This window comes from Felis catus, chromosome C2, assembly GCF_018350175.1.
Source record: "Felis catus isolate Fca126 chromosome C2, F.catus_Fca126_mat1.0, whole genome shotgun sequence".
Lineage (NCBI taxonomy): Eukaryota > Metazoa > Chordata > Mammalia > Carnivora > Felidae > Felis > Felis catus.
Window position 1 is genome coordinate 59,355,009 of NC_058376.1, and position 1,153,433 is coordinate 60,508,441.

The 1,153,433-nt window shown below is 40.1% G+C and overlaps 15 protein-coding genes, 7 long non-coding RNA genes and 4 pseudogenes across 74 annotated transcripts in view; 11 read left to right on the forward strand and 15 right to left on the reverse strand.

The window, feature by feature from the left end:
- GTPBP8 (GTP binding protein 8 (putative)) overlaps nt 1-143,964 on the forward strand; it is a 149,373-nt gene extending 5,409 nt beyond the window's left edge. For 2 of the 8 annotated variants that reach the window (XM_003991656.6, XM_006936045.5), the window contains 3 exons: nt 837-936; nt 3,100-3,218; nt 8,034-8,209. In XM_003991656.6, coding sequence (XP_003991705.3) covers nt 837-936; nt 3,100-3,218; nt 8,034-8,115 — 301 coding nt within the window. In that variant the 3' untranslated portion in view covers nt 8,116-8,209. Of the gene's footprint in view, nt 1-836; nt 937-3,099; nt 3,219-8,033; nt 8,210-10,209; nt 10,657-31,408; nt 34,310-104,416; nt 104,505-110,115; nt 110,180-117,235; nt 117,350-141,352 lie in introns of those variants that run through there. The other 6 variants (XR_006585062.1, XR_006585063.1, XR_006585061.1 and 3 more) reach the window with 6 other exon arrangements.
- Nucleotides 13,048-27,107, reverse strand: NEPRO (nucleolus and neural progenitor protein). Of its 6 annotated transcripts, none has more exons than XM_045036963.1 (10): nt 26,663-26,879; nt 26,135-26,219; nt 24,644-24,783; nt 21,038-21,117; nt 20,523-20,654; nt 19,792-19,869; nt 18,752-19,113; nt 18,546-18,607; nt 16,231-16,484; nt 13,048-13,676 (listed from the first exon to the last, which is right to left on the reverse strand). In XM_045036963.1, the coding sequence occupies exons 3-10, from the start codon at nt 24,677-24,679 to the stop codon at nt 13,214-13,216; spliced, it is 1,467 nt and encodes a 488-aa protein (XP_044892898.1). In that variant the 5' UTR covers nt 24,680-24,783; nt 26,135-26,219; nt 26,663-26,879; the 3' UTR covers nt 13,048-13,213. The 6 variants fall into 6 exon arrangements, with proteins under 6 accessions (XP_044892898.1, XP_044892896.1, XP_003991682.2 ...); XM_045036961.1 differs by having other exon boundaries at nt 24,644-24,798; XM_003991633.4 differs by lacking the exons at nt 26,135-26,219; nt 26,663-26,879 and adding an exon at nt 26,906-27,107 and having other exon boundaries at nt 24,644-24,798.
- LOC109503444 lies at nt 117,447-146,098 on the reverse strand. The gene is made up of 3 exons (XR_002162416.3): nt 145,974-146,098; nt 132,386-134,639; nt 117,447-117,582 (listed from the first exon to the last, which is right to left on the reverse strand). It is a non-coding gene; the product is annotated as an uncharacterized LOC109503444 (long non-coding RNA).
- Nucleotides 146,099-148,502: 2,404 nt separating this feature from the next.
- LOC123379953 lies at nt 148,503-154,943 on the forward strand. The gene is made up of 2 exons (XR_006585065.1): nt 148,503-150,628; nt 152,942-154,943. It is a non-coding gene; the product is annotated as an uncharacterized LOC123379953 (long non-coding RNA).
- Nucleotides 154,944-195,990: 41,047 nt separating this feature from the next.
- On the forward strand, nt 195,991-222,029 carry LOC111562228. Its single transcript, XR_006585067.1, has 3 exons — nt 195,991-197,679; nt 199,278-199,369; nt 221,982-222,029. It is a non-coding gene; the product is annotated as an uncharacterized LOC111562228 (long non-coding RNA).
- A 10,004-nt stretch (nt 222,030-232,033) lies between these two features.
- BOC (BOC cell adhesion associated, oncogene regulated) lies at nt 232,034-267,787 on the forward strand (the record flags this gene model as incomplete). Its single annotated transcript, XM_023260140.2, has 18 exons — nt 232,034-232,178; nt 232,858-233,136; nt 248,980-249,126; nt 250,934-251,077; nt 252,977-253,270; nt 253,654-253,926; nt 255,041-255,348; nt 258,661-258,820; nt 259,256-259,366; nt 259,882-260,088; nt 260,425-260,606; nt 261,089-261,194; nt 261,521-261,643; nt 263,942-264,163; nt 264,853-265,088; nt 265,300-265,376; nt 265,838-266,031; nt 267,043-267,787. Coding segments are annotated over 18 exons (3,396 nt in total), but the record flags the coding sequence as incomplete, so codon positions are not given.
- A 3,384-nt stretch (nt 267,788-271,171) lies between these two features.
- CFAP44 (cilia and flagella associated protein 44) lies at nt 271,172-420,943 on the reverse strand. 5 transcript variants are annotated; one of them, XM_019839725.3, is made up of 36 exons: nt 420,643-420,932; nt 413,653-413,728; nt 413,449-413,553; nt 408,669-408,824; nt 407,976-408,135; nt 403,941-404,103; nt 399,553-399,655; nt 394,598-394,814; nt 392,288-392,402; nt 388,416-388,580; nt 386,325-386,480; nt 385,366-385,413; nt 384,485-384,584; nt 383,770-383,864; nt 380,499-380,708; nt 379,740-379,850; nt 375,070-375,228; nt 358,687-358,929; nt 352,745-352,890; nt 351,467-351,737; nt 350,617-350,672; nt 350,301-350,463; nt 348,230-348,360; nt 337,089-337,285; nt 335,296-335,470; nt 311,841-312,018; nt 298,935-299,435; nt 296,199-296,402; nt 295,765-295,960; nt 285,850-285,960; nt 284,125-284,255; nt 282,730-282,846; nt 280,689-280,890; nt 276,271-276,431; nt 274,931-275,065; nt 271,172-271,768 (listed from the first exon to the last, which is right to left on the reverse strand). In XM_019839725.3, the coding sequence occupies exons 3-36, from the start codon at nt 413,546-413,548 to the stop codon at nt 271,577-271,579; spliced, it is 5,568 nt and encodes a 1,855-aa protein (XP_019695284.2). In that variant the 5' UTR covers nt 413,549-413,553; nt 413,653-413,728; nt 420,643-420,932; the 3' UTR covers nt 271,172-271,576. The 5 variants fall into 5 exon arrangements, 4 of the variants coding, with proteins under 4 accessions (XP_019695284.2, XP_003991684.2, XP_023115907.2 ...); XM_003991635.5 differs by lacking the exon at nt 413,653-413,728 and having other exon boundaries at nt 420,643-420,930; XM_023260139.2 differs by lacking the exons at nt 413,653-413,728; nt 420,643-420,932 and adding an exon at nt 409,314-409,383 and having other exon boundaries at nt 413,449-413,552.
- A 5,409-nt stretch (nt 420,944-426,352) lies between these two features.
- SPICE1 (spindle and centriole associated protein 1) lies at nt 426,353-494,963 on the reverse strand. Of its 12 annotated transcripts, XM_019839731.3 has the most exons (19): nt 494,863-494,963; nt 485,816-485,992; nt 477,068-477,166; nt 473,786-473,833; nt 469,441-469,584; nt 465,247-465,349; nt 464,092-464,198; nt 461,125-461,240; nt 450,741-450,931; nt 450,444-450,581; nt 449,363-449,628; nt 446,808-446,939; nt 443,112-443,259; nt 441,997-442,221; nt 434,497-434,987; nt 431,481-431,664; nt 428,596-428,698; nt 427,534-427,621; nt 426,353-426,569 (listed from the first exon to the last, which is right to left on the reverse strand). In XM_019839731.3, the coding sequence occupies exons 3-19, from the start codon at nt 477,164-477,166 to the stop codon at nt 426,516-426,518; spliced, it is 2,637 nt and encodes an 878-aa protein (XP_019695290.2). In that variant the 5' UTR covers nt 485,816-485,992; nt 494,863-494,963; the 3' UTR covers nt 426,353-426,515. The 12 variants fall into 12 exon arrangements, 10 of the variants coding, with proteins under 10 accessions (XP_019695290.2, XP_011284249.2, XP_006936108.2 ...); XM_011285947.4 differs by lacking the exons at nt 485,816-485,992; nt 494,863-494,963 and adding an exon at nt 484,575-484,697 and having other exon boundaries at nt 465,247-465,328; XM_006936046.4 differs by lacking the exons at nt 485,816-485,992; nt 494,863-494,963 and adding an exon at nt 484,575-484,697 and having other exon boundaries at nt 450,789-450,931.
- Nucleotides 494,964-496,880: 1,917 nt separating this feature from the next.
- Nucleotides 496,881-607,832, forward strand: SIDT1 (SID1 transmembrane family member 1). 5 transcript variants are annotated; one of them, XM_019839732.2, is made up of 26 exons: nt 496,882-497,866; nt 539,331-539,452; nt 540,473-540,643; nt 549,306-549,351; nt 552,967-553,068; nt 553,686-553,769; nt 555,250-555,337; nt 556,537-556,608; nt 557,026-557,119; nt 568,547-568,590; nt 582,785-582,856; nt 584,132-584,277; nt 585,120-585,193; nt 586,439-586,505; nt 588,071-588,144; nt 589,313-589,436; nt 589,646-589,763; nt 592,701-592,837; nt 593,518-593,626; nt 596,451-596,465; nt 597,752-597,828; nt 600,565-600,611; nt 603,174-603,279; nt 603,354-603,464; nt 604,393-604,506; nt 605,907-607,832. In XM_019839732.2, exons 1-26 carry the CDS (start codon nt 497,657-497,659, stop codon nt 605,967-605,969), a joined length of 2,487 nt encoding a protein of 828 aa, XP_019695291.1. In that variant the 5' UTR covers nt 496,882-497,656; the 3' UTR covers nt 605,970-607,832. The 5 variants fall into 5 exon arrangements, with proteins under 5 accessions (XP_023115910.1, XP_019695292.1, XP_019695291.1 ...); XM_023260142.2 differs by lacking the exon at nt 582,785-582,856 and having other exon boundaries at nt 496,881-497,866; XM_011285942.3 differs by lacking the exon at nt 596,451-596,465 and having other exon boundaries at nt 496,883-497,866.
- A 14,518-nt stretch (nt 607,833-622,350) lies between these two features.
- On the reverse strand, nt 622,351-679,188 carry USF3 (upstream transcription factor family member 3). Of its 2 annotated transcripts, XM_023260144.2 has the most exons (7): nt 679,073-679,188; nt 647,637-647,761; nt 644,646-644,710; nt 643,492-643,520; nt 641,531-641,613; nt 636,654-636,750; nt 622,351-633,987 (listed from the first exon to the last, which is right to left on the reverse strand). In XM_023260144.2, exons 3-7 carry the CDS (start codon nt 644,690-644,692, stop codon nt 627,515-627,517), a joined length of 6,729 nt encoding a protein of 2,242 aa, XP_023115912.2. In that variant the 5' UTR covers nt 644,693-644,710; nt 647,637-647,761; nt 679,073-679,188; the 3' UTR covers nt 622,351-627,514. The 2 variants fall into 2 exon arrangements, with proteins under 2 accessions (XP_023115912.2, XP_023115913.2); XM_023260145.2 differs by lacking the exon at nt 644,646-644,710.
- Nucleotides 679,189-689,042: 9,854 nt separating this feature from the next.
- On the reverse strand, nt 689,043-715,703 carry NAA50 (N-alpha-acetyltransferase 50, NatE catalytic subunit). 2 transcript variants are annotated; one of them, XM_006936052.5, is made up of 5 exons: nt 715,415-715,703; nt 694,010-694,143; nt 693,466-693,585; nt 692,969-693,035; nt 689,043-692,009 (listed from the first exon to the last, which is right to left on the reverse strand). In XM_006936052.5, exons 1-5 carry the CDS (start codon nt 715,420-715,422, stop codon nt 691,832-691,834), a joined length of 507 nt encoding a protein of 168 aa, XP_006936114.1. In that variant the 5' UTR covers nt 715,423-715,703; the 3' UTR covers nt 689,043-691,831. The 2 variants fall into 2 exon arrangements, with proteins under 2 accessions (XP_006936114.1, XP_003991689.1); XM_003991640.6 differs by having other exon boundaries at nt 694,010-694,146; nt 715,415-715,702.
- Nucleotides 700,306-700,406, reverse strand: LOC111556432 (annotated as a pseudogene).
- An 82-nt stretch (nt 715,704-715,785) lies between the features above and the next one.
- Nucleotides 715,786-782,043, forward strand: ATP6V1A (ATPase H+ transporting V1 subunit A). Of its 3 annotated transcripts, XM_006936055.5 has the most exons (17): nt 715,985-716,568; nt 733,836-733,887; nt 734,816-734,911; nt 745,275-745,369; nt 748,811-748,939; nt 751,998-752,212; nt 752,494-752,631; nt 755,068-755,219; nt 759,148-759,310; nt 759,847-759,955; nt 765,750-765,872; nt 766,228-766,342; nt 766,898-766,961; nt 768,782-768,985; nt 773,956-774,050; nt 776,127-776,298; nt 779,688-782,043. In XM_006936055.5, the coding sequence occupies exons 4-17, from the start codon at nt 745,285-745,287 to the stop codon at nt 779,778-779,780; spliced, it is 1,857 nt and encodes a 618-aa protein (XP_006936117.1). In that variant the 5' UTR covers nt 715,985-716,568; nt 733,836-733,887; nt 734,816-734,911; nt 745,275-745,284; the 3' UTR covers nt 779,781-782,043. The 3 variants fall into 3 exon arrangements, with proteins under 3 accessions (XP_023115914.1, XP_006936117.1, XP_006936116.1); XM_023260146.2 differs by lacking the exons at nt 733,836-733,887; nt 734,816-734,911 and adding an exon at nt 715,786-715,898 and having other exon boundaries at nt 716,374-716,568; XM_006936054.5 differs by lacking the exon at nt 734,816-734,911.
- On the reverse strand, nt 741,192-759,191 carry LOC109503450. Its single transcript, XR_002162424.2, has 2 exons — nt 759,085-759,191; nt 741,192-741,284 (listed from the first exon to the last, which is right to left on the reverse strand). It is a non-coding gene; the product is annotated as an uncharacterized LOC109503450 (long non-coding RNA).
- Nucleotides 782,044-783,026: 983 nt separating the features above from the next.
- On the reverse strand, nt 783,027-795,866 carry LOC111562221. Its single transcript, XR_002745267.2, has 2 exons — nt 795,759-795,866; nt 783,027-783,370 (listed from the first exon to the last, which is right to left on the reverse strand). It is a non-coding gene; the product is annotated as an uncharacterized LOC111562221 (long non-coding RNA).
- Nucleotides 795,867-813,306: 17,440 nt separating this feature from the next.
- Nucleotides 813,307-916,629, forward strand: GRAMD1C (GRAM domain containing 1C). 2 transcript variants are annotated; one of them, XM_003991642.6, is made up of 18 exons: nt 813,307-813,456; nt 819,172-819,321; nt 833,584-833,668; nt 841,956-842,059; nt 842,650-842,745; nt 855,623-855,703; nt 880,634-880,752; nt 884,557-884,689; nt 887,726-887,888; nt 894,854-894,991; nt 900,765-900,883; nt 902,462-902,604; nt 903,397-903,500; nt 905,047-905,223; nt 906,315-906,372; nt 908,338-908,448; nt 908,674-908,779; nt 914,905-916,629. In XM_003991642.6, the coding sequence occupies exons 1-18, from the start codon at nt 813,430-813,432 to the stop codon at nt 914,983-914,985; spliced, it is 1,995 nt and encodes a 664-aa protein (XP_003991691.2). In that variant the 5' UTR covers nt 813,307-813,429; the 3' UTR covers nt 914,986-916,629. The 2 variants fall into 2 exon arrangements, with proteins under 2 accessions (XP_003991691.2, XP_019695297.2); XM_019839738.3 differs by lacking the exons at nt 813,307-813,456; nt 819,172-819,321; nt 833,584-833,668; ... (1 more) ...; nt 842,650-842,745; nt 855,623-855,703 and adding an exon at nt 876,936-877,274.
- LOC111556483 lies at nt 891,773-891,923 on the reverse strand (annotated as a pseudogene).
- LOC123379955 (translation initiation factor IF-2-like) lies at nt 914,185-918,129 on the reverse strand. Of its 5 annotated transcripts, none has more exons than XR_006585073.1 (4): nt 916,954-917,106; nt 916,352-916,428; nt 915,601-915,708; nt 915,037-915,274 (listed from the first exon to the last, which is right to left on the reverse strand). XR_006585073.1 is itself a non-coding variant. In XM_045036974.1 (2 exons), exons 1-2 carry the CDS (start codon nt 917,965-917,967, stop codon nt 915,687-915,689), a joined length of 360 nt encoding a protein of 119 aa, XP_044892909.1. In that variant the 5' UTR covers nt 917,968-918,129; the 3' UTR covers nt 915,037-915,686. The 5 variants fall into 5 exon arrangements, 2 of the variants coding, with proteins under 2 accessions (XP_044892909.1, XP_044892908.1); XR_006585072.1 differs by having other exon boundaries at nt 915,037-915,423; XR_006585071.1 differs by having other exon boundaries at nt 914,185-916,428; nt 916,954-917,116.
- Nucleotides 918,130-918,247: 118 nt separating this feature from the next.
- On the forward strand, nt 918,248-954,125 carry ZDHHC23 (zinc finger DHHC-type palmitoyltransferase 23). 5 transcript variants are annotated; one of them, XR_006585070.1, is made up of 6 exons: nt 918,248-918,399; nt 920,389-921,099; nt 922,838-923,005; nt 925,106-925,281; nt 950,099-950,269; nt 953,045-954,125. XR_006585070.1 is itself a non-coding variant. In XM_045036969.1 (5 exons), exons 1-5 carry the CDS (start codon nt 918,248-918,250, stop codon nt 950,176-950,178), a joined length of 1,287 nt encoding a protein of 428 aa, XP_044892904.1. In that variant the 3' UTR covers nt 950,179-951,145. The 5 variants fall into 5 exon arrangements, 4 of the variants coding, with proteins under 4 accessions (XP_044892904.1, XP_023115915.1, XP_023115917.1 ...); XM_045036969.1 differs by lacking the exon at nt 953,045-954,125 and having other exon boundaries at nt 950,099-951,145; XM_023260147.2 differs by lacking the exons at nt 950,099-950,269; nt 953,045-954,125 and having other exon boundaries at nt 925,106-929,622.
- Nucleotides 930,463-1,020,248, reverse strand: CCDC191 (coiled-coil domain containing 191). Of its 4 annotated transcripts, none has more exons than XM_003991658.4 (17): nt 1,020,015-1,020,248; nt 1,017,627-1,017,665; nt 1,010,563-1,010,704; nt 1,006,870-1,007,010; nt 1,002,723-1,002,901; nt 1,000,830-1,001,053; nt 997,676-997,826; nt 985,292-985,482; nt 973,496-973,745; nt 966,468-966,925; nt 965,578-965,690; nt 963,383-963,465; nt 962,544-962,645; nt 951,868-952,011; nt 946,534-946,686; nt 945,874-946,019; nt 930,463-931,651 (listed from the first exon to the last, which is right to left on the reverse strand). In XM_003991658.4, the coding sequence occupies exons 1-17, from the start codon at nt 1,020,102-1,020,104 to the stop codon at nt 931,507-931,509; spliced, it is 2,751 nt and encodes a 916-aa protein (XP_003991707.2). In that variant the 5' UTR covers nt 1,020,105-1,020,248; the 3' UTR covers nt 930,463-931,506. The 4 variants fall into 4 exon arrangements, with proteins under 4 accessions (XP_003991707.2, XP_019695294.2, XP_019695295.2 ...); XM_019839735.2 differs by having other exon boundaries at nt 973,496-973,763; XM_019839736.2 differs by lacking the exon at nt 1,006,870-1,007,010 and having other exon boundaries at nt 973,496-973,763.
- On the forward strand, nt 958,865-963,814 carry LOC123379954 (annotated as a pseudogene).
- Nucleotides 1,020,249-1,020,313: 65 nt separating the features above from the next.
- QTRT2 (queuine tRNA-ribosyltransferase accessory subunit 2) lies at nt 1,020,314-1,045,934 on the forward strand. 5 transcript variants are annotated; one of them, XM_019839739.3, is made up of 10 exons: nt 1,020,380-1,020,504; nt 1,023,672-1,023,932; nt 1,025,254-1,025,474; nt 1,027,198-1,027,253; nt 1,029,452-1,029,528; nt 1,031,388-1,031,600; nt 1,037,024-1,037,223; nt 1,039,346-1,039,497; nt 1,042,060-1,042,177; nt 1,043,769-1,045,934. In XM_019839739.3, the coding sequence occupies exons 3-10, from the start codon at nt 1,025,275-1,025,277 to the stop codon at nt 1,043,998-1,044,000; spliced, it is 1,248 nt and encodes a 415-aa protein (XP_019695298.1). In that variant the 5' UTR covers nt 1,020,380-1,020,504; nt 1,023,672-1,023,932; nt 1,025,254-1,025,274; the 3' UTR covers nt 1,044,001-1,045,934. The 5 variants fall into 5 exon arrangements, with proteins under 5 accessions (XP_006936119.1, XP_006936118.1, XP_019695298.1 ...); XM_006936056.5 differs by lacking the exon at nt 1,023,672-1,023,932 and having other exon boundaries at nt 1,020,354-1,020,504; XM_023260150.2 differs by lacking the exons at nt 1,020,380-1,020,504; nt 1,023,672-1,023,932 and adding an exon at nt 1,024,663-1,024,701.
- Nucleotides 1,031,596-1,034,582, reverse strand: LOC109503451 (annotated as a pseudogene).
- LOC123379957 lies at nt 1,043,908-1,054,852 on the reverse strand. Its single transcript, XR_006585076.1, has 4 exons — nt 1,054,716-1,054,852; nt 1,049,941-1,050,485; nt 1,047,763-1,047,940; nt 1,043,908-1,044,045 (listed from the first exon to the last, which is right to left on the reverse strand). It is a non-coding gene; the product is annotated as an uncharacterized LOC123379957 (long non-coding RNA).
- On the forward strand, nt 1,050,333-1,112,275 carry LOC123379956. 2 transcript variants are annotated; one of them, XR_006585075.1, is made up of 7 exons: nt 1,050,339-1,050,471; nt 1,054,620-1,054,943; nt 1,056,512-1,056,694; nt 1,087,509-1,087,586; nt 1,090,758-1,090,811; nt 1,099,409-1,099,459; nt 1,111,564-1,112,275. It is a non-coding gene; the product is annotated as an uncharacterized LOC123379956 (long non-coding RNA). The 2 variants fall into 2 exon arrangements; XR_006585074.1 differs by lacking the exon at nt 1,054,620-1,054,943 and having other exon boundaries at nt 1,050,333-1,050,471.
- Nucleotides 1,085,495-1,119,861, reverse strand: DRD3 (dopamine receptor D3). Its single transcript, XM_019839742.3, has 7 exons — nt 1,119,592-1,119,861; nt 1,107,795-1,107,907; nt 1,098,651-1,098,793; nt 1,092,899-1,093,095; nt 1,091,716-1,091,793; nt 1,088,071-1,088,416; nt 1,085,495-1,086,925 (listed from the first exon to the last, which is right to left on the reverse strand). Exons 1-7 carry the CDS (start codon nt 1,119,859-1,119,861, stop codon nt 1,086,729-1,086,731), a joined length of 1,344 nt encoding a protein of 447 aa, XP_019695301.2. The 3' UTR covers nt 1,085,495-1,086,728.
- Between the last annotated feature and the right edge of the window lie 33,572 nt (nt 1,119,862-1,153,433).

Genomic DNA, 1,153,433 nt, shown 5'->3' on the forward strand with positions numbered 1-1,153,433 from the left:
CATGTAGGGCCAAGGTGTATACTGCTTGCTTAATTTTTTCTTGTAGATTAACTTAATTTTAAATTTCAGTGTTTTCCTAAATTGAGACTATAACTAGTTTTTCAGCAGAGTTCACTAATGTTTTTATATCAAACTCTTAGCTAATTTTGAAAATAAAGATTATTGGTTATTGTGGTATTTACCACATTTAGATAAATTCAGTGCATTTTAAAAATACTTCTGACACCACATCCTCAGTAAATGTAACTTTCTTTGGTCTCCATAGGTAGTCAAATGGCAGTTTTATGTTTCAGGCATTGCACAACATATAGAGAAGTTAATGTTAAACTTTTGAATTATAAAAAAGTATAAGTATCTTGCTTGTAGCTTTACCTATGTAAACTAAGATGAAATATTTACACACAAAAAAATACAAAACATAATGTGTCTGGTTTCCATTATTTGTTAGTCTTAAAATAATGTTTGAAAATTTAGACATTTTTGTGACAACATCGTTAATTGGCTTCATGTCTCTCCCACTAGAGTTCAAGCTTTTAAGGGAAAGGACTCATTCATCTTTGTATCTAGTCTTAGGCAGAGGATCTTAGGTTCAATACATGGTATTAAAATAAATTAATATTTAGTACATTTAGTTAATGAAAGTAACAGCATTGAGAGTTATTGGATTATAGAATGGACTTCCTAGTGAACTGAGAATTCCTTTTGCCTAAAGAAATTTTTAAATTTTGGAATGCAAAATTATTCAAAGGAAAATGTCTTAGGATAGTAAAGCTCAGGGGAGAAATGAATGAGTGTATTTTATATTGTCATTAATTTTTATTTCTGCATTCTTACAGTTTGATGAGAACATTTTTGTTAGTGGATAGTGTTGTTGGAATTCAAAAAACCGACAGTATTGCCATAGAAATGTGTGAAGAATTTGCATTACCTTATGTGGTAAGTGTTTCTTTCAAATCATGGTTGCGGTTAGAAATACCAGTTTGTGTGCATGTGCAAATGCGTGTGTGTGTGTTTGGTGAAAGAGCAGGTCTTGTCTCCGCAAGAGTCCCTTTTGACTAATCTTTTTGATTATCAGCCATTAAGACAAGTTCTGTGGTACTTTTATTCTCTTTTCTCTCCCTCAGCTTTAAGGTTTCGAAATTATAGTCAAAGTAAAGTATTTTCAAGTTGTGCTCTTCCCTTTCATTTTTCTGTGGCAATATAAATGTTTGTCTAAAACATGTTAGTAGTTGGTTAACAGCAGTTTGGCAAATAGTACTTATCAAAAATGTAAATGAAATTGCAACTGAAAATTTGCTAAAGTGATTTGCAATTTAAGAACCATTGCAAGAAAATAGGCTCCAGCACACACAAGTAGGATTTTTACATTCTTAAAGAAAACAAAATTTCTTTCAGGAATATCTTACCAAGGCTTTTTCTGTTGTTTGTCCTAGAATAGAATACAGGTTAGTAGGTTGGTATCCACATTATATTGCTTTGTGAGTTTTGCAGATAAGATAGCACTCTAAAGTTTCTTTCTAAGGAAGAGTGAAGAGTCCATTGAGTATAATTTGGTTTCAAAAAAAGTTAGGAAACCACTAAAATGTAACAGTGGAGTTGAATGCAAATCAAACCATGTTACTAATCAGCAGCATTTTTGTATTCTTGAGGTTATGGAATTGGGGTTTGCAAAAGCTCTGTGAAGCATTAGTGATAACTAGTTAGTTATGAGAAGTCAAAGGTCTGATATAGTCCACATAGTAGAAAATACCCAAATAGTGCCAAACTGGTTTTATTAAGTGATACAGTATTCCTAATTTGGTATCATAGGTACCGGTTAGTGAAATTTTATATTTTTCTCAGTTCAACTTTAAGGAAATAACTATTTTCTTCTTTGGAAAAGAGCTTGTGATAGAGGAATTATGTTTCCTTTTAAATATCAGCATATTTAAAGATAATAATAACAAAATATATAAATAAATATCAGCTTTTTTGCTTTTATGTGGAAAGATTGCCATTTGGAGGGATTCACAAGTAGTTAGAAACCACACACTTTCTGCTTCTCACTTCTTTTACCCTTAACATTTTTTATAACTGAAAAGCATAAATGATGAGTCAGGAAATATAATTTTATAGAAACTCCCCAGGAAAATATGATAGATCAAAGTCGTTTTAATTCATTTTATGATCATTCCTACAACTGTATCAGATACAAGATACAAAGAGCCTGATTTCTTTTTTTTTTTTTAATGTTTATTTATGTTTGAGAGAGAGAGACAATGTGAGTGGGGGAGTGGCAGAGAGAGAGGGAGACACAGAATCTGAAGCAGGCTCCAGGCTCCAGGCTGTCAGCACAGAGCCCAAAGCGGGGCTCGAACTCACAAACTGTGAGACGATGACCTGAGCGAAATTGGACACTTAACCAACTGAGCCACCCAGGCACCCCAAATAGCCTGATTTCTAGGGGTTTTTCTTAACATTATTACATGTAAGACAGAACCATTTTGTAGGTCAAAAATGATGATGTTGGCATTTTTATATAGATCAGCCTGATAATGCTCACTGTGTATCTTAGTTAACATGAGATGTATAGTGATCATATGCAACATTTGTCATACATCAATTGCAAATATGACTCAAGGGTCCTTTTCACTGGTCTTGAATCCATGATATTATGGCCCTGTGTAGTTAAAGCACTATTAAATAGAAATACATAGTATATGCTTTATCCATTGTATACATGTTTTTGTTTTGTTTTTTTTTAATGTTCATTTACTTATTTTGAGAGAGAATCCCAAGCAGACTCCGTGCTGTCAACACAGAGCCTGATGCAGGACTCGATCTGACAAACCGTGAGATCATGACCGGAGCTGAAATCAAGAGTTGGACAGTTAACTGACTGAGCCACCCAGGCACCCCAGTATATTGCATATATTCTTATTTAATATTCATGGTAACTCCTTTAGGGGGTGTTGCTTTTATTTTATAGATGAAGAAACAAGAGAGATTAAGAAACTGATAAGGATCTACTAGTTACTAAAAATTTGTAGTGAAAAATGTGCAAAACTGTGTATTAAAAGATACTTTATTTCTAATGCTTAAATATTTGTTTTCTTACAGATGGTATTAACAAAAATTGACAAATCTTCCAAGGGACATCTTTTAAAACAAGTGCTTCAGATCCAGAAATTTGTTGACAAAGAGACACAAGGATGTTTTCCTCAGTTGTTTCCTGTAAGGTAAGAGTTGAATTGTTTTTATTACTTTTATGTACTCACAACCTTTAATATTAAACAGTGTTTCTTAGATTGAGGTATTACTTAACATAAGAGGAGTTTGGAAAGCTATGCATTTAGCCATGATTTATTGGCTCACCCCATCAGCACTTTTGTTTTTTCCTTCCCTCTAGTTTGTCTTCTTCTACAGGCTCTTGCTAGATTTTCCCTAGGTATCTTCATTTTCTTTCTGCCTCAGCCTAGCTCAACCCTAGACTACAGAAGTGAAAACTTTTTACTTCTTAAAATCAGCTAAATAGCAACCACAATATACTACCATGCTTTTCTCGGTTTCAGAGAAAAGCAAATTATCTTTATGGTACAAAGCTCATTCGGGCTGTGAGGGATAAACATTTTTCTTTAAAAGGACCATATGTAAAGAAGAAGTGCTTCATATAAGTTAGAATTAAGCACTGGTAGCAGACAAAATGATGATTTCTTTAGCTGGCAATTTTGAGCTAGTTGATGCCGTTTAGTGATGAAACATGAGTCTATACTTTGAGCATATACCTGGGATGTAGTAGGTAACTTGTACTAGAGCACAGATAAAGTGCCATTCTCGTATGATTTTCTCTCTCTTAACTTCTTTGTGGAAGGCACTATGGTATTTGCTATGAGAAATAATAAAACCAACTAATACTTGGTTGTATATAAAACTTTCCTGTAATCATTCATTCAAAGTCCTGCCAATCCAGATCACATTTAAATTGTTTGTAGTTGTGAACATGCCTGTCAAAATCCTTCATTCATTCATTCCTACAAAATGGTCTTCTCTCTTGACTTTCATTCAAGGGTTTAACCTGTTTATTTGTCTATATCCTATCTATATAATAGAGACTCCTAGGGGCAGGAATGAAATCCTACTTCTTACAGCCCTGAGCATTGTCATAGCAGGACAGCTGTTTATTCTGTTTAATAAGAAGGAAGTGAGACCTCAGCTAAAAAAGCAGCAAAAACATAAGATGGGCAGATTATGGCTTAATAGCAGCATTTATTGGGAAAAAAGTTTTAGTTGACTGTAAGCTGAATTTGAATTGACAGTATAATGGGGCTAGGGAAAAACTGACAATGTTTTCTTGACCTATATTAATAGAATTATAGTGTCCCAAACAAGGGAATGATCAAGCAGTAGTCCCACACTGCTGTGAGCTATATGCCATCAGATGAGTCAGGTTAGGTTGTGACTTGACATTAAGAGAAACTAGATCTGAAAACAGATGGTCTTGGGGAAGGTTACATCACTACATCACTCATAAGACTTAACTGATCCTCACAATAAACATCTCTATTTCTAGTTAAGGTTGCAAGTCAAAGAAGTGAAGTGAATTGCAGAGAGGTATCTGTTTAAATAGAGCATGGACTTTGGGGTCAGAGAGCCTTTATTTTGCATGATTCTTCTTGTTTCTTGACCATAGATTTTAAAGTAACTTATTTCATTTTCTGAGCCTGTTTTCTCACTAGTGAAAATATGATTATTAGAAGGATTAAATACAATGTATTGTGACAGATATACACACAGCCACATAATAAATGTTAGTTTCTTTTCTTGCCAAAAGTCAGTCAGTAAGTGGCAGGGTTAGGCCAACAACCCAGGTTATCAGATTCCCAGTACTTTTTAGAAACATTCTCTTCTTGAGACGTGTCAGCATTCTCTGCTGCATGACCTTGGAATCACTGCTGCCACACTACTCACCATAAGTGACCAAGGCTCTGCAGAAGCCATACAACACTCAAAGGCTAAGACTTGAGATGCGGGATCTGGTGACTTTCAAGAACTTCACTATTCACTATACCATAGTGACCACATACAGGAATTTGTCAGACTGTATTCTGTACCTCTCAAAACCCAATTCGGAAAGTAGAGTTGTATACATTTGTTGGTTTTATGTGCATGACCAAGTCCTAGTCCATCCCTCCAGAAAGAAGTTTGGCCTGTCCACAAAATAATTATTATGAGAAAGTGCAGTTTTGTTTCCTTCTTTTCTTATATCATCCTTATAAAAGAAAGGTGGGAGTATAGTCCAGCAGGCTTTGGCCTTTAAGGCTGTAGGCAAAAGCTAAATGCTAAACTTCATGACAGAACTCTGCCCCAGTTGAGTAGAAATGTATAAATGGTGAAAGACCCCTAAAGATTATTGCTGGGATCAGTCTGTTTTTATAACTGGCATGGAAGAAATATGTAAGTAGGTAGAGTGCAATTGCTCTCTATGTAGTGGGATTCCAAGCAAAGAGAACGTACTCCAAGAACAGAATTACAGTAGTTGACAGAAATGTTGCAGATGAGTTCAAGATGCCATAATTAGCGTGTGGACTACCCAGCTTGTGTCTCTCCTTTAAACCATATAGCTTCATTTATGACCCAGGAATCATTATGGGCTGTTTTCAAGCAGGCAGTTTTGGTTAAAAAGTCTAAAATGCTGTACTTTATCAAGAACGGAATTAGCAGTGCAGTAGAAAATATTCTCCCTGTTTTATGTATAGGTGTATACCACTCCTGTACCCATAAAAGTCATAGTGTATCCATAAAGTCCATGTATCCTGAGAAACCGTGTGCTCACTTCCATGCTGACAAATGGATGGATGCATATGGATGGATATAGTAAGACAGGTAGATAATAACAGACATAGTAATGGTGATGATGATTCTTAAAAATAATGAAAAAATGGTCTAAGTTATCAAGGTTATTGAATCTTTGTCACAAAAAGGACAAACTAAAGAGATCGAAACTTTTAATCTGGGAAATAAAAACCAAAATAGAAGATGTTCCAGTGGCATTTTTCACAGAAATAGAAGAAACAGTCTTAACATTTGTATGGAATCCCAAATAGCCAAATCAGTCTTACAAAAGAAGAACAAAGCTGAAGGTATCATAGTCCCTGATTTCAAACGATGTAATAAATCTATAGTAATCAAAACAGTATGATACTGGCATTAAAAAAGGCACATAGATCAATGGAACAGAATAGGGAGCCCAGAAATAAACCCACACACATATGGCCACTATGACAAAGGAGCCAAGAATATACAGTAATAACTGGGCATTGTCTTCAATAAATGGTGTTGGCAAAACAGGACAGACATATGCAAAATAATGAATGCAGTAATGAATACAATTCAGCCATAAAAAAGAATGAAATCTTACATCATACACAAAAATTAATTCAACATGGATTAAGGACTTGAATGTAAGGTGTGAAACGATAAAACTCCTACAAGAAAACATAGGCCCTTAACATCAGACTTGGCAATGATATTTTGGATGTGACACCAAAGGCAAAGGCAACAAAAGCAAAAATACACACACAAGTGGGACTACACTGAACTATAAAAAGCTTTTGCACAGCGAAGGAAACCATCTTCAAAATGAAAAGGCAACCTACTGAATGAAAGAAAGTGTTTGCAAATCATATATCTGATAAGGGGTTAACATCTAAAATACAAAACTCCTACAACTCAATAGCAGAGACAAAAAAAATCTGATAAAAATGGGCAGAGGATCTTAATAGACATTTTTTCCAAAAAAGACACACACATGGCCAAAAGAAAAAGGTGAAAACATGAAAAGATGTTTAGCATCAGTAATCATCAGGGAAATGCAAATCAAAACCACAATGAGATACCACCTCATACCTGTTAGAATGGCTATTATCAAAAAGCCCCCCTGCCCCCAAATAAGGCAAGAAATAACAGCCTTTGGTGAGAATGTGGAGAAAAGGGAACCCTTTGCACTGTTGATGAAATTGGTACAGCCACTATGGAAAACAGTATGAGGTTCCTCAAAAAATTAAAAATAGAACTGCCATATAATCCAACAATACCACTTACAGGTATTTACTTGAAGGATACAAAAACACTAATTTGAAAAGATACCTGCACCCCCATGTTCACTGCAACATTATTTACAATAGTTAAAAAATGGAAAAAACCTAACTGTCCACCTATAGATGAATGGACAAAGAATGGGAAAACACACACACACACACACACACACACACACACACACACACACACACACACTGGACACAATTCAACCATAAAAAGAATGAAATCTTGCCATGTGTGACAACATGGGTGGATATTTGGGGCATTATGCTATATGAAATACATCAGGCAGAGAAAGACAAGTTACCATAAGATCTCACTAATATGTAGAATTTGAGAAATAACAAAACAAGATCATAGATACAGAGATTAGTGGTTGTCAGAGGTAAAGGATGGAGGATGGGAGATATGGGTGAAGGGGATCAAAAGGTTCAAATTTCCAGTTATAAAATAAGTTATCAAGATGTAATGTGCAGCATGGTGACCATAGTTATTAATACTGAATTGCATATTTGAAAGTTGATAAGACAGCAGATCTTAAAAGTCCTCATCGCAAGAAAAATTATAATGATGTGACAGGTGGTGACAGATGTTAACTAGACTTACTGTGATTACTTCACGATATATACAAGTATTTAATCATTATGTTATACACCTGAAGCCAATGTTACGTGTCAGTTATACCTCGATTTAAAAAAAAAAAAAAGCACTTTGTGAAGTAAAAGGCAAAGTAGTAATACATTGAAATTTTTAGAATCCTGAAGGAAATCGATCTGATACTATGGATCATCAGAATACAACAGGCTGGTGGGAGAGAGGAAATGCAGGACAAATTAAGACATTCTGTTTCATACATGGAACTCAAGAGTTTTTAAACAGTTCTTAAGTTGGATGAAGTCAAATCTGTTACTATATCTGAAGTAAAGAAGAAAATGATTTTTCTTTTTTTTTCACAGTTCTGTGACCTATTCTGGAATCCATCTGTTGAGATGCTTTATAGCAAATATAACAGGAAATCTTAAGACTGATGGCCTATAGTTTAGCTGAAGATTCAAAATTCTCTATGCCAACTGGAGTTTTGAACATCAATAATTTCAACATTTTTTTATATTAAATATAATTTATTGTCAAATTGGTTTCCATACAACACCCAGTGCTCATGCCAACAGGTGCCCTTCTCAATGCCCATCACCCACTTTCCCCCCTCCCCCACCCCCCATCAACCCTCAGTTTTGTTCTCAGTATTCAAGAGTCTCTTATGGTTTGCCTCCTTCCCTCTCTGTAACTTTTTCCCTTCTCCTCCCCCATGGTCTTCTGTTAAGTTTCTCAGGATCCACATATGAGTGAAAACATGGTATCTGTCTTTCTCTGCCTGACTTATTTCACTTAGCATAATACTCTCCAATTCCATCCACGTTGCTACAAATGGCCAGATTTCATTCTTTCTCATTGCCAAGTAGTATTCCATTGTATATATAAACCACATCTTCTTTATCCATTCGTTCGTTGATGGACATTTAGGCTCTTTCCATAATTTGGCTGTTTAAAGTGCTGCTATAAACATTGGGGTACAAGTGCCCCTGTGCATCAGCACTCCTGTATCCCTCGGGTAAATTCCTAGCAGTGCTATTGCTGGGTCATAGGGTAGATCTATTTTTAATTTTTCAACATTTTTTTTAATGTTTTGCTTTTGAGAGAGAGACAGAGAGACAGAGTGTGAGCAGGGAAAGGGCAGAGAGAGAGGGAGACACAGAATTTGAAGCAGGCTCCAGGCTCTGAGTTGTCAGCACAGAGCCTGACGTGGGGCTCAAACTCTTGAACCGCATGATCATGACCTGAGCTGAAGTTGGACGCTTAAACAACTGAGCCACCCAGGTGCCCTTCAACATTATTTTAAATGTTGTGCGTCTGTAATTTGCAGAAGGATCATTTCAGCTGTAAAACTTGCATCTCCCCAAAGCAAGTATGAATTTGTGCCTGGGGGAAAATGTTTATAAATAATTTAATTGTGCTGTTCATTAGAACAAATAGTGTTCTATTTTAACAGTTCCTATTTTAACAGGGCTCCTGTTTTAACAGACTGAGAAGAGTACATAGAAGTCCATAATATGGAAACCTATTTACTACTGTAAATGGTTTGCCATTTACAGAATGGTTTGCCGTGTTTTTATTGGGCTTTTGTCTTTTAAAGACAATGTCTATTACCTACATTTAAATAATAAAATGGACTAGGTTAAAAGGGGCTACTTTTCTATTAAGCACTATTGGTAGATGGAAGACCATTGCTCCTCTCTATGCTTATAAGTTATCTTTTTTCTTAGACATTGTATATATTCTTCATAAAATCTCAGTCCATGCTCAAACACCAGTCATTTCAGGCTGGGATCATTCACCTTCAGGTGAACATGGTATTCAGAATCAGAAGACCAGAATTCAAGTTTCAGTTCTAATATTTATTACATTGGGCTTTGGGCGTGTTACTTGATTTCTCTGCACTTTATTTATAATTCACAAAGCTATAAAGATTACATTGGTATTGTATGTGTAAAGGATATCTTTATGTTTTGTGTATTTGTAAAGTAAACCAACCCAAGAATACAGCAAAATTCAGATTTATCACAGAAAACCTGTTGTCATTGAGGAGATAACATTTTCTCTAGTAAAAGGCAAAAAACAAAACCAGTTTTAAGTGAGAAAACTGATATTTACAAAAGGCAAGAGAAAAAAGTTAATGAGAGTTTAGAATTGGTACAGTAAGATTCAGAATGGAAAGATAAAGCGTGAACAGAAAAGGTTTTTATGAAGATGCTATGGACCTATTCATGTAAATGGCTTAGCTTCTCAAAGTGAGGCTGAGTATTAAAAGATTACAGCAGTAGCACTAGATAAAAACTTAAGGCTGTAAACAACTTTGTGACTTTTTTAGGAAATTCAGTATTTTCAGTTTTACAGTTGATAGCACTGGTTTATTCTAAAAGCGGTGTTTTAAGCTAAAAACAAGAACAAAAATAATTTTATGCAAGCATTCACAAAGCAAAACATATGGTGACAATAGAACGATCTTAGAAGTCAACATTTTGCTTGCCAGTGTCACTGTACTGCTTGTCTTAGCCTTTGTTCTCCTAAAAGCAGAGCCCAAGACAAAAGTTTGCATGCAGTCATTTATTTGGGAAGTGATCCCAGGGAACGGGAGCAATAGAGAGAGCAAACAGAAGAAAGGAAAATCAATCAAGGATGCAGGAGTTGGACATCACATAAGTACTAGTGCTTGATCTTGATGGACCTTCTTTGGAGCCTTATGAAATGTGCCTCTGAGTTGTCTTTGAAGTGGGAGAAGGTGGCTCCATGCCTCTTCCAACTTGTGGGTGCCCAGTGCCAAGAAGTTCCTTCAGCTTGTCAGAAGGAGCAGAGAGGAGGCGAAGTGTGGTTATCTACTCCTACTGTAAACTGTTGCCACAGCAGTGGCTGAAGGAAGAAGGCCAAGAGGATTTGGCATGGGAGATCTCAGCACAGTGCTATCAGGAACGACCTATTGTAATGCTACCAGAACAGTAAAATTGATATTCACTCTGATGATACTAACAGTAGTTTCTAACCTAGTTTACTACAAAGTTGTAGTTTGTATATTTTAGATTTAATTATATTATTATATATATTAGATTTCATTTTCATTAGAATTTTAAATTGTTTGGAAACATTAACATCTAGAATACTGCATTTCTTACAAATATGTATAAATTATCACATTGTAGACACATGTGAGGCTTTTTTACTATTTCCCCCAGAATTCTAAGGAGCAAGAGAGGGGGAAAGGGAGGAGATGAAGAATCTTACTCCAAAGAAACATTAATGAAGTACAAAAAAGTGTTAGGCCTATAGTCCAATCCAGGCTTTATAGTGTTATCTCCTTAACTCACTGAACACTGGTTTTTCCAATAAGGGATAATCTCCAAAGTCTCTTTCAACTGTAAAAGTTTATGATTCTTGAACAATAATGCCACTTCAGATGAAGCAATCCAAGCCCAGGGAAACTAACTCATTGGAGTCATAAACGAATAAAAGCAGAAGCAAGACTGGACCTTAAATCTTAGAATCATAGAAGCTGATGGCTATTTTTAGACTTGTCCTGAATGAGTATTATCCATGTTTTAAGGTACTAAGTAGCTACTACCTACTCTGTAGGAATCCAGGAAAAATATATACAATGAAAAGGGACTAGAAATTTATTAAGAACTTTGAATTAAATCAGGATATTTAGCAAGGCTCCAGGAAAGAAGCTAAAGCAGTGTTTAACTGCTTTGCAGCCTGTGTGCATCAAAATCACCTGAGCTCCTTGCTAAAAATGCAGGCTTCTGTCCCCAGCCCCTGGCTGTGTTTATCAGTCTTTCAGAAGGGAATCCCCATTTTTAAACCACCCACTAAGTGATTCTCAAAACAGCCTCAAGTAGGAGAACCACTAGTGTAGACAAGTGGGAAAATGTGCAAAAAAACAATAGGCCAAATAAGGAGTGGAAAGGAAATAAAATGAAGATGGCCAAGGAAAAGAAGGATGCGGTATATACTAGGGCACTGTTTTATTTTTCTCTACATCCATATATAACATAAAACTTAAGGCTACAACCTACTTAACAAATAGAATAGTACTGACCTAATTTTAGTAAACTAGAACACTTGAAAAATACATCAAACCTTGTATTATTGAAAACACATAAGATTTATCCTCTCTGAGTAATGGTACAAACAGTATACAACTATCAGATGACAGCATCAGCACCAAATTATAAATTTATGTGTGGCCTCACCACTGGGTCTATTTTGTGTAAACTAAGCTTTCTTTTTCTTCTCTTCTTTTTTTTTAACTTATTTATTTTGAGAGAGAGAGAGAGAGAGAGAGAACAGGGGAGGGCAGAGAGAGAGGGAGACAGAATCCCAAGCAGGCTTTGCACCATCAGCATGGAGACCCACAAAGAGCTCAAACCCACAAACTGTGAGATCATGACCTGAGCCAAAATCAAGAATGCGGTGCTTAACCGACTGAGCCACCCAGGCACCCAATAAGCTTTATTTTTCATTTGACTTCCTCATCTACTTCTATTTTGTTATCTTGTACTTCATGTATAACCATACGCCACCGTACGTCCTTTTTGGAGAAAAGTCTATTTGGAATTAATCACTGGCACCCAAATAATAAACCAAAAAAAAAAAAAAAAAAAAAAAAATCCCAGAAACTTTTGGAGATCTTCAAAAGCATTTTAATATGCCTTTCTGTGAGGTATGGTGAAAAGATGAAGTGAAATAATGGTTGTGACCAGTCCCTAATACACTTAGTGGCAAAATTTTTTAGTCCTTTTTGATGATTAATTCTAACATATAATCAAGAATTATATGCACAACCATTAGAAGCTACAAACCTTGGTGTTCAGAGGGGGACTTACCTACAATGGAGCCATAAGACCAAAGTGACCTTTTAAGTACTCCTTGATACTTTGCTTTCCATCCCAGCCCATCCCCATATATCTAAGGCACAGAGTAGGTTTTTATCAACCTAATTACTCAGTTCTTAATTCCCTGGTAAATCATAAAATTATTCAGTTTTTAAGGGACCCACCAGCCTTTTTTTTTTCTTTTTTAATGTTTATTTTTGAGAGACAGAGCACGAGTGGGGTAGGGGCATAAAGAAAGGTAGACACAGAATCCAAAGCAGGCTCCAGGCTCTGAGCTGTCAGCACAGAGCATGACGTGAGCTTCAAACTCATGAACCTGTAAGATTATGACCTGAGCTGATGCTGGGATACTTAACTTAACCGACTAAGCCACCCAGGTGCCCCAGGGACCCACCAGCTTTAATTAAGGAATTACATCTGCTTCTCAAGGACAGGATATGGTAAATTTTTTCATCTTAACCCCTGGTACAAAGTCAAAATTTGGCTATTTAGTAGTCAAGTACTTGTCAATTAAATGACACAGAGCTACTATAAATATTTATTGAACTGACATTACTGCTGTACAGCGTTACACTAAATAAGCTCCTGAGTCCAAGTAGTATTTCCAAATCTTTCCAGAACTCAGCAAGTTCCACGTAAAACAGAACACTGGACCAGTTTGTTAAGCACTTAAATGTCTCATATATGAGCATTTAAACACCCATTAAGGCAAAAATATCATCAATGTCATCTGTCTCCTTAATGGTTCCTGATGTATTATGTTTGTTCATTTGCATCACTGTCCATGAATTAGTTTCATTTTCATTGTTTCCTGTAAGGTTTTCATGAATTTGTTTCTCTTTAGTTTGTATGACAGGATTTGAAACTCTGCTCCTCAAGAGTTGCTTATTGTTGGAGTAGAGATCAGTTCTATGAACTGAACAGTGTGAGCGTTTCCATTTTCTGCTATCTGTAGCATTCTGCATCCCTTGAGGGGACTGTTGAATTTCCTTTGAAAGAGTCAACTGCAACTTTCTCTGCAGTCTCTTCTGTCCCAGTAAAAATCTACTCTGAGATCTTCTTTGTCTCAAATGATGCTTTGAAGTCTTGATTCCTGAGCCACGAAGAAGGCAGTTGCAAATAGATGCTTTTATGCACTTTAGTTTCTTTGGTAAACTTTAAAGGATAAGAGAAAGGAAAATTCTGGGATTAAGACACAGAAAACATTTTCAAAAACTTTTGTCTTCCTTTTACCAACACCTAACAGAAAAGTACACAATTTATCTTTAAGTCTTGTGCCCGTGTACAACCCCACAACCATCGGAAAAAATAAAGAAATAGAAGCTTGAACCCAAATCTGTGTTTTCAGAGCAAAGGTTTCCTCTGACTCAGGTTGTAGACGAATATGTGCCCATTATGTTCCCAAAGTAAAGTAGCTCCTACAACTGCCTAGCAAGGTAGCTGAATGGTGAGATACCTCCATACTTTAGTGTCAGAGCTTTTCCCTGATAACTACTGTTCATAATGTAATAGGGGTGGAGCTGAGGAAAGGATATATCACAATTAGGAATATTTGGATTTTTCATATCTGGATAAACAACTTCATGTTGTAGAAGGAAATAAGGGAAAAGGAGTAAATGTGAAGAGAGAGTTTAAGAATGAAAAGATAGAGCTTCTGGCATAGACCAATTGGGCTACCCTAATTGTGATTCATGTACCATCTTCAAGCTTGGGAATTCAGAACTCAAATAGCTGATCATTTTAGGTGTTTTGCTTCTGAATAAGGTATACTGCCACAAGGTGTATCAGTACCTTGCTAACTCCCTCACCACTTGTGATAGATTTCAAAAGATTAGCATGGGTCTGTAATTTCTACCCCATCACCCTTCCCTTTTCTTTTCTTTTTTTTTTTTAATTTTATTTATTTATTTATTTTGAGAGAGAGAAAGCGTGAGTAGGGGAGGGGCAGGAAGAGGAGAGAGCAAGAATCCCAAGCAGGCTCCGCACTGGCAGCATGAAGCCCAACACGGGGTTTGAACCCACAAACTGTGAGATCATGACCTGACCTGAGCCGAAGTCAGACACTTAACTAACTGAGCCACCTAGGTGCCCCCTCTTTTGCTTTTTAAATAAATACATAACTTTGAGAAAGCCCATTATAATGTAGTGAATCATGATCAGTTTCCAAACCCTTTTACTTGTCTTACTATAAGTGGTAATTTTTAAGTGTACCTCCTAATTAAAATGGGAATAGAAAAAATGAAAAAAGAATCAGAGGATCTGAATGGAGTTCTAGATCTCCCAACTGTAACAACCTAATCAAAATCCCCTATTTCCTCATCTACAAAATGAGAGTAATACTGCCTATCTCAGAGAGTTATCGTGTACATTAAATAAATTATAAATTGGACTATAAATATATTATTGAAACAGCAAAACATGGCAGTTTGAAAGAGCGCTATCTTTGTGGGGTATGGAATAATGGTTGAACCAAATAAACACTAGTTTGTTACCATTCTCATTAACTTTTATTTATTATCATCTCTGTCTCAGGCTGAGTTTTCCACTCTAGAATAGATCCTTTTTAGATGGCTACAGGTCTTTAAGGGACGCTAATGTAGATACCTTTCCAACAATTTCATCCCTTAGGAATACTTAACAACTTCTCTCATAGCTCTTAATCAAAACTTGTTTTTGTTGATCTTTGCAGCCAGTGGTCTGAAATTGTTACCATGGGCATCTATTATTTTTCAATAAAAATATAAAACCCTAGGGGTGCCTGGGTGGCTCAGTCAGTTGAGCATCTGACTTCGGCTCAGGTCATGATCTCGCTGTTCGTGAGTTCAAGCTCCACGTTGGACTCTGTGCTGACAGCATGGAGCCTGGAGCCTGCTTCGGATTCCGTGTCTCCCTCTCTCTCTGCCCCTCCCCTGCTTGCACTCTGTTTTTCTCTAAATAAACTATATATATATATATATATATATATATATACACACACACACACACACACACACACACACATATACACACACACACATAATATATATAAAATATATAAAATATGTATATATATATATATATACATAATATATAAAATATATATATATAAAATATATATAAAATCCTAAAGTATCTAACTTCATTGTAGTGCTTCAAGTAATACTGGTCACAATAAAAGATAATCATCCTTAAGTGGTTCTGTGACCCTAAGGACCACAAGAAGAGGAAATCAATACCCGGAGAATCTGGCACCCATGAACGAACATGACCTGACCCTAACCCCAGAGTCTGGTGTGTGCCCTTGTAAGAGGCAGACTGCTTCTGCTCTCACATCCTCATCCTGCTATGCTGAAGCTGCGGGCAGACTGGCTGTCTCTCCTATGAGAGCAAGGGCTAGAGCTAGTGCTCCATGAGAATTAAGTCTGTCTTACACAGGAGTATCCCCAGGCTTAACATACCACAGACACTCCTAAGGCTCTCTGAATTAACAGATGGAATGGGGAAGAGTATAAGTGAATAAATCCAATTAACCAAGTTAACTTTCTTCCTCTCAATAATAAAGCTGTGCCCAACAAAAGCAAACAAAACTGCATTTGGAATAGATCCCTCTTTTAGCCCCCCTAGAGCTACTGGACGTACCATTTTTTTTAAAAAGCTGACTTGAATATATATAGGTTTGCCTAAATGACAACAGCAAAAGTTAAGGATATAATTTTTATTATATACCTACCTATGGCCTTGAGCTTCCACATGTTTAAGCCGGTTACTTTTAAGAAGTTTGTTACCCAGGAAGGAGGCCTGAGCCTTGAGTTTTTTGCTCCTGCACCACAAAATTGCTATTTGGATTTCTTCAGAAAGTTGAGTGAAAGTCTTAGCCCCTCGAAATCTTTGCACAAAACTTTTGGCACAGGGAGTTCCTGATGCTCTCTGAGAAGAATGTTTGGTTGCCTTTAGTTTGGACTGAGAACATTTAACGCTGGTCTCCTGAAATATGGAAAGGTGAAAAAAATATATTGGATTTGTTACTGACTTACAAATATATAACAACAAAGAAAAGTTAACTCACCATGAGAATTAGAAAATGTCTTAAGAAGGAAACCTTTTTTTAAGCTCACTGTGCTTTTCTCTGTCTCAAAAAACTTAATTTTTTATCAACTGCTCCTAACACAAGATGTTTTTCCCCTCTGTGCAACAATAGATCTCATCTCTAACTGAATTCAGGTGGGAAACATAGATGGGAAGTATACTATAAATATTCTGACAGATAACCTACTTAACCTATACATAAAAATGAATAAATATTGGTCAAAGTCTATCTAGGAAAAAAAATCACTGAAGAGACCTTTTCGTAGATACTACTGGATTACCACAGATTTGTTTTTCACTTATTTCTATACCCTAAGTTACCCTCAACACTGGGTCACAAACGTCACTGGAAATGCATGGAGATACGGATGGCTGCTGAAAATATGTTAAAAATGCTTAAACCGAGCATCATTTCTGATTCAATCATCTTTTGATGTGGCACCTTTGTCTCTTCAACCCCATCTTTCTATATCAAGTGGAGTTTGAATTGTACCAACTTTTATTGTTTATGAAAATATGCCACTTACTAGATTTGCTTTCATCCTTCATTCAAAACTTGCCTTCTTCCAAATTTCTCACTCAAGAAAAACATTAAAAAAGTAATAGAAAATGTAAAAGTAGAGACATAGCAATACTTTGTGTTGGTGATCAATAAAAGAAATTTGACCTTGAAAACAAGCTGAGCATGTTAGTGCTAATTGCTAGAAATGTGGTAGTGATGAGTCATGACTAAGCTGACCAACCAGCCAGCTTCAAAACCAGCTCACCTAGGAACAGCAGGATGGACTGCAGAGAGCTACAGTTCCTGAGACAGCTGACAAAACTATTTGGGGGACTGATGTAATGGTAAAGAACAAAGACTGTGAAACCAAACTGCCTGTGTTCAAATCCCAGCTCTGCCCCGTATTTGCTGTGTGGCCTGAGCAATTTCTTATCCCTTCTATACTTCAATTTTCTCAGCTGAAATATGGAAACAGTAATAATATCACCAGCCTCACAGGGTTTTTGCAAGGTTGATAGGAGTTAATACATGTAAAGCATTTCGAACACTGCCTGGCATAGAGTAAGTGCAGTATATGTGTTAGCTGTTATTACGATGATGATGAAGACACTGATGAAGATGATGATGATGATTCCTCCCTCTGGAACTCATAAATTGGACAGAATATAGATCCAAGCTAGAATCCTTATAAACATTCAAGAAAGTACTCTGACTTACTAGAAATGATTAAGAATTCTTAAATAGAACGAAGAAATAATCCATGCGAGAAACCAGGAGAAAACAATTTGAGAAGAACAGATGGTAATAGAAGTCAAGTAGTTACCACATGAAAGAGGGTGACACTGATGTCCTTATCTGTTGCTAGGTCCAGAACAGAATTTACAGATACTAAGAGGAATCATGTTAAAACTTGAACCCTGACAGGGAAAGAAAGAGAAGCCTCATGACAAAAGACAAGGATGACAGTAACAATGAAAAAAGTAGCTAATGACATCTAACAACAGTTAAGTGCTTTGAATACTTTACATGAATTAAAACTGCATAATCCCATAAGGTGCATACTGTTATTAGAAAACAGAGGTTTGGACAGGTCAAGAAACTTATATAAGGTCATACAGCTAGTACCAACTGAAGCCAGAACTCAAACCATTTCTGTCTGACTACAAAGTGCATACTCTTAATATAATCCACACCTGCAGTGGATCCTAAGGGCAATTTAAAATTCTAGTGAAATGCTTAGTAAAATGTTTCTGGAGGCATTCTATAAACTGAATTTCCTGGATACGCTCAGTCCTTTGGGAGTGCCTGTATTCATTCAGAAACAGGCTGAGAACTAAGATGGCACTAAGCCGAGAGCTGGTGACAAAAACAGAGGATTCAATCTCTGCCCTTGGTAAGTGGTATCTACTTTATAAAGTAGCAGAATCATAAGCCATAGTAATAGAAGCCAGACAAACCTGAATAGCCTTGTGCTTCAGCTGTTTGCAGAAAGCTCTCAAATCAAATTCTGATGACTTCTCTGTAGAGGTGGAGAGACCACAGATACAAAAACTTAAGCAAACAATTTTCAAATCAATGAATTCTCAAGTATATAATATTTCTTGCCAAATTACTACAAAAGAAATAAAGGGAATTAGATGAGTATGTGCTAAGAAAAAATTACCTTTGAAGATTTTCTTACTCTTTACTGGCTGTCCAAGATCCACATTATTCTGAATATTGATCTTCATTTGCTTAGTTTTTTTGGAAATTCTGTGTACAGTTTCTTTGCTAGACCTTGGTGATTGATTTTTTGTTAAAAACAGTTTATTTAACAATTTAGTTACTCCTTTAGCTGCAAAAGCTGTGGGCATTTTTTTCTTAAAGACCTCAAAATAGGGCTGTCCTAAAAATTCGGCAATATCAGAAGGAAAGGTAAAATCTTTGAAGTAAGGCAGTGGTTGAATCCTAGAGACTTCATGAAGCAATCCAAACAATGGCTCATATAAAGAAGTCAGCCTTTTTAAAACACCTTTATAGAGAACCCTAGAGAAAGAGGAGGTCATGAATTAGCCAGTAATTATAATTTGCAGATTATTTAATAACCACAACAGATTCAAAACTGAAAATAAATGTCGATCAATCTGCCACTACAGATAAAAAACGCTCTGGGACATATTTGCATAGAGCCAGATTTGTCCAGCCCAAACAGAAAAATCCAAGTACAAAATTTACTTTAAGTACTACATGGAACAATGTCTCAAAGGATATGCAACAAAATGTAAAGTGTGGTGAGATTTTAGGTAAATTTCAGGTTCTTCGCTCTCTCTTTTTTTTTTTTTTTTGGAATGTCTTAAAATAAACATGTATTATTACTATAATCAGCAAAAATTAAAGCTATTTTCGTTATAGAAAAGAATGGAAGGTTTGACATTTTAAAATAATATGTTAGTTATTAGTAGTTCTAATGTTGTTACCCCTAAGAATAAGCAGAATAAACAAGATGAAATAGTACTTGAGATACCCAGGTTAAGACATCAAGGACATAACCATCAACACTCTAGTTCCTAATCCATCCCAAATAAACTCTGACCAAGTGAAGAGATGGAACCCCTGCACCATCAGCATCCCACAGGAAAACAAATATGAAAACCACTAATGAGAAACCTAGGTGGAGTTAGATGAAAAACAAATGAAGGATTTCAGAGGTAGGTGCATACATACCATAACCTGCTCACCAGCCCAACCATCACAAGGTTTAAAATAATGAATTCTTGTAAACCTAGATGTTTCACAGTCAAGCTGGAGAATCAAGTTAAAGTTGGAAAACAAAACCAAAGTAACTGGGTTTTGTAAGTTACATTTATGAAAGAAACAGATTGGAAATAGAATTTTCTTGAAGAAATTAAAGCTTTAAAACATGTTCTGGGGGCGCCTACGTGGCTCAGTCAGTGAAGCCTCCGACTTTGGCTCAGATCAGGATCTCAGGATTTGCAGGTTCAAAGTCCTGTTGTCGGGCTCTGTGCTGTCAGCTCAGAGCCTGGAGTCTACTTCAGATTCTATGTCTCCCTCCCTCTCTCTGCCCCTCCCCCACTCACACTCTGTCTCTCTCTCAAAAAATAAATGAACATTAAAAACAAATTAAAAAACAAACAAACATGTTCTGTTTCAGGCATGGAAACTTAAAGTAACATGCACTCTGCAAGAACACTCATTATTTTACTTCTAAGATTAAGAATTTCTATCAGTGCCCTTATGATAAGACATGTTAGAAAGAGACTGGCAGTCTCTGGCAATGGCTGTATCAAGCAATTCCTAGAAAAAGGAGGCCAAGAAGCAAAATGTTAAGAATAGGTTATAACTTCCACAAACCTCCTAGCTTTCAAACAAATACTATTAAATATATCCAAACAATTCCAATTCAGGGGAAGGCATTTCAGTTGATTCAAGGATACAGAAATGTCTTGCAGCAACAGTCCAAGAGGCGAAGTAACAACTTGCAGGCTCCCAAAATCTTCATGAGCACCAATTCAACCACTGGTTGGCTAGGGATGACATATGCTTCGGTAGTTACACGATGATTTTCACTTCACAAAAAATGGAAAAGTATGTTCTTTTTATTCTTAAAGTTCATTAATTATAAAGCTCTTACATAGCAGTTTTCAAGTGCAGGTGAGCTTGAAGCTCAATTTGAAATAGTTCTGCTCAACAGTGACTTACTAAGTTGATGGACACTGATATTTCAATGTAATCTATTGTGACCCAGATGTCAGTATCCTGCCATCCCTCCACAAGCCAACAGAGGAGACATTCTCACAAATACCAGGTGCCCGTTACTAAAACAAAATCTGCACAACTGAAGCACAATTGATTATATCCCAACACCAAGCAAAGTCCAAAGAGAGACCGCACGAAAGACAGAGTTCCCAGCCCACCACAAAGCCCATCACAAAGCAGCTGGACCACTTACTTGGAAGAAAACAACTCAGACAGATGTTGAATTGAACCCTCCAAATCCATGTTTTTCAAACGTTTTAAACATTGTTCAACCTGGAAGGGGAAGAGTAGCTCAAATTCATAGAATACGGACATGGCCACTGATGGGACGAGGAAAGCAAAGATACGCAAAAGTTCAAATTATGGAAGGGGCGCCTGGGTGGCTCAGTCAGTTAAGTGGCGGACTTTAGCTCAGGTCATGACCTCACAGCTTGTGAGTTTGAGCCCTGCGTCGGGCTCTGTGCTGACAGCTTGGAGCCTGGAGCCTGCTTCAGATTCTGTGTCTCCCTCTCTCTCTACCCCTCCCCCACTTGTACTCTGTCTCTGTCTCTCAAAAATGAATGTAAAAAAATTTTTTTAAAAATTCAAAGTATGGAAATACACTGAACACTACAGAATATTTTCATTTTAGGTAAAATAATCTGTAGCCCAAAGCAACTGCTCCTGCTCAAAAATTGGAAATTAACCCACCTGAACACATTTCTCAAACCCAGTTATAACTAAGAATTTACTATATGCCAGGATGTGATTGATGCTATAAAGGGCACTGAAGTAAGTATGAGATTATTCTCAAGATTATCATTTTTCTGAAGCAACATGATTTCTCACAGTGAGACAATTAAAACAAGATAGTAGATTAATTAACTACTTGATTTCAACAGCTTGTAAATGGCCTCAGAGATGAGCAAAGTGATTTACTCACTTTACAAGTATATACGGGATACTTTATGCAAGGCATGCTGGGAAATAAAATAGTATATGACACTCCCCCATCTCTAGTTGCTAAAAACCTAGTAGTAAAAATAAGAAGACATACAAAATATTTAAATGCTGAAATAAAAGATGTGCCTTATTTAAAATTGCAGTCCCCTCAGCACTCTACCCTTTCCTGCTTTATTTTTCTCCATGACGCTTTCGATGGACGGACTGACTGATGGCCTTTCTCCTCTCAACTACAGTGTAAACTCCATGAGGGCAGTATATTTCATCTATCTTATCCACCACTGTAACTCAGTACTTAGCACAGTGTTAAGAAGGCACTCAGTAGCATTTTTACTTAATAACAAAACAACAAAAAGCTATCCATTTTACAAAATGTGGTAAGAATTCTATGATCTCCAGGAAATACCACACAAAAGACATGCATGGGATGGCATCCAGACTTTGAAGAGTGTAAAAATCTGGATGGGCACTGACACTGGCAAAGATAATATCTTGCTAACGCTATATATATGCTAAAAACTTAAGTATTGATTCTGTTGTAACAGCATAGCTTTCAGAATAGTGAAGGCAACGATCCTCAAATTCTCTGGGGTTAGCTCCTATCTTTTCAGTTTTTAATTCCGGATCCTATACTTTGAGAGAAGTACTGACAAACCAAGATGGGAAAGCACTTGGGAAATACAGTGAGCGAGCTATGGTTCAAAAATAAAAACAGGAAAATCATTTTGAGAATTTAAGCAAGGCAGAACAAGGAGGAACATAACAGTCTTCATATACTCTCTTGTCACACATAAAGAGGAACTGACTATTTTTTGTGCTTCATTTATGGGAATATTAGAGATAGGGTAATTCTACTACTCTTCTTTCTTCGAAGGGAGAAAAAATAACGTAGATGACAGTACTGAGTAAATAAGGAAATGTTAAGCAGGTCTAAGGCAGCAGTAGTAATGGAGATGGTAGTTGCAGGAGCATGAGACACGTTCCCTACTCTAAGGGACGGCAGGAAAAATAAACCATACACAAATAACTGCCACATGCAGACTGTACTCAATACCATAAGAGAACCACAAAGGGGAAGCCCAAATAGCCCACAGTCATAAAAAGAAGAGGTCAACCACACTAATAATCAAAACATGCAACTTAAAATGAGATTACCACAATATGCCCTCATGTTACTCTTTGGGAAGAAGTTTATCACTGCTGGACAGCTTGAAATGGGACTTACAGGATGGCAAGGCTTTTACCAGGCAGAGATGGAGGGTCTGGGCATGCTAAATATACAGAGCCAGATAAGCAAATGTTCAGGTGAGAGAACAAATGTGGTGAGCACGAGACTTGTGAAGAGTTCAGGTTGTCTGGAATATAAAATATATGAAGGTGAGAGAGAAGCCTGAGCTACAGAAAACTGAAAAGGCCAGATCATGGAGGATCTTACAAGCTAAGCTAAGAGGTTTCATCTTTACTCAGGAGCCAGTAGAGAACCATTAATAAAAATCAAAGCTGTGCTTCATGATGATTAACTCGGCTTTGGCATATAGAATATGTCAGAGTATAGGAAAGACTGGAGTTGAGGAAAGATCAATTAGGATAGCAAGACAATTAAAAGTTGACATGGTCTAAAAAAAAGAAGATGCAGCCAGAACTAGAATAAGGGTGTAGAAGCATAGAAAATTTTTGACTAACCAACTGACTTATGGGAGAGCTACATAAGAGGAAGAAGCAGAGAAAATGGAACACCAGATTTTTCTGACTGGATAATTATTCACAGCTTGGAAAGCCAGAAGGAAAAGCAGGTTCAATCTGACACTTTCAAGTTGAAATATACTCAAGTTTGGTTTTGGAGTAAAAGACTCATGAGATAAAAAGCTGCCCCAGAGAAGAAAACTTAGGAAAAGACCATGCTCCCAGATCTTTCTTTGAAGAAGAAATCTCCCATCTTTTTTTTGCCTTAAGTAATGGGAGCAGAAAATTAACCAGAAAGCACGAATCTGTAAGGTTAGAGAACACGTCTGTGTTCTTCACCCTGTATACTGAGCACCAAGCGCAGTACCTGGCACATAGGAAGTTACAAAAAAGGGCGCCTGGGTGGCTCAGTCAGTTAAGTGTCAGACTCTTGATTTCAGCTCATGTCATGATGTCAGGGTGGTGAGATGGAGCCCCGTGTCAGGCTCTGTGCTGAGCATGGAGCCTGTTTAAGATCTCTCTCTCTCCCACTCTCTCTCTGGCCCTCCTCACCCTCTCTAAAAAAAAGGGGGGGGGGGGCTACACAAAATACCTGCAGAATTAATAAAGTGAATGAATGAATGAGATTATAAAGAACCCAGCTTAGGAGATTCAGCCCTGTAGTGTAGAGGGCCCAATCTAAAAATTATAGGAAACCACTTTCCATAACTTGTTATATAGCCATTTACTCTAATATATTACTGATTAGATTATATGTCCCACAATATATAAACCATGACTTTGTTCTTTTTATGATATTTAGGATTTTGATTATGCTCAGGAAGTTGTTCTTTAATCCGGCACTTTGTCTTGCTTAAATCACTGTTATCTGTGAACCAGGCAAAAGCATTCTCAATATAGATTATATATAATGACGAAAACTTTTCATAAAAATTACCCACTAGAAACAAGACTGGGGAAGAATTAAACATAGTTCCTTTCTAAAGAAGTTGCGTTTTGAAATGCTTTCAGGGTGGGGGGTGAGGATGAAAGCCCACATGCAGCTTTGGACTGAAGATCTATTAAGTCACAAGTAATACTAAGTTTCCATACATAACAAAATATTAAGTGGCAGTATGATCTCATTTTCACCAAGTAAACACGTTGAGTCATAAACACAGGGCTTCCTCCTTACCTGTTTGAGGGCTAAATGGGGCTTGTGGTGGCCCATCCTGTAGTGATTGCTGTAAAGGACTGCACATAGCACATCTGTTTCTGCATCCAGGGTTTGGCTCTTCAGTGACAGTGTAACAAGACCACATTCTCTAATTACAGCTGCAACACAAAGGTCTAAACCAGAGACATTTAATAAAACTTAATTTGGGGGTGCCTGGGTGACTCAGTCAGTTAACCATCAACCTCCGCTCAGGACATGATCTTACAGTTGGTGAATTCGAGCCCCGTATCAGGCTCTGTGCTGGCAGCTCAGAGCCTGGAGCCTGTTTAGGATTCTGTGTCTCCCTCTCTCTCTGCCCCTCCCCCGCTCATGCTCTGTCTCTCAAGAAGTAAATAAAAGTTAAAAAAATTTTAAAAAAACTTAATATGTATTTCTACATTAAGTATATTATATAAAAACACTGTGAAGGAACATCTTTCCTTATTAAGGGGATTAAGAACAAATTAATATAACCAGCTTTAGCTGTAAGAACATAATTAAGGATTCTAAGTATGTGAGAAGATGGAAATGGTGACAGATACAAAGTCCAAAATCATTAAGAGAACAACTTCTAAACAAGAAAGTATATTTTTGTAACACATTTTTTTATGATTTTTAATAATCTTTCATATGAAGACTTTGCCATCATGTGGTGGACTCTTACACCTACTTACCTTGATGGTGGGTACCTGTTATACACTTCTCTAAATCCCCAGTTATGTACATAAGCAAGGCAGAATGAATAAACTCATACTCCTAAAAGCAGTGGTACTTTAAGGTAAGAATATATTCAGAAAAGAGAAACCACTATGGCAACTGGAAGTTCCATTATTTGATGCATGCCCGACTGGACACAGGATGCTCAGCAGAACAAAATAACAGCTTCCTAGTCCGAAAAGCTGTGAAGTAGATGGTGGAGTTCATGTGTTTCTCTGTGGCTCTAAGGGTAGCACTATCATCCTAGATGGAAATAACACAAAGGCAGATTCCTACACAACAGGGAGAACCTAATTTTGTTTTGTCCGAACTATATGAAGCCAGAATGGACTACCATGAGGATGGAGAATGAGTTACTGAATTTCCATGCCTGATAGGAATCCTGTTAAGGAATTTTTGAATAGGGGTGCCTGGATGGCTCAGTGCGTTAAGTGTCAGACTTCAGCTCAGGTCATGGTCTCTGATCTCACCGTTAGTGGGTTCCAGCCCGCATCCGCCTCTGTGCTGACAGCTCAGAGCCTGCAGCCTGCTTCAGATTCTGTCTCTCCCTCTCTGCCCCTACCCCACGCATGCTCGCGTGCTCTCTCTCTCTCTCTCTCTCAAAAATAAATAAACATTGAAAAAATTAAGGAACTTTTGAATAGAAGAAGAGGGAAGATTGATCTATAAACTGCCTGGGGATGGATGGGGAAGAGGATGTCATGATTAGATAGGTTGTATTTAATATTAACTATCATTTGAGTGTTTATTTACCGCATTAGGCACTGTTCCAAATGCTTTATAACAGTAACGCTTCTTCAAAACAGCCCTTTGAGGCAGGTGCTATTCTTTATCCACACTTAAAAATGAGCGGAGGCACAGAAAGATTAAATAACGACACTTCCCAACCTGCCCAGCTCCAGCAAAGCGAAGTGCCTGGATTTTCAAACCCAATCTGGCTCCTAACTATTGGGCCCTACTGCCTAAAAACAGCAGTACTATTGGTAAAACACCTTCGTTTAAGAGCACTCTCCCCTAATTATATCATCAGATGCTCCCAAAGCCGGTGGAAGGTAGGGAGGACTAACCCCGTTTTACAGATAAGGAACTAGAGGCCCAGAAGGACTGCAGTCTAAATCCAGCGTGCCCCAGCGCCCTTTTAGAATATCAGGCAACAGACTTCAGGGTGAACGGGGCCGCTAGTGGCCTGTGGGGAGCCCAGGGTTTCCAGACAATACTTCTCCCTAACGCTAGCCACGTCCACCTCTCTCCGCCCACTGGCCGCAGGGCTGGGCCTCGGACCTTCATCGCTCCAGCCAGGCCGTGAGGTAGGTACAGTGAATTAAATGGGGGACGCCAAAGTCAGAAGCACCACAGGCTTCTCCGGGTAACTCGGTAGCCCACGCACCCCAAGTCAGATCCTGCCCCGCGCCCCTTCCCAGTGTCCCGCGGGTTCAGGAAGTCCCGCCCCCTGCGCACGTGCGCTGGGCCCGGTCAGACACCGCCTCCGGAAACGTCTGTGGCTCGCCGGGCCCCCTCACTCACCCAGCGCCGCATCGGGGTCCTGTACCGTCACTGTGCTGTGGCTCCCCGCCTTCGGGATCTTTACGCGGTTCCACGGCTCCGGGCCCGGCGGCACCGTAGCCATCTTGGGACGCGGGGGAGGTACTGGGAAAGGCGGAGCTGGGCGAGGCCTAACGGAGCCACGGAGGGAGGGGAGGTGAGAGGAGATCTGGGGGAGGAAGAGGGCAAGGGGTGGTGCTGGGGCGGGGCCCAGAGGTGGGGGCGGGGCCTTCACGAATCGTGCACCAAATACAGTGGACTGGGAGAGTCCCTAATCACCAAAACCTGTCGGTGTTTCGGAATCTCTCACTTGGAAGAGTTTGGGGGTGGGTGGAAGCCCCATCCCAGTATTACTAAATAAGAATCTCCGAATGAGGAGAGGAATCTGCATTGTGTTTGGGCTTCCCACGGGATTCTGCGGCACAACCAAGTTTGGAATTACTTCAAGGCGTTTTACAGTTGTAGTAACTGAGGCCACCCATAGACCCCTATCTGCAAATCAGACATTGGGGGGAGGAGGAAATGAAATAAAAGAAATGCAAAGTGTGACATTTGAAACACAGAAGACGGCATTTACCTTGTCTGGAAGGCCCTTCTGTCTTCACCAACAGGAAAACTGCCATCACGTCAAAGAAACTTAGAGCCCCTCTGACTCTATCAACCCCGTCCTCTATCATTGTTTAAGACAAGATGGTATCGCAAGCTCTGCTGATCCTCTCCTTATTAATAACTTTCTAATAGATTATTTATCTTCAGCCACAATGACGTCACCTTACTTGAATAAGCCCTTCACTGTAGTGTATTACAGAGGCAATTCGTAGATTTTGGAGACAGACCACCAAGGTTCTGATTCTAGCTCTAGTTCTCAGGAGAGTTACGTAACTTCTCCAAACCTTAGTGTCCTTATGGGTAAAATGAAAATAATAGTCTTTACCTCAGTGTTGTAAGGTGCTTTAGAAGTGTCTGGCATACAGGTACTTACTCCTATCACAATTAATATTGTTATTATTTCTACTGTTTAATGCAAGTAACCTTGCCCTATTGAAACACTTGCCATGCTCTTCCTGTGTGCCTTGGCAAATACTAATTCCTCCACTTGGGTCATCCCCTGAAACACAGTCTCCCTTCCTCAGCTCTGGTGTCATCACCTCTGGGTAGTTCTTCCTGAACATCCCATCCCCACTCCATAACTTGACATAGACTACCATAGTGCCTTGAATTGGCCTCTGTATTAGCTTTCTTTTGCTACTGTATTAAATTACTACAAACTTTGTTGCTTAAAAGACATTATATTTCTGAAGGTCAGAAGGGCAAAATGGATCCCACTGGACTAAAGTTGGCAGGGCTGGATCCTTCTGGAGGTTCTAAGTGAAGAATTCATTTACTTTTTTCAGTTTCTAAAGGCCACTTGCATTCCTCAGCTCATGTCTCCATCCTCCATTTTCCAAGTCAGTAACATAGCATCTTCCAATCTCCCACCACCCTCTCCTACTCTCTCTCATCTTCCTGCCTTCTTAGAAAGACCCTGGTGATTACTTTGGGCCTGCCAAAATAGCCCCATATAATCTTCCCATTTCAGAATCTCTAACTTAATCACATCTATAAAATTTGTTTTGCAGTGTAAGGTAACATAGTCACAGATTCTGAGGATTAACATGTGGACATCTTTGGGGAGCTATTACAGCTATCACAGACTCTCATGAATTTACTTCCCAGTGTCTATTAGTGTATTCGTATGTCTTCAGTGGTCTGTGAGCTTACTGAAGGCAGCACTACCAGTAAAGTTCACTGATCTTTCTTTATGTCTTAATTCTCAGCTCAGTGCATGGCATATAGTAGGATCTCAATAAATTTTAATATTTTTATTGAAGTATAATTGCTATCCAAAGAACCACATATATGTAATGTATACAATTTCACAGTTTTTCAATATTTGCCCGTTGAATAAGAGACTAGAAAATGCTTGAATAGAGCTTTGAAAAGATGATTAGGAATTTCTCAAGCAGATAAGGGAAGAAGGACATCCCTAACAGAAAGGTGTTAAACAACATGGGTTGGAAGAATCAGTGGTCTTGGGTCAGTATTGCTGGCGTTGGTGTGTGCTGAGGGATGAAGCTTGGAGTGGCAGTGTCAGATTCTGGGCAGAACTTGGATTTTACACTGAAGGCTGGTGGTTCCCCACCCTGGATGATCATAATTACCTGAGTAGCTTTTAAAAAATAGAAATTATCTGGTCCCACTTTGGAAATTCTTATTAGGTCTGAGTAGGACTCTAATTTTTGTTTCTTAAAAGTTCCTTGTGATGGTAGTTAGGATTGGGGAGCCCTTGCTGTAGGTGATAAGGAGTCTCTGAGTCTTAGGCAGGACAATTTTGGTTACTTTGCATCAAAGAGCACCCTAAAAGATTTAAAGGAGACGAGGCTGGTCATGAGGAGGTAAAGGAATCTATTGCAAACACTGAGGCAAGACATGATGGTGGCCTGAATTCAAACTTTAACACTGAATATGGATAGTAGAACTTATTTAAATATCTGGTATTTAGATATTTAGATGTCTAGCATGACTTCCAGATTGTTGTTTTGAGTTTGCAAATAGCATTAAAAGGTAGAATAGAGTTAGGTGGGTGGCAAGGATAATGAGATAACTTTTGATACACTGAGTTTGAGGTCACCCACGGCCACAAGAATATGACCAATTCACCAATGGAATAAATGAGACTATAGCTCAAAGGGTGACTGCAAAGGGAGGAAGTAGAATTGGTGAATCTAGGATAATATTTTTAGAAGCTTAGAGAAAGGGGGACAGTTTAATTTATAACAGATATGCAGGATCCATCAGAGTATTGTTTTGTTTCTTATTTTAAGGTAGTGTGTCAGTCAGGGTTCCACCATTCACATAGAATCAATAGGATGTATATATATCACACATATATATGTGTTACATATATATTTTTAAGGGATTTATTGAAAGAAATTGGCCTGCACAATTGTGGGGTTGGATAATCAAGTTTGAAGTCCATAAGGCCAGCCAATAAGAACAGGCTGGGGAGTGCTTGGGTGACTCAGTCAGTTAAGCGCCCGACTTTGGCTCAGAAGGTCTCACAGTTCATAAGTTTGAGTCCTGTGTCAGGCTCTGTAGGCTCTGGTGATAGCTCAGAGCCTGGAACCTGCTTCAGATTCTGTGTCTCCCTCTCTTTCTGCTCCTTCCCCACTCATGCTCTCTCTGTCTCTCAAAAATTAATAAACGTTAAAAAAAATAAAAAAGAACAGTCTGGAAACTCAAGCAGAGCTGAAGCTGCAGCCTATAGAGGGGTTTTTTTCCTCCTTCCTATTTTCAGGGAAACCTACTAAATTTTCAAGGCCTCTTAAACTGATTGGATTGGGTTTACCCAGATTACCCAGGATAATCCTTTACATAAAGTCAGCTGATTTGTAGCTGACAATCTCATCTACAGAATACCTTGATAGAAAGACCTAGACTAGTGTTTGACTGAGTAACTGGATACTAGAGCCTAGCCCAACTGATACACAAAACTGACCATCATGGACAGGAAATGACTTGCTCACATACATGCTAAAGGAAAGAGGCCAAAAGAGTTAGAGAAGCTGGCCATACTATGGATAAAGAGGGGAGAGAATGAACAGAACAAGACCCATTATTCATTCAATAAAATTTTTGAGCATCACTTCTTTGCCAGGCACCATACTAAGTCCCAGAGGAGACAAACAAGGATGGGATCAAGTATTCAGGTAGAGAATTTGCCTTGAAGATCAAAAAAGCCTTTATTTTCTGAGCCTGGAAGAAAAATAAAAATAGCTTTAGATATGAAGATGTTTAGGATGGGGTACTAGGAAGATGAGGGACCCCAGAACAAGAGCATCCATGTTGTCTGTAGATTTCCGATCATTACCAAGAATAGAGTGCAGCAGGGAAATGGAGTTGCAGGTAAGCAGTGGATATTTGAAACCAGAACTTCCTTGAACTGGAGGGTGTGGAAGAGGCCTCGGTTCTGTATATTAGACAGGAAGTAAGGTTTTAGCGTCGTGCTTAGAAAATTTACAGTCTGTAAGGAAAGACTAATTTGAACGCCAAAATGGAGAGACATGACTTCTTACTCAGTTTATAGACTCAGGCAAATTCAACAACAGATTCCCTTGGTAGACAAGGAAGCCAGTAAAAAAAGATGCTCATTGCTGTTACAGTCACAAAATTTTGGAAAACATTTAAATATCCATGTGTCAGTTACCTATTACTGGTTAACAATCAACAACTTAGTGGCTTAAGTTGTTGGACTGGATCTAGAAGACCCAAGATGGTCTCACTCACAATTTTCGCACTCTCCCTAGGATAGCTCAAATAGCTGAAGGTGAATTGGGATGGCTGGGTCTCTCTGCTTTCATGTATTAGCTGGGCTCACACATATTGTCTGGGACCTTGGTTCTCTTCCATATGGCTTTTCTCTCCATGTGACATTTCATCCTCTAGGACCTATCTCTCCAAATAGACTCTCTGCAGTAAGATAACCTGGACTTCTTTATATGGCGGCTGGATCCACCATGAGCAAAAGCAAATGCCACAAGGCTTTGTTTTTTCTGGGCCAGAAGTCCCTGAATGCCACTTTTATCACATTCTATTGGCCAAAACAAGTCGGAAGGGCAGCCAGATTCAAGGAATGGGAAAACACACTCCAGCTCTTACTGGAAGAAGCAATAAAGATACATTGCAAAGAGGCATGGACACAGGGAGAAGTGATTCATCCTATGGGGGCCATTTTTAACAATGTACTACAGTCTAATAAACATTTCTTTTGAAAATTGTGGTAAAGTTCTCCTCCAAGATGGCAATGTAGGAAGACCCTGAACTCCCCTTCTCTCCAGAATTACCAAATTACACCTATCTACAGAGCAATTCCTCCTGAAGAAGAACAGCTTTTGCACAACAAAAGATGGAGATAATAGCAAAACCGAACAGCAAGAGAGACAGACATCGGTAACAAAGGGAACCCCCACCCCAAATACCCACAGTGGAGAGGGAAAGTACTGAGGTACTAGGAACAGATTCCTCTGGCCTTGGGCACAGATAAATAAATAAATAAAATCTTGGTTTAAAAGAGCAACTAGCATATAAAAGTGAGCCCTAGAGTTCCACCAAATGGTGGAGGAAGCTGCAGGAATTGAGTCAGAGACTGGAGAATGACAAGGTTTATGTCCCTCCACCTTGAAAGCACAGACTGGAGCAGGGGCTAGTCACTATGCCAACTTTCAGCTTCAGCGAACCCCAGGTCCTTTAATGCACACCAGCCCCAGTCATGCTGGGCACGGAAAGAACTTGTGGTTTAAAAGAGCAACTAGCATAAAAAAGGCCCAAGCTCAGAACTCTACCTAATGGTGGTGGCAGTGGGAGGGGAGCTATTGGAACACTCTCTGGATGGGAGGGACTGGTGGGCACAGTCTGCACTCCTCTCCATCTTAATAATGTAAATGGGAGCAGAGCCTGGGAGCCCTTGCAGGTCTGCCACCTCAGTGAGCACAGGTCCCTACCCTATACCAGTTCTAGGCACCCTAAGTCACAGAGAAGTCGAGGTTTAATAGAACAGTTAACATATAAAAGAACAAGCCCTAGAATTCCACCAAAAGTCAAGGGAGTTGCTGAACTCTCTCCAGGTAGGAGGAGCTAGTGGATGGGGTCTACACTCCACCTCCACCATGAAAGCACAGACCAGTGCGTAGTCTGGGTGCCGTAACCAGCTTACCCCAAGCCTCTAGCCCACAGCAGCCCCAGCAATCCCACCAAAGCAGCCACAGAGTGATGCACACCAGGACATGCCTGATTAGCATTCACTACAGCTCCAGTTTTCACACCAAGGTGATACAGCCACAAAGCACCCTGGAACACTCCAGGCCCACACCACTTCAGCCTCAGACACTTTGCTAGGGCACATCGGGCACACAGCACTTTGGAACCTCCTGGCTGTCATGTTTCCAATCCAGTGGCCCTGCCAGGGAGTCCCCTGCGCAGAGCACCCCAGCAACACCGGGTCCATGTTTGCTTTGGTTTCAGCCACTCCAACAGGGCACCTTCTGCTTGGAGCACCCCAAAACACCTCCACCCACACCAGCCTCAGCTCCAGTCACCTAGCCAGGGCACTTCCTGTGCTAAGCACCCTGAGACGTCCCAGCTTGCATGGAGTTCAGCTTCAGCTGCTCTGGCAGGTTGACCTCAGTGTGGAGAGCTTGGGACAACCCAGCTTGCAGCTACTTCAACTTCAGCTGTCCTGCTAGGACACATTTTTCATGGAGAGCCCCAGAGATCACACTGGCCTATGCCCACTCTAGCTTTAGCTGTCCTGCCAGAGCACCCCTCTCCCTGCATGGGATGCCCCCAAGACACCCTGACCTGTACTCTGCCTAGGCTCCAGTTGTCTCTGCAAGGAGCACTGTGTGGAGAGTGCTGGAACACTCAGGCTAATACCCACTTTAACTTCAACTATCCTGCCAAGGTGCCCTCTGTGCTTAGAGCCCCAGGTCCCCCTAGCTTGCACCCACTTTAGTTTCAGCTCTCCTGCCAGGGCACCCTCTGCACAGAGAGCCTAGGGACCTCCTGGTCCACATACCACCTCAGCTCCAGTTGCCCTGCCAGGGCACCCTGGCTTGCACCCATTTCAGGTTTAGCTATCCTGCCAAGGTGTCTTCTGCATGCTAGGGGCCTCAGGACACCCCAGTTTACACCCACTTTAGCCTTAGCTGCCTTGTCCAGGCACCTGCTTGGTGGAGACCTCAGAGACCACACCAGTCTGCACTCACTTCGGCTTTAGCTGCCCTGACAGGGCACCCTCTTCATGGAGAGCCACGAGGCTCCCAGTCCACACCAGCCACAGCTCCAGCCAGTCAGCAGGCGTCACAAAGAGCCCATAATCTACATAGGAGATGACTGAACACAAGTCCATTCCTTCAAACTTAGAAGTTGCTCTTCCACCTAATTCATAGAAACAAACACAGAAATTCAAGCAAAATGGGGAGATAGAGGAATATGTACCAAAGGAAAGAATAAGACAAAACCTCAGAAAAAGAACTAAATGAAACAGATAAGCAAAATGCCTGATAAAGAATTTAAAATAATAATCATGAAGGTGCTCACCAGGCTGGAGAGAAGAGTGGAAGAACTAAGTGAGACCATCTATAAAGAAATAGAAAATATAAAAAAGAAGTAATCAGAGTTAAAGAATATAATCACTGAAATAAAAAAAAATACCCTAGAGGGAATGAATAGTAGATTAGTGGATGCAGAACTTATCAGCAATCTAGAAGAGAGGGTAATGGAACTCACCCAAACTGAACAACAAAAATAAAAAATATTTTTTTAACGTTTATTTATTATTGAGAGGCAGAGAGACACAGAGCATGAGCAGGGGAGGGGTAGAGAGAGGGGGAGACACAGAATCTGAAGTAGGCTCCAGGCTCTGAGCTGGCAGCACAGAGCCCAACGCAGGGCTCGAACTCACAAATTGCGAGATCATGAACTGGGCCAAAGTCGGTCGCTTAACCAACTGAGCCACCCAGGCGCCCCAAAAAATAATTTTTTAAATTAAGGGATCTCTTGGACAATATCAAGTGAATAAACATTCACATTATAGGGGGTCCAAGAAGAAGAGAGAGAGAATGGGACAGAAAACTTATTTGAAGAAATAAGAACTGAAAACATCTTTAGCCTAGGGAAGCAAATAGACATTGGTTCAACAAGCACAGAGTTCCAAACAAGATGAATCCAAGGAGGCCCATGCCATGACACATAATAACTAAGATATCAAATGTTGAAGAGAGAATTTTTATTTTTTTATTTTTTTAATCTTTATTTTATTTTAGAGAGAGTGTGTGCACAAGAGAGGGGGAGAGGGGCAGAGAGAGAGAGAGAGAGAGAGGAAGAATCTTAAGCAGACCCCATGCTCAGCACAGAGCCCAGTGTGGGGCTGGCTCATTAACGGAGCCCAGTGTGGGGCTAGCTCATGCACAGAGCCCAGTATGGGGCTAGATCCTATGACCCTGGATTCATGACCTGAGCTGAAATTGAGAGCCAGATGCTCAACCACTCAGCCAGCCAGGCTCCCCAAGAGAAAAATTTTAAAGCAGCAAAAGAGAAGCAAAAAATTTCCCATAAGAGAAACTCTATAAGCTGATTTTTTAAAAACTTTTTAATGTTTTTATTTATTTTTGAGACAGAGAGAGACAGAGCATGAGCAGGGGAGGGGCAGAGAGAGAGGGAGACACAGAAACTGAAGCAGGCTCCAGGCTCTGAGCTGTCAGCACAGAGCCTGACACGGGGCTCGAACTCACGAGCTGTGAGATCATGACCTGAGCTGAAATCGGATGCCCAACCGACTGAGCCACCCAGGTGCCCCTATAAGCTGATTTTTTAGCAGAAACTTTACAGGCCAGAAGGGAGTGGCATGATATATTCAAAGTGCTGAAAGGGAAAAACCTATAGCCAAGAATACTCTACCAGTCAAGATTATCATCATATTTGAAGGAGAGATAGGGTTACCTAGACAAACAAAAGTTAAAGGAGTTCATCACCACTAAATAAGCCTTATAAGAAATGTTAAAGAGATTTCTTTAAGTGAAAAAGAAATGGCCATAATTAGATGAAAGAAAATTATGAATAAAATGATATAAAATATGACAGCATATGCATAAAAACATGGAAGAGGGAGTAAAAAAAGAATTTTTAAAAATGTGTTTGAACTTAAATGATCATCAACTCAATATAGACTGCTGTATATTAGGATACTATATATGAACATCATGGTAACTTCAAACTAAAAACCTATCATTGATACACAAAAAATAAAGTGAAAGAAAGCCACACATAACACTATAGAAACTCATTAATCACAAATGAGAGCAAGAGAAGAAGAAAGGAACAGAAAAATTACAAAAACAATTAGAAAATGAACAACAAAATGGCAAAAAGTATATTTCTATCAATAATTACTTCATTTTTTTGAATATTTATTTTTCAGAGAGAAAGAGAGAGAGTGCGAGTGGGGGAAGGGCAGAGAGAGAGGGAGACACAGAATCCTAAGCAGGCTCCAGGCTCTGAGCTGTCAGCACAGAACCTGACATAGGGCTCGAACCCATGAACCATGAAATCATGACCTGTGCCAAAGTTAGACGCTTAACAGACGGAGCCACCCAGGTGCCACTCAATAATTACTTTAAATTGAAATAGCCTAGATGTTCCAATAGAAAGACACAGGGTGATGGAATGGATAGAAAAAGAAGACCATCCAAATGCTGCCTACAAGAGACTCACCTCAGACCTAAAGACACACACAGGCTACAAGTGAAGGGATGAAAAAATATTTACCATCTGATGGAAGCAAACAAAAAAAAAAAAACCCAAAAAACAAAAACAAACAAAGCTGGAGTAGCAAATTTTTATCAGACAAAACAAACTTTAAAATAAGGACTGTAACAAGAAATAAAGAAGGGCATTACATACTGATAAAGGGATCGATCTACCAAGAGGACATAACAGTTGTAAATATCAACAAACCCAACACTGAAGCACCTAAATACATGAAGCACGTATTAACAGACATAAAGAGATAAACTGATGATAATACAATAATAGTAGGAGACTTTAACACTCCACAAATATCAATGGATAGTTCATCCAGGCAGAAAATTAACAAGAAAACAGTATTTTTGATTAATGCATTAGACCAGATGTATATAACAGATATACAAAACATTCCACCCAAAACAACAGAAGACACGTTGTTTTCAAGTGCATATGGAACATTCTCCAGAACAGATCACATGTTAAACCACAAAACAAACCTCAATAAATTTAAGATTGAAATCATACCATGCATATTTTCCAACTACGATGGCAGGAAACTAGAAATCAATCACAAGAAGAAAAAAACTAGAAAGAACAGAAACATGTCGAGACTAAACAACCTATGAGTCAACAAAGTAATCAAAGAAGAAATTTAAAAATATCTGGAGATAAATGATAATTAAAATACAACAATCCAAAATCTTTGGGACACAGTGAAAGCAGTTGTAAGAGGGAAATATATAGCATTACAAGGCTACATCAAAAAATAAAAAGTTCAAATAAGCAACTTATTTTTGCTTATTTATTTCATTTTAGAGAGAGAGAGAAAAAAAACACAAGCAAAGGAGAGGGGCAGAGAAAGAGAATCTCAAGCAGGCTCCATGCTCAGTGCAGAGCTCAATGCAAGGCTCAATCCTATGACTCTGGGATCATGACCTGAGCCGAAATCAAGAGTCCAACTCTTGATTGGACTCTTGAAATCAAGAGACCAACTGAGTCACCCAGACAGTCCACAAATAAACAATTTAAACTTACACCTAAAGGAAGTGGAAAAAGAAAAACAAAGTCCAGGATGATTGGGAAGGAAATAATAAAGATCAGAACAGAAATAAATGACATAGAGACTAAAAACAAACAAAACAACAACAACAACAACAAAAAACCAATAAGACCAAGAGATGGTTCTTTGAAAAGATCAACAATATTTACAAACTTCTGCTCAGACTCATCAAGATAAAAAGAGAAAAGGAAAAAAATAATAAAATCAGAAATGAAAGACAAGTAACAACTGACATCACAGAAATACAAAGTATTATAAAAGAATAGTACAAAAACAAACATACCAGTAAATTGGTCAACCTAGAACAAATGGATGAATTCCTAGAAACACAATCTTCTAAAACTGCACCAGGAAGAAACAGAAAATCTAAACAGACCAACTACTAGTAACAAAACTGAATAGGTTAAAAAAAAATAAAACACAAAAACAAACAAAAAAAAAAAACCTATCAAAAACAGAAGTCCAGAACCATATGTATTCACAGGTGATTGATAACAAACATTTACAGAAGAGTTACTACCTATTCTACCTATTCTCAAATTATTCCAAAAAAAAAAAAGTAGAAGAGAAAGGAAAACTTTCAAATACTTTCTGCAAGGTCCACATTACCCTGATTCTAAAACCAGGTAAAGACACCACACACACACACACACACACACACACACACACACACACACACAAAGAAACCTACAGGCCAGCGTTCCTGATGAACATAGATACAAAGATCCTCAACAAAATATTAACAAACTGCATTCAATAATACATTTAAAAGATCATTCACCATGATCGAGTGGGATTTAATCCAGGGATGCATAGTGGTTCAACATTCACAAATCAATCAACATGTTACACATCAACAGAACAAAGGATAAAAGTCATACAATCATTTCAATAGATGCAGAAAAAACTTTTGACAAAATTCAATACTCGTTCATGATTTTAAAAAACTCTCAGCAAAGTGGGTTTAGAGGAACATATCTCAACATAATAAAGGCTGTATATAAAAAATGAATGGTTAACATCTGACTCAATGGTGTAAAACTGAGAAGTTTTCCTCTAAGATCAGGAACAATATAAGGATGTCCACTCCTACCACTTTTGTTCAACATAGTTCTGGAAGTCCTAGCCACAGCAATTAGATAAGGAAATGAAGCATCCATATTGGTAAAGAAAAAGTTAAACTGCCACTATTTGCAGATGACTTGATACTATACAAAGAAAACCTAAGGACTCCACCACAAAACTACTGTAAGTAATAAATGAATTCAATAAATTTGCAGGGTACAAAAATTAATACCCAGAAATTGGTAGTATTTTTAAGCACTAGTAACAAAGGACCAGAAAGAGAAATTAAGAAAGAAATCCCATTCACAACCACACCAACAGGAATAAAATGCCTAGGAATAAACTTAACCAAGGAAGTAAAAGAACTGTACTCTGAAGACTATAAATCATTGATGGAAGTGCTTGAAGACAACACAAACAAATGGAAAGATATTCCATGCTCATGGATTGGAAGAACTAATATGGTTAAAATGCCCATACCACCCAAAGCATTTCAAAGATTCAAAATACTAACAGCATTTTTCACAGAACTAGGACAAATAATACTAATATTTGTATGGAATCACAAAAGGCCCCAAAGAGCCTAAACAATCTTGAGAAAGGAAAACAAAGATGTAGGTATCACAATTCCAGATTTCAAGATGTATTGCAAAGTTGTGGTAATCAAAACAGTATGGTACTGACACAAAAATAGACATATAGATCAATAGAACAGAATAGGGAGCCCAGAAAGACCCATGGTTATATGGCCAATTAATCTATGACAGAGAAGGCAAAAATACACAGTGGGGAAAAGGCAGTCTCTTCAGTAAATGGTGCTGGGAAATTTGGACATCTACACATCAAAGAATGAAATCTGGACCACTTTCTGGCACCATATACAAAAATAAAGTAGATTAAAGATCTAAATTTGAGACCTGAAACCATAAAAATGCTAGTAGAGAACACAGGCCATAATTTCTCTGACAGCAGCCATAGCAACATTTTTCTAGATATGTCTCCTAAGGTAAGAGAAACAAAAGCAAAAATAAACTATTGGTACTGCATCAAAATAAAATGCTTTTGCACAGCAAAAGGAACGATCAACAAAACAAAAAGGCAACCTACTGAATGGGAGAAGATATTTGCAAATGATGTATCTGATAAGGGGTTAATATTCCAAAAAATATAAAGAACTTACACAACTCAACACCAAACAAACAAAAAACAACAACAAAAAAAAAAACCCACAAAAAACAGTTGAATTAAAAAATTGGTGGAGGACCTGAATAGACGTTTATAAAAGGAGACATACAGATGGCCAACAGACACATGAAACGATGCTCAACATCACTTATCATCAGGGAAATGCAAATGAAAAACCACAATGAGATATTACCATACACTTGTCAGAATGACTTAAATTTAAAAAGACAAAACATAACATTACCAAAACATTGGTGAGGATGTGAAGAAAGGATGTACACTGTTGATGGGAATGTAAAATGGTGTAGCCACTATGGGAAACAGTATAGAGGTTCCTCAAAAAATTAAAAATAGAAATATCATATGATCCAAAAATTCCACTATTGGGTATTTACCCAAAGAAAATAAACACATAATTCAAAAGATATGCACCCCTATGTTTATTGCAAGATTATTTACAATACCCAATTTATGGAAGCAACCCAAGTGTCTTTTGATAGGTGAAAGGATAGGATAATGAAGATGTGGTAAAAAATACACATACATAGGGTCACGTGGGTGGCTCATTCAATGTGTCTGACTCTTAATTTTGGCTCAGGCCATGATCTCACAGTTCATGAGTTCCAGCTCTATGTTGGGCTTTGCACTGATGGCATGGAAACTGCTTGGGATTCTCTCTGTCTCTCTGCCCCACCCCCACATCCCCCTCTCAAAATAAACAAACAAACAAATAAATAAGTAAACTTTTAAAAATACACATACACAATGGAATATTACACAGCCTTTAAAAAGGATGAGACTGTGACATTTGCAACAATATGGATGGATCTAGTGGGAATTATGCTAAGTGAAATAAGGCAGACTGAGAAAGACAAATACTGTATGATTTCATTCACGTGTGGAATCTAAAAAAACAAATGAATAAATGAACAAAAAGCTGAATCAGACCAATCAATACAGAAAAAAAAACTGATGGTCTCTTCAGCAAGTGGTGCTGGGAAAACTGGACCACAACATGCAGAAAAATAAATCTGGACCACTTTCTTACACCATACACAAAAGTAAACTCAAAATGGATGAAAGACTTAAATGTAAGACTGGAAGCCATCAAAATCCTCAAGGAGAAAGCAGGAAAAAACCTCTTTGACCTTGGCCACAGCAACTTCTTACTCAACACGTCTCCTGAGGCAAGGGAAACAAAAGCAAAAATGAACTATTGGGACCTCATCAAAATAAAAATCTTCTGCACAGCAAAGGAAACAATCAGCAAAACTAAAAGGCAACCAATGGAATGGGAGAAGATATTTGCAAATGACATATTTGCAAATGCAAGATATTTGCAAATGACATAGTATCCAAAATCTATAAAGAACTTATCAAACTCAACACCCAAAACACAAAGAACCCAGTGAAGAAATGGGGAAAAGGCATGAATAGACACTTCTCCAAAGAAGACATCCAGATGGTCAGCCGACACATGAAAAAATGCTCAACATCACTTATCAGGGAACTACAAATCAAAACCACAATGAGATATCACCTACACCCGTCAGAATGGCTAACATTAACAATTCAGGCAACAACAGATGTTGGCAAGGATGCAGAGAAAGAGGATCTCTTTTGCATTGCTGGTGGGAATGCAAGCTGGTGCAGCCACTCTGGAAAACAATATGGAGGTTCCTCAAAAAATTAAAAATAGAATTATTCTATGACCCAGCAATTGCACTACTAGGTATTTATCCAAGGGATACAGGTATGCTGTTTCTAAGGGGCACAGGCACCCCAATGTTTATAGCAGCACTATCAACAATAGCCAAAGTATGGAAAGAGCCCAAATGTCCATCGATGGATGAATGGAAAAAATGGATAAAGTATAACTCGGCAATCAAAAAGAATGAAATCTTGCCATTTGCAACTATGTGGATGGAACTAGAGGGTATTATGCTAAGCAAAATTAGTCAGTCAGACAAAGACAAATATCATATGACTTCACTCACATGAGGACTTTAAGACACAGAACAGATGAACACAAGGGAAGGGAAGCAAAAATAATATGAAAACAGGGAGGGGGACAAAACAGAAGAGACTCTTAAATATGGAGAACCAACAGAGGGTTACTGGAGGGGTTGTGGGAGGAGGGATGGGCTAAATGGGTAAAGGGCATTAAGGAATCTACTCCTGAAATCATTGTTGCACTATATGCCAACTAATTTGGATGTAAATAATAAAAACAAAAGAATAATGATTAGTGAGTGGGGTGCCTGGGTGGCTCAGTGGGTTAAGTGTCCTGACTCTTGGTTTTGGCTCAAGGCATGATCTTACTGTTCGTGAGATCAAGCCCTACATTGGGCTCTGTGCTGACAGTGCAGAGCCTGCTTGGGATTCTCTCTTTCTGCCCCTCCCCCAGTCTTGCTCTCTCAACATAAATAAATAAACTTAAAAAAAATAATGATTATCATCCAGAACCAGCTCTACAAAGGTACTTTACTTCAACATACATGATATCCCTGCCATTGTTTCTATAGAGGCCAACTATGGATCCCAGAATTGTTACAGAAAAGCTCTTTCCATGATAGAGATTAAAATAGCAGGAGCACATCTTTACTCAACTTGTGTCACCCCTCACCCCCTCCAAGTTCCAGCAGCCAGAGTTGGAGCTTGTACCCTGTGGTATCCCCAGAACCAGTTTATCCACCATATGGAAAGTAGGAGCCAGCACTCTCAGCAGTGAGCCCCTGATGTGGTGGGAGACAGGAGGTGGAGGGGAAAGCTGGGTCCTAGACCTGGGGCAGGGGCTACCATGTGGCATCATCATATGAGACCCAGGATTCTGAGGGAGAGACAGATTGGGATAATGAGGAAAATGCTAGGGACTCAGAGAATGGAGAAGAGATGCTTTTCCATTCACTTTTCCTTCATTGAAGTAGTGATCTTGAATACCTTATGGGTATTCCTATGGGTCATTTCCTAAATCTTGTCATCCATAATCGTTCCATTTCTGAAGTCATAAATTCAGACATTTTCCTTTCTCACATCAGCTTCGTATCTTTTCAACTTTCTTACTCAGGTCACTCCTTATGAATCTGATCTTAGACCTAATTGAAGTGCCAGTCCTTAACTCTTTCTCTTTCCCCCCAGGTACCCTTTCACCTGCACTCTGATTTGTACACAGCTTAGATTCTTCCAGCCCATCACTCATCGATGTTCTCAATTCCCTCACCTCATTATACTTCTATGATACCCGCCTGGCAAATGCCTAACCCTACATTAAGTCTACTCTCTGAAGTTTCTGTGATTGCAGAATAATAACAAGTCCTCAGACAAGAATTCTGTCAACTTCATACAAACCTACTTGTCCTTCCTACCCATCCTGTCTTCCATCCCTCCAGTTACAATGGATAAAGCAATCCTCCCCTCACTTAAGGCAAGTCCCCCATCTGTGTTTCATGTCCCAAATATTTCTGCCTTCTCAGACACTTTAGGCAATAGATGAACCCCCTACTCTTGAATATCAACAATATACCCTTCTCTATTGGCTCTTTCCCATCAGCATTTAAACATAAATGAGCCTCTTCCATCTTGGAAAGAACAAACTCCTCCCTCCGTTTCAGGGTGTTAATACTGGTTATCCTCTCTCTCCTTCCCTTTCACAATGAAAGGAGAGAGAAATTAATTCTATGGTCAAACTCCTTGAAAGTCTAACTCCTTTTTTTACCACCTACTCAACCTTCAACCCGTGGCAATTTGGTTTCTGACTTCCTACTAAAATTACTTTATCAGTCAGTGTGCCAGCAGGAAGGGGTTACTTACAGAGATGTAGGCAGCAAACATGTGATGGTGATGCACTTGGGGAGTAGGGACAGTGGTAAGCCATTATCATTCCTGGGGCTGAAGAAACGGGGAAAGGAACTGTAATAGTGAGAACTAGAACCAGGGAGAACAGGACACCTGGTGGGAACTGAAGTTAACGTGGGGTGTACCTACTTTATGAGACCATACACCAAAACAGGGAGGGAATGGGGGGAAATATCTTGTCCTCTTCTGCTTTCTGACCTGCCATTGGACAAGCCCAACTGGAAGCCAGAGGGCAAAGGAGTTCAAGTGATAAAGTCTACAGGCTCAGCCTCTGAAGCACAGAGAAGGGGAGAGAAGGATGGGTAAACAGAATAGCCCACACATTCACACAGCCTCTTTTTCAAAATATCCAGTGTCTTGCTTAGACACTGTAAACTACTGCCTACTTGAAATAATCTCTTCCTGTGGCATCCCTGACATCATATTCTGCCATTTTCCCTTCTTGCTTGGGATGCTGCCACTCAAGTATCCTTTGCTAGTCCCTCTCCCTCTGTCCATTCCTCATATATGGTGTTCTCTACATGGTCCCATTGCTACATTCACAAGTTGAAAACACAAATCCCCATCTGCAGCTCAGATTTCTTTCTTGACTTTTAGACTTCAAGCAGGTCACTAGAGCATGTATTTGTATTTTCTCCCTGATGTTGCCAAAGCACTTCATATTCAATACGTCCCAAACTGAACACACCTTCCCTGAAAACCTGCACCTCTTCTTTGTGTTTCACTGAATAACATTTCTCTCCATTGGGTCATTGGGTCAATCAGCCATGCCATTCTCTTTGCTGCTGATAGAATGACTTTTATAAAATTAAAAATATGATCATGTTACTCCTTTGCTATCAATGGCATATTAAGTCCATGATAAAGCCTGAATGTGTTAACATGACATACAAAGTGTGTGTCAAAGATTGCTAGCTGTTCGACAAGATCAATGTTCTCTTCTTATTCCTGGATGCACAGTTGGGCTACCCTTCCAAGGATCTCTTGAGTTCCGGGTGACCACGTCACAGAGTTCTACCCATTGGATGCCATCCCAGACCAGTGCTTTTAAGAAGTAACTATGCCTCTTCCACACTCTCTCTTTCCTGTTCACTAGTTACAGCAAAGCCCTAGAGGATGGCAGAGTCACAAAGTGGAATCATAGCCTGGTGAAAAGTCATTTTACACCAGGAACACCTGCTTAGACTTTTTAGGTGCTAGGGATATATTTCTATTAAAAATTGAAGTGAAAAAAAAAGTTGAGTAAATAGCCCAAGGTCACATGATTGAGTATTTTTTTTTTTATTTCTTTTTTAACGTTTATTTATTTTTGGGACAGAGAGAGACAGAGCATGAACGGGGGAGGGGCAGAGAGAGGGGGAGACACAGAATCGGAAACAGGCTCCAGTCTCCGAGCCATCAGCCCAGAGCCCGACGCGGGGCTCGAACTCACGGACCGCGAGATCGTGACCTGGCTGAAGTCGGACGCTTAACCGACTGCGCCACCCAGGCGCCCCATGATTGAGTATTTCAATCAAGCCCACGTTGGAATCCAGACTGCCTTATACCAGAAGACAGGTTATTGAATTCTGGTATGTACTGCTTTTCTTATTGTACATTAAGAGTTCTTACTCTATGGCTTATTTGGCTGTCTCCATCCAGCAAAAACTTTTTCAGAAAAAGGATCATGTGTGCTTGTTAATTTTTGCCTTCCAGTAGTTAGCAGAATATCTGACATGTAAGTGCACACCAAATATCAAATGAGTAGCATGGGTGACTTAAGGAAAAGATAGGTACAGAGAGAAGGAATAAAATGGTGATTCCTCCTCTCTTGTTTTACTGCTTTTAGTCAGGAGAGAGAGGAGTATTTTGAGAAGGAAAGCAGAAATCTCATATGTAGGGGATGGAAGTCTATCAAGAACTGACAGTATATGACTTCTTATTAATTCTGACATTTCAAAAGTCACCTGAATGGGTGAAAGTTTATTGCTATGGAACTCATTGCCAGTAATTTATTTTCCTAAGGAAAATTATTCCTTTAGAAGAAATTTCCAAATTTCTGCCATGTAGAATAATTTTATTCCAAATCCTATTCATTCCTTAATTCCTAGTCCAGATGAACCTTGTTTCACCTACCCCACAGGCTGGCATTCATCTCTTCTGACTCTGGTCTTCCATCTCACTTCATCTCTACCTCTCTTATGGTACTGACCACAGTTGGCCTTGTTCTTGAGACACTTGTGCTCAGTTCTGTAAGCACCTCCAGGTAGAGGGTGTCTATCCTCCAACCTCCTGGCATGTAGATGCTCAGTAAATGCCTGCTGAACCAACACTGAATTAATTCATACATAAATAAGCCTTCCCATAAGAACCAAGTGCTAGCCTGGCATGAAGCATTTTCTTTCTTTCTTTCTTTCTTTCTTTCTTTCTTTCTTTCTTTCTTTCTTTCTTTCTTTCTTTCTTTCTTTCTTTCTTTCTTTACTGTTTAATTTTATTTAAGTCCAAGGTAGTTAACATATAGTGTAATAATAGTTTCAGGAGTAGAATTTAGTGCTAATATTAGTGATTCATCACTAGACATATGACACCCAGGCTTATCCCAACAAGTGCCCTCCTTAAAGCCCATCACCAATTTAGCCCATCTCCCACCCATCTTCCCTCCAGCAACCCTCAGTTTGTTTTCTATAGTTAAGAGTCTCTTATGGTTTGCCTCCCTCTCTGTTTTTATCTTAGTTTTCCTTCCCTTCCCCTATATTCATCAGTTTTGTTTCTTAAATTCCACATATGAGTGAAATCATATGACATTTGTCTTTCTCTGGCTGACATTTCACATAGCATAATACACTGTAGTTCCAACCACGTTGTTGCAAATGGCAAGATTTCATTCTTTTTGATTGCCAAGTAATATTCCATTGTATTTATATACTGCATCTTCTTTATCCATTCATCAGTCGATGGACATTTGGGCTCTTTCCATAATTTGGCTATTGTTGATAATGCTGCTATAAACATTGGGGTTCATGTGCCACTTCAAATAAGCATTTTTTGTATCCTTTGGATAAATACCTAGTAGTGCAATTGCTGGGTTGTAGGGTACCTCTACTTTTAATTTTTTGAGGAACCTCCATACTGTTTTCCAGAGTGGCTGCACCAGTTTGCATTCCCCCAGCAGTGCAAAAGGGTTCCCCTTTCTCCACATCCTCACTAACATCTGTTGTTTCCTGAGTTATTAATGTTAGTCATTCCAGCAGGTGTGAGGTAGTATCTCATTGTGGCTTTCCCTGATGATGGGTGATGTTAGCATTTTTCTTTTCTTTTCTTTTTTATTGTGTTGATGTTTTTATTTATTTTTAAGACAGAGAGAAAGCATGAGCTGTGGAGGGGTAGAGAGAGAGGGAGATAGGAACCTAAGCAGGCTCTGCACTGACAGCAGAGTCCAATGCAAGGCTTGAACTCACAAGCAATGAGATCATGACCTGAGCTGAAGTCAGACGCCCAGCTTTCTGAGCCACCCAGGCACCCCTGTTAGCATCTTTTCATGTGTCTGTTAGCCATCTGGATGTCTTCTTTGGAAAATTGTCTGTTCATATCTTTTGTCCATTTCTTCACTGGATTATTTGGTTTTGGACGGTGTTGAGTCTTTTTTTTTTTTAAGTTTATTTGAGAGAGAGAGAGGGAGGGAGGGAGACTGCATGTGTCCGAGTGTATGTGTGGGGAGGGGGGGAGCAGAGAGAGGGAGAGCAAGAATCCCAAGCAAGCACCACACTCAGCACAGAGCCCAACATGGGGCTCAATCTCACAACCAACCATGAGATCATGACTTGAGCTGACATCAAGGGTCCGATGCTAACTGACTGAGCCACCCAGGCATTCCATGAAGCATTTCTTAATTCAAAAAACAAAAAACAAAAAAAAATAATAGCTCTGGAAGTCACTAGAACATATTTGAAATGTCAGCCATACACTCACTATTATGCATAATGTGTTAATATCCCATACACTAGTCTCCAAAAATTTTCCTGATTCAAAATGTATTCTGTCATAGATTTCAACTTAAATTGCATGCTTCTACCTGTCTGTAGTTTTTGAGAATTTTGGCATTTTTAGGGCTTAAAAAGAAAGTATGTTTTCCTTCAAAATGTAATTTGCATGCAAAAGTCTTTAAAGAGATAGTCTGACACTTGCATTGAGGGATTCTCGGTATAAGACTAACATGATTCACTTGAATTCTCAAGGTGAATTTTCATTTGGATTTTGATCTGAATATACAGGTATAAACCCCAGTTTAAGATTTGTAGTGTGTAAGAATTACAATTTTTCTCAATCAAATGCTGGTTTTCACTTTCTAAAAATGTTTAAAGGTAACTCCTTACAAGAGTAAGGAGTTATTATAACTTATATTATATATACATATATATAACATATTATAATAAATTATATTATACATATATATAACTTGTAACTTGTTATAACTATCTCAAGATACATGAAATAATGGTTGAAGAAAAAAAAGAATTTAGAGAGAAAAATGAGAAACAAGTTCCTAGCAAACAGGAAAAGGGGATGGTATTAAAGCTCCCATTATTGAGAAATCAGATTCTTATAGAGAAGCCTTTCAAACTCCATTTATTTAATGTATCTTTCTATTGTGACATGTAGATTCACATTCTAGTGTTACTTAATAGCTTTAGGTATAATCCGTCCCTTTGGACCTTGGCATGGACAACCTTAATAGCGTTTGCTCAGGCATTGAGGCTTTATGGCTAGTTCAATACCCATGTTTTCCATCAGAGGGCAGCAAAAGGCTGTACCCAGATTGCTGTCTCTAAATTGTTCATTCTGGCTTTGGTCAAAAGCCAAGCAGGGGAATTTAATCTACATTCCATTCCTCCAAGGGAATCCTAGCTCTGCAACCTCAGACAGAATGGAGACAAATCATCTTATCCCTCCCTGGCAGAGAGATTCAGATAATCAAGGAAACATCTCACAGGCAAAGTAGATGCACATGATTTCAAGGCTTAGCCCCTTGCTTTGGCCAGGGGTAGCATAACCTAGGTTTATTTCCAAGGACCAGAGTCATCTGATCCTGGGAATGGCTAAAAAACAAGTTGATAATCAGATAATTGGATATTTTGGGGTTTTTTTCTACATTAAAGACTAAATGCCCAAGATCTGCCTGGGAATCATTATTTCTACTTTTTGACAGCCTTGGGGCAAAATTTCCAAGGCAAATTTATAAGGTGTGTAGGGATTTGATTGCTTGTTTTGTTTTCTTCTCTCTTGCCAGTTACCTCCTGAGAGCTGGGCATGGATTAGTAGGATCCCTCCGTTGTGGTGGCTAGCAAGTCTGTGCCTGATTTGGCAAGTTTCTGAGAAGGTAGCAGGGCCTCTAGTGGAACATAACACCCTCCTACTATGCCAGGAGACAGAGCCAAGCCACATTTCAGTGTCTGCTACTCAACCAAGCTCTGAGCAGAGGCCATCTTTCCTGCCCAAGAAGTTGTTACTGGAATCTTCCAAGTGTTTGCTTTTGCAACTAAACTAGTCAAGAAAATGTTTTTTAAAAACTAAGGTTCACTCAGAAAGGAGATAGGCTTTATACACCCAGCATTTTCAAGAGACCTGCCCCCAATCTGTTCACCCAGATATACTCACAAACACACATACACACATATACACCTTCAAGAAACAAGAAGTTCTCAGGATAGTCATTCCCTAAAAGCTTTCTTTTTCACATCAGTATATATCACTGTTTATTCTCATAAAATCTACTGTGACAGATGTCACTTAGCAGGAATTTTGTCCCAGAAGTATATAAGAAAACATGAACAGAGCCATAAACAGATGTACTCAAATAGTGACAAGGAACCAAAGTGTGATAAAGCCAGTACATGGAGTCTTGTCTAATTTAGGTCAATTGTAGGATATAAATTAAGGATATTAAAATTAGTATTAAAACTCTTCCCCCATAAGCAGATAGGTATCACAAGAACATACTTTCTTAAGTATGCTCAATTAATATTTGTCAAATGAAGAAAATACTTAAGAAATGTACCACATCAGAGACCAATATCTCTGAGTAAGCCCTCTCCAGACAGCCTTTTCTCCACCTCGAGCATTAAAGCAGACTATGATTTCTTCACTTGAACACTAGGTAGAAGTAGTTGTCTTGGGTCAAGGGCCCATGTGGTGTCTCTCATTAATATTCAGAGAGGCAAGCTGCTCACCCCAGAGAAGCATGTGGGCACACATGTGGACTGAGTAAATAGGAGATTCCCATCTCATTCTCTCTCTGGGGTAGGATTGCCAGATTTAGCAAATAAAAACACAGAGTGCTCAGCTAAATTTGAATTTCAGATAAATGAATTTATCATGAGACATATTTATACTATAATAATACTCATTATTTATCTGAAATTCAAAATTAACTGGGCATCCTATATTTTACCTGGCACTCCTACTCTGGAGCATATACTTTTGGAGCAGAAGGGTGAGGGAATTGTCTGACTTTTAAAATTTGTGATCTTTCTTCCTTTCTGGGCACATAGGTTGCATCGTTTTAACTTCAATGTATGAATGCTATCATCGTATGGTGCTAACAGTAGATTCCATTTAATCCCCTTAAGTGTGTCATCGAAAATTGCAGTGCTTAAAAATTTCCTCTGGCCTCAGAGTTTGGAGAACCACTTGCACACAGCCTTAATCAGTCTTCTTTGATCTGAATGAAGGGTCTACCCCATAACCCTCTTGATCTCCCATACTTTGGGAAATACTTTCTGGGTAGATACCTTATTTTAGAAGGTTGAAACTAGGCCTAGGAAGTTCTGTTTCCTAAGGAATTTCCAGCTAATTGCCAACTTCCTAATAATGGAGTGGATCTAACACCCAATTCTGGGGGTGGGGCAGGGATTCATAATGCAAGAATGTGGGGGAAAGTACTGAATTAAGTGAGGATAATATGAACTCAGCTTTTCTGATATAAATCAGGCTTAGAAAAAGTGACCCTCAGACTTCTGTTCGCAAACATCCAGTATTAGTCCTGGTTCAGAGCCCATCATTCTTGAAAACCCATACCTAACTGTAATTCTAAACAAGTAAGTAGTTCACTCACAGTCTCAAAGGGACCAGGTCCACCTTTACCCTGAGCTCAGCCCTTGTACTTAATGGGTCAGCTTAACAGGAAGGTTCAGAAGATAACCCTGGACACCTTAGGTGGGGGTGGGGAGATAGTGGCAGGAAGTGGCATGGGGCAAAGGAATCTAGCTAGTAGTGAGGGAGGGGACACAAATGAACACTTTTCCGTAAGAAAATCTTTGTTCAAATGATCTCAAAGCTTTTAGAATTTTATCCAGAAAATGCTCTTTTATCAGTTGTAAACATTACCACCTTTAATTGAACTCTACTATAAATTGAGTAAAATGAAACTAACCAAATGAATAAAAATAAAACTCTTGCTTTTCTAGAAACCTCCATTATATTATATTATATGGCATTTAAGAACTTTCACAAATTAACACTATTCTATCTTCCCAACCTCATCTCTTGCCACTTCTTTCTGTGACTGCCATACTCTACCCCAGGGTTTCTGAGACAGCACTGTTGACATTTTGAATGGGATAATTCTTGGTTATAAAGGGCTGTCTTGTGCATTATAGAACATTTAGCATCAATCCTGGCTTTTACCTACTAGATGCCAGTAGCACTCCACCCTAAGGTCATGATGATCAAAAAATATCCAAAGACATTGCCAAATGTTTCCTGGGGCATAAAATCACTACCGTTGAGAACCACCAGGGATCACCACCTCGCCTCCATTGAGAACTCACAGCTCTAGCCCATGAGACAACATGCCCTTTTATGAACATGTTTTCACACATTGTCCCCCACCATATATACACTCACACATACCTTTCTTCCTATTCCTTTCGCCTGAAACACCCTACTTTTCCCTTTTTCATTGACAAACTTATTCTTGAAGGCCTAAATCAAAATGTAAATATGTATATTGTTTTCCTTTACAATCCATGCCAACTTAATTTCCTTTCCCTCCTCTGGCTGCCAGAGACACTGCACACATCTTTGCCAGTACTTATAGTATTTACCATATGAAGATGTTATTCCCTCCTCCCTAAGAGACTGTGAGTTCCTCAAGAGCAAGGTCTGCGTATCTACACTACCCAGCATGGTCTTATATGTGTGTGTTTGTGTGTGTACACACATGCGTGCACTAACAAAAATATAAAGGACTCAAACAAATGTTTTTGTTGAAGCATCAGCCAAAGTCCTAAGTTATGCCGTTTACTCTCTACTTCCTAAAGGAATATGTAGATTTTCATACTCACCAAGTAGATTAAATTAGACTAGATAGCTTTAGCAAATCTGGATTATTCACTATTTTCCAAACATGCATGGTACTTTCCCATCTTTACACAGTTGTTGAGATTGTTTTCCCTCACCTGGAAAGTTCTATTCTCATTTCTCTCTGTCAAAATTGGCTTGGAGTGCTTTAGGAACAGCTGTCTCTGGGAGGAGAAAGGACCTCTTCCTCTGAGAGAGAAGGAAAGAAACGGGGAGGAGTGAAGCACTTAGATCACTGAGGTAAAGAGGAGAGTGGAGGGACCTCACCTCCAGACATTCTCCTCTGCTAGGGCAAGATGGTAGAGCGTGTGCCAAGGCCTGCCCAGTGTGCAGACCTGCGGTTCCACAAGGATAATCCTCAGACAGATGTTTCAGGGAAATGACAAGAGATGATTTAAAGGATGGCAAAGCAGTAGTGAGGTTTCAGGGTTCCTTTCAGATGGATACATCTTTTCCTGGAAAACTCCTACCTCTACCTCAAGACCCAGCTCAAAATGGCCCCTTCTCTGACTCAGCCAGGTGGAAACTGAACTCATGGAGTCATTCCCTCCCCAACCCCACCCACAATCCTTATGAAGGTATTTGCCTCGTTGTAGCTCAGGTTTTATGTTTAGTCATTTGTCTCTCCAGTTAGTTCTGGAGCTGCTTAAAGGTCATAATTCATCTCTATATTCCCAGCACCTGGCACCATGGCCAGCACATATTAAGTGCTCAAAAAATGAGGAGGGAAGAAAAGAAGGAAAGAAGGAGGGAAGGAAGGAAGGAAGGAAGGAAGGAAGGAAGGAAGGAAGGAAGGAAGGAGGAAAGGACAGAAGGAAGGAAGGAACATATGAATGAATGAATGAAATTCCCTCCCTGATGGAAGCTGACCTGTGCTCGGTGTACTAAGCAGAGCAGAGAAAGACCTGGGGAGAGGCTAGTTGTCTCTGGCTACACAAGAACAGTGGAAAAGGGCACATGTGGATGCACATGAAGTAAAGCAAACAAGAATAATAGCCATGAAATAAATGTGAAACTCAAATGGTTTTCTCAAAAGCCATATGCAGTCCTGAAGAGCAGGGGAAAGAGTGGGAGGATGGCAAACTGAGTGGAAAAAGTAACAGGCCCAGGAGATAATTTACAATCGGGAATGGTATAACTTCCTAAATAATATAGTGTGTGGTCCCGAAAGCAGGGCAGCGCGGACGCACTTACTGTAAAAAACCACTCGTGACTCTTTTTTTTTTTTTTTTTTTTTGGTCAAAAATAAAGTCTGTTTTGAATCTATCTTTCTAGCAGCACATCACCTTGCTTTAAAAAGCAGTCGCTCCCTGAAACCATCTTTCAGCTGGGATTCCATTCAAGGTGAATACGTGGTGCACTGGCGCCGCTGCTTCCTGAACCCTTACCGCGTGCTCAGCTTGGTTGTCTTGATCCATCACAATGTTCCTGCTAGGCGGGGCGCTCCGTCTGTTTCTCTCGCAAGGAGCAGTTAGGTGGTAACCCAAGATCAGGCGCTAGCGCACAGGACCAACATGGAAGACCAAGTCCTTCTGACCACAAAGCTCCTATTCTTTCCACTGTGTTAAGCACATGCTCCATCAGATGTAATCAGTAAAGGGTAGTGATGGGGCCATGAGGAGAATCAAAGCTTCACGGGCACAGTGTTCAGCGAGGTGTACAGGGCCCCGCCCTCGGACGGCCCCGTGCTTCCCTTCATGGTCTGCTGTTGCTGCCGTAAAATTCTTAATACTTTTTTTTTTTTTTTTTTAACAAGGGGCCCTGCATTTTCACTTTTGTTCTGGACCCTGCAAATGATGTAGGCAGCCCTGAACAGAATCATAGAATGTTTGGGCTGGAAGGGATTTGAGAGGTCATGAGTTCCACCTCCATGCATTTTAAAGATGAGGAAACTGAGGCACAGAGAGGAGAAATGGCCTGCCTTCAGTCGCACAGCTGATTGCTGGAGAGCAGCAGCAGAACCCACGTCCCCCTATTCTTTCGCCCTCACCACACTGTCCCCTGGAGAACCTTTAACATTAGAGAAGGAAGGCTTCCCCCTTCCCTATGGGAGCTTATCTCCAGCCAAAATGTCATTTGTGGCTGAGCTGGGTCAACTCATTTCACTCCTGGGCAAATGGCCCTGGGCATTTCATGAAACCAAATGCACATAAACCTAAATGTGATTTTGACAAAACCACAATGTCTACACTGTGGTAAAAGAAACCTTTAGCAGAGTCTCTCTCCTAACGCCCCTCTGCCCTGCCCCAGCCTCCCTGACATGCTTTTCTTAGCAGAGGGAGGCTAGCTCAGCCAGGTCAGGCTGGGGTCATTGCCAGGGCAGCCAGGGGGAAGCCAGGCTCAAGGCCAAGGCTGGCGCTTCCACCAAAGCTGACCCAGAGAAGAGAAAGCATTTTGGCATTGCCAGTCTTCCTCTGGGGTCCGAGGCATAGATACCTGCTTCTCCTAAGTTGGTAACACGTTAACCCCAGTCAGCAGAGCCTGTCAGAGCTGCGCTCGGGTTAAGACAGAAGGTTTGTATTCACCTCTTCCATGCCCACACATTTGGAATTTAAAGTAATGAAGACGTAGCTCTCTGATTTCCAGAAAACATATATTTTCCTCAGACACATGAGAGAGCTGGTGCTGAGAAGCATTTGACTGTATTGAAGGTCACATGTGTGCCCCCCAGCCCCGGGGGAGAAGAGGTACGGTGCACACAGATCACCAAGGAAACCTGGTTATGTCCTAAAAGAGCTTTTCTCAGTTTCCTGGTATTGTGGAAAGGTTTTGCCAGTAGGCAGTCTGAACGGTTTCCATTTTCAGTCAGAATAAACAGCATGTCCTAATACTGCTATGATGTGGTCACAACTTGGTGAGATGGTACCCACCAGATGACCCCTGTCCTTGGGTTATGGACGACACACACGAATCACCATGTAATGTAGAAGCACCACAAAGGCAGGGGGTTCTTCCTTCTTGTTCACGATGAGTTCAAGCACCTGAACAGGGCCTGGGGCATAGTAAGTGCTCATTAAATACTTGCTGTGTGAATGAATGCTACTTGTGGCTTTGAAGGATTAGTAAAATATTGGCATAGGGTGCTTGGGTGACTCAGTTGATTAAGGATCTGACTCTTGGTTTTGGCTCAGGTCATGATCTCACAGCTTCATGTGTTCAAGCCCCACATTGGGCTCTGTGCTAGCAGCGCAGAGCCTGCTTGGGATTCCCTCTCTCCCTCTCTTGCTGCCCCTCCCCCACTCACTCATGCTGTCTCTGTCTCTCACAATAAACTTAGAAATATTTTTAAATTTTTTAATGTTTATTTTTGAGAGAGAGGGAGATAGAGCATGAGCAGGGGAGGGGCAGAGAGAGAGGGAGACACAGAATCTGAAGCAGGCTCCAGGCTCTGAGCTGTCAGCACAGCCTGACATGGAGCTCGAAGTCACAAACGGCAAGATCATGATTTGAGCTGAAGTTGGATGCTTAACCTACTGAGCCACCCAGGTGCCCCTAAACTTAAAAAGTTTTTTTAAAAATTGGCATAAATTAATGACTAGTGTAGTGTCATAGACTTTTATTCTAACATGATGACAACAAAGGGGTATTTCATGAACTCTGAGGAGGTCAGATGGGCCCATGATGTCTTGTGTGCATTTGATCCAAATGATGACAAGTAAAGGTAGGGAAAATATTACAGATTACCATTTTTTTTTCTCCATTATTCTCCTAGGGCTCTATGTATTTCTGCTAATTTTAGTAACTCTAACACACACACACATACACATATATATGTAAGGTATATTTATAAATTTATTAATAAGAGATGCATCCTTTTTATTTGCTTATCTGTTTATATAGATGTGTGTGTGTGTGTGTGTGTGTGTGTGTGTACACAGAGGGGGAGAATAAGTCTGTCTTTTTTCCAATATTATGACTCATGACTCCTTAAGACTCCATGTCTACTTCCACAAAACAAGAACACTTTTTTTGGAACCATCAGACCACTGTCCCAATCTGAAAATCAACATTAACACAACACCAACTCCCAATCCACTGACCGCATTCAAACTTCTCCAACTGTCTGAATGTCTCTTTTTTTCACATTCCTCTCCAAGAACACCCATTGGCTTATTGTTCTCCTTCATTCTGGAATGGATTCTGTGTCCTCGATAGTCTTAAAGAGGCAGACTTCTCATTCACTAGGATGACCCTCAACTTCGATCAGTCAGATGTTTCCTTACACTCAAGCCATGCATTCTTGGCAGAAAAATTGGAGAAGAGATGCTATGCTCTTCTCAATGCATATATTAGGAGGCTACACTGTAGCCTGTCCCCACTGGTGATGTTAACCTTGATCATCTGGCCAAATTTATGTCTGTCAAGTTCTCCACTGCAAAATCACCACTATTCGTTGTATTCGATTAGTATTTTGTGGAGAGATAGTCCAATATTACACCAATATGCTGTCCATCAAACTTGCACTTATAATAGTTGGCACTGTACTGTGAGGAAGAGCTACTTCTTTTCCTTCATTTGCTTATTTATATATTTATTTATATCAGCATGAACTTATGGATTCTTATTTTATTCATTGAATTTCAATCCAGTGTTTTTATCTTTTTTAAAATTTTTATTTTTTTTTAATTTACATCCAAGTTAGTTAACATACAGTGCAGCAATGATTTCAGGAATAGATTCCTTAGTACCGCTTACCCATTTAGCACACCCCCCTCCCAAAAACCCTCCAGTAACCCTCTGTTTGTTCTCCATATTTAAGAGTTTCTTCTGTTTTGTCCCCCTCCCTGTTTTCATATTATTTTTGCTTCCCTTTCCTTGTGTTCATCTGTTCTGTGCCTTAAAGTCCTCATATGAGTGAAGTCATATGATATTTGTCTTTGTCTGACTAATTTTGCTTAGCATAATACCCTGTAGTTCCATCCATAGTTGCAAATGGCAAGATTTCATTCTTTTTGATTGCCAAGTTATACTCCATCGTGTGTGTATATATATATACACTTCCATACTTTGGCTATTGTTTATAATGCTGCTATAAACACTGGGGTGCATGTGCCCCTTCGAAACAGCTTACCTGTATCCCTTGGATAAATACCTAGTAGTGCAATTGCTGGGTTGCAGGATAATTCTATTTTTAATTTTTCAAGGAAGCTCCATACTGTTTTCCAGTGTGGCTGCACCAGTTTGCATTTCCACCAGCAGTACCAAAGAGATCCTCTTTCTTCGCATCTGCGCCAATATCTGTTGTTGCCTGAGTTCTTAATGTTAGCCATTCTGACAGGTGTGAGGTGGTATCTCATTGTGGTTTTGATTTGTATTTCCCTGCTCAGTGATGTTGAGCATTTTTTCAAGTGTCATCTGGCCATCTGGATGTCTTCTTTGGAGAAGTGTCTATTCATGTCTTTTGCCCATTTCTTCACTGGATTCTTTATTTTTTGGGTGTTGAGTTTGATAAGTTCTTTATAGATTTTGGATACTAACCCTTTATCTGATATGTCATTTGCAAATATCTTCTCCCATTCCGTCAGTTGCCTTTTAGTTTTGCTGATTGTTTCCTTCTCTGTGCAGAAGCTTTTTATTTTGATGAGGTCCCAATAGTTCATTTTTGCTTTTGTTTCCCTTGCCTCCGGAGACGTGTTGAGTAAGAAGTTGCTGTGGCCAAGGTCAAAGACGTTTTTGCCTGCTCTCTTCTCAAGGATTTTAATGGTTTCCAGTCTTATATTTAGGTCTTTCATCCATTTTGAGTTTATTTTTATGTATGGTGTAAGAAAGTGGTCCAGGTTTATTTTCCTGCATGTTGCTGTCCAGGTTTCCCAGCACCACTTGCTAAAAAGACTGTCTTTATTTCATTGGATATTCTTTCCTGCTTTGTCAAAGATTAGTTGGCCATATGTTTATGGGTCCATTTCTGGGTTCTATTCTGTTCCATTGATCTGAGTGTCGGTTTTGTGCCAGTACCATACTGTCTAGATGATTACAGCTTTGTAATACAGCTTGAAGTCCAGGATTGTGATGCCTCCTGCTTTGGTTTTCTTTTTCAAGATTGCTTTGGCTATTTAGGGTCTTTTCTGGTCCCATACAAATTTTAAGATTGTTTGTTCTAGCTCTGTGAAGAATGCTGGTGTTATTTTTATAGGTATTGCATTGAATATGTAAATTGCTTTGGGTAGTATTGACATTTTAACAATATTCTTCCCATCCAGGAGCATGGGATATCTTTCCATTTTTTGGTGTCTTCTTCAATTTCTTTCATAAGCTTTCTATAGTTTTCAATGTATAGATTTTTCACCTCTTTGGTTAGATTTATTCCCAGGTATTTCACGGTTTTTGATGCAATTATAAATGGGATCAAGCCCTTGATTTCTCTTTCTCTTGTTTCATTGTTGGTATATAGGAATACAACCGATTTCTGTGCATTGATTTTATATCCTGCTACTTTGCTGAATTCATGGATCAGTTCTAGAACCCAGTTCTTTTGGGTTTTCCATATAGAGTATCATGTCATCTGCGAAGAGTGAAAGTTTGACCTCCTCCTGGCCAATTTGGATGCCTTTTATTTCTTTGTGTTGTCTGATTGCTGAGGCTAAGACTTCCAATACTATGTTGAATAACAGTGGCGAGAGTGGACATCCCTGTCTTGTTCCTGACTTTAGGGGAAAGCTCTCACTTTTTCCCCATTGAGGATGATATTAGCTTTGGGTCTTACATATATGGCTTTTATGATCTCGAGGTATGATCCTACTATCCCTACTTTCTTGAGGGTTTTTATCAAGAAAGGATGCTGTATTTTGTCAAATGCTTTCTCTGCATCTATTGAGAGGATCATGTGGTTCTTGTCCTTTCTTTTAGCGATGTGATGAATCACATTGATTGTTTTGCGGATATTGAACCAGCCCTTCATCCCAGGTATAAATCCCACTTGGTTGTGGTGAATAATTTTTTTAATGTATTGTTGGGTCCGGTTGGCTAATATCTTGTTGAGGATTTTTGCATCCATGTTCATCAGAGAAATTGGTCTATAGTTCTCCTTTTTAGTGGGGTCTCTGGTTTTGGAATCAAGGTAATTCTGGCTTCATAGAAAGAGTTTGGAAGTTTTCCTTCCATTTCTATTTTTTGGAACAATTTCAAGTGTTCCTTAAATGTTTGGAAGAATTCCCCTGGAAAGCCATCTGGCCCTGGATTCTTGTTTTTTGGGAGATTTTTGATTACTAATTCGATTTCTTTACTGGTTATGGGTCTGTTCAAATGTTCTATTTCTTCCTGTTTCAGTTTTGGTAGTTTGTGTGTTTCTAGGAATTTGTCCATATCTTCCAGATTGCCCATTTTATTGACATATAATTGCTCATAATATTGTCTTATTATTTTTTTTATTTCTGCTGTGTTGGTTGTGATCTCTCCTCTTTCATTCTTGATTTTATTTATTTGGGTCCTTTCCTTTTTCTTTTTGATCGAACTGGCTAGTGGTTTATCAATTTTCTTAATTCTTTCAAAGAACCAGCTTCTGGTTTCATTGATCTGTTCTACTGTTTTTTTGTTTTGTTTTGTTTTGTTTTGTTTTTGCTTTTGGTGTTTTTTGTTGTTGTTTGGTTTGGTTTGGTTTGGTTTTGATAGTATTGATTTCTGCTCTAATCTTTATCATTTCCTGCCTTCTGCTGGTTTGCAGTTTTATTTGCTGTTCTGTTTCCAGCTCTTTAAAGTGTAAGGTTAGGTTGTGTATCTGAGACCTTTCTTCCTTCTTTTGGAAGAACTGGATTGCTATATACTTTCCCCTTATGACCTCCTTTGCTGTGTCCCAGAGGTTTTGGGCTGTGGTGTTATCATTTTCATTGGCTTCCATGTAATTTTTAATTTCCTCTTTAATTTCTTGTTTAGCCCATTCATTCTTTAGTAGGATGTCCTTTAGTCTCCAAGTATTTGTTACCTTTCCAAATTTTTTCTTGCGGTTGATTTCGAGTTTCATAGCATGTGGTCTGAAAATATGCATGGTATGATCTCGATCTTTTAGTACTTGTTGAGGGCTGATTTGTGTCCCAGTATGTGATCTATTCTGGAGAACATTCCATGTGCACTAGAGAAGAATGTATATTTTGCTGCTTTAGGATGAAAGGTTCTGAATATATCTGTTAATTCCATCTGGTCCAGTGTGTCATTCAAAGCCATTGTTTTCTTGTTGATTTTCTTATTAGATGATCTGTCCTTTGCTGTAAGTGGGATGTCGAAGTCCCCTACTATTATTGTATTATTATCAATGAGTTTCTCTATGTTTGTGATTAATTGGTTTACATATTTGGGTGCTCTCACATTTGGAGCATAAATGTTTACAATTGCTAGGTCTTCTTTGTGGATAGTCCCCTTAATTATGATATAATGCCCTTCTTCATGTGTTGTTACAGTCTTTATTTTAAAGTCTAGATTGTTTGATGTAAGTATGGCTACTCCAGCTTTCTTTTGTCGACAATTAACATGATAGATGGTTCTCCATCCCCTTGCTCTCAATCTGAAGGTGTCTTTAGGTCTAAAGTGGGTCTCTTGTAAACATCATATAAATGGATCTTATTTTATTATCCATTCTGTTACCCTATGTCTTTTGATTGGAGCATTTAGTCCATTGATGTGTAAAGTGAGTACTGAAAGATATGAATTTATTGCCATTATGTTTCTTCTAGAGTTGGGGGGTCTGGTGGTGTTCTCTGGTCCTTTCTAGTCTTTGTTGCTATGTATGTATGTATGTATGTATGTGTGTGTGTATGTATGTATTTATCTATTGTCTTTTCTCCCCTCAGAGAATCCCTCTTAAAATTTCACACAGGGCTGGTTTAGTGGGCAGGAATTCCTGTAATTTTTGTTTGTCTGGGAAACTTTTAATTTCTCCTTCTATATTGAAAGACAGCCTTCCTGGATAAAGAATTCTTGGCTGCATATTTTTCTGATTCAGCACATTGAATATATCCTGCCACTCCTTTCTGGTCTGCCAAGTTTCTGTGGATAGGTCTGCTGCAAACCTGATCTGTCTTCCCTTGTAGGTTAAGGACTTTTTTTTTCTTTGCTGCTTTCATCATTCTTTCCTTGCCTGAGTATTTTGTAAATTTGACTATGATATGCCTTGTTGATGATCAGTTTTTATTGAATCTAATAGGGGCCCTGGATTTTGATATCTGTGTCTTTCCCCAGGTTAGAAAAGTTTTCCGCTATGATTTGCTTACATAACACTTCTACCCCTTTTTCTCTCTCTTCATCTTCTGGGACTCCTATGATTCTGATGTTGTTCCTTTTTAATGAGTCACTGATTTCTCTAATTCTTAAATTGTGCTCTTTTGCCTTAGTCTCCCTCTTTTTATCTGCTTCATTATTCTCCATAAATTTGTCCTCTATATTGCTGATTTGCTGTTCTGCCTCATCCATCCTTGAAGCCATGGCATCCATTCAAGATTGCAGCTCAGTTATAGCATTTTTTATTTCATCCTAACTAGCTTTTACTTCTTTTATCTCCACAGAAAAGGATTCTAATCTATTTTCAACTCCAGCTAGTATTCTTATTATTGTGATTCTAAATTTCAGTTTAGACATCTTGCTTGTATCTGTGTTGGTTAAGTCCCTGGCTGTTGTTTTTTCCTGCTGTGTCTTTTGGGGTGAATTCCTTCATTTCGTCATTTTGAAGGAAGAAAAGGAATTAATGAGGTAAAAAACATTAAAATTAAAAAAAATTGAAATTAAAAAATTAAAAACAACACACACACACACACACACACACACACACAATCAAATAAATGATGCTAGATCCTAGGTGTGTTTTGGTCTGGGTGTTGAAAGGTCTTGATTGATTAGGGATAAAGGGTGAAAAAGAAAAGAAGAAAAAAGGAAAACATTTGAAAATTTGAAAAAATGAGTACAATGAAATAGAATAAAATGAATGATGGAAGTAAAATAGAATTTGAAGTTTACACAAAAGTAAAAAATATGGTAGAAAAAATTAAAGAAAAATATTTTTAATAAAAATCGAAAATAAAAATAATTTTTTCCCTTTCTGTATTCAAGAAAAAGAAAAGAAACGAAAAAGAAAAAACAAAGAAAATTGAATAGATGGACCAGCAAACAGACTGCAGTACAATTGAAATTACATCATTTTCCCCCTAGAAGTCAAACTATGAAGCACTTTATAGTCTGTAAACTTAGCAGGCAGAGAGCCTTGTGGTGTTCCTGAAGAGCGAGATTGGCCCAATTGGGCAGGGCTTAGTGTAACAGCTCCGTTCTCCACTAGATGGCATTGCTTTGCTTACTGGGGTGTATTGTGGTGCTTGTAGGTGTGTATGCACATGCGTGGGAGGGGTGAAAATGGTGTTACCCAGCTACTCAGTCTCTAGTATTGGAACTCTGTTCTCCCCAATGAGCAATTGCACACCCATCCTTTGTCTCTGGCTTCTGTCCACTCCCACTTGTACACTGTCTGTGACCAAGCCTCAGGCAGCACCTCCCTCCTGAGTTTTATCTCAGATGAGGCTGTTTCTCCAGACCCCTTACTTCTGAGGGACTGTGGCTTTGACCGATTCTGCCCCTCTGAGGGAGGGTCTCACTGAGCAATGGCTGGGTGCCAGCTGCACCTACGAACGTTCACGGGACTGTGCTGCTGCTGATGCCCAGAGACTGTGGCTGGGTGCCAGCCCACCCTAGGAAAAGTTCACGTGATCGTGTAGCAGCAGCATTTCAGGGATTATGGAAAATCACAATACATGTCTGGCACCAGGCTTCACCCTTAACGACCTTGTTCCAGCACCAGCAAATGTGGTTGTTCTCCAGTGTTCACTGGGGCCTTTGGGGAGGTCTCACAGCCCCTACAAAATGTCCTCTCAGCAGGGGAACCGCTTCTCCCCATGTGGCCCTAAGATCCCTGGACTTCACTCTCCTCCTGGGGATTCACCCTTCTCACCAGAGCACCACCAGGTAGCGAGCTGTGGAGTTTCAGACTCTGTGCCCCCCCTGTTAATAAAATCTTAATGGAATTTAAACCTTCTCCTTTCTCCTTTCTTCCTTTTTTGTTCAGTCCCTGCAACTGTTTCCACTTTAACACTTTCTCTCCAGCTGCTTTGGGGTGGGGAGTGCTTTTCCTGTACTCTCCCCCCCATCTCTGTCTTCTCTCCATAAGCAAAAACAACTCCCTGCCCTCCACAGCTTCCCTCTCCCCCAGTTCACCTCTCCATACCATGTACCTGCTGAGTTCTTGGTTCAGGTTGTGCAGATTGTTGTGTTAATCTTCAGATCAGTTTTCTAGGTGTGCAGGATGGTTTAGTGTTGATCTGGCTGTATTTCATGGACATAAGACACAAAAAAAACTTCCATGCTGTTCCGTCATCTTGGCTTCCCAATGTTTTTATTTATCTTGATGCTTTTGTTGTCCTAGATTTGGCCAGTGGGAGCTCTTCAAGCTGACTTATATGTCTTATTGATATGTCCCCATCATTCTTAGAGCATTTCTTTACTTTCTGTTACAACAGGATGATTCAGGTTCTTCTTGTTCTTTCCTTGCCCTAGCCTTACAATCAGTAATTCCTCCAAGGATCCCTGGCTCCTTTTAGTGGAAAAAGTATATAAAACCCAAGACCTGGGGACATGGTATATTCAAATTATTTTTCTATCTATCTATCCATCCATCTATCTATCTATCATCTATCTATCTATCTATCTATCTATCTATCTATCTATCTATCTATTTACAAATTCATGAATTCATACCAATACTTCAAACTTCAATCCAATACCTCAGGATCTTTCTAGCCTCCTCTATTTCTATGTTTTAAAATCTTGTCTCAGATGGTGAGGAATATGGATTGACTATCCTCAATATATTTACCTATTTGCTCAGGCAATTAACTTATTTTAACTTATTTGCTAAAGGTAACCAATCCCCAGCCTTCCAGCTTCCTTCTCCATTTGTCACCTCTACATCTTACTTTGTTCCTCAACCATCAGGCTGCTTCCCACCACATCATCATAATACCACTATTCCCTTACTGCCCTTCTTCTTTGGATGAAAATGAGAAGGGAACGGAATGGATTGATATTTTGAAAGGCTTCCCAAACTATTCTAAGTTTGCATGCAGGTATGCACATCATTGGGATAGGAAGATGATATTTACATCTAAACCTGAGTCCCAAATTATCAACCCCCCCCCCCCTTCATATGGCATTCTCCTGGAAGCATCCTTTTTTGTTTGTTTGTTTTAGCTAGAATTCACTGTCTCACGGAATGGGTAGGAGTTGGAAAGCCCCTGGAAAGGGTGGGGAGTCTTGAGACTTTAGAAGCAAGATAAGATGATAGGACAGCAGAAGTAGGGGATGCCAAGAGAAATCATAATTTTGCTACAGGCTGGCCCTGAATATGCCTTCTCAAAATTATCTCATGTACCCCTTTTGGAATGTGCATATGTGTTACTGCTCCCTAATCTAATTTGCAATTGACCTCCTAATGCTTTGATTCCTAAAGCCTGTGAAGAACATGATTGCTTTTAATTTGTTGAAGGCTTTACTCTATTTCTGGTACTTTTCTTGTACTTTTCCACTTTGGAGAATGGATTGCACTCCTGGGCATGAGTATAGTTAGCGCATGCACAATTTAGTCTTGAGCACATCTCTGCCAACACACCTCACCCTTGACCTATGATATCTGCTCTTGGCTGATCCAGCCTTGGACCCCTCCTCAACAACCTCATCACCTTCTTTATTTAGTCTTTTCCATGTAGCCTGGTAGAAATCATAAACCCAATACTAAACTCCACAAAGCAGAACTGCCAGAGAAAAACAGTATTGACATGCCTGAGCCAAAATTACTGCACTTCCTCCAGCTCCACACTAATGAAGAAATTTGTTGAATATTTATTCTGGAAGAGAAATTGAAATCAAATTAATAGGAAAGGAGGAGGAAGGATTGAATTCTGTTATTGCCTTTCCTGGCTTCCTACATTGTTGGAGAAAGCCATAAAACCTTATTTGTGCTGTTCATTTTCATATTTTCATGCTTACATTATGGCTGAAAGAAAAGTCAAGGCTGGCTCCAGATGAAACATCACTGCCTGAAAAAAGGAACACTTTGTCCCAGAGCCACAACTGGCACAGTCCTACAAAGTAAGCTTTCACAACAAAGTTAGGGCAAAAGTTAAACAAGGAAAGAACTAAGGAGAAAGAACCTAACAGAGGCAGTTCTTTAATTTATTAAAGCTTTTGTGTAGTCAGTATCTGATTTGCCAATAATAGGTTAGTCTCTAAAATTTTCCTCTGACCTGATGGTCCATTCCAGAGATCACCATGATTTCAAGAAGGAATCCTTGAGTAACTCACAGACTTCCATGGACCCCAAGAAAACTCCAGTGTGAGATAAAGTCAACTTGGCTTAACATGTAGCTCTAGGAGCACCTTCTTTTTCCAAGATACAAACAGGGAAGCTTAAAGGTGATTTTGTTTTCACGAATGTGTATGTGTGCATTAAATATCAAAGTACCAGAAGAGGAAAGAAAAAGAAATAAAAGCAAACCAGACTAATTTGTGACCTGAAAAGATAACCATGATAAATAAAATGAATTGGGGTCTGGGGCCAAAACTAGCTTGGAAAATTATTACAGGTACTTTCCATAAGAAAGATTATGAAGGTACCTTAGTCTGTTTCGGCTGCTATAACAGAACACCATAGACTGGGTGGTTTATACACAACAGGAATTCATTTCTTATAATTCTGGAGGCCAAGAAGTCCAAGATCAGGGCACCAGTTGATTTGGTCTCTGGTGAGGGTCTTCTTCCTGGTTCATAGACAGCCATCTTCTCACTGTGTCCTCATATGGTGGAAAGGGATGAGAGAGCTCTCTGAGGTCTCTTTTAAAGGGTACTAATCCCTATTCATGAGGGCTCCACCCTTATAACCTAACCACATCCCAAAATCTCCACCTCCTAATACCATCACACTGAGGATTAGGTTTCAACATATGAATTTTGGGAGGATATAAACCTTTAGTCTACAGCAGAAGGTAAGGATGATTGTACTTATCAAGACATGAAGAGGCTCTGTCAACCAATGGCTTCACTTGTGTTCCTACTATGTGCACCGGATTGTGTTGACACCATAGACTAATGAAAAAAGTAGAAGGTCTGGTTTCTCTTTACAGTCTACACCAGGCCAAGTGGTGTACTGGAATTGGCTCATATAAGCTCATGAGAACAGTGTTAAATATTCAGGAAATTCTCAAGCAGTTTGTTAAACCATTGTTAGCTTGAAATCAGCCACTTACACCATGAAAATGGACAAATACTATAAACTCGGACTTTGTTTTCGGAGAGTCAGCTTACCAGCACATACTGCCAGTATCATACAGGGACACTCCCCAAAGTTGGAGATTGTAGAGTTAGCAGGAATATGAAGACTGACATGAGAGAGGACAATATGCCTTCTATGAAGCCAGCGTCCAGAGGAGGTCAGAGCCATCTGGTTCCTTGGGGAGATTCCTGTTGAAAGCAGGACTTTAGTATGGTATATAAAAGAAATATCCTTTTTTTTTTTCCTAGCCAATCTAGGAAACCACCACCCCCTCCTCATCCCTGACAAGGGCCATCTCATCAGACTACTCAGTTTCTAAGGAGAGGTGGGGAGGGAAACAAACTAGTAAAAGAAGGAGAAATTAGAAAAGCTGCTGAAGCATACAATTCATTGGGTTTTAGAGATGAGAGGGGGCTTGAGGATGACCTAACCCAACCCCTCACTTAAAGTTGTGGAAATAGAGCCAAAGTGATGGAATAACTCATAAGTCATACAACTAGTTGATGCCATAGGCAGGGCCAGCAACCAGGTCTCATCCATTATCCCTACTCTGTGCCAACCACTGTGATGTTTCCTAATTCTTGCTCTTCCTACTGCTGCCTCCAGTATGACTTCCTCACAGGAAGGGGAGTAAGACTGGAATTAAAGGAACAGAACCTTGCTAATCCTTCCCTCCCAGCCAGCTCATGGAATATGTATTATTTCAAGAAGAATTGGGTTTATTAACACCAACCGTGAAGGCCCTACCAAATTAGAAAAGGGGTGTGTTTGAAGAGATGATAATGAAGATGCTGTGCATATACCATCTAGTGTAAGTGGAAAAAAGCATCTTTTGTCCCAAATTGAGTTCCTAGTCATAATTCCTTAAATCACAACCCTTGCTCCATAGGAAACTACCAAAAGTGAACTGATGATTTCAGTTCTTTCCAGATGGAAAAAGGTTGATGTCATCCCAAGCCTTGCATCTGCGAGAGTCATTTATTCTGCTCGGCATAATGGGGCAGTTGAGGCCAAGGTGTTACAGTTGGAATGAGTCCCTGAGACCAAACAGGCCCCTCTAGAGCTACTTCCTACCTGAGAGTGTTGTAGCTCTCAGACTTGGGGAGAGAAACTTGTGCTGTAGCTACACCAGCTGAACCTTCTCAGGGAATAGAAGACTTGGTTCTGCACTTGCCGTCCAGCCCCTGTCATCAGTATTAAACTAACATTATATTTTTTAAAAGAAAGGCTCTTATTAAGCCAGTCTAAATAGTTTCTGTGAGAGAACAGTTCCATGCTGGTCCCCAGAGGGGTGGATGGAATGTATGGCTTGATTGATCCTCTGCCTCTCTGATTGCAGTGATCATTCCAAAAGAAGTAACAGGAGAATAAAGTCCACCATTGGCAACATAGACTTGCCTTGGCAAGAGGAATACAGAGGTTTTCTTTAAAGAGTTACTTAGGGGCTAGTCTGGGGAAAGGATTATTCAGATCAGTCTTCAAAATGCTTATTTTGTGCCTAATAATCACTTGTATTACTGAGATGACTTAAAAGACAAATCCATCAGGGGTGTCTGGGTGGCTCAGTCAGTTAAGCGTCTGACATCGGCTCAGGTCATGATCTCACAGTTCGTGGGTTCGAGCTCTACGTTGGGCTCTGTGTGACAGCTTAGAGCCTGGAGCCTGTTTCAGATTCTGTGTCTCCCTCCCTCTCTCTCTCCCTCCCCTGCTCATGCTCTGTCTCAAAAATAAACATTAAAAAAAATTTAAAAGACAAACCCATCATCCATAGATATGTCCACCAAATGGACAATAACCCCCCCCCCCAATAGTTGGCGATAAAGTAGAACTGTAGGACACAGAATAAAGGAAAACTGAAAACATTTGCTAGGTAGTTGTCCTCTGACTACTCACTTACCCTCCCCTGAGGATAACAGCTCCATCCAGATCAGATGCACTATTACATGATATGTGAGCTTCATAACAATTGTTCTGGGTTGCAGTGTGACCAGCCACCCCAGTCTGCCCAGGACTGGGAGGGTTCCTGAGATACAGAATTTTAGTTTTAAAATCAGGATAGTCTCAGGGGAACCAGGAAGAGCTTGTAACCATCAAACTCCAGTTCTACCATCTCCCAAAACTCTCTACAAAACTGATGCTATAAGTAATTGAGAAATTTGCTGAAGATCATAAACCGTATGATGGCAGAACCTGAATTTGTATCCCAGTCTGATGTCAAAGACAGGACTTCCCTTTCAATGATCTGTAAGGAGATTTATATTTATTGACAGAGAAAGGGTGAAAATATTAAAATGATGGATGTTACCCCGTAGCCCTTCACATTGGAGGCCTATTTAACAAGACAACAGGCTTAAAAACCAGGCTTTGGATGTAAAAGATTTCTTAAATTTCTTTGGAAAGGAAGCATAGGGAACTCAGATCATAGAGGATCCCCATATTTTATGAAAGATATAATTTCTGATTACAAGGACTAGGTCATGAGTGAGGAGACCATATATACCAGTTTTCTGGGACAGTCTTGGTTTATTCCTGTTATTCTTATGAATAATTAAGAGTGCTCCCTTTCACTCAAAAAAGTCCTGATTCGAAAGATAAATTATATGATTCTCCCAGCCAAGAGGCATACCACCCCATAATAGAAGGATAATGGGAATAAAACAAAGCCCACTTTTTCTGTCTGTGGAGTTGTAAGAAGAGACAATAGATAAATAAGAAGGAAACAAAGGCAGATAAGGGAAGGTTCCAGGCAGCCGAATGCTAGAGTCAATTTATACTGGCTAGTAAGGTCACTTTTTAAATATTCAAAAATTTTCTGAGCAGGTTGCTAAATCATTGGTACCTTGAAATCATTGGTACCTTGAAATATTCCCATGATGGGAATATTTATACCACAGAAATCAGCAAACACTACAAACCAGGGTTTTTCCCCTTCAAAGATCCAGATGACCAACACACTATTAGATCCATAGAATTCATTCTCTCTCTGTCTCCTCCCACCCCCATTCATACACGAATGTACACAGACCATGAGCTGAAATGGCAGGGTGTTTTAGAAGCACCCAATTAAATAAATCAAGTGAATTCTGAGAAGAATCCTTATTCTGACTCATCACTTGGGGCTCGGGAAGATTACTTCCTTTGCTGCCATTGATCAACATGGGGTGTGTTCCTTTAATGCAAACCCAGGGCTATAGTGCAGTGGAGCAGAGAAAGACATATAAATTTAGCTTGTCCAAGCCACCTTCAGTTACCCAAGGCATGCAGAACTCAAATTAGTCTGAGTATCTATCTGTAGAACTTGCCAAAGATGGCCTGCCAACCCGGCATGGGGTTATACTCAGCAGAGGAGACCACTTGGACCAAGGCCAAATGTAAGTCTTAGCTCAATTCCAGAGGGGTCTTCATATGAGGCAAGACTGCCAGTGATGATTACTATTCCCAGCTGAACCAAAAGGGACCTAAGTAAGTATTACACCAGCTGCTGACATTAGCCATGAGTGCCAGCAAGGTCAGTAGTGATGAGGTGAACAAAGGACACCACTGTGGGGCCCAGAAGAGCAGAGGGCACATAATAGTAAGCACTTAATGAATATCTTCTCTCCCCAATTTATGTCTAATTTCCTTTCCTGACTATTGGTCCTGGTGACTTTGGATACCACATGAGATGTGGTGCATGCATGGGCCTTAAGTAGACTGATTAACCATTGCTGTGCAAGGCCTAATCCCTATTAAATGCCCCTTACTCTATGTCACTCATGGCTTTGCTTCTCTGCAAATCCTTACTGATAACAGAAATTAGTACTGTAAGTGATTTTATAGAAACAGAGCCTTAAGGTTGGGTTCTCTGAATTAGTTTTGGGTTTTCTGGAATTGTTCCTTTGATCTGATTAGATTTATAGGTATTAATTACCTTACTGCCAGTGATAAATGGAATACTGGTAGTCTATGTCATGCCGATACAAAACTTACATTATCACCTATTACCTGCAAACATATATAATCAACTGTCAACAGAAGTCAAGGCTTTTTGTGACAAAGCAGATATTGTCATAAAATATTTTTGTAAAGATAAGGAGTATAAAGGAGCTAGTTAGATGCTTCTTAGTATGATGGAGAACTTGAGAGAAAGAAAATGTTGAGTTCAGGTCTTCAAATTCCCAACTCATATTTTAATGAAGACAAATGGGCAAATACTGGCCTTAACCCCCTAAATTCAGCTGAGCCTTCTTTGCAGAAAGTAGCATTCCTTCCTCTCCTGTCTGTGGGGGTTAGTCTCCCCTCACCTGAAAAACCTGAAATGGCGAATCCTGAGGTAGTGGCCTTGCAGGAGACTGATGATCTTTTTCTAGACCTTCCCTCATGCATTCTCATTGCTTCTAGACCTACAGCCAGACTCAACTCCCAGCAGGCCCAAAGGGTAATGTACAGAACGGATGATCCATGAGAAGGTGCAACATACACACACAAAAAATTGCACAGTCTTGTCCATTTTCACTGACAGAACCATGGGGGAAATGTATGGGAATCCTACATAGATCCTAAAGGTGATAGGTCAGGTTGGAAGGAATATAATGTTGGACATAGCCAAATTCATTGATATTGGGTGCACTAACCAGAGATTCTGGATTCAAAGTACTAGCTCTAGAGCCAAAAGCAGCTAGGAGTGGCTCCAACATGGGTTGGTTGATTGAATTCTGGATGCAAAGGAGGCCTATCCTAAAGAAAATGCCAGAACTGGGGCGCCTGGGTGGTTCAGTCGGTTGAGCGTCCGACTTCGGCTCAGGTCATCTCACAGCTCGTGAATTCGAACCCCGTGTTGGGCTCTGTGCTGACAGCTCGCAGCCTGGAGCCTGCTTCAGATTCTGTGTCTCCCTCTCTCTCTGCCCCTAACCCACTCACATTCTGTCTCTGTCTCTCTCAGAAGTAAATAAACATTTAAAAATTTTTTTAAAAAAGAAAGAAAATGCCAGAACTTCCTTGATACCCTGTAAAGCAGTTCTTACAGTGTAGTCCACTGAGCCCTGGGGGTCTCCAACACCCTTTCACAGAGTCTGTAAGACCAAAACTATTTTCATGATACTAAGATATTATTTCCATTTCTCACTATGTTGATAGTTCCAATGATGGTGCAAAACCAAATATGGGTAAAGCTGCTAGTGTGTCAGCAAGAATCCAGCAGGATCACCAAACTATACCAGTCATCATTATAATCTTCACTGCCACACACTCATAATATAAAGGAACATATTAATTGCACTAAAGGATATCCTTGGATGAAGCAGTAATAATATTAATTGTACTAGGTTTTATTCTTTGAATGCACATCTTTTTAACATTCTGTGTAATGAAATGAGAAGTAGTTATGAAACACTTCTGCTGCATGCTGAAATATGATAGTTGTCTCAAGAAACAGCGTATCTTACTTTGTCTCTGCCTCCTCTCCTCCACATCTGTCAGTTTTCTCAGTCTCTCTTTTGCTTCTGCCTTGTCTTTTCCCTTAAGTTTTTGTCTGTTAGCCCAGTCAGTGGCAAGTTTGTCCCAGATGAAAGAGGAGTCTTTTATATTTGGAATTGAGAAGATACAGGCAAGGTACCTAGAGCACCAGTGTTAAATCTTTATCAGCCTCAACTTCACTTCCCATCCCAAAGTAAAGCTACATCATAAGAACCTTCCAACTTTTGCAGGACTTGAAGGCCTTGCCATAGTCTTCCTAAAGGGCTGGCACTTCATCTTACTCATGAAGGAGTTGGTTCATTGAAGGAGCTCAGGAAACGTGTCCTGAATGAATGGATAAATGTTTATTCTCAACCCTGTTGCATGTGAGTGTTGAGGTTATCAGTTCCCAGAGCACCTGAACGCTACAACATAGTAGTTAGAGAACCACAACTCTGTTCCTCATATGAGAACATATAGTACATATGTTTCTAGAGCAAGATAGAAAGGTATATGCCTTGGTATACAACTAGGATATATAATGACAATAAACTGAAATATCAGACCCCACCTACTGGGACCTTCATTACAAGTCTTTTCTAATGTGAGTTTTCTGTATAGCTGAGGATGCATCCCTTTAAGGATCAAATATTTTCATTGAACTATTTTGAAATTATGAATATAGATATATTCATTTTTATGTACACTTTATATATTTTTCATTTACTATATATACTTGTATATAGCAAATAAAAATGTTATATATGTGAGATCTGCCTTCTTAACCAGAGCCTATTGCACATAATTTTCTGCCTGAACATCAAATTATGAATATAAAATATGGTTTAATGTAGTAATCCAGTTCCTATAGCAACTGGATGTCTACAAATTAATCAAGAGTGAGGCTCTGTTGGAAAGAATAACTCTATAGCCAGGCATTGGAATGAGCTAAATGTCCCCCTAATTCTTTAAGTTCAAGTCAACAATTCAAGAATATGTTTATTCTGTGGCTCCTTCATGATGGGCACTGTGCCAGAGGCTGGGTACAGAAGAAGAATAAGACCTAGAGAGAGTTCTCAGGCCATAGTTCCTTAAGACACAGAGAGGGTGAGAAGGAGCCCCGGGAGCCTTCCCATCCACAGTCAGTTTGTTGTCTACCTCATCCAAATTGAATTGTGACCAAGTATCTCTTCCAAGGTTCTTGTTCACTGCTCTCTTTGTCTTGGAGGAAAAGTTTCTGTGGCAGCAGCAGCAGCTCTTTCTATGTATTGAGTACTTATGCTAATCAGTGATCTGGCAGCAGTTTTCTGATTCTTTGGTCTGATTATTTATTATTTGTGGAGTGTGGTAAGTGCAGATGGCATTTTGCAAAGCACAGAATTCTGAGAATGAAACCTCAGCCTTAAGGCGTTGACTGTCTGATTTAGGCTTAAACAAAACACTGAATAAACAGGGAGACAACTGGTTGAGTTGATGTGGCTGGGAAGGAGGAAAAAACTGAGATGGAAAAAAAGAAGTAAGTTTTATGGAGGGATGTGAAAAGCGATAAAGGAGCATAAAAAAAAGGTGAACTATTTCAAGGGGCACGCAAGAAAGGTTACCAAACCAATGGGGTTAAAAAGGAAACAGAAGGAGCACTGAGGAGAGAGTCTCAGGAGAGGAAGATGTTCAATGAGACAACCTGCTTGCATCTTTTGGTTGAAGAGATGAGAAGCAGGGATGTCCAAGTTAAGGAAACCTGAATGACCATGGACGAATTGACAAGGTTATGGATGAGAATTTACCTTCTGGAGAGAAAGGGGAAAAGATGCCAGTCTGAAGTGGGAGAAGACTTGGGGGAAGTCTGATTGAAAAGAGAGAGGAAAAGACATGGAGAGTTCAAATGATGATTTTTGAACATGGGTCATGGGAGCTGGCCACTTCTGTCCACTGGGCCACATGCACCTGATTATAACCTTTTAGCTAAGTTCATAAATTTCTTCTTATTGATTTATCCAGAGATGATCATAGTCTCAGTACCTTAATCAAACTAATAAAATTCACAAAAGCTCTTATATAAACAGGAATTTAGATGTGTTTGATCTTGAGTAGATGATACAGGTTGAAAGCAACTGGGTAGAAAACATAAACCATGCAAGCAATAAGCATAAGAAGGGTGGAATGTTCTATTAATATCAGATAAAATGGACTTCAAGACAGAGTATTTCCAGAGATAAAAAGGGACATTTCATAATGATAAAGGGGTCCATTCATCAGGAAGGCATAAAATAATAAATGAGCATGTACCTTATAACAGAGCTTCAAAATATACAAAGCAAAGATGTACAGAATTAAAGGGAGAAATAGACAGTCCATAGTCATGGTGATGGATTTTAACACACTTTCTCAACAATGGATAGAACTAGACAAGAATTAGTGAAGACATAAGTGACTTGAACACTATTGACCACCTTGACCTAATTAATATTTTAAAACATTTCATGCATCTACAGAACATACATTCTTTCCTAAAATGGCTGATAACTCTGACCCCAAAACTTGAGAGGTTACCTGAATGCATTATCCCCACAATGTAGAACGTTTCAATGTCAACCAAATCTCAGGTCCCTGCATCCAAATAGATTACAGTTTACCTTACGTTCGTTGTAGTGTTTCAGGTTTTCAAGTAGTGGTTCTAGGTTCCTCAGTAACACTTGAGGAATACTCTACTCAGTTAAACCTGCAAATTGTCTTTGGGGCCGAATTATTTTTCAGAGACTATATTGTCCTTGTTGACTTCTTCAGTATAAACAGAAAATTCATTATCCAGTCACTCTCTCCAATATTAACATAAAATATTCTGTACCTGCGTCCTAGAAGACCTGGGTTCTTGTCTTCCCACAGCCTGCCAACCACCCACACAAAATTCCTAGCTATGTGACTTTGGACATATAACCTCTTTAAGCCTGACTCAGTTTCCTTGTCTGTAAAACTCTTAGGACTGTAGCAAAGTTCAACTGAAAGGTTAAATGAAACCTTTTTATGAACTGTGAAGCACTGTACAAATATCATGGAGCAGTTATTTTAGTACTAATACCAGTTGGGTTACCTGTACTCCTGAGAAAGCGAAACTGGGGTAGGTATCCTGCCTCTTCCTCCAAATACAAGTGAATCAAGCCTAGGGTGAGTAGAAATTGTACAATGGGAGAATAAAATAAAGGTTGAACGGTTTGTTCTGAAGCAAAACCTGTGAGAATTTTTGATTTCCTATCTCAGGAGAGATTATAAGTGTTATGGGTACCATTTAAAGTTTGCAGAAGGAGGAGATAAGGGGAAATCTTGGGCATAAAAATAAGAAAATGGTATTGGAGATTTTGCTGGGGGACATGTTGGATGACATTCATCTCACAGCAAGATGGGTGGATTTCAGCCTAGGAATGATGAATTCTAGACCTTGTTCTACTGTGGAGTTTTCTGAGTGATCATTTCTCTAAACCTGTTTCTCTGTCTGAAAGCAGAGTTTCACCTACAACTGTCCTGAGACTTGATTAATGTTTTAAATGCTTTGAGCAATTTGGAAGGACAAGGTATTTAAGAATACAATGAATTATTTAGAAAAGTGAAAGAACATGATCAGAGAGCACTCGGAACATCTCCCTCTATGTAGTCTTTTCATGAGATTCCTCCTTCCTTGTCTTATAAGGAAAGAAAATCTAGTCGGGAGATGACTAACATCACAAACTAATCTCTTCCCCATTAATGTTCTCTGGACACGCACTCTTCTCCTATAGGAGTATGTTGGAATTTTGTCATTCAGATTTCCTCATCAGTACAAATGCATTCTTTCCTAGAAATATAATAGTGAAAAATGAAGACTGTGGTTTTGCAAGGAGCTGGCTGCGGCCCGGCAGTCAGATGTTCTCTATCCCTTGCTTTACCTTGGGTTTATGCAAATCACAGTGCTGTTCCACTTCCTTTCCACATATGTACCATTGGAATAAAAATGCCCCTCTCTGTGAGGTCAAGTGAAAACTAATTAGCTGTGTTTTCTTGAAGTTTCTCTCCACTGACATTTCAGTACTCTCTGCAGTCATTAATTGGAACAACACTTTTAGACATTACTTCTATCCCATGGCCACAAAATTCTTTTTTTTTTTTAATGTTTATTTATGTTTGAGAGGAGGGAGAGGGGCAGAGAGAAGGGGACAGAGGGTCCAAAGCAGGCTCTGTGCTGACAGCAGAGAGCCCGATGCAGGGCTCAAACTCACAAACCACGAGATCATGACCGGAGCAGAAGTCAGGCACTGAACCAACTGAGCCACCCAGGGTCCCTGGCCACAAAATTCTTACTGAAAATGAATATGAATGAATCTGGGAAGTTAACTAATCACCAAAGTTTTGAGATTCTGGTAACATTTCCTAGCTTTCCATTTACAAAAGGCACAAGGGACTTTTGCCAAATCTATTAGCCACTTTCAATTGTGTATTTAAGAACACCAAAAAGAAATTTTTATTTCTTTCTCCCGTTTCGTTCTTCTTTTTGTTGTCTTTGTTGTTGTTGATGATACTTCTCTCTGAATCTCTCTGGGTTTCACTCTTTCTCACTCTTTCCTTTTCCTTGTCTTATTTCGCTCAAGTTTGGGTAACTTGTGAACACGAAAGTTCAGTTGAGAGTTATCACAAAGTTAGCCACCTCACAGCCTTGCTGGGAAATAAAACTCTTTAAAATACAACTGTCATCAAACTCATTAACATCCTCCTCCCCTTACCTCTTTCGCATTGGGTCACTAACAAGTTACAATGTTTTTCTTTTTCCTCTCCAGTCCCTGTTGTTTTGGGGTTTTGTTCTCTTCTTCCTCATTTCTGCGTTGCTTGCTCCATCTTAGAAGCATGGGTCACCCCTGCTGCCACCACTGCCATCACTCCCCGGCAGACAGAAAGGCTAAAATGTCAAAAGATGCCTCAGTTGCCTCTGACAAAAGTGCAGATCCGCTCTGAAAGGGAATAAATATGATAGGGGGCACAATAATAACAGTGTGTGCTTGTTAACTACAAAAATCCAGCAGGACTGGGGGCAGGGAGGGAGGGAACCATGGAGAATAGAAGCTGCCTGGGCAGGAGCCCCTGGGGGACCGAGTGGAGGGGGGTCCTCCAGCAGCAACCATCAATTCTCTGGGCTGGTTTTGTTTTGTTTTGTGAGGTCTGAACTGAGGCTCAGCTGATGGGGCAGGGGGGTGGGTAGGGGGTGAATAAGGGATTTTACCCAAACCAGTGACTCTGAATGGAGGTCTTGGGCTCCGTGGAGGGGCCTCAACAGTGGGAGCTTGAAAAGAGGGTCTTTGGGCTGTTGGGGAGGGGGGAGTGGGGGGTTTGGGTGGGGGCTGGGGAAACATTTTGAGGTGGGAGGGATGGGGGAAGGAGGAGAATGGCACAATAATGGGAAAAAGGAGGCCAGCTTCTGAGCTCTCATTTCTGACAATGAGTCCCATGTGGTTCTCTTTATCTCAGCCATTCAGGAGTCAATAGAGAGAGCTTTTTTATTTTCAACTCTCAGTATACAACCACCCCACCCCCATCACACACACACACACACACACACACACACACACACACACACACACACACACCTAAAAGTGTGGGATGCTGGGCAAGACTTTAGAAACATCTGAAAATGTTTTTTCCTTGGGTCAGTTTTGCTGAACTTTACATCCACCTGCCAGAACAGTACACATGGGCTGTTCAGTTCACAGCCAGTGCCCTCCACTACTCTGCCTGTCTTCTCCCACCACCCCACACTCAGCCTCTGCTCCCTCCATCCTCTGTTGTGCACGTCTCTCCTCCTCAGGCGGATGCCTCTGTCTTAGACTCCTTATAAAGACGTGAGTCACATGATCACAAGTAAAGCAAACATCCACGGTGGAGTGATGGTAATTTTCAACCCAAAAATGTAAAAATAAAATATTGGAGCAAACCTAAGCTTGAACAGCAGACTGTTTTAGAAAGCAGCAAACAACAAAAAGTTGTTTTTGATGGTAGACTCCTCTGAAATGTTAAGTCCCCAATTAGACAAGTCCTTTTCAATTTAGTCCTAAGTCTGTGATTGAGGCAGCTGCTGCCTCTGAACTTACTCAGCTTGATAGAAAATAATTCATCTATTTTTCAAACAATATTGTTATGTATTCTCATGGGGTACCCAAGTCTGAATAGGTATATCATTCTTTTTTTTTAAATGTTTTATTTACTTTTAAGACACAGAGAGACAGAGCATGAGCGGGGGATGGGGCAGAGAGAGAGGGAGACGCAGAATCTGAGCACAGAGCCTGACACAGGGCTCGAACTCATGGACCGTGAGATCATGACTTGAGCCGCAGTTGGATGCTTAACCAACTGAGCCACCCAGGTGCCCCAGTAGGTATATCATTCTTAATCAGGAGTAGAAGCTTTTAAAAATATGAATTCCTGGCCTCACCTCATGAGTGTGTGTGTGTGTGTGTGTGTGTGTGTGTGTGTGTGTGTCAGGTCAGAGGGGTATTAGTCAAATAACAGGCACTGGTCTGGTGCCAGGCAAATGGTCTGCTGCTCGAGCTGGATCCATCCATCCAGGGAAAGACTCTCAGCTACCAAGCAGTGTGGCTGAATGAAAGGAATAGGAAGGAAGAAACTACCATTTTCATTACCAAACAATAAAGATAAGAGAAGGAGAGAGTAATTGAAAGGGACAATCAAGCAATTGCATAGTGCCACACACTTTTCCTACAACAATTATTACCCCATTGGAGGGATTCAGTGGTCTCAAGCCACTTGCCCCAGGCCACACAGCGGCTAAGTGGCAGGGCCAGAATTCCCCCCCTAGGCTTGCAGGATCTGAAGAGCATTCTGTGAAGTGGAGGGAGGGGAGTGGGGGAATGGGGAGCATTGGGAAGCAGTGTCCACCACAGCCCATAGGAATGTTCCTAAGGGCTGTGCATGCACTTGGCAGCTTTGAGCTGTGGAATGGCTTCTGGCAGCTGCCTTCTCATCAAAGACTCCATGATGACTGTACTGAACAATATTGCATTGTGTGTTTGAAAGTTGAAAACAGAATACATCTTGAAATTGCTCATCACAACGGGGGAAAATGTAACTATATGAGGTAATGGGTGTCAACTATCTTATTGTAGTCATGATTTTGCAACATATACATATATCAAATCATTGTGTTGTACACTTAAGCATAAATAATGTTCTGTGTCAACTATATCTCAATAAAACTGGGGGGTGATTAATTTAAAAACTTTGTAAAAAAGGACTCCAGACTTCTCACCACTCCCAAATCTCATTTTTTCCTCTTCACACAGCTTGCTCTGCTGAGCAGAGCACCCCACACTAGGCACAGAATGGAGATGAGCATTGCTTTGAGATCTTTCTCTGAGCAGGGAGAATATAGCTTTCAGGTCTCCTTCACATGATAAGAAAATCACAGTTACCCTTTCCTTGGCTCCATTTCCAACCTCTTGAAGGTACAGCTGCATGGGTTGGCTGTAACTATTGGTGAGGATGTGAAGAACGTAGGATAGGGGACGACTCCCATTCTGCCACCCTAGCTACTTCTCAACCGGCTCTGCTCCAACCAACTCTTCTTCCTGGTATTAAAGGCCTATCTCTACTGCACAACGTGGATGTGCTCATGGGGGTCAATTATGCTCATCCCCGCTGTCCACCTATGCTGAAGCTCCTGAGGGCAGGAACACTGGTGATTCTTCTGTATCCTCAATGTGCCCAAGCCCAGGGCTGAGTGTACGTTGCTCAGTAACTTACTGTCTTTGGTTTGATTCCCAACAAGTGCTTTTGAAATAGCCTTTTTTTAAATAGTTGCTCTTGTCCAGGACTCTTCATCATCTACCTCTTGTTGATATGCTATAGATTCTGGATCATGTCAGCTTGGGTTATTAACCCCATGGAGACTCAAAGACCAGCCACTTTGATGTTGTCTACAACAACATCTTGTGTTCTGGTGCTTCGTTGTCCCCAGTCTGTTGTGTTGTTCCCACATCCCTGAGTCATGCCCACTGTTTACTGTCTTTGGGTGCATATTTGTGCTTATTTGGCAAATCAATGTTCATTTCAACTGTTGTTTAACACTGCTTTTTAGGGGCACCTGGGTGGCTCAGTCGGTTAAGCGTCCAACTTCAGCTCAGGTCATGATCCCAGTTTGTGAGTTTGAGCCCCACGTCAGGCTCTGTGCTGTCGGTTCAGAGCCTGGAGCTTGCTTTGGATTTTGTGTCTCCCTCTCTCTCTGCCCCTCCTCTGCTCACTCTCTGTCTCTGTCTCTGAAAAAATGAATAAATGTTAAAAAAAATAAAACAAAACAAAACAAAAAACAATGCGTTCTATTCACCTTTTGCGTATTTCCTAATACAATGGCCCTTCCAAACATTCTCCCATTCTTCCACTTTACCTCCATACCTGGAACTTGAAAACAGTCTCACATTATTGAGGTGATAGGACCCCCAGGAACCTGCACTGCTTTCCTTTCAAATATACTAAGGCACGGTTGTTTGGGAAAGTTTTTGGGTTGTGGTTGGTTTTGTGTTGTTTTGTCTTGTTGCCATTTATAGGGTTCACCCTTTTACCAGGAGGCCTATCTCCTTCAGGACTTTACCACCTCAAATTCCTGTCCCTCTGCAATTTTTAAGATACAATTTCCCCCCCTCCCATTGTTTCCTTTTTTCTTAATCAATAAGCAGAGAAACCTGTGTCACCATGATAATAAATGAAAAAGCAACAAAAGCACTTGTCTTAATTTCCCCCTCAGTTTCCATTCTATTTTCCCTTTTATCTAAAGGGAAGTCCGTAAATTCTAACTTTGTTATGACTTACTCACCCTTAATCTTCTGTCATCTGGTTTCCACCCTACACTTCGTTCACTGGGAAAGGTACCAGCAGCCTCGAACGACCTTCCCTTGATCTGGTCATGCTGGGCTCCTCTGCAACATTCGATGCTGTGGCCCCTGCCTCTGGCCTGACACCCTGTCTTTTTCCCTCTCTTCTTTCACCCTCTGTGTGCCTTTGCTTCTCCTCCCACTTCCATTTCTCCATCCAGGCCACACATGTGGGCATTTCCCAAGATTCAGTCTCTGCATTTTTTTCCTTGGGGATGCCTTTCACTACCAAGGCTTCAGTTATCACCATGTCTCAGCAGGGTCACACTGACATACTTCCAGTTATCTATTGGATTTTCCCACTCATCTGTCCTACTACTTAAAACTTAAAATATCTCAAATTGAATGCCCTCTACCCCACACTGTTTATTTTCTATTCTACTAACTTCAAGCCTCAAGGTCACTGCCCGTCCATTAACTATAATCAGTCATTAAAGTCTACGATTCCTTCAGATCAACCCTTCTACCTCACATATTCAATTTCCTTTGTCACAATCCTAATTCTGTCCCTTATGCTTTACACTTGGGCTATTGAAATCAATTTATTAATATGCTTTGGTTAGAATGTACTCTTCTACTCAAAACATCCAATGGTTTACTACTACTATTATTGTTATTATTATCAACAGAATCAAGTCCAACCTTCTTAGGCTAACATTCAAAACCTTTCTTTTTTTTTTTAATTTTTAAAAAATTTACATCCAAATTAGCATATAGTGCAACAATGATTTCAGGAGTAGATTCCTTAGTTCCCCTTACCTATTCAGTCCATCCCCCCTCCCACACTCCCTCCAGTAACCCTCTGTTTGTTCTCCATATTTATGAGTCTCTTATGCTTTGTCCCCCTCCCTGTTTTTATGTTATTTTTGTTTCCCTTCCCTTATGTTCATCTGTTTTGTCTCTTAAAGTCCTCATATGAGTGAAGTCATGTGATATTTGTCTTTCTCTGACTAATTTCACTTAGCATAATACACTCCAGTTCCATCCACATAGTTGCAAATGGCAAGATTTCATTCTTTTTGATTGCTGAGTAGTAGTCCATTGTATATATATATACCACATCTTCTTTATCCATTCATCCATACATGGACATTTGGGCTCCTTCCATACTTTGGCTATTGTTTATAATGCTGCTATAAACATTGGGGTGCATGTGTCCCTTCGAAACAGCACACCTGTATCCCGTGGATAAATGCCTAGTAGTGCAATTGCTGGGTCATAGGGTAGTTCTATTTTTAGTTTTTTAAGGAACCTCCATACTGTTTTCCAGAGTGGCTGCACCAGCTTGCATTCCCATCAAGACCTTTCTTAATTTGATCACAACTTTGTTGTTCCCACATTCCTCTCTCTACCATATTTCCTTTAAATAGATCAATCACTCCAGCAGACTGCTCTGCCCATAAGCTTCCACACACTTTATATTCTCTTGTCTCCACAAAGTTGTCTGTCTTTCCCGATGCATTCTTCACTCTGTTCCCATCTCTCCTGGCCTAACCTCCCTTCAAATTCTAATTCATATCTTACCTTTCAGAAGACCTTCCCTGACCATCTCAATCTCAGTAAATCTCTTCTTCCCATATACTCCCTTTAACTCCCATATATGCCTGGAAGTTTATGGAATAATGTAAATTTATGTAAATTTATTTACATTATGGAATAATGTAAAATTACAGTTTATGTTTTAAATTATTGCTTCATTTTCATTATGTTATATTCCTAATGAGACTGTCCACTCCTTTTGGATCTGGACCCCTAACTGCACCTAGCCCAGATTTAGTACACATTAGCTGTTCTCTCCTGAATTACTGTAGATTTATAAATACAAGTTGACCTTGTATATTGAGTCTCAAGCCTGTGTGTTTATGAGAGCAGATACTTTGGGCAGGATATGCAGGCGTGGATATTCTCTTGTACTTCTTTCCAATAAAAATCGTATTTATTGGCTACCCATGGAACTGTATATATGTACAGTTACCTTGACTTTTCTTTTTGCCTCTTCTTTAGCATGTAGGAAAGAAGCAAGGTAGACAGCTAATCATACTCTCTTCCAAGTATCATACAATGACTCATCTTTTCCTTCATGATGAAGTAACTCCACTGTTTAAAACAAAAACAAACAAAACCGAGACTTTGTAATAGAATCTTATTCAAGTGCGTAGAAAAAAAATGAAATTTACACTGGAAAAACAGCGTTAGCATATCTAGCTCATGAGTTCATTGACTATTTCCAAGCACCCCATACACTCTTTTACCAAAAAGGAAAGATATGAGAATCACAAACACATCTTTTTTTTTTCTCTCTCTCTCTTATCTGAGGAATCAAAATCTTTATTAATGAGACTTTGGCTTCTTTAATTCAGGCTAGAGTCACTCTATCTTTACAAAGCCCTCTCTAGTTCTTGCCAAGATGATGGAGTCAAGTCTTGCTATTCAGTGCATGAGTGAACCAGCAATAAAGCCTCACCTGGAGGCTCATTAGCAATGCAGAATCCCAGGACACTCCTCAGAATGGGCATTTTCATGTGATTGCCAGGTGATTCACATTCACATTCACATTTGAAAAGCACTGAAGGAAAGCAGACTTGATAAACAGCATTGGAAATACATCTCAGATGGCATAAATATGAAGCTTGAAGAATCTGCAGGAATCTTAAAGCAATATGTGGGTCGTGATGGGTTGGCCATATAAAATAGCTGCATTTTGCAAACTAGAGTCCTGCTCTGGGCAGCGCCTACCCAGTAATGCCCGAGACTGTAGGAGCCCTGAAAGAGATGCCTGCAGCCTTACTCTTGGGCTCAGGAAATCCCTCCAATGTCTGCTTTCCTCACTTATCTCCATCACATTGCCCTCTTCTGGATTTTTCCTCTGCCCTTCTATAGATGTCTGGATTCAACAGGCTGGAAGTGTCTTCCTGCCACCGCCCTTGGGTGACTCCTTGACACCCTGCACTAGGCCAGGCTTCAGGAGAGGAAGGGCCTGGAACAATGTACAACCCATGCAGGAAGTGCCCCAGAGAATGTTTTTCTCTAGTGTGTTGTTGTCTCCTACCTTAACTCTGTCATCTTTTCAAACCCATCAGAGAAGTGTGACCTTAGGCATTGTATTTATTTCCAATGGGGACCTGTTTTTCTCCTCGTAGGCTTTTCCTAATCATATCTATCTTTGTTGTGAATGGTAAGAAAAGCCTGGTACTCCTACAAAAGAGCAAAGCAGATCAGCAACAGGCAGAACAGTTTTGATGTGATGCTGGGGTCTCCTTAACCCTGAGTAACACCAATGGCATTAAATAAATGCCTTTTTATGCATCTTTCATTTTAAGCCCATGATACCAAGCTCCTGCATGTGGTAGGTGCTATTCTATGGAGTACAGCTCTATTGGTGAACAAAACAAAGTCTTTTATCTTGCTGTGATAAATATTTGGGGTGGGTAAGTTAGGGAAGAGAGAGAACAAAAATGAGTAAAACAAAACCCCTGGCCTCAAGTCTCCAGAGTAAACAGAATGATCTAGGCACAGATAGGAGGGGGGAAAGGGGGATATTGTAAGAAAGTAGAGGAGACGAAGGCACGAGGTGGAGAAAGAAGTCAGAAAGACCCGGGAGTGGCAGGAGATGCCAAGAACAATCCCCCGCCCAACTCAGTGACCGCATGAATGGTGCAGTGGGCTCCAGACCCAGAGTCGGTGGCCAGAGGGAGTGCATTTCTTGTTTGGGAGGAGGATAGCTGCAGAAGAAAAATACACTAAAAAGCCAGAGGCAAAAGAGGCACTTGGTAACAAGAAGCCTTCTGAAGAAGTTAGGAATCAAACCGTAGCAAAGATATATATTGGAATTTCAAACCTCCGTGATTTTCAGAGGCTATAAGGACATTTCAGAGCCTCCTCCTCAGAGAGTTCTCACAGTCCTGGGTGATATTCACACAAACACATCAGTGTGTGAATATAGGAGAGCATGTGTATATGATGTGTTGGGATCATGGGGGGCGCGGCGCTAGAGCATAGGGAAAGAATGAAGGGAAGGCCATTAAAAGCTTTGCTGAGAAAGGTATTTCTTGTGCACAAAAAAGAATCAGGCCCCTCGCTCCCTACTGGGCCCATTTCTCCTGCCTTTACTCGAGCTGTCAGGCATGAATCCCTGTAGCATTCCGTAACTAATTGACAGTAATGGGGGCCATTGGGAGTCTAAGAATACATGGCATTGCCCGGCATGCACTGGAAAGAAGGGGGGCTCCCTCGGGGGCAGCTGTGGGGAAAATAAAGGCTGTCTTGTAAACTTGTTTTTTTAGTTGAAGGTAGGAGGTAGAAAGTAGAGAGGAGCAGATTTAGACAGACTTCTACTTTAGCCTAAAAATTAAAAAGTTGTAAATGTCATATCTTATCCTGAGTTAATATCCCAGGATCCTAAGTTTGCCACAGAGAAGAAACAGATGGAATTTCAATTAACCCCAGGGCCCCCTGTGAAATCTATATTGTACCCTCTGGATTTACAACATATTGTAATATATGACTGCAGGCTTTGGAGATTCCATCGCAAATCAACCCTCTTTATTCCAGGGGTTCAGAAAACAGCTACAAAGGCCCACTTCAGAATCAAAAGTGGCCAACTTTTTACAACTCCATCCTCAGAGTTGAAATCAAATTTCTAATCTTACAACAGATTTCATTTATTGAGCAGTCTCCTGTTTTTAGAGGGACGTTTATTTTTTTTTCCATGAACAATGATGTTTACATGCGGAAATTGCTTAGCCCAAATAGAAAATTGGAAAGATACACCATTATCACACCTTGTAGAATGACTTACAGACCCACAGTAAATTATCTCCCAAGGACTTTTATAATCTAAAAATTCATACCATAAAGAACATAGTCTTCAATAGTAAGGATATTCAAGATAAAAACGAAATCAGTTACCTCTGCTATAAACATCGGAAGAAGTTGTATACGTTGAAATAACCTTTAAGAATTCCACGTTGTTTTCCAAACCAGAATTGTTTATCAGGTATCTATGAACTGATGATTTTGACCTTGAGTTCTTTTCCTTTATTACTGGCCTTGCCTTCCTGCACTTGTTCATTTCAAAAATAATATTTTTACATGCAAAGAAACTTTTAAGACTAATGTTGGCCTTTTACATTAGGGATAAATTTTCTGCACATTTTTCTTAGCAGACTACTTTTCCTTGAAATTGCACTTCACCTCAAATCGTCCATGACCTTCTACAGAGATGAGTTATGTCCATGCAGTAGTATGGATTCTTTCCTACCCAGCTTGCTGCTCTGTTGTCCCGCATCTTTTGATGGAAGATTTGCCTCCGGAATATTCCTGTGGAATATCTCTAGGGATTAGATAAGCAAAATTCTTGTTCTTTGAGAAAAAGTAATTTGGGGGCACCAAAATGTGTCTTTTTAAAAGAAGATTGGGGGTTGACATGTGATGTGAAGGGTCTCCCTCATCAAAGTGACCATGAGGAGGTGAGGACTAGGACAACTATTAGACTCATAGATGTTGACAGCTGGAAGAAATGGAAGAGACATCATCCAGAGAGCTAAGATATTGTGTACTCCCACTTTTCAGTTTCATGGAAGAAAGGAAGAATTCAATGAGGCAGTTTTAGAGATGTTCCTTTCCAGATAGCCAGGATGGCTGAATTCTCCAGCCAGCTGGTCTTTTCCTCCACCAAATGCACAGCTTTGCAGGAACACGTCAGGGGCCTATCTTCCAGCACGTAGCTAGATCAGCAGGGGTCATTATATGGTGAGGACATCCATCCAGATGGAGCAGAGTTTAGGTGTGGCACCAGGACTCGTGGGGGCCACCAGAGAAACCCAAGGAACTGGACAACTCACTCTCCCAGCAGGCTTGGAGCATTGGCTCCAAGGTCAAAAGAAGATTCTTTTGATGTAACAGACCTCTCTATTTCTAGCAGTATTGGCTTATCCTCTTAAACCAGTTTTTAATCAGAAAAAAATATATATATTTTTTAAATAGTCTGAACATTTGCCTGTCTTGGACGTCTTAACATCAGGCATTCAAAGGTCATTTTAATGTAATGATTAAGGTTTATTTCCTCATCCGAACAATAACATGAATCTGTTATTAAACCCAGACCAACATTCATTTAAACTGTCTCACTTCCGTCCTAGATATCATTTATTTTGGAAAGAGCAAATATGTGGTTACTTAAAAATAATATACCAACCAAATGTTAAGAGTGACTGGGTTTTTGTTTGCTTTTTTTTTTTTTTTTACCCTTTGTGTTTATTTATCACATATGAATAATAAAATTTAATACCATAGTACTTACTATGTGCCAGGCACTGTTCTAAATGCTTTATATGCATCTGTTTTTTAATTATTACAATACTCTGAGGTACTATTATCTTTCTTTTCCAAAGGGAGAATATTAATGACATAAACAGTGTTCCAAGGACATGGTTGTTTTCAGCCTTCAGAGGTGATGTCCACACATCAGGTTTTCTGATGGCCTGTTCATTTGCAGAGTGGCAAGTGACTTGTCTTTTACAACACAGTCAATATGGCTCTTCCTCTTCCTTTTCCCTCCCCTCAGCTTCTCCAGGTCTGCCCTAAACTTGACACTACTTACAACTTCTTATTTGAGACTCCCTGAGTTATGTTTGGCAACTTAACTTTTGGTAAAGTTTTCATTTTTATCCTATGAATTTCCTATTCCAACACCACCAGAAGTTAAATCAAGATAAAAGGAGAAGAAAAAGGATAATATAGGAAGTGTTCTGAAATCACCTGGGTTTAAGGCTTCGTAATCATATAAAGTAGAGAAAGTATACTGAATAAGTCAACTGAAAAAATAGATGGTCGGTGAAATTTTTTACTTTTTCCTTGTGTTTCCTCTGTTCTCCCAAGTTGGTTTTACTATTTTATTATATCTTTTCCCAAATACCCAAACCACAATTGTTTTTAATCACTTTGCTGGGCCAACAAAAATGTGTACATTAGAACAAACAAGATTCCTTTTAGATCTTACATAGCAGTTTTTCCCAAAAGTTTTCACTGACAAAGCTTTCCCACAGGTATCTATTCCTGTCTTTGAATCCTCTTGGCACTTACATATACAGATAGTGCCTCACCGCCAAGCCTTTGTTTATTATCTTGGCTTGGAACCCATCTCTAGTCATTTAATTTACATATATCTTAGCTTCAGAACCAGGTTCCCAGGAAAAGAACTATTCTTTTTCTTTGCAGATTCTGCTGTCTTATTTTGTAGGTCAGACAGATTTGTTGAGCTGAATTCAAGAGAGTGCTATATATAAATGACATATTTCCCTGAAGTCTGATTGCTGAGGATAAGAGTACTGAGTTGATTGGGAAACTAGGCCAAGTAGACAAAATCTTACAGCAAGAATAGGAGAAAAGTTGGTGTGGCATGGGCTAGAGTCTGGCATGTCGGAAGATAATCCTAGTTTAGGACAGGAGTCCAGGAAGACTGTCCAGGATTTTGGAAGATGCAGTGATTTTAGAAGATTGGATTTTTGGAAGATGGAGCGGTTTTAGAAGTAAGATTGGATTTTCTCTAAACAAAAGAAAGGACATCCACTGTACCATTTGTGGGCAAGAGTTCAGGAGGAGCATCTGCCCTGCAAATGGCAAGCAAACCAGAGGTGACACCAGAGGTGAAGATGTTCAGAGAAAAGCATCGATGTGGCTGCGTGATTTGGCAGGAGTCTTCAACTGGGCCATTATGACAAAACTGATTCCAGGATCTCACTTTTGTGATTTCAACAACTGTTCATCCGTTCTCTGCAGATTGCCCTTCTTTTCATGAGTGGGAATTTTGACCTTTCATTCGCTTTGTCTTTGGAAGGTCAGAGGGGAGCATTGTTTAAAGGCAATCAGATTCTGCTTGGGAGAGCACCATGTGGAGGAGGCTGAGCTTGGGACACGGCGCCATGGCAGTGATGCGCCTCAGTCTGACTCTTTCAACCTGTTATCTTTTTCTATATATTATTAGCAAGCTGTTTTTATGTCTTCAGAAGTCATTTCTGCCTTTCATTAAGAATGATAGTATAAATTAGCATTTATGTAGGACCTTCCCAACAAGCTGCTAAAAGTCAATACTGAAAAAAGGGTTTGTGCTCTCTCTCTATTTTTAAATAATAGATTTTATTTTTAAAGCAGTTTTAAGTTTCCAGAAAAATTGAACAGAAAGTACAGAGAGTTCTCATATAGCCTCTCTTCCTTTCCATTCCCTTACCTCCTTCCTCCATAGTTTCCCTATTACTAACATCCTGCATTGGTATTGGTATATTTCTTACAACCTATAAGCCAATGTTGATACATTATTATTAACTAAACTCCATAGTTTACATTAGAGGTCTCTCTTTGTGTTGTACATTCTATGGGTTTTGACAAATGTCTAATGAAACATATCCACAACTACAGTGTCAAAACAGAGTAGTTTCACTGCCCTAAAACCTCCTGTGCTCCACCTATCCATCCCTTCTTTTCTCCCCTCTCCCCCCTGCCATTCACTGATATTTTTAGTGTCTCCGTGTTTTTGCCTTCTCCAAAATTTCATATATGTACTTGGAACCATCCACACTGCCTGATATTGACTTCTTTCACTTAGTAATAGGCATTCAAGGTGCCTCTGTATCTTTTTGTAGCTTGATAGCTCATTTCTTCTTATCACTGAATAATATTCTACCGTATGAAATACCAGTTTGGTTATCCATTCACCTTCTGAAGGACATCTTGGTTGCTTCCAAGTTTTAGCAGTTGTCAATAAAGCTGCTGTCAACATCCGTGTGTAGCTTCTTCTCATTTGGAAGCTGAGGGACAGAGGCAAGCCTCCCAGAATTCTGTATCTCCACACTTTCCCTATCTGCCTCGTCGACTGACTGGTCCCTCGTGACTTCCTGATTCCTCACAACTGCTCCTGGTCCTCCTCCAAGCCTACCATGGCAGAGTTAAGGGCATAGTTACATCCAAATTGCCTAATGTCTGATCCCAGACCAGGGAGAAATGAGCCCTAAGTTGTTACCATTGTGGAGAAGAGACAATCTCGACTGAGCTGGAGGAGCCCGTTACCACCAGGGCTTCTGGCCCATGACACTTAGACTTGTGTCCTAGAAGTCACTAGGAGATGCCATTTCTGGTCACATGTCACAGACAGAAAGCTTTCGCCTTCTGAAGCCAATCCCCAGCTGGCTGGATACTCTCCTCATACCCCACCCTAATGCTTTTCCAACTGTTCCCTGCTTTAGCCTCAGGGAAAGTTCTCTGTTCCCTTAAAAAGAGAGGTTCTGATTAATTAGAACTCTCCACTTTAGATTTCTTCCATTGGGTTCTTCTTTGTGTTAAGTTCCTGTCCTCTTGACTCCCACATACATTAAAGCGCATTGGGATTTTCTGTGGAAGTGGCACAAAGTCACAGAGGTGGTCTGTCTCTGCAGACTGCCCTCTCCTCTTTTCATGCTCAATGGTGAAAGGCTGAAAATAGCAGAAGCACCTTGCCTCCCTTATTGCATTTCAAGAAGGGAATTTGCAGGTCCGCCAGCAGCCGAGTGGTCATGTGAAGTTTCAAGACACCTAATCCCACCTCAAGGCACAGTGGTTGGGCTCTCCTGAGATGTTGAGAAGGGGCTTCCCGGCCACTGAAAACCTCCTCTCAGGTCAGCACCTCACTTTGAGCTGCCTGAATATTTCTCAGAAACATTCGCATCGCATGGCTCACCTTTTGAACATTCGCCGAAGAGGATCCACTTTACAGTTTTCTCTTGGTGACTCTTTGGGGGAGTTCACACTCCACACTCCTCTTCAGAGATCTGTTTGTGGAAGAGCTTCTAGTTGGAGAACCCAATCATCATGCTGGTTGTCAGCAAAGTGGGCTTCTTCTGACCGGGCCCATGCAACCTCTCCCCACTTTGTTTAACTGTATGTGAAATGTGGCCAGCTGCACTTCACAGGAGAGCACCCACAACACTGCACATTAACCCGTTAGAGGAGAGGGGACGACACCGTGCCTTTTGACAAGAAGGGGAGGACAGTACGATGTGGGTTTTTGAGACAGCAGTTATGGCAGGAAAGGGAGCAGGAACTGGGGATCCAATGTTGGCAGTCCTGAGGTGGAAGGAGGAAGAGAAAGGGTGAAGAAGCAGTGAGGTGGATTGAGTGGGAGGGTTTAATTATGACGTATTTTGTGCACCGGGATCTCTGAGGACAGAAATAAAGCAGTCTGCTCCCAAGACTGGCTTGGCAATGAAAAACAATTCTCTATTTGTCGTTCAAATAGCAACACTGGGTTTGAGGTGAGAGAAAGCCATTGATTATCCTACTACCAGAGAACTCTTTGAGTCAGCGCTGCCCTGTTTCATAAGGGGCCTGAGCAAGGAAGTAGGCTCTAATATTTGTGCCGTACCCGCCATGTTTTCTGAACCCCCTTCAAGGGGATTTACATACATTACCTCAGTTTAGGCTGTTATCTCTATGTTAAAGCAGAGTCCATGAAAGCAAGAAGGGCTAAGTGACTTGCATAAGGACACATGATTCATAATTTTCAGTCTTCATCCAACTGTTTCCGAAGCCTGTTCTCATGCTGCATAGGAGGTTTAAAGTCCAGCTCTCCTAGTCCCCTACTCCAGACCTTCCTCCCACCAAGAAATGGTCCTCCCCCAGGCAGAAGGAGCTTGAAAATGTTCAATTAGAGATGTATTTCTTTTTTTTTTATTATTATTTATTTTTGGGACAGAGAGAGACAGAGCATGAACGGGGGAGGAGCAGAGAGAGAGGGAGATACAGAATCGGAAACAGGCTCCAGGCTCCGAGCCATCAGCCCAGAGCCCGACGCGGGGCTCGAACTCACGGACCGCGAGATCGTGACCTGGCTGATGTCGGACGCTTAACCGACTGCACCACCCAGGCGCCCCTAGAGATGTATTTCTTTATCTACCACTTTATTCTTTGGCAACTGAGAGGAATGAGCCATTAAAAGGGTTGTCATTAATGCATTCCTTACTGAAAACATATTTAGGAGAAAATTCCCAACAAGGAAATTTTCACTATGTGCATGAGGAGCATGGGGCAGTCAGAAAAGGGACAAGGTGAGAGATTAACACAAAGGAAGATAGAAGACACCCTTGCTTGCTCCTCATTTTTTGTGGGCAGGGTGTGACCTGGGAGAAGCCCTTCCCCTCTTCTCCCTGTCCAGGAAGCAGGGAGGGTAACTGGCTCCTTATCCCCCAAAGGATCAGGGAGTGAGAGGAGGCCAGAGAGAATGTGGCAATAGCAGAGATGGGGGGTGGGGGGATGCGGTAGGGTGGAGACAAAGGGGGAAGTAACTTTTTTAAATAAAAAATGATAAGTGATGAATAGAATGGCTAATCCTGAGGAGCCCTGAGAAGGCCAGACTGCCAAGCAAGGGCCTCTCTTTTTTGCACTTTCCTTTTTCTTTTCTTTTTAATTTTCTTTTCTTTAATTTCGCTGCAGCACGTATAATCAATTACAGCCTGAATTGGGATAAAGGGAGGGGAAGCACTTTAATTCATAAATCAATTTTATACGGTCATCAGTCAGGTTGTGAATGCAAATACCTCTGTCGGTTTAGGTTATTCAGAATTAATTGACTCCCACCGGGCTGGGCTGCAGATGGAGAGGGCCTTTCTCACAGAGTCTCCTTGGACCCAGCATGGGGGCCGACTGCTTCCTCCCTTCCCCCTCAGGCCCTCGACCGCCCCCTCCTCTCCTTTACCCTCTGGGCCCCAAACACGGAGATGATGGGGGTGGGCGTCCAGCAAAGAAGCTGGGTGGATAAGAGCGCAGAGTGTTTGAAGAAGGAAGGGGATACACAGAAAGATGAAAGCCCCCAAACAAACCCTCTTCAGCCCAGGCCCTGCAGAGACACCTTTATGTGATTAGAAATGCTTAGCTTTCAAGGGTCTGCTTTTAAGTTCTCTTGAGCTTCTTAAATAAGAAAGAAAAAAGAAAACAAACAGAAAAGCCAGCCAGAGTCCCTGGGCTGCAGCTGAAGGGATATCATTCAGAAACCACCGAGTGGTTTGTGTGGCCGCCGGATCTGAGCAGCAGAGAGCAGCCCAGGACACAAGGGGGGGAGTGTCTGCAAGGCCCAGCAGGAGTGAGCATGAGGTCCCTGCCCAAGGCACCTTAGGCCAATGGGCTCCCTTGATGGCCCTGCACCATGCTCAGGGTAGGGATGGGATGAATCATGGTGGAGGAAGGATTGACAGAAGCTTCTTAACTGGGCAACACCTTGTTTCCTAAGTTGGGGTCTTCGATCACGGGAGTTCATTCTAGTTTGGAAAAGACACACACCCATACATTCAGCATATCCTGTCTTCTACTTTTCCACTTTTTACCCTCAGCTGAATATACCGCTAGTTGTGTTGCTCCAAATCAGATTTAGTGGATTTCAATGCCAGCCCCTACGTTAGATTCACCCAGGGACTTTTTTATTTTGCTTTTTGTTAATGCCACTGTCCGGTTCCACTTCTAAAACTTCCACTTTCTTTGGCTCTAGGAGAGCTCCAGGAATTGGTGTTTTTTAGCAGAGCTGCAAGTGAGTCCAATGTGAAGTTAGCATTGGAACCACCAAAGTGTCTAGAACTCCCCAGTCCTGGCTTCCGGCCACACCCTGACAGTGTTTCTCAAAGTCTGGTGCATTAGAATTGCATAGAATTGATAAGAATTGATAAGAATTGATAAGAAAAAAGAACAAAGTAGTATTTGAAATTATACATGTATAAGAAATTGCATAGAATTGCATAGAATTGATAAGAATTGATAAGAAAAAAGAACAAAGTAGTATTTGAAATTATACATGTTGCAGATTCTCTGCTCTCCTCTAGACACATTGTACAATAGAATCACTGAAAATATATATATATATATATATATATATATATAACTTACACAAACTCTCAGTAAGTGTAGGAACCCCAACTGAGGCAAAGCACCAAGATGTTTGAACTGTCTTGATTTAAAATCAAATCCTAGCCTGCCTGTTATGCATCATATTTTGCCTTGACTTAATAGTTGCCTATTTGTGGATTTTGCCAGAGAGATTTCCTGAGACACCAAAACCCAAATCTAGAAGCAAAAGGAAGGGAATTATTTGAGGACATGATCTTAAAGGTTGCATGTTCCAAAACACGGATTGTTAATTCAGGTTGAACCTCTAAAAAAATCAGTGGCAAAATTCTTAAGCCATTTTAAACAGAACTCAAATAATAAGCCCCTGGTCTTTAACACAGTAGTTTGTATGCAAATGAGCCATATTCATTTATCTTAAAAGGCTAAGAGGAATTCTTGGAAATCCTCCTTTAGTCATTCATTTGTATTACCATGTGTTATTGAAGGCAATAAAACTGCCTTTCTTTAAAAATTTCAGCCTTCTTTCCCAAGTCAGACTTCCTCTCCCAAAAGTCTGAAGGTCTTAATGGAGATTAAATGTGTGCTTTCTCCTGCTGTACTTAGCCAGCAGTAAAGAGAAATTTGGGGAGGGGAGATTCAGAATGAAAGAGCACCTTGTTTGCAAAGCCCCATGTTTCTAAGGTAGAAGACATCCATTAGGAAAAAAATATCCTAAGACCATTAAAGCAGTATGGCAGAGTGATTAAATACACAAGCTTCAGTCAATACTGCTCAGCTCTGAAACTCGGCTTCACCACTTACATTAGGCAAGATGTGTAACCTCTCTGTGCTTCAGTTACTTCTTTAAAATGGGAATATCAACAGTAGCTACCTCAGAGGGTTGTTGTGAGGGCTAAAGGACATAAAAGCATCTAAAAAGCTAAGCAGAAAGCAAGCTCAGTAATTGGTAGCACTTACTGTGACTGAGGGAAACTGGCTGAGTGGCTTCTGAAGAGTGTCAGTGGGCCTGGTGGAATGATGGGGTCTCCCCAGTGGCATCAGCATCTCCTGGGAACTTGTTAGAAAGGCAAAATCGCAGGACCCACTGAAGAACTACTGAACAGAGACTCAGAGTGCAGGACTCAGCACCCCGTGTCTTAATAAGCCTTCCAGGTGATTCTGAACCATGCTTAAATTGGAGAACCACAGGGTGGGTAGGCAGGCTGGAGGCTTACTTAGCAAACAGAAGTTTTTTTAGGGTCAAGCTTTTTAGGGTCTTACTTTTGTGGTAAAGGAAGAAATAGGACTTCCTTGTCTATAGAGGAAACTGAGACAAAGATATCTCACACTATTGTGAGTTTGGGAGGAAAGGCAATTTAGAGGGACTGCAGTCAGAGAGTCTAACCAAAGGATGAGAATCTCTCAGGAGCCCTGAGGCCTGGAGCAGGGACAGCATCTCAGACCTCACAAGCACAGACTGCCTTCTCTCCCTCACACCCCCACCCCTCCCCAGGCTCCAGGGCCCAGGACCTCCAGCCCCATCTCACTCTGGGATGCCAGCAGATCGCACCACCCCACTGGGGCGCCAGGTGAGAGCGGCAGAGATGTCTAAGGCTCTAGGCTTGTGCAAAGAGGGAGGCGCTGCCAGGAAAAGGTTCACAGAAGAGCACTCAGCTGCTTTGAGATGCCAGAAGGGTGTCTTCTTCCTAGTGCTCTCCTTCTCCCAAAATAAGGTTCCCAGAGAGCCAGAAATAGGCAATGGGGATGGTGGTTTGGAGCGGTGAGAACAGAGGGATTTGGAAGTCATCTATATAAAGGCACTTTTTTAAGTATTAAAAATACAAGCAGAGAGAAAGCAAAGTCGGGGGGCTTCGGAGAGAAACAACATATTCAGATCTACAAGAGGGCCACAGAAGGAAAAGGACACACAAGGAGGAGCTCAAGAGAGTGGCTGAAATGCTCCCTTAAAGATTTCTACTCCTTTCCACAAACAAGAATTGAGCAAATACCAGGTGCCAGCTACTCTGTTAGAGAGAAATGCAGAAGAGGAAATCCCTGCCCTCAAGGAGACTTGAAAGAAATACAGGAGAAATGGAAGAATTTTGCACATTCCTCCTAAAGTGACATCTGAAGAAACAAAAAGAACAAAACAACTCCCAAAGTTTCTTTAAATACTTGACTCAAATTTGAGATGTGGGGTTCAGCAAACAGTGGTAATGCAAATTATCCACTCCCAACCCCCTCCTTTACATGCACACGCACATGTGCATGTGCATACCCACCGACACACACACACACACACACACACACACACACACACACACACACCCACACTCTTCAGCAGCAATCATGTCCTTGGCCAGCTGGCTAACAAAGGACAGACCTAGCTGCTGCTGGCCCTGCCACTGTATTCTGATCTTGATCAGAAAAGAATTAGAAGTTAATTAAAGAAACAAATCTGAGAGTGTCTGGTACAGAAGCCAACTCCAACCTACCCTCCTTTCAATGAGGTAGGGGTATAGGAATCTGACAAACACAGATTTCATTTCCTGTGAAATGCACTAGGGTTTAGAAAGTAAGAGGGAAGCAGGATTTGGACAAGTACATTTGGGTTTTATCACACAGGACACATAAAACCTTTTTGTGGTGTTTATCAAGAGCCAGGGCCCCCTGGGTTCACCCATCCTTGACACGCACATGCATTCTCAGTCTGAGCTTGGCCCTCCATGCCCCCACTTGGGACTGCCTCTTCCCTGGGGGAGAGAAGTCAAAGCAACCTTGTTGTGATGTTTGATGGCTGGGACTTAGGTCACATGGCTCCCAAGATATCTGTCCCAGTGGTGACTTTCTCAGGTCATTGTCCAACTTTCAAACTTTCTCTAAATGTGAGTGTGTCAGTTATTAGGTGAAGGCAAGGGAACTCTAAAAGGGGCCCTTTTGTTACTCTTCCTACATCAGCTCCTTCGTCCCCCCAGGTGCTCCGAATCTGCTCACTTTGCCCCCTGAAGGAAGAAATGAGCTCCGAGTCCCTCTCAGGCTTCCTCTGATACTTATTTCCCAGCTGAGCTCCAAACAGCCTAATGAATTTTTCAGAAAGACCACAGCTGGCTTGTCAGGGCCCAGGTAACAATATTAAAAATAATCAAGAGAGGAATAATCCCAGAAGCCCTCGGGTGTTGTTTTCACAAAGATTTTTTTCTGGGCATCCTTACATGCTCAGGGTTATTCTTGTTTCCTTTCTCTTATCCTTCTTGGCCATTTTCCTCTGCCTCTTCTTTTCTCTCTGTACTGCTCCCCAAAGCATAAACTATGTGTCTATGATCCTGAACAAAGTTAATTCCAAACTTTTTTTTTTTTTTTTAAAGAACATTCTTTAGACAAAACACAACCCTGGCTGCAGCTGGAGACTGCTGGGATTTCTGTGCCTTGTTTTAATGCATGGCCCCTTTCATGAAACCCGGGAGAGTTCATGGAGGTGGGGGTGGAGGAAGAAGAGGAGGAGGGGGAAGGGAGGCGTGAACCTTTACACCCAAAGTGGGACTTCAGAAGAATTTACGGCCGTCTTTTCTGGAGACCGTTAAGATTTTATTACCCCAGTACCAGCAGTTACAATGCTCCATGGAGCTCAGAGCTAAGCTCAGGCCAAGGATCCTCCAGCCTGCTGAAGCTGGAGAGAGGCCAAGTCTCCTGCAAAGTTCACTTCAGAAAAAGAGAGGGAGCCAGCTCCAGTGGGAGGTGGGTCGGAGGAAAGATAGAAGCCCAGAAAGTAAGTCAGGCGTTATAAAGTCACAACCCAGGCTCTGCAGTCAAACAGAGCTGGCTGTGAGTGACTTTCCATTATTTACTAGCTTATGATATTAAACAAGCGGTTTAACTACTCTAAGGCTGGGGGTTCCCCTCCGTAAACTGGGGATAATAGCAGCACCTACCTTATTGGATTGCTGTGAGGATTAAATAAGGTAACGCCTGTAAAGAGTTTAGTACAGTGTCCAGTTCACGGTAAGTGCTGTTATTTTATATTACTATAATTACAAATAACAGCATTGCAGGAAGGGAGAGGCCACCGAGTCGAGTTCTTATGTTCTTAAATGTCAGCGTGTATGGAGAAGAGACCTACTTTCTTTCTTAGCTCTGAACAGTCCCCTCCATGGTAACTCACCGGCCCAAGCCTGCTGGGTATGTGGAGTGTGAGGGGAAAGGCTAGGAAAAAGGAAACGTGAAAGAAAAAAGATGATACAGTCAAAAGAGGTTTCTGGGGGCAAAAACCGACAAAAGACATGCAAAAGAAAACTAAGTGAAAGAAAAGAAAATGGAAATTGCTAAAGATGGAAACAGGTTCTGCTGCTGGACATAGACTGAATGGGAAATGTGGATGTGAGGGGTACGAGTCTGGAAACGCGTGGGGTTGGTTTGGCGGCCAGACCTCCTTTTGGGAGGTGATGACTCCCAAAAGCCATGAGCCTGTGGGTATTTGAAGGACCTAAGCAGCAGAGTAGAGCTTTCTGCAGAACATAGAACTCCTCTGCATCCTAGCTGTCAACCACAGTTCCTGACTGTGATTGACAAGTCGCTGGCGGATGACCCACCCCTACCTGCCATGCTCTCACGCCTGTGCACTCTATTGTAACCCTGAAGACTTTTGCTCCCTAAGGTAAAGTTTTACACTTTGTGCTGTGGAGCCTCTGTGACAAAAGGTGGGCTTACGTTATCCCATGCCCAGAGCTAGGTAAGGGGTCAACAAGTGTTTGTTGAGTGAAGGGGTAATGTTGTATAGTTAAGGCAGACCTACATACAAGCAAGCCTGTAAGATGCCAAAGTCTACAAGGTTTCTTTCTAGCGGCAATGGCATGTTCTGGAATTGGAATAGTGGTGAGAGTTGTACAACCTTGTGTACATACTGAAACCTGCTGAATTGTACACATTAAAATGGTGAATTTTGTCATATCTCCATCAAATAAATAGAAAACATAAGCTCTCGCCTTGGAGAAGCAAACCGTTATGACGAGCACTTCCCTTCCAATGTACTAATGGCAGGTCCTCTTCCCATCTCTTTGCTCCTTCTCAGAACATAAGGACAAAACAATTACCTTAAAAAGCCTTTATCAAGTCTTTCTTGGATTTTCACATTCTCTTGAAGTCTAAGTCAGACCAACAATGGTCAGATCTCAGAAATGAGGCAGCCAAGTAGGAAGGGCTCAGATTCCTCTTGAACATGTCTCTAGGAGCTGTGAAAACTTTTCATGCTTGAATGTCCTGAGGAAGAGAATCACTTCCCTAGTGAACCTCCTCACATGATCCCAGCCACCAGATTATCAAGCATCAGAGAAATTCTAGGAAACTGATGGCAGTATTACCTGATTTTGAGTTCTGCTGGTCTTGAAGGGCTCTTATGGCACACCTTCTTTTCCCTGACAGTCAAGGGCATTCAAATGAGCAGAAAGAGTTTTTCAGATGGGACAAAGGAGAAAGACAAAATCTAGCAGTAGATTCTCCTTCTTTTCCAACTTCCGTGTCCACTGAGAACCTACTTCCCCACACATTCCCCACACATTCCTAGACGCACATAGAAAACTTCTTAGTGTTCGACAGTATTGTTTTCTGTGGACACTTCCGTCTCGTGAGATTGCGTGGTTAAGGATTTCATGTGGCTCTTAGTTTAGTAGCTTGTTTAGTATTGGTGAAGGAAACTGCTAAATCTTAAGCTACCATTTAATACCTCAGTAACAGACTGCTTAAACAAATAGCATTTCAGGTGTGGGGGCTGGTGTCTACTCTGTTCCTAAAAAAAAACAAGAGAGAATGAGTCGATCCATTTCTGCATTCTGCCCTAAGGTTTGGGTCAAATGCCCGGTCTCCAAGAAAAACTGGGAAAGCAGGTTATATTGTTTCATGTTCCTTCTCCAGCATCCTATCCTGAGCAGAATAAAAATGTGAAAAAGTAAAATGTTACTTATTCAACCCTAATCTTGAACTAAACAAGCATTAAAAGCTTCATTCATTCAGAGGCTTTCCTTGAATTGAGAGGCAGAAACCTCATTGCCCTTTGCAGTTTCTGAAAAGCTCCCCCAACCCAGTCCTTCTGTAATAACTTGTCATACTCACTGAGAATCTCCGTTACCAAACCTACCAAACAAAATTTAATCTTGACCCTTGGTTCCCAGCTTTGTCACTACTAAGGTGCCCATTCCTATATTCTTGCAATGATGTCATCATCAGCCAACCAGAGCCCGAAATCTTCTTGTGCTATCAGTGCTAACAACTGAATTGCTTGGTGCATAATCAGTTGGAGAGTTTGTTGGAAGTTAAATGTATGGTTCCTTTTAAGCTTTTAAAGTCATTGGAGAAAAGCTTTTTGAGTCACATTTTTACCTTTGAGGATCCCCATCTCCACAATTTGGGAGCTGGAGACCAGATGATGCATGAGACCCTTCCCAGCGTCAAAATTCTCCAAGTCTAGAAAATTGAGGGTGAATGAGTAAGTCCTGAATTACTTGGATTTGCCCCTCCTTTCAGCCCCCCCTGAATATTCTCCCTGAAAAGCAGAGCTGCCGCTGGCTGGACTGCCCACTTAGGACCAGCTATTCCTGGCCTCAGAGTTGGGGGAAACAATGCAAAACCGAAGAAATGGTCATTATTTGGATTTAAATCCTGGTTGTTAACTTGCACCCAATGTCTTTGGTCTAGAAATTTAAGGGAAACAGTTTTTCCTGACTTTTCCAACAAGACTTTGTAAATATAGGAGATGGGGAGAAAGATTGTTATCTACTGTGCGCAAGATATTAAATCAAAAAACACATGAACCGGGACACCTGGGTGGCTCAGTCGGTTAAGCGTCGGATTTTGACACAGGTCATGATCTTGGCTCAGGTCGTGATCTGACAGTTGTGAGTTTGAACCCTGCGTCGGGCTCTGTGCTGACAGCTCAGAGTCTGGAGCCTGCTTCAGATTCTGTGTCTCCCTCTCTGCCCTCTCCTGCTCACACACTCTCCTTCAAAAATAAATAAGCATTAAACACACACACACACACACACACACACACACACACACACACACACATGAACTCAGAGGGACTCTAGAGTCTCCTTACACAGTAACCCTGCAGGCTGTAACCCTGAAGGCTTTGCTCCCTAAGGTAAAGATGGACACTGTGCAGTGGAGCCTCTGCGACAAAGGGTAGGAAGAGCTAAAATTGAAGAGATAGGGAAAGGAAGGGGAAGAAAGAAGACACCCAGAAACCTGGAGATTCTATAGCTTCTTTCTCCAGTCCCTGTCCTCTTGTGAGGGGGCAGACACCCAGCTCCCAGCCACCCTCCCCTCCTATCTCTTAATGTTTACCACCGCGAGTGGCAAACCTTTATTGTTCAACCTCCATTAGCGCAAAATCTGGAGCAGTGCCCTTTGCTGTGAGAAAATGGCCCTTCTCACTGTGGCCAGCAGGGTCGCAGAGACCGTCTCCAGTCTCAGCAAGCTTGCCGCGTGGCTCCCCTTGTCCAGTTTTACTAAAATGTTTACTTTGCCACTGTCTAATTTTTTTCAACGTTTTTTATTTATTTTTGGGACAGAGAGAGACAGAGCATGAACGGGGGAGGGGCAGAGAGAGAGGGAGACACAGAATCGGAAACAGGCTCCAGGCTCTGAGCCATCAGCCCAGAGCCTGACGCGGGGCTCGAACTCACGGACCGCGAGATCGTGACCTGGCTGAAGTCGGACGCTTAACCGACTGCGCCACCCAGGCGCCCCAGCCACTGTCTAATTTTTAAAGACCAAGATACATTTTTTTTTTTTTACCTCAAATCTAGGAGCGTTTCCTCATTTGTGGGGCGGGGGGAGATACTTCTTCAGCATATTCATAAGTGATCTAATGGATTCACTCAGAGAATTTATTCTCCTCTTCGGAATCTCAGGGGAAGACATTTCTGGCAGCCACAGTTTGTATCGTTTTCATTGAGCCTCCCTAGGCCTCTCTCTTACTTCCCAGGGCATCTTAAGCATTGTACTTCCTTTCCTTAATGCTCCTTCTAGAAAATGCTTCATGTTTCAGGTTGAGCATGTTCCTAATACACGAGTGTGTGAGACTTTCTGGGAAGTTAACCCGTTTCCCGGCAGCCCCCAGCAGAGGCTTTGTATATTATTTGCTTATTGCTTTGATTCTGTACTGTTCTTCCAGAGAAATTGGGAAACCATCCAAAGAATTTCTGGAAATTAAGCATTGCTGAAACACTGGTTTTTATTCTTTATCATCATTGCCCTTATCATTTATATCTCTTTATAAACAAATAATCAAATAGACTTCCAGTATTACAGCAGCGAGACGGCTTGCTGTTTTCCACATTTATTGACAGTGTCCTGGAGCAAACCCAAGCTTACCGTCCTTGGACTTTAAGGAAGTAAATGACACTCAGGACATTGAACCTTTCCCTTCAACTCCTATCCTGGGCAGCATCTTTAAACACAAAGATGAAGGGCGAGTGGAAATGACTCGTGAGCCCTGTGCTCGTGTGACAGGCTGTGCCCTGTGCCTGTGCCTGTGCCTATCAGGGATTCTCACCACAACCCCCTGAAGCTGATGTTAGTACACACGTTCACACTTTGTTATCCACAGCTGCTCTGAGTTAACCACTTTATCATCTTTAGTCTGTGCAAAGCTCCCCCGTTCATTTGTTGATTCCCTCTATCCCCAGAGCTGCTCGTATGTCACTGCCACAGCCCGTAGGCAACATGTTCAATACGTTTTTGAAGATATTTTAGCAGGGGTGCCTGGGTCCAACTCTTAGTTTAGGCTCAGGTCATGATCTCACGGTTCATGGGTTCAAGCCTCATATCTTGTTCTGCGTTGACAGTGGGGAGCCTGCTTAGGATTCTGTCTCTCTGTCTCTCTCTCTCTCTCTCTTTCTGTTCTTCCCTCACTTGCTCTCTCCCTGCCTCTGTCTCCTCTCTCAAAATAAATAAAACTTAAAAAAAGATATTTTCGCAAAAGAGATTAACCTGTGCACGTGTTTTTATTTACATAAATGGATTCTAAAACAACATGTTTTTCCACATTTTAATCTCTGACATCAGGATGCACCTTGCAATCAATGGTCTCTCACAGCTTAATTGGCAGAGATTGTACTCTCTTAGTCAAAGCATAAAATATTGGTGCAAAGTACAATAAATGGTAGTTAGATTTGAGAGAGACGTGGTATATATCGCATCCTATTTCCTCCCTCCCCTCCCCCTCCCAGGGTGTCAGTTTAAGAGCATGCATTTTGTCATGTACTCCTGTCAACCGACACTTCTAGTTGCAGCCTGGCACTCCAGTGTGGGCCTCTGTCATACTTTATCAATGCTCCCCCAAAGACTGCCAGGTTGGCCCCGACTCCCTGACACCACAGACAGCACTGGAATAAACTTCCTGTGTATGTCCCCTATGGAATATTGTAAGTGTTTCACATGGGACAATACCTCTAGGAGTAAAATTGCTGGCTCCTAAGTTTCTAAATGTTAATTTGACTCAGTAGTTCTAGATTGCTCTCCAAAATGGCTGCATTGTCCACATTCCCCCAGCAGCGTATGAAGGTATTCCGTGCCCACGTCTCTGCCAACACTTGGCATTATCCAGCTTCCTCATTTTACATATGAGAAAAGAGAAGTTTGTATGTGTGGATTCTCTTCCCTTTTATCAACAGGGCATAGATGTAGTTAGTGGCACCAATGCCTGGACCATGCCAAGACACCATAGGTGAACCATGTGAATTCTTAATCTGTATTTCTTCCATCATTTAAGAATGTTCCTTAGCCTCTCTTGGCATCTGTGTTCTTGTTCCTTAATGTGAGTAGTATTTGATGATGTCCAGGGCTCTTTCCAAAGCTATAATTCTCCAACTGTGAATACTTATCATTAGCAATTGCCCCTGATGGCATCTAAATGCCAAGATGCTGGAAATGGGCTATTCTTTGTACCTTTTCATCTCAGTGACCAGAGAACCTAATGAATAACCAAGGAACCACACTCAATGTTGTCTTCTTTCATACGAACCACCTCTCCCAGTCTCCTCCCACCCTCACATGAGACAATGCCCAGAAATAAGAGATACGGTACTCAGTATACTTTTGCAAAGCCCAAGAGTGTGATAGGTTAAGTTCTGTTCCAGCCTGAAAACTGTTACCTTCCCTGTTCTGATGAGGGATATATCTTCATCTTCATCAAGGTGAAGTCAATTCACAGAAATGACATCACTCCAACAGGGAGAAGCCAAAGGTCTCTCCTCAGCCATTTCTTGAATAAGGCTGGAGAAGTGCGAGATGAAGTTGGGAGTTGCTCTGAGAGCTTTTATGGCTAAATGCTCACTCCCCACTTATTTTTCTCTCCACTGGATGAGCTTCTGCAGACGTGCTGGCTTACAGCCACTGTCTGAAAGGGTCATTAGTCCATGTCCGTCTATAGCAGCCTCACAGGGATTCACTTCTGACAGCTCCCTAAGGAAGACCAGCCCTTCTTGGGCCTCACAGATGACAGTTTGGCAGTAGGTTTCCACCAGCAGTCTCCACATTGACACCTATCCGCTTCTTCCCATGTCACATCCATGTCAGGTTTCCCAATCTCAGAGACCTTGGAGAAACTATATTTTTGGCTGAGTTCCAGCTCCCGCTTATCAAGAGATGAAGGACACCACTTACTGCAGAGGGAAGTTCCGGGGACCAAGTATCTCAGGTCCTACGCTCAGGTCCTCAGAGCTGGTATCTCTTCTGTGCGTCCTCTTTTGCCCAAACAGCTCCACTTTGAACACCCAGTATACCCATGTATCCCTGTGCTTTAAAGGGCAAGGTAGGAATTGTTTACTGAGGGCTGCTCAACTAGGCGTTCATGCATGTGCCGTCTCATGTAATTTGAACATCTTGTTCTCCTAAACAAAGGACACTCAACTGGCTGTTTTGCCCTTGCCTTTTGCATGAGCTGTCCCATGGGCCCCTTTGCAAGCAGCAGGATTCAATCTTCTCCCCTGGATAGCCAAGTTGGGAGATTTATTTTGCTATGCTATGGCCCAAGTTTGCTTATTGGGAAGAGCTGCTTAGCCATTTGCCTCAGCTCTGCTGGGACCTGGATGGGAAATCTAGTATCAGCCCACATGGAATATTGCTTTGGCTTAGCTGCAGGATTATGGTTCAGAGTTCCAACACTCTTGTCTTCACTTACTCCACAGGGTCATTGCTGGGACACAAGGGGCCCTGCGCCACTCAGGCTGGTAGGGGAATACTCTGGTCTGGGGCTTACTGCTTCTCCTTTAAACGGTAAGTAATAACATGGTTAGCAGAAAAAGCAGTGCTATTGTTGTTGATCACACCAACTGACATAAATGAATATTATAACCAGCCTCACAGCAGTCCATCCCAGGTTTTTTTTTTTTCTTAACCAGAAGAGTTTTAAGAAAAAAACAATTTATGATGTTTAGAGCTCTTTTTTTTAGATGCAAAAAAATTGCATATGAGAGATTGTGGACTTAATTCATGAAAAAAAAAGAAACATACTAGGCCTTTGGCACCAGAAGGCTATAGATTCAAATCCCATCAGGCTGATTTGGGGGAGTTGCCTAACTGCTCTAAGGTTCAGTCTCCTCATCTGTAAAAATGAAGATTACCATGACTACCTTGCAGCTTTATCTGGAAGATTAAATGAGACATGGCATGTGTAGCACCTGGCTGGCACAGGAGAAGTAGAAAGGCAAGAAAAGGATATGTGGAGACATGCGGGGATGAACTGGAAACATGAAATATTGGGAGAAACAAGAAACTTAGATTTGGGGAGGGCGTAGAGCTAGAGTGGAAAGCCTTACCCTGGGAGCGGGAAGTAGTGAGAGAAAGAAGAGTGTGAAAGATGGACTCTTGATGGTAGGCTGTGATTTTTCAAGGTCCCAGAGAAGGCTGGAGCCTCTAAAGCAGTTGTCTTGAGCTATAGCAAGAAGCTTGCTCTCTGGAGCTAAAGGATGGTGCAAGGTTCAGCCAGAAAAGTTGCGAACCAGCCTGGGGATACTGTTTATTGGGTATCAGGATGTCTCAAGCATCAAGTGAGTTTTCCCACTAAGAACACCAGACTATCACTCACCTGCATACGTGTCCACCCCATGATTTAATTTCACTTGAAGCCAAGTAACTAAATTCCCCCCAAGAGAACTGAGAAATTACAACAGCCGTTACGTGGTGCCTGCTTACCCAGAGTGCCAGGCTCCGGGCTGGGGCATCTTACCTCCGTCACTTCCTTAAATGCTCACAATGCTGTGAGGGCAGTATTATTTTCCATATACTAAAATGGGGACACTGAGGCCCAGAGGGGATAAATGATTGCCCAAGTTCACAGAGCTAGTAAGTGGTGGAACTGGAATTCACTTCCAAGTCTGACTGAATGCAAGAGCCACTACAATATCTTACTTCCTGCTGGTAACGAAAATTGTCAGTCATAGCTTTTGTATGAGAAATCCCTAACCCCTTGGATATATTTTTTAAGTTTATTTATTTATTTTGAGAGAGACAGTGTGAGTACCAGCAGGGGAGGGGCAGAGAGAGTGAGAGAGAGAGACTACCAAGCAGGCTCTATGCCATCAGCACAGAGCCCTATACAGGGCTCAAACTCATAAACCATGAGATCATGACCTGAGCAGAAACCAAGAGTCAGAAGCTTAACTGACTGAGCCACCAGGAGCCCCACCCCTCAGATATTTTTATGGGAGGCGACAGCAATGGAGCTTTTGTGGGAAGGACCTTGGGTCCCCTTTGCTGCAGTCCCTCCTTTAGCCATGTCCCAGACTCATGCCAACACCCCCTAGGTAGGGCAGGCCCAGAGCCAGGAACCCGCAACCCTGTGAAATGTGAAATCTGTGAAAATGTTTTAATGTATTTTAAAACCACAAGAAAAAATGAACATAATGCATACTAACGGGGTTATAAAGGGTAACTTGTAATAATTTCATATGGAAGAAGGGGCACATGTAGGCAAAAGTACCTGGGGCCCATGAAAATCACATGTGGCCCTGCCGGCTTTCTTAAATAATCTGGAAAGCTTAGGGTGTATAATTGCGATCCTTGCATAGCATCGCCTCCTGTCTCATTCATTTGGATAGTTATATCATTCTAGAAATCCTTAAGTAGGAAACATATGCTTCTCTTGGCAGGCTGTTCTCTTTGGCTGACATAAATGTTGATACAAATATGTCCTAATACTCTGATATACAAATGTGAACAGATACTTAAACTCCAGATACACAAGCTATATCCAAGAACTGTGTACCCCTACTTGTCCCTGGGTGTAAATTCACAACCACCAGGGCAGCCCTAGGAACTTCACAGTACACATATTCACCAACACACACACACACACACACACACACACACACACACATGCGCGTGCGCACACACACACACACACACACACACACACACTTCAACAATAAGACAAATAGACAAAGAGCCAAGAAGATCTAATTACCATCCCATGAACAGCTAAAAAGAGGAAAATCCCAGATTTGGAGCCAATCTGCGGTAGGTAAATAAAGGGGCAAGAAGGGGTGGGAAAAAGGATAAAGCTGTGCAAATTGAGTCAATGCATTGGTTTTTTTTTTTTTTTTCAAGGTCCAAGACCAGAGTGCTCATTAATGATGGCTCTCAGGGCTTCCTCAATTAAGCATCCCCTGCTCTTTGAGGGGTTCCAGATCTACACAACCCAGCAATAACATCAGATTTGAGAACGAAGTCGGGGGTTGAGAGGAGGGGAGCAGGTCAAAGCTTTGTGAGTGGCTCCATGGTTAAATGCAAGTTCAGCTGAAAAGCCTTAGAAGAAGCTATCTCATTAATTGGACCCTTTCACCTCTGTCCTTTCCATTCTGCCCAGTTATCCCTCCACAGAATGTACCCAGGCAGAACAGTTGAAAGAAAAGGGATTATCTGCCCTATTCTCCAAAGCCAAGTTATTTTTGGTTAATTGGGGGTAAAAATGTGAGGCAACCCCTGGGCAAAGATACCTTCAAGTCCTGCCTGTTTGGAATCAAATCCCAAACCCATACTAATAAGAAGATGTGTACTCGTAAGGGGACCTGGGGCCTCAGTGTGTTTTCCTGTAATATTTATTTAACTACAGTGTTGGGAGATTCAGGTCCACTGATTCTTTCCATGAAGATACAATGCCACCTATTGAAATAATAATAATAGAAGTAATTGATAACAATGATCTCATTTAATCCTCAGGGCTCCATGAATTAGGTATTGTTAATACAAAGAAGGAATTTTACAGACAAGGAGACTGGACCTTGGAGATGTTACATAATATACCCAAGTTCTTATGAGTAGTACATTGCTCAGATGCAGTGTTAAGTCAGATCTGTTACTGTGGTGTAATTTACATTATGGTTTCTTCCTCATTGTTATTCATCACTTAGGGTTTTTGTTTTTGTTTTTGTTTTGCTTCCAAATTTTAACTACTGGAAATAATTTGACAATGTACATTTTGTGCATAAAGCTTTTCTCTTTTTTAAAAAAAATTTAATGTTTTATTTATTTTAGAGAAAGAGAGACAGAAAGACAGAGTGTGAGCAGGTGAAGGGCAGAGAGAGGGAAACGTAGAATCCAAAGCAGGCTCCAAGCTCTGAGCAGGCTCCAAGCTCTGAGCTGTCAGCACAGAGCCCAGCGCGGGGTCGAACTCACTGACGGTGAGATCATGACCCAAGCCAAAGTGAGACGCTCAACCGACTGAGCTACCCAGACACCCATCTCTTATTTTTGATTATGTTCCTAAAATAAATTCACAAGTAAGGTGTCTGCATCAAATGGTTTAAATATTTTTTGTTCTCACTCTGTATTACCAAATTACATTTTTAAAAGTTTTGCTAATTTACGCAGAGACGTCACCATACAAATGCCCTACTTTTCTCAGATTCTTTCCAACAGAGTGAATTTGCTGATGAGATTTGGCTGCACTCTGGCTACTATTCCATGTTCAGTGTTAAAGATTTTCTGGAATTTCATTTCACTGGCTAGAAGCATGGCAGACTGTGAGCATGCTGGGTTATAAGGAGCCTCATGAAGGTCCATTACCTCTTACCCCTTTCCCACCTATTGGCCAATATCTGTAATTCTACCTCTAAGGATGCATCCTTTTGGCTTAAGTCTTAGAGTTTTTCTGAACGACCTTGAAAGGTGTTACTTTTAAATGGCTATCATCCATTTTTATTCTGTTGTGAAGATGAGGAACCACATTATTTTGAGGAGGAGAAGGAGAGGGAGGCAGGAGACAGTGATTGGAGTTGGGGATGGGAAGGGTGGGGAGGGACTACAAGCCAAGAAGAAAGAAGATGCATGTCCTTTCCCTCCCCATCTGTTTTTCTTCTTCAGTGCTGGTGCCTGGGGATGTAATTTTCATTGATTCATTGATTCATTGATTCATTCATTCATTCATACTATAAAATGATTTTTTTGAGTGCTTACTATGATGTAGACAGCATTATTGGCGCTGGAGAGGGGTACATCACTGAACAAAACAGTCACAGGAGACAGTCAAACAAATAAATGTGTAACATGATATCAGAAAGTAATAAGTGCTATGAAGTGTTGTCTCTAATGAGGAGATTTGTCAGGAGCCAGAGTCTTTTCTTGGGCTGGGAATAGTTGATGTATAGGCCCAAGGGTTTGGGGCATGTGTGTGAGACTGAGGGAGATGGCAGGAAAATAAAAATCACAGGTAAATCACTAGCAAACAAGGCAGCTTTCTGACTCTTACTAGGAAGTACTCTGAACCCCTTTCTTTCTCCTAATAAAGATTCATGATCTTAGTAACCAGTTCCTTCACCTGGCTGTAGGCTGGGGAAAGATGTGTCTAGATGTGGGGTTACTGTTCCACAGCGAGAGCCGCAGAGTCCTCTCAGAAGTGGTGGGAAGAGTAGATGGCCCCGGAAGTTAAGGCTCACCTGACCTGCTGCTGCTAGGCTTGGGCCAGGCCCTAACTGCTCCACACTGGGCCTCAGTTAAGCACAATTAGGGGGTTTGATGCTAGGAAGAAGGTCTCTGTGGTCCCTTCCAATCCCAGCCCTCTTTTTCCACCTTACCTTGCATTTCTGCCAGTGAGCCCTCCAAGTACACAGCAGGATTAATCCATCAGCTCAGCCAGGCTGGGAGAGGAAGTATCAATGATATTGCACTCCAGTGAGCACTGAAGAGGCTCCATTCATGGGCCAACAAAACCTGGGAGAAGCCTCCGACTTAATCAGCCAAGGAGGCTCCAGCAGTAGGAACAAAAGAAATCAAAGCTTTACTTGGCAATCGAGACATAGCTTCTGCAATCTTCCTGATACCTGAGCCCCCTGGCTCCAGCAAGGCACGCAGGCCTACACACACACACACACACACACACACACACACACACCCCAAATAGACTGAGGGGTTACAGGGTTCCAGAAGGAAGGGGAGAACAAAGAAGCAAAACACCTGAGGAATTAGGTGATAGCTGCTATGATTGAACAAGATCCTCATTTTAATACTACATTTTAGACCATGCTCTAGGAATGCTAAGAGTTTAAATTAAAAAAAAAATTAAGATCCTGTTTACACATAATAATCAAGGAACACTTGGATGAGGTTTAAATGAAACTCTTGCATGGACTTCCGTGTGAAACCTTTTAGGGTCCTGGAGTTAAGCTTCTACCATATTATAGCAGTTGTGATGCTTTGTACCATACCTTTCCATAGAGTATCTAGCTGGGCTTTTTTTTTTTTTTTAATATTCTGTCATCCTTCTAGTAAAGTAGGTTGAGATTATGCACAGCCCCATTTTATAAGTGGGAAAACTGAGGTTGTGTTTCTTATGGCTGCTATTATGTCTATGGTATGCTGCTGTAATCACCTGGGCCACCTTCATCAACAGGCATGATCATTGTCCCTGAGCTGACGGCGGTACAAATGAGCAGACTGTCCTTGCCCTTCGGAAGGTAAGTGCCAGTGCCAGAATGAGGACGGGCAGTCAGGATACCACACACGCAGCAACCAGTAACTCCCCTGGAAGTAGAGGTGTGATGCTACTCCCCTCCACACTAGTCTCAATGCCACACTCAGCATTGTCGGACGCTGAAAGTATCTGGGAGATCATCTGATTAGGATGACTCACAGAATTAATTAATTACTTGTTTTTGTTTTGTTTTGTATGCACATGCTTGTTTGTTTTTGGACCTTCTGCTGCCCTGTACTATCATAAATTGCATCTTTCTGAAGGCAAGTCTGAGGAAGTTTGCATACATGAGTATGTATTAGTAGTGAATGGGCATTGTCTTTGAAAGCTTGCTGACACTGTCAGCAGTGTTTTGTGGGTCTTCAACAAAGACGTTTACTAAATAGCTTTAGGGCAAATATTTTTGGCTGAAAAGTCTAACATTAAAATGAACGGAAGAAGTTTGCAAGCAAAGAATACAATTTATTATGTTCAGTTATTCTCCATAAGGAAAGGGTAAGAGACGTGGGGTTAAAAATCACTCTTGAGTGGCCATGACCAGTGGATGATGGGCATGGTTTCTTCTTTAAAATATGATAGCTGTGGCCACAACAGGGTAGGAAAAACTATGGAAAAGGTGTATCTTTCTCTTGGGTTCAGCTACTTTTCTGCTCTGTGCGTCTCTCCCTGCTAGTGATTTGTTCTTACCTATGAATTAGGGGGCCCTTGTCATTACATCAGGATGTTCTTGTATAGCTCTACCCTTTGATATTTCCCCTAAGCAGTGTCCCTGACTTGGGACCAAACCCATTTCCCTGCCTTCATCATTATTTTCCAGCTCAAGGTCCTGATTTTCTAGTCCAGATGTGACTTCCTGATAATTGGATAATATCAGGTATTGTCTCCAGAACAGAGAACTTTGGGGGTCAAAGAGCCTTCACACAGCAGTCCTCTCAAACTCCTCATGAAGGGTCTGATCATGAATTGAGTCTGGCATCTTAAGACCTCCATTCTCCACATCACAGAGGGGGCCAGAGCTCTTGGTTGTGAGCAAAGCAGAGGAAGCTGCTGCAGTTGTAAAGTATTCTGAAGGTTTTTTTGTGGAGAAAGACCTTCTGGCAGCCCTGTTGTTTCCTAATAGTTCCCCTTCCACTCTCAGTGGTGTGTGTGCAATTATCCAGAAACCTCCAGGCCCCTTCTTCAACACACGTCTGGCCTTCCTGCTCAATGCTTTTCCCAAGTGAAAACGCAGCCTCTGCAGACCGGCCAATCCCTCAAGCTGATCCCCCCCCCCCCCCCCCGTTTCCAAAGTTACTTCCTGCCTTGGTGGCATCTTTCATGAGAAGGGGCTGGAGGTGTTTTGCACCACTGGCATACAGTGGGCACAGTATATAGGGGGGCAGAGTTGAAGAGATTGCCAAGAAAGGGATGGCATCCTTCTGCTGAAAAATTCCTCTAGAGCTTGGCCTGCATCTGGGATGGCATTCTTCAGAGGGTGGTCTAAGGCTCACAGTGGGCTATGAGGACCTGCCTTGTGAATCCTTGAAAGGATTAAAATGTCTGTGTGGAGGAGGGATCTTCTTACAATAGAAGATGGAGTAAATGAGCCGTAGTGCCTTTGGCCAATTAAAAAACTTTGAGAGCACTGGAGAAAAGTATAGTCTTGCCAGGAAGTAAGATAAGAGTGTTGGCGGTTCACTTTGGCCTGCTCAGGACACTCAGAATGGAGGGAGGGAGTGGAGTTTCAGAAATTCCTCTCTGGTGAAAAAGCTTTGGTGCTCTCTCATCATTCAGGGTCCCAGATAACTTCTGTCCGGGAGAGTACCTGAGTGGCTGTACCAGTGTTTGCCTTTGCAAACCCCCCTTTTCTTTACTCTTATAGCGGATAGCTTCCTCCATCCACCCTACTGCCAGACAGACATATTCAGAAGCATTCTTCAAACAGTGTGCTTCCACTGGTTGGGTTCTCTGCACTGTCCCTCCTGCTTCCCTGAGATTTCTCCTAGTTCATCTTCACTGGACATTATGTATTCATTCCCAAGCCTTTGACTCACACATTTAAAATGATTTCCTGGCATACTTCCACAGGTGGCTAATCACATCCACTGTGTATGGATTTTGGTAATTTAACTCTTATAGTGAACTGTATTTCCAAAGTCTTAGAATACATCTCATTGGGGCCTCTAGGCCCTACTGTGTCTCCTAAGCCTGTGATTGGTTGGTAGGAGCAAACTGTCCCCAAATCATAGCTTATAGGTGGCAGGGATAGACAATGAATTGGCGTATCCTGTTTATTATCCCTCCTCTGAATTCAGGAGCAGCCTTCAGCTCTTCAGTGAAGCCAGCTCTAGACATCCTTCCCACACTGCACATAGAGAGCTGGAATGATATTTGGCTGAGTCCCCTAACAGCAACTTCGTGAACAGCAGAGGAAGCAAGCAAGAGATAAAAGCAGCAGCTGCCAATGAATGCTCATACAAACTGAAAAGTTAGCAACCCATGCCCCAGAATAGGGCAGAGGCAGCACGTCTCCTCTCTCTGAGTCAAGCTATTAGTTGTAGCTTTCAGAACAGTCCCAGGTCCTGAAGAATCACTTGCTCAGCAAACACCTGCTGGTAGCCTCCAACGTGCCAGGCAGGCAGTATGGGCATAGGATGAGTAAAGGATGCGTGAGACACAGTGCATGCACTCAGGAACTCACAGTCTAATAATGATGGCAGAACACTGGCTTACTGGCAAGTGGCTCCTGGAATAAGTTATGGGATAATGACTGGCAAGAAGGAGAAGGAACCTTTGGAATTACCTGGAGACGCATTCAACCTTGCAGTTCTTCCAGCCAGCACAAGGATGTTTTTCAGTGCCAGCAGCACTGCTCCCCTTCTTCTTCCTTCTCCTCGCCCTCCCACTCTTTCCTCTTGGCTTGTGGAGTCTGGCTGTTGGCCCGTCTGAGGGCTGTGGCCACTGCTTTACAGGCTGAGTCATTCCCACCCACCACCCCACACACAGCAGGGCCCCCTCCATGAAAGGAACAGGGATCTTTAGATCAAGTTGAAGTTTGGACTGATTTATTTCTTCATTTTAAAGAGGCTAAGGAATGAAACCTTTTATTTGAATATGAATGAGCTTCGACACTCTTTTTTAAAGCACAAGGATATTGCTAATTTTTAAAAATACATCTACCCCCGTCCTACAGGACTTTGGTTAGAGACCTTGGACTAGTGAGTGAGAAAAAGCAAGTAAACTAGCCTGGTTTAAAATGCTAGCCAGGAGAGTTGCATTCGTTTTAGCTAAAGAAAATTCCAAAACCAAGTGAAGTGCTCCATTAGCAGTCATCCCTACCTACTCTATTGTTTATAAAATGATAATCCAACATATTATGCATTTGACAAATATTTGGTATTAGCCATCTTACTGAGCCCTGGAAATAGTGCACAAGACACAGTCTCAACCCTCATGGTTCCTTGAGGATGTTTCTTCAAAGTAAAAAATATAGCTTCCTAGAGGTTCTGCCAGAATTAAAATGCTCTTTCTCTCCTCTCTCTCTCATTCTCTCTGTGTGTGTGTGTGTGTGTGTGTGTGTGTGTGTGTGTGTGTTCCCCCCTCCTGTTTTTCTAACCTTCACCCCCCCTTTCTTTTTTTAAGTTTTATTTATTTATTTATTTTTGAGAGAGAGACAGAGAGAGTGAGTGCGGGAGGGGCAGAGAGAGAGGGAGAGAGAGAATCCCAAGCAGGCTCCAGCTGTCAGGATGGAACCCAATGCGGGGCTCAAACTCACACACCATGAGATCATGACCTGAGACAAAACTAAGAGTTGGACTCTGAACCGACTGAGCCACCCAGGCGCCCCTCACCCCCACTTTCTTTCTCTCCTCACACTGGTGTTAGTCATGGCAGAGTGTGTTAGCAGCTACGACACTGACAGCCAGGCACTGCTTTGTATGATCCATAATTTGCTACATGGCTGTATCAGTCAGGATAAACTAGGTTCTGCTGTAGTAACAAACAACTCTTAAATCTTAGTGGCTTAGTGGCTTAAAACAAGAAAGATTTATTTTCCACTCAAGAAATACACTCATCATAAATTGGCAGGGTCCTTTGCTTTTTTGTATTTACTTAGAGGCACAACTGATGGAGCAGCTACCATCTTGAATGTTGCTGGTTATTATACCAAAAGGGAAAGAAGGCTCTGGAAAATCTCAAAAACAGGCTCCATGCTCTAGCCTGGAAGTGTCATATGTCACTTCCACACAAAATTTAAAGGCTGCACCTAGTTACAAAGCTCCATCCAATTCCAAAGGAGCCAGGAGATTCAACCCTGAGGAAAATGGAATATTTGTCAAATAGCACTAGTGACCACCGGAATAGTGAGTAGTGGATTTGATCGATGCTTATCCAAGCCCTAAGATGCTAGGCCACTGGGCAATTTCAGCCTCACTATAGCAAATTCTGTTTCCTCAGCCTCAAAGAAAAATAGGAAAATCGCAACTACTGCTAAGTTTCCAGAATAGTCTGATCCCAGGGTTACACTTCATGCCATTCTCCAGCCATATAGATAGACATCCCAAAAACATGGAGATAAAGGTGGCGGTGGGGCTACAGTCATGAGACCATTAGATAAAGATGTTTCAAAACCAGGCAAATTGGGATTTGAGTCCTGGGTTCGCCATTTACTATCCATGTCAACTCAGGCAAGTTTCTTAACTTTTCTAATTCACAGTTTCCTCACCTGTAAAAAAGACTCAGAATTTTATTGTTGGGATACACTAAGATAAATCATGTAAATCCTTTAGTATTCAATAAGTGGTCACCATTATTTTTGGTGTTAGGATTGGAATAATAAGTAAATCATCACTGCAATGTCTGAGAGAAATCATGTAGCAAATCTGAAGGATACTTTAAAGTTACCTTTCCTTGAGATGCTCTACTACCTGTCAAGAAAAAGAATGTAGGAGAGAGATATGCGTGAGTAGCAACAATGATGCACACAAGAGAAGCCAGTGGTATGATACATGCTATGTATGAAATTCCTCTACATGCACTCCTAAATACCTTTTAGGATTAGGATGCCTTCTCTAATCCCAGACCTTGATTGAATGCCTACTATGCCCAGACACCTCACATGTAATATTCCATTTAATCGTTGTGATTAGCCCATCAGCTCATATTTGCATGCCCATTTAATGCATGGGAGACTTTACAGCAGAGTGGGTAAGAGCATAGGCTCTGGTATCAGACTGCCTGGATTAAAATTTTAACTCTCGTGCAGCTACTGGGTGGCTCAGTTGGTTAAGCGTCTGGGTCTTCATTTCAGCTCAAGTCATGGTCTCGCAGTTCGTGGGTTCGAACCCCATATCAGGCTCTGTGCTGACAGCATGGAGCCTGCTTCGGATTCTCTCTCTCCTCTCTCTGTCCCCTTCCCCCTCCCCCCAAATAAATAAATAAAATTAAAATGTTTGAACTCTAGCAATAATCAGCTATCTGACCTCAGGCAACTTACTTTACCACTTGTTCATCTGTAAAATGGGAATGATAGTTACATGTCACACGGTTGGTGGGTTAATTAGATGAGATGATATATGTAAAATGCTTAGCCCACTGTTTGGTATGTAATAAGGGTTCAATGGATGTTATTTAGAATCAAGACTCCAAAAACTTAAGTCCCTCGCCCGAGATCACACAGTTAGTAATTAGTAAAATTTAAACTCTGGTCTTTTCAAATCCAAAGCACATGTGCCTGTGTGTTACCACATCGTTCCATTATTTACACTCATGCAATTACCCTTAGGACTGCATTACTCTTCTGAAATTTGGGTTAGGCCGTTCTCAGGCATAGCTGGAGAACAGCCAGAAATCATGCAGAGGGCAGACTGTGACGGTGGCAGTAAGTAAGTGGACTTATTCCATTTTCAATACTGATCCAAATAGGACCCTAATGTTGTTTGACTCTATGGAGGGGAGGTACTGCTTCACAGGTCTTGATGCCCTACTATTAGGGACCCGTAGGTCATCAGGCTGTGTGTGAGGTGACTGCCCTATGTTTTCTTGCCTGATCTTTAGACAGACTTTTGAAGGAAGGGCTTCTTTTCACCAACTGTTTAGGAGGAGACTAAGATCCAAAGGGTTAATGAAGTAATGTACCCAGGGTCATGCAGGTGGAAAGTGGCAAAGCCTCTGAGAAATAAATTTGGTTGAAAACAACCTTTACATACTGAACATCTAATAATCTTATTTCTAAAATGTAGTACAGCCCCAGGTCATCGAAATAGTAAATGTTCATTGTAGAAAGTTTGGAAAGTAATGCAAAGTATAAAAAAGCAGGAAAAATCATCCATAATTCTGCCACCCAGAGTCAATCATATTAAGTCCTTTAGTATATTTCCTTCAGGTCTTTTTTCTTTCTTTTTCATTATGGAGTTAATATCATACTAAACAGTATCTAGCGCTACATTTTAGAAGACCAAGAATGAATTCAGTGGGCATTTCTGATATAACAAAAGTCTTTGGTTATAAGAATTCAGGAGTTGATAATAATAGCTGCCATCTATTTACTATTTCTATATGCTTGGCACGGTGCAAAATACTTTAAAAAATTTTTTAATGTTTATTTACTTAGAGAGAGAGAGAGAGAGAGAGAGAGAATGAGTGGGGGAAGGGCAGAGAGAGAAGGAGACACAGAATCTGAAGTAGGCTTCAGCCTCCGAGCTGTCAGCACAGACCCTGACACAGGGCTTGAACCCATGAACCATGAGATCATGACCTGAGCCACAGTCGGATGTTTAACTGACTGAGCCACCCAGGCACCCCCCAAATGCTGTTAATTAAACTGTCTCTTTCTTTATCTAAACGTATAAAGTAGGCATTACCTAATCAAATAATAAGAATATTTATGCAACCAGTATTGTAATGCACTCCATTTTTTTAAGAGAAAGAAATAAAAGACAACAAATATGCTGATAGATCTGATTTATTTTAAAAACCCAAACAAAACACTGCCAGGCTGTAGCCTGTGGTCACCATGAATTCTCTTCTGTTTTCCACCCCTTTCCATGTGCTTGGACAGTGAGGACTGGTGTCCATGATGATGACCACAGTGATGATTCACAAGCATCACAGATGAAGGGAGTTAACTACACTTCCATCCTTTGGCTTGTGTCTGCATAGGCCAGCATGTGAGTAGCCCGGATTATGGGACCACTCAGCAGACTACAGAGACAAGAAATGAGCCACATCTCCCCACTGTGACCTGGACCGTGTTCTGATTTCCTCCTTTGGTCATTTTCGCCAGCTCTGCAGTAGCCCTCTTGTCCCTGGGATCTGGACTTCAGGACTGCCCTCTCTGCAGCCCAAAGACCAGCCACAGACTGAGTGCAAAATGGTAGCTGGTTTGCTATGCGGACGGTCCATGTCCTGTGGGATAAGAAGAAAAGGGAAGGAGAGAAAAGTCTCTTTGAGATTAATGCAAGTCCTCTCAGTCAAGTGAAATCTAAAAATAGCCTCCATGTGGTAAGAATACACGACCCCTAACGGTCCAAAAGGGAGATGCTAGGGGAGGCTCTGGCTGCAGAGATGCTAAAGGTCAGAACTGGACTTTGGGGCTTGATTATTTTATATGTTTAAATACTAGGTCTGTGTTTTGATAACTGAACTTGCTAATAGCCAGCCACTTGAATTGCTGCTTCTAGCTCTTTGTTTGTTTTAAATAAGAAGATTCAGCCAGTAATAATGGGAGGAGCTGCAAATGACTTCCCCAGTGGGGAGTGTCTGCTTGTTTTTCCTTCTGCCTGGGCATGCTGATGTGCAGGCCACACTCACAGACTCATGCATCTGAGGATATCGCCCAAGGGAGCCCTCGAACTGTGTATTTATGTAGGAGGTGTGTACATGAGGGCCCTCAAGTACCAAAATGCACAGATAACTGTGGGTAAGAAGAGGACTCCTGTTGCAAGAATTTAAATATACTATTTCTCATACATTCAATTCTTTCTTCTTTCATTTGGCAAACCTTAATTGAGCACCTAGCGTAAAAAGTACTGTGCTCTTTGCTGTGAGACCCTGAGATTTCTTTTAAAACAGGCCATTACTCCTCCCCTTCGAAAGCTTCCTGTCTGATGGGAGTCCCTCTGATCGTCCATTAAAGCATACACAAGTCACCCACACTGAAAGATACTGTAGGAAATATGCTTTAGGAGTGATACTGAAGATAGGTAGTGTAGGAATTCAGAAAAGTCAATGTTCACTTCTGGCCCAGAAGACACTGAGGAAGATAGGCGTAAGGGAAGACATGGGCTAGGAATGGAACAGCGAGTATCCAGAGGGCAAAAAGAGGCATGACAAACCAGGAGACTGGTTTACCCTGGAGAATAATCACATAGGAAGGCGTATTGAAATGAAGCTGAAAGCTAGGGGTCAGATTGTACAGAAACTTTAATGTCAGATTCAGTTGACTTAGGCACATACAGATGGGGCAGGGGCAGGGAGGTACCTCCTAGGGTCTCAGAAATGTAGGAGATGAGGGTAACATTAGAGCAGAGAACAACACTTTCAGAACATCTGCTAGGCCAACAAGCCATAGCTATTCCCTAGAGAAAAACATTAATGCAGAATTTGTCAAAGTTGTAGAAAGAAGATAACTTCTGAATAAAAGATAGTCCTTTAAATTGTGCCAAATAAGAAAAATTAATTAAATTATGCTCATTTTTTTCATCATGGCCCAGTGAAAAGTTAATCACCACCATTGATGTGCCCAAGTCCCTTAGTCCAAGTCCAAACTCACTAAGGAAGCTCCTATCATATGAATCTATAGGAGAAGAAGGCACCTGAGGCTACCTTGCTGCACTAGCTGCCCCCTTGGCCTTGCACATTGGTCTCTTTAGAGCTTACTGGCATGAATAAGTGTTCTCCGGTGGGACACTGGCCAAATCACATTTCTAAACCTTCAAAGCCTAAGGCTACACTCTCGATTTTGGTGAATCCACCAAGGAGAATGAACCTGTCTAGAATCTGATCAGGGCAGCTCACCAGCTTTCTCTCTGGGCCTCCTTAGAGAGCTCATCATTCAAAATACCCACAGTTGTAGTTATAAAAATGTTTGTAGTTTATAGACTCAACTCTATTGCGTATGTGAATCACTAAAAAGTAAATAGAATAAATTTGCACTGAAAGACCCTAAATGTTTACACTTGTTGATGATTCAAAAAATTATTTCACCAAAAGACACATCTAGAATATATTAGAACTCTCAAAACATCACAGAAAACAAACAACCTAATGCAAAACAAAATAAGGGGTGGGTAAAATAATTGAACAGGCACTTCATCCAAGAAGGTATCTGGCTGACAAGTGAGCACATAAAAAGTTGTTCAACAACATTAGTTATTGAGGAATGACAATTAAAACCAGACAGATAACCATTGTACACAGTTGTTTTTTTTTTTTTTTTTAACATAGGCTTCATGTCCAGCATGGAGCCCAATGCAAGGCTTGAAGTCACGACCCTGAGATTAAGACCTGAGCTGAGATCAAGAGTTGGACCCTTAATGGCATGAGCCACCCAGGCACCCACTCCCCTGTCGTGCACTTAGAATGGCTAAAAGAAAAAGTACTGACAGTGTCAAGTGCTGACAAGGATGCGGAGGAACTGGAACTCTCATGCATCACAGGTGTGAATGCAAAATGGCCAAGCTACTGTGGACAAGGGTTTGCCAGTTTCTTTTAAACATGTACAAGCCGGGGCGCCTGGGTGGCGCAGTCGGTTAAGCGTCCGACTTCAGCCAGGTCACGATCTCGCGGTCCGTGAGTTCGAGCCCCGCGTCGGGCTCTGGGCTGATGGCTCTGAGCCTGGAGCCTGTTTCCGATTCTGTGTCTCCCTCTCTCTCTGCCCCTCCCCTGTTCACACTCTGTCTCTCTCTGTCCCAAAAATAAATAATAAATGTTGAAAAAAACAAAATTTAAAAAAAAAAAAAAACACATGTACAAGCCATGTGACCCAGAAATCCTAACCCTGGATATTTATCATAGAGAAATGAAAACATATATTCACATAAAAACCTGTACATGCATGTGACTCTAGTTATAATTACCAAAAACTTGAAACACCAGAAACATCCTTCACCAGGTAAATGGGTGCACAGAAGCTACTTCAGAATCTGACAATACTTTGGGGGAACTTTCCAATCAATTAGTATCATAAGGTGGGATCAAAGAAGGAAAATTGCCATATGTTTTCTTCTACTTATTAAGATTCCAGATAGTGTAAGGATTTGATGCTACTACAAACATGAAGAAAATGTGTCGATTGTTCATTGATGCTTGTGTTAGCTATACAGGGTGTGTATGAGTATGTTAGATCTAAGTGTGTAAGCTCTGAGTATGAAGTCTAGGTTTTGATGGAGCAGGGGGTCAAGTATGTGCGCGAGAGAATAAGAGACGGTCTGCATGTAGAATAAATGAAAGTCGGGGCGCCTGGGTGGCTCAGTCGGTTAAGCATCCGACTTCGGCTCAGGTCATGATCTCGCGGTCCGTGAGTTCAAGCCCCGCATCAGGCTCTGTGCTGACAGCTCAGAGCCTGGAGCCTGTTTCAAATTCTGTGTCTCCCTCTCTCTCTGACCCTCCCCCATTCATGCTGTCTCTCCCTGTCTCAAAAATAAATAAATGTTAAAAAAAAATTAAAAAAAAAAAAGAATAAACGAAAGTCTCTGTCAGTGTTGGCTTCAACTCCAGAACCAAGAGAGGCAACTGCCTGCGTGTATGTGTACATGTTTGATTAAACTTTTAAAAAATTAATACTCAAAATCACTGAGTTTTTAAAAAAATGATCTTTTTTGTGTGAGAGGTAGAGAACCCTATATTTTCATTAGCTCAAGGGAGTAGACAAACTTGGGGCGCCTGGGTAGCTCAGTCGGTTCAGCGTCCAACTTCAGCTCACGTCATGATCTCGTGGTTCGTGAGTTCAAGCCCCGCATCAGGCTCCGTGCTGACAGCTCAGAGCCTGGAGCCAGTTTCAGATTCTGTGTCTCCCTCTCTCTCTACCCCTCTGTGCTCTGTCTCTGTCTCTCTCTCTCTCAAAAATGAAAACAAATATTAAAAAAAAAAACAAAAAAGTAGACAAACTTAAAAACTTGGTAGGGTGCATGGCACAGCCAGAGGAAACCGTCCATCTCCTCTATTGGTTCAGCCTTGTCATTCACTGTCCTGCCTGCTGAGGGGACATGACTCAGTGTGATTCACCCTCCCCTTGCATCAGCTGCTGCATCTGTAAACTAGTGACCAATCCTGAAGTTCTTTTGCTATAAATCTATCTCTGTGTTCCAAAATGTGTTTTATCAGCAGTGGCAAAGCCATTCACTGAAGTAAATGACACATAAGTTTACCAGCAGGTGGCAATAGAGGTAATTGTGTATCCCAAAAGATTAAATTTGCATTATTTTATAAACCAGAGCTGGGAACCATCAGAACTTGATTGAGCCCCAGCTTCAGCTCCCACTGCATTACACTAGCATTTTATGAGATGGAATTGTTCAAGCCTTAGATGCTTTAGGGAGACACATAACCTTTTCCTGACTGAGCTGCTGTTGTGTTCAGATTTCCAAGGGAGGGTCCTCTAAGAGTCTGATGGTTTTAGTTGAAAAAAAATGGATAGGGGCGCCTGGGTGGCGCAGTCGGTTAAGCGTCCGACTTCAGCCAGGTCACGATCTCGCGGTCCGTGAGTTCGAGCCCCGCGTCAGGCTCTGGACTGATGGCTCGGAGCCTGGAGCCTGTTTCCGATTCTGTGTCTCCTTCTCTCTCTGCCCCTCCCCCGTTCATGCTCTCTCTCTGTCCCAAAAATAAAAATAAAAAAAAAATTTAAAAAAAAATGGATATAGTGGCAAAATCATTTATAGTCCCATAAATTAGATTTATTTGTGGTGATGGGAGGCACAAAACAGTGAAGTAAATGCTACGTTCAAATATAACCTCCTGGCAGTATTAAATGAGTCTTACCCTAACTGTCAAACAACAAAGATAAAGCAATTAGACTGCTTTTGAATGTCAAAGGGACACTCCTTTGTTAATTCCATCCACAGGGGAGAAAACCCATAGATATCAATGGGAAAATAAACTTTTTGTTTACACACAATAATTTCAAAGGCCAGTGGAACAGGGAAATTTGCTCCCAAACTCATGTCCTCAGTGGGTCGCAAAGTATTGCAAGAAAGTCTCACTTGACTTTGTCCTCAAAGTCTTTGTCCTCACCCTAAAACTTATAGATTGCCCATTCACCTCCCTGCTTCACCACTTTCCCTGATTCTCTGGCTCTCTCCCCCTCTGATGGCTCCCAGACTCCTGACTCTCAGTCTCTTCCCCATGGGCTCCCTGTTCTCCCTTCTGTTTCCCACAATCTCTCCTAAATGAAAGGGAATTTGGAATACATTAATTTAGAACAATTCAAATTACTATTGCTCTTTCATGGTCTTCAATTTAAAGGTTCATTCAAGGGGTGCCTAGGTGACTCAATCGGTTAAGCTTCCCACTCTTGGTTTCCACTCCAGTCATGATCTCGAGGTTTGTGAGATCAAGCCTTGCTTTAGGCTCTGTGCTGACAGCATGGAGCCTGCTTGGGATTATCTGTCCTCTCTCTCTGTCCCTCCTCTGCTCATGCTCTCTCTCTCTCAAATAAGTAAACTTAAAAAAAAAAAAAAAAAAAAAAAAAAAAAAAAAAAAAACCTTATTCAATTCCATGATATTGCTAAAAATCAGAAATAAATTGCTTTTTTAATTATTTAACTTACTTTTTAAGATAAATACATTCATGTGAATCAAAATTCCAAAGATGCAAAAGAGTAAAAATGTTCTTCTTACCCTTTCTCCTACACAGCTCTCCCTGGAAACAACTGATGCTACTATTTTCTGATAAATACTTCCAGAGATATTATATGCATATATATGTAAACATATATATTTATATGTGTGTGTATGCAGAGGTATACGAATGTACGTATATATGTGTGTGTGTGTATATGTATACTTTCTTTATTTTTCCTTATTCTTACACAAATCATAGCATACTTTATACAAAAGCACCCTGCTTTCTTTTTTTAGTTAGCTATATATCTTGATGATCATTCTATATAAATCCGGAAAGAACTTTCTCTTTCTTTTTCACAGACTTAGAGTATTATGTTGTATGGAGGGTCCATAATTTATTTATCCAAACCATTATAGTGAGGATGTTTCCAGTTGCATGCTATTTACAAAAAATTCTGCCACAAATTATCTTGTTCGTATGTTATTTTGTACATATGGGTGTATGTCTGAAGGATAAATTTCAAGAATTTCTGGATTAAAAGGCATGTGCATTTGTAAGTTTTTTTTGAATGTTTATTTGTTTATTTTTGAGAGAGAGAGAGAGTGTGAGCGGAGGAGGGGCAAAGACAGAGAGGGAGACACAGAATCTGAAGCAGGCTCCAGGCTCTGAGTTGTCAGCACAGAGCCTGATGCGGTGCTTGAACCCATGAACCATGAGATCATGATCTGAGCCGAAGTTGGACGCTTAACCGACTGAGCCACCCAGGTGCCTTTGTAAGTTTTTTTTTTTTTAATGTTTATTTATTAATATTTGAGAAAGAAAGAGCACAGGCAGGGAAGAGGCAGAGAGAGGGGGAATCACAGAATCCGAAGCAGAGTCCAGGCTCCGAGCTGTCAGCACAGAGCCTGATGCAGCCTGTGAGATCATGACCTGAGCTGAAGTCGGATGCTGAATGGACTGAGCCACTTAGGAACCCCATTTGTAAGTTTAATAAATATTATAAAACTGTCTTTAGAAGTCATACCCCAGAGGTATGAGAGTGCCTGTCTCTCTGCACCCTCACCAGGCAGCCCTTTTCATTGCTCTGTTTTTCAGAATTCTTCTGACAATTCTTGTTTTCTGCTCCTTATGAGCTTTAGAGTCATTTTTTTGTCCCCCCAAAAAAATCTTTAGGAATTTTTATTGGAATTGCATTAAATAAATAGATTAATTTAGGGAGAATAGATATCTATCTTTATGATGTTGGATCTCTTTACAGATGCTTTTCAGTTGATAAAGGGTTCATTTCTTTCCTTAAGAGCAATTGGATATTTTCTTCATACAGAGTTCACACATCTCTTCTTAAGTTTATACCTTAACATCTGTATAATCATTGCTGCTTTTGTCAGCAGATCTTTCCTTCTATCTCTTCTAAGTGGTTGCTCTTATATATACATACATATGAATGCTTGGATTTCTGTGCCCAGTTTGTATCTCACCACCTTACTGAATTCTCATATTATTTGTGATAGAGTCACTTAGGTTTGGGGATACACAATAATATCATGACTCGATAATGATAATTTTATCTCCTTCTTTCCATTTTGCATGCCTGTTGTGGACTGAATATTTTTGTCCTCTAAAAATTCATATGTTGAATCCAAATCCCTAACCCCCAATGTGGCTGTATTGGGACATGGGGCCTCTAACAAAGTAATTCAGGTTAACTGAAGTCAGAAGTGTTGGGAGCCCTGATTCAACAGGATTAATATCCTTGTAAGAAGAAATACCAGATGATCTCACAGTTTGTGAGTTTGAGCCTCACATCAGGCTCTTCTCTGAGAGCATGGATCCTTCTCTCTCTCTCCTTCTCTATCTGCCCTTCCCACGCTCATTCTCTCTCTCTCTCTCTCTCTCTCTCTCTCTCTCTCTCTCTCTCTCTCTCTCTCAAAAATTAATAAATAAACTTTAAAAAAAACATAAGAAAAAAATACCAGAGAACTCTTGTGTTCTCTCTCTCACTGTCTCTTTTTCTCTTTCTCTCTTCACCATGTGAGAACACAATGAGAATGAAGACGGGGCGAGAATGAAATCTTGCCATTTGCAATGATGTGGATGGAGCCAGAGACTATTATACTAAGTGAAATAAGTCATTCAGAGAAAGATGAAGATCTGGGTTGTTAATGGCTAACAGTCTAAGTTTGAACTACTGTTACCCAGTGTGTGAAAAATTCCTTGAGGACAGGCTCCTTGTTAATATATGGGCCTGACACATATTAGTGCTTAATAAATACTTCAGTCAAATGAAGATCATAGGAAGTAAGAGTCTCAACTCCAAACCATTTGTGAAGTGGAACATACCCAATTCTGAGGAGCAACTTTAAAAGAGATATCAACAAAGTCAAATGTCCAGAGAAGAGAAGGGAATCAAGCATAGTAGGGTCTTGAAACCATATCATATGGGGAGCATTAGGGAATGTAAATGTCCAGTCTAGAGTAAGAGGTGCGTGTGTGTGCATGTGTGTGGAAGGGGTGGGGGGGGGGTGAATAGAGAGGGAGGGAAGGGGGTAGTAAGAGCCACAAATGCCTTTCAGTAATTTGAAGAGTTGGCATGGGGAAGAGGAGCTGTATTCCACATCCCTTAAAAGGTGAAACTGGAAATTTATGCTTTATATAAAAAGAGCTTTCCAACAAGTATAATTGGGCAATGGGACAGTGCCTTAGAAAAAACTAAACTTCCTGTCAGACGAAGTATTTAATCTAAAGCTGGCTGCTGCCAACTGTAGACATTGTAGAAGGCTATCCTGTGCTGGGTATAAGATTAGAGAGTGAAGGTCCCTTTCAAAGATTCCAGGAACCTCTGAAAGATAATCATTAAGAAGTTTGCATTAATAAGACATTCAGGAGATACTTTGTTTTGGGATGACCTGTGTTTCCCAGTAGTCTCTGTGCCAACTCTTAGTCTTCCCCACAAGAGTGATTCTTTGGCCCATTGCAAGAAAAAGGGACAGAGGAGGTCCAGGAGAAAGGAAGCCACATGTTAAGTCAGAGAATCCATGATCAAGGTAGTTTATTCAAAGTCTAGTTTGGGGAAGGGGAGGGCAGCTGATACAGATAGACAAAGCCATTAGCCCCTCAATATCTACCTTACCAAATTACACCAGTTTAGTCCAGAATACCTCTGGGAAAGATAAAGCTAATTTATTAGCCACATCTGGTTTTTTTTTTTTTTAATTTTTTTTTCCAACGTTTTTTTATTTATTTTTGGGACAGAGAGAGACAGAGCATGAACGGGGGAGGGGCAGAGAGAGAGGGAGACACAGAATTGGAAACAGGCTCCAGGCTCTGAGCCATCAGCCCAGAGCCCGACGCGGGGCTCGAACTCACGGACCGCGAGATCGTGACCTGGCTGAAGTCGGGCGCTTAACCGACTGCGCCACCCAGGCGCCCCAGCCACATCTGGTTTTAAGAGATCAGTACCTGTTGAGAAGGAGGAAAGGCTAACTTTATCATATAGGTTCCTTATGATGATCAGGGCCATTAGAGACCAGAAATGGAAGGCCCAAAGAAAGCAGTATGAGGGCGGAGGGTAGCCAGGGTGTTGGGGAACTGTGGGTGTGAAGGAGGGGTAGGGAAGAGTTTTGCCTACTTTGCAGTTTAGCCTGGGGCCTTGGTGTATCTCTGAGAATTTTCTCTAGGCTGATGACATTGTTTGCCAACACCCAAGTTGGGATGTCAGGACTTGTTTATAAACGGCAAACACCTTACTGTAGATCAGTCCAGTCTTCCTTATCTAGGCCAGTCTTGTCTCCTTGAATTCAAGTCTGGGTATCCTTATTCCTCCCTCTGGGAGAAAGAAGGAAGAAGGGAAAGAAGGATGCTATCTGTGCTAAATATCTTGCCCCAAAGAAGAGCATATCAGCTGTCCATTTGCATTGTTAGTCCTCTCCTTCCCTGCCCTACAATTTATCTCTTCCATGTCTAACACCATTACTCCACAGTTTTACCCTGTCAGGGTAGTTCTGGAACCCATCCACGAGGAATCCTAGCTCAGTGGCTCTCAAACACCCAGAAACCTAATAAAAAAAAGTACTGGACAAGGGCACCTGGGCGGCTCAGTCAGTTGAGTGTCCAACTTTGGCTCAGGTCATGATCTCGCAGTTCATGTGTTTGAGCCCCACCTCGGGCTCTGTGCTGACAGCTCAGAGCCTGGAGCCTGCTTCAGATTCTGTGTCACCCTAGCTCTCACTTACCCCTCCTCTACTCACACTCTGTCTCTCTGTCTCTCTCTTTCTCTCAAAAATAAACATTAAAAAAAATTTTTTTTAAGTACTGGACAGTAGAGAAACCTAACAAAAGTTATGTATGGAAACCTAAGGAGGAAGACAGGATAGGTACTACAAGCTATTGGAGGGGAAATTATGGTGAACTTCATAGTTAAGGAAGCCTTCACAGAGGAATAGGAAATGAACTTGAGTCTTAAAGAATGAACAGATCTCAGTTACACAAAGAGAAGGTGAGAGAATTTCAAGATGAAGAGACTACCCAGGGAGAAGAGAATGTGAGAGCATGTTAGGAACCAAAGTGAGGAAGAGTCAGACTGGATGAATCTGAACGTAAGGAAACTGAACATTCAGTGCAACAGTTCCCACAAACCTCTGGCTTTCATGCACCATCTCAGCTCCACTCATGATTGTTTGGGAGTCTCTAGACAGGAGTGAGCATTCCATGTTTGAGGCTGGTAGATTAGGGGATGCTTGTAAAAGATTAATCTGCAAAGAATCTGGAAAAACCTCTATGAAATTGTTAAACCCAATGGAGAAAAGTTGTCTAGATAAAAGTATAGTTAAATAAACTTAGAGTTGTTCAATTACTGGACCAAAACTATATTCATTTCTTACCCCCAAATCTGCTACTGCTAATGTTTTCTCCCATTGCTATGGCTGGTCACTTACCCAGTAGAAGTGGCAGTGAATTCTTTTTTTTAAAGTTACCTCATACCAGGGTGCCTGGATGGCTCAGTCAATTAAACATAGAACTCTTGGTTTTGGCTCCGGTCATGATCTCATGGTTCATGATATGAGCCCTGCATTGAGAATCACCTGGGATTCATTCTCTCTCTCTCTCTCTCTCTCTCTCTCTCTCTCTCTCTGTGTGTGTGTGTGTGTGTGTGTATGTGTGTGTCTCAGTATCCACTCCCTCCCCCAGTCACTCTTAAAATAAATAACTAAACTTAATTTTTTTTTGTCACATACGAAGATCAAAGTACCCCTGGAGTTTCCCATGGTATGAGTTGTCACAGTTAGAGGCACTTGTTGACCTTAAAGGCAATCCATTTTCTACAGAACCTAAATGTAGGCCATGAAAAACCATGGTCCTATACATTTCACATAGATGTGAGACACTTATGTTTTCTAGTTACGGAGTAGTGACACCTATTATTCAAAATGACATTTGGGTGTGGTAGACCATTTAAATAGATTCATTTTTCCATTGAGACCAATTCATGTGATAAGAGTAAGAAGTTCAAATGCCAGTGCCCCATATAATGTTCTTGCCATTGAAAAATATGTATTATACTTTCCTACTAACACTCACTGATCAACACAATCATAGTGATTGACCCACATCTAGCATTCTTTGTAAAATACATGCAAATGAGAAGACAACAGTAGAAGGAGAGGAGAGTACTCGTTGTAGGATGGTAGGAGTGCTGGGAGACTGTCTTTTATAATTCATCAGAACAAAATAGAGATGGCTCATTGTTTTTGGTTTTGTTTTAAGGCAATGGATCCATAGAGAAATAAATAAAAATTGAAAAGAATATATAATCTAAAACAAATAAACAAACAAACAAACAAGAATACATAATCTAAAGAATGACCTGGAAATGTGGAACCTCATGGATCAAAAAAGTACCAAACCAGCAGCAGATTCCAGGGCATGAAACTGTAATGTGCTGAAGCATCTTTTCTCTGGCATTACTTTGAAAGTTTAATAGTTGCTTTCCTGATGGGTCTTGAGGACTAAGGACCCAGCAGTAGTCTGACCTAGAAGTCAAAGTAGGGAAATTTAAATGTCTTGAAATCCCTTCTCTGCCCAGTGTCTTGGGATTTCTGGTTGAGTTAATGGGATAGAAGTTTTCACAAGTCACAGGAGCATGTGGACTGCTGATGCACAAGGAAAAGTCTTCATTCCCTTAAAAGAGGGATGTTCCCAGGGGCAAGATGAAGCTGCCACAGAGCTGTAACCTGCCAGTCTGATGAGATTATCTGTGACAGAACCCATCTGACAATTTGGTCAAGAGTTTCTTCCCAAAGGGGACAACATCCTTGCCTTTTTTGGGGGGGGTGGTGGTGGCAGAGGGTCTGTTTTTTTCCCCTGAAGTTCTTGAAGCAGTAGTAATAATGATTTCCTAAAAGACAGTTGACATTTTTGTTAGCATGATCTTTGAACTGACTTTCTCTCTAATCCTTCTGACACAGAGACTTGTTTCTGAGTTAATGAAGAAGGTCAATATTTGAATGAGATAGAAGAGCTTAAGAGTAAACAGCCTTGAGATAATTAGGGGATGAGAGACTTGTCTTTGTCAGTGAGATGTTGCTTATGGTGCACAGGACCCACTATAACATATAGGATGGTTCCGGAGAATAGTGAGGCAACCACTTGTTTTAAATTGAGAGGAATGAGTGAATACAATAAAACAAGAGGGAAGGACACAGTTGAAGGAGGGAATTTCTACCACATCAGTCATACTCACACCCTCTTGTGGCTCTGCCTGAGTTTAAGGGTCTATGAACCTTTCTAAACTTATTATATGCTTGTGGACTTGCTGGATACTCAGGAGAGAGCAGTCAATTCATGAACCATAAGTCCAAATACTCAACATTTTCACACACACACCAACCTCAACGGACAATGAAGTCTCAAGGCTGCATTTTAAAATTAAAAATAGTCCAATTAAAATGACTTTTGAAAGCCCTTAAATTGCCTGTTTCACCATCTTTCACTCTTACACCATCTTTCAACAAACAACATAGTGTGTTGGGTATTTTCCTTCAGTTGGTTAACAGATAAAGTACTAGACTTTTATTTAAAGGATCACTTCATATAAACTCCTGTTTCTTTACATGCAATTCAGCTTATATCATAATATCTGTCTGGGACCAAGACCAAAAGGGACCAAGGGAAGAATAGACTCACATCTCTCACCTCAGCTCATCTAATACTGCTCACTTAGTTGAAAGATGGACAGATTATCCTCACTAGTTACATGGCTCTCTTTTCTCTTTCTTTCTTTCTTTCTTTCTTTCTTTCTTTCTTTCTTTCTTTCTTTCTTTCTTTCTTTCTTTCTTTCTTTCTTTCCCTTTTCCCCTTTTCCTGACACATATCATTGAATTCATGTCAATTAAATATACTGGGGCTCAGGGTACCTGGGTGGCTCAGCCAGTTAAGCCTCTGACTTTGGCTCAGATCATGATCTCATGGTTCATGAATTCAAGTCCTGCATCAGGCTCTCTGCTGTCAGCACAGAGCCCACTTCAGATCCTCTGTCCCCCTCCCTCACTCGTGCTCTCTCTTACTCTTTCTTTCAAAATAAACTTAAAAAATATATACTAGGGCTTGACTCCTGGACATATTCTCACGTAAGAACCTAAGTGAGAGCTAGAAATGAAAGGTAGAGTCCGAGGCTTAAGGCTTTAGCTTCAGGACAAATTGCCTTCTGGAAAGTGCCTTGTTGTTGACTGCTGTCTCTCACAATGTGTGCCCCAGAGTCTGGGCCTTGATTATCATACTTTTTCGCATTGATGATACATCCTCCTATCTTTAAGTGTGCTTCACACAATTCTTGGATGACACTTTTGGTCCAGAAGACCTTGGTTAAGAAGAAACACAGATTTATGGGAGAGAGACCTGGAAAATTTCAAACAGACACATACATCTTTATTGGAACCCTCCAGATCTGTGGGAAAGAAAACGGAGCCCACAAGGATCAGCTCTGAATTTGCTCCAGCTCCAAACTTACAGTCACACCCTTCTCTCTGGGCTCCCCATGTGGGCCAGCATTTTAATCTTTCCATCTCTCTCCCTCCTTCATCGTCGCCTGTTTATTCACCTTTTCCATTCCCTTGTCTCATTTTCTCATTCTTTCTGATTGCCCCACTCTCTCACACTCATATCCCCTGGTGTATCATCTTTCTGTTGGAGCCTGTACTGATGGCCTCTTTCCAAGAGCAGCAGGTTTGAATCAGCTCCAGTTTAAATTGAAGGAAGGGGGTGGGGGTGGAGCGAGGCCAGGAGAGGATATCAGCTCGCTCCTGTCCAATGTACTGAGTGCACAGTCCTCCCCCAAGCCTCCAGGCTGGCGCTCAGGCTCCCAATCTCCCTCCCAACCTACCCTCCCTTCTCTCTGCCCAGACATCTCTCCACACACAGGTATGTGTAAGAAAAGGCCTAATAATCCCTTGCAGGCAAGATTAGAGACCCCCACCCTCAATCTAGCAGCTGGTTTCCATTAGATGTTCCAAGCCCTATAAATATTCTCTTTTTTTCACTTATCTCTAATAATTTTTCCTTTCCCTTTCTCATATTCCCCGCTTCTGGGCTCCCTCCTGGGAGGAGGCCTAAATTAAGTAGGGAAGGCATGCCAAGCTTTGCATTAACCATCTTGTCATGCCCCAGGCCTCTGGCAGAGCAGAACCCAGAAATGATGGCTTCTTGTTTGTCTAGTTTGCTGCTCCACACACCGAAGGTAGGAATCCTCCCAGAAGAGCAGAAGGGTTGGGCTTAGCCTGAACTAGAAGATGCTGCCAGGGTCACCCCATCTCTGTGCTCTCAATTGCGCTCCTGGCTGAGCCCCTTGAGCCCTCTGTCAAGGTTACCTTGTGCTTATCACTGGCTGCTATATGGTGTCTTGGGTACAGCCCTGGAGAGCAGCATTCTGGGGTTAAGATGCCAGCCTCTTTGTGCACAGGCGATGTGACTTCAGGCAAGTTACATAACCTTTCTCATTTGTAAAGTCGTGCTGATAACACCTACCTCAAAGGACTGCTAGGAGGGTGAAATGAAGTAAGTAACTAATGGGAAAACATTTAGCTCAAGTCTGCACTCAGCAGGTACTGGTTCTCTCCTCTTGCCCCTTCCAGTATGGTCCCCGGTGGAAAATCCTGCCCTCCTCCTCTACTGCCTCCTACACCTTCCAAGTAATTAACTGAGCAATTAGAGAAGAATTAACCCTTAAATATCTGAGGTCTGAGTTGGGGAATGTAAAATGTTTGCTTCTCAGTGAATGTTTTCTCCTTAAGATAAAGAAGCAGAGAAAGAATGAATGTAAAATCCCTCAATTAGAACAATGTTTACAATTGTTAGTACTTTTGATAAACCAGGCAGCACGAAGCTATGCCATTGTTGAGTCAGTGACCCAAGAGCAGAAGTTCCTGCAAGTACCTCATCCGAGTCATGGCAGTTAAGAATGCAGCCTCCGGGGTCAGACGGTCTTTTAGGTCTGGATTCGAGTTCTACCTCCTCCTCGCTGTGGAGCGTCGACCAGTGTTTTACTTCTCTGTGCTGGTTCCCCTTCTGTAAATGATGATAGTAAGAGTACTGACGTCACAGTGTTGTTGCAGAGATCGAACGACCTCACGTAGTCCGTCACCCTTCACCAGTGGCTGGCAGAGTAAGTGTGCAGTAGATGTCCGCTCTCCTTCCCACCCACGAAATCTTTCTTACAGCCTTGCTCCTCCTTCGTGGCCATTTCCAAACTGACCCATGTGCAGGGCAATAATCCAGCCGGGCTTTGCTTCTCCCACTTCTGCATGCTTCTCAGGAGTCCAGCCACTTTGGTGGTTCTGGAGCAATCCCAATCCTCACAGTGAAACACACTCCAGAAACTCCTTAACTGACCTTTCCATGGTGGGAGGGACTTCGAGGAGACAGGCACAGTGGGCAGGAGGGGTGCCTTTCTTGAGCCTCAACCATCCACACCCACCAACTCCATAGCCTTCCTGAGACCAAAGCCTTTGCCTGGGAGTATGGCCCATGACAAGTGACAAAAATGACCAGCCCAGAGCCCGGTCTTCAGACTGCTTCAGAGGGTTCTGGTGCTGGGTCTGCCCACTCTGCCTGTCTCTTAGGCTGAAGGTGAGTGAAGAAGACTGCCTTCCCAGCTCAGAACCAAGTAGAGCACAGAATCCCAAGGTCTTAAGTCCACAGAATTGAATCCCCTGTTCTCTGAACATAAATCAATCTAGACTATTGGGAACTTTATAATATGATTTTATTTATTTATTTATTTTTATTAAAAAAATATACATATATTTGCTATTTCTTTGACCTATTTATACACTCTATACACTGTGGAATTAGTTAGACCCAGTTCTGTCACTGCCTCACTTTGTGACCTTCAGCAATTACTTAACCTCTCTGAGCCTCTGTTTGTTACTCTTTAAAATGGGGTAACAGCGTTACAACTTTACAGATATATCTCATCTTTTTCTCGATGGACTTTAGCCATAGCTACTCACCTTATGACTATTCTGTAATTTTGCTCCAATTTAATCCTACTTCCTCTGATTCTATCTTTAGTGCAGTCAGAAAACAGTTGGTCACCATCATTCCTACATAAAACTACCTCCCAGAGACCTGAAAACAGTTAATAAATCATTCTTCAGCCTTTGAACCTCAGGCTAAACCATGCCAATTTCTTTAATCTTCCTCCAGAGAGCCTATCTGAAAATCTTGAATAATTTCACTTTTGCCTTGTGACCTCCCTCTAAATTATTAGCATCTCAGGTTTTAGTGCCCAAACATCAGTGTATTATTTTAATAAGGACCTGACAAAATAGTTGACCGTAGTGCACATAACGTTGAGTTCGCCTACTTCATGCTCAGCCTGGGTGTCCACTAATAACCCTCCATAAATACACATATAAATGTTAGGCTATTCAAATGTGAAATAGAGAAAACAGATCCGTGTCTATTCCTTTAAGAAGCAACCCCACAACTTATTTGTTAAACTTGTCTCATTTGCTGAGGGAGGAGAGAAAGAACTACCAAAAGGGACTCTGAAGAAAATCATTAAAGTAAGGAGAAAGCTCTTAAGAAAAGAGACGTTTTCTGCCCTCTGTACCTTCCTTGCTTGATTCCGTTCTCCCATGGTGACAGTGCAGCTAATATAAGTCTGTGCTCCACCAGGCCCCTGCTGAGCAGGGCTGGGGTAGGACAGGAAATCACCACTCAGAAAATAAATGACCTGTCCCAGAGTCTTTTGTTAATGAGTCCAGGGCATAATAAATCAAGGTGACCCAGTCTCAAGAAACACTAGCCTGTTTAAAACAAAACAAAACAAAACAAAAAACCGCGAAACCCCCAAGCACCAGAGGTGAAGAGGAGGAGAAGGGAGAGAGGGGACCATGGGGAGTCCTTATAAATCACACCCAGACGAAACTAGTGCAGATGTTTTCCAGTTTCGGACCCACTCAAGAGGCAGAAAACAGACACATGTGGACGTGAATGGAAGGGGCTGTTTGTGAGACAAGGCAGTGGCCCGATGGACACAGCCCCTCCTGTCACATGGTGTCCATGGGACTTTGAGTGGCACGGTTTCTTCCAGCTATTTCATCCCAGGTCTCCCTCTCCTCAGCGTGGCCAGAGTGTCCTCTTGTGTCAAATGTGGGTCCCAGCTTCCCATAGTGGCAGGCTCCTGTAAAAAGAGAGGGTGGTCAGGTCAACCATGGGAGGGTCTTAGCTTCCCAAGTAAACTGCAGGCTCTCTGAGGGTGAACTTGGACACAGACATAGAAAGAATGTCAGATTGGAAATAGATATTCCAGTATGTGGTAGAGAAACAGGAGTCTATAAATCTGGGGTAAGCTGTAATATAAGATTTACATGCAGAGGGCCCTCACAGAGAGCCACAGTAGTCTGGTGAGACATGGCAACTATTTTACAAATGTGGAAACTGAAGCAAAAAGAGACTAAGGAATTTGCAGTTTGTGCAAATTTGCAGTTTTCGAGAATGTTATTTCATCTGGGCACACCTTATATGTAGGTTGAACAGGTGTCCTTCCTATATTACAGATGAGGAGAGTGGGAATGAGAGCACGAGAAAACCTTCTCCAGGTCACACAGCTAACATGTGGGATAACTCAGGTCCACACTCAAGTTCTGGAATCTGTTATCCTTTCTGTTCAGCCTCAGCTGTTTGCCGGGGGTCCCAGATAAGAAGTGTGCTGACAAAGAAAGGGTGCTGAAAGAGGGCGGATAAACCTTGGTCAAGGTCCACAACTGTTTGGTGTTTAGTGGTGGCTGGAAGGGAGATGAGGGGACGAGAGGAAATTGGTCCCAAATGTTTCTCACTCTCTCTGTCATATGAAACCTGCCATGTAGTCACCTCCATCATTCCCTAGGAGCATGGCCTCCTCTGATCACTCACTCCTACTTGCTGTCATTTCAAAAGAAATTACATCACGCCAACTGCTTTTGTTTTTAAATTCTTGCTCATGCTGAATTCAATCTCAACCACCATCATCATGACTGCTAGTTTGTATACACTTTATGTTTCAAAATCCTTTCTTTGTTACCCTCTCTGAACCTCTTAATCAGAATTGTCATTTACCCTTGGAGAAACTGAGGGCAGAGTGGCTTGCCCATGATCACCTCTTAGAACAGAAATCTTTCCCCCTTGCCTGACTGCCTCCAAAGTAAACACAAGTGGCCAGATACTCTTTGCCATCTTAGTTTTTTCTGTATTGCCCCAGTTCTGCAGTGAGAGATACCACCTTTCTCCAGAACTCTCTATAGACTTCCTATACTAGCTCTGCTTCCTTTTGAAATAAAATAATGAGCATTGTGCTCTAGTTCAAATTGGAGTCCAAGTAGAGGCACCTGGGTGGCTCAGTCAGTTAAGCGTCCGACTTCAGCTCAGGTCACCATCTCACGGTCCGTGAGTTCCAGCGCCACGTTGGGCTCTGTGCTGATGGCTCAGAGCCTGGACCCTGTTTCCGATTCTGTGTCTCCCTCTCTCTCTGCCCCTCCCCCATTCATGCTCTGTCTCTCTCTGTCTCAAAAATAAATAAACGTTTAAAAAAAATTGGAGTCCAAGCATTTACCCAACCACACAATGTCATCAACCACAACAGGAAGATGCCACAGCGGGCTGCCTAAAATAAACCAAAATAAACTCAGAGCTTTTAATTGGTGCAGGACCTAGATCTGCAAAACAGCAGGCACACCCATGAAAATTAGGGCTGTTCCAAGTATTTTAGGTTGAACAGCAGCCTTCCACCAACGCAGAACACTGCTTTAGGTTTCCTTTCTTTTTCTTTTTTCTTTTTTTTTTTGTTTGGTTTTTGGTTTTGTTTTCTTGTTTTGTTTCATTTTGTTTTGTTTTTTGGTCCTGCTCTATGAGTCCAAATTTTTTCATACTCAGATGTTGACTCTTAGCTGGGAACCCAGAAGAAACACCCCGGGATGTGGGCATGTCAGTTTTCTATTATAAAAGAAACTAGTAAGGGGAGCCTGGTGGGCTCAGTTGGTAGAGCATGCAACTCTAGATCTCAGGTTTGTGAGTTCAAGCCCCACATTGTGTGTGGAGCCTACTGAAGAAGAAGAAGAAGAAGAAGAAGAAGAAGAAGAAGAAGAAGAAGGAAGAGGAGGAGGAGGAGGAGGAGGAGGAGGAGGAGGAGGAGGAGGAGGAAGAAGAAGAAGAAGAAGGAGAAGAAGGAGGAGGAGGAAGAAGGAGAAGAAGAAGAAGGAGGAGGAGGAGGGGGAGGGGGAGGAGGAGGAGGAGGAGGAGGAGGAGGAAGAAGAAGAAGAAGAAGAAGAAGAAGAAGAAGAAGAAGAAGAAGAAGAAGAAACTCTTATTCAACAAATATTCTTGAATTCCTACTATATACTGGAGACTATGTCAGTTGGTGAAAGTGATTGAGACTTACATTTTATGCCATCCTTGCACTAAACAGCTGGGGGAACTTGAGCAAAACGTTCCCCCTTTATGGCTGTCAATTCTTGCCTCTTTAAAGTGAGAGGATGGATAATTAACTTCCAGGTCCGTCCGTCCTTCCTTCCTTCCTTCCTTCCTTCCTTCCTTCCTTCCTTTTTCTTCTTTCTTTCTTTCTTTCTTTCTTTCTTTCTTTCTTTCTTTCTTTCTTTCTTTCTATGTTTATTTACTTTTGAGAGAGAAAGAGACACAGAGTGTGAGCCAGGGAGGGGCAGAGAGAGACACACACACAGAATTCGAAGCAGGCTCCAGGCTCTGAGCTGTCAGCACAGAGCCCCAAGCAGGGCTCAAACCCATTAGCTGTGAGATCATGACCTGAGCTGAAGTCAGATGCTTAACTGACAGCCACCCAGGTGCCCCTAGATCCTTTCTAACCCTGCTGCTCTACAGCTCATGGGAATCTGTACTGATGGACTAGTCATGGGTGCAGCACCTAAGAATAGTATCCCTTTCACTTTACTGATGCAAAGAACTGGAAAAGGCAGAGGCAGGGGTGGAGACTGTGTTTTGCAAGGAAACAAGACTTTTTGGTGGATGGGCAGTGTGGGTGGAGGAGTGGCTACTGATTTTAAAGAATCATTATACATGTCACAAAAAAATAGTCAAATACAAATATATGTATCACTTTATGCTCTTTTCTGATAGTTTACATAGCTATAATCAGTTCATCCATAATATTTTTCGTTCTTTGTTTTAACTAATGCTCTTTGATGTATACATTCTGTATATCACAAAGTGTATAGTCTTCTAATTCTTTTAGTGGGTAAGAGCACTCCATCTTATTATGCTAAATTTATTTTTTTATCCACTCAATTACTTTCAAATAGTGGAATATTGGAGTATGTCCACTCTTTTTCCTTTTATTAATAGCTCTGGTATAATATTTTCCCTAATGAATTCCTTTGGACATTCATAAAATAAGTAATTTCTAGATCAGTGATTTTTTAATAATTTTTTAAAATTTATTTGTTTATTTTGAGAGCGAGAGAGAGAGAGAGGGAGAGAGAAAGAGAGTGCATGAATGGGGTAGGGGCAGAGAGAGAGAGAGAGAGAGAGAGAGAGAGAGAATTCCAAGCAGGCTTCATGCTGATAGTGCAAAGCCCGACAAGGGGATTGAGCTGACGAACTGTGAGATCATGACCTGAGCCAAAATCAAGGGTCAGATGCTTAATTGACTGAGCCCCTCTAAATCAGTAATCTGAAAGTGATTCTAAATCAGATTCTAAAAGACCCAATAAGTTCATAATGGCACCAGCAGTTGATGGGCATTTCTGTTTTCCTTAACCCATCTACCTTGCATATAATAATTTTTGTTCCTTTTGATGACTTAAAAACTGTATAATGTTTCTAGTAACTTCAGTGAAGTTGTTTATATTTTCATTTCTTCCATTTTTTATTGAGACTGATCTGTTTATGTGCTGTGTATTCCATATTTCCTCCTTTGTGGATAGTTTATTCATGTCTTTTGACCTCAATTCTAATGATTTTTGAAAAACATATTAAGGCTTTTGTGGACCAAATTCTTAACACACCACTGATATAGTGGATTCCCAAATGTGAATACATTCGTCATCAGGAAGGAAGGTGGAGATTTTTGTCTTTTTTGTTCACTCAAGTATTTTAAGCACCTAAAATGATGCCAGGCAAATAGTAGGTGCTCAATACTGTTGAGTGAACTGAATGAGTGAATAAATCATCACTTAATATGTATGAGGTGCCTCCTTGTGTTGGGACAAATATGAGCATTCAGTTTTGACATGAAGGAGACAAAAGTAAGGTCAAAACAGCTAGGTGTAGAAGGGAGGGGTGTTTCTCACTTCAGAATTTTAAACAGCCACATAAAGTGGCAAGGTAAGAAGCTACTGAGGAGTCTCCTCAGGTAAGGACTTGACATTGCCAAAACACGTCACGGGTATTTGTGTGTTCTTGTCTGTTGTTACTGTGTGCAGTAATATTGTCAGACTGTAATATTATCACAGTGTGAACTTAATTCAAGCAACATTTTCTCAACTTTCACTGTAATGTGCAGGCACTGAACTAGTGCACAGAACACCATCTCTGTGTATCTATGTGTTAGAATACTATACCTCAAGAAAACTCAACAAACTGCAATGCACACATGCCTCAAAGGCTTCATGCTAAGTGAAAGGGAGGTGCAAAAAAATACATGTTGTATGATTCCATTTATATGAAATGTCTAGCAAAGACAAATCTAACCACACAGACAGTGGTTGCCTGGGGTTGGGGAATGGGCGACTACAAATGGGCACAAGGGATCTCTTTGGGGTGATGGAATTGTTCTAATACTAGATTGTGGTGATAATCACACAACTCTGTAAAATTACTGAAAACCCATTGAATTGTATACTGATTATGAGTTGATTTTACAGTTTTTAAATTATACCTCAATTGAGTGTTTTAAAAAAGAGTGGCTACCATGACCCTTGCACTGTCAAAACAAAGCAAAACCTAGTTCCCGGAACAGGCAAACATTGAGAACACTGTCAGTAGAGGTGAGCCCAGGGGGCTGTGCGAGCAGTCAGGTGCCTAACCCCATCCTGACACTCAATGGAAGTTGCACTGAGATGATGTCTGGCTGGGAGAAATTTTTCTAGCAAGAGTAAATGGGAGGATGTGGGGTAGGTCAGGTGCGCACCAAGTCAATGACAGCACGATTCATGTCATAAGAGATAGTACGAAGGCCAGTGTCCACCTTGGTTTCAGGGAGGTTAAACACTGCAAAATGCTTTGTATATTGATTATAACTACCATCCGTCATGAGTCAAGAGCTTTGCATTCAGTAACAACAATCTTGCAAGGCAAGATTGCAGACGAAGAAACTGGGCAAAGAGGGCTGATGTGACTTGCTAGGGATCACTTCCCCAGTATGAACAGCAGAGCCGGAATCCAAACACAGGCCCGAATCTGAAAGCCATGCTTTTTCCATTCCATTCTCTCCCTTTACCTCTACATAGACATGTGACTATGGTGGGGAATTAATGAGAAAAATGTCGGTTCTGCGCATCTATTCTAAAGAATTCATAAAACTCATCTGCAAAGAATTTTGCAAATGCAGTTTGATGGGGTCTCAGAGCCGCAGCCTTTGCAATTTATCACTGTCCCTAGTGTGCTGTATACAGCAGGCAGGCATTTGAAATGTGCTGTTCTCTATTTAGCTTCGGATGTGCAAGCAAAATTCAATAATCTTGGTTCAAGATAAATTAAAGGCCAATGACTCTGAAGAGCTAGAAAATTCTTAAATACCACAGAAATCCAGTCTGTAATAATGCATAGTTCCCATTAAATGCCTTTCTTAAATGCCTGTTAATAATAATTTTACATGATCATACAAAATACTTAAGATTATATGACCAAATCAGAAACATGATTTCTTTTAAAAATGTGTTTAGTCTCTCTTTCAGAGTTTTTGATAACTGTTCCTTGCCCTCACCTTTGGCTTAAGTGTGTCTACTCCTTACGGGAAATTGTGAGTCGGATTGGGTGAGGCAAAGACACACATTCTTCTCTAGAAAGAACGCACTTGCATTCCTATGAGGAAAATAAATTAGGCCCAGTTTCTCTGTCCATTAATTATGAGGAACAAACAACCTTTCCCTGCTTGGAGAGAAGTACAGGAGACCAGCACAAATTTCCTCCTCAGACTCAGGGGAAAGATCATTTGACTATCCAGCAGAACGCCTGTGGTCTGAGAGGACTCAGAGGATTGGAACAGGCGAGGCTCTGCCGCCAGATGTTTGTAAGAAATCCACTGATACAGACAATCCCATGATACAATCCACAGAGGACTGCTGGGTTGTAGGGAGAGGCTAGAAATGCAGCAGAGCAAGAGGGAGAAGGAATTTGCATCCAATTCTGCCCCTGGGGAATATCCCAACCCTGAAGACCGCCTTTGGAATCTAGGGACTGTACCGCGCCTCGGGTAATTATGTTATTTTAGTTAGAGTCTTAGAATATGCCAAGAACATCACCCCGGAAGGAGCAGGGTGGTAGGAGGAAGGTAATGCGTGGTCTCTGGTGGTCTCTCATCTAATTGAACCAGGTGGGATTTGCAAGAGAATGGACGTTCACCACGGCCACTCTACAGACAGGACAAATACAGGAATGAGAGAGAACTTTCAGAGTTGGAAATGTGTTTGCGTCTTTGGCTTTTACACACTTGTGCCCGATACTGCTACTCCTTTCCCTTGCTTCCTTACTAAGAGAACCTTAATTTTATTATGGGATGCAGCGGTGCTCTCAGGTTAAAACACTCAGCTTCCCAGATGCCACTGCAGCTAGGGGAGGCCTGGTGATCCACTTCTGGCCAATGAGATGGGAGAGGAACCAGTTGGGTCGGGCTCGGGGCAATTGCACCGCTCTGGCCTCTTGTCTTTTGCTCTTCCCCTTCCCTTCCAGACACTAGTGCACACATCCGGCCACCAACCTTCTCCATGAGAAGCATCACTGAACGCCAGGCGTGCAAGCAGAGGTACCCAAGCTGCCCAGATCCTTGGTGATTCCCAGCAAACACTGCAGCAACCCTGGCCTGCTACCTGTGTGCTTTGTATTATGTGAGTCATATCTTGTTTAAGCTCCTGTGTGTTGGGTCTTTGTTACTTGCAGCCAAACATAACCCCTAACTGATGGCAATATGAATTCAGTTCAATTCAGCAGTGATTACTTATTACGTGCTAGGTGTGGGAGTACAAAGATGAGAAACCCCCTTCCTTCAAAAAGTTCACAAACTAGTGCATGAGTGATGATACATAGGCAAACCATTAGAGCGTAGTCAATGTTTTCGAAAATGGAGGTTTGTTTACAGTATTATGGGAACAACGTCATCGATACTAACAAGCAAAATGTACTGGGATAAATTGTGTGGAATTCTAAATTATTCTCATACTGTATATACATGTGCAGTTATAGGTAAATCTGATACCCACTGAATATCCACCATTCATATTATTGATAGAATCTGCCAAATCATGAAGTCACAGCTATTTTACCCTCCCTTAAGTACCACTTTACACTTGTTTATTTTCTCTGGTGGGGTCAGAGGACCTCCATGTTTCCTAAGTAAATTTCTCAAACCTTTGTCAATTCCTTATACACAGGAGAAACCCCAAGAAGTCCATGGAAAAATAAACTCCGTCTCAAAGAGCAGTAGTAACAAAGGGCAGTTTGGTCTGAAGCACATTGTGAGGTGAATGGCCAAAGTACAGTAGCTAAATTTTACCTCCCCCCCGCCCCCGCTTCAGCAAATGCTGTCTCTGTCTCCTTGCTTTGTGATTCTCTCTCCCTCTGCAGCCTCCTCGTTCGCTCGTCCTGCCCTACTCCCCATCATACCTCGCGAGTCTCCTGGATGGCATCTATTCTCCCACTGCCTCACATGCCATCTCTCTCTCCTTTATCCAATCATCCATTAAGAGTAATGAATTTTTAAAAGGTTATTTGCTGCAATTATCGAGAGGATTTTATCGAGGATTTTAATTCTTGAAGGTGATGATTGAATTAATTGATATCTTACAAAAAACAAAATAACTTGCTTTAAATTTTTTGTTGAAGAGAGAATACATGAACCCGGTAAAAAAAAAAATTGGAAGGATTGAAAGAACATACATGAAGTATCTCCCTCACATCTGCCACCTAGCTCCTTTGCTCAGAGCAACCAACATTACCAGCTTTTTCTGTATCCTTGCAGAGCTATTTTATACACAAGTAAATACCCACACCTGTTTCCCCGCTTCACTCCACAAAATGATGGTCATACTTTTTTGTACCTCTATTTTTTTTCACTTAATATGTCTTAAAAATCTTTCATATCAGCACATGAAAAAGCATTCTCATTCTTTTTAAAGCTGAAAAATGTTCCTCTGCAAAAATGTATCATATTTAACCCTCTGTTAATGGACAATTTGTGTCTGACCTTTATTATTTTAAATAGTGGTGTGATAAATAGCATTGTATATGAATCATTCACAGAAGAAGAGTGTATTTTAAGATAAATTCATAGATGGGAGCCAAATGGTGGAACCACTTGTGATTATGATGAGTATTGCCGAATTCCTCTTCATAAAAGATACTGTTTCCCACTCCCACCTACAGTGTATGGCCATGCCTATTTTTCTAAACCCTCACCAACTCAGTTTATCAAACTTTTTGGACTTTGTCAATTTGATCAGTGAAAAATGGCCTGTCAGTATATTTTTAATTAGTTCCTCTTATGAATAAGATTTTTCATCTTTTACACATTTCAGAGCTATTTGTCGATTCCTTTCTGTTAAATATCTATTGATATACTTTTTTATTTTTATTTTTTATGTACGCTTCACACCCAGCATGGAGCCCATATGGGGCTTTGAACTCATGACCCTGAGATCAAACCTGAGCTGAGATCAAGAGTCAGACGCTTAACCAACTGAACTACCCAGGTGCCCCAGTCCTTTATTGTTTCTTCTGTTAGGTTGGTAGTTTTTTTAATTGATATTTTCCAAGTTATTTATTTGTTAGAGAAATTAAACATTCATCTGTGATAAAAGATGCACATTTTCCCCCAGTATTGTCATGTGTCTTTTGATTCTGCTTATCAAGTATTTTTACCTTGGGAGGTTGTTTAGTTTATATGTAGTCAAACATGTTCATCTTTTCATTTCTGGGTTTTAGATTTTGTTTCGTATTTAGAAAGGCCTTCTGATAAGAGGGGAGGTGTTTTTTTTTATTACCTTCTTAATCATACATTATATTGAATGTCAGTAAGTTGTTTCTTATGTCACTGGTACAAGTTAGTGATCAGGAATCAAAGCATTGGTGGGAGGAAGTGAGTGAGAACTCGAATTCATATTTTCTCTACTTCTGGTTGTATTGCTAGGCATGAGGGCTTGGACTGACTCTGACATCCACCCCACCTACTTAATCTGCTGTGGGCGAGTGAACGTGCCCACAGCTCTGCAGGCTAAGTATATGTGAAAGGAGGGTGTTAAAATGTTTTCATGACATGTGTGCATAAACATGTGAATTTCTTCATCTCAGCATATCACAGTGTCATATCTTGCCGGACATCTATATGCTGGGTGTCTGCATATGTTAATGTTATTCTTTGTCCTCAGAGAAGAAGATTCTGGCATGGGAAGTACAGCAAACCTCATTACAGCTTTAAAAAATGTATCATTGAAAGTGCAGAAGGAACAGAGTCAGTCAGTATGTGCACTTCTTGATTGAGCGGCGCTTGAGAGAGAGCCAAACTCAGGCATGTGTGTAATGAGGCCTTTATTAACAAGTTGGGCCATCCTGCCTCTTCCATCCCCCATCTTCCCCAGGCACAGCCTCCCAGCCTTAAGGGTCCCAGCTCCTTCCTTCAGATGAGGCCACAGTCCCAGACAGGCACCTGAAGTAGGAAAAGCCACCCTCCTACAGGATTGGAAAACCTCCACCAGCCAGGCAGGGCAGTTCTCTAGATGGCAGCATCCAAATTTTTAGAAGCAACAGCCCCTTTCTCAGTGTCTTTACAGCACCAGAAGAGCAGAGAGGCTGGCCACATATGAACCTAAACTTCACGTATGAGCCAAAGTATCTTGACTTACTTGCAGGGAGCACCACTCAGGCTTTTAAGATTTATCTTTGATCTTGTTTTAAGTGCATTCTGAAACAATGCCCTTGCTGCACAAGGTTCTAAACTGAGAGTAGTGGCCAGAAGCTCTGCTGCCATTGGGTCATACACAGTAGGCCCCTCTAAGGATATTAGCCTCGGCCATCAGGTGCTCCCGGGACTTGGGCTGGAGGAACATGAATGATGGAGCTACCTGGGTCCAAAAGAGCAGAGTGATGGGAAGCCACAGAAATCAGAACTAGGAGATTTGGGTGCCAGGAGGCCACATCAATTCAAGTCAGTGTCACAGACTGTATCTGTGTCATACACATAGAATCTCGGGGCAGAGTTAGAAGTGAGGGCTGAGGGGTAGAGTAGGTTTATTATACTCTTAGTGACAATTCTGTGTAAGAGCCAAGATGGGTACAGGCCTAGAGGTGCTCATCTGCTGCTCTGAACTGTCACCAGTTGGATATGTGATAAAGTCCTTTAGTACTTGGGGTGGGACATCTGGCTGGCTCAGTTGGTGGAGCATGCAACCCTTGACGTTGGTTGTGAATTCTACATCCACGCTGGATGGAGAAATTACTTACAAATAAAATATGTAGGGACACCTGGATGGCTCAGTCAGTTAAGCGTCTGACTATTGGTTTCGGCTCAGGTCACAATCTCATGATTTGTGAGACCAAGCCCTACCTTTGGGCTCAGTACTGACAGCATGGAGCCTGCTTGGGATTCTCTCTCTCCCTCTCTCTCTGCCCCTCCCCTTCCCTCGCTCTCTGTCTCTCTCTCAAAATAAATAAAAAATAAATAAAATAAAATATGTACCCCCCCCCCAAAATCCAAACATTTGGGGCATAAGTTACCACACAGATGAGACATGGCTAGCCTTACTGGTTTTAAGAGAGTCCCACCTCTCTTAAATTTGGGTAGGGACAAGAGAGGATTCATTTGAGTCAGGGACTCAGGATTGATGAGGACAATGCTGAGCCCAAATGGAGAAGCAAGCAGCTATATCCAAAGGAATTCCAAAGACAGTTCCTCCCATTGTTCCATGAATTGGGATTTAAGTGGTTTGAGGATATTTTTTTATCTGAAATTATGGCAGTGACTTGAGACTTAAGTGCAGAAGAGATCAAGCGTCTGAAAAGAAGTGGCTCTAAGTTGTAGACTCAAGGGTAAAGGTAATCAATATGAAAGGAAAAGAGTGGCCATTCGTTCATTCAACCATTGTTCCCTGCACCCTGGGTGCCCGATACTATTTAGGTGACAGGGATATATAGTAGTGAAAATAACAAAGTCCCTGCTCTCATGGTACCTGTCCCATATTCTAGTGATGGTGACAGATGATAAACAAGATCTATATGTATTTTTTAAATACATATTTCTATATTTCTATGTCCCCTCCCTCCATCCCTATCTGTCTCTGTTGCTGGCTCTGTTAGTACTTACCCCTACTGCCAATAGATGAGTAATGGAGGGAGGATGCTATTCTGGGTAGGGTGGCCACAGAATGCGTCAGTGGTTCTGATGTGACATTTGAGCAGAACTAGAATGAAGTGAGGGAGGGGGCCATGTAAACACAGAGGGAAAGGTGTCCAAGGTAAAGGGCATAGTGAGCCCAGGGACAGGCAGGAATATGTGGGGGGGCTGGAAACAAGGGAGTGAGTGTGGCATCATCAAGGAGTAGATCACAGGCTGGAAGAAGTGTCGTGGTGCAGGCTACATAGGGCCTTGAAGAGCATGATAAAGATTTAGGAATTTATTTTGAGTGCAGTGAGATGCCACTGAAAGAGCATATATTCCTCAAGTTCCGGACGGCCTGAATGGCACTCTGCCATCATGATTGCCCAGTGCTGTACTTACCTGTGAAAGATTGTGTCTCCCAAACCCCAATTTTGGGGAAAATGGTTGTGCCCTTTAGCCACCAATTGTGTACTTCTGGGCCTCAGTGGGGCCTAAAGAGGGGGAAAGACATAAAGGCTGCAAATCTCAGGCTGCTTGGGCAAAGCCTTCCTATCTGGATGGTGGTAGCTACAGGTGCGGCCTTGTGGATGGGGGTTGCCTTGACCTCCTACTTGAGTTGCATCTTGCACAAGGAAGTGGCCGGCACTCCAGTGTTCAGAACACAGTTTCTGCTTCCTCATCCCTGAATTTTTCCTCCTAACTTCTCCATAGACCAGCCCTCTGCTTAACAGAGCCTTGGACACCTGCTATGTCCATTTTCTTCTGCCCGAAGCAAGGTACAGTAGGCCTTCCCAGGCTTCTTCCTTACGTAGGAAGTGAGGCATCTCCTTAATTCCCCACACACTTAAGGAATAAGCTTTGTCTGCAGAGTTTATAGGCTCATTTTGGAAAACTCTGCACCCCACATATGATTCAAATATATTAGCAGATATACACAACAAAGGAGCCCAGATTCCAGAAGCTGATTTCTTTCACAGGTGCCCTTCCTTGTAGCCTTAGGAAATGTAGGCAGTCTTGCCATTTGTATGTTTGCATGTGTGTGTGTGTCTGTGTGTCTTACAAAATAAAGATTTATTTCTTGCTCATGCTACATGTCCATTGCGGATGGTTGTAGGTCCATGCTGTGTTCATTCCAGGACTGAGGCTGGAAGGCATAATCCCTGTGTGCAACATACTTTTCCTCCTCATCAGAATTACTTCCCACTGATGGTTTTTGCAAAACAGGATGGAACCCTGTGCTTTCTTTTGCAGAATAAACCCATACTGCCTGCCTCAAATCACCATCTTGCTCCCATCCCCCTGTTTTGTTTTTATCAGAAAGTTCTTGAACACACACACGTCATTAAAATATTGTCAAAGGTTATTTAATGACCTAAGAGAGATACATACACAAAACAGTATGTTCAGTGTAGTCGTGTGTGTGTTCTAAGTAGAGCTAAACATGCATAAATATCTCCACCAAAGTGGTTGGTGGCATTGTGACTGATTTTTATTTCTATCTTTTTCATGTCCATTTTCAAATTAAAATAAATATTTTTTAAAAAATTTGTACGTGCCAACTACCTGGAAATAATGTCAGAAAGTCACAGTCTCAACTTTTTTTCATCTAACAGCTCTCCAGAAGGCAGGGCCTTCTGAGGCCTGCCAGCAAATGCTTTTTAAATAGAGCACATGTGTGTAGCAAACATTCATGGACTGATCCTCTGACCCACTGACCAACCTCCTTTTGTTAGGCACCTGCACGTGGATTAGAATCATGCATACACAAGAGCACAGAACCAGGAAAGATTCTAGAAATGATCTTGCCTGATTGCCCTCTCAGTGCATGACTCTCTCTGTTGCGTCCCTGACTGGGATTCATCCAGTCTCCGCTTGGTCACGTCTGGGATGGGGGCCACGGGGCAGGAATGGTGGACAATGGCCTTCATTAAAGGAGGTCCACCCTATAGACAGGAAGGACCTAACCCCCAAAACTCCTCCCTTCAGATTCTAGCCCCCAGATCTATGGTACTCCACAGCTTTAAGTGCTCATGGGAAATAAAAGGGGATGTGAGATAAAGAATAGAAGTTCATGTCACTTTTTCTGTTGTTTTAAGAATCTCTTTTTGTTCATCTTAGTTTCTCTTCCATGCTGTCTGGCACCACTCAAAGATTTGCCTGCTTCTCTGTTTCTCCCTTTTCATGTCTGTGGTTTCTTTCTCTCTTAGGTGAAACATCATCAGCCTATTTCTCCCCACTTCATCCTGGCCACTTTTCTTCAGGCATCCCTGTGCTTTTATTTCCTACCCTGTATGTAACTGGCTTTCTTTGACACACCCTATTCTATTTTCATCACCCTTTTTCCTTTCTTCATTAAAATTTCTTATTCTCTCTGGCTACCTGAGTGGCTCAGTTGGTTAAGCATCAGAGTCTTCATTTCAGCTCAGGTCATGATCCCGCAGTTCTTGAGATCAAGACCCACTTGGGATTCTCTCCCTCCCTCCCTCCCTCCCTCCCTCCCGCTCTCTCTCTCTCTCTGCCCCTCCCCTGCTCTCTCTCTCTCTGTCTCTCTCAAAATAAAGAAATAAGCATTTTTTAAAACCAACTTCTTATTCTCTTTCTGTTTCATAGTCATAGTAAAATAGACATTATAGTAATGCCCCTCCAAATGGGACTCAAAAGCAGTTCCTAACTATAAAACAAGTTTATGGAAAAACAAATTGTTTTGTTTTGTTTTGTTTCAGATTTGCACAGTGATGATTATTTTAGTGCTTCTTTTTTTTTTTGCATTTTTATTGTAAAGCACGTACAACATTAAATTTAGCATTTTAAAGTGCATAATTCCGTGACATTAAGTATATTCACAATATTGTGCAATTGTCACCATTCTCTAGTTCCAGAACTAGAACTTTTGCATCACCCCAGATGGAAACCCTATGCCCATTAAGAAGTCACACCAGTTCTCCCCTCTCCCAGCCTCTGGCAATAACTGAATTGCGTCCTGTCACTATGGGTTTGCCATTTCCGGATATTTCATGTAAATAAAGTATAATCTGTGGCCTTTTGTGTCTAGCTTCTTTAAGTCTGCATGTTTTCAAGCATGTTTTGTTAAAGTTGTAGCATGCATCAGCACTTTTGATGCATTCATTCGGCATGCATGCATTTCTTTACGCGACTGTTTAATATCCCGCTATATGAATATACCACATTTTGTTTATCCGTTCATCAGTTGATGGATATTTGGGTTGTTTCCTTCTTTTAGCAATTGTGAATAGTGCTGCTGTGAACATTTGTGTACTACAGGTTTTTGAACTTGAACATTTGAATACAAATGTTCCTTTTTTTCTTTCTTTTTTTTTTTTTTTTTGGAAGTATTAATTATTTTCTCCAAACACTGGCTTGTTTATTTGTTTCTTGCTGTGGGCAGGGATGGGTGTGCCACTCTTTTTCTGATGCCCTAAGCAAAGCTCAGCCTATCCACTGGCTGTTCCCTGTTCTTGTGCCTCTTGATAATCTGTTTCCCTGTCTCCCATCCTCTCTCTTCCCTGCACGAATTTGCATTTGTATCTGGGTGATACCCCACTCAAACAATTTGGCATTCCTATTGGCAAGTGGATTCCCTCCCTCTTATAGAGGCGATTTTTGTTTAAATAAGTACAATGAATATGTCTAATTCAGAAAGGCCTTCAGCCTCAGTTCTCAGCTTCCCCTAACAAGGCCCCTTTCCAACTCAATTCCAGGAAAGCAGGCTCCAAGAACTCAAGCCAGGAGAGGCCCTTTCCTCAGGCCTCAGCTCATAAAGCCAAGGTGTGTCTGGGCCCCTCGACTCTGTCAGACTTGGAACTTGAGCCTTCACTTGCTGGCTGCTGTCAGAGTTCAGTTCTCCCTGCCAAGGCCTCGGAAAGCTGGGGGCTGCAGAGAAGAGCCAGGCATCGGATTACTGCCTACAGAAATGCGGGGGCTGCCCCATGTGACCCTCCCCATGTACAGTGTCAGTGTGAGCAACCACAGGCATCATCAGTGTTTGGGATCTCATCACAAAAAGCAGTGTGATTATCTTGCCACCTCTCAGAGATACAGATGCCACTGTCCCTTTCCCCTCTGCCTCCCCACTTTTTCCCTGGGGTTTCCTCTCTCCCCTCTTCCACATTCCCCTGCTTTCCCAGGTCTGTTTTTCTGCCGACTTCCCCCAAAGGCTCTCTAGTTCTCTCCTGCCCCTTTGATTTCCTCCCCTCCTTTCATCCTCCAAACTTTTTCTATCCACTCCCTGTCTCTTTGCCTTTCTCGGTGTGTCTTTCGGATCTGTTTCCTTTGACACTGGTCCCAGGCCCACTGCCAAGTTTCAGACCCATTAGTGAGGTGCCTTGCTGACTGAAACGCAAATCAAGACTGATCCGGGTACAATTAGCAGCTGCTCACACCTCATCTGGAAAGCATTAGCCAGCACTGAGGGTGGAAGGAGGGAACTATTGATGCCAAACAGAATAGATCTCCTATTTGGGAGCAGGAAAGCATCCTGACCCAGTAGAAGTATAACTGGAAATAAGCTACAGAGAGACAAAGAGGCCCTCATGAGAAACAAAGATGAGTGGCTTGTTAACTGACCTTGGGGATCCTTCAGCATCTATGCAAGAGATACAGACTGCTCCACCTCGACTCAGGTATACATCTGTCACCTGGGTAAAAGGGGTACCTATTCCATTTAATCCAGATGTTTACACCAGGAGTTATCTGAAGATACCATCTTCACACTGGTATCTTGGTCCTGCTGGAGATCTAATGCGCTGTAAGAATCACCTGGCATTGAGTTAAAAATGCAGATTCTGATGCACTAGGACTGAGGAGGGCCCTGAGACTCTCCCTTTACAACAAACGGGTGGGTAAACCACACTTTAACGAAGGGTCTAGGACAGTTCAGCTCTTGTAGCTTTGGTCAAAAGCCTTTGCTAGAAGCCCCTCCCAGTATTGTGCCGCTCCTTCTTAGGAATCACAATTATAATTAATGATAAGTGATGTAATTAGCCGTTGGATGCCCATCTTCCCAATTCAAATGCTAGCTGCGCAGGGGAAGGGACCAGGCTGGTCTGGCTCACCTCTGCATCCCCTGTACTAGCCCAGTGTGTTGCATGTAGTAGGTGTTCAGTAAACATTTCACAAGTGAACGAACCAGCTCAGTCCTCAAGGTCCACCAAGGGCTCTCTTCTTTCAAAGGGCCTTCCTAGATCAGCATTCCTTATCTGTATCTGCCCGGTGGCATTTGGCAATTTCCCATGTGTTTTAGCCCCTCAGCTGCTTGAAGCTGAAACTTTGCCTTCTCAGTTTCTGAACTTTTTTAATGCCCTTCCTCCTCCATCCCCGCACTCCCACCCCATCTTAGTACTGGCTTTCTCTAGTAGGCATTTAATGTTAGTTGATTGAGAGACCCTAGGATGATGCCAAGTTCTATTTAGACCTCAATTATAATGCCCAAGGGGTGGCTGAATTTTGGCTGGGCCCGATGCCAAGGTTTTACATGCCCCAGTGGAAAAACCTTTAATACTACCTAACACATTCATGGGGTGGGAAGGCTGAGACATTATGTGTACACAAAATCAAGAGATGTAATATTGTAAGGCTCCCAAAGCAGTTATAAATCAAGCCACTCCAGAGGGTTGACTGCACAGCTGTGGCCATTACCTCACTCCTCTTTTCTCCACTGAAAACGATGGCTCACATTGCAAGGCTTTACTTACAGGGGTGGGGGCTGTTCTTTTCTAGGATTAGGCAGACCATTTATCTGGGAAATGTAGAAAACTGGCTCACAGCATTCTGCCATAGATAGGAGAATCTGATTTTGTTCAGAATTCATCGAATGTCCTAACTATTTTTCAAACATTCAGGGCTTCATGACACCCAGTATGTCTTTGTCAAGTACTTTCCCCTCATAATCTTAAGATGTGTGTATTTTAAGGGACATTTAATGCATGTGTTTTTTATTTATTTACACTCCGATCATCAAAATATTGTTATGAAAGACCTGTTTGATGTCTAAGAAGCTTTATGAGCATTATTTGGAAGTTTAAAAAGCTTGCTTCCAGGGTAAAAAACAGGAAGTTGTGTTTTTCCGAAAACACATTGCCTTTAACACAAAAAGGCTTGAAGTCTTTTCCAGAATCCTAATTTTGCAGGGCTTGAGGGGTTTAGAGCCAGTAGAGCCCTAGCTCACATCCCTGTCTCTTCAGTGAATCAAAGCATAGCTGGAAGTCCCAGGCTTGGCAGAGACAGGCTGCCACACTTGACTGGAGTTTGTGACCCTTCCAATACCCAACGGTGACAAAGCTTAATCTGTCTGGAGACTTCCAAGCATTTTTTTACAATCAGTACCCTAGATGCATGTTCAATGTGTATTCCTGCAAAACTCCTGGCTGTGGCTTGATTATCTTCTTAAGCAGATAAGGCATAAATCTCAGGGTGTTAGAGACAACTTTTGAAGTTTGGAAGTACTTGGCAAGGAAATCCACCAGAATGCAGCTCAAAGATGTGATTCTGTGGGGTGGATTTTCAATGATCTGACTGATCTCTGGGTGGGACATGAGGCAGGAAATGTAGGATGCTCCATGTGGTCTGTTAAGGCCCTGTCCAAAATCGGCCCTAAAAACTGAGAGCTACCACTTTGGTTTCTGAGTTCTGGTTCGCTTATAGGTGAAATGGATGGGGTGGGTTAGTTTCAAAGCGATGCTGAAGTACAAACACACACACACACACACACACACACACACACACACACAGTGTTTGTATGTAATGTAGAAACATAATGAGTGAGGAATAGAAAATAGAAGAGATTCTGGTGGAAGAAAAATTGCAGTGTGTGTAACACCAAGAAGAAACTCAATGAATAGTTACTGAATGAGGAGTGACTGCATATTGCTGAGAACACATAAGGGGAAATCTGTGTTCACGGCTGCCAACTCAAATAATCTTCTCATCTGTTCCAGTGCAGGGTCATGGAAGTTTGGGACGACAGGAGAACAGGAAACCACTGCTAGGCAGGTAGCAGTCGCCTATGCAAGTGGCAAAGGCAGAGGGAGGCCCATGTTCCCCAGGCCACGTGGCCTACCTCCTCATTATCCTCCCTTCTCTGAAGCCTTGGAGCTCAGCCTAAAAGAAGCAGAGCCCTGCCTGGAGAATAAGTCTCCCAGGAATGATACTCAGTATCTGAGTTAACCCCTCAGCAGATATCACGGAAGGGCCTGCCATCTGTCAGGCGTGGCATAGCCATCTCAGAGCCACAATCGTGGCTAAGATGCAATCCCCCCACTCAGAGTGCACAGTCTAGCAAAGGCGAGCTGCCAGCTTCTTCCTGCCTGCCCAAAATTCAAGTGAGTGTGAATGGAAACAGCAGGTCAGAGGGAGAGATGAGCAAGAGATGGAATTGACAGCACTATAGCCTGAACAGATGTAAGGGGCAAAGGAAAAGGCCGCGTTAAGGACATCACTAGAGTTTCAGGTCTCAGTCTCTCAGAGGGTAGTGGTGATTCTAGCAAAAACGGAGACTGTAGAGGGGAAAAGCAGTTGAGAGTGAAGAGACCAGGGTCAGTTTGAAACCTACTGGCTAAGTCTAGTGAGACATCTCTCTAAAATGACACTAGGGAGGCCTTTCTTTCTTCATTTTGGAAGAAAAAAAATGGCTGCCTAGAAGGTTCATACACCAGCACCAAAAAGGAGAGGAGATGAACATGAAAGCCCTTGTCGAAGGGACTCCATTCTTGACTGTTCTGCCACCTAAAGACCAGTAGAAACAGTTGGTTCTCTTGGCCTGGGCATGCCTAGATCAGAATTAACACACCAGTCTGTCTCAGGATGAAAGTGTTCTAAGTGTTCTCAGGATGAAAGAAGAGTAATCTCACACCCCATTAAATGGATCAGATGTGTGTGCTTTCAGTGGGTAGTGGTGAATCTACATGTGGAAAATTATATTCAGAAATGCCTAACTCCAGCACTTAAATTCCATGGCACACATGGAAGGAATTGAGGAGATAGCCAAATTCACAAATATTCCACCCACACTGTGCAATATGGCGTCCTGATGCATTTTGGAAACTGAATTGCAACATGACATGGTGGGAAAACCTCTTCACAGTTAAATATGGATGCCCTGAACAAGGACTACATTCTTTACAAGATTTTTACATCACTAAGGACTTGACCGATTCCATCATTTTCTGAAGAGTAATCATGGACTATCACCTCTGGCTATCTAGAATGCTTTGGCAAATTCATCGTTTTGAAGAGCTTAATGTTCCAGAGAGCAAAGTGCCAAAACTTTAAGTGCCGAAACTTTATTTCAGTGATCTTGAGTGAAATCTTTCCCTTTTCTTCTTCCATGGGAACTTAATTTCACTTAAAGAAGGCCATTCACAAACTAGGCTATAATAAGAGATGTGCTAGACTACACATTTCTTGAGAAGTGCATGCAAAAACTGGTGACATCCAAAGGTCTGTAGTCTATTTAATGATATTGTTACTGATGTTAATTTCCTCACTTTGATAATGGGTTCTACTTATGTGAGATGATACTGTTGGGGAAGCTTGGAGAAGGATACCTGGGAACTATTTTGGCAGCTTTTTGTGAGTCTAAAATCATTCAAAATAAGTTTTGGGTTTTTTTTTTAAGTACCCTGTGATGAGGGAGTCTGTTTCAGTTATCAAGTGGATGGATAGAAGAAGGAAAAAAGGAAGGCAGAAGGGAAAGAAGAAGGAAGGAAAGAAAGACAGAGGGATTCAGGACCTTTAGAGACAGCTGTATGGGAGAGAGTGGGGAGTATCAGAAATGTGGAAGCTTTAAAGGCAGGCAGGCTCTGAGGTCATACCTCCTTCCTAACTTTGTGACAGATTTCTTAAACTGGGAACCTCCATGTTTACCTTTGTAATATTAGGGATAAAAATACATGCTGCAGAAGATTGCTGTGAAGATTAAATTAAAAAGTATTTCCAATACACCCAATAGATTATTCATCACCCAGTGGGTTCTCAATAAATTACCCTATTCTAAATACTCCTTAATAACGAGTGGTTGGGGCACCTGGGTGGGTCAGTCGGTTAAGCATCTGACTTGATTTCGGCTCAGGTCATGATCTCATGGTTGTGAGATCAAGCCCTGCATTGGGCTCCTCGCACAGTGTGGAACCTGCTTGGGATTCTCTCTCACCCTCTTTGCCTCTCCCCCACTTGTATGTGTGTTTGCACTCTTTCTCAAAAATAAATAAATGATATTAACAAAAATGTGTGATTCTAATTCTTCTGTCTTGTTTCTGTAGCTCTGGTTACTAATCATCAGAATTTAGCTCTCACACTTCACCGCTCTCCGCATGCTTCCCTCTTTAGTTTGCTGCTCCTTATATGTTGTGACCTCGATATAGTTCTATATACAGTATTAAACAGGCTCAACATGAGAATCTCATCTGTGAATAACATATTTTTGTTTCAGCCCAAAGACATTAATTTTAGCTGTTCAGAAACCTTTTTCTTTTGACTTTCTGGTTTGGGGCTGAGTTCCAGATGAATGAGGTCATGATATTAATAATAATAGCCATCACTTATTAATCATTAGAATGGTAACTATGCTAAGCATTTTACATACATTATCTCGTTTAATTCTCACCACTACTCTATGAGGTAACTATTTTGGTCACTACACTGGACATTGGGAATTTCACCCCTCGCCCAAGGTGCCAGAACTAATTATCTGCAGAGCTGACACAAGACCTGGTCACAAGACCTGGCTGACTCCAGAGCCCAAGCTCCTATCACAGAGGATACTGTAGCAGCTTTCTATTCCTTCATTGCCATTGAGAGTACATTTTTTAAAAAGATTATTTTTAAGCAATCTGTACACCCAGTACACTTGAACTCATAACCCCGGGCTTGAACTCATAACCCCGAGTCGCATACTCTTCCGACTGAGCAAGCCAGGCACTCCTGCCATCAAAAGTACTTTTAAATGGTCCAGTCCTTAGAGTGTAATCTGGGTCCCTTTGATGAAGAAAGTAAAGGGGAGGTAAGAAGAAGGGAATAAGTTAGCAACCAAGAATCTAGTTCTTTAAAAACCTCAAGAAGACAACAGTACTGGAAACAGCACTATTTTATACTGTAGACTCTTAATAAGTGTGTGTTGAGTGTTTCACTAAGAAACAGCGTTTCTCCAAACTACCTATAGAAGGAAAACTTTCTCAGAGAAGGTTTCTTCTTTCTATATCCTGCAACCCCTCATCTTTTATGCTGAATCTACCCCCTCACACACAGCAGAGGCAGCCAGAAAACCTCTCTCACAGAACATGAAGCTGTAGGATTTGAATTACATAATTTCTTTCTATAGGTAATCTCTTAGGAATTGTCTACTTTGCATTTTGAAAAATTCTTCTGTTTGATGACCAGACATCTGAAGAAATGCTAATGATCTCTCCAGACATCTGTAGGTGTTCATTGCTCATGAGCTTAAGCCCACAATGGGAGTCATGCTGGTAGACACAAAAGAAGGAATAGAAGGCAGAGAATTTGGGCTAAGAGGCATGGCATGGAGAAAATGTGCCTCTTCTATTCTATAAGGGAGCAGAGGCCAGAATCCAGCAATGTCACAGACCTAACCAGCTGTAACGTCAGAGGAGCCTTTAAACAGAAAAGGTTGTTGGGCCTTGGCATGTATTTTGCAATGGGTTGTGGTGTGAGGGATGTTTGGAACAGCTGTAAACAGGAACCGCTGTGTCCTTATTAGGAATAATCACTTCTCCAGGCAGAGAAGTGGCTGTTGACGCTGTCCTCGTGACCTCCTTCCTCTCTCCAGGCCCCAGCATAGCCTCGCCATCACTCCTGTAAGAACCCATTGAGGCTGTCCTCTATGGTTGCTCTTGGAGATTGCTGCATGGCAGGGCCTGAGAAAAGAAAAAGCCAGAGATTCCATCTGGCTGGGTCCACCTTGATCCCAGCTGCTCACAAGAGCTGTTTATTCCGACCAACACTGAGCCTAGTGTAGCCCTCCTCCCTACAGGGTGGCCTTAAGAGCTGTCCAGCAGGCCTGGCAAATTTTGTCAAAGCCAGAACACTGGGCAGGACTTCAGGGGGTGGGTCTGGGTGCTCAGCAGCCTGAATTTGGAGAGGCAAGAGCTCAACAGAAGGTAGCGGCTATGAAAAGAGCAGATTGGTGCCTCAGCTTCCTTGCTGGAAAGGGCACATGAACCGTCAGGCCTCAATGCCAGAGGTCATTGCCCCAGGGCACTTTGATCCAGTATCACCTACACAGAGGTAGTTAAAAGTGCAGGCTGTGACAACAGATAATATGGGTCAAAATTCTGGCTCTGCCTCTTCTTAGATGCGTGTTACTGGGGATTAAAGTAAGACTTGGCAAGTAGCTGAATGGGACACAAAGAGCCTTTTAGAAGTCTAGGCATAGGCCAAACTGCCTTGGAGGAGGTGATGGTCGTTTATAAAAATTTGAGATTGGGGTGCCTGGGTGTTTCAGTCGGTTAAGCGTCCGACTTTGGCTCGGGTCACTATCTCGTGGTCGGCAGGTTTGAGCTCCACATCGGGCTCTGTGCTGCACAGAGCCCAGAGCCTGCTTTGGATTCTGTGTCTCCCTCTCTCTCTGCCCCTCCCCTGCTCATGCTCTCTCTCTCTCTCTCTCTCTCTCTCTCTCTCTTCAAAAATAAAGATTAAAATTTTTTTTTTGAAAATTGAGATTAAGGAGGCAGCAAATTTAAAGATGAATATCAAGTCAGTTTTTCACATTTTGAGTTCCAAGAGCCAATGAAATAATCAAATGAAAATGCCAAATAGGCAGGATGAAAAAATGAAATGCAGTTTAGGAGAGAGGTTAGAACTAGATTTTTTAATCATTGATCCATGCATGACCCTACCTTATTATATTTTGCCTTTAACGACATGATGAACACTAGGGGCCTTTAACCCAACTAACCGTCACCAATAACCCACAGCTGCTGAGGCGCGAATCCACGTCCCATTCTTCCATCTCACAGGAAACCGTGATCCTGAATCCTTGTCTATAATTCCCTTGCATTGTTTTCTGTATTATTACATATACATTCTTGTCTACAAAATAAGTTGGTTTTGCTTGTTTTTGTACTTTATAAAGAGGTAATACTATAATGTCTGTTGGAACTTGCTTTTGTCTCTCAACCTCATGTCACTAAGATTTATATATGTATAGCTGAATATCACTGGGTTTCATTACTATATAACATTCTGTTGTGTGAAAATTCAGTTTATGTATCTATTGTCATTGGGCATGTGAGTGGTTTCCAGTGTTTTTGCTCTTCTGAACAGTGAACTATGAACATTTCCTTTTCCGTGTGTCTCCTGGTGCATATATGTAAGAGTTACTCTTGGGCCTAAACTAGGAGTAGAATTGCTGGGTCATACAGCATACAAATGTTCAACTCTTCAAGATAATGCCTAAGCGTTTTTCAAAGTTGTTGTATTAATGAGATGAAGATTTGAGAGGTATCATCAGGGCAACTGTTAGTCATAGAAGCAAATGAGTTTGTCCAGGGAGATAGTGTAAAGCAAGAAAAAAAAAGGAGGATTGATGCCCTATTCTTAGAAGCATATACGTTCAAGTATGTACAGGAGGAAGAGGAGCCAGACAAGGAAACGGAAGTGGGTGGTCAGAGGGGAGGGAGCAGATCACAACTGGGAAAGAAGAGAGTCAAGCACTCCAAAAGAGAAGAGTTCCTTAAAGACTGGGTAGCCAGCATCAAAGGATGCTGCAGAGATGAGAAGCCTAAAGGTAAAGAAAAGGTCAGTGATCTTTAAGAAAGCTATTTGTGGCTTCATTGACTGCTGAGGGTGGATGCCAGATTTTAAGAGATTTATGGGTGAGTGTGGGTGGGTGGTAGAGAGAAATACTGTGCTCTGAATTATTATACACAAGCTGAGAATTAGGAAAGTGGGACAAGCTTATGTGAGATGGCAAACACTTAGGGCTGAAGGAAATCGGAAGTGTAAGAAGAGTGGAAGAAGCTTGGACTTGGCACCAGTGGTAATGGGATGAGGAATTGGGGGAAGAGGAAAGAGAAGTGAACATATGGGGCTCCTGTGTTTCAGCCTAAGTGCTAGGCCCTCTACATGCATTGACTTCAGAGAAATAAATAAAGGGGCACCTGAGTGGCTCAGTCGATTAAGCATCCAACATCAGCTGAAGTCATAATTGCATGGTTTGTGTGTTCGAGCCCTGCGTCGGGCTCTGTGCTGATAGCTCAGAGCCTGGAGCCTGCTTCAGATTCTGTGTCTCCCTCGCTCTCTGCCTTTCCCCTCCTCATGCTCTGTCTCTGTCTCTGTCTCTCTCAAAAATAAATAAACATAAAAAAAATTAAAAAAGGTGCCTGGGTGCCTTAGTCAGTTAAGCTTCTGACTTAGGCTCAGGTCATAATTTCATGGTTTGTGAGTTCAAGCCCCACATCGGGCTCTGTGCTGACAGCTCAGAGCCTGGAGCTTGCTTTGGATTCTGTGTCTCCCTCTCTCTCTGCCCCTGCCCTGCTTTTTGTATGTCTCTCTCTTTCTCTCAAAAATAAACATAATTTCTTTTTCTAATAAAAAAAAAGAAATAAAAAGATAGCTAAGAAGTAGCAAGGACTCAGTGGAGATTAGAAAGCTTCCAAATGTAATGGAACTACACAGTCTGGATTTTCTCCAGTATGCTGAAATGCCAGGAGCAAGAATCTGAAGACAGTGCAGTTGAGCAAGGGTTGCAGATATACAGGGTGGAAGCCAAAAGGCAATAGGGTGGATGAAGCCAAAGAGAATCACTTCTTGGCTAATGTGAGGACCTTGTGGGGAGAAAAACCAATAGGTCACGGGGGAAGATTAAACTGAAAAAACGGGGGTGGTGGGGAGATCAAGGGACTGAAGTTCACAAAGGGAGACAGAGCCAGTTCGGCATTCGCATGATGGGGTGAGATTGGAAGGTGAGAGCTTTGGGCACAGGGACTTTCCTGGTTTGTGATCTTAGAGATTGGGGAGCTGAGTGCTAAGAAGTTTGTAGTGTAGCCACTGGGATGGGGGCTGACAGAGAAGAGAATGTAGATGAAGGCCACTGGGACTGAGAAACCAGAAGGTTGGGCTCTACATAGCACTGATTAGCTTATGTTATTTTATAATCTTCATAACCACCAATGGAGTAGATGTTACTAGAGACATAACACTGATGACCAACCTGAGGCTCCTCTAACTGGGAAGAAATGCTGGGATTTTTTTATTTTTATTTTTTAAAATTCTTTTCTAATGTTTATTTATTTTCAATAGAGAGACAGAGAACAAGCAGGGGGGGGGGCAGTGCAGAGAGAGACAGAGACACAGAATCCAAAGCAGGCTTCAGGCTCTGAGCTGTCAGCACAGAGCCCAACACAAGGCTCAAACTCACATGCTGTGGATCATGATCTGAGCTGAAGTTAGATGCCTAACCCACTGAGCCACCCAGGCGCCCCATGAAATGCTGGGATTTGAAGTGAGTCTTCTGTGCCTGCAACTCCCACTCACCATTCAAAGCTCAGTTCAGATGTCATCTGTTAAGACTGAGCCATGGGCCCTTCTGAGATTTCATGAATCTTTCTACTACCTTGTATTCCAATTGCTCATTTACCTGTCTCTCATTAGTATATGGGAAGATGACTATGTCTTTCCTATTTCCTATGCCTGGCACCATTTGTGGTCCAGAATGGGCTCAGTAAAAGTTTATGAAACTAATGTGTTTGAAAACAATAGACTGGGCCCAGAGCCATACCAAGCCAGGAGTCTCCATTTCCAACATTTGGACTTAAAGCCCCCATAAGCTTGGTTTGAGAAAAAAATGACTATAATATAAGATCAGTGTGGCAGAGGCTAACAGAAGGGCAGCCAAGAGAAGCAATGGGGAGGGGGTCTGGGAAGGGGTGGGCTTATCTGGATAGGAAAGCATTGAAAAGACAGTAGGAGATAAGTAGAGCAATACCAAGTATATATCTGTTGAATTACTTAAGTAGTTAATTAACCAAAGGTCCCAGTTTTCTTTCTTTTTTTTTAATTTGAGAGAGAGAGAGCATAGGAGACAAGGGCAGAGGGAGAGAAAGAGAAGGTGCGGGAGAGAATGAGAGAGAGAAAATATCTTAAGCAGGTTCCATGCTCTGCACAGAGCCTGATGCGAGGCTCAATCCCATGACCCTGGGATCATGACCCGAGCCGAAACCAAGAATTGAGCACTCAACCAACTGAGCCACACGGGTGTCCCAAAAGCCCCAGTGCCACCAGATGCAACTCTAGTTTATCCAACCTCCATCACTCCCCTCATGACCCAACTCCAAAAGAAAGTAGAAAGGGTATTCCCCCTTCTTGAAACCCCCTCCTCTATTCAACCACCCACCACAGCCTTGTTTCATTCCATATTCTTCACACCAGCCTTTCCTCTCACCACCCCCCCCCCCCAGCTCCTCCTTTCACATGCCTCCCTGTCTTCACGCGTGCGGGCGCACACACACACACACACACACACACACACACACAGCCGCCTGTGTCATTCCAACCCCATCTCTTCCTGGCTGAAGCTCCCTGGTTTCCCAGACTGAGAGAAGAGAAAGCCTGTTTTCAGTTAAGCTTTGGTCACACACAGATGCCTTTTCCATTACTCTTGTTTTTCCTCTTGAAGTGTAACATTTCTAATTAACTCCCCACAGGGGAGGCCCTGCATTAATCACCCCCACATGAGGGGGACAGGGGCCTTCGAGGCCAGCCCTGTGTTGCCTGCAGCTGACCCTTGAGCAGGCTACAACAGGAGCTTCCTTTGCTTTGGGGTAGGAATGGTGACCCCACGGACACAGTTTGAGGGCATGTCACTGGTTTGCCCACCTCTGGGGCCAAGGTCTGTGAAATGGACACTCTTCCAAGCCCCTTCACTGGTCTTCTGACAGCCTGAAGACACCAATTAACCTTCTCTGTGTAAGGACGTGGAGTTTATCTTGCTTTACCTTAGAACCTAGGGAAGAGTTAGAAAACAAGGACCATAACAGCCTTGTGAAAATCAGAAGGATCACCTCATGGATCTGTACTTTTGTACATACCTCTAAAGCACAACTTTCCCCACACATTATAAGAGTATAACTGAAAATGGTAGAGTCCCCCTGTCCCCTACAGAGAATTTCTATCACTGCAAATGTGATGCAAGAAAATATACAAAGTTGCTTTGAAATCTGAATGCTGAGCAGTTGACTTAGCTCCATCGTTAGAGCCCATGGGTTAGCCACACACATAAGAAATTCAAATTTGGGCCTCAGGAAAGTGACAGACACATTTCATAGGTTCCATAGGTTCCAAAGGTTCCAATACCAGAACTGTAAAAACTGCAAGTGTTTAACTTGTGAACATCCAGCGTTGGTTGTGATAAGTCCTTGGTACGATTTTGATGAACTACAGTAGGCCTGGAGTTGTGCTAGGAGCTTAGCAGTCACTGTGAAGTCTGTCGGGGGGCGGGGGGGAAGTCACCATGATTTTGTGTTGTACTGGGACTAACTGCCATGGGGAAACCCCATCTGTGTAGCAGGCCTGGGTCCTGCCTCTATGTCTATTTGGAGCCGTACTTCAGGAATCCTTGCTACTAGGTTTCATGGGCTGGAGATTGACCTGGTTGATTCTGGGGCTGGGAAAAGGAGTTGAAGCAGTACCCTGTCAGCAGCAGGAAGACAAAAGCCATAGGGACTGGGTTGTGGCAAGCAGCAGGGGGATAGGAGGAATTAGTTTGACTGGAGGGACTGGAGACTCTTGTCAGATTTGAGGCCCAGAGAACTCTGACAAGTGAAGGACACATGCTGTTTATAATCGCTCGTTAAGTAGACTTGATTACACCTTGAAAGCTCTGGGGCCCCTCTCCCAGGCACCTGCATCCAATTATCTATGGGCCCATCTACCTAGAAGAGGAACCGCATCTGGCTCCGATTCCCAGCCTGACTTCACTCTCTCCAGACACTCATCCTCTTTCTGACATGAATTTAAAGGAATGCAGGTGGCAGAGGGGGCCCTGACTATTGATCTACGCCTTCTAGAAACCTATCACTGTTTTGTATTTTACATCTGCCTTAAGTTTGATCACCAGCAACTTACTTCTCTGTACAGTCCATCCTGGTAACAATGTCCACACAAACTGCTAATTTTCCCCCAACTTTACTGAGATATAATTGACATATAACGTTGCGTAAGTTTAAAGTATACAATGTAGTAGTTTGATATATGTATATATTGTGAAATAATTACCATGGTGAGGTTAGTTAAGGCGTTCATCACCTCACATAGTTACATTTGCGTGTGTTTGTGTGTACTGTGAGAACTTGTAAGACTTACTCTCTTAGCAATTTTCAAGTATATGTTACAACATTGTTTTTTGTTTTTGTTTTTGTTTTGTTTTTGTTAGAACATCATTAACTGTAGTCACCATGCTGTACATTAGATTCCCAGGACTAAATCATCCTATAAATGGAAGTGTGGACCCTTTGACCATATTCTCACATTCTCCCTCCATGACCCTCACCCTCACGCCCAACCATCAATCTACTCTCTGTTTCTGTGAGTTCAGTTTCTTTAGATTTCCATGTAAGTGAAATTATACACTATTTGTCTTTCTCTGACATTTCATTAAGCATAATGCCTTCAAGGTTCAACATCCATGTTGTCTTACGTGGCAGGATTTCCTTCTTTTTATGGCTGGATAATATTCCAGCGTGCATGTGTGTGTATCACCTTTTCTCCATTCATCTGTCGACAGACACTTAGGTTGTTTCGTGTCTTGGCTGTTGTGCATAAAACGGGTGCAGATATCTCTTCCAGATAATGATTTCACTTCCTTCAGATATATACTCAGAAATAGGATTGCTGGATCATTTGGTAGCTTTATTTTTAATTTTTTAAGGAACTTCCATACTGGTTTCCAGAGTAGCTGCACCAATTTATATTCCCACCAAGAAGGTTCCTTTTTCTCCACATCCTCACCAACACGTTATCTCTTGTGTTTTTGACTTTAGCCATTCTGACAGGTGTGAGGTGATTTCTCATTGTGGTTTTGATTTGTATTTCCTTGATGATCAGTGATGTTGAGTATCTTTTCATGGACCTATTGGTCATTTGTATGTCTTCTTTGGAAAAATGTTCAGGTTCTTTGCCCATTTTAACAATCAGATTATTTGTGTGGTTTTTGATTTTTGGTTTTTCAGTTATTGAATTGTATGACTTATGTATTTTGTACGTTAACCCATTATCAGATATGTGATTCGTAAATATTGTCTTCCTTTTGTTGACAGTTTTCTTTCCTGTGCAGAAGCTCTTTTGACTGATGTGGTCCACTTATTTTTGTTTTTGGTACTTGTGCTTTTAGTGTCATATCCAAAAACTCATTGCCAAGATCAATGTCAAGGAACTTTTTCCCTGTGTTCTAGGAGTTTTTTGGTTTCAGGTCTTACATTTAAGTCTTTAATCCATTTCAAGTTAATTTTTGTGAGTGGTGTAAAATAAGGGTCCAGTTTCATTCTTTTTTATGTGGGTTATTTTAAGGGTATAAAGGTGATTTAAAATCCTTAGGAAATGGAAAAGTGGATGGACAATATTCAGTGAGTAATCATTGTGTTCAGATCACAGGAAGGGGCAACTTAGAGACAGAACAGAAAAATATAATCTTAGATGTTGGGGTGCAGACCTTCCAAATGAAAAGACAGAATTCACCCATATGGAAAGGATAACTAGATACTTCAACATGGGGACTAGTTGGGGAGGGGATCTGATCTTTTGACATGCTAGTTAGAGAAAGCTTCTCTGAAATGATACATGTAAGCAAAGATGTAAAGAATAAAAAAGAGCCAGCCTTAGAGAGACCAGGTAGAAATTCTTTCCAGAAGAGAAATCAGAATGTGAAAAGTTCCCGAGGCTGGAAAGAGTTTGTTCAAGGAAGTGGAAGACCCTGTGACTAAAGCTTGTTTTCCAAAACAATGAGATAATATTACATAAAAGATTTTGTTTACCGTATTTTCACTTAATATAAAAATGCATTTCCTGTGTTTTTTCTCAAAAACATAGTTTTAATGGCTTATAATATTCCATTCTATAACTATAATATGCATGACTATACCCTTCAAAAAATAATGTCTCCATATTTTTGCTTTTATAAATAATGGTAGACTAGGCAGCTTTATACATAGATACATAAATATACATACATACATAAATATTTGCCTGAACTTTTTACTTGTCTTTAGGAGAAATTGCCAGGAGTGGAAAAAGTATTTGGTGGATGAACATTTCCAAACGAAATTTCTCTCTAGAAAGTTGGCCTATACTACTCTTTCATCATATGGAGTCCGTTCCAGAGGCAGTAATTATTTGAGTAGGATTTCAAAATGTAAACTATTATAATTTTTTGTTTATTTATTTATTTTTTGTGTGTGTGTGAGAGAGAGAGAGAGAGAGAGAGAGAGAAATCAATCCCAAGCAGGCCCTGCACTGTTAGTGCAGAGTCTGATGCAGGGGTCGAACCCATGCACTGTGAGATCATGACCTGAGCCACAACCAAGAGTTGGATGCCCAACAGGCTGAGGCACCCAGGTGCCCCAAAATGTTAATTATTAAATAGGAATCCTCTATTTTTAACTTTAAATTATTGAGAAATGTTAGGATAGAAGTGGCTTCAAAATATGTAAATTCAGTATAGAAGTGTTAATACATGGGGTTGGGAAAATTGTTTATTAGGAAATAAAATGATCTCCTTACCTCATCCCATATAGTGAAATACATTCCAGGTGGATTAAAGAGGCACACATAAAAAAGATAAACCATAAAAAGACTCTAAGAAAATACAGTATATATTTATATAATAGAAGAGGAAAAGCAAAAAAGCCAAGAAAGAAAACAGAAAGGAAAAAATTAGTGGATCGAACTGCATACAGATTCAAAACTCTTCTATTTTAAAAGTTCCATCGACATTAAGTTCATCCTCTGAGCATAAAATAGGTGCACTAGGAGGTTTCTTAACAGAAACAGTTCACATACAGTAAGTGCTTGCCAGGCACTGGCTAAGTACTTAATTTGCCTTTTATCATTTAGTGCTGCAAGGTGGATATTCTTACTGTCCGCACTGGCTCAGAGGCACTGGAGTCACTAGCAGTCAGTTGAGCTGAATGAGGTGGTGTCAGTCAAATACCAGTCAGCTTAGCTAGGACATTTACAGACCCCCAGACTCCACTCCGCTGCCCCTCACTCTATCTTTGCAAAGCTTCTTTGTACATAAGCCTGGCCGGCTTGGCAGTCACCTGCCCAGCAGTAGCAGTGGAATAGCACATTGTGATCTCACTTGCCCCGAGGCCAAAGGCTGCTGTTTTTTGGTCACTGGTCCCCTCTGACTTTCTCCTCTATGGTCTAAGCCAATCCAGGAGAAGTCACCATAGAAAAAGAAAATATTATTAGAGTTTGTATCGCAGACCTAGGGATTGTCTCCACTGAGCTGAGACAGAAAACTAATATGTTTATCAAGAAAGATTACACTTGTCTGCAAAGAGTCTCTTTCAGACTGTAGGATAAACAGAGGGAGTCGCTGGCTGCCCTCTGGGCTAGTCCCTGCACAGGGCGTCTGCACGGAGCTGGTAGTGTGTGCTCTGTCCACCTCCGGAGAAAACAGGCTGCTGACTTCATCCAGCTTCCAGTCCTGCTCCAGAGAGGGTCAGACTCTCAGCCACAGGCATGTTCTTCCACATTGTTTTATTATAAGATGATATTCAAGGATGATTAAGGGGATAGAATGAAATGACTTCTCAGAAAAGATTTAAAAGGCTAAATATGTATAGTATAGTTAAACAATGACTAACACTGGCCCCTCTGCTCCCTGGGAACTCTGTTGGGCCAAGGCATTGTTTAGGCTGGTCTATGGGCCAGTGATCAGATGGCTCACCCCCAGGTGGCCTCCATCCATCAGCCGGCTCATCCTCATTTACTTGTGGAAAGAGCATGACCCCAGACCTGGGTTCAAATCTTGATGCCACTTACTAGCTGTGTGGTCTTTAGCAAAATCTGTGCCTAAAACTTGATTCTAAATCTTAGTGTCATTATCTATAAAATGGGGATATTTTCTACCTCTTGGAGATGTTTCAAGGATTAGTGATAATAAGATGTATAAGTCTTATTATTTTCAGAATTAAGCTTATCTCCCCAATCCTATTTTTCCTGACTTCTCTTTATGTCCCTCTTTCTGTTTCTTAATAATAAAAGAAAATTACCAAAGTAGTAAATGCACATGGTTGAAAAAACAAATGGTGCTAAAGAGAGATCATAAAAAGCACCAATCACTCCTTCCACCCTTCCCAAACCTAACCTTGCTCTACAGAAGTAACTATTGAATGTTTTCTTCTGGTGGTTACTCCCATATCAATGATAATATGCTTATATCACCTTTATCTTCTTTTTTTAAATAAAATGTGCACATGGTAAAAAAAAAAATCCCAAAGTGAAAAAATAACCATCTGTGGCTTTCATGAAAACATATTTTTCAGATGTCTGATTTATTGACCAAGGGTCCTAGGTGCCATGCTCTGAAATCCATAAGCATGGAAGAGGCCACAACTTAAGCGTAGGAGGGATACGAAGACAGGCCTGCTCTTGGGAGGAGAGGGAATTCTCCAAAAGGCAGCTCTCATCCAAGAACTGTCCATCAGCTTTGCTGAAACTTCCTTATCTAAGACTTTTCCTGCTCAACCTTCCTTCCTTCACAGACCTGCATCATATCTGCCAGCCTCCTGTGTCTCCCCCCACATAGCTCACAGATGTCCCCTAATAAATCTCTTGCACATCTAACCCTATCTTTCCTCAGAAGACCTAAATTAACATAGTGACAAAGTATATCAGCAGCCAGTAAGGATGTTGCTTAATGCCTATAATTAAAATTTAAAAAAAAAAAAAAAGTCAAGAATGGAGGAAAAGGAGGCTGGGGCATTCGCTCTAATAAAAAGTCATGATCTCTTGCTCAGTTCCTGAACTGAGCAAGTTTTAAGATCTAGAACCCACTGAGTCATAAGATGTGATATTGAAAGTATGTACTGTGAATATTTCCTTTATCCCTCTCCAAAGGGATCTGTGGCCATTTACTCTGGTGATTGTATACTGTGGAAAGGAGGATACCCAGATATTTTGAGGACTAATGGATACAGCATCTGAGTAGACATTGATACCTGGAGACCCAAAGCGTTATCATGCCTCCTACCCCCATTAGAATGGTGGACTATGGAAAACAAGTAATAAAGGAGTCTTGGCTAAAGTCTGGCTCAGGGTATACCCAGTGGGTCTCTGGATACACCATGGAGTCATTTCCTCATGTCCAAATGTACAGTTGTAAATGATATGCTTGCATTTGGAGTCACCCCCTCATGGAGTCCTTAGCCTGTTGAGTTAGAGTTATTATAGTAGAGAAAGCCAAATGCAAACCTCTGAAACTTCCCCCAGCCACCTCCAATGCCAAGCCAAGATAGTAAATCAATACCAATATTGCATCTCAAGGAGAGTGGCAGAGATTACTGCCAGTTTTAAAGATCAAAGGACACAGAAGTGGTAGCCCTCATCGTATCTCCATTTAATTCACCATTCTGACCCCTGCAGAAACTGGTGGATCCTGAAGAATGACTATGGACTACTGAAAGGGCAACCAAGTTGTAGCCCCAACTGCAACTGTTTTGCTAGGCCTGGTATCTTTCCTAGAATAGATTAACATGGGCACAACATAAGTACATGGCATGTGGCTATTGACCTGGCAAATGCATTCTTTCCAATCCCAACGAGAAAAGAGAATCAGGAACTATTTGCATTCATGTGAAATAAACAGCAATATTCATTTACAGTTTGCCTTAGGGCTATGTTAACTCTCCTGCTTCTATCATAGCATAGTCAAAGAGGTCTATACTACTAGACCATCTCAAAGAATATCATCCCTTCCATGGATGACCATGCTAATTGAGCAGAAAGAACAATGTAGTTAGTTCACAGGAAGTCTTGGTAAATTGTGCTCTAGAAAATGGAAGATCAATCTTATAAAGATTCAGGGACCTACTATTTCTGGAAAGTTTTTAGGATTCCAGTGATGAAGTATGTGTTGGGAAAAGCCTTCCAGAGTAAAAGACTAATTGCTGCACCTGCATCCCCTAGCATAAAGGGCCCTCCTCATTGGAAAATCTTGCCAACTGCCTAATGGGCCTCTCTGGGGTCCGAATAAAACTCAGAGCAGAAAAAGGGCTTTGCAGCAGGTCCATGCTGTAGGGCAAGCAGCCTCTTTGCCATATGATCCAGAAGACTTTACAGTGTTGGTGGTGGGAAAACTTCCTGTTATGGCAAATAAGAAGTTAGATCACTTATGTCATCCACCACTTCTATTTTTACTTCTCCTGCTTATTTCCATTATAAAAAAAATTTGTTTAATGTTTATTTAATTTCTGAGAGAGAGCTAGAGAGACAGAGCGCAAACGGGGGTGGGAGGGGACAAAAAGAGAGAGAGAGAGAGACGGAGACACAGAATCCGAAACAGGCTCCAGGCTTTGAGCTGTCCGCACAGAGCCTGACACGGGACTCGAACTCATAAACCAGAAGATCATGACCTGAGCTGAAGTCGGGAGCTCAACAGACTGAACCACCCAGATGCCCCTGTTTCCATTATAAATAACACCTGTAAGTATAGTTCTGTCACCTGCAGACTGCCTTTCTGACTTCTTGCTTTGAAAATAAGGATATTAGCATGCTTACCTTTTTCCATTTCCCATCTCTCAGCTTTTGTCATCTGTCCTTTTACTTTTACATTGTCAAAATTGGTAACATTTATATTCTGTCTTCAGCCAAAATTGTCTTCCTTTATATGTAGACTGACCCTAAAAGTTTAAAATGAGTAAACTATATTAACTATATTATGGCTATGTAATAATTATTTACTGCAGTACTAAGTGCCTCGCAGTAATTACAATCCTTACTTTTTTAGTTGTTTGATTTTTTTTCTGGACTTTCTAATTGCTGGCATGGGGGTTCCCCTCTTTTTTTTATTTGCCTTTGTTAGAGTTGCATTTAACAAAACCTCTTCATTATAGCATTACTTCTTTGATACCACTTACTTTGTTTTTCTGGAAGATATTTCATCTCGATACGCCCTCCTGCTCTGATTTAGGCAGGCTGCTTACATAGCTGTTGTACGGCACTCCACTGATCTGGTTTGGATCCATTGTTTTCGGGGCACCTTATATTCCTTTCTCTCTCATCAAATAACATCTTATGGAAAAGATGGGAGTTACAGGAGTTAAACTTTTTGGTTTCTTATATCGGAAAATGTCTTTTCAACCTTCATGCTTAGTTGATAGTTTGGCAGGGTATACAACAAGTTAAAAACCATTTTTCTATTCATAATCTGAAGGCATTGCTGTATTCTATATATTCAGTGATTTCTTTTAAGAGATCTGATGCCGATTCTAGTCTGATTCTCATTTTTTTTTGCATAGTTGACATACAATGTTATATTAGTTTCATGTATACAACATAGTGATTCAACAATTTTATATGTTATGCTCACCAAAAGTGTAACCACCATCTATCACCATACAACACTAATACAACACCATTGGCTATATTCACTATGCTGTACCTTTTATTCCCATGGCTTACTCATTCCATAACTGGAAGCCTGTATCTCTCACTCCCCTTCATCCATTTTGCCCATCCCCTCACACCTTTCCTCTTGGGAAGCCACCATTTTGTTCTTTGTAGTTATAGATCTGATTCTGCTTTTTGTTTGTTTGTTTTGTTTTTTAGATTCCACATGTAAGTGAAATCAAATGGTATTTGCCCTTTTCTGTCTTATTTCACTTAACATAATAATGTTCTCTAGGTCCATCCATATTGCTGAAAATGCCAAAATCTCATTCTTTTGTATGGCTAATATTCCATTGTGTAAATATACCACATCTTTATTCATCTATTGATGGACACTTGGGTTGCTTCCATATATTGGCTATTATAAATAACGCTACAATAAACATGGAGGTATAAATATCTTTTCAAATTATTGTTTTGGTTTTCTTTGGGTAAATACCCTGTAGTAGAATTACTGGATCGTATGATAGTTCTATTTTTAATTTTTTAGGAATGCCCATACTGTTTTCCACAGTGGCTGCACCAACAATGCAAGAGGGTTACTTTCTCTCCACATCCTCACCAACACTTTTTTTTTTCAACATTTTTTTTTTTTTAAATTTTTGGGACAGAGAGAGACAGAGCATGAATGGGGGAGGGGCAGAGAGAGAGGGAGACACAGAATCGGAAACAGGCTCGAGGCTCTGAGCCATCAGCCCAGAACCCGACGCGGGGCTCGAACTCACGGACCGCGAAATCGTGACCTGGCTGAAGTCGGATGCTTAACCGACTGCGCCACCCAGGCGCCCCCTCACCAACACTTTTAATTTTTGTCTTTTTGATTCTAGCCATTCTGACAAATGTAAGGTGATATCTAATTTGCAGTTTTGATGATGAGTGATGTTGAGCATCTTTTCCCATGTCTGTTGGCCATTTGTATGTCTTCTTTGTCAGGTCCTCTGGCCATTTTAATCATAGTATTTGTTGTTTTGGTGTTGAGTTGCATAAGTTCTTTATATATGTTGGATATTAACCCATTATCTGATATATCATTTGCAAATATCTTCTTCCATCCAGCAGGTGCCCTTTCTGTTTTATTGATAGTTTCCTTCACCATGCAAAAGCCTTTTATTTTAGTGTAGTCCCAATAGTTTATGTTTGCTTTTGTTTCTCTTGCCTTAGCAGACATATCTAGAAAAAAAGGTCAATGTCAAAGAAATTACCTCCAATGTTTGTTTCTAGGAGTTTTATGGTTTCAGATATCACATTTGGGTCTTTAATCCATTTTCGGTTTATTTTTGTGGATGATGTGGCCAATTTCATTCTTTGGCATGTAGCTTCCCTTTTTCCCAGCACCATTTGTTGAACAGACTATTTTATCCCCATTGTATATCCTTGCCTCTTTGCCATATATTACTTGACCATATAAGTGTGGGTTTATTTTGGGGGTCTCTATTCTATTGATCTTTATGTCTATTTTTGTGCCAGTACCACACTGTTTTGATTACTACAGCTTCGTAATATATTTTGAAATCTGAGATTGTGATACTTACAGCTTTGTTCTTCTTCCTCAAGATTGCTTTGGCTATTCAGAGTCTTTTGTGGTTCCATGCAAATTTTAGTATTGTTTTTTCTAATTCTGTGTAAAATGCTGTTGGTATTTTGATAGGAATTGCATTAAATCTGTACATTGTTTTGGGTAATATGGACATTTTAACAATATTAATTCTTCCAGTCCATAAGCATTGAATACCTTTTTATTTGTGTTGTCTTTGGTTTCTTTCATCAGTGTTTTTTTTTTCTTTCATCAGTGGTTTATAGTTTTCAGAATACAGGTCTCTGGCATCCTTGGTTAAGTTTATTCCTTGGTATTTTATTATTGTTGGTGCAATTGTTAATAATATTGTTTTCTTAATTTCTCTTTATGCTACTTCAATTTTAATGTATAAAAAGGCAACCTATTTCTGGATATTAAGTTTGTATCCTGCAACTTAACTGAATTTGTTTATTATTACTAATAGTTTTTTGATGGAGTCTTTAGGGTTTTCTATGTATAATATCATGTCATCTGCAAATAGAGACAGTTAAACTTATTCCTTTTATTTCTTTTTCCTCCCTGATAGCTGTGGTTGGACTTCCAGTACTATGTTGAATAAAAATGATGAGTGGATATCCCTGTCTTTTTCCTGACCTTAGAGGAAAAGCTCTCAGTTTTTCAACATTGAGGATGACATTAGCTATTGGTTTTTCATATATGGTTTTTATTATGTTGGGGGTATATTCCCTCTAAACCTACTTTGTTGAGATTTTTTATCATGAATAGATGTTGAATTTTGTCAAATACGTTTTCTTCATCTTTTGAGATTATCATATGATTTTTATCCTTTGTTTTATTGACGTGGTATATCACATTGTTTGATTTGCAAATATTGAACCATCCTTGCATACCTAGAATAAATTTCACTGGATCACAAATAATCCTTTAAACATATTGTTGAATGTGGTTTGCTAATTTTTTGTTGAGGATTTTTGCATCTGTTTTTATCAGGGATGTTGGCCTGTAGTATTATTGCCCTGTAGTTCCTTGGTATTTTTGTATGGTTTTCGTATCAGGATAGTGCTGGTCTCATAGAAGGTATTTGGAAGTTTTCCTCTCTCTTCTATAATTTGAGGATAATATGTATTAACTCTTTTTTAAATGTTTGATAGTATTCACCCATGAAACCATCCAGTCCTGGACTTTCATTTTTTGATAATTTTTTTTATTATTATTACTGATTCAATTTTGTTACTAGTAATTGGTCTGTTCATAGTTCCTATTTCTTCCTGATTCAGTTTTGGAAGATTGTATGTTTCTAGGAATGTAGACATTTTTCTAGCTTGTCCAGTTTGTTGGTATTTTTCATAGTATTCTCTTATAAGCCTTTGTATTTCTGATGTGTCAGTTGCTACTTTTCTTTCATTTCTGACATTATTTATTTGGGTCCTTACTCTTTTTTTTCTTGATGAATTGGACAAAGATTTATCAGTTTTGTTTATCTTTTCAAAGAACCAGCTCTTGGTTTCATTGATATCTTTTTCTTTTTTTTGTCTCCATGTCATTTATTTCTGTTCTGATCTATATTATTGTTTTTTTCCTTCTACTCACCTTGGCCTTTGTTTGTCCTTATTTTCCTAGTTCTTTAAGTGTAAGGTTAAATTGTTTATTCAAGCTTTCTCTTGTTTCTTGAGGTAAGCCTGTATCACTGTATATTTCTTTCTCTTCACTTACTGCATCCAAAAGATTTTGGACCATTGTGTTTTTCTTTCTTTCTTTCTTTCTTTCTTTCTTTCTTTCTTTCTTTCTTTCTTCTTTCTTTCTTTCTCTCTCTCTCTCTTTTATTAAAAATTCTTTAGTAATATATATTCCTTTTTCAGAGAGACAGAGAGAGGGAGACACAGAATCCAAAACAGCTCCAGTCTCTGAGCTGTCAGCGCAGAGCCTGATGTGGGGCTCAAACATAGGAACCGTGAGATCATGGCCTGAGCTGAAGTCAGATGCTTAACCAACTGAGCCACCCAGGCACCCTGTATTGTGTTTTCATTTTCATTTGTCTCCATGGTTTTTTTTTAATTTCTTCTTTGTGGGGGGCCTGAGTGGCTAAGTCGGTTAAGCATCTGACTTTGGCTCAGGTAGTGATCTCGCAGGTTTGTGAGTTTGAGCCCTGCGTGGGACTCTGTAATGACAGCTCAGAGCCTGGACCCTGCTTCGGATTCTGTGTCTCCCACTCTCTGCCCCTCCCCCACTCATGCTCTGTCTCTCTCTTTCAAAAATGAATAAACTTAAAAAAATTTTTTTTAAAAAACTTTCTTCTTTGATTTCTTTATTTACCTATTGGTTGTTCAGTAACATGTTATTTAGCCTCCACATGTTTATGTTTTTTTCCAATTTTTTTCTTGTGATGGGTTTTTAGTTTCATACTGTTGTGGTCAAGAACTACACGTGATATGATTTTAGTCTTCTTAAATTTATTAAGACTTATTTTGTGGACTAACATGTGATCTATCCTGGAGAATGTTCCATGTACACTTGAAAAGAAATGTTTTCTGTTGTTTTTGGATGGAATGTTTTGTATATATCTGTCAAGTACATCTGGTCTAATGTGTCATTCAAATCACTGTTTCCTTATTGATTTTCTACCTGGATGATCTTTATCCACTGTTGTAAGTGAGGTGTTGAAGTATTATTGTATTATTGTCAATTTCCCCCTTTCTGCCTGTTAATATTTCCTTTATGCATTTTGGTGTTTCAATGTTGGGTACCTAGATATTTATAATTGTTACATCCTGTTGTTGGATTAGTCCCTTTATCATTATGTAATGCCTTTTTTTTGGTTTCTTGTTGCAGTCTTTGTTTTAGAGTCTATTTTTTCTGATATAAGTATTGCCTTCCCACCTTTTTTTTTTTTTTTCACTTCCATTTACATGAACTATCTTTTTCCATCCCTTCACTTTCAGTCTGTATGTGTCTTTAGGTCTGAAGTGAGACCCTGGTAGGCGGCATAAAAATCAGTCTTGTTTTTTAATCCATTCCTTCACGCTATGTCTTCTGATTGGCACATTAAGACCATTTACATTTAAATTAATTATTGATAGGTGTGTACTTATTGCCACTTTGTTTTCTGGTTGTTTTTGTAGTTCTTCTCTGTTCCTTGCTTCTTCTTCTTGCTGTCTTTTAACTGATAAGTTTCTGTGGTGTTATGTTTGTCTTTCTTTCTCTTTATTTTTGTGAAACTATTATAGGTTTTGGGTTTGTGGTTACCATGAACTTTATATATAACATCTTAAGTATATAGCAGTCTATATTAAGTTGATGGTCACTTAAATTCAAACACATTCCAAAAGAACTTTAATTTTTACTCTCCATTTCCACATTTTAGGTATATGTTGCCATATTTTACATTATTTTTTTCATAATTTTTTTACATGTAATTATGGCCTTTTTTTTTCACTTAAAGAAGTTACTTTAAGGGGCTCCTGGGTGGCTCAGTTGGTTAAGCATCTGACTTCAGCCCAGGTCATGATCTCGCAGTTTGTGAGTTCGAGCCCCACATCGGGCTCTGTGCTGACAGCTCAGAGCCTGGAGCCTGCCTCAGATTCTGTGTCTTCCTCTCTCTCTGCCGCTCCCTCACTCACATTCTGTCTCTGTCTGTCTCTCAAAAATAAATAAACATTAAAAAAATTTTTAATAAAAAAATAAAGAAAAAGAAGTTACTTTCATATTTCTTATAAGGTCAGCTTAGTAGTGGTAAATTCCTTTAATTTTGTTTTGTCTGGGAAATTCTTTATCTCTCTTTCTATTCTGAATGGTAATCTTGCCAGGTAGAGGATTCTTGTTTGTAAGTTTTTACCTTTCAGCATTTTGAATATATCATGCCACTCCCTTTGGCCTACAGTTTCTGCTGAAAAGTCAGCTGATAGCCTTATGTGGTTTCCCTTATATGTAGCCTTTCCTTGTCTCTTGCTGCTTTTAAAATGTTCTCTTTATCTTTAAACTTCGACATTTTAATTATTATGTGTTACTGTGTAGACCTCATTGGGTTTACCTTGTTTGGAACTCTGTGCTTCCTGAACCTGAATATCTCTGTCCTTCCTAGGTTAGGGAGGTTCTCAGCTTTTATTTCTTCAAGTAGGTTTTCTGCCCCATGTATGATCCTAGTTTTTGGTAAGTGTTCAATTTCCATTTCTTGGAAGCTTCTGGATGTCTAGGTGAGCACCTTTTTCGTTCACTGTGCTTGGTCCTTAATGGGACTTTTAAATACGAGGACTTGTGTCCTACTGCTCTTTGAAATTTTTTCCTTTATTTCTTTTATAATTTTTTCCATTTTTATGGTTTTGATTTTGGTATTTCTATTAATCGTTTATAAGAAAATTTTTTCTCATTTTTAGATATTTTTGTTTTTTAAATTCTACTTTCTATAAAATTTCCTCTATATTTTACTTTCCAACCCAGAAGAGAAATTTATTATCATTGTTGATTTTTCAGTCATCCATAGTTTTAAGTGATGTTAAATAGCACACTATTCTTGTCTTACCTCAAGCTATTATAAATTATTATATCCTCAGAGTAATTTGAAAACTATGGCATTCAGAATGCAAGACTCATACATTCTTTTTATAATTCTGTTTTCATTCTCTGAATTTTTTTCTACTTTTAGTCTTTTCCTTTTAGCTTATCTCTATGTTTCTTCTTCATATTTTAAGATCTTGGGTTTTTCGTTTACATTTAAATATAAGGCAACAGGTAAGCAGGTTGTGAGCTCTTTATATGCAGGTAGAGCAGATCAAAAGAGGGTGTTCACTCTAGTAGTGAGGGGACAGTAAATAGGACCTCATGCTTTGAGATCCCTAAATGGCAGAGGTGCCAATTTCCATAATAGTTCCCTTAACTTTTCCCAAATAGTTTATTCTGTTTCTTTAGAGTAAATTTATCCTTTCTTCTATTTGTTGGCACCTGACTGCCTGGCATGTTTGCACACGGTGGGGATATGTTGAAAGTTGACTGTTGTATCTATAGACTCTTGCTTTTTCTTCCTTTACTTTGGCCCTGGCCTCTTGAGCTCTTGAGCTTCTCCAGGGTTCTGCAGGAACCTGGAGATAATTTAATTTATTATTGGAAGAAATACATAAATGTGCATGACCAATCAACCATCTTGAACCAAAGTTTTCTGTCTTAATATCATTACTCTCTAAACTTCAATTATGATTTTACTACTGTCTATAGTACACGTCAGTTAGAAATTAATATCAATAGAAATTAATATTGCACATTGCAAATGTGCAATACATACATATTGGAAGAAAATACATAAATGTGCATGGCCAATCAACCATCTTGAACCAAAGTTTTCTGTCTTAATATCATTACTCTCTAAACTTCAATTATGATTTTACTACTGTCTATAGTACACGTCAGTTAGAAATTAATATCTCTTATATTTGCCTATTCTTTTAATTCCCATTTCTGCTATCCAGTTCTGACTCACTGTATCCCACCGAGGCTGTTACAATAGCTACTTAACTAGTCACTCTAACTTGATTTTCCATAAAACATAAATCATGTCACTTTCCTGCTCAAAAACTTTTAATGCTCTCTATTGACTGCAAAAGGAAACCTAAAATTTGCTAAGCATTGAAAGTTCCTAACAATCTGTTCCCTGAGTAAACCTGTCTCTATGTCATTTATCAGATTGCTTTGTCCTCCTAGAATGTTCCTACTTCCCATCTCTGTAGCTGGAAGTCTTTGTTTTTTTCTTTCCCCTTTATTCACACCATAGCTCACTTCCCTAGGTTACCTACCCAAGATGCTACTGCTTTCTGGAAGACTTCATTAATTTTTTTTACTTCCTCCCCATGGCTCTTTCTCATTCCCCCAAACTCTGGGCTCTCCCAGAACACTGGCTAAGGCTCTTTCTGAGCATCTGTTACCAAAGACATGTATGTGCTTCCTGAGGTCAAAGACCTGCCTTACTGACCCCATTTTTCTGTGACCAAACAGAGTGGTTGGCATATAATAATAATTCAGAAATTATTACTTGGGTGGACTTGAAGGAGAAATAGAAGCTAAATGCAGAGGTATGCTTGTATGTTTATACATGTTTGTGCATGCGACACACCCACACAATCAGGGATATTGGATTAGACACAGCACTAAAGGGATCTTTTCCACATCACTCATCTTTCTCCTTGCAAGCCAGAAGTAGGTCATACAGTCTTCTGTCCCAATGCCTTACTGTATTCTTTGAACAACCCAGCGTATAAACCAGTGTTTGTGGCCACTCATCGTTTTTAAGCCAGGCCCTTCCAGATGAAGAGCAGGAGAATCTGGGCTCTGGGGAAAAGTCTCTCGAGTGGGGTGCCAGGAGGGGAAGGAGACTTTCTTGTCTCACCACTTTTCTCCCTTGGCTTTACTAGGTATGATTCTGTTGTGGGGCCTGGGGGCTGGAGCCAGGAGAGGGGTTAGTTAGCAAATACTGTCCTCCGTGTTCCTGAGGGATTCCTGGCAGAGCCCATCAGAGCTGCCTTTTCTCACCGCTGCACGCTTTATTGCGTCTGTCATGGCTCGCAGACATCATGTTCCTCGCTGGATTAATCCCGCCTGCCTTCATATTCAGGATGTGGGACAGAGAGGCAGGGGGTGGGGAGGGGAGGGAAATAAAGTGAGAGGAGAAAAAGAAACTTTGTAAGTACCAAGTGACAGACCTAGGAAGAAAAGCAAAATTAATTTACAAAAACAGAGGGAAATACAGTTTTGACAAATTAAAGGCAAAGGTCTGAAAAGAGAACAAAGGAATGAAAAAAGGGGGGGGGGTAAACTCTAAGCCCCAGAATGTGAGCAACATTCAGTATTGGAGCAGAGAGACTCAAGCTGCAAGGCTAGTGCTGTCATAAGCGGTTTATTATTTTTAGAAGGTTATAAAGCAGATCGATCATTCACAGATTCATTCTTTCCCTTAGTGCACATTTAGTGAGGGTCTATTATGTGTGGGCCCCATGCTAGCACATACTTGGAAGTTCTCATGTACTCAGTTCTGCCATAAGCTTACTCTGTAATGTAGAGAAGGAAGTTTAATACATCAGAGCCTCAGTTTTCCCTGTGTAAAGCTTATACCTAAATCAAACCTGTTAGAAAAGCACCTCAGCATCCCCTTTGTAATAGTCATTCTAGAAGGAAAAGGACGGCTGGCTTGGCACACAATGAACTCCAGTTATTACAGTGCCTGTGCATCTTAATGTCACAAAGAGCCTTCCCATCTGGACCCACTGACACTTCGATCTCTTCCGGTGCTGTGGTTCTGAGACACAAAGACATGAGATCTCTGTCACTCTGAGTGAGCGTCTTGAAGACAGACTGAACCTAGTTCATTTCTATTTCCTCTTTGCCCATTGAACCTGATACTTAGTAGGTACTCACTTAATTTTGTTGATTGTTTCAAAGGATTCAGGGAAAGCATCAGAGAATCCATAAATATGAGCTGGGCCTTGAAACCTTAATGTACAGGCTGCATTTAGCATACAGAAGGTACTCAATAAAGGAAACTCAGTAAGTTCATGCAGACGAAAAGAAGAGTAAGGCAGGGGGGACTGAGAAGTAAAATGCATGTTGAATTCAAGGAACATGCTGAGTATGGCTCGATCAGTGTCTCCAAACCTTTTGTGTTTATAATAATTGCTGGAGGAGCTAGTTTTGACATGCAGAGTCCTGAGGTCTCTACACCCAGAATTTCTGTTTCAGTAGCCCCGAGGTCCAGCAAGGATAGCTGCACCTTAAACAGATACCGTCAGTTTATTTTCTTAGGAGTCTGCAAGGTGCACTTTGAGAAGTATAGGCTCAGAGATTTGGGAGGGGTGGGGAGAAGGTGGGAGTGGCATGACTGTGTGGAAAGATGAGACCAGGGTTGGTTGAGAAGAGTTTGGACTCTATCCAGAAGGGGAGCCCTCCAGGGTTTCTAAGCAGGGGAGTGACAGGGCCAGGTCTGTGATGGAAATCAACTGTTCTTACTGACGCTCAGGGCATTTTCTTTTTGCTTCTGCTCCATTAGATATCATTGCTTCAAGGGCCCTGAACAAATAATGTTCCATTAAAGCCTCCAGGTTTTGTAGGACCCAGAGTTCCAGTTACCAGTGGAATGTGAAGTTCACAGGCCCCGTTCAGGCTTGCAAGGAGAGGATTAATTAGGTAAAAAGGCAGTTGCACACATAAGTGGGTGCCCACACCCCAGTCTGGCCTGGTGTTTTGGTGCACTCATTCAGCCATACAATACTCTTTTCAGTTCTAAGCGCCACCTCTTGAAACAAGTTAAAAAGCGAGTTCCAAGCGAGATGCCCAAGTGCTCTGTTTTACACAGACTAATGATCAACAGCCTTCTGTTTTTATGGCCCTGGCAGCCAGACTGGCTCACTGCTAAAGAAGCTACAGAAACGAATTGTTACGTCTCACATCTTGCTACATAGCTAAGTGCTGAAAAATATGTTTTAGGTTAAAAAAATGGATTGTTTTACTGAAATTATTTGTTTCTAAAAATTTGTGCCCTGTGGGTATTTTTTTTGTTTACATTTAAGAAATGCCATATGTGTCATTGTGTTGGGACAGTGAAATTAAAATTAACATTTGTAAAGTGTTTTACCCTTTGAAAAGTACTTTCTCATGTAATATCTCCATTGATTCTCAAAATAATCATGTGAGATAGGTAAGTGTCACTATCCCATTTTGCAGATCAGAAGACAAGCTGTAAATGTTAGTGATTTGTAAAAAGCCATACAGCTCGAAAACACGTGGTTCCAAGGGGCCAACCTGAGGTCTTCTGACCCCAACATCCGTGATTTTAAGGTGGCTGAGGGAACCCTGGCAATCGGTGGGAATGCAGATACATCAGTTATCCCCTTCACACCTCAACACTGGGCCACAGCTCAGCTTCATAGCAGATGCCTCAACATTTTGTTCATTCCAGGTGTCCTCGACAGTGAGAGAGGTGGATAAGATCATGTGCACCATGTCTATGTTGGTGGTTGACTAGATTGGAAACAAGATTAACTAGGAGAATGAAACTATAACGTTAACTCTAATAGTTAACAAAAGATTAACATTAACAAAAGGTATTCCAGGTCACTTGAGAGGTAGACTAGCTTCCAGACCTGTGAAATGTGATTATCTGAATGGATATCTTAATGTGTCTAAAAAATAATATGGCAGACAGAAGGGGGAATTGGTCATCCCAGAAACAAATGTTTCAGGACCCACTTGAGCTCTTGTTAGCTGAGGAGATATTATGGCCTAATGATTTGACCCATGTAGGCCTAGTGGCGTGGACGTATTCACTATAGTAATAGACTCCAGTCAACGTTGGACCTTAACCCTGTTGTGTTATTTCCATGTTCATTGTCCCCCATTTGCGTTCCCTCAAAAACGAATAACACTTAAAAAAAATTTTTTTTAATGCTTATTTATTTTTGAGAGAGAGAGAGAGAGTGCACGAGTGGGGAAGGGTCAGAGAGAGAGAGAGAGAGGGGAAGACACAGAATCTGAAGCAGGCTCCAGGCTCTGAGTTGTCAGCACAGAGCCCGACACGACACTTGAACTCCCAAACTACGAGTTCATGACCTGAGCCTAAGTCAGACGCTTAACCTACTGAGCCACTCAGGCACCCCAAACATTTTTTGAAAAAAAGAAAAACAAGAAACAAAAATAAAAATATTTCTGTCTCCCAGCTCCACTGAGCCATTCTGAATTCTCCTTCATTCCCAAAGCGCATGTTGTCCTCTCTCAGAGGATTTCAAACATGCCTTCCCCCCCTTTTCCTCTCTTGTCCCCCTCTCCCATTTTACCTGCATGATCTCCACTTGTTTTTTTTTCAATTTTATATTTTAAGTAACTTTACAGAAAAGTTGCAAAGATAGTACAATGAATTCTCATATACCCTTCCCCTAGTTTCTCCTATTGTTATCATCATTAATAACCCTGGCCAGGGGCGCCTGGGTGGCGCAGTCGGTTAAGCGTCCGACTTCAGCCAGGTCACGATCTCGCGGTCCGTGAGTTCGAGCCCCGCATCGGGCTCTGGGCTGATGGCTCAGAGCCTGGAGCCTGTTTCCGATTCTGTGTCTCCCTCTCTCTCTGCCCCTCCCCCGTTCATGCTCTGTCTCTCTCTGTCCCAAAAATAAATAAACGTTGAAAAAAAAAATTAAAAATAAATAAATAAATAAATAACCCTGGCCAATAATCAAAACTAAGAAACTAATGTCATTACAGTTCTATTAACTAAACTATGAACTTATTTAGATTTCACCAGTTTTTCCACTGCTGCCTTTTTTCTGTTGTAGAATTCAATCCAGTACTTCATGTTGCATTCAGTTGTCATATCTCATTGGCTTATTGGTCTTAATAGTTCCTTAGTCTTGGGGCGCCTGGGTGGCGCAGTCGGTTAAGCGTCCGACTTCAGCCAGGTCACGATCTCGCGGTCCGTGAGTTCAAGCCCCACGTCAGGCTCTGGGCTGATGGCTCAGAGCCTGGAGCCTGTTTCCGATTCTGTGTCTCCCTCTCTCTCTGCCCCTCCCCCATTCATGCTCTGTCTCTCTCTGTCCCAAAAATAAATAAACGTTGAAAAAAAATTTAAAAAAAATATAGTTCTTTAGTATTTTCTTGACCTTGACGCATTTGATCTGTCTCTCTCTGTCCCAAAAATAAATAAACGTTGAAAAAAAAAATTAAAAAAAAAAATAGTTCCTTAGTCTTTTCTTGACCTTGACACATTTGAAGACTATTAATTATTTTGTGGAATGCCCCTTAATTTCAATTTGTCTGATGTTTTCCAATTTAGGGCAAGAATACCACAGAAGCGAGATGTCTTTCTCAATGTATCATACTGGGGGTACATAACATCAATATATCTTATTATTAGTGATGTCAACATGAGTCATTTGGTTGAGGAGGTGTCTACTCTGTTTCTTCACAGTAAAGGCAGTTAAAAAAACCTTTGTGATTCATAAATATCTTGAGGTGATATTTTGAGACTATGCAAATATCTTTTGCCCACTAAAGTTAAGCATCCTAAAATACTGTTGATGTGGTGTTCTATAAATATTTTCTATTTTCCTAACTCCTCATTTATTATTTGGAATTATTCTGTAATAAAGAGATTCCCCTTGTACTCTATTCTGTTCATTCACTCATTCAATTATATATATTAGTTTGGATTCAGGGATACTTGTTTTGTTCTATGGGTTATAATCCAATACAAGTGCTAGTTATTTTGTTACTGAAACTGTATCCAGCTTTAGCTGCAGGTTGGCTCCTTTGCCCTTGCCACATCCTCTCACCCTTTTTCTAGTACTTCCTTTCTTTTTGGCAACATGAGATGTTACTGGATCATCTTGTATTTTTCCTGTCCTAGCCCTAGAATCAAACACTTTTTTTCCAAGAATCTCTAATTCCTTTTATTGGAGAATGGTATATAGAAACCAAGATTTGAGTGCTGGGTGTTTTCGGTTACTGGGATGTCATTGCTGTTAGGCCCTCTAAGCAGATAAAGCTAGGAAATGTATATATGAATACTAGGAGCATACTAGGTGCATGCACACATCTACGATTATTTCTGTACATGTCTCCCTATATATACACTTCATAAATCACAAGTTCATAACGATACCTCTGACTCTTACTTAACATCACAGCATTCATTCTAATCTTCCCCTTTTCCTTATTTGTAATGTCTTTCTCTGACAGTGAAACGCTTGGCTTTCATTTCTACAATGAAATTTTACATTTATCCACTGTATTTATTTGTTCAACCCTAGCATATGCACACAATAGTTTCAGAATTCCTAATCCATATCAGTGTGAGAAATAAATTTCTAACTAGAATACCATTTTTGTGTACAGTGGTTTTTGTGGGTTGTAGCTTTTTTTGTTTTTTGGAGGGTTGTTTTTGTTTTTTGTTTTTATCTTTTTTGCTTTTAGCCTTATGATATCTAATCAAACACTGTTTCCAAAGAAACTTGGGTTAGTCCTTTTCTTCCCCCCTCTACATTATCACTGGGTTATTAATTTGTATTATATAGTTATGTTCAGTTGTTACAGTTTGTGTTATATTTTGGATCCCCCTCATCCTGGTTAATTTGTAAAAAAAAAATTGAATATAGTAACATTCTCTTTGTGGAGTATAGTTTTATAACTTTTGACAATTGTGTGTTATGCATTTTTAAGTTATTTTTCTTTGTCCATAAAACATTTCTTTCTCACCTTGGATATTTCAACAATTTCTATTTTTCAAAATGCTGCATGACAACTTTATGAATTAGTCATTCTTGAGGAAGATAAGTATCAGTATCTCCATGTTTGATATCAAAAGACCCCAAATTGAGGGGCGAGTTAACTGCCTGTACACAGCCACTGCTTCAAATTTGGTCAAATCATTATTTTCTATCACCTGAGCCACCTGTGCCTGCACAATCAGATTGGCTGTGCTGTCGATCTATATTAACTCCTAAGACATCAAACAGCTGAAGGAGGGGGAGACTAAGTGGGACCAGGGCTGGGAGAGAAAGAAATACTATACTTTGGCAGCTATGTTTCTTCCTCTTTTTCTCTCTCCTTTCTTTCCTTTCTTTGGCAAACAACTGCCTACTGCCTACCTTATTCCAGAAGTTGTGCAAGGCATTAGGACTACAGTGGTGATCAGGGGTTTCAAGGGGATCACATCAGTAGGGGAAAATTGAAAATACACTACAGTGTGAATGGCATCCCCTGCGGTCGGAAACATGACCGCTTAAAATACTTTATTGCAAAACAATGCAGTAGGTGCTATAATAAGGGTAAACACCACGTGATATGTGAGCCCTTGGATAATAAGCCCGTATCATGTTGGGAATGTATGGTGGGCAAGGAAGGTCAGAGAAGCTAACAAGTGAGCTCATTTTTTGCAGGACAAGTAGGAGCTTGGTGCGGCAGGCAGTAAAGATTAAACAAGGTTAACCTTGCTCCAGCAAGGTTACCATGTACACAAAGGTCCAGAGACATGAATGATCCTGGGACTTTCTGAAGAAGTTCTGTAAAGTAATGGAGGGGACAGGGTCAGGGTTGGGGAATGATGGGAGACCACATTCGGGAGATACTTGTTTGGGACTGGTGTGAAAAGTTTCACGTTCTTTGCTTAAGAGTTTGATTTCATCCAAAAGTGATGAGGTCATTGAACAATTTCAGGTGGAGGGAGAGATATGGCCTCATCAAACTTGACATTTCTAAAGATGTCTCCATCAGGAATGTGGAAAATGGACCAGATGGGAGGTAGGGCGATTAATAAAGAGGGTTTTGCAATATTCCACACACAAAAACATGATGAAGGTCTAGACTAGAGCAATTGCAGAGTATGAATGCATTAGTGAATTTTGGAGAGACTTTGGATATGACACTATAGGAGTTAGTGACCACTGAATAAAAAGAGTGAAGAAAAAAGGCATCAAGGATGTTTTCCAAGTTTCTTTCTCAGACAGCTAGGTAGATCGTGGTGTTACTCACTGAGGCAGTTTGATTTAAGACTTTTTAAATTTTACATCAGATGTAAAGAAAGAAGTAAGTAGACTGTGTTTTTCTGATAAATAAATGGGGCTTTGCTAATTTACTCATTTTCACTGAGGAGGGATCAGATATAAGAGAGTCTCGCTGCTCCAAGACATCATTGCTAGATTTTACTGGAGAATAAAAGAGAGGACCTAGTCCCAGAGAGACTAGAACTTTTCACTTTCAGGTAGGTTTGGGTTTGGTGTATTCAGGCAACTTCATGGGTGTATAGCCAGTGCAGCTGCACAGAGCCTTGCACTCAGAAAGGTCTCACACTTGGTTTTAAATCTCTGCTGCTATCTTGATATTTTTCTCTTTGAATTTGTATTTTGTAAGGGAAGTTCAACTGAATGGTGGAGCATGCACTGGAGTTTTGGAGTCTCAGCTTGCATGTGGTCCTGTCTCCCACTGCCTCTTTGGGATAGGGGCTCAGCTATCCACTCCCTTGACCCCTGGTACCCTGACCTTCCCCAGCCTTTCCCACCATATACTTGCTCCTTGGCTTCAGTCACCCTCTGCCCATGATGATGGGGGCATAAGTGTGGAGAGGGTTGAACTAGGGCATGTACCCCATTGCATCTCAGGGAAGGGTGAGGCAGTGGCTCTCCCCCCACCATGGCTGGCAGTTTCACAGTGCTTTTGGTAGGCATCTGGGCAGGGGCCTCTAGCCCGTCTCCTAGAGTATCTTAGTATGGACATTACAATCCCTTGGGGTTTAGCCATCTGCTGTGGGTATAAAAAAGGGATATTGACTTTCCCACTCCTGACTGGGACTCTGCATTTTTATTTTGTACTGGACTCTGCAAAATATGTAGCCTACCCTGGGTATGTTGGCTGATGGCAGAGAAGGGTGGATGGAATTGTTCCAACTCCTCATGGGTCCTCCAGGAAAACTGGCTCCTTTCTTGTCCTGTCAGAGGAGGAATAAGACATTCTACAGTGGGGTTTCAGAGAGTGCAAAGCAGAGACTTGATCAGGGATGAATCCTGTTACTATAAGCTTTTTGGGAGACACTCAAGCCCTTTCTTTATGGGGCCAGCTGGGCATGATCCTGACTCTTACTGATTGTGGCCAGACATTCAGGGGCTAGGCTGCACAGACACAATAACCTACAAATCATTTCCAAAACGTACAACTATGTCATATGGAACACAAATGAATGTGCAAGTAAAACAGGCAAAATCTGAATAAGGTTGATAACTGTATCAAACTCGATTAAGATATTAAGACATCTTTGATTAAGATACTATGCTATAATTAGGCTAGGTATTGTGTTGTATTTAGGGAGAAACTAGGTATATGGGAACTGTCAGTATTATTTCCTATAACTCATGTGAATCTATAATTATCTCAAAATAAAAAGTAAAAAAGAAATAGAGCTGAAAGTCATATGCTGTCATTTCAAATATACCATTAGCATCTACATGCAGAATACTGTATGATAGCCATCCAACTTTGTATCTAAGACATATCAGTCATCACTTGCTTTAGGCACAGATCTGGTTTTGGTTTTAAAACTATGATTCTACCCCAGGTTCAGTATTGGTTATGGTATCCTTTCAGCATTCCAGCCCACTTGGATCCAATTAAGCTCCAACTACTATGACAGATACTTGATTTCATTAACTCTTCATTCATCCATTTGATATATTTTATATGTTGGTCACCAAGTATGTGCTAGGTATCATGCTAAGCACTGGGGGTGGAAAGATGAATCGGGAATTGCCTTTTCAGTTGGAGATATTCTGGCTGAGGGAAGTCAGATGGACCCACGGTCCCAACTACAATGTTCATGATGGATGCTGTCATAAAGGAGAGAAGAGGGTTCCATGGGCAGACAACTGGAGTTGGGGAGGGAAGGTTCAGGCAAGTGTTCCTAGAGGAGGTGATGCTAGGAGGAAGTCTTAAAGAGTAAATAGGGGGGCGCCTGGGTGGCGCAGTCGGTTAAGCGTCCGACTTCAGCCAGGTCACGATCTTGCGGTCCGGGAGTTCGAGGCCCGCGTCGGGCTCTGAGCTGATGGCTCAGAGCCTGGAGCCTGTTTCCGATTCTGTGTCTCCCTCTCTCTCTGCCCCTCCCCTGTTCATGCTCTGTCTCTCTGTGTCCCAAAAATAAATAAACGTCGAAAAAAAAATTAAAAAAAAAAAAAAGAGTAAATAGGAAGTAGATGACTGCAAAAGGAAGCATTTGAGTCAGAGGGACAGAAATGGGGCAGGTTGGGAAGCATGAGAAAGTATGATCTTTTGAGGAAGAGAAAAGAGATGCTGGAACACAAGACACAGGTAGGTAGGCCATTGGGGGGCCAGGCTGGAGAGGTGGGCTAGACCAGAGCAGGGAGCTCATGTCCCTTATATTAAAGGAACTGGGAGCCACTAAAGAACTTTAAGGTAGTGAGTGATGTGATGTGATATGATGTGATCTGATCTTCATCTGTCCTGGATAAATAAAAACAAGGTTCATGGGTTTTTTGTTTGATTTGGTGTTTTGTTCTTATTTTTTCTTTTAAAGGAATGAGGAAATCAGTGGAGTGGACTGTGTGATTAAATTTTTTTTAGTCCTTCCTTATCCTAGGCGAGGTCCATAGGTAAGGCACTTGTCAAATTGGGTCCACCAAGCCTCAAATGATTCCATTTCCTCATCAATGAATCAACAGAAGGCAACGATGATGAAATTGGTTCCTGAATCTGAGTGGAACAGGTAGTAGGGAGTAGGGAGCCTCAGTATCTCTGTCTTTCAACTCCTCTTCCTACACTGTGGCCTCCACCGTAAGGGCTGCTCCCCAAAACCTAAAGAAGTGGCATGGGGTGAAGCAGGCTGGGGCATAGCTGGTTTTCTCTCGCTATGGCCAAAAGTCTTAGTGAATCCCTGGTACCTCATGAAGGAGAAAGAAAATATAGTGGGGGCAAAACAAGGCAGAACACTACCTATCTCTAAGCTTGCAACAGCAGCTTTGGCATTTGATTCTGCCCTGCTCAGTCCCCGGAACATTGATTCCCCTCCGTGGAAGCATCCCATCGCTAAACACCCTTACAGGATGTGTGAGAAACTCCTTCCCTCTTAAATGGCTGACTGAACAAATTTAACGGAGGCTGTTACCCACTGAGTTTGGTATCAAAGCTCTGAGGTCCAGTTCTCTTTGAGTTTTTGCTTTCATCTGGAGTCTCTAGCCCCCTGCCCTCGGCTGCCATCAGCCTGCACAATATCAAACAGCTGGAGTCTGGGTAGCTCCAGGATCCAAGTTTCTCAGCCTAACACGTTATGTGTGGGGGAGTGGGGGGGGGAGGGTAGGAGAACAGACAGAGTTGTAGAAGGTAGAGGTATCATGTGGGACTAAATGGGTCCTGTGCTTGCTTCAGAGAATCTGATAGCTTAGAAAAATGGAATCTCTTAGAGCTCAGTGTCAACAGATTCTATTTTTCTGAGACTTAAGGAGTGTGCAAAATCAAGCATGCAGCACGGGTCACAAAAATGGCCTTGGATTATCCTGTTTTCCATTTCTCTGTCCTAGTTTCACCTCTGACTCAAACTTTTACTAATATAACTGCCGTTTATGGAGTGCCCACTAAAGGTTACGTATGTATATATATAACATATGTTATATATATGTGTGTGTGTGTGTGTGTGTGTGTGTATATATATATATATATATATATATATATATATGCAATATTGGACATTGCATGACCAATCAGAACAAATGCTAGCCATAAGCAACCAGTATAGTTGTGTCAGATAACCCACTAACAATCATATACCGGGAGAGATACTTCATATGTATTTCTAATCTTCACAGATGAAAGAACTGGGATTCAGAGTGTCTAAGCTCACAAGCTTGTTTAAAGACCAGATCCAAACCTACATTTGTCTTGATTGCAGAATTTCAGTTTTTTAAATGTCATCCTCCCTCTAGGGTACCCTCATCCATAGGCAGCCTCAAGGGAATCTGAAGACTGATTCCTTAAAGTCAGGAGAACACTGGTGAGTAGGAATGCCTGAGTTTGGCAGCACTGGACTAGAGAAGTCAGTCCCAGCCAGCTCAACTTGTATGGGGAGTAGATGGCACTGTACCAGGCTCACCTGTAATTCTGCCTGAACCATGCAATTTAGAGTTTAATTACATGCTGTCTTGCATTGTTTACTAATTGTTGCAGAGGTCAATCTTATACTTGCATTCATCATTCAGTCATCAAATATTTTGGAGCAACTGTGCACACTTCTTCTTTGGCAGCCCTTGTGATATTCAGCATGGAGAGGAAGGTAAATGGCCCACTAACGAGCAAATGAGGGCTAATTTTCCTAGTAATAAACTAATGAGTTTTTGTATTTATTTTCAAAATGTTTGGGGACATTCCCTTAATAAATAAAGACTTTATACATTCAATAGCTAGAATTTGAAAGTAGGAAGTTGGATCCAATATTTCACTTCTGACACCTCTGATCAAGATAAAAAGTGTTAATCCAAACATTAGCTTTGAGAATAGGAATGTATACAAAAGCCAGTTTACGAATTACTATTAATACTATGAATTTTAGTATCTAGCCTTTAATCTTAACTCCTACCTCAGAGCTGCATGCTCTTATGGTATACACTCCTTGGACTTTTCTATCAATTACAGTTTGTGAATTACCTTAGCTCTTTGAATGAACTTGGATGCCCTTAAAAAAATCATTCAGAAGCCCAGAAGAGATTCTTTAATAGCTTAACAAAATTCAAGCATCTTCTAAATATGCTTTTCTTACCCCACTAAGTAGCCTATACCTCATGAAACAGTTATAGGAAATGTCATACTGGAAAAACTTCAGGGTTAGGAATTAGTACCACCAATTAGTTATTGGGGATCTTAGGCAAGTTACTTAATTGTTCATATCTGTAAAATGGGCTGTTGTGGAGATTCAAGGTCATATGTACACACGAATCAAGCACAGAGGCTGTGAGAGGTAGTAAATGTTACCTTATTTCTCAAGGGGTTGTTGGAAAGATTAAATAAGATCATAAATATAACTGAGCTCACACCCTAAGCAATTATTGTTCAGCTTTTCCCACTTGAGTGCTGTCTCCAGTGTAGTGAATATTTGGCAGCTGTTTTCTTTATCTGGTTAGTGCAGTCACCCAAACTGGATAATTCAATCAGGTCTCCACTTGGGGCCTTGTGTCTGATGATCTCATTGTTGTTGAGATCTGAGAGATGAAAATGTACATTGGAGCCACTAGAGGACAATTTTGCAATACCAACCAAAAGTGTTTAAAATGTTATTTCTGTTGATCCAAAGTGCCTCCTCATAGGAATTCACCCTTAGGAAATAATCAGAATTATAAATAAAGATTTATGACAAGATGTTTAGTTAACTGTGATGCATTATAATAATAAAAATGGAAACAATCTAAATATATGACAATAGGATAGTGGTTGAATAAATAACAATGTCTCTCTTTGGTGGGATAGTACACAGCTGTTAAAGCTGAACTTTGGAGAAGATTTAATCATATAGACCATTAAAGTTTATTTATCTATGTATTTAATTTATTTTAAAGTTTATTTTTTATTTATATTGAGAGAGAGAGAGAACATAAGTACAAGCAAGGGAAGGGCAGAGAGGGAGAGAGAGAGAGAGAGAGAGAGAGAGAGAGAGAGAGAGGGAGGGAGAGAGAATCACAAGCAGGCTCTGCACTGTCAGTGCAGAGTCTGATGCGGGGCTCAAACTCATGAACCAGAGATCATGACCTCAACCAAAGTCAAGAGTCAGTTGCTTACCTGACTGAGCCATCCTGGAACCCCTAGAATTTAAATTTAAAAAGTAGGATAACAACTTTTATATACAATAAACACAATTTTGTAAAATACGAAAGTACCAGATAAATCAACAGCAAAACTGGCTCCTGCTTAAATTACCAAATGCATTTAAAAAAAGTATAAAATGTTGAATACAGGTATCTTTTATGTTGCCTTTTAAATATCTTCCAATTCTGATCAATTAGAATCATATACTCAGTATAGAAAAGTATGTATTTGTATTGATGAGGGAAAAAAGAAAAAGAAAAACAAGAGAGAAAAATGACCAGAAAAAATACCTCACTCTGTTAACGGGGTTATCCCTAGGTAGTGGGTTTAAGATGATTTTCCCCCTTCTTTGTGCTTTTCTGTATTTTCCAAATTTTCTTCAATGAACATAGGTTTATACTCAGGAAGACAGATTTATATTAAAAGAGGGGAAATTATCACATTTGTCTACAAATTAGTCCCTATTTGTCTACATCTTAGTAATTTTTTCAGTACAATCCTCTCCAGATATGCTTCACAACCTAGGAGTTCTCTGTTTGTACGTTAACGGGTAGAGAGTCTGTAGCACACTGCAGAGGAACACCCCTCTCTTGATGTCGCTCGATGGGATTCCTTCTAGTCCGCTCTGAACAGTCTTAGCCATATAGTGACTTATATAGAGACAGTACTATACAGATACAGATACTGTATATAGATATAGTCCCTGCCTGCTTCTCCCCAACATAATAAGTGTGATGATCACTTTCATGCTAAATGAAAGTGATGGAGGCCAGAAAGCCCGCAAGAAAGCAAGATGCCAAAGGGAAATCACCATGAACGGACTGGAGAGTAGCAGAAAGCACCTTACGCGGCCCAGACTCTGTTTTGAGATGGCTGGGAGCTAGTGTTGGTGGGGAGGGTTAGCATAGGGAAACTAACAGAGAGGGGAGGAGAGAATTAGACAAGGAACTTGCTCCAGGCAAAGGGGGAGAGGTCAGAGATTCAATGTTCTTATAGGAATAATAATAATAAACATAATTATGTTAATACAAAGAACCATGAAAACAATGAACACTTCTTAGGTGCCAACAATGTGCGTGGTGCCACTACAGAATTAAACCCTCTCAGTTAAACTGTGATCTACATTCTGTCTAAACTCTGGGAAAGACAAGCAGCCATGTGAACAGCCTGGGATGGAAGGAAGTACAAGGGTCTTTATGCTGGTTCAATACTGTTGGTAGGGACTGTGATCTTCTCTGTTTTCTGCTGTGCTCTGACTTGTTGACTCAGAGCTCAGTGCGAGACCCAGAGAGGAGAATGGAGACTGCTAGGAGAAAGTCTGAGGAAGAAGACAATGTAAAGGGATAAGGGACATCTTTGGGATGTTGAGCAATGAAGAGTATGTATAGAAATATAGAAGAATCGATCTGAGAACTTCATGCATGGTGTTTGCATTGGAATCCCACAATGCCAGTGGAAATGGTACTACTTGGAGTCATCTTTGAAAAACAGATAGCTGGATACCCTGCCTGGGGCTAGGAGAGAGGGAGCATTCCAGTGCAGTGGAGGCTGCTGACCTATTCCCCTTGGGGAATTAAGAGTTGTGTATCCAGGGCGGACTCCAGGCCTTGTAGTCCTGAATTGTGCTACGGGAGGAGGACAATAAGAGTGGAAGCTAATGAGGTCATTGAGTGGGGAGAAAAACAGGTCTTGGAGAAAGCTTGGGGGAGAATGCTGGAGATTACAGGAGAAGAAAAATGAGGGAGGGGATTGGAGAAGAAAGAAGAGGAAAGAACACAGGTGCCCCCTTCAAAGAGGGAGCTCATTGTATTTTTCACCTTCTTGTTTGAAGGTGGATCATCCCGTTTTTCATTTTGCCACCAGGACAGGCCCAAGAATCCAGGCACACATTGTTGAAAGTACCAGATAAGTCAACAAAAGCCTGGCTGCCCGAATTACCAAATACATGGGGGGGGGGGGGGGGAAGCAGTACAGCATAGTGAATAAAATGTTTATGTTGCCCTTTCAAACACCTTTTGATTCGATTCTATTAAAGTCATAAACTCAGTGTAAAGTAGGTATTTTTACTGAGGCCCAGAGAGGCTTAAGGATATGGGACTTTATCAAAGTCACACGTGACTTCCTGACTCCCAGGGCAGCTCTCCTGCCAGAGGGGCAGCAGCACCCTCAGACTCCCACTCCTGGCCTGCGCGACCACCTCCGAGGCAGCTCCCTTCCCACGTTGGCACAGACCTGAGGTTCACTTTGAACAGATGCCTCAGCCTTTCTGGATCTTGGTTTCTTCAGCTGCAGCATAACGTATGGCCGCGAATGGCCCTACACCATCTCGGTTTGCATCCCTCAGCTGCTTGCCAGCAAGTCAGCCTATGTTTGACCTGCCCATTCCCTAGAACGGTGTCTTTAAAATGTGGCCCCAGAGCAGCAGCAGCAGTAGTATCACCTGGGAACTCACTAGAAATGCCAGTTCTCAGGCCCACCCCAGACCCTACGGAATCAGAAACCTGGGGGCGGGGCCCAGCAGTCTGTTTTAAGAAGCCTCCGGGAGGCTCTGATGCAGCTCAAGTTTGAGAACCGCTACTCTGAATTGTTTTCTGCCCAGCACTAAAGCGAGGGTTTGACACACTCCTGCACACACACACACACACACACACACACACAGAGGTAACCAACTTTTCTCTACCGCCACTATGCCTCCCTCCCCCACCCCGCCCCCCCACTCCCGCCTCCCCGGAATCCTTTCCCTGCTTCATCATCCTGGGATGATGAATGGAGGTCAGGGCAGGGCGCTGTCAACGCAGGACGCTGCAATCCCTCGCTACCAACCCCACCCGGTGGGTCGTGGGTCGGCGTATGTGGCGTTGGGGCTTCCCCCAAAACTGGTTTCTTTATCATTTCTTGACAACCACTGCCCCACTTGGGGGGTGGGGGCGGGGCGTTTAATAACAAAGTTTGCTTTTAATGATTTATCCAATAGTTTGCAGAATGCTTGCTTTTACTGACTTATCCAATAGTTTGCAGAATGAAGACTATTGAGAGAGGGGTGTCAGAAAAAGTCTTGGAGAGAAATGCCTGGGGGAGAGAAGAGAAAGATAGCATATGAGAGCAAGGGTCTGAGGTGAAGCTAAAGAGAAAATGAGGGTTCGGGGGTGGGGGGTGGAAGGAAGGCACAGGACATTGCTCTTGGAATGGGAAAGAGAGACGTCGGGGAAGAGCTCCGGGCTGGAGCTCAACAGAAAGAAAATGGGCGTTAGGAGAAAAACTGAGTTTGGGGGACTTTTTTTTTTCCAGCTTCCTTTCCTTTCCAAGAGTTTTTCTCTGCTCCATTTTGCTCCTCCCCCTCCTCCCCGCCTCCTCTGCTCCCCCTCCTTCCCCGCCTCGCGCGGCAATGGGAGGCTCCTAGGCAGGAGAAGCAAAAGAAGGAATTGTTTGCGAGTTCAGTCATCCAAAAAAGCTTCTTCCATATGGAGGGACCGGGTGCGCCGGGCGCGGCGTCCCCTGCCTTGTCCTCCTGCTGCTGCCGCCGCCGCCGCCGCGACCCCCGCTTCCTGCCGCAGGGACCCTGAGCCCCGGCCCGCCGGTGTCAGCCTCCGGGCGCGCGCACGCACACTCACCCTTGCACACACACACACACACACACACACACACACACACTCACTCACGCCCGCCACAGACACACGCGCCCGCACGCGCCCTCCCTCCCCGGCCGGCAACTTCTCGGGCCGGGGCTCCTTTGTTGCTCCCGCGGCGGCCGCTCTCCGGTTTTGCGAGTCCTCTGGTGTCACCGTGCGGGTTGTGTGTCCTTTCGGCGCGGTGCTGTGCGGCTCCCTCCGCGCCGGCCACGCCGGCCCCAGACGCCGCTCGCCCTCCCCAGAAGCTGCCGCACCAGAGGTGAGTCACGTCGCGGAAGTTTGTTTTCTTTTCGCAAAAAGTTGTGTTCCTGGGTTGGTGGGGGCGGGGGTGCGGGAGGCGGCCGCAGGCCCGGCGAACCCCAGGGAGCGCCGTCGGCGGGAGCGGGTGCCCCGCGGGGGCTGCGGCCGAGGCGGGCGCGCGGGGCGCGGGGACGCAGGAGTTGGGGCGAGACGGGCCGCGGGACTGCCGCAACCCGGCCCGGGCAGCCGCATCTGGCTCCCTGCGGGGCGGTGTGGCCGTCGTTCCCGGAAGCCTGTCGGGTGGAAGCGGGGCCCGGACCGCCTCCGAAACTTGCCCCGAGGAGGCTTGACACCCGGCCTCCTGCTCCGGGAGCCGGGCGGCCACGGCGAGAAGCAGAAGCCGGTGGCCTGTCCGGCAGAGCGGGTCATCCTCTGGGCGTTGGCCAGGAACACCGAAACGAGGCGCCGAACGGACCCGAGCGAAACAGCCCCAGGAGAGCATCGCCGGCGGAGGGGCGCGAGGGGCGAGGCTGCGGCGGGGTGTCCCGGGCTGGGCGTGGGGAGCGTGAGCGTTCCTTCTCGCGCGCGGCGTCCGCCTGGGGTCGTGCTCCTAGGTTTTGTCGGTGTAACTGTGAGAGGTGGGGAAATGAACCTCTGGAACAGGTGGGAAGGGGCCGTAGGGAGGGCCGAGCGACTCAGGCACGAGTTTCTGCAGGGGTTTTGAAGGCCTGGCTTAGCTTCAGGGGGCCAAGTGTTAGCTCTTCCAGGGGATGGGCCAGTTTGGAGGGGCAGGGGGCAGACAGACTTGGGGGATTTGTTTGGTTTTGTTTGGGGGATGGGGGTGGCAGTGGCAGGGTTACTGGGAAGGTTGTTGAGTCCTTCCAGAGATGTGGCAGTGGAGCTAAGAATACCCAAACCACACACCAGCAATCCTAAGCAGGCACTTCATGGGCGTGGTGGGGTATTCTGTCGCTCCCCCACCCCCTCTGAGCAAGTTCAAATGGGTTCCAAGAACTTTTTGACTCAGTTACCTCTTTGACTGGACTGAGTGACTTCCAGGCCCTTGGGCCACCCCCCTTACCCTGTGCCCAGCTCACATTTGTCACCTAGTTCTTTGTTGTCCAGAACTTTGCAGACGCTGGACATCGAATAAATGGGATTCTCAAAATTCTTGACTACGCAAATGTTTTTGATTGATTCCACAACTGGGCCCTAAACCGCTCAGCTCTGTGATGGTTTTTTTCGTCCCTCTGGTTACAGCCAATAAATCAATCTCCATTTCCTCAAGGTCACCGTGGACAATATTATAACACAGTCTTGTTGGACTGAGGTGGGGGCTGGGGCACCTATACATCTGGGCGCCCTGTTTTCTGAACTTTACTTAAAGTGAATCTGAGGCAAGAGCTTCGCTGTTTTGAGGTGTGTACCAGGTTTCCCAAGAACGTTTCTGAGGTCTTATAATTGGCACTTTTTAATGGTCTCATAATTGAAACCCAGGAGGTTCCCGTGGTAATCTTGAAGCACCTTGGGGTCAGTGGGACAGAAGCAGGGTGGAAACAGCAGTGGAGTTATGATTTTCCTGCCAGATGAGTTTTACAGTGAGTTTATGCAAGAGGTAGAAATGAAAGGGAGTTGCCTCACTGTGCCACTTTGCTGACACTGCCCCCCCCCCCTTTATTACTCAGTTTGGCCCTTTCAGGAGACTGGAGGCTGTCTATTCCTATGAAATCTGAGGGTTGAGAACTCAGACAGTGTCCCTTTCATCCTCTTTCAAGAGATCTGAGAATGCAAGAGACATTTCCTCAGGAGAAATTGCCCAAGACACAGGCATTGGCTTTACTCTGGAGAGGTTGCTAGAGGCGGTGGTGATTGCTCCTTGGCCATAGGGGTGGGTGGGAGACAGAGGACCCTGCTTAGCTGTTGATTGGTTTGCCAGCTTGTGATAAGATGGTGATTTATGTTCCTTTCCATCCTCCAAATGGATTTGGAGATTTTCCTTTCTTTGAAGTGCTCTTTCAAGTGTTTGGGCTCCTACCTCTCTTCGGCAACTTATCTGTGGTTTCCATTCCCTAAGAAGGAGTAGGGGACTTTACTCATTAAATAATTCAGTGGGCTTCCTCAGGGACCCCCAGGGTTTAAGCAAGAAGACAAGAAGCGAGCCTGGTGGTCACAGTATTCCACGAGACCCTATGGGGTCTGGGTTCAGATTTCAGCAAAGTCCCTGATAGGGTTAATGAATAAGGGGTTTTCTGTCTGTCTTTCAAACAAGTAGGAAGAAGCTGAAGAAGAGCCAAATGCACCAGTTAATTGATGTCCAGTACTTTCTGGCCTCTGAGTAAGGAAGTATTAACTTGACATCGAAGGATATTATACATTTGAAGTCTGCTTTCTGGGGAAATCAGAGAAAGGGGAAGGGAATGGAAATTGGGAAGGCAGAGGAAAGAAAGTGATTTGTTACATTTAAAAAATCTAATAACTTTATCATTTAGAACTTCTTGTCATCTCCATACTTCAATTCAGCAAACATTTCTAATATACCAGACCCTGGGCTGGGAGCGGTCTTGTCCCAGGAGAATAAACTTTCTTAGTCAAAGGGTATTTCTCCAAACTAAATCCTCCCCCTGCCCCCAATTTTTATTTATTGCACAGCATCTACTAATAATTAAAAAATGTTTTTTTGAGTGACCCGCATTCCTATACAATAGCACAACTCAATTTTCATCCATGTGCATACGTACTTTTCACACAGTTGTGATAAAAGTAGAGACCTTTTTGTAGTCAACGGTGAAGCATCTAGAGATTTTTGTCCAAAGACTCACAGAGAACAGATATGTCCAGCCCACTTCTCCATTGGTGGGAACAACCTAAATCCTAAGAGTGCTCCCACATGGAGTCTTTACGTGTAGTATTTTCATCATTTATGAGGCTGAATCAAATATCTGGGACTGAGGGAGGTGGAATGGAAGAGGGTGTTTTTAATCTACAAATCGGTGTTTACAGAAAGCCTCTCTAAATAGGGCTTTTGCCTCCTTGGAGCCCTCAGGGTTGGTAATGGGTAGAGAAGGGGAGGAGGAGGGCAGGAAGTAGGGGTTAGAGGATCCATCTCAAGTGGCACTGCCCTGGGGATTAGGAAACTTGGGTGGGAGCCCTGGCTCTTCCTGTGGACTCTGTTCACACTGACTCAAACCACTGAACCAACTAATCGATCCCTGCATCCCCACTACCACTGTGTTAGCCTCCCTCTCCAAGCTTGCCCATCTATCGCCTCTTTTCCATGCCTGCTACCACCATCCTTCTTCCTGCCCTTGACAATTGGTGCTAGACTCCCCGCTGGCTACCTATCACACCATCCATCCTCCATCAGTCCCATAAACAAGTCACCACCCAGCTTAAAAACAGCCTAAGTCTACAATCCAGATTTCTTAGCCCTCTCACACGTGGCACTGTCCCACCTCATGATACTAATACCTTACTAGGAACGTTATGCTCCAGCCCAAACCTATCTAGTAGCTGACCCTTGATTTTTGCTGGACTCATTCCTTGCTTGCTGCCTTAACACCCCAAACCCCTCTCCTATAAGCCCACCTTACTTTGTATGAGACCTCCTAATAATGTATTCTTGAGAGGTGTTTATGAGTATTGATAACAATGGATTGCCGGATGCAAAGGTCATGGTTTTATAAGATCAGACTTTTTTCAGTGTGATCATTATCCTTTAATCCATTGTTCATTTCATTTCTACAAGGGGCCAGGTAACTGGAGACTTAAGGAAGACTAGGGTCTTAGAAAAACTGTTTTTTTCTGTTTTCTTATTTATAAAAGGGATTAATAAGGAAACACTATGCTTTATAGCACCGCCCCTTATGAAAAGCCAGTACTCCAGAGCTGTTTATTTTGTTGTTCAAAAGATAAGACACTTCTCTTTTTCCCCAGTCCCAGCACGAACTTCCTGGAACCCATGACCCATGACGTCTTGTCAACACTCACACCATCTGAGGGTAGCAGCCATGAAGTAGAAGAAGCAGGTGAGGTTTTCTGCCCACAGTCTAATACCTCTGGCCTATCGGGTCAGTCATACTTTTTCATGTTTTGTGTTGCCACTTGAGGATAGAGTACTTCTCCATCCTTTAGTATTAGGAAGGGTCTGGCTCTGAGTGGAATCTGGACCAAACAGATCAGTGCTAGTTCATTTCAGATGCTTTTTCAGTCAGAGCCTATGGGGACCTCTTTCCCCTGGAGTGGCTGTGTGAATCTCCCTTTCCTTGAGGCAACTCTGTTTGACATGTTGGCCACAAACCATTTACTATGGAATTTGGAGTCTGAGGCTCCTGTGGAAAAGTCCTGCTTAGGTCTGGGTGAGGAGAGCCCTGTGTTTATGTCTCTGTCAGTGGTATTACAGCGAATGCCTTGTGATCTGCTGTACTGGGCAGTGTTTATCTCACAAAACCCAGAGGGATTCTGTGTCATCCCGACTTTTGAAATAAGGTTAGGAAATAATAATTCTCCTTTCCTAATGGTGAATTTGGCCTTATCTTCAAAGAAGCTCTTTGATGTTTGGGATAGGATTATTGGGCAGCAGAGGAAATCATAAGAGAAAGATCAGAGCCAATAATACACAGTCAACCTCATTTGGTTGCCAGAGAAAATGTTGAGGAAAGTCTCAACTAGTCCTCCTGGTAAGTAACAGGAAAGCACATAATATGGCCAGGGTAAGTGGGGCTGAATAAAAAAAATAACTCAAAAGGAGCTGAACAGCAGAAAGTATGGCAGAGGAATGTTTGTTCTCCTCTAAAATGAGTTTGGATGGCATTGGACAAGACGGGGGTGATGATGTGTGTGTAGGCTGGAGCCTTCATCCTCTCAGCAAGCTTTTATTGGGTACTTGCTGTGTACCTGAGATCCATACTGGAGCCCACGCTGTCCAGAATTCCATCACTGAAGGGAAAGCAACGCTGCAGTGCAACCTGTAGGGTTACAGTACTTGGACAGGGTCAGTTAAGAAAGGCTTCTTGAGGGAGGAAAGTCAGCGTCTCAGGTGATGTCTTAAAGGCGGAGATGGGACTGGTCTGCCATCTGTGACCTCTGCTTATAGGTGCTGTTCGTTATTTTCTCCCTGAAGACTCACTTGTCCTCAGCAGATGATAGGCCGAAGTAGTCTTGAGACAGGCGATGGCAAGTTCAGGGTAGTTTTGTTAGTTTCAGGAAAGTTAAAAACAGGCAGTTCTTCATTGAATACAAATCTCAGAAATTCGAGCCTTAGACAAGTTTGTAAAACCAGTTACGGAATAGCTTTCGGGGGGAAAAGGAGAAACGTATGATTTGTTTTTTTCTTTCTCATCTATGTCAGATTTCCGCTGAGAATTTTAGAAACACATGCCTGAACTCAGCTTTTTACCTTTGAATTTCATTTGCCCTTTATTCTACTGTCTGCACTAGGTTTGCTAACTCTGAAATCACTCCCAGAGTAGCCAGTGAGGAAGTGTTTGTTTTAGGGACAAATAAAACCTCCTTGGTTGCCGAGAGGTAACGATCATAAGCATGGGAGCTACAGGTAAGAAGAAGAGGGCCTGTCGAGGTGGCTGACCTTGAAGGTCCCCCCCAGGCAGGGCTGGACTGGACTCTTGAACAGAACCCTCCCCCACCTTCCCTGGTCCTGCCAGGATTTTTCCAGAATAGTCCCAGCCAAGTGCCTTTACTAGTCTGAGTTTACCTAACATTACAATCACAGCAGGTTTATTAGGTATGGGTCACAGTTAATTGGAGAGGAAAATTGGGGGGTTCTGGGTTTATTACTTTTCTATGAAAGTAGAGGCTGCTCTTAATTATTTCCCAGATCATCCCTGCTACTTGACTCTCTCTGCTCGCTAATGCCTGTCAGCCCACAGCAGTGCTATGGTAGCTCTGCCTTTTTTATGTACCTGTGTCCACGTGAGGGGGATTTCATAATGCAGTCAGTCAGCACAGTGAGACCACATAAAGCAATGGAAATTCACGGTTGTTTACCTCTGTCATTGCGAGTGGATGTCTTGCAGTGAACAAGTTACATAAAAATGCACTGTGTCATATAGCCAAGAGTTAGATTCTAATGACCCTTCCAGTGTGCAGGCCCTCCAAGCAATCACCTGCAACCTTCCTTGAGACCACTGGCGGTCTGCCATCATGAAGGCTGCATTAGCTTCAGGCGAAAGCCTCACGATCAGGTGCTTTGCATTCTGTAGCCTTGTGTTACAGAGATGGAGGTTGGGTGGTTGGGCCCAGCTTTCGCCTGTCTGGACTATGGCAGTTTGCCAGCAAGTTTCACTGGGTGGTCTTTGACAATGGGAGAGGGGAGGAGTGGGGGAGCTCAGCTCTCCTGCCCAAAGGGGAACAAGAAGGTTGGCAACCAATGCCCCTTCACCGAAACACCACCAAAGTCTTGAGCAGTGGTGAATAAAATGGAACAGGTTGCTGAGGGCGGTGTTGTGAAGGAGTTCATTTTTGTCCCCCCCCCACCACCGATTTTATAGACGGAGCCTTGCGTTTATGCGGTGAGACCCCCTCAAGAGGGTGAGCACACACAGTGGCAGGTACCCTTTGTCACAGGAGGGGAGAATTACTATTCTCACCTCGTCACTCAGGGAATCAGCTGTGGACCTAGAGGGCAGGCTGAGATCCTTGAAGGCCAGTGCCAAGGAGGCAGCCCCACCTGCCTCTCCCGTCCTTCCGGAGACATGGAGAATGATAGCTGCCTTTAGTGGGCCCTGCGTACCAGGCCCTGTGCTAAGTCCACAGGCATTCTCCCTGCACCCCCCACCCCCACTGTCCTGTGGAGACAGGCAGTGTGATCTTGTTCTGCAGACAAGGGGCCAAAGCTTGAAGCACTGGAGTGACTTGTTCTGCCCCCACAGCCATTAAGTGGCAGAGCCAAGGTTTCGTTGCAAGACTGCTGACTCTAAAACTCAGGCTCTGCAGGAAAAGAAAATGCCCAGTCTCTCCCCCTAAGCAGAGCCCCCTAAGCTTGGGGCTATTTCCTTTTCAACTAACAAAGTAGAAGGGGCAGGTGGGGGCCTTTACGAGACTTGCCTTAAGAGACACGAACTGAAACCTGGGACCACAGCTGGAAGGTTTTGACCGGGGCGGCAGCACAGGGGAAGCCACGCTTTGTCACGCAGCTCCCGTCAGGCTTTGCAGACAGTTCTGAAAGCCGCCTGCACTTGGGTCTCATCTCGGAACATGTTTCCTGCCTCTCCGGCATCCCCTCCCCTCACCCCCCCTCGCAGGACATCATCTGAACGGGCTGTCTGAGCCTCCGTGTCCATTGTAGATGCCGGCTGAACCCACTTGCTCCCTGGGTTTCTGCAAGTCTGATCAAGCAGGTCCTCTGTGCCCTCAGTGGGGAGAGGGGGAGAAGGTGCTTGGCCCCTGCAGATACTTTTACTGGTCAGGAGAAGTGGCAGCTTGTACAGAAAAATAGCCTGGGGAAGGAGGTAGCAGCTCTGACAGACAGGTAACTGACAGGAGATGGTACCTTCCAGGCAAATACTCCCAGGACAGCCAGCGGAAAGAATTCTACAGGCAGTTACCTGCAGGAGAGCACAACAGACCTCTCCCTACTGGCTGAGGGGAGTGGTGGAGATTTGGCTGTGGACTCATAGCTGCTCTTAGTTGCTTGTTTTTCTTTAACAAATGTGGATAGCCTGAAGCCAGGTGGGGCAGGGGAGGGGGGAGGAGGAAGACACAGGACACTTGGGTTTAAGAAACAATTATGCAAGACACCAGGGGGGCTCAGTCAGTTGATCATCTGACCCCTGATATCTGTTCAGGTCATGATCTCACAGTTCTTGAGATCGAGCACCACGTTGGGCTCCGTGCTGAGAGCACAGAGTCTGCTTGGGATTCTCTCTCTCCCTCTCAGTCTGCCCCTCCCCTGTTCACTGCTCACTCTCTCAAAATAAATAAATAAACTTTTTTTTTTTTTTAAAGAAAGAAACAATTATGTGACCAACTTGTCGGGTAACTGAGAGGAGTCCCAGAAACTGAATGAAACTTTTTACTCCTCTGTCCCCACAGAGCTGCCTTTTAGAGCACTATTGCGATGCAGAGAGAGAGCACAAGAGAACGCTTGGGATTGAGAATGTTTCTGCTCACATCAAAATCCCAAGTCCCTTGGCATCTGTGCTCTCCCAAGATGAGTTAGGAGACAAGGCATGCTGGGAACTGGCCAGAGGTCAGAGTGTGGGCCTATGGGCTGCATCTGCTTCTGGGGTTGGGTGGGTTTCTGTTTTCTGAGGGCAGGAGCCTGGACTAGAGGTGATTCATCCTATTACCAGAAAGCCTTCCCCATCTCCGGACAAGCTGTCTTTCCCCCTCTTGCAACAAGAGGTAATGAGGGGGTCTCAGGGCCTGGCGGGAGTTGGGAGAGGAAAAGATCTCATGGCCAGGGGATCCTGATTACCATTCTTCCTTAGAGAGGAACAACAGAGGAGTCTGGGGAGTGTCTGGGGCATCCCCTCTAAGAGGACAGAGGAGAATCTTATTAGAAGGTTGTTCAGGAGGGAGCGGCATTTCAGGACCACTTCCAGGTTGGAGATGTGTGGCATCCTGGTTAAGTGTGGGCCTTGGAACCAGACGGGCCTGGGTTTGAATCCTGGCCTCGCCAATCTCTAGGTGTATGACCCTGGACTAGTTATCTAGACCCTGAGAATCCAATCTCTTAAGGTTGTAGAAAGGAAGCAAGATATGGCATATAATGCATATTAACTGCATTGTGAGCATTCAGTAGAAGGCGGCTCTTAGGAGGAAGGGAAAGAATAGGAGAGAGGAGCAGTGGAAGTGGGGGTTATCGAGGAATCGGGCAGCTAGAAGGGTGAGTAGGTAGAGGGCTGCACTGAGGGAAGGCCCACTGCTGAAGGCTCTGCAGAGATACAGGAATGAGAAGATGGGGACAGAGGAGCCCACAATAGGGAAAGGCCCTTAGGTACCAGTCCTCAGACCTGGTCAGTAGGAAGGGAATCCTCACCCAGTTGCCTCCTCTGCTTCTCTCCAATTCAGCACCTTCCATGCTACCAGTGAGGCCAAAAACCTTGGAGTCCTCTTTGTCTCTGGCCTTTCTCTCACACTGCACTTTAAATTGGCAAATAATACTGGCTTTGCCTTGAAAATGTATCCAGAATCTTGCAACTTCTTACCACCCTGGTCTGGTCTTGTATCACTTCTTACCTGGGCTGTTACAGTAGCTTCCTCAGGGTTTTCCCTGCTTCCACTCCCATGCCCCGACCTCAATACACTTTAGTCTGTCTACAAGCTCAACTTCCCGTAGAGCAGAGCAGCCCAGAGCAACCGGAGGAGGTCACTTCCCTGCTCAGAACTCTCCAGGGAGTCCTGTTTAATTCAGAGAAAAACTAAAGCCTCAGTGCCCTCAGCCCCACCCCCTGCAGCCCTGCCCTCACCTTCCCCCAGGCCACTCCGTGGCCACCCCACCCCCACCCGGGGCCTCCTTGCTGTCCCCCCCCCCCCCCCCCACTAGCTGAGCAACTTGCTTTGCCTTCTGCAATGAACCTGAACCTAGCTGCCCTTTATTAACTCATGGTTCTGTCTCCTTGCAACCTAATTTATTTTCCCTCGAAGTTACCACTTCCCCGACAGGTGTTCATTTGTTCATTTGCTTACTGCCTACTTCCCCTCCAGAATGAAAGATCCATGAAGCCAGGGACTTTTTTTCCCCACTGTCTTCCAAGTGCCTGGAATGGAACTGGGTATGTAATTGGTGTTCTCCCCCCAATTCCCCACCTCCGACCACCACCACTAGTCTGCAGGGCTTTTTAGAAAGGAGTGCAATACGAGTTTTAAACAAAAGTAAATAATTACATATGGATTTATATAAGAAAAATACATCCTGGGTATATGTATAGGGGAGTGTGTGGGAGAGCAATGCAGAAAATTCTAATACTGTTTCAGTGTCTGTTTCAGAAATACCAGGGAGCTGTGTGCTAGGCCACGGCAGAAGTAGCCCAGTTCTTCTTTCTTCCTCAAGGCGATGGACTGCAGTATGGTCCATGGATGTGACAGGTGCCAGCTGTAAGGGGAGCATAAGAATGGCTGTCTCCTCTGCCCTTCCTCATCACTCACTTCACAAGAATTTGTTGAGTGTGTACTTTATGCCTAGCACTGTGCTAAGCCCGGCTAGGAGACGCGGAGAAGCCCAGCTCATTCCCTCATCCCACCAAGAGCTCTACAGTCTAGTTGTTCACCTGGGATTTCCTAAGTGTGCCCGGACAATCCATTTTACCGCTCCCTTCCGGTAGCACAGGGACCAGAGTGGAATTGGAGCTCTGTTGAATAGGGTTTGGAACCACAAGCCAGGGACATGAGGAGCATGTGATGAATTTGAGAATAGTTCTGTTCCCTACACGCAGGAGGCCTGGTGGGTGTCGGGCCCCATGCTAGGCACTCAGGCCACAGAGATGGTCTCCGCTGCTGGAGAGCTGACAGCCGTGTACAAGGGACAGCATGATTTGGGTGTCTGCCCAGAGGGAGATGGTTCTGACTTCAAATTGCATCTCAGTCATTTCTGACTTGCTTCTAGATTTAGAAGCTTGAGGAAGAATAAAAATAGGGATAAAGATCCCAGAAGGTCTTGTGCTGACAACAGATGTGCCTGAGAAATTACACTATCAGGATCCCCAGACCCAACATCTGCAGCATCTCAGGTTACTGAAGGCTTGAGCTTCCTCCTCTAGTTTTTAATTTTTTTTAAACATTTTTTAATGTTGATTTATTTTTGAGAGAGAGAGAGAATGAGAGAACAAGTCCGGGAGGGGCAGAGAGAGGGAGACACAGAATCTGGAGCGGGCTCCAGGCTCTGAGCTGTCAGCACAGAACCCGACATGGGGCTCGAACCCACAGAGTGTGAGATCATGACCTGAGCCGAAGTCAGACGCTTAACTGACTGAGCCACCCAGGTGCCCCTTAATTTCTTAACTCTGAAAAAGTAATGGCAATTTTAGGTTTACAGAAAACATTAAGTGAAGAATATAGAGTTGCCACATACGTCTCACCCCCAGAACAGTGCCCATATTATTGACATCAGATGTTGGTACAATTCATTTGTTACAATTGTACAGTTGATAAGTCAACCTAGATCCATTATCAATAACTAAAACTCATGGTTTACGTCGACTGTATTATACATTGTATGGGTTTTGGCAAATGCATAGTGACCAACTATTCACCATTACAGTGTCATACGGAATACAAGTCTCACTGCCTAAAAATCTCCTGTGCTCCACTCATGAGGCCCTCCCTCCTTCCATTCACCAATCCCTGGTGACCATTGCTCCTTTTTACTGATTGTCTTTTCCAGATTGTCATATAGTTGGAATCACACAATGTATAGGGTTTGCAGGTCGGCTTCTTTTACTTGGCAAACCCTTCCAGTTTTAAGCATGACCTTCTGTCCCCTCCCCCTCCCCCATGTACATCCATGCGTCTGGAGTAAGAGGGGTTGGCAGGGAGGGTTCCAAAGCCTTGTGCTGATACCCAGCTGACCAGAGCCGATGGGTCCTATCCCTTCGTCATCTCCCAGTGAACATGCCTGGCCCTGGTGCTACCGGAGTTTAGCCCAGGCTAGTAAACTGTCAGGAGCTGCCTGTGTTTGGGTTCCACATCTGGAAGTATCAGCTGTGCAGACCTTCCTGTCCCATTCCTAAGTAGAGGCAGGAGGAGCACATGGGGCTGTTTGTCTTCCTCCTCGGTAGTTTGTTTTACTTGCTTTGGAGCCGGGTAGGAGGGTGGGGAAGTGAGCTTCCCCCAGGCAGGCAACACTCCTTCACACCCACATCCGCTGGCCGGCCACACGTCCCCCAGCCTCTGCTGCTGTCAGCCCTGCGCAGGTCCCAGCGGTGTCTGCGCTGAGCCCTGAGAGCAAGCACTGGGGCCTGTTTTGTGGTCATTTGGGAGGAAGATGGGTAGGGAGCAGAGAGACTGAGGACATTTTCCCTGCCCAGAGAGGTTTCCTTCCTGAGTCAGCCTGGCAAGCCAGGATTCCTTGGGAGCTGGAGGCAGGAACCTCAGTATTCCGTGCACTCACCAGTCACTCCAAACAGGAAGGCGCTCTGGGGGAATGAGTGGTAATGATGGATATTGTAATGGAAGCAGAAGGAGGGAGCCCCTTAAATCCCACTCAAACCAGGGCCCCAGCTAGGGGAAGGAAAGCGCATGTGAATGGGGTCCTGTGGGTTATCTGGTTGAACTTGGCTGAGAAGTTTCAGGGACTGAGGAAAGGCGGTTACTAGGTACAGAGAGTTACAACCCTGGGGAACAGGAAGTGAAATTTAGACCCCAGGTTTCGTTGCTTCCTGTCTGGAATAAACACCGAGCTGAGGTCAGCTAGAACTCTCTCGTGCTGAAGGACTCCAGCCAGGTTCACAGTGAAGGAGTTCACAGTGAAGGAACAAGAAGACTCTGGCTCCCCTGGAAGGTCAGCTTTTGGACTATGGAAATTCCATGCTGATGGTCCATGCCCATAGCCCATCCTCCTCCGGTTTTTCCTTTTTCACCCAGTCCGCCACCTTCCATTCTGTATCCTGATCAGTGACTCACTAAAGAGCCCCAGGTTGCCATACATTGGCTCTGCCGAGTTGTCCCGGTGCAAGTCGAGACTAATAGTGCTGGTCCCACGTTTGCCACTAAGATTGTGAGCACAATTGCAATGGAGTGTAGGATACTCTCTACAGGCAAACTGCCCTTGACTTTGTTGTTAACTATGGATTCAGGGTAGAGCGTCCTGGCCTTTTGTCTTCCTGGGTCTCATTCCAGAGCCTAGGAGGCTGGGACAGTGATTACTGACCATCAACACAGGGGGACCCTTGGCCCTTGCCTCAGTTTCCCCAAAGAGGCAGACGACAGAGAGCTGCTGAATCATGTTAGTGTGGGCCCCATATTCCTTACCAAACCCAGCCTTTACCCCTGCTTCCCTCCTAGAATCCCAGAGCAGCTTCTGTAGGTACATGCTAAGTAGAGTGTGTCTAGTAGCTGGGGCACTTTTCCTGAACCAAGAGATAAATATCTGATCTGCTAAAGCATTTGGGTTTTGGGGTTTTTTCCTACTGATTTGTGGGTGGAGGAAATCTCAGGAAGGTTGATTTTATAGCCTTTATATTTACTAAAATACAAATTTATCAATGCAATGCACTTAAAATTTATTTATTTATTTATTTATTTATTTATTTATTTAGAGAGTGAGAGCAGGGGAGGGGCAGAGAGAAAGGGAGAGAGAGAGAGAATCCCAAGCAGGCTCCATGCTGTCAGTGCAGAGCCCAATGTGGGGCTCGATCTCACAAACCATGAGCTCATGACCTGAGCTGAAATCAAGAGTCGAACCCTTAACCGACTGAGCCACCCAGGCACCCCTATGATGCATTTAAAAAAAAATCACCTTGCGGCGCCTGGGTGGCTCAGTTGGGTAAGTGTCGACTTCGTCTCAGGTCATGATCTCACAGCTCGTGAATTTGAGCCCCGCATCGGGCTCTGTGCTGGCAGCTTAGAGCCTGGAGCCTGCTTCAAATTCTGTGTCTCCCTCTCTCTCTGCTCCTCCCCCACTCACGCTCTGTCTCTCTCTCTCTCCTTCAAAAATAAATAAAAACATTGATAAAAAAAATTTTTTTTTAAATTACCTTTAGGATAAGGAATGGCATTCTATACAGTGGGGATCATGCCAGGACCTCCCAAGATGTGATTGCCTGTTAGTAGGGGATGCTCAAGGAGGCACGGCATGGGCTTTGCTCAATTTGGGGAGCTTCAGCAAGTGTTCATGGAAGAAAGTCTCTGATGCAGTCTGGGTCTTCTCTAGTACTTTCCAGAGCAATATGCAGAAACCCAATTTTACCCACTGCCACTCTCCTCCCCTCTTTAGAAAAAGCCAGCCTCAATGGTAGTGGAACAGGGAGGCTCCTTATTAACTGTGCTTTCAGAGTCAGAAAGTATAGAGGAATAGCATGCCAAATTGAGCTGGAATCCTAAGCAGGCAGAACTAATTTTCCCCGCATGGGAAATGAACAAAAAGTCCAGTGCTAACATCCTTGGTCTGCATGGGGGAAAGGCAGTGAGACCTTGTTTCTTTGCATCTCAGACAAGACGGGGTATGTTTCGCTGCCCCAGGATGGAGGGTCTGAGCTGTCTCCCTAGTGTGAAGCATGCCATCCTTTGGACCTCATGATGCCCACAGACTGCTTCTCTTCAGTTGCTTAAGGTTTCCTTTCATACAGCCAGCAGTAAGCCTTGCTTGAGAGCAGTCTTATTTATGCTTCTTCAGGCACTTTCCAGGTAGGCCCAAAACACGTTCAAAACCATGAAATAGTGGCCTAAGTTTCAGCTGATCAGTCAACACATTATTGAGCACTGAGCCTGCTGCCCACAAGACACTTCTAACCTAGATTATGAATATTTCTGAAATCCAGACAAGAGGTCATTTCACATTGAATTGCATTATCCTCATTCTCTCATTAGAAAAGTGCTTGGTCTGAGTACATGCTGGATACTCCTCATTCTCCTCCTCCTCCTCCTCCTCCCTCTCCTCCCCCTCCTCCTCCCCTCCTCCCCCTCCTCCTCCCCTCCTCCTCTTCCTCCTCTTCCCTCCCCGCCCTCTCCTCCTCCTCCTCCTCATTATCATCATCATCGTTATTACTTTGGCTTGAGATAAATGGCCAATTTGGAATTCTTACCCAAGAGCCAATATTCTTAGAGCATTTGGCTATTTAGAAGAGTTTGTCAATTATGATATGCTTGGGAATTTTATAGTAGAGAAAGAAATGGAGGCCCAGAGAAAAGTGATAGATTCAGAAGTTCAAGCCAGTTTTCTTGATGGTCTTTTTTTCCTGGACCTTGAGGCATCTGCACTTGGTTAGTTCTGCAGTCAGAGAAAAGCCAGCCAGAGAAGTTGGGGATGTGTTGCTGGTGAGGGCACATTCTGGACCGAAAACCCCAGAAAGGAAACAGAGGGCATGGCGATGGGGGGATAGTCAGTGAGCTCTGGGTCTCTGCACCAGAGAGCTAGGGAGATAGACTCTGCAGGTCTCCCATGGCTGTGGCCAGCGGTCCCCTTTCAGGGATGGGGCTGCCTCTTTGGCCCAATACTGGGGAGACTTTCAAGGTCAAAAAGAACAACCCTCCCCCACCAGAACCTGAGCACTCCCTGAAACCTGCTTTTGAAAATGCTGTTTGGTTAAACCAAGAGGACATTGGGAGGTTAGTGGCTAGGTGGGGGGTGGGGGGGCGGTTCCTGGAAGTTAGTGTGGTTGGGAAGGTTTGAGAAGTTCTAGTTATCCTTTGGAAAAAAAAAAAACAAAACAAGTTTCATTATTATTTGTTTATTTAAAACTCAAGCACACAAAAGCGGAAAGAATCGTATCACGGACCCCATCTACCCGTCATCTAGATCGTCACCGTTTTCAGGACAAAGAGGTGCTTTAGTTTGCTTTCATGACTATCCTATGTGCCAGATGGGACAAGGATGGGTGCCACAAGATTGCTCTTTCAAGAAGATGTGTGTGATCCAGTGTCCCCACCCGCCTCACAGTGGTGGGGAAAGGAAGGAACACCAGCCTGGGGCAATCAAGTATGATTCCCAGTTGTTCCGTGGGCTCTGAGATGCTTCTGTGTGACTTCCTACCAGATGCTGAGCTCTTCGAGCCCGAACTTTATCTCTGGATTCTGAGGGCCTAGGATCGAATGGGTGTTCAGTAAACATTGACTGACTTGTAAGGCAAGTCATTCCGGGAGACAGGGAGGGAGGGGGGCTTCCATCTGGGCAGGTGCAAGTCATGTGAGTGCTTAGTTCACCGTTTGGGGAGCACTTCACCCAAAGTGGGCGGATGGTAGGATTCAGAATTGGATGAGGCATGATTATCTGAACCTGGGGAATCCTGAGCGTGTGGAGGGTTAGACATCATCATTCTAGAGGGAAGGGGCTCCTGCTTTTGCCTAGGAAGAGGGAAAGAAGAATGCAGCAACAAGAAACAACACGAGAGAGCTGGACTGAGGCTTCTCTCTGCCTGGCCCCCGGAATCTGGAGCCCGAGGGCTGTGGGTGTGGCTCTGGGAATGGAGCGGGCTCTGGGAATGGAGGCTCCAGCCCCAGACCCGTTTCTCTGGGTGGCCACAAACAGCCCACAAGCCGCCTGCACCACCAGGCCTGCGTGTCAGTCCAAGTGCTGTGTTATTTACTGTGGAGTTGGCGAGGAACGAGGCTCCTTCGAGTGTGGGGAATGGAGTCCACTTCCAGCCTTCACAGTGCTGGGCAGCTCCGTGGCTCTTTGCCCCTCTGGGCAGGGCTGGGGACATCAGTGGATAGGAAATGGGGTGTTGGAGGAACATGAGGGCAGATGCTGCAAACACGTCCCTCTCAGATCCAACCCTGGGTGTAGCCAGCGGGGGGCCTCCGAAGGCCTACAGCAGACCCCAGGGAAACTCTCCAGGCCCTGACTTTCATCAGTGACCTGCCCCGCCCCACTCCCCGCCTGCTCTTTTTCAGTTTAAGCTCCCAGCCCTGTCCTCCCCTCCCATGCACGCATGATGTGTGTGTTAGTGTTTTAATTTTTATTCTTGGCAGAAGTTAAGACACAAGATGGATTTGGAAGGAGATGAAACCAGTCTGGGTATATGTTGGGCAGCAGCAGCTTCATTCCTGGAGTGGGTGGGCCGTGGAGGGGGAGGGGTTGGGGTGGGGAGCTGTCTCCTCCTCTGGTAGGGACCATACTGAAAATCCTGTCCTCTTTGGGGAAGGCCGGCAGCTAGAGGCTGTTAACCCTTTGGGACATCAACAAGACAGTTCCAGTGGAGCCAGAACCCTCTGGTCCAGTATGGTGTTAAGTGGGTGTGGGAGCCCTGGATGGTCAATGCCTGTCCCACTTCCTGGTGGTCTGTGAGCCCCGGGAGACTGCTCTGCTTTGTGAAGGGAGTCCTCGCTGCTATTTCAGGTTCCGATGTGCAAGCACTAGAATGCGCTTGTGCTTGAAAAATTCCTGTCTTCTGGTAACGTCCCAGGCCCCAGAAGTAGTGGTGATGGCCCCAGACTGGCAGGGGTTACTGTGGCCCAGGAACCTGTTTGAATCTCATTTTCTACCGCGGAGGCTCTCTCGGCCCCCAAAGTAGGTGCTCTTTCCAGTGGTGGCCTCTCCTTGGGTTTTTATTTCTGGGTGAAGAATCTGAAAGTCCAGAAAATATCTGAGGGAATCTAAGAGAAACTTTGAGAAAATGTTTTATTCCTTAAAAATATATTAAGATACTCAATTTTTGGAATCGAAAAAAAAAATTAGCTTTAAAAATTACAAGAATTTCTTTAAAATAATTTAGTAAGGAACATTTTTATACAAAATGCTCAATTCCAACGACGGCATCTAATGTAACCAAGGCATTTCTGATAGACATTCTTTATCAAAATGGTCCCCCAAACCACGGCAGAAACACCCAGTGGTTCCCCAGCTTGGCTGCACCTTATAGTTTCCAGGAAGGAGGTTGGAAATACTGATGCCTTGCCCCCGCCTCCACGGTGGGTTTATATTTATTTGTGTGAGGTGCTTCCAAGGCCTTGGTGTGTTTCAGTGTCCCCAGATGATTCTTCTGTGCAGCCAGAGTTGGCAACCTTCGATCTAATGCTTGTGTAAGAACAGGAGGAAGATGAGAGAGGCCAGATTAAGAAGTGGAAGAGTTTTATTATCTCTTGCTGCGTGCTGGTGCATAGAACTTGGATCCAGACCCAAAACACTGCTGCCAACTTTTGGATGAGATTCAGGCACTCAGACCTCAGGGCTGACTCTGAGTGGGGTTGGGGGCGACGCGTCTTCAGGAGGAGGCAGATGCAGCAGCGTGCAGTGTGGGACCTGCCAAACCACTCCCTCTGAAAACATAGTAGCTAGAGCATGACTCCGACTCAGAATGGCTTTGGCTTTTTCCAGCCTTTCTGAGTTCCTTCTTTGGAAAACGGCTCATTGTCTGTCTGCTTGAAGTGACCGGGAACATCAAGACCCAACAGTCAGAGGAAGGAGAGAAGCCCTGGCTTTGAAGCCTTCGCTTGAGCAAGATGCTTAATCTCTCTAAGCCTCAATCACTGCATCTGTAGAATAGGGATGGAAGTATGGCCTACTTGATAGGGTTTTTAGAGGTTAGACAAGATAATGCATGTGTACACGGTCCCACATGGAGTAACTCAACAGATGGTCGAGTACTTTTCTTTGATTTACACTGACTGATGATTTCTTCTAATTGTAAATATCTGCCTTAATCTCATGTTACAACACACCTGGTAGGTTCCATTTACTACGTCTCAATGAATTTTGCTTACATTCACAAATCAGTTAAATTAGGAAATCAGTAATTTAGGAGGAAAAGAGAGTCTTGAAATGTTCATGTGCCCAACACGATAATTTCAGCAAACTAACTTCTTGGTGGATACCTTACAAACCAAAGGAGTTGATTGTTAGAGATAGACACAGGAATCTCTTTGGATACGACAACGGGACAAAGAGCAGTCTTTTTATGGCCCAAGGGGTTGTTGGGTATTGAAGTCCTCGGCCTGTGGGAACATTAAATAGCAGTGATCACATCCTACTTGGATATAGCTTTTTTTTTTCAAATTTATCTTTTGAATTACAGAAGTGATAACTACATAGCTAACCACTTTGAATATTTCTGAAACATTTAATGTAAAAAGTACAAATCCCCTAATCTTCAAACATAAATGATGTTAACATTTAAGTGTCTCATGACCTCCAAATAACTATACCCCACATATCATAATGCAATTTTTTAAATTACAAAAATGGAATCATGCTGTTTTACAAGTTGCTTTTGGGATATCTTCCAGGAACCTCTTAGGCCAGCATTTCCCAAAGTATATTTGGTGAAATTCTCCTCACTAATGGTACTCTGAGAAAAAAGAGTAGTGTGGTCAAATAAGTCCGGGCCTGTGGTCATGTAAGTCCAGGCCTGTGGTTAAGTGAGTTCAGACTTCAGTGCATACTCTATCCCCCTCTTGGTGATTCATGATACATAACAGCATATTAAAGGCTCTGAAAAGGCCTGTAGTAAAAAAAGAAAGCTAATTAGTTTTTCGTAACATAGCATTTCCCTAAATTTTTTCTTCTTTTTTTTTTTTTTAAGTTTTTTTAATGTTTATTTTTTTTTTTGAGAGAGAGACAGAGAGACAGAGTGTGAGCCGGGGAGGGGCAGAGAGAGAGGGAGACACAGAATCCGAAGCAGGCTCCAGGCTCTGAGCTGTCAGCACAGAGCCTGACGCGGGGCTCAAACTCATGAACCATGAGATCATGACCTGAGCCGAAGTTGGATGCTTAACCGACTAAACCACCCAGGTGCCCCCCTAGATTATTTTTTCTATCACATTTTAACATCCAGTAGTTTTAAAAGTGCCCTTTTAGGCATTCCTCTCTCACGTCTCCTTCACCTATTTCCCTCTTCCCTCTGTGGCATAATCTTTTGGGGTAGGCAGGAGGAAAGGAGCTCATCTATTCATTTAATCAGCAAATACTGATTGCACTCCTACTATGTGCCAAGCATTGAGATGCATGCTGGGGACACAATAATGAGCAAGATAGCAGGCTCTCTGCCCTCAAAGACGTTCAGTTTCCCGCCTGCGCGGTGATGGGATTAGTCATACCAGGATGGCTTGCACCTGGGAATGGCAGGGGATCCTCTTTGCAGCTGTTGGAGCCCGGGAACAGCAGGCTAGAATTATCCCCACCCCCGCTGCTCCTGACCCTTCACCAGGCTGCTCCAATTCCCCACTCTCTGCCCCTGCTATAAATAGTGATGCCTGACCCAGCTGGCAAGACTCCATGTGTTTGCTTACTCTGCATGTGCCAGCCCTGCACTGAGGCCACTGTGCTTTACAAGTTGGGGAGAACTGACGGGAGATGGGGTAGGGGGCTTCCAGCAGAAGCAGGAACTGACAGACGGACCGAGGCGTGCTTCAGGTTTCCAGATGGGTATTTATTTTACATTTTAGGTGATTTAAAAGAGCTTTGTAATTGAGAAAAAGTGGGGGTGGGCTGCGGACTAACTGTGTATATTTGGGGGTCAAGGAAATGGTGAAGAAAGTGGGTTTGTATGAGGTCAGATGGGAAAGAAAGTAAACTGTCATGGTTGTGAAGCACACTTCCCAGTTGGAACTGGAGTTGTTTGCTGTGTGGGCACACGTGTGCACACACGTGTGTATGCACCTCTGTTTTAGAGGTTGTGAATGCATATGCCCAGAGAGCAAGTGGGGTGTCTGGCCCCTGAGATATTACCTATTCGTAAGACTCCTTTGTTGAGATACGAGGGATAAATCTGCAGTGAGGATCAGACGAATGAAAAGTTTTCTTAAGGGGAATTCCTAAAGGGAAAGTAACCCTAAAGGGAATTATTCAAATTTAATAAGTGGTTGTCACTTATTGAGCAACTACTTTGTACCAGTCATTATTCTAGATTATTTACTAATGTGTTTTTTTCTTCATCATCCCCGTGTGTGATAGGTTTTATTGTCCTACATCAAAGTCGTTCCTTCTAAGTTCAGGGTAAGAGTTTCTGGCTCGCAGAAAAGTCTAGGAGAGACCTTGTCCTTGTCACTGTGCAGTCAGATGCCAACTATAGACCGGTAGCTCCTGATGTCCCATCGTGGCCCTGACTTCAGCTAAGGTTGGCTATTTTACTCCGAGGCTTAGCTGTTCATTGGAACACTTCGGATTTCCTGTCAGCACGCATGAGCCTGTTAGAGCGTAGTGTATGTGTTGGCATGCTGGGGTTGGGGCTGCTCTCGCCCAGCATTTGGTTGAATCAGTCTAGGAACCAGGAACCAGATAGACCAAGAAGCAGCAGCCTGATGGTCATTCATTCTGGGTCCCAGAACCTGAGTCTGGATTTGAGTCACGTGGAGGGTGTGGATACGCACCTGGTGGCGTTGGTTGCCTAATCATCAGGAGGAGAGGGTATGGAGAAGGACTGTAGCTGACAGCTAAATTGGAGTTGGTGGTGATTATGTCACCTGGCAGAGTAAATCAAAGTCTTTTCAGCCCCAAAGCTTCCTAAATGTCCAGCTTCTCCTACTGAGGAAAAGCTCCCTCCTTGACTAGATGACTAGAGTTCTTTCCTATCTCTGCCATGTCCTTTGTGTCTCAGGTGGTTATTGGTGCACTCAACAGGTATTTGCTGAATACCTGGCACTATTTTACGCATTGACAGTGCCCTTGTGAATATCCTCACCATTCCTGATCCCTGAAGCCTTTGTTCTAGTAGCCAGGCAGACCAAAAATAGTGTGATGGTACTTGCACAGGGGAAATGCAGGACTCTAGGGGGATAAGAGCTGGGTTCCAAACCACTGCCTGACACACAGCGGGTGCTGGGGACCTGCCTCTTGAACGGAAGAGCATTTCCTCAGGTGCATACTTCTCTTCACATTTTCTGCCCCACCTCCTCCTTGGCAAGCCCACCCCCACCCACCTCATGCTTGGATGCCATCACAGGAAAGATCTGTGTCATGCCTGCCTTCTCCACTTAATAAGAACCCCAGACCAGATCCTGGTGGGAGATGGGAACAGGGATATCAGACACTCAAGCATCATCTTCCCCAACTCAAGCAAGTTCTGCTTTGCAGTGAGAGCACCTTTGGGGGTTCGTCAGAGCCAGACTCCAAGGATCCAACAGTTGGACTTGGAAAAGCCCTTGGAGGTAGGTCTTTATAGCTTATCAAACATTCACTGAGCACCTACTATGTGTCCAGAAGAGAGACTTGTAAGCAGGTTACGATACACTGTGGGAGGTGACGGTGACAAAGCTGAGGCTTAAGAGATCCTTGTTGACCTCTGTTAGCTCTAAGCCTCAATCCTACCTTAGCTGATGTACTGTGATCTTCTAGGACTACGCTAGGAATAAACATGGATGATAGAAAGGGGCTTTATTGGAGGACTGACCTTCTGTACTGAGCAGGGCCTGAGAATGTGTGCGTGCGTGCACGTGTGCACGCTCAGCTGTGTGACCCATTTCTTTTGTCAATCCCCTAATGCCTTTGTTAGTGGGTCTGGTTCCTTGCCTGTGTTGAGTAAAATCTATGTTTTATCTTTGATCTTTTCCTGAGGTCGTGATGCATGTTAATTTTGGTGTAATAGAAAGATGTTGGGCGCCTGGGTGGCGCAGTCGGTTAAGCGTCCGACTTCAGCCAGGTCACGATCTCGCGGTCCGGGAGTTCGAGCCCCGCGTCGGGCTCTGGGCTGATGGCTCGGAGCCTGGAGCCTGTTTCCGATTCTGTGTCTCCCTCTCTCTCTGCCCCTCGCCCGTTCATACTCTGTCTCTCTCTGTCTCAAAAATAAATAAACGTTGAAAAAAAAAAAGAAAAGAAAGATGTTGTCAAAGCTGAACGTTGACTGGGTTCCAAGTTCTTTAAGGGTAGGAGGCTGCCTCCACTTTCTGGCAGTGTGTGGCACCTAGTGGGTACTCCGTGGGGGTTTGCTGAACTGACCTGAATTCTGCCCCAGGGACTGTACTTCTCATCAGGTGTGACTTGGGGTTGCCAGCCGCACTGCCTGCTCTTAGCGCGATCGCGATGGTTCTGTGGAATGCCCTCGTTTGTCTTTCTGTGCTTCTGAGGCAAATCCTGCTACTGCTCCTGATGATTTGGGGAAGATGCTGTCTCTGTGGTTCTGTGTATGTGCAGACTGAGCAGTGCTTGCTCTCTGGTGTGCTTCCAGGCATTATACTTCCTGTTCTGAGGGCTCCATTGCTTTCAGTGGATGCTTTCAGATGGAGTGGAGTCCTGGCCTTAGGTAGTAAGGCTTGTGTTAACACACTGATCGCTTAAACGGGATCATTTTTCCTTTTTCCTAAGAGAGAACATTAAGCAGTTAAGATCTACTTTCAGCGCTCAGGTCCTGGAACAGGTTTGTATATATACCCTGTTTGTGCTTTCTATCTGGACTCTAATTAATGCATTTTACATTGACTCTTTTGTCTGCCGTGAGCACCAGAAAGTTTGAGAGTGGATGCTCCTGTTTCCTCTCCAGTCACTATGTTACCATTTTACTTCATTGTTTACCTGTGTGGATATAGCCCTGGCCCTGGGCTGTAATTAGAAACAGGTAGGTGGAAAAGAGCAGGTGGCTTTGTTGTGGCTTTGTTCGCTTGCTGATGAGGTTGGAGGTGAGCTCCTTTCTGGGGCTGGGAGGGGGGTTAGAAGGAGGGATCAGGGGAATGTTTTCCTCTCTATAAACACTTCTTTGTAACTTCTTGTCCCAAATGACCTATTGTCTGATGAGGATCTTTTCCCCTTTCTCTGTGAACATGTAGAGACACTACAGAGAAATTATGATCATTATCATCATTATCATCATCAAGAGAGTGCAGAGAGAGGGCATAAACAGGGTGAGGGAGAGGTGGTGGGGAGCAGTTATTAGCTTCAGTGATGTAAATGTGGGCTAGTGTTGGATGGAGGATAAGAGGCTGGAAACCAAGTCTTGCCAGAAACTTGAGAACACTATAGCACTGTCCACGGATTTCTTGTCCCACGGGGCTATTGTGAAGCTCTGTAAAACACTATATAGGATATAGGTATTACTGCTTTTATTTTCCAACAGAGACTATCTCTTGAACTTGTGATGTGTGTGTGTAGTGCAGCAAAATCAGGCCATTGCTTAATTTTGGACAGCCTATAAGGAACAAGCAGAGATGGTACCACATGTGTCTGGAGTTGTTAAAATGCAACATCTTTAAGTCTTAAAGGACATTCCTCGAAAAGCCCCCTCGGTGGCAGTGCTACTGTATGAAATTAGACCTCCAGTGAATGGCTTTCAGCAGAAAAGTTCCAGGACACCCTCAAATTATTGTGTGATTGCTATATGCCAGGCTGCCTTCACACTCAATCTCATTAACTCTTTTTAGCAGCTCAGAAAAGCAGGTGTTAACATTTTCATGTTCACAGAGAGTAAACTGAGACTCGGTGATTAAGCACTTTACCCAAAGCTGCCCTCTACCAAGGGAGAGAAGTGGCACAGCTCATATCTAAACCCCAGCCTCATGGTTTCTTAGTACCTGATCTTGCTGAGTCCCAACATCGTCACTTAGCAGAAGAGCAATTCTATAATAAAAATTTGAGATGACTCCTAAAACCGTAATGTGCTAAAGCATTGAGAAGGGCTTTGATAACCTCTCCCTCCATCTGTAAAGTGGGGACAGTAACGCTCCCTGGGTTGTGAAGATTAAAACTGATCATGTACATGAAGCCCCCAGCACCCGGCTTGGAGCTCCACACATTTAGCTGCCTTTCCCACATCTCTGCTCTTGTTCCTCCTCCCTTCCCCATGCTTTCTCTTCAGGCCCGAATCCATCCTTCTCTTTCTGACTCAACAGTGTTCTGATTTCTTCTTCTCCCATGTCTCCATGCCTATCTCCTTCCACCTTGGCCTCAAGGTTAGGGTCATATTGATAATGGCCAGATATTACCTACTCACAATATCCTCCTAGCTTAGATTCCTTGCAGTTCAGTGGCTGCAGGAAGCCAGATGTCTCAAGCTTGGTAGGGTGTTTGTTTTGGGAAGAGAGATAAGGAAAACCAAGAAGGTTCTTGAATGAGACCCCAAGCCATAGGAGTGTCTGCAGAGGCACTGACTTCTGTCAACTTGGCCCTCCCCTCCAGGGATGCCTACACTGTTCTAAGGGCCATTTGGTTTTGGAAAATAAGGGCCATGGTTATAGTCCTTTTCCTGTAGAAAAACCCCTTGGTCCCACCACTGATAACCCTTCTCTATGCATTTTTCCTATAGGTCCAAGGTCAGATAACAGTCCTTCTCAATCTCAAATTTCTAATCTGAACAAACCCTTCAGTTTAGCAAACATTGGCTGAGCCCCCGTGATGTGCCAAAGGTTTTCTGGATGCTAGGGTTACTAAGATAAAGTTAACACATCCTTGCCTTCAGGAAGTTTGTAGTCGGGTCAGAGGGTAGATATCAGAGGCACATTACGCACACATGATCAAATCCATAAATTATTATGGAAATGTTATGTGCAAAACACTGTGGAAGTCATTCGAGGCATCGTACGGTGACATTTGCAATAAGTTTTGAAGGACAATTAAGAATTCCCCCGATGCAATGAAGGGGGAAGGGGGAGGTGGTTTTGCTAGAAGAGAGAGTGTGAAAATGCAGCTTGCCCAGATTTGGGGGCTTGTGGGAGGAAGACCTGGAAAAGGTTGACTGTAGCCCACTTACAAAGAACCCGGAAGGTTGTGCGAAGGAGTTTGGACTTCATTTAATCATACTTAGATAGGAAATTGTGGAAAGTGGGTCTATTAGTTGCTTTGTTTGGAACCAACCTGAAAAGAGAAAAAAATCACTCCTACTTCCTTCACATTTTCAAATCAGCTGCTTGTGTTTCCTATTCCTTTCTAGGCCTCCCCCAACTGCTTACATGTTTTATGCCAAAATGATATGTTTTTCCCTTAACATTCTTTACACATTTTTCATGTTGCTGCTTGACCTTTATAGTTACCATTTTAATGGCTGCATAACAATCCATCAATTATTTTGCTATACTTTATTTAAAGCACTAGAGGGAAAAGAACCAAAAGGGTTTTAGAGTTAGAACCTGTTCAAATCCTGACTGACTTACCATCTGTATAATCTTGGACAAACTATGTAACCGCTCTGAGTTTTAATTTCTTCATTTATAAAATGTGTTGATCATATATACCGGCCTTACAGGGCCATTGGGAGGATTATATCAAATTAGATGAATTATGAAGTGTGGCCTGGAGGAGACAGGCCACAATTCATAATTGTGTATTCAGTGGGTGGTAGCTACCCATTTATCATCTTTACTGATTGGCTGAGCTTGATGTTCTAGAAGGAAGGTAGGTGACGATGGGGAGGCAGATTAGATGGGGGGAGGAGAGCGTCAGGGAGCCAGCTGGAGGGCTCTAGGCCTGTGGTGTCCAGGAGTAGCCTTTACTACGTGTGACTGTTGAGCACCTGAAATGTGGGTTGTCCAAATTGGGAGGTGTAGTAAATATAAAATACACACTAGGTTTAGGAGACTTCGTATGAAACAATATAAAACACCTTATTAATTTTTATATTACCTATTAAAATTACACTCTTTGGGGTATATTGTGTTGAAAGATATTAAAAGTTATTTTCACCTGATGTAAAATGTGTCTACTAGAAAATTGTAAATGACATATGCGGCTTGTGTTGTGTTTCTCTGGCTGCCTTTGGTATTTTATTTTTATTTTCTGTTTTTAAGAGAGGGCACGCACGTGTGTGGGGGGAGGCACAGAGGGAGAGAGGGAGAGTCTTAAGCAGGCTCCACACTGTGGCTCCCATGACCATGAGGTCATGACCTGAGCTGAAATCAAGAGTCGGACACTTAACCAACTGAGCCACCCAGGTGCCCCTCTCTGGCTGCTTTGAATCCATATGACTGACCATAGATAGGAAAGATGGGAGGAGAAGGTGAAGTGGAGTATATGTGTGTATGCTCAAACTAGTGGGTGTCCTCTGAACAGTGAAATGAAAAGCAAGTATTTGTTCTAGACCGGAGAAGCTGTCTCCACTTTCCCCGAGTGGCCGTCTGACCTTTTTTTTTTTTTTTTTTTTTTTCAACGTTTATTTATTTTTGGGACAGAGAGAGACAGAGCATGAACGGGGGAGGGGCAGAGAGAGAGGGAGACACAGAATCGGAAACAGGCTCCAGGCTCCGAGCCATCAGCCCAGAGCCCGACGCGGGGCCCGAACTCACGGACCGCGAGACGGCAACCTGGCTGAAGTCGGACGCCTAACCGACTGCGCCACCCAGGCGCCCCTGACCTTTACCACATCATGCACGTCAGTGGTAAGATTATTGACCAGAGTGTCCATTGCAGGGAAGCCTGGGGAGAGCGTGACTGCTCTGCTGAGCTCCCAGAGTGCTTCAGGAGTGGCTTTCAGTGACGCTCCAGGCATCCCCACTCGCTCTTCTGTGGAGCACCTCTCTGTAACACATGCAGTATGTTGGGGTCAAACAACTGGGAATGAAACCATGCAGAAAAAAGGAAGTGGGAGGGGCAGGCTTCCTCTGTAGAGAGGATAAGTGCTCTGAGTCCTGTACAACCCTGTTCTTTTGCGTGTCTTCACCTTCTCTGGTGTAGAGTCCCCAGGGAAGAAGGATTATCGCCTTTATGGGTCCCTCATGGATATAAATGGGTTTGATGCTGAGGCTGGCATTTCAGATAACCACATGCTGTTTAGGTTTTCTAGCCGGGAGTTGAAATTGTACCTTGGCTCTTAAAGTACCCACTGTACCATTTCTTGGAGGGTTGGTAGGTAATACAGCCTTAAAATCAAGCTAAAAGAAGCAAAGAAAAATTGTAAGGACTTTTATGTACTTTCCTACTGTTGGTCTCCCCTGGGTTGAGCTCAGGAAACCACAGATTTTGGATGCATCTCAGTGGGGTTAAGAGCAAGGCAAGGGGAAGATACCAGGTTTGGAGGGCAAAAACTAGACCACAACAGGCACCGGTATCTGCCTTGCTTGAGAAGTTTCATGTGACTTAGCCTGCCTGACTGTGGCATTTGGTTGATGTGGATAACAAAAAGGCCTCCTGGTAGATACTGTGGCACTATCACGATGGCATTGCTGTGCCTTTGCTAGGAGCATTATGCTTCTGCTAAAGCACTGTTCCCCATCTGAACCCTGATTGTGGTCATCAGTTGGATAAATAAAGAGTTTCAAGTTCTCTGTCAGCAGTGGCGAAACTATAGGAGCAAATATGTGTTTTTTTCATTCAGCAACCATTTACTGGTCTCTTTCTACATGCTAGACACCACGGGGCTAATGTTTCAGCCATAGGGGTGTATACGAAGGTTTCGATAGCTTTTCTTTGCTTTTATTTTCTATCTTGATTTTAAATTTGTGACTTTTACAGTCACAGGACAAATGGCTTCCACGACTTATGAAACCGATGCTTTACTCTTTTCTTGTGTCCTGGTTACCGGTTTTACCTTTTCTAAGAAACTGGGAGAAATGCGTCCTTTTCCCCTCCCACGTTATCAGCCCTCCTTCCCTTGGAGGCGTTGAGGAAGGATCACTTCTGCTCTCCAGGACTCCCAAGTCTCACTTCCGGCAGATATACTTATGACAAGGCTTAATCTGCTAGAGAGCCCGCTCCCCCAGTGCAAAGGGCCCTGCATGCCCTAGTTTGGCTCTGGCCGACTACAGCTGCCACCTTTTCCTCAGTGCCAGCCAGCCAGAGGAGGAGGTGGGCCCCCAGCACGGCAGGCTGGTGGATCCTCTGCCCCTATAGGGATTTATTTATTTTTGAAGTGGTTTCATCCCATTGCGTCGCCTGTGACTTTTCAAGGCAACTGTGGGGAGCCGGGAATTGGCCGAAGGCCTCACACCTCAGGGAGGTAGATGCCACTGGCTTTAATGACCTTAAATTGACTGGCATTGGAGACTGGGGTGATGTTGGGAGACCTAGGCGTAGGTAGCAGAATAAATGAGAAGGTTTCTTTGCTCCAAGGCCCCGATGGGCCGTGTCTACCCACGACCCACCACACGCTCTCTTACACTCTGGCCAGCGCACGCGTCCCCTTGCAGGTGCCGCACCTCTCTCCCCACTCGACCGCCCTGGGAGCCCCACTTCTCCCCTCTCCCCACCAACTCCACGTCCCACCCCAGCACTGTCCTTCCCAACCCCAAAGCCCAGCCTTTCTGCCAGCTGAGACCTCTCCAGGTTAGAGCTCTCTGGGGGCCCGTTCCTTTTGAAAGGAAGAAAGAAAGTAAAAGGGAGGAAAACCAGAAAGAAAGAGGAAAGCAGAAGAATGAAACTGGACCGAAGGGGCAGTGGTGCCTTGAGCTATCTCACTGCATTACAATGAATATGGACTCTATTAAGCTCCGTTCTGCCTGTTAGTGTTTCCCAGGGCAACACAGCCCCCATATGGCAAGCATGCAGCAGATTAGGGTAGGCCCCTGGGCCTCATTGAAGGCCGGGGGCTTGACTGGCAGTTGAACCCCCTCCCACCTCCCCCTACTCCTCACACTTGACACTGCCTGTGTTTATCTAAAGCAAGGAGGGGGGGTGCTTTTGGAAGGTTTTTGTCCCTCAGTGGAGAGAGAGCAGGCTGGAGGCAGGGTGGGTAGAGGGAGGTTGACGGAGGAAGGTGGGGTGGAGGTGGGGTGGAAGGGGGATAGGCTGGGAGGGAAGACCTCATAAATATTCACGAGGAGTGGTGAATGGAGAGGGAGAAATAAAGCAGATGGAATCCCTGTTAAAGAAGGGCACAATCACCCTGTTTTGAGCCCTCCAAAAACAAAAAAAAAGAAAAGGGAATGGCTTTCTAGGAGTGTAGGAGTTGCGCTTATCCAATTAGCAGGGTTGTCAAATTGAATTTATATGGAATAGGGTGGGGGAATTGAGAAGGGAGTGGAGAAGAAAGGAAGTGGTTTTCCTTTTCTCTTAAGGTTTGTGGGTTCCTCCTCCCCCCTTATGGCTAGATTTTTAAATTTTTCTTAAAGAGAAATTGAAGGAAGGGGTATGTGTGACAAAGAAAGGTGACTTCCCCGGTAACGTTTTCCTCAAGTGGTGCAGGTGGGAGAAAATTAGATTTTGTCCAGTGGGCAAATCAAGAGACCACATCGTCCTTTTCCTCAGAGGGCAGAGGTGGCTTCTCTCTGTGGGGGGGATTCCTCTGCAGAACCAAATGGTATGTCTAGACTCCTCCTTTCCAGTTCCATGGGTGGTAAAGCGGTTCGCCTACCTGGGTGGAAATAGACTCTGAACATGTTGGTTAGCAGCTTGTTGTAAATTTTGGGTTCAGTGAATGAGGAGCCCAGGTTGTGCAAATGCCACTTTGGTTATATATTCCCTCTTCAAAAACCATCTGCCTGTGGTGTTAATTTAAAATTCGTTTCCCTAGGCTTCCGCAACATGACCTGATCTCAATTTCCTACCTTGCCTCTTTCCATTCTTCTGGAAGTCTCAAAATAGAGTGCAAGCTCCACAGGGGAAATAGAAGAAATTCCATTGGAATAGGAAAGAAATTCAGCTTTCCTGATGTTTAATATTAAGCGTTGACACTGGTACCTTTAGCCTGTACATCACAGTAATGTGCACAACAGTAGCAAGAGATCTCTATGGTGTGACAGTGGGGACCACACTTGCTTATTCACTCCCCAGTTTTCCTGTTCTCTTAAGTGGACTTACAGGTTATAGAATTTAGTTTTAACTAAAATAATGCTCAGGAAAGGACAAGGTGGCTTAAAGAGCTTGCTTCAAAGAAACTATGGTGGAAGAATATGCAGATAATCCAAGCACACGCTCACAGGAAGTAAAAAGCAGAGCTGACCCTCTTCAAGCTGCATAAGGAAGTAAAAACAATGATAATGGAACCCTATCTGATGAGAAGTTAGCAAAATATTTAACATTCGGTGCCACTGTTTGAAAGAGGTTACATCCATATCGGTAGGGACACAGCTAATCCTAAATAGGCTTTTCTGTCTTAAGCTACTAGCTTTAATTATATTATAAAATAATCATGATCAATAAGTCATTGAAACACCGGTTCACTTTTACCTACTGTTTTTAAATTTTAGTTCGGCAGCCCATGCATTTAATTTATGAATAAACATGAATGTAGTGGGGATATTTGCCCAGAATATTTTACTCATAAGAAAGCAAGATCAGAAAAGTGTGGTGACCACTGTTCAGATAAGCCTTCTGTAACAGCCAAATTGCTCCATGTACTGTCCTCCAGACAGATCTTTCCCACCAGCCTTGCCCTCAGCTCTTTACATATGCATATCCCAAGGGGCCTTCCCAACCCCTTATCCAGAAAACCTTTCCTGAAGACCCAATATTGAAAATGCTCCCTTCCCTCTGCTCTCACTTGCCACTGTAATCAGTTAAGTAAGGTTTTAGAGTAAAGAATGCTAAAGTTGTTACATGAGAGGAATCCCCAAAATTTCATTGGTTTTTTGCAACAATGGTTTATTTTTTCTCCTGTCCTAGATTGCATTGACTTCTTTCGTCTTGTAGCTATGCTTTCTGGAACCTGTGATGGTCACCAGGACTAGAGAAATGGAGAAATGGAAGCAGAGCTCTGGTTCTGTAGCTCTTAACAGCCTTAGTCTAGAAGCGACTCTTGACATGTTCACTTACACTTGATTGGCCAGCAGTAGTCACATGGCTCTAAGCCAGCTGAAGAGACAGCTGGGTAATGAGGAGCTTATGGATATGTGCTGAACACTGGCTGACTTAATCCCCCAAGCCGTAAGTTACTCAGGACAGAATCCATCTTTTAGTACAGGGACTTGCATGCTGTCTTCAATGGTAGATCACAGTATTATTTCTTCATACCTGATAATAGTGAAATCATAATATACATAATTTTTTTTAATAGACAAAATTTGGACAAGAAAGAAGCTAGAATTATATTTAGAGACTGGCTAGAACATGAACATGGCTCAAATTTAAGAATATCAAATCTTTGCTGTTCCCTCCTGTTTGACATCAGAGTGGTCTGGGTAGTTATTCTAGATCTCAGTCTAGAACTGTACTGCCCCATGTGGTAACCACCAGCCCTATCTGGTAACATTAAAAATGTGGTTCCTCAGTCACATTACCCACACTTCAAGTATTTGATAGCCACAAGTGGCTAGTGACTAGTGCTTAGAGTACAAATACAGAATATTTTCACCATTGCAGAAAATCTGCGAACAACAGTAAGAGAATGTTCTAGATTAGGATGTAAATGGTAAAAGAATGAAAATAACCACAGAGAAAGTTATAGATAATGATCCAGATGCATCATTTTTCTGCATAAGAAAGTAGATTCAAAAATACTCTGAATTTAGTTCTAAAAGTAGTTCCAAAAAGTTGGTAAATATGACCTCAGAAACCATTTGTTGGGAGGCAGTACTGGAATAGTAGAGAAAGCCCGGGACTAGCAGTCCGAAGGCCTGACTTAGAGTCCTAAATCTCTCTTAAGTAGCTGGGAGACCTTCTGCAAATCACTTAGCCTCTCTGCCCCTTGCTTTTCTCATTTATAACACTCCATACCCATAGGTGTTATTCTAAGCTATTACTTTATTTTCTCTGAGGTCCCTGCTAATTAAAAATTTTTCTTTTTAATTAGGTCTGTGGGTAAAAGTACAACTTTTTAAGCAAAAATGACCTTTCTTAAACCGTTCTCCTAAGTCTATTTAAACTCACATCTTCAGCCCTCTGGGAATTAGAATCACTTGTTTCCCTGAGATTTCCCCGATGTCACTCCTCTGAGCAGGAGCGCACCCTCTTTTTGAGGCAGGGGGGTGGCTGCCAGCACTCACCCCTGCCCCACTCTTTGCTCTCCCCCGTTGGCACTTGGGAGCATCTCTTATGAGCAAAACTTCTGCCTGCCTTCAGAGACCTTTGGGAAAAGTGAATCTTACTCTACAGAATTGGGAATTTGCAATAATAATAATAATAATAATTTCGGGTCAGAAATATTTTTTCCGGGGCACCTGGGTGGCTCAGTCAGTTAAGCATCTGACTTCAGCTCAGGTCTGATCTCCACGGTTTGTGAGTTCGAGCCCCACGTCAGGCTCTGTGCTGACAGCTCAGAGCCTGGAGCCTGCTTCAGATTCTGTCTCCCTCTTCTCTGCCCCTCCTCAGCTTGCACTCTGTCTCTCTCTCCCTCAAAATAAACATTAAAAAATTTTAAAAAATGTTTATTTTTTCATGTAGCTAGCTCCCCTGAACGAAACTTTGTCATGTCTTGTTCTTGTCACTGAAAGAATGTTTTGTTTTTGTTTTTTAGAAATAGGTCCCTCTATGGTATCTGTTAGATCACATGCTCTTCTCTTTACCTCATCTTGGTTATTGGCCATAGGATATCCAACGGGTGGGTTTTGTGTTTAAGACCAGGAAGGCTTCCCTTCCTTTCCGAGAGAGAGCTGCAGTACCCTGGGGGATCAGGGATGAGCTGTGGCCTCCCGTTCCTCTGTCTCACTTATGCTCCAGCCAGTCCTCTTGGGAGAAGGTGGAGCTGGCTGCCTCCTGCTTTTGATCGATTCTCAGTTGTTTGTAATTTTCTCACAAAACAAATACTCTGAGGCTATAATTTCTCATTGGTCTCAACCCCAGAAGTGTATTCTGTTGTTGTTGTTTTTGGAAAGTTTAAAAACGTCTGCTTGGTGGAGATTGTTTCAGTGGGAACATGTATGTCAGCAGTTAAATTTCTCAGATACCTTTTCTTTTTCTTGTCCAAATAACGCTTAAAACTAGCAAGTACCTAAGCCGCAGTCAGGAATTCTTGTCAATAATTTATTTTCCCTTTCCTCGGCTTCTGATTTCTCCCCCCTTTTCTGAGAAAATGCATAGAAAATGAGAAGGATCTAGATGCAGTTTGCATTGCCAAGAAAAATAACAGGCCTTACTGTTGCCTTCAACCAACTTTGAAATTGTACCTTGTTCATTTCACAGTGGGACAGAGTTACACTGCAATTAGGTATTCCAAATAAGCCTTAGTTGCCTTTTATCTTTATCATCACCACAAAATTCTCAGAAACTTAGGTCTCTGGAATTATCTTTCTAGACCAAGCTCACTAGGTAACTTGGTCCAGGAAGCAGCTCAATTTTCCTAGCTGCTAAATATATGCATCACAGCTGTAGTGATCCCCTGCTTCCCTATTTTTGTCAGAGTTCTGCTTTTTGTGAATGAGGCTCCATGTGACCTGCTTTGGGGTCATTAAGTGGTATCTGCTTACAACTCCGTAGTGGGGATTAATGAGCTAACTAACTCCTTTCTCCCTCTTTAGATACCTGCTTCCTCTCACTCTCTCCTGCTCCCCAAATCCATTCTTTGCTCCTGGTTGCTTATAAAAGCAGGATGGTGGCCGGCAGCAAAAGTGGGGTCTGTTTCCATTTTGAATCCTATAAATTACCAAGAGTACAGAAGTAACAGTAATTGTTTGGCTGGTCCTCATTAAGCAGGAGGGGGTCTGGGCTGAATTTCCTCAGTAAAACCTTTGTCGACTTTACAACCCAAACACCTCTGGAGCCCCCCCCTCTCCCTGTGCTCAGATAAGAAACAGCCCCCCTGTCCTCTTTGTCTGCTTGTCTTCTCTTTGCCCTTTATTGCTTTGTATTCATATTCTTCGTCCTTGCCTCCTCCTTCCTTTCTTTCCCCTCCTTCCTTTCTTGGGGCAGAGATGGAACAGGTGTGAACAATCTTCTTAAGGAGTTGAGGAAGCTGGAACACGTCAAGATCAAGTTCCCTACAGTCCTCTAATTGGTAATTCATGCAGTGTTCTAGATAAATGTTACTTCATTGGGGAAAAGTAGAGAATTAAAACAAGTAGCTGGAAAATTCAGAGGACACCAAAAGCTTGCGTTTTGGTACTAGTTTATGAATCTATTAATGTAAATTTCCTCTAGAAATCACTGTTAAAATCCCTCCCCATTCTACAGCACACCTTCTCCAACTCTGTCTGCTAAGCACCCACCAGGTGCAGAGCACGGATAGAAAAAATGTGAAAAGGCTCCTCTTGTGGGTTAAAAGTACAGAGCTTTGAAAAGAGCCCAGCCTGGGTTTCATTCCCAGTCTCTGGTTCTGGGACCTTGGGCAAGTTACTGAGCTTCTGGAGCTTGGCTGCCTCACCTGTAAAATGGAGGATAACAATCCCCACCTTGTAGCGTTTGTGTGAAGATTGAAAGAAGACTTGCGCAAAGAGCTTAGCAAGACTCCCTCCCACATTGCTGCCGCCCCAGCCACACTCCCCCTTTGCCGCATTTTCCCTAATTGCACTTTGCTGATAACATAACTTATTGGGTTGTCTGAGAAGGAGTAAAAGTTCTCTCTACACCATGAGGAGATTATTGTAACTTGACAGGAAAAACCGTGAAAAGCTTCCTCAAAAATTTTCTTTCAAACCTCCAGAAAAGGCCCCCTTGTCCTTTCCAGGGCAGTGGAGGAGTCTTGGGGGTCCTTTGTTGTCCAAGACATGAAGCAAAGGGAGGGATTAAGAATCCAGGGAAAAGGACTCTGCCTTGGAAAACATTCTGAACGTGAGTGTGGGGCTAGGGCCCAGATCTGGTTTGGAGGGGTGCTTGTTGGACAGAGCAAATGTGACCCTCTTAACTTAGCCAGGTAAAAAAAAAAAAACAAAGGAGCCTAGAGAAGGGAAAGGTTGAGGCAAATCCCAAGCACTTCCTGGCACAGAGCAAGAGTCTTGAAGGCCAGCTTTCCATCTGCCTGTTGGGAGTGATGGGGTTGGAGGGCTGAAGACGGGCTCTTACAGCAGACTATATAGGTGCCCAGAATTCCAGAGACTGGTAAGCGCAATATTTCTCTCTGTTGGGCAGCTTAGCTACTTCCCTTCACTTTTCAGTGGTGACTATAGGCCTTTGATGGGGTCTCTGGTTAGGTAAACGGGTCCAAGGGAGTGGACAGTTTGAATATAGGTCACCCTCCTGGAAATCTACCATTTGTATTGGCGCATGTGCATGGTTCAGCAAGATGCATCCACTGCCTAGATCACTGACATGTTACCTTTGATGTTATCTGAAGTTCGTTCTAATGCCTCCCTACCTAATAAGGATGTTGGCCTTGTTGGCCTAATGTTCTGTAAGTACGACAGTTCTGTAAGTACCACGACAGTAGACGCAAATCTTGATTTAAGCCGTGACAGAGGTACGTGTTTCAATATACACTTGCCTGCATATGACTTTGGTGAATCTTTTAAGGTCCGTAGCTTAAGGAAGGAGGCATGAGGAATTACTGCTGTGGAAGATGCAGAGTCAAAGCTCCAGGCAGGCAGTAAGAGGGCAGCTGAGAGCGGAGATGCGCCATCCAGTAGCTGGAGGTACAGGGTAGTGTAGAGCCTCGAAGTAACGTTGTTCCAGGGGTGGGGATGCATCACGGACAGTGGTCAAGAGTACAAATTTTGTAGAGATGGAAAACACTAGGATTCTAGCACCCAGGGGCAAGAGATGGCGAGGGGCCTTGGTGATGTGTGACTTCTGTCTGTGTTTGTGTTTGGGGGGTAGAGGTTACACACAAGCTGAGGAGGGTAGGCTGATCCCAGGAATCGAGAGAGTTGATAGGAAAATAGGTGAGGAGCCAGGGGTGAATCAAAACAGGAGATCTTCCTGGAATCTCTGAGACTTCAGGATTCATTAGTAACATCCCCTACAGGAGGGGTTTGGCATGCATGACAGTATTGTCTACAGGTCTCGTACCAGCGGCATGGCATGCCGTGTGGCCGTGGACATCTGGCTTTCTGCAAGCAAATGGTAAAGATCACGTCATCCTTTCCAGCATGTGTGTGAGGCACTCACTGCCTGGAGCCCTGAACGTGGCTGCCGAGCCCAGCCCCTCTAGTCCTGGGCTCCCCTGCCCTTGTTGCTGCTGGTATGCTGGGCAAGGCTTTAGCTGTTGTACCATGATAAAATCCCCTTCTAGCTCAAGGGGTCTGCTTAAAAGAAGCTTCTTTTAGATGAGAAGTGACATGACCGTGTTGTGTTCCTTGGTCTTCCAGCAGCCGGTCAGGTCAACATTCTGAATGTTGCCAGCACGTGTGATGGAGGCAGGGGGCAAGGGCACAAAGTCAGGCGCTGTGGCTATCACAGTGGCATCCCGAGCATCGTCACTCACCGCAGCCATTTCTCTCTTTCTCACGACAGAGTGGTGCAGGGGATTGTAGCAGCCATCTGAGTGACTCCGGTGGCTTATGGGACGTTGGCTTGGACCCTTTGTGACACCGTGCTGCATGGGATGATGACGACCCGGAGAGAAAAAAGGCCTGCGGTCACCCTCGCCTGCCTCCTCTTAGCCACAGCAGGCTGCTTCGCTGACTTGAGTGAGTGCTTTCCTTCCCTTTCTCAGCCTGCCCGTCTAAAAGAACATTTGCCCCTCGTGTCAAGTAGAAATACTACACATTCAGTAGTAACCTTTTGAAAAGGCCTGCCTTTTCCTGGATTTCGAAGAACACTTCATTCCCACTGGCCTCCAGGGGCACACTCAGGAATACAAGATGACAAATCATCTTGGCAAGACCGTATCAGTTATATTTTAGTATCATCATCATTTCGAATATATCAGAGGAGAATGAATACTAACAACTGCCTTTTACTGAGGACTTACATGAGGTTATGGCAGGCAGTTCACGTGCATTAGTTGTGAGCTTCACGACAACCCTGTGAAGTATTACTAGCCCCGTTTTGTAGGCAAGAAATGGAGACACAAAAAGGCAAAAGTGACCTGGCTCAGAAGCAGTGGTGCTGGGATGGGGACCCGGGTCCGTCCAACCCCAGAGCCTAAGCTCTTGCCTCTACATCATGCTGCCACTCCAGTCTGCCTTTGAGAACGAGCACAGGTTGGAGAACGGACCAAGGACAGTAGAGTTCTTCAGAGAAAGACCAACCCCTCTGGGTTGCTCAGTTCTGAAAGGCTGCCTGGGGGCTGTGCTTCTAAAAAGGTCATGTTATTGGTATCATGAAGGTTGTCCGTTCACTTCTACGTCCCCGTTCTTCCTCCAGACCAGGTCCCCCAGGTCACTGTCCAGCCCTCTTCCACCGTCCAGAAGCTGGGAGGAACTGTGATCTTGGGCTGCGTGGTGGAGCCCCCGTGGATGAATGCCACCTGGCGCCTGAACGGGAAGGAGCTGAATGGCTCGGATGATGCTCTGGGCATCCTCATCACCCGCGGGACGCTGGTCGTCACTGCCCTCAACAACCACACGGTGGGACGGTACCAGTGTGTGGCCCGCATGCCTGCAGGAGCCGTGGCCAGCGTGCCAGCCACTGTGACACTAGCCAGTGAGTGCTGTTCCTTTGTTCTTCTGCCACGGTGCCCTCTTTCTAACTCTCTCCCGTTCTCGCTCTCTCCCCCAGGCCCTTCACACCCCATGTCATTTGTCTTCATATAAAAGGAGGCCTTACAATTTGACATTTCAAACCAGAGAGTGGTAGCTGCCGAGCAGTCCCTGATGGTGGGGGACCACTGTGCCCTGGGGACGCTATTTTCTCTGAGTAGGGACACTGTCTGCAGAGGGTGTCTAGAAAGAGGGGAACTCAGCATGGTTGAACTGTTTGTGTGGGCCCCAGAAATGGGCCACACTATGTGGCCGTGCCTTTCTACGTGGTTACCTGGGGGCGCTTGTGCCAGCTGCCCCTGTCCCTTCATCCCCCACACTCCATCCTCATGGCGGTTACTGTCAGAGCACTTACACGGCCATGTGTGGGTCTGAGCAGAGCTGCCTGTCCCACACCGGGCCTCCTGTTTCACGGGCAGACATGGTCCACATGCCTGGGATACAAATAGTAGAGCACAACAGAAAGGAAACTGTGTGACAAAGAGTAAAATGAACAGAAAAGAGGATGAGATTGGGGATGGTTTGGTCCAAGGGGGATACGGGGAGAACGCTTTATACTCCTCTTAATATGTAATTACCACTTGGGAATATTATGGTACCCAGGTGCAAAGCACACATTACCTGGTTTTCTACCCATTGTATACATATGAGAGACCAGACTTATCTGACGAAATAAACTTCAGAAGGCTGCAGGGCAGCCCCAACATCCGTTCTTAATGTGGAGTCTGTAGCCAGGATATATTAAGAATGACCTCTTCTTTCCTGGAGCCTGAAGTATGGGGGATAGGGAGCCTTGTTGAGACTTTAGTGGTATTTGTATTAGAATGTTGAGATGTCCAGAGCTTGTTTGCTCATGACCTAGCATTGTCCCCTTACCCCTGACAGCCTTGCTTTGGACTTCCATGTCACCATCATTGTCACCCTCCTGAGTATGTTAGGGGTCATGCCAAAGCAGTAAACTTGGGAAATGCTTCGCTCCTTAAAGTTTGGTTGGGGTCCCTGGGGGTATGTGAGGCATGAGGCCTGGGAGGAAAGTGGGAGGAGATGGTGAAGCAGAAAAGCAGGGGATAAAAGACCCCGCCCTGGTTCCCAGGTCCCTGGAGGGACTTCACTCCAAGAGAGAACAGAACAGAGACACCCCGCAGGCAATATTCATGTTCTTTTGGAAAGCGTCAGGCAGCCCCACCCTTTTCTCCGAGAAAGGAGAGGGCAGGGAGGGTTCCTCATCTGTCTCCCCAGGGGACTGGGAGGAGCCTGACTGCATCTTAGAGCCTCCCCACACAGTGAGAGCCATTTGCTGTGGTGGCAGAAGGAGCACCCGTTGAATGTGAGCTCTAGGTCTCTGGGAACCAGGGTAGCATACTCTGCATGCTCCGGGAGAGAGGCAGACCCTCACTGTGCTTGTGGGGTGCAAGGAAGGTGCTGGCTGATGTAGGTGAGGAGGGTAGTGGACAGGGAGGGGTTATCTCATCCTATAAGAAGGGCTGAGGTCAGAGCTACACTTCTTCTATCCTATCCTCTTTCATGTTTTTAAATTGTAATGGAAACTGCATTACAGAAAGTACAGAATTCATAGGAGATACCATTTCCCCTCACCCCACCGTCATCACACAACCATTCCCATTCCCATTATGGAGTGTGCACTTCCAGCCTTTATCCATACCAATACTTGCTTTTTTACTGAAGTATATAATTGACATACAATATTAGTTTCACGTGTATAGCATAGTGATTTAACGTTTGTGTACATTGTGAAATGATCACCGCAATGAGTCTCGTTACCATCTGTCACCATACAATGTCACTGTTACTGATTGTATTCCCTGTGCTATGCATTATTATCCCAATGGCCTATTTTATAACCTGGAAGCTTGTACCTCTTGATCTCCTTCACCCATTTTTCCATCCCCACCCGTGCCGACCCCAAACCTCCCCCACTCTGGCAACCAGCACTCTCTTCTCTGTATCCATGAGTCTGGGTTTTGCTTTGTTTATTTTTTAGATGCTACCTGTGAGTGAAATCATGGGGTATTTGTCTCTGACTTACTCAATTAGCATAATGGCATGCCCGTACCTTCACACTATTTTAATGATACTAGTGAATATACAGTTTCTATCCTTATTCTCTCCCCCTTGACCTTGTGTGATTAGCATTTTTCTGTTGGCCGTATGACCATATTTACTTGTTCTTTTGTATTGAGTATAAAATGCACCCAGTAAAGTACACACAGTGCACTAATTGAATAGCCTGATGCATTTTTCATATGTATACAACTGTGTGGCCATCACTCTAGAAGGTTTGCCCATGCCCTTCACTAGTTAACCTGCCCCCCTACCTTAAACCCCCATCAGAGCAGGTTCATAGTTACTGATGGCCCTAGAACATCCCCCTGAGGGACTCTGTCATATGTACTGAGCACTTTTTCTATTCGTGTGCAATTAGGTTGCTTCCATTAGTTTCTTATTACAAGTAAGATGTGCCTTTTAGCAGTGTTCGCGCCTTTAAAGGATAATCCTGCTCATCTACAAGGATTGCTCATCTGCAAATGGTCAGCACGTGTCTGTGGAGACTCGGGAAACTCCATAACCATTCATTCGGCCTAATTAGGAGCCAGCCTGAACCTTTTATATGGAGGAAGGGATAGTTGGAGAGTTGAAGATTTATGGTGGAGCCCTCCTCCTGCTTCAAGGTGTATCTGTGTGAGGAGAGACCATTTTTAGCCTTTATTTCTAAAAAATTCCTGGCCACTTCTTTCTCTGGTGCTCGAAGGGATCTGCGGTTGGCAGTGAGGACAAAGGGGAGGGTTTGGTTGCAACCCAGAAGGCACAGTGAGAGAAGAGGAGGCTTGTGCAGAAGCCCAGAGAGTCTTGCTTGAAAGCCAAGAGCTGTTGGCTCGTCATTGAGACATGAATCAGAAGTGACATGTTTGGGGCTGACCAGAGGGCCCAAGAAGAGCTGGAGACGGAGAGAGCGGGCTTCGAGGGGCCGCATCCCAGAGAACAGGGAGTCAGTGGGGTGGAACTGCAGCCTCCCGGGCTTGGAGGAGGCAGCGGGAAGGCGGGAGCAGCGACAGAACGGGGTGCTGTCTTTGGGTTCGTGCCATGGGGGATTTGGCCCAGACCCGGCAGTTAGATTAAGTTTCCGAAAGCACATTCCTGAGCAGAATGGGGGCTGTGTTTTGCTGGTTGGCTGATGGAGGGCGGCCGAGCGGCGAAGGGATTACCGAGGCCTGGTCTGCATTTAGAGGGAAGGCCAGGCGGTGGCGTGCCCCTGCACACGCACACACACCCGCCCACACTGGCCACTTAAGGCTTCCTTTTCCTCTGGCCTCTTTTGCATGCATTCAGATGTCCATCCTGAGACAAAGCACTTGCTGTTCGGCCTACCTAGCAAGATGCCGCCTCCCCTGTCTTAGTGAACTCCTAGATCACTCAGACCTCTCCGTAGTGGGGGCTGGGAGCTGGCTTGAGGATTCAGGGGTGGGGAGGAGGCCCCCAGGCAGACCTTTTCCTGGTACACATCTCTTTTACTTAGATGCTGGAGGCTGGGGGTACTCTTGGACTTCACCCCTGGCTGTTGACCTGAGGCTTCTGGTCTTCAGGTAAAATGGAACCCACACGGGTAAATACCGTCTTCATTCCATGTGGCAGTGTCCATCCCACTCCTCTGCACAGAACTTGTTTTCCTGTTGAACCTAGACTTTGCGGTAGACTTCGCTCTTGCTGCTGATGCCTCACCTCAGACCACCTTGTCTAATTCTTGAATTTTGAAATACTTTTCACTTTGATCTCCTTTCTTCCTTTCTCCTTTTTTATAAGCTTTACGCCAGGAGGTCAGCCACACTACGTGGCTCAAGTGTTCCCACTCTGCACCTGAACCAACAGCAGACCTTGCCAGGGAACACCGTATTCCTTTTTTCTGTACTCTGATTCCTTAGAATTGTTCTCAACACAGCCTGGCAAGGAGTCACAATTCATCAGAGCTGGCATACAGTGTGAAAGCTCTTTTCTATCCCTTACCTCTAATAATTCAACTAAACTCCTACATAATTCTTCATTTTTAACTTTCTCCCATTTTTTTATCCTTTAATTCTGCCAATTATCCTATCACCCCTAGGTCCCCTTCATTGTGGGAAATACAACAGGTGGTCACTGGGTAGTAATCCTATAGCTGGAAACTTGAGTCCTCAAGCTAATGTGGAGTCTTAAGCTGATGCTGGTTTAATTGAGACCGGATCTGTAACCCCTCTATAAGGCCTTTAAGCACTAAGACCCAGGCATGTACCTGAATTATCCTCTCTCTGCCCTCAGATCTTAGAAGGTGAGTCTGCTGACAGGAAAGGAAGGAGCTCCCCTTAGGCAGCTGTTTCTATGACTGGCTCTGAGGAATGCTCAGAAGGTGACAGGGCCCTTTGTCACCATAATTTAACCCGTGAATAAAATGAAGAGACAAACTAATATGGCGGGTGGGGGAGAAGAAAGTTAAAAAAAACCCTGGGTTTAAGTTTTAACTCTGCCCCTAAAAGTCGGTGTGACTTTGGGCAAGTCACTAAATCACTTAGATTACCACAACTATGAAGTGAGCACAGTGATAGTTACAGCATCCATCTCCTGAGTTTTCTTGTTTTTTGTTTTTTGGGGTTTGTTTTTTTTTTTTAAGGATTGGATGATATGCTAGTAATATGTTGAAACATTTTATAAATTCTGGGCTTTCCTCATTCACCCCTTGGGTTGGTGAACTTTTGTGGAGTGCCCTCCTGCAGGAGGCTCTGGGGCCTGTGGCCAGCCATGTGCTGCCCAGCTCCATTCTGGGAACAGTCTTCAGAAGACCAAGTCCAGGGAGTGGCAAAGCCTTCACTCCTACCAGACCCAAGACAAAGGGCTAGCTTGCTGGGAAGAGAGAACTAACTACCCCACCTCCTGCGAATTTCTCAGCTCTTTGTATACACACGCTCTCCAACCCAGATTCCTACCTCCTAGCTGCCTTGGAGAATAGCCATGGTGTCCCTGCACTGCGTGCTGTCCCCGTAGCCCACAGAGCTACTCCATTTCTGCTTCTTCTGGCTCACCACTGCTTGTTCTTCTAACCAGGTACTCGCTGGTTTGTGCTGGCAGGCTGGGCTGACCCTGGCCCTCGGGACAGTGATTCCACAAACAGAAAGCTGTGTTTCCTTTTGTTCAGCTTCCCCCACCTCTGATTCCCATCAGACACTTCCTTAAGGTCTTCTAGGCTCGGACCCTGAACTGGAATAGGCCATAAAGGACCACTGTGGACATGTCTTTATTACAGTATTTCTAGGGGCGCCCGGGTGGCTCTTTTTGGTTGTGTCCGATTCTTGATTTCGACTCAGGTTGTGATCTCATGGTTCGCAAGTTTGAGCCCCTCATTGGGCTCTGTGCTGACAGCATAGAGTCTGCTTGGGATTCTCACTCTCCTTCTCCCTCTCTCTCTGCCCCTCCCCCCCTCAAATATTAAAAAAAAAAAAAAACAATAAATAGAATACCTCTAGCTTCCTTTATCCCTGGTTTGGTCAGGCTCTCCAGAGAAGCTGAACCAGTTACACATACAGGCATACTTTGGAGATAATGCGAGTTTCGTTCCAGACTACTCACAAGAAAGTGAGTCAAATGAACTTTTTGGTCTCCTGGTGCTTATAAAAGTTGTATTTATACTATATTGTAGTCCGTTAAGTGTGCAATAGCATTATGACTTAAAGTACATACCTTAATTTAAAAATACTTCATTGTTAAAAATACTAGCCATCAACTGAGCTTTCAGTGAGTTGTAATCACTGACCACAGATCACCATAACAAACATAATAATGATGACAGGATTTGAAATATTGTGAGAATTCATAAAATGTGACACAGAAAATGAGCAAATGCTATTGGAAAATGGCACGGGTAGACTTGCTCTGTGTAGGCTTGCCAAAAAACTTCAAGTTGTAAGAAACAAACAAAAATCCCAGTATCCACAACGTGCAATAAAATGAGGCATGCCTGCCTAGATATATGGAGAAGGAAATAAAAGGAAAAATAGATTTATTTTTCAGAATTGCTTCACATGATTGTGGAGGCTGTTAAGTCCAAAATTCACAGGGCAAGCCGGCAGTCTGGAGGCGAGGAAGTCCCACTGGGGATCAGCACTCATTCTCCAGCACTGAGTTTAGTGTGTGGGTGTTTTGGAGATTGGTGTCCTGAGAATTGGGGAGTGTTCAGGATTCCAGCAGAGTACCGTAAGCCCTAACCCTTGCCTTTGAGGAGCTCTTAACCTAATGGAGAAGATTGACTGCAGTAACATGGTAGCCACAAAGCAAGTCAAACCCATGAGTTCCCTGACAGAGATTATAAGCAGATTTTACTGGGAGCTCAGGCTAACCGTGATTCATCTCAATTTCAGGGAATGGAGGAAGACTTGGGAGTTGAGCCTTAAAGAATGTGTGTGGGACAACCTTTCTCATTTTTTGAGTTCTCTCCTACCTTTCTCAGACCTACAACTGAATTTAACTCTTAGCATCGTGTACTTGGATTTAAGCCCAGTGTATTTTCTGGGATGGTGCAGACACTTCCATAGCGATTTTAATTTCCAGAGTGAGGTAATTCCGTGGGGAGTTCAATCAAATCCTGAAAGTAGCTACTAAGTGATTGTCTCTCTCTTGCTACCCCATCTGATTCCCCCGTAACTCCCCCCATTTCTCACCGTTTCTCTTTTCCCGTTGGGAATGTATGTTTTGTGGTTAAGAAAGGAAACTTCAGAGCATTTTCTCCAATGCCATTCCTCTCCGCCAGTCTGCTTCAGCCAGCTGGTGAGTCCTTGACAAAACAAGAAGGAACCATTCGCTCCAAGTTGGAAAAACATTTGTTGTTAGCTTAGGCATCTTGGGGAATCCTGTGCAAGCCCTTTGCTTTGCAGTGAAGGGGCGGTGGCAGGAAGAAGAGCTGGGGAGGGAAAGGAAACACAGGTGGCCTCCTGAGCTGGTCCAGGAGGGGGAGGGAGTCTGCCGCTGAAAGCTGGGCGGGCGGTACTGGCAGGCTGAGTGGGAGAGACTGAGGCAGCTCGATGGTGGGGAATACACCGTTGGAAAGGGAGAATGAGCCTAAGGGTGAAATTCAGCTGCTTTATACTGTAAGGTTTGTTTTGCTTTGCCAGTTGGACAAGAAAATTATTGACAGCTTCAACCCAAAAGGAGCTAAGCAGCTTGAATGTCTAAATAGGAGATAACGAAGGAATACCTTACAGTATTAAACCGAAGTCCTATTAACCTTTTCTGTTTTGTACTGGATATAGGAGGTATCCGATATTCTAAATAATCACAAGAATTTTCTGATATTCTAAAGAAATCTCTAAATGACATTGGCAACACTAATCCCATCAGGCCTGGTATAAGTACTGAGACAAACGTGTGATGTGAACTCAGCCCAGTGCATCATGGCAGTAACTGTCTACCCCAAATAGCCGGGGTTCTAATTCTCTATTTAGCAATGGTCAGAATTTACCAAAAGAAGATATCAAGTCCACGGTGCGTCTTCTACCGAGGGCACGCTTAGAACTCCTACCCTTTCCCCTCCTCAGCTTGTTCTTTGCACATACAGCCACATGCTTAAGTAAAATCTTAGGTCCACCTTCTAATCTAAGAGAGAAGGGGAGGACCTCCAGTTTGTTGAGCAGGTACTACCTATAAATTCAATGAGCCAGAACAGACTTTGAGAAGCCTTTTCTACAGGAAGGCCAGGGAAGCATTGATTAGCTCACTTGAAATCCCTGGAGCCCTCTAAGGAACATGATGCAAGATGATTTAAAAAAAATTAAAAAATCAAGACAGCAGATGAATCCCTTGGCTCCCCCTTTTTTGAGTGTGGAAAAATTTAGGAATTTCTACTTTGGCCCTTTTTTTTTTAGACTTTCAACCCTTCCTGGAATCTGGTAATAACCCTGAGAACAGTACAACCCCTGCAGGTGGGTCACTGTTCCCATCTAAGATAAAGGACTATCACTGAATAGTGAGGGAAAAAAAATGTAGGCAAAGGGGAAAAAAAGCTAGCTGAGGCAAAACCAGCGTTTTGGGGGGTGAGGGAGAATCATGTTTAATGTTGAATGACTGTGTTCCTTTACTTAACCACCTGTGAAGACTCCAGGAGTTACAGAATAGGACTCGGGCTGTGGCATGGCCCATAAGCCTGTCTCTCAGCCTCCCCTCTGGACCAGACTCTGCCATTTCCTCATCTCATCTTGCACTTTCCCCTTATTTTGGGAATGGTGCCCCATCTACCTGCAACACCGTCCTCTCTACTCCCTTTCCCAGAGCATTGCCGTCTCCCTTGGGTTAACAAATTCCTTCTCAGTTTTTCAGATGCGAATATCTTCTCTAGGGATCTTTTCTTGACACCCTCAACTTCCCAAGTATGGAGTGGGGTCTCCTCTTCCCAGCTTCCTTACCATCCTGTCTTTACTCCTGTAGCCCTCTCATTTGCCTGGAGGGCAGAGACTTTGTCATTTATCTCTGTGACCACAGGGCCTGGCACAGAGTAGGCCTCTAGGGAATGTCTAGAAAGAGGAAGACTCCTAGATAATATATGTTTGAAGTCCAGAAGGCCAAGAAGGGCATGCAAAAGGTGAACAAAGATTTCTTCACCAAATCCTGACATATTAAAAGGCTTAAAAAATGAAGCAAGAACTCTGGGTATAAACAGGTTGAAGACACAAGTAGATTCAGGGAGGGCTCAGAAAAATTGATGGATGTCAGAAGTCTAAAGGTCTGTTTACAAGGAATTGAGATGTTTGGAGGAACCTCTGGAAACTTTGAAGGGAGATACCAGTGAATGTGGTTCCACGTCCTGTGAGACACTTCATGGGACACTCTCCGAGGTAGTGGGTGGTTGGCATCAAGTAGCCACCACTGCTTGTAGGAATATGTAATTTCCAGGTGTGTGGGCAGAAAAAGTAGCACCACTGTGGGCCCCAGTGGCCTTAGGGCAGCACCCCTGCCTCTCCGACCCAGAGTTCTGTATGTGAGGACCATGCTGAAGTGCTCATCTCCATTCTTCCCCAGTGCCTTGGCCTCCCGTTTTCTCTCCCCTCCCTCTTCCTGTGCAGGCTGCCAGCCTGCCAGACGCTCTGTCAGGATCCAGTTCTGGCTCTCATGATCCAGACCACCAGGATTCACATTAATTTTCCCATTGCTAAGTTTATAGTTTATATTTCGTTGATCAGAGAAATATGTATGATGTGGGTTACTGGCAACTAAATCTTTTTTTTTCCCTTCTCTTTCTCTTAAGTGTGTTTTCTCAAACCATTTCATTCCTTCATTTGGTCCAAAAGAAACTCCCAAGTTCTGCTAACCAGCCCTACCTCAGTGCAGAACTGAAGTCAGATAAATGAGATGGTCTACAGACATCTCCGTGCATCTGGCTGCCAGACTCGGTGGAGACGTGGCTCCCATCCTTGCCTTGTCTTCAAGGATTAATCACGTCTCGCATTTTCTTATTTCTTTTCTAAAGAAGATTTTTAATGACTCGAGCCAAGAAATTCCTGAAACATTAGGCCAGTTTATAGCACATCGTTTTAATGACATTGCCAACTAGGTCCTTTTTATTTTCCCTTCTCTCTGTCCCACTCCTCCCTTTATATCCTCTCTCCTCTCCTGCCCACCTCCAGTCTTGATTTTGATCCTCTGCCCTCATTCTCGTGGCTCTTTCATCTCTTCTCTGCCCTCAGCTTTCTCCCACTGCTCAAATCTGAGTGCAAACCCCACCTCAACTCAAGGGGAAAGAAAGAAACACAAGATTGAACAACTAGTGTGTTTGGCATCTGCCAAGGCCTTTTTAGACACCCGTGGAGACTGTTTTTATTTAAATAAGAGAGAGCATATGCCTTGCTTTCATCAGAGTGTGTTTGAGAAATTTCATGTCATGTTTCCATGGCTCTCAGGAGAGAGGTTTGCAGCCAAAATTATTTGTGCAATTGGACAGGCAGAAAAAAATCCTAATGAAAGGAAATCTATTCATCCACTCTCGCGGCCTACGGAGGGAGGACGAGTACTCCCTCTGTCAATTCCCTTTGCCCTTTTAAGTTGCTCGGGAGCTCAAGGCCACCTGACCTAGGTTGGGATGCTCGTGGAGGTGGTAGGGACTAAGCCTGCCGACCCGACTCTTGCAAGCTATCGTACCCTGCTTTGCGTGTTGTTTTGACCTGTCTCATCTATCAAAGTACAGGTCTCTGAGGTTAGGAACTGCATTTTTGTCTTCATGATATCTTCTGCAGTGCCGGGCTTACTAGACAATTCTGTAGCTCCTGGCTGAATGAATAAATCAGTGATGCCTGGAGGGCATGGTATGTGTCAAATGCCTACTATCGAGTAGGCTGATTTTGCCCAGCCTTGTGGGCTATAGTTGGGTTTGGCTTCAGCCGTCTGTGTGACAGGGCTACGTGCTGGCAAAAGGCTTAGTCACTACCCAGAACGCGTGGCTCCTGAGACACTCGCCCATTCCGCAGTAAACCCCATCCTTTCTGGGCGCCAGGCTTTCTGGCCTAATGGAAGCCCAGTTCTGCTCCAGGCTTCCTCTGTTTCTGTAGTTGGTTGCCATGGTTTCCCACCTGCAGAGCGCTTGATTTCAGAGGGCTCATCTTGGGGCCATGCCAAGGCATGGGTCCTCAGGTGAGTTGGAGGGTGAGAGTAGTGTTGTGATTCTCTGCCCATTGGTGAAGCAGTATGGGGCATGGGAGCGCCCCTGCACTGCCAGAGCCCACATAGGAAGGCGACGCCTAGGACCCTGCACCTTCTCAAACTCTACCCCCAAGTCCATCCTGCAGAGAGGTGAGCCACGGGTTCTGCCGGAGAAAGCTCTTCGTTTTACTTCCTTTGAAACTTTGCTGTCTTTCAAAAACCAATCGAGACGCAGAGAAGGGCCACTGGGTCAGCATGAGGGGTGCGATATTAGGGCAAAATCTTTCTATGCTTCGTAACATCAGCCATAGGCACAACAAGCCACCGCAGGGCCAGTTGAGGCCTGGAGGCCACAAGAATTAGGCAGTAGAATCATCAGCCCGGAAACTTGCCACTGGCCAAGAGGCTACTAAGCTGTCCTGGCAGCATTGCCAAGTGAGCCCAATATGACACCCCCACAATCTGGTGGGTCCCGTCCAAACCTGAGCAGTCAAGTACATGCTTGTCCCTATGCAGGGGGAAAGGACAGGACTGACTGTACATAAGAATGCCTGGATGGGTAGAAGATGACTTTTTTAAATAAATATTCCGCAGAGTTCACGGAGATGGGGATATCGGTGACCCCCTGTGACTTCCATACAAAGGCGCTGTCTTGCCTGACTTCTTAACTGTGACTTGCAGCCTAAGAGAGATCTCAGGGAGAGGAGGCCCAGATGAGGAAATGCCTTGAAGATCCTTACGGATTACACCAGAGGGATTCTGCTTTGATGCAATGCACCCTCTAACTGGATGTGTAAACTATAAAAATTGGGAGGATGAGCCTACAATTAAGATTTGACAGTTTTGTGTCATGGGAATTCATGAACATAACCCAAATATTGTAATTTAATTCATAGTTCTGCTGAGCCAAAAGAAGGATCCAAGCTAGAAGGTGATAAGAAGTTCAAATGGACTTAACATAAAACCTGTCTATTTGTAGACAGATAGGTTTCTAAAAGTTCTTGTTTTCCTCCCCATTTTCCCTTGGCTCAGAAGGTAAGTGCCTGATGTACCCTGTAAATGTGAAGAGGAAACACTGAGCCTATCACATGACTTATGTCTGAACAAAGCCCTGTAATCTGTGTACCTAAGAGCCCTATGGAAGTAATGTATCAGAAGATACATCTTCCATTAAGAAACTGAGGGCTTAGAAAAGAGGGAACTAGGCAGGGTTCTGTATGGAGCCTAAACTATTTTGGGCTTTCTTAGAAAGCACAAAATCCTTTGAGAAGGAAATTCTATAAATCCAGAGATGGCCCTAAAGACCAGGGCTTCTGTTGAGAGCTGAGGAACAAGAGTTGGGTTTATTGGCATTTGATTAGTGCAGACAAGTTAATAAAATAGCCGAAAGAATACACAAAGAGGATGCACAAGAGGGGTCTGGGGGAAGGTAAGAGGATTAAAGCTGCAAAAACATTCCTCTAATGGATTTCTCAAACACACCAGTCAACAGGCAAGGGCAGGTGTCCTGTCAAACCATTTCCCCATGAAACCCGATCCATCATTCTGCAGTGAGGCCTGTTAACCCCATTTGAAACTCAAGGGCCTGCCCCCCCCCCCCCCCCCACCTCCCCAGTCCCAGTGAGGTGCCCTGAGCAGCCCCGGGGACTGGCCAGGAAACCGGCTTTGCAGACAAAGGAGCCTGGGAACAGACTGGTTTCCTTCACTTGCAGCCAACCAGATCTCTGCATCTGCCTCATCTGGTGGCTGCTTAGGCCATTACTGATCATGATGTCTCCACACCACCCCCACCCCTACCCCCAGTCTCCTTCCTGCCTAAAAACACTAGAGAAGGGTGCTCTGATTTTCACATCCATCATCACTTTGTTACTCTGCCTTTGATCCCTTAGTGAAACTCAACTTTACTCCAGCAGCCAAATTGGATGTGTTTGTCTAGTGAAGCAGCAGCTAAGGCTTAAGCTTGGGAGGAACAAGGAGGGGACAGGGCCAAGGACCTAACTACTCCTTATTTCTTTTGAAGCCAGGAAGACTGGTCTGCCAGTAGGCCCTTGTGGGGAGCTGGATGCCCAGCTGGGGTGTCCTCAGTCCTGCCCACATGAGCTGTTGTGCACATGTTGGCATCGGAACAGAGGGGCTGTCTGGCCACATGGCTGACCGGTGCCCAGCTTTGCGCCTTCCCCACCGCACAGCCTTCTGTCTCCGACTTAGCAATTGTCACAGGGTGCAGAAGGAGCCAAGAGGGACTGAAGGAGGGGGTGGGGGGGCGTATGTTTTCTAGTATTGGGTCAGTGAGGTGGGTGCACGGAGGAGGACGTGAGCTGTGCCTGGATAAACTCTCAGTTACAATGGTAAGAGCCTGGGCCATTAACGTGGAGATGGCGTTCTGGTGCCAAACTCCTTTCTTGTAAAATGATCTGTTTAAGTATATTCTTGCTTGAGGCAAATTTCCTTGGAATGAAATAAAGAAGAGGAGGAGGAGGAGGAGGAAGAGGAGGAGGAAAAAAACTCAATCTCTTGGTGGAGTAGTTTTAGATTTACTTTTTGATGACAGAATTTTCCAGATGCCCCTGAGCTGACAGTCGCTCACAGCTCTCTTTGTGGAGATCCTCCTGACTTGGCAGGTACAGCACGCACTGTGCCGAGGAGGATTAAGGCTTTTGCATTGTTTAAGTGCATTGCTTTTGAAAAGCAGTTAGTAATATTTAGCCAGAACACACTGCGCCCAGGCCATCCACCCCTTCCCGTAGTCCGTATCTCCTTCCTCTCCGAGAAAAAAACACATCCGCTGTTTTGGCTGACAAGCTCAGCCAGGACTGGGCTACATAATTTTGGGGGTCTAATGCAAAATGAAAATGTGGGGTCTTTTGTGCAAACATTAAGAATTTGAAGACGGTGATGGCAGAGCATTGAGCCAAGTGCTGGCCCCTTCCAGGCTCAGAGCCACATTCAGCTATACAGATGGCAGTCCCATGAAGCGGGCCTGGGGCTCAACCTTTCAAATTGTTCATTCAGTTAACGAGGATTTGTAGGGAATTTGCTGTATCCTGCATACTGTGCAGTGGGGCTTAGGGCTGGGGCGTGGAGTGCAAAATTAATAGGCTGCCCCTTAGGAATTTCCAATTTAGCTGGAGTCAGATATCACATATACAAAATTAAATAATGATGAGAAAATTCTTTAACAGCCCCAAAGGCTCTACACCCACCCAAAGGAAGGAATCCTTGAGTGAGAGCTCCCCTTGACCCATGCACCTCACTTGAGGCGTTTACTTACCCCAGAAAGTAAAAGGGGGCAGTAGAAATCAATCAGGCAGTCTGCCTTTGCTTTTGTCACCCGCTTGTGAACAGAATGTATTTCCTACTCCACATTCATGAGACTTATGTCACATCTTTTCTGTGACTCTGGAAGTGACCTCTTAAGAAACATTCTATTTTAAAAATAGCCATACTTTGATAAAAGTTTGGCCCATAAGTAGAGAGAAGATTTATAGAAAATTTGTTGTGCTAGGACTTTGTCCTTGAGCTTGTAGTATAGGTGAAACACAACTAGGAAAGTTGAGTTCATAGGCAACATAAATGGGTATCTGGTACCTGATTTGAGGGTCCCAGTTTCTAAGATAGTCCCTCATTTGGTCATTCAGCATTTACTGAGCATCTAATGAGATCAGGCCCTGCGTAGGTTTAGACTTGGCCCCTGCCCCTGAAAAGTCCTAGTGTTATAATCAGAGGGACAGTGATCCTTTCATAGAAATGAAAGGGCTTTCCTGTCCTGGCACAGCTTGCCTAAGAGCTTCTGGCAAGTTCCATCAGGTGGGAAACCTTCTGACCTCACTACGTGCCTTGATCACTGTGCTCTCCTGTAGTGACAGTAGTTTGTTTTGGGTAACTAACCGCCTTTTCTGTGAGAAACCTGACTCCCACCTGCTCCCGTCACCTTCTTGCCTTCTCTGGGTCTCCAGGGAAAACAACACAGGCAAGTGGAGTCTTGCAGTGGAGTTGCGGTAAAAGCTCTGCGGGTGTCCGCTCTCAGGAGCTCACAGAATTTGGTGTAGACAGCAGAGAGGGTGCCTCCAGGGCTAAGTAGCTCCACGAAGGAGTGTTTGGGTAAATAGTCTCATCTTTCTTATCTTATGTCTTCTCTTCAATTCAGCTGCAGTCCTGATCAAATAAATTTGGCACGTGGCTTATGGCACAAGTATCCCGTTTTGTTCAGCAACTTCGGTGATTTGGCTCATACAAAGAGAGTTTTGTTGTGTGAACTGTTAGATTGTTTGGGAGACATCCTGCTCTTGTTCCAGATGGATCTCCATCCTCTCCCAGTTTAGATTCCAGTCTTCCCGCCAAGCCAAGTCAGAAGAGACAGCCACCATGCTGCAGACACTGCAGCCTGGCATCAGGACCCTCAGCTGTCCCACATTCCACTGCCGTCAGCTACACTGGGGAGATCCCTCTTTGCCCTAGAAAGCCCTTAGAGCGTCCACAGATCCCCCACCCCTAGTCCCGAGGAAGGATCAGCCGTGACCTGGAGTATAGCTCGTGGGTACCATCAGCCTTCCTGTTATAACCATGGTTGGTAACTAAGCAGAATCTTGGGCCTGTCGCTTTTATTGTGGATGACAAAGAAAAGCCAGGGAACATGACTGAACTGGAAAAAAAGAAATCACAATTCTCTTTCATCGTTCCCTTCAGTCTCCGTTCGCTGAGCTGTGCCAGGGCACTTGTGCCTTGATCATAACCCATCTCCAGCCAAGTTCAGTAGGGCCAGTGGGCTTGGCCAACTTGCCCCCATGTCTCATTGTAACAGAAGAGGCTGGTGAGAGATCAGAATAGGTGAGATATCGCAGGCACCTCCTGATGGAATCCTGTACGTATGTCCCCACCCTCCAGCTTATATATACCAAGTTAAACTCCCATGTAGTAATAAAGGCCACACATTCCATCCTCAAACTCTTACAACAGAAAGCTGGAGGAAGGACTTAAACCACCCCCAGAAAGCCCCCAGCAGGTGAGGCTTCTGCAGCTGTTTCTTGTGACTGAAGACACCAAGGCATCAACCCACCCGGAAATGTCACTTTGTTTCTGTCCTCCATCAGTGCCCAATTGGCACCTTTTCTTCTCTCCACAGATCTCCAGGATTTCAAGTTGGATGTGCAGCATGTGATTGAAGTAGATGAGGGGAACACAGCAGTCATTGCCTGCCACCTTCCTGAGAGCCACCCGAAAGCTCAGGCACGATACAGTGTCAAGCAAGAGTGGCTGGAGGCATCTCGGGGTGAGTGAGCAAGCAGGAGCCCAGAGGCCAAGGCCAGGAGGGAAGCTGACCACCTCCAACTACCACCTCCCAAACCCCCATCCACATGCCAGCAGTCCCCTCCTCACACCGGTCAGTTGTCTTCTATCTTGCTATTTAGCCCTGTAGGATGCTAGACTTCCAAAATGCAGGTCCTCTGCCCTGTTGCGAGGAATCTCTTCATCCTTTGAGGCTCTGGAAGACGTTGCTGAGCTTCCACCATTTGAACAAGACTGTCGGCATAGTGTTCCTTGCCTCCAGGCACACACCGAGAGGTCGCCGGATGAACCCAGCCATTGGTGGAGCTCACCCCCCACCCAGCAGGGGAATCTCTTTAGTGGGACTTGGGTTTTTCCCTCTCCCCATCTTCTCGGTGATGCGGCTGTCTCAGCTGACCTAGCTCCTGCTCAGGCCACGACATACCGGTCCAGGGGGGGCCAAACTTGGGGTCACAGAGTGCCCGTGAGGAGTGGGGATATCTCCTGAGATGAAGTCAGCTACTTTCCATAGCTGACCCTTCACTCAATGCCAGCTAGACCCTACATGACTCAACCCACAGCTCAAAATGTATACCTTTTAAAATATCCTATAGAATTCAAACCTTTTCATCAACTTTTTCTGGTTATGAAGGGAAGATATGTTCCTATATTCTTATAAGGAATGTATATATGTTCACTGCAGAAAATGTAGAAAACCATTTTTTGGAAGGGTAAAACCCCTGATCCTGCCGCTCAGAAATCACTGGAGAGTGCAAGGAATAGAGCAAGACTCTCCTTTGTCCCCAGCGGACACTTGGCAATAGCCCTCTGGAGGAAGCCTGCCCGTTCCATAGGAGGGGTCGAGGCGTTTTCTCTGTCAGGCATTTGCCTAAGCTGCTCTTACCTGGGGCGGCCCAGTGACAGGCAGGCACCAGGCTTAGTGAACCTGGATTTCAGAGACCCCGGGACCACCAGGGCAGGCCACGCCACCAGAAAGCTTAGAGCTGAGGGCCAGTGCTTTGCCTGCCAGGAAGCCGACTGAACACCATCCCCAGCCAGTGGGGTGTCCAGAAGCCGTGAATCTGTCTCCTGCTGAAAGACAGGAAGCCCACCCCCGCGGCCCCTCTGGACCAGAAGCGGACAAAGTGTAGCAGACCCGCGACGCAGAGGGAAGGGTTTCAGTGACATGCGTGGAGCAGGTGGTGGTTGGGAGTGCGAATATTCCTCCCTGGTTGCAGAAATTCAGGAGTGAGGTGGCTTAGAGCTGTGACCATGACAGAGACCCACGGGAAGTCCTATGCATTTCCCTCCTTCCTGGTGGCTTGCAGGAATGATCATCTCCTCACCTGCGTGTGCAGCACGGGCCCTTCAGTCCTTACAGTAGGCTCTGAGGCGGCACATGTCATACCGTTCTACAAATGAGGAAACGGTATCTGAGAGGTCAGTCAGCTTGCCAAGAATCACAGAGTCCACGGCAGATCCAGCGCGTAAGCCCAGGTCTGGCAGACCCCAGACCTTGCTTCGTTTCCACCCTACTCCAGCTCCTTTGAAAGTATAAAGCGTTCTTCCCTAGACCTATGTGCTAACTCAGGGGAGTCCGCCAGCTAGCCAGCTGGTCAGCTAGTTGGTCAGGTTTACTCCTCAGCATTTCTGGCCCACTTGATTTGCAGTTTTGGTGGGAGAACAGCATTTTCAGTGCGGGCCTGTGGGGATTCAGGTATACAGCTCACGGCTCCTGCCCTGCCTGCCCCCCGGGAGGTGCCAGCTGCAGCTTTCTGGACCCAAACTCATCCCGTGTCCCCTTTTCTCAGATAACTACCTGATCATGCCATCAGGAAACCTCCAGATTGTGAACGCGAGCCGGGAGGACGAGGGAACGTACAAGTGTGCTGCCTACAACCCGGTGACCCAAGAAGTGAAAACCTCAGGCTCCAGTGACAGGCTCCGCGTGCGCCGTAAGGGGCAACGGGGTGTCTCGCTGATGGAAGAGGCTGGTCGAGCTGAGGAGGGGGGGGACTCGGGGTGGGCACAGCCTGTGCTCCAGGTCTGTGGTCTGTGCAGTGGGGGTGGGACCTGGGGGGCTGGGACCAGCAGAGCATCCGGGACTCAGAGCGGGGGTCCTCTCCCCACCAGCCGTCCACTCGCGGCCTCCCGTAGACCCTTGCCTCATTCTTGGGGGTGGCTGTGCTTGCTGGTCCCTTTCCCCTGCCCATTGAGAGCTTCCCTTCATTGTGGGACTTTCATAGCAGGGATCTGTTGGGGCGTGTCTGCTGGGGCAGGACGGCCTGGTGCTCAGCAGCTGACGGCACGTGCACGGGAGAGATGATGGTGTGCCCGTGCCCATGTGAGGCCACAGGGCCTGCCTGGCACAAGGCCAGGCTGTGCCTACACTGCTGCTCACTGAAGTGTGTCCAGCACCTCACTCTGGGGATGGTCCGTGGAGGCCCACACACTCCCCCAGTCGTATGAGAACAACACTCGCCTTTGCCAAGCATCTCCTGTGTGCCAGGCATTTTTCCAGCCTTCCCGCTTATTCACTGGAGGGACATCTCATGCGGAGTGTGGTCTTAGAGTCAGCACCAGAGGCAGATGTACTGTGAAGCTAAGGAAGCCAAGCTTCAGCACTCCCTCCCTCATGGAGTTTTGTATCTGTAATTTTGCATTCTGTTTCTTTTCATTTTTTTTTTATGTTTTTTTACTTATTTTTGAGAGAGACACAGAGACAGAGTGTGAGCAGGGGAGGGGCAGAGAGGGAGACACAGAATCTGAAGCAGTTCCAGGCTCCGAGCTGTCCGCACAGAGCCCGAAGCAGGTCTCAAACTCCCAAACTGTGAGATCATGACCTGAGCCGAGGTCAGACACTTAACTGACTGAGCCACCCAGGCGCCTACATTCTATTTCTTAAAGAAGGCCTCCCAAGCTCTCAGGTCTTATAAAAGCTGGCTCTCCCCCTGGTTAGCTCATAAAGTAAAATCACACATAGTCCACGTGGAAGAGAGTGGCACATTGGAGAGCAACCAGCCTTCTGATGAGTGCTGTGCGGTTTCTTCCCTAGCATTGAAAAGAGGTCACACCTTCCTTAGCTGAGCAGCCGACAAAGTAGTTGATTTGCTTTGGGGACCTGTAATACTGTGCAAGAAATGCATCTTTTTATTTTTTTTATTTAAAAAAAATTTTTTTTCAACGTTTTTTATTTATTTGTGGGACAGAGAGAGACAGAGCATGAACGGGGGAGGGGCAGAGAGAGAGGGAGACACAGAATCGGAAACAGGCTCCAGGCTCCGAGCCATCAGCCCAGAGCCTGACGCAGGGCTCGAACTCACGGACCGCGAGATCGTGACCTGGCTGAAGTCAGACACTTAACTGACTGCGCCACCCAGGCGCCCCAGAAATGCATCTTTTTAAACAGTGGGTCCTGCTCAGCTCAGTGAGGTGCTCGCACTGTCAGGGACACTGGGAACCGAGACCTCTGAGTGGTGTGTGGGGGTTACCTCGGATCCTTGTCTCCTAGCTCATCCTCGGACTTGGAGTGCACTTTGCTTCTCTGTCTCATCTTTTTCTTTGCCAACATGCGTAGTTCTCCATGCATATGTTGGGTCAGTGCTGCTGCTCCGATATATTACCTCATCTCTTACAATAGCTCTCTGCATAGGCAGGTCCTTGTCTTTGACAAGGAAACCAAGCCCAGGGGAATTCAGTCACTTTATGTAGGTCTCAAGCCCCTGAAGGGCTGTTTGATGCCAAATCCCCAGAGGACTGTTTCCTGGGCCCTGGCTGCCAAAGGCGGGGTGGAGGGGTGCCCCTGCACTGAGTCTTGGTCGCACGCTTTGCTCTTCACTTCCCGGCCCCTCCAGGCTCCGCCGCCGAGGCTGCTCGTATCATCTACCCTCCAGAGGCCCAGACGATCATTGTCACCAAAGGCCAGAGTCTGATCCTGGAGTGCGTGGCCAGTGGGATTCCACCCCCGCGGGTCACCTGGGCCAAGGATGGGTCCAGTGTCGCTGGCTACAATAAGACACGCTTCCTGCTGAGCAACCTCCTCATTGACGCCACCAGTGAGGAGGACTCGGGGACTTACCGCTGCATGGCCGACAATGGGGTCGGGGAGCCTGGGGCAGCAGTCATACTCTACAACGTCCAGGTATTTGGTGAGTGTCTGTTGCAGACTTTCTTCTCCTCAGCCTTCTCTTTGGTCAGTGTGGCCTTTCTAGATGCTCATAACCCTAAGCCCTGGGTAGGGTCATGTGCCTTGTGAGAGGTCCCATGCCCGGTGAGTAATGGAGGAGGAGAGAGATGGAGGTGCTTAGATCCCAGGGTCTAGGTGTATGTGCCTGACCGCCCTCTCCGGTCCCTTTCCGGGCATGACTCTGACAGAAGAGACACAGGACCTTTCCTTCCCTCTATCAACAGTCACAGGGAAGGAGGGAGCCATTCCTGACTGCAGTCCCTCCCCACCCCCCCACCCAGGCCTGTCTGGCCCTAAATGGGAGGACTCAGGCCCTTTGTCACCCCTGCTCCGGTTTCCTGGCAGAGCCCCCTGAGGTCACCATGGAGCTGTCCCAGCTGGTCATCCCATGGGGCCAGAGCGCCAAGCTCACCTGTGAAGTGCGTGGGAACCCCCCGCCATCTGTGCTGTGGCTGAGGAATGCCGTGCCCCTGGCCTCCAGCCAGCGCCTCCGACTGTCCCGCAGGGCCCTGCGGGTGGTCAGCGTAGGGCCTGAGGACGAAGGCGTCTACCAGTGCATGGCTGAGAATGAAGTTGGGAGTGCCCATGCTGTGGTCCAGCTGAGGACCGCCAGGCCAGGTAGGTGTCGCCCAAAAGGCTGGAGGAGATTTCAGCTGAACGTTCACAGAACCCTTTCCTCAAGTGAAATCCAACTTAGAACCCCAGTATTATAAATGAGATAAAAGTGGCTTTTAGTTATGAGTGCAAGTTCACATTAACTTGTTAAAAAGTCAGAGGTGTACATTTTTACTAGTAGAAGTGATCTTACTATTGTATTTTTAAAAATGCTTTAGATCTGTGAGTTGCTAGGTTTCCATGGAATCCAGTTTAACAACCAGTGCTCTAGAGTAAAGAAAAGCAAATCTGCCCCTTTCAGCTTGATCCATTTCAGCTGACACCTACCCTGACTGAGTAGTTACTTACATACTCAGTCTTGGACTAGACGGAGCGGCGGGGCGTGGGGGTAGGGTGCAGAAAGACAACAAAGACCCAGTTTGCTCATCAAGGAGACAAAACTCACCAAGGAAACAATTTGAGGAAAATGTGACAACAAATAATGCTGAATCCTCACCATCAGATGCTAACCGTCTGTGGTTCAGAGGTCAGCTAGAGGAGAAACTAGCGTGGGCACATTCTGCAGATGCTTCCAAAAGGAAGGGTTGCCTGCCCTGGGCTCTCAAGTTCTCAGAGGTGACTTCACAGGTGATTTACAGGTGACTTCACATCTCACATTCCAGGTGGCTGCAGTGGAGTAGGAAAAGGCCCAGAGTGTGTGTGGTGCTAAGACCCCACAGTGAAGGGACATGTCCTTCCCCCAATGTAGGCATGAGAAGGAGGGTGCAGGGTTCCTCAGGAGTAAGGAGAACACCTTCACGCAAGGTGAGGCTAGTCCGTGGGCTCAGGGAAACAAGCAGACGGCAGAGATGCTTGCCTGCTGCCCTGAGCCGTGGCGGGATGCCTGGGCACAAGGCCCAAGCCTGCCCTTCTCTCCCGGCAGGGCAGCAGTACAGTCCTGTCTCCTCCCACAGGGCCCGGCCATGTGTGGACTGGGCCCCTGGTCATCTCAGGCTCCCGCCCCAGGGGTTTCCTCTCTGACTTCTCTCTGCTTCCTCCCTCGAGGCAGCAACTCAGCCCATGACCAAGGGAACCAACATCCTCTTCCTCCGCTTCTCTTTCCTTCCTGGTCCTCCAGGCACGACCCTGAGGCCATGGCGGGATGCTAAGCTGGACACTGCCACACCTCCCATGCCGCCCTCAAGACCTGGAAGCCCTGAGCAGATGCTGAGGGGACACCCAGGGCTCCCCAAACCCCTGACGTCCATGCAGCCAGCTTCCCCACAGTGCGCTAGAGAGAAGGGGCAGGTGGCTCCTGCTGAGGCACCCATCATCCTCAGCTCACCGCGGACTTCCAAGACTGACTCGTACGAGCTGGTGTGGCGGCCTCGGCACGAGGGTGGCAGCCGGGCTCCTATCCTCTACTATGTGGTGAAACACCGCAAGGTATGGTGCCTGATCTCCCCTCCGTGAGGCTGGATGTGGGTTTCTGCCTGCTGGCCACCTCCCCTTGAGTTCCTGCAATCCCTACCGCTGACCTTGACCTTCCTCCACTGAACTTTCCTACCACCTCCCAGGAAACTGGTTGTGATTGAGGCATTTGGGAACCTAAGAGGCCCAGGAAAAAGTCATGTGTGCCCGTTCGGGTTCTCTGTGCACTGGCTTCCCAGGAGCTAACACCACCAGCTTCTCCTCTCTGGGGAGAGTTAACAGTCTCCCTGGTAACCATCACCTGCCCTCCCTTCTTCCCTCTGTCATTTGTTGTTGATGTTGTTTTTTGTTTTGTTTTTTAACCAAAGTAAGCTCCTGTGGGTACATCCCTGCAAGAACTCTGCACGGCAAGCCAGCTCTAAGGCCAGGGAAACAAATATTTGTGAACAAGTGTTTTCTCTGAGGGCTATAAAATACCCCCTCGGTTTTGGGGACTCAACCATGGCTCAGGTTTGACAAGCAGGCGTTTGAGCTGAAAGCACATTGTGTTGTTCAGCTACTTCTCTTTGACAGAAGGAAGCCTGTCTGGGTAGATGTTTCAGGAGCTGTCAGCAGAGGGAACCTCAGGCCCCGGCAGGGTGTGGGGACAGCCAGCTAGGCCATCCTCTTGGACACAATGCCCTGTGAGGCAGGACAGGGCCCCCAGCCTGCCCCCTTCATTCGAGGCTGAGTGCTCACCTGATGTTACCCCCCCTGGGGAGAAGGACATGAGATTTCCTTTAAGAAAATGTCCTTGAAGAGCATTTCTGTTCATCCCAGGTGTGTGCCTTTTTTTTTTCCCCCTGAGGCCATTAGATGGTAGAAAATTATCGTTCTTAAATGGATTTTTAACAGTGTCCTTTGATGATGTATTATAAATGCTGTATTTTATTATACCTTCATTGTTATTTTTGCTTATTAAAGTGCTATGTGCACTTAGTAGAAAGTATTGAAAACATGTGATTGTGGAACTGAAAGTATTTATCAACTCTTCTCCCCCCGCCAAAACCAACCAACCAACCCACCCAGCCCTGTGTGGTGCGAAGTGTTGGCCACACAGTAGCCATTCCCCTGCCCTGGACCCTGCCGGCAACCTCATTCTGTTCTTTCCCTTCATGACCTTGGGTGAGGACAAGTTCACAGACATACGGGGCCGTCAGAAAGACACCTGAGGCGAAACTGCCTACGAGGTGGGGGTAGGGGGGTAGTTTCTCACTAACCCTTGGCCCCCTGGCCTCTTCGTAGACAGTCAGCAAAGGGGGTGAATACTTGTTTAACAAAAAGCTCATTGTTCAGACCAGGTTATGGGGCAGCCCTGGTCCTAATCCTTGTTTCCCCATGTAACCGGACACCTCCATCTCAGAGTTGTAGACAGAGATCAGGGCAGGCCAAGTGCTCCCGGTCCCCGCTAGACAAGAGCCAGCAATGAGAACAAGAGTCATATTTTTCAGGCCAATAGGTGGCCATGAACCTGCCTCACCAAGGGGCAGGCTGGCAAAGGCGGTGCATGGTGATCCGGAAATGCCAGGCTGAGGCCACCGTCACCCTGTGTGTGTGTGTGTGTGTGTGTGTGTGTGTGTGTGACAGTGACTAATGACCATTCTAGTTCTTATTTTTGTTTCTGAGCCCAGTGGAAGTGTGAGGCCCGTGTTGGGAGGGCCAAGGGAGAAAGGGGCACAGGGAGAGGGAGAGGACCGTGCCCCAACCGGCTCTGGCTTCTGTCAGGCTCCGGCCTGAGGGGCACTGGGGCTGCTAGGTGGATGCCACCAAAGAGAAATGATGTCTCGCAAGCAGTTCCTTTCCTGAGGGACTGACGGGTCTTAAAGATCATCTCACAAGAAAGGACTCTGAAGTGAAAAATCAGTGTTTGGGCTGTGTGTACAACCCCTTCTCTTGCAGGAGATTGGGAATCATTCCTCTCATTTTCACTTTTTCTTGTTCGGGAAGCCGGTTCCATTTCCTGCTGCATCTGCAGACCCTGGGCTACTGTGTTTGGGTTTCCAATACTACTGAGCATTCTCAGTTTGTGAAAACTTCTCCCCTTGGAACAAATCCTGGAAGTCTGACATAAATGAGCCCAGACCATCCCTGTCCCTTGAATAGTAGGTTTTGTTCTACTCTGGAATATTCTGCTTGGGGATTAGGGCTTTTTCTACCAGCTGTTTGATTCTTCAGCAAACCACGGCTTTGGCTTCCAGCAGACTGGGAGATGTGCACAGTTGGCAGTTAAGCCTTTTGTCCTGAGAGGTGGGGTAGGTGAGAGGAAGCGAGCCTGGACTCCTGTATTTTTTTTTTCTTTAAAGAGCTAGAAATGTGGGGCCATTAAAGATCCATACTAGATATAATTCATCCACAGTTTTTAAGTACTAAGAAAGGAGTGAAGGCAGAAGCAGAAGGAGGAGGATTGAAATGGCAGAGACCTACTGAATGGAGGGTGTGGCGAAAGTCCAGAGAAGGGGGCCAGGCATTTGCTGGGAACCTACTGTGTACCAAGTTCACTGCTTGACACTCTATGTAAATTATCTAGTTTAATCTTCAGAATAAGCTGAGAGCTTTTATTTGCCTCGTTTTAGAAATGAAAAGATTAGGGATCAGAGAGGTTAGGGAACTTGCTCAGGGTTACACAGCTGGTAAGAGACATAACCGGGACTTAAACCCAAGATTTCCTGGCTCCCAGACTCTTTTTCTTTCTAGGAAGAGTTACATGTGATTATGAATGTGCTCTCTGGAGTCAAGTCACAGTTTCTGTACTCACTAGTGTTGTGGCCTTAGGCAAATTGCTCTCCAAGCCTTAGCTTTCGTGAAGCGGGAACAAAACTAACACCTGTCTCTTGGGCTGTTGTCATGAAAGCACTTTATAGGGTACATAGTAAACACTCATCAGACAAAACTCTTTCTATTGGTACTGCGGCTTTTATCATCATTATCGTCATCCCATAGTATGAAGAGACTGTGTTTATTTGGTTTAAATAGAGCAAGGAGAAAGAAAGTTAAATGTGGAGGTTTTCCGAAATACAGAGAGGAGGTCTTTGGAGAAACTCAGCAATGTCAGGCCTTTTGACCCTCCCCACCAAGTGTTCTTTGACGGGCCGGTTAGCTGAGGGACCAGGGAGCTGACCTCGCTGTCCCAGAGCTGGCAGGACCAGCTTACGCCCTGCACAAACCCAGCCCATTCTCCTTCCCTGCCTCCTGCCCTGTTGGACTCCATTCTGCTTCTTATGTGAACCATAGCCACCGGTAGCTCCAGGCTGAGATGCCAGTGCTGAAACCAGCTACCTTCTCCAGCAGGTCACAAACTCCTCTGACAACTGGACTGTCTCCAGCATTGCAGCCAACCAGCACCGCCTGACCCTCACCAGACTTGACCCTGGGAGCTTGTATGAAGTGGAGATGGCAGCTTACAACTGTGCAGGGGAAGGCCAGACAGCCATGGTCACCTTCCGAACTGGTGAGGGTCAGATGTTGCCCCCAGCTTGGGGGTTTGTGGGCCTGAGCAAATCCTGCCAGGCTCAGGTGAGAAGCCCTGCTCACCTTGCCCCACTAGTCACCTTGAACTTTATCTTCCTTTCAACTGTTGCTTCACCTTGGTTTGTGAGCCCAGGCTGAGGGTCCCAGCTCTCATGAGGAGAGCCGCCAGCTGGCCTCTCTGCCCTGCTCCCCACCCCACCCCCCCACCCCGCCAACACACACGCTAGGGTCAGGCACAATACCATGATGGTTAGGCAGAGCTAGGAATCAGTCCACACAGCCGGTGTCCTATATTATTTGTATCACCCTGCCAGATCCCCACCCCCCTGCAAAGTCTCAGGCAGAAAGAACTGTCTGGAAAGGGACACCTAATCCACCCTCTCCCACTCGCTGGTCTCCACCTACTTCCATCCAGGACGGCGGCCCAAACCTGAAATCATGGCCAGCAAGGAGCAGCAGATACAGAGAGACGACCCTGGAGCCAGCCCCCAAAGCAGCAGCCAGCCAGACCACGGCCGCCTCTCTCGTAAGCCCCCCCCCCCCCCCCGAGTTGGCGTCTCAGGGGGGCGGGGTGAGCAGCAGTCAGAACTGGAAGCAGGTTCACTCCCTCCCAAGGTTCTTTGTTGCAGGCGGAATGGGGTCTTGTTCTGCGGGTCTGGGAGGCCTTGTGACGTTTTCCTGGAATCTCCCCAGCCAACCCCAAGAGAAAACGTAGATTGGAGTTTTTCAAGTAAAACGTAGTCTGACATGGGGAGGGAGCACTGGCCCTGTGGGTCCAGAGAATACAGAATGGAGAGCAGCTGACTTTCGGTCCTCCGCACTCTGACACTGCAGAAGCATGGCTTCTAGGGGTTCTAGCTGAAGGACTTCTGGGAGAGGGTGACCCAGGTAGCCCTGGAAGATCTGATGTAGCCGCCAGAGGGCAAGGGCTGGGAGGAGAAATAGGTCCCAGTCACGAGCAGGCTGAGTCCTGTCACAGTACATCACCTTATCGTGTCCCTCCTCCTGCTTCCCTCCTCCCTCGTGTCTGGTTTCCTCTAGCCCCAGAAGCCCCTGACAGGCCCACTATCTCCATGGCCTCTGAGACATCTGTGTATGTGACCTGGATTCCCCGTGGGAATGGTGGCTTCCCAATCCAGTCCTTCCGTGTAGAGTACAAGAAGCTAAAGAAAGTGGGGGACTGGATTCTGGCCACCAGCGCCATCCCTCCTTCCCGGCTCTCGGTGGAGATCACTGGTCTAGAGAAAGGTAGGGGTCCGGCCACTGTCCTACCTGGTCTCCTAGTCGTCCCCCACCACTCGGAGGAGGGTCAGAGCTTTGGAGGCTCTACTCTGTGCTGGTCCTCCACCTGCTATCTTGCTCACATTGGATGCTCTTGGTGGTGTCCCCTCCATCCTACAAGTCCTTCCTTCTCTGTCTCTCCATAGCGGTCCATAGCTATCCCCTCTGGGGCTCCTTTCCAAAAAAGATGGGAGTTCTTGTGTCCTTTGGGAGCAACCCAAAAGACCCTACCCTGGGTGTGCTGGGGTGGGTGGGTCAGAAGTGTTTCCCAGCTCCTGGGTTCAAGTGAGCGGCTCTCACCAGGCACCTCCTACAAGTTCCGTGTCAGGGCTCTGAACATGCTGGGGGAGAGCGAGCCCAGTGCCCCTTCCAGGCCGTATGTGGTATCCAGCTATAGTGGCCGCGTGTATGAGAGGCCTGTGGCAGGCCCTTACATCACCTTCACGGATGCTGTCAATGAGACCACCATCATGCTCAAGTGGATGGTAAGTGACCTTGCACAGACTGCAAAGGGGAGATGGGGCTGAGCTTCATGATGACAAGAGCTGGCTGTTGCAGTGGGGGCAGGAAGCAATCACTTTTCTATACTGCCCTTCTTCTAAGACCCCTTCCTGTATTTTTTCACAAAGGCTTCCTGTAAGTGGTCACCTTCCAACCCCCGTGTACCTGGGAATTGAGCCAGACTGACTTATCCTTATAGTACCCAGGCAGGTCAGAGAGGGCTCAGGTCTTTGGAGAAATGTCTGTTCCTTATCTCCAGAAGCTGGGGGACCTTTAGGCTAAATAACAAGTGACCTTCATAGCATTCCCCAGAAAGCCTTGGGGAGTATCATCAGAAGTATTTGCCAGACTCCTGCAGTGAATTTTTAAATCCAGGCTGGGGTAAAATTTCTGTCCACCAGTGGGTCTGCTCACATGAGGATTTCTCTGCTCCATTGTCAACTTGTTTCTTCTCCCTTCCCTATAGTATATTCCAGCAAGTAACAACAACACCCCAATCCATGGATTTTATATCTATTATCGACCCACAGACAGTGACAATGATAGTGACTACAAGAAGGATATGGTAGAAGGTGAGCACTTTGGGGACGCGGTTTTCTCTGTTGGCAAGGGTGTCTAGGTGTTGATGAAAGTTTAAAACGTGGGCATCTGGGTCCATATCATTGACTCCTGCCATGCGTGGGGTCATCAAGTTCATAAATCCACACGCTTCCTTCCCTTGGTGATGGGACCACAGGAACTTGGGTGGCACCTAAAAAATTCCAATAGTTCTCCTCCACCTCATTCATGGCACCAGCCCAGACACACACCCCTGTCCAAGCCTGACCGCGATTGCTTCCAAGCGGACTAGGTGGTACACATCACCACATGTGACCGACTCTCTTGCTGCCTTTTCCAGGGGATAGATACTGGCATTCCATCAGCCACCTGCAGCCAGAGACCTCCTACGACATTAAGATGCAGTGCTTCAACGAAGGAGGAGAGAGTGAGTTCAGCAACGTGATGATCTGTGAAACCAAAGGTGATTCTCTTTAGGCTCTCTACTCTCCCTGCTATTTTTAGCCCACCAGGACAAAGTCACTGCTCCATGTGACATGCTGGTCATGTCTTCCCCATGAAGACTCCTTATTGTCCAAATACCCCTAAACTTTGTCATTTTTAACCCTCCTCTTTATTTGCCTGTGCCTCAAGTATGAATTAGGTTGCCATGGTGATGGCTTCAGGGAACTTGGGAATTAACTCATACATGAACTTATGGAATAGCACCCATTCTTAAGGTTAGAACTTTCTATAAACACTATATTCCTATAAAATTTGGTACTTACATTGATTGGTTTACTTATTTTAATTAGGAGTTAGGAAAGAAACTGAGCATCAGGAATTGATGTATCTTGATGTATCTTGACCAAGGTCCTTTAGCCAGTTAGGGGTATTGAGTACACTCTGGGTCAAGTTTATCTAACTATAAGCCCAGATTCTTTCCTGCACTAAAACATGTTAAACATCTTCACTGAAAAACTTAATATTTCCACATTGGTCAAGTGTTTAGATACCACCATCTCCATTTTGCAAATACTGCCAAGTGTATAACCCGAGTATATTGCAAAGAACATCATCAAGAGAAGATTACAAAGGAATAGGAACGGAGAGAAGAAAAGAACCCGTTTTCCTTATGTGGACAAGATTCTCTTTCTAGCTTTGTGCCCTTTCAGTCAGTTACTCAACAAATACTCAGTGCCTCCTGTGTGCACTCCTAACCTCTTTTGTTGTGCACAGTGAAGGGAGGGGGTAGACACAGGACTTCTGGCTGTGCATGTATCAGGGGACTCACACAGAGTACCCAGGGCAAAGAGAGGCTTCACAAAGGCTTCGCACTGGTCTGGAGGGACTGACTCTTCAGGTGACTGAGAAGGGAGTAACCCGGGGGCAGGGCAAGCCTGCGCACAGCTCCAGGTGGTTGGAGGGTGTGGGAAGGAGGACGAGAGAGAGAGAGAGAGTGCTCAGGGAATGGCCAGGGATGGCAGTGGGCACTGTGGTCATTGAGAATTCCGTGGCTGTGAGGTTGAGAAAGCTCACAGGTATTTCTGCAGGCGTGGGCAGATGGGAGAGAGCTGAGAAGTAAGGTAGAAAGAAGGGACGAGATTGAGTCTCTTAAGTTTATGTATCTATTTTGAGAAAGAGAGAAGAGACAGAGGATCCCAAGAGTTTGGTGTAGGGCTCTAACTCATGAACCGTGAGATCATGAGCTGAGCTGAAATCAAGAGTCGGGTGTTTAACTGAGCTACCCAGCCGCCCCGAGTTTTAGTCTCTTTTGAGGCTGTGTGTAGGACCAGGGGTTGCTAGCATGTCAGGGCTGGGAGAGAATGAAGAGAGTTCAAAGCAAACCATGAGGTGTCCGGCCTAATGTACACATGGGTGATATTGCCATTTATTGAACTGGGGAAGCCAGGAGAGAAGCAGAGTCCACGACAAAGGAACAAGGTGGAACCATTCGGTGACTTCCGGCAGCAGATTCTTCCGAGATGCTGAGAGAGAAGCAGGTCTCCCAGCAGGGGAGGGCCCTGGAGTATTTGGCAGTCACTGGGACACAGGCTGAAGTCATAGGAACAGAACAGAATACAGGATAGAGCCTGGAAGGGATTAGAAACCCTCGCAGATCTGAGAAGACAGAAAAATGTAAGCAGCAGCCTTCGGAGAGGTAGCGGGAAGTCACCGCCTGTGCTGTGGGAGAACCCAGGGGGAAGACGGCTCTGAAAGGGAGTTCTCAAGGTCAGGCACACCCTGACAATAGCACAACACCGAGGAGGAATCACCATCTTGTCACTGAGTGGGTGTTTCCCAGCTACCGGCTGTGCTAGAGTCCCTCCATCTCCTTGCTCTAGGCCCAGGCTCAGACTTGGCACTTTGCATCCCTTAATCTGCCCAGGAATAGCAAAACCATGGGTAGGATCTTCCATTCCCAGTTCTTTTGCTGGTTTCATGCATCCTGTTTTGAGATTTTCTTCCAAAAGTTCACCAGCTGTTCTTTGAGAAAAGCCCTATACCTTTTCTGCCCAGAAGACCCATTCTGAGACCAGTGTTTGGGTTGTATTTTGAAGTAGAAGGTTCAGATGCCTTCTGCAGTAACAAATTTCCCATCAGAGGCCAGTTTCATGCTGAGCTTGGATACCACACTCATCTAATACAGAATTTTGAGGCCCTGCCTTGTGAGTTTTACCCCATTTCCCACACCCATGGAATCAGGTCTGTTGATGTTTCCTGTTTGTTGTGAGAGAAATGTTAAGGAATCGATGCTGAAGTGTCTTGTTCACAATTATAGCCCGGAAGTCTTCTGGCCATCCTGGTCGGCTCCCACCCCCGACTCTGGCCCCACCTCAGCTGCCACCCCCTGAAACCATAGAACGGCCAGTGGGCACCGGGGCCATGGTGGCACGCTCCAGCGACCTGCCCTACCTGATTGTTGGGGTCGTCCTGGGCTCTGTCGTCCTCATCATCGTCGCCTTCATCCCCTTCTGTTTGTGGAGGGCCTGGTCTAAGCAAAGTGAGTGACCCCCTCAGCACCAAGGGGAAGGAGCCTGGGGAGGGGAGGAGGGGAGGAGGGGGACTCCCAAGAGACCAAGGAGGCAGGTTGGAGATGCCCTGCTTCACATGCACTAGAGCATAAGCTCCTGGGTCCCCCACAGAGCTCGGAGAGATAAGAATACATCAAGCCTGGGCCCTTTCCTCCCAGCTCATGGACCCTGGTGGATGGAAAGTATGAAGTGGAAAGTGGTCTGTCCCCTCTTTTCTGGAACTCAGTACTTGTCTGGCTTCAACTCCTTTTAAATTCTGAAGCTGCTGTTCTGACCACTTGCTCATGTTGAAAATGCATCCCACACTTTCCCTGCCCCCTCTCTCGGTCTGTAGATGCCTTGAGCTTTCCCTCTTGTCCTGTTGCTAATTTCTGCTTCAAATGACAACACATCGGGCCAGCTTGTCTCATTCAAACATTGCTTCTTCTGTTGGCTCACCGCTTCCTTCCCCAAACCTGTGCCCCTCTATCTCCTCACCTTTCTCCCCAATGAAGAAAAGAATCTAGATGTTAGAAGAAATGGGTGACTGGAAGAATACGTTCTGAGAGAAAATATTTTCATCCCTATGTGGTCAGAAATTTTCTGAGATTTCTATGGTATTGGAGGCTGCCTTGAGCTTCCTTGGCCTAAGCATACATCTGTCCTTCTGTCCTTCCAGAACATACAACAGACCTGGGTTTTCCTCGAAGTGCCCTTCTGTCCTCCTCCTGCCAATACACTATGGTACCCCTGGGAGGACTCCCAGGCCACCGAGCCAGTGGGCAGCCCTACCTCAGTGGCACCAGTGGACGGGCCTGTGCCAATGGGATCCATGTGAACAGGGGCTGCCCTGCCACTGCCATGGGCTACCCAGGCCTGAAACCTCAGCAACACTGCCCAGGGGCGCTTCGGCAGGTAACGTAGTCCTGGGAATGCAAACAGGTGCGGGCCCACACGGGGGTGTTGGTGGGGGGCTGCCTCCTGGGGCTCCCTCCCTCCTAGTCTTTAATCCTGGGCTGCTGTGTCTGGCTTTCTTTAGTCAGGAGCAGCTCATTCTGTTGAACACAGAACAGGAAAGTTACTCAGACTGTGATGTGACCTTTTTGTTACTCTTTCTTTTGAGCAGCGGGATGACCCCAGCAGCCTGCTGAAGCAGACCGTTCTTGGCACTGGATATGACCCCCCCAGTCACCAGATTCCTAGGTAACTGGGCCCTCCCATCCCTGCCTTCCCCTCAAACCCAACCTCAGTCACTGAGAGGAGACGGGGGACCCACATCTGACAACCTGCTCAGCTGGACTCTTCTCAAGGTGTTGTGTTTGCAGTTATAATGCCCTTTCTGCTCTGAGGCATAGGTTGGCCTCCAGAAATCTGTCCTTCACTTGGCAGGCCAGATCTGCACACATGGAGTTGGCTCTGTCCCCAGGCCTCTGGACACCTGACTGCATGTCCTCTCATGCACTCAGGACTTGCATGGAATAAAATGGAAATAGACTAGAATTACCCAGAGAAGTTGTGATACGACAACATCTTCATGTTCAAAGGGCACTAGTCCCTGCCCCATCTGAGCCCTGACCAGCCTCAGACAGGGCAGCAGCCAGGCACTGGGAATACAGGCCCACTCCGCCCCCACCTCACCTCTCCATCTGGTCTCGTGCCTGCAGGGGTCCCAAGTCTAGCCCAGAGGATGGCTCTTTCTTGTATACACTGCCTGATGACTCCACTCACCAGCTGCTCCAGCCCCACCAAGACTGTCACCACCTCCAGGAGCAGCCCGCCCCCACAGGCCAGTCAGGCATGAGGAGCGTACCCCAGGGTCCTGGGCTGGAAGCAACGTGGGACCCTCTTTTTCACCAAGGTTGGCGCCAGGGGCAGGGCTGGAAATTGACGAGGCTGGGAATGACCGGAGGGAGGCAGGCGTCCACAACCCAGAAGTGTCCTAGAGAGGTGGCCTGAAGTAGAGTCATCCACAGTTTTTCTGTGGGGGAGACACGGCCCCACAGATCCATGCAGATGAACCAGCTGGGTCCACGTCCATCTTGGCAAGCTGTGTCCTCAAAGGCCGAGAAGAGAACACGCTCCCATTTCAGAGAAAGAAGCCCTTTCGGTCTTGGCGTTTCACGACCATTCACAAATTCCAGCTGCCTCTCCTCACACCAAGAGGCGTTCCCTAATCACCCCAAATACCTTGCCCTGTTGGGTCTTGTCTCTTAATTAAGGAATGAGATTATATCAGTCATTAGGAAGCCGAGTTCTCACATCATCATAACTCTGCTTCCACAGAACTTTTTCTCCACGAGCCTCCATGCATGACCCCTGTCCTTCCATCTTCCCTCGTGCCAGGCTCTTGGGAATCAGCGCATGCTGGTTGCAGTGAGGCTGGTTCCGTTGGCTAACGCTTCTTAGCTTCCATGGTAGGAATGGTCCGTTCGCATGCAGATCCTAGACACCGTCTCTGGGAGATAAAATTCTAAGACCGGCATCATCAAAACTGGACACCATCTGGGGTGGGATTATGCCCAGAAATCCTACCATACAGGTAGACTAGCCACTTGAATCTGGAAAGAACAGGGCTCTCTCCCACATTTCATGGCTCAGCTGACTTCATCCACCCCAGGTTACAGGCTAAGTAGTCGAGAGTCTCTGTGGTCCCACCACTGAAATGTGTAGGTGGGACATGGGCAACAAGTGGCCCACCCCATGTCTCTGAGACCTTAGAAGGAGCATAAATGTCATTGTCACAGTTGTTTCTGTCTTTCTCTCAGGGCTAGTATAACCAACTCCCATCACAGAGACGGACCCAGTACCACTGAGCACTGATTCCTGGTCAGTCTGGATTTTAATGTTTCCCACTTTTCTCTCCCCTCAGGGCCCCCGTGCTGCTTGGGCCTTGTCCCAGTTGAAGAGGTGGACAGTCCTAACTCCTGCCAAGTGGGTGGAGGAGACTGGTATTCCCAGCACCCCAAAGGAGCCTACACAGGGCAGGAGCTCGGGATACGGCTCTCCCCCAGCCCACCATTGCATGTATCTTTTGAAACACCACCTCCTACAATTTAGGCAGAAACCAATATCCCAGAAAGACTATATATTGTTTTTAAAAAGAGACAGAAAATTGGTATTTATTTTTCTATAATAGTCATATTTATATATTTATGCACTTGTAAATAAATGTATATGTGTTTTTATAATTCTGGAGAGATGTAGGGAATCCTACCCATTGAGGTATGAGAAGGGAATCAAAGAAGCCCCAATACAGGATTCAACCAGGAAAGAGTAACATAGATTGAGAAGGCAGCCCTTCCCTAGAGCCTCTGTCACTGCCCAGGAGGCTGCAGAAGGCCCCCAGAGAAGCTTGCGGAAGGAAGAATCTTAGCACACTGTTCGTGACAACGATGAAGGAAAAGCAAGGGCCCCGCTATCACAGGCTAGAGACACTCGTGAAGACGGCTGGAGCTGGTACTACAGGAGATGTTTTCAGAAGATGCCCACGAGAATGGACTAAGATGTGTATAGTCCTACAAGCATTAACAGACCTTCCAGAATCAATCTGTGGCAGCATATCTCTGTAAAAACAAACACTGTAACTTCTAAATAAATGTTTAGTCTTCCCTGTACCGCTCAGCTTAGTCACATATGAGTCAGCATCCTCTTTAAACATTAGGATACGCTTTTTGAATAGTTGAAGAAAACCTCCACTCGTGACATTTTTAGCTCTGTCAAGACAGAGCCGAGATCTGGAAGAGGTAGGAGACGTTTCATTTTCTGTCTTTTAAAATACTGTGTCAGTAAGTGTTTCGTCCAAGAGGGAAATTGTGTGAAGGAGGCAAGGAGAAGCAGATTCGCAGTCTCTTACTGACTGGACTCGAGGGGAGGCTTTGGTCTTATCGGAGGAATGAAACTTCTCTTTTCTCTATAGGTAACGCGTGGAAGACTACTTTCTCCAAAATACCATTTAGTTAAGTGCTAGGCTGCACATGCACGCGTGGTGCCTGATAAGATCCGCTTTCCTTCTTTCCTACAATAGACCAACATTGCCAGAGGAGTTGATTTTTAAACAACCAGGGAGTCAAGATTTACTTCTGTACAACCCTGGGACCAACCTTGATACGTGCAACTGGCACTAGATGGAGGCTGAAGCTTTGCAGTGAAAGCGCTAGCACTCCCATTGTTCTCGTGAGGGAAAAGTATTTTCTAGATTGAAGGTAAGTTACAGATGAAATGCTGCTTGAGACAATCTGGTTAAGAGTCCCAGAGCCAGACTCCCCACGCTCTAGTAGATGCCAGAGGGAGAGACAAGATTCTAGGACAAGCGCACCCTCTGCTGGCCAGAGGAAATAGTGCGCCTGCTCTTAGCTTCCATGCTTTTTCCATCCAATAGCTAAATTGGATAAAGAGCTCTCATCGAGATGCAACATGATCTTCAGAAAAGCTGTATTTAAAAAATATTTTAAGAAAGTGAAGGCCTATAAGGAACATGGAAATGATAGAAGAACTAGCATGTAAGTTCAGCCACAACCTTGCACTGAGGACGTAGAAGTCACTTCCCAGAGTGGGACAGAGCCCATGCTCTCCATCTTTACTCAGTCCAGGGCCTCTCAGATCTGGACTGTAACTCACCTCCTAGCTTAGTGGCTTAATTTTTTTCTCTCCTTGATCCCAAATAGCTGTCAAAGTGAATTTTGGTGAACTTTGTGGAAGTGATACATAAAATTGCTTTCTACGCAGCCCTGGAACCATAACAATACTGAATGACTTTAGCTCCCCAAAAAAGTCCTAGGAAAGAAAAAACACTTCCAAGGCACATTAAATGAGATAAATATGTGTATTTACCTCAGCCAGCTGCAGGAAAAGAGGAAAGGCTGTGAGGCCTCTAAATTGTAGCCTAGAAAATGAAGTAGCTTATAAAATACACTGAAATTCAATATCTATTTCTTCAGGTTATTATAGTGCCTTTTAGAAGTCTGATTCAGCCCGCAAAGGCTGTATAATTTACTAAAGGAGGAGTAAGATCTAGAGGGCAGGCGCTGGTAGGGGTGCAGAGCCCTGCCCAGGGCCGACAGGCCTCTCCAGGCATGGCCGTCCTCTGTGACAAGACAGCCAGACTGAGCAGCAGTGGGTAACTGTGATGGAGGGGCTGCGCTCCATAGCTGCTTTTTTCTCCCAGTTTTGGTTTGTGATGGTACAATGGACGAGGGTTCAAAATTGCCAAGTTACATTAGCAGCTGACCCACAGGTGACTCAGTGTGGACAGATTTTGGCCTCACTCTCAGAAATAAGGCAGCCTTTTCTGAGACAGAGGCAGAGAACCGTTTGATCAGGGAAGCAGGAGTGAATGGAAAGTTATTCGCCCACAGCTGAAGCTGAACTTCCCAAAGACTCTGATGCTATATGTAACTATAGATTCAAGACTGAGTCTGGAGTCAAGTAGAAATGAAACTAAAGCTAGCTATAGGTCTTGTCCAATTCAAAATAAAAACTGAGTGTTAACTATACTGCCTACCGGATAAAAGCCTGAATATCGTGGACTTAGTGATGGTTTAGTCCAGTTTGATTTGGGAAAAACGGTAACGATCCTGGTTGGTTTTACAGAGTCGAAAGAGTCATGGAATCTTTGCCATGGCTCTCCCACAGACTCTAAAGTCATTCTTGCTGCAGTTAGAGTCACAGAACTTCAGGATGGGAAAGAGACTTCGAGCTTATCCAAATCCTTCATTTGTTGGATAATAAAATGAGACCCAGGAAATTACGTAACTTCCCCTGGCCCTCACTACCACCTAGGGCATGGCGTCTCCTCGGAGACCAAGCACTTGATCCAGGCAGTTGCTCATTGTGGTAGCTGGGTGAGGAGCGGAAGCCCGCAGCCAGACAGCCAAGCGAGTGAGGCTGGAAGGAGCCCTGCCTCCCCAGCCAAGCTTCAGATGGCTGCGGCCCCAACTCACAGCTTGACCGTAACCTCTTGAGGGACTCCATGCCCAAAACAGCCCACTCAGCAGCTCCCAGATTCCTGACCCTCAGAAACTGGGTGAGATAAGCAGTTTTAAGCAATGTCTGGGGGAGAAATTTTCATGCAGCAGTAAACAGGTAAAACCCTCACGAGTAGCACTTTTTAAACGCTTGAAAGGCGCACACAGTTTAGGGCATACAGCAGAGAAAATGATGGAAGGTGCTCTCCAGTAGATAAGCTACTACACCACAGACAACAAGCACAGACTATTCGCGTCTCTTAAATAGGAACATGAAAGAATCTTTGAAAGGAAAGGAGTCCTAATTTGGGAGACAGATCAGGCTAGTCGCAGGTTAGGAAGCTTTGATGTTGCTGATGCATCTGCATGGATGCAATACTGCCTTCCTCCCTGTTCCTTCTCTGTGACCAACTTCTATTCTGGGACAGTTCAATGGGATAGCTCATTAACATGGACCCACAGAACACTGGATCTAAAGTGCTATGTTCTCCCTCTTACTAATGGGAATCCAAATATCACATCATTATTAGATGGGTACAGTCATGAATTCCCATGACCACTTACCCCCAAATGGAAAAGGACACTCTCAAATTAGTTCAGAACTAATTATGCACAATCAAAAGTGATTGTTAGAGATGGTCTCTCAGCGTTATGTAATCATTCCTTCTGGATCTACATCAGAAATAGGAAAAATGGCATAGGACATGAAAAGCTACTGGGCATACCTAGAATACTGTTAGAGCTGCAAACATCTACAGAGAAAAGCCGCCTTGTTGACCATTTTGCAAAACCCACTCTTCTCCATTCAGAGCTGAGGAGTTTGCTGACGCGAGGGGTGATTCAGGAAGCTGGGCAGTCTCCTGCTTCCTGCCAATCCAAAGGGATCTGTTCTGTCTGTCTGCATTTCCTGCATCCTGAGCTCCCAAATAACTGCTCTGTGAAGTTAACAATGTCAGAATCCTAATTTGCATTTCTTATGCTAAAATACTGTTGGCAGAATAGTTTGTGCTTTTCTTTTTTCATCCTCTCAGAGAATACTTAACATCAGAGTTTATTTTCCAAGGATTGAAAAACACAGATTTTCTCACAAATTGCTAGTTTTTCCTTGCTGATGGCTAAAAATTCAGATAACCAAACAAATTTCCCAAAACAGGATATATCGCAGATGCTGAGATACAGCCTTCTCTGAGACTCCATATTCAATCCAGTAGTTTCCAAACAGATCTAAAATGGTTCAGTTCCATGGGAAATAAGATGTTGGCTGCGGTCATCTGTGCTAAGCTAACCAAATTGGAGAAAAATTATTAATACTATATAACTGGCTCTGGTCTTAGACTTTTAGATAAGACTTTAAAATAATAGGATTGCTGCAGGCAGCAAGGAACTTCTCTGGTAAGTTGTATGTCAGAAATCTGGGATGTATTGGAGAAAAAAGCAAACTCAAAGGCCCATGGGCTTCATCTCCTTCTCTTGTGGAGGCTGAATGGGTGGGAGGATAAGACCACCTTTCTTACGCAAAAGAGCGATCTCTTCCTTTAAGGCCAAGATCTTTTCTGCCTGGACTTGGATCAGTTCAGTGACCTTCTTTCTCGCCACAATGTCTGCTTTCCGAGGGCCCTGGAAGGCATTGCCCTGTTGAAAGAAAACACCTCCCTGCTTTAAGCATCATTTGGAGTGTGAAAAATTCCCCATCCTAATGTTAGTAGTGCAGACCCTACCGTCCATTTAAACACCATTGCTCCTTAATTTAAGGGGCCTTCAAGTCCTCCACTGAAATTCCACCATTAGAAATGTGTTTCTTTGGCCTAATGAGTAACTGTTAAAATGCAAGTCCCATTAAGCTAGCTATCCATCATTCCTACTGAGGAGGGCTCAGCACTGCAACCATGAAAGACAAGGCACTTCCTTTTTTTATACAGCCTATATTTTGGTTTCCAAAAAGGAAATCTCTATTTCCTCATCTGACTCCTCCCCTTGTCCAGCCAACTCCTGCTCATGCTTCAGATATCACTTTTAGGGAGGCCTTTATCCTGTGGACTAGATAAAGACTTCTTGTTCTATGTTCTTTCAGAACATCCCTTCTATATCATTGTGACTAGGACATTGAACCTTCTGAAACTTCTATTTGAGACTCCTTTTTTAGGATTCAAAAAGTAGCGGTTTCATATGGTTCAACCTAAATGCCTGTTTGATGCCTGTCTTGCAAGATCCTGTGCCTGTAAGAGAGAAGGCCGGCGGGCCTCAATCTCACTACCCACCACCCGTCCCAGAGTTTGTTATAGAAGTATGGGCTCAATAGACTTTGAAGGCACATTAAAGGGAGGAAGATAGCAATTCTCTAGTGTCCACTCTGTGCCCAGTGCTTTCCATGTGCTATCTCATGTACCCCTCACAACTCTGAACAAGCTGTTATTCCAGTTCACAGATATGGACACTAGACCAAGAGATTCATTAAACTGGGCCTTGTCACTATATTCCTAAGGATTTGAAGCAGGGTGAGAACTGGGTTACTGGAAGCCAAAAGCCCATGCTTTGTCCATTACCTCTACGGACTCACTTCATAGCTAAGTGGGGGTTACTGTTACCCAATACCTTCTGCCTCGTCTCCCCTGCCCACCTTTACTGTATGGGCTATAAAAGCTAAATATGCCTTCCCCAGTTTCTCTTCCATCTAGGGGTGGCCACATGGATATAAGCAGAAAACGCTTTCTTAGTGAAAGGGACCCGAAAGGCTGACATTTGCATTCAGACACGAAGCTTTGAGCTGAGGCAGCCATCATGTGACTTTGAAGGAAACTTCAAAGAATCACAAAGAATCAGAGGTATTGGCCCTGGTGTTACAGATCCACTAAGCCTAAAATCCTCAGATGTCTTCTCCAAACTTCTTGTTAAGTGAGGAAAAGAGCCCCTATTTTCAGCTACTCTCCATGAGGGCTTTGGGCCACTTGTAGCTAACCTTATGCACCAGCTCATGCTGTCATCACTCCTGGTGTTACCCCACCTAGTCACTTTGAAGTCACCTTAACATTCCCTCATTTTCCTCACTGTATCCACTCAAAGTATGGCTATTCTTACTTTGAAATGTCCTCTGACACTTTCTTGTTCTTGCCATCTATATATCCCAATTCATGCCTAGATTGTTGGAAGAATGATAGCAATGAAGTCAACTTTGGAGGTGGACAGTCCTTGGTTTAAAAACTAAGCACCATGCAAAAACAAAAAAGCAAACCGAGAAATTAAGCACCATGCATTAGCTCTGAGCTAGTTACTTAACTACTCTGAGCTTAGGAAAGTAATATTTTGAGAGTAGTAGTATGAGACAGCTTATGTAAAGAGAATGTACATTTACATGTACAATGTATTACTTTATTGCTGTATGTATGCCTATGTGTAAAAATATGTATATAAAGATATGTATATGCTATGTAAAGAGACATATACTATTAATTTCCTTTCCCATTCAACCAATCTTCTACTCAAACTCTTCAAACTCCAACATGTCTAGACTTATCAAAGCACATAAAGTCAACAAAATGTTTATGACTGCTTATTCTGTGAAGGTCTTGTTTAGGCATTAACCTTCTGGAACACTATCTTGTTCTTCACTCAAGGGCATGGCTAAACGGCCCTTGATACTCAGATTACAGTCATCCTCTCATACTGAATCTCCAATTATTAGCCTCCCAAGTCCTCTTACTCATTCTTTCTTCTAGATTTGTGCTTGGACCAGTGATTCTTAAACTCTAGCCTGCATCAGAATCATCTAGAAGACTTGTTAATGTAGTTGGCTGGGCGCCTCCCCCAATGCTGCTGATTCAGTAGATCTGCAGATGGGGCCCAAGAATCTGCAATTGTAGCAAATTCCCCAGGTGATGTTTACACTGTTCTTGAGGGCAACACACTTAGAGAACCCTTGGCTTAAACCATTTCCAGTATGCTTAAAGAAAACAAAACAAAGAAAACCAAGAGAAACAATGGGCATTTTTGCAGATGCTATTATAAGAATATGACATATATATTAAAATATGTCCTATGGGTCACCTGGGTGGCTCAGTCAGTTAAGTGTCTGACTCTTGGTTTCAGCTCAGGTTATGATCTCGTGATTGGTGAGTTCCAGCCCCACATCAAGCTCCATGCTGACAGTGCAGAGCCTGCTTGGGATTCTCTTTCTCTCTCTGCCCCTTCCCACCTCAAAATGAATAAAAAACTTTAAAAAATAAAAAGCATTTAAAAAATCCAAATATGTCATGTATGTGTTAGGTTGCTAGAGGGTACCTCACCTAGGTGAACCTTGAATCAGGTGAACCTGTATTAAATAAGAGTTATCTACCATATACTATGTATTATGTCAGGCTGAATAAGAATTATGTAAGAACAAGGTGAAAGCCATACAAAGTAACAAGTGTTTTAATAAAGTAATGTGAGATCCTACAGTTAAAGATACCCACTTTAAATCAAATGAAATAAATATTGGAAATGGGTATTTAACACCAAATTTAGGGATTATATTGGTGTCATTTGTACCTAAATCTCATCTCACCAGGGCCAAGGCAAGCCCCATAGGTTAATACATATGTAAATTCATGGCACCCAAATGGCATACAATAAAGCCAGTCCCTCAGACTCACGTATATAGTAGGTACCAGCAACTTCATGTCCTCCGGGACCCAGGTGGGCTGGACGTGGTCTTGAGATCAAAATTTGTTTAAATGCCAGTACTTGATAGTCTTGTGAATAGTTGCCTTTATAGAGTTTCCCCAACTCTGATAAAGGGTCTGAAAAGAAGTAACATACCTGCTGGTTCTGTAGTGTATTCAATCGAGAATCAAGTTTCTTCTTTTCGGTACATAAATCATTCATCTGATGAAGCTTTTTGGTGTGTTCCTTTGTCTTCATCATCAGCTCCCATCGTACTTGAGCAATCTTTTCCTGCCAGGGCAGGAAAATGCAAAATGGATTAAGTGAGTAAGAGATGAATTAGAAAAATGCACGTCCAGATTTGATCAAAACCATTCAACAAACATGCATATGGAAAAATTTAATCAGAAATCAATATTAAGATGCAACCTGGGCCAACTGCCTTGTCTCTGGTTTGATTAGAGAAAAGCAGAATGTAGGTATGCTCAAGGATCAAAATAGGTAAAAATAAGATAGATACCGATTTATTGTTGAAGAATGAAATGAGTGTGCATACTGAATGCTGCTATTCATTATTTAAAAGGAAGAACATTAATTGAAACAGCAAGCTCTCATATATTGTTCTTTTCCCAGTCTCGGCCCATGATCCTCAAGGTAGCCAGCTTGAATGGCCCTAGGTCTCTTAATGGCTTTCTTTGTTCTCTTACTGCTTCAAAAAATTATTTTAGGCTGCCCCTATTATCTCCAGCATTCCCCTGAAAGGAACCAGTCCCATTGACATGAATGCTCCAGTAACTTGCTTCTTCAAAGCATTGTGGTGAATCTTGGATAGCAAAGATGAGACAAGATAGCACTAGGAACCTCTTCTCCTACCCTGTCTACGGATGAGGTAAAACTGGAAACTGGAGAAGTCACAGTGATCTGGGGACTTGCAAAGTTTTTATAAAAGCTCCTGTGTTTGAATCTGGCTATAACTGGGGCACTGCCTCATCTCATAGCTCAGGCAACAATGTAGGCATTAACATCTTCTAAGATCCTACCAGCTAAATAGCCCATACCTGGTTATAGAATTTATTACTTAGAGATGTTTTCTAATTTCCAGATACTAAAAGCATGCAAAAGCAATAGGGAATAATATAATTGGGACCCTCAGAGCAGAGCAGTTCCATCTCTAACACTGCTAGAACATTTATTTATACATTAATGTAGACCTCAAAGTGGCATCTCTGTAATCATCCATGCCATTTTGTCATCGTATGTCCATGTACTTAAGACCCCAAAACCCAGTGCTGGTGTTTTCACTAGCACAAGATAGGCAAGTCCCTTAAACTAAATGAATGGTAAGGATTCAAGACAGGCTTAATATCATGGGGGAGCCAAGTGGGGCTCACAGAATCATCTCTGGCTGCACAGATGTTTCATGGGAACCACTGACAGCATTTCTTGCCTCAACCCAAGTTCAACCAAGTTGGGTCACCTGTCCTCCCATCCGTTACCTCCCACATCTTCATTTCCTTTGCATTTGATAGCTCCTTTCGAAGTTTTTTGATCTTTAGCTCTTCAAGCGTTGTATTCACAGAAAGTGTCTGAAGGGCTTCTAGGTCTATCACACGGCCAAACTTGCTGATCATTAGCTGACGGACCGTTTCTTCCATTTCTGAAAGAAGACATCACTGTCTTAGGTTGTTCAGTAGTTCCATGGTTATTAAATGAACAATACCAGTAACAACAATATTCTATAGAACAGATTTTGCAAGAGGATGGTAAAGGATCTTATGTTACCAGTTGATTTTTCCTGTGACTCTACCTGCTCCTTTGCTCACCTACAATGCCCATTCCTGTGTTTGCACCTACTTGAAAATCCTGTGTAAAGCAGACTCCGCTTTCCCCGCTGGCTTACATGCTATGAGGTGTCCCTCCGCAGACTGTTAATGGGCCCCAACTAGACTAGGGATGCTTCAGATTTTTTTTTTTAATTACTGATCTCTATAGCATCTAGTGTTAGGAACAGAGCAGGCACTTAGAGGAAAAGTTCCATCCTACTCCAAGTAAAAATTAAAGTCACTGCAGTGGTTCATGAGGCCTTACAAGGTCTGTCCTGCCCCTGTGATCTCTCCCCACCTCCTGCTCTCCTCCTATACTTCTCTCCTCATTAACTGCAGACACACTGGCCTCCTGTTTGCTTCTCAAACATTCCAGGCTCACTCCTTCTCAGTTCCCACTGACTGAAATGCTCTTCCCAAATAACCACATGGCTCCCTCTCCCCAGCCCATTTTCTGAAAGCAAGTTGTGAGATGGGTAAAAGGCTCATTTCCAATACACTCAGTCCTGAAGTGGTAACCAAGAGCAGGTCTTCATCCTCTAACCAGGGAAAACCACACCTTACCAGGTAAGCCATGTTTCCAGGGAGCAGTTCCTGGCCCCTACTCACCTGAGCACTCTCCTTTCAATTCCTTCTTAATTTCTCTTCTTAGCAATGATTTCCATCTAACATGCAATATATTTTACTTTTGTCTATTGCCTTTTCCAACATGAGAACACTGGAACATCTGGAGAAAATTCCATTTGTGGGGTCTGAGCTCCCCCAGAAAATAAAATCTTGTAACAAGACTTTCTCAATCACCAGACTGTCCCCTAAGTCTGAAGGCTCAAAAGTATAATGAGATAATACAATTCTGCTACAGTGCAGGAGTTTGTATTCTGGTATCATTGTTATGACTGAATATAATGGTGTAACCACGGCTGCCATTGTGCCCTATCCAGGGAGGGGTTATTCACTTCTGTGTGAGTAGGGTTCCCAGTGACTTGTGTAATGTGGTCATGATAATCAGTGATACAAAAATTAAGGTTAGAACATTTGCACATGTGTGCCAGCCTGTGGCTGCCTGCTTGGCCTCTCAGTAAGAACTTTGACTCCCTTCAGCTAATGCCCTTTCTCAGGACAGCCTCATGTACTAGGACACGGACTCTGGTCCTTGCCATTCTCTCTGTGGAACCAGCCTATGCCTTTCTCCTACTCAGATCAGCTAGTGTTCACTAGAGACATAAAGCCTTCTGGAATATTTACCACATGCATTCCCCATGGCTTAGAGCTGTGTCATCCTTGGAATGGAGTGAATGAACTTACCTCTTCCCATCACCATGTTCTAGACTCCCCTCTTCTTGTCCATGGGTCTGGGGAGGAAAGAAGGCAACAACAAGCCAACTGTGGTGTTTCTCATCACTGCTAAGCCTTTGCTTGCTGGCTTACAGAAAAGGAACCCATTCCTAGTTCTACTTTCAGATTCAGATCAGTCTTTAACCAGACTCACAACTTGCTTTTCAGAAAATGGGCCAGGGGATGGGTGAGAGAAGAACTGAAAGTTGCTGAAAAACCTTATATCACACAGATTATTCCCTTTTATTTCCATTCACATTCTGAAAATTTGAATACCTCATTTCATCTTCACACATTTTCCCAAACTGAGAATTACCCAAAGGGAAACAAGCTTCTTTCCTTGTTTTTATACTAGCTTATTCCTCGGTTTGATGAATAGCACTTTCAAATATAAACAATATTCATGAGCTACAGAAGCCAGAGGAATGTGAAGTACATGAGAAGGCCAACACCTAAGAAAACTCTGTGTCTCAAATAAGTGTTATTTAAACCTGGAGTCTTAATGTGTATTTTTTTTAAATTTTATAATCCAGCCACCCATGAAGGCAGAACCATCAACATTCATTGGAAACTGGCCTCTACAAATCCAAGCAACTTGGATTGGTTGACCAGTTGACCACCATAGTCTTCCCATTTTTTCTTTTTCAAATTAAAAAATATAAATATAGTTCAAATGTGGTAAAATACACAACAGAAAAACATATCATTTTAATCATTTTCAACTGTACACTTCTGTGGCATTAAAGTAGTATTGGCAATATTGTTATTTTTAAAGTTGGAAAATTCACAACTTACACTCATGTTCCATATATCAAATACTACAAAAAGTATTTTTTTTTTAATTTTTTTTTTCAACGTTTATTTATTTTTGGGACAGAGAGAGACAGAGCATGAACGGGGGAGGGGCAGAGAGAGAGGGAGACACAGAATCGGAAACAGGCTCCAGGCTCTGAGCCATCAGCCCAGAGCCCGACGCGGGGCTCGAACTCGCGGACCGCGAGATCGTGACCTGGCTGAAGTCGGACGCTTAACCGACTGCGCCACCCAGGCGCCCCTACAAAAAGTATTTTTTAAAGGATAGTACTCTTTATACTGTACATCTTATAGTAACTACCTTAACTCCAGATAGATTAAAAATGCAAATATGAAGAACACTAGTAATAGAGGAAACCGTAGACAAAATATCTTTATGATCACAAAACAGGAAAGGATTTCTTAAGACCTACACATAGACACAATGCAAAAAAAAAAAAAACAAAAAAAAAAAAAACAAAAAAAAAAACAAAAAACAAAAAACAAAAAAAACTTTTTTTTTTTCAACGTTTATTTACTTTTTTGGGGACAGAGAGAGACAGAGCATGAACGGGGGAGGGGCAGAGAGAGAGGGAGACACAGAATCAGAAACAGGCTCCAGGCTCTGAGCCATCAGCCCAGAGCCTGACGCGGGGCTCGAACTCACAGACCGCGAGATCATGACCTGGCTGAAGTCGGACGCTTAACCGACTGCGCCACCCAGGCGCCCCAAAAAACAAAAAAAAAACTTTGATAACATTAACTATATTAAGATTTTAAATGTCTATATCCCAAAAAAGATACACTAAACAAAGTAAAAAATCAACTCGCAAACTAGAAGAAATTTGAAATGCACTTAATGGACAAAGACAGAATACAGAAAGAACTCCCCAAAATCAATAAGAAAACAAGAAATAGAAGTAAAAAATAGGCGAAGTATATAACAGACAATTTACAGAAAAGGAAACACAAATAAATGGCAATAAATGTATGCAAAGATGTTCAACCTCACCAGAATCCAGGAAACATGAATAAAAACCACAGTGAAACACAATTTAACATCCACAAGGCTGGCAAAAAATATTAACACTTGACAGCATCAAATGTTCCTGAGAATATAGAATCTAGACAATTCTCACACAGTGCTGGGGAAGAGGAGGGAGGCAGGAGTGAGATAAAATGGTACAACCACCCTAGAGGGCAACTTGGCAATATATAGGAGAGCTGAAAATGCATAATCCCCCTACAAACCAGAGACCCCGTTCCTGGGGATTCACCTTCTCACATGGGCAGGGAGAGGTGTACAAAAAGGTTTACTCTAACTCCGTAATCACAAAAAAAATAGATATACCCTAAATATCCATCGACAGAAGATTGAAGAAATAAATTCTTTCCAAGTTCTATAATGGAATATGGTAGCAGCAGTTGAAGTGAATAAATTATCTATAGCAATATGGATACCTCTCAAAAAATTGGTTTAATAAAGTGAACTGAAAAATGATATGAACAATATAGTACAGTTATAAACATGCACAAGATTCCATATATTATGTGTGGATACATAGATATGCATGCGTACTTACCTGCCAGTTGACCCTGGGGAAGGGGATAGCAGATAGTATTGGAAAGAGAAGGGGATTCAGTTGTCCCTTCCATGTTTTAATTTCTTAAGCTTGGTTGTTAACACACAGTTACCATGTTACTCTATATTTCATCATGCAAAAAACCTTTTAAACTTAAGAGAAATAGTTTCTATGATAAAAGACTCATTCTTTTAAAACAAGAGAGGGATGCTTCAGTGATAGGAGGAGAGATGGCAGCTAGGAAGACGAGAAGGTGTTTCCTTGCTCTCAGTGGTTCTGATTCTGTGATTATTACTGTTTTCAGAGTTGGAGATGGTCACTTAATAGTTCCTTCTCTTATCAATAGATAGTGCTAGATAAACCATGGGCTTAGTTACTCACTGCTTATAGTTTTTGCCATCTCCCTCTTTTCTCGGATAAGCTGTTTACGCCTCTCCCGGCATTCTTTGTTGAGTTTTTGCTGCTTGGAATTTTCCTCATGAAGCTGTCTGATTCGCTCTTGCAGCCGTCCCAAGGAATGGTTAGAAAAGACCAAGGTTCCAGAAAGATCATTAGGTATTTCTCCAAACACTATATGCTCTATCTATCAAACAAACAAAAACAAAGACCAAATGAAATGTAAGACCACAGAAAGCACTTCCTTCTCTGTCCCTTGTTTTAGGTCATCGCCTTTGGACTTCTATCATTCCCACTACTGAGTAAAGGAAAGCAGGAAGTTGCCTTCAGATAGTAAGCCACATTATGTCCCTTTAGAGACAGCAAATCTTCCCACAGACTATGCCTAATGTCTACTGCATAACCAAGGAACAAGCATTTCAGGGTGGGGATATTAGACAAATTGCTTTATATGGCTAATCCAGTTTGGGTCAGGTTACACAAAATATATGTGAGGCTGATCTAAGGCTTCCCTTCTAAAATACAGCTTTCCCTCTTTACCTGACAAAAGACCTGATAGGCCTTTTCTCTGATATGTATCTTTGCATTTAAATGTAAGCAATAGCACTGCTAGGAATTTATCCAAGGGATACAGGAGTACTGATGCATAGGGCCACTTGTACCCCAATGTTCATAGCAGCACTCTCAACAATAGCCAAATTATGGAAAGAGCCTAAATGTCCATCAACTGATGAATGGATAAAGAAATTGTGGTTTATATACACAATGGAATATTACGTGGCAATGAGAAAAAATGAAATATGGCCTTTTGTAGCAACGTGGATGGAACTGGAGAGTGTTATGCTAAGTGAAATAAGCCATACAGAGAAAGACAGATACCATATGGTTTCACTCTTATGTGGATCCTGAGAAACTTAACAGGAACCCATGGGGGAGGGGAAGGAAAAAAAAAAAAAAAGAGGTTAGAGTGGGAGAGAGCCAAAGCATAAGAGACTGTTAAAAACTGAGAACAGGGGCGCCTGGGTGGCGCAGTCGGTTAAGCGTCCGACTTCAGCCAGGTCACGATCTCGCGGTCCGTGAGTTCGAGCCCCATGTCGGGCTCTGGGCTGATGGCTCAGAGCCTGGAGCCTGTTTCCGATTCTGTGTCTCCCTCTCTCTCTGCCCCTCCCCCATTCATGCTCTGTCTCTCTCTGTCCCAAAAATAAATAAACGTTGAAAAAAAAAAAAAATTTAAAAAAAAAAAAAAAAAAAAAAAAAAAAAAAACTGAGAACAAACTGAGGGTTGATGGGGGGTGGGAGGGAGGAGAGGGTGGGGGATGGGTATTGAGGAGGGCACCTTTTGGGATGAGCACTGGGTGTTGTATGGAAACCAATCTGTCAATAAATTTCATATAAAAAAAATAAAAATAAAAAAAATAAATGTAAGTTGTAATTCAAATAGAGTGTGGAAATGGGCAAAGAGGGAAAAAAGAAAAAGGACGTTTTTCTTTTGTCTTGCCCTTCCTCATTAACAAGCAGCTGTTAAGATAATTCTTGCACCATTAGTTCTTGTCTACTTAAAGATGGTGTGAAAAGTGACCTGTACACAAGATCCAAGATTTCAACTTCTAAGACGTTTCTTTCTTAAGTCATAGGCTGGCTATTCGGAGCACCTGGCTGGCTCTCTTGACCTGGGGGTCGTGAGTTCAAGCCTCACATTGGGTTTGAGGTTACTAGAAAAATAAATAAACTAAAAAGATAAATTAAAAAAAATTGATTCATAGGCTGCTCATTTCATCAGACTGAAACAATTAATTGGACTTTTGAAGTCATAATGGGCCATAGGGAAATACCTGTGTTTGGCTATTACTCTTTCATAACAATCTGAGAATGGATAAGAAAAGTTAGGGTGTCATTATTCAGGCAGAATTCTCAGCAAAGGACTGCACTTCTTCCCACTAGTGATCTGTGAATCTCTCCTGGAAAAGCCTGGGTGTGGTGGCTTTTCTGCTCAGATGGGGTGGGGCATCCACTCCAGACCCATCACCTGGTGGAGCTTGAGGGGAACCACAACGAGCAGTTCATTCAGACGCTGCTGCTTCTCTCGTTGGTAAGCTTCCAGGGCCTCCTCCGCTGCATTCAGATTAGTTGCCACAATTTTTACCTGTGGAAAGCCCCATGTGTGAAATGTGGGCAAGAACCAGCAAACACATACCTCAGGTGATAAAGGAGGACATCTTGGGAGATGAGCAGGACCTGGGCTGTGATTAAATGAATGATCCCAGTTTGCAGCCCAGAAATGTATGTTATTTTCTTTCTGCTAAGTCATGATCCACACCACTTTTTCAATCATTCCTATATCCCCAAGGTTGTAAAGATGTTGTGAATAAAAGTTCAGAAGGCCTATCCTCATCTCCCTTTATTTGCTGCATGAAAAGCAGCACTTGGCATGGAATGTCTTTGTCAAAATGGTGGGAATCTCTTTTGGCCATAATGACCTCAATATATGAAAGGAAAAAAGCCCATTTAAGGCAACAAAACTACTAACTAAAGCATTCATAAAGCATGTTCTTCATTTAAAAAACTTGAAAATCCTCCAAATCATTTCCTATTTGCAAGAGGAGAAACAATCTATTAAAAATATTTGTGAATATGATTTAAGCGATGTGTCTCTAGAAAAGAGTATCTAAGAGGGAAAATGAGCAAATAAGGCGGCCATCCCTCAACATAATTATACCAGTTTAGCTGCATGGTCTCCAACATGGGATGCACGCACCCCAGAGGGTCAACAAAGTGATGTAATGGGGTACAGAAAGACCAGTTTCCATTCCCATTTATTTTTATCTTATTCTTTTTCATTTCTGTGTTTGTGAATGTTATCTAATGTACAAAATATATTAGTACAGTAATTCATGAATATAATTTATAAATAAATGTACATTTATTGTGGGGATACATGCTCCACAATTTTCTTTACATATAGAAGTATGTAGTAAAAAAAAGTTTAGGAATGCCTGGGGGGCTCCATTGGTTAAGCATCTGACTTGCTTTTAGCTCAGGTCATGATCTCATGGTTTGTGGGCTTAAGCCCCTAGACACCATGGAGCCTGCCTGAGATTCTCTCCCTCCCTCTGTCTCTCTGCCCCTCCCCTACTCATAGGCACACATGTGCACATGCACTCTCTCTCTCTCTCAAAATAAATAAACATTAAAAAAAGTTTAGAGGTCAGTGATTTAGATAAAGGAATCCAGTCTTCAAAAGGGCAACAGCTGCCACCACAAATACACTTGAAGAGGAAACACTTAAAATGTAATAATTAAAATGTTTCTTCTCTGGAGAGAAGTCCTAACTTAGGTCATTGCTATGACATGGCAGTATTGCAGCTGGAAGGACAAAAACAGCATGTTGGGAAAGGATAAACAAGTAGGCACACAACCATACTTTTTTGGATAGTGTGTCATACTCCTTTTTGAGGTTATCGATAATTTTCTTTTCTTCAACTAAGGACTCCTCGATGTCCAGCCTTTTCTCTCGAAGTTGAAGGGCCAGTTCAAAAAGACCCACATCACAATCTGAAAAGACAGTCAAAATTAAAAAGAAGCCCCATTGCTATAGAATGTGGTAAGTTTAGAAGTGTAGACTTTGGAGCTTCAGAATTAATAATGACCAGGATGCCTGGGTGGCTCTGTCGATTAAGCATCTGACTCTTGTTTTTGGCTCAGGTCATGATCTCATGGTCCATGAGATTGGGCCCCACTTTGGGCTCCATGGTGTTAGTGTGGAGCCTGCTTGGAATTCTCTCTCTCTCTCTCTCTCTCTCTCTCTTTCTGTGCCCCCCCCCCAAATAAATAAATAAACTTAAAAATAAAGAATTAATAATGACTACACTTAGGGCTCCATTGTTCCAGGTGGAAATTATTAATAGTATAAGTAATCATGATAGCAATTATGATACAGTATTGACATTCTGAGCAGTACTATGAGCCAGGCTTTCTGTTAAGCCCTTTATGCACATTATCTCACTCAAAACTCATAGGCCCCTGCAAGGTAGAAACTGTTGTTCCTACTTTATAGGTGAGGACCCTAAGTCTCAGAGAGGTCATGTAACTGATATGTGACACAGTGGGATTCACATTATCTCTCTATTAATTTCCACTATATCACATCACAGCCACATTTATACACCAAGCAATAGATAAAGAATGCAAAAATAAGAGTATTACAATAGAATTTAGAAACCTTAGTTCTGACCCTAGTTCCACCACTAATAGACGAGCTGTGAGACTTTTTTCAGACCATTTAATCCTGCTGTAAAATAAGCTGTATTTAATCTCTTGAGCTCTATTTCACTCATGCATGTGATTTTAGGAAGTCTCTTGTTTACAACATTAAAACAAGATTTAAACTTTATTTGAAATGAAACTTTAAAATTTATATAAAATGGCTAGGAAGATAAATTTCAGACCAAAAAGAAACTGTTTTTCCTGCACTGGACTATTCATCTATTGAGACTGTAAGAATATTGGTCTAGCTGCTTCAGACTGCTTTTACCAGGGAAAACAGTGAACATAAACTGCTAAGCGTCTCCACGAAATTGGTACAAAGTACCCTTATACAAAGCAGATTTTAAATATGAAAATGTGAATGGGCACCTGTTGGGATGAGCACTGGGTGTTGTATGAAAACCAATTTGACAATAAATTTCATATTAAAAAGAAACAAAAATAAACAAAAATAGGCTTAAAAATAAAGGTGATCATGATATATTGATAAGTTAAAAATAAACTAAATTAAAAATAAAAGTAAAAAAAGAAAATTTGAATGGGTTTGTCAAAATGGGAAAGCTTCATTAAAAATATACACACACAGTACAATCGATCATTTCTCTATAAAATGAAAATTTCTGCATAATTTGACTGTGAATAAACTATAAATTATCTGCAAATTATTTGTCATTCATTAATGGCTGCCTAAGGGAAAAGAAAATAAATCATCCAGAGAGCCAAAAAAAATAAATAAATAATCATTGACTATACTTCATACAACTTAAACCAGTCTTGCCTTAAATTTTATTATGAGACAACTGAGAAACCAAAAAAGGGCCTCCTTGGTATGGTCAGTCCATCTCCACATTTCACAGAGAACACATGGCTTTTTCCAACTTACTTGTTGGGCAAATAGAATCATCAAAAACCTCATCATCAGATCCAGACTCATCTTCATCACTCTCTAGGCTGGATTCTTCTTCACTTGATTCATCACTATCTTCTTCTTCATCTAAATTGAGAGGAAGGCATTGTTAATCAGCAGAGAAGTTCCTGTGTTAAGCTAAATCCCAGATTTTAAAAAAAAGTATTTTTTCCAATGAGTTGGTCATTAGGAAAATAACAGAGAAATCAGGCACTTAGTCAATATGTTTGGAAGAGTTTAAAATGGTTAAAGACAATCCTATCCAAAGCAATCTACAGATTCAGTGCAATGCCTATCAAAACACCAATAGCATTTTTCACGGAATTAGAATGAATAATCCCAAAATTTGTATGGAATCACAAAAGACCTTGAATAGCCAAAACAAGTCTTAAAAGCACAAAACCAGAGGTATCACAATCCCAGGTTTCAAGATATGCTACTAAGTTATAATAATCAAAACAGCATGGCACTGGCAGAAAAATAGACACCTAGATCAAGAGAACAAAATACAGAGCCCAGAAATAACCCACATTTATATGATCAATCTGTGACAAAGGAGAGAAGAATAGACAATGGGGAAAACAGTCTGTTCAACAAATGGTGCTGGGAAAACTGGACAGATACATGCAAAAGAATGAAACTAGACCACTTTCTTTGGGGGGGGGCGGGGAGGCACTTTCTTATACCATACACAGAAATGAACTTAAAATGGATTAGAGACCTAAATGTGAGACCTAAAACTATAAAACTACTAGAAGAAAATATAGGAGGTAATTTCTTTGACACTGGCAAATAAAACCCATCTTTCTAGATATTCCTCCTAAAGCAAGGGAAACAAAAGCAAAAATAAACTATTGGAACTACACCAAAATAAAAATCTTTTGCACAGTGAGGAAAACCATCAACAAAACAAAAAGATAACATGGTGAATGGGAAAAGATATTGCAAATGATATAAACAATGAGTTAACATCCAAAATATATAAGGAACTTCTATGACACCAAAAAAACCCCCAAATAATTTGATTAAGAAACGGGCAGAGAACCTGAATAGATATTTTTCCAAAGAAGACATACAGATGGCCAACAGACACACATGAAAAGATGCTCAACATCACTCATATTTCAGGGAAATGAAAATCAAAACCACAATGAGGTATCACCTTACACTTGTCAGAATGGCTAGAATCAAAAAGACAAGAAATACCAAGTGTTGGTGAGGATGCAGGGGAAAAGGAACCCTCTTGCACTGTTGGTGGGAATGTAAATTGGTGCAGCCACTGTGGAAAACAGTATGGAGACTCCTCAAAAAATTAAAAATAGAGCTACCATATGATCCAGTAATTCCACTATTGGGTATTTACTCAAAGGAAATGAAAACACTAGTTCAAAAAGATATATGCACCCTTACATTTATTGCAGCATTATTTACAATAGCCAAGATATGGAAGCAACCCAAGTGTCCATCAATACACACATATATACACAATGCAATATTACTGAGCCATAAAAGAGAGGTGAGCTCTTGCTACTTGCAACAACATGGATGGATCTAGAAGGCATAATGCTAAGTGAAGTAAGTCAGAGAAAGAGAAATACCATGTGATTTCACTTACAAATGGAATTTAAAAAACAAAAACAAATGAACTAAGAAACAAAAAAAGCAGGAGCAGAGCCATAAATAGAGAAAACAAACTGATGGTTGCCAGAGGGATGGGTGAATGGGAGTAGAAAATATAGGCTTTCCAGTTATGGATGAATAAGTCATGAGACGAAAGGAACAGCATTGGGAATATTGTCAGTGGTACTGTACTAGTGTTGTCTGGTGACAGATGGTAGCTACACTTGTGGTGAGCAGAGTATAACATAGAGTCACTATGTTGTACACTTGAAACTAATGTAATATTGTTTGTCAAGTATACTTCAATCAAAAATTATTTTTCTTTAAAAAAATTTTTTTAATGTTTATTTATTTTTGAGACAGAGAGAGACAGAGCATGAACAGGGGAGGGGCAGAGAGAGAGGGAGACACAGAATCCGAAACAGGCTCCAGGCTCTGAGTGGTCAGCACAGAGCCTGACGCAGGGCTCGAACTCACGGACCGTGAGATCATGACCTGAGCCGAAGTTGGATGCTTAACCAACTGAGCCCCTCCCAGGCGCCCCAAAAAATTATTTTTAAATAAATAAAATTCTACAAAATAAAATAACCAATTAAAAACAAACAAAAAATAAATAAATGGTTGAGGATGCAGAGACCATAAGCTCAAATGCCTGCAGAATGTTGTGCAATTAATTTCAATGCATTGAGTCGAAGAGGGTTGAGACCAAGCTGCCAAACTGCTTATGCTGTGACGCATCTAACACACCCTTGGTTTTATAGGTCCACAATTACTAAATCATAGTGCCTTGAAAAGAATATTTGCATAACTTCCCTGAAGTAATGCTATTTATAATCTTTATTTAACCTACTTTGTGTGAATATTTGTCTTGCTGCAAAAATATTAAGGTGTTTGATTTTAGAGATCCTGCACTAACCCATGTTGGGGGTGTTAGTTGACAAAGTCTCTCTTCTTTGACCAAACTGAGTCAGGTTCCTCTGAGTCCTCTCTCTGACAAGTAGTGGACCATAGGTTTGGCTATTGACCCATTTGTCCAGTTTTAGCAAGAATCCTGCAGCATCAATTTAGTAAAATTCCCACACTCTTGTTTTTGATCAGATTCCTCCTTATTCCTTATCTTCACTATCTTTTTACTCTGGCCAGGCTTCAGTAAGAATCCTGTTAGGTCAGTCTTGCAAAGAATTACCCTACCTCTTAGTAATTTTCCACCCACTGACTCCCAACCTGTTCCTTGGCTATAACTCTCCACTTGTCCTTGTTATATTCAAAGCTGTGCTGATCTCTCTCCCCTATTATAAAATCCCACTGGGGGCACCTGGGTGGCTAAGTGGGTTGAGCGTTCGACTCTGGCTCAGGTCATGAGCTCATGGTTTGTAGGTTCAAGCCCACGTTGGTCTCACTGCTATCAGCACAGAGCCCACTTCTAATCCTCTGTCCCTTCTCTGTCTCCCCCCACTTATGCTCTCTCTCAAAAATAAATTTTAAAAATAAAATAAAATCCCCTTGTAGTAGTGACCCTGAATAAAGTCTGCTTTATTGTTCTTTAACAAGTGCCATGAATCATTTTTTCTTTAACAGTGCCATATACAAAGCTTTTATAAAATATAAAAAAATGTAAATACTAAAGCTCATCTGCCCCCAAGAGTTTTAGATACGCGATTGTAGATTCCCACTCTATGCTGTTTTCTTTTTAAACACTTTGAGGCGATTTATGAGCCATAGATTACCAATTGGCAATTTCTATTTTATGGAACATCAAATTAGAAATAAGACATGCACCTCATACTCTCTAGAAGATTTCTTAAATTTATTATCTCCTTAAAATTATTTTAGGTGGTCTGTACCATTTTATGAAATAAATCAGCAGAGTTTAAAATTAGACTAAAATTCTTTTCATAGATTTCAACTTTGAGGAAGATGAATTAGGTCTATTTTTTTCCTATTCCTCCTGCAAAATACAGCTAAAATCTGGACATTATATGTAAAATAAACAGAAGATTCTGAAAAATGGAAAGAAGGCAGACTAAATATGAACCTCAGGACCTGAGAAACAACACTGTGGTGATTTTTTTGGGTCTTCTTTTCCTCTTATATTTCAGACTTAGAAATGAATAAATTAGTGGCCTGGAAACACCAGTAGATACAGCTATAAAAAGGCCCAAAAAGAGCCTGCTCTCTCTAGCCAAACAGCCAAGAAAGAGGAAGCCTAACAAGACAAATTTTTTAGATAATACTCTAAATAAACACCACAGGAAAAAAAATTGTGGTCCCACTCCCACCCCCATAAGTGAAGGTGAAGTGGGGAAACTAGACATTCACCCTTGCAAAGCTGCAGTCAGGTACCCCACATTCCCACCACCCAGGATGGTATCAGAGAAGACCAAGCAGGGAACCGGGATATTTGTTCCTGCTGGCTGGTAACCAGCCCTGCTTTCAACCCCCACCAAGATGTCTGTGGAGACCACACGGGCACCCTGTATTTCTACTTTTACCTGGCAACAATAAGACTCACTTCCTCCTCCCACACAGGTCACATTAGAAGAAACCTAATGGAGGAGGAGGAGGAGGAGAGGATGGGGAGGAGGAAGAAGAGGAAGGAGAAGGTGAGGAAGAATAAAAAGAGGAAGGAGAAGGAGGGGAAGAATAAGAAGAAGAAGGAGAAGCAGAAGAAGCAGAAGCAGCAGCAGCAGCAGCAGAAGAAGTAGAAGAAGAAGAAGAAGAAGAAGAAGAAGAAGAAGAAGAAGAACAACAACAACAACAACAACAACAACAACAACCCTAGTGGAGAGTCAGGACTTTCACCATTGCCCACAGGTACCAAGGCCATCCTCACTATGTTGTCAGTAGAGACTACATGGAGAATCAGAACTCCAGAACAAAGAGATCCTCCTTCCCTTGAGTCACAGTGAAGGCTGAGTACCTCCACCTGGCAATAAGGAATATACACATACCCTTTCTCTGTCAGAGCAGTGTTAGAGAAAGCCAAATAAAACAGAGGAATTAAGTAAGATACAAAGTCTCCTAACATAATATGAAAGTTTCCAGGTTTCAACTGAAAGTTACTAATCATACCAAGAACCAGGAAGATCTCCATCTGAATGGGAAAAGACAATGCATAAATGTCAACATTAAGACTACAGAAATGTTAGAATTAATTGACAAAATATTTAAAATAGCCATAATGAAAATTCTTCAATGACCAATAATGAACACACTTTAAGCAAATAAAAAAATACAAAGCCTGTTCAAAGAAATAAAAAGTATCAGGAAATAAATGATACAAAAAATAATTAAATGGAAATTTTAGAACTGAAAATACAATAACTAGAACAGAAACTTAGTGAATGGGCTCAACAGCAGAATGGAGGGAGACACAGGAAAGCATCTGTAAACCTGAAGAGAGAACAATGGAAATTAGCCAGTTTGAAAAACAGAAAGAAGACTAAAAAAACAACAACAACAAAAAAAAAAAACAAATCCCAAGCCTCAGAGTCTCAGGGACCTATGGGACTATAATGAAATGTCAAACAGTCATGCCATGAGTCCCAAAAGGACTCATGTAAAGGAGTAAAGAAAGAGGGGGTTCTCAAAAGCACTTGAAGAAACAATGACTAGAAACTTCTCAAATTTGGCAAAACATAAGCCTACAGATAAAAGGAGTGAAGCCCCATCAGTATGAACCCAAAGAATCTACTCCAAGGCACCTCATGGCCAATCTTCTGGAAACTAAAGATAAAAAATCTTGAAGGCAGTGAGGGAAAAGTGATTCTTCACCTATAAGTGATGAACAATTTGAATATCAGGGTATTTCTCATCAGAAACCATGGAGGCCAGAAGGAAGTAGCACAATATTTTTCAAATGCAGAAAGAAAAAAAAAAGTAAACCTAAAATCCTATACCCAGGGAAAATGTCTTTCTGAAATAGAGGAAATCAAGACACTTTCAGATTAAGGGGGGGAAAAATTGCCACTAGTATACCTACCCCAAAAGAGCAGATAAAGGAAATTCTCTAAACAGAAGGAAAATTCTTTTTTTTTAAGGAACTTGGAACATCAAGGAAGAATAAATATGATAAGCAAAACTATAGGTAAATATAATAGGCTTCCCTCCTCCGTTTGGGGGATTTAAAGGCAGATGAGGATTCTATACATGACTTAAACTGGTAAAATGATGACACTGGTGGTCTGGGATAAATTATGTATATATAATGCAATTTATAAATCAATCACTAAAGATGTTGCACAATGAGATACACTCAAAACACTAGAGAAAATTAAAATGGAATTCTAAAAAATGTTCAAGTAGCCCATAGGAGGACAGGAAAATGTAGAAGATAGAAAACAGAGATAATAAAAAAAAAAAATTAAACGACAGACTTAAGCCCTAACACATCAAATGTAAATGGTTTAAGTATACCAATTAAAAGACAAAGAGTGGGTGAAAAACGTTAACTATATGCTATCTGCTAGAAATTCACTTCTAATAATATAGTCAAATTGAAAGTAAAAGAAAAGATATATCACGCAAATATTAACCAAAGCCAAGCAAGAGTGGCTATATTAACATGAGATAAAGTAGACTTCAGAGCAAAAAAAAAATTACTCTAGAGAGAGAAAGACCTTATATAATGATAAAAGTGTCCATCTACCAAGAAGACATAGCAATCCTAAATGTGTATACATAAAAATAACAGCGAAGCAAAAACTGACAGAAATGAAAAGAGAAATAGATAAATCCATGATTATATTTGGAGACTTCAACACCGCCTCTCTCAGCGTTTGATTAGAACTATACAGAAAATCAGACTACAGACTACAGAAGTTGGTTAACAGCATCATTAACCAATAGGATCTAATTGACAGTAATAGAAGACTTAACCCAAAACAGCAGAATATACATTCTTTTCAAGTACCCACACCAAGACAGACCATATGTTAGACCATTATACAAATTTCAACAACTATAAAAGAAGTATAAATAAACACATTATGCATATAATGTGTTCTCTGACCACAATAGAATCAAACTAGGAATCACAAACAGAAAGAAAACAGGAAAATCTCAAAACACTTGGACCCAAACAACATACTTCTATATAATCCATGGGACCTAGAAGAAAGATCAATGCAAATTTTAAAACTACATTAACATGAATGAAAATGAAAAAAAAAAAACTTACCAAAATTTGTGGAATACAGCTAAAGCAGTGTTGAGGGAAATTATAGCACTAAATTAGAAAAGAGAAAAAGTCTTAAATCAATAATTCACCTTAAAACCTAAAAACAGAAGTGCAGAATAAATCCCAAGCAAGCAGAGGGAAAGTAATAGTAAAGATAAGAGCAGAAATCAATAAAATTAAAAGCAGAAAAATAGAAAAAAAATCACTTCAGCAAAGAGCTGGTTTGTTCTCAAAAAGATCAATAAAATTGAGAAACCTCTAGCAAGTCTAAAATAGTAGGGAAATAAGAAAAAAAGCTACCAATATCAAGAATGCAACAGGTGATATTACTACAGACATTACTAATGACCTTGCAGACATTAAAAAAGATAACAGAAATACAACGAACATCCCTACACACATAAATTTGGCAACTTGGATGAGACAGACCACTTTCATACATACAAAAATACAAATTACCACATTTGAAAAATTCTATAACTATTAAAAACATTGACTCTGTAATTTTAAAACTACCCTAAAGAAATCTATAGGTCCAAATAGTTTCTCTGGAGAACACTGCCAAACATTTACATGATTAACACCATACACATTATCTTCTAGAAAATCAAAGAGAAGACCTCCTGATTCATATTTTGAAGCTAATATTATCCTGATACTAAAACCAGACAAAGACAGTACAAAAAGGAGAAACAAAGCAAGCTACAGACCAATGATCCACATGAATATATAGACATAAAATTTCTTTTTGTTTTTTGGGGGTTTAGGTATTTTTGCTGTGTGTGTGTGTGTGTATGTGTGTGTGTGTGTGTGTGTGTGTGTGTGTGTGTGTGTGTGTTTTAAGTAAGTTCCACACCCAACGTGGGGCTTACATCACAACTCCAAGAGCAAGAGTTGCATGCTCAACTGCCTGAGCTAGCCAGGCGCCCCTAGACACAACATTTTTAAATAAAATATTAGCAAATAGAATTCAACAACATATAAAAAGAATTATGTAACATAGGGAGAGGATATTTCAAGGGTGTAAGTCTGATTCAATAATCAGTAATCAGCCCATATAACCCACCATATTCACAGGCTAAAGAAAAAAAATCACATAATCATCAACCAATACAGAAAAACATCTGAAAAAAATCAATACTCATTCATAATGAAAACTAGGAACAGAGGGGAACTTCCTCAACTTGATAGAGTATCTATGAAATACCTACAGGTAGCATACTTAATGGTGAAAGATTGAATGTTGTCCGCCTCAGATTAGGAATAAGGCAAGGATGTCAGCTCTTGGCACTCTATTTCAATATAATACTGGATGTTCTAATAAGTGCAATGAGGCAATAAAAGAAAATGGGCATAAAGATCAGAAAGAAAGAAATAAAACTGAACATATTTGCAGATGAAATTATTGTCTACATAGAAAATCCCAAGGAATCTATCAAAAACTCCTAGACTAAGTGATGTCACAAGTTAGGTGATCAATATCTACAAAGCAACTGTATTTCATATGCCAGTGTGAACATGTGACATCAAGATTAAAAATAAAACAGCATTGGGGCGCCTGGGTGGCTCAGTCGGTTAAGCATCCGACCAGCTCATGTCATGATCTCGCGGTCCGTGAGTTCGAGCCCCACGACGGGCTCTGTGCTGACTGCTCAGAGCCTGGAGCCTGTTTCAGATTCTGTGTCTCCCTCTCTCTCTGACCCTCCCCCGTTCATGCTCTGTCTCTCTCTGTCTCAAAAATAAATAAATGTTAAAAATAAATAAATAAATAAATAAATAAATAAATAAATAAATAAAAAACAGCATTATAAAATTGTACTAATGTATATTATTAGTATGCCACTTATTTCCTTTTCTAGGATTTTGTATGAGATTTTAATAAAATATTTCTACTGCTAAAAAAATTAAATAGCACTTAAAATCACTTTTAAAAAAGGAAATACTTGGTATAAATCTAACAGAACATGAACATGAGTTTTATGTTGAAAATGATGCAATGCTGATGAGAGAAATCAAAGCTCTAAATACACACTGTGCTCATTCACTGGATGATTCAATGTAGTAAGGATGCAGGTTCTCTCCAAACTGATATAAAGGTTTAATACAATTGCTGTCAAAATTCCACCAAGATTTTTTGTAGATATAAAGAAATATTCTAACATACGGGAAGTTACAGGAAATAGAATAGCTAAAATAATACTGAAGAAGATGAATAAAATGGAAGGAATTAGTCTACCTGACTTCAGAACTCAACGGCCTTTGTAATTAAGACTGTAGTATTGGTGAAGAGGAGACAAATTGATCAACAGAGCCAAACACGCAGAAAGAGATCCACACAAATACACCCAAGTGATTTCTGACAAAGATCAAAATCAATTCAATGGGAGAAAGCTTTTCCAACAAATGGTGCTAGAGCAATTGGACATTCACAGTAGGCAAAAAAAGACCTTGGCCTAAGTCTCACGCCTTATATAAAAATTAAGCCCAAATGGATCACAGACTTTAATGTAAAACTATAAAAATTTTAGAAATAGATAGGAGAGAATCCTTGGGACCCAGGGCTAGGCCATGAATTCCTAGACTTTGACACCAAAACAAGATCCAAAAAAAAAGAAAAAATGATAAATTGGACCTCAACAAAAAATAAAACTTTTGTTCTGTCAAAGACCCTGTTGATGGAATGAAAAGAACAAGCTGCAGACTGGAAAAAAATATCTGCAAAGCATCTGACACAGGACTAGTATCCAGACCATAACAAAGAACTCCTAAACTTCAAGAATACAAAAGCAAAAATCCTATTCAAACATGGGCAAAAGACATAAAGAGATATTTTATCAAAGATGACAATCAATTGGGAAATGAGAAGATGTGCTTATTAAATGAAACTACCCTAAAGCTGCCTTGGACCAGATACACACACACACAAGTTAACTCCAGATGGTTAGAGACCTACAGGTTTATAATCTCTTCTTCAACCTCAGAACACCTCTATGTTGTAGTGAATAAAAGGTGAGAAATACGTCCTCAGCTACTTCTCCGTTTCATGCTAACGAGAAAAAAGATAAGATCATATGTTAGAAAGAAATTCAAACCGGCATCTCCTTCAACCTCCTTTTTCTTCACCCGCTTAATCCTCTTCTTCAGGACTTTCATGAGGAAATTAGTAAATTTATTGTTTTCTCCAAGAGCTGCTTGGAAACCAGCATAGAGTGCTTTTTCTTGGTCCTGGAGCTTGGTGATTTCATTCTTTTTCTCTTCCATCTCTTTAAGAGTTTCATTTATTTTCCACTAAATGAACAAAAACAGGAACAAGTGATAGAGTATTTCTGATAAACCAGGCTCAGAGAACAAAGTATATTACAATGTAAGGTTACAATTCACAAACATTTGGAGGGAGAAAAGACAAGAGAGGAGGATTAGAACAATGGAGGGAATTAAGCTGAGAAGATGAAGAAGGAAAAGAAGAATCAAGTCCCCTCCGTAACTAGAGGATACAGCCAGCCAGCACTCTCCTGTCTGTTCATACTTGCATATCCTGTTCTTCTTTGTCTAATGAATTAACACGCTCTTGAAGTATGTTCTCCTGTTTTTCAAAATTCTTGAGGAGAAGCATTTCTTGAAATAATGTGACATGGTGAAGGTCAGATAATTTCATCTGAATATCTAGTTTCAGTTTCTGATGCCTCAGAAGACGAAGCTCTGCATCAAAGGTGACAATCAGTTCTTTGATCTGAGGTGGAAAAAGATTTGAGGGTATATGAAAAGTTAAGACCAGGTAACTGTATTTGTAAAACTACCTAAAAATACCAGTTTGTTTAGGTAAAAGCATTTTCTCATTATACCCTTATTATGGAGAAATAATTATATGGGCTCATGTGGCATGTATGTGTAAGTCTTACAAATCAACTTAAGTGGTAGGGATTCTGTAACTATAGTCCTTCCACCTGTTTCTTTACCATTGATTAAGCCATTGTGAATGCCCTTCTTGCTGTACTGTATGGTTTAAATCGGAGACTATGAGCTCCTTGTGCATAGTGTTTATATCTGCCTCCACTCTACCTGACGGTATCTCTACAGTGCCTCTCATACAGGAAGCACTAAATATTTCCCTCAACTTCTTATTCTGAAAATTTTCAAACATTTTAAAGGTGATTTAATTTTATAGAGTTGGGCTGAGAACAAAGTACTCCCCAAGCCCTGGTCTAAACCTTATCCCACGGCCATCCCAATGACTTTAAATGCTTGGTTTTGCTGATCTTGGCACAGTTTCCTCCTCACCCCATCCCGAAGGAGGGAAGACATCAAGAGAGAGTCCCAAGGTCTGGTTCTCCTGAGGAAACTAGTACCATAGGTAGAAGACAAACCATTCCATGTTTTTCATCAGTCTGTGAATCATGGGGATCCTCAACAGTCAAAAACGTGTAATGAGTGAGGGCCCAGCATATGGCTGAAAAACATTAAGAGATCTGTAGTTTGGGAACAGTGAAACTACTGCTAGAGAATTTGAGAGCTTAAAAAAAAAAAAAGAGGAGTACCTGGGTGGCTCAGTCAGTTGGGTGTCTGACTTCGGCTCATGTCATGATCTCCCAGTTCATGAGTTTGCGCCCCGCGTCAGGCTCTGTGCTGACAGCTCAGAGCCTGGACCCTGCTTCAGATTCTGTGTCTCCCTCTCTCTGTGCCCCTTCCCCACTTGTGCTCTCTCTCAGAAAGAATAAATGAATAAACTTTAAAAAAAAAAGAAGAAACCTTTTAATTATCTATGGTTGTAGACTAAGTGGGCTCCTCTTTAATGTTTGTTCAACAAATTTGAATTATCTTGATATTTATTTCAAGGCAGGACTGTATTTATTTTAGTGTAACACCATTCTGGAACTGTACCACTTAAACACATAGGTGTTTAAGTTTGTGAGGTTCACACTTGTTTTGCTGTCACTTATCTGATAGTCTATAAGCTTAATTAGGATAGAGAATATGTCTGGCTAGAGTACTGCTACATCCCTACTACCTAACTACCACTATTCCTGCGCAAAGAATGTCCAATGCATATGTTAATGCCATTAATACATTAGCTACAATGAAATCAATCAAACTCTTTATTGAATATCTACCATAGGTCTGGCATTTCCTAGACACTGTAGGCAAATCAAAAGATGATTATATGTGGCCTTTCTCTCAAGAGCTGTGAAATCTAATTTGCAAGACAAAAATAACACATTTGAGTTGAGCACTGAGTGATGTACAGAATTATTGAATCATTATATTGTACCCCTGAAACTAATATAATATTGTGTGTTCATTATACTTCAATAAAACAAAGAATACACATAAAACAGCAAGAAAAATAAGTGCAAAACCTGAGGTGCTACTTATAGGTTCACTTGGAGCTTAGAAAAAAGATGAGTATGTAATGTGGACAGAAGGTTCTGGAGAAGATTTGGAACTGTGATGAGTTTTGAATGATGACTCACATTTGAAAGGAAAGCAATGCAAGTAGAAAGAGATAACAAAGGAAAAAGCAAATATAAAACTGAGAATGGGGTGGGGAACAGAAGCAGGGAGAGGGAGGAAGAGTAAGGCTGGATGAAGTACAGATATTGGGTGAAGAATACGTTTGGGAAACTTTCAGGGGTGCCTTCACAGGGTGGAGCTGGACAGACATTTAGGAACAAAATTCTACGCTGCTGGCAGCAGAGAGCTGTCTATCTGGGAAAGGTCCTTTTCCTCCCAGATTTAGAGCACCTCCTATACAACTGGCCGCAACCTGATCTGGTTTCCTAGAAAAAAAGATAGGTGCCATTCCAGCTCCAGAACAATTTTGAAGCCAGTCATCACCATGAACACTCCCACTAATGAGGCAAATCACACATTAGAGAAAGAGAAGGTTGTAAAAACCAGAGGGAGTCCCATTTTCTCTGGAAAGTTTTTAAATTGTGTTCCATCCATCATCTGAAAGCTGCCCCATCACTTGCCCTTTACCAAGACTTGAGTTAGATGCTGATTAACATGGATTTGCTTTTAATTCTTAGCTTTGCAGAAAGCAAAAGGTTTAAAAGCTCCAATGTTCTTGGGCAGAGGGCAATGGTTTCCAGAAGGCCAGAGATGGGGAGGAAGCCAAGCCTTCAGTGGGCTGGTCAGTGAGAAAGATTATTATAGAGAGTGTGTATACACACACACACACACACACACACGCACACAAATAATAGATCTAGTTCTTCCCTTCTCCCCTCTTTCAGCTTTAAAAAGGCACAGTTTCACCCCTTACCCTGTTGGTCAAATACTCTTGCATGTACACATGCTTAATCTCATCTCTCTTCATAATCTCCAGCTCTAGATCAATTGGATCTGCTTTTTCAAATTCCATTAACTTTGGAGTATCTACAATTAGTGCTAATGCCTTTGATGATCTAGACAATGAATCTCTTGTTGTCAAATCACCATCCTTTCCAGAAGAGAGTTTGAGAAATCCTCCACCTGCGCCTGTAGACCGTCTCTGTTCCATTTCAGAGGGCTTTTCATCCTGAATCGTCATATGCTCTTGCTTAAAATTTAGGAGAATTTCCTCATCATAGTGAAATCTCTTTTCTGGAACTTCTTCTGGGTGTATCTGAGGGATTTCAGGAATAGGGATGTGCTTGGATATGTGAAGAGTTGACTGAATGCTCTTCAGTTCTTGCACCAGGCACTGTATTTCCTCAATAACAGCCACTTTAAGATCTCGAAGAGAGAGGATGCATTTGTTCATGTGCATTTTCTTTGAATGGGCCTAATAAAAAGAACAGAAGGAAATAAAATGACAACCCAGTTTGAAATATGATTTCTGTCCCTTGACAGGTATCCCTAGCAAAAAGCCAAAATAAAAATTGTTATCTAATTATATACAGGATTATTCCTATTCTCTACTAAGTTACTCTTTTGTCTAACTTTTAGGCTGTTTCCAATTTAGCTTCTCCAAAAGAGGAAGACAGTATGGATGTGACCTCTGGTATCCCTTGGCTGGCCTGTAGGGCTAAGTTCTGCTGTTCTCTTCCCACCACCCAGGGGAAGTTCTTCCTGAAGGCTTGTACTCAGCCAAAACCTAGACAGTAAAAGCTCATTCTCTGGTCAGGAACACACACACATAACTGCCCTTCCCAGACGGAAACTCAAATTCCATTGGCTGAGACACATTTACGGTTGCCTACTTACAGCTAAACTACAGTTTAGCCTATATTTCTTCTGTATTTTGGCCACATTATTACTGTTATTTCTTGTGCAGGCACAAGAATTGCAATATCATAGCACACCAAGAGATTCCAGGATACTTCCTTTGTTCCTGATCCACTTATCTAAGCCAAGTTGTGGCCCCTACCTCAAGCCACAGGAGCCATTGCTCCCTCATTACAAGCTGTTTCCCCACTCTTTGTTTTCAAAATGTTCTTACAAGAGCCTATAGGCACATGCCACCCTAATCCTGTATACAATTAGGTAACAAGATGGTCCAAAGGCTATTAAGAGTTACTTTGCATAAATATACAGGTTTAAAAAAATCAAAATATACTTCTCCAAATTGACAGTAATTCTGTATTATTCAGGAACTTTAACAGCCAACTCACATCAATGGATACATGACCCAGATAGAGTATCAATAAGGAAACAGTAGCTTTGAATGATACATTAGACCAGATGAACCTAACAGATATATAAAAAATATTCCATCTCAAAATGGAATACACATTCTTTTCAAGTACAAATGGAATATTCTCCAGGATATATCACATGTTATGCCACAAAAAAAAATCTCAATAAATTTAAAAAGATGGAAATCATATCATGCATCTTTTTTGACCAAAGTGGTATGAAACTGGAAATAAATTACAAGAAAATATTAGAAAGAACATAAATATATGGAGGTTAAATAACATGTACTCAATAATGAATGGATCAACTGAGAAATCAAAGAAACAGTAAAAAAAAAAATACATGGGGACTCATGAAAATGAAAAAAAGCAGTCCAAAATCTTCAGAATGCAGCAAAAGCATTTCTAAGAAGGAAGTTTATAGTGGTAGAGGCTTACTCAAGAAACAAGACAAGGCTCAAATAAACAACCTAATCTTACACCTAAAGGAGTTAGAAAAAGAACAAAGCCAAAAGCTAGTGAAAGGAATGAAATAATAAAGATTAGAGTAAAAGTAAATGAAATAGAGACAAACAAAACAAAGCAAACAACAATAAAAGATTATTAAACCAGGACCTGGTTTTTGAAAAGATAAACAAAAGTGATAAACATTTAGCTAGACTAATCAAGAAAAAAGAGAAGACTCAATAAATAAAATCAGAAATGAAGGAGGAGAAATAACAACTGACCTACAGAAATATAAGAGTTATAAGAGAATATTATGGAAAATTATACGCCAAGAAATTAGACAACCTAGAAGAAATTAATACATTCCTAGAAGCATATAACTTTCTAAAACTGAAAAATAGAAAATATGAAGACTAATTATTAGCAAAGAAATTGAATGAGTCATCAAAAAACAAAAGTCCAGGCCCAGATGGATTCGTAGGTTAATTCTACCGAATATTGAAAGAAGAGTTAATACCTATTCTTTTCCAAATCTTCCAAAATATATGAGGAAGGAAAGCTTCTAGGTACAGCTTATAAAGCCAGCATTACCCTGACATTAAAACCAGACAAAAATCACAATAATAACAACAAAAACTACTACTACTGCCACAGGCCAATATCTCTGATGAACATAGACACAGAAATCAATAAGATATTAGCAAACCAAATTCAACAATACATTGAAAAAATTATTCACCATAATTAAGTAGAATTTATTCTTGGGGTGCAAGGGTGGTTCAATATTTGGAAATCAATGTCTTTTATCACATTAATCAGAGAAAGAATTCACACTATATGATCATGCCAATAGATGCAGAAAAAGCATTTGACAAAATTCAACAACCATTCCTGATAAAAAATCTCCCAACAAAATAGGTTTATAGATAACATACCTCAACATAATAAAGGCCTTATATAAAAAACCCACAGCTAACATCATAACTCGATGGTGAAAAACTGAAAGCTCTTCTTCTGAGATCAGCAAGAAGACAAGGATGTCCACTTTCACCACTTTTATTCAACATAATACTAGAAGTCCTAGCCACAGCAATCAGACAAGAAAAAGAAAGAAAAGTGCATCCATATTGGTAAGGAAGAAGTAAAATTGTCACTATTTGTAGATGACATGATACTGTACATAGAAAAAGCCCTAAGGACACCATCAAAGAATTACTAGAACTGGTCAATTAATTTTGTAAAGTTGCAAAATAAAAAAATTAATATACAAAAATTTGTTGCATTTCCATATCCTAATAAAGTAGCAGAAAGAGAAATTAAGAAAACAATCTCATTTACAATTGCACCAACAAAAATAAAAAACCTAGCAAAACTTAACCAAAGAAGTGAATACTTGTACTCTGAAAACTATAAAACATTGGTGACACAAATTGAAGAAGATACAAATAAATGGAAAGATAGTCCATGATCATGGATTGGAAGAATTAGTATTGTTAAAAATATCCACACTACCCAAAGCAATCCACAAATCTAATACAATCCCTATCAAAATATGAAAAGCATTTTTCACAGAACTACAACAAATAATTCTAAAATTAGTATGGAATCACAAAAGACCCCAAATAGCTAAAGCAATCTTAAGAAAAAATAACAACACTAGAGGTATCACACTCCCAGATTTCATGATATACTACAAAGCTGTAGTAATCAAAACAGTATGGTACTAGCACAAAAACGGACATGTAGATCAATGGGCAGAATTGAAAACCCAGAAATAAACCCACACTTATAGAGTCAATCTATGATAAATGATGCAGGAATATACAATGGGGAAAAAGGTAGTCTCTTCAACAAATGATGCTGGAAAATTGGACAGCTACATGCAAAAGAATGAAACTAGACCACTTTCTTATACCATAGATAAAAATGAACTCAAAATGGATTAGAGACCTAAATGTGAGACCTTAAACCATAAAATTTCTAAAAGAAAACATAGGCAGGAGTGTCTGGGTGGCTCAGTTGGTTAAGTGTCCAACTCTTAGTTTTGGCTCAGATCATGATCTAACAGTTCATGAGTTTGAGCCCCACATGGGGCTCAGTGCTGACAGCATGGAGCCTGCTTGGGATTCTCTCTCCCCCTCTCTCTGCCCATCCCCTGTTTATTCTCTCTCTCTCTCTCTCTCTCTCTCTCTCTCTCTCTCTCTCTCTCTCTCAAAAATAAATAAATAAACTTAAAAAACTTAAAAAAAATAAAGAAAATATAGGCAATAATTTCTTTGACATCAGCCATAGAAACATATTTCTAGATTTATCTCCTAAGGTAAGGGAAACAAGAGCAAAAATAAACTGTTGGAACTACACCAAAATAAAAAGCTTTTGCACAGCAAAGGAAACCAGCAACAAAACTGAAAGGCAATCCAGTGAATGGGAGAAGATATTTGTAAATGATATATGCAATAAGGAGTTAACATCCAAACTATGTAAGGAACTTATACAACATGAAAAAAAAATCCAATTAAAAAAAGGGCAGAGAACCTGAATAGACATTCTTCTAAAGGAAACATACATATGGCCAACAGACACATGAAAAGATTCTCAACATCACTAATGATCAGGGAAATACAAATCAAAACTACAATGAAATATCATCTTATGCCTATCAGAATGGCTAGTAACAGAAAGACAAGAAATAACAAGTGTTGGCAAGAATGTGGAGAAATAGGAACCCTTGTATACTGTTGGTAGAAACATAAATTGGTGCAACCACTATGGAAAACAGTATAGAGGCTCCTCAAAAAATTAACAATAGAATTAGCATATGACCCAATAATACCACTTATGAATATTTATCTGAAGAAAATGAAAACACTAATTTGAAAAGACCTATGCACCCCTATGTTTATTGCAGCATCATTTACAATCTTGATATGGAAGCAACCCAAATGTCCATCAACAGATGAATGGATAAATAGGTGGTATATACATACAATGAAATATTATTCATCCATAAAAAGCATAAGATCTTGCCATTTGGGACAACATGGATGGCCATAGAGCATATCATGCTAAGTGAAATAAGTCAGAGAAAGACAAATACCATATGATTTCACTCGTATGTGGAATATAAGAAACAAAACAAACAGAGAAACAAACAAACAAAAAAACCCATACTCTTAAATACAGAGAACAAATTGGTGGTTGCCAGAGGTGGGGTGGGGAGATGGGTGAAATTGATAAAAGGATTAAGAGGTACAAACCTCTATTTAGAAAATAAATAAGTCACATAAATGAAAAGTACAATATAGGGAATATAGTCAGTACGATTGTAGTAATGTTGTTTAGTAACAAATGGTGACTACACCTATTGTGGTGAGCACTGAGTAATGTACAAATTTGATGAATCATTATATTGTTTACCTGAAACTCATATAACACTGAATGTTATACTTCAAAAACAAAAGGCACTTCTCCAGGCAGTCTTAGAAAACTTACCTGTATAATTACCACCTATGAACCAAGAACATTATAACAAAATAGAGATTTTTTTTTACATTCTTAAGAACAAACCTTTCAAGCATTAAAGTAAAACTCAAAATCCAGCACTTCTGTGAATGGTGGACCACTGTGAAGCACCTGGAGGACTAAGAATTAAGCTTAAAAGAACAAATCTAAGCCAACCTGATGACTGTAAGGCTCGCCTCTTTGAAGAACCCTTTTTACATATCAACATTTTCTTTTTAGTTTTACAAATACCACACATACCTAAATACTGGCCACAGGGAAGTGGTATATATAATATGTTATTTCCAAAAAAGCTTGAAACGTTAGTAATTTTTAACTTAGCCATGATAGTAATGACCATTTGTTGACTTTGACCATCACATTAATGTTGTGAGGCAGACTAGATATGTCTTATTGTTGTTAATTGGTATTAATACTCTTTTAACAGACAATATAACTGAGACTTAGGGAGATTTAAATGACTAGCAAAGTTTATGTGCCTATTAAGTGGCAGAGATGGAAACAGAACTCTGATCTTCTGACTTGTAGAATAGCGTGCTCTACATTAATTTACGCTGTTTTAATAAAATGGATTTCAGTGTAATGCAGTTCAGTTCAAGACATGATACATGTCCATCATCTCTAGCTAGACCATGAAATTTCAGGTTGGATGACTGGCAATTGTGCTAAAAAAAAAATTTCTCTATGATGAGGGATCAGACATGATAGATGAAACAAGAATTATCTTAAAGGAACAGCTAGAAAAACAATCTAGACACAAGAGAGAAAGATGGCAGTATAGAAGGTCGCTGGGCTCACTGCATCCTGCTGATCACTTAGATTCCACCCACATTGGCCTAAATAACTCCAAAAATTGCCGGAGGAGTAGCAGAACAGACTCTCTGGAGCCAAGCGTAGACAAGAGACCCAAGGAAGAGGGTAGGAAGGGCGGAGAAGCAGTGCGTGCTATACAGACTGGCAGGAGGGAGCTGGGGTGGTGGAGGGGCAGCCCACAGGGCAAGGCAAGCCCCTGAAATCTGGCTTGCAAAAGCAGAGGGGCTGGACTGTCTGAGTTCTGACAGCCAGTGGGACTTAACACCTGGAATGTTAAAAGTCAACAGCTCTGCTCTCAGAGAGAATACCAGGAGAGAGAGTTGTTGAGTCCCAGAAGGAAAGAGCTCAGTGGGGGAACAAAGGCGCTGGCAAGTGCCATTTCCCTCTCCCATACCCCAGCTGAAATTCCAAAGGGAACCAGTTCCCGACACCGAACTTGCTTGCACTGCACAAACACCCAACACTGTGCTTCTGAGGATCAATCCCTCCAATGGGCCTGCCTGCTTCCTTGTGCTGCAGAGCCCCTCCCGCAGGGACCACTGATGGCAAAGCTAGCTAAGACTGCCCCTCCCACCCCTGTGCACCTTGTGGATCCACCCCATCTAATACACCCTGTCTAGATCCCATCGAAGCAACACCACAAGCCTGGCAGTGTGCAAGCAGCCCAGACAGGGGCCACACCACTTCACAGTGAGTCCTGCCCCTGGGAGAGGGGAAGAGAAGGTACACACCAGTCTGACTGTGGCCCAAAGCACCAACACAAGTTTCTCCGGACAGCACAGGGGAGGTGTCCTGCGATTTAGAGCTACCACAGGGACTAGCCAAAATGATGAAATGGAAGAATTCTCCTCAAAAGAAAGTCCAGGAAGTAGCGACAGCTAACGAATTAATCAAAACTGATTTAAACAATATAACAGAACAAGAATTTAGAATAATAGTCATAAAATTAATCGCTGCACTTAAAGCATAGAGGACAGCAGAGAATCTATTACTACAGAGATCTAGGGAATAAAAAATAGTCATGAGGTGCAATAATAAATGCTATAATGCTATAAATGCTAAAAAATGCTGTATATGAGGTGCAAAATAAAATGGAGGTGGCCATAGCACAGAATGAAGAGGGAGAGGAGAGAATAGGTGAATTAGAAGATAAAATTATGGAAGAAGAGGAAGCTGAGAAAAAGAGAGATAAAAAAAATCCAGGAGTATGAAGGGAGACTTAGAGAAAGTGATCCAATCAAACGGAACGATATCCGTATCATACGAATTCCAGAAGAAGAGAGAGAGAAAGGGGCTGAAGGTGTACTTGAACAAATCATAGCTGAAAACTTTCCTGATCTTGGGAAGGAAACAGGCATTGAAATCCAAGAGGCACAGAGAACTTTCTTCAGACGTAACTTGAATCGGTCTTCTGCACTATATATCATAGTGAAACTGGCAAAATACAAGGATAAAGAGAGAATTCTGAAGGCAGCTAGGGATAAACAGGCCCTAACATACAAGGGTAGACACATAAGGTTAGTAGCAGACCTATCTACTGAAATTTGGCAGGCCAGAAAACAGTAGCAGGAAATCTTCAATGTGATGAACAGAAAAAAATATGCAACCGGGAATCCTTTATCCAGCAAGTCTTTAATTCAGAATAGAAGGAGAGATAAAGGTCTTCCCAAACAAACAAAAACTGAAGGAATTCATCACCACTAAACCAGCCCTATAAGAGATCCTAAGGGGGATTCTGTGAGTGAAATGTTGCAAGGATCACAAAGTACCAGAGACATCACTACAAGCATGAAATCTTCAAACATCACAATGACTCTAACCCCATATCTTTCTGTAATAACACTGAATGTAAATGGACTAAATGCTCCAACCAAAAGACATAGGGTATCAGAATGGATTAAAAAAAAAAAGACCCATCTATTTACTGTCTACAAGAGACTCATTTTAGACCTGAGGACACCTTCAGATTGAGAGTGAGGGGATGGAGAACTATCTATCATGCTACTGGAAGTCAAAAGAAAGGTGGAGTAGCCATACTTATATCAGACAAACTAGACTTTAAATTAAAGGCTGTAACAAGAGATGAAGAAGGGCATTAGATAATAATTACAGGGTCTATCCATCAGGAACACCTAACAATTATAAATGTCTATGTGCTGAATATGGAACTCCCAAATATATAAAACAATTACTCACAAACATAAACAACCTTATTGATAAGAATGTGGTAATTGCAGGGGACTTTAATAACCCACTTACAACAATGGAGAGATCATCTAGACACAGAATCAATAAAGAAACAAGGGCCCTGAATGATACACTGGATCAGATGGACTTGACAGATATGTTGAGAACTCTGCATCCCAAAGCAACAGAATATACTTTCTTCTCGAGTGCATGTGGAACATTCTCCAAGATAGATCACATACTGGGTCACAAAACACCCCTTCATAAGCATACAAGAATTGAGATCATACCATGCATACTTTCAAACCACAACACTATGAAATTTGAAATCAACCACAGAAAAAAGTCTGGAAAACCTCCAAAAGCATGGGGGTTAAAAAACACCCTACTAAAGAATGAATGGGTCAACCAGACAATTAGAGAAGAAATTTAAAAATATATGGAAACAAATGAAAATGAGAATACAACAATCCAAACGCTTTGGGATGCAGCAAAGGCAGTCCTGAGAGGAAAATACATTGCAATCCAGGCCTATGTCAAGAAACAAGAAAAATCCCAAATACAGAATCTAACAGCACACCTAAAGGAAAGAGAAGCAGAACAGCAAAGAAAGCCTAAACCCAGCAGAAGAAGAGCAATAATAAAGATCAGAGCAGAAATAAAGAATACAGAATCTAAAACAACTGTAGAGCAGATCAATGAAACCAAAAGTTGGTTTTTGAAAAAATAAACAAAATTGATAAACCTCTAGCCAGGCTTCTCAAAAAGAAAAGAGAGAGGACCCAAATAGATAAAATCATGAATGAAAATGGAATGATTACAACCAATCCCTCAGAGATACAAGCAATTATCAGGGAATACTATGAAAAATTATATGCCAACAAACTGGACACCCGGGAAGAAATGGACAAATTCCTAAGCACCCACACACTTCCAAAACTCAAACAGGAAGAAATAGAAAATATGAACACACCCATAACCAGCGAAGAAATTGAATCAGTTATCAAAAATCTCCGAACAAATAAGAGTCCAGGACCAGATGGCTTCCCTAGGGAATTCTAGCAGACATTTAAAGCAGAGATAATACCTATCCTTCTCAAGATGTTCCAAAAAAATAGAAAGGGAAGGAAAACTTTCAGACTCACTCTATGAAGCCAGTATTACTTTGATTTCCAAACCAGACAGAGACCCAGCAAAAAAAGAGAACTGCAGGCCAATATCCCTGATGAATATGGATGCAAAAATTATCAACAAGATACTATCAAATAAAATTCAACAGCATATAAAAAGAATTATTCACCATGATCAAGTGGGATTCAATCCTGGGATGCAGGGCTGGTTCAACATTCGCAAATCAATGTGATACATCACATTAATAAAAGAAAAGATAAGGACCATATGATCCTGTCAATCAATGCAGAAAATGCATTTCACAAAATTCAGCATCCTTTCTTAATAAAAACCCTCGAGAAAGTCATGATAGAAGGAACATACTTAAAGATCATAAAAGCCATTTATGAAAATCCCACAGCTAACATCATCCTCAATAGGGAACAACTGAGAGCTTTTTCCCTGAGATCAGGAACACGACAGGGATGTCCACTCTCACAGCTGTTGTTTAACATAGTGTTGAAAGTTCTACCATCAGCAATCAGACAACAAAAGGAAATCAAAGGTATCAAAACTGGCAAAGATGAAGTCGAGCTTTCACTTTTTGCAGATGACATGATATTATACATGCAAAACCTGATAGACTCCACCAAAAGTCTGCTAGAACTGTTGTATGAATTCAGAAAAGTCACAGGATACAAAAATAATGTACAGAAATCAGTTGCATTCTTATACACTAGTAATGAAGCAATAGAAAAACAAATAAAGAAACTGATCCCATTCACAATTGCACCAAGAAGCATAAAATATCTAGGAATAAACCTAACCAAAGATGTAAAAGATCTGTATACTGAAAACTATTGAAAGCTTATGAAGGAAATTGAAGATACAAAGAAATGGAAAAACATTCCGTGCTCATGGATTAGAAGAATATTGTTAAAATGTCAATACTACCCAAAGCAATCTACACATTCAATGCAATCCCAATCAAAATTGCACCAGCATTCTTCTCAAAGCTAGAACAAGCAATCCTAAAATTTGTGTGGAACCACAAAAGACCCTGAATAGCCAAAGTAATATTGAAGAAGAAGACCAATGTGGGAAGCATCACAATCCCAGACTTTAGTCTCTACTACAAAGCTCTAATCATCAAGACAGCATGGTATTGGCACAAAAACAGACACATAGACCAAAGGAATAGAATAGACTCCAGAATTGAACCCACAAAAGTATGGCCAACTAATCTTTGACAAAGCAGGAAAGAATATTCAATGGAAAAAAGACAGTCTCTTTAACAAAGGGTGCTGGGAGAAATGGACAGCAACATCCAAACAATGAAACTAGACCACTTTCTTACACCATTCACAAAAATAAACTCAAAATGGATGAAGGACATGAATGTGAGACAGGAAACTATCAAAACCCTAAAAGAAAAAGTAGGAAAAACCTCTCTGACCTCAACCGCAGAAATTCTTACTTGACACATATCCAAAGGCAAGGGAATTAAAAGCAAAAATGAACTATTGGGACCTCATGAAGATAAAAAGCTTCTGCACTGCAAAGGAAACAGTCAACAAAACTAAAAGGCAACTGACAGGATGGGAAAAGATATTTGCAAATGACATATAGGACAAAGGGCTAGTATCCAAAATCTATAAAGAGCTCACCAAACTCCACGCCCAAAAAACAAATAACCCAGTGAAGAAATGGGCAGAAAACATGAATAGGCACTTCTCTAAAGAAGACATCCGGATGGCCAACAGGCACATGAAAAGATGGTCAACATCGCTCCTCATCAGGGAAATACAAATCAAAACCACACTCAGGTATCATCTCACGCCAGTCAGAGTGGCCAAAATGAACAAATCAGGAGACTATAGATGCTGGAGAGGATGTGGAGAAATGGGAACCCTCTTGCACTGTTGGTGGGAATGCAAACTGGTGCAGCCACTCAGGAAAACAGTGTGGAGGTTCCTCAAAAAATTAAAAATAGATCTACCCTATGACCCAGCAATAGCACTGTTAGGAATTTACCCAAGGGATACCGGAGTGCTGATGCATAGGGGCACTTGTACCCCAACGTTTATAGCAGCACTCTGGACAATAGCCAAATTATGGGAAGAGCCTAAATGTCCATCAACTGATGTATGGATAAAGAAGTTGTGATTTATATATACGATGGAATACTATGTGGCAATGAGAAAGAATGAAATATGGCCTCTTGTAGCAACGTGGATGGAACTGCAGAGTGTTATGCTAAGTGAAATAAGTCATAGAGAAAGACAGATACCATATGTTTTCACTCCTATGTGGATCCTGAGAAACTTAACAGAAGACCATGGGGGAGGGGAAGGGGAAAAAAGTTACAGAGAGGGAAGGAAGCAAACCATGAGAGACTCTTAAAAACTGAGAATAAACTGACGGTTGATGGGGGGTGGGAGGGAGGGGAAAGTGGGTGATGGGTATTGAGGAGGGCACCTGTTGGGATGAGCACTGGGTGTTACATGGAAATCAATTTGATAATAAATTTCATATTAAAAAAAAGAGAAACAATCTAAATGGTCACTAAGAAAATGTTCAAAATGTCTATTTAAACAGAAAGGTATAGTTATGAGCTATGAACATTTATTTATGGATATGATTTGCCATACCAGGATCCTCCTACTTCTGGCACATATAGAATTTTTGGTGAAACTGAAAGACTTTTTTTTTTCCTGAAGACACTTTACTGCCACTTGTCAGAAAATTATAAAATATTCTAATATGTTAGATCCGTGGTATGATTGGCACTTTGTCCAATGGGATGCCTTGTAGTGTCCAAACTGCATGTCCATAGTAGGTGGCCATGGACCACATTCTCCTCAAAATGGTAGCTCAGATACTTTCTGAGTCTCTAAACGTGAAAAGTCACTTTTCAGTTCAAATTAAGGAATTACTATGACACAGAGAGGAGACTTTAGTAAAAAAGGGGGGATGAGAAATCAGGATAATTGGAAGCAGTTTGGCAGAATGTAGATAAAAATTTTAAAAAGGAATATGTTAATATGTTATTATTGAGACACTTAAAAAATTTAAGTCCTGGGAAAAAAAAGTCAAACAATGGCCTTTTCCCCTAAGTCTTTGGAAGTCTACAGCAGCCAAGGACATGTTTGAATTTCAGAAATTCAAAGTCTCTAAAGTATAGAGCTTTAACCCATGAAACATATTGAGTCAAGTAATTAACTTGAAGGCTGGTTCTGCCATTTTAACTAAATAATCACAGATAAATCCCTTGTCCTCTCTGGGCCTCAGTTTCGTCATTTGTAAAAAGGGGGCATTATTCTAAATAATCATGAAGATCTTCCTTCAGTTCTAAGTTTCTATGACTATATATTCCTACAGACCATCTAGTGAAACAAGTGGTTTCAGCACAGAATACCACTAAAAACTCAAGGGTGCCTCTCATTGTCATGTAAGCAATGAGTAATAAGTACCATGGAGTCTAGATGTCCCAGCTCCTCTTCTTTCTTGGCAGCATTTACTCTCATGTGCTCAGGTATTTTGTAGTCTGGGGATGTCTTCAGATTGAAGTCTCCCATATACAACTGGGCCTCTTTGATGGCTTGAACATCTTTGGGATCTTCATAGTCATCCTGAGGTTTACTCTTGTACCTATCAGAAAAAAAGGCAACCCAGCCACAAACTTAACAATAAAATTCAGTTTGTCCACTATATGTATATAATCAAATTCAGGCATCAAGCAAAAGTATAATTCTGAGTGTGTGGCACTACTTTCCTCCATAGCGCCCAAGCATTTTTTTAAAGTTAATGACTACAGACCTTCCACAGCTTACAATGGGGTTATGTAGCAATAAACTCATAGTTGAAAATACCATAAATTGAAAATGTATTCAATATACCTAACCTACCTAACATTATAGTCTAGCCTAGCCCACCTTAAACATTAGCCTACAGTTGGGAAAAATTATCAAATACAAAGTCCATTTTACAATAAAGTGTTGACTATCTCATGTAATTTATTGACTACTGTACTGAAAGTGAAAAACAGAATGGTTGTAAATGTACTGATTGCTTATCCTCATGACTGTGTGGTTGACTTAGAGTGGTGGCTCACTGCTTCTGACCAGTATCATACTGCATACATCACTAGCCTGGGAAAATATCAAAATTCAAAGTATAGTTTCTACTGAATGCATATCACTTTCACACCATTGTAAAGCCAAAAAAATCATGAGTCAAACAATCAAAACTTGGGGATGATCTGTATTCTTAAGGCACCCCAAAGTAACAATGAAATAAATAAAAACCAATTACCAATTGGTGTTGAAATAATCTGAATTATTCTTAGGCTTTGGTTCAATTCTAAGTGATCTATATCAACATGGTTATTTATTCCCTCAATAGACATTAAACCATAGAGATGGAGTGGGTGTATTTTAATCACTAAAAGTTAATGTACCTTTTAAAAAATAACCTAAGTGATTGTCATTACATTTTCAAAACGAGAATCTAATTAAAAATGATATAATGATGGGGCGCCTGGGTGGCGCAGTCGGTTAAGCGTCCGACTTCAGCCAGGTCACGATCTCGCGGTCCATGAGTTCGAGCCCCGCGTCAGGCTCTGGGCTGATGGCTCGGAGCCTGGAGACTGTTTCCGATTCTGTGTCTCCCTCTCTCTCTGCCCCTCCCCCGTTCATGCTCTGTCTCTCTCTGTCCCAAAAATAAATAAAAACGCGGAAAAAAAATTAAAAAAAAATGATATAATGAGCATATATACTTGCCTCTCTCTCCCCCCCCCCACCAGTTCCATGAAAATGATGGGTAGAGGTATTAAAGGGAATAAATCAGTAAGGCTGAGAATAAGATAGAAAGCCATGAATAAACCAATGATAGTAATTTTAAAGACCAGAGAAAACTGTGGCCCAGAATATCCCTAAGGTAAGGTTATAAAAAGGATTTGATATGACCTTATTAGTAGACCATAGCCTCCTAGGAGGCCCCAAGCACAGAGCGGGCAGGTATGGAGCAGGTAATAGAATATTAGACATTATTTAGCAAAATTAATTAAAGGATTGAAAAGGAATTCCTGAACCAATTTAATCTTCTTCTCACTTTTCTCATGTCCACACATAAAAAGGAGTAGCAGCTTTTACACCTCAATTAAAACTGGAAGAATGAGGGGTGACTGGGTGGCTCAGATGGTTAAGTGACTGAAACTTGGTTTTGGCTCAGGTCATGATCTCACGGTTTGTGAGATCAAGCCCTGCAAGGGCTCCAAGCTGACAGTGTGATAACTGCTTGGAATTCTCTCTCTCACTCTCTCTTTTCTTCCCTGCTTCCCAAGATAAATTAAAAAAAAAAAAACGCATTTGTTTTTAAACTGAAGAACAAATCTCTATAGAAACTGACCTCCCTGCTTGGAAACTGCTAGTGCACCTAGGATAGGGGTTGGCACACCATTGTAGGGATCTTTATTGGAAGACCCCAACCGACATAATTCTTTAAAGTGAAGTCTGCCAGTCAACATGAACATGTACACAGAGCTTGCAATCAGCCCTTAGGAAAACAAACATATACAATAACAGAGAAAACACATGTTATCTAAAGTATTAATTGACAATTGTTCCTTTGTGTAAAATAGCACTAAAAGGAAGGATTAAAAATTTTAAAAGGAAAGAAAGAGAGGTAGAAGGAAAGAAAAAGCAAGGAAATGAGGGAAGAAGGAAAGGAAAGGAAAGGAAAGGAAAGGAAAGGAAAGGAAAGGAAAGGAAAGGAAAGGAAAGGAAAGGAAAGGAAAGGAAAGGAAAGGAAAAAAGAAAAGAACAACCAGATACTTCTACTTTGGCTGTGTGTGAGGGAAACATGGCCTCTTTATTATTCTCATGCTATAAATAACTAGAAAACTGAACAAAAATTATGGAACTATGACATTGAAGGATAGGCAGCACAAGACTACATGCAAAAAGTGAAACAAAATAGCCAATCCTTACTGTCTCTATTTCTGCATGGAGGAAATTAGCAAACTATGGAATAGTGTTGAGATCCCAAATATTAGTCCAGTAATCTCACTGATTAAGGATACAAAGTTCAGAGTTCAGAGAGGCCAGAGTGGTTAGAATTTTGTGGAAAAAATATTAGAGCTACAAACAAAATAATGCCTTCAGAAATTCACATAGAGTTCTCTTGAGTTTTTGGCCAAGTATTAACCTATACATGTGTAATGTAAAACATCATAAAGATAAGTAAAGAACATCTAGGAAAAGTACAATTACTGGGAAATTATAAGACAAATAATTCTCATAATTTACACATTGCTGGAAATCACTCATGAATTCATCAGCTGGAGAGACCTTGTAAGGTAGGGAACATTCAGTAGAGATCCTTTAAAAAGTCATGCCTTCAAAGTGGGAAAAATAACACATCTAGACAGTGTCATCAATCACTCTGTCCTCATTGCCATTTATATACAACTACACCAAGGAACACAAAAATATACATTCTTTCTCAAGCACACATGGAATTTTCATGAAGACAGACTTTATGCAGGCCCATACAACTCCCAATAAATTTATAAGAATTTAAATCATGCAAACTATTTTCTGTGACCACAAAAAAATTATATTGGAAATAAAAAATATTTCTTTAAACCTCTGAATATTTGGAAATTAAACAGCATACTTAAAAACAAACCACAGCCAACAAGAAATCACAAGAGATATTAGAAAATATTTGGGGAGGAATAGAGATCCTGGGAAGATGGCGGCGTAGGAGGACGCTGGGCTCATGGTGCATCCTGCTGATCACTTAGATTCCACCTACACCTACCTAAATAACCCAGAAAACCACCAGAAGACTAGCAGAATGGAGACTCCAGAGCCAAGCACAGATGAGAGGCCCACGGAAGAGGGTAGGAAGGGTGGAGAGGCGGTGCGCACTGCACGGACTGGTGGGAGGGAGCCGGGGCAGAGGGGCGGCCTGCCGGCCAAGCAGAGCCCCCGAGTCTGGCTTGCAAAAGCAGAGGGGCCAGATGGAGTGTGTTCGGACAGCAAGCGGGACTTAACATCTGGAAGGTTATAAGTTAACAGCTCTGCTCAGAGTGTGGGAGGGCTGGAGGACAATGGGAGGGAGAGTTGTTGAGCCCCGGACAACAGAGCACAGCTTTGCAGGGAACAAAGGCACTCACCAGAGCCATCTCCCTCGCCCATCCCCCAGCCAAAATCCCAAAGGGAACCAGTTCCTGTCAGGGAACTTGCTTGCACCACGCAAACACTCAACGCCGTGCTTCTGCGGATCCATCCCTCCGGCAGGTCTGACTCCCTTCTGGTGCCGTAGGGCCCCTCCCGAAGTGGATCTCCAAAGGAAAAGCGCACTGAGACTGCCCCTCCCGCCCCTGTGCACATTGCCGATCCACCCCAGCTAATATGCCAGATCCCAGCACCACAAGTCTGGCAGTGTGCAAGTAGCCCAGATGGTCCACACCACCCAACAGTGAATCCTGCCCCCAGGAGAGGGGAAGAGAAGGCACACACCAGTGTGACTGTGGCCCCAGTGGTGGGCTGGGGGCAGACATCAGGTCTGACTGCGGTCCCGCCCACCAACGCAAGTTATTCAAGACAGCACAGGGGAAGTGTCCTGCAGTTCCACACCACTCCAGGGACTATCCAAAATGACGAAATGGAAGAATTCCCCTCAAAAAAACCTCCAGGAAATAACAGCTAACGAACTGATCAAAAACGATTTAAACAATATAACAGAAAGTGAATTTAGAATAATAGTCATAAAATTAATCGCTGACCTTGAAAACAGTATAAAGGACAGCAGAGAATCTCTTGCTACAGAGATCAAGGGACTAAGGAACAGCCAGGAAGAGCTAAAAAATGCTATCAATGAGCTGCAAAATAAAATGGAGACAACCACAGCTTGGATTGAAGAGGCAGAGGAGAGAATAGGTGAACTAGAAGATAAAATTATGGAAAAAGAAGCTGAGAAAAAGAGAGATAAAAAATCCAGGAGTATGAGGGGAAAATTAGAGAACTAAGTGATGCACTAAAGAGAAATAATCTATACATACTTGGTATTCCAGAGGAGGAAGAGAGAGGGAAAGGTGCTAAAGGTGTACTTGAAGAAATAATAGCTGAGAACTTCCCTGATCTGGGGAAGGAAAAAGGCATTGAAATCCAAGAGGCACAGAGAACTCCCTTCAGATGTAACTTGAATCAATCTTCTGCATGACATGTCACAGTGAAACTGGCAAAATACAAGGATAAAGGGAAAATTCTGAAAGCAGCTAGATTTAAACGTGCTCTAACATATAAAGGGAGACCTATAAGACTCGTGACCGATCTCTCTACTGAAACTTGGCAGGTCAGAAAGGAATGGCAGGAGATCTTCAATGTGATGAAATGAAAAAATATGCAACCGAGAATCCTTTATCCAGCAAGTCTGTCATTTAAATAGAAGGAGTGATAAAGGTCTTCCCAAACAAAAACTGAAGGAATTCATCACCACTAAACCAGCCATACAAGAGATCCTAAGGGGGATCCTGTGAGACAAAGTACCAGAGATATCGCTAAGCATGAAACCTTCAGACATCACAATGACTGATTTCTGCATTCTTTCTGTAATAACACTGAATGTAAATGGACTAAAAGCACTAACCAAAAGACATAGGGTATCAGAATGGATAAAAAAACAAGACCCATCTATTTGCTGTCTACAAGAGACTCATTTTAGACCTGAGGACACCTTCAAATTGAGAGTGAGGGGATGGAGAACTATTTATCATGCCACTGGAAGTCAAAAGAAAGCTGGAGTAGCCATACTTATATCAGACAAACTGGACTTTAAATTAAAGGCTGTAACAAGAGATGAAGAAGGGCGTTATATAATAATCACAGGGTCTATCCATCAGGAAGAGCTAACGATTATAAATGTCTATGCGCCAAATATGGGAGCCCCCAAATATATAAAACAATTACTCACAAACATAAGCAACCTTATTGATAAGAATGTGGTAATTGCAGGGGACTTTAACACTCCACTTACAGAAATGGATAGATCATCTAGACACACGGTCAATAAAGAAACAAGGGCCCTGAATGATACATTGGATCAGATGGACTTGACAGATATATTGAGAACTCTGCATCCCAAAGCAACAGAATATACTTTCTTCTCGAGTGCATGTGGAACATTCTCCAAGATAGATCACATACTGGGTCACAAAACAGCCCTTCATAAGTATACAAGAATTGAGATCATACCATGCACAGTTTCAGACCACAATGCTATGAAACTTGAAATCAACCATAGGAAAAAGTCTGGAAAACCTTCAAAAGCATGGAGGTTAAAGAACACCCTACTAAAGAATGAATGGGTCAACCAGACAATTAGAGAAGAAATTTAAAAATATATGGAAACAAACGAAAATGAAAATACAACAATCCAAACGCTTTGGGATGCAGCAAAGGCAGTCCTGAGAGGAAAAGACATTGCAATCCAGGCCTATGTCAAGAAACAAGAAAAATCCCAAATACAAAATCTAACAGCACACCTAAAGGAAATAGAAGCAGAACAGCAAAGACAGCCTAAACCCAGCAGAAGAAGAGCAATAATAAAGATCAGAGCAGAAATAAACAATATAGAATCTAAAAAAAACTGTAGAGCAGATCAACGAAACCAAGGGTTGGTTTTTTGAAAAAATAAACAAAATTGATAAACCTCTAGCCAGGCTCCTCAAAAAGAAAAGGGAGAGGACCCAAATAGATAAAATCATGAATGAAAATGGAATGATTACAACCAATCCCTCAGAGATACAAGCAATTATCAGGGAATACTATGAAAAATTATATGCCAACAAACTGGACAACCTGGAAGAAATGGACAAATTCCTAAGCACCCACACGCTTCCAAAACTCAATCAGGAGGAAATAGAAAGCCTGAACAGACCCATAACCAGTGAAGAAATTGAATCAGTCATCAAAAATCTCCGAACAAATAAAAGTCCAGGACCAGATGGCTTCCCAGGGGAGTTCTACCAGACGTTTAAAGCAGAGATAATACCTATCCTTCTCAAGCTATTCCAAAAAATAGAAACGGAGGAAAACTTCCAGACTCATTCTATGAAGCCAGCATTACTTTGATTCCTAAACCAGACAGAGACCCAGCAAAAAAAGAGAACTGCAGGCCAATATCCCTGATGAATATGGATGCATAAATTCTCAATAAGATACGAGCAAATCGAATTCAACAGCATATAAAAATAATTATTCACCATGATCAAGTGGGATTCATTCCTGGGATACAGGACTGGTTCAACATTCACAAATCAATCAACGTGATACATCACATTAACAAAAGAAAAGATAAGAACCATATGATCCTGTCAATCGATGCAGAAAAGGCATTTGACAAAATTCAGCAACTTTCTTAATAAAAACCCTCGAGAAAGTCGGGATAGAAGGAACATAATTACACATCATAAAAGCCATTTATGAAAATCCCACTTAACATCATCCTCAATGGGGAAAAACTGAGAGCTTTTTCCCTGAGATCAGGAACACGACAGGGATGTATACTCTCACCACTGTTGTTTAACATAGCGTTGGAAGTGCTAGCGTCAGCAATCAGACAACAAAAGGAAATCAAAGGCATCAAAATTGGCAAAGATGAAGTCAAGCTTTCACTTTTTGCAGATGACATGATATTATACATGGAAAATCCGATAGACTCCACCAGAAGTCTGCTAGAACTGATACATGAATTTAGCAAAGTTGCAGGATACAAAATCAATGTACAGAAATCAGTTGCATTCTTATACACTAATAATGAAGCAATAGAAAGACAAATAAAGAAACTGATCCCATTCACAATTGCACCAAGAAGCACAAAATACCTAGGAATAATTCTAACCAAATATGTAAAAGATCTGTATGCTGAAAACTATAGAAAGCTTATGAAGGAAGTTGAAGAACATATAAATAAATGGAAAAACATTCCGTGCTCATGGATTGGAAGAATAAATATTGTCAAAATGTCAATACTACCCAAAGCTATCTACACATTCAATGCAATCCCAATCAAAATTGCACCAGCATTCTTCTCGAAACTAGAACAAGCAATCCTAAAATTCATATGGAACCACAAAAGGCCCTGAATAGCCAAAGTAATTTTGAAGAAGAAGACCAAAGCAGGAGGCATCACAATCCCAGACTTTAGCCTCTACTACAAAGCTGTAATCATCAACACAGCATGGTATTGGCACAAAAACAGACACATAGACCAATGGAATAGAATAGAAACCCCAGAACTAGACCCACAAACGTATGGCCAACTCATCTTTAACAAAGCAGGAAAGAACATCCAATGGAAAAAAGACAGACTCTTTAACAAATGGTGCTGGGAGAACTGGACAGCAACATGCAGAAGATTGAAACTAGACCACTTTCTCACACCATTCACAAAAATAAACTCAAAATGGATAAAGGACCTGAATGTGAGATAGGAAACCATCAAAACCCTAGAGAAGAAAGCAGGAAAAGACCTCTCTGACCTCAGCCGTAGCAATTTCTTACTTGACACATCCCCAAAAGCAAGGGAATTAAAAGCAAAAATGAATTACTGGGACCTTATGAAGGTAAAAAGCTTCTGTACAGCAAAGGAAACAACCAACAAAACTAAAAGGCAACCAACGGAATGGGAAAAGATATTTGCAAATGACATATCGGACAAAGGGCTAGTATCCAAAATCTATAAAGAGCTCACCAAACTCCACACCCGAAAAACAAATAACCCAGTGAAGAAATGGGCAGAAGACATGAATAGACCCTTCTCTAAAGAAGACATCCGGATGGCCAACAGGCACATGAAAAGATGCTTAACGTCGCTCCTCGTCAGGGAAATACAAATCAAAACCACACTCAGGTATCACCTCACGCCAGTCAGAGTGGCCAAAATGAACAAATCAGGAGACTATAGATGCTGGAGAGGATGTGGAGAAATGGGAACCCTCTTGCACTGTTGGTGGGAATGCAAATTGGTGCATCCACTCTGGAAAACAGTGTGGAGGTTCCTCAGAAAATTAAAAATAGACCTACCCTATGACCCAGCAATAGCACTGCTAGGAATTTACCCAAGGGATACCGGAGTACTGATGCATAGGGGCACTTGTACCCCAATGTTTATAGCAGCACTCTGGACAATAGCCAAATTATGGGAAGAGCCTAAATGTCCATCAACTGACGAATGGATAAAGAAATTGTGGTTTATATACACAATGGAGTACTACATGGCAATGAGAAAGAATGAAATATGGTCCTTTGTAGCAACATGGATGGAACTGGAGAGTGTGATGCTAAGTGAAATAAGCCATACAGAGAAAGACAGATACCATATGTTTTCACTCTTAGGTGGATCCTGAGAAACTTACCAGAAGATCATGGGGGAGGGGAAGGAAAAAAAAAAAAGGAGGATAGAGTGGAAGAGAGCCAAAGCATAAGAGACTCTTAAAAACTGAGAACAAACTGAGGGTTGACGGGGGGTGGGAGGGAGGGGAGGGTAGGTGATGGGTATTGAGGAGGGCACCTTTGGGATGAGCACTGGGTGTTGTATGGAAACCAATTTGACAATAGGCTTCATATATATATAAAAAAAAGAAAATATTTTGGAATGAATAATGGTAAAGATACATTAGAACTTGCGAAATGTAGCTCAGTGTTTCATTTATACTTTAAATTTATACTTCCATTTATACTGTAAATGCTCATAATTATAAAAGAATTAAAGTATAAGATCAAAGCTTATAGCCTAAACTTTAAGAAGAATTAACTAAGCCCAAATTAATTAGAATAAAGGAAATGACATGGAAAGCTGACAAGCAATAGTTCTAAAATTCTATGACCAAAAGTTAGCTCCTTGAAAGGATTAATAAAATTGATAAATCTTTGGCTGGAATGACCAAGAAAAAGACAATACAAATTCATGAAATCAAGAATAAAACAGGGGACAACAGATACTAAAGAAACTAAAATAATAAGGCAACAGTATGAATTATTTTATGCCAAAAAATTTGATAACCTAGATGAAATTCACAAATTCCTTGAAAGACACAAATTACCTAAAGTGATCCAAGAGGTGAATAGCACTATAACAATGAAAAATTGGAATTTGCATTTATGAACTTCTCTTAAAGAATATTCCATGTCTAGATGCCTTCACTGATAAATTCTATCAAATATTTAAGAAATCAATCATATTAAGCCTACACAAAGTCTTCCAGAAAATAGAAGGAAAACTTCTCATCTCATTGTATGAAACCAGTATTATCCTGATAACAAACCAGAAAAGATATTACGTAACAATGAAACTAGAGACCAATATTCTTCATTTAAAAAGACACAAAAGCCCTTTAAAAATGCCAGCAAATCAAATGCATTTTGGAAAATATCAAAAGCCTATTTTCCTGTTTATTAAGGTATGATCAACACATAACATTGTATTAGTTTAGGGTGTACAATGTCATGATTTCATACATGTATCTATTACAAAATGTTTGCCACAGTAAGTTTAGTTAACAGTGATCCATACAGTTACAATTTTTTTTCTTGTGAAGAAAACTTTTTTTAAAATGTTTTTATTTATTTTTGAGACAGAGAGAGAGTGTGTGTGTGAGCAGAGGAGGGGCAGAGAGAGAGGGAGACACAGAATCTGAAACATCTCCACGCTCCGAGCTGACAGAACAGAGTCCGACTCGGGGCTCAAACTCACAAACCGTGAGATCACGACTTGAGCTGAAGTCAGATGCTTAACCAACTGAGCCACCCAGGCATCCCTTGTGATGAGAACTTTTAAGACCTACCTTCTTAGCAACTTTCAAATATACAATACACTATTGGTAACTATAGTCATCATATTGTAGACTACATCTCCAGAACTTATTTACCTTATAACTGGAAGTTTGTACCATTTGACTACCTTCATCCATTTCTCCATCCCCAACTCCCCACCTCTAGCAATCACCAATCTGTCCTGTTTCAATGAGTTCAGATTTGTTAGATTGAACATATAAGGAAGATCATACAGTTTTTATTTTCCTCTGACTTATTTCACTTAGTATATGCCCTCAAAGTCCATTTGTATCATTGGAAATGGAAGCATTTCTCTTTTTAAGGCTAAATAATACTCCATCGTATATATGTATCATAACTTCTTTATCCACTCAACCATTAATGGAGACTTAGGTTGTTTCCATTTCTCAACTATTGTTATTAATGCTTCAATAAACATGGTAGTGCAGATATCTCTTCAAAGTCCAATTTTCATTTTCTTTGGCTATATACCCAGAAGTGAGATTGCTGGACCATGTGGTAGTTTTATTTTTAATTGTTTTAGGAAATTCCATACTGTTTTCCATAGTGGCTGCACAAATTTATGTTTTCATCAACAGTGTACAAGGTTTCCTTTTCTCCACATTTTTGCCAATGCTTATCTCTTATCTTTTTGATAATAGGTATTCAACAGGTGTGAGGTCATATCTTGTTGTGATTTTGATTTGCATTTCCCTGATGATTAGTGATGTTCAGCACCTTTCCATGTATATGATGGCCTTTTGTAGGTCTCTTTTGAAAACTGTCCACATAAGTCCTCTGCCCACATTTAAATCTGTTTGGGTTTTGGGTGGGTTTTTGTTGTTGTTTTGTTTTGTTTGTTTGTTTTGTTGCTATTAAGTTGTAAGAGTTCTCTATATATTTTGGATATTAACCCCTTATCACATGTATGATTGTGAATACATTCCCTAAGTTGCCCTTTCATTTTTTTGATGGTTGCCTTCACTGTAGAGAAGCTTTTTAGTTTGATGTAGTTGCACTTATTTATTTTCATTTTTGTTGCCTTTGCTTTTGGTGTCAAACCTAAAAAATCATTGACAAGACCAATGTTGAGGGTCTTACCATCTAGACTTTCTTCTAGGAGTTTTATGGTTTCAGGTCTTACATTCAAGTTGTTAATTCATTTTTCATTGATTTTCACGTTATGGTGAGAGACACTGGTCCAGTGTTATTCTTTTGTATGTGGCAGTTCAGTTTTCCCAACACCATTTACTGGAAAGACTGTCCTTTCCCCATTAAATATTCTTGGTTCCTTGTCATAAACTGACCACATACAAATGGGTTTATTTCTGGTCTCTATTCTATTTAATTGAATGTCTGTTTTTATGCTGATGTCATACTGTTTTGATTGCTATAGCTCTGTAATATAGTTTGAAGTCAAGGAGTATATTTCTAGTTTTGTTTTTATTTCTCAAGATGGCTTTGGCTATTCAGGGTCTTTTGTGGTTCCGTGCAATATTTTAGGATTTCTTTTACTATTTCTCTGAAAATGCCTTTGGAATTTTGATAGTGATTGCTGAAGCTATAAATTCCTTTGGATAGTATGGACATTTTAACAATATTAAGATGCTTCATGCATGAAATATCTTTCCATTTATTTATGTCTTCAATTTCTTTCAAAGTGTACTGATATTTCATTTCCTTTGTTAAATTTATTCCTATGTATTTATTCTTTTTGATGCTATTGTGATGGAATTGTTTTCCTAATTTCTCTGAGAGTTCATTGTTAATGTATAGAAACACTGATTTTTATATATTTATTGTATCTTGCCACTTTACTGAATTCATTTATTAGTTCTAATGGTATTTTTGTGGAGTCTTTAGGAGATAGATAGATAGATAGATAGATAGATAGATAGATATAGACATAGATATATAGATATAAATATAGATATATAATGTCATCTGCAAATAGAAAGATGTACTTTTTCCTTCCTAATTTTGATTTTTTTCCCCTAACTGTTCTAACTAGGACTTATACTACTGTGTTAAAAACAAGTAGCAAGAGTGAACATCTTTGTTCCTGATTTCAGAGGGAAAGCTTTCAGATTTTTGCCATTGAGTATGATGTTAGCTGACAGCTTGTCATATTGTGGCCTTTATTATGCTGAGGTATATTTCTGCTATATCAAATTTGGTGAGAATTTTTATCATGAGTAGATGTTGAATTTTGTTAAATGCTTTTTCTCCATCTATTGAGATGATTACATGATTTTTGATGGCTTGCACAAGCACAAAGTTCTGAGAGACAACTGAGCTCAGGCCAGGTTGATATAGTCCAAGACGGCAATAGAGGAAGACCTTGAACCCATATCTTCCACAGACACACCAAATCTACACTTACATATAAAGCAATTCCTTCTGAAGAAGAACTGAGGACGCACGTAACAGCTTCTACACAATAAAAGATATACCACACAGAGAAGAGCAAGAGACATGAAGACACAGTAACAAAGGGAACTTTGCTTTGTTGAAGGTTAGTTGGCCATATAGTTGTGGTTTCATATCTGGGTTTTCTATTCTGTTCTATTTTTTGTGTGTGTGTGTGCCAGTACCATACTGTCTTGATCACTACAGCTTTGTAATATAACTTGAAGTCTGGAATTGTGATGCCTTCAGCTTTGCTTTTTTTTTTTTTTCCAAGATTGCTTTGGCTATTTGGGGTCTTTTGTGTTTCTATACAAATTTTAGAATCGTTCTAGCTCTGTGAAAAATGCTGGTGGTATTTTGGTAGAGATTGCATTAGAGGTGTAGATTGCTTTGGGTAGTGTGATAGTTTAACAATATATATTCTTCCAATCCATAAGTATGGAATGTTTTTCCATATCTTTGTGTCATCTTCAATTCCTTTTATCAATGTTTTTAGTTTTCAGAGTACAGATATTTTGCCTCTTTGGTTAGGTTTATTCCTAGGTATCTTATAGTTTTTAGTGCAATTGTGAATGGGACTAATTCCTTGATTTCTCTTTCTGCTGCTTCATTATTGGTATATAGAAACGAAACAGATTTCTGTACATTGATTTTTGATCCTGCAACTTTGCTAAATTCATATATTAGTTCTAGAAATTTTTAGGTAGAGTCTTTAGGGTTTTCTATACAGATTATCATGTCATCTGCAAATAGTGAAAGTATGACTTCTTCCTAGCCAATTTGGATGTCTTTTATTTCTTTGTGTTGTCTGACTGCTGTGGCTAGAAATTTGACAAAACAAACAAAACAAACATAGGTGGGAAAAAGAGGAAAACCAAGAAACAGACTCTTAACTATAGAGAACAAACTGATGGTTACCAGAGGGGAGGTGGGTGGAGGGATGTGTTAATTAGGTGATTGGGATTAAGGAGGGCATTAATGGTGATTAATGGGTTAATTAAGGAGGGCACTTGTTGTGATAAGTGCCAGGTGTTGTATGTAAATGTTGAATCACCATATTGTACACCTGAAACCAATATTACACTGTGTTAACCAGCTGGAATTTAAAGAAAAACTTGGAAGAAAATAAAAACTACTACAGGCTAATATCCCTGATGAACACAGATACAAAAATCCTCAAGTAAATATTAGCAAACTGAATTCAACAATACATTAAAAGGATATTCACCAAGATCAAGTAGGATTTATTTTGAGGATGCAAGGATGGTTCTATATTTACAAACTAATCAATGTCATTCACCACATTAACAAAATAAAGTATTAAAATCATATGATCATCTCAATAGGTACAGAAAAAGCATCTGACAAAATTCACTATCCACTCATGATAAGAACTCTAAACAAAGTGACTGTAGAGGGAACATACCTTTACATAATAAAGGTATATATGAAAAACACATGGCTAACATCATACTCAATGGTAAAAAACTGAGAGCTTTTCCTCCAGGATGAGGAACAAGAGAGAGAGATATCCCCTCTCAGCCCTTTTATTCAGCATAGTACTGGAAGTCCTAACCACAGCACTCATATAAGAAAAAAGAAAATGTATCCAAATTGGTAAGGAAGAAGCAAAACTGTCATTATTTGCAGATGATACATACTGTACATAGAAAACCCTCAAAGCTCCATCAAAAAACTATTAGAAGTAATAAGTGAATTTAATAAAGCCACAGGATACAAAATTAATATGGAGGAATTTGTTGCATTTTTATACATTAATAACAAATTATCAGAAAGAGAAATTATGAAAACACTCCATGAGGATGTAAATGAAAAGAATTATCATGCACTCTTGGTAAGAATGCAAATTGGTGCAACCACTGTGGAAAATAGTATGGATGTTCCTCAAAAAAAGTAGAAATACCTTATAATTAAATAATTCCACTACTGGGTATTTACCCAAAGAAAACAAGACACTAATTTAAAAAGATATAGGTGCCCCTAAATTTATTGCAGTATTATTTACAAAAAAAATTATGGCAGCAACCTAAGTGTCCATCCATAGATGATGGATTAATTAAGTGGTACCATATATATAAACACACACACACACACACACACACACACACACAACACACACACACACACCACATACAAGAGAATATTACTCAGCTATAAAAAAGAATGCGATCTTGCCATTTCCAACAACACAGATGGACCTAGAGGGTATTATGCTAAATGAAATAAGTCAGACAGAGAAAGACAGATATATGATTTCACTTCTATGTGGAATCTAAAAACCAAATGTACAAAAAACAACAAAAAAGCAAAAACAGGTCCATAAGTACAGAAAACAAACTATGGTTACCAGAGCAGACAGGGGTAGGGAACTGGGCAAATAGGTGAATGGGAGTGGTAGGTACAGGCTTGCAGTTATGGAATGTATAAGCTACAGGGATGAAAGTTACAACATGGGCAATACAGTCAATGGTGTTGTAATAGTGTATAGTGACAGATAGTAGCTACACCTATGAGCACTGCATAATGTATAGAGTTGTTGAATCGCTATGTTGTACACCGGAGTGTGTCAACCACGCTTCAGGTAAAAAATAAGGATTAAACAGAATTAGCATATCAGACCCAGCAAATCCACTCCTAGTATCTATCCAAGAGAATTGAAAACACATGTCTACACAAAAATTACACAAATGTTAACAGTAGCAATATTCATAATTGTGAAACGGTAGAAATAACCTAAATGTGTTTCCACTGATGAACTGATAAATATGACATGGATTGTTTATTATCATAAAAAGGAATGAAGTATTGAGGTACCTGCATGGTTCAGTCAGTTAAGTGTCTGACTCTTGATTGTTGGCTCAGGTCATGATCCGCAGTTTGAGAGTTCAAACCCTGCCTCAGGCTCTGTGCTGACAGCGTGGAGCCTGCTTGGGATTTTGTCTCCCTCTCTTTCTGCCCCTCTTCCCCGCTCTCTCTCTCAAAATAATAAACATTAAAAATATTATTAAAAAAGAGGAGTGAGGCATACATGTTACAACATGGATGAAATAAAAAGATGTACTAAGTGAAAAAAGCCAGTCACAAAGACCACAGAACCCATTATATATATATAATTTCCAGAATAGACAAATCTATAGAGACAAAAAGTAGTTGCTTAGGGCTAAGAATGGGAGTTTGTGAAAATGGAGAGTGAATGCTAATGAGTAGGGTTTTGTGGGGTGGGGGGCAGATAACGATATTAGAAAATAGTGATAATGGTTATGAAAATCTGAATATACAAAAAAACCACATTGAATTGGACAGGAAATGAGAAAATTGTATGATATGTAAATTACATCTCCATAAAGTTGCTATAAAAAATTAGGAAATACAGATAAGAAAAAAGAAAAAAAAACCTGTAAGGTCCATAATTCTATCACTCCCAAATTATACTGTTGCCCTATGTGCTTTTTCATTAATAATATAGTGTAAACATCTTTCCATGTCAATTAACCCACCTCAACATAAAACAAAAGAGAGAGAGAGAGAGATTGAGTCTAGACCAGAGTGAACATCTCCTACATGAGAACACATTCCATAAAGACTGGGAGAGATGGCTGTTTTATTTAATGTGCAGAAACCAACACATGGAGTCAAGGACAATGAAGAAACAGAAAAATATGTTCCAAAACAAAAGAACAAGATAAAACTCTAGAAAAAGACCTTAATGAAATAGAGAAAAGTGATTTACCTGATAAAGAGTTTAATATAATGTTTATAAAGACACTCACCGAGGTCGGGAAAACAACGTATAAACAAAGTGAATATTACAGCAAAGTGATAGAAAATATAAGAAAGCACCAAATAGAAAACATGGAGGTGAAGAATACAATAATTGAACTGAAATGTTTACAAATGGTGTTCAACACCAAACTAGATCAAGCAAGAAGAAAAGATTGATAAAGTCAAAAACAGACCAGTGGAATTCATCTAATCAGAGGAGCAAAAGAAAAAAGAATTAAAAAGAGTAAAGATAAGGGACTTATGAGACATCATCAAACAAATTAATATGCACATTATAGGGGTCCCAAAAAGAGAAAGGTGAGCAGAAGTCTTATTCAAAGAAAGAATGGCTGAGGGGTGCCTGGGTGGCTCAGGCAGTTGAGCATCCAGCTTCAGCTCAGGTCATGATCTCACAGTTCATGGTTTGGAGCCCTGCATCAGGCTCTACACTGGCAGTGAGGTGCCTACTTGTGATTCTCTCTCTCTCTCCCTCTCTCTGCCCCTCCCTGACTTGTGCTCTTTCTCAAAATAAATCAATACACTTTAAAAATTAAAAAGAAAGAAAGAATGGCTGAAAAATTCTTTAACCTGGGGAAAGAAATAGACTTCCAGATCCAGGATGCCCAGAAAGTTTAAAACAAATAAATCCAAAAAGACGCATGCCAAAACACAGTATAATAAATTGTCAAAAATTAAAGACAAGGAGAAAATCTTTTTAAAAACAGCAAGAGAAATACAAATTTTTACATATAAAGGAAGCTCTATAAGACTATAAGCAGATTTTTTAGCAGAAACTTTGTAGGCCAGAAGGGAGTGGCAGGATAAATTCAAGATGCTAAAAGAAAAAGACTGTCAACCAAAAATAACCTAACAAGCAAAGTTATCCTTCAGCATTGGGGAAATAGAGTTTTTCAGACAAAGAAATGTTGAAGAAGTTCATCACCACTAGCCCAACCTTTTAAGAAATGCTAAAGGCATTTCTTCTACCTGAAGTAGAAGGACACTAACTAGTAATAGGAAAACATATATAAGTATAAATTTCATTGATAAAGGCAGTTATATAGTTAAATTCAGAACTTTAATGTTTTAATGGTGGTAGGTAAATCATTTATCAATTTAGTATAAAGGTTAAAAGACAAAAAATATTTAAAAATAACAATAACTACAATGATTTGTTAATGGATATATAGGGTAAAGATGTGAACTGTGGTATTAAAAACAAAGTGTTGGGGGTGTTAAACATACAGTTTTAACATGTGTTCAAAGTTGTTATCAGGTTAAAATACACCAATATGTTTTATGTTAAGTCTCACAGTAACCACAAAGCAAAAACCTATAATCGATACAAACAACATAAAGAGAAGGTATCCAAGCATACAACAACAGTGAGGTCATCCAGGCAAAAAAATCAATAAGGAAATATGGGACTTAAATGACATGTTAGACCAGATGGACTTAACACATACTTACAGACATTCTATTCAATAGTAGCAGAATACACACTCTTAAATGCACATGCAACATTCCCTAGGATAAATCATATTAGGCCACAAAACAAGTCTTAATTTAAGAAACCTAAAATCATATCAAATATCTTATCTAACCACAACGGTATAAATTAGAAATCAATTACAAGAAGGAAACTTTAGAATTCATAAATATCTGGAGATTAAACAATGCACTCCGAACAACCAAAGAAAACATCAAAAGAGAAATCAAAAATGCCTTGTAATAAGTGAAAATAGAAATACAACATACCTAAACTTACAGGATTCAAGAAGAGCAGTTCTAACAAGGAAGTTTATAGTGATAAATGCATACATCAAGAAACAAGAGAAATCTTAAATAACCAATTTAACCTTATACCTCAAGAAACTAGAAAAACAAAGCACAAAGTGAATGGAAAGAAGGAAATAACAAAACTCAGAGCAGAAATAAATGACATGAGATTTAAGAGATAGAAGGAGAGATCAATGAAACTAAGAGTGGGGTATTTTTTAAGATATAAAAAAATTGACTTTTAGCTGGACTCATCAAAGAAAGAACTTAAATAAAATCAGAAATCAAGAAGGAGATATTACAACTGATACCACAGAAACACAAAGGATCCTAAGAGACTACTATGAATAATTATACACCACCAAACTGGACCACCTAAAGAAATGAATAAGTTCCTAAAAATATACAACCTATCAAGACCAAATCATGAAGAAACAGAAAACCTGAGCAGATCAATTACTAGTAAGAAGATTGAATCAGTAATCAAAAACCTCCCCACAAGCAAAAGCCCAGGACCATATGGCTTCAATGATGAGTTCTGTCAAATATTTAAAGAATTAATAAAAATTCTGCTCAAACTCTTCCAAAAATAAGAAAAGAGGAGGGAAGAGTTACAATTTTTTTTTATGAGGCCAGCATTACCCTGATACCAAAACCAGACAAGAATACTACAAAAAAAAAAAAAAAAAATTCCAACAATATTTTTAAAAGGAGAATACACCATGATCAAGTGAAATTTATCCTAGGAATGCTGATTTAACATTTGATATCAGTAACAGTGATTCACAATATTAAAGAATAAAAATTTTAAAGCATATGATCATCTCAGTATGCATATAAGAATTATTTGATAAAATTCAATACTTATCCTTGATAAAAATAATAAATTAATTTTTTTCGATAAACTAAGAACAAAAGGGAATTTCATCAATCTGACACTGTGCTTCTAAAGAGCTGATATCACATTTCATAAAGAAAGACTTAATGTTTCTCCTTAGATTAGAAAAAAGACAAGCATGTTTTTACCCCACCATTTTTATTGTATGCATTGCACAATATCTTTGTACATATGCATTTTAGTGCATATCCTAGACAGCACAATGAGTCAAAAAATAAAAGACAGAGATTGGAAAGGAAGAATCTGTTTTACTCACATACAACATGACCATGTTCATAAGAAAGAAAAAAGTTACTAGACCTAGTAAATGAGTTTAGCAAGATCACTGGATTAGGATAAATATAATAAAATCAGTGGAAAGAATTTCCACCTCTAGGAAGATGGAATATACTTACATATTCTTATTTTTCCAGGCAAGTGCAGATAAAACCCCTAAACATTATACTTAAAAGATAAGAAGTTTCTGAAAAGTGAAAAGAAGATAGACTACAAAGAACCTTAGGACCCAAGAAGTATATGATGGTAAGATCTCTAGACTTTCTTTTTGCCTTATATATCTCAACTTGGAGCTAAAGAAAATAGCAACTAGAAACACCATGGGGTTTAGACAATAAAAGCCCAACAAAATCTTGCTCTTCCTAGCTACAGGATCAATAAAAGAAAAGAATAGTAAGACCGAAAACTTTTAGATAATAAATGCTCTGAACTCTAGCCACACAGCACACATACACACAAATGTGGCCTACCTCCGCCCTGCCAGCAAATGTCAAGTGGGGACTCTACACTTTTACCACCACCAGGTTTTAACAAGGCAACACAACCCCTACAGGGATGGTGTTAAAGGTGAGCCCTGGGAACAGGACTTCATCTCATTATGAATATAGAATATATCCTGCTAAAGTCAGAGAAAGCCAGCTAAAACCCAATGTATAAATAAGATTCAGAGTCTCATAACATAATACCCCAAATGTCCATATTATAATAAAAAATCATTTGTCATACAAAGAATCAGGATTATCTTAACTTGAATAAGAAAAGACAATTACTAGTTGCCAACCCCAACATGATAGAGATGTTAGAATAATCTGGCAAGGATTTTAAAGCAGCCATCATAAAGTGCTTCAACAAGTGACTAGGAAGATGCTTGAAACAGATGAAAAAATAGAGTCTCAGAAAGAAATGAAAGACACAAGGAAAAACTAAATAGAAATTTTAGAACTGAAAAGTACAGTAACCAAATAAAACTTAATGAATGGGCTCAACACCAGAATGAAGGATACAGAGGAAAGTATCAATGAATTTGAAGATACAACAACAGAAATTACTCAATCTGAACCCCCCCCCCCCAAAGACACTACAAACAAATAAACAACAAAAATTAAAAAGAGAAAAGCACACAAAGCCTCAGGGATCTAACATTTGTGATATTGAAATCCAAGAAAGGAAAGAAAAAGAGGACAGGGCTTCAAAAATCTGTGAAATAATAGATGAAAACTTTCCAAATTTGGTCAGAGATACAAGCATACAGATTCAAGATGTTTTAATGAATCCCAAAAAGGATAAATTAAAAGATGTACCAAGACACATAATGGTCAAACTTCTGAAAACTAAGGACAAAAAAAAAAAAAAAAAAAACCTTGAAAGCAAAAAGAGAAAAATAATACCTTATATGAAGGGGGGAAACAATTTGAATGACAGAAGATTGATCATAAGAAACCATGGAGGCCAGGCCGACAGAAAGAAGCACAACACTTTTTGCATGTTGAAAAGAACTGTCAACACAGAATTTTATGTCTAGTAAGAATATCCTTCCAGAATGAAGACGAAATCAAGCTATTCACAGATGAAGAAAAACTAAGAAATTGTCACTGGCATACCAACCCTAAAAGAATGACTAAAGGAAGTTTTCTAACCATAAATGAAATGATAGAAGAGGGAACTCTGGAACATGAAGAAGGAAGAGATTAAAATGTTAATGGTGAAAATATTGGCAAAAACATTTTACATCTACTATTGTCTATGTTATGTTTAATGTTTAAAAAACCATGACATTGTCTGATGTAGTGCTAAAATGTGTGAGAAAATATTTATACAATTATATTATAAACAAAGGAAACAAGTAGCAATGGGAGGTGTAACGAGACATAAATGCAGGTAAGGTTTCTACATTTCATTCAAGCTGGTAAAATGTCAACTTGTGGACTGTGTTGTGTGTGCATAATGTAATACCTAGAGTAAATGCTAAAAAGCTGTACAAGTGATATTCTCAAAAACACTATAATCACTTTGAAACTCTAAAATATTCAAGTAAACCACAGGAAAGCATGAAAAAGAAAACAGAAAACCAAAAAACAGAGAACAGAAAACAAAATATAAAATAGCAGATATAAGCCTGAAATATCAATACTAACATGTGTAAATATATAAGTAAATACATGTGTAAATCATATAAGTGTAAGTGGCTAAATACACCAATTGAAGAACTGAGATTAGCTGAGTAGGTTAAAAAAACATAACTCTACTATATAATGCCAATAAAACACCAACTTCAAACCTAATAATATAAGTAGGCTGAAGAGCATGAAAACCGTTCGAATACTGAATTCTTTCCCCCTAAGATCGGATACAAGTTATAGATGCCAGCTTTCCCTGTTTCAGCATTATACCGGAAATTCTAATGAGTCCAACAAGAAAATAAAGGGAAATAAGGCAAACAAATTAGATTAGAAATAAAATTGTTCTTATTAAGAGATGACAAGATTGTCTACACAGAAAATCCTAAGGAACCTACCAAAAAACTCTCAGAGTATGACACTTCAGCAAGGTCACAGGATACCAGATAAACACACAAAAATCCATTGTATACTAGCAATGAACATGCTTTGAATAACAAAGCACAATATCATTTACAATTGCCAAAAGAGTAAACTGTTTATGTCTAATTCTAACAAAATATGTGTAGGACTGCAAACAAAACACTGATGTAAGAAATTCAAAGAAGATCTAAATAAATGGAGAATCATACCAGGTCCATGGATTAGAAGACTCAACATAATAAATGCATCAGTTCCACCCCCCAAACTGATAACACAGGTTAACAATTTCTATCATAATTCCAGCAAGACTTTATTTGTAAATACAGACAAGATTATTCTAAAATTTATATAAAAGGCAAAGTAACTAGAATAGTTAAAACAATTGAGAGGACCAATTTTAGGACCTATTACATAGCTACAGTAATCAAGACAGTGTGTTATTGGCAAAGGGATCAATGACACATAATAGTCAAATTATGAACCCAGAAGTAGACCTACACAAAATGCCCAGCTGATTTTTGACAAAGGTGCAAAATTGCAAAACAAATTCAATGGAGGAGAAAGAGAGACTTTTCAACAAATGGTGCTAGGGAAATTGCACATCCACAGGCAAAACAAACAAAAACCTAAAGCTCATATCTTATACAAAAATGAACACCAAATGGATCATAGACTTAAATGTAAAATGTAAAATTATAAAACTTTTAGACAAATAGGAGAAAATCGTTGGGAACTAGGCCTAGGCAGAGTTCTTAGACTTGACACCAAAAACAAGATTCATAGAAGGAAAAATTAATAAATTGGCTTTAAAAAGATAAAAACTTTTGCTCTGCAAAAGACCATGTTAAAGGAATGAAAAGACAAGCTACACCCTGGGAGAAAATATTTGAAAACCACGTAACCAACCAAGGACTGATATCTAGAATATATGAAGAACTCTCAAAACTTAACAGTAAAATAGTAAACAATCTTACTTGAATATGGGCAAAAGACATGAAGAGATATTTCATCAAAAATATATGTAGGTGGCAAAAAAAAATGTAAAAAATGTGCTTGTTAAATAAAAGTACTTCATGCCAGAGTTTTTTTAAAGTCAACTTAAGATGACTAGACATCTAAAAATGAAAGCTAAAAACTATATGTTAGAAGAACATAAGGAAAAATAACTTGTTGGGATTGAAAAGAATTCCTCAATCCTTAAAAAAAATCCCTGAGTGTATTCACAAAATGGAATTCCTGGACCCCAAGCCCTAGGAATCATAGAAGTTCCACCAAGGTATCACCACTCTGAAAAATCCAGCTGATCTGTCTTCAATATCTCCATCTCTGTTTCTATTCAAAAATATTTTGGAACTCATATTAAAATGAAAGAGTTTAGGGGAAAAAAAAGAAAACTTACAGTTCCTCCCATTCCTTTCTTCGCTGCTGAATCTTAAATTGGGCCCTTTCAGCTTTTAATATAAGTTTCCTCGTTTTCTCAATTTGATTTTCCACCATAATTTCACTTAGGGTTTTAGGCCGAAATTTCTTCCCTTTGTCTATAATTGATTCTTCTGGTACATTAATACTCTCACCTGTACAGAGAGTCAACATTTTTCTTTTATTTGTTTTCAATTTTTTTGAAACATCAAAATGAAATTCTCAAATATGTTTTAAACCTGCCACATTAAAACAAACAGAATACACTGAATCTGTAAATCACATTATTTGTTAAACAACTACCATGAATTCAATCCCATAATATGTATTTTAGAATATCAAAATAAAGAGATATGTCACGATATTTGCTGTAATGTACATTACTGAAAAGTTGGAAAGATAAGACATATATCAAATAATTTGAAAACAAGGTAAATAACGAGGGGGCACTGATAGACATACTGGGAAGTTGGGTAGGAACGCTTGTGATATGGTGGGAGAAGGAGGAATCAGCGAGTCCTATTTGACATATGTAATTTGAGGTGACCTATAGTGATTACAGTGGTCTGTGGCCAATTAAAAAAGTAGTCAGGAACACACAATCAAACCTATGATTTAAAAATTTTTAAATTAAATATCTACTGAGGCAATTTCTTAATTCATGTTCAAGCTATGGAGAAATATACTCTAGAGATACTTTGGGGGGAAAGTTAAATAATAATATGGGATAGTCATATAGTTTTAACTCACCATTTCACTTTTCATATTTCAAATATACGGTAATATGGAAAAGGAAGAGTTTAATGTGGCTTGGGTGGTCATGGAAAGACTTTATAACAAAAGTATAATTCAATCTGGAATCTCTAAAAACTGGTAGAATTCAGAGAAGAGAGGAGTGAATTGGTCATTCCAGTCAGAGCCTGGGTCTAAAAGTATCTGGCATATTTAGGGAGCATTAAGCAAGACAATAGGCTAAAAACACCAGTAGAACAGTATGAAAATGCACTAGGAAACAGAATTTGTAGGAAACAGAATAGGAATATACTGTGGAAGGATTAAATACCAGGATAATGATTTCAGAATTTATCCCAGAGGCAGAAAGGAGCCAGTAACGTTTTCTCAATAAAGAGGATAAACAGCATTAATGTCAGTACCGTATCATGGGCACTAGTTGCAGTGCCTTTTATTTATTTTTGACTGGGCTCTACAAGTCATTCCCAGAATTCTTGTCTTCCTCTTACTTATCTGCAGTCACCCTGAGGGCAGTTACAACAGGCAGGCCACAGAGATTAAGCGCATTTCACACCTGAATTTTCAGCTCGTCATTCTGTTTAAAGCATAAGCACTTAGAAGCTGGTTTGAAATGCTCTACCCCCACTCTCTGGGATGGAGCCCAAGAATCTGTAAAGAAACACTGCCTAGAAACCAGCAACTGGGGAAATCTTAGATTTAAGAAGAGTTAAAAGCGGGAAGTAAGAAATTAGCAGCATTAGGTATTCTTTACCCACTTCAGTCACATAACCAGGGTGGGTTTTCCTTAGCAGCCTGCATCAAAGACCTGGTGTGAAGCATTTGCTGGAGGAACATGGCCTCTCATTCTCAGCCAAACCACTCACATCTAGCTCTCTTGATTATTATCCAAGGGAATAAGGAAAGGGAAATAACAGAGTGAGCTCAAGTCACCAGAAAGGGTTTGAAAGTTCTGCCCATAAAAAGATTATTCAGTTTTGAAATCTTAATAAAGATTCAAAGACTTTCTGTCATTTAAGCTACCTGTATCTTTCTGGCTATCCTTTCTTCCAGCTCCCTCTTTTTCAAATCTCTCCAATTTGCTTGTTCTTCTTTCTGATTGACTTGGTCGTTTGGACTTGGAGTACTTAGAGGGCTTCACAAGCCTATAGGAGGATATCTTGTGATCACTTTGTATGGCGTGAACCACAATTGTATCACTTTCCAATGAATCACGAAATCTGAAAAAAAAAATAGAACAAGTATTTGCGATCATAGCCATTTTAATCATTTAATTATACCATTTTAATCATTCTGCATGATTAAGTAATAAAATAGGACCACAATAACTATGCTTATAAATGATACTATATTGTGTGGATCCAAAGTTGGAAAAATGCATTAACCAACAAGAATGTGATAGAAGTTGCATAGGACTTTGTTAAAGAGCAAGTAGAATTTTCTAATTAAAATATTAAACAACTCATTATTAATCAGTATATAATACCATTGTTTGGCTAATATGTAGAAAAACAAAAATTTTTTGTAATTTAATGGTAATTAATGGTAATGGTAATTTAATGGTAAATGTAATTTACTGGTAATTTAATGGTAAATGGATCTTAAACTGTAAGAAAATATACTCTACTGCCTGTTATCTCATGAGATATCTATTATCATATGTATACATATATATCTCACATATGTTACCCTATTTGCTTCTATAAAAAATATTAAACTCAAATTCATACTACTCTCCAGTTCACTTTTCTTTTATAGCCCAAAGATATTTGTTCTTTATCAATTAATCCTTAATTCTTGCTATGTTTTTGTCACTGGTTCATAATTATTTTCCAATCTTTTAATTTCAGAATTTAACTTATGTATATAGTAATTATTCCTAGTTTATCTTTCTTACTATTTTTCTAATTCAATCCTTTAACTCTATTTCTTCTTTTAAAATGGCTTACTATTTCTGATTTTCCCTTTTCCCTCATAGCATAGTACCTTTCTCATCACTATAAAACTTTATTTTCTTGCCCACTGGAGTTTTACTCTTTAAATTTTAGTCTTTTCATGAGACACAGATAACATGAAGGAAAAATATGCATGGTTTTGATCCCATAAAAATATAAAACTTATGCACAGTTAGAAAAATGTGAACAAAGTTTAAGGCAAATGGCATCGGAGGATAAAGCATTTGCAATATGTATAAAAGAAAAATACAGAAGTAGTGAATCAAATTAAGAAGAAAATCAGAACTCAAAGGAAAATCAACAAGGAATCTTCCTCCGAAGATTAAATATAAATGAACTATAAACATACGAAAAGAAAGGTTCAGAAGACTAATCCTTTGAAGAACATCAGTGTATGAAACGAAGTGCTTAACTTCACCAATAATCAGAAAAAATGCAAATGATTTAACCGAGAGTTATCACATTTGCTCTATTAGATTGGTGAAGATGAAAACACTGGTACTACCCAGTGTTACTCAGTGGTACCACTTTATTCTCTCCCCTAATCCCATCAGATATCTAGATAATGTGTTTCCTTCCATTTGTTTGTTGAAGATGCAAAGCTCAGGAAGGAGGATGCAGCCTGGAAGGGAAGGGAAAGCCAGGAATTAAGGAAACAAGGATTTGAGGGCCAGAAGACTGGGGAGGAAGAGCTTCCACCTGACAAGGAGGAGGATGGACAAATTGGGTCCTAGAGCTGTGGGTACATATTCCCTGCTTCCAACAGCCTCTGGGGAAACAAAAGTTCCCAAGGATAATGGTTGCAGGTGCGTTCGATTCTGGGAACAGGAGTTTCTGGCCTCACCAAAAACTGCCTGCTCCAGCAGAGCACAGAAGCCATAGAATCAAACAAATGAAAGAAGCAAGCAGCCTGGGACAATGAGCTGCACTGGTTTGAGTCAAGATTCATACTTGCAATATATATACACTTACAAATATAGTACGCATATTTATTAAAGCCAAACATAGGATACTATGTCGAAGGTTCTTCCTGAGAGAACTTATAAGGTACTTTCATCTCTTGATAAGTAGTCATCTAGATATCATTCCAAGATTCAAATATTCATAGATTTAATATCAGGTAACAAGCCATGAATCACAGAGCAGAGTTTCAGAGAAGAAACTGCTGCACAGGAAGAGAGCTCTGGAGATCTGCAGACGTCGCTCTTCTAGCCTTCAGGTAATTACTGATCACCACGTGCATGTAAGGAGTCTACCTGAGGCTGGGGAAAGAATCACCAGAAGAGAACACAGAAAAATCCCCAGACCTCACACAGGTTGAAATAGCTTGTTTTCCCACAAGCCCAATAATACATGGGAATAGGATAGAGCACTCAGGATTTTGTCTTAGTAGTGAGGAAAAATCAGCTCTAAAGGCTGCTTGACCCCCACTAACACAGATTAAAAGCAAGCCTCAAAAACTCAGACTACTTCTAAGTAACTTAACTGAATCCCAAAACAAAGTTCAAGAATATTTAAAAGTATAAAAAATATCGAGCACCCACATTGTGAAATTCATAATGTCTGGCATCCAATCTAAATTTTTCAGGAAGGCAAAGAAGCAGAAAAATATAACACAAAATAAACAAAAATTTTCAATTAATAGAAACAGACCCAGAAGCCTGCCTATCTATCAATCTATCTATCTACCTACCTACCTATCTATCTAGCAGACAAGCACATTAAATCAGTTGTTATATTTTATATGCTCAGGACAGTAGAGGGGAAAGCATGAGCATATGTTTTTTTAATGTTTTTTTTTTTTTTGAGAAAGAGAGACAGAGCATGAGTGGGGGAGGGGCAGAGAGAGAGAGAGAGGGAGACACAGAATCCAAAGCAGGCTCCAGGCTCTGAGCTGTCAGCACAGAGTCCAGTGTGGGGCTTGAACTCACGAACCGTGAGATCATGACCTGAGCCAAAGCGGGATGCTTAACCAGCTGAGCCACCCAGGCACCCCAACATGAGTGTATTAAGGTAAACAAAATCCTTACCTGTGATACTAGGAAATCAGTAAGTAATGATTAATAAATTCATAGAAATACATTATTGAGATGTATTGTTGTAACCACTAGAAGAGATATTAAAAGTGTATTCTTTTCATGATCTATCACATTTATGGATTGAAAGACTCAATATTTATTTTTAAAATCTATTATGTTGAAGTTGATCTATAGATTCAGTGTAATTCAGTCAACATCTTAGCAGGGTTTTTTGATGAAAATTGACAAGTTGATTCTATTTAAGGACCTACACAGTATTGAAGGTGAAGAACAAAGCCATAGGATTTACAATATCAAATGTCAAGAATAATTAAAAGTTCTGAGATATATTATATATATGTATTGACCTGATTTATGACAAAACAATCAATGCAATCTAGTGAGGAAAGGATGGCCTTTTCAACAAATGATACCAGGCCAATTGAATATCCATATAGAAACAAATGACACATGATGTCCATCTTAAACCTCCCCCCAAAAAATCAATATAGATAATGGCAAAACAATGGTGCTTTTAGAATAAAACATAGGAGAATTAGTTCATGAATTGGGAATTGGCAAATATTCCTTAGTTACAACATAAAAGCATCAACCATAAAGGAAAATATTGATAAAATGAACTTTATCAAAGTAAAAACTTCTGCTCAAAAAAAAGCCACCATTAAAAGAAATGAAAAGGAATACCACAGATTAGAGCAAGATATTTTACATGCATGCACACAATGTGTCATATATATACAGTGTCACAAATACCTGTGTCATTTATCTACAAGACAAAAGACTCCTATCTAGGAGATGTGAATAACTCTTACAATCCAGTTTCAAAAATGAACAAAAAAACTTCAAAAAATACCTAATAAAAGAAAATACACAAATAACCAAGAAGTATAAGAAAAGGAGCTAAAAATAATCACTCACCAGGGAAATGCCAATTTAAATCACACTGAGATACTATGATAGAATGGCTGAAATTTAAAGAGATGAGAATATCAGGTGATGGCAAGCATGAGTGTTATGGTTGAATTGCGTCTACCCAGAAAGATACTTTGAAATCCCCCAGTCAATCAGAATGTGACCTTACTGGAAATAGGGTCTGGACAGAGGTAATCAAGTTCAAATGAGATCATTAGAGTGGTCCTAATCCAACATGTCGCTGTGCTTATAAAAAGTGGGGACTTGGACATGCACAGAGGGAAGATTATGTGGGGAAAACAAAGAGAGATAACACCACATAAAGGCAGAAGATTTGGAATAATGCATCTATAGGAAGGAACACCAAAGTTTGCTGGCCAATCACTAGAAGCTCAAAGAGGCATGGAACAGATTCTCCTACCCAGGTCTCAGAAGAAACTAATAAATAGTATTTTTCATGGAACTAGAACAAATAACCCTAAAATTTGTATGGAACCACAAAAGACCTCCAATAGCCAAAGCAATCTTGAGAAAAAACAACAAAGCTGGAGGTATGCCAATCCCAGATTCCATGATATGCTACAAAGCTATAGTATGGTACTGACACAAAAATAGACTCATAGATCAGTGGAACAGAATAGAAAGCCCAGAAATAAACCCATGCTCATATGGTCAATTAATCTTTAACAAAGGAGACAAGAATACACAATGGGAAAAACAGTCTGCTCAGCAAACAGTGCTGAGAAAACTGGACACTACATGTAAAAGAATGAAACTGGACCACTTTCTTACACCATACACAAAAATAAACTCAAAATGGATTAAAGATCTAAACAGAGATCTGAAACCATAAAACTCCTAAAAGAACACATAAGCAGTAATTTCTTGGACATCACCCTCAGCAACATATTTATGGATATTTATCCTGAGGCAAGGGAAACAAAAGCAAAAATAAACTGTTGAGACTACAACAAAATAAAAAGCTTTGTACAACAAAGGAAACAATCAACAAAACATAAAGGCAACCCAGTGAATGAAAGAAGACATTTGCACATGATCTATCCGATAAGGGGTTAACATTCAAAATACACAAGGAATTTATACAACTCAGCACCAAAAAACCCGAACAGTCCAATTTAAAAATGGACAAAGGATAGGGCACCTGGCTGGCTTAATTGGTAGAGCATGTGACTCTTAAACTCAGGGTGATGAGAGTTCAAATGTCAAGTTGGGCATAGAGCTTACTTTTTTTAAAAAAATGGGCAGAGGACCTGATATTTTTTCAAAGACAAAGCGATAGCCAACAGACATGAAAAGATGCTCAACATCACTAATCACCAGAGAAATACAAACCAAAACCACAATGAAATATTCCTTCACACCTGTCAGAATGACTAGTATCAAAAAGAAATAACAAGTGTTGGTGAGGATGTGGAAAAAAGGGAACCTTCACATACTATTGGTGGGAATGTAATTTGGTGGAACCATTGTGGAAAACAGTATTGAGGTTTCTCAAAAAAATAAAAATAGAACTACTATATGACCCAATAATTCCACTACTGGCTATTTACCCAAAGAAAACAAAAACACTAATTTGAAAAGATATATGCTATGCTACAGCAGTAGTATTTGTAATAGCCAAGATATGGAAGCAACTCAAGTGTCCATTTATAGATGAATAAAGAAGTTGTGGTATGTGTATATTACACACACACACACACACACACACACACACACACACACAATGGAATATTACTCAGTCATAAAATAGAATGAGATTTTGCCACTTCCAACAACCTGGATGGACCTTGAGGATATTATGCAAAGTGAAATAAGTCAGACAAGAAAGACAAATGCCATAGATTTCACTTACATATGGAATTTTTTAAACAAATGAACAAACAAAAACAGACTCAAATACAGAGAACAAACTGGAGGGGAGATGGGTGGGTGGATGGGTGAAATAGACAAAGGGGATTAAGAAGAGATTAATAGGGGTGCCCGGGCTGGCTCAGTTGGTAGGGCATGAAACTTTTGATCTTGGGATTGTGAGTTTGAGCCCCTTGCTGGGTGTAAAGATTACTTAAAAAAAAAAAAAGAGGCAATTAGAAACTTCCAATTACAAATAACTAAGTCATGGAGATGAAAAGTATAGCATAGGGAATATAGTCAATAACATTGTAATTGTGTATGGTGACTACACTTATTGTGGTGAGTACTGAATGATACATAGAATTGTTGAATCGATATGCTGTTCATCTGAAACTAATATAATATCAAATGCCAATTACACTTCAACATAAATAGATAAATAAAACATATCTCCCCTCTAAGAAAATGCACCCCAACTTAACCAACACTTTGATTTTGGACTTCCAGCCTTCATAACTTTTGACTGTTATTTTAAGCCAACCAGTCTGTTGTACTTTGTTATGGAAACTCTAAGAAGCTAACACAATGGGGATCAATGGGAATTCTCATACACTGATAATCATGGTATAAAAATTGGTTGAACCATTTTTGGAAAACTATTTGGCAGTATCTAATAAAGCCAAACATGCATATAATCTTGACCCAGCAGTTCCACTCCTGATTATATAACAAATAAGTGTTTATGTCCACCAAAAAGCATGCACAAGAATGGTCATAGCCATTCATCATAGCCAGGAAGTAGAAATAACTCAAATATGCATCAACAGTAGAATGGATAAATAAATCATGGTATAAGCATTAAGACTATTACAAAACAATGAAAAAGAATAAGCTACTGCTACCTGCAACAACATAGACAATCTTAGGCATGATGCTAAGTAAAAGAAGCCAAATACAAGATTTAGTACTGCAACATTCAATTTGTATGAAGTTCACAGACCAAACTAATGTGATAAACATTCATCTCTGGAGAGTAGATATTTACTGGGAGGGGGTCAAAGGTAACTTTTTGGAGTGCTATAAATGTTCTTGATTGGAGTAGTAGATATATATATATGGATATAGATAGATAAATATGGATATATACGTACATATATATATACACACATACATATATATGTATATATATGCATATATATAATTTATTAAGCTGCTCAGTTAGAATTTATACATTTTGCTGAATGTAAATTACATCTCAAAAAGGCAAAGAAAAAGCAATTTCCTCTGAACAGTCTTATTGGTACATGAGAGAGATTAGACAGGAAGTTGTTGGCTTTCATTATAAGTCTTTAGATTTTTGATTTTAAGATGTATATGCTCATGTGTTAACTAGATATAAAATAATTTGCCAAAACCAGAAAATAAATATGTATTTCATAATTTGGTTTGTAAAAAATCTAATTTTTTATTTATTAAAAAAATTTTATTGTATTATTTTTTTTTAATTTTCATGCCAGTAGAGTTAACATACAGTGTTCTATTAGTTTCAGGTGTACAATATAGTGATTCAACACTTCCATACATCACCCAATGCTCATCATAAGTATACTCCTTAATCCCCATCACCTGTTTCACCCATCCCCTCACCTACCTCCCCTCTGGCAACCACCAGTTTGTTCAGTTTGTTCTCCATAGTTGCGTCTGTTTCTTGGGTTGTCTGGTGGTTGTTTTTTTTTCCTTTGCTCATTTGTTTTGTTTCTTAAATTCCATGAGTGAAATCATATGATATTTGTCTTTCTCTGACAGACTTATTCAGCTTAGCATTATACTTTCTAACTCCAATCTATGTCATTTTAAATGGCAAGATTTCACTCTTTCTTATGGCTGAATACTATTCCATCTTCTTTATCTATTTATCAGTTGACGGATACTTGGACTATTTCCATAATTTGACTATTGTGAATAATGCTGTTATAAACACAGGGGTGCATTTATCCCTGTGAATTAGCATTTTTGTATCTTTTGAGTAAATATTCAGTAGTACAATTACTGGATCATGGAATAGTTCTATTTTTAACTTTTTGAGGAACCTCTATACTGTTTTCCACAGTGGCTGCACCAGTTTGCATTGTCACTAGTGCACAAGGGTTCCTTTTCCTTCACATCCTCACCAACATTTGTTGTTTCTTGTGTTTTTTAGTTTAGCCATTCTGACAAGTATGAGGGGATATCTCATTGTGGGTTTTTTCCCTTCTTACGACGAAAATTTTTAATACACATTTTTTTTCCAGAAATTTGACTAAAAGAAAATGCATAGCCATGGAAAAATTAAGGCAGTTAATCAACAAAGTTGATTATAAATACACATATGTGTACATATATGTAAACTTTAGACCCTTTATAAGAAAAAATTTCACAAGTTCAAAAAAATTGCAAAAACAAATCTCTCCTTGATTACAAATGAAACTTTAACACATTTTTTTGAGAAATTTTTATCATACATTCTATAATTATAATCCAATAAAATTAGAAATAAATAATAAATGTTTACCTTAAAACCTTAATTGCTTGGAAATGAAGGAATATATCTTAAGTAATTCTTAGCTCAAGGAATAAAAGCTTAATTACCAACTATCCAGAAATAAGTTAAAAATTGCAAAACCTAGGGAACACTGCAAAAATCCTCAAGGGAATATACGTAGCCTTAAATGTCCCTGTAGTTAAAAGTATAAAGAAAGGAACTTAATATCCATCTCAAGGCATTTTTTCAATGTTTATTTATTATTTCTGGAGGGGGGGGGGAGGAGAAGAAAGTGCTGGAGCATGAGTGGGGAAGGGGCAGAGAAAGAGGGAGACAGAATCTGAAGCAGGGTCCAGGCTCCAAGTCAAACTCACAAGATCATGACCTGAGCTGAAGTAGGTCGCTTAACTGACTGAGCCACACAGGTGCCCCGTCAAGGCATTTTTAAAAACAGACATAAAATCAAAAGAAAATAGGTGAAGGGAATGCTTAAAGCTAAAATTGGAATTAATGAAATGGAAAAAAAAAAGAATTAAAAATAGGATAAATAAGTCCAAAACCTGATTTTTAAAAAGTACAATAAAATAAGTAAGTCCTTTAGAAGCTTGATTAATACCTTCCTGATGGAATACTCAATATGTGTTTTTTTTTTTTTTTAAGATTTAAGTAATATGGGGCACCTGGGTGCCTCAGTTGGTTGGGCATCCAACTTTGGCTCAGGTCATGATCTTGTGGTCGCTTCTAGCCCCACATGGAGCTCTCTGCTGTCAGTGCAGTGCCCACTTTTAGATCCTGTCTCCCTCTCTCTCTACCCCTGCCCTGCTTGCGCATGCATGCACACATGCTCTTTCTCTCTCTCTCAAAAATAAATAAACAAAAAAGAGAAAGAGGACACCTTCCTTACCTCACCTTGACCTAGTGGGGTCACTATAAATATGTATCAAAAAATTCTTAAAAAAAAATAAAAATAGGGGCGCCTGGGTGGCGCAGTCGGTTAAGCGTCCGACTTCAGCCAGGTCACGATCTCGCGGTCCGTGAGTTTGAGCCCCACGTCAGGCTCTGGGCTGATGGCTCAGAGCCTGGAGCCTGTTTCCGATTCTGTGTCTTCCTCTCTCTCTGCCCCTCCCCCGTTCATGCTCTGTGTCTCTCTGTCCCAAAAATAAATAAAAACGCTGAAAAAATAAAAAATAAAAAATAAAAATAAAGATTAAATAATACAAATTTGGAAGAAAAATTTCAAGACTATGTATAACTTAGGCTTTGGAGAGAAATTTTTAGCCAAGATGGGAAACCCAAAATATATTAAAGGAAAGAGAGACATATTTAGCTATATATACATTAACATATATCGCTTAGAAAAATATAGCATCAACAAAGTTTATAGGAAAATTATAGATAATAAAAAATATTTGAAACACACATGATAAATAACAAGTTAATGTCTATTACACAAAGAAGTTCTAAATTGGTAACAAGAAAATATCCCAATAGAAAAATTATCAGAATATTAAAATGCAATTCACAAAGGAGCACATCTAATTGACTGGTAAACACTAAAAACGTGCTAAACATCCCTAGTAGTAAGGAAAATGCAAATTAAAAAAAAAACAATTAGCTATATTATTTTACATCCATCAGATTTAAACTTTAATAGTGTTAGCCTCAAATGTTGGTAAGAATGACAGGATAAAGTTATACACATTGCTGATGGAAATGTAAAAAGTTGCAACCTTTTTGGAAAGAAATATGGCAACAGATTTTAAATTAAAAAATGCACATACCCCTTTGGTCTAGCAATTCTACTTTTCAAAGTCTACTCTGTAGAACTAAAAGAAAGCATTAGTATGTAACAATATATATATGTAGGTATATTAAAGCAAATTACTTAATATTAAAAAACAGAAGTCAATGTTCTTTGATATGGGTATGTTGAATATATTTTTAAAGAGAAAGCCTCTTATTATGGCAAGTTTTAACATACATAAAGGTAGAGGGCATAATATAGTGAATTCCTACAAATTCATCAAATCATATTAAAAAATTATCAACTTTTTTCCCCCAATTTTATTTTATGTATCTATCCCTTTGTTTTTTTCTTTGGAATATCAAAACATATTTCACCCATAAATACTTCAAATAAGAATTATTTTTAGAAAAGTAACTACCACAATATCATTATACCTAGGAAAATTAATAGTAAATATTTAATATCCAATATCCACTTGGTGTTCAAATATTCTTTGATTCAAAAATGCTTTTTTACAATTGATTTATTTGAATAAGAATCCAAATAAGATCCGCACTTGGTGGATACTTTGTTGGTATATTTCTCAAGTTTCTTTTATTCCATCCCTCTTGTTTCTTCAGGCAATGTATTTGTTGAAGAAACTTGGTTTTTCTGTAGCATTTTCTTTTTGTTGCTGTTGTTTCAAGTTTTTATTTAAATTCTATTTAGTTAACATACAGTGTTAGTTAGTTAGTTAGTTAGTTAGTTAGTTAGTTAGTTAGTTAGTTTCAAGTCACTGTGATTTTGATTTGAATTTCCCTAATGATGAGTGATGTTGAGCATCTTTTCATGTGTCGTTGGCTATCTGGATGTCTTCTTTGGAGAAATATCTGTTCATGTCTTCTGCCCATTTCTAAATCATTTTTTGGGTGTTGAGTTCAAAAATCTAATAATTAAACAAATTTCCCAGAAAGCTCAAGAAGATATCAGTAGCAGTGACAGAATATTCCTGGAGACTTCAAGAGTTAGAAGGTACTCAGGGTATTTCTTACCTGACCACTTCAATTAAGCCACTATGAACAACTTCATTCAAATACATGTTCTCAAACATCTTAACTTGCAGGAAATATGGATCCTACCTGTTCTGTAGCTTCGTGAGGCCAAGTTGATGTTTCTCTTTTTCCCATGCTAATTCTTTTTCCACTTGTTGAATCTTATGAGCTGTTTTTCTGCCAATCTCAGCACGAATTTTGGAATCTAGATCAAAATCCTGCAAATAAGTAGATTTATTCATCGAAATGGGTACTTTCATCAATGTGCATTATCAATCCTATTTCATACACAGATACAGAATCAGTTTTGCACTCAATTTCATGTTGCATTATAATTTGCTCCCAGACATCAATTCTCTCTGTTCTAGAAAAAGAAAAGAACATACTTTTCATCTTACTTCCACAAAATGTGGAGAAAAGTTCTCAGAAATCATTGACAATACTGTAAATAAAGTTGTATCTTAAAAGATTTTTCCCACAGTAAAAGCAGTGAATGATAACAGAATATTTGGAGAGTATACAGAGTTTTTAAAAAAAACTTCCAGGGGCCCCTGGGTGGCGCAGTCGGTTAAGCGTCCGACTTCAGCCAGGTCACGATCTCGCGGTCCGTGAGTTCGAGCCCCGCGTCGGGCTCTGGGCTGATGGCTCAGAGCCTGGAGCCTGTTTCCGATTCTGTGTCTCCCTCTCTCTCTGCCCTTCCCCCATTCATGCTCTGTCTCTCTCTGTCGCAAAAATAAATAAACGTTGAAAAAAAAATAAAAAAAAAAACAAAACAAAAAAAACAAAAAACTTCCACCACCCCAAAGCCACTACTGGTATATAACCAGCAGGGCACAGGGTAGAAGTTCATGGCACCCCTTCCCATGTGACCCCACCCAGGAAAGACAGCTAAGTCTTTGGTGTCTTCTTGAGGTCACCAAATTCTAGCTGAATGTCTGTCACCGGGGGAGCCATTCCTCCCATAAAGATACTTATGGGAGGGGGAAGGTCATGTTTTTTACCTGTACCCCGGGAAAAATATCAGGGCCCTCATTCAGACTAAACTGTAAGTAGTAGTTATTCTTTCCAAGGGTGTATCTGTTTTAAGTAATGATGTATGTAAAAATGCTTAGCCATAGAACTCACCTCAGGTGTTCTTTATTTTGAATTATGTTACCCATATTCTGTAAATGTCAACTTTTTTTTTCATTTTATTTATTTTTGTAAGACTGAGCGAGAGAGGCAGAGCATGAGCAGGGGAGGGGCAGAGAGAGGAGACACAGAATCTGAAGCAGGCTCCAGGCTCACACTGTCAGCACAGAGCCCAATGCAGGGCTCAAACCCATGAACCGTTAGATCATGACTTATGCCAAAGTTGAACACTTAACCAACGGAACCACCCAGGTGCCCCTGTCCAGCTTTTTCTTAGTAAAATAGCATAAACATCTTTTAACCATTATGATTTGGTCTTTTAACCAATACAATGAGTTAGCCATTATGATTTCACCAGAGCATTTTTCACATGGAATGGACTAGGTGCTTCAAGAATTATAGGTCATAGTCAGGATGATAAATTCTGGCTGTTTATTTGATTAGTTCTTGACAGCAGTTCCACTTAGGAAGAAGTACACAGTGGAAAAAAATCACTAACACGTAGATGGAAGCTTTGTGATAAGTCAGAAAAGAAAAACATTAATACAAAATTAGCTTAAATAATTTGTTAATCGTCCCCATAGCTACAACTATACTAAGTCATTTTTCGGAAACTTTGTGGGACAACCAGGTACTATCTTTTTGATAGATTTGTTGAATTATAGAAATGGAATCACAGAGAATCAAAATATATGCGTACTTATACAAAGATTAGATATATTGGCTAGGTACACGAAGGGTTGAAAACCAGATTCAAACCTGTATTTATATATCTTGTCACCACAAGAAAAAAGAAAAGTGAAGTACCTAAATCCAGAAGTAAACTGTGCTATATAAAGAGGTTCTTCTATATTCAAACCAAGTTGTATGTCAAATTCTAAGGTATTTTAGCTGCTGCCAACACACTGGCCAGATAAAGGGAAGTTTAAAGATTTTTTAAGTGTTCCTCTTTGTCAGAAAAATCATAGTCTTGATCCAAAGAAATAGTGTATGTTAAAAATTAAAGTCAAATTTAATTAAGGCTTACTGTTCGCTTAAACTGCATATGTTTTGGTAATTCTTTATTCATTTCCAGAAGTTGCTGAAATTCATTCCTCAAAGCTTTGAGTTTTTCTCTCTTCCCAGCTTTTATTTCTTCCACTTCTTTCATTAACTTATCATGTTCTCTTTTTCTTCTAGCATTCTCAATACTAAAAACAGAAATTTAAAAGGATAGTAAGATCCAGAAACAGCATAAGAGGAATCAGGAATCAATAATTTGGAAATTCCATTGGCTTGGTCAACTTCTATAAAATGTTGTTTTGCAACAGCTCAAGGCTAGTATTTATCAAAAATTCTCATACCTATAGGCTTTGGGATCTTCAATATCTTCTGGAATTGGCTCTGCTTCAATTCCAAACTGTAGAAAGGGGAGAAATGGTTAACACTTTTAAATTGCATATTTCTCTTAAAATATCTAATAGGAAGTAAACTGAGCTTTTTCCCCCCCTCTGCCAATTTCTAATAATTATAGGCTTGCAACGTATTTTCACAAGAAATAATCCAGGGAAAACTAGGGGGAAATTTGTAGTTGACTAAATTTATTTGTTTCTGCTTGATTTAAAGAGGTACATAGAAAAAGTCTTAAAACCTAATATGCATGCAAAATGTTAATATCACCATAATTCCCCTTCAAAATGTGAATTACTAATATCATGTGTTATTAACAAAGGATACATGCAAAATTTCCTAGGTCATTTATTTTAAAATGCTATTTTTTTTAGCATATCCCCTTTTATATATGCTTAATTCTCCCCCCAATACCTTATGTGTATACAGGAAGGTTTTAAAATATATTTTTTAGGGGCAATAGGGTGGCTCAGTTGGTTAAGTATCTGACTTTTAATTTGGGGTTTTTTTTAAATTTTTTTTTAACGTTTATTCATTTTTGAGACAGAGAGAGACAGAGTATGAACGGGGGAGGGTCAGAGAGAGGGAGACACAGAATCTGAAACAGGCTCCAGGCTCTGAGCTGTCAGCACAGAGCCCAACACGGGGCTCAAATCCATGAACCACAAGATCATGACCTGGGCCAAAATCAGACGCTCAACCGACTGAGCCACTGAGGTCCCCAAGACTTTTCAGTTTTTAAAGAATGAGTAATTTAACATTACTATTTTAAAATATGTTTTATCGTTGTTATTAGTTGCATACCCTTGGAGATGGCACTTTGGCTTTAATGGCTTTCATTAGTTCAAATTCAGAAAAAATGGTGAAAACAAAGATATTACTATCTGCTCCAGTGGTCACCAAGAAACGGTCATCAAAACTAGTAGATATGCCTTTGACACATCCATAATTATTGTCATGCAGATTGAAATGCCAGTAGTCCACCATATTTGTCAATGAAGGATTATTCTGACTTAGGATATAGACTCGAATTGCTCCATTTTGCATTCCACAGAACATGAGATCTTGGTTAATGCTATGAAACATAAATTGTTCATATTAATTAGATATATAATTTTATACCTTTTTTTAACATTTATTTATTTTTGAGAAAAAGCATGAGCAGGGGAGGGGCAGAAAGAGAAGGAGACACAGAATCTGAAGCAGGCTTCAGGTGCTGTGCTGTCAGCACAGAACCCAACGCAGGGCTCAAACTCATGGACCCGAAAACATGACCTGAGCAGAAGTTGGTCGCTCAACCAACTGAGCCACCCAGGCACCCCAGATATATAATTTTAAATTAATGACACATGACTGAATTTTAATAACAAAGATGTTATGGCTTCATTGTGCACCCCCACTGTACATATTTTTAAGCCCTAACAAACTACTGCAAAAGAACAGAGAGGAAAAAGCCAATTTGAAATTTAGAGCTATTATATTTGATCTTCAAAAGAATGACTAGCATATATGCTTAATTCTCAATTATTAAAGGACTAAGGATTCAAGTTGTGATTTCTGTAGGATCACTGTAACACTGAACCTTCCTTATCTGACCATGCAGGAGAATCCTAAGTAACAGAAAGTAAGTCCATACAAACCTATTGTGTGATAAACAGAAATTCTGACAGAATATTTGACAGAGGGACTTGAAATAGTGTTTCATGACTAGCTTTGATTCTATTTATTCATTCAGTTTATTTAACTATAAAATGTTTGGGGCACTTGGGTGGCTTAGTCGGGTAAGCGTCCAACTTCAACTCAGGTCATGATCTCATGGTACATGAGTTCAAGCTCCACATCAGGCTCTGTGCTGACAGCTCAGAGCTTGGAACCTGCTTCAGATTCTTTGTCTCCCTCTCTTTCTCCTCCCTCTCTCTCTTTCTCTCTCTCTCAAAAATAAATAAGCACTAAATTTTTTTTAAAAAGAAAATATTTGAGTGCCCCTCTATTTGGACACATCTTTAAAAATGAACAATATTCATAATGGACAACAACAGAGACACAAATGAGTTTTTTTAAGCTTTCTGAAATTTTGTTCACCTGAAAGTGATAGTATGGATGGGATTATCCTCTGTATCTTCAAGAAAACGAAAATCAAAAGGTTCATCCTTCTTTTCTGTGCCATTGATACTTTTCTCATATGGGGGGAACTCACAGTGATATAGAAAACCAGAATCATAGCCACCCTGGAAAAGAGATAAATAACATTGAAGGTAGTACTTGAATATAAGATACATATGACCACACAAGGATTTTTTTTATTCTTCAAATTTTAAAACCAAAAATAGATGTCTTAACACATCTATTTTTATATGACTTCTATTATTATATATAGGTTTTATAAAGTAACTCATTGTCCATTTATATGGAACTATATGATTATGCAATAATAAAACACCTTACAATAATTTGCTTCCATTTAAAAGTCAATACAAGGAAGATATCACTTCTGACTACCTACTGAGTTCCATTTTATTTCAAGTATTATTCTGCACATGCAGTATTTAATACAGTTTTGTAGGTCATGCTGCTCAGAGCTAGTTTTGAGTCTAGGGCATTGCTCTTCTCCCTGAAGCAATTACCAGCTCTGAAAGTGCCATCTGAGAGGCTTTGAAATTCAGCAATCTGTTGTCTCATGGGCTTAGGGAGAGGGAAAGAATTCCCAAGGTCATCCAAGGAGAAGGAGCCACTGTAAACACACCTTCCCCGGGGCTTTCCATTGCAACCCTAGAACACTACACCCTACGAGTATGAGTCATCTCAGTCACTGACTATATGAACATGATCTAGGATTTCTAGCTGCTTTCCAGAACAAAAATAAACTCCCAGGAGACAATGGCAATATACAGATTCTCAAGCTAATGCTACAGTTTTTCATATACAAGGTCAATTTTTCAATTAAAAAGAACACCCTATGCATACTTGCTAAGACAAGACTTGATTGAAAATCAAAAGAACAAATAGATCAAAGAAAAAATCATGAGAGGTGTTTATAAAATGGATTTCAAGTAACCAAGATTAATATATTTAAGGAATTTGAAGGCACTATGAAAAAGGTAAGAAGTCACCTGGAATCTGTAAAGAAAGTGAATAATGGAAAAAATAAAATTGTAGGACTGAAAAATAAAATGACAAAAATTCAATAGATTAGTTTGAAAGCAACTAGACACAGCTAGAATTATGAATCTGGAAGAGAGATCAGATAAATCAGTCAGACCAAAGCAGGAGAAAGAAAAGAAGGATGACAAATACCAAAAGCAAGGGCAGCGTGTGTGTAAAATATCTATGGGTCATAGTGATAAGGGTTAATGTACATAGAACTGGAATCCCAGAAGAAACAAGGACAAAGATGGGCCAGAAGCAATATTGTGGTACATAATGGCTGAAAATTTTCAAAAACTGAGTGAAACTACATTGGGATTCAAGAAACACTGAACACAAGCAAGAGAAATATGAAGAAATTATACCTTTTAACACAAAATCTTAAAAGCAACCAAGGAAAAAGACACATCAGGTTTCGAAGAAACAACAATAAAAAGATGCAGCTGGCAGAATGGAGGACAAAAGATTAAAAGACATCAAAGTTTGCAAAGAAAATATCCAGCAAAAATATGATTTTTTAAAAAGACAAAATGAAGATACCTCAAGACCCCCCAAAAAGCTCCCAAAACTGAGAGAATGTATTACCAGCAGACCTACACTAAATACACATACATTTTTAGGCAGAATCTTCTGCAACTACAAAGATATAGAAAGGAATTAAGAGTAAGAAAAAGGACAAACCAAAATGATATCAACAACAACAAAAATAGTAAAATACCTTTTAGGAATACAAATATATATATATATATATATATATATATATATATATATATGTTAAGAAAATATATGGCAATGGAGAGGGGGAGGATACATGGCATTAAAGTACTCTATGATCTTTTCTCTGCAATTAGAAGAGTAAATTTATGTCAAACTATATGAAGTTAAAGGTACATAATATAATCTTTAGGATCACCTCTAAAAGAGGGAGTGGAAAGAAAGGAAAAATTTCAAGTTAGGTGGTAGAGCATGTTTATGTCCTGATAAGAACTGAGTAAACAGAGGGAAGTGGATAATACAGGAGACTAGGTGATTTATTGTAGAACAAGATACTGGAGGATGTGAGAGGGGTGGGATCAAAGGGGCTTTGGGGAAAGTGTCCTTGGACAATTGCAGGAGACTATTCATCAACTCTAAGAGTGGACAAAAGCAGACAAGACTCGTATGGATCCCCATAGAATGTTAGATTTAGATTTGAGACAAGACAAGGAAAATTTTTTTTTCTCATATTTGTTAAATAACACTTTTTGCATGTTTCCAGGACACTAGAACTCTACTACACTGTATTACAGTTCTTTCTATGCCTTTCTCCCTCGTGATATGAAGAAATTTCCTGAAGTCAGGAACCATGTTTTATTTATCCCTTACCCTAGAACCCCACACAATTATAGCCATCAACAACTGTTTCATAAAACAAAGACAAAGTATAAAGGCACTAATAAGTGGAGTCCTAGGTGCCTCCATCACTACTTTCTATTCTTCTTGCTGCTTGTCTCCTTAGAAGTTTCTAACAAAGATGCATTTCTAGGAAAAGTTGAACAGGGGAGACGTTAATGCTCGTTACTTCTTGTAGCAACAATCCTTGGCTAGTCAGCATCCTGGGACACTGGGATCTGGGACAAACTATGAATTAGTGATAGTCTTTCACATATGGGATGTTGTGGGTTCAATCCCAGAATACTTTAATGAAATTAATATTGCAATAAAGTGAGTCAAATGATTTTTTTTGTTTCCTGGTACATATAAAAATTATGTTTACACTATAGCATAGACTATTAAGTGTGTAATAGCATTATGTCTAACAGTGTACATACCTTAAATTTAAAAATACTTTATTGCCCAAAATTTCCAACCATAATCTGAGCTTTTGGAAAGTCTTAATCTTTTTGCTGGGGGGGTCCTGCCTTGATGTTGATGGCTGCTGACTGATCAAGGTGGTGGCTGCTAAAGGATTCCATCTCATTTTCTTTGCTCATCCATAAAAAGCAACTGCTCATTTGTTAAAGTTGTATCATGAGATGGTAGACATTCAGTCACATCTTTAGGCTCTACTCAGTTCTAGTTCTCTTGCTGCTTCCACCACATCTTCAGTTACTTCCTCCACTCAAGTCTTGAACCCTCAAAGTCACCCATAAGGGTTGGAATCAACTTCTTCCAAGAACTCCTGCTAATGTCGATATTTTGACCTATTCCCGTGAATCTAGAATGGTAAATCCTTTCCAGAAGGTTTTCAATTGGCTTTGCCCAGATCCATTAGAGGAATCACTCTCTACGGCAGTTATAGCCTTACAAAATGTATTTCTTAAATAATAAGACTTGAAAGTCTACTTTACTCTTTGATCCACAGGCTACAAAATGGATGTTGTGCTAGGAGGCATAAAAACAACATTAATCTCATCATAGGTCTCCAGGAATCATGGGTAACCAGCTATGTTGTCAATGAACAATAATATTTTAAAAGGAATCTTCTTTTTTTCTGAACAGGTCTCCCAGCTTTGTTGTTCCATTTATAGTGCACAGGCAGTAGGGATTTAGCACAATTCTTAAGGGCCCTAGGATATTCGGAATGGTAAATGAGCACTGGATTCAAATTTAAGTCACCAGCTGCATTAGCCCCTAACAAAAGGGTCAACCTATTCTTTGACGCCAGGAATTGACATATCCTTTATGAAAGTCCTAGATGACATTATCCAGTAGAAGGTTGTTTCATCTACATTGAAAATCTATTGTGGTGCACCTAGGTGGCTGACTGAGCATCTGACTTTGGCTCCGGTCATCTCATGGTTCATGAATTTGAGCCCTATGTCTGGCTCTGTGTGGACAGCTCAGAGCCTGGAGCCTAGTTCAGATTCTGTGTCTCCCTCTCTATCTGCCCCTCCCCCATTCGCACTCTGTCTCTCTCTCAAAAATAAATAAACATTAAAAAAATTTAAGAAAATATGTTGTTTAGTGTAGCCACCTTCATGACTGATCTTTTTTTTTAAATGTTTATTGATTTATGACAGAGAGAGAGAGAGAGAGAGAGAGAGAGAGCGAGAGCGAGCGAGCATGAGCGGGGGAGGGGCAGAGAGAGAGGGAGACCACAGATTCTGAGGCAGGCTCCAGGCTCTGAGCTGTCAGCACAGAGCCCGATGCAGGGCTCGAACTCACAGACCGCGAGATCATGACCAGAGCCAAAGTCAGACGCTCAACCGACAACCACCCAGGCACCCCGTGACTAATCCTAGCTAGATCCTCTGGATAACTTGCTGCAGCTTCTCCATCAGCACCTGCTGCTGTACCTCACACTTCTCTATTATGGAGATGGCTTCTTTCCTTCTTTGCTTAAACTTCATGGACCAATCCCTGCTAACTTCACACTTTTCTTCTGAAGCTTCCTCACCTCTCCCAGAATTGGAGAGAGTTAGGGCATTGCTCTGCATTGGGCTTTGGCTGAAGAGAATGTTGTGTCTGGTTTTATCTTCCATCCAGGCCACTGAAATTTTCTCCATATCAGCAATAAGGCTATTTTGCTTTCTCGGTATTTGTGTGTTTACTGGAATAGCACTTTTAATTTCTTTCAAGCACTTCTCCTTTGGAGGGCATCTGGCTGGTTAGGAGATAGAGCATGTGACTATTGATCTCAGGGTAATGAGTTCAAACCCCATGTTGGGCATGGAGCCTACTAAAAAAAACCTTTTCCTTTGCATTAACATCTTGGCCTACTATTTGGCACAAGAGACCTAGCTTTTGGCCTGCCTTGGCTTTTGACATGCGTTCCTCACTAAGCTTAATCATTTCTTGTTTCTGATTTAAAGTGAGAAACGTGTGACTCTTCCTTTCAAGTGAACAATTAGAAGCTATTGTAGGGTTATTAACTGGCCTAATTTAAATATTCTTGTATCTCAGGGAAGGCCCAAGGAGAGGGAGAGAGATGGGGGAATGACTAGTTAGTGGAGCAGTGAAAACACACACAATATTTATCGTTAGGTTTGCTGTCTTATATGGGTGTGGTTCATGGCTCCCCAAAACAATTACAATAGTAACAAAGATCAATGATCACAGATCACCATAACGATAATAATGAGAAAGTTTGGAATATCACAAGAATTACCAAAATGTGACACATAGACATGAAGTGAGCCAATGTTGTAGAAATAATGATGCTGATTAGCTTGCTCAACACAGGATGGCCACAAACCTTCAATTTGTGACAATCACAGTATGTGTGAAGTATAATAAAATCATGTCAATAAATAGTTTTTTTTGTTAATGGAGCTGAAGTTTGTGACAAATTTATAACGAAGGAAATCTTGTTTTGCAATCAATTGTTTCATGATAGTAGAAAATATATAATTAGAGAAAGTAATTATCACAACTTTGTGACAGTCCTCTGTCTTTGACTCTCTGATATCTATTTTTCTCTTCTTCCATATTAGCCAAGTTCCAATTTTGTTCAGGGTGACAATGTGACAATCTAAAAATAGTCATCTTCCCAGACTTCCACGTGGCCACACAGCATAGCTGCAGGTAACAAAATGCAAACAAAACTCTGCAGGATAGTGTGCCCATTATTTTCAAAATGTCAATTAGTTTCAAATTAAAGAAACAATAGAAACAGCCAGAAGACTCTTTAGCCCTTTGCCCTTCCTTCTACCTTTAATTCTTCTTCTCTTTGACCCCCTGAAATATGAATGATCATTATAGATGTTAGCAGATATTATAAACAGACATAAAAGATATTAAGATGACACAAAAACTGTAAGTCACATTCATTCATCAAAATTCACAACTTATTCAATAGTATTTAAAAAATGGTCTCACCATAAGAGAAAGTAAGAATGGGCTGGAAATTCATGATCAGAAACTATTTAATCAAAATTATGTATTACATTATTACTCACCAAAGAAACCCAGAACTTCCCTGGCTCAGAGTAAAATCCACAGAGTATGCGACAGGGGGTTGATGGAATAAAGATTTCGGGTAATGGCTCCTCTTCCTCTCTTTCCTCCTCCTCCTCCTCCTCCACCTGGAATTCCTTTTCTCCATCTTCTTTCATCTCTGCTGCTAGCTGCTTCCTCCTTTCTTCCTTCTCCTTCTCCTTCAACTCCTTTTGTTTCTTTCTCTTTTCTATTTCTATTAATCTCTTTCGCAAGAGACATTAAGAAGATAAAAAACTGTAAATCATTCATTCATTTACAGTAATGGGATGACAAAGAAAGTGGAAGGAAGAACTCACAGCTCTGATGTAACAAATAGTGTCATTTAAAAATAAATCAATTTGGGGGTATATCTTTAAACTTTTCAAATCATTTCTGTATTACCTGCTTCGATCCTAGTTTTATAGAAATTATTTTCTTTTTTTTTTTCCTAATAGAGAAGCTAAATACATTTTCTTTCAGAGTCCATCACCATCAACCCATGAACTAGGTAGACCAAAATAACCATGGAGGAAAGGTGTTTCTATTTTAGTAGATACTAAAATAGTAATAGAAAACTGTGAGTTAGGCCTTCCACATCTATCAAATGATGATTTCAAAAGTCACCTAACACTAGCATCCCTACCTCCCATCTTTTATTCTTTTTATTCCTCAGAATTACTTCCTAATTTATACGATCTCATCACATCAATCTCCTCCTCAAAATCTCACAATGGGAGGAGTGACTGAAAAGCTTCTGCAAAACAAAAGAGGTGGAGACACAGTAATGAAGGGAACCTCCAATCCCAAATGCCATGCACTGCAGTGGGAAGGGATACTACTGAGACATCCTGAGCAGAATCATCTGCCCTGGAACACAGGGGGGAAAAGCCAAGGTTTAAAAGAACAACTAGTATGTGAAAGAACCAGCCCTAAAACCGTCCCAAACTAAAGGGAGCTGCTGGAACTCTCTCTGGGTTAGAAGGGCTGACAAGCACCCCAGTTTATGCTCCCACTCCACCATGACAGTGTCAATGGGATGAGAGGGTCTGGGCACCCTAACCAGCCTACCACGTCAGTGAACCTCAGACACCTGGCCCCAGCAATCCCACCAAGGAGGCTCTAGGGTGGTATATACCAGGACACCCCTCGATAGCACGCAGTACAGCTTCAGCTGTTGCACCAAGGTGACACAGGTGCAAAGCATCCCTGAACACTCCAGGTCCATACCCACTTTGGCTTCAGCTTGCTAGGCACCATCAACACAGAGTACCCTAGGACCTCCTGGCTGAAGTCTGTTTGGCCCAGCTGTCCCACCAGGGTGCCCCCTGTACAGAGCATCCCAGGACACATTGGACTCCACCAGCCTTGGCTTCCATTGCCCCACAAGGGCACCCCCTTTGCTGCACACTGAGGGACCCTCCAGTTTATACCTACTTCACCTTCAGTTGTCCTGCCAGGGCATCCTCAGGATGGAACGCTCCTAAATACCCTGGCTTGCACACATTTCCACTTCAGCCGTCCTGCCAAGGTGCCTTCTGTATGGAAGGTCCAGCCCCCCACTCACCCCCCCCCCTTAGCTTGCATCCACTTCAGTTTTAGCTGACCTGCCAGGGCATCCCTGAAAAGAATGCCCTTGGACACACTGGCTTGTGCTGGCCTGGGCTTATCACCCCATCAGGACCCCCTGCAACGGGCACTGCAGGACGCTCCAGCTTGTACCAACTTCAGCTTCAGCTGTCCTGCCAGGGCACCTCTGCACATAAGGGCCCAGGATCCTTCAAACTTGCACCCACTTCAGCTTTAGTTGTCCTGTCAGGGTGTCTACTATATGGAGACCCCTAGGACCTCCCACTTGCACTCACTTCAGCTATGGTCATCTCACCAGGTCAGTCACAGCATGGAATGCCCTGCAACCCCCAGCCTACATCAACCACAGATCCTGCCAGCCAGCAGAAGTCGCCAAGCATACACAGGGGACGACCAGACACAAGACCATTTCTTCAAATTCAGAAGTAGCTGTTCTGCTAATTCATCAACATAAACATGGAAGTCAATAACAATGGGGAAACAGGAGTATGTTCCAAAAGAAAGAAAAAGACAAAACCTCAGAATAAGTACTAAGTAAAAAGGAAATAAGCAATATGCCTAATAAAGAGTTTAAAGCAATGATCATAAAGATGCTTACCAGGCTGGAGAAAAGAGTGAAAGAACTCAGTGAAGCCTTCAACAAAGAGATGGAAAATATAAAAAAGAACCACAGATGACAAACACAATAACCTAAGTACAAACAAACAAATAAACAACCACAAAGAACACTAGAGGGAATCAAAAGATTAGAAGGTGTAGAAGAATGGATCAGTGATCTGGAAGAGAGGGTAATGGAAAGCACCCAACCTGAACAACAAGGGGGGAAAAAAAAAGCAGGATAAGTTAAGAGATCTTTTAGACAACATCAAGCAAACAAATATTTGCATTATGGGGGTCCCAGAAGGAAAAAGATAGAATGGGGCAGAAAACTCAGTTGAAGGCATACTAGTAAAAACTTCACTCATCTGGAAAAAGATATAGACATCTAGGTTTAGGAAGCACGGAGCATTCAAAATAAGATGAACCCAAGAATGTCCACACCATGACATAATAATTAAAATGTCAAAAGTTAAAGATAGAAAAAGAATTTTAAAAATAGCAAGAGAGAAGTATAAAAGGAAAGCACATAAGGCTATTGGTTGGATTTTCAGCAGAAACTTTGCAGGCTAGAAGGGAGTAGCACTACATATTCAAAGTCTTGAAAGGAAAAAACTACAACCAAGAAAACTCTAGCTGGCAAAGTTATCATTCAGAATAAAAGGAAAGAGAGTTTCCCAGACAAAAATTAAAGGAGTTTATCATCACTAAATTGGCCTTACAAAAATGCAAAAGCACTTCTTTAAGTATAAAAGAAAAGCCCATAATTAGAAGAAAATTATGAATAAAAATATGTAAAATATGGTAACCTAAACATAAAATGTGGAGAGAGGGGTATAAAAAATAAGTTTTTTAGAATGTGTTTGAACTTAAATGACCATCAACTTAATATAAACTGCTATATACTTAGGAAGCAATATACAAACCTCATGGTAACTACAAACCTATCCTAAAACAAAACCTATAATAGATACACACACAAAAAAAGGGGGGGGGGAATAATGACACTACAGAAAGTCAATCACAAAAAAAGAGTAAGAAAAGAACTAAGAACTCCAAAAAAAAAAAAAAAAAAAGAAAACGATTAACAAAATGACAATAAGCACATACATATCGATAATTACTTAAATGTAAATGGTCTAAATCCTCCAATAAAAAGGTATAGGGTGACAAATCAGAAAAAAAAAAGACTCATCTATATGCTGCCTACAAAAGATTCACTTCAGACCTAAAGACACAGACTGAGATTGAAAGAATTGAAAAAGATATTCCACTACAAATGGAAGCAGCAAAAAAGCTGGAGCAGGAAAACTCATAACAAATAAAACAGACTTTAAACTCTAAAATAAAAACTATAATAACAGACAAAGAAGAGCATTATATAATGATAAAGGGATCAATCCAACAAGTAAATATCTATGTACCCAACATTGGAGTACCTAAATAAACAAAGGAAATATTAATAGATATAAAGGGAGGAACTGACAGTAACACAATAGTAAGGGACTTTAACACTTAATTTACATCAATGAATAGGTCATTCAGGCAGAAAAATCAATGAGGAAATAGTGTCTTTGAATGACATATAAGACCAGATAGATTTAATATATACAGAACATTCCATCCAAAAACAACAGAGCACACATTCTCTTTAAGTGCATGTGGAACATTCTCATTCTCATTAGGCCACAAAACAAGTCTCAATCAATTTAAGAAGACTGAAATCATATCATTCATCTTTTACAGTCACAACACTATGAAACTAGAACTCACAATCACAAGAAAAAACCACAAACATGTGGAGGCTAAACATACAACCAGTGAGTCAATGAAGAAATCAAAGAATAAATGAAAAAAAAAATACATGGAGACAAATGAAAATGAAAACACAAACTGTCTAAAATCTTTGGGATGCATTGAAAGCAGTTCTAAGAGGGAAATTTATAGCAGCACAGGCCTATCTCAAGAAACAAGAAAAAGTTCAAATAAACTAACTTTACACATGAAAGAACCAGAAAAAGGACAAAGTCCTAGGTAAATAGAAGGAAAGAAGTAATAAAGCTCAGAGCAGAACGAAATGGCACATAGACTTAAAAAAAAAAAAATAGACAAATGAAAGAGAAGACCAATGAAATCAAGATCTTGTTCTTTCAAGAGACAAACAAAATTGATAAACCTTTAGTCAGACTCATCAGTAATAAAAGAGAAAAGACCCAAATAAATAAAATAAAAAACAAAAGGAAAATGTAACAACCAGCACCATAAAAATACAAGAATTATGAAAGAATACTGTGAAAAATTGTATACCAAAAAATTGGACAACCTAGAAGAAATGGGTAAATTCCTAGAAACATACAATCTTCCAAAACTGAATAAGGAAGAAAGGGAAAATCTGAAGAGACCAATTACTAGTAATAAAATTGAATCAGTAATCAAAAATCTACCAAAAAGCAAAGCCTGTGACCAGATGGATTCATACGTAAACTCTACCAAACATTTAGAGAAGAGTCAATACCTCTCCCCCTCAAACTATTTACAGAAAAATAAAACAGGGAAAGATTCCAAGTATATTCTGAGAGGCCAGGATTACCCTGATACCAAAACCAGATAAAGATCATTTTAAAAAGAAGAAGAAAACTACAGGGAAATATCCCTGATAAACATAGATGCAAAAATCCTCAACAAGATATTAGCAAACCACATTCAACAATATATTAAAGGGATCATTCACCACAATCAAGTAGGATTCATCCTCAAGATGCAAGAATGGGGTCGGAGGACGCTGGGTTCACCCCCACCCTGCTGATTGCTTAGATTCCACCCACATCAGCCTTGACTCTCCACAGCCAAGCGTAGACTAGAGGCCCACAGAAGAGGGTAGGAAGCGCAGAGAGGCAGTGCATGCTACATGGACTTGCAGGAGGGAACCGGGGTGGTGGAGGGGGCAGCCAGCCCACCCGGCAAGGCAGAGACCCCGACTCTGGCTTGCAAAAGCAGAGGGGCCAGACGGAGTGTGTTCTGACAGCCAGCAGGACTTAACATCTGGAAGGTTATAAGTTAACAGCACTGCTCGGAAAATGGGAGGGCTGGAGGACAATGGGAGGGAGAGTTGTTGAGCCCCTGAGGACAGAGCTCAGCTTGTCAGGGAACAAAGGCACTGGGAAGTGCCATCTCCCTCACCCATCCCCCAGCCAAAATCCCAAAGGGAACCAGTTCCTGTCATAAACTTGCTTGCACCACACAAACACCCAACGCTGTGGACCCATCCCTCCGATGGGTCTGCCTCCCTCCCGGTGCCGCAGAGCCCCTCGCGAAGCAGACCACCAAAGGCAAAGCGAGCTGAGCCTGCCCCTCCTGCCCCTGTGCACCTTGCGGATCCAGCCCGGCTAATACGCCAGATCCCACTGAAGCAGCACCACAAGCCTGGCAGTGTGCAAGTAGCCCAGACAGGGGCCAGACCACTCCATAGTGAGTCCTGCCCCTCAGAGAGGGGAAGATAAGGTACACACCAGTCTGACTGTGGGCCCAGTGGTGGGCTGGGAGCAGACATCAGGTCTGACTGCGGACCTACCCACCAACTCAAGTTACTCCAGACACCACAGGGGAAGAGCCCTGCAGTTCTGCACCACTCCATGGACTATCCAAAATGACGAAATGGAAGAATTCTCAAAATAAACTCCAGGAAGTAGCAACAGCTAACGAACTGATCAAAAACGAATTAAGCAATATGGCAGAAAATGAATTTAAAATAATAGTCATAAAATTAATCACTGGGCTTGAAAGAAGCATACAGGACAGCAGAGAATCTATTACTACAGAGATCAAGGGACTAAGAAACAGTCAGGAGGACCTAAAAAATGCTAGAAATGACCTGCAAAATAAAATGGAGGTGACCAAAGCTCAGATTGAAGAGGCAGAGGAGAGAATAGGTGAATTAGAAGATAAAATTATGGAAAAAGAAGAAGCTGAGAAAAAGATTAAAAAATCTAGGAGTGTGAGGGGAGACTTAGAGAACTAAGTGACACAAACGAAATAATATACGTATAATTGGGATTCCAGAGGAGGAAGAGAGAGGGAAAGGTGCTGAAGGTGTACTTGAAGAAATCATAGCTGAGAACTTCCCTGATCTGGGGAAAGAAAAAGGCATTGAAATCCAAGAGGCACAGAGAACTCCCTTCAGACGTAACTTGAATCGATTTTCTGCATGACATATCATAGTGAAACCAGCAAAATACAAGGATAAAGAGAAATTTCTGAAAGCAGCTTGGGATAAACACGCTCTAACATATAAAGGGAGACCGATAAGACTAGTGACAGACCTATCTACTGAAAGTTGGCAGGCCAGAAAGGAATGGCAGGAAATCTTCAATGTGATGAACAGAAAAAATATGCAGCCAAGACTCCTTTACCCAGCAAGTCTGTCATTCAGAAAAGAAGGAGAGATAAAGGTCTTCCCAAACAAACAAAAACTGAAGGAATTCATCACCACTAAACCAGCCTTACAAGATCCTAAGGGGGATCCTGTGAGACGAAGTACCAGAGACATCACTACAAGCATGAAAACTTCAGACATCACAATGACTCTAAACCCATATCTTTCTGTAATAACACTGAATGTAAATGGACTAAAAGCGCTAACCAAAAGACATAGGGTATCAGAATGGATAAAAAAACAAGACCCATCTATTTGCTGCCTACAAGAGACTCATTTTAGACCTGAGGACACCTTCAGAATAAAAGTGAGGGGATGGAGAACTATCTATCATGCTACTGAAGTCAAAAGAAAGCTGGAGTAGCCATACTTATATCAGACAAACTAGACTTTAAATTAAAGGCTGTAACAAGAGATGAAGAAGGGCATTATATAATAATTACAGAGTCTATCCATCAGGAAGAGCTAACAATTATAAATGTCTATGTGCCAAATGTGGGAGCCCCCAAATATATAAAACAATTATTCAAAAACATAAGCAACCTTATTGATAAGAATGTGGTAATTGCAGGGGACTTTAATACTCCACTTACAACAATGGATAGATCATCTAGACACAGAATCAATAAAGAAACAAGGGCCCTGAATGATACACTGGATCAGATGGACTTGACAGATATATTGAGAACTCTGCATCCCAAAGCAACAGAATATACTTTCTTCTCGAATGCACATGCAACATTCTCCAAGATAGATCACATACTGGGTCACAAAACAGCCCTTCATAAGTATACAAGAATTGAGATCATACCACGCACAGTTTCAGACCACAACGCTATGAAACTTGAAATCAACCACAAGAAAAAGTCTGGAACCTCCAAAATCATGGAGGTTAAAGAACACCCTACTAAAGAATGAATGGGTCAACCAGGCAATTAGAGAAGAAATTTAAAAAATATGGAAACAAATGAAAATTGAAATACAATAATCCAAACACTTTGGGATGCAGCAAAGGCAGTCCTGAGAGGAAAAGACATTGCAATCCAGGCCTATGTCAAGAAACAAGAAAAATCCCAAATACAAAATCTAACAGCACACCTAAAGGAAATAGAAGCAGAACAGCAAAGATACCCCAAACCCAGCAGAAGAAGAGCAATAATAAATATCAGAGCAGAAACAAACAATATAGAATCTAAAAAAACTGTAGAGCAGATCAACGAAACCAAGAGTTGGTTTTTTGAAAAAATAAACAAAATTGATAAACCTCTAGCCAGGCTTCTCAAAAAGAAAAGAGAGAGGACCCAAATAGATAAAATCATGAATGAAAATGGAATGATTACAACCAATCCCTCAGAGATACAAGCAATTATCAGGGAATACTATGAAAAATTATATGCCAACAAACCTGACAACCTGGAAGAAATGGACAAATTCCTAAGCACCCACACCCTCCCAAAACTCAATCAGGAGGAAATAGAAAGCTTGAACAGACCCATAACCAGCGAAGAAATTGAATCAGTCATCAAAAATCTCCCAACAAATAAGAGTCCAGGACCAGATGGCTTCCCAGGGGAATTCTACCAGACATCTAAAGCAGAGACAATGCCTATCCTTCTCAAGCTATTCCAAAAAATAGAAAGGGAAGGAAAACTTCCAGACTCATTCTATGAAGCCAGCATTACTTTGATTCCTAAACCAACCAGACAGAGACCCAGTAAAAAAAGAGATCTACAGGCCAATAACCCTGATGAATATGGATGTAAAAATTCTCAATAAGATACTATCAAATCGAATTCAACAGCATATAAAAAGAATTATTCACCATGATCAAGTGGGATTCATTCCTGGGATGCAGGGCTGGTTCAACATTCACAAATCAATCAACGTGATACATCACATTAATAAAAGAAAAGATAAGAACCATATGATCCTGTCAATTGATGCAGAAAAGGCATTTGACAAAATTCAGCATCCTTTCATAATAAAAACCCTAGAGAAAGTCACGATAGAAGGAACATACTTACACATCATAAAAGCCATTTATGAAAAGTCCACAGCTAATATCATCCTCAATGGGGAAAAACTGAGAGCTTTTTCCCTGAGATCAGGAACACAACAGGGATGTCCACTCTCACCGCTGTTGTTTAACATAGTGTTGGAAGTGCTAGCGTCAGCAATCAGACAACAAAAGGAAATCAAAGGCATCAAAATTGGCAAAAATGAAGTCAAGCTTTCTCTTTTTGCAGATGACACGATATTATACATGGAAAACTCAATAAATTCCACCAAAAGTCTGCTAGAACTGATACATGAATTCAGCAAAGTCGCAGGATACAAAATTAATGTACAAAAATCAGTTGCATTCTTATACACTAATAATGAAGCAACAGAAAGACAAATAAAGAAACTGATCCCATTCACAATTGCACCAAGAAGCATAAAATACCTAGGAATAAACCTAACCAAAGATGTAAAAGATCTGTATGCTGAAAACTATAGAAAGCTTATGAAGGAAATTGAAGAACATATAAAGAAATGGAAAAACATACCGTGCTCATGGATTGGAAGAATAAATATTGTGAAAATGTCAATACTACCCAAAGCTATCTACACATTCAATGCAATCCCAATCAAAATTGTACCAGCATTCTTCTCAAAGCTAGAACAAGCAATCCTAAAATTTGTATGGAACCACACAAGGCCCCGAATAGCCAAAGTAATTTTGAAAAAGAAGACCAAAGCAGGAGGCATCACAATCCCAGACTTTAGCCTCTACTACAAAGCTGTAATCATCAACACAGCATGGTATTGGCACAAAAACAGACACATAGACCAATGGAATAGAATAGAAACCCCAGAACTAGACCCACAAATGTATGGCCAACTCATCTTTGACAAAGCAGGAAAGAGTATTCAATGGAAAAAAAGAGTCTCTTTAACAAATGGTGCTGGGAGAACTGGACAGCAACATGCAGAAGGTTGAAACTAGATCACTTTCTCACAGCATTCACAAAAATAAACTCAAAATGGATAAAGGACCTGAATATGAGATAGGAAACCATCAACACTCTAGAAGAGAAAAAGACCTCTCTGATCTCAGCCACAGCAATTTCTTACTTGACACATCCCCAAAGGCAAGAGAATTAAAAAGCAAAAATGAACTATTGGGACCTCATGAAGATAAAAAGCTTCTTCACTGCAAAGGAAACAATCAACAAAACTAAAAGGCAACCAACGGAATGGGAAAAGATATTTGCAAATGACATTTTGGACAAAGGGCTAGTATCCAAAATCTATAAAGAGCTCACCAAACTCCATACTCAAAAAACAAATAATCCAGTGAAGAAATGGGCAGAAGACATGAATAGACCCTTCTCTAAAGAAGACATCCAGATGGCCAACAGGCACATGAAAAGATGCTCAACGTCGCTCCTCATCAGGAAAATACAAATCAAACCACACTCAGATATTACCTCATGCCAGTCAGAGTGGCTAAAATGAACAGATCAGGAGACTATAGATGCTGGTGAGGATGTGGAGAAACGGGAACCCTCTTGCACTGTTGGTGGGAATGCAAACTGGTGCAGCCACTCTGGAGAACAGTGTGGAGGTTCCTCAGAAAATTAAAAATAGACCTACCCTATGACCCAGCAGTAGCACTGCTAGGAATTTACCCAAGGAATTCAGGAGTAATGATGCATAGGGGAACTTGTACCCCAATGTTTATAGCCGCACTCTTGACAACAGCCAAATCATGGAAAGAGCCTAAATGTCCATCAACTGACGAATGGATAAAGAAATTGTGGTTTATATACACAATGGAATACTATGTGGCAATGAGAAAGAATGAAATCTGGCCTTTTGTAGCAACATAGATGGAACTGGAGAGTGTTATGCTAAGTGAAATAAGTCATACAGAGAAAGACAGATACCATATGTTTTCACTCTTATGTGGATCCTGAGAAACTTAACAGAAGATCATGGGGGAGGGGAAGGAAAAAAAATGGTTAGAGAGGGAGGGAGCCAAAACATAAGAGACTCTCAAAAGCTGAGAACAAACCTGCTGCTCCAAGGTTTATGGGGGGTGGGAGGGATGGGTGATGGGTGATGGGTATTGAGGAGGGCACCTGTTGGGATGAGCACTGGGTGTTGTATGGAAACCAATTTGACAATAAATATCTTATAAAAAATAAACAAATTAAAAAATAAAATAAAAAAAGCAATTAAAAAAGATGCAAGAATGGTTCAATATTCAAAAATCAATCAATATGATACACATTAACAAAAGATAAAAATCATATCTCAATAGATGCAGAAAAAGCATTTGACAAAATTCAACATCTGTTCATGATAAGAACTCTTAACAAAGTGGGTTTAGAGAGAACATACCTCAACATAATAAAGGTCATATATGAAAAATGCATGTTAACATCATACTTGATGGTAAAACAGAGTTTTACCTCTAAGATCAGAAACAAGATGAGGATGTTAACTCTTGCCACTTTTATTCAACGTAGTACTGAAAGTCCTGGTCACCGCAGACAAGAAATTAAGGGAGTCCATACTGGTAAGGAAGACGTTGAACTGTCAGTTTTTGCAGATAGTATGATATGATACATAGAAAACCCTCAAGACTTCATCAAAAAACTATTAGAAATAATAAATAAATTCAGTCAAGTTGCAGGATACAAAATTAATACCCAGAAATTGGTTGTGTACTTAAGAACAAAATAGCAGAAAGAGAAATTAAGAAAACAATTTTATTTATAATTGCACCAAAAAGAATAAAATTACCTAGGAACAAGGCTTCACCAAGGAGATAAAAGACCTCTATTCTGACTATAAAACATTGATTAAAAAAGAATCTAAAGACAATACAAACAAATGGAAAGATATTCCATGCTCATAGATTGAAAGAATTAACATTGCTAAAATTTCCAATACACCCAAAGCAATCTACAGATTCAACACAATCCCTATCAAAATGCCAATGGTAATTTGCACAGAACTAGAATAAATAATATTAAAATTTGTATAGAACCACAGAAGACATCAAATAGCAAAAAGCAATTTTGAGAAAGAAGAACAAAGTTGAAAGTATCACAATCCCAGATTTCATGATATATTACAACTGTGATAATCAAAACAGAATAGAATAGTACTGGAACAAAAATAGACTTGTAGATCAATAGAACAAAACGGAGAGCACAGAAGTAAGCCCATGCTTATATGGTCAACTAATCTATGACAAAAGAGGCAAGAATATACAGCGGGGGAAAAAGTCTTTTCAACAAGTTGTGCTGGGAAAACTGGACAGCTATACTCAAAAAAACGAAACTAGACCATTTTCTTATAGCATACACAAAAATGAATTATAAATTCATTAAAAATTAAAAATTATGAAACCTAAAACCATAAACTTCTAGAAGAAAACATAGGCAGTAATATCTCTGACACCAACTGTAGCAACATTTTTCTAGATATGTCTCTTCAGTCAAGGGAGGTAAAAGAAAAAATAAACTATTGGGACTACATCAAAATAAAAAGCTTTTGCACAGCAAAAGAAACCATCAATAAAACCAAAAGGCAACCTAGTGAATGGAAGACAATATCTGAAAATTATACATCTGATAAGGGGTTAACAGCCAAAATATATAATTCATACAACCCAACACCAAGAAAATCCCTAATTAATCCAATTAAAAATTGGGCAGAGGACCCAAATAGACATTTTTCCAAGGATGACATCCAGATGGCGAACAGACACCCAAACGATGTTCAACATCAGTGAGATGCAAATCAAAACCACAATGAGGGGCACCTGGGTGGCTCAGTTGGTTAAGTGCCTGACTTTGGCTCAGGTCATGATCTCACAATTCATGGGTTTGAGCCCTGCATCAGGCTCTGTGCTGAGAGCTCAGAACCTGGAACCTGCTTTGGATTTTGTCTCCTCTCTCTGCCCCTCCCCTGATCATGTGCTCTCTGTCTCTCTGTCTCTCTCTCTGTCTCAAAAATAAATAGACATTTATTCTTTTTTATAAACCACAATGAGATGTCACCTTACAGCTGTCAGAATGGCTAGAATCAAAAAGACAGAAAATAGTAAGTGTTGGCAAGATATGAAGAGAAAGGAACCTTCATGCACTGTTGGTGGGAATGTAAACTGGTGTGACCACTGCAGAAAATGGGACAGAGCTTCCTTAAAAAATTCAAAATTGAAATATCATATGATATAGTTGTCCCTCCTGGGTATTTACCCAAAGAAAACAAAAACACTAATTCAAAAAAACATAAGCCCCTCCCCTATGTTTATTGCAGCATTATTTACAACAGCCATGATATGGAATCAATCCAAATGTCCATTAATAGAGGAAAGAACAAAGAGGACGGGGTGTAGACATATAATGGAATATCACTCAGCTGTTTAAAAGGAAGAGATCTTACCATTTGGACAGCATGGATGGACCTAGAGAGTATTACACTCAGTGAAACAAATCAGACAATTACCGTATGATTTATATGTGGAATCTAAAAAACAGAACTAACAAAAAGCAGAAGCGAACCTATAAATACAGAGAACAAACTAATGGTTGCCAGATGAGAAGGGGCAGGACAATGGGCAAAATGGGTAAAGGGGAGTGGGAAGTACAAGCTTGAAGTTATGTAATGAATAAATCACGGGGACAAAATGTACAGCACAGGGAATATAGTCAGTGGTATCATAACAACTATGGTGACAGATGGTAGCCACACTTGTGCTGACCAGAGCATAATGTATAGATTTGCTAAATCACTATGTTGCATACCTGAAACTGATGTCACATATGTCAACTAGTCAAATAATTTCAAACTTCTTCAGAGAATAGGGAGGAAAAAAAACTCACAATGGATCTCAATGGTCTAGAATTGCACTGAAACATCTTGGCTGGTATTTAAGAAGCCCATGTGCAGCTCACAGATTCCTGCCACATCCCTCCCACATACTGCATCCCTCTGTTGCAATTCCATTCTTCATTTTCTGAAAGCACTACAAATTCTTACAACTCTGCCTTCCCTCGGGATGTTATTCCAGCTTACTGCCTTCCTCTCCATTTTCATCCTCTCAAAATCCTTCGTACTTTTTTATTACAACTTTTTAAAAAAATTTACATGCAAATTACTTACCATATAGTGCAACAATGATTTCAGTAGTAGATTCCTTAGTGCCCCTTACCCATTTAGCCCATCCCCCCTCCCACAACCCCTCCAGTAATCCTCAGTTTGTTCTCCATATTTATGTCTCTTCTGTTTTGTCCCCTTCCCTGTTTTTATATTATTTTTGTTTCCCTTCCCTTATGTTCATCTGTTTTGTCTCCCTAAGTCCTCATATGAGTGAAGTCATATGATTTTTGCATCTTTCTCTGACTGGCTAATTTCACTTAGCATAATACCCTCCAGTTCTGTCCACGTCATTGCAAATGGCAAGATTTCATTCTTTTTAATTGCCAAGTAATACTCCATTGTGTGTGTGTGTGTGTATATATATATATATATATATATATATATATATATATATATATATATATATATACCACATCTTCTTTATCCATTCATCCATTGATGGACATTTGGGCTCTTTCCATACTTTGGCTATTGTTGATAGTGCTGCTATAAACATGGGGGTGCATGTGTCCCTTTGAAACAGCACACCTGTACCCCGTGGATAAATGCCTAGTAGTGCAATTGCTGGGTCATAGGGTAGTTCTATTTTTAGTTTTTTGAGGAACCTCCATACTGTTTTCCAGAGTGGCTGCACCAGCTTGCATTGTCATCAACAATGCTAAAGAGGTCCTCTTTCTCCACATCCTCGCCAACATTTGTTGTTGCCTGAGTTGTTAATGTTAGCCATTCTGACAGGTATAAGGTGGTATCTCATGGTGGTTTTGATTTGTATTTCCCTGGTGATGAGTGATGTTGAGCATTTTTTCATGTGTTGGTTGGCCTTCTGGATGTCTTTTTTGGAGAAGTGTCTATTCAGGTCTTTTGCCCATTTCTTCACTGGATTCTTTGTTTTTTGGGTGTTGAGTTTGATAAGTTCTTTATAGATTTTGGATACTAACCCTTTATTGGACATGTCATTTACAAATATCTGCTCCCATTCCATCAGTTGCCTTTTAGTTTTGCTGATTGTTTCCTTCACTGTGCAGAAGCTTTTTATTTTGATGAGGTTCCAGTAGTTCGTTTTTGCTTTTGTTTCCCTTGCCTCTGGAGACATGTTGAGTAAGAAGTTGCTGTAGGCAAGATCAAAGAGGTTTTTGCCTGCTCTCTCCTCGAGGATTTTGATGGCTTCCTGTCTTACATTGAAGTCATCCATTTTGGGTTTATTTTTGTGTATGGTGTAAGAAAGTGGTCCAGGTTCATTCTTCTGCATGTCGCTGTCCAGTTTTCCCAGCACCACTTGCTGAAGAGACTGTCTTTATTCCATTGGATATTCTTTCCTGCCTTGTCAAAGATTAGTTGGTCATACATTTGTGGGTCCATTTCTGTGTTCTCTATTCTGTTCCATTGATCTGAGTGTCTGTTCTTGTGCCAGTACCATACTGTCTTGATGATTACAGCTTTGTAATATAGCTTGAAGTCTGGGATTGTGATGCCCCTGCTTTGGTTTTCTTTTTCAAGATCGCTTTGGCTATTTGGCATCTTTTCTGGTTTCATACAAATTTTAGAATTATTTGTTCTAGCTCTGTGAAGAATGCTGGTGTTACTTTGACAGGGATTGCATTGAATATGTAGATTTCTTTGGGTAGTATCAACATTTTAACAATATTTGTTCTTCCTATCCAGCAGCATGGAATCTTTGTCCATTTTGAGTGTGTGTGTATCTTCTTCAATTTCTTTCATAAGCTTTCTATAGTTTTCAGTGTATAGATGTTTCACCTCTTTGGCTAGATTTATTCCTAGGTATTTTATGGTTTTTTGTGCAACTGTAAATGGGATCGATTCCTTGATTTTTCTTTCTGTCGCTTCGTTGTTGGTGTATAGGAATGCAATCGATTTCTGTGCATTGATTTTATATCCTGCAACTTTGCTGAATTCATGAATCAGTTCTAGCAGTTTTTTGGTATAATCTTTAGGGTTTTCCATATAGAGTATCATGTCATCATGTCATCTACAAAGACTGAAAGTTTGACCTCCTCCTGGCCGATTTGGATGCCTTTTATTTCTTTGTGTTGTTTGATTGCAGAGGCTAAGACTTCCAATACTATGTTGAATAACAGTGATGAGAGTGGACATCCCTGTCTTGTTCCTGACCTTAGGGGGAAAGCTTTCAGTTTTTCCCCATTGAGGATGATATCAGCATTGGGTCGTTCATATATGGCTTTTATGATCGTGAGGTATGCTCCTTCTATCCCTACTTTCTTGAGGGTTTTTATCAAGACAGGATGCTGTATTGCAAAATCCTTCCTATTTTCTAAGTGACTAAATGTCACCTGCATCTAGTCATCTCTGATCTTCTCTTATCTCTCCATTAAAAGCATATTTGTTGCACTGCACACCACTAAAATTATTTTCTTTGTACTTTGATTTTGACATCTGTTCAAATACAGTCACCTTCTAATACAGTCAGCTGTTTCCTACCAGCTTACAAGCTCTCTAAAGCCAGGGTATAGGTATTATTCTTCTTGGTACTTCACCAGCACTTTTATAGGACATTTTGTATTCTAAGACAAAACATATTAGAAGGTAATGCTTCAAGGATCTTACATACCAGGATCTTAGATTTGACACTTGAGAAATGAAAACATTTTATGTGCATGTCTTTGATTTCATAGGAAACTGCATCATGATCTTCTTCCTCCTTTATAGTTGGAAATGGAGTTTCAAGAACATAGCCATTCTCACAGAAAATCAGTAAAGTACTTTCAGGCTAAAAAAGAAAGATTAAATATATCATTTACATTTAGGCAAGTTTTTAGAAGCATAGCTCAAAAAGATTATAAACGAGGAAAAATATCATTGCTATATATACTATACACTTTTGAAAATTAATACTTAATTCCTCACTTCAGTAATAAATCATCTTATTAATCACTATGTACAGTTATTAATATCGATTATATTACTATTAATAAGCTAACTGTTAAAATTAGATTTATGTTTGTTTCCCTTATAGATGCCATAACATATTTTCTGAGCCAAAAATGTAGTTGCAAAATATGTTTGCCCAAAGGGCAGAATTTTGAAATTAGGAGTGCCAAGGGAAACATGCAGTGTGTGGATGGCACATACAGTCTCAGCCTCCTTTGATGGATCATCCTCCATCTGCCCAAGTTCATTAATTGTGGACATTCCCAAGGTTTTTGTCTTCTACCCTCTTCTCCTCTCACTCCATAAACATTCCCTGGGAAATCTTATAGGCAACCCAAAGCTTCATTACCATTCATGCACAATTAAATTCTGAGTGAATCTATCTCTCTAGGCCAAACCTCTCCCTTGAGCTCAAAAATCACATATTTAACCATATACGGGAAATCCCCATCTTTTTTTTAATGCCTATTTATTGTTGAGAGAGAGGGAGGGAGAGTGCAAGTGGGGGAAGAACGGGGGGGGGGGAGACAGAGGCCCATCTTGATACTCCATAGACACATTATTCAAAATTTTTATTCACTCTGTCATTCTATAATTATTATGTATAGACTATGTATCTAGCATTTTGTAGTGCACTAGGGGTAAAATTATAAGAAAAATAAATACAGTGTCTGGCACGATGGAGTTTACCTCCAACAAGAGGGCCTGTCATTTAACAAATCCTATAAATAAATGTAAATTGTAACTGCAACAAGTGTTGCAGGAGTGCCACCAGAATAAAGGAGGCTGTGTAAGGCTTCCCGAGAAGGTGGTATCTAAGCTTCAAGGTGAAGGAGGAGTAGAAGACAATTACACAGTAAGTTGTGGGTAGGTTTGAAGGGTGTGCTATACAAAGGATATACCATCTGCAAATATCCAGTGGCACATCTGGGCTTTTAAGGAATTTATGGGCTTGGGAATGAGAAGAGAGATCAGGACACAGCCTTAGGGAAACAATACTTAGGAATTGGGTGAGGGAGACTGAAAAGGAATGACAAGATGTAGACGAGGGAACTAGGAGAGCATAAGGTCACAAAAGCCAAAGGGAAGTGGTATTTAAAAGAGAAAGTAAGGGTCAACAGGTTCAAATGAGGCTAAGAGGTCAAGAAAGATAAGAATGGAAAATGTTAAATGGATGGATATCACTGGTGTCTTCACAGGAGCTGATTTGGTAGAATGATGAGAGTAGATACTAGCAAAAGTCAATAGGAATAATTATTCCTCTTAGAAAAGTCAGAAGGAGAAAGATGGCACAGCAGCTAGAGGAGAACAGGAGGTCAAGCAACTTTTTTTTCCCATGGGAGATACTTGAATATATTTAAATGCTGATGGAAATGATCCAGTAAACAGGTGAGGCTAAATTTATATGACAGAAAAGAGAAAATAAGTAATATGAAATCTTGAAAAAAGTGGGAGAGAGTACAATCCAAAGGACAGGACTCAGAATTGGCTCCATGTGGGAAGGAAGAGGCCACCTCTATTATAAAAAAGGGAAGAGGGCAGGCAGATGCAGAGGTAGACAGGAATTGATGTCGGATAGTAGGAAGGACCAATTGCCTCCTAAGGACAAATTGCCAACAGTTTGCATGAGACCTAGAAGCCAAACACAAGGCAGTGTCCTAGAGCTTTGGGGATTCTCTCAGAGATGAAGAGACAAAAGCTGAAGTTCAAAGCTACTCAAACAAATTAGGACTTGAGAGGACAGGATTCCAGCGAAATGGGAAATGCAGGAAAGTGAGCCTGACGTTCTGCTGGGCCTTTGCCATAAAGCATTTACACCTCTAAACTGCATGGGAACAGGGTTTGTTCATTTCTTCCAAATGGTCCATTAGTTTTCACTTCACTTTCATTTATTTGAATGCTATTTACTTTTATCTACAGTTATTATGTTTACATCTAGGATATCGAAGAGAAGGCAGGGATGTTTAGGATGCATAATCAAAGAAGCTTAGTGAACCACTGAAGGGCAGGGTGGTTAGAGGTAAGGAAGAGACTGGAATGATTCTCAAGATTTTCTGGTTTCAGCAACAGAGAACAGTGGCCCCAGAATAATGTAGGCAAAAGAACATGTCTTAGAGAAACTGAGGAGTTTCATTTAGACACTTCAAAATTACCCCCCAAAATTCAAAAGATCACCAAATTCTGTCAATTCTACCTCATACATAGCTCTCGTCCACATAGTATTTCATGCCCTGGTCACATGTCTGGAACACAGCTGCCCAGTTGTCCCATCTGCCTCTCATCTGCCCAAAGTGATCATGGTAGTGACCACGGCAGGCCAAATGATTCTCTGTGCACGTTTCCTTATTGGAAACACAAATTATAAATAATGGGCAGAAGTTTAATGCATTCAGGAAGGCAGGAGGTCTGACCATTGAGAGCTAGTGGAAGCTAACATCTAGGGCAATTTAGACAACTAAAGTATGCAGGGTATCAGCTACGTATGGTCATTTACCTTTTTCCACATCTCTATTGAAATATAACGATAGATGGTTTGATACATGTATATATTATGAAATGGGGGTAATTTTCTTTGACATTAGTAATTCCCAAATAATATTAGAAATACAACCACTAATTGGCAGCATTGCCTGAAATAACTTTTGAATTATGTTGGGGGGGTTTCGTCTCATGCCTATTAAAAAAAATTTTTAGCTTCTTACTTCAAAATAATTTTTGATTCACAAGAAGTTGCAAAGATAGTACAGAGAGGAACCATGTATCCTTCACCCAGTTTTCCCCATTGGTGACTTCTTAGGCAACAATATGGAAACCAGGAAATTGACATTAATATAGAATGTGTGTAGAGTTCTAGGTCATTTTATAGATGTAGATTTGTGTAACCATTCACCACAATCAAGATGCAAAACTATCCCATCACCATAAAGATCTTCAAGAGGCCCCTCTATAGTCACACCCACCATCTTCCCACCCACCATTCCTAACTTTTTTGGATTTTTTACTTTGAATCTAAGGAAAATGATTAAAGGGTGTACATAATACCACATGTTGCATTCATGCTTTAACACAGAGCTCCCTTGGCAGGTTTTGTTTCCTTCACCTAAACCATCTGCACTTACCTTCTCTCCAAATGCCCACATCCTACCAATTCCTCAAAATTAAGGTAAAATAGTACAAAATAAGTTATGTTAACTTATCCCCTTCTTGACATTTCCCTGCTCTATATTCAGAGCACATATTGTCTATACCACTGACATTTAGTCACCAATTCCCTTGTAAAACTTTGTATTGTTCTGTGATAGTTATTTAACTTCTTAAATAGGTGCATTTTTTTCCCTTTCAGAAGAGATTGTTTTATACTGCGTATTGAATACATCAGTGCCTAGCAAAGATGAAAACAACGAGTATGTTAACTTAAAAAAAAGTTTTTTCTATATACCACTATATTGTTATAGCCCTTGTCTTTAGAAGAGTTTAAAGTAGGCTACACATGTTACTTCAATAATCCTGAGAACACCTCCATGCAGTTCATCACTATTTTTTTAAATTTTTTTTAATGTTTATTTATTTTTGATAGAGAGACAGAGTGTGAGCAGGGGAGGGCAGCGAGAGAGGGAAACACAGAATCCAAAGTAGGCTCCAGGCTCTCAGCTGTCAGCACAGAGCCTAATGTGGGGCTCAAACCCATGAACCATGAAATCATGACCTGAGCTGAAGTCAGAAGCTCAACCGACTGAGCCACCCAGGAACCCCAGTTCATCACTATTATTATCCTAGAACACAGTATAGCACCTGGTTTAGACAATCGATATTTAGACAACTGAATTATCCTATGCTTGAACTTAGGGAAATTAGAGGCATTAAATAAGATCAATAGTTAATACCTAATCACCAGCTGATGTTAGGAAAGAGTCAATGGAAGATTAGAAGACAAAATGGAGGTAGAAGGGGGTAGAAGACAAGTAAAGAGATAAAGATGAGGGCAAGTACATTCAGACCTTTGAAGTGAACTTCTGAATGTCAAAAGGACTGACAGATCCAAGCCAACACATTACAACATATGTATCTCAATAGAGTCACCATTGTTACTAAAGCAAAGCCTGATAGACCTCAATGTTCTCAGAGTGGATCATGACCAATTAATTAGAGCATGGAAGAGAGAGGAGATAGTGAGTAGGACATTGGGCTCCTCAGTGATATGCTACTAGCCAAGCTAAGAAGCATTCCTGACCCCTCACTGCAGGACCCAGGAGTGGGACTAATCATTCTACTTGCTATTCTCTATCTTCCAGATCACTTCATTATGCAGTAATTGAGATTTAAGCATGAAGACAAATAATAATTACTCACATGGGAAACTGAAGACCATACTAACTGGCAAACAGGTCCAGGAGTAGTAATATAACCGATTGGCTTATAATCCTTTTCTACCTCGAAGAAGAAGACGGTTTGATCTCTACTCTAAGAAAAAGAGAAATACCCATCAGATATGTATTCTTTTTGAAATATATCCCACAGAGTATAGAGTAGCATTTAATAGTTACAGTATACCCACTGTATATTTATACCTATGATAATCATAGATCCCAGATTATGCTGGGAAAATTCACATTTCAAGTATTTGCTTCATGTCCCCCATGAAAATGTCTGACAAACCAAGTGTTCCAATATCTTTCTGAAAAAAACAATCACCATACCTGTACATAGATTAACTCACCAAAAGTTCCACAAAGCATATGCTCCCCTATCAACGCATGAAAAATTTACATATTCTCTTCGCTTATGGCAATTTTATATACGAACATACCTATATGATAGAATATTGATTATGTATAAAACACTGATCATAATTCCCCGTTGAAATTTTCCATTCATTTAAAATAAGCATTAGAACTCAATCTGCAAGAAAATTTTGAAATGTCATGCACTGACTACACTGAAAGAATATGAACACAAAGAAAGCAAAACTGCATTTTTCTCAAAAGTGCACGTCAGCAAAAAGAAAAAAAAAGTGTACCTCAGCAAATACATTAGATCAAGTAGGAAGACTGATAAGACAAGTTGAACCATGAAAGCTCAATAGGAAACAAAAGGAAATCTACCACTTACCCCTGTAGCTAGAATTTCTCCATCACGTTCATAAGCTAAGGCAGTGACACGAGCAGTATGGGGCTTGAAAACCTGTTTCAAATTAATATCTGCATCTGAAATTTTCTTCCGTCCTGCAAAAACCGTGAGCCCTTTTGGATCATAAAGTTCAAGAATTCGAACAACTCCATCTTCGAATCCTACGATAATCTGTGCTCCAGTGTAGCTTACCTTGGATAAAAATTAAATGCAACAAATGTGAAATTAGTTGATTCAGAAAGTTGTGCTACATAACAGATAACTTTGTATTTTATTCAGCTAAGTAATTTAATATTGACTGTTCACTGCTAATTCCTTATATCACTTTCTGGTAACCTCTATTTTAGAACAGCTCCTTATCATTGCTGATCGTGAGACAGGTAAATAATGGCAATTCAAGCACTGGAGCAAATGTTGGCGGCGCATCCTTCTACCACATGCCAGGCACCTATCACCAGCCACCCAAGGGAGCGCATGAACAGTTTGTCCCTGGTTTCACAGAATTTAGGATCTAGCGGGAGGACAGATGTTAATCACACAGATGAATGTTAAATTCTGAACAGAAATAAACACTAAAGGAAAGAAATGATCTCGGAGAGCATATAACAAAGAAATCTGACCTAGACTGAGGACTTCTTTAAAGAAGAGATGGTAGAGCGGAGATCAGAAAGATGCCCAGAAATTAACTAAGTCTAGGGAGGTGGGAGAAACACTCCTGGGAGAAGACATAGCTTGTGCAAAGGTCATGTGGCAGGAAAGAACGTAACTCAGGAAAAAGTTAGTTTGACTACAGCAGACTGAGTGAGGGAACAGGGCTTCCACAACAGGCCAGAGAGGGGGATAAGCAAGCACCAGGTCAAAAAGTAGCTTATAAGGATAGTCTTCATCCCAAGAGCAGTGGGAAGCCATTAAAAGGTTTTTAGTTGGGGGCTTGGGTATGTGTGGGTAAGGGAGGTGATGTGACCAGACTTGATATTTCAGAAAAGTCATCCTAGATGCATTGTGCAAAACAGAACCGAGATGGCCTAGATAGGATGCAGGAAGACCTTTGGAGACCTTTGAAGAGATGGCTACCTTACTCCAGGAGAGTGATTATGATCACTGGGTTTGAGGTGGCATTGCAGAGAGGAGGGATATGGGCATAGTTTAGAGAGTTATAATGGTCCTATTTGGTGACAACTGAATATGGGGGAGGAGGACAGAGGGATTACTGAGACATTTACTGAGTTAGGTAACACTAGGAGGAAGCCAAGCACATGTGTGTGTGTGGTTTGTTGCTGCCATTATTGTTTTGGAGGGGGGTTGGGGGGAGGCCAACAGAGTATCATGAATCTAGTCTTGGACACGTTGGGATTGAGGTCCCCTGGGAAACTCAAAATGAGGATGGCACATGGTCTGCAGCTCCAAGAAGTATGGGCTGGAGATAGAAATCTAGCAACATCTGAATATACTAAATCTGCTATCTTGGAAGGCATTCAGGAGAAAGGCAAGAGCCCTGCTGTTCTTTAGAGTAGAGCGATCATCCCTGAGGCCAGGCAGTTATGAGAATCTTGGTAATAAGAAAACTGTACTCCATCCAATTCCTTGAATGTTGTTCAATCAATAAACATATACTGTGTGTCTAAATGTACTATAGAGGTACTGGAGGTTCAAAGAAGAATAAAGTGTGGTTGTCACCATGAAGAACAGTCTGGTGGGAAAGATACAATAAAGCAGTTTATCTTAGTACATTGTGATACGATAAGTATCATAAAATTGGTATATAAGCAGTGCTTTAAAAAAAACCAGAGGAAGTAGTACCTAGTTCTACTAGAAGATAGGGTCACAAAGGGCTATGCAGAGGAGATGATGTTTGACCTAAGCTGAGTCATAAAGAGTTTTCTAGAGAAGCGAGAGGGCATAGAGAAAAGGCACTTCAATTCCAGCATGATATCCAATGATCATTACTTGGATATGAGACTAAAAAAGGGAAACATTCTATGGACATCGAATGACCATCTGATAAATTATTTAATTATATAGCTGTATTTTAAATACTTCAGGTAAGAGTGTAAATGAAATGGAATAGAGTGAGCCAGGTTTGGTAAGACAAATACTCTGTGGTTTCTACTTGTTCTAAACCTCATCATTGTTCTGCTTCTATTCCCTGGCCTGAGTTGTCTTTCTGGTCTTGATTCTATCACTAAATTCTCCTCCATTCTAGCCATGTCCACATTTATTTTGGTCCCGAAACATTTTCTCTTTGACTTCAACCCAAAACAGTAAAGATAAAACATTCCCCAAATACTCCCATGATATTTTGAAAAATAGCTGCAAATTCTTTGACATGCCTCCCATGGAGAAATCCCCTCCTTGAATCTGGGTGGGGCTTGTGACAGCTTCACTCAAGTGAGTATGGTATAAATGACATTATGTGACTTCCGAGACTGGTCATAGAAGGCCAGCAGCTTCGGCCTTTTGTTGAAACACTAGATCTCGGAGTCATTAGCTGTCATGTAAGAAGTATGTGGCTGTCCTGAGGCCACCCTGCTGTGGTAAAGCCCAAGCCACAAGGAGAAGCCATTAAGCAGGCACTCCTGTTGAGCGCCCAGCTTAGCCTAGCCTTCAGCCCAGATGCCAGGCTTGTGATAAAGAAGACTTTACGTGATTTCCCAATCCAGAGAAAATGTGAGCAAAATAAAATGTTTGCTGTTTTATGCCGCTACATTTTACGGTAGTTTACTACATTGTAATGGATAAAGAACAACTCTCTACCTCTGCCTAATTTTCTTCATAGCTCTTATCATTATCACGTATGTTACTTATTTTTCTGTATTGTCCATTTCTGCCTCCTCCCTCCCACTAAAGTGTAAGGTGTATGAGGGCAAGTATTTTTGTCTTTCTGTTCCTTGTTACATTCCCAGAAGCTAGAACAAGCCCCAGCACACTGCAGGCACACCAGGAATATAACTAGAATGAATGAAATCAGAGTCTGATAGAGGATAGATACCCAAAGTTCTGTTGGGCAATAATTTTGTAACATGGAATAATTACTAACCTGCAGGTGGCATAAAAATAGATTTTTATTAAAACAGGACCATAACCACAAAAGCAAGGTCATGATGATCTGAACTAGATTCGCATTATGAGTGAATAAAGTTAAAATTTTTATTTTCCTCTAAAACCCAGGGTATAAAATAGATTTCCAAGAAATAGCACTGATAGGCCATATTTACCAATAGATCTTAGTAGAAGATAATCATAATAAACTCACCAGTCGGGGTACCCAGGTGAGGGCAGTACCTCCTTGTTTGAATCTCATCTGAGCCAAAGGAGTTTTGCCAGCAAAATCATAGATTCGAACAGAGCCTATAGAAAACCAGTTTTAAAAGAAATAAATTATATATATATATATATATATATATATATATATATATATATATACACACACACACACACACACACACACACACACACACACACACACACACATATATCTTTTGAAATAACCTTGGCTTCCTTTACATGTTGAGCATTATAAGAAATTTCACAAATAGTTCAATCAACCAATAATCTAATAGGCTTTCTTCAGTCAAAATTTTACATGTATATCCTCAACCAGGTAATTTGCAAGCATGGATAATAAAGAAAACAACTACTGATCAAGTTCACCTTGCACAGCCCACATAGATTCACCATACATCAGGAAGAAAGAAAGAAGGTGAAAAATAAATAGGAAAAGCACGAATGTGGATAATGCCAAAATGAATAGCATCTTCTTGAGCAACTTACTGTGCCCTTAATCTCTCACAATAACCAAGGCTGCTGCACTTCAGTTTCTCTCCCCTACGTAAAAACTCACCTCTCTTGCAGCAAGAGGCTTCCTTTTGGAAAAACTGTCAAGTGCTTTTCATCAAACACATAGAAAATTTTATGTGGAAAACAAAACAAAAAAGGCCAGCTATATTTTCATTTAGAGTTCTACTTACAGTCCAAGGCAGTAGTGGCCATGAGATAAGTGAGAGGAGAGACTGCCAAGGCTTCGATAGCTCCAGAATGGAAGGAGAAGAGGCAGTCTGGATCTTGGGTCTAATAATAAAAGAGACCCTATCAGATCTCAAAGAAGTTAACATCAAATTAAGGTCAAGTTTAAAAAATATATACATAGTTGGGGCGTCTGGGTGGCTCAGTCGATTAAGCGTCCGACTTCGGCTCAGGTCATGATCTTGTGGTTCGTGGGTCCGAGCCCTGTGTCCATCACTGTGCTGACAGCTCGGAGCCTGGAGCCTGCTTCAGATTCTGTGTCTCCCTCTCTCTGTACCCCTCCCCTACTCACACTCTGTCTCTCCCTAAAATAAACATTAAAAAAATAATAGATTTATATATATAACCCTATAACACACATGTGATTTTAACTGAATAGAAATTTTTAAAAGCATAAGTTAGAAAGAGTGCTGGACTCTTGGAATTAGGAAAAGCAAGTATTGGAATTGTACTTGCAGGCTTTCCATTTCTTCACCAGTAAAATGAGGTAATAGCAAAAGCCTACCTGCTCATCAGGGTAACTGTGAGGGTTACAGAAGATCATATAAATGAAAATGCCATAAGTTTATGACAACTGTAAAGCACTTGATAACGTTAGGCATTGCCAATTGCCACTTTTCTGGTGGATTTTGCTAGGAGATACCTCCTTTTCTTTTTTATAAAATCAGAGAGAGAGATAATAAATTCTCAGGACCAGGACATGTTGGACAAGTTTTTGATGGGAACAATGATCAAATATGGAGAAAGATAAAGTATCTTTTAAAGAAGAATAACAGATTGTTATTATAAGAATTAGGAAAAAAGATAAGAAAAATAGGCAACTTACAATATTTGAAAAACTAAGGTCAAGCTTCCATATGGCTCCATTGGCATCCTAAAAATTAAATACATAACAATAGTTTGTTTTATCATTTTGAACTTTTATCAAATAAAAAGAAATTTTCTTCCTGTGATCTAGTTAAAATAAAGGACAAACAGTAATACCAAAAGTTTACATATATTTTAAAGTGTGATTGAGGGCACCTGGGTGACTCAGTCAGCTGAGCATCCGACTTCACCTCAGGTCATAGTCTCAAGGTTGGGGAGTACAGGCCCCACATTGGGCTTGCTGCTGTGAGTGCTTTTGATCCTCTGTCCCCCTCTCTCTCTGCCCCTCCCCACCCTCTATCTCTCAAAAATAAACATTTATAAAAAATAAAGTGTGACTGAAATTTAACAAAAGCAACTTCTATATATCTTAGAACACACAATAAATGAAGCATTTTTGTATTACAAATAGTTTAATATAATAAGAATGCTAAGTGGTTTTCTGTGTAGAAGTCCCAATTGACTTGAGATGGAAAAGGCAACGATTTCTTTAATATCATTTTGTGTTAAAGCACAGTTTGCTGTAAATAGGGTTGTGAGAGCTCCTAGGTATAGTGTGAGTGTTTGAATGGTTTTGTTGTGCTCCAGGAGTGGATGGAAGCGAATTAATAGAAAGACCCTAGCTACTACTGTGGTGCTTGAGTAGAATAGGGCGGAGATGGGTGTAGGTTTCTCTATAGCAGATGGAAGTCATGGGTGCAGGCCAAACTGGGCAGATTTACCAGTGGCTATAATGAATCCTACATCTCCAATGCGGTTGTAGACAATTGCTTGTAGGGCAGCAAATACCAAAATTAAGGATATATCCATAGTAGTTTTAATAGTAAAATGGACTTAGTAACACAGTGGCAATAAATTGTTACTTTAATTTTATGTGCAGGTAACTTTAAAGAGCCAAGAGGGAAGAATGCAACTTACTTGAGCCAACCAAATGTTATTTCCCATGTCGCTCATCTTTATCATAGAGAAGAGTTTGACATGCTTGCCTACTTGAAGCTCATTAATGGGCTCGATCTCTAACAATCCAGTCTCATCTATAGTGTCAGCAGTATCTATGGTCTCAAAATCCCAGATCTTATAAAATAAGAAAATATTTCAATCAATCAGCAGTTTCTGAATTTACATTTTCTGTAAGAAAAGGCTCTGACTTTTTTTTTCAAAAGTGATTTCTTCTTGTTGCATGCAAATTAGTGAGTAGGGGTAATGACAACACCAGCCAAAACTCAACCCCTGGGATATTGGTTCCAACTGGAGGATAATAAATTATGATCGTTTCCTTTGCATGGATGGAGCTTAGTGAGAAAACTCAGCCTGAATAAAAATTCTAATTAGCCCAGAGTAAACTTGATGTCAAGGGGTCTATCAGGTGTTTCTGCATGTAAAGTGGCCATTTGGAGTAAATGGTTTGGTTATTTGGCAAGACACTATAATGAGCCCTGTTTTGATTTTACCAGTGGGCCTCTGGAAAGGGGAAATAGACTTCATGATCCATACTCAATCCTCATTACAAGCAGAGAAAAGGTGTGTAGATGAGGTTGTCATGAGAAAGTGTTTTTCATCATTGATTTAGACTGTACTATTCAGGTAAGGATTGCTGTTCTGGGACAGACAACAGAACACTATGGAAAGCATGAGGGAGCAGTTTCACCTCACACAGCAGAGAGATTGAGAAGGACTTCCTGCACAAAGTCCCAGAGCCCACCCTGGATGGATCTGTTGACACACCCCACCCCGTTAACCCATACTCAATAACTCAGCCTTAGGGAAAGTAACTTCAGGGAGGACTGGTGCTGTCCCATAGACTAGCTCCACAGGGGAGAGACCCAGATCCACAGGTCAGATGGACTCCTGGGAGTTGGGCTAGGTTTTTCCCAAAGGGTTAGAGGTAGAGATTTACTATAAAAGACTAAAGAGATTAGGGTGACATTTAAAAAGGAAGCCAGTTTAGAAATTAGTGGTGTTCATTAAAGGACCATCTGTGAAGTATTTAATTTCTTTAATCTTGAGATTTCCCTTCAGTTGGTATTTTGACATTTTGGGGTGACCTATATCTTGGACGGTAAATACGCTATATGACAAAAGAAAGGACATAAAAATTTCCAGAGCAATTTAGTAAAATCTAACAAAATTAAATTTAATATGGTAAACGCAAAAATTTATACTTGGGTTCAAAAAGCCAATGGTAAGAAGACAGACTGGGAGAGATATAGCTAGACGTTGTAATCTCAATATACGTCAACAGGGTGACGAGATTATTTTCTAAAATACAGTCTTACTTCTGAAAATAATACTTCCTAAGGAAAGTCCAGAGAATACTACCACTTTCTTGGAAAGGCACCAGTAGGAATATGTGCCAAAAGGACCACAGGGCAAATCATAAGCCTCCAGGTTTGCCAGCAGCAGCAGGGTCCATATACATGGGTGGGTGGGAGAAGTGGTCTGATAACTACTAGGGGGACTTAGATGCTGGAGCAATGTTCCAGCTTAGCCCACACCATGGGCAAGATAGTGTCCACAGGGGAGGACAAGTGAGTTCACCAGTGTAACGAGAAAAGAGAGTGGAGTATCCACAGGCAAACCCTATCAGCTCACTTTTGAGTGTATTTCTAGTTAGTAACCTCAGTCAAAAATAAGAATGTTTGGTACTTTCATCCCTAAAACATGACCCATTCACACTGTGTGTTTTGAAAGGACACCTGTGTCCACTGTTTATAGTCTGCTAAAATAGGTTTTCATTTTCCCAAACTACTATTTCAACCAGAGAATCAAAATAACAAAAGGTCCCCTCAGAAAATTTCACTGCTAAGATGCTATAAATTAATTTTGACTAGAATTTAAATATTTACCACAAGGAAAGTATGATTTTAAATGCGCTGGCCGTAGGAGTAAATGACCACTGATGTCCTTTATAAAGTGACCTTTATGAGAAGTAAAAATCTGATAACACCAGTAGGGCCATCTGTAAGTCTTTGATGTGGGCGCTCCTGACCAAGCGTCAAGAAAACTTACCCTAATACATCCATCTGCCCCAATAGTGATGACTTCACCCTCGTCCAGCACTATCTGGTTAATGGGACCCTGATGACAAGACTTTCTTGCAGCTCGACAGAGCTCAACTTTGATGAGGCCGCCTTCCCACACCAGCATGTTGCCCCACTCTGACCCTGAGAGCACCTGGCAGGGATGCAGAAAGGGAGGAATGTGCATTAAAACAGACAAACGTGGATATTTATGCCTCACATTCAGGTGAGATTTATTTTTAAAGATTTTGTACTTACATAATCAAGAGAAGCAAAGTAAGTATAGAAAAATAAGAAAATGTAGAAATGAAAATTCACTACTTCAAAAACAAGCACTAATCACATTGTGATGGGTTTCCTCCTAGCATTATGCACAGTGTTACATCACCGTGATTACACTCTAAGTTGCTGGTAATTTTTCAAATATATCTGAAATAGCCTTCTTTGCCTAGCTCTTGAGGGCCTAATCCAGGAGTGGAATTACGGAGTCAAAAATTAGAGACATTTTTAACCTCTCGATAGACGAGTTTCTACTTTTTAAGAGTGATAATATCAAATGTTACAAGTTTTTTAAACTGTCAACTCAGAAAAATTACTGAACTCAGAAGATTATAGCATAAGAATATCCAATTTCAAACAAGAACAATCATCTGGAACCAGTTCCTATTAATCCATTTAATCCAGCACATCCAAGTATGTACCGCCAAACACTAGTTCTTAGGAATTTTAACTGGTATTACATAATAAGTCATACTAATTAAGTATCGATTCTGTGCCAAGTGATACTTGAGCACTTTACATACATTAATCTTAAAACCTCATATGAACTAGGTATATTTATTGAGGGTACCATGTACAGTTATGCAGGTTGGCCACTTTATTTTCCCAGAAAACATAGTTTTCCTCATTCACACAAGGGAATCATATGGATCAATAGGAGTCCTAACTATTATTATTCCCATTTTACAAAGAAAAAAACTGAACAGAACAGTTAAGTGGCTTGCACAAAATACCAATAGGAATCAAGATTTTCACCCAGGAAGCTTGGCTCAAAAGCTCCTCTTCTGACTAACATTAACTCAGAAGACATACACAAAATCAGACAACTTTCTTTTCTTTAGGATAAACAAAATCAGACAACTTTCTTTTCTTTAGGATCCCCTGGAAACTTTAATATAGATCACTGAAAGAAATTTCTAGATACAAAGGAATTTGACCAGGAAAGTCTTATTTTTACAGAGATTCTGTGCAGACTAATGTTCCATGAAACACCTTTGGGGAAACTCGGATCTAATTCTTGCCTGCCTGCTCCAGCATTCTGCACCCCATTTCCTTCATGCCAAGTAATTTACTCCATCTTTTCTACATCCCCAGTCTACTAATCTTATCCATTCTACCTGGTTTACCTATTATTAAACCTCAGCTAACTTTGGATAATCTTTATCTCGACTTGCTTTCTTCTGTCCAGTGACAAAACCACCCAAAGCCACGGATACCTGGAAGACTTTCCCTTCTGAAATGTCACTCATGTCTAGCTTTCTTTTTCCATTTGTCCTGAAAAATGAAATGAAAGTAATATCTTCCTTCTTAGCTCATCTCCTTGACTCCAGATTTTCCTTCCTCCAACTCATTTGGCATTTTGTGGCCAGATTAATACATAACTTCATTTTCAACTCTACTCTTCCAATGTATAGTAGTTCTGCCTGGCTGTTAATCTCCTCATACACTAGGACCCAACCATTCTTCTCAACCTAGTTTCCCACTCTTTCCCAACATAAATGCTCCCTCCTAAGTAGAATTCCAAATATTAGCTATTTGTTCCTAACTCTAAACATTTCCTTTTGTGTGTCTCTCATTTAAAATGGCTTCTTTTTTCTGCACAGCGAAGGAAACCATCAGCAAAACTAAAAGGCAACTGACAGAATGGGAGAAGATATTTGCAAATGACATATCAGATAAAGGGTTAGTATCCAAAATCTATCAAGAACTTATCAAACTCAACACCCAAAAAACAAAGAATCCAGTGAAGAAATGGGCAAAAGACATGAATAGACACTTCTCCAAAAAAGACATCCAGAAGGCCAACCGACACATGAAAAAATGCTCAACATTACTCATCATCAGGGAAATACAAATCAAAACCACAATGAGATACCACCTCACACCTGTCAGAATAGCTAACATTAACAACTCTGGCAACAACACTATGTTGGCCAGGATGCGGAGAAAGAGGACCTCTTTAGCATTGTTGGTGGCAATGCAAGCTGGTGCAGCCACTCTGGAAGACAGTATGGAGGTGCCTCAAAAAAACTAAAAATCGAACAACCCTACGACCCAGCAATTGCACTACTAGGCATTTATCCACAGGGTACAGGTGTGCTGTTTCGAAGGGACACATGCACCCCCATGTTTATAGCAGCACTATCAACAATAGCCAAAGTATGGAAAGAGCCCAAATGTCCATCGATGGATGACTGGATAAAGCAGATGTGATACACACACACACACACACACACACACACACACACACACACACACTGGAGTATTACTCGGCAATTAAAAAGAATGAAATCTTGCCATTTGCAATGATGTGGATGGAACTGGAGGGTATTATGCTAAGTGAAATTAGTCAGAGAAAGACAAAAATCAGATGACTTCACTCATATGAGGACTTTAAGAGACAAAACAGATGAACAATAAGGGAAGGGAAACAAAAATAATATAAAAACAGGGAGGGGGACAAAACAGAAGAGACTCATAAATATGGAGAACAAACTGAGGGTTACTGGAGGGGCTGTGGGAGGGGGGATGGGCTAAATGGGTAAGGGGCACTAAGGAATCTACTCCTGAAATCATTGTTGCACTATATGCTAACTAATTTGGATATAAATTTAAAAAAATAAAAAATAAAACAAGTTAAAAATAAATAAAATGGCTTCTTTTCTCCCTACATACACATGAATCCTACTGAACCTTTTAAAGATCTATCTTGTGGCATGTTTTAACCATCTTTATCCTAGCTTAATTCTTGTAGGATTCAGAATTTGAAGCTAAAATGACTTATGATCATTTTATACGTTTGGATATGTATTTAACCAGCATCCAAGAACTGTTATTTCCTCCCACATAACATGATTTCAGATTGAGAATATCTACTAGGTAGATACTAGGTAGAGAATATCTACTAGGTAACCCATTTTGTTCCTCAAAATTATATTTGTATGCTGGCATTTACTTATAACGGAGACATTCACAAATAATACTATATAACTCATCCTAATAGGAAGCCAAATGCATCATTAATGCAGAACTGACCCTATAGGCAAGATGCCCATAAATTTTATAAGGGGAAGAGAGAAGATAAACTAACAATGTTACAGAATAAACAGGCACAGTGGGTCTGTAGGAGCCACTATAGGGTGGTTCAATCTTCCTAAATAATAATCTGACAATAAAAACAAAAGCTGCAAGACTATATACAACTTTGAGCCAGGAAGTCCTCTTGGACCATCATGACAAAAGAAGAGGGAAAGATAAACATTATAAACACTGCAACTCCATGATGTAATAAAAAACAATATGTCACTATGTTAATATATTAAATATGTTATGCGTTTGTATAATATTTAGTAGACACAAAACAAAAATAATATTTATATGTGGATTAGGACAATTCTGTGGAAGTATATTAATTAAAATTGATAATCTGAAGAAGCAAAATGAAATGTTCATTATATTCACAATTATAGTATTCATTAGTACTAACATTGGCAGTGCTTTTCACAATGTATAATGTGCTTTCATCTATTTTCATCACTTGGAAACATAATTTTATTCTTGTAGAATAGTGGCTACACTCACCTTCCCATCTGGGAGCTCCATGTAACCTTCTATATCAGTAGTGGCTGTTTTGCCAAATCGACCCAATGAACCCTGAAGCTTGAGACCAGTGAATGTTAGAGCCATTTCCCAGAACCTGTAAACAAACCAGAAGGTGACTGAATGTACCTTAAAGAGGCTTTATTTATTTTATTATCACCCAAACATTTACATGTTTCATCGTCACATATTATCTCATTTATTCATTCATCTAATATGTATTAAGTATCAACTACCTGTCAGGAAAGCTCTAGGCAATATGAATTCAGCATTGAGCAAAACAGACAAAATAAACTCCCTGCCTTTGTGGATATTATATCTGAGACTCATGCTGTCCTATGCAGTCAACTGTAGCCAAGTTTGACTATTTTAACTTAGACTTAATAAATTAATGCTAAATAAAATTTAAAGCTCAGTATTTCTGTCAGACCAGCCAATTTCAAGTATTCAATAGCTACATGTAGCTAGTGTCTACTAGGTTGGATAGCACAGAACATTCCATCCTGGCAGAAAGTTCTATTGGATACTACCATTTTAGAACATGTAAAAGTTTTCCAAAAAATTCTAATTTACTTGCTGTGTAACTTAAGAGTGAGTTTCTAAATAACACTGTGCCCTCATTCCTTCATGTATACAGTGAGCATATTAGTAGTACCAACCTCATAAAATTATTGAAAAATGCTTAGAACAGTGCCTAGCACATAAAAGCAGTAATAATCAACATTTATTCATTAATATTTCTTATTAATAGTCTAAGCAATGAACAGTCAGATGATGAAAACCATGTAGGAAAAAGAATCTGGTCTACCAACTAGATATAAAATAGATAATGGATGATATCAACAAGCCAATATGAAGCTAAAAGATTAAATAGCATCCTTCTCCAAGGCTATGGTAGGTCCTCTGTTCACACATTTCCATATACTTTGTTTCTTTCATAGCACTTCACACATGAAATTATTCCATTTCTATCCCTCTACAAAGACACAGTACATAGAAAATATGCACTTTACTAAATGATGGGCAAATGTAAAAGAATTGGACATTTTTAGCCTATAGCTAGCAGAAGACTACTTGAGAATTCCCCCAAGTTTCTATTTAAAATCTGTTCAATTAGGGGCGCCTGGGTGGCTCAGTCGGTTAAGCGGCAGACTTCGGCTCAGGTCATGATCTTGCGGTCTGTGAGTTCAAGCCCCGTGTCGGGCTCTGGGCTGACAGCTCAGAGCCTGGAGCCTGTTTCAGATTCTGTGTCTCCCTCTCTCTGACCCTCCCCCGTTCATGCTCTGTCTCTCTCTGTCTCAAAAATAAACGTTAAAAAAATTTTTTTTTAAAAATAATATCTGTTCAATTATTCTATATTTCTAATGAATGAATAAGAATAGGGCCAGGTTTAAATTGAACTAAGAGAAACTTAGGTAAAAATGTCTTTCTCAAAAAGGACGCTGGAAATCTAGTTATGAGCAGTCCGAGGGTGGTGGTAGAAGGTTGTTAGATAAATGTTTAAGACAAGGTAGAATGAAGACAGAACAGGACAAAGTCGTTCCATCCTAGAAAATAGAGCGGAGTATGATAAAGTGAAAACGACATGAATTTAGACACAGAGACCGAGATCAACAGTAAACTCTGTTGCAATTTAGTATTGAGGGCCCTGGGTTAGGAATGATTCGGTTATAATTCTTATTTTACAGATGAAGACCGAGTTCAGAGTCAAAATGACTTATCCATCATACAGTATTGCTACAACAAGCTTAATGGTGGGTCTGAAAAGTCAACATGCCATGTTAGTAAGACATTATACAAACCCTTTGAGGTGGTAAAGCCTATAAGGCAGTAGGCTACATTTAAAAGCCCTTCTTTAAAAAAATAAAATAAAATAAAAGCCCTTCTTTTTATCTATACTGTCTTTTTTTTTTTTAAGTGTATTTATTTATGTTGAGAGAGACAGAGACAGCGTAAGTGGGGGGTGGGCAGAGAGGGAGGGAGAGAGGGAGAATCCCAAGCAGCCTCCACACTATTAGCCCAGAGTCTGATGCAGGGCTCAAACCCACGAAATGGTGAGATCACGACCTGAGCAGAAACCAAGAGTTGGCCGCTTAACCAACTGAGCCACCCAGGCGCCCCTCAGGTAAGAAAATCCCCATATCCAATTAGAAAAGCAGCACTACAGTTAAAGATAACACATTTAAAAATTATCCTAATGTTAACATCAGCAAAGATGTCTCCAGCTGGTCACCTCTTAGAAAATATCATTAATGATAATCTACCAACACCTGTATCAGTCACACAACCTACTTGATGTGGCCTGATCCCGATGTAGTCAGCTGCTCATCATCTTCAGGATTGAAAGTAACCTTAAAAACTTCCTGGGAAAAAGCTTTTGTCCTCAGTATGGGCTGTTCTTCTTTCCAGTTCCAGATGGTCAGCGTGTGATCAGGGCTGCTGCCAACAGAGGCTAGCAAGGTACCATCGTAGTTAAAATCCACGTAAGCATAAGCCAGCTCAGTCCCATCTGAAAGGGTGAATGGGAGGCCAATGAACAGAGGCAATACTTACCTCATTTTCTAAAGTGTATTCTTTTGAAAAGGAAAAGGAGAGAAAGAGAGAGCAAGCAAGCATCCTTGGTGATAAGCATTGACGAAAGAATGCCAAGAATCCCCAAAGAAACAATCCAAAATCATTCATCACCCTTGGCTTTAGAATGAATTATATTACGTGAGTGGGGAGAGTGAAGAAATCTTAATCACATTTTGCAAGAGAAAAACACTTTTGATTGTTTTTGAGAACACATTCCAGTTTATGAAATGGGGGCAGGGGGACACAAAATCATGTGAGATAGCAGAAAGAAATCAATCTATAATTAGAAACTCGCCACTGGAAAATTCACCAAATAAAAATTGAGGACTTCAGGTTTCTGGTTATGCATGTAAGGAGCTTGGAAGTCACCATTCCATCCTAACAACAAATAAAAAGCTGAACACACTAAAAAAATCAACAACTCTTCTTGGATTCATAAGTGAGGGAAGGACACAGGGCAAACGGCTGCTCCCGAGACTGGAGAGATACAACAGGGGAACACGAGCATTTGCAACTTACTATAGCAGGGACTCACAGCAGAAATAGCCAAAATATCCGAGTCAGGTAGTAAAACCTGAACTATCACTGATGAATTGCTGGAGGCTCAGCATGGACAAATCTGAGAGTTAAAAACTCCAGGGAGGCCCAGTCATAAGATGGCCCTCAAAATATTGTGAGCTTTATCTCCAGGAGCTTGACCAGGTCCCCACAGTAAACACCTAGAAAAAACCCTCAGGCTTTCAGCAGGGAGAGGGGAATAGGAACCATTTTTAAATACACCAGAACAGGTGCACCTGGGCAGCTCAGTCAGTTAAGCATCTGACTTTGACTCAGATCATGATCTCACAGTTCATGAGTTGGAACTCTGTGTTGAACTCTGTGCTGACAGCTCAGAGCGTGGACCCTGCTTTGGAATCTGTGTCTTCCTCTCTCACGGCTCCTTCCCCCTCCCTCCCTCTCTCTCAAATAAATAAACATTAAAAAAAAAATTGAAATACACCAGAACACTCTGCTTCTCTTAATGAGGCCTGTCCTCAGGAGAAACTAATTAACAAAATCCTAACCAACCTAACTAACCTGGGGAAGGAAATACTCAACTCTAGCCCCTTCTAGCCATCCCATCCCACCTGAGGGGGGAAAACTGCTAAGAAACATTTATGAAGTTCGGTCGAGAGAGGCTCCCTAAAAATTTGAGACCTAATCACAGAACCATAGAACACTTCCCCTCCCTCCACACCTTACCACCATGTTACAAGAAGCCTATTTCCAGCAATTATTTTTATCCACTACACCATGTCTGGCTACCAAGAAAAATCTACAAAGCATACAAAAAGGCAAAAAACACAGTTTGAAGAGACAGAGCAAGCATTAGAACCAGACATGGCACAGATACGGAAATATCAGATTGGGAATTTAAACCAACTATGATTAGGGTGTCTGGGTGGCTCAGTCAGTTGCATCCGACTTTACCTAAGGTTATGATCTCATGGTTCGTGAGTTTTAGCCCCACATCAGGTTCTGTACTGTCAGCACAAAAACTGTTTTGGATCCTCTGTCTCCCTCTCTGCCTCTCGCTTTTTCTGTCTATCTCTCTCTCAAAAATAAATACATATTAAATAAATAAATAAAACAACTATGATTAATATGCCAAGGGAATAAAGCAGACAATATCTAGGAACAAATGGACAATGTCAGCAGAAAAATGGAAATCCTAAGAAAGAACAACAAGGAAAGGCTAGAGATATAAAACATTGTAACAGAAATGAAAAATGTCTTTGATGGGCTCATTAGTAAATTGGACACAGCTGAGGAAATCTCTGAGCTACAGAATATATCAATAGAATCTTTAAAACTGAAGAGCAAAACAGAAGCGATATCTAAGAACTATGGAACAACTACAAAAGATGCAATGTATGTGTAATGGGAATACCAAAAGGAGAAGAAAAGAGAAAGGAAGAGAAGAAGTATGTGAAACAATAATGACTGAGACTTTCCCCCAAATTACTATCAGACACCAAACCACAGGTCCAAGAAGCTCAGAGAATACTAACTGGAATAAATGCCCAGAAAACTACAGAAAATGAAGATAAAGGAAGAACTCCTGAAAAAAGCAAGAGGGGGAAAAACACCTTACCTAGAGAAGCATGAAAAACTATATCCAACTTCTCCTCAGAAACCACACAAGCAAGAAGAATGGACTGAGATATTTAAAGTGTTGAAGGGAAAAAACCCACCAACCTGGACTTCTGTACCCCATGAAATTATCCTTCAAAAGTGACAGATAAAGACTTTCTCTGACACACACTGAGGGAATTTGTTGCCAGGAGACCTGCTTTGCAGGAAAAGTTAAAAGAAGTTCTCTGCACAGAAGGAAAATAATACGGGTCAGAAACACACATCTACATAAAGAGATGAAGAGCACTGAAGAAGGAGTAAGTGATGTAAAATAAAAAACTTTTATTTTTACTATTCTATTGATGTAACAAATAACAGTTTGTCTAAGAAAAGAAAACGATAGAACAGTATCTTTCATGAACATAGATGTGAAATACCTCAACAAAATATTAGCAAATCGAATCTAATAATGTGCAGAAACAACTGCATTATTAGTTTGGGGATATCAACAAACTGATTTTAAAGTTCATACAGACAGGCAAAAGACCCAGACTAGTCAACATAATACTGAGTGAAAGGGGCAAAGTTGAACTGATAATACCTGACTTCAAAATATACCATACAACTACAGTAATCAAGATAGTGTGACATTGGGGAACGACTAAATAGACAAATGGAACAGAATAGAAAGCCCAAAAATAGACCCAGAGAAATACAGTCAACTGATCTTTGACAAAGGCCTGAAGACAATATAGCAGAGCAAAGACAGTCTCTTCAACAAATGTGCTGGGCCACCTGGACATCCATAGGCAAAAAATAAACAAGCAAACAAATAAATTACTGAAAACATAGGCCTTACATCTTTCACAAAAATTAACTCAAAATGGATCACAGACCTAACTATAAAATGCAAAAAATGTAAAATTCCTAGAAGTTAATGTAAGAGACAACCTAGGTGACCTTGGGTATCATGATGCCATTTTAGATTCCACATGAAAGACATCCATAAAAGAAATCACTAATAACTAAACTTCATTAAAATGAAAACCTACTCTGAGAAGGGCAATGTCAAGAAAATGATACAAGTCACAGACTGGGAGAAAAATTTGCAAAAGCATATGTGATAAAGGACTGTTATGCAAAGTATGCATATCCAAAATATGCAAAGAACTCTTAAAACTCAACAATAAGACATGAACAACTCAATTACAGAAGGGGCCAGAGGCCTTAACATGTAGCCTCACCAAAAATATGCAGATAACACAGAAACATATGGAAAGATGCTCCACATTCTATGTTATCGGGGAAACACAAACTTAAAAAAGGAGGTACCACTACACACCTATTTAGAATGGCCAACATCCAAATCGCTGAGGACACCAAATGCTGATGAGGATGTGGGGCAACTGGAACTCTCATACGTTGCTGGTGGGAAAGCAAAATGGTACAGCCACTCTGGAAGACAGCTTGGCAGTTTCTTACAAGACTAAACGTACTCTTACCATAGAATCTAGTAATTATGCTCTTGGTATTTACCCAAAGTAGTTGAAAATTTATGTTCACACAGCAGCAACCTACACTCAGATGTTTATTGCAGCTTTGTTCACAACCTGCCAAAATTTGGAAACAACTAAGATGCCCCTCAATACACAAATGTACACTGGGGTACATCCAGGCAATGGAATATTTTTCAGCACCAAAAAGAAATGGGCTACCACGCCATGAAAAGCCAGGGAGGAATATTAAATGCATATTACTAACTGAAAGAAGTCAATCTGCGAAGCCTACGTACTGTATGATTCCAACTCTACGACATTCTGGAAAAGGCAAAACTAGGGAGACAATAAAAAGATCAGTGGTGGCCAAGGTGGGGACAGTTATGAATAGGCAGGACACAGAGGAATTTTATGACAGTGAAAATACACTGTATGATATACTGATGCATATACATCATTATACATTTATCTAAACCCATAGAATACACTAGGAGTAAACCCCAAGGGACACTGTAGACTTTGTGTGATTATGATGTGCTAATGTAGACTGATCTTCAGTAAATGATGTACCTGGTGAGTGATGTTGATAATGGGGAAAGCTATGCATGTGTGGGGGAGGAGGGATATGGGAGATCTCTGAACCTTCCCCTTAACTTTACTATAAATCTGAAACTGCTCCAAAAAGCAGTCTTTTTAAAAAACTAACTACTAAAATTAATTATATGGAAAACAAAATTACACGAAAATGGTGGTGATTAATTTTATGTGAGGTTATTTCAATCTGGGTGGGCCTCAATCAGTTGAAAGTCCTTAAAAGTCAAAACTGAAGTTTCCCTGAGGAAGAAGAAATTCTACCTGAACATGTAGCATCAACCCCTGCCCAAGAACGTCCAGCCTGCCAGCCTGCCCTACAAACTTCAGACCTGCCAGCTCCCATAAGTACATGAGGCAAGTCCTTTAAACAAATCTCTCTTCTGTCTCCTCCTAGTTCAGTTTCTCTGGAAGACCCTGAATATCATTAACCTTGAACATGGAATATTTCAAAAGTTGTAGTGGGCTCACCTTGAAGGATTCTGTAGGGCCTCAAAGAAGGATATTCATAAATGATAATCTTTGGGAAAACTCCTTTTTCAGCGACAGTGAAGTAAGTTTTATCAGGATGAACCTATAAAAAGTAAAATCTCACTTAAATAATAAAAGGAAGATTTTCTTATAAATAGCCCTATTAATGCAGTATCTGTGATTTTATCATTTATTAGGATCCACTCCAACAGAAAACTAAAAAAAAAAAAAAAAAAAAAAAAAAATGGGCATCTGATACATACTTGGTAACGGATGTGATTTAAACTAAAGCCTTTACGAATATTCATTTTAAGTTTTGCTTTTGTTAATAAAGTCATCTCTACATCTGCAATTATTTTAACTGCCATCAGGAGAGCTAGAACAGTGGTTCTCAATCATTAGAGTGTGTCGGAACCACAGCGAGGGCTCGTGAAGGCACAGAGGGTAAGCCCTAGCACCGGAGTTCCCGACTCAGTACTTGAGGGCCAGGGGGGCCCCAAAATTTGCATTTACGTCTCTAACAAGTTCCAGGTGATGCTGATGCTGCCGGCTTGGGAATCACTCTTTGAGAACAACCAAGTTAGATGAATTGTTTACCCTGCATAAATAAATCAACCTAAATTTCTGTACAGAAAAACTCATGTTTCCAGAGTAGGTTCCATCTCGGTTTAAAAAATTTCACCTTGGACAAATTTACCACAAATGGATATAAACTTACTAAAAGTGAGAAAGATACTATATTTCCAAGCCAGATGCAGAGGAAAAAAATAGTAAATATTTGTGGATAAACTATTTGCTTAGCATTTCGAATGACAGCCATATGAATTGTGAAGTGTATGTTTATTCTTGTTATTTTTGTTCATTGGTAAGCCAATGTGCAGGAAGAGTAAATGATAGCCTAAAAATAAAAATAGGCTGTTTTGAAAACAAACTATTTAAGACACATATTGTGCTTTATAAAATTCTATTTTCAGGGGTGCCAGGTGGCTCAGTCGATTAAGCATGCAACTCTTGGTTTAGGCTCAAGTCATTATCTCATGGTTTGTGAGTCTGAGCCCTGCATCAGGCTCTGTGCTGACAGTGTGGAGCCTGTTTGGGATTCTCTCTCTCTCTCTCTCTCTCTCTCTCTCTCTCTCCCTCTCTCTCTCCCTCTCTCTGCCCCTCCCCTGCTTGTGTAGTCTCTCTCAAAATAAATAAATAAACAAATAAATAGATTTTAAAAGAATCTTATTTTCACTCACCATTTTGCAACTCCTGATTTTATACCTAGGGGCCAGGAGCTTCCCTTAGAGGATTGCACTCTAAATTCTGGTACCCAAGATAACATTCTTCTCTCCACACATGGGGCCAAAAGACCTATATAAGCTGTCTTCTTACTGACAACTGGTCTTTTATTCTTCCAGTCAAGTAAACACCCATCCCTTCAGCTTGAAACAAGGCTTGGGTTTATAGGATGGACACTCAGTGAGAGAATAACCAACATTTATTGGGTGCTTATTATATGCCAGACACTGTTTAAGCTTTATATAAATTAATCCCCTTAAATTTTACATCAACCTTGTGAGTTCAAATACCATTATCATTCCCATCTTACCAATGGGAAATAGGCACAGAGAGGCTAAGTAACTTGAAGTCATACAGCTGGCAAATGTGAGAGGTAGGATTCAGGCCAGATGTTGGAGCCAAAAAGAAAGTGGAACTAAAAAAACAGTGGCTACTGGGGCACTTGGGTGGCTCAGTTGGTTAAAATGCCGACTCTTGATTTCAGCTCAGGTCATGATCTCACAGTTCATGAATTCAAGCCTTACATCAGACTCTGCACTGACAGCACAGAGCCTGCTTGGGATTCTGTCTCCCTTTCTGCGCCTGCCCCACTCGCTCTTTTTAAAAACAAATCTTTAAAAAAAATAAAAACAGTAGCTACCAAGAACTTAGGGGGAAATGTGTTAAGGTATATGTTTTTCTAGATGCCTATTTATGGGAGAATATTGTATAGGATATGTGGTCGTAGAAATCTGAATGAGAATTCAGGCAAATCTTTTGCTCTTCTGCATCTTGCCTATAGTAAGTGAAAAAGTTTCAGCTCTTTCAGATCAGAAGCTCTGTGGGGTTGAGTTTGGTGTTTTATTTTTAGTGGGGAACTAATAAGGAACTAATTATTAGGAACTAATGAGTCATTTACTTTATACTCAACATACAGATTCACGCTATCTTCTGACAGTTGATATGCCCCCAGAACACATTTCTCACAGATTTCCCATTGCCTTGCGAGAGTGCTTCTCATCCACAATAGATAACTGTTTCAGAAAGAATGAACCGACAAGGCCAGTTGAGGGAAATCCCCACCACTATCCAGGCTTCAACACACTCCGAGAAAAGTCCCTGTGGACATACAACTGCCCAGAGTCCAGGCGGGGATGAGGATTAGGATTAACATTCTTGACCACAATACACCTCTAACTACTGACCTCAGGCCAACTTATTGTATAACAAAATAGAAACTTCAAAACTACTATTGGCCGTAAAGTGATAGAAAAACAAGTGATAGTTCCCCGTTTCTCCGTACTCTGCAGATGATGTGGACCTCAGGGCTCAGGACACCTCAGAGTGGCCCCTGACTGACTTCCCTCCATGGAACCTGTGACCCTAATGCTAGGCCTGTGTTTGCACACAGCTGGTGCCACAGGATGATGTACTTTTATGCCTCTAGTTTTTTGGTTTTTCTGCTTTTTGATATGAGTCCTGTCTCTTTGGGTGGATTTTGAACTCTGAATTCATAGAGGTCACGAACACTTCTTCACTTAAATCCCTGCATGTTCTGAGTTAGTGTTGGACTCACAATGTAGTATAATAAATTCTTGCTGAGGACAGGGGGACTTTACTATTTACACCTGCTATATATACATAGATGATCAAGGAAGACAGAAACATGAGACTCTCCTTCACCCTTCCATCGCACCATTTCCTGTTTCCATAGCCAGTCTAAGTTCTATTTGTGGATCTCTGATTTTCCTTACCTTCTCCATTCCCGTTCATCTTCCTGCTTCGCTTCTCAGAGCAAGAATCTTCCAAACCTCTCCACTCATCTCCACTTCTAATCTAAATATCCTACCAGGTAAGCTACCCTACCATCTAGTCTACTCAAGAGCATTTCCTACTACTCCCTGCTAGCTTGGCCCAGTCTCTCTGTTGGAGCTGCATCAGCCTTTCTGCCAGAAGCCCTCCACCTCCACAGGGTACGGTGATGTCACCCCTGCACCTTCTAGTTCTGAATGGGCTGTTCACACCTGACAGGCAGGGCAAGAGCAGGGCAGACTTCTATTTGGCTCATGATCCTTCTAAAAACCCTTTGAATGTCTGCTACGGAAGCGTAGCTTGTATGAGCCCCAAATCCTGCATATTTCTCCTCCTCTCCGTGTCTCACACAGCCTAATCTGAACAGGTGCCCTCTCATGACTCTAAAGACACCAAGATGTGCTTCTCAGGCTGTTATTGGTGAGATAAGATCTAGGGACTTTTAAGGATCACCTACTTTTAAGGATCAGAGTAAAAAGCAAAAGGTCATCAAGATAAAAGTGCAATCATGGGGCCAATTGCTATTGAGAGGTCAGATAAGATACAGTTAGAAAGGTATTCTTCAGATTTGGCTATTCAGGGCCATTGGTCACTTTAGTAAGGGCAATTTCAGTGCGGTGGTAGGGAAAAAGACAGCAGAAGCTTGGCTTTGAAGGGAAGATCAAAAGTCCATGTAAAGAGAATACATGGTTAGAGAGGAGACTTTTAAGGTGAGAACAAGTTGATTTAGTGTGCTTTAATGCTGAGGATGAAAACCCTAAGGAAGTAGAGGCTGAAGGTACAAGAAAAAAGGTGACTGATGGAGACAGTCACCTGAAGAGGAAGGAAGAGACAGCCTCAAATCACATACAAGTCCTTCTGTCAACTGCTCAAAATTATTGAATGTACAATCTATACTTGATCTCTTAATGTGCAACTATATACTTATATCTTATCTGGCACTTATCTCTATTTATTATTTGAATTATCATCTGTGCCATTCATTTGAGTATTTTTGCAGAATAGCAACATAGCATTAATATGAAAAAACTTCATGACTGTGGGAAGCCACTTACCCTCTTTTAACCCCAGTGTCCTTATCTGCAACATAAGTATTGGTAAAATGATAGTATTATTAACGTGATAGTATGATACTGCACACAGACAATGTCAGTGAATGGAGTGGTTGCAATTGTTGACTTGAAAATGCCTTAGAATTGCATCTCCTGCAATTGTGGCATCCTGCCCATGGTATTGGCATCTAACAGCCTGGCTGGTCCACAGAAGAAACAAACAAAAGGATGGAATTTTTTCCAAAGTCGCTAACAGCGTACCCCAATAACACCAATTCCTCTACCACTGCTACTTCGCAGGTAGATCTGTTCCTTGGTCTTCAAATTCAAAAGGATCAGCTGGTTCCCAGCGATGTACATCACAGTACTGCTGTCCAGAAGTTTTAGGTTGGCCCGCTTTCTACAGTCATAACCAAAGGAATGACTGAGGGAATATTGTTAAGGAAAAGAAGTGACACAAAGTAACCATTCTAGAGACAGGAAAAGCAATGTAATAAATATGTTTTTAAACTCTGTGCCCTTCAATAAAGACTCAGTGTTGAAGTAGTTGCATTTTACTTTGAAACCCAGAGTTTTTTATTTATCACTAATGCAACCTTGCTTTCAAATTACATGAAAATCCTCATACTCTGATTTAGTCAATATTTTAATTTTCCCAGGGAAATCCTGAAAGCAGATTAATTTTATAAAAGTAAAAGTATAAAAAAGGCCTCTTGATGTTGAAAGACCAGCTGTTTAAAATTCTGACATGTTTTGAAATCCTGAAACACCAGTAATATTACATATTGTAATAAATCTACATAAATATAATTGAAATTTAATTCATATGAATTATGAAAATGGACTAAATAGTATATGGTATATAAGTATATATAATAAATATGCTAACATTTCCTTTCTGAGTGCATTAATATGTATAGGTGTATAGATGAGTGTGTGTGTGTGTGTGTGTGTGCATATTAACGCTATACAGTAAATCTGCACTAATTCAAAATAAAGGTTAAAATAATCAAAGTTTTTATAAGACATCTTTTAAATGTACATTGTTCAAATTAATTCAAGTTCAAGTTCAAATTAATATAACCTAAGATATAAATGTAATAAGTAAGTTAAATGAGGTTAATCTATCAAAACATTATAGTTTGCAAAAGAAACATATTACATAGTATATCTTAAGTGGATGGTTTCTTATTTTCTAAGAGTTCACTGTTGAACACAAAAGTTAAAGGATCATTGGAGAAATCTTTATTTCTTGCCCTTGTTTAAAAAAAATAAATTCTCATTTTAGAGGATTATTTTTTATTTGTAAGTGAATATTTTTAGAGAAAAAACTATGTAGAATTATTAACAAGAATATATAGAATGTAAAAAAGGAGAAAATTTTAATTAATGCAATTTGAATTGTGAGGTTTATACAAACTATTAACCAACTATACATAACTATACCTACCTCATTGCCTAAGAGTTAAATTGAAAAAGAGACAGAATATTTCAGGGCTTTTTTATCTGTTCAAGAAAAAAGAATTTTATCAACTCACTAAAGACACGAACACCTAAAATTAATTTTTATATATAATTTCTGGGTGACTCAGTCAATTAAGCATCCAGCTCTCAGTTTCAGCTCAGGTCATGATCTCACAGTTTGTGGGTTTGAGCCCCATGTCAGGCTCCACACTGGCAGGGAGGAGAACCTGCTTGAGATTCTGTCTCTCTCTCTCTGCTCCTCTCCTGTTCATGCTGTCTCTTTCTCTAAAAAAATAAATAAGCAAACAAACAAACTTAAAACTTAAAAAAAAAAGAAATGCAAATGAACATGTGATCCAAAGATCTTGATGAAGCTATTCAGACCTCATGGGTACTGAGGCCTCCTTACAAATAAAGAATGGGATCCACATGCTCCTTATTTTCCTGGTATGGGCAGGAAGTTTCACCTACCTTCCTTTTCCCTTTCCCCAAACTGCTGCTCTCACCTTTCTTTCCTCCTCTTCCTTCCTCTTTTCCCAGTGCCAGTGTAACACTTGGAGGGCTAATAGTGTGTCGATAACTGAGAGTAGAAATGGGCTACCATCTCTTCACTGTCTTGGGTGACAGTTGGGAATCAGGCATGTGATCACTTATCTGGTATTAACATCTCTAATTTCAGGGTAGAGTAGGACTCCCTTTGACCTGCTGCTGTTCTGATCAAAGGCCCTTTCAAATGCAGAATGGGTGAGACTGTAACTTCCCAAACTCTCCCCCTCCAAATTACAACCTGCTTCTTCTCATAGCTCATCTCTACTTCCTAGAATGCCTAGTGCAGTGTCTTGAGCCTATGAGGCATTCAATAAACATTTCTTGGATGCATTAATTAATGAATTAATTAATGTATAACTAGAGTCTGATCCTTCCCTTTTAACCCCAAACGACAGCGGATCCCCTAACCAGAGCTTTTAAGATGTCAAACTGTGTTCTGCTATACCTTCAACTCCTTTCTGCTTTATCCCATCCTGTCTTCTGGTTTGCATTTTCTTAACTTCCTATCTGAGACCCAGGGCCTTCACTGTCTGTTCATGAGCATCTAGGACCCTCACTTTAAAATCGTGTTTAAATACATCTTGTTTAAATTATGCTATGGTTTAGGTAATATGTAATACATGACACATTTCTTGACTTATAAGACACTGAACTTTGAAACTGAAGTTGACTCAATTGAATTAATAAAGTATAAAGGATTGTGTAGGGGGTACATGACAGCTAACTTCTCCTTGGAGCTTCTCACAAGAAATAGAGATCATATTTGTTCCAACCCTGGAGAGTAGAACTGTCTAATGCAAGATGTTCCAGAGAGGCAGCTTTTGATTCAAGGCCTGCAAGAGCTAATAATGTGAGCTATCCAGAATTTGTGACTTCCTTGGCTTTGAAAGTGTTCATGAAACGTCTATAGCAGATACAGCCACTCATCCAGCATCAGTAGAGGTAATTCATATATCGAGTCAAAAGTCAAGGTCACTCTGACTCTATTATCTGGAATCGCAGCATATCTCTCTAATACAGAGACCCCTGTATCCTGGAGCAACAAGTCTCCAGTGTTGGGGGCTGGGAGAAGGCAACACAATCAAAAGTACTTGGTAAACTTTTTCAGACTACATGTGCCCAAGTCCCTCTACACACAGAAACGATGCAGTTGGTCCAGAAAAGGTATCAGAACATGTGTATTTCAGGAAAATCTTCCAGGTGACTGCTAAACCACCTCATTTGAAACAAATAGGCTAGAAAGAAGGCAACAGCATAACTTCTATCAGCAACTTGTCCAAAGGTGACATATACAAAAGAAGTCCTCAAAAGAGAAAATTCCAGGTTATTAGTGAATTAGTATAAGGTGAATTAGTTCTAGTTACACCTGGGATTGAAACAGAAGCTATAATAACATGTTCTATTTTTATATGAAAAGCAAAACTGAGTCAGTGAGTACACCACCCTCCTCTTTAAGCACACTTTTATAAGAGGCCAGTCAGTGTTTCAGGCCATGTGGTCATCTGAAGGCAGGCATACCAAACTGCTAGCCAAGAGCATTAATGGAAATATTTTCCTAACCACCTTACAAACCTAACATCATACAGTGACAGCAAACCCTAAATCCCCTTGTTAATCATCCCCACCTTTACAATTCTTCATGAACTCTTATTCTCCAGACCAATTAAAGTGTGTTATTTTGTGCCCTATTTCCTCAGGGTTGTCTTCTCTGATACTCATCTGATAAATAATGTGTAAGTACTAATGTCTGACAATTGGATCAGTGTTTTAAGAAATCAATGATTTTAACTTGGTAGGCATTGAGAAAGGGATGCCAGCCTGGTAGAGGATGTAAACCAGGATAAGAGGCCTTTTGATCTCCTTTACATCATGTCTCATAAGAGAACAGCCAGAAAAGTATCATTTCTCTTTATGGTTACTTAGCATCAACAAAAGGTTAGTTTAAATTAAGGTCCCGTATTTCTATCTCAGCTTCTCTAAGGGACAAGCTTCTTAGAATTACGTAAGACAGGGATCGGCAAACTTTTTCTATAAAGGGCCAGATAGTAAATATTCTAGGCTTTGTGGGCCAGGTGACTTCTGTTATAACTACTTAATTCTGCCCTTGTAGTGTGATGGCAGCCACAGATAAAATGAAAATGAGTGAGAATTGCTGTGTTCCAATAAAACTTTATTTAGGAAAATAGACCGGAGGCCAGATTTGGTCCATGGGCTACAGTTTGCCGATCCCTGACCTAAGAAGTTGAAATCCAAAAATTATACATATATAACTGGAGTGGATACACAAGTGTGAGAAGATCCAGTGGTATGTTCGAATCCGGAGTCACAAAAGGCATCGAAATCAGCTCTGCATAATCATAGAAGAAGTTTTCTGATATTTTCTTCTTAACTTCCTCCTCTGCCCTTTCTGAGTCTGGAGCTGGGGTTTCCACATACCGAGACTCTAAAAAAATAAAATATTTTAACTAAAAAGAGCATCTGGTGAGTCCTAAAATTGTATTTCACAAAGACAGGAGGAATATACCTACCCCGCAATACTCTAGCAGTACTACAAGTGGCTGAACATGGGATGCTACCCACCAGTGAGCATGGGAAGAGGAACCAACATGGCTCTGTGCTTGGGAGGAAGAGAAATCAACAAAGGGTGAATGCTAAACTCTGGTCATGGTTTTGCAGTCTCAAACAGCAACTCCCAATCAGTTCCAAGGGAGAGTTATAATTCACTAATCTGGGGTAGAGCACTCCTGAGATCATCCTACCCCCAGAAAACCAAGTATGAGAGTCCTATATGTGATCCTCAGAAATGTAATCTACAGCTCCAGAGATGCTACCCTATTAGAATATGTTCCAAGCTCTTACTTTTATCACTGAAAAATATCCTGAAAATTTTTATTTCTATGGATTTATAACTGTTCATTTTGGGAAATTTGTCTTTAAAACAGTGACAATTACTGATAGGAAACTAATAACACTTACCTCCAATGCTCTCCACATAGTCATCTTGAAATGAACTTGAACTTCCTTCCAATTGTTCCATAGAATAATCATCATCGCCTAAACGTGATTCTCTGCCTTCGGTAAATGTTTCTTCTGTGGCATCTTCTAAAAATTTGTAATCCTCTTTCATAGCAGCTATTAAAAGTAATTTGTTTTAATAATTTCTAAATCTTGAATTCAACATTTCCTTATTTCCAAAGTAGCTCATATATTCTGATCACAACAGAAGTAAATTAAAAATAAACTGTGATAAGATCTGGAAAACCTACAAATATTTGGAAATCAAACATTTAAAAATAATGTGTGGATCAAGGAGAAACCAACAAAGAAATTTAAAAATATTTTAAATTAAATATTTTAAAGTGATAATTAAAATATAACATATCCAAATTTGTGGGATGCAGCTAAGGCTATGGTTAGAGGGAAATTTATAGTTTTTGTACATATAAGAAAAGAAGAAAAGTCAAAACTCAGACCTCAAGAATCTAGAAAAAGCAAAAAAGAAAATAGAAGTCATAGAAATAATAAAAATAAAAGCAAGAATCAACCAAATAAAAGGCAAGCAAACAATAGAGAAAATTAGCAAAACCAAAATCATTCTATTACCAAATGGAGAAACTCTACCTCTTGTTGAGTATGGGAAGAGTCAACTTCAATCTCTCTACTTAGTGGACAACCCGGAAACTGGTTCACTCTGCATGAGAATTCCAAAGGGTAAGAAGTTGCTCATATTTTAGCAAGCCTGAGAACAGGGTCAGGTCTCCAGGCAAAAAAAAAAAAAAAAAAAGCGTGCATGGGGAGCTATCACGAATGTAGCCAAACCAGAAGAGATACCTCTTCTCACAGGACCAAGAAAGAGGGTTTCAGGATACCAGCAAATTACTTCAGGTTATCATTTGGGATACTAAGAACCACAATATATGAACTAATTTATGAGCTGAGTGCAAGGTCAGGCCACACTTGATAGGCCATCCCCTGTAAGGATCTGACATAGAAGGGAAGATCCTGAGGCAGTGCTAGACAAAGGGTCATTATTATTAAATCCATCCATCTAGGAAAATGCTGCAAAGGACTGGACACCAAAAGGTAGACAATCCTGGGTCAGAAATTAGGGAGTGGAGAAAAGTGGAAATGGAAAATCAAGAAAGAAGCAGACTAACAGTTTTGAAGACAGTGATATAACCATGTTTTTTGGAAAGATAATTATAGTGGTGGTATGGAGAGAGACTTGAACAGAAAGGCTTGAGTCCAAGCAAGAGGAGATAAACACCTCAAATAAAACATGATATGGAGAAATTATGGATTTACCAGATGTGTCTCAGATACATTGAAATAGTGTAATGTCAATTTTGTGAATGAATTGATTTCCCCAGGACCTGGTCTCCTCTAGTTGAATAATCAAAATTATATTTCTGAAACTATATTTAGGATTAGAGCTACAAAAGTCAAGACTCCCCTATGACACCTAACACCATGATGCCCTGTCAGAAAGAGCAAGCCATTTTTTAAAAATTCTTTTACACAATTCCTCACATTTTATTCTATTTTTTTTTAGTATAGTTGACATACAGTGTTACATTAGTTTCAGGTGTACAACAAAGTGATTCAACAATTTTATATATTATGCTCATCACAAATATAGCTACCATCTGTGACCATACAATGCCATTACAATATCATTGACTGTATTCCTTATGCTATGCCTTTTGTGACTTATTCCTGTGACTTATTCATTCCAAAACTGAAAGCCTGTATCTCCCACTCCCCTTCACCCATTTTGCCCATTCCCCACCCACTTCCCTTCTGGCAACCATCAGTTTGTTCTCAATATTTATAGGTCTGATTCTGCTTTTTATTTATTCATTTACTTTCTGGTTTCATAATGGACCTTACTGGGAAAAGTTAGTGTTAAAAACATTCAAATTCATAAGATTTAAATAAGACATTAAATTATACCTTGTAGCTATAGTAATCATATGATCACCTGATTCTTCTTTTTGTTTATTCATTTGTTTTCTTTTTAGATTTCACATATAAATGAAACCATATGATCTTTGTTTTTCTCTAACTTATTTCATTTGGCATTATACCCCCTAGGTCCATCCATGTTGTTGTAAATGGCAAGATCTCATCTTTTTATGACTAATATTCCAGTGTGTGTGTGTGTGTGTGTGTGTGTGTGTGTGTGTGTGTATCACATCTTCTCTATCTATTCCTCTATCAATGGACACTTGGGTTGCTTCCATATCTTGGCTATTGTAAATGATTCTGCAATAAACATAGGCATGCATAGATCTTTTCAAATTAGTATTTTTGGTTTCTTTGGGTAAATACCCAGTAGTAGAATTATTGGATCATAAGTATTTCAATTCTTAATTTTTGAGAATCTCCGTGGAGAGAATCTCCATAGTGTTTTCCACAGTAGCTATACCAATTTATGTTTCTACCAACAGTGCACAAGTCTTCCTTTTTCTCCACATCCTTGGCAACACTTGTTTCTTATCTTTTTGCATCTAGCCATTCTGACAGGTGTGAGGAGCTATCTCGTTGTGGTTTTGATTTGCATTTCCTTCGTGATGAGTGATATTGAGCATCTTTTCATGTATCTGTTGGCTATCCGTATACCTTCTTTGGAAAAATATTCAGGTCTTCAGGTTGTTTTGGGGTTTTTTTTTGTGTTAAGTTGTAAAGTTCTTTATATATTTCAGAAATTAACCCTTTATTGGATATATCATTTGCAAATATCTTCTCCCATTCAGTGGGTTGCCTTTTGATTTTCTTGATGGTGTCCTTTGCTCTGCAAAAGTTTTTTATTTTGATACAGTCCCAATAGTTTATTTTTGCTTTTGTCTCCCTTGCCTTAGGAGACATACCTAGAAAAACGTTGCCATGGCTGATGTCAAAGAAATTACTGTCTCTATTTTCTTTTGGGAGTTTTATTGTTTGAGGTCTCACATTTAGGTCTTTAGTCCATTTTGAGTTCATTTTTTTGTATGGTGTAAGAAAGTGAAAGTGGTATAGTTTCCTTCTTTTGCATGTAGCTGGCCAGTTTTCCTGGCACCATTTGTTGAAAAGACTGTTTTCCCCATTGTCTATCCTTGCTGCCCTTATCACAGATTAATTGACCATAAAAGCATGGGTTTATATCTGGTCTCTATTCTGTTCCATTAATCTATGTGTTTAGTTTGGTGGCAGTAACATACTGTTTTGATTACTGTAGTATATCTTGAAATCTGGAATTGTGATACCTCCAGCTTTCTTCTTTTCAAGATTGATTTGACTATTCAAGGTCTTTTGTGGTTCCTTACAAATTTTAGTATTTTTTGTTCTAGTTCTGTGAAAAATGCTGTTGGTATTTTGATAGCAATTGCATTGAATCTATAAAGTGTTTTGGATAATGTAGACATTTAAACAATATTAATTCTTTCAATCCAAGAGTCTGGCATATCTTTCCTTTTGTTGGGGTTTTCTTCAATTTCTTTCATCAATGTTTTATACTTATCAAAGTACAGGTCTTTTACCTTCTTGGTTAAGTTTATTCCTAGGTATTTTATTCTTTTTGGTGTAATTGTAAATGGGACTATTTTCTTAATTTCTCTACTATTTTATTATTAGTGTATAGAAACACAATTGATTTCTGGGTATTAATTTTTCATCCTGCCACTTTACTGAATTCATTTTTTACTTCTAAAAGTTTTTTTGTGAAATCTTTAGGGCTTTCTATGTATAGTATCATGTTATCTGCAAATAGTGACCATTTGAGTTCTTCCTTACCAATATAGATGTCTCTTATTTCTTTTTCTTGTATGATTTCTGTGGCTAGGACTTCCAGTACTATGTTGAATAAAAGAGGTGAGAGTGGACATCCTCATCCTGTTCCTGATCTTACAGGAAAAGCTCTCAGTTTTTCACCATCGAATATGATGTTAGCCATGGATTTTTTTCATACATGGCCTCTATTATGTGGAGGTATGTTCTCTCTAAGCCCAGTTTGTTGAAAGATGTTGGATTCTGGATGTCAAATGCTTTCTTGCATCTATTAAGGTATTCATATGATTTTCATCCTTCATTTTGTTAATATGATGTATCACGTTAATTGATTTGCAAATATTGAATCATCCTTACATCCTGAGAATAAATCCCACTTGATCCTGGTGAATGATTCTTCTAAGGGATTACTGAATGTGGTTTGCTAATATTTTGTTGAGGATTTTCACGTCTAGTTTCATCAGGGAAACTGGTCTGCAGTTTTCTTCTTCTGTAATGTCTTTGTCTGGTTTTGGTATCAGGGTATTTCTGTTTTATTTGCAGTATATGATATTCTTCTACATATGTTATCCAGTTTAATCCTCAAACAACTCACAATTATCATCTTAATGGGTGAGAAAATTGAGGCTCAAAGAGGTAAAATAATTTATTCCAGATCAAGTGTCTCTAAGTGGTAGACCCAGGCCTCAAACCTAAAGTCCAGCTCTTTCTACTATACTGTATTAGAAAAGTTCAGTAAAGACTCACAGGAGAGAGCAAGACCAGATTTGCAGAGAGATCATTATCAACACAGAGATGATAGTAACTTCTATGTGTCAGGCTCTGGAGATTAAATGGTTAAAACACAGTCTCTGCCCTCTTAAAGAACTTAGAATTTAACAATAGAACGAAACAAGTAAACCATTTCTGTTGTATAAACTTAAAAACTCTTTAAAAATGGTTTTACCTAAATTTAGTAAAAGCCTAAGGGTATATTATAATCTTTACTTACATCTTGATGCAGATTTAGAGGAGCTCCGAGACTGCCTTCCATCACTCTTTGATCCATCTACTTTCCCCCCATCAGTGTCCTGATCACCTGGTTCCTTCATTTCCCCTGTAAGCACAAAATTGAGACAAAGAAAGAGACACAGCTATAAAATAAAAGTCCTTTACAGATATTTCTCACCTAACAAATTCCACAAGCACCAAATACCATGTGTGTTGATCACTATGCATGCACAGTATCTGAGATGACTTCACCAGCAGGATGGAGAGCAGCCAGCAGAGACCTGCAGAATGGCAGAATATAGTCAGCTAGTCCCTCTCTCTAGGCAAACTTACCATGGTTCCCTCTGGTTTTTCAGAAGTCCACAGTGAAATGTCACGCCAGTCCATGTTTCCTCAGAATATTCCATCATTAAAGTTAAACCTCTGCCACCTGTTTTTTGTTTTTTGTTTTTTGTTTTTTTGGCTCATCCCTCCATTTCCTCTTCCCATCATTTAATCCCCCTGGTGTTACTAATTAATTTCAATTAAAAAACATTTGTTCAGGGCACCTGCTATGTATCAAGTCTTACAGTAGGCACTAAATTACAGTACTGAACTAGAGATGTGATTCCTAACTTTGTGGAACTTGTTGTTTAGAAAGAAAGATAGTAAATGAGCAATTAAAATGCAATCAGTGCTACAAAAAGGAAAGAATAGGGTCCTGGAGGCATGCCTAGCCAGATGATTAAATCATGTCCTGGGGTTAAGGAAGAGGTGGTGAGTAAAGGTTGACCAGGCATAGATTGGAAAGAGTGTTTTAGGCAGGGGGAAGGTCAGAGAGAGGGTTGTGTCTGTGAAGGGCTGAAAGCAATCTGTTGTAGAGTGGGAGAGTGAAATGGACGGTGAGGAGGAAGTCAGTAGCAGATTGTAGAACTATCTCTAAGCTTTTGCTAAGAAGTTTAGAACTTATTTCTATAGCAACTGAAAGCCACCTTAAGGTTTTAAGGAGGGGAGTGGCAAAGCAGGTTTTCCCTGTGCTCTCTCAGTTGCACTTCCTTACGTCTTTGAAAGCAACTGCTCTATCTTCCTTCTAAGGTCTTCGCTTCTCCACACTAAACATCACATATTTCCTCAACATTCTGTTATGGCATGGCTGGCAGCTCTATTTGAATCAGATTTTGTGGTTCATTTCAGGTTTGAATCTCAGTTTTGCCATATTACTAGCTAATAATCCTTTACGTTAATTCCTCAATTGTAAATGGAAACAAAGAAGAAACAACTTACAAGGCTTCCAAGGCTGCTATGAAAATTAACTGAACTAGTGCATCTTTATCCCTTCCTGGTCTCTGAAAAAAGACTGGATGCCCAGAGCAGATAGGATACACACCACATGGTCAGCTGAGAGTGCAGTATGAACCCCACCTCTCTTCCTTTGGACCTTGGGGGTCATTCCATCTGTTTTCGGCAGTGACATCATAATGATGCCCTGTCTTGATTTGGGGGACAATAGAGCAGGGTCTAAATGTTTTCCTTAAAAGCTATTATCAAGAAAGATAGGTCTTAAAATGACACTTATGTTATTAAATTTTGTGTTTAGTACTTTGGAGCCATTTTTCTGGGTTATTAAGATGATGTTTTACTTTTCAAAAAGTGTGTCTGTGTGTTCCTTTTTTTTGTTGTTTAAGTTGTTCTCCCTTTCTTCTTTCTTCTTTCTTCCTTCTTCCCTTTCTTCCTTCCTTCCTCTCACCTGATTGTGAAACACATGCCTACTGGGGTTGGGAGGTGTGTAGGAATCAAATGATAGAAACATTTTACATAGCAGGATCTTTAAAATCCAAATTCAATGATCCAGTGAATTTCCCTTCCCTTCCAGATTGGATATGCAGACTGCTTTCTACATTTATACAAGTTGATTATTTGAAAATAAATATTTAATTATAATAAAGAATTTTTAAAAATTGATATGGCAAGGTCATATTGGTTATTGCAGCTTGGTTGCAGATTATCATACACCTTGAGTAAATTTCTTTAGGTAGTAGCTACAAACATACCTAAATGCCATTTTCTCCCTCCATTTCAAGGTCCTTCATAATGTAAATCAATTCAATTCTTAAAACTACTGAGCACATTTATATGCAAATGGTATTCTGGTCACTGCGGAGGATACAAAAATGAGCAATATAGAGCCCTTGACCTTAAATACTTTACAATCTAAGAAAAAGAAGTTGACAATTCTCTTTTATGACAGTCTTCAAATACACTTCTCTAAACCACTGCTCCAGATCCGAGGCTGACTAGAAAGAGGATGGTCTGAAAGTCCTGAATGAAGGCTGACTATAGCTAAAGATATCCTTGATAAAAAAATAAAAAAACAACATTTAAATTATTTCAATGAAAATAAACTATCCTCTAAGTTGCCATGTGATGCAGGCTCCAAATAACTGGAGCAAAGCAGTCATTGGGTTTGCTGACAAAAGTAAACTGATATTCTATTGTTGCTAGTCAATTAAGAACCAAAAGACAACTTTTAATTTCAATAACATTTCAGTCTATAAACAGGTACTTCTCTGGTTTCCTATTGTCACCATACAAAGTTAGCAGCTTAAAATAACACCCATTTCTTACCTCACACTTTTGGGGGTCAGAAATCTAGGCACAGTTCGCTGCTTCCCAGAGTCTCACAAGGTCAAAAACAAAGTGTTGGCAGAGCTGCCTTCATTTCTGAAGGCTCTGGGGAAAATCTATTTCTAGGCTTATTTAGGTTGTTGGCAGAATTTAGTTCCATATGGTTGTAGGACTAAAGTCCCTGTTTCCTTGTTGACTATAGGCTAGGAGTTTTTCTAAGCTTCCAGAGGCCACGTGGCTCATGGCCCCCTTCAAAGCCAGCAGTGGTAGGTCATGTACTTCTCAACGACTTAAATCTCATAGTTTTGGGGGCGCTTGGGTGGCTTAATTGGTTAAACATCCAACTCTTGGTTTAGGCTCAAGTCATGACTTCACGGTTCATGAGATCAAGCCCCATATCGGGCTCCACACTGTCAGTGAGATGCCTACTTGGGATTCTCTCTCTCTCTCTCTCTCTCTCTCTGCTTCTCCCCCACTTGCTTACTCTCTCAAAATAAACTTTTTAAAAATTTAAGCAAATAAATAAACAAATATCATAGTTTTCTGCTTCCTACCAATAAAAGCTTCATGAGATCATTTTCTGAGTCTTCTTTTTTCTAAATACATTTATTTTTACCATACTGTAACTGAACATTACCTGGAAACATATATTCTAATAAAGAGCTTGTAAGACCTAATAAATTTACTTACAAGTTAATTATAAAGTGGGTAAGAAACGATTATAGTAAACAATTATGGTAACAGATACGGTAACAATCATGGTAACATCACTCTGTAAACAAAGGATTTAAACCACAATCAAAGGTAAATTGGTATCAAGACAAAAGTACACTCTTTATCCTATTCTGTTACAAACAATATACTCCTCAAGTGGTTAACATTACCAAGCAATAAGTTTTAATATTAGAAACACTGTTAATATCAAGTTGTCTACAGTATGGAAGAAAATACTGGAACCCAAGCAATTTTCCCAGTGTTCTGAACTAACAATACTGGACAATTAAACTCAAACCTGTAAAAGGCAACTGAGTAGGGTCCTGATGTGGAGATTAGCAGTGTAAATGCTGAGATGGAATAAGGTGGTTTTTATTTGTTTGTTAGGTTAGGTTTGGGTTGTTTATAATAAAGGGATTGGGAAGTTGTACTGTAACCTGATGAGGCTTTGGAGCCAGAAAGGCTTAGGTCCACATCCTAGTTTGGCCAAGGGTATAGCTTAGCTTGGCCAAGGGCCACAGTCCCCAGCATCGCTTAACCCTTAGTCCTTTTATTTTATTTTATTTTTTATTTTTAAAAAAATTTTTTTTTCAACGTTTACTTATTTTGGGGACAGAGAGAGACAGAGCATGAACGGGGGAGGGGCAGAGAGAGAGGGAGACACAGAATCGGAAACAGGCTCCAGGCTCCGAGCCATCAGCCCAGAGCCTGACGCGGGGCTCGAACTCACGGACCGCGAGATCGTGACCTGGCTGAAGTCGGATGCTTAACTGACTGCGCCACCCAGGCGCCCCCTTAGTCCTTTTATATGTAAAATGGGGACTGTAAGGTTGCCTGACAGAGTCATTCTAAGTATTAAATGAGATCTTTTATACCTATAGTTCTCAACTCTGGCTGCACTTTAGAATCACTTCGGAAAACTTTCACAGCATGGCATTCTCAAGGTCTTACTCCCTACGTAATTCTTTTGTGTAGCCAAAGAGAAGAACCTGGGTTAAGGACCAGGGGTTCATATAAAGCACATAGTAGGTACTCAAAAATCGTAGTTGTTTTTACCATAATTACTACAAACTCCCTCTAATACAGCCAGGGCTCAATAAAGGTGACCATGAAATCTTCAGAGTTGAAAGAGGTCTTATCTAGTCCAACCTCCCACTCGTGAGAATCACACATCTACAACATCAAGCTCAGCACCATTAGAAAAGTAGGTTGGTGTATTGGCCAGGCTGAGAATTGGCTACAGTCTGACTGTGCTTACAGCCTGGCTCTCCTCTTACTCCTCCTGTGAGGTGTTCAACAGGTATTTAACTTCTCTGTGCCTTGGTATTTTCATCTGCAAAGTTTAGTAACTACTTCATAAGGTTGTTCTGAGACCTCATTGAGTTAATACAGTAGAGTTTTAAGAACAGTGGTGCCTGGGGGCGCCTGGGTGGCTCAGTCAGTTGAGCATCCGACTTTGGCTCAGGTCATGATCTCACGGTTCGTGAGTTCGAGCCCCGCGTCGGGCTCTGTGCTGGCAGCTCAGAGCCTGGAGCCTGCTTCAAATTCTATGTCTCCCTCTCTCTCTGCTCCTCCCCGGCTCATGCTCTGTCTCTCTCTCCTTCAAAACTAAATAAAAACTTTAAAAAAAAAAAAAAGAATAGTGGAGCCTGGCACATAGGTACTCAGTATATAAAATGATTGAAGGGATAAATGTATTCATTCCTGAACAAAGGAAAAATGAAGGAACATGATCAGTCAGCTTCAATTTAAACATTTCAAGTAAGCAGGTTAATGCTCAGTTCCAGTTCTTAGTTCATTTTATACTCACCTGAAATCTGCCTCCCTGCAATTTACATCCATTTGCTCCTTGTTCTTCTGGGGACACATACAAGTGTTCCTGTGTACCATAACCACTCAAATAATTGTAGCAACTTTACTTGTCTCCCTAGACCCTCTCATTTCCAGCTAAAGCATCCCAATTCTTTCAATTATTCCTCACTAACCTGGTTTCAACTCTTTTCAGCATCCTGATAGCTCAAGAAGTTACTTCCCAATGCATTAAATATCCCTCCCAATTTTGTATCTTCTTTGAAGGATCCAGGCATTTTCCAAAAGAGATAAACTATTACTTTACCTGGTGGCAACGTTGTATTCCTTTAAGGCAGCCTGATATTACATTATCTTTTTTGGGGTGGGGAGGTGGTAGGTTCATCACATACTGACTCATCATAATCAGCTTGTAACCGACCAGAATGACTACACCGTATTTGTGTGTTCTCAGCCATGTCCCATCTCGTATAACTGAAGTAGCTAGGTTTAGGAGTCTACTTGCAGAACTATCTTAAATCTTCTTTTATTACCCTCAGGGTCATTGATCCAGCCTATGACTCATTCTGTTAACCAACTCATTGAGTATACTGTCAAGTTTTGAGACAACCCTGAGGAAGTAGAAAGAAAAAAAAAAAAAGAGTCATAGTTACACAGTGGTGCAAAGGCACGTGTTGTTAGAAGGAGGTTGGCTGGAAACCAGAGAGAATGGTCCCCAAGATGGCACTACTTGGATTCATCCATCAGATTCTAGGGTCAGTCTTCAGTCTCACCAACTCAAACACTCGGCAGCAGCGTGCCAGAGCTGGCCATGTTAAGACTCAGAGGTTGTCGTATAAAACAGATGCTCAGTTTTTACTTTACAATGTGAAATGCCACTGTGGAAATAATAATGATAGCCCATGTTTTCTGAATGATTACCATGTGTCAAGCACCGTCCTAAGGATTTGTCACATACTGTTTCACATGTTTCTCAAAACAACTCTATGAGTTAAGTGCAATTTACAGATGAGAAAGCAGAGCAGTTACTCTTTGAAGTCTTCCCTCTCACTCAACTCATGCAGTTGGTTTCTATGTTCTGTTGCCAAGTAAACAGTTATTAAGCCTTTTGAATTCACCCTCTCCCTTCTATTCCCACTGCCAGTACCCTACTCTGGTTATGCTGTCTCACCTCTTCCACTACCGCAGTCTCATACCTTGTCTCTCTCTCTCTTCTCTACCCCATTTCTACCTGCCTCTTGTAGTTTCAAAACACAGCTTTTAGGGTGCTACTCTTCCTGTTTGGAACCTTTAATGGCTCTTCACTGCCACAGAATAAGAACTCGGATTCCTTGGCATGGCACAACGGTCCCTCATCTTCACGTCTGCAGCTCATCGCCTGTCACTTTCCCCTTTCCTGGTCCCTCCTTAGCTCCTTCTCCTTCTCAAAAGTCTTAGTAGCCATCTGGGACGACTCACAATTGACCAGACACACTGAATACTTACTCGTATGCTACTATATCTACTTGTATGCAACAAGTATTTACTCTGTACCAACTACATGCCATGAATGTGCTACTCACTTTACCTGTAATATCCTATTTAGTTGTAACAAGAACCCCATGAAATAAACATTATCATCTTCCTTTTCAGACAGTAGAAAGCTGAAGCGCTGAGGGGTCCATGTGCCGAGTGTCACACAGTTAAGTGTGGTGTGGGCTGGTTTGCGTGGCCCCAGAACCCAGGCACTTTCCCACCAGACTCCTTGCTTCTGGAGCCTGGGCTTAGCCCGGTCTAACTGGCACTCCCGGGTCTGCTGTCTTCTGCCCCAGCCGCATTAGGAGTTCCTTGCAGGCAGGAACCGTGTCCACTTTGTACCCACAGTGTCTAGCTCCATGCCTGCCAATACCAGCCGTTTCAATGTTTGTTGAACGGATGGTAGCAAGGACGAAGGACTATGTCTCAGCAAGCCTGGACAACGCTGGCTCAGTCTAAGAGAAACCCTAGTAGGCTCAGCTGCTCCCTGACTGCCTAACAGATTTGAGGACGAGTTCGCGGGAACTGCCTTGCTGCCAGGCTCCAAACTTACCCAAGGCACCGAGAGCCGCCACGCATTTCTAGTCCCAGCGTCAGCCCCGGGCCTCCGTTTACAGAGGTCACCACGGCAACGAAACCTCGCCTCCCGGCGGGCGGAGCCGAGGGGCTAGGAGGCGCATGCGCCACCGGGAGCTGGTTTTCTGGGAGATCCCGCGGCGGTGCCACTGGGACCCTCAATGTCACTCGCCCTTTGGTCCCAGCTGTTTCGTGCCACATGACCCAAGTTGGAGACAAACAGAAAAGCCCAACATTCTATGAGTTTATCATCCCATTTTAAATTTTATATACAGTTTATATAATTAACCTAAGAATGGTATATTGATAAACGAAGTGACTTTTGAATACTTTCTTAGATAACTGCCCAGGAATAAAAAAAAAAAAAAAAAAAAAAAAATGGCCCAAAGGAGCCCTGATTGCGCACTATCATCCTCAAAGGTACATCGCCAGGCTTCTTTATTTAGTAGTTATTTTCCGCTGTTATCTCTGTTGGCTTTTAAGGTAACAGATTGTATGTATGTTGTGGGATCCTTGGCCTCCTGACGCTGGGCACACGAAGTATAGGGCTACCTTGACAGATCTCGGTTTGGCAGTTTGCTCTTTAGCCACTCTGTGGTACAGGCAGCGCTCAGTATTGAATTTTAAGTACCTAAAGTCACTGGTTACAAACATCATTTTAAAATGGCTACATTGCACATCGGAAACTAATAAACTGTATGTTAACTGGAATTTAATTAAAACGGCTACAATATTGCAATAAGTGACAAAGGACTTTGTATCCAGAATAGATAAAGGATTCTTATAATTGAATAAGAAAAAAAAACCGACAAGTTAATTTTTCAAATGGGCAAAGGGCTTTGACTACTTCATCGTATCAGCGGTATGAACGGCCAGTAAACATATGGTAACATGCTTCACTAGTCCTCAGGGAGATGCACACCACAATGCATATACACCACACCTACCAGAATGGGTAAAAATTCAAAAACTGCCAGCACCAAACGTGGAAGATGTGTAGATACTGTAACTCTCATGCCATGCTGGTAAGAATGTAATAAGGCACAACGCTTTGGAAAACTGTAAGGTAGTTTCTTTAAAAGTTAAATATATACCAAGCCATTCTATGTCCAAGGTATTTACCCAAGGGAAACAAAAATTTATGTCCATACAAAGCCTTGAATGTAAATGTCCATAGCAGCTATATTCACAATAGCCAAAAATTGGAAAGAAAGCCAATGGCCATTGGCCGGTGAATGGATAAACATTCATACAATGGAATACTACTCAGAAGTAAAAAGGAAGAAACTGATACACACATGAATGAACCTCAATAGTGAGTGAAAGAAGCCAGACACAAAATAGTGCAATTATGATTCCACTTAGATAAAATGTAAACCAATCTATGATGATAAAAAGCACATCAGTGGTTGCCCAAGGCTGGAGCAAAGGGTTGGACGCACTGCAGAGACAGGAGGAATCTTCTAGACATGAAAGAAATGTGTCTTGTGGTTGTTTTGTCTGCCAAAAGTCAATGAATTATTCTCTTTAAATGGATGTAGTTTATTGCATATAAATTATTTCTCAATAGTTTATTTTAAAAGGCTATATTCTATTTTTGTTTATTGTTTTCCATAATGTTACACAACAATTTTCCAAAACCTTTATACCATGCATTTGTTGGTAATATTGAAATGTTTTCTTCAGTCAATTATTCTTGACTTAAAGTCTCCTGACTTAAAAAAAAAAGGGGGGGGGGGGCGCCTGGGTGGCTCAGTCGGTTAAGCGGCGGACTTCGGCTCAGGTCACGATCTCGCGGTCCGTGAGTTCGAGCCCCGCGTCGGGCTCTGTGCTGACAGCTCAGAGCCTGGAGCCTGTTTCAGATTCTGTGTCTCCCTCTCTATGACCCTCCCCCATTCATGCTCTGTCTCTCTCTGTCTCAAACATAAATAAACATTTAAAAAAAATTTTTTAAAAAAGGATCATTATCTTTGCTGTTAATTATAAATGGCATATGCAGGGTGTCTGAAAAGCCAGAAAACAGGAAAAAATTAAACAGCTTATTAGTTACATTTTCAAATAAAATTCTCAACATGTTTTCTTTCAACTTCCAAATATCTTTTCAGGTGAAATAAACTCTAAATTTAAAGCACTGGGTCCATTTGTTAATCTGAGAAAACCACTATAAATTCACCATTTAATACCTTTAAAAATCTGGAAGCACAGAGAAAATAGTGTATTTTTTTGTATACCAAAAAACTGGCAGTCATCATTACTGAATGCTTATCGTGAGTCGGGCTCTGTTCTTAACATATTTACATATACTCACCTCACTTACTCCTCACAATCCTAGAAGACATATCATGTCTGACTCTCAAATGGGAAAAATGAGATTAATTTACCCAGGGACACAGCCCAACTGGCAGAAATGGCACTTGGATCCAAGCTTTCTGCTTGCAATACTTGCAGACTTAGCCACTGTGCTAGATTAGCTATTTCTCCTAAGTAGGAGAAGTCCAGTAATTTTTTTCAAAAGAGCTTCAAGTTGTGGCTTTACCTCATACATTCTGACATTAGGCAACTTACTTCACCTCTAGGGCTCAATTTCCTCGTCTGGAATGGGGAGGTGGGTGGCATTCAAACACCTCTAACTCACAGTTTCATTGAAATAATGGAGCTACTTTTAGCTCAGCACCGTGCCCACCACAATTACAACTCTATAAAGATAGCTATTACTATTATGGGGCTTCCACACCATATTCACTGTAAGATGGCAGCACAGCATAGGCTGTGTAAAAAGACTTCCTATGTCCCACCCCAGGGCCACCATTCCCAAGCTGTGTGACCTTGAGAGGGTACTTACCTTCTCGTACCTCAGTTTCTTCATCTGCAAAGTAAGGATAATAGGATCTACCTCATAAAGGTGTCATAAAATCATGAAGAGTGGCTGAAACACTATCTGGCATTTAGTAAACCATAAACTATTATTAAATTGTGCTAACTTAAAGAATTCCACTATATACTGTAAGAATGATTATATCATTAACCGTGGATTTATCAATCTAGTTTCTCTCCCAAGCTCTAATATGGAAAATGGAAAATTTTACTAAAGTTTGGCAAGTGCTTAGCAGCTTTCTGGGGCATTCTAGAGAAGTCATGTGTTGACCAAAAACATGAATCTATATATAAGCAATACAAGTTCTCTGAGTTTGAACTGTAAAAGTAAATACAAATCATCAAATATAGCAGAGTACATGCTTTGTGATGCCATAGATCCATTGGTTCCCAAATTTGAGCATGGATCAGGATGACAGGAGGGGCTTATTAAAACAGAAACAGAGTTTCCGATCCATAGGTCTGGGGTAGGGCTCAGGAATTTTCATCTCTAACAAGTACCCCTGGTGATCCTACTGATGGTGCTGGTCAGGGTTCATACAGGTGCAGCTGGCTCTGAAAGCTAATAAAGAGGGCACAAGGTAGTGTTAATTAAAACCAAATACGCACCACTTTATGATTTAGGGATGATAAATCTTTATAATGTTTCCCAGGCTTGGCTATACACTGGACTCATCTGAGGAGGTTTCTCAAAATGCTGATGCTTGTGTCCTGCCCCCAGAGTATAACTGGTCTGGAGTGAGAGTTGGGCAATGGGAATTTTAGAAGGTTCCTCAGTGATGAATCGTGGCCAAAGTTGAGAAGCACTGCTTTAGAAAGCCTAATAAAGCTCTTTCCTCTGTATCTGTTATTATTGGAGTATTTTCAATCCACTTTTGTATTTTATCAACAAAAACAAATATTAGCAGGACAGATACTCCAATGTGAGCTCCACAAACCTGTGGAGGTTTGTGAGCACTGGTTCTCAACTCTGGCTGCACATTAAATCATCTTAAGCAGTTTTTTAAAATGTCATGCCAAGGACTCACTCCCCAGGTAGTCAGTTTGGTCTTTTTTCAGTGCTCCCCAAGTTGAAAATCATGGCTTTTGAAGCTTAAAGAGTTATAAAGGAAAAAAGTAAAGAGCCAACCAGTTGAAGAATATTAAGAAAAATGTATGTCAGGGGCACCTGGATGGCTCAGTCAGTTAAGTGTCCGACTTTGGCTCAGGTCATGACCTCATGGTTTGTGGGTGCTGTCTGTGCTGACAGCTTGGAGCCTGGAGCCTGCTTCGGATTCTGTGTCTCCCTCTCTCTCTGCCCCTCCCTGCTGACACACTCTCTCTCAAAAAGAAATAAACACAAAAAAAAGAAAAGAAAAAGAAAAATGTATGTCAAAAGAAAGCCTTCACATGGAATCTTGCCATTTGCAATGACATGGATGGAACTAGAGAGTATTATGCTAAGCAAATAAGTCAGTCTGAGAAAGACAAATACCTTATGATCTCACTCATATGTGGAATTTAAGAAACAACAAACGAGCAAAGGCAAAAAAGAAAGAGAAAGAGGCAAACCAAGAAACAGACTGCTTACTAGTGAGAACAAACTGATGGTTACCAGCACGGAGGTGGGTGTGGGAATGGGTTAAATAAGGGATGGGGATTAAGGAGTGCACTCGCTGTGATGAGCACAGGGCGCAGTATGGAAGTGTTCAATCACTATATTGTACACCTGAAACTAATATTATGCTGCATGTTAACTAAGTGGAATTTAAGTAAAAACTTTTAAAAATTAAAAAAAAAAGAATTCATTCACAAACAAAGCAGATAACTTGACATTTAATAACAGAAGGAATGGTACTAAAATGGTTTTATATTCCAGGCAGGGATAGTACTTATTAAATACCAGGTTTCAAAAAGTACAATACAGATGGAAGAATCTGCAATAATGCAAATGAGGTCAGGTGACTTCATGAAAATACATTCAGTGATACTAGAAAAAATTTTTATTTTTGTCACCATAATGATGAAGCCCATATGCCACTTCCTAGAACAGTGGTTTATAACTGCAAGACAAGGGACAGCGTTGTCTGAAAAAGTTCCCCAAGTAGTTCCAATGTGTTTCCCCAACCCCACTCCACCATTCCAAGCTGAGGATTCTCATCATACAGCAAAAGGACAGAAATAACTTAAAAAGTAATTTTAAAATAAAAACCAGTGTCTGAGAGCCAAGCAGGTGCCTTGAAGAAAACTCCTTTGAACGCGTAGTAGATTCAGGGCTGGGAAAGTTGACTGCAACTTTTTGTACTCATTTCTGTTTCAACATAAGCTCTATGATCACTATCTATTTGATGTGTACTATCATTATTGATGACATTTTCACATTAGAAGACTATATAAGAATTTTATAATACATACAACCACTCTTACCTGTGTAAGTAAATATAAGCAAATGTTCCCACACCTATTTTTTAGAGCTGTACATTCCACTTGATGGGAAAGTGATGAACAACAGTGACTTCCCTCCCAAAAAGAGATCAAAGGGAGTGTTAAATTTTTCCGAAAGCCAGACATTAACTACCGCAGCCCATTTTATTGTAAGCTATATGCAAAGCAACTTAGTTCTTCAGAAAAAAATAAAAGAAATACATCATTTAAGATATACTAAGACAAAAAGAAAAAAAACTATTGAATAAAGATGATAAAGGTAAAACTGTGTTAGAAAAACCTTAGTTATGAAATTATCAGAATATAAAACTTCAATTTTCCTATAGTCAAAATTTTATTCAAAGGAGGTTGTACGTTGGTTAGTTGTTGGAAATTTATTTGCAAAGGTCCAAACTGAAATAACTGCTTTATTCTTTGTTCCATAAGTACTAAGTCACAAGATCTTTGAAGGTTTTATCTAAAGGGACATGAAAACTTGCAAGCAGGGGCAGGGATATGGGAGTGGAAGTTCAAGAACATGCTACCAAGAACAAACTGTACAACTAACTTCATTTATGACACGTGGGTAGAAAGAGCAAACCAGCCTTCTTCGTTTTGCTTCTCAATCTGTTGAACAAAGATGCAAAAAGGATTTAGAAAGTAATCAGAAACATGAGCCCATTCCAGGTTTACAATTATTTAGATCAAGTACACAGAATCATGTTATCCTATGCCATCAAATGGTACTGAAAATTAAATTGCTACTGGTAATTTTAATTCTCCAATAGAGAAATTCCCAAATAACTGATTCCCTGGTCAACATATCCCCTTATTGATTGAGGGAACCTAATTTTTAAATAAAGGATAAATCCAGTGTTTTATACAACTTGTATGTGCAACTTCTTAAAATAACAAAGGTATTTGATCTTAGTAAACTAAATCTGTTACTAAATTCCAGAAACTAAGGGCAAATTAAATAAAATAATTTATAACTTTTTTAGGATATAGGAAACAATAAAGAATAAATCTTCTAGTGCTAGGCAACTGGGATATGAGCCTATCAATTAATTTGGGCTATAAATACTCAGTGTTTACTGAAGCATTCACTATTTGGTCTAATCTTGAACAAAGCAGAACACATGAGGAATATGTACAACATTGATTCACTGTAACCTCTCTAACTAGTGGCACACTCTGATACAGCACACTGGGGTAAAGGGACAAGGAAAGCGGCCCCAGGGCTCTGTCTATCCCAAGTCCCACACAGCCACAGCAAGCACTGAGGGAACCAGTATCTCGGCATACCTACTACTTCAAGGCACGCCTGTATGTCCTGCCATGTAGGAATGCTCTGCCTGAAACCAGTAATTTCCAGTCTATGTTGAAATCCTATTGAATTTCACCTTGTTCCTTAGCTACCCCAGAACACAAAAGAAACTGTATGGCTGTTTCGTTTTTTTTAGCAAAGGTGAATTAGGAATTCTTCTGAGAATTTCATGTCACATTAATAATGGAAATCACTAAATCGGCCCCTTCCACCCTCACTCTCCTGACCCTTACACACATTTCACAATTACATTTTATCACATACCTTTGCTCTTGGATTAACAGGAGTGAATCGCCCACTTCCTGAGGTGGCGTTTAATGGAGAACAAGAATTACTAGTAGCCCCTGAAGACCTATTTATGAGAAATGAGAAATAAAAGAGGGTGGGAGAGTGATCTATCATTACTAACCTTGAATTATAGAAGAATGACAAATCTCAGGATTGGCAAGAGTTTGAAAAAGATTGGCTGAGTTACATCCAAATTATTTACAACATTTTTACCAACCTAAGTCTTTTTTTTTTTAAAATAATAGACTTTCTTTTTTAGAGTAGTTTTAGGTTTACAGAAAGATTAAGTGTAACAGAGAGTTGCAATATACCCTTCACCTCCCTTGGTCAGTTTCCCCTACACATTGCATCATTTGCATCATTTATTACAATTGATACTATTGGTACATTATTATTAATTAAATCCATAGCTTAAATTAGGGTTCATGCTTTTGTTATACATTCTATGGGTTTGGGCAAATGTATAATGAGGGTATCATGTTGTAACATTTTTAATACTAAAAGGGGAAAAATGCATGTGCATGTGTGGGGGTGAGGGGGCAAAGGCCAGGGGGTAGAAGAGTAACGAGCCTTGGATCAGCAGCACAGCGTCATGGTAAGCACAGAGAGTGCTGACAGAAGAGGCAGGTCCATCCTCAGTGCCACCATTTACCAACTACGTGACCCATCTAGAAAAACCACCCAATCAGCTAGCTCTCTGAGCTTCAGCTTCATTTACTGTAAAAGAGAAAAATACTACTGTTCAGTTACTCACCCTGTCATATGTGATCTCCTAATTTCGTAACCTACCAAGAGCTCCATATATGTGCTACTATCCTATTTTTGTTCTTAGTAACAACCCACACTGCTCTACTTAAAGCTCGTCCTCACTCCTTTTCCCCCCCAGAAATTCTCTTCTCCCATTACTTTATTTTCTCTACAAGAGTGAGTCTGCCTGAACCTAAGTCAGATACTATGCACTTTCTTTTTTCCCCCAAAGAGAATACACTTAATCGCTTTCTGGATTTTTTTAAGTAACTATTCACATTGTAACCCTACCTTCTTGAATTTATCCCACTGGTAGGAGAGATAGTACTGCATTTTGAGCTTTCTGGGGCTTCTGCTCCTGGAATGGATACTTCAATCGTCCTCTTTCCTCCTTCTAAAATATAAAAATAAATATCAGTTTCATTAACTTTCATTAAAATAAAAGCAAAAATTTAACTTGATTTCTATCTTACTGTAAAATTTCGCATTATAAATTTGGGGGTTCTTTCTATATTTTCATTATGACCCACAGACACACTGGAAGAATTTTTTTTCAAAATGAACTGTGAGACAAGAAACTTTAGTTACTAGTATCAATTCAGTAGCATGCCAGGTCATACAATGCCAGAATCTTCAGACAAGTGGTATCATGTCAGATCTGGAAGTGAAAAACAGAAATTAAGAGCTAGCCCTAAAAAACTTGTGACTTTTGTCAAAACAGCTTATCTCAAGTTTTCAAAAAGAAAAAGAAAAAGGAAAATTTCTGAAGTCATTCAGTAAAACTTCAAATCTTCTAAATCTATTACATTATTCAATTCCCAAAGACAGCTTAGGTAGGGGGAAGGTAGCTGAGGAGATCACACGGCCAATGGCAAGTATAGTTGTGTTCATTTTCAGTATTTCACAAGAAGGTTATCAATTAACAAATATTTACTATCTACTAATGAAAGACTTAATGTTTACCCCCAGTTTCAGAGACTCCTATGAATCACTACTTAACACCAGTGATTTCTGGGCTTTAATATTTACATATTTAATACATATTTAATTGTATAACATATTCCTCCATTACTCTAGAAAACAAAAGAGGTTTTGCATGGCATATGATTTATTTTTATCTTTATCATCATAGTGCACAAAGGTTCTCATGAAAGCACGAATTTTACTTTAAAAAAGAGTATCTTGGAGATATAACCACTGGAATGAAAAGAACACAGTTGCAAATTTACCAATTTGCTTTAGATAATCAGTTAACCTCTTTTGCCTCACTTTACTCAGGTAGCAAATAGCTATAATATCAGCTCTATCTACTCACAGGATGTGTTGAGGACTAAATAACAGTAATGAAAGTTCTTTAAACCTTAAGGAACTATTGACACACAGATGTCTAATGTGATTACAAAATTATTCTTAAGAGTGATTTGCTTTATTCTTCTTCACTGCACTTAGCACTAACATTATCTATTTATTTGCTTCTTTGTTTCCTGCCTGCTCCCCAACTTGAATGCTAAAGTAGTCAAGCTGGACAGGGATTTGTCCTGTTTGGAGCAGTTTCCCCAGGGCCCAGAACAGGCTGGCAGGTAATAAATGTTCAGACTTATTAAGTGATTTAATGTACTCATTCTAATCAGAAGTCGTCTCTAGGCTTCGTGACTATGAAGAACAACAGACAAAACTGTCATGTGAAGAAGCCTAGACTAAACAAAGAAAGATCCCCAAGGAAACGGATTATCCGTCATTTTCCAGTAATTTTCAAGAGTCTGCTCTCTAGGTCTGAAGTTTCAAAACAGAAATGATTTGTAACTGAAAGGAAAATTCTTTTTGGCAAAGAGGAGGTGGGTGGGAGGATGGGTCAAACAGGTGAAGGGGATTAAGAGTACACTAACCAGCAGGCACCTGGCTAAGCATTTGACTCTTGGTGTCAGCTCAGGTCATGATCTCAAGGTTTGTCAGTTTGAGCCACGCATTGGGTTCCGTGCTGACAGCTTGGAGCCTGCTTGGGATCCTCTCTCTCCTTCTCGCTCCACCCACCCTTCTAGTGCGCTCTCTCTCTCTCTCTCATCTCAAAAATTAATAAATATCTTTTAAAAAGAGTACACTAGTTGTGGTAAGCACTGAGTAAGGTATACAATTGCTGAATCGTTATATTGTACACCTGAAACTGATGTAACACTGTATGATGATTACACTGGAATAAAAATTTTCTAAAAGTCTTATTGGCAGATACCTTAAAGGCAGCCTTCCTTCTTCAACCACCACAGGACATATGAATCCCTCTAAAACACCGATGCTTGAGCACCTTAGGGAAAATACCACTTACTGATATAAAGATTGTCCTTCTTTTATCCTGAGCCAAAATTAGTTTCTCTATAGCTTTCACACAGCTCGACCCTCTTGAGGGTCTTAGTAATTCAATTTTTGCCTAAAGAACAACTTGAGAGCCACTTCATCAGTACCTTTTTGAACGTAAATATTATGACAACTAATTTTTTAGTTGCTGTTCTATTATTTAGAACCCCCTCTGGTTTTTCACATTCCTAAAAGTAATAACAGAATGGAAAGTTTAATTTACAAATAAAAATGTTTTAATTAGTTTTAACAAAATAACTTGTAATTTGTTGCTGATGAAACTCTAAATCATTTTGATGCTTAGGGGGTTTTTTTGTTTTTTTTTTTTAATTTATTTTAGAGAGAGGAAGGGCACAAGCAGGGCGGGGAAGAGCAGAGAGAGAGAGACAAAAAATCTCAAGCAGGCTCCACCTTCAGTGTGGAGCCTGACATGGGGCTCAATCCCATGACCCTGGGATCATGACCTGAGCTGAACTTGAGTCGGACACTTAATTGACTGAGATACCCAGGCACCCCAATCCTTATGTTTTACACTTAGCCACAGCAAATATCCTAAGTGAATCATACACTTTAATGAATCCCACTTACACATAGGGCAACTTAGGAACTCAGACACCAAAGATTACCTACAGGCACCATGGAATAGCTTTCTACCCAGAGACTTAGGTCTTTTTCTTTCTATGTAAAATTGACATGACTCAGGTCTATTTCTTTCTATGTAAAATTGAAGGCACTGATATATATGCTCTGAGATTTCTTTCAGCTCAAAATCAAGAAAGTGAAAACTCTCATGTGTCTAGCTTTTAAATCATGAATTTGTGACCAACCAGTCCATGCTCTGAGAGGTGATGGAATAGGTGATACTGGTGGGGAAGAAAGATTCAAACCAATAAGTTTCTGTTGCTCTATTAACTGCAAGAGTTTTCCACGAGCCTCCATACTCTGCCGATTCAATTCTGCAATCCGTTCCTCCATGCTACTTGGTGTGAAAGGCTGTGTTGTTGGATAAGCCTTAAAAAAAAAAAAAGGCACAAATTCCATATCAAAAATAATCCAAACAATTTTGACTGTCTGTAAACATAAACTCTTCCACTAAAAGCCAGCTAGTTAGTATTCACCACCCTTGCTATATGTAAACTTGAATAGTAGGCAAAGAATAAAATCTACAAGTCATTTAATTGAAAAATTAGGGCTGGGGCACCTGGGTGGCTCAGCTGGTTAAGTGTCCGACTTCAGCTCAGGGCATGATTTCATGGTTTGTGAGTTCGAGCCCAGAGTCGGGCTCTTTGCTGACATCTCAGAGACTGGAGCCTGCTTCAGACTATGCGCCTTCCTCTCTCTCTCTGCCCCTCCCCTGCTCATGCTCTGTCTCTCTCTCTGTCTCTAAGGTAAACAAACATTAAAAAAAAAAAAGGAAAAAAAAAAAGAAAAGTTAGGGCTAAAGGAAAGTGACACGAATCCTTCTGCTACTGGTACCACAGAGACCTTCTACTCCCTCTCTCCATGGGGAGTACTGTAAGGCAAAGCTTTCCTGTATCTCTTCACGTTTGCTGAGGGGCACAAAAGATCACATGAGCAAAGACTGTACTGCTAGTGACCTGGCTTCTAAATAATTGTAATGACAGATGTGCAATTTGAATAGCAACATACAAAAGAGGATCTGCTGTACTTGAGAGATGCTTCTGTCACCCCAATCTTCATACATGTACCATGAGTTATTTGGCAAAGATTTCTAGGAATCTTATCGCTCTCCTTGACCACAGGTCAGCCTCCCCAGGCCACATTTGGCCTCAGAGATCTAATTTGAGAAAGGTGATGACTGTAAAGGAATATGGGAGGTAGAGTGAAAAAAAACACATATACATATACATGTGGAATATAACTACATTTAGTATGAAACTTCCAGAGAGGAATATATGTGTCATTCTTATTTCATTTAGTTAAATATGTCCCTTTGGGAAAAAAACAATTCCTAATAGAAATCACTAATTTGTAGCTTATGCCCATGAGTTAAAAAAAAAAAAAAAGAGAGAGAGATAAGCAAAACAATGTAAAGATCATTTTGTAATTCTGATTATGACAAAGAGGGTGGTGAAAACAAAAATATTAGACTGTGTCCACTAGCCCGATCTATATACTAATTAGAAAAGAAGGCAAATTCAATTTTTAACTCTGTTGCCTTTTTAAAACCAAGACTTGGTTAACCTGTTTTGAATAACTGTCAAAACTCTATAAACATAGAAACACCTTCAGTGACTCAAAATTAAGGCAATTTGTACTTACACACATCTACACTGATGTCCTGCTCACCCCTAATTTTTTTCTCCTCTTCTGCTAGTCCCTTCTGACCGAGTAATAACTCAGTGACTCCGTACTCACATTGCCCTTATCTCCCAGGAGCCAGCGCTGACAGAAGTGGCCCTTGTTCCCCCGCCTCTTTCTGAACTTCCTCATAGAAGCCCTGAATCTGACATCGGTAAAGCTCTTTATAGAAGCAATCCCCTCTGGAGCCCCCCTAATCCATAAAGGTGCCCAGCTCCTTCCCACTGCCAAAACACTATCCCATCCCCTATCAGAACCCTCACAGGAGCCACTTTGGCTCATGAAGGGATAAAAGGAAGTCTCCCCCATCACTGGGACCAGCATGAGAACATGTGTGTATAAACACTTACCAGTTGGAACTTAGAATTCCTTTTCTCCCCACAAACAAGAAAATGAAGATTTTAAGTTACCAGCTTAGCCTACAGTTTATTTAACTTACAAAACTCCTGGACTATAATAAGCAGACTTTTGTTATTCAAAGTATAATCCTCAGTCTACTATCTGGGAACTAACTAGAAATGCACAGGTGCTATCTCAAAACTATTTAATCAGAAACTGCATTTTAGAAAAATCTCCAGATGACTCATACATACATTAAAGTCTCACTTTAATAATCCTTTATCACGATCTCGCGGTCCGTGAGTTCGAGCCCCGCATCAGGCTCTGGGCTGATGGCTCAGAGCCTGGAGCCTGTTTCCGATTCTGTGTCTCCCTCTCTCTCTGCCCCTCCCCCGTTCATGCTCTCTCTCTGTCCCAAAAATAAATAAAAACGTTGAAAAAAAAAATTAAAAAAAAAAATAATAATCCTTTAAAACATCATTTCTATAGGAAAATGTATTCTGCATCCTAAAAAATTAACTCCTCATGAGTTGAGGGCCAGCTACACATAATTCTCTTGTATAAGCCCCTTTAAGAGTAAAAATGCTTCTGGGGTACCTGGATGGCTCAGTTGGTTAAGCATTCGACTTCAGCTCAGGTAATGATCTCACAGTTCATGGGATGGAGCCCCGTTGTTGGACTCTGGGCTGACAGCGCAGAGCCTGGAGCCTGCTTCGGATTCTGTGTCTCCCTCTCTCTCTCTGCCCCTCCCCTGCTCATGCTCTATCTCTCTCTCTCTCTCCCAAAAATATACAAATATTAAAAAAAAAAAATTAAGAGCAGAAATGCTTTCAGTTAAAATGTAGCTGTGTGGCAGACTTTCAATTCATACTAATTCTACATTTTATATTTACAACTTCATTCCCAGTTTAATTTTGGCTTTCTTTCATATTTTACCTTGTCCTATTTTCCTCATTCATTTTCCTTGTGTTCTATTTTATATTATCCTCTTTTACTGTATGTGTTAAATAAACTGATAAATAACTTTTCCTTACTCTGTGATGAGGACATGACTAAGCATAAACCTTCGAGTAGCAGCCTCAAAGATATCCAGGATCACTTCAGGAAAGGAGGCCCTAAAGATGTTCCAGCAATATAGTTAAACTCCTAAATGTTCCTAGTCGATCCTTAACTGGTACTCACTGCAGCCACGTCGCTTGCATGACTGGTCTCTTGTTTGTTTAATTCCCGAAGTCCATCCCCTTGCTCTCCTCCTGGCCCAATAATATTATTCAGATGTGCTTTGATAGCTGAGTTCTGCAGTGTCAACTCTGCGATCCGGGCCATGATGTCCTTTCTTTGTATTAATGCCTCATTTGGTCTAAGCTGTTGCCCCTCTCCCAGTACTGGGGGCTCTTCTGAGAACTCAGGGTTTCTGGCCTGCTGAGTGTGTGAATGGGAACTATAGAACGGCTGTGAGAGGTTAACAAAAGGAGCCTGGACTTTGTTCTCCAGATCTTCCCCCATGTGAGAGGCCCTCCACCTCTGAGTGAAGAGGTGACTTTCTTCATTTGGATTCTGATTGTCTGTGCCAGTAGGTAAAGTCTTCCTTTCCCAATTTTGTTCCTTCTCAATTATTTCCACAGTTGGAGGAATTTGTGGAGCAGGGCGAGTTTGAACAGTCCTCCTCAATACTGTAGATAAAATATCAGAATAAACATGCATCATTTAGCCATAGATTCGCACTATAATCTTTTCATTACTCATCATGGTAGTTAGAGATGTATTTCAGTAGACGGGTTTGGCTTCTGAATGCCTGAATTATTTCAGCAGGGAATATTTCAGCAATGCCACCTCTAACAATCAAATCACAGGCAATTTCATATTCCTTAATGCTTCGTCAGTATCCTTGTAAAAAAAAAAAAACCTGCCAAGTTCACATTTTAATACATGTATTAATTCATACCAGGGAATCCTGGGGGTAGGGAGAGTATAAATACCTAATGTAAACTGAGGATGGTCAGGAAAGGCATCTCTGAAGAAGTAAAATTTTTAAATGGTTACGTATGTGGCAGAAAGCAGAGCAAAAACAGGTTACAGGCAGAGAGAACAACATATGTGAAGGTCCCAAAATAGGAAAGAGCAAAGAAATGAGGCCAGTTTAGCATAGCACAACAATAAGGGAGAACTGGAAAAATATGAGCCTGGAGAGGTATACAGAAACTTAAGCCATGTTAGGAATTTTATAATTTTTTTAACATTTATTTATTTTTGAGAGACAGAGAGAGCATAGGCAGAGGAGGGGCAGAGAGAGACAGGTGGACACAGAATCTGAAGCAGGCTCCAGGTTCTGAGCTGTCAGCACAGAGCCCGATGCAGCGCTCAAACCCATGACTGTGAGATCGTGAACTAAGCCGAAGTCAGACACTTAACCAACTGAGCCACCCAGGCGCCCCTGGAATTTTATAATTCAATCCAAGAGCAATGAAACCTGGGGAAGGTTTGGCAACAACTCAATTTATATTTCATAAATGCTGTGGTTATTTGGAAGGCCCAGGAATGGAAGTAGGGAGATCAGTAAGCCATGGTAGTCTAGAAGAAAGATGACAGTAGCTCTGATGAAGGTATGTTGATTACAAAGATGGAGAAGTGAATAAATTTGAGAAACATTTTAGCAACATAACTAAGAGTGATGAACTAGAAGTGGGGAGTAAAGGAAACACCGATCAAGATGGCACGCACAGCTGAGTGGGTAGTTATACAATTTAGAGATGGAGAAGATAAGAACAGATTTGGGGGAACAGAAGCTACCAAGAATTCCATTTTGGGGGCACCTGGGTGGCTCAGTCAGTTAAGCGACCGACTTCGGCTCAGGTCACGATCTCAGGGTTCGTTAGTTTGAGTCCCACATTGGGCTCCATGCTGTCAATGCTTTGGATCCTGTGTCCCCCTCTCACTCTGCCCCTCCCCCACTCATGCACGCTTGGTCTCTCTGTCTCAAAAATAAATAAACATTTAAAAAAAAAGAATTCCATTTTGAACAGGATAAGTTTAAGGTGCCTTATGATTTATCCCAATATCCATCCAAGCAGATGGATTCTTCATGGGTCAGGAACTCAAGAGAGTCATCTAGGCTAAGATACAAAATTGGAAGTCACTGGCATATACATAGTATTAGAAGCCAATATTATCTGGAGAAAAAGAATAGAGTCAGAAAAGAAACCAATACCAACAAAGAAGGAAGTCAGTGTTTAGAGCTTCATAAAGGAGGGGGGGCGCCTGGGTGGCTCGGTCGGTTAAGCGTCCAACTTCGGCTCAGGTCACAATCTTGCGGTCCGTGAGTTCGAGCCCCGTGTCGGGCTCTGTGCTGACAGCTCAGAGCCTGGAGCCTGCTTCAGATTCTGTGTCTCCCTCTCTCTCTGACCCTCCCCCATTCATGCTCTGTCTCTCTCTGTCTCAAAAATAAATAAACATTAAAAAAAATTTTTTTTAAAAAAAGGAGGGGAAGCTAGCAAACAAAGCAGACTGAAATGGAGCAGCCAGAAAGGAGAGAGAAATATTATAAGAATGTGGTATGAAGGAAACAAATGTGGTATGATTATAATTAATCATATATAATGCTACTGTAAGAACTAGAACACAAAGACAGAAGAAAAATACACTGGAGTTATTAACCTGGAGGCCACCAGAGCTCTTAGCAAGAGTAGTTTAGGTGAAATGACCTAACAGGGAGTGAACTGGGGAGACAGATGTTCCTAGTTCAACACCATAGGCTCGCTTCCTTTCACTGACAACAAGGAAATGAAATTTAAAAAATTTTAAAACCCACATCAGTAAAGATAATGGTCTAGGAAGAGAGTCATTAGCAAATGAGATACTTCAACACATTTCTGAAAGACTGAAAGTAGATGAGAAGGATGCGAAAGAATGAAATTGAGCAGAAGACACGGTGCAGAACACATATATGTATTCTAAGGAAGCTACAGGTAAAAGCCAGTCTTTCTGGGGGAACCCTAAAAAGGCTGTTAGCTCAAAGACGACAGTACAGAGGGAGAAAGTGAGAAGTAGGACTGAAAACTGGAGAATAACTTGGAAGTTCGTCTACTGTATAGTTATGTCAGTCAGGCTGTGCTCACTACTTACCCCCACCCATCCTTGAAAGCAAAAACAAAAAACAAACAAACAAACAAACAACAACAACAAAACAGCATCGGGGAAAGTAAATGTGGTAGCCCCAGTAGAACAGCTCGATCTTACCTGCATATTGCATACCCTAAAAGGAGGCCAGCAGTTAACAGAGCATGTCCACATATACAAAGTAACTGCTGAAGGGAAAGCCTACTGGGAAAACAGACCAAGACTCACCTACACAGAAGAGCAAATGTATGCCAACCACCTATAACATTCAGTCATGTCATTTATTCTTAACTATCATGGGCCATGAAGTAACACCAGACATATGAGGAAAACTGACAGCACAAAGAGAAAAACCAGGATAGGTAAACAGAACAAGAGACTAAGAGGAAGAGAAGGAAAATCCAGGTACAGAAGATAATGTAACAAAATTCTAAATGGTCTACTCAGAAGAGAGTTTCTAGAAGACAATGCAGTTGTAATAAGCATCAATGAAAACAGATTAGACAATAAGAAAGGACTCTTGCTTAGAAATTAAACATACAATTTGGTGAATTAAAGAAATCTAAAAGACAGGTTTGAACACAAAATGAAAAAAATCCTCCAGAATATAAGAAGGAAGATATAAAGCTAAATACATAAGAAAATAATCCAAAAGGTCAACATACAGTTTTCTAAAACTGCAGAAATTCATGTGTCTTTAGTCCAAAAGGTCTCACTGGTGCCTCTTTGTGCAATGAGAAAAAAAAAACCAAAAAAACTATTATTTAGACACACATTATGCAATGTCAGAATTACAACAAAGGAAGCCTAAAGCTTCCACAGAGAAAAAGTAGGTCAAATACAAAGAAATAAAAATTAGATATTGCATCTGACATCTCAACCACAACACCAGATACTAAAAATCAATGGAACAATGCCTTTGATTTCTCAGGGGGAAACGAATATGAACCTAGAATTCTGTATCTAGACAAATTATCAACCACGTATAATAGAAAAGTAAAAATATTCTCAAATTTTTAAGAACTTAGGGTTTACCTTCTATATACCCATTCTGACGATTTCTTTCAAAAACTTGAGGGAGAAAACCAAAGAAGAAGAAGAAATCGCATCCAGGAAATAGTAGATGCAATCCAGGAGTGTAATGTTAGCAATTCCCAAGATAAGAGGCGTGCAGTGGGCCCAGCAAGCAATCAGTCAAGACCAGACCAGGGGATGAAGAGCTTTTGCAAAGTATCTCTGAGATGAAAGTGGATTCCATGCCACAGACAGTATAAGGACCAGAAGATATTATTCACGTGTAAAGCACATTATTCTTGTGAAAACAAGAGGTAAGAGCAATTTGAAATTCCAGGCAAAACAAAAACTGAGCAAGAAAGTCACCATAAATGCAGAGCAAGCTTAAAGATTCTGAGCAACTGATGAAGTGAAATAAAGAAATTCACACACATACACAAATCTCACTTTGATCTTCAGAAGAACTTTTTCCTTCCTGTGGCACAAGGATTGATAGTAACAATGGATCACAAAACAAAAAATAATTGTCATTTGTTTTCAACTTTCAGTATCCATCTGTAGACAAGACACAGAAGACCTAAGTGTGGTAATGGAACAACGTAAATGTTACCAACTGTGGTCCTGTAAAAGGCAAGGTAGGCTGACCGAAGGTGGGAAGTAGAAGCAAAGGAGAGCCAGAAAGGGGAGCCAGGATCCTTGTCTTACATAGCAGAAAGCTGAGATATACTGCCTAAAGTGAACCAAGAAGAAATAAAAAGTATTTGAAAACACAAAGTTAAACAACAGAAGAATTAAAAATTAAAATGTAATCTTCCAAATTAGAGAAGAGAAGTAGGTTGATGTTAATTAAAACCTCTTCTTTAATACGGGGCACCTGGGTGGCTCAGTCGGTTAAGCGTCTGACTTCAGTTCAGGTCATGATCTCACCATCCGTGAGATCGAGCCCCAAGTCAGGCTCTGTGTAGACAGCTCAGCCCTTGGAGCCTGCTTTGGATTCTGTGTCTCCCTGTCTCTCTCTGCCCCTCCCTTGCTGGCGCTCTGTCTCTCTCAAAAATAAAATAAAAAATAAATTTTTTAAACCTCTTCTTTAATAAAGGAGAGTCTATAATTATTGTGTAAAGCTGACATCTAAGCAAAGAAATATAAAAATATTTTATATTAATTATGGAGACCACCACAAGATAAGCAGAAATCAAATTGGAAAAAAATGATTCCCTCTTAGCACAGGCCTAAAGATGAAAGAGGAAGAGACCCTTGTACGTGCTTTTTTTTTAAGCACATGGAAATATAAATTAGAATTAACATCTGAAAGTAAAAAACGAATGGGAGATAAGAAAATGAAAACAGCTTAATATACTACTCTTTCAAAAAGTGTGGCTGTAAGTAGAAGTCGATTAGTAGCTAAAGGAAAATATCTATGACAGGAAATTCTAGAGTGAGCCTGTCCATTATGATAGCCTTTGGGCATATGCAGCTATTCAAATTCAAATTAATTAAAGTTAAGTAAAATTATTAATTCAGTTCTTCAGTAATATTAGCCACATTTCCAGTGCTCAACAGTCCCCTGAGGCTAGTGGCTATCATACTGAATGGAAAAGACATAGAACATTTTCATCACTACAGGATGTTCTATCAGGCAGAGTTGTTCTAGAGCACAACTAAATGCTGATCAAGGGCCCTATGTATCTCCTACCTTTATCCACATGTTCAGTTTAACTGAACAATTCTTTACATGTGAGCATTCTAAACAAAATGCTGAAAAATATGATGATAAAACTTCAACTAACAATACACACTCAAAGGTTATCCTATCTGCACACTGTAAAAGAAATGTATACTGTTATTTTCAGTGCAAACCTGCTAACAAAGTGTTGTCTATAATAGTCCCCAAATAATTTGCTTAGGAAACATTTAGTATTATTTGTAATCAGAGTAAAAATATTTACTGTCATCATTTCTTTAAAAGAATTTCAAGCTATTTTACTATCACCAATGGAAAATAATTTAGAATATCTCAAAAAAGATCATTAGACAAGCTTACTAATACCATGTAAACATTTGAAAGATTACTTTAAGGAATGAAAATCTAACCTGAACAGAAATCAGAATTGAAATCATATTTCCTAAATCTAACCAGACTTAACAATACTCTCTAGCCTCTGAAGAGGAATACTGAATCCCAGAATTACAGAGCTCGAGGAACATTAAAGATAAAAGAAAAATCTTTCATTTTAGAGCTAGGAAAATGAAACGCAGAAAATGCATGCCTCACGGCTAGTCATTGGGTTGGCCAAGACTTCAGCACTTCTGACTCTCAGTCTAGCACTGTCTCCCTACGCCACACAGATCTGACAGATTCTGCAATCACATATTAAATGCCAAGACAAATTTTATAATGGTAAGGATTTGTCATTTTCCTTAACCTTTATGGCCTCTTCCTGTCCTTTATTGAAAAGTACAGAAAATCTGACAAAATTTGTAAGTCCCAGTGACAACAAAAGCTATTACAGTGGGGGCGCCTGGGTGGTTAAGACAGTTAAACGCCATACTTGATTTCAGCTCAGGTCATGATCTCATGGTTCATGAGTTTGAGCCCCACGCTGGGCTCTGCACTGTCACTGCACGGATCCTCTCTCTCTGACCTTCCCCTGCTCATGCTCACACTCTTTCTCTTTCTCTCTCTCTCTCTCTCTCTCTCTCTCTCAAAATAAAAAAAAAAGTTATTATTCTGTTCCCCTATTCAAGAATGTAAACACTCTTTTTAAAGAAATAAAAATGTAGGCAAATCAAGGCTGAATTAATATTTCTCTAAAAACACTGGAGAAGAGTCTAAGGTACTTTTTTGATTAAAGAACTATTCTGAAAATGGGGGAAAAAAGGCTATAGTTCCAGAAGAATGCACAGGTGGACAAATAAATATAATTTTCCAAACAATGAAGCATTCTATGGAACTTCGAAAGACCATCCATGAGCCCCCAAGTGAAGAATCTCTGACCTAATTTTAAATTTAAATGTTTTTATTCTTAACTCTATATATGTCCTGCAAAAAGTGGCTCTAAAGCTATTTTTAATTTTCATTATAAAATTACCTCAACTAATAAGCTAAAAACTTTCCATGAGAAAGAAGTTAACCACATCTGAATTACAAATGCCTAAAAGTCACAGCTCTTACCCTTCTTTGGTTAAGCTTTCATTACTCTCTGGAGGATAATCTCCTCCTGTTTCTTACCCTTTTCTATGTTCCTGGAACATAGGGAAAAGAGGATTTCCCTTACTCGGCATTTTAATGCTGAGGACTTTGATCCTTTGATCTGATTTAATATTTACAATGTTCAATAGAACAGATACATAATGAAATTCAACATGATATTTCACCATTGATGTAACACACATGATATAAACAACCCTGAAAAATCCTCCTCCAGCTTAAAGATTATGTGTGACAATCAACAGCTTTCAAAATTCAGTTTATCAGGTAAAAATGGACACAGTGTTACATATTTAAGGCATAAAAAGGCAACAGGCACACCACTCTAGAAGAAGCCTGCTCACCTTCCTGCAAGGGAGAGAATCCGGAGCTGCTCTTCTGCCTGGGTGGTGTTAACAACACAGCTGGCTCAAATACATGTGCCGGAAAACTGGTGGCCACGTTCGCACTACCCGGTGGGGCTGGCACCTGAGACAGTTTAACAGGCAAGTCTTCCTGTGCCAATGCAGCCACTTCTTCCCCTCGGAACACCGACGGCACAGAGACATCAGCATTTACAGCTGGGCCCTCTGAAGAAGATGAGAGGCCATTAGCACTTAAAGAAACCATGGACACACTGCAGGTGTTTATACTTACATGCATTTCCATTAAAGGCAAAATCACATGGACTCTAGAGCCTTCACTTTCTAGGCCACATCCTTCTTAGCCGTAACTCATGAGGGGGCAGCACCGGGAAGAAGAGGCCGTTTTTGAGAAAAGCACTGGTGGCCCCTAGCCCTTGAGGCCTGCCCTAGCCATTGAGTGTATCTCACACAAGTCAAATTTTACTCAGCCACTTCTTAGAATCCCTCATGAGAAAACACTCCTACATACATAAAACACTCTCCACACAAGGCACTCATCAAGATATTACTTAGAAGCAAAAAACATGAAAAGGCCTAAATGCCCTATTCAGCCTGTGGCATATGAAGGTACACAATGTGAAGAAAGGTTTTCAAAACATCAGAATTTCTAAAACCCGGTATTTCTTTTTCTTTCCAAGACCATCTCCTCTCCTCCTGAGCCTGGTGCACAGTGATGAAAAGTGCTGGCACGAAAGCCCCACTGGTATAGGAAGCAAGTTCTGCTACTTTCTAGTTCTATGATCTTGCTAAGTTACCAGTTCTCTCTAAGCCTTGGTTTTCTCATCGAGAAAATGGGGATAACAAAGATACTTACCTCATAAGACTATTATTATGAGGGGTATATGAGATAATACATGTAAAACACTCAAAAAGTGCCTGGCATACAGCAATAACCCAAAAAATATTAGCTGAAAATAGAAGTCGCCATTGCCATACTGACAAAGTAGTGACAGTGCTGCATATGTACCAACAACCAATAACTCCACATAAGTTTAGAGTCTTGTTTACTCTATCAGTGTTTTAATACCAACCTGGGGTAATAAGACCACACCCACCTGGACTGTCTATAATTTTCCTACTCGTAGATCCCCTTCCTGATGCCTGATTTTCTTCATTGCTTTTTATCACAGGACAGTTCTTCATGGCATGTGTGAGCGATATAAGTTGCTCATCTGTTGTGACCATGTACTGCTGAAGCCTTGCCTGGAGAAAAAAGAATTAAATAACATCACTGACATATCAGATATCAAATCATCACCTAGATATGTATAACCATATCATTATCTTAAATAGTCTAGGAACTTTGAACTTCCATTCAAACACTAAAATAGTGCCTTTGTAAGAACACGTAATCATAAATATTTTAAAAGTCTCATGATAGAAGAATGGTTAAATGTATCACAGAATATTATTAATAAATACACTGCCAGAATAATAAGGATTAACCTTTTATAGGGCTTTTGATTTATAAAACCTCTTTTATATAGATGGTATCAACTGACTCAAGCTACCCCAAGAGGCAAGTATATTAGGTGGAGGAAATTTAACAGAATATTATACGGGCATTTAAACTGAAAAAAACGTGATCCTGTAAGTGTTTATAGTAACGTATATAAAATAATGTTAAGAGAAAATATATACAGAGAGAAGAGATATTATACACACATAGATATATACATATATATCCAAGAGGTACAGACATTTGATAAAAATCAGAGATGGCCAGAAGTCAGAAGTATTATTGGTAGGACTAGTGAATGAAATCTACTAAACAATTTCATATCAGCCCAATTTTTTTCCCAAATTCCACACTCCTCTCCAATGACCTGCTCAGCATCTCCACCTAGAACTCGCATAGGCTCCAACTTTACATGTGCGCAACCAAATTCTCCCTGAACACCCCCACCTCATCAACAGCACCTCTATCCTTCCAAATATTCAATCCATAGCTTTGGAATCATCCTTGACTCTTCTCTCACATCCTCTTCTTGGCCCCATATCAGCAAATCCTACTGCTTGCCTTCCAAATACATTCACAATTTAGTCCCTTTTCACAGCCTCTCCCACTTCCAACCTAGACCAGGCTGCCATGTCTCACTTAGATTATTTCATTAACTCCTGTCTGTAACATTCTGCTTCCATGTTTGACCACTTAGAGTCTAGTTCTATATTGTTCCCCAAAAGGTTTGAAGCACTTTGGGCCTCCACAGGGGCACCACAGGACATCTTATATTTTTAAGGAAAACACTGCTGCTCAACATCTGTCAGGCACAGGGAACTCCTAGCTTGAGGTGGTTCACAGCTTCCATATTAGATCAAAATACATTCCTTTTCCTGATGTCGTATCTTCATGAAGCTGGGCTGTCAGTAGCTGCTATGATAAAAAGCAACACTGCATAAAAATTACTGTGGAATAGGAAATAAGAATGGAAATATCCAAAATGATTCCAAGCTTTGAGAAGCTGTACAGTACCCAGCAGGTAGACATATCCCATCAGTAAATAATTGTGGTTATTTAATCATGAATACAAATAGAACTTTTTCTATCAATACTTTGATATTTTGTGGGTTTTTTTCCAAACAGCATCTAAGTTGTTGAGACATAAATACTTACTAAGTAGTTTGAGCCGAACTACTTAAAGGAAACTGTTGGGTATTTCCTTCAGCCTACGGGGATCTTGAGATAATAAGGGCACCATGAACCGAGAAAGGGCAGTGATCTCTGATCTAGTCTCCACATAGCCGCCCACAGTGATCCTCATAAAACCTCAATCACATCACATCTCTTCTCTCCTCAAAACCCTTCCATGGTGTCCCTCCTCACCCAACATAAAAACCCAAATTCTTACCCAGCTTGCAAGCCCTCATGACACAGCTTATCTATTGGCTCTTGCCTCCTCTACTCTTCCACACTCGACCCCAGACATTCTGGTCCTCATGCTTTTGCACTCAACAGCCACGCTCTCACCTCAAGACCTTTGCACCTGCTGTTCTTCTGCTGAGACTGCTCTTCTCTTAGCTACCTGCACACTCGCTCCCTCACCTCCTTCAGGCCTTCCTCACAGGCATGGCCCACCCCAATTACAATTCCCATCCTAGGTACTTGCTATGCCTCTTACCTGCTTTATTCTTCTTTATACCACATACCACCATCTAACTTACAATATACTTCGCTTTTTTTTTCCCCAGGATTTATTTAGAATATAAACTCCACGAGGGTAAAGATTTCTTCTTTGTTCACTACTGTACTTCCTACACCTAGAACAGTGCCAGGCCCAAATCAATAAAGATTTGTTGAGCCAGTTAGTACATTTAAAAACCATTCATTTTCCCAACAGAACTGAAAACCTGTGTTCACGCAAATACTTGTACATGAATGTTGACAGCAGCATTATTCATTCATAATATACAAAAAGGTGGAAACAATTCAAAAATCCATCACTTGATGAATGGATAAGCAAAATGTGGTGTATCCACATAATGGAATACTAGTGGACAAAAAAAGTCATGAGCTACTGACAACATGCTACAACATAGATAAGCCCTGAAAACATTATGCTAAGTGAAAAAAAACAGAGACACAAAAGATCACAAATTGCAAGATTCCATTTATATGAAATATCCACATTTGGCAAATCTATAGAGACACAGAGTGGAGAGCAATATCCAAAGAATATCCAAAAGGCACAAATGAAGAACATAGCATTGAGGCAGTAAGATTTCCTAGAATAAATACTGTGTAACTTTTTTTTATTTTCAGTTTTTTGGTTTTGTTTTTGAGAAAGAGAGAGAGCATGCATGAGCAGGGGAGGGACAGACAGAAGAAGAGAGAGAATCCAAGCAGGCTCTGCGCTGTCAGTGCACAGCCTAATGCAGGGCTCATTCTCACGACTATGAGATCACGACCTGAGCCAAGAGTCAGATGCTTCACTAACTGAGCCACCAGGCACCCCCTGTGTAAGCGTTTAAAAAAAAAAAAAAAGTAATTATCCAGACAAGTGGCAAAGAAGACTTCTATAATAAATTTGAAGATACTGTAAACAATTTTAAATGGCATATGATTACAGCAAGCTTCCTCAAATGGTATCCCCTGATGTTTTGAAATTAAAAGTAGCTATCATAACATTTTTTTATTTCACATTTTGGATCAACTACTAGAATATTGGTAGTTACCATTTCAACGTAGATTCTGTCTTCCCCACTAAATAATATGTTTCTTAAAGACAGTAGATTTGGGGCGCCTGGGTGGCGCAGTCGGTTAAGCATCCGACTTCAGCCAGGTCACGATCTCGCGGTCCGTGAGTTCGAGCCCGCGTCAGGCTCTGGGCTGATGGCTCGGAGCCTGGAGCCTGTTTCTGATTCTATGTCTCCCTCTCACTCTGCCCCTCCCCCGTTCATGCTCTGTCTCTCTCTGTCCCAAAAATAAATAAACGTTAAAAAAAAAAATTAAAAAAAAAAAAGACAGATTTATTCTATATGTATTTAAAGTCCAAGTTTCTACTATAGTACCTCCAATGTAATAAATGTTCAATAAAAGCTACCATTGATGATAATAAAGAAGTGAGAGGTAATCACATCAGCATAACAAAACCAAAGGCAACTAGAAGAGGATCTTATATATTCTTTTTTTTTCTTTAATATGAAATGTATTGGCAAATTGGTTTCCATACAACACCCAGTGGAGAATCTTATATATCCTTAGACGTTTGATGATACTAAACACAGAAAAGCTTGAGATTGCATCTAAGTACCTGGGTCGCGGTATTTTCTTCTCTGAGAAGAAGAATTTCAGCTGTAAGAGCATCAATGAGCTCTCGATGATCACCTAACATTTGTTCCAGTTGCTGCCTTGTCTCCACTTCTTTACGCAGTTGGAGCTCACTCTACAAAAAAAATCCACTTCCATCAATAAAACTCCCATCCAAAACTAAACTACTATCAACAGCATCAAGTACTGAAAACTGAAAGTTTCTACTCAAAGCTGTCAAAAAAATACTTACAGAGTATATATTATGTGACAGTAATGAGAATGAAATATTTTTTTTTAATTTTTTTTTTAACGTTTATTTATTTTTGAGACAGAGAGACAGAGCATGAAGGGGGGAGGGGCAGAGAGAGGGAGACACAGAATCGGAAGCAGGCTCCAGGCTCTGAGCCATCAGCCCAGAGCCCGACGCGGGGCTCGAACTCACGGACCGCGAGATCGTGACCTGAGCTGAAGTCGGACGCTCAACCGACTGAGCCACCCAGGCACCCCGAAAATGAAATATTTTTATTAAAAGGTTTATATTTCATTAAAATGAAATACTGTATCATTTTCCCTTCTTTAAATAGAACACAATAAACACAATGGTATGCAGAATTAAATGACTACAACTTTTGCAGAATGAAGTGGAAGGGGAAGTACATATACATATTGGTTGAATACACACAGAGCATCTCTAGAAGGACACACTCACACCTGGTCGTCAGAGCTGGCGCCGAGGAAGCAGACCCATTAAATGGAAGTTAAGGATGGGAAGTAGGGGGCGCCTATGTGGCTCAGTCGGTTAAGCATCTGACTTTGACTCAGGTCATGATCTCACTGCTTATGGGTCTGAGCCCTGCAAGGGGCTCTGTGCTGACAGCTCAGAGCCTGGAGCCTGCTTCAGATTCTGTGTCTCCCTCTCTGCCCCTCCCCTCTTGTGTGCACACTCGCTCTCTCTCAAAAATAAATAAGCATTAAAAAAAAAAAAAGGTGAGAATTAGAATTTTTATCTATATCTGTTTCTCTGAATTTCATACTGTATGAATGCATCACCAACTCAAAATTTAAGTTTGTTAAAAGAAAATTAAAAATAAATGACAGGCTTAAATGGTTTAACTTCATAAAGCAAGTGATTAGCTAAAAAGTATATGCTTCTAAACCTGTAATACTTTCAGAGAGCCAAAAGTACACTCCTAGAGATTCCTAACTTAAGAGTGGAAGAATGTGAAGACTTTCCTAAGTCTGACCATACAATAAATATTTCACTAAAAAGCAATTTTCGGAAGACATCTCCAGAGAAATTGGAACATCTGAATTAGAGAGACTGGGGCGCCTGGGTGGCTCAGTCGGTTGAGTATCCAACTTCAGCCAGGTCATGATCTCATGGTTCATGAGTTTGAGCCCCACGTCAGGCTCTTTGCTAACAGCTTAGAACCTGGGGTCTGCTTCAGATTCTGTGTCTCCCTCTCTCTCTGCCCCTCCTCCATTTGTGCTCTGTCTCTCTCAAAAAATGGATAAACATTAAAAAATTTTTGAATTAGAGCAATGAATCAACAATTTTAATAATAAAATGTCCTTGAACATTTTTTGTTGTATTTAACAAATTTAAATGTATAAAAAAATAATAGTTTAAATAGATTTTTTGAAAGATGAAATGTTTACCCAACTCTAATTTCACAGCATTCTGAAGACTGATTATTCAGAAATGAACTAAAAAACAATTCCTGATAGTTTTATAAATTATTTTCACAACAACAAAATATCTCCCACTTCAGACACTAATGCAAAGCCTGAGTTAGTCACACAGATAACATGAAGAACTTTCCCCATCTGTGTCTATAGATTACAGGTATGCCGCTCTCCAAACTCAACTAAAGTGGAAGTAGGAAGCAGAAAAAGCATCAAAAGGAGGACAGTTGAGTAGTTCTACTGAATCTAATACTGCCAAACAATAATATTCAATATCAGCATAAGACATGATCTTATTTATAGCAGATTAACCCCTCTAATTATATTTTACTAAAGCTCATATTAAAATCAACATCACTTAGCTGACCATGTATCAGTATATTAGATGATACATAAATCAGCATGCAGAGGAAAATTAAGAGGATAAAACTTCACTGCAGATAATCTAAAGCTGAGGTATTTTATTTTTTATTTATATTTTTTTAATTTTTTTAAGATTTATTTTTGAGAGTGAGAGAGAGAGAGAACACAAGTAGGGAAGGGGCAGAGAGAGAAGAAGACACAGAATCTGAAGCAGGCTCCAGGCTCTGAGCTGTCAGCACAGAGCCCGACACGGAGCTCGAACCCACAAACTGCGAGATCATGGCCTGAGCCGAAGTGGACACTTAACCGACTGAGTCACCCAGATGCCCCATGCTGAGATATTTTAAATAAAGCTATTCAGATTTGACTATATTTCATTTGGAGACTGCAATAAATTAAGGGTAGAGCAAAAACAAAAAAAAAAACAAAAACAAAAACAAAAAAAACAACCCTAAGCATGTCTACCCGCACTCTGAAGAGGAGACTCTAATAACTTCTTGCTCTTACCTCTTTAAGGTACCGAACCAGGCGACAGAGGGAGCCCACCAGCGACAGAGTGAAGCCTGTGAGACCCTGACTACTTTGCAGTCCCTTGACCTCACGTCCTGTACACCGTTCATATTCTTCCATTTCATGTTCCACTTCATTTATCATGTGTTTGAGGACATCGAGGCTGGAATTACTGCTATTTGGTAAGTCTGTGGAGGCTGTGCTAGCTGTTAGTATGCTCTTTTTCTGCTTGGAAGGAGCATGAGAATCCAGTTTTCCTTTCACTGATAATGAGAGAAGTCATTCTATTATAAGACCAAGAAAAATTATACCAGAAAGCTACTAGAGAAACCTTTGACTGTTATTCACAATTTATAAACAAAAATTTTCAATGTTTATTTATTTATTTTAAGAGAAAGAGACAGTGCAAGTCGGGGAGAGGCAGAGAGAAAGAGGAGAGAGAGAGAATTCCAAGCAGGCTCTATGCTGTCAGCACAGAGCCCAACGTGGGGCCTGACCTCATGAAACCGTGAGATCATGACCTGAGCCGAGATTAAGAGTTGGACACTTGGGGCGCCTGGGTGGCGCAGTCGGTTAAGCATCCGACTTCAGCCAGGTCACGATCTCGCGGTCCGTGAGTTCGAGCCCCGCGTCGGGCTCTGGGCTGATGGCTCGGAGCCTGGAGCCTGTTTCCGATTCTGTGTCTCCCTCTCTCTCTGCCCCTCCCCCATTCATGCTCTGTCTCTCTCTGTCCCAAAAATAAATAAACGTTGAAAAAAAAAATTAAAAAAAAAAAAAAAAGAGTTGGACACTTAACCAACTGAGCTACCCAGGCGCCCCTATAAAAGGTTTTTATAGAAGTTATAACCATTTTTTCATAAAAATCCATACAGGTTTACACTGTGTATAACAAACACACTAAAACTATCTTTCTACAGAGTTACATGGCATAGAACATTTCTTAGCCACCATCCAACAAAGTCTTAATCAGTTGGCTCTGACTGGATGAGTTTAAGGGGAAAAACTTTACTAAGAGATTAAAGAAGTTGTATCAAGTTATGTGTTTACTAATTCATCTTGGCAAATTAAGGGATTGAACCTTTATTTAACAACTGTTTTTGCTTCCTTGAGTTCAGCACTTGTCCCACAACATAGCTTGAGTCTAGAGTCTCAGTAGATTCTTCAGATTGAAGCCTGGTGTGGATTCTCTTGACAGCATTGGTAGCATTCAGAGCAGCTAAAAGAAAAAGTATTTCCAAAAGAATCTCCAGTGAACAACAAAAAAGTTTTAAGCATTCCAATTAACATATCTATCAGTATCTTATTCAATTAGGTAAAGACAGTCAAGACTAAATAACATTGCTTTAAAAATTGCTATGTTTAAAAAAGAACATACTAAAACAAGTCACTGTTCTGGGAGAAGTAAGACAATGGGGGAGCAAACCGTTTTGTTCCCCTGATGGAGGAGCAGATGATGGAGTTTCTGGAAGGGTTGTTACTTGTGACTGTGTTGTTATTTTCTGCTGAATATCAGTCCACAATTTTTTAATTAAGTCAGAATTATCTTCCTTTAGTTGGTGGAGAAACCTATAAATTATGAGACAACAAGCTACATTAGAATTAATAAATGCTGTCATTTAAACTGTTCAACTGCTTACATATTTGATTGATGGAGCTTTTAATACTTCATAATCAAAGAAAAAATACATTTTCTTCAACTTATAAGACAGATGACTAAAATGCCAGTCTTCTTAGTATGAGAAGAAATCATTCCATCTTCCTCCCAGTTTCCTACCTACATGGCTCCTAATCATAGGAGCAATTTGCCCTTTCTGGACTTCGGTGATATGGGCCCCATCCTCCTCCCTCTTTCCCAGAGAAAATACATGGCTTGGTCTTTTCTATTTTCTCTCTCCTGTGAAGGCTGTCCTCAGAACACAGCCTCCGCTCATCACTGAACTGAAGGGACTGGAGCAGACTCTGCCCTGAGTCTCTGGGAGCAGGGGAAGCAATGGAAGAGCTTGCAGTACAGGGAGTTAGAGCACTAAGCCTTTTGCTATAATCATCTTTAGTACTGATAAGGCTGATATTTTATCTCCAATCACCTGATTCCTTTGTCTTTTTCTCAGTTGGACTGAGGCTTAGAAGAGGTAGGAGACAAAAAAGTGGAAACAACCCAAATGTCCACCAACTGATGAGTGGAAAAGTAAAACGTACTACAACCACACAATGGAGTATTACATAGCCATAAAAAGGAATGAAGCAAAGATACATGCTACAACATGGATGAATCTTTTTTTTTTTTAATTTTTTTTTTCAACGTTTATTTATTTTTGGGACAGAGAGAGACAGAGCATGAACAGGGGAGGGGCAGAGAGAGAGGGAGACACAGAATCGGAAACAGGCTCCAGGCTCTGAGCCATCAGCCCAGAGCCTGACGCAGGGCTCGAACTCACGGACCGCGAGATCGTGACCTGGCTGAAGTCGGATGCTTAACCGACTGCGCCACCCAGGTGCCCCAACATGGATGAATCTTGAAAACATGCTTAGTAAAAGACACCAGACACAAAAGATCACATATTGAATGATTCTATATATATGAAATGTCCAGAACAGGCAAATATATAGAGATAGAAAATAGATTAATCTGATAGATTAGACAGGGCTAAAGGGCTTGGGAGGAAATGGGGTTTGACTATTAAAGAATATAGGGTTTCTTTAGGGTAATGAAAATGTTCTAAAATTGACTATAGGTTGCACAATTCTGCATATACTAAAAATCATTGGTTATACTTTATGTGGGTGGATTGTATGGTATGTGAACTATAAATCAATAAAACTGTTATAAAAAAAAAGAGGAAAAGGGAAATCTTATTTAGTGGCTCCACAAATGTCAACCTAAGGGAGTTGCCTTCAAGCAAATTATGCACATTGCACATTAGTTGCTACGAAACATATTTAGCAAAAGGCCTATAATGCAATCCATTCAAAGGGGGCTAGTTATCAAAGCATCAGAAAGAGTTCTCTGTAAGACAGTATTAGCTCTAAGTCCAACCTTCAGGATAAATCCTAAGAAAAGTGCTGTAATGAGATTTCTGCACAAGTTAGGAAAGTCCAAACCAATCTGAACTCACTGTCTCTAATGTTTATACTTTTAAAAGTCAGGTTATATGAAATAATAACAAGAAAAATGATACAATGCTACTTATGGTAGGTTTAAGAATGGCCTCCCCAAAGATACTTACAACTGAATCCCCGGAACCTATGAATGTTACCTTATCTGACTAAAAAGGGCCTTTGCAGATGTGATTAAGTTAAGAAGGATCCTGAGAAAAAGAGATGATCCTGGATTATCTGGATGGGCCCTACGTGAAATCAAGTGTATCCTTATAAGAGGGAAACATAGAGATTCTGACACAGAGACGGTAATGTGAAGACAGAGGCAGAGGCAGGAGGTATGTGGACTCAAGCCAAGGAAGGACAGCAGCCACCGGAAGCTGGAAGAGGCAAGGATTGGATTTCTCCCTAGAGTATCCAGAGGGAATGTGGCCATACCAACACCTTGATTTCAGCCTAGTGAAACTGACTTCAGATTCTGGCCTCTAGAACTGTGAGAGAATAAATTTCTGTTGTTTTAAGTCACCAAGTTTATGGTAATTTGTTAAAGTGGCCACAGAAAACTAATATAGACTTTGGTACCTGGATATGAGATGCTAGCGTAACAAAATACTAAAACTGTGAAAGGAGCTGTGGAATTTGAAAACGAGTGAGGCTGGAAGAATTTTTAGGTGAATGACAGAAAAATCCTAGATTGCCTTAAATAGGCTATTGGTAAAATATGAATGTTAAAGACCCCAGCACTGAGGGTTCAGGAGGAAGTGAGGAACATGGTAGGGAAAGCCTTGATCATCATAACAGAATACTGGTAGAAATATGACTATTAAAGACCCTACCATTGGAGGAAGGGTTCAGAAGGAAATGAGAAACATGTTATTAAACTGGAAGAAAGGCAATCCTTATTATAAAATGGCAGAAAACTTAGCTGAGTTGTGTAGAAAGCAGAACTTGTAGGCAATGAACTTGGAAATTTAGCCGTGGAGATTTCTTTTTTTTTTTTTTTTTAATTTTTTTTTTTTCAACGTTTATTTATTTTTGGGACAGAGAGAGACAGAGCATGAACGAGGGAGGGGCAGAGAGAGAGGGAGACACAGAATCGGAAACAGGCTCCAGGCTCTGAGCCATCAGCCCAGAGCCCGACGCGGGGCTCGAACTCCCAGACCGCGAGATCGTGACCTGGCTGAAGTCGGACGCTTAACCGACTGCGCCACCCAGGCGCCCCAAGCCGTGGAGATTTCTAAGCAGAGTTGAAGGTACAGCCTGCTTTCCTATTGCTACTTAGAGTGAAATGCAGGAGGAAAGAAATACATTGAGGGAAGAACTACTAAGCCAAAAGGAACCAGAACTTGATGATTTGAGGAATTTTCAGCCTGTCCAGAATGCAGAAGATGCTGAAATTAGGAGACACTATTAGGAAAGCATACCCTGGACAGAAGGTCAAGTGCGTGGCTGAACGATGCTTTGCTAATATGAAAAGAGTAGGCATCTGACTCATGGATCCCCTCAATGATCTCAACAGAGGCCAGCAATATAGACGGGATTATCCAGGAAAGATCTCTGGAAGGCTTCTTATCTAATGGCATACAACATACAAAAGAGACCCATAAAGTCTCTTGAGAATGTTATACCTGCAGAAATACTGCCAGCTTGGACTGAAAGGGACAGAGATAGGATAAAGTAAAGGAAGGGTGTCAAACTCCCAAAATTCTACAGTCAGCAAACAGGCTGATAAAATTACTTGGTGTAAGCATGGGCTTCAAGGAAAATGAAGAATGACTTCAAAGCCAGAGCTGCAGGTATAAAGGCGTGCATAGGCTAAGGACAGAGCCACAGGCCCAAAGGACAGAGCCATGGACCCAAAGGGTGAAGCTTCAAGTCACAAAAGATTATTACCAGGCTTTGAAACCTAATGGAATTTGCCTTGCTGAGTTTCAAAGTGGCTTAGGACTGGTGACCCCTTTCTTCCTTGGATTTTCAAATGGCAATGTCTATAATTATCCTATGTCTCTTCCATCATTGCATTTGAGAAGCAGATAACTTGTTTGGGTGCCTGGGTGGCTCAGTCAGTTAAGTGTCTGACTTTTGATTTTGGCTCCAGTCATGATCTCGTGGTTCATGAAATCGAGCCCCGTGCTATTAGCATGGAGCCTGCTTGGGATTCTGTGTCAAAATAAAGAAACATTTAAAGATAAATAAATAAAAACAGATAGCTTGTTTTCTCATTCCACAAGATCATCCACAGAGAGGAATACTGGCCCAGGATGGCTCTTATTCAGAGCTCACCCATACTTACTTTAAATGCTAAGATTTGGTTTGAGTTGATAACATTTAGAGGAGATTTTGAACTTGAGTTCATGCTGAGACACCAGGGAATACTGGAATGAGGGTAATTATAAATTTTGCATGTGGGCCACTGGGGGCACTATGGTAGAACCTGAAGATATGTCCAAGAGAGGCAAAGGAAGACTTTAACATACAAAGAGAGGAAGGTAGAAGATAGAGGCAGAGATTGGAATGATGCAGCCACAAGCCAAGGAAGACCAACAGCCATCAAAACCTGGAAGAAGCAGAAGCATCTGGGTGGCTCAGTCAGTTAAGCATTGAACTTCAGCTCAGGTCATGATCTCACGGCTTGTGAGTTCAAGCCCCACATGGGGCTCTGTGCTGTCAGCTCACAGCCTACTTCGGATCATCTGTCTGCACCCCCCCTTTCTCTCTCTCAAAAGTAAATAAAACATTTTTTAAAAATAATAAAAAACAAAAACAAAAACAAAAACAAAAAACAAAAACAAAAAAAACCCTAGAAGCGCCAAAGAACAGATTCTCCTCTAGAGCTCTGGAGGGAAGGTAGCCCTGCCAAAACCTTGATTGGTCCGATGAAACTGATTTCAGATTTCTTGCCTCCTGAACAGTGAGAGAATAAATTTCTGTTGTTTTAGACCACACAGGAACATATATTTACAGAAATTTTCAAACCAGAAGGCACCTTAGAGTTCTAACCCTCATATTTTACAAGTGAGGAAATACAAACTTACAGATTATCCAACTATTAAATAACCCAAGGCTTACCCTCCAGATTCCAAGTCTAATGCTTCTTCTGATACCTCATGTTTAATAGTTAACAAGTAACATTTTGAGATATTAGGTATTCAAAAAAAATGGAAACTGTCTATTCACACAACTGATGAGATAAAACTAACCTTGCCCAAATAAAAAACAGTAATTTGATTCAAATGTAAAGAATAAAAGCAATTTGTACAAGATTAGTTGTATTTGGGTTCTGAAAGAAAAAACTGCTTAAAAGATGATACATGTTTCCAGGTGTCCTTAAGAAAACGGTGACCAGCTAAATTTGAATCACTCTATGCCAAAACCCACGAGACAAGGCAACAGGAAGAGCAAAAACAGCATATAACCCATACCTTCTACATTACTGCAATACAGAGAATACTAACTTCAAATTACTCATTCGTAGAAAAACACACACCAAGTTCCAGCAAAGATATTTCCTGAGTTCCTGTCAGAAACTCTAGCTGGATGTGAGGACAGTTCAAAATGACTGCACGAAGAAGAAAGCTGAGAGCCTAATGGTGACAAAATTACCTTCAAAAAGAAAATATGCAAATACTCTAGGTATGCAAATACTTAAAAAGAAAAGAAAAACACACACACACACAAAACTCCAAACCTAAACATCACAATACTACTAAGAAGTGTATGGAACCCAAGGTGGTCTATCTTGGAAGGGCATCACTTCTTGATGTGAACAGGAAGGAAGAAGTGTTCTTAGGAGGTGAGTGCTGAGGGCAAAAAGAAGTGTATTATCTTAACACATTTAACTAGGGAGCACGGTTTAAGACAAAAAAGAACAACAGTACTGGAAGACAAACCAACTTCTACCTACTGATACTTAAAAAAAACAAAGCACCCATTAAAATAACTCTGCTTCACTGTAACTGAGAGAAAAACTACCCCAAACCCCCAACCCTCTCCACAAAATACACAAACTAAAACAGTCTATATCCATACAAAGACAATATAACAAAACAGAAAATTTAATTGAAATATTCCAGCTAATAAAAATTTCTCCCCTCCAAAGAAAAAGCAGAAAATAAACTGTGACAAAACACTTTAAATGGAATTAAATATACTTAAACAAGCATTTGGAGATATAGATCTTTAATCAGAAATTCCAACACTAAGACCAGATATGGACAAAATCCAAGAAGAAACAAAATAAGAAGTGACTGAACTCAGGAAAGAATAAGAAGAAAAAGAAAAACTCAGAAATAAAGATTAAATTACAATGCATCCAACGGAGAATTGCTAAATAAACATTTAATAAGGAAGACTGAAGAATTATAGGAAAACAAAAAAATATATAGAAGAATAAAAAAGGTTAGAAAGTACTAGAAATAGAACACAAGAAACATCATTTTATGTATACAAAAGGAGGCTCTGAAAAAGAAAAACAATGATATCAAACTAATATTTGAAACTACAATCCAAGAGAAAAAAAGAAAGAAAGAAAGAAAGAAAGAAAGAAAGAAAGAAAAGAACTGAATCTATACACAAAAAGGGCAGCTGTGTTGGAAAAACTGACCTAGAAAGGTAAGCCCAAGACACAGCTTAGCAATATTAAATTTTAAAGACAGAAGAAACAAAATTTAAATATAAAGGAAATTAAGTACCGACATAAAAATGCCAAATTATTTATAAGGGCAAGAACATTATTCTAGCATCAGACTTGTCAAAGCAACATTCAAAGCAAACTAAGAATGGAGGAACATTTTCAAGAAAATGGGGAAATTTAAAGAAACAATGCATCAATCAAAGATTTTCTATCTGGCCAAGCTGTCCCTCAAACTTTTAAGCCTTTCAAGAACTCAAGGAATACTATATTCACAAATGCTATGGCATGAGCCCTGACAGATCCAACCAAGAGTTAACTAGGGAAACATCAAAAAAAGACCAATGATGACCATTTACTATATTTAATTGTAGCTCCAAAATAAAACCAAAATGGCAATACACAGGGAAGAATAATATGTTTTATGTTCTGTCAAAGCAAAAAATATGCAGCTAAAAGAGGAGAAGGCCTGAGAGAAAAGGGAAAGAATGAGAATACAGAATAACTTATTTGTTGTACAGGAAGCAGGTAGAAGTCAAAATACCACTTAATGCCAACACACCAGACAACAAAAGATTAAAGAAAATAGGGGACTGAAACCCTCTATAAAAGGTAGATATAAAGGCAACCAACCAGAACAAAATTACCAACTTCCTAGACACCAACAGAAATTTTTAAGAGAACAGAGAAAACATCACATAGAGAAAGAAAACCGTAATTACAGTATAACACCATAGTACTATAAAATAATACGACAAAGTTGACATCAAACACATCAACCATATTAATAAATATTACAAGCTTACTTTACTAATTAAAGAAAAAAAGATTCTCAAACTGGCTAACAAGGCAAGACCCAACTCTATGCTGAAAATAAAAGACACACCTAGCACCCAACAATTTAGAAAGGCTAAAATAAAAGGATGAGCAAAGATGAACCAGGTAATTAGAAGCAGGAAGGCAGAGATTTCACTCCTGATATCAAAGTAGAACTGAAGCCACAGGTATTAAATGTGAAAAAGGACACTCATAATGCTAAAAGCCATACTTCACAATGAAGATACAATACTTCTGGATATCCATGTACCAAAAAACACAGCAGTCACCCATACAAGGATGAAGGTATTCAACTACAAAGAGAATTAAATATACGTAAACATCAAATGTGAAGAAAAATAGAAAACACTAACAGAGACTTTAATACACTACTCTCAATATAAGATCGTGGCAAAAATGAGACAGAAAAAGTAAACAACATAATCAATGAAGTAAATTTTATGGATATACATATAGAACTTTACACCTTGTTAATATAGAATATACCTTCTTCTCAAGCACACAAATGGAGCATTCACAAAAATTTAATCATATATTAGGCCACAAAGAAAACATCATTAAGCTCTACAAGTAGGAATATCATAAACCACCCTCTGAGTATAATAAAACTAGAAATAAGAAAACCAAAAACAAAGAAGCCCCTCTGTCTGGAAACATTTTTTAAAAACCTTCTATTAAACAACTCTTAGGTAAAAGAAAAAATATAAACTGAAATTACCTAATTTCTAAAATAATAAAACACTACGTATTAGAATATATGTTACACATTTAAAGCACAGACCAGAATACAATTCAGAACCTTAAATGTATTTATCAATTAAAAATAAAGTATGAAAATAAACATATTAAATTACCAACTGCAAAAGAAAGCAAAGTAGAAAAAAGCAAAGTAAATGAAAGAAAACTAAAAGAAGCGAAGATAAAAGTGAAAATTGATAAGAAGACATCAGAAAAACAGTAGCTCTAATTAATAAATCAAAATCCTGGTTCTTTAAAAATTTAACAAGATAGACAAACCACTAACTAACCTAATTGTAAAACATGGGAGGGAGGACAAAAAGAAATGAAGAAGGGGAGATAAGCACGAAAGCAAAAGACATTTTTTAGAAGTACAGAAATTATTTGCACACCTCTATGGAAATACATTGACAAGCCTACAAAAAATGGATAATTTCCTAAGAAAATATAATTTACCAAAACTGACTTGAGTAGAAGTAGAAAGTTTAATCCACTCTCCATGGAAGAAGAAAAGTTATTATGACACTTCACCACAAAAAGCACCACATTCAAATAGTTTCACAGGGAAATTCTACAAACCTTTTGAAGAACACAGGGTCCCAAACTACATAAATTGTTTTAGGACTTAAACAATTAGAAAATGTTCTGGATGCTTCTCATGAAATCAAGTATAATATTGTTACCTCAATCTGATATTATATATTTAAAAAATTATAGACAATATTATTTAAGAATATTAATGCAAGAATACTAAATAAAATATTAACAAACAACATCCAACACCACAATAATGAAAAGAATACACCATGGCCAAGTGGAATTTATTTCAGTAATGCAAGAATAGTTCAATATTAGGAAATCCATAATCTAATGCACCATATTAATAGATCTAAAGCAGGAAACTTATATGATTATCTCTATAGATCTTGAAAAAGTCAACACTCATTCCTGATTTAAAAAAAAAAAAACAACTTCAAAATAAGAACTGATAGACCTTTCCTCAGCATTGTTAAAAAACAAAAAACAAAAACAACAAAAACTTCACTTCTAAAACCAGCACCTTACTTAAGAGGAAACAAAAGAGTCACTTTCACAGATCAGGGACAACACATAGATGCCCACTATTTCCACTATTTTTTTTTTTTCACTATTTCCACTATTATTTAATACTGTCCTATAGCTACTGCAATATACAAAAGAAACCAACTAGAGATATAACACTTAGAAAATATATAAAACTATGTCTATTTGCAGATGACATGATGGAATACCTGGAAAACTCTAGAAAAACAATGCTAAAACTAACTCAACCAAGATTCAATAAGTTAGCAGAATATCAAGATAGCACACTGAAATCAACAGCCTTCGTAAACACAAACAACTACTTAGAAGGTATAATGGAAGAGAAAAATCCCATTTAAGAGAATAACAACAACAACAACAAAACATTAACTACTTAGGGATAAACCACAAAAAATGAGCAAAATCTATATAAGAAAAATATTAAAACACTGCAAAAACAAAAATGTAGACATTAACAAATGGAAAAATATACTTTGTCCTGGATAGTAAAACCCAACATAATAAAGATGTCAGTTCTGCCTAGTTTATTTATTTTATTTTTTTATTAAATTTTTTTTAATCTTTATTTATTTTTTTTTAATTTTTTTTTTCAACGTTTATTTATTTTTGGGACAGAGAGAGACAGAGCATGAATGGGGGAGGGGCAGAGAGAGAGGGAGACACAGAATCGGAAACAGGCTCCAGGCTCTGAGCCATCAGCCCAGAGCCTGACGCGGGGCTCGAACTCACGGACCGCGAGATCGTGACCTGGCTGAAGTCGGACGCTTAACCGACTGCGCCACCCAGGCGCCCCTTAATCTTTATTTTTGAGGTGGGGGAAGGAGGGGGGAAGGGGGAGGGAGTGGCAGAGGGAGAGGGTGACGCAGAATCAGAAGCAGGCTCCAGGCTCTGAGCTGTCAGCCCAGAGCCTGACACGGGGCTTGAACCCACAAAACACAAGATCGTGACCTGAGCCAAAGTCGGACGCTCAACCGACTGAGCTACCCAGGCGCCCCTGCCTAGTTAATTAAAAGAACAAAAATACCAATAACCTTTTCTTATGAAGCTGGATAAATTGATATTAAAGTTCACATGGATAAATAAACATGTAAAAATCATTAAGAAAACTCTGAATTAAAAAACAGCTACAAGGCAAGTCTATTCAAACACCACAAACTCTAATTAAAATAGTGTGGTATTAGAGCATAACTAGAGAGACAAGGCCAATGGACTAGAATAGTAAATCCAGAAATAGACCCAATATTATAATATGTCAATAACATATGTCAATATATATATAATATTATTATATTATATCTCAATAAAGCTGAAAATCAAAAGAAGTATACTTGGAAGAAAGGGAAGCACTGTAGAGATTTATGCCACATATACATACCTGTCTACATTCGTATTTGACAGAGAGTTGATAGAGTTATCCAATTCATTCTCACTTTCTCCAGACTGGCTGTTAACGGTTCCTTCTTCTTCTTCATCATCTACTTCATTAAGAGCCTTTCTCAACGTAACAATAAAAATAAAAATACAAGTTGGTTATATATACACTCATCCTTTCTTTCTTTTTATCGTAACAATTGAGAGGTCCCTCCTTCTAAGGCTAACATCTCCACAAGTGCTCTAGAACCTAAACCCTCTCACCTCCATTCTACTCCATGACCTTCTATCTCCTGCCTCTCCAACCTCTCTCTCTGTACCGGCTTCAGCTTATCCACATTTAAATGTGAACAAGTCTCTCTCATTGTATCTTCTCCCTTTCACCACCAAACCTCTTGAAAGAGTCGCCCCCCACTTCCCATTTACCATCTGTGCCCTACAACTTTGCTTCTGCCCTACCATTCTACTCAAACTGGTCTCTACAAGGTCAACATCCTCTTCTGATTTGTTCCTAAATCAAACAGATATTTTTTTTAGTTTTTGCCTTCCCTTACTTCTTTGATTCATTAGACATTAATTACCACTCCTTTCTTCCCTTCAAGATCTTTTTTTTTTTTTTTAATATTTATTTTTGAGAGACGCAGTGACAGAGTGAGAGCAGGGGAGGGGCAGAGAGAGAGGGAGACACAGAATCCAAACAGGCTCCAGGCTCTGGGCTATCAGCACAGAGCCCGACATGGGGCTTGAACTCACGAACCGTGAGATCATGACCTGAGCTGAAGCCGGACGCTTAACCGACTGAGCCACCCAGGCGCCCCCAAGATCTTCTTGATAGACTCTTCCTTTTAATTGGCATGATACCAGATTTCCCTGTTTTTTGTTTTTTGTTTTTCTATTCCCAATCTCCTTTATTGGTTCTTCTTTCTACTATTTCTTAGTATCTAATGGGACTCAAGGTCCTCCCTTTGGACCTTTTCTCCTCTCATCTGATTCCCTTTCTGAATGATTGTAATTCCAAAGCTGCAATCACAAGTAAAATGCTGTGAATTCTCAAATTTCTACCTTTACCCAGATTTCACTGGAGACCTAGGCAATTATATCCAACTGCCTAAAAGATATCCCTAGTAGACATCCTATATACATATAATAAACATGTCCCAAATTAGTCATCTCCTAAGCCTCTCCTATTATTCTTCCAGAAGCCTTGTTCCTGCCATATTACCTAAGACCATGAACAGCATCACTATCTACTGATATGCTCAAGCCAGCAAACTAGGAGGTATCCTTCTTTCTCATACATCACATCCAATCAGCTCCCAAATCCTGTCAATTCTATCCCTTTTTAAAATCTCTCAAATTTATCCCTTTTCCCCTCTACCTCCTTCTCTACTGCCACTGCTTAGGTTAGGCTCCCACTACTTCTCACTAAAATTCTATCCTAGGGTGCCTGGGTAGCATCCAAGTTCAGCTCAGGTTATGATCTCATGGTTCCTGAGTTCAAGCCCCACATCAGGCTCTCTGCTGCCAGTGTGGAGCCTGCTTCGGGTCTTCTGTCTCCCTCTCTCTGCCCCTCTCCTGCTCACACTCTCTCAAAAATATACATACATACATACATACATACATACATACGTAAATAAAATTCTATCCTGAGTCTTCTAATCAGATCCTCTCATCAGTCTCCTCCCTCCCAAACCCATCTTTCACTCTACAGTCAATTTCATCATGACTCTACTCTTCCTATAATCCTTTGGTGGCTCTACTCTTACTTTCTGGTTCCTTAGCCCTTCTCTACCTAGTTCCTCCCTGTCTCTCTAATCTCAGCTCTTGCCAATTCCCCCATCCCCATAAAAGAGACCATGATATCTGAAAGCTAACATTTTTTGTAAATGCCGAAACATAATGGTTTTTGGCTAGAGATACGGCTAATGGGTGTTGGCTACTTAAAACGTGTAATTTTACTTAACTGCCTTTGTAAATAGAAAATACTTAACATGTTTTTTTTATGATTTTGGACCTTATAATTCCCTAGGATCAACCCTCTAATTGATGATTCTCCTTTTCTTCATAGGACATATACATAACCTAGGAAATTGCATTAAACAGGTATTGAGTCATAATCAGTTCTAAGAAGTTGTTTTATTTTAATATTAAATTCTTCAAGTGCTTTTAAAAAATGTGTCCCATCTCAAAATTCTAAACATTTTGATTCATGAGTTAATCATTAATGAATTAATCATTAATTAATTAATGGTTTCAATTAGCTTAGGATATGGTTAATTAACATTTTACTACTAAAATAAATTTTCCCATCTAACTAGACAATAAATCCCAAGTTTCCTGGGTAGCTACTTTTTAAACACACTATTAGAAGGGACTAACATTTAATGAAGAGCTAGTATCTGGAATTATGCTAGGCATTTTACATAACTTATCTCAGCTGATCCTCACAACAACCATAGTAAGTATATTCTATTCCCATTTAACAAAAAAACCAAAAACACTCTGAGCCAATTCAGACACCTTAAGAAATCAACTCCAGATCAAAGAGCTAGTAAGTAATAGAATACAAACATAGATCCACCTGATTCCAAAATGCAAGTGAAAAGACTCCCCACTCCTTCCATACTGGCAGATGGAGCCCAGCTTGAAGGCCACCTCTGATGCCAACAAGCTATGTGATCTTGGACAAGGCACTTAATTTTTCCGAACCTCAGGTTTTTCTTCTGCTAAACGGAGATAATAATAGCTTACCTTGTAGGTAAGTACTCAATAAAAGGTAGCTATCATTATCCAGTCCTGTCTTGTTTGGTAGAAACATTACTCACAGAGAGTGCAATATGCTTCAGTAAGAACAATTCTAACAACCATAACTAGATATCTGTTGATATTTAAGCTTTTGAAATGTTTACCACAATACCTACATAAGCTTAATTTCCACATAAGTATGATGGCTATGAGAACAGCACATTACCTGAGGCTCTATGACAGATTCACTAAGAATGGCCTGGGTGACAGGGTCTTGATTTACCACGACGGGACCCTGAGAGGAATCAGGAGCCACTGTTACATTCGGAAACCCTGCAGAAAGAAAATAAGTAATGATGATTTTATTTCATTTAGTTAAATTGACTTTACAAACAATACACATTGCCCTAAGTTTGTTATCACATGAAAATCTTAAATAATAATAATAGCAGCTCACATTCATATAACACTTACTATATGCCAGGCACTGTTCCAAGTACTTTTACATATATTAAGTCATTTTACCCTCACAAAATCTGATGAGATTGTTACTAGTATTATCTTACAGACCAGTAAACTGAAACTCAGAGACATGAAGCAAATGGCCCCGAGTCACACTAATAAATGGCTAAGCCAAGATTGAAACTTTACACTAAAAACTAATGATCTATTTTTAGGGAGTAAACAATAGATTACATACACATTAAAGTGAATAATGCTATGTATCTGAACAGAGACAAAGTCCCTTTTAGAGATTGAAGTAGATTTAGACTTCAAATTAAGTTTTACTCAAGTTACACAAATACAAATACTTTATATGGTAACTTAATATTAATAAACTGGAAATTAAGTCATATTTTAAATTATAAAATCTTGTATATTGCCCTATAAAATATCCTAGTAAATAATAACAATTTACCTTTGCTTAGCTCAGTAATTTGTAATAGTTAATATTCTTAGTGAAAAAAAACAAATTATAATGAGTCTATGCCTAACAACTCTTATATGCTATCCACTCTAGAATACTTGTGATATAAATAATGTGGTGCCCAAGGGGCACCCGGGTGGCCCAGTCGGTTAAGCAGATGACTCTTGGTTTCAGCTCAGGTCATGATCCCACGTCCTCGTGGGTTCAAGCCTTGTGTCGGGCTCTGCACTGATGACGTACAGCCTGCTTGGATTCTCTCCCTCCCTCTTTCCCTGCCCCTCTCCCACTTGCATTGTCTCTGTCTCTCTCAAAAATAAATACACTTTAATTAATAAATAAATAAATAAATAAATAAAGTGGTGCCCGAGAAATGATTTAAAATTCTTCCAAGTAGCCAGCTATGGGCTATGGTTAATAAGAAAAAGAAGTTTTTGTTTGAATTGAATACATTACCTGTGCGCCTACGAGGAAAATCAACAAATAGATCTTTTGCTTCAGCCATCAAATGATCAGATTTTTCCAAAACATCCTGCATCTGGTATTGATCAGAAAGAATCTAGATACGTGTTAATGATAAATATATTACTCAGAAAAATATATATACATATACTTATGAAATCACAAAGGAAAAGTCCATACAAAGGTAGCGGGCATAAAAATAACCAAAGGCCACTACTTTTCTAAAATCCTTCAGTGACAATATCCTTAAGTACCAGTAGATGGGGCTATTACAATAATTAGTAGATTTCATGTGCTTGGCCACAATCCAAGTAAGAAATACATTATTTAACTGTGAACCAGCACACATACAAATGTAAATGTATAACAGAATAAAAGTTTTACTTAACCTTACTCTTTGAGAACCACTCTGAAATTTTCCTTTCAGCTCCTATTTCATTTTTTTAAATAATGGCTACAACACACTAACTCAATTTCACAATCCACTAAAAAGTTGTGATCCACAGTTTGAAAAACACTGATTAAAGACATAAATCTCTGAGCCATAAATTCAGAGGTGTTTCAACCTTTAAAGTGTATTTCATAACCTACTATTGGATCATGATCAACAACTTAGAGAATATGAGCTAAGATATGAGGTTTAGGGCATCAAACAAAGTGATGTTTCTGTATTTATAAACAAGATGGGTTTTTATCATGGGGGGATGAGAACCAAAACAATACCATTATAGTAGTGCCTCTGATTAGGCACTTTCAACTTAGGAACTTTCATAATTACAAGCAAGGACATGCAGGCAAGTCAACTCTAGCCACCACCGCCAGATGGCATTCTTAAACTGAAAGGAGTCACAAAATTGGAAACGACCCACAGTTTCCAACAATGATTCAAAACAATAAAGCATCTGGCAACAAATGCTCTTACCAGAATCTCTCTAGCCCATGGAAACAGGTATATAATATAACCTTAGTTACTGTTTTAGGACACTGACAAAAATAACAAGAATAAAATTCTATTTCCCTTCTTCTCCTGCTGTAGCCAACCATGTTGGCTAGCTCACTAGATGAGAATAAAGTCCTGAATTTGTTCCTTCCACAAAGAGTAAGCTTTGGAATGCTATAAGGCAAAGAGCACATTTGGAGCCAGAAGACTGGGATCCTAGGCCCAGTCAAGGGATACTAAGCAAAATCCAACCTCTCTAAACTTGGTTTGCTAATATGGAAATGAAAATACCACCACCTTCCCCAAACCCAAAGGGGTATTATCAGGATGTAGACACACTGAAAACCTGTATCATTCTAGAGATATTTGACAATGTTGTTACAACTTAAATTGTTTTATCCCATGAACTAAATTTCAGTCCCTGGTTAGCGATCTTGCAAGTACATACAATACATGCAATTAGAGCTTAGGAAAGAAAGTAAATGGAACATTATAATCTATCATTTAAACTAGAAAAACTACACACAGAATATTTCCTAATAGCAGTTTGATATTACTATTTAAAAAACAAAAATCACTGACCTTCCATCAAAATAAAGAGATATAACTGACAGAAGCAGATTACAGAGGAATAACTTTATCATATCAAGACCTGATATTAATTATAATGAAGTCTCCAGTAAAGCCGCTGCCCTGTTGTACTCTGCCAGTCTGCCCAGCCTTCTAGGGGCAGATGGTTTGAGAGACCAGAGATCAGTGTATTGGCTTTCTTTTGCTCTTTCTAGATTTACTTATCGCTTCTGTCGGTTAAAACTCATCCTCTTGATAGGTAAGCCAATCTCTGCAAGCCCATCTGTATACATTACTTTCCCAGATGGGTTCACAGAACACAAGGCCAAAGTTATGAATGGTGGCACACAGCCTGGATTTGCAAAGGACTGTCCAACATTCCTTCAAAAACATTATAAAAAACTTCCCATCCTAGCACTTTTGTTCTCTGATAATAAAAACCAGATTGAAATAGGAAATTGCAGAGAGACTTGGGAAGTTATTATACTTTTAGAATTTATAAAATCTTCATCAAAGTCTCCCTCTCTCTGAATCTGGACCCTCATTTGCCTGATTCCCATAACATGAATGCATCCTACAGCAAATGCCAAAGAGCTTTTCTCTGAATTTTTGTTAATCCAGGAGTCCAGCCCTGGGGGCTGGACGGGTAGCGGTAGCTCTTAATACATAATGATAACTGCCTACATGAATATTCCCAACAAGCCTTCTTCATTTGATCCCTTCACATCCCTGAACAGAGACATTACAAACTGAACACTGAAATAACAGATATACATATCCTTTGACTCAGCAATTCCATTTTTAAGAATTTGTCCTATAAATAAAGTTTTACATGTACTTAAAAACATTCAAGGATATTCAATGTATTATTTGTAGAACCAAGACAGGTAATAATCTGTGGGTGACAGACCTGCCACTTATCCACCAATCTCCTTTCTTTCCATTTTCCTTTCAACAGCAGAATCCCCAAGTTTTAGCCAAGTACATAGCTAGATTTCCTAACCATCATTCCAGGTGAGAATGGTCATGTGATGAATTTCTGGATAATGGGAGACAAGCCAGAATTTCTGGGCAGTATGTGAAAGGAGTAGTATGCATTCTCTTCCCCTTTTCATGCTGGCTGGAATACAGCTGAAGGAAGCTGGAACAGCCATTCTCTACTCAAGAGGTGGAAGTCCTGGAATAAAGGGCCCCAGCGTCACAACCAACTACCATTTTCTTCTCAATTGTTTTATAGACAGAAATAGATTTCTATTTTGTTTAAACCACTATATCTTGGGGTCATTCTTCTTCCAGAAGCCTAAGCTTTACTCCAGTACACTTCCTAAGTGCCCACAAATAAAGCAGTAAATAAATAAACTGTGGTACATCTATATACTATCTGGCCAAAAAAAAAAAAAAAGAAAGAAAGAAAAGGTAGATTTCTAGATACCGACATGGATAACTTCCAAAATATATTGTTAAATGGAAGTACCTGAATCCTACTAACAGCAGAGGTTCTCAATCCTGCAACGTACTAAAATTATACAAAAACTGTCTAAAAAATACCCACATTACAGGTCCACTAAATCAGAATATCCTTGCACAGCTACATCTTGGTCCAAATGTGGTGATTATTTAATGGAAGTTCTCAACCCTGATCTACTGTGCAGTGAGTGTTGAGAACCACGACACCAGAGCCTGAGGAGCGGCCCTGGAGTGGAGGCAGAGAGACTTCACACACCCTCTTTCACCGCTCTTCCTCTGATCCCTACTTCTACCACACCCATTCCTTGTATAAGCAATTCAGAACCTGAGCAGGAGCCACAAGAGATGGGACACAAAAGCCCAGAGCCACCTCAAAGGGGCTGCCTTGTTTCCTGGTCACTGAGAATTACCCTATAACGTTAAAATATGCATGACGGTCCAAGATCACCAAAACATACTTATCTATAAAGAACCATATTCCCTCCATCCACTGTTCTTTTTATAAGTTCATGTAAACATTTATTTGGGAGCTAGAATTCTTCCTGCTGATATATAAGATCAAGACTTTTACATTTCACTAAGAAGCCTAATGGATTCCTCAAAAGACAGAGTGATTTAAAGCTGCAGTGAAAGGTCACCCAGACATCCAAGTGCCATAAGTTTCAATAATGAACAAGAAGCAACACTACAAAGTATATTTCTTTTACAATGATTACAGTGATATCATCCCAAATAAAAGATTTTTTACTGTGGTTTCCTCTTTATTTGCCATATTGTTTATTCCTATACATCTGATTACTTATTCAAACACCCTACAACTGTCAAAAGATTAAGCCAAAGACAAATGGCTAACACATTTTTTTTTGCAAAGTAATCAATCTAACATCACTTGTGTGAACTGAGAAAAGTAATTATCTATATGACACTAATTATGTGCCAAGGACTGTCCTAATCCCTTTATTACTACATATCACAAAAATCTCTTAACAATACAGTCAGACAAGTCACACAAACAGTAACTTGCAGAGCAGGAATTCAAACCTCCAAACTAGACTAATCGTCACTCTGCTGCTTTTTTCAAAGTCCATGTGTAGATCACTGTATAAGGACGCAATCATTTGCCAGACCTTCTCCAATGTGAATCAAATTTAGGGGGAAAGAGAGAACCCCATTTATCACTTCTTCTCTAATATTATGCAGCTCAGCATTACCTCCCTCATGATAGATAATCTCCTTCTCTCAAGATGAGAAATTTCTGGTTTCTGCTTCTTCCATTTTCTCTTCAAAGCTTTTTCTTGCAGTTCCCAGTGTACTAATGCTCTGTTCTTTGATTTGTGTATTTCATGACGACGTATCTGTACAGAAGGAAAAAAAATATAAAAGAATGTTTCAGGAACAAAGATGTTACCTATTCAGATGGTGGGAACACCTAATCTAACTCATCTTTTAAAAATATTTTTCTGGTCCAACACATATATATTTATTCATATTCACAACCAAAATTTTCACAGTCTTCTACATTTTCAAAAGTGATTAAAAAAAGAAGTCTCTAGAACTAGTAGACCTAGCAAAAAGACAAAATGAAAAAAAATATCAATTTTTACCTCCTTTGTACAAGACTATTCAATAAACTGCTATTTTTCAAACTGCAGGTGAAGACTCATTTAATGGGTGGCAAAATCAATTCATGGATCAAATCAACATTTTTGAAATAAAATAGAATATAGAATAGAAAATATTAAGAGTACATCACATTTAATAAAGTTAAAAACTTTTATCAAACTTTTCAGTTATGCATGTGTGTATATGTACAATTACATACACACACACACACAGTGACTAACCACAATGTAAAAGATACAAAGCCCACTGAGTCACCTTTGGCAAAGTCACACCCATTTCATAATACTCACATCACTACCAAAAACTAACAATGCACTGTTTTTTAGAGCCCTGCAAAGGCTGCATGTGGAAGAGGGTCGCTGGAGATGCAGAACTCCAAGAAAGTAGAATTGCTGAAGCAGAAGCAGAGATTTGAACCACAACTTAAGAGTTAGAGGAGAGTTCACAGAGCTGGCTAAGGAATAGGAGCAGATACTGGCTTCACAAGCACTCTACTATTCAGAACTATGAAGAGAACAAGATCTATAGGGCATCTGATAAAACGTACCGCAACAACCAAATACCGTGTAAAGATTATGAAGACCAAAAACAAATGAAAATGACATTTTTGAGACAACTGGGGAAATACGAATATGGACTGGGAATTAGACAATACCAAAAAATTATTGTTACTTTTATTAGGTATGATAACAGCATTGTGGTTATATAAGAAAATATCTGCATTTTTTTAAATGCAAACTGAATATGTTGGCACAAAATGACACGTTCTCTGAGATTTGCTTTAAAATGCTACACTGAAGGAAGAAAAGGGTATGAAAAATGAAGCAAATATGGCAAAATTTTAATAACTATTATATCTGGGTGAACACTGTATGGGTGATCTTTATACTTTGTCTCCATTGTCACATAAATCTGAAATTTTTCATAATAAAAAAATTTAAGTCAGTAGGGGATCATTACTATCCTCAACAAATATTTAATGAGTATCTACTAGGATTAAGATTCCCAGGTCCACAGAGACATATACGAGGCAGCCCCTATCCCTCAAAAGCATTAACAATCTGCCCAGGGAGATTGGGAACATACAGCTGACCTTTGAATGACAAGGGTTTGAACTACGTGGATCCACTTATACATGGACTTTTTTCAATAAATACAGTACAGTACTATAAATGTAATTTCTCTTCCTTATGATTTCTTAGTAACATTTTCCTTTCTTTAACTTCATTTATTGTAAGAATATAGTATATAATACATATTACATACAATATACATGTTAATCATCTGTTTATGTTATCAGTAAGCCTTCCTGTCAATAGTAGGCTATTAGTAGTCAGGTTTTGGGGGAGTCAAAGCTCATACACAGATTTTTGACGGTGCAGGGGGTTGGGCACCCGTAACTCCTACACTCTTCAAGGGCCAACTGTACATGTAAAAATAAATGATATGCATTAGGCAGCACATACTTAATGTGTCATACACAGTACGTACAACCACAGTTCAGAGGAGATACCAATTGTTGGGCAGCTTCAAAAAACTTCACACTTAGAACAGAGCTATAATAATCAAGACAACGTGGTGAGGCATAAGGATAGACATATAGATTGGTGGAATAAAACTTAGTGTCCAAACCAAACCCTTATGTTTACAGACCATTGATTTTCAACAAGGGTGTCAAGATAATTCAATGGAGAAATGGCACATAGGACAACAGGGTATTCATTTAGAAAAGAATGAAGTTGGGCCCCTATCTCACACTATATACAAAAATTAACTCAAAATGGATCAAAGACCTAAATATAAGAACTAAAATTATAAAACTTTTAAAAGGAAACATAGAAGTAAATTTTTATGAATCTTGGGTTAGATAATGGTTTCTTAGATATGACACTAAAAGCACAGGTGACAAAAGACAGATAAACAAGTTCATCAAAAGTAAAAACTTTTAGGGGCGCCTGGGTGGCTCAGTCAATTAAGCATACGACTTCGGCTTAGGTCATGATGTCACAGTTTGTGGGTTCGAGCCCCGCGTCGGGCTCTGTGCTGACAGCTCAGTGTCTGGAGCCTGCTTCGGATTCTGTGTCTCCCTCTCCCTCTGCCCCTCCCCTGCTCATGCTCTGTCTCTCTCTGTCTCAAAAATAAATAAACATTAAAAAAGTTAAAATTAAAAAAAATTTTAATTAATTAATTAATTAAAAACTTTTGTGCTTCAAAAATACCCATCAAGAAAATGAAAAGAAAACCAACAGAATGGGAGAAAGTATTTGCAAATCATACATCTTATAAGGAACTTGGATCCAAAATGTGTAAAGAACTCTTACAACTCAAAAATAAAAACACAATCCAATTTTTAACTGGCTAAGGAATCTCAATAGACATTTCCCCAAAGAAGAAAATAAGACAAAGAGCCAATAGGCACACAAAAGGATGCTTAACATCATGAGTCATTAGGGCAAATCTAAACCACAATGAGATTCCACTTTACACCCACCAGGAAAACTAAAACCAAAAATACAATAATAACAAGTGTTGGCAAGGGATATGGAAAAACTGGAACCCTCATGCATGATAAGAATGTAAATAGTGCAGGGGCACCTGAGTGGCTCAGTCGGTTAAGCGTCCGACTTCGGCTCAGGTCATGATCTCACAGTTGGTGAGTTCGAGCCCCACGTTGGACTCTGGGCTGACAGCTCAGAGCCTGGAGCCCGCTTCAGACTGTGTGTCTCCCTCTGTCTGCCCCTCCATTGCTTGCACTCTGTCTCTCGCATTGCCTCAAAATTAAATAAACATTAAAAAAAATGTAAAAAAAAAAAATAGAATGTAAATAGTGCAGCCACTGTGAAAAACTGTGAAAAACTGTTTGGCAGCTCTTCAGAAAGCTAACTATAGAGGCACCATATGACCCAGCAATTCTACTCCCAGGTATACAACAAGACTACTAAGAACATATGTTCACCCAAAACTTGTACATGAATGCTCATAGCAGCATTATTCATAATAGTCAAAAAGTGAAAATAACCCAAATATCCAACAATGGACAAATGGATAAATAAAATATGGCATATCCATATGATGTAATAGTATTCAGCAATATAAGGAATGAAGAACTGATACATTCTACAACATGGATGAGCCTTGAAAACGTTATGCTAGACACAAAAGGACACACACTATATTCCATTTATATGAAATGTCCAGAATAGGCAAATCCATAGAGACATAAAGTAGATTAGGTGTTGACAGGGAATAGAAGGAGGGGGAGTATACAGAGTGACTGTTAATGGGTACAGGGTTTCTTTTAGGGAGTGATGAAAATCTTCTAAAATTAGAAAATGATGATAGGTATATAACTCTATGAATATACTGAAAACCAATGGGTTGCACACTTTAAAATGGTGGATTTTATGGTATGTGAATTGTATTGTAATAAAGCTGCTTTTTTTAAAATCTACAGTAGAAACCTTTCTAAAAGTAAGCCTTGAACTAGGATAAGAAAGCAAAGTAATATTTGGACATACACACAAAAAGGCAGACAAACTGTTCTAAGTAAAGAAAACGGCATGAATTGAGGCTCAAATGTGGAAATATACATGGCATATTCAAGGAATAAATTAGTACATTGACTACACCAGTACATTTGTATAGGGAAGTAATAATAAAGCTAGAGATATCTATGATGTGTACAGGACAATACTGACCACAGAGATTTGAACTGTAAACCAAACCTATCTAATAAAATTTTAGTACACACTAAGTGACATTCCTAGGTAAATTCAGGAAATACTGAAGATATGCTTTTCAATTTTATATAGACATAAGATTAAATAAAACTAAACAACTTCCAGGAAGTGTCTCTGGTTTCTATTCTGAATGTCAGAAACCAAATACTAAATGAAACATTAAATAAATCTTAACTTTTGATATTAAACTTACCAGATCCTCAGGAGTTGCCCGATGAACTGTAAGATCATTCACAGTATTCTGCAAAAAAAGAGGACCTTTCTTTAAAAACAACAAAAAAAAGATTTCTTGCAAAATATTAGTATATATTGGATTTTTTAAAAAATAGGACTTCAATGTTTATTAACTTTCTTTGGGTTATTTTCTTACAGGAAAATTTTTCTTTAGACTAGGTTAAAAAACATTTAAAATCAGTTTTAGTTTATTTTTGATGAATTCATTTTCCTTTTTTAAAAAAACCTTTTTTTATTTTTTAACTTTTTTTTAAAGTAATCCTTATGCTCAGTGTGGGGTTCAAATTCACAACTCTGAGATCAAGAGTTGAATGCTCTACTGACTGAGCCAGGCAGGCGCCCCTCAAAAATCTCCTTTTCTTAGTTTAAGCCTTCTGTACCTTTTTTTCTCCTATATGCCAGATGGGCCTCAGTTATAAGATTATGTACTTAACTAAGCAAGCTAACCTCCAAGAAACCTTTCTTTAAAGAGTTAAGGGATTTGTCTGATCATCTCATTTTAGCAAGATAAAACTGCTATTTTAAACTGAAATAGGGGTACCTGGGTGGCTCAGTTGGTAGAGCTTCTGATTCTTGGTTTCGGCTCAGGTCATGATCCCAGGGTCATGAATTGAGCCCTATGTAGCCCCACAGCAGGATCCATGCTGCTTAAGATTCTTTCTCTCTCTGCCCCTCTCCCCTGCTCACACACTCTCAAAGTAAATAAACAAATAAATAAAATTATTTATATTCTTACATAATATATAAAACAAATGCATTTATTTAAATTAAAACAAAATGTTAGTTTTATTATTCAAACTTCTTATCACATTTTTTCACATCCTCCAGAAAGTTATATCACACCTATGACCTTATATTGTTCATTTATGTGTGGTGAGATATGAGTATGTACTGGATTTTAATGGCTGAAAATGGATTCAAACTCCTGGGACCAAAACGAATTTCTGTCCAGGAACCAGTATCCTCAATTTAAATATTAATATGGATTATTGTTAGTTGTCTTGGTTAAAAAATAACAGGCTATTTTTAGATGTCTTACAGAAAATAGGCAGTGTATTTACCAAGCAGTCATACATTCCATTAAAACAATAAATAAAATGTAATAAAACAATAAATAAAATAAATAAAATGTAATTCAAAATGAGTAAGTTTAACTAAAATTGTAGTTTTCAAAATGCACTCCGGAATGAGGCACCTCTCAAGATTCCTGAAAGATAAACTGTGATCACTACAGAGAGGTTAAATCTGTATCCATACAAACAACTTAAGCATAGAATCTGTCACACATAATAAGGGATAAAGTCCGAGTGCACTGTATAATTTCATAAAATATGAAAATAGTCACTTATGTAAAAAGGTACTAAACCTACATGGCAGGTCTACCACACTGCACAACTCCAGGAACTCCCGCTATTACTCTAGTCCATGTAAAAGTACCCCCTTGGAACTAAGCAATGCACAGCCTACACAACTTTAAGTAGCTGCCCTACGATTTGGCCCTTTCCAAAATGACTTCAGCCATTTTGTCATACAGATTTGGTAAGGCAGGAAATAAAACAAGTTAGAGTTCTACTTCTAACAGAAATAGAACTGGGTCTGGTGAAATGGCTTATATTAGAAGATGGATATATTCAAAGACCTAACTTTTTGGTCACAGTTCATACTTAACTCAAGGGTTCTCTATACTAAAATTGCCATTCTTTCATATTAATTTTGAAAAGTACAAGATAGGGGCACCTGGGTACCTGAGTCAGTTGAGTGTCTGACTCCTGGTTTCGGCTCAGGTCGCGATGTCAAAGTTCATGGGTTCGAGCCCGGAGTCAGGCTCTGTGCTGACAGCAAGGAGCCTACTTGTGGTTCTCTCTCTCCTTCTCTCTCTCTGCCCCTCCCCCGCTCATGCTGCATGCTCGCTCGCTCTCAAAATAAAAATAAACTTTAAAAAAAGAGTTTAAAAAAAAAAGTACAAGATATAACTATAAGATCTTGAGAATTATTCTTAATAATCATAACAAAATTCAAGAATATAAGTTATATGCTTGGATTTAGTTCTCATGGGAGAAAATATAATTTCATTAATACTACTATTGCTTAAAACTATTTTCTTTTGAAATTGCCTTTATATATAAATTATAAGCCATTTCAAAAAAATCTCATTATTTTTATCAAAACAGTATTATTCAGTTTGATCTCTCCTCCTTCATTCACCATTTACTCCAAATGACTTAAAACTACTTTCAAGTTCAGTCTACAAAAAACAGATTTTTCCAGCACTAGAGATAATAAAAAATCAAATGAGGAAAATTCTGAATGCAATTTCAAATGGTGGGTTTCGATTATGTTTTGAGCAATAGCAGCATATCAGAACAAATATTAAACTTCCCAAAGTAACCACTCTGAAGTAGACAACTTAAGTTATCATATGCATTTTTTTCTTTTAATCAGTTTCATTTATTGCCTTAGAGTCACACCCTTATAATATCTTATAGCAAATCAAATGACAACAAAGTAATATAAATGCAGATAAGTCCCCCTGACCCACTTCAAAAAGGCTGTCAGTTTGCCCAGAAGTTTCCAAGTCCAAAAGAAACCCAGAGATCCAAAGTAGTCCCTGACTAGTTGCTCTCCACAACTAGAAAGAAAAGGAACCTAAAGTGTTATGGTCCAAACTAAAGTACCAAGCTGCACAAGATAAAGATCCCCTTGATGATACCAAACAGTATCAGAGTGGAAGCCAGGGATCACATGTCCCAAGTACTTGAGACTTGTCTTACATCTTAACAGAACCTTTCTACTGAAACTGACCAGCCTCGGGAGGTGAAAAACAAACAATTCAGGAGACAGAGTAAGAATCACCCATTTTATCAGCCAAAAATGCCACTCATATGATTATGATGTCACTGGTTGCCATGGGCAAATCTAAAAAAAGTACCAAAAAAATTCAGACTTCAGCAACACAGGTTAGCTACAGTTGCCTTAAGCAGTGAGTTTTCAAAGTTCAGGAGGGGAGATTTTTAAAAACACTCCCCACCCTCTTAAGATTCTCTCTTTAAAGGAGGTAGAGGTTACGGGCCTCGCATGTGTATTCTTAAAAAAATCCCCAAAGGATTCTGCTCTTAAACACTCCCAGAAATCTATTGAGCCCTATTACATTTAAAGCACTATCTTGTGTAGACTAGGTTCATGTCATCACATCTATTCCTCCAGAGCAATCTTACAGGTTTATTATCCCGCCTAGACTTACATCCCATTCTTGCTTCACTGATGTTTTCTTCTTCTTTACTTTCAGCGCTTTCCTTCCTCCTCCTCGGGTACCATAACGGTTCACTCTGACAAGTGACATCTAGAAGTAATAATCATACCACATTTTAAAAATAGAATAAAAAGTGGTAATTAGGTATCACCAGATGGGAACAAAGACATCTAAGAAAATAAAGTGTCAGTAGAAAAATTTAAGCATTATGAAGGGAACAGCCTACCAAAAATACTTGGTTCTTTTACTTCACAATTAGAAAACTGTACTGATAACTATAGTAAAACAGGTTTCAACTTAATAACTTATGTATATTTGCTTAACAAAGAACTCCAGGAATAAAAATTATGACCTAAAACAGAGCTATGGCAGTAGTCACAAGCTTTGTCATCAGTTAAACTTCACCATTAATAGAGAAAATGTCAGTCAACATGCTAACAATCTAAAAGCAAAAGGAAAAAGGCAGAGAGCTGGAGTTCTTTATTAAGCATTCTAGCATTCAAAACCACTACCAGATATGTATGTGTTGACTTAAAATAAAGGTGGCTAAAGTTTAGAAAACAAGTGAGTTATATCATTTCTAGTATATTTCCACATAATACTAAATGGGGATGACTACTGATACTAAACTAGCATTTGGAAATTGCCAACATTTGCTTGGCACTTGAAATAGCAATGCTAAGGAGACTGGACTAAACATTACACAAAATTTGAAAAAGACTCATAGTCTCTGTATACTAGGATTTTACAATATGTATATATGACTTTTAACAAGCAACACATATACATGAACTTCATTACACAGCTAAATAATTACAGAACTTTCCAGCTGACCCCCTTATTCCAAATTATCTTAAAACAAAAGACTGTAGTATTTTCCTTATGTACATTTTAAAAAATTATTTAGTTGACTGTAATAAAAACACCTAAATGCAAGTATTTTCATAGGCTTCTCCTTAGTCCTCTTTGCATTCTGTCTTAATCCATCATATTCATTCCTCGAACATGTTATCTATTTTCAGGTTTTACAATCCAGCAAAAGAGAGAAGCCTGGCTTTTACAAGTTAGAGAAAAATCTTTAACTTGTGTTATAGTGATCATGCTGATAATGATGAGGACAGTGAAGATTGTGATAATGATGGCATTAGCTAACACATATTATGTGCATGCTGTCTACAAGGTAGTGTTCCATGTAAGCTCTTCCTACACAGTACTTCCCTTAATTCTAACAATAATTCCATTAAGTACTTACTATTTGTCACTCATTTTACAGCTAAGGGACAAACAGTTAACCAACTGTGAAGGTCACACAGTAAGTGGCAGAACCATAAATACCATTTTAAAAATGTGGAATAGAATAGAACTAAAAGTCCAGAACAAACCTTTACATTTACAATCAGTATATTTTCAACAGAGGTGCCAAGAAATAATTCAATAGGGAAAGAACAGTCTTTTCAACAAATGGTGCTGGAACAACTGGAAATCCATACAAAAAAGAATGAATTAAGACCTCTACCTCACAACATATACACAACTTAACTTAAACTACCAACTTCAGTGTAAGAGCTAAAAGTACAAAACTCCCAACAGAAAACATAAGCATAAATCTTCATGAAACTTGGGTTAAGCAAGTTTCTTAGATATTTCTTAGATATTTCTTAGATATTTCTTAGATATAACACTAAATATAGAACACTAAAGAAACCAAAGAAAAAATAAAGTGGACTCCATCAAAATCTAAAACTTCTGTGCTTCAAAAGACACCATGAAGAAACTGAAATGAGGGGGCGCCTGGGTGGCTCAGTCAGTTGAGCATCTGACTTCAGCTCAGGTCATGATCTCACCATTTGTGGGTTCAAGTCCACAACAGGCTTTACACTGATAGCATGGAGCCTGCTTCAGATTCTCTCCCTCCCCTTCTCTGCCTCTCTCTTGCTCATGCTCTCTCACTCTCAAAAAAATAAACATTAAAAAAAGAAAGAAAGAAAATGAAATGACAGCCAACAGAATGGGAGAAAATATTTGCAATTCATATCTGATAAGGAACTTGGATCCAAAATATATTTTTAAAAAAAAGGAAACCTTACAACTCAACAATTAGAAACACAAATACTCCAATTTTATTTATTTATTTATTTATTTTTATTTATTTTTGAGACAGAGAGAGACAGAGTGCAAGTGGGGGAGGGGCAGAGAGAGAGGGAGACATAGAATCCGAAACAGGCTCCAGGCTCTGAGCTGTCAGCACAGAGCCTGACACGGGGCTCGAACCCACGAACCATGAGATCATGACCTGAGCCGAAGTCGGATGCTTAACCGACTGAGCCACCCAGGCGCCCCATACTTGATATTTTTTAAAAGTGGAATTGTTTCACTAATTTTTTTCAACATTTAAAAAAGCATGTGTATCATAATGTATTGAATTAGTGATTTAGTTGTAAGATTTTTTTAATTTATTTAAATTCTAGTTAGCATATAGTGTAGTACTCGTTTCAGTAGAACCCAGTGATTCATAACATACATATAACACCCAGTGCTTATCCCACAAGTGCCCTCCTTAATGCCCATCACCCAATTAACCCATCCCCCACCCACCTCCCTTCCATCAACCCTCCGTTTGTTCTCTGTATTTAAGAGTCTCTTATGGTTTGCCTTCCTTTCTGTTTTTAACTTATTTTTCCTTCCCTTCCCCTATGTTCATCTGTTGTGTTTCTTAAATTCCACATAAGAGTGAAATCATATGATATTCATCTTTCTCTGATTGACTTATTTCGCTTATTATCATACACTAGTTGCATCCACATTGTTGCAAATGAAAAGATTTCAGTCTTTTCCATCACCAAGTAATATCCCACTGCATATATATAGTATAATGGGATATACATACATTATTAATTAATTGTTGATTAATATATCTTATAAGCACTTATTTATGCTAAGCACTTCACATTTAATCCCACAACGCTATGAGGCACATACTTTCTTGAGAGACAATACAGCACAGTGGTTAAGAGTACACTCTGAAGCCAGACTGTCTGGGTTCACATCCCAGCTTTGCCAGTAATTGTAAAATGGAACTAATTAAATACATAAGGTGCTTAGATCCCCTGCCTCACACATACTAAGTTCTATTTAGGATTAATGATGATGATGTTACTGGCAGCTATTAACCATTTCTCAAATGAGAAAAATGGGGCTTAGAGAGATTACGTATATTATATTGCTTAAAGTCACAAATAATGGGCAGCTTGGAGGTGACATTCAACACCAGGTCTAAATGTAATGCACCGCCTAGAAAATGGTACCAACACTGCATTATCTCTGATTGGTTCCATGTTTTCCAAATTCTCTACAATGAACCCAGGTTACTCCTAAGATAATTCATTTCATGTTACATTATTTATAATCCTATACTTATTCAGGGGCTGAAATTCTACAAGCCTCAATTGTGAAAAACCTACCATGAATCTGAAGTATGCAAAAACTTATGAGCAGTCAAAAGGCCCAGGTACTTGTTTCTTTTGTTCATGAGGCCCTCAACATCACAATATTTGAAATTTAGGAAAAGCAGTACTTTTTAAATCATAGCTATTTGTACACTAATGGTGACTTCTGATGATAAATATAATGTATTCAAACAGAACTTTTCTTAAGCAAAGAGACAAGGAAATTAATATAAACAATTGATCAAATGCCTGAGTATTATTTGTGGAAATATCAACAGTTATCAATTTTAGCATAAGAAAATGTTATGTCCAAAACACCTCCATATTCACTGCCAAAAACAGTGGTGAAATGAAGGGATATGCTATGGTCCGAATGTGTCCCCCCAAAATTCATGTTAAATTCTAACCCCCAAAAGTGATGGAATTAGGAGATGGATGGAGCCTTTGGAAAGTGGGGTCTTTGGGAGGCAGAGCCCTCATGAATGGGGCTAGTGCCGTCATAAAAGAGGCTCCAGAGAGATCTCTAACCCCTTTCACCATGTGAGGACACAGCAAGGTATGCTGGCTATGAACCAGGAAGAGGAGCCTTACCAGAACACGACCATGCTAGAGCCTTGATACTGGACTTCCCAGCCTCCAGAACTATGAGAAAAAAACTCTCATTTATAAGCTATCTAGTCTGGTATTCTGTTATGAAAGTCTGAATGAACTGAGTATACAACTGTTATCTTTTTTTTTTTTTCACTTCAATTTAGCCTAGCAAAGCTGGCTGTGGTTACTCTAACAACTCACAATGAATCATGACCATTGTATAATCCCTGACCCTTGAGTTTGGGCAGAATCCATGGCTTATTTAGTTTTTTTTCCCCCATGATTTGTTTTATCCAGTAAAACAAGACAAATGTGAGATATCCTTCCTTTGATCACATTATGTTATATAACTCTTATATATAGTCTTATAAGTCTTATATATAAGCCTTATGTTATATAAGGAGAGTAGAGCAAGAGAGTCCTCCTGCTGGCCTTGAAGAAGCCAACTGTCACTGTGACTGTCTGTAAAAAGGGCCATATGGTGGGGGCAGGGGGTGGGGGCAGGGAGGGTGCCTGGATGGCTCAGTTGGTTGAGCGTCTGACTCTTGATCTCAGCTCAGGTGTTGACCTCAAGGTCATGAGTTCAAGTCCCACCTTGGGCTCCACACAGAGCACACACTGGGCGTGGAGCCTACTTAAAAAGGGGGGAGGGGCCGTATGGCAGGGAATTCAGACAACTGTGGAAAGCCCCCAGCAGAAAGTCAGTATGAAGACCATCACGCCCCCCTCCCAAGGCATACAGACACAAGGAAATGAATTCTGCCAGCAACCTAAGTGAGGTGAGCCTCAAGGAAGATTTTTCCCAAGCTGGGTTCCAGATGAGAATGCAGACCACCAACACCTTAATCACAACTTTGTGAGACCCTAAGCACGGTACCCTGTCCACAGGAATTGTGAGATAATAAATGAGTATTGTTTTAAGTCACTAAGGGTGTGGTAATTTGTTACACAGCACAGGAGACTAATGTACTGGCCAACTCTAAGTTCAGCCTGTGTGTGCTAAGATCATAAAGGTAGAACTAAGCTGCTATCCCACCTATGGACTTCCTTCCACCAACAAATTTCATGAAGGAATGAAGGAGAGGCATATTTTGGCACTTTTATGGACTAACCCAGTTACACATCAAACTTTCAGTGCAAAGGGAACCACCTTTGCACTGAAAAGTGTTCTCCTGAACATCACCAATAAGGATGACCATATTTTTCTTAACCCAGGATCAGACTCTATGGTCTGACAGAGAGATTCTTGTGCTACTCAGAGAAATCAGATTTCATACGGGAACTATAGTTTACATGTTGAAATGTCAGACTGTAGAGATATTCTGACGGTTTGTAGTACTAAGGAGTACAAAATCAGCACAGCCCAGAAAATCTAGGCCTGTTTGGAGAAAATCTAAAATATCAATAGCTTCCTAACAGATAAAATTATTGGTGTTGTCTTACCTTTTAAGCCCTTTCCAACTCTACAGACTCCCACTCCTGGAAGCCCTCCCCTCCCTTGACTTCCATGGCACTCTTCCTCCTGGTTTCTCTCCTATTCATCTATCCTTTTCTTTGCAGGTTCTGTTGGTGCCTCCTCAGATACCACATAACCAAGAAGCCTCACCCAGTTGTATCCCAATCCTCTTGTCTTTCCACCGGACACCCTCTCTCTTCATGCAATAATTCTTTATGGATGACACTGGCGATAAAATAGTAAACAGGTCTAATAAGGTGCCAATTCTTATGGAGCTTGTTTGCTAGATCACCAATAGGCAGTTCACCTCTTCCCTCAGTGATCTCACCCACACCCTTAAGCAAAACTACAAATGCACTGGGCAAACCAGCACAAATCAAGGCTCCACACCTTTCCTCAACACACCTCATTTCCAACTGCCTTCTGGGCACATCTTCCAAATATCTCACATACAGTGTAGTCAAAATACAGCTTATCATCCATGCTCCTCCCTCCCCGCCAACCTCTAGTTCTTGATACACAATTGGCGTGCTCCGAACTTACAGAATTACCATCCTTCTGGTTGCTCCGGTTTAAAACCTTAGCACCATCTTCTGTTCCAATCAGATACCAGATCTATTCATTCTTTCCCTGAAATAGGTCTCTCCCCTATCCCCACTTCATTTCTACCCCCACTGTTTCTGTCCAAGCTCTCATTTCTCCTAATTGAACTTCCTTTCACCCATTTGCTCATTTCATTATCCGTTATTTCAACAAATATTTTGAAAGCACCTGCCAAGCGCCAGGCACGAGATACAGAAAGAAAGTACAATAGGCTGCACCCTCACAGAGCTTAGGGTTTATCAGAAGACCACAATTAAATGAGTAATTACAATAAATGGGTAACACAGAAAGTAAATTCAGTGTCATGGAAATACCTTACTCTACAAAGTAAGAAAAGACCACTGCATTCCTCTAATTGACCCCAAAATGTTTAAGCTGAGAGCTAATGTATGAATAAAGCTAGAAGTGGGGGAAAAAATGTTTCCGGTGGCAGAAAAGGCATTTACAAGTGGTTTGAGCAGTTTGACTAACAGATTTGAGGCGAGAGGCTAAAAAGAGGATAAAAAGAAAGGCAGAGGCCAGATCATGGCTTTGTAAGCTACAGTAATTTGAACACTTATCCTAAAGAACCCATAGGAAGTCACTGGAGGATTTTAGATAAGGTAAATTATGAGATTTGACTAGTGGAAAACTGATGAAAGGGAAACAAGTCCAAACGCTGTCCTTTCCAAACACTGTCCTTTCAATCAATCCTCTACCCAGATGTAAGAATGCAATATAGCTCTCAGCCCTTTGCTTTCTTCCCCAAAACATTTTAATGGCTCCCTCCTGCAGAAAGGAATCCAACTCAGCTAGGCACTCGGACCCTCTCCCTGCCTTGTGGCCCGGCTGACTTTTCTTTCCAGTCTTTTCTCCTCACATCTCCCAAACATTCAGCTCTCGTCTTAACGAGTAGTTTCACCCATTCTTTACGTTCCGCGCGGAACACCCTTCAGACTTTCACTGCCTTCCTTCCACGCGGTTAACCCACTCATTCAAGTTGCCCCTCATGATACACTCTTTCCCGGCCATCAGTCGACTTAAATGACCCTCCCAGTCCCCAAGTACCCTGGGTAGTCAGTCTGTCTCCTACCAGACTGTAAACTCCTTAAAAGCTACAACAGGGTAGCCCCAACTCTCAGCTCTGCGCACAAGTGCCCGACAGCGGTGCGCACACTCAGGGTACGCGTAAGGGGAGCGTGCCAGACAGCAACACACCCAGACACGCAATCTGACACGCACACACACTAGCAAAACACAGAGTCGCCGTGCGCTTTCCGTAGTAAAGATCCTCCACCCAGACGCCCGGAGCTCTAGGGAACAGAAGGGAGACGCCACCACCGTTCTCCCCGCCCTGTAGCCCGGTCCCTAAGACTCGGTCGGGCTGCAGGCTGAAGGCCTCCGCCACGTCATCGCAACCTGCCTTGCCGTTTCCCGACGGCTGCCTCCACCGCCACTAAAACTTCAGGCTCCAGAACGGCCGGGCCCGCCACAGGTTAACGTAGCCCGCCACTTCCGGAATGTTGCCTAGGCTACCCGAGCGCCGTACTTCCGGTGGGGCCAGCGCGCAGGCGCGTCCCAAAGGCTGGCAGGGAGTGTGGTGGGTGGAGGCAGTTCCTCGTCCGTGTGCTCTGTGCAAGGTTCTGGGCAAAGCTTTCGAGGGTAGGCATGTAACGTTAGCCAGTTTCTCGTGAATTCTCTAAGAGAAAGATGTCGCTCTCCACACGAAGCTTCACATATAATATTGACTTGCTTTCACCTTTTTTTTTTTTTCCAGAAATATTACCGCCTATCAATGTGCCATAGACTAATGCTAGGTCCTGCGGGATCTAAAAATAGGCAAGATCCCTGTCTTCAGAAAGCTTACTGCATAGTAGTAAACAGCTGTCAACAGACACAAATGTAAAATTAGGACTGTGACAAGTGGTAGAAGATACTAACTAGATACGAAATTTATAGGAATATTTGTTGGAATTACTCAGGAAAGCTGAAAAGCTTGAGTCAGCTACCAGGAAAGAATAAAACATTCCTGCAGAGGGAGCCACATACGCAAAGCTGTGTGGCAAATGCAATAAAAAAAAAAACCAGGAAGTTCAGTATACCTGGAGATCAGAGAGCAGTGGGAGCTTGTTAGAGAAGCTGACTTAATAGGTTAGCCCCAGGACAGGAAGAGCTGTGTAGTCTATGGTAAGGACTTTACAAAGCATTTTATTTGGAAATGGAGTTAATTTGCTCCAGTAAGACAACTTCGTTTAGTCCCTGGTTTTCTACTGTTAAGATACATCCGTACAGGGATCAGCAAATATATCTTCAGCACCTTCTAGATGCGAAGAACTACCTTGAAACAGTTTCCACTCTGATTGGGGAAATTTTATGTACATATATTGACAGGTCAATCAATATAATCACTCCCTACATACATTCTCAACTCCCTGCCCCTCTCTGAATTACTGTAATTCTGGGCAAAACCATAGTTCTGGCCATTGCAAAACTCCTCACTAAGTGCCTGCATCTTTGCAGCTGAAACTGGAAGGAGAAAAACACCCAACATGCTAACTTTAAATTCATGATTACTAATTTTAAGTGTGCCCTTAAAGATGCCTGAAGACCATATTAAAGATGCCCCAGTGATTTCTCCCACCTTCCTACAGGACGACTTTATACCTTCTGTCATGGCCAACGTATCTTCCTCTGTCCTCAGTCTTAGCCAGTGACCTTGCTTCCTACTTGATTGATAACACTGAAGCAATCTGAAGAGAATTTCCATAAGCTCCCGGTGCTCATTCAGTCCTTCTATCACATCTTTACCCACAAATCTGCCTTCCAGAAGCTCAACAAAACCTAAACAAAAGAAAGATGAAGAACATTACATCAGTATACATAATAATTAAATTGCTCAGAACCAGTAATAATAATTTTTAAAAAAAATGTTTTAAGCAGCCAGAAAGAAACATTACAGAGAAACAAAAATAAGGATAACATTTTATTTCTCATTAGAACTTTGTAAGCAAAAAGACAGCATAGAACATTTAAGTGTATTGAAAGAAAAAAGCTGTTAACCTAGAATTCTTTTCTGTCAAAAATATTTTTTTTCAATGAGAATGCTTCCACACATAACTGCTTCCACACATAACTGATACAATTTATCACCACTATGAGAAATGTTAAAGTAAATACTTGAAGCAGAAGGAAAATAATACCAGATAGAAATCTGAGTCTACATAATGAAGAGCACTAGAAATAACTTTAGGGATAAATATATACAATTATTTTTCTTATTATTTTAATCTCTTTAAAAGTAATTAACTACTTAAATAAATATAATAAAAATGTATTATGAGGTTTATGGTATATGTAAAAGTAAAATGCACAGGAACAATTGCATAAAGGCCAGAGTAGACCAGTGGAAGTCTATTATTGTAAGGTTCTTAAATTATTCCTGACATATATAATATTACTTGCAGGTAGATGTAATAAGTTAAGGATGTGCATCATAAACCTAAAGCCATCACTAAAATAATAAAAGAGATATTTATAAAAAAAAGACATTACAAAAGAGATACTAAAATTTATTTGATTAATCTAGAAGCAGAAAAAGCACAAAAAAAGGAAACAACAGGCTAGAGAAATAGGAAATAAATATCAAGATGATAGATTCATATCAGTTATTATATTAAATGTAAATGGTCTAGGGTTGCCTGGGTGGCTCAGTCGATTGAATATCCGACTCTTGATTTCAGTTCAGGTCATGAGCACACAGTTTCCGTGAGTTCAAGCCCCACTGTGCCAACATTGTGGAGCCTGCTTGGGATTCTCTCCCTCTGTCCCTCTCTCTCTGTTCCTCCCCCACTCATGCTGTCTCTGTCTCTCTCAAAATAAATAAATAAACTTTAAAAATAAATAAATATTGCAAATGGTCTAAATACCACTATTAAAAGGCACAGATGGTCAGATTGTATTTTTTTTAATTGATGCCTATTAGAAGAAACATACACTAAATATAAAAATGGAAGTTTAAAGCACAAAGATGGAAAAAGATATATCATGCTAACATTAGTTAATTGAAAGTTGGAATGGCTTTATCAGTATTAGATGAACTAGTTTGCAGAGCAAAGAATATTACCAGGGATAAAAAAAGATGATTTCAGGGGTGCCTGGGTGGCTCAGTCAGTTAGGCGGCTGACTTCTGCTCAGGTCATGATCTCGCGGCCTGTGAGTTTGAGCCCTGCATTGGGTTCTGTGCAGACAGCTCAGAGCCTGGAGCCTGTTTCAGATTCTGTGTCTCCCCCTCTCTCTGCCCCTCCCCCACTCACACTCTATCTCTCTCTCTCTCTCTCTCTCTCCCCAAAATAAATAAACATTAAAAAAAAATTTTAAAGATGATTTCACAATGGCAAAAAGGACATTCAATCAAAAATATGTAAAAATCCAATATATATATCCTATATATAAAAATCATATATATATATATATATATATATCCTAAACATTTATTCACTTAATAAGAAAGCTTCAAAATAAATGCAGCAAAACTGATGGAACTGCATTGTAAAATAAAATATTCATAATTACAGTAAAAAATTTCAATGCCCTGCGGTGCCTGGGTGGCTCAGTGGGTTTGGCATTTGACTTCAGCTCAGATCATGGTCTCACAGTTCTTGAGTTCAAGCCCCATATGGGGCTTTGCATGCTGACAATGTGGAGCCTCCTTCGGATTCTCTTTCTCCCTCTCTCTCTGCCCATCCCCCACCCATGCTCACGCGCGTGCGCGCTCGCGCTCTCTCTCTCTCTCTCTCAAAAATAAACATTAAAAAAAACTTTTTTAATGCATTTCAATGCCCTTCACTGAATAATTTATAATACAAGTAGACAGAAAACCAGCAAAGTTATAATAGGCTTTACAACACTATCAATCATTTTGACCTGATTGATATTTATAGAACATTACTCTAACAACCAGAAGAATACACATTCCGTTCATGTATATACAGAAATTTTAGCATGATGGACAACAATCTGGACCATAAAACAAATTTCAATAAATTCAAAAATATTCAAGTTGGGGCGCCTGGGTGGCGCAGTCGGTTAAGCGTCCGACTTCAGCCAGGTCACAATCTCGCGGTCCGTGAGTTCGAGCCCCGCGTCAGGCTCTGGGCTGATGGCTCGGAGCCTGGAGCCTGTTTCTGATTCTGTGTCTCCCTCTCTCTCTGCCCCTCCCCCGTTCATGCTCTGTCTCTCTCTGTCCCAAAAATAAATAAAAACGTGGAAAAACAAAATTAAAAAAAAAAATATTCAAGTCATACCAGGAATATTCTCTGACTATAATGTAATTAAATTAGAAATCAGTAATATAATGATTCTTGTCAAATCCCTCAAAATTTGGGGAAAAATAATATACTTATTAAAAAGCCATTAGTTAACAAGAAATCAAAACAATGTAGTTTGAATTAAATGAAAATGAAATACAGCATATCAAAATTTGTGAAATGTAACTCAAATAGTATTTCAAAACAAACATATAGCACTAAACGCCTATATTAGAAAAGATCTCAAATCAGTGACCTCAGCTTTTGCCTTCAGAAATTAGATAAATAAAACAAATTAAATCCAAAGTAAGAAGAAAGAGAATAATAAATATTAAAACTGAATCAATAAAATAGAAAGGCCAAAAATAATAAAACTAATGACACTGACAGTTGAATCTTTGAGAAGATTAATTAAATAGCTAAACCTCTAAACAAATTAATCAGGAAAATTACCTATAAACTACCAATATCAGAAATGAGAAAGGTGAAATATTCTATAGATGAAAAGAATGTATTTTGAACAACTGTATGGTAATACATTTGATAATATAGATAAAATGAACCACTTTCCTGAAAGACATAAATTACCAAAGCTTTCTCAAAAAAAAAAAAAATGCATAACCTGAATGAATAGCTCTGTATCTATTAAAGAAATTTAAATTTCAGTTACAAAAAAACCTTCCCACGTAGAAAACTACAGGCCCAGATGGCTTTACTGATGAATTCTACAAACATTTGGGGGGGAAATATCACCAATTCTAAACAAACTATCTCAAAAAAAATGGAAAAGGAGGGAATACTTCCCAACTCACACTCTGAGGCCACCATTACCCTGATACCTAAACCAGACCATTACAAAAAAGAAAAAAAAAAAAAAAGAAACAAACAAAAGCAAAAAAAAAAACAAACAAACAAGCGAAAAAAGAAAAACTACACACCAATATCTCTTATGAATATAGATGTAAAAATTCTTAGAAAATGTTTAACAAAACTCTTCTAACAAAATAATTATGCTGAGTGAAAGAAGCCAAACTAAAAAAAAGTACATACTGTGTGGATCCATTCATATACAACTTTAGAAAATGAAAACTAATATAGTGACAAAACAGACCAGCTGTCACTTGGGAATAGAAAGGAAACAAGGAAGGAAGCAGGAGAGAGATATAAAGGAGGAAGGAAACTTTAGAGAGTAATGAATATATAGATAATGGTTTCATGGATATGTATGTATATAACGCAGGTGATATGTGTGCTTTAAATATGTGAAGTTATACTAAGAAATATGTCAGTTATACTAAGAAAGCTGTTTATATAGCTCTCTCTGGGTGGTCCAAATGTGAGCCAAATGTGTTCCCCAAACCATAAGATATCCTGCTTCTACTCAGTCTACCTCCAGCTTCTCCATTCCAACTTTGAATCAGTGTTTTTGAAGTCTTCCCTTCTCTTTATAGTTTATTTCACTATAAACCTTTTCCACTCCCCTCCTGTCTTTGAGTCTCTGACAAATGCAAGTGATAGTGGCCGAAATCCTCCCTATATTAAGTTCTGAATAAATAGTCTGTTTGTTCTCATATCAGTTGACTTTGTTTCCACAACTGCTTATATCTTTTAATGACATTGATTCTTTTTCATATTGGCAAGATTTGTAATAATATCTGATAAGATCCCTTTCAGTGAGGTTTAAGAGCATTTTTTATCCAATGTCTCTTCCAACATGAAATTTCTGGGTAATGGCCATAAAGAGCCTATTTTAGAAGTGTTGTGGGAAGCCGGGCTTAAGCTGTTCATGATAGGACTGGGTATAGTACATGACTCCCTTGCAATATTTTGCCACATATCCGTGCAGCAGAGAAGAGTCTAATATCAGGCATATAATTTCTAAATGTATGGGCCTTCCTGTCAACAGTTCATAAGGACATAACCAATGTGTCCCTGAGGAAATGGATCAGATGGCCATATGGGCTAGTGGGAGTACTTTTACCCAAGGAAGCTCGAGTATTTCTGAAAGTTTTGCTAATTTTAATTAAAGGACACCATGTTTCTTTGTATTTTTACAGAAGTTTGTAGGTGGTAAGGACAGCACAGCTTCTGAGAAGGGGTAATGCCTTACAAAGTTCTTTTAAAAGGATTCATATAAACCATGTCTTGGTCATTTAATATAAAAATTGGTATGTCCCAGGTTGGAAACAAAATCAAGTAGCTTTTCAGAGACTGAAAAAAATTTCAGCCAAGATTTTCGGCAAGAAAATGCTTCAACCCATCCTAAAAATAAACAAATCCTGTGGAGAGTGATTGCTGGATAAAATTCATCTGAAGGTGAACTTTCACTTTCAAACCAGTGTCGGTTTGAAATAGTAAGCAATTTGTCTTTACCCTGATGAGTAGCTTCATGGAGAAATTCAGCTAATATCCATGAAATCTTCTGGTGCCACCAAATGGCCTTCTTGAGCATGCTGAGGATTATCTTAGTGAAGGGTATGCTGCATTTTTCCATTCTTCTGTTTCCAAATCAGAGGCTAAATGTGAGTATTTGGTGATAGCCTCTTTGACTCAATCCAGAGATTTATCCTTTGGGGGTTTAGTTAGTATCATAAACTTGGTTAAGACAGCTTGTTGGCTTCTTGGCAAAATGATCTGCCAAAGCATGACCTTTAACTTCCATATTATCTCTGTTACCATGGGCCTCAATCTTTACAATAGCTGTCTCACTAGGAAGTAGAAATGCATCTAAAAATTCCTGAGCTTGTTGTCCACTTTCGATGGGGTGGTGAGGAAAGCAGAGGTGAGGAAACCTTTTTGTTCCTAAAAGCATCACGTACTACTCCAGAAGCATACCTGCTATCTGCATGCATGTTTACTCTCTCGTCTTTGGCTGGTTAACAAGTTCTAAGTGTTATCAATTCTGCCATATGGACTAACTTTACCTCAGATAGAGGACTATCCTATAAAGGACGGTTTAGATTAGTGACAGCATTAGAGATAGCTTGATAACTTCAGTTTCAATTTTGAAGTATGACCCATGAACAAATATTAGGTCAAGATTCTCAATGTAAGTCTCTAATAAAGCCAAGCAAAGTACAGGAAAGTCCCATCACTGAAGTAACATAGTTATGGGGTTCCTCTTCTTCAGAGCAGAAGAGTGGTAGGATTTAGGGTGTTGCAGCAATAGTAATGTAAGGAGGAGAGGGTCAACAGAAATTCATAAGAGGTTAATCAACTCACTGAAAGGTGTTGTGTGTTTTCAGTCAGCAGTAAAGTCTGTACTGCATGAGGAACCATAAAGTCTAACAGGGAACCTGGAGCTAATTCCCCAGAAGCATCGACAAGTTTTGCAGTGGCAGTATTGCCCTAACACAAAGGGTATCAGCCTTTGCAATGGGGTGAGGGTGAGGCTACAGCAAGTGATGGGTTTTTGATGGTTTCCATGAAATTGAATTAAAACTCCAAGGCTTTAAGCCCCAGAACACTCATGCACAAATAGGCAAAAGGGTTTCTTTTGTTACGGATGTCAAGAAAAGCAGACTGTCAAAGAGCCTTCTTCAGGTTAAAGAAAGCTTGTGTAAAACCTGGGACCCCAGAAGACAGTGGATCTTACTGAAGACTTAGCCATTTCATAAAGAGGTGCCACAGTCTCAGAAAAAAATTGTACCCATTGTCTGAAATATCCAGTGAGACCCAGATGTCATCTCAGTTGTAGTTTTGTGAAAGGTCCACGATAGTCGTGGACTGTCTTTACCCTGTCATGAGAGAATGTTTTTCCCTCCCTACCCTAAATATACTACTATGTTTTCACAAAATTGTAATTTATCTTTTTTGAGACATTATGCCTTTTTTCTGCTAAGACTGAGAGCTATAGACTTCTCTGAACAAAGTAGGAAATCATCTATATATTATATCAGAAATAAACCACAAGGGAAACTCGTATCTTTGCGTTCTTGATTAAGGACCTAAGAAAATAGGAGGGGGCTTTCAAAAAACCCTTAGGGCCTAGCTATCCATGTATATCCATGTCCTCTCAGATGAAGGCAAAAAAAAATACTGACTGTTCAGTGTAGGGATACACCCCGAAAAGGCACAGCAATGATCCACTCCATTGAGGGAGGTGGCTTGGGGAGGAACTGATAACAGGATGATATTTGGGTTAGGGACCAATGGGGAAGGAAAGATAACAATTGTATTGATATCCTGAGATCTTGAATAAATCAATATATTCTGTCCATTTCTGGCAGGACAGAAATGTTACAAGGATTAGTGCACGTTATGAAAGGACTCTCAATATAAGGCCCTCAACTAAAAACGTAAAGACTTTTTGGCTTAGGTTTCTACCCTTGGTGATATGTGGGTAACAGTTTGGTAATATCTATCTGAACTTTAATAGATTCTGTTCCAATTATTTTTCCTATGTCCATGGGAACATTAGCCCATAGAGTGTCAAGTACAATCTCAAGATCTGTATCTGGAGTATACATTAAGTATAGTGGAGAAGGAAAGGATTATATAGAACAGACACAAGTTGATCAGGAATTGACAAGTCCTCTGAAACCTCAAGAAATAGTCCCTCTGGTGTCCGTTTTTAATATTACAGTTCTATTTGTGAAGTGTATCTCTCGCTAATAAATTTGTAGATGTGGTATCACAGAGCAGGAAACGATGTTTTTTGATCAAGGACCCAAGAGTTATAGTTAAGGGCTGGGAGATAGGGACAAATCTGTGAGTTATCTGAAATACCTACACTCGTGTTCTTTATTTTCTCCAAAGAAGAGGTTAAGCAAAGATGACAGGATTTAATACAGCAAGATTAATGCCAGCGAAAGGCATTTTTATTTATCCTGAAATCTCCTGTAGTTTCATCTTTTTGTTTGCACGATTGAATTATGATGTAATCAACTTTTATTAAAAATGTTTCAGGTATGGCTTTAAGAAGACTTTGACTTATTTTTCAAGCCCATTTCCTGACCCTAAGGCTTTTTGTGGAGAGAGGAATCCTGTAGTTCCCTCTCCAGATCGGTCCAATCAGCTTGTGTTATCCAGGATTTAGCACTGGAGGTTCTGATCAACATGCATACAAGTTGATATAGGTCAGGCAACTCTGGGTTATGTGCACCCAAAGAATTACAGATTCTTCTATGAATCTTTGCTAGTCTTGTTTGGGATTAGGAAAATCTTTCTTAATTCATCTTGGGTCTGAGGTTTAAATTCTATAGTCATCTGCATACCTGGCTTATGGGAGGGATAGACCATCGGAGGCTATTAGCATTTGGAGGTTTTGGAGAGTTGTTGGGAAAAGATAGCTGGACAAGGGAAAGAGGAAGGAGGAGGTGCAGAAGGAGGAATATTAGGGGGAAGGGGGCCACAGGAAGGCAACTGGAGGACCAGGAGGGGGAAGGCTTACTATGGAAATGAATCTAGATTATTGTTTAAGTTTGCCAAGTTTTTCACTAGCTTTGACCAAAGAATATTTTAGTGAAACAATTTTTGAACACAAAATTTCATTTGAAGGCCTCTGCAAACCAGTCAAAAAGTAGGCCCCGTTGGATCTGAGAAAACTTCGTTCCTTTTCTTTTTTAAGACACCTGTCAAATGATTTTGTTCAAGTCTAGTGTCCCACAGAGTGGCCATTGAAGGCCCAGGTCATCCTTGGTGAAGTTATGTCACTTGAAACATAGGTGTAAGAATTAGAACTGTAGGGGGGCCTGGGTGATTCAGTCTGGTAAGCGTCTGACTCTTATTTCAGCTCAGGTCATGATCTCATGGCTTCATGGGTTCGAGCCTTGCTTTGGGCTCTGTGCTGGCAGCATGGAGTCTGCTTGGGATTTTCTCTCTCTCTCTCTCTGGCCCTCCCCCACTTGTACTATCTCTGTCTCTCTCAAAATAAGTTAATTAATTAAAAAATAATAATTAGAACTGTAGTGAGCAGACACTTATCAGGAACTTCTCCAAAAGGAAGAGAGAAATTAGACTTAGCTGAGCCTATAAGAGCTGGCAACTGAAAATGATGCTTGCACACTTTGAGTCTTGAGATCACGACTTGAAGGTAGCTGCCTCCAAATATAGACCCAACGACCTACACCTGAAGGCAGGTGGAAAAACAGAATGCTCTCTGTGGATCAAAACCAAACTCTAAGGACAAAACAAATGAAACAAAGGATAGGCGATCCAAAGCAAAGTTTGTCCAAAAGAATGCTGGCCCAGCGTTCTACGTTGTGACAAACAATACCTTTAGACAACATAGCACAAAACAGAAGCAGAAGAGAGAGTAAAAAGGGATGAAAAAGAACAGCCTGACTCCACCAAAGATGCCAAACAAATGGGAACCAATAACAAAACCCACGTATCCAACTGAGACTGGGTAGCCACAGAACTCAAAAGCGAGGAAAAGGGAGCTCAGACACAAAGCTCACTTACCATGTCAACACACACTCAACACTGCGAGGGGTAAGGCGCAGGGGCCTTGTTGTGTATCACATCTGGTTAAAGGATGGAGTCCACGGTGACAGGCAGTGCAGACAACATCTCATCGGAACCTTCAAGGAAAACCAGGGACATAAACAAAAACCACTCAAATGAAAACAGAGGTTATTTATTCAGAGCTTGCTGTAGCAAGCCACCATCACTTGTGTTTAACCAAGACTCAAAGGCAGGCAGGGGACTGGGAAAGCTTTATAATGAAAAAAAGGGAAGGTTTCAGAAAATCTCTGATTGGACCTCGGTAGCACAGAGAAGCTGCGAGCAGGCTAACTAGAAGTGGGCCATTTTATGGTTTGTAGAGCATATTTAGCTTCCTCCAGTTGATCCTGAGCTGGAAGCAGAGGCAAAAATTGGGGAAGCTGGCAGTCACTGACCAAGTCCTGATTGTTCTGGGCCATTTGCTACAGAGATTGTGTTTTGTCTTCCAGGACCAGTTGCTGTAGAGGTTGGGGTCAGAGGTCTATTTTCATATATGGTCTGGTCATGATCTGTTTGTGTATTTAGCCTCTCACAGTGCAAGCTTGGGATTGTTAGATATTTTTCAAGCCTGGCTGATGGACCATATTTAACTTTTTAGCTGTTGTACTAGGAGTCATACAATAACAATATTTGGCCACATGACATTTTAAACTTTCTAATACAATGTCAAATACGTTCTTCTTCCCACCCCCCTTATCCTTACAGCACCCTTGTGATCCTGGGAGGTTAATTACCTAAGGTCATTCTGTGGAATGACGATTAGATCACAGTATAGAGTGATTTGTAATATATAATTCAAATTAGTATATATATCATCTATAATGGCTTTAAAGTAAATATTTTGGGTTCTTTGCTAAGATAAAGGATCTGTTCTCATCGCTTCTAATTTCATTACTTACAGTTAGGGTCATAGCTCCTTCAAATACCTACAAGGCTGTCATGTGGAAGAAGGATTAGGTTTAGTCCTATGGCTCCAGAGGGCAGAATTCATGCCAGGGAGTGGAAGAGAGGCAAATTCCAATTTAGAATGTGAAATATCATTCTAATAAGTAGCCACTTGCCCCCAAAAGAAGGATAAGGAGTTCCTTATCTCTTGTATTGAGCAGAACTCCATGACCCTATCCCTTAGAGGGTGCCTCAACTGGCCAGTCCAGTTAAACTGGAAGAACTTTAGAAACTTCAAGTTTATGAAATTTTGTTAAATCCTAACAAGAGGCATAGACATTTGAAATACAGCAGTTTAATATCATTCAAATTCTGGATGAAATTATTATATTTCTCAAAACAATGAGCTGCACTTTAAACTTTATTTTTTTAAGTGAAAATTATCCTAATAAGGAGTCTCTAACTCAATCTTCCACCAGCATTGGTTTCTGATTGCACAGTTATAAAACATTATACCAAATGTTTGGAACTCATTTTTGATATTTTAGTAAGTTATAGGAATTCAATGAAGTTTTAAATTAAAAAAAAAAAAACCTTCCTTTGAACAGTAAATGCTAGGATTTCAATCTGTAACTTAACTCTTTGAACATCATCTCTTCTTCGTGGCTTCTCTTTAAATGTTCCTTCAGGTTCAATGCAATTATTTTATTTTCTAGTTTACAAATAACTTGAAGCTGAAATAAAACAGTAAGTCCTCTTCTACACCTGAAGTGTGATTGTTCGACATTCCACAAAGACTTCCCTGGGATCCTCTGCCCACCTCACCCTTCATCTGCCTCTTCAAGTGTTTAAATTGAATCCCCTAAATTTTGCCAGAAGGGTATTTCCTTTTAATGATGGACTGTGGTTTCTCTCTTTTGAAAAACAATCCCGAATCCCAGGGATTCTCCCAGAATTTAAGAAATCATTGCAGAGGTAAAGTAGGCAAGAACTTGGGGCAGAAAGAAATGCCCACTGCAAAAAACCTTGCTGCTCTGAGTCGTCCTTGACAACTTCCGGGAACAGACTTCAGGCGGTGTTCGAAATTGTCTCCTTTACCCTGTCTATTCATTGCTGTTATGACTGTACATATTTAATACATACAGCGAGGGAGAGAGAAAGCGATGATGTGAGGCACTGCTGGAGAAGAGAAGATGATAAGGAAATAAAACAGGTGTCTGGGAAGGGTTGCTGTTAGAGAAGGAAGAACTGAGCATTAATAGCCATCATTCAGATGGGCAGGAGTTCTCTGCAGGTAGCAGACAGGAAAAGCGAACTCGTGCACCCTCTTTGGGGACAGGCTCTGTTGCTTTCTATTTCTTCTCTTGCAGCCAGGGTACACATTTACTTGAAACAGACTGTTATTTCCTGTTCGGTGGCTGGTCAGGTTGACTCTTGAAGACTAGTGAACATTTCTAATGTATCTTATGCCTTTTTTTTTTTTTTTTTTTTTTTTTTTTTTGAGGTTGAGTAGGGAAGAGATCTGTTGAAATTCTAGCTGGGTAAGTGGGGGATTCTCAGAAATGAGAAAGGGGGAAGGAAACCGATGTAGAAGCCGGAGAGCACAGCAGCAGCCCGAGACCCCCCTACCCCCCGCCTCCACTACTCTCGGCCCGCGACCTCCCGCGGAGACCCCAGGCGGCTGCATCAATATTTGATCGACCCTTCGCCCGAGCGCGCGTTGCCAGCACTCGCCGGTGGGGCTTGCCTGGCATCGCCCGCGCTGCGCTGTAGCGCCGGGGCCCGCAGGGGGCTTTGGAAGGACCAGCTCTGCGCTCGCCCCCTCGCCAGGGCGGCTCTGCTTCGCGGCAGGGGCGCGGCGCCCACCATGCGGGGCTGCCCGCGGCTGGCGCTGCTCTGTGCGCTGCTGCCCTGGCTCCTGCGGGCGGCGGCACCCCCGCGCCCCGCGCAACCCCTGGCGCGCGGAGACCCCCGCGACCCCGCCAGGGGCGCCGATTTCGATCGCGTCTACAGCGGGGTGGTGAGCCTCAGCACCGAGAACATCTACTCCTTCAACTACACCAGCCAGCCTGGCCAGGTAAGACACTCGCTCTCCTCGCTCGACTCCCAGGAACTTGCCAGATCTCAGAGCCCCGTCGCTGCTTTGGGTCCCCTGGGAATTGACCTCGGGAGCCCTTGGGGACCACAGGACCCTCGCTCCCTTTTCTCTTCAAAGCAATCACTGCCCTGCCAGAGCTGCCGCATCCCCCGCAACCGGCGTCCGGGACAACTCCGGTTCATCTCGCACCTTCCCTGGCCTGGTCCCCTGGCATTTCGGGGCTTTGTAGAGGCGCAGGTTCCCTGCACCTTCCGTGGCTCCTGCCCCCTGGTGGGCCTTTCTCTAGGAAACTCAAGGTTTCTAGGGTTGCGGAGGGAAAGGTCCGCACCGCTGTTTCTAATCCCCTGCGGAGAAGGAACCTCATTTCATTTGGATGATTCGGCCAGACCCTTCTATTTCATAGCGCATGGGGAGGGAGAGCTGCTCAGAATCTAAAATAGGAATGTGTGAGAATGGACGCAAGCTGCCTGCCGAGCCTCTGTGTGTTCAATAGTCATTTCCTGTGTTTTTGTACTACTGTCACACGTATGTGCTTCAGGGAAAGCCACAAGACCCGGCCAGAGATGTCTGAACTGCAGCCAGCAGCTGATCTATGGAGGTTTTGATGTGAAATAAGGGTGGGTAATTGTCTGAAAGTTCTAGACCTATTTCTGTCAAGAACGGAGGTGACACAAGGGGAGGAAATGACTGTCACAGCAACTATCCCTTTGACACATATATTCTGATTATATAATGTAAAAACAAAATGCACAGTTAGGTCTTTCCTTCTAATATGGTACCCTCTAGGGCATAGAAAAAAAAAAAAAACTCCCCAGTGTACCTGCCCCAGGCTGGTACCAAATCCTAAGGTGCTGTCACCACGGCAGCAGAGCCCTGACCCTGGCTTGTCCTCTGCTGACCTTCAGGTTGTATGTCCTGAAGTGAGCAGGGTGACTCTGCAGAGCCATTCTATTGTGAACAAGTAAGAGGGGCAGCTTTTATCGCCCCAGTTCCATACAACTCATCTCTTCCTGTCCAGTGTGCAGTATGGGCCAGCTGACATGCACATGAGTTGTGTTACTAGCCCTATAATTTGATCAGAAAAAAATTCCGTGATCTCTGGGGTATCCTGTCAGTTTCCCCCTAAATCATCAGTAAGGAAACTCAAATGGTCTGTGCAAAGTTCTGACATCAGGCTTTAGTAGTTCCTTGCACTTCTGCTTAGAAATGGATTGACCGTGTTGGGGAGTCGCCTGGGGGGTCGCTCAGCTCAGTTGGTTAAGCGTCCGGCTCTTGATTTCAGCTCAGGTCATGATCTCACTGTTTGTGGGACCAAGCCCCATGTCAGGCTCTGCACTGACAGCAAGGAGCCTGCTTAGGATTCTCTCTCTCTCTCCCTCTCTCCGCCCCTCCCTCAATCAATTCTCCCTCCCTCTCTCTCTCAATAAATAAATAAATAAACATTAAAATAAAAGAAATAGATTGACTTTTTTAACTGTTGCTTGGCCTTTCACCTTTAATATTTCGTGAGTTTCTCTACCACAGCACAGGTGCACTGCTTGCTTGACTTTCCCTAGAACAGTGTGAGAGATTGAGGACAGGGCAGAGTCACGTTCATCTCCATATTCCAGTACCTAGCACAGTGCTTGGCACATGAGAGGTTTACTAATGTCTTTGAAAAGTGAATAAATAAGTAAAGAGGGGCGCCTGGGTGGCGCAGGCGGTTAAGCGTCCGACTTCAGCCAGGTCACGATCTCGCGGTCCGGGAGTTCGAGCCCCGCGTCGGGCTCTGGGCTGATGGCTCAGAGCCTGGAGCCTGTCTCCGATTCTGTGTCTCCCTCTCTCTCTGCCCCTCCCCCGTTCATGCTCTGTCTCTCTCTGTCCCAAAAATAAATAAACGTTGAAAAAAAAATTAAAAAAAAAATAAGTAAAGAAAGATTTGAGGAACCTAGAATAAAACTAAATAAAATAGAATATGTACTTTTTAATTGGTTCAGAGTATGAGACCATTCCAGATAAAAACATTTTTAACAGTTGTTATGAAATTAGGCCCTTTCCATGGTGCCTGTCTACATGTTTAAATACCTTTTATTGGGACACCTGGGTGGCTCAGTTAGTTAAGCATCTGACTTCAGCTCAGGTCATGATCTCATGGTTTGTGGGTTCAAGCCCCATGTCAGGCTCTGTGCTGACAGCTAGAGCCTGGAGCCTGCTCTGGATTCTGTCTCTCTCTCTCTCTCTCTCTGCTCCTCTCTTGTTCACACACACTCTCTCTCTCTCTCAAAAATAAACATTAAAAAAAATTTTTTTAAAATACCTTTTATTTTATGAAACAATGGTACCTTTATTAAATAAATCCTTTTGTTTTATGAAAAATTAGTTTGTAAAATATCTTTGCATAATACAATAAAAAGTTGACAACCCCAGCAGTCCCTAAAAGTTCACTAGTCTGAGAAATACATTTGGGAACCATGGGACTGGTAGATAACTCAAGTGTTTATACTAGCAATCCCACCTTACGATAACATAAACACAATGCTTTTGGAGATAGCAGGATTTCATTGAAGGTTTGGAATAGCATAATGGAATTACAGAACAGCACAGGGTAAGTGATAGATGAAAGCAGAAATCTAGGCAATACTGCCATAACGTTTACCGACTGTTCCCCACCAAGGGAAATTTCAAGATGGTGGCACTACTATTTAGGCCCTGCCTTATCACCATCTTATTGGCTACTTCCCTACCCCAAATGCTAGCCTCCCACTCTAAATTCTTGTTATTCATGAGAAGCAGTTTTGCCATCATTACTGAAGGGGTCTGCTAAGTGAAGATCTATGAACCCAAGAGCAAAAGCTTGGCCAGGACCTTTTTCCTTTAATCTGACAAAGTGTTGGTCAGGGATTCCTTCCCTGTAGGCATCATTTCTCACCTATTGCTCTTCAGTGCCACAAAGAATTTGGTTTAGAAAAAGACGTAATAAAGTATAACTTTGTGAGTTTTAATCTTTTTTCCTTTTCTCATCAAGCCATTGTTCTGTTTGCCTTTATTTTTTCTTCAGTTTGGAGGAGAAAAGCTATTCTCAGTTTAGGCTTTGGGGAGGAGAGGAAGCTGCTTTGGGAGCCTTTGGCCCTAATCTTTCCTGTCAGCCACTGCATCTCCCTTACCAAACATTGTCCCAAGGAACTATTTAGCCAAGCATTTGTCATGCTAATTAGCTGAGGTCAGCACGAGGAAAGGTCTCACAGGCCTTCTAGGCAGAGTAATGTAAATATGAAGCTGCCATTAAAAAAAAAAAAACTGAAAGAATGGAGTGACTGCTTTAAAGAAGAAAAATGAAAATAAAGATCAAGTTACAGGTTAGGCAAGGTCATGAGTCATTTCATTTCCCTGGAGGGGAAGTATCTGGAGACTCCTTTCCAGGGGAGTAGGGTTTTACTTTGGCAAACAGAGTGTTCTAGAACTACAGGGCTGGAACTAAACTAGAAGGAAATCACCTTGTTGAGAAAGTCACCAGGCATATGTTTGACTGGGACAGAGGGCACAAAAGCAGGTTTATTGAGAAATGAGAATACTCTTGTAGAGACAGGTGGTGGCAATAATCAAATGTTTAAACTTGGGCTAGATGCTGATAAGGAGCTTTTAAATAAAAATCAAACTACCATGCAACAAGATGTCTTCTTGGAGGCTTTCAGTAACAGAATACATTGGTCACCATAGATTTTTAAAATTGAAATGTTTCCCTGGAAATACTTCTTTTGTTTATTCAATGGAGACATGGAGACATGTATCTTTTAATGACATATGCTTTTCTATGCCCAAGGAACAATCTGGGCTTTATTCATACCAACCAGTAGTTGCAGATCTAGAACCAGTTATACTGCCTCTTGGATCCAGATTCCAAAAGTCTATCCAATTCTCATGAATGATGAAATACATATCAGGATGTTCCAGTAGTAACTTCTAACCACACGTTACTGGTTACATAAAAGAATTAAAACCTTGGATGTGATAGCCTCAGTTCCCCCAGTCTGAGATGTACTCTTCCTGTGTTCCTTACGTACTGAGGCAGAGAATCCTGCTCTGCTGGCTTCATACTTCATACTTCCTCTTACTGACCTGCTTGTTTGTGAGGAGGAAATCATCTCATTAGCACATTATCTGGCTGAACAGAATACCATAGACTGGGTGGCTTAAAAAACAGACCTCATTTCTCACAATTCTGGAGGCTAGATAGTCCCAGATCACAGTGTCAGCAGATTTGGTGCCTGGTGACAGCTGGCGTCCTAGCTTGTAGACAGTGCCTCACAGCTGTGTCTTCTCATGGCCCAGAGATCAGGGAGAGAAACAAGCTCTCTCCCGTCATTTTTAAGGGCACTAATCTCATCATGAGGGCTCCAACTTCATGATCTAATTCCCCTCCAAATACTGTCACGTGGGGGATTAGGCTTCAACATAAATTTGGTGGCAGAGGGGGACACATTCAGTCCATAGCAGTCACCTCCTGCATTTTCCTCTGTGTCTCTGAAAAAGCAGCATCAACATATTATAAGGATGTTTAGGGGCTGACATTACTTCAGTTACAGGTCTGATTTTATAAAGAACCCATCTTCTTCCTGCCTAGACCTGACAGTCATGTGCTAAATTATATAATGGATTCTGTAAGTGTGTGATGTCCAATATGGTAGCCATTATCTACACGTGGCTATTGAGCACTTGAAATGTGGCCAGTCACAAAATGAGATGTACTGTAAGTATAGATTACACACCAGATTTCAGACAGTATAAAAAGACATGAAATGTGTAATTAATATTTTTTATTGATATGTTTAAATGATAATATTTTAGATATATTAAGTTAAATCAATATAGTAATAAAACTAACTTCGTTTCTTTGTACTATTTTATTTTTTTTAAGTATTTTGAGAGAGAGAGCGAGCACATGCGAGCAAGTGGGGGATGGGCAGAGAGAGAGAGGGAAAGAGAATCCCAAGCAGGCTCTGCACTAGTCAGGGCAGAACCCGACAATAGGGTTCAATCCCACAAACCATGAGATGATGACCTGAGCCAAAATCAAGAGTCAGATGTTTAACCAGCTGTGCCACTCAGGCACCCCTTTTTGTACTTTCTAAAGTAGCCACTAGAAAATTTAAAAACACATATGTGGGTCATATTATGTTTTCTTTGGACACCACTGTTCCGAGTACTACAAGAACCTTAGAGAAGTCATTCATCCCACAGATAGCTTTGTTGGAGGAAATGAAGCTTGGAAAGGTCATAATGGATAAGCAGAACTTGGATAGGCAGAAAGAAAGGGGAAAGGCCTTTCAGGTATGGAAACATAGATCAGATTTCTGTTTTGACAATACTACATTGAAAGTAGTGGTATATTTTACCAGGAGGCACATAGTGTCTGGTTGTCTCTTTTTGTGATGATAGCCACCTTTGGTCATTATTGCCTAGTTTCATGAATTCATTAGGAACCAGGTGATAATATATATATTTTTTAAATACTTTATTTTTAAGAGGGAGAGAGACAGAGCACCAGTGGGGGAGGGGCAGACAGAGAGGGAGACACAGAATCTGAAGCAGGCTCCAGGCTCTGAGCTGTCAGCACAGAACCTGATGCAGGGCTTGAACCCACGAACCGTGAGATCATGACCTGAGCAGCAGTCAGATGCTTAACTGACTGAACCACCCAGGTGCCCCAACAAGGTGATAATATTTTAATTATCACATATTTCTTCTTTTTTTTAATGGGTGAGGTTTTTTAAAAATTATTTTAGAGAGAGAGTGTGGGCAGGGGTGAGGGGAAGAGGGAGGGAGAGAGAATCTTAAGCAGGTTCCACCCTCAATTCAGAGCCCAACGTGGGACTGGATCCCACTAGCTGAGCTGAAATCAAGAGCATCGAAAGTGGGATGATGCTCAACCAACTGAGTCACCCAGGCACCCCTGTTTATGAGCTGGAATACTTCTTCATTTTTTATTTTTTATTTTCTTTCTTTCTTTCTTTCTTTCTTTCTTTCTTTCTTTCTTTCTTTCTTTCTTTCTTTCTCTCTCTCTCTCTCTCTCTCTCTCTCAAGAGCATGTGCATGTGAGCGGGAGAGAGGCAAAGAGAGAGGGAAAGGGGAGGGGGGGGGAGAGAATCCCAAGGAAACTCCATGTTGTCAGGGCAGAGCCCAACACAGGGTTGATCTCACAAACCATGAGATCATGACCTGAGCAGAAATCAAGAGTCAGAAGCTTAACTGACTGAGCTACCCAGGCTCCCCAAAGAGCTGGAATAGTTCTATAATAAGAAACCTCTCCTCATCAGCTATTTGGGCACCTTAGGCTACTGTATGTAAACAAACATGAGATAAAGTCTTCATTTTTTTTTACCTTTATTTAGCAATTTTCAATATAATGAGTTGGTCTCCTAGCATTCTATAATAATGATCAATGAGATTTCATTTAGCATAATCATGAGCTCATGAATTTAAACCTATTTGATTTGCCTCGACCCATTGCCATTACTAACTTTATGTTCAAATTGTTCATTGGCCAGTGAAAGCCAATTTGAGTTGGATCCTGAATTCTCTTGATAAAATCCAAGTGCTCTCTGACATCTTCCTTGCTTTCTGGTATGAAAAGTTATTCCAGATTCATCAGGTTCCGTTCTTTTTTTTTATGTTTATTTTATTTATTTTGAGAGAGAGAAATAGAGTGTGAACAGGGGAGGGGCAGAGAGAGAGAGAGAGAGAGAGAGAGAGAGAGAGAGAGAAAGAGAGTGAGAATCCCAAGCAGCCTCCCCACTGTCAGCACACAGCCTGATTCAGGGCTCAAACTCACCAACTGTGAGATCGTGATCTGAGCTGAAATCAAGTCAGATGCTTAACCAACTCAGGCTCCCAGGCACCCCATCGTCACATTCAGTTCTTGTCTCCAATATGGAATCAGCCATTTTTCCAGAAGGTCAGGTTCCTTTGAGTAGCAAATAGAGACCACAGTATGCTAGTAGTCAGTCTGCTAGTGCCATTAGTATTGCTAATGGCTTGGTAAGTTTTTTTCTAAATCTTTTCAATAGATGGAGCTAAAGGAGAGACCTATCATGAGTTCATACTAGTACTTCTGATTCAAATTCAGAAACACGGGGTTTTTACTTAACCTCATCCATCTTACACATGTATGTATTTCCTTTCTCCTGTGCCAAAAACCCTGTTTCTCGATGATAACAACTTACTCATTTGCTTTAATATACACACAACAGTTTTAGATAACTACTAATATTGCCACAAACATTAAGATTGCTGGCAACAGTTAAAGATTTATTTTTACAGTTCCTTTTACCTTAGGGCATATTTCATAATTGATGTCGAGACAAATTCCTATGTTTTAAAGTAAGGTAGCAGGACAGTCATGTTACCCTTTCAGGGCAGTTATGTTATCAACTTGTTAGGTTCATTTGTGTCCTTTTATGTTTGAATTTCAGGGATGCTTCTTAATTTTGTTTGAAAACTAACAAATAAAAATCTATAAAACATGATATATTTGCAGAAGTCCAGCTTCTACCTCTGTTCCCTGCATCTCATTCCCTCTGTTCTTCTATAGGTACATTTAAAATTTTATAGCCTATAAACTAAAGCAGTTTTGGGGTGCCTGGGAGGTTCAGTTGATTGAGCATCTGACTCTTGATTTCAGCTCAGGTCATGATCCCAGGGTCTGCTGACAGTGCAGAGCCTGATTGGGATTCTCTCTCTCCCTCTCTCTCTGCCCCTTCCCCCCTTGAGCTCTTTCATGCGCATGCTTGCTCCCTCTCTCCCTTAAAATAAATAAACTTAAAAACAAATAAAGCAGGTTTTTGTTGCTCTGATAGTTTCCTCTTTACTAATATATTTATATAATGCCATTAGCCTCTTCTAATTTCATCTCTTAGTTCTCTGTGATGAGCAATATTGAAATTAGCCGGTATCTTCTTCTCCATCTCTTTTTTCAACCCCAAAATCTAAACCCTAGTTAATACCTATAAAAAACTAATTAACTTATCTACTTTTCATTTAACTTCATTATTTCATTATTCTTCCCATTCTCATCCCATTTTTGGTTAGTGGTACTTATCTATATTGTCAAAGGATATCGTCATTACGAGCTAGACTACCTTCCTTACAAACAACATTTAGTTTTAGCTCTACAGGTACTTATATATTAAAAATACACAACTCGTCCTTATATTAATGTCCTCCAGCCTTTTTTCTGTAAAGCTTATTCTCTAGGATCTTCTAGGATCCTTTCAGGTTTATAACGCTTTGTCCACAGCCTTTGTATTTATAGGACTGTTTAGCTGAATATAAAACCCTTGGCTTACAGTTTTTTTTCCTTCAGTTTTAACCATATTATTCCTTTGGCTTCTGGAAAAACTGATGATAAAAGGTATTCTTCCCTTTGCAGCAATTTCATTTTTCTGCCTGGATTCCTGACTCTTTTTCCTTTTTCTTTGAAATCCAATAGTTTTAACAGACCGGGTCTGGTAGGTCAGTCTTTCCCAGGTATGTGATGTAATCTTTCCATATGTAACTTCAATGATCTTTTTCTAATTCCAGAAATTTTCCTTATAGTTTTTATTGTATGTATATATTTAATTTTGAGAGAAAGAGCACACGCACAAGTGAGCAAGGGGCAGAGGGAGAGGGAGAGAGAGAATCTCATGAGATGCAGAGAGAGGGAGATAGAGTGAAGAGCCTGCAGTGGGGCTCGAGTTCATGCAAAGCAGGGCTGGAATTAATGACTGTGAGATCATGACCTGAACCAAAGTTGGATGCTTAACTGGCTGAGCCACCCAGGCACCCTTCTTTACAGTTTTTAACATTTGTTTATTCCAATGCTTGGTTATCTTCTTTAGGAATTCCCTTTATACTTATGTTGGCCCTTCTTTATTGTTTCCTATAGCTATCCATTTTTCTAGAATTGTTTTTTTACATCCTGCCCAGATTAAATTTTTTCTCCTTTCCATCTTCTATTTTCCTTATTTCCTTCATACTAAATATTCATTTATAACATAATTTTAAAATTTATTTGTAATCTTTTCCTGAGTTCTACCATTTCTTTTTTAAAACTTCATTTTCTCCAATAACCTCATTTCTGAATTTTTAAAATTCTGATTTATGGCTTTTTTCATAGATTTTAAAATGTTCATAATTTGAAATTTGGAAATATTAGGCTATGCTTTCCATCTGTTTTATAGGTACAGCTTTCTGGCATACCTTCACCATCTGAAATGGTGTTTTCTCCTCCTTATTCCCTTTGACTTGCAATGACTTTGTGTGGGATTCAATTGCAGTCCTTGTCTATTGCTCATCTTTACTCTAGATGAGTTTTCCTTATTTTGTTTTTTTAACATATATATATATATATATATATATATATATATATATTATTTGAGAGAGAGAGAGAGAGAACGAGAGAGAACATGAGTGGGAAAGAAGGGCAGAGGGAGAGAGAGAGCAGGCTCCACTCTCAGTGCAGAGCCTGACTCAGGACTCCAACTCACGACCCTGGGATCATGACCTGAGCTGAAATCAAGAGTGGGACACTCAATACACTGAGCCACCAGGCACCCTGAGTTTTTCTTACTTTAGAAGGGAAAGATAGACCTGGATAGCTTTCCTAGCTTTCTTCTCTTATCGTGGTGAGGTGATCAAAACATGATTTTCTTTCTGAGAAATTTCATAGGTCCTCTCCCCCATTTTATGGAGACTTCCTCTTTCCTTTGTTCTTGCTTCATCCTGTTCAGTTTGGGTTCCACTCCCACAGCTTTTCGTCAGGCAGAATTTTTTCTAGGAAGGGAGTTTTGATTAGTTTTGAGAATCCATGAGGCCCAGACTACTCCAGAAGGGTCTGGATTTCCTCAAGTGTTCTTACACCCACTCACAACTTGAAGCCTATAAAGCTGCCTCCAGGTTCAACTACTGTTCTCAGGTTGGCCTTCCCACCTTTTTAGGGAGCACTTTTAGATGGATTTTGGGTTCTCTGATTCTCAGAGCCAGCAGAGCTCCATGCTTCCTTCTGATTCTACCTACACAATTGCTGATACCACACAGGTGTTGAAGCTGTTGGTAATTTTTCCCACCCAGTCATGTTTTGGAGTTTGTGCAGGATACCTTATCTTGGTAAATGTTCTCCATGAAATTTTGGTTCTGTCTTCCCAGTTGCCCTATTTTCACAAGGCACACTTGAGATTTAAATTCTCTGCTGCTACTGACACCATCTTCTCAGAATCCTCTCTCCATTCTTTTCTATAAGTTATAATTTTGAAATAACTTCAAATATACAGAAAAGTTAGAACCATATAAAGAACTCCAATATGCCCTTCACTCAAATTTCCCAGTTGTTTTTGCCAAATTTGTTTTATCAGTCTCCCTCCCCATAAGCAAATTTTCCCCCAAAACATTTGAAACTAAGCTACAGATATGATGCTCCTTTGTCTCTAAATACTTCAGTGTATATTTTCTATGAACAAGAATATTTTCTTATATAGCCATGGAATAATGATGAAAATCAGAAAATTAACATTAAATTAAATTAAATTAAATTAAATTAAATTAATCCCCTTCACCTATTTCACCCATCCCCCCACCTACCTCCCCTCTGGCAACCACCAATTTGTTTTCTATAGTTAAGAATCTGGGTTTTTTTCTTTTTTTTTACCTTGTGGACCTCAATGTTTTTGAAGAGTACAGCCAGTTATTTTATTTTATTTTATTTTATTTTATTTTATTTTATTTTATGTATGTATGTATTTATTAAATGTTGCTCAATATTTTTTTTTTTTAAGAGAGAGAGAGAGCACATGAGTTGGGGGTAGGTTGGGGATGAGTGGAGGGGCACAGCCAAGTGGGGAAGAGAGAGAAAGAATCTTAAGCAGGCATCATACTAAGCACAGAGCCTGAAGCAGGGCTCCATACCATGACCCTGGGATCATGACCTGACCTGAAATCAAGAGCCAGACACTTAACCAACTGAGCCACCCTGGTGCCCCAGCCAGTTATTTTATAGATTGTCCCTCAATTTGGATTTGTGTGATGTTTCCTCATGATTAGATTCAGGGTATACATTTTCAGCATAACATCACACAAGTGATATTGTATCCTTAGTGCATCATATCAGAGGCACATGATATTAAGCTTTCCTATTGTTATTGTGGGTAATGTGGGTTACGTGGTTAGGATGGTCTCTCCCAGGTTTCTCCACTGTAAAGTTACTATTTTCCTTTTGTAATCAAAAAAGTAATTCGTGGAGCAATACCTTGAGACTATAAATATTCTATCCCTCATCAAACTTTCAACCACCAGTTTTAACATCCATTGATTATTCTTGTCTAAATCAGATATTACCATAGTGGTTTCCAACTAGTCATTTCCTAATTCATCATTCCACATTTATCAGTTGATATTCTACTATAAGAAAGAGCTTTTCTTTCTCTCCCATTTATTTATTTATTCTTCTTTTAAAAATTTTTATGGATAACAGGTGATTTTTTTTCCTCTTCAAGTCAGTCGCACTCCTTGTCTATCATGGGCATATTAGGGAATCTCTCTTTTAACCCCAACCCAGAAAGTAGGTTTCTTCTCTTTCCTCCTGTAATATCATGATTATAACAAGACATATATATTTGGTTTTCAGTTTCTGGCACAGAGCTCCTAAAACCCTTGGAATTTTCTAAGTGATAAGAGTGATAAAGATGTCTTATCATTGAACCGCACCTGAGTTTATGTTAATGAAGTGATATTTGGAAAGACCCTAAAGATGGGACTGGTTGCCAGAGGGAACCAACCATATAATTGGAGGGTTGGAACTTTCAGTCCAACCCCGTTTGACCTCCTGGGTGGGGAGGGGGCTGGAGTTTGAATTGCCAATGGCCAATGATTTAATCAATCTTTACTATGTAATGAAGCCTCCATAGAAGCCCTAAAGGATGGAGCTCAGAGAGTTGCTCAGTGAGCACGTGGGGATTCAGGGAGAGGTGTGCGCTCTGAAAGCATGGAAGCTCCACACCCCTTCCCACATACCTTGCTCTGTGCATCTCTTTCATCTGGCTATTCCTGAGTTACATCCTTTGTAATAATAAACAGGTTATCTTGGAAGTAAAATGTTTCACTGAGTTCTGTGAGCCACTCCAGTAAATTAATTGAACCCAAGAAGGGGGTTATTGGAATCTTTGATCTATAGCTGGTTAGTCAGGTGACAACCTGGACTTTTTTTTTTAAGTTTCTTTTTCGTTTATTTGTTTAAGTAATCTCTACACCAAACCTGGGGCTCCAACTCACCACCCTGAGATCAGGAGTTGCATGTTCTTCTGACTAAGCTGGCCAGGCACCCCCAACCTGGACTTTGTGATTGGCATCTGAAGGTGGGAAGAAGTGGAGAGGTAGTCTCCTAGAACTGAACTCTTAACCTGGGGATCTGATGCTATCTCCAAGTAGATAGTAGATAGTGTCAGAATTGAGTTGAGTTTCAGATCACCCAGCTAATGTCTGATAATCTTTTGGTGGTGTGGGAAAAACACATACTGTAACTGGGGGTGCAGATTTGTACTTCTCCATCACTAGCAAAGTAATAATATTTCAGTGGCTTTTAGGGAATCACAAAGGAAGATGACATCATCAGTTATCATCTAGGGCATCTATTGCAACCCATTATCCAGATTATCTGTTGGGTTCCAAGCAAATCTGTCTCTAGACCATTTAATAAGTATAGTGATCCTCAGTTTTGAATTTGCAGTTAAAAGGATAAGTATATAATTATTTTTTTACTCATGAGAAACTGAAAGCCAGAATAGTCAAACAAATTATATAAGTAATCACTGCGGCTAGAATATCTGAGTGTCTGAATTCAGTTTCATATTTTATCCATTTCAAGTCCTTGACTATGGAGTTCTCATTATGTTTTTTTAAATGTAGGTTTTCATTAGGGATCTTTGAAATATGATAAACTTTACATTGTCTCTGCGTGGTGAGATTATGGTGAATTTTAATGGTCTTTTCTGTATTTTCTAAATGTTTCACACAAAAAAACATGTTTTACATTCCTAAGGCAAGGACAACAAAACACTGACAGGCTGAGCAGTATTGGGAAAGAACACTGTGTGGGGCACCAGAAAATGTGTGTTTTTATCTCCTTAACAACCTGTGTGCCTCCAGCAAATCCTGTTTCCTCTCTGAGCTTTATTTCCTCCCACTGAGAAGAGAAAACTACATCTTTTATCTTTATTCAAGCACTAAAGTTCAGTGCTCTCTTTTTTTTAACCGTGTGTGAGACTGTAATTCTTTTCTTTTTTTTTAATGTTTATTTATTTATTTTGAGAGAGAGAGAGAATGAGAGAGTGTGTGCTTATGGGAGGGACAGAGAGAGAGAGAGAGGAAGAATCCCAAGCAGGCTCCCTGCTATCAGCACAGAGTCCAAATCAGGGCTTGAACTCACAAACCATGAGATCATGCCCTGAGCTGAAATCAAGAGTCAGACACTTAACTGACTGAACCACCCAGGTGCCCCCCCCTTTTTTTAATTCTTGGCTTTATATTTTTTTTATTATTTTATTCAAATCCAAGTTAGTTAACATATACTGTAAGAATGGTTTTAGGAATAGAATTTAGTGATTCATCACTTACATACAACACCCAGTGCTCATCCCAGCAAGGGTCCTCCTCAAAGCCCATCATCCATTTAGCTCCACCCCCCCACTTCCTCCAGCAATCCTTAGTTTGTTCTCGGTATTTAACAGCCTCTTATGGTTTTCCTCCCTCTCTGTTTTTATCTTATTTTTCTTTCCTTTCCCCTATGTTCATCCGTTGTGTTTATTAAATTCCACATATGAGTGTAAAGAATGTAAAGAATGTATACAACTTTTTTTTTTTTTTTAAAGTAAGCTCTCTGCCCAATGCGGGGCTTAATCTTGCGGCTTTGAGGTCTAGTTGTATGCTCTACCAACTGAGCCAGGCAGGAATCCCTAATTTTTTTCTTAACTATTGACAAGTAGGAGAAATTTCTTGCCAAAAAGATCATTTCTAACTCCTTGTCTTATAAAAGCCAGTAAATGAAATCTTTAAATTATTGTTTCTAAAACACTACTCTTTTCTCCTTTGGTTGGTTTTCTTTTCTTTTGAGAGGCTTCCCGTAGGGCTCCACCACCTGGAAGTGTTTTATTTTGTCTCCCTCTTTTACCTCCACCTTTGCCACCAGTGCTGAGCTTGTATTCACGTTCCATTTTGTTTCTCTCTCACATTCCGTTTGTTTCTTCTTGAGTGCCATGTCAGTAGGCTTGCTATAGTGTTGGGTTTCGTTTTTGGTTGTTATTTTGTTTTGATGATATTGTTGTGTTGCCCCCTTCTGAAGGGGTATTTTAAGGTATCTGATACAATATGTAGGGATTTTCAGTGTTCGTTCCTTTCCCGCTTTGGTTTCAGCATGTTACCTGAAGGGTCTCCTGTGTCATTTCTCCCCGTTGGCTTGAATGTAAAAGACCAAGGGACTTAATACTTGTGAAACCATGAAACTTCTTTGCTTCAAGAAGATGCCAGTGTTTCTTTTTTCCTTTCAGACTGATTGATAATTATCACACGTTGCCATGCAGCAGCCAGAGTTTGACAGCCAGCTCTTCCTACATTGTTTAACTCTGGGGCTAACAGAAGCTCCACATCAACACACCAAGATGGTGCATTAATGATTTAAAGGCACATCTAATGAGCTGTTCGAATTGGGGCCTCACCATCCTTTCTGCTCATTTGCTAAGGAAAATATCAAACATATCATGATGCTTCAGGCAATAGAATCACAGTCCTTTCTGTTTTGCCAAAAAAAAAAAAAAATACATTTTTAAACATTATATTCTTTTCTTGGATATTGTGAAAATGGAAAATTTGAAGGTCTTTTTTTGAGGTATTTTAGTGGCTATGGAAACCAAAACCAAAACAAAACCCAAGGACCTGTATTTTGCTTAAAATAAACTAAGGTCAGCAGGGACACCTGGGTGGCTCAGTCGGTTAAGCATCTGACTTCAGCTCAAGTCATGATCTCATGATTCGTGGGTTTGAGCCCCACATCAGGCTCTGTCCTGACAGCTCAGAGCCTGGAGCCTGCTTCAGATCCTGTGTCTTCCTCTCTCTTTGCCCCTCCCCCACTTGTGCTCTGTCTCTCTATCAAAAATATAAACATTAAAAAAATAATAATAAATAAAGCTAAGGTCAGCAATAAGAACCAACTGTCCGACTTAACCCTTAAGTCCTCAGTCTGAGATCCTTCTGCTTTCATATGTAACGAGTTTCTAAGAACATGTATAAAAATTATTGATACAGGAGAAACAATTGATTTACCTGTCAAAAGATAGTGCTCCATTCCTGGAGAGAGAGAAAGCAAAGCTGAGTGTCATATGGCAAATGTACATTACATATTAAATGTTATTAATAATAAAATTAATTGAAATGATTTGCTGTAGTAATTAATTACTTCAAATTCTCATTTGCCTTATCCCCTCAGTTTATTTGAAGTGACAATAATAGACAAATAAATTGATTTTGCTGTTAGAAAGGATATGCAAATGTTGATTTTATACAAGATGGAACAGGGGATTTTTCAATGGGTTGGATAAGAAGAGTGAAACTGGTTTGAAGGTATCTTATATTGAAAAATGTGTCCAAAGAAAGTTGAATGTAAGCCTTCTTTTCTGACAGGAAATCTATAGGAATCCATTTCCCTGTCATAGCTCCCAAGAACTGGGAAATTTTCCCTCTGTTCCACTGAAAAGCTTTTCAAGAACTAGTTCTCAGCCCATAATTTTAAGGAAGTTTATTTGGGACCCAGCCTTCTATAGTTGATCCCAAGGCTGGCCAGAGGTATCTATATGTAATTATGAAAGTATTGGCTTCTTTGAAGGTACAGACCACCTGTTTTGGCTAAACTCATAAGTGTTTAAATAAAATATTTTATTTCTGAAAATGGTGGCAAAATTAAAGTTTGTCTGACATCATCAAGTAGCATGTAGTCCTGAGTAAAAGCACCCTCTGGCTACCTGGAGTATTTACCATTGATTGGACCATTAAACGTGTAAATAAAATGAGGTGCCTGGGTGGCCCAGTTGGTTAAGCATCTGACTCCTGATCTCAGCTCAGGTCATGATCTCACAGTTTGTGGGTTCAAGCCCCGCATCGGGCTCTGTGCTGACATTGAGGAACCTGCTTGGGGTTCTGTCTCCCTCTCTCTCTGCCCCTCCCCACTCCCACATCTGTGGGCTTTCTGTCTGTCAAAATAAATTAAGCTTTAAAAAAGTAGTGGTTTTTTTTTTGTTTGTTTGTTTTTACCAAAGCAGGCATTTTTAAATTTGAGAAAGTACTCAAGCGCCTGGGTGGTTCAGTCAAGCGTCCGACTTCAGCTCAGGTCATGATCTCACGGTTAGTGAATTTGAGCCCCTCTTTTGGTTCTGTGCTGACAGCTCAGAGCCTGGAGTCTGCTTTGGGTTCTGTGTCTGCCTCTCACTCTCTGCCCCTCTCCTGCTTTGTGCTCTCTCTCTCTCTCTCTCAAAAATAAATAAAAACATTAAAAAAGTTTTTAATAAATAAAAAAGTATTTAAATTTAAAAAAGTACTACTTACTTACCAATTTTTTTTTCATGAATCGTGCCTTTGGTGTTGTATTTCAAAAGTTGTCACCAAGTCTAAGATCACCTAGCTTTCCTCCTGTGTTATCTTCTGAAAATTTCATAGCTTTGAATGTTACATTTAAGTTAATGATCCATTTTAGGTTTACTTTGTAAAAGGTATAAGGTCTCTGTCTAGAATCTTTTTTTTTTTTTTTGATATATGACATCTAATTGTTCCAGCACCATTTGTTGAAAAGAAAACCCTATGTTTTTAGTATTACAGTGTTGTGTGTGTGTGTGTGTGTGTGTGTGTGTGTGTGTGCATTTATAGCCCACCTTGGACCAAAGAGTTTGAAGCAGTTCCTTACCTGGGGCTCATTATTCTTGTCATCGTTCCCAGCCTTCCATTCTGCTGCCACCACCTCTAATCTCTACCATTCTCTTGTTGCTACTTTTTTCTGTGTATCTTCTGCTGCCTGCTTCTCCCATCCTTTTTGTCTTGCAAATCTTTTACAAATACTGTAGGTCCTTCAAGGTTCTTTCTTTTCTCTGACTGTTCCTCTTGTTTGAGGCTTTGCTACTGGCAAAGACGTTCCTTCTTCTTCATTTTGTTTTGTTTCTTACTTCCTCATTCAAAGCCATGGTGGGTAATCTTGGTTACTAGACCGCTGGTCTCCTGATTTTTAAAGTTTTGCTATAGAATTTTAGTAATACCAATAGTGAAGGGGCGCCTGGGTGGCTCCGTGGGTTAAGCATCTGACTTCAGCTCTAATCATGATCTCTCAGTTCATGAGTTTGAGCCCCGCATCAGGCTCTGGGCTGACAGCTCAGGGCCTGGAGCCTGCTTCAGATTCTGTGTCTCCCTCTCTCTTGGCTCCTCCCCTGCTCACACTCTGCCTCTTTCTCTCTAAAATAAATAAACATTTTTAAAAAAATTTTTAATAATACCAATAGTGGAGGATGAAGAACATATGCTATTTGGAAAGCCAGTATATATTTGTGTTGACTTTGTGTGCCATTATTTCCTTTGTTTACATCAACAGGATTTTCTTGTCAAGTCTTTTTGGCTACAGAAGCGTAAGTAGGCTTGCATTCGAGACTTTTTTTCTGTTCTTTTTTCTATCACTAAAAGAACCATATAAAGTATCACTTGAAACAATTGGGATGGAAAGGGATTATTTTATTTTATTTTATTTTTATTTTATTTTATTTATTGTTTTTTTGATGTTTATTTATTTTTGAGAGAGAGAGAGAAACAGGGCTTGAGCTGGGGAGGCCAGAGAGAAAGGGAGACATGGAATCTGAAGCAGGCTCCAGGCTCTGAGCTGTTAGCACACAGCCTGACTCAGGGCTCAAACCCATGAACCATGAGATCATGACCCAAGCCGAAGTTGGATGCTAAAATGACTGAGTCACCCGGGTGCCCCTATTTTATTTTTAATTTTTTTTAGGTTTATTTATTTTTGAGAGAGATACAGAGTGTGAGCAGGGAAGGGGCAGAGAGGGAGAGGGAGACACAGAATCCAAAGCAGGCTCTAGGCTCTAGGCTGCCTGTACAGAGCTCGACATGGGGCTTGAACCCATGGACCAGACCACGAGATCATGACCTGAGCTAGAGTCGGACACTTAACTGACTGAGCCATCCAGGCACCCCAGGGATAATTATATTTTAAAACTTAAGAGCTAAAACTACCTTTTAAATCACCCAGTGTCTTCTCCACAGGAGAGAAAACTGAAAGCCAGTGAAATAAGCCACTTGTCCACAATCATGTAACGAGTGTGAAGCAAATCCCGGAACATAACTCCAGTTCCCGCGTATATTTCTTCAAGATATTTTTACTGGACCACTCTCCCTCCCACAAGAACACATCTGTATACTTAGCAACAACAAAGCAAATAATTTAAAATACCACAGTCACGCTTTCAGTCAGGTCATTTGATCATGCTTTATGTTGGATTCCCTTACAATTTCCTTCATCTATTTGAGTCAGGCCAGCAGGACTGACACTAAGTAAAATGTAGAAGTTGGCAGATTTTCTTCAGTGTTTCAGAGCCGTAGCCACCCACCAACCATGATGTTACTTGGACTCCCTGTGGACCCAGAGGACTGAGCTTCATCTCTTTGGTGGTTGATTTTCATCAGTGCTGGTTTCCTTTGCGACAGACACAGGGCAGCTTGGAGACCCAAGCAGTTAGCCTATGTGTCACTCAAGGACAGGATTAATCCTGAGAACTGGTATTTCTGGATCTCCATTAAACAGCCATGAAGATAAGCCATAGCAAACAGGAATGACCAACTGTTTCTGTCCCTCTAGATTTAACTGCCCTGTTGTGGACAAATTGACTCATAACCATTTTAGTTATCTAAACTGGGAGAATATATTAAAAATTGACATGAAGGGCACCTGGGTGGCTCAGTCGGTTGAGCATCTGACTTCGGCTCGGGTCATGATCTCACAGTTTGTGAGTTCGAGCCCTGTGTCAGGCTCTGTGTTAATAGCTAAGAGCCTGGAGCCTGCTTTGGATTCTGTGTTCCCCCTTTCTCTGCCCCTTCCCCGTTCATCCTATCTCTCTCTCTGTCTCTCAAAGATGAATAAACGTTAAAAAATTTTTTTTTCAATTGACATGAAAATGCTCATAGTTTTTTTTTTTTTTGTTCTTTCCAATAGTTGCAAAAAGAAATTCCATGTTTGTCCCCACTCTCTCCCCGTACCATTTTCACCAAAGCAGAGCAATTACAGCTTTCTAGGACAGAGACAATGTTTATCTGCATAATAAAGGGACAAAAAGTGGGGGATAAGGAGAGAGGCAAATAGGATGACATTTGGGTATGCAGAGGGGGTTTGGCTTGTGGACAGTAAGTTTCCAAAATAGCTGCGGTATGAGTGAAGTAGAAAAGGAAAGAGAATATAGGATTAGGCAAAGTTCTTAGTTGCAAGCAACAGAAATCAAATGGCTAACTTAACCAGAAAAATAACTTATTAGAAGGATATTAGGTAGCTCACAAACCTGAGATGCCAGACTCAGACTATGATTAGAGACCAAGAGAGACTAAACTGTAGGAAATTGTAGCAACAGTCATGCTATAGAATGGTTTCATCAAGATGCTCCACTGGGAACCACCACCTCCTCTACCATTAGATATGGTCACCCCTGGACCCTGCTGCCATGGACACTACTGGTGTCTGTATTGCCAGTGAATTCTAAACTCTCCCTTCATCTTTGTATCATGTAATCATCATTGAACATACCAAGTGGAAGCATCCAACTATCTGAGCATAGGTGGTATTCTTGGCTCCCTTGGCATTCAGCAGCAGCCTTGCCTCCCACAAAACTCACACAGTTCGATACGGTAGAGGAAGCTCCTCTAAAACGTGCAAAAGATCTGGATGCTGGGTAGGCCCCGAGTCAACTCCACCAAAATTTCTCATGGAGTCTTCTCAAGACAGCTATATGAATCCAGACGTGGTCAGGGACCAAGATGTGAGAGGGAGAAAAAGGGGTGCTATAGCATTCTATCTATGCCCATTAAAGAGGAACATCTAATCTGAGCATCAGAGAATTTCAAGTAGCATATAGCATCCCAGTCACCATGTTCATTCCAATTACAAATAGTTTCGTCTCTTAAACATGGCCTTCCCTGAGGCCTCTTCTGCTAACCTCAAGAAATTTTGTTTTTGGAAGATGTTTGCAGACGATCAGTTTTGTCTTGTTTAGAAAGCAGTTTCCTATAAGTAATAATTATATCCTGACAATACTTATTTAAAATTATAAATGGCACTGGTCTAGCAATAAATACCACTACAGGGGTGCCTGGGTGGCTCAGTTGGTTAAGCATCCAACTCTTGATTTTGGCTGAGGTCATGATCTCACAGTCATGAGATCAAGCCCCACACTGGGTTCCATGCTGGGTATGGAGCCTGCTTTGGATTCTCTCCCTCTCTCTCCTTCTCCCCCTCCCTTGCTCGCATGCTCTCTCTCTCTCTCTCTCTCTCTTGCTCGCTCGCTCGCTCTCGCTCCCGCTCTCTCTCTCTCTCTCTCTCAAACATTTTAAATAAATAAAATAAATTTAATGTCACTACAGAAAAAAACTGCTTATAAGTGTCAGATCATAACTCTGACAACCATAACAATAATTTTCTAGTGCCTTCCCATCTTCAAAGCATTAATTAATTAGGCCTCAGAATAGCTCTAGATGAAACTTGCCTGCAGTGCAATCACTCAGCATATAAATAAAATCTAAGGAGTGGATCCTTGAATTCTGCCTCAAACCATAAAATAATTATGTTTCCCTCTTCAACCCTCTCCACTTGTACTCCAGAGTGAAGGAATTATAAGGAGACAGAGTTTAAGTGGGAGATAGAAAAAGACAGGAAAGGTAAAGAGGAGAAAAGGGATCATGCACAAGAGACGATCAGATCCTGATACCTGGGAGTTGTCTCCCAGGAACCAAGTCTGGAGATGCCTAAAGTCGGAGGAGGGTCAGGGGACAGAGGAACTAATTCAAAGTCTATGAGAAACCCTGGAGAGACAGAATATGGTTAGCTCTTGGAGTTAGAGGTAAATGGCAGCCCACAATGTAAGAGGCCACTGGTGAGGAATAGGTTGAAGGAAGGCTTTTTTGTTGTGCTTTTTGCCTCCTTCAGTTTGGCCTAGGTGGATTGCCACCTGCCCTGCCTTAGTGCCCTTGTGAGAGAGAAAACCAGCAGCCCAGCCCAGGGCTGCCTGGGCTCCACGAGCTAAGGTCTGCGAGGGCCTGCTTGAGTGCAGAGGATAACCACTGTGGCTATCCACCTGCTGTCTCTGAGCATTCCCTCCTTTCCCTCAACCCCCTTCACAGTTCATGGGCTGGCCTATTACAATGGGAGCAAAACAGTGTGTGGATGGGGAGTAGAAGTAAAATTATATGGAGCGGGAACAGACTGGACCCGTGTGTGGGGGTAAAAGGGGTGTGGTCAACTCAGAGGCTGTCTACCCTAAGGGGGCTTTCCTTCCAGTCCCTCTTGATTTTGGCCTAGGTCATGATCTCACAGTCATGAGATCAGGCCCTACATTGGTTTCCATGCTGAGTATGGAGCCTGCTTTGGATTCTCTCCCTCTTTCTCCTTCTCTGAACCTCCCTCTATTCTAAACCCCCTGATGTTTAACACCCCCCTTCTGGGGTTCTCAGTACTGCCACAGGTAGCTGATACCCCAGGGAATTCAAGCTCATAGGATAAAATAACAACACATCTGCAGAAGGAAGCTACCTGAGAGATGTTAAACTGGATGGCCTTTACCAGATGTAGCTGAATTAACAAACAAGAAGAATAAAACTTTAAACTAAGCAAAGTGAATATCCTGAAAGAGATGGGGACAGAAGGGCTTTGTTAAAGTAAAGCAGGTTACAGTTATAAAGAGGAGCCAACTGGAAACCTCAGAGTTAAAAATAACACTTTTCACATAAAGAACTCAGCAATGGGTTGGATATTAGAATGAACAGTAGATTAGAGAACTGGAGGATCTACCTAAAGAGATGTAGGATATCAACAGAAAAATTAAGAAATTGGGAGGGCGGACCCAGTCATGACATCAACATAATAGAGGCCCTACAAGAAAACAAATAGGGAGAAAGAAATCTTTGTAGAAATAATGCTGAAGAATTAATAACAGCCACTTACTCAACATCGTGGGAGTGCTTTCTTAGGGCTTGTTGAAAGCTGCAAGCTTAGCTGGACTATCCCCACTCACATAAAAACAGGAAATTTTGGGGCACCTGGGTGGCTCAGTTGGTTGAGCATCTGACTCTTGATTTCAGCTCAGGTCATGATCTCATGGTTCATGAGGTCAAACCCCGCTTGGGGCTTTCCGCTGACAGCACATGGAGCCTGCTTGGGATTCTCTCTCTCCTTTTCTCTCTGCCCCTCCCCCACTTGTGCTCTTTCTCTCTCTCTCAAAATACATAAATAAACATTTTTTTAAAAAAGTAAATACTTGTAGTGTATGTACTGTCAGATACATTGCTAGATCCCAAATATGTCATAGATAAAATCTTCTAAGAGAGACAAAACAAATGCACGGAACAATGACCAAATATAAAACATGGAAAAAATGATACATTTGAGTATAAAATTGGGTAATACAGTCCATAAGTTTTATAGGTTATGGTCTTTGGGGTATACTTGACCCCCATTCTTGTGAAGAAAATATGTAGGACAGCAGTTCCCAGTGTGCTGTGTGGAATATTTGTTGTATAGAATGGTCTTGGTGTTCCATGTAAAAGACTTTCCAACTTGGCCATGTTTTGACTGCCTAACATCTGAGCTCCATTCCTATATGTTTGGGGAAATTCCTCATTTCATAAGTCTCTGCTGGAGCAAGAGCTCCTTCTTGTACACAAGCGGAACAGCAGCACCTGCTTTCACACACACACACACACACACACACACACACACACACACACACACCAAATTCAAGCATGGCCTGTGGCCTCGGTACTACCAATCCAGACTTTGATTTGGGGGCAAATGATGCAGGGAAGCAGCTGTTCAGCAGCAACAGAGGCAACCTTGGTTTCCAGAAATGGCCATGGCAATGGGGTGGTGGCACTTAAAACCCTCCAAAGGCTTTCTGTTGCCCTTAGAGTAAAGCCCCAACCTCTCCCACATGACTTTAAGACTCTTCGGGACTGTAATATTCCTCACACACTGTCAGCTTCAGTCAAACTGATTTTCTCTTAATTTTTCAAACCTCCTTCTTGCCTTCTCCTTCCTTCCTTCCCTCCCTCCTTCCTCATACCTACTACACTGTTCCCTTTGTTTGGACATTTCTCTTGTTCTGGTTAACGTTACTCACTCTATAGGATAATACTCAACCTGAAAATCTATGTCATGGACTTCTACAGGAACTTAAATATTAATGCAATTCCTTGTTTAATTGGCATTCCATAGGCAAACCTGTGATCTCAATGAGGGCACACTATATCTACATTGCCTAGTAATGTATCTCCTGTGCCAGAGCAATGCCTGGTACAGGACAGGGAGTCAAATATTTAATGAATGAACAAAGTCCATTGCCAAGCAGCTGGAATTTAGACTGTGTATTGTTCTGTACTCCTGGCCTGCCAATTATTATACCTCTCTTTAATGTTTCCCATGTTTTTATTGGAATTGAAATGCTCAATATAAAATTTAAATCATAAGCCTAAAGAGGAAAGTTTATATAGATATATTTGTGTGTAGATTATTGTTGGCATAATGAAATTGGTGAGATGAGGTATGTAAATCATGGTGCTTAGAAAAGTGCTTTGAGGGGCACCTTGGGGGCTCAGTTAGTTAAGTGTCCAACTTTGGCTCAGTTCATGATCTCACAGTTCACGAGTTCAAGCCCCACATCGGGCTCTGTACTGACATCTCAGAGCCTGGAGCCTGCTTTGGATTCTGTGTCTCCCTCTCTCTCTGCCCCTAGCGCACTCATGCGCGCTCTCTCTCTCTCTCTCAAAAAATAAATAAATAAGTAAATAAAATAAGAAGAAAAAAGTGCTTTGAATGCAAAATGCTGAGAATCTACAACTATAGAGAATAAATAGTTCCCAAGGGTAAACTGCTCTTTTCAACAAGATGAATACACTGTTCCAGGAAAGCTGGAAGCCAAATGGTGAGAGGAAATTAATATCTTACATGAGATGAACCATATAAACTTCTCCTTTGCCAGGGACAATTGGACTTATAAGTGTGTCTGCACACATGAAAGACATCAACACCGATTGGTGTGTCCGTGAGAGTGGAAAAGCACTGCCCAACCCAAAGCCCTGGTGGGACACCTCTGCTTTCTGCTGGGCCTGGTGCTCTGCAGGTCACAGAATACTGTTGCCCATAGTCTATGGAGGTGGATAGCCTGGGCGTTACTGTTCCCATTCTACAGTTGAGGACACTGAGGCCCAGAGGATTTAAGTGATCTGTCCAAGGTCACCCAGATAGTAGATGTCAGTGCCAGAAGTAAAAGCTAGGTCTATATATTTTTCTTCATTATGGTATAAATTTACATAAGATGGTTTTCTAAGGCTGAATCAGGCAGAGAGAATTTTAAACAGTCACATCAATAACTATAGGAATTATTTTAATGCTTATCTCTTTAAAAAAAAAGGGTATAATCTGTGATTAAAGTAACTTCATTCCTTCTAGTAGTTATGAAAATTTGGGGATGAAATGCTTCATTTAATAGGACTTTCTAACCTCTAATAAGAAAGGGATTCATAGGGTGCCTGGGGGACTTAGTCAGCTGAACATCAGACTCTTGATTTCAGGTCAGGTCATGATCCCAGGGTCATGGGATCAAGCCCCATGTTGGGCTCCACACTGAGTGTGGAGTCTGCTTAAGATTCTGTCTCTCTCTGCCCCTGTTTCCGCCCCCCCCCCCCACCTCCTTCTTTCTTTCTCTCTAAAATAAATTAATTTAAAAAAGAAAGAAAGGGATTCAGAACTGCAAGGCCACTTTGCTCAGGGGAAGGAACCTGTTTTCATACAATAGTCACATAATGGACCCTCCCAGAAGGCCTGCTTCACTCAGCTCAAAGGGTCTTGGCAGGTGGGTACAAGTTGAAGATACAGTGATGGTCACAGAGAGATTCAGAGTCTTGGAGAATGACTTTATTGTTTAAAAATCCTATAAATCTAATGTTAGGGTTGATTTATGTTCCCTCCCCCCCCCCCAAAAAAATATATATGTTGAAGTCCTAACCCCTGAAAGCTATGAATGTGACCTTATTTGGAAGTAGGGTCTTTGCAGCTGTAATCAAGTAAAGATGAGGTCATTCAGGTGGACCCTGGAAAAAAATCACGCTGGATTTTTTTAAAAGAGAGATAAACATTAAAATAATTTCTATAGTTATTGATGTGACTGTTTAAAATTCCTTATTCCTGGATCAGCCTTAGAAAACTATCTTCTGGGGCGCCTGGGTGGCTCAGTCGGTTAAGCATCCGACTTCAGCTCAGGTCACATCTCATGGTCTGTGAGTTCGAGCCCCGCGTTGGGCTCTGGGCTGATGGCTCAGAGCCTGGAGCCTGCTTCCGATTCTGTGTCTCCCTCTCTCTCTGCCCCTCCCCCGTTCATGCTCTGTCTCTCTCTGTCTCAAAAATAAATAAACATTAAAAAAAATTAAAAGTAAATATTTAAAAAAAAAAAAGAAAACTATCTTCTGTAAATTTATACCATAGTGATGAAAAATATGTAGACCTAGATTTTATTTCTGGCACTAAGAAGAGGGAAATTTGGATACAGACATGCACAGAAAGGGCATCAGCTTGTGAAACAGAGACACACAGAGTGTTGAAGAAATGAATAAAGCAATGCACCAAAGATGGCTGATGGGACTAAAACAAGCTCTGGTCTCTGACTTAGAAAGCCCTCTTCCAGGTTCTGCTTGCCCTGTTTGCCACACGTGCAAAACCTCCCTCCCCCCAAATATGGAGGCTGACAACTATAAATTACCCTTTCTGCTTGCATTCGGCACTCAGATCTTTGGAGAATCAGTCTCCTCTGAGCCTGCTGGCGTTAAATAAATCTCCGATCCACCAAGATCTCCAAGTGCCGCTTGGTTTTTCTGCCAGCATTCCAGCTGGTTCTGTAACATATTTGGTTCCGCCTGGGAAACCCAACTGCGCTGGCCCATTGTTGCCACCGGTTTGGGAGAATGGCGAGGCAGTGACTGAATGAGGGATCGCAAGGGAGAAGGCGTGCCCTGCCCTAGTTTTGTCAGCCTCCCTCTAGGTTGCCTCAGACTGACCCCCCACTCCACCATCCCCGCCTTCTCAAGGAGACTTGGCAGGTAAGGACCTGTACCCGATGTCAGAACTGGTAAGGCTGGGGCCCAATCTAGTCAGGCCCACTTGCAAGAGTGGAAGGGGGACTTGATCACTTCCCAGAGACCTCAGAAGTCTCACAGGTAGGAATTCTGTGGGAGGGAATGTAATAACCTCTGGTGTGTATGTGAATGTGAATGTGAATGTGAATGTGAATGTGAATGTGAATGTGAATGTGAATGTGAATGTGAATGTGTGGCTCGGTCTAACTTGCCTGCTGTGTTCGATTGTGTGGCTCCACGGGCGGGCACCCTTAAGATCCCCCAAAGCCCAAGAAGTCTGAGTGGGCTGTGATTCCATGGTGAATGGCACACAGTCTATGGCTGCATCAGAATAGTTTCTGATTGTAAGTCACAAAGCTGAGACCGCTACCGCTAAGCGTCACCTAAGTTCCTTTGGGACACAGCCATATGGGCATCTGACTGGTCTCTTCATTAGAGGGGGCCACCTATCCCTCTGTCTTTGCGACTCTGCCTCCCAGGAGCATTGTGGGGTCAGGACGGAGCAAGGAAGGGGTTTTTGGGAGACTGGAATTGGGATAGCCCCTGGCATGTTGGGGGCCCTATGTGAGTTGAAATGGCCCACTTTTGGTGTGTGGGGGGGGCCCTCTGGGGGAACCTTTGATGTTCCAATGGTCCGCTGCATCTGGCATATTGTCTCCAGAGACCCAGGTCAGCCTGATCAAATTCCATGCATCAACTCCTGGCTTGAAATTTCCCGACATCCTCCACCTTGGGTGTGATTTGTCCATGGCGGGTGGAGCCAGGCAGGAGTTTTGGCCACTTTATCTGGAAACTCACCCAGGGAGCCAAAGAAGTGACCCACCACTCCCCTAGTGTTTACAGAAGACAGAGGAAGATATCATCTTTCTTCCTCCTTATGACTCATCAGGGTCCCTCCCCCTTGCCCCTGAGCTTGAAACTCCTCCCCGCCTGTCTCTCCATCACTGCTGCCCATCTCTCTTCCCCTCCCACATGTGCTGGTACCAAGAGGCTCTCCTCCAGAGATCAGAGCAGGGGCTGAGAAGCCCATAAATATGCCCAGTAGCAAGGGGATTTCCCCCCATGCCCCTGGCATTATTATAAGAGACTTTGCGAGGCTTAAACCCTGTTTGCTCCAGATGCACAAAAGAGCCAGGACAAAAGGATGGGGAAGGTCTAGCCGCCAAAAGGGGGGAGGCCCAGAACCTCCTTAGCAAGTGGTCAATGAACCTACTGCAAGGGGAAGGACATTAAAAAGAATAAGTGTCCCAACCAGGGAAAGTCCCAGAAATCCAGCCGATATCAGGAGGAACCCCAAGAAAGGGACCTTACTGGTCTAGCCAAGATAGAATCAGACTAAAGGGGACACTGACTCTCTCTCCCTGATCCTCTGCCTAATAGATGTGAGGGATTCTCCCTCATTTCCCAGGTTAACGGCTATAATTGGAGCCAAATGTGGTTAGTTTACCTCGGGACAGGGACTTTAAGGAATATTCCCAAGCAGTTGCTGCTTCTGCCTTCCCCTCCCCCTCACGTTTCTGTACCAACTTGGGTGTGGTCCTATACCATCCTCAGTGTCTCAGGCACCATTGGTTCCTCCTCCCACCCTCCAGGTCAAGGAGCAAAGTGCACCTCCTTGGACCACCCATTTCAGATACCTCCACTGGTGCCCCAGGTGAAAATTGACAATGGGGAAAAATGGATTGACTTTTAGGTGGACACAGGTGAAACATATTCAGTGTTTAAACTAATTTAAGTTTGTTGGAAAGGTTATCAGCAAAGGTCAAATAAGCTCATGTTATCTCTGTTGCAATTTGTTAATGATAGTTAATTTTGTCTGTCTCAAAGTTTTCATGGGTAATTGTTAAGATAACTTTCAAGGTCCTTGGTTACCTGAAACTTTCCAAATAGGATGGAATGCTAAAGCTTTGATTATTGAACATAGGTTTGTGTTTTTAACTTCTTATTGCTGAGAAATCAAGGCTATTCATACCTATTGGAAAACTTGCTTTGTACTTAATTGGTTCACGAATTTACCATCTAAAAAAATTCTGATGTAAACACCTCTCAGTTGGTTACTAAGTCCTCAGTTGGAGACTAAGGTTTCCTAAGAGTTAAAATTCTGCTAAGTGTACTTAAGACTGATGGAAATAAAGAAAGCAACCCTGTATGTAGGAAAGTAGGAGGTATGTAAGAGATATAAGGAATGGAAATACAGTTTTATTGAGGGTAGAAGAAAGTAATTTTGTCCTAAATGAGACTGGTTATTTGGAGAGAAATGGCTTTGGGACAAAGTTTGAAGGCAAAGCAAAGAAGGTTCATGAAGGGAAATCTTTGGAAAGGAATTTTATGTGTGCTCAGGATGGACTAAGGTTGAGATGAATGGAATTTTACAAGTACACTGGTATAAGGTTGAAATTCTGCTTTTCTCTGTGCTCAAATGACAAAGTTTTCTTGAACCATTGATCTGCTCTTGATAAGACAATGCAAACAAAGGTTTGTCTTCCGGGAAAGCCAAAGTATTAGGTTTCATTTCTACCAGGTCTTTGATTACTTAGTTAAAACTTCTCAATATTAAAGGAGCTAGGTTTTGGTAACAACTATATAATGCTATACATTCACCTTTGGGATCTTTTATTGCCACCTTGGTTGAGTAAATAAAATTTTAAGATCTGTAATGATCTGTAGTCCTATTTAGGATGAGCTTATGACATCCTGGGGTTTTAACAAACTTCCCAGGATTTGAATGGTAGGTGAAGTCTTTTTGACCGATTGGGCCCTTTTATTTGGGATGCTAAGTTACTTGGAAAAGCACTGCCATACAATGGTAACCCTTAGGTTGTATTGCACAGGTAAAAATGCTGTAACTGTCCAAATATATGCAGTTCCTAAAGTTTTAATGTTTTGGTATAAGGTCATTACTTAATATTCTGATTATTTGAAGTGTTATGCATCACAGAAATAACTGAATTTCTTTGTCAATTGCATCATAATGAACTTTCATCAGATCTTTAACAATGTCTATTTCTGAGATTTTGTCATTTATAATTGTTCTTATTCTCTCACCAAAACATGTTTCTTCTTCAAGGAGATTTATAAAAAGGACTTTGGGGACAAATACAGGTATTTGACATCTTTAAGATTAATACTAAAATGGGTAAGAATTTCCAGAACTAAAAAGCTACATTCTAATTGAACAAGGATTAAGAACATGGTGATTAAATGAACTGAGGAAGATTATAGTTTTGTGATTCTTGTTAAAAATATTGCTGGTTCTCTAATGTTTCCTTTTACAGATTAAGGAAACTTTCTCTTAAGATATCTATGATATACAAAAATGTCATAGAGTATTCATTTGTAAACTGAAGCATTCATCTTTTCTCTCTACATAATTCCCCTGAAATTCAAAAACTCTCTGAGTATTCTTTCTTTCTGACAATTACAATTGTTTGCATAAGTTCAATAAGAATCTGTTCATCTTATAACTGGTCACCATTGGAAATACTGGTTATTTTACCAAGGCTTTGGAAGGTCATATTTGAGAGTGACATTCATAGACTCAGATATGAACAGACAACTTTAAGGAACTAAGGTTGGCTTTATGAAACATGGGGCCATAAAGACCCTTGGAAATGTTGGCCTGATACCTTGCTTACAGAGCTCCCAGCAGCCCCACCAGGTGAGTAAAGAAGGTCACTTCCTGGCAGATGCAGGAACCTAAGGATATCTTGGGGACCTCATGAAGAGGAATTCGCCCAATTCTACAGATATTGCAGGCCTGTCTGATGGAGAGTATTTGGCTTGGCTTCTGGCCTGGAGAGGCTACTAAAAGTTCAACCTGGAGATTCCTTATGACAGGTTCCAGAAAAGCAAACTTCAAAAGATCCTCATGATCAATCACTATTCTTGCTGGGCTTATGTAAATAATTAGGCCAGGTTTGTTAAGACTGAAATTGTTCTACAAATGCATTGGTCTCAATTTGGCTCTCTCTGGAAAGGGGGGTTTTTAGAGAGAAAAACTATGTTTCAACAATGCACCATTATGGATATTAAATTCTTTGTGATTGTCTTTAAATGTTTGCTGTTTGCCTAAACTAGACAACTTGAGGTAAACTGCAGAAAAATCGTCACAGTATTTCATGTATAGGCAATCTTCTATGCTTGTTATTCTATGAGGATAATAATAAGACCCCATGGGCATATGATTATTTAAACAACTGGAAAACAGGATGGATCTCTAAATATGCAAACCTACCTTCCCTAAACCTGATCTGACAGTTACTAGAAACCCACCCCTTTCGAAGACTTGGAGGTGGACTTTACAGATGTACAACCAAATAGAGGATTCAGTTTCAGGTTATCACCCCATGGGTCCATCACTCCAGAGTTAAGAAGGCCAACTCAGGGGAATCCACAACCTGGAGAAGTGATCCAGATCCAATCAACCCGCTTAAACTGACCCTCAAAAAGACACTGGACCCTGAGATCTCCAGCCCTGCTCCAGCCACACCCCAGAAGCTGACTGGCCTGTGCACAGCAGAAGCTTGAGGAATCAACGCGTGGACTGAGCCCAGGGGTTCGGATGCAACTCTGCCAGCCCTTGCCCCTTACTGGTGTCATAGCCCTGATCTTGCTTCTTGCTGTTGGACTGAGAGAGACTGCACCAACAAGCTGGACGTGGAACGGATGGCAGACTCCCTGGTAACCTGACAAAGCCAAATAAACTCCCTGGCAGCAGTGTCCCTCCAAAATAGGCGAGCCCTCGATCTCCTCACTTCAGAAAAAGGAGGGACTTGTATCTTTCTGGGGGAGGAATGTTGCTATTTCATAAGCCAGTCAGGAATAGTCAGGACTAAGGTTAAAGAACTCAAGGAAAGAATTCAACATAGACAACAGGAAAGTATCAGTCAATGGAGAGGATGGGATTTCACAGACTGGGCATCCTGGCTCTCTGCCCTGGCAGGGCCCCTCCTTTCCATAATTTTACTTGTGACCATTGGCTCCTGCATACTAAATACCCCGGTACATTTTACTGAAAACACTGTTGCTCGCCAAACTGCAGCACATATCTTAGCCTTCTGAGAGTACAACCTGTAAAACTGAAAGGTGATGCCTACTGAAAGTTTTTTAAAAGGCATCAAAGAGGGGAATGTTGGAGAAATGAATAAAGTAATGTGCCAAAGATGGCCGATGGGACTAAAACAAGCTCCTTAGAAACCCCTCTTCCGGGTTCTTCTTGCCCTGTTTGCCATGAGCGTGAACCCCCCCCCCCCCACCATATATGGAGGCTGACAGCTATAAATTACCCTTCCCACTTGAATTCGGTGCTCAGATCTTTGGAGGAAATGGTCTCCTCTGAGCCTGCCAATGTTAAATAAATCTCCAATCCACCAAGATCTCCGAGTGCTGCTTGGTTTTTCCACCAGCGTTCCAGCCTGGTTCTGTAACAAAAGCACCATGTGACAACAGGTAGACACTATGGTGATGTAGCTGCCAGCCGAGGAGTACTAAGGATTGATGTCCACCAGCAAAAGGTGCAAAGAGTCAAGAAAGGATTCTCTCCAGAGTTTCAGAGGTAATGTGGCCTGGCTGACATCTTGATTTCAGACTCCTGGCCTCCAGACTCCAGGCCACCTCCTTCCTGTTGTTTCAAGCCACCCAATTTGTGGTACTTTGTTATAGCAGACCTAGGAAATTCATATGCCTGGTATAGAATCTAGGTCAGGCAGCTTACCGTTTAGGGCAGTGCTAGCTTCATAAGTGTAATATGGCCCTGACCATATTTCTTTTCCAGGGTAAAGCAGTGGGTAAATGAGCTGTGTTATTTAGAGCAAAGACAATGCAAAGTTCTGCAGCTAGCTGAGAGAGAGGGAGAGAGACGGAGGGAGAGAGAGAGAGAGAAATCAGTGAAGTTAGCATAAGCAGGTCCAGCACTAAAATAAGGATAAACTATCACAAAATAAGCCAGAAGAGCAACAAGAGTGTGTTGGTAACTGAGTGTTTGCTGCATCCCTGAACAACAAAGAGACTACATAAACTGAGGGCTGTCCCTCAGAAATGGGTAAAACATCATGGCTTCCTTTCTATTATTACAATGAAATATTTTAGATATGTAAACAAGTATAGAAAATAACGCAACACCTGTGTGCCCACAACTCAGCTTAAGAAAAAAAAACAAAAAAACAAAAACAAGGGGCGCTTGGGTGGCTCAGTCAGTTAAGCATACGACTTCATGCTCAGGTCATGATCTCACAGTTCGTGGGTTCAAGCCCCGCGTCCGGCTCTGTGCTGACAGCTCAGATCCTGGAGCCTGCTTTGGATTCTGTGTCTCCCTGTCTCTCTCTCTCTCTCTCTCTCTCTCTCTCTCTCTCTGCCCCTCCCTCACTCATGCTCTATCTCTGTCTCTCAGAAATAAATAAATGTCAAAAAAAAATTTTTTTAGAAACAAAAAGACAATTAGAATTCTCTATTTGCCCCCCACCCTAAAGTAGCTAGATTCTAGACTGTCCTCAGATGTCCTTCATCCCCCAGAGTAATCATTTTGGGGAGACAGTTCTTCATGGGTCTCTTGATTTCTGCACATCTTACAGGGAGACACTGACTGAATTTTTTTCTATACTATTGTCTCAAGAATATTTGTATAGCAAACAGCCTCAGAAGATAGAGTGTCAGTCTCTGGAGCAAAGGTGAGGCAGGTTTGCTGCCCATTATAAAAGATGCATTCCCTAAGTGGTTCCTCTTCTGTTGTGCAGCCTACCCATATATGGGCAGCAATCTGGGCCCATTCACATCACCTTAGTGGTATTTGATGGCAAGAGGAACTGTTGCAAATGTGCTGATGTTCATGCTGCTTGCTGTGACAAGAGTAATAAAGTCCTTTGTCCCTAACCCAGAAGTCTGTCTTCCATAGTATCAATGAAACTGTGGCAATGGGGGTAAATAAAGTCTCAGCTCCTTCAAAGCTTTTGAAAACAATAACCTTTTATTTTATTTTATTTTTATTAGTTTTCTTATTTTTGAGAGGCAGAGAGAGACAGAGCATGTGTGGGGGAGGGGCAGAGAGAGAGGGAGACACAAAATCTGAAGCAGGCTCCAGGCTGTCAGCACAGAGCCCGACGCGGGGCTCGAACTCACGGACTGTGAGATCATGACATGAGCCGAAGTCAGACTCCTAACCAACTGAGCCATGCAGGTGCCCCTAAAGATAATCTTGTCCTTGAGGAGTTCATGATCTAGTCAGACAAATGATGTTATCACCAACAGCATAATGTGATGATGTTGTGGTAGCAATGTAAGCAGGTACTGTGGGCACACAAGGATCAAAGTGGCTATCTGTGTGGGGGAGTCAGGCAATACAGCACAGAAGCTGGTTGGTCATTCCCCCAACTGTAGTTAAGTTGGACTTGTCCACATAGGTCCTGTCATTGCCTGCCTGTGCACATGACCTTGACTCATTAGAGAAATTTATTGTATCTGGGAAGGTGTTCAAGAAGATGATCTAGTCCCAAGATACCATTTACAGATGAGGAGCCCAAAACATAGAGGTGGTGTGACTTCCCCAGGGATACTCAGCTATGGAAGAATCATGACTGGAACCCAAGCTTCTTGCATCCCAGTCTGCACACAGTGCTTGGTCAGATCATGGTATTATCACCATTTTGAATCCCTGACTCCATTGAGCACCGCTATGGATATAGGCTTCTCCTATTGTTTCACTGTGAAATCAAGAAACTATAAACACCATGAATGAAGGAAAGAAATGAGCCATAGAATAGGAGATGTTATTGGTACATATATAACAGACAAAACATCAGGAGCGTGAACATATAGAACTCACAGAAAAACAGAACAACCCAACAGAAAAATAGGCAAAGGATATATATGAAAAGCAACTGCAGAGGTGAAGAATGGCCAAAGAATATGTGTAAAGATGTTTAGCCCTCTACACTCACAGAAAGGTAAAGCCTTAAAAGTATGATACCACATTCTCAAGGATGCAGGGAAACAGGAACTCTTGCATATCGCTTATGAAAATGTTATTTAGTACAACCACTTCAGAGGGCAAGTTGGCAATCTCTGCTAAAGCTGAATATGGGTTCACTTTACATGCCAGCATTTCCACTAAGTTTATACCCAAGAAGAACCCTCTTACATAAGCACAAGGAATTATGAACAAGAATGAAGTGAATAAACTATGATATGGACCAGTATGGGTCACTCTGAAGAATATCAATTGAGAGAAAGAGCAGGTTGCTGAAGAATACATACTGTGTGATCTCATTTACATAAACTTTGTAAACAAGCAAAACCTTTCTTTCTATCTATCTATCTACCTATCCATCTACCTATCATCCATCTGTAGTAAAATACACATACACAGAAGTGATAAGCACCAAATTTAAGATTATTGTTTTCAAGGTACACCTGGCTGGCTCAGTCGGTTAAACATCTGACTCCTGGTTTCAGCTCAGGTCATGATCTCATGTTTCTTGGGTTCAAGCCCCGCATCAGACTCTGTGCTGACAGTGTGGAGTCTGCTTGGGATTCTCTCTCTCCTCTTCCCAGTGCACCTCCCCTGCTCGCTCTCTCAAAATAAAAAAAAAAAATAAGCATTAAAAAAAAAAAAGGTAACTGCTTCAGATTCTGTGTCTCCCTCTCTCTGACCCTCCCCCGTTCATGCTCTGTCTCTCTCTGTCTCAAAAATAAACATTAAAAAAAAAAAAGATTGCCTTTAGTATGCCCACTTCATATCCCAGTGCTCTTAACTCAGGGGATGTTTGATGAATGTTGGAGAGATCATGGAAGGGTAGCAGGAAAGGGTGGAAAGAAGGAGGGAAAGAAGGAAAGATCAAAGAACCTAAACACTCCCAAGATATACACCTTCTGAAAATAACACAGTTACTAAAACAACACACATTAGGAAAAGCAAATTCTATTTTAGCTATTTGATAAGTAGACTCTGTTTTTCAAGATCACACAGGAAAACAGGGCCATGCTTAATAATGGAAACCAATAATCTCTGATTTATAATCTGATGTTCCAACTAATAGAGCCTACAGCCTCATTAATTTAGCAAAACCAAACCAGATTTTAAATTAAACTCATTTTCATCCTCTTTATGCAACAGAATTATATTACTTATAATTTTGAACTTTCCCCTATTGACATGTTCTAAAAGATTAAATTGGGAGTCTCAAAGCTTTAAGATCTTTCATAATTGTGATCTATATAATATCAGTAATGAGAATACTTAAATAATTTTTCTCCCTTAGCTATAACACAACCCCTTACTTGTAAAAAACATAGAAAGAGGGGCGCCTGGGTGGCTCAGTCGGTTAAGCGGCGGACTTCGGCTCAGTTCATGATCTCGCCGTCCGTGAGTTCGAGCCCTGCGTCAGGCTCTGTGCTGATAGCTCAGAGCCTGGAGCCTGTTTCAGATTCTGTGTCTCCCTCTCTCTGACCCTCCCCTGTTCATACTCTGTCTCTTCCTGTCTCAAAAATAAATAAAACGTTAAAAAAAATTAAAAAAAAAACATAGAAAGAAAATAAGATATATATATATATACTGTATATATATACTGTATATATGCATATACTGTGTGTGTATATATATATATATATATATATACATACAGTACCCCCCCCCTTATCTGTGGTTTCACTTTCCACAATTTTGGTTACCCATGGTCAACCACAGTCCAGAAGCAGATAATTCTCCTGACATATGGTCAGAAGGTCCACAGTAACCTAATACTATGTCATGATGCCTATGTCATTCATGTCAAGTAATCTCATCATGTGAGAATTTTATCCTCTTACATCATCGCAAGAAGGGTGTGTACAGTAGAGTAGGATATTTTGAGTCAAGAGAGACCATATTCATGTAACTTTTATTACAATTATTGTTATATTATTCTATTTTATTATTAGGTATTGTTATCAATCTCTTACTGTGCCTAATGTATAAACTTTATCATAAGTGTGTATGTGTGGGAAAAAGATGCTATAATAGGGTTTGGTACTATCTGCAGTTTTCGGCATTCACTGCAGGTCTTGGAACATAGGCCCCATGGGCAAGGGGGGAGCACTGCTAGGTGCTCACGACCACAGGAAAAAAAAGCAATATGAGGGAAAATCTTGGCACTTAAGAATGGTCTGTTACAAGGTGTCATGATCCATTATGCATGGTCAACACTGTCCTTCATTCACTTTTGCCTTTACGTGGCTTATTTCACTGCTGCAAATATAATCCAATCTTCTCAGTTGTGTGTTAGCCTCTGAAAAAGCAAAGCAAAATTTCAACAGGCCTCTTTATCCCTTCCTGGGGGCAATGCGTTATTTATTTGTCTCAAAAAAAAACTGCCCAGTTCGATCTCCTACTCTAATATATTTTTCTGCAATTTATTATGTCAGTATCTCTGAGTTTGTTTTTATTATAATTAGTAAGATCATTATTAAATAATACAAAAGTAAGTGGATTACAAGAGCCAGACAAGGAATAAAATTAGGGTGTGGCAATGAGCAGTGAATGGGGTAACCATGGTGGTGATACATCTGTTCTCCCTACAGACTTCCTTCCTTCCAACCCAGTTTTAGCCCCAGACGACACCAGCTTCCAGACATGCTAGTGACATTTGGTGGTCTCAGGGTTGTGCATCTCATAATAATGGGCAGTTGGCAAGTTGCTGACAAATGTGGTCATCCACTAGATGGTTTCGTTGGAACAGTACTTCCCAAAGTGTAGGCTCCAAGCCATGTGCATCAGAATCTCGCAACATGCTTAAGATGCATACTTTTAAGTTCTATTCTTGATCTGCTGAATCAGAAATTTATAGGGGTGGGCTTGAGGGATTTGAATGCCAAAAAAGCACGCTAAAATTTAAGAATCACTGTCTTAAAGTGTGAAAAAACAATGGAGGGAAATCCCTTCTGGTACTAAGTACCTAAGAAGGGAAGAGGAGGCTGCATTTCTAGGTCCAAAAAAGGGAGCAGACAGGCTAAAGATGAAGCTTGTCTAGTTCACAGCTTTCCTTAGGTTGTACCTCAGTTCTGACTGCTGTAGATTTAAGCCGCCTAAAAGTGTGCTTTTAAATCATGTGCTGCATGCATTATGCTGGTGAATGTTCGTATTATGCACCACAAAAGTGAGCTTGCTTCTGAGCTAATTCATTCTGTCAACACTAGGGATACCAAAGATAAAGTTTGCAGCTTCCTAAAAGAGTGCAGGATGTATTCAGCTGCCTCCGCCTATCGCCTATCAAAACTCCCCTGTACATTCCCAGACTGGCTAATGTTGACCCATAGGTAGGGACGTCTTTATGCCCCCATTCAGCAGGAAAAAATTACAGAAGATGAGACCTTCTACCTCCAGCAACTTTAAAGATTTAAGCATCAAAATTGTTCAGGGGGGATAGGATGAGGGATCATAAGGTAAGATGAGGGCAAAGCACAAGCAACACCTTCCCCCAGCCCCCAGGTGGGATATGTGTGACATTCCTCAGGCACTCCTGGCTGCCCAAGAACAAAGGAAAGGAGCAAACAAATGATTAACTGATAGAGATCACTGTCATGCAGGACTGGAGTCTCCATCAGTTTACAATATGTCTTAGTAAATTACAAGAAAAAGGCAATCTTATCAACAGCCTAGTCTCCAGAAACCTATATACTCTGTTTCCTGGAGCCCCTAGTATCATCCTCCCCTCCATATGATGTGGGGAACAAAGGCAAGAATAAAATTTAAATAACATTAAATTTCCTTATAACCTGCATCCCATTGATGAATACTTGATGAATACTTGAGACAAACACAAAGTATAACATTTCTCCAGGAACTCCCTCCTGTCTTAATGTTAATGACTTACTAAAGAGAAAACATCCTTAGTTGGAAAATAGCAAGGCGTCCAGTATCTTAGGAGTACTCTTTAGCATATGAAAGTCCTTTTGGAGACCTCCCTTTTGCCTTTACTTCCCCCAACTCTATAGTATATAACTAGTCTTCAAAACCCCAGTGCAGTGCCCACAGTTCCTGTTCCCATGCTTTAATAAAACCATCTTTTTGCACCAAAAAAAAAAAAAAAAAAAAAGCTAGGCAGGTAAACAGTTAAAATACCATGTGGTTTACAAGGAGGTACTCACACCTACTAGGAGAGTTATAGGCAAGAAGATAGTAACAAGTGTCGGCAAGGATGTGGAGAAATTGAAACACTTATATATTACCAGTAATGTAAATTGCTAGAATGTAAAATGATGAATCTCTTTGGAAAACATTTTGGCAGCTCCTCAAAAAGTAAAACATAGAGTTACCATGTCATGTAACAATTCTACTCCTAGATATACACTCAAAAGAATTAAAAACATATTCATACAAAAACGTGTATATAAATGTTCATAGCAGCATTGTTTGTAACAACCGAAACAGCCAAAAGGTGGCAACAACCAAAATGTCCATAAACTAAAAAATATATTTAAAAAATGTGGGATATGCATACAATGGAGTATCATTTAGCAATAAAAGAAATGAAGCATTGATGCATGCTACAACATGGAAGAACATTGAGAACATCATGCTATGTGAAATAAGCCAAATACAAAAGAGCATATAATATTCCATAAGTCCAGAATAGGTAAATTCATAGAGACAAAAATCAGTTTAATAGTTACCAGGGATTAGGGGAAAGAGGGAGTGAGGAGTCATTGCCATGAGTACAGGGCTTCTCTTTGGAGTGATGAAATACTCTGGAAGTAAATAGTGGTGATGGTTGTATAATTCTGTGAATACTGAATTGTACACCTTAAGAGTGGGTTGTGTGGTGTGTGAATTATAGCTCAATTTTAAAAGTGATGGAAGAAGTGTCCAAGAAAAAAATAATAATTGACTACATGAAAAAAAAAGCTTTGTTGTTGCCTATAGGGAAAACTCACTTCCATTTTTTTTTACTCAACACTTCTGATACCAAATGGGTAGATCTTCCACACATCAAGTAACACTGTGACACCAGCTGGGTGTCCTGCAGTTCAGTTCAGGTCTAGCTGGTTTCAGCATCAGATCTCAGAGGTTAAGGACTCAGTCCCACAAGGCTGCCCATCGCCTCATTTAAGATGTCAGTTGCATGGCATCTGGGTGGCTCATTTGGTTAAGCATCCAACTCTAGATTTTGGCTCAGGTCATGAGCTCACGGTTCATGAGATCAAGCCCTGGGTCGGGCTCTGCCCTGACAGTGTGGAGCCTGCTTGGGATTCTCTCTCTCCCTCTCTCTGCCCCTCCCCTGACTGAATGCACATCCACATGTGCACTCTCTTTCAAAATAAATAAACTTTAAAAGAAAGATGCCAATTGCACATCCACGTGTTGGGGTAAATCAGAAAATTCCCAGAGCCACTAAAGGCCTTTTCATATAGGAGGATGCCAAGATGGAATTGACATCTGAGGGGGCAGAGTCCTGGGGATAAGACTAGCTAAGGTACTGTTGATGAAGAGATAAACTACGAGAACTATGACAGCATCATTGTAGCGGGGAGAGTCTGGATATGGACAGAGTGAAGGAGGTAGAAGCAATAAAACTTGATGACCTATTGACTGAGAAAAGCTAAAGAAGTAGGAATCAAGGGTGACTCTCATCGAATGGTTGTCATTAGATGAAATGGCTGCATGCTGAGGCCGTTCAGGAAGCAAAGAAATTTCGAGGAAATTAAAGATGAAGAGAATGATAGATTCCATTTCTGGCAGGTTGAGATTGGGGTGCCTATGGAACATCCAGAACTTAGGAAGGAGGTCTGCACTAGAGGTAGGGTGTTGGCATTTATCGGCTGCACCATAACTTCCATGGAAACATGTAGAGTTTAGGCACAAGGAAATGTTCCCTTCATGAGCAAGTGCTTCTTATCAAATTAATTACTCTTGGACTGTTCCAACATTAAAATAGCAAAGTGGTTTAATGAAGAATGATACAAGAGAACCAAAGAGTAGCATATGATATCCATGTGGTTCTGCTTCCCCTCAACTTTCATTTTTTTTCAAGTTGATTTATTTATTTTGAGAGAGAGAGTGTGCATGGGAAGGGAAGAGGCAAAGAGGAAGAGGGAGAGAATGCCAAGCAGACTCTGCAGTCAGCACAGAGCCCAGTTCAAGGCTCCATGTCACGAACTGTGAGATCATGACCTGAGCCAAAACTGAGAGTCTGGCACTAAACCAGCTGAGCCACCCAGGTGCCCCTCAATTTCTGTTTTCAATATGTATAGTTCTTCAGGGTTTAAATGCAAGATTTTCTTGTTTCATTTCTTCTTCCCAATAAAGAAGCTTTCAAGAGAACACTAAGGCTTTCATACAACATTGGGGTGGTGGGGGGAGTCTCATGTGAAAGATCAAGTTTTACTTTTTCTTTCTTACCTTGTCTTTTTTCTATTTTGTTCTTTCCATTTAGCCTATGGTATTATAAAAACTGAAGGAAAATACCAAAACTATCTAGACCGAGGGCCACAGTTCAATTTTCTGTCTTTAAAACAGCATTGATAGTGTTAAATCCTTGGGTTGAAATGCGTATTCAGAAGGAACCATGGAGCTGCTGATGTAGAAAAGCATTTTGTCTCAGGGATTGATTCATGCCTCGGAGCAGGGCAAAGAGAAGAATTCTCAGCCCCTATGGTATCTGTTGCTAGGGGAGCATCAGGCCATCTGCTAGGCTTGAATAAAACGTGGCAATAACATTTTGGATTAAAGCACAGAATGATTTTCCAAAAACAAAATTAAAGTTTGTCAGCAATTGAGGAGCTTGTAGGTCTTTTTTTTTTTTAAGGTATTTGAATCTGTAGTGTTTATATTCAATTTCTTTTTCTCTTGTGGACTTATTCCCAAAACCTTGTATTGACTGCCCAATTCGAAATATTCAGCCTGCCATTTGAAGCTTCCAGAATCTGGTTTCACCCAAGATGATGTCAGGTAGCAGCTATGATGCATATGCTGTGTGTGTGTGTGTGTGTGTGTGTGTGTGTGTGTGTGTGTGTGTGTGATTTACTTTATCCCCCTCTCTGCCCTGGCTCCCAGGTGAATGCTGTGCGGGTATATGTGAACAGTTCCTCCGAGAACCTCGACTACCCAGTCCTCGTTGTGGTTCGCCAGCAAAAAGCGGTGCTGTCCTGGCAGGTTCCTCTGCTCTTCCAAGGACTGTAAGTGGATCTTCTCCTGGACAATTTCACATTTGGTTTCTTTCCATGATTTAGACCTTAATTGTTATTTTCCCTAGTAAAGACAAATCAGGCTTTTGGAATGCTGACATTGTATGCTAAGGGCAAATAATGATCATGCACATAGCCTGACCGTTTCGAGCATGTTCAACTTCCATCCTCTTAGAATTCAGATAAACATTCTGCCTAGATTTGTAGCACCTGGAAGAACTTTTAGCATTTTGATTATATCCAGAATATTCTATAGCTCTGGGTCAGTGGATTATCCACTAAGGATAGGGTTAGGCTCATCAGTCAATGTAAATGAGTAACACCTCCTCCATTCTTCAGAATGCCCACAGAGTATGCATTCTTCATTCCATAGTATTTATTAAGCACTACTAAGTTCTAGAGCTAAGAATACAGCAGTGGGAGGTGGGGGGAAGAAAAACAAAATCCCTGCCTTCAGGAAGTTTATATTTTTGCAGAGAAACTATGTAAGGTACTATATAGCACTACTAAGAAAAAAAACAGAAGGCATTCAGACATATGTACATAGTATGGTGTTAAATCATTTTTAGTGGCTGAGTAATTTGAGAATCAAAATAGTCACTCTCACAGCCTTGACTTGGGCTCTGGGGCGCTTTTTTTTTATGTTCCATTCAGTGAAAGCTTGAGTAGAAATATGAAATCAACTGGTTGTTTTACCAGGACAGTTTCCCCTTTAAAATGTGGTATATTTTCCTCCTTGAATTAGGAAGATCATTGAGTATAATGTAGACATGACTGAATTGAACTGGCCAGCACTGAGAAGTACTCAAATCCCTGTTATCACATCACACAAGCTTATGCCAAAGACACTAGTTCTAAATCACTATCAATAGGTCCAGTCTGAAATTCAAAACATAAGGACTCAAAAACAAATTTGGAGAGAAATGAAATAAGATCGGCTTTTTTCCCTGCATGTTCACTGAGTCTCTTTCTCTTGTTTTTGCTGGTTTTTCCTTCCATTGGCTGCTACAGATACCAGAGGAGTTACAACTACCAGGAAGTGAGCCGCACCTTATGTCCCTCCGAAGCAACCAATGAAACAGGACCTCTGGAGCAACTGATATTTGTAGATGTAGCCTCCATGGCACCCCTGGGGGCCCAGTACAAACTGCTGGTTACCAAGATCCAGCACTTCCAGCTACAGTAAGCAGGACTTATTGTGGCCTTTCTCTATTCATTTGTCTGCTGCTGCTGTGCTTGGGCATGCTCAATCCACTTTCCAAGTCAGCACTCAAGAAGGAAATTATTCACTTGGCGTCTTGTCTGAGAACCTTCTGAACTCACCTACTCACAGCTGGGCAGCAGGGCCATAATCTGTGCAACAGGGAAGCAGTAGGGACTGGTGCAGAGGGGAACAGTGCTTGACATCATAGGTGTATCTGTTCTCAGGGGTCTGTGAGGACCCCGTCTGTCTGTAGTCCAAGAAAGAGGCCCTGGTGACCAGGTACTTTTGCATTATGCATCAGTGCCACTCTCCTGAAGGATTTTATTCTAAGGAATATCTTAACCTGTTTTTCTTGTCCTTACTGGTAGGGATGTGTACAGGTAGAAAATAATGTTATGTGGCTTTGTCCTTTGTGCAAAAACTCATGGTAATTTCCTCCTTCTCCTTCCACTACCATCCTTTGAAACCAAAATCAGTTGGGATTCACCATCTCAAACTGTTCATCTTAGACATACATATAATAAAGTCAATTGGGGGAATTATCTCCAAGGGATCTGTTCTCTTCCAAAGGTAGCTTTTGTAAAATACTGCATAAATCTGTGTGAATACTTAAACAGAAAGACTAAGGTCATTCCTTAATAAGGCCAGAAAGTTCAGGGATTTTCTGCCTCATTCTCTTCTAAGACTAAGGCTTCTCAAGGGTTCAGACCACTTCCTCTTCTCTATTTTAAATAAATTTTAAAAGAAAATATTGTTAAATTTGTTATATTAAAATTAGAATTTTACTAATCAAAATGTTTCACTAAGAGAACAAAAAGATAAATCATAGACCAAAAGACACATAACTGTAAAGGGTTCATAGCAGGATATATAAAGAACTTCTACAAATCAATAAGGAAAAAACAGGCAAGCTCTTGGCTGCTCCCCCCCATTATCACCCACCCTTCTGTGGTTCTGGCTTCTTACAGGGAAGAATCTTGGAACTGATGAGTTTGGGTACCACTGAAGATGGAGATTAGCACCCAGGTGTGTGCAAGCCTGTGTGCCCATAGGGCCAGACTCAGCTTCACTGGAACAATATGTTTTCTGAGAAAAAAATGAGGAGATCTCAGGGGCAGAAACTATACTGGAGAAAAAAAAATCCTGTGACCTAGACTTCTCACTAGAACTTTGAAACAGAGAGTGAAGAGTCTCAGGAATTGAATCAATGTTTACATTTACCCAATGAAAAATATATGTATAATATAAACAGACTCAAATATGCCAAGAAAAAGACTAAGAATGTCAATGAGATTTAGAAAAAAAAAGGAAACTATGTGTTGCTTACAAGAGTACAACCTTAAATAAAAGAATATATAAACGTAAATAAAAGGATAGTAAAAGAAATATACTAATACTAACCAAGAGAAAGTTTGGTTAAATAGATTTGTATATATCGTATTTATCATATTTGTATATATCATATTTGTAGTATATCATATTTACAAGACATTCCTTAATGCAAGAAGCATTACTGAAGATAGAGGGGACAGTTCATATTTCTAAAAGAATCAATTCTAAATTTATATGCACCTGCTAACATGACTTCATAATATACAAACAAAAATTTCAGAATGAAAATAATTGAACTAATTTGCAATTGCAGAGATTTCTCTATAGATAATAGAATAAATAGACGAAAACATAATTAGATAGAACAGACATTGGCAATCTATGGCCCACAGACTGGCCACCGGGTTTTGTAACTAGAGTTTTACAGGAACATAGCTGCGCCCATTCATTTACATGTTGTCTCTGGCTGCTTTCATACTACAATGACAAAGGTGAGTAGTTGGTTTGGAGGCGTTATGGCCTGGAAGCCTAATATATTTGCTATCTAGCCCTTTAAGATATAAAGCGCAAGTGAATATGAACAACAAGCTTGAACAAATTAATGTATTTAGGAAACTGTATCTCAAAATGATAGAAAACCTAACCTTTTCAGGTGCACATGCAACATTTACCAGTTGCCAAGCTCTAATGCATGTCTTGATAGATAGATTTAAAAGAACCGAAATCCTGTATATGGAATTGAGGTAGAAATCACCTACAAGATGATATCTATAAAAGTCTCCAAATGTTTGGAAATTAAGTAGCTTACTTCTAAATAAATTATGAGTCAAAGAGTAATTACCATAAAAATTAGAAAATATTTTGAAAAAAATGATAATGAAAATATGACATATCCAAACTTCTGGGATGCAGCTAAGCACTGCTTAGAGGCAAATGTATAGCTTCAAATGTATATGTTAAGAAAGAAGAATGGCTGAAAATCAGTGTGGTAAGTGTCCATTTCAAGAAGTTAGAAAATAAAACTCAAAGAAAGTAAAAGAAAGTAATAAAATAAGAGCATAAAACAATGAAATAGAGAACAAATCAACAGTGGACAGAACCAACCAAATCACAAGTCAATTATTTGAAATGACTAGTATTATTTTTATACCTGTTTTTTAAAATATAATAAAGCAAGCCCATTGGAAAAAAAAATAAGCAAGAGAGCTTAACAGACACTTTACCAAAGAAGGTATCCAAATTGTCCTAAAACCCAACCTTATCAGCTACCAAATTAAAACTATAAGGAGATTTCCCTACACGTACCAATTTCTATAATTTGCGAAGACTGACAATGCAATTTCACACCTACTTATTATGAACCCAACTCCTAAATATATAATTGTCCTATTCATCCCAGGGAATACTCTACAACAAAAATGAACAAACCATTGCTGTACCTAGCAACATGGATAACTCTCACAAACACAATGTTAAGCAAAAGACACCAGACAAAGGGAATACATACTGTTTCGTTCCATTTATATGAAGTTTAAAAACAGGCAAAACTATTCTGTAATATTGGAAGTCAGGATAGTGGTAACTTTGAAGAGGAAAGAGGAAGTATATGGTTGTTTACCTGGTGAGGATTCGTTCAGATACATATTTATGACTTGTGCTTTTTTCATATGTTTTTTATGCTTCAATAGAAAGATTATTTTTTTAAGTCAGAATATTTACAAATAGTATATAATACTTCTGCAGTTTATTGTTGTACTCAGAATGTTTTGTTCTATTTATAAATCTCACCTTAACTTTTCTAAGGCAGTTTATAAAGAAGTCTATAGCCAGTAGAGTTACTAATAGGAATCGGATATTTACCTTGGTCTTCTGTGCAGCTCTTGACAATGTGTGCCCATAGCAATGGATGGACAGATGGAGGAGTGAATGGTTAAAAGGATGGAGGAGTGGTCACAGCATTTTTTCCAAGTCCCTCCATTAATTTTGGTGTAGAAAAAAGTGACATGGTAATTTCAAGAGCAAAAAACTCTCACTCCCACCCTCCCCCCAAAAAAGACAGAAAAAGTTTCTCTGATAGACAAAATCCACCCAGATCAACTAAGTCAGAGTTTCTAGGAGGGAGGTTTGAGCATTAGTATATATAATTTTAAAGTTCCCCTGGTGATTCTAATGTGTAGCCAGAGTTAAGAACCACTACCTCTAAGCAATTTCTAAATATGGTGCTTACATTTAATGATTTTAATACTTAACTATTTATGATATTAAACAATGTGGGAATTCACGGTGATACGTTTGAAGGAGGTTGTCGCACATTACTTGAACAGAGTACAGTTTGAACTTCAGAGAAGCATCGCATTTACTGATTGGTCTCTGTGTCTTCGACCTGTGACTGTCATCTGGTGGCAGTGTACTTGAATTCTAAGGCTGGTTTTCCTGTGAGGCTAATTAGACCCTTTGGAGAACTGAATTCTGTGAAACTGAAATCATAAGGTCACAGGTCTGCGCAAGTGTTAATGAATGATATGCATGCTGCTGGAACTGCAAATCTGTTCCTTCGTGTTGTTTTCTGCTTCCACCTCTTATCATGTGATGACCTCAGCAACCAGACATTCAGAGCATTTCAAACTGTATGGTTTCTAGGGTTTTATGAGAATAAGATAAGTCTGAGAAGAGATGGTAACTGAAATATGTATGTCTCTTTCTCCTTGGCTCTGGTTTGTCCCACACCAACTTTGCTGGTGACTCAAATCCAGAGGATGATGATAACAAGCAGGAGCTGGGGACTGTGGTGAGATCTGAAGTCTAGGTGTTGGGAGAGATGCTGAAAAATCAACTCAAAAATTCCCAACATGGCAGTTTCTGTTGCAAGTTTTTGAGTGGCACACTAGAAGGTATATGAACCATGTTTCAGGATTTTTTTCTAGAAGCATATATTTTAACAGTGAAAGGAACTTTTGAAATTGAATCCACTCACCTCATTTTTACAGATGAGCAAACTGGTGCCCAGAGAGGTTAAGTGATTAATCCAAACACACAGCTAGGAAAGGATAAAATCAGGACTAGATGCTACTTCTGACTCCCAGCTCTGAGCAATTGCCACTATAATATGCTATTTCTACTTTGTGTTTAAAGCTGTCCTCCCAATGTTTATGTTGCCCTAAATATATTTCTCAATTCCATGAAGCATTTATTTCAATTGAGTCTTAAAAATAAAATTCTGTCTTAAAGCATTACTCCCTGCCATCCAACTATCCCTCACTCATGTTGCGGAGTGTGAAGTCGCAGACAGGGAGGAGCAGGAGGCTGTCGGAGCAGGCAGGCACCTGATCATGGGCTGGGCGGAGCTCAGAAGGAGCCTGAAGAAATTCTGGTAGTTGTCTAAGTCGGAATGGGTGCGTGGAGGATTTGAAGGGGACGAAACTGGATGCAGAAAATTGAAGGCGGATGCAGCAGTCAAGATAATAATGAGATGAATGGAAGAATTTAGAGGTGACATTGACAAAACTTGATGGGGTATGAGGAGTAAGGGAAATGGGAGAGTCAAGGGTGGCCTGCTACCCCATAAAAGGTCACGAAAGGAAAATGAGAATGTTGAGGAAGGAAGGAAGAGAGGATAAGTTCACTCTGGGACATGTTGAATGTGACGTACAGATGCTTGGCAGGGTGTTGGATACACAGCAGCATGATGCTCAGAAGTAAGGTCTGGCTTACAGAGAGCAGCCTGAGTAGAAGTGCTTCAAGGAGGCAGGTCCACGGTGCCTGAAGTGGAATAAGAGGAGACAGGGTGGAGACACGGGTAGCAGTACCCAATCCTTGATTTTGAGATCTTCTATGCTTAACCAGGGAGTTTGGACTTCACCTTTCAGGTTACAGGAGCCACTAAAGGATTTCAAGCAACGGAATAAGATAAACAAATTTGATTTTTAGAGATGAATTTAGTAGTCACGTGGAAGATGAACTGGAGAGAGGAGAGGGCAGAGACATATAGACAAATGAAAAGTTATTTGAGTAGAGAAGAATAAACAATGATTAGGGACTGAATGTGTTATAGCAGCAATAAAGTTGTCAGGGAGAAAAGGGGTTAAGTAATATACATAAGGATAATTCACAAATTCAAAAAATACATGTGGCAGAATAAAAAATATATAGTCCTATATGAGTACCTGCAGCCTTTGACCCTCCTCCAGTCTTCTAATCAAGGATTTGAGTCTGTGTTGAGAGAGTTTTGAGTGAGATAGTTCAGCTACCAAGCTGTGAAAAGTGGTAGATTTTTTTTGAGAAAATAGGTAAGTGAAGAGGCTTTTAGACCATTTGGTCATGTGTCACACTAGGTAATCACCCTTAAGTATTTGAGGGTAGACCACAGTAATGATTTCTGTTACTTTTCCAATTGTTTTCTTAGTGAATGCTATATTGGGCAAAGATAGTGCTTCAGGTGGGTCAGGTGCATCCAGGTTACATTTACACTAAGAGTAAGACTTGGTGATGAATCAAATGTGGAAGTCAGTAAAAAGGGAGTCCAAGATGACTCCAGCAATGATGTCAGAAGTCTGGTGAGGTTTCCTACCAAAGAGACCTAGTGGCTCAGGAACAGGGAAATTAGAGCACATTCCATTTTGATTATGTGCAGTTTGAATGTTTGAGGGATAGCCATGTGCAGAAGCCCAGCAGATAATTACTCCTCCATGACTGGAGTTCACGTGATAGCCCTGGGCTGGACATGGAAACCCGAGATTCACTGACATTTGTATGGATTTTGTGGCAATTGAATATACATTTAATATATAGTAATTAAATATAATGTTTACTATTACATTAATGACAAAGTATTAAATATAATATGTAATATATAATATTTAATTGCCATTATATATTGTATAGATATATAATGTACATGGCTAAGGAAAATGAGAAGGTCAAGAATGGGACTGCGGGGAACGTTCTTATGTAAGGGGTGGTCTGAGAAACAGAACTATCACAAGAAGCTGAGTAGGCATAGCCAAATGTGTGGGAGAAAACCCAAGGAAAGCAGGCATCACAGAGCCCAAGGGAGGAAAGTTTCAAGGCAGAGGGAGTGGTCGTCAGAGTCAAATGTCACAGAGAGGTAAAGTTAAGGATGAAGTCACTGGCTTTAGCAATTAGGAGGCGACTTACCCTCAGCAAAGGCAACTTCAGGGGGATGGTGGGAAAAGAATCCTGATGGCAGTGGGGAGAGGAAAAAACAAATGAGGGATGAGAGCGGAATACTATTTTAAGAAGCTAGTTTGTGAAGGAGAGGGAGGATATAAATGACATCAAAGGAGCAAAATATAGGAAAAAGGGAGGCATTTTGTTGGGGCGTTTTTGTTTACTATTTATTTTGAAAGTGGTTGAGATTTTAGTGTATTTATAAACCAAGAGTGTATAAAATTTATAGGACTGTTGAATTTTGTAGAAGCAGAGTCCCAGAGGAGGGAAGAAAGGCTAGGATATAGCACATCCACTCAGAGTTTGTATTTCTACTTAGACCAGAGCGATGAGCTGGAGGGTTACACATGACCAGAAGGTGGGTGGAAGGGTTGGGGTGAGCGAAGGGAGCTCATAACAGATGGCAGTAAGGAGATAACAGGGAATGATATTCTGAAGTCCATAGTCCAAATGAATAATAGGGCATAGTTTCCTTCAACAAACAAAGTGGGGGTTTTGCACGCCCACTGGGCTCTGTGCCAGGGGCTGGCTATCCTAAGATGAAGAAGATGTCGTGTATCTCACAGTCCTCTCTGGTACCCACCTCAAAAACTACTTAGCTTTTGTCCCTGCCTGTCTTCCTACCTACCCTTTCTTCCAAACCCCCTTTCTTTTTTCTTCTGTTTTTTTCTTCTTCTCTCGTATGTATCTCTCCTCTCTCTTCTACCTTCTCCATGGGCCTCTCTCTTCCTCTTCCTTTCCTGCCTCCCTTATTTGCACACCCACCTCTCTTGACACCATCTGGTCTCTTTCTCTTCCCCCCTCCCTCAAACTAACCAAAACAGGGGAACAAAGTCAGCTTTTAGTTTTTATTTATCAAATAAACCTTTGTTTCCTGTGTTGAATTTTTTTAAACAAATAAGTTGAAATGTTTATACCTCTTTCTCTAGAGGTATACGAGAGTCTCAGTTAGCTTTGTTCTGTTGGTTAACGACTCTTGGTTAATTCAACCTCCCCCAGCCTCTGACAGGGCCCATGGGGAAGGAAGCAAAATGTTTCATCTGCAACAGACACGATGTTTATTTTACACACACTGTTGACTCTATGAGAAAGGGAGGACTTAAATGTGATAGTCTTAAAGAAAACAATGTTTTGGAAGTTTGTATGTGATTATACTGGTAAAGAAAACATAAAGGACAAGGGGAAAAAATCATATCGATGCCCATACTTTCAGAGTATAAAAAAGAAATTCCTGGCCAAAGAATACTGGTTGCATCTGGAAATCTCATGCTGTCTGTTGCCAGCCAAGAAAATCAGTGTCGTTTTCCTTCCCCTGACCTGGCAACGAACAGAACTGAAGGCCCCACGTTGCCCTGGTAATAGCAGATGACACAACACTACCCAGCCACGCACGGCACCAGGGTCCTGACTCTGGTTGTGGAATCTCAGGATCAAACACACAACTAGATTTGGCTTCGTTAGCTGACTTAGAGCCACAAGTTTTCCACTGTGCTTCAGCAGAATGAATCCTTGACACTGATAGTATCTGTTGAGAGTAAATACATACACATTGCACCCATTGTTAAATTCTGAGCCCAGTCTGCCAACAGCCTAAAATCGTTGGTCGTTAAATTTAGAAACAGTGCTCAAGTTTTATGACTTCCAAACAACACCTCCAATTATAAACCTCTTGTTAAATGTCTTGACATGTCCTTTATAAAGGAATCTTTAATAAGGTTTTTAAAACTGTTTTACTTTTTGAAAAGGAAAACTAGCAGTGGGGAGAAAGACTTGTTAGAGAGCACCGAGGGATGAAGCTGGGAAGGGCCCCAGAAGAAGTTCAGGCTCAGGTTCCCCAAAATTCAGGCCAAAGAAAGTAATTATTTCCATAGGCATGACATCATGGGTATATAGGGACATAAAATTGATCCCTCCCCAGTTTGATCATTCTTGAGAGTTGAAACCAAGTCCCCATGCAGTTTACTTGGTCAGTTTGACAGGACTAGAATTCCTTTCACAAAGAGTAAGGCTCTCCTTGCATCTAGTTTAGGGTGGTTTTCTTTTACATAAATATTTTTTGCTTGCTAACTTAGCTTTTCTCTCACTTTTCCCCCCTTTCTTTCTCCCACTTACATTTCTCAGGACAAATGTTGCCTTTCACTTCACTGCCAGCCCCTCTCAACCTCAGGTAAGTGAAGCATTTCAAGGTTATCATGATTCTACCTACTGACATTACCCAACAAACCCATGGTAATAGGCAGAGTCAGCATGTGGCATTGCCCTTGACCTTTCACAATTTGAGATATATTTGTATTTTTGGAATGTCGTTCATATTACTGGGACTTTAGACACAACATTCGATCTTATCCCCTTAACTGGTGTGAAATGAGAGGCATGACATTTGTTTGCAGATGTTCCTTGGCTCAACTGTTAGCAAACTGTGCATCTATTATGCACCAAGGACAGTACTAGACTGAACTAGGTGCTGAGGATATGATATGAAGAAGATGGAGATATAACTCCTGCCCTCATGAACCTTACTATCAAAATGGGGAGGGACAGGGAGTGGAAGGCCAAACACAAAACAGGTACACAAATAATTAATCAACTGAGAAATACAATAAAAATGGGACATACTTTAATTTCTAGAGTGTTATGTTATAATAGTTTCCCCTGTCATAAAGAGAGAACAGGAATGCTGACATTAGAAGAATTAGATATGTGTGTTGTGCTCTCCATTAAACCATAATCATAAGCAGAATAAATACATGAAAAAAAATACATGAAAACTTTAAGCTGCTTTTCCATGGACACTTCTAGCTACCTTTTTATTTTTTCACAGCCTCTGAAAGAGTTAAGTCTATGCAATAGCAGGCTTATCACAGATTTATTTAATGTCCCGATATTTATTGTAAATCTTCTGTAGGCTGTAATACAGCTTAGGTCATAAATGGCTACTTAATTTTTGCATTGAATGTATTAAAACTGGAATTAACACAATATATGGATACTGTTTAAATCTATTACAAGCACTTATGTGTTGGTAAATATTTAACAACCAGTTCCCAGAGAGAAACCCCTGATTTGTAGCATTTGCCCATTTCTGTGGTGTAAATACCTCCATTATGGCCAATCATAAGCTGCCAACATGATGCCCTTGAATACAGAGTTGGGATGAGATGTGCACAATCAGCCCCCCAAACCTGTGTGGGCCAACTCCCATGCATCTTTTAAGACTTCAATTTCCCATCAGTGAAGGCCTCCACAGTGCATATATACTGCCACCCAGTGACAAAAGAGGACTACAGGCCCACATGAATTGCCCTCAACATTTATTGGCCACTTAATTCATGAAATATGTGAAAGCACTAGTTGCTAGGTGCAATGGGAGATATCTAAAAAGAGAGGAAAAACTTACATCCCAACCACACAAAGAGTATAGTGTAATAGTGCTGTACGGAGATATACTAAATATGGTAACTAACTGAATGCTGAAATGCACTCTCAGTTTGTAGAAAATCAGTGATGAGGGGAGCCTGGGTGGCTCAGTGGGTTAAGTGTCCAACTTTGGCTCTGGTCATGATCTCACGATTCACAAGTTTGAGCCCCACATTGGGCTCTGTGCTGACAACTCAGAGCCTGGAGCCTGCTTCAGATTCTGTATCTCCTTCTCTGTCTGTCCCTCCCCCACTCGCTCTCCGTCTCTCTGTCTCAAAAATAAATCAACATTAAAAATTTTTTTAAAAAAGAAAATCAGTGAGGATTATATATTATAGCTTTCTCTCATTTTAAAAAAGGTATGTAAATATGAAATTCTAAGTAGTTTTATATAAACCTCAAACTAGAGTAAAACATACTTAGAACTAAAAAACAAAATAGAAATTATTTGATATCTATGAAAGTTTTACTTTACTATTAACTGTTCCCATTTTGACCTAGATTTTATATCCCCTTCAACTGTAGGAAAGATTTTCTATTTATATAAAACCATCCAAATGATTGCACATTCTCACAGAACCTTGATTATCAGATAGAAGCAGGTTACAGAAACTGGGTGGGTAATGAAGACCCAAGATGGTGATTTGTGGCCTAAATTCCAGCCATTGCTTTGGGTACTTGTCATTTGCTTCTTTCTGATTAAAGTAGATTCTCGAGGCAAGGGTCAAAAGTATTTATTTGGGGTTTATGGTAATTTAGAGATAAAAGAAGACTGAGAATATTTTGGCAAAAAGAGAAAGCTTCAGTAGATGTCTGATTTTTGCACAAAACCAATTCCTATAATAAAAAGAAATAGATATGATACTCATTATTGCTAACAGTAATCATAGCAATGCTCTTAGGTTACAAGTTTGGCTTCCCTAGGAACCAAGAACACCTCTTGGGAATTCCAGACCATTCACCTTTGGATAGACCTCTGTCTTACATGTATTGAATCAGGGTCCAAGATGAAAGGTCAAAATGAAGTGGGTTCTTAGAAGTGTTGCCATCTGTGACAAGGTGTGAACAGACTTCCAAACAGCAATGTTAATGACATTCCTTAATCTTGAGGTTATTTTTTTCCCCATCAGAAGTCTTTGGATTATTGAAAAATATTCTATTTTTATTCTCTGATTCTCAGAATAAGGTTAGTAAAGAGGATGTTAGAATTCAAAATTAAGTTTTCACATGTTTTGCCTCTCCTTTAAACTGATAGATTTGTGGCGCCTGGGTGGCTCAGTCGGTTGAGCCTCCAACTTCGGCTCAGGTCATGATCTCAAGGTTCTTAAGTTTGAGCCCCACATCAGGTTCTGTGCTGTCAACACAAAGCCTGCTTCGGATCCTTTGCCCCCCACCCCCACCCCAGCTCTACTTCCCGCCCCTCAGCTCTCTCTTTTCTTCTTCTCTCTCAAAAACAAATAAACATTTAAAAAAAAAAAAAAAACCTGATAGATTTATTAGAGTCCTAGGATATTGGGCTTGTTTTAGTTGGTATCCTCAAAATCTTAATCAGATATTTAATGTTAAGCTTCTCAACCAGCTACCACATTTATAATTATTGACAAAAGTCCCCTTTCTTCATTTATTAGCAATATGTTTAAAACTCAACGTTAATAAACGGTGGATTCATAATCTAATCTAGGTAAATGGTATAACTTCTGATTTCCTGATTCTTATGATATCTGGTAAATACATTTAAAGAATATCTCAGCCTGCTCAAAATTGTGAACATATTTCAGGGGAATAGATGTAGCGCTTGATCTTTGAATGGAAATATTATCTCTATATTCCAGCCAGGAAACAGATTCTTTAGCAAGAAGTCTAGGGGCCCGGTGGGCCTGGTAGTAATTCTCGCCTATAGGAAGGTGGTTAAGAATCTTGAAGAACCACTTATCTGCTTTTCAAAGTGGAATTTCCTATTTCAAAATGATCCCATGGAAGTAAATCTTGGCTCAGATTACATCTTGAATATCCCTAGTTCAAAGGGTTGGAGGGATTTTCTTAAGCAGAAACTGGAATGAAGTATACCCAAATTTAGTTAGGAAAGAAATGCTAGCAAATGCAATGACATTGTCTGAAATGGCTACCTTGTTTTGTTCACTGCTTATCCCTAATAATCTGGCACAGAGCCCAGAGCCCTGCACAGAACAGTTGCTCAATATGTATGAGATGAATGGCTGATGGAATGAATGGAGATTTACATCTGAACTTTGTGCCTTGTACTAGAAAGGAAACAATCCTATTCATGTAAATCTAGTTTTGAGTTCATAACTGTAAACATTACTTAGTATTAACAAATCATGTCTTTCTTTTTTCTTATTCTCAGTATTTTCTATACAAATTTCCTGATGATGTGGACTCAGTTATTATTAAAGTCAGGTCTGAAATGGCTTATCCATGTTCTGTTGTCTCAGTCCAGAATATCATGGTGAGTCTTAATAAATTGTCAGTTTTTCAATATGGAGCATTATGTTGTCACAGGGTAAATGAAAGAGAAAGGTGGGGACTATGTTGTCCTCTTACTATGTATCTCCTAAAAACTGTTAAATAATAAAAACAGTATCTTGTGCACACAAGTGGATTGTCTGTTTGGAGACATTGATTTGGGGAGATAGAGAATAGTTGACTCCTCACCAAAATAAGCACTGGAAAGAAGGGAGGGAGGATTATGACAAAGAATAAGGAAGACCAAATTGTGGGCTGCACAAGAAATATCGAAACCTATCATTTATTCTGTTTTAAAAGTCTTACTCTAACAATGGGCCCTTTTCTGCCTCAAATGTGTTAATAAAAAATGGGAAAGGTGTTATATACTTGAAGACCATCTTTTCAGTTCTTTTTGATATAAAGTGACCTTTAGAGGACTTTAGAAGGCAAGGCACTAAGCTTTAGGAGGACTGTTTCATGACTTTCCTCAGAGAAAACTTTTCATGCTTTCTGGCTTAGTAAGGAACCCCTTGCTCTGTGATCCTCTGGGTAGAATGTGTGTTGTGTGTGGTATGGCTTTAGTGATGCTTTCCTTTTTATCCTTCATGCATGTTGTAGTGCCCAGTATATGATCTCGACCACAATGTGGAATTTAATGGTGTCTATCAGTCCATGACCAAGAAAGCTGCCATTACACTGCAGGTGAGACATCACTTTGGTGGTCACTATTGTCAAAGACAATGCACAGTTTATAGTCAGGTTACCTGCTGGACGAGCATTCAAAACGTATTGTCATTCACTGTCCTTGGATCTCTTTCCTTTATGATTGGCTTTAAAACAAGGATTCCTACTCCTGAAATCAAAGACCAGGCCATGGTGGACAATAGTGCTCTGCCAGGGGCCCCATTACCTTAGGGGGTCTTGGGAACCCATGATGCAGTGGGACATATATCTGACAGATTGCTTAGAGAGGTAAGGTGAGATGCCAGTGTACTTATTGGGAGATGCCGATTTAGTGTAAAGTTTATCTGATCCATTTAAAGCAATTAAACATATTCTAATACTCTATATACCTGTAACAGTATCCAAAAAAGGACTTAACTCTGGACAGAATGGATAGGTTCAAAGGAATATGGACCTCATGTGTACAGCCATTTGCCCTTTTGTTATTTGTAATTATTTCAATGGTAATTTTATAGCAAAAATGATTTTCAAAAAGATTCTGTCCCTGCCTTTAAGGTGGTATTTACTTAAGGTACCTACAACTTCATCTGTTCTCCAAAGTAAGGTGATACTGTCTACTAAAGGACAAAGAACGAGGGCTTCTGGGTGGCTCAGTCGATTAAGCTTCCGACTCTTGGCGTTGGCTCCGGTCATGATCTCTCGGTTTGGGGGATCAAGCCCTGCATTAGCCTCCACGCCATCAATGTGGAGCCTGCGTGGGATTCCCTCTCTCTCTCTCCCTCTCTGCCCCTCCTTTGCTCACACTCTTGCTCTTTCAAAATAAATAAGCAAACATTTTTAAAAAAAAAAGAAAAAAAATGAGGATTTAGCTATCAAATGTAAAAACTTCTCTTAGCCTTTGATTTCCTAGTGCCTCAGTTTTGATAATCCAACATCTCTGCTCCAGTTCACTCATGAATAAGGAGACTGGGACACAGAGAAGCACACTTAGAGAAAGTCAAAGCCAGGACTATAACGCAGGTCTCACTTTTGCATCCCTAACCTAAATTATTTAACTGTGACTGTGTGACTGTTAGGAAAGTCATGTATCATTGGATTTTCAAATAATAAAACCTGAACATAGTGAACCCAAAACACACTAAAAATAAAGTACGTTAATTTTAAAAATATAAAGTACAAGTATTATTATTAAACATAGGCTGTTGACATATTTTTTTACATGGGGCCTATTACAGTTCTAAGCACATAAGTGGGCACAAGATAGATTGAGATTAGAATAGTGTACCTGTTTAATTTTTTGGATTTAACAATTATTTTATTGTGGCTAAACTCTGGAGTAGATCATAGGTATCTGAAAATTCTTTCTAAGAAACTAGGGGCAGGGGTGAACTTTACTTTTCTTCTCTTTCATCTCTTTCTGCTCCCACCCCCACCACCATGGACTTTCTCCCCTCTTGCTATCCTTTCTTGCTATCATAAGTTGTTATGTCTTATGCAGAAGAAGGATTTTCCAGGCGAGCAGTTCTTCGTGGTATTTGTGATAAAGCCTGAAGATTATGCCTGTGGAGGATCTTTCTTTATCCAGGGTAAGAGATAGTGAGGAATGTTTGCGACTTAGAAAAACCTAATGAAATGGAAGAGAAGGGAAGCCAAAAGCTCCCCATGGCCCCTTACTACCATCTCTAATTCTCATTGGGGATCATCAGCAGTAACTTGCAAGGCAGTCTGAAAGATCTTTGAAAAAAAAAAAAACATAGGGAAGAAAATGATAAATCTAAAAGGATTACTGATACTACAAAATGTCATTTAGTGCAGTACATCTTTTCAAAGTCTTGGGCTCTATCAGACCATGTGAGGTATATTCACTCAGTTTGCCTTTTACTCAACAAATATTTGCTGTTGTGAAATAATGATTTTATGTAGCATATCAAGGTCCACTGTCTAAGACTGGTTTGGTAGCCAGCAGTAATGGAGCCATTTGTGTTAATCAGTAGTCCTCATTTCCACAAGGACATACAAGGAAAATTCAGAGTTCTCAATTTCAGTTGCCAAAATTATACCTTGCAAGATAGTAAGAAAACAAAGCAGGACCATTTATCCCAATGACAGGGACTGTGTGTAATACCCTTAGGCATAGTACAAATGGCTATGGGTAACTATCCAGTCACTACTATGGGAATGCAAGAGGCTATTGATTGAAAACACAGACCCCCAGCAGCTGATGAGCCACATGTGATCAACACAGAGGGTGTTTAATGTTCAGTATAATATGGTTCTCTTGACATTTAGGTGAGATGTATTCTTCATGTATTCTTTAATCTCTTGATTACCTAACTCTAGAGTTTTGCCAGTGTCCAATGTTCTTTGGTAAACTACAAGTCATTTAATGACTATGTAACAAAAAAATTTTTTTTCACTGGCTAGAATAATGCAAAGCAAAAGACAAGACAGCTTTCTATTTTTGTAGCCATTTTCTTCAGATGTCTATGGCATATTGGGCCACATGGATATCAGAGGATGAGTCAAGCTTTCTTTACTCAAGAAGGGAGGCTACAGTCTCACTTCTTCAATACTACCAAAAATGCAGTGAGGCAAAGGCTATCGTGAAAGTTTAGCCAAAAGCCATATTAGATAGTTTGCAGCTTTGGGAGTTAGGTTTTCCTCTAGTTCTTGCTAAAAGAAAATTCAACAACCAGAGCTAATTGTGGACAGTTTTTGAACAACTGTTCAGATGAGAGCCAAGAACCAAGTATCTGATCTATATTGCCTTTTTCTTTTTTACCAGAAAAGGAGAACCAAACCTGGAATCTACAACGAGCAAAGAACCTTAAAGTGACCATTGTTCCTTCCATTAAAGGTCAGTATTGGCTCTAGAATTCCATGGAAAGATTTCTATGTCCGAAGGCAATCATATACTTCAACACTAATGTCATCCTTCCAGAGAAACATCACAAGAAAACTAATATTTACCTTGGAGATAGAAGAGAGAATCAAAGCATGTTGTTAAATCTCTTCCAGAAAGAAAGGGAACTCAACTATGACATTGTATACAGGAAGTCCCTTCCTGGCTTCCATTGGGAAGTCATCACTGTGATAGGTAGCCATTTGTGGAGAATGTCTGGGTGACTTCCAGTAGCTTTGCTGCTTTGAATGGAATTATATTAGGACTTAAGAGTGGGTGTGATGGAGATGAGCCCTTGAAGCCATCCTGTCCCGAACATGGTTCTCTTTTTTCCTGAGGACACCCTGACCAAAGTTGTTTCTCTTCCCACAGAAACTATTTATGTGAAATCCATCCTTCTCAGTTTCCTCATCTTCTTCTCCTTCTACTTGGGATGCCTGCTTATTGCGTTTGTTCATTATATCAGGTAGGTCAAGAGTATCAAGAAATGTTAACCCCCTTTGCCTGTCTCTGTGTGGTGAGTAGAGCATTAGGCTTTACAGCCATATTGACCAGATTCAACTCTACCTCAACCACTAACTGTGTGACCTTGGGCTAGTTACTTAACCTCTCTGTGCTTCAGTTTCCTCCTCCTCAAAAATGAGATAATAATTTACCTCATAGAATTGTATAGCTGCAGTGTTTACGTCAATGTCCTGCACAGAGTGAGTACTGTTTAGAGTATTAGTTATGTTCATAGTTAATAAAACCTCAACAGAAAGACAGCTTGGGTATTTTTTTGGATCAGGAAATACTGTAAATTCTATGGAATGTAGGAAATGAGGAGTTCTTCCTAATATGGAGATTTAGGAACAGCTTTAAAAATTCCATCAACAAGTAAATTTAATGTCTAAAATAAACCTTGAGGTATAATAAATAGCAGGAGTGATGTGCTTTGATATTTCATTGCCAAGTGCTTTCTTATTATTATAGCATCAATTTTCCAGTAAAATGTCCCTTGAAGGAAAAGAAAAGGAAATGATTATATTGTAATTTGACTAAGACAATTTCCCTTCCCAAGAGATTGGAGCCCCTAATAAAAAGAGCTCCAGTTTTTCCTGGTGTCTCTGAGCAGGCCCAAACATTGATAATTCTGTACTTTGTTGTGGTCTCTGTGAAGCAACTACAAAAGAATGGCAGAAGGCCTACAATAAACAAATGTTCTTTCCCCTCTTGAACATCTGAAGAAAACAAAGTCAGCCCAGAGTTTTCAGACTATTGGGCAATTTAACAGCATCAGTAGAAAAAAATAATTCTCTTCTGTGACTTTACAAAGCTTTTCAGTTGAGAAATTGAATTTTAAAACCCTGGGACTACCATTAACCATATCTAGAACAATTTGAGCATCAGAATACTTAAGGAGAGTAATAAATTATAAACCATTGAGAAAAGTAGAAATTCATGAATCCATATTGATGGAAGAAGGAAGGAAGGAAGGAAGGAAGGAAGGAAGGAAGGAAGGAAGGAAGGACCTAAATATCTCCAGATACAATCCAAAGTCAATAAAACAGGTATACATTGAGGAAGCGAGTCATTAGCAAATGCCCACAGTATAAGGAAGAACTCTTGCCTACATAAGAATGCCAAAAGCTGACTGGAAAAAATGGAGGGAGTGCTGGAATTGGAAAATCATCATCTTGCATATATCAGGTTAAGAATAATTAGTGGATACTAAAACTAAGAGGAAAATCTGATGAAAATCTAAATATATGCATGACCATAAAGTGTATCCCCACGAGTTGCTTAGTTATTCTAAGGGAAAACATAGTAACTATACAATGGAGAACTCAGACAAGGATTGACTGACTGGGTGATCAAAATTAATGTGAGCAAGGGGAAGGTAAGACACTGTGTGCCTCCACATGTGACAATCTGAGGACACAGCACTACTCATGCAGTATTCCAGCCAGAAATACATATTTTGAATATAATCCTGAGGAAAAATCCAACTACCCCAAAATGACAAGCATTCTATTAAAGACAAATGAAAGACTGTGCAAATGATCCAGATTGAAGGAGACTAAAGAGATATGGGCAACTAAAGACAACACCTGGTCTCAGATTGGATGTTTTACTAGAAGAATATACTATAACGGACATTATTGGGTCAATTGACAAAATTATAATACAGACAGATTAGAGTATCTTATCAATGTTAGCTTTGCTGAATTTGACAACTATACTATGGTTAGGTACGAGAATATCTTTATTCTTTGGAAATATTTAGGGCACCTGGCTGGCTCCGTCAGTAAAGCATGTGACTTGATCTTGGGGTTGTGTGAGTCAAGACCCACATTGGGCATAGAGCTTACTTTTTAAAAACGGAAATATTTAAGAATAAAAGTTCATGACATATGCAACTTACTTTCAAATGGTCCAAAAATTATATATAATATGTATATAACATATATATAGTTATATACATATACACACATACAAAATGATAAAGCAAATGGGATAACATGCTAACAAATGAATCTAGATAAAGCATATGTGAGTATTCTATATTTTATTCTTATTCTTACAACTTCTCTGTAAATTTGAAGTTATTTTCTAATAAGAAATTAAAAACAAAAACCACAGTTCACAGGCAAATATATCTTGAAAGTATATACATTAACTGATTATCAGCCCACTTAATTTATTAGATCATAATCACTGACATTTACTAGGCACCGTGATTATCTGAGATTATCTCAATTGATGCCCTACAACAAGCACTAGTATTATCACCATTTGACAGTTAAGGAAATTGAGGCACAGAGAGGTAAAGCAGTTTGACCACAAATTCACAGCCAGGAAATGAGGGAGCTGGGATTTCCCTGGATTTCCAGGCAACGTGGCTCCAGAGCCTTACCTATGAAGCAGGCTGGTCAATACAGGTCTGGAGTGGTAAGGGCATGCGAGAGAGGGCAGTCCTGATCAAGGGGGGCACACCAAAAGCCTGGTACCCCAGCATGGATTCGAATGGAAAAGGATCCCAAAAGCTGTCAATTTGGACTCAGATGAACTCCAAGGTCATAGAAAAAGAAGTTCACCTCTTATGCTCTCTTAGGAAGACTGTCTCTACTCCTGATGTTTTAGATTTTAGAAAATAGGATTTCACTTCTTTAGTTAGCTAGCATGCATAATCAGCATACAGACAAAAAAAGTAGAGACGGATATCAATGTCCCTGACATTGTCATGCAGCTACAGCAGGAAGCACAGGTTTTGAAAGCTGTGGTACAAGGCTTTGTTGAAACCTCTGGCTGCCAGGTTATTTTGCTATAGTCAATCGCACAAGCATAGATTCTTCCCAAATACAGAGAAAGTGAAAATTGAAATCTGGAGACATAAGAACCATTTGGCATTCTAAATAAAATAATAGACTGAGGAAAAATGCTAACAGAACTCTTTCTCATTGAACTAAGCAAAAATAACAAAGTTTTCTACAAAACCAAATGAAACTAGTCCTGGAGCATAATGCCATTCGCTTGATAGGTTCTCTGTACTTTATTATTAATACACATGGGATTTGTAGTACATGCTATGAAATTAAGATGAAAATATGGATAAGAGACATGGCCCTGCTCTCAGGAAGCTAAGAATCCAAAGTATTAGCTATACTGGCTTGAATCTAAACACCATCCCCCTCCCATTGCCAGCCACAATCCATTCAGCAAGTATGTAAGGAGTCACTACAATAAATGTGCAGGACCAGGGCCAAACACTGGATACATGTTCTCTTATTCATTTCTTTCAACCACCCTGCCAGACATTGAGTTCAAACTGCACAACCCTGAGTACTCATCCCTCCCTTGATTCTTGCATCAGTTATCTGTGGCCACAATAATGCTGCATAAAAATCAACCATAAAAGCTCCAATGGCATACAGAAATAGTTAAGTTTACTTACAAATCTCTGGGCCAGCAGGATGACACTGCTAATCTGGACCGGGCTCAGAGGTCGCAGTTGGGTGTGGCTATAGAGTGCTATCACCTGGCGTCAGCTAGGCGCTGGCTCTTCTAGACCAGCCTCAGCTGCACGTGGTCTCCCAAATTCCAGCAGGCTAGCCCTTGTTTGTTGTATCTCCAAGAGAGATAGCAGAAGACTTTAAGGCCTCCTTAAGATGTAGCTTCAGAAGTGGCATATCACTTCTCCTTTCTATTAGCCAAAACAAGTATGAGGGCAGTCCAGACTCAAGAGGTGAACACACTAACTCCACCTTTTGATTTAAGGAGCTAAATACAAGATGAGGTGTAGCCATTTTGCAATCAATCTAGCAGAGTTCTCATTTACTATCTTCTCCTTTGCTCACTGGATACAGCCTGCCTCAGCCTAGCTTTACTAAATCATTTAACCTCTACTGAAGAATCTTATCAGCTCCTAAATCTATAGCAAATGTGGGTACAGCCTGTTAGCACAAACACGTCATTTTTTTCTTTTAATGTTTTATTTATTTTTGAAAGAGCACAAGTGGGTAAGTGGCAGAGAGGGAGAGGATAGAGGATCTGAAGCAGGCTCTTCCATGAAAGAAGTGAGCCCGATGTGGGGCTTGAACTCATAAACTGTGAGATCATAACCTGAGCTGGAGTCGGACGTTCAACAAAATGAACCACCCAGGTGCCCCCAACACATCATCTTTTATGAGTGCATATCATTGTTTGCCACTTAATCTCACTAGGATTGTTTTAAAAAGGGATTTCAACAGGTGTTGGTGAGGATGTGGAGAAAAAGGGACCCTCGTGCAATGTTGGTGGAAATGCCAACTGGTACAGCCACTGTGGAAAACAGTTTAGAGATTCTTCAAAAAGTTAAAAATAGAACTACTCTACAACCCAGCAATTACACTACTAGGTATTTACCCAAAAAGTACAAACGCACTAGTTGAAGAGTATTATGCTAAGAAAGAATTACAGGCCAATATCCCTGACGAACCTGGCTGCAAAAATTCTCAACAAGATACTAGCAAATCATATTTAACAATACACTAAAAGAATTATTCACCATGATCAAGTGGGATTCATTCCTGGGCTGCAGGACTGGTTCAATATTTGCAAATCAATCAACATAATACATCACATTAAGGGATAAAAAGAAGGGATCACAAGAAGGGATAAAAACCATATGATCCTGTCAATAGATGCAGAAAAAACATTTGACAAAATACAGCATCCTTTCTTAATAAAAACCCTCAAGAAAGTCAGGATAGAAGGAACATACCTTAACATCATAAAAGTCATATATGGTTTTATACAGCTTTATACAGCTAATATCATCCTGCAAGCTTTCCCCTGAGATCAGGAACACAATGGGGCTGTCCACTCTCCCCACTGTTGTTCAACATAATGTTGCAAGTCCTGGCCTCAGCAATCAGACAATGAAACTAAATAAAAGGCATCCAAATTGGCAAAGAAGAAGTCAAACTTTCACTCTTCGCAGATGACATGATGCTTTTCATGGAAAACCCAAAAGACTCCACCAAAAAACTGCTAGAGCTGATACGTGAATTCAGCAAAGTTGCAGGATGTAAAAGCAATGTACAGAAATCGGTTGCATTTCTATACACCAATAATGAAGCACAGGAAGAGATATCAAGGAATTGATCCCATTTACAATTGCACCAAAAACCATAAAATACCTAGGAATAAACTCAGCCAAAGAGGTAAAAGATCTGTATGCTGAAAACTATAGAATGCTTATGAAAGAAATTAAAGAAGACACAAAGAAATGGAAAAACATTCCAAGCTCATGGATTAGAAGAACAAATATTGTTAAAATGTCAATACTACCCAAAGCAATCTGCACATTCAGTGCAATCCCTATCAAAATAGCACCAGCATTCTTCACAGAGCTAGAATAAACAATCCTAAAATTTATATGGAACCACAAAATACCCTGAAGAGCCAAAGTAATGTTGAAAAAGAAAACCAAAGCTGGAGGCATCACAATCCCACACTTTAGCCTGTACTACAAAGCTGTAATCATCAAGACAGTATGGTATTGGCACAAAAACAGACACATACATCAGTGTAATAGAATAAAGAACCCAGAAATGGACCCACAAATATATGGCCAACTAATCTTCGACAAAGCAGGAAAGAATATCCAATGGAATAAAGACAGTCTTTTCGCAAATGGTGCAGGGAGAACCGGACAGCAATAAACAGAAGAATGAAACTAGGCCACTTTCTTACACCATACACAAAAATAAATTCAAAATGGATGAAAGACCTAAATGTGAGACAGGAAACCATCAAAATCCTACAGGAGAAAACAGGCAGCAACCTCTTTGACCTCGGCCATAGCAACTTCCTACTTGACATGTCTCCAGAGGCAAGGGAAATAAAAGCAAAAATGAACTATTGGAACCTCATGAAGACAAAAAGCTTTTGCATAGCAAAGGAAAAAATCAACAAAACTAAAAGCTAACAGATGGCATGGGAGAAGATACTTGCAAATAACATATCAGATAAAGGGTTAGTATCCAAAATCTATGAAGAACTTACAAACTCAACACCCAAAAAGCAAATAATCCGGTGAGTAAACAGGCAGAAGGTGTGAATAGACATTTTTCCAAAGAAAACATCCAGATAGCTAATAAGACACATGAAAAGATGTTCAACATCACTCATCATCAGGGAAATACAAATCAAAACCACAGTGAGATACCACCTCACACCAGTCAGAAGGGCTAAAATTAATAAGTCAGAAAACAGTAGATGTTGGCGAGGACGTGGAGAAAGGGGAACCCTCTTACACTGTTGGTAGGAACGCAAATTGGTGCAGCCACTCTGGAAAATGGTGTGAAGCTTCCTCAAAAAATTAAAAATAGAACTACCTTATGACCTAGCAATTGCACTACTAGGAATTTATCCAAAGATATATTTTTATAGCAATGTTTATAGCATCACTAATAACAATAGTCAAATTATGGAAAGAACCCAAATGTCTATCAACTGATAAATGGATTAAGAAGATGTGGTTTATGGCACAAAAACAGACACATAACCAATGGAATAGAATAGAAACCCCAGAACTAGACCCACAAACGTATGGCCAACTCATCTTTGACAAAGCAGGAAAGAACATCCAATGGAAAAAAGACAGTCTCTTTAACAAATGGTGCTGGGAGAACTGGACAGCAACATGCAGAAGGTTGAAACTAGACCACTTTCTCACACCATTCACAAAAATAAACTCAAAATGGATAAAGGACCTGAATGTGAGACAGGAAACCATCAAAACCCTAGAGAAGAAAGCAGGAAAAGACCTCTCTGACCTCAGCCATAGCAATCTCTTACTCGACACATCCCCAAAGGCAAGGGAATTAAAAGCTAAAATGAATTACTGGGACCTTATGAAGATAAAAAGCTTCTGCACAGCAAAGGAAACTATCAACAAAACTAAAAGGCAACCAACGGAATGGGAAAAGATATTTGTAAATGACGTATCAGACAAAGGGCTAGTATCCAAAATCTATAAAGAGCTCACCAAACTCCACACCCGAAAAACAAATAACCCAGTGAAGAAATGGGCAGAAAACATGAATAGACACTTCTCTAAAGAAGACATCCGGATGGCCAACAGGCACATGAAAAGATGTTCAGTGTCGCTCCTTATCAGAGAAATACAAATCAAAACCACACTCAGGTATCACCTCACGCCAGTCAGAGTGGCCAAAATGAACAAATCAGGAGACTATAGATGCTGGAGAGGATGTGGAGAAACGGGAACCCTCTTGCACTGTTGGTGGGAATGCAAATTGGTGCAGCCGCTCTGGAAAGCAGTGTGGAGGTTCCTCAGAAAATTAAAAATAGACCCACCCTATGACCCAGCAATAGCACTGCTAGGAATTTACCCAACGGATACAGGAGTGCTGATGCATAGGGGCACTTGTACCCCCATGTTTATAGCAGCACTCTCAACAATAGCCAAATTATGGAAAGATCCTAAATGTCCATCAACTGATGAATGGATAAAGAAATTGTGGTTTATATACACAATGGAGTACTACATGGCAATAAGAAAGAACGAAATATGGCCCTTTGTAGCAACGTGGATGGAACTGGAGAGTGTGATGCTAAGTGAAATAAGCCATACAGAGAAAGACAGATACCATATGTTTTCACTCTTATGTGGATCCTGAGAAACTTAACAGAAACCCATGGGGGAGGGGAAGGAAAAAAAAAAAAAAAGAGGTTAGAGTGGGAGAGAGCCAAAGCATAAGAGACTCTTAAAAACTGAGAACAAACTGAGGGTTGATGGGGGTGGAAGGGAGGGGAGGGTGGGTGATGGGTATTGAGGAGGGCACCTTTTGGGATGAGCACTGGGTGTTGTATGGAAACCAATTTGACAATAAATTTCATATATTGAAAAAAAAAGAAGATGTGGTTTATATATACAATGGAATACTACTTGGCAATGAAAAAGAATGAAATCTTGCCATTTGCAACAACATGGATGGAACTGGAGGGTATTATACTAAGCAAAATAAGTCAGAGAAAGACAGATATCATGTGATTTCATTCATATGTGGAATTTGAAAAATTAACAGATGAACATGGGGAAGGGAAGGAAAACTAAGGTAAAAACAGAGAGGGAGACAAACCATAAGAGACCATAAATACAGAGAACAAACTAACAGTTGATGGGGATAGTGGGCTGGGTTAAATGGGTGACCAGCATTAAGGAGGGCACTTTTCGGGATGAGCACTGGGTGTCATATGTAAGAGATGAATCACTGGGTTGTAGTCCTGAAGCCAAGACTACACTGTATGTTAATTAACTTGAGAATAAAACAATAAAATAAGGTTTTTTTTTTTAAAAAAAAAAAAGAGTATTATGCCACGTGAAATAAGTCAGAGAAAGACAAATACCATATGATTTCACTCGTGTAGAATTTAAGAAACAAAACAAATGAGCAAACAGGGAAAAAAAGAGAGACAAGCCAAGAAACAGACTCTTAACTACAGAGAACAAATTGATGGTTACCAGAGGAGGGGGGGTTATGAGGGAAGGGTGAAACAGGTGATGGGGATTAAGGAGTGCACTTGTTGTGATGAGCACAGAGTGATGTATAGAAGTGTTGAATTACTGTACTGTACACGTGAAACTAAGATTGCACTGTACATTAACTAACTAGAATTTAAATAAAAACTAAAAAAGGGGACACACATACCCCTATATTTATTGCAGCACTATCTACAATAGCCAAATTATGGAAGCAGCCCAAGTGTCCATCAACTGATGAATGGATAAAGAAGACGTGGTATATATACAGTGGAATGTTATTCAGCAATAAATAAAAAAAGAAATGAAATTTTGCTGCTTGGAACAACATGGATGGAGCTAGAGAGTATAATGCTAAGTGAAATAAGTCAGAGAAAGACAAATACCATATGATTTCACTGTTGTGTGGAATTTAAGAAACAAAACAAACAAGTAGAAGGGGCTGGGGAAGAAAGAGAGGCAAACCAAGAAACGGACTCTTAACTATAGACAACAAACTGATGGTTACCAGAAGGGAGGCAGGTAGGGGGATGGGTGAAATTGGTGAAGGGAATTGAGTACACTTACCATGATGAGCACTGAGTAATGTATAGAAGTATTGAATCACTATATTGTACACCTGAAACTAATATAACACTGTGTGCTAACTGTACTGGAATTAAATTTAAAGCTTAATTTTTACCAAAAGGGACTTAACCATAGCCTCATTTGCCAGCTAGAACAGTCAGGCCAAATTGTAACCATTCTTAATAATCTGCCTTGCTCGGTCAACAAATATTTAGTTATCATTTTCTATGTGCCAGGCTCTGTCCTAGTGTTCAGTGATACAGTGGTGAACAAGACAGTCCAGATCCCTGCTCTAACAGACTTTACATTGTACAGAGGGGAAACATATAAGCAAGCAAGTATTAATAAAGCAAATAATTTCAGCTAGTGACAGGAGGGAAAAAAAAACACTGTAGTGTGAGAGGGAATGGTTGGATTGGGAATCTACATTAGATTTGATTTGTTCAGCAAGGAAGATATCTCAGAAGGAAGACTTTAATAGGAAGAAGAGGCTAGCCATGTGAGGATCTGGGGAGAGAGTGGCCCAGGCAGAGAACAAGAGCAAAGGCCCTGGGGTGCCTGTGTGGCTCAGTCACTTGAGCATTTGACTCGGACTTAGGTCATGATCTCACTGTTGGTGGGTCCATGCTCTGGGTTGGGCTCTGTGCAACAGCTCCAGAGCCTGGGGCCTGCTTCAGATTCTGTGTCTCCCTCTCTCTCTGCCCCTCCCCCACTTGTGCTCTGTCTCTCAAAAATAAATTAAAAAAAAAAACACTCAAAAAAAAAAAAAAAGAAAAGAAAAGAAAAGAAAAGAAAAGAAAAGAAAAGAAAAGAAAAGAAAAGAAAAGAAAAAGAGCAAAGGCCCTGAGGCAGGGATGACTTTGCTGTCTCTAGGAACAAAAGAGGTATAAAGAGAAGTTCTTCCACCAGACATACCAGGATCTGGGGTGTGCAATTTCTAGAGTCTCTGTCTAGAAGTAAGAGTATGTATGAAAGCACAAACACATCTAATCCCTAACTTTCCTCCTCCCTGACCAACCTCACATCCAAAAGGGAAGCTCATTTTGCGAGAAGACAGTGATTCACATTTTAATGTTTGATAGATGTTCCCAAATGATATATCTGGCTTTTTTAGTAATAGTTTTATTGAGATATAATTCACAGACCACAAAATTCACCCTTTTAAAGTATAAAGTTCAATGACTTTTAGCATATTCACAGTTGCACAACTGTCTAAAACCACTATCTAATTTTCATCACCTCCAAAAAGAAATCCTGACTTTATCAAGATTACAGGATACAAGATCAATATACAAAAGCCAGTTTTATTTCTATTCACTGGCCATGACTAATCCAAGCATGAAATTAAGAAAACAATTCCATTTATAATAGGATCAAAAATAATAAAATACTTAAGAATAAATTTAACAAATTAAAGACTTGTACATTGAAAATGACAAAACAGGGGCGCCTGGGTGGCGCAGTCGGTTAAGCGTCCGACTTCAGCCAGGTCACGATCTGGCGGTCTGTGAGTTTGAGCCCCGCGTCAGGCTCTGGGCTGATGGCTCAGAGCCTGGAGCCTGTTTCCGATTCTGTGTCTCCCTCTCTCTCTGCCCCACCCCGTTCACACTCTCTCTCTCTCTCTCAAAAATAGACGTTAAAAATTTTTTCACATAAGTAAATAAATAAATAAACTAATAAATAAATAAAGTAATAAATAAAATGAAGGAATATTATTTATACATAAAAGACCAAAGTGTTGATTCATCCTACCACATAGATGAACCAGAAGCCAGTCAAAAAAAGACCACATATGCTATGATTCCATTTATGTGAAATTTCCAGAACAGGCAAATTTACAGAAAGTAGATTCATGGTTGTCAGAAAGTGTAGGAGTGGGGAATGGGGAGTGACTGCTAATAGGTTTTAAATTTCCTTGGGGGGGGGGGGGATGAAAATGTTCTGGTTGCAATTTTGTGAACATATTAAAATGCATTGAAATGTGCACATTAGAGGATGAATTTCATGATGTATGAATTATCTGAAAATAAATGAATCTGAAAATAAGTAAATGAATTTATGTATGTATGTACATGCCTAGGAGTGGAATTGCTGGGTCAGATGTTAAGTCTGTTTCACTTTCGAGTTTTTCAAAGTGGCTGTACCATGTTGCAATCCTGCCAGCAACATGTCAGAGTTCCAATTTCTCCACATGCAAAGGCTTGTTTTAAGAGATCCTAGCAGACAAATCTGCAACAAATGTAAAATGCTGAAGTTTTCACAGTCTTAGGAGCATGTGTATGTTCTTGTTTACAGATTTCAAAGAAAATCCATTGATGGAAGCTTTGGTTCCAGTGATGGTAAGAAAAGTTCCTGGTAAGAAAAGTCAATTCGAATGATAGAGAGTGTGCGGCAACATCCCATTTGGCACTTTTGTCTCTCTGACTTTATCATTGCCAAACCCTCCCTTGGTTCCTATCCCACAGACTAATCTAATCTACAGTCTTTCTAGAGAAAGCAGAGCTAGTGAGAACCAGTTTTCAGAGTTGGTAAGTACTGAGATATGGAGCTCCTACTAAGACCCTTTGCTTAGAGTGTCCCTTGCAATTGTCCATGGCTCATTTATCAGCCACTCATCTTCTTTAGAAGTTTAATCTTTTATAGGATGTAAATTGTTCACACCTATTTCATCCCAAAGCCAACTTGCGAACAATAAGAATTTATTGTCTCAACTCTAATACACAGTTCAATTTTCCCAAATTGAAATAGAGGCTTTTTTGTTATTGTTGTTCAAGTGGCTAAAAACCTGAATTATTTGAGACTAACAAGTGTAATAACTTTGGGAAATCCAGAATAATTGATTATTTGACCATTGTAATGTGCCCTTTCCTCCACTCTGATAATTTGAAGAAACTCAATTACCTGATCTTTTTATAAAAATTTTTTAACAATTAAATGTCCTCATTTTTTTAAATCAAGAAATAACTGACATGTAACATTGTAAGTTTTGAGTATACAACACAATGATGCAATATTTGTATATATTGCAAAATGATTACCACGATTAAGTCTAGTTAACATCCATCACCACACAGAGCTACAAATTTTTTCTTGTGATGAGAACTTTTAAGATCTACTCTCTTGGGCGGGGGCCGGGGTGGGGGGGGGGGGGGGGGCGGGGGGGTTTGCGCCTGGGTGGCTCAAGCATCTGACTTCAGTCAGGTCACGAACTCGAGGTTCCTGGGTTCAGGCCCTGCGTCAGGCTTTGTGCTGACAGCTCAGAGCCTGGAGCCTGTTTCGGATTCTGTGCCTCCCTCTGTCTCTGCCTCTCCCTTGCTCGCACTCTGTCTCTCTCTGTCTCTATCTCTCAAAAATAAACATTAAAAAAAAAAAAAAAAAAAAAGACCTCTCTTAGGAACTTTCTTTTTTAAAAAAAATTTTTTTTTCAACGTTTATTTATTTTTTGGGGGACAGAGAGAGACAGAGCATGAACGGGGGAGGGGCAAAGAGAGAGGGAGACACAGAATGGGAAACAGGCTCCAGGCTCTGAGCCATCAGCCCAGAGCCCGACGCGGGGCTCGAACTCCCGGACCGCGAGATCGTGACCTGGCTGAAGTCGGACGCTTAACCGACTGCGCCACCCAGGCGCCCCATCTTAGGAACTTTCAAATACACAATATAATGACCAGCCTGTACCTTATATCCCCAGGACTTAGTTATTCTATAACTGGAGGTTTACACCTTTTGTAAATATCCTCATCTTTAAAAAGTCTAAGCATGAGTTACTCAGTGTTCATAAGTTATTTGGCCCAGAGTGATGATTTAGAAAAGGAACGATGAAATGAGACTTGATTTTTAAGCCACATGCAGCAGATGTTCAGTTCTGTGTTTTCTGTACTTAACTGAGCCCACAGAGTCTTAGAGAAGCACAAATTGATCCCCTACCCACCCACCAGGAGCATTTCTCACTCTGCTTCTCCTGCCTTCCTTTGACTTTTGTCTTCCTCAATGTCAGCATGTTTATTTTCCAGCCACCCAGGCAATTGGCTTTGACAACATTCGACCAGCAATATGAAAGACTATCAAAGGACACCTGCTCTAGCGTCTTTAAAATACTAAGTGCTACTTTCCCTTTTATTCGTAAAATGTTTAAATGAATTTGTCTTCTCTCTGGATCTCATCCTTTTTCTTCTAGTGCTTTCCAAGTTTTGCTCTTATTTTAGGTCCCAGTTGAACTTAGAAAGCCTGATTAGTCCAATCCCATTGGTGCTCTGTGAAAGGATGGTCCGTTATTTTTATTGTATCAATGAAGTATTTTATTACCGCATTGATAATTGAAAGAATTTCCGTGTTCAGAAGTTTCTTGAACAGTGAAGTGTAGGTAGACAGAGCTGAAACTTTAGCTCAGATCATTGTCTAAGATCAAGAAAGCTCTGAAAATTAGCTCTGAAGAGACCCTTCAGATGGCAAGCAGAAGTGAATGAGTGACAAGAAAAGAAAGAAAGAAGAAAAGGAGGAAGGAAGGGAGGGAGGAAGGAAAGAAGGAAGGAAGGAAGGAAGGAAGGAAGGAAGGAAGGAAGGAAGGAAGGAAGAAAGAAGGAGGGAAGGAAGGAAGGAAGGAAGGAAGGAAGGAAGGAAGGAAGGAAGAAGGAAGGAAGGAAGGAAGGAAGGAAGGAAGGAAGGAAGGAAGGAAAGGGGGGAGGAAGGAAGAAAGGGAGAGAGGGAGGGAGGAAGGGAGAGAGAAAGAGAGAGAAAGGAAACGGAAGGGAAAGGAAGAGAAAAGAAAAGAAAAGAAAAGAAAAAAGAAAAGAAAGAAGATGGAAAGGAGGGAGAGATGGAGGGAAGGAAAGAAGATAAGAGTAAAGATGCATCAGTTAGGATTCACATAGCTGCAAATAACAACAAATTATATCTCAAACCACACTTAAACAATATAGATGCTTGTCTCCCTGGAAGTTGAACAAAAGGGTGCACTTAGGACTGACTGAGTCTGGTGGCCCTGGTCCTTTCCCCTGCCACTCCCTTGGCTCTGCTTTAATTCCAGTGACAGTGGTGAGATGAATCACTTTGACACCCTCACCTGACAATGTCCAAAGGGAAGGACTTTTTCAGAAGCACCCAGTAACTGCTCATGTTTCATTGGCATAGAGTGGATCATTTGCTTGTTAAACCAGTCACCGCAAAGGAATAGATTTACCTACAGATCAATCAAGCCTCCTTACAGAACTAGGATGAGATCATCTTCCTCTAAGACTGGTGTTTCTCAAACTCAACGTTATTGACATTACAGGCCAGATAATTATTTGTTGGGGGGGGGGGCTGTCCTGTACATTGTAGGATGTCTAACTCCATTCTTCACCTCTACCTACTAGAAACCAGTAGTACACTCCCTCCTTGTGACAACTAAAAATGTCCCTAGACAATGTTCTCTTGGGGGCAAAATGGTTCCCCCACCCCTACCCCCAATTGGGAATCACTGACTTAAACACACAGACTGCCTGACGAGGATACCTGAACAAAATCCCAGCTTAGTTAGGAAGTAGGGACTAGGAGTGTTCACCACAAAGGACTTTGAAATAGGGAGGAAATACAGCACCTTTGTTATGCGGACAGGCTACAGGGAGAGAAGGCACATGACAAGTGAGATGAGACCTAGATGCGGGAGACAAGAGCAGAGAAGGCACACTCTACTCTAGGAAAGAACCTAAGCATATCCAGTGGAACATTGAGAAAGCAGCCTGGAGCAAGAGACACAAGCAAGTGAAGGGCACTGAAATGAATGTGAGACAGGGGAGGAAGGTTTGCAGAGAAGCAAGGATATAGAAATGTCTTTCTCAGGACCCCTGGGTGGCTCAGTGGGTTGAGCATCCAACTCTCGATTTCTGCTCAGGTCGTGATCCCAGGGTCATGGGATTGAGCCCCTGTGTCAGGCTCCACACTGAGCATGGAACCTTCTTGAGATTCTCTCTCTCTCTCTCTCTCTCTCTCTCTCTCTCTCTCTCTCTTTCTCTCTCTTGGCACCTGGGTGGCTCAGTCGGTTAGGCACCCGACTTCGGCTCAAGTCATGATATCATAGTTCATGGGTTCAAGCCCCGCATCAGGCTCTGTGCTGACCACTTGGAGCCTGGAGCCTGCTTTGGTGCTGTGTCTCCCTCTATCTCTCTGCCCCTCCCCCATCCATGCTCTGTCTCTATCTCTCAAAAATGACTAAACATTAAAAAACATTACAAGAAAAAAAAGAGTCTCTCTCTCTCTCTCTCTCTCTCTCTCTCTCTCTCTCTTCCCCGTTCTCTGTCTTCCTCTCTCCCCTGCTTGTGCATGCTATCTCTCTCAAGATAAGAATAAAAGTAAAAAGTTAAAAAATATTTCTCTCCCAAAGGCCAGGATCAGTGTGACTGTGGGGGCTACAGGAAGTTCAGTGGAGCTCAGAGCTACAGGAAATGCCCTGGGGGGCTGCTAATCAGAGAAAATGCTAGGAGCAGTGTCTCAAAGGGAAGAAGGATCCCATTAGGCTTGGCATGGTGTCCACCCAAATCAGTGTGGACCTAGACATCTGAGGAGCTGGGCCTGATGCTTTCACCTTGCCTGTGCTTCACGCAGAAAACATGGAGCCAGGTCCCTACAGGCTGTCAAATTGGTGGCAGTCCTGTTTTAGTTACATAACAAAAGGAAGGCTGCATTTGGAATATCTGTCAGCTACCCTGTATTTGTTTTTCTTTCATTTGCCTGCCATTCTTTAAGTTCTATTTGAAAAATATTGACATTGGTTTCGATTGTGCTTAAAACAAAGAGATGTCTTTCATACTTCACGGGATAAAGATGGAGATAATTTTGTGGAGCCAGGTGAAATGGAAATAGTGTTTGTAAAGACTTTCTTGAGGCCATGAAGGCATTTTTTACTGTATTCCCCACTCATCACTTAGCACTGAAGGCAGGGACCTCTGGGGTATTGTGAGGGGTACTAGGAAAGGCTCTGTGTTCTAAAAACCTTTAGTGGCCCTGTCAGTGAAAAATCCCACATTTCACATCATTGTAAAGAACCTATACAGAAATTCAGCCACAACTGGAGAGAAAGGTGAATGAAGTATGTCTCACAGGCTTCTGGGACCACATGAGCTGTCAGCATGGAAACTGAGGGTAAGAGAGGGTTACTGTCTCAAGTGAGAGAGCTTAACAAACGTGACAAGTTGTTAGATTTAAGAACCCAATGGCCAATCAAATTCTTCCCTCCATGGAGCCATTACCAAATCAGCCTCTTAGCAAAGAGCAGGGTGCAGAGGGAATGAAGACAAGCAGTGTGAGTTTGGAGGAGTCAAGGAGCATAGGCCACCATCAGGTTCTGTGGCAATGGGTCTCAAACTCTAGTCCTGATGCTTCTTTTTACAAATTTTCTTGGCTTTTCTTGCCACTTTTTCTGTAAGAGAAATCTCATTTTTGTGGTTTTCCTCATTCTCTCAACTTAAAAACAAAACAAAAACCTCCAGACTCACTTTGTTTATCTTACTCCACTGCACGTGCCATTGTGACCCCAGAGAAGGGGAGAGGTTGAAGGCTACCACAGCAAGAAGACAAGGCAGAGAAACTCTTGCAAGAGAGAATGAGGCCACTTCTTTGAGCCCAGTGGGATGGTGGGAGGAAAAAGGGACCAGCTAAACATGGCATGTATTTCTTCCTCTCCATGCTGGCATCTGGAATGTGGCCATGGAGTACTGATAGGTTACAAGGAGTGCCAAAAACAGAGATTTTACCCAATTTGCCACTGGGGACTCAGGATGCCTGTCCTTTTATTTTTTTCCCCTCAGAAACATTCTCTTCAATAGATACGCTTAACGTTGGTGGCAACATTTTACTAGAGTAGAAAGGCTTCACTGTGTATGGTTTATATTTAAAGTTTATTCATCTTTCTGCAGAGAGAACTTCTAAAACTAATGTGCACTAAGGAGGTGGGCCAGCTATGACACCTGGGCCATGCTCCCCTGTACTCCATCCAGGTGGAGGGGGACAACGAACCAAGACCCTGGCCAGACCCTCCCAGCAGAGAGAGTTCCAGTAGCTCTCCCACCGTTTGCTGGAGTTTGAAGGCTGGATCTTTCATATTCGAGTTGCCCTTTTATTTTTTTTAAGTGTTTTTATTTATTGATTTTGAGAGGGACAATGTGCGTGTGCATGTGAACAGGGGAGGGGCAGAGAGTGAGAGAGATAATCCCATGCAGCCTCTGAGCTGTCAGTGCAGAGCCCATCTCGGGCTCGAATCCACGAACCATGAGATCACGACCTGAGCCGAGACCAAGAGAGTCAGATGCCCAACCAACTGAGCTGCCCAGGTGCCCCTAGTTGCCCTTTTAAACCGTGGTTTTTGTCAGCGCCCCAAGGTACACAGATCTGTTCATGGTCCCTCCCACTGTAGTTCCCATAGTGCCCTTCCTTACCATGTCTTTGTTTTTCTTGCTGTTCTATCTTTACTTGCGTAGAAGCTACTCAGGCAGCCCTAGGTTCTTCGGGAGGAATTGCTTTATAAATGGGTGTAGATTTGGTGTGTCCGTGGAGGAGGTGAGCTCGGTGTCTTCCCATGTTGCCATCTTGGACTGGAACTCTCTCCTCATCTGTTGAGACTAGTTGGGATAGGTAGCCTATTGGCATAAAACTGAAATTTTCCAGCAGCTAGTTCCCATCATCTCTGACTACCTCTTCAACTTCCAACCTCCTGAGTCCAGAGACAGAAGGCAAGACAATTATAAATATGAAATCACTGAAAGATCCAAACATGCTCAAAAAATGAAGTAAAGTTTTTCTCTTCATGTTGAGCATTTAATATTAAAAGCCAACATGCAAACATATCTTATGCAGTGTAAGTAAACAGATGGCAAAGGGCTCATGCTCAGAGAAAAAGATGCCAGAATAACTCTCTTCATTAAGATGAGCTCATTCACAACTTTATATGTTTACTTATTCCCAGCCAGAACATCTTGGTCTGTCCTATAAACTGATATTTTGTGTTTAATTCTTTCTAAATACCATACAGTTAAATATAAATATAACTCTCCTTCTGGGAGCATACTTGAAGTTTGGGAGCCAATGTTCTGGTTTTTTGCATTCTGAGAAGGTCTTAAACATTAGAAAAATTAACAGAATACTGTTATACAAAGTTGCCAATCTCATATTTAAATTGTGCCTATAAAAGTCCACAGAGTTAGGGGCCCCTGGGTGGCTCAGTCGGCTAAGCGGCCGACTTCGGCTCAGGTCATGATCTCGAGGTCCCTGAGTTCCAGCCCCACATCGGGCTTTGTGCTGACAGCTTAGAGCCTGGAGCCTGCTTTGAATTCTGTGTACCCTACCTGCCCACCCCCACCCCCACCACTCTCTGCCCCTCCCCCACTCATGCTCTGTCTCGCTCTCTCAAAAGTAAATAAATGTTAAAAAAAAATTTTTTTTAAGACCACATTTCTTAAAAAAAAAAAAAAAGTCCACAAAGGTAAAACATCTTTATGTTCTGGCACTTGTCTTGCCCGTGAAAATCTTGGTTCTCTTGTCCATCCTAGAATTAGTGATGTTGCAGATGCCTCAGAGTGAAAATGGCTAACAACCAGATTAGAATCACAGCTTGCTCAATCATGAGCCAGAGCTGAGTACAGAAATCAGCGACACATCCAAGTCTGAACAGACCCACACAGCTGGCTTTTGCTTTTTAATGAAGTGTCACCTAAAAAAACAGCGATTGTTTTTGTTTGCTCACTAGCTTTGATTTTAGGTTTTGTGGGTTTTTTCTCCTTTGTTTACACCCACAAAAACATTGCCTCCCACAAACCATTTCAACCTCCTGTCATAACCAAACTCAAGCACTTTCCTATGCACACTTCTGCCTCTCGTGGTAGAGGGCTTCTCAGTAGCACCAAAATGCCAAAAATTCTGGGTTTTATGATTTTAGTGTCATTCTTCACTTCCTATTTACACATTTAATAATTTTAAAATTACATCTTTATAAAAGGACATAGGGTAATGGTAGAACTTATATGTAATGTAGATCTTACATCTACAGATTTAATCCCTATCAAAATACCAACAGTAGTTTTCATAGAATTGGAACAATAATCCTAAAATTTGTCTGAAAACACAAAAGACCAAACAGCCAAAGCAATCTTGAAAAAGAACAAAACTGGTGGTATCACAATCCCAGATTTCAAAATATACTATAGAGATATAGTTACCAGGGGCACCTGGGTAGCTCAGTTGGTTAAGCATCCAACTCTTGATTTCGGCTCAGGTCACGTGTCATCATCTCACAGTTCGTGAGTTCAAGCCCCATGTGGAGCTCTGCACTGACTGTGAGGAGCCTGTTTGGGATTCTCTCTCTCTGCCCTTCCCTTACTTGCTCTCTCTCTCTCTCTCTCTCAAAAATAAATAAATAAACTTAAAAAAAAATATATGTGGTAATCAGAACAGTGTGGTACTGGCATAAAAATAAGACACATAGATCAATGGAACAAGATAGAAAGCCCAGAAATGAGCCCACACTTTTATGGTCAATTAATCTACAGCAAAAGAGGCAAGTATATACAATGGGAAAAAGACAGTCTCTTCAGCAAATAGTGTTGGGAAAGCTGGATAGCTACATACAAAAGAATGAAACTGGGCTGTTTTCTTATACCATACACAAAAATAAACTCAAAATAGATTAACGACCTAAGTGTGTGACCTGAAACCATAACATTTCTAGAAGAAAACACAGGCAGTAATCTCTTTGACCTCAGCCTTAGCAACATTAGCTATGTCTTCTCAGGCAAGGGAAACAAAAGCAAAAATAAACTATTGAGACTACACCAAAATAAAAAGTTTCTGCACACCAAAGGAAACCACCAACAAAACAAAAAGACAACTTATTGAATGGGAGAAGATACTTGCAAATGACATATCTAATAAGGAATTAATACCCAAAATATATAAAGAACCTATATAGCTGAACACCATAAAAACACATAATTCAATTTAAAAATGGGAAGAGGACATGAACAGACATTTCTCCAGTGAAGACTCACAGATGGCCAACAGATACATGAAAAGAGTGCTCAACACCACTCATCCTCAGGGAAATGCAAATCAAAGCCACAATGAGTTATCATCTCACACCTGTCAGAACGGCTAAAATCAAGAAGGCAAGAAATAACAAGTGTGGGTGAAGATATGGAGAAAAAAGAACCCTCATGCACTGTTGGTAGGAATACAAACTGGTGCAGCCACTGTGGAAAACAGTGTGGAAGTGCCTCAAAAAATAAAAGAATCAGGGCACCCAGGTGGCTCAATCAATTGAGTATCCAACCTCAGCTTAAGTAGGTTCACGCCCATCAGGCTCTAAGCGGTCAGTGAAGAGGCTGCTTTGGATCCTCTGTCTCCCTCTCTCTCTGTCCCTCCCCCACTTGTGTGTTCTCTCTTTCTCTCTCTCTTTTTCAAAAGTATATAAATATAAAAAAAAATAGTGGCACCTGGGTGTCTCAGTCGGTTGAGCATCTGACTTCGGCTCAGGTCATAATCTCGTGGTTCATTAGTTCAAGCCCCACATCAGGCTCTATGCTGATAGCTCGGAGCCTGGAGCCTGCTTCAGATACTGTATCTCCCTCTCTCTCTGCCCCTGCCCTGATCACGCTCTCTCTCTCTCTCTCTCTCTCTCTCTCCTTCTCAAAAATAAATAAACATTCAAAAAATTTTTTTAATTTAAAAATAGAATTACCATATAATCCAGCAGTTCCACTACTGGGTATTTATCCAAAGAAAACAAAAACACTAATTCAAAAAGATTTAGGCACATCTATGTTTCTTGCAGCATTATTTACAATAACCAAATTATGGAAGCAGCCCAAGTTTCCATTGGTTGATGAATGGATGAAGAAGATATAAGGTGTGTTTGTGTGTGTGTGTGTGTGTGTGTGCATGTGTGTAATAGAATATTACTCAGCCATAAAAAAGAATGAAATCTTGCCATTTGCAATAATATGGATGGACCCAGAGGGTATAGTGCTAAGTGAAATAAGTCAATCAGAGAAAGATAAGTACTATATGATTTCACTCATATGTGGAATTCAAGAAACAAAACAAATGAACAAAGAAAAGGACAAATTAAAAAAACAGACTTTTAAATACAGAAAACAAACTGGTGGTTGCCAGAAGGGAGGTGGGTGGGGTTACAGGTGAAATAGGTGATGGGGATTAAGAGTACATTTATGATAAGCACCGAGGAATGTACAGAATTGTTGAATCATGTTGCACACCTGAAATTAATATCACACTGTTTGTTAATTACACTTGAATTAAAAACTTTAAAAGAGGGAGTTTGAGCTTGAAAAGAGACAAATATGAAAGACACTGAGGGAAATGACCCAATAGAAAATCATTGGTAAGCAGTAGCAGACAACCTAAAAAGCAAATGTTGCCCTTAGATGCTTCTTTAAAGTATCAGCTTATTATAGTGGAGATGAGAACAAGTCTCAACCTCCTTGTCTTTTTGAAAGATATTCTTGAATACTCCATGAAAGTAACATGCTCGCTGCCAGTTATTCCTATACTGGAAGAAAATCCTGGTGTTGTTTTTCAATTAAGAAGATAAGTTTTGGGGCACCCGGGTGGCTCAGTCAGTGAAGCGTCCAACTCTTGGTTTCTGCTCAGGTCATGCGTGATCTCAGGGTTTGTGGGTTCGAGACCCACATTGGGCTCTGTGCTGACAGCACAGAGACTGCTTGGGATTCTCTCTCTCTCTCTCTCTCTCTCTCTCTCTGTCCCTCCGACACTCTTGCTCTGTCTCTCAAAATAAATAAAAAATAAACATTAAAAAACAATAATAAATAAATAAATGAATAAATAAAAAGAAGATAAGTTTTGACTGAAACTAATACAACAAACCACTCTCGGTGCCTCTCTTTTGTTATTTTAAAATGGTGAGAACAGTACCCACCTCATTGGGCTGTTGAAAACTTAAATGAGTAAATTCTTGAAAAGAAATTAAAAGGGTCTCTGACATGCAGTAAGTTCTCCATAAACATCATCTAGCATCAACAACCACAGTAGTGAGATGCAGTAGTTCTATAATATATAATAGCAGTGAGAGCATTAGTTATCATAGCAGTACTAGTGGTGGGGGTCATAGTAAGTAGTACTTGTTATTGTCAATAGTATCCAGCAGCAAAGCTCTGTGCTGTAACTACGACCAAATCTGTCCTAGAACGAAGAGTCAGTCAAGTTGTACAAATCTCCACATAACGTTATTATTGGGCACACACAAAAAATTTAATACCTCATACTTACGGGTCTGAAAATAACCTGTTTCTTTGTCTGGAAGTTGGATGAAAAGCAAAGACGGTGGTGAAACCACGTTCCATATTTACGGGTAAGCCCAAGAAAGGCCAAGGTACATCTACTTTCTTGACGTGATGAGAAATCTATCAAGGAATCTCCAGGCCTAGGAACAGTGCCAGGGAGTCTGCACTCTGAGGGCCTGGGAACAACCCTGCCTGCCAGGAATGCTGTGTTAGTTAAAGACCTTGGCTGAGCCAGCTCTTGGCTAAGCTACCAAAAGGAGGAAGGAAATTGAGTCTCCAAGGCCATCTCTCATCACCTGACTAAATATTTTGAACTCAGGATTTAAATATTTTCCTTTCTTTTTTCTTTTAAGTTTATTTATTTTGAGAGAGAGCAAGAGTACGAGCAGAGGAAGGGCAGAAAGAGGGGAGTGAATCCCAAGCAGACACGGGGCTAGAACTCATGAACCCATGAAAGCACGACCTGAGCAGAAATCAAGAGTCTAATGCTTAACCAACTGAGCCACCCAGGCGCCCCTTAAATCTTTTTCTTCATGAAGGAAATTAATGGACACAAAAAGACTAAAAGGTATGATAAAGCCTACAAATTGGCCTGAAAAACCGTGAATGATTTTATTGCCCACCAGCGGAAGGAAGTTTGAGAGGTGGATGAGGAGAGCTGGCTGTGATAAATGATGAACTGGTGAGGCTTTTGGTTCCATTGTGCGGGTTACATACTGCAGCATGAACGCAAACTGTAACAAACTGCATTTTCAATGAAGAAATGGAAATACATTTACAGTGAGGGTATCATAGAATATCCTCAGTTATGTGTCTTCACCGAAAATCTATTTCTCTGCAACCATATAAGAGACTGACTGGGTAACACACAGACCTTTCTGCCTGTAATGTGATACAAGCGATCTCACTTCAGAAGGAAGATACTATATTGAAATGCCCACCAGCCTGACAATATCCTAGATCCTTGACAAAACTCAGGAGGCGTAAAGAAACATTTTCAAGCATCTCCGCGGATGAGTGTGGCTCCTGGAAATATTGTAGCATGAAGTCAGAGTCAGAGAAACTGCCTAGATACCCTGCTTAATTGTGGTTTCTCCTCTCCTTGTTCAGATCCACCTAATTCTCGGAGGTGAATAAACTCAGTGAATAGCATCTTGCCTAACAACCAAGGAGAAGGTTGGAAGCTATTTCTCTCTGATATTGGTGGTGGCATGGCTCCAGATGACAGCACCAGACACAGAGGGATGAGTTCACTCCCTGTGCTACAAGGAGTACTTCAGTGGAAAAGTTTGAGGAACATTATCTTAATTTATCTCTCACTGCCAACAAAAATTTGGCAACAGATACAGAAATATCTCTCAAAATATCTCATATTCTTCCATATCCTTAGTTCAGTTTTCACCATTGATTGCTCCAAGGAGTGCTGTAATTCCCTCCCTATCTGGACTTATCCTGCCAGTGGTTAAGGTGCTGCTAAATGCTATTTTGAAAGCCTCCACATTACAGCGGTTTAATGACAGACAGATACTTCTGTGTTTCTGTTCAGTGGTGACCTTCCTCAAAGTGATTTCAGGACCTGTGCTCCTTTGTTCTTGTGATTCTGCAATACTTTCAGGCAGGAACTGGAAGATTTTTTTTTTTTTTTCTCTGTAGAGTGCCAAATAGCAAATATGTTAGACTTCACAGGGCCGTATCGTCTCTGTCACAACTGCTCAACGCTGCCACCATAGCCAAAAGCAGCCATAGACATACCCAAGTGGCCATGACTGTGTTTCAACAGGACTTCATGTATGAGTACTGAAATTTGAATTTCATGTGATTTTTACCTGTCATGAAATCTTTTGATTTCTTTCCCCAACCATTTAAAATATTTATTTTCCTTTCCAAGATTTTACCTAAATTTAGGTTAGTTAACATATACTGTAGTTGTGGTTTCAGGAGGAGAGTTTAGTGATTCATCACTTGTATATAACACCCAGTGTTCATCCCCACAAGTGCCCTCCTTAATACCCATCACCTATTAACTCATCTCTCCACCCGCCTCCCCTTCAGCAACCCTCAGTTTGTTCTCTATAGTTAAGAGTCTCTTATGGTTTGCCTCCCTCTCTGTTTTTATCTTATTTTATTTTTCCTTCCCTTGCCTTATGTTCATCTGTTTTGTTTCTTAAATTCCACATATGAATGAAATCATATGGTATTTGTCTTTCTGTGACTGACTTATTTCACTTAGCATAATACACTCTAGTTCCATCCACATCATTGCAAATGGCAAGATCTATTCTTTTTGATAGCTGAGTAATATTCTGTTGTGTATATATAAACCTCATCTTCTTTGCCCATTCATCAGTTGATGGACATTTGGGCTCTCCATAATTCGGCTATTGTTAGTGCTGCTGTAACACATTGGGTTGTATGTGCCCTTTCAAATCAGTATTTTTGTATCCTTTGGATAAATACTTAGTGCAATTGCAGGGTCATAGAGTAAGTAGTTCTATCTTTAACTTTCTGAGGAACCTCCACACTGTTTTCCAGAGCGGCTGCCCTAGTTTGCATTCCCACCAACAGTGTAGGAGGGTTCCCCTTTCTCTGCATCCTCACCAACCTCCATTGTTTCCTGAGTTGTTAATGTTAGCCATTCTGACAGGTGTGAAGTGGTATCTCATTGTGATTTTGATTTGTATTTCCCTGATGATGAGTGATGGTGAGCGTTTTTTCATGAGTCTGTTCACCATTTGTATGTCTTCTTTGGAGAAGTGTCTGTTCATGTCTTCTGCCCATTTCTTAACTTGCTTATTGATTAGGTGTTGAGTTTAATCAATTCTTTATAGATTTTGGATACTAGCCCTTTATCTGGTATGTCATTTGCAAATATCTTCTCCCATTCCATAGATTGGCTTTTAGTTTTATTGATTGTTTCCTTCACTGTGAAGAAGTTTTTTATCTTGATGAAGTCATAATAGATAATTTTTGCTTTTGTTTCCCTTGCTTCCAGAGACATGCCTAGTAAAAAGTTGCCACAGCTGAGGTCAAAGAGGTTGTTGCCTGTATTCTCCTCTAGGATTTTGATGGTTTCCTGTCTCACATTCTAAAACCATTCTTAGTTAAAGGGTTATACAAAAATAGGTAGCAGGCTAGATTTTGCCTGTAGGTCACAGTTTGGTGAGTCTTGTATTGGACTGATGATTCAAGCTACTTAGAGTTGTGTTGTTTTAGCAACTGGACATGAAGTGTTTGCTTTTCTTTTTAACAGGCTCTGGAAATATGGCGGTGTCACATCCCATTGCTGCCAGCACCCCTGAAGGAAGCAATTATGGGGCAATAGGTATTGCCTACTATGAGTCCATTCATTGAAGTATTTCTTAATTCTCCAGAGAATAGGATAAAAAGGGCCTTCCAGCCACTATTAACTGTGTGAGTGGGCAAGGCAGTCATCGTCTAAGATTGTCTTCTCTTTATAAGAGAAATTGGTTGGAAGATCTGGAAGGCTCCTTCCAGCTCCAACCTTCTCTAGTTTGTTATTCTGTGCTAGCCACACTTGAGCAGAATTCCCTACCATGGTTGCCGTCAACTCCCAAAGTCCATGTGGGGATGTTTTCATACCCGGCCTGAGTTTAGGGCATGAACAGTATGTCAGAGCCGGTGTCAGGGAGCCCAAAATCAATTGACGAGCTCTTTCATTCTCAGGTTTCAGTGGAATAAGGGCGATCAGAAGACTAAGGCTGTGCTGCAGGTGAACATGGCTGTAGCCTGACAATCGTTCATTTTGGCTAACTTCATAATTGAACCTAGTCATTCACATGGCAACCCCTCAGTGTTCATTGCGTGGCCTGAAAGAGACAGAATTCCTGTGGGTCTGTGAATGGTTTGCTTAATATGTCAGGGAGATGGGCTGGAGTCCTTCTTCCTACTCTGGTGTACTGTAACTTTGAGAAGCATGTGGGTTTCATGCAGGCTACTTATTTCTAGCTCTGCAAGAACAGGATTTTTTTTTTTAACTAACTGAACAGAAGCAATAAAACAGAAGGTAGGCTCAGCTCATGTGCTCATCAAGCTGCACAAATTCCCATCTGCTCTGGGAAACATTCATGAGAACACAAGGATTCTTCTTCCTGAGAGTGTTGTTCTCATTATATAATCATAGATGCGGCATGTGGGGGGTTTCAGTGTACAAATACTTTACCCACGAGCAATGTATAGCTGCTGGATATGCGTGTGCTTACACGGGTCTGTGGTCGATGCTATACATAACTGTGCATGTGTATGTTTATATATTTATGTTCATATTGTAAAATATGAAACATGACATATAAGCATAATCTTATTTTTTGCATCCAAGTAGTTAACAGAGCAGTTGCTTTTATGTTCTTAATATGCATTCAGCCCTAGAAATAGACAATTTAAATATAAAAATAGGAGAAGCGGCAAAGTAGAAGTCCATTGAGGAGGAATAAGAGAAAGAACATGTGTTGTGGGTAAGGAGTTCGTTTTTACCAACACAACATCTTCAAGAATGAGTCAGCACTGCTTTTTGCAGAGAGGGATGGACTGCATGGGTTCTTCCTAGCTTTGGAAGGCAGATGAGTTTTCTCTCTTTCAGAGGAGTCAAGCTCCAGTCCTGGCAGGCAGATGTCCTCCTCCGATGGTGGGCAGCCATGCCAGTCGGACACAGACAGCTCTGTGGAGGAGAGTGACTTCGACACCATGCCAGACATTGAGAGTGATAAGAACATCATCCGGACCAAGGTACCTCTGCCTGGCCGTACTCTTGGCAAGGGCAGAATGTTCAACAAATACACCTTCAGCAAAGGTCTCAGTTTCCTTTATTTTTTCCCTTCAAGGGAAACCATATTTCCTTGAGGGCTTTTTAGATAAAATACAACTACAGACTAAAAGCAATACCCTGCTAATCAGCATTTCTTTCTGGAGGAAGAAGGTGAGAGAATTAAGGAGAGCAGCGCATTAAAACACTCAGGGTCTGGGGGCACCTGGCTGGCTCAGTCAGTAATTCATGTGACTCTTGATCTCTGGATTGTAAGTTCAAGCCCCACGTTGGATGTAGAGATCACTTAAATAAATAAAACTTAAAAAAAAAATACTCAGGGTCTGAAGTGGATCCACCAGATGAAAGAAAAGATTCATGAGGGGTATACCTGGGAAAACTCTCTGTTTCTGTACCTATCATCCCTCAGGAATAAAGCTCATTTCTTTTTGGCATATACTTATTATATTGTGTTGTATCCAGTAAGGGATATGAAAGTGGACTGCACAGTTTCAATCGTATAATTCAAGAACCACACAGTGGACATCTCCAAAAATGGCAAAACCAGTTCCTGAGATGTAAGAAGCAGTTGAGACTCCCAATAGGTTTTTCTACATCAGCCAATTCTTACTATTTCAGAGAACATACTAGGGTGTGTATTAGGGTATTCTGGGAAAAACAAAATTGAAAGAAAAGTTTATTAAATAATTTTAATCCCTAGCAATGGATTGGATTGAGAATTTATAAAGCTTTCCTTTGTGTGTCTTCCACAAAAAAAAAAAAGCCAAGTACATGTTTGCATTCTTTTTTTTATTTGATATTTTAGATGTTCCTTTACCTGTCAGATCTGTCCAGGAAGGACCGGAGGATTGTCAGCAAAAAATATAAAATTTATTTCTGGTGAGTAGGTGGCCACTGGGACCATGGTTCCCTTAAGTAAAATGAAAATTTTCTTAGTAAAAGCCATGATCACTTATGGCACACCTTTCAGTTTAATGAGGCAAAGATATAGATGCTTCAAGGATTCATGCCACATTCTATAAGAAAAACAAAAATAAACTACAAAAAGCAGCCAGCCCTAAATTAAATACATAAAAGTAAAAATAAGAATGGTAGTAAAGTGGGGGGATGGGCATTAAGGAGGACACTTGTTGGGATAAGTGTTATATGTAATATGTTATATTGATGGGATGGGTGTTATATGTAAGTGATGTAAGTGATGAATCACTAAATTTCACTCCTGAAATCATTATTACACCATATGTTAACTAACTTGCATTTAAATAAAATTTTAAAATTAAAAATAATAAAAAAACATGAAAAAAAAGTGTTCATGGTGATTAAAAAGAATCATAAGAATAGCAGTAGAATCCCATATGTTTAGGGAACACACTCAATCCGTTTCCAGAAAGGCAACCTAACAATAACATGTCACTATCTTCCATGGGACACGCTAAACTGAAGCCATTCCCTCTTCTCACCCAGACTTGCTCTTACAAAAGCCAATGATTTCAGGGACTAGATGTCTACAGCGTCTCAGAGTAGCTGCGAACCACACTGAAAGGAAATGATACCACAGCCAGTGCTAAATAGACCCTGATGCAGCCTCTCTCCAAGCCAAGAGGCTGAGCTGCCTAGCAGGGGACCCCTCTCCCCTCAGAAATCCCAGGCTGATGCTGTGATAGCTCTTTCCATTTTTTTCTCTTGAAGGACGCCCTTTTACTTGGATACAGGTATTCGAGGGAAACAAGGGACAGTGGGGGCCCCATGGAATTTCATAGTGGGACCATCATTTTGGAAGTAAGAGTTATGTAAGAGAGCCACATCCTTTCATGTGATCCATCTCCCGTTACTTGCGCTCTGGTCACTTTTAATCGAAAACATCTAACATCTAATCTAAAGCAACCTAAGAAATAGGCCCTCATCAATAATTTGGTTAAAACAGAAGCAGGTATCACTTACAGTTTTACCAATGTTTGTAGGAGTGGGAGGCTGAAGAAACGGGAACTGCATAATCAGTTTCTGATTACTTTTGCAAGTTAATTAGAGAGTTACGGAGTGGAAGGATTCTTATGTTAAAAAATTGAGCAAAAATTCCATTGTTAATTTGGAAATAACAATTTCCGGTTCTTTCTGGCTGCTTAGGAACATCATCACCATTGCTGTGTTTTATGCACTGCCTGTGATCCAGTTGGTCATCACCTACCAGACAGTGAGTACTGCCCAGAACCCCGGAATCCCAGCTTTCGTGCTGCAGGGAGAGATCTTTGCTATGACTTGCAGAGAAAAGTCTATATAACTTGATCTCAGTCCAAGAATTAACTTCCGATTTCGTCTTCAAATTAGACATCTCCGTTGCTTCATCTTTGATGAATCTTTAAATCTAGTTCCCAATTGTTTTATCACAGAGGGGCCTGGGACCTCGTATTATTTTGTCTACCAATCTGAAGTCATTACCGTAAGCTCATTCAGTCATAATATCTATCAACTATATCTGTTATTTACCAGACTGAACTTCTGATTATCAAGGGGTAATGAGCGGAGTAAATAAAGTTCCAGTCAAAACAAAGAAACCTGGTATTTAATTTAGCCTGTGCCCTCTCATTGAGGGTACTTTTTATAAAACTACAAACAGCTTCTTAAAAAAAGGTAATAAGTTTTTAAAAAGCTAATAAGATAATAAAATTGAGAAAATATAAAATAAGAACTAAAATAGAGTAAAAACAAATAAACAAAGATAATAATTAACACCTTGAGAATCCCCATTGCGCCTTCATAGAACCTTGGGTCCAGATCACATAATGACCTTCTCCAGCATTTATTTTATGCAAGAAAGCCTATGTAGAAAGCACAAGGGGCTGATGGTGTTTTTAATGCAGTGATTCCCACACTTTGCTGTGCATTAAAATCACCTGAGGAGCTTTGAAATCCTGGTATCCAGGCTGTACCCTACACCAAATTAGGTCCAAGTCCCTGAGAGTAGAACCAAGCATCAGTACTGATTAGACCCCCAGTGATTCTAATGTACAGATTTCTAAGTTTGAAAGCCATTGGTCTAATAATTTGGCCAGTTTCCTACTCACTATGTGATGAGGACAAGGACTTTTATGAGGTTTGGGCAGCACTGCTTATAATCTCCATACTCTCTTACTACCCCAGGGCCCTGTCAGAAGATACCGCTGTGCTATGGTCTAGGAAGGTTCTTAATGATAGAGATGGTGAGAAAAATGGAAAACTGAACACATGCTTCCTCCTGTCCACATGCCCTGTGGTTATCACTCCTACATAGAGAATGGGATAGCTCCACACCCTCCCAACATGCATCCAGAAAATAGAACATATTGGGGCGCCTGGGTGGCGCAGTCGGTTAAGCGTCCGACTTCAGCCAGGTCATGATCTCGCGGTCCGTGAGTTCGAGCCCCGCGTCAGGCTCTGGGCTGATGGCTCAGAGCCTGGAGCCTGTTTCCGATTCTGTGTCTCCCTCTCTCTCTGCCCCTCCCCCGTTCATGCTCTGTCTCTCTCTGTCCCAAAAATAAATAAACGTTGAAAAAAAATTTTTTTTTAAATAAAAAAAAAAAAAAGAAAATAGAACATATCATGACGGTCCTAGTTAGCCTGTGCTGCGTAAAGGCAGCAGACAATGACCCGTCCCCTGCTGAGAAGGAACACTGGTTATATGGTAAATCACTGTGAGCATTGCCTGCCTTTTGTGGTTTCAGGGTGGGCTCAGTAGATGGAGAAAAACTGCATCTGCTCCTCTCGCTCTTGATTTTGCAGGTGGTGAATGTCACAGGCAATCAGGACATCTGCTACTACAACTTCCTCTGTGCTCACCCATTGGGCGTCCTGAGGTGAGCCCTGGCCTCTGGTTGCCCATGAGACATTTAGAGATTCCTTTCTGTGAGATGCGATTTCAGTTTTTAAAAATACTAAACACTGGGGCACCTGGGTGGCTCAGTCTGTTAATCCTTCGACTCTTGGTTTCAGCACAGGTCATGATCTCACAGTTCAGGAGTTCGAGCCCCCTGTCAGGCTCTGCGCTGACAGCTGCAGGGTCTGCTTGGGATTCTCTGGCTCCCTCTCTCTCTCTGCCCCTCCCCCACTTGCTCTCTATCTCTCTCTCTCAAAATAAATAAATAAACATTTAAAAAAATACGAAAAATAACTATGGATTACTACCCCAGTCAAGGGTAAGGAGGGATGAAATCAAAAAGTTGAGACCAGATATCTTCCTTTCATTCCTGTATAGGGGCCTCAGGAAACATTCCTAAGAAGACAGGCACATTTTTGAAAACATCAGGTCCTAGCTGTGACGACACTCATCCACGGGCATGAGCTGCTCATATGTTAATCCACTGAACAACCTCATAAGATAGGTAGGATTAGCATCACTTCCATCTTCAGATGAAGACATAAGGCTTAGAAAGGAACTTGCAGAAGGTCCCTCAACTATTAGTGATGCCAGGACCTGAACCCAGGCCTGCTGCCTCCAAGGCCATGGTCTAGCCACCAGAACATAGTGAAGTAGAAAGAACAGACTTCTTGTTCCAGAACTGAACCAGCCTCAGTTTCCTGAAATAAAGCAACTGACCATGACCGGCTGACACATCACTATTACAGAGCTGAATATTGACACACATTGCATGGGTCCATCTATGAGAATTCCCTCTCACGGTGTAGCTGAAACACTTGGCCAAACTGCCCATCTTTGGAGCAGCTCTGTTTCCTGGGATTCATTCCATGCCAGTGTCGTCAGGATAAGAGAGGATTGGGTGGGTGTTGGGGAAGCCACACAGGCATCCCAGGGAGGAAATGGGCACGTGATCACCGGTTAGGCATTCTAAATTAAAGGAGTAAGGTTAAACATGATCTCTGATGATTTGATAGTCCTGAAATCTTATGAAAAGTCTAGGTAGAAAACGTGGAGTGCTGAGTGTACTCACTCATTCAAGCATTCATTCATTCTCTGAATATCTTGGATCACCTCGACTCTCTCATGGCTTCCTTCTCCTCCTTTAGTGCCTTCAACAACATTCTCAGTAACCTGGGCCACGTGCTCCTGGGCTTCCTCTTCCTGCTGATAGTCTTGCGCCGAGACATTCTCCATCGCAGAGCCCTAGAAGCCAAGGACATCTTTGCCATGGTGAGGAGAGGGAGGGTAAATTGGATGTGGGAGCTAGGAAGGGTCATGGTTCCAAGAAGGACCTGCAAAGGGGAGGGACATCTGGCTTGATGGTGTGGTGATGGGTTATGTGTAATGAACAACAGGAGGCCAGAAGCTTGGGTTTCCAGATCCTGTGGTTCTGTCACTGATTGGTGTCTTTCCATTGACAACACTTTCTCCTTTTTCAGGATTATGGGATTCCTAAACACTTTGGTGTTTTCTATGCTATGGGCATCGCGTTGATGATGGAAGGAGTGCTCAGTGCTTGTTACCATGTCTGTCCTAATTACTCCAACTTCCAATTTGGTAATTAGAATTTACATCAACCACACAAATTTAAGTTATGGGAGTCCGGCCCTGGGACCCTCCACAAAATACCAAGGAAGGTCATGCATGCAAGAATTAAATATTTTATGTGAGCTAAAGTGATTCAAGGGCACTTCTCCACAGGGTGTGGTTTCTACATGTTGTACCATTTTTTCTCTCTGACCACTTTCAGACTAGAAAACACTCAACAGTGAATGATGATCCCATGACTAGATTTGCAGGTGGGCAATGGGCTAAGTATTAGGCAGCAGGGCAGATAGAATTCAACAGACACCTGGAAAGTTTCCTCAGTATAATTTGGCCTAACTTAGTAATTAGACTGCTTTGGGTCGAAAATAATAGAAAGCCCAATTCAACTGGATTAAATAATAAGGACAATTATCAGCTCACCTTCTGAAAGTCCAAAGGTGGAAAGGGCTTGCAGTTGATTTATCTGGTGGCTCTGGCTCCAATTCTCCATAATCCCTTGGGTTATGCCGAGCCTGCAGGCTGATTTTATCCTCAGGCTATCAGGAAACTCATGATGGCAAAAATAGCTACAGCGAGTCCTGGCTTCCTGTCTCTATCTACTTCATGATGCCTGGTGGTTACAGCAAGCTGGTTTCCACGAGCCTTCATTTAAGGGCAAGGAAACTTCAGGGGCGCCTGGGTGGCTCAGTCGGTTGAGCGTCTGACTTCGGCTCAGGTCATGATCTCACAGTCCATGAGTTTGAGCCCCGAGTCCGGCTCTGTGCTGACAGCTCAGAGCCTGGAGCCTGCTTCAGATTCTGTGTCTCCCTCTCTCTCTGTCCCTTCCCTGCTCATGCTCTGTCTCTCTCTGTCTCAAAAATAAATAAAAACATTTAAAAAAATTTAAAAAAAAAACAAAAGAGCAAGGAAACTTCTTTGCGAACCCCCTCCCCCCCAGATAACATTCTTCCACGCCTCAATAGTTTAAATAGTCATGAGCCATTCCAGAATTATTCTCCAGGTGCTGGTTAGCTCAAGCCTGGGTTGGGACATCAATCATGGTGGCAAAGGAGGCAGATCACCTTTTAGACCAGTAAGAACCATCCGACGCACCACAGGTGGGGTTCGCTTTGCTGAAACCAGTAGGCTAAAAAGGCATGCATTTCTGAATTGAAAATGGGGCTGAGGCAGTTGAGTTACTAACATGCTGTCAGGAAGGAGAAAGGTGAGAATGGATGCCGGTAGTAGTGACCTCCACACTCAAGGAGAAGAATTTTAAAAAGTCATTTTTATCTTTGTACTCTAGCCTCTGTGGGCCCAGAACACCACAGAAATTCTCTGCCACATTTAATTTTTTTTAATTTAGAAACACTTTTAACAGAGAAAACTACAGAGAACAATATCATTCACCACTCAGAATGAACAAATGCCAACATTTAAAAATACCTGCCTTAAATCTACCTTTTAAGAAATAACACGTTGTGGGGCGCCTGGCTGGCTCAGTCGGTACAGCATGCAACGCTTGATGTCAGGGTCGTGAGTTCAAGCCCTGTGTTGTGCATGGAGATTACTTAAGAAGAAGAAGGAGAAGAAGAAGAAGAAGAAGAAGAAGAAGAAGAAGAAGAAGAAAGAAAATGTGACAAAGTTGAGTTCTTTGAACTGTTTTCCAAACTTACTCCCCTCTTCCGTCCTCAGAGGCAACAGCTTGACGAATTTGATATTTTATCAGTCCAGTTTTTATAATTTTACTACATTTGTACTAAATTAATATTTACCTATCAAACTATGTTCTGCAACATTTTTTCATCCAACAATATGTTTTCAAGATTTATGAATATTGAATCAAAGACATCCAGTTCTTCCATTTTTTTAAAAATTTTTTTTTCAACGTTTATTTATTTTTGGGACAGAGAGAGACAGAGCATGAACGGGGGAGGGGCAGAGAGAGAGGGAGACACAGAATCGGAAACAGGCTCCAGGCTCTGAGCCATCAGCCCAGAGCCCGACGCGGGGCTCGAACTCACAGACCGCGAGATCGTGACCTGGCTGAAGTCGGACGCTTAACCGACTGCGCCACCCAGGCGCCCCCAGTTCTTCCATTTTTAAGGACTGTCATCTTCTGTAATAAAAATATGTATACTACATTTGTCAATTCCTCTACTGAACAACATTTAGATGTTGCCAATATGTTGCTATTGTAGACAGTGCTTCAGTGAACACCCTTACATACTTCTCTTTGTGCACATGTGAGAGAGGTTCCCTGGGACACCTAGAAGTAGAATGTTGGAGTCACCTGGACCAGTCACCATCTTACCAAGAACTTCCAAGTTTCTCCAGAGTGTTGATTCCTACTCCCACTAGCTGCCTGAGAGTTCCCATTTCCCTATATCATCACTAATATGTTACCATCAGACATTGAAATGTTTTGCTACACTCTTTGAGTAATATGGGACATTGCCTTGTTGTTCCAGTTTGCATTTCCATCACTGTCGTACAACTAAGCCACATTTAATTTCTAGCTACTTTCCATCCCTAGGCTGTAAAGTTATATATGAGCAATCAATTATATGAGCTATATATTGAACAATCAATGTGGTTATGTTTCAGGACGCGGATAAGGACCTTCCACACCCACCTAGCATTCTTTCCATGGTCACAGTGCCCTAACTGTCACCAGTATGGACTCTTGCTGTTGCTGTTGAACACCAGCATTTAAACGCAAATACCCCTGCAAGCGGGGATAGTCAATTATTTATCCTATCATCAGATACTTTTCTTCTGTGAGTGGAGTATGTGGGGTCTGGCCAGAGAATGTGCCTGTGGAGGCTGCCATGTTGGAGGTCTCCACACAAACTGAGGGCAGCAAATATTCTAGGGCCTGAAGGCAGGGGGTTTTTCAAGACTAAAGAGAAATTGTCTGTCACCTACTGGATCCTGATTGTTTTGGCTCCCCCTGTGCGCCCTCAGACACCTCCTTCATGTACATGATCGCCGGCCTCTGCATGCTGAAGCTCTACCAGACCCGCCACCCAGACATCAATGCCAGCGCCTATGCTGCCTACGCCTCCTTCGCGGTGGTCATCACGCTCACTGTCCTCGGAGTGGTGCGTCCCTCCCCGTGGCCTTCAGCACGGCTTTCCAAACATGCCCCCTTGGGAGGTTTTTTTGTTTTTTTGTTTTTTGTTTTGTTTTGTTTTGTTTTGTTGCTGTTTGTTTGGTGGACCTCAGGGGAACAGGTTTGAATTAATTACAATCCTTGGTTCCTGCCGCATGGCCATCATGAGTCAATTCATGGCATTTTATTCAGTTACTTAGCTATTTATCTCTAATAATGTAATAGGCACCTGAAAAACTACCCCTGGAGAGTTCCACTGTAAAGCTGGGACCTGACTCATGTGACAATGGAATAGAGATGTTCAAGCTGATGGGAGAGACAAACTTAAAAGAGCAGAAGCGGCTTTCTAAATGTGCAGGGACACATGTCCATTGTCTGCAGTCATTGTCAGAGCATTAGCTCCCAGCTTTAGACCTATTGCCCCTAACTGTTGTTGTTCCGTGCCTCACCCATTTCCTCCTTCTTCCATTTTTGCTTGGCCAGGTAGCCATTCTTTTTTGTGCAGTGTGATCCCTGTGAGCTCACAGAAGTTGGGGTGGGGGGGGTGGTTGGGGATCAAAATGCATGCACAGCTCAGTTTTTGACTCCTTATGCATACATGAGAGAATGATTTTCCAGAGTTCTGTGGGGAAAACCCTGGATGAAGGTAACCTTCATCTTTACTCCTAGGTGTTTGGAAAAAACGACCTGTGGTTCTGGATCATCTTCTCCGCAATCCATATCTTGGCATCTCTAGCCCTTAGCACCCAGATCTACTACATGGGTCGTTTCAAGATAGGTGAGTCACCTGTTGCTCTACACTAACACACTAATTAACTTACCTCAAGAAAGCATTGTCTTCGCTCACCCTAAATGGAAGTGTTGCTGGTCATCATGAACACGTGCTCTGAATTCTGGGTATTTTATAACGTCCTCTCCTGTGTAGGATTACAATGAGCTATTGCCACTGTTCTGATTCCAACTGAGAAACTAAGGTGGTCATACTCAGACCTGAGGCAGACCCCCAGCCCCAAGACCCAGTGCTTTATAACTCACAGACTTTGAAAGTGTGTTTGAAGAATGGTTGGTCAGCACTCCACACATTCCACCTAGAGAAATAGCTTTCAGACTGTAACATTTAAAACGAGCATTTCTCTAAGTAGCCTACATGGTTATCAAGAATGAATTTTATATTGTTTTCAAATCCTGGAACTGGAGCGTTTTGAGACTTAGGAATCATAACAGGTGGGACATCTGCTGAACTACCCCGACAATGTGAACGTATCACATTAGAGCACTGCGTGCTCCATGGGACCAGTTTCTGCCCTGCTGCTGTCAGTCAGCATGCACGGGAACAGATAGATTGAAGTCATGTTAGAGCATTTAAATATCCCCAGGCCGTTTAAGGTCCAGGAAGCCACACTTAAATATTCTTTTGTATATTTCAAGAAAAATAATTGTGTATAAGCATAGGCTGAACCCTCGTATTTGCAGAGCCCAAAGCAAGAGTGTAAATAAAAGCCCACTAAAAAAAAATTTAAGTTGTAAAGCAGACTTAAAAATCTATTAAATACGTGGATAGAAGGAAGGGAGGGAGGAAGGCAGGGAAGCAGGCCAACAAACTGATAAATATATATGCCTTCATTACAACCTAGAAGGTCCAGGTTCAAATTTAAAATTGTCATTTCCTCAGAAGGACACTCCAGAACATAACTGTATCGGAGAGCTGGTCCCCAGCCCCTGCCCCTCTCTTCTTCCCACCCTGGCTCTGTCCTGCAGCTTAAGGGGTCTCACAAGTATGTACATGGATATTCTTGCCCAGCATTCAGCTGGCCCCTCCTTGCCCCTAGAAGTGCCCGCTCCAGGGGTACCATCTGTCCTCAGGAAGCTAGACTAAGGAAGGGGGCTATCAGGTTCTGCGAGGGGACTCAGGTCCATCTGGGTGGGGAATTCTGGGGTCTGGGAATTCAGAACGTGGCCTAGAAGGAGTATTCATTTGCCCGGCAGACCCCTTACTCACTAGGGAATGAGGGCCTTTAAAATACAGCCAGGTCTAAGAGTGATTCTACATAACCAAGTAACTTTCAGATTAGAAAGCTGAATAAAACAATTTCTCATTTTGGCAGCTTAGTTTTCCCCTGTGGCACAGTCAGTAGATTTGCCCGTGGCAATAACAGAGCCAATGTACCTCCAAATCACCCAGTGGAAGCATCATTAAATGGTTGTGCAGAGCATTTGGCTTGATGCTCTGTTCATGCCCCATCCTCCAGATTCAAAGGTGAGTGAAGGCATACAAAGTCAACTTTGAAAAGGAAAATAACTTGGAGCATGGTTGTTCTGGTTGCTCCCTGAGTTGGAAAAATAAACTTGAATACAGATGTATGTAACAGTGTGACCGCTAATAATACATACAGGAACTTTTAATATATCTATACCACTTTTGCCCCATACAATTTTGCAATACCGTATTGGTTTACCTTCTGAAAAAGGAGAGATGTAATGTAGCATATTATGGCCATGTAATAGTCTGTAGGGTCTCAACAGGAAAAAGATGTCACACAGAAAGATGAAGGTTTTAGTCACAAAGGGACTGTTCATAAGACAAGGTCAAGGTAGAGGAGAATGAACGTGGTAGTCTGGCAACCTGGGGTAAGTAGCAGAGAAACTCTCATATCCATTAGTCCAAAGGACAGGAAGGAAGTAGTTACCAAAATGTGGAAGGAGAGGAAGTCACCCTGAAAGACACGGCCAGTCTAAGGCAACCTCACAGGGAGGGCAGAAGATGGATAAGTACTCTGAGCTCCCTTTTCTTCCTGTGTCCCTCCAGTCTCCTACTGGGGCTTCCCATTGTCCAAATCCATGGAGAGTGAGCAAATCCACTTACGTGGTCCTACAGTCAGGCTCGTGGGCCTGGTGCAGGACAGAGATGCGGCAAATGGGTCTGCAAGGGTAAATGGAAGACAGCCAGCGCATAGCACTACTGAGTATTTTCAATTTCTCTACCCACCTCTTCCCGAGGTGGTCACAGACTTACCAGAGTCCAAAGGAAAATGTCCTGTTCTATGGTGACAATGATTGCATCTAAATTTAGTCCAAAGGCAGGAAGCGGACAGTGGTTCAGCCAACACCAGCCTCTCCGCCCATTTCATAAGCTGCCTTTGCTTTCTGCAATGACATACCTTCTCCGTGGCCCTCAGGCCGCACCTGCAAATGAACGTGGATACAGGAAAGGCAGCAGCAATGGGGCAGAGCATCTCCTAAGGAGGACAGAAAACCATAGAGCCACTTGCCCAGATCATGACTCTGCTACCAGAGCCCAAGGAAAGGATGGCAGGGATCACTTGTGAGAGAGAATGGATTGCAAAATGCAAGTGGTGCATAAAGGAGATAGAGAGAGACAGACTCTGATTCACTCTTTGAAGAAGAGGAAATGTCTGAACGTTTGAGACAGGCAGGAAGTTTCTGTGTTCTTTATGATGAGCAAACATTACTTTTTTTAATTGGAAAATAAAACTAAAGTCATCGTTTTGAGAGAAAAATAAAATGACCAGTAGTTTACCTGTTTGGCTACCTTCTTATATCATTTTCTTTTCTCATTTATTCCCTGCTTCCCTCCGATTCAGATGTGTCTGACACAGGTAATGTTCAGCCACCCTTCCCAGGGCTCTAGATTGCTTTCTTAACACAGAGACCTGTGTGACTGTCTGCCAGCCTGGCTCTCTGAACACCCCTTCCAGGTTGGGCAGGATCAGCTTATGGGGAGGGGGCCAGAGAGAGGCTCAGAGGAAAGGATACACTCCAGCCCAGCCTGCCCTGCACGTCTTCTGGACTATTGCATGGACCCATCCCATCCCCTCCCTCCCTCAGTATATCTGGTCTAGTGAAGTCTGGTGAAATTGACCCCAAGGGTAAATGTGAGGAGGGATGGCATTCACAACACAGCTGGGGTCCCCCCGGTTGAAATGCTTGCTTTGAGCAGACCTCAGCCTTGCCTGTGATGTCTACAAGTGTAGACTGTTCACAGAAAGACAGCTCCACCTGTGACCCTCACTCTGTTCATAGAACAATTGTAACACACACATGTGCTGTGTTTCATTCTATGCTTCTGAAGGATCGCATTTAAAAATTCTTCCCGATCTTTTGCTCTCCATCGTAACTTGCATTCCTTTGATTACTGTTGCAGTACAAGTTTAGACTCTCTGAATGTGCTCCATAGACTTCAGTGTCCCTTGGCTCAATTCTTACTGACTTACAACCACATGGAGAAATACAGATACGAATTTTTACAGGCTACGATTTCCCATCCTCTAGAGAGAGCAGATGTTTTAAGGTACCTGGAGGGGCCCCATAACATCTCTGCTATAAAGGAAACACCTCTGCACTAAACTGTACACAAAGGGGAACTTAGCTGATGGAGACGATAGAGAGGCTGGCCGGCCACTCAAATTATTTGTGAGCATTTGTCACATGGGTCCACCTCACTTGCCTTTTTCTGCAGTATGATGCCTGGATACAGCACACCTTAAAGGACAGCACAGGTATGTCCAGGCACAATTTTTTTTAATTTTAATTTTTTAAACTTTTTTTCATTTTTGAGAGAGAGAGGGAGAGGGACAGAGAGAGAGGGGAACAGAGGATCCAAAGTGGGCCCTGCACTGACAGCAGCAAGCCTGACGCAGGGCTCAAACTCACAAACCGTGAGGTCATGACCTGAGCCAAATTTGGATATTTAACTGATTGAGCCACCGGGGCGCCCCACAGGCACCATTTTTTAAAGCAAACATCTGTTGCTGACCTAATAAGTACAAAGCACCATTTTTATAAGGTGAAGACGACATCATCTTGGCCCTAAAATCTTGGGCCGTATGGGAGTATTCTGTAGTATCTCTGACTAAGCCTTACTATGCAATTGTGTCATCGGCAGATCTGGGGATTTTCCGAAGGGCCGCTATGGTGTTCTACACGGACTTCGTCCAGCAGTGCAGCCGGCCTCTGTATATGGTACGTGCGTGCTCCTGTGTGCCTTGGCCTTGTCCCAGAGAGAAGGGGAACAGTATGAGGGGCAGGCTCGGGGCAGACACTCAGGTTCCCTAAATCAAGAAGGCCAGATGGCCCAGGGTGGCTGAGCTCCAAGTAGGGGGAAGAAGCATGTTCCTTACTCTTCTTCTTGCTCATAAAAAAACAGACTGGGATAGATCCATTTTTATACATGAAATACTGCTAGTGTTTAAAGAAGAAATCTGTGTATACATACAAAACTACGGAACAGTGACAGTTGCTATGGGGAAGGATCAAGGCAGGGTGTCATCCAAAGAGGTATGATTATTTCACTTGTGGAAGTGCACAGGGCACTCACTGGATAATTATACCATGACAGCAGGCATAAACCAGGCTTGTCCCAAGAAAACTGGGCATCTGTCACTCCGGTTGCTTTCATCAAGAACTGAACACTTTCAGGGGCACCTCGGTGGTTCAGTCGGTTAAGCATCCGACTTCAACTCAGGTCATGATCTCACAGTTCACAAGTTTGAGCCCCGCGTCGGGCTCTGGGCTGACAGCTCAGGGCCTGGAGCCTGCTCCGGATTCTGTGTCTCCCTCTCTCTCTGACCCTCCCCCGTTCATGCTCTTTCCCTCTCTTTCTCAAAAATAAATAAACATTAAAAACTTTTTTTAAAAAAGAACTTAACACTTGCCACACCATACACTGGTTTGATTTGTGTACATTGTTTGATTTTTACAGTAAGCAAGGATATTTTCTTCAAAATTGTGGTTATTACTTACTGGTTGAAATGCAAGTTCTAAAAATTCTCCATCACTGTTTTCAGCATATCATACATTTCTACATTAGGCAGAAGGATTGGGACCCTGGTCCCAGCTATATCTTGGCTCTCTGGCCAGTGAGTGACCTTAGGAAGGCCACATACGTGCTGGGAGCCATTACCCCAAACTTTCCACCATGCTGTGGTCAGAATTCCTGATACTGTTTGGGCCTGACACACAGGAGTTCACGAAGTACCTGCTAATAATTTATGATCAAATAGTTTACGATCATATTGACATAAAGGAATATGAGAATGTTTTCACCCTCTAGAGCTTGGGCAGGAACTCTATTGAGGGGACTGAGGCTGAAGGGTTTTATTTACATGAGAACTTAAAAACCCAGTAGGGCTGGGGCTCCTGGGTGGCTCAGTTGGTTAAGCGTCCGACTTTGGCTCAGGTCATGATCTCGTGGTTTGTGGGTTTGAGCCCCATGTCGGGCTCTGTGCTGACAGCTCAGAGCCTGGAGCCTGCTTCGGATTCTGTGTGTCGCTCTCTCTGCCCCTCCCCTGCTTGTGCATATGTTCTCTCTCTCCCTCTCTCTCTCTCTCTAAGAATAAATAAACATTAAAAAAAAAAAAAACAAAACAGGAGGACCTGTGAGTATTTTGAGAGTTAAGCCTGCCTTAGCTGTGAGCCATGAGGAGCAATTAATGTTTTGTTTGTTTGTTTACTCACATTATGTGATGCAGACTGTCTTTTTTTCTAGCAGACTATTTTTCTTTTATTTTTTTTAATGTTTATTTTTGAGAGAAAGAGAGAGAGAGAGTGTGTGAGCAGGGGAGGGGCAGAGAGAGAGGGAGACACAGAATCGGAAACAGGCTCTAGGCTTTCAGCACAGAGCCGGATGCAGGGCTTGAACCCACGAACTGTGACATCATGACCTGAGCCGAAGTCGGACGCTTACCCAACTGAGCCACCCAGGCGCCCCAGAGCTAATTTTTTTAAAGGAAGATATTTCCTCCAAGCTAGATGGATCACCCACAAAGACAGAGAATCAGCACTTTTTTTTTTTTAATTTTTTTTTCAACGTTTATTTATTTTTAGGACAGAGAGAGACAGAGCATGAACAGGGGAGGGGCAGAGAGAGAGGGAGACACAGAATGGGAAACCGGCTCCAGGCTCTGAGCCATCAGCCCAGAGCCTGACGCGGGGCTCGAACTCACGGACCGCGAGATCGTAACCTGGCTGAAGTCGGACGCTTAACCGACTGCGCCACCCAGGCGCCGCGAATCAGCACTTTTAAATAGTCCATGAGGACATGCAAATTAAAGTACAATCAGATGCCACCTAAAAGTTTTACACTGTATGCAAAGAAGCAGGGCCAGGTTGTGAATTAATCTCTATCAGAGGAACTTTCCTTTGAGATGGACCTCTCCTAGTTCACCCACCACCAACATCTTTAGTGTTAAGGGCTGTGTGTTTAGAGACCGGGAGCCTAAGCGTTGCAGGACCTCCTTGGAGTCAGAGTGATGGAGAGGAAACGGAGCCATATGGGTGAGGCCCGAGAGCTGCCTCGTGGCTCGCTAAGTAATGGCGCAGGGAAACAGTGCTGGATTACATTACAGCCACGGCAGAATTCTTTTCACTACCGAGTAATCTGCACACATCACCAACTTCCTCAAGAAGTGGGGCCGGGGTGCCCAGCTACCCTACACACTGGTGGGGGAAACAGTAAGAGTCCTGCTTTACTCACCGTGTTTTCTTTAACAGACACAAAGTCACATCCGTTCACAGACCGAGGCCTCGCCAGTTGTTCCCATAGGAGATTAGTGTCCGCCTGCAGGCACAGCTCTCTTAGAACCATGGAAACTCTTTTCACCAGGCAATTGTTTCCCCATAATTGATGCTGCCCCTACAAGTAGGTCAAAAGAAAAGAAAGAGATGTGTGCAGTCTCTCATCTGATGTTTTCTTTCCAGGATAGAATGGTGTTGCTCATCGTGGGGAATCTGGTTAACTGGTCCTTGTAAGTAGTCTTAGGAAGACACGTTTTTCTCTTTATTGATGTCTGTAACATGGCGGTTTAGCTTTCCTTGGCTGTCATTTATATAAAGAAATGTGAAATTAAGGAGCGTGTAGGACTGTGCTTGCCCTAGGGACTTGGAAGAAAGGTATTTTTCCTCCACAAAGAACACACTAGGAAGCCTTGTGTACCAACGGTGGTCTCTTTTAAATTTTTTTTTTCAACGTTTATTTATTTTTGGGACAGAGAGAGACAGAGCATGAATGGGGGAGGGGCAGAGAGAGAGGGAGACACAGAATCGGAAACAGGCTCCAGGCTCCCAGCCATCAGCCCAGAGCCCGACACGGGGCTCGAACTCATGGACCGCGAGATCGTGACCTGGCTGAAGTCAGACGCCTAACCAACTGCGCCACCCAGGCGCCCCAACGGTGGTGTCTTTTAAAGTGCTGCGTTCACCTTGATGCATTGAGCTCATTTGCACCACAAGACCAACATCAAATCTGTTATCAACATGGATAGACTATGTAGATAGTTAGATGCTAGAGATTATTCTAAAAGTTACAAACATGAAGCATAGTTTTAAAGTCTTGTAGATCTTTCCATCAAGGCTACCCAGTAGACATTTCCCTTTCTTACTAAATGTGTGTGTGTTTGTGTGTGTGCATGAGCGTGTGTGTGTACAAGTCTCTTTCCTCTTTATTTCTTGCCCTATGGTTCTCAATCTTCCTACTGCACCAATATCCCTTTTCTTCTTTTCCCTCATTATTACCTGGGCTTTTTTCCCTCCGATGGCTTCAAAATAGAACAGTACAACAGACCTATATTTTTGTTATCTGTAACTATTTTATACAACCTATTCTCAACTTTAAAATGTGAGTAAGTGAGCTGTTTCATTAGTCTACCCCAAGTCAGTAAGTTTAGTTGCTTTTATTAGCGGTTCTTAGCTGATATGCTAAAAAGGTCAGTGACCTTTGATAGAAAGATGACTCCTGCCCCCCTTTAAGACATGAAAGGATTGAAAACAGAGGCGTACCTTCGGGTAAAGCCAGAATCGGGTTTTGAGAATTCAAATCTTACTTGGGGCATATGCTTGTGGAAGAAATTTCCCATTATGTTGTCACCCAGGGATTACCTCAGGGTAAGCGCCATGCCTGTGAAGGACCCCTCCTTGATGTAGAGACACGTCGAGATGGGTGATTCTTGGCAGTGGTCACCTGTGGCACTCTTCTTGACCTCTCTTTTAGGGAGGACCCCACAGTCCTGATGACTCTGTAAGATAGGGTGCAGGGTGCTCGTGGGAGAAAAGGGACCAGCCCCTTGATAATGAGCACCTGATAACTATGTCCCCAGTGCTCACAAACACCTGGCTTGTCCCCACCCCTCCCATGACCAAAACCAAACCCAGGATCTGCTCACAAGACAAGGTAAATGGCCTCTCTTTTCTTACACAGGCGCTCTTTGGGCAGCAAGGTCTGCAGGGATGAATGGGGTGTGACAACACACCGGCACTATGGGAACCTGGTGGAGGGTTGGCTTCCTCTTTGTTTCTCCATCCTCAGTTTCCCATGGACACTACAAGACATGGAGTGACTTCATGTGAATCTTGAATGATATTTTAAAAGAAATTTGGGGAAAAAAAGCAGTGCTAAACCCCAACCAAACTAAACTTCAGTATTAATGTAAAAACGATAGGGGAGCCCGAGTGGCTCAGTCGGTTGAGCTTCCAACTCTAGATTTCAGCTCAGGTCACGATCTCATGGTCAAGGGATCAAGCCCCGAGTCCAGTTCCATGCTGGATGTGGGCCTGCTCGGGATTCTGTCTCTCTCCCTCTCTCTCTGCCCCTCCCCCGCTCATGCTCTCTCTCTCTCTCTCTCTCTCTCTCTCTCTCTCTCAAAAATAAACAAACATGGGGCTCCTGGGTGGCTCAGTCGGTTAGACGTCTGACTTCAGCCCAGGTCACGATCTCGCGGTCCGTGAGTTCGAGCCCCGCGTCGGGCTCTGGGCTGACAGCTCAGAGCCTGGAGCCTGCTTCCGATTCTGTCTCCCTATCTCTCTGCTCCTACCCAGCTCGTGTTCTGTCTCTCTCTCTCTCAAAAATAAATAAACATTAAAAAAAAATTTAAAAAATAAACAAACATTTTTAAATAAATAAGTAAATAAATAATAAAAACCATAGACAGTTTTTTGTTGATAATGTGTGGCAAGCCAATTTCGAGATAATTCTATTTCTAGTAATCTAGTCTAATGAATTAATCTTAAATGCAAAAAAAGAGAAAAGCATAATACGTCTGAAGGTAGTGATTTATCCATTGCACTGTTCTTTGTAATGAAAAGCCGCAAGGCAAAAGGAAAACTATTTCAACTAGAGAGGAAAGAGGATTGTGGTACATCCACCTATGGGAACCTTACAATCATCAAAAATGCCAGGTCTGAAGGAGGTGTTGTAATTTACTTGCATTAGAGGTTTTTCTTTAACTCCCTTCCTCCCCAAAGTGGAGGTGAAAAAGCCAACAATGTTACAAACCCAGCTTGATGCCTACATACTAATCCCTCCCTGCACCCAGCGCCCTCTTTGGACTGATCTATCGACCCCGGGACTTCGCTTCCTACATGCTGGGGATCTTCATCTGTAACCTGCTGCTCTACCTGGCCTTTTACATCATCATGAAGGTGAGAGTGGGCACCGGGAGCCGCCCGCCCTGGGTCCGAAAAGGCCGCGAGCTGCATCTGCTTTCCATCCACAGCTCCGCAGCTCGGAGAAGCTCCTCCCCATCCCGCTCTTCTGCATCGTGGCCACGGCTGTGGTGTGGGCCTCCGCTCTGTACTTTTTCTTCCAGAATCTCAGCAGCTGGGAGGTAAGAGGGCAGTTTTTTTTTCAGAGGAAATGTTCTCCCTCCCTCTTGCCTTTTTGATCTTCCTACTTCCCTCTCCGTGTGCTTGTTGCTGTTTGTCTTTGAAATGAAAGCTTTCTCTAAAAGGGATGGTGTTTAATGTCCACACATAAACGGCATGCTGTCGTCATTGTCAGAGTAGGCCTCGTCAAGGTGTGAGCCCTCCAAACAGGGCAGATTGGATGCTCATTACGTGTTGTATTATGACTCTCTTGCCCATGGATGTTTAACGTGTGCCAAACCTTCATTAGTGTATCTTCTCATAATCCTATCCATAAACAAATACCCAGCTGCAGGTGTTTATAAATCCATTGCATAGATGGGAAAACTGAGGCCTAGGAAATAAGTGATACATTGAGTAGCAGAAAGGAAGCCTCAGCTCTCCATCACAATCAATTTTAGAACATTTGTTATCACTCCAGAAAGAAAGCCTGCCCACTAGGAGTCGCTCTCCGTTTCTCCCTAAACCACCAGCCATAGGCAACCACTAATCTATCTTTGGTCTCTATAGATCTGCCTGTTCTGGACATTTCATACACATGGAATCATACCATATGTGGTCTTGAAGTCTAGCTTATCCATTCATCCATGTGGTAGCATATATTGGCACTTCATGTCTTTTTAACTGCTGAATAATTTTCCATCGTATGCATGCAGCACATTTTACCTATCATCAGTTGAGGGACATTTAGATTGTTTCCACTCTTTGGCTCTTATGAGTGTGGCCGCTGTGAACATTGTGTACAAGTTTTCGTGTGGACTAATGTTTTCTTGGAAGCTAACTTTTTGGGCTGGACATCCAATAGCATTTTTGTAGCTTTCTGGACGCTCAGCCCTCTAAACAGTTGAATTGTAGGAGTGCTCACCCACATTCTGCCTCACCTTCCTCCAGGGAACCCCAGCCGAATCCCGGGAGAAGAACCGGGAGTGTATCCTGCTCGATTTCTTTGATGACCATGACATCTGGCACTTCCTCTCTGCCACAGCCCTGTTTTTCTCATTCTTGGTGAGTTTATAATACCTGTCTGTCAATTTCTTCTCTCTTCACATCCTGTACTTTCTTCCCCTGCGTTCCTTACTTTTTTGTATTTCTAACTTCTCTAATTCCTCATTATAATTTAATATACAGATTCTTTTATATCTTTTTTCACATTATATCCTTCAGTTAGATCTTTATTTTCATTTTCCTTTTACTCTCCAATATTTCAAGATACAGAGTTAACAAAATGATTTTCCTTAAATGGCACAACATTTGGACTGAATCGGTTATTAGAACTCACATACCCAGAATCGCCCCAGGAATCACTTCTGGCACTCATTCAAATTTCAGTAACATTAGATTCTTCCTTCTTGTGCTCACATTCCTCCTCCTCTTCCAGTCTCACTGAATATCCCACAAATATTTTACAAGTTTCTGGAACGGCTGGGGATAGCAGCCAGGTCTCTTGCTTCTAACCAGTCTGTCCCAGATCTCTCCTGTAATCCTTCCATTTCTTGTGGCCCAAACACCTTTCCAGAAGCTATGCATACTCTAACAATGGATGATCACTGCTGGCTTCCTTTCATCCTAATTTAGACTTTTCCAAATTAAAAGTCCGCTGTGCCTGTGCACAGGTAGCAAGCAACAACACTGGGAGACCTGTGCTCCCTCCCAGCACTGCTCACTGTGAGCGGGCTCTGCCGCCACACGGCCTCGAGAGTGGAGCGGGGCTGCCCCCTCGTGGCCAGCTGGGGAAGTTCAACAATCTGTATAAACCTCACTCCTGGTGACGTGTAGTTTTGATGAACAACACCTTCATGAGAGAGACAGAGACCACAAAAGTGGAGTGAAAGTTTCCATGTGAAGAGAGTGGTGGCAGAGGGAACTGAAAATGGAGGCGGAGTATACATTGCTTGTATAGCAATACTCTATGCAACAAGATTTCCTTTCCTCTAGATCTTGGGCCACATGTCCCCTTTTAAGTAATGACTTCCCTGGCCACCCCATCAGCACTTTTTTTCAACCTTTCCCTACCCCATACTTCCTATACGCCCTCCATAGTTTAATTTTTGTTACTATTTCATTACATATTATTATCTAGTACACTGGACTTTGCACACATCACTAACATGGCTGTATTGTCCCCATTTGCTTCATGTCTGAAGCTCTCTCAAATGTAAGCTCCAGGAAGGTAGGGAGTTTTGTCTCTGGCATCTAGAATAGCACATAATAGGCCCTTGGTACACATCGGAATTAATAGATGATCTAGGTGATCATAATTGCCCATGTAGAGCACAGCACTGCAGACAGCACAGAGGACAGGAAGGAGCTTGTGCTGTCAACCCAGGTGAGTCTCAGAGAGGAAGCTGGGCTTACTGTGGCTGTGACCGTGCACTGCTTTCATTCCTCCGCCCCTCCCATTCCAGGTTTTGTTAACCCTGGATGATGACCTGGACGTGGTTCGGAGGGACCAGATCCCTGTCTTCTGAGCCTCCAGCACTAAGAAAGGGAGGGGGAGCAATCGATCTCGGTGCTGTTTCATGAAAATACAGGGACCGCAGCAAAGTCACCACTGCCAAATGCTCCACTCACCTCGTCAGGTCAACTTGGTGTGCGCTCACACAGGGAGGACAGGGGCAGGAGGGAGATTCAAACCTGCAAGAAGGGAGGCGGAGGGGAAGCCACGGGTCTGGACAGAGGCAATCCCTGAAGAGTCTAGAGACACCCATCCCCCTGTGTTTGCAGCCCTGAGCTAAACGTGGACACAAGCTGCATCCAAGTCAACTCTGTCTTGGGACCCCTCCCGCCCTCCTCTGAGACTCGACGGCAAGGACAGAGTGATGCTGCCCTCTTCTGTCCAGCTGCCTCCAGGCCCGGAGAGGCCAGCAGCTCAGATCTCCTGCCCAAACACTTTTTAGATGGGCCCCCTTCGCACCCCCACGATATCTGCTGCTTGACACATCCTAGAGCACCAGCTCGCTTCTCCAGAGTCCAGGGGTGATACAGCTCCTCAGAGTCTGGTGGAGGGCTGAACCCACGCCCTAGGGCTTAGTAGGACCAGCTAGTCACCTCCTTGAAAGGAATGCTGTATGCGTCCCCCAGGTTCCTGACCCCATTAGAAGGGCTCTGGATTGGGCTTTGTCACGCACTCGTCCTAACAGGTAACTGTTTCCAGGACCAAGGCTTGGGTGCTCACCTACTTGTTAGTGTCTTCATGCCACCGCTGTGTGTTGACCCCACAACTCAGGTTCTACTTTCCTGGGTTAGGCCCCGGCGTTCTCTCACCAGCTCCAAAAACTCTTCTAGCAGCAGAAGGAGTGAGAGAAATGACCGACAGGGCTAAGAGACTGGTGGCATCAGCCTCCAGCAAACAGACCTCACCCTAAGGAAGTGGGTGCCTAGAGCACATGCAGCAAAGCTGAAACTGCCTCCTCGAGCGTCCAACTCTAACAGCTCGATTCTGTGCCCATGTCACCTGTGGGGAATAAATAATTGTTCAAACCAGGGATGCTGCATTGGGGGTCCTCTGCCACCGACCAAGCCCCTTACCTGTCACTTGAGGCAGGTTAGGGCCTCCAGATTTTCTCTCTGAAGTTCTCTGGAAGTAACTCTCAGGATGAACACATTTTACTCATCCTCTTGAGTTGCAAAGAGCAAGCTGATTGAGGATTGCTTCTTGGTTGCACCGGATTCTCATTCTCTCACCAGTAAGGTGCTGCAAAGCCCACTTCACTGCCACCGTCTGACATCTCTGCCCCTGCCACGCCCCATTTGGACCACGCACCCGTGGTACCTGGAGGAAGATGTAATCAGAAAAGAGACATATGAATGTGCACCCTATATATATTTGCCTGTGAAGTTGAAGTCACCTGTCACCTCTGCTTTCCTGATCGTTCATTAGGGAAATGGATCAGGCGTCCTTTTTGTTTAAAAAAGTATTACTCTGTCTCTAAAATATTTGTATAATGTTCAAAGTCACATTGCAGAAGTTTCAATAGCAAACTTTTCCGGATTTTAAAAACACAAAGATGCTTTTAATGAAACTTTTTGTGATTTTCTTTTCTAAAATGTTCCCAAACCTATCATTGCTTTTCTACTATTCTTCCTTCCTTAAAAACTGTTGGCTTCCATAGGCTACATAAAGGCCACCTATAAAAATAGTTGTGATAGTCTAACATCTAAAACAAATTTCAAATCCATTTAATAATGGCTCATTTGACCTAATTCTTTTATTTTAATGCACTGATGGCTTCAATAAAAAAAAAAAAAAAAAAAGGTGCACTAAGGAAATGTGGACAAAGTCTGTTCAAGTGGCCCTGTGGCCCAAAGTTAATAAATTGTGAGATGCGTTACCTGGTCCAGCAGCTTGTTTGGAAATGTATCTGTGGGAATGGGGAGGGGGCTCTGAACTGTGTTGTGCTGCGGTGTTCTTGACCGTTTATTCCCATCATGTCTATATTATGCTGTAAACTCACACACTGTGGTCAGTTCCCTTCTCTGCAGCAGGACTAAAAACCCAGACCAAGCCTGCTCCTACAACTATCAATTCTAAATGTAGTTGTTGCTACGTCTCTCTACAGTACGAATGTCATGGCTGGAGGACATGAGAAAGTTGTCCGACTGCATCCGTGGTTGATAGGAATTCCGGGGTGGAGGGGGGCAGCCTCCCAGCTGAATGGTCCCTTGTCCCTGTGTAGAACAATGCCCACGCAACTTTTGTCTGTGCTCGTGGACTTCGCTCTTTAAAGAGAAGGGAAGATTAATCTGAAAGCCAAGTTCAGCCAGAGGGTAACCGGAGAAAACAGCCACTGTGAAGAGGTTTTTGGCAGACGAGGCACAGAAGTAATAGGAGTAGGTCAGCTGGAGCAGGACCGAGATGTGGCAGCCAGGGGAGCAAAGCTGTGCGCATAAAAAAATGACCTCTTCACACCTCTGACGAATGCTGGAGAGGCAAGTCCACCTGTTGACGTTGGATGGTTGAGGGATTAGCCTGATTTTATTTTAGCAGCAGGAGAAGCCAGTGGAAAACCAGCGTCTATCTGGGGAAGGGACTTTCCGTGACTGAAGGAGATCACCAAGCCAGCTCCTGGTGCAAAGAAAGTGGCAGCTGCTTCCTTTGTAGCTCTGAGCAGCCACCAGAATGTTCTGTGAGATCACAAAATGCCTGTGTCGGTAAATCAAATAACATCCAAAATGTTTCTCATTCTGGGAGATAGTCTCTCTGTGTAAAACTTAGGGGAAAGGGAGAAACAGAGATAAACATTATTCACAGAAGGAACAGGGGAGCCTGGAAAGATTCTTGAGTCAGATTTTCATCCAAGTATGTTCACGTGCTCACTGTGTGACCTCAGGCAAGTTGCTGGAACACTCTGATCCTTGCCTAACACATCCACTTGACAGTACATGAGGGGACAGAAGTAGAGACGTGCAGAGCACCAGGAGTAGTGCCAGGACAGAGAAGATTGTCACCCTGTCCCTCTTGAATCCCACGGAGGGGGGGGGGGGCAGGGCAAGAGCGGGTCTCTCCACTGGGCTGGCATCTCTCTCCTCTAGAGGCTCTCCATTGAAATCTGCTGTCCTGTTTCCTGTCCTCAGTTCCAGGAGGCCCTGAAGGGTTTGGGAGGCCTCTTCACCTTCAAAGATACTGCCCAGAGTTCTCAAACCTCCTAGTCCCAGTGTCCCCCCACCCACCCCACCCTTTATGGCTGCATGTCACTGCCTCTGGCCCTTAATACTCTGACCCCAACCCAGATGAAAAATCACTACCAAATCCAGGGCCAAGTGGAAAATCTGGCTGTGTAGGTCACACCTCATTACCGCCATCTCTGCCCTGAATTTTCTCCCTTTCTCGAGTAGCTGTTACTACTGTGGTTCAGCAAAAGCCACAGCAAATGTTTCCCCGCCCCTCCCTACCCCCTCCCAAATGTTCTGTAGAGAAAGCCTGGATGTTCAGCCTGCATGAAGATGGGAAACAAATCTGGCTCCAGAAAGAAGCAGGGGAATGTCCCTCAGGTTTTGAAATGACTAATATCCCTGGTGAAACTAAGGAAAGGCATTGTGAGTAAAGATACAATCTGCCTCTGCCTGAAGCAATGGAAAACCCTTGATTCTGCCCAGTTTATGGTAGGTGTTTTTGTTGTTGTTTTTAACGCTGTTTGGTGGAGACAACACGTATCGTGTAACTAGGTTTTAACGTCTCCTCAATATTAAAGCACCATTGTCAAGGAGGTAAAGTGCCTGTCAAATCTTCGGCCTTAACACACATGAATTCAAAAAAAGTTTCACAGGAGTCAAAGATCAGCCTTCACCATGAGTTTCTAAAAGGCCATAGTAATAGTTTTGCTTGGATGGGACTCTTCTGTAAGAAGAGACCCCTGCTCTATGAACTCCAAGGCAGGACTTATCACACTTTTCCTTGACGTGTGGTCTGGCTATTCTCATTGAAACACAAAGAAGGCTAAGTGGTTACCATTGTTCACACAGAAGTCCCCTTTACTCCCCAATCTTAGGGAAATGGACTCTGCCCTCTTCCTAAATGTCCCTGGATTAAGAGATTTCATAACTTTTCCTGAACTTCAAATTTTAAAAAAATTCCTTGGCTCTATCCTACATCCTTTTCATTGCCTTAGAGTTTCTGTCATCTCAGGATTTACCCGTTTCTCTGGAGATGAACAATAATTAACCACCATATTTTAACATAGAATGGCCTTAAAGTCATATCACATCTCAGTCAAGGGCTAAATAAAGTCTAGGTGTTTTATCTCTTGTTCAGCAGTATAGTTTTGATTTAGCAAATAAGAGACTGAAACAGTGAAAGATGTTCAAGTCAGGACAAGAGAAGACTGACACCCAATTGTAGTATGGCTTTCTTCTGGCCTCCTCATCTACCCTATGTTCTAACATTCTTCTTGAATTAGGACTCTAAGTCATTTAAACAGAAGATAATCCAAAATAATTCAGAGGATGTCTATTTTACGGGGCTATAACATTGCCATCACAGAAAAGAGCTGATTTGCACTTTATGATTTTTAGTATGTCACCTATCCGAGCCTTTCATAAGGTTCAGTACCCGGTACTAGTCAGGTCCCTTCGAGGAAGAGCACAAATTCAGACCTGAGGTTGACTCTGCTTCTCTCTCAACCTAGGATACTTGATAAAGTAACCTACTTTTTTAGGGGATCCATTTCTCTTTTAACCTCTCCTTCCTTACCACTTCTCTGTCCACTTCTCTGTCCGTTTACACAGAATCAGAAATACGGCTTCTGCTAATGGTTAATCAAGAAATATTTGGGCCAGCCTCCACAAGGAGCAGGACCCAGCAATGCGCAAAAGGCACACAATTTCTTCCGTCACAGGATCTGTGGTCCAAAAAGGAAGATGGACATGAAGCACATCATCATAATTTGTTCATTTTAAGTGGGCAAAGAGCTCCAAGAAGAGAGTGGCCTTCCGAGAATCTTATCATTAGGCACAGAGCAGAAAAAAGTCCAAATAGGTACCAGCAATTTTTATCCCCATGTGTGAAGCCCTAAACTTGCTGCTGATACAACATAGCATCTCAAATTCTTGGAAAGGATACTTGCTGGGTCTCCAGAAGAGATGTTTTCGGAGGTGCAGGCTTTCTCCCTCTATGGTTCCCAGTCCTACCACACAAACAAATAAAATAATTAGAGGGGACTTTCTCAGGATCAGAGGGGTGGGTGCTCTTCTCAGCGATGGGTAACTTGGAAGGAAGAGGCTTATTGCTAAAACTACACCAAAGATGTCTGAGAATTCCAAGTTGGCTTGCGAGTGCTAGAACAATGTAATGCATAGGTAGATGAAGCATGAAAGAGAAGGGAAACTGAGAATGAGGCAGGAATAAGGTGTGTAAACCTGGAAGACCCAGCTGAGATTCAGTCAAAGGTCAGGTTCAAGCAGTAGTGTCCTCTGAAAGCAGAAGCGGAAGGCAACAGATGATAGCCTGAACCATCCCTAAAAACTATATATGGGGAGATACAAGAGGCTTTACACAAAAGGGTAAATTGAGGCTTGGTTGGGATGTGGAGGGGAAGATAGCTGCTTCTTTGTGTCATGAAGAAAGAGAAAGTTGTTTACCTGGTAATGGTGTTGGTGGCTCACATGATGGATAGAGCTTACTGGACCATCATTTTAGGGAACACCTTGTAAGAAGGGATGGAGAAGGACTGGGCCCAAGTAGGAGGTTCACGTTTTGATGTGGTACATTTGTGGGTTTGATGTTATTTACTTGTTTTCAGGCCGAGTGAAAGCAAAATGAAAGAGACCCCCGGGCTCCACCAGGTTGAGACTACAGGACTGGACAATATTTTAAAATATCACACTTGGACTAAGAGGGAAGCCCACAGCCTACAGGACTCTCACAGCCTGCCCTGTCATGCCCAGAAGAGGAGAATAATTGTGTCTTTCCCAGATAAAAGGAGAGAAGTCAGAAAAATTGAGAGGTACCTTGATGACCACCTCCAATTTTTCATAAGAAAAATTAAAGTCCCAATTTTGATCTTAGCAGAGAACAGAGATCCAGAAAGAGAGAGAGAGTTGGGGTGGGGATCATCTCAATCCATCCTTGAACAAACAAAAACTGCTCCAACTCCCTAATTCTGAGGAATTGCAACAACCCATCCCTGCTGGAGGACAAACAGGGCACTGAGCTTTTCGATCTGCCCTTTTAGTAGGGTCTTCCTGTTGGAAACTGTTGTCCTCAGTTCCCGTCCCTGACCCGTAGAACATTAAAGTCAGCAGAATTGATCATTAAAACAGCAAACATTTGTCATCAGGCATTCTGTCAAGGGTTTTGTATGCATTACCATATTTAATCTTGAACCACCCAACCCCACGAAGTAGGCACTGTTAGGACATTTGCCGCATGGAGAAACTGACACTTAAAGAAGTCACTGTTCACTAGATGAAGTGGCTGCTGCAGAAAGCTGGATTGACAGTCAGAAGGAGTAGCCTAGGTAACGAGACCGGAGAAAAGAGAAGACGGATTATGTTGTAAGGAAGGGTCAACTCTTACTCATGTATCTATACATGCAAAACAGAGCCTAAAATTATATCACTATTGAACAGATTAACAAAAATTGAAAGTTTCAGCAAAATTCAGAAGATATGTTTCTGTTATATAAACATGAATAACAATGAAACTGATAAAATCATGGCTTTGGATCACTTTGGCTCTATAAAGCTGGGACAGCTGGATCCATGTGGAGACTATTGCTTCAGTCTCTAAGCTTGTAAAAGTTAAGAACCAAAGTCCTTTTTCTAAATTCAATGATTGTCCTTGGCAAAGGGCTACACGTCCAAAGATTCATTTTAAATTAAAATATATGTAGCATGAGGTGTCAGGTTTCCACTGGGAGCCTGCTGCTCCAGAAACAAAATTAACAATGGAGAGAAAGTACAGGAATATAGTCCTAGGTTTTTATTTTCTAAAAAACATTCACAGATTCGGGGTGCCTGGGTGGCTCAGTTGATTAAGCGTCTGACTTCGGCTCAGGTCGTGATCTCCTGGTTCGTGGGTTTGAGCCCCATGTTGGGCTCTATGCTGACAGCTCAGAGACTGGAGCCTGCTTCGGATTCTGTTGTCTCCCTCTCTCTCTGCCCCTCCCACTTACACTCTGTCTTTCTCCCAAAAATAAATAAACATTAAAAAAAAAATTTGCAGATTAAAAAAATCATCAAGGCAAAAAGTCTTCCAAAGCTACCTCTAAGACTGATCTCTGCTGGTCCAATAGATCAAGTAGAATCTACCACTAGCGTCAATGGCTGGCCCATCCTCATACTTGGTGACTGTGCCCAGCTGTCCCCTCATACGAGGGAGTGATTTCATCCTGATGAATTGAGGCGGAGGAACTAGCCTCCATTGAAGCTCCGTTTGAAGTATAATGATAATAGTGGTAAATGTTTTTAAATGTGTCCAGAAATAAGACAAAAAAGAACATGACTTGGTTTGAAACACTGATATACTAACCAATTTTCTTCTCCTATACTAAGCTGTCTGTTGGGCTTATATATATATATACACATATATATATATACATATATATGTATATATATATATAGTGTGTGTGTTATAATATATATTTTATATATATACATATATTTATATTTAATGTGAATTTGCACATCCGTCACTCAGCAGCATTTAAAAAAAATAGGATTTAGTTTAATCGAATCATGAGTTCCCAGAAAACTTCCCTGAAGCAGTAAGTTCTCCACTACCACAATTTGGCTTCAGCCTCTTTCCAAACCACAGATCTGAATATGATTAAACAATGTACAAAAACAAAACCAGACCTGCCCAGCACAAACTTAGTTAAAAGCTGGATTTTCGTATCTCCCCCCAAATCTGCAGCTTACCTGATAATGTGAAAAATTAAGTGGCACATCGATACCAGTTTAACCAACCTACCAGACTTCTGAACTTATGTAGGTAGCAAATTAACATTATCTCCTTAATTTCCAACAGAAAGGAGAGGTCAAAGGGGCTGTTGACACTGACCAAGAAACTGTATTCTAGTGTTCCCTGCATTTCAGTCTCCTGGGTAGGGGAGATGGAAATGAGGATTTTCATAAAAAATAATTGCCTCTTTACATTCAAATGTTCCTTTGCAACTGTGTGAAAACACTTTCAAATATCAAACCTCATTTGTCCCTCATGTCGGCCCTGTGAGGCAGGATAGATAATGTTCCAACAAATAAACGAAGATGCAAAGAAGTTATACGACTTGCCCAAAGTCACATAGCCGGGCAACAGGAGCCAGATACAAAACAGTGGCATCGTTTTTTCTTTTTCTAAAGAGTGACAGTAAAATAGCTTTTAGATTTTACCAATTCTAGAAATTCATCAAGAGAAAACTAACATCAGTTCAGACTTCCATAGATAATTTTTTCTTAACCTTTTTATTTAGGGACATATAAACTATGTTCAGTAAGGTATGTATGTGCACACATACACACCAATGTAAACACCACCCACACTGAGATAGAAAACATTTCCCATATCCTTGTGCCTGTCCTGAGTTAAATCCCCACTCCAGAGGTAACCACTCTTCTGGCTTTGCTCCTTATAGGTTAATTTTGCCTGTTCTTGAACTACACATACATGGAATTATGCAGTAGATACTCCTTTTTGTCTGGCTTCTTTCATTCAATATAATGTCTGTGAGATTCATCCATGTGTATTAGTACCTTCTTTTTGTGAGTATATAGCATTTCTTTACCCATTCCCCTACTGATGGATGTTTGGGTCATTTCCAGTTTTTGGCTGCTGTAAAAAAAAAAAAAAAAAAAAAAAGCTTCTGCGAACATTCTTATACATGTCCATTGTGAACTTACACAAACATTACTTCCAAGCTATATACAGAGTGCACTATGAAATTGCTGAGTCATGGGGTAAGTCTTTTTTTTTTTTAATGTTTTATTTATTTTTTTGAAAGAGAGCAAGCGCGCAAGCATTGGAGGGGCAGAGAGAAAGGGGGACAGAGGATCCCAAGCAGACTCCACGCTGACAGCAGTGAGCCCACATGAGGTTCAAACTCATGAACCATGAGATCATGACCCGAGCCGAAGTCAGAGGCTTAACCCACTGAACCACCGAAGTGTCCTGGGGTTGGTAAGTCTTCAGTTGTTGTTGTTTTTTTTTTCTTTTCTTAAGTTTGTTTATTTTCTTGGTAATCTCTACACCCAACATGGGGCCCAAATTCACTACCCTGAGATGAAGACTTGCACCCCATCAGCGGAGTCAGCCAGGTGCCCCTGGTAAATCTTTTAATTTTAGAGGATAGTGCCAACAGTTTTCCAAGGTGGTTATACCAATTTATGCCTTCATCAGCACCATAGGAGAGTTCCAATTATTCTGTATCTTTGCCAACACTTGACATTTGTCAGTTCTTTCCATTTTCTTCCTTCTGTGTGAGGAGTAACAGTATCTCATTGTATTTTCTTTCGCATTTCTCTCAAGGTGACTGAAGTTGAGCACCTTTTCATAAACTTCTTGGTCATTTATGTGAAGACTTTTTTCAAATTCTTTGCCAATGTTTCAAATCAGCGTATGAGTCTTTTTCTTTTTGATATATAATCTTTGCCAGTATGTGAGTTGCTGATGAAAAACTCTCAATTTTAATGAAGTCTCAAGTAACAATTTTTTATAGATATGGCCAGACAATATTTCCTATGGTTTCTTCTAGAACATTAGCTCTCAGATTTTGTGGTCTCAGGACCTATGTACACTCCTACCGATTATTGAGGACCCCAAAGAGGTTTTATTTCTGAGTTACACCTATCAATATTTGCCGTTACAGAAATAAAAATTGAAAATTTACAAATAGGTAACAATAAGCTCATTACATGACACAAAGAACATATTTCATGAAAAATAACTATATCTTCCAAAACAACAACAAAAAATACTTGTGAGAATAGTAGCAGTGTTCCACATCTTTGTAAATCTATTTAATGTCTGGCTTCCTAGAAGATTGCTGGATTCTCCTAATAATTTCTTCCTTCACTCTGCTGAAGTATGTGTTTTGCTTGAAGTATGTATGTGAAGGAAATCTAACCTTACAGAAATATGTAGTTGGAAAGGGGAGTAGTCTTTCCAGACAACTGTAGATATTCTTCTTTTATACTCCACCAAAACTCAACAAATGGTAGTTTCCCAAAGATTAGTTGCAATGTGGAATTTGAAGTTATCATCAGTGAACATTTCATGTATTGCAGCATTAAAATCTATTGTTCTAGCTTGCAATTTTTTTAAATGTTCATCTATTTTTGAGATGGAGAAACAGAGCACAAGCGGGGGAGGGGCAGAGAGAGAGAGGAAGGCACAGAATCCAAAGCAGTCTCCAGGTTCTGAGCTGCCAACACAAAGCCTGACGTGGGGCTCAAACTCATAAACCGCAAGGTCATAACCTGAGCCGAAGTCGGTCACTTGACCAACTGAGCCACCCAGGCGCCCCAGTCTAGCCTGCAATTTGAATGGATCATTTTATCCATGCACGGTTTTGTAACAGCATCCTTTGGTCGTTTGGAAAATCTTGGCTCACTGAATTGTGGAAATCTTCCAAACATTTGCACATTTAATTATGTATACATATGTAAAATATATATACTGGGGCACCTGGGTGGCTCAGTTTGCTAAGCATCTGGCTCCTGATTTCAGCTCAGATTAAAAAAAAAAACGTGTGTGTGTGTGTGTGTGTGTGTGTGTGTATACACACACACACACACATATATATAAACATATATATATTATTGTTTATATATACAAAATACATATATATGTATTATGTTTATATATATATAAAACATATATCTAAAATAATTCATTGATACTACCACTGACTTCATCAGAAAGTCCTTAATGGAAACCTTTCAAACTTACAGTACTGGATATAGTGATGAGCTCATTTCATTAATTTTTGAGAATGCCAAATAATCAGAGATTTCAATAATTCTTCCAGCTAAAACTAGTATTCCATGAAGAAGGCCACTATTTCATTCCATAATCCACACACTAGTAACTTTTCCTACCACAACCACCATACTTTGGTTTCTAGCAGAAGCGCATTATGTTTGTTTCCCGTGTGCTCATAGAATACTACATATTAATGCAATGTTTAAAAAGAATATTAAGGGGCGCCTCGGTGGCTCAGTCGGTTAAGCGGCCAACTTCGGCTCAGGTCATGATCTCGCGGTTTGTGAGTTCAAGCCCCGCATCAGGCTCTGTGCTGACAGCTCGGAGCCTGAAGCCTGTTTCGGATGCTGTGTCTCCTTCTCTCTGACCCTCCCCCATTCATGCTCTATCTCTCTCTGTCTCAAAAATAAATAAACCTTAAAAAAAATTTTTTAAAGAATATTAAGAGGGGGGCGCCTGGGTGGCGCAGTCCGTTAAGCGTCCGACTTCAGCCAGGTCACGATCTCGTGGTCCGTGAGTTCAAGCCCCGCGTCGGGCTCTGGGCTGATGGCTCAGAGCCTGGAGCCTGTTTCTGATTCTGTGTCTCCCTCTCTCTCTGCCCCTCGCCCGTTCATGCTCTGTCTCTCTCTGTCCCAAAAATAAATAAACGTTGAAAAAAAATTAAAAAAAAAAAAAGAATATTAAGAGGAAGTGTACTCATGACCCAAGTTTTAACAAAAGTATTAATCTGTACTGCTTAATCAAGAACATTCTGAAATGAAGTCGGCTTTTTTTTTTAACTGTAAGTTTATGATGATTAAAAGTACAATGACTCAATGTAATCCCTATCAAAATATCAACAGCATTTTTCACAGAACCAGAGCAAATAATACTAAAATTTGTACAGAACCACAAAAGACCCTGAACAGCCAAAGCAATCTTGAAAAAGAACAAAGTTCAACGCATCACAATTCCAGATTTCAAGAAATACTACAAAGCTGTAATAATCAAAACAGTATAGTATTGGCACAAAAATCAACACATAGATCAATGGAACAGAATAGGGAGCCCAGAAATAAACCCAGCTTATATGGTCAACTAATCTACGACAAAGGAGGCAAGAATATACCAGGAGGAAGAGACAGTCTCTTCAATAAATGGTGCCAAGAAAACTGGACAGCTACATGCAAAAGAATGAAACAACCACTTTCCAACACCATATACAAAAATAAACTCAAAATGCATTAAAGACCTACGTGTGAGACCTGAAACCATAAAAATCCTAGAAGAGAAGACAGGCAGTAATTTCCCTGATACGAGCCATAGCAACATTTTCCGAAGTCAAGAAAAACAAAAGCAAAAATAAGCTATGGGGACCACATCAAAATAAAAAGCTTTTTCACAGAGAAGGAAACTATCAACAAAACGAAAAGGCAACCTAGTGAATGAGAGAAGAGATATGAAAATGATATATCTGGGGCGCCTGGGTGGCGCAGTCGGTTAAGCGTCCGACTTCAGCCAGGTCATGATCTCGCGGTCCGTGAGTTCGAGCCCCGCGTCAGGCTCTGGGCTGATGGCTCGGAGCCTGGAGCCTGTTTCTGATTCTGTGTCTCCCTCTCTCTCTGCCCCTTCCCTCTTCATGCTCTGTCTCTCTCTGTCCCAAAAATAAATAAACGTTGAAAAAAAAATTTTTTTTTTAAAGAAAATGATATATCTGATGAGGGGTTAATATCCAAAATATATAAATAACTTATACAACTTGACACCAAAAGAAAAATCTGATTAAAAAATAGAGGACCTGAGTAGACATTTTTTTTAAAGAAGACAAACAGATGGCCAACAGACATATGAAAACATGCTCAACCTCACTAATCATCAGGCTAATACAAGGCAAAACTACAATGAGATATCCCCTTACGACTGTCAGAATGGCTACAATCAAAAAGACAAGAAACAACAAGTGTTGGCGAGGACGCACCGTTGGTGGGAATGTAAATTGGTGCAGCCACTGTGGAAAACAGTATGGAGAGTCCTCAAAAATTAAAAATAGAAATACCGTATGATCCAATAGTTCCATGACTGGGTATTACTCAAAGAAAACAAAAACCCTAATTCAAAAAGATATTTGCACCCTTATGTTTATTGCAGCTTTATTTACAATAGCCAAGATATAGAAGCAACCTGAGTGTCCATTGACAGACGAATGGATAAGGAAGATGTGATACACCACACACACACACACACACACACACACACACAGGAATTTTACACGGCCATAACAAAGATGAGGCTGTGACATTTGTGACAACATAGATGGACCTACAGGGTATTATGCTAAGTGAAATAAGTCAAAGAAAGACAAGTACCACAGGATTTCTCTCATGTGTGGAATCTAAAAGCGAATGAGTAAACAAACAAATGTTACACTGTACACCTGAAACTAATGTAGCATCATGTGTCAACTATACTCAAATTTTTTAGAAAAGGAATACAATGACAATTAGCACAGCAGTGGTGCCACTGCCTTGATTGGTGCTAAAGCACCGACAGTTTTACACACCACTGATTTTGCCCCATCAGTGCAAATGCCAATACAGTTACAGGCATCTTGTATCTTAGTAGTATCGTAAAAATAACTGTGACCTCACAGATGCCCTGCAAGCGTCTCAGAGAACCCCAGGATTCTGGGACTACATTTTAAGCACCACTGCTCTACAAGCTTCAGTGTTTTACCTTTTACATACATGTAGGTCTATGACTACAAAGGAATTTTTGTGTATAGTGTGGAGTAGGGAGGCCCAGGGTCTTTTTCCCCCCTCCATACTGATAGCCAGCTGCTACAGCCACATTTATTGAAAGTACCACCTTTTACTCACTGAAACGCAACTGGCAGTTTTGTCAATCGAATGACTATAATGTGTAATCTATTTCTGAGATTTCTGTTCCCTCCCATTAGTCCACTATCTTTCCTTGTGCCAGTATCACACTGTTCAAAGTGTCAGAGCTTTAGAGTAATTTTAAATGGTTTTATTGAGATATAATTGCCCTGTTAAATGAGTTTCAGGTGTGCGACAAAATGCTTTAATATTTGTATCCTTTAATTTCTACCAGCAACGTTTTATAGTTTTGGGTGAAGAGCTTTATTCTTCAGTAATACACTGGCTAGGAACATCAATAAGATGTCGAATAGACAGATAAATAATGATCATCCTTGTCTTGTTCCTGACTTCAGGGGGAGATCATCAGCTATAATATGAGCTGTAGTTCTGTGTTTGGTGTTTTGTTTGGGTTGTAGATATGCTTTATCAGATTGAGAATGTTCCCTTCTCATTTTGTTTAGAGTTTTTACCACAAATGGAGGCCGAATTTTATCAACTGAGTTACCATATAGTTTTTTTTTCTCCTTTATTCTGAGACCATGATGCCTAAATTGATTTTAAAATGTTAACCTTGTATTCCTGAAGTAAACCCTGTTTGGTCATGATGCACAATTCTTTCCCTGCATCACTAGATGCAATTTGTGGACATCTTTAGAATTTTCACATCTATGTTCATTAAGGATATTGGCCTATAATTTTCCTTTGCTACAATGTGACAGATTTGGTATCAAAGTTAACTTCCTAAAACAAGTTTGTAGGTGATCCCTTCTTTCTCTATGTCATGGTAGATCAGTGTTATTTCTTCCTTTAATATTTAAAGTAATTTTCCAGTAAAACCACTTGAAGTTTTCTTTGTGGAAATACCTTTAAAAAAAAAAAACAGCTTTACTGGGGCAACTGAGTGGCTCAGGGGGTTAAGTGTCTGACTTCGGCTCAGGTCATGATCTCACGGTTTGTGAGTTTTTTTTTTTTTTTTTTAATTTTTTTTTTTCAACGTTTATTTATTTTTGGGACAGAGAGAGACAGAGCATGAACGGGGGAGGGGCAGAGAGAGAGGGAGACACAGAATCGGAAACGGGCCCCAGGCTCTGAGCCGTCAGCCCAGAGCCCGACGCGGGGCTCGAACTCACGGACCACGAGATCGTGACCTGGCTGAAGTCGGACGCTTAACCGACTGCGCCACCCAGGCGCCCCACGGTTTGTGAGTTTGAGCCCCGCATCGGGTTCTGTGCTGACAGCTCAGAGCCTGGAGCCTGCTTCGGATTCTGTGTCTCCCTCTCTCTCTCTCTCCCCTTCCCCTCCCCCACTGGCGCTCTGTCTCTCCCTCTCTCAAAACTGAATAAACATTTTAAAAAAGAGCTTTATTGAGATATGGGAATAAATGATCTGTAAATCCTCATTTTACCCATTTTAATATTAGAATGTAGTTTATTCATTTATAAAACAAAATCTCCTGGTGTAAATGAGACAAACACCTATCTACTATTCGGTTCAATGGAACATACCAGTGCTTTTGATGTACCCATCCTTGATACAAACCTCCCTCCTTTCCTAAGAAGTACCCATTGTACTGAACTTTGGGATTGTCATTTCCTTAATTTACAATTTTTATCAGGTCTCTTGGTATCCCTAAACAAGAAATTGTTTCATTTATAGGCATTTAAACTTCTATCACTTCGTGCTGTTCGAGCTCCCCTGCAACTTGTTTTTTCCTCTCAAACTTCACGGTTGTAAACAGTAACCAAGTTGATGTGGGAAGCTATACTGAAAGGCCCATTTCTGGTTCCAAAGTTCTGTGCTTCAGGTTCCTCCACTATAGCGACTTCAACTGAATCTTCTCTCAATACTCTTCCAGATCTGGGATTCTAATTTTACTTTTTACGATGAGTACAGAGGTGTATAGTTTGCTCCAACACTATAGCACTGGTCTGGTTTATTTGAGGCTGACTCTTTGATCAGGAACACAGTCCCCAGGGGAACTGGGTCACGGTATCATTTTCAGACATTGTGGTAATATTGGAAGATTCCTTGAACAGAAAACTTTGGTATACAAGACAAGTTGTTTTAATACCAGGTTTGAGGTGGCACGCGGCAATGATCAGAAAAGACAGAATTCACAATGCAAAAATGCAAAGTTTATTTTCTTAAATAAAATACTATATTCATATCTATACAAATAATTATTACAACCATTAAAATGTTACATTTACCAATAAAAATTTCAAAACTTTAAACAAGAGCATGGTTCAGAATATTCACACCCTAATACAATGCATTTGTAAAAAGATGTCAAAATAAACAGGACCTATTCTTATTTACAACAGGGAGGACAATCCTGATCATATTATACATATCTGCTCTGGATTCCATTACAAAACAAATTAGTTCCCATTAGTATTATAAACCAGGTGATTTACAGTAATAGGACACAGTACACAGCAGACATCGCTGGCATGGGAATAGATACAAATATTACACTATTGAAAGACTACAGTTAGGTTTTTCTGGCGACTGCCCTACAGTAAGCCTCTCACCCAGTGTATCTATAATAATTTGTGAAGGTAATTATGTCTTCCGATTTTCCACCTATTTTTACCAAAATGAATATATATATATATATATATATATATATATATATATATATATGGCCTGCTGAAAGTGGAAGCGAATCTTTTCTTCACAGTAACACAACTGCAGCATCTTAAGCAACACTGTCTGGTCCCTTTCTTCTTGGAAGATCAACAGTTTAACTCCCTTAAAGGTTACCAATATAGTCAAGTCCAGTGCCTCAATGACCTCACAGATGAAAATGGTTTTAAGACTTGAGGGATGGGGGTAAAGAGATCCAGAGAAGTGAAGGAGTTAGATGGAGCAAGCTCTAAGTTCCTAGGACATCATATGGTGTCAAGCTGTATACACAACTGAGCCAAAAAAAATAAATAAAACCCCACAACTTATGATCATCTTCTTTAAAAGTGTTAAATTACAAATGAAGAGTTATCTTCTATGTCTCATGAGATCTCTAGTGACAGATTATGCAGATTATCATCCAAAATAACACCAATTTGAATATTATATCCACTTTCAACCCAAGTTGGCTCGTGTCTAGGAAGCATCTGAACACATGCGTGCACCAGACCCCTGCAGTGGGTGGATAGGGTTTGTGCAAATATAGAAACAAGGATGTTGAATGACCACCACCTACAAGCTCTGAGTTTAAAAGGAGTTTTGCTTCTAATACACTTTTTACAAGATCGGCATCAAAGATGGCTCAGAGAATGATAAGGCAACAGTGAGAAACATCAGCTGTTCTTGTCTTCTAGGTGTTTGACTACACAGCACGTACCATTCCGACTGGTCCTTTGCTATGTAACACAGGAGTGGGTAATATGTTCCAATGGCTGGTCTTAGGACCAGAGGCACAGTTTCAAGTAAAGTGCAGTACCAGGATAGAGGCATGTGGGCAGAACTAGAAGCTCTGTGTCCAAGAAGGGCCTCATGCTGGACTGCCCCGATCCAAACTTGGTGTCCCCCACAGACTCCGGTAAAAACACTGTCAAGCTCACACAGGAAGGTGTAGAATGCAGACAAAATATGGTTAAGTCAAAAAAAAAAAAAAAGGACCCTTTTCTGTTCACGGCATTTGGCCAAAAAAGGTAGTTCAAGAAGGAATGAGTTTCTGGCCTTTAACTTGCATATAGGTATCATAAAATCATCACTCACAGATTAACTTCACACTAGTTTATTTGGCTATTATTATTGCCCTCTGGATATACACAGCCATAGGCAATTAGCTCCAGGCAAAGGCAGAATTTATACAGACAACAGAAGTACGACCTCCAGGTTCCTAAAGTATCAACCCAAAGCCATCTGATTTGGGTCCCACCGTTGAGCTTTCTAAACTCGCCATGAGGAAAAGCAAAAACAAACACAAAGCAAGCTCATCAAAACAAGGAAGAGAACTAACTGTATGGCACATTCAGTATCTTAAATTAATTCTGAACTAACTTTGTTTCAAGAAATTCTTGTTACCTCTTGATAGAATAGGAGATACAGTGGTTCCCAAAGCCAGGAACTGGGACTCACTCACTGATATAGGAGCATGACTCACTGTCACACAATGATCCAATAGATGGGTGGGCCCAATAAACATTTCAAGGCAGAGAAGTAATCATCCTAAGGAAATGTGCAGGTTCCCTGCCACCTGCTGACTCGCAGCAGATGGAAGAAAAGAGGGGCCTCGGTACCTATCTATCAAAGGGAGGACAAAGCTGAGAAGATGCTTATTAGTGAGTCTTTATCCTTTCTCAAAATTTTACAACCTTACCTCCATTAAAACACGTTTCCACATTTTTGGGGGGTATAAATTTCAGCCTTTCCATGATATGGATAATGTTAGAAGGCAAGAGCAAGGCAAATGAATTATCTTTAAAATGTTTAAATAATTTTGTACTTTAAGAAGGCTGATTTTTAAAAATGGATCTTTATTGCAGTTCACCCTGATACGTAAATGGAAATTGCTGCAAAAGAATATTCCCTCCTCATTCTTCTCTTTCCACAGTTCTAATACGTTAAATTTTATAAAGCATGATCACTGGGGGATGTGGCTCCTTACTTAGAAAAAAGATGCCATCCCTGGTCCCCCCAAAAGGTCTTATGATATAAACAAAAATAAATTTCCTGAAGTGGTATAAAATATCCCAAAAAGAGAAATGACATCAAACTTGATTTCTTTTATCCATGATTGACATATTAGAAGTTTATACAGGATGAAGTATCTGAAATTTTTCACTTCATTAGAAGTTACTGTGTTAAATGGTCAGAGTCAACTACTTTCTCTAATTGATTCTATGTGATCAGTAACACTAAAAGAGACAAAAACAATTTAATTAATGACTCTCATTTATGATTCATAGGTTTGTATGTTTGTGTATTTTCATAAATTACAAAATTATCTGTGGAAATGGTTTTACATTCTATAGTCATATATGAGCAAGCCAAGAATAACATTAAAGTTTACTATTTGTTTTCTGCTGTACCTTTGCCAAAAATTATATCCAGAGATTGCTAGATATTAAATAAAATTCCTCCCCAAAATCATTTAGCTCTAATTATCAAATACTTAATATACTGCTGATAAATCTTGTACACTCATGCTTTTAAATCAAATAAGATTACTCTTCTCTGAACACTTTCAGAACTGAGTCCATACATACAATGATCTCTTACATATATATGCACATGTCTGTAAGATAATTAGAGCTACATGTAAGCAGGAGCCAAATTATTTGCAGAGAGTCATATCTTTCTTCAGAGGGTCAAACAAGCCTTACTTAGGGGTAGGGGTTCATTTGAGATCAAGTTACATTCTTGGAATGAAAGCTCTGAAACATGTAAACGCTATCTCTGAACAGGGCTGAGCAGAAAAATAAAATCAATGCAACAGAGAAATATCTGAAAGTGCCAGGCTTTGAGGCCTTTCTATCGCAATGTTCAACTTGATCTTCTCCTTAGCCTGTTACCTTCGTTCTATCTAACAGTGCCCAGTTCTTCAGGACTCAATAGCCACCACGCTGTGCGTGCGTGCGTGCATGAATGCGTGCGCGTGTGTGTGTGTGTGTGTGTGTCAGAGACAGAGAGACAGAGAGATGGAGGAAGGGAGAATGAATAACCAAACATATTGAACACTACCTTTCTTGAAATTGGCAGGCTGGACCTTTCAAGTACAGAGAAAAACTTGAATGTTACAACCTAAAACTCAATTAAAAACAAGCCATAAATTTTATGTTTCCCCTCAATTAAAAGTGTTAACTACTTTGTTTATCTGTTGTCTTATTTAAGTAACTCCTATTCTTCCCCATGAGTATTTTGAAGGAGAAAATACAGAAGCTTTTCTTGTTTACATTTTTTTTTCTTGCTCCCAGGAGGCTGCTTCAGTCAGCAGCAGGAGGAGGGAGGAAAGTTTGGTAAGAACAGTTCAAGAGGCACACGTGACCCTTCCACTGAGTCTTCACAAGAGGTATTCGCCAGAGTTAACAGCTCTGACCCAGCCTGAGGAGGCATTTTTAAGGAGGAAAAAATAAAATGCTGGCTCTTGGGTTTACTTTATTAACAGAGCAGACAGAACCATGTTATATGTATCTCTCCCACTTGATCCTATATTTGGCAGAATATAACAACAACAAAAAGTAATAAGTTTGAGAATGTGAGTATATATGGTTGTTTTCAGAGGTTTTTTTTTAAGTTTTCAAAATTCAATATATGAGTGTGTGTGTGTGTGTGTGTGTGTGTGTGTGTGTGTGCGCGTGTATACATAATTAACTTCTGTGGGGCTTTTAAAAACCCTAACATCCAGTTTTCCAATACTTCAGCAGGTCTCAGGTCTCAATTTCCATTTCCAGATGGCAGGCCAATTTTTAAAGGACCAGTTTATATTTTCAAATCTATGTCTGTGTTCTGTCCCCCTTCTCCCCCTCCCCCCACACACTCACACACAGAGACATATACAGAGACAATATTTTGAAGCACCATTTCACATCTACCATCAGGAAAAATAATGAACAAATTCATCTTCTCATTATAATTCTACTATGCGGGGTAATAATGTAACATACAATGCCATCTTTTAAATATAAATATCAATAAATGAAAACACTGACAGAGCTTAAGACTCTGCTCAGAAATATTTAAAAAGTAAGGCTCATATAACTGTGTAAATTCCAAACACACTATTTACTGAGCAGTCCCTAATGATTAACAAATATAAAAGAAAGCATTTCGAGCTCAAATAAATAGAATGAAGAAAATGTTGAAAACAAAGTTCAACCAATGAAGCAACAATCTTTGCCAAAACACATGTAAAATTCTGCAATACAACTGCTTTTATCCTTAGGACCTGATGCAAAAATGCAAGCACAAAATGGACAAAGTCTATGTATACTTTGCTTTTCAGATTGCTATTTTTAAGGCTAAGTAAGGAAGACCTTTGCTTTCCAGGATCTTGGCACACTGAAAGATAACATGGCTCCCTAATTTGAAGAATGAGACATTAAAATTCAGATAGCTTAGGCATTGTTATCATTAAGAAAGAAGCCTCTACCTACAGCAAACCTTGGGAGTAAAGGCTGATCGAGCAACTCATTTATTTGCTAACTGCTTGATTTGAACCATGGACATTCATTCTACATTAATTCAATACCTGCCAGGGGCAAGAAACTGTTCTAGATGCTGTCATCAGCCAAGCACTTGGTGATGAGCCACTGCGTTATATCAAAAGTGTCTGTATTTTTGGAGAGCAACTCAAATACCTCAAGTTATCTATTTTACAAATGATCAGCAATCAAATTTAAAATCTAGGTTCTTTCCTACTACCCCACACACGCCAAAGGGATTTTCCCCCAACTTCCAGCTGGTAAGTATTTAGGGAATATTAGATTACAAATCAAACTTGAAAATGCAACTCCACTTGAAAAACTTAAAAAGCACACCGTGCAGTTAAAAATGAAAGATAGTTTGTTGCTGGCAACCCAGTATTCGCATCATCTCTGACACGGCTTCCCTACATTCGGAAGATAACTGGAAACTGATTACACAAACACAAAGACATACAAACACACACACACACACACACACACACACACACACACACACACCACCTCCCTCACCATGTGCATTATGTGTGCATGCACACACAACACATTTGTAATCTCACCCGATACATTTACATTTAGTCTATCAGTATTTAAACAGCTGAACTGCAGTCATGACCTAAAATATGGCTTATGTTGTGGGCAGGTCTGTTTGAGGACTGCTTGGAAGAGTCAGAGGCAGAGGAGTTTGCTATTGTAAGCAAAGGTGACATTGCCGAGCCATCGGGAAGAGCTGTAGCTATTTCTGGAAACAAAGATGTCATATTAAAGTTAGACAAGTGAGAATTGGTCATGTGCATTGGCGGCATGTCAGGGAGCAGAGGAAAACTTGGTTGAGCAAAACCAACAGGTCTAGGAGGAGACAGAATTGATCCAAATCGGTTATTTAAGCTTCCACTGTTTACTTTCTCAGTGCTAGGATTTGAGAACATTTGATTAGAAAAATAGGGGATGGAAATATCATTAGACAGCGTAGGATGAGCAGGGGAGTAGGGGGGATAGAAGGAGGGCAGAGTATTTTGGGGATCTACAGGGATAAGAGCTGGCGTTCGAGTGGCACTAGGCTGAGTAACCTGTGGAATGAAAGAAGTATTAGCATTTATTGGTGGATTCATGCCACCCTCGGGAATAAAAGGAAAACCGAAATTTTGTGATAGTGTATGCTGGTCAGGCGCTGAGTTATCATTAGGTACTTGTGGGCTATCGGGCATGAAACGAACAATACTTCCTCTCTTCTCTGTAGCAGCTTGTTGGCGTCCAAGAATCATACTGCCACTAGTGGACAGAGGAAGATGGGGAAGACTTGGGTCAAAGACATTACTATGTCTTTGGTTTCCGGAACGATTCCTTTCAGGTTGACGAATTTTGGAACCACTGCTGTCTTGCAAGGGATGCCTTGATCGCTGGGGAACTGAAGAGTTAGTTGGACGTACAGGAGGCCCTTGTTCAGCATTTCCGTGAGACACAGACGGATGGGGCAAAGCTGGCCTTGCAACCCCATGCATGTTGGTTGTGACCGGAGGGTTCATGTGGCCCTTGGTCCCATGACTATCAGTTATCCTCATGGGATTGGACTTCTGTACAGACACATTGGGACTTGTGTTTCGACCCTGAATATCTCCTGAAGAAGAAGAACTTGAGAAAGGAATATTCAGGGTGCTGTTCCTGGTGTTAATCGCACCTAGGGACATGTCACAACTCTCCCTGTTTTGACTCTCACTCTCTCTTCTAATATGGACACTTTCATGGGTTGGGGGACAATTATAGTCAATTGCAGAGGATGGACCACACTGTGTGTTCCTCTGATGTTCTGAGAGTGATCTCTGGCTTCCAAGGACCTGATCACCAAGGTGAGGGGCAAGTAAACTCTGCATGAAACTCTGGTGGCAAGTGTTCTCACTGTCCCTTGGTGGGATGGCATTTCCTGTCGGAATACTCTGAACTGGTGGATAAGATAATCTCTTTTGGCGGTCGATTGGTGGTGGACCAGGGTTTTGACTAATTCGAAAAGCCTGGGACTGCATACTCCTCAATGATGATACCGGGTTACCTATTTCACTATTTCTTGAAGACTGTACTTCAAAATTACTCTGGGGCTGCTGACTGGCTCCACTTGGTTTAAACGTCTGACAGTCAGTAAGGCGGATATCCGAGGCAACAGTATGGTCCACGCGACCCTGCATATTGTGAACGGCCAAACTCTTATTTCTGGGAACATCAAGATAGCTTCTCATTTCAAGCTGATCTGAAACTCTGGAACCCTGAAGTGACATGCCCATTCTCTGCTCTGAGTTAGAAGATGTCTTTCCAATAAGTGCCTCGGCAGAATAACTTGAAACTCTATTTCTCTCTGGCCTGTGTGGAGTACAGGGCATGTCTGAAGGCCTAGTCACGATACTGGGCTGGGACACCATTTGTTGCTCTATGCCCCTTGAAGTCAAAAGCCTCTGCAATGGATTATGCCCAGATACATGTTCAGAAGAAACCCCCGAACCTTGCTGCCTGCTTCCAACATCCTGCTGCTGGTGTATCATATCTTGACTGAGATGGTTCTGGGGATGGTTGTGGTGGCTCCGGCTGGTCGAAGGGTTTTCACAACTCTTCTCTGGCTGGGAACTTCCAAAATGTTGCTGCATCTGTTGCTGCATCTGCTGATGGTGGGGATGTGGCTGACCACTCTTGGGGCGGGACTGGTCAGTTCCGTGGTGCTTTGGTTGTAAGGAAAGCTGAGAGGCCTGAGTGCCCTGAACGAGATTCCTCTTTTTCTGCATCTGGACTTCCTGCTGGAGAGTTCTCTGTTGGTGGACGTTATGTGGCTGAGAGTGGACAGAGCTCTCTGCATGAGGCGCGTGACGCTGCAGTTGGTACAAGTGATGCCTCTCTCTTAACTGTCCTGCTTGCTGCTGCTGCTGCTGCTGCTGCTGCTGCTGCTGCTGCTGCTTTAAGTAGAGGTGGTTACCGTGCAGGTGAGATACCCCTTGGGCTGGAACATGCTGTTGCAGGGCCTGGAGATGTTGACTGGCCTGGGTTTGCTGCTGCTCGGTAACTGAATTCTGAGAACTGCATTGAACTTCCGTTTGTCTCAATGCAGGGGCCCCAAAATTGTTACTCGGTGGAAATAATCGTGCGAGGCCATCTCCATGTGCTGGGTTGCTAATAGGCACAACAGAGTTTGCAGAGTTGGGAGGGAGCTGACTGACCATCATCTGAGTCTGATCAGAAATGCTGTCCGGAGTGCGGTTCATCAGCGACATAGCTTCAAGCCTCAGTGGGGCTGGCTGACAGTGCTTTTGACGTTTAGCTGAAGACAATAAAAGGTCGTCTTGGACAGCACGCTTGGCGGAGTCTTTGCGGCTTTCCTGACTTGGCTTTAAGAGTGGCTCTTGAACCTGTGGATTTGGTATGGTGCCAGTAATGGTGTTTAGCTGTTCTTGGGAATATTCGGTCATCAGAGCTGGCCCGGGAGGCTGACCACCGTAGGAACTAGATGCAACAGTCAGATTAACCGTTGCCGGAACAGGTGCTTGCTCTGCGGTTTGGGATAGACCAGCACAGCTGACCAGAGGATGGCTGATGGTGCTCTGGTGGATAAGATTATTGACACTTAAACTGGTGATGCTTGGTGGCTGAGAAGTCGAAACCTGTAAAGAGGCATTTGATGTTTTGATTCCTACAGAACAACTTGGTTTTCCGAGGGATCGATCCACAGTTGCTTCGATTGAGTCCTGAGAATTAAATTCATTTGGTGTTGCTTCTGCCTGTCCTGGGCCACTCTCTTTAGATATCTGTGTTTTGAAAGGCTGGTCTCCCTCTAAAGGTGAGGCTTCAGAAGGCTTTGAAGTAACCTCCCTCATATCAGCCTGGGTGCCAGCTCTTCCCTTCTCAAGGTTCTCCTGGTCAAAAATAGCTCTTGCAGCAAGAGCAACTATATCAGTTTGCTCTACAAAGGTACAGCTGTCACAGGTATTCGTTGTTGCATTGCTGGTGACATCCTCTCTCGTCGTTTCAGGAAGCATGGATGCAACTGAGAAACTACGACTACTGCCAGAGCTGGTGGACATGGGAGAGTCGGCCTGCCTGCTGACAAGCAAAGAGCCATTAATAACCTCCTGATCAGGGACGCAGGAGTGGTGTTGCCCCGGACCTCTGTCATCACTGTTCATCAGTAACAGCTCCTGTTTGGGATGTAAATCGACACTTGAATCCGCCATTTTAGAATTTTCAGAAGGAAAGTCAGGATGGTCCACCGGCACCGAAAGAGACAATTTCTGAGAGTCTTTTTCTTTAGCAAGACCAGACAGCAATGCAGTCAAACCCTGCCCCTTTAACAGACCTGTCGTTTGCATCGTATCTGATGAGTCTTGCTCCACCCTGCAAGGTTCAGCAATGATTTCTACCTCAGAAGCACAGTCAGTGCTTGTAGTGCTAGTGGTGGATGAGAGCCCGGAAACCTGAGAAACCAAAAGGTGGGGATCATTTGGAGATGGAATCAACACGCTGGCTGAAGTGCAGCATTTGGCAGCATCTGACAATGCCAAACTAGCTGGTGGCTTATCCTGAGATGCCTCTTGCTGCAGAATGGGGGCAGAATCTTTGGATTTTGCTGGGGCCATTACAAAATGTTCACTCGTTACAGATGCTTGGGAGGGTGAGCTAGACTCTTCTGTTGACTTAGATTTGGGTACAGATTCGGGTATCACGGATTCAGGATTTAGAACATCCAAAGAATGTGAACCAGAAACACTCACACAATTTGCCTGGGATATGGTGACAGACGGTAACACGACAGGGAGGCTTTCCAGCAGTCCATCACCACATGATGGCTCTGCTGTGGCTTCAGTGCCGGGGCAGGCTAACTTGCCCACCTCTCTGACTGGATTCGGGGGACATGCGGACTTGTGAGCTGCTAAGTGTTTCTTGGCACCTGGCTTCTTAAACCTTTTTGACTTCACATTAGGTAAACAAGCTACAGTGTTTACTGAGGGAGTAGTTACCAGACTATAAGTACTGGGTAGTGTGGCTGAATTATCGGTTGTCATGGGAGATGCTACCGTTGTTGTTAATGAAACACTGTGAACTGGGATGGTTTGACTACTTGCGGCAGTTGGGGGATTGGCAGGCTGGCTAATAGACAACTGTACACAGCTCTGCCCAGCCATCTGTGATATGCTTTGATTGAGGCTGGCCAAAGCTCCAAATGTATTCAGGGCAACATTGGTGTTTGGATCTTCGCTGGTGGTGGGTTGGATAATTTGCATAGGGGTTTGATTTGTAGTTCCTGATGAGGACATCACAGGCTGCAAAGCAAAGAGCTGTCCATTTAAAGAAATGGTTTGAGGCTGTTGTTGGTTTGACATGGTAACAGAAAAAGTTTGTGTTGAACTAGATGTTGATAGAGATGAAGGTCTTGGTAATATATGGACAAGATGCTTTCCTCCAAAAGTCTGGGGGGTCGAAACATTTTGCACTGAACTATTAGACCCTAGTAGAGCATTGGCTCCACTGACAGGGAGTCGAACAGAACCAGGAGGTGGAGCTGAGAGGAGCGGCAAAGGGTTCTGATTAGCTGCCTGTATGATCACTATCTGCTGACCTACTGTTTGGTTGGGAACCTCTGCTCTCATCACTGTTGGGCAAGGGGTGGTGCTGGGGGGCTGAAGAATGATAACATTTTGATTAGCTGCAGCTGCATTCACAGCCGACCCGACTGGCTGAGCCATCTGAATCACTTGCATTGCTGAATTCAATGGAAGGATACTTTTTGGAGGCTGAGATTTAACTTGTGGTTGGGCAATTAGTGGCTGCATAGGTAAAGATGGACAAGAAGGCAAGGTGACAACTACTTGCTCAACCACCTGCCCGTCTGCGGGAAAGGAATTATTCACGTTGACGCCCGTAGCGACGTGTCTACTGTGGCTGGTCGTGGGAGGGCTGCTACCAGACTCATTTAATACCGGAGTCACTGCAGAAGAAGGTGTCTGGCTTAAGGGCTGAATAGTGTTTCCCGCCAGTTGCAAAGTAGTCCACGTCGTCTGTGTGTTTCCAGCGGAGGAAATTCGGGTAAGGCTATTAATGTTTTTCAAATCCGACGCGCTAACACTGGAAGAAGGCAAAGAACAAGAAAGAGTCCAACTATTGTCCAAAGGGTTTGCAGAAAGAGTGCTTACAGGAGTGGTGGTCTTCCCTCCTGCAGGGGCAGAAGGGGCCACCGCTGCGGTAACACTCGCCGAGTCTGCACCCTTGCTGATGCTCACTGGACAAGCATCACCTGCAGATCTGGGAGGCTGGGAACAGACTGTGGTGGTAACTGAGACAACAAAGGTGGTTTGAAAATCATTTCTGAAATCCTGGATGCTCAGGCAGGACTGGCTTCCATGGTGCACTTTAGTGGCAGTCGCTGAGGAAGTGGTGGGGACGCCTGTGGCACAAGGGACTGTTTTCTTCAATAATTTGGGGCTCTCTTGCCCATTCTTATTTTCAGGAGAACTTTGATCACTTAGACACGTGTGCACGGAACGATGTTGGTGAGGTTCAGGCCCAATGGGAACTGCGATCAGTGGGCCGTTGGTGGCACCAAGCACGCTCGATTCGCTTTCGGAGGTGGAAAGCTCGAGAATATTTTGAGCAGGAATGGTAGCAGGAAGACAAAGAGGAACAGGCTGGTTGGCAGCCAATGCAGAAACTGTGGTCTGATGCCATGGCTTGTTTTCAGAAGGGTAAACTCCAGAAATAGACACAGGAGTCACAAGATTGCAAGTCCTCTGTACTGGCACCACATTGGCGGTCTGCTTTTGTAAATTATGACCAACATTAAAGGTTATCCCCTGAACAGCTGTTCCCTGGCTATTTCCACAAGGCTGACTCCCGTTGGAATAAACAATGATATTTTTTTGAACCTGATCACTGGGAATAACAACAGAGACCTTTGAGTTTTTAAGATTTCCTTTCCAGTGGATTGTAGGGTCATCATATAGGCATATGTCATTTGCTTTCAGTAATTCAATATATCGGCCATTTTCTTTTTGAATTTCTTCCAATTGTTTACGTAGCTTTTTAATTTCTTCAGCTACAATATTAAAAATAAAAATGAAACAATTACCTGGTAGTGTCAGTACTTACAGTAACTTAAGAAAAAACTGTGTGCTAACTACCAAAGTCTAATTCTAGCATTTCGAAATACCTCATCTGAGAATCTTCAGTTCTTTTCTAATGCAAGTTCTTTCTCCTTTTTACATTGGTGTAACAAGCCTCTATCCTATCCTTTTAAAAATAAATATCTTTAAAAGTAAGGTCAGAAATTACCCATAATGTAGAAATCTCAAAATTCCCAATTCAAAAACTCCCAGTGGGGCAGCTACCAAGGTAAAAGAAGGGAAGGCACACTGATATCATGGTCACATGCTAGGAAAATAACACTGAATATCAGTATAATAACATTTACATGCTATAACAGCTAACATTACTTGTGGTGGTAATAGTCAGTCTCTTTTATAAATGGCTTTAAACTCACTTCTATTTTACTCTTTGAAATGCCAGAGACAGTGGAACAGGTTGAAGGTAAAGTAGTAGAGCACCAAAGAAAGCATCAATAACGGAACTTCAATCTCCCTTGACAGGGCCAATGGACATATGCGACTGTCACAGCCCTACTCTTTTTCTAAGGGAGAGAACTTCATCCATGGATCCTACTACTGGGGCAGCCTTCGCTGTTGGTATTTATGCTCTGTGACCCCAGACATCCCACCTGTCTTGCCACAGTGGTAGATCTCTCCCCTCCCCATCCACCAAAGGCAGCCAATCTTCAAAGCCAATGCCCTGTGAAGTGGCCTGAAATAAAAAGTTCTGTTCTGAAAAGGATGAGCTGAGACTAATGGATTCTTTTTCTCTGACATTTAAAATAAGAGACACAGAAGAATGATGCCAATGTGCCATGGGCATCAGAAGTTAAGGGACAATTTTTATGGACCAAATAATAATGATGATTGTCCTCACTTATTACACACTTACTACATGCCTGGCACTTTTCATTCATTGTCTCATTTCATAATAATAACAACAATGATGATGGTAATTACTATATGCCAACTTTACTCAAAGTACTTTACCTGCATTATTTCTTTTAATCCTCAAAACAACCATGAGATGGGAACTACCTACTCTCATCAGTATTTTAAGATGTGAGAAACAGACTCAGAGTAATTACATAAATTTGTCTAAAGTCAACCAGACACGTGCTGTGATTATCTTCATTTTAAGATGGGGAAACTGAGATCGGAGAGGTGAATAGCCACAGGTACTGAGTGCATAAGTGAAGATGAAACTCAACCCAGGTGGGCCTGATTCCCAAGGCCGCTGGGAATCAGGCTCAGACTATGGCCCAGCCTGTCTTATGGACAGAGGATATGTGGGAAGTTTCTGGGAGGAGAAAAGAGAAGAGAGCAGATGCACAAAAAAGAGCCAAAGAAAGGATGGTGACAGAGATGACAATGTAGTGAGACTTAAGCTGCCTCAGGTGCTGCCCCAAGCCCTGGCCTACCTGTTCAGCCTTTCCTGAGCCGTACGCAACTTATATTTTTCCAAAACGTTCCCTTTTCCCTAATATAACTCAACTGCCTCAGCCTCTGGGGTGTGAAACCAAAGAAGCTCTCCTTAGAAAAGTCTACACATCATTCCAGTCTTAATATCTCTTCTATGGGATGCCTCAGAGTGCTTACCAAACATGTATGACGAATCTAACTACCTAACAGCATCATAAAACAGGGCCTGGACTGTAAAAGACAGCTGACGTGGGGGAGGGGGTAAGCTGTCATCTAACTTAAGGCAAGCAAAGAGAATTCAGAATGCTGACCTTCTGGATATACAATAAAAGTAGCCCAACACTGCCCCCACCTCAGCAAATTCTACCTTTGTTCCTCTCCTTTTAAGGTGACCTACTGAGTTGTCCCAGGAAATTCTTTCTCCGTTTTTGTCAGAGCCATAAATAAAGGACAATTCAAACTGCCTACCATTCTGAGCTTTTCACCTGCCTGGCATTTTTCTTTTCAGCTCTTACAAGGAAATCTCTCTAGTGCAAATGGAAAAACAGAACTTATATAGCATAAAAATGTCACTTCTAATTAAAAATCAAATTTCAGTATACCTGAAACTAATATAACATTATGTATTAACTGTACTAGAATTAAAATAAAAACTTATTTTTTAATGTAATTATCTAAAGAATAATAATAAAAATCAAATTTCATTAAATGATCAGGCAGTCTGATACACACATTACATGCAGTATAAACAATTATGAACGGAACGTTTTGACCTTTTGAGTTAAGTCACAGTTAAATCTTGGCCCAGGCAGGTCTTTGTTTTGTTTTTAAGTTACACTGAGCAGGACTCTCCCCTATATCCTCTCACGGGATTCCCCTAGCTGGAAGATCCAAGTGGAATAAAAGCGACCCAGCATTATTTGTCTCATGAGCTCAGCAAATATGAAGTGCACGGAAGAGTCCAAAATCAAAATTACGTATGCCTGCAAGATTAGAGTTGCTCACAGAAGAGGGAAAAGAGGTAAACTAAGATGAATTTATTTGCAACACTATTCTCTGGCCCACCGAATGCATGGACAATCTTAACAATGTTTCTGGTCAAAAAAAGCCTCTGTATCCTCATATAAGTTGCCCTGTGACATGAAGACCTGAACACTGAAAAAACAACAAAAATGAAGAATCTTCAAATCTTTACCTTGTTCATTGTTTCCTCCATTAAGCAGGAGTTCATCATTTTGCCTTTTCAGTTCTGTTATATATTTAAAGGCTTGGTCCAGGATCATATTCTTGCTCTGCCAAAGAGAATTAACCACTTAAAAGTTTCACTGAAGAATAAGAACTTGCCAGAAGAAACTTAAAGCTTTGTTTTTATCACATATATGTGATATGTATCTTTTCAAAATTTAAAATAGGCACCATATTCAAATGATTCTGCTGTTCATTTTTCATTTACTAAGTATTTAAATTTGAACAGCCACTATGCGTCAGGCTCTGTTCTAGGCACTGGGGATGTAATAAACAAAACGGAGAAAATTCCTGACCTTCAGGAGTATTTTCCATACATACAGTTGGGTAGGGCTAAGTGCTAGGAAGAGAAAATAAAACAGAGTAAAGAGGGGCCCAGAGAGATGGCAAAGGTCACTCTGTCCTATGAACTGAATGTTTGTGTCCCCCTGCAATTCATGTTGAAACCCTGATCCCTGATATGATGGTAGTTGGAGGTGGGCCTCTGGGAGGTAATTAGGTCATGAGCATGTATCCCTCATGAATGACATCAGTGCCCTTAGAAGAAAAGACATGAGAGAGGTGACTGCACTCCCTGTTACACAAGGACATAATCAGGAAGAGCAGACACCAGGAACCAAACCAGCTGGCACCTCTATCTTGGACTTCCCAGCCTCCAGAACCATGAGAAATAAATTTCCGTTGTTTAAATCACTCAGTCTATGGTATTTTTCTTATAGGAGCCCAAACTAAGGCACTGTACTGTAATCTATCTTGCATGGGAAGGCTGGAGAAGGCCTCTCTGTGAGGCAAAGCAAAAACCTGAAGGGAGTAAACCCCGTGGATATCTGGAGGAAGAGGGTCCAGGTAGCAGGATCTGCAAGGACAAGGCCCTTAGGCAGGGCTGTGTTAGCACGTTGGAGGGGCCCTGGTGAGGTGGGCAGAACTAAAGTATATAGGGGAAGAGTGGGAGGAGAAGAGGCTGGAGAGGGCCTTCAAGGCCCTGTAAGGATTCTAGACTTTAATATTGTTTGTACCCTAGGAACAGTTGTTAAAAATAAAACATAAGTGACATTCTTTTTGGCTTTAGCTCTCTATACCTTTTTCCAGAGGTAACAGTCATAGTTATTTGTGTATCCTCCCAGAAATATTCTATGCTGATACATGGATCTATCTTTAAAAACAAACAAACAAAAAACAGACAGAAGGATACTATAAGCAGTATGCTACATTGTTCTTTTCTATTTACAAATATATCTTGGAGATACTTCCATATAGGGTTTAGATATCTATGTTATACTTTCTAAAGGCTGTATTTATTTTATTTTCCAGTATAGTATGATAACTATTTAACCAAGAGGCATTTTGGTTTCTTATTCTTCAGCTATTAAAAATATTGCAGTGAATGTTTAACTTCTATTCCAGTATGCTTATTATTAAATATCCCCAGTACTTTATCAGATAGTTTTTTTCAGGTAGGAATCAGGGATTTAGGGCTTTGGTTCACAAAATTGCAATTCTGGGCTTCTTAGACTGAGTCCCAACAGAGACCCAATATAATCTAGGAAACGTTTTACTCTAGAGAGAAAAAATAGTTATTGCCTTTTTGTAAAATTTCGTTTATTTAATTTTTTTTTTTTTTTTAAAGAGAGCACGAGCAGGGGAGAGGGGCAGAAGTAGAGGGACAGAGAGTGAGAGGGAGAGAGAATCTTAAGCAGGCTCCATGCTCAGTGCAGAGCCCAACACAAGGCTCAATCCCATGACCCTGGGATCATGACCTAAATCTAAATCAAGAGTCAGACACCCAACCAACTGAGCGCCTACACGCCCTGATATTGTTCTTTCTTAAAGGAAGAATTGATACAAAGGCAGAACATAATAATGCCCATCCGCCTCCCTACTGCAGATGGGCTGAGGGAGGACACATAGCAATAGTGAAGAAAATCTTAATCTACTCGGCTTCTGGAAGCCAAATACTGACTTCCACCGCACATGCTAGGACACCAAGGAAGTGAAATGATCATAGTTTCCTTTCAGAGAAACTTGTAGGAATGACCGTCAAAAGCAGGAAAATAAGATTTTCCTGGGCAAACATCAATACTTCCTGAGAAGCTACTGTACATTGAGATGTGGAGGAAAAAAAAAAATCTGCAGACATAGAGCCTGCCCTTAAATTTGCGATCATGTAAGAAAACAAAGTACTTTAAGTAGATAGATAGATAGATAGATAGATAACATGTTTATGCAAGACAAAAGTACCCTCCTGCAGAAGGAACTGATCTGGCCATCTGAAGGCCTGGGAGGTCCAGGACTGGGAAGCTCTCTAGCCACCACAAAAGGTAGGGTGAGGTATGGGATCAAAATTGAGGGGACTGGTGGAAAGACTCTTCTTACGCAGTAATAAAACTACCCTCCACCCTCAGCACACACACATATCCTATGCAGCTTCATGACTTCTCATTCCTGCCCAACCACAAGAGACAAGTTTGTTTTCTGTGAAATTTGAACCAGAGAATTTCAGCCTCGGAGATGCATGGCACAGAAGTGGACAAGATGAGACTCCTCAGTGAAGACAGGAGGGTAAAGTAAAATTCTCCTCCTAAAGCAGCACACCTTCCCCCACCCAGCTCCCAGAATATGGCAACCAGTTTTAAACTCCTTTCCACTCCTAGATCGGGGGCTGAAGGATTCTTCTCCGGAAGGTAAAAGTTAACGGCTACCCCCAAAATAAAAAGATGCTGGTATTTTTTAGTTCCACAAAAACAACAACACTAGCTTACCACCTAATCACTCAATAGTTAGGGCACCAAAAATCAACCTATTCAATCAGCTTTTAAATTTTAATGCCTCATTCTCAAATACGAAAACAGTTAAGTATCACCAAGCATTTAAGGAAAGTCTCCAAAATGAAAAACAAAACCTCAAAACAAAGGGGAAAAAAAATCAGAAGAAAGACAACATGGAAAACAGAAGAAAAATTATTTTAAAAAACCTATATAACATTCTCAGAGATACGATGGTATTGTATTCATGAAACAAAACATGTGACATGAAAAAGGACAAAGAGAATAAGAAAAAGACTCTTGGAAATTAAAATCATGAGACCTGAAATTAAAAACAGAAGAGTTAGATGGGTGCCTGGGTGGCTCAATTGGTTAAGCATCCAACTCTTGATCTCAGCTCAGGTCTTGATCTCAGGGTCATGAGGTAGAGCCCTGCCCTGGGCTCTGCACTGGGTGTGAAGCCTACTTAAAACAAACAAAAGAAAAGAAAGAAAAGAAAGAAAAGAAAGAAAGAAAGAAAGAAAACAGAAGAGTTGCAAAAGACCAACCAGTTGAGATTGAAGAAGGGCAGAGGGTTCCAGAAGGAAAGTTTCAAAGGAAAAAGGAGAAAATAGAAATTATGTGGTACACTTGACTATGTAGAAACTCTACTAAGGGACTGTTGAAAGTGTGGAAAGAAATAAAGATAGGTATATAGAGGGGCACGTGGCTGGTTCGGTTAGTAGAGCATGCGACTTGATCTCGGGGTCATGACTTCCTACACTGGGTGTACAGCTTACATAAAAATAAAAAATAAAACATAAATTTAAAAAATCTAAAGTAAATAAATAAGTAAATAAAAAGATAGGTATATATAAATTGATAACAATGAGGCAATTACCAACCCTTCCCCAAAAAAGTTTCATATGAAACAAAACATAATAATACTAATCTTTGGCTCACCATAAACAATATTTACAGTCTTAACATAAGAACTGAATACTGATTTAATCAAAAGTTGTGGTGGAATTATATTGGGAGGATTTAACAAGGGAAAGTCAATAGATAAAATCTAAAATAGAAAAAGTATGATACAATAATATACGCATATTATTTCAAAATATAAAGGTGAATGCCAAAAGAAACAGTAGAGAATGGATGCCTTTAAGTTGCTGTATTGGATGTGGGAGGCAGGCAAGCCAGAGACTAATGTTGTTTTAAGCTTTTTAGTACTATTTGTTATGTTTATATATTAACTTAACTAACAATTAACCAAAAAAGGCTAACACGAATTATGATATCTCACTATCATGAAACACTATATAATCATTAAAAAGAAAGGAGATCATATGAAAAAAAGTCTACTATGTACGACTGAGTGAAAATGACAAGGCAGGTTATGAAACATTTTATGAATATATATATGAAACATATTTTACAAATATATATATACATATATATTCATAAAGCAATGTCCAAAGAGATGTGTAACAACATTTGTAATAGTAGTTACAACCTAGGAGTAGGATGTCAACTTATTTTTCAAACTTTTTATGACTTCCATATTGTTTCCATTTTGTTTTGTTTTCAGTAAGCACACTTTATCCTCATTATCAGAAGAAACAAAAAGCTATCTTCATGAGAGAAAACTTTAATAAGCTGAGATTTAAGTGCCAGTGGAGGCTGACAGGGCACGGAGAATAAAATAGAGATCCTTGGAAGATTCTAGGTAAGAATTTAAAGGTAATTAAAAAATATCATTGGCAGAAAATAAAAGAAATGCCTGGTAAGTACTGCAGCACAGAAATGAATGTAATCGTGGGACTGAATAATTCAAGATCTTAAAGATCTAGAAATTATATGGTCCACTTGATCATGTAGAATACTCTACTAGAAGACTGTTATCAGTATGGGAAAAATTAAAGATAGGTATATAGAAAATTAAGCAATTGAAAAACAATGAGGTGATGATTAACTCCAAAAACCAAAAGTGACAGGAAACAAAGATAAGCACTCTGAGCAATGAAACAACTTAGGGAATTATCTGTTCACAAGTAATGAATGAAAATAGGAGTAGACTTCTTACCTGCTTCAGGGCAGGGGAACATGGGATCAGCTCTCCTATCCTGTTTATTCCAGCATTGATTTTCTTCTTTCTATGCCTCTCCACTAGATAGGGGGAAAAATCCATTTATCAGACTTTATGGTACACTGCTATAGTTCACTATTCTCCCTGGGTAAAGAAATTTTAGGTAAAGAAATCTCTAACAAAATTTTATCAAACAGTATCTACTGAAGACAAATAACTACAAGACAATTTCTAAGAATGCTGCATTATAAGTCTAGCATTATGGGCACTGATATAAACAATACTTTTATAAGCATTTTAAAAATGTGATCTATAATAATTAAACTCAAATTAAAAACAGAAAATGCTAATATTACTTTACTGTTAGGCCATTATTATGTTTCAAGTAATTACTGGACATTTTAGTGATAACTAAATTTTAAGAACCCCTACTAACAAGCTAAGTTAGTAGAAAGCTGCCTTTTTATAGCAAATAGGCAAATGAGACCTATTTAGACAGATTACAGAACCTTCAAACACCTTTTAGGATGTCTAGAAGGCATTTTTGAAATAGAACAGCTATCAGTTATGACTTAAAATTTCTAGGAGTCTGGTTTATTCACTCTGGGCACATAGGATTTTTCCCATAAGAAACTGGGCAACTGACAACATCTCAACCAAATTAACTGAGAAATCTTCCAGGCTTACATGCCACAACTTTAAAGATTGTATGGAAAGGGCAAGAGGGAATGAGATGATCTAAATAATTTCAATAAGACACTGTAAGTAGAAATATTATTAGTCTTGGCTTTTACTGTCAGAAGGGTTTCTAAAACCTCCCTTCCTAACAAAAGATTCCAGTGATCTTTCAGATTAACCATAAGCAGCTCTTGTTTTGCAAAATCATACTTTTTGCTTCACAATCTAGCAGTAAAGACATATTTTCAATGACATCCAATTACTCTCGCATAATAAATTACTATCAGGACATATTTATGACACCATGTGAGTTGGTTCCAATAAAAATACTTAGCTCCTATGGCTAAAAAGATTAGATTTAATTCATTTGGCCAAAGAAGGGAAAACAATAAAGTATGATATCACCTTTTTTCTAAATTCTCTAATAACAGTATTTGTTATCACCCAGGAGTGGATTTTTTCATGTATGGAGGTAGAAAAAAACCAACATTGAGACCCACAGTGATAAAGGGGAATTCAAAGGCAGGAAATTCTCATTCTGGAAAACAGCAATATTCCATCAGTGTTCACCCCATCTTCCCATAGACAAAAATTCCCCCAGGGTCCTTTCCTTAGGGAAAGGAAGAATATCAGTTATAGAGTAATAGACATTAACTTCTAAAATATTTTGTTTTCAATCTGACTGTAACCCCTGGAAAAGAAAGTGTTCTAAAATGTACCAAAATATAAATGTAGGCACAATCACTTCTATAAATGTTTATCTGGCTTTGGCCTATAATCTGGACGTTTGAGATAAAATCAAACGTTTATTTTCTACATTTCTTGCTGTGACTGAGGACTCCACAACTTCATTTAAGACTGTTTACATTTCAGGGACTTTTAAGCTCCACAGCCTGCTGTTCATCTCTCCCCTGCTCCTCTGGGCAGCCAGCTCCCTCTGGAACTTCTGCAGACACATTCTCTTTATCCCATTTGGGAGAAGTAGAGCTCAATTTCCTCAGTGGGTGAAATCACTTAAAACACTAGTTCCAAAGGCGTATTAGTCCTCGAGTTATCTAAATAGACAATGAATCAGAAGATGATAAACTAGCCATCTTCATGAGACTCGAGGGGTGTTTTGCCAATTAAACCATAAAGGAACAAACAAAGTAAAGGAACATTTTCCTAAAACATAAGGAATAATGATTCTATGCTTGTAACATAAAAACTTACAATCGACTACAGTATAATTTCCTTGTGAATGCAAAAATGTTAACAAATACAATTGAAATTGTTTCTACCTGCATTGTGCGTCTCCCGGTTTTTCTTTCTGAAACAAAAAGTGCAGATAAAAGGAAAATGAAAATAACAGGAAAACATTTTCTCCACTTTATATGTTGAGAACCACAGAAATTTTATGAATTTGTATTTGTTGCATCCGTAAGAAACCATCTTATTATGGTATGAAAACCTAACTGCAGATACATCAGTATAAATTCAGAATCTACAATTTCCAAATTCTACAATTCTCTATTCATCTATACCCAAAAGTCAATGGTTGGGAAGTAAATCAATCATTGAAAACGTTAACTATTTGAAAAATGTAATTAAAGAGCTAGTCAACTCTCAAAGTGATGTACCAAGTAGGTGACTTCTGATGTCTGCCCTGGCACCTGGCAAGGGGTGCGGTGAGTGCGTCAGGGGTACAAGCAACAGTAGAAAGGAACTTTTTAATCCCTGGGGGTGGGGAACCATGGCAGCCACCAGCACCAACGCACAGACAATTGGCATTTGAGCCATCTTTTGCATCTGTGTGCCTTAGCTTATCCAAACTCTTAGTTTTTCTTAAAAGCTAATCTACTCAAACCACTGATTTCCCTTTTATGTACAATTACTCAATACATTAGCAATCCCTAACAGCTATTTGGTAAGGAAAGAGAATGGGGATTTTAATATTAATGAAAGCACTGATCATGCAATTTTAAGCAGAAACACTGCCTAAAATGCTAGAAGTTCAGAAGGGGGCTTATACAAAGAACCAGAAGTAATGTTGTACTGACATGCATATTGTAATGTCACAAAATTGTAATGTCACAAAATGTCTATTCAAATGGACTTCGGCCTAAATGAACTTAACAATCTACAAAGACTGTGATACTGTGAGCAAGTAAAAGTTTCAGGAGAAACTAAACACTTAGGATAGATTTGGTATTATACAATTTTAATTGCTCATTGTCATTCCCGTTACACTGTCCATAAAATAAGGAGGACAGGTAAATTTTAACTATGTACTCCTTTCTGTAAACCTGTATTTATTTATTCGCACATATTGCTGAAGAATAATGGTCTTCCAGGCATTTAATGAAAGTTCCCTGAGGACTGCCTATTTAACAAAGTGGGGACTAATTCTGTTCATCTCCCCAAACTGTATTATTTCTGGACCAGGACTACATACCTGTGCTGCTTTTTTGTAGGAGTCTCATTCTCTGTCATTTCTGGCATGGTTACAGTGATAGGAACCTACACAGCATGGAAGAACACGCCAGAAAGTTCAAGTTATTCTAGTATGTTAGAGAAATTAATAGCACTTTGGTTTGAATACCAAAATGCTAAAAAAACAAAAGTGACACCACGAAAAAGCACTGGATTAGCTGCTGTGGATAGAAAAAGGTATAAGAAAACAGGACAAAAAATATTATAACTAGCAGGTGGAGAGCATGGTGAATGCCAAATGTGAGGTATCGCCAGAAAGTTCTTGAGAAGACTGGAGTAGAGAAAGATCATTATCAGGTTAGAAATCTAGAAAGGCTTAAAAAGGGGGTGTGGATTTGAGCAAGACCTGGAAAAACAGGTAAAACATACTTGAGTTGGGAGAGTATGTTCTTTGTTCATAATATTTGAAGTGTTCTACAAAATTTAAATGAGAACACTGGTTCTCCTCTCTGAATGCAGAAAAAACAAGTGACAAGCACACAAACATGTACACACAAACAGCCATACAAGGAATATTCCTTGTATGGAAGCAAGCTCATTCATTCATTCACTCACTTGCTATCCTTCTCTCAAACTGCTAGAAGTCTTACATCATCACTTGACACTCATTAATATCTGGGTAGGAGTAGGAAAATTCTACTTATATTTAAAATATCAGGAGGGGCGCCTGGGTGGCTCTGTCGGTTAAGCGTCCGACTTTGTCTCAGGTCATGATCTCACGGTCCGTGAGTTCAAGCCCCGCATCGGGCTCTGTGCTGACAGCTCATAGCCTGGAGCCTGCTTCAGATTCTGTGTCTCCCTCTCTCTCTGCCCCTCCCCTGCTCTTGCTCTGTTTCTGTCTCTCTCAAAAATAAATAAAGATTAAAAAAAATAAAATAAAATAAAATAAAATAAAATAAAATAAAATAAAATAAAATATCAGGATACTGGGGCACCTGGGTGGCTCAGTTGCTTGGGCATCTGACTTCAGCTCAACTCATGATCTCATGATCTCATGATTCATGAGTTTGAGCCTCGCATCAGGATCTGCACTGACAGTGCGGAGCCTACATGTGGTTCTCTCTCTCTCCCTCTCTCTCTGCTCCTCCCCAGTTTATATGCACACACTGTCTCTCTCAAAATAAATAAACTTAAAAAAAATTAGGACACTAAAGAATATATATATATATATATATATATATATATATATATATATATTATAGGGAAATATATTCATATGCCAAAAAAGCCTGAAAGCAAATACATGAAGATAATAGTCATAGTTATGTAAGGCCAGCAACATTATAGGGGGTTTCTTTCTCTTCTCTGATCTTTAAAAATTTCATAATGAAAACTTTTAATGCTTTTAAATCTCAGGGACTGACGGCCTGGCCTTTCAAAAGTGGTCTGTCCAACTGGAATACCTGTTGTGGTACACTGGAGTAGGTGCAAGTGCAGTTACCATTTTCTGTGTATGGAATCGGAAATCAGAAAGCGTGAGTTTAGGGGTGCCTGGGTGGCTCAGTAGGTTAAGCGTCCGACTTCAGCTCAGGTCATGATCTCATGGTTAGTGAGTTCAAGCCCCACGTCAGGGTCTGTGCTGATGGCTCAGAGCCTGTAATCTGCTTCAGATTCTGTGTCTCCATCTCTCTCTGACCCTTCCCTACTCACACACGCTCTCTCTCAAAAATAAATAAACATTAAAAAAAAAGAAAGAAAGCATGAGTTTAAAATCTGGTTCTGCCAAACTGGTACAGCCACTCTGGAAAACAGTATGGAGGTTCCTCAAAAAATTAAAAGTAGAGCTACCCTACGACCCAGCAATGGCACTACTAGGTATTTATCCAAGGGATACAGGTATGCTGTTCTGAAGGGACACATGCACCCCAATGTTTATAGCAGTATTATCAACAATAGCCAAAGTATGGAAAGAGCCCAAATGTCCATCGATGGATGAATGGGTAAAGAAGATGTGGTATATATATACAATGGAGTATTACTCGGCAATCAAAAAGAATGAAATCTTGCCATTTGCAACTATGTAGATGGAACTAGAAGGTATTCGGCTAAATGAAATTAGTCAGTCAGAGAAAGACAAATGTCATATGACTTCACTCATATGAGGACTTTAAGATACAAAACAGCTGAACATAAGGGAAGGGAAATAAAAATACTATAAAAACAGGGAGGGGGACAAAATATAAGAGACTCAAATATGGAGAACAGAGGGTTACTGGAGGGGTTGTGGGAGGGGGGATGGGCTAAATGGGTAAGGGGCATTAAGGAATCTACTCCTGAAATCATCGTTGCACTATATGCTAACTTGGATGTAAATTTAAAAAAATAAATTTTAAAAAACAAATAAACATTTAAAAATTTAAAAAAACAGATACAGAAATAAATAAAATGAAATAAAATAAAATAAAATAAAATAAAATAAAATAAAATAAAATAAAATAAATAAAATAAAATAAAATAAAATAAAATAAAATAAAATAAAATCTGATTCTGCCATTTCCTAGCTGTGAGGTCCTGGGCAAGACATATAACCTCTTGGAACCTCAGATGTTTCATCTACAAAATGGATCAAAATCATAGCATCTGGACCATTGGGTTGTTTTGAGAAGGGAATGACAAATGCAGGGGAGCAGAGCAGCACGGTGCCTAGCAGCAAAAAGAATTCAACAAATGTTAGCTATGAATAATAATGAAGGCATTTCAGACTGGGCTCTAGCCCTGTAAAGGTGGAGGAAGGGTCCTGGGGAATGAGTAGAAGTGAATGCAGACAAGGTAATGAATGACAGGAAGTACTGACTGAAGCAGCCTGAGGAGAAATGTGCACTCAAGTCCCACTTCCAGCAGCTTACTCTCCCTTACATGTGTGATGGTATACATCAGCCTAAAAGCAACAAACTCACATCAGGTTACTACATAATGACAATGCGGGACATGTGAGTAAATAAGTCCTTGTCACCTTTATCACCCAAGGGCTTGCAGAAGTTCTTCACTTTTGATTCCTGGCTTCCAGCGCCTCCCGTTTCTGATCCAAATCTATCATCTTCTGCCAGAAGATGGTCTATAAGTTATGTTTTCTTCTTACTACACAAGAGAAAAATCAATGAATGTTTACAGTGGCTAGGTTTCCATTAGCATGTAAAACAACTGGCAACTTAGGGCATGCAGGCAGATTTTTGGTGGCAAGCAGAATGATCCGAAAGCTAATGAATGTAGTTGCTTTAAAAAGTCACTCTCCAATAGGCGGCTCATGCTCCACTCCCACAAAAATGGTAGCAAGTACTGTAGTCATTGGACAGATCCCAGGAGATTCTCTCCTTTCTCTTAGGCATGCTCACTGTCCCTCAAGTTCTTATTGTCCTCCACCTATGTCTTACACTAAGGTCTGTCCTCAATTCTAAAATTATCTTCCTTCAATCTCCCACTTCCCTCTTCTCACTTGTGAGAGTGACAAAGCTTACTCAAAGATCTTCCACGAAGGCAGCGACACTAGGATGACAGCCTTCAGAACTGTGCATTGTATATACTCCAGAAAATGCAGATTTGGGGGCACCTGGCTCAGTTGGTTAAGTGTCTGATTTTGGCTCAGGTCATGATCTTGCGGTTTATGAATTTGAGACCCGTATCGGGATTGCTGCTGTCAGCAAAGGGCCTGCTTCAGATCCTCTGTCCCCTCTCCCTGCCCCTCCCTGGCTTACGCTCTCTCAAAAAAAATAAATACAAACATTACAAGAAATGTAAATTTGGGGGCTTCATCCCAGACAAATGAGAAGTACTGGGTAGGGCCCAGGAATCTGTATTTTCAACAAGATAATAGTTAAAAAACAGGAATTGTCAGCCCACTGTCAGCCTGACCCTGAATCAGTCTCTAAGGGAGGAATCCCAATCTTTAAGGGAGGAGTCTGAAATTTAGAATGCCCCCAGGGGATTGTTATCTGGAAAATTTAGAAACACAGACAGGTATCTTTAGTTGGTGGAATTTCAGGCATCTGACCAACACCCTACTGGAGGAGAGATTATTTGGGATAGGGCATGACAGGTGAACACATAATTTCACCTATAAACCCGTAAGGTCAGATTTCCCTTGTGCCCGTGAGTCAGCATTTGGTCATTAACATTACAGTTTCAGTTTTGAAACTGTAAAACTTGTAAGCACTTTTGAAAGTTTGCAGATTCATGTTACAAGTAAGATACATGACGTTAAAGTTCTAAACTTCTGAACATCTAGAATCTTAAAGTAAATGACTAGAGGTCTATCACATAAGTAAACATACTCATCGCATGGGGGTGAGACGCAAGAGTTTAACTGAAAGAGGTACACCACCCAGTTTACCAAACATCACTGTAAATATCCATCTCAAACCACATTTTAACAAATTCAATTACATCTATCAGTGTATAATTGTTTCCATATGCTATTCCTCCTGATATTAAGCTTGCATTCCTCACATTAAAAAAGAACACTTATTAAAACAAAGAATACTTATTGAAATAATGAACTATATAATGTCATAAATGCTTGTCCACTGACTCATTAACCTACTAATAAGGAAATGTTACTTTTAATACAATATTTAATTTATAAAGAAAAAATTCAAAATGTTACATTAATAATCTATGAATCACTATATTTTACGGTAAGAAAGAATTATTTCTGAAATTTGTCAAATCCAATGGTTCTCAAAGTGTACTTTTGAGATCACTTGTATCAAAATCACAACTTTTAAAACCGCTTTTTCCTCTTGCAGTAAAGCTTATGTATAGTAAAATGCACAAATCTTAAGTGTAAAATTCAGTGAGTTCTGACTAATGCACATACCTGTGTGACCCAATCCCTATCAAGGTACAGAACATTATTATTACCAGAGAAAGTTCTCTCACGACCCTTCCTAGTCAATACCTTCCCCTTCTCCCACAGAGGCAACCAGTGTTCTCATTTTTTTCTCTACTGAACTTTACAATGCATTAACTGAGAATTCTGTTTTGTCAACCTTTCACTCAGCATATTTCTGAAATTCATCCAGTAGTTTGTTCCTTTTTATTGCTGAGTATGAATGTATAACTGTGTGTCAGTTTATAACATAGCTTGTTTATTTTCCGTTGATGAACACCTGTTCCTGTGTTTTGGTGACCAGGAAGAAAAGCTGCTCTCCATGAATATTCTTGTGCAACATTTTTCATGGGTATAGTCTTTCTTTCTGTTGAGTAAATACCCAGGAGTAGAAATGCTTATTATATTCCCTGCAGTTCCACTCCCAAGTATCTACCCAAGAGAAATAAAAAAAAGTATATCCACAAAAAGACTTATGTAAGAACATTTGTCACACTTTCCCCAGAGTGACAGTACCATTTTGCATTCACATCCAAAATGTAAGAGTTCTGGTTGTTCAATATCCTACTAACATTGGGCTTTGTCTGCTTATCAATTTCAACTATTCTGGTGGTTAAATAGTGGAATCTCATTATAGTTTAATTTTCATTTCCTAGATGATTGATAACATTGAATAAATTTTTATGTGCATATGAAGACCATCTGTAGGGGGCCCCTAGGTGGCTCAGTCAGTTAAGCATCCGACTTTGGCTCAGGGCATGATCTCACAGTTCGTGAGTTCCAGCTCTGCATCTGGCTCTGTGCTGACAGCTCAGAGCCTGGAGCCTGCTTGAGTTCTGCATTTCCCTCTCTTTGTGCCCCTCCCCCACCTCTGCTCACTCACTCTCTCTCTCTCTCTCTCTCTCAAAAATAAACATTGAAGAAAATTTAAGACCATTTGTAGATCTTTTTTTGTCTGCTCATATCTTTTTGCCGTTTTTTTTTTAATATTTATTTATTTTTGAGAGAGAGAGAAAGGGAGAGACAGCGTGAGCAGGGGAGGGGCAGAGAGAGAGAGGGAGACACACAATCAGAAGCAGGCTCCAGGCTCTGAGCTGTCAGCAGAGCCTGATGCAGGGCTTACACCCACAAACTGTGATATCAGGACCTGTGCTGAAGCCGGACGCTTAAGCTACCCAGGCGCCCTATCTTTTTGCCAGTTTTTTAATTGGATTGTTTATTGTAGGGGACAAGCTTAGGAATCCTCCGGGCTTACACCAAATGGATTAACAAGGCATAAAGAAATACAAAGTCATAAAATGCTTACACCGGAGTTTGGGTAAACCAGATTGGCACTCCAAGAATAGGGGGGTGCAAAGTACCCTGAGAATAGGGAGGCACAAAGGTGCCAGGATTAGGGAGATGTGAAGGCACCCCAAAATACAGAGGGGGTGCAGAACCTCCCAAAATAGAGAGAGGCAAAGGCCTGAAATAGAAATGGCACAAAGGTGCCCAATACATAGGTATATGAAAATAAACAACATTAGATGTACAAGGTGGAAACACTCCCAATTTAGTACTATAGCAGAAAAGCGGCTTTCACAGGAGAATAGGGCCAGGTTAGGTAAATTGGTGAATTGGACTATGGACCTACTGTGCTGCAGGCAGAGCAGCCCAAAGCGGAGATGGTGAACAAAAGAAAAGGTGCCTTATTAGCCCTGTGGTTATTCCCCCTATCTGTCTCATCCCCTAGGCTAGCTAAGATAAATAGGCACGGTGCCTCGGTCTGCTGTTAACAACCATCTATCCATCTGCCTGGCGCTGGGAGTTTTATATTGACCCAAACCCCAAACACTGTATATCTTCAAAACCCCCCTTTTCCTTCACGTCCCCAAGTTAGTGTTCCTAGTTTGTCCCTTTGTACATGACCATCACGTTTGCAAGCCTTCTGACCTGAATAAATACGAGGCAAGGACCCTTATTCGGGGCTCTTGTCTTTTCCCGGACATTAGCCGTCTCTCGCTTTAATCCTGTGTGCCCTCTTTTGCTGGCCAAAAGAGAACTTTAGACTTAAGAGTTTACAACAGTTTGTCCTTTTATGATTAACTTACAGAAAATCTTCATATATCCTGAGTTACTTATATCTTCTGCATACTTGTCATTTGTCTGAAACATATTTTGCAAATATTGTCTCCCACTATGTGGCCTACCTATGCCTTTTCTTAACTGTGCCTTTTGATAAGCAATAGTTCTTGATGAAGTATAACTTAGCAATTTTTAATTTATGATTATTTCTTTTTGTGGCCTGTCCAAGAAACCTTTACTCATTCCCAAGATATTCTACTATGATTGTTTCTACAAAGTTTATGATATTGGCATATTTAGATCAATGATCTGTATGGCAGGAGGTAGGGGTTAAAGTTCATTTTTTTCCCATATGGATATTTAGTTGTTCCAACATCATTTGTTGAAAACATTTCCTTTCTTCAGTGGTACCTTTGTTAAAAATTAAATGTCCATATTAGTGCAGTTCCATTTCCAGGCCCTCTGTTCTGTTGCTCTCTCTTCTGAGCTATCCTTATGTTATGACCACATATACTGACTAAGCATACGTTTAAAATATTGATTCCTGGGGCGCCTGGGTGGCGCAGTCGGTTAAGCGTCCGACTTCAGCCAGGTCGCAATCTCGCGGTCCGTGAGTTCGAGCCCCACGTCAGGCTCTGGGCTGATGGCTCGGAGCCTGGAGCCTGTTTCCGATTCTGTGTCTCCCTCTCTCTCTGCCCCTCCCCCATTCATGCTCTGTCTCTCTCTGTCCCAAAAATAAATAAACGTTAAAAAAAAAAATTTAAAAAAAAATAAAATAAAATAAAATAAAATATTGATTCCTACGCCCTACACCAGACCTACTGAATCAGAATCTTAGGAAAGACAAGTCCAGAAATACAAGCTTCCTAGTTGATTTTTCTGTAGCCTAAAGTCTGAGAAGTGCATTATTTTAACACTGTTCTCCCTCTAAAACTAATAAAAATCAGTGCGCTCACAACCAATGAGGCCACCTGGAAAGAACAGTGAACTTGGAATTGGGAAAATGAGCTCTAATTCTAGATTTGCTACTGAAAAGCTAGGCATCATTTTACTTATCACAGCTTAGGGCCCAAGTTTCTTCACATGTAAAACAAGAGGATAGGACTAGACTCAATCATTCAGGTATAGACCAAGTGCCCCCACTGCCTAGGAATTACAGATACAAAGATGGAAAAGGCAAGTCTTCTCTCAAGAAGAACACAGTCTAGGTCAGGGCTATCCAAAAGAATTTTGTGCAATGCAGATATTCTATACCTGCATTGTCCATATGGTCGCCATTAGTCACATGTGTATATTAAATGCTTGAAATGCGGCTAGTGAGACCACCAAACTTTTAATTTTATGTAATTTTAAGTAATTTAAATAGTTACATGAGGCTAGTGATTACCATATTGGGCAGCACAGATAATTTAAAAAATTGAAAAGAAGATGAATTTAAAAAAACTGGTTAATGAATGTCAACTTCCTACTTGTGTTATTGTCCTACAGCTACATATCTCTACTCTGGGAAACTGGGTCAGCAGTACATGGATTTATGGTAGTATTTTTGTAACTTCTTTTGAGTCTATAATTCTTTTAAAATAGAAAGGTTTTAAAAGTGAATTTAAAAACTGGTAAATGCTACCTCAAAGATTTGTTAATAAAATGCTATGAAAGAACACAGAATCAGGGATGTTTCTTGTGGGACTCAAAGAAAGCTAGGTTTTAAAGAATACATAGTATTTTTGTCAGTCAAGATGGAGAGAAGAAAGGATATGAGTTAGCAGAAGAGAAGTGCAAAGGCAGTGAAACATTAAAAATGTCTTGTGAGTCTGAGGATTGCAGCAGGAATATAAAAATTATGGGAGAGAGGGAAGGAAACAGGAGGTGCGGACAGCAAGAGAACCTGGACTAGACTGTGAACAAATTTTCTGTGCCTAGTAAGGGTGCTCAGATTTCACTTCTGAAACAAAGTTCCCCTGGTCTACTTTAAACAATAAAAAGTACAATGAAGTACGGATTCTTTTTCTTTTTTATTGACATATTACATATACAATAAGCCACTAATTTAAGTTCACTGCTCAATAAATTTATATATGTGAATACACTCACGTAACCACCACTAAGATCAAGATACAGAACACTACCTCAAAAGGCTCTCTCAAGGTCCCTGCCACTTAATCAATCCCTTGAAATTTCTTTCAAAAATATTCAAAGAATATATATTTCCAAAGAAGACATAAAAATGACCAACAAGTACATAAAAAGATGTTCATCATCATTAATCATCAGGGGAATGCAAATCAAAACCATAATGAGATCTCACCTCACACCTATTAGAAGAGTTATTATCAAAAAACGGGGGCCCTCTATGGCTCAGTTGGTTAAGTGTCCAACTCTTGGTTTCGGGTAGGTCATGATCTCATGGTTCATGGATTCAAGCCCCACATTGGGCTCTGTACTGACAGCATGGAGCCTACTTGGGATACTCTCTCCTCCCTCTCTCAAAATAAATAAACTTTTTTTTTTTAAGTCAAAAGACTATCAACAATAGCGAAAGTATGGAAAGAGCCCAAATGTCCATTGATGGATGAATGGATAAAGAAGATGTGGTATATATATACAATGGAGTATTACTCAGCAGTCAAAAAGAATGAAATCTTGCCATTTGCAACTACGTGGATGGAACTGGAGGGTATTATGCTAAGCAAAATTAGTCAAAGACAAAACTCATATGACTTCACTCATATGAGGACTTTAAGAGACAAAACAAATCAACATAAGGGAAGAGAAACAAAAATACTATAAAAACAGGGAGGGGGACAAAACATAAGAGACTCTTAAATATGGAGAACAAACAGAGGGTTACTGGAGGGGTTGTGGGAGGGGGTACGGGCTAAATAGGTAAGGGGCATTAAGGAATCTACTCCTGAAATCATTGTTGCACTATATGCTAACTAATTTGGATGTAAATTTATTTTTTTATTTTATTTTTTTATTAAAATTTTTTTTTAATGTTTATTTATTCTTGAGAGAGAGAGAGAGAGAGAGAGAGAGAGAGAATGAGCAGGGTAGAGGCAGAGTGAGAGAGGGACACAGAATGTGAAGCAGGCTCCAGGCTCTGAGCTGTCAGCACAGAGCTCAATGCGGGGCTTGAACTCACGAGCCATGAGGTCATGACCCGAGCCAAAGTCAGAAGCTTAACCAACTGAGCCACCCAGGCACCCCTGGATGTAAATTTAAAAAGTCAAAAGATAACAAGTGTTGGTGAAGATATGGAGAAAAGGAAACCCTCATACACAACAGATGGGAATGTAAATTGGTACAGCCATTATGGAAAACAGTATGGAGGTTTCTCAAAATTAAAAACAGAAATACCATATGATCCAAGAACCCCACTTCTAGCTATGTATCCAAAAGAAATGGAAACACTATCTATAATCCCATGTTCATTACTGCATTATTCACAACAGCCAAGACGTGGAAACAACCTAAGTGTCCACTGATGGGTGAATGGGTAAAGAAAATGTCACACACACACACACACACATATAATGAAATATATAAATATATATTTACATATATACACATGTATATATTTTATAGACAAATATATGTACATAATGGAATATTCACCTCTAAAAAGAAGGAAATCCTGATATCTGTGACAACATGAATCAACCTGGAGGACATAATATTAAGTGAAATAAGCCAGATGCAGAAAGACAAATATTGCATAATCACACTAATATGTGGAAATTAAAAAAGTTAGACTCATGGTAATAGTGGACATAATGGTAGTTACCAGTGGCTAGGAGATAGGGGAAATGGAAGAGGTTGATCAAAGGGTACAGACATTCAGTTATAAGATGAATAGGTTCTGGAGACCTAATGTACAGTATGATGACTACAGTTAATAATAATTTATTGTATATTTGCAATTTGCTAAGAGAGAATATCTTAAAATCTTTTGTTCTTACCACAAAAAGTAACTATGTGAGTGGATCGATATGTTAATTAGGTCAGCTGTGGTAATCATTTCACAATGTATACACATACCAAAATATCATGTTGTATACCTTAAGTACATACAGTATCTATTTGTCAATCAAACCTCAATAAAGCTGGAAAAAATATGTTTATCAAAAGTGTGCTATTTCCTCATACATTGCTGGTGGGAATGTATAATGTATAATGGTATAGTCACTTGGGAAAACAGGTTGGCAATTCCTCAAATAGTTACAACACAGAGTCACTCTATGATCCAGCAACGCCACCTAGGTATACACCCCAAAAAACTGAAAACACACGTTCACACAAAAACTTGTGCACGTATGTCTGTTGCAGAAATATTCGTAACAGCCAGTGAGTTGAAACAAGCCAAAGGTCCATGTGAATGATGAATGGATAAGTAAAATGTGCTATGTCCACACAAGGCAATGTTATTCAGCAATAAAAAGATATGGAGTAATGATACATGCTACAGCATGGTAATCCTTGAAAACATGGAAATGAAAGAAGCCTGACACAAAAGGTCACATATTCCATTTATACAAAATGTCCAGAACAGGCAAATCCACAGAGACAGAAAGCAATTTAGTGATTCCCAGGAGTGGAGAGAGGGAGTCAAGAGTGACAGCTAATGGGTATGGGTTTCTTTGGGGGATGATGTTCTTGTATGGAGATGACTATGCAACTTTGTAAATATGCTAAAAATCACTGAATTCTAAACTTTAAAAGGGTGAGTTTTGTGACATGTGAATTATATCTTAATAATAAATATAAATAAAAAATGAAGACAAAAGCAAAAAATTTTGCTATGATTAGAAAATGTTTGACATCTCCAGATTAATCAATGCTCTGTTGGTAAACACTTTAAAAAAATTGTTTTAATGTTTATTTATTTTGAGAGAGAGAGAGAGAGAGAGAGAGATCAAGCAGGGGAGTGGCAGAGAGAGAGAGAGAGAGAGAGAGAGAGAGAGAGAGAGAGAGATTGAGAGAGAGAGAGAGAGAGAATCCCAAGCAGACTATGCGCTGTCAGCACAGAGCCCAATGTGGGGCTTGAACACACATTAGATCATGATCTGAGCTGAAATCAAGAGTTGGACACTTAACTGACTGAGCCACCCAGGTGCCCCATATTGGTAGACACTTTTTAAAAATCATTTTAAGACACATAACTATATAATTATCTGTACACATTATATAACTATTTTATACACAGAGTCTAATCTGATATTCACTAATTTATAAAGTGGTATTAAAATAATTTAGTAATTTGTCCACAGCCACACAGCTAATAAATAGTGAGGCAGGATTCTAACTTACTACTATCTGACTCCAGATCCCAAGTCCTTAACTATTTTCATAGTGATTCCCCACCTCTGCCACCCCCTGCAAAAAAAAAAAACAAAAAAACAAACACACTATCGTACATTTTAGCAAAACCATGTCTTCAACTATTATATTCCTTCCATTTCAATATATATTTTATTGTCCTGGACATACATTAAGTGGTAATATCTAGCCCAGAAAACTTATTTTCTCATATGGCTTCTCCTCACAAGAAAACAAAAACATCAACCAGAAGCCATATGCAAATAAAAAGCAATTGGATTTATAGGTTTGTCATAAAACAAAATATTCAAATAATCTGCTTTAGACAGGTGCTAAATGTTTGAAGTGGAAGCCTACTGTCAGCACTGTGTAAAAAAAATTTTTTTTTACATTGATTTATTTTTGAGAGACAGAGCACAAGTGGGACAAGGGCAGAGAAAGAGTGAGACACAGAATCCGAAGCAGGCTCCAGGCTCCGAGCTGTCAGCACAGAGCCCAACGCAGGGCTCAAACCCACAAACCGCAAGATCATGACTTGAGGTGAAGTTGGACGCCTAACCAACTGAGCCATCCAGGTGCCCCGTCAGTACTGTTTAGAAAGACTGAAAAGAATAAAGACAGCTCACAATATTAAAAATTACTACCAAGTTACATTAATCAAGACAGTGTGGTACTCCCATAAAGAAAGACACATAGATCAATGGAATTGAATTAAGAGCCAATAAATAAACCCTTAAATTTGTGGCCAACTGGTTTTTGACAAGGATGCCAAAACCATTCAATGGGAGAAAGAATAGTCTTTTCAACAAATGATGCCAGGGTAATGGGCTACTCACATGCAAATGAATGAAGTTAGACCCCTATCTCATAACACATACAAAAATTAACTCAGAAAGAATCATATCACAGTTCAACATTATAGCGAACACTTTAAAACTCTTAGATACAAAATGAAAAAGCACCAGCAACAAAAGAAAAATATAGATATATTAGATTTCAAAATTTTAAATGTTTGTGGTCAGAGGACACCATCAAGAAAGTGAAAAGATAACCCACAGAATGAGAGAAAATATTTACAAATATCTAATAAGGGAAATGCATAGACAATATGTAAAGAACTCTTACAACTCAATAATTAAAAGACAACTTAATTTAAAAATGGGGGAGGGGTGCCTGTGTGGCTCAGTTGGTTAAGTGTCTGACTCTTGGTTTGGGCTAAGGTCATGATTTCACAATTCTTGAGATGGAGCCCTGCCTTGGGCACCCAGCCAATAGCACAGAGCCTGCTTGGGATTCTCTCTCTGCCCCTACCCTGCTTGCGGTTTCTCTCTCTCTCACTCTCAAAATAAACTTGTTTTAAAAATGGGCAAAGCATCTGAATAAACATTTCTCTAAGGAAGATATACAAATGCCCAATAAACACATGAAAGGATGTTCAACATCATTAGCCATTAGGAAAATATAAATAAAAACCATGTGAGATATGACCTCATACCTGCTAGGAAGGCTAAAATAAAAGAGATAGTAACATGTGTTGGTGAGGATGTGGAGAAATTAAAAGCCTCATATATGGCTGGTGGAACTAAAAAAAAATGGTACAGCCACTTTGGAACAATCTGGCAGTTCCTCAAAATGTTACACATAGAGTTAACATATGACCAAGCATTTCTACTCCTAGAGATATAATCCAGAGAACTCAAAACAAGCGTTCACGCACAAAAACTTGCACATGAATGTTCATAGCAGGAGTATTCATAATAGCCAAAAAAGGAAAACAACCCAAATGTATATCAACTAAGAAGGGATAAATTGTGGTATATTCACACAACAGAATATAATTCAGCAATAAAAAGGAATGAAGTACTGATACATGTTACAGCATGGATGAACTTTGAAAGCATTATGCAATGTGAAAGAAACCAGTCACAGAAGACTGCATATTGTATGATCCCATCTACTTTAAGTTCTGGAACATGAAAATTTATAGAGACTGAAAGTAAACTGGTGGTTGCCAAGCCTGAGGAAAATGAAGGGGGTTAGGTGGGAGGTCTGTGTTCTTTTGGGGATGATGAATGTTCTAAAATTATACTGTGGTGATGGTTGCACAAGTCTACAAATATACCAAAACCCACTAAATTTCACCTTAAATATGTAAACTTTATGGTATGTGAATTGTATCTCAATCATCCTTGAAAAAAAAAAAAGAAATCTTTTGATGTCTCTTTGGGTAATCTGAAATTCTCTACCCATTCATCTTTTTCATCAGTTTATACATCTGTTTTCTTTCAACATAAAATTCTATTTAGCTACCAATCATCCCCAATTTTCCTAATACAGAGAAAATGTGAAGCTACCAAAAATAAGTACTAGCACTTATTTTTTTAAAAAAAAACTAGGTCTAGAGGCGCCTGGGTGGCTCAGTCGGTTAAGCATCCAACTCTTCGTTTCAGCTCAGGTCATGATTTCACGGCTGGTGAGATCAAGCATGGGCTCCATGCTAACACCGGAGAGACTGCTTGGGATTCTCTCTCTCTGTGCCCTTCCCGTCTTTCTTAAAATAAACTTAAATAAACTAAACTAAACTAAACTAAACTAAACTAAAATAAAATAAAAACTAGGTCTCACTGTTCAGGGGCAAATTGTGTTTTCTTTCCACCAAGAAGCAAATTAATGGTAAAGATTAATTTAAATTGCGTCTTGGGGCACTCGTCAGTTAAGTGCCCAACTCTTGGTTTCAGCTCAGGTCATGCCCTCACAGTTGGTGAGTTTGAGCCACACACTGGACTCTGCACTGACGGTACAAAGCCCGCTTGAGTTTCTTGCTCTCTCCCTCTCTCTCTGCCTCTCCCCTGCTCATGCGTGTTCTCTATCAACATAAATAAACTTAAAAAATTTTTAATAAATATAATAACATAAAATGAATTGTGTCTTTAGATATCATGAAGAGAAAAACCTAATTCTTATCACCAAATTTCGAATTAGAATTAAAATGTCTTAGTTGAAAACATTTTATGGCACATTGTTTAAACATATTTGCCCATGGTTTGAGGAAAATCTTTTCAACCTCTACACTTAATTCTGGTTTTTTGCTGCTTAACGCATTCCTAAGTATTTTACAATGATTCAAAATGTTTATGGAAGATGAACACAGATAGGCAGTTTTGCAAATGTGTTCTATGTCTTTATTTGAGACCTCTAGTAAATCCTTAGTTCTCGCCAATCAAAATGCTTTAACCCACTGAACTAGAGTATGAACCATGAAAATAATGACACAACTAAGCTTATATCCCTGGTCTGGATTGCAGCCATTTATACCATTAGTACAATTAAAATAAATATCATTTTATATGCTTATTTAACACTTTATAACAGGTTTTCCTTATAGTAAAAGTAATACATACCTAGAAAAGCCAAACATAAAGATAAAAATGAAACTACTCCCAATCACATCACCCAACCAGAATACACAAGAATCATCATTGACATTCTTGTGGATTTCGTAATTCTTTTTTGTATGCACTTTACAAATGTTAAACCATAAGTAACTTCGTATTCTGCATTTTACTTAGGGTGAGCATTTCTCGATCATTGAATATACAAAATTGTGATTATAGTTTTATATTTAACATCATGGATGTGTATTTCTAATTTCTATCTTATTTAATGCTTTAGGCATCTTTGCTCTCTGTATTTTGCTATATGAACCATTATGTGCATTTATCATCTTTACTATATTTTAGGTTAATAATCCTCTACCTAGAACATCCTATTACTTGTCTACCTGGTTCAACTCATGAAATCTGGCACATCTGTAATCTAGAGTTCAGGGATAGCACAGGGGTACTCTTCACAGCCCAAAGAATCCTTCCTCATAGTGTTTGGTTTTAGCAGCAGCTTTCCGTCTTGGCAGGCACTTGAGGACGTATTTATGAGTGTGCTGTGCTGTCTTCTGCTTTATATAACTGCTATCAGAAGTCCTAATTTCCTTTGCCATTACAGAAATCTTACATCCTTTAACAACATTGCTGGCTCCTTCCTGTGAATCGCATCATCATCCTGCTTGGAGCTATCAGTCAGGGTGGTTCCTAAATGCCAACCTGGAGATACTATGTCATATATACAAAAAGGAAATTAAGGAAGTCCTGCCACTGGAGCTTTCACTGTGAAGTTGGGCCAAACTGTATCTCAAGAAAAAGAAATAAGCCAAAGATTTTAAATTTTTACTTACGAACTACACAAGTAACCAATTTGCATAAAAATTATTTTCAAGGAATACAGAAATATATAAAGTTAAATGGAAAAGTTCCTCAGCTCTACTATCATGCTTTCCAGGAATACCCACTGTGGACAGTTTAGAATTTGTTAGACTCTCACCCTTCCTTTGTTCTTCCCATACAAGCTATAAATACTCCTGGTTAAGAATATATAACTAAATTCCATTATTAAGTTTTTAAAAATTCAATTGCAAAAATAACTTTTGTAAAAATTTTAAACAGCAGAGATGTGTATGAAGTACCAATGCCCCTCCGCTTTTAACAGTCTGGTGGTATCAATTCCAGACATTTTCCCTACATAAGTCCAAGCAATTACCTACGTACATACTACATACATACTAGTACATACTATTATGCTGAAGGAGTAGGACACATAAAATGTAAATAGTACAAAATACCTTCCACTCTCAGTTCAAACCTCTTCCATGGGTGATCCTGCTCCTTGGATAAATTTAGGGTGGATCCCATGACTCTACTGATCACGACTATATGATACAAATCCTCTAGTCATTTTTAGTCACAAACAATCCATTGAGAATATCTCAGTACAGTTCCTCTGATGCAGGTAATGCCTCTCCCCACACTGTCTCTTACATTCTGTCCTCCACCCCCAACTTCTGCCTCTGTCTTTAGGGCTCCAGTCTCTTTCTGCTGAGGTAGTCCTGCCCGTGATGGAAAGCCTAAGGCAGAGTGCCCAGAACAGCTCCTCCTAACACGCTGTGGACCCACATCTGGTCCACAGAAATATGTACCTCTCTGATGTAATAACTCCTAGAAATTTACTCTACAAGTCATATTCATGTATATGCAACAGGACATTTATCCAAGGATATTCATTATAAAATTGTTTCAAGTAGCAAAGGACAAGGAAACACCCTAAAGGCTCATCAAAAGAATAATTTAAAAAAAAAAAAGAATGATTAAATATGTTACAGTATTATGTTGAATCATCTGAAATTGCCCATATTTGACTTTTTCTGCCTCTAGAAACTACAATTTCAGATGGTTCAATCTAAAATAGATTGAGGGGCAACTGGGTGGCTCAGTTGGTCAGGTGTCCGACTCTTGGTTTCGGCTCAGGTCATGATCTCACAGCCCGTGGGTTCAAGTCCCACTTTGGGCTCCACGCTCTAACAGCACAGGATTCTCTCTTTCCTTCTCTCTCTGCCCCTCCCCTGCTCATGCTCGCTTGTGCACACGTGCTCTCTCTCAACATAAATAAACTTGAAAAATAAAAGATTGAATCATGATACCTAAACATTCAATCTAAATATATGTATGTACACATATGTATAATATAAATGTATGTATATATGTGTAATATATATGTCTGTGCATATATATTACATATATAAAATATATAATATATGATTATAAAATGGGCTGTATTGTGTCTCCTCCAAATTCATATGGTGGGGTCCTAACCCCCAGTACTCTGGAATGTGACTGTATTTAGAGATAAAGCCTTTAAAAAGGTAATTAAGTTAAAATGGGTCATTAGAGGGGTACCCGGGCTCTGAGCTGTCAACACAGAGCCAAACACAGGCCTCGAACTCACAAATCGTGAGATTATGACCTGAGCTGAAGTTGGACACTTAACCTGAGACACCCAAGTGCCCTAAAATAAAATTTTTTTAAATGGGTCATTAGGGTGGGCCCTAATCTGACTGGTGTCTTTTTTTTTTTAACGTTTATTTATCACACACACACACACACACACACACACACACACACACACACAACAGAGTGTAAGTGGGGGAGGGACAGAGAGAGGGAGATACAGAATCCAAAGCAGGCTCAGGCTCTGAGCTGTCAGCACAGAGCCTGACGCAGGGCTTGAATCCACAAGCCGTGAGATCATGACCTGGGCTGAAATCAGACAGTTAATCTACTGAGCCACCCAGGTGCCCCTGGTATCCTTTTTTTAAAAAATTTATTTATTTATTTTGAGAAAGAAGCATGAGCAGGGGAGGGGCAGAGAGAGAGGGAGAGAGAACCCCAAGCAGGCTCCTCACAGTCAGCATGGAGTCTGATACCGGGCTCGAACTCATGAACTGTGAGATCATGACCTGATCAGAAATCAAGAGTCAGATGCTTAACCGACTGATCCACTCAGGCACCCCTGCCTGGTGTCCTTATAAGAAAATGAGATTAAAACACAGATCACACAGACATGAGAACTACCACATGAGGATACCACAAGAAGGCAACTATCGACAAGCCAAGATGAGAGGCCTCAGAAGAAATCAAACCTGCTGACACACCTTGGGCGCTTGGGTGGCTCAGTCGGTTAAGCGTCTGACTTCAGCTCAGGTCATGATCTCATGGTTGGTGAGTCTGAGCCCCATATTGGGCTCTGTGCTGACAGCTCAGAGTCTGGAGCCTGCTTCAGATTCTATGTCTCCCTCTCTGCCCCTCCCCGCTCATGCTCTGTCTCTCTCTGTTTCAAAAATAAAATAAAAACATTTTTTAAAAAATGAAAAAAAAGGGGCGCCTGGGTGGCTCAGTTGGTTGAGCTTCCGACTTCGGCTCAGGTCATGATCTCATGGTCTGTGAATTCGAGCCCCGCGTCAGGCTCTGTGCTGACAGCTCAGAGCCTGGACCCTGCTCTGGATTCTGTGTCTCCCTCTCTCTCTGACCCTCTGCCATTCATGTTCTGTCTCTCTCTGTATCAAAAATAAATAAACATTAAAAAAAAAAATTAAAGGGGCGCCTGGGTGGCGCAGTCGGTTAAGCGTCCGACTTCAGCCAGGTCACGATCTCGTGGTCCGTGAGTTCGAGCCCCGCGTCGGGCTCTGGGCTGATGGCTCAGAGCCTGGAGCCTGTTTCCGTTTCTGTGTCTCCCTCTCTCTCTGCCCCTCGCCCGTTCATGCTCTGTCTCTCTCTGTCCCAAAAATAAATAAACGTTGAAAAAAAAAAATTAAAAAAAAAAAAATTAAAAAAAAAACCTGCTGACACCTTGATCTTGGACTTCTAGACTCCAGAACTGTAAGAAAATAAACATTTCTTGTTTAAACCACCAAGTCTGTGGTATTTTATGGCAGCACTAGCAAACTATACATATATACACACACGCGCACATATGTATATATGTACATGTAAATATGCATATGTATAAATGTACATATGTGTATACTTATATAAGTATATATTTTTTTTAACTTAAAACATTACAAACATATATAATACCTATCCTTTGGGATGGGGAGAAGAACATAAATGTGTATGTTGACAAATGCACAGAATTTCTCTGGAAGGATCGCCTTTGAAGAGGTGAATGGGGAAAAGGGTACAAGAAATACTTACTGTATATCCTCATACAGAATTTCAATCTTTTGCTACCTGAATGCATTTTTTCTTCTACAATATGAATTAGCTTTTCAGTCTTCCTAATAAATGTATTTAAGACTATAATATTTCCTCAAGGACAGCCCATAGATTTTAATATGTGGTATTTTCAATAGTCATTGATTCCTAAATAATATGTAGTTTCAGTTAAATTTTAAATTATTTCTTAAATTACTATGCTGAGGGGTGCCTCGGTGGCTCAGTCAGTTAAGCGTCAGACTCCTGATTTCAGTTCAGGTCATGACCCCAGGGTCGTGGGATCAAAGCCCCACATTGGGTTCGGGGCTGAACATGGAGGCTGCTTAAGAGTCTCTTTTTCTCTCTGCCCCTCTCTCCCACTCATGTGCTCTAAAATTAAATTTAAAAAAATAAAAAATAAATACTATACTGAAAACCAAGAAAGTAAATATTATCTATAACTACATCCCTTTTTTGGGGGGAGAAAAATTAAGAGTACCCATTATCACCTATTTTGTTTTATTCTCCCCTAGTTGGGAATCAATTTGACACCAATTTTCTTTATCTTTCTACAGAGTTATTACATATACATATATAATATATATAATATATATTATATTATATACATATTATAATATACATACATATATACATATATATGTATACATACATATACATACATACATATAAATACATATAGTATACATATAACATAATATGTATATAATACATATATATTATATATAATGTATATTTATATTATCACATGCACATAAATTTTTTATAAAAATGAAATCATGCTGTCACTCTGAAACATGCTTTCTTTTTACCTAGAAATTCATTATGAACATCTTTCCAGGTAAGTATATATTAATTTACCTTATTCTTTTAATACCTACATAGTGTTATGCAGCATGGAGCCATAATTTATTTAGCTGTTCCCCATTGATCAATACTCATTTTTTCTTTCTTTCCCTTTTACTATTTTTGCTATTAAAAACAATCCTGAAAAAAAAGGCTGCAATCAACATCTCTTAAGCTTTTCTCAGTCCAAAAGGCAAAAGATATCTTACTGCTTAACTTGCATCTCCTTGATAACTCATGAGGCTGAATACCCTTTCATATGTTATGAATCATTTATATTTCTTTTTCTGTGATTAGCTTTTCATTATCTTGACTTTTTCTTCCTTGTAATTTCAACTTTTATTTCCTCTAACTTGAGTGGAAACAAAAAACTTTCCAAGTAGTTATATTTCTTTTTTGGTTCCCATTTTGTTAATTTCTGTCTGTGTGTGTGTGTGTGTGTGTGTGTGTGTGTGTGTGTGTGCGCACGCGCGTGCATGCACACGTGCTGTTTCCCTGCATTATGACTGGCAATAAATAGTATCTGATTTTTAGGAGCCTGGCTGGCTCAGTCAGTGAAGCATGCAACTCTTGATCTTCTTTGGGTTGTGAGTTTGAGCCCCATGTTGGGTGTAGAGATTACTTAAATAAATAAAATTTGCGGGGGGGGGGGGGGGAGGGGGGAGGCGCCTGGGTGGTTCAGTCGGCTAGGTGTCTGACTTCGGCTCAGATCATGATCTCAGACCCAGCGTCAGGCTCTGTGCTGACAGTTCAGAGCCTGGAGCCTGCTTCAGATTCTGTCTGTCTCTCCCTGTCCCTCCTGCACTCTCTCATGCTCACGCACTCTCTCTCTCTCAAAAATAAATAAATATTTTAAAAATGTTAAAAATAAAAATTTTTTGAAGTGTCAAATTTTTAGAATTTGAGATTTTTTATAGCCCTCCTACATGATATATTTTTATTAAGTGTTACATGAGTATTTGTTTTTTAAGTAATCTCTACACCCAACATGGGGTTCAAACTCACAACCCAGCAGTCAAGAGCTGCACACTCTAACAAATGAGTCAGCCAGGTGTCACACCCCTCCTTTCAAAAAGTTTTTATTACCTTTTTTAATGTTTATTTATTTTTGAGAGAGAGAGTGCAAGCGGGCGAGGGACAGAGAGAAGGGAACAGAGGATCCGAAGCAGGCTCCACGCTGACGGCAGCAAGTCCAATGTGGAGTTCAAACTCATGAACCGTGATCATGTAACCTGAGCCAAAGTTGGATGCTCAACAGATGAAGCCACCCAGTCACCCCTCCCTACTTTTTTTAAATGAGTATTTAAGAAGAATATATTATTACCTACTTAGGTATAACATTATATAAGTACTTTCAAAAGAAAATGTTTGCTCTTTGAAATAAACTTTGGTAACAAATTACTATGTATGAATTTTCTTATATTCAGCAATTGCCTGGGGCATGTACATGTGTATTTTATTTTTAAACTGTCTACATTATTTTGTTTTATATTTGTCTGACATAACACAAATCTGGAGATTTGTTTCTACACAATCTAAGAGCCTTAAAAAAAAAAGAAAGAAAAGAAAAAAAAGAGAGGATTTATTCCAGTCACATTTATTGTAAATATTGTCCCATGTGGTCATATTCTCTTCTCTCTCCTCCCACCTATGCTTTTTTTACTTTTCCTTGCCTTATTTTTTTGTTTCTTATTTTCCTCAACACCTTTTTTCCTCTTTCATCCATTCAATTTATGAATTTCCCTAGCAATTCTAAGAAACACACTACAGTGGACATTTGATATTTTCTCCTCTCCACTTCATGGAACTCCCTGATTTTTCACTTAGGTATGTACCCCTAAACCAGCCTTTGCACTTCGGTAGCGGACCTTGGCAAGTCTTGGCAAATGACTTTTTTGGGGGCACAGTGACTGGTCTCAGATTGGTACAAATATAGCAAACTTCAGGACTTTTCCTTGACGGTATGGATAGCCATCCTCTTTCCTTTTCCAATTTAAAGAGAATGGATAGAATTCCAAATATGGACATTACAGACATCATGCAAAAGAAAGAAGCCAGTGTGAGGATGAAAGTGACACACAAAGAAATGCAAAGCTGAGAGAAAAGGAGTTGCTTATTGAAAACCTATCTTCATATTACAACTTAAATATATTTTCTTCTTCTTAAAAACAGTATCTATGGTCTCCTCCCCTCTCATTACAAAAGGTTTTTTTTTAATGTTTAATTTTTTAATAAGAGAGAGAGAGCACACATGCAAGACGGGGAGGGGCAGAGAGAGAAAGGGGGACAGAGGATCTGAAGTGGGTTCTGTGCTGACAGCAGAAAGCCTGATGCAGGGCTCGAACTCACAGACTGTGAGATCATGATCTGAGCCACAGTCAGATGCTCAACTGACTGAGCCACCTTGGCGCCCCATTACAGAAGTTTTAAAATACTCTATTTCTTACCCACCAACTGCCCACTGCCCATCTCCCATGCCACACTTACTGAAATTGTGTAGAATTTTGGCTCCAGTGGTTAGTTCTCCTCCTTGATTTATCCTGCATGTCCAACAGCTCATAATTTTCTTGTCTTTTTGTACCATATTTTTAAAATATATTTTCTTTATTTTGGGGAGAGTGCAAGCAGGGGAGGGGCAGAGAGAGAGGGACAGAAGATCCAAAGTGGACTCTGTGCTGACAGGCTGACAGCAGCGAGCCCCATGTGGGGCTCAAACTCATGAACCGTGAGATCATGACCTGAGCCAAAGTTGACACTCAAGAGATTGAGCCACCCAGGTGCCCCATACCATATTTTAGAAGAATTCCCTGGTTTGATTATCTAGTTCATTAGTCATATATTACAACCATGTTGCTATTCAGCCTGCTGTTGAAGTTTGTATTTCAGAAAACATGTTTCTAATTTCCAAAAACTTTTTTGTTCTTTTTCATAGCACCCATTGCTATTTTATGGAAATCACATGCTCTCAAATTTTTTAGAATTTTTTTTAACAAAAATGTTATCTTTTGTCCATTACATTCTATTTGTTTTCTCAAAAATCAATTCCTCTTTTTGTTCGGCTTGATGTAACTCTTTCATCCTATTGGTTTTCCTTAAATATTTAGTGAGAATTCGTTAAGTGAATTGGCAGATAAAGTTGGTTTCCCCAGCATAGTAGTTTTCAATTCTGGATGCACTGTAGAAATTAAAGAAAGCTCCCTAGGTGATTTTAATGTGTTTTTACCACTAAGAACCAATGCTTTAATATATGTGAAAAATCACTCTTCTCCCTGCCATGAATGTGCATGCTAATCATAAAAGTTCTGGCTATCAAAAGTATCATACATGGATGGAGGCTTCTGGGTGGCTTCTGAAGGAAGGAGCTCTACATTCACAGTGACAACTAGAAGTTCTCTAAAATATAGCGCTGATTCTCTCTCTGGTCCTAAAGCCCAGGATGAAGATGCCCTCAATTTATATAAATATGTTCTACTAGTTTAGCCTGTGAGGAAAAACTGTAATTAGGTATTGTAATTGGCCCCGTTACAGCTGTTCTGAAGTCTGCTAATTAATTACCTTTGACCACTGCAATGGTCTGAATGTGTCCCCCCAAAATTCTTATGTTGAAATCCTAAATCCCAAGGTGACGGTATTAGGAGGTAGGACCTCTGGGAAATGATTAGGTCATGAGGGCAAAGCCTTGATGAATGGGATTAGTGCCCTTATAAAAGCTGTCCCAGAGAGCTTGCTTACCCCTTCCCCCAAGTGAGGGGTTACAGCATGAAGTAGGTAGAACACAACCTGGAAGAATCCAACTATGCTGGCACCATGATTTGGACTTCAGCCTCCAAAACTGTGAGAAATAAATTTCTGTTGTTTATAAGCCACCCAGTCTATATTTTGTTATAGCAGCTTGAATGGACTAAGACAACCAACCTCAAGCCCCTCCTACTTTTCAAAGTCTCTAAGCTTTGGGATTTTTCCAGAATTGCAGTGGGAAAACTCACTTTCCTACTGTTTCCCCTTTAAGTCTGTAATGGGTTGCATTTCTCCAAACTGTATAGTTTTGCCATCAACCTGATTCCATATGCTTTGCATTTTTCATAAATTCCTCAGTGTTTTTGATCTTTAGATGACACCCTTACCAGCTTTTCAATGTTAATAAAGATGTATATTTACTTTCCTATTTTTAATTCTGTTACTTAACTAGATTTTTTTCACTATACAAATAAAACATCCTTATGTTAAATTACTTAGATCATACTGAAGTCATAAAAGATGTAGTCTTTCACACCAACTTTCCTCCTCAAATTTCCTGTTAACATGACTCAAGTAATTACTCCTATGTTACTATTTTTCCCTTTCCAAACTCTAGTCTTTGGAAGTGGGTACTAAGTCTAACTCATACTCAAGGAGAGGGGAATTAATCTCCATCTCTTAGAGAAGGGAGCATCTAAATAAATTTTTTTTTAATTATTCTGCAAAGAAGATTTGTCTCTTCTCCAATTTATTTATTCAATAATTCATTTATATCAGTATTGCCTCAAAGAAATATTTTACCCTTTGGGTTAAAATATAATGCTATAGTTATTTTATTGTTGAAATTATTCGAGCTTTGGCCACTGGGCACTCTTTTAGGCTTGTTCCTGTGTCCTTTTCACAAGCCCTCACCTCCCTCCCACCTCCATATGATGCTATATGATGCTTTGGGCTCCTCTTGTGATATATATTCTATTCATTCTCTTTCTCTGGAGAACCATAACATAGTAGGTAATAAGTATGTTGGTGGGGCACCTGGGTGGCTCAGTCAGTTAAACGTCTGACTTCAGCTCAGGTCATGATCTCATAGCTCATAGGTTCCAACCCCGCATCAGGCTCTGCACTGACAATGCGGAGTCTGCTTGGGATTCTCTCTCTCTCCCTTCTGTCTCTGCCCCTCTCCCACTCGCACTTTCTCTAAATAAATAAATAATTAAAAAAAAAAAAAAAGTATGTTGGTGAAGGAATGAATGACTGGTGCAGGGTGCAGGAATATTTTTAGACCCCAAAAGTAATTCTGAAGCACAGCCACTATAATCACTAACACCCCATGTATCTGTCACCTCAAATTAATGAATGAATGGTATAGGAGAATGGCAATAGTCTTTGATATCAGACCTAGAATCAAAAAGCTGACATTTACTAGCTACTTGGTTTTAAAATAAGTATTCCCTGGGGTGTCTGGCTGGCTCAGTCAGTGAGTGTGTGACTCTTGATCTCGGAGTTGTAGGTTCGAGCCCCACACTGGGTGTAGAGATTACTTAAAAAAATAATAATAAGGGGCACCTGGGTGGCTCAGTCAGTTAAGTGTTAGATTCTTGACCTCAGCTCAGGTCTTGATCTCAGGGTCATGAGTTCAAACCCCATGTTGGGATCTGCATTGAGGTAAAGCCTACTTAAAATAAAAATTTTTAAGTCAAAATAATAAAATCTGGGGTATCTGGGTGGCTCAGTTGGTTAAGCATCTGGCTAGCGTTCAGGTCATGATCTCTGGGTTCATGGGTTCGAGCCCCATGTCAGGCTCTCCACTGACAGTGCAGAGCCTGCTTCAGATCCTTTCTCTCCCTCTCTCTCTCTGCCCCTCCCTTGTTTATGCTCTCTCAAAAATAAACATTGTAAAACTAAAATAAAATAATCTTTTTTTTTTTTTTTTTTTTTTTTTTTTTTAAGTCTGAGGGGTGCCTGCATGGTTCAGTCAGTTAAGCGTCCAACTCCAACTCTTGGTTTCTGCTCAGGTCATGATCTCATGGTTTGTGAGATGGAGCCCTGCATCCAGCTCTGTGCTGGTTGGTATGGAGCCTGCTTGGGATTCTCTCTCTCCCTTCTCTCTCTCTGCCCTTCCCCCATTCATGCTTTCCTTCTCTCTCTCAAAAGAAATAAACTTTAAAAAAAAGTTCCTCCATTAAAAAATAAAATAGGTCATGATCTCACTCTGCATGGGATTGAGCCCCACATCAGGCTCTGTGCTGACAGCATGGAGCCTGCTTGGGATTCTCTCTCTCCCCATCTCTGCCTCTCTCCCACTTGCACATGCTTATGCACATGCGTACACACACACACGCTCTCTCTCTCTCAAAAATAAATAAATTTTAAAAACTTTAAAAACAGTAAAATAAAATAAGTATTCCTTGAAGTCTTGGCATCTTCACATTTAAAATTAAGAGACTATCACCAACCTCTGGGAGAACTGTTATGATTTTATATGATAATACCTTTAATGGATCACGCAATGTATCTGGTACATGGCAAGAGCTCAGTACATGATAGTTGCCTTTTTTCCATTTCCCCCCTAATTCACTGGGAAGACAGAGGTCATCCAGTAAGACTTCCTTCACTGCATCCTACATCTATCAAAACAGACTCTGCCCATGCATCCTTTCAGCCCTCCAGAACATCCCAATGATAACTCTTCCATCTATGGAGAAGGACTCTATATTTGATTCCTCTCTCTATAGCACTTTATTTCCTCCTTAACCATTTTCTCTTTTGCTTCCAAAATCGGAACTTATTAAACAAAAATTTACTGCCTTTTCTATCATTCCATTTCTTTCCTACTATTCCTCTGAAGCTTCTCACCTTCCTGCATTGGTCAATCCCTCCTAAACCCATGGCAGCAGTCTTCTGATTGTCCCTGCCCACCAAAACTGCTTTCTTAGAGGTCTGGACTACTCTTCCCCACACCAGAGATCTTTTCTCTGCCTTCCCTCTTCTCTCTGCAGGATTGGAGGCTGCTGTTGTCTCCCTTTTCTCCCAATTTGTCTTCCTCTTCCCCAATTATGCATTTTCCTTCTCTAACATGAATCCTTGTCTCTCGCTTTGACTTCCAAGGCTCAATGCTATTTGCTTTTCTATTTGCTTTCTCTCTACAAAGTTTCAAACTGTTTCCATGTGAAAGGCATTATGTTTTGCTTTATTTGTTTATTTATTTCTTATAATAAAGCCAACTTTCAACACAGATCTTGTCCCAAACCTTTGGTTAGACAAGTTCTCTTCAGAATATTTCATTTCAAAACCAATTAACAGGTTTTTACAACATGTTGAATTGCCTTGCCTCTTAAGAGACCTACTTCCAATTTCGCCATTTTTATCACTGACATCAAAACTTTACCCAGGCTCTAAACCCAAAATTAATCTTCAAAATTTCTCCCCAAATCCTATCAATTCTTTTCACAATGTTCATCTCCTCCTGTTTATTCCTACAATCTCAGATTAGGCCCTGTTTTACATGTCTGGCTCTTTTCTTTTCTTTTCAAGTAGGCTTCATGTCCAACACAGGGCTTGAACTACAACCTGAGATCAAGACCTGAGCTACGATTAAGAGTTGGACACTCAAGCAACTGAGCCACCCAGTTGCCCCACAAGTATGTGTCTTAATAGTCTTTTCAGTTCCCAGTCTTTCCCCTCTTCTTCAAAGGTTTCATATGCCAGTGCCTCAGTAATCTTTCCAAGTTACGGTACTCCTGCTTCAGAATCTACAGTACTATTTCCCAGTATCAAATCTAAACTCTTGGGTCCTAGCTTTCATGGCTCTACCTAACACCATCTTTTCACTGGCCAGTCTCACTTACCCACTTCCACTTCATACAATACACATAGGAGAAGGGCTATCAAGCTAATCATGTCATCTACCCTTCTCTCCAATACAGACAGGTTCTTCCCTATGCCCCTTATCAGCTAGTTCATATTTTGCTAAATCTATGCTATTTGCCTACTGAAGTGACCTTTCCACTTTGCTCTGCTTATTCAAATACTATTAACCCTTTAAAGCAATTCTGTCCTCCTCTCTAAAATCTTCCCTAATATTTCTAGCTAACACTAAACTCTCTACCTTTGTTCTGGATTCTATCATTCTCACTTCTTAGTAATCTTATTAGGTAACATCTCTTCTCGCTCGTATATTATTAATCTCTCCTCCTCTGTTAGTGCTTTTCCACTTAAATATATCCTTATTCAATTTTTCTTTTCATTTAAGAGGCAAAAAAAGTTTTTTTTTTCTGATCTTGTAACTCCTTCCCTGTGGTCTCATTCTTTCTTCCTCCCAACCATCAGGCTTCTTCAACAGTAGTTTATACTCACCGTCCCTTCTTCCTCACTTCCCATCCACTCTGCACCATTATCTGGCTTTTATTCATAACTGCTTGCAAAAGATCTCCACACTATCAAATCCAATGAACACTGTAGGAAATATCTGTTGTTTTTTAGCTTTCTGGCAACAATAGCTTACTTTTCCTTTGGAGAGCTTCTTTGCCTGATTTCTGAGGTCTGATAGGACCATCAAACATGGGCTTATCTCTGAGGTGTGGGCACAGGGCTGACCTATAAGACCACACAAGGAGAAAGGCCGCTGGGGCTCAGTTAGCCCTATGGGCCCATGGGATCCTGGAAGATGCTGTACCCAGGCCTTTCTATGGCTTGATTATTCTGCCTTCCTTCACTTCTGTGAGCTTAGCCAATATCTACCCATAAATCTATCCATAAAGTTTCTGCATAAGTTAGCCAAAGGCAATTTCTATTGCTCATTACCAAAGAGAAATCAGAGTGGAGGTAGAAGTGGTATGTCTCATGGTTACACCACAAATTTCTCTTTGTCCCCTTCCCTGTGGCTTCTGCTGTTTAAGAAATTACAGTAGCTAAGGTGAAGATGCTTTCACCAGGGGACACAATAATGGCTTCATTAACTGTGAGGCAAGGCTATCTGGGGCTCCACACACAGCCAGGCAATAGTTAAAAGGGGAGGCACAGGAGCATAGATGGAAACCAGAGAATCCTGGGGCACCTCTCCGTATTAACACTAAGAGTGAAGTTACCACTAGATTACTGCTACCCTACACAGACAAGACCTGCAAGGGTCTTTTATTCCTACCAGTAATAAAAGTGTGCAAACCACGTATCTGACTCCAAAGTCCATGTTCTTTAACATACCAGTTTCTACTGATACCAATCTACTTGCAGCTCCTTACTCAAGAAGCGATCCCTCTCATTCCCATGCTTTTGTACCTGTTAGCTCGTCTGGAATGTTTGTATCAATCTTCCAACTGAAAATTCCTAACTTCTCCTCTTTGAAACTTTCTCTGATGCCTACAGATTAGTCCCAAACATCCTGACATAATACTTCACAATATCTTAACATGAAATACACTTTATATGCTTCCTGGTTTTCCTCACTAGCCTGTAAGGCTTCTAAATGGTAGAAACCACATCTTTCATAATTGTATCCTCAACAATTAGTACTCAGTATATGAGAGTAATAAATTCTACTGAAAGAATATCTGCTCTTTCTTAATTTTCCATAGTATTAATCATTGCATCTTAGATTTGGGGTATTTATGTTTAAATCTGCATCTAATGTACCATGTTCAGTCCCTTAATTATTTGAAACAGTGTTCCTCAATCCTTCCAGTAAGTCTAAAAACTTAAGAGCTGAGTCCCCACTTTTTACTATTTCTGTATTCTCTTTAGCACCTATGGGTATTAGGCACATGGTAAGCACTCAATAAATACTTGATGAACTGAATTTAAAACACAGTATTAGCACATTAATAGGAGCAACTTATCATGCTCTACTGATCTAATTAAAAGATCTGGCCTTCTGAAGTAGTGCAATTGTACTCATATGGAAAATTTAATGAGAAAAAGAAAAATTATCCAACTGGACAGTTAAAAGCTTTTCTCTTAGTGAGAGTTCTGCAAATATTTTCTGGATAACAAGAGTGAACCTCTAGAGCTCAGAGTAAAAGACTCAAGGTATACATCCCCATGCATAATGGAAGGAAGATTACATGTTTAAGGGATCTGCCACAACCATAATTACTTAAATTCCACTAACCCTTACCAAATCCATAACAGAAGTCATAAAAATATTTAATAGCAAATCAACCCATGTCAAATCAACCTATGCTAAAGATGTATAAGGCTATCTCTGCATAATATATAACATGGCAGTCACTTACTCAGCAAACATTTATTTAGTCCCTACTAATGACAAGTGCTATGTTAGGTCCTAAAATTACAAAGATGGGGGTACCTGGCTGGCTCAGTTGGTAGAGCAGGTGACTCTTGATCTTGGAGTTGTAAGTTCAAGCCCAATGTTGGGTATAGAGATTACTTAAAAATAAAATCTTTAGGGGTGTCTGCGTAGCTCAGTTGGTTGAGTTCAGACTCTTGGTTTCAGCTCAGATCATGATCTCACAAACCATGAGATTGAGCAGCATGCAGCCCGCTTGGGATTCTCTCTCTCTCTCTCTCTCTCTCTCTCTCTCTCTCTCTCTCTCTCTCTCTCTCCCCCTCCCCTGCTCGCACCTGTGTGCACTCTCTCTCTCTCAAAATAAATAAAACTTAAAATAAAATCTTTAAAAAATAAAAAAATTAAAAATTACAAGGACAAAGAGAACACACTTCCCATGTTTGGGGGTTCTAACTTTGCCATGCTGCAATGGTATTAAAAATACAACATGAGGGGCGCCTGGGTGGCACAGTCGGTTAAGCATCCGACTTCAGCCAGGTCACGATCTCACGGTCCGTGAGTTCGAGCCCCGCATCAGGCTCTGGGCTGATGGCTCGGAGCCTGGAGCCTGTTTCCGATTCTGAGTCTCCCTCTCTCTCTGCCCCTCCCCTGTTCATGCTCTGTCTCTCTCTGTCCCAAAAATAAATAAAAAACGTTGAAAAAAAAATTAAAAAAAAAAAAAGAATACAACATGAAACATACCTCATTGAGTTGCTCAACATGGAGGCTCTAGAGAACAGTCTGGTAGAAAAGGTAGATAAACACATACTATGGCAACGTAACCAGCATTATCCCAGAAATAAGTACAAGATGTTATGGGGCCACAGAGGAGAAAATAACCAACCTACTGAAGACAACAGGAAAAGATATGGAAGACACTGACATCCATACATGAATTCAATGCAAGTTAAGGTGAGAGAAAGCTACCACAACACAAACATCTGGGACAGAATCAAACCTGAAACTAGGGTTGCAAGCAGTGTCAGAAGGATTCCAAAGCAAACCAATCCAAGTCTTAGCAAATCACTGTAGAAGAGCCAAAAAGTAAAGTACTCCTTGCTGTTAAGCTTGAGAGTAATAAAACACATATACAATTAAACCACCATATGGTATAAACATAAAGGGAGTCTTTTAAACAATATGTGGCATAAAACTTCAAAGGGAACCAATCGCTAAGAGTTAGAGAGAGCTGTTAGGAAAACCTTTATAAAAGTAGAGTTAGAACTATTGTCAGTAGGGAGGAGCACAAGGAAGACTGCCCACGTGCTAAGAATGACCAATGTCATTAACAAAAGCAAGAGATCTGAACTACAGAGTTGCAGGACCATGAGGAGGTCCAAAGGTTTGGAAGCACTGGGTAAAAACTGGACACATGAGTGAAGGCTTGATTCAGCAGAGCCAGGAACACAAACCTAGAAGCTTGGACATTGTTCTAGACTCAGTAGTTATCAACCATGACTGCTAAATAGAAACACCTGGGGAACTTTAAAAACTATGTTTTTGGCCAGGGCTCACCCCATATCAAAAGTACCTGGGTGGCTTAGTCAGTTAAGTGTCCAACTTTGGCTTAGGTCATGATTTCTCAGTCTGAGTTCGAGCCCCACGTCAGGCTCTGTGTTGACAGCATGAAGCCTGGAGCCTGCTTCAGATTCTGCTCTATCTGCTCTATGTTCCCCTTCCCCCGCTCACACTCTATGTGTGTGTCTCTCTCTCAAAAATAAACATTAAAAAATTTAAAAAAGGAGCGCCTGGGGGGGGGGTTCAGTCGGTTAAGCGTCGGACTTTGGCTTGGGTCATGATCTTGTGGTTTGTAAGTTCGAACCCCGTGTTGAGCTCTGTGCTAGCAGCTCCGAGCCTGGAGCCTGCTTCAGATTCTGTGTCTCCTTCTCTGTCTGCCCCTCCCCCACTGGTGCTCTGTCTCTCTCTATCAAAAATAAATAAATGTAAAAAAAAAAATTTTAATAATAAATAAATAAATAAATAAATAAATAAATAAATAAGTATGAGAATCTTTGGAGGGAGTGGCATGGACATGAAAATGTAAAAGCATACAAGGTGATTCTACTCTACAGTCCAGATTCAGAACGACTGGACTTGAAGCTAGAAAAGTAAAAGATGACAGGTATGGTTAAGACCTAAGCTTGATTTCAGTCTCTGTTTATAAGTAACAATTCTGAGTTGATTACGTGTTGAAGTTTATCTTCTAACCTCAAACATTCTGTTTCCTTAGTGTTTCTTTTCCCTTGTTGACAATGTAACCCATCAATTTCTCTTACATGACTGGTTCACATTTCCATGATGTCCTATAGACAACTAACTGAGAAAATAAATATTTCAATCCTATGCTGCCCTTATATCCCTGCTATGAAGTGCTTTCATGTTAAGGAATGTTCTAGGCTGCAATCATGTTTGGATTTTACAAAACTCCTCTTTTAAATATAGATAGAATATAATACCTACATATACAAGAGCCATGTTACTTAGACTAGATCAAAATGTGAGATTAAGCATTCATTCTTATAGTATCTGGAGACATTATACTATTTCTGGTTACAGACATGCAATGATTACAAAGTACTTTGCTTCAGAATCGTTTACAAATAAAGGGAAACAACAAATGTATCCCATACAGTAACTCTGTGCTACATTGAACAAGTGTCCTATGTGAGAGGTAAAAATCAACAAGATGATTAGAGAGTAGGGCAGCCTGTTGATCCTTCAAAAAGCAGGCTGGTTTGTTTGCTCACTTGTTTTTAAAGAAAAAGCAAAGGTACCGATATGCTTCAGGTTCCATGTTACTCACCAAAGTGTTTATTCAAGAAATCTGTACTTTGTCTATAGGTAAGCAACCTTCTTCTTGATGCAAACTTAAGTTAGCTACAACTGTCTTATTTTTGGTAGTGTTAGGTCAGTATACCTACTTAATGTTATGAGAACGTAAGTTGGAAGGTCTTAGCTGGGATTACACACACACACAGGTTTGTGTAGTCTCTTATTTCCAGACAAAGTTAATAAACTCGTACGGCCATATCCCAACGTAACCGTGGGGCGGGGAGAGGAGAGTGAGTATTGGAAAACCCAATGATCAAAATGTGAAACATGAAAAAGAGTCCAGAAATATTTCTTCAGAAATATGGAGCCAGATTTCAAGAGTTGGCCATATGCTTGTGCCGATCCTATTAAGAAAGGAAAAGAAAGGCTTCTGAAATGAAAACGCAAGCCTAACTCTCTGACTGTAGGGGTGAGACTTAACAAGCAAGTCTCATGAGTCGGACCAGTGGGTCCGAAGAAATTCAGAGAGCAAGGAATAAAGTGGGGATGAAGGAGACAGGAAAAGGTGAAGGAGGCAGGCAAAGGCCATCCGGTGTGAACCTTGATGCCCGGCTCTTTATGCACCTAGGGCAGCGGGGAGCCTCTCTCGCCCCGCGCGCATCTGGGAGCCGGGCCGCAGCGCGAGTCCCCTACCGGCCCGGCACCAGGGGGCGCGGGGCGCCGGAGACCGGGGAGAAGAGGGGTAGGTGCACCGCCCACGCTCGCACCCCACCGGGCTCCGCACTCAGGGTCCCCAGGAAGGAGACACACTCCAAGCAGCCCTAGTCTCCGGGACCGGGAGGGGGTGGGTGGAGCAGAGCCCGGAGCCGCCCCCCGGAGCCGCCCCCGCAGCCCTGGCCCCCGCCCCCCGCCCCGGCTGTCAGCGGCCCCCTCCCGCAGTCACTCACCCACTGGCTGCGCGGTCTCGGCCGCGGCGGCAGCGGCGGCGGCGACCCCCGCCTGGGTCATGATCCCAGGCGGGTACGGCAGGGGTGTCCGACCGCCCGGGCGAATCTCTCCGTCCGCGGCCGCCGCCTGCTCCTCTGGGGCTGGGGGAGCGCGGGCCCAGGCCCTCCTCTCCCCCCGCCCCCGCCGCCTCTTCTTGCGGCCACCGCCGCCGCAGCGAGCCCGAGCCCTCAAGGCCGGAGACCCGGCGGCAGCGCGGCCTCAACTTTCCCAGCCCCCCTCCCCCCGCCCCTCCCCGCCCCTCCCGCGGCCGCCGCTCCGCAAGCGAACAGCCTACCCTTGGTGCTCCGCGCTCCCGCCCCTGCCACTCAGCCCACCAACCCGGCCCCGGGGAGGTTGCCGCGGTGGCCAATCAGAACCTGGGACGCCGTTGCGCTAGGCTAGAGGGCGGGAGGAGTTGGAGGGAAAACCGAAGACTGAACGGGCCTCGGGCGGCCCAATGAGGAGGGCCGGGGGGCGGAGGTGTGCAAGTTGGGTTGAAGGAACAGGAAATATTCTTAAAGGTAGAGTGATGGGCAGCAAGGAAAGCCAGTAGGTGAATGGGAGAGAGGTGGGCCTGGTTCCTTAAAGGGGACGACTTGAGAACCTAGAAAACGAGGTATTTTTAAGAAACTTCTTTATATCTTGTTCTCTGTGCTGCTTGTCACGTCTTTCAATAGTTTGGAAGTGGAAAAACTAAAAAGGAAGAGGGCGTGGAAGTCTTCCAAGAACGATTAGAGAGCTCCTCTTAGCCTAGAGGGTAGGAAGGGAAATGATCCCTCCGTCACGAGAAGTGGGGAAGAGAATCCAGACGTCTCAGACTGCCCTTTCCCTGGAAGATCATTGCCAACCTGACGCTGCTCGAATTTGTAGGTTGCGGTCATCTGTTATACTGCGTTTACAACAAAGCATGGATTCCTCTGAACTGGAGATGACCGTGTTCAGAAATGTTCTGGCGGCCTCCCAGCTGGGGGAAAACAGTATGGGGCATTGGGGGATGGATTTTGGAACCTCAAGCTTGAGTTCCTAGAGACCTAGATTTGAGAGGTGTAGAGCCGCGGGGTCATGAATGGAGACCTGCGGGTCCCCTAACTGCAAAATGTGCTTGGAGCCCTGGAACCGTGGTCATAACTCCCTTTTCCTCCTTTCGCTTCATATTTCACAACTCTTCCTCTCCGGAAACAGGTGTCCTCCTCCTAGTGGTGGTGAAAGATTCCCAAGCGCTTCCACAACCAGGTTTGGAAATGTCCCAGATTATAGACGCCCGTGGGCCAGACCAGGTAACTTCCAGGCGATGCACACAGGGCAAGGGATAGTGGTAATTACTGAAGCCTGTGCACAGAAGACGCTGCCCTTGTATTGAGAAAAAGTGTGAAGTTAAACAGTAACTCCATGGTAATGTTTAAAAGGTGTGTATCTAGGGTGTGTATTATTTTCTAAACAACTACAATTTATCAAGTCTAAAATAACAGTTTGGATGGTTCAGAAAACAGAATTTAAGAGTTTCTTTGGACCACTGTTTAAAATAACACATTAATACCTTTCTAGCATAATTGAGAAGTATTAAATAAGAGAAATTTCTGTTTGACCAAAGATTTGAATGTTAGCTTTTTAATTTTATCCTCATTCCTGACTGAAGATGAAATTCTAATCATAGATCTTTCTATCGGCTTTGTGCATTCGACACTGGTTTACTACACTGGATATGAGAGGAATACATCAAATAATAGCACCAGTCCAATTTTCAGGCTAGCTGGCATGTGTCTGCAGTTCATAAACTAGTGATGAAATATGGTGGCCAAGTGAAACTGGTCTTCCTGCCTCCAGGCCCAGTCCATTTTTCACACAGCCTGGGTGAATCTGGTTTTCACTCACATACTTAAGACCGTTCAGTGGCTCTGAAAGACTATTTGCATGACATACAAGCCCCTCGCTGGCATCTTCAATTTCATTTTCTAACATCTCTTTTTCTCTATTGGTGGGGATGTAGGAGTGGGAATGGAGGGCGCTGACAGCCAGGCCTGAGTTCATGGTCTGCCCCTGGGTGGAGGGGAGGCTCCACCTATCCCCTTCAAGTCCCGAGGTAGGGGCTGTGCCATGTGCCTCTTTCCTGGGAATGAGTACAGGGCCCAGTGGGGTGTAAACGTGGGCGGTGTGCTTGTCCTCTTGTCCCAGACCTCTGAGCTCCCCACACCCCCTCGTGCCTGGTGCATGGGGTCTCCCACGGTGCCGTGATCCCTGATCTATGCGCTGGGCAAGAGAGGCTTCAAGCTGGTGTTTTCTTTTTAGAAGGTTTCAGTAATAAATGGCAGAGATGCAAGCGAATCTCTTGAAATCTACTTCGGTATTTCTCGTGGAAACTACCCAATTATTTTCCAGAGTGGTTGCAAGATTTCATATTTTCAACAGCTATATATGCAGATTCCAGAGATTCCACATCATCTCCAACCCTTGATATTGTCAGTCTTTTTAATTCTAGGCATTATAGTGGGTGAGATGTGGTTTCTCTTGATTTTAATTTGCATTTCTCTAATTACTAGTGATGTTGAGAATATTTTTGCATGTTTATTGGCCAGTTGCATCTATGGTAAAGTGTGCACATCCTTAGCTCACTTTTAAATCAGTATGTTCTGGATAAAAGTCCCTTCTCAGATATGTGTTGTGTAAATATCTTCACCCATCTGTGACTTTACACATTAAAAACAAAATAGCTTGAGGCATGTGGGTGGCTTAGTCAGCCAAGCACCTGACTCTTGAGTTCAATTCATGATCTTATAGGTTGGTGAGTTCCAGCCCCTGGAATTTATTTTTATGTTAAAAATAAATAAATACATAAATAAAATGTACAACATAAGTCTGATGTTTGTAAACACCTTTGCAAACATCTCCACAATCAAAAATAATGTACCTATCCTGCCCTCAAATTTCCTCATGCTCCTTAATCCCTTCCTCTCGCCCTCATCTGTTCTCAGGCAACCATTAAACTGCTTTTTGTTGCTATAATTCACTTTGATTTTCTAGAATTTTATGTGAATGGAAGCATTCAGTGTATACTGAATGTCTTCTTCTTCTTTCTGTCTGTCTTCTTTCATTCAGCATACCTTTTCTTGTTTTTTTTTTTTGTTTTTTTGTTTTTTTGAGATTCATCTACTTTGTTGTGTGCATCAATAATTTATTAGGTTTTGTTGCTAAGCAGTATTCCATTGTATGGATATGTTGTATATACTCAAGTTGGAAAGCAGTGGGACTGTTTGCAGTTTTTGACTATTAACAAATAAAGAGGCTAGAACATTTGTGCACAAATCTTTTTAGGGACATTTGCTTTCATTTTCCTTGGCTAATACTTGGGTAAATATCCAGTGGAATGGCTGAGTCAGATGGTAAGTTATCTTTAAAAAAAAAAAAAAAAAAACCTGACAAACTTAGTCATAAAAAAATGAAATCTTGGTATTTGCAACAACATGGATGGACTTAGAGGGAATTATGCTAAGTAAAATAAGTCAGACAGAGAAAGACAAATGCCATATGATTTCATTTAAATGTGGAATCTAAAAGACAAATCAAGTGAACAAACAGCAATAACAACAAAATCCAGTAACAGACTCAAAAATACAGAGGACAAACTGGTGGTTGCCACAGGGGTGGTAGGTGGGCAAATGGGAGAAATAGGTGAAGGGGGATTAAAAGGTACAAACTTACAGTTATAAATAAGTCAAAGGGCTGTAAAGTACAGCATGGAGAATATAGTCAATAATATAGTAATAACTTTTTTTATGGTGACAGGTGGTATTACACTTATTGTGGTGGGCATTTCTTAATATATATAAACGTCAAATCACTATGTTGTTCACCTGAAACTACTATAATATTGTATGTTACCTATACTGCAATTAAAAATAATTTTAAAATGCATACACACATAAATACTGCCAGTTTTTCAAAGTTGTACCATTTTGTGTTCCCACCAGTAGAATATGCAGGTTTGAAATCTGAATCATACCATATCCTTGTCAACACTTAATATGGTGATTCTTTTCAAATTTTAGTCATTCTGATAAGTGTGTAGTGGTATTTCATTGTGACTGTAATTTGCATTTTCCTAGTAACTAATATACTGAGCATCTTTTTATGTACTTACTAGCCATTCGTGTATCTTTTGTGAACTGTAGTTCAAAATCTTTGGCCATTTTTATTGAGTTTTGTTACTTATTGAGTTTTCAAGGCTTTTTTTTTTTTTAAAGTCTTTTTTTTTTTTTTCTTAAGTAATGTCTACAAGCGCATTGGGCTCAAACTCATGACCCTGAGATCAAGAGTCACATGCACTACTGACCCAGCCAGGCTGGCTGAGCCAGCCAGGTACCCCAAGAGTTTTAGGTTTATTTATTTATTTTGAGAGGGAGAGCATGCATAAGCAGGGGAGGGCAGAGAGAGGAGAGAGGGAATCCCAGGTAGGCTCTGTGCTGTCAGCACCAAGCCCTATGCAAAGCTCGATCCCACCACCCTGGGATCCTGACTTGAGCTGAAATCAAGAGTCAGTTGCTCAACTGATTGATCCACCCAGGTGCCCCTGGGATACATATTCTTTATTAGATATGTGATATGCAATATAACCTATATAAGCAGCTTATTGAGTTATAATTCACATACCATACAATATACCCATTGTGGCTGACATTCCATTGTAGGGATATGGTACATTTTGTTTATTCATTCATCAGTTAATGGCCATTTGGGTTTCATCTACTCTTTGGCTACTATGAATAACACTGCTATAAACATTCATGTATAAATTTTTGGGTAGACATATGTTTTCAGTTCCGTTAAGTATATACATAGGAATGGAATTGCTGAGTCATATGGTAACTCTATGTTTAACCTTTTGCAGAACTGCTACACTCGATTTCTTCTTAAAGTGTCCTGAGTTATTTGTGTCTTTCAAAAAATTTGTCCATGTCGTCTAAATTGTTGAATTTACTTTTGTTAACTTTTTTTAATGTTTATTCATTTTTGAAAGACAGAGACAGAGCACAAGCAGGGGTGGGGCAGAGGGCGTGGGGGTGGTGTGGGGACACAGAACCTGAAGCAGGCTCCAGGCTCTGAGCTGTCAGCACAGAGCCCGACACAGGGCTCAAACTCATGAACCAGGAGATGATGACCTGAGCCAAAGTCGGATGCTCAACTGACTGAGCCACCCAGGCGCCCCTAAATTGTTTATGAATAAAGTTGTTTGCAATATCCTTTTATTGTCAGTAAGTTCTGTAGTGATGTGCCTTTTCTTTCCATCTTGGTTTTCTATTTGTCCCATCTATTCTTCATTGTGTACAATTTTGTATCTTGCCTTCTTCCACTTTAATCATATTATTGTTTAAAAGCTACGTAATATTGACATACTTACCCTTATCATTCAGCATTTTGGTGGCTTCCAGTTATTCATTGGGAACATTATTATACAGGTGACTTCCCCCCACTTGGTAATTATGTCAGTAAGATTTATTTCTCCAAACTTAAGTTGTGAGTGGTTATGGCTTGGGCTCTGGAGTCACAAAACATGGACCCTAATTCCAGCTTAGCTCATTAACTAGTTATGACCTTGAGAAAGTTACCTTCTCTAAGCTTGTTTCTAAAACTGCAAAATGAAGCTAATGAAAGTTCCTACCACCAAAGATTGCTATGTAAATTAAATAAGATGTACGGAGCACTGATCGATGCCTGATACATGGTAAACTTTCAATATGTGTTAAAGCAATGAGTGAATCCAGTGCAAGCAAGTAGGTTAGGCCTGGCAGGACATAAATGTTTTCAAATTCTCAGCATTAGGTAAAATAAAGCATAGTTTTATAAATTGCCTATTTATTAGAATTCCCTTTTCCATCATTATATTTCCTTTGGGTTTTTTTTTTTTTTAATTCGCTAAAATGTTTAATTTTGAAAGACAGAGCATGAGCGGGGTAGGGGCAGAAAGGTAGACACAGAATCCAAAGCAGGCTCCAGGCTCTGAGCTGTCAGCACAGACCCTGACACGGGGCTCAAACCCACGAACCGTGAGATCGTGACCTGAGTTAAAGTTGGATGCTTAACCAACTGAGTCACCTGGGCACCCCAGTTACATTTCCTTTGTGATAATTTCCTCTGTAAATTGTTTTTATCATCAAAATCTCAATGTTTTTCTTAGATATGAGCTCTTTAAAGAGTAAGTTCTTAACTAACATTTTCCAGTCTTTTTACTATATACATTTGTAATTGCTTAAATCTGACCATATTTTAAAAATTTTTAATGTTTATTGTTGAGAGCAAGTGGGGAAGGGGCAAAAGCCTGCTGAGGGGCTCGAACCCACAAACTGCAAGATCATGACTTGAGCCAAAGTCAGAGGCTCAAGTGACTGAGCCACCCAGCTGCTCCACTCTGACCGTATTTTTTTAAAACTTTGTGATTTCCGGAATTTTCCTGAATATGCCTGTTAGACTTTCCTGTTCTGCATTTTAAGGAGCACTTTATATTCTTTACATCCATGAATGTGCTATATACCATCACTTTTTCTTCCATTAATTTTTTCAGTAAGTTCCAAAGAACTTCATGTCTTGTATATATACAACTCATAGATTTTACTAATTTACTCCTCATCCTTTGTGATAGTTTTCCGTTTTCTAGCTGGTGAGTGCAGGCAGAATGCTGCTTATATTTGTATCTAGCTTTTATTAAACTTAGTTTGCTCTGTATTGAAATGTTCAGATATCTTGGGTTTTTCAATTCCAAAGCATTTTAACATTTACAGTGCTTTTTTTCACACTTAGGTACAAAAAGAACAATATTAACAATAATTATTCATTTTGTATTGAGAACCAATGTCAAATTGTCTTAAATATTTTCCCCCAAACTCTAGAGAAGCCAGTAAGTATGGAATAGTTGTGGTAGTTACAACTGCAGGAGTTACCAGTGTTTTAACTACAATCTAGTATGTAAGACAAGGTATGAGGAATCTCGCACAAAGCGTAAACAAAGGTCATGTAGATTTGCTTATATGTAAAATAAATTAATTGAATCAAGTCTCCAATAGGTGGTCATTCCTAGCATCAGTTATCAGGGTTCGAAGAAGCCTGTGCTAACACTCAGAAACCAAATGATGAAGGAAGACCGAGGGATGCAGAAGTTCCCGCTTTGGAGTCTGGTGCAAAAGGTCAGCTGTGTGGAAGGTCATACCTAATTTGGCTGATAGTATGATCTCCAGCTAAGATGCCAGTCTGGGCTAGTCTGCTGTTTCTAAATTGTAGCTTCCTCCAGGAAGTTGAGACTGGAATAGGCTGAGTCCAAGGAGACAAGCAGAATCTCTACAATGTAAATTAGATGGTTTCTGTTGCATATTCCTAATTTGCACTCCTACTTTTAGTCTTTTGCACTCCCTCTCATACTTTTAGTCTCAGCTCTTCTATGGGAATTAGTTTTGTTTTTTCATTTAAACTATTATTATTATGAGAAATCAAGTCTGTATAAGGAAATATTCCACTCCAAGTTCCTTCCAAAGTTAAGGTAAAGTCAACATCCTCGGAGGCTCTAATCGTTATTTTAGTAAAGAGGCAGGACTCTACTTAGACATGAATTCCAAATAATTAGAATTTTACTTCCTGTTAGAGGCCCCAACTCTTATCTGCCTAGCTCACTGACATATTCCTAGAGCTTACAATAGTAGGTGCTCAATAAATTAGTAGGAACAATTTATAACTTTTTTTTTTAATCAGTAAAAGGCAGATAGCTTTCTCACTGAGGAAGAGAAGGACAAAGAAAGTTGTGAAACTGCTTTGAGGGTGCTATAATAAAGCCCTCACCCTACCAGATTTTGTTATATGTAATTTCAAGTTGTGTATTCAAATTTCACCTAAGTATATGGTACCTAAGAGTTTTAGCATACTTCAGGAGACTGCTAGTGACAAACAGCATTTGAATGATTGCTCAAATCTTTATAGAAAACTTTGTAGTAAATTAGTTTCAGTAAATCAAGAATATCAAAGTTCATAAACTGTAAAGTATTTCCTCCTGTTAGGGTAGCTTCCCAAATGGTGGATTTAAGCTTTCATCAGAAATTAATAGAAAACAGGCCATTAATTCTTCAATTTAAATTCTATGCTGGGGGCACCAGGCTGGCTCAGTAGAGCATGCAACTCTTCAACTCTGGGTTCTAAGTTTGAGCCCCATGTTGGGTCTAGCGATTACTTTCTTTTTTTAGAGATTACTTTTTTTTTTTTTTAAAGGTACTTTCTATGCTGGTTAAGTAGCAACTGCTTCATAATAACTTTATGCTCCCAACCATTCCTGGAGTAGACTTTGATTCTAGATAAATGATTTCTACCTAAGGAATCCAGTGTTTTGGAGAATTGGAAAGGTTGAGAATTTCTCCCCAATAACAGATTATTTTCTGGCTTCACATTACCCAATGTTCTATCAAGATAACTACATCAACATTTAAAACTCTGACTCAAGGCCTTTTTTCCCCCATATGGCTGTTACTTGGTTGTATCATAAACTGGGACTTAATTCCTACAGTATAGCCTTATAAGGGAAATCCAATTCAGAACCATCTGCCATGATTTATTCCCTGAAAATTCTTGTAGGCTCACCACTCCTTATCACTGCTGCACCCAACTTCTAGGAATGTTCAAATCACCCAGCTAGAAAAGCACACCCTAGGAAGATTACTATACACCCTGCCCCCCTACCCCAGCCCCTGCCAAATTCAACCATTAACAGAACTTTTAGGCCCACTTGCTATTTTATTTTACACTCTGAATGGTAAATTACAGTACATTCTAACCCCTATTTAGGAAACTAAACCCTTCGGAGAGTAAGCAGCTTTCCAACTACCTTGCCTTGGTTGTCAACAAAGCCCAACATTTTCTGCAAGCATAATGTGGTTGGAGGTCCACAGTGATCCCCACCTACTGCTAATTATATCCTTGTGTATTCCCCTCCCATACTGTAGCAGGATGGTACAATGGTTGGTCTGTGTGACCAACAGAATGTGGCAGAAGTAAATGGTATGTTGCTTCTGAAGACAGGTCATGCAAGAGTATGGTGTCTACTTACTTTCTTGAATCATTTGCTCTAGAGAAAGGCAGGTACCGCTTGTCACCCAGGCAGTCTTATGAAGACACCCATACAGTGAAAAACTGAGTCCCTTCAGTGACTCAGTGGAGCGAGTCATCTTAGAGGCTGCTTCTCCAGCCTTAGTCAAGCCTTCAATGATGCGACCCTGGCTGAGTTTCACTGCAACCTGATGATACCGCAAGCCAGAACCACCCAGCTGGGATGCTCTTGGATTACTGACTTAGAAAACTGTGGGTTACTATACACATTAGTGATTAGGCTGCTAAATTTTGGGATGATGGGCTATACAACGATAACTGTGACATATGGGGCAAAGATCACCCGTTTCCTGAATAAGCAAAATTCTAATTACAACTTCTAAGACAATGAATATAGTTAAACGACAACATTTTAAATTTGTTTTTGGTATTCAGAAAAAATTTAAGTAATTCCCAAAACTCAATGACTAAACTCCTTCGTAACAAAAAAAATTTTAAATATACATTACCCGTAGTCGATGCACACTACTGATTAGACCATAGCTTAAAAGTGTCAGTTGTTTTTTCAACAACTACATTCAAAACTTCACAACTTAAGTAAGACCTCTCCTTGGATCTTTTTCTCTCGAGACGGAACTGCAGAAAGTCAGCAGTATTTCTAGCAAGTTCCAAAAGGTCTGAATTAGGAGGCCTTGATTGCCCTTGGCCTATTTTAATGTTTTAAGTTAGATCTTAAAGATATGTGAAAGTAAATAAAAGAGTATGGCCAAAAGTAAACAATGACTAGTAAAACTGCTGATCTCAGTATTCAACACAGTGCAGGGTTTTCTTTGACATTTATCAGACATCACAGATTACTACCAGAACATCACATAAGTTTATTTCAGATGTAACAGCAATGTTAAAATCAACAAGTTTAATTTTTAACTGCACCAAGTAAACTTAGCCATTTAAGTATTTTTAAAGTTATTCCCTCCAAAAAACTGAGGGAGCTTTTCTTTTCCACCCACAAACCAGTTTCCCAATAGTTCTATTTTTGGAGGACTTTCAATTGATGAATAAGTTGCTTTGGGGATATTTTAGAACTTCTTTCCCCAAATTAAAACTAATCTGGACAAATTATATATTGCATAGATTTCTCTGCAGATTCTTTTCTTTAGAACCCAAATGCAATAACAAAACAGGATAATTTTTACCTATTTGCCCCACAGTAAAAACTATCTGTCCAAAAAAATATGGATATATTCTCTGATCTTCCAGTTAATAGGATTGTTTTACCTCAACAATTTTTACGTTCCAAAATAACCAACTCAACATGGGACGTTACTTGAGTCTTTACCGACTCACAGGCGTATGAACTAGTGCCCAGCTCCTACGGCTTCTACATCCTCCTCTTCCTTAAATGGATGGAATTACTTAATACAAGTTTGATGTAGGACAATTAACCCTTTTCAAACATTTACAATTTAAAGTCATTATCTAGTGTGGAAAAAGAAAGTATAATGATAAGAAGCCTACATACTCAATTCAAAATGTAATTTTTTTTCCCTCCTTAAATAACATGTACTTAATTGTCATGAGGCAGCTATTCAGTTTTCAACAACCACATTTAGGGATACATTCATTGGACTGATTAGATAGTCCAGGTGAAATGGTTATAGAAATAGAGGCAGTGTCATCTCAGAAAACTCATTTATATATCAAAATCTATTTTGATATCTGGAAGTTTACAAAAAGGCTGAATTCTTCAAACTAAGTATGCCTTCTGTAACTCAAGCACTCTTCTGTTGGCAAGAGCAAGCTGAAGCTTATCCATGAAGGTAAAGGTGCTTAATGCTCTTTTTTTTCTAAACTTGTATTTGGACTGCTTAAGAAATTGATACCCAAGAAACCAGCATGGTCTTTCTACATTTTTACTATCTTAAGATTAGAATCTTATAAACTCATTCAGCTATCTTCCTTTTCTATATTACTCTTGGCACTCAATTAAGACCATTGAAGTCTACTATACTTTGTACTTTCACATTCTCAAATAAGAACTTAAGATTACAAACTGTGCATAAACACTGTGTAAAATAATTTTGTCATTTAATATATTTGGAGAGATGAGACTTATATTATCAGAATTTACATGAGGATAAATATTACGAATCAAACTTTCTTTTAAAGACAAATGACAAGAAAATTCAAGCCCTGTGCATTGTTTTAAAGTCTAATGAGAACATTTCATGGGCCACCAGTATTGGCAATCTAGAGAATTTTAAATATTGGATACGGGACAATGGAGGAAAACATGAAAACTTCAGATGTCTCCTATCTTACAAAAGTTATCAACCCATCCAAGCCACTCCCTATGTGCCAGAAAATGATCTGGCATAAACCAGTCACGTCAGTAGAGGAGGTCACAGTGAAATCTGTGTTATTAACACTTCTAAACTTCTACTTTTCCAAGAATAGAAGCAATTTATTTAACAATTCCCCCTCCCCCAAATCCTTAAACTCATTATCATAGGCACAGAAAATAAGCAAATCTGGGATGTTCTCCAACAGATAAGCAATAGCACAGCTATGTTATTCTCAAAAATACTGTCTAGATACTCTCTCCTATATAATCAAATGCTCAGTGGCCATACTTTTAAGTCCGCATTAGCTGACATTAAATGCATTTATCGTGCCACAAATCCATCTAAGCTTCCTTTTAGGTGTTTTTTAATATGTCCAAGATACCTGCTTCAGATTTATTTAGGGGTATTGACCTATAAGGACATCAACTCCCATTTTTAAGGTTAGACTAACTATTGTGGGTGTACTGAAGAAAAAGGACAGGAAATAAAAGTAAATCACAACAAACCTCTTTAGGTCAGTTAAAGGCCATATCTCTAGCTGGGATATTAAAAAAAATTAATCTCACCAGCCCACACTCTAAAAGTTAATGCCACTAATAACAATCAACAGCAGGAAAAATAAACCTGCCAACAACCAGCCCACTCATGTAACTCAAATACGGAGACCAAAGTAAAACACTACCTACCCAAACTGTCCCACCCACCCTCAGCAAGGAAGAAAGAAATAACTGCTTAAAAAACAAAATAAGCTTAGTATTTCTTACAAGGATAACAATGGTCCAACTCCTGAGATAACACTCAGAAGGACAAAAGGTGGAGTGAAGGCAATGTCTAGGGATTAGCATCCCACAGTCTTGAAAACCCAAAGTACCACAAACACACTAAACTTGTCTTTGAATTAGAGAACAAGATATTGCTGCTGTTTCTTTTTGTCTTTTGATATATACAACATTTCGTAGGCTCTGCCCTTCAATGTGAAAGCAGGACATAAAAAAAAAATTGACACTGACACCCAAATTTTTGGGACCATATATATCTTAACTATGAAACCAAACAGATCTATACCTCCTCCTTCCTACAATCAAACCACCTCACAAAAATAAGAAAACTAAAACAATCCAAACATGATTAATTTTGAAAGTCCTTGGAAGTATTAAACCTTTTAGAGGAAAGAAAAAGAAAGAAAGGAGGACAAACAAGAACAAGGTAGGAGGGGGAAAAGAAAGATGGGGTAAAAAAAAAATCAATGGGCCTCTTTTATTTGGCGACAAGCAAGTGCAAGAAAGTTCATTTCTAATTTGTTCAGTTGTCTGTCTTTTGCACATCTGCATTCTGGCCAGAAGGGACTTTGAGGTTTTTCTGCAGCACATGAGCATCTGCGGGCTCTATCCTCTTATAGTAGTTCTTCTTTGTCTCAATAATCTCAAAGCCAAACTTCCTGTAGAAGTCAATTGCAGATTCATTGCTGATCTGGACATGCCTAAGATATAAGAGGGTATCAGAAAAAAAAAAAAAAATTAAGAATTCATCAGCTTTTGCGTATTCTGCAAATAGCTTCATATTGGTTGGAGCTGGAATACTGCAGACATTTGTTAGATTCTCTTCACAATTACTAGTTATCAACAAAGACTGAGTATTCATTTCAGAAAAACTTGGATGACAAATTTATACCTTTAACCTGTTACATCTTCAAGACAGCTGGCTGAATTTAGGAGACTCAGAAATAGGGTTTACTCTTACAACCGAGAAAGGGTAAAGTATCCTAGCTAGCATAACGTTTTTCATTGCAAGGAGAGAAAGGATTCCTGGAATTATAAATGGGTAAATAACCACAGGGATGATCCAATGACCATATTAACACATGCAGAAAAAACATGACAGAAAAATGATATATTATCTCAAATGCCTAAATATAGCCTCTAATAAAAAAATGCTATATTTTAAAAATAAATATGAGCTTTGTCAATTACTCCTCAGAACAGCATGACATAATTTAATCTCTCCCAGTGCCAAGTTAAAATGAGAATAATCTTAACATTGGTATTATCAGATAAATACTCTTTGATTTTGATTATTAAACTCTACTACTAATAAGCATGTCACTGAGAACCTTAAACAAAACCCAGAAAGCAAACAGATGGCACAAGAATAGTATTAATGATACTAATTCTTCAGTTCTGAAGACTTTAGTTTTAATCTTGGTTTCATCCCTGTGACTTCAGAAGCTCCCACCCCAACACAATAAAGCAAAATGAGAAAGTTTTATCTCCGGTTCCTGATCTATTATTGAAACAAAACAAAAACTTCATAATCACTACTTCCATGCTTTTTCCAAAAGGCAATGAAATAAGGAACCAGATTTTAAAGTTTCCAGTAAAGACTTCTATTGCCAATTTATTAAATTCTTTACATAAGAACATTAAATATCATTTAACTTACAGATAGATGTTGTCAAAAGTGCCATCTTTTTCACAGATGTTTAAGACATGATTTAACATTTTCGTTCCTATTAACAAGACAAACAAGTAAGTAATCTTAGAAAAATAATGTTTATATTACACATCTAAATGCCATCTTAATGTTTATTGAATCCTAAAAGAATTTGAGGTAAACACTAGACCACCTGATTTTTGAAAAATTTGTTCTCTCCCTACTATCTACATATGTTAAAAACTGCTAGTAGAAAAGCAACCTTTACATACAAGTCCTTCCAGAGAAAAGGAAAACAGAAAAAGCAAAAGGGGGACATTGATGACAAATCTATATAGGGCTTCCAGGTGAATTAGGTTAATAAATAAAGTTATTTTCCACCTTATATAATTCAGTAACTCTTTCCCAATACTCTCAAAAGAAATGGTTTCACTCATTGGGTCAGAAACAGTAATGATGTATTTATGCTTCTTTACACACACACACACAAAAACAAATAATTTTACCTATTCCTAGCCTTCGGTATGGTGCCAGACATCCTAGTGTCATGATGTAAAGTCTCTTCTGATTCTGTGAATGATCCACCCTACAGCACACTGCACCTACTGCAATATCATTGAAATATGCTGCCATGGAAAATATAAAAATATTAAGTTCAAAAGACAGAATAACACATTTTATTGAATCTTCCTCCCCTTCTATAAGGGCTAAATTACTGCTATCATAGCATTAAATTTTATCAACTACTCTGAATAGCAAAAGCCTCAAAAATTTTCTACGTCTTTTTACGGATTTAAGCATCTAGAGTAGACATATATGTGAAACATACAGGCACATACTAAATAAGAAAGAAGGTATTTAGCATTTTCTTTTAAAATTCAAATATTTTGTCTTGATTTCTCTGAGATCCTTCTCAAAACCTGGATCACCCCCATTTCCTCACTTGTAAAATAAAGAGATTAAATTAGTTAACTCTGCTCAAATATTAAAAACTAAGGGTCAAGAACACCAACAAAACAAGTGAAGTGAGAAAAGAAAAAACTATTATACCAAGTTTTGCTAGCTCGCCAACCTCCAGCACATCCTTGTAGAACTTGTCATTGTAGCTGACTGGAAAGATGACCTGGTTTAATCTCTTCAACTGTTTGATATTGTGTGGTGTCACATCTCCCAGCTCGATCCGGCTACTGGAACAAACCAAAATGTACTCAATAAAATATAATTAGCTTAATTTGTTAAGATAAACATACTAGTACCAAGTCTTTTTTACATAATTGATAAATCCAACCTTTCATACTGACTTTATATTCCTACAAAGATTACCATTTATAAGATTCTGCCAGCCATTCTATGCAGATTCAATTTGTAGCACTCATATGATTATATAGAGACAAATATGATAAACAATAATTACTCAGAAGGCCAGACTAATAATCTACACAAATGCCAAAATCTTCCTTGTAGTTTACAGTTTTTAGACAACTATTACTGATCCAAAGGACTGATGATACCAAATATTGACAAGGGGGTGGCAAATGGGATTCTTATAGTCTGCTGGTGAAAATGTAAATAGATACAGTATCTCTGGAATACAATCTAGTACTATGTATCAAAAACCTGAAAGGTACATCTTCTTTGTCCAAGTCTATCCTAGAAATTTATTCTGAAAAATAATCCAAATGGACAAAAATTATATACATTGAACTAGGAACCACTACATCAGTTACATGGGGTGGTATTCAAAATCCAGATTCCTAGACCTCACACCCCACAGATTCAGAGGTAGAATCTATGGCAGTGGAACAAAGGAAGGGGGGAGGGGATCTATTTGAAAACTACTTATCAAGAATGCAACGGCAGCATTTCTGAAAAACCATTATGTAATCAAAACAATTGGTTCTGTGGGAAAAGGAATTAAATCTAAAATGATTCAGGCTCAGAGTAAAAAAGTTGTTTTGCCTATAATTCTGTCAACAAAAGGATTTTTTTAATAGCTCAAGTCCATTTCTCCACCATAAGCTAAAGGTTGATCAAATGTGACAAGACAAACCTGAACAGCATCTACGCATATATTTCTTCCTATTACCACTAGCAGTGTCGTTAGTGGAGATGCTTACATGCATTATTGGCCTTCTTAAAAACCACAACAGTAGATGATAAAATCCTTTAAAGAAAAGAAGCTCAAACTGAAATAAAAATGAGTTGAAAAATAAAACAATCTGGGGCGCCTGGGTGGCGCAGTCGGTTAAGCGTCCGACTTCAGCCAGGTCACGATCTCGCGGTCCGTGAGTTCGAGCCCCGCATCGGGCTCTGGGCTGATGGCTCAGGGCCTGGAGCCTGTTTCCGATTCTATGTCTCCCTCTCTCTCTGCCCCTCGCCCATTCATGCTCTGTCTCTCTCTGTCCCAAAAATAAATAAACGTTGAAAAATAAAACAATCTGATGTCAACCAAGCAGCTAGATAATGTGGGTCCTACGCACTGGGTGCTAATTCCAGATCACAATGGCATTAGTCAATAGCAGGGAAGTACAGACAATACACCCTAATTGATCATTTGCATCATATGTACATAGGTTTTGAAAACTGTTGGGAGAAATGACTAAATGAGAATGTTAATCTTCACACTTCTAAAATGACTAAAACAAAACAAAACAAAACAAAACTAAGTGTCCTCAGCAGGGAACTGATTAAATAAAGCATGCATGATATGTTTATCTTATTACCACAAAAACATTGATATACTATTCTGGGGGGGGAGGGAGGGGCACAATCTAAATATATATAACATATAATAAAATAGCTTTTGTTAATATACAGAAAAAGCTTTAAAGCATATACAAAAAATGTGTAGTCAGAATTGTGAGAGGCGCCTGGGTGGCTCACTGGGTAGAGCATTCAACTCTTGATCTTGGGGTTCTAAGTTCAAGACCCATGTTGGGTGTAAAGATTATACTTAAACATACAATCTTTAGGGGCGCCTGGGTGGCGCAGTCGGTTGAGCGTCCGACTTCAGCCAGGTCACGATCTCGCGGTCCGTGGGTTCAAGCCCCGCGTCGGGCTCTGGGCTGATGGCTCGGAGCCTGGAGCCTGTTTCCGATTCTGTGTCTCCCTCTCTCTCTCTGCCCCTCCCCTGTTCATGCTCTGTCTCTCTCTGTCCCAAAAATAAATAGATGTTGAAAAAAAAAAAAAATTAAAAAAAAAAAAAACATACAATCTTTAAAAAAAATTTAATTGTGTATAATTTTAAAAACACTATTCTCTGAAATGTTACAATTCAGATTATCAGAAAGTATGAATAAATTATAGTTCTCAATAACACAAAAACTTTATTACAGACCATTATGCTCATTTGGAACTTTAGCCTTCCTGCCTCAATTATTTCATTTTTATTACTTACTGTGCAGCCACTCTTGCGTATCTTGATATTTTCTTAAGATCTGAGCACACAGTTTCTTAGTGGCCACACAAAATTAAGAGGCCAACACCACAGTAAAAAATAGAGATTTCTCTGTTACACTCTTTTCCAATTTTAGACATATAATTAAATATGGGTAAATGGCCTAAGTATTTTACAACTAAAATGACTTCCCTCTGTGAGGTTCAGGTGTTCTTTAACTAGGTTTTATCTCCCTAAGAACAACTCCCCTCTTCATAAAAGCACACCCTGGCTTTGTCTTCTTTAAGGCTGAAGGAAATAACATTTCACCCTAAGTCCTCTTCTAATTAAAACCTACTTAGGCTCACTTACCACCATCTACCACTCAGGTTTTTTACTGGTAGATAGTGTTATGCTGTAAAGTACAGAACATTAAAATACAGAGATCACATCTTACCTATTCTTTTTTTTTAGAAAAAGGATTCCTCCCATAATTAATACAACTATCACTTTTTTTTTTTTTTGTTAAGAACATTTAAGTTCTACTCTCTTAGCAAGTTTCAATTATACCCACAGTGGTATCAACTATAGTCACCCTGTTATACATTAGATCCTCAGACTTTATTCACCTTATAGCTGAAAGTCTATGCCTTTCTACCAACCTCTTCCTATTCCCCCCACCCTGGCAACCCCTTATCTATTTTGTTTCTATGAGTTTGATTTTTTTGTTGTTAGATTTCACATGTAAGCAATACCATTGTCTGGCTGGCTTATTTCACTTAGCAGAATGCTACTCTTTCACTGAGTATAACACCCCAAATTGAGTATCGCAATCAAAGAGTCAGTCTCCGTATTTTATCCATTGCAATCAAAGAGTCAGTCTCCGTATTTTAAAACAATCACTGAAAAACTACATTATGAAGTCTAATAGTAAACAATAAAGAAAAACGTAACCTAGGAAGCCAACCTCCTAAATTATAGTGAAAGAACACGTGTTTTTCAAAGTTTAAGAATGATTTCTAGGTGGGGCGCCTGGCTGGCTCAGTTGGAAGAGTATGCAACTCTTGATCTTGGAGTTGTGAATTTGAGCCCCACATTGTGTGCAGAGATTAAAATAAATACATACATACGCATATAATAAACACTTAAAAGAAAAAAAAAGAATGATTTCTAGGTAATCACCACACTTCAAGCATCTTTATAATTTTTAAAATAACAACCAGGTATTTCTTGACTTCATACAAAAGGAAAAGGTGGTTAAGGTACAATGTGCTAGAATTAAACCAAATAAAAGTTAACTACTAAAAAAGTTTCCAGCAGAGTAGGCAGAAAAAGCTTAAATATAGAACACTGTATTAAATCATTAGGGAACACCAGCTTAATCTTTCCCTGTCTAATCAAGTAAATAAATAAATAGCATGTCTTGATTAAAAAAAAAAATGTCCATCACCATAGTAATTACTCAGGAAGTGAAAATCCCGTAAGACTACTAGAAATAAGTTTGATGTATATAGTCTCCCTATATTTTTCTGTGTGTGTGTGTGTGTGTGTGTGTGTGTGTGTGTGTACACACTTCAAAACAGAATTGGTATACTATGAATATCGTTTGGTGGCTGTTTAAGCATCTATTAAATATAACGTTGTCAGCAAAATTCACCTTCAAATACAGTTTAACTTTCATGAACATGATATGTCTGATTGAAATGTAATATTTCTGTAATCTTGACCACTCAGCTCTGAATTATTTTAAGATGTGGATATTCTAAATATATCAAGAGTAATAGCAATTTATAATTTAGCAAAGAACGTGTATCAAAAGCATACAGTGCTATGCAGAAATGTTAAGAAAATGAGAACATGACTGCACACAATAAGATTTAGAAGCGAAAAGAACTTCTAAAGTAAGTCAAAAGGAATTCCAAAGTCTCTATTAGAAAATTAAACAGAGGTTTCATGAATTCTGTGAATTTGAAATTTTCTAAAGTTTTAATGAACATAATAGTTGCCTATTCAAAGCATAAGCCGGGTCTATTTCAATAAATATTTGAACACCTATGTGCTAAAACCTGGAATGCAAAGGAGTTTATACCTAGTAGGAAATACAGGTATATGTATATATTGATCACACATATATTAACACACATTACATATATACATACATTACACATATATACATAATTATGTATATATATATGAAACACAATATCTTAGTAATAGCACTTGCACACAGTACAAAAGTAATACTAGAATAAAAGTGATCCTGGAAACAGATGTGAAGGGTGACTTAAGAGTTTGTTCTGTAGGAGGGTAAGAAATGAATTCTAAGGAGAGCACAGAACATGAACAAAATAGCAACGATGTATTCTCCAAACTACAGGCAGTCTGATTTGGTAAAACAAAGCTTACTGTGAGTACTCTGTGACAGTCTTCCTCACCAATGCATTGCCTGCAGAGGTGGCAGCCATCTCCTACTTGGCATCATGGCCACCCGTAGACCTCTGGTGAAGCCCAAGACGCTTACAAAGTGGACCAAGAAGTTCATCCAGCGCCAGTCAGCTGATGTGTCAAAATTAAGCGCAACTGGCAGAAACTCAGAAGCACTGACAATAGGGTGCAAGGGCCAGATGCTGCTGCCCAACGCTGCTTATGGGAGCAGTAAGAAAACAGAGCACATGCTGCCTAGTAGCTTCTGGAAGCTCCTAGGTCACAATGTCAAGGAGCTTGAAGGGCAACAAATCTTGTTGATGGGCAACAAATCTTAATTGTGCAGAGACTGCTTACAATGTCTCCCCCAAGAGCCACAAAGCCATTGGGGAAAGAGTAGCCAGCTGGCCATCAGAGCCACCAATCCCAAAGCCAAGCTGTGCAGCAACGAAAATGAATAGATAGCTTATGTGCATGTCGCATTTGTGTTAATAAAACCATAAAATTACAAAAAAAACGGGGGGGGGGGACGCCTGGGTGGATCAGTCAGTTAAGTCTGACTTTTGATTTCAGCTCAGGTTATCATCTCCAGGTTTGTGAGACTGAGCCCTGTGCCAGGCTCTGCCCTGATAGCATGGAGCCTGCTTGGGATTCCCTCTCCCTCTCTCTCTGCCCCTCTTACAGTCACGCTCGCTCTCTCTCTCAAAATAAATAAATAAAGTTAAAAAAAAAAGTGTGCTTTGTGTAAATGTGGAAGCTGGGATTGGAGAGGAAGGAGAATCAATTTTATGAGGAGCTTGCACATCAAGATGGTACTTGCCGGTCTTCTCTATCTACACTTATTCTCTAGGTTGACAATATCATAATCTTATGGCTTTAATGCTGCCATCTTCCAAATCTCTCTCTGGCTTAAAGGTCACTCCTGAACTCCAAAGCATCTGTAGTAGACACCTCAAATTAAACCTATCCAAAACGAGATCTCTGATCTTCCCAACATCTGTGTCACCTGCAGCTTTCTATGTCGATAGCCTCTTTATCCTTAGCTGCAGGTTACTACTCTCTTACCTCCTTTAAATCTTTATTTAAATGATACCCCCAAGAAAGCTTATTCTGACAAACCTGTTTTTATTTCTTTATATTCCTGATAGGCTTTCTTATCAATCAGGATTATGTTTAGCCTTGAACAAAATTTCAAAGTGTTCCTTCTTACTCTTCAGTTCTGTCAATGTTTGCTTCATGTATTTTCAAGTTATATTACTAAGGGCATAAATTTGGGACTGTTATGAGTTGATGAACTGCTGTAATATTCCCTGTCTTAAAGTCTACCCTGTTCATCATTACAGACATACTGCTTTCTTCTAATCAATGCTGCATCATGTATCTTTACCATCTTTTACTCTCAACCTCTCTTTATCCTTATATTTAAAGTTTCTTTTGTGAACAGCATATACTATAGAGTTTCATTCCTCTAATTTGACAACTGGAGTATATTTTTTTACATAATTCTTCAAATATTATGCAATGTACATGTATTACTTTTACTTATTAAAATAGCATGAAAGAAAAAAGAGAAAATGTCATCACATTGAGTCATGCTAATCCTCACTGTATCGTTCCAATTTTAGTATATGCGCTGCCGAAGCAAGCATTTGACACCTGAAGTATTTGGTCTGTCCAGACTTAATATAATTATTGATGTAGTCTATTCCAATCCACCAGCTTGCAAATTTTCTGTATGTAACAACTCTTAGTTGTTCTTCATTTTTCAAGCCTTTTGGGAGGGATCAACTTTCATTCTCAGCTTTTAAAAAGTATTATGGGCCCCTGGGGTGGCTCAGTCAGTTAAGTGTCTGTCTGACTCTTGATTTTGGCTCAGGTCATGACCTTCTGTCAGATGAGCCATGTGTTGGGCTCGATGCACAGCCTGCTTGGGATTCTCTTTCCCTCTCTCTGCTTAACCACGCCCCCCCAAATAAACTTAATAACATGTCTTAAAGTTTACATAAAATTAAATCCGCTTTTTTCCTGTATAGTTTTACTTTTTACAACATGTATAATGATAGTTTTCAAGATATAGATACATCACCCCCAAAATCTCTCATGACCCTCTGTAGTTCAATTTTACCACCAGTCCTAGGCAACCATTAATGTTTTCTGTTCCCCATATCTTTGCCTTTTCAAGAATGTCACTTAAATGGAATTACATAATACATAGCCATTTGCTTGATTTCATTCATTTAACATAATGCTTTTGACATTTACCACACTGTTTTATCAACAGTTCATTCCTTGTTATTGCTAAATAATATTCCACAGTATGGATATACTATGGTTTATCCTTGTGTTGAAAGGCATTTAGGTTTAGAGTTATTGGTGATTATGAATAAAGTTGTTATACACATTTCTCTATGGTTCTTGTGTGAACATAAATTTTTAATTGCTTCTGAATAAATACCAAAGAGAGGTAACACTGGATTATAAATGTATCAGAGTCCCAGTTGTTCTGCATCTAGAATTTTTATGCATCTGCATAAAAATTTACACTACTCTAATGGGTGTGTAGTGACATTTCATTGTGGTTTTAATTTGCATGTCTCTAAGTAACAAATGATGTAGAGCATTATTTCATGTATTTCTTTGCCATTGGCAGAACTTCTTCAGTAAAGGAGCTGTTCAAATCTTTTGCCCATTAAAAAAAAGTAGATTTCAAGTGTATTATGGACACATGTCCTTTGTAAGCTAGTATACTGCAAATAATCAGAAGCCCCTTCCTACCTTTTACATCTTACTTTTTTTTAATGTTTTATTTATTTTTGAGAGAGAGACAGAGTTCAAGTGGGGGATGGGCAGAGAAAGAGGGAGACACAGAATCTGAAGCAGGCTCCAGGCTTCATGCTGTCAGCACAGAGCACAATGCAGGAATCAAACTCACGAACCGTAAGATCACGACCCAGGCCCAAGTTGGACACTAATTAACTGACTGAGCCACCCAGGTGCCCGTATTTTTCTCTTAAATAGCCTTGAGGTATAATTTATAAACCATAAAATTCATGGTTTTTTTCCCCCCCTTAAAGCTTACTGAGAGAGACAGAGAGAAAGAGAGAGAGAGAGAGAGAGAGAGAGAGAGAGAGAGAGAGAGAGCGAGCGCGCGCGCATGGTGAATCAGGGGAGGGGCAGAGAGAGAGAGAGGGAGAGAGAGAATCCCAAGCAGGTGCCATGCTGTCAGTGTGGAGCCCAGTGCAGGGTTCAAACTCACAAACCCTGAGATCATGACCTGAGCCAAAACCAAGAGTTAGATATTTAACCAACTGAGCCACCCAGGCACCCCTGAAATTCGTATTTTAAGCGCACAATTCAATGATTTTTAGACTATTTACAGACATGTGCAACCATAACCTCAATTCAGCTTTAGAACATTCACATCACACCCCCCAAATCCCTTGTGCAAATCTGAAGCAAATGTCCTTTCCTACCCAAAGTCAGTCACTAAATCTACTTTCTTTCTATAGATTTGTTTTTCCTGGACATTTCATATAAATGGAACCATACAATAAACATGATCTTTTGCACTGCACTTCTTTCATGTAGTGTGTTTCTGAGGTTCATCCATGACGCAATGTGTCAGCAGTTGAACAATATTCCATTGTATGAATATACCACATTTTGCTTATGCATTCACCACTTGATGGCCATTTTAATAATATTTACTTCATGGGCCATTATAAATTACACTGTTATGAATATTGCATACAAGTCTGTGTGTGGACATAAATTTACTTTCTCTCTGGAGATACCTAGAAATGAGATTGCTGGGTTGTATGGCAAATATGCTTAACTTTTTAAAGAAACCGCCTTTGGTAGGTAGAATAACAACCTCCAAAGTATGTCCGTGTTCCAATCCTAGCAATCTTGACTATGTTATTTTACATGGAAAACACACTTTGCAGATGTGACTAATACCTTGAGATGGGAAGATTAACCAGGACTACCTGGGTGGGCCCAAAATGTAATCACAGAGGTCCTTAAAAGTATTAAACAACAGAAGCAAAAGCAAGAGATTTCAAGATGCTACACTGCTGGCTTTGAAGATGAAGGGCCACAAAACAAGGAATGCAGGTGGCCTACAGAAGCTGAAAAGGCAAGAAAATGGAGTCTCCTCTAGAACTTCTGTAAGAAACACAATGTTGTAATAATTTCCTAAAGCCACCTTGACAAATTACCACTCGATAGCTTAAAACAGAAATTTATTCTATGGAAGTTACAGAATCTGGAAATCCAAAATCAGGCCAGCAGGGCCATGCTCTCTGGATTTGGACTGGATAGAATTCCTTGCCTCTGCAAGCTCCTGGTGGCCTCAGATGTTTCCTGGCTTGTGGCAGTAACAACTAATGCGTTTCTCCATCTTCACATGGTGCTCTGTGCGTGTGTGCCCCGCCTCCTCTTCCTTTAAGGACAATGGCCATCAGATTTAGGGCCTAACCTAATCAAGTATGACCATCTTAATTACATCTGCAAAAACCCTATTTCTAAATAAGGTCATGTGCCAAGGTTCCAAATAAACATGAATGGGGGCAGGGGTACTATTTAAAATCACCATTCATACTACTACCTTGACTTTAGCTCAGTAAAACCCATTTCAGACTTTTCACCTCAAGAACAAGGTAACAGATTTGTGGGGTTTTTTTTAATTTTTTAATTTTTATTTTTCAGACAGAGAGAAAGTGGGAGGGGGCAGAGAGAGAGAGGGAGACACAGAACCTGAGGCAGGCTCCAGGCTCTGAGCTGCCAGCACAGAGCCTGACACGGGGCTCGAACTCACAAGCCACGAAATCATGACCTAAGCTAAAGTCAGATGCTCAACCGACTGAGTCACCGAGGCGCCCCCAGATTTGCGTTTTTAAGCCAATAAGTTTGTAGTAATTTGTTATGGTAATAATGGAAAACACCGCTAAACTGTTTTCTGAAGTGGCTGCACCATTTGCATTCCTACCAATAACAGTTTCTCCACATCCTCACCAACACTTTTTATTGTCTCTTTATAGCCATTTTACTAGTGTGAAGTGATAATCTCATTAGATTTGCATTTCTCTAATGATTAATACTGTAGAACATCCTTCTTTATGGTTATTAGCCATTTGTACATCTTCTTTGTTGAAACGTCTATTTAAGTATTTGTCCCCGGTCTAGGCCTGAGAATAAACCTACAATTTTAACATTAATTAATAAAAGAATTCCCATTTTTATACTGGATTACTTATTGAGTTGTAAGAGTTCTTTATATCATATATATATATTTATTTATTTATATTTATATTTATATATTTTGGGGACAAGCCCTTTATCAGATATATAATTTGCAACTATTTTTGCCCAATTTTTGGCTTGCCTTTTCATTCTAACAGTGTACCATACTAGTGTAAACTGTTACTTATAGGGGGAACTGGAAATTCTCAGTATCATCTTCATAAATGTAAAGCTAAAAACTATTCTAAAGTAACTTTGTTTTTTAAAAAAGAAGAAGGAACTGTCACATTAAGAGATGATAAAGGGATGCCTGGGTGGCTCAATCAGTTAAGCATCTGACTTTGGCTCAGGTCATGATCTTGTGGTCCTTGAATTCGAGCCCTACATCAAGCTCTGTGCTGACAGCTCAGAGCCTGGAGTCTGCTTTGGATTCTTTGTTGCCGTGTCTCTCTGTACCTCCCCCACTCACATTCTGTCTCTCTCTCACTCTCTCAAAAATAAACACTAAAAATTAAAAAAAAAAAAGATTATGAGATATTTCAGCCAATGAAAACGTGTGGACCTTTTTGGATTTTGATTTGAAAAAGACATTTACAAGACAAATGAGAAAAAGCAAATACAGATTGGGTGTCAGATCTTAAGATGATATTAGATGTAACAATATTAGAATTACTTTTTGTAAAAAGTCCTTCCATGATAAAGATTCATACAGTAGTATTTACAGATAGAATGGGATAGTATGTCAAGAATTTCCTTTGAAGTACTCCAGCGAAAAAGGGAAACTACTAATAAAAGATGAAAGAACATGAGAATTAATATTATTCACTGGAATTGAATGCATTGAGGGCTCAATGCACTATTTACTTTTGAAGATGTTTGAAAATTTCCGTAACAAAAAATAAAACAAACATACGTTACTTATTATATAAGGAACGACAAGCTGTAATATTTTGTATTTATGTTGTTTTGTAGCCAACTCTGTCCAAGAAAGAACAAACACTAATTTTGATACTAAAACTCATAGCAGAAAGCATCTGATGCTTTATTCTCTACTATTTGAAAAACAGTAAAAGGCAAGAATTTCAAACCTTTAACAACCACAACCCCTCAACTGCCAGCTGTCCCAAGCCTCCAGTGCAGAAAAGCTGAATGAGAGCTGGATGAAAATGAGCCTTCCATTCTGATATAGGCTTCCTCTTATAAATTTGTAAGTCTCAGGATAGTCTGTTATACAGTCTTTACTTTTGGTGTAAATGGCCTACATGTTCTGACATTATTTTTTCCCCATTAAAACTACTATCAAACATTGTTTTGGTAAGATCTATCATTTGAAAAATTATTTACAAAATGTAGTTAAAAAAAATTTTTTAATATTTTTTTTGGGGGGGGGAGGGGCAGAGAGAGGGAGACACAAAATCTGAAGCAGGCTCCAGGCTCCATCTGAGCAGCACAGAGTACAATGCGGGGCTCTAACTCATGAACCGTGAGATCTTGACCTGAGCCGAAGTCCAGCGCTTAATCAACTGAGCTACCCAGGCGCCCCTATATAATGTAGTTTAAATGCTACCTAATGTGATTAGAAGCAATGTTGATATTAGGTAGATAAAAACAGATACTAGAGGGAATGCATCCAGAGTTTTTCCATTAATTTAACTCATAAGGAAAAATCCCCTTTTGTAACACATCACTTTGAGAGTTATTTCCTGGAATAAAAATACTGCATAATATACATCCTCTGATTATGTGAACATATCACATTACCAAGAATATCATAGTGAGGGGCACCTAGGTGGCTCACTCGGTTAAGCGTCTGCCTCTCAATTTTGGCTCAGGCCATGATCTCATGGTTCATGAGACAGAGCCCTGTATGGGCTCTGCACTAACAGCAAGGAACCTGCTTCGGATTCTCTCTCTCCCTTCCTCAAAAAAAGTATCATAGTGAATTAGAACATTTAAAACCACAACTACTAAAAAAAAATACTTGAACTTTAGGGGTAAACGAACAGGAGCCCATGAAGAAGTCTGAGAAACAATTTTCAAGAGAGGAGGGATAAGGTCTGGAGAAGTAGTGCCACAAAAGCCAAGAACGGATTCCAAACCTGGCTATACACCAGAATCACCTTGCCAGTTAAAAACTCAGATTTCCACATCTCACCGTGGAATCTTTAATGATTAAAGCTTCTTATATCAACCACACAAATTTAATACCCACCTAAGTTAATAAACTTCCCACTGCACTGCATATGTGTAAATTTCCATATCCAAGTATTCCAGTGAGGGAAAAAGAGGCTAACGATGGTCACAGAGAAGTGGATTTCACATAACATATGGAATCATTTTCCTTATGTAAGTTTAACAGTGTATTACACTATAGCTAGTATTGAGAGCTAGTCTCAAATTCAAATCAGCCTGACTCTTGAAAAATGGTTTTTAATCACTACACTGTTTACTTACTTCGGGTAAGATTTCAATGTAATTTAACAACACAAACTATCTTAATTTATCAGTTTAGGACCTCTATTCTGTAGATAAGCCTCAAATTCCTGGACTAAAAGTCAAATCTGCTACATCTAGTAGACTCAACAGTTTGTTTTTAAAGTTGGTTGCTAATATTTAAATCAAAAGCTTTTACATAAAGCCTACATTTCTGGCCCTTTTTTTTTTTTTTTTTTTTTTTTTACTCATTTACCTTATCTGCCTGTTCCTGGGTTCCTGTTGGCACTAGTTTACAACCCTAACTGTAAAAAACTGAATATAGTAGTAACTAAACAAACTGAATTATTCTTTTGGCTCAAGTAAATTCATGTGACACATTATTTTTTTGTTTTTCAAATCCATAACAAACCCCAGTGTTTCTTCATACCAAAGATTTTAGAATAAGATCTAAAAGGGGGAGGAGGATGGTGAATGATATAGCAAAAGTGCCCTTGTATATCAAGTCCTTAGATTTGGAACACAGCTACTGGCCTCCTACTTTATACAGCTTGTTAGTTATTTGTATCAGCACCAGAAAATGAATCTGTTACTCTGTCAAATCTCATACCATCTTTGCACTTAAAATATGATAGCAGAAAACGTTTTTTTTTTTTCATTTATTTTGAGAGAGAGAGAGTGCACACACACAAGCAGGAGAGAGTCAGAGAGAGGGAGATAGTGAATCCGAAGCAGGCTCTGCACTGTCAGTGTAGAGCCTGATATAAGGCTTGAACTCACGAACCAGGAGATCATGACCTGAATGGAAATTCAAATGCTTAACTAGGTGCCCCTGTGGTAGCAGCAAAACTTTACCTGTGGCTTAAAACAAACACTGTGTCACAATGAGATAATGCATATTAAGTATTTGGCACAGCAACATCAGATAATAAGCACTCAAATGTTTTTAAGCTATTAAAAGTAATGTCAATTATGCCCATAATTATAAAAACAAAATTTAGTGGCAATATTCTGAAGGGCCACAAGATGGAGATATGACTACACAAAAGTAGGCCTTTCTCTATAAAGTCTGACTTTTTAAGTTACATTGAAGAGAAAATGAACTGTATAAAGCTTAAAGCCTAACCATTTATATTTTAAATGAGTACTGAGTACACCTCAGCACAAAATTTTAACTGCTTGGTCATTTCTTGTGCAGAGTGTTTGATCTGGAAGGGAATTTGGAAGCCACTGAGTCCATTCCCCTTCATTTCACAGATGATGGGACTGAAGCCCAGAGACAGATGTACCTGTACATTATACAGCCAATTATCAACAAAGCCAGAACAGGCCTATGTCTACACATTACCATTATAGTGCAAGATCAGCCACCCATGACTCCCCTCAAAGGAGTCCTTTCTACTCCTCAAGGTTGAGAGAAATACCAAACCTGAAACACTTATCTAAGGTATACTAATGATAAAAGGGATTTGCATAAAACTTGGGCTTAGAGTAAGTAATTGCCTTAGCTAGCATTAATCTGGTTCTACACTCAAATAAATTACATAAAAGATAAATTCCTTTAACTTACAAGTCCACTGAGCATTTATCAAAGCACAGCTTAAATACTAATTGTTCAAGAAGTCTTAACCTGTCATGCCGCTGAGATTTCCATCTATATTATACTGTTATATAGATTTTCATCTATATTATACTGTTTGTACCCTTCCTAGGGACAGTACCTCTGTACCATTCTAAGCACTTATTTTTATACCTTACCTCTTCTACTGAACTATAGGACTTAGGGTAGGACCTCAAATATTTCAAGGAATTGATGAATTACTCCCAGTAAGTCCAAGAACCTCTAGGCCTTTAATTTAACTGATGGGCTTTCTCTCATCTAGATTTTAGAGCAGTTTCTCAATCTTAGTACTACTGATATTCTCTCTGGGCTGGATAATTCTTGGTTGTGAGGGGCTCTGTGGTGGAGCACTGTACGATATTCAGCATCATCTCTAGCCTCTACCCACTAACCGTTCCACCCCATTATGACAACCCAAAATGTCTCCAGACATTACCAGATACGCAGGGGGGAAGGTGTGACCCTCCTTGAGACTTACTACTCGAGAGGTTTTACAAGTATCAAAAAAGTGGTGGTGAGTGGATTAGCTCTGCAAGCTGTATGAGTGCAAGAATCAAGTGTGCAAAAATCTCAGCAATTATTTGCTGGGATACTAGAAGTGTTAAACACACATCAGATATAACCTACTTAAATAACCTGAAATGAAATGACTTAAATAACCTGAAAATAACCAAATTATCCTTTGAAAAAATGTTCTGTGATCATCCATCCATACATTCAATTAAGAGAACTCCTTCCCAGCTATGGCTTTTCCCTTACTACCTCCTAAATGTTTTTACTTCCAAATCTCTGAATCCAAACACATATTCCCAACTGCTTACTAGTTATCTCTACAGGAATCTCAAATTCAACGCATTGAAAACTGAACTCATCATCCTCTATAGGAAATTGGAACACGTATCTCTATTCTCTATTTTTAGGAATAGTCCCATCACCTATCCAATATAAAAAACTTAGTTTTAGATGTACTCTTACATCCCATTTTAATCCCTGTTAATTCTGCTCCCCAAATATCTTCATAACCTATTTTTACCTATACCCCTTCTCTAAGCAGTATGCTTCAGAGCATCATTTCAACACAAATTCTAATGGCTTAATTAAGGGAAATAAGACTAGAACGGAGACAAAGCCATCACAACACACTCAGAATAATCTTTTGAAATACAAATATGATCACTTTATTTCTAATGCTTAATATCTTTTAAGAGCTGCATATAATCTGCCAAATGAAATTTGAATAGCACTGCAAATAAAGTCATCACCTACGTATGGCCACTGGCCTCACCCTCCCTCTCTCCCACCAGTTTTTGGCCACATAAAGCTACTCAAAAATTTCAGAACTCACTGAGCTTCCTTGCCTTCTTGATTCACCTCTGTAATGGTTTTTTCATTAGTAAACTAAAGATACTATACCTATAAATATATTAGTAGACTATGGGTGCTATCTTAGAGCTATTGTGGGATTGAGAATCTATGGTCTGGTATTAGGTACCTATTGGAAAAAAAAAAGTAAAAGTGCCATGAGGGGGAGGGATGGGAGAGCAGGTCTCAAAAGGCAGACACAAGAGCAAAATGAAGAAAGCGACTTAAAAGAGAACAGTTCAAATATGCCCCATGATTCCAAACTTTTGTTTCTTGGTATCACAGAAAAGTTACAGCTGATAAGAAACCAGGGATGGCAAACGAGTGACACACATGCCATAGCAGTCATGGTAGATATTAATAGTCAATGATATCACTTTTTTTTTTGGCAATCTGAAAATTCATCAAAGCTATCAGCAGATTAAATACTGATAAAATATTATCAACAGACTAGAAAGGGCACATGAATTTCAACCTTTAGTTGTTCCTGTTCAGGTTCAAGCTGTTCTCTTTAAAGACAAAGAAACCAACTCCCAGAGGTAAAAAAAAAACCGACCAGAGACCCTACTGCTAACTATCGTTAATGGCACACTGAACTATAAAACGTGGTTGCTTTTAGTTCAATGTTTTTTGCATTAAAAGTCTCCTTTATGAAAATAAATCATGCTATGAATAACAATCTATACAGATGGGGGGGAATCCAAGTATACATTTAAATATATTTTAGTTTTCTGGAAAGAGAAATAAATGTTTAAAATGCTGCTAAGTACAATTCTCTTTGCTTACACTAGTTTAGCAAGCTCTGTAAAAAATTTCTTCTCATGTTCTAGGTCCTAAACTGGCATCACTGACAATATTCACTAATTTGAATGTCTCAACCCCATTTTCTAAATACTATATTTGATTGTTTTGTAATTTGAAGTCAAAACACAATCAATATCCAAATTGATAAGCTATACAAGTAACAGGTAAGCCGCAAAGATATACAAATGGCCAGTAAAAGTGGGAAATGTCCAACCTAAGTAATCAAATTAACAGTAACAAAAAAGGTGGGGAGAGAAATACCATTTATCATCTAATCGGCAAAGCAAAATTAAGAGTTAAGACTATTATGTGAATATGTCCCCAAATCCAACCTGTAAAGAAATTATTTCTATCATTTTACAAACGTTCAATGTATGCTACTCATCCCAGAAGAAGGTAATTTATACCACTGATGGATGAAACATCTTCCTCCATTTCCTTATTTTCTGCAAGTGCCCCTCCCCTTCCCCATTAGCCCTTGGAGAAGAAAAAGGCACTCACACACCATTGGCAGTATGAACTGCCACTATCTTTCTAGAGGTCAATTGGCAACAAATATCAGAGATTTTAAAATGCCAGCACCTTCTGATCCAAAAAATTCACTTCTAGGGAATTATCCAAAAGAAATAAGAATGTGTATCAAGTAGTTTTATACATAAGCATTTACTGCCATACTATCGAGGACTGAGAAAAGCCTCTGGACTTCAAAAACAAGGGTCTTCTACTAACAGCTTCAGCCATGATAAAGGCAGAATTACAGATCACCCTAGCTCAGGAAAGGCAAATGCATACTTCCAATTTATCCCTTCTCCATCCATAGCAGACAAAGTAAGTGGATTACAATATTTTAATCTAAAACCAAGAGTGACCTCAGAATCCTTCATCAGAGGCATAACCAGTCATACACTATCTGTTGGCCCACAAACTGCACATTTACTATTTAGAAACTCCATCTGAAAATTGGATCCTAAGGAAAAAGATCATGTTTTACACAATTTTTATTTTCAGAGTCTAGTCCAGCACTGTCCAAAATAAATACAATTAGAGTCACAGATGTAATTTAAAAATTTCTAGTACCTACATTAACAAGGCAAAAAGAACAGATGAAATCAATTCAACGTGTAATCAAAATAGAAATTATTAATTTCCCTTTTTTAAAAAATCTTTTTTTATACCAAGTCTTTTAAAAATCCAGTGTGTATTACACCGCACATCTCAATTCAGATGCTAATTTTCCTCTCAAATATTTTATTTATATTTACATTTCACAAAATTTATAGTAGATTCACATATCCACATTGTTCCAAACATACCAAAAAATTGTCCAACAACTTTGAGTATCAGTTTTTAAATTTAAAATTGTAATTAAAATTTAAAATTTAGTTTCTCAGTAACACACGCCACATATCAACTGCTCAACAGCCAAATGTAGCTAGTCACTACTGTATTAGACAGGACTAACATTTTCCCAATAAGTTAGGCAGTGAATGCATATAGAAACTGATGGAAGAGATCAGATCAAGAGAAAGCAGTGTTCGTGATAGGACAATTACATAATTTTGTAGTTATTAAACTGTAATACACACAATTTTCATTTCTATGATGAAAAGGAAGTTTCTATCAGTTGCAACTGGTATTTAATGGTTTCTGTAGGCTGTGCTTAAAAAAAAAAGTATTTAAATAAAGAATTGAGAAGTTTTATCTTTTTAGATGGCACAAAGCTGGAAACCATAGCTAATACCTGGAAGAGAAAATCAGAAGTCAAAAGATTTCCACAGGCCAAAATGGAAAACGTAAGCAAAGTGAAAGTTAATATATATGTTAGTTTGGTCCAGCAAAAGCACTATCTTTGAAAGATAATGCTTTATATGGATAACCTTTAAAAATCTTTTTCAACCCAGAAATTCTTAATTATTCTTCGTGTGTTCAGAATTTTACCAACAACTGTCCATGATTTTGGGGAAAAAAATCACAACACTGATGTCAACACTGCATTAGTCACCAGTGCACACATCTGTATTGGTAACAGATCTACTTTCTAAATTATATAATGATGCTATTTACAAACAGATGCAAACATCTAATCTTATGACTTATGATGTAGTTGTACCTGGTCATTTACCTATTGAAAAAGAAATCTTATAGTTTATTTTCCCTTTATTTCTCCCTTATATTGGTTAGGTCATTTTATTGATTTTCTAAAACAAATCATGGTACAGGTAGGTTATGTTTTATGTGAATTCATCTCAATACAGCAAGGAACATTAAAAAATATTTTAAAATCCAGTATTTCCATCCACATCCCACAAATTATTGGCTTCATAGAAGCTTGGAGTACAAATTGGAGGTTTACAAAGGTTCCTGAATTCTCCTTCAGACTCACTGCCTGTCCCCCAACAAAAATAGCAATACAACCTTAAAAAACCTGTTTTATTGAAGTACAGAATTTGTATGGTAAAGGGCACAAATCTTGTTCACAGTCCAATGATTTTTCAAACATACATATACATCCATGCAATCAATATCCAAGGTAAAGATAGAGAATATTTCTAGCACTTCAGAAAACTCCCTTGTGCTATCAAAGATAATCATTATTCTGAGTTCTTCAACATAGATTCCTTTGACTGCAGAATCTTTGATTTTAATATTTTAATTAGTAAACTACACTGTTCTGTATACTATACTTATATTATTGTCATCTACTTTCCCATCTTTGCATGTATTCACATCTTGTTAAAGACATTTTTATTAGAATTTATACCCCTTTGCTACAATTGAAAGGTAAGTGAATTCAGTTTTACTTTCTATTATACTAATTATATTGCCATCTCTGTCATGGCTGTGACTTCTTGCTTAAGTATCACCTTCCATAGAGAGGAATAATAGATAAAATGGAAACAGTATCTTGTAATATACCTCAAATTTCTAGACCATGCAAATAAATACATGCAGTAATGAAAAACTGGAAATTTATCTACTTTCCTACGGAGGAAAGGCAAATGCATGCCAACACAATGGAATGTCTTCCTGCTACTACCAATAAAAACTAAGTAAAAATATGAAGAAAAATCAAATAGTAACTTTGAAAAGTTTGAAAATGATAGTGAATATAGGCAACAATATAAAACATTTAAATAGTAGATTGAGTTAGAATTAGAAGTTCTTCAAGAGTCAGGACTATAACACTAACCACCTTGTGTATAATGATACAAGTCTTTGAACTCAAGGATCTTAGAATCTTTCAAATAATGCCTATTATCTTCATTTGTTCAGTGCCTTAAATCAAGACTTAGAAGTGAAAAACATTTTAAAGTCCCATCTTACCTGGGAGTTAGTTCATTTGGGAAGTTAAAGGGACTATTCACAGGAATAGTGAAATCATCTTAAAAATTTACCATTACGAGGAATGCAACTTTAAGCTCCCAATCTTAAGTGATAGGAACTAGACTTAAGGACTCTTCATCCTCTAAATTTGGCCAGTTACTCGTTTCTCGGGATTTGTTACCATCATGTTGTTACACATATAAAACACCATTTTAAATAAAGAGCTAATTGCTTCATGAGTGTATTAACTGAAGGAAGACTGTGAATAATATCATTGTTTGACCCCATTTCTATTGCCAAGTTAGGTATCAGAAAGAACATTACACCCTAGCAAGACAGAGTTAGACCAAGGATTTTGGCTCTAAACACCCAGAATAATTTCTTGGAGGCCTTCCTTTATAAATCCATGCAGAGTCTCAACCGTGGGAACTATTCAGCCTCATTTTTAGTACTCTTAACAGAACAAGAGAAGTATTGCTCGCTGATGAGAATACAAAAATGAGTAAGAAACAGAGTCCATACTAAAGGGAAAAAAAAGAAAAATCTCACTAAATTATATTGGATCATATATAAAATAGCCAAACTTCCTAGTTCATGATTCAAATACTACAAATACTTCCCATACCTCAATTAATATCCTGATTGGAACTCTTTAGAATTTGACGTGAAATAGTGCAGGTACTATAAGAATTTCATTATTCCTAAATTTTAGTGCAAACCATACAATTAAGCATTAGAATGGATTTCCAATATTTAAAGCAAATCAGAGCAGGGAATCATATTACAGACCTAAGGCCAAATTAAACTTTCTTGGACCTCTTCGACCCCACACACATATACATACCAAGATAATATTCAGAGCCTTGTTTTAGGCAGCATGAGATTATTTTGAAAGTTGACTTTTATTTCATACTCAAAAGGCTGAACAGTTTGGAAGCTCGAACATAGTTACAATTCTTTGACTAGCTACAATAGAAAAAATCTCAGAAAGCTTTTAAAACTGATAAAAGGAAGGCTTCAAAACGGCTTTGATTTAGGAAATATTCTCAAACACTGTTACGTAATTAATATTTTAACAGTATGTAATTTAATAGTAAGGTGACATCATCCAAATGGGAAGAGTTGAACCAATATAAACCCTAATTTGATCCAAGAGGAAAACTATGAAAGAGTATTAATTTTTCTAATCACCTGAAAAAAGCTTCTGAGGAGTAACCAAGAACCCCCTCACAGCACGGGGGCAATAGTAAACTACTGGAGCAATAGCTCCACCTACTGATCGGCAATACTTCCTTAAACATTTTGGCACCCCAACACTACAGAGCTCACGCTCTCTCCCCCTCCTCCACTCGCTCTGACCCAACCCAAATCCAGTTGAGTCACTAGCTCTTAATACTCATCCCATGCTCTTTATTCCAATTCCTTCTCCCTCCAGAAGGTTCTGTCCAGCTCTCAAGTGTAAATAAGACTGAAAGGTGTCAAAGACCGCAGTTGCTAGCGTTGAGCCTGGGTCTAAAGAGGACAACCAGATCACTCCACTTGGAGTGGCGGGCCGGGGGTGGCTCAGTCGTCCGCTCCCAGGTAGGAGGCCCAAGGAGCCTCACAAGAGCTTTCCCCTGTTGCCCCCCTCGGCTGCTGGTCTCCGTTCAACCCACACTCGTCCTCCGGGCCGAAATCCTGCGTTCCCCGCGTTTTGCCCCTGCTGGCCCTTCAGCCCGCCAAGAGCCCGCGCCGAGCATCCGCCTCCTCCGTTGAGCAGAGAGAATCCCAGAAATCTCCCTCCGCCGGGTCTTCGCCCGGAGTCTCTCCCCTCCTTCGCAGCCCCTCTCCCCCCGCTGGCCGGGCCCTGCCCGGCTGCCCTTCTCACCCTTTCATCTTCCCCGCCTGCTGAGGCCGTTGTTACCGCGGATATCAACGCCGTTGTCGTCGCCGCCCTGAGCTCTCTGCGCCCTCAGTTCGGGCCACTCAACCCCCACAAGCCGGCCTCCCCACCTAGGGCAGGGAGCTGAGCGAATGACGGAGGCCGCGGGAGTCGAGCGCAGCCCTGCGTCTCCGAAGGGGGCGGGAGTGTCTCCCGCCGCCGCGCTGTGCCGCCGCTTCTCCACACGTGCACACCGGGCAATCGACTCCCGCCCGCGGCCGCCGCCAGCCAGACCCGCCGCCGCGCTGTGACCTTTCACCCCGCCCCCTCTGCGCGCCGGCGCGCCGGCCGCCTCGCGCGCAGCCGCACTGCTGTTCTCCGTGCACCCTTCCCCCTCTACTTCACGACCTCCGTTTTCCTACTGGGCTGTGGCTTCTGGCGTCATCTTTCTCCTCCCATCCCTTACGACACTACTTGTGGGGCTTGCCCGGTAGGCCCTGGCGGTAAAATCCGGATTTTTCCACCCCTCCCTCTCTTCTCTCACTTCAACCAGACTACCTTTCTCGACCCCGTTCTTCTAGTGGGTAGTCTCTAGAATGACCTTCAAACACTGTCTCCTAATAGGATTTTATAAAGATTGTTCTTCTAAATGTAAAGAAATCTGGGGTAGACTCAAACTAATGAGATGTTTTTAGGACTAGCGTAATTAACAATCGGCCGGATAATTTGGCCTCCGTCCAGCACGATCCAAATTTTGAGGTCATGTGATCGCCTGGGATTAAACCTGGGATTTCACCGGCCAGCCACTGTGGGACAACGCTATCGCTATTTCCGGTCCCTAGATCGTAGCATAAACGTCACTTCCTTAGCAATGCACTTTAACCTGTTTCACGCACGCCTGCTACATTACAGTTTACGACGTAGTCTTTGTGATTTTTTTGTGTGTTTTTTTCTCTAATCGCAAGAACATTAATGTTCCAACGATCCGCAAAAATATAAGCCCCCAAAATGCATCACGCCCGCCTGGGACGGCGGGGCGGAGCTCGAGGTCACGTGACTGTCTAGGCCCGCCCCTCTCTGCAGCTGAAGATTTCCCCTCCCGCAGTGACAGAGCCTCTGCTCCGTGATCGGTACTGCTTCTGCACCTCGCGCCCGGGCAGGTGAGCGGCGACCGGTAATCGGTGACTGGTGGGGATAGGACAAGGGGTGGGAAGAGGAAGAGAAGGGAAAGTGTGAACGGAGGCCTCAGTTGTCCAGGGCTTCCCGCTGTCATCCTGCACTGACTGGGAGCTCTTTTCTCCAGTTCTCCTGACCCTCGCTTCCCCTACTGTGGTCGCCCCCGCAACCTGGGAGTGAGATGTCCACCTTTCCTGTGGTTGGGGATGAGTGCGGCCATTATGGTTCCCTACTTGGAGTCAGGGGCTTACTGTAGTGGTTTTGGTTCAGCCATTTCTCAGGGTCTGCAGTAGTCTTCAGGTCCTGTTTCCGAAAGCCCATTCTTTGGCAGAGGCCCTACTCTGTATCTTCAGCCGCTGGCTGGGGAGCCGGGGAGGTAGGAAAAACCCTGGAGGCAGAGGCGTATCCGATGAGACAGGCTTGGGAGAGAATGTCACTGATGTGGCCCTCACTGCGGAGTCACTGTAAAGCTTTCTTCCGAATGTGCTTTCTCAGTCATTCTGAGTTTTTTATCTGACATCCCTGCGAGAGGCGTTTTGTAGATGTTCACGTACTTTGGTTGGGCCTGGAAGGGCCTTTTACCTTTCTCTTCTCTGATGTTATGGTGCAGGAAGGGAGAAAACAGTTGAAAGAATAAAGATATACTACCTTCAAAACAGGAGGTGTTGGTAATGCGACAGTCTCAATTGAATGGCGAGGTGTTGAAAGATGATGGTGTTGCGGCTTCTTGCCCTACAGGAGACCCAGACTAGCGTATGGGAAAGTGACTAGGTTTCCCCGAACGGGAAGTAATTCTTAAGAAACTGATGGGTTGGAAATATAATTAAACCAAATGTATTTGACCTGAAACTTAAAGGTAGGGAGGTTAAGTCGAGATATTGTTTACTTCATATTTTCAACCTTTGACATTCTTTTTTTTTTTGCCATTGCTCCCTAAAATCCTACTTAATCACCACCCCCAATCAATTCCTTGACCAGTAGTAAATTTATATTAAGTAGCACTTGTATTCCTTCTTAGCTTTCCCTATTGTATAACTCCAAGGGACTTCTTCAGATTTTGATGATTGTGTTTTGTGAAAATACAGAAACTATTTTGCTTAGGTTTTTGCCCAACCCAATGTAATCCCATTTCATATGTAATGTAGTAACCAGTGTTTTGACCCCAAACAGTGTGATTTAGGGAAGAGTGTTTTTCAGTTTGGGGTTAAACTCTTTTATTTACACCTCAAACTCAGGAAATCTTCTGGTTCTTTTAAATTGAAAGGCCTTACAAAAATGACAGATTTGATTTTTAAAATTTAAATTACACTTTTTTAAAATCTGAAAAGTCATATTCTCTATTAAACCTTGTAATTTTCTAGTCAGTGTAATGGAAGAATCCATTAAAAAGCTGAAAAGTGAGAAAGATGGAATCTGTTTTTGAGTAGTAGAATGTGACTGGTTTTGGTTTTTTATATCATCCAAATTCTCTACAATAAACTGATTTTGTTAAAGTGAACAAAAGGTTAAAAATTCTAGCACAATATTAATTTAACAAAATATTTTTATAGTAATTTCAAAATCGAAAAACTGATCTATGGATGCTTCTTGCTAGAAAACTTAACTTTAAAAATGTTTTTTGCTTTCCCTAACTAATAAAGAAGACCACTATTCTGATTTACAGTTTCAACATTTGGTGCTATTTTCCTAATCTGTTGGTGTGTTTATGTAGCCATGCCTGCTACGAATATAAATATAGTTCCGTCCATTAATTTGCTCCAGAGTGAAGTTCCCTGATCTCTAGAGGAGAGAAAAACATAAGCAGTGTTGCTTCATTGGCCAGGTGACATTCCATCAAATAGGACACATTTTTTTAAGAGCCCTAGAAGTCCAAACCAGTCCTGTCTGGGTGAGACCAAAGTAGGAAAGAGAAAACCAGCTAAAGAGCATTGAGTACTAGAGGAGAAAATGTCAATATGAAAGAGGTTGTTAATGAGTCTGCAATTTTACCGCACAATTTCCCCAATTTTAGGGAACTATGAAAGCAGTAGCTTAGACCACTAATGAAATTGGAAGCAGGAATTGGTGACTAAATTGCTCCTCAAGTTGAATGTGAAAAAGAGCTTTAACATTATGCATAATTCACACAGAAACAAACAAGTGATTTGAAGCTAGGAAGGCATTTCTGAAACTAGCTTTATCAGTTTATGAGTATTACATGGAGAAGCCTTAACATTCATTAGGGAATTGTGCTGTAGTCCAACAGTAAATGACCCACGAGAGTTTCTGTGTTAAGGTCCCTGACACTGCTTGTGTGCTTACTCTGAAGTCTTTCTTATATTTCACTGCCTTTATAGATTATCACCACCACCAAGAATGTGTTTTCTCCCCCTATTGGCAGAACTAGACTTTTGGTCCTATAGACTATTACACAATATTTTCTATTCTGTTTCACTTTTAGCACATTGTATTTAATTACTGTTGTCTGGGCTTTTCTTTAGTAAACCATAAAGCTCCTAGGAGTTCAAGGATAGTGTCTCTACCGTTGTGTCTTCAGAACCAGGATGCTGAAGTACCCGATGGGTCCTTAGTAAATTGTTTATTGAATGAGTGACAATTGAACGGGAAGATTAAACTATTTTTAAACCTGTTGCAAATCATAGCTCCTTCTAAGGTTGTGCACTAGGTATTAGTTTTCAAATATAAATTGGTAATAATAACCATCTAAATCATGGTCAGAGGAATGGAGATAAACCAGATAGGTTTTATTAATGCACTGACCAACTTATTTTCACAGCATATGGTTACTAATAAGTATGGTTATCATCCAAGTATGAAAGGGAAGGGAAGAACAGTGAGTTGTACTTAAAAATATGGCTCTCTGTTAGGCTACAAGTGTTATAGCACTAGAGTTAAAATCAGAAGATCATCAGGGCGCCTGGGTGGTTTGGTCGGTTAAGCGTCCGACTTCGGCTCAGGTCATGATCTCACGGTCTGTGAGTTCGAGCCCCGTGTCGGGCTCTGTGCTGACCACTCAGAGCCTGGAGCCTGTTTCAGATTCTGTGTCTCCCTCTCTCTCTGCCCCTCCCCTGTTCATGCTCTGTCTCTCTCTGTCTCAAAAATAAATAAACGTTTAAAAAAAAAAATCAGAAGATCATCATTCAGCCCTACCACTTTAGTTACATGTTTTTTTAAATAAAGTTGGGAGTAGGGGCTTAGAATTTGATACTTAGGAATTCTCCTCTCACAGGTATTATGAGTTCAAGTGACATAAATCCTAGATAATCTATGTGAAAGTATTTTAAAAACTAAGTGGTATTTAAATGTAAAGCAATAGGGGCGCCTGGGTGGCGCAGTCGGTTGAGCGTCCGACTTCAGCCAGGTCACGATCTCGCGGTCCGTGGGTTCGAGCCCCGCGTCGGGCTCTGGGCTGATGGCTCAGAGCCTGGAGCCTGTTTCCGATTCTGTGTCTCCCTCTCTCTCTCTGCCCCTCCCCTGTTCATGCTCTGTCTCTCTCTGTCCCAAAAATAAATAAACGTTGAAAAAAAAAAATAAATGTAAAGCAATATAATGTAGGCTTTATGAGAATAGGTTTCCCAATCATATAGACCTGGGTGCATGTTCTGGCCCTACCACTACTTTAGGCTGTGTGACCTTGGACAATTTACTTAATTTAAGCTAAAGTGTTCTATAGATGTATATTCTTTTTAAGTTTATTTATTTACTCTGAGAGAGGGAGGTAGAGGGAGACAGAATCCCAAGCAAGCTCCACACTGCCAGCACAGAGCCCGATGAGGAGCTCGAACCCACAAACTGTGAGATCATGCTCTGAACTGAAATCAAGAGTCGGACGCGTAACCGACTGAGCCACCCAGGAACCCTTAAACTTAAATTTTCTTATATTTATCTCGTAAGTGCCATTAAATTAGATCATGAATGCAGGAAGCCTAGTACATACTTTGTAAATCTTTTGTTAACTTTACTCATGTCTGGTTTGGTTTTATATATTGAATTTTTAAAGGAGACTTAAGACATCCTATAAATTCAGGAACAGGTTTGGGGGGTGGAGAAACAAGTAGAATTTGAAATGATGCTATTACCAAAAAATAGAGGACCAAGAAAAATGTACTTACAGCAAAGATTCTAAAACAGATTTATCAATAGAAGCTGAGAAATATCAACATAAGTCCCATTATTTTGGCAACTGCAGTGACTTAATATCTTTAGAGATTTTCCAAACCTTATGTTTATTAATATTGGCGGGGCGCCTGGGTGGCGCAGTCGGTTAAGCGTCCGACTTCAGCCAGGTCACGATCTCGCGGTCCGGGAGTTCGAGCCCCGCGTCAGGCTCAGGGCTGATGGCTCAGAGCCTGGAGCCTGTTTCCGATTCTGTGTCTCCCTCTCTCTCTGCCCCTCCCCCGTTCATGCTCTGTCTCTCTCTGTCCCAAAAATAAATAAACGTTGAAAAAAAAATTTATTAATATTGGAATCAATTTAAGGAAGTAGTTCTTCTGTTTCTAAATTTTTAGTCCTACAGTGTGTTATAGAAATATGTTAAAATTGTATGGAGCTAATGGGGTGCCTGCATGGCTCAGTTGGTTGAGCGTCCGACTCAATTTCTGCTTAGGTCATGATCCTGGAATTGTGGGATCCAACCCCTTATCGGGCTGTGTGCTGAGCATGGACCCTGCTTGAGATTCCCTCTTTCTCTTCCTCTGCCCCCCTCCCCAGCTTGCATTCTTGCTCTCTCTCTCTTTCTCTCAAATTAAAAAAAAAATTTTTTTTGTACAGAGCTATAGAGCAGGGACTTTGAGATTATGTTTATGTTTAAAAATTTTGCCTTTTACTTTACATGTTTTTATCTCTTATTTTTATCCTCAGATGAAGTAGACAGGTATATAGAGAATATAATGGAGACATAAACTGAAGTAAAATATTCTCCCTTCTACATTGATGATTCACAAAGATTAGTGGCTTTGTATTGGAAAAAAATATCAGTGAATTAAATAATAATTGAAGTATAGTTATCATGAGTTTATGTTTCACCTTAATCCTGAAAAATTATTACTCATTTGTTCTAAGGAAAGATTTTATTAAGAGACTATTGAGTTTTCTTTAATGTCAACTTCTGTATTTGGTGAAATAAATTGTCAGTGTTTTCCATTTAATTTCTTTTTGTAGAAACTTTTAAAGTTTTACAGTTCTGTTTTTTCCTCTTGTGAAATGGAAGTGACTCTGGTTTGTATAAGTGTATGCTTTTATGTATGTAGTGCGTACATATTATATATAGTGTAAATAAATACATATATATTTTTTGTGAGTTTGTATTTATAAAGGTAGCTGGAATGAATGTATATTTTCACAGTATAGATTCTTCTTTTTACTTGAAACTATCAAAGCCATTTTAAAAATTAACTACTGTGAGTGAAATTAATGATTAATTTATTTGAAACTCCTTTTTATATTTGTAGTTATCTGTAGTTAATAAGTTTCACAACTGTCATCAGACTATTTTTAAAAATTGGTATTCATAGGTATTTTCAGATTTAACCTGTGATTTTTGTTGTTGGTTTTTATTGGTATCAATATAACTAGCTTCTAACAGTAAAATTTTCAGTTTTGAATCTTAATGTTATCTGTAAAAACTATTGTTCTTTTGGGGCATTTGGGTAGCTCACTTAAGTATCTTGGCTCCTGATTTCGGCTCAGGTCATGATCTCACAGATCGTGAGTTCAAGCCCCATGTCAGGCTCCATGCTGACAGTGCAGAACCTGCTTGGGATTCTCTGTCCCCCACCCCCACCCCCCACCCCCCATCCCGCCCCTCCTTCACTTGCACTGTCTCTCTCAAAATAAATAAATAAACAAATAAACTTAAAAAAGCTATTGTTCTGGTGATAAACCTTTTTAAAAATTATACCTACAACATGTCATGTTTTCTTTCTTTTCTGAAAATTAAGTAAGCATATTTTATTGAAAACAAATGGTATGATGCAGAAGAGCTCCAGATATGTCTGAACGCTGAAAAGCAACCAGACTTTATGTTTTGTTTTAGTTATTTCTTAGTTAAATTTTTTAAATAGGAGTGTTATTTTATTATTTTTTTATTTTATCATTTTTATTTGAAAGAGAGAGCAGGGGGAGGGGAGAGAGTGAGAGAGAGAAAGAGAGAGAGAATCCCAAGCAGTCTCCACACTCAGCACAGAGCCTGTGTGCAGCTTGAGCACCCACAACCCTGGGATCATGACCTGAGCCAAAATCAAGAGTCAGGCACTCAACCTGACTAAGCCACCCAGGCACCCCAATGGAGTGTTTTTTTAAAGTAAAATAGAGGGGCGCCTGGGTGGCTTGGTCGGTTGAGCGTCCGACTTCGGCTCAGGTCATGATCTCACGGTCCGTGAGCTCGAGCCCCGCGTCGGGCTCTGTGCTGACAGCTCAGAGCCTGGAGCCTGTTTCGGATTCTGTGTCTCCCTCTCTCTCTGCCCCTCCCTGTTCATGCTCTGTCTCTGTCTCAAAAATAAATAAACGTTAAAAAAAATTTTTTTTTAAGTAAAATAGAGAAGACTAATTGGAAAATATTCATAAAATTCAAGAAACAGCATGATTAAAAAAAGAACTATGTAGTAGTAATTGTATATACCTATTGGAAAAGTTGGAAGAAAATGCATCAAAATAAGTGATTATCTCTAGATTAGGAGATTAAAGAAAGATTTAGAATTTATTACTTTACCTTTTGTATACTTGAATTTCTACAATGAATAGTTATTGCTTTGGGCACTAGCATTTCCTTTTTAATTTGATATAGAGAATTAAGACATTTAAATAATGATTTCTTCTTAATTCTCTGAATATCTTAAATGAAAATGTTCCAACTTATCCAGATAACTGAATAAGTTATTTAATTTTATGGGTCCAGACATATTTTTAGGCTTATATAAGCACAGCAAAAATTTAAAAGCAGAAGTAAATCCTAGCATATAAAGCAATTTAATATCTGACAAAGTGATATTTCAACCCACTGGGAGAAAATGGTGCATATATAATAAATATAACTGATATAACTTGTCTGTCTAGAAGAAAATAAAATTGAGCTGCTGCTTTGCAGCATACCCACACAAAACAATTTTGGAGGGATTAAAAGCTTAAATGTAAACAATAAAATATTTAAAATATTAATCTGTTGAATTTTCTTTATACATATAGTCTAGATGTGGTAGTTTTAAGTGGCAAAGATAAAGGACAAAAGGCGAATTGAAAAAAAAAATGTTTGAAATAACAAATACAGAGTGTAACAGATAAAGAGTTAACACTTATAAGACCTATTGCATGTTAAGTAAAAGTCCACATGATAGAAACATGGGTAAGCATATGACCAGAACTTCATAGAAGAGAAATCCAAACATTCAGCATACTTAAAAGAAAATGTATAACTTCACTAGTAATTGATATGCTAACAATGAAATATTATTTTATGACTAGCAAAAATTATGTGGTAAACCTACTGCTCGTAGGGTTCTGCGGTAAAGGATTTTCTCATAAGATGCTAGTGGAGATGTGAATTGTTACAAGTTTTTTAGTAAATAATTAGGGCAATATCTGTTAATATTGAAAATATATGTTCTTCCATTGAACATTACCACTCCATGGAATCTTTTCCTTAGAAATAAAAACACCAGGTGTGCGTGGGTGGCTCAGTCGGTTGAGCATCCGACTTCAGCTGAGGTAATGATCTCATGGCTCGTGGGTTCGAGCCCCCCGCGTTGGGCTCTGTGCTGACAGCTCAGAGCCTGGAGCCTACTTCGGATTCCGTGTCTCCCTCTCACTGCCCCTCACCCTGCTCGTGCTCTCTCTGTCTCTCTCTCTCTCAAAAATAAATAAACATTAAAAAAAAACTAAAAAAAAAAAACAAACAAAAGAAAAACACCAGGGGTGCCTGGGTGGCTCACTTGGTTGAACATCCAACTTCAGCTCAGGTCATGATCTAATGGTTTATGAATTCAAGCCCCTCATCAGGCCCACCGCTGTCAGTGCAGAGTCCACTTCCAATCCTTGGTCCTCCCTCTCTCTCAAAAATAAAAAAAAGAATAAAAAGAAATACCAGTAACCAAGCATGCATTTAGGTAAGTGTTGATTGCAGCAATGTTTTGTAGTAGCAAAAGCCTGGGAACAAAGGGAATGCCTGTCAATAGGGTATTGTTGTATAAATCATGGCACAGGCATATCCTGGAATATTTTTGCAGTAATTAAAAAATGGGAGTTAAATTTATACTGATGAGTTGAAAGGATCTCCGTCATGTATCTTAAGTAACAAAGGCAAAGTTAGAGAAATGTATATAATGAGATCCCATTTTTATAGAACAGTTGAAAAACACTTTGAGTTTTGTATATGCTTGTACAGTTGTTAACATTGGAGGGAGGAAATAAGCAAAAGAAAAAAGAAGGAAAGAAAAAAGGGTATCCACAATAACATATGTATGTAAAACTACCTGTTTGTGTGTCTACAAGATGAATTGCAGGAACGGATAGTCACCAGAATGTTTAGCAGCCATCTCAGAGTGGTTGGATGGGCATTTCAGGTGATTTTTACTTTTTTCCTTACAGTTTCCTATATTATGTGTTTTTATTTTTACAACAAATATGTAGTGTTTGTTATTAGAAAAAAAACTATTAACATTTTATTTTTTTAATGTTTTTATTTTTGAGACAGAGACAGAGCAAAAGCTGGGGAGGAGCAGAGAGAGAGAGGGAGACACAGAATCTGAAGCAGGCTTCAGGCTCTGAGCTGTCAGCACCGAGCCCAATGTGGGGCTCAAACTCGTGAACCACGAGATCACGACCTGAGCTGAAGTCGGACAGTTAACTTACTGAGCCACCCAGGCGCCCCAAAACTATTAACATTTTAAAAAATAAAAGTTCTGATAGGTCAAAGAAGGAATCAATAAGGGGGGAATACCACTTGACCAGAAATGGCAAATGTCTGAAATATTTTTTGCCTTAATTAGTGTGATGTCTGAGATGAAAGTGTGTTATTTATCCTGATAACACCATAAATTCTTCTTAATTTTGTATATGTGATAACCATTGGGTATCCAGTAAGAAATTGTCATTAAAAATGTGCAGGAAAATCATAGGCATTAACAGATCGGGTTGCAAATAAACATTTTGTTTTAGTTAATAAAAACAAAACAAAACAAAACCCTAGGTACAAGAGTAATTCTCCTTAGGAAAGCTTCAAATAAGAATGTCTTTTTTCTTTTCTTTTTCTTTTTTTTTTTTTTTAAAGTAAGCTTCACTGTCCTTGTGGGGCTTGAACTCATGACCCTGAGATCAAGAGTCACATGCTCTACCCACTGAGCCAGCCAGGCACCCCTCAAATAAGAATGTCTTTAAAGAGGCAAAATTAAAAGTATTTACAATTATTTAATACTTTATTTCAGTCCTTTTAAGAGGCTGAACTTAAATCATTCAGGCTGTGATAGAACATGGCAGCTGCTTTAGAGTTGGATTCCTTGCATGTATAAAGCATCTGTATTTGTTTCTTAGGTTGATACTTTTTGTTTTCCTCTTTTTGTTACCAATATTATTAACTTGACTGTATATATGTTCTTTATTGCAAACTGTACAAATTCTTTTTGAAAAGAATTGGGATATATGTAAATAAAAAGTAATTTTCAAGTAGTATTGAGAGGCAATATAGCAAGGAGGTTAAGGACCTAAGTACTGAAGACAGACTGGGTCACATCCTGGCTCTGCTGCTTCCAAACAGTGTGACTTTGGGGAAGTTACTTTTATCTTTCTGCATTTTTCTCAGCTTTAAAATAAAGAAAATAAGAGTGTTTACTTCATTAAGTGTTGTGAAGATCAAAGTAATACAAGAAAAGTGATTAGGCCTATTGGCACATAGTAAGATTTATATAAATATTTGTCATTATTATTTAGTTACTGTACTCTTTGCTCAGTTAAGTATATACAGTGTAGTTTTATTACTTGGCTTAATTGTTTTGGCAATCACTGAATCATCCCAACAATATTTTTAATCAAGTTGAGTGGATAGTACACATACAAATGAGTAAAAATTATGTATTTATATATATGTGTGTTTTCTCCTTTTCTCCTAGTCCTTATTCTTTTCTTACATGTATTTGTTCACGAATACATATTATTCTGGACCTTACGTTTTTTACTTAACAGGGGTATCTTGGGGATCTTTCCACCTTCATTCAGGTAACCTGCATCATTCTTTTAAATTGTACTAATGTGTCGTCATCATCATCTGTAACATTTATTGAGAGCTTATTACTGATCCAAGCACTTAACATTTGAGTTATATTAATTCATAGAAACCTCACAACAACCTTATGTGATGGTTGTTACATTTCCCCCATTTAACAAATGAAGCAAATTAGGGATGGGGTAGTTAAATGCCCAACAGTGTCACACAGCTCGTAAGTAATAGGACTCAGGATTTTAACCCAGGGAGTCTCTTTCCAGAGATTCTATCTTGATACTACTGAGTATTATAGCCTCTTATCCTACCACAGGTTATGTAGTCTCTATTTTAGTGGACATTTCCAATCTTTTGTTGTAAGAAACAGTGCTATAATAAATATTTTGTTAATAGAATACTTTGTACACATAATTTCTAGAAATGGAAGAGCTGGGTCAAAGGATATGTACTTTTCAAGTTTTGGTGTGTATGGCCAAATTACTCTCCAAGTTAGCAATGCACAGAGGTTCACATTTGTCTTCGGTATTGTGCTGAAATCTGCCAAATCATTTAGCTTGAGTCTTTGGGAAGCTGAATAGGTAAAGGCCTTTACATTTAGCATCCCTGAATTATGAGTGATCTACCATCTTGTGATAGCATAGGTAACCTATCATGTGTAATCAATGTAACAATGTCAGTATGGGAACAAGGTATGACCTTTGGACTTCCTGTTACTTTCAAATAATTGTAAGTATTCTGGATATAAATTGAAATGCTGTTTATGTGATTTATACATTGAGATGCTATAAACTGTAGTTTGAATGCATATCATTGAAAGAGCAAAATGCTGCAATCATCAATGTACATTATTAAAAGTAAAATGCTGTGATTGTTAATAATTATGGAAGTGCTTTCAAATAGTTAAATAGGGAATCAGATTGCCAATTATTAAGACCATTGAGAGTGTGATTGTTAAATGTACAAATAATTATATATTTTCTTGTGAAAAATGGGTTTTCAGTAATCTGCAAGTCCTAGTCTTAGGTTTTGCAGAATTAGGCAGTGGGGGGCTTTAGTCAGCAGTTACATCATCCGCAGATTTTTAAAAAATTTTTTTAATGTTTATTTATTTTAGAGCAAGAGAGACAGAGCATGAGTGGGGGAAAGGCAGAGAGAGAATCCAAAGCAGGCTCCAGCCTCTGAGCTGTCAGCACAGAGCCCAGTATGGGGCTCAAACCCATGAACGATGAGATCATGACCTGAGCCAAAGTTGGATGCTTAACCAACTGAGCCACCCAGGCACCCCCATGAATTGTTTTAAACACAATATACGTCTGCTCAATGTTCTGCATTTCATTTGTTTCAAGAAAGGGAAAAAATTATTATTAGTTCAAAAAGCAGGCAGAGTGACCCAAATTCTTTAATGTGATCCAAAGACACTTAAAATTTTGGGAGAGAGAGAGAGAGAGAGAGAGAGAATGTGTGAGTGAGTGAGTGGGGGAAGCGCAGAGAGAGGGAGAGACAGAATCCCAAGCAGGCTCCACACTGTCAGCAGAGCCCTACACAGAGCTCAAACCCACAAACTGTGAGATCATGACCTGAGCCGAAATCGAGGGATGGACACTTAACCAACTGAGACATCCAGGTGCCCCTTTAAGTTTTTTTTTTTTAAGATTGTATTTTTTTAAAGTAATTTCTACACCCAAGATGGGGCTCAAACTTAACAACCCCAAGATCAGAATCACATGTTCTACCAACTGAGCCAGCCAGTTGCCCCCATAAGCTTTCATTTCTTACAGGTAAATACCGAGTAGAATGACTGGATCATGTGTGTGCGTATGTTTAACTTTTTAAGAAACTGCCAAATTTTTTCCCATAGTGGTTGTATCGTTTTACATTACAGCAGTATATGATAGTTCTAGTTCTGTGTCTTTACCAACATTTCCTATGGTAAGTCTTTTTAATTTCAGCCATTCTATTATGTATAGAGTGCCATTTTGTTGTCATTTTAATTTGTCTTTCTAATGATGTTAGGCATCTTTCATGTAGCTATTTACCATCCATATATTTTTTTTGATGAAGTATATGTTCAAACCCTTTGCCCATCTTTTAATTGTGCTCTTTAAGTCCAGTTTTGGGGAGTTTTAAGATATATTCTAGATAGGTCCTTTATTACATTTATGCTTTGCAAATATTTTCGCGCAATATGGAACTTGGCTTTTTGTTCTAACAATGTTATGAAGAACAAAAAAGTTTTTAATGTCCATGAATTACAGTTTATCAATTTGTTCTCTAATGGATTGTGTTTTCAGTATTGTGTGTAATGAATCTACCTAGTCCAAGAACACAAAGCAAGGTTTTACATTTAGGTCTACCATCCGTTTTTAGCTTATTTTTTTAATAAGGTACAAGGTATGGCTTGAAGTACATTTTTTTAATGTTTATTTTATTTTTGAGATAGTGAGTGGGGAGGGGCAGAAAGAGAAGGCGACAGAGAATCCCAAGCAGACCCCACAGTCAGCAAAGAGCCTGATGTGGGGCTCGAACCCACGAACAGTGAGATCGTGACCTGAGCAGAAATCGAGTCGGACGCTTAACTGACTGGGCCACCCAGGTGTCCCTTGAAGTACCTGTTTTTTGCATTTGCATAGATACTTAATCTACTACCACTTATTAAAAAACAATACTTTCTCCACTGATTTGCCTTTGTATTTGTGTCAAAAGTCAGTTGTCCATTTACGTCTGTGTTATATAGCCTTTTTGAGCTGATAAATGTTTATAGAATTTTAATAATACCAGACAGAACAGTGGAGATTTTATCTGTTCTTTGTAGAATGATTTGGTGTTCTAGCATTCATAATATTAAGTAAAATAACTGCTAACAGTATAACATTTTTAACTTATAGCATAAGTTTTTATATTAGAAGGTCATTCTTTGATGATGATATCTTGTTTCAGCTTTGGCCTCAGCTAAATACTGTTTTTTTAGATCTTGGCCATTGGGCATTATGCCAGAATATGTATTTAGTGCACTTCAAAGGAGTTATATCAGTTTTCACTCAGTGAATGAGCTTGCCTATTTCCCATACACCTTTTGCCAGTATTGTCACTGAGCAATGTTTAGTAATTACCTACTATGTGTCAGGATGCTTTACTTTGCAGTTAGGGGTACTCAACGAACAAAGCAGGTGTGGTCCCTGTTTCCCTGGTATTTACAGACTGGCAGTGGAGACAGATATTGAACAGCTCTGTTCACAGATTTTTAATTATACTGGTAGCAAGTATGACAAAGGAGCGATATTGAAGGCTGTGAGCACATACCAGGAAGTTAATTCCTTAGCAAACTATGCTTTTGAAAATCTCTATCTGTAATTAAATCCTTCTCTTCCCACAGACAATTTAGTTAAATAACTCTGGTTGTTATTAATCATGGAATACTAGGCAAGCCACTAGAAATGCAGATTTCTTACCCTCTGAATTGGAAATGTCTGTGAACTTTTGACTAAAGTCATGTCTTTAAATCCATGTTGAAAATGCTTTCCACCTATACTAGGCAGCATTCTTCTCCCTTCTGTGCATACTTTATCCTCTGGGTCATATTTTCATTATAGAGATTTTGTGAATTCCTGAGTTGAAGGTGAACCTGTTTATGGTGATGCTTTTTATAAACACTGGGTTAATGTGCCTTTGCACAGTTTGTGAACCTTCTATCCTTTCTATTCAAATCCATGAAATAAATGACAAGATGGATCCATCTGAATACATAAACATCATTTTATGACACAAATGTAATAGCATTTTCACTGCAACACTGTTGGTGCTGACTCTTGTATGTACATCGTTCTTAAATACATGTATTGTTTTTAGTTGGCCAGTTTGGCTGTTGGTGATATGTTTTCTTGGCAAAGCAATCCAGAAAATGTCTCATTAATTAACATTTAGAAGAGTGATATGGTAATTGTAGGCAGTTGTCAAGAGAATTTTCTAAGTATTTTGAGCAGTAGTTTTTTTTTAAAGTGGTTGCAAACTTCCTAGGTTGACTACTTTTGAAGGGGACAATTCTCTTGCATGACTGCTGACATTTTTTTTTAATTGGTAAAGTCACTTCATCTGCAGTTTGTGTAAGACAACCTATCCAAAATGCTCAGAGACCATGAAGGTTAAGGATCCTCTTGGAAGAGAATTTGCTAAGGACAGTCCTTGATACTGTGAACTTGGACATGCAGACTATTTAACACAAGAAATTTAATTATTATGATTAAATACATTAGGGGTTGGGGGAAGACTGTAGGATTTCAGATAAACTAATGCTTCATTTTTGTTGTTAGATTTTAAAGATAGTTCCAGTTTTTCACTTTCGCAGCATTAAATACATATGGAAATAAATACTTATCCATGTGTCAAATGTATTCCCAGAAGTTCAGTTTTTAATCAAAGGGTTTGAACATTTTTAAGGACCTTGTTGCAGTTGCCAAATTGCTTCCCATATTTTTTAGAAAATAATGAACCCAAAGTGGCCTTTGTTTGATGGTTGTAGGTCATTCTTTTTTTTTTCTTTTTTAATTTGAGAGAGAGAGAGAGAGAGAGCGAGCATGTGCATGGGGAAGGGGCAGAGACAGAGAGAGAGAGAAAGAATCCCAAGCAAGCTCCACACTCAGCATGGAACCCGAGGCAGGGCTCAGTCCCACAACCCTGGGATCATGACCTGAGCCGAAATCAAGAGTCGAATGTTCAACCAACTGAGCCGCCCAGGCACCCTGGTTATAGGTCATCCTTATGACCGTTAATCAATTCACCATCTCATTCTTTATCTACTTTTTATTTATTCTTGGAGTGTAGCCCTGTAATAATTTGATATTTTGTTGCTTTAAATCTGCACTGATCTAAAATATTAGTAATAATTTTTAATTGTGCATGTTTTGGGGCACCTGGGTGGCTCAGTCGGTTAAGCGTCCAACATTGGCTCAAGTCATGATCTTGCCCTGCGTCACGCTCTGTGTTGACAGCTCAGAGCCTAGAGCCTGCTTCGGATTCTGTGTCTCCCTCTCTCTCTGCCCTTCCCCTGCTCACACTCTGTCTCTCTCTCAAAATAAATAAAGGATTAAAAAAATTTGTGCATAAATTGAGTCAACAAGACAGTATGAAAGTCTCTTGAAATATGTAGCAACTCAAAGGCTATCATTTTATCAGTTTAGAAGTCTGTTTTTCTGTTTTTTAGTCTTTATTCTAGTGAGGGTTGGCAAGTCTGACCTATCTAAATATTATTACACTGTATTTAGTTCTAATACCATATATGATTGTTTCTAGGAAATACTTTCTCCCCCCCACATTTTAGCAACTGAAATTAATGTCTGTCCTGCAGTTTCTGCAGTGTAATAAAAGAGTATGTTACAATTGATGGTATCTTAGATGGAATACAGTATTACTTCTAGGTAGGAGTGTATGTGTGTGAGAATTGCTCTTAGGTGACATCACCATAAAGAGTATTTTTATGGACTTTTAGTTGGTTGCCTTACCTTGGCTTCCTCTAATCAATAACTTAAAATCAATAAAAGTGCACTAGCAAAATGTAAAAAATAAAAATAGCAAAAAACGGGAAGCCATCCAGGTACCCAATAAGGAGAATTCTTAGGTAAGCTATGGTATCCATTTAATAAAATATTATACAGTTTAAGATGATACTTGTGAATAACAGTATATGAAAATGTATTACAGTATTGATTACAATTTTTGTCAAAAATTGTTTATGAGGAGATAAGTCAGTAATATTTAAGTGATGAGACTTTCCCTTGGATACTTTAAAAATTGCAAGCATACTGCTTTTGAAAATAAATTTTAAATAAAAGTATAAGTATTAAAGGCTTTATTTTCTTTACTGTTTATATCATTTGGCTCTCTTCTTGGCTGTTTACATCTTAGGTAAGTTAGGATATAAATTAAGGGACTTTCTTCTTGGACTCATTTCTTCTTAACCTAAAATTAAGAAAATGTTCTAAAAATTCACAAAAAGTCAAATGGGATGTTAATATTAGCCTCACTAGAGCTTTGTACCTCCAGTTTAAGAAATAAGAAAAATAAGATGGAATTTCTCACTCAGGTACTAGTTAGGTAGCTTCATTGTTCCAAATTTATGAGTCTATTAACCAGCAAGTTTCCACTACTATTCCCTGCTTTTAACAGTAGCAAAATTGAGTCTGTTTTTGTTAATATTCTTACTTGCTTCAAAGATGATTATTTTCCTCTGAGATATGTCCATTTACTTTGCAGTTCATTAATATTTACTTTTTTTCCCTGCTGTTATAACCAGTTAGGTTTGTGTTATGAAGCTAGGTGTTAATAAAATACGGCAGTATGCACTGTTCTTTAAAAATTAATTTTTTAGGAGATGGATATTTTAGGAGCAGTCAATTCTTGGTTGTTCTACTACTTACTCTTTAACTTTTGAATGATCTGTCATCTTTTTTTCATCTCTTTTCTTTTGCAAGAATATTAACCTTTGTAATTCTAACATAGACTCAGTTACTAATGGAAAATAGACACCCGTGGTTTTAAAAAGAGAGGTAATAGGGGTGCCTGGGCAGCTCAGTCGGTTGGGCATCTGGCTATTGATTTCTGCTCAGGTCATGATCTCATGGTTTGTGGGTTCGAGCCCCACATTGCGCTCTGCACTAACAGCGTGGAGGCTGCTTGGGATTCTCTCTCACTCTCTCTCTGCCCCTCCCCTACTTGCATGCTCTCTCTCTCAAAAATAAATAAACATTTTAAAAAATAATAAAAAGAGAGGTAATGAAGATTAAAACTGTTGGTAATATAAGGTCTTTTGAATTATTTGTTATGAAATGCCTACTTGTTAAAATCGGACTAAATCTGTGCTTCACCGATTTATAGCACTATTGTCTTCAGTGGGTTGTTTGAGTCTCAAAACCTATTTCCTAAGCAAACAGTACCATCATCATAGGACTGTTGTTAAGTGTTAAATGAGATGTGCCCATTTTTTAACATAATGCCTGGAGTGTAATATGTGCTTAATGAATAGTAGTTGATATTATCTGTTTTTAATTTCAGGCATTTTATCAAGTTACTGCTGTGCAAGGCACTTTGATGTTTGGAGGGAAGGGTAAGAAAATGATAAATATGCTCCTTGAAGGCAGAAATACTCAAATATGTTCATGTTATGGCTTACCATTTATCATAGGCTTCTAGCCTATAAATTCATACCATACAACTTATACAGTATTTTGTGTTTTTTAAAAAAAATTTTTAAGTTTATTTGGGAGAGAGAGAGTGCACATGCATGCACGAATTAGGGTGGGAGGAGGGGGTGCAGAGAGAGAGGGAGAAAGAGAATCCCAAGCAGGTTTCATGCTGTCAGTACAGAGCCAGATGCGTGACTCCATCTCACAAACTTGTGAGATCACGACCTGAGCCAAAATCAAGAGTTGGTGCTTAACTGATGAGCCACTCAGGCACCCCCAGTATTTTGGGGTTGTTTTGGCTAAAACTTTGGACTATCACACTCAATATAGTACAGTTTTACTTATTAAAAATTTGAAGTGAAAGGAATCTAATTGTTTATTTCTAGAAATCCTATAAAAATTGTTCATGGACAGGCCTGTCAACAAACCAAAAGCATAGCTGATACAGTTTGAATTCTGTTTTCCACTGAAGTGTCAACCCTAGCTTTTGTCTTTACTATTCCTTTTCAGGAATGCCTTTAGTTTGATAAATGGAGAGAAGCATGTGTGCATGTCCTCCAAAAGTTTCATTCCAATAGAAATAAAGTTTTCCTGATTCCATTAGTCCAGTTTGCCACCAGTAATTTTTTTGTACTTCTCTACTCTTTGGTTCCCACTTTTGTCTGCACATTTCCTCATTGTCCATCTCAGTAATTTTTGTAAACTATGTGAGTAATGACCTTATGTTTGCCTTTATTCTTAACCCTTGGTCTATTCATTGTTCTTTTTTTTTAATAGCAATACGAAATATGTGTAACACATGAAAATATTTATTCTTAAAACTCTTTCTTCTAATGTTGATTAATTTAGTAGACCAGTAAAAGCAACAAAGACCCAGATGCAAGGTGGCCTGTCTGCTTAGGTTGGCTCCCTACAAGGTCCCAAGTTTGCTCATGTCCCATGCAGGTGAGCACATCCCAAGCAAAAAATGTTTCTCATGACCTGTATCTTTTAAAGAGCAAAGAAATCATTTCCACAAGCTTTTCAACAGACTTGGCCTTACCTCTTATTAGAGAAAACATCATTACACACTCATTTCTAACCAGTCATTCGCAAAGGAACTGGAATTACTTTCATGGGCTTATCAAAATTTGAACCAATTTAGGGTTTTATTGGCAAGATACAAATGGAAATCTAGTTATGCATAGTCATCTGCTGCATAAGACTTTCTAATGGAGATACTAGGTGGGTTGATTAAGTAGAATGAGTAGGAAAGTGTTTCACAAAATGGTTTAACACTGTACTCTAGAAATATAATGTTATTAGCTTATTACTATTATGCTATTGTTATGTTAATGTTATTAGCTTATTACTGTTACTTTGTTATGACTTATTCTGTAACTTTTTGACCAAGCATAAGACTATCAACCTGATTTATTTTGCCTTTCTCTAAGAAGGTAAACTATGTACAAAATTAAGTAGTATGTGTCTCAGGATTTTATATGTAAATAACATTGTCATGGAACCTTGGTATTTGGCCCTTACATAACACTTCATACTTGCCCCCACTAGCCCCCAGTATTTCTGGAATGATGAAATTACCAGGTATAGTGCTTCAATCAGTAGCAATTTAGAGAGAACTTTATAAAATGGAAGAAACAGAAGTGACCCTCTAGTGTTGTGATTTGCTACTGCAGTGTTCTGCAGTGTGGAGGAGAGACTGATGACTCATTAGATCAGATGGTTGCCTGTGCTAACTTTCTGGATTTTTTCCCTTCTATAGCAGGGTTTTGTTTTGTTTTGTTTTTAATTTTTTACAGATATGGGTAGAAAACCCTACAATTTGTGACTATAGGAATCTTAGTTGTAAATTGCATTTACTTTTTATCCTTAAAGTAGGAATTGAGAAAGTAAAGGCAAGGTTTTTTTTTGTAATCGTTGAGTTGATTTCTCTGAGTGCAACCATGTATACCACATTGTTTTAATAAAAGCAGTTGTTCTTAAGGTAGATATCATGCTTTTTTTTTTTTTTAATGTTTATTTTTGCGGGGGAGAGAGAGAGGACATGCTTCTACCAGGAAGGAAGGGGCAGAGAGAGGGAGACAGAAGAACTGAAGCAGGCTCTGTGCTGACAGCAGAGAGCCTGATGTGGGGGCCTGAACTCACAAATGGTGAGATCATGACCTGAGTTGAAGTCTGACGCATAACTGACTGAGCCACCCAGGTGCCCCTATGCTTTTATTCTTTAAATGATGGAAAGCAGCAAGAATAGCTGTATTTTGTAATAGGAAGGAGTTATTAAATAGCATATAAAACTTAATGTAGCATGAAATCGTATCATGTTATTTTGGACATTATGGAGATTTGGGATAAGATTAACTTTCAGTGTAACGTGACTTGTGATGTAATTTGCTTATTTCAAGTTAAAATGGTGTCTTTTTAAAATGTTTATTTATTTTTGAGAGAGAAAGAGTGTAAACGGGGAAGAGGCAGAGAGAGAGGAAGACACAGAATCTGAAACAGACTTCAGGCTCTGAGCTGTCAGCACAGAGTCTGACATGGGGCTTGAACTCACAAACCACGAGATCATGACCTGAGCCAAAGTCGGATGCTTAACCAACTGGGCCATCCAGGTGCCCCTAAAATGTTGTCTTAAACATCTTTAAAAGCCTATGCTTTTTCACGTAGAGGCATAAGCATTAAATAATGAAACGGATTTTAATGTGGGGTATTTTTTTTTAACTTATTTACTTAAATTCTTCAGATTCTATGTCTTCCTTTCTCTCTGCCCCTCCCCTACTTGCACTCTGTCTCTCTCTCTCAAAAAAAAAAAAAAAAAACTTAAAAAAATTAACTTATTTACTTAAATTCAAGTTAGTTTTCATACAGTGTAGTATTGGTTTCAGGAGTAGAACCCAGTTATTCATCGGTTGCATATAACACCTAGTGCTCATTCCAACAAGTGCCCTCCTGAGTGTCCATCACCCATTTAACCCATCCCCTTACCCAACATTCCTCCAGCAGTCCTCAATCTTTTGTTCTCCGTATTTAACAGTCTTTTATGGTTTGCCTTCCTCTCTGATTTTATTTTATTTTCCCTTCCCTTCCCCTATGTTCATCTGTTGTGTTTCTTAAATTCCACATATGAATGAAATCGTATGATATTTGTCTTTCTCTGACTGTCTTATTTAGCTTAGTATAATACACTCTAGTTCCATCCACGTTGTTACAAATGGCAAGATTTCATTCTTCTTGATCATAGTATTCTATTGTGTATGTATATATATGTGTGTGTGTGTGTATATGTGTATATATACATATATATGCATATATACATACATATATATACATATATACGTATACATCTATATACATATATACATATACATATACATACATACATATATATATACACATACACACACACACACACACACACACACACACACACCACATCTTATTCATCCATTCATCAGTCGATGGCCATTTGGGCTCTTTCCATAATTTGGCTATTGTTGATAGTGCTGCTATAAACATTGGGATGAATGTGCTGCTTTGAATCAGCATTTTTGTATCCTTTGGATAAATACCTAGTAGTGCAATTGCTGGGTCGTAGGATAGTTCTGTTTTTAATTTTTTTCGGGAATCTCCGTACTCTTTTCCAGAGTGGCTGCACCAGTTTGCATTCCCACCAGCGGTGCAGAAGAGTTCCCCTTTCTCCATATCCTCACCAACATATGTTGTTTCCTGAGTTACTGATTTTAGCCATTCTGACAATGGTGAGGTGGTATCTCACTGTGGTTTTGATTTGTATTTCCCTGATGGTGAGTGATGTTGATCATCTTTTCATGTGTCTGTTAGCTATCTGGATGTCTTTGGGAAAGTGTCTTTTCATGTCCTCTACCCATTTATTCACTGATTGTTTTTTGGGTGTTGAGTTTGGTTAAGTTCTTTATAGATTTTGGATACTAACCCTTTATCTGATATATCATTTGCAAATATCTTTTCCCATTCCATCAGTTGCCTTTTAGTTTTATTGGTAGTTTCCTTTGCTGTGCAGAGCTTTTTATCTTGATGAGGTCCAAATAGTTCATTTTTGCTTTTATTTCCCTTGCCTCTGGAGACATGTCTAATAAGAAGCTGGCTGTGGCCAAGGTCAGAGAGATTACAGCCTGTTTTCTCCTGTAGGATTTTGATGGTTTCCTGTCTCACATTAGGTCTTTCAACTATTTTGAGTTTATTTTTGTGTACGGTGTAAGAAAGTGATCCAGTTTCATCCTTCTGCATATCACCGTCTAGTTTTCCCAACACCATTTGCTGAAGAGACTGTCTTTTTTCCATTGGATACTGGGGTATTTTTATTTTCACTGTTTTCATAGATAACAACGAAGGGTGATTAATGGGTGCAAAGTAGTATGTTATGAATATGCTTATCAAACTGCTATATTAGCAGCCCTGTTCAGTGATGAAGTGAATATGTCTATCTAATGAATAATTTTTATTTTATTTGTGAGGAGGAAGCAATTTCCTATTTATCTTATAAAATAGATATTGTATACGATGGAGTGCAAAACTTGCTTGGAATAAGAGAATGTACAAGAGCATACAAAGAAATTTCCCTGCTTACAGTAGTCTTCTATAACATCCTGTTCTCTGTCAGGACTGGGAAGAGCTTGGTGGGTATTTATTCACTCTTTACTTGTTTTTCTCTTCTTGGGGTGCTTTGGTGAAAAAATTTTAGAAGTACAGTGGGAACCCTTATCTCAGTGCTGTGGGAATTGAAAATTCAATTTTCAGAAGAGCCCATTTCCTTGGACCAGTCCTTGGAAGTTTCTCAAAGTGTTTAGATGTTAAGAAGTCGGAGCCAAAAACTTCTGGACATGGAGAACATATTGTCCAACTCTATCAGAAAATAGTTCTTTAGAAGTTAAATAAACTCTTAATTGGGACTTCTTTTCCTCTAACTACTGTTGATGGGTTCTATCTAAGTTTCTGTTGAAGGACAAAAAGCAAGTTCCTTGTAGAAACTAAGGCTTTGGTTGTAAGGGGACCTGACCTCTGTGTCAGTAGCTTGACTTAGCCCAAACATTACCCTAAGTGCTCTGCTTTCTAAAGCCACTTTTGTATCTCTCTTCCCTTTTCACAGAGTAACTAGTTACAAGATAACTAAGAAAACAGGCCAGAGATCTTTGTGGTTCAAGTGTGAGTCTAAGTTTCACTTATCCAGGGAGTAATTATTTACTTTATTCAATACGTGAGCATTTTGGGTTCTCTGGAATCAGATGCCTAGAAAGTCTATTGTATAAATAAGATCTTTGTTAGGGATCCACACATGTGAAAGGAAGGAGACAGACTCCAAGTTGGGAAGGGAAGAAGTTGAAATGCAACTGAAGCCTAGAAAAGCCTTAGCCGACTCTGTAGGGAAATCTGGAGTGAGTGTTACTTATAAGAGTATCCCACATCTCGGTTGACATGACTGGGTCTTTATACCTCCATTTTGCTCAGTCACCAGGTACAGGTTGCCCTGTGAAGGGTGTGAACATGGCCAAGGCAGCTCTGTGACTGAGGCAGACCCTGAAGGGTTGACTGGTGGCTGTTGGCTGTCCACTGATGACATTCCACTGTCCTTTGTTAAAGGAGGGTCTGGATGCTGCATCTCTGAGTCTAATTTTTTTATAAATGCTTATGTATTTATTTTGAGTAAGAGCACAAGTTGGGAAAGGGTAGAGAGAGGGAGAGAGAAAATCCCAAGCAGGTGACACGGGACTGGATCCCATGACCGCAAGATCACCACCCGAGCTGAAATTAAGAGTCTGATGCTTAACCGACTGAGCCACCCAGGCTCCCCCTGAGTCTAATTTGATAAAACTATTGCCTTGAGGCAGAGACTGTTGTCCTTCATACCATATAAGATTGTTTAGATGCAGACAATAGAAACCAGCCTTGTGAATTTAGGAGGCAGAGTAGTGCAGGCCGTAAGGCCCAGAGGCATTGGAGTCAGTTTGCCAAGATTCAAATCCCACCTTTACTTCTCTCCAATTTTGTGATCATGGGCAAACTTACTTAAATCTCCATTCCTTAGGTTTCCCATTTGTAAAATGGAGGTGGTATTGGAAGTTACTAAGTAACTATTCACTGAGAGCTTCTTTTCTTTGTCCAGGCATTGTTTTCCGTGCCGTCATGAAACTTGCATTCTAGGGAGTGATACAGATGGTAAAAGAGTGAAATAAAAAGAAAAATTATATTCTTTCAGGTAGTCAGTTTATAAGTGCTGTGAAGAAAAGCAGGGTAAGAGCCTTGAGGCTGACAGTGGGAACAGGGAGACTGTTCATGGGAGTGAGAAAACACATTCTGGGCAGCAGCACAGCAGGCGTAAAGGTCTGAGTTGCTGGAGCCAAGATTAAAATTTAACTGTGTTAAAACATCAGAAGTGGACAGAAAAGTGCTGGGAATTCCTGCTTTTTATACTTCAAAAACTGATGTTTCCATAATTTTCTTATTTTATCCTGAAAGATGTGTTAAGAGCTGGGGATATATTTGCAACCACTTCTCTGCATATAACTCAGCGGAATACAAAAGGCTAAGTTACTCATAATTGTTACCATTTTTTTCTTCTCTTAACACTGACTTTTTAAAAAGTAGAATCCTCTTGATTTGCTGTATAAGAATATTAATCAGATGAATACAGATTTGTGGATCTAGTGAAAGCATCTCTAAGTAAACTTACAGAATTATTATTTAGGCTCTTAATTCTCTAATTGGATGTTATTGTTTCTAAGGTCTCCTGTCTTTGGCATAAATTAATATATGCCTAAAAATAAAAAGTTAAAGATTATAGAAACACTAGTTTCCATGGTGGCTAGGATTATTCAGCTGAGTGATAAACCCACATGGTAGCTGAATCATGAATAAACCCTCTGATTTCCGCTAATCATTGCTCATACACTTAGAGGCTGTCACTGTTGTTTTAAAGGGAATGTATATAAATGCTTATTTTAAAAAATCAGAACAGATAACCTTTATTGTCTTATGAACTCTCCAGAATACGTTGGTTAACCCCAGAAAGTTTGAGTCACCTGTGAAAAAGCTCCACTGTATACTCTAGTGTCTCCTTGTTCATCCTGCAGGTCTCAGCCCAGCCTCTTCTAAGTCATTCCCATCCTGCCCAGGTCTAGGTTCCGTACCTTTGTTTTATGCTCTCCCAGATCAGCCTGCACAGCTCCTATGACAACACATGTATCACTTATTGTAACTACCTATTTGTCTGTATATCCATCCCACCAGGCCAGAAGCTCCTTGGGGGAGAGATTGTGTCTTCTCACTCCATTCTGTTTTCAACCTGTAACACACAACACATCATTGATGCTTAAAATCCATTTTGTTTTAAAAAATAAAGTTACGGTAAAGTGTACATAATAGCTAAGAAAAAAACTAGCCAAGTGACTAGATTTGGTTCAAGTAACAAGAGGGTAAGAATACACTAAGTGCTGTTTATTTGTTACACTGGGTACTTTTTAGGAAGTTAGGCAAGATTAACTTGCATTAACAGAATAAAGTTGATAGTCATCACTATTTTTTGTTTTAGTTTCATTTTATTTATTCGAGAGAGACCCAAGACAGTGTGAGTGGGGAGGGGCAGAGAGAGGGAGAGAGAATCCCAAGCAGGCTCTGTGCTAATAGCACAGAGCCTGACACAGGGTTCGAACTCACGAAACCACGAGACCATGACCTGAGCCAAAACCAAGAGTCAGACACTTAAACAACTGAGCCACCTAGGCACCCCATCACTATTACTTTTCTGTTAGGCTTACCATTAGGTGCCTTGCAACAGCCCCATTAGATTTTATAGATGAAAATGAGACTCAAAAAGTTGAGAGAATGTGATTTGCCCAAGGATGCAACTTAAAAATTCATACTCAATCTGTCTGACTCAAAGCCTTGGTCTCTCTCGATAAAAAGAAGAAGCCAGGATGGGTGAAAAAGTATTCTTCAGTACTTACTGATATAATGTTCAGAATATAATTTTTTTATTTTGTTTGCTCTACTTGAAAAGAAAACAGTAGCCTCTGGAGAGAGAGATCTGAGAAAAACTGTTGGAGAGTTAAGGCACTGAAGATAATTTCCTTGGAGAGGTCTCTAGTCTGTGGCTACAGCTGTTGGAAGAAACGGCCAAGAGGGTAGAAGCAGTGGGGAACTAGATTTATGTGAAATATGATTATTTTCTAAGGAGAGATTTTTAAAAATAGAATGGCTTTTTCAAAATTCAAGCCCTGTTTGAATACTGGTATTACTGATGAAATTCTTGTAAGCATTTTATATTTCACGAGGAACATTCAACAAATTTGCAATTCAGCCACATTTCTGGGGTAGGTAGTAGAATTTTTCCTGCTTTTCAAATGACGATATGAAGAGATTTTGATTTGTTCAGATCCTCCTGCAGCATGTCCCTGGTAGATCCAAAAAGTGTCCGAAGTCTGCTGACTCAAGATTTCATGCTATTTCCACTTTAATAGGCAAGTGACCATGTATCATGCAAGCTATATAAGAAATACTCATATTTGGGGAAGAAAGACTGATTTTCAAGTTATTTTCTGACTTTGAAATTTTCTTATTTTCTGAAGATGAAAATTTGACCTCATTTGTTTGTTCACTACTTCTTTGAAGACTTTGCCCAATCCATTTCCCAAATAAATGTTTGTCTTTAAACTTTGTTTTTTCCCTTATTATCTAAGTAGTTTCTAGAAAAGCTTGTTCTTCTCTTTTTTGTATTCCAGTCTTTTGCAGTTTCATACCTGATTACTTAACAGCCCCTTCTACTGCATCTTTAGGAAGCTGGAAAATCCTAGTGAGCCAGTTTCCCCTTTTCATTACTTCCTCCCTCAACTGCCCTTCCTCTAATTTAATTTTCCTATTGAGAACACAAAAATCTTTGCTCTTTTATTGTGACATTTGTGACTGTGGTATCTGGTTTATTTTTTTCACTTACATTGTTTCCAATGAGTAGAAGTATAACCTACCTTTAACCATAAATTACCAGCCTGATGATAGTCTCTACCTTACCACTGATGCCATCTTCAAGTTTTTGGTACCTTTCTTGCCCCTTTGACCATATTCCTCTCACTTATAAGGTCTCCCGTATCTCCGTGTGGTTTTCATCGTTATTTTCACTCATATTTGTTTCTTTAATCACTGGGTTCTTCCTTGTTAGCCGTATCCACTGTTACCCTTCTGAAGCCACAAAGTGTATCCAACAGAATTCCACTCACTGTTAATGACTTCATTGTTAAACTCTTCTCCCCAATTCTTTGGTATCTTGATTAATGGATTACAAATTGTGTCCCATGGAGTATATGGTTCTGTAGTGATCCTTCATGGCTCCAAAAGACAAAAACACAACTCAGCTGTGCTTGAATTAATTCCCAGAGCTCAAGGTTTGTTTTTCCTTTGTCTTTCTGTATTCTTTCCAGCTACCTGTTCCCCCTACCTCATCTACATTGGTTTGCACTTCTCCCACATCTGAATTAGTTTCTCCTCTGCTCCCAGGGTGTTGTCATCTTGAATACTAAAGTCATTTTGCTTTATAGTCCTTTGTTTAAAGCCAGTGAAAGCCCCTTTTATTCACAATCCTATTCCCTAAGTTCAAGACAGGGCCTTTTCCTTGGTAGGAGCTCAATAAACATTTAATAAATTGAATTCCATTGACATTCAACCCATAACCATTTCCAGAGCTTTCCACCTTCTTATCTTGCCTCCTCCCCTCCTCTACTTTAATCTGTTAGATGAATTAAACATCATTCTTCTCATAACAGCTCTCCCTTGGTTATTTTCCTATTGTTTATAGGCTAAAGTCCACTTGGCATTCATTTCAAGACCCACACATTAGTCTCTCTACCATTGCATCCTTACTTTTCACTGTTGCCTTAATATAAACCTTTTATTCCATTCATACTGTCTATTAACTGTTCCTGAAATTTTTATTTCCATTCTTTTGTTCTTGTTATTTCTCCACCTGGAATGCCTTTACTGTCCTTCTTTTCTTAGTTGATGCTAATTCTACCTGACCTTCAAGAAGTCTTCCCTAATCATTCTAATATTTGTACTTTTAGTAAATAAGTATATGTTATTTGGTACTTTATTACATACTGATCCATGACCCTTATTTTATGGTTGTTTTGGGACATTATTAGATTTTATATGTATGTGTATTTTATCTCCCTTGTTAAATTGCCAATAATTATTAAGTGAGACCAGCAGTCAAAAATAAACTTTCTACTTTGGAATCCGCAATCAGTTTTCTGTTTGGATTTGAATTGTTCATTCTTTGGGTTTTTGAGATTGCACATCAATAAAGAAGGCGAACTGAATTTCTTAAACTGTTGTGTGTTTTGCAAAAAGAAGAAGAAGAAAAAGGAAAATTGCTCCCAGAAAAATTGTAAAGATAGATAAAGATCGCTAATACATTAATATTTTTTATTGTAAGATGTAATGTGTCAGATGGTGAAAAGTAAAGCAGGGAAGTTGCAATTTTCTTTATTTTTTACTTTTAAATGTTTTATTTATTTTTGAGAGGGAGTGCTCACGTGTGAGTGCCGGGGGGATAGAGGATCTGAAGTGGGCTCTGCACTCACAGCAGAGAGCCAGATGTGTGGGGCTCAAACTCACCAACTGTGAGAGAGCTGAAGTCAGACAGCCAATTGACTGAGCCACCCAGGAGTCCCTATTTCTTGCAATTTTAAAAAGATAGGCAGAGAAGCCCCTCAGAGAAGGTGAAATTTGAGTAAAGACCTGAAGGAAATATAGGAGTGGTTATCTAGGAGAAGAGTACTCCAGCCAGGAGGACAACATGTGCAAAGACCCTGGGGCAGAATGTATGTATGTGTATATGTATATGTATTTATATGTAAGCATATATGTATATATATTTATAGTTTGTATATATTATATACAGAATGATTAAGGGGAAGAGTAGTTGGAAAGATCACAGTGGCAATGGCAGAGAGGACAAGATATTGTAGGACTAGGTAAGCCATTGGAAAGACTTCACATTGTTTATTACACTCCTTGGTATTTTCTATGGAGTACTTTGCATAGGAATATGTAATTTTGAATTTTAATAATAACTGTAGACCATCCAAGAATGAGGTACTTTTAGGCAAATTTTAAGAACTTTATATTTTCTCTGAAGAAGTGGTAATAACTCAAGAATACCGATGATGAGAGTTAACTTAGTTCTTTTGTTTTATGGTTTGTAATTAATACCGATGATGAGAGTTAACTTAGTTCTTTTGTTTTATGGTTTGTAATTAAAACTTTTTTTCTTTAACCATAGGTAAATTAACATGATGGATTTCTCCAAGCTACCCAAAATACTTGATGAAGATAAAGAAAGCACATTTGGTTATGTGCATGGGGTCTCAGGACCTGGTAAGTAATATGTAATAATCTCAATAGTAAAGATTCCTAACTTCAATTAATGTCTTTTCAGGGCATTTTAGGTAAAATACGCAAGTTTCTGTTCACTCACAGAAGTTCTATTTGCCCCTAAAAGATTTCATAGTTGCTATAAGACTGAGGTAATACCTCCATCATAAGAGCTTCTTTAGCATTCATTACCTTTTTTTTTTTTTCAATCAAGTTTATTATTTATTTTGAGAGAAAGCATGTGTGCAGGTGAGTGGGGGAGGAGCAGAGAGAGGGGAATAGAAAGGGAGTGAGAGAATCCCAAGAAGGGTACAGAGCCTGATGTGGGGCTTGATCTCATGAACCATGAGATCATGACCTGAGCTGAAATCAACAGTTGGACACTTAACTGACTGATTCACCCAGGCACCCCTTTTGCATTCATTATCTTAAGTTGATAATTATTGGGCACTAATTTGTGATATCCTATTTATTATGTATGTGTGTAATTGGTGTTCAGAGTTTTAGATATGTCTTAATTTTTTGTTAAATGTGAGGTGAAATAAGACTATATAATATAAAATTTATTGCTTTTAGTATGTAATACTTTGCAGATAATAGGCATTCAGTCAATATATGTTAATGTGGTTTGAACGTCAGTAATTTTTTTCAGAGCATTTCTCAACAATATCAACCTTGGCTCTTTGAATATATAAATGCTTCTGGATGTTTATTTTACATTTTCACATAACTAGGTATCTGTGGGAAGGAAGTTTTATGACATGAGAATAATAGAAAGCAGTTAAAAACTTTGTTTTATTCTGCCAAAACTTGGGGTACTGCATTTTAAATAATATATCGCATTCTAGTTTTTATTCATTTTACTCCAACTACAAAATATGATTCATAGTTTCCATGGTAAAAGCCACTCATTGATTTATAATCCTTAGTGCCATGGATACTTATTTTTCCTTATGTCTCTCTTTTTTTTTTTTTTTTTAATTTTTATTTGAGAGAGTATGTGTACACAAGCAGGGGAGAGGGGAGAGTATGTGTACACAAGCAGGGGAGAGAGAGGGAGAGGGAGACGGAGATGGAGAATCTTAAGCAGGCCCCATGTTTAGCACGGAGCCCAGTGCAGGGCTTGATCTCATGACCCTGGCATTATGACCTAAGCCAAAATCAAGAGTCACTTAACTGACTGAGCCACCCAGGTACCGCTCCTTATGTCTTTTTATAAACCTCATGCTATAGTCTTTTTGTTCTAATCACAGTGGAGGTAATGACCCTTTTCTGGTGTTTATGCAAATGAGGTCAGTAAGTCACAGTGTTTATTTCTCCCTAAGAAGTTTCTATAGCTTAGAACTTGGTGTTTGAGCTTGAACTCATTGGCAAAAACACATTTCAGTGTTGTCAGTTTCTTTTGCCTTTCCAAGTAACAGTTTTCCCCTTGATGATCAGAAGGGTCTTTAGGAAAGGCAGGCTATATTCAAGAACTTTTAGGGAAAAGGCAAAAAAGAATACCATCAAAAGAGTTTAGGTAAAAATATTTGTCTGAACCTTGTAGTAAACTGCTCCTAGAACCTATTTCTAATTCTTAAGTACTTAATAAAATGATAGAAAAATGGCATACTTTTGGGTTTATGAAATATGATTTAAAATTTTAGTTATCTCTGACATTTCAGTGCATCTTAACTCTTATATAGTAGGTATAGAGGTAAATATTTATGAAATTAACAAATCTTCATTGTTCTAACACAAGTTAATTAAATATTAATACTTTAATAGTTTCCCCCTGGATATTAGTACATGGTTCTAATTAATTGTATCAGGAGGCTAAATACATCAAAAATAGAGTTATTCTGGGTTGCCTAGGTGGCTCAGTCCATTAAGCATCTGACTTCAGCTCAGGTCATGATCTCATGGTTCGTGAGTTTGAGCCCTGCATTGGGCTCTACACTGACTGTGCCCTGACAGTGCAGAGCCTGCTTCAGATTCTCTGCCTCTCCCCCACTTGTGTGCATGCATGTGCACATGCTCGCTCTCTCCCGCAAAAATAAATAAACGTTAAAATAAATAAGTAAATAAAACTATGGGGCGCCTGGGTGGCTCAGTCAGTTGAGCGTCCGACTTCGGCTCAGGTCATGATCTCGCAGTCTGTGAGTTCGAGCCCCGCGTCGGGCTCTGAGCTTACGGCTCAGAGCCTGGAGCCTGCTTCGGATTCTGTGTCTCCCTCTCTCTCTGCCCCTCCCCTGCTCATGCTCTGTCTCTCTCTCTCATAAATAAACGTTAAAAAAAATAAATAAATAAATAAATAAAAATAAAGTTATTGCTACACAGATCTGAAAATGTACAACTTTCCCCACCTACCAGAAAAGTAACTTTTACTTACTAGACAATGTGATCTAAAATAGTAAGTATAAATTCTGGTTCAGTATTTATAAGAAATAGGAATTCTTGGGGCACCTGGGTGGCTGTCAGTTAAGCATCTAACTTCAGCTCAGGTCACAATCTCACAGTGAGTTCGAGCCCCGCATCAGGCTCTGTACTGACAGCTCACAGCCTGGAGCCTGCCTCAGATTCTGTGTCTCCCTCTCTCTGCCCCTCTCCTGCTCATGCTTTGTCTCTGTCTTTCAAAAACAAATAAGCAGTAAAAATAGATTTTAAGAAATAGGAATTCTTAATCAGGACTTCACTTAGTGGTAATGACTAATTATAAACATCCTTATGAAAGACAATTTTTTTTTTCTAGATTTTATTTTTTAGGTAATCTGTACACCTAACATATGGGGCTCAAACTCACAGCCCCGAGATTAGGAATTACATGCTCTACTGATTGAGCCATTCAGGCACCCCTGAAAAAAATTTTTCGGATGCATATGTGAGTTTTTCTAGGTAGAGCTGTTATTAGTTTATCAAAGAGGTCCTTGTCTCAGAAGAGTTTTAAGAGCCACTAATGTGAAGCGTTAGAAATGAAAGTAAAGATGTTGTTTTAAATATTATTTCTCAAAGGAATAAACAACACAGTTTTGTTTCTCAAAACAACACAGCAAACTGATACTTGTGTGGCATTCTGCCGTGCAGCTCTTGTTCCAATTTTAGTTTAAACATTTTTTTTTCTTATTCCCAAATCCATCATTCCATGTATTATAGCAACCGGCATGATCAAAGTGTGTCTCGATGCTGCTAGGTTTGCCAAAGAGAACTTTGGACTTTTTGAAAATAATTTTCATCTGTATTATGTAAATGAACAAGCTTTAGCCTAACACATACATTTTGTTTACCTCTCTATCGGATGCTAAAAATGCATAGTTTTGTGAAACTGTATGTATGTTTCATAGTGGGTGTTTTCTTTTTCTTATGAGTATGTAAGAGAGGTGTATATTTGGGTTAACCGGATATTTTAATTATCTGTAACTATTCGCAGGATCTTAAGTTTTCAAAACACTCATTTGTTCTTTTCAGTGGTTACAGCCTGTGACATGGCAGGTGCAGCCATGTATGAGCTGGTGAGAGTGGGCCACAGTGAGTTGGTTGGAGAGATTATCCGACTGGAGGGTGACATGGCTACTATCCAGGTGTATGAAGAAACCTGTATCCTTTTTGGTTCAATTTCTTGCCACTTTCTACAAGTCAGAATTTAGGGATTTATAGCAAAGGTGGAAGTAGCAACAACCAATGATATCAGACGCATGAAATGCTGGTGTTATAAAGAAACCTGATCTTTACAGGAATTTTGAGGAAAGGTACTAGGAATTAATGATCTTATTTTAAGAAATTAATATTATCTTCTGAACGTTCATTGCTCTTTGTATTTTGGTAGTTCACAAACTTTAGGGGAAACCAATTAGAATTTTTCTTAAGAGTGACACATATTGTAGAAGAAAGCATAAACAGAATTAACAATATCAATTTATATGGTTAAAATTCTCCAGTCATGATTTCTGTTTAAAATAGTGAATTCATAAATAAATCAGTCACTACTGTCTGCCTGTATTCTAATAAATAATGCTAGATGACATGTTACATTATGGTTTTAGCACTAGGAAATCTTTACTTCTTGTTTGGTTATCATAATTTTGGCTTTTAGGCATAGTATTTATTTTCAGTTTTCTATGAAAAAGAGATAATGTGTTAAACTTTGTGAAGAGAAACTACTTTTTTTTCAACTTAATTTATGTGTTTTACTTAAATTGACTCTTAAGGGTAGTAGTAATTCTCCTTATTTATTATTATTATTTTTGTTTAAGTACAGTTGACATACAATATTATATTAGTTTCAGGTGTATAACATAGGGATTTGACAATTATATACTTTATGAAATGCTCACCATTATAAGTATAGCTACCATCTACCAAAGTTATTACAATATTATTAACTATATTCCTCATGCTATACCTTTTTATCCCTATGACCAATTTGTTTTATAACTGGAAGTTTGTACCTCTGATCTCCTTCACCTGTTTTACCCATCCACTCAACCCTCACCCCTCTAGCAAACACCAGTTCTCTGTATTTATGAATCTGTCTCTGTTTTTGTTTGTTCATTTGTTTAATTTTTTAGATTCCACATATACATGAAATTATATGGTATTTGTTTTTCTCTATTTTTCTCTGAATTATTTCATGTAGCATAATACCTTCTAGGTCCACCCATATTGTCGCAAATGGCAAGATTTCATGCTTACTTATGGCTGAGTAATACTCTCTTGTGTAATATACACATATGCATATATGTTACAGTGTTTTATGTATATATACACACAGGTATGCTGCATCATCTTTATCCATTAAATCTATCAGTAGACACTTAGGTTGCTTCCATATTTGGCTGTTGTAAATAATGTTGCAAGAAATATAGGGGCATTAGTTTTTTGACTATTTTACTAAGATTTATTTGGTACAACTTTTTTGTCATACTAAAATACATTTTTTCAGGTAATTTGTCTCTGTGTGTGTGTACTGGTGTGCTAAATCAAAACAAAATCATCTGGAAATTTAAATAAAATTAGAAGTCTTTGTAGCTATGAAATCATGACTAATCAAAAAAGACTTTTTTAAAAGACTTTTTCTATTGTTAGCTTTATCTTTTATTCAATCTTTTACGTGGTTTGAAGATTTAAGATAAAAACAAATGAAGGTGTATACAGTGACAACCCTCTTCACCATTGTCATCCTGTATTTGGCCAATTTTCAAAACACATGCATGTGTGCAGCCATTTTTATTAATTCCTTTTATTGTATACCCTTCGAGGTTGTTAATTGCATATATGAACCAATATAAATATGTTACCTTTCTTCCCTTTTTTCCCCAGAAGACAGCATACTATATGCACTGTTCTGTACCCTACTTTTTTTTATGCAAGATGGATAGGTATGTGAAAAGTATAGGAAAATGTTAGTGGTAGGATCTAACTGGTAGATATGAGAGTTCACTGTAAAAGTCTGAACTTTGCTCTAGGTTTGAAAAGTTTCATAATGGAAATGAAAATATATTTTGGAGATCTTTCTAGAGCAATTCATAGAAGCTCCTATTCTTTTTTTACAGCTACATAGAATTCTATCATATGAATATATATAATTTATTGATCTCTTTAATGATAGAAGTTTTGGTTGTATCTAGTCTATATGTGTTGTAAACAGTGTTATAGTGTAACTATAGGATGAATTCACAGAAGTTGGATTCTTGGGTCAAGATTTATGCATTTAAATTTTTGATTTTGCTGAATTGCTGTCAATAAAAGTTGTACTGATTTTACTCTTGTCAACAAGTATGTGAGAGCAACGTGATTTCAGTGTGCTTACTTGCAGGTTGTATTCTTTTGCTTTCCAAAACCACTTCTTAATTCTTAAGATTTTAAGTTTTTGTGCCACGTACTAGTATCCTTTCTAGGGGATTGATATTCCTCAGTAGTATAGCTGAAATCATGTATTAAGGAGAGTTGGAACAATGTATTAACCATATATTGCTGCTGTTGTTAGCTCTGTGGTTCCCAGACTGTGCAGAAGGCATACTGGGCAGCTGCAGCAAACTCATGTGATGCCCCAGGATATTTAAAAGTTTTGAGGTTAACACGGGAGTATTAGACATGTTGTCAGACATCACGTGAACCAGTAGCTTCAGTTTAATAAACACTTTCATTATTCGGCCGCACTGTGTTCTTGTCAATGATGTCATATCTTTGGGAAGCTGAGCGTTTGGTGATTGCTAAGCTGAAAAGCAAGTATTGTACAAAAATGAATGTGGAACAGGTATTCAGTTTGATTCCAAGGTTTGAAAATGGTACAGTGCCCAGTAAGCACTTACATCCCATTTGTAAGAATTGATGTTGTTTAAAAATGAAATTAAAATATTTTTTTCTCTCAGTCTATATATTTTTCTCTCAGAGTGTCATTCAGTTATTAGGACATACATATTTATTAAGTTGTTTGGATAGAACTATTTAATAAGTGGAATTATTAGATACATCTTTTGTCACAGTGACCTGTGGCCTGAAAAAGTTAATGGAACACTAAGGATGTTATGAACTGAGAAAGTTTGAGAATTTCTGTTTTAGCTTCTTAAGTATCATTTCCTGTTCAACTGTGATACTTCCTTTTTATAGAGTCTCTAAACTTTCAGAGTGAGTTTTCCTCAACTACTGTTTCTAGCGGGTGTGTCTGTTGGAGATCCTGTACTCCGCACTGGTAAACCCCTCTCAGTAGAGCTTGGGCCTGGCATCATGGGAGCTATTTTTGATGGTATTCAGAGACCTTTGTCAGATATCAGCAGTCAGACCCAAAGTATCTACATTCCCCGAGGAGTAAATGTGTCTGCTCTTAGCAGAGATGTCAAATGGGATTTTACACCTTGCAAAAATCTGCGGGTATGTCTTTGAAACCAAGATTTCTAACATTGGTGAAAGAATGTGAAATGGATGTTTAGTGAACTATTTTGTACTCTTTAGTCTAATAAAAATAGACCACAGAAGTATAGTTTAATTTTTTCTTTAAATCTGCTAGAAGAATTATAGAATATGTTTTATTGATAAATGAAGCAAATGATTTAAGTAATAGCAGCAAGGATGAATCTGCCTGATATTTATTTGAATGTTAAACAGCTTGATGTTTATTTGAACATTAAACAGCCAGTACATTTGTTCTCTAGGTTGGTAGTCACATCACTGGTGGAGATATTTATGGAATTGTCAATGAGAACTCACTCATCAAACACAAAATCATGTTACCCCCGCGAAACAGAGGAACTGTAACTTACATTGCTCCACCTGGAAATTATGATACCTCAGTAAGTAGTATATACACTTTATCTCATAGTGTGGCCCTCCCTGATAGTCCCAAGAGTACCCATTTTAGTGTCCTAAATAGCCATAGAAATGATACTTAATGTGCGAGTTTTAATTAACTCCCATAATTTTTTTTTATCATGATGATTTAATACCCTTATGTATTGCAAAATGATTACCACATAGGGTTAGTTAACATTTCCATCAAAGCACTTTACCTACTTAACCTTTGTGTGTGTGCAGTGAGAACATTTAAGATCTACTCTTTAGCAACTTCCAAGTATATAGTACTATACTGTTATGTACAGTCATCATGTTGTACATTGGATCCCCTTATTCATTTTTTTTTTCAAGTTTTTATTTAAATTCCCATTAGTTAAAATAACAGTATAATGTTAGTTTCAGGTGTAGAGTGTAGTGATGCATTACTAACACCCAGTGCTCATCACAATAAGTGCCCTCCTTAATACCCATCATCCATTTATAACACCTCCTCCTGCCCACCTCCCCTCCAGTAAACCTCAGTTTGTTGTCTATAGTTAAGTGTCTGTTTTCTGGTTTGCCTCTCTTTATTCCCCCCCCCCCCACTGTGTTCATCTGTTTTTTGTTTTTTTTTCTTAAATTCCACATATAAGTGAAATCATATGGTATTTGTCTTTGAGTGATTTGTTTTCACTTTTAGCATAATACTCTGTAGCTCCATCCACATCATTGCAAATGGCAAGAGTTTGTTTTTTATGGCTGAGTAGTATTCCACTGGGTGGGTGTGTGTGTGTTTTAGCTTCTTGCTAGGACACACACACCACATCTTCTTTATCCATTCATCAGTTGATGAACACTTGGGCTCTTTTCATAATTTGGCTATTGTTAATAATGCTGCTATAAACATTGGGGTGCATGTGTCCCTTTGAATCAGTATTTTTGTATCCTTTGGGTAAATACCTAGTAATGCAATTGCTAGATCATAGGGTAGGTCTATTTTTAGACCTTTGGAACCTCCACTCTGTTTTCCACAGTGGTCGCACCAGTTTGCATTCCCACCAAGAGTGTAAGAGGGTTCCCCTTTCTCTACATTCTTGCCAACACCTGTTGTTTCCTGTATATAACTGCCATCATTATTTTTTATAAAGATTTTATTTTTGAACTTGGGCTTGGGAATACAAAAAGCAGAACATAGTTATTTTTTGTTTTTTTTTTTTAAGGGAAAGCAATATCTAATATAACATTTTTCCTCCTTCTTAATTTATGCTCGTCTTAAAGCCCTGATTCTTTAGGCATAGAGTAGTCTTTGATTTTAACTGTTAATCTGTATTTGCATAATTAATTGTGTAATGGATTATATGAATTCTAACTCTGGGTAGGTTGTTTAAAACTTAGTCCTTTAATGTTATCGCTAGTCAGTAAAATACAGTAGGCTTATAATAGTCTTTGTGGGTATGAAGATAACTTTATTAAGAAGACTATTGTAACAAATAATCTGTTCCAGATAAAATGTGAGTGAAAACAATTTTCTAGTCATTTGTCAAGAGTAAGTCTTTGCTGTACAAAATATAGAGAACAAAATATTTAGGTTGGGATTCTGGGCAATCAGCTAGCCTTACCAGCTTAAAGACTCACACACATGGAAGGAACACTCTGAGGTAGACAGTTCAAATTCATGGAGTAACAAAATTATAGATTGCTATAAGTCTGTGGACATTGGGATTATTTGTGAGTAGTTGAAACCATCTCAGTGTTCATAAATGTTAGAGTATTACTCATTATCTTTTTGCTTTTGTAAATATTTAAAAATATTTTACTTTATTAGATATTTTAGGGTTCTTAATAAGTATTTTTTATTAAATCGGTATAAGAGCACTATAATAAAGTAAACAAAGGAAAGAGTAATACGAAAACTTTCATTTCTCCCTCAGTCCCAAGCGTATCTTCTGTATCTTTTTAAGACCTGTCCCTGTGCATATCCATATCATTTTTTAAACTATTCCTCTATGATTTGAAATAGGTCTTTCTCAACTCCTATTTTTTTAAGCATTAAAACTAATAAATGCACCTGGTTAAAAAAAATTAGAACTGTATATAAAGATTTGCAGGGCACCTGGGTGGCTCAGTCAGTTGATCGTCCACCTCTTGGTTTTGGCTCAGGTCATGATCTCACAGTTCATGGGATTGAGCCCTGCGTTGGGCTCTGTGCTGACAGCATGGAACCTGCTTGGTATATTCTCCCTCCCTCTCTCTCTGCCTCTTCCCTGCTCACACACATTCTCTCTGAAAATAAATAAACATATATATAAAAAAAGATTGGCAATAAGAAATATAAATCTCCTCCACTTCCACATACTAGCTTTCTACCCCCAAGAGGAATTTGGGGTTACTTTGATGTTAGAGGAAGAAATGTTCATAAATTTGACTGTACTTAACATCCTACTGTATTTCTATAGGATGTTGTCTTGGAACTTGAATTTGAAGGTATAAAGGAAAAGTTTAGCATGGTCCAAGTGTGGCCTGTACGTCAAGTTCGGCCTGTCACTGAGAAGCTGCCAGCTAATCATCCCTTGTTGACTGGCCAGAGGGTCCTTGATGCCCTTTTTCCGTAAGTTTGAGCTATGTCCTGTGGTTTTTCCTCAGAGGATTATATGTGGTTATTGTTTCCCTGCCTTATAGATATCTTATGTGCTAATGCTATAATAAATTTTATCTAGAGAAATAATAGTAAATTAGTTAAAAATGTTCATATATTGCCAATGTTTATTATGGAGTGAAATCATTGACACAGTTGCAAAAAGAGCATTACTTCTAACGCTTTCTGAAAAAATAAAATTTCCAGAAAATCTGTACCCAAACAATATAGCTATCTTTATTTAGCTGTCCTGGAATTAGTAGACTGGTGTCACTATAAATATGGTTTCTAAAATCAACTGGGCTCTCTGTGCTGCCCAGGAATCTTTCTTAATTTATAGTCTGCTCTTTGCCATTTTCTTCATCAGCTGCTTAAAAACCTCAAACCTCTTGTCTTTGAATCTCAGACTTTACCATACTCTGCTTTACTTTCAACAAAAAGACTTCATCATTTATTTCACAGAAAAGACAGAAGCTGTGATACAGTAACTCCTTCAACTTCTGAATCACGAACCCACATACGTCCCACTTAAACCCTTCAAACCTACCCTCTGAGTTGTTCTCACTATTTCTCACAAGATCTTCGATCCTGTGACTTATTAGTCAGCACCTCCTGTTTCCATATCCTTCAGGAACCAGCTTAAGCTTAATAGTCTGTCACTCTTATGGATACTGGCCAATAGACTATATTTTCTTGTTCCTTTGTTTTCTGTCACACTCACCCAGCAAAATCCCAACTGAATCTGTCCAGCCACCTCCTGCTCCCAAGTCTACACACAGGCTGCTGAGAAATTCAGTTAATCAGTGCAAGGTGGAATCTCACTGCTGGGTCCCGAATCCTACTGCATTTCTCTCTTTTGCCATTCTCCTGCTCTCCTCAGCAGCTGTTTCAGACCTCTGCACCTGCCTCAGGTCCTGGGCTCTACTCTTCCTTCTTCATTAGCAGCAAATGATCATACTAGAGCCTTCACATGTGAAACTCCTTCCATTCGTCCCCTCTCATCTTTCCTCTTTCTGGAGCTTATCCTACCTCATGTCTCCTCAGGGACCTCCCTCTGTAGGTTATCTTCCTTTTATTTCCCATTTCATGAAAAAATGTCTACCTTCTATCATTTTCTCCTTTCTGTCTTCCACTACTTGTCTCCTCATCTTCACAGCCAGACTCCTTGAAAAAATAAATTAGCCATCTCCACTTTTCCCACTGTAATTCACAGTGCCTACCCAGCTGGCTTGCCCACAGTTGAAACTACTGTCACTAACATTCTCACTCACTACCATACTGATAATTCAATAAATAAGTTTTAGTATTTCCTTAATTTCTATGACTTTGAATGTTGAATGTTGCTACTGATTCCTTCCTCCTTGAAATACCCTGTTTTTGTTCTTCCTGTTAGCTTCTATACACAAGTCCTTATTCTCCACTGCAAGTTCCTTCTCCTTTAATTTTGATATTTCTTAGAATTTTTCCCTTTCTGGGGCCCCTTACCCTATGTGGATAACTTTGTCCACTCTAATGACTTAAATCTTCCTCTACATATGATGACTTCCAAATCTGTATCTTCCCCCAGATTTTGTGTGAGTTCCAGACTCACATTTCACTTCTGATCATGCCTCTCCTTTTGAACATCTAATGGGTACTTCTAAGTCAATATGTTCATAGCTAAAATCATCCTCTTAATCACCACTCCCTTCCTTGAAACTTGTTCATCTTTTTTTGTTCCTGTTTCAACGGCTATCATTATCCATCCAGTGAATGCTGAATCTAAAATCTATGATTTCTCTCAAGGATCATTCTTACCTGCTCACATCTAATTATTGAAGAAGTGCTTTTATTCTCTTACCCAGGTATTTTTTATCTACATCTTTCATCCCTACTCCATGATTTTAATTAAGGATCTTACCCTCGTTCCTACCATAATCACATTTAATTAGACTTCTCCTTAGTCTTGCCTTCTTTCTAAAGGATTGTCCATATTACATAATGACACATCTAAAACACATAACTGGTCCTATACTGTTTTGCTTGAAACCCCAAAATGCTTTTTATTGCTCTTAAATCCTCCTGCGGCGCCTGGGTGGCTCAGTCGGTTGAGTATCCAACTTCAGCTCAGGTCATGATTTCACAGTTCGTGGGTTTGAGCCCCATGTTGGGCTCTGTGATGACGGCTCAGGCCTGGAGCCTGCTTCAGATTCTGTGTCCCCCTCTCTCTCTGTCCCTCCCCCACTCATGCTCTTTCTCTCAAAAATAAATAAATATTAAAAAAATATATACTCCTTAACTCCTTATAAAACCATCTGGTCTGTGATCTGGCTATTGCTTACTTTCCAGTATCATGTCAGCCACTTGACGGCCCAGCTTCCTTATGCATCATCTTCCAGGCATCCTGAAGGACTTTTAGTTCCTCAAGCAGTGCTCCCTCTTGCCCCTGGACCTTTGGATATACTATTTCCTCTGCTTAGAATGTTATTTCCCTTTGTCTGGCTAATTTCTGTTTCCTTTCAGGTCCTTCCCTTCAGAAGGATTTCCTGACCCTACTCCAATCCAGTGTCAGACTTTGCACCCCTTCCTGTGTTTTCCCCTAGCACCTCGGATGTTCTCTTGATAGCATGTTTCACATTGAATTGCTGAACTTCCAAACTGGGACACACCCAGCCCTGCCTCCCCATCCAAGTTAAAAGTGATTTGAGAGAGGTATACATGCCTCTCGTGTATGGACATGCCCTCGTGGTTTATCAGAGTCACTGAAAGGTTTGAAGGAGAGGGACATCTGGGTGGCTCAGTCAGTTGAGCATCCAACTTCATCTCAGATCATGATCTCACAGTTTGTGAGTTCAAGCCCCACATCGGGCTCACTGCTGTCAGCCTGTCAGCACAGAGCCCACTTCAGATTCTCTGTCCCCTTCTATCTGCCCCTCTTCCACCTGTGCTGTCCCCCCAAAATAAATAAGTATTAAAAGAAAAAAAAAGGTTTGAAGAAGAAAAAAAAATGTTTAATGTGTATTAGTTTAATTTTGAAGAAGTCTGTCATTATTATTAAGGTCATAATGTTTCTGTGAATTTTATAATAAGACAGTATTGCAAAGAAATTTCCCTTAGCATTAAATTTCATTTCTCCTGCCCACACCCTCCTGCTCTACATGCACACTTGGCGTGTGAACACACACACAGACACATACCACACCATTCACTTTGCCCTGCCCTTAAGGATATTTCACTCTCTCTTGCCACTTCTTAGGAAAAGTTTGAATGTAGCTGCTAAATGGCACTATAACCACCAGCTGACTTTGGTTTACACCGCTGGAATGTGAGCTCTGCGTACAGAAACATGGCTATCTTATTTGCTGGTGTCTCTCCAGCCATTTCAAACAGTTTTTAGTGCCTAGGAAGTACTTTATAAATAGTTATTCAGTGTATAAAAGGGGATTGACATAACACCTTAACAAAATTCTTTGTTCATTAACCTTTATAGCAAGATATGATTTTCTTAGGTCTTATTTTTTGCCTCAAGACAACTTAGAAAAGTTGTTTAAATTTTTCTTTTAGCTCTAATTCCTATATTGTGCTTACATGAACTAATTTATATAAACATTCCAAGTATCATTAGTACTGTTTTATTTTCATATTCCTTTTCCCCAGGTACTTTATGGCATGTACCCTCCCAATCTAGCTATTAAAGGTGGTAGAGATGGTTAATGACAATAAAAAACATACACTGTTACAGGTACCAGCTGTGGAAGCAATTACTGTATCTGTATATCTATCTTTGTGTATATATAGATACAGATGAAAATATTTCAAAGTGCTTTGTTTCTTCAACTTGTTTTTCTGTGTCACTTACCTACTTTATTTGTTAGTAGTAATTAGCAAGTGTAGTAATCCACACTTTGTTTTCTCCGCTCAGATGTGTACAGGGAGGAACTACTGCAATCCCGGGGGCTTTCGGCTGTGGAAAGACAGTGATATCGCAGTCTCTATCCAAGTATTCCAATAGTGATGTGATCATCTATGTAGGATGTGGTGAACGAGGAAATGAGATGTCTGAAGTCCTCCGGGACTTCCCAGAGGTCTGTACATACAAAGCTTCAAATATTATTTTAGAGAAAATACCACTAACCAACTTCCTTTGGCAATTAAAAAAGCTTTGTCTTGGACCTAGAGCAATGCTCTGATTTGTCAAGGATCTCTTAAAGAATTTTCTGATTATATTTGTGATTCAATTTGTATATTCCAGGAAGGGAATTTGAATTTTTCAAATACTTTAAAGTTTCTGTTTGTGGTCTGATGGTTTTCAGTTTTTGGGAGAAAGATAAAATAGACAAAATATTTGTAGACGGGAACTTTATATTGGCTTTATATGATCTACTAGGTTGCTAAAGTAATATTCCTTTTTCCATAAAATAATGGATTTCATTTATGCAGTGGAAATAAAGCCTATCTTCTTTCCAGCACAGTGGGGCAGGGGGGAGAGGTTGGAGTGATGAGAAATATTACTTTGGGAAAACTGATTATAAGAGGGATTAAATATGGGTAAGTTGTAAAAGCGGGGACTAAAATGTTCTGTTTGGAAATGGGAGGGTCATAATCGATTGTTTGCTTCTAGCTCACGATGGAAGTCGATGGTAAGGTGGAATCAATTATGAAGAGGACAGCTTTGGTAGCCAATACCTCCAATATGCCTGTTGCTGCTAGAGAAGCTTCTATTTATACTGGTGAGTATATGAATTGAAATAAAAGCAGTGTACATCTGTTCTTAAGTTTAAAGCTAGCACCAAACCTTTTCTTTTTCCAAAGAACTTTCCTTTCATTCTAAAATACTTTGTGTGTACAACCATATTCCTAGCTTTTAAAAAATGCTGCACAGGGGCGCCTGGGTGGCTCAGTCGGTTAGGCGTCCGACTTCAGCTCAGGTTACGATCTCGCGGTCCGTGATTTCGAGCCCCACATCAGGTTCTGGGCTGATGGCTCAGAGCCTGGAGCCTGCTTCCGTTTCTGTGTCTCCCTCTCCCTCTGCCCCTCCCCCGTTCATGCTCTGTCTCTCTCTGTCTCAAAAATAAATAAACGTTAAAAAAAAAAAATTAAAAAAAATGCTGCACAAAAATGAATAAATCAATAAATAAAAATAAAAAATGCTTTATGTACATATGAGGATATGTCAGTATATTTCTAGAATTGTCTCAATCTTGTTAATAACCAGAAAACGATGTTATCTTCTACTACCATTTTTTTTTTCATTACATGTTTTACCATTGTTCTAAATTCCAAATAAATCTGTATGTCTGTAACTTTAATGATGACCTTTGGATTAGTATATTTTGATGGCTGGATATAAAAGATAAGAAAATCAGTGCACTTATGTGTTACCTCCCATATTTGCTCCCACTTCTATCCCCGCTTTTTGGTACTTTTATTTCTACATTTTCAGATTTATGATATTCACATTCTATGTGTAACCATGCATACAATATTCGTATTAGCCTTAAACCTAGAGTAAAATGGAGTCAGTCCCCACAGGCACTCTTTTGGCTATAATTTCTCCATTTATTTTGTGGTTGGCTAACATCTGACTTTTGAAAGTTTCCTCAAGAAAGTCTCAGGGAAACTACATTCTATGAATTCTTATTTCTTCATAAGTTTGTTTTTTTCTACTGCCTTTAAATTTTCTGTTTTGTTTGTTTTTTTTTTTTTAATGTTTATTTTTGAGAGAGAGAGAGAAAGAGTGTGAGCAGGGGAGGGGCAGAGAGAGAGGGAGACACAGAATCTGAAGCAGGCTCTAGACTTCGAGCTGTCAGCACAGAGCCCAGCATGGGACTCGAACTCACAAGCCATGAGATCATGACCTGAGCCTGAGTCACATGTTTAACTGACTGAGCCACGCAGGCACACCTGTTTTTGTTTTTGTTTTTGTTTTTGTTTTTTTAAGGAATCTCTACCCCCAGCATGGGGCTCAAACTCATGACTCTGAGATCAAGAGTCGCATGCCCTTCCGACTAAGCCAGCCAGGCACCCCAATACTGCCTTTAAATTTTAATAGTAGTTTGGTTGAGTATAAAATATTTTGGATCAATGTTTGTTTCCTTGAGAACTTTTATTGTAGCATTAAATACAAGGGAGGGATCTGAAGCCAACCTGCTTTTTTTTCCTTTTATGGAAGATTTTTTTTTTTTTTTCCCAAAGGAATTTCTCCTTCAATTTAAAGTTTTATAACTTTTGGGCACCTGGGTGGCTCAGTCAATTAAGCGTCTGACTTCTGCTTAGGTCATGATCCCACAGTTCTTTTGTTCAAACCCCGCATCAGGCTCTGTACTGACAGCTCAGAGCCTGGAGCCTGCTTTGGATTCTGTGTCTCCCTCTCTCTCTGCCTCTCCCCCAATCATGTACTGTCTCTTTCTGTCTCTCAAAAATAAGTAAACATTAAAAATTTAAAAAAATAATAAAGTTTTACAACTTTATTAAGATATATGCCAATATTGATAGTTTTGATAAATTTTTCCTGAGGCGTAGTTACTTTTTCAGCTTATGAACGTGTCTTTCATTTTGGAAAATTTTCAAGAATTGTTTCCCAAACTTTTCTCTTCTGCTATGGTTATCTTCTTCAAACTAGACATATTGGATCTCCTTTATCTGTTTACCTTATATATCTTATCCTTTCTAATCCTTTTTATTTAGCCTTTTGTTCATTTGCTCACAGGATATTCAGTGGTTATTCTTTGCTTTGCTGCTAATGAAACGTTCATTTCTGTAATGGCTTTATTTTTTCTTCCAGCTCTTTGTTGAGCTCTGCTGGCTCATGAAACCTCTTTTCTGACCTTACTGTATATTCCTTGAGATTTTATTGTGTGGTAGGACGCGTTATTAACAGTTTCTTTCATTAATTTATCGTGGTCACAGTTTTCACCTGTTCCTTGGCAGGTTCTTTGGCCATCATTGTATTTGCTCTTCTGTCCTTTTTCTTCTTGTATTTTGTGTAGTTCCCATACTGATATGTATTGTTACTATTACTCATCTCTGCAGGAGATGGGAAGGGAGACAGGATTGCTTCATGGCAATCTGTGGAGTTTGTTATGGCATGGAGTTGTGTGAGTTACTTTGATCTTCTCCTGCCAACAGAAATCTACTGCCACAAGGTCACTTACAGTGCATTCTTTCTCTTCTACCCTGCCTCACCCACTTTTTCCTCACTGTAAAAGAGTGCCTACCTGCATTTTGTTTGTCCCCATCACCCTACTTCTCCTTGATGCCATACTGGATCCAAGGAACTCCTGCCAGTACCCAGTATCCTTTGTGCAGTATTCCAAACAAAGGATTCTTGGCTTTGCCCCAGTTTTACAAAAGCATAATCTGAGATGTTCAGCTTCAGGTGAATTCTTGGGGTCTTCCCACATCCTTGTTTGGGTTTTACCTCATTTAGGTGGCTTTCCTCATTATTTTGTTGTGTAGCTAAACATGTCCCCTAGTTTTTGGTAATAGAGTTTGTGTTTTTTATACTTCTTGTTCTCCTTGTTTGGTGATTACTTTTATGAGAAGGGAAAAGGGATATATTCACCTATTATTTTAAGACAAGAAGTCTACCTACTTCTTCTAAATGGCTGCACAGTATCCCTTCTGTATGGCTGTATCATAATCTATTTTACCAGCATCCTTCTGGTAGACACATAAATTATTGACAGGTTTTGTTTTTTGTTTTTTGTTTTTGTTTTGGGTTTTGTTTTGTTTTGTTGGTTTTTTTTTCTTTTTTTTTGCTATCACAAACCTTGATTCACTGAAACATCCTTGTGTATGTTTTTTACAGTTTCTTTTCATGTTTTGTGCATGTGTTTCTTTGTACATTTTTATAAGGTAAGTTTATAAAAGTAAAATTGCTAAGCATACAACTGTTAATGTGGATCTTAGATATTGATAGCTCTTCAAAAAGGATATGAGTGAACAAGAGTTCTGTTTCCCGACATCTTCACCAGTGCTATGTTTTGTAATGCTTCCTAATGATAATTGTCAAACACACAGTGAACGCTGATGTATTCAGCACCTAGATTTAACAATTTACTATCCCTGCTTTATAGATACGTATTCAGTCTGTGCTCTGTCTCTCTCTCTCAAAAATAAAAAGACATTAAACAAAAAAAAAAGGCAGGGAGGCGCCTGGGTGGCTCAGTTGGTTGAGCATCCGACTTCAGCTGTGATCACGATCTCTTGGTTCACATGTTTGAGCCCTGCATCACGCTCTGTGCTGACAGCTCAGAGCCTGGAGCCTGTTTCAGATTCTGTGTCTCCACCTCTCTCTGCCCCTCCCCTGCTCACACTCTGTCTCTCTCTCTCTCTCAAAAATAAATTTTAAAAAACATTTAAAAATTTTTAAAATAAAGATACCGATTCAGTCTGTATTTCTTTCAGCTAACATCTTTCCTATCTGTATTAACTAATTGAAAGCTGCATTCTGTCCATTTTCCTTTTGGATAGGAGTTATTTTTCATACTGATTTATAAAAGCTCTTTGAAATTAGTCTTTTATCTGTCATGAGTTGGCCAGTGTTTTCCCAGTTTGTTCATTTTTTTATTTTGTCTGAGGTTTTTTTTTTTTTTTTTAACTAGTAGGCACTGAAAACTCTTTGAAGTTTACTCATATGTATCTGTTTCTTCCACCAAGTCTCCCTAATACATTATCACAGAATATTACCACAGAGGCTTAAAGTGCAGCTATGTATGCTCATATAAGTGAGGATCTGATCCTATCATCAGATTGAAATATGTGATAACTATTTTTTTTAAGCCTTTTTAAATGTTTATTTATTTATTTTTGAGAAAGTGCAAGCCGGGGAGAGGCAGAAAGAGAGGGAGAGAAAGGATCCCAAGCATGCTCCACACAGTGTTCAGGGCTCTATCTCATAACGCCTGAGATCATAATCTGAGCCAAAATCAAGAGTTGGTCACTTAAGCAACTGAGTCACCCAGGCACCCCTTTTTTTAAAACTTAATAATGAGAAGCAATATTTTTTTTAAAGACTTTGTTCATGGAATCATTTTTTTAGAAGCCTCAGATATCGATTTCTTATTCTGAAAGTACAATATGATAAATAGTAAAGCGCTGAATTTTCGAGCACTATTTTGTTTTACTTATATAAGACTTTTTCTTTACTGGTAAAATAAAGGAATCAGGGCATTAGATTTTGAGACTATTATGATTTAGTAAAGGCGTTTATACATATCATTTCATCTGATATACACAAGTAGGTAGAACAAGAGTTATTCCATTTTAACAGATTAGGAAATCACACTGGGAAATGAAGTTAGTTGTGGAGATTAATCAGAGAACAGGAGCTAGAACCCAGGACTTCTTTCTGTCTATTAGCTTCTTCTAAATGGTTTACTCTAGGGGCGCCTGGGTGGCGCAGTCGGTTAAGCGTCCGACTTCAGCCAGGTCACGATCTCGCGGTCCGTGAGTTCGAGCCCCACGTCAGGCTCTGGGCTGGTGGCTCAGAGCCTGGAGCCTGTTTCCGATTCTGTGTCTCCCTCTCTCTCTGTCCCTCCCCCGTTCATGCTCTGTCTCTCTCTGTCCCAAAAATAAATAAACGTTGAAAAAAAAATTTTTTTTAAATAAATGGTTTACTCTAAGTGATTTAACAGAACAGAACCTGGTATACACAGGAGAATGATCTGGATAATTAAGGTATTACTTGTGTTAACATTTGTTGCATTTGAAAAATAAGCTAATTAGTTGATGGTTTTTTTGGTATATGTGTATGTGATACGTAGACAAAAGCTACAATGGGAATTAATTTCAGACTTAATTGTCTCAACAAAAAATAGAGAAAAAGTCTTTTCCTGGTTTTTAAAATGTACAATATTGGGATACCTGGATGGCTCAGTCAGTTAAGTTTCTGACTTTGGCTCAAATCACGATCTCACGGTTTGTGGGCTCAAGCCCTGCGTTGGGCTCAGAGCCTGGACACAGATTCTGTGTCTCCCTCTCTCTGTCCCTCTCCCACTCATGCTCTGTCTCTCTCAAAAATAAATAAACATTAAAAAAATTAAATGCACAATATTAGAATAGGCTATGGCAACAAATAAACCCAAATTTGTCATTGCTCAGGATAACAGGTGTTTTTTTAAGTGGTTAGGGGGACTCTTCTTCATTCTGTCATTCTGGGCTGGGACCCAGGCTGAAAAGTACTCTTCCGTTTTCAACTCCTGACTTTCAGGGCTGCTGGGAGTCCTGTCCATCTCAGTAAGCCAGAAAGAATACAGAGCATGGAAGGATGTGTGGCATGCCTGATGATGGAACTCATTACTTCGACTTTCATTCTGTTAGCTAGAGGTCAGTTACCTGGTCATATCTAAATACAAAGGAAGCTAGGAAATATAATTTCGCTGTATGCACAAAAGAAGGGGGGTTTTGATGAACAGCTAACAGTCTGCCTCATGTATTTATTGCTTTAAAGTTTTCTTAATGATGACAAAGTCAGGATTCTACATTATAGAATTATAAATTGTAATATTCTCCCCAATTTAGGAATTACGCTGTCAGAATATTTCCGTGACATGGGTTATCACGTCAGTATGATGGCTGACTCTACCTCTAGATGGGCGGAGGCCCTTAGAGAAATCTCTGGTCGCTTAGCTGAAATGCCTGCAGGTGAGTCTTTGTATTGCTTATTATATTAAAAGGCTGATAGGATTTTTAGGACTGGCTTAGAACCTCCCTTAATTTCTTTTCACGGGGCTCCTGGGGGGCTCAGTTGGTTGAGCATCCACCTTCACCCAAGTCGTCATCTCATGGTTCATGAGTTGGAGCCCTGCGTCGAGCTCTATGCTGACAGCGTGGGGCTTGGAGCCTGCTTCAGATTCTATGCCTCACTCTTCGCCCCTCCCCCGTTCGCTCTCTTTCTGTCTCTCTCTCTCTCTCTCTGTCTCTCTCTTTCAAAAATAAACGTTAAAAAAAATTTTTTTTTTTTTTTAGTTAAAGAAAAAATTTTCTTTTCGCTTTTCAGATAGTGGATATCCTGCGTACCTTGGTGCCCGTCTGGCCTCTTTCTATGAGCGAGCAGGCAGGGTGAAATGTCTTGGAAATCCTGAAAGAGAAGGAAGTGTCAGCATTGTAGGAGCGTAAGCACCTAAACTATTTACTCTTCAAAAGAAGAATAAAAAGTCATATATTTTAAAAAGAAAATATTCAACTTCCTCTGAGGGTAGTGGTTTTTAACCACTGCAGGGTCACCCGAGGAGCTCTTTACAATGTACACGTTTAGGTTATCTCTGCACTGATTTTTTTATATTCAAGTCACAATATCTTATGAGTAACTTAGAAAATTATAGACATGTTTAAGTAAGATTGTATGGAAAAACAAGTGAAGATCCATGATCACTACCTAAAGCCATACTTTGTTCTTAGAGTTTTTTCTTCCTTCCTGCTTCATCTATTCGATTAGAGTCATGAAATTGATTATGTCTCTCATATTTTGCACTTGAAGGCATTCAATAGTTACCATTCTTATTTGCAATTTAGTATTGATTTTTATTAATATTTGTATGTAGATTTTCTTTTCAAAGGTTAGTTCTAAAGTTATTTACATTAAAATTAACTTCTAAAAAACTTTTACTTTCATATACCAGCTGTGTTTTCTTAAGCTTTTCTAATGACTTTTTTTCTTTTAAATTTAGGGTTTCTCCACCTGGTGGTGATTTTTCTGATCCTGTTACATCTGCTACTCTTGGTATTGTTCAGGTATACCTTTTCCTAGCATAGTCAACTTCTGAGCTTTCCCACCCTTACCCTAATGTTACTTAATCATCGTGAAGTCTTAAATTTACTCATTAAAAGTAGGCAGTAGGAAGGTTTGTTTTAGGAACATTCTTGTCACTGAGAGTTTTTATTCTGTCCATTCTTTCTTAGCTCTTTGCTGAAGATTTATGAAATTTAATTTCTGTAAGTGGAAAATATATCTGGAATAGCAAAGTTTTATTAGTATTAGAATAATACTACCCTTTAAATGAGAGTAACCCTGGTTGTAGAAACAAATAGGCCTAAAAATGCATAATGACAAAAACCCAGTAGAAGTTTCTTTTTCCTCATAGTATGGTCTAAAGCAGATGATCCTATCAGAGGGCAGCTCTTTTCCATATACTAATAATTCACAGACCAGAGGTCCTTCCAGCTTGGGCTCCACCATCATCACCTAGACTGTTAACCATCTGCATCTTGCTGCCACAAGTGGAAACTGTGGAGAAGGCACACCCACTCTGTGAACTTTGGGCTCCAGTGCAATCCCCCACTCATTCTGTTAGCCACACCCAGATGAAAGCAAAGCTGGAAAGTGTAGTTTCTGCCTACGCAGCTGCCTCCCGGTGACAAGGCATGAATGGTAGTGGATAGCTAGCCAACTTGGCCATTAAGAGAAGCCTAAGTGAAAGATGTATACAAATCAGGACTATAGTAAAGAAAATAAATGTTGATATATTCATAAGTATTATTCATGTGAGAAAAAGAATATTTGCTTACGTTTCTGTCAGTATCTGATAAAAAGAAATGTCAGGCTAAATGTACCACTCTCAAGGTGTTTAACCTTTGCTAACATTTTGAGTTTAAATTGCAGGGAAAGGAGGAGTAAAGTCAAGAAGGTATAAAATATAGGGGTTCCTGGGCGGCTTAGTTAAGCATCCAACTTTGGCTCAGGTCACGATCTCACACCTTTTTCGTGTGTTTGAGCGTTGCATCAGGCTCTGTGCTGACAGCTCAGAGCCAGGAGCTGCTTCAGGTTCTGTGTCTTCCTCTCTGTCTCTGCCCCACCCCGGCTCTAACTCTGTGTCTCTCAAAAGTACATAAACATTAAAAAACAAAACAAAATGGGGTGCCTGGGTGGCTCAGTTGGTTAAACAGCCTACTTCGGCTCAGGTCACGATCTCACGGTTGGTGAATTTGAGCCCCATATCAGGCTCTGTGCCTACAGCTCACTGCCTGGAGCTGCTTCAGATTCTGTCTCCCTGTCTCTCTGCCCCTCCCCAACTCGGGCAGTTTCTTTCTCTCTCAAAAATAAATAAACATCAAAAATTTTTTTAAAAAAGTAGGAGAAAACTTTAAAAAATGACTAAAATATACATGAACATTTGGCCTTTGAAAAATGATTGGTAGACTTATTGAGTTGACCCTTCATGATAGGGAATCCAAGTTAATCAGAATGTTTCCAGGTTTTTAATCAAAGGGAAGAATCTGTTCTTTCTCTATAGACATTTTCTGGTTCCTCTGTTTATATTGTACCATAATAAATCTTCAAAGGAGTCAATTTTTTTTTTCTATCAGATTTGCCATACTATTGAGGAAATTCAGATACAATTTGAATTTGACTATAATTCTCCTGAAACTAAAAGAAATATATTTTTTAATTCTAAGTTTTATTCTATTTCAGTTACACATGGTATATACTAAAAAGATAATTTGACCAAAAAATTACAGAATTGCATATTTAGAACAAACAAATATACTTCAAGGCTTTATTTATGTACTTAAGAAAAATCATTGAATTTGTTTTTGTTTTTGTTTTACATCAGGTGTTTTGGGGCTTAGATAAGAAACTAGCTCAACGTAAGCATTTCCCCTCTGTCAACTGGTTAATCAGCTATAGCAAGTACATGCGTGCGTTGGACGAGTACTATGACAAACACTTCACAGAATTTGTTCCTCTGAGGACCAAAGCTAAGGAGATTCTGCAGGAAGAAGAAGACCTGGCAGAAATTGTACAACTTGTCGGAAAGGTGAGTAGTTAAGCCCCATGGAGGACAGATCCAGGAGTTATACTGGTGTGTTTTAAGGACAGAGAGAACCTTGGATTCTTGCCTAGCAAAATGAGTCCTTATTAAATGTTTTTTAAAATAATGGAATTTTAGGGGCGCCTGGGTGGTGCAGTCGGTTAAGCGTCCAACTTCAGCCAGGTCACGATCTCACGGTCCGTGAGTTCGAGCCCCGCGTCGGGCTCTGGGCTGATGGCTCAGAGCCTGGAGCCTGTTTCCTATTCTGTGTCTCCCTCTCTCTCTGCCCCTCCCCCGTTCATGCTCTGTCTCTCTCTGTCCCAAAAATAAACATTAAAAAAGTTAAAAAAAAAAAAAAATCTTAAAAAAATGAATAAATAAATAAATAAATAAACAAACAAAATAAAATAATGGAATTTTAGCTTAGCCTTTATCCAGTAGATATTTGAGGGTCCTATTTATGTTATGGAAGGTAGAAAGATGATTATTGTTTTGATTATCTACTATTGAGTAACAAACCACTCCAATACTTTTGAGTGTTTGAACAGTGTTTTACTGCTCATAGTTTCAGGGCTGATTTTGCTTGGGCCCTCATACAGTTGCAGTCATATGGTGGCTGAGGCTGGAGTCATCTGAAAGTTTCTTCCCTCGCAGGTTTAGTGCCTGGGCTGGGATGACTAGAATGGCTATGAGTTAGCTGGACATTTGTCCCTCCATGTAGTGTCTCCACATGGCAGTTTAGGGCTGTCAGAGTATATAAAAAGAAAGAAAGTGGAAACCAACAGCCTCATAAGCTGGGGCCCCCAAACTAGTATATCTATCACTTCTGTTTTATGTTCTGGTCAAAGCAGGCACAGAGCTTTCCTAGGTTAAAGAAGAGGGGCTTGCACTTCAAAATGGTCAACCAGAAGGAGGAACTAAATTGTTAGAGCCTTTATATTCTTTTTGATCCTCTATAGTGCTTTGCATGGTCCTGGTTATATTGTAGATGAGAAAGAAACACTGGATTTACTTTTTTTTCTTGAAATAGAACATACCCATCACCAACCAAATTAGAAGTGCCGTGCTTTGGATCAATTTTATTTTTGCAGGAGCACCAAAGCTAGGAATCAGAAGGATTGGATGCTAGTTTTTTTTTTTGATAATAGCTGTGTGACTTTAAACACGTGACTTGTATTCTTGTGTCTGTGTCTTGATGTTTCAAAGGAGGATGTTATAATTAAATTTAGCCAGATTAAATTCCAGAGTTGAATGACTTCTCAGATGGTATGCAGTGCTAGTCAGGATGTCTGTTTCTCTATCTGGCTCTGTTCTTTTTATTATATGTTATAAAGTCACCTCCTAATTTGTTTTCCACAATCGATAGTATTATTAGCTAACTAGCACATATTAAATACTCATTTTTTATAAATGAGTACTGTGGCCCTGGTTAAGAGCAAGTAGAAACAGAAGACCTCCAGAACCAAAGACAATATAAGAAAAGACAATCACAGGGGCATTTTGTTTGTGAATATAGATATCAAATTCCTAAATTAAATATTACTGTTCACTAGATTCTGTAGGGTATTAAAAGAATAAATTAACACAAGTAAAGTTTATCTCAGGAATGCAAATATGATTCAACACAAAATCTGTAGTTGTAACTCACCAATGTAATTAATGTAATGAAAAAGGGATATCTCAACCAATGTGGAAAAAGCATTTGAAGTTCATTACTTATTTATAGTTTTTAAAAATCTCTTGGGGCGCCTGGGTGGCGCAGTCGGTTAAGCGTCCAACTTCAGCCAGGTCACAATCTCGCGGTCCGTGAGTTCGAGCCCCGCGTCGGGCTCTGGGCTGATGGCTCAGAGCCTGGAGCCTGTTTCCGATTCTGGGTCTCCCTCTCTCTCTCTGCCCCTCCCCCGTTCATGCTCTGTCTCTCTCTGTCCCAAAATAAATAAACGTTGAAAAAAAAAAATTAAAAAAAAAAAAATCTCTTAGTAAGCAAGGAATAGAGGGGAATTTCCTTAATTTGTTAAAGGTAATATACTAAAACCCAGGGAAAATATTTTACTTAAAGGAAAAACTTCTGATGCATTCTGTTTAAATATCAGGATTAAAACAAGAGTACTTACTATCACTGCTAATGCTCAAATACTAGAAGACCTAATCAATGATGTAAGAAAAGAGAAAACTTGTAAAGAAAGAAATTAAAATATCATTATATAATAAGAAAAATAACAGTTAATAGAGAAACGATTAGAACTAATAGAAGTTTGGTGAGGGTTTCAAGATAAACAAAAAATCAAGAAAATGTTTCTGTATTAGCAATAGCAGTTAGAAAATAAAACTAAAAATAAGGTGTCCACAATAGTAACAAAAATGAGAATGTAGGAACTAATCAAAAATAACATTATTCTGTGGAAAACATTTTAAGACTAATAAATGAAACAAAATCTGAAGACATAGAGAGACAGTCCAAGGTCTTAGAGAGACTTATTAGGTAGATAGCACTTTAATCTATAAATTTGTTGTGATGCCAGTCAAATTCCTGGTTACATCTTTTGTACAAATTAGTAACCATTCAAAAATTCATTTGCTATCACAAATACTATTCTTTAAAAAAGAATAATAAAAAGGGAGATTTTACTCTATTGGATATCAATACAAAACATTGTGATAAAAACGTGTTATTGGTGAAATAACAGACAAATAGATCAGTGAAAGAAAACAGAAATGTACTCAAGTATATATAGACTTTTCATATGGCAAAGATGGTATCACAATTCGAATGCAGGGAGGATGGATTGTTTTAGTGATGATGGAAAACTATTTTAAATTGGAGAAAAATAAAAATGCAGCATTACCTAATTCCACACACAAAACTCGACTCCAGATTAGCAATTTAAATGTGAAAGATGAAACTTTCAAGTTAATAGACGCAAACGTTAAGAGAATATCTCTGTGATCAATGGTTGGAAAAGGGCTTTTTAAACAAACCCCTATGCGTACACACAAGCAATTAAAAAAAAAAAGATTTTGATTATATCAAATGCAAGGATTTTTGTTCACCAAAGGCCTATCATGGATAGAGGTGACAAAACAGATGACTGATTGGGAGGGAGTTTGCAACATCTAAAACTGATGAACTGTTACCTAACAGTTAAGTTAACAAGAAGATTAGAACTCCCAACAGACATGGGCAAAGGAAGTAGCAGACAGATTATAGAAGAGGAGAAGAGGAAAAACGCAAAAGATTAAGAAGACGGTGGAAAAATGCTCAAACGATAATGAAATATCATGTCATACCAGTGAAAATGGCAAATATCAGAAAGCTGGATAACGCCAACTGGTGTGAGGACAGAGGAATGGTGTGCTGTTGGTGGGAGTGTCATCTGGGCTGGCATCGTGGAGAGCAGTGACAGTACTTGCTTGTATATCCTGTGACGTAGCAGTTCTGTTTCCGGATGTTTATCTCAAAAGAAATTCGCAAACAGGTCCTTAAATGGACACGTTTGTGGTGGCAGGGAGTTAGAGGAAATCTCAGTGCTTTCTACGGGGGCAAAGATGGAAAATAAAAATAGAGAAGGAGCATACTGTGGAAAATGAGGTATGCAAGAGCTAGAAGCAGACTGTGTGACACACAGCAACATGGCTGGATCTGAAAAAGTGCCAAAGACACAAATAAAACTGCCTTACATAATTAAAAATACTATTACAAAATAAAATACCCATTTCACATGAATTTATGCACATAAAAGAATACACACAAAACATTTGAATACTTGCCTGTGGTTGAAGAGGAGATTAGGGATAAAAGGAATTTAAAAAGCAGGAAAAAGAAAAGAAACAAGACCTGATCCTTATCTCTAAGGATCTTAGTTGTAAAAAGATAACAAAAGACTACAGTTAAGAGACACCTGGCTGGCTCAGTCAGAAGAGCATGTGACTCTTAATCTCAGTCGAGAGTTTGAGCCCACGTTGGATATGTAGACATTACTTAAATAAAATTTTTTAAAAAATGCGCTGCATTCCAGTCATTAGAAAAAAAAAATAGTTAACTTACTGAGCCTGTCCCTTTCCCACAATTCCCAAGAAATTTTTACCTGTTAGTCTAATTAGGGTGATTTTTTTGAGGCAGTGATATTTAAAGAAGCTCTAACAGCAATTCCAATAAAATAGCACTGACAATAATAAGTACATGCTTCCTATACTTTGCATTTATATAGTTGTAAACACCATGTAATGTTTTTTAAAAATTAACTGTTTATGAAATGTATAGATCTTAAAACAAACTTAAGGCTCAAAATTCAAATAATTAAGCTAGGAAGCCAGGATGTGAGGAAGAAAGTGTTTCAAAAAAAAAGAAGAAAGTTAATTTATTTGTATACATACCATGTTCATAGTAGCACCTATTCACAATAGCTAAGGGGTGGAAACAACCCACTGTCCTTTGATGAATGGATAAACAAAATGTGGTACATGTATGTATATAATGGAATATTATCCAGCCTTAAAAAGGAAGGAAAATTCTAACAACTACAGAATGGATGAACCTTGAGGACACTATGTAAAGTGAAATAAGGTAGTCACAAAAACACAAATATTGTATGATTTTGTCTAAAGCAGTCACATTCATAGAAACAGAAAGTAGAATGGTGGTTACCAGGGTCTGGGAGAGGGGGAGAAGGAGAGTTGCTATTTAATGGATGTAGAGTTTCAGATTTGCAAGATGACCAGTTATGGTAATCTGTTTCACAACAATGTGAGTATACTTAACATTACTGAACTACACTTAAAACTGGTTAAGATGGAAATTTTTATCTTAAATGGTTTTTACCACAATAAAAAAAAATTAACAAGCAGTTATAAAGTGAATTTATTAATGATAGGTGATTGTGTATTGATTATATAGTTTTTGTTTGCTTAATTGCTTATAATCACTGATCCCACATTATGGAAGCAAATTTTTAAAAATATATTTTTTTCTCTTTTAGGCTTCTCTAGCAGAAACAGATAAAATCACTCTGGAAGTAGCAAAACTTATCAAAGATGATTTCTTACAACAAAATGGGTATACTCCTTATGACAGGTAACCTATCCTGATTATTTTCTTTTTTTATTTGAGGATTTTCTGTTGGATTTTGAAGAAAGAGCTGCCTTCACATTAGAATTCTTTTTTTTTTTTTTTTTTTTTCCTTCAAATGCAGACGCAACTCTGACTCAATTTGTGTTCTTTGGATTGTTATAGCAAACATCTAACAATCTAATATGTACCCTTGTCTTGATTTTGCTTATTTGTGCAGTTATGACAGTATTTTCCCTCATTGCCCAGCCATCTTTAAGTAGATTAGATTATGGCATAGTGTGCAGAATGAGGGGATCATTGCCCCCTTCAGAAGCTTTTCTCAATACCCCTTACAACTGCCCATCCCTCTTCTACTCTTTTCCCAAATAAGTATGTCCTACTTTCGTGCTTCATTTCCCAGTAGACTTAGTCTCTTTCTTTCTGCCAGTCTCTGTTAGATGTCCCATTTGTCTCTGCATCTACTGTGGCTTATTTAAAGTCTCCATTTCTGGGGCGCCTGGGTGGCGCAGTCGGTTGGGCATCCGACTTCAGCCAGGTCACGATCTCACGGTCCGTGAGTTCGAGCCCCACGTCAGGCTCTGTCTGGGCTGATGGCTCAGAGCCTGGAGCCTGTTTCCGATTCTGTGTCTCCCTCTCTCTCTGCCCCTCCCCCGTTCATGCTCTGTCTCTCTCTGTCCCAAAAATAAATAAACGTTGAAAAAAAAAAATAAAGTCTCCATTTCTTTTCTTTTATTTTTTTTTAATTTTTTAATGTTTGTTTATTTTTGAGAGAGAGAGAGAGAGAGAGAGAGAGACAGACAGACTGTGAGCAGAGGAGGGGCAGAAAGAGAGGGACACACAGAATCCGAAACAGGCTCCAGGCTCTGAGCTGTCAGCACAGAGCCTGACGCGGGTCTCATATGAACTGTGAGACGATGACCTGAGCCAAAGTCAGACTCTTAACCGACTGAGCCACCCAGGTGCCCAAGTCCCTATTTCTTTTAAACTTTGATAATATTGAGCCCCTTCATCATAGGCTAGCTTTTCTCCCTCAGATCATAGTTGGACTGAAGAAGGAACTGAACAAATAGGATTATGAGAACGTAGGACAAGCAGAAAATATGATAACATAAATCTCAAAAATCTGTATCAGAAAGTTAAGTTCTGGCCACCCATACAAAAATAACTCAACCAGGGGAAAATTCTTTGGAAAGCATAATACAGAATGTTCATGAAATTGTGCATGCAAGTGTGTTTGAATGTGTCAGGAAGTTGATAAGAATGCATGTGATCCAAGTTGAGTATTAATGTGTGTGTCCTCATTATTAAAAGGTATGGGTAAGTGAAAATGAACACATTAATGGGGGAAGGAGTTACTGTTCATTTTAGGAAATTACAGTTTTCTGTTTTCCTATTATTCATTAAACCTTCACCCCACTATCACAAGGGAGTCTTTGCAACTCAGTCATTTTACCATTTGGGTTACTCCTTTAACTGCACTGTATGAAAACAGACCCTCAGAGATTAGATTATAGCAGTACTCAGTCATTAGATTATAGCAGTACTGTTTAATTGTTCTTCCTCTTTAGTTATTTTCTTTTTTTTTTTAACATTCATTTATTATTGAGAGACAGAGAGAGACAGAGCATGAGCATGGGAGGGGCAGAGAAAGAAGGAGACACAGAATCTGAAGCAGGCTCCAGGCTCCGAGCTGCCAGCACAGAGCCCGACATGGGGCTTAAACTCACAAACCGCGAGATCATGACCTGAGCTGAAGTCAGACACTCAACCGACTGAGCCACCCAGGCGCCCCATCTTTAGTTATTTTAATAGATAAAAAAAGAACATCACCTTAAGATAAATAAATGAATATATATCTCCATCTATGCATTCACTTCATATCCCATCTCTACCCAAAAACTCTGGATACATAGTTGTTAGTGTTTACCACTTTTTTTTTTTCATTCCTTATTATCTGATAAATGTAAGTAGTCTGCATATTTAAATAAAGAAGCTAATGCTCTGCTATTTTGTAGATGAAATATGAGTCTGCCTTGGATTTTATTTTGTGAATTATTTTGACTTTCATTTTTACCCTAGGTTCTGCCCATTCTACAAGACAGTAGGGATGCTGTCCAACATGATTGCGTTTTATGATATGGCCCGTAGAGCTGTTGAAACCACTGCACAGAGTGACAATAAAATCACATGGTCCATTATCCGTGAGCACATGGGGGAGATCCTCTATAAACTTTCCTCCATGAAATTCAAGGTATATTTAGTTTCTACTTAACTTTTTTAGTAGGAAATGTTTCTTTTGAATTATTTAACTATTTACAAACAATCTATTTCTCCACAGACCTGATGTGTGAAACTTGGGTTTATCATTTTCATACATGCTCAGGACCAGAACAGACCCTAAAGTTATATTCAAATAAGAATTCTAGTGATAAAAGTTACAGTATGTCATGTCTAAAATAAATGCTGACACGTTTTCCCTTTTGTCTTAACTGCCGGGCAGTTTAGAGCTAAAATCATAGCTGGGCAGCAATTACTTTACCTCAAGTACCTATTACCAATTTACCCCCATGCTCACCTGAAATGACTTCTGCTGTTTATTTCTAAGTATCCTGTTACGCATCATTTTTAACTTTGAGGTGAATTCTTTTTTTTTTTTAATTACTCTAGCCATAAATAGATAATTAAATGAGATTATCAGTAGAAATCCAAATGTGTAAGATTGTTTTTAAAATATTTGATCAGTTGGGTTGTATTTAATTATTTCTAAATTAAGACATCCAAGTATATTTACTAATCACCTTTAGAGAAATTGAGAACGATTCTGTGACAGTGAATTATATATATAGTGTTTGTTTACACTATAGGTTGAAAGTAAATCTGTAAAAATAGTCACTGTAACAAGAATTTTAAAATATTCACACTCTGAGTCCTGTCGCTTCAATTCAAAACATATGACCCAATAACCAGATTTCTTTTTAAATGAAGTATAGTTGACATACAATAATCAGAAAAAACATTTTTTTAAACAATTTTTTAATGTTGCTTATTTTGGGGAGAACAAAAGCAGGGGAGGGCACAGAGAGGGGACAGAGGATCTGAAGCAGGCTCCACACCTACAGCAGTGAGCCTGATGTGGGGCTCGAACTCACAAACCACGAGATCATGACCTAAGTAAGCCAAGTCAGACATTCAACTGACTGAGCCATCCAGCTGCCTCCCAAAAGAGGGGAGCACACAAGCCGGGGAGGGGCAGAGAAAGAGGGAGAGCCAGGCTCCTCACTGATAGCACAGAGCCCAACAGAGCTCTGTCTCACAAACTATGAGATCATGACCTGAGCCAAAATCAGAAGCCAGGCACTTAACTGACTGAGCCACTCAGGTGCACCTAAGCAGAGACTTTTGATATGAATGTATGTAAAAGGTTTTTTTTTTTTTTTTTTTCATGTTCATTTATTTTAGAGACAGAGCAGAAGCAGGGGAGGGGCAGAGAGAACTGGAGACAGAATCTGAAGCAGGCTGCAGGCTCTGAGCTGTCAGTACAGAGCCCAACGCAGGGCTCAAACCCACGAACCATGAGATCATGACCTGAGCCTAAGTCGGACACTTAACCAACTGAGCCACGCAGGCGCCCCAAAGATTGTTTATTAAACTTCTTAAATGTCATTCAAGGGTAAACAGGATCAACAGTACATTATGGCATGTACATTATAGCAAGAGTATTATGAAAACATCAATATCATTTTTTCAAAGAATATCCAAAGATCTGAGCAAATGTTTATGGTATAATGAGTGAAAAAAATCAGGTTGCAAAAAAATTCCATATGTAATTTGATCCAAATTTTATTTTTAAAGATTAAACATTCATATGGATAAAGAAAATGTGATACACAGACACATTCACACATGTATAGTGGAATATTAATCAACCATAAAAAGGTGAAATCTTGACAATTGTAACCTGGATGGATTGAGAGAGTATAATGCTAAGTGAAGTAAGTCATTTAGAGGAAGGCAAATACCATATGATTTCACTCATATGTGGAATTTAAGAAACACAGCAAACTGGGGCGCCTGGGTGGCGCAGTCGGTTAAGCGTCCGACTTCAGCCAGGTCACGATCTCGCGGTCCGTGAGTTCGAGCCCCGCGTCAGGCTCTGGGCTGATGGCTCAGAGCCTGGAGCCTGTTTCCGATTCTGTGTCTCCCTGTCTCTGCCCCTCGCCCGTTCATGCTTTGTCTCTCTCTGTCCCAAAAATAAAATAAAAAACGTTGAAAAAAAATTAAAAAAAAAAAAAAAAAAAAAAAAAAAAGAAACACAGCAAACAAACAAAGGAAAAAAGAAGCAAACCAAAAAACAGACTCCTGTGGAGAATAGGCTGGTGGTTGTCAGAGGAGAGATGGGTTGGGGGAATGGGTGAAAGGAAGGTGAAGGGAATTAAGAACACACTGCTACTATGATGAGCATTGAGTAATGTATAGAAGTGTTGAATCACTATAATTGTATATTTAAAACTTCTATAACACTGTATATTAGTTATACTTTAAATAAGTAAATGGATTATACATTCATAGGAAGAGGATAAAAAATATATGTGATAAGGGGCACCTGGGTGGCTCAGTTTGTTGAGCGGCTGACTCTTCGTCTCGGCTCAGGTTATGATCTCACAGTTCGTGGGTTCAATCCCCACGTCAGGCTCCATGCTGACAACATGGAGCCTGCTTGGGATTATACCTCTCTCTCTGCCCTTCCCCTGCTTGCTCATGCTCTCTCTGTCTCTCCCAAAATAAATAGGTGAACTTTAAAAAAAAATTTATAAATCTATCTATCTATCTATCTATATATATATATATATATGCAATGATAAATAATATAGTGATGATTTCTGATCATGTGATTCAAGGTGATATCTTTTTTTCTATTTACATGCACATTGTATTAAATTAATATCTCCGTAATTTTTTATGTCATTAAATATTCTTCTGTAACATTATTTTGTGGCTGGAGAATAATATTTGCCTATTGTTAGGTATATAGGAAATTTCCAGTTGTTGGTATGGACAGCTTTGTTTATGTAGTTGGTTTTGTGTATTTTCCTGTTATAGCTTCCCAGAAGTGAAATGATTGAGTCAGGGCTTAAATATTTTAAAGCCTCTTTTATACATACTGCTCAATTAAGTTGTTTTCCATAAGGATTTAAAATACACATTTTAAGATTATTTTAGAAATTTTACTTCCTTTGTTCCAATGTGATACTATGAGACCTTGAACAGTAAATTATGTTTTGACTAAATTAATTCCAACTATCTTGTACATGCTAGAGAATGAATGTAAGGTGTGATACTGCATAATTTTCCCATATTTTGCATATTGTTGAGGATAAATCATCTATTGGTCGTTGAATACAGTTAGCAGGCAAAATACAAAATCAAAATTTTGTCTTCTTTCTGTTAGGTTGGAGTATTACTCCATTTATACATTTCTCTTCTTATAGGAAAATAAGGATAATTTTGACCCCTGCCCGTGTTTTAGCAGTGTACCTCACTTAACCTAATACTCAAAATATATTAAACATACATAACTTACTACCTGTTCTGAAAATTCTTTTCCAAAGGTAAATTGAATTCTGTAATGTCTTTTTTCAGGATCCGGTAAAAGACGGTGAAGCAAAGATCAAGGCTGACTACGCACAACTTCTTGAAGACATGCAGAACGCATTCCGTAGCCTCGAAGATTAGAACTGTGATTTCTTTCCTTCTTTTCCTCAGCAGTCTCTCCTCTGTGTATAGTTTCCTAAATTTCTCATCTCCAAACCCTTTGCTTCTTTGTTGTGCAGCTTTGAGACTAGTGCCTATGTGTGTTATCGCTTGTTCCCCTGTTTATCTGGTGGGTCTTCTATGAAACAAACATTCCTTTGTTCCAGTGTTTGAAGGGCCTCCCTGATCCTTTCTCCGAATGGTGAATGTAGTAAATATGATATATAATGGCTACACTACTGTAAACTCATATGTAGGGTGACATGCCTCCTTGTCCTAGGTTTGCCCTTGCCTCATCACCATTAAATTGTAAATGGGACTATTGCATGTACTCTCTTTGCAATAGATCTGGAGCGGAAGGCCAGATTTCTACACGTTTTGACAGGTACTTTGTGAAATGACTCAATATCTATGTGGTAAGGTTATTTGCAGCTTAGCATTTTGCTAAGTAGCTGCTTTGCAGGATATAATTACTTTTTTAAAACCATGAATGATTAATGTTCCAATTATGCATTGCCTCCCCCAGTATAAATCAGGAATGTTTATAGGAAACTGTTGGGAACTCTACTGTTTTTAAAACAGGCATTTGTGGGACTCAGCACAGTATATGAATCAGTACCCTCTAAAAAAGTGGAAAAGGAGCCAGGTGGTCAAACTTAAACATCATCTTGTTAAAGCATATTTTATTTCAATATGAAAAATGCAGTATCAAGGACTACCCTACTACGTTACTAGGAAAGTCTTTTTAAAATCACATTTAAAACAATCACGGGGAACTTGATCCACTTCGTGCCCTTTTTCTTTTCCTCAAACATCTTAGAAGCCGAAGCTTCTAAGAATCATGTGGCAGTGTGATGGGCAGTGAAATGCCACAGAGAAGATATTCAGTAGTGGTTAAGGCTGTTTGCACCATTAAGGACCAGCTGGACTGTAGTGATTCTTGGGGCCAGAGCGGCATTACATTTTTACAAGATAATGATGTGTGTCATGTGTTTGCATGTTTGTTTGCTCAGTGAACTTTTGAACAACCAGTTTGCCAGCTTACTGGCTCAAAAGACTTTTCAGAATATCTGTAACAATAGCATAGCAGTTTTCATCCTGTTTAATAAGGATGAAATTAATTCTTTTATCTGCTAATAACAGAATCTGGGTCATGTGAAAAAAAGATAATTTCATCCTGTCTTTTAAGTATATGTTTTAAAGTAATAATTTCTGTCTTTGTGTAAGGCACACTTCAGAACAGCTCTGAGAGCAACAGTTTCTCATTCATTCTTTCTGACCAATAGTGCTGGCACCATTGCTTCCTCTTTAGGAAGAGGAAAGGGCATGTGAACATGCCTAACAACCTCAAATACCCAAATGTAATAGCATAAATAAAGTATTTATTTTATGCCTCAGTATATTATTATTTAAATTTTTAGGTCATGTATTTCTTTTGGTCCGTCAAGGAAAGTAGAGAATTCAGCAGTGGTTTGTTTCAGTCTTGCAGACTGCATGTTTTTACAGTGGCTTGCTGTTCAGGATAGATATTCTTCCATATGTAGCTTTTTTTTTTTTTTTAACTTTTCCAAATATTGGAAAATATAAAAATTATGCAATGATTCGTTGAGATGTGGACTTAATGGTGCTGCTTAATCAGTTTGCTTCCAATGTGGCCTCCCACCTAGAGGCCCGAAGACCAGTGGAATTGAAAAGGATTTCAAAAATGTTCTATTCCTACCTTAAATCTACCAGCAAACCAGGATTATGATAGTAATGAGTGATATAATGAAGAAAGTTTGACCAAGTTTGTTTTTTTGTCATTCTGAGTTTGCAATGTAATTCTTACTCCCTTTGAAGAATGCTGATGTATGGGTGTGAAGATGCTAGAGACAGAAGATGCTCTGATACTCATTGTAAGTGTCCCTTCATCTGTTATGTTGTAGAACTTCAAATTGGTCACTGATCATATTTCTTTAGTAAGAACGTGTTAAAATTACAACAATCTTTTAAAAAGATGATGCAGTTCTATATTTATTGTGCTATGCCTGGTCCTAAGTGGAGCCAGTTAAACAAGTTTCATATGTATTTTTCCAGTGTTAAATCTCACACATTGTACCCTTTGGAAATTTCCTTCCATCCTGAAGAACGAATAGAAGAGGCCATATATATTGCCTCCTTATCCTTGAGATTTCACTATCTTTATGTTAAAAGTTGTGTATAATTGTTAAAATCTATGAAAGAATAAAAAGTGGATTTAAATTAACATTTTTTCGTGTGTGTGTGCGTGTGGCAGGATCTGCCAAAAAACATACCACCTTGTATTTTTTTTTTATTGTTCTCAGTGTGAACTTTTAAATTTTTTGTTTCTCCCTTTCTTTATAGATTGTTCCTTAAGATCATGAAATTGAGTTGGGACTCTCACTATAGACTATATAAAGCTCACTATAAAAAGCCCTATAATCATAACCAGTATGATTTGGAAATGTACACAAAATCGCATGCCATTCTGAATATTACTTTAAGTTGAAAAAGTGAATCGTTTCTAAAAATGCACTTACAAATTAAAGGAGATCAATCGTACTCATTTCTATTTTTGACAAATGACTAAAACCTTGTTATTCATTCATAGATTTTTCAAGCTAAATCAGTTAAGATCCAATGTAACAGCATGTTACTGGGACATATTTTATGTCTTTATTTTTTTTAATTTTTGTAATGTTTGTATTTGACAGAGACAGAATGTGAGTGGGGGAGGGGCAGAGAGTGAGAGGGACACAAAATCCAAAGCAGGCTCCAGGCTTTGAGCTATCAGCACAGAACCCAATGCAGGGCTCAACCCACAAGCTGTGAGATCATGACCTGAGCTGAAATTGAATGCTTAACCCACTGAGCCACCCAGGCACTCCTATTTTAGTTCTTTAAATGTATTTTTAACAACTTCCAAGGGAGTAAAGAAACAGTGTGAAGTGAACAACTCTGTATTACTATCAAGTGTCCAGTTTATCTAGAGAAATACTTAAAAATCCATAGGAAAGCATATTCATTATAGAATGTTTGGATAATTTATAGTCCACTTGGTAATATCCCAGTATCTTTGGGTTATTCTTTTAATATATTGCTACAATATAAGAGCACAAAGAAGGAAAGCAACTTTCCCAAATGAGCTGTGATAAAATGCCACTGAAGTTGTTTTAAGGGCCTCCCTTTCGTTTGTGTTACCCCAGAAGTTGACTCTGAGACAAGTGCTTGAGTGCAGGGAGTTTTATTTGGGATGTGATCTCAGGACACACCAGTAGGCGAGGAGAGAATTCAGACAAAATTGAAAGAAGCCAATAAAAATTCATTATCAAGCAAGTCAACACTTCAGAATATTAAGCATAATGCTGCTGGGGAATTCTGGGAACAACCGAAGTATATGCACCTCAGGTATCCCACCTGTGGTACAAAAGAACTGGGGGACTTTCATCAGTCATTGATTGATAGCCAGCTCCTGTCAGTCTTCCAGTGAAGGCTGTTCCCACAAAGACTGGGAGAGTCAATGCCCAGCACTTGCATGTAGGTAGATCAGGCACTGGTGGCCACAGAAAACCCTGCAAAGAGATTGGGTGCAGGTAGTTAGGGGAGGTTGGGCTGGTGTGCACCAAAATGGTAGTCATGGCCAAGGAGATTTAGATGGACACTGCTAGCAACTGCTTCAGGCTTCTTAAGAACCCAGGGTGAAAAAGACCGTTCAATAAGTCACTGAAAAGCCATTGTTCTGCAAAATAAGGAAGCACCCAATAAAAGGATCTAGACACACTTTGAATCCAGGCAGCCTGATTCCAGAGAGCATACTCTTAATCACCATACTACATTCTGCCTCTATATTTGAAGAGTTTTTTTTTTTTTTTAAAGAGAAAATAGTATACACACCAAGTATGGTTATAAATAGATGTGGGGTTTAAAGCAGCTTCTTGCATTAATGAGGATGTTGGTCATTTATTCCAACCCTCTCATTAACACAAAAGAGCAAATTGAAGTCCAGAGAGGTTAACTGGTTCGCCCAATGTCACACTGCTACTTAATAAAATTCAGGCCTCCTGATTTTTAGTGTCTATACTAAATCATACTGTATATATCTTTCCTTATGTATGTATGTTTCATTCAGAACCAGGAAGTTGGTATGAATAAATGTGAGCCATAAAGACAGATAAACCAGAAGAAAAGTAGGGAGAAATGACTGGCCAAACAGGGTGGTCATAGACAGTGTGGTGACTCACTTATTTAAAAAGGAAAATGTGACTGAGAAACTTAGAGTTTGAGCCAGAGTTTAGAGAGGTGAGTCTAGAAATAGATAACCATTTAATTTTTTTAATTTTTTTTTTAACGTTTATTTATTTTTGGGACAGAGAGAGACAGAGCATGAACGGGAGAGGGGCAGAGAGAGAGGAAGACACACAATCGGAAGCAGGCTCCAGGCTCTGAGCCATCAGCCCAGAGCCTGACGCGGGGCTCAAACTCACGGACCGCGAGATTGTGACCTGAGCTGAAGTCGGACGTTTAACCGACTGAGCCACCCAGGCGCCCCTAGAAATAGATAACCATTTTAATCAAAATTGTAAGAAGTCATCAAAGTGTGGAGGAACAAGAATAAACAATGACATATTTTCCAAAGGGCTTGTATCCAGAATACATAAAGAGCTACAAATCAAAAAAAAAAAAAAAAGTGACATCTTAATAGATAAATGGGTAAAAGACTTGAACAAGCACCTCTTAATGGCACATTGATACATGAAAAAGATGCTTAGCTTCTCCTCACCAGAGAAATGTCAATTAAAATTACAATGTGATACCATTTCATACCCACCCAAAGGACTAAAATGGAAAGAACAGAGAATACAAGTGTTGGTGAGTTTGAGGAACAACCAGAACTGTCACACATGTGGGAACATAAATCTGTGTGTTCGTTTTAGTAGTATCTACAAAGTTGAATTAGGAATGCCTAATAATGTAGGCATCCCATTCATAGGTCTGTACACAACGGAAATGATTACGTGTATGTTCACCAAAAGACATGTACCAAAATGTTCATAGCAGCACTATTTGTAAAAGCCCCAAACTTGGAAGAATGGATAAGCAAATTGCATGTTCACACAATGAAATACTCTATAGAAACCAGAGTTAATGCAACAAGGTGCATGAATCTCAAAAATACAATGTTTAGTTAAAGAAACCAAACAATATATACTATATGATCCCATTTATATCGAATTCAAAAACATAAAACTAGTACATGGTGTTTGAAGTCAGGATAGCAGTCACACATGGTAAGGAAAGGGATGTTACAACAGGAGGCTAGGATGTGGGGGAATTCTGGGGTGTTGAATACGCTCTGATTTTTGCGGGTCCGGATTACATGGGGTGTTCATTTTGTAAAAATTCACACACAGGATTTACGCACTTTTCTGTATATATGTCATATGTAATAGGTGACCAAAAGAAAAAAGCTCACACTGAAGGATTTCTATTTATTTAAAGTAGTTTTGCACTAATATGGTGGGTTTAAATGCTTTGGGGTGACTGTTGGTTAAGTGTCTGGCTTCGGCTCAGGTCATGATCTCCCGGTTCCTGCTTCAGGCTCTCTGCTGTCAGCACAGAGCCTGCTTCAGATTCTCCCGCTCTCTGACCCTCCCCCACAAGCACTCTCTGTCTCTCAAATAAATAAACTTAAAATAATAATAATAATAATAAATAAAATTCTTTTAAATTCTACCTAATAATAAAATCATGTTTTTGTTTGTTTAATTTTCAAACTTGCACTTTTGTAGAAGTGGTGATAGATTTCAATCTTTCAACTCAGGAACTTTCCATTCTCTTTGCAACTAGTAACTTAATTTGTCGCACAGGTGACCAGGAATTGGGGAATAGTCTGTAATCAAAACAGTGAAGCTAATGAAGCACACCATCATAAAATACAATAGCCACTCACAAACAAGCATGTACCCGGGTGCCTGGGTGACTCAGTCAGTTGAGCGTCCAACTTTGGCTCAGGTCACGATCTCACAGTTCACAAGTTCAAGCCCCGCATCAGGCCCTGTGCTGATAGCTGAGCCTGGAGCCTGCTTCAGATTCTTTGTCTCCCTCTCTCTCTCTGCCCCTCCCCCATGCATTCTCTCTCTCTCTCTCTCTCTCTCTCTCTCTCTCTCTCAAAATAAATTAAAAAATTTTTGAATTAAAAAAAATGAAACAAGTATGTGTTCAGACATTCCTGAATACATATCATGGTCCTCAAAGCAGCAATGGATGACTATTTTAAAAGGTTTTGATGTTTTAAGTAAGCACATGTGTCTTAATTAGCTATTTCTAAAACTCTGAAGAAATCTATGGGGCTGTATTTATGACAGAGATTTCCAGGCCCACCCCAAATGAACAGAGTTGAAATCTATTCTAGGGAAAGGATATAGGAATCAATTTAACAAATGTCCCAGGTAATTCTTACCATGGGCAATTTCTGTGGAACAAGTATTTTTATTCATGCTTAGATATGAAAAGTAACAAAGGAGGCTTAAATAAGTATTCTCCCAATGTTAACTAGGTTTACCACAGTCTCAATGTTACAAAATTTTGTTGAACTCTTTATCCTGTGAGCCATCCCTTGTTACTGACCTTAATTTAAGCACTGCTCTGCTGATTTCCATGTATTCTGACTGATTTAGATTCAGAATAGTCTGACAGTAGGACAGAATGTTCCTAAATCATGACATTTCAACAGCCACAATTGTTACACGTACAGATTTCAAGCAGGATTGTTATAGTAGTTGTGGGTATTTACTGAATGCATCAGCTGTTTCTCTCCTGTGCATTTGTTTATATGCAGGAAAATTCAAAAGGGAATCAAAGTTCTGTGACATATTCGAATTTTGCCACACACAGGCTTAGTTTGTGAATATAATTCTAAAAGAATATAATTTAGTCCATTTTTTAAAAATAGCATTTGTCTTGGGATTCAAATTCTTTAAAAAACAAAACAAAACCCACCAAGAGGGGTGCTTGGGTGGCTCAGTTGGTAAAGCGTCTGACCTTGGCTCAAGTCATGATCTCACTGTTTGTGAGTTCGAGCCCTGCATCGGGCTCTGTGCTGACAGCTCAGAGCCTGGAGCCTGCTTTGGATTCTGTGTCTCCCTCTCTCTCTGCCCCTCCCCTGCTCATGCTCTCTCTCTCTCTCTCTCTCAAATAGTAAACATTAGGAAAAAAATTAAATAAAAAAATCCACTACGACAATTTTTTTAGTTTGATTTTTCAACCATCATCTGAATAGCTCCTATCCTGTTATAACTCCCAAAGAGCCAATGACATCAAGCATTTATTAGATGACTTAAAATTGTACTAAAAGTTTTGGATACCCTGTATAAAAGCCAGATCGCCTTCAATTACATAAAATCATATTCATGGCCTTATTTTTAAATTTCATGCTTTATTTTAAAGTCATTAGAAAGACCTTTGACACTTGTCCTAAAAATACAGTGTAGGACAGTAGCATGGTGTTGCAGGTTGGATTCATTGGAAACCTACTGAGATGGAGATGGGGGTATGAGTGGTACCTTTGGAATTAAGATTGAGAAAAGAAGGGGCAAAACGGGGTGTGCATAGTGGAAATCAAAAGACAAAGCAGGCCTGATGAAGCCTTGACCACTCCTGCGGGGAAGGTCTGGAGCAAATATTGCCTGTCAGAGTTGACATGCATCTGGCTGAAATGGCTGGGCCTTCCTGCCTCCCTTGTACTCCAGGTTGAGGCCGCCCTGTGAGGACATGACCTCAGGTGAGGTGGCATCTGCAGACCTGACCCAGAAGGAGCTAACAGCAGGAGACTGCTGAACTCTCCTGGCAGCGGAGCGACACGTCACACGTCTCTCCTTGAAGGGATATCTGCACAGCATGGCTCTGTGTCCGTGAGATGGTTTTCAGAGACAGACATGCGTAGTATACATTTTAGCGTATAAGAGGCAAACATTTAATACTTCATATCCAAGGTTTCAAGGATTTACATAGGGAGGAAGCCAAAACAGTAAACATTAAGTGAGGTTTTTTTTTAAGTTCCTTCCTTTATTTTTTTTTTTTTTGAGGGAGAATCCCAAGCAAGCTCCACACTGTCAACACAGAGCCCAACACGGGGCTTGATCTCACAAACCATGAGACCATGACCTGAGCCGAAATCGAGAGTCAGACGCTTAATCGACTGAGCCACACAGGCACCCCAAGTGAGTTATTTTTAAAGACAAATCTTAAGTATAGAAAGTTATAGACAGTAAAAAGATACAACAAAAATCATGAAGGTAGACGTTAAGCCAGAAACTTCAGCAACACTGCCTGTAAGTAAAAAAACCAGACTGATTGGTTTAGTGCCTGTTAAAATGTAAGTGCTTGCCGAATACTTTTTTTTTTTTACATTATTTTAAATGTTTATTTATTTTTGAGAAAGAGAGAGAGTGTGAGCGGGAGAGGGGCACGGAGAAGGAGACACAGAATCCAAAGCAGGCTCCAGGCTCTGAGCTGTCAGCACAGAGCCCAATGCAGGGCTCACATTCACGAGATCATGACCTGAGTCAAAGTTGGACACTCAACCGACTGAACCACCCAGGCACCCCAAATTCCTGTTATTTCAGACTTGCTCAAGTAAGAAGTAACACAATGTACTTCTGAAGCTGTTTTGTTTCTTGGAGTTTGGAGTTTCTTGGAGTTTCTTGGAAGCTGTTTTGTTTCTTGGAGTTTCTTTGTCTTTTGGACTTTCCAATGGGAATTTTGGATGTGCCACACTGCCTGTATTTTATCCCAAATTCAGTGATCAATTTATTTGAGCCCTCCATTTATTAGATAATAATTTTATTCACAATTCTTTGCCCATTTAAAAAAATGGCCTATGTAGAATCATTCTATTGTATACCTGAAACTAATATAATGCTGTATGGTAATTAATTATACTTGAATACAATTTTTTTCAATGGCCTATAGTAAGAGTCACTTTACCATATCCTCAAAACATATTTTCCTTTTTTTAAAAAAATTTTCTAAATGCTTTTACTTATTTTTGAGAGAGAGACAGACAGAGCGTGAGCAGGGGAGAGGCAGAGAGACAGAGAGAGAGAGAATCTGAAACAGGCTCTAGGCTCTGAGCTGTCAGCACAAAGCCTGGCATGGGGCTCAAACCCATGAACGGCCAGATCAGACCTGAACCGTCAGATGCTTAACCGACTGAGCCACCCAGGTGCCTCTCAAAACACATTTTCATGAAATTAAACTAATCCCTAGAAACTTTGTAAACAGAAACACAGGCTATAGAGCCTATATATTAAGCGAAATGGAGAGATACACCTTGAATTTATAGCAAAATGAATCAAAGTATAGGTGATATCACAAACATGACAAGAACAATGGGCTTGCTTTTTGAAAAAAGAATTCCTGGATTACAGTTACATAATATGTTTAACTAAATGTATGTATATGTGTATTTCATACTAGAGCTTTGAAACAGCTGTTCTCCTTGCCATCCTCATCATCTCCTGAGAACTTCACTCCAACAATTATCTCATACTTAAATTATCACCAGTTGCTCCTGTTCCAGTAGGCTCTTTCCTCTTTGTCCGACAGCAGGGACAAAATATCATGGTCACTAAGAGCATAAGATCTCAAGATAGACTGTCCAGTTCCAAATACCAGCTCTGCAACTTGATAGCTGTGTGACCTTGGACAATTAACCTCTCAGCTTTCTCATCCGTAAAATACGGATGATGAAAATATCTACCTGTTTTAGTTAGGATTAGGTTTAGCTTGAGTGACAGAAATCCAAAATAATGTGGTTAAAATAGGTCAAAGCTTATTTCTTTTACACAAGTGTAAGCACATGTGAGTAAGATAATGATCTTCAGCTACCCAAGTATGTTTGCTCTTCTCCATCCTTAATATGTGTCTTTCATATTAAGTTTCAATCCATTTCAGTCCAAGATGGCTGCTCCAGCTCCTGCCATCAAGCCTACAAAGCATATTCTATCCAACAGAAATAAGAATAACATATCCTTTTCCTTTAAGGACATTTCTAACACATAACTGACCGGTACTGAGTTACAAAGCCCTATTTGTAAAACAAGTTGGGAGATGTAACCTTTATTCCAGGCAGCCATGAACCAAGACAAAGTTGAGAGTTTCTCAATGGCGGTGGCATCATCCCTAGGGGTGTTTGGGAAATTTATGAAGGTCTTTAAAATTTGTTACCCTGGGGTGCCTGGGTGGCTCATTCAGTTAAGCATCCGACTTCAGCTCAGGTTATGATCTCATGGTTTGTGGGTTCAAGCGCAGCATCAGGCTCTGTTCTGACAACACAGAACCTGCTTCAGATCTTCCGTCTCCCTCTCTCTCTCTCTCTCTGCCTCATCACCCCCCCCACCCTGCTCTCTCTACTTCAAAAAGAAATAAACATTAAAAAAATGGTACTACTCTTCTTTTAAAAGTAAAATAAAAAATAAAATGAAAATGAAAATAAAATTTGTCACCCTGAACGTGTGTTTGTGCACATGAGTGTTTTTTGAGTGGGGAATTTTTGGTCAGGGATATTTAATGGGCAAGGCCAAAGATGTAGATATTTTGAAATGTAAAGGAATGAAAAATCACCCTGTATTCTGCCTGAATTTCACATATTCCACTGGAAATTCACATAGGTTAAGAATTTGTTTATAATTATCTGTTCCTACATTCATGAAAAGTTCTGAATTTTAATATCATCAAATGTATTCATCCTTCATGATTGGTACATTTTTGTATATTTTTTTGAAAATCCTGGAATTCATGAAGAGATTCTCTAATATTATCTTCTGAAAGTTAAGTTATTTGTCTGTTGGGGTGCTTTGGTGGCTCAGTCAAGTGACCGACTTCAGCTCAGGTCATGATCTCACAGTTCGTGAGTTTGAGCCCCGCATAGGGCTCTGTGCTGACAGCTCAGAGCCTAGAGCCTGCTTCGGATTCTGTGTCTCCCTCTTTCTCTGCCCCTCCCCGACTCACGCTCTGTGTGTGTGTGTGTGTGTGTGTGTGTGTGTGTGTGCATGTGTGTGTGTATCTCTCTCAAAAATAAACATTTTAAAAAAGTTAAAAAAATCATTTGTCACATTTTGGTGTGGTGGAAGGTATAAGAATCTGATTTCATTTGTCCACATGAATGCCCTATATTCACAGAACCAGTGACTATGAAGTCCATCCTTCCCCCATGACTATGCAGTATCACTTCTGTCATAAATCAAGAGTTCACATAAGTGAGGAATTTCAGGGGTCCCTGCCATTTTTCATTGTTTATGTTTGTCTATCTCTGTGCTATTACTACTCTGTTTTTATTACTATAGTTTTATTAATAAATTTTGATGTGTAATAGGATAAATCTTACCACTTTGCTGTTCTTATTTTGCCTGTTCGTTGCAGTTCTAGAACAAGATTGTAATTTTAATTAGACTTATATTTAATCTAAATTTGAGAGATGTTGGACATTTTAAAATATTGATTATTCCAATCTGTTAACATACTACATCATTCCATTTATTTTTATCTTCTTTTTTTTTTTTTTTTAATTTTTAATGTTTATTTATATTTGAGAGAGAGACAGACAGACAGACAGACAGAATGTGAGCCAGGGAGGGGCAGAGAGAGAGAGGGAGACACAGAATCAGAAGCAGGCTCCAGGCTCTGAGCTGTCACCACAGACATGAGGCTCAAACTCACAGACGATCTCAGGTGAGATCATGACCTGAGTCCAAGTCCTAGGCTTAACAACGGAGCCACCCAGGCGTCCCTATTTTTATCTTCTTTAAAGTTTCTTAATATCGATTACAAAAATTTTAAAGAAGCCAAGTACAATTCTTATGACATTTATTTTTAAGCATTTAATACTTTTTAGCAATGCATGTATTTAGCCCCTTTAAAAATTTTTTTTTAATGTTTATTTATTTTTGAGAGAGACACACACACACATACAGATTGTGAGCGGGGGAGGGGCAGAGAGCGAGGGAGATACAGAATCTGAAGGAGGCTCCAGGCTCTGAGCTGTCAGCACAGAGCCCAATGTGGGGCTTGAACTCATGAGCTGTGAGATCATGACCTGAGCCAAAGTCGGATGCCTAACCGACTGAGCCACCCAGGTGCCCAGCAAGTATTTACCTCTTAAAAAAATTTTTTTTGGGTCTCCTAAGAGGCTCAGTTGGTTAATCATTCTACTCTTGATGTTAGCTCAGGTCATGATCTCAGGGTTGGTGAGATCAAGCGTTGCCTCAGGCTCTGACAGAGTGGAGTCAGCTTGGGATCCTCTCTCTGCCCCACCCCTGCGCCCTCTCTCTCAAAATAAACTTGTAAAAATATTTTTCAAAGGGGCATAAGGAGCAGGGACTTGAACAGATATTTATTTATAAACCTGTGTTCACAACTACCAAAACCTGGAGGTAGCTCAAGTGTGCATTGATGGATAAATGGATAAATAAAATGTGGTATGGACAACAACAGAATATTCTTCAGCCTTAGAAAAGAAGGAAATTCTGACATATGCTACAACATGGATGAATCTTGAAGACATTATACTAAATGAAATGTGCCAGTCACAAAATGATAAATACTGTAGTATTCCACTGATGTGAGGTTCTTACAGCAGCCAAATTAATAGACAGAAAGATTAGTGGTGGTTGCCAGGGTTTGAGGAAAGAGGTATGAGTGTCATTGTTTAATAGCTATGGAATTTCAGTTTGGGAAGGTGAAAATGGTTCTTATGGATGGTCGCACAACAATGTGAATGTACTCAATGCCACTAAATTGTATACTGTACTTAAAAATAGTTTAAATGTTAAGGCTGGTTCAGTTAGTAGAACATGTGACTCGAACTCAGGGTTGTGAGTTCAAGACCCATGTTGGGTGTAGACCCTACATTTTTTTAAAAAAGTAAAAAAAAAAAGTTAAAATGTTAAGGTTTTTTTTATATGAAATTTATTGACAAATTGGTTTCCATACAACACCCAGTGCTCATCCCAAAAGGTGCCCTCCTCAATACCCATCACCCACCCTCTCCTCCCTCCCACCCCCCATCCACCCTCAGTTTGTTCTCAGTTTTTAAGAGTCTCTTATGCTTTGGCTCTCTCCCACTCTAACCTGTTTTTTTTTTTTTTTTCCTTTCCCTCCCCCATGGGTTCCTGTTAAGTTTCTCAGGATCCACATAAGAGTGAAACCATATGGTATCTGTCTTTCTCTGTATGGCTTATTTCACTTAGCATCACACTCTCCAGTTCCATCCACGTTGCTACAAAAGGCCATATTTCATTTTTTCTCATTGCCACATAATATTCCATTGTGTATATAAACCACAATTTCTTTATCCATTCATCAGTTGGTGGACATTTAGGCTCTTTCCATAATTTGGCTATTGTTGAGAGTGCTGCCATGAACATTGGGGTACAAGTGGCCCTATGCATCAGTACTCCTGTATCCCTTGGATAAATTCCTAGCAGTGCTATTGCTGGGTCATAGGGTAGGTCTATTTTTAATTTTCTGAGGAACCTCCACACTGCTTTCCAGAGCGGCTGCACCAATTTGCATTCCCACCAACAGTGCAAGAGGGTTCCCATTTCTCCACATCCTCTCCAGCATCTATAGTCTCCTGATTTGTTCATTTTGGCCACTCTGACTGGCGTGAGGTGATACCTGAGTGTGGTTTTGATTTGTATTTCCCTGATAAGGAGCGACGCTGAACATCTTTTCATGTGCCTGTTGGCCATCCGGATGTCTTCTTTAGAGAAGTGTCTATTCATGTTTTCTGCCCATTTCTTCACTGGGTTATTTGTTTTTCGGGTGTGGAGTTTGGTGAGCTCTTTATAGATTTTGGATACTAGCCCTTTGTCCGATATGTCATTTGCGAATATCTTTTCCCATTCCGTTGGTTGCCTTTTAGTTTTGTTGGTTGTTTCCTTTGCTGTGCAGAAGCTTTTTATCTTCATAAGGTCCCAGTAGTTCACTTTTGCTTTTAATTCCCTTGCCTTTGGGGATGTGTCGAGTAAGAGATTGCTACGGCTGAGGTCAGAGAGGTCTTTTCCTGCTTTCTCCTCTAAGGTTTTGATGGTTTCCTGTCTCACATTTAGGTCCTTTGTCCATTTTGAGTTTGTTTTTGTGAATGGTGTGAGAAAGTGGTGTAGTTTCAACCTTCTGCATGTTGCTGTCCAGTTCTCCCAGCACCATTTGTTAAAGAGGCTGTCTTTTTTCCATTGGATGTTCTTTCCTGCTTTGTCAAAGATGAGTTGGCCATACGTTTGTGGGTCTAGTTCTGGGGTTTCTATTCTATTCCATTGGTCTATGTGTCTGTTTTTGTGCCATAAAATGTTAAGTTTTATGTTATATATATTTTACCACAACAAAATCTTAAAAAAAACACCTCAAAACCCTAGCATAAGGTATACTTCATAAAAGTACTTTTTTTGTTTATACTTCTGGAAATTTCCCATATACACACATACATACTTAAAAACACTCAGAAGCGTAACATACATGTTACTACACATCAGATTTCTTTTTTACCTATTAATACATGTTGGAGAGCTAACCATTTGTTTGCACAAACTTCTATATCATTGTTTATAAAGGCCAAATGATGTTATGTTGCATGGCTATGTCATTATTTCACTTTTACTTATTTTTAATTTTAATTTTAAATTAAACTTTCTTTTAGAAAGTTGTAGATTTACATGCACTCATAAGAAATAATACAGAAAAACATGTATCCTTATTCAGTTCCCCTAAATGGTTAACATCTTGCAAAACTGTAGTATAATTATCACAACCAGGATAATATCATTGATACAATTCAGCAGTCTCATTCCCATTTCCCCAGGTTTCCTTCTTTCGTTGTGTGTGTATGTACGTGTGTGTGTGTGTGTGTGTATTTAGTTCCATGCAATTTGATTACATATGTAGGTTCATGTAAACAGTTCGAACACCACAAGGATCCCTGCTGTTGACTCTTTGTAACCACACCTCCCTCCCTCCCACCAGCCCTTTGCTTTCCAACCCATCCCTAATCACGGCACTTAATTTTTATAAAATTTTTATCATGAAAAATTTCAAATATACAGAAAAGTGGAGATAATGGTATAATAAACCCCAATGCACTGGTTAATGACGTTGAACAATTATTGATATGTTGCCACATTTTATTTATTATTTTTGCTGAACTATTTTGAAGCAAACTATACCCATTATGACATTTCTCCACTAAATATTTCAAAATCCAGCTCCAAAAATTAAGGGCTTTTTTTTTTCTTACCTAATCACAGTAACTGACAGTTACATAACCACATAACCACAATTATGCTTAGCAAAAATAATTTCTTAATATTAGCTAATACACAGATGGTATTTACATCCCCCAATTGTTTTTAAATACATTTATTTATTTTTGAGAGACAGAGTGACACAAAGCGTGAGTGGAGGAGGGGCAGAGAGAGAAGGAGACACAGAATCCAAAGCAGGCTCCAGGCTCTGAGCAAGAGTTCGGCACAGAGCTGGAACCCACGAACCATGAGATCATGACCTGAGTCGGACACTTAACCGACTGAGCCACCCAAGCACCCCTTCCCCAATTGTTTTTAAATAAATTCTTATATATGTTTTCTTCAAATCAGAATGTAAATGAGATCCACACAGCACATTTGGTTCTTATGCTTCTTAAGCTTTTTTTAATCAAGAGTAGACCTTGGGGCTCCTGGATGGCTCAGTTGGTTAAGAGTCCAATGCTTGGTTTCCACCCAGGTCATGATCCCACGGTTAGTGAGTTCAAGCGCCACGTCTGACTCCACACTAACAGTGGGGAGCCTGCTTGGGACTCTCTCTCTCCTTCTCTCTCTGCCCCTCCCCTCTCATTCTCTCTCTCTCCTTCTCAAAATAAGTAAATAAATTTAAGTATATATATTTTTAAAAAACTGATCATGGGTTTACCTTTTGTCAGCCAATCCATTGACTTTAACATCCTTGTATTCCACTTAATGATCTTAGCAGTCATTGATGATTATTGCCTTGATTGAACTTTCAGTTGCCCAATAGAACTTTCAGTTGAGTGAATGTTCTAAAGCGATGCTGTCAGTATGGTACCTAAGTCAGTTGAGCTCTTGGAATGTACTAGTGTGACTGAGGAACTGAATTGTAATATTCACTAATTTAAATTTAAATAGCAAATTGTGGTTAGTGGTTAGGGTTATTGGAGACCACAAATCTAGGTCCATTATTTCACACTTGTGATATCCAATTTTACCATCCCTTCTATAATTATTAGCTGAGATTTTCCTAGAAAAAAGGACATCCAGGATGGCTTTAAATTAAATTCACAGCTTGAAGTTTCTTTGGACCACCTAGGTCTTGCGGATATGGTCTGCAAAGCAGAATAATGGTTGGTTTATAACTGCAAACTTTCAGGTCTGTGCTCCCCAACTACCTTCTAATTTCTTATAGGTGAGAACACGGGATGGGTTTTCTTCAAGTTCGTTCCCTGCTTTATGGGAATGTGGTTCCTGTTAGAATCTCCACACTGGGATTTTGTCTTCTGTCATTCTCCTCCCTGGGCCTTGAAAACTGAACTTCAGGGTCTGGCCAGGTTCAGGGCAAAAGCAGCTTCATACCTGACTCATTTTTCTGTGTTCCTTAGACATTGGCTTGATAACTCTTACTATCTTGTCAGCTCTCTAATTATTTACACAAGATTTCTGGAAATATTTTATGAAGTATTTTTAGTTATGCTTAGTGGGAAGGTTGGCCCAATGATGTGGCCCACTCTATTTCCAAAATTAGAAATCGAACTCTATCCTGTATTCCTTAAACCTCACACAACTCTAAGGAGAGGTTATCTTTTTTTCCAAGATAAAGAAGCAGATGAAGCACATTGAAGAAACTTGCATATAATCACACAGCTAGTGGACATCGGAGCCAGGATTTAAATCCACTTCTATTTTACTCAAGGCTTTTCCCTTAACCACCCAACTATATGCCTTATTTATACTGAAGGCTTTTGGTGGCCTTTATGAAAAGTAATTTAACTTTTTTTATTTTGCTTATTTACATTATTAGTTAGCAATGAACCCAGAGGCTAAATAAAAAGGTGTTTAAATATTAAAATCCAGTTCTATTTTTTTTTCCAGTTCTATTTTTAACGCATTAATGGCTGCTACCAAAAAAGTTCTGGAGTTAAAATATGCAGCTGAAGAAAATGATGAGGTGTTAGGATAAAAGGAAAAAGGACACAAATAAAAATAGTACCTGTAGTTGTCCTGTTGGTGATCTGGCCATAGCTCCTTTACCAGACCAACTGGATGTTGGCTGCTAAGAACTCACAGTACGTTTGTACTGAAACTCGCCCTCAACCCACACCAGGTGTCACATCTGGCAATGCCTAGAAGGTTAAGCACTCTATGTCTGCGCTTCTCCCCAACCCCCACACCCAGTGGTCACAAGCCAATATGAGGGTATCAAAGACTAATCCTCAAGGGCACCTGGGTGGCTCTGACTTCAGTTCAGGTCACGACCTCACGGTGGTTCATGAGTTTGAGCCACCATTGGGCTCCCTGCTGTCAGTGCAGAGCCTACTTCAGATCTTCTGTCTCCCTCTCTTTCTGCTCCTCCCGTGCTGCTCGCTCTCTCTCTCTCTCTCTCTCTCTCTCTCTCTCTCTCTCTCTCTCTCCCCCCCCCCAAAAATAAATAAAACGTTTCAGGGAGTTTGGGTGGCTCAGTCGGTTGAGTATCCGACTTTGGCTCAGATCACGATGTTTCGTGAATTTGAGCCCAACGTTGGACTGACAGCTCAGAGCCTGGAGGCTGCCTCTGATTCTGTGTCTCCCTCTTTCTCTGCCCCTCCCCTGCTCACACTCTGTCTCTCTCTCACTCTCAAGAATAAACATTAAAAAAAATTAAAATAAATAAATAAAACATTTTAATGATAGCAATAATAATTTTAAAAAGACCAATCCTCTTGCCTCAAGGAGACCCAAGTCTGTGATGACATTCATTCTCCAGAGCTGCCTGTGGGATCCGGCTAAACATCTCTCATCATTCCTGCTTCTCTGGTTCCCTTAACATTTCTCCAAAGCAGCACTCCCTTCAGTAGGTCACTCTCAGGATTCTTCTCAAGCTCAACTCCCAGGTAACTGAACTAAACACATTACCTTCATTTACTCCCTCTGCTCCATTTTCTCCTCCACAGAGATTCTCACAGAATAGAAATAACTGTATATTCTGAATTTTCCAACCATGTTGAATATGATCAGGCAAGCATCTTCTGAGAACTTTTCACTAAAAGAAGGCCTTCACACTGTAGCCTTCATGTCGAGGGAATTGAGAATTCAATTCCACATCTTTTTCTTCTATGTCTTTCTTCTGTTCTAGGATCTGGATCACACATATATGCTGTTTTCCAAGGGGGTGTACTTACTTTAAAAAAATTTTTTAACGTTTATTTATTTTTGAGAGACAGAGAATGAGCAAGGGAGGAACAGAGAGAGAGGGAGGCACAGAATCCGAAGCAGGCTCCAGGCTCTGAGCTGTCAGCACAGAGCCCGATGCAGGGCTTGAACCCAAGAACCATGAGATCATGACCTGAGCCGAAGTCAGTTGCTTAACCGACTGAGCCACCCAGGCGCCCCTGTACTTACTTTTAAATGCACCATTGTGTGGTCCAAGGTAAGCTACCCACTGATATTAGTAGTCTCTGTTTCCAACAAACATAGCTATACAAAAAATACTACATATTTGGGGTGCCTTCATGGCTCTTGTCATTTAAGCATCCAGTGCTTGATTTTGGCTCAGGTCATGATCTCATGGTTTGTGAGACTGAGCCCCACAGTGGGCTCTGTGTTGATAGCACCAAGTCTGCTTGGGATTCTCTCTCTTTGTCCCTCCCCTGCTCAGGTTTCTCTCTCTCCCCTCCCTCTCTCAAAATAAATAAATAAACTTAAAAAATACTACATATTTTACAATTTATATGTATTTAGCATGAGTTCTAACCACAATGAGCACAGTTTCTATTCTTAACTGTAGTAGGCAGGATGAACACTTATTCATGAATTATAACTGCTAAATTGCTAATGATCTCGCTAGAGATTTTTAAAAAATGATACTCCTGTGGCCTGTTAGATTCAATAAAATGGATAATGTAGTTTCTAAATATGTCTAACTTTCAGGAAGAATATTATATAAAAGAAAACATTGTCTCAACATGTTTGATAATCTCTAAATTTAATTACACTATCAATAGTCTATTAGAAAGCATATGCCTATATCTTTGTAAAAGCAAATATTCCTACGTAAAATAACAATGCTAACATTGTGAAGTTATACATATCCCTGTGTGTTAAGGCACAGGGATAGGAGACAGGTGTGAGGGATGGCAGGTCAACCTCAGGTGTGTTTATTTATTTAACATCATAAGTTACAGGGCAACATTAGATAATTAATATGAGGCATTCCGTTTCAGAAACTGGCTTCCAGGTGGATTTAAATAATTCACAGTGTAATGATATGCAATCTAGAAACCTGATACTTTTAGCAAATGACGTAGGAAGTCTCTCAGCACTTTTCTCTTTCTGCCCCAACTAGCTTCTAGTTCGTATGCAGCCTTCACTTTGACCAATCTCTAAAGTTCTGTCCAGGGGATCTCATCCTACTCTCCCAGGAAATGTTACCTTTTCTCTGTCTTAAACCTCTTTTGGCTCTCTGTTAAACTTCTCTGTTGGCTTTTCTTTATTAGGTGAAATAAAGAAATATATTGCAGCCACTTGCACCTTACAAAAAGTATTCAAATCAACACTAAGACTTTTCTGTTGATCTAATATTCAATGAGTAACACTAAAATAATAGTAAAATTATTTTTGTTAATTGTTTTTCTATTTACTTAAAAATACTGGGAAATGTATCATGCATACAGAAAAATGTATAATATTTACATGGACAATTTGACGAGTAATATAAATATGTATGTATCCATTACTTAGAATAAGAAACAGAACATTTAGGGGCACATGGGTGGTTCAGTCGGTTAAGTGTCCGACTTCAGCTCAGGTCATGGTCTCACTGCTTATGAGTTCAAGCCCTGCATCGGGCTCTGTGCTGACAGCTCAGAGCCTGGAGCCTGCTTTGGATTCTGTGTCTCCCTCTCACTCTTCCCTCCCCCTGCTCAAACTCTCTCTAAAAAGTGAATTAATGTTAAAAAAAAAAAAAAGAAATAGAATATTTAGTAACATAGAACCCACCCCCCCACCACCATCCCTCCTTTGACTGCATCCATCTTCCTTCCTTTAAAGATAAACATTACTCTGACTTTTGTGTTAATCAGTTGCTGCTTTAATTCATAGATTTACCTTATATGTATTCCTAAATAATACATTTCTTAGTTAAAAAATAAAAAGAGAGAAGAAAAGCACAGCCAAGTAGCAAGCACCTATCTTTCTGTATGAGGAAGAGTGACGTTGCCACCATCAGATAATGACTTCTAGGAGAAAATCGACTCAACAGAGCCGATGGGTCATGATTTGGCGTCAGGTTCCCTGAGCATTTACCAAAATGGTTTCTAGGGAAGTCAGGGGGCAGGGCCTTCTGGTATCCTGGAAAGCACAGAGCTCACTGTAGTTTGGGCCCCTGGACCAGATACTGACATTTAGCAAAAGTATGGTCAGAGAGAGTGGACTGCTCTATGTTTTCTGCTTCTAGACTTCCCCTGACTACTTCCAGCTCTCAGGAGAAAATTAAAGCAGAAACCTATGGAGGGAAGCAGCAGAGCATGGGGAAGAATAGGGACTTCGCAAGCTAAGTACAGAAAAGAACCTGAGCAAGATCTGTGGTCAGGGGAGTTCCATCCTCAGCTAAAAAGAAGGTAAATGACAAAAAGAAGAAGAGGGAAGAGGAGGAGGAGGAGGAAGGGGAGAAGGAGGAAGAGGAGGAGGAGGAAGAGGAGGAGGAAGGGGAGGAGGAGGAAGGGGAGAAGGAGGATCCTGGGGATGACAGGGCTCAGCTGGTTTGTCTCTTGAGCTGCACAGCCCCAGTATAAAACATGGTGCCTCCAACATCCCATCCCCAGCTGTTATTCTGGGATCTGCCTTCAGCCCCAACTTAGGGGCTCCCTTCATCTGTCTTGTGGTTCCATTTCCAGTTTTTTGTATCCTACATTTTGTCTTTACTGGTTCCTCAATGGGCAGCTTTTCCAGGAGCTTCTTTCTTAGGCTGGAAAATTCTGGGGGACATTGTACATCTTAAAATCATACAGTTGGGGGCACCTGAGTGGCTCAGTCGGTTAAACATCTTTGTTCTCAGGATTCAACAGCAACATGTTGTTCTCAGGATTCTGAGGTATAAGTTTGGTGAGTCCTCAGTTTTCCCCAATATCAGTTGAGAACCTGGCTTGCTCAGTTTTATAAATCAGTTACCCCTTGTTTCATTGTTTTCTAGCTTATGAAATTTTCTTGCTCTGGTATCCTCTCCTGTTCTCCCTATCTGTCCACAATTCCTCTTATTGTGGTTTTGATGAGTTTTGGGAAGGAACAAAATTAGATATGTATGTACAGATACATTAACTCACCATTTATGGATTAGCAGCATTAGAAAAAGACTTATAAAAAAAGACTTATAAAAAAAAGACTTATATAAAATTAAGAATGGTATTTTTGAGGGATCTGTGCTAAAGTCAGTCATACTGAACATTAAAAAAGTGGAAAGAGTGATGTTTGTAAGCTCTAATAATAAAATGTAAGTGAGAGAGTTATCATTCAGGAAAGTTGCACTTAGTAAAGGGGAAAAAAGTGGCATACTTTCTTTTTTCACTTTTCCCTTTTTGGCCCGGCCTATGGGGCTCAGTGAGAAGGAATAAAGAGGTGGTCCAAGGATCCTGTATGCTCCTGGTCATACCCGTATCTATCTCCTTAACACCCATATCTTCTCCACAACTATCTGCCTCAAATACATTGTGATGGTTAATTCTATGTGTCAACTTGACTGGATCCTGAGGTGCCCAGATATCTGACTAAATGCTCTTTCTGGCTGTGTCTGTGTGAGGGTGTTTGCAAATGAGATTAGCATTTGCATCTGCAGACTGAGTAAAGCAGTTTGCCCTCCTTAAAGTGGGTGGGCATCATCCATCCAATCTGTTGAGCTCCTGAATAGAACATAAGTTAGAGGAAGGGAGAATTTGCTTTCTGTGCCTGACTGCTTGAGCTGAGACATCATCAGTCTTCTCCTCCCCTTGGGCCGGAACTTTAGAACGGTTGGCTCTCAGATTCTCAGAACTGTACCACAGGCTTTCCTGGATCTTCAGCCTGCAGAAGGCAGATTGTGTAGTTAGTTACATATGCATAAAATTGGTTCTGTTTCCCTGGAGACTAATATAGCCATCAAGACTAATCTTGTTATTCCCTACAATTTTATTTACGTCACTCAGTACAAGACACCCAAGGTTTCCAGCTCCCCCCACCCCCAGACTCTTGTCACCATGCAGCTCTATCGAACCCCTTGCCCTCTCCCCCATCCCCAACTTTCAAATTCCTTTTTGGTATGCTGTGGAATTCAAGATCAAACATTAACAAAACTCCCTATCTTCTAATTTCTCAGAGTTGTGGGTTTTGTTTTTTTTTTTTTTCCTGAATATTCTCTAGAACTTCTCTTCACTTTGCTGTGACTGAAATCTCACTTCCCCCTGAGGACACTGCTTTCCCTACAGCCTTCTCGAGTGGTGGCTGTTTTCTGTCCCACACTGTCATACCACTTGTGGGAGCTTCACTCCTAGAAGGCCCCCAACGATCCTGCCTCCCAGGAGTCATGCCCTGTATAGTCACCTCCCACAGTGGATCAGGTCTGACCCTTTAGCCCAATAGAAGGTGGTGTAACTGACAGTGTGCAACTCCCAAGGCTAGGTCATAAAAGGCATTGCAACTTTCAGCTTGGTCTTTTGCAACAACATGCTCTGAGGAAAGGTTCTGCCATACCATGAGGGCTCAAGCAGCCTTTTGGAGAGGCACATGTGGAGAGGAACTGAGGTCCCAAACCAACAGGCAGCTCCAGGTTGCGGGTCATGTAAATGAGACACCTTGAAAATGGATCCTCCAGATTCAACCAGGCCTTTTGATGGATGACTGGAGCACCACATGGCTAATGAGGGCAACCTCATGAGAGACTATGAGCCAGAACTGTTCAATTGAGCTGTCCCCAAATCCTTGACCCATAGAAACCATGAAAGATAATGAATAATTATTGCTGTTTTCAGCCACTATGGTCTTAGGTCATGTGTCATGCAGCATAGTAACTGGAACATGACTGGTTGCAGAGAAAAAGTGATTGCCTTCTTTCCTTCTATTACTTCCAGACTCTTCTCCTTTACTCCTCCCTAAAACCCTAGCTTTGAATTTTATGTCAGAAAAGAATGCCACAGACTACCTGTCTTTTTTGTAATTGTCTACAGACTCATTCATGTTTCTTTTTTTATTGAAGAGTTTTGTTCTTTGCTCATGGTCACTTTCCTCTATGCAATTATTTTTATACTTGGTAGTGTAGTTCATTTGGGCTGTTCTAACAAAATACCATAGACTGGGTGGCTTATAAAAAAAGAAGTTTACTGGGGCGCCTGGGTGGCTCAGTCGGTTAAGCGGCCGACTTCGGCTCAGGTCATGATCTCGCGGTTTGTGAGTTCAAGCCCCGTGTCGGGCTCTGTGCTGACTGCTCAGAGCCTGGAGCCTGTTTCGGATTCTGTGTCTCCCTCTCTCTCTGACCCTCCCCCGTTCATGCTCTGTCTCTCTCTGTCTCAAAAATAAATAAACGTTAAAAAAAAAAAAGTTTACTTCTCATAGTTCTGGAGGCTGAGAAGTCCAGGATGAAGGTGCCAGTATGGTTGTGTTTTGGTGACATCCTCTTCCTGGTTCATAGCTGGCACCTTCTCTCTGTGTCCTTACATGGTGGGGTGGGGAGCAAGGAGCTTCCTGGAGTCTCTTTTCTAAGAGCACTAATTCCATTCATGAGAGCAGAGAGCCTCCCAAAGGCCCCACTTCCTGCTACCATCACTTTTGGGGTTAGGATTGATTCAACATACAAATTTGGTGAGGAGGACACATTCAGACCGTAGTACTTGGTGAGTTCAATATCCACTAAGATTATATCTCCAATCTCCGGTTTCTTAGTTCAGTGACCTTGCCCCCATCATCTTGTCTACTCTAAGCAGCCACCCACTCTAAGGCTCATAGAAGAGAACTCATCATTATAATTGCAATTTATCCATAATCTCAATTACAAGCACCACTTCCTAATTTTCCAACCCATCACCTCTAATTTTTTTCTTTAAAAATGTTAATGTACTTATCCGTTGTTGTGATGAACACACAGGTGTTATATGGGAGTGTTGAAATACTACGTTGCACCCCTGAAACTAGTATTACACTATATGCTAACTTTTTGGAATTTAGATAAAAACTTAAAAAAAATTAATGTACTTATCCAAATTTCTATGAATGTTGCCAGATAAGAAACATTCTGAGACTCTTTCTGTCATGTTATCATTTACATAGAACTGAGAACTTAAAAAATTTTTTTTAATGTTTTATTTATTTATTTATTTAAGTTTTTTATTTAAAAAAAATTTTTTTAATGTTTATTTTGAGACAGGGAGAGACAGAGCATGAACAGGGGAGGGTCAGAGAGAGGGAGACACAGAATCTGAAGCAGGCTCCAGGCTCTGAGCTGTCAGCCCAGAGCCCGATGCGGGGCTTGAACTCACAAACCGCGAGATCATGACCTGAGCCGAAGTCGGCGGCTTAACCGACTGAGCCACCCAGGCACCCTAATGTTTTATTTATTTTTGAGAGAGAGAGAGAGACAGAGACAGAGTACGAGTGGGGAGGGGCAGAGAGAGAGAGAGAGAGACAGACAGACAGAATCTGAAGCAGGCTCCAGGCTTTGAGCTATCACCACAGACACGAGGCTCCAACTTACAAACCATGAGATCATGACCTGAGCCTAAGTCTGACTGACCCACCCAGGTGCCCCTACATAGAACTGAGAACACTTAATTGTAGCAATTACTAGCAATCTTTCAACCCCAACTGGATTTACCAACCTTTAATCCTAATAATTTTCATTTGTCCTTCATACTTCTAACCTTTGCTTTGCCTCTTTCCCAGTTTGGATTCTAAGGACAACCATTACTCCCACACACCTGCATGCACATTCATCTCCCTTGCGCCTCTCTTGCTTTAGCATGTTCAAGTGGTAAAAATCAACTCTAATTAAATCCAACTCAGCCCTTTCTGCTCGAACTTGTGCCCCTGCAGAAAAACACACACCTGTGCAGGTGTGTTTCACTCTATTTATTTTGACAGCTTATAATAGTTTTTAATTCTATGAAATAAGGAAAGTTGAGGAATGGTACGAAGGCTTCCCATAAACCCTGACTCAGATCCCCCAATTATTAACATTTCCATGTCTGCTTTATTTGTTTGCTTTTTCTCTCTCTCTGAGCATTTTTTTCTGTACCATTTGAGAGTGAGTTACGCCTAAATACATCAGTTAAACCTAAATGAATAGACAGCAATATATTCCCCCAATCAAGGACATTCTCACCATAGTATAATTATCAAAAATGGAAATTAATTTTAATAAACACTATCATCTAATCTGCAGACTTTATTCAAAGTTTTCCAGTTGTCCCAATAATGTCCTTTTATGGCAATTAAAAAAATAATTCTGGTTCAGGATCCAATTCAAGATCACACATTGCATTTTATTGCCGTATGTCTTCTCCTTTAATATGGAGCAATAGTTCAGTCTTTCCTTGGCTTTTAGAAGCTTGATATTTCTTTAAAATTTTTTTTTAATGTTTATTTATTTTTCAGAGAGAGAGCAGGGGATGGCAGAGAGAGAGGGAGACACAGAATCTGAAGCAGGTTCCAGGCTCAGAGCTGTCAACACAGAGCCCAACGTGGGGCTCAAACTCACAATCTGTGAGATCATGACCTGAGCTGAAGTTGGATGCTTAACTGACTGAGCCATCCAGGTGCCCCTGTATGTTAACTAAAATTTATAATAATATATATATATATATATATACACACATAAGATAACATTTACCATTTTACCCACTTTAAGTGTACAGTTCAGTGTATTAAGCACATTCATGTTGCTGTGCTACCATCACCACTGCCCCCTTCAGAACTTCTTCATCTTCCCAAACTGAAAGGCCATACACCTAAACAATAGCTCCCCATTGTGCCCTACCCCCAGCCACTTGAAACCGCCATTCTACTGTCTCTATAAATGTGACTACTCATGAGCCGAACTAAATTTGTGAATTTACGATCATTATCATGCATGGGCATAGAAATCTCTGTTCTGTTAGCTCAGTGATCAGCTAGTGATTTGGTAGAGATTTTTAAACTCCAGGAAAAGAAAGAAAGAAAGAAAGAAAGAAAGAAAGAAAGAAAGAAAAGAAAGAAGAAAGAGAAAAGAGAGAAAGAAAGAAAAAAAAAGAAAGAGGAAAGAAAGAAAGAAAGAAAGAAAGAAAGAAAGAAAGAAGAAAGAAAGAAAGAAAGAAAGAAAGAAAGAAAGAAAGAAAGAAAGAAAGAAAGAAAAGAAACCTCCCAGTCTTTGGGAGGTTGGGGTCTGGGATGCATTCAGTTTACAACTCTGCCTTTGCTTTGCTTTCCTGCTGTGCTTCCTTCCTCCTAAGCAAGAACTTAGGGCCTTCTTAGGTCTTTTCTGTGCATGCTCCCAGCTCGGGCATATGCGTGACTTTCCAGATTCCCTGGAATTTGTGGGAGCTTTTCAAAGCCCTTATTCCCCAGCCTTTCCTCCCAAACTTTTCAGGTTGCCCACAGTTTGCCTCAACTGTTTTCCTTTGCTCCAAGTTGCAGTGGCTAATGCCAGGAGCTAGTACCAGGAATGTGGGCTATTGTGGAGTGGGGGATGGTACCAGGGTAAATTAAAATGCCACAAAGCTCTCTTACTGAGACTCAGCTGTTGTTTCTTAATTAAGCATTCCCTGATTGTTGTAAGCTTTTGATTGGATTCCAGAGTTCCAAATAAGTAGGTCCTGACCTTTTTTGCTAACTTATTTGTTGCTTTTGTGGAGGTACACACTTTCAGAGTTTCCTACTCTGTCTTATTTGTTGATGTCATTCTCTCTCATTCTTTTTTAAATTTAATTTATTTTTTTAAATGTTTATTTATTTTTGAGAGAGAGAGAGAAGGAGCGTGAGCAGGGGAGGGGCAGAGAGAGATGGAGACACAGAATCTGAAACAGGCTCTAGTCTCTGAGTTGTCAGCACAGGGCCTGACACAGGGCTTGAACTCAGGAACCATGAGGTCATGACTTGAGCTGAAGTTGGATGCTTAACCGGCTGCACCACCCAGGTGCCCCTCATTCTTCTTCTTTTTTTTAATCTAGCATAGAATTTCAATAGATGGATGTACATAGTTTATTTAGCCAAGCTTTCATTGATGAACATTTGTTTCCACTTTTTGCTAGTGCAAACAATTCTCCGTGAATAACTTTGCACATTATTTTGCATGTCTGCAAATAAATCTATAGGAAAAAAAACCCAGAAATGAAATTGCTGCAGCAGTGTATGCATTTTGTAACATTTATAGCTATTGCCAAGTGCTGTATCACCTTACACTCCCACCATGAGACTTGTCAACAACAGTCTTGTCAACAAACAGATTGTGTTATTAAACTACTATACTTTTGTCAGTCTTGTAGGTGAAAATAGTATTTCCATGTGGTTTTTATTTCTATTTTTTAAAATTCTGAGTAAAAATGAGCACTTTAAAAAGGGACACTTGTATTTCATTTTCTGTGAACTTCTGACATATACCTTATCAATTTTTTAGTTGATCAATTTCCATATCAGTCTTTCCATATTAATTTCCAGGAGCTCTTTATATGTTAGTATGATCTTACTTTATTTACTTAATTTTTTAAAAAGATTTTATTTTTAAGTAATCTCTATACCCAACATGGGGCTCAAACTCACAACTGCAAGATCAAGAGTTGCACACTCAAGAAAGGGGAACTCTCTTACACTGTTGGTGGGTATGCAAACTGGTGCAGCCACTCTGGAAAACAGTATGGAGGGTTCTCAAAAAGTTAAAAATAGAACGACCCTACAACCCAGCAATTGCACTACTAGGTATTTACCCAAAGGATACAAACATACTACTTAGAACCAGCACATGCACCCCAATGTTTATAGCAGCATTATAAAGAATAGCCAAATTATGGAAAGAGCCCAAGGGTCCATCGACTAATGTATGGATAAAGAAGATGTGGTGTATATATATATATATATATACACACACACACACACACACACACACACACACACACACACACAATAGAATATTACTTAGCCAACAAAAAGAATGAAATCTTGCCATCTGCAACAACGTGGATGGAGCTAGAGTGTATTATGCTAAGCAAAATAAGCCAGTGAAAGACAAACACCATGATTTCACTCATATGTGGAATTTAAGAAACAAAACAGATGAACATAGGGGAAGGAAAAAAAGAGGAAGCAAACCATAAGAGACTCTTTTAAAGTTTATTTTATTTATTTTTGAGAAGGAGAGAGTGGGGGAGGGGCAGAGAGAGAGGGAGAGAGAATCAGAAGCAGGCTTTGTGCTGCCAGCAGGGTTTGAACCCATAAACTGTGAGATCATAACCTGAGCCAAAATCAAGAGTTGGACACTTAACCCAGGCGCCCCAAGAAACTCTTAACTATAGAGAACAAACTGAAGGTTGCTGAGGGGAGGTGAGTGGGGGGATGAGCTAAAATGGGTGATGGGCATTAAGGAGGGCACTTGTTGCGATGAGCACTGGGTGTTATATAAGTAATGAATCATTAAATTCTACTCCTAAAACCAATATTATACTAGATTGACTAAGTAGAATGTAAATTAAAAAAAAATTGATCCAGAAAAAGAGTTGCACGCTCTACTGACTGAGCTAGCCAGGCACCCCAGGGTGATCTCACTTTAAATACATGGTCCCATTGGGGCGCCTGGGTGGCGCAGTCGGTTAAGTGTCCGACTTCAGCCAGGTCACGGTCTTGCGGTCCGTGAGTTCGAGACCCGCGTCAGGCTCTGGGCTGATGGCTCAGAGCCTGGAGCCTGTTTCCGATTCTGTGTCTCCCTCTCTCTCTGCCCTTCCCCCGTTCATGCTCTGTCTCTCTCTGCCCCAAAAATAAATAAAAAACATTGAAAAAAAATAAAAATAAATACATGGCCACAAATCTCAGCTTGGCATTGGTATTACGGCAATCCTACTGTTTCTTAATATGTTATTCCATTTATTTTCCTATGGTCCCAAGTATCTCATAATTTTTCCTTTCCTCAAACTTCCAACAACTTGTCCTCCATAAATCACTTTCAGCCTTGTGTTCTATTTCACTGCGAAATAGCAATGCCCTTCAGCCAAAGACCGCAATGTTGGGTTTATTGACTCATTGCAACAAAGGCGAAAGTACACCATAGAGAATCATGAGGACATCTCAGTCAAACGGTGTTAGAGAGGATTTACTACAGGATTTGGGTTTCTGTTTTTGGTGATTCTGGGAGGATGAGTTAAGAAGTGGGGCTTTCCCCAGGATTATATGTTGACAAAAGCTGTAGTAATTGTATGGTTGAGTATCTTAATAAATCTTATGTAGAAGGTGGGAGGAACAAAGTGCAGTGAAAGCCGTGAATGAGAAAGAAGCAGCAGTTACTCACATTAGCCAGCATAAGGGGATATTTGGCCATTTTTGTGGTTTGAACCATGTCCCCATTTTTGTCTGCTTACACCTGATTATGGAGTGGACTTCCTTTGCCCTTGCTCTATCATGCTTGCAAAGTGGCTTTTATTTTATTTTATTTTATTTTAAAAAAAAAATTTTTTTTTCAACGTTTATTTATTTTTGGGACAGAGAGAGACAGAGCATGAATGGGGGAGGGGCAGAGAGAGAGGGAGACACAGAATCGGAAACAGGCTCCAGGCTCTGAGCCATCAGCCCAGAACCTGACGCGGGGCTTGAACTCACGGACCGCGAGATCGTGACCTGGCTGAAGTCGGACGCTTAACCGACTGCGCCACCCAGGCGCCCCAGCAAAGTGGCTTTTAAAAAACACCAGTGACATGTGTAGTTTTTCATGTTCAACAGACCACCGTGGCCTCTGCTCTGAGCACCAGGCCATCTTCTGGCTGTCAGGGGCTGCTGGGAAGCAGTCACAAGAGAAGTTGCACAGACTCATCTTGTCACATCTATTCACTTACCTGCACCTGTGCCATATATTCTTTCGCAATACTAAGGATGAACAATCCATGTTCCCGTTGTAGTCCAGCCCATCCACTTACATAGTAGAGCCTACCCCACCATCTATTCAAGGTCTTCACTCCCGAAGCTCTCCCTGCCTTTCTTGAACCACAAATTTTACCTGTCTGTTGGGTCATTCCCATGTGTATTCAAATATGCTGTTATTGTTCCCATTTTATAAAAAAAAAAAAAAAAACACAAAAATTTAAAGACAAAGCAGAAGAATAAACTCTCCTTTGACCCTAAATCTCCCCTCCAGCTCTGTCCTATTTCACTGCCTCATTTAGAGCAAAGTTCTTCCAAGTAGTTGTTTATACATATTGCCTTCTACAACCTTTCCTTTTCTCTTGAATCTGCTCTCCACCAAAATTGTTCTTGTCAAGGTCAACGAATGATCTCCAGATTGATAAATATAGAGCGATATAGAACTATTCTCAGTTCTCATCCTACTTGACCTGTTAGCAATGGTTGACATCTCTGATTTTTTTCATCCTCCTTGGCCTACTTTATTTGACTTCAGGGTGAGGTTCTCTATCTACCTTATTGGCCATTCCTTCTCAGGCTTTGCTGTTTCCTCTTTATCTCCTCAACTTTGAAATCTCTATTTAAAAACAATGTCACCCTTTTAAAATTGGTCTAAAACCTGAATAGTGATTCACCTAGCCCAACCTTAGGATCTTTCATCAGATTATTTTCATTTTTTCCACCTTTTCAAAAAATTTAAATAATTTAGTGGGGGTGGCACTGTGAGGGGTTATACAACCTGAGCAGAGTAGGAAAGGGGTGTATGCAGAATGCAGGGACCATGATGGCTGGGCAAGGGGGTTAGGGTGGGATGGATGAGGAGGGAGCCTGTGCAAGGGGCATTTAATATTGCACATTGAAGGAGATATGGCAACAGATGATAACATGTGATTTGGGGCTATATTCTCTTACTATGAAGGATCTTACTGGGACAATTGGTTGAACTTTAGTGTGATGTGAGAATTAGAATGTAGTAATATGATGTTAATTTCCCAATTTTGTTGGTCATATTATGATGGTTTGGGAGAATGTCCTTGTATGCAAGAAATATTCACCTAAATATTCAGAGTTGATAGGGCACACTGTTGACAGTTTACTTTCAAATGACTCAGGGAAAAGGTTATTGTAATACATTTGCAATTTTTCTGTAAGTTTGAAATTGTTTCAAAGTTAAAAAAATTTAAATATTAGTTTTAAAATACTTTACATAATGACCACATTCATCTTGTACCATTAAAAAAATATTGGCAATATTAAATTCTTTCAATCCAAAGTAGAATTCTTAGCATGGCTTCTGGTTCAAATAATAGGCATTTTTTCTTCAGCCTATTCTTGTACACAACATTGAAGGAAAACACAGTTTATGCTAAGTTTTGCAGAACAAAAACAAGAATATATCCTTTCTTGATTATCTTATTAGGTAATTGTTCCTTAACATATAATACTTTTTTAAAAAAGATACTCAATATCTGACTTTTTGTGGAAGCGGAGTTGACTTTTTCTCCCTCTTCCACTTTCCATTATGATTATTTTCAAACATACAGAAACAGGAAAAGAATAACTGAATAGTGGTGTACCCTCCACATAGATGGAATAATTGTTAACATTTTACTATTTTGCGTTCTCTTTCCCCTTATCTGTTGTCTTAGTTTATTTAGGCGGTTAGAACAAAAAATGCCGGAGGTTAGGTGGCTTGTAAACAACAAAGATTTATTTCTCACAGTTCTGAAGTCTGGGAAGTCCAGGATGAAGACACCTGCAGATTCTGTGTCTGGTGAGAACCCACACCCTGTTCATAGTTGCAGTCTTCTTAACAGTGTCCTCAAATGGTAGAAGGGGATTATATGTCAGCGTATGAATTTGGGGAGGACTCCACACTCAGCCCGTGGCATCTATATTTGTTGAAGCATTTGAAATTAAGTTGTAGGCATCACGACACCTCATTCCTAAATACCTGAGCATGAACTTTCTAATAATACATTCTCCAACATAACCACCAAGTAGTAATTATCCATAAATGAATATCAATAATTTTATCCACAAACCGTTATTTATTCTGTAACAAGGAAGAAATATATTTATTTCATAAATATATTTAACATATTAATCAATATATTTATACATATAAATAATATATATTTCACATTCAGTCTTCCTTAATTGTTCTAGAATGTCTTTTATAGCTGTATTTTGAGGGGGGAAGGAACCAGGATCGGCAACACTCAATAGCTTTTTTTTTTTAATGTTTTATTTATTTTTGAGAGAGAGAGAGAGAGAGAGAGAGAGAGCATGCGTGTGAGTGGGGGAGGGGCAGAGAGAGAGGGAGACACAGAATCCAAAGTAGGTTCCAGGTTCTGAGCTGTTAGCACAGATCCCGATGTGGGGCTCGAACTCATGAACTGTGAGATCATGACCAGAGCTGAAGTCAGATGCTCAACCGACCAGAGCCGCTCAGGCGTCCCAACACTCAATAGCTTTTTTTTTTATTTTTTTTTTTATCATCTCATGTCACATTATTTTTTAAATATTTTATTTTATTTTATTTTTTCAATATATGAAATTTATTGTCAAATTGGTTTCCATACAACACCCAGTGCTCATCCCAAAAGGTGCCCTCCTCAATACCCATCACCCACCCTCCCCTCCCTCCCACCCCCATCAACCCTCAGTTTGTTCTCAGTTTTTAAGAGTCTCTTATGCTTTGGCTCTCTCCCACTCCGACCTCTTTTTTTTTTTTTTCCTTCCCCTCCTCCATGGGTTTCTGTTAAGTTTCTCAGGATCCACATAAGAGTGAAAACACTCAATAGCTTTTAACTATTAATTATAACTTCAGGCCCTTATTTGAAGGAACAAGACTTTGCCATGCAATTCACCTTTCGCACCCTGGGGCAGAGTATGTATTGTGTGAAAGAGGTTGAGGAGGGACTTTGCGAGGAGTGACTAATGCCCGGAAGCCGTTTCACGACAGGCACAGGAGTTTGAGGTTGGGAGGTAGGTACTGGGAGGTAGGTAAGTACAGGGGGCTTATCTTGATGCTAGTAAAAGACTGGTCTGCGCGCTAACAAATTAACATTACATTCTCACTAGTTAGCCAAAGGCGACTGCCGCCAGAGGGCGCAAGGCGCGCCGGCAGGATCCCAGGTAGCCCTCCGAGGTCGCGGTGGGGGCGTGCGTGGCCCAGAGTCCTGAGCGCGCGCCGGGGGTGGTCGCGGGGCACGCGCCGGGCCGCCCCCTCCCCACGCGGGGCGCGCGTGCGCGGTTCCGCTGCGGCCCAAGGAGCCGCGATGGAGGGCGCTCTGACTGTTCGCCAGGTAAGCGGCTCTTCGCCGGGGCGGCTTCCCAAGCGGTGGCTGCACCCGGCAGTTTTCTTCACGATAGTTGTTTGAACCTTCTCAGATTATGATAATTAATTCCTCCCTTCCGTTTTCTCCGTGCTCTTTGGAGTAATTTGGAAAGTTGTTACCAAGGAAACGGTTTCGAGTGCTTCCTGCGAGCCTTCCCCTCGGGGCGATGGTGGACAGTCGGCTTCTCTGTGGGCGTGGAGAGCAGGAATTTGGTCCCGAAATGTCCTAGTCCAGATGTCTCAGCCTCAGGCCCCACCGACTCACGTTCCGTTGTCGTGATTCTGACCCGACATCACGTTGATCCAGTCTCACCCGCCTCCCTAAACTATCAGCTCTTGAATAAAGGGCTCAGGACTCTAGCGTAAATAACTGTCTGTCAACCAAGCTTTTGGTTCCAACTAGTTTTGTTCTTTGCTCACTGTCTTATTTGACAAACGGAAGATCTTGCTGATTAACCTTCAGGGTGAAAGCCTACTTTTGTTCCAGGGCTACCTGCATTTATGAACACTACGCTCATTTCTTTTACGTTGGTTGGGTGTATATATTTTAGAGAATTGCAATCAGTGCGATACCTTTTGAGTAGCGTTTTACAGGTTACAAAATGGTAGACATTCGAATAATTGTTGAATGAACAAGTGAATGTACTATTTCAACTGAGCCTCAGAAACATTACTTATGAAATAGGTATGATACATATTCATGAACCCAATCAGTTATTTTATTCTCTGTCCCTGGCACTGGTGTTGGGATAAGATGGTGAGCAACAGACACATGATTCCTGTTCTCAATGAGTTTATAGTTTAGACTACCGAGAGTTATTACCCCTACTGTAGAGTGGAGAAAACAGATTTAGAGAAATTGACTGGCAAAGACCACACAACTAATAAGTTAGATAGGATTCTGTTGTAGCCACTCTACAAAGTCAGAATGAACCCCTACCCTTTCAATTTGATTTGGATGTAGAATTATGCCACCATGCACCATGAATATATGAGAAGGCTTATTACTTATATATACAATGGCTTGTTAAATACGTAATGAAAAAGTAGAAGTAGGTCAGGCTTCTCAAGCAGATCCTAAATGATTTAAAAGACAAAGGAAGTTTAATCCAGGTTTTTACCCTGGTGTGGTCAGGGTAAGGGTTCCTGTGTGTGGACTGGGGCTTGCTTGGTTTGACTCTCTCACCCACACCAAAGGTGAGAGCACCCAGACTTTCTCACCCACTTGCCCATATGGGGGAAAGAAGAGGAAAAAGGACCGGTGAGGCTTAAAATCCGTCAGCAGGCAAACATTAAAAAATTGAATGAGACTCCTTATCACAGTTCACCCAGATGTTGGGTTAATGACTGAAATGTACCATTTTTCACTTAGTTGAATTTGAATTAGTGTAGATAAGCCATCATGGCTGTCTACTAGGTCTCCAGTTTGTGCCCAGTAAGGAAAATGAAAGTTCCCTGGAATGCCTTGTTCAAGAGCACAACAGTGTGTTTTGAGAAATAAAATGAGTGCCTTGGTCTCTATTAGTAATCTTCTGGAACTCTAACAGGCATAAGGAGTATCTTGGTGAGGTCTTTTATTATGGGTTTAGTATATGTAGAGACACGAGTGATCTTTTTAAAAAAAAATTATTTATTTAGAGAGAGAAAGAACGTACACGTGAGCAGGGGAGGGGCAGAGAGAGAGGGAGAGAATCCCAAGCAGCTTCTACGCTGTCAGTGCAGAACCCAGTTTCGGGCTCCATCTCACAAACTGTGAGATCATGACCTGAATAGAAATCAAGAGTTGGACCCTTAACTGACTGAGCCACCCAGGTGCCCCAAGACATGGTGATCTTGATTTGTATTATGAGTATCTGTGAAACAAGAGATTTCTAGAGTGCTTTATCCCAAAGGGTGCAGCTCTGAGGCAGTGCCCCAAGAGTCTGTAAAAATGTGCAGATGGAGCCAACTGTTGGCCAGAGCATCCAGTGTTAAGATGACTATGGGAAGTTCAGCCAGTTGTGCTGACCCTTGGGTCCTTACCTTTATCAGGGACATCTTGGTTAAGGGATGAAAAGCAGTAGATATCCAGAGAGCTCCATCATATGTAATAGTGGTGATGCTGTTCACTGACAGTAGGTTTGTCTGTCAAACTTCAAATGGGAATTTAGAGTGTACAGACTCCAACTGCTGTTCACTCATTTGAACCCAAGTCACTCTTCAGGTTAACAAGGGGTTCAGAAGAGTGATGGCCTTTTCTAGCACCATGACATCTGACAAAAGAATGAGGACAGGGGAGGGCATGCCCTCTTGCGGGTAAGATATGCCAGGGGGCTCAGATTTGGTTTTATCCCATAGCAAGGAGGCCTTGGTAGTTGTGCTGAGCTTGCAAGGTGTTGCTTCTAAGACCTAAGAAGGTCTGGGAATGGAGGTCACAGGCTCAGGGTTTGTAGAGCCTCTATTTCCAGAAGAGTCCAGTATGCTGTCAGTGACTGCTGCTCTAATGGTGTGTAACATGGGGCCTGGGGGATAGTTTCTTGCATTAGAAGCCTATAGACAACTTATAGACTCAGGGTTTGTAGAGCCTCTATTTCCAGAAGAGTCCAGTATGCTGTCAGTGACTGCTGCTCTAATGGTGTGTAACGTGGGGCCTGGGGGATAGTTTCTTGCATTAGAAGCCTATAGACAACTTATAGACACCATGGGTGGTTGAGAGACTCCAAAAGTCATGGAAAGAAGCTGCTAAAGTCTCTGTAATGAAGAGTTCTCTCTCTGTGTGTGTGTGTGTGTGTGTGTGTGTGTGTGTGTGTGTGTGTGTGTTTGGGGGAGAGGGGAATAGTACTAATGGAAGTGTCTGTTATGATTTTGACAAATATTAGAGTCTTTTTGGGAAGGATCCTCATTCAGCATGACTGATTTGCAAGTAATAGTGTAAACAGACTTAAGTAAAATTTGTAAATGAGGAATATATTGCTCTAGATGCCCAAAATGCCTAATAAATGTTGGGCTTATTTTAGTGTTATGGGTGCTAAGAGGGTCAATAGTAATTTCTTGACATTGTCAGGGATGGAGTGACCCTTGGTGTACCAAATGGTTTTCAGGAATTTAAGGTGGCAGACCTTAATGCTGTGTTTGGGGCAATGGCCCATCCCCTTTTCGTGAGCTCTTTTGTGCATATTTGAATGGGTATGTCAAAAGAGTGTCTTCAGAGGAGGATGTAAGCAATGTAATGTCATACCTGTGCTCCTGGAGCAAAATAATTACAATTACAATATTGCCTGTAAAAGTTGCATGTAAGGGCAAGCCTTTGAGGTATGCTGTGCCTAGCTATGTAAAGGTATATTGTGTCCCACTAGAGATGAAGGCAAAATGTGACTGAGAGCTTATTGAAAGAGACACTGAACAGAATATTAGCCAAATTTATTATAGCATATATATGTTATATATATAACATATATATGTCTATTATTTATATATATATATATATATATATATATGTTTTTTTTTTTTTTTTTTTTTGAGACAGAGCATGAACAGGGAAGGGTCAGAGAGAGAGGGAGACACAGAATCTGAAACAGGCTCCGGGCTCTGAGCTGACAGCACAGAGGCCGATGGGAGGCTTGAAGCCACAAACCTTGAGATCATGACCTGAGCCGAAGTCGGACGTTTAACCGACTCAGCCACCCAGGCGCCCCTATTATAACATATATTTACCAGTTTCTGATTGGTTAGAGTCAGTAATTTCAATAGTATGTGGTAAAGGGGCCTTCATGGGAAGGAACACAGCATCAAGGGCACAGTCATCAACTGTGAGGCACCATTCATTTTTCCAACTTTAATAGGCCATGTTGGGCTGTTAAATGGAGAAGCCATAGAGATAATCACTCTTTCACTAATTAGGTCTTTTATAGTAAATCCCAATCCTCAAAGGCCCTGTTTAATGTTATATTGAGTTGAGTTGTATTTACTGTTTTAGCTAGGGGTTGAGGGAGTGGTCCATGGCTTTTTAAAAAGCCATTTGTATGCTCCAAAGACTCTGTTTAAATTTATTGTTGGGTCAGAGCATCCACTGCCAATATGGAATATTTTAGGGTGATGTGTACTATACCATTACCTGGAAGAATTTCAGCAAGACAGAATTTCTGGTGGTTAAAGTGAGACATACCTATTTATTATCTATTTTATGTTGAGTATTTCCCTAAATTTAGTGGGATCTCCGGTATAACTGTAGTTTGAGCCCAGTATTGATTAAAGTCATGAAAATTTGCCACTTAAGGCATTTCAGCAGATGTTGAAGTTAATTCAAAAACCTGTGCTATAGAGATATAAAAGCCAATCTTTACCTTTTGTTGTATAAATTGTTTTAGTAAATTTTGGATTTCCAACTGGGCCAAATTGTGGATTTCTCTATTTTGTTGTTGTTTCTTTGTTTCTTTATTGTTTTTCTCTATCTCTTTTGGTGGTGAGTGAATATATTTCAAGTGGAGGGAGTCCTGTCTATCATTTCATATTTATAAATTTCATCCTCCAGAGAGCCTCAAATCAGTGTTACCAGGGTTAGGGGTATGTGGTTACTTTGTGGAGTTTAAAAACCCTGAGCTTGGGGCGCCTGGGTGGCTCAGTCAGTTAAGTGTCTGACTTCAGCTCAGGTCATGATCTCACAGCTCATGGGTTCAAGCCCCACATCTGTGCTGATGGCTCAGAGCCCGGAGCCTGCTTCAGATTCTGTGTCTCCCTCTCTCTCAGCCCCTCCCCTGCTCATGCTCTGTCTCTCTGTCTCTCTCTGTCCCTCTGTCTCTCTCTCTCTCTCAAAAATAAATAAACGCTAAAAAACAAAAACAAAAAAACCAACCCTGAGCTGAAGCTGAGTTTGAATTACCCCTTTGCTGTGCCACATGGGTTCCATGGCTGCTTTTCTCTGTAACCTGGAGGATCAGGATTTTTGTTACAATAGAGGCATAGGTACCAGGGGCAGCAGGGCAACAGCAGGAACAACAGAGGTATTTAAGGGTCCAGGTGAGCCATGTGTTCTCACAATGGTTGCTCCCTTCCCTCCTCCCGGCTCTTTTTTCTCTCTCTTTTTTACTCCAAAATGACTCTCTTTGATGAGTGACTGCCCAAATGGGTCCATCTCTTGCACAGAGTGTACTCTTTCCCCAGAATGCTCCATAGATTGGGGGTCAATGCCTGATTCATTGATTTTAACTACATTGTTTGTATAAATCAGAGTTAATTTACCAATTTCCCACAAATTATGGTAAGTTTGTTTCCACTTTCTTAGTACTATAACCATTGTTGACTCCATGTGCACAGAGTTTTAGTTTATACCCATTCTAGACCAGAGAAAGCATTGCAAATTATTCTCCAAAGAGGTTGAACTAATTGTCATCCCCCTTACATGGTATTTTCTACTGTTTAATTATTCCTCTAGCTGACTATGAACTTCTGGAAGCTAAGGACTTCCTTTTATTCATTTTTGAATTCCCAGTGCCAATTAAACTACCTAATGAGTAGTAGTAGTTGGAGAATATTTGTCACATGTGTAAATATATGAACTGTAGAAGAAAAAACATGTTAATTACTGTTTCCTAAATGCTTAAATATTGTTTTCAAGTTAATTTGTGTATTTTGAACATTAACTCTTTTCATTTTTAAAATGAGCATTTCTCAATAAGTAATTTAAATTGTTGATACTTGTTTCCAGGCAATAAATGCAGGGGATTCAAGCTTTGCCCCTGAGCCGCAGGAAGAGTTAGAGGAGAATCCTAGCCCAGTTGCAGATGAGAATAATACAGTGTCAGCAAAAAAACAGGGGCCAAATTTACATAACTGGAGTGGTGACTGGAGCTTTTGGGTAATATTTTTTCTTTCTTATATTTTCACTTTAATCTTAAATGTAAATTTTCTTTAAATTTATAGCAGTTCATATAATGTTTATAATATTTTATAAGCTTCTTGATTTTAGACAGTTAAGTTTTACCAGAGTCCGAGACATTTCTGATTATGCTCTTCTTTGGCCACTAGAATGCACTGTTGTCTGGTTTGATGGAGTGGAATTATCTGCTTCAGTTTTCCTGGGAGAAAACTACAGCACAGAATTGGATTCTACCTACGTTGTTGTTCACTATATTGCAAGAGACTAACATTATGCAGAAACCATATTTCTAAATGTTACTGAGAAACCAGCTATTTTACATAACTTTGATTTAAAGAATTAGTTTTGATACCTAAAAGGAAGTTTAACAATGTTTGACCTGTAGAATATAGTAATTACAAGGTAAGTTTTAAAGTTAGGAGTTTCATATTCTCTTTGCACTGTACTTAGTTGCAGAACTGGGATGTGGGTCAAGTTTCCCCATTGTAAAATGAGACTTCTGCTTTGAGACTCATGATTAGGTGTATAGTGTCTTTTGGTAGGAACAACATTTCTATTGCCATATGAATGCTAGCATTTATTATCTTAAAGGACTTATTCCAAATCTACCAATTCCTGTCAGAGTTATAAGATATTTGACAGAATCTTGTATACTGCAACTATAACTGAAATTTATAGAAGATTATGAGACATATGTACTTCAAATATTAAGTCATTAGAACGCTGCTCTCTTGACTCTTAGGTATACTTGGTAGCAGAATTTCTTGTAGTTTTACAGTAGCCTAAAAAAGAAATAATATTAATAGGTTATAAGGATTAGTACAAGTACCATTATTCTCTTCATAATTAGCAGCTCAGTTATTGAATCTTTTTTTATAATTTACATCCCAGTTAGTTAGCATATAGTACAACAATGATTTCAAGGGTAGATTCCCTAATGCCCCTAACCCATTTATCCCATCCCCCTTCCCACAACCCCTCCAGTAACCCTCTGTTCTCCATATTTAAGAGTCTCTTATGTTTTTCCCCCTCCCTGTTTTTATATTATTTTTGCTTCCCTTCCCTTGTGTTCATCTGTTCTGTGTCTTACAGTCCTCATATGAGTGAAGTCGTATGATATTTGTCTTTCTTTGACTAATTTTGCTTAGCATAATACCCTCTAGTTCCATCCACATAGTTGCAAATGGCAAGATTTCATTCTTTTTGATTGCCGAGTAATATTCCATTGTATATATATATACCACATATTTATCCATTCATCCATCGATGGACATTTGGGCTGTTTCCATACTTTGGCTATTGTTGATAGTGCTGCTATAAACATTGGGGGGGGTGTGCCCCTTCGAAACAGTACACCTGTATCCCTTGGATAAATAGCTAGTGGTGCAGTTACTGGGTTGTAGGGTAGTTCTATTTTTAGTTTTTTGAGGAACCTCCATACTGTTTTCCAGAGTGACTGCACCAGTTTGCATTCCCACCAGCAGTGCAAAAGAGATCCTCTTTCTCCGCATCCTTGCCAACATCTGTTGTTGCCTGAGTTGTTAATGTTAGCCATTCTGACAAGTGTGAGGTGGTATCTCATTGTGGTTTTGATTTGTATTTCCCTGATGATGAGTGATGTTGAGCATTTTTTCATGTGTCGGTTGGCCATCTGGATGTCTTCTTTGGAGAAGTGTGTATTCATGTCTTTTGCCCACTTCTTCACTGGATTATTTGTTTTTTTGGGTGTTGGGTTTGGTAAGTTCTTTACAGATTTTGGATACTAACCCTTTACCTGATATGTTGTTTGCAAATAACATATTCTTCTCCCATTCTGTCAGTTGTCTTTTAGTTTTGCTGATTGTTTCCTTCGCTGTGCAGAAGCTTTTTATTTTGAGGAGGTCCCAATAGTTCATTTTTACTTTTGTTTCCCTTGCCTCCAGAGACGTGTTGAGTAAGAAGTTACTATGGCCAAGGTCAAAGAGGTTTTTGCCTGCTTTCTTCTGGAGGGTTTTGAAGGCTTCCTGTCTTACATTTAGGTCTTTCATCCATTTTGAGTTTATTTTTGTGTATGGTGTAAGAAAGTGGTCCAGGTTCATTTTTCTGCCTGTCGCTGTCCAGTTTTCCCAGCACCACTTGCTGAAGAGACTGTCCTTATTCCATTGGATATTCTTTCCTGCTTTGTCAAAGATTAGTTGGCCATACGTTTGTGGGCCCATTTCTGGGTTCTCTCTATTCTGTTCCATTGATCTGAGCGTCTGTTCTTGTGCCAGTACCATACTGTCTTGATGATTACAGCTTTGTAATACAGCTTGAAGTCCGGTGAATGTTATTGAATCTTAACATGAATAAGTTTCTGACTTCCTATTAAGAAATTTAAGTTTTTTAAAACCATATCTGAAGGAAAATGTTTAATTGCTAACAAATATACCAAATAATTATACTTCCTGAAAATCATGTCATCTATATTGATTATATTATTCTTGGTTTCATTCAGAGACAGTTTATGACTACTGTAGTGTTTTGGCCCTTCTGCACTATGATCGTGTAGCTTTGTTATGGATTGGAAAACCTTTATAATTCCAAGGGCTATCTACAGGACTAAATAGTCACTGTGGTTATTCTTTGCAGACTTAACCTAAGAAGAAGGGTAAAGCTAAAAAAGGAACAAGCAGGGGAATGAGGATTTAGAAATAGGAGAGAGGAAGAAAAGAGGTATGTGTTCTAGACCTTTGCTACTCAAACTGTAGTATGTGGGGCCAACAGACTTGGCTTCACCTGTCTGCTGATAAGAAATGCAGAGTCTTGGGCCCAATCTCAGACCTATTGAATTAGAGTCTTTATTTCACAAGAATTCTTGGAGATTTGTATGAACATTCAAGTTTGAGAAGCACTTGTTTATAGAATGTTGAAAGTCTACTTTGTCTCAGTTTAGGTCTATATGCTAATTACAAGCACTTTGTTTTGAGGAATGAAAAACATTTTCTTGTAATGTTTATTTATTTTTGAGGGACAGACAGAGTGTGAATGGGGAAGGAGCAGAGAGAGAGGGAGACACAGAATCTGAAGCAGGCTCCAGGCTCTGAGCCGTCAGCACAGATGTGGGGCTTGAACCCACGAGCCATGAGATCATGACTTGAGCCGAAGTCGGACACTTAGCCAACCGAGTCACCCAGGTGCCCCAAGAATTGATAACTTTTTAAAGTTTTGTTATTTGAAGAGTTAAGCTCCCAGGACCTGAAAAATTCACTAGTGTCGATTAACTCATATATTTTGGCCTGGCTAACTCAGTTGTTCCACAGTAGTGAATCTACAGGGAAGCATGGTATTATCTAATGAATTGGAGATTGGGAACAAAAAATTTGGGATAGAGTACGTACGCTCTGTGCCTGGTGATTTCACTGTGTGGTACTCTTGACTATGTTGTTCAACCTGTCAGGCGCCTCATTTCTAAAATGAGAGATCGGGCCTTGGTATTGCAACATTAGTGTGTCTTGAATCAATAGGGAAAAAGGTGGAGGAGGTGTTTGGCTAGCAAGTGCTCATAATTTACATTTCTGGCAGCTGTGTATCAGTCATAAAAAACTCTGGGCATATATAGTGGGAGTATGTTACATGTGGAACACCTTTCCTTAAGAGTGGTAGAAAGGGGTGAAAAGTGCTAGAGAAGAGAGAGGACCTGCTATTTGTAATATTGGAAAAGATATTTTGATGTTTCCCCCTAAACAAAAAATTGTGAAAACTTGGCAAAAGGATGCAAGACAGTGAAACAAAGTTTAAGTTTTTTTGTCATTGCTGAGGCTGGTTTCTTCTAGACTCTATGCATTTAATCTTGTGCTGCTTGACAAATTGGCTAGTGATTGTCTTTCTGACAGTAGCGCTTTATTTTTTCAGTTTTATTGACTTATTTTACTTCTAGGGTAGTTGGCAGCTGACAGTAGGACTTTAAAGAAGTTTGATCAAATTACCATAGCACTGGACAGTGAGATCAATAGCTGTGGATATTCTATTTCAATACCATAATTTAAAGATAGGAATCTTAATGGTTATATTTATTTTCTTTTATATTTAAAAATGAAAATGTTTAATCCTACTGTGTGAGAAATTAGTTTTATTAATAACTTTTAAGTCCCAGTATAACAATAATTATGTGAAAAGGAAGAGAATAAACTTGAAATAATGGCAAACAAATATTTATCCTTTTGCCCTTTAACTGTTAGTAAAAATATACCGCAAAAAACCCCACATCCAACCAACCAAACAAAAAAACCACTTTTTTTTTTCCTGACTAAAATGATGATTCCAGGTAGATTAATGTTCCAGAGGAAAAGCATTCAGAGGTCTGCAGAAGATGCATTTACTTAATGTAACTTCTCTTCATGATGTTGAGCTAGTAACTTTTGAAAGTAGAAAAAAGCATTTGAGATTTTCTGTTGCTTATGTTTAGGAAATGACATACTTATCTGGACTTTTTTTTTTTTTAATGTTTATTTTTGAGAGAGAGAGAGATAGAGGGAGACAGAGTGTGAGTGGGGGAGGGGCAGAGAGAGAGAGAAAGACACATAATCTGAAACAGGCTCCAGGCTCTGAGCTGTCAGCACAGAACCCAACATGGGGCTCGAACTCTGGAACGGTGAGATCATGACCTAGGCCGAAGTCAGATGCCTAACCAACTGAGCCACCTAGGCACTCCTTACCTGGGCTTTCTAATAGAAATAATAGTGCTTTGGATAAGGTACTTAATTTTAGGCATTCCTTTTTATGTTGATATTTCATTAATATTAAATTTCTCTTTAAAAATATTTGTCATTTGTATATACTTATTTCTTTAATAGCTGATTTACTTGATAATTGTATTTTAAAAGTGGAGGCATTTATAAAGTTTTCTGAATTGTGTAACTAAAATTTGTTTAGGGGTGTTTTCCTTTGAGTGTATATTTGAAAATCATGGCAAATATGCATAGAATAAAGAAGATATGAAATCTCATATTCCTCAGATCTTTGAATCTGGAAGGGAGACAGGGAAAAAAAAGAAAGAATAGGAGATGTTTAAAAGAGGTTAGAGTTTAAATTTGTCATTTTAAAAATATTCTTGTTCTAAAACATTTCAAGGATAAAACAAGTGTAGATTTTGAAACATCATATATGTACAAATAATAACTACTTATGTTTTGGTAGAAAATATTTAGAGTTGAATTTTTTTAGATCATAATAAACTTTTTTCTAATTATACAATAAATCATAAGTCTTGACTCTGTACTTTATCATTGACTTATAGCATGATCATAGTCATGTTATTCACAAGTAAGCTTTTTTATTGGATACAACTTACCACAAACATGATTTAGAATTAGGTACACCATGAGGATTAATTAATGTTATACTGTTAAATAACAATAAAAACAAAACCCAAGAGGATTAATTAGTATGTTTGAAACGTACTTTGGCAACTTTAGAAAAGGTGTTTTCTGTAATCAGACGTTGTCCTCCACACAGAATATCTTGAATTTATTCAAGGTAAAAAGGATATTTTAGACATTGACTTTCGTAGCCGATAAAAAAGAATGAACTTATTTTCTAGTTTCTGTTGGATTTGAAAATAATATTTTATTCATTAATATTCAATTATAGATTTTGTTTGAAAATCTAGATATGTTATTAATTTTAGATTTAATTATAAAGGAATAGGAACTAACATTTCTGGCAATATGGAAAGAGGACCTTTTTTTTTTTAATATGTGAAATTTACTGTCAAATTAGTTTCCATACAACACCCAGTGCTCGTCCCAACAGGTGCCCTCTTCAATACCCATCACCCACCCTCCCCTCCCTCCCACCCCCCCATCAACCCTCAGTTTGTTCTCAGTTTTTAAGAGTCTCTTATACATTAGCTCTCTCCCTCTCTAACCTCTTTTTTTTTTTCCTTCCCCTCCCCCATGGGTTTCTGTTAAGTTTCTCAGGATCCACATAAGAGTGAAAACATATGGTATCTGTCTTTCTCTGTATGACTTATTTCACTTAGCATAACACTCTCCAGTTCCATCCACATTGCTACAAAGGGCCATATTTCATTCTTTCTCATTGCCACATAGTACTCCATTGTGTATATAAACCACAATTTCTTTATCCATTCATCAGTTGATGGACATTTAGGCTGGGAAAGAGGACCATTTAACTTAAAAACTCCTCTGTTACAAAGTACCTAGAAATGCTGTATGAAATGTTACAAACATGTTTATAAATTGAATGTCTGGGCTCACGGAATAGCAAGGGAACTACCTGAGGGCTAAAAAAGAAGAGGAAACTGATTATCAGAGTTGTAAGCACATGAGCTAATGTTGAGGCAGCCCTAGGGAGTTTATTAGTCTCTGTAACGAAAACTTTAATGGCTACACTGGGATAGAAGACATGTCTTGGACTTGTATGAATTAGAACGGAGAACTCCTTATAAAGCCATGACTCTTGAAGAGTTATACATTCTGTGAAAGGTAGGCTAAGAAAAATTCATGAAGTTTTAGGACCTGAATTTAATACTTTATGAGTGAGCAGAAGGATATTCAATGAATAGCATATTAGTTGCTTCAAAATTTTGGATAGAACTACTAGGTAAAGACTATAAAATCATTATTTGATATTATTTAAGACTTAGAAGAAATTAAGCATGCAATAAGTGGGTAAGACATTTAAAAAAAATTTTTTTTTAACATTTATTTATTTTTGAGACAGAGAGAGACAGAGCATGAACGGGGGAGGGTCAGAGAGAGAGGGAGACACAGAATCCAAAACAGGCTCCAGGCTCTGAGCAGTCAGCACAGAGCCCGACGCGGGGCTCGAACTCACATACCGTGAGATCGTGACCTGAGCCGAAGTCGGACGCTTAACCGACTGAGCCACCCAGGCGCCCCAAGACATTCTTTTTTAATATGTTTGTTTGTTTGTTTATTTATTTTGAGAGAGAATGTGTGTGTGTGTGCACATGCACATGAGTTGGGGGAGGGACAGAGAGAGAGGAAAGAGAGAATCTCAAGCAGGGTCTGCACTGACAGAGGGCGCTGTTCGTGGGCTCAGTCCCACGAACCATGAGATCATGACCTGAGCTGAAATCAAGAGTCGGTCACTTAACCAACTGAGCTACCCAGGTGCCCTGGATAAGACATTCTTAAAAACACTGGGAAGATTTGGAAAACAACCAAATTCAACTTCTAGAAATGAAAAATATGGTTATTGAAATAATAATTTAAAAATTCAGTGGATGTGGGAAATACCAGATAAAGAGAAAGTCAGCAAATTGAAGGATATATATGAGGAAGTTATTCACACTGTACCACTGAGAGATATAGAAAATTTTAAAGAGAATGGCTCGAGATATAAGGAGAAAAGTAGAGGAGTCCATTATGATTCCATTAGAAGTTTCAGAAGATCAACATAAAGGCAACATTCAAAAAGAATATAGCTGAAAATGTTCTACTCTTGATGAAAGATGTCAGAATCAGGAGGTACGGTGAGTCTCTCACACGGTAAATGAAAAGAATATATGAGCAGAGAAATTTTTATCATATAAGTGACAAAGGTAGATGTACATCAATTAAGATAGGAGAAGTCTTTTTTTAAAGTGTATTTATTATTATTTTTTATTAAACTCTACACCCAACATGGGGCTTGAACTAATAACCCCAAAATCAAGAGTCGCATGTTCTTCTGACTGAGGCAGCCAGGCCCCCAGGAATAGTCTTAATAATTCATTTGAGTGTCATCTATGCACCAGCCTATTCTAAGTGAACTCGGTGGTGTCTCTGCCATTCTAGAGCTGACTGGGAGATGGATAGTATACACCTGAGCAAATGTATAATATTTTTTTGTTTCAAGTTTTTATTTAAATTCTAGTTAACATATTGTGTAATATTGGTTTCAGGAGTAGAATTTAGTAATTCATCATTTACATAGAACACCCAGTGCTCATCACAAGTGCCCTCCTTAATACCCATTACCCATTTAGCCAATGTTCCTATCTACCTTCCCTCCAGCAACCCTCAGTTTGTTCTCTATAGTTAAAGGTCTTTAATGGTTTGCCTCTCTCTCTCTCTCTCTCTCTCTCTCTCTCTCTCTCTCTCTCTCTCTCTGCAAATGTGTAATATTATGTCAGGTAGTGATAGAAGCTCTAAAGATAATAGAAGCATGTAAGGTGTAGAGAATCACATGGAAGGGAGTAGCATTTTCAGTCAAGATGGTCTGGAAAAGCTTCTCTGAGGAGGTGCCATTTGAGAGAGCCCTATGAGGGACAAAGAAAGAATACTGATGAACCATGCAAAGAAAGGAAAATGGAAGTGGGGTTCTGTGGGAAGGCAAGAGTCGGGAATAAGATTGGCTTGTTTGACAGTTTCCTTATGGAGTCAGATATGGTGAGTGAAGAAGAAGAAAAAGATCAAGGATAATAATTTGTAGGTTTTTGATCAGTGCAACGGGGTGCATGGAAGCATCGCTTAGGAGAAGAGAAAGATGCAGATAGCAGGGGGAAGAAGTAGTTTTGGGAGTTGGGAAAATGAAGTTGGAGATGCATATTTGATATATAAGTAGAAAAGTCTAGTAGACAATTGGATTTATGACATGAATCGTAGGAGAGAGATTGAAGCAGGAAATAAATTTTGAAGACTTTGAGTATGGATGGTATTTAAAGACAGATTTTTGGAGTGCCTGGGTGGCTCAGTTGGTTAAGCATCTGACTGCTCAGGTCATGATCTCATGGTTCCTGAGTTTGAGCCCACATCTGCACTGTCAGCGCAGAGCCTGCTTGGGATTCTCTGTCTCCTGCTGTCTCTGCCCTTCTCCAACCAATGCTTTTTCTCTCTCTCTCTCTCTCAAAATAAATAAACCTTAAAAAACATTTAAAAAAATAAAACAGATTTATAAAGATTGGATGAGATCACCTAGGGAAAAAATATGGGTAGAGAAAAGAAGTAGACTCTCCAGTGTTTAGAACCTCAGGTGGTGGAGCAGGAACTAGCAAAAGAAACTGCGATTTGACTACTGAGATAAAATCTTAGGAAGTGTGGCATCCTCAAAGGCAAATGATGGAAGTCTTTTAAGGACAGAGTGACCTACTGTGATAGGTAGAATAAGATGAGAGCTGAAAATTGACTACTGGATTTGCAAAGTAGAGGATTCTAGTGACATTAAAAAGTACAGTTTGGGGGCAAAAACCTGATTGAAGCACTAGGTTTTAGACTGCTGTCCTAATCTTCCTTTGTAAAGTTTGAATTTGATTATCCAAAGCAATAGAGGGCTGAAGGAAGAAAATTCATATTTCATTAAAAACAATGTATACTTCTTTTGGGGCGCCTGGGTGGCGCAGTCGGTTAAGCGTCCGACTTCAGCCAGGTCACGATCTCGCGGTCCGTGAGTTCGAGCCCCGCGTCAGGCTCTGGGCTGATGGCTCAGAGCCTGGAGCCTGTTTCCAATTCTGTGTCTCCCTCTCTCTCTGCCCCTCCCCCGTTCATGCCCTGTCTCTCTCTGTCCCAAAAATAAATAAACGTTGAAAAAAAAAAATACAGAGAATACCCTAGTTTAAAAAACAAAAACAAAACAAAACAAAACAAAAAACAATGTATACTTTTTTACAGATGACCATATCAACATGGAAAAATATTTTGGTAAAGTAGCATGACTACTAAGAAATTAGCAGTAAATTAGCATATTTAAATAAATGACATGGAGAATGTGGAAAGTAACTGAAATAGTAATGTGTTACTGGGTTATTAATTAGGGCTTCAACCTAAGTATATCCTTTTGATTATCTAGGACAATGAGAAATTTTATTTTATTTTTTTAAAGTTGGTTTATTTTTACTTAGAGAGAAAGAGACAGAGACAGAGACAGAGACAGAATATCAAGCAGGCTCCTGCTGTCAGTTCAGAGCTGCATGAACCATGAGGTCATGAACTGAGCTGAAAGAAACCAAGAGTCGGAGGCTTAACCGACTGTGTCACCCAGGCGCCCCCCTCCTTTTTTTTTAAGTTTATTTATTTTTATTTTTGAGAGAGAGAGAGTAGGACGATGAGAAAGTTTAAATAGCACATGCAAACCAAATTAAAATAATACAAAAATTCTAGCTCAGCATTCTCTAGCTACCTTTCCAAAAAACCTTTTCTTAGATATGAGATGTGAACTTAAAAGCAGTGACATTGATCCCATGAGCCACATACAAGAGTGAGTTTCTATTACACTAGTCACATTTTGCTCAATAATTAAATGATTTTACTTGTGTTATTTCTCTGGTGAAAATGTTACAGAGGAGAACAAACATGAGTATGGGGAATGACCTCTGAATCAGCTTTAAAACTACTTTAAAGCATTTCCCCCTTTTACATAGAATTAACACATTTATTCTAACCTTGTGAACTTTCTTCTTTTACTTTTTTTTTTTTACTTTTAGTTTGAGATAATTTTAGACTCACGTGGAGTTGTAAGAAATGATACAGATACCCTGTACTCTTTCAACAGTTTTCCCCCAATGACAACATCTTACAAGACTATACGACAATATCACAACCAGCATATTGACATTGATACAGAACATTTGCATCACAGCAAGAATTATTTTTATAGACACAGCCTTTTTATAGTGTCCCTTCCCCCTACTCAACCCTTAGCAACCACTCCATTCCTATAATTATTCTCCATTTCTATAATTATGTCATTTCAAGAATATTATATAAATGGAATCATATAGTATATAACCTTTTAATTTTCTTAACGTTTATTTATTATTGAGAAACAAAGAGAGACAGAGCATGAGCATGGGAGGGGCAGAGAGAGGGGGAGACACAGAATCTGAAGCAGGATCCAGGCTCTGAGCTGTCAGCATAGAGCTCGATACAGGGCTTGAACTCACAAACCATGAGATCATGATCTGAGCCAAAGTCAGATGCTTAACTGACTGAGCCACCCAGGTGCCACCAGTATGTAACCTTTTATATTGGCTATGCACTCATCATAATTCCCTGGAGATCCATCTATTTTGTATACTAACATTTCATTAAAGTTTATGTATGTATGAATGTACATATATAATATGTACATATCTATTATTATGTGTATATATATATTATTATTTTTAAAAATAATCTCTATACCCAATGTGGGGCTGGAACTCCCAACCCAGAGGTCGAGAGTCGGATGCTCTTGATCCTGACTGAGCCAGCCAGGCGCCCCAGTTCATTCCTTTTTAATGCTGAGTAGAATTCCGTGGTATGGATGTACCATAGTTTTAACCATGTATCCACTGAAGAATATCTGGGCTATTTCCAGTTTAGGGCTATGATGAATAAAACTGCTGTAGATTTTCATGTACAGGTTTTTGTGTGAACATAGCTTTCCTCTCTAGGGGTAAATGCCCAGGAATGCAATTGTTGGGTCATTGATAGTTACATATTTAGTTTTTAAGAAACTGCCAGTCTGTTTTCCAGAGTGGCGGTACCATTTTATATTCCTGCCACAGTGTGTGGGTGATCCAGTTTTTACACATTCTTGCCTTCTTGCTGAGTGTTTTCATCATGGAAGGAGCTCTTCCATGTAAGTTTTAAAATAATCTGTGTCAGATATCTTTTAGGATATATTTTAATTAATTACTTTTGGTATTTCCACTTTTGGTGTGCTTCATTTCTTCTTGTGAATTTGAGTTTACCATACTATAGCCTTTCTTTGCAGTCTGAGGACTTCCTTTCACATTTCTTTGAAGCAGGTCTGCTGTCTCCATTGTTTATGTTGACAAATCAGCCATTAATTATACTAGTTTTTACCTGTATGTACGTGTCATTTTTCTCTTGCGTTCATGTTCTTCTTTGTCTTTCACAGTTTAACTGTCCTTCAGTTGTCAACAATTGTCCAACAATTTCCCTGTCCTTCTTGGTTAATTGAGCTTCTTTGATTAATATTTCTCTGCAGATTTTGAAAGTTTTAACCATTATTTCTTCAAGTGTTTTTCTGCCTGCCCTTTACCTTTCATTACTTCTGTTGTGTATATATTTTTTTTAAATTAATCTTTGAGAGAGAGAGAGAGAGAGAGACTGAGCGCGAGCAGATGAGGGGCAGAAAGAGAGAGAGACACAGAATCTGAAGTAGGCTCCAGGCTCTGAGCTGTCAGCACAGAACCTGCGAACAGTGAGATCATGACCTAGGTGGCTCAGCCTACTGAGTGTATTTTGAATCGCTTAATTTTGTCTCATGGGTCTCTGAGTGTGTTCATTTTCTACAATCTTTTTCATCTCTGTTCTTCAAATTGGATAATTTTTGCTAATAATCTTTAAGTTCACTGATTCTTTCCCTGCTATATTGAATTTTTGTTGAGCCCCTTCAGTGAATTTTTTATTTCAGTGAATGTAGTTTTCAACTCCAGAATGTCCTTTTTTTTTCCTTAAAAAATTTTTAAAAATGTGTTTGTTGAGATTCTCTATTTGTTGAATCACTATTGACATGTTTTTCTTTAATTCTTTAAGCATGATTCTCTTTAGTTGTTTGAACATATTTGTAATAATTGCTTTGATGTCTTTGTCTGCTAAATGTAGTATTTGGGGACCCTGAAAGACCCTACTGCCTGCTTTTCTCTTTCCTTAGTATGAGTCACATTTTTCTGTTTCTTGGCATGTTTCATAGTTTTTGTTGAACATTGTACTATTAAGAGAATGTATTGTAGCAACTGTGGATTCTAATTGCATCCTCCCTACCCCTAAAGCTTGTTATTGATGATTTTTGTTTGTTTAGTAACTTGCCTAGAGTAAATCTGTGAAATCTATTTGTCTTATCTCTGCTCAGCTTAGTATTGTTGTTGGTTTTATTTATTTTTTATTATTATCAAAACATTTTTTAATGGTTATTCATTTTTGAGACAGAGAGAGACAGAGCACGAGCAAAGGAGGGGCAGAGAGAGAGGGAGACACAGAATCCGAAGCAGGCTCCAGGCTCTGAGTGTCAGCACAGAGCCCGATGTGGGGACCGAACCCATGAACCGTGAGATCATGACCTAAGTTGAAGTTGGACGCTTAACCGACTGAGCCACCCAGGCGCCCCTTGTTGTTTTTATTTTCAAGGCTGGCTTCCTAGTGGTCACCCCTTATGTCAGCCAGTTATTGGTCAGAAATTTTGCTTTTTTGAAAAGTTTTTTTTAATATTTATTTATTCTTTGAGAGAGAGAGAGAGAGAGAGCATGAGCAGGGGAGGGGCAGAGAGAGGGAGACACAGAATCTGAAGCAGGCTCCAGGCTATGAGCTGTCAGCAGAGAGCCCAATGCGGGGCTCAAACTCACGAACCGCGAGTTCATGACCTTAGCCAAAGTTGGATGCTTAGCCAACTGAGCCACCCAGGTGCCCTGGAAATTGTGCTTAAATACATAGAGCCAATAAGACTTTTTTCTTCTGCTGAGAGATCTGTGTGTAGGTTGGGGAATGTATTCAACGTTCAGGCCGTTTTCAAGTTTGTCTCAATTTTTATGTTTCCCCAAGACTTGTTTCTAGCCAGGAATGTGTGGATAGTATGGGAACTCTGTAGTCTCTGCTACCCATGCATGCAGCTTCTGTTTAGCCAGGAATACATGGGAAGTTTATGAACCCCATTTATGGCTGTCTCTCCTCCAAGATCTCTTTGTTAAGTCTGCTGCTAATCTGCCAGTGGGCTTATTTCTTGCCACAAATGAGACTACAACCTCATACTCTTGTGGATAGCTTCAGAATTTTCCCTTTCACTTCTGGACATAGCTTTTCTGCTCTCCACTCTGAACCATCTCAGCCATCTCGCTCAGCATAGCTGCTAGTTTTCATAGCCTACACAACTGCTCTCGTGGAACTGTCACACTGTCACAGTGATTTAACCGATGGGGGAGGATGAGTAAGGGCCACTGGGCAAGGAAACAGTGCCACAGACTTCCGCTGCTTCTAAGTTTGGTAGATTTTCATGAAAAAAATGCTTCTCAGTTTATTGCATGCCTTTGGTCAATTTCCAATAATTTGAGATGATGTTTTTGATAGTTTTTTATTTGCTTTTGTAGAGAGAATTTGCTAAACTCCTTACTCCAGCATGCTGGGAGCTTCCTTTGCTTGCTTTTGGTGTTTTTTGAAATGTTTATGTATCTAGTTTTTCATATAAAAATGTACAAAATATTGCATAAGAAGCATGTTATTTTACAGTCCATTTAAATTTGTTCAAGACACTACCTTTTAGTTCATCTAATAAAGATTATAATTAAATGGAAATTTAATCTTTTTATTGTTGCAGATTTCAAGTGCCACCTATAAAGACAGGAATGAGGAATACAAAAGACAGTTCACACACTTACCTGATACAGAGAAGCTGATAGCAGGTAAAACAGACAGGAAGTTGCAAAAAACCATTTTACTACCTCATTATCAAAAGAGAACTGACAAGTGACAATATTTGTAGAAAATTTGAGCTTTCGTGTTAGACAGAAAATATTTTTTAAGATAAGCAGCATGTTATCATTCTAATTAGACAATGTAAAACTAAGTTATAATTTGGGGAGGAGTGATTTCTGACTTATAAAAATATTCAGTACTAGCTAAGAAAAATAGAACTAAAAGGAAATCATTGTCACAATTTCTTCTGGTGCTTGTTTCATATGGTTTTATAGGAAAAATTTAAATTTGCTGTTCAATATATATTAACTTTCCCCGGAAAAAGGTACTCCTTAACAGATTATAGAGCCAATTTTGTAAAATTTTCTGGGGCTATATTCTTATTCGTGTAATCCTTCTTTTTAAAGTTTGTTTGTTTGTTTATTTATTTATTTATTAAATGTTTATTTTTAAGAGTTTAAGGGGAGGGCAGGGGGCAGAGAGGGGGACAGAGGATACAAAGTGGGCTCTGTGCTGAGGACAGCAGTGAGCCTGATGCGGGGCTCGAACTCATGATCTGTGAGAACATACCTCACTGAAGTTGGCTGCTCAACCAACTGAGCCATCCAGGTGCCCCAAGTTTATTTATTTAGTTTTTAGTAATCTCTACACCCAATATGGTGCTTGAACTCATGACCTGGAGATCGAGTTGCAGGCTCTCCCAACTGAGCCAGCCAGGTGCCCCTCATGTAATCTTTAAGGTAGATTTTGTTTAAATAGACTTGAAGAGGGGCGCCTGGGTGGCTCAGTCGGTTGAGCGGCCGACTTCGGCTCAGGTCATGATCTCGCGGTCCGTGAGTTCGAGCCCCGCATCGGGCTCTGTGCTGACAGCTCAGAGCCTGGAGCCTGTTTCAGATTCTGTGTCTCCCTCTCGCTGACCCTCCCCTGTTCATGCTCTGTCTCTCTCTGTCTCAAAAATAAATAAAACGTTAAAAAAAATTTTTTTAAAAATAAAAAATAAAAATAAAAAAATAAAAAAAAATAAATAGACTTGAAGAGGAAAACTGTAGCTATTTTTCTTACAAAAGTGCTTAATTTTTGATATAAGCTTAATATGTTTTTTTTATAATCAAAATATAAAACTAGGTTTTAATTTTAGTATATATTTCATTTAAACCATTTATTCATAGAAATTTCTGATTTCTGGTACTGTTAGGCAGTATTCAACACAATGTAACTGAATTTCTGTAGTTCAGCTCAGTACTTTAAATATCATAATGAGTTAAAACAACTTCTAAGAACATTTGAAAGCAATGTATTCTCATGACAAAATATTTAAATGCTATATAAGGGCATATAATGAGAAGTGAGTGGTCCTTCCAACCAAGACTATTCCAACATACTTTCTGGGCTGTATAGCCACTTAGAGTAATTTCTTATGTATATTTCGAGAGGTTTTCTGTAGGCATTTCAAGGGGTATATATGTATATTCCTAACAGAATTTCTTTTTATTATTTTTTATTTTTTAAGTTTATTTATTCATTTTGAGAAAGAGAGGGAAAGCACGCATGCAAGTGGGGTAGGGACAGAGAGAGAGGCAGAGAGAGAATCCCAAGCAGGCTCTATGCTGTCATCATGGAGCCTGATGTAGGGCTCGATCTCAGGAATCATGAGATCATGACCTGAGCCGAAATCAAGAGTCAGAAGCTTAACCAGCTGAGCCACCCAGGCATCCCCCGCCTAAGAGAATTTCAGTGGGAACATATTGTGTTTACTCTTTGAACCTTCATTCTTTTAATGCCTGCCCATATTCAACTAAATGAACTCTGTACTGTAATTTATTTAACAAATCCTTTATTGATGGACATTTTGATCACTTCCTGTCTGTTACTATTTCCACTAATGTTGCATTGAAACTTTTACATTTGTTTTAGCACATATGTGCACACACATTGTAAGATAAATTCTATGAAGTGGAATTGTGGTAAAAAGGTAATAAGTATTTAATAAGTTTCCTGTTGCCAAGTTACCCTCCAAAAAGTCTGCACCAATTTGCATTTTCATCAAAAGTGTATGTGAGTTCCTGTTTTGCCCCACCTCAGGAAGTTTGCTTTAGTAAAATTTGGTAGTTAGAAATGGTACTTAATCATTGTTGAAATATGCCATGTCTTTAATTATAAAGGAGGTTGAACATCTATTTATATATGTATAAACCATTTGTATTTCTTTTTCTGTGAACATTTCATAAACTCTGCCCATTTTTTCTGTTTTTTTGTCTTTTTCTTAATTTGTAGTAGCTTGTTAGATGTTTAAAAAATTAGATCTTTTTCATGTGTGTTGCAAGTGTTTCTTTCCAGTTTGTCACTTGAAATCAAGTGACTTTTCAAGGAAACCTGTGTAAAATTTATCATATTTATCACTGCCTTCTTGAAAGAATTTAATCTGATAATGTAATGATACATATTCATTATAAAACATTAAAGCTCTGCAGAAAAATATAAGGAAAAAAATTGCAAAGTATTGGTAATCATAACACCTACATATAAACTTAGTTCATATTGTTTGTATAGCTTTCTAGGTATTTTTCAGTATGTGAATTTGTTTTTAAAAATTTACACTTTTTAGTTTTCTCTCACTGATACAATGAACCTGTTTATTGTATAAAACTTGCAAAATACAGACTTTTACAAAGTGGAAAACTAAAACCAGGTTTAATTGTACCAAGCCACAGACTGAGAGAAAATAGTTGATAATCACATATCTGATTAAAAAAAATCCTTGTATTTAGAATGGAAATAAAAGTCAACAATAAGAACACAAACAACCCAATTAAAAAAATAGGTAAATACACTTTACCCAAGATATATATGGAGGACAGATAAACATGTAAAAAAATCCTCCACATCAATTATTCTAGGGGAATGCACATTAAAAGCACAAGTAAACTACCTGGCAGTGAGAATTGCTAAAATTCACAGCAACAACAAAACTGGACAGCAGCAAATGAAGATGAGGCTGCAAGGCTCTCATCTCCTGGTGGTGGGAATGCAGGCTGGCGCAGCTGCTTTCAAAGGCAAGTTGGCAGTTTCTTGTAAAGTTAAACATGCACTTAACCGTATGACCTGGCAATCCTAGTTATTTTCTCAAGTGAACTGTAAGCTGATGTTCACAAAAGTCCTGTACATGAATGTTTATAGCATCTTTGTTAACAATGGGTAGTAACCAAGATGTCATTCAACTGGTGAGTGAATAAACAAACTGTGGCACATCCATATAATGGAATACTATTCAGCAATAAAAAGGAACAAGCTATTAATATGCATTGCAACATGGATGAATCTTCAATACATTTTCTAAGTGAGAAAAACAAAACTTAAAATGTTACATGTTTTATGATTCCATTTATTTGACATTATGAAAAATGCAAATATATAGGGATGGAAAGCAGATTTGTGGACACTGGGAAAGGAGAGTGGTTTCACAAGGGAATTTATATGGTACTGGGGTGGTGGTAACATAATTGCAATTGTGAAGCCTTTACAGAGGTAACTTTATTGTATAAAAGTTGAAAAAGTCAACCAGAATATCAAGAGATCCCAGGTTGAAATTCCATCAGTAAGAAAAGAATCTATATTACATACAAGGGACATATTGCACTCAAGGATGGGTTAGCATATATACATCTATTCCCTAGCTCTGTCTGTTGCTCGAGCCTAGAAACAGTGATACCTCAGTAAGCAGTCAGCATGTCCAGGACCCAGATATTGGTCTCTAAATACCATCCCCAATAAAAGGAATGAGAGCTCCTTGAAGAAATGGTCCATTCTGGGGCTGGGGCAGTGAAAAAAGAATATGAGTGGGTGTGGAGTAGCTTATAGTGCCAGAAAGTAAGGAAGTGCTTAAAAAAAAAAAAAAGCCAATTCGAAAGAACTCCCAGTGGTCAAAGAGAGAATAATTTGAGCAATAAAATAAATAATGATAATATTGGATTATAACCTGAAGAATAACATATCCATGAGTATATATTGGTAAAAATAAATGCTTGAATAATTAAGCGTATGGGGAAGAAGACACAAATCTCCCTTCAGTGGTATCTCCAGGTAATTTATATGCACATTAAAGTTTGAGAAGCACTGATCAAGGTAACACAAGTGCCATACCTAAGGGTAAGAGCTTACTAGGTTCTTTTTCTCTGTACATAAAATACTGATGATGAAGAGGGTCTTTAAAAGATAACCAATCCATGTATAGTTATACAACTGATTTCACCAGTGTGATCCCATGTCTAACATCCTGTATACTGATAAACCACTATTTTGCTAATGAAAACCCTTTTCTGTGTCTCTGCTAATTATCCGAACATTTGTTGTTAAACAGTAATAAAGGTAGCCTACGGGCTTCTAGTAGCTCCTGAAGGAGTGTAGTCCTAATTAAATTGTTAGGTGACTTATCCCAAGTATGAATCCCTGATTAAACAACTAACTATCCCTAGAATATTTCTAAACATCTACTTTAGCTGGAGTCCACGTTTTCACTCCTAATATTCATTTGTGCCTTCTATATTCTTACTCTTCTTATTCCTGGCCAAAGAAAATGTTATGTTGGAGAAATACAATTAAAAACAAAATACCCTACCAATCCAGAAAACCTCTCACAAAAGTAGAAAAGAAAGAAAACAGTTTTATTATTGAATAAGCATTCAACTGGAATGAGATATGCTCACAGGTAATCTGTAAAAGAGATTGTGAAGAGAGACAGAAAGAAAATCTCACCCTTTTATATACCCAAGCAGATACAACCCTTTACACATGTTCTAAAGATAAGTGATAACTAGTCCTCAAGTAAGAGGACATGATAGTACTGTTTGTCAAACACAATTTCATCATAAATTCACCTGATAATTGGGGCTACTATCTGTGTTAGTTAACTGGCTTTATGCAAAGGAAAAATAAACTCGTATCTTAATGACAAGAGTTTGTTTTGCAGCTTGGAGCAAGTTGCCCACCGAAGTTAAGCTCCTACCCTATTACAGAAACTGGGAGATAGGGGGCTATCTCTCTTGATGTTTACATTTCCAAGAGATGGCTCCTAAGTCCTTGAGAAAACATTCCTGGATTGTAAACCTGGCAAGGTGCTTATTTTGTTTTTAAAAAGATTCACATGTATCTCAAAGAAGCAAGAAAGAATTTACAAATTTTCTGAAGAAAATGCTCAAAGAGAGGTGAGGAGGGAGTCTTTTTCCCTTTTTGCACTAGGGAAAATTAATTTTTTTTCTATTTGTATTTACCTTTACAGTTGTCTCAGGTAAAAAGCAAACAGAACAACATAAAAAATGTTAAGTGTGAAAAAGGAGAATGCTTATCTTTTATAATTTAAGTATTAAATCTGAAAGAAATCCTAAAAATATTCCAAAGACTCTTTTTTATTATTTATTTATTTAAAGTTATTTATTTTGAGAGAGAGAGCGAGAGTGTGCTCATGTGTATGTGCACATAAGTAATGGAGAGGTAGAGAAAGAGAGAGAGAGAGAGAGAGAGAGAGATGGAGAGAGAGAGAATCCCAAGCAGGCTCAGTGCTGTCAGCACAGAGCCCGATGCAGGGCTCTAACTATGAGCCGTGACATCTTGACCTGAGCCGAAACCAAGAGTCAGACGCTTAACCTGCTGAGCCATCCAGATGCCCCCAAAGAGTCTTTTTAAAAGCAGTGTTCCCATTATGGGGCTCCCAAAGAATACTTTGGGATGTGTGTTTCCTGACATGATTGTTTAAAAACACATTTTTTAAATTCACCTCCCTTATGGATAGATATGCCTAAATTCTTTGATAAAACTATAATAGGACATCTTGTTTATTTATTGTACAACCTTACTGTAGAAGTATATGGTGGTGATTCACTCTATCTGTATTTCCATAACACTTGGTACATATTTCCACTGTATCCTTCATTATACTATAGTTATTAAAATAAATCTTTAAGAATAGGAGCCATTTAATTTTTCTGAAATTGATTATGCAGTAGCTAGTAAGTTGATGTTAACACACACATCAAAGTGACCTATGTTGCTTGGTTAATTTACTTAATTTTATTCTAACTTTCTAGTCACAAATTATAGGTTATAAATCCATAAAACAATTTTTGATAAACATTTTCTTATCCCATTCTAGATGAATCAGATTGTCATTTGACTCAAATCAGGTAGAATATTGCCTTCTGAAATGACAATTACATGTTTATCAGTAGGGAAATTGGGAGTAGAAAAAAGTAAAATTTCCTGCCTTAAATTTTTTTTTCATTTCCTGCATAGGCCATATTGCTAAGAAGCCATTTTATAAAAAATAAATTTTATTGAGGTATAAGTTTATTACAATAAAATGCATCTGTTTTAGGGAAGCCCCCCCCTTTTTTTAAGTTTTTAAAAATTTATTTATTTTGAGAGAGAGAGAGGGAGAGTGTGTGTGTGTGTGTGTGTGTGTGTGTGTGTGTGTGTGTGTATGTGAGTGGGGGAGGGGCAGAGACAGAGGGAGAGAGAATCCCAAGCAGGCCCAGTGCTGTCAGTGCAGAGCCTGACACAGGGCTCGATCCCATGAACCGTGATGACCTGAGCCAAAATCAAGAGTTGGATGCTTAACCGACTGAGCCACCCAGGTGCCTCGAGGGAAACCCTTTTTTAAACCACTGAAAAAAGTCTGTCAATCTGTGTCAAATAGTCTTTGGTTAAAATAATCCAGTTGGTTGCTAGGGCTTTGAACATAGTTAATGTAAAATAGTGCATTGGTTCTCATAGTGTGGTCCACAGACTAGTAATGTTAGTGTTACTTGGGCTCATGTTAGACATGAAATTCTTCACCCTACTCCAAACATATTTAATCAGAAACTCTGGGGAGGGGCCTACCAATCTGTTTTAATAAGTCTGCCAGGTATTTCTGATCTGAAATGTGAGAAGCATTAAATTAATAAAATGTTTCAGTGGCTTATATAAAAATTTCAGTACACCTCAAGGTGACCTTTAGCCCAATTCCTGTTTTAGAGATGTGTACTAGTAATGAGTAACTTAATCTACTTAATTATTTACCAAGATTTTGGGGGCATCTCAGTTTTCTTTTGCTGAAGGAAACACTTTGAAAGACTGAATTACTTGGCTCAATTTTTAGTATTTTAGTTAAATTAGAAATTTAATATGATGAAATTTAAATATTTTGAGATTCATAACCTTAACAGCTTTTTCCTAAAATTGCTAATCACTTCATATAGTTTTAAAATTTATCAGGTAAACCAAATATCATAGCAGATCTTTACATCTTGAATTATTGATAATTTAGCAATACTGTTTACATTAGCCAAAGAGCCAAATCTAAATTATGATATTAACTTACTGGTAAATAGTAGCATTTACCAGAACACTCTTGATTTTGCTGGATTTTAGTGCTGAGGCAGTGAGTATCAACTCTGAAACTAACTTAAAATGTATATAATTTTTGTAGTAGTTCTTGTCCCCTCCCTCACCCTTTTCCAACGTCTAATTAATCACCAATTTTCCATCGGTAGTACCTCCTAAATATCTCTGAATCTAACCACTTCTTTCTCTTACTACTGTCATTTCTTGGTCTGAGCCAACATCAGTTTTCCCCTGGACTTCCAACTCATTTATCTGAATCCATATTCACAGTGTGAAAAAAGTAGTCTTTAATAATGTACATCTGATCATGCCCCTTCTACTTAAAACTCATCAATGGCTTCTCGTAAAGTCCACAGTCTACTGTTGTCTGTGAACCTTATATGATCTAGCTTTTCCAGCTTCTCTAGCTCAGACATCTTTATATAGTTACTGAAATGTGCTGTGTTTCTTTCTGCCACGGGGTCTTCACACATGCTGTTTCCTTATGGTCCAGCTGACCATTTATTGATCTTTAGATCTCAGTTTAAAGACTACTTTTTTCTGGAGAACTTTCCTGATGTACTCTCTCCCTGCCCAATCCCCCCCATACCTGTGTACTCCTTGTTATATTCTCTCATAGCTTTCTCTACACTTTGATCATTATACTTCCTTTTGTAATTCTTTCATTGTATACCTTCCCTTATAGACTGTGTTCCATGTGGGCAAGGTACATTTTTGGTAATCCAGGTTTCCAGCAAAATAGCTGGTGTATGATGCCCAAAGTATCTGAATGAGTGAGTGAATAAACGAACAAACAATTGAACAAAGAGTGATGACTTTTCATGTGGTAAAGTAATATAAGGTTATAAAGTTGCCAGATTTTTGTGAATAAGCTGTTCCTTATCCTTGTGTATCTAGATTATGCTTGTGCTCTTCAGAGGGACATTTTGCTTCAGGGACGTCTCTATCTTTCAGAAAACTGGCTGTGTTTCTATAGCAACATCTTCAGATGGGAAACTACAGTAAGATGTATTTTGATTTGACTTGTTGATACAAATAATTGCATAGATAGAAATATATATATAGTCCTCCTAAAAACAATGTACTTTAGATTCCGAAGTAAATTTATATATATTTGTATATCTGTACTTGTATATGTGCGTGATATATTTATATATCGTAGAAGTGTGTAATCTATTTTCTTAATACATCAAGCTCCATTTGTACATATTTAATACAGTTGGAGAAAGAGATTTCAGGTTGAAAAAAGCTTGAACATACATCCATTTGACTGCCAAAATCATGTCTGATGTGACAGACTGTCTGAATTTTGTTTGTGTGTGTATGTGTTAATGTGGAACACGAACACCCACATGTCTTTTCACACTCTGTCCTAAAGTTAGAGATAAGAGCTGAGGAGGAAATTACTGCTGGGGGAGAACGTCTGACTGCTTACCCTATTTTTCTCAGATAATGCAAGCATGTGGTTATTAACTCCTTCAGGTTTTTCAACGGAATATTCTGGATTAGATTGATGCCATACTTCGTATTTTGTGCTGCATATGTTTCAGAAAAATTCATTTAATAATTTTTCATTCTTTCACGTGTTTAGATTTGTATTGCATTAAAGAACATAACCTTCATGACCAAGGAGAAAACTGCTCGACTCATCCCAAATGCTATCCAGATTGTTACAGAAAGTGAAAAGGTGAAAAACTTTTCTACCTTTGCCTTATTACATAACATGGAGAAAATCTGCATCATACTGATTCATCAGTGTTGGTGATATAGGCAGTTCTTCTTGGAGTTAGGAATTTGTAATAGAGATATATTGTATTTAATACTAAATTTCTGTGTAGTTAAGTACTCACTGATAATTAAATGACTGCTAACAACTTTTGTGCTTTATAGTTCACAGAGAACTTTCTCCCATATTTTTCATTTCTTCTTTATAAGAGGTAGGTAGGGTAAACATTACCAAAACATCATTATTTCTAAATGCCCTAATAATTCCATGATATTGTGTAGTCAATAATACCTGCACAGTAGCAACTAATAAAAACAAATGGTTCTGGTGAACAGAGAGATTTGGGTAGCATACAAGTAAACATGTAATCATTATACTATTTTTTTTAGGATGGCAGTTAGGGTAGCAGTTATCTTTAACTGCCATTGTTTTTATGATCCTGCCTACAATATCTGCCATTTTGGAGTGGGGATATATGAAGAATCTTTCTGTACCCACCTGGAAAATTGATTAGGGCTCTGTGTGTGACATTAGAAGCATAATGCTACTCTCAACAATAGCCAAATTATGGAAAGAGCCTAAATGTCCATAAACTGATAAATGGATAAAGAAATTGTGGTTTATATACACAATGGAGTACTACGTGGCAATGAGAAGGAATGAAATATGGCCGTTTGTAGCAACGTGGATGGAACTGGAGAGTGTTATGCTAAGTGAAATAAGCCATACAGAGAAAGACAGATAACACTCTTATGTGGATCCTGAGAAACTTAACAGGAACCCATGTGGGAGGGGAAGAAAAAAAAAAAAAGAAGTTACAGTGGGAGAGAGCCAAAGCATAAGAGACTCTTAAAAACTGAGAACAAACTGAGGGCTGATGGGGGGTGGGAGGGAGGGGAGGGTGGGTGATGGCTATTGAGGAGGGCACCTTTTGGGATGAGCACTGGGTGTTGTATGGAAACCAATTTGACAATAAATTTCATATATTTAAAAAAAAAAGCATAATGCTGAGAAAGCAAAAGAGATAAGAAAGGAAAAGAAGGAAAGTAGGGAAAAGGGAAAAGAAGGGAATGAAAGGGAAGGAGAAGGAAAGAACCACAGAAGGAACGAAGGGAGGCAATGAAAGGAAAAAGAGAGAGGAAAGAGAAGCAGGGGAGAGAAACACTATCATGACATTGAATCATTGTAATGATACTTTTAAATCTTACAGTTTCTTTCAAATGCACTTTAAATTTTATTTTTATTTACTTATTATTTTTTATTTTTAAAAGTTTATTTATTTATTTTGAAAGAGAGAGAGTGTGAGCAAGGGAGGCACGGAGAGAGTTGGAGAGAGTGAGAATACCAAGTAGGCTCCTTGGCATCAGTGCAGAGCCCAAATTGAGTCTTGAACTCATGAATGAGATCATGGACCTGAGCCAAAATCAAGAGCCAGATGCTTAACTGACTGAACCACCCAGGTGCCCCTATTTTTAAATAATCTTATCCTTCCAGAATACTCCCCAGTACAGTACAAAGAACTTATCCCCTTGGAACTATTTGAGAGTAAGTTGTTACTCTGAAACCTCATTACTCCAGATAGCAAACCAAATATCCTAGCATGTATTTCCAACAAAGAGATTCTCCTGCATAAGCGCAAGCTGACCATCAAAATCAAGAAATTACCATTGACCATTACCATTGTTCAATCCTCAGACCTTCTTCAGTTCCCCCAGATATTCTAATAACATCCTTTATAGCAATTAGATGCAGTTTAGAAATACATAATTACTTTTAGTTGTCATGCTCTTTAATTTCCTTATTCTGAAATAGTCCCTTAGTCTTTTTTGACTTTTGTGCCCTTGATACTTTTAAAGATTACAGGTGTTATTTTTTAAGTTATCCCTCAATTGTGTTTGTTTAATATTTCCTTGTAACTAAACGTAGGTTATGCAATGTTGACAGAAATGACATGAAAGTGATACTCTGTTCTTTACACTGCATCCTATCAGATGGCCCATGACTTCAGCTTCTACCATTATTGGCGATATTCACTTGGATCACTTGATTAAGATGGTTAATCTGCCAGACTTTACTGTAGTCTGTTTTCCTTTGTAATATTTTGTGGCAAGCTACTCTGAAACTATATAAATATACAATTCTTCATCAAACTTTAAATTTATTCATTCATTTACTTATATCAGCAGGTCCTCATAGTTTCTTGTTTTATTCAGTGAGTTCTAATCCATTACTAGCATTATTTATTTTGATGCTCAAATTGTCCCAGATTTGGACAGTTGCAGGCCCTTAAGGTGGCTCTGGTGACCTTCTGATTATTCTTAGTATTGTTTGAGCATTTCCTTGCTTTTTGACATAAGGTGTTCCAGGCTTTCTCTGCCTCAGCCCTGGAATCAGTCACTTCTCCAAAAAGTTCTCATTCTTATTTTTTTTTAATGTTTATTTATTTTTGGGAGAGAGAGAGAGAGAGTGAGAGTGTGCACATGCACATGAGTGGGGGAGGGGCAGAGAGAGAGAGAGAGAGGGAGAGAGAATCCCAAGCAGGCTCCATGCTGTCAGTTCAGAGCCCAGTGTGGGGCCCAAACCCACAAACCATGAGATCATGACTCAAGCTGAAATCAAGAGTAGGACACTTAACTGACTGAGCCCCCCAGGCCCCAGTTGTGATTTCTTCTAAGGGAAGACTGATATTTAGAAGCCAGTGTATTCATTGCTATTGGGGTGTCATATTCCTGAGCCCTTTAAATAGTAAGAATAAGGGTATATGTAATGTATATATAATTACATATATACACACATATATAGCCATTTGTACATCAGTGTCTTTCTACTTATCTGTCATAAACCAAGAATTCACTCTGAATTCTCTAATTCCTGTCCAACACTACACAGTTCAGTTTTGTTTCCTCCCTTTGATATTTGTAACTCTCTTCGCTGACTGTGAGAAGCCAGGCTCCCATTATCCTCAATATATTTACTTACTTGATCAGTTGGCCTCTATGTAATCAAACTTCATTTCTTTGCCACTCCTTCCCCACATGGATGCCCTTTTACCTGACTTGGTTTCTGACACTTTCCAGTCCAGTTGCTGCCCATCCCATCACGACACAGGTGCTCTCACCATGTGAAAGCACTCCTCACTCTGCTTGGTCTGACATCCTCTGCCAAGCACCTTCCCTGCACTCACTTTACCCTGTGCCAGGTCAACCCTCTAAAGGGATGCCCTCCATTCCCTGCTTGTGCTCTGATATTCTGTGCCAGTCTGTCACTGTGTGTGGTTGCCACCCTCACCTCTTCAGGCTCTGACTCCCCAGCACAAAACCACCCTCATGGACTCTATCACACTGTGTCACCCTCACCTGCTCCAGCTCTGACATGCTTTTGTAGGCTGCTCCTGTTCATGGTCACACTCTGCCATGCTTGGGCTCTGCCACCCACACCAGTCTACCTCTTTACATGGTCACCCTTGATGGGCTCTGACTTGGGCCCCTCACCGTGTTCTTGTTCTGAAACCATGCTCCAGATCACCCTCATATATGGAGGCCCTTCTTACCTGCTTGGTCTCTGATACTCCATGTAAGGCAACCCTTCTATGTGGACAACTTCCTCATTCTTTTTGGGTTTTGACATTGTTTTGGGCTACTGCAGCTCTTTTCTCCCTCCGCTCCCCTCCAGTGTGGATGCCTCCTTTTCTCTGTTCTACCAATAGCTTTAGGACTGAGCTGTTGAAGAAGAGAAGAAGAGCTTAAATAAGCATAGTCTTAATTTTATAATTAATACATGAATACATTGCATTCCCTAACAAAATCATCATCAAACAGTTTTTAAACTAGCATCTTGGTCCATGCCATAACCCCCAATTCCATTTATTTATGTTTTTTTAGAGGCAGACACTGTTACCAGTTTGGTATGTATCTTTTTAGACTTTCTTCCTTTGTGTATGTATATATAAACATATAGTTGTATGTATGTATATACATACACACATATTTTTGCTTTTTTAAAAATTTTTTAAATTTATTTTTTAAATTTACATCCAAGTTAGTTAGTATATGGTGCAACGATTTCCCACAACCCCTCCAGTAACCCTCTGTTTGTTCTCCATATTTAAGAGTCTCTTATGTTGTTGTCCCCTTCCCTGTCTGTATATTTTTTTGCTTCCCTTCCCTTATGTTCATCTGTTTTGGTTCTTAAAGTCCTCATATGAGTGAAGTCATATAATATTTGTCTTTCTCTGACTGATTAATTTCACATAGCATAATACCCTATATATTTATTCACTTATCATAATACCCATAATAGTTCCATCCACGTAGTTGTGAATGGCAAGATTTCATTATTTTTGATTGCCGAATAATACTCCATTGTGTGTGTGTGTGTGTGTGTGTGTGTGTGTGTGTGTGTGTATATATATATATATATATATACATACATACATACATACCACATCTTCTTTATCCATTCATCCATCAATGGATATTTGGGCTCTTTCCATACTTTGGCTATTGTCGATAGCGCTGCTATAAATATTGGGGTGCATGTGCCCCTTCTAAACAGCATACCTGTATCCCTTGGATAAATACCTAGTAGTGCAATTGCTGAGTCATAGGGTAGTTCTATTTTCAATTTTTTGGGGAACCGCCATGCTGTTTTCCAGAGTGACTACACCAGTTTGCATTCCCACCGGCAGTGCAAAAGAGATCCTCTTTCTCCGCATCCTTGCCAACATCTGTTGTTGCCTGAGTTGTTAATGTTAGCCATTCTGACAGGTGTCAGGTGGTATCTCATTGTGGTTTTGATTTGTATTTCCCTGATGATGAGTGATGTTAAGCATTTTTTCATGTGTCAGTTGACTATCTGGTTGTCTTTTTTGGAGAAGTGTGTATTCATGTCTTTTGCCCATTTCTTCACTGAATTATTTGTTTTTGGGGTGTTGGGTTTGATAAGTTTTTTATAGATTTTGGATACTAACCCTTTATCTGATAGGTCATTTGCAAATATCTTGTCCCTTTCCATCAGTTGCCTTTTAGTTTTGCTGATTGTTTCCTTTGCTGTACAGAAACTTTTTATTTTGATGAGGTCCTAGTAGTTCATTTTTGCTTTTTGTTTCCCTTGCCTCTGGAGACGTGTTGAGTAAGAAGTTGCTGTGGCCAAGGTCAAAGAGGTTTTTGCCTGCTTTCTTCTGGAGAGTTTTGAAGTCTTCCTGTCTTACATTTAGGTCTTTCATCCATTTTGAGTTTATTTTTGTGTATGGTGTAAGAAAGTGGTCCAGGTTCATTTTTCTGCCTGTCACTGTCCAGTTTTCCCAGCACCGCTTGCTGAAGAGACTGTCCTTATTCCATTGGATATTCTTTCCTGCTTTGTCAAAAATTAGTTGGCCATATGTTTGTGGGTCCATTTCTGGGTTCTCTCTATTCTGTTCCATTGATCTGAGTGTCTGTTTTTGTGCCAGAATCATACTGTCTTGGTGATTACAGCTTTGTAATACAGCTTGAAGTTTGGGATTGTGATGCTTCCTGCTTTGGTTTTCTTTTTCAAGATTGCTTTGGCTATTCGGGGTCTTTTCTGGTTCCATATAAATTTTAGGATTGTTTGTTCTAGCTCTGTGAAGAATGCTGGTGTTATTTTGATAGGGATTGCCTTGGATATATAGATTGCTTTGGATAGTATTGACATTTTAACAATATATGTTTTTTCTATCCAGGAGCATGGAATGTTTTTCCTTTTTTTTTGTGTCTTCTTCAATTTCTTTCATAAGCTTTCTATAGTTTTCAGTGTATCGATTTTTCACCTCTTTGGTTTGATTTACTCCCAGGTATTTTATGTTTTTTGGTGCAGTTATAAATGGGATCGATTCCTTGATTTCTCTTTCTGTTGCTTCATTATTGGTGTATAAGAATGCAACCACTTTCTGTGCATTGATTTTATATCCTGCAACTTTGCTGAATTCATGGATCAGTTCTAGCAGTTTTTTGGTGGAATCTTTAGGGTTTTCCATATAGAGTATCATGTTATCTGTGAAGAGTGAAAGTTTGACCTCCTCTTGGCTGATTTGGATGCCTTTTATTTTTTTGTGTTGTCTGATTGCTGGGCTAAGACTTTCAATACTATGTTGAATAACAGTGGTGAGAGTGGACATCCCTGTCTTATTCCTGACCTTAGGGGGAAAGCTCTCAGTTTTTCCCCATTGAGGATGATATTAGTGTTGGGTCTTACATATATGGCATTTATGATCTCAAGGTATGATCCTTCTATCCCTACTTTCATAAGGGTTTTTATCAAGCAAGGATGTTGCATTTTGTCAAATGCTTTCTCTGCATCTATTGAGAGGATTATATGGTTCTTGCCCTTCCTTTTATTGATATGATGAATCACATTGTTTGTTTTGTGGATATTGAACCAGCCCTGCATCCCAGATGTAAATCCCACTTGGTCATGGTGAATAATTTTCTTAATGTATTGTTGGATCCAGTTGGCTAATATTTTGTTGAGGATTTTTGCATCTGTTCATCAGGGAAATTGGTCTGTAGTTCTTTTTAGTGGGGTCTCTGTCTGGTTTTGGAATCAAGGTAATTCTGGCTTCATAGAAAGAGTTTGGAGGTTTTCCTTCCATTTCTATTTTTTTGAACAGCTTCAAGAGAATAGGCATTAACTCTTCCTTAAATGTTTGGTAGAATTCCCCTGGAAAGCCATCTGGCTCTGGACTCTTGTTTTTTGGCAGAGTTTGATTACTAATTCGATTTCTTTACTGGTTATGGGTCTGTTCAAATTTTCTATTTCTTCCTGTTTCAGTTTTGGTAGTTTATATGTTTCTAGGAATTTGTCCATTTCTTCCAGATTGCCCATTTTATTGGCATGTAATTGCTCATGATATTCTCTTGTTTTATTTCTGCTGTGTTGGTTGTGATCTCTACTCTTTCATTCTTGATTTTATTTATTTGGGTCCTTTCCATTTTCTGTTTGATCAAACTGGCTGGGGGTTTATCAAGTTTGTTAACTCTTTCAAAGAACCAGATTTTGGTTTCATTGATCTGTTCTACTGTTTTGTTTTGTTTGTTTTTTCGTTTGTCTGCTTGTTTTTGGTTTTAATAGCATTGATTCTGCTCTAATCTTTATTATTTTCTGTCTTCTGCTGGTTTTGGGTTTTATTTGCTGTTCTTTTTCTAGCTCTTTAAGGTGTAAGGTTAGATTGTGTATTTGAGACCTATCTTCCTTCTTTAGGAAGGCCTGAATTGCTGTATACTTCCCTCTTATGATCACCTTTGGTTTTGGGCCGTGGTGTTATCATTTTCATCAGCTTCCATGTACTTTTTAATTTCGTTTTTAACTTCTTGGCTAGCCCTTTCATTCTTTAGTAGGATGTTCTGTAGTCTCCAAGTATTTCTTATCTTTCCACATTTTTTCTTGTGGTTTATTTCAAATTTCATAGCATTGTAGTCTAAAAATATGCATGGTATGATCTCGATCTTTTTGTATTTGTTGAGGGCTGATTTGTGTCCCAGTGTGTGATCTATTCTGGAGAATGTTCCATGTGGACTGGAGAAGGATGTGTATTCTGCTGCTTTAGGATGAAATTTTCTGAATGTATCTGTTAAGTCCATCTGGTCCAGTGTGTCATTCAAAGCCATTGTTTCCTTGTTGATTTTCTGTTTAGATGATCTGTCCATTGTTGTAAGTGGGGTGTTGAAGTCCCCTACTATTATGGTATTATTATCAGTGAGTTTCTTTATGTTTGTGATTAATTGATGTATATATTTGGGTGCTTAACATTTGGAGCATAAATGTTTACAATTGTTAAGTCTTCTTGGTGGATAGACCCCTTAATTATGATATAATGCCCTTCTTCATCTCATGTTACAGTCTTTATTTTAAAGTGTAGATTGTCTGATATAAGTATGGCTACTCTGGCTTTCTTTAGGCGACATTAGCACGATAGATGGTTCTCCATCCCCTTACTTTCAATCTGAAGGTGTCTTTAGGTCTAAAGTGGGTCTCTTGTAAACAGCATATAGATAGATCTTGTTTTCTTATCCATTCCATTACCCTATGTCTTTTGATTGGAGCATTTAGTCCATTGATGTTTAGAGTGAGTATTGAAAAATATGAATTTATTGCCATTATGTTTCTTGTAGAGTTGGGAGTTTCTGGTGGTGTTCTCTGGTCCTTTCTAGTCTTCGTTGCTTTTGGTATTTTTTTTTTCTGTCTTTTCTCTCCTCAGAGAGTCCCCCTTAAAATTTCTTGCAGGGCTGGTTTAGTGGTCACAAACGCCTTTCATTTTTGTTTGTCCAGGAAACTTTAAATCTCTTCTTCTATTTTGAATGACAACCTTGCTGGACAAAGAATTCTTGACTGCATATTTTTCCAATTCAGCACATTGAAGATATCCTGCCATTCCTTTCTGGCCTGCCAAGTTTCTGTGGATAGATCTGCTGCAAACCTGATCTTTCTTCCCTTGTAGATTAAGGACTTCTTTTCCCTTGCTGCTTTCATGATTCTTTCCTCGCCTGAGTATTTTGTGAATTTGACTATGATATGCCTTGTTGATGGTTGGTTTTGTTGAATCTTACGGGAGTCCTCTGTGCTTCCTGGATTTTGATGTCTGTGTCTTTCCCCAGGTTAGAAAAGTTTTCTGCTATGATTTGCTCACCTAACCGTCTACTCCTTTTTCTCTCTCTTCATCTTCTAGGACCCCCTGTGATTCTGATGTTCCTTTTTAGTGAGTCACTGATTTATCTAATTCTTAAATTGTGCTCTTTTACCTTAGTCTCCCTCTTTTTTTCTGCTTCATTATTCTCCATACATTTGTCCTCTATATCGCTGATTCACTGCTCTGCCTCATCCATCATTGCTGCTGTGGCAGCCATTTGAGATTGCAGCTCAATTATAACATTTTTATTTTATTCTGACTAGCTTTTACTTCTCTTATCTCCACAGAAAGGGATTATAATCTATTTTCGACCCCAGCTAGTATTCTTAGTATCGTGATTCTGAATTCTGCTTCAGACATCTTGCTTGTATCTCTGTTGATTAAGTCCTTGGCTGTTGTTTTTTCCTGCTCTTTTGGGGCAAATGCCTTTGTTTCGTCATTTTGAAGGAAGAAAATTAATAAGGTAAAAAAAAAAATAAAATGGAACATTAACACATTAAAAGCAACATAAACACACAAATCAAATAAATGATGCTAGATACTGGTGTGTTTTGTCTGGTAATTGAAAGGAGCTTGATAGATTAGAGAAAAAGGGGAAAAAAGATAAAAAGTAAAGAAAATAAAAAAAGAAAAACAAAAAAAGGGAAAACGTTTGAAAATTTGAGAAAATGAATACAGTGAAATAGAATAAAATTAAATGATGGAAGTGAAATAGAATTTGAAAAATTTACCAAAAAGTAAAAAATATAGTAGAAAAAATAATATTTTAATAAAAACTGAAAATAAAAGTTTTTTCTCTTTCTGTATTTAAGAAAAAGAAAAGAAATGAAAAAGAAAGAAAAAAAAGACAATTGAATAGATGGAGCAGCAAACAGACTGAAATACAATTGAAATTACATGTTTTCTCCTAGAAGTCAAAGTATGAAGTACTTTATAGTCCATAAACTAAGCAGGCGGAGAGATTTGTGGTGATCCTAAAGAGGGAGGTTGGCCCAGTTGGTCTGGGCTTAGTGTAATGGCTCCGTTCTCCACTAGATGGCACCACTTAGCTTACTGGGGGTGGATTGTTGTGGTGCTTGTAGGTCTGTATGCGCATGTGCAGGAGGGGTGAAAATGGTGTCACCCAGCTACCCAGTCTCTAGTATCAGAACTGTGTGCTCTCCCCGACCAGTAATTGTGCACCTGTCTTTTGTCCCTGGCTTCTGTCCACTTCCTGCTTTTACATTGTCTGTGTCCAAACCATCAGGTTGCCAGGAGGCACCTCCCTCCTGAGTTTTATCTCAGATGTGGCTCTGTTCCCCGACCCCTCACTTCTGAGGGACTGAAGCTTTGACCCTCTCACATCCTCTGGGAGAGGGTCTCACCGAGCAATGGCCGGGTGTCAGCCACATCCAGGAATGTTCGCAGGTCCATGCTGCTGCTGATGCCCATCGACTGCTGCTGGGTGCCAGTCCGCCCCAGAAAAAGTTCACGCAATCGTGTAGCAGCAGCATTTTAGGGATTGTGGAAAATCACAACACATGTCTGGCACCAGGCTTCACCCTTAATGACCTTGTTCTAGCACCAGTGAATGTGGTCGTTCCCTGGGGTCTGCTGGGACTGGGTGGCCGCACAGCCTCTACCAAATGTCCTTCAAGTAGTGGAACCACTTCTCCCTGTGTGACCTGAGGATCTCCTGCAGTCCACTCTGCTCCTGGGGATTCGCCTTTCCCACCAGAGCACCACCAGGTATTGAGCTGTGGAGTTTCAGACTCTGTGCTCCCCCTGTTTGTAGAGTCTTAATGCAATTTAAACCCTCCTCTTTCGCCCTTTATAGTTCAATGCCTGAGGCTGTTTCCACGTTTCCACTTTCTCTCTAGCTGCTTTTGGCGGGGGGTGCTTTTCCCATACTCTCCTCGCATCTCTGTCCTCTCTCTGCAAGCAAAAACAGATCCCTGCCCTCCGCAGCTTCTCTCTTCCCCAGTTTACCTCTCCATGCTCTGTACCTGCTGAGTTCTGTGGTTCAGGTTGTGCAGATTGTTGTGTTAATCCTCATATCAGTTTTCTAGGTTTGCAGGATAGTTCAGTGTTGATCTTGCTGTATATCATGGACGTGAGGTGCAGAAAAAATTTCCATGCTCTTCTGCCATCTTGGCTCCTCCTCTGCTTCGTTTTTAAAAGCAAATTCTATCTTATACATGTTGTTTTTCAGTTTTCCTTTCTTAAAAAGAGCTTAACAGTTTTTGGAGTTACAAGTTAGCACATACAGATAGAGCTATTTCTGTTTATACATGTGTTGTGTAGTATTTCATAGAATGAATTTACCATGGTTTCCTTGTTCTAATGTTAGTTCATTTCCAACATTTTGTTATTACCCACCAGTGCTGCAGTGAACAGCCTGACCATGCCTTCTAGAGCTCATGTATGACTTTTCCTCACATATTTGGTGAAATTTCAGGGTCAAGCATTTTAATTTTAATAACAACTGGCATTTGCTGAATGTATTTGTTCTAAGACACTGTGTTAAGTTCTTTACATATATTTTCTCATTTAATTTTTACAAAAGTTTGCTACTATAGTTATTCCCATTTTGCAGATGAGGAAACTAAGGAAAAGAAAAGTGACCCAAGGAACTAAGACCTGTAGAACTAAGTGATAGATTGTATACATGAGTGGATAAAGTAGATTACAAATTATTTAGTTTAAGATGTGGGAATTAGTAAGCATAAGACAGTGGTGAAAGAGAGATGAGGAGGTTTTTCTTATCTATATACCTGAACAAAAAGGTTGCAAGATTATTACAATACAAAAAATACAAAAAAAAAATGATTTGGGTTTAAGAAAATGAGATAGAGGATAGTAAGTAGTCGTCGTTAAGTTACATATTATGTATGTAATCATATTTGGAAAATCTAGATATATGCTTGTTATGAAAAGTTTTCCTTTATGGAGTATATATATAGCAACATTTCAATTTACTAACTAGAAAATAGCACTTTAAAATCTTTCTATGAAAAGTATAAACACGCAAAACATTATTTGTTTGACATGTTATTTAACAAATCAAACAACAACTGAGCTTTCTCATCCCTAAAAATAACCACTCAATCATGAAGTCACTAACTATGGGGTCGGAAGAGATGATACACTGAGAGACTGTCGTTAGTGCTGTCACTTGTCAGATTTTCTCATAAAAGCCTATTTCAAAACGTGACTTTGCAAAATCAATTAAATGCAGAGGAAGAAATAGAGCTAAAACCAAACATAGAATTATAGATTGAAACATGCTATTTTTTTCTATAGCATTTAAAGCAAAGTTAAGTTTTAACATGGGAGTGTTATATATATAATTAGTAGAAGTTAACTATTTCTGGATTTTTCAGAAGACTATGAAAGATGATATTATTTGAAATTAAGATCTTTAAAATAGGGCACCTGGGTGGCTCAGTTGATTAGGTATCTGCCTCTTGATCTCAGCTCTGGTTATGATCTCACTGGTTGTGGGTTTGAGCCCCACATCAGCCTCCATGGTGGTGGTGCGGAGCCTGCTTGGGATTCTCTCTCTCTCTCTCTCTCTCCCTCTCTTTCTCTCTCTCCCCCCCCCGCCCCGTCCCTCCCCTGCTTGCACGATGTGTCATCTCTCCCAAAATAAATAAATAAATGTAAAAAAATTTTTTAAGAAGATTATTTTAATAGTTAAATTACATGTACATAAATATCTACCTATTTCAAGTTCCTTTCCTGAGTAAATATTGATAAAATTGTACTTCCTGTAAGATACAATTTTTAAAGATACCTCGTTCATGTACCAGTTACCTGTTTTTCTTCTCTTTTAGCAAAGAGTGAAACAAAAGTAATATATAGAGGCACGTGGGTGGCTCAGTCGATTAAGCATCCAACTCGGCTCAGGTCATTATCTCATGGATCATGTGTTCAAGCCCTACATTGGGCTCTGTGCTGATAGCTAAGAGCCTGGAGCCTGCTTTGGATTCTGTGTCTCCCCCTCTCTCTGCCCCTTCCCTGCTCCCACGCTCTCTCTCTCTCTCTCTCTCTCTCTCTCAAAAATAATCATTAAAAACATTTTTTTAAATATAAAGTAGGTAATGGTGTCATATTAGTTTGCTTTCACCATAACAAGTGCCAACAGATCCTTATGACACTCCTTCCCACTTTTTTTTTATGACACTAAAATCATCGTTCTGATTTTCTTTGCAGTTTTTCTTTACATCTTTTGGTGCCAGAGACAGAAGTTACCTCAGTATCTTTAGGTTGTGGCAGAATGTACTATTAGACAAGGTAAGTGTTCATATCAGAGGCGGGTACTTACTATAATGGCAACATCCCAATGTGTACCTCAACAGTGTGAGTTGAAAGTTCCTTTTTATGTTTTTGGAGTTAATTTTGACTAGACTATTGAAATTCCAAGAAGAAACTCGAAGCAAAATAGAATCCATAGTTATGTTAAGATGTTGATTGTATAGTAGTCTCCCCTTTATCTGTAGGGGATATGGTCCAAGACCCACAGTGGATGCCTGAAACTGCAGACAGTACTGAAACTAATATATATGTTATGTTTTTTCCTATATGTGCATACTTATGATAAAATTTAATTTGTAAATTAGGCATGGTAAGAGATTAATAAAAATAACTAATTACATAGAATAATTGTAACAATATACTATAATAGAAGTTACGTGAATGTGGTATCTTTCTTTCTCTTAAAATACCTTATTATGCTATACTCATCTTTCTTCTTGATGATATGAGATTATCAAATGACTGCATGATGAAATGAAGTGAGGTGAATGACATAGCATGTGATGTATTGTTGTGCTACTTATTCTGATGGTATGTCAGAAGGAGGACAGTCTACTTCCTGACTGTGATTGACTTCGGGTAACTAAAACTGGGGAAACTGAACTTGTAGATAAGGGGGGAGGGACTACTGCAAATCCTCAGGGTAACCACCAAGAAAATAGCTTTAAAAATATAGTAAAAGAAATATCAAGGGAATTAAAATGGTACACTAGATCTATTTCATACATAAGAAGGCGGTAATGGAAGAATAGAGGGACAAACAAGATATAAGACACATAGAAAAAAATAGCAAAATGGCTATTAAACATAGCCATTAAATCATTAAACATAAAAGATTAAGCACTTTAATCAGAAGGCAGAGGTAGGCAGAAAGAATGAAAAAAAAAACTTGATCCAACTATATGCTGTCTATATGAAATATGTTAGATTTAAAGATACAAACAGATGGACAATAAAAGGATGGAAACAAAATATACCATACAAATAGTAACCAAAAGAAAGTTGAAGTGACTGCGGTAGTATCAAACAAAATAGGCTGTAAAACAAAAATTAATAGAGACAAGGAATAATATTTTATAATACTAAAAGAGTCAATCCATAACAATTTATAAACTTATATACACCTAATAACAGAGCCCTAAAATACATGAAACAAACCTGGCAGAATTGAAGGGGGAAACAGACAATTCAACAATAATAGTTGGAGATTTCAACACCCCACTTTCAATTATGTGTAGAACAACCAAGGAGATCAACAAGGAAACAGAAGACTTGAACAAAACTATAATCTAGCTAGAACTAAAAGACATCTAAGGGACAGTCCTGTCAAAACAGAATACACATCCTTCTCAAGTATACATGGAACATTCTCCAGGACAGACCATATGCTACACCATAAAAGAAACCTTAGTAATTCAAGAGTATTGAAATAATACAGTGGACCACAATGGAATGAAATTAGAACTCAATAACAGATGTTTGGGAAATTCATAAAAAGTGGGTATTAAATAGAACATTCCTAAATAACCAGAGTCCAAGAAGAATTCACAAGATAAATTAGAACATAGTTTGAGTTAAATGAAAACAAAAAGACAACATACTAGAACTCATGAGGTACAGTTAAAGCAGTGCTAAAAGGGGGATATTATAACTATAAATATCTATATTATAAAAGAAGAATGATTTCAAATGAATAACCTCACTTTTTACCTTAAGAAATTAGAGTAAAGAAAACACACTAAACTTAAAGGAAATAGAAGCAAGGAAGTACTAAACATTAGAACAGAAGTGAATGAAAAAGAGATTTCAAAAAGATGATCAACAGAACCAAAAGATTTTTCTTTGAAAAGATCAATAAAGTTGACAATTTTTAGCTAGACTGAACAAGAAAAACATATTAAAATTATTAAATTCAGAAGTGAAACTGGAAACATTACTACTGACCCTACAAAATGAAGAGGATTCAGGAAGATGGTGGCGTAGGAGGACGCTGGGCTCATCTCGTCCTGCTGATCACCTAGATTCCATCCATACCTGCCTAAATAACCCAGAAAACCACCAGAATACTAGCAGAACGGACTCTCTGGAGCCAAGCATAGACAAGAGGCCCACGGAAGAGGGTAGGAAGGGCGGAGAGGCGGTGCGCGCTACACGGACTGGCGGGATGGAGCCAGGGCAGTGGAGGGGCAGCCCGCCTGGCAAGGCAGAGCCTGAGTCTGGCTTGCAAAAGTGGAGGGGCCGGACTGCATGAGTTCTGATGGCCAGCGGGACTTAACATCTGGAATATTGTAAGTCAACAGCTCTGCTCAGAGAGTGGGAGGGTGAGAGGACAACAGAGGGAGAGGTGTAGAGCCCTGGAAGACAGAGCTCTGCTTGACCAGGAACAAAGGCACTGGCCAGTGCCATCTCCCTCTCCCATCCCCCAGCTGAAACCCCAAAGGGAACCAGTTCACCGAACTTGCTTGTGCACTGCGCAAACACCCAATGCTGTGCTTCTGTGGATTCTAACTCCGACAGGTTGGCCTCCCTCCCGGTGCTGCAGGGCCCTTCCTACAGGGGACCACCCACAGCAAAGCTAGCTGAGCCTGCCCTCCCACCCCTGTGCACCTTATGGATCCACCCCGGTTAATACGCCAGATCCCATCAAAGCAGCACCACAAGCCTGGCAGTGTGCAAGTAGCCCAGACAGGGGCCACACCACTCCACAGTGAGTCCTGCCCCTGGGAGAGAGGAAGATAAGGTACACACCAGTCTGACTGTGGCCCCAGTGGTGGGCTGGGGACAGACATCGGGTCTGACTGTGGCCCCGTCCACCAACACAAGTTACTCCAGACAGCACAGGGGAAGTGCCCTGCAGTTCCATGCCACCCCAGCGACTATCCAAAATGACAAAACGAAAGAATTCTCCTCAAAAGAAACTCCAGGAAGTAGCAACAGCTATCGAATTGATCAGAAACGATTTAAGCAATATAATGGAACAAGAATTATAATAATAGTCATAAAATTAATCGCTGGGCTTGAAAAAATTATAGGGAACAGCAGAGAATCTATTGCTACAGAGATCAAGAGACTAAGAAATAGGAGGAGCTAAAAAATGCTATAAATGAGGTGCATAATAAAATGGAGGTGACCACAGCTCGGATTGAAGGGGCAGAGGAGAGAATAGGTGAATTAGAAGATAAAATTATGGAAAAAGAGGAAGCTGAGAAAACGAGATAAAAAAATCCAGGAGTATGAGGGGAGAATAAGAGAACTAAGTGATGTAATCAAACATAACAATATCCATATAATAGGAAGCCCAGAAGAGGAAGAGAGAGAGAAAGGGGCTGAAGGTGTACTAGAACAAATCATAGCTGAGAACTTCCCTGATCTGGGGAAGGAAAAAGGCATTGAAATCCAAGAGGCACAGAGAACTCCCTTAGACGTAACTTGAATCGATCTTCTGCATGACACATCATAGTGAAACTGGCAAAATACAAGGATAAAGAGAAAATTCTAAAAGCAGCTAGGGATAAACATGCTCTAACATATAAAGGGAGACCGATAAGACTAGTGACAGACCTATCTACTGAAACTTGGCAGGACAGAAAGGAATGGCAGGAAATCTTCAATGTGATGAACAGAAAAAAATATGCAGCCGAGAATCCTTTATCCAGCAAGTCTGTCATTCAGAATAGAAGGAGAGATAAAGGTCTTCCCAAACAAACAAAAACTGAAGGAATTCATCACCACTAAACCACTAAACCATCACCACTAAACCAACCACTAATAAGAGATCCTAAGGGGGATTCTGTGAGTGAAATGTTGCAAGGACCACAAAGTACCATAGACTTCACTACAAGCATGAAACCTACAGACATCACAATGACTCTAAACCCATATCTTTCTATAATAACACTGAATGTAAATGGACTAAATGCTCCAACCAAAAGACATAGGGTATCAGAATGTATAAAAAACCAAGACCCATCTATTTGCTGTCTACAAGAGACTCATTTTAGACCTGAGGACACCTTCAGATTGAAAGTGAGGGAATGGAGAACTATCTATCATGCTACTGGAAGTCAAAAGAAAGCTGGAGTAGCCATACTTGTATCAGACAAACTAGACTTTAAAGGCTGTAACAAGAGATGAAGAAGGGCATTATATAACCATTACAGGGTCTATCCATCAGGAAGAGCTAACAATTATAAATGTCTATGCACCGAATACGGGAGCCCCAAATATATAAAAGAATTACTCACAAACATAAGCAACCTTATTGATAAGAATGTGGTAATTGCAGGGGAATTTAATACTCCACTTACAATAATGGATAGATCATCTAGACACAGGATCAATAAAGAAACAAGGGCCCTGAATGATACATTGGATCAGATGGACTTGACAGATATATTTAGAACTCTGAATCCCAAAGCAACAGAGTATATTTTCTTCTCGAGTGCACATGGAACATTCTCCAAGATAGATCACATACTGGGTCACAAAACAGCCCTTCATAAGTATACAAGAATTGAGATCATACCATGCATAGTTTCAGACCACAATGTTATGAAGCTTGAAATCAACCACAGGAAAAAGTCTGGAAAACCTCCAAAAGCATGGAGGTTAAACAACCACTAAAGAATGAGTGGGTCAACCAGGCAATTAGAGAAGAAATTAAAAAATATATGGAAACAAATGAAAATGAAAATAAAACAATCCAAACACTTTGGGATGCAGCGAAGGCAGTCCTGAGAGGAAAATACACTGCGATCCAGGCCTATGTCAAGAAACAAGAAAAATCCCAAATACAAAATCTAACAGCATACCTAAAGGAAATAGAAGCAGAATAGCAAAGACACCCCAAACCCAGAAGAAGAAGGGAAATAATAAAGATCAGAGCGGAAATAAACAATATAGAATCTAAAAAAACTGTAGAGCAGATCAATGAAACCAAGAGTTGGTTTTTTTGAAAAAATAAACAAAATTGATAAACCTCTAGCCAGGCTTCTCAAAAAGAAAAGGGAGAGGACCCAAATAGATAAAATCATGAATGAAAATGGAATTATTACAACCAATCCCTCAGAGATAGAAGCAATTATCAGGGAATACTATGAAAAATTATATGCCAACAAACTGGACACCCGGGAAGAAATGGACAAATTCCTAAGCACCCACACACTTCCAAAACTCAAACAGAAAGAAATAGAAAACTTGAACAGACCCATAACCAGCAAAGAAATTGAATCAGTTATCAAAAATCTCCCAACAAATAAGAGTCCAGGACCAGATGGCTTCCCAGGGGAGTTCTACCAGACGTTTAAAGCAGAGATAATACCTATCCTTCTCAAGCTATTCCAAGAAATAGAAAGGGAAGGAAAACTTCCAGACTCATTCTATGAAGCCAGTATTACTTTGATTCCTAAACCAGACAGAGACCCAGTAAAAAAAGAGAACTACAGGCCAATATCCCTGATGAATATGGATGCAAAAATTCTCAATAAGATACTAGCAAATCGAATTCAACGGCATATAAAAAGAATTATTCACCATGATCAAGTGGGATTCATTCCTGGGATGCAGGGCTGGTTCAACATTCGCAAATCAATCAACATGATACATCACATTAATAAAAGAAAAGATAAGAACCATATGATCCTGTCAATGCAGAAAAAACATTTGACAAAATTCAGCATCATTTCTTAATAAAAACCCTCGAGAAAGTCGGGATAGAAGGAACATACTTAAACATCATAAAAGCCATTTATGAAAAGCCCCCAGCTAATATCATCCTCAATGGGGAAAAACTGAGAGTTTTCCCCCTGCGATCAGGAACACGACAGGGATGTCCTCTCTCACTGCTGTTAACATAGTGTTGGAAGTGCTATCATCAGCAATTAGACAACAAAAGGAAATCAAAGGCATCAAAATTGACAAAGATGAAGTCAAGCTTTCACTTTTTGCAGATGACATGATATTATACATGGAAAACCCGATAGACTCCACCAAAGTCTGCTAGAACTGATACATGAATTCAGCAAAGTCGCAGGATACAAAATCAATGTACAGAAATCAGTTGCATTCTTATACACTAACAATGAAGCAACAGAAAGACAAATAAAGAAACTGATCCCATTCACAATTGCACGAAGAAGCATAAAATATCTAGGAATAAACCTAACAAAAGATGTAAAAGATCTGTACGCTGAAAACTATAGAAAGCTTATGAAGGAAATTGAAGAAGACATAAAGAAATGGAAAAACATTCTGTGCTCATGGATTGGAAGAATAAATATTGTTAAAATGTCAATATTACCGAAAGCAATCTACACATTCAACGCAATCCTAATCAAAATTGCACCAGAATTCTTCTTGAAGCTAGAACAAGCAATCCTAAAATTTGTGTGGAACCCCAAAAGATCCTGAATAGCCAAAGTAATTTTGAAGAAGGAGACCAAAGCAGGAGGCATCACAATCCCAGACTTAAGGCTCTACTACAAAGCTCTAATCATCAAGACAGCATGGTATTGGCACAAAAACAGACACATAGACCAATGGAATGGAATAGAAACTCCAGAATTAGTCCCACAAAAGTATGGCCAACTAATCTTTGACAAAGCAGGAAAGAATGTCCAATGGAAAAAAGACAGACTCTTTAACATATGGTGCTGGGAGAACTGGACAGCAACACGCAGAAGGATGAAACTAGACCACTTTCTTACACCATTCACAAAAATAAACTCAAAATGTGTAAAGGACCTGAATGTGAGATAAGAAACCATCAAAACTCTAGAAGAGAAAGCAGGAAAAAACCTCTCTGACCTCAGCCGCAGCAATTTCTTATTTGACACATCCCCAAAGACAAAGGAATTAAAAGCAAAAATGAACTATTGGGACCTCATGAAGATAAAATGCTTCTGCACTGCAAAGGAAACTATCAACAAAACTAAAAGGCAACCAACCGAATGGGAAAAGATATTTATTTGCAAATGACATATCAGACAAAGGGCTAGTATCCAAAATCTATAAAGAGCTCACCACACTCCACACCTGAAAAACAAATAATCCAGTGAAGAAATGGGTAGAATACATGAATAGACACTTCTCTAAAGAAGACACCCAGGGGCGCCTGGGTGGCGCAGTCGGTTAAGCGTCCGACTTCAGCCAGGTCACGATCTCGCGGTCCGTGAGTTCGAGCCCCGCGTCAGGCTCTGGGCTGATGGCTCAGAGCCTGGAGCCTGTTTCCGATTCTGTGTCTCCCTCTCTCTCTGCCCCTCCCCTGTTCATGCTCTGTCTCTCTCTGTCCCAAAAATAAATAAACGTTGAAAAAAAAATTTAAAAAAGAAGACACCCAGATGCCAACAGGCGCATGAAAAGATGCTCAACCTCGCTCCTAATCAGGGAAATACAAATCAAATCCACACTCAGATATGACCTCACCCCAGTCAGAGTGGCTAAAATGAACAAATCAGGAGACTATAGATGCTGGTGAGGATGTGGAGAAATGGGAACCCTCTTGCATTGTTGGTGGGAATGCAAACTGGTGCAGCCACTCAGGAAAACAGTGTGGAGGTTCCTCAAAAAATTAAAAATAGATCTACCCTATGACCCAGCAATAGTACTGCTAGGAATTTACCCAAGGGATACAGGAGTGCTGATGCATAGGGGCACTTGTATCCCTATGTGTTTATAGCAGCACTCTCAACAATAGCCAAATTATGGGAAGAGCCTAAATGCCCATCAACTGATGAATGGATAAAGAAATTGTGGTTCATATGCACAATGGAATACTACGTGGTAATGAGAAAGAATGAAATACGGCCTTTTGTAGCAACGTGGATGGAACTGGAGAGTGTTATGCTAAGTGAAATAAGTCATACAGAGAAAGACAGATGCCATATGTTTTCACTCTTATGTGGATCCTGAGAAACTTAACAGAAACCCATGGGGGGGAGGGAAGAAAAAAAAAAGGTTAGAGAGGGAGGGAGCCAAAACATAAGAGACTCTTAAAAACTGAGAGCAGGGGTGCCTGGGTGGCTCAGTCGGTTACAAGGCCGACTTCGGCTCAGGTCATGATCTCGCGGTCCGTGAGTTCCAACCCCGCGTCGGGCTCTGTGCTGACAGCTCGGAGTGGAGCCTGTTTCAGATTCTGTGTCTCCCTCTCTCTGACCCTCCCCTGTTCATGCTCTGTCTCTGCCTGTCTCAAAAATAAATAAAACGTTAAAAAAATTAAAAAAAAAAAAACAACTGAGAGCAAACTGAGGGTTGATGAGGAGGTGGGAGGGAGGGGTGGGTAGGTGATGGGTATTGAGGAGGGCACCTGTTGGGATGAGCACTGGGTGTTGTATGGAAACCAATTTGACAATAAATTTTATATTAAAAAAAAAAACAAAATGAAGAGGATTCTTACCATGAACATTGTATGCAAACAAATTAGTCTAAATGAAATGGACACACTTGTGACTAGAAAGTCATAAAACACTGCAACTGACTCAAGTAGAAATGAAAAATCTGAATAGACCTATAACAACAAAAGAGATTGAATCAGCATTAAAAAAAAAGTCTACCTACAAAGGAAATCTCAGGTCCAGATGGCTTCTTTGGTGAATTGTGCCAAATGTTTACAGTAGAATTAACATCAATCCTTCACAATGTATTTCAAAAAATAGAAGAGGAGAGAATACTTCCCAACTCAGTCATTGAGGCCACTGTTCCTTTGATAACCAAAACCAGACAAAGAACATCACAAGAAACCTACAGGACAATTTTTATGTTCATTGTGTCTCTGTTCATTTTGTCTATGATTATAGACATAAAAATGCTCAACAAAACCAAACCAAAATCCAAGCCAATTTAGCAAAACAAATCCAGCCACATATAAAAATGATTACATGCTGTGACTAAGTAGAATTTATACAGGTTATTCAACCTATGAACATCAGTCAGTGTAATAAACTATATTAGTAGAATAAAGGACAAAAACGACATGATCATTTCTTTTTTTTTTATTTTTTTTAACGTTTATTTATTTTTGAGACAGAGAGAGATAGAGCATGAATGGGGGAGGGTCAGAGAGAGGGAGACACAGAATCTGAAACAGGCTCCAGGCTCTGAGCTGTCAGCACAGAGCCCGACGCGGGGCTCGAACTCACAGACCGTGAGATCATGACCTGAGCCGAAGTCGGACGCTTAACCGACTGAGCCACCCAGGTGCCCCATGATCATTTCCATCAATACAGGAAAAATGTGACAAGAGCCAACATCTTTTCATGATAAAAAAAAAAATTAAGTGGGACTAGCAGGGAATTTCTTTGATCTAATAAAACTAACATACTTAATGGTAAGAGATCAATGCTTCCCACCTCAGGTCAAGAACAAGACAAGGATGTAGTTTCTTACCATTTCTTCCTTCCTTTCTTTTTTTTTAATGTTTATTTTTGAGAAAGAGAGAGAGAGTGTGTGTGTGCACGCATGTGAGAGCTGGGGAGGAGCAGAGAGAGGGAAACAGGATCCAAAGCCGGCTCAGCACTGATAGCAGAGAGCCCTAGGCAGGGCTTGAACCCATGAACTTTGGTATCATGGTCTGGGCCAAATTACAATCTTTCTTGCCATTTCTATTCAACATTGTACTGAAGAAATAAAACTATCTCCACTGGTAGATAGTATGTTTTTGTATATGTAAAATTCTAAGGAAATCCATAAAAACCCATTAGAACTAATAAGTTCAGCAAGTTGCAGAACATATGATCAAAATACAAAAATCAATTATATATTTCTATACACTCAAAATGAACAATCCAAAATTAAAAAAAAATATAGTTCATTTATAAATTTTTTTTAACTTTTATTTATTTTTGAGAGACAGAGAGAGACAGAGCATGAATGAGGGAGGGGCAGAGAGAGAGGGAGATATAGAATCCGAAGCAGGCTCCAGGCTTTGAGCTGTCAGCACAGAGCCCGACACGGGGCTCAAATCCATGAACTGTGAGATCATGACTTGAACCGAAGTTGGATGCTTAATCGACTGAGCCACCCAGGCACCCCAAAAATAGTTCATTTATAATAATATCAAAAAGAATAAAATACTTGGGAACAAATTTAACAAAAGAACTTTAAGATGAACACTGAAAACTACTAAATATTGTGAGAAGAAATTAAACAATACAAGTGAAAAGAGTCTCATGCTCATGGATCAGAAGACTTGATATTGTTAAGTTGGCAATACTCCCCAAATTGATTTGCAGATTCAGTGCAATCCCTATCAAAATCCCAACTGGCTTTTTTTTTTTAAGAAATTGACAAGCAGATCCTAAAACTCATATGGAAATGCAAGGTACCCAGAATAGTCAAAACAATCTTGAAGAAGGAGAATAAAATTAGATGAATTAGTCTGTTAGGGCTGCCATTACAAAATACTACAGACTGGGTGGCTTAAACAGCATAAATGTATTTTCTCACCCTTCCAGAAGCTGAAAGTCCAAGATCGTGGAATGGGCAGGGTGAATTTCTGGTGAGACCCCTCTCATTGGCTTGCAGCCTTCTCACTGGTTTTCCCTCTGTTCATGCACATTCCTGGTATCTCTTCCCCTTTTTTTTTTTCATTATTTTTATGTGGGTTTTTTGTTTGTTTTTTTGAGAGAGAGAGAGCATAAAAGCAGGAGGGGGCAGAGGGAGGGAGAGAGAGAGACTCTGAAGGAGGCTCCATGCTGGGCATGGAGCTCAACGTGGGCCTTGAACTTAGGACCGTGAGATCATGACCTGAACCAAAATCAAGAGTTGGATGCTTAACTGACTGAGCCACCCAGGCACCCCAAGGTATCTCTTCCTCTTATATAAATACCAGTCCTATTAGGTTAGGGCCCCACCCTCATGACTTCTGTCTTAGCTCAAGCTGCTATAACAAAATGCTGTAGACTGGGTGGCTAAAGGTACAGAAATTTATTTCCTCATAGTTCTAGGGGCTGGAAGTCTGAAATCAGGATGCCAGCTTTGGTTGGGTTCTGGTGAGAATACTTCTTGCCTTCTCATTGTGTCCTGACATAGCAGGGAAGGAGAGAGAGAGAGCCAGAGCCAGAGTGAGCAAACTTTCTGGTGTCTTTTCTTATAAAGGCACTAATCTTATCATGAGAGTCCTGCCCTCATTTACCTCATCTAAACCTAATTATCTCCCAAAGGCCTTACCTGCAAATAATATCACATTGGGAGTTAGCGCTTCAACATATGAATTTCAGGGGGAGGACACAATTCAAACCATAGCAACTTCATTAACTTTAATTTTCTCCTTAAAGTCCCTGTTTTCAAATATAGTCACATTGGGGGGTTAGGGCTTCACATATAAAATTTAGGAGAATGCAATTCAGTCCATAACATTGGAGGACTTGCACTTTTTTTTTTTTTGATGTTTACTGTAAAGCTGCAATAATCAAGGCAGTAAGTTTACTGGTGTAAGTCTAGACATATACATTAATGGAATAGAATGGAGAGTCCAGAAATAAAATCTTACACTTACCAGCCTTAAATTGATTTTTGACAAGGATGCCAAAATAATTCAACAGGGAAAGAAGTCTTTTCACCAAATGGTGCTGGCACAGCTAGATGGCACATACTAAAGAATGAATTTTGATTCCTACTTTAGATGGTATACAATAATTAAGTCAAAATGGATCACAGACTTAAATGTAAGATCTTCAAGTATAAAACTCTCAGAAGAAGCTGTAGCTGTGAATCTTTATGACTTTTGGGTTAGATAGTTGTTTCTTAGATATGATACCAAAACCTCAAGTGACAAAAAAATAAATTGGACTTTAATTCAAAACTTTTACACTTGAAGGTATCCATCAAGAAAGTGAAAAGACAACTCAAGGACTAGGAGAAAATATTTGCAAGTTATGTTTCTGATAAGGCATTCATATCTAGAACATAGAAGGAACTATTACAACTCAACAACAACAAAAAAGACAAATAACCTATTAAGAAAATGGGCAAAGGATTTGAATAGTCATTTCTGCAAAGATCTACAAATGGCGAGTAAGTGCGTGCAAAGATGCACAACGTCATTAGCCATTCGGGAAACATAAAACCACACCGAGATACTACTTCACATTCATTGGGACAGCTAAAATAAAAAGCAGACCTTGACAACAGTTAAGGATGTGGAGAAACTAGAGCCCTCATACATTGCTGGTGGGGTTCTAAAATTTTGAAAACTTTGAAAAAATAGTTTGGCAGTTTTTATAATGTTAGACATAGTTTTTGCATGACCCAGCAATTCCACTCCTAGGTTTTTATGCATGAGAATTGAAAGCATATATTCACACAGAAACTTGCACTTGAAGGTTCTTAGCATTATTCACAAAGCCAAGAAGTGGAAATATCCTAAATGTTCATCAACTGATGAATGGGTAAACAGAGTGTCTATTCACAAAATAGAGTATTATTCATCAATACAAATGAGGGAAGTAATGATACATGTTACAACATAGATGATCCTTGAAACATTATGCTATGTGAAAAAAGCCAGTCCCCAAAGAACATATATTGCATGATCCTGCTTTTATGAAATGTCCAGTATAGGCAAAGTCATAGAAGTAGAGAGTAAGTTTGTTTCCAGGAGGAGGGAGAAATGAAAAGTGACTGCTAATGGATTTGGGTATCTTTTGGGTGTATGAAAATGTTCTAGACTTAGTGGTGATAATTGTACAGCTCAGGATATGCTAAAAACTTCTCAATTGTACATTTAAAGTAAATTTTTGTGATATGTGAATTACAGCTCAATAAATCCGTCATTTTAAAAAAATGGCTTGGGGGGGTGGTGTAGAAATTTCCAGCTGGTAAGAAAGGCTTCTTTGCAGCTGAAGCTTAAACATTGGAGGCCAGAACTTTACTTCCTCTCCTCCCCACTCTCCAGCTAAGCCACTCACTGGAGTGGACACATTGTGGCCTTTGTGGCTCTTAGGGTTGAATGGTTTTCGAACTTTGGGGCAGCTGCTGAAGTTGCGGTCTACCAAACAGTGCCCCACTTGGCTGCTTTCACTTTCTCAGAGTCCTGGGGACACGGAGAAGTGGCCTGGAAGTCCCCAGTTGGAGCAGAGAGGAGAGACACGGGTGAGGGTGGGGAGCTTGCCAAGCTCAGCCCCTCCTCCCTCCTTAAGTGAATAGACAAGACTGGCAGTGAAGCACCATGTGCAAGCTCGCCTCGTCCCCATGAGTGTTTTCTGGCGTTTGGGCACCCAGGCTCCCCAGAGCCCTGCACCCATGTTCTTGGCCTGGGCAACGCTAGGGGTGGCGGCCCATGGATGCCTGGTCTGGTATTGTGCGGCAGCCACCTGCAGGAGTATGGGGCAGCTGCACAAAGACTTCCTGCCCTACAGCTCTGCGTTGCCCTTTCAGCGTTGTGCTGCAGAAAGCCTGTTTCCCCTATGTTAGGCCCGCCATGTTCGGTTATATTGTTATAATTACAGTGGGCTGCTCTTGCTGGTATGGGCTGAAAATGACAGTGTTGCCCTAGAGACCTGTCTAATGCTACCCTCCAATGCCAAGTTTTCTGAGTTTTTTGGGAATCCCCCAGTTGCATCCCTCATTTTAATAAGGAGCCAAAGACTGCTCTTGCAACCTGCATTTGGTTATGTGCTGGATCTGAGCATCCTCCCCACATCCCATTTGCACTTATAGGTGAGAAAGTTGAGATACATCCTTATGAAAACAAGCAACTCCAGAGAAGTGATAAAGTTTAGGTTTACAGATGAGCCAAGGAAGAAACAGATTTGAACTTTAATGAAAAAAAATTTAAAAAGCTCTTTGAAGTGGGAGGAAGAAAGGTAATTCCATGGTACTTTTAAGGCCACTAAAGCATTTACTGGGTGGGAGTAAAATGTAAACCTCTTTGAAAAGATCCTGATGTCACCTGTGTTCTTGATGTGTACAAAAGGAGTGTCACCATCTTTATTGTAGTTTTGCTTTTTATATCTTTGGATTATTTGGTTCTTTCACGTTGAACTTGTGACTATCTTGATTGGATACCATACCCTCATTTTAATAAACAGAATGGTAACCATTTCTGCTGTATACTAAAACAAAATCAATGTTTAAGCATATTGTGTGTTAAATACAATACAGAACTTAAACTCCAACTGAAGTTGGAGATGAGATCTCACTTTTAAAACTGCCCTCACCATGGGGGCTCCTGGGTGGCTCAGTCAGTTAAGCGTCTGACTTCAGCTCAGTCATGATCTCACTTTTGGGTTTGTGGGTTTGAGCCCCGTGTCCGGCTCTGCACTGAGCTCTTGGAGCCTGGAACCTGCTTTGGATTCTGTGTCTCCCTGTCTCTATGTTCCTCCCCCATTCACATTCTGTCTCTGTCTCTCTCAAAAATAAACATTAAATAATTAAAAGAAAATAAAAAATAAAACTGGCCTCACTAGAATTTTAAACATTGTGGAATTCACCTGGAAAAGGAACTAGAAAACAAAACCAAAACCACCCTTCCTGTATTTTCCTAGTGATCTTTGAAAAACAGTTTTTTAAAACATACTAATATCTGTAACAATTGTAGCAATTCTCAGTTATGAGGTGTTAGTTGTCAGGCATAATGCTAAGTGCTTGGTATAGTTTTAGTATTGTCTGCAATTTTTACACACTTCAGTTGCCTTCTAGTTTTTGAAAGTGATAAAGCCGCATTGGTTAGATTTCTTGATCTTTCATAATACTATTCCTTCAAAAAAGCAAAATCCATAAAATATACAGTATAACTACAAAATTCTATAAAAAACCTAAGCCATTTGAATAATACATTTTATATATATATATATATTATGCACATATATGCACACACATATATATATATTTTTTTCTTTCCCCCAAAATATTTTTAGGGGCACTTGGGTGACTAAGTCGGTTGAGCATGTGACTCTTGATTTCAGTTCAGGTCATGATCCCAAGGTTGTGGTATTGACCCCTGTGTTGGGCTCTGTGCTGAGCGTGTTGCCTGCTTAAGATTTTCTTTCTCTTTCCCTCTGCCCCTCTCTCCCATGTACACCCTCTCTCAAATATGTAAAATGAAAAAAAAAATTAATTACAAAATATTTTTAGAGAATTTAAGTTCAGGATATTATATTTATGTTTACTTGTGACTGGGGATCTGAGAGTAAGAGTAAGTATGTCTTACTTAGTTTTACTTCTTACATGACAAGGCCTTAAAAACAAAGCAAACTAATCTAGAAAAAAGATTAAGGTAAATACAACAAAAATGATTTTTAAATTGTGTGTGTGTGTGTGTGTGTGTGTGTTCTGTGTGTTTTATTGATTTCTCCAGTAAAATAAATCCACAAAAAAGGAAAATAGCTAGAGGCAAATACGATGCCTTTCAGAAAGAATGCTTTTAAAAGTACATTTTTTTCATTCATAAGCTTCGTCTGATGTATTGCTTCAGAAAGAACAGTTTATTTCAGATATTTGACTTAGCTTAACATAAATCCTCAGTGTGTAGACATGTGTTTAACCTGTCACTATGGTTAGTCATGCAGTAATTTATAGCACTTCAGCTTAGTTCACAACCTTTGAGCTTAGCACCTTTTCCTAAATTTTTTTTTTAATGCTTATTTATTTTTGAGAGAGAAACAGAGTGTGAGCGGGGTAGGGGCAAAGAGAAAGGGAGACACAGAATTTGAAGCAGGCTTCAGGCTCTGAGCTGTCATCACAGAGCCTGAGGTAGGACTTGAACTCATGTACAGTGGGATCATGACCTGAGCTAAAGTCAGATGATTACCCATTAGATGATGACCCGGGCTCCCCAGCACCATTTTTATAGACAGCACGTTGAGTATCTGTGATTTGTGGGGCCAATAGACAGTGGCAGCTCCATTCTTTGATACAAACAATTGGTGGTTTCTGTCTTTTGTGAAGAAGTGTGCAACCATGGTTTAAGATAATACTGTAGGCCTTTCCCCATCCTCAGCTATTTTGTTTAAAGCTCCTACCCCTTCCATGTTCTATTTCAGAGCCAAACAATCTTGCCATCTGTTTTTGTATAGTCCACAAAGTAGGAATGGCTTACCTTTTTAAGTTGGTTTTAAAAAAATCAAAAGAAGAATAATATTTCATGGCACAATTATATGAAATTCACATTTCCTTGTCCATTAATAAAATTTTACTGAAACATAGCCACATTCTTTTGTTTATTTATTATATGGATGCTTTCACACTGCAGCAGCAGAGTTTAGTATTTGCAAGAGACTGGTCTACAAAGCCTAAAATATTTACCGTATGGCCTTTCACAGGAAGTTTTTGACCTCTGAACAATACTACAGCCAAATTTATCTTTTTTAAAATGTATGCCTACCCATATTAGCTTCCTGCTTAATACCCATTTCCCTTGGAATAAAAATCTAAAATTTTATCTAGGGACCCCATGATCACGCCCCAGCCCACCATTCCAGCTTCATCTCAACACGCCCTCCCCATTCTTAAATGTTCTGCCTTTCTCCCCCGCTCCCCCTACAGTAGGTGTTCAAGCATGGTCTTTGTGCCTGCTTCTTTCCCGCCCCTAGTTTGAAATGGAACTCATTAATGAGACCAAGTCAAGTCCATTCCTTTACCTTTCTATAACATCTTGCAATTTTCCTTTGTAAAGTTCACTATACATATAATTCTGTGTTCTACTTCTGTTCTCCTTGCTTGACTATAAACTCCCTGAAGATAAGGACCATGTCTGTCTTGTTCATTGTTCATAGTGTTCATTGCTCATAGTGATCAGGTCAGTATTCACTATAGAACTTTGGCATACATCTTGTTTTACTCAGTATCGTCTGGCACTCTGTCAATAATGCCCTTTACTCTCAAGAGTGGACAATAAGTTATAGTGTTACATTATACATAGTAGATGCTCAATAAATACTTTTTGAATGATTCAGTTTAGTAAAAAACTTCAATGATTTTGACTCCAGATGATCATTACATTTAAATAACAAGACTGTTTCTGGGGGGCCTGGGTGGCTCAATCGGTTAAGTGTCAGACTTTGGCTCAGGTCATGATCTTGTGATTTGTGGGTTCGAGCCCCGCGTTGGGCTCTGTGCTGACACCTCAGAGCCTGGAGTCTGTTTCAGATTCTGTGTCTCCCTCTCTCACTGCCCCTCGCCTGCTCGTGCTGTCTCTCTCTTTCAAAAATAAACATTAAAAAAAAATTTTTTTTAATAAAAAAATAAATAACAAGACTTTTACAATTCTCTGCTCAAGGAAAAGGCAAAGGATGGGGAGAAAACAGGCATTTGGTTACAGAAACAACAGTCAAGGTATGCCTTAACTTAGTTTTTTAAACCTCTATGTGACATGAGAACAAATGATTATTTGGAAACACTGAAGAATCCTCAGTTGCCAAAGGAACATTATCTTTTGTATACTTGAATTATCAAGAAAACAGGATGAATATATAAGGTTATTACTTAAAGAAATTTTTTTTAATGTTTATTTATTTTTGAGAGAGAGAGAACGCCTGTGCAAGCAGGGGAGGGGCAGAGGAGACAGAATCCGAAGCAGGCTCCAGGCTCTGAGCTGTCAGCACAGAGCCTGATGCAGGGGTCGAACCCACAAGCTGTGAGATCATGACATGAGCCGAAGTTGGATGCTCAGCTGACTGAGACCCAGGCGCCCCTATAAGGTTATTACTTTTAACAAAGCTTAAAAGTTAAAAGTTTTTTTTGGTTAAAGCCCAAGCCTCAATATTAATCCTTTCATGTTCCTTGTGTTCATGTTCCATGTTCCTGCCAATACAGGCAGGATGTGTATAGAGTCAAATTGCTCTTTTTGTACTATTTTTCTCTCAGAGAGATAATGGTGGTCTCTCTTGCCAGTATGTGGGGGCTGCTATGAAGCTAGCTCTTCATGCAAATTTAAGAATACATTTTGAGACTGATTATTTAAAACCAGAGCCTCTGAGAGCAAAAATTTGCACTCATTTTAAATTCTAAGGCTTAAAGAGACAGACTAGCTTTCTGACTTATTTCCTAAGGTCAGAAGCAGGGGCATGTGTCAGAATTAGGGGTAAGGTGATGAGAGGAGCTCTTCTGATATACACAGACCCCCCCCCCCCTCCAAATTTTGATTCATGTCATTCCAGCTTCTGTTTTGGGAATTGCTAATAGGAGAATGACAAAAGGGTGTCCTATTCCTCAGGTGTGTTGGGGAAAAATGGATTTAAAATGGTTGGGGGTGCCTGAGTGACTCAGTTGGTTAAGCATCTGACTTCCGCTTAGGTCATGATCTCACAGATCATGAGTTCCAGCCCCGCATTGGTCTTGCTGCTGTCAGCGCAGAGCCTGCTTTGGATCCTCTCTCCTCCTCTCTCTCTGTCCCTACCTCTCTCTCTCTCTCTCTCTCTCTCTCTCTCTCTCTCTCTTTCTCTCTCTCTCTCTCTCTCTCTCTCTCTCTCAAAAATAAACATTTTAAAAATAAATAAAACAGTTGGTTGATTATATTAGTATGTATAAAGAACAAATATGTCAGTCTGAAGGGGGGTTGGCTGGACTTAGGCCAAGAACTTAGGACAGAAAAATAGAGTTACAGAGGCCAACTGAGATCACTAGAGAAATGTACAGAGATGAATCATCAGTCCACACCAACATCACAGTTGGTCCTTTAAACTGTCTACCTTTGCTCTGATTCCATGCTTATCATGCAAATTTCTGATTAGTAATACCTGACTTAAAAGGTGTTGAGCACCCTGTGTGGCGGAATGAAAGATTTCCAGTGACTCGAAAGGACTGTCCCCCTGTTGTGCATTAGTGCATTTACCACTGACAGAGTATATGCAGTATGTGAGTGTGGCTTGTTAAAGTTAGCCACTCTGAGTGCAACTACAGGCCACTGACAGTGCTGGGGCCATTCTCCAAAAGGCGGTCAGTTTAGGAAGTTAATGTCAAATTCTGAGACCTTTTGGAAGAGTGTCATCCAGCCTTCTCCTGCAGACTCCTCAGTCTTGTCAAATCCCCTTATTCTTTCTCATGCCTCTCCCCAGTGATCACTTGTTTTGGAATTCCTTGGAATTCCACTTGTACTTGGAAATCTAGAAGTTTTCCAGTAGTGCTATAAATCTAAGTACAACATTCAAACCTGCCTGGAAAAATAAGTGTAAAATTGCTGACTGTTTTAGTCACGTTTTCTATATAATAGCCTGGTAATGGAAAAGTATTTGTATTCTTATATTGTTCCCTCTGTTTTACCTTGTTGGTTAGCAGAACTCCTCCACCTGTTTTCCCTCAGTTGGTGAAGTGTACCTCCTTCTACCTGGTCACCCAAGCCAGAAACCTGGATGTTTCCTTGTTCCTTACCTCTCCTTCCCCAACCATGTTGTGTTGTTCACCAGGGCCCTCATCATTTCTACCTTGAGCCATTACAATAGTCTCCTAAATATCTCTTTTTAACACTGTAATTTGTCCTTTAGTTGTTACCAAAGTGATAATGGTTTTAAAAGTGTATCTTTCAAAAAACAGGTTTGAACTTTTTACTTTTCTATGTGAAACCATTAGGTGGCTTTTTATATTTTAATTTTTTTAATGTTGATTTTTGAGAGAGAGAGAGAGAGAGAGAGAGAGAGAGAGAGAGACACCACGACTTGGGGAGGAGCAGAGAGAGAGAGAGAGAGAGAGAGGGAGGGCCAGAGGAACTGAAGCAGACTGTGCACTGACAGCAGAGAACCCAGTGTGGGATTCAAACTCAGGAACTGCGAGATCATGACCTGAGCCAAAGTCTGATGTTTAACCCGACTGAGCCACCCAGGTGCCCTGGCTTTTCATATTTTAACAGTGTAAACCCTATATTCCTCAGCATGGCATACAAAGCCCCTCATGCCCTGGCTGCTTCCCTCTTCCCCACTGACTCTTTCCTTCTCCCTTCTCTTCCTTCCGCACCCCCCCTTCCCTTCTTCCCCCTGCTAGTCTTGGTGAACTGGCTTGCCAGGCTGTTTCCTTGGCATGCTTGCACTTGCCATGGATGTTCTCCATGTACTTGATCTGTCAGCAACATTCCACACTACGACACACTCCCTCCATTTTGAAGCACCTTCTTTCCTTGAATTCCATGACATCATTCCTTCTGGACTTCCCTCTTACCTGTCTGGTATTTCCTTCATTCTTTTTTTTTGCTGGCCACTCCTTTGTGTGCCAGGCTTTCTTAGGGCTCAGTCATAGGTTCTGTTTTCCCTTGTAAGCCTACTAAATTTACTGAATACTTACTGATGGTTTACTATAGGAATTTTTATATTTAGCATATAAGTATATATGATCTTAGTATATATGATCATTTACAGTATAGCTAAGGTGTATTTTTCTCATAGCAGTTTGGTTATCATAATAGAGTAAGGATATCTATCTATAATTGCAACCCATGAGAATTTCCATAACATGCCGAAAGCATTGATTTTTAGACAGTGTACTGTATCCCCCATGTGTGCTTTCTTTGTTTGAGGGCGTGCTATTCTCCGGTGTTGCTCTGGTCCCTCATTCTGCTGTTGCATTAAATGATTAGGTTTTAGCAACCCCCCAAAAGGATATCCTTGCAGTTCATTGAGTAGCATTTGATGTTGTCTAACACCTTACTAAATTAAATGGAATACCGAGGTAGAAATTCGGGCAAGCTGTGATTTTTTATTTAGAGGAACATTTTTCTTCAGGAAAGAAATTGGAATTGGTAGATGAGACTCTCTGTGTGTTTATTATATCCCAGGTCCCTGCCAGGAAATTATTCTGAAGAAAGTAAAAAATATTTTTAAAGGAAAGAACTATTGAGTAATGAAGATGTAAACTTTTCAGTGATGAATGATGTGCCGAGGGCTTATTGGAATTGCTTGACCTGAATAGCTCACTCTTCTTGCCATTTCCTGGCGTTCCATTTATAATACTCAAGAACTCAATCTTTGATAGTGATAAAGGGTTAATGCATGAGTCTGATGAGGTGCTACATCAATACTGAAGAAGTGGCATATGAAGAAGTAATAATGACATTGCTAGAAATGAATAGAAAGCGATAGCATGGAGGAAGAAATTTAGCCCTTGATATATTTAATCCTTAAAATGAGATTGACATAGTAATTGAGCATAAGCAAGATATTTTCATTTGCATTTTATTGTTTCTAATCTTCTGTGGAACAGAAGAAATTGAGAACTGTCCCTTTAATAAAACCCTGTTTACCTATCCTCTTCTAGTAGGAGTGGCTTAGGAACCTGTAGAGTGAGGTGTAACTACCAATTCTGCATTCTGACCTGCAACCTTGGAAAGAGTGCTGATACTACAAACCAGGAAGTGACAAATAATGTGCTTTGAACTCTGTAGGACTTGTCTTTCATAAGGAAAAGCCTCTCATAACAAAAAGAGAAGATTGAAACAGTGATTTTATGTAGTTGTCATTAAATATTGGGAACTCTGCTGCAGATAAAGACTTTGCAGAATACTTAGAATACAAAGCTTTCTGGGCCAGAAATTGATCTTCTGACTTTTGAGTCGTATCTGATTGCTGCTTGGTTCCTCTTTATTTTGTTAAAGTAGCCTGCAGGCTGAACCAGGACTCTTCATTGTTTGCAGGTAGGTGGTCAGCCTTTGGTTAAAATTTAGGATGTTTTTTAAAACAACCTCTTTAGAAAATTACTGTTATTCAGAGAATTATGAATATCAGTCTGGTATATGTTTTAATGTTTAAATATTCAACACGACTATAAATAAATGACCACGTTTTTGTCTTTTCTGATCAACTTTATGGAAAAACTTGTTTTTAACAAATGAGCAGATCTATAAAATGGTGAACTTAAAAAAAGATGGTGAATTAAATGAGTTCTATTTTGTTTTCCACTAATTTACATACATAGATACTTTATATATATACTTTATATTTTTATAAATTTATATTTATATATGTAAACATATACTTTATATATAAATACTTTATACTTTGTATAGAAGTTCCTATATATATATAAACTCAGAAATGAAAAAGTGCATTGAAATTACCCTATTAACTATTCACATCTTGATAGTTTTTGATAACGTATTTAAAACATTCATGTAGTCAAATAAGATTGTGTTTTTATTGTTAATATTTTATGTCTAAGTTTCATGTCATTCAGTTGTAGGAAGTCACCTGAATATTTATAATTGTTTTATCTACTTTTAGTCTTTTTTTGGAATAGTTTGATATTTATTATTTCAGAGAAGTTTTTATAAAATAATCTTCCACAAGTATATTGAAATATTTCTTGTTTCTCTTTATAAAGTTAACCATCCACTTATGACACTAGAAGTATTTCAAAGATAATGTCTTTGAAAGATTGAGTTATTAGTATGAGCTAACTGCTGTACACAAATGGCTTTTTTGGAGTGGGAATCAGAAAAGAAATGTGTTAGGATCAAGAATCAAGTTCCTTAACTTTCTCTACCACTAGTGATCCTTTTTATTTTTCTTTTGTGGACACTAGTCTTCCAAAGACTTTGTCTACCAAGCAAATGGTATATAACTAAATAATAAAATCTTAGAACATTATTGTTTATTAGACAAACATTATTTGCAATGAGAGTTTCTTATGAGCCTGAATAACTGCTCTAGGCTAATGTAATTCAGCCTCAAAGGGGCCTGACATTTTACTTAGCTTGAATAACTTTATTGTAGGTAATTGTTTGGATACTTTTTATTTTTTGAAATATTGATAGTAAAATGTCTGAATTTTCATCAACTACTCTTGTGAAATCTTACCAGTCTGGGTATGGCAAATTGGAAACTAGTGGTCTAAAATGCAGAAGTTTTTTTCTTAATTTCTTCAAGGTTCTGTAAAATATAGTGAAGGTCATCTAGTGTAATGTAACAAAGATTCCATAGCCACTAGACATGGAGAAGAAACAAGGAGAAAGAAAAAAGAAAGTGGCACCTGTCAAGGGGAATATCAGGGAGGAATTTAAGGCATATATTTGGCCCCCTTAAATCTCCCTATATTTATCTCTATTTTCCAACTTAATTTTTTTTTTACCCCAGTTAGGTCAATAAACTATTAACCAGCTGCAAAATAGACATTACCTATGTTCTTTATGTATTTATTTTGTATTTGTGTGTTGGTTTCTCTCTCTCAAAATTTCCTCCTCTCTCCATTTCCCCCATTCATGTCCTTCCTTCAGCTCTGCTGAAGACATTTAGCCAATGTGAAGCCTTATCTGATCACACTAATCCACAGTAATATTTCTTGCCTTTAGACTTAAAAAAAATTTTTTTTACATTTATTTATTTTTGAGAGACAGAGAGAGCATTAGTTGGAGAGGGATAGAGAGAGAGGGAGACACAGAATCTGAAGCAGGCTCCAGGCTCTGAGCTGTCAGCACAGAGCCCTACGCAGGGCTCAAACTCACAAACCATGAGATCATGACCTGAACCGAAGTCAGACGCTTAACTGACTGAGCCACCCAGGCACCCTTGCCTTTAGACTTTTATAGTAAGTTGATTGTATCAGTACTTTAGTACTTATTATAGTCTGTCATATTTAACTTAAAAGTCTCCCATGGTTCTTCAACTATATTATAAGTTGTTTGAGAACAAGGAGCTTAACTTGTATATATCATGTTTATTCTTAGCCATGTAGTGCAGTGATACATGTTTGGAGGATCTAAACAAATATTTGCTAAATGAATGAGAAATAGTCTTGCCAACAGTTGCCTCAGGTGTTATGCTGCCTCCCTCTACTGTGCTTAATCATGTAATTAACCACCTAAAATGTTTCTAGAAATCAGACCATTGGTTATCTTATTATTATTATTTTTGTTTTGCTCTACAGTGCATGCATGACTTTTTTGTTTTAGATGATTTTAACACTGATATGTTACCTATAAAGAAAGAACAAGATGGATTTTTTTATAAATGAATTAAAGGAAATACTCTGAATTCTATCCTGTTGCCTTTTATATTGTAGGAAAATATAACTTAAAATTTACTGATATATAAGGTGTTAAAAATGGTCAAAATATTCAGATACATTATGGATTAAGAGAATGGTTTTGAGTTGATGATTAGAACACTGAATGCTGATCCAGTGGTCATGGTAGACAGTTGGATTGTAGAATTTATTTATTTGTTTGTTTGTTTGTTTGTTTATTTATTTATTTATTGGGCTGTAGAATTTAGATTTCTTTTTTAAGAAAATTTCTTTTTTAATTTGAGAGGCAGAGAGAGACAAAGCACAAGTTGGGGAGGGGCAGAGAGAGAGGGAGACACAGAATCCAAAGCAGGCTCCAGGCTCTGAGATGTCAGCACAGAGCTGGAAGTGGGGCTTGAACTCATGAACCAGGAGATCATGACCGGACCTGAAATCAGACGCTTAACCTACTGAGCCACTCAGGGGCCCCTGGATTGTAGAATTTAAATTGCAGATTAGTGATTGCCCAATAATACTATGAACAAATTATTTTATGAAGAGACAATTTGAAACCTCTTCTCATTTAAGTAGTTATTATGTTATACACTTTAAAATCATCATTTTTTCTACTCCCAGTATCAACCCTGTCAGGTAAGTTTTGTTAACCCGTTTTTAAAAAATGTTTATTTATTTATTTTGAGAAGGAGAGAGAGCACGGGCAGGGGAGGGGCAGAGAGAGAGAGAGAATACCAAGCAGGTTCCATGTTGTCAGTGCAGAGCCTGAGGTGGGACTCAGTCTCACGAACTGTGAGATCATAACCTGAGCCGAAATCCAGAGTAGGACGCTAAACCTATTGAGCCACCCAGGCACCCCTGTTAACCCATTTTTTATACATGCAGAAAACTGTCATTTGAAAAGGCCAAATAACTACCAAACTTTCACATTTAGAATCTGCACAACAGGTCATTTTGACCTCAAAATTCATGTTTGAATCACTATGTTGTAGTATCTTATATTTTCCAGTATTCAGTGTAATTTTTGTGTCATTTTAGAGCTTGACCAGACAGGAATTCTGGCAGCTGCTCCAGCAGAACTATGGTAATGAGCTAGGCTTAAATGCTGAAGAGATGGAAAACTTGTCTTTGTCAATCGAGGATACTGTGCAGCCAAGGTAGAGCAAAATGTTAACTATCACAACTTGTTAATCATTAATTAAAGCAGAATTATTTTAGACTTTACCAATTTAGAATTTCTATTAAATTGTCCTTGGGTGGAATTTGCCTCTTTGGTCTTTGTAGTGGAATGAAGTGAAAGGTGAGGACATTGAATAGTTTGCTAAATTGGTAAGCAAATATAGGACATACAAGGAAATGTTAATTTTGTAACTCTGTTATCTAGGGTTTGCTTAAAGCATAGTTTTAGTAAAACTTTTTATTAAGGGTCTGAAGAAGTACCTAGTGACCTCTCTGAGTTTGTAGATAATAATAAAATAAACTAGCTGGTAGGTATTTTGAGGGATACAAAGATAGTATGATGTTTCCTCAAGGAAACCCTAGCATAGTGCTTGACATGTAGTTGACACTCAATAAATACTGAATGCATTAATGAAAGGAGCTGATAGTACTATGGAGAATGCAAATACTTATAATACAGGGTTGAAAATGACAAAGCCCAAAAGGAGCAATAGATAATATGATAAATTCAGAGATGAGATTATTTTTGACTGATGGGGATTCTTTGGAAGAGAGGATATTTTTATTAACCTATACAAGTAAAAGTGCATTTTGTCCAATGGTAATTGAGGTCGTAGCAATAAAAACAATTAAGGATAATACATTAAAATTCTATAGTAGACATTATAAGTGACAGAAGCAAGTGAAAGAAGTGAGTTACCCAAGACCACATATTGTACAATCCATTTATGTGAAATGGAATCCAGAATGAGCACATCTATAGAGACAGAAAGTAGATTAGTATTTACCAAGGGCTGGGAGGAAGGGAGAATGGGGAGTGATTACTAACAGGCACAGGATTTCTTTTTGTTGATGAACATGCTCTAAACCTAGATAGTGGTTGTGGCTGTACAACTCTATAAACCACTGTATTGTACACATTAAATGGGGTGAATTTTATGGAATGTGAGTTATATCTTAATAAAACTCTTAAAAATTCTATAGCAAGTTAAAAATGGAAATCTTTCAGAAGTCTCAGTATGTTTACAGTTTTTTTTTTCTTCTATTTAGGTAGTCTTCTAGTTATGCTGATCCTCTTTATACTGTTTCAGCTCAGCATCAATATTTTAGACTTTTTTACGTGGTTGCACATGCATATTTTATTAGTTTTCTGTAAAGTTAAAAATTTCCATTGTACTACTCTCCTTGTAAAGTTTACTAGTGTCTCTTAGGTACTGGGGCTCGGTAGAAAAACAGTTGACATAATGCAGAGAGCCTTGGGTTATGGTAAAGAAGATCTGGATTCTTGTCTGGACTTGGCCACCAAGTATCTGCACAACCTCAAGCAAATCTCTTAGCCTTTCAGATCCTCACTTTACCCATCTCTGAAATGAGGTAGTTAAACTAGCTAATCTCCAAGGTCCCTGCCAACTCAAGGAGTTTCTTGTGAAGAAGAGAATATTTTTTTTATTAAAAAATTTTTTTTTAATTTTATTTTTTTTAATTTACATCCAAGTTAGTTAGCATATAGTGCAGCAATGATTTCAGGAGTAGATTCCTTAATGCCCCTTACCCATTTAGCCCATCCCCCCTCCCACAACCCCTCCCGTAGCCCTCAGTTTGTTCTCCATATTTATGAGTCTCTTCGGTTTTGTCCCCTTCTCTGTTTTTATATTATTTTTGTTTCCCTTCCCTTATGTTCATCTGTTTTGGTTCTTAAAGTCCTCATATTAGTGAAGTCATATGATTTTTGTCTTTCTCTGACTAATTTCACTTAGCATAATACTCTCCAGTTCCATCCACGTAGTTGCAAATGGCAAGATTTCATTCTTTTTGATTGCTGAGTAATACACCATTGTATACATCTTCTTTATCTATTCATCCATCGATGGACATTTGGGCTCTTTCCATACTTTGGCTATTGTTGATAGTGCTGCTATAAACACAGGGGTGCATGTGTCCCTTTGAAACAGCACACCTGTATCCTGTGGATAAATGCCTAGTAATGCAATTGCTGGGTTGTAGGGTAGTTCTATTTTTAGTTTTTTGAGGAACCTCCATACTGTCTTCCAGAGTGGCTGCACCAGCTTGTATTCCCATAAAAAAGTTTTTTTTTTTTAATTTTTTTTCAACGTTTATTTATTTTTTTTTTGGGACAGAGAGAGACAGAGCATGAACGGGGGAGGGGCAGAGAGAGAGGGAGACACAGAATCGGAAACAGGCTCCAGGCTCTGAGCCATCAGCCCAGAGCCCGACGCGGGGCTCGAACTCCCGGACCGCGAGATCGTGACCTGGCTGAAGTCGGACGCTTAACCGACTGCGCCACCCAGGCGCCCCTAAAAAAGTTTTTTTTTAATGTTCATTTATTTTTGAGACAGAGAGAGAGCATGAGTGGGGGGAGGGGCAGAGAGAGAGGGAGACAGAATCTAAAGCAGGCTCCAGGCTCCAAGCTGTCAGCACAGAACCCAGTGTGGTGCCTGAACCCACAAACCGTGAGATCATGACCCGAGCCCAGGTCAGACGCTCAACAGACCGAACCACCCAGGCGCCCGAGAATAAATATTTTTGACCAAGTGCTTTATACACTGTAAGTTCTAGCTTTTTGAGGTCACCAGAAAACTTTCTTCTAGCAATTGAGTGCTTTCTCAGAGAGAATGTGGCCAGATTCTTATTTCCTCTTCTCTTCCTTTTCCCTTTCTTCCTATTTCTAAAAGAAGTGTATCTGTCTCAAACCTTTATTTCCTCAGCTGTTCCACTTTCTTTGTCTTCATTTTCAATCTCTCCATCACTCTCTCTCCTCCTTTTTCCTTTCTGTATTTCTCCACAACTCACTCCCATCCTTAAAATCCTCAGATGCAGACACTCAGCTGCTGGGCTAGTCTCAAAGGGCCATTTTTCTTGTTGGGTCCCCCTCAGTCTTGCCATTCTGCCTAGCCAGGAGTGACTTGGTGGCAGACCTAAGTATTATTTGGGTGGGGTAGAATAGGGATGAAAGGCCCTTTGGCTTTTCTGTTCCTTCCTCAGGATAATCTAGCTAAAGATGTTAGGCTGCTACTTTATTTTAGAAGAGCTTTAAGTCTCTATCTAGCAATGATTACATAGGAATAATAATTGCTCAATACGTTCAAGGCCTGAAAATTAAATTAGATCAGTTGTACTTCTTTTATATTTAATAGATTTTCCTTTCTTTATGCTCCTCCCAGAAAGAGGAAAAGCAAGTCCCAAGACATTTGTTGTAGTCATGTTCCTATGACCATTTGAAAGCTGTTCCTTAAACCTGGTTCTTAGGAACAAGAAGAACAAGAAAAGGGGCATGGACTGATCAATGGGGTCTGTGCTCAGACATCAGGAGCACCCCCTTCTGGGAGGGAGTCACCACCTCAGCTGGAACTGAGTCAGAAGAAAGGAAATCCAGAGCTGCCTCCTGGTGCTGACTGGCATCCAACCCAAACATCTAGTCTGTACCTTTCAAAGCTTTGTGGCGGTCCCCAACTGAAATTCAAACAAGCTATAATATTCATTGGGTTACTTGCTGTTATTGCCGCTGGTATTTGGTTAATTTCTTAATGGTTTCTGACATTTATAATGTCTCATATGAGCACATCTTATTTTCAGAAATAAAGTCATTTGCAGGTGGTTTAAGAAGATGGTCTTGTTATAAGTAGGACTTATTTGTTACATTACAAAAAACCATTTGTTGTCAAAATGCTGTATAATAGAGAAGACCTCAGTAGGGAGACTAAATCACTTATTTGTATGAAATTGATCTTGGTTATATTTCTATAATGATGTGTTTCTTATAGAAGTCCAGGAAGAAGCAGCTTGGATGATTGTGGGGCGAGAGATGAAAAATTTTCCAAGTCCATCAGTTTTACACGAGAATCAGTTAATCGTGTTTCAGAGACAGAGTCAATTGATGGAAATTCACCAAAAGGGGTTAGTGTATGATATCCCTTTTAAAATATATCTGATGCTGTCATGTGTTCATCATAATGTAAGATCAAATAAAAACAAAGTGTACAAAATTTTTAAAGTTTAGGATGTCAGGCTGCTCCTTTATTTTAAGAAAAAGGTTTTAAGTCTTTAACTGAGGTTATATGGGAATAATATATTGTTCTGTTCAGAGCTGGATATGGTGCAAAACTACCAGACAGTTCCCTGAGCATCTGTCTATAAGGGGGATAGGCATCATTAAAAATAAAATATGATAGAGAAATTCGTAGTTAGCAGAATTTTTCTCAGGGTAAGTGGTGTGTGGTGAAAAGAATTTGTTTTGAAGGGGGAGATGAGAACCCTGAGTAGCATGCTTGAGTAACAGTAAATGCTTCGTAAGCTGACTATGAAAGCAGGCACATCTGGTTAATTACTAGTTAGTTTCTTCCTTTATTTTTTCAAATATCATTATAAGCCCATTGTTCCCTCCCCCATTATTTATTTATTTTTAATACTCAGTTTGTCTCCTCTGGCAACAGGAGCCCCTACAGGTGGGCTCCTTTGTGTTTTAGAAATGATCAATAATCTTTGATGGCTTCCTTTCTTTCTGGCACAACAACATGTCCCAGGCACACTTTGTACACTTACTGTCCCAGACTTAGTATTAACCATTTTCCTAATGGGCCATCGTTCTTAGTGAAGAATGGTATTTAGAGACCGCACTCTAAGCGCTGAAAGTGCTCCTACTATAGAGCTTTCATTCTGCTGACTGGGGATGTAAGTCTGGGGCCAAAGCTGAATTTATTGGTTTAAAGCAGAGCTTTGGTTTCAAATTCTGCTTCTGCCACTTGCTACCTGAATGCCCTTAAATGTTAACTTAATTACTTAACATTTCTATGCTTTGGTTTTCTCAACTGTAAGATGAGGACTATAATACTCCACAGGGTTTTTTTTTTATAAGGATGACATGAATTAATATATGTGAAATTGCATTAAACAATCCCTATTACACATTAAGTATTCAATAACCATAAGCTATTATAATTGAGGGTGAATCTACATGTGGCCAGCAATGGGCCTTTTCTAATTTCTCCCATGGAGCTCTCAGCATCTCCTGTGAATAAATTTGGGAAAACTTTGAATAGAATGTGTAAAGGCCACCAAGTTATCACCTTGTTTTGGGCATCATTCATCTATTTCAGTCAGATTTTGTGTTGTGGATTTCTTGTAAAACTATTTATATAGAGACCCTTAGGAACTTACTACTGTAGTAAGGGAGGTGATTCTGGATGCTAATCTTTTTGTATGTTCTCATGGAGAAAACCAAACCACTCAAATTTGGGGAGGTAACAGGACAGGAGGTCTCTTGCAGTCTCCTGATCCTTTTATAAAAGTCTGACTTTGAGGATTGGATTCTCAAAATTACTAATCTTGAGTCTTTCTTACAACCTTCTTGACATTGTCTTCTGTACCCACTCTTAGAATAGTTAATCCATTGGTTCTTTCTTCTAGTTTTGTCCCTGAGGGAGGTCATATTTCATTTAAGAAAAGGGAATGGAATGTAGAGGAAGATTTCAATGTTTTAAGATTGGTCATACATTCATTGTCATTTTCAGGTTATGGGATACAATATAGTTCAGTCCTTTTTTTTTTTTTTTTTTTTGCATTCAAGAACAGTATGATGAGATAGATTCTCATATGGCAACAAATATCATGTGTCACTAACTTTGTTTCCTTTTTACTTGTAAGAAAGTTGGAAATAACAAAAAGTGAGAAATAACATTTTTTTCTAAGATGAAATAGGTCTTTCTTAAGTTATAAAATTAATATTCTTTGTAAAAATTCAGGAAATATAGAAAAGAACACAAATAAAAACTGTTCAAATGTCAACCACGAAAAGATAGTGACTGTTACTTTTCCTACAAGTATTTGTCTATATTCCTTATAATAGGAGCCATACCTTAATTAGAAAGAACAGGAGAAATATGTGTGTAAACTTACTCAGCATCTGCTAAAGAGGCTCTGGATCAGCTAAGTAGGCATGTTGCTTTGCAGTGTGGAACTCCCAAATAAGTCAAGTAATCTCTGCTTGAAGAATGAGTTCTCTGATGAGGGTAGTTTAATCCTTTCACAAATTGTGTCCTGGGTCCCAGTTGTTATTCTGTTCTCTGAGTGGCCAATAGAAACCCGTATCCTCCCTGGAGTTTCACTGCTACTCAAAGATCTGGGGCAGGAAGTGTAAGGATTACAGATATGCTTCTTTCAATGCAAGAAAGTACTTTGCTATGTAGTTGATATTTTTTATGCTGGTCTATTAAACCTAATTTTAATACTATTCTACTTGGATAATAACATAGCAATAGCATTCATACTTTAATGCCTAACATTAAATTTATTATAGAAACGACATCTCTTGATTAAACCATTCTCAGAAAGTATAGATAGCATCATATATGGAATATATTTTAATGCCCAGTCCCTTAGTTCTTTAACAGCAAAGCCAACTGTGTGAAATTGTGCCAACTGTGTGTGAAATTGTTTCCTGTTGAACCTCTTTCCTCCACTGTACTCTTATGTGACTCTTATTCTCTTTATTTGCTTTCTCTTTCCCCTGTAGTTACTGGTCTTGAGAATGGGGGAGTTCTCTTCCTTGAGATGATGGGGCAGGTATTGTCTGGGGACACTAATCGGGTTGACTCCTCTCTCCCTTGCCCACTTTAAAGAATCTACTGCTCTATTATTGTTGTTCTCTGCTCCCCTTTCCCTTCTGCTCAAGTGATTCACATGATGTTGACTGTGAGTTCTTATATGATGTTCTTCTTAAATTTATTGTTCAGTACTGTGTCAGAAGATGATTTCAGAATATATTATCATATATTATTGTTTACCAATATTTATGGACTGTATTGGAAATGTGATGCAAACATAACAAACACATTTTCCAAAGAGCTGTATTTCCAAGAGTCTTTATTATTAAAGATCTCACTTTAAAATCTAAGCCAATAATCTGTTTTTTAAACTGGATTGTTTTCCTTTTAGGGGTTAGGGAAAGAGGAACCCCCAAGTGAGAAACAGATCAAAAAGAGTCCTTTACTAACTTCAGAGAAGAGGTTAAGTAGAGTGCCATCAAAATCACTGGACTTGAATAAAAATGAATATCTTTCTCTGGACAAAAGCAGCACTTCAGATTCTGTTGATGAAGGTAAAGAATTTCTTATAAATTTTAATAACATTTCAGTTATGTCTCTTAATGTTTATCTTTGTATTGGGTAAGTGCAGTTTGAGAATTTATTCACATTCTCACTCTATAAAAAACCAAAGGAATGGTGGGAGTTGATAGAAAATAGGGGAAAGAAGCTGCCAGATCTAACCCATCTCCACTTTTCAGAAGCCTGGGTTGTGAGGATTTCCATCACATTTAGCTATTAAAATTCCAAGCCGGAAGTCAATGGAGATGGAGCAGTAGCAATGGAAAAGCAAACCGGAATAAAAATCTGCATGGTGTTACAGACACCATAATTGTACTTTCTTTTGACTACCAAAAAAAAAAAAAAAAAAAAAAAAAAGGAAAAAGAGAGAGATGCAAAAGTAGAGAATATAATAAAAATAAAACCCAGCTGCTTAAAGGAAATTTTATAGAAAATCATGTTCTACTTTCTCTAAGTTAATACTGAAAACCTGGGGCTTGTCATACTTACTAAGTGGGCATTTTAAGGAATCTTTCTTTTTTTTTTTTCACTGTAAGATTGTTGACATCTGAAGTCAGTGGGGAGACATTGGGAAAGATACCGAGTAGTGGCTACTTTCCACTTTCAGGAAAGGGTACAAAGCCAGTGGATTTTACTGTATTTGCTTTCTATCTGGCAATGCTCAGAATATTGGGAATGGGGACATTATAGTGGTTTCGATCTGTAGGACATGACTGTATTTGCTAGTTCAGTTACTATTCAGATTAGACCTGGTATGGGATCTCCTGAAGTCTTTTACTGTAAGTGAAAAACAAATCCATGAAAACCAAAACTAAATCCAAGTCAAATCTAAAATCAAATCCAAATCCAAAAGCAAACCAAGACCCAATCTCTGAAAACCAAATCCAAATCAAGTTAGACTTTGGTTTGGGAATACTGTAGTAAGTATCTTTAATGAAAACTAAATCCATGATCTTGAAAATGTAAATAAAAATTCAGTAGTTCCTAAAAATCATAGAGTTCTTTTAAAAACATAGTTGAGAGTTTTTTTTTAAGAGGATTGAGCTCCATGAATGACTAGACTCTCTTAGTGTCCTTACCATTCATGCTCTGGTGTGCTGCAGTGTGTATGAATTAGTAATCTGCCTGACTGAACCTCTGACTTTAGGAAGACCTACTCTGGCACCCGGTGGCCAGATAGGTAAGTGACACCAAAACAATTTTTCCCCCTCTTCTTTCTCACCTGCTCTTTTATAAGAATGGTCCTCAAAAAGAAGCTTCCTTATTGGTCCTAAAAAATTAACATTAATGATAAGTTACATAAGGGATAATATATCTCATAGAAGTTGTGTTCATATCTAGAAATAAAGAATAACGGCAGTGTAGTTGCTGTATTGCATGTTAGCCCTGGTCACATTTCCTTCTTGCTGATGTCCCTTTAAAGACTGGTTTTACAGCAGTAAGACTTTACATGTAACATTTAACCTTCTTTTGTGGAGGTTTTCTTTAAGGTGCATGTAATGACTTTTTCCTTATTAGATAACAAATCAAGTACTTCTGTTGCTTCCCCTAAGTAGATTTCAAAATTTCAGGCTTATCATAAGTAGCTATTATAAGGAATCTATTTTTTATTTTCTGGAAGTTGTGACCTTATGAAGATACTTGAAATCAGTGAAGGGGGGAAAATAAGAAAGGTCAAAAGAAGAAAACCATCCCAGGAAATGTGTGTGTGGGTTTAGGGAGAGTTAGGTAGATGGCAGAGTATTCTAAACCAAACATCATCTTATTTAAAATCATAGTATTTTGATCTACCATTGTAAGCAGTCTGAGTGAGAAAATGAGAGGATTTCCTTTTTTTCTCTCTTCTGCCACCTACAGATTGTAATCTTTGGGAGAGTACCATTTTGAAGGAGAGACTCCTTCTAGACTCATGTATCCTCATGAGATATCTTACAGAGGGGCCTGAAACTAGTGTGCTCCCTTTGATGTGGAGTTTAACTGAAGCCCATATAGGAAAAGTTAGCCTAGAATCTGCTTTGACTCGTTCTTTTTTTAATGTTCTTATGCTATGGTAGGCCACCCACCAAGATTGAAGGGAGCCTTTTTAGGGATATTTCTGTACTTCCAGAAATGGGTTCTGGGCTGCCACCTCCTGAACAAAATGCTGAGCATTGTGTTTTAATCTGTTAAGCCATATATGAACTTGAAAATTTGATATATAATATTTCATAGAATAAGCTGTAGAAGAACCTTGTTTATGTAGAGTGCTGTTGCTGATAGGCTTTCTGCAGCTTATTAACTACATGCTCAGTTTTGGGTAGGAGTGCAGAGAATTTGAGAAGATGCTAGGAGTTTCCTGGCAGATGAAGATGAGTTGACACAATGTATCCACATCTACAAGTATAATGAAATTGTGGCTGTATTTTTGGCTAAAATAACATTTCTGTTGCTATCAGGGTTTACTTCTTTCACCTGCCCTGCTCTATGCGTGTCACGGATAGTCTGTGAAACATCTGCCCCAGGAGGTAGAGCCTTGAGTGGAAGCTGACAAACTGGCTGATGTCATGAGATACCAGGGCTGTGTCATGACAGAATTAAGTTTAGTTTTAATTGCTTAGATCGGAACTTGGTGTGATAGGGTGCCCTAACCAAAGTCACCTATGTTGAGAATGGAAGCTCAGTGAGGCAAAGATTAGGCTGGGGGAGGGGCACATAAGAATAACAAAATTAGAATCCATCATCTACAGCTGACAGACCAAGATGAATTGGAAACTCATGCAAAGAAAAATAGGAATCAGATATCAGGTGATGCTAATTAATAAAGGTGAGGACAAGTAAGCCTCTGGGGAAAGCAGAGAAAAAGCCATGAAATAGTCTAGCACATCAGGGAAGCACCATGAGACTAAACCAGGTAACCCTGACATAGTTACCTGAGGCAGGTTTTTAAACAACACTCTCAAATTGAACTTGGTTTTTCACATGTAAAGAAAGCCCTCAAACTATGTCAAGAAGACAGCAGGTCACCAGTTTTTAAGAAGATACAGGATAGAACAAATTGTGCGTCCTTAGTTACTTAATTAAACTCCAAATCTGCTTGTCTTGCATACCTATCTGGTACATTTTTCGTGAACTCTCAAAACACTGTCCACATAGGGTTTTAGTTCCATTCATGCCCATGTCCCTCTCATATTTATTTATCTGACTCACTTTTCCCATCCTTTCCACTGGCTACTTTCAAACTGATAGGTTTGAATATTTTCAATTCAAGAGATGTTTCTTCTTTATTGGAAATAGTAACCTGCTCTCAGGTTGAGCGCTCTTCCCTTCCCTACTTGAAGTACCACTTGCTAGCTTCATATGTCACAGCAATATCACTGGTGATCTTACTTGGATAGGAGGCTTTAAAGTACTGTGAATGTCATACATAAATAATCCCAGATGGAAATAGTTTATTTCAGGTTCTTACTTCCTTGAATTAATTTCCATACAAAAGGTATTATTAATTTCTAATAGTAATACCACAAATTCCATTTTGTCAGTCATAATATAGAATAATTGATCAACTAATTGAGTTTAAATGAAATATGAAAATGTAATATTTATGTGAGTATAGTTTGTTTCCTTCATAAATGTGAATAGGAAACTTACTTTTGAAAAATTACAGTTTAAGAGTTCCTTAGAGAAATGACTGCTTCTAGGGCTGAGGTGGGGAATATGCAAAATGAGGCTGGAGTTTCTTGTAGGGCCAGAAGTAAAGAAATGCTTCAAAAAAAAAGAGGTGTATCAAAAGGGCATAGGAGTCAACCTGAAAGAGCTCCTAATGGCCAAAGTAAAAAAAAAAAAAAAATTGAGCAACAAAATATATAATGATAGTATTGGATTATAACCTAAAGTATAAAATAACTATTCACGAGTCCATACTGATACAAATAATCAAATAAATATGTAAATGGGGGACAAAACACCAGCCTTCCTTACAGCGTTTCAAATAATATACATACATACTCCCCCTTCTACACTTGATCTTAGCCAAAAGGCCGAGAAGCGATCATACTCCCGCTTCTAGAAAGTGGAGCTTAATTCTCTTTCCCTTGAGCATGGGCTGAGCTTAGTGACACATTTCTAACAAACAGAATATGGAAAGGTAAAAATGGTAACTTTACAGAGGAGGAGCCTGCCAGACACCACCGTAACCAAATGACCAAGGTTACCATTATCATAACTCATGCTGATACCCTGGATCCCCTGAGTTTGATGAGAAGGGGACTTCACCTTTGTGGGTGTTCTTCGCCAAATCCACAACCCCAGTACAATCATGAAAAAACAGATGAACCCAAATTGAAGGACATTCTACAAAATACCTGACCAGAGTTCTTCAAGTGTGTAAGGCCATTAAAAAACAAGGAAAGAGTGAGGGACTATCACAACTGGAGGAGATAAGGGAGATAAAACAATGAAATGCAGTGTGGTATTTTGTTTTTGTTTTTGTTTTTTTTTTTAATTTTTTTTTTAATGTTTATTTATTTTTGGGACAGAGAGAGAGAGAGAGCATGAACAGGGGAGGGGCAGAGAGAGAGGGAGACACAGAATCCGAAACAGGCTCCAGGCTCTGAGCAGTCAGCACAGAGCCCGACGCAGGGCTCGAACTCACGGACGTGAGATCATGACCTGAGCTGAAGTCAGATGCTTAACCGACCGAGCCACCCAGGCGCCCCCAGTGTGGTATTTTGGATTGGATCTTTGTACAAAAAAAGGACATTACTGGAAAAGGGTAACAATAACACCGAGCTTCATTGATTGTAAATCTAAAATTATTCCAAAATAAAAAGTTAAAAAATATGGTTGCAAAATGGAAGTCCTATAAATAAAAATTGACCGTAAGATACTTTTTTTAAAGCACTTTCAGTACTCATTCATTCAGAAATAGTTATTTAACACTTTTATGTGCCAAATACATAATGTATATAGGTGTTTAAAATTGACATAGCCCCTACTCAGATGGAACTTAGAGTCTTATGCAGGAGAGAGGCAATAAACAAGTCAACAGGCCAGTAAAGATAATAATTACAATTCAGGATAAGTTCATAAAGGAAATGAACAAGATTAATAGAATCATCTATACTTGTTTGTTTTCTTTGTGAATATATCAGTAATTTTTTCAATGAACATACATTCTATTTCAGAAAAAGCTATTTCTCAAGCCTAATTGGGAAGTTATCTCAGAAAACCTTAGCATATTACCTAGTTTCAGTGATTTATTTCTCTATGGAAGGAGCCATTATTTGAAATTTCTGTGACTAGCTTTTGCCTACACAAAGTATTGTTGCAGGGAGAAGGTAAATCAATATCCGTCTGATATCCCTAAGTTCTTTGCACCTGTAGCAAAATAGAGAAACACAAATCATTTGATGAGGGAGAAAAAGGAATAGTTGGGGTGAAGGCAGAACTAGAAAAGTTTTTCTGATTCTTAAACTACTGCCTTTTGCTTGACCGGATTGCTTCCCATGGCTTAATATTGACAGATGGCCTACACAGACAGTTGTCAGAGCATGATATCTGTAATATGGGGGGCTTTTGTCACAGTTTTTATTCTGTATTGATGGAGCGTAATCCTTGAAATAATAAATAATCCTAGTCCTGAAATCATTAACATTTCATATTGGATTGCTTTACTCTATTTCCTTTATCGGATTCTTTTTTTTTTTTTTTTAATTTTTTTTTCAACGTTTATTTATTTTTGGGACAGAGAGACACAGAGCATGAACGGGGGAGGGGCAGAGAGAGGGAGACACAGAATCGGAAACAGGCTCCAGGCCATCAGCCCAGAGCCTGACGCGGGGCTCGAACTCACAGACCGCGAGATCGTGATCTGGCTGAAGTCGGACGCTTAACCGACTGCGCCACCCAGGCGCCCCCTTTTATCAGATTCTTATTCCTAGCTGTCTTTTTTTTTTTTTTTAATTTCCTTTTTGATTCTTTTAAGTTAAACTCCTGACAATAAAATAGAGGTTAAGTTTGTGTTGCCCTGGAGCTGTAGTGAATTCAAATTCCATTTCAGTCACTCACTAGCCATGGAGCTTTGGCAATTCTCTCTCATTGCCTCAGTTTCCTCATCTATACAATGAAGGTGATGATAATACCACTCATCTCACAGGATTGCTGCGAGGATAAGATGAATGGGTACTTGTAAGGTGCTTAGTACAATGCCTGATATATGGTAAGCACCATATAAGCATGGGCTACTCTATACAATGTTTCCAGGGAATATGAGGAGAGGTGAGCAGATATTGCATCTTCATTTGCTACTGGTAGTTTTCAACATCATCATCATTATGAGGTTCCCAGAAAAATTAAATATTCCACTGGGCTCTACTTAGCTTTGAAGAATACTTTTCAGAAGGATTTCTTAGTTCTTTTAACGTATGGTATTGAGAATAGGTTGTGAATACGATAAGTCTTGTCTTGGGGCAGGTGGCTTTAAGTCAGGTTTGAAACGTTATTCAGGCTACCAAGTTGGTGAGTGCAGCAGATATTAGAGCCACTCATGACTTAATATCTATTGAATGTATGACCATTCAGAAATAGGACCTGCTAATTGCTGTGGTAGATACATCCCTATATATCCCAGTATTAACCTTATCATTTTTGAAGTATTCTTTTGAGTGATGTAGTACAAGAGTTTGATATCATTCAGGTTAAATATTTTTATATCTTTAGGGTTTTGATGACTGAAATATTGATCATATATGGTTTAATTAAATATATATTACGTATAATTATATACAGTACATATGTATATAATGCCAATTTAGAGTTTTAATAGTGTTTTGGAATGTGCTGATCATTGTAATCACATTTAAAAACCATTTTGTGCCAAAACAAACAAAAACGAAATCTTGAAATTACCATTCTTTAGTTTCTTCCCTTTCAGTCCTGTGTTTTTTGTTGTTGTTGTTTCCTTTTGCTGTTGTTTCCCCAGAAAATATGCCTGAGAAAGATCTTCATGGAAGACTTTATATCAACCGTGTTTTTCATATCAGTGCTGAGAGAATGTTTGAATTGCTCTTCACCAGTTCACGCTTCATGCAGAGATTTGCCGATTCTAGAAATATAATAGGTTGGTTTTGTGTTTAATGATAAATTTGGGAGAATTTTATTATCCTTTAAGAGTTAAGCCTATATAAATTAATTTATGTTGTCAGGGGGAAAATTAGACTCTGATTTTATTTTGGTGATAGATAAACTAATATTTAAGCGTTTTGGTTAAATTTACATGTGAGCAGTGTAATTGTTCAATTAGTCAGATCCTACCTACAATGAGGTTCAAACCCTTTGAAAACTAAAACCCTATATATTTATTAATGTACCAGTTCAGTTATTTGAACCTAATTTAAAAGGATTCTATTGCAGAACAATTGGATTCTAGTAGGGTGTAAATTGGTACAATCACTTTGCAAAATGGTTTGGCAGTAAGCTGAACATAAAAATTCTCTATGACTCACCAATTCTACTAGTAGGTATGTGTATTCTGAATGACATGTACTACAGTGTTCATAGCAGCATTATTAATAATGGTCACAAAACAAAACAGCCCAGATACCCACCAGTAATATATGGTGGGTATGGATAATAGAATGGATAGACAAATTGTGTATGTTCACACAAAAGATTACTATACTAGCAATGAAAAAAACAAAACAAAACAAAAAAAAAACAACAAATCGTTGCTACTTGTAACAGTATCAGTAAATCTCACAGATATAATGTTAAGCAAAAGAAGCCAGACACAGAAGAGTACATACTTTGATTTCCTTATATAAAGTTCAAAAACAAGCACAACTAATTTATGGACATAGAATCAGCATAGTATTTGCTGTGTGGAGAATTGGGCAGGTAAAGAGTGGGAGGGAACTTTTGGGATGTTGGTAAAGTCTATCTTGATCTGGTACACATGTGTGTTTTCTTTGTGTAAATTCATGGAGCTAGACGTACACTTGAGATTGCAATGGTTATGGTATATCTCAATGAAAATACCAAAAAAAAAAAATATTCCAGTTAGGAAATTAGTTAGACTCATAAAAAGGATTGCACTGATTATGTGTTAAAAGTTCTATTTTGCTAAACATCTCAAATAAGCTTATAGTTTGAAACTGAATTTATCCTAAATATTCAAAAATATTTTATAAACCTTGGGAGCACATGGTTTAGATTGCTATAAAACATTATAAAACAGCAGCAGCAGAGATTCATGTAAGTTTAATCATTTGACATAGTCAAAGAGAAAGTTATTCTACAGTCAGTTTTAAATATAGTTTATAATTGAGCCACTTTATTAACCATTAGATATTATTCTTTTATTTGAAACTTCTATGTATTCATAGATTATATCATTGATATGGATTCTAGATACAAAAAATAATTTATTCTTATTCAGAGTAGTATAGCAAAGTGATTTCTAATTGATAGCAATTGAGTCTTGTAATTAAGAACTCTCTGTTTAAAAAATCATTTTTTTCTGTTCTTCTAGTTTTAAAAATGTGGAATATCTGAGGAATATAAATTTTCCTCTTCATGCAGTAGCTTATATTTAACTATATCTCTTCAAAATCTGTTTTGTATTTTCTTGCTATTTATGTCTACCTGGAGAACTTGATATTTCAAAATAGTTGGATATGTTATTTTTCTTAATTTTCTAAGATGATGCTTGTTGATATTGCCCTGTCATGTTTATGGCTGCAAAGACCCCTGAGGAACTAGTATGTTATTCCATGCTGGTACTAAATGAAGTTTGTTCTTTGACTCACAACTATACCAGGTGTCTGATATTTATCTAGCTTCAGTATGGATGACTGTGTTTGCTATCTGATGTTATAAATGGCTTTTGGAAGCAAAAGCTTCTGGCTAATTACAAGTATAGACAGTAATAGGAATGGTGCTGTTTAGACCTACAATTCATCAGAAGTTTTGCCCCCAAAGAGAATCTGCTTACTGTACACCATTCTGCTATCTTCTGAAGTTGTTACCTGGTAATCAAAGTTCTATTTCTTGAGAATAGGTTTCAAAGGCTTCTTTTTAAAAATACTAAGAAGTATTTCTTTTTTCATGAAAAGATTTTGTATAGTCAATTATTTATGAATTTAATTTCGGCACTAAACTAAAATTTCAGCACTACTTGATCTTTTTTTTTAATTAGGGAGCTTGTAAATAGGTGTTCTTTTAAATCTTTGTTAGCAGTTGTATGACACTGCTTTTGTAATTCAAAACTCAGTTTTAAGTCTTTTTATTCCACTTTTTAATTTTGAAAATTATAAACTTTCAGAAAAGTTGCATGAATAGTATAATAAAACCCATATAGCCATTCCCAAAATTGACCATTTTTTTGTTGTGGTGGTAAAATGTATATAACATAACATATACCATTTTAACCATTTTTAAGTGTTCGTTTCAGTAGCATTAAGCACATTGACATTGTATAATCATCAAAACCATCCATCTTCAGAACTTTTTCATCTTCCCAAACTTCAACTCTGTACTTATTAAAAAATAAGTCTCTATTCCTCCTTCTCCCAACTGCTAATGACCACCATTCTACTTTCTGTCTTTACGAATTTGACTACTTTAGGTACCTCAAATAAGTGGAATCATACAATATTTGTCCCTTTGTGTCTGGCTTATTTCACTTAGTGTGTCTTCAGGGTTTATCCTTGTAGCATGTGTCAGAATTTCATTCCTTTTTAAGGCTGGATATCATTCCATTCTATGTATATACATATTTTGTGTATCCATTCATATCCATTGATGGAGTTTTGAGTTGTTTCTACTTTTTAGTTATTGTGAGTAATACTGCTGTGAACACTGATATACAAATATCTGTTTGAGTCCCTGTTTTCAATTCCTTTGGGTGTATATGTAGAAGTGGACTTACTGGATCCTTAGGTAACTCTATGGTTGCTTTTTGAGGAATGGCCATACTGTTTTCCATAATGGCTACATCATTTTACATTCCCCCCAGAATGGCTGCATCATTTTACATTCTCCCCAGCAATGCATAAAGGTTCCAATTTCTCCATATCCTTGCCAGCACTTGTTATTTTCAGTCTTTGTGATAACAGCCATCCTAATGGAATGAAGATTTGCCAATTTTAAAACTTTATTACATCAAAGGATTCATAAAGGATTCTGCAGATCCTGCTTTTTATTACTTTAATTCAGTATATCAAGTGGCTGATGTGTCCTTTGTACATTGTTGTATTTTAAAAATAATTTCATCCCTGATTTTTTATATCATGATGAGCTTTACTTAGGTATTGGGGGGCTTGACTAGTCCAAAATGTTGTTAATTATATGATGTTCTCGTACATGATTCAGTAGGATTGTTGGTAACATTGGTTACAATACAAGTGGAAGACATACTTTTACCCTTGTTAATAGTTTTTTTGTTGAGTAGTGTGCAATTTTATAGCAGAATCCAATGATACCTTAAAATTATGTTGCTAATTAACAATGGATTATTTGTATAATTTTTTTGAAACAGACTGACATAGGACCAAAATAATTGCTTGAAAAGTATTTTAGAATAAATTTTGTATCTTCTTTCATGGACAATTAAATAAATTATTTTTTACAGCAAATTCTGTATGGTAGGGATGCCTGGCTGGCTCAGTTGGAAGAGCATGCAACTTTTGATCTCGGGGTCATGAGTTCAAGCTCCATGTTGGGTGTAGAGATTATTAAAAATAACTAAATAACTATATATATATAATTCTGTGGGGTAGATTCTATAGTTTGTGATACTGCCTTTTTAGTTTAGTTGTAAGATTTTTTTCCACATACTCAAAATGCAGCTTCAGGGTCCCGCAAAAAATCTCAAGGCCTAGCTATATGAAAGAAGTTGAGTAAAATTGTCTATATCACAAAGCTTTGCTTCATTTTTTGGTGATGGTTGATAGATTAGATAAGTCTTCTGTATTTTAAGATGTTGACAAATAGCAGTCAAGTATACTAATTGCCTAAGTCCATTTGTGTGAACAGCATTAGGTGATTTAGTCAGATCTTTGCAAAAGAGTTCACGATGCCATTACCTATACCTATGTAGTCTTTGCCTTGTTAAATGACCTGGGCTATGTTCTAAAAACATATTTCTCTTCAAAGTTATTTTTACTCACTGTGTAGTTATTAGGAAAATAAGAAGAGTTATATATTTATATATATTATTTCATTTTTTTAAATGTTTATTTATTTTTGAGAGAGAGAGATAGAGTGTGAGTCGGGGAGGGGCAGAGTGAGAAGGAGACACAGAATCTGAATCAGGCTCCAGGCTTCTGAGCTGTCAGCACAGAGCCCGACGCCGGGCTTGAACTCATGAACCATGAGATCATGACCTGAGCCGAAGTTGGCCACCCCTGAACTGAGCCACCCAGACGCCCCAAAGAGAGAATTTTTAACAAGATCTTGCCATTAATACAGAGATTATCCTATAGCTTTCTCAACTTGGAAAAGGCTATGTCATTACATTTCATAGCCCCCTTCTTGATTAAAGATTTTGACAGAGAAGCCATTAACATTACATGATTTCTCATTACATGATTTTTCCACAAGTTGGGATCAAGGTCTTATTGTTGCATAATGGCAAATGTCTTTCAAGGTTTTGTCCTCAATGATGGGAATGTTAAAGTGTTGTTCTGTTTGTGTTTAATAAGGTTGGTGCCAATATTTCTGTTCACAGGTACTGGGGACTTTAAAATGAAGCCTACAGATGAAACAACTTTTAATTTTCTTTTCTAAAGAAAAGAAAGAAAGTGTGTTGATAGACAACAATTTAGAAGTAAATGGATCAAAGATGGGGAATATGTCACATACAAGAAGAGGGCCTTACATTTAATTTTACTATTCTTTAATGTTAAAATGATAACACTGTCAAAAGGATATTAGGACTGGTCAAAAATAAAAATTTAAATAATTAAAAACTACTTCTTTCCATTAATCATTGGGGAAATGCAAATCAAAACCACAGTGAAATACCCCACACACCTATCAGAATGGCTGGAATCAAAAACACAAGGAATAACAAGTGTTGTTGAAGATGTGGAGAAAAAGGAACCCTCGTGCACTGTTGGGGGGAGTGCAAACTGGCACAGCCACTATGTAAAACAGTATGGAGGTTCCTCAAAAAATTAAAAATAGAATTACCATTGATTCAGTAATTCCACTACTGGATTTTTACCCAAAGAAAATGAAAACATCAATTCAAAAAGATATATGCACCCCCGTGTTTATTGCAGCATTATTTACAATAGCAAAGATCTGGAAGCAGCCAAGGTGTCCCATCAACAGATGAATGGATAAAGAAGAGGTGATGATGGTGTTGGTGTGTCTGTGTGTGTGTATGTATACGTACGTGTGTGTGTGTGTGTGTGTGTGTGTGTGTGTGTGTGTGTGTGTGTAATGGAATATTGCCCATCCATAAAAAAAGGAATGGGATTTTGCCCTTTCCAACAACATGGATGAACCTGGAAGGTATTAGTGCAAAGTGAAATAAGACAGAGAAAGGCAAATACCATATGATCTCACTCATATGTGGAATTTAAGAAAACAAAAGAGAAAACAAAAAGACAAATAAAACCCCAGACTCAAATACAGAGAACAAGCTGGTGGTAACTGGAGGGGAGGTGTTTGGGGGGATGGGTGAAATAGGTGAAGGGGATTAAGAGTACATTTACCATGATGAGCACTGGGTAAAGTATAGAACTGTTAAGTCATTTTTTTGTACACCTGAAACTAATACAACACTGTATGTTAATTATACTTAAAAAAAAGCCCTACCTCTGATTCCATTTCAAGTCATACTCTTCAGAGTTTTAGAACCAACTCTTTACGTTTGCTGTGATTAGATGTAGTGTCCACCCCTTGGAAAATAGAACCTGGAGGTGATCAACTGAGAACCATGACCTACACTATAATCCTTAATAATCCACTTACTGGAAAGTGCACCACTGCCACTGAAAAGCAGGTATGTTTCCTCCATCAGTATTCCAAAAGAATCATATATGTGGGAAGAGAGAAACCTGTCATTGTCCCCAGTTAACAAGACAATTTTAAGAAATAAATGGCAAAACAAAAGGGAGGAGAAACTATTACAGATTAAAAAAGACTGAAGAGGCATATCAACCAAATCAACCAACCCTAATTCAAACAAACCAACTAAAAATATATTTAGGAGATTTAAGGAATTACTAATTTTTTACATATATTAATGGTATTGTAGCTGTATTTTAAAGAAAAGAATATCTTTTAAAGAGACACACTGAAGAAATAAAGAGATACACTGGAATATTTATGAATAAAATTATTCTGATATCTGGGGTATCCTTTAAAAGTAATCTAGCCAGGGAGAGCATGGTGGTAGAGGGAGGGAATGTGGGGATGGGGTACAGATGAAGCAGGACTGGGCAAGAGTTAACGTTGTTGAAGCTGGCTGTTGAGTTTATGAGGGTTCATTATACCTCATTTCTACTCGTGTGTATGTTTTAACTTTTCCATAATAAATGGTTTAATAAAGAACACTACTGGAATCCAATATACGGGATCATGCCAAGAGTTATAGCCAAATAACTAGAGGGGTGCTGTGATGTATGGGAAGAGATGATAAGATATTCAGTGCTCTACTCTGGCCAGTGTGGCACTGTCTTTATAGTAGAGTTTGTGTTTGACCAATTTATGTTGAGGTATAGTGTATCTGCTCTGCAAATAGTTAGAAAATATCTTAACATTTGAACTAGTTATGCTATTACGGTTTTTGTCCGGTGTTTAAAAGGACTTATTTAAGAAGAGTTTGGTATTTTGACATTGGAGAATCTTTGATAATGTTACAGGATAGGTTGAAAGGGTATGGTTAAAATGAGGAAGGTTTGACCAGTAACCACTCCAAATCCTGTTAAGGTAGGCAGTGTTTTCTTTGGTTGTCCCCTTTCTTCATTGAAAAAAAATTTTTTTTAACATTTTTATTTATTTTTGAGAGATAGAGACAGAGCATGAGAGGGGGAGGGGCAGAGAGAGAGGTAGACACAGAATCCAAAGAATGCTCCAGGATTTAAGCTGTCGGCAAAGAGCCTGATGCGGGGCTCGAACCCAAGAACCACGAGATCATGACACCTAACTGAAGTCGGACACCTAACTGAGCCACCCAGGTGCCCCAAGCTTCCTTCACTTTTTTGGTGAAGGGTGATTGTTAAATTTTTATGAATTTTGGGGTGGGTCTTTGCTTCATCCAGTTTGAATTTTAAATTGTTCCCCTATCAGGAACATTTAAAAATTTTTATAAACTAATGACATACTTGAGAGACTCTCCTCCTCATACCTAAAAGAAGGAAAAAATAATGGTACAATGAAATGACAGGCAACAAATACTCTTTCTGCAGGTCCCATCTTCTCAATTCATAGATTGCATAGCCAACACGAAGGCTCTTCTGGGTTTGTATATAGGCTTCTCATGTCTTTTGTAATTTTAGTATATGTGTTCTAAATTGGCAAGGAATTTGATATATTAAACTTGAACATGCAAAAAAAATGTTTAATCTTATTTTGACAGACACTGTATAAAGAAAGTCGGGAAGCACAATTTTATTTGGTAGATTCAGAAGTACTGACACATGATGTTCCCTACCATGATTACTTCTATACCCTGAACAGATACCATATCATCCGATCCTCAAAACAGAAATGCCGGCTGAGGTGAGCTATCGTAAATGAATATCGTAAATGAAATATTAGTCAGGATAGGTGAGATTTTATTCTGGAACATGTCAATCCTAAAATCTTAGCAGTAGCCTTAGACAACCAAGCTTTATTTCTTGCTCAAATTATATGACCACCAGTGGTCAGCAGAGGGGTGGACCTCCTTACTCAAGGCCACAAACTGATGAACACTTTGACATTCTGTAGCTGCACCATCCAGAATATGTGTTGTTTCAGTTGCTACAGGAAAAGAGAGTTCTAGAACTGTGTTCACCGTCCAGTGGCCAAAACTAGTCACAGGACCCTGTTTTATGTCAAGGCAGCTGTGAATTCTTGAGGAGCACATGGTGAGCACATTGCTGCAATGGAAATAAGAAATGTTGGTGTATTAAAGATAGTGATGTGCCACCATGTGCTTTGCCTGGTCTTAGTTAATGTAGTTACTTTTACCTAATTTATGACCACTAGAGATTTTTTTATACAAGGCATTTAGAAAACTTAGAATTTATTTTGAGCCTTTATTGCTGTTTAAGTAAAGAAAATTCAGGGCTAGAGAAAGGAAAAAATAAAATGCCAAGTACTTAGAAGGAAAATTTCATGAAATTATTAGCAGCATATAGTAATTTTCTAAAAAGTTGTTATCAGTGCATAAATTTTCTTTCATAGTCTTAATGACTTTGAGTCCTTTGGCTTTCCAGTGGACATATCTTACATTTAGATTATAAATACAACTATAATAGAACTAAATTCTATCCTTTAAATAAACTTTTTTCCTCCGTATTTTATTAGAGTGTCTACAGATGTGAAATACAGAAAACAACCATGGGCCATTATCAAATCTCTAATTGAAAAGAATTCCTGGAGTTCATTGGAGGACTATTTCAGACAGCTTGGTTTGTAAATTTCTTAGTTTATCTATTTTTGTAAAGATATTAACAAAACAGATTGATAACCTCATTTGGATTCACAGCAGATGACGTTGAATTGACTCCCACTGAAGTGATCCTAACTACCCGACTTGGAATTTGGAAACTTTAATTTTCATTGGTCTAACAAACATTCATATTATGCTTATTATATGCCCGACATGTTCTGCATGCTTTATAAATATCAACCTATTACAATACTGTGCAGTAGGTACTATTATTTTTTTTTCCATTTTACTAAAGAATAAATATTGAAACAGAGAGAGAGGTTAAGTGACTTGTCCAAGATCACACAGTGAGGAGCTGTCACTCCCTGCAAGGAGCCAAGAAGGCTGACTAGTGAGAAACTGCATAACTTACCACAAATATGCACTTGGTGTTCCTTGGTGGCCCCACCTCTACCCCGCAATCCTTATCAATGCAGCTTCCTTGGGTTTATGCAGGCCCACTTAGCAATGGTAACACGTATGTGTATGGATTTGGTGGAGGTAGGGACTAGACTGGGGAAGTGATATAGTTCTGTTTGGATATTCCTTAAAATAAAACATGAGAAAAAAATATATATATACATAAACATAATTCTGGTTAAAGAAAAGCTGGGGTCAGTCAGCTCAGGGTAAAGTAAGGCTTGATTATCTAGTTTGTTGGTTATTTTTCTTGCTCTTCTCTCTTGGCTATTCATTATTAAACTCCTAATCAGGAGCAAAGAAAATGTTATTCAAAAATTAGTTTGGCCACTGGATAATGAGCTTCTAATAAAAAATCTGGTGAAGGAAAGGTCAAAAAAAAAAAAAAGAAAAATGAGGTTTTTAGGTTGTTTGCAGATTTTTCTTACCAGTACTCACTTTTTGCAAACCCTCATTTATAAACTAGAACTATTATATGCTCCTCCTTCCTTTGATATTGACAATCAAGTACCACAGTCTTTCTTGGAAATCTTTCTAATGATCCAGTGTAAGTGGGTAGCCTGTTGTTTCCATAACTGAAATCATTATGTTAATATTTAATATAGCACATGGTGAATTTGCTCTGATGATTCCATCATTTATTAATACAGTTCATTCTTCCTAGAATAGTGAAGCCTCATTATAGGATCACTTTATCCTCCAAAACTTTTTATTAATAGTAAGGTTTGAATCTAGGCCACAAGAGCCTAAGTAATAGTTAAAGAAAGTTACCAAGGCTTTAAAAAAACAAACTGAAGGGGCGCCGGGGTGGCTCAGTCAGTTAAGTGTCCGACTTTGGCTCAGGTTGTGATCTCATGGTTCATGATCTCATGATTTGTGGGTTTGAGCCCCACATCAGGCTCAGAGCCTGGAGCCTGCTTTGGATTCTGTGTCTCCATCTCTCTCTGTTCTTCCCCTGCTCACGCTCTCTGTGTCTCTCAAAGTAAATAAAACAATTAAAAAAAATTAAAAACAAAACTGAAAACAAAGCAATCCCCTCCCTACCCTCACATCTTATAGTCAAGAAGGTTTCTCTGCTGTCTAAAGATTTTTTTTTTCCTTCTTAGAATCAAACTTATTAGCGGAAGAATCTGTGTTAAATCAGTCCGTTGAAGACACTGGAAAACTTAGTGGCTTACGAAGGAGAAGGCGAACATTCAACCGAACAGCAGAAACAGTTCCTAAACTTTCTTCTCAGCGCTCTTCTGGAGATGTGGGCTTGGATGCCAAAGGGGATATTTCAGGTAGCTATTATGTAGTAAACAGATGGAAGATTTTAGTTTACTTATATGAAGCAGAATACATCTCTTGTTTATAGGACACATCAGAAAGGAGGTTTCCCTTTTTCCTTTCCTTTTCTGATAATGTTTATCAAACTCGGACTTCCTTCAGTATAACTAATGTGTAAGTGTAAAGAAGCAGTTGCAAAATGGCAGGCATATGGCCAATAGAGGTGTTTTATTTGGCCCACATGATATTTTAAAAGGTGGGAGTTTTTATGTAAAAACTCACATCTGACAGCTCTGGACCCAAATCTCTTCACAGCAACAGTTGCTGGAGCTTAGTAGAAGCTGTGCCATTAGAGCATGTGCTCCCAAGTCACCAGTCCCCACCACTGTCCCTGGCTGCTGGCTGCTTCATTCTGTTAACTTCCTACCTAGCATTTACAGACATTTGACTTCTAACCCTTGAAAGTACTAAACTGATGATATGCTTTCAGTCCTTCTGTACCTGTCAGGTCCAACCCAGCAAATTGCAAAGATGGAATTTGACTCTTACTATCCCCATTCTCAAATTTGAAGACATCTTGCCTCTACTCTTACTCCCTTTCTCTTAGAACTATAAAACTGTCATCCTCATTCTACATGATCAAATCCTCTTCTGAGGCTTATATCTTAGTGTGAATGTTTATTTACTATTTAAATTTAAGCTCTTTAGTTTTGGAATTTAAAAGTTTGGGCAACAGAGAACAGGTGAGGGTAATTAAAAAAATTAAGGAGGGAAGCATTGTATATAAACCCAGTTCAAATATTATTTGCAGAGATGGAACTTCACTAGAGATCATACATGATGTATTGAATTGCTTGTTTATTTAGAGTAAATTAATTGTAATGTAGGCCAAACATAGGTTTTCTTTTCATACATTAGTTTCACATTAGTCAGGATATTAGAAATCAAAAAAAGGGTGCTGGGAATTCATCCTATATCAAGTTGTTTTTACAATTCATGTACAAAATTTCTTCTCCATTTTTTTTTTCAAATGAAGTTAAATTTTAACCAGTGTTAATCACAATCCTGTTCTAATGTAAGTTTTTTGTGTGTTTGTGATCTGCAGGAAAGAAAAAGGAAATGGAAATCTGTAATACTGCCCTTATTGTGGTGATGAGTATTTTGTAAGTATTTGTTTTGCATGCTTATTTTGCTTGTGCCTTCACTTATCTTTTAATGGTTTCCAAAAGGATTTGAATGCATTTGTATGTTATTGTGTAGAAATTGCCACTATTTGAGGCGCCTGGGTAGCTCAGTCGATTAAATATTCCACTTCAGCTCAGGTCATGATCTCGCAGTTGGTGAGTTCAAGCCCTGCGTGGGGCTCTGTGCTGACAGCTTAGAGCCTGAGTCCTGCTTCGGATTCTGTGTCTTCCTCTCTCCCTGCCCCTCCCCTGTTCATGCTCTGTCTCTTATATACTTCAGTCTGACAGTTTTTGATGTATGATTTTCAGGAGAATTATTAAATCTGAGGGAATACCCCAAGTACACATTCAATAAATGTTTTGTTTTTCAAAAATTAATCTGATTTATTTCTACCATCATAGGTTTTTACTGGAAGTTCCATAGATTTAAAGAGAATATTTATATATGCAGGCTGGTGAAATGCCAATAATGCTATATTGCTCTATCTGATTAGACCAATGATCCTTACCCTCTAGGATCACTTGTGAAAATGCAGATTTCTAGGCCTCAGTGCCAGAGATTGGGTCAGAAGGTCTCGAGCAGTGAGCAAGAACCTCAGAGTATTCTATAGGAATCTACTTAGGCAGACATATTTTGACTACTATTATCTACATGGATGTAGTTTAATATTGAGGTAGTCCATTAGATTTAATTGAATTGGTTCTGACTGGGTGATACACTCTTGGTGAATATACTTTGGAATGAAGTTCTTATATCCTCTGTTTTTTCTAATTATAACTTTCAGAACATACAAATGTTTGATATACCTTTGAGCTTTACGAAAGGCTTTCATATTCTGTTTAAGTCGGTTTGCTCTAATAATTTTGAATATTAACTATTAGCAGTGATCTTTTGTATTACTATGTAGAAAATTTATAGTCAGAGGTTGAAATGTTGATCTATATACCATTTCAGTGCCACAATAATTTCATAGATTTGGTTTTCTTGTTCCTCCTTAGTTTTCATTTTTTTAAACAATCTTCTTTTGGCAGGTAAAGATGAATTCTATGTATTTTTAAGGGAAGTCAATATTTTAACAGAATAGGAAAGATATGATGCCACCTATATATTTGTATATATGTGTAATAAGAAATACTTCCATTCAGTTTAAAGGCTGCTGTGAGAACCAATACAGTAAATCCATTTAGCATGTAAGATTTTATATATGATGCAATTCATGCATATTTGGGATTTGATACTTCCTTTGTCTAAGTTGAACTAGAAGAAATTTTTGCTGAATAGTAATTCCAAAAATTTGTTTTGGCTTTCACAGGGAATAAGGTGTATGACTATCTACATAAGATCAAGTCCATATTGATCTTCATTTCCTTTTTGAAGTGCAGCATAATGGGGGTATAATTGCTTAAGCTGAAAGCACCCAAAAATAGATCTCTCAAGGTTACCTGGTAGATTTCTAAGCTGGTGGTCGCACATCAGCACTGGCTGGGATTCCTTGCAGAGAGAAGAGATGTCAGGAACAATCTCAACTGGCCATTTTGAGGACTTTTTGTCACTCTAGTTACCTTCTAACTTTTTCCTCACCATCCGCTTTTTACCTAATTACCTCATACCATAAAATAGAGATAACTGATTTAAACAATAACAATAATTGGAAACTGGTCTGGACAACGTACATTTAAAAAAAAAATTTTTTAACGTTTATTTATTTTTGAGACAGAGAGAGACAGAGCATGAACGGGGGAGGGTCAGAGAGAGAGGGAGACACAGAATCCGAAACAGGCTCCAGGCTCTGAGCGGTCAGCACAGAGCCTGACGCGGGGCTCGAACTCACGGACTGGACAACGTACATTTTTAAAGGTTTTGCACATCTGTTCTGCACATGGCAATGCTTTCGGTCTGGATAAGAGTGGATTAACCAGGTACAATTAATTTGCTCTGTCTAGTTTGCTGTTGCTAGTTCTGTTGAATGTGACGCTGTTTCTGAAGCTGTCAAGGATAGAATCTGCTGCTCAGTCCCTTTACCGTCTCCACCTCCAAGAAGAGAAATCTCTGCAGTAAGTCTTTTTTCCCCCCAACCTGTTATTATTTCAGTAATTCTCTAGCTGCAGAAAACTGAATTCCGGTTTAGAGATTTTGGTTTGCTAACTATACTTTAGTCATAAGGTTTTTTTAATTTAATTTTTTGCTTTGTTTGCAAATTCATAGGACACTGATGATTTCTAGAAATGACAAGATTAGAAGCTATTCCCCTTATTTTTAAGATGGTATTTTTTTTTCAGTTTAGCCTCTGGTATGCTGTCAAGAGCAGAAAGTATTGAGAAGAACAAAGACCAGGCCCATCGTTTAAAAGGAGTGCTCCGAGACTCTATCGTGATGCTTGAACAGGTAGGCAACTCTGTGTACCACACTACATAGTACTTTCATACCAGCATGAAGCAGTTACTCTTCTGGTTGTGTGAGAACATTTACCATACCATTATTTGAAGAAACCCCCCTCCTAGAGACAACTATCTTTGCCAGTTTCTATATTATGCATTTTATATGTATAGTCACTTGCATTTTTTTTCAAAACGGGAGCATACTGTACACACCATTGCATACCCTCATTTTACAATTATTTACATAATTGTAAATTTTACAATTATTTACATAATTATTTACATAATTGTAAATTTTACAATTATTTACATAATTGTAAATTTTACAATTTACAATATATTTTGAAGATGTTTCCATATCAGCATGTACATTTGACTCTTGAATAATGCCAAGGTTAGGGGTGCTGAGCACTGCACAGTCGAAAATCACATATAATTTTGACTCCCCCAAAACTTAACTACTAATAGCCTACTGTTGACCAGAAGCCTTCCTGATAACAGAGTTGATTAACACATATTTTTATTTTATTAAAAAAATTTTTTTTTAATGTTTATTTCGTTTTGAGAGAGAGACATCATGATCAAGGGAGGAGGGGCAGAGAGAGAAGGAGACACAGAATCTGAAGCAGGGTCCAGTCCAGGCTCCCAGCCATCAGCACAGAGCCTAACGCAGGGCTCAAACCCACAAACTGTGAGATCATGACCTGAGCTGAAGTCGGATGCTTAACTGACTGAGCCACCCAGGCGCCCCTCGATTAACACATATTTTATATGTTATGTGTATTATGTGCTGTATTCTAACAATGAAGTAAGCTAGAGAAAAGAAAATGTTATTAAGAAGATCATAAGGAAGAGAAAACACATTTACAGTACTGTCCTGTAAAAAATCCACATGTGAGTGGACCCTCGCAGTTCAAACCTGTGTTGTGCAAAGGTCAACTGTATACATCTACCTCATTCTTTTTATTGATACTTCTATATAAAAATTTATGCTTAATATTAACTTTTTGTAGAAGTACACTGTATACACTGTTGATTATTTTGTTTTTATCTATTCACCATATATCTTGGAGATGCTTCCATATTAGCATAAAAGCAGCTCCTATTAACAAGTGCATAGAATTCAACTGTATAAGTGTACCATAATTACTTATTTTACCAGCCCTCCGTTAAAGAATAAACATTTAGGTTGTTCTGATGTGTTGCTATAAACATTTATCTCTTTAAAAATTTTTTTTTAATGTTTTATTTATTTTTGAGAGACAGAGACAGAGAGACAGAGCATGAGCAGGGGAGGGGCAGAGTGAGAGAGAGAGAGAGAGAGAGAGAGAGAGAATCTGAAGCAGGCCCCAGGCTCTGAGCTGTCAGCACAGAGCCCAACGCGGGGCTCAAATTCACGGGCTGTGAGATCATGACCTGAACCGAAGTTGGACGCTTAACCAACTGAGCCACCCAGGTGCTCCTGAAGATTTATTTCTTGAGGACAGTATCATCAATATGTGATGCTCAGTTCCATGAGTCAAAACTTAGGATTCCCTTTGAAAAATAAGATTACTGTTTCCGTCATAATATAGTACATGCGTACTTTTCAAGCTTAAAAAAGAGAATGGTAGAAGAGTAGAAAACTTATAGTTCTAGCATTCAGACATAGTCACTATTAATATTTTGTTTCCTTCTATCCTTTTTTTCTGTGCATTGGTTTTTAGAAGATTCATTTTTTTCTCAGGATGCCATGTGGGGCATTAAAGTTGCCCCAACTTACAGGTGCTTCAACTAGGCATTTGTCACATGCGTGGTATCTACAGCTCTTGGTGCCGTTCCCCTCCCACTCTCAGTGGGAATAGGTCATATTTGCACTTTCCTCCTCAGCCTCCTGTTTCCCCGACTCTCAACTGATGACTCTGCCTCAAAGAGAAAAGAGAGTTTTCCTCTCCTTCCGTAACCAGACCTACAGACCCTCCAATTGCTGCACTCTGTCCTCTTGTCCACAGCTGTCAGAGCATCGCTCTGCCTGTGAGGAGAGTCCCAGCATGTGCTAGTGGGAGACCCTGTTCGTCCATCACCCTCAGGCTTCCCATTTCAGTCTCCCTCATTCAACTGGATCTTTCCCATCTGCACATGGCCCCTGCTCTAGTCTCTTCTACATCAAAGCACCCACGCCATCCACATCCTTCTCTCTCTGCTCCCTTTCACAGTCGGGCTCTTTCCCAGTTGCCTGTGGTGGCTGCCACTACTTTATCCTTCATAACCTGTTCACTTTTTTAAGGTTTTATTGTCACCAAAGTCACTCCTTCACATGGTTAACTTGTTCTACCAGGCTCGCTCAGAAAAAAAGCAGTCCCACTATATACTTTCCCAAATACAACAATCTTTAACTCTTTTAGTTTCTTTTGGTGTGTACCTCCATATTTATAAACAACAAGCATGTACTGATATTTCTTGGTTTTTCAGTTTTAGACATGATCATTTGACCCATTATGGAAGACAAACGTTTTGTTTTGTTTTCTTTCACCTCTTCCTGCCTCCATTTCTGATCCCCCATGCTCCCAAAGAAGTTATAATCTTGGTATGATCAGCATCCAGTGTTTATTTTGACAAAGTTTGCTATTCTGAGCTGAGCGATGGAATAAACCAGGACTACTTTTTCTTTTCTGTGCTTTTTCTTATTCCTGAAATTGTCTTACTACTGTTGGTTAATTAACCATTATTTATAAGTATGTCATCTCCTAAAGCTCTGTTTGTTTGTAAGTCTCCTCTCATAACCTTCATTCCCCTTGGGTATTCTGTGGGTGGAGCCTCCTGGCTGGCTCCAGTCAGGCCCAGGGGCCCTCTCTGCAGGGACACAGCCACCGTCCTGGGGCTTCCTGTTGAACACCTCCTCTGTTTCCCATATCCAGAATGTTTTCTGCTTTCCTGGTTTACTCCCTCCTTTTAATGGAGAATATTGTCTAGTAGCATCCTGAGAAAGAGAGCATGGAGGTAAATATTTTAAGACTTAATATGTGTGCAAGTTTTTTACTCCATCCTTTCCCTTGATTAATAGTTTGGCTGGGAAGAGAACTCTAGCTTGGAAACAATGTTTCTTCAGAGTTTTTAAGACATTGCCCCATTGTTTCTCTGCTTCTAGTGTTGCTATTGAAAATTCTGAAGCTATTACCATTCCTCATCCTTTAATCTGGAAACTCATGCCCTTTAGTTCTAGGAAATACTGAATTATACAGTTGATGATCTCCTCTCCTCCACTCTCTTTTCTGACTTTCTGCGGCTCCTGTAATTGAGATGTCTACCTTCTTTTGGACAGGCTGTCTAATCTTACTTTTTCTTTTCAGCTCCCATCTTTGCCTTTTTGTTCTGCTTCCTCAGAGTTCCTCAACTTAATCTTCACTAAATTGTCCCTTTTTCAATTTTTGCTAACAAGTTTTTGATTCCAAAGACCTACTACTTCTCTGAATTTTTTCTTTTTCTTTTTTTATGGCATTATGATCTTTTTAAATGACTATAGTATCTTCATCTCTCTGATCATATTACTGATGGCTAAAAACTTTTTCCCTTCTTCTTGCATACTTATTTTCCATCAAGATCCTTTCCTGTTTTGATTTCTGTCCTTAAAGTTAGGAGATTTCATTACATGTCTGTAGTCCTTGGTTGTCTGCTTGTGTGGATCAGAAGTTGTTAAGCTCGTAATGTAGGTTGGGCTGGTGTCTCCTGAACTCCTCTCTAGATCTGGCTGGGCTGTTGGTTGAGAAACCCTGATATCACTATCTTTGGGTCTTTCCTCTTAGATTGGTCAGTTTCTACAAAGAAGTGTCTTCCAGTCTCCACCCAAAGGATTAAGGGCTGGCTGCTGGCATTTTAGGAGGAGACCCAAAGTAGAGGGATGGAGGAGGGCAGGGCAGAGGAAGATGGTCTCCCCACTCTTTTATACAATCCCCATTTTGGGGATTGTACCACTGTCCTAAATGGTGTCTTATTGTCCCTGGGTCAACCAGAGATCCTCTCCAGATAATAAAATTGTAGACCTCTACCAGGTAGTAGAAGAGCACAAATGCCATTCAGTCATTACATTAGTCCCTTCCTCTATATTCCCACTTTCAGAGATTCCTGTCAATTCCTGAGGCTTTTGAGGATCCTTCAGGGTAGATTTGGTTGGTTCTCAGCTTTCTCTGCAGTTCGCTTAGTTCACTTTTTCTGGTCTCCTAAGTCATCCATCTGCTTTCTTGTTTCCAAAGTTTTGCCTTTTCTGTTCTCCCTGTCCTTGTGGATGTATGCCTTTAAAGAGTCCCTTTATTGTGCTTTTAGTGGGTTTCAGGAGGGAGTAAAATTGGATGCCCGTGTTTAAGCCAGTATTCACTCTTCAGGTCACTCCTGCCTTATTTTCTTCCCCATATCTTCCACTGATATTGCTCCGGCTAAAGTCCCCAGTGAGCTCTGGCTGTTAAAATTAATATAGCTGTTTTTAGTTTTCACCTTACAGTGTAAGCATTTGACAGAGCTGACCACTCTTTTCATGAAATGTATCTAATCTGGCCTTCTTTAAAACTATAAAAAAATCCAGCTTTATTGTGATATAATTGACATACTATAAAATTCGCCTTTTAAAGAATTCTTAATATATTCACAAAGTTATACAACCACCACCACTAATTCCAGAGCATTTTTATCACCCCCAAAAGAAACCCTAAATCCATTAGCAGCCTCTCACCATGCTTCATTCTCTCAGCTTCTAGTCACTAATCTGCTTTTTATTTCTATAGGTTTGCCCACGCTGGACGTTTCATATAAATGGAATCATATACTATATGGTCTTTTGTGACTGGCTTTTTTTACTTAGCATAAAGTAAAATGACTTTTTGCTGGTTAAAACTATCTCCTCGACTTGACCTCTTCCTGGTCCAGTGCTCCAGACTTTCTGCGTTAGATTCTCTTCCCTTCTCCTCTCCTTCCCTTCAAGTGGCCTCATCCACTCCCCTAGGTTGTGCCATGTGTGCCATTGACTCCCAGCTCCATTTCCCTTACCCTAACCTCTTCCCTGAGCTCCAGACTCATGCAGTCACTTGCTGACTTGGCATCTTCTCCTGGGTACTGACAGGCCACCACAAATTGATCATGCCAAAGCAGACTTCAGTTTTCATCCTGAGCTAGGTAGGCCTGATTCTCCTCTAGTTGACGTAATTTCAGAAAATGACACTACGATCCTCCAGTCAGAAATTTAGTGCATTGTGTGAGCATATATGTATAGATGTGATGGTACGTTTTAGTCCTGTATCCCTCACTAGTCTGTCAGCTCTAGGACAGCAGGGACGGCGCCTATTTGGTTCACCATTGTGTATGCAGTGCTTAGTCAAACCCAGCATGTGAGAGGTAAGCAATTAACATTTACTGAATGAACAAAGGAATGAATACAAAGAAGAATAATTCTTGCTCTCAAGTTGCCTATAACTTTATTAGAAAAATCAGATATATTGTTAAAGACTATAAAAAAAAATACAAAATTGGGGCGCCTGGGTGGCTCAGTCAGTTAAGCAATCGACTCTTGGTTTTGGCTCAAGTTGTGATTGCAGGGTCATGGAATCGCACTCTCCCCCCCTCCCCCCCCATCGGAACAGAGCCTGCTTGAGATTCTCCCTCCACCCTCTCTCCCTCAGTGCGGTCTCTCAAAATTAAAAAAAAAAAGTACACAGTTAAGTGTTAAGTACATAGTAATGCTTTGGGAGTTTAAAGGCAGGATGACTAGGGAAGGTGACACGGAGACGGTGGTGATGGGTAAGTTTTAGATGGGTGAATACAAGCGTGAAGGAAATAGCAAGCAAAGGCCTGGAGGTGGCACTTGAGTCGTTCAGGGGACAGTGGCAAGACCACTGCCACTTGAGAAACCATTTAAGGAAACAACCTACTGGGATGCAGAATGTGCAACAGGACAGTGCGGGGAGAAGAGCGGGGTACAGTGGACAGGAAGAGCTCCTGAGCAGGCGTACTGACACACACCCGAAGTAGCTGGCTATTGTATAAATTCAGTCTTTTATCTGGGCATCAGTAGAAACAAAACTATATCGAATATATAAATGTAAACTTTTGGCATAAAAATAAGCAGGTGACACTTAATCTTATTTTGAAAATTAATTTTGTTTGCAGTTAAAGAGCTCACTTGTTATGCTCCAGAGAACTTTTGATCTACTAAATAAAAACAAGACTGGCATGACTGTCAAAAGCTAGTGATCTCAAGGCCTAAAACTGTAGAGATACTTGGAACTAAAAGAAAACGTCTTAAAGAAAACCAGAGGATGAAGGATTTTAATTGTCACAGGAACATTTCCATATTTTCTCATTATTGGTACTTTTAATATGAACAATCTTTTTAATAACATTAATGTGATGACTAGTCTCTGATGGCCTTAATGATCCATTCTTTCACTTCTTATACGTAATTCTAAGCAGTGGATTCCTCCAGTTGAATTATTCTCCAGTGGATATTTCAGGTGAAATATGTGGTGGACTTGAATTTCTACAATACAAAAAGAAATTGAGACACTCCAAACTGAGTAGTATGGCCTTGTTTTTACGGTGAGACTTGAAGTTTGATGCTTTATCTGTTAGCACAGAATCAGTACGTGTTCGACAGGCTGCTTTCCCAGTTGAGATACACTGAAGATGCTAAAGAAAATATAAGAATAAACCTCTGTATCATTATGAATTGTGAAGGACCAGGTTTCAGGCATGTATTATAACATTTCTAAGTTTGTGTACTGTAAATATTACAGTGTCTTCATTTTTTCTTTAGCATGGGAATTCAGTAGTCAGGTTCTGAATCTGCAACTTGGTAATTATTACCTGAAAGGTTCTTCAGCCGTTGTATCTTTTTGAAGATAGATGTTTCAGGAGCTATGAGAGGTGAGATTATCTTGCCTCTTCATGTATCAAATGGTGGAAGAGTAAATTCTGGAAAAGGAGACATGTAGGGTACCAACACTCAAAATGAAGAACCACGTGCTGATTTTAAAAACGAGAGGATTATGTTGAAATCTGGGCACTTAGTGGCCGATCAAAGGAATACTTGAACTAAGCGTGGCTTTAGCTTAGCACTCTTTCATGGTGGAAGCGAACCACCTGGTTGAAAATAATCTGTGGATTACTTTTCAGGAGCCATATATGTCTTCACTTACTCATTCACGTGTGTAGCTTGTTTCAGTTGGGAAGTTATAACCAGACACAAACGTTAGCTCTTCAATAAAAACTTTTGGGGGCACTGTGTCCCAGTACTAGTGCACTGACTGAACTTCTAGGGCAGACAGAAGCTTTGGCTCTTTCACAACAATTTTTAGGCATGTATGTCTCAATATGATGTCTTTGGAACAAGAGAAAGATAGTGCCGAGTAATTTGTATATATTCTCACTGTTTGGACAATTGCTTCCCTTTAGTTACATGTTTCTTTTTTCCCCCAGAGTCCCCAAAGCCACATGAGATAGCTAAAGTCATTTTTGAGATGCCTGTAGAGAATGAAAGTATTAACTTCATTACAGGGAAAATGGATTTCTCTGGGTGGTTCCCAACAAACCTACATTGGGGTACCAGTGTACTTACCTGGGGTTTTTGAAAAAAGGATTTATGAAGTGTCTGGCTGTAAGAGTCACCGGATATTAAACTTGAAGACTTGTTCTCTGTTAAATTCACAAAAATGATCAGTGGCAAGCTGAATGTTTTTGTGATGTTATTTAAAACTTGTACTTCATGAACATACCTCAAAGGAAATTAACAAAGTTGCTTTATAGATTGACTGAACATGTATGCATGCAGAATTCAATTAATTGCATTTCAGCCTGTTAATGTAAATTGATACCAATAAAACCCAAAATGTCTGAGTTGTAGTTTTTCTTTTTCTGTTTAAAAAAAAAAAAAAAACCCAAACAAAAATAACTAGAAACGCTGCTACAGTGAAAAAGTGTATATGGGCCTACACTCTTAAAATTTTGTGCAAAAATAAAACCCAAAGGGGACTCTTCGGTCATCTTCGGGCAGTTTCATTTCAAATATGCAGACTGTTGGAACAAAAGTACTAGTAGGCCTGCTGGTCTAATGTAGAATCTGCTTGCCAGAAATCATGAAAATGAACAAGCTTTATAAATTAACAGCTCAGGGACGGCGATGGGCCTTTAAGGGAAGGCTGGAGAATTTGGGGGCGGTACCTCGGGAACAGTTCGCGGTGCAGATCTCCCCCTAAGCCTGTTGCCAGCGGCTGAATGAAGGCTGGCCCACCCACGAGTCCCCAGTACTTTGGGAACCCTCCGGGTTCCCGGGGTTCCCGTCTTTCCGTCGGCACTTCCCCCCGCCGTGGGTTTGGGCTTGCCCCGCCCACGTACCGCCCGCCCGCGGGCACCGGCGGGGCCGCACGGGGGCCGGGAGGGGCGGAGGTGCCGGGCCAGCCCTGCGCCTCGCCGCTGGCGCCCGCGCCCGGGAGCGCGTCCTCGGGTCCTCGGATCCCCGCGTCCTCCGGGCGCCAGGGCCTCGGGCCGGGGGAGGGGCCTCACCGGCGGGCTCCGCGGGGCGGCGGGCGGCGCACGTGCGGACGGGCGGGGATCCCCGGCGCCGGAGGCGGGGCACCCGGAAGCGCGCGCGGACTTGCCACGCCGAGCCCGGCGGGCAGGGGGGCGGCGGGGAGGCGGGCGCACTGCCCGGGCCGCGGCCGGCTGTGCTCACAGGTGGGCGGCGGCGGCGAAGGCGCGGCGGAGCGGAGCCGGGGTCCTCGAGACTCCAGCCGTCACACCGAGAGCCCAGCGGCTCCGAGCTGGGAAGACGCGTCCGCGCCTCGGGAGGAACCGGCCGTTCTCCCCGCCACCTCGGCCTCTTTGGCTGCAGCCGCACCTCGGCCCTGGAGCGCAGGTAACTTCCTTTCCAAGGTCATTCTTCGGGCGGGGCGGCGCTCGCGGCCCGCCCACGTCCTCACGGTCGGCGGAGGCGGGAGAGGGGCGCCCTGCGCGGAGCCGGAGCGGTGGGGCTGGACGGCGACTCTGAGCGCTGCGCGGGCGCCTGGTGGCCTCCCCGGAGCCGGCTGCAGACGCCGGCCGCAGCCCCGAGGGTGAGTTTCCACCTGCGCCCAGTCTTTGGGCGGGGACCGCTCGGCCCTCCCCAGCCTGCACCGGCAGGTGAGCGCAGCCGCCCGCACCCTGGCTGTCCTGGGCTGTGTGGTCGGCTGTCACCATGGGAACGGCTGGTGCCCAGACGGCTCCAGCCCCGGTGGGAAGGGACGGTGAACGCGGTTGGGAGCCCTTAGAGCTCCCTGTCTGGCCAAGCCGAGAGAGAAAAGCATGATGAGAACGAGACACCCCCTCCCCCTCTTTCTTCTTATTTTTGATTTCTCAGGCGTTGGCGGATAATCAGAGAGAGGCGTGGATGTGTTTACAAGATGAGTTGTGTTCTTTCCACCTTTACCTTCTGAGGGCTTCTTACCACTCATGGTGACAGGTGGAAATCGTGACACAGATGGGCAGTATGAAGCCAGTGAAGACAAACAAAGCGGAAGAACCTGAATTGGAGCCCCTGTGCTGCTGCGAGTACATAGATCGAAATGGGGAAAAGAACCACGTGGCTGCCTGTTTGTGCGATTGCCAAGATCTCGATGAAGGGTGCGATAGGTAAGGGCGGAGTGTTTCTTGATGCTGACCCCCTGGCCGTTTTGAGAACTACCATGCATACTTTAAGCTTAGCCATCCACAGCACTAGAATTTGCTCCCGATGCTGTTTCCAAGGGTCTGAAATAGTCGTCTTTTATGTCAAGTGTGAGGGTTTCGTAAAGATGAATTATTGGGTAGTGCACAACTGTCTGTTCGGCTCAGTTTAGGAGCACATAATTATTTTTTTCATTTTTAAAGGGAGAAGATGATGGAGAGAACAGGCAAATAAAGGGATAGTGGCAAGTTAAATGTATAAAAAAATAAAGTACAGACCCGCAGAATCCGTACATTTAAAATGAACACATTAGTACCAGAAAGTGCTTACATTCTCAGTGGTCTCAGCATCTAGCGACCAACTACTTGAGGATGGACTGCACCTGGCCACAAAGGGTCTTGAGGGCGGAAGGATCACTTTCCTGCTGTTGGAACCGGTCTCGCCAGAAGGCCCTCCCTCCCCCGACTGGCTGTTTTCAGCATGGGCAGCAACACAGTCTTGACCGATATTATTGTATTTGGCTTTTATTTTCACCATTAATCCCCAGTGTTGGAAATTACTATCCAAAAAGATGATTTTTAACATCAGTGAGAAAAATTTTGTGCCCAACAGTAATAACAGGTTTTATCCATTTTCTAAATAATTATATATCTAAAAACTGTTGCCATATGGAAAGCATAATGTGGGAGCAGAATAAGGACGTTTGGGAAGTTGCTTTTCCCTTTAATAATTATATCTGGTTAAAAAAGTCACCACAGAGGAACATTGTTGACTTAGAGCTTGGTGCATCCATCTCGACATGAAAAGTGTTCTTGGGATATTGTAGTTTAGAGCCCTGAAGACCCCATAGTCCTTTTGTAATTTTTCCTTGATAGTGTCTGTAGTCTTTTTTACAGGTGTTTTTAAATGGACTCAGTCTAAAGTCCATACTGAGAAAATGGAGCACTCTGCTTTAATGAATGGAAAAATGATGCTGTTTCCACAACTTCCATCAGTCGAGACCACAGCTCTTCCATTAACCTTCCAGCTCTTCCTCTCTCCTAGCCCTTGAGACCTGGGCTGTTGCTGCATCCTCTCCTTACCTATCTCTGGAGATAGGCTCCCGGTCTTTCCACTGTCCTGCTGCTCAGTACCACTCCCATGTAGTTATCTCCCCTCAATGTTCAAGGTGTTGCCTTACGTTTCCAAATTGTCTGTCTACGGTCAGAGTTATTCCTTGAGCTGATCGTTGTCTTAGGAGCCCAAGTGTGCAAAAAATATGTACAAATACTGCGTGTCCACGAGGCTTACTCGTTTTTCTCTTACCGGTTTGATCTCCACTCTTAGGCAGCCCCCTGGCCTTGCTGGACAGGTTTACTCCTTGGGCACAGGACAGGTTTGTGCTGTACATGTGCCTCTGCATTGGGCCGCCTCCCTGCCTCCTGTCCCCCCCAGCTCCCCACACCAGCGCCAGCCAGCCGTGGAGATCAGGCGCTGAGCCCACGTTTGTTCACAGAGACCCATCTAGTGACTCCACCCGGAAGTGTTTACTCTCCTCTGAGCACTCCTCAGTGTTTGCCCACAAGAGTTCATTAGGCGATTTTGCTGCTTTGTCCTGAGATTTCCTGAATTCCCATGTTGTCTTTGCAACTAGATTGTGAATTGTTTTGAGGATCTTAAGTCTCTATACGCCCCCAAACGTAAACAGTACTTGTACAGAATATGTGTGTATTCCTACATATTTGCTTCGTGGAGAAGTGGTTTTTAACTGTTACATTTCTAAACGGTAGCTAGTCTCTTTCGTATTAAAAAATGATACGTGATCCGAAAAGCTCCTGTTTAGTAGTATAGAAGTAGAATACTTGGCCTTTGGCCTCTTTTATCATTTATCCTGCTGTTTGGCCTACGGTGTTGAGTGTTTTTTTTGTTTAGCAAACCCCATGTGAAGTGCCTTCTTTTTGTGCTCTTCTGAATAGATGGATTACATGTAAATCCGTGCAGCCGGAGACTTGTGAAAGAATCCTGGATACTATTTCCGATCGCCTCCGAATTCCTTGGCTTAGGGGAGCCAAAAAAGTTAACATTAGCATCATTCCCCCGCTCGTCCTACTGCCTGTCTTCCTCCGCGTGGCTTCCTGGCATTTCCTCCTGGGGGGGGTGGTTTTGACCTCCCTTCCTGTGCTGGCTCTGTGGTACTACTACCTCACTCACAGAAGGAAAGAACAGACTCTGTTTTTCCTGAGCCTCGGACTGTTCTCTCTGGGCTACATGTACTATGTGTTCCTGCAGGAAGTGGTCCCCAAAGGGCGTGTGGGACCCACTCAGCTGGCTCTTCTTACCTGCGGGTTATTTCTGATACTCTTAGCCTTGTACAGAGCCAAGAAGAATCCAGGCTACCTCAGAAATCCAGCAAGCAATGACAGACCTCTAAGCAGCGGCCAGACTGAATGCCTGACCAGAAAAGGGCAGGAGAAGACCAAAGGGTTCCCGGGCGCAGAATCGTCGGGTAGTCTCAACAACCGCACGCTGAAGGATGAGCCTAAGGGCTCTTCCAGGGTGTTGGTTGGAAGCCCTACCAAGGTCAAGGAGGACTGGTGTGCCAAGTGCCAGTTGGTGCGACCAGCCCGGGCGTGGCATTGCCGGATCTGTGGCATCTGTGTGAGGAGAATGGATCATCACTGTGTCTGGTATGTTGGGAAAATCTGGTGGCTTTCAGAGTGTAAATTCACGTGAGACTCTAGCTGTGTTTGCTCCTCCTTTGCGCCACCCTAAAATCTCACTCGTTCCCAGCTTTACACCTTGCAGATATTTGTGTGCTGGCATGATATTCCCACTGAGTCACCAGCTTCCCAGTCTCACAGATGTAGTCCCCTCAGTCATTTCCTGAAGGGTGGTGGTGGTGTTGCTACTTTGCTTTTCCCTTCTGAGCTGCCCCTCTGTTACCTTCTCCTTCCTGCAAGAGAAGTATCTGCAGTCGAATGGTGTTTTTTAAAAAAAGAAGGGATCAGAATCCACATAGGCACGTTTCCCTGTGCTGTGCCTTTTGAACACAGAGCTCAAGAAAGTGTTCCCATATTTGTAGGTGACCCTGTCCCCTCACCATCCATCCTTTACCATTCTGATGACTCCTGGTCTGCATTGTTGAGGGAAGGCCCTACCAGGTACCAAGTACCTTCCTGTTTTGTTATTTGTAGAGTGGTGGGTGCTTTTTTTTTTTTTTTAAGTTTTATTTATTTATTTTGAGACAAAGAGCAGGGAGAGGGCAGAGAGACAGGGAGAGAGAGAATCCAAGCAGACTCAGTGCCATCAGCGCAGAGCCTGACGTGGGGCTTGATCCCACAAACCATGAGATTGTGACCTGAGCGGAGATCGAGAGTCGGACACCCAAGTAACTGAGCCACCTAGGTGCGGTGAAAGTTGGGCTTTTTTGGTACCTTCCAGCTGGCCAGTGCCAAACTAGGACACCCATACTATATGAAATGCAACTTTTGAAGACAGTGTTGCTGTTTCACTGAGTAAATCTAAAATGGTGTAGTGGGGCGCCTGGGTGGCGCAGTCGGTTAAGCGTCCGATTTCAGCCAGGTCACGATCTCGCGGTCCGTGAGTTCGAGCCCCGCGTCAGGCTCTGGGCTGATGGCTCAGAGCCTGGAGCCTGTTTCCGATTCTGTGTCTCCTTCTCTCTCTGCCCCTCCCCCGTTCATGCTCTGTCTCTCTCTGTCCCAAAAATAAATAAACGTTGAAAAAAAAATTTTAAAAATAAATAAATAAATAAAATAAAATGGTGTAGTTGATTCTGAATGCTGTAAGTAGTGCGTTTGCTGCTCTGTAGCTCTCGAGGCACTTGTGGTCAGGGAATTATGCTTTTTATGGTTAGGATGCTGAGGATTCTGGTCATGTAGCCTGCCCCCTCGCCCATAGAAGGGGACGTAGGGGAGGAGGAGGGTGCAGCAAGGCCAGGAGGGCTGGGAGTGGACCTCAAGTCTGAAATATTTGCACCAAAAGGAGCAGCAAACAAGGGGCTCTTTGTGAGCAGGGTTTCTGCAGGCCCTCGTACACCTTTAGTCTACACTCCCAGATTCTTACATCTTGTTATGACCTGGAACTATTTGAGGGATTTTTTTTTTTCCTTTTAAACAACAAGGCCTCTGTGAACAAATGGTTCCAGAGAAACATTTGGTGATAGTGGCTGTGGGGGAATTGGTCTGCAAACCTATAAACCAGCAGTTTGTTGGCCATAGAGGCAAGGCCCCCCTTCTTTTTCATTGAACTGTACTTGATCTACAACGTTATATTACTTTCAGGTGCACAGCATAGTGATTCAGCATTTATGTCCATTATGAATGATCACCATGATGAATCTGGCTACCATCTGTATCGAGAACTTTTTAAAATGTTTGCTTTTTCTTCCCCCTATGCTGTTTTGAGGATAAATAGCTGTGTTGGAGAATCAAATCATCAAGCATTTATACTTGCCCTTTCGATCTTCTTGCTAACCTCGGCGTATGGGATAACACTGACCTTGGACACCATTTGTAGAGATAGAAGTGTCTTCACAGCTCTCTTCTATTGTCCTGGAGTTTACGCAGATTACAGGTGAGATGTGGCTGCCGTAGCACAAAGCCCCGTAGAAGAGGGAACAGATGTTGCCGTTAATGTAAGGGGCTGTGATTTGCTGCCGCATCAGTTTTTAACCAAAACATGGGACAGGTTATCGGATGCCGGGTATCCTTGAAATTGCCAACCGAATTGTGCAGTGGACAGGTGTGTTTCTCTAGGGTGCTGACCGTTGACCCTTACAGACTGAGGAACTAGTACACTGCAGGGAGGGCTGGGCTCAGGCAGGGAAGTCCGGAGTCAGATGACCACGTGCATGGCCAAGGTAGCAGTAGTGAAACTAAAGCCATAAAGGAGCGGTCCCAGCGTATGTGTGTGGTCTATTTTGTCATAGATTGTCAAGGCAAGACAATCTTGCCTCCCTTTGTTGTGGCTTTCTCATGCTCTTTAGCCCTATCTGGATTTATTGCTTCTGACCCTTTTGTGATGTGCTCACAATTTCTGTAACATTTCTTTACTTTGTAACCTCCATTGGTTTTTCCTGTTCTACTTTTTAAAATATCACCACTCATGATTACTGTGGTATCTAGGTCACAATTTCCTTTGTTAGGTTGGGGCACATTTATATATTGTGGAGATCTCCATGCTTTGTGGGAAGCTGGGGTTTTGCAGCTTTGGCTGCAGCCAGCCCCTCCCCAGAGCGCTGTGGGCCCCCTGCCTGTGTTCTTTGCGTCCTCTCTTCCACCTTTTCCTCTGAGGAGGATGCTGTGTGGGGTCTGTGGTTCCCAGTCTGAGCTAGGACAGCTCTGCCCCATGGTCCTTGTCTGTCTGTCTGTGTCTGTCTGTCTTTCTCTCTTTTTTCTTTTCTTTCTTCATTTTCGAGAGACAGAGTGTGTGCAGGTAAGGGGCAGAGAGAGAGGGAGACACAGAATCCGAAGCAGGCTCCAGGCTCTGAGCTGTCAGCACAGAGCCTGACGTGGGGTTCAAACCCACGAACTGTGAGATCATGACCTGAGCCAAAGTCGGACGCTTAACAGACTGAGCCACCCAGGCACCCTCCTTTTCTTTCTTCTTACTCTTCGTTTTCAGAACAATCCCCGCTTTCCCTACATAGTGCCTCTGTGGAGGTATTTGTTTACATTAGTTTGTGGCCAGATCTCTCGTTGCTATTCTCCATCTAGAGGTTTGTGAGCATTAGTAGAATAGATTGGTCCTCCTCCTCAGGGCCAATTCCTTTTCTTTCTGTACTGAGAGTGTTAGTAGGTTGTGAAATGTGGGTGATAAAGTCCCAAAGCAGGGCACGTCTTTGTGTTGCTAAGCATGAGTTTTGTGAGCTTTCTGGGGGCCACTGACATGGAATGAGGAACATGGTCTGCCGCTGGTACTCATCCTCCATACAGGTGCTTCACGTCACCCCATTGAACCTGGTTTTCCTCATCTCTGGTGAGTTAATCATCTCTGAGTCCCTTTCAGCTTAACAAATGAAGATTCCTTGGGATGGGTTCATTTCCAGCTGACGCTTCATTTGCAAATATTTGAAAAGAGTCAACTGGCAGACATTAATCAGTAGCCTCTCTTCGCAGTCTGACGGATGAGCTGAAAGGAGCTTTCTTGTCCGGTGTGATTCTGTTGGCTTGAGGAGGCTGGATTTATAGACATCAGGACCTGTAGCGGTTTGTGTCCATCAATGTTGTACTGATCGTACTGACAAAATGGGGATGCAGGGCCTTAGCACTGTTCCTGTGTTCCCACCCACAGCTTCCTTGAGGATGTTTGTAGCAGTATCTGCTCAGTTAAGAACGATTTGGAATTGTTCATTCATTCGATAGATTCGGGATGCTGTTCTGTGAGGCACTGTGTTGGTTGCGTGGGGGACACCAAATACAAAAACGTCCTTGCTACTGTAATACAACATTCTAGAAAAAGAGGCACCGATAATTATAGCATAAAATAGGACATGGGAATCGTTCTGTGTTAAGCATTCTGGTGTCCTGAGGGTGGAAAAGTATCTTCCAATCGGGATAACTGGGGAAGGTACCAGAGTCCTTCGTAACGAGTACTACGCGTGTCAAATGTTAGAATGGTGCCACTTACCCACCGAAGAGATTGGTAGTCCTGACCTGCCCTTTCTCCTCCCAGCTCAGCGTTGTCCTTCACCTGTGTGTGGTACTCTGTGATCATCACGGCGGGCATGGCCTACATCTTCCTCATCCAGCTGATAAACATCAGTTACAACGTCACCGAGAGGGAAGTCCAGCAGGCCCTTCGACAGAAGACGGGGCGCCGGCTCCTCTGTGGGCTCATCGTGGACACAGGCCAGTACAACCGGGGCTTCCTGCGGAACTGGTACCAGTTCTCCACCCTGGGTGCCCACCCCTTCCACCACCCTGCCGAGGACATTGTCTGAAGTGCCTTCCGTGTGGCTCTGCGAGGGGCGGCCCCTCCCTCTGCTCCCTCCCATTGTACACTTCAGTGTCCACGCAGGATGTTCGTTTTTATCCCCAGTTTCCTAAAGGCTGTATAGGGCCATGCTCAGGTTTAGACATTGGACTGGGAAGAAATGAAGTTTCCTGACTTCAACCTAAGAGATTTTTTTATCAAAGCAGTAAAAGAGCCATTCTTTTCCAGTCACCTTGTTAACTAACTCAGTCACCATGTGGAAAAGGATGTGGATTGCTAATGCACAGATTGATAGAAGCAGTTCCCATCCATTACTAGGGGAGAAAGAGTTTGGATTAGGGTAGTTTCCAGTCCCTCTTTCAATTCCTGATAGCCATGTGACCCTTAGTTGAGTCACCTCCCCGAGTCTCAGGTTCATCTGTAAAGTGGGGGTACTAGTAGCACCTGCCCTGGCTTACCTCACAGTCGTGAGGGTCGTGCGAGGGATGGGGTATGTGGAAAGCACTGGAAAATGACTAAAGCACTCAACAGGTTTGAAGTATTATTAGGAAGGTTCGAAGACTGAGAAAACTGTTTATAGATCAGAATACTGAAGCCAAAAGTATCAGAGTAATCCACTTTCAGCTTTTCAGAATGGAAGAAAGATCCTGAAATACCATATTGTACAGTTATGGCAACTTCTCTCTTTGAAGTATTAGACATTAACTACTCAAACGGGGTAGAGGATGACCAGATGGATTTACACGATCTTCTGATCTTGAAGGGACACTTGATAACAGTTACGATTACTGGTCGTGTAGTATACGCTGGTCTTGAATTCAGGTGATGAGTCCTTGATTTTCATCTTATTTCTTATACATTTATTCTCTTTGGATTTACTCTACATCACTCTAAACTCCAATAGCCATTACTGTTTTTTCCCTCTTTCCATGCTTCACCTGGGAAGGTGCTAGAGCACTTAGGATGAGGCTGGAAGAGGAGAACAGACACCCTGTGGGGAGCATTTTACCCTCTTTCCTGGGTAGAGTGGCTGGTTACTATCAAGGGCTTGATTTTTTTTTTTTTTTTCCCTCATGGAAGTAATTCAGATACTGTCGTTACAGCACTCAGTTGCAAAAACCAGTCTTCTGGCATTCACAGTTCTTCTGGCATGACCTCTCTGAGGAATTGACTGACATCTTCCTACTTGCACATTACTTCTCATTCACCGTTCCCTAGACAAAAGTGTCTCACTTGGAGAGAAGAAACAGGGTATATGTGGTTTCCGCTAATTAATGGACTACGATTCCTCCCTAGCTCTTCCTAAAATAATAAGTTGTCTCTTTAATTGTATCTTTAAACTGAAAATGTACAGAAGATTAAATACATATAGAGAACGGGTCTATTCTGCCATGGAATTAGGATAAGGCGATTTTGGATGGGGAAAATACCATCTTGAATTATTTGGTTTTATACGCGTACTTATTTTGCAATCCCAAAGAAAATTCATGAGTCCTTAAATTTGCTTTGGCTTATAGCTTCATATAGGGGAAATATTGCCAGCTTTTCCCGTCTTTCTGTGCATGCTGCCGTAGTAAGAGGTTTATAAATGTCGAGAGGAAATACTGCTCCTTCCTGCAACTTTCCCTCTGGAGCTGGCACCGTCCCTAGTTCTGCCATGAAACGAAGCTGTCCTTAAGACACTCACCACATTTTTATATCAGGCTGGTCGCTGCTCTCCCCAGAGATGGATTGTTTAACCAATGAGAGGCTCCGTATTCCCCTGGGATGAGCCAAAGAGCAAGTCTGGGGATGTTAGCAGTCTGTGGTTTCTACAGTGATGCCCTTGCCCTGGCCCAGAGTCAAGCATTCGTTTGGAGTTAACGTTGGATCTGATAGGACTGATTCTTTTCCGTGTGAGTTTGAGAGAGTAATGATGTCAGGGACAGCACATGTGGCCAGAAACCTCTATTTGTCATCTCTTGAACACCAGATGTGTAGGCAACTGATTGTCTAAACAGTTGATGATAGAATTCATAGAAATGTTAGCATAGTCGGTAATTTGAGCCTCTTGCTAAATCTTTAACAACCATCAAAACCAGACACAAAGAGGAGTAGTCCCCAAAAGACCAGGGTCATGTGGGAGGATTGAGAGCGACTGCCATCTTCATAACCGTGCAGCCTTCGAGTTTATCCGCATGGGGCCTCTCAGGCTCCCTCACCTGCAGGGCTCCTTATATATTATTCTGGCTGGTGGGAACTAAGAGGCTTGTTTTAAGTTCCTCGAGATCTTCATGATTGGTGTTTTTCAGAAGAAAGCTCAAACTTTTGAAAACTTCAGTGGTTGAGTGGGGGTAAAAGCCTACTGAAATATTTGCACCAAAAGGAGCAGCAAACAAGGGGCTCTTTGTGAGCAGGGTTTCTGCAGGCCCTCGTACACCTTTAGTCTACACTCCCAGATTCTTACATCTTGTTATGACCTGGAACTATTTGAGGGATTTTTTTTTCCCCTTTTAAACAACAAGGCCTCTGTGAACAAATGGTTCCAGAGAAACATTTGGTGATAGTGGCTGTGGGGGAATTGGTCTGCAAACCTATAAACCAGCAGTTTGTTGGCCATAGAGGCAAGCCCCCCCCTTCCCAACCTCAGCCTGTTAATGAACATATTGGATATGGAGCTTTATAAATGAGCTTCTATAATCGTGGTCATGCCATTGTGTATCATTCCTAGGGAAGAGAAATGAGTCCATTTGGAGGATTTAATGGAAAAAGTAGTTAAGGATCGGGATTGCATGAAAGGAGAAAGTCCTTCAGTATTTAAAATGTTTTTTATGATACCCAAAGAGTACTTTGTGGTTACGGCGGAGCCCCCTGAAATGAACTGACCTTTAATAAGCCTTAAGTGAGTTTTAGGGACACTGCTGCTCACCTCACCTCAGCCACCTCTGTATCTGCTTATGATGCTGGAAATCTTTGCCATTCAAGTAGTGTTGTCCTTTGGTGAATGAAGTAATTGTTATCTTCCACTGTGCCACCTGCCTAGCAGAAAGGCTGCTACAAACTTTCTCTTATGCAATAGTCCTTGGTACTTCTAATATTTTTAGTAAGAGAAAATTTTCTATACTAGAATCTTCCACTGCCAGAAAACAATGCCAGTAAGGTTTGCTGGAATACTGACCATCTGCTTAATAGACTTATTTCCTTTGGGTAGGAAATTAGCTTTTTATTACAAAACTAATATAAGCAAAAATACATCTAGAAGCACAGTCTTAACCAGGATGTTTAACAATGTTTTGTGAGCTTTAAGGGTCTCTTTAGATGAGGTAAGTAGGTTTATAGGACTTCATTTGGGCCATATTTTGGTACCCTGAATTTGAAAAAAAGAGAATTTCCTCGAACAAGCATGGGATGGTAGAGACTTTTGCTTGAGGCACCTGTGTGGAATCTTGTTTTCTGCCATGTTACATCAAACACTGCCAAGGTGATGCAGGGGGAGAATGAGAGCTGTGCTTCGTGCTGAATAAAATCCCCTATGTTCTCCCCGGCGTTTGCTGTGGTGAATAGACATTTCTTGCAAAATCAGCTAAATGTAATCTTGTTGCTCATGGGCTGTTAACCTCACTTCAGTCGGCACCAAGTGCTTCACTGTAGTTTTAGCAGCAAAGACCCAGTGGTTAATGGAGACAATTTTCTTAGAGGTTGTGGCCATTTCTGGCTACATTTCCGAGTTGGGCTTTTGACTTCCTGCTACTCCAGCCTTCCTGGTGGCACCTTTACTCCTAGAGAATTCATACTTTAAAGGCAAAGCTTTAAAAGCAGAACTAGTCTGTTCTGGTTCCCAATGCGACAGACATCCTGTATTTCTTCCCACGGCACCACTGCCAAGACGTCACGTCACAGAACTTGGGAGCTCAACCTGCTGCGGGCCTGTGGTCTGGGGGGTTGGATGGTTTGAGTTGTTGGGGCAGTGGAGCCGTTTCACTTGATTACATTTCTGGGTCTGATGTTAGACTAAAGGACACCCAGGAATGTTTACTATTCAGTGTTTAATGTAACTGGCCCAGCAACGTGCGAGGGGATTCCCGACGCCAACTCTGGAGGCTACGGGCTAAGCGTTTTGCACTATTTTTATACTTGTGTTCATATCCTCTTATCACCTCAGACTGAGACACAAGGCCTTTTAAGTGGAGATTTAAAAAATTACTGCCATTTATGTAAAATAATGTACTGTGACCGAGTTGCTTAAATAGAAAATAAAGTGCTTTCTTTAAGGGAAATGGTGTTTCTTAGTGTGTCTCCTGAACTGTTTTGCTGTAAGGGAAGCCTGTGTCAGAGCTGGGCGGCTGCTTTGGCCACTGAGGGGTCCCCGTCCTGTGACCTAAGTTACCCCTAGCCCTGAAGTGTCCTTTTCCTGCTGGTTACATTTTCTAGTTTTATAGGCCAGGCGTCCTGCTTATTTGGACATTCTGTCAGCAGTAATATTTCTAATCATGTCTCAGGATAGTCCAGCAAGAAGCAGAGGTCACTGACAAAGTGATTTTCCCGTGTGTCTTTAGAAGGTTCCCGAAATAGGTAAAAAGTCCTCACTGGCCCAGTCACAATATGGGTTGCTAAAGACTCACTGTCTAATTTGATGCTTGAGGTGAAGGAGAAATAAAGGAACGCTTAAGAGAGAAAACCTAAGCTTTATGAGATTTACTTGGGCCCTTGGCTTGTTGACTTAAGGGGCTCATCCTTCCTTATCTGCAGGCCTGGCACTGCCCTAAAGTTGATATTTGGCATCTGGGTGCTGATGGTCACCAGGGTTCTGTGCTGCACCACACGCAAGGGTGGTGGAGGGTGATTTGGATGGAAAGAGATTAAGCATGAGTTCGTTTCAGTCCCACTTTCTTTGGTGCCTATTGGTCTTAAAAAGAGTTTTTAGCTGACACCTGCATACTCACATGAAAGGAAAGGATGTGTGGGGACAGGGACTCTGTAGAAGAAATAAAGTTCGGTCGAGGGCATTTTGTCAGTTCTGAGTAAATCCTCACATGTGTTCCGGAGACAAAGGATGGGGGTGGCTGTGCCGGTGGCACAACAGCACGTCCCTTCTAGGGAGCGAGAGACAACAGCGGTTTCTTGAACAGCAAACGCGGTTTTATTTTACCAGCTTAAAATTTCCAGTTACCAAACAACAGTAGTGACCTCGGAGCTGCAAGGGGCCTTCTGGTTTTACTGGGTGCCCTTCTCTATTATACTTAGATTTGTTACAGTAAACCTGTTGTTTGTGAGGAAGTGTTTTTTTCTAGCACGTAATTCAGACAGTCCACAGGAGAGCATTTTTCAGTGTTTATAGTCTTCTGCACCTTAAAGGTAAATCCTTCTTTGAATCAGAGAAGTATCTCCGTACGTGGATCAAACTGAGCTAAAGACTAGAAGACAGACCGGGTGTATTACCTAGAAGCTGCAGCTGTGAGCATGAACACACACATTAACAAACTTCCGGACTGCTTCTGATGGGGCCGTTGGCTTTTGGAATCCCCTTCACGCTGGTCAGGATGCTCCAAAGGGAGGGATCTCCGATGCTGCAGTTTCTCTGAAATGAGGGTCCACTGCCGGCCCTTTGCCACAGCTGCATGGAAGTCCGTCTGATACGTGCTTTTCCATCAGGGGTGGGCAGAAGGATGGGGCCTCGCAGCATGTCTGTTGCTGATGCTGACCTTCTAGACAACTGAGCACCTGTGACTCCTTTTCCAAATACTCACTACCTTTAATTTCTATCGAAGGTACATTTGTCAACGACCAATGTTAAACCATAAGGACACGTTTTCCTTCAAAGACTCAGGCAAGCAAACACTTGTCCCCTTTTAAAGTTTATGATGCTAAAAATATATAGGATACATTTGAACAGTTGAGCTTTAGACTGTTCTTCTGAATGCTCCTGCTGTGATGAATGCTTTAATGAATTAGCAATCCAAGAAGAGTCAAAGAAGGAAGTGAAAATTCCCCAGATAATTCCTCCAGTCCAAGAAGTATTTGACAGAAGTATTTGACAGAAGTATTTGACAGGCATATGCACATATGTGCGGATGGCCATCCCACACGCTGCACCGCGCGTGCACACCGTCCCCCAAGGACTCCTGGGACACGAGGGCCTGCGTCTGCTGCTGCCACGGGAGTCACGGTGGTGCAGGCATCTGGAAGTCTGGGAGAATTTCAGCTACCTTCCTGCGGAGTTGCTTTCGCCTTTCTTCTTTTATTCTTTCCTCTTTCATAGAGTTTGCAAACTTCTTCCACGTCTGAAATGTGATCCAGAGAATCCTCCTTTAAAAATAAAAAGTAAAAAAAGGTAAAACACCAAGGGAAAATTTTACTTTCCATCAGTAGAAGAATAATTCTTTGAATAAAATGTTATATAAGAAATACGGAGATCAGAATCGGAATTCAGACAGAAGTGCTATGAAGAAAATTAAGCAGTGAAACAGGATGGAGTGATTGGTGGGTTTTTATTTTTCATCCAGGGTCAGGGAAACCCTCTCTGAGGTGACATTTGAGTGGAGCACCCAGTGGCCTCTGAAAATGCAGGCCATGAGACATTCCGGGTGATGTGGTCACAGCCTGCACCTTGTGCTCAAGACAGAACCAGTGGACCGAGGGCTCCAGCAGCCAAACACCTCAAGGCAAAGATGCTGGAAACGCAAGTGCAGTACCACAGTCACAGACTGAGTCCCAGGCACTTAGACGTATGGGCATACTTCATTTTATTGCATTTCACAGATAGTGCATTTTTTATAAACTGAAGGTTTATGGCAGCAACCCTGCACTGAGCCAAGTCAGTCGGCTCTGCTTTTCCAATAGCATTTACTTATACTTCGTGTTTCTATGGTGCATGTTGGTAATTCTCACAACATTTCAGGCATTTTCATTATCACAGTATTTGTTATGGTGATCTGGGATCAGTGACCTTTGATACTAACATTGTAACTGGGGCACCACAACCCATGCACAGACAGGGCGGCACACTTAAGTGATAAATGTGCGTGTTCTGACTGCTCGACTAGCCGTTTCCCCATCCCTCTCCTTCACCTCAGGCCTCCCTATTCTATGAGACACAATATTGAAATGAGGTCAGTTAATAACTGGCCTCCATGTGTTCAAGTGAAAGGAAGAGTCGCATGCCTCTCACTGCAAATCAGAAGCTAGAAATGATTAAGCTTAGTGAGGAAGGCACGTCTAAAGCCAAGAGAAGCCAAAAGCTAGGCGCCTTTTGCCAAATAGCCAAGTTGTGAATGCAAAGGAAAAGTTCTTGAAATTAAGATGCTTTTCCAGTGAACACGGGAATACTAGGAAACCAAAACAGCCTTATTGCTGATACGGAGAAAGTCTGACTAGTCTGGATAGAAGATCACACCAACCATGACATTCTCTTCAGCCAAAGCTTAAGCCACAGTAAGGCCCTAACTCAATTCTAGTTAGGCTGACAAGGATGAGGAAGCTGCAGAAGAAAAGTTGGAAGCTAGCAGAAGGTGGTTCCTGAGGTTTAAGGGGAAAATCCCCTCCATGACATAAAAGTGCGCAGTGAAGCAGCAGGTGCTGATATAGAAGCTGCAGGAGGTTATCTGGAAGGTCTAGCTCAGATCAGTCATGAAGGTGGCAGCCATGCTAAACAACAGATTTTCAATGTAGATAAAGACAGTCTCATTTTGGAAGAAGACACCATCCAGGATTTTCTTAGAGGAAGTCAGTGCCTGGCTTCAGAGCTTCAAAGGACAGGCTGACTCTCTCGTTAGGAGATAAGGCAAGTGGCGACTTGAAGTTGAAGCCATTGCTCACTGACCATTCCAAGAACCCTAGGGCCTGTAAGAATTCTGCTAAATCCACTCTGCCTGTGCTCTGTAAATGGGACAACAAAGCCTGGACGGCAGCACATCTGTTAACAGCATGGTTTACTGAATATTTTAAACTCACTGTTGAGATCTGTTGCTCAGAAAAAAAGATTCCTGGCAAAATATGACTGCTGATAATGCACTTGGTCACCCAAGAGCTCTGAAGGAGACGGACAATGAGACTAATGTTTTCATACCTCTTAACACAACATCCATTCTGCAGCCCATAGATCAAGGAGTAATTTTGACTTTCACGTCTTATTACCTAAGAAATACATTTCTTAGGGGCGCCTGGGTGGCTCAGTCGGGTTAAGGATCCAACTCTTGATTTCGGCTCATCGGGCTCTGTGCTGAGTGTGAAACCTTCTTAAGATTCTCCCTCTCCCCCTGCCCCTTCCACTTTCTCTCTCTCTTTAAAATAAAAAACAAAAAATAAATATTTCTTAGGGCTGTACCTGCCATAGATAGTGATTCCTCTGATGGATCTGGGCAAAGTAAATTAACCTTCTGGAAAGGAGTCACTATTCTAGAGGTCATTAAGAACATTTGTGATTCATGGGAAGAGATCAAAATATCAGCATTTGCAGGAGTTTGGTAGAAGCTGATCCCAACCCTCTTGGGTGACTTTGTGGGGTTCAAGACTTGAGTGGAGGAAGTAACTGCAGATGGGGTAGAAACAGCAAGAGAACTAGAATCACAAGTGGAGCCTGAAGATGGGACTGAATTGCTGCCATCTCATATAACGCTTTAACGGATGAGAAGTTGCTTCTTATGGATAAGCAGAGAAAGTGGTTTCTTGAGATGGGATCTACCCCTGTAAAGATTCCAAGAAGACTGGTGAAACAACAAAGGATTTGGAATAGGACATAAACTTGGTTGGTAAAGCAGTGGCAGGGGATCAGAAGATCGACCCCAATTAAAAAAAATTTTTTTTTAATGCTTATTTTTGAGAGAGAGAGAGAGTGTGCGTGAGCTGTGGAGTTGCAGAGAGAGGGAGACACAGAATCTGAAGCAGGCTCCAGGCTCTGAGCTGTCAGCACAGAGCCCAGCGCGGGCTCAAACTCCCAAACCGCGAGATCAGGACCTGAGCTGAAGTCAGATGCTCAACTGACTGAGCCATCGACCCCAATTTTAAAAGAAGTTCTACTGTGGGTAAAATGTTATCAAACAGCATCATGTGCCACAGAGGAAATTGTTTGGGAGGGGAAGAGTCAGTTGATGCAGCAAACTTCACTGTTGTCTTAAGAAATTGCTACAGCCACCCCGGCCTTCACCAACCACCACCCTGATCAGTCAGCAGTCATTAACATAGAGGCAGTTCCTCTACCAGGGAAAAGATTATGACTCCCTAAAAGCTCAGATGATGGTCAGCCTTTTTTTTAGCAATAAAGTATTTTTAAATAAGGTATGTACATTTTTTTGAAGACATAGAATTCTATTGCATATTTAATAGTTACAGTGTAAACATAACTTTTAGAAGTACTGGGAAACTAAAAAATTCATTTGACTCATTCTGATATTTGCTTTATTGCAGTGGCGTAGAATGGAACCCACAGGATCTCTGAGGTGTGTCTGTATATAGTTTAAAAAGGCCACTGGTGGGGCGCCTGGGTGGCGCAGTCGGTTAAGCGTCCGACTTCAGCCAGGTCACGATCTCGCGGTCCGTGAGTTCGAGCCCCGTGTCAGGCTCTGGGCTGATGGCTCGGAGCCTGGAGCCTGTTTCCGATTCTGTGTCTCCCTCTCTCTCTGCCCCTCCCCCGTTCATGCTCTGTCTCTCTCTGTCCCAAAAATAAAAATAAAAACCGTTGAAAAAGGCCACTGGTAACATCACCTCCAGTAACAAAAACAGCCTTGAATTTCAGTTGAGAAAAGATTACCCTGATGTCAATTTCTGGAATCACAGTTTTGGAGGGTCACATGTTGCAGCTAGGGAGACCTGCAGTGGCCTTTTAGGATAACGCAGCTACCTGCACACTGGGAATGAGAAGGTAAGCCAGATGGTCTCCACCCACACAGGGAGTTAACCTGGTGAACAGATCAGTGCAGTGAGGAGCTACCATGGTGCAGATAAGCACAGGGTACTCACCAGTCTTGTGGTGAGGAGCATCTGAAATTTTTGAAAGAGAATGAACGGAGTTTTTGTCAGACAAAAGGCTTTTCTAGAAGACGGCATGTCTTGAGTAAAGACAAAGAGGCAAGAACAGCATGGTGTGTAGAAAGAATTACAAATAGAGTTATGTTGTGGAAACAAAAATGCAGAGTAGCTGAGTTTATATTTTCACAACTAGAGGCATAGATGGGATTTATTCTGGCTTCTTGACTCTCTCACAAAACCCTAGAAGGCATCACAGTCCCCATTAGTTCCGTGGCTGATGGTTATTTGCTCTTTCTGATATTGGTGATTTTTGTTGGTGGAAGTTAAGCACAAAAAGGCTTCAAGGAGTGCAGCTACATTTGCTTTCTTCCTTCTCCTATCCAGTTCTCCATCTACTGTCCTCAGCTGTCTGGCCACCCAGGCCTCGACCCTGTCTTCCGACTCTTACCTCTGTTCACATCTTTCTCCTGGCTCCCCTCCCCCTTTCTGACTTGTACATTTTATCTCCTACTGTTCTGCCCTAATGGAAATGGTCTGCCCCCTCGAGAAAAATCTTCCTAGACTATCTTTGCCTGCATTTATCTTTCCTCTGAACTCCTCTTACAGCACATGGTCACAGTCGTTGGTTTCGCACTTATTTATGGTATGTATGTAAGCATGTATCTATCTACTCTTCATTTTCTGCTGAATTATGGGAGCCAGACACCATGTTATTAGGCATTTTTTATGCTTGGCAGGTATGTCTTGATAGATGACATGTGCATGTATTGTGTTAACAAATGTGTTGTGAGTCACCAACATAAGAATTCTTAACGTGAGGTCCACAGATTCTTTGACATTTTGTGTAACATTGTATGAGATGTGCATATGCCCATTTCTGGGGGTGTAGTAGGTCTGTGACTGTTATTCCTATGAAGGGGCCTATCATTCCAAAATGCTTCAGAACTATAGTACTGAGGCAATATCAGAAATATAAGTACTTCTCTGTCACTTGTTACAGTCTTTGTTTTAAAGTTTATTTTGGGCGCTTGGGTGGCTCAGTCAGCTAAGCATCTGACTCTTGATTTCAGCTCAGGTCATGATCTCACGGTTCATGAGTTTGAGCCCCATGCTGGGCTCTGTGCTGACAGCACATAGCCTGCTTAGGACTCTCTCTCTCCTCCTCTCTCTACCCTTCCCCAGTTTGTGCTCTCTCTCTTTCTCTCTCAAAATAAACAAACAACAAAAAATAAACTATATTTTGTCTGCTGTAAGTATCGCTACCCTGGCTTTCTTTTCACTTCCATTTGCATGATAAATGTTTCTCCACCCCCTCATTTTCAATCTGCAAGTGTCTTTAGGTCTGAAATGAGTCTCTTAAAGGCAGCATATAGATAGGTCTTGCTTTTTTATCCATTCCATCCTATGTCTTTTGATTAGAGCATTTAGTCCATTACATTAAAAGTAATTATTGATAAGTATGTACTTATTGCCATTTTGTTACTTGTTTCATGGTTATTTTTGCAGTTCTTCTCTGCTCCTTTCTTCTCTTGCTCTCCTCTCATGGTGTACTGGCTTTCTTTAGGGACATACTTGGATTCATTTCTCTTTATTTTTTGCGTATCTATTACCAGGTATCGATTTGTGGTTACTGTTAGGTTTATATATAACATCTTCTGCATATAGCAGTCTGTATTAAATTGATGGTCACTTAAGTTTAGAACCCATTCTAAAAGCATTAAATTTAAAAAATAAAAATAAGGGGAACCTGGGTGGCTCAGTCGGTTAAGCATCCAACTTCAGCTCAGATCATCTCATGGGTCCTGAGTTCAAGCCCCACATCGAGCTCTGTGCTGAGGGCTCAGAGCCTGGAGCCTGCTTCTGATTCTGTGTCTCACTCTCTCTGTACCCCTCCCCCATTCATACTCTGTCTCTCTCTCTCAAAAATAAACATTAAAAAGAATAAAAGTAAAAAAAAATAATAAAAGTATGAAATTTTTATCTACCCCACCTTGGTTTAGGTATATTGTGTCATACTTTACATTTTTTAATTTTGTGAATCTCTTGACCAATTTTTTTAAAAATGATTATTTTTGAGAAAGAGCATGAGTGGGAGAGGGGCAGAGAGAGAGGGAGACAGGATCTGAAGCAGGCTCTGTGCTGACAGCAGAACGCCTGCTGCGAGGCTTGAACTCACGAACCATGAGATCATGACCTCAGCCGAAGTTGGATGCTTAACTGACTGAGCCATCCAGGTGCCTGTCTTGACTGATTTTTATAGATATGCTTAATTTTACTGCTTTTGTGCTTCCTGCTTTTCTTACTCCTGCTTATGGTCTTTCCTCTCCACTCAAAGAGTTCCCTTTAACAGTTCTTGTAGGGCTGGTTTAGTGGTGATGAATTTCTTTAATTTTTGTTTTGGTCTGGGAAACTCTCTCTCTCCCATTCTGAATGATGGCCTTGTTGGATAGAATACTGGTAGTTGTAGATTTTTTTCCTTTTACCACTTTGAACGTATCATACCACTCCCTTCTGGTCTGCAATACTTCTGCTAAAAGATCAGCTGATAGCTTTATGGGGTTTTCCTTGAATGTAACTTTTGCTGATTTTAAAACTCTCTTTATCACTACTCTTTGCCATTTTAATTACTGTGTGTTATGGCAGAGACAAAGAAGTGTACTACCTAATCATAAAGGGAACAATCCAACAAGAAGATATAACAATTAATTATGCACCCAACAAGAGAACACCTAAATACATAAAGCAGCTAATAACAAACATAAAGTAATCAATAGTAATACAATAATAGTAGGGGACCTTAACACCCCCCACTTTTATCAATGGATAGATCATCCAAACAGAAAATCAAAGAAACAATAGCTTGGAATGACATATTGGACCAGATGGATCTAACAGATATATTCAGAACATTCCATCCTAAAACAGCAGAATACATATTCTTTTCAAGTGTACATGGAACATTCTCCAGAGCAGATCAGATGTTAGGCCACAAACCAAGTCTCAACAAATTCAAAAATATCAAAGTCATACCATGCATCTTTTCTGACCACAATGCCATGAAATTAGAAATCCACCACATGAAAAAATCTGGAAAGACCACAAATACATGGAGGTTAAATAACATGCTACTAAACAATGAAAGAGTCAATGAAGAAATCAAACAGGAAGTCAAAAAATACATGGAGGCAAATGAAAATGAAAATAGAATGGTTCAAAATGTTTGGGATGTAGCCAGAGCTGTTCTGAGAGGGAAGTTTATACAGCACAGACGTACTTCAAAAAGTAAGAAAAATCTCAAATAAACAACGTAACCTTACACATAAGGGAGCTACAACAAGAAGAACAAACAAAGCCCAAACCAGAAGGAAATAAGAAAGGCTAGAGCAGAAATAAATGACATAGAAACTAAAACACAAAACAAAAACACAAGAAACAACACAACAGAACACATCAGTGAAACCAGGAGATCATTCTTTGAAAAGATCAACAAAATTGATAAACCTTTACCCAGGCTCATTTAAAAAAAAAAAAAAAAAAGAGGACTCAAAATCAGAAATGAAAGAGGAGAAATAACAACCAATAGCACAGAAATACAAAGGATTCTAATACTATGAAAAACCATATGCCACCAAATTGGACAACCTAGAAGAAATGTGTAAATTCCTAGAAACATAGAAAATTTGAACAGACCAGTTACCAGCAATGAAATTGTATCAGTAAAAAACTCCCAACAAACAAATGTCCAGGACCAGACAAACTCACAGGTGAGTTCGACCAAACATTTAAAGAGGAGTTGATAACCTATTCTTCTCAAACTATTCCAAAAAATAGTAGAGGAAAGAAAGCTTCCAAATTCATTTTATGAGGCCAGTATTAAACACATGCCAAAACATGTGTTTATACACATTGTTAATACAATACAAAACATTGTTAATACAATACAAAAAAAGAGAACTAAAGGCCAATCTCTGATGAACATAAATACAAAAATCCTCAAAATACTAGCAAACTGAATCCAACAATACATTAAAAAAAAAACATTCACCACAATCAAGTGGTATTTATTCCAGTGATGCAAGGGTGGTTCAATATGTGCAAATCAGTGTGATACATCATATCACTAAGAGAAAGGATAAAAACCATATGATCATTTTGGTAGATGCAGAGAAAGCACTTGACAAAGTATGACATTCATTCATGATAAAAACGCTCAACAAAGTAGGTTTAGAGGGAACATACTTCAACGTAATAAAGGCTGTCTATGGAAAACCCACAAATAACATACTCAATGGTGAAACACAGAGCTTTTCCTTAAGATCAGGAAATAAGAGAAGGATGTCCATTCTCACCATTTTTGTTCAACATAATATTGTTGAACACAGCAGTCAGTCAAGAAAAAGCAATCAGTCACAGCAATCAGATAAGAAAAAGAAATAAAAAACATCAAAATTGGTAAGGAAGAAGTAAAACTTTCACTATTTGAAGATGATTGATACTATCTATAGAAAACCCTCAAGACCCGACCAAAAAACTAGAACTGATAAATGAATTTATTAAGGTCACAGGATACAAATTCAATATACAGAAATCCGTTGCATCTCTATACACTGACAATGAAGTAGCAGAAAGAAATTAAGAAAACAATCCCATTTACAAGTGCACCAAAAATAATAAAATACCTAGGAATAAACTAAGGAAGTGAAAGACCTGTACTCTGAAAACTAAACATGCATGAAAGAAATTGAAGATTACACAAACAAATGGAAAGATATTCCATGCTTATGAATTGGGAGAACAAAACAGATTTAATGCAATCCCTATCAAAATACCAACAGCATTTTTCACAAAACTGGAACAGATAATCCAAAAATTTGTATAGAACCACAAAAGACTGAATAGCCAAAGCAGTCTTGAAAAAGAAGAACAAAACTGAAGGTATCACAATCCCAGATTTCAAAATATACTACAAAGCTGTGGTAATCAAAACAGAATGGAACTGGCACAAAAATAGACACACAGATCAATGGAACAAAATAGAGAACTCAGAAATAAACCCATGATTATATGGGCAGTTAATCTTCAACAAAGGAGGCAAGAATATACAATGGCAAAAAGTCTCTTCAATAAACATATTGGGTAAACTGGACAGTTTATGCAAAAGAAAGAAACTGGACCACTTTCTTACACCATACACAAAAATTCAGCATGGATTAAAGACCTAAATGTGAGTCCTGAAACCATGAAAATCCTAGAAGAGAGCACAGGCAGTTATTTCTTGGATATTAGCCATACCAACATTTTTCTAGATATGTCTCCTAAGGCAAGGGAAACAAAAGCAAAAAGAAACTATTGGGACTACATCAAAATAAAAAGCTTCTGCAAAGAAAACAATCAACAAAACAAAAAGAAAACTTATTGAATGGAGAAGATATTTGTAAATGATATATCAAATAAGGGGTTAGTACCCAAAATATATAAAGAACTTACAATTTCTCTCTCTCTCTCTCTCTCTCTCTCTCTCTCTCACACACACACACACACACACACACACACAATCCAATTTAAAAATGGGCAGAAGACATGAAAGACCCATTTCTCCAAAGAAGACATACAGATGGCAAACTGGCACATTAAAAGATGCTCAGCATCACTCATTATCAGGGAAATGCAATCCAAACCACAATGAAATATCACCTCACACCTGTCAGAATGGCTAAAATTGAAAACCCAAGAAACAACAAATATGGGCGAGGATGTAGAGAAAAAAGGAACCCTTGTGCACTGTTGGGAATGCAAACTAGTATAACCACTGGAAAACAGTATGGAGGTTCTTACCACAATTGAAAATGGAACTACCTTATGATCTAGTAATTCCACTACTGGGTATTTACCAAAAGTGTGAAAACACTAATTTGAAATTATAGGCACCCCTATGTTTATTGCAGCATTATTTACAATAGCCACAGTATGGGGGCACCTGGGTGGCTCAGTTGGTTAAGCGTCCGACTTTGGCTCTGGTCATCATCTCACGGTTCGTGGGTTCAAGCCCTGTGTTGGGCTCTGTGCTGACAGCTCAGAGCCTGGAACTGCTTCAGATTCTGTGTCTCCCTCTCTCTCTGCCCCTCCCCCATTCATGCTCTGTTTCTGTCTCAAAAATAAAGAAACATAAAAAAATTAAAAAAAAAAACAAAAAACAAACAATAGCCACATTATGGAAGCAACACAAGTGTCCATCAATAGATGAATAGAGAAGATGTGGTATATATATGATGAAGTATTTATGAAGGCCATAAAAAAGAATGAAATCTTGCCATTTGCAACAACATGGATGGATCTAGAGGGTATAATGCTAAGTGAAATAAGTCAGAGAAAGACAAATACCACGATTTCACTTACATGTGGAAAACAAAACAAAGAAAAAAGGAGACAAACAGCTCCCTCCTGCAGGCTCTTAAATATAAAGAACTGGTGGTTACCAGAGGGGAGAGGGGTATGGGAATGGATAATACAGGTGAAGGGGATTAAGGGTGCACTTATTGTTATGAGCCCTGAGTAATGTATAGAATTGTTGAATCACTATATTGTACATCTGAAACTAACACTATATGTTAATTATACTGGAATTAAAAGAAAAACAATGAGGATAACAATAATTGCTTAATCATGGAGATGTCATTTATCCAATGCCATCACATATGTAAAACAAATAGAATAGTATCTATAGTATAAAAATATAAATATATACCAGTTCATCTGAGAGGCACTGGACAGGCATACAGCTGAGCTCTAACTGCAGAACTACACAGGAAGTAGTGATAATGAGACACTTAGGTCTGGCTGACATCCCCACCAAGTATAAAATTCCAGATTTATAAAATTAGAAATCTATATGTAATTATAAAGTAATATATTGAGAAGTGATACAGATATATAAGATTACACCTCATGCTCTTATTAGGATCATCTGACAGAATTACTGCAACTTTAAGGTGAGGCCTCACACTTAACAAATGTCTCTCTTTCCTTCTCTTTCACCCAAAGCTTTTCTAGACAATATTCTTTCATTCATACAACACTGAATAAGAACTTTGAATATCAACTTGTTAAAGGTCCTTTTAAAAGACCCGTGACTAAATTACAGTGTCATTCCTGTAAGAAAATCCGTTCATTTATGTACCAAGTATCTACTGTGCACCCGTGTACTGGGCATTGTCACACACTGAAAACACAGTAGTGAGCCAGATGTGGCCCTTCCACTGCTGGAAGGGACAGACAATAAATGTGTAAACAATAAATTATGTAATTTCAGAGAGTCTCAAGTGCTGTGAAGAAAACAGAGCATGTCAGTGGATAGACAGGAGATGGGGTGGTCAGGGAGGTGCATTGATCCAGGTCATGTGAAAGCTGTGAAAACTGTGAAGCAGACGTGAGGTTTGTCTGAGGAACACCAGGAGGCCAATGGGGCTAGTGCCCGGGGAATGGAGCAAAGAGCGAAGCCATGAATTTTCCGCGATGCTTTTGTATCAAATAGACACTGGTCGAGAATTTATTTCTTGTTGAATGTGTGGATTCCCACATAGATTTCATAACTGAATATTCAGTGAATAGGACCACTATTTTACTACTATATTTTATAGTTTACATTGAATTAGATTGAATTAGAAAACTGGGGAAGGAGATGGATATAGCAAGAAGAGAATGGTTTGGAGTCAGAAAGCCTGAATCAGAGGCCAGGCTCCACCATTTGTTATTTGTGTGCCTTGGGCAGTTTACCTATCTGCTTGTAGCTTCAGTCTCCTTGCCTGAAAAGGGAAACACTGACACTGTACCCCACCCTCTGGTGTGTGCGAAAGCCCTCTCTTAGCTGTCCTGTGCGGCCGCCCCAATAAGTCTCTCAGTCTGTACATGGCAGCCGAGAAACAGAAAGAAAAGTGGACAAACAAGATGTTTAAGAACAACACATTAATAATGACAGTAAACAAAACATAGCTATTATTTGGGGCTAAGCATGCACTAAGTGAGGTACTGTGTTAGCCTGTTTAGTCTTCTCAACAACTCCCTAAGATTGGTTCTGTTGTTATTCTCATTTTACAAACAGGGAATGAGGAGGCTTCAAAAGGTTATTTATCCAGGGTCACATGAGGAAACTTCAACCTTCAAACTGAAGTGTTTATTCAAAGGCAAATCCTCTAAGTACCCTTTCTCATTGCTTACTTTTATTTTATTTTATTTTATTTTATTTTAATTAGTTTATTTATCTATTGGTCTTTTATTTATTTTTGAGAGAGAGAGAGAGAGAGAATGCGAGCAGGGGAGGAACACAGAGAGAGGAAGACTCCAAAGAGTCTCCAAAGAGAGAGGAAGAATCCAAAGCAGGCTCTGTGCTGGGGCACTTGGGTGGCTCAGTCGGTTAAGCATCCGACTTCAAGTCAGGTCATGATCTCGCAGCTTGTGAGTTCGAGCCCCGCGTTGGGCTCTGTGCTGATGGCTCAGAGCCTGGAGCCTGCTTCGGATTCTGTCTCCCTAACTCTCTGCTCCTCCCCTGTTCACGCTCTGTCTCTCCCTTTCTCTCAAAAATAAAGGTTAAAAAAAAATTAAATGTTCAAAGCAGGCTCCGTGCTGTCAGCACAGAGCCTGACTTGGGGCTCAAACTTATGAACCACGAGATCATAATATGAGCTGAAGTCGGACGTTTAACCGACTGAGCCACCCAGGCGCCCCTCTTTGCTTATTTTATTTTAGACAAAATTAGAATCAACTTACTGAGGTTTTCCCAGCCCACAGATTTCAGTAACCTGTAAATTAAACAAGGGTGAGCAGGCTTTGTTGGTGGTGGGTACCCTAGCAGCAACAAGAAAGGAACACTTTTATAAAAACCAGACACTCACATAGGCACATACACACAAATGAAAACAAAGCAACCAAAAATGAATCTGGGTGTAATGAGGAAAGGGTCACTTTTCTACCTACACAACAATCTTGCCACCTCAGAGCTTGGAGATATATGCCCACCACATTATACTCATAAGCAATGACAACCGATCACCAAAACATAGGTCATTTATTTACTCTCAAAGGGAAGTATGTAATGAAATTTAGAACATTTCTATCCAAAATGCCTAAAAGTAGAAAACCAAGAAAAAACTTACATAGAATAGCTTATTCTGCAAGGACACTGGATTAAATGAAACATCACTGTACCTTAAAAATATGGCAATGTGATTTCACTTATATAAAGTTCCAAACCAGGCAACATGAAATTATAGCCTTGAAGGCTTCATCCTTAGGTCAAAGGGAAAAGAAACACAAAAATGTGCTTGTTTTTTTTTTTTTTTTTATTAAATTTTTTTTCAATGTTTATTTTTGAGAGAAAGATGGAGCGCGAGCAGGGGAGGGGCAGAGAGAGAGGGAGACACAGAATCCGAAGCAGGCTCCAGGCTCCCAGCTGTCAGCACAGAGCCCGACATGGGGCTCAAACTCATGGATGGTAAGATCATGACCTGAGCTGAAGTCGGATGCTCAACCGACTGAGCCACTCAGGTGCCCCAGGATGTGCTCATTATTTAAAAGTCAGGAGAATAGTTTACCTTTAGGAGGGAAGGGCAGGGCTTGCAATTAGGAAGTTGCCCATGGGGATTTGTAGGGGCCAGCAATGTCCTGTTTCTTGACCTGAGTGATGGTGACACGAGTGTCCACAGTAATTCAGTAGGCTGTATTTGTATGATTGACTTAAGCACATTTTTCTATATTTGTGTTATATTTCACAATAAATGTTAAAATAATTGAACTTAAAAGATAAACCTATATGACTAATAAAGTATACGATACATTTTGCTCAGGTGTGTTTTATGGATTTCCTATCGTTTTATCCTCTGGGAAGCCCCTGTGAGGTAGAGAGGTGGAGAGGGCAGGCATCCTCCTCCTCATTTTAAGACTGGGACCCTGGAGCTCTAGGAGTTCACTGCCTTGCCTTCATCCTTGTAGTCAGTGGGCAAGCTAGGACTCTCACCCTTCTCTGGTATCTTCGAGTGTCCAGCTCTCCTAGCCCCCACCTCATCTTTCAGACATATTCTGGGCATAGAATATACTCCAGAGCAGGGGTGCCTGGGTGGCTTAGCCGGTTAAGTATCTGACTCTTAATTTTAGCTCAGGTCATGATCTTAGGGTGGTGAGATGGATCCCTATGTCAGGCTCCATGCTGAGTGTGGAATGTGCTTAAGATTCTCTCTCCCTCTCTCTCTGCCTCCCCCCAACTCGTGTCTTGATTGCTGTTTTTCTCTCTGTAAAATACAAAAAAAAAAAAAAAAGGGCGGGGGGGCTCCTGGGTGGCTCCTGAGTGTCCGACTCTTGATTTAGGCTCAGGGCATGATCTCACCATTCCTGAGATCGAGTCCCACATCAGTCAGGCTCCATGCTGTCAATGTGGAGCCTGCTTGGGATTCTGTCTCTCTCTGCCCCTTCCCTGCTCATGTTCTCTCTCTCAAAATAAATAAATAAACATAAAACATTATATTGCAGAGCAGCTGTGAAGTCTGAGTGAATTTTCTCAGAAATCAGAACCTCACCTGTCACTATGTTCCACCGCAATCTTGTGCTTGCTCTGGGAATCAGTCTTGGCCTCCCTGACCACGTTAAACCAGGCCCTGAACATCTTCTTCTGAAGAAAATGTACACACAGTTTTCGTATGTCTTCCTCCAGTTCGGTCATGTACTAGGGATGAGGACAGGAATAACAGTGAGACAAATAATATCATAAAGAATTGGAACAAATAAGCAGTACAAAAGAGAATTGAAGCAAACACAAAGGAAGAAAGGACACTGGAGGCAGAAGGAGAAAAAGACAACATGGCAGCCAAGATAATATCCTCTGCAATGTATTAAACAATAATGGAACCAGAGGTGTAGAAACAATTATAAGCCTGGGACGGGGGTAGGGTTCTAGTAAAATCACTTGAGCAATTATGGGACAAGAAACAAGAAATGAGTATAAAAACAAAAGCTGATGTAATGATACATTACACTTTATAAACAGCTTATGAAACTGTGAAATGTTTTATACTAAGAATTGATTTGACATTTTCATATTCATTTCAAAGCAAGGAACTGAATTGACTATTCTATATTCTTGAAAAAACAATGATTATGGACATCTGGATTGCATCTGATTTTCTTACATGGGACTGAGCAGGGACATGTATTTAAAGCTTCCTTCCCTGTGGCCTTACCTGTAGCCAGCTCCGGATAACTCTCCTAAGCAATATCTGGCAATAAAATTGATCAGCCCAGGCTGTCTTCCTAGCCAGGCTTTCCTGACTATACTGGAGCCAAGACAACAGGCATTTCCTCTGTAGACCCAAAGAGTGATGTTCTTCTGCCACCTGGAGAAGTTTTTAAATGAGAAAAGGAAATTATTCCTTATATGGTTAATCATTTAAGAAAGCACAAATCACCTTAGCAAACGATGCTATAAAACACATGTAGGTAGTTGTAGAGGTAAGAATACTAAGGACATTCAGACTATGTCCTAAGAGCTTTGACTACTGACCCTTCTTTATGGGGGTTTTAGATTCACATCATGTATAGCCTTTCAGCGATGACTCCCTAAAGACCACAGTGACTGGCTGGTTATTAGGGAAATGGAATGAACCTCCAAAGCCATATTTCACTTGCACCGAGTTTTGAAGTGAGTAGCTGACATTCTCAGTTTGTTCTCCTGGAGCTTAGACAGCAACTCCATAATAAACTTCTCTAGTATGTACTTAACCACCATCTAACTGAAGAAATGCCAATACTTTCAATTAGTTTTATAGTATGAGCTGTCACCAGAATTGAAATTTAGACATTATCAATAAACCACAAAAACATGTGATAGGAAAATAACATGATGAATAATTTAATGTCTTACCAACTTAAAAGGTTCAGAGCATCATTCTATCAAAACAAACATGTAACTCAGAGTTTATGGGTTTTAAAAGGTAACTGTTACATTCTTTTAAGAGGCAGGAGGGAAAAATCCTTCTCTCTCAATCCTGTCCAGACAATTAGAAATTTTCCCAAGCCTTGTCTAGCTATCCAGCACTGTGAATGATCCAAGCGAATCTCCTGACAGTCATATCTCTTGGTCAAAATAACCATCCAGGAGGCCACTGTGGCCCTTGAGACCACTGCCTGTCCTCACTCATCCTGGCCTGGGAGCCGAAAGGCAAGGGGAGCCTCCTATTCTCCCTGATTTTTATTCTCTGGGAAAACAGAGAACCAAGAAGAAAAAGATTATCAGAAAATCCCATGGAAATTCTGAAAATGGATGTTGGAATAAATAGCATATAGCATATATGAGTTTAAGGGAAAAGCTAAATAACCCTTCTGAAAAGATGTTACAAACAAGCCAGGAACTGTTGAACTGGACCGTTCTTTTTTCTATCTCTTCTGGAAGCCAACTCTGATGGGTAAAGAAGCAACCCCTTCCTTTTACTGTCCTCCAGAACTTTTTCTTTTACTTCATTTTACTTTTTAAGTTTCAACTGGTGGTTGTTGTCTACACAAATACTCTGATTCTTACACAGTTCAAAGGAATGCCAGATCTGGGAGGGTTTCTGGCAGAAACGGGTGCCACACTTTAGCTTTGTAACCAATGTGCTGTGTAACTTAGAGCACGTCCGCTCTCCTCTCTAAGGCTCAGTTCTCTTATTACATATTGAAAGAGATGGAGAGGACTGCAAATGTTCTAAAATTCTACTGTCTTGTTGTGATAGACTGAATAATGGCCCCTCAGGGACAGTCATGGCCTGATTCCTGGAAATATGTTACCTTACATTGTAAAAGGGATTTTGCAAATGTGATTAAGTGAAGAATCTTAAAATGTGATTAAGTGAAGGATCTTAAACGAGATTATCCTGGATTATGTGGGAGAGCCCTAAATGTAATTCTAAGTATCCTTGTCAGAGAGAGGTTGGGGGGGGGGGGGTCAGTATCAGGACATGTGACATGAAAGCAAGAGAGAAGAGTGATTTGAGGAGGGGGCAGTAGAATGCAGGTGGCCGCTAGAAGGTGAAAAAGGCAAGGAAACAGATACCCCCTTGGAACCACCAGAAGGAACGTGCCTTTGCCCCGCAAGTCTGATTTTAAGATAATAAATATGGGTTGTTTTAAGCCACTAAAGTTGTGGTAATTTGTTGTACCAACAATAGGAAACTAATACTCTCGTCCTAGGCTGCAGAGGTGATTCCTAAAATGTGGTGCTCAGACCACTCAGAATTTCCTGGGCTACTTTTAAAAAATGCAGATTCCCTGACACATATACCAGCCCACAACTCAGTCCTACTGAGAATACCTGGAGGGGGCACCAGGGAATGTTCATTTTTAGAAGTTCTCCAGATGAAAAGAAAACAGGTTTTATGAACAGAAAAGTTTGGAAATACTGGTTTCAGAACTGTTTTCCTATTTTTATTTTAATTGGGCTTTTCTATTTTTATTTATTTTTTAATTATTTATTTTTAAATTTATATCCAAGTTAGTTAGCATATAGTGCAACAATGATTTCAGGAGTAGATTCCTTAATGCCCCTTATCCATTTAGCCCATCCCCCCTCCCACAAACCCTCCAGAAACCCTCTGTTTTGTTCTCCATATTTAAGAGTCTCTTATGTTTTGTCCTCTTGTTTTTATATTATTCATTTATTATCACTATTATTTTTAATAATCTATTTAGGGATTTTCTATTTTTAAAGCCTATAATTGTCCTTTTGGACTCAAACTCCTATTTTTATATTCTAATAAATTAAAAAAAAATTAATTTGGGGGCACCAAGGTGGCTCAGTTGGTTAAGCATCCAACTTCCACTCAGGTTATGATCTCACAGTTTATGAGTTTGGGGCTTTGTGCTGACAGCTCAGAGCTTGGAGCCTGCTTCAGATTCTGTGTTTCCCTATCTCTCTCTCTGCCCTTCCCCTATTAGTGCTCTCTCTCTCTCTCAAAAATAATAAACTTTTTTTAAAGTTTATTTATTAATTTTGAGAGAGAGAGAGAGAGAGAGCAAGTGGAGGAGGGGCAGAGAGGGAGTGAGAGAGAATCCCAAGCAGGCTCTACACTGGCAGCACAGAGCCTGACATGGGGCTTGAACTCATGAAACTGAGATCATGACCTGAGCTGAAACTAAGAGTCAGATGCTTAACCAACTGAGCCACCCAGGCACCCCAATAAATAAACTTAAAAAAAAATTTTTTTTTCATTTGGTTATTCACCCATAGATTCAATTTCATTTCAAAATCTTATACCTTATATTTAAAATTTTTTAAAAAATTTTAATGTCTATTTTTGAGAGAGAGAGAGAGAGAGAGAGAGAGAGAGAGAGAGCATGAGTGGGGCAGGAACAGAGAAAGAGAGAGGGAGACATAGAATCTGAAGCAGGGCTCCAGGCTCTGAGCTGTCAGCACAGAGCCTGATGCAGGGCTCAAACCCACAGACTGTGAGATCATGACCTGAGCTGAAGTCAGACGCTTAACTGACTGAGCTACCCAGGAGCCTCCAAGATGTTATACCTTTTTTGGTTTAGTTTAGTAAAAAATTAGGACAAAAGAAAAGCTTATAAAAATATAAGAGTGAGTCTTTCCACTCCCTGTCTACTTTTTCTTTGTGTATTAATAATTGAAAATCTCCCCAAAATATACAAAAGCCAGGTAAAACAAAACTAGAAATTCAATTGGATAGCAAACTATCAGATATAACCAACTTATCATTTGGTAGTATATTGTAAGAAGCAAATTTCAATTCAAATTTCAAATTTCATTTCCAGATTCATTCATTCAGAAGACCAGGGAGTCAGCCCTCCTATCTCATTACAAGAAAAAGCCAAAGCAAAAAGCAATGGCTTAGGGCACAGATGGATCCTCTTGCCCTCAGGCCTGATCACCACAAACTGACTTCATCAGCAGGTCTGGAATACTCAACAGTTCCAGAACCACTGGTAAGGAGGCTGAGTGCAAAAAATCAGGGACAGAGAAAAGACAGTGCGAAGGACATTTTGGGAAGGCAGAAAGAAAGTGTGAAAGACAGGAAGAGAACAAAGAGAATGAAGAATGAATAGATTAGGTAGGGAGGGAAAAAAAAGCCTAAGTCATGTGCACAGAGGTATAACCCACAGCATTACTCAATTTTGTGGGACTCTTATTATATTTGGTTTTCATAATCAAAAATGCTAGTTTTACTTTTCAGTATTAACCTGGCCAAATGTGTAAGTAAGAGTGGTCATAACTAGTATAGATTACTGTGCTTATTATTAGACAGCATTTTGAAAATAACATTTTATCCATTTTGAGCTTCTGATCATTTAGTTTAGAATGTCCTGCCCTATGTAGTGGGTAAATTTGAAGTTTAATGTTATTTGATTTTATGTATTTCTGTGTGGCAGAGTAGATTACTGTCCCTATAATAGGATTATACACCTATACTTTTTGTGTGTCATATCATAGTGCCTCCCAATGAAGTAGGAACCTTTTTCTCCCACAATGATCTTGAGTTTGGCTCTGGTACTTACTTTGGCCAATCAAATGTTAGTGGATGTGATACAAGCAGAGGCTTTGTATTGGTGTACATATTTGGGTTTAGTCTTGGTACCTCAGACATCTACCAGGTAAAAGCATGGCCTAAATTACTGCTGAAGCCAGAAAGAGGCTTTGGAGAGATCTGAATGTAATCCACAACTGGGCCACAGACATGTGAGTAAGAAATAAGCCACTGATTATTGAGGGCTGTTTGTTATGCAGTTTTATTGAAGTAGAAACCTGACTAATATTCCTTATGGTAGTCATTTTCTCTTTATTAAAAACATGGCTAAAATTGAGAAAGGCCTCTATCTTACTTTGAAAGTCTTTAATAAAAAACATTTACTGGGGCGCCTGGGTGGCGCAGTCGGTTAAGCGTCCGACTTCAGCCAGGTCACGATCTCGCGGCCCGTGAGTTCGAGCCCCGCGTCAGGCTCTGGGCTGATGGCTCAGAGCCTGGAGCCTGTTTCCAATTCTGTGTCTCCCTCTCTCTCTGCCCCTCCCCCGTTCATGCTCTGTCTCTCTCTGTCCCAAAAATAAATAAATGTTGAAAAATTAAAAAAAAAAAAAAAAAAAAAACATTTACTAATTTTGGGGCAGCTGGGTGGCTCAGTTGAATGCCTAACTCTTGATTTTGGCTCAGGTCCGATCCTAGGGTTGTGGGATGGAGCTCTGCTTTGGGTTCTATGCTGAGCATGAAGCCTGCTTGGGATTCATTCATTCATTCATTCTCTCTCTCTCTCCCTCCCCCCCCACTCCCTCTCTAAAACGAAAAACAAAACAAAACAAACAAACCTCACTTTATTTCCAACTTACCTAATTACAGAAATCTTCCTCCATCTTTGATGACCAAATCTGAGCTCTTATCCCAAATAAAGAAATACATATACTCAAATAGTAGGTCTGGAATAACTTTTAAACACCAAACAAACAACCATTAAATCCTAATTGGGGGTTTATTCTATTTGAAAATTCTATTTATTCATTTTGTAATTTGGGGAGGAAGCTCGTGACACTATACCTGAATGTTTTGCTTGCTTTGCATTCTCAATCTTTTCCAAGGCTCCATGCCTTTTTTTCTTAGCAACACTCTTTCATAATGTTCTTTAGCTGCTGCTTCCAGCTGTTGGTTCCTCTTAATTCTCTTCTGCTTCTCTAGTTCTTTCTGGGAAAAATTAAAAAGTAAAACTGCTGAGGAAGGACCAAGATGGTGACCTAGGAGGTCCTGGACTTCCCTCTTCCCTTGGATGTACTCAGTGTATAGCCACAGATGGAGCATTTCCCTCTAAAAGAAGTCCAGAAACTAGCTGAGCGACTTCCATGTCCGGTGAATGAGAGAATACCCACATCAAAGTGGGTAGGAAAGGCTGAAACACATTCTTGACTGAACCCCATCCCTGGCACTGCACCATACAACAGGAAGGGAACTCCCAACTCCGAACTTCTCTCTGAGGAATGAAGGGTTTGGACTGCACATCTAGTATTTCAACTTTTAAAACAACCAACCCAAAGGAAAGGCCCCTAAAACAACTGGCTCTGAAAGCCAGTGGAGCCTGTGTCCATGAGATACACAAAACCAAGAAATGGTTCTTAATGGATGTGTGAGCACTCCCTACAGCCATCCCCGTGGGGCTCAGCCCTGAGAGAGCAGGCAAAAGCGCCCATCTCCCAGTATTTCCCTGAAAGAGTTTGATGGCATACTTTATAAGCTAATTCCTGAGGGTCCAGTTTCTAATTTAGCACACATTCAGGGGTTGGCTATAGTCTTCCCCAGAGACTGAAGTTGTCTGATGGGGCCTTCCCCTGTCCTCTCCCTCTAACTCACTCCAGTGATAAAACAAGACCACCAGCATCTCTCTGGAAGGAGTGTGGATACAATCTGGTTACCCAACATTTATGACAACCACCTGAGGGATGGGACCCTGGTTTGCCTGGCTCTGAAAGCCAATGGAGCTTATATTCACAGGTCCTATAGGACTGTAACAAAGAAGCAGTTTTTAAATGGGTTTAGAAGCATCCCTCTCCCCCTGTGGCTACACACCTGGGCTCAGTGCAGAGGGAGCAGGCAAAGACACATCTCATAGTTTCTCTCAAAGGGGCTTAGTTACCTACATTTCCAGCTGCTGCCTGAGGGTACAGTTTTTAATCAGCTTGCATCCAGGTGCTGACTGAGATTCTCCCCTTTGGAACACTGACAGGTCTTGGTACAGGCTCAACTATTGGGAACTAAGAACAAAGGCAGCAGACTGAATGATCACAGAGGTCTGAGAGACAACCAAGAACCTGGGCCAAGCTGACAAGGTTCATCTCCTACATAAGACCACTCTGTTAAGACTAGGAGAGGTGGCTGCTTTATCTAATGTGCAGAGACCGAGAGCGTCAAGAAAAATAGAGAAACGGGAATATCTTTCAAACAAAGAAACAAGATGAATCTCAGAAAGCAATCTTAATGAAATAAGTGACTTGCCTAATAGTTCAAAACAGTGGTTGTACAGATTCTTACTGAGGTCAGGAGAGCAATGCATGAGGAAAGACAGAATTTCTCCAAGAGATACAAAATATATTTAAAGAACAACCCCAAACATAAATCATACGGCTGAAGAATACAATAACTGAACTGAAAAAATTCAATAGAGGGGTTCAATAGTAGACTATATCAGGCAGAAGAAAGGATCAGCCAACATAAAGACAGAGCAAAGAATCGCTTAAGGCACTAATGGTACACCATCACAGGTACAAATATTTCCATTACACAGGTTCGAGAAGAAAGGAGCAGAAAGCTTATTGAAAGAAATACTGGCTGAAAACTTCCCTCACCTGGGGAGATAAACAGACATACACATCCAGGAAGCCCAAAGAATACCAAACAAAATGAATCTAAAGAGACACACACACCAAAACACATAATTAAATTGTCAGAAGTTAAAAGACAAGGAGAGAATCTTAAAAGCATCAAGAGAAGAACAACTTGTTACATATAAGAGCACTCCCATAAGACAGTCAGCCAGTTTTTCAGCCAGAAATCTAGCAGGCCAGGGATAGTGGGATGATGTATTCAAAGTGTGAAAGAAAAAAACTGCCAAACAAGAATCCTCTACCTGGCAAAGGTGTCCTTCAGAATTGAAGGAGAGATAAAAGAGTTTTACAAACAAAAGCTGAAAGAGTTCATTACCAATAGCCCAGCCTTACAAGAAGTGTTAAAGGGACTTTTTCAAGTTGAAGTGAAGGACACTATTTAGTAACATGAAAACATGTTAAATTATAAAACAGTAAAATTTACTGGTAAAGGTGTGTGTGTGTGGGGGGGGGGGGGGTTTAATCCAGAATACTCTAATATTGTAATGGTGGTGGGTGAATCACTTATAACTCTAGTATAAAGGTCAGAAGACAAAAGTATTAAAAATAACTATAGTGATAATTTGTTAATGGATACTCACTATTAAGAATTGTAAATTGTGACATCAACACAAACTGGGAGTGAGAGTATAAAAATGTAGAAGTTTGTATACAAACTTATCAGCTTAAAACAGACGATTATAACTATAAGATGTTTTATGTCAGCCTTATAACCAAAAAGCATAAACCTATAGTAAGTACACAAAAAAAGACAGAGAAAGGAATCAAAGCATTCCACTACAGAGGATCATTAAATTACAAAAGAAGAAAGCAAGAGAGGAAGAAAGGAATAAAGGAACTACAAAACTACAATAAACAATATGGCAAGAGTAAGTCCACACCTATCATTTACTTTATTTATTTTTTTAAGTTTATTTATTTTGAGAGCGCATGAGCAGGGGAGGGGCAGAGAGAGAATCCCAAGCAGGCTCCACACTGTCAGTGCAGAGCCCGATGTGGGGCTTGAACTCACGAACCGTGAGATCATGACCTGAGCTGAAGTTGGATGCTTAAGTGACTGAGCCACCCACCCGGGTGCCCCTTATCAATTACCTTAAAATGAACACAGACTGCAGTGCCTGGGTGGCTCAGTTAAGCATCTGACTCTTAATTTCAGTTCAGGTCATGATCTCAGGGTTATGAGATTGAGCCCTGTGTCAGGCTCTATGCTGAGCGTAGAGCCTGCTTAAGATTCTCTCTCTCTTTCTCGCTGCCCCTCCCCCACTTGCACTCTCTCTAAAACAAACAAAAACCTAAATGCACACAGACTAAACTGTCCAATTAAAAGGCATACAGTGGCTGAATGGATTAAAAAAACCCAGGACCCAACCATCTGCTGCCTGGGAGAGGCTCATTTCAGCTTTAAGGACACAGAGACTAACAGTAAAGGGATGGAAAAAAAGATATTCCATGCAAATGCAAACCAAAGAGAGCAGGGGTAGTTATATCTACATCAGACATTAAGCCAAAATCTATAATAAAAGATAAAAAAGGTCATTATATCATGACAAAAGGGTCACTTCATTAGGAAGAATTATACCTCAGCAAAGCTGCAAAAAATAAGTAAAAATGCCATGACCCAAACACTAATGAATTTCAACAAATAACTAATTAATTTAATTTCAACATCTAACTACTAAACAGTGTGCTAATCATGGTAACAGAACACTGGAGCATCATGGGAAACAATTCTACCAAGAGGGTGGGGAAAAGTTGGTCGTAAGTACTACACGAATGAATGCTGTACATATTCTTAGATATATTCAGTATTGTTCACAGATGATTTGTATGTCACTAAGTTCCCCCAAAGTAAAACATCTAGTTAGAAGAGCAATCAATATTTTCCCCTCATTATTATGGGAAATGTAGCAATACAGTCCCTTCGTTTGGATTATGGGGTAGAGATTTATATGTAAATAATACCCTATTTAAATTTAAAGATACTCTATGCTCCATTTAATGCCTACAATAATATTCTTACACTGGGATTTTTAAAAATGTGATGAACAAATAAGTCCAAAAAAGAGTTAAAAATATTTGATGATCATTAGGCAGCCCTCCCTTCTCTGAGGAGGAGAAAGCTTAACCATCCGTGGTGATGCACTGAGAAAAGACACCTCCGTTCTCTTCAAAGAACTGCACCCCGAGAGGCTGAGTGAGGAAGATGACGGAAGCTTAATGGTTTACTGTAAAGGTATTAGGATTTCTTGTATTTCTCTTTTTAATAAAAATGAGCTATAATAAAAGAGAAAAAACTACCTTAAAAAGGTGAGTGGTAGCAACTGATACCCGTTACGAGAGTCACAAGAACAAAAGCAAAGACTTTACAGTAGTTGTCATCTATGTAGTGTAAATATAAAAATATTGAATTTAAGCTTCTTTTTCTACCCTCCCCCCCCCCCAATTTCACTTGAGGAAAAGTGTGCTGAATTAGCTGATTCTGACAAGCTGCTTCATTGCTGAGTCTTACGCAAGAAAAAAAAAATGAGAAGCAAGTGGAACATTTCTGATATGGAAGGGAGATTTGTCCTGATCTTCCATTCCAAACTACCGGTTTCAGTACAAATTCCTCAAGATGAAATGTCCACATTCTCTAAATCATTAACATAAAATTATCTTTATAATCTTTATTCCAGACACTTGAGATATTGAACTGAATGGTCAGAAACAAAAATCATTTATAAGAATTTTCTTAATGAGTAACAAGGAGCAGCTGAGGGTTATGTGGGGAGGAAAACAGAAAAGTAGCCATTTTCACATCCACCGAAATGTCCCTGTAGCATTGAGATGGCAGTTGCAACTTACAGACAGTAATTCAACACAGACAATAAGCCTTTGGAGAAATCCTCAGTCTCACCAACCCTGTTCACACACACACCTAAGTTATGGTGTAAATATTTTCCTAGAATTACAACTCTATGGCTGATGTTGTAGGTTCAAAAGAAAACCCATTTTTGGATGGAGCAGGGAAAATGAGTCTTTATTACTTTTTCTTTTCAAATTTTTGTTTAAATTCTAATTAGTTAACATACAGTGCAATATTGGCTTCAGGAGTAGAATTCAGTGATTCATCACTTACATACGACTCCCAGTGGTCATCAATAGCAAGTGCCCTCCTAATACCCATCACCCATGTAGCCCATCCCCTACCCACCTCCCTCCACCAACCCTCAGTTTGTTCTCTATTCTTAAGAGTCTCTTATGGTTTGTTTCTCCCTTTTTTCCTCCTCCCATATGTTCATCTATTTTGTTTCTTAAATTCCACAAGAGTGAAATCATACAGTATTTGTCTTTCTTTGACTTATTTCGCTTAGCATAATACACCCTAGTTCCTTCCACATCGTTGCAAATTAAAATAGCCTTCTTTGAAGTTTACTTTTCCATGAAAAAAATAGAAAGAAAAACATTTAATAGAAAGCTGCTTGAGCCAAAATTTGGTTTCCACAGCAAATTATTTAAATACATATTTTACCTCTTGATTAAGGATTCCTCAAGAGTTCACTGTATTTCATTAATATTACCATATTTTCCATTTCCTGTATATAAAACAAAGGATTACATGAAATGATGGTGTCTGCTTTGAGATGGCACTTATATTGGGGTTTCATATAGCGTAGTTCACTCAGGCTAAGAAGGGATAAAAAATTAGGGCATCTTTCTGATTTAAATTATTCAACAAGTGATGTGCAAAAAATAAGACTAATCTGAACGTGTATATGTGCATGTGTATATTTCTCCACCACTACTACTTTGAAAGACCAGGAATTACAGCAAGAATTAAGAAGACCTCAGGGCAGTCAACACCATTCCCAAACTCTCTGCCTTCTGTCCACTATAAGCCGCCCTTTCATTGTGTTCTGGCACATATTCTGGAACATTTATATACTCCTATAATTTATACCCTTTGCTCTCTGGTATCATGAATTTCTCCCTCACTACTGGATCATTCCCATCGCTATGCAACTATGTACATGTAACTCCCATCTTTAGAAAATAAAATAAGGCAGAAAAAACAATCACCAGCCATGACAGAATCTTCTTTGATCCCATGTGACCCCTATTATACTCATAGTCATGAATGAGCTCCATCTTGCCAAATCAAAGAGTCTGTCCTCCTTTTAATTGAACTCAGCACTATTTAGTACAGTTAACTACCATCAACCCCTTTCCAGAAATGGTTTTTCTCTCAGCTTTTTTGACAAAAATTTCTTCTGGTTCTCTTTCTACTTCATTAGCTTCTCATCCTCAGTAATTATTTATACACTCTAGGACTTGGTCTTGGACCCTTATATTTCTTCTCCATCCAATCTCCCAAGCTGATTTCATCCATTCCCAGAGCATTAATAACACTGACATGTTTTTGACTTTCACGTTCCTTACTACAATCTTCATATCCAAGCTTATATATTCAGCTATTTGATACATTCAGTTGGATGTGTAATAGGTATCTCACATTTAACATGCCCCTACTGGACCTTGCAGAAGCCTCCTTAGCATCTTACAGCTCAAATATCACCTCCTCAGAGAAGCCTTTCCATCTTGCTTCCCTCATTCCCCCATTTTACCTCTCCCTCCCTACTTCTTTGTTACCTTGTTTACTTCCTATTCTCCCCAGGTAGCATATAATCTTTGCGAGGGCAGAAGTGTTGTCTGTCTTCTCCATTGCTCTATTCTAATACCTAGAATGATGCCTAGCACATAGTAGAGGCTCTATAGATACTTGTTTAGTGAACAAATATGCTTGTTACACAATTATGGAAGACTTCAAATCTTGTCTGGTCTTCTCTGATAAATTTATCTTTTCAACCAAAAACTTCATCAACTGTCTATTAATCAAAAACATATTTATATATCCATAAAAGTTACTGCCTGATAAATATTACTAGAAAGTAAGCTTTTCAGAAAAATGGACAATGGGATGTTAAAGTTTAGATTTTTTTCTTTTTTATAATTTTTTAAATATGTGCATTTTTGAGAGACAGAGAGAGAGAGAGAGAGAGAGAGAGAGAGAGAGAGAGCGAGCACGAGCATGCATGAGCGGGGAAGGGGCAGAGAGGGAGACAGGGAGACACAGAATCCAAAGCAGTCTCCAGGCTCTGAGCTGTCAGCACAGAGCCCAATGTGGGGCTAGAACTCATGAGCTGTGAGATCATGTCCTGAGCTGAAGTTGGATGCTTAACTGACTGAGCCATTCAGGCACCCCTAGATTTTTATTTTCAAAAGGTCACTGAATGAGACCCACAAGTGGCCATCATACTGCTACATCTGACAAGCTACACTGTCAGGGACACAGAAACACTAAGCCACCATCATTTGGATCATCAATGAATGACCATGCTGTCCCAGGTCATACTTCCTGCCATAGCTACAGTGGCCTCCTCTGAAGAATGCAGAATTTCTAGCACCAGCTAAAATGTAGGTAACAAGGTAGGCCCTTTCAGAAAGGGCAGTCATGTCTTAACCCTGAACCATTTCTTTCTGAATATACAGGACAAATTTGTCATAGGCTTATCCCTAAGGAATTGTTTTAGTTCCTTTATCCTGAAACATGTCAAAGGACTTATCCTGTATTTCTTATCCAAAGAAATACATGAGACTGCCCCAGAAACCTTATCTACCATATCAACAGTAGGGTTGCTCATCTATGTAATTAGAAAATATGGTACCTCATACTGTAAACAGATAATAAGAAAAAAAAAAATCCCAACTAGAAGAAGAGAAGCAGGCTCCCATCAAATACATCCAGGATGTGACTGATTCAGAGAAGTCATAGCAGGCACTAGTTCAGAAATGTCATTATCTTTTTGTCCAGAGGAATAATGCTGCTATGGCCTTGGTGGTTGCTTACTAGGAATGGCTGTACCAAGTACACAAGGAGGTAAAGAATTGCCTGTGCAGAATATGATGCATCAGAAGGAAAAAGACCTCATGATAAACTGGGTAGAGAAATACACTGTGGAGAGCACGACTGCCCAGAAGCAAAGGAGACAACTGCCAAATGTATTTTAGATCTGAAGCTGCTTGCAAAGAAAGCTCAAACACAGTTTGAACATGCATCTATCTTTATTGAAACAGCTATAGTAGATTTACTAAAGGGAAACTAGTCTATATGACAAATCTCTTGGTCTACCGTTTTGGACTAATGTTATATTTTATCTGCAGGTCATAGTGATAGGGAGGTTCCCACCTTTTTGCAGGCTTTTGCTCTAGGAACTCCACCAGGCTGTCACAGAGAGAATCGAGGGAATCCAGATAAAGTTCCTACCATGGTTCTGGCTCAGGGAGAGTAACAGCAGTCACTGTAAAATCTGCCCAAACCATTCTCCCTTGGGAAACAAAGCCTTCATCTGCAAGTGGCCCTACTTCAGTGTACTAGTGGACTGCTACTGCAGCTGGGGGGAAGAGAGCTCTGCCCAGACTTGCCCCCCATATCTCACCTAAGTGGAGGGGGAACCTCACACAGGCAAGGGCTTTAAGGTTACAGACTGAGCTAGCGGATACCAAAAGGGAAGAGTAAACAATGAGAATGCTATATTTGTATGGACGTAAGATTTTTCATATTGAAGAAAGCCAAGTATCTACCAAAGTGCCCAAAGCGATGGTGTTAGGAAGTGGGGCTTTTGGGTGCTTAGGTCATGAGGGTGGAGCCCTCAGAATGGGATGTGCTGTCATAAAAGAGACCCCACAAAGCTCCCTAGCTCTTTCCACTACGTGAAGACACAGCAAAAAGTTAGAAAAACTGGAAAAATCAGTGCAATCTGAATAATGTCTGGTGTTAATAGTAATGTAATAATGTTGGTTTCTTAGCTTTGACAAACGTACCATGGTAATATAAGATGGTAACATTAAAGGAGAAACTGAAACTGAGTGAGGGTTGTAGGAAATCTCCCTGTACTACCTTTGCAACTTTTTTGTAAGCCTAAATTATCCAAAAGAAAAAGTTTATTTTTTAAAAATGATAGGTATTAAGGAGGGTACTTGTGATGAGCACTCGGTGTTCTATGGTAAGTGATGAGTCACTAAATTCTACACTTGAAACAAATATGTTAACATTTTAGTAGTAATGCTCTATGTTAACTAACTTAATTTAAAAACTTAAAAAAATGACCTTCAGCATATAATATAGGTTTTGAAGAATTGTGAATGACAAGTGAAAATACTCATGATAGACTCTGAAATGCAAAAAAGGAGCTTAAAAGCTACATATACCGCCCCTTCCCCCACCCCCAGGTTATCAATCTATTAAGAGAGAGATGCTTAGAGAAAAAGAAGTAAATATACTAAGGTATTAAATAGTTACCTCTTAGTGCTGAGCTCATAGATTTAAAAAAAGTTTTTTTTTTTTTTGGTATTCTCAAATGTTCTGCAATGAACAGTAATATAAGATGTATTGACTTTGTATCATTGTGTTTAAGTATTTTTAATTTTACATCACGGTATTTAAGTTATGGGAGAGCAACGAGAAGAGTAAACATCACTCAACAACTTTACTTCCTCTTCTGGGGAAGGAGTTAGTATGCTTTCACTTGTACGCAGGATAGTTGTATCAAGTTAAGCAGAATTATGATCTTGTTGTTTTTATTTGGAGATTAAGTGTGAGTTAAGAAGATATGTATGGATGCCAAGTTGATAAGGGGTAGACTTGTTAATTTTATGTGTTAACTTGAATGTGCCACAGGATGCCTACATGAAACATTTAGGGGTGTGTCTGTGAATGTGTTTTGGGATGAGATTAGCATTTGAATACATGGACTTTGTAGACTGTCCTCCCAAATGTCCAAATGGCATTGTCCAAGGAACAATTTGCCTCTTTTTTCTTTCTGGCTGCCTGCTTGAGATGGGACATTGGTCTTGTCCTGCTCCCAATGTGGAATCTATACCATCAATTATCCTGGTTTCAGGCCTTCAGACTCAGACTGGAATTACATTGCTGGCTTTTCTGGGTCTACAGTTTGCAGATGGCAGACTGTGGGACTTCTCAATCTCTATAATCATGTGAGCCAATTCCTCATAATAAATCTCTTCCTTATACATATATCTTATTGCTTCCATTTCTCTGTAGAATCATGACTAATACAATTTCCAATTTGAATCTCTTTTCTACAAAAAGGTCTATAATATCCCCCAAATCTTCATAGGTCTTGCCTTGTATGACTCTCTTGATCTCCTTTGGACTTTGAGGCACAAGACAACATATGCTGGACTACATTGTCTGACAGGTGTGCAATTTTAGGCCTTATCTTTTCAACCAGAATTTAATAATCTTGAAAGTAAGAGTTTCAGCTCTTATTTCTTCTGTGTGTATTTTCCTCCATTTGTTCACTTATTTGTTCATTCATCTATTCACTCATTCAACACACTTGCTGAGTTCCTACTATATGCCTACTATACTGCTAACCAAAACAACAGTGAGCAGCACCAGACTGCTCCCTTTATTCTCAAGGAGATTTCAGTTTAGTTGCGGATGCTGAAATCAATAAGACAACCACAAAACATATGCTTAATTACAAGCCCTGGTAATGCTTTGAAGGAAATCCATTTCAGAGTCCATTAAGGGGAACTTAACCTTGGGTGGAGAAGACAGTGTACAAGGCAAGAAAGGCTAATCTGGAAGAAGTTCTGTTTAAGCTGAAGAATGAGCAGGTTTTCACTAACTAAGGTAGAAAAAAAGGGTAGAGGTGTGAAAAGAGTGTTCTGGTTGGAAGTTCTGGGATGGAGAAGGTGCACAGGGCCACAGTAATGCACACAATAGGCTTTAAGAGACAGGTGCTATATATGGCTGACCAAACATTTGCTACAAACCATTTTCTGCAGTCTCTTCTCTTCTTGTTTTTTCTTAAGCTGAGCTTCCTTTTCTTCTGCTTCCCTCTTCTGACGGTCCTCCTCTTGGGCCTTTAACTGGGCCTAATCAACATTAGAGTCAGTAAAAAATGAGAATGCTGTATTTGTATGGACATAAGATTTTTCATATTGAAGAAAGTCAAGTATCTACCAAAGTGCCCGCTCTGTCCCTGCAAGAAGCCTATACTTCATGATAAAAGTAGAAAATCCAACAAATAGGTGATCACTTGTGTAACTTAAAAGTATCTCCAAAATAATTATCTTCTACTTGGGAAGGTGATACTAAGCAAGAAAAGGACATTACTTTTTCAGTAAAAAATAATTACTTTTTAGTTATTTTCACCTGTGAAACACTAAGTCCAAACTCTATAAAGTGTCGGAAAAATTTCTTTCATTTCACACTCAAAACCCCCCCAAACTGTTGGAACTATTTCTTTTTTCTTACTAGGTGCAAAATTTACTTTTGACAGTCTAGGTCACAACTCTGTATGACAGGAACTACTCACCTTTGCAGCTTACCAGATCAGACATCTAAATCTAAATGTGCAGATCTTCCCAATTGCTGGCTCTCATCAACTTTTATAACATTTCCTTCCTGCTACACTAATGGTGTTTCTGTTTTTTACCTTTGTTTTCCTAAAATTTTCACAGAGTTCAGGCCAGTGGGTAAAAAGCCATTTCTAAAGTTGGCCTAGCTCTCTTGTCTCAAAACACTTAAACAAGCTAGGCCTCATTTTTTTTTTTTAAATAAAGACCTATACAAATCTTTTTTCTTGCCTGGGGTTTCATTCTTGATTTACCAATTTCTCCTCTTCTTGTTTTTTCTTCCTCTCTGCCAAGATCCGCCTACGTTCAGCTCGCTGAACTGCTCTCTCTTCCATGGCTAGAAAATAGTAACAGAGCTCCGATATAAAAAATATAAGGAACATTGCAAAAGAAATGTCTCCACATTTTATAGCAAAATTTAGTGTTACTGTTAGGGTTTTCTTGCCGGTTGAGTGTTTACAATCTCAGAAACATTTATTTATTTGTTGGTAAATATATAAATAAAAAATTCATATAAAATAGAAGTTGTAGTTGCTATTTATAAATATATGAGTATATATGTGTTACTTATATACCCCGTACAAGTTAAAGACCTAAAATCCTATCCTCAGCAGTGATGAACAATTTGCAAATTGTTTTTTTGTTTACTTTTGTATTAGAATAAATGTTTACTGATTTAAATAAGATAATGTGCCTTGATGATACTTTTCTTAATGAAATCCAGAAACCAGAATTCTTTTTTAAGTAGGCTTCACGCCCAGCATGGAGCCCAACGCGGGGCTTGAACTCATGACCCTGAGATCAAGAGTCGGGCGCTTAACCGACTGAGCCACCCAGGTGCCCCCAGAAACCAGAATTTTAATTTGATCATTTCTTTAACGAATGTAGAAAACTTTAAATACATCTGACACAGACTTTGACAGTATAATCAGTCTTCAAATCCCATTGGGTCTGCTGTTTTTCCCTAAGTCATTATACTACATACATACATGTAAGTATGTCTGTAGGTGAAACAACAACAACAAACAAACTGAAGTTTGGGGTCACGATGAATATATTAAAATCTAGTTTTAAGGCATGAATAGATATCCAGATGGGCAGAAAATGGAATTGTACTAGGCATTTAGAGAACTGGCATCTGAGTGAATTCAAGTGTCAGACTCCTGTGCTTGACAGTCTATTAAATATCGATCCAAAAGAAGCAAATGTGCAAGATGGTCTGATAATATGACTCTGTCATCAGTTGGGCTTTTACAGGAAGATGGGCACGGGTGGGAGGAGTATCAAGTTCTGCCCACCTAAGTCAGCCAAGTTACTTTTGGTTCCTTGTGCCGTGATAGGAAAAGTCCAACTTTCAAGAATTAATAAACAAAAAACTCACCAGGCTATTTCTTACAGATATTAAGTGTCTGCTTTCCTAGAAAAAGAATAGTGGGAAAGCTGCAGATGGCGGCAGTGAGGCTGTCTTCAAGGAGGCAGAAATAGACTAGAGGATTAAAGCAAGAGCCCTGAGGAGCAGAGTCTCTGGTAATAAGCGCTTTCCCCATGTTTTCTAGAGCGAATCATTAAAGACTACTTGAAAAGGAGCCTGCAGTTCTAAAATATGATAACCCCTTGATCCAAACAATAATTTTTTAAAAACAAGCACACTGAACTAGGCATTTCCTGACCATCCTCAGGGGTAGACAAAGATGGCATAGATTGCTGTCCTGGCAAAGAGTCAATGCAAAGCCTGCTACTTTCTTCATGAAAAGGAAGGACTTCAGGCACAGCGTGCCTTCAGGTGACGTCACTTCTTATTAGGGCAACTATCTTGCCATAGGTGAAAAATCAGATTTACAAACCACAATATAACTGAACTGCTAATGTGCCTACCTCTATATACAAACATATACAGTGCATGACTGAGTATTCAGTAAAAACAATTAGCAGATTCACTAGGTGGAGAATGCTTTTCTTCTCATAGCATTATTTGGTTTAAATAATGATTACCACATGCATCAAAATGTTATTATCACCATCAAGGTACAACTCATTATAAGATGATGTAGTAACTTGATGTGGATTGCTTTAAATGGATCAATATTTTAAGGTTAACAAAGTATAATGTCAGGTGATCTTTATCAGTGTTTGTTGTTAGCAGTTACTCAGGGTTTTCTCATTAGTGTAACTGTCCCATTTTTTTCCCACAGTCCAAATCTCATATTACAGAAAGATGATGCATCTTTCAGTTTGTTTTTGTTCTTTTTGTATTGGTTGGGAAGGCCAAAAAGTTTGGCAGAAGGGGCAGGAAAAAAGCCGTGGAACTCTCTGGTGCACTGGTCTCCTCACATCTTTGACCAGGTTCTGCCAAGTCTCAAAACCCAGGAGTTGCTGGGATTCAGTCCCAGCATATCCTATTTCAGGAAGGAAGATAACCCCCACCAGACCACCACCAAGACCGCCCTGCCTTTCAGTATGGGGTGGGGTGCCATCAGCTGCCTTGGGTTCCTTCGGGCTCCAGAGAGAGAATTTTGGGAGTCACTTCTACTACCATCAGTTCCAGGGGAAGCAACAGGCGAGCTGGGGGTTAAAAAAAAAAAAAAAAAAAAAGGAAAGAATTCAGACCAATAACCAGCATTGTTCAAAACTCTTGAGCCTGAGGAACTCAAAGCATTTCACAAATATTCATTAATCTTTACTCTCTAAGATAACTGCATATTATACCCACTCGATAAATTGGTGTGAGGAGGCATGGGAAGGTTGAGTGACTGTCCTCAGTCTGCAAGGTGAGTCAGGTGCTCAGACTCCCATCCCAGGGCTTCAAATCAATAGGTATCTATCACCCACTTCTTATCCTACCATTTATCACATGTATTGAGTATGTCACAAGCATGTCTGAAACCACTTTTGAGAAATCTGGATTCTTATTTCAGGCTCAAAGATGTTTACTTTTATCCAAACCAACTACACATTTAACCTAGGTATTTAGCCAGTCCAGGGGATGCTCCATTTGCATCTGATATTGTCCAACCTGGCTTCTCAGGACTAAACATAATCAGAAACCCAGAAATCAAGTTAGAGTAAGCAAGGAAGCATTATTCTCTTTTACTGGTATAGCAACAGGGCTCCTCAGACAAAGATAGCCACAACACAAATGCTAACTATATAACTCATAGGTCGCTAGTGGCCTCAAATATCTATGAGAAAGGGGCTTCTTTCTTTTGAGAGTACACAATAAAAGAAAGGGAGAGATCATGGAGTCTGGAAGCTGGTCAAAGAAGTTCAGGGGCCTCTCAAACACTAGGTGAAAAAACCCAAATCATGAGTCCAAAGAGTGTTCTGATATAATGGACATACTTTGGAAGCAGCTGGCAGGTTCTTTTAGGTTCTTTTCCTCTGGGGTTTGACAGCTGGCAGCTCTGTGCATCTGTGACTGCTGCAGCCCTCTCTGCTGCCCACCGAGCCTCTGCTAACCGCTGGCTTTCCTTCAGCTCTAGAATTGTTTTCTGCTGTTCCTGAAGTTTCTTCTTTTGCTTTTCAATCAATTGTTGCTGGAAGACATGGCGGTTATGGAAATGACCCATGCACATGGATTCTGCTTTCTGGCTGGTGGTTCTGATGATCTTGTTGCTGCCAGGCTGTTGGGACGGCTCAACATCCTGGGTCTCGTGCTGCTTATTGTCATATGTGTTCAAAGGGACATGCTGGAAGGGACAATGCAAGCTGCTCTTTGTTGGTCTTCCTAGGTGGGGGCTGGGCATGTAATCACTGCTCCCTGAGGGAGGCTTTTCCCCCAAAGGTGGCCCACCAGTCACCTGAGAAAGAAGGAGCATGTTACAGTTCAGCTATTTAAAGGACTATGTTGAAGAGATCCAACCTCATCTAGTCAGCCTTGTTTGGTTCAATGGCACAACTGCCCTGTGCTCTTGGCCTGGCTATCTCAGAGGCTACCAGCCGTAGATCTGTGAGCTGTTCTCAGAATGTGCACTGCTGCTCACCATGGAAACTAGGTGGGCGAGTGGCTACAGTTGTACAAACCATTGCCGTGGGCCAGGACATTTACAATAAGAAAACTGTGCTCTTAGAAATTTCTAATTTGGATAGTTCACTTGTCAATTAGGCAGGATTATTCCAGATATATATTACAGGAATTTTAATCTGCATGAATTAACTCTGAATTTTGTGGCAAAGGATATACTCTCCGTCAAGAATGTTTGAAAACTGGGGCACCTGGGTAGCTCAGTCGGTTGAGCATCCGACTTTGGCTCAGGTCATGATCTCGTGGTTCATGAGTCTGAGCCCGCATGGGGCTCTTTGCTGACAGCTTGGAGCCTGGAGCCTGCTTCAGATTCTGTGTCTCCCTGTCTCTGTCTCTCCCCCACTTGTGCTCTCTCTCTCTCTAAAAAATAAAGAAATAAACTTTCGGAAAAAAATTAAATAAAAAAGAATGTTTGAAAACTAGCAAATACCTTTACAAATGAATAACAGCTCTGTTCTCTCAATGCCCCTCTTGCCACAAATAAATTAATCACAGGGTATGTATGTATGTTATTTATTCACCTATTCATTCATTCATTTTCAGAATCAAAGCCTGGATTAAAGTTTATAGTCTCCAACTATTCCTAGACTATCTGTGGGAAATATTTGCAAGCCCATGACCACTGGGCAGATATCTGCATTATATAATACTATTATCGATAATACAATATTTTAGCATATGAGTTAAAGCTTTATCATATAACAGACCTCATTCAACAGACTGAGATATCATACTTATTATTCGTTCGTATAAGTTCTATATAGAGGGGGAGGAAACAGAATTCTTAATCAGAAAAACTAATCCTGACCAAAATAACACATAGTTAAAATGTCTCTTCTAGGTTCTGTGTCCTAAGGTCTGACCAGTTTTTGATTCTGCCATCTGCAATGATACAGGGAGAAAAATACTATGAACTATCTTATATCTTAGAAGCTTTTAGCTAGAGGGTACCATACTAAATATTTTTCACGATGATGGAAATATTTCCTATAGACTCAGCTAAAGTGAAAAATATGGTATATGGAAACTCTGACATGTTAAAGACTAAAAAATAACCTTCTATTTCAGAAATGTCAATGGATATTTATTTGCGAGAACATCTGCTTAAGTAATTTAGCATCAAGCAGGGTATACGTTTTAGGCCCTTTTAAACTTTGTGATAATGGTGCATTATTAACCCAGCAAGACTGTAAAAGCCTTGGGTACAGCAAAATTTCATTTGGATCACAGTAACTTTTCAAGGTAAAAATAAAAGAATGAAAGAAAGCTTAACGGTACTTGCTGTATTTGGTGAAACAGGACTGAACAGGCTGGTGTAATTAGCGAAAATCATCTGTAAGCTGATAATTTTGAAAAATTTCAAGGTATAATGTATGCATCTGTAGTTCATTAGTTCCTTTAATTGTGTTATTAGTGAGCATCTTACTAAAGATTTTATATTTTATTTGTGTTATATTCTACACTGTGGAAAAAGTTAGGGTTTATCTAATAACCTACAGAGTATTATATCCTTTTATTTCCACTTGCTTTATTTTTTATAATATTCTTTTAAGAATATCTTTTTCAGAGTTGATTTCAGAGATTTAAAGGCTTTTATTTCTTTTTATATCTTACATATAGTAAGAAAATTAGACATTGTAACTTTTCTGTTTTATGAAAATAAAAAATACTTTGTTGTCTTTTCTAAATTTAAAGATAACAACAGTGTAACTTTGTAAAGTAAAAAGTTCCACACAGCCATTTCTTAAGATAGAGGACTCTCTTGGGTCTCAATGTAAGTAAAATTATCTAGCTGACATAAAGGTTGATAAACTGCCTAGGGGAAGGGACCAAAATGTTACATAAGTCCCAATAAGCATCCTCATGATAGCTCTTTGCTAGGAGACTAGGTTTAAATTAAAACCAGCCTACTTACTGGCAGAAATCAGGGTAAAAAGCAAGACTGGGGCGCCTTTAGTGCCCAGTTTATTTTACATGTCTGAGTTAAGGGCTCAACAGTGTTATGTGAAAGATTGGAGGGGTTTGGGGTGAAGGTGAGGTGGCAGGGGACCTTCCCCAAAGGGCTTTTCAAATATGACAAGTATAATTATGAAAGAAAAAATCTATAAAAACTTAACTCTGTATAGTACCAAACACCAAAACTTACCCAAAAGGACAAAAAAAATGAAACAATTTTGCAAAATACGTCATAATAAAAGCATCAATAGTCTAATATAAAGAGCTCTACAAATAAGAAAAATATATATAATCAAGCAAAAAAAAGTATAACGACATGAAGAGATAAGTCACTAAATATCTATATCCATTTTCACACACACACACACACACACACACATATATATATATATATATATATATATATATATATAGTCATTACAAAAAATATTTAACCCCAAAAAACAAGAGTCCAGGGCCAGATGGCTTTCCAGGGGAATTCTACCAAACATTTAAGGAAGAGTTAATACCTATTCTCTTGAAGCTGTTCCAAAAAAATAGAAATGGAAGGAAAACTTCCAAACCCTTTCTATGAAGCCAGCATTACCTTGATTCCAAACCAGACAGAGACCACACTAAAAAGGAGAACTATGGACCAGTTTCCCTGATGAACATGGATGCAAAAATCCTCAACAAGATATTAGCCAACCAGATCCAACAATACATTAAGAAAATTATTCACCATGACCAAGCGGGATTTATACCTGGGATGCAGGGCTGGTTCAATATCTGCAAAAACAATTAACGTGATTCATCACATCAATAAAAAAAGGACAAGAACCATATGATCCTCTCAATAGATGCAGAGAAAACATTTGACAAAATACAGCATCTTTTCTTAATTAAAAACCTCAAGAAAGTAGGGATAGAAGGAGCATACCTCGAGATCATAAAAGCCATATACAAAAGACCCAATGCTAATATCATCCTCAGTGGGGGAAAGCTCTCAGTTTTTAGGTTTCAGCTCTAAGGTCAGGAACAAGACAGGGATGTCCACTCTCACCACGGTTATTCAACATAGTATTGGAAGTCTTAGCCTCTGCAATCAGACAACACAAAGAAATAAAAGGCATCCAAATAGGCCAGGAGGAGGTCACACTTTCACTCTTCACAGATGACATGATACTCTATATGGAAACCCAAAAGATTCCACCAAAAAACTGCTAGAACTGATCCATGAATTCAGCAAAGTTGCAGGATATAAAATCAGTGCCCAGAAAACGGTTGCATTCCTATTCACCAATAATGAAGCAACAGAAAGAGAAATCAAGGAATTGATCCCATTTCCAATTGCACCAAAAACCATCAAATACCTAGGAATAAACCTAACCAAAGAGGTGAAAAATTGATACACTTAAAAATATAGACAGGTTATGAAAGAAACTGAAGAAGACACAAAAAATGGAAAAACATTCTATGTTCCTACATAGGAAGAACAAATATTGTTAAAATGTCTACTAACCAAAGCAATCTACATATTCAATGCAATCCCTATCAAAGTAACACCAGCATTCTCCACAGAGCTAGAACAAACAATCCCAAAATTTGAATGGAACCAGAAAAGACCCCGAATAGCCAAAGCAATCTTGAAAAAGAAAACCAAAGCAGGAAGCATCACAATCCCAGACTTCAAGCTGTATTACAAAGCTGTAATCCTCAAGACAGTATGATACTGACACAAAAACAGACACTCAGATCAATGGAACAGAATAGAGAGAACCCAGAAATGGGCCCACAAACGTATGGCCAACTAATCTTTGACAAAGCAGGAAAGAATATCCAATGGAATAAAGACAGTCTCTTCAGCAAGTGGTGCTGGGAAAACTGGACAGCGACAGGCAGAAGAATGAACCTGGACCACTTTCTAACACCATACACAAAAATAAACTCAAAATGGATGAAAGACCTCAATGTAAGACAGGAAGTCATCAAAATCCTCGAGGAGAAAGCAGGCAAAAACCTCTTTGACTTTGGCTGCAGCAAATTCTTACTCAACACGTCTCCAGAGGCAAGGGAAACAAAAGCAAAAATGAACTATTGGGACCTCGTCAAAATAAAAAGCTTCTGCACAGCAAAGGAAACAATCAGCAAAACTAAAAGGCAACTGATGGAAAGGGAGAAGATACTTGCAAATGACCTATCAGATAAAGGGTTAGTATCCAAAATCTATAAAGAACTTACCAAACTCAACACCCAAAAAACAAATAATCCAGTGAAGAAATGGGCAAAAGACATGAATAGACACTTCTCCAAAGAAGACAGCCAGATGGCCAACCGACACAGGAAAAAATGCTCAACATCACTCATCATCAGGGAAATACAAATCAAAACCACAATGAGATACCACTTCACACCTGTCCAAACAACTCAGGCAACAACAGATGTTGGTGAGGATGCGGAAAAAGAGCTCTTTTGCACTGCTCGTGGGAATGCAAACTGGTGCAGCCACTCTGGAGAACAGTAGGGAGGTTCCTCAAAAAATTAAAAATAGAACTACCCTATGACCCAGCAATTGCACTATTAGGCATTTATCTAAGGGATACAGGTATGCTGTTTTGAAGGGGCACATGCACCCCCATGTTTATAGCAGCACTAGCAACATTAGCCAAAGTATGGAAAGAGCCCAAATATCCATCGATGGATGAATGGATGAAGAAGATGTGGTATATATATACAATGGAGTATTACTCAGCAGTCAAAAAGAATGAAATCTTGCCATTCACAACTACATGATGGAACTAGAGGGTATTATGCTAAGCAAAATTAGTCAGAGAAAGACAAATATAATATGACTTCACTTATATGAGGACTGTAAGACACAGGACAGATGAACACAAGGGAAGGGAAGCAAAAATAATATAAAAACAGGGAGGAGGACAAAACATAAGAGACTCTTAAATATGGAGAACAAACAGAGGGTTACTGGAGGGGTTGTGGGAGGGGGGATGGGCTAAATGGGTAAGGGGCATTAAGGAATCTACTCCTGAAATCATTGTTGCACTATATGCTAACTAATATGGATGTAAATAAAATAAAAAAAGAAAGCTCATTAAGAAAATATTTAACCTCACTAATAAAAAAATGCACATGTTGAAGCAATAAGATAAAAATATTTTACCTATCAACTTAGCAAAAATGAAAAATGTGTTATTAGACAGGAAAATAGGCATTTCTTTGGCACAACCTTTGTGGAAGGGCAATTTGGTAAGTCTTTAAATGGGCATTCTATTTTTAGGTATTTATCCTAAGTACAAAGCATTTAAGTAAAAATGGATGCGTGCAAAGATTTCGTTACAATGATGTTCACTGAAGCACTGAAGCACTGTTCGCAATAGCGGCAAACTGGAAACAACTTAAATGTCCGGCAATAGAGAAAAAGGTAAACATATCCCAGCTTAGGGTTCACGATAGAGTATCCACAGCCATTACAAAATGATGGTACAGAATGGTAGTGCTTCACCAAGGGGTATTCATTCACAAGTTTCATTTGTGAAACTTAAAAAAAAAATACAGGTGCCCAACAACCAGAAATTCTGATTTAACAGGTCTCATCTGTGGTTTAGTCTCAGTTGAGAACTACTATTGCAGAAGTAGATTTAGTGGCATAGAAAATTCACATGTTATACTATAAAATTATGAATTATTTTTTTAGAAAAACAGAATAGTGATATAGTTATTAAGAAGGAAAAAAATGGCCTTACTTTCTCTGTATTATGAAAAACTAGATATCTTCAGTCACTTGAAGAAACGTTAAGTTATATAAATATTAAAGAGAAAAATTTACATATGCATGAATAGAGAAAAGACTATATGGCTGTATTTCAACATGTTACTGGTGGTTATCTCCAGATGATGGAATTATAGGCTACTTTTCTTTTTCCTCTCTCATTTTCTCCTATCAAATTACAATAATTAACATGATTTTCTTATTAGACAAAAACTTTAAAATCCCATATATATATATATATATATATATATATATATATATGTCATAAGCTCAGTTAGAAAGGAAATGTCTGATGATCAAGTAAGAGGAATTCAAAAGGTATAAACAATCTTTATCTATTTGTGAAAGAGTCTTTCATTTATTGTAAATTCCCTCTCTATATTATGTCCCTACCGAGTCTCAACTATACCAAAGTTTATATGTGATATATAAAAACAAGATTCAGTTCAAGAAAATAAACACTGACTGAAAGGTAACCTTTGTGTACTATAAACAGCTCTCATCTTTTAGATAGCCCAGTCAAGGCAATCTGACGGTGGCTAATATATCCTAGGCTATACAAGTGCAGAGCTCAGATGCCAGTGTTTAATAAGTAGAAGGCCAAGCAAAGGAAAAACATTGTACCTCTCCATTTCTTACAGGTGCATCCACCATGGCTGCTGCTTCCTCAAGTAGACTGATGCCAGGTGACCCATTTGCACTGAGTTTCCCTAGTGATGCTGCCATCAGCAGCTCATTCATTCTCTTCCTGGTTTCCTTCTTAGTTTGCGCCAGCTCTCTCTTTAGGATCTCTGCACGATGCCAATGCTGCCATTCTGTAAAGTGGTGTCGGAGAACTTGTTTCCGGTTATATTCAGTGGCCAGTTGTTGTTTTCTAAGCAACAAAATTCTTCCGTTAAAAAAAAGAAGCCATTTATCGCTTGTTAGTTGATAATATAAATGAGACAAGTCTAAAGGAGTCCCAGAAATACTCCATCTTACCTCCAGCTTATCCTTTTATTTAAGCTAAAATGGCATCACTTTATCAAATTCCCTGGTGCAAAAGGTCTGCTAGTAGAGGGCATTAGTACCTTAAGACATTACCTCAGAAGAAGGAATTCTATCATGTCACAAAGACATACTACATTTTCTAAATTACCATAAAATAGTAAAAGGGAGCAAAGAGAACAGGCATATAAAGAACTACATTTATTTTTTTTAAGTTTACTTACTTTGAGAGAGACAGAGAGACCACACGTGCAAGTGAGTGGGAGAGGGGCAGAGAGAGAGAGGGAGAGAGAGAGGGAGAGAGAGAGGATCCCAAGCAGGCTCTGTGCTGTGAGCGTGAGCCTGACTCAGTGCTTGAACTCATGAACCGTTAGATCATGACCTCAACCGAAATCAAGAGTTGAACGCTTAACTGACTGGGCCGCCCAGGAGCCTCTAAATAACTACTTTTAAAAAGATGAATGCATGAGGGAGATTTCAGCCATGCTTGCAAATGAAGACAGGTTTGGGAGAAAGGGAATGGAACAAGATTTAACAAGTGAACTGTCAATAACAAATTAAGTATAAGACTTACAAAAGTCAGTATGAAACCAGGAGGGTGGATCTTAGGAAAGAACTTGATCAGACACAGGATCTCTAAAGAGAAGGATTCATTTACCAAATGCTTAAACTGAATGAATGAAACACTGCCTTGCTAAACACTAGACAAGTGTGAAAGACGTGTCAGAGATAAGGCACTTGCCTTAATGGAACTCATTCAGAGTCTAGTAATGAGTCTGGTTAATTCTCTTTGTAAGGAAGACCTTTTTTTGATTCCCAGATACTTCATGACATTAGGAGACATCACTGAGTGGAGTTGGGTAATGCTTGCTACACTCCCTTCCCAAAGGGGATCTCCATTAAGAGACATTTTTCTGACAGCCATTTGAGAATTCAAGCATGGAGGTCTCTGAGCACTATAAGTGGATAATTACTGTCCCTGAATAAGTAAGCTATAGAGTTTGGAACTTATTATATTGCATCAGGGGTCAGTTTTGAGGTTTAAAATCTATTATCTAGACACCTACTTGATTTTATCTTGTAAAAGTGACTCGAATATGTTCTCATTTGTATACCCATTTCTGTTGAACATCCATAATGCTTAACACTCCTCAAAGACTCTTTGGGGTTACATAAAAAAAAATCATAAAGTTCTTAAGTCACTGAGTCAGGAGAACATTTCTAGAGTTCTTAAATGTTTAAGTGACTTTTAAATCTTTTTTGACTGGCACCTTCAGTAAGAAAAATGTTACACCGTGGCTCAACATACAAGTTTATAGGTATATGTGTATGTTTGAAACAAAAACATATCTAAATGAAACAAAAGTTTCACCAAACAATATTTACCCTTACTACCAGAGGTGCATTCTGACATTTCTGATGCATTCCATTTCTTTAAAAAACAGCTCATCTTGAGTCTGATTTCAGGTCCCATTAATGGGTTAAAACCCTTAGTTTGAAAAAGATATTCTAGTGTTATAGAATTTAACCTATGTCAGAGGCATTGGATGAAACACCAATTAGTGAGAGTAGAGTCCACTGAAATAATGTAATTCAGGATAAACACTAACAACAACTCTGCCAATAGTGGATTTCATTGTATTTAATTGTTTCCTTCTACTGTATTAATGTAGGTACTCAATATTTGATTAACAGACTGATGTTTTTGTGATAAAAGTACAATATAGGTGGTAATATAAACATTTATACATGGAGTTTAATTTGATGGAAATAAATTATCTAGTATGAGACAGAATAACCTTGAAATAAAAATTTTAGAGGAAATAGGGATAATAAATCAGGTAGCAATGCAGGTAAGAAAAAGCTCCCAAAATACCAATGTTTAAAGAGTGAAAGAAATAGAAAGCCTATAGCACTTTTCTTAAGTAAGTGAAAATCATAAATTTCCACTGGATAGAAGATGTATATTGCTCTGTCTGATTAATGTGAAATTCAATTTACATCAATCTGCTCAGGAAGGGGGGGGAGTGTGAAATTTATCTGATGTGTTAATTTCAAGTCTTTACAGCATAAACAGCAAAAAGTGATCTAGGATTCTGACTGTCATGGAAGAAGTTATTTGGACACTATAAAAAGGGAAAGAGAAAAATATTTCTGAAAGTATAACAAAAAGACTAACAGTAAGAAAATGGGTAAAAATTTCATGTTCACCATAGTGCTTAGAAGCCACTCTATAACGACTATATAGGGGATTTCAAAGTGTGTTAAAATATCTACATTTGAGGGTTGTGATGGAAGAGTAGACATGAAGAAGGCAGGGATCCAGAGACAAGGCTGGTTTTACTCCCGTTCCTCTGCAGTTCACCTCAGCAGAGTGACAATAGTCCAAATAAGCTAATTTCTATACTTTTTAAAAGATTAACACTAAAAACATAAATATTTCTGAAAGTGAAAAATCACTTATGTCTTAAAACCTCAATCCAATGCAATACTTAGGTATGCTAACCAAAAGAAATGGTTTCAGACACAGTTCCCAATTAATCATAAAATGAAGGACAGAGTTCCCTTTGGAAAACATCCTGTCCCAATATGCTTCCAAGCTGAAATATGGGAATTTCTGGCACGAGTATATAAATTGAGCATCATACTTACATAACTGCATGCACAGAAAGGCTAAAGACCATATATAATGGAAAAACTCCATTTTCCTTCCCATGTAGGGAAAAATCCAGTTCTTCCCCACTGTTTGTCACCTGTGTGTCTTTTTTTACCTTTTCAGAGAATACCTCACTTCTGGCACTCTAGTCACCAAATGTGTGGAGGTTTTTACCCACATCAACAAGCAATTCTTGTACACCCAGCAGGGTATCCAAGAACTCAACTCAACTCTGACACCTCTACCTGAAGACAGTGTCAGATCCCACAGTTTAAGGGCTCGGTCCCATAAGTATCTTCCCCCATTCCTCCTACCACCTTCAGATGCCAGTCACAAGACCAGGTTATCTATCACCTGTGTTTCTGATCAATTGGCTATAGACTGTAAGTTCCAACCACCCCTTCCTTGGGTTTGATTAATTTGCTAGAGTAGCTCACAGAACTTGGAGAAACATTTATGTTTACCAGTTAATTAAAGGATATATGATGAAGGATACCAATGAACAGCCAGATGAAGAGATATATAGGGTGAGGTCTGGGAGGGTCCTAAGCACAAGACCTTCTGTCCCCGTGTATTTGGGGTGTCAATGTGGATGTGTTCACCTGCCTGGAAGTTCCCTGAACCCTGTATTTTGGAGATTTTATGGAAGCTTCATGTCACTATGATTGATATTAAATCCATTTTAGCCTTTCTTCTTTTTCAAGAGAATGGGGGGGATATAGAAGATAAACTTGTAGAGAATAATGAAGCAGTAAAAAAGAGGGAAACTAATGCAAAGGAGCACATTATAAGAATTAGAGAACTCAGTGACTTATTACAAAGGAATAACATCTGAATCATAGGAGTCCAAGGAGATGAAGAGACAGAAAAAGGGGTAGAAGGTTTTTATGTGAGCAAATTATAGCGGAAACCTTTCCTCATTTGTGGAAAGACACAGACATCAAAATCCAAGAAACACAGAGAACTCCCATTAGATTCAACAGAACTGACAATCAAGGCATATCATAGTCAAATTCACAAAATACTCAGGCAAGGAAAGAATCATGAAAGCAGCAAGGGAAAAAAGTCTTAACCTATAAAGGAAGACAGATCAGGTTCGCAGCAGACCTATCCATAGAATTGGCAGGCCAGAAAGGAGTGGCAGGAGTGACCGCTAAACCAACCCTGCAAGAAATTTTAAGGGGGACTCTCTGAGGGGAGAAAAAATGACACAAAACAAAAAAAGACCCAAAGCATCAAAGACTAGAAAGGACCAGAGAATACCACCAGAAACTCCAACTCTACAGACAACACAATAGCAATAAATTCCTATCTTTCAGTACTCACTCTAAATGTTAATGGAATAAATGCTCCAATCAAAAGACATAGGGTATCAGAATGGAAAAGAAAATAAAATCCATCTGTATGATATTTATAAGAAACCAATTTTAGACATAAAGACACCTTCAGATTGAAAGTAAGGGGATGGAGAACCATCTATCATGCTAACGGTCACCAAAAGAAAGCTGGAGTAGCCATACCTATATCAGACAATCTAGATTTTAAAATAAAGACCGTAACAAGAGATGAAGAAGGGCATTATATCATAATTAAGGGGTACGTCCACCAAGACCTAACAATTGTAAACATTTATGCCCTCAACGTGGAAACACGCAAATATATAAATCAATTAATCATGAACATAAAGAAACTCACTGATAATAATACCATAATAGTAGGGGACTTCAAAACCCCACTTACAGCAATGGACATATCATCTAAGCAGAAAATCAACAAAGAAACAACGGCTTTGAATGACACACTGGACCAGATGGATTTAACAGATATATTCAGAACATTTCATCCTAAAGCAGTGGGATATACATTCTTCTCCAGTGCACATGGAACATTCTTCAGAATAGATCACATACTGGGACACAAATGAGCCCTCAACAAGTACAAAAAGATCGAGATCATACCATGCATATTTTCAGACCACAACGCTATGAAACTTGTAATCAACCACAAGAAAAAAATTTGGAAAGACAACAAATTATCGGAGACTAAAGACCATCCTACTAAAGAATGAATGGGCTAACCAAGCCAGTCTCTTCAGCAAACTGAAGGTGTTGAGAAAACTGGACAATGCCATGTAGAAGAATGTAGAAGAATGAACCTAGACCACTTTCTTACACCAGACAAAGAAATAAACTCAAAATGGATGTAAGACCTAAATGTAAGACAGAAAGCCATCAAAATCCTAGAGGAGAAAGCAGGCAAAAACCTCTTTGACCTCAGCCAGAACAACTTCTTACTCAATATATCTCTAGAGGCAAGAGAAACAAATGCAAAAATGAACTATTGGGACCACATCAAGATAAAAAGCTTCTGCACAGCAAAGGAAACAATTAGCAAAACTAAAAGGCAACCAACAGAAAGGGAGAAGATATTTGCAGTATCTTCTAATATCAGATAAGGGGTTAGTATTTAAAATCTATAAAGAACTTATCAAACTCAGCACCCAAAAAACAAAAAAAAAAGTGAAGAAATGGGCAAAAGACATGAATAGACACTTGCAAAGAACACATCCAGATGCCTAATAAACACATGAAAAGATGTTCAAGATCACTCATCATCAGGGAAATACAAATCAAAACTACAATGAGATACCACTCCACACCTGTCAGAATGGCTAACATTAACAACTCAGGCAACAACAAATGTTGGCAAGGATGAGGAGAAAGAGGAAACCTTTTGCACTGCAGGTGGGAATGCGAACTGGTGCAGCCACTCTGGAAAACAGTATGGAGGTTCCTCAAAAAGTTAAAAATAGAACTATGCTATGACCCAGCAATTGCACTACTAGGTATTTATCCAAAGGATACAGGTATGCTGTTTTGAAGGGGACATGCACCCCGATGTTTACAGCAGTGCTATCGACAACAGCCGAAGTATGGAAAGAGCCCAAATGTCCATCAACGGATGAATGGATAAAGAAGATACGGTGTGTGTGTGTATACATACACACACATACACACACAAAATGGAATATTACTCAGCAATCGAAAAGAATGAAATCTTTTCATTCTTTATTCGCAACTACATGGATGGAACTACAAGGTATTATGGTAACTGAAACTAGTCAGAGAAAGACAAATATCACATGACTTCATTCATATGTGGAATTTAAGATACAAAACAGATGAACATAAGAGAAGGGAAGCAAAAATAATATGAAAACAGGGATGAGAACAAAAGATAAGAGTCTCTTAAATACAGAGAACAAACTGAGGGTTGTTGGAGGGGTTTGGGGTGGGAGGATGGGATAAACAGGTGAGGAGCATTAAGGAGGACACATGTTGGGGTGAGCACTAGGTGTTATATGTAGAGGATGAATCACTGGATTCTACTCCTGAAATCATTATTGCACTATATGCTAACTTGGATGTAAATGAAAAATATAAAAAAATAAATTAATAATAAAAAAATAAGAGAAAAATAAGACACAAAACAGAGAGGGAGGAAAACCATAAGAGACTCTGAAATACAGAGAACAAACTGAGGGTTGCTGGAGGGGAGGTGGGTGAGGGGTTGGGCCAAATGGGTGATGGGCATTAAGGCAGGCACTTGTTGGGATGAGCGCTGGGTATTATATATACGTAATGAATCACTGGGTTCTACTCCTGAAACCAATACTACACTGTATGTTAACTAACTTGAATTTAAATAAATAAATTGTAAAAATAAAATAAAATAAAATTTAAGTTAAAAAAAGAAAATAAACTATTAGGGTTTAAATAAGAGTTTAAATATGAACCATGCTGTTTCTTATTTTTTTAATTTTTTAACATTTTTATTTATTTTTGAGAGAGAGAGAGAGAGACAGAGCACGAGCGGGGGAGGGGCAGAGAGCGAGGGAGAACCTGAAACAGGCTCCAGGCTCTGAGCTGTCAGCACAGAGCCCGTCACAAAGCTCAGACTCACAAACTGTTAAGAGCTGAAGTCAATGTTTAACCAACTGAGCCACCTAGGTGCCCCTGAACCATGCTGTTTATAACAACACCTGAATTGATACTTAGTGATCAGTGCATGAACTAGAACCTATAAGTCAGGAGAACACTGACTAACTGAATAGATAGGGGTGACTAGATAAGTACCTGGAAGCTTCTAAGCCTCAGATTCCTCCTAAAAATGGTATCACCCTAAAAAAAAAAAAAGGCTTTACATTGCTTGTTCTACAGGAGTTTTTTTTAAAAAGATCTAATTCACACACACACACACACACACACACACACACACACACACACCCTAAACACAGAGAACAAATTCTCATGGAAGATAACACTGTCTCAGGGCAAAACTACTAGATATCTAAAAAGTGTCTTGAATTTTTTAAAAGGATATGAAAAATGATAAATAAATAAGCACACACTAGTGATCTGAGTCCTGAAATCTGACGCATGAAAACAGCAGCGGTGCAAGCAGTCGCATTTGGGATGAATAGGAGCAGGAAGGAACGAGCTACTGCATTCAATAATGCACCAGGTAGCCCCCAGGGAAAAAGAAGATAACACAATTCTGTCTGAAAGGGTTTTAAAGTGAGCCAGGCAGCGCAAATCTGGGCCCCCTGCCTCTATGACAGACGTATGAGGAGCCTGACCAGCTTCAGAAGCCACGCAATTTCTGGCCTCTTGCCTTCATACCAGGTGAGCATGGAGGGAAGGGCATCAAACATGATTCACAGAGGGGCGCTGTAAGTGACTGCCCAAAAGAATGCTCAAATGAGGTGTGGGAAAGTGGGGACCTGACAGTCTATTTTCAACCCAGCCTCCCCTCTTCTAGGCTAGCATGCGGGCTCACCCCAGCTATGTGCTGATTTACCAGTTTTTCCCCAAACTGAAAAACGCCCTCTTCTACTTCGCCACATTCTGTCTCTCAGAAGGTGGGGCCCATGAATTCCTATTTTTAAAAAGCTCCTCAGGGGATTATAACGCACGATAGCCAAGTCCATGTCACTCTCGAGTATTTATCTTATGCTGCCTTCTGTTGCAATTATTTTTAGTAGTTGGGTGCCATGTTTAACTTCACTTAAATGGAAAACTCCTAGAAGGCAAGTGTTTAACACTTTTTTCAAGTCCCTCCTCCCTGTACTTAGGAGAGAGCCTAGTACCCAGTAAATGTCAATAAAGCTGGTTGGCTGAAAGAATAAATTCTATCAAACAGAATGAAAGAACAAGTGAACAAATGAACACCATAGTTTGAGGGATGTCAAAGAGCCAGTTTTCCCACTGGCCTGCCACACAGTACCCTCAAATCCCCAACACTTACATATTGGGCACTGTTTCCAGACCATGCCTGTTGAAGTATACACAGTTTCCTGAGAGGGATAACATCAACTGAGGATTACAGTAAAAGAGCATGAGGGGCTTGAGGGACAAAGGGAAGAGATAAAAGCATATTTCAGGAAAGGCCCAGAACTCTGGTACAAGAGAGGGCAGGACTGCAAGTAATGTAGAGGTTAATGAGGGGAAAACAGAGGTGCTTCTCAGGAAAGAACTGAGAAATCAGGGGCTCAAAAAGGGCTGGTGGAAGACGTCAAAAACCCCTCCCCTTCCTAATTTTGTCTAGGGCTCGCCATAAATTTAAGAGAGGAAGGGACAGAGGAGCAATGGAAGAAATGAAGTCAGCTTTTAAAAGTGAACATGCTGAGCAAAGTAAAAATACAGTTCAAATTCCAACACCACCACATCAAAGGGTTTAACTAAGCATGTGCACCAGGGTTTTATTGTATTACCTAAGCAAGTAAATTCTCAGGTTTGGGAATATTTGTTAAGGTTGAGATTATATTATAATATTGTATTGAAATTTTATAACACCATTACCATAACTACTTTTAAAAGAAAAGAGACAGACAAAAATAGGAGAAAGAACAAAAGAAAGTTAAAGAAAGGAAAAAGGGGAGGACGGAAGGACGGAAGGATGGAAGGAAGGAAGGAAGCCAGGAAAGCTAGGCCTTGCATGGGGGAACTGGCCAGTGAGGGAAATCTCAGGTGTCAGAAACAAGTGCGGATGCAAGAGCTGGAGGATGAAGACACAGCTGACATCTGAGTAACGGGCATAGCAAATAATTTCCATGTCCAGGTGGATGGGCCACAGAACCACCTGTGCTTTGCCAATCTGGTAGGTGTTTAGTTTCTATGGTTAGTAACCCATTATATCCCTTGAGCTCATTATTTAGGGAAAAAAAATACTTGAAAACACTGTCAAGTTAAATTGCAAAAGAGGAAGCAAATAAACTCCTCATTGACTCACTTATTATTCAGCAAATGTGTATTTGGGGTCTACTGAGATACTAGGAGAAACTCTGATGAACACAGAAAAGAACCCAGCTCTCCAGACACCCTCAATCCCACTAATGTTTCTTGGTTTCTGCTTATAGTAGCTAACTTAGAGCTTTTCCCCACTTTTAATATCCCATCCTTCTTTCTAGAACAAAGAAAAACATGCAGACAGCCAGGGATTTGGGAAAGCAGCACAAAGGATGGTTTGTATCTAGTAGCTTCTTACTACTAATATGTTTCCAGCATGTCTTGTCATTTGTTAATTACTGCTTTATTTTTCATCTGCAGCCATCTAAAGTAAATTGCCACACAAATGAAAAATACAGCTGTCTTGGGGAACCACCACCTAGATGTTATACAACATTTAGTACAGAAGCAGTGTGGTACAGGAAAGAGCATTTGGATCAGAAGCAAAGAGACCAGAGTCTAGTCCTGGACTAGCTACTCTCACCCTTTGGACCTTGAGAGAGTCGTTTACTCTCTCTAGGCCTTACTTTTAACATATGTAAAATGACAGGCAGGATCAGACGATCCTTGAGGTGGCTTCTGCTCTACATTTTTTTGCTCTAAAGTTCTGTAGTAAAAAAATTATTACAAGTTAAGTATTTTCTAACTCTGGCACTTAAAAAAAATGTAGTACCCATTCTGAATGTTTAAAAATAGACACCTGAAAATAATTCACAGATACGAGACGTTCTAAGATCTTAAAAAAAAAAAAATTGGCACATAATGCTATTATGAAATCCCCATTTAGTGATTTCATATTTAAGCAGTTTAATTGCAATGAAATCTCAAGTTCTTCATATTTTTCTTCTACAAGTTTCTTCTGGTATGTAAATTTCACAGCCATGTTTAACTTCAACACTCAGTTTCCACTCCCTTCATACCATCATTCATGTCACTTCCCTTTTACAGCACCTCCAGTTTCTCTCCTTTACCCAGCATATCTTGCTAGCTATTCCTTTTTCAGTAAGCTATCATCCCAATTCCTTATATGAATCGCTAGGTCCTAAGAACTTAGAAATGAATTATGGGAAAGAGTTTTCTAAGCTGACCTTTTTTTTTTTCCCCCCTAGCATACTGTAAAGAAAGGGAAATTGACTAAGTCATCCCTCTGCTTAAAAACTATCAAGATTTCACCTTTATTTACCAAAGAATTCCTAAACTCCTTGTCTTGGCATTCAAGGCCTTTCACAAATTGATGAACTTGAGAAGCCACATGCTTGATGATCTCTGGCCAACCTGAATGGCTACACCAAGTGCCATTACCTCATCTCCCCATCCCCACCTAGGAATATCCTATTTATGGTACAAAGTCCGGCTCAAGACCCACCTTCCTGATCAAGCCCTTCCTGGCACTCTGTAGGAGCCTGCTCAGTCAGTGTGACACTTACTTCTGCTAAGTTCTCAGTGGCAGAGGGGATGATTTATGCACTTGATGGTTTATGATGCTGCTCAGCCCCTGTCCTGCTTCTAGATCTTGTCTTCCCCATAAAAGGGCTTCAGACTCCTGTGTATCCACCCCAGGGCCTGATGCTGTCACACAGCTGCACAACTCCAGGGGGCAGCATTTCGTTCTACATAACAATGGTTTCACACACAATTCATTCAAGTTTTCACCCTGAATAAGAGTTGCTGGTAAGAGAAGTGATTACACATAAGCACATAAACTGCCCCTGTCCCCAAACAAACAAATGGTTCCTTCTATACCCATGATTTTGGTTCAAGGATGCAGAGCTAAACTTGGAAATGAATAGAAGAAAATGTATATAATTTTAAGATGACAGAACAAAGGAAGTTTTATTTGAAGACAAATTCTGTGTCATTCATAAGCATAAGAGAGAGCTGATATAAAGGTGTCAAAAACCTCTAAATAAGGTGTGGGACAGAAGACAGAGGAGTGGGGGGGAATCACCTTGGCAGATGGATGTTCCCTGTGTTCCTAATTAACATTCAGCGTGCAGACAGGTATTTCCATCAGTGAGAATTACTGGCATATAAACCAAACTCTGTCTTCTGAATTGGTAAAATGGTCCAAGGTGCAATGCTACGACATCCAGAGGGCAAGGAAAAAACATAGTACTTGTTTTCTTCAAAAGGAGAGCATGTGCATCAGTATATTTTAATGAAATCTTTGCTTATACTTTTCAGTTAAAATGGTTTTTTTTTCTTTTTCTTTTTCTTAAGCAGACTTCATGCCCAGCGCGAACTGATGACCCTGAGATTAAGACCTGGGCTGAGATCAAGAGTCAGATGCTTAACTGACTGAGCCACCCAGGTGCCCCTCAGTTAAAATTTTCTAGTTTGGGATGTAATATAGAAAAACAGTGATTACCACATTTTATAATGGATGAGATGATGCTAGTGAACATAATTTTTAGATTATTTTGGGATTCTTCAGGAGGAAAAATGTCCTATAATACACCAGAAGGATTTTCATGGTACAGATAATAGTACCTGTTTTCTTCCCTAAGGTAATTTTCCATGGCTTGAGTCTCCCGTGCCAACTTCTGGGATCTTGTGTAGTCTCTCCAGGCCCGCAGGACTTTCAGTTGAAACTTCCAGTCAGACAGGGTCCCAGCTTTTCCCAGCTTGATTCTATGATCAAGGATCAGCTTGTGCCAGGCAGAGAAATACCGTTTTTGACACTGCAATGGAAACATGTGGAAAATCACCACTGATTGGCTCTAGTGTTTGTAATATCTAATACTGAGAGCTGTCACCTCAGGTATCCCCCTCATACTTTTTCTAACAAATCTAGCAACTGTCGTCTTGACGGAAGGAGAACCAAGTATAACTATTCAAGTCATGCAGCTGAGGCTCATGGCTTAAACTATAGTACTTAATTCTCATTCTCAGGCACCAGTCCTTTGGGAAGCTGGAGTAGCAATCATATCTAAGACCCCAGTTAAGGGACTTGTTTGAAAAGCTTGAAACACCTGCTTCTAGGAGGATGGCCAACTTGTCTTGGAGCTTAAAATACCAACTGATTTCAGACGCCTGGGTGGCTCAGTGGGTTAAACATTTGACTGCTGATTTCAGCTCAGGTCATGATCTCACAGTTCATGGGTTCGAGCCCTACATCGAGCTCTGTGCCGGCAGTGCAGAGCCTGTTTGGGATTTTCTCTCTCCCTCTCTCTCTGTGCCCTCCTCCCCAATAAATAAATAAATAAAATAAACTTAATAAAATAAAGTACCAACCAATTAGTTAATTTCTGTTACTAACACCTGCTGATATCCTACACAAAGGAATATAGAAGATCCCATGAGGATGGAATGGGGGGTCTCTGGTGTCTGGAAACAGGATAGCTAAAACAGCTTCAGCTGGGCTACCATGACCATGGGAGAGCTTTGGTGAGCAGGTCTAGAGAGACTAGATGCTCAGGACGCTTGTGATCTTCCACTCCATGCATCTGACAAGTAAGACAAGTTCCACTGACCCTAAAGATATCCCCACAGAAGTACTTTACTCTCTGGTTTGAGAAAATCTCTGAGATCTAGTCGTTGCCTTCATCTTCCACCTTCACAGTAAACTTAATGTTCCCACCACATCACATAACTTTCAGCTCTTGGCCTTATATCAACCACACTGCTTAACACCTTCCTATGTTCATACTAATTTCTTGGTCCTCCATTTCTGCCCTCTCTTTACCTGACTACTTCAGGACTCACTTCTCCCTGGAAGTTCTCCTATCACTGACTACTTTCTGCAAATCTCAGTGCCCTTCCACTGTGTTCTCAGCAACCTCTGCTTCTTCTATCAAAACTCTCATTACACTGTATTATAATCACCTGTTCACTGGTTTCTACTAGACTGTGAGCCTCCAGAAGGAAGGGAGTGGGTCCCATGAATAGAAATGGAAAATCCGTGTTGGTAGCAATAAAACACAAAGTAACTTCATAGAAAGTGACTTTGTGGGAAGTATAGGGAATGCCTAATGACCAGCTTCAAGCACTTGTTAGCTCTACCAGGATCATCTGTACTTACTGCTTCTATCTGTGTAACAATACTTATCTTTCACTATTTCAACATTTAGTAAGCAACCACCACTGCGTTTAAATTTGGGAACTCTGAACAAAGTTAAGATATAATCTCTCCTTTTGAGAGATTATAGGGAGAGAGGATATATAAATTGAAAGATTGATAACATTAGGAAGGAAGCATATGTTGGAATTCTTACAAATAGACCATTTGTCCAGGAATAACAAGAATTCAGTTATATTTCCATTTAGACAAACTACAAAATCTTCCCTATTGTGATTTATCAGGAGAAACCATGGCAAACTTTAAAAAGCCCTTGTTCCCTTTCCATTATGTCAAATGAGGGAATACTGTGCAGACATTTACCTTAGATGCCATGGAAGGAAGGGAAGGAGGGAGGAAAAGAGGGAAGAAGGGAAAAGAGAGGGAGAGAGGAAGGGACATTTGCTGAATACAGGATATGCCTGCAGTCATAAAAAAGAAAAGACACATAGCTACCAAGTTGAGGGGATATACTTTTTGCATTATTTGCCTATCTAACCCACAAAATAGACCATGGAAAAAAAATATATTAACTTGTGTGTCATTGTCAAAAGAAAATACCAGATTCATTTAAGATATTCCTCCTGAACGATCTGATGAAATATTCTGTGTGTAGCTATCTCTAATTTTAACTCCTGGAATGTTTCTAATGATGAAATAGTGTAAACATAATCCACCTGGACAATAATAACACTATTAATAGTGTCCTTCTTGGATTTCTATATTCCTTGTCTACAAAGTTCAAAGCATTGCTGTAAGCACAATATTACGTGCACTGTTTTATTAATTTGTAGACCATCATTACCAAATGGAGAGACTGCAGATATTATGATTTACTTTACAAAGCTAAACTTCAAGTAGAGAAGGGTTAATCACTAAATTCACAGAGTGAACAGCTAGTGGCATACCTAAGGTTAATACTGAAATATTCTGGCATCCTGATGACCCAATCTATATTAGGCAAAAAGTCTTCTTTTTAAAAATGAAGGGCAAATTTTTTGCTGCTTTTATACTGAAAGAGAAAAAACTCAATATATACCTTACTATGGTAGAAGAGCACTGCTGGAACATATGTGAATTTAAAAGGGCAAAATTTGTGTTAATAAATGCTATTGTCATTATATGTCTTTAAAATAGTTAAGATTATCGCTTCTCGGCCATTTGGCTAAGATCAAGTGGAAATAGTTAAGATTAGACTTTAAGGGCAAAATGATCAGTTTTAACGATCTATGATTCAGTTTCACTACATAAAAGTTAGTAACAGCAAAGTGACAGACTCACAGCAACTGCTTTCTTTTCTTTTTTTTAATACATTTTATTTTAGAGAGAGAGAGCATGAGAAGGGGAGAGTGGCAGAGGGAGAGACAGAATCTTAAGCAGTCTCCACACTCAGAGCAGAACCCAATGCAGGGCTTGATTCCACAACTCTGGGATCATGACCTGAGTAGAAATCAAGAATTGGAAACTCACCCAGCTGAGCCACCCAGGAGCCCTCATAGCAACTGCTTTCTCGAAATTCACTTGTGATTGGTCTTTCCTGACTACTCAAAAGAGCAATCTCATTAAAGTAAAAAAAAATAAATAAAAGTATGAATCAAAAATAGCCACTTAGTTATTCTTGATTCATGGCAAACATTATTTCGGCAAATAGGATTCCCATAAATGTACTTGGAGCAGAGTATTTGGGAAAGGAAAATACTCTCAGTCCTGTCTTCTCTGGAAGATGCTAGCACTCTGCTTTTATTTAGAAGTGATGAGAAGTGGCATACTTCCATAGTCATGATCTATTTATTCTCTCTATTACCTCTCCCCCCAGCTGAGTCCCTGCTGTTCCCGGGCCTGCTTCTCCTCTTCAGTGCCACTACAATAGTGCTCTATCCTTTTGCTCTTTGAAACAAGAACTATTATTGAAAGTCACAACTGTGTTGGAAGAGGAATACATTCTGTTTAATACATATTATTCAATAAATTTGGTTTCAGAATTTAATGGGTTTTTTTTTTTTGATGTTTATTTATTTTTGAGAGAGAGACAGAGCATGAGCAGGGGAGGGGCAGAGAGACAGAAGGAGACGCAGAATCCAAAGCAGGCTCCAGGCTCTGAGCTGTCAGCACAGAGCCCAACGTGGGGCTCGAACCCATGAACCGTGAGATCATGACCTGAGCCGAAGTCCGACGCTTAACCGACTGAGCTACCCAGGCGCCCCTCAGAATTTAATGTTTTAACTCATCAGACTGACCTCCCTCCATTTCTTACCTAGTTCCTTTATTTCTGTACCATGTTTTGTTTCTGATAGATTTTCAACTACGGTCATATATTCTTTTTACTAACTTGCACATCTTTTTAACGTAGTTGTGGTGAGAGTTAAGGCTTCGTACAGGTAAGTAAAATACAGAAAATCACTGTGGGAAAGACTGTTCCTAAATACATATCTATAATAATTTATAAAATAAAATACTACACAAAGTGAAATTGAGTAAGTTTTTAAGGGAAATGCTTCTCATCCTCTCAAAATCTTCCATAAGACATCCTCTGATCGTTAAGGACTCCACTCAAGAGGAGAAATGACAGCTCGCCCTGCTAAATTTATTACCTGCACTGGAGTTGCCCTCATTTTGTTGGCAAGAAAAGCTCTTCCCTGACGTGTAATCACACTGCTGTCGTGGGGAATGATTGGCATCAGGTGGAACAGCAATTTGCTATCTAATCTTCGTTGTAATTCTGACCCTGTCACTAGAGACGCTTGTTCTGATTAATGAAGTGGGGAACTCATCAAAATTCCTCAGCTATTTCCCTTTTGTCAGAAATCTCCGTGATAATTGCATCAAAATTCTCAGTCATGGAAAAATAAACAATGCATTGTAAAGAGGACAAAAATGTCAACAAGTTTACAGTTTATTTCTGAACAGAACTGAACAGAACTAACTGTGGTGCAACTAGTGCTGGGGGGGAGTTGACCAAGGCTCCGATGTTAGCAATAAAGCCACAGGCTCTGTGGGGCCCCAGGTGACCCCTTGCTGCTCCCTGGCCAAGAGGAACAGGCACTCTATAGCTACAACAGGAGGCAATCCTCAACTATTTTCCTTTTGGGGACCAGTAGAGCTAGGCTAAAGGCCCCATAGAACCTATGCAATCCTGGGGGGTGGGGAAAGGAAGATCCTTATTCAGGCAAAAATGCATGCCCCTGGGAAGGAGTACCCTGTGACACACCCTATTCCTGATTTTCATCATTACGCCCCAAAGAAAAGAGAGGAAGTCATTGTGTCCCCTACCCCAACATTAAATACTCCTATAATTAATTACATTAGGGAAAATACATTCAGTTCCCTGCCCACAGCACTGAGACCTGGACAACGCCTGGTTCCACGGAGAAGCCCAAAGGCCTAAACTTGGACAACTACCACTGTGCAAAACCACTGTGCAAAATGTTAACACTGGTTACAGACAAAAAGCTACTTTTGTTATATCCTGGAAGGTGTGATGCTCTTTTAACTTCTGTACTTAGCTTTTTTCTCCTTCCTTTTTTAAACTTAAAAAAAAAAATCCCACACACAAAAATACCCCTTATTACAGAAATTTAACAAACATACCCAAAAGTAGAAGAATAAACCCCTCATTCAGCTTCAAAAATTATCAACATTTTGCTAATCTTGTTGTATGTCTCCTCCATTTTTTTTTTCCCCTGGAGTATTTAAAAATAAATTCTATACATCAGACATTAAGTCACATCACACATATATGTGTCACTGTGTATTTGCCAACATTAGGGCATTTTGTAAATTCTTAATTCTGCTAAGCAATAATGTTGCTTTAATTATCTAATTCTGCTTCTTTTCAGAAATAGTACAATTTCAGAAAGAAGTTGCTTAGTCTTACCATATAGTAAATTCTTTTTTTTTTAAGTTTATTTATTTATTTTGAGAGTGAGAGAGTGCAAGCAGGGGAGGGGCAGAGAGAGAGAGAGGGAGAGAGAGAATCCCAAGCAGGTTCCACACCTGTCAGCACAGAGCCAGATGTGGGGCTCATACTCATGAACCATGATCATGACCTGAGCTGAAATCAAGAGTTGGATGCCTAACCGACTGAACCACCTAGGCATCCTCATACAGTAAATTGTTAACCAACAAATATCCCTGGATCTTTTAAAGAATGATCATGATATAGCCTATAACCTGACTATTCATTAGGATAAGGCTCCTTCCTCAATGTAGCTTAGACCGGTTTTCAGGGCCTCCGTCTTAGGGAGGGCAGACCCACTGCTTCCCATCACTTCTCTCTTTTCCTCTCTCTTCCTCTTCCAAATTTCTTCCCTCCTACCAATCCCCACTCCCTGTGCATTCTCCCACCTCAGCCACACACCCTCAAACTATGCCGAGAGTACAGCTCATCTCAGAATATATTAGACAAATGTTAGGTTCACCTCCAGGGTAGTCTGACAGTAAGACAATGATGTAATGTCATTTGTTTCTACCAATATGGTTCTCAAGATCCTTATATATATTCACCCAAAATGTCTAGCATTTAGGGAAAACGATAGTCAACTCATAAAATTTTATAGAATGGGCTCCATTTATGCCAAAAGCTCTTATTTTTTCTTAAAGCAGAATTTAATCAGAACTTTTTTCTAAAGACAAACAATTACATATACATGAATTGGAACCTCTGGATCAAACAGCTTCATGGCATTTTGAAAAGCAAAACCCCAGCGCGATATTTTGGTAACCTGGCTCTCACTGTCCCTTCTGTGAGAATGGGAAACCCTAGTTACTCAGAGGATGAGGGTAAGGAAGAGCAGAACAACAAAATAAACCACCTCCTTACTAATACCCATCAAATTTTACTTGGATATTTTCCAGAGTTAGCTACATGAAGTAAAACATAATAATGTTTCAAACCCCTCCTAAAATGATACCACACATGGTCTTTACCAATAGCTTAGAGCCAATGTCTTTCATGTGTGTGCCTGACATTTCTTTCCCTACAGTTTTATTTGCAAAAAGGCTTTTCCTTCATTTCCTTCCCCAAACACAGAAAACATTGCTGAGAGGATGGTTGCTATGTTTCAGCTCAGAAATGGCTTTACCTCAGTGGCGTGTAGGCAGTCCCGATGTAACTAAGATCTCTAGGGATGAATCGTGCTATATAAATGAGGTACTTAACTACTGTTTTCATCATCTTGTTAGAAAAATCTAGGCTTCTTTTCCATATATCCCCATGTTCCCTTGGTTTCGTTTGGGGTGGCCTTTTGGAAGGCGCTATGCCATAAGCATAACATTAACAATGATTTCCTGGGGGTCACTATTATCTTACTCTCTAACAGAAAAACCCAACCAAATAAGCAAACCAAAACCCTCCCCCACAGAGTTAAGATTTCAGTTAGTATTAACCCATGTTTCATTGTTCTCTTCAACTTTCCCAAGTCTTGTTTCATAGACTTTCTTATCTTATTAACAAGACATAAAATGTATTTCAAGATAGGGCAAGAATTCAGAAGGCCATTTTCCAAATAGTATGAGTTTCATAGTTAATCCCTGTTGTTTCTGCTAATTAGCAATGACATGTGGATTGCTGAATCTCCCTAAGAGATTTCACTGCAAGATCAAAGAGAAACTAGGAGAGAAAATGGAAGTAGAGAGTTTCTATGCAAAAACAGATGTTTTTAATAAAACAAAGAGAGCTGGCAATGAAGTATGTGGGAAAGATGCATGCATAGTGCTGCACCTGAGCTTTTGTTTGGATAAGAGGGCCCTCTCAGTTTCTCTCAGAAAGTCTCCTATTAAATAACTTGGCCCAAATGTGATGTTAAGAGATTGTTTAGGGGGGAACAAATAGAATCCAGAGTCAAAGCACAAAGAATTACAAGAATTAAAGGAGATTGAACTAGAACAACTCCTAGAAACAGATTCTTTCCAGTCTTCCTGTAAATACTCTGTATAGCTGGCTGTTGGGTTTGTGCCAGTGAACCATTTTGAGGGTGCTGACAAGTTTCCTGCTATCTAGTCACTCTCTGCAAGCCAGCTAGGCATTTTCCCCCTTTTTATCCTGTGATCATATTTAGGCTGCTGAGTGTTTTAAGTTTCATTTCCCAAGGGCAGCTTTAGGCTCCTTTAGAACCAGGGTAGGAATGTGGACTAGGGCCAAGGTAATGAGCTACTCCATGGCATTTACCAGAGGCCTATCCTGTCTCCAGCCAAGTCTATGTAAAAGCCGGAGGAGTCTGGTAGGTGGATTCTCTCCATGTCTCAGTTATACTCATATACACTGGAGAAATCAGAATTACAGGTTCACTGACAATATTACAAATGAACAACATAATCACACTGAAGGGAAGGGAGAGGGGAAGGGGAAGAACAGAACCAACCTAAGTAACAATATTCTGGCTGCATAAGATTGAAAATGAAGATAATGTACAAATACTATACTCTGGTTAGTATATTTGTTTACATAGCAATATGGGTTGGCAATTCTGAAACTACTTCTATAGTATATTAGAATAAGTAAATAGATTTTTGATAATGGGTGTCAGGTTTCTCACTGTCTGAAAAAGGAATTCTAAATCAGCAAGGGGGAGGGGCTATACTGAAACCCGTGGTGCTGGATTAGAGTTGAAGGTATCATTATGAACTTATGATTATTTTAATAAACATACAGACAGTTATAGAAATAAGTGATAAATAAGGAAGAGGGAAGAATAGCATGACCCCTGTGTTACTGCACTGGAATTAGAGATACCAGTATGAACTCATGGATTTTAGTATGTATACAGATAGGCAGACATAGAAATACAAATAATGTGGGTGCATGCGTGGGTTACTACACACACATGTATTTCCCAGCTCTGTCTGCCAAGCAATGACACCCCAGGAGCACGGAGAGCACCTACTATTCAGATCTTGGTTTCTAAATACTATTCTCCAACAAAGAAACCAGAGTTCCGTGTAGAAGTGGTTCATTCCAGGGCTGGAACAGGGAAAATACAAGACGGGCCTGGAATGTCCTATGGTGCCAGAAAGAAAGGAAGTGCCCCCAAAACAATGGAAATATTTTGAAAGAACAAAGAAGTCAACCTGAAAGATTTCCCAATGGCCAAAGTTAGAACAATTTGAGTAACAAAGTAAACAACGATAATAATAGATTATAACCCATAGAATAAAATACCTATCTAGGAGCCCATACTGATAAAAGTAGGTAATTGAATAAATAAATAAATTGGGGAGAAAGGACAGGTTTTCTTTCTGGAAGAAATTCATTTAATAAATGGAAAAGAAATGAGGGAAATACAAAATCATCATTAGACAAATACATTAATGTTGCAGGCAAGATCTATCTACCTATAGATGCCAAAATTAGTAAGTGAAAGTTTAAGAAGAAACAGGATATTTGCATAGTTTTACAATATTTCTTCTAAGACATTCCAAAGGAAAAATAGTAACTTTATAGTATAGAAACCTAGCATATTAACACTTGTACACCCTGATACGATACTGAGAAGGGCACAGCATCACTTCTTTAAGTAATCTCACCAAAAATGTATAATCTCAATCTAAGCAGGAGAAAATATCAGAAAACCTCAACTGAGAGACATTCTACAAAATACCTGATCAGTACCCTTAAAAAAATGTCAAGGTCATAAAAGAGAAGGAAAGACTGAGGAGCTGTCACAAAGCTGGAAGAGACAAAGAAGATGTGACAACTAGATGAAACAGAATTATGGATTGAGTCCTCGGTATATATACTCCTAGGTATTCCCTTATGTAGAATTATGGACTGAGTCCTGGAATAGAAAAAAGGACATTAGTGAAAAAACTGGTGACATCCTAATAAGGTCTGTGGTTTAGTTAATGTATTTAATGGTGTTGTACCAAGGTTAATTTCCTAGTTTTGATATTTATGCTATGCTTACATAAGATGGTAACATTGGGGAAAGCTGGGTGAAGGGTATTCAGGTACTCTGTGTACTGTTTTTGCAACCTTTTCTGTATGTCTACAATTATTTCAAAATAACTTAAAAACAATAAAGTATAGGATCACTAAGCAGAATCTGTGTGAAGTAGAGATCATTTATTCATACTCTCAAATTTTTAAATTATACTGGCTGATCGTTTTTTAATTTTTTAATTTTAAAGAGAGAATATGTGTGCATGTGGGGGATGGGTAAAGGGGGAGAGGGAGAGGGAGAGGGAGAGGGAGAGGGAGAGGGAGAGAGAGGGAGGGAGGGAGAGGGAGAGGGAGAGGGAGAGGGAGAGGGAGAGGCAGAGGGAGAGGGAGAGGGAGAGGCAGAGGGAGAGGGAGAGGCAGAGGGAGAGGGAGAGGGAGAGGGAGAGGGAGAGGGAGAGGGAGAGGGAGAGGGAGAGGGAGAGGGAGAGGGAGAGGGGGAGAGAGAGAGATCTTAAGCTGGCTCCAAGCTAAACTCAGGGCTTGATTCCATGACCCTGGGATCATGACCTGAGCCAAGATCAACAGTCCAATGCTCAACTGACTAAGTCACCCAGGAATTCCTGACTGGTCCTTTAAAAAATTTTTTTTTGAATGTTTATTTATTTTTGAGAGAGGGAGAGGGACAGAGCATGAGTCGGGGAGGGGCAGAGAGCGAGGGAGACACAGAATCCAAAGCAGGCTCCAGGCTCTGAGCTGTCAGCACAGAGCCCGATGCGGGACTTGAACTCACAGATCATGACCTAAGCCGAAGTTGGACACTTAACCGACTGAGCCACCCAGACACCCCATGGCTGGTCCTTTTAAAACTGAGTAATCTGGGGGCACCTGGGTGGCTCAGTCAGTTAAGCATCCATCTTCAGCTCAGGTCATGATCTCATGGCTTGTGAACTCGAGCCCCCCATGGGGCTCTGCGCTGACAGCTCAGAGCTCACCTCAGATCCTCTGTCCTCTTCTCTCTTAGCCCCTCCCCAGCTCATTCTCTCTCTCTCTCTCTCTCTCTCAAAATAAATAAATAAACTTAAAAAAAAAAAAAAACCTGAGTAATCTATTTTAGGTAGACCATTAATTTCGTAAAACTCTTTACATATGTCTAAAATTTATACCTAGCCACTTCTATCTAAAACATACATTATTTCTTCCTGTACAGTGAACTTCAATAAAATTTAAAACTTAAGCTTACAGAGAACACATGTCTTATTAATCTCTCATTGGTTGGACAATATACCATGGCACGTTTTCCTCACGCATTCTCTAGATGGCCCCCTGAGTACTCATCTCCTTTCCTATTTTCCTTCAGAAATCTGAACTGTTATTTTAGGAGGACACACCAATGCCATCTGTCCTGTGAAAGATGCAGCATCTAAGAGTCCTTGCCAATCTTTCTCAAAATGTTAATCCCAATTCTTAATATTTCCTCCTACTATGTTACCCTCTCTATTCCTAAAGCCAAAACCCTACCCAGAAATCTTGTTGGTTTATATCTCAACAATTATGACTTTTTGCCCATCAGTCCAAAATGTCTCCATCAAATGTGGTTTTTTTTTTGTTTTTTGTTTTTTGAGAGAGAACGAGCATGTGAGTTGGGGAAGTGAGAGGGGAAGAGAGACAGGGAGAGAGAGAATCCCAAGCAGGCTGTGCACTGTCAGTGTGGAGCCTGATGTGGCGCTTGAACCCTCGAACCATGAGATCATGACCTGGGCTGAAACCAAGAGTTGGAGCTCAACTGACTGAGCCACTCAGGTGCTCCCCTCTCTCTTTTTTTAAATTGCTTACACTCCTTTACTTTGTTGCTCATATCCTAGTTATCAATATTATATTCAAATTCCTGTTTCTGATTTTCAGGGCTTTTGTAAATCTGTCCTACATTTATTAAACTCCTCAATATCATCCTGACATTCTCTTTTCTCTTGTTAAATCCATGCATTCCTGCATTCATTCCACTACTGTTTGCTGAATTTCAGCAAAGTCTAAAGCCATAGGTGGGTGTTATAAAAGATATAAAATATATCCATGTTTATCTTTCTCATCCAAACTTCTCATTTTACAAACCTTCCAAGTAATCCCTTTCGCCTGAAATGTTTTTAAAAACTTTAACATTTATTTATTTTTGAGAGACAGAGAGAGACAGAGTGTGAGTGGGGAAGGGTCAGAGAGAGAGGGAGACACAGAATCCAAAGCAGGCTCCAGGCTCTGAGCTGTCAGCACACAGCCCGATGCGGGGCTCAAACTCACCAACTGTGAGATAACGACCTGAGCGAAAGTCGAATGCTTAACCGACTGAGCCACGCAGGTGCTCCACACCTGACATGTTTTAAGCCTCAAATGCATACTATTGTGAATCCCACTTCACTGAAACAAATTTATGCTCAAATGGCCTGGAAAAGATGCTCATTTGTCAATAAAAAATTGACCAGTTAATTTTACAAAAAGTGAAAGTAAAAGAGAGGGAGAAAAGAGTAAAATAAAATGCAGACCATGAAAAGGAAAAGTGTATCTTGCTTTAAGATCATAGCTACCAGAAAGCAAGTGACTTTCTGAGTAATTCTTCTGAATAATCCAGAAGACCGTAGAAGCCGAGCTTTCGAAACCTATCAGAGACCTCACTGGTGGTTCCATGCTACTCTGAAACGGGTAATAATTTAGGAAGCCATCCCAAATTCACACCTGACTTCCCAGGATCACACAGAGTACATATAAGAATAGCCCTGGGACCAGGGAATGGAGCACTGCCCCAGGCCCTAAGCCCGCTGGGCAGCATAGTGCTGTGGGCAATTCTGGTATTTGCAGTGAGGCCTCAGTTGGGCTTAGTGTGACACTGTTGTATCTCTGATAGAGAGCCCTCTGTCATTTATGCTGAATAAAGGTATGTTACAATTCCTACCTGATGATTTTCCTTGAAAGTCTGGATTAGTAACTCTTTCAGTTTCTTCTTTTTTTCTTTCGCCATTTTTTCTTCATCCAGAATATGATCACTTTGAAAGATGCTTTCTTCTGTATTGTTTTGAGAATTTTCTTCCTGCTTTTTCTTCTCTCTGTTAATAACAATTTTAAAAATACATGTAGGAACAAGAGACTTAAAAATGGGCAATTACACCCTACCATAGTGGAACGAACACTGAATTTTCCATCAGAAGACAGATTTTTAGATCTGGTTCTAAAAGTCCATAGTAGGATGATTTTTCTTTTTTTTTTTTTTTTTGTGAGCCTTAGTTTACTCCTTTATAAAATATACACTAAATGAAATAAAACTGTTATACTCTGAAAAACAGAAGGCCCTATAGATATTTTGGTAAAGTTTTCATTTCATTCATTATGTATTTATTTAAATAATCTCTTACATCCAATGTGGGATTCAAACTCACCCTGAGATCAAGAGTCACATATTCTCTGGGCTGAGCCAGCCAAGTGCCCCTTTGGCAAAGTATTTTTACTGAGTTTACCACTGAGCGATACTTTGATCAAAATTTGAGAGTTAACAACTCCTAGGTGTTTTCTACTGTAGACATAAGTTCTCTTTCTTCTGAGGGAGAGACAAAAAAGGACCTTAGGTAAGAAAGGGATGAGAATTTTACTCCAAGGCTTTTACAAGGCTTCTAGGGGAAAAAATAATAAAAGAATCAGGTATTCTTGAGTAAAGAGGGAAGGGACTTTATATTAATTCTAAAACAGCTGAAAAGAGAAAAAATAGAATAACAATTAATAAAAGGCCTTCAACAAGTGACAGGAATCTCTCAGTAAATGTGTTGCTCATGTCTCTGGTCATCCCCTGTCTCACCCATCTATTCTTTCTCACCCTGGTCATCTCTCTCACACCTGCCAATTCAAGCAAGCTCACAGCCACTGCTTTCTTACTGGCATGTACTAAAGCACGTGTACATGTATGTGTGTAAGATGATGTCGTATACACAGCACCTAGTCAGGACTCAGGATTTATGTGCTTTGGCCCACAAACCAGCTGTGAAAACTCAGGTCTTTCTGAATTTCACTTCACAGTTGTGGAAACTCAAACTGAGAGAGGGATGCCAGAATACTCTATAAACATGCTCTCATTAATTCTCCTATACATACAGGGGATGCACAATGTTGTATCTTATGACTTGTGCTGTTGACCATCACTTGGTTAAAGGGGCCTCTCCAGTGTAAAGTTGCCATTTTTCCCTTTGTAATTAAAGATTTCTTAGAGGAGATACTTTGAAACTATGTAGGGAAGCAGATTTAGGATAGCTTACAAAAAAATTAAAAAGGTCTATCAATAATAAAATTTTACTGACTCTCTCCAGGCGCCATAATAATGTTATATTAGACACTTGTAGGCAGATCATAGTGGCCATTTAAAGAAATACGGTTCTAATACGATGGATCTGATTTTCTAAAATAACATTACAATATGTTATGAACATAATAGCTGCTCATTGTGAAACACCAGAGCTATAAAAGCCATCCATATTTCTACCCAGAAAACATACACTGACAATATGTCAGTGATATCTGATTGTACCACCAGTTTTATCAATTTTTCTAATATTTATTAATGTTGATCATACATAATATTATATTAATAATCTTTGTGCACAAATCTTTGCCTGGATTTCTGATCATTTTCTTAGGAGAGTTTTCCTAAGATTGGAACTCCCAGGTCAAGCGATAACACCATTTTTACGGCTCTTGTTGTCTATTGCCAAATTACTTTCTAGAACGTTTAAAATCAGTTCATCTGCTAGCAGTAGAGCATATTATCTGAATCACTGGACTCACGGACAAGATTTTAACTTTTGAAAGAAATGAGTGGTCGGTGAACATTTGATAAGTGCCCACTCTGAACAGAGCATCCTGTTAACAATCAAATGTTACCTGTTTTCATAATTTATTTTAGGCCTGCCTAGATTTTTCAGGGTTTAAAAGCAATCTGAAAAGTAAGGTTGCCCTTAGCGAGAAACTCCCTAAAACACTGTTGATTGCTTTCTGAAAGGAATGGCGTCTGGAGGAAGCCTGAGGCTGGCACTTGGAAGAGTGAAGCCCACACCCACTGCCGAGCTGTTTTAAATTGGGTAGAATGAGAGCAATCAAGAACACAGGGGGAAAAGCTGTGTAGGCTGGTGGGGTGGAAGGGATTATCTAATAGGTCTTTCTAGCCTTTGAGTTTTGAGTATTCAGTCACTTGAGGCATGTTGCTCCAAGGTTTTTCCAATTGATGCATCAGTGCTGTTTCTCAGAATAAATACATTAGTTATTTATTTCATTTAGGAAGCTCATTTTCTGCATAAGGATACATAATAGTACTACATCCGGTGAAGACTATTTTGATTTTCCTCTTATGTCAGATATTTCCGTTCTTGATCAGTGGCTGGAAGGCAATGAGGATTCTGTAGGATTATCAGAAGGTAAGACACACAATTCACACAGGCTGAGGCACAGTGAGCAAATATACAGGTAACGAAAGAAATACAAACTAACTAATACAAACTACCTATTAAAACTGCAAAAATACTGAAAGTGATAGTACTCCCCAATGCTGAGAACAGTGTGCTAATCTGGCCCACTGCCAGCAATAGTGTAAATAAGTACAATGCATTTCGAAAGAAATTTGGCAATGTTTCAAGAGTCATTAAAAGGCCTGTACCGTTTAACTCAGTAATTACATGCCTAAGAATATAAAAAGCTCTATGCTTAAGGAAGCTCACTGCATTATTACATGGTGACAAACCTGAAAGAGTTGAAATGCTTATCAGGTTGGGCGGGGAGGTCATTACATAAACTATGGTCTAGGAACTCAGTGGGGTAATACACAGACCTCAGGACTCTGGGCAATATGTTAATTATGACAAGCAAAATAACAAATTAAATGTACTTTAAGTATGTAAAGGGATCAAGACCCAGAGGAAACAGAAAAATGTTAAATAATTTGTTAAGATACTGGAATGGTGGGTGATTTCTCTTTTGTGTTTTGCTATTACAATGTCCATTTTTTTTTAGAGTACTTCCAAAATGACTGCTTAAACAAAAAAACTCCACACTGCTCACCACGACCGGCTTACGTTTTCCATGCTTCTTCCACGGTGCGTCTCCTCTCAATTATCTCCCTCCGCAGCTTTACCATCTCCCTTTGAATCTCCTCCTCCTCTTTCTTGGCCTCCAGAGCCTTCTTTCTCTTCTCTTCTTGCACCAAATACTGAGCCTCTAACAACGCTGATTTTTTCAGGGTCTTTTCAATTCTCTGGCGCTCTAGTTCTTTCTCACGTCTTAGGCGATTTTCTTTTACCTTAAAGGGAATACAACAAGGGTGAAATGCAGCCTTTCAAGTAGAAAAGGATATGCAAAAGCTTAGAATACATTTTCAAGTTCACAATATGCCCAGTTTGAAACATTCTGGCCCAGAAGCCCACTGTTTATCAGAAAAATAGGAAGAATTCATGTTCACTGGGTACAAACCAATTCAAAAGTCTAGATGAAGTCAGGTAGGAGGACTCCCAAAGAGTCTCGGAAGGATTTGCATCACGGAAAAGTTGAAAATCTAATGGGTCAGATGCCACATTCTGGATGCTTACTTAGTAATAATTTCTGACCCCTAAAGTTTTCCAAGATATACACTACTGCTGTTCATTTAGGCCCGGTCTGCAGGCTGATTATAATTTAAGAAAGAATATGGATATTTGGGGGAGGCTACATTGTGAAGGATAGAACAGTGATAAACTGCTTTAAGAACACCACACACTTTATTAAAAAAAAATTTTTTTTTATTTGAGAGAGTGAACGAGAGCGAGTGGGGGAGAAGGGTAGAAGGAGGGAGAGAGAGAATCTTAAGCAGCTCCAGTCTCAGCATGGAGTCATACGCAGGGCTCAATCCATGACCTGAGCCCAAATCAAGAGCTGGATGCTCAACCAACTGAACCACCCAGGCGCCCCCTACCCTTTATTCATTTTTATCATTATTTAAATATATCAATGACTCTGGCTCTTATTTGGAAATCAAAACCATGAATTTCACAGGTATTTCTAAATAAGCACGGTCAATTTTTCAAGCATACTGATTCTGTAGAGGCTTGGCTAACTGTAAGTACGGGAGTGCTCCTTCCCTCCTAGGTCACTTACCTTTACCCTCACCTTACTCTCCACTTATGAGAAGACTTCCAGATATTGGCAATCTCTTATTAAACCTTCTCTCCTCCCTTTTTTCACAAACCCAAAAGGATCATACTTCTACCCATTTTTCTAATATCTCCAGTGCTGATTAGGCACATCTTAATAATTTAAAACAATCAGAAATTCAGAGTTATAAAAAGGTAGCATAAAATGTATATGCAATTATTTTAGTTCAGTCTTAGTTCTGGACATGTGGAAAAGACCTGGTCATTCTGATTTCCTAAAGTTCCCCTACAAAGAGTGGAGATGCATCTTTTTCCTATAACCCACTATTTATTCCCTTTGAAGAAAAGAAAGTTCCCATATGCCTTTCTAATTCAAAACAGCTGAACTAGATTTAATTCAGATCTGTCCTCCCTTTCAAATTATAATCACAAAATGAGTGAATTTTTCAGTTGTCTGGAAGAGAATTATCATTATAACACTCACTAGAATATTCATGATATTAATATATTGATGTCACAGTTCAAAAACCAAATTCAAGCAAAACCAATCTACATATTTATAATAGAAAATATCACATACAAACTAATATAAAGTTTAGTTCACCACTCCATTGTTCAAAATCAATTGTTCTCTTTTTTGGTTTTCTTAAATTGTTTCCTGTTCTCAGTTTATGAGCATTATTTTTCTTCTGAAGTTCTTATATTTTATTTTTATTCTTTCTAACCAAACCACAGATGGCACCCTTTTTCATAATAAAGCCTAAGTCTTTATTTAAGCTTATTAAATGTGCTACACAAAGATTGCTTCCTGTTACCCATTTTAATTTTGTTTTTCCCTCCCACCTGCTTATGTCTCATCTCCATGGTAAGGCGAGGATCCTTCTGCTGCTGCTTGTCTTGGTTTCCATTCATTCCAAGATCTTCCAACATTCCAGAATCCACCACTTCTTTATGGAGCAGATGGTCTATAAATTTTTGAACAGTGGTACTTTCCTCTTCTTCCTCCAAATAGCCACATAACTCTGGGGGAGACAGAGCAAGAACAAAAAAAGGGAAAAAAAATTTAGTACAATTTCCATATTTAAATAAATAACCTTGGTATAATAAAAATATAAAGCTGTGGGTGTTTAATAAACAGTAACTGATAATGCCAATTGGGTGAGTACAGCCCTCAGCAATTAACTACCTTCAGCTGAGAGGAAAAATGACGAATCTTCCCTCCCCAAGTCACTAAAGATTCCTTCATTGCCAAACGTAAAAGATACTATTTCAGTCTAAACATCCTTGAAGACTTTATTGCTTCTTTTTTACATTTTTTTATTTTAAGTAAGCTCCACGTCCAACATGGGGCTCGAACTCCCGACCTTGAGGTTAAGAGTGATGTGCTCCACCGACTGTGCCAGCCAACTGCCCCGTCCATTGCTTTTTTTTTTTTAAATGGTTGTACTGAGGTATAATTGACATACAATAAACTGTAAATATTTAAAGCCTACCATAAGTTTTGACATATACATCTACCAGTAAAACCATCACTAAAACCAAGATAAGGAACATGTCTGTCAGCTCCAAAAGGATCCTCATGCTGATTTGCAAGCTCTTCCTCCCACTCCTCCCCACGTTCTCTGTCTCATCCCAGGCAGCCACAGACCTGCTTTCTCACACTATAAATTTACATTTTCTGGAATTTTGTATTAATTAAATCATACACTCTGTACTTTTTTCGTCAGCCTTCTTTTACTCAGCATAATTATTTTTGAGATTCATGTTATAGCAATAGTTTATCACTTTTTATTGCTGATTAGTATTCCACTGTATGGGTATACCATGATTTGTTCATTTATTCAGGGATAGACATTTGGGTTGTTTCCAGATCTTGGCTATTACAAATAAAGTTGTTATAAACATGTGTGTACAAGTTTTTGTATGAACATATGCTTTCTTTTCTCTTGGGAAAATGCCTAGGAGTGGAATGGCTTGATCGTATAAGTATCTGTTTAACTTTTTAAAAAACTGTCAAACTGTTTTCCAGAGTGGTTATACAATTTCACATAATCATCAGCAGTACAGGAATGTTCCAGTTACTCCACATCCTCACCAATACTTGGTGTCATCAGTCTTCGGATACAAGCCATTTTATTAGGTATGTACTGGTTACTCAAAGTAGTTCTAATTTGCATTTTCTTGATGGCTAGGGATAGTGAACATCGTTCTTGTTGATGTTCTGTTTAGTTCCATACATTATTGAAAATGGGGTATGAGGTTTCCAAATAATTTGGAGAATTGTTGAATTATCTATTTCTCCCTTCAACTTTGTCAGTTTTTGCTTCATATATTTTGGGGCTTTTTTGTTAGGTGTATGTATGTTTATACTTGTCCCTTTATCGTTATAAAACTCCCTTCTTTGTCCCTAGTAACAATTTTTTTTTTTTTTTTGCGAGAGAGCAAGCACGAGTGGGGGAGGGGCAGAAGGCGAGGGAGAGAGAGACTCTTAAGCAGGCTCCATGCCCCGTGCAGAGCCTGATGCAGGGCTCCATCTCACTACCATGAGATCATGACCTGAGCCTGAAATCGAGTCAGACACTTAACCAACTGAGCCACCCAGTCATCCCTCTAATAACAATTTTTTTAAATTTATTTTTGAGAGAGAGAGAGAGAGAAAGAGAGAAAGCATGGGAGAGGCAGAGAGAGAGAAAGAGAGAGAGGGAGAGAGAAAATCCCAAGTAGGCTCTGCACTGCCAGTACATAGCCTGATGCGGGGCTTGAATTCACAAACTGTGAGATCATGCCCTGAACCGAAATCAAGAGCCAGAGGCTTAACCAACTGAGCCACCCAGGTGCCCCAACAATTTTTTTATCTTAAAGTCTATTTTTTCTGATATTACTAAGTTGTTCTCACTTTCTTTTGGTTACTAATTGCACAGTATATCTTTTTCCAGAATTTTACTTTCAATCTATTTGTGTCTTTGAATCTAAATTGTGTAACTTGGAGACAGCATATAGTTCATATTTTAAAATCTTCGTCTTTTATTTGGAGTATTTAATCCATTTACATTAGGTGTAATTCCTGACAAGATATGATTATATTTGTCATTTTGGTATTTGTTTTTTGTACATCTTATGTAAATGACCTTTGTTAGGTTGAAATTTACCTTCTATTACTAATTTGCTGAGAGTTTTTATTAGGATTGGATGTTAGATTTTGTTAAGTACTTCTGTGTCTATTGAGATAATCACATTAATCAATATTTTTGGTAATAACCTCTTTAATGGCTCCATAATATCTTTGTTCAGTTTTGATCTAAAAAATGAGGAAAACAAAACACTCTACAAGCAAAAGATGTGTGAGGGATGGTATGATACTAGATGAAAATTGCCAGTCTAAGAAATATAACTATATCTATTAGCACCATATGAAAGGAAGGAATAGTTTCACTATATTCCATATATGCTTCAGAATAAATATGAAGTATGGAAATGCCTCACTTTAGTAATGACATTAATTAGAAAACATCCAGAAGGTGGCAACCAGGATAATGAGATTTAGAAATGATGTGACATAAAGAACTGTTGAGAGAACTGGTGTATTTAAGCTAGGAACATTGAAGTATATGAGATCAGATATGATTATATCACCCACAAAACAAACAAACAAACAACATTTTTCTTGGGAAAGGGAACATGATATTATTTTCTGTTGTACTAAAGGGTAAAAGTTATAGAGGACAAATTCCCAAGAGAGAATGTGTGAGGAGTAGAGCCTCACAACAGCTGAAATGGGCTCCTCCTATCCTGGGAGCTGTACTGGCAGAGGTTTTTTTTGTTTTGTTTTGTTTTTAATATTTTTTAAAAATGTTTATCTCTTTTTGAGAGAGAGAGAGAGACAGAGTGCAAGTGAGGGAGGGGCAGAGAGAGAGGGAGACACAGAATTGGAAACAGGCTCCAGGCTCTGAGCTTTCAGCACAGAGCCTGACACAGGGCTTGAACTCACAAACCGTGAGATCATGACCTGAACCGAAGTTGGACACTCAACCGACTGAGCCACCCAGGCATTCCTCTACTGGCAGAGATTATATCACTCCATGTTAGGGATACTATAGAAGGATCTCTGTCTGAGGGGGTGAAGAGGAGAGATCACATTAGCTGATCTTGAAGGATTCCTCTAACGTTAAGAGCTCATGACTTTGTGATTCCTGGGCTGGGGATTTTGTTGATTTTGTAGAGCCCTAAACAAGAAAAATGCCGCCAGGTGAGTTTACCCAGGGTGTCTGAGTCACACATGAGGATCTGCCACCACCATCACCAGGCCTACCTTTATGCTGAAGAAAATAATATCAAATTCTGAGTACATTTGAGGAACCCTCACAAACTGGCTCTGTGCACAAGCAATAAGCTCTCTTATAAAGATATATGAAGCATTTCATAAATATAAAATGATAAAGGAATGTTTAGGGGTTTCTGGGTGGCTCAGTCAGTTAAGTGTCTTGATCTTGGCTCAGATCATGATCTTGCAGTTCATTAGATTGAGCCCTGTGTCAGGCTCTGCGATGACAGTTGGGATTCTCCCTGGCCCTCTTTCTTTGCCTCCCACCCCGGCTTGTGTGCACTCTCTCTCTCTCTCTGTCTCTCTCTGTCTCTCTCTCTCAAAAATAGAAAAATTTTTAAAAATGATACAAGACTGTTTAAATGTAGCCCCTATCAAAGTAAGGAGTCATTCAACAATACATGGGAAGACACTCAAATAGCATGCATTGCTATTATAATCAAAAGAAGAATTACAAACAATGCTTTTAATTTGAAAAACACCATGAATTTACTGAGGATATAGGTAAGTAATTTAAATTGAACCAAGAAAAATTAAAGCTAATTATAAAACTAAGCAAAAACACAGAAAAGTCAAATAATATATCATGTATTATTCCAAACAATTAAAAAGATTTCTTAGATACATTTATTAGATGTTAAAGCTTAAAACAATCAGACAAGTTCTTACCATCAAACCTGTCATATTTCGAATGCCCAGTGGCTTCCGGCACAGAAGGGATATTTGATACCGTGTCTTTAGCATCTTCACCATCACTTGCTAGTTCTTGCTTAAGTTTGGTGTCTAACCAGTCATTGACTAGCTCCTGAGCTATCAGTGAAACAAAAAATCTTTTTAATATTTCAATTACTTCAGAGACTTTTTTTATTCACTGTTTTCATTCATTCAGTAAATATTAATTGAGCATCTAACGTGTCAAGTACTGCACTAGATGCTGTGAATAGAGCAGCAAACAAAACAGGACAAATAAAACCTATCACCAATGAAGTTTACATTCTAATTGGAGAAGAGAGACAATAAGTAAATCAGAAAAACAGAGCAGGAAGAGGAGAAATGATGTACAAGAAATGGAAGGTAGGTATTGATAGTTTTAAACTGGGGGGAAGGGGTCAAAGAAGGCCTCCTTGAGAAGACATTTGGGCAAAGAAGAGAAGAAAGTGAAGGAGTGAGCCATATGGACATGTAAGGCAATATTATTCCATGTAGAGGGAAAGCAAGTGCAAAGGCCCCACGGAAGAGAATGTCTAGAGTATTGGAGAAATAGCAAGGAGGCAGTGTAGAAAGGAGTGAGTGAAGGGGGAATGTAGGAGACGACGTAAAGAGGTAACATGGGGATCAGGTTTAGAGCAGTAGTTCTAGACCAGGGGTGATCCTGCCCCCGAGTAGACATTTGGCAATGTCTACAGCCATTTTTGGTTATCACAACTGGGGTAACAGAGGCCAGGTATGCTGCTAAACATCCAACAATGCACAGGACAGCCCCCACAAAAAAAATTAGCTGGCCCAAAACATCCATAGTGCTGAGGCTGAAAATCCCTTGCATAGAAGTAGGCGACACCAATTCAAAGACAATTGCAATAATCTAGGAAAAAAGTGATAGGAGCCCGGACCTAGAGTGAAAGTATTAAAAATGGTCCAATTTTAGAAAGTAATGCTTTGAGGTGGAATTGGTTTGCCGATATATGATATGGGAATTGAGAGAAAGAAATCTATAAGGTTTTTGGCCTAAGCAACTGTAAAAATGGAGATGCCATTTACTGAGACAAGGAAGGCCAAGGGCAAAGCAGGTTTGGAGAGAAGATCAGGGATTCAGTTTTAGACTAGTTTGGTTTGAAATGCTTATGAGACATACAAACAAGAAATGTCAAATAAGAATGTCAAAGAGGCATTGGCTAGATCACTCTCGATTTCAGGGAAGAGGTCCAAGACGAAGAAATAAGTGTGGGTGTTGCCAGCATACGGACAGTATTTAAAGCCATAGAAGTGGACAAGATCGCCGAAGGAGGAAGATGGATAGAGGACTGGTTCCAGGAATAAGCTCTGAACACCTCCAGTGTTTAGGGGCTAAAGAGCTGAAGCAGAAGCAGGAAAGCAGACGAGGAAGGAGAGGCCCATTGAGGTAACAGGAAAATCAAACAGTGTGACATCCTGGCAGCCAAGTTCCTACTGATATTCAGAAAATCTTCTTAAATGGATAGGTATGGGAGAAAATGTCTACTTTAGCATGACCTTCATAACTATCATCATTATCAGACAGCTCTATGGGTAGGTCAGAGAGCTTTCAAAAAGGAAAAGTATATATTTCACCACTATCTTCATCGTTATTACCATTATCACACAGCTCTGAGAGAATGAAATGTTTATTACATGAAATGATGCCAAAAGGCATTTAATACAGCTAGCAATGCATATCATATAAAACAGAAAAAAATGAATCAAGGTAGTAGAAACTAAGTGTGAAAAGTATACTCGTAACAAGTATCACTGGCTTTCAGAGGCAGGAAGAGAAAGGGGACAGATATTTACTGAGTAACCCTGTGTACAGTAATACATGCAGTTATGTGTATAATAATTTATGTGTAGACTAACTCAGATCTGCTAAATGTCATTCATTAGTAAACAGGGGTTTAGTATGAAGTGCCCCAAAAGAAAAAAGAAAGGGAACTTCTCTTAGAGGGTTCAACTGTAGGAATACCTCATGTTGGATCAGAGGCTCTAAGGCTACATTAAGCAGAATTTCTCAAAGAATGTTCCTCAGAACATTGGTTCTTATTGAATATTAACAGATGGTTGATGAGAAAAGAAAAAAGGATATAAACCTTTGAAAACCATGTTCTGTCCATATACTAGGACTTTCTAATGTGTAGCACTAATTCTTCAAGATATGAATATGGATTTCAGGATAAAAAGAGTTTCATGGTAAAGGGAGCTTGGGAAATGGGGTAAGTAAACACTATTTTGTGCATTCCTACTAGTGGATTAGGAGATAGGGTGGGCAAGATGTAGCCTTGCCAATTTCTGAATCAATCTCCTTTCTCCATCTCCAAAACTACCAACCACCAAGATCAAGTGCCATTACTGCTCACCTAGACCACTGCAACAGCCTCCCACTTGTCTCCCTTTTCCCTCCTTTTCTTCCTTATGATCCATTCTTCATATAATTCAAATACTGTGCTGCTAAACCTCTGCTTAAAACCCTTCAATGTCTTCTCATACTCAGAATAAAGTCTAAATTCTTTTCCCAGGCCTATAAGAGCCCTATGTAATATGTCTTCTGCTCACTCCTGCAAGCTCATCTTCATTGGGAAGCTCCGGCCACACTGCTCTTCCTTCAGTTCCTTAAGCACACCAAGCTTGTCTGTACTTCAACTCTTGATGCTGCCTTTCCCTCTGTCTGGGATGCCCTTCCTCCATCACCAGTTGGCTGGCTCCTTCTTATTATTCAGGTGAAAACTGGAATGATTTATCATTACCTAATAATTCTTTCAGTTTTCTTTATTCTCACACTAAAACATATACCCCATGAAAGCAAGGGCTTTGCCTCTCTTGTTCATAACCTGTTCCTCCAGTATCTAAAATAGTACCTGGCTCAGAGTACTAATTGTATATATATATATTGACATGTATATAATATATAAAATAAATATATATTTTGTTACAAATGTATAAATTTTCATTATAAATAAATTATATAGATATACAAATAATCATACATATAAAGGAATAATTATATATATGTTTTTTGAACGAAGACATAATCTGAATAAATGGAGACATAGATAATCCAAATGGAAGCTGGCTTCCAGGAGATGGCCACTCTGACTTTCCTCCTACCTCTGTGGCCTCTCCTTTCCAGTCTTCTTTGCTGGTTCCTCCTGATCTCTTCATCCCTAAGTGCTGGAGTTTCTCAGAGCATGAGAAACTAAAATACTAAATTCCAGAGGAGTAAATGCTTTGGGAAGGTAGGGAGGTTAGATCAGTTTTAGACTCTCTTCATAAGGAATAAAGTGGATTTACAAACTAGCGGTCAAATGATCTCATAATACTAGATGAAGTTATCATGCTGCCCTCTGTGTGACAGGACTAATACCTTACAGCACTCACTAGTTAGCTGTGCCATCAAACTGCCTCTGAATGTGGTTCTATTTCAGGAGACAAAATGGGCCTTAAATAGAGCACTACTTGTAATACTGGAGTTTACTCCAGAGTAGATTAGTTTCAGGAAGATAGAAAGACACAAAAATTAACAGCAAGAGAAAGAAAAGTTTCCATTCTGTACTTTGAAATGCATTACAGGTTATGCTTTAATAAACTGTATTCTAAAGAACTGTTAACATTGCAGCAAAAAATGTATTCTCTTACCTTCTGCATAGACTTCATCATGATCCTCTATTTGCTCAGGTGTTTCCAAATCTATGATATGGCTCCAAAGCCTTCTGGATAAATCAGAATTTCTAGCAGAGAATGCTTTTGAAACTGCAAATTTTGAGGCTTTCTCCACCCTCTTCAATATAACAGAAAAAAGAAATCCATTAAGATGACAACAACTTTGTCCAGGGCTAAAGAATTTTTCTCCTCCTCATGAAACTGATTTTCTACCAACTACTAAAATACTTCCATTTTTCCATTTTTGAAGGAACTCTGAGGTGTAAACACCCCAAATAATTTCATTTTTTAAACATGAAATTAACTACAATATTTTGCCAAATTTTAACAGGTATTCACAATGCTTATATTTGAACAAAAGATTATTTAGACTGTAGATAATTTTTGTTTAGAGCATTAGTGATGGGATCCTGACACCTGGATATTTTATTTCAAATAAAAAATAGAATATTTTATTAGCTCCAACGCCACTAGGATTTGCATATGAATATGAACCAGAGGCAGAGTAGCTATACTTCCTTAAATTACTACCCTTGAAATGAACCTCCCATCATATGTTAAACAAACTATCGGCTCAATAAAATTGGGATAGAACCACTGAACGGTAGTCATCCAGAATGTTTTAATTCAACAGTAAAACGTGGCCCAATTCATGGGATTGGTGGAGGTGGGCAAACTGTGTTCATATTTTCATTTATCTGCACAACAAAAAATAATTTATTTTACAACTAAATCCCTGACCTTCCCCCTCCCCACAGACTTGTTTTCCTCCACACCTGGTAGTAACAATTCCACTTTTTTAGTTTTCAGGATGAAAACCGTGTAGTCCTTCTTGAACATAGTCTCTCCCTCTTACCCCACATCCAATTGGTCAGGAAATCTGTTGACTCTATTTTCAAACTATATCCAGGATCTGACCCCTTCTGGTCACCTCTACTGCTATCACCTGGTCCAAGGCACTGCAATTTCCTGACAGGTTTTCTGTGATAGTCTCCCATCACAGCAGATAGTTCCTTTAAAATGAAAGCCATAACATAACTCCACTCAAAATTCTTAAATTGTTCTTGGGGCGCCTGGGCGGCTCAGTCGGTTGAGCATCTGACTTCAGCTTGGGTCGTGATCTCGCGGTTTGTGGGTTCGAGCTCCACATCAGGCTCTGTGCTGACAGCTCGGAGCCTGGAGCCTGCTGTGGATTCTGTGTCTCCCTCTCTTTCTGCCCCTCCCCCACTCGTGCTCTCTCTGAAATAAACATTAAAAAAAAAAAAACCTCTTCAATTGTTCTGTATTTTACTCAGAATAAAAGTCAAAGTCCTTCCAATGCGCTTCATGGTCCTGTACCATCAGGCCCTTGGTGAGCTCTCCAACCTTCTTGTTTGCTACATCCCATTGCTCACTCAACTTCAGCCACACTGATCTTCTGGTTCATTCCTCTTCACATATGCCAAGCATGGTCCCACCTCAGGGCCTTTGCACTTGTTTCCCCTCTGCTGAACTGCTCTCCCTCGATAGCCAAACAACTCTTTCCCTTGCCTCCTCAAGTCTTTACTCAAATATCACCTTCATCCTAAGTCCTTCTCGAACTACACTACATGAAAGGAAGGTAACCACCCTCCTTGTGGCTCTCCCTATTCTCCTTCTCTGCTCTTTCTCTGTAGCACTTATGACCTTATATTTTACCATTTATTGTCTCCCCTAAGTAGAATGTGAGCAGACATTTTTGTCCTTTTCATGCATGAAACCTCCAGTACATGTAACAGATGCCCCATAAATGTTTGTTGAAAAAAGGAATACATGCAGGATTTATTTTAAAAAGCTAAACTTTCCCAAAGTTTATATTGTTGCCTGACCTATTTTGGAAATGATTTTTCCTCTGGCTCTTCATGGAAAAACTGGTAGTACCTCTGCCAAAATTTGCCAGGGACTTTACCTTTTAAATTCTCAAGGATTTCATATATTAAGTTTGAATTAGAAACAGAGGAATAAAACTGAAAAGCCAAAGGTAATTTGAAAAAGATGTGGAAAATAGAACACACAGGAAAAGATAGGAATCAGAAGAAAACACGATCTAATCAGGGTTAAAATAAAGAAAATATCATTCACTCATTATGAGGTCACTCGGGAGAGATCTGTTTCCCACATTATTTCTTGGTCTCTGATGTGCCCAAATTTATGATGGTCAATATGCCATTCAGTAGATGGTCACAATTCGCTGGACATATAGTCCTTCCCTTTAAGGTTTTAACATTCTAAGACAGCATGATGAATTTCACATATTCTGTAGGTGTGTATATGCTATATACATATATATGTAAATAATGTGCAAATAAAATAGATCAACTTTCAGTTTTTAAACCAACATTCACAAACAAAAAGTAAACAAACCCAGATCGTAGACTCAGTTCCTCGGGGTATGAATGAAAGAAAGAACTCTGTATGGTATGTCATCTCATGTGAGTTAGAATTTGTATAGATTCTTATCAAAGGAGGTAGAGAACTTGGACATAGGGAAGACTGATTTGGGTACTAAAGAAAGGCACAGACCGATAACTTACAAGGAAGGGAGTAAAGAGAAATGTCTGCTCAGCTCTGACAAAGCAAGTGTTTGGGATATCACTTAAAATGAAAATTTGGGGAAAAAATAGATGATACTAAGGATTAGAAATTGTCTGTATTCCTTGTTTAAAATTTTTTTTTTCAACGTTTTTTTTATTTTTGGGACAGAGAGAGACAGAGCATGAACGGGGGAGGGGCAGAGAGAGAGGGAGACACAGAATCGGAAACAGGCTCCAGGCTCTGAGCCATCAGCCCAGAGCCCGACGCGGGGCTCGAACTCACGGACTGCGAGATCGTGACCTGGCTGAAGTCGGATGCTTAACCGACTGCGCCACCCAGGCGCCCCTGTATTCCTTGTTTAAAATATTACATCTTTACCATTTCTTTCGAAATAAATATGTGAGAAATGCAAGAGGTTTATCTTAAGTTATATTTCACTAAAACAAACAGTGTCAACTTAACAACCTCTTAAGTAAGTTGGTTGAAGGACTGAAGGCGAGCTTCGTTCCTACTACCTTAGTGGACGTTAAGGGGAAAACAAAACTAAAAGTGACTTTTCAGAGAGTTCACTTTCATCTACCTACCTATCTATTTATTGTTTCATATGCCATGTGTGCAAGAAAAAACTCATAGTTCTAAAGTAACGCAGGGTGATTACATAGAAAACCTGAAAACCTGAACAGAGTTACTTGAATAGTAAAGTTACTCAGTAATTATGTTACATGCAAGTATATAATTTGTAAAGGAACTATCTCAATTATTCCCATGATCTTATAAATGCTCAATATGAGCTCCTCATGTCCCACAGCACACATCAATCCCATTGTCCACCCAATGGCAGAAACAACAGCTACAATGGACTCCAATTTCCTCAACGTTGGGAGGTACAAGCACAAGGTTCTTAATATACCCTCAAGTACAAACTGCATGTTTATATATAATAGTTTCAGGAGTAAGATATTTTTGAAACTGCCCAATTCTTTTTTCATCACTCTGTATATAAGCAAAAGCTTGATGCTGTTTCTGTTGTGTATGAATGCCAAAATAATTCCAAAGAAAAAAGTATTAGATAAAATGGGATTAGGTGGTTGAGGTGGGTGAGGGGAAGCTATTCACTGAGAGGTGCATCTCAAGCTGAGCTTTAAGGGAAGGATCTGGATTGACCCCCCCCCCCCCCACACACACACACAGACCAGAGAGGAATGATATTCCAGGCTGGTGGGTGGGGGGGGAGATCAGTGTAAGTCAAAGTGAAGGTAAGATAGATGGGAAGGAGACCAGCCTGACAGGAGTCACACAGAGTATCAGCAAAGGGGCTGTTACAGGTTGACTGATATTACAGGTACATTGACAGAGAGACTTAAACACCCATCTAGAATTTACAGAGTTTCATTGGATGGCGTGCAGAATCACTGAAGGTTCAAGAATAGAGAATCAATGAAAATGTTTAGAAAGCTTAAGTATCAAAGTAACAGAATGCACAGGAGTAAAAAGATGAGTCAGTGTATCAAATCAGGATGATAAATTATAAATCATAGTGAACTGTTGGCATTTTGGGTGAGCTCCCCTAGAACTCACAGTTCTACTCAAGCATCTGCCTGATTCTAAGTGACTTCAACATCTCTGAGGAAGACTCACCAACATTTCAGCCTCAGGGTTTGCTTGATCTCTATTCCAATGGCCTTCCCCTCAACTGTACTTCAGCAACCTAGACATGGTCATCCTGCACTACATCACGCAGAATTTTCCACTGTTCAGCCCCAAAGCTGATAACCCCTTTCCCCTAATCAGCCTCCCATCCATTCGCCTCTTTTGCTCCCCCTCCTCCACTAGATTGGTGTAGCACCTAAACAAGTCCTTAGTCACTATATGTCTTCTCCTCCCAACTTAGGAGTCCTTTAAAAGGTCCTCTCCTTCCTACTCTGCATGGATATTCAGCTACTGTCTTACATGAGCCTCAAATCTCTTGTATCTTTGTCTCTCCAATGAGAATTTTTAAGTCTGGATCAATCTGATCTGTCAATTTTTGGTATCACATAAGATTTTAGTTACCTGCTTTAGCCAAGTCCCCAGTGCTGCCTGGTGATCTTTTCTGTTCTGAAGAAAGCCCTTTCTCAAACTTCACTATGCTCCACACCCTTTCCAGATACCTCTTCCCCCTTCTTCCATGTAACAAGGTCTAAGCTGATTTTGAGACGGTGGTCCACTTAAGGGGGTTTGAAGTCTTAGGTCCGGAGGTTGTAACTGTTTAGGGTACATCGAGAGTTGGGATACAGTAGGGAACAAAATTAGAGAAGAAGACAGGAATGAACAGAAAAATAATAGGAGAAGCAAGAGAAGACTGTTACAAAAAGATAAGGAGAGGATTTCTAGAATAAAAAAAGTGATAACTGTATCAAACAAATCTTACAAAGTTTGAGAATGAAAAAGATAACAGAGGATTGATCAGGAAGTCATTTATAAGAACCATTTCTGTGGTGAGAAACAGAAACAGGGAGGGAAATTACTGTAGACACCAGAGGATAATAAAAATGAAAGGGCAGGGAGTCTAGGCTATACACCCAAAGACACTAGGTAACAACAAGATGTACCACAATCAGAATGGAATGTGGGGTCAAGTAAGGACTTACTGGGGGGTTTTCCTGAGATGGAAGATTTGAGGGCATAACTGAGACAGAGCTACTGCACAAGTTTTAGAAGAATGATAAAAGATCTAACTGATGAAGCTGTCAACTGCATAAAAGAGGAAAATGGTGTAGAAAGTCAGAGCACAATTTTATCCTTCAGTGTCACTTAAATCTTCCCCTCTGGAGGAGACGGTAACTAAATGTGCAACTAAGCCCTGCAGGGGTCTGGCACTGAACTCTCAGCACTGACATGTAAACTAAGTAAGCCTAGTATGAGGCTGAGGAGTGGGCTTCCCAGAGGCTAGCCTCCACAATGGCAGGTCCATTTTAGCTGTCTTCTAAGTCAGACCTTCCGTAGGAGCCAGCAGGCCTTCTCTGGCCCATCTATATTAGTGTCCCCCACCACATGGTTCCATTACATCTTTAATTCTCCCAACAGTTTTAAGTTGTTTCACCCCTGCTGGACTATTAACTCTGGGAAGGCAGAGAGTACCTGCCCCAAGCACTATTTTATCTTCAGTGTCCAACAGAGTGCACTGGTATCTAGAAGGCACTTCATAAATACTGTCTGGATAAATAACATTGATTACATCTAGCCTAGGTTCCATCTGGCCTGGTGCTCATAATGCCTGTCAATTTAGGTAAGTAATAGCTCTTCAAAATACTAACAGGCAGAATGATATTTTCCCAGGAAAATGCTGCATGACTTTGAAACATATGCTGCACAAATGAATTGAGTATGGCAAGTTGCCAAGCTGACACTCAGAGGCAGGCACCTGAAGTAGTTTAATGGTACTTTCAACTTAAATGGTACTTGCATTCAAAAATATACATTTCAGGCCTGGAAGAACGCTCAGAAAGTTACCTAATCCAATCCCCTCATCATAGAATGCTCAAACATATTCTTCATTAGTCTAACATCAAGTGGCCTTTCAGAATCCACTTGAATACCTCCATTGATAGAAAATACGTCTCTTTGGGGTGCCTGGGTGGCTCAGTCGGTTGAGCCTCCGACTTTTGCTCAGGTCATGATCTCCCGGTTCGTGGGTTCGAGCCCCATGTTGGACTCTGTGCTGACAGCTGGGAGCCTGGAGCCTGCTTTGGATTCTGTGTCTCCCTCTCTGCCCCTCCCCTGCTCATGCTCTGTCTCTGTCCCTCTCTCAAAAATAAGTAAACATTAAAAAACAAAAAAGAAAACACATCTCTTTAGGAGAATGCCCTCTCCATGTTTGGATCCCTCCAGTCATTAGAAAATTCTTATGATGCATGCATAGCTTTCACCTAATGCATTGGTCCCATAGGTCAGTGTAACTACAGGACAGTCTTTCCAATGTCTTAGGAAGGCTGCCACATCCTCTCTTACAGCTTCTCCTCTCCTGCTCCTTCAATCTTCTTCACGTGATCCTCACAGCATTTGAAAGAATATGTCTATATTCATTTTCTTGTCATTCACACTTTCATGAGAAGCAACAGAATGAAAAAAAATACTAAAGAATATAAAACTAAAGCAACAGGGGTGCCTGGGTGGCTCAGTCAGTTAAGCATCCGACTTTGGCTCAGGTTGTGATCTCACGGCTTGTGAGTTTGGGCCCTACATCAGGCTCTGTGCTGACAGCTTAAAGCCTGGACCCCCTTCGAATTCTGTGTCTCCCTCTCTCTCTGCTCCTCCCCCACTCATGCTCTATCTCTCTCTCCTTCAAAAATAAATAAAAACATTAAAAAATTTTTTTAAAAAAACACAACTAAGGCAACGTAGTTAACATGAGAATAAAAACTGCAAAATGGAGATTAGTATTCCTTTCCATCTGATTATGTCTGACTCTTAACTCTCTTCCTATCTTAACTGTGCAATATCCTTACCTTAATCCAGTGCTCCACATTGTCAGGGTCAAAGGCAGGCTGTAGATAATATATACAGAATATTAATACACAGCAATAACTTTATCAACTTTGCCTTTTTAATCTATCCTTCTGACTAAAGCATATGGAAAAGTGTCCTTTTTCTTTCCTCAAGGCATTTCATTAGCAAGTTAAGCAAGAAAAGAACACAGAGATGGTCAGAGGAAAAAACACGGAGCCTTCTCTGGGACATCTTCTGTTTTTGTCTCCTGCCTAGGCCCACCTGGAGATTCCGATTTAATTGGTCTGGAATAGGCCCCAGGTGTCAGTATTTTTTTTTTTTAAAGGTCTCCAGAACCAAAAGAGAGGCATGATAGATATGATATTCCTTATAAAAACCCAAACAAGCGCCAATTCATGAGCCAAATCATTCAAATATCATGGAAGCAAATCTGCTTGGAGAAGGGTATGCCCCTTTCCCTGGGCTCCTCTTTTCAAGAATGACCTGTAGCCAGGGGCTTTCCTATCTTACCTACAGCAGGAATATTATTTGGTCCAAAAAGAACTAGGGAGGGGAGGCGGTGCATATCATAAGGGATAAGCAATCTTCTACTGTTTTACAAAGCTGAAAATGAAGTAAAGATCACAAATATTTTTACCCATGTCAGTCAGATATCAATATGAAATTAGAAACCAGACCAGTAAGACACTTCCTTTCTTCACTCTCTGTAACTCTTAGAAGCTTGTAGAATTCCCTCTAATAGTCACTTAACAAATAGAGGTAAGTATTTGCTTTGCTAATAATTCAGGTGGGTCTTTAAATAAAGAAGGGAAGTGGCCCCTGGGTGGCGCAGTCGGTTAAGCGTCCGACTTTAGCCAGGTCACGATCTCGCGGTCCGGGAGTTCGAGCCCCGCGTCCGCGTCGGGCTCTGTGCTGATGATGGCTCAGAGCCTGGAGCCTTGTTTCTGATTCTGTGCCTCCCTCTCTCTCTGCCCCTCCCCCGTTCATGCTCTGTCTCTCTCTGTCCCAAAAATAAATAAACGTTGAAAAAAAAAAATTTTAAATAAAGAAGGGAATATCTCAACTAACATACTGTCACACAGAAGAAGGAAAGGTATAATACTCTCTCACATAATACGTCACCTTCACAGCGCCTCAAGATAACTAATCAACGCAGCTGGACAACTGAGTGGCTTTCTTCACTGCAACAAAGAGCTGATGCTATTAAAACAACTGAACCTCAAGAAGCTCTCGTGCTTTTACGTTTTTATCCTCCAGGCATTTCCAATGAGCACTGGCAGCAAAAATCCTTCCTTTTTGGAGTCTTAAGAAATTGACCCCAATTTTTACCTTTCATCATCAAGTCTATACCAATAACCTATTTGAGATCCAATCTATTGTGAAACTACTACATTACAATATGAGCAGACTCTGTTTCCAAGTCTAATGCTCCTACCTCCACCCTCCCGTATTCTGGGCAAGATATTCACCAAGTGGACTACGTCCGGTGCATTATTTAGCTAGTATATTTAAAATAAACTGCAAGCTCAATTGCCTAGAGCCCTAAGAGAGGTCACGTTGTCTATAGAATATATTTTTTTAAGAAAGTGTAACTTGAGGGTGAAAACAGCTGGTGAAACTGCTCAGGAGCTGAAAGCTGAGAAGCCACTCCATTTTAGTACTCTCACATTTAAAGCATTTATTTTTGTGACTGTTAAAAAGGTAGTCTGTGGACGGCACACACCGTGTGACTGTGACTTTGCACATGGCATTTGCGTATGCTTCAAGTTTAAAATGGGGTTATCAGTTATCCATGTCTTTGGATGCTAATGCATCCAAGGAGGTAACAGATATAAAAAGGAATTATTTTTCTGAATGTTGGTGAATTCAGAAATTTTTAAGTGAATCAAGTATTGGTCTGTCCAATATCCACTTGCATTCCTGAGTTCATTTTTGATAATTTATGTAAAATTAGAAGGGGAGGACTCTGAGGCGTAGGACTTAACGTGAAGACTTTCCCCTTCCAATACAGATCTAAAATTGGAACCCCTTTTTTTAAAACAATGAAATGTGTGGGAACTTCCCTAAAATTGTGGGCGTGGGAATGGGAGGCGAGGGAATTGGCGAATTCTCTTCACCCGGATGGGTGCTACCAGACCTCTCCGGTTTGTGAAAAGCATTTGATGGAAACAGTTCTTTCACGGTACTGCCCATCAAAGCCAAAAGGTACCTAGACCCCAAAGTTCATAGGCCCCCTTCCCCAGGGCAATGCTGGCTCCAGGGCAGTCAAGGCAAGGGGGAGCCAAGTAAGGATGCCCCTGGGGGAAGAAGGAGGAAGCGCAGCCCGGCTCGGCTGCCCACGGGGTCGGTCCCCGCACCCCCCAGAGCTCCCGATTGGGATGGATCACCTTGGGACTCGGCTTCCTGGTAAATTGTTTCCAGCGATTCGGCCCCGTCCTCTTCCTTGAAGAGGACATATCCTGGGGCGCCAGCAGCATTTTCCAGGTTCAGGCCCGGACCAAGGCAAAGCTGGAAAGACCGCTCCGTTGCCAAGGTTGCTTCCGGGTCGCCCTGGGAGTTGTAGTTCCTCCGCCCGCAAAGAAGGCAGGCGTGGGGCGCCGTCGAACTACCACTCCCAGGAGGCTGTGCGCAGGCGGAACAAGTTAGGTCGGTAACCCATGGCAACGGCAGCCGTCCCGCGGCCTCACAGTCACCCGAGCTCGCTTTAATATTACCTTTGCCTTTTACTGGCGCCCGGTGATGACGCAGTGCTCCCTGATTGGCTCTACATCGGAGGCGGTGGTTCAGGGGTCCGAGAATCTTGCAAGCCGGACACGTGGTAACGAACTGCGAGGAGTTTGAGGGGTCTCAAGGCCAAAAAAGTTGGGAGTTGTGCACGTAAGTCCCCCCTTTCCCTGAAAGAATGGGGGCTACTGCGGATGGTTGAGTCGCGTCGCCCCCAGAGGCTCACTGATTGTGTTGCAGTAACTGTAGTTGTACTTCTGTCATGTCTCTCCTTCCCTTTTCTGGCTCTTCTGATGGATCTTGGCTTCTCTAAATCCAGATTCTCCCAAATCCTGTAAGCCTCACTTCATCTCTGAGAGAAAAGGGCCTCCTTTCGACTGCCCTCTGCTCAAGAATGAAGTTCTCAGCCGGAAATGTTTCCTGGACGGCACAGGGTACTTGGGAGGGTTGGGAAGATCTCGAATCCTTGAGCTCAGGGCTTCGCGAGGTCTGAGGCCACTGGAGGCATGGAGTGAAGAAAACTCCATCCTTACTGATTGAACTTAGACGTACCCGGAGACATTGCCCTCTAGGATACATGGGTTCATACAGGCAGGGTGGTAGGCTTACAATGGGAGCTTTGAACCCTGCTTTGTGGCTGACCTCAGGCAACCTGTTTACAACAGCGCGGACCCTTCATTAACTCATCGGCAAACTAGGAGTGATAGTACCTAACCCACTGGAGCGTTGTAATGATGAAAAATCAACATAAACATAGCGCTTTGCTAGGAAACATAATGTAAAGTAGATTAGAGATGGTGGAAGTGAGATTAGGGGAGCTGTGTCCTCAGACTTTTGCAGAGATCATAGGACCTGCTCTGTAACTTGAGTGCCTGTCAAAAGGGTGATGGTTGAATACATTGTGTCACATCCAAACTATGTAATATCATGAAGTAGTTATTTTAAAAGAGTAAGTTAATTCTGTGTCTCTTCGTCAGGAAAGATACCCATTTTCTCCTGGGAGAAAAGCTAATTGCAGAGAAATGCATACAGTGTAGTGTATTTCCATTTTTTATAAAAAACATCCACTCCCATCTATGAGTACGTTTAAATGTTCTTATGAGTATGGAGAAAGGTTGCAGAGGCTGGGAGAATGGATAAAGGAAGAGAAGAGAAAACAAGGACAATAATAAGAACACTATAGCAAAATGGAAAGTAGGACTATAAAATTGTATCGTAACATTACAGTTAATGTGTGAACGTTGCACATGAGTATGGACAAGATGGGACTCCTAATAGGCTACCAGCCTGTTAGAGTACAACATCTAAAGCCAGACTTCGGTGATTTAAGTACTGGCTCTGCCACTTTGCAAATGGTGACTCCGTTAGCCTTCAGTTTTCTCATGTGTAAAATGCATTTAATAATCACATCTGTCTTATGAGGTTGATATGATGGTACATTTTATCAGGGTTAATATGTAAAGGACAGTGTATGCCCAGTAAATGTTATTTACTGAAGTTACTATGTGAAATTGTTAATTTATATTGTGATTCCTGACATATTTTGGTTTACTTCTACCATCTTATTTTGTGTTTTCTATTTTTGATGAGCTTTTTGGTCTCATCTCTTTTTTGCCTTTTATTTATAGTAACCAATTTTTCTTTATCATCTCCCGTCCTTCCCCAGTGAGTTCAGAAATTATGCATTCTGTCATTAATCTTTTAATGGTTACTTAAAAAATTTTTAACACACATACTTAACAGTTTTACATTATTCATTATCTCTCCCCTCCTCCCAAATTGTGTAAGGATTTTAGGATACTTTTCCTCTGAATAGTCTCTGTCTCATCTTCTGTTACTGTTTTCTAGAATTTTAAAGCCTATCATTTCTGTGTGTCTTTCTGAGTCAAGTCAGTGCACCATATTGTTTGGAAGTCCTTCAGAATTTTTTCTAGGCATATACAAACATTTTAGAGTGTATGTGTACATATGTGTTTATAAATATGTATGCAATTTTTCTTTAACAAAAATATGTACTCACCTAAGCTTGTCTAAGCGTATTGCAGTCATCTGTCCATGACAGTCTGTAGAAAATTCATCTAATACACATTTAGAAATCCCTTCTCTCCTGAAGGAATGCTAGCGGTGGAGGGTGGCGTGGGGAATGTGTGGCCCTGGAAGCATTAGGACAGGTATAGTACTGCCAGAGGTGTGGGGAATTTTTGTTAGCCCTTGTGAAGGCACAGATCCATTGACAGCTTATCAGTTGTCCTTAAAGCCATAAAGATTTTTCCTTGAATCATTTCCAAATGGTTTTTATAATGGTTTTTCCTTAAGACTTTCCCAGGAACTCTGTAGAAGTGAAGTGTGAATGTATATTTAGAAAAGCATCACACCACAAATCTTAGAAGATTCCTACAGTGAGTGACCCACACGGAAAGGGTGATGAAGGCAAATAAAAAGCAGTTGATATTTTGGAGTCTGTTGGTTTGTTTCTTGAGAAATTTGCTTGGTTTGGTGGATTATATCCCTCCCAAAGCATTTTTTAAAAACATATATATGGGCGCGCCTGGGTGGCTCAGTCGATTAAGCGTCCGACTTCGGCTCAGGTAATGATCTCACGGTCCGTGAGTTCAAACCCCGCATCGGGCTCTGTGCTGACAGCTCAGAGCCTGGAGCCTATTTCAGATTCTGTGTCTCCCTCTCTCTCTGCCCCTCCCCTGTTCATGCTCTGTCTCTCTCTGTCTCAAAAATAAATAAACGTTAAAAATAAAAACAATAAAAACATATATATGAATATGTATATGTGTGTATTTGTATTTACATTACTCCATAATAAAAACTTTTTGTATTTGAGCCCCTAGAAAAAGGATGCACTTATAAAAATTACCATAAACAACAGTGAAAAGGAAGGTGTGGTTCTTTTTCTTCAAGCTCTGGACAAAGTTGTGTGTTATTTTTTTAAATGTTGATTTCCAGCTGAAGGTCATTCTCTAACGCTTTCTTTAGAATTCTTAATATTTGTATCCATTCTCACAATACAGAGAATCACTGACGATAGCAGTTTATCTATTACAATACTTTTTCTTAAATGTAGCTGCCTACTTTTCCTTGTTTACTTTTTTCTTTGGTGACATGTCGATTTTTGATCATTAGGATGGGACTCTGAAGAAGCCCCAGATAGCAGAATGTGAGTACATAGCATCAGAGTCCTGCATGGTGGAGAGAACCAAGTAGATATTCCTCTCCAGTTGACCTAGTGTGTTCAGTATAATAAACTGAGGATTTTGAATTTTACATTCAACAGTATCAGGAATAAACTTTTGTGCATTGTATCACAGGAGAACACATCTCTGCATCTAAGAACATGGTGGCCAATGTCATCTAGAGCTCCCAAGGACCTAATGACAGACTTTGGACTAAGAATGAAGAAAGCTATTTCTTCAGTTGAGAGAGTGGGAAGGGGAGATGAGAGAAAATGTTTTCAGGATTGAGTGGATGATTAGTCACATTTGAAGCTCTTCTGTTAAAAGATGGGACTCCTAGAACATGTTTATTGTTTCTTTCCACAAGGATAGGACAAGGAGGTCCCCAAGAGAAAGGTAAGTCTGGGAAGCCAGGAGTCTGGGCTTCCAGATGTAGCTGTTTCTTCCCTCTTGGAGAGTCCCTGTGTCTAACTTGGAGAATCTGAATTTGGTTATTTTAGAGAATCAGTGGGTTTCCTTTCAGTTATCTTTATATATGTAATCATTACTTGCCCTTCCTATTCTAGATAATATATTCATGTGGCATTTGGCTTTCCATGTGGTACCCTTTAGGTCATGAATGCAGTAACTGGTCCTCTTTCGTTTTTGGTTCTCAGATTAAATTATGTGCATTCTGATTTGGTTTTTCAGTCTTTGAGATTAGTTTGTTTGAGCCTGACCCTGAGGGTGGATCTGTGCTGGGTGTATGGACAAGATCAGGCTCCAGGGTTTGCCACACAAAAGGACCAGGGACTAGTCCGCCAAGATCCCTGATAAAAGTAGTGCTAAATTGCTTATGAATTGCATGTATGCTCCACATGGTTTCTCACCTCTGTTTGGACACAATATAAGAACAAATTGGGAGATAATATCACCTCTCAGAGATTATCTCTGTTTATCTTTTGATGTATATTGTTCCATGTAGTTTAATAAACCCCAGGATGCTGACTTGGAATGTGCCTTCTTCATTTTTTTTTTTTTTTTTAGTGTTTGTTTATTTATTTTGAGAGAGAGAGCACGCATGCACAAGTAGAGGAGGATCAGAGAGAGAGGGAGAGAGGAAATCCTGAGCAGACTCTGCCCTGTCAGCCTAGAGCCTAATACAGAGAGCTTGATCCCATGAACAGTGAGATCATGACCTGAGCCGAAATCAAGAGTCTGACACTTAACTGACTGAGCCACTTCAGTGCCCCTGGAACCTGCTTTCTTTATGTAACAACATGTTACGAAAAATTGCTATGTTGCTTAGCACTCTCTCAAATTAGAAAAAGAAAAAAATGAATCAAATCAGTAATCAGTATGGCTTACATAGTGTGGCCTTCCTCTATATACATTTTAAAGGCTGAAAGTTAGCCTTTGGTGAAAGAGTACACACTCTTTCCATGATTAGTCTTTACTCCTGTCCTTCTGTTTGTTTGCTTTTCTTCAGCACAGACAAAAATTCTGTGACTGAATTTAAATATGGTTGATGTCATCATTTTGCTTTAAGACTTGGAGAAGGTATCTTATTCTGTCCAGGTCTTTTCCCATTTCTTTCTTCCTGCTATCTAAAACAGTTGTAGGCTGGAAGTAGTAATAAATATGCTGTCATTCATCATCTTGTAGGTTACTTTCTTTGTAAAATGCTTAGCCTTTAGATGTCATGGAACTCCTGAATGTACTGTTCTTTTCTTATCAGGACCTAGAGGAATCCCCCAGAATGAAGCTGAGTCTTACCAAGGTAGTTAATGGCTGTCGCCTAGGAAAAATAAAAAACCTGGGCAAAACAGGAGACCGCACCATGGACATTCCAGCCTGCCTTCTGTACACCAAGACCGGCTCTGCCCCACACCTGACCCATCAGACACTGCATGCTATCCACGGGGTTCCTGCCATGGCTCAGCTTACACTGTCCTCACTGTAAGTGTTAGATCTGATCATTTAAGTATCAACTCTGGCAGCAGCTTAGATACCTTAATAAGGTACAGCAAAGAGAAAAGACTTTTATATAAATATATAATTTATTGTCAAGTTAGCTAATATGCAGTGTATATGGTGTGCTCTTGGCTTTGGGAGTAGATTCCCATGATTCTTCACTTACGTAAAACACTCAGTACTCATCCCAACAAGTACCCTCCTCAATCGCCAGCATCCATTTTCCCCGCCCCCTGATGCCTGACCCCCCACTCCCTTCCACCCTCAGTTTGTTCTCCATATTTAAAAGTCTCTTATGGTTTGCCTCCCTCTGTTTGTAACTATATATATATATTTTTTTCCTTCCCTTCCCCCATGGTCTTCTGTTAAGTTTCTCAACTTCCACATATGAGTAAAACATGATATTTGTCTTTCTCTGACTGACTTATTTCACGTAGTGAAATAAGGTGGATGGACCTCCAATTCCATCCACGTTGTTACAAATGGTAAGATTTCATTCTTTTTCATTGCTGCGTAGTATTCCTGTGTGTGTGTGTGTGTGTGTGTGTGTGTGTGTGTGTGTGTGTGTGTGTACACACACCACATTGTCTTTATCTGTTCATCAGTTGATGAACATTTGGGATCTTTACATAATTTGGCTATTGTTAAAAATGCTGCTATAAACATTGGGGTACATGTGCCCCTACAGCACTCCTGTATCCTTTGGATAAATTCCTAATAGTGCTTTTGCTGGGTCATAGGGTAATTCAATCTTTAATTTTTTGAGTAATCTTCAAACTGTTTTCCAGAGCAGCTGCACCAGTTTGTATTCCCATCAACAGTGCAAGAGCGTTCCCTTTCTTCCACATCCTCGCCAACATCTGTAGTTTCCTGAGTTGTTAATTTCAGCCACTCTGACTGGTGTGAGGTCGTATCTCAATGTAGTTTTGATTTGTATTTCCTTGATGATGAGCAATGTTGAGCACCTTTTCATATGTCTGTTAGCCATTTGGATGTCTTCTTTAGAAAAATGTCTATTCATGTTTCTGCCCATTTCTTCCCTGGATTGTTTGTTTTTTGGGAGAAAAGACTTTTTTGATTATATGTACAAAAACTTGCAGATTTTTAGAGTGAAATCAGAGATACCAAATATTATACATTATCTGACCCTAATCTGGAAGCCACAGGCCAGACCTACATACCAGAGCTGCTTCACTATTCTTCTGATCCAACCGTGCCAGTATGGTGGCTTTCATTGCCATTACTCCCAGAGGTGACAGGCAGGGAATGCTAGGTAAGAACTAAACAAAGACTCTAGAGTCTGTCTTCATGTACCAGCCTCAAACTTTTCCCTTTATCTGCATATGTACTTGCTAGTACTATTTTATGAAAACAAAACTAATGGAGTTAAATCATTTTATGTAATGTACATACTGACTTTATCCTTCATTGAAGAACATGCTATATGGTGAAATAACTCTGCAATATTGTGTTAATAATAGGGGAGGAAGGAAATCCGGGTATTAGAAGCACTTAATCTTTGGCAGTTTCTGTTCCCACAGAAACACTTGTAAAGTGAAGACCTATGCTCTGGCTAATGAACACAGCCCAATGAGTTGGGACTCTTGAATAATGGCATGCTTTGTTGTTCAAGAGTACATTTACTGTCAGCTGTTGCATAGAGTATCTGTAGAACAATTCATTATGTATTTTTCTGTTTTGCTCATAGGGCAGAACACCATGAGGTCTTGGCAGAATATAAGGAAGGAATTGGAAAGTTCATAGGTAAAAATTGTTATTTGTGTTTGTCTTGTGATGTATTAATTTGAAGTTTGGAGGTGCTGTTGACTGATCTTTCATTCAGACACTTATTCATTAATTTAATGAGCACTTACTGAGCATCTGAGAACCACACATTGGGGATTCAAAGATGAATAGCAACAGTTGCTTCCCCAGTGGAACTCAGAGCCTGTCTGGGATAAAGATTAATAGGTAATTGTAGTAGGATGCAGTGACCGCATTTGCAGGATTAAGAATATGTACATGTACCGTGAGACCCCAGAGAGAGGAGCACATAATTTGCTGTAGGGGGTATGTGTGGAAGGAGGTCGGACTAAAGAAAGGATTCTTGAGAAAGAGGATGAAGGGGTATCTCAGCTGAGTCCAGGAAAAGTAGAAGTTACTCAGGTCAGGAGGTGGGCACAGTGGTGGAAGTACACACGTGTGGGCAGACACACCAGGCACAGAGCAAAGACCTGGAGGTAAAAAGCTGCATGAGACATACCTAAGATTCAAAGCAGCCTAGCATGTTTGAGCCTAAAACATAATGCAGAAGATCAAGTGTTTACCTATAGCTATATTTTCATGTTAATATTTATTATCTTTTCCAGAAATAGGATTTTATACGCAAATGTATGTGTCCATTTGTTTGTAGGAAAGCTTAGCAGTGCCAGCTTGAGAATCCATTCTTCTGTAGACAACTTTCTCCTGAAGCTTTCTCCCAATATCTAAGACTCACATAAGTGAATGAAAATTTTGTTTCCATTGGTTATTCAGTCCTCTGCTTCTGAGGGAAACTTCATGATAACTTGGTGGTAGTCACAAGGCCTTGTATTTCAGTAGAGAAATTTATGTAATGTTTTCCTTGGACTGAAACCAATTTAAATTTTTCTTTAACGTTTATTAAGAAAATTTCTTTTAACATTTATTAATTTTTGAGAGTTGGAGGGAGACCAAGCATGAGTGGGGGAACAGCAGAGAGGAAGACATAGAATCCAAAGCAGGCTCCAGGCTCTGAGCTGTCAGCACAGAGCCCAACGTAGGACTCAAACCCATGGACCGTGAGATCATGACCTGAGCTGAAGTCCAAAACTTAACCAACTGAGCCACCCAGGCTCCACTAACATTTATTTTTGAGAGAGAGAGACAGACAAAGCATGAGCAGGGAGGGGCAGAGAGAGAGGGAGACACAGAATCCAAAGCAGGTTCTAGGCTCTGAGCTGTCAGCACAGAGCCTAACGTGGGCTCAAACTCAAGAACCATGAGAATCATGATCTGAGTCAAAGTCAGACACTTAACTGACTGAGCCACCGAGGCCCCTCTAGACCGAAACCAATTTTAAAACCAGATTTAAAGTATACAATTATAAATATATAGTATAAATACATACATATATATGTATTATATATGTAATTAAATATATAATTGAGTGAAAATAGCTAAATAAGCTTTCTAGGGATAACCATACTAACTGAAATTATGGAAATAGGTGGAGAGCTGCAGAGTTGTTTTTTGTTTTTGTTTTTCTTTTTAGTTTGCTTTATTTTCTGGGTCTTTTTTCAGTAAAATCCTTTTTTTAGTAAAATGCAAGGTTGCATATGAAATTTAAGCACATATGGTTTAGTAAGCACTTTTTTGGATTTTTTTTAATGGTAATATTTTTGAGTAAACAACCTAAGAAATTGTCATCTTGAGTCAATGAAACTTACTGAGAATTTGATCCATTTTCAGTATCCTGTAGCTTACCTGTAATTCTGCCTCAAGGTCCCATGTTGTGGGATGGCTTGCTTATTAATGAGATTACCTTTTGACCATATTGTTTTATCTTTCCAGTAGCTAGTTCCTTTGGATGGTACCTAGAATGAACATACTTGATATCAAATTTTTCTTCAAAACAAATCAAGTAGGGTCAATGTGGCCCTAAACACTTATTGTATCTCATACTTCAAGATGTACTTTTTTTTGTAGCAACTCGTTGGTCATTCGACATGAACCTTTAATTCTTTTTTCAGATGAGTAGGTTTTAAAGGTAACTTTTTCATTCATGTTGACAGGCCTCTTATAATTCTAAGATCGGATATGAACAGTTTACTATGTTTAGAGTTGCTTTATCCAGCAGTACACTTATAAAGCTGCACTCTGTTACAACACAGTGTAATTGTTGATGTAAGTGCTTTCAAGAGTTCTTTTCTATGTCTATACAGGCATGCCAGAATCGCTCTTGTACTGTTCCCTGCATGATCCAGTCAGCCCCTGCCCAGCTGGTTATGTAACGAACAAGGTGTGTTCTCAGAAGGGCCTCCAAGGGTGCAGCTTTGTCCCAGATAGTCAGCCTATTGTATCCCTCCAATGCTGGATCCCACTGTCTGGGTTCCTAGCCCATTCCTGACCCCTTTATACCTTTTCCTTATGTCTGTGAATATAATGGGAGGTGTGGTTTATAGGAATTAGAGTAGGGCTGCCTGTGGATGGGGTTAAGGTAAGGAATATATCCTCAGCATTTTCATTGTTGCAAAAAATTGGGGGATGAAGGAAGGTCAAGTACATGGCAAAAAAAAAAAAAAAAGAAAGAAAGAAATTGCTATGATGGTAGAAAGCAATAATTTTTTTATGCCATGCTTTATTTGCAGTTTTAACAACCTCAGGAAGTGCTAGGGAAGTTGCTGATGAGTGTTATCACATGTATAACTATATATAGTAGAGTCTCAGTGTAATACTGCTTGCTTTTAGAACAGAATTTGAAAAAGCTGGGTGCACAGCCAGAGATTTTAGCTAGTGAAGAACAGTATTAAAAGGACTTCATTACAAGTTTTCACCTGAGACATGGCACATTGGTCTTGTCTCTGAGGACTGCATTCTGGCAAGGCCTCGGTATATACTGCTGCTTTACAAATGCAATTACTTTTCCTGTACCCACTTTATTGATGTCAACAATATCTGTTAATCTTGACTAAGTATTTTAAATTATTCTTCTGCTTTAAACTTTATTTTGTAATTTTAATCCAAAAGATGATATTTTTACTTCTGTTATCTACCCCATTTGTAAAGGAAAGAGGATTTATTTAAACAGTGTTTTGTTTTTTAAATGTTTATTTTTGAGAGAGAGGGAGAGACATGGAGTGTGAGTAGGGGAGGGGCAGAGAGAGAGGGAGACACAGATTCTGAAGCAGACTCCAGGTTCTGAGCAAGCTGTCCGTACAGAACCCGATGCGAGGCTCAAACTCACGAAACATGAGATCATGATCTGAGCCGAAGTTGGACGCTCAACCAACTGAGCCACCCAGGTGCCCCTAAATAGTGTTCTTAATTAAGCCTTAGGCCAGAATAAAAACATGTATGTGGCTTCCCCATTTATGTCCTTGTCAATCTCTTCTAAGAAGAAAGATACTGTAGAGGAAGGAGTAACCAAAAAAAGAACATTATATGGAGATGCTTATGTATTATCTGACTTACTTTTTTTTATCTGTATCTAACTCAAGCTAGTAAATACTTACTAACCTTCAATAATATGTAAGGGTCTAGACTAGGCTTTTGGGGTACAAACATGAATTGAGATATTCTAGCCAGAGTACTTATAAAAGTACTTATAAGGTACTTATAAAAGTATTTCTTATGAAAGAAATAAGTACAAATTACTGTAAGAGCTTAGAAGAGTGAGTGATGGATTATGCCCAGATAGGTTTGGGAAGCACAATACAGTAGATGATATTTGAATTCTGTCCTGAAGGATGCATAGTATTTTACCAGGCAGAGAAGAAGGGAAGGGCATTTCAGCCAAAAGGAACAATGTGATCAAAGACAGAGAAAGATTGAAGTCTGTGGTGTATTTAGGAACAGCATGCATGGGGTGGGGTCTCAGAGAATAGAAGACTGGACTAGAGAAGTATAACAAAGAATTCTTGGGGCTAGCTCAGAAGCTGGCTGTGTGGCCACCGAAGGGTTCTCTAAGAGCTATAAGGTCCTTGGAAAATTGGAAAATGGTGCAGGAAGCTTCTACTCACCATATCTAGGATATTGAATTGCCACCATATCTCCATTTGTAAAGAGGAATTAAATTCACTATTGCTTTCCCATTTTATTATTATTCTTTTTATTTGCATTTTGCTCTTGCTGATTCCTCATTATTTTGTTCCCTGACAGTCTGTGTCGGTGTGGGGTGTTGGGGGACGAGTCGAAATGACTGCTTCCAAGTTCATGGCAATTCAGCAGGCCCTTCAGCCAGACTGGTTCCAGTGCCTCTCAGATGGAGAGGCATCTTGTGAGGAAGCAACTTCCATAAAAAGAGCCAGAAAGTCTGTTGATCGATCACTTCTATTCCTGGATAATTGTCTCCGGCTGCAGGAAGAGTCAGAGGTAAGGCTGTACCGCTCACCACTCCTTTCTGTTTGAAACTGTCCCTTACTTAGGTTCCTTTTCTGCTCCTCCTCCCGCTTCTCTGCTTCTCACTTCCTGGTCTCTTTTACTCTCCTGTTTTCTTTTCCTGAACCATAACTATTCTTGCTCTCTAGGATTCTGTCTTGGGCTCTTTTTCACCCCACTCTGGATTTTTTCCCTGGGCAGCTTTCCCTTAGTTTTAATTGCTGAATAATTCTGAAATTGCATGTATAATCAAGATCACTGTGCTTAGCTTCAGAATTGTATAAAGTGGACTTTAGCCGAGTTGTATTAGAATATCCCTCACATGCACCTCAAACTCAGAGTAACCAAACTCAGTATCTGATCTCCTCAAACCTCTTCTTTTCTTCTGTTTCTCGGTTTATAGCAGCCACCAAGTTCCTCAGCCCAGAAATTTGAGTCTTTCAAGGCTTCGTTTAATACCCAATTTAATATCCAACTGTCCACTCCTTCTTGATTCCTAGGAATCCTTCTTGATTTCTAGGATCTGCCTCCTCCTCCCCATCCTTCTTATCACCACCTTGAGGCAGAATAACCTCATCATCTCTTATGTGGACAGTTACCTTTTAATTATTCTCTCTGTCTCTGGTGTCATTTCCATCCAATCCATCTTCAGCCCTGCTGTCTGAGAAGTCTTCATAAAACACGAATATGAGCCCATAAGAACTTCCTGAAAAGAATTTAATGACTTTCCATTCAGCGCTTATGTGGCAGGGACAGCCTGCTGTGACCTGGCCTGTGCCTACTTCTCCAGCTCAGGACTGGCTGCAGCTGGCACTCTGGCCCTTCTCAGTCACTTGCAGTTCCCAGCAGTGTTACCCTGTGTCATTCTGCTGACGCTGTACATGGACTTCCTTCTGGGCTGTTTCTTTTTTTCTTATCTCCAGTCGTATTCCTTCTCTTGCTTCCAGATCCAGCTCATTCCATTCCATTCATTGTTCTAGGAAGCTGTCCCTGACCCTTCCAGGAAGTTCTGTTCATCCTTTGCCACCCCTTTAATTTGTATGTGGCCATATTATATAGCTCAGGTTATATTGTAGTACAATGATTTCTTCACGTGTTTGTCTTTATTACATTGTGACCTCCTTAAACTCATTTTCTGAGCATCATTTTTGTATCTCCATCATGTAGCAGAATGCCTGACGTAAGGAAGCCCTCGATAAATGCTTGCTGATGGTAGCTGGGTATGACAGGGTAGGGAGGATGTAGCTGTGGCAGGAAATCAGAGATCCTGGGTGCAGAGTGAATGAAGCTCACTAGGAGAGAGCAGAGCTAGTGGGAGAAGAGAAGGTGTGACCACAGGGGAGAATTCAAGCATTGACACCATTGATGTGGAGGAATCCTGAGCAGTGGTTAGGTCCCACTGTGGCAAAGCGCATTGAGTCTGAAGAACATTGTTATCGTAAGTGTACCAATAAAAAATGTAATTGGCTACCAACGTTAGTGTACATGAAATGATTAGAAGAGACCTTAGTTGTCATTCTGAATAGAACGCTCAGTATCCGCAGTAAGAGTTCAGCATGGGGACATTGCTGTGGGTCCTAATTGTTAGCGTTGCTCACTAGCAATTGTTTTGAGCCGGTAATTATCCTTGTAGGATGAGTAATGTTTCCATGAGTAGAAAGGAGGACAGGGAGTGTGACAGCATGATTATTATAACAGCTGGATGAGCCTCAAGCCCCTCTTCCATGCTAGTCAGCCTTACCATTTCACATTATTGCTGTGTGTTGGTCCCTCTCTCTATCCCTATAATCATGCTATTGTCTTGACATGATCATTACATGGTTATTACTCTTACATGTGTCCCATTTTTTTCTTGAAAGGGAACTTTTTAGTACTATTATGTACAGGAAAAGCAACAGCACACACTTAGCCCAATTTGGTGACCAGTTCTTTAGCCTTTGCCTTTTACAACTTGGCAATGCAAACCACTGACTTTGGACCCAGGATGTTGCCTCCCCAGTGATGGCGGACCTCATCATATCTGTCATTGTAATTGGTCCTGATGGCTTCCAGCAGTTTAGCCAGAGCTCCTTTGTCTTCTGAGTTAACCTGTGTGAAGGGACAGTGGTGCAGGTCTTCCTGTGGACCAGATGCCCCACCTGGCCTTCCCCTTGATGATACAGTATGGAACTCCCATCTTAGGACACACGGCAGGCAGGAAGACAACCAGCTCAATGGGACCCATATCATGTGCAGTCACTACCAGCTGAGCCATTTTGTTTTCCTCCAAGGGGGTAACAGTATTAGCCCCAGCTTGAGGGACGGGCGGCCTCTTAGTGGGGACATCCCCTATGTTGGCAGCTTTTTTAGCCCAGGCCTACAATCTCTTTCTTCTCTTGCTTTGTCTGGTCTGTATTTGTGGGCCAGCTTAGGTGTTGAATAGCTGTGTGGCCATCCAAGACCCACATCCTGAGTGGACTGGTTAATTGCGGGAGGTACTTTTAGACGTTTATAGAGAAGAGCCCTTTGCCGCTGCAACTGGATATAGTTGCAACTGGACAAAGTGGGTGAGGTCCCTTTTGAGCTGGATGTCCTATTTGATGCCAAAGTTCTTGGGCCTTTTCTGAGACTGGGAATTGACCACCTTCTTGGCCTCCTGCTTCTTCATGACAGCAGAGGCCAGAGCCACCTTCTTCCCCTTAGGCTTCTCTCCTTCCAGCATCTTGGATGGCTGGAGGAGAGAGCACCTATGTTCCATTTTAGATAGTAAATTATATGATTATGCTTCTTACATCCATGAAAGGAGGTTTTCCAGATAGGGCTGTGTCAGTCATGGAAAGGGGCAGGCCTGTGTAACTACCTACTTTGTATGTCTGCATACCTCTTTTCCTCACTGGATCCTCTTACTCTCTCTCTCTTTTTTTTTTTTTATGTTTATTTATTTTTGAGAGAGAGAGAGAGCATGAGCAGGGGAGGGACAGAGAGAGAGGGAGACACAATCCAAAACAGGCTTCAGGCTCTGAGCTGTCGGCACAGAGCCCAATCTGGGGCTCAAACTCACAAACCGTGAGATCATGACCTGAGCTAAAGTGGGATGCTTAACCAACTGAGCCACCCACGCGCCCCTGGATCCTGTTATTCTGAATGCCCTTAAATACTTAAATACTGTTGCTGGCACTCTTTTCTTCATATATTTCCTAGGCCAGGGATGGCAAATGGGTTTCATCCCAAGGTGCTTGGAGCTGTGCCTGGGTGCAGCAGGAAGAGAGTTATCTGTCAGCCATGTCTGCCATGGGGAGTGGCAGCAGCATGCCAGGCATCTGTCGTTCTAGCCGGGCAGTCACATTTGTATCACACATGTCTGAAACTTTAGGTCTGTATACTTAGCGGCTGATACCTCAAACTCACAATGCACAAAACAGAATGATCATCTTGCCTCACCCTCCACTGTTTTCCTAGAATTTTCTATCTTTGCTCTTCTCATCCTCTCTCTGGACTTCCAAAACAGGAGCTAGGAGTCATCCCAGACTTTTCCCCCTCTCCTTGGGCAACTAATTGGTCAAGTTTGTGGATCGTACCTTCTGATGAGTTTTCAGATCCTGCCCCTCCCCTTCACCCACTGCCACTGCTTTAGTCTGGGTCCTCTTGGTCTTTCATCTGGATTATTAAAGTTGCCTCCTACCCATCCTTTAGCCATATTCACTCTTAATTCATTTCTGTACACAGCAGCCCAAGTGTTCCTTCTGTTTGTGTCCCTCTTGCTTAAACTGAGAAGTGAAATTCCCTTTTCACAGCAATCCAGGCTCCTTCCCCATTCCTCTCTTCTACCAGAGAGCCACTGTCAATTTGCATTTTTCCATGCAAACCTTACTTTTTAGTTGCATATACATAGTGTTTACATATATACATGACTATATGGGGTTCTTATTGCACGAATATGATCATATGCTCAGAGGTGTGCTTGTTTTGTTTAGCAGTATCTCAGAATTTCATTTCTTGTCAATGCCTATGTTGCTGTATCCACTGCACTCTTTTTAAAACACCTGAGTAGGAAGACACTATGAATGTATCATAATTTATTTAGGCCTTTACTCTATTAATGTATACTTGTTTCCAGTTTTTCATTATTCTAAACATTTTGTGAATATACCTTGGTGCTTATGAATGAATATACTCGTAGGAGAGATTCTTATAAGTGGGATTTTAGGACATAGGATTAAAGCATCGACATTTTGACAAGTTTTGTTTAGTTGGCCCTCCCAAAAAGCAGAACTAATTTCTACTCTTCTTTAGTTATCAGAGTATGTGTCCTTTCTCTAACACTTTTTCCTCCACTGTGTCACTATCTGTCTTTTAACAATTTTGTCAGTGTGATGGGCAAAAACGGTACCTAATTGTTGCCAATTTGTATTTCCCTACTGGTGAGGTTTAGTTAGCTCTCCATATGTGTACAGGGCATTCACATTTATTTTTCAGAAGTTCCTATTCACATTCACATATTTGCCCTGATGTCTGTGGGTTGTCATTTCCTTAGAAGGTTTGTTGGAGGCTTTTCTATGGTATAAGTATAGTATGGTATCTATTCCGACAAGCAGTGAGTTCTCCTTTGCCTCTCAACTCCTTTGTTGAGAGTATGCTTCACTAGAGAAGTTTTGATGATTTTGTACTCAAATATGTTAGCCTTTTTGGGTAAGCTTTAGCTTGCTTAGGTAGGCCTTTCTTACCCTAAGATTATAAAAACTTGAATATATCTTTCTGATACTTCTATAACTCTGTTTTTATGTTTAGATTATAGGGCCCTATGGGATTTGTTTTTGAAGATGGTGTGCAAAGTAGTTTTTAGTTTTTCGCAAATGGACAGTTAGTTCCCAACCGTACAGTTCTTTTCTTTTTTTAATGTTTATTTTTTAGAGAGAGAGAGAGACAGACAGAGTGTGAGTAGGGGAGGGGCAGAGAGAGAGGGAGACACAGAATCCGAAGCAGGCTCCAGGCTCTGAGCTGTCAGCACAGAGTCCAACACGGGGTTGAACCCAGGAACTGTGAGATCATGACCTGAGCCGAAGTCGGACGCTTAACCCACTGACTCACCCATGTGCCCCCCAACCATAAAGTTCTTAAAGTCATCTCTAAGACACTTGGAGGTAACCTAAATTGTACTTGCTCAGTGTTAATTTAATCTAAGCTCAAACATGACTATATGTGCTTATTGCCTCAGTTTCTACTCAGTCTTTTCTTACTTATTTGGGTGGCTTTCAAGTTGTAGTTTTTGGAGCCCTAAAGGTTCTCAGGGAGGAGGGAGTATCATCCTCCTTTCATGCTTCAGCTGTAGCAACTGCACTGAGATCTCTTCTATCTCTTGGTCTTCCATGTATAGTCCATTTAAACGAAGGTTTCCACTACTGGAAACAGTTAAAGCATCCAGTCTTTTCTTCCTGTAGGTCCTTCGGAAAAGTACCATCATTGGTGTGATTGAAGGTGGAGATGTGATGGAGGAGAGACTGAGGTCAGCACGAGAGACAGCCAAGCGGCCCGTAGGTGGCTTCCTTCTGGATGGCTTTCAAGGGAATCCCACAACCCTGGAAACTAGACTGTACTTGCTGTCATCAGTCACTGCAGAGCTGCCGGAGGACAAACCCAGGCTAGTGTTCAGTTAGGACGCAGGCCAAGTTTCGTGGGCTTCAATGCAGGGGTGCTGGTGATTGTGTATTATGCCGAGTCTCTACATGGGCATGTCTTTTGATGAACTGATTATGCCTTTTCTGGGCTGAATCTGCTCAGGCTGACTGTGGGAAGAGTTTCCATCACAGCTGTCCTGCCTTTGATTTCAGAATATAGACGAGGACAATTGTCATGTGAACTAGTTTATTTGATCCTCATAAGGGAGGGCAGGTGTTATACTGTTTCCCTTCATTTTTGTGCCAAGTGCAAATATTCTTCATTATAACATGGCCCCTGGGGACTGGAATAAAGTCATATAGGACTGTGGCCTTAATCAAGGGAAGTTGAGGACAGATCGGGGGTGCCTAGCAGAACGAAGGTGGGCTGTAGTAATAAGAACCTGGAAGAAGTTCTTAGATTTGAGGCATGTAGTAACTGTCATTTTTTTTTAAATCAAGGGTACTGGCATCATTAATGGGGCTAGTTCTTTCCATAAACAGGATTCAGTATGTACTGGTGTAGAGAGGTGATCTACAAGATTTAAAGCTAAAAATCCTAAGGTTCTGAGTACAGCTGATGTCTTTCTTATTATACTACCGCCATTTTTCTTTTTGTTTTGTTTTGTTTTGCTTTTTAATCTCTAGTTTTTTGTCCAACGTGATGTGAATATTTATGCTTTTTTCCCTACACATCTGTTTAGAGGTTTGATTATGGGATGCTGCTTTATACCTCTCGGGCTGTTGGATGCTATATAGTATATGTAAATTTTACCACTTTAAAAAAATCCCAGGATAACTTGCAATAAAGTGTATGAATCTTATGGACAGCATGATGAATTTTTACACATGTATACAGCCCTGTAACACAGAGTTGAACAGCCAGAACCACCAACCCTTTGCCAGTGCAGCCAGAACTTCCCCCATCGTTTTAACCTGGTTCTCTTGTGTTCATTGTTCCCCCTCCTGTGATTATCTTGTTCTGGTGCAGATAACAGTCCAGCACTAGTATTTCCAGTCATTTTCTAGACTTCTTTGAGCTAAATGCTCACAGATGTCTGTTACTGGATTTGAGTGCTGGGATTGTTTTTCATCCTATATGTGTGTAGAAATGCCATCTTTAGTTGGAGAGGAGTTCTAAAACATTAGTTGAAGGAAACTGTAGTCATATATATAAATGTTCTGGTTGTTTTAATATTACATAAGATTTTTTTGGACTTCTCTTAGAAATCAGGGAGTCTGTTAGCTTTTCTCTGTGAGTTCATAAAAGGGACTGTGGGTAGAAAAACAAACTAAGAAAAGCAGCCAGCCAGCCAACCCTGATCCAGGGTGTCTCCCCTTCTTGTTTTAGTGGCAAAACCTGGTTGAGTATGATTAACCCTCCCAGAATGCCTTACCCATTACCTCTGAAAATACCACCTCATTCCATGTAGACTTTTTATTAATGGAGGAAATACAAAGAATAAAGCCAAATAGAGTTTTAGATCCATGGGCAGAGTTCAAATTCTGAGAGCAAGAGTTGCTTTGTAAATGAACCTATGAAGAATACAACAGATAAAAATGTCTTTGTTGAACCAATTATAAAAAAGAAACTATAGGTAAAATACAGTTAAGACATGGAAAGTATTTGAGGGGGAAATAAAGCACACAGCTTTGTACTTTTTTTTGTTTTTTAATCTTTTAAAAATTGTGAAGTATAGTTGACCTATAGCTTTGCCCCCTTACAAAAATCTGTGTAGTGGATAGATAGACTAGGGAGGCTGTTCAGAAGGAATTGGCGGGGGAAGGAAACTAACTTTTACTGAACTTCTCTTTGGGACTCGAAACTCCTCTGTGTGTTTTTACAGTTAACTCCTTAATCTTCGCAACACATCTGTGAGCTATGTATTATGCTTTTGTTTTTAAAGTTAGAAAACTAAAACCCAGAATGGTTAAGAAACCTCCCTAAAGTCACACAGTAAGTAAATAAAGGGCAGAACTGGGATTCGAGCCCAGGTCCCTCTGCTGCCCAAGTCCTGCCTTCTTTCCACCACACCTTATTATCTGTTGCCTGCTACACAGTCTGGCATTGTCCTCACATCAGTGTTCCTACTGTTGTTTTCACAGGCTCATCTGTGGAGTCAGCCGACCAGATGAGGTGCTCGAGTGTATTGAAAGAGGAGTGGACTTATTTGAGAGTTTCTTCCCTTATCAAGTGACAGAGCGTGGATGTGCCCTGACTTTCAGCTTTGATTACCAGCCGAACCCTGAAGAGACGTGTAGGTTTTCTGAAGTTAGTCTCTGTGATAGCCTCAAGTATCTTCTATTTCCTCTTCATTTTTGGCTTGAGTCACAAGCCAGAGATATGTGCATACTGTAACATCAGCCTTTTATAAAACTACATTTTTGTTTCTTATCTATACGCTCTGGCATGTTGGCACACAAAACCCGGTCGGTTCTTAGTGCTATCCCTGTAGCTCATCAATTATTTGGAAGTGATTTTATAGTGAGCAGAACCAAGAAAAACAAAACACTTTCTATTAACAATTTGGAAAAAGAACATTCAGAGTGGATAGTGATGAAAATCTAAGAACAGAAAACCTTTTAACTGCTTACTAAAAGTTAATTCAGTTTTTCACAAAAGAGTTCTTGTCTGCTTTTTGCCAAGGCCATGCTATCAAAATACAGAAGAATCTTACCCCATCTGATCCTAGTGTCACTTTTGCTTTTTTGGGTTTTTCACAGAGATGTGAAAGCTGTTTTCCTCTGCTAATATTGCTTTGAAGTACCACCATCTTCTTTTATTGTTTAGTTAGAAGTCAAGAAAATCAGTTCCAGAGTCTGACATTTAACTGACAGTAGGAAAAGAACTGGGATATGGGCATCGGGCGTCGGGCTGGGGTCCCAGTTTCTCGGGTGGCTGTTGCATGCCCGGTCTGCCCGCTGGCCTTCGCAAGGGGATCTCCCTTCCCGCTTCCTGCTGTCCTTTGAGCTCCTCCGTCACCACCAGCCTTACATTGAACTCAGGCCAGAGACTTCTTAAAGGTTCACTTTATTCCCCAGAAGTTACTAAAATTTCATCCAGAAGATGTTATAGTTTTATAAAGCAAACTAACCATTAACCGAAATTGGATTATTCTGGAAACAAATTGGTTTGCTCAAATTCTTATATATAGAAGGTCAGTTTTACTGTCCTTTAAACTGACCAGAATATAATGTATGCTGATGAAAAAGCATACCACAAACTCTATAAATGTTCATTTACAAGCTTAATTATTTCCATAGAGACATGGGTAACTGTTATTCTGTACCATGAATATGTAAAACTCTACAAAGAACCCGATACTGAATTCTCAGGAACACACAAGTTCCTTTTTGGCTAGAGAAAAGTGTTTCTTCATGATTAGGAAAACTGAAACAGTTTGAACATTTTCCATTAAAGTATTATTAACAATCATATTTGTGTATGTGTGTGTATAGTAAGTTAAAGTCTTTTGCCAATTACAAAGGAGTAAGTTGCCTGTATAGGAACTAATATAGTTCCCCCTAGTGACAAGAATTTTGCAAAAAGCCAGGGTGTTATTGCAGTTTTCCACATCAGCATACAAATTCATGGCAGCAAAATTATAACAGCCTCAATGTTGAGGTCACTTCTTTCTTTCCTTTGATCTGGACAAAATTATCTTCTTAGTGCTATCTGTTTATTCTCCTTGGGCCAACCCTGAACTTGTTACTACTCCTTCCCAGTAATACTTCTCTGCTTGCCCCTGTTCAAGACAGCTGGCTCTTTGCATAGTAACTGGTGTTTCTCTTATAAATCCAGGAACATTCTTTTCTTTTCTTTTTTTTTTTTAATTTTTTTTAACATTTATTTATTTTTGAGATAGAGAGAGACAGAGCATGAACAGGGGAGGGGCAGAGAGAGAGGGAGACACAGAATCTGAAACAGGCTCCAGGCTCTGAGCTGTCAGCACAGAGCCCGACGCGGGGCTCGAACTCACAGACCGTGAGATCATGACCTGAGCCGAAGTTGGACGCTTAACCGACCGAGCCACCCAGGCGCCCCAGGAACATTCTTTTCTAAAGAGTTCAGGGGAACAACTCAAGTCCCCATTTAGTTCTGGATAATCTGAGTTCCTTCCAGGGACTCCATACAGAATACATAAATTAAAACTATATTCTACTTTTAATCTATTTGGAACATAGGCAGTTACAAAGCACAATTTGCATGTACATTTTGATGAGACATAACTCCCAACACACACACATAGATTTCTACCCACTTCCAGGGGCTCCTGGGTGGCTCAGTCGGTTGAGTTTCCGACTTCGGCTCAAGTCATGATCTCACAGCTGGTGAGTTCAAGCCCCGTGTCGGGCTCTGTGCTGACAGCTGGGAGCCTGGAGCCTGCTTCAGATTCTGTGTCTCCCTCTCTCTCTGCCCCTCTCCCACTTGCATTCTGTCTCTGTCTCTCAAAAATAAATAAACATTAAAAAAAAAAAGATTTCCACCCCCCTCCAAACACACACACACACACACACACACACACACACACACTCCCTGTTTTCTTAAAATCATTCCTTGACAGTAAGATTATATATTACATACTTGTAACCATAGTTTGCTTAGACATTGTTGAATCTCCAAGTTTTGATAATCTAGAGAATGTCAGTGATCATCTTGGTCCATATTACTACTTTCCTTGTGTCATTTCCTTAGGATAAATTCTCATGAGTGGAATTACAGAGTCAAAGGGCATAAAATAGTAACTAGAATAAAAATCTCCCAATGGCCACTCTTTATCTGATTTTCATTCAAGACTTTTTGTTGATTTGTCCTTTAGTATCACAACAAAATGGGACACAGGAAGAAATAAAATACGCAGATCAAACAAAGAAAATTAAAACAACCAGTTGCAACCAAGAAATTACATCATTTGAAATTAATCTGAAGGAAAAAAAGTAAGGAATTTTTTTAAGTTTGGATTTTGATGTCTGACTTTTTAATTTCAGTCTGTTTTAAAAGTTTATGTAACTGTTCCCTTTTCAGTTTATGACTTCATAAAATATTTATAGTTGGATATTATTTGGGCCTTCTCAAATTCAGTTCCAGAAAAACTCTTTTTTTCTGCAGATGAATTTGTGTTCTTTGTCTTGTCAGAAAACCGAGGCTAGATAACTGTTGTTTTAGAAGAGCTGTCAGAAACATTAGGCCAAATACATTGTCTGGTGTCTTCTACTCTTGCCAATTACTTTAAATAATGACAGAGCAAGATAAAGATTTCAAGATAAAAAACAACAAAGTGTTTAAATTCTAAGGAACTTAGGTCATCTTGGTTACATACAGATTATAAATCTTAATAAAAGATTTCCCTCTATAAAGAATGAACTAAGAGATCTTGTAACTTTGTATTTGGCCTAAAGTGGTAATTATTAGTGAACCAGTGAGGGGGTTTTCTGTGAGTTTGGTACTCTCACTTCTGTGCTGGCGTGTTTTTGGTCTTATGTAAAGGAACACTCTAGGGATTCAGACTTACTTATGTCTATCTAGTAATAGTACAGACTTGAAAATTTATGAAAGAATATGAAAATCCTAGGTCTAATCTATATTCTACAGGGGCTTCTTGATTATAGGTCTGAAATGGTGATGTTTACCACATTTAACTTCTTGGAAAATGGCCAAGGAGATTCATTGCTGTTTTTAAAACACTAGGGTATTATAAATGGGTTACTACTAAAATTCCCTTACATTATAGATTTAACTGGAAATTGTAGTTTTCTTATTGCCAGCACTAGACCTAAAGTTCAGATCCTAGCACTGCTCTTGACTCTGTGACCTTGGTCAAGTTGTTTAACTTAAGAGCTGATAAAAAGTGACACATGTAGTGCTTAGTATGTGTCCAGCAGTGTCCAAATCCTTTGCTATATCAACTCATTTAATTCTTGCAATAAGTCTCTAAGGTAGGTACTGTTATTACACTTATTCCCATTACAGATGAAAAAGTAAAGACACAGAGGGAGGTTAAATGACTTGCCTGAGTGAGTCGAGCAAGGCATCAAACCTAGGTGTGGTAGCTCTGAGGCCCTTCCTCTTGACCCCCCCCCACCCCCCCCACCACCCGCCGGCAGAGATTAAGTGAGACAGTCTTTGTCAAAGTGCTTTGTAAACCACAGGAATCTATGCAAGTGAAAGGTCATATTGTGTCTTCGGGTCCTAGTTCTGGTGGCGAGTGGGAAAAAAGTGTCATTCATCAGAACAGCGTTTGCTATCATTGTGTGACCGACAAAGCTCAGCATGAGGGAGTGATCACGTGACTCTCCTGATGCTCCTGTGTAAGCCTCAGTCCAGGAGGTTATATCTGTCAGAAGAAGACTCCCAAGTCTCCTGACTCATGCTCTGTGTTAACTTTTCACTTCGTTGTCATCTTAAGCAGGTGACCGGCACTACATTTGCCAGTGATGTTATTAACTATTGGTTATGCACCAGCAGAATAGATAGCAGATTTCTTATATTCCTCACTTACTGGAATATTGTTGTAACTTCCTTTCTCAGGTACCAGGAGGACTTTGATCCACTTGTGAGAGGGTGTTCCTGTTACTGCTGTAAGAATCATACTCGTGCGTACATCCACCATCTGCTGGTGACCAACGAGCTGTTGGCTGGAGTCCTGCTTATGATGCACAACTTTGAACACTATTTTGGTTTTTTCCACTCCATCCGGGAAGCACTAAGAAGTGACAGACTGGCACAGTTGAAAGAGCTCATCCGCAGGCAAGCGTCTTGAGACCTGGCATACACAAATCAGACTTTTCACACTGAGACCGCCCCACTGTTGTCACACAGGAAGAAGAGAAGGAGAAACAATCTTAGTTTTAATTATTTGTATTTGAGAATAAGGTGTACGCAAATAAGGAATGTTTGTATCAAACTCTGCCTCCATGAGAAAGGAGATTTCATATAAAGACTTAAGTGACCCCAACTGATCAGAAAGAATTAAACCATGACCTTTAATATTTCAATGCTAACTTTTTTTTTTTTTTTTTTTTTTTGAGAGAGAGAGAGAGAGAGCGTATGTTTGCGCATGTGGGGGCAGGGGCAGAGGGAGAGGGAGAATCTTAAGCAGGCTCCATGCTCAATGCAGAGCCTGATACGGGGCTTGATCTCACAACTATGAGATCATGACCTGAGCCAAAATCAAGAGTCAGACACTTAACTGACTGAGCCATCCAGGCGCCCCTCAGTGCTAACTCTTTTAGTCAATGGAGATTCGTTTAGTCAAAGACGAAAGCTTTAGGTGAGAAGGGACAGCCTTGAAGTGGGGTTGATGAGATTGTGTGGGTTCGTTGAATTAGATTAGAGCTGGAAAGGAGATGATTGGTCATGAGCAGCATGACTTCTGTAGACATATGGCTGTTGACTGTAAAAGGCATCTAGCTGATTTAAGAGCTTCCTAGTTTTAATTCTTATATTCTCAGGGCCCTCTTGGACACTTCTGCCTTCCAACCTGCCCCAGTACTGCAGTCAGTCAGAAAAGGTTCTTGGGACTTAACCAGGCTCACATCTTCATGGAATGTGGGGCTCACACATTTCTCCTATGATCAGTTGGCCCAGGATACACTCTTTCATTTGACCACGTTATCCGTATGTGACTTGTCTATGTCCATGCAGTGGCCTGTTATGAGCCGAAAAGTTTGCCCAGATGTTTTTGTCTGGTCATACAGATCCACTATGGTCTACTCTGGGCTCCTTAATAGTCTAAGCACATAACAAGTGTAGCCCCATCACTGCACATCATTCACTATGTGCCCACTTGGATGGAGCCCTGGCCTGGCAATTACAAGATTGGGTTTCACTTCTACTCAGCTGTGACACCTGAGCAAATCACTTAACCTCCCCTTGCCTATTTCCTCCTGAACAAACAGGGACAGGTATGGTGGATAGCACCACATGACCTTCTAAAATTCCATCCAGCTCTAATGATTGGGGAGCAAGAAGTTTTAGATTGGAGGCAGCCTTCTTGTGTCCTGGTTTATTGATCACTGTTGGCCTGGTGAAAAATGCAGTGGGCAAAATGCTAGAATCGGGCAATAGTAGAGAAGTTTGCGAGCCTTGAAAGAGGTTAGCCTGTGAATTCTGAAGTGCTTGGTGAATTGGCATCAGATCCTGAGGCTGTGAAATCTTCTTGGGGCATCTCTGATTCTATGAGTTTTCTGCTCTCACCAAAAGAGTGACATTCATGTTGATAGTGCGACAGGTAATTTTCATTTTCTTTAGGCTTTTGTATATTTGTCATGTTTTCTGTAAGAATATATATACACTTGTGTACACACACAGTTTTTGTAAAAACAACAGAACCAAAAAGATGCCTTTGTTTTTATAGGAGCATGGAATATATTTGTTTTACATTATTAGAATATATTTTGCTGTTTGTTCATTTCAGTGGGCATTACTGAACATTGTGTTTAATTATTATGTGGTTACTATATTTTTATGTGTTGGGTATCTATATGTTTTTCTTTTATTAATGGTTTAGGAAGGTTCGTAGCATTCCTATAATCTCTCTGCCATGAATGGCAAGGGTACTTATGAAAGAGTTTCTGCTCTCAAAGAGCTGATTGCTTTGAAATAGATTAGACTTATTCATATGTTTGTATTCCTGTTCAATGTCAAATCCTTTGTTGGAGGAATATTAATAAATATCCCAGAATCCATATAAAATTTATGAGTTTTATTTATGTTCAAAACACTGAATATTCTCCCCAGCATTGTTCATTTTTCTGGGTCTTTTTCTTATTAGCACATTTGAAAAAAATGTTTCTTTCCTTTAATGTAAGTCTATTAAAGTCAATAGCCAATAAACACTTTTAATTAAAAAAATATACTGTCTTCTTTTCTGTAAATAGTAGTGAGTCTATTGAACAAAATATTAAATTTCCATGATACTAGAAATTTTCTCCACTGGAAAAAAGATTTTTTTCTACATTTATTTCATGTGTAGTCATTGTTTTAAGGGCACTTAACGCTGAATGCAGAATCCAAGGAGATTCAACAATGTACCTGTCTCTTTGAATTATAATAATTAGGGGCCTTAAGACCATGCTAGCACATAATAAAAATAATAATAACCACAACATAGGGAGCATTTTTAATGTACCAGGTACCTTTGTAAGTGCTTTCCATATATATCTTGTTGACCCTTAGAATGAGGCTGTGAAGCGCTGATATTATTATTCATCTGTTAAGAACGGAGTTTCAGGAAGGTTGAGTAGCCTGCCTGGGGGCCTACCAGGCATTTCTGGAAGGTTGAGTAGTTTGCCTAAGGGCCTACCACTAGTCAGCTCCCAAGTTCAACTTCAGCAGCATCTGACTAAAACTCTGCGGTTAACCATTACACTAAATAGCTTCTTGTGACTTGCCCCTGGGTTGAGGGGGCTAAGGGAAGGGAGGAGAGAATAGAAGGGCCGCGTGGCCTGAGGTATGGGGTGCTTCTGGAGCTTCACTGCAGCCCAGCCCTGGCTCCCACTCCTCCAATGGGGAATGGCCGATATCGGCCTATGTAGTCCACAGTCCCATGCTGGCACCTGTAGGTGCTCAGCGTGAGTTGCCATTCCATGTTCCCCAATTCCTTCAGCCCCCAGTTTGGGGACTCTAATCACGTCCTGAATGGCGTTGAAAGGGTTGAGGTCTGTGATCAGTTTAAGTGGACTCAGGGAATCAATAGGAGTCTGAGGTGTCCTAGATGTCTTGGGGGAGCGATATGTTATTCTCTGGGAATAAAGGGAAAAGATTCTTCTAAAATATTTTTTAAGCCAAATACTTGTGTAATTAAAGCATTTTAATAAAAATTTCAAACAAAGATCATCAAAAGGTCAAGATTAGAGTGTGTAAGCAACTATCTTATCCAGGATGGTTTTGTTTTTTTTTTTCTGTCCAGGCAGCTTGGAGCTCACTGAGAAACCACAGAGTTAAATGATTATCCTGTGCCTTCCTGATTAGAAACAGGCTGCTCTCTGCAGTTTGATTAGTCTCGCTCGTAGCTATGGGATTACAGCTTATTAAAACTGACAGTGCTATGGAGGGCAGGGAGCCGGGAAGGTCAAACTTACATGCTGAGCCAGCCACCAGCAAGGCTCTGCCTTTACCTGAAGGTTTTGTGTAATTGGCATTCATTTTAATATTCTTTTTCATTTCTTTCCCTTTTTTTCAGCGTTTGGGTCTCATCCTCATTTTACTTACACCTTTTGTCTCCCTTCTTTCTTGGCAGAGTCCCTGACTTGTGACCACATGACCCAAATAACAGAGGGGGAAAAAAAATCGAACCCAGTGTAAGCAACATAAATTAGGGTAACCATACATCCTTGTTGCCCATAATAGCCCTGTTTTGTGTCTCTGCGTCCAGGCATAATTACCAACGGCACCCTCTTTTACCCTCAAAAGTGCCTTAGTTTGGATGACAAATTATATGGTTACCATAATGAGGGATAGAGATGGTCAGACCAGAGAGCAGGTGCTTTGCTTCATCTAAACTGGAACAGCTGCTACCCACCTCTAACCAATCGCTGCTGTGGGTCCACTGCTGTCAAATCTTCCAGTGTCTCAGCGAAGACCCAAATCTGGATTTTCAGAAATCGCACGATTTGTAAATGCTGGTTCCATTTTTTAAAAATATTCTGCTAGCCAAACAAATCCTAGGTGTGCTGAGTTTGCAGCCCCTGGTTTAGAATCTGGAGGGAAAGCTTTGACATCTTTAGCAGTTTTAAATTTCTCAGTGACTCATCAAAACATACAGAAAAAGCACCTCTGGTTTCTAGCTCCGGCAGCTGATTACAGATTCCCAGATTAAGAGATCCCCCACATTGTCCTAACTCCATGGCAGGATCCCCCGAGAACAACTAGCACCATTCTAAATCTGCTCAAAGGGAAAAGAAAGCATCATCCTGTTCAGCCAATTTTATGGATGAGAACTGTGAGCCCTGGAGAACCAAGACCAGCAGTCAGTCGGTCTTTCAAGGAGTTTAAACAGACACACGTTTCTTTCCAGTTACCACTTTGGCTCTCCTACATCATCCTGTATTTTCTGCTGAGTGGTGGCCTTCCAGGGTCAGCAGTGATTGCCCGGAACTTACTTTCCAATGATTCTGACTCACAAAGCCGGCTGGGACCAGGACATACGGGCTCCTATTGCACCTTCCAGCATTAATAGCAATAGTCCTAACACAGTGAGGGTGCAATTACAGTTTGTCAAGTGAACGAATATTCTTGTAGCTGTTGAGGCATCCTCTTCGGATTGTAGCCAGCTGAACACTGGTTAGAAGTGACTTGCACAGCAGTGCGTGGTAGGACTTAGGCTGAATGTCTCATCAGTGGTGGTTTTATGTCTCTCTATGCTAGGCAGGCTCCCAGTGACCTGGCACATTTTTTTCCTTCTTTTACTGGGTTCACTTTGTACCATTAGCATCTCCTAGTGCTGGCCTCAAAGCAATTTCCTCTGCTTTGACAAGAGGAACTCACAGTGAACTTTTCTTTTGTTCTCATTCCTCACCATGCACTTTGAGACCAGGCTGAAGTTGCCAAGGAGTTCAAACGACCCGTGCTTCTGCCGGTATGATTCAGAGGGATTAGCACGTCCTCTCTGCACACTGTCCCTGATGTTCGCCTCCTTCCCTGAACTGCTGTCCCCTGCTGTCTGCTCCTTTGTCTGAGAAGCATATTTTCTCTTATTATCACCTAGTTCCCTGCCTGTTTCGAATGGCTTTAGCTCGCCTCCTAATGAAATCAAGATGTTGCTATTAATGGTCTTCTCTTTCCTAACAGCTTAGAGTCACTTCCTTTTGTTTAGTCCTTTTTCCCTTCCCTCCCAAACCACACACTCATCTCTGTTTCAAATAAAAATTTCCTAACCCTTTCATAACTACTGCTTTATAGCTGCTAGCAATAAGGCACAAGAGGGAGGAGATAAAAGTAAGTGGAGAGAACCCAGAAGGTGAGGGGGTGAGGGATCCTCCAATAATTGAGAAACAGGGCAAGCGTCTTTAGGAGGCTTCTTGTATGAAGAAATTAGGTCAGATTAGCCCTCCAGACTGAACGTTATAAACCCAGTAGTCTGGTGAAGTTTTCCTGTAGTTTTTACGGATGGAATGGAAAAATGGTTTCCCCTCAGAGGATCTGTTTTCCTTCCAAATAGTTAAAATCTTGTCTAGCAACATCCCAGTATCATTTGCGTTAGCCATAAATCCATTCATAAGATCCAGTGACATAATAGATGTAAGAGTTTCTCAAATCACGCCCCCAAAAGTTAAAATATTTACCCACATAATCCAGCATTTCCCATTCCCTACTTACTTATTTTTATTTTGGTTTAACATTTGGTTTAACAATAACATTTCCATCATAATTCCATTTATCATTCCCCATGCTGAAGAAAATACAAGCTATGCAAATATCCTCAGTTCTCCCCACGTAGTAATTTACACATCAAAAGAGAAAAAAAGAGAGTGACAGAATATGTTCGATTTTTTCTTTTTTTATCCTATGTCTGATTTTAGTTAGACTCTCCAATTTCATGTTGTCTGAGTAGAAAAGTTGCTTCTAGTCATGTTGGAAAAGTCAGTTCAACTTTACTTTTCCACTCAAACATTCAGCTATTACCACAAATCCCACGTGTCAAAAAACAGATTTATTCTCTCTTATCAACCACACTAGTTCTCCACTGCAATTTCCTTACCTCTGTCAGTGGCCTCTGTCTTCTAGTCAGTCTGGTAGGGAAAAACGATAAAGTGGCCGACAGGACTGGTAGGGAAATTCCAGTCCCCATCCGAAGATTCCCCTTCCGGGTTCTTCTTCCTACCTTGCTTGTTGCGCATGCGCGCCAAATTACTACTAATGCGGAAGTAACAGACTATAAATTGTCCCCCATGCTTGCGCTCCGGGGCTTCGGGCTCAGACCTCTGGAGAACAATCTCCTCTGAACCCACCGATGTGAAATAAACCTCCTGCCTTCCAAGATGCCCAAGTGCCGCTTGGTTCTTCCGCCGGGTGATCCAGAGCAGGTTCCGTAACATTCGGTTCCCTGACCAGGAAACCCAACCGCGCTGGCCCGTTGTTGCCACCGGTTTGGGAAAATGGTGAGGCGATGATGGAACGAGGAATCGCAGCGGAGAAGGTGCTCCCTGCCTGATATGCGTCATTCTCCCACTTTGTCGCCTCAGGCTGGCCCCGCTCTGCCGTTCCCGCTGGGCTCGAGGAGACTTGGCAGGTGAGGACCTGGACCTGTCATCGGATACCGGTAACGCCTAGGGCCCCTGACCCAGTCAGACCCACCCGTCAGGGTGGAAGGAGAGCCTGATCACCTCCTGTAGACCTTTCAGAGGTCTCACAGGTTGGGATTCCCAGGGAGGGAATGTATTAACCTCTGGTCTGAATGTGTGAGTGAATGTGCAGTGCAACCTGGTCCTCCAGTTGGGACTGAATCTGTGGCTCCATGGGCAGGTACCCTTAAGGTCCCCAAAAGCCCAGGGAGTCTGAGTGGGCCTGTCTGTGATTCCGTGGTGAACGGCATACAGTTTATGGCAAAATTGGAATCGTTTCTGATCCTAAGTCACAAAGCTGAGACCGCTACTGCAAAGCGTCACCTAAGTTACTTGGGAACATGGCCAGATGGGCACCTAACTGGTCTCCTCATTAGAGGGGGCACCCCTACCCCTCTGTCTTTGCAACTCCGTCTCACGGGAACATTATGGGGTTGGGAACAGAGCAAAAAAAGGGTTTTCAGGAGATTATGGAATTAAGATGACCCCCGGCAAGGTAAGGACCCTATGTGAGTTGAAATGGCCCACTTTTGGTGTAGGATGGCCCTTTGAGAGAACCTTAGATGTCCCAACGGTTCACCACATCCAGCATGTTGTCACTGGGGAACGAAGTCACCCTGATAAATTCCCGTATAATGACTCCTGGTTAGAGATTGCCCAAACCCTTCTCCCTTGGGTGTGATTTACCTGCAACAAACAGGGACAGGCTAGGGTCTTACTCGCCTTGACAAAGCAGCCCAAGGAAGGTCAACAGAAGTCCTGACCTCCACAAATTCTCACCGGTGACCAATCTTGCCCCTGCCATATGTTCCCCTGAGACTGTCAGCACCTAACCCCCCAGTTCCCAAAACTCTGCCACCTTCGGTCTCCCCACCACCTCCAGACTTGGCAGATCCTCTCTCCCCTAGACCAACAGCCAGATTGTGCCCTCTGCCAGGCACAATTGCTCTCCAGATGCTGGTCCACATCAGCCAGTACCAAGAAGCTCTCTTCCAGGGTATCCGAGCAGGGCCTAAGAAGCCCATGAATATGCTCAGAAGCAAGGGGAATCCCCCAGGGATTATTATGAGAGGCTACACCCTGTTTGATTCCAAGGCACAAAAGAACCACGACAAAAGGATGGGGAAGGTCCAGCCACCAAAAGGGGGATGGCCCAGAACCTCCTTAGAAAGGGATCAGTGTGCCTACTGCAAGGAGAAAGAACGTTTAAACAATGAGTGTCCCAACTGGGAAAGTCCCAGAAACCCAGCCGATATGCAGAATAACCCTGCAGAAAAGACCTCATAGGCCTAGCAGGAATAGATTCAGATTGAGTGGGGCCAGGCTCACTCCTTCTTGGCCCCTATGAGCCCACGGTCAAAATAAAAGTAGGGGGCCAAACTGTGACTTTTATGTGAACTCAGGGGCCACATGGTATGGCATGAATTCCTCTACCTACCTGAGTGCCCTATCCCTCTCCTTGGCGGGGATGTACTCTCAAAGCTGGGGCCCCAAATAACCTTTGAGCCAACAGGACACACCAGCATCATGTCCAATTGGACAAGAAGAATAAGTCCCCCTCATAATGGCAGTCACTACAGCAAGAAAGAAAAAATGGAGGCTATTCTGCACACAGGTCCAACCGAGTGGCCCGCCCGAATTCAGGGCTGCCTTCCCCACTGTCTGGGCTGAGGACAATCCCCCTGGACTTGCCCATAACCAGGCCCCTGTCATTGTAAAGTTAATCCCAGGGGCTCAATCGCAGAGAGAGTGGCAACACCCCCTCCCACCAGAGGCAAGGGCAGGCATCCAAGAACACCCTGCTCTTGCCAGTCAAGAAGCCAGGAGGAGGGTAGCAACCAGTTCAAGACATACAAGCTATCAACAAAGTTACTGTCTCCTTGCACCCAGTTCTCCCAAACCCGTACACCCTTCTCAGCCAGATCCCAGACTCTGACAGCTGGTTTACTTAAAGGATGCCTTCTTCTGCCTCCGCTTGGCCCCCCAGAGCCAACCCTTGTTTGCCTTTGAATGGACCGAACCAGACATGGGGCGTCAGATGCAACTGACTTGGACCCGCCTCCCATAGGGGTTTATAAAAACTCCCCTACCCTCTTTGGGGAGACACTGGCCAGAGACTTTGCTGGCTTTCCAAGGGAGGCCACACGCTACACCCTTCTGCAGTATGTGGATGACCTCCTCCTTGCCAGCAATACCTAAGAGAATTGTACAGAGGGCACAAAGGCCCTTAACCTGGGTGCCAAGGAGAGGGATAGGGCACTCAGGTAGGTAGAGGAATTCATGCCATACCGTGTGGCCCCTGAGTTCACATAAAAGTCATAGTTTGGCCCCCTACTTTCATTTTGACCGTGGGCTCATGGGGGCCAAGACTCAGGATATCAGGTCTCATAAAAAAAGCACTAGAGCCAGAGAGAAAGAAGGTCATCAGCTCCTTACCCCAACCCCAAACTAAGAGGGGGCTATGAGAATTCCTGGGGGTTGCAGGATTCTGCCAAATCTGGATTCCTGGGCTCTTGGCAATAGCAAGAATAATCTCTTGGTAGGACTGGATTGAGAACCCCCTGTCTGGACAGAGGAGGCCGAAGTCGCCTTCCTAGAGATAAAGGCCACCTTGGGACAGGCACCAGCCCTTGGCCTGCTGAATATAAAAAAGCCTTTTTAATCTCTTTGTGCATGAGAAGGAAAAGGTTGCCCTCGGGGTTCTCATACAGACCGTTGGCCCTTGGCAACAGCCAGTAGCATACCTGTGGAAGAGGCTGGACCCAGTGGCAGCAGGGTGGCCACCATGCCTTAGTGGCCACAGTTCTGCTCATTAAGGGGGCAGATAATCTCACCCTGGGACAAGAACTAAATGTCAAGTTCCCTCATGCTGTTGTGTCTCTCATAAACACTCAAGGACACCACTTCCTCTCCAACTCTTGGCTACCACAATACCAGGGGCTCCTCTGCAAGATCCATGGGTCACTCAAAATAGTGCAGATGCTGAACCCCACAACTTTCCTACCCTCTGAGAAAGGAAAACCAGACCATGACTGTTTTGAGGTGACCAATAAAGTATTTGCAAGTCGCTCAGATCTACGTGACCAGTCTCTACAGAACCCAGACCTCACCTTTTTCAGTGATGGTAGCAGTTTTATCACAGAGGGTGTTCAAAAGGCAGGGTATGCAGTGACAAATACAGATGAAGTCCTAGAGGCCAATGCCCTACCTGTGGGATGGTCAGCACAGCAGGCTGAATTATATGCCCTAGTCTTGGCCCTCACCATCAGTGAGGGCAAATGATCTACACCAACTCGCAGTGTGCCTTCACTACCGGGACAAGAGGTACACATACACGGGGCAATCTACAAAGAGAGGGGCCTCTTCACCGCCGTGGGGAAGACCATCAAAAACAAGGAGGAAATACTAAAGCTCCTCAAGGCCATCTGGCTTCCAAAAGAAGTTGCAGTTCTATACTCCTTTCTATACAGAAAGGAGATGACCCTACAGCACGAGGGAATCGTCTAACAGACAAAGCAGCCAAGATAGCAGCTGATAAGGAGGTATAGACATGGCTCTCTCCTTTATCCATGCCATGACCCCCCCCTCCAGGAGTTCAAAGAAGAAATTGTCTCCCCATTTGGCTTACCGGCCACAATCCACAGCGATAATGGGCCTGCATTTGTAGCGGACTGCTTACTGGCCTCAAAGCTCAGGGAAAGTAGAGTGGATGATTCACACCCTCAAGTGAACCTTAGCCAAGTTCTATCAGGAAACAGGCCTCCTGTGGCCAGACCTGTTGCCCCGGCCCTCCTGCATGTCCATTGCACACCAGGAACTAATATATGGGAGGCCCCCTCCATGTCTAGGGAGCCTCCCAGGTAACTTACACCAAATAGGGGATAAGAGAACAACTTCAAGCTTTAGGGGCCACCATAAATGAGTTACAATGTTATACCATAGAGAGGGCCCCAATCTCATTAGGATCTCCTGTACCGCCCCCCCCCCCCCCAACCAGGGGACTCGGTCTGGGTCAAAGATTGGACAAAAAGACCCTCTCAAACCACAGTGGACTGGGCCTTATGCCGTTATTCTGACCACCCCTACTGCCCTCAAGGTTACAGATATCACTCCATGGGTCCACCACTCCAGAGTCAAGAGGACCAATCCTGAGGAGCCCCAGACTTGGAAGTCTGACCCAAGTTCGACAAACCTGCTCCAAGCGACCTTCCAGAGACTCCTAGATTCTTGGGATCTTCAGCCCTGCTCCAGTCATACCCCAGAAGCTGGCTGGTCTATATATGGCAGAAGCTTGAAGAATCGCCAGTCCTATGAAATAAATAGACTGTCCTTACTCCTTGCCATCGGATTGGCAGAGCTTGCCCCAGGAAGCTGGGAAAACAGTGAGAGGTTCCTGTTTGCACTCTCATTGCTCTTATGGGTAGGATGTTTTGTTGGCATTGGTTGCATCAAGTCTGGGCCCCATTTGTAAACCTTCAGCCCTAAGGCCCAGGCTAAATGAGCTGTGTTGCTACCTGTCCTCCTAGGGGCAGGAATAGCCATGGGAACAGGGACTGGCTTAGGAGGCATAGGCTCTTCTGTGGGACTACTCCCTAGTGTCCTTGCTGAGCCAAATAAGTTCCCTGGCAGGCGTTTCCCTCCAGAACAGATGGGCAGTTGACCTCCTCACTGCCAAGAAAGGGGGCACCTGCATCTTCCTTGGAGAAGAAAGTTGTTACTTTGTAAACCAGTCGGGAATAGTCACAACCAAAGTCAAGGAACTAAGGGAAAGGACCAGCCCATAATAAATGAAGATGATGCCTTCTAATACAGCCTATATCTATTTAAGGGGGCATCAAAGCAGGGGAATGATAGGGAAAAATTATGTTATAAGACGGCCGACAGGACTGATAGGGGAATGCCAGTCCCCACCGGGTTCTTCTTGCTACCCCTCTTGCTACACACCAAATTACTACTAATATGGAAGTAACAGACTGTAAATTGTCCCCACGCTTGAGGTTGGGTATCAGACCTGTGGAGAGTGATCCCCTCTGAGCCCACCAGTGTGAAATAAACCTCCTCCCTTCCAAGATCTCCGAGTGCCACTTGGTTCTTCTGCTGGGTGATCCAGACCGGGTTCCATAACAAATCCAGCTGGAAACCTGTTCCTTGGATGAATGATAGAATTCATAGAAGGGATGGGGATGGGATATTTTAAGGGAGAGATCAACAAGACTTGATGACTGGCTAAACAGCGTGATTCAAGGCTGATTACCATCCATCCCGCCCTATGTCCCTTTCAGTCCTCCCCCATTCCTTTCTTCCTCCTTTACATATATCATTCACTGATACTAGGCTAAGCTGTCATAAATATTATCTTCTGTGGGATACTCTTTAACTAAAAACCATCAGTGGCTCCCCAGTGCCCTCCAGAGCAAGGCTGGGCTGGCTGATGAATTCCTAGGCCTGTCATAATCAGACCCTATCCAATTGCTGTGGGCTCCCACTTTTTCCCAATGGTCATATCCTAATCGTACCATTCTTCAAGGTCCAGCCTAAGAACGAAATCTTCCATAAAAACTTGCCATTCTAGAATCCTAGACTCTCAGGATTGAAAGAGGAGGGGCAACTATTCTGGTTTTCCTTGTTCAGAAAGGCATCACCAACCAGGGCTCTAGGTGTTTTGTTTGCTCAGGTCTTCAATCCTGTAAGCCTCGTCTCCCAACTATGAGCTCTGTGAGGGAAGGGTAATTCCTCACAAAGGAATATCCCCAACCTTTGCCCCAGCTTACAACAGTTGTGTCCACTGAAATAATTAAAGGGGGAGAGTGAGACTAGTTTTCTTCCCACCACAGGCCTGCAGTATGCCTTCTGCTCCTCTGTCTTTAATGTAGTGCCTGTCCTATCCCTCGTTGCATTACAATTTGTTCAATGATTCCTGTGCTTTAGCATACCACCTTCTTTACTGCTCATGGCAGACCTCTGAAGTTGATATTTTCCCATTTACAGAGAAGAAACTGAGACTCGGAGAGGTTAAGTGACTTACTCAAGCATGCAAAGCAGGAGATCCAGGATCTAAACAGTGTACTATGACTCTGAAGCCCAGCATTTTCCTATTTTGCTTCCTGACCTCCCCAAACTACGCTTTTCTTACACAGAGCATCTGCTGTACTTCAAGAGCAAAGGCCAGAGGTAGGTAGAGGCTGATGTCTCCTGTGATCACCTCTCTTGGTTGTCCTCTGGGCTACCCCCATTATTACTCCCTGGCACTCCAGAACTGGTAAGTCAGGATGACTTAATAACTGTTTTCTTTTCCCTTTTTTGTTCCCTGAAATCTACAGCTGCATTTTAATGATGAGAGGACTGAGGAGTGACCCAGAGATTGTAATTTTGTTTTGGTCAAAGGCTCATACATTTACATACAAATGAAAAGCAAAAGGACATGTAAATTGTAGAAAGGGGGAAAAATTAGCCTTGCTCCTTTTCAGAAAAAGAATTCTTTGGTGACGTGGAGAATATAATTTTAGAACCAGAAGAAATGTTACAGATCATCTATTCAACTCCCTTATTTTATAGAGGTGGAACCCAGGCCCAGACAGTGTGACTAACCCAAAGTCCAACAGGCAAGGCAGGAACAAGAGCCTAGGTTTCCTTTCTCAGTCCCAGCCCTTTTCTATGTCCTATCTCTTGTTCTGCGTTGACGCATCCTGAGTACTCTAAAGCAGCTCCTACATGCTTAGGAGCATATACTACATGCTTAGGATGGTTAATTTCATATGTTGACTGGGCTAAGGGATGCCTAGAAAGCTGGTAAAAACATTGTTTTTTCTCGTGTTTGTGAAGGTGTGTGGGGAAGAAATTAACATTTGAGTCTGTAGACTAAATAAAGAAGATGCTCTCACTAGTTCAGTCCAATCTGTTGAGGGCCTGCATAAAATAGAAAAGATGGAGGAAGGATGCATTTACTGTCTTTCTTGAGCTGGGACATCTGAGGGATGGATCTTTCATGGATCAGTGCTCCTCAGGCCTTCAGACTTGGATTAGAACTTATAGCGCTGGTCCTCAGTTTCTCTGGGCTTCCTGCTTGTGGATGGCAGATCAGACCTTGGGACTTCTCAGTCTCTGTAATCATGTAGCCAATTCCTGTAATAAATCTCTCCTATCTATTTATCTGTCTATCTATCTGTCTGTCTCCTATTGGCTCTGCTTCTCTGGAGAACCCTGGAAGAAATTATTTCACCACTCTGGCACTAGCTATAGCTTCCTAGCTGCTGGGATAACAGTGATTCTTGAACATAGTGGTTATTCTATTTGCAGATACTTTTTTAGAAAATTTTTATAGGAATATTATATTATTATTGTTTTTAAGTTTATTTTGAGAGAGAGACACAGCATGAATGGGGGGGAGGGGAAAGAGAGAGAAGGAGAGAGAATCCTAAGCAGGCTTTGCACTGTCAGTGCAGAGCCCAATGTGGGGCTCAAACCCACAAACCATGAGATCATGACCTGAGCTGAAGTCAGATGCTTAACCACTGAGTCACCCAGATGCCCCGTAGATAACATTTTTAAAAGACTTCATTGACATAATATGACTATGGGCATCATGGAAGTTGGCAAAGATGTCTCAAGCCCTTTCTAATGTATTATGCCATTTATTATGCCATAATGTATTATGCCCTCTCTGCCTATGCCCAACCCATAATTATAAAGGACCCACTGATTTTTATGGGTTGCTGGTTTGTATCAGGAGAGGAGAAGGAGTGAGCAATAGTGCTCATCTCCCAGGATCCTCTCAGGTAATCCTATCTTTTTCTCATGGGTCCTTGATAGTCTATGGAATTTAATCCAGCCGAAAAGTACATAAAAACCAACATCTTGATCAAGGATTTCCCATATTTTGTCACCAGGGATATGCTCAGTCACATATATCTTCCTCACCCTAATTCTTTTTAGTACCTAGTATTCATTTTTACATCCAGTCAGTATCCACTTTTAAATAAGTGTCAGGCTGTCTTGACACTTGGGATTCAATGACAAATATCCCACAGAGAACATCTGCCTTCCTGAAACTTTCAGACCAGGAGCAAACTCCAAAATTACATGTATTCTACAGAATTAAAAAGCTTTACTTTGCTCATGTAATCTACCAAATCAGGGGAGGAAGAGTCAAGATGGCGGAACAGCATGGAAGCTTTTTGTGTGTCTCGCGTCCATGAAATACAGCCAGACCAACACTAAACCATCTTGCACACCTAGAAAACTGATCTGAGGATTAACACAACAATATGCACAACCTGAACCACAGAATTCAGCAGGTATGCGGCATGGAGAGGTGAACTTGGGGAGTGAGAAGCTGTGGGAAGGGAGGTGCTTTGCGGGCGGAGAGAGGACAGAGATGGGGTAGTGGGGGGGGGGTGGAGAATACGGGAAAAGCACCCCTCCCCAAAAGCAGCTGGAGAGAAAGTAGAAAATTGGAAACAGCCACAAGGACTAAACTAAAAAGGGAAAAAGGAGAAAGGAGAGGGTTTAATTCCATTAAGACTGTAAACAAGGGGAGCGCAAAGTCTGCAACTGCAGCTTGACACCTGGTGGTGCTCTGGTGGGAAGGGCGAATTCCCAGGAACAGAGTGGGGTCTGGGAGATTCTTGGGCCACACAGGGAAAAGCGGTTCCACTGCTGGAAGGACATTTGGTAGAGACTGTTGAAGCCACCTGGTCCCAGCAGACCCCAGAAAATGGCCACATTCACTGGTGCTGGAACAGGTCATTAAGGGTGAAGACTGGTGCCAGATGTGTGTTGTGATTTTCCATAATCCCTAAAATGCTGCTGCTACACTATCTGGCAAACTTCTGGGGTGGGCTGGCACCCTGCTGCAGTCTCGGGACACCGGCAGCAGCAGGGTCCAGCAAACGTTCCTGGGTGCAGCCGACATTCGTCCATTGCTCATTTGGCCATTGCTCGGTGAGACCCTCCCACAGAAGGGTGGAAGGGGGTCAAAGCTTCAGTCCTTCAGACGTAAGGGGCCAGGAAAAACAGCTGCATCTGAGATAAAACTCGAGAGAGAGGTACTGCCTGGGGTCTGGTCACGGACAGTGAAAAAGTAGGAAGTGGACGAAGGCTGAAGACAGAGGACAGGTGCGCAATTGCTGATCGGGGAGAACAGAGTTCCGATACTAGAGACTTGGTAGCCGGGTCACGCCATTTTCACCATTCCCACACATGTGCATACGCACCTATGAGAGCCACAACACTCCACCCCAGTAGGCTAGCAGCGCCATCTAGTGGAGAACAGAGCTATTACACTGAGCCCTGCCCAACTGGGCCAACCTTGCTCTTCAAGAACACAAGTCTCACCGTCTACTTAGTTTATGGACTATAAAGCACTTCATAGTCTGACTTCTATGGGAAAATGAAGTAATTTCAGTCCTATTTCAATCTGTTAGGTCCATCTATTCAATTTTCTTTCTTTTTTTTTCTTTTTTACTTCTTTTCTTTAATACAGAAAGAGAAAAAATTCATTTTTATTTTCAATTTTAATTAAAAATATTTTTATTTAATTTTTTACTATATTTTTTACTTCTGTGTAAATTTTTTCAAATTCTGTTTTACTTCCATAATTTTATTTTAGTCTACTTCAGTGTATTCACTTTTTCAGATTTTCAAATGATTTTCTTTTTCTTTTTTCTTTTTTGTTTCTTTTCTTTTTCTTGAATGCAGAAAAAAAAACTTAATTTTTACTTTCAATTTCTATTAAAAATATTTTTCCTTAATTTTTTTACTGTTTTTTGCTTTTATGTAAATTTTTTCAAATTCTATTTTACTTCCATCATTTTATTTTAGTCTACTACAGTGTATTCACTTTTTCAAATTTTCAAACGATTTCCTTTTTTTCTTTTCTCTTTTTTCTCTTTTTCGTTTCTTTTTCTTGAATACAGAAAGAAAAAATCATTTTTATTTTTAATTTTTATTAAAAATATTTTTCTTTAATTTTTTTCTGCTATATTCTTTTGTGTAAATTTTTTCAAATTCTATTTTACTCCCATAATTTCATTTTAGTCTACTTCAGTGTATTCATTTTTTCAAATTCTCAAATGATTTCCTCTCCGCCCCCCACCCCCCTTTTTCTCTAATCTGTCAAACCACTTTCAACACCCAAACCAACACACCTAGGATCTAGCATCATTTATTCTATTTGTGTGTGTGTGTGTGTTTAATTTTTTAATTTTAATATTTTTTAATTTTAACTTTTCTACCTCATTAATTCCTTTTCTCCCTTCAAAATGACAAAATGAAGGAATTCACCCCAAAAGAAAGAGCATGAAGAAACAATAGCCAGGGATTTAACCAACACAGATACAAGCAAGATGTCTGAACCAGAATTTAGAATCACGATAATAAGAATACTAGCTGGAGTCGAAATAGATTAGAATCCCTTTCTGCAGAGATAAAAGAAGTAAAAACTAGTCAGAATGAAATTAAAAATGCTATAACTGAGCTGCAATCATGGATGGATGCTGTGGCAGCAAGGATGGATGAGGCAGAACAGAGAATCAGCGATACAGAGGACAATCTTATGGAGAATAATGGAGCAGAAAAAAAGAGGGAGATGAAGGCAAAAGAGCACGATTTAAGAATTAGAGAAATCAATGACTCATTATAAAGGAATAACATCAGAATCACAGGGGTCCCAGAAGAGGAAGAGAGAGAAATAGGGGTAGAAGGGTTGTGTGAGCAAATCATAGCAGAAAACTTTCCTAACCTGGGGAAAGACACAGACATCAAAATCCAGGAAGTACAGAGGACCCCCATTAGATTCAACAAAAAACGACCATCAACAAGGCATATCATAGTCAAATTCACAAAATACTCAGGTAAGGAGAGAATCATGAAAGCAGCAAGGGAAAAAAAGTCCCTAACCTACAAGGGAAGACAGATCAGGTTTGCAGCAGACTTATCTACAAGAAACTTGGCAAGCCAGAAAGGAATGGCAGATATATTCAATGTGCTGAATCAGAAAAATATGCAGCCAAGAACTCTTTATCCAGCAAGGCTGTCATTCAAAATAGAAGGAGAGATAAAGTTTCCCAGACAAACAAAAATGAAAGGCGTTTGTGACCACTAAACCAGCCCTGCAAGAAATTTTAAGGGTGACTCTCTGAGGGGAGAAAGGATGAAAAAAATATATATATATATATGTATACATATCAAAAGCAACAAAGATTACAAAGGACCAGAGAACGCCACCAGAAACTCCAACTCTACAAGCATCATAATAGAAATAAATTAATATCTTTCAGTAATCTACCAAATCATATCCCAACTACAAAAGAAGACTATAAAACTGTCTTAGGAGATGAGAGAATGTGGACAATCACTAGATGACAATATCAGTAGATAAATCAAAATGTTAGAGATGTTTAGTATTTGTTCTCAAAGGAATAGAACTATGGACCAAATCAGTGAGGTGAGTTTGCCTCTGAGCTGGTGGCTGGGTCACTCCAACTAATTCAGTTTGCATGGTCTCCCTGGTAAGACTCCCAACAAATCCATAATCCCTCAAAAAAAGTATAATCATTCCCTTTTTATATTTGAGGGATTCCCTATTTATATTTGGCTGAAACAGTCAAATAACTGCTTAAAATTACTCTGATTTCAGGCATATCTGGTTCTGAAACCTGTGCTATTATTTCTACCCTCACCCCCTCCTCACTGGTGTGTGGGCCCAGGGTAAGCCCCTGCAATGGGTATGAAGACAATATAACCTGCCTACTCTTACTAAATGTGTTTTGGGACACCTGGCTGTCTCTGTCAGTGGAGCATGTGACTCTTGATCTCAGGGTTGTGAGTTCAGCCCCACATTGGGTGTAGAGATTGCCTAAAAATAAAATCTTTAAAACAAAATAAACCTGTTTCTATGGACCCATGTCACCAGATTTTTTTTAACAAAATTCTGAAAAATGTAATTTATTCTTGATGTCTAAGAAGATAATCATGGGAATAGAGACCTTTTCTAATGACCCTGCAATTATTCAAAACCTTTTTGGAGCAGTATCTGGAAATCGAGTATGGGAAGGAGCTCAGACCAGAAAGTACATCAATGAGTACTCATAATGATAACACTGTATATATGCTTTAAATTTTAGAAAACAACAAAAAGGTATTTAAATCCATGTCTCATGAGAAGGTCAAGCTAAGTAATTCTGGTTTTTAAAAGGATGTGGGTATACGGGTTGAAGTGACTGCAAAATAATTTACTGCTGGTTTCCTTGTATGATTCTGAAGTCCATAACAAGATCCTAGCTACGTAGCCACATTTGGAGTGTTCATTTGGAGATTAGAAAAGCAAAAAGGTTGTCATTTCATAGTCTAAACCTGTTTAGATGCTCAGTGATATTTGTTGGTGGACGATCTATTCATTTCACAAACCTGTATTGCCTGCTTATGTATCCCACATTGGCTAGATGGTGGAGACTCAAAGGTGAAACTGTCAGGGTTTTTGCTTTTGAAATCAGAGCTTACTGGAGAAAATAAATGCTTCATTGCAAAACAGTACAGTAATCACTTTGCTGGTGGGATATACAAAGCACCATGGTATAAAAGTGGGAAAATTTTTCTCACCATGTTTTCTGAACCAAAATAAGAACATGTAGTTTGATGAATGCAAATCTACTTATGGGAGCAGAATTGACTTGGTAACTTAAAAAAGGATGTATAGAGTTTACCAAGGGAGGAATATTCCAGGTCAGTAATTAAGTGGTCTGAAAGCTGCCCCCAGATTTGCCTATGTTCTTTCCACAATGCCCTGTTGCCTCTGATTATCCTTCCGTTATTTATCACTGACTCACTTAACCACAATTTACTGACTGACTAGGGTGGGCAGTGTAAGTGATACAAATGCAAAAGAGCATTGCCTTTTTTGATAAAGCAAAACCTAGAACCTGCCAAGTGTAGCACTGGAGGAAGGTGATGCTCCATGAGGGGGTAGCCAGCTGACACTAGCAATTCCAGTGTTCTCCCTCTGAGATTTAACCTCCTCTGGAGCTTTTAGGTGGTCTGTTTCCTGTGGGCTTCTCTCGAAGAAACACTGGCTCAAGCTGGATTTGAAACGTTTGTTTCTTTCCCAGAAAGCAGTTGAAATTTCATTTTTTCATGTAATAGAGCAGATTTAGACTTACAGTCTTTACCCCCCTCCCCGCCCCCTTCAGCAACTGGGGATTGATACAGAGTGGGAACACAGGGGAGACTGGCCAACAATTGGGTGTCTACTCCAGAGCTAGGGGATGTGTTGCAGCCACAGTCCTACCACTCCTGGAGTCAGAAGTGATTGATGTATTAATCAGGCTCAGCCTATCTCCAGTATCTCCTTTGCAGTGAGTTCAATAAACAAGACCCTCTCCATTCTTTGACAGTAACATTAGACAGCAAACTGGTGCCATTTTTTTAGTGGTAGCCAGTCAGTTCATGGCCAGTCTTGTGTTTTCTATTCTTATCTGTTCCCCTTACTCCCACCTAGATTATTTGAAAGAAAATCTCTGACATTTTATAGTTTCATTTGTAAATATTTCAATATGTATCTTTAAAAGATAAGGACTCTAGGGGCACCTGGATGGCCCAGTTGGTTGAACATTTGGCTTCGGTTCAGGTCATGATCTTGCGGTTCGTGAATCTGAGCCTCACATTAGGCTCCCCGCTGTCAGCGCAGAGCCTGGTTGGGATCCTCTGTCCCCTTCTCTTTGCCCTTCCCCCACTCACACACACACACTCTCTCTCTTTCTCAAAAATAAATAAACATTAAAAATAAATAAAAGATAAGGACTCTTTAAAAATGTAAACACAGTACTATTATTTCACTTAAAAATTAATAGTACCTTACTATAACCAAATACCTAGACAGCATTAAAATCTCCTCCATCATCTCGTAATTTTTTACAGTTGGTTTGTTTGAATCAGCATCCATGTAGCTACTGACTGCTTGAAGTGTGGCTAGTCAAAATTGTGATATGCAAGTGTAAAATATACAAGATTTTAGAAACTTAACACATAAAAAAGGTGTTAAACATTAATAATTTTTACATTGATATGTTTCAGTAATAATACTTTTATATATTGGGATAACTAAAATATGGCATTAAAATTAATTTCATGTATTTATTTTTACATTTTAGATGTGGCTAGTAGAAAATTTTAAATTACCTGTGTGGTTTACATTGTATTTCTGTCGGATAGTGCTGATCTAGAAGCTTAATCAGGTTCAGGTTTGATTTTTTTGGCAGAACTATTTCATAAGAGGTGGTGGTTTGTTCTTTCATGTTGAGGCACATAATGGTTGGTTCACTTTTTATCCTGTTAAGGATTGATCGGTAGTTCTAGCATTGCAGCCTGATCCACCTGTGTCTAGTACTCCATTAGCTTTTCACCTAGTGGTCTGAGCAGCCACTAATGATCATTTCTCACATCCACTCTTTCTTTTCTTCTTTTTAAAAATTTATTTATTTAAATTCAAGTTAGCATTGCTCTCAGGAGTAGAACCCGGTGATTCATCACTTACATATAAAACCCAGTGCTTATCCCAACAAGTGCCCTCCTTAATGCCCATCACCCATTTAGCCCATCCCCTCACCCACCTCTCCTCCAGCAACCCTCAGTTTGTTCTCTGTATTTAAGAGTCTCTTATGGTTTGCCTCCCTCTGTTTTTATCTTATTTTTCCTTCCCTTCCCCTATGTTCACCTGTTGTGTTTTTTAAATTCCACATATGAATGAAATCATATATTTGTCTGCCTGACTTATTTGGCTTACCATAATACCCTCTAGTTCGATCCACGTTGTTGCAAATGGCAAGATTTTATTCTTTCTGATTGCTGAGTAATATTCCATTATATATATGTACCACATCTTCTTTATCCATTCAGCAGTTGATGGACATTTGGGCTCTTTCCATAATTTGGCTATTGTTGATAGCTCCGCTATAAACATTGGGGTGCATGTGTCTCTTCAAATCAGCATTTTGTATCCTTTGGATAAATAGCTAGTAGTGCAATTGCTGGCTCATACAGTAGTTCAATTTTTCCAGATCCACTCTTTCATTAGAGGGTGCTGTTGACTGAATGTTTGCGTTCCCCCCACCCCCAAATTCTTGTTAAACCCTAACCTCAGTGTGATGGTATTTGGAGGTGGGTCTTTGGGAAATAATTAGGTTTGGATGAGATCACAATAGAGTCCTTATGTGGGATTAGTGCCCTTATAAGAAGAAACCAGAAAACTTAGCTTTCTCTTTCTACTCTGTGAGGATACAGCAAGAAAGTGGCCATCTGCAAACCAGGAGGAAAGCTCTCACCAGGACCTGAGGTCCTGGCACCGCCAGCCTACAGAACTGGGAGAAATCAGTGTTTATTTTTCATGCCACCCAGACTATGATATTTTGGTTTAGCAGCCCAAGTTGACTAAGACAATCCATTGTTCCTTCTGCTTTTAAGTAGGAATATTTCTATTAAAAAATACTTTCCTTCATCAAAGATTTAGTTATACTGAAGTTCAAATTATAGGAGATGAAAAATTCTTTCCTGTGTTTACCAGTTGTCAAAAGAATGAGTTGGTTTTTTGGCCTCCTTTACAAGTAGCCAATGAGGATTTGAAAAAAAAAATCATGTTTTAAGTATCATAATGAACTCATGGATTTTAACCATTTATTGTTTTAAAAACCATTACAGTTATTTATTTATTTATTTTTTGATGCTCAAATTGTTTGCGCTTTGACCACTGGAGGGACGGGGACCATCATGCAAGCTTCTGAGTCCTTCTGACACAACCCCAATCTTTTTTTTATTTTTTTCTTGCTGGTATAATAAGATGTTCCAGGATCACATTTTAAATTTCCTGCCCCCCAACCTGGAATTAATTACTTTCCAAATAAGTTCTGATTTCTTTTATTGGAAAGTGTTTTTTTCAGAGACCATAATCTGGGTTCTAGGAGTATTTATTGCTAAATTTATGGTCGTTGCTTCTAAGTACTTTAGTGGAAAGAGCAAAGAAATACATATTTTTTAAAAGAGAAAATACATTGTGTGTTCAAATTCAAATTTAGACTATGATGTTTTTACAGAACTTTTGTATTTTATATTTGTATCTCTTTACACTAAAAACTTAGGTCCTGATGGCATCAGCCTAACACTTATTTTGCTTCATCCACACACAGACATATGTCATAGTGTCAGAATAACAATTTCAAATATTATTACTAACAATGCGATATCTCATAACCGTATAAAGGTTCTTTATAATTCTTCATGCTCTTGGAGATATACATGTCTTAGAGAGGTATGGTCAAATTACTGTGTTTTTGAAGTCACTTGAAATGACTCCTCTCTGTGGTTAAATTAACTCTCTTCACTCTCTTTTTAGGGGTTGCTTATTTTCATGAATATTTAATCCAGATAAGAGTGAGTTGTTTTTTTTCCTCTCAATATTTTTAAATGTTCCATTCCATTCTCTTCTTGCTTGCCTAGTTTCTGAAGAAGTTTGTCATAATTCTTATCCTTGTTCTCTACAATTAAGTTGTTTTTTTTCCCCTCTGGCTTCCTTCAAGGCTTTTTTCTTCCTTCTTTGTCATTGGTTTTCTGCAGTTTGAATATGATGTTCCTAGATTTATTTATTTATTATTATTTTTTAATATGTATCCTGTTCAGTGTTCTCTGAGCTTCCTGGATCTGTGTTTTGATGCCTGTCATTAATTTTGGACAATTCTTCATTGTTACTTCAAATATTTCTTTAGCTCCATTTAATCTTCTCCTTCTGGTATTCCAATTACTGATATGTAACACTTTTTGAAATTATGCCATAGTTCTTGAATATTCTGGGGTTTTTTGTTTTTATTCTGTTTGTTCTTTGCATTTCAGTTGGGGAAGTTTCTACTGATACATCTTCAAACTCACTGATTCTTTCCTTGACCATGTCCATTTTGCTGATGAGTCCATCAAATGTATTCTTCATGTCTATATTTGTGTTTTTTTATTTATAGCATTTCTTTTTTATTTTTTCTTAGAGTTTTAATCTCTCTCTTTCATCTCTCCCATCTGCTTTTGCACCTTGTCTACTTTCCCCATTAGAATCTATAATATATCAATCATACTTATTTTAAATACCCTGTCTGATAACTTGAAAATCTGTCATAGCTGGTGCTTACTTTTTTTCTTCAGGCTATTCTTTTTTCTTGCCCCCTCAGATACTTTGTAATTTTTTGTTGAAATCCAGAAATGATGTATCAGATAATAAGAACTCAGGTAAGTAGATCTTTAGTGTGAGGCTTTATGTTAGTCTGACTAGGAGTAGGGTTGTATGTAATGTTTGTTATAGCTGTAGGTGTTGAAAGCTTCAAATTCTTTTAGTACCTTTGTTTTTTCCCCACTGTTGTTTTGGGTTTCCTTAAGAGTTCCTTCTTAAATAGAGTCTGTGCCTTGCAGCTCTTTCAGCTATAATCCAGTTCTTACATTGGAGCCCTGATGATATGGCAGTAAGATGTGTGGGAGGGGAAGCATTCTATAATCTTATCACTAAATCGCAGTCTGTTAGTGGGGCTGTGTCCCTGACCTGTGACTTTCAGAAGTGTTTCTTAGTTTTCTTATTCCTGCCTCCCTGGCCCTTAGGTGAGGCAGAAAGCCTAGAGAAGGCTGAATTTGGGTAATGATCCTTCCCATGAGGTAATATAAGACTCTGGTAAAATATCTTTCCTCTGTAATATAGGCCTTTGCTATGAAGAATACTTAGGATATTTCAAAATGGTTTTATTTCCCCTCCCCCTGCAAGAGACTGAAGAGTTTTTTCTTTTACTTAAAAAAAAATGTTTATTTGTTTATTTTGAGAGAAAGAGAGAGAGAAAGGGAGGGACAGAGGGACAGAGGGAGAGAGAGAGAGAGAGAGAGAGAGAGAGAGCATCCCAAGTAGGCTCCGTGCTGACAGGGCAGAGCCTGACGTGGGACTCTTTCTCACAAACCTTGACAACATGACTTGAGCTGAAACTGAGGAAAATGCTTAACTGACTGAGCCACTCAGGCACCCCATCTTGGCTCTTCATCATGAGAAGCTGGTGTGGGGCCTCCCAATACAGGGAGCCCTTGGAGTCTCTCATTCTCACAGTAGTTCATACTCAGCCTCCAGCAATCTGTTAAAATGACCATTTAAGAGTTCCTACCAGAATCTTCTGCCTGACGTGAGCTGATATCAGAAAAGTTGTGCACCTGGGCGACTCAGTCGGTTAAGTGTCCAACTCTTGATTTGTGCTCAGGTCATGATCTCGTGGATCATGGGATCGAAACCCACATTGGGATCTGCACTGACAGCACGGAGCATGCTTGGGATTCTCTCTCCCTCTCTCTATGCCCCTTCCATGCTAGTGCACACATGAGCTCGCTCTCTCTCTCTCTCAAATAAACATTAAAAAAAACCCTCAAACTTTCATTTATCATAAAAATGTTCCCATGTTATGAAAATTCCATGTAAATATTATTTAAAATATTTTCTAAATCTCTACATCTGCTCTACACCAATGCTTTCCAATAGAATTTTCTGTGTTGATGGGAATGTTCTAATGTGTGGTGTTTACAGAGTGACCACTGGCCTCATGTGGTTATTGAGTACTAAAAACGTTCCTAGGGCAATGAGGAACTGGATTTTTAATTTTACTTAATTTCAACTAATTTAAATTTAAATAGCCATATATGGCCAGTGACTATGGGATTGGACAGCACAGCTCTTGACACACTAGCCTTCCTTCAGAGCTTCTTTTAAAGCTTGAACTCACAAGTGTTTTTTTCCCCTTCTGGGATCTTCACATGTGTTCTTTGCTTTGCATGGAACAATCTGCCCCAGACTCATTTCATGGAAACTTATTTCTTTTATTTTTTTTAATGCTTTATTTGAATTTTTGAGAGACAGAGTGCAAGCAGAGGAGGAGCAGAGAGAGAGGGAGACACAGAACCCAAAGCAAGCTCCAGGCTCTGAACTGTCAGCACAGAGCCCAATGTGGGGCTCGAAATCACCAACGTGAGATCATGACCTGAACCAAAGCAGACGCTTAACCTCCTGAGCCACCCAGGCACCCCCATGGAAAATTTATTTCTATCCTAGAGGATTTTCTATGCATTCCTTCTTCAGATTGGCCTTCCCTGGCCCTTCAATCTATAGAAGGTTAGTTTCCCCTATTATTCTTGCTCATAAAAGTGTCCTTGCTTCTTTTAGAGTATTTACCCCAACTTGTAATTATACCCTCATGTGTATACATCTTTATTTAATATCTCTTTCTCCTACCAAGCTATAAGTCCCATGAAACCAGAGAGCACACTTGTATCACTCATCATTCTATCTCTGGGCTCCAGAACAACTTCTGGCCCACATTAGAACTTCAAAAATCAAAGGTAAAACAGCAAGTAGCGTTCTGTTTGTACAACTACTAGAGCAACACAACAAGAACCAATTGTTTATTTGTCCTCCTTATGTTTTTGGGTTTTTTTTTCCCTTGACAGGAATTAAAACACACATTCCCATTTCTACCCCTATGATGTTGCTCATCAATAGATAAAAGTAAACAAATAATATAAAAACTTTGAAATTTATCCTACATTTCCCAGTGTGAAACCTGGTAAAGGTTTGAAGGCAATGGTGATAGATGTGGGTGGAGATTGGTGGGATGGAGTTACCAGGCAAGCTTTTGTGTTCTTCTTCATTGAAAGGATACACTCCTAATTTTCTAGCTTTTCTCTAGCGTTGTCACTGAATTCTTTCTTTCTTACTAACATTTCTCAGAGCTGCTCTTTCTTGTTTCTAAACCATCATTTAATTTTCACTTGATAAAGATATTTTCCTTCTTTCTATTTCTACTCTATTAGAACAACTTCCCTTATCTCATAGGAACTTTGCTCCCTTACTTTTACCTCCCTTTGCAAATCCTGAGCAAACCTTGCCCTTATCTCCACTCCCCTCTCTCTCTCTCAGTCTTCTAGGCAGGTTTGTCTTTATAATATTTTCAAAAATGAAGTAAATCATCTAACAGGATTGGCACATTGTTATCTCATGAAGCACTCCTATTTCTTCAGTCTTTTCTCAATTCCCATCTTTGTGGGGACAGGGCAATTCTTGAGTTAAAAAACTCATTGCTTGGGGTGCCTAGGTGGCTCAGTTGGTTAAGTGTACAACTTCGGCCCAGGTCATGATCCTGTGCTTTGTGGGTTCGAGCCCTGCATCAGGCTCTGTGCTGACAGCTCAGAGCCTGGAACCTACTTCAGATTCTGTGTCTCCCTCTCTCTCTGCCCCTCCCCTGCTTGCACTTGTCTCTCTGTCTCCCAAAAATAAACATTAAAAAAAATAAAAACAAAAAACAAAACTCAGTGCTCAATGTTTTTTGCTCAAAATCTTCCCTTATGACACTTGATTTCTACTCAGTTTCACACCCAGAATCTCATCCTTGATATTTTCAGGCAACATATCAATGATTAAGCACAAGTAGTAGATACTCTTTTATAGATAGATCACGCTTTCCAATTTAAATTTTCTTACCCATGATTTTCCCCCCAACAATTCTCTAAAGTAGACAGGACAGAGGTCATTGCCCTCATCTTACTCCTCAAGCAGCTGAGACATGGAAAGATTTACTCTTTAGAGTTTGTCAGCAGAAGAAGGTGGACTTTAATTGAAGTTTATAGAAGCAGGTACGTTAGGAAATGGAAATCCCCAGTAGTCAGGGGTTACAGACAGGGACAGCCAGTTCTCTCTACAAGTGCTTTCTTCGTTTGGCTCCACTCATGGACTTCTCTGGAAGCAGTGGTAGGTGAGTTTTCCTGGTACTGACAAAGGCTTGCTCCAATACATGAACAGAAAGCATTTCAGTTCAACAAAAGCAGAATCTGGGAGAAAAGCCCTAGAGGCTTGCAAGCATCCTGGAAGGAAGCAGGAAAACAACCAGAGGGGAAAAGGACAAGAGGAAAGTAGGAGGGGGAGGGAGAATAAGTGACAGAGAAGGAAAAAGGTGTGAAATAATTTGCCCCTAATTTGTCTTTATGAAAATTTGATATATGAAAATTCCTACTTGAAAATGAGATAAATAAAGAGGTAATTATTTGCATTACAAATTAACTCTTCACTTCAAAAGAGTATTTACCACAGGTGTGATTCTATGATGTGAGAATTTAGAAAGGAATATGACTTGGGGGAGGTAGGAGATTTAAACAATAAAATCCTGATTATATAATATAATAGGAAATAATCCACAGATAAAGGGGGAGCCATCTAAAGAAGGAGGTGGTTGTACAGGGAGCTCTCTGCAGAGCTCAGGTTTTTTAAAAGGTATATGAACAAAAGACAGAGAGAGGGGATTATAGATAAGCTTGAACACAAAAGACTATCATACACCTTCAAGAATGAAAAAAAGGAGGCTAAAGTCAGGAATAAACCTAGCTTTACAAAAGTGCTAAAGGCTGCTATAAGGATGTAAAAGCTTTGCTTAGAGTTGAGAGAACAAACATGGGGCAACTTGTTCTTTGAGTAAGTGAGGTTGTGCAGTGTTAACAGAAGTTAGGTAGTTCTTATGTTTTTCAATTATTTACTTTGCTTCTTTTCCAAGGTGCAAAAAGACACAGGAAATTGGATTTTTCTTAGAGAGACAGTGTGGAAGGAGGGTATTGATATTAGCCCACCTGGGCAAGGAATGGAGATTCCCAGGGTTTAGTCATCAAAGACAGGAGAAGATGTGGGGGCCTCCAGGCCAGATTTGGTAGAAAGGTGGGCAGGAGAAGACACAGGAGAGGGACAAAGCCAGGAAGACAGTGATCTGTCTCTTCCCTCTTCCACAATCTGCTCAGATGTTGAGTAAATTCCACTAAAACTTATTAATTGCTTAGTGTGAGTGGATTTCTTATAGAAATAGAAGATGAAACTCAGCCTGGCTCTCAAGGGCACCTAGGGAAAATGAAAACCAATTTTTATTTTATTTTTTAATTTTTTTTCAACGTTTATTTATTTTTGGGACAGAGAGAGACAGAGCATGAACGGGGGAGGGGCAGAGAGAGAGGGAGACACAGAATTGGAAACAGGCTCCAGACTCTGAGCTGTCAGCACAGAGCCCAACGTGGGGCTCGAACTCACGGACCGCAAGATCGTGACCTGGCTGAAGTCAGACGCTTAACCGACTGCGCCACCCAGGCGCCCTGAAAACCAATTTTTAGATGCAGGGGCCAGAGAAAAGGGACAGTAGGATATACCACCTTCAATTTTGAAAAGAAGGTGCAATGAGAATTGAAGTCCTACAGAGTTGAGAAAGGAAGAAAACAGGGAACCTTTCTAAAGTGGATTTAAGTTTCTAGAGCCAGAGTAATTATATGCCAGGAAATTGAAATAATGTGAAATAATAAAGGGGTTCTCAGAGCCTTTATCAGTAATCTATTGGTGAGTACAGCTAATGGAAGAAGTGCCTGAAGGCTGAAGGCTTTTTACAAAGGGGAACACATTAGATTCTACCAACTATGGATCGGTGAGCCCTGACATCCATTCTACTGCAAATGATTAGCATAAGGTGAAGCCAATCATGGTATTACATTCCCTTTGCCAGGATGCATTGCAGAGTGCAACAGTGACTTAATCCTCATTAGGAAGACACAAGGGGAAGTCTGCTGGGGGTAACAGGCAAAGAAATGACACCAAGAGAAGGGTGGTTCTGCTGCTGGTAGACATTGTTGTGTTGGATAGGACTCCTGGAACTGCCCCATCATTACCTTATACTCATGAGGTAGGGGATGAGGAGCCAGCTTGAGCACAAAGCCAGTACAGGTTTCCCCTGTATGTGAAAGTGGGAGTGCTCCTATGAAACCTTTTGTAAGCCGAAATGGAGTAAAGTGAAGAATCAATTACCATTAATTTATATGGAAAATTATTTGAGCATTCCCAGACCACCAAAATAACCTCTCAGGCCCTTTCTGATATCTTAGGACACACCTTGCTAGCAGATACACAAAACAAATCAAGATAAAGCACAGATGCTCACAGACACAGTTCAAAGCTCTGACAGCTTGATGCTGAGATGCTATATGTAGTTCCTGGGGAAGAAGCTTGGTGGGGTCACTCTGGCGACTCTGAATGCCTGCAGCCTCTATAATGGCTGGTTGCAACACAAACTCTGAATGCTATTTTCGCTTTTCACCTTTTTTCATAAAAGAGAAAATCCTTTTTGGATTTCTTTTGTTAGAAAAAATAGGTACTAACGTAGGTCTTTGTAAAAGCAAAGTGGCGTAACTTGAACTTTCAAAAAGCAAAGGATACCTGTACTCGGAGTTTAGCAGAGAGGTGAGCTAGAAAGAACCTAAATCAATGATGACATTGATAAGCCACTGAATCTGCGAACCTGAAGCTCATACTACCTATAGTGTTCTTCCTAAGTGGTAATAGTAAACTTTCTAATTAAGGCAATTTGAGACCGGGTTTTCTGCCAGTTGGGGCAAAGAAATTGTAACTGATACAATGGCATATGCTGATTTCAACAAAACATTTTACAGATATTTTTATAGTGTCCTTGATATAAAACTAACTTGGGGCTGGACACAACAACTGCAAGTATATTTGTGGACTGTTGAAAGCGTGGTTATAACCTATGCAAGTCCTACAAACATTGTTTGGCTCTGAGGATTGAAGCCTCATTTGTTTTATAAATAACTTGACGTCATCCCCTTTGATACCTTCAAAGCCAGTCTAAGACAGAAGATAGAGTTAAAATTCAAAGTGACTTCACATGCTGGAATGCTATGATAAAAGCAACAAGTTGAATAAAGGACAAATACAAGGTCCAGTACTGGCTCCAAAAATCTAGGACACATATTAGGACACAGAAGTTCAAGACTTTAATGGAAGACATCTGGGAACTTTAGGTGAGCATGGATAGTGGATGCTATTCTCTGCTGCCTAGATTTCCCTTTCAAAGCTAAGGCAAGAGTTGCCCCAGTTGTGGGGTGTATTGGTGGCTAATGGCCAGTGGCTTTCAGCTGAATCCCTCTCCAGACATGGTCCTCAGCTGAAGAGAGCTGTGTCCCTCACTTCCCAAGTTGGGCCTCCTCCTTGGAGATAGCTGCTTTACACACTTGATCAATATGGGTATACCAAGGCCCATGTACTTAAGGGTGGGAAAAATCTGAAGGGCCATCTCAGATCCAGAAAACCATATGTGATCTTCTAAAGCCCTTGTTACAATTGAATCAGAGTGACTTGGGTCATGACCTGGTAAAGCCTATGGTATAGGAAATATCATTGGTAGGAAAAAATACCCTGTAGATTTTATGGCAAGCCTTAGCAGGAAAATCAAAAAAGACCCCTAAGATTCAGAAGTGAGCCAAGCTACCTGTAGCAGGGTACTATATACCTTTTGAAAAATAACTCTTGGTGTGCTACTGGTTCTTGGTAGAAACAGAGAAGCTGATGGTGTGATATCAAGTGTTTATGCAGCCAGAACTACCCATCATAAGTTTTGTCAGACCCCCAACAACAATCAAAAGGAAAAAAAGTTGTACATCTGGGATCAAGTATGAGCATAGCCAGAGATAAATAATAAACTGCATGATTGGTGGCCCAGACTTCTATGTCACTCACCACCCTTGCACTGATACCTCACCCTTAGCTCGTATTTATGGGTACCATGGGGTGAGAGGAAAAGCTGAATTTGGTTTATGAATAGGTAAGATCAATATGTGGTTGAAAAACTAAGTAGACTATTGCTGTACTTCATGGGTGCAGCTCCACTCAGGGATGTCTCTGAAAGATAGGGATGAAAGGAATTCTTCCTAGTGGACAAAGCCTCAGGCAGCATGCCTGTCAAGAGAAATATTTTGAGGTAATAATATATATCACTAAAGGGCAGTAATGAATGACTTGGACAGTTAACTCTACACAACCTAGGAAACAGAATGTCTTAGCTAGTCGATGCCAGCCAACTTCTATCAATGCTGGCACAGTAGGCACATTAAGGGATGAGCAGGTAAGAAATGGACTCACCATCCTAGAAAGGCTACTTGATCTTGGTCATCAGGAGAAGGTAGTTCTGCTCTTACATAATGGAGACAGAAAAGAATACTCCCTTGCCCAAGGCGCCTGGGTGGCTCAGTCATTTAGACATCTGACTCTTGATATTGGCTTAGGTCACAATCTCAGCATTTGTGAGACCAAACCCTGTCTGACTCTGCACTGACAGTGTGGAGTCTGCTTGGGATTTTCTCTCCCTCTCTCTACCCTTCCCCTGCTTGCTCTCTCTCTCTCAAAATAAATAAACATTAAAAAAAAAAGAAGAAGAAGAAACAGACCTTAAAGAATACTCCCTTGCTCAATATCAGTGGTAAGGGACAAATACAACAAACATGGCCTGAGAAATGGTGGCAAGGGAGAAGGTTATGTGTGGCCTCAAAACATGGGCTCCCAGTTGCCAAGGCTTATCTAATTACTGCTGCTATTGAATATCCAGCTTCCTAGTAACAGACACCTGCACTGAGCTCCCAAAAAGGCTCCAACTCTTGAAAAGATCAACCAGCTTCTTAATGGCAAGTTACATACAATGGGCACTTCCACAGTGTGATTCATCCTGATAGAAATTGACTGGAATCAACTAATATTCCAATATGGACTTCTCCTTCCTACTCAGACAACCTTAGCCAGACAGTGCTTATGTAGCATTTGATCCACTGGAATAGAATTGCATCAGACCAAGATAATTCCTTATATCAATGGAGATATGGCCATGTGCACATAACAATGAGATCCACTGCTTCTTTTACATATTACACCTCCCAGAAGCTGCTGGCCTAATGGAATGTGCAATAGCTTTTTGCATGCACAACTGAAGCATCTGCTTGGAGCTGATATTCTGATGATGGAGCACCAGCCTTCAGACACAAGATACACTCTAAATCAAAGACCATTAATGGTGCTGACCCCATCAGTGGAATGCATGGATCTAGGAAACAAAAAATGGAAGTAGAAGTGCCCCCGCCTAATGTTATTTTCCCTGACGCACTTGAGGGTCAGGGAAATTTTGTACTTCTTGTCTCTGTGCTTCTGGACTCTGCAGATTTAGAGGTCCTTGCTCTTCTTTTTTTTTTTTAAGTAACTTTATTGAGGCATATTTTACATAGCATGTAATTCACCCATTTTAAGTGCATAATTCAATGTTTTTTAGTAAGTTTACCAAGTTGTACAACCATCACAATAAATCCATTTTAAAATGTTTGTGTTATCCCAATAATATTCTCATGCCCATTTACTATTAATCCCCATTCCCACCCTCTGCCCCAGGCAACCACTAATCTACTCTCTGTATAAGTTTGCCTTTTCTGGACATTTTATATAAATGGAATCCTACAATATATAGTCTCTTGCTGCTTGCTTCTTCCACTTAGTAAAAGCTTCTGAGATTTATCTATGTCATAGTATGTATCATTAGTTTGTTACTTTTCATTGTTGAATAGTATTTTGTTGTATGGATACACCACATTTTGTCTATCCATTCACTAATTGAAGGACATTTGGGTTATTTCCAACTTTTGGCTATTATGAATAATGCTGTAAAGAACAGTAATGTGCAGGTCATTGTGTGAATATTTGTTTTCATTTCTTTTGGGTAGATGTCCAGGAGCAGAATCACCAGATGATATGGTAAATCTATGTTTAACTTTTTAAGGACTGTCAAAACATTTTCCAAAGTGACTGCATCATTTTACATTCTCATCAGCAATGTATAAGGATCCCCATTTCTCTACCCACTCTCTAACATTTGTTATTATCTTTTTTTTTTTATTTTGTAGCCATTCTTTGATGACTAATAATGATCATCTTTTTTATGTGTCTATAGGTAATTTTAAATCTTTTTTACTAAAATGTCCATTAACATATTAAGCCTTTTTTGGGGGGTGGGGTTAGGTGATTGAATTGTTTGTCTTATTGAATTGTAAAAGTTCTTTGTACATTTTTTTTTTTTTAAGTAAACTCTATGCCCCAGTGTGGAACTCACAACCCTGACTGAGATCAAGAGTCACATGCTGAGCCACCTGAGCCAACCAGGCATCCTCTTTATATTCTGGATACAGTCCTTTATCAGATATGTGTCTTGCAAATATTTTGCAAGCCAGTCTTATTGTTTCTAAATGGTGTCTATGACATGCAAAGTTTTGAGTTTTCATAAGTCCCATTTACCTTTTCTTTCTTTTTTATGGTGTTTGTAATGTCATATCTAAAAAATCTTTGCCTATGTTAAGGTCTCAAAGATTCTTACCTACATTTCCTTTTTAAAATTTTATTGTTTAGCTCTTATATTTAATTTTATAATCCATTTTGAATTAATTTTTGGGTATAGCATGAGGTTGGGCCTAAATTTATGTTTTTGCATGTAAGTATCTAATTATCCTAGCACTATTTGTTTAAAAGGCTCTCCTTTCCTCAATGGAAAATCAAAAGGATTTGTTTTTAGACTTTTGATTCTGTTCCATTGATCTATATAACTATACTATGCCAATTCCATACTCTTGATAACTGTAGCTTTTTAGTAAGTTTTGAAATTGGAAAGTAAACATTCTCCAACTTTGTCCTTCTTTTCAAACATTATTTTTTTTTTAATTTTTTTTTCAACGTTTATTTATTTTTTTGGGACAGAGAGAGACAGAGCATGAACGGGGGAGGGGCAGAGAGAGAGGGAGACACAGAATCAGAAACAGGCTCCAGGCTCCGAGCCATCAGCCCAGAGCCTGACGCGGGGCTCGAACTCACAGACCGCGAGATCGTGACCTGGCTGAAGTCGGACGCTTAACCGACTGCGCCACCCAGGCGCCCCTCAAACATTATTTTAGCTGCTCTGGATTGTTTGCATTCCCATATAAATTTCACAATCTGCTTATAAGTTTCTGGGAGAAAAAAAAAAGATCTGTTGGACTTTTGAGAAGGATTGCATTACATACATAGATCAATTTAGAGAGAATTGCCATCTAAACAATGTTGAGTCTTCCAATCAAAGAACATGGAGCCTCTAGGTCCTGTTCTTTTTTATATGTTTTAAATTAAAAAAATATGAAGTTCAAATTCACATAACATAAAATTTACTATTTCAAAGTGAGCAATTCAGTGGCATTTAGTACCTCTATCTGTTGTGAACACTTTTTCTGTCTAGTTCTAAACATTTTCATCACTCTGAAAGAAACCATACATCCATTAAGCAGTTAGTCCCCATACCCTCTTCACCCACCTTTGGAAACCACCGATCTATTTTTATCTCTATGGATTTAACTATTCTAGATATCATAAAATATGTGACCTTTTGTGTCTGGCTTCTTCTACTTAGCATATTGTTTTTGAGGTTCATCTACATTGTAGCATGTACCAGTACTTCATTCTTTTTCGTGGCTGAATAACATTCCATTGTGTGGATATACCACAGTTCATTTATGCATTTGTGTGTTGATGGCCATTTGGATTCTTTCCAAATTTTTGGCTATTATGAGTAGTGTTGCTATGAACATTTCTACGCAAGTTTTTTTTTTTTTTTTTTTTTTTTAAAGACTTATTTTCAATTCTTTGGGATATACACCAGAGTGAAATTGCTGGATCATAAAGTAATGCTATGTTTAACTTTTTGAGGTAAAGATCCTTGCTCTTAAAGGAGAAGTATGTCTAGTAGGGGATGAAAATCCCATTAAGCTTTAAGTTATGTCTTTCACCTAGTCATTTGGAGCTCCTTGTGCCGGGAGACCAACAGATAAGAGATGGAGCATCCTGGCAAAGATAACTGAATCCTGATAAGGAGAAGTTAAGGATGTTGTTACACAATGAGGACAGGGAAGAATACATTTGGTGCCTGTATGGTCCACTAAAGTGTCTCTTTGTCTTCCTTTGTTTAATTTTGCCAATATATGGATAAGTGTAACAGCCATGGTCTGAGAAAGTTACCATATCCCTCAGGGTCACTCCATCAGATTTGTCCCTAGACCAGTAGAGTGCTAATCAGTAGTGAGGGGCATCTAGAATAGATGATGGAAGAAGACAACAATGAGAATTATTTTGACATTAAGACGAGTTGGTTTGACAAAGATTACAGTCCATCCCACTCAACTTCCACAGAAAGAGAGACCAACTAGATTCCCGACGAAGCTGTTTCTAGAATTTATCATATAAAGAAAGTGGAGCCAAATGGCATTTAGTGTATGCTGTGGTATGCACCCAGATCTCCCCTTCAGGATTGGGGAATTTGTTCCCCCAGTTGCCAGGAGTGTTGACAATGAGAGCTTTCAACTGCAGAGAGCCTCCTTGCCTAAAGCACGCCTCCTTCCCAGGGATGGTCCACATCCAACTTCTGGCTGGGGCCATAAAAGTCCCTGCTTGCTGAGAAGTCCCAGAAAGACTAAGTTCCTTGTATGACTGCATCACAGTTCAGCTCCTCCTTCTGCTGAATCTGACTTCTGACTTCCTTTACATATAGGTGTTGATCCCTAAAGCATATCCCATTGAAGTTATCTATTCAGCATGCAAATCTCCTTCTTAGGATTTCAATAGGACCCCTAAGAGTCTGTATAATTTTGGGGGTCATTAAAAATAGAATATTTGAATTATGCAGAAATGAGTCCATAGCACTCTGAACTGGTTAAATAAATGGCATTTAGAAGATTGTATTCTATCTGGTGCCCTATATTTTAAGGGAAACACTAACAACATAGCTACGTCCAGAAGAAATCAATGAAGATGGAGAGTGTAAGAAAATGTTACCTGGAGTAGAAAAAGGAATTGAGACTTTGGTGAACTGTTTTAATCCCACAAAGGCAGTCATTGGGAAGATGGAATAGAAGTTTCTGTGCTGGAGGAGGGAACAGGGGTGCAAAGGTAGATTTTATAAGAAGACAGATTTTGGTTGAAAGGAGGGAGGAATTTTCTGAAGGATAACCTGTCACTTGTATTGGGGAGAAGTGATCCAGTTTCTTAATATGGCTGGATGATCATGGGTCAGAGATGTTAGAATTTCTGCAATAAGTTGGAGACTGGGCTAAAGTCCCTTCCAACTTCCAAATCCCATGATTTTAGGTTGTGATAAATGGAAGCTTTTCAGGGGTCTTTAATATAGAATCTTATGGAATCTGTAAACCATCATGCAGGTAAACTTTATTACGTTAAGTTTTCTTAGAAGGAAAATACTGTCCTTCACCTTAGCCCATCTGCAATGGTGCTAAATGGGGTAGTAGAAGTACATGATACTCCCTCAGCTTTCCTTAGCCCCAATGGGTTTGCTGTTGAATTCCTTTTTATTTTATTTTATTTTATTTTATTTTATTTTATTTTATTTTATTTTATTTTGTTAAGACAGTGAGAAACAACTAAGGATGTTCTTTGAACAGTTTTGACTTTTATTAATAAGCATGTTTGTAGGTTTTTAGGCCTCAGAAGATAATTTATGCCCTTCTAGAATTATTTTTAGCTTGTCTTATCATAGCTTAGGAATCCAGATTTACCACTTTTACTGATAACAAAGTTAAGCACCAGGAAGTTTGCAGAATTGACTCAAGCCACTAAAGAGACTATATGCCAAGGCTGGAATCTAACCTCATATTTTAAATGACAGAGCTTTTGTGAATTTACACAAGTCATCCAAATTCCAAGTCCTCTTGCCTTCCACTTTCACCATATTTTATGGATTGATTTGTGTTCCCCCAAAAAGGTATTTTGAGGTTCTAACCCCCAGAACCTGTAAATGTAAACTTATTTTGAAATAGGGTCTTTGCAGATATAATCAAATTAAGATTGGATTAGGGAAGGATCTAATTCGATGACTTATAAGAAGAGGGAAACTTGAAAACAGACATATAGCAAGAGAACGCCATGTGAAGAAGGAGGAGAGATTGGTGTTCCTCTGCCCCACTTAGGGACATTAAGGATTGCTGGTAACATCAAGATCTAGGAGGAGGCTAAGAATGATCTTCCCCTACAGCCTTCAGAGAGTATGGCTCTGTCAACACCTTGATTTTGGACTTGGAGCTTCCAGAACCATGAGATAAATCTCTGTTGTGTTAAGCCACACAGTTTGTGGTCATTTGATACGGCAGCCCTAGGAAACTAATGCTCCGTATCCAGTGTGCTTCTCTCAGGAGAAAAGAGATGGAGTAAGAAGAAAGGCCGTTAGGCTGAGACATCATGAGGAGCAAAGATGGAAAGTCTTGAGGAATACCTGTGTTCTGATCCTCATTCCCTGGCCAGGAGAGGAACAGAGGCCCCAAGGTCACCTTTAGCAAGCACGTATCTGCCGTTAGCCTGGTGTCATATCACTCTATACTTGGGCACATGGCTGGATGAGCAGGGAAAGGGTGTGCTGTTAGGGACTAGCCATTTGCCTAACAACTTCGCTACAAATCCAGCCAAGTATCCTGGGAACATTTAGGGAATAAAAGACAAGAGAAAAATCAGATTTCATGTGGGAGGCTGAACAGATTGTGCCTGATAGCATGAGACAATTAGAGAATCAGCAAAGAGAAAGAAAGATGGGCTGTGAACCAGATAGCAATGATAAAAATAGCTGCTTAGGGGGATGATGATGATGATGATGATGATGATGAAGATGATAATAATATCAATGATAATAATCTCTCACACTTGTTAGAGCTTATCGTTGTCAAACACTTCTAATTCATAATGTAGTCTAATCTTCATCTAGTGAGTAAGGCCATTGGGATGGGTGGGGCAAGACGTCCCAGGACTTGTGCTTGGCACAGACTCCTAGGTTCTGCCTCTGCTAGTGTGTGCGACAGAGCAGGGCTGACATCGGCATCACCCTCCACTGAATCTCCGTGTCAGGAGGTAGTCATGGAAACTCACTTCCCTCCTAAGCTGATGAGGAGAGAATTAGGTAGAAAGGAGGAATCAAGTTAATTGCCTGTCATCCCCTCTCTGCTCTTTGTGTGTTGACTCAAATTAAGCTTTTTCAGCTTTCTGATATCAGCAGATACCAAAGGATGGGAGCACAGGCCTGGGAGTCAGGACCTGCTGGAAACAGCCAGTTCTGAGCAAATCCCTTAACCTTTCTGCTCCTCTGTTTAGCTCTGACCCAAGCATTCAGGAAGACAAATCTCTTTGCTTGACCCCCTCGATTTCTGACCCAAACTCTCTGAACTGCCTTAATTTTAACCATCTCTGATTCTACATCCATTCAGCCAGCCATTTCTCCACTTGTATAGAAAAGAGCAAAGAATTCAAATTGAATTTTGCATTTATTGAAATTCACTGTAGCACAGAGGGAAGTAATTAAATAAGTCAGTTAAGTAAGTCGTCTGTAATGTGTGTTGCCCACATGGAGGGAAGTGGGGGAAAGATCTAGAGGTTTTCTGCAAGTTGTATCACCACCTGCTCAGTTACCACCTAAGCAGAGCTGGAGGAGGTCTCCAAAGATGAGGCCCTTTCCTTTCCTGCCCTATGGCCTCTTCTCTACAGCCAGATGGAATTATTTGAGATGCCTTGAATGCTTCTTCCTTGTTTACATCTTTAGCCCTTCAAAGGTTTTCTCTGCCTGGTACACCGTTCCTACTTTTTAATTATGTCTTAACTCTGACAATACTTGTCTGGGAAGACTTGTTAGGGCTGAATATTGAACTTCCAAACACTATATGAATTCTTTTTACTATAGACAAAAAGTAGGTCATTGGTATATGCATAAGTTAGACTTTCCCAGTGTGCTACAAGCTTCTGGGGGCAGGGACCTTGTCTTCCTTGATGTTTCCCAGCACTAACACCATGCCTGGCACACAGAAGGTGATAAATCAACATTTATTTATTTATTGAATAAGTGATTGATTTAGTAAATGAGCAATGAAAGGAGAGTTAGAGGATATGTGCTAGGAAAAGGAAATATTTACTTATGATCTAGAGTTGAATGTTGGTTGCAATCTATCCGGATTTCCACGCTTATTTGCATTTCACCCAAACAGTATGGGAAGCTCTGAGGCTTCATTAGGCCCCAGAACAGGTTTGCCCTCAACAACTCTGCTCTGCTTCATTCAGGGCAACATTTCTCCTGCAATTTTTGGCCATGCTGGCTCTGAGAGTGCAAAGCTCTGAGGTTAAGTGCTGGTTCGTAGTGGGAACTATAGAGGTGGAGGTGGTAGAATGAAGAATCCTAAGATGAAGAGGCTGAAGGGAGTGTTTGGGATTCCCTTAGAAGGCTCTGCCTGGATCAGAAGAAAATTCTGGGAAGGGAATGTTGTCTCAGATTAGAGATAAGAGACACTGTCTAGGAGAAAAGAAGCCTCTCAGCTTAATGGTGAAGGTGACAGTATGACTTTCTCCTTGTATCTATATGGAGTTTATAGTTTTTATAGAAGAGTTCAGTATATTTGACTGTGTGTCTGTCATTAGCCAACTGTGGGACAATAGTTCTGGACTTGAGTTTCCTTTTGTACAAATGAAGGAGAGAGTAGAAACAAATACTCTCTAAATTCTGTAGCATGATTTTATAAAAACAGATTATGAATTTCCTGGGTGACTGTTTTAGAAATTGAACATGGCAGGAGAGTGAGAGCAATGCCTCGGGCTGGGTTCTTCAGGAAGTTTAGGGGTGGCAGTGGGTCAGGTAGGCTGAAGCTCTCCCAGCGATCTTTGTCCCATTCTTTTCTCCCTGTCTTTTTCTCCCACCCGTTTACCTCTTCTGGTGGAAGGCAGTGTGTCATAGTAGTTAGTTGTATGGGCTTGCGAAGCAGGTAGAAGTATATTCAAATCCCAGCTCTGGGGATGCCTAGGTGGCTCAGTCAGTTGAGTGTCTGACTTCGGTTCAGGTCATGATCTCACGGTTCTTTGAGGTTGATCCCTGCAACAGGCTCACTGATGTCAGCACAGAGTCTGCTTAGGATCCTCTATCCCCCTCTCTCTGCTCCTCTCCCATTCCCCGCCCCTGTCAAAAATAAATAAACATTAAAAAAAAAATCCCAGCTCTGCCACTATGTATAACCTGAGGCAAATTTCTTGACTTCCCTTAGCCTCAATTTCCTCACCTACAAAACTGAGTTTATCTTCTTAAGGTTATCATAAAGTTTTAATGATGTAAGGTTTTCGATGTAAGGAAGGATACACAATATTTGCTATTCATTCTTCCTCATAAATATATTAGTGCTGATGTGGCTATGTTTTTATTTTTAGTACTCTAATTTTGACATGGAATTTTATTAATTTTTAACCCACTATCCTACTTGGTTTCTGTTTATTGTGCATGAGAAAATCTAGGAATCATGTACTTTTACTTCTTCAGATATGTAACTGTCTCAGTCCCCAGTTCTGCTTGCACCATAAACCTACTGAACTAGATGATATAAGGTACAAGAACTAGTGGGCACACAAAATTTTTCCACTGAGTTAAAATATAAATACTGACATACACAACAACATGTTAAAAATGCTGGCATTAAAAGCATTCAGGAGTAACAGGTAACTAAGTCACTGGGGATATATATTTCCTTCTTATACACTTAAGGGTTAGAGGAATAAAGATTGGGCAAAGGAAGCCTTGGATTCTTTGTAAAGTTCTTGTGCACTTTAAAGCTTTACCAGCACTGGGACACCTGGGTGGCTTAGTCCATTAAGCGTCTGACTCTTCATTTCAGCTCAGGTTATGATCTCACGGTTCGTGGGTTCCAGCCCGGCGTCGGGCTCCGTGCTGACATCAGGGAGCCTGCTTGGGATTCTCTTTCTCTCTGACCCTCCACCGTTTATGCATGCTCTCTTTCTCTCTGTCTCTTTCAAAATAAATAAATAAACTTCTAATAAAAAAAAAAAAGTAAAATATTACCAGGATTGCTGTGAACATCTGTCATGCCTGTGCACTAACAGCTCTTAACAGTAAATTTATTGAAGTTCGATATGATAACACTTCATAAATTATCTGTAAATTGTATCTTGATTCTGTAGTCAATAAGAAATAGCTTCTGTAGGTGAACAGGTAGTGGTGAGACTATTCAAGTTCCTTCTAAATGCAATTTTGAATGACATCGACACATTATTTTTATAATGCCTTTAATTTCAGTTGTTGGAGTGGTCACGTTCAGATTCTGCACTAGGCCTTTATAAAGACTGTCCGTGTGCTGTCTTTGGACAGCTACATGCCTGGTGCCCTCAGTTCTGAGGTCTACTGGCAGTCTAGGGGAGTCTCTTCCATGCTCACAAATGAACAAACATAGGAGCAGGTGGTGGGATCCTTGAGGGCAGGAGCTGTTTTATTCATTGTCATATATCCAGAGCCTGGGAGGTGACCGGCACTTTGTAGACACTTAGGACTTACTGGGTTTAGGGTCTGAAAGTATTGGGTCTCTGTTAAGCAGGAGATGATGCCTGGGAATAAAAAGTTTATAGCATTATGAAAAGCATATCTGAGGCATGTTATGAACTGCATGGTTTAAAGTGATACTACAGTGAGAGCCATCATTCCTTTTCCACTTAACAACCTCATCCTGAATTACTCTGAGGTTGAGTCTCTGGGATTATGGGAATGGAGTCAAAGGGTCTTCTTAGCTAGAGCTACAATACAGGGGTAACAAGGTTTGAAAGGAAGCCCATGTCCCAATGTGGGACAATGTCTTCCTCAGGGCGAGGAATTTTCCTCACCAAATGCAGCCAGATTCTACAGAGAGGTAGAAGCACTGGCCTTGTCCTTATAGTTCAGGATACAATGAACCAAAAGAATGATCAAAAGGGTGTTGGCCCACAAAAGTACAGGGTCAGCCTGATAGTTTAATTATAGGCTCGAAGGAAGAGAGACTGGCTGTTTTGCAAGATGGTTTACTGGCTGAGATTTCAAGGACCCCTGGCGAGTTGACAATTATGAGATCTGTTCATTTTTCCTTCACTGTGATGAATCATGCCTCAGATGACAATTTGGTGTGTGTGTGTGTGTGTGTGTGTGTGTGTGTGTGTGTGTAGAGTCGAGTCACGTTTTATCAGCTTCTCTCTGAATTATTGCTTATCATTCAGGGACCTCCCAAGCACTTGAAGATTTACAAGACGAAGTCAGAGTTTTAGCTGGGGAGGTAGAACATTCTATTTAGGAAGAAGCAGTTGGTTACACCTGCTACTCAGGGATGTCCTGGCTCCAGGAATCTTCCTACCCCATGCCAGAGAACATAGCACAGTCTTTCTCAGCAGGCCCTGGCCAGTTGCCCAGTGGCCTGGTAGCTAAAGGTGGCCACAGCGAGTATGTTCTCCTCTCCTTCAGCAAGACAGGATCTTGAGGAAAGCTTTACGGAACTCAACATTGAAGGTGGTATAGATCACAGGGTTGAGGGCACTGTTCACGTAGCCCAGCCACGTGGTGGCGCTGTAAAGCTCTGGGGACACATGGCAGACTTGGCAGTGGGTATTGAGAACGTGGGTCAAAAAGAAGGGCAGCCAGCAGACAATGAAGGTCCCTGGGTTACAAAGGAAGAGAGAAATTGGGTAAGGGGTTTGCTCACTCTTTCTGATATAACAATGAAAATGACTCCTGGTTGTTTGTTATCTGCCAGCGGCTATGCTGGAATTTTACATACCCATTTATTGGTATACCAACCCTATGAAGTAGGTGTGATTAGCCACTTTTTTGGCGGGGGTGGTGAGAAAACTACATGCTTACATCTTTGATTCATCTCAGGCCTTTGTTCCTAAATCAGTTTTCTAGTTTGCTATTTAGGTAGCTCTTTACCAGTCTTTTCTACTTCTCAATTCAATTCAAATGTTTATTTAATGTCTAGCTGTGCGAGACCTGATCCTAGGCACTGATAGGGAAGAAGACCTTAAAGACATGACTGACAGTTCCTGCTGTGGAGATTACATCTAGATGTTCTCACAAAGTCCCTAAGATATGAAAAAGTGAGGTTTGTCAGTGACAATGAACAGAATAAATTGCCTTCACTAACTCTATATGGTACTTGTGACTTATTGATTTTTTTCTTAATTTAAATAAATCCTCTATTTTTCTCCTATAATGACTAACCCTGATTTTATTCATAACAGGAAACTTGGTAAATACAGAAATGTGAAAGAAGGAAAATAACCATCCACCACTCAAAGACAATCACTTTTGACATCTTGGTAAATTAATTTTCGTATTTTTTTCTCTGTATTTAAAATAATCTAGATGTTATTGCACCATATGACTGAGGTTTTTTGCATCCCTATTTTTTTCACTTAATAATTTAGAATACAAGTAAGCATTTATTAAATATCCAATACGTGCCAGAAATTTTTATTGAATTGTTATCTTCTTTATTATTTGATTTGTCCATTACAACTCCACCTAATAGACAACAAACCCCATAACTAAATGCAGCTCAACTAGGCCACTTGTTAAATTTCATGTTTCGTAAATTTCAGGCTAGGTCTTTTGAATTTTCACTGGAGTTAACATTTATACATAACCCCTCCTCAGTTGTATTGCAAACATTTATAAATATTACAGCTATTGAATTTCCAATTTCTGACGAATGCGGTTCCTTAGTACCCCCAGTCAGCTCCACTAACTCAACCTAACCCGACCAAATCCAACGCAACTCAATGCAACATGACCCAAACTCACCAAGCACAATGGCCAACATCTGGGTGGCCTTTTTCTCCCGAAGTGGCACTCCACGGGATTGCAAGGGCCCCAACTTTAGAGATGTCGACAACCTGCCGTTACTGAGTTTTCGAACCTCTAAGCTGAGCTTGGGTGCCATGGTGGGGCTGAGGGAGTTCTGAGTCCTCCCCTCCCTTTTCAACTCTCCTCCTGCTTCTTGGAAGCCTGGTTGCCCCAAGGCAGTATCTTGGCAGATGCTGTAGTAGCGCTTCAGCTCCAGGTGTGCCCGGCCAGGGGATAGTGGCTGCAGGTGGGACAAGAGAGGGTCCTGAGACTCCTGGGGACACTGTTTACCTTCTGAATGTTCCTGAAAAGGAAAGAGGATGCAAAAAAGTTAGAGGAAACCATCATGTTGTGAAACCTACATCTGAAAGTAGTGGGATCACGAAAAGTTACGGTATGTGAAATCTGCTTCTGACTTTACAACTAAAAAACACCCATCAGATATAGAACATTTGAGAATCACAATAATCCCCTTAGGAGGGTCGTATAGGGTTATAGCCTGGCCTTTTTGAGCTAGAATGACCTGGATATACAGAGGAACACATTAAATGACACTACTAAGATGTAAATCATAAAATCTGGAATGTGGGGAAGTCTGTAAGATAAATGACTCAGTTTTCTTTTTCTCCAACAAATAAATTGCGACAAAAACAACAGTAACATTTACCAGTTGCAAAGTATGGGTCTTATTTGAATTTTGATTCAAATAAACCAACTACAAAAAATTTACAAAACAATTGGGGTAATGTGAACACTGGATATTTAATGATATTAAGGAGTTATTGATTTGATATTAAGGAGTTATTGATTTGCTTAGTGTGATGTCTTGTGGTTACATGTTTATAAAATAGTCTGTATCCCTTAGAGAGTCTTACAGAAATATTTTTGGCTTAAATGTTATGATACTTGGGATTTGCTTTGTAAGAATCCAGTAGGCATGGGTGAGTATAGGTGGGAGTGTAGATGAAACAAGACTGGCCATGAGTTGATAACTGTTGAAGCTGGCTGATGGCTACTGAAGGATTTGTTAAATTTGTCTTTCTACTTTTTTATTTTTGAAATTTTCCACAATAAGTAGGGCTCTGTCTGGCTGACAGAGCCCTCCACTCCCAGAAAGAAAAAAAGAAAGAAAGAAAGAAAGAAAGAAAGAAAGAAAGAAAGAAAGAAAGAAAGAAAGAAAGAAAGAAAGAAAGAAAAGAAAGAAACAAACCCAGGATTTTCATCTCAGCTTTCCTACTTATCAGATATATCCTTGGGCAAGTTAATTAAATACCTCTGAGCCTCATTTGTAAAACAGAAAAGAAATTGGGGAAAAAAAAGGTTTAGGATGAGTAGACCCTGAGAGTAAAAAACTGCAGCTATTTGGATGTTTCTGGTATTTGGCGGGGATGTATGTGCTCAACATCTGAACTTTTCTATGCTTGAAGAATCAGACTCTGTCAATCTTGAGTAGTAGGCAGGACCCCTCAGCTCCCATTATTGAAGCCATAAAAGCCATATGTTTACTCTCCCCACATCCTCACTGGTCATCTAGAACTCTGGCACATAAACCAAGCCCAGCAAATTAGAGAATCGTACCTAAGACCTTGAATTGGAGCTTGTGAAGCAGGGAGACTTTAGAATATGTCTAGCAGTTGGGGCACCTGGGTGGCTCAGTCGGTTAAGCGTCCGACTGGCTCAGGTCATGATCTCATGGTTCATGAGTTCGAGCCCTGCATCAGGCTCTGTGCTGACAGCTCAGAGCTTGGAGCCTGCTTCAGATTCTGTGTCTCCATCTCTCTCTGCCCCTCCCCACTCTTGCTGTCTCTCCCTCTCTCTCTCTCAAATATAAATAAAAACATTTAAAAAAGAAAAGAATATGTCTAGCATACTGTGGCAGTCAGTGTCCAGTATCCTAGGTCTTCCAACCAGATTCTTCCTTAGGCATGAACAGCATCATCTGAAGTTATTCTTCATTGTCTGAGCTACTTTGGTATCCTTCTAGTAAATTCCTTTTTCTGTATGTTAGTCAGTGTTGGCAACCAACAATGCTCACTACTTTCTCCTTAGTTCAAGGAATCACAGTGCTAGTGCACTGTACACACTCAGAAACATCGCTGACTGAATGAATGCAATAGGCCTTTAATATGATACAGTATTTTTAAAACTCTGCTCCATAGAGGTGTTCATAGGGATTCTAGTATAACATAATTTAAAATTTTTTGATGGGGTTTTAAAATAATTCATATAAACATATTGTGTTTTTTTTAATTTTTAGAATTTATTTTATATATAGAGAGAGAGAGCACAAGTGGGGGAGAAGGGCAGAGGGGGAGAGAGAGAATCTTAAGCAGGCTCCACGCTCAGCATGGGGCCCAACCCAGGGCTCAATTCCATGACCCTGGGATCCTGACCTGAGTCGAAATCAAGAGTTTGATGCTCAACTGACTGAGCCACCCAGGTGCCCTAGGCATATTGTGTTTTTATCTGAATGGCCATTTATAACCAATATTATGATTGTGCTGGCATCTAGTAATCTAAAAGTGACAATATTTAACTTCAAATGCATTACTTCTGAAACTAAAGGACTGGGGACAAATTCTTGAGTATTATGAAATCTCAGGTTTGAGAACATTGATCTAGTATAATTTGTCTCTATTTTACAGATGTGGAAAGTCAGTTCTGAAGAAGCAAAGTGATCCTTTCAAGCATATATATTGGTGAGTGTATTTTTCAGCTCTCTGCAAATGCTCATCACTACCGTCATGACTGGCATGAAGAAACACTGGATTCCTCTGGGTCTGGCTGACAGAGCCCTCCACTCCCAGGTGGTAGGACAGGACCTGTTTCTCCATACTCCTGGCAATGCCAGCCTCTTGGCTCTCCATTCTCTCTTTAGAAGTTACTGCTTTTCTTCCTTTTGGCCTTAGAGTCTCCTCAGACCTTAGATCTGCTATAGGCAACTTTAAAATTCTTGCCTATTTTTAAAAAATTATTTACAGCAAGAATCTCTATCTGCTATACCAGGCATGTGTAAAAAGTGGTTAATTAACTATACAGAGATTGGACAAAGCTCAGACCTTCATCATTATGAGGTTTTGAAATTTTATTCCTAATGTTTGCTTGGAGTTCAGGGAGAGGAATATTGATCTTCTATTTAACAGCTCCATTCTGTGCTCAGCTTACTTGGGAAGGCAGGGCTGGATTGAAGTAAAAGGACAAGGATAAGGGTGACCACAAAATTGTCTTGGTTTTCCCCCATATACAGTGGGAAACAGAACACTTGAAAGTCTCACATTAGCATCTCTTCTCTGCTTTTTTGGCTCTGCCCATGTATGCTTCATTGATACCCTGTTCCCTCTAGGCAGGTGACTCTGGATGACATCCTCACACCACACCAAGAGTCAGTGGTTCTAGTCATTGGGATCTATCTCCATAGTGATATGCTTTCTGAATATCATTTGGAGATTCCTATTCTGGAGCTCAAATCAGGATCTCATCTTTATTAACAAGTAAGGGATTGGGGCCAGTCCATTCTGGGGTGGAAGTGGAAGCAAGTCAAGTCAGCATCTTGAGAAAAGGTATCCTATTCTTCTCCTATAATCAAAGCCATGGCTTACTTACCATTTGCCTCGTGGCATCTGATGGAAATCTGTCCCTTATTGAAAACTGCCGAATGGGGTGCAGCCTCAGACAGGAAGACTAGGGTAGGTTGAAGGAGAAAAAGCTGTAGGTTAAGTTCTACATGGTTGAGCCATATAGATGCCAATGTTTGAAATATAATATATTCCTATCCTCAGTCTCAGGTCCTTACCTCTTATTTCATGGGGACCAATATTCTTGTTCTACCCAAGTCTTGGAATTTCAACTTTGAGAGACTGACTCTCACTCAGGTCATTATAGGTTAATCTAAACATCCAAATTGGACCTGCCTTCAAGATCAAATTCAGTTCTTACTCTGTTTATGACGCCCTTTCCTAAGCATATTGACCTCTCTTTTCTCATAACCTCCACAGCACTTATATTTTGGTGCTTAATTGTCTTCATCTCAGTTCATAAACATTGCATCCAGTTTGGGGCTGTTAGTTAACTTTGAGTGGAGGGAGGTGTGCTTTGTTTGCTTGTCTGGATTCTAAACTCCATGAAGGCAGAGGCCGTATAATATTCCTGCTACCCCTTCTTTAGCAGATTGCAAGTGACTGTATCCATCCATTTATGCTTCAAGTACATCTTGTGCCAGACACTGGGATAAATAGGCTTTATAGCTCAAGCAAATGGAAGATCAGTGCTGAGGTAGCCCTCCTTTTCAGGGCCTTGAAAGGCCCCATAAAACACATCATCAGTTTTCCATTTCACAAGCTGGGCAGCATCTTGACACAGGGGCAGATCTAGTAAGGAAAAGAGGTTTCCGTGGACCCCAGTGATTCTTAGAATAAGATGTCTGCTAAAAAGTCAGTCCTGGGGACCTACCAGTGGTACGTGGAACAACTGCACACTAAGACTGCGAATCCTGTGTGACATTTGAACTTCTGGCCATTTGGGAGCAATGAAAAACTCTGATGGAAAGGAGAAGTCCAGAAACCATCCTATAATATTGCCAAGCAATATGAGCTCCAAGGAAGACTAGCAGTGCACTTTTTGATTTAATTTCCTACTCTAAAGCATAGCTAATCCCAGCGGATTAGAAGGTGGGTGTCAGATGTGTGTCTCCTGAGGGGCAGTATGGCAAAAGCATGTCCTGCTGGACACAAGGCTGGAGGCCACCAGGCTGGGGACTGTTTCTCCTCTGTCCCTCCAGGGTGCTTACTTGTTGTGGGAAGCTAGGTCTGACACTGATGCACTGACTGTTCTGTCGAGTGAGGATCCGTTTCCGTCTCCTCTGTCTCAACACCACATAGATCCTGGCATAGACAAGGACCGTCACTCCAAAGGGCAGGTAGAAGGACACCACTGAAGAGTAGATGACAAAATCAGGGTTGGAGATGGAGCAGACGGTGGGGTCTCCTGTGAGTGAGAGAAAAGGAGAAAGCAAAGCAGTTTGCCAAGTAGGAGAGATCAGTGGGGAGTGTACAATATGGTCTCATATCTTGTGTGGCGTCTCCACCATCTAATCCACACAGAGCTTTGGGAAGCAGGGCTTCCCAGCCCCCCCCCCCCCCACTCCCTCATCATGTCTCGGTTCACATCCTACCTCATATGCAGAGGCTGTTAAAAGCCAGGAGCAAAAGTGAGTATAAGTATGCTTCTATTTGTGGAAAAATGGATATACCCACACATGGACACACACATGTGTGTGTCTACATACTTGTTTCAAGCATTGTCTTTAAGATTACTAGTGTTTGCTTCTAGGGAGGGTCACAGGGCAGCTACCAATCTAGGGTTGAAGGGAGACCTACATATATGTATGTGTATATATATTCCCTTACACCTTATGTTTTACCATGGGCAAGAATTTTTCTCATTAAAAATATTGAAAGCATATGCATGAGAAAGAACAAAGAGAAAACACAGAGCTATTTCAGAATCACTGACCCCTGAAGACCCTCAGTATACCATCACTGAGCCTGCACTGTCATCCTGTCCTTTCTCTCCTATCTGGGTAAACTGCTGCCTGTCCCTAGATTAGGCTTTGAGACCTCTCCCACAATTTCTCCATGCTTGAAGTCCTGTGAAGCCTGTCAGTGGGCAGAATGACACTATGGTGAGCAGTGAGTGGAGCCCTGCCCCAATTCCCTTTGGGTCTGGCCTGAGTGTATGTCTTGTCAGTGGGGCAGCAATTCTGGAAGCTTCTCTCTGCTGAGTCCCAGATGAGGTGGTGAGGACAGTGAGTCCTCTCGCCCAGGAGATGAGGTGATTTGTCTCAATTATTTCATTGAAATAGTACTGTGCTGTTGGTACAATAACTATTGGGTGAATCCAAGAATGATGAATATATGAGCAAAGCAAACAAATGAGCATTTTGCAGGAGCACAGAAGCAGTCATTGGCTGGAGCATAGAGGGGAAAGCCTCATAATGTGATTGACGATATTTACCCCAAATAATTTCAACATTTAAGGAGGAAAGGATGATAAGCACTCACCAACTTCCTATTTCAAAAAAAGTATATAGAGCACCTACTATGCTCTAGGCACCATGCTGGGTGATAAAAACACTAGGTAGCCCTACTAAGTGGTCAAAGAGGCTTTTGTGAGCTAGCCTGGGAACCTGAGTCCCACAGAGGTGTGAAGGGCAGGGCTGGAAGCAGGTTGCCTTGACAGGTCATAAACTTAAAGCTATTTGAAGGCTTTGTCTTCAGCTTGTTTCCAAAGACAGAAGAGCCTGATGCATCTGAATTTAGGATGAGTCTATTATTCTTTTAGTTTTGGGTTTCTCAACTGGGATCCCACAAGCTCCCGTGTTCTGAAAGCCAGATGAGGTGTTCTGCTGCTCAAATCTAGATAGCAGTCCTCCATTTCCTTGTTTCGAAGGAAATTTAAGACCACGATTTTTATCTGTGAAATGAAGGGATTGTGCTGCCCATTCAGAGATTTTTAGAGTTTCCTCTAGAGCCACCACTCTCTGCTCCACTGCTGTCAATGATGGAAATTTCAGCTAGACTGCTGGGTCTCGGTGGGGAGCTGGGGCAACTCTAGTGAGCCAGGACCCCCAACCTTGGGACTCTCTGCAACCCAAGATCCTGCCTTATTTCTTATCCAGAAATGCATGTTGCTCTTTTCTCGTACAATGAGGACAACACCAAGATGGAAGAAACTGATGTTCAACTTTTTTCTGCCCTGTGTTGTCTGACAATTCACAATCTCATATAGCAGCCTATTTCATTAAAAAGAGCTCTGCCAGGGGCACCTGGGTGGCTCAGTCAGTTGAGCATCCGACTACAGCTCAGGTCATGATCTCACAGTTCGTGGGCTTGAGCCTAGCATCAGGCTCTGTGCTGACAGCTCAGAGCCTAGAGCCTGCTTCAGCTTTTGTGTCTCCCTCTCTCTCTCTGCCCCTCTCTCACTCATGTTCTGTCTCTCTCTTTCAAAAATAAATATTAAAAAAATAGCTTTGCCAGAAAGTCCTTTTGTGTTGCACTTCTTAGTGAAAATCCAGCCACTTCCAATATCAGGTGTCATTGGCAGTATCCTGCCCTTTTCTCCTCTACTTTTCACAGGGTGAGTAGAAAAAATGGCCGAGAGAAGTCATTTATATTGGGCTTTCGAATGAACTTGGGAACTTCCTTATAGATGGAAGAGGTGCTAGAGGAACCCACATCCATCACAATAATGAAACTGTACTGTGAAGGTCAGGCTGAGGCAGAGAAGGACGGCTGGGCTTCCTCCCTTTGAGTTCTGCTCACTAATTCCCTGAACTGTGCTCTAGGATGAGGTGACTGGTCTCTATGTCCACCAGCAGAACTACTAGTGCTTAGATTTTCTTTGGAGCAGGTGCATAGTTAAATTTTGATGTATAGAAACTTTTTCTAATACACAATAATAACAACAATAGCATTAGCTCATATCCATTGGGCCCTTACAATGAACCTGAAGCTTGGATGTGATACATGAATAAGTGGAGGGCTGACTATCGTCTTATTAATAAACTTAAAAGTAAGAGAGAGCAGGGCGCCTGGCTGGATCAGTCAGAAGGGCATGTGACTCCTGATCTTGGGTTGGTGAGTTCGAGCTCCACGTTGGGTATAGAGATTACTAAAACAAAAATAAATTAAAAAAGAAACTTAAAAAAAAATTTGCAATAGAATAAATCATGTACTTAAAAAAAAGTGAGAGAGATTGAAAGAGATGAGACGGAAGTGAGAATGTACGTGTTAAGTCATGGGCATTTTCTGCCTTCTTAATTCTATATTTGAAAATCCTTTTGGAAAGATTTTTCTGAATTTTGTTTCTGGAATAATAATGATCTCACTGGTGACAACAACACCAATTAGCTCATCATTCTTCTGCACTTTAGATGTAGTCATTAACTGGGAACTCTGTCTAACGTCAGAGCTTGAGACTGTTTTAACTGTTACTAGGGTGTGTGTATCTGTGGGAGTGAGTAAAACAGCCCCCGCCAACCCCCATGAATGAGTAAGAGGAACCACTCACCCGAGTGAATGTGGTGGGGATTTGCTGCTGGCCAGGGGCAAGCAGTGCCTTCGTCTAGCAGTGGTTGTGAGATCCCATACTACAAATTCCAATTTAGAATAATGTATTTTTGTATAGAAAGTAGGTTATAGAGGGTGGTTTAGTTATCAGACTAACCCACAAAGCACATTTAACACTCATCAAAAATAGCATTTTATTTATTAATTTTTTTAACATTTATTTATTCTTGAGAGACAGAGAGAGACAGAGCATGAGCAGGGGAGAGGCAGATAGAGAATCCGAAGCAGGATCCAGGCTCTGAGCTGTCAGCACAGAACCCCACGTGGGGCTTGAACCCACAAACTGCAAGATCATGACCTGAGCCGAAGTTGGATGCTTAACCAACTGAGCCACCCAGGTGCCCCTCAAAAATACTATTTTAATGCCAGGCAGCCTCTTAGAGTTGGGTTAGGGAATGTTGCTTTGGGGAGTAAATGTGTGTCCACAACCATGTTTGTGTGTATAAAGTGTCATTCAGTGAAAACAACAAAGTAACTAATGGTAAAGAGTAATGCAAACATGATAGTAACATCGTATTTTGGGAACACTTTGAGTTAACTAGGCAAATATTTGTTGGATGATTCAGCTGCTTAACCTTTAATGAAGCAGAGAAAGAAGCCTGACCTTGAGCATGCAGTGTGTGTTTGGCAGGTCTATGTATGTTATTCCAATTTATTCTTGACTTAATCATAAAAAGAAAAGCTCTATGAAGGAAGGAGAGTGGAATTATATCACATGTAGTGTCAGAGTCTAAGGTCAGTGATGAAAGTGAACATTATATAGAGCTGAAATTTGCTTTGAAAAATCTCCTGAATCACATACAAAGATATACATGGTTTTATTACAGCCCTGAAGAGCAGTAAGTAAAGATGTGTGATACATACATTAATATGTCATATATGTATTCTAAAGAGTTCAAACACAGCATGCAATTTTAGAAATGAAGTTACTAGGTTTATTTGCAAGAGGCCATATATACAAATAAATGCTGGTAACTTTCTGACTGAGTATATAGACTCAGTCTATATATTTCAATTTGCTCAAGTTTATGCTTCAGTGTATCCCAAATTTATCAATATGAAAACTTAGAAAAGTTAAGTAGATTGTTCAAGGAGACACAGCTGGTAAGTAGTAGAATTGAAGTTTGAATGTAGGTTTTTCTAATTCCAGAGCCTCTGTTTTCCTAAATGTGTTTTGACTTTTATTTTATTTTTTTTAATTTTTAAAAAATGTTTATGTATTTATTTTGAAAGAGAGAGAGACAGAGAGAGAGAGAATCTCAAGCAGACTCCATGTTGTCAGCATAGAGCCTGATACAGGGCTTGATCTTATGAACCATGAGATCATGACCTGAGCTGAAATCAAGAATTGGACACTTAACCAACTGAGCCACCCAGGTGCCCTGTTTTGACTTTCAAATTATTGGTCAGCAAATGACTCTTTGATGACTATTTATAAATTAGGATTTGCCTGTAATTATATGCAATGTGTTACATATAATATCTGTATATATATAAATACACAGCTATGTGATTTGTACATATATACCAGAAATTAATGATCTTAGAAGATAGTAGGACTTAAATCAATCCAAATGGACAAAATAAGAATTCCAGGTGAACACTAAAACATGACTCAATTAATTCTCTTTTAGCAAATACTCAGTGTTTATTATCAATACCTGTAACCTTACTATATATGCTAATAGTTTTCATTCAACACATGAAATTCCTGAGGCTGAAAGATGGACATGGAACAGCGAAAGAAGACTGACCCCTATGAGGTATAGATTTGGATCAGGGTCTTACATCTAAAAACCAAACATCTCAGATATTCACATTGTTAATCCACATGTCCGTCCATCCATCCATCCATCCATCCATCCATCCATCCGTCCATCCAATAGAAGATGTACCATGTGCCAACCATCATGGCCAGAATTTTTGTATATTAAGATATAGGAATATCCTCTCAAATAATTTAGGGATCTATACTAGCTCTCAAATGCCAGAAATGATTTTTATTCAGTGAAAAATTAGAAATATAGATCCTGTTTGAGGGCTTTTATAGCATTATTTTGCATTGTAAGCCCATTATGAATTGTCATTTTTTCATTAGCAAACTTCACCTGAATTACTAAATAGCTTAATTTGTTAACTGGCACATTGCTTCAAATGAATACAATATCATTTCTTTCAAAATAAGGATGTGCTAGAGTTTTCACTAACTCGGGCAGAACTTCATGTGCCAATAAGTGATGAGATTTTGCTTTATGCTTTAATCAAAATCCAAAACATTGCAGCCTATGGTATCCTTATTGGATTACAAAGTATGCTGATCAGGGTCAGAAATTTCCAGGCTAAGTACCACTGATAGCCACTCAGGCGTGCTATGAATCACATGGGTGTTGTAAGAGGGACCATCATTTTTACCTGTGGTGTTGAAGCCAAAGAGGAGAGGGCAAGACACGGCAAAGGCTAGTACCCACACAGCTGTAATCATGAGGGCCACACGCCGACAGGAGCTCTGTCCTGTGCCATGTTGGTAGTGGACTGGCATGACCACTGCAGTGTACCTGTGAACAGAAGGGGAGAGAGGATAAACATGATGAGAAGGGATGGGGGAATTGTTCAAAAGACAAGTTGATAGAGGCTCGTAGAGAACTAATGTGGGTGATACATGTGGCAGGAGAGAAACAGTTTGGTTGGAGGAAGAGTGAAAGGTTATTTGCGTAAAAATGCAGAAAGGCTGAGATAACAGAGATGAACCCACTGAGCAGGGAAAGGGAGAAAGAAGAAAAAAGTGAGTAAAGCAACAGACTGGGCGGCTGGAAAGCTTGTTTGCCAGTGGCGGTTGAGGACCAGCATACCTGAGCCTTGTATTCATGTACCCTAACCCCAGACTCTGGGTACTGGTCTGCGTGCCTTTACTTTCTCCCACAGTTTTTCAGGTAATGCTAGAACTGTGCCCAAAGAGGCTGTTCGCCCCTGCTTGTATCCTAATATAAATTCCGACCCTCATAGTGACAACTATTTCAAGTGGCAGTCATTTTAAAAAAATAGAGATGAGTAATATCTAGTGAAGGCTTATTTCAAAATCCAGTTTTCATGCTCTCTTAGTCCATTCAGGCTGCCATAACAAAAATAGCGTAGACTGAGTGGCTTAAGCAACAAACATTTATTTTTCACAGGTCAGAAGGCTGAGAAGTCCGAGATCAAGGCACTGGCAGATTCATTGTCTGGTGAGAGCCCATTTCCTTGTTCATTGATGGCTATTTTTTCACTGTGTCCTCACGTGGCTGAAGGGGCAAAGGAGTGATCTGGGGTCTCTTTTCTAACGGCACTAATCTCATTTCTGAGGGCTTTACCCTCATGACCTAATCATCACCAAAGGCCTCATTTCCTAATACCATCACTTTGGGGGTTAGGATTACAACATACGAATTTGGGGGAGACATAGACATTCAGTCTACAGCAAAGGCTCTTGCATGGTTAATACACAGTTCTTTGTGTTATTGGACATCGTCTTTTCTGTGGCAACTCCTCTCACACATTTCCAGCTACTTAGCAGAAACATAGCAGGTCTTATACATTTGCTTACTATGATGTCTTCCCCATTTATCCATGCATCTCTTTCCTACCAGCTGCTTTCTGTGATGGCCACAGCCTCCTGCAGGTCTCTGCTGCCAGGTTCTAAAAGGAAATTTAATCATGTCGTCCCCATCCCTGACCCCCCAGCTGGAAACTGAGAAAGGCAGAATTTCTGCCCTGTACAATCCCCAAAGTTGAATGTAGACTGAACTTGAGAAGAGGACATGATGTCACTGCTGTGATTGGATTACTAATCAATAGACTGAGTTATTCAAAAGAGAGATTATCCTGGGTGGGCCTGGCTTAATCAGCCTTAAAAGGGATTGGGCAAGTTCACTAATGAGACCAGACAACTGCCTGCCTCAGGGTTGGAGAGAGATAGCTCCCAAATGATTTGTTACTTGATGGCCAAATCATTTTATAGCTTTGGTATTCCTCATAGGTCCTTGCACAAAGCAAGTAGGAAGAAGCTGTTGATTGATTGCCTTGTGGATTCTGAAGGCCTTCCACATGAGAGGACAATTCTAATTCTAGTCAGGCTCAAGGAATCCAGTGTGCATTTCTGTGTCCATAGAGGCTTAAGTTTTCTTTGTGTTCTCAGTGTCCAGGGAACATAGAGGCCAGATTCAGGGTAGGATCCTCCTTAGCTCCCTTGTGTGTCTCAAGGAAGGGGAGAACAGCCTCTGGGCGGGAGGGGGTGGGGCACAAAATCTCCTCCTCTCTGTGCCAGCCTGCCTAAATCATCAGCCCCTGGTGCACCTGGCCTTGGAGTTCATGTGTTACATTTGCATTCCCACAAGAGCTGCTTGAGAGTCAGCTCTGAGGGCTGAGATGGAGGCAGACTCTGCAGGACTTGGCCTTGGTACCATGATATGTGATAGAAGTGGCTCCTTTCTCAAGAAGGAGAAATAGAGGTCCTTATTTAATAAGTTCAAATTAAGATCCCACCATCAACCCCAAGGGAGGCCTGTGGGAACTCAGTTCCCCTCTTCTGATGCACAGACATTATAAATCCTGCCTGGAATCCTTAACTTGGCAATCAGGGAGCAGGCCTGTAGTACCTTGTGTTCCTCTAGGCTTCTTGCTCTCCTCAGGGCTTTGGACTCAGGGCAGTGGGCTGGGGCTTTGAGTCAAATATGTCTGGCCCTCAGCAGTGATCCCTGAGGCACCTTGGAAGAAAGACTGAGCCTTGAAAACAGCTGTTAGGAGCTGGGTAGGAGAGGTGGGACCAACTTCCTCCTCTCTAGACCAGCAGTTGGTCCTGGGGCCTTCTATTTACATAATGTCTTTTGATAAAAAAAGAGCCTGGCTCTCCAGGTGGAAACAGCCCTAATTTGTACCATTTGTCAATTTCCACGGTAGAAGTACTCCCACCTTTGCCCATTTCAAGCCACACCAAAGGTTTACTAACTGGTTCAAAAATTCTTAAAATGTTGCCCTTTCAGCTCTTGCCAGCTATTAGGAGCTGGCTCCAGGCATGCCGCTGAGCATTTTCCTAGGTATGCTTCAATGTTCAGCAACTCCTTGGAAGCTCCTGTTAATTCAAGAAGTGTGGGGAATGCTGGTTCCATTTTCTAGAGGAGGAATCAGAGACATAGAGAGGTTACATGATGAACCCAAGATCCCACAGCTGGTCGTGGAAGAGCCAGGTCTCCCACCGCTGAGGCCAGTGTCTCTCTGGTGTGCCTCACTTCCTCTCAAGGGCACTGTCAAGTCTCTGAGGCCTTGTGGGGAAAAGGGCTTCCTCAGGAAAGGCGGCATTCTATTCCCAGAGCATGTGGGATTCCCAGAATTTTCCCCAATTAGTTTGATTCTATTAATTACGGGCAGGGGTGCGGTGGGGCAGCGCTCCTGTTATAATACAGATTCCCAGGCCCCAGGCTAATTTAATTAAGTACTTCCAGAGTGGAACCCAGAAATGCGCGGTTTTAAATGCACCCCTACCTATCGTGGGGCCTATCCGGGGCTTGAACTCAAGACCCTGAGATCAAGACCTAAGCTAAGATCAAGAGTCCAAGGCTTAACCGACTGGGTCACCCAGACACCCTAAATGTGCATTTTGAACAAGCAAGTGTGTCTTACAATTAGACAAGTTTGAAGTCTGCACCAAGGAAAATTTCCGTCAGAAATTCTTGTAACGGTTAAGAAGTGAGAGACGACGCTACATTTACCACTGTTATGTTACTTTTGGGGGGGGGGGGTATTATTTTTTAAACATGATTAAACTTCTAGAATAAACGAGGCCCCCAAGTTCGCCTGCAGGGTTTTCCGCCAGGAAGCCTGTTGCGGGTGACCGAGACAAAGGTGCTGTTCCGGAACTAGCCATCGGAGGGCACCATAATGCAGCGAGAACTGCCAGCGCGGCAGGGTGAGAAGTTCACGGCTCACCTGGTGGCGTTCCGGACCCCGTGGGGAGGCAGGGGGGCGGGGAAGGCTCGGCTCTGCAAGTTCTCGGAGGCCTGCGGCGGCCCAGAATTCCCACCCGGGTAGGCTGCTCCACAGCTGGTCTCCTCCCGAATCGGCCGCAGGTGACCGCCGGCAGCGAGGGCAGGGCTGGACGTAGACGCGAGCAGCTGGCGGGCCTGGGCTGTCTCTAAGTGCGGCCGCTGCGCTCACCGAGCTGTTCCAGGGCGACTTTGCGCGCCACCTCGCTTCCTCGCCTCCTGTTTCAGCGCCTAGTTCGCCGGGCTCTTTCCGGCGTGGCTGGAGCACTGGCAGTGTGTAAGGTGGTTAAGTCCGTGGCGGTCGGAAACAGACTGATAAGCGTCTGAATCCCAGTTCTTCCACTTAACTGTGTGGCCACGGGCCAGAATTTGGCTTCTCCGTGATACAATTCCCTTATGTGTACATTGGGGATAATGATTCAGCCCGATAGGGCGGTTATGAACACTAAATAAGATTATCTCTGTGAAGTCTTTTAGCACAATGCCTGGTACCTATCCAACATTTAAAAAGCCCCATTATTATTATTATTATTATTATTATTATTATTGTCATAGTATTGTGCTAGCCCAAAGAATCTGTGATTATTCATATGGATGAGTTTACAGGTATCTTCCCCTTGTTCCTGGGAACATTAAAGGGAACATTATTTATCAAACAAATATATATAACACTTTCTATGTGCTAGGCAACTGTTTGAAGTGCTTTACAAATATTAACTCATTTGATTCTTGTAATAACTGTGTTACTATGATCTCCACTAAACAGATAAGGGAACAGAGGCCCAGAGAGGGTAACTGACTGGCCGGTGGCCACATTGCTATTAGGTGGTAGGGCCAGGATTTGTAGCCAGGCAGTGGGGCCCCGGAGCTAAGGGGCCCAGAGTGTGGCTAGGCGCCTCTGCGCAGGGCAGCGTGCTATAGAAGAAACCGTGTGACTGGATCCTTACTCCTGCACCTACCAGCGGTGTGGTGTGAGCAGACTACACAGTCTAGCCTCAGACTGTTCACTTGTAAAGTGGGGATAACACACCTGTCTCGCTGGGGTGTTGTGACGGTTAGCAATAATGAAAAGCTTTTAGCGTGGCACACAGTACATTCTGCACAAGTGGTAGCTATTTGAGATTAGCACGGAGCAGCCAGGGCACTGAAGACATAGGAGATATGCCTCTTTTACTCCAAGTTGCAGTGGGCTGCCAGAGGCAGCATGGCCAGAAGCTTTGCTCTTGATGTCCCATCCCTACTTCCACCAGTGAAGGGGTGGCTCATTATAATAAAGTAATGGTGGGGGAGTCAGGAGGCCCCAGTTCTAGTCCCAGACCGAAGAGGCTGCGGGAGCCCCTACAAGCATGTAACATTTCCGCACAAAGGAGTTAAACTACGATGCCCCTTCTGACTCCCAGTTCTGTGACTGGGCTTTGTAGGCTCCTCACTCTGCTGAAGCTCTCAGGATCCTGGCAGAACGTGACCTCCACCTGAAGCCCCGTCCTAAGGCAGGAGGTATGTGTGGGGGCACTGACGAAGGTGCCTCCTCAGGAAGCTGGCGTGCAGAGTGGGGGAGGAAAGAGACTGGTCTGGGTGGGAGGGCCTGAGTCTAACTCCCTGCCTGGGTTTAATGAGCCCCAGAGCTCTGTGAGGGCTGCTTTTCACCACCTTTTATTTGGTCAGACAGGGGGCTCAATAAATCTTTAGTTCTGTGGGCTCCCCTCCTGAAATTGTTGAAGGAGAAAGCTTTTTGCAAATGACTGGAAAGCCCTTTGCAAATATAAAGTACTTATTTAGATGCAAACTAAAAATCCAAGGTGCCTGTGACTCATCTGGTACCTATTGTGCTTGCTGCAAAGACGCGGAGGCTTGCCTGTGTGATGGGTGCCATTTGAGAGCCACTTAAAGAACTCCCTGGTGAATGAATTTGGTTGCATTATTCCTGGGCCCCTAGCGGAGGACTCTAATTCTCACCACTCAGAACGTGTCCTCCTCCTCTGACACTTTCTCAGCCCTCTCCCAGAGTCAGTTCTGACCCAGGATGCTGTGGGAGGGGGCTGGTCCCCTGGGGAGGCAAGGAGCCAAGGAGGGGTGGGGGGGGGGAAGTAGGGGTTTGTGCTTTTTAAAGAAGAAAAGGCAGCATTAATCCAAGCATCCAGGGCTATGCCTGAGAATCTAATGACAATAGTATTACTTGCTTTCAAAACCCCTTTTTATCATTTCCTTTTCTTTCCTATCTCTTACTACCCTGTTATTACATAGCAGGGCTTCATGGCCAAAAAATGCTGAATCCATTCGGTCAAGTTTGTCAGACTGGTGACTAGCATTGTGTGAAGACCAAAGGTCTGCATGAATGACTGCATTTTTAATGAATTGACCAGTGATTTGGCATCACATGAACAGAATTTAATGCTGTGTACTGCACACTGCCATGAAGGATGATGGAGACAGCTTTTCCAAGGCCTGTTTTCATTCCTGGAATAGAGAGGAGCCTCCATCTTGAGATTTGGTGAGGATTGGTTCATGTAGATGTACCAGCCAAGAAGAAAGCATCCTTCTCTGTTGGAGTCTAAGGCATGACTTGTTCCTCAGATTTCAGGTAGTGAGGGCAACGCCTTCTGGGAGTTGTCCCCTATGGGACAGAGCCAATTCAAGGTTTATCCTTTTGGTTGTGAAAGTGGTGAAAAGTAGAAGTGTCTGTCAAGCGTGGCTGCTGCCAGTGCAATGGTGCTCTTATGCAGGCTAGGAAAAGGCCCCCTCTCCTGGCCGACTCAAGATTTGCAAAGAAACACTGGTTGAATTCAGTTCCCAAACGCTTGTGCAGGGCACAACCTGCACAACCTCACCTGCCAGCCCCATGCTTGTGAATGTGTGTGGATGGAGTGTGTAGGCACACTCTTAAGAGGGTGGAGAGTAGGGTCAGGAGCCAAGAGACAAGGAGGGGGCTGCCCCAGAGCCTCTTCTAAGAAGCTCCCTGCTCTGCTCTTCACCTACTCTCTCATGTTCTTTCTGAAGGTACACATTTGTGCTATAAACGTTGGCTACCCTCAGACAAAGACCGCTCAGTTTGGTTTAATATTCTTTGTTCAAGGTCTGTAATAGGCGCAGCAGGGAGACTCACAGTGATAAGGAACTAGGACTAGTATAAGAGTTTGGGGAAGTGGAGGTGATGATATAGCAAACTAGATGCAGCCTGCTACTTATGTAAATTATATATTTAGGTACTGAATGGCCAGAAATCACACAAAAGGCTTAGAAGAGTTCTGTTCTCAGAGACCTAAAAATATTATAAAATCCCCAACTATCCCTTCATTTTAAAACAGCTTTATCAAGATATAAGTCGCATTCCACATAATTCAATGTGTACCATTCAATGTTTTGGGGTATATTTATAGAATTATGCAACTATCTCCCTTGATTTTGAAATACATTCTTTAATGGTGGGAGTCCCAGCTGTATGGACATCTTCTTTAATTTTCCTTCTCAGGTGGATAGCCAATCAAAGGATAAAGACAAAAGACTATCCAGTTGACTGGTTGGCCTGCAGTATCACTACAGGGAGGGGTTTTCACATCCATTCTTCGGTCACTGTTCAAGATTCCCATTTCAGCCCGTGAAAGGGGTTTAGGGTGTTGATAGGGAGAGCACAACCCTGGGTGGTGCAAATGTCCAACACAGGGAAATGAGAAGGACCTGCTTTAGATCCTCTAGCGTAGTTACAGAAAAAGTGCTATGAGAGTTCAGGGGTAACTGAATCAAGTTTGTAGAAATTGACAAGTGTGATAGACCTTGAAGCAAGAGAGGAACTTAGGCAGGGCAACCCAGAAAGTGATGAAATTGAAAAGATAGACGGAGGCCATATTGTAGGAAACTTTGAATCCTAGGCTGTGAAGGTAGTTTTAACATTTATTTCACAGGCCAAGGAGACGCTGAAGGGTTGTGAGTAGAGTAATGGATGTTTGGACTTTACTTCTGGGGAGAGTAATTCTGAGAGTGGTGTGCAGGACCAGTCAGGAGGCTGTGGCAAAAGACTGGGGGAGAGGTCATAGGAACCTAAAATAAGCAGGCATAGTAAGAAAGGAAAGATAGGGGCAAATTTGGGGGAAAATGGCAAAAATGGAGTCTGTAAGCCTTGAGTGCTTAGATGTGGGAGATGAAGAAGAGAGAGGAGTCGAACAAAACTGAGACTGTAAGGCAATGATGTTGCCAATAAGGGATGATCAAATTAAGATGGTTTTGGTTCTTTGATGGTTTGATGGTTTGGCTTTTAACATGTTGCCTTGAAGAAGCCAGTGAGGTATCTAGGTGGTAATGCGGTTTGAAACTCAGGGAAAGTATTAGGGGTATAGCTGGCGATTTGAGGAGGCTTAGCACAAAGCCTAAGATTATGAACTTGGAGTCAGACATGAATTCAAATGCTGGCACTGCTCTGTACTAGGGGTGTGACTTTAGGCAAATTCCTTAATTCCATTCAGAAGCCCGGAAATGAAGATAATAATAGCAGCTGAGTTGTGAAGATGAAGTGAGTTAGTGCACGTTAAAGCCTTAGTCCAGTATGGTAGATTCTCAGTGATTGGCAGAGTTTGTTTGGGAGTGAGTGGATGGTTTTGCTGGGAGAAAGAGTATAGGAGGGAGAAAGGATGGAAGAGGAGGGAGGTGGGAGGGGACTCAGAGAAGGGAAGGTTGGAGGCTCTTGCGTGGCAACAGAGGCTGTGGGCTGGAGAGCAAGCTCCTTTCCCCAGACCCCCCTGTGGGCCTGGAGATGTCCATGGGAGCCATGAGCAAGTCCAAGGCCCAGGCAGGGGAAAAGGGAAAGAGGAGAGGAAACAAAAGGAGAGGAGAAGTGAGGAACAGAGGCTCCTAGGGCCAGGGCTGGGCACTCTTCGGTAGGGAAAGCGAGGCTGCTTAGCTGGGACATGCACCGAGGTGACTCACAATCACAGAAATCCACTCCACCAACCAGAAAGCAATTCTAAAAACATCACTGTTTCCTTGTTTTCCTTAAACTCCACGACGGAAATAAATAGATCGTAGCCATAATGCCTAAAATCGCCTTTCTCCCCATACGCTTCTCTCTTCTCTCCCTCCTTGCAAATACTCCCAAGCATTTCTCTCTCCTCTCTCTTTGCCTCTTTCTCCTACCTCTTCATCAAAAACAAACAACATGATAATGGGAAATTTTTCCTCCAAAGTCTTGTCAGCTCACCTTTTTTGTCTGTGTCCTGCTCTCCCTTTTCTCCCAATTAGAAATCACAAAAACCCCAGAGGATGGTGGGAAGGCAAAACCAGAATCCTCTTTAGGGGTCCAGGAAGAAGGAAAGGCTAGGAAAGCTATAGGATAATTATTTTTCTCCTGCCACAGGGGTTTCTTCTCTTCTGCAAACATTAGTTTAAAAGAAAACGACAAAGATGTCCTAAGTGGTAAGTTCTACTTGACAGTGACCCCAGTGTCCTCAAGTGCAAAGCCTGGGCCTCAAATATAGCAGAAGCAGCTTTCCCAGGCTGGTTTCCCACACCACCTGGCAGCCTAGACCTGGTAGAAGGGGAATCCAAGCTCTACCTGTCGATGCTGATGGCGCAGAGGTTCAGGATGCTGGCTGTACACATCATGACATCCAGGGTGACGAAAACATCACAGCAAATTCGGCTGAAAGTCCAGACTCCACCTGTTACCTGAGCATCAGAGACAAGGATGTTAGTGTTTCCCCCGACAACCCAGTCAAGTCTGTTGCCTTCCCTAGGCTAGCCTGCACGTGCTGACATGCCCTACCTCTGGCTGGTACCATTGTGCCAAGGGGAGTCAGACACTGAGGAGTTCCAGGCTGCTCAAGATGATCGGTCACCCAAGAAAGGACAGATTCACAGAATGTTAGAAAATTAGTGCTGGAATTAGTCCAGTGTTTCTGAAAGTGTGGTCCACAGTGGGGTGCTTCTTAAAGATACAGATTTCTGAACCCTTCCTTAGGTCTACTGAGTCAGAATCTCTGAATCTGGAGCCCATGAATTTTCATTAAAAAAAATTTTTTTAATGTTTATTTTTGAGATGGAGACAGAGCACGAGTGGGGGAGGGGCGGAGAGAGAGGGAGACACAGAATCTGAAACAGGCTCCAGGCTGTGAGCAAGCGGTCAGCACAGGGCCTGATGCGGGGCTCGAACCCACGAACCTTGAGATCATGACCTGAGCCGAAGTCGGGCACTCAACCGACTGAGCCCCCCTGGGTGGTATTTCATTTTTAAATACTCCCTCTGGCCCTCTCCCCCACTCCCTCCAAATACACCAAGATTTGAGAGTTACTGATCTAGTTCAAACTCAGGAGGCAACTAAAGCTCCTCGTGGTTAAGTGGTATGCCCATAGATGCCCAGCTGGTAGTGAGAAGAGCTTGGGTGATAGCCAGATGTGTGCATTGTGCCAAGACTGCCTTTCTGAAGCCCTCCTCACAGTGGAGAGCTTACCATGTACCCAGGAAACAGGCTGGGAACACGTTTTTCATGACACTTACCTCTAAAATGAAAAATCTGTCTGGCTTCTGGTTTTAAAGCTTGGAAGCATTCTAGAACAATATCTGTAAGAACCTGTGTGAAGTTAAGTCTGTGCCAATGTACCTGGCTTGGATGCCCTGGTTTCAGTCACCAGGAGGTGGGGGAACAATGGGTCCAGGGCATCAGAAAGGGGTGCTGATTCTATGACTCACAGCACCAGTGAGGATGGTCCTGGCCTCACGCATTTACATGTGTGTTCTAAGCTCCCAAACTTCCTTCTGGTCATGCTTACAGAGTGCCAGGAACTTAGGTAATTTAATTGGTATCCTAGCATATTTCTATTTTATTTTAAAACTTTTTACATAAGCGAATCAAACCAGACATGTTCAGGGAGACTGTTACTTTCACAGTGCCCATAAACTCCATTCTTGGGCCCTGAGGCATTTGTGCCTCTGCCCTTGGGGACCATGCTTCTCAAGGGGAAACCTGTGAAGCTTTGTGCCCCTGGCAGTAGCTGGGTGCTCATGATATCCCTTCTGGGCAGGCCCAGTGGCTCTCTAAGAGAAAGGGGATTGAAAAATAGGTACACGAACCTCTGAAGTAGCTTCTCAAGGGAGAAAACAGGTATTGTCCAAATGAGAGTGTGTGAAGATGGTGTTGTTCCTCTGGTTAGTTTTTCTCATCCAAGATTCATGTTACGTGGCCAAGTCACTTTACTGTTCATTTCTGATTTATTCCACTAAAGAAAGGTTGTGAAAGTCTCTCTTCCTTAATCACTTCTTTCCCCTTAGATTTATTTCTTTTCAGCACCCGATGTTAGCCCTGTATTTGGTCTTCTCCAGACTCTATTTTGAGAAGCGTTCACCAAGGATATTTTGTTTAAAAGCAACAATGAAAAGTTCAAACTAGTGATGAAGTTGTTATTTTTGTTCATTAGGTTGTGGATTTACTTTCTTATAGTTCAACCATTTGGCTCTATATAAATAAGGCCTAATATGAATTTATAGGAATTCTGAGAATGAGAAACTCATCAAAAGGGAGCTGTATAGTCATAATAACACAATGATTTAAGGGAGCCAGGAGAATAAAGGACGGTTTTCTCAGTACACTGGATGGTTGTATACTGTAAAAGCTTCTTGCAGAAGTTGAATTTTGTATACTAAGTCTCATTTTAACATAAGTCTGCTATGCAATTTATGTCTTAAATTGGGTAAAGCCTACTTTTTTTTTTTTTTTTTTTTTTGCAAAATTGTGAATGCCTGTGTCTGTGAGTTGGGGGTGAAAATGTAGGTGAGAGAGAATAGTTAGAATAATAGCAAACTCCAGTGCTTGCTGGGTATTCGTTCATTTGTTCATTCATTCATTCATTCATTCATGAAGCAAGTAGTTGTGAGGCCCCTTAGTTTGTAGAAGGAGGATTTGCTTTGTGTTTTAAGAGGTCTTAAAAATGTACTTCAGGCCTTGTCCTTGAAGAACTTATGTGATAACTGAGGAGCAAGGCATTCTTAAATAAAATGACTAGAGATCATTATGAGATCCTAACATTGTTAATACAATCTAACATTTATTGAGAACTTACTCTGCACAAGTCACTGACCAACATGACCCATTCTGGGAATGTCTATACCTTTGAAGCTTTAGATTCTGAAAACTGAATTTGTTCTTTACTGTATGTGCCCTTAAAGCTTTTGGGGGACAAATGATATGCTTACTTGATAGGAAATTGAATTACTGTTCCTTAATTCTGTAGGAGCAGGGACTATTCTGAAAGAGTCAGTGGTCTCTGACATAACCTGTATTAGTACAAATAGCTAACATTTCTTGAATGCTTACTAAGTCTTGATTCTGCAAAGCACTGTACATACATGGCCTCTATTGCCACTTGTAATCCTATGAGAGACTGCTACTGTTTTTACCACAGAGAAAGGGACGAAAGCTGGGAGAGGGTCAGCACTTCCCCCAGGGTGGCACAGCTAGCAGAGGCAGACAGGGCATTGGGATGGAGGTCATTGCCTGCCCTGCTATAGGGGGGTAGTGAAAGCACTCACCTGGCAGGATTTTTGGTACCCTGCTTCTTTAGCCTCTGGGGGCCAAAGCCCTCAAGGTCTCCCCTGGCTTCCCCTGTGCCACCCTGTTCTGGTTCCCTCTCTCTTTTTTAAAAATCTTTATTTATTATTATTATTTTTTTTTTTTTTTGAGAGAGAGAGAGAGAGAGAGAGAGAGAGAGAGAGAGAGAGGGCAAGCGGGGGAGGGGCAAAGAGAGGGAGACACAGAATCTGAAGTAGCCTCCAGGCTCAAGCTGTCAGCACAGAGCCCGACGCAGGGCTCGAACTCACAAACTGTGAGATCATGACCTGAGCTGAAGTCGGACGCTTCACCGACTGAGACACCCAGTCGCCCCTACTTTCCTCTTTTCCTGTCCCCACTTCTACCATCAAATTTCCCATTCTCCTTGATCTCAACTAAGTGTCAAAAGGAAAAAAAAAAAGTCTGATCAGCTGATTGAAGTAACTCCCACTAAGGTACCATCACTAGCCTTTCCTGGAGCTTACTCCTGAAAAAGAATCTCTAACTGGTGGGATATGTAATGGAAATCCTTTTTTTTTTTTTTCTTTACTGGAGTCCTCCACACCAAGTAAATACTAATAAGCAATCAATAGAGCTGCAAAGGACCAAGCACATGGTTAAGTAACTCTCACACGTGAGGTAAATATTATTTCCAGGTTAAAGGTAAAGAGGTGGAGACTGAGAATGGCCAAGTGGTTTGCCTAAGGACGCATCGCTAGTAAAAGCAGCTGGCGTTACAAACCCTGAATATTAACGATTACTCTATTTTGCCTCTCACAGGTTAGCACCTTGGTGCACACCTTCTGGGAAGTCTACAGGTCCACCCCGTTCTACCACCTGGGAGGGAGAAGAGCTGGTCCTGGCCCATCCATCCACCACACAGCCGATATCAACTGAGTGTCTGATACTTCGCTCTGGTGAGCATATTCAAGTGAGTGGAGCCTGTGTTTGCCCCCAGGGCCTCAGACCGTAGTGTGCACATGTTCGGGGGAGTCACGTATGAATGGGTCCGGGGGTGAGCTGAGGGCCCATGAGGGAGACACGCAGGAAATAACTAGGATACAATGTGAAAAGTGCTCATGGGGACATAAGGACAAAGTGTGGGGAGAACATAAAAGGTAAGGTGAGCTTGGAAATTGAAGGAGAAAAAAAAAAAAAAGCAAAACCAAAATCTGATCGATTTAAGGCTCTGTAGAGACATGATTCTACCTTTCTCCTAAATTCTAATGAATAACTCACTCCAGAATTGTGCAGTGGCCAGGTGGTGTTACTCTCACTTGCTAATGAATATAAGTAACTCCCTTTGGCGATACAGAAGGTGGGAGTAAGCAAGGCAGCGTCTTCAGGTACTGAAATTGGCTATTGATTTCCAACAGACACAGCCTGAGGCAGCATTTCCCAAATTTACTGATTAGAAGACAGCATTCCCCAAATCACCTGAGGCTCTTGTTAAATAAAATGATTCTCAGGCCCCACTCGGAATAATAAGTCCCTCCAGTGAATCTTACTGCCTGGGAGGTTTGGGGATGCGGGGGTGGGGGTGGAGGGCAAGACACTGTCTTCAGAAACGGTCATCCCTAAAGCACAGCTTCTTGAGCATTCGATGCCCCATGGATCCCTTTGGTCTGATGGTTCCCTTTCCAGAAGAATATTTTCAAGTGCATACAATCAAATACAGTGGATCACAAAGAATATCAATTATACTGAAATACAGTTACCAAAGTATTTTAATGTATGTGCTTCTTTAATAATGCATTAAATCACAAGACCTAGTGGCAGGCAGGTCCAAAATGCCTATAATTTCAAAGTACTGGTGAGTGTAAATGGTATTTCAAAGTGTCTGCAACAACTGTAATGTGATTTGAAAACGTAAATATCTGTGATTTCTACTGGTGACACTAAAGATTTTTTCTGCTGTGGGTTGATGCCTACATTCATAATTGAAGAAAATACTAAATGTCAGTCTAGTGAAAATAAAGGAGTAATTTTATTTACATCCAAGTTGATGGCCTCCCCTGATTAAGAGTGCTTGCTCTAAGGGATGGATTTTTAGTTGTTTGGGAGATGTCCAAGAGGCAAACATGGAACTACTTCTCTAGCCTCTTCATTCCATTTTTGTTTGCCACATTTGGAATCTTTTTTTGGGGGGGAAGGGGGATGCTGTGGGGAAAGATAGGGGATTCAATATGAATCCCAATTTCCTCATCTGTGAAATGGGGGGTTTTAAAGATTAGTGGTTCCTAAATGTCATATGGTAGCAGATGGCCAGCTGCCTGCACAAATTACTCAGGCTAGGAGTAGGGCTGGGGCAGGGGGTGCTGGTACAGTTACTACAGACTTCCAGGGCCACCCCTGGACATTCTGGTTTGGGAGATCTTGAGTAGGTCCAACAGTCTGTATTTTGAACAAGCAGCTCCCTATAATAAAGGTTTAGCTCAGAACTGCTCAAAGTTTAGACGTGTAAGACTCGTGGAGAACCCATTTAAAATGCTGACTCTCCTTGGGACACCTGGGTGGCTCAGTCGGTTAAGTATCCGACTTTGGCTCAGGTCATGATCTCAAGGTTCCTGAGCTGGAGCTCCGTGCGGGGCTTTGTGCAGATAGTGTGGAGCCTGCCTGGGATTCTCTCTCTCCTCTTCTCTCTCTGCCCCTCCCCCATACATGCATGCTCTCTTTCTTTCTCTCACAATAAACAAACAAACAAATAAATAAATAAATAAATAAAAGCAGAGATAAAAAAGAGAATATATACATAAAATAAATAAATAAAATACAGACTCTCCTTTATTTCTAACAATCAACATCATTATAAGGGCCAGAGGCTCCTTTCTCAAAACCCGGTAGCTCTTTCTCATCATCACTATCTGACCTTGATGACTCCTTGGGGTGAGTTTCCTTGCCTGAACCCCACCCTGCTCTTTTTTGCTAGGTCTGCATTACTTAACTCTCACATCTTTTCGCCTGTCCACCCTGGGACACAAGTATTCTGAGTTTAGTATTCTAAATGTTCCTCTGGCTGCTTACGTTGTCTTTCTGGCCTGATATAAGTGCATTAAACATTACAAAAGGTGGTTAACCGAGTGGAACAAAATGGGATGTTTGTGCTTGGAGAGGGAGCTCCACACAGACTGCAGCTTCTAAAGCAGGAAATTAAAACCTTGAGAGGGAATCAGAGATAGAACTATTTGTTATGGCACAGAAAAGAGTTTTCGAGAAAATGCTGCAAACTGAATTAATGAGACAGCCAGGCCAACACCCTCTAAAATAGAACCTGCTTTGAGATCACCTGCATGATTTTTATCCTGAACTTCCCTGCTAGGCCTGAGGACAAAGAACACTGAAGAAGGCCTCTGCTAGCCCCCCTGCCGAAGCCTAGGCTCCTGTGAGCCTTAGTGATGAGAATGGTATCAGTGAAAGCCACTGTAGTGCATACTAGCTGGTTGTTCTCTGGAAAGAACACATCATCTATGCTAAACCGACTCTTCTATCCAGTGATTAGTTCAGAGAAAATCATGTGCCAGAAGCCAGTTCAATCCAAGTACACCTTGACACTTCTACTTGGAATTCTGAGACACAGATTTCCTCTCTTGGTGGAGTGGTATGGGGTACACATGTAAGGCCTATCGCTTACCCTGTGCCTGTGGATAAGGCCAATACATAAAAGAGAGCTGAGAGAATTGTGGGGAAATGGAGCTGGAGCCCTGTTCAAACTGTGCCTGTAGCCTACCCTACCACAGGACTTTTAAAGTTCCTGGTATGAGAGCCAATGCATTCTGTTTATTGGCTTAAACAGTCAATTGGAACTAGGTTTTCTTTTACTTACAACTAAAAGTATCTTCCCCTCCCCCCCCCACCCTTTTTAATTTAAATTTTAGTTAACAGTGCAATATTGGCTTCAGGAGTAGAATTCAGTGATTCATCATTTATATACAACTCCCAGTACTCATCACAAGTGCCGTCCTTAGTACCCATCATCTATCTAGCCCATCCCTCATCCACCTTCCCTATAGCAACCCTCAGTTTTTTCTCAGTCATTAATGGTCTCTTGGTTTGTTTCCCTCTCTTCTCTTCCTTACCCCCTTCCCATATGTTCATTTGTTTTGTTTCTTAAATTCCACATATAAGTAAAATCATGTGGCATTTGTCTTTCTCTGATTGACCTATTTTGCTTAGCATAATACACCCTAGCTCCATTCACATCATTGTAAATGGCAAGATTTCATTCTTTTTGATGGCTGAGTAATATTCCTTGTAAACATATACCACATCTTCTTTATCCATTCGTCAGTTGATGGACATTTGGGCTCTCTCCATAGTTTGGCTATTGTTGACAATGCTGCTATCAACATTGGGGTGCATGTACCCCTTCAAATCTGTATTTTTGTATCCTTTGAGTAAATACCTAGTAGTGCAATTGCTGGGTTGTAAGGTAGTTCTGTTTTTAGTCTCTTGAAAAAGCGTCTTAACTGAGATATTTATAGCTCACACTTCTTAGTTATCAAAGTGCTTTCTCAGTTGATGACAGTTAAGCCTATCATGAAGCCTGTGACATAGGGGAAGTATAGCTGTCACCTCCATTTGATTCACTTAATTCCATGTCCTCTGACTCCCAGTTCTGAGTCTTTCCGTAGAATAATCCTACGCTGGAATGACATTCATCCCAGTGAATTTCACCAGAAGTGCAATGTTATGGGACATTTTATTTGCCTATCTCACAGCAATTCCTCCCACCACATCTTCCTTTTAAATAAAACCCACATTTTCACTTTCTTTTCTATCCTCCCTTGTATCCTTCCCTTATGATCCAGCTTTGGCTAATTAAACTTAAGTGAAGTCCTTTAGGAGATGCTTTGAGGCACTCCAGGGAAAGGGCTTCTTTCTTTCTCTCTTCTTTTCTTTTTTCCTTCCTCCCTTCTGCTCACTTCCCTTCCCTTCCCTTCCCTTCCCTTCCCTTCCCTTCCCTTCCCTTCCCTTTCGTTAAAAAAAAATAAATTACAGTTTATTTACTATTGAGAGACAGAGAGAGACAGAGCATGAACCTGGGAGGGGCAGAGAGAGGAGGAGACACAGAATCCGAAGCAGGCTCCAGGCTCTGAGCTGTCAGCACAGAGCCCAACACAGGGCTCGTACTCACAAACCGCAAGATCATGACCTGAGCCGAAGTTGGGCGCTTAACTGACTGAGCCACCCAGGCACCCCTCGTTCCCTTTATTTCTTTTTCTACTGTCCCCACCCATCCTATCTATCTATCTATCTATCTATCTATCTATCTAGTTTTAAATTTACCTCCAAGTTAGTTAGCATATACCCACCCATCCTATTTTTGAATATGGCCATGATGCTGAGAGTTATGGCAGCCATCCTATGAGTAGCATGAGGCACTAAGCCAGTTTGCCAAGGATGGAAGAGATTGGTCCTTGATGACACCTGGTGCAACTGAATCAACACAAACAATTGACTTCCTCCAGAATTCTGGTTGTGTGAGAAAAGTAACTCCTATTTGTTTAGGCCACAGTTAGTCATATTTTCCAATATTTGTAGCCATACATACTGGAGCTGGCAAAATTTGGCAATTTTCCTTTGAAAGAAGGTATCTGGCTGGTATGAGCCAAAGTTTCCTTCAAAGAATATGGATGTATTCAAGTCAAAGCACAGGAAGCTATGAATTTGGCAGCTAGTTTGGCCACCACGTGGTGTTCTTCTCATTCCTGTGCTCTCCTCTTGGGTGCCCTCATGCCTACAGCAGTCTCTGTGCTATGGTCAACATTGCATCCTTTCCTCTTTCTAAGGGAGCTCTTAGGTATGATCATGTAATTACTCGACCAGCTGCTCAAATCGTATGACCATTAGGACAAGTTAGTGAGAATAATGCTTTGCTCTTCTCTGAGACCCAGGGACTTATATAGTTACAGTCCCTTTAAGGACTCAAAGTACTCTTTTCTCTCCTTAAGATTCCCTGTCTACTTTTGAAGTCCACAGAAAGCAGGCAGGTATTTAAGATGAGGAAAAGTATATACTGTGGTTGGTTAGGGAGACCTGGTCCTTTGGATTAGAACCGTCTAATATCTTAACTGGCTGTCTGTTAATTATGGCTGCTTTAAGTCATGTTGTCTTTTATTGAGAGAGACTCTTAGTGGACTGTTGGCCAAATTGGTACAGAAATATTGAGTTGCATTGACTAAGAGTTTTAAAGAAAATGTGTAAGACAAAAAAGAGGTCTCAAAGCCCATTTCCCAGTGGAGAGATGTCTCTCAAATTTTCTCTATAAGATTGTAGAGTTATTTGACCATGATTTTGATTACTGAATACTTGCCCCAAAGAACCTGTTGGACAGAATGCCTATGGGTTTTTATGAGAGGTAACCAAGAGCTCCACCAGAGCTCATCTCAGGAGGGAAAACTCATAATTTCCCAGGGTGCCTGGGTGGCTCAGTTGGTTAAGCATCTGACTCTGACTTCAGCTCAGGTCAAAGTCTCATGGTTTGTTCATGAATTCAAGCCCCGCATCTGACAGTGCAGAGCCTGCTTCTGATCCTCTGCCTCCCTCTCTCTCGGCCCTTCCCCTGCTGGTGCTCTCTCTCTCTCAAGAATAAATAAACATTAAAAAAAAAAAAACCCTCATAGACCTAACCTACAGAAAGTCCAGTAAACCTCTGGCAAGATTTCCTGCTGGCTCTCTGGGGGCTCAGTTAGTCTTCTACACTCAGCAGTAGAAGGGAGACATCATCAATTTTGGCAGGTGTGGCTAGCAGGGGATGGCATGGGTGTCTAGTGTGGAAAAATCACAATGTCCATATCCTACACTGGTATCTACAGAGATTTTCCAATATGGTCTATCCAGAGTCTTGGAAGCAACCACAAATGGACAGTTGATGAGTGACCCTGAATGGCTTTGTTATAGACACCAGAAGACTGGTTTTATTTCAGAGGCAATTAAGGTGTTCATTATCATGGAGGTCCTCATCTTGACCTGTCTGACTGAAAGACTTAAGAATCTTTGTAATGTATACTGAGAAACACTCTGAGGTGTGGGATGGTGGTGTGTCCATATTATTTATTATGGATCACTAAATAATCCATACTGGTTTGTAGCACCTAAAGTCTGCCTTACTCTTGAACAGAAATATCATATGTGTCTAACTCCTTTTCAGTCTCACTATTGTTAGATGTAAAAAAAAAAAAAAAAAACAACAATTCATTGTAACAATAGATATAGCTGCAGACAGTACAAGCAGGAATTGCCCATATAATGCATACATTACAGAAAGGATGCATTTAATCATTCATATATCAAATATTTATTTAGTACATATTATGTGCCAGGTAGTACGTTTGGGCTACAGGAGAAAAAGAACAAAGATATAGCTTCTGACTTCAAGGTTGCTTCAGTCATTTTGGGTTGACAGAAAAGTCAAGATAATTATAAGATCTTTTGCCATCAGGATTATCCTAACTGGGAGAAATTAGTGCTTATTTTTTTGAAGTCTTCCCTCAGCCTTTACCTCTGCCCCAATAAGCCTAGATGTTTTTCTGCTTTTCCTTTACTTTTCTATTTTCTTGATTTCTTTCTTTTATGTTTCCCCTTTGAGATCATAAGTCTAATTTTAGTTCCCAGTCATTCTTTAATAGGGGTACCAGCCTAGGCAGTCTATGGTTGAGGTTTTTACTCTCCTGTGATATGTCATACTTAATTAACTGTCACCTTCACTATTAATATTAACTGAGATATTAATTTGATGAATTTTAATTTCTCTTAATCATAGCATCATTTTGATCCTTCATTGGATACCTCTTTAAAATGATACATGATACACGGTGCAGGAGAGACGTATTTATAGTACATTAAAGTGTTTTTTTAAAAAACTCTTCAGTAATTGCATGTTTTCCTGGTAAGAATATCTGTTTCTTGAACAGGTGTACCCTGATTCCTTTGTTAGCAAATGGATGTTTTGTCTTGATCACCTCCTGACTCTGTTTTGCACTTTCAAATGAAAATACTTTCAAATTTAAGAACTGTTTCTCTCCAGAAGAATTCTCCAGGGTTTGCTGCATTATCTGACTGGTAAGGGCTCTGTACTATTAATGGAGGCATCAAAAATATAAATGTGAAGGTTGGGTCTATTTGGTAGCAGAGTCTGTGGAGAGCTGGTACCCAGGAGGAAAGAACTGAGTCCGAGGGCAACTAAACCATCAAAAGAAGTCTGATCTATTTGCAGACTGTTTTTTTCTCTTTTTCCCCTCATTCATTAAAAAATTCTTTCTGGTTTTTCTGTGATTCCTTCTGAGTCCCCCTGCACCCTCACTGTTGTCTCAGGTCCTTTCTGCACATCCCCAGCCCTCTATATATTGAAACACTGATGCAAACACCCATGGACTGCCTCCCCCAAGCCCCCACATCTTTGCAATGTGATTGGCAAAGAGAATAAACCTGATTAATTTTTTTAAGTAGGCTCCAAGCACAGCGTGGAATGTGATGTGGGGATTGAACTTATGACCCTGAGATCCAGGCACCCTGGACCTGATGCATTTTTAGGATGAGTCTCCTCACTCAAGTCCAGTCACCTGGTTGTTGGAGACCCAGGAACACAATCAATTCCCAGCTCCTTGGTTCTGATATGGGCAAGTGAGGCTGGATAATGACAGCTCTCAGGCCTTCAGTTTCCTTATGAAAGGGAGAATGAGAGGGGCTCTCCTTCCTTCCCAGTCCCTGGATCATGACAGGGAGCATTTTGAACCTGGAAGGCCACTACTCAGGGAAGACAAGGACAAGTACAGTCACACAGGCAGCCTGCACTTGGGGCTTACTCACCTCCAGGTACACCACCCAGGGCATCACCAAGGTGGCCACCAGCAGGTCCGCCACGGCCAGGCTCACCACCAGGTAGTTGGTGGTGGTTTGCAAAGCCCGTTCCCTCAGCACTGCCACACATACCAGACCATTGCCGAAAACGATGGCCAGGATGAGCACGCAGTAGGAGAGGGCATAGTAGGCATGTGGGCGGGCTCGGCTGGCCCCCGTGGAGTTCTCTGCCCCACAGGTGGAGTTGATGTGGCCACTCAGCTGGCTCAGAGGCGCCATAGCCCAATGGGAGAAGAGTGACCCCAATGGGTTTCCTGGGAGGAGACAGAAAACAATGTCTATAAAATTGGATACTTTGGAGCTTTTTTATTTATTGCTTTAACAAATAATTATTGAGCACTTTCTATATGCCTGGTAGTATTTTAAGCACTGGAAATACAGCAATGAACAAAAGGGATACATATTCTTGCACTCATGTAGCCCCCATTCTGGAGGAAAATACAGTAAGAAATAAGATAAATAAAGGATGTAGTATGTTCAATAGTGATATGCATTTTGGAGAAGGATAGATCAGAGAAGGAGGTAAGGAGGTGGGGAGAAGTGTGTGTGTGTGTGTGTGTGTGTGTGTGTGTGTGTGTGTGTGTGTGTATGTGTAGGATATCTGAGGGCATTTTTTAATCAGAGTAATCAGGAAGCCCTCGTGGAGAAGGGGACAACTGAGTCAAGACCTGGAGGACATGAGGAAGCCAACCATGCAGATATCTGCAGGAAGAGTGGTTCAAGCAGAAACGATAGCAGGTACAAAGGCAGGACAGGCTGATGTGTGGAAGGTGGCAGGGAACCAGAGTGTCTGGAGTGAAGTGAGGCAGGTACAGAGCAGAAGGGGGTGAGGTCGAGAGGTTGTGCAGGGCCATTGAGAGAGCTATGCTTGGACTCTGAGTGAGGTGGAGAGCTGTGGCTGGATTAGAATCCCAGCTCTGCCACTTCCTACCACTGGGCCCTTGGCATCTTATTGCATCTCCCTGAACTTCATTGTCCTCCTCTGTAAAGTGGAGGGAATCCCATAGGGTTTTTGTGACTAGCGAGTGAGCTATTAAGTATGTAAGACATTGAAAGTTATGATACCTAGCAAGCTATGTAAGTGTGAGCTCTTTTTCTCTTACTGGTCTGTCTGCCTTAGCTTCCCATCCCCCTTTCCTTGTTTCCTCTGTCTTCTTCTCTGTTGCCTCTGTTTGCTTTTTCCCCTGCTCCCTCTGTCTCTTCCTTTAGTTTCCCATTCTCCCTCTTGTATTTTACATGAGGCATGGTAGGAATGCGATGCTGGCTTGTGGGAGAAAAACTCAAGAGTAATGGGGTATAGAGGCAGTACAGTGGTTTTTATGTTTAGGGAAAATCCACGTGTGGAATTTTATTTGAAACCTCCTAATTTTAAAATATTGGTTACCAATTAAAAAAAATATTTAAGCCCCGTGGAGTCCCTCCTCCTTCCACCTGCAAAATCCCACATCCATGGGCCAATGACCCATGACCATCAGTTTTCGGCCTCTGACAGGGTCCAAAGCCCTCACTTTCCAAACAGGGAAATTGAGACCCAGAGAGGTGAGTAATATGTCTTAGGTCGTAAAGCTTGTTAGCAGCAGAACTGGCATGCAGGCCTTCTGATTTTTCCAACACTCTCCTTTGGCATCTGAAAACTACAACAGTTGTTGTGTTGTGATCCCACTGGGATGAACTAATCCTCAAACTGTGGGGACTTTGGACTTAGAGTGGGAAAGGCTCAGAGCCCATCCGTTGCCCCCATGACACCAGCCTGTTGGGGCTGAAGAAGAGACTCTGGGCTCTTAGAGCCACATTTGTGCATGTCTGGGTAGAGATGGGGGTGGGGAGAGAAGGAGACAAAAATCACCATCTCCTGTAGAAAAATATGGAAATACCTGTGTCACAATGGTAGCAGTGCATCAAAGCCTTATGTGCTGGAAGAGGGACTCTTGCCCTGCAATCTTTGCTTTAGAAGGTCCCACTCTGGACCCCCTCTGTCATATCCTCCCCATGGGATGAGGTCATGCCCCCACCCCTCCAACAGTGCCAAGGAATGGGTCCACCAAGAGTTCACACTGCTATTCTGGATCACACTCTGGGTACCAAAGTCACAGAATTCTCTGCCCCAAATGCATGGACCCTGTTTCCAAGGCACAGGCCCTATTTTGGATCTGTCACCCTGAGGGTAGACTGTGTCATGTGTATTTGGGGCCCCTGGGCTCAAGCAATAGCTCTTTCGGGGGCCTCACATGAGTGGCTTGGATGTAGCCTGAGGTAAGGAGAGAAGAGGATGGTGTCCCTGGGGCAGGAGTTGGGATGGAAGGCAGCTTCTCATGCCCTCTCACATTTTGCATTGAACTTTTAAGTGCCCAGGAATCCTGAATTCAAACCTAGCCTTCCAGATGGTTATGAAGGTATATTTGTCAAGGCAGGAGGATTAAACATTTTATTCACTGGTCTGTTGGTTATAACTAAAATATTTAGACATGGAGTACACAGGAACGCTCGCTCCAGCGTATCCCTGGCAGAGATAGAGGCTGACTTGGTGGCCAGGATTTGCTGTCAATCCTGTATCTGCAGCTCTCCATCGATGAGGGGATTGGCCTAATCATGTCTGTCATTTTATGCCTCATTTTGAAATGTTTCATCCTGGAATGCAAAAGTGTTAAAATGAATAAATGATTGTAAGGGGCTGACTTGGAATGAATGCAGAGAATTGTTTTTTTTTTTTTTTAAATTGTTCTTTATCTTGGCACACTATTTGTACTCAATATATTTTAAAATATAATAGTAGTTTTTGATAATAATTATAATTTTCTCATTATTTGGAAAGGGCAGCTGCTACCCTGAAGATATCAGTGCTGCTGCCAAGAGCTTTGTGAAAAATACAATGCTTTCTGATTGTTCAAGGATATTTTCACCTTTGAGATTGGCTTGGACACAGAACACCTTTCCTTCTGTGACTGGACCACTTTGAAAAGTAGTGGCCAGAAATTAGTCTCTCATGGGGTCTGTAGCTGACCAATGATGTCTTAGTGTCATCTTGTCTGATAGGTAAGATAAAGCACAAAACCTTGGGATATTTGTTCTGATCTTGGACTTCTTACTCTGCTGAGGTTTGATAGTTACTTAAAAATAGTACAGCTGAGGGACGCCTGGGTGGCTCAGTCAGTTGGGCGGCCGACTTCGGCTCAGGTCATGATCTCACGGTCCGTGAGTTCGAGCCCCACGTCGGGCTCTGTGCTGACAGCTCAGAGCCTGGAGCCTGTTTCAGATTCTGTGTCTCCCTCTCTCTGACCCTTCCCCGTTCATGCTCTGTCTCTCTCTGTCTCAAAAATAAATAAACGTTAAAAAAAAAATAAAAAAAAATAGTACAGCTGAGTGTCAATGACTAGTTATACAAAAAGAAACCTCAACTCTGAAAGTCAATTCTGAGCCTGATGTTGGAATCACAACTGCATGGATTTCTGATTTATTATTATTTTTGCATTGTATCATATTTGGTCTAAGATTCTTTATAGTAGAAGGTAGGTGTGAACCTTGGTTGTCCAAGCAGTTCCTGATGAGTTGTGGGTGTGGGGGATGGAAGCAGAATATGAGTGAGATGCTGGATAACTCCCTGCCTCTCAGCTAATTGTATCAACTTTCTCCCTCCTTAGGTCTATCTATCCATCTTTTCTTTCTTTCTTTTTCTTCCTTCCTTCCTTCCTTCCTTCCTTCCTTCCTTCCTTCCTTCCTTCTTTCCTCCTCCTCCCCCCTTTGCCCTCCTCCTCCTCTTTCTCCTCCTCCTCTTCCTTCTCCTTCTCCTCCTCCTCCTCCTCCTCCTCCTCCTCCTCCTTCACTAGGATTGCTTATATAACACATAGCTGGGCTGGGCTTCTTCATTTCCTTCTCCCTCTGATAAATATATTACCAGATAGCAAACTGGTTTCAGGAGAGCCTGGAGAATTTGTTACCTTAATAATCACTCTCTAAGTAATATATATTTATAGTCTGGTTTCCTCATCAGCAAAATGAGGATATCATACCCACTCCATGGAGTTACTGTGAAGATCAATAAAATTATATATGTAAAGGTTTGGCAGTACTGACGATTTGGGCTGGATAATTCTTTGTTTGGGGGACGGTGTTGTCCTGTGCATTTTAGGATCTTTAGCAGCATCCCTGACATGTACACACTAGTACCAGTAACACTTCCCTTCACCCAGGTTGTGACAACCAACAAATGCCTCCAGACATTGTCAAATGTCATTTGGGTGGCAAAATTGTCCTCCCAGGTGAGAATCATGACTCTAGCATAATGCCTGGCACAAGCACTTGAAGTACTGTGGCTTTTATTGTTAAAGGAGAAGAAGGAATAAGTGAAGCGGTCAGGTAAACTACTACTGCAGAGTGGCTAATGGACCTGGAGATTAGGAGATTACTGATGACCTCAATAAAGAGTGGTAGTAGTTAAGAATGGATGGGAGGTGAGAAAGTGGAGAAGGCAAGGACTAGAAGATTATGGCTGGCCTTACTCTTTTAAGATTCATTCTACATAACACTACTCACAAATTTTAATGAGCCTTTGATCTTACAAAGTATTGATTTATTTTGGTTTTTATAGTTTATTTTAGCATCTCTGAAAGTGAGTGCATAATCTATTTTAAAAAGGAAAGTGACAAAGAGTGGTCAGGTCCCCATCAACTATGACATATATCCTGCTTCACTGATATTCAGTCCCTCAGGGCTGAACTACCTCATGCCTGGAGCATTTGTGGGGCGCCTCCTTGGCATTTGGTTGCATACCAGGCTTGTTAGGAAGATACTCATTAAGGCTTACAAGGTTTTAATTATTTGTTCCCTTTCCTTAAGGATATTAAATTAGGCAAAAAAACAAACACAATAAAAACTAAAACACTTGAGTTCTCATCTCCTTCTGAAGATAGTAGTCATCATCTCTTCTGGTTACTACCACGTGCCAGGCACTGGTACTTTACATGTATAATCTTAATATTTACAGTAGCCCTGAAGGTGGATATTGATATCCTTTTTTTTATATAGATTAAAAAACCGAGTCAAAGAAAGGTTCAGTAACTTTCTCAAGATTATATACTATATAGGAAGCTGTATAGAGCCTAGCTTTGATCTTAAGTCTCCTTAAATATGAAACTCACAACTTATTTAATGTGTCTATTCTGGGGGTGGACATTGATGTATGGAGTCATTTCCAAGTAGAGATGTTTTTTTTCTAAACCCAGAACAGAACACCTTAATAGCAGGGTTCCATGGACAAATCTTCATTTGTATCATAGATTCCTGTCTTTTGCTATCTCTAACCTTTCACTCAGTTATATCCTGACCTCTAGTCTCCATAGCTTTTCTGGTTCTGGGCTTCAATGCAGATTTGCTATATTGGTTGAAAAGGTTGATAATTATGGCTAAAATTTGTAAGCATTTTCATATTTAAATCTCACAACAACCTGATAAAGGAGGTAGGTGCTAGTATTACTCCCATTTTGCTGATGAAGAAAGTAAGTAATAGAAAGGTTAAGTATCTTGTTGGGGTCATACAATAATAAATGATGAAACTGATTCAACCCGAGATCTGTTTCTAGACCTTATTTTCTTAACTACTCCACTATTGAGGTAAGGAAGACAAGCTTGAAATAGAGACTCATTTGAAAACCTTGCCTTTTCAGAGTATCTTGTTCATAGCACCTGACCAAGAACAGTGAAGTCAGTACAGGTGCACACTGCATTTGAAATAGTGGGAGTTACATTGTCATTATTATTAGAAGTAGTCTTTAGCATTTCTATGGCACTTTGTTCTTGAAAATTGTTGTCTAGTTTATTTTCCTAATGAAGATTCACAAATGCATTAACATACATAGCATATTTATACATTCGGGCATATTTACACTGTTGGAAATTGTACAGGGAAAAACCATAGCTAGTCTCTGAGATCCAGTAGTTAAGGTAATATACATTTTTTTCTCTAATTAAACCTGCCCCATAGAGCAGAGAATTCCCACTTTCCATCACAACTTCGAATGACCAAGCATTTTATCATTCTAATCAGAGATAAAATGGGAACTCAATAGATCAGTCAATAAATAAGAAAATTATAATCAATGGCAAACTTCAGTGCATTAGGTATTGACTTTAATATTGAGTAAGACCTATTTGGTATTTGCTTTAATTCATATTCTATAATAAGCAACCTTATGTATAGATGCTTTAATATCAGGCATTCATTTGGATACTGTCAGTATTTTCCTTGCTTGAGACCCCTGCTCACTGCTAGCCATACAGACCTTTGAAAATGTTCAACTAAAAATAAACAAGTGTCTGAGTAAGAATCTTTTTCATATCATGTTTGCTTCTCTTTGGCTACAAGAGATCCAATGGTGTGTCAAGCAGTGATTCTTCACTATTACCCCAGGACAGATACCTTACTGACCTTTTAGTATTAGTAAGCAAAGGGCTTCACCTATAAAGTGCAGATAGGAATGCAGAATGAGTTTAGAATCCAAGTTCCACTTTGCTATTGCTGCATTATTATTGTGCGTGCGTTTTGATAGTATTCAGTTAAACTAAATGCATGAACTGGATATGCATAAACTAAATGCATGCCTAATTACAATGACTTCCATTGACCCAATAAGCTACAATAAGTAATGAAAGTCCAACAATTAAACAACAACAATACCCTCAAAATCATATGCTATCATTAAAGAAAACATACACAATCATCATCTCAAGTACTGCATATCTCTGTTGGGAATAATTGAATTCTGACTTGGAAACAGCCTGACTTTAAATAGACCATTGAAAACAATGCCTCTCTAAACCCTCAGCCCTGGATTACCAGGATGCTAAATTGGGAAGTTTAAAATGACAGACCCTTACAATTAAGTGAGACCCTTAAGGGGAATACAATCAACTTCCATACAAATCCCAGGGATAGTAACAGCTTTTTATTTTCCATCTTTTAATTCTGTCTTGATATAGCCTCTAGAGCCCATGAGGATCTAATTTTGGGGGAAAAAGAGAAAGAGAACAGGTTTCTATTGTTCAAGAAATGAGGGAAAAATGACAACAGTTTCTTTGGGGATTTTAGGTTTTTAAATAAAAGAGGGTACAGAGTTTTAATGCATATTCTTAGAGAACCACAGAACCCCAAGCTGGTTAAATAACCTTCCAGGAAATGCTGTGTATTAAATTAGAAACAAAAGGAAGAATTACTTACCCTGAAAATTTCTTCTGATTTCTGGAGATTGTGGAGTTTAGCACCTCAGCTCCTGCAGTCATTTACTGACAGCAGACATGCCCAAGCAAAGCAAACTTTGCCTTTCCTAGGACACAGAAACTGTGGAAATGAACAGAAGGAAAATCACCCATTTTTGCTTCTAAGGTGAAATCACTTGTGGGCTGCTCTTAAAGCTTTCCTATTAGACCTTACTGCATGCTTCATAGCTGCTTTCAAATTCATGCGTTTTCTCTGGAGGACTTGGGAGGGACCCTAAACTGATCAGTGCTTGGGTCAGCCCTTCAGAGGCTCTGTCCTTGGTGCTGAAAGCGAGATGTAGCAGGCTGAAAGCAGGATTCGTTTTCTATCTCGCTCTCCTCTTTTCCCTCTGAGCCTCTATCTGCTGCGTGCTATGCTTTTTTAGTACATGTGTGTTTTCCCCTCGGTGCTCTTTTTATCCCAGTTATTCCACTGTCTTTCCTTCAATGCTTTAATTTCTTTTGAATAACTCTAACCTTCCTCAGCTTAATTGCCAGTGCAGGTTTCGGTGGGTGTAAAGATGATTGGTACAGAAGAAGCAACAGATCAACAAATCGATACCACAAGTGGTTAATATAAATCAGTGTAATTTAAAACACAATTGACAGAATAATTGAACTTGGAGGTGTAAGCTTGTCTGGGAAAAGAAAGTTAAAGGAAATATATTACAGTGGAAGCAAAACCAAGGCACGGAATATAACTGGTGATAAAGATGCGATAAGCTTAATACTGTGAGAAATGTTAAATATTTGTTTAACAGCACTCCTTGCATTCAGAGAACTTTACAAAATCATTTGCGGATTCACTCTCATTGTTCTTCTGAGGTATATGTGAGTAATTTTTCTTTTCTTTTTTAAGTTTGCTTTATTTTGAGAGAGAGGCAGAGAGGGGGGAGAGAGAATCCCAAGCAGGCTCTGCACTATCAACCCAGAGCATTATATGGGGCTCAAATTCACAAACCATGAGGTCATGACCTGAGCCAAAATCAAGAGTCGAATGCTTAACTGACTGAGCCACTGTGTGGCTGATGCCCCTATGTGAGTAAATTTTCTAATTTTAGAACTGGCTAAAGCGGGATACAACTAAGTGCAATGTAAGTAAAAGTCAGTTTCTGAAGCACCACTAGAACTTAATCTTAATATGGTCACCTGTCCATATAACATCCTACCATGGAATCCTAACTATTCTCTGTTCTCTTGTTTTTGAGCTCTTCTTCTTCCTTCAGACAGGGTGGCAATTCTTTCACTCCTTTCTCTGCCAACAGTGGATGTGCTTGGCAGTTGCACTGCAGATTGTCATGGGGAAGCTAGTCCCAGTTTGACTATGCTGGAGACCTCTGCTGGCTGAGAAAGAAGCAGAGGCAACAACAAGGTTTAAATACTGCTGTTACTAACAACAACCACGTTTATTGAGCATATACTATTTAGTCAGTCATTTTTAATGCACTCTTTCTTTTAATCCTTTCAACAACCCTGAAAGGTAGGTATTATTTTTACATCCCTAATTCATAAGTAGGAAAACTGAGGCTTAGGGAGGTTAAAATAATTTCTGAAGGTCACACAGCTGACAAACGGTGAAGTCAGGATTTGGATCCAGACATCTTAGTTCTGGAGCATGTTCTCTTATCCACTGTGCTATAATTCTTCAAAGGTGAAAAATTCAGATTTCCTCAGAGACTGACAATATGTCATAGAGAATAATAATTATAATGACAAAAATTATGATATCAATGATACACTATTTGTGTGGTGACTTATAATTTTAAATTCATGTTCTTGTCTGCATCTTACATAAATCCTTATGATGCCCATTTTTATAGAGGCCGTTGTGGATTTAATTGTATCCCTCCACCCGCTACTCCCACCCCAAATCCATATATTAAAAGCCCCTCAGAACATGACTAGATTTAGAGATAAAATCTTTAAAGAGGTGACTAAGTTAAAATGGTGTCCTTAATCCAATCTCACTGGTGTCCCTATAAAAAGACAAAGAGATACCAGGGAGACATGCAGAGAGGAAAGGCCATGTGAGGACACAACAAAAAGGCATCCATCTGCAAGTCAAGGAAAGAGGACTCAGGAGAAACCAAACCTGCTGACATGTTGAACTTGGACTTCTAGCTTCCAGAACTGTGAAACAATTAATGTATATCATTTAAGCCCCAATCTGTGGTATTTTTTTAAAAATTTTTTTTTCAACGTTTATTTATTTTTGGGACAGAGAGAGACAAGAGCATGAACGGGGGAGGGGCAGAGAGAGAGGGAGACACAGAATCGGAAACAGGCTCCAGGCTCTGAGCCATCAGCCCAGAGCCTGACGCGGGGCTCGAACTCACGGACCGCGAGATCGTGACCTGGCTGAAGTCGGACGCTTAACCGACTGCGCCACCCAGGCGCCCCAACAATCTGTGGTATTTTGTTATGTCAGCTGTAGGAAACTAATACAGAGGCTAGAGAGGTTAGGTCCCATATCCAAGGTTGCTTATGATTTATAAGGCATAACTACATTGTTATGTGGCATAATTGTATTGAATGTGTCCTAAACCCGGAACTCCCAGCTTGAATGTAAACCCTTAGTGTCTTCTCACGTGGGCTAGGGGATCAAAAGAATATGCACTGTCCAGGGTTGGCATGTCTGACATGTAAAATCAGAGAGAGTGTGTGAGTGGAATGAAGCAGAGGTGTATTAAAAATTCAAGGTCTTAATTGCTCATTTTCAGTATCATGGTTCTGTGCTTATTTTCTTTAACGTCTGAAGATCTTGTATCTAATGATAATACTGCTCTGGAAATGCATAAATGTAGCAGGGAAGGCCACATTTCTAAACTTTCTGTGTTGGGATCCCATGGTGTATCCTCACAGGGCAGCTATAAATGTTGCTGGCAAAATTTTCCTCAGCATTTTTTGGAATGTCTTTTTGGGCAAAGTTCAAAGGAAGATAATGAGGGATAAAGATTCTTATTCTAATTCTATATAGGAGCAATGGATAGAGGAGTTAACAGATCCAGGATGTCACCTCAGTCTCCAACAGCTGTCTCTCTCATAGACTTCCTGACTGCCTTGGTGAATAGAAGGGGATTGGTGTAGGAAATGAAAGGGGGTGGTGAGTGAGGTGGTCTTTTCTCTCAGGACATCAGTGTAGGTGAAGATCAGCAATTGCTCCTTTTAATCTGGCACTTTTCATTCATACTCACAACACTGAACAAATTTAATTATTTTAAGTAAATGGAACTCTTATTCATGATTGGCATTGAAGATTTTGAGATCTGCCTTCTGGGAAGAACTCCAGGACGCCTACAGAACAGACATGCTTGGGCAGAAATCAAGAAAAATGCAGATCATTTTTCTCATCTTCCTTCCAGGAACCCATCTCAATAGCATGACTGGAACATTCCCATGCATCAGCCAAACAGTGCTTCATGAGGGAAGTCTTTATCTTTTGAACTTGCAATAAGAGGTTTAGAGCAAGAGTTGAGAGGCAGTGGGTTTCTGATACATAGGCATGCTCAGTGGTTTTGTTTCAAAGGGAATTGAGGCAAACGTGTGGTAGAAATATTCCCTTATGATTTTTTCAGTACTGTTCCAGGGTAGCGATTTTTTGGTTTCATCACTGGAATCTTGCATTTCAGCACCAAAGACTGAGTGCAACATGGCTGTTTCGCACTACTCTAAACTTCCACAGAGCTCACACTCAGCAGGACAGTGTGGAAACCAAATGTGGAGGTGTGGGGAGCCAATTTACAGGGCCCTGTATGAACAGAGGAACATTTTTGTTTCCGTGTCTCAGCAAAACTAGCATTTCTTACTGTGAAATGGAAGATATGATTATGATCATCTTAAATTGCATAAGTACCTATCTAGCCCCTCAGTGTGTTTTTCCCTGGAATCGGACCTCATGTTGTAGCATGTAAATGTAAGCTAGCAAATGCAGTAAGTGGTCCAGACAGTATAGTTGCCCCTTCCTATCCCAGCCCTATTCCTCCCAATGACACTGTGGTCTTGCCATAGATGAGAACTGTCTGAGAAAGCCTTAGGTCTTATGTTTGAATTCACTCTGCTGCTGTCATAAATTTTTTGAAAGAGAAAAATAGCTGAATTCATTTATTATTGGCCAGTACTAGGCTCCAATATTGATTCCTTTCTACCAGAGAATGGCAGTAAATAACTTATTAGGCCTCCCAGCCAATCAGATTGGTATCCAGTCACTCTTTTACAGATAGCAGAGTGAGGGTAGGGAAGGTGGGGTGATATTTGTCTTCATATTCAGACCTACTGTTCTGTGGGCTTGCATCTTACTTCCTTCTTAAACATCCTTCCTCACTTTTCCAACTATTTTCTTCCTGTTTTTTTCTACTCTGTATCAGATAGTCGTCTATTCTTCTACCTTTTCTTCAGTTTCTTCCAATGTATTCTATATTTCTTTTCTTCTCCAAAAAACATATAAATGGGAATGGAAGTGGGCTAGAATAGAAAATGTATACCATGATTAACTTATTGTATGTTCAAAAAGGATTTGGGGTTGATAAGTATGGCATATTGTATTTCCCAAAGATGACACAATTGTATTTCCCATCCCTCATGCTCTTCTGGAATTTTGTCATTTCACCATCAAGAGGTAGAGTCTCTTGTCTCTCTTCTTGAACCTGGAAGGCCTTTGTAACTTCCTTAACTAATAAAGTATGATGAAAAGGATGCTGTGTTATTTCTGAGGCCAGGCCATGAAGATGCCATATACTTCCATTTTGTTGTTTTTGAGACACTTGCTTTTGGAACTCTGTCACCATGCTGTGAGAAGCCCAAGCAGCCCATGGAGGGGCCCACATGGAGAGGAACCAACATGGTTGTCCCACAGACCTGTCTGAGCTTCCAGCTGAAAGCCATCACCAACTTGCCACCAGTGATTCATTTTGAAAGTGACTTTTCTAATTTCCAATTGACCTATCCCACTTAATGTCATGTGGAACGGAGACAAGCTGTTGTGGCAAATTTCTGCCCAAATTTCAGATTCATGAGCAAAATAAATGTTTGATACTGTTTTAAGTTAGTAATTTTATTGTGTAGCAATAGATAATACATATACAGAGACTCAGTCTTTCCAGAACTTGTTGTATTTAAAATTTTTTTATGTTTATTTATTTTTGAGAGAGAGGGAGAGACAGAACATGAGCAGGGGAGGGTAGAGAGAGAGGAGGGAGACACAGAATCCAAAGCAGGCTCCAGGCTCTGAGCTGTCAGCACAGAGCCCAACATGGGGCTTGAACCCACGAGCCACGAGATCATGACCTGAGCTGAAGTTGGACGCTCAGCCAACTGAGCCACCCAGGTGCCCCAAGAGAACTTCTATTTAGTGTTCAGAAATGCACATCTCAAATTTTATCAAATCCCATCACATTTTGAAACAATTGCCGTTTTGTTATTTAGTGTGTTTTGTTTGAATCTCAGATGCTGTTTAGCTTAGACATTTTATAAAAATCTTGTTACTCAAAGTATGGGCCATGGACCAGGTCTGGCAGCTTCAGTTTTACTTCGGAAACTGTTAGAAATGGAGAATTTACAATTGCACAAAAAACCATAAAATACCTAGGAATAAATCTAACCAAAGAGGTGAAAAATCTATATGCTGAAAACTACAGAAAGCTTATGAAAGAAATTGAAGAAGACACACACACACACAAAAGGAAAAAGATCCCATGCTCCTGGCTAGGAAGAACAAATAAAATGACGATACTACCCAAAGCAATCGACATATTCAAAGCAATCCCTATCAAAATAACACCAGCTTTCTTCACAGAACTAGAACAAATAATCCTAAAATTTGTGTGGAACCAGAAAAGACTCTGAATAGCCAAAGCAATCTTGAAAAAGAAAACCAAAGCAGGAGGCATCACAATCCCGGACTTCAAGCTATACTACAAAGCTGTAATCATCAAGACAGTATGGTACTAGCACAAGAACAGACACTCAGATCAATGGAACAGAATAGAGAACTCAATAATGGACCCACAAATGTATGGGCAACTAATCTTTGACAAAGCAGGAAAGAATATCCAATGGAATAAAGACAGTCTCTTCAGCAGGTGGTGCTGGGAAAACTGGACAGCGACATGCAGAAGAATGAACCTGGACCACTTTCTAACACTATGCACAAAAACAAACTCAAAATAGATGAAAGACCTAAACGTAAGACAGGAAGCTATCAAAATCCTCAAGGAGAAAGCAGGCAAAAACCTCTTTGATCTTGGCTGCAGTAACTTCTTACTCAACACATCTCCAGAGGCAAGGGAAACAAAAGCAAAAATGAACTACTGGGACCTCATCAACATAAAAAGCTTCTGCATAGTGAAACAAACAATCAGCAAAACTAAAAGGCAACTGAAAGAATGGGAGAAGATATTTGCAAATGACCTATCAGATAAAGGGTTAGTATCCAAAATCTATAAAGAACTTATCAAACTCAACACCCAAAAAACAAATAATCCAGTGAAGAAATGGGCAAAAGACATGAATAGACACTTCTTCAAAGAAGACATCCAGATGGCCAACCGACACATAAAAATATGCTCAACATCACTCATCATCAGGGAAATACAAATCAAAACCACAATGAGATACCACCTTACACCTGTCAAGATGGCTAACATTAACAACTCAGGCAACAACAGATGTTGGCAAGGATGTGGAGAAAGAGGATATCTTTTGCATTGTTGGTGGGAATGCGAGCCGGTGCAGTCATTCTGGAAAACAGTATGGAGATTCCTCAAAAAGTTAAAAATAGAACTACCCTACGACCCAGCAATTGCACTACTAGGCATTTATCCAAGGGATACAGGTGTGCTGTTTCAAAGGGACACATGCACCCCCATGCTTATAGCAGCACTATCAACAATAGCCAAAGTATGGAAAGAGCCCAAATGTCCATTGATGGATGACTGGATAAAGAAGATGTGGTATATGTATACAATGGAGTATTACTCAGCAATCAAAAAGAATGAAATCTTGCCATTTGCAACTACATGGATAGAACTGGAGGGTATTATGCTAAGTGAAATTAGTCAGAGAAAGACAAAAATCATATGGCTTCACTCATATGAGGACTTTAAGAGACAAAAGAGATGAACATAAGGGAAGGGAAATGAAAATAATATAAAAACAGGGAGGGGGACAAAACAGAAGAGACTCAAAAATATGGAGAACAAACTGAGGGTTACTGGAGGGGTTGTGGGAGGGGGGATGGGCTAAATGGGTAAGGGGTGCTAAGGAATCTACTCCTGAAATCATTGTTTCACTATATGCTAATTAATTTGGATGTAAATTTTAAAAAATAAAATAAAATAAAAAAGAAATGGAGAATCTTGGGCCCAATGCCACACTTACTAAATCCAGAATCTGCATCTTAACAAGCTGCCCAGGATATTCTTTAAAGTTTGAGAAGCACTGGTATAAAGAATAAGCTCATAAAACAGATGCAGGTATAGACGTTAGACAACTTATTATTTGTTTTCCATTTGCTTTTCTTACCACTCTATGAATGAGGAGGCTGTGTGTGGGGGAGGAGGGGAATGAAGGAAATGGATGACAGGTGTTAACAACAGAAGTAGAAATGGCTGGGAAAGTGAGGACATAGAAGCCCAAAAGGGTCCTTGAGACTCTAGACTATGTGGATTATGTTTCAATTGTTTTACTCTTGGAGGTTTGGGACATTATGGGGAATAAGATGGAGGAATAGTAGAAGTAATTTACTTTTTCATAATTGACAACATTCTATTATAGAATAGACTGTGATTTTCTTGAAGATAATATATATGTTTATTTTGTAAAAATCGTTTTAAAACCCTTTAGGATTTCCCAGGAGGAAATGTTCTCTGAGATTGGAAATAGACTATTATTATTGTTGCCATAAGTTGGGGTTTCAGTGTTCACATGCCATGCCTCTCTTGGGTAAGTGACTTTATAATGGCTTGATCCCTGCCCTAGAGTACAAAGGAGCTCTTTTATCTTCATATCTGGTTTTTCAAGATACTCAGCATGTGTAAAGTATATCTATAGTCCATTCTCTACAGGTTACACTTTCTAATCCTCACAATTTAGTTCATACAAGCAGACAGGACTTGTAGAACTTTGTATGTTAATGACAATAATCTTGCATTCAGTGGTAGCTTTTGTTCCCTCCACAGCCTTTTAGCAAACTTTTCGTTGATGTCCAAATATCTTACTGCACTGCTATGATTGAAATATGGTCACTTCCAGAGTGAAGAGAAGTGACAGACAATTATAAATGGGCTGGTTTGAAAAAGGACAAATACAACCATCAAAACAAGGGCATTAGGTGTCATTAGAGCTCTTGAGGGAGTTAAAAACTCCCATTTATTGAGATATTATCCTTTTTCCTAGACATGGCTATTTCTTCCTCTTTCCTATCTTATTTTATCTTAAGAGAGGATTTCTCTCTCAAACTGGTCTCAACTCTTTTTGTCTTAAATATGCCCTATAAAAGTGCTGATGGTCATCAGGCCTTGGTCATGGTAGGATACTTAGTAGAACCATAACTGATAGCTCAAGGAAGTGGATTGTGCTTATATCCATCCTGACCACACCTCTGAAATGAGTCACTAGATAGAGAATTTCAATGTGGTCATGATTCCTATGCGTTAGGATTAGAAAAGAAAAGGAAAAGATGTGAGTATATTCCCCTCTGCATAAAGGTATCCAAGTGTGTTTTCCAATGTACAAAGGAAAGAATCAGTTTCATTATTTTGGCTGGAGCTTTGGCAAACAACAGAAAATCCTTTCTCTCAACTGAACTAAATGATAAGAAGTTGATTATCTCACAGAGGAAGTTCAGAGGTAGATGACTTCACACTGATTCATCAGGAATCATTTCTTTCTTTCTGTTCTGCCAATCTTAGCATATAGGTCTTGTCCTCAGGCTAGCTTGCCTCATGGTCGTAAGATGGCTGCATCAGCTCTTGGTCTTCTATTCTCACACACTGTCCAGAGGTGGAGAAAGAGATCTGCTTATAAGATGGAAGAAGCCCTTTCCTAGAAGTTATTTAGCAAATTCTCTTTATACTTCATTTGCCACATTTACATCACATGCCCATGCTTGAACCAATCCCTAGCAAAGAGAATGAGAACACTGCTATTGAGAGATTTATCAGGACATTCCTGAGTCACAGGGGAAAAGACTGGATACCTGAACAAAATATGCAGTTTTGCTAGCAAGGAAGAGGGTAGGAAGTGGTGAATGGCTACTCTTGAAATTCAAATAACCCCCAACAATGTTGTTAGGGAGAACCACCTAAAATGGAGCCTAGGTGGCTCAGTTGGTTGAGCACTCAACTCTTGATCTCAGCTCAGGTCTTGATCTCAGGGTTGTGAGTTCAAGCTCCATGTTGGGTGTGGAGTCTATTTAATACACACACACACACACACACACACACACACACACACACACCCCAAACAAAAAAGGAATATCATAGCTGCATTAAAATGTTTGTAAAAAGAACAACAATCATGCTACTCTAATTTCATTATGCAATTTCATTCTAATCTTTTTTCACATATGTGTATACTTTTACATAGTTGAAAACTTGGTTTTGTAGTCTGTGTTTACCATGCAAATTATTGTGAATATTTGTACACATTTTACATTATTGTTTTCACCTTTGATGACTAAATTATTTTTTATTGAGTTGATTTTAATCCATCTCTATCATTTGAACCTTTTACTGTCATTAATACCATTGCAAAAAAAAACTTTAAAAGAGATATTTGTAGTAAGCAAACATGAAATGTGAGGTTGTTACCGGCACTTCAAGAAAAGCAAGGGCAGGTAGCTGAAAGATCATCAGACTCGGAATCTGAGACAAGAATTTTGTCTTAACCCTGCTATATGTTTGCTTTCACTGGATTATTAATCTTTTGGGCCTCAGTTTCCTTTCTTGGAAAAAATAAATTTGGAATAAATAAGGTATAGGATCATTTCCAGCTCCCATTTTCCATAATTTTATGAATTCTAAGATCCTTTGAAAAGCATAAGTGCTTGGGCCTCAGGCTGGAATATTGACTTAGTAGAGGCATCAAATTGAAAACTGGTGGCCACGTTGTGGCTGCAGAAAACTTGGGTTTAGCCAGCTCATTTTTATGTAAAGTGAATGCAAGTACTTTTTAGATGGAGCATGCATGATCCATTTAGACCACAGTTTTCTCCACTGTTGTCTTTCAGAAGGATGCCTCATGCTCTCATAGTACTTGTCTTGTCCCTGAAGGACTTTGAGTTTGCAACCCCTGGAAGAGGGTGAGACTTGTGATTAAATGAATCACCTACCTGAATTGAGCTAGCTTTCCATGGAAGTCTTCTTGTGGAGTATTGTTGAGAGGCAGCCTTATTTGTTCGCAAGATCCAGTGATGGTTTCCATGTTATGCACATAAACACCTTGTCAGGCACCAGAGACAGGTTGGAGAGGATGATTGATGGGAGTGGGCTTGTGAAATCACACCTGCTGTCACAGCAGATGGGGAAAAAAGCCGGAGTAACCTGTGGAATTGCTGATTCTTTTTGAAAATTCACTCCTAAAAACATTATTTTAGTTCTTTTGCATACTTTAGAAAGAGCCAGTATCACAATCCAGGCTCTAGGGGAGTGACTACTCTATGAGTTTTCAGGAGCATAATTTCAATAAAATAGCAAGAACCCTTCAACAACCAGGTGAACTGGTGTTTGAGCTATGGGGTGGTGAGGCAACTCTTTCTTTGCCAAGCAAAAAAAAAAAAAAGATGTCATTCAAGCTGCAATTCCTGGCTAGCTGCCCACAGGGCATATAAGCCTATCCTCAGTGAATGTTATCCCAGTCCACACATAGCATTGCCTTTGGAGCACAAAATGCATCTTACAAAAAAAAAAAAAAAAAAAAAAAAAAAAGAAAGAAAGAAAGAAAGAAAGAAAAAGATGAAATTGACTTTACACAGAGCAAACCAATGAATGGTCAATGGGAAACAAGGGATATTTACACCAATAGGGAATCCATGAAGCAGTGCTCTGAGATCACTGTTTAAACCTCACTTATTGTTGGCTCTGTCTTACCATTATGTTATCCTAATTTTACCTGATATGCATTAAAAAATGTATTCAACAAACTAGTTGACTCTCCACTATGTTCACTGCACTGTTTTATGGAAGGTACAAAGAAGTATGTTTAGGTGGGGAGAATATATGCACATGTGCTGAGCTAAGAAGCAGGGGACAAGTTTAACAGGACTAGGCAGCAGGCTATAAAAGAGAGGCATCAAGGCAGGATATGATTAAATCCAAAGGAACCCTACAGACATAGCTGTGTGAAGAGGGAAAAGGCGCATCATCTGAGTGGAGTGAGACTTTCCAGAGAAGCTGGGAATTGATTTGGGTGTTACAGTGCATAGGAGTAAGGTTTGATCTAGGGTATGGTAAGGGAGAACAGTTTCACATACTAGAGTCTAAAATCTCAGGCAGTTCAATTATTCACTCACTCATTCATGCATGTATGCATTCATTCATTTGTTCAAAAAATACTTATTGAGCATCAGTGCAATGCCACGCCTATTTTAGGATGAGGGATACAGTGAATAATCATGACAGACAAATCCCTGCTCTGATATGGGAGACAGAGAATAAAACCAGCAAACAAAGGAAAGTTTCAGGTAGTGATTAGCATTATGCAGAGAGGTAGAATTGGGTGATGTGACAGTGATTGGGTGACTACAACAGAGTAGGTACTTTCTTTGCTGCTCTGAAGAGATGATGGCTAAGTGAAGATCTGAACGACAGAAAGCAGCCAGCCGTGCAAAGGTCAGGGGGAAGAGCATTCCTGGCAGAGGAAACAGCTGGTGCAGAGACCCTGAGATGGGAACATGTTTGGCACATTTGAGGAGGCCAGTGTCACTGGAGTGTAGGGGATGACAGGAGGGGTGGAACAAGGTGGGACTGGAGAGGGAATATGCCAGATGGTATAGGAGTTTGGATTTTATTCTAAGTGGGATGGAAGGCATTTGAAGGCTTAAGCAGAGGAATGATATGTTTGCAATGCAGAAATTTCTGGCTGCTGTATATGAGAATGGGTCACAATCGGAGGAAGAGAGGAAGCAGTAGTCAGGGAAGGGGCTAGCGTGGCAATCCAGAAGCACACTGGAGTTTCTTGGACTCCAGTGGTGGAACTGGAGATGGGGGAGAAGTGATTACATTTGGGTTACATTTGGGAGACAGAGTTGACAGGACTTAACAGTAGGTTGAATGTGGCCGTGAGGGAAATGGAGTTGCCAAGATAGTGACAGCATTGGACTCACTTATTAAGAATGTGCTGATGTCTCTGAAATGCTTATGGAAACTCTATCACAGCATTGAACTCTCCAAACAAAAGTTAACGTATTGTGAAAATAAACAAAGACCAACCAAATGAGAAAACCAAGGATTATTTATTCAGAGCTCTTAAAAGCAAGAGAGTCAGCCACTGTCACTAGTGTTATGGCAGACACTCAAAGGCAGGCAGCTTTATAGTGAAAAAACGGAAGGCTGTACGTGTGCCCTGATTGGAGGCTGTTGGCCTGGGGGAGCTCTATGTGGGCTAGAGGAGGGTGTCCTACGTGATTGGTTAAGGGGGGATATTTGGCGTTCTGTGGTTAGCCCTAAGTTGGAAGTAGGGAAAATCATTAGGGAAGCTGTCAGTTACTAATGAAAACCTCTTCACTTCTGGCTGATTGTTACATAAATTATTATTTAGCTCCTGGGTTGTCACTAGAGATAGAAATCTGGCTTCCTGCAAGTCTGACTTACAGCAAGATGGCTTCCTGGGTTGTTTATTCTAGGTAAAGGGTTGCTTTCCTCAGAAGGTTGCTACAAGTTGTAGGGCCAACTTCTATTTTTATATATGGTCTGACTATTGTAGTCAGACTACATAGACTCTCAATACTTGAAAATCCTTGTTTTTATTTTCAAAGCATGTCATAAATTTCTACATATCTTTTTTTTCCCTCCCAGCTCCTGCAAATCTATTTCTCTTCACCTCTTTCTTGTTCCATGTTTCTATTTCTGCTCCAACCTCAGTTTTCCATTGGAAATTAGACATTCCTTCAATGGCTCATAGAGCTCTCACCTTTCCCAGATAACTATTTTATAACAGATATTAGTTGAGTTTCCAATCATAAGACCCAGGGTTGCCCAATGACATTTTATGTCCACCTATTTTAATCATCAAAAGAACATTCTCTAGAGTTCAAAGAGTGGTTTACCAAGTAGTGCTGATAAGTAAACTTTGTTACTGGTCTGAAACAGGATAAATACAGAAATTGAGAGTAAGCCTTCAGAAACATATGTAACAGTTTGACAAGATAAATTTATATCTGTTGAACTTAATATTTAAATTTTAGGCTTACAACCTTCCCCCCCCCCCCCCCCATTTCATCAATCCAGTGTATGGGTTGGAAATTAAAAAAAAACTCAGACTTTCATAACATTAGTTTGAGAAGCACTGTGCTAGAGTCCTCACAGGGATCAATACTAGAAAAACTGGAAGGAAAAGAGGAATGGAAAGGAGAACAAACAGTTAATGCTTCCATATAGGGTTGAAGATAGTGGCTGAGCTGACTGAGGAAGGGCTACTTCTCCAGCCTAGAAGGCTTCCTGTCCCTATATCTCAGAAGGGTTCCTGAGTCAACTGGGCCTACACTGGACTTTGGTTTCTTAAGCTCTGCCAACACAGAACATCCCAAGCTCTGGCTTGGTGGACAGAAGTGGGTACGGGTCAGGCAGAGGAGGAACACTTGCTCTTTCCTTGTTTCCTAACTGGAGTCTCCCTCAAACACTCACACCTCCTCTTTCTGGGGTTTGTATGTATCTAATCCCTGGAGTCCTTTACACATTAAAGATGTAGAGGGATACAATACCAAAGTCTAGAGAAAAATCTTAAAATAAGCATCTTAGATTTCATTTGTTCAGTTTTTCTCTGGACAAATGATCACACATGCACAGTTTGGGCATATGAACCAGGTTCAGTCAGCGTTTTTGTTGAGTTCACTGAGTAGATACAACTTAGGTTGTCTTGTTGCCCTATTCCTCCGTCACCATCCCTTCTGGGGTCTCCCGGTCAGTTCTAATTTAAAATATTCTATCCTATAAGTAAATTCCTATCTGTTGGATTATGTCTTCTGATTTTTGATTTATAGAATATGGTCAAGGTGTCAATCATATTCCATCCGTGTCCACCTCAATGACCAAGGTAGCATGCCCTAAATGATATCCCAAAATGACAAGTGTGATTTTTGTCCTTCTCCAAGTCAGTGTTTTAAAGTCACTTTCCTCATTCTATTTCCATCTAGCTAGTGGTTTTCCTGTCTAGTTGTGTTTTGGAAGGCACATGCTGGCGGGTCCTCCTGAATCCTAAATCCATTGCATTTTCTTTCCTTCACACCTCTATAGACGTGCCAGGAATGCCAGCCTTTCTGATCTTATAAAACCATGGTGCATGCTGTCATCAGTTTTCCCTGGGATAACCTTGGAGTGACCACCTGCTTTTCCACGTTCCTTTGAAGGAAAGCATGTTGTCTTATTTCACAAAAGTCACTTCCTGCCTTGCCTCCTTCCACAGAAAAGACTGACATAAGTCTTGGGTCATATTGCAAAGATTTTTTTTTTCTTTTGAAATCACTCAAGTAAAACAAAGTCTCCTCTTGCTTTCAAGTAATTTGCTACTAATGTTCAGAGCAAAATCTGCTTCTTGTAGTCATCCACAGTGAAGGAGGAACAACTTTCTTAAGACTTGGGGAAGCTGTCTGCTCTCAATTCTTGGGAAATTCCCCCAGGCAGCCATCTCCAATCAGCTCTAATCTACTCATCAGTGATTTTCCTTCAAAAGGAACCACTTGAGGCTGAGCCAGAGGCTTTTCAAGTGCTTTAGGTCTTTTGGGGAGTATGGAGGAAGGCAAAGAGGGTGGGTGAAGAAGGGGGGGGGGCGATGGAAGGATTTATGAATCTGCTACTAAATACCAGTAAAACTGTTTCTGGAGGAAGACTGAATTCTAAGAGGGAGAATGTTATTTCATGTAAGTTACTTTTGTTTTATTTTTGTCTTATTTTCAATAACTGGAAGATAGTTTCAGAAATCTCTGCAAAATGAAGGCCAAGTATGTACAGCCCTGGTTTAGTGAAGGGATGCCAAGCTGACAGGTCCAAAAATGATAATGCACCCTAGGAAAAGCACGAACATCAAAATGAGGCAATGTTAAATGTTTGCAATCACATAGTCAATAAAATGTATAACATTATGGAAAGATTTCAATTTTTCACAAGTTGGCTAAGCAAAGTAAGTTCTATAGCTGTCTTTATTATTCACATAGTAGCAGAAACTGGCAAAGAGAGACAATAAGACATAGTGTGACTTTTAAAAGTTATTGGCCTTGTGACTGAAAGTCTAGATAGTTTTGCTTTCCAGTTTGAAGTTAATTCAAAGTGGGGAGGGATAGCTAGTATAATCAATGTTGGTTTTTGCAGTTAGGATTCAAAGGGTTAAACAGAAAGCATTTCTATTTATATCATAAAACAGTTTAAAATAAAAAAAATATCTTAGTTCCATATAAAATATCAATTTATCTAAGTAGAGGATCTGACTTGACAATACGTAGGGGATTAACACTTTGTGGGGAGTGGTTGATTGGATTTTAAATTTAAAAAGATTTAACTGTCTGAAAATAGTGAGGCAAACCAAAAGAGAGAGACTCTTGAATACAGAGAACAAATGAGGGTTGCTGGAGGGGTGTTGGGTGGGGGAATGGGCTAAATGGGTGATGGGAATTAAGGAGGGCACTTGTTGGGATGAGCACTGGGTGTTATATGTAAGTGATGAATTCTACTAAATTCTACTCCTGAAATCATTATTAAACTAATGTTAACTAACTTGGATTTAAATAAAATTTAAAAATTTAAAAAAAAGGATTTAACAGTCTGATTAAAGCACAAAACTTCAAAACTCTGCCACCTAAGGCTGTAGAAGCAAAAATTTACAAAACCAGGGAGAGAATGTTCTCTTTGTGCTCCAAACTGTTCAGGCAACCTTTGGAATGTTGCTGTGCAACAAGAGCACATTCTGAGCAGGACAGTCCTATTGGTGGAGAGATACACGATGATGGTATTCATGAGGAAGCACTGACTCATGCAGTGTCTCTCACACTATGTTTCATAATCACCCCTAGAATTTTTTCTAATTTGAAGCATGCAATTCGATAAGTTTTAACATAAGTTTGGCACCCCTGGGAACATCACTATGATCAAGATAGTGAACAAATTCATCGCCCACAAGAGCTTCCTTGTGCCCATTTGTAATCACTCCCAACCATCCCTTTCTGTATCCAACCCCTATTCCCAGGCAACCACTTTTCTGTCACTACAAATTAGTTTACATTGCTAAGAATTTTCTTTAAATAGAATCAGGCAGCATGCACTTTTTTTCGCCTTTCACTTGGCATAGTTATTTTGTATTTTCCTTCTTTTTATTTTTTTAAAAAGTTTATTTATTTTGAGAGAGAGAGAGAGAGAGAGAGAGAGAGAGCGAGCGAGCACGTGCACACACATAGGGGAAAGGCAGAGAGAGAGGGAGAGAGAGAATCCCAAACAGGCTCCATACTGTCAGAGCAGAGCCTTATGGGGGCCTCAAACCCACAACCTGGGAGATCAGGACCTGAGCTGAAGTTGGACGCTTAACCAACTGAGCCACCCAGGTGCCCCTATTTTGTATTCTTTCATATGGTGAGTGTGTATCAATAATTCATTTCTTTTTAACACCAAGTAGTATCTCATTATTTATTTGTCTTAGTGCAGATATGTGCTCTATTTCTCATGGGTGAATACCTAGGAAGAATAGAATGGCTGGATCGTGTGATAGGTGTAAAAGAGTACCACACTGTTTTCCAAAGTGGTGGTACTATTTTACATTCCCACTTGCAGTGTATGAAGTTCTAGCTCCCCACATCCTTACCAATACTTGTATGGCCAGTCTTTTTATTTCAGTCATACTGATAAATGTGAGGTGATAACTCACTGTGGTTTTAACTTATGTTACCCCAATGAACAATGATGTTGAGCATATTTTCATGTACTTACTTACTATCTGTATATCTTCATGTCAGTGAAATGTCTATTCAAATCTTTTCTTCATTTTATAGAGGGCATTTATTTTCTTATTATTGAGTTTTGAAAGTTTGTTATACATTCTAGATATACGTATTTTATCTGATATTTTCTTTAATAATATATTTTTCCAGTCTGATTTAGCTTTCATTTTTTTAATAGTGTCTTTTGAAGAGTAAAAGTTTAAAATTTTGATGAAGTCCAATTTATCAATATTTTCTTTTCAATGGATTATGTTTTGGTGTCTTGTGTAAGAAATTTTGCCTAAGCCAGGCACAAAGATTTTTTTTTTCCCCTAGAAGTTTTATCATATTAGTTTGTACACTTAGGTCCATGATATGTTTTGAGTTAATTTTTGTTTATGGTACAAGACATGGATTGGAGTTCATAGTTTTGCATAAGGTTATCCATTGTTTTCTACCACCAGTCGTTGAAAAAACTGTTTTTTTCTGCACTGTATTGTTCTTGCCCCTTTGTCAAAAATGAGTGTCCTTATATGTATAGGCGTGTTTCTGGATTCTCTTTCGTTCCATTAATCTATTTGTTTATCTTGACACCAGGACCACACTGTCTTGATTACTGTAGCCTTATAATGGCTTGAGATCAGGTAGTGTCAGACCTCTGACTGTTTTTATTTTTCAATTGTTTGTCTAGTCTAGGTACTTTGTATTTTCACACAAAGTTTAAAATCAACTTTTACTTTTTACCAGAAATGTCTTCAGGGATTCTGTGTATGTTACATGTACTCCATAGATCAATTTGGAGTCTTCCTTACAAATGAATATTGAAATTTTCAACACAGGAATAAAGATATACCTCTTCATTTATTTAGGTCTCAGTTTTTCTCAGCCATGTTTTGTAGCTTTTAGTGTGTAGGCCTTTCATTTTTGTCAGATTTATCTCTAAGTATTTTATATTCTTAATGCTATTGGCAATGATATTTCATATTTCAAGTTCCAGTTATTTGTTGGTAGTATATAGAAATACAATGTCTTTTTTAAAAAAATGTTTGTTTGTTTGTTTGTTTACAGAGGGGGAGAGAGAATCCCAAGCAGGCTCCATGCTCAGCATGGAGCTCAACACAGGGCTTGATCGCACAACTGTGAGATCATGACCAGAGCTGAAATCAAGGGTTGGTCACTCAACTGACTGAACCACCAGGTACCCTGAAATATGATTCCTTCATATATATTGATTTTGTATCCCGCAATCTTGAACTTACTAATTCTAGTACTTTTTAAAGGTAGATTCTTTTGGATTTTATAAATAGATGATTGTGTCATTTGAAAATAATGGTAGTTTCATTTTTTTTCCTATCTGGCTGAGGTTTATTTCCCTTTCTCTTTCTCTGTTGGTATGACTCTTTCTCTATAAACAAACAAACACATATTTAAAAATTCTTACTGTGTTTCATATTTGATAGTTTCTATTTTTAATGTGAAATTTACTAATCTTTTCATCTGTGATGTCTAACCTGCCATTAATCCCATTCCATAAATTTTTCATCTCCCAAATTGTAGTTTTCTTATCTAGAAATTCAATGTTTTTTCCTTTGCATGCTTGTACTTAACTTTCTGCATCTCAAGAATGCAGTTATAATAATTATTTTAATGTCTTTACCTGCCAAATTTAATACCTGGATCAGTTCAGGGTCATTGTTGTTTGATATCCACCCCCACACCCCCCCATTATAGGGAGTTAATAACTATTGGAACTAACCCCTGAGTGAGATTTAAAATTTTCCTGGTTTAACAACTGATTAGCAGGCCAAAAATTAAACAGTTCAAATTATAACGTAAATCAGAAGAGCCATGAAGAATGTCTTTAAAGAGAGGCATATACATTATTAATTGGTTGTTGGGAACCTGGAAGTACAAAGTACATTACTGATGAGAAGTAGATGAATGAGAGGTGACAGCAGCTGCAACAACAGGGAAATACAATTAGAAATTCAGAAAAAACTAAGTACATACGAGAAAGTCATGTTCTAAAAATGAAGTAAATTACACTGTATGAGATGAGCCATTGATGGAAATGGAAAAGCAGCATTTTCTGAAATAATGAAGTAAGATTTCAAATATTTCAGAAAGATGAAGAGAACGAACTGATGTTTTGTATTCATGTGTCATTTCTTTGGGCTTGTTGTAATTACTAGATTTAATAATGTTCCTGCAATGTATTTAGTTTTTCCCTCTTGAAACTAATTTGTCTTTTTTATAGACTATGTTTTCTTTCAGAGCAACCTGTCCCTATTAATTTCCTTTAAAGTTTCAAGCTTTGTTCTCTTTTTAAATAAAAAAAATTTTTGTTCTTGTTGTTTAATCTTAGTGGTATCTTCAGATGCTTAAGAGACATTTGATGAAGTGTTACTTCTTGGAAAATTAAACTTATGCCCATTAAGAAACACATATTGAAAAACTTTCACGCAACTACTTAACCCTCTTAATCTCTTAATGATTTTCTTAAATTTTTTTTAACATCAAAGAAAAAAATTGGGGGATGGAAAAGTTCTTGTTTCAAAGAAATTATTTTCTGAAGTTCAGTGATGCCTAAGGTTTTTTTTAGTACATTTTTTTCTGTCACATTGACAATAAAATTATATCTCATAGTTTTTATTTAAGAAGAAAAGATATATATTGACAGCCTTTGTGTTGGGTAAGAAGTTTATCATTCATTTATTTCTTTCCTATCTCCTCTCCCAAGTCCTAGATTTTATTTATAAAATTGGACATCTTATAATCAGATTATTTTTGTTATCTTTTAGATTATTAGCTTTCTGACTACAGAATTACATTTGGCATTATTTTTACTTCTAAAAACAGTGAATAGCAATTCTTTTTTATTAGATGTACTGTAGGTGGTTGTCCCTGGGGAGCAGACATGGAGATATATTACAGTTCAACTTGTTCCTCTGCCCAATCCTGCTTTCCAGGACCCTTGTTCCTAGAGAGGATTTCCTACATCTTCCCTTTTAGGCTTCTCCCTCAGATGCCACCACCATTGCTGTTTCCTCTTATTGAAGTGTTTTCAATTTTGTCCTTCAGATTTCTGCAATATTCAATCTGTTATTCATTTGTTTTTATGACTGTTTTTAATTCTCACAATAATGGCTTGCTTGTTTTAAGTCTCCATGAAATCTTTCCTTCTTTTATATTGCTTTCTCTTTATTACTAATGGTTTTAGTTTTGTAAATAAAATGTTCTTTCTCGAGAATTCTAAAAGAAACAAGAACATTTGGGGGACATTTCTCCTTCAAAGAAGACTTTTTTTTTTCTCCATTAGAGTGATCTTTTTCTTTGGGAGTATTTACATATATTTTAGATTATATTTTAATTTACTTATTGGTTTTTTAGCTAGAATATTTGTATTACATTTTATTGCTTGCTATAAGGTGTATAATTTACATCTGTAACTGTTCATTGTCTGTCTAGAATTAATATTAACAAGAATAGTATTCACTTCACATGAAATGTAAAAATATTTCAACCATAAAGGTCCATTTATTCCCACCCAGATCCAGATTCTTTAGGCTATGGTTGTTATATGTATTTCATCTGCATACATTATAAATTCCAACAAGGTAATGCTGTTGTTTTGCTTTAAACAATTTAATGTATTTTAATGGAAATGAGAAGAATAAATAGTCCTATATATTTACCAGGTATTAACAATTTCTGATGCTTTTTATTCCTTGCTGCAGATTTTTATTTCCATTTGACTTTATTTTCCTTTAGCCTGAAGAATGTCACCTGATTGCTCTGATAGCTCACATCTACTACCGATGAATTCTTTTAACTTTCTTGATTTTGTCTCCTTTTTTTGAAGGATATTTTTGCTGGATATAGAATCCTGGGCTGACTTTTTTTATTTATTTTTTTTCCTTTCAGGACTTTAAGGTGATTCTCTCTTTATCTTTAACATTTAGCAGTTTGACTATGATGCTGCTGCTACACATCGTTTTCCTTGTGTTTATTCTGCCTAGAGTTGAATCTGCCTAAAGTGAGTTTGTAAATTTATGTTTTTCACCCACATTGGAAAACTTTTGGCCATTATTTTTCAAATAATTTTTTATTACTCCTTTCCACACTTTTCTCCTTCAATGACACAAATTATATATGTTTTAGACCTTTTGATATTGTCTTATGGGTCTCTGAAAGCTCTGTTTATTTTTTCTTCCAATACTTTTTCTTACTTTTTCAGGGTGAGTAATTTCTATCACCTTGTCTTTGTTCTCTCCTTTGTCATCTCCATTGTATTGTTAGGTCCATGCAGTGATTAAAAAAAATGTTTTGATTTTTTAGTTCTTGAATTTATATTTGGTTTTTAAAATATAGTTTCTATATGTCTGGTGGGATTTTCTATCATTTTTTTTTTCATTGCAAGCATAATTTTCTTTAACTCATCAAGTATAGTTACCACAGTTGCTAATCTAGCATTTGGGTCATTTTGAAGTTGCTCTTCATTTATTTTTCTCTTGAGAACAAGTCGTCACTTTTCCTGGTTCTGTGTGTGTTGAATAATTTCATCCTTGACATCGTGAATGGTAGGTGTGGATTCCATTATATTCTTCTACAAATTTATTTTGCTGGTATTGTTTTATTAGGCAATTAACATGATAGTACTAAAAATGCAAATTCTGTTTTTTTGATAACAACTCAAACCTTAATTCGTTTGTTTTATCTTTTAGTTGGAGTTTGCCCCATATATGTGTGGTTCAGGAGCTAACCAGAGATTTAGATGGAATTTATACACAGAGTTTGAGGTTCTTCCACTCTGGCTCCCTTTTTTCTGGGATTTATCCCTCAATTTTCAGGGACTGTGGTTCTCTAACACTGTCATCTGGTTCTTCAGGCCAGACAGATTGTGATTTTCTGTTGGAGTTTTAGCTGCTCTGAACAGTTACTGCAGCCTGCCTTCAACCTAAACACTATAAAAACGGCAATTTGACATGTGCTCATTCCTTTTTACACTCTTTTAACACTCCTCCATAATCTACCTGCTTTTGTTCATTCTCTGGTGCCTTTGGATAGTTCGCCTTTTGTATTTTGTGCAAAGTTCATAGCTGACATCTGCAAGAGAATCAGTCTGGTTGGAACTTACTTTGTCATAACCGGAATTGGAACCAAATTCTTTTCTTTTGAATCACAGAATCTTTATCAAGACAGTAATTTTCCTGTGCTTACTCATCTTTAAGAAGTCAATCTATGCTTGACATTTATCAGCTTACTGTAAAGCAAGAGTTGGAATGACTTTTTAAAGAGATTGTTGTGGTCAATTTCTCAACCCCCAAGTGCAAAATGAAGAAAAAAGTGTAAAGTAAGAGTTTACTTATTTTGTAAATCTGTGTTTTTAGTGTAGAGATGCTGAAGGCTTAAGGGAGTGAAGAGGCAGCTGGAGCCAGGAGCAAACTCTACAGGGGATTTTGCCTCTGTGCCAAAGGGTTTCTCTTTTGTGTTTGGTATGGGATAATCTTCATATGTTTCTGATTTTTTGCCTGGCAGGGCAACCTATACCATATATTATGTTGGAACTAAGCCTCGCCTATCCTCAGCTCAGCTCAGTACATGAATTAACTTTCTAATAACTAGAGGTTGCCAGTACTGAGTTTGATCCCACATAAATAGTGAGTTGTTTATTACTGGAATTATTCAAATAGAAGTTTGATGATCATCCATACTTTCTTATTATTACCTCTATTTTTATTATGAGAGGTAGTGGGAGAATATGTTACTGTGTTCCCCCTGGTACATAGTAGGTGCTCAATAACTAAAGGTTGCATAAACAAGTATTTATTGAACTCATTGCATGAATGAATTGAAATAGAGGGTTTTTTTTTTTTTTCTGCAACATGGGAAAGCATTTTGCATTTTGAAGGGCAAGGACTGAAGAATTAGGGTAAATATTATCTAATGTCTTTACTTTAGAATATTCTAGTGGAAGAGGACATGAATAGGGCATTAGAACATTTTTAAAAAAGCAATTATTTGATTACAATCAGTTATTTGAAACAATCAGCATATGAAACTGAAAATACCTATTTAAAAATAATTTGAAATTATCACTGTAGAAGAAATTTGGACCATGATGGGATGGGTCATGGCATGCTCTCAGAGCCTAGAAGAGTTCGTGTGTTTAACTCTGCATCTTTCTTTTGTTAGTTCTTTATGTTCTCAAAGAAAAAGCTGTTAGAGTGTTACACAATTGGAACACTCAAACAGGTGTTCCTTGTCTTCTGGTCTAGCTATCAGATAATCATTACAAACAGTACCAAAATGAGTCTTATTTCCTATTAAGAAAGGTTAGAACAGACTTGGTGTTTGTAATTAGTCATACTCAGGAAGCAGTGTGCTTTATCTGAAGATGTTGGCGCAGTCATATTGACTTTTCAAAAACATTTGTAACCATAAGGTGATCTGGACACTAGAAACTACCTGGAAGATTTTAATTGCTTTAGGGATTTCATCTAATTTTTACAGTTACTCCAGCCATGGCTATTATTCAATTCACACCTCCTTCCCTTACCTGCCCCACTTCATTAGTTGAACAAAGCAAGATTGCATAATAGTACAATAGAATACCATTCACATAGTAAGTGTCCATTAAATATTTGAATGGAGAAATGAATGGTCTATTTTATTCATCAGGTACCTGGAAACTAAAGTTAAATAATTCTTCCCTCATTTAAAGTGGCACAGACAGATGTTTATAAGCTTGGGTAGGAAAGTAACTTTGCTCTAAAATACTATAAGCTGTCGTCTAATGTACACTTTGATATGTGCCAGGCCCCTTCCTAGATAATTCATAATTTCATTTATACTTTATAATATCTTACGCGCTAGGCATTGTTATCCTCATTTTACAGAGAGGGAGAGACTGAAGCATTAGAGACTTTGGGTAAATAGCTCATGACCAATCGCTCAAGAAGCTGCAGAGCCAGGATTTGAACCCCAGGACACCTGGCATCAAGTCTGAGCGCTTAACCACTGACTTAGACTGCAGTAGGAAATACAGCTGAGCAACATTAGAACCTGTGGAATCACTTCAAGTCCTGAGGGAAACTGAGGTGAAAAGAGAATGATCTAATGAAGGCAAATATGGCTTTTGTCTAATTTTTACCTGAGACCATGAGCATATGTCTGTTCTCTAAATTATCGTAGGCAATATAGTAATCTCTCCCCGATTCCTTCTCAGATTATTAGAGCTGAGAATTTACAGAAAGTATAGTGCTTCAAAACTGACAACCAAGGAAGTAGCTGTCAGTGGAAGCAAATCTGACTTCCCCTTACAACCTCTTTCGTGTCGCAGATCTGGCAGGACATAGTCCAAGGCATCCACACTATTGCCTGTATGGCCTCTGCTGATGGTTAAGTATTTAATTCAATAATGTGTTGAGCAGCTACTGTACTACATTATATTAATTATTTTTTTTAATGTGGAAACATAGATATGACATAAAATTTGCCATTTTAATCATTTTAAGTGTACAATTCAATGGTGTTAATTACATTCATAATGCCACACAATCATCACTACTCTCTGTTTCTAAAAACCCTTTCATAATCCCAAACAGAAACTCTGTACCCCTTGTGCAATAACTCCCCCCATTACTCTCTTCCCCTCGTCTCTGGTAATTTCCAATATACTTTCAGTCTCTATGAATTTGCCTATTCTATACAAAGGTGGCAGTTTCTCCACATCCTTACCAACACTTAGCTCCCTTTTAAAAAAATGATAGCCGTCTTAGTAGGTATGAAATGGTATCTCATTTTGGTTTTGATTTTCATTTCCCTAGTGACTAATGATGTTGAACATCTTTTTATGTGCTTATTGGCCATTTGTATATCTTCTTTGGAGAAATGTTTATTCAAGTGCTTTTGCCCATTTTTAAATGGAGTTGTCATCTTTTTGTTGCTGAGCTGTAGGAGTTACATTCAATATCTTTAATCTTTAACACAGCCCTGCTGTGGTATTAGGTATTATTACCCTAACTTCACAGAGGAAAAAACCAAGGCTTAGAGAGGTTGGGTTGCTTTCCTGAGAGCCTACAATAAGTGGCAGAACCAAAGTTTGAACCCATGTGTGGATGAGTGGTAGGTAGTCGCTAGGATGGCTCCCCATGATGCCTTCCTCCTGGTATTCATGCCCTTGTGTAATCCCTTCCCCTTGAGTGTGGGCTGCTGTTAATGACTCATTTATAATGGATAGAATACAGCAAAAGAGATGGAATGCCACTTCTGAGATTAGGTTGCAGAAAAATGCGACTTCCATCTTGCTTGCTCCCTTTCATTCTCCTGCTTTTTGCTCTGAGAGAAGCTAGTTGCCATGTTGTGAACTATGTGATAGAGAGACTTCTGTGGCAAGGAGCTGAAGGAGGCCTCTGGCCAACAGCCAGTGAGGAGGTGAGGCCTTCAGTCCAGAATACTGTGAGGAACTGAATTCTGCAACAACTGTGTGAAGTGCTTAGAAGTGGATCTTCCCTCAATCAGGCCTTCAGATGAGACTGTAGTCTTAGCCAGCAGCTTGATGGTATCCTTGTGAGAAACCTGGAGGTACAGGCTTCTGGCTGATATGCACCCACATTCTTGATCCACAAAAACTGTGAGATAATAAATGTTTGCTGTTTTAAGCTGCTGTTTTGGAGTAATTATACAGCAACCCATAACTAACATACCATGTTTACTCCTCTTTTAGTAAGGACCTTAAATTGGCTTAAATACTAGGCAAAGATACTTTAAAGAAGATAATGGGGTAGGTCATCTTTGTGGGCCTGTTTGGGCACAGCAAGCCAGGCCAGCCTAAAGAAGAGCTAAATTGGGAAGTGGGAATAGTTGAGCTCTCTGTGGTTGTGAATGGTATACAGAAAATATATCTGTGTATTGACTTCTAGATGGTTCAGGTTCAGCTGATACTCTAGTTTCCCTGGGGGAGCACAGAAGAACAATCTTCTGAAATATCTTGACCTGCTTCTCTGGCTTCTCTTTGTTCTGTCATTGGGTAGAAAGGTACAAGGGAGAGGGATGAATGATTTCTTCCTACTATAGAACTTGTTGGAATTGCAACCACAATGTTTATATTCTAGAGTTGTTAAGGCTTTGGGAAGACTGAATTGTACAAGCGAATCCACCACCACCATCATCATCATCATCATCACCATCATCAACCACAACATCAGTAACAACTATTGATGGTGACTAGTATTATGAGCCTGTAGTTCTTGAATGAACTATAGGGGGTTCAACGAAGCCCTTGAAATTATAAGCATGACAGTGTATGTTTGTGCAAATGTACATTTTTCTGCAGAGAGGGCCCATAATTTTCATAGATTCTCAAAGGGCTATGGGATCCTGAAATAGTTAAGAACCACTGCTTGAGTTTCTTATTCCCTGCTGTAAG

Coding starts and splice junctions, on each gene's coding strand:
- SIDT1 (XM_019839732.2), top strand. CDS start 497,657: ATGCGGGGCTGCCCGCGGCTGGCGCTGCTCTGTGCGCTGCTGCCCTGG. Junction 557,120..568,546: donor GCGTTTGTTCATTATATCAG/GTAGGTCAAGAG, acceptor TCTTGTTTACAG/ATTTCAAAGAAAATCCATTG. Junction 582,857..584,131: donor AAGCAATTATGGGGCAATAG/GTATTGCCTACT, acceptor TCTCTCTTTCAG/AGGAGTCAAGCTCCAGTCCT.
- NEPRO (XM_003991633.4), bottom strand. CDS start 27,008: ATGGCTACGGTGCCGCCGGGCCCGGAGCCGTGGAACCGCGTAAAGATC. Junction 19,114..19,791: donor GGGCTGGTGAGCAGGTTATG/GTATGTATGCAC, acceptor CTCTTTCTCTAG/GGTTCTCTATAAAGGTGTTT. Junction 16,485..18,545: donor TGAAGCACAAGGCTATTCAG/GTTTGTCTGGCT, acceptor TCCATATTTCAG/GAGACCAGCGTTAAATGTTC.
- ZDHHC23 (XM_023260147.2), top strand. CDS start 918,248: ATGGGCAGTATGAAGCCAGTGAAGACAAACAAAGCGGAAGAACCTGAA. Junction 918,400..920,388: donor CTCGATGAAGGGTGCGATAG/GTAAGGGCGGAG, acceptor TCTTCTGAATAG/ATGGATTACATGTAAATCCG. Junction 923,006..925,105: donor GGAGTTTACGCAGATTACAG/GTGAGATGTGGC, acceptor TTCTCCTCCCAG/CTCAGCGTTGTCCTTCACCT.
- GRAMD1C (XM_003991642.6), top strand. CDS start 813,430: ATGGAGGGCGCTCTGACTGTTCGCCAG. Junction 908,449..908,673: donor CAAGAAGAGAAATCTCTGCA/GTAAGTCTTTTT, acceptor TTTTTTTTTCAG/TTTAGCCTCTGGTATGCTGT. Junction 908,780..914,904: donor CTATCGTGATGCTTGAACAG/GTAGGCAACTCT, acceptor TTTTGTTTGCAG/TTAAAGAGCTCACTTGTTAT.
- DRD3 (XM_019839742.3), bottom strand. CDS start 1,119,861: ATGGCGCCTCTGAGCCAGCTGAGTGGCCACATCAACTCCACCTGTGGG. Junction 1,091,794..1,092,898: donor GACCTAGCTTCCCACAACAA/GTAAGCACCCTG, acceptor AACCTACCCTAG/TCTTCCTGTCTGAGGCTGCA. Junction 1,086,926..1,088,070: donor GATGTTGGCCATTGTGCTTG/GTGAGTTTGGGT, acceptor TTTGTAACCCAG/GGACCTTCATTGTCTGCTGG.
- CCDC191 (XM_019839735.2), bottom strand. CDS start 1,020,104: ATGCTGCTGGCGCCCCAGGATATGTCCTCTTCAAGGAAGAGGACGGGG. Junction 952,012..962,543: donor AGAAGAGACTGCAGAAAATG/GTTTGTAGCAAA, acceptor AATTTTTCCCAG/AAAGAACTAGAGAAGCAGAA. Junction 931,652..945,873: donor GCGGTGGAACATAGTGACAG/GTGAGGTTCTGA, acceptor TTATTTTTAAAG/GAGGATTCTCTGGATCACAT.
- LOC123379955 (XM_045036973.1), bottom strand. CDS start 917,967: ATGGTGACAGCCGACCACACAGCCCAGGACAGCCAGGGTGCGGGCGGC. Junction 916,429..917,629: donor ACCTGCGCTCCAGGGCCGAG/GTGCGGCTGCAG, acceptor TGAATTTAACAG/AGAACAAGTCTTCAAGTTTA.
- ATP6V1A (XM_023260146.2), top strand. CDS start 745,285: ATGATGGATTTCTCCAAGCTACCCAAAATACTTGATGAAGATAAAGAA. Junction 765,873..766,227: donor CTTAGCTGAAATGCCTGCAG/GTGAGTCTTTGT, acceptor TTCGCTTTTCAG/ATAGTGGATATCCTGCGTAC. Junction 766,343..766,897: donor AGTGTCAGCATTGTAGGAGC/GTAAGCACCTAA, acceptor TTTTAAATTTAG/GGTTTCTCCACCTGGTGGTG.
- NAA50 (XM_003991640.6), bottom strand. Junction 693,586..694,009: donor TGGCGAGCTAGCAAAACTTG/GTATAATAGTTT, acceptor TTTCCATGGCAG/CATATTTCAATGATATTGCA. Junction 692,010..692,968: donor ACTTTTGACAACATCTATCT/GTAAGTTAAATG, acceptor CTTATATCTTAG/GCATGTCCAGATCAGCAATG.
- CFAP44 (XM_019839725.3), bottom strand. CDS start 413,548: ATGAAGGAACCAGGTGATCAGGACACTGATGGGGGGAAAGTAGATGGA. Junction 385,414..386,324: donor ATAACATTTGGTTGGCTCAA/GTAAGTTGCATT, acceptor TTTAATTTTTAG/GATGCCAATGGAGCCATATG. Junction 384,585..385,365: donor ACCTTAGTTTTTCAAATATT/GTAAGTTGCCTA, acceptor TTTTATTATTAG/ACCCAAGATCCAGACTGCCT.
- QTRT2 (XM_006936056.5), top strand. CDS start 1,025,275: ATGAAGCTGAGTCTTACCAAGGTAGTTAATGGCTGTCGCCTAGGAAAA. Junction 1,031,601..1,037,023: donor GGCTGCAGGAAGAGTCAGAG/GTAAGGCTGTAC, acceptor TTCTTCCTGTAG/GTCCTTCGGAAAAGTACCAT. Junction 1,039,498..1,042,059: donor GCCGAACCCTGAAGAGACGT/GTAGGTTTTCTG, acceptor TTTGTCCTTTAG/TATCACAACAAAATGGGACA.
- USF3 (XM_023260144.2), bottom strand. CDS start 644,692: ATGCCAGAAATGACAGAGAATGAGACTCCTACAAAAAAGCAGCACAG. Junction 641,614..643,491: donor CCGGGAGACGCACAATGCAG/GTAGAAACAATT, acceptor CCCCCTATCTAG/TGGAGAGGCATAGAAAGAAG. Junction 636,751..641,530: donor GTTCCCCTGCCCTGAAGCAG/GTAAGAAGTCTA, acceptor TCTCTTTGGCAG/AGCAAGAATATGATCCTGGA.
- SPICE1 (XM_019839731.3), bottom strand. CDS start 477,166: ATGTCACTTGTCAGAGTGAACCGTTATGGTACCCGAGGAGGAGGAAGG. Junction 449,629..450,443: donor AAAACAGTTGTTAAATAAAG/GTTCAATCCCTT, acceptor TCTCATTATCAG/TGAAAGGAAAACTGGATTCT. Junction 426,570..427,533: donor CTGTTAATCCAAGAGCAAAG/GTATGTGATAAA, acceptor TTTGTTCAACAG/ATTGAGAAGCAAAACGAAGA.